This window comes from Spermophilus citellus, assembly GCF_964194105.1.
Source record: "Spermophilus citellus genome assembly, chromosome: 6".
In the NCBI taxonomy this organism is placed as follows: domain Eukaryota; kingdom Metazoa; phylum Chordata; class Mammalia; order Rodentia; family Sciuridae; genus Spermophilus; species Spermophilus citellus.
The window spans coordinates 151,948,991-153,102,423 of NC_138187.1; the positions used below are offsets into that span (position 1 = coordinate 151,948,991).

The following is a 1,153,433-nucleotide window of genomic DNA, read 5'->3' on the forward strand; positions in this document are numbered from 1 at the left end:
TGAAAGAATTAGGTTTCTTTTCTCGGGGCTACACATTCTCCATTGCATCAGTCCTTCTTTATAAGATATGACATTACACACAGGTATGTGACCATCCACAGTCCTGGGCGTACAAAGAGGAGTAAGACAGGATAATCAGGTAGGGCAACGAGTACAATGTCCTGAGTGCTCTATGGAGCCACATGCCAATCACTGTGAGAAGTGCTGAGCAAGATGCTATGTAAAGCATCAGGGAACATTCTTGGGGTGCCTGACATCTAAACTGGGTGCTTGAAAGGATGAATAGGGTTTACCGAATGCACAAACAGGAAGGCAAAATGTTCCAGGCAGAGGAACTAGCACTGATTCACTCATTCCTTCATCCCTTCCACTAATATTTACTCAGTACCTGTTTTGTGGCAAAATGTGTCCTTAGGAAATAGAGTAAAAAAAGAAACATCATCTCTGCCCTCATGTAGCTGTCCTCAGATAGCTTCCAGTTTTGTTTGACATACAGGTAAGAAAAAAGGCAACCAGGACAAGGCCAGGCAAGAAAGACATGGGGGGAAATGGGAGCCAAAATCCACACTGCATCCTGGAGTGGGACTGAGTATGGTGAGCTGAGGCAACAGGGTAACCAGAGTTCTCTGGGAAAGTAGAGAGAAAGGGGGCCGGGGTTAGAACATGGAGAGTCTTGGGTTTTATTTCTTATGCAGTGGGGGGGAAAGCATTGAAGACTAAACAAGTGATCAAGGAGATCCTAATCATGCTCAAGAAAAAGCACTCTGGGAGCCCTGTAGAGAACTGGCAGAAGCAAGAGGTGGAGCTGGGAGGGCTGACAGGTTGCAGTAGTTTGTAGTTTTTCCTTCACATGCACCTCAGTAGGTCAATTTCCTCTTTAAGCATGACGCCAGAATGGAATGAAATATTGTAGGTATGGATTGATCAGCAGACTCCTGAAAGATAAGTGATTAATGTGTATATTGTGATTGCTGCCTACCTGGTTGATTTTTGGTAACATTACTCTACTACTTCATATGAAATCTGTCAACATAAATTCCTGGGTCACTTTCTCCTTTACCATGCAAAACACGGGTTCCCTCACCTGATAGTTAGATAGTTCTTAGTACCAAATGCAGGAATTCCCATTCATTCTTGCTAAATGTCATTTCATTAGCTCTATTCATTCATCTAATCCAGCAGAATTGTTTGGGATCTTGTGTGTTCTATCAATGTATTTGTATCTTACTTAGCTATTGCTTTGTATCATCTGAAAATTGGATGAGAACATCATTGGAATGAGGTTCTTACATGAATCTTTGACAACATCTTTGAACAATCCAAGAGGAGAGAGGGTAAAATATGCTTTCTATCAATTCTCTGAAACTTTTTCATAGGCCAATATTTTGCTGTTGTGTTTGAGGATACCAGAACCAATCTTTTCTCAAATACCATATTGAAATCTGGGTTAAACGTGGCATTGTCTACAGACATTTTCTAAATAAAAACATTTGCTTTATCTAGAAAAACTTGTTCTTAGTGAACCCATGTTGAATCCTAGCCATCATCACCTTCTTCTTTAGGGATTTATTCATTGTCCTTTAAACCAACAATTTCAATGGTAATTTCTTAGTTCTGGTCTTACTTGATCATCCCTCCTTCTCCTCGAACTCTGTTTTTACTGAGTCTCATAACACCACGATCTCCATTGTCCTCCATCTCACTGGATATTCCTTTTTGGTCTCCAGATGCTAGTTCCTCTTCCTCTTCTATTTCAACTTAAATGTGCTTGAGCTCAGTCCTTGGAGTTCTTCTTTTTTATAGTTACTTTAGGCCATTGGGTAATTTCAACATTCAATGTACCTATTTAGTCCATTTTCTTTTACTACAAAATAATACATGGGACTAGGTAGTTTACAAATAACAGAGATTTATTTGGCTCACAGTCTGAAGACTGAGAAATTCAAGAGCTTGGCATTAATATCTGGCAAGGGCCTTTGTGCGGAGTCATTCCATGGTGGAAGACAGAAGGGAAAGACAGTGAGAGCAAGGGGGTCTGAACTTACTTTAACAAGTCCACTCTTAAAATAACTTCACTAACTCACTAATGTGGGCAAAGCCCTTGTGAACAAAGCATTTCTTATTAGACTTCACCCTCTACAACAGGGATTGAGGTATTGTTTCCAATAAATAAACTTTAGGAACACATTCAAAATGTAGCAGTATCTTTCCAATCTTGGTCTCTTCCCCAAACTGCAGACTCACAAATTTGATTACCTATCAAATATCTTTTCTCGAATGTCAAATAGGCATCTAAAATACACAAAAATACATCTAAATACACGAAAAAAACAAGCTCCTCAATTTCTCCCATCACCTAACCTGGTAGTTGTGCTCCAGTATCTTCCTGTTTTAGTTAATGGCATTCCATCTTTCTAGCAGATCAGGACAAAATTCTTGAAAATTAACCTTGACTCCTCTCATTTCTCACATCCTTATTCAATCCACTAGCAAAATCCCAAGGTTTTTATCCAGAAATTGACTATGTCATAAACAGTGTCTTCATACCTCCATTGCTACCAACCTGGCTCAAGCCATCATTCCCACACAATAGCTGCCTGCTAGGTCTCCCTTTTCCACTGTAGCCTCCCTTTAGTTTTATAACATAGAGGGAATCTGTTAAAATGGATATCTGAGCATGCCATGCCTCTGGCCAATGACTGCCATCTCCCTCTAGGTAATATTCCTGGGCCTTCCAAGAACCTCCACAGCCCTGCTCAATCTGGCCTCCTGCTGTGTGTCTAACCTCATCTCTTCCCCAGACACACTAGCCTCCATTCTGTGCAGGAAACACATCCAGTACATTTCCTTCTTGGGCTCTTTACAGGTCATTCTCAAGAGCCACATTATCTTTGGATTTTGATAAAAGACTTTACCCAACTCTCCTCTTTAAAATCTAAATCCTTTTTATCTAACATTGTGTTTCCTCCTGCTCTACTTTTATTTTTTTTCTGTATAACTTCCAGTGATCAAAATATTAAATATTTAATTATTTTTGGAAATCATATGTATCCCCCTATGTATCACACTAAAAAAGGCATGGATTTCTGGTGTTTTGCTCAGGGTTCTATTCCCAGGGCCCAACAATGAGCTCAACACACAATTGGAATGTAGTAATACATGTCAAATAGTATAATCAGAAATCTTTCCTGACATTGAGAAAACTTCACTTATTTTGAGACTTGTAACACATCCATTTATTTCTGGTTTCTGGATTTTTCTTTGATTGCCATGATGTTTCATAGAAGCCTTCATGAAACCAACCATATAATAACAGTAGCAGGGACCAGTTATTGAACATTTACTAACTGTCAGACTCCATGCTCAGAATAGACCGAATCTTATTTAAACCCTTAGACAATCCTATGTTGCAGGTGTCATTGTTGGAGAGACACAGTTTGCTTAGGTGATTTCCCAAGGCCACACAACCAGGAAGTGGCTGAGTAAAGATCCAAACCCAGGTAGCCAAGCTCCAAGGGCTATGCACTTAACTATTCTGCATCTACACTGACACCTTCTTTAAAGTTCTTTTAGAACTCTGGAATGTAATTCATTTGGATCAGGATATTTCAGCAAATTTGAGGAGTAGGTTTTCTTAGGCACTCTCCTTATTCTTTGCAGTCTTCTATGGCTTCTACTCAATGCTTTTATTTTTTCTTCTTCTTTTTTTGGTCTTAAAAATCATTCACTTCGACAAAGAAATTGGAAACAAAATAGAAATGAGTAGGAATGCTTTCCTGACACTCATAACATCTCACCCTCCGTTCCATAGGGACAGTAAATCTCATTTATTCTGCTCAAAGAAAGCTTTGGAAAATTCTGAGCTAACATTTTTCAGATAATGCTGGTTCAGCATTCCTAATGTTGCTCTCACTGCTCCATATTGACGTTTCTAGGTTGTTTTTGGTCAAGCCACTCTTGTCACCTTTTGTTCATGCTACTTCTGAGCTCATTTGAGAGTTTCCTGGGAAGCCACAATGACCTATTAATCTATTGATGCATGTTCTTTTTAAAAAATTTTTATTTATTTATTTATTTTTAGTCATACATGACAGTAGAATGCATTTTGATATATAATACATACATGGAATGTACATACATCAATCATATTGTCTATTCTATTCTGCTGCCCTTCCTATCCCCCCACTCCTCCCCTCCTCTCCCATCCTTTCTCTCTATCCAATCTAATGTGACACACTTTTTTTTCTTTTTCTCATTACAACATCATATATGTATTCTGTATAACAATGAGGTTCTCCTTCCATCTTCTGTGCAACTCCCCTTCTCCCTCTTTTTCCCTCCCACCTCTCTTCCCTATTTAGTGGTAGTCTTCTTCTCATGCTCTTCCTTCTTCCTCCCTATCCCATTTTGAGTCATCCCCCTTATATCAGAGAAGGCATTTGGCATTTGTTTTTTAGGGATTGGCTAACTTCACTTAGCATAATCTGCTCTAATGCCATCCATTTGCCTGCAAATGCCATGATTTTACTATTTTTTAGTGCTGAATAATGGGCTGGGGATGTGGCTCAAGTGGTAGCGCGCTCACCTGGCATGCGTGCGGCCGGGGTTCGATCCTCAGCACCACATACCAACAAAGATGTTGTGTCTGCTGAAAACTAAAATAAATAAATAAATAAATATTTTAAAAATTCTCTATTGATGCATGTTCTTTAGAAGAACTTTTTAGATATTTCCATTCTTCTTCAGAGCTCACCTCCCACTCTTCTACTTTAGGATAAGGTGAGATCACATCACTGAACCTCATTCTATAAGGCTCTCAGCTGGCATTCCCATTTGGTTGACTTCACACCATCATGGTGCTCATTCATGATGTGGAGCTTGGAGGTTCTTTCCAATAGGAGCTATGCTTTTCAGTCCCACTTAGGACAGGCCTGTTGAGTTTTGGCCAAGGACATGTGGGTACAGGTGATATAGATCACTTCCAGGACTAACAACAGAAGCCTTCCTGCCTCTCCACACCTTCTCATCTCCATGTGCTGGCTGCATGCCTGCACTTCCGATGATCTGAGAAGCTGTGTGTTGAACATGGCAGTGCCTCTGCCAGCCCTGGAGGTCTGTGGGACACCTTCCCAGGTTACATTTTATGAGAGTTAGGAGCTGACATCTTCTCTCTTGAGCATAGGTGTCTCCCTCAGCCATCAGGAGCTGAGTCAGGAAGTGGGCACTCTCCTAACGGTCCCACCGTCTCCACATCCTGAGCCATTCTCTCCCACAGTGAGGTCCACCTCACGGTTCCCCTCATCATACTTCCTACCTTTGGGGTGACAAAATTTTTTTTAAAAAAAAGAAAGAAAAGAAAGGCAGAGGCAGCTGTCTAAGCTACTGGGCTGGAAAAGGGGCCAGCTGGATCTATTAAGATGGAGAGGGGAGAGGGGTAAACTGACCGAGGGAGGGACCAGTGTCTGAGCTTCAGAGAGGGGTTCAGAAACAAGCTCCTGACCATGTGAGAAGCTTTTCATTTGACTTTCAGAGTCAGGCCAAGAAGCAGGTGCTCGTCCATCCTATACCTGGGGCGGCAAGAAGACCTGGTTGTTTGGCCACCAAGGGGCAGGGCTTGTGCTGTGGGCCACCTTTGTGTTGCAGACACACCCAGCATTCCCAGGAGAGATGATGAGTAAAAGCCCCAGCACTGAAAAGAAGAAAGAGAGAGAAAGAGTCTGGTGGAGGGAGAAGGGAAACCAGGCAGGCTGAAGCCACAAATGGCATCCGAGAAGGCCTCGTTCAGGTGTCTTGCCCCTTCCCAGCATCAGGAAACTCACAGCAGGTCTTTGTAGGGCAGGTGATATGGCTGGGACCTGCAACCCTAGACCAACTGTTATCAGTGGCTTGGCGTGGTTTTTCTTTTCTTTTCTTTTTCCAAAATGAAATCAGTTTGCCCATTTTGGAAGTGATGTTAAACATTTAAAAAACTGATATTAACAACAATAAATACTTACAGAGCATTAGCCAACTGTCAACCATTGTTCTAAGTGCTTTAACATAAAAAACTCAGTCTCCAAATGAACTCTGTGAGGAGGCCCTTATTCTAATCCCATTTTACAGATGAGGGGACTGAGGTCCATGGAGGCTACATTTCTTGTCTGAGATCACACAGATAGTGCATGACAATGCATGGGATTGATCTAAACCTAACTGGCTCCAAGTCCACCTTCTTAAGGACTATAGTGTGTACAAGGTTTCTACCATATCACCTGGCACCCAAGCAAATATCCAGGAGTAGATCAAGCAGTATGTTAGAAAGGTTTTCTTTGCCATAATGAAATACCTCAGGCAGGTATTTTTCTTATGAAGAAAAGAGGTTTATTTAGCTCACAGTTTTGGAGGTCCAAAGGCATGGCACACCCTCAGCCTTGTAACTCCTCTAGGCTGCACTACATCATAGAGGATAGCAATGACAAGAGGGTGTATTGGAGCAAGAAATTATGACTTGATACAGGAAGCCAGAGAGAGTTGAGTGGGTCCAGGCTCAGAATTCCCATGACCTAAGAACCTCGCACTAGGTCCTACCTCTTAAAGTTTTACCACCTCCCATACTGCCACCCTCAGGACCAAGCCTCCAGCACACGGACCCTTGGGGGAAAACCACATGCAAACCATAGGAAGCAAGAAATCACGATCCCTGGGACTGACTTGAGAGATTTCCTCTTCCTCTACAGAATCCGTCCGTTCCTGTAGCTTCAGCTGGCCTAGGACACCAATGATCTGCAAGATCGTTTCCTGCAGAGCCAGAAGCTTCTCTGAAAGAAAGGAACTCCTGGTGGGAAGGAAAGAGGTATTTTTCTCACACTTGACCTGGAGTGGTGCCCATACAGGTAGTGGCTTGTTGAAAGAAAGTGAGGGAGAAAATGGACAGGAGGATATGGTCATCCAGGTACAATTGGGATAGAATATAGGAGGCCAGCCAAGTTTTTTTTCCTGAGAATTTCTCAAGCCCTCTATAAGAGAATGCACATTTCCTTTCCTCCACCCATCAAAGCATGTTACACATTTGGCTTTCCATGCTTCAGAGCCAAGGGATCCAGGATCAGTTTTCAAGAAAGATGTTTAGAGTAAATGAGGAGGATAATCCATCCCTGGGGCCCCTGTCCCAAGGATGTGTAGAGAAGGGGCTGAGCAGTACATTGCCCAAGCAGCTGTTGTACAGCAAATGATGGACACAATGGCACACAGACCCGGACATGGAGCAGGCACACACACAGCCTTTTACCAACACCAGAGATGGGCCAGGCTCTACACTAGGATTCAAACCAGGACTTGCGATTGAGAAGGCATAAGTTGGGGTGGACACCCAAGCAGATGTGCAAAGTAAACACCCTGTGGTCAGTAGTGCCCTGGGGAAGAGCTGAGTGTTCTCCAATGTTGTGCCCTCCTGCCACAGTATTCAGGGTGTCTTTGCCACCCGGTGGACTGCATGACACCCACGTCAGCAGCTGCTCTGTGCTCCCCCGTCTCTGGGAGGCTGTTGGGAACCTAAGCATTCCAAAGATGCTCCAAGCATGCTCACAGGGCACCTGGCATGTAGTGAGCTCTGTGCTGATTGTCAGAACTGAAACTAAGGCTTCCTGGTAGGAGGGCAGATACATAAGTAAATGTCATGCCTTAAAAGGAAGAATGGAATAGTGGTGCGGACACAAAGCGGGGTGGATGCTACAGGGATGTGCAAGTTGGGGCTGAGCCAAGAGGAAAGAGCTGCTGCGTGTTTACCAAGGCACCCCTGAGCTCCGCGCTGTCTTCCGTGGGAGTTCACGGATCTGAACACATTACCTCTGCCCTTCCCAGCTCCCAGCCCAAGAAAGGGCATCAGAAGATGCTGACGTCAGAAATGGCAAACCAGGACTTCCGCTGAGCTTCCTGGTGCCCCTCCTAGCGTCACCACCACAGCCTCCTCCTACTGTCCCGGTGACAGGCTTGACTTTGGAGGACTTGGAGTAGCATCCCAGCTCTGCCCACCTACGACAACAAGGCTGGTTGTTTTCCCTGTGACTGCCTTCCTGGTTACCTGAGTGACTCATGGGAGGCAGTAGGTGGTGTGGGGCAGAGGCCCAGGGCCAGCCTGGGGCTCTGGTCAATGGCTGGCCCAGATGCCCAGAGTTTGCTGCTCCTACATGGTCATGGCTTTTTTGTTTTACTGAGCTCAGCAATGTGGTCTGATGAAGGCCAGAGAGGCCCTCCAGGAGGAAGAAAGGAAAAGCAGGGAGAAATGCTTTGCCAGATATAGATCAAGAGTGTGTTCTCCCAGGAGAAGGCAAGGCACCTTGTCTCCAGTGCTATTTTTCCTGGACAACCAGGGTGAGGCCAGATAAGCAAGGCAGGCTGAACGCTGGCCATGTCAGGAGCTTGCAGCACCCCACCCTCAGGGACTGACTGGGGTGGCTGCGAGGGGAATTCCTGGTGAAGTTTTCCTTGTCTTATGCAAGCTCAGAAAGAAGTGTGGCAAGTGTGGGTGGAGCCGAGACATGGGAAGGAGACTTTTACTCACCTTGTGCCCCTCCCCTTCCCCATCCAACCTGCTGTCTTCCCTGAACATGTCTCCCTCACTGAGCGAAGGTCCCGAATTTGTCATGATGAGGACTTGTTGCAATCCCAGAGTTGGTGATGATATCCACCTCAAGGGCCAGGGAGGAGGCTGGGCATCCCACCTCTCTTGCCTTCCCTGGCTGATGTTAGAGTGTCGCTTGGCCATGGCAGATGGTGTGGGGCCACAGCCCCACTGCTGCTCTGCCTCTGCATGAGAATTGGGTTGGGGGTCCTGCGTCTGCTCTGAGAGGATCTCTGTCCCCAGCCCTCTCTCTGCCTTTGGGCCTTGTGTCCTTTCTTGGTCCTGGGAGAGAACCCAGGCCATGTTGCCCACAGACTCCCTCGCCCTGGCATCCCACACACTCCAGGGGAAGTGTTGGGGACTGACAGAAGCACCAACAAGGTTGACTATGGACCTCAGTGGGCCTGTCCCACCCGTTGACCACTTTCACCCCACCCAGAAAATCCCAGCAACTGATTTTGCTTAAGAAATCTCTAATAACCTTTTCCATAATCAGTAATCCATCCTCAGGGCTCAGCTGAGCTCCCACCTGTGTAATGAAGCCTTCCCTGTCCACCCCAACTCGGTCTCCTCTTCTCCCTCCCCATCATGCACTCACAGCTGTTAATTAACTTTTCTCATTACACACTGTGTGTCCCCCTCCATCCCCCCTTGTACTCTCACAAGGCCCTGCACCAGAGGCCAAGAGGGGCAGAATGTAATGTGATGCCCTCTATCCTCAGTGCAATCAAGATGTAGATATACACAGAAACTGCCTTTGCCTTCTTCCCCGAGAGATTTAAAAGAAAATGCTCAGGGCAGGAGGAGAAAAGACTGCACCGACCTGAGTTGGGAGGTAGAAGGACCCCCAGGTAGCATCTGAAAAATGACTTCCTGAAACAGGTTTGAATGGTGCATGTTGGTGGGAAAGACTCTCTGTCAGAATAGACAAAGACCTGGAGACTGGACATGGTGGATGGACGTGCAGGGAGCTACAAGAACTGGCCCCACCAAAGTCGGTCCCAACCAGGCCAGATCCTTCAAGGTGGCACCCGGGGCACCTGGGCTTCCCTCCTCCAGGCTCTATTGGCTTTGGCAGCTTTCTGCCTGGGCCTCCATGGGCAGTGATTTGGGGAGGCTGCAGGAAGAAGGAGCAGCAATGTAAGGGCTCATTGTTAAAACCAAAAGCCAGCCACCCCAGCCCAGATTTTCCGTGCACAGATAGCCCATCAACTTTCACCACCGTCAACACCAAGACGCCCTCTGTGACCTCCATTTCCTGAGGGACTCTGGAAATACTGCCTGCCTGAGAGGTGACCACACATGCCACCTGGCGACCCCATTTTCTTCTGCACACTCATAAAAAGGTTGAGGGAAGACTCAACTGTTGGAAGTGGGGGTGGGGGTGTTAGGGCTGAAGAAAGAAGAGGGGCATGCCCATCGAGAGCAGCACTGTGCCAAGCAAGGAAGCTATTGTGTGTTCTCCTGCTGGACTGGTGAAGATTCCTCACCCAGCATCCCAGAGGGAGGACCCAGGGGGAGGACCCAGAGGGAGGTGGAAGTGGGCCGTGGGCCGCCACTCCATTTTCCTGATGGATAAACTCAATTTGGGGATTGCAAAGCAGGGCCTGCGGACACTGATCACACAGAGGGGAATTTTGTCTGCTTCCTTCAGAAGCACCTTGGGGTCCCTAAGGTATTCTGATCCTGTGGCTCCAGGTTAAAACCTGTGAGTCTGTTTCTTCTTTCTTCTCCCCCTTTCTTCTTTCGAGAAGCATGCAGAGTCTCTAGAAGCCTTGGAATAAGACACATTTGGATCCACAAATAGTTATGGATCCCTACTTTGTGCAAGGCATCAAGCTTCCTGGCCTTGTCCAGGCCTCACATCTTATACCAGTCTACCGAAAGCCTCCTGCTGATGGCCTCCTAGGCTGGAAAGGTCTCATTTGTTTCTGCCCTGCTCAAGGGAGTCCCTCATCTGAAGGTCAATGCTGCCATCTGCTGGTCACTCTTAGACATGTCCTGCATTCTCCCAGTCCCTGGTGGAAATAGAGGCCCCATGTAGGGAAGCCTGGGGTGACCCTCTCTCTCTTGATGGGCCTCTGAAATGTCCTGTTCTGAGAAGGAGTGTCCCCTGATCATGTGCTTCTTTTAGTCCCTCTCATTTGAATTGGGTTTTCCTGGCCCGTCAACAATCAAATGGCAAATCTTCCTCACTTACCACCTTACTTCAAATTTGGTTCAATTTAGTATGTGAAACACCTGATAGGAGTGAAAAAGCAGAGGGCGAGGATGCAAGGCCACGCTCCTGCACAAAGCAGGGAGAGGGATTCGTGATTATAGATGATTTACACCTCAGGTGAGGTCTGAGCTGAGTCCTTATGGATGAGTCTGAGTCAGCCAGGGGAATCATGGGAAAGAAGATTCCAGACAAAAGGCCTAGGAAGATGAGCTATTCTGGCTGTTTGAGTATAATTGCTTTTTTAAAATAAAATTTTTAGTTTTAAATAGACACAATATCTTTTTATTTATTTATTTTTACGTGGTGCTGAGAATCGAACCCAGTGCCTCACACGTGCATGGCAAGCGCTCTCCCGCTGAGCTACAGCCCCAGCTTTAAATTTAACCCACGTTTTTGCTGCCCTCTCCACACCACCAAGTGGTGGAATCCGAACATTCCTCCCTGGTTTCTAGGTGGGCTTGAAGATAAAGAGAAAGGGGAAATTATTATCAGCTGATAATAATTAGGCTTTAAATTTTAAGGACCTTCTAGGTCCATTGCAAAAGGGTTTCAGGGAAGGAGCAGCATGGCCCCAGGAAGCAAGAGAAAGCTTCTCCTGCTGGTAGAGAGTTCTCCAGACCAGCATCAGGAGACAGTTCTGAGCCACCTCCCATGATGGTCCCTGAACCATCCCAGAGAAGGATCTGGACCCCAGAGGTGGTTTCATAGTGCCTGGACCCTCTGGACATCCAGCCAGGTTCCAAGGATGGCAGAGGGACTTATTAGTCTCCACCTGGGAAGAGCCCAGATGACCCCCTGCTAACCCATGTGGACAAATGCCCAATGACAAGATCTCTTGGCCCTATGAAGGATTCAAATGCAAGGCCAAGTCATGATGAGAAAATAAAAGAACTCGCTGTTCTTGCGCACAAGGCTTTATGGCAGATTCTTATAGGTCATAGATATCAAGAAGGTCAAGGCAAGGCCTCTGTTCTTGAAAAAGTTACAAGGAGGCCAGTAAGGTCCTGAGGGATTTGGGGTGAATCACTTGCCTTCTGGGCTTCAGTTTAATCTCTGGGGTCAGAACAAGGAAGGTGAGCTAAAGAATCTCTAAGAGTCTATGGGAATAAAACAACGAGCTGCAAGAGATCAGGGAGAGAGCCCGGGCCTATTGGAGTGACTAGAAAAGCCTTCATGGCTGAGATTTTGAAACGTGGAAAGAGGGAAGGGATGAGGAAGACAGAGGATTTTAGGTGGTGAGAAGAGTGTGTAAAAGGGGCTCATGTGGGCATGTGCAAGGTGTGCCTGGACCACACAGCAGATCTGCCCTTGCAGGGTCCAGGCCTTCTCCCAGGACCAAGGCAGGGGTGGTGGGAGCCAGAGCTTCACTCCCTGGAGAATGGGGAAAGGCAGAGCTCACAGTGAAGGAAATAGGAAAGGTCGTCCCTGGGAATCCGTACTGTATTTCCAGAAAATTTTATCTTGAGCCAAATGCTCCCCAAAGTCCCTCCTGACTGTCTCCAGAGGCACTGGCATTTCCACCACCGAGTGACAGAGACACACAATGTGTGAGCAGTGTATTGTCACAGTGTGTGTATATGCCAGGAGAAAGGCACAGGAAGGGACCCAGAGCTACCTGCTGATTGTGGCCTGCAAAGCCTTACTACTGGACACAGATGATTACTAAGACCATTTCTGGCCAGGCCAGCGGAAGCCCAGAAGGCAGCCAGCCTTCTGCAACCCACCCTCACAGAGCTTTTCCCCAGAGGCCCTGGGCCTGGTCAGGAGCAAGTGTCCCAGAAGTGAAGCACTCTGGCCAATGGTGCGTCGTATGGGAACCAGGCCTCACACTCACACCCTTGGAACAAATAATCTTCCTCTGACGACTTAAGAGGCACCAGATTTAGAGGTGGTTCAATCATTAGTTTAGAACGTGGGCTCTAGAGTGAGACGACCTGGGTTCCAAACTTTGCTCCAACATTTATTAGCTTTGTGACAAAGAGGAATTACTTAACTTCTCTGAGCTTCAGTTTCCCCTTGCATAAAACTGTGATGAAACAACTACCTCCCTGTGTTGTAATGTGGGCCTTGCACCTGGTAAGCACTTATTAATGGAAGCAATGGTTGCCTTCCAAGACCTCAGGACATTATTCTCTGGTGTGAAATCAGAGAGAGGAATATGAAATCTTATTGGGAAAGTTTGCATTGATTCCAGTTAATTCTTTCTTGTTATTTGACTGTTTGGCATGAGAACTGAATGGAGAAGGTGTACCAATCTCAAGGCTGGTTAATGAAACTATCTGGTTGGTGGGTGGGAAGCCAATAGCCCATTGTGTTCTGTAGCCGTGGTGGTTCTGGGATCCTGGTCAACCACCCCCACCCACCCCCTGCAAGAGCATCCACCCAGAAGGTTGTGGTCACCTGGAGCCAAACATCAGATGGAGGTTAAGTTTGATAATATTCTGCCTCTGTTCATAATTCCCAGCATTCTTCAGCTATATACCTTCTAAAGATGAAAGTTCATCCTTCAATGACCCCCAGAGTCCCCAGGACAGAGCCACAGTCCTTGTGTGTCCCACTGTTCCTGCCTCAGCAGGAACATTGACCCTGGTCAATGCTGCATCCTGTTGTACCCCAGCCCCCCAGAAGGACTCGCAGCTCCCACCTCCCCTCAGCAGCCGCCCACCTCTCCTGACTGACTCCTGTTCGTCCCTCAGGCCTGCATTTAGCGATTTTCTGAATCTTCCCCTCCAATAGCATGGCTGAGTTAAGAGGGTCTCCTGCGAGCTCCCACCTGCTCTGTTTACCCTGTCGTGGCCTGTAGCGCATCCCAAACCACCTGCCTGTCTCTTTGTCTGCTCTACCAGACCTTGAACTGCTTGTGAGCTGAAGATGTGAGTATATTGCTATGGCTTCCACGGCATCGAGCACAGCACCCTGGAGTAAGGAGGGTATTTAACAAGGTTTCTTGGAGGAAATGACTCAACATGAGACCGAAAGGTGTCTTCCTCACCTCTCCCAGCTCTTTCAGACCATCTTCCTCTTCTTTAGCACTGCCCAGTTTTGAATATCAAATGATCAGCCTCAGTTTCTGCCATTTCTCAGGGCAGTCTCCCAGAAATACCACCTCACTTCCCCTCATTCTTCCTGCGGATCACAGAACCTGGCTTGCATCATGCAAGCATTTCCCAGAGGTCCCCAGCCCATGGCGCAATTGGGAAGCCATGGAACCTTCCAGAGGTGGGATCCAGTCGGGTGAAGTTAGGTCACTGTGGCCTTGTGGCATTGCTATTGAAGGGGATATTTACCACAGTGACACAGTATTGACTAACACCATTCTGGCCAAGCCCACCTTGTCACCAGGCTTGGCACTGAAGCCCCACGTAGCTGGCTTCTCATCTCCCTGAGTGCTGAGCTTCTCTCTTCCAAGGAGCTCATCCTCCACTCTCTCAAGATCTTAAATGAACAAAGTCTAGAGCCTGCCTTCCTTAATAGCTGTGTCTCTTCCATAATCTCAATTTGAGGCATGGTCCTCTCTGACAAGCACCTCCCAACTCCCTGCCTGCTGCCTCTGAGATCCCACCACCACCACTCCTTCAACATGGTGGGGTCCCTGACCCTCTCTACCTTTGAACTTGTTCTGCTCCCTTTGTGTTCTCTCTCCCCACGAGACTGGGCGGACATTTCCTGGATTATCACTTGAATCACTTCTTTTTTGTATACCTCATTTTCACCAACGTTCTATAGCTTCCTGGCATTTGTTTGACAAAACTCTAAGCCACAGTGAATCTGGCCTGAGCCTCCTCCAAGCTTGCACCCCACAGCTAACCATGGCAGGAGGGAAGCACAGGCTCTTTCTGGCTGGTCTAACTTTAACTCAGGACTATTCACTCCCAGTGGACCTTTCATGCTGATTGGTAGTTATGGGTTCCTTCACTCTCCCACATGGACATTTCATAACACTTCCTCCCACACCCTCCATCTCAGTTGATGACCTTAGTCAGCCCTAGAAGGAGAACTTCTTTCTGCTCACCCTGCCCTTCTACCCACACACCTGCATCTAAGTTCTCACACCTTCCTCCCATCAGTGTGGATGGACAGCCTGCTGTTCTGAACCTGGATCTTATGCTTTCTTACTTCCTCAAAGATACCCTCTCATTTCTCTTTCCCCCTTCATAGTAAAACTCCTTGGAGGATCTGTTTACACCCATTGACTATTCCTCTCCTCTCTTAATTAAGTCTGCTCTAATCAGGCTTTAATCCCAGGTGGCTGAATCAAGTGGTCTATTCTCAGTCTTCATTAACATAAACTCTCAGCAGTATTGGACATAATGGACCACTTCCTTCTCTTTGAACTGTTTCCTTCCCTTGATCTCCAGAAAATCACACCCTTTTGAGTTCCTTTTGAATCCTTTGTTCACTTTTTCTCACCTCTCTGGGCATTTCTCACCTCCCCCTCTGAATTGATCCAAGGCTCAGCCCTTGACCCACTTCTCTTTGCTGAATATCTTCCTTTGGTGACTCATAATCCTGCAGCTTTAGAGCACTCCATCTACTGATCACTTACATTTTACTTTCCGCTACACCTCCTTCTTGAAATCCAGACGCCTGTATCCACTCTAATGCCTGCATCCTGTTCAGTGTTTCCGAGTGGAAACATTGTTCACACCAAACAAATCTGCCCCTATTAGCTCCTGATGGCTGGAATTTGTGTTTTGTTTCTAATAAAACTCTAAAACAGCCATTGGTACACAGTAGGTGCTGAGCAAACATTTGTTAAATTCAGGACTTGATGCCTCCCTCTATTCCAGACCCTCTGAATGAATGGTCCCCATTTCACTCCAGATGAAGCTGATCCTTACATAATCTTCAAAGTCATGCATAATCACGCCCCTTCTCTGACTCCTTTCCTGGTGTCCTTCCTAAGCTATGCTGGCTTCTTTGTTGTCCCTCAAGTATTCCAGGCAGGATCTGAACTCAGGGCCTTTGCATTTCTTCCTATTCTCCCAGGAAGAGCTCTCCCTCAGTCCTGGAAAGTGATATGGCTCATTCCTTTCACTTTCAGGTGTTTGCTGAAACTCACCTTGGAGCCCTTCCTGATCACCCTCTGCCTGCTCCCCACCCTGTCCTCTCCACAGTCCCACCCCTGTTTCATTCTTCTCCATAGCAGTGCACAGACTTCATCAACGTCTAAAGGACCCTTCAGTCTGTCTTTTGAGAACTCTATGTAAGCACAGTATTTTTTTATCTTTCTTTATCTTCTCCTTCCTTTCTTTTTAAAAATTTCCCTGCTATATCCCCAGACTCTAGAGCAGTGTTTTGCTCACAGCAGGTGCTTGCTACACATTTGATGAACAAAGTCCTGACTTACACAAAGATCACTGTGGTTGCTGTGTGAAGATCACATTATAGGGGAGCAAAATGCAAACAGGGAGACAAACAGGATGTGCTGATCCATGAGACAGGAGTGCTAAGAAAAATCAGGGTAAAAAGGATAACTCCTAGGGTTTTGAACCAGCTCCATGGTTGATGGTGACATCTATTGAGATGGCGATGGCTGGCGGAAGAAGAGGTTTAGAGAACTCTGTTTTGGGTGGTTAAGTTTTAAGCATGAGCAAAGATTGGCAATTGAATATAGAAATCTAGAATTCAGAGATGTATAGTTAATGGGTTTTAGAATACAGATGGAATTTAAGCTTATGACCATGAATGAATGAAATCATCTACAGAGAGTGTAGAGAGAACAGAGAGTAGAGGGTGAGAAGAAAGATAAAGCAAATGAGAAAAGAGGAGGAAGAAGAGAAGGAAAGGAGAGGAAAACAGAGCTTAGAGTAAAATTCTGAAGAATGCTGATATTTAGGGAGAAGAAGGCTGGGAGAGAGAAATGGGGAGAGCATGGTGTCATATAAAGAAGCCAAGAAAGGGAAGGGTTCTGAGAAGGAGCCTGGAGCCACCCTTGCTAACTAGGCTGAGAGTTTGAGCCAGGGCCAGCAAAAGGTATCTTCTGCCGTTTTTCAGATGGAGATCATTTCCAGTTTCAGTTAAGGGGACTGTGAATGCCCAAGGGTGGCCAGCTTAAAGAGTAGATGGGATGAGAAAGTGAAGAGGGCATGGGTTGAGAAGGGTTTCCAGAAGTTGGGCAAGGAGGGGAAGAAGCAGGAAGAAAGGAAAGGTCCCTGTTACATTCGGCAGCACATCCCACCAGCAGCCTCTCCAGCTAGGCTGAGATATGAGAACTGTCGGTGCCACTCCTGGGTGCAGAGGTCATGGAGCTGCGCTGCTGCATTCCCCTCCAAGGCAGCGCTAGCTGTGCTGTGCAGGGATGTGGTCAGCAGACACCCTCTGACTCTCGGCTCCTTCAAAATTTGCCTCAGCTGCAGAGAGGCCAGGATCATGCCCTTCCCTGGCTCCTGCATCTAGTGACGGGGCCTCTTAAGTCCATGCTAGATACTCTAACAGGAAGGCATGTTCCAAAGTTACCTTCCAGGTGGGTCTCATCTTCCTCTGCTCCATCCTCCTGACCCCCTTTCCTTTAGAGATGTTGGTCTCCAAGAAATGTCTCATACCCCAAACTCTGTTTCAGGTGCTGCTTCCTATAAATTGATCCAGAAGTCCAGCCGCCCAAACACAGCATGGGTGAGATATGATGCCATGATTTCTGTGTCAGGTTCTTATGACACTAGCAAGGCCAATGCATAATGCTAGTCCAAGAGAGAGGACTAGAAAAGGAAAGGTGTTTCCTGCTTGTAATGGTTAGACAGGTGCACCAAGAACACTGCATTCAGTTTGGGAGCCATGTTTGAGGAGACCTACAAATGTCATCAAATATTGACTTCAGTTGAGGGCTCAGAGATAGCAATGGGACTCCAGTTGTTTTCCGCTTTTCTCACCTGCAGGTCTCCATGTTTTCTATGCCTCTAGATCAAAATCCTGTGACAACAAGTTCTTGCACAGTGCCATGAGGTGACAGAATGCACATCTGCATAACGCATGCAGCAGTTCTGTGAGCTAGGTACCATCACCCCACTGCGCAGATGGGCTGTGAGAAGTTAAGGCATTTCTTCAAGGTCTTACAACCAGCCAGTGACAGAGCAGGGATTAGAATGCCAGCCTTCCTGACTCCACAGCTTGCTCCTGAGTACTTTTCCAAAGCTTGGGGGTTCCTTCACCTTTTAAGAAGAAGAGTAGGTGGGTGGGGCGAGCCACCTAAGAAGCCGGTGCATGCCTGGGTACATGCAGCTGCAGAGGCTTGGGAAACCCCCACATCCACTGAAGGTACCAAGACAGTGTCATTGGGACCAAATGAAGCTACAGTTGGGTCTTAACTAAGGAGCAACCTTTAAGGTGGAAGATCGCTTAATAGGAGAATAGGCTGCCTGGGTCTAGGGAAAGAGAATTCCCTGAACAAGAACTCAGGTCTGTCTCCCAAATCGCCCTGTGATGGTAAGTAAGAATAAGCATGCACCCTGGAGTCACACAGGTGCTGAGCCCCTGTACAGGTGCATCCTTGAGATGGAGACAGGCCAGGGGGCAGGCATTATGACAGCATCCCCAGCTCCCTCCCTTTCTCTGATTTAGTGCTTTTGGGCCTCTGATTCAGTTTCACTTGCACCTTGCTGAGCATGAAGGCAGCCCACAAGTTTGCAGGAGAGTTCTGGACTCCTCAGTGAGCCCGTTTCTCCTGATAAAGAAGGACTGCAGGTCCCTGTGCACAGGGTCTCTGCCATCGCTTATTGTCCCTCCTCTCCTGAAGGAAAGAGAGAGAGAGAGAGAGAGAGAGAGAGAGAGAGAGAGAGAGAGAGAAGCCTAAAAGAGACAACTCTAGGTTCTTCAGAGCAGTCCTACCTGCAGCCATCAACCTCCACCCCTCCTCCACTGGCCAGAGCACCTGGGGTAGGAAGATGGAGTTTCTGTCTCTGTGTGGATGCGCTTGCACCCCATGGGGCCCAGCCATTTCCAGACTCTTGACACTTTTTATTCTATATGCAAGATTTTGTTTATATATGCACAAGAAAGTAATTTGTTTCTTTGTCATTTTCAAATGTGATGGCATAAAACCATGCAGAATGCTTTTATATTTTTATACCTTACTTATAATACTGTTTGTGTCTTTATACCCACCCTACTCCCACTCCCTGTTAAATCTGCCAGAGGTTTTCATGGTCTTTCCAAAGCATAGACGTGCTCACTGGACCAGGCCCTGGTTCAACCCTGGCCAGGAGAATCCATGCATTCAGAGGAATTCTGCATTCCAGCAGCCCCACAGGGAATTTCTTTCAAGAAACCTGGCTTCACATCCCTGGCCAGAGCACTATGAAGAGAGGCCCTTTCCAGCTCTGTTCAGTGCAGCAGTTGAAGAGGAAAGGGGAGGTATATTTTTTTGGAACCTCAACAGCCTTCCTCCTCTCCTGTGAATCACCTCTGTGTTCAGGCAGCCGAGACAGCTGCACGGAAAGGCGTGTGTGTGTGTGTGTGTGTGTGTGTGTGAGAGAGAGAGAGAGAGAGAGAGAGAGAGAGAGAGAGAGAGAGAGAGAGAGAGAGAGAGATGGGGGCTTTGGAAAGAAAAGGCCCCTTGTACCCTGGCCAGCACCTGGCGATGGTGTGACCTGGGAGAACAAGGGAGCCAGGAGCTCCACAGCAGCTCCACAGATGCCAGAATTACAGCGGCAATGTTCGTGTGAGCCACAGGGGGAGCCCGAGAGCCGGGAGTCAGCAGCGCCTTCAGCAAGGTGAGCCAGGACTAGGGAAGGAATCCTGATGGGGCGAGGCTCCTGCTCTCCTCTTCTTTGCTTGGCAAACTCAAACTCATCCTTCAAGGCCAATTCAAGAGCTATATCTCTGGAGAAGACTTTCCATAAGCCCAGCCAAAGCCTTTTTCTCATGCTTCTGGCTGACTGACAGCATTGCCTGCCCAGGGCAGAACTGTCTACAGATGGCTCCAAATTCTCCAGCACACTGTGAAGCCCTGTGAAGCAAGACATGGCCTGGATCCTCTCTGTCCCAGCAGTTCAGGGTCTGGCTTCTCCTTGGTGTACCTAGGATTCATGCTTCAGAGTCATTCAGGGAGTTGTTAAAATGCAGATTCTAGGCTCACCTGGACCTAAAGAGTCTGCGAGTGTGGCTCTGAAATCTTCATCTTTAACAGGTCCAGGTTACACTTTATGCACATTACGGTTGATATAAAACACAGTGCTTTTCAAATGTTTTTGAACAAGAATCAAAGCGATCCAGAATATGAAATATAGTTTTCATTATAACCCCCCACATATAGTATATATATAAAACTAGAACAAAAATACAGAAAACAATAAATTGCTAGGATATGTGTGAGATACTTTGATATACTCTTTTATACTATAAAAAACAATGTTGGTTGTCATCACTAAAAGTTATTCCCTGACCTGTTTGTAGGTTGTTTCTTACTGTTTGAAATCATTGATATAACAAAGCTCAACAAATGTTCAATGAATGAATAAATGAATGATGGAAAAAATAAATAGATACTTGTATTTCTGTAAAACAGAGAGATTCTATCAAACAATTTCTGAGATCTCCTCATTTAAAGTTCTGAGGTCTGATGCTCTTTAAATTTTTTAATTTCTAACAATTTCATCATGCCCCAGAGCTGTGGTAATCCTCAGTGAAAGAGATTGCCGATGAGAACCCTCAGTTTAAGGGTTCTGATGCAAGAGATCAGAGGGCTCTGTTTTGATTTTCTCATTAATTAAAGTTATGTAGCATCTTCCCTTCTAACCTCCTCAGAACTTCCATCCCTGAGCCTGGAAAGATCAGCAAATACAGAAGCTAAAGTAAATTATCGGAGACTATGAAAAGTCTTTTCTTTTGGTGTTCTTTCTTCATTTTCAACAAAGTACTAAGCACAAGGAGAAATGTGGAGGAGCAAAGCCCAAAGTCTATGTGGCCTGGAAAGATATGCTTTCCCTGGGCCAAGGACATGTGCTGCTATGCTCACAGAGAAAGCCTTCAGCCTTGGTGCCCTGAGGATTCTATTAACTTCAGAGGTGCCCACCCACTCTTTGCAGTTCCTCCTCCCATAGCAGGGGCCAGTGGCTGTAGTGGTCATCTGAGCAGGCCATTACAGTATGGTATGTGTCTTGAGAAGCTTATAGAAGGCTGGTCTTGGAGCTCACCCAAGGGGTTCCATTGGGACCTGCTTAGAGCTCATTCATTATGTGTGGTCTTGGACTAGCTTTAGGAGAAAGTTTCAGGGGAGACCAGAGGTGGTGTTCTCTCCTGCTTTGACTAGAGGTAGAGATGAGCCTCCAACCTGAACTATATTATTATAGTTAGTTCATATATTAGTTCATATTGATTGCACATTCCTTGGACTCCACAAAATACTTCATGAAATCCCCCAAACTCTGAAGTAGATGCTATTACTAACCATAATTTACAGATAAAGAAACTAAGGCATAAAGGCATTAAGGATCTCACTTGCTGTCACATAGCAAGTAGCAGAAATTGACTTATTCCGGTAGCCTGATATGCACATTCAGTCACATTGCTGTGTAGCCATCAACAGGGGCAGGTGGTGTGAACTTGGGAAGCAGAAGGGCTTCCACCTGGCACTGTGCTGCAGGAGGAGTCATGGCATATCCTATCATCCTGTCTAGAGTGTAAATCTACCATCCCTGCCATTTATCGCCATATGTGCTGAGCGTAGCACACTATGAAGGGCCAGGAAGCAATGCTCCGGGAGCATTGCTAGGCTTCCCCAGAAGTGCTGTTTGGCCAATCTCTAAATGAGAATGTTTGGGGCAAGGAAGTCAGAACCAGAGCCTGGTGCATGACACTCTATTGGAAGCAGATTAGGCTTGGTGATGCACACCTATAATCCCGGTGGCTTGGGAGGCTGAGGCAGGAGGATTGTGAGTTCAAAGCCAGCCTCAACAACTTAGCAAGGCCCTACGCAACTCAGTGAGACCCTGTCTCTAAATAAAATATGAAAAAGGGCTGGGGATGTGTCTCGGCGGTTCAGCACCCCTGGGTTCATTCCCCAGTACCAAATAAATAAATAACCTATTGGAAGCGGAGTAGCTAAGGGCCAGTATTATGGAGAAGCAGGGATGAGGCAAAGGCATCAGAAGATCCTACTAGCTCTAGGACAAAAATTAGGGTTATGTTTCATTTAAAAATCACTATAGCACTAACACTCAGCTAAACACTTTAAATACATGGTTTCAGGTTATTTTCACAACAACCCTGCCATTATTCCCATTTTTCAGTTGTGGTGGTGTGTATGGGGGGATGGGGGGTGGTCCTAGTCTCAGAGAAGTTAATTGACCAAGGCCAAGATCAAGCAGAACTGGGATTTAAAGCTGAGAGTGTCTTACTAAAAATTGTGAGTCCTGTTTTACCTACAATTTGGTTTGCTGCATGTATATTCTTACTCAACAATGTTTAATGCCTGAGAGAAGAACAATATCTAGAGTCTTTACCATGCATGAGCCGTTTAAGTGGCTCTAGGAATCTTCTTTAAGGAGGATGAAGGGCCAAGGCAGAACTAGATGGTATGGTTCCTCACCAGTTGTCCCCAGTATTTGAAAGCACTTAACCAGGGCCCTGTGCTGACACCTGACCACAGAATCTGACGAAGAACTGCAGGGAATGGGGCCTGGGTTCAGAGCCTTAGCCGCCGAACTGGGGAAACTTCACGAGTTCCCTTGGAATCCCAGCAAAACCCAACGTCCAGATGTACCATATTCACAAACTCAGCAGGGAGCGGAAGGCATCCTTCAGGATCCAGGGCCAGTGTGCCCCATTCTCGCCATGCCACACAGCTCCAGTTATCCACCTGTGTGGTTGACAGCATGCACTGTGCCTAGCAAGAGGCTGATATTCCTTGTCTTCTCTAGCACCTTGCGCTCCCCACTCAGTCTCTCCCTTCTCCCCACTTCCCAGACAGACAGGTAGTCAGAACCTTATTTTCACCACTGCCAACTAAGACAGCTCAAGGGAAATGCCAGATTTTAAAAATCAGACTTACAGGCTGGGATATAGCTCAGTTGGCAGACTGTTTGCCTCGCACGCACAAGACCCTGGGTTCAATCTCCAGCACCACAAAAAAAAAAAAAAAAAAACCTTGCAAATAATAAACAAATTAAAATAATACCTTCCTTGTTCCCATACTTAGGGACTAGACAGAATTATATAGATTCTAGAAGTTTTCCTTAGAAGATATGGCTTGGGGAAAGGCCCTTTAACTCTCGATGCCTGGTGGTCTTTACAATGACTGTTACAATGATTATATAAGACTGTGAATGTTCTTATGCTGTCAAAAGGGAAAGGGACTCAGGACAAGAAAGTGATTCCAGAATTCTGGCCTAAGGCCTAATCAGCCTGCAATGTGCAACTCATTAGCATAATGAAGAATCATATGCGGGAAAGGTGCATGACACTTCCAAACAGGATTTGAAAGATGGCTGGGGAGCATCTCAGGAAGGTGACCCAAGGTGTTCCCAGTATCTCTTCATATAAGTAGGTTCCAGGTCACTCCTGCTCCCTTATACCCCAAGGTGACCTACGCCATCCCAGTGAGACAGCGACTCCAGCATACTTTGAACACCAAGCAGATGCCATCTGGGCAATTTAACATGGAGGTCCCACAGCATATGGTAATTAGTCAGTTGTTACAGTTTCCAGAAAGAAAGTATGATGCCAATTAGGTTGTCAAGCCTGATGAGAATGGACAGGATTTGTGGGAACCATCTCTTGGGCAGCTTAGGGACAAGAATATCCTTCAGGATAATGACAGCATAGACCATACACGCATGGTCACACAGCCTTGGGTGGAGAGACTAAGGGTTTCCAGGAGAGAATGAAGGTGGAGTGAGGCACAGGCCAAGCATGAAGGCTCTGCAGGGACCATGTGTGGGGATCTTGTGCAGTCATGGCTAAGGGTGAGGACCCTTATATCTCGGATTCAAATTGTGGATTCACTACATAGTAACAATGTGTCTGTGACCTTGGTTAAGGTACTTGAGATGCCTGGCCCAGTATTCTCAACTTACAAATGAGGCTAACACTCATGATGGCTGTTCCACTGGGATGTGGTGAGGATTCGTAGAGAGTGCCACAGTGTATTGGCACAGTGTTGGCACTGGTGATTGTTGCTCAATGGATGCCCTGCTGAGGCTGGAGTGGGGGGGCATGCACACTCATCCCAGCTCCTAGGTTCCCATCCACAGGCTCCTCTACCCATTTGTGGGGAAATAGGTGCTTTCATGCTAAAGATATCTAAAACCCAACTCTTATGAGGTGGTCACATGGACCACTTTGAACAACAGCACTGGGGTGGGTTTGTGTCCCCCTGCCCATGTTACTTTGGGAGATGTTTTAAATATTCCCTACTCTCCTCAACTCACATCTTCCCCTGATGCCAACTTTTTTGAGTGCTGACCCTTTGAGAGATGGATGACTGCTAGGATCTTTTTGCCCAAATGGTGTGTATCCACACCTGCTGCATTCTGCACTTTACTTCAGGGGCTCCATGAACAGTAGAATTTGAACCCTGTTCCAGCTGTTCAGAGACTGTGAGACATGTCTCAGCTACCTGCCTCTTCCCTTGGAAGTCACTCCTGTAAATCACCAAGGGGCAGAGGAACCTGCTTTTCTAATCACACTGAGACGATTGCTGTTCAGAACAACATTTTGGGTGTCAGTATTCCTATGAGAGTCACAGCCCTAACAGGGCCATGGGATGGAGCAGGAGCCCTAGGAATAACATCAATAATTCTTCACATGCATTATCTTATTTAGTTCTTCAAAGACCTTCAGGATGGTGATACTATACATCTTGCAGATGAGGAATTGAGGCACGCAGAGATTAAGTAACTTGCCCAAGGTCAGACAGCCCCAGAACCTCACTATCAACCAATAAATTTTTGGCCACCTAGTGACATCTCGGTTACAATACTCCTATCTCCTATTAGGGTGAGCATTCAGAATGAACACTCTTCAAATTGAACCTATGTAAAATCAGTGCTTAAAAGATGGAGAGAGAGAGAGATGGGGCTGGGGATGTGGCTCAAGTGGTAGCATGCCCGTCTGGCATGCATCGCGGCCTGGGTTCGATCCTCAGCACCACATACAAACAAAGATGTTGTATCCGCCGATAACTAAAAAATAAATATTAAAAAAAAAATTCTAAAAAAAAAAAAAAAAAAAAAAAAAAAGATGGAGAGAGGTCCCAGGCAGGCCTGGACCTGTATGAATTAGGACAGAAACTATTTCCTTGAACCCCAGCTAAGCAGTCATGGGCATCTTTGAGACAATGATTGGACCACTGTAAAGAATTGTGGGACCCTACTCCTTGCTCAACCCACAGCTCTGCAGAAGGTGGGTAGCGGAACCTGGGAAGTGATATTATAAACTCCCAGTGTGTTCTGGCTCCCGGGGCGGGGGTGGGGGGACGACATGCACCCCAGAGGCTGACCTGTGACAAGTGGCCCATAGACACACCAGGAGAGGAGTGAAGGATGGACAGCTTGCCCTGTGGGAAGAAGGTGTGAGAGAGAACTGGAGGCGCAGGGCCACCTGCAGGAGGACTGAGCAACCTTCCAGGGAGGGCGGAGGGAGGAATGCTGGCTCAGGCAGGGAGGAAAGGCGGGAGCAGAGGGAGCCTGAGGATCAGTTCAGGCAGTGAGAGGGCAGCCCCACTGTATTTCCCAGGCTGCTCTCTGGGATGCGGGCAGGAAGGCTGAGTGTATTACACTGGCCCCACCTCCCGAGGCTCTCTCTGCAGCTGCTGGACTGGACACAAAAGCGTGAGAGACAGAGACACCATCTCTGCTAATTTGTACCAAACTCTGGCTCCTGTTGCTGAGAGATCACATGTGACAAAAGCCAGGGCAGGGGGCCCCCACGTCGCTGTCTGCATTTTGCAGGTAAGCAACTGTTTGTGTCCCAGCCAGAAGTGAAGAGCAAGGCTTAAGGGCAGTGGGCAGAGGAGAATGTGGGAGGTGGCTGCCTGGGATGGACTTAGCGCAGTCGGAAGGGGCGAAGGGAGAGGGGCCGCGGCCAGGAGCTAGAACAAGCCTGGGGCAGGCTTCTGCACAGTGTCCACGTATGAGGTCGGGGAGCTGGAGGCTGTACCAGAGTCACTGCTGGCTGGAGGGTGTGGGCGAAATTCCAGGAAAGGGCTGTGTTCTGACAGCCTCAGGGGCCAGCACATCTGGAGAGCAGAGGGGCCAGCTACACCACAGCATCACTGTTCCTCTTCCTGACCAGGTATATTTATGCAGACTTTGCCAGAAAAATCCCACTCTGGGCCCCTGCCCTCCTCCTAGTTTTCTGGATGGTGGAGAGAGAGAGCCTTGGGCAACTACAGAAGGGAGAAAGCCGGATGTATGTCTTTGCTGGGGCCATGGCTTCAGTCAGGGGAGAGATCCCTGATCGGAAAAAGGCCATCTCCTGTCAGCCTCCTGAGAAGGAGTTAGTTGCTTGAAGGCTGTGTGCTGTCCTGAGGAGGCTCCTCTGTGGAGCAGAGGCAGGGAGTCAGTCACAGGCTGTGGAGAACAGGGTATGTGTGTGCTGGGTATGAGGTGGGGAAGGGGTGACGCAAGAGTCTGTGGAACAGTGCCACGGGAACGTGCACAGTGTGTCGCAGAGAGAGGAAGAGACTCCAGAAATCTATTTGCATACAAGTCCCTTTGCTGTCCCTGCTGGGGACCACAGCTCCTGATCAAGCATGCTAGTCTGTAAGTCATATAAAGTTGGCTGGTCTTGTGTCCCCTCTTTGAATGACACACATGCACGTACGTACCTCTCCTCTCTAAGATTTGCTATGATACAAATATGTCAAACTTGGTTTCCTGTCAAAAGGGTGCCAGTTACACCCTGACAGGTTATGGGGATAGAGCCTCAAGGTAAGAGGAGTGACCCAGGGCACAGGGGACAAAAGGACGTGAGACCCCGAATCCAGTCATGACTGCAGTGTGTCCTCCTTTTTTTCTACTCTGGCTTCTGTACCCAGAGTAGAAAGTGAGGATTCCCCCTGTCTGCTCCCCACTCCACAAGCAGCAACTGTGTGGTGAGCAAACAGGAAGGGGGGAAGACACTTTGATGAGACGGGGACACCTAATAGGACGCGCCAATGAGAGAGCAGGGGAAGGTGGTGGAGGCAGAGAAAGAGCTTGCAGAAGGTAAATACTCGGTGACTAACACTCCTGACCACCCCAGGCAGCAGTCTCTGCAGCATGTGTCCTGGCTCTGACAGTCGGCCCTGGGCCCTCTCTCCCGCGAAGGGCAATCTGGGTCAATGAGAGCAGGGAGGAACCCAGCAGTGAGGCCTTGCAGCCAGCATCCCTTGGCCCAGAAACACAAGGGGCTTTGATGCCTGCAGAGTGCAGTGCTCTTCCCCCCAGGATGCTGTGGCCACTCTTGGCAGGGCCCAACCCCAGGGCAGGCTCAGTCTGGAGGCCACAGCTGGGAGGTGGTATTGCTCCACAGGTCTTAACATAACGGTCTTGGAATTAGAAAGAAATTAGAGGGCTGCTGTCTGTGAGCTGTGTGGCCTTGAGCAGGCAAGCCTCAGTGTCCTTTCCTATAAAATGGAAAGAATAATATAATAATGATAGCCTCCATCTTAAAGGTTTCTGGAAGTCCTAAATGAAGGCATGTTTGCAAAGTGCTCAACATAGTTCCTGGCTCCTAATGTGTTCCCAGAAAAATGGGAACTGCTAATATTAACGCTTCTGGGATTCTCAGAAGGTTCCCTCCAGACCAGTGCAAACTCAGCCCTCTGTCAGCAACTGACCTCTCTGGGAGGCCCTCAGAAGCTGGCCTCTGAGGCCAGCAATTCCTGTTAAATGTGTCACTCACAAAAGCAATGCTTATTAACCAACCCTTGGCAGGCTTTCCCTGTGTCTTCAAGCTAAAATAAAATCAATTTGAAAATAAAACCCAGATGGCTCCTGTGTCTCGTACCTCGCTGTCAAAACCTTTATGCTGGGCTGCTCAAGTTGGGGAACATGCACTCCTGTGCTATGTGGGGGTATGCCAGGAGTACATGATGTGTGGGGTACATGGGGCACACTTGGAGGGAAGGTTAAGCATTTCAACTGAAGGTAACTTAGATACTGTTTTTCTATTGATGTTTATTACATGGCACTGAGCATAAATTCTCATGGATGATTAAGACAAAGCATTATTTCTGATAGTTCACGCTCTCTGTGGGTGTTTACGTTCACACTCCCTGGCTGTCAGGGGCTCTTCACTGCAGACCTGAGAAGCCTTGCTCAAGCAGTGAGGGGCAGCTGGTATCTTTTGGGGAACCCACCTGGTTTCCTCTTGACTTGACCCCATTCTCCTAGGGGCTATTCCTTGACTTCAGAGGAGATGACCTACACGGCTCAGTGCCTGGGAGGTGGCCCTAGCTGGCACCTTCACCAGACAGCACCTTTGCACTCCTATCAGGGACAGCTTGGTGTTCAGGTTCCACACAGGGGAACAATGTCAGAGTGTCTGAGGATACCCAGAGCTCGCGTCCTGCCTTCTCATCTAGCCTTCATCATGCCTGCAGAGGACCTGTGTGACCTGTGAGGTGTGAGCACCCTGGACAGAGCAGGACACAGCTGGCACCCAGCAAAAGTCCCCCTGCCCCTGGCCATTCTTGACAGCATGGCTGTCTGGGGCTTCTAGAAAGTGGGATTTCCAAAGGGAACAAGGATGACTGAGGCATTTTCAGCAGGGCCCAGCTCCTCCTGCCCTTGGGGAGGCTCAGCAACACGCCTGGCAGGTTACCAGTTGGAAACAGAGCGATAGTGAGAACCTCACTCCCTCTGGTTATGAAAGTCTAAGTACACTCTTTGTGATTTCCTCTTCACACCTCCCTTTTTGCAGGTATCCTGAGCCAAGCAAAGGTTCTTCCCTGGAAGAGCAGACAACAGAAGCTCCTGCTGCACAACATGGCAGAAGGGGACTCCCAGGACAGGTGGGGCAAGGGGTCCCTTGGCAGCCTGACTCATGACAACCAGATGTTGAACATGAACTTAAAGAGTGAAGATGAGGATGGTGGGGAGGCAGGAGATACAGGGGACCCTGGTGAGCAGGCTCCTCCAAGGGGCAGCTCCCCAGTAAATCACCATTATCCTGACTTGCAGTGGCAGAGTCCCTCGTTCAAAGAGGAAGACACCTTCTCTGAGCCTATTAGTGCTGGAGACATGGGGGAGAAACCTATAGAGATGCCTGGAAAGATCCGCTGGGAAAGAGAGGAGTCAAAGATCACCCTGACTCAGGAGTCCCCCGAAGCAGGAGCAGCTTTGGGTGCCCTTCCTAGGGGCCTCTCACACAAGTTGGTCAGTCGTTTGCAATCTCCTAGAGACTCACTACCTGTGGGGGATGATGGAAGCTCCAAGGCAAACCAGGACACATCCTTGGATGTCCCATCCAGGTTTCTGGACAATGAAGAATATTTCTGTGCACAGAAGGATATAGACACATCTCCAGACAACTCTCCGGAGTGCTTTCCTGGAACAGATAGCATTTGGGATCTCCCTATGCAAGAGACAAAGGCACAGGACCAGGGATCTGCCAATCCAGCCTGTCTGGCAGCTGCAGTGTTGGCAAAATCGCGGAGCAGCAGAAAAGACCAGAACCCAGCTGCTGAGCCAGACCCCAGGCAGGCAGAGGGGCATCCCTACAAATGTCTGCGGGGCGGAGAGGCCTTCCAGAAGCCCCGCGAGCTGCCTGGAGCTGCAGGACGCGGTAGTGCCAAGCCCTATGCGTGTGAGCTGTGCGGAAAGGCCTACTCCCATAGGGGCACGCTCCAGCAACACCGGCGCCTGCACACGGGCGAGCGACCTTACCGGTGCCCCTTCTGCGACAAGGCCTACACCTGGTCCTCGGACCACCGCAAGCACATCCGCACCCACACCGGTGAGAAACCCTACCCATGCCAAGACTGCGGGAAGGCCTTCGTGCGCTCCTCAGACCTGCGCAAGCACCAGCGCAACATGCACAGCAACAACAAGCCCTTCCCGTGCTCCGAGTGCGGCCTGACCTTCAACAAGCCGCTGTCATTGCTGCGCCACCAGCGCACGCACCTGGGCGCCAAGCCTTTCCGCTGCTCCGCCTGTGACCGGGAGTTCGCAGTGGCCAGCCGCATGGTGGAGCATCAGCGCGTGCACTCTGGCGAGCGGCCATTCCCTTGCCCCACCTGTGGCAAGTGCTTCACCAAATCCTCCAACCTGTACGAGCACCAGACACTGCATACAGGGCAGAGGCCCTTCAAGTGCGCTGACTGCGGAGTGGCCTTCGCACAGCCCTCGCGCCTTGTGCGCCACCAGCGCATCCACACCGGTGAGAGGCCCTTCCCCTGCACACAGTGTGGCCAGGCCTTTGCCCGCTCCTCCACCCTGAAGAGGCACCAGCAGATTCACTCTGGAGAGAAGGGATTCCTGTGTGCCGAGTGCGGCAGGGCATTCCGCATTGCGTCAGAGCTGGCTCAGCACATCCGAATGCACAACGGGGAGAGGCCCTACCAGTGTGAGGACTGTGGTCAGGCCTTCACCCGTTCCAACCACCTCCAGCGACACCGAGCCAAGCATGACACCTGCAAAAAGGAGCCCATCCCTTCCTCCTCTGATGAGTGAGGGCTCAGTGGGCTAGTTCCCGGGGGGTGGTGGTGGTGGGGGGGGAGGCAGACACCAGGAACCTCACTGCTTGGAACCCCTCCTCCCCCAGAGCCCCACATGGTGTGACCAGCCAGCCTCACTGGTCAGCTATCTCCCAGGGATTGCTGGTCCCAGGGTGGTCTGTCTCCATATTTTATTTGTTGTCATAGAAAGGAACCACAAGGATGGCTCTGTGCGAATTCACGCCTGTCTTCCGTGGCTCAGAGCCAGATGCAATATGAAAAGGGTGAAATAGAAGAGTAGGAGATGGTCAATAGCTGAGTTCCTTGGGTCAGGGGACCTCAATCAATCAGAAACTATTTATAGAATTATTTGCTGGGTACTGTGAAGACTCCAGGAATACAGAGAGGAAAAAGATTATCCTGTCCTGCCCTCAAAGCCACACGCAAATACTGAGAAGGCATGTATGGTTTTTACACAAATAAAGGAATCCCAGAAGTGTTCCCTGTGATGGGCTCTTCTAAAGAACAGAGCCTAACTGGGGTAACTGAATCCCAAATAGACACGTGGTGTCTTTTCAGTTCACTGATGAAATGACTTTACTTTTGGGAAATGTCTCCATGAGTTTTGACTTTGAAGTGGAAAAGGCCTTTACCTTATAAAGGGGTTGGGGGTGGGATATGTCCTATGTTTAAGGATCAGTTATCCTGGAAGTTCAGAGCAGCCTGCGTCCCACCCACAAAATTCATATGTGCATCCTCTCTGTCTACCTCTTTTTCTGCTCCCACCCTGCAAGTTTAATCATATGTAATATTTGCAGAGGAATTGGCTTTTTCTTCCCATTTACAGGGAAGCACAGAAATTCTTCCAAATAGGCTGAACTGGCTCATGAAAACTTTTGGGTTCATTTAAATTTGCCTAGATCATTAGGTCTGATTTGAAGCAAATAAAGCATCCTTTGCCCAAGTGCCTGTTGGCTTGTCTGTTTTGGTTTCAAAGCCTTAAAATCAGGTATGAAAGTCTTCATGACTCACCTTTGTCTTCTAATAGGATTATTCAAACTTTGCATTACTGATAGCCATGTATTGATATGCATCCTGATTTTAGTGAAGTCAATGGTTCTTTTTTTAAAAATGCTCTTTGATGTCTATAAAGAAGAGATTTTGAAGTTTTTTTTTAATTTTTAAATTGTCAATAGACCTTTATTTTTATTTATTTATATGTGGTGCTGAGAATTGAACCCAATGCCTCATACATGCTAGGCAAGCACTCTGCCACTGAGCCACAATCCCAGCCCCAAGTCAATAGTTCTTAACTCAATAGTTCTTAATCAGCTGGGAGGAATCTTATGATTTCACAGAGAGCCTTTGGTGCACACAGGCAAAAGGCACATCTCATATTACCAAAGTTAAGTAAGATATTCCACAAGTAAGTCTAGTAATGCTTTCCTTTTATGACTATCTTTAGTATATTCCAAAAATTGCCACTAAAATATACTAAATCTGAATTTCTCTTGAATTCTACCTGATTTTGACCAGGGTGTGACTGCCAAATCATATTCTCCGAATATGTAGAAAGCCGTGTGTATGCGGGGTGGGGGGAGTAATATACATAGCTGTGCCTGATTGAGAAAAGTGACCTTAGTAAGACATCTTCAGTCAGCTTCGGTCAAAAACCCTGGAGGGTTTGTGTGTTCCTCCCTTAGATATATCTGCATGTCCATAAGACAGAGTTAGTCTTAATTTATCCCTGTTATTTATCAGTGAACTTGGGCTTTTGCTTCTGGGATTGCATTGTTGAAATAGGAATGATGATAATAGGCAATGAAGGTTGGAGCCATCCTAACAGATGACAGGAACTGTGGCTGACTGCAAGAGCATACAATTGGTTGAGAAGTCACAAGAATGAACTTGTGAATGAACAGAGCAAAGACTAGTAGTATATTTATTTCTGGGCAATCAGCAAAATTTTTAAAGACTGAAACATTATTCTTTTTCTCTATATTCTTTTTTGAGGATGGTTGTCAGTATGATTTACACTAACTTAAAAATTTAGATTGGTTCTATAGTTTTTTAGAGGAGTTGTCCCCAGAACTAATTCATAAAGTGGCTGCATGGGAATCATCTCACTGTTTGTTAACCATGCAGCTTGCTGAATCTTTACCTTGAACACAGATACAGGTCTGCGGTGCAATATCTGGTATGGCTTCTCAGATGGGCACACCTTTGGGAAAAGAGTGAATGTACTTCTTGTTAATAGGCAGAAAAACTGGCATAGCTTGTGCTAGGTATCTTTGGTGCTCTATACTATGTTTCTGGAATATAACGGGTAGAATGTACTGACTAGGTCAAAGAGAAGTTCATTAATTTTTCAAGCTTATCACATTTAAGCAAGTCACATTTTAAGGAAATTTGTCCCAATCACTCTTTTCTGACATAACCTGCTAAGATTATGCTGAGTAGGTTCTGGGGAAAAGCAATCTCATTCTGTAGTCACAGGTCACAGGGTGCACAAATGCAAAGTAAGAACAAAGCATGGATGGGGACAAAAGAGAAGCCAACCAGTGACGAGGTAGCCTGGCACAATTTTGCTCAATGGAGCATGACCATCCAAAGTAGGGGCAATTTAGCCATTTCTTTGGAGAAGAATCAATGCTTGAGTACAGGAGGATATTCTAGCCTAGATTGTCGCCCTAAATTATGCTGAGCTACTTTTTTGGCCTTCTATAAACCCATACTACATTACAACAAACCATTTTATTTTCCTATTGTATAATTAAAAATCAGAGAAGGGCCTTCTTTGTGACAGCATTTAAAGCATCTCTTGGGACTAATGCTGTTTCCACAATTTAGTTTGCCAATATTGATTTGAACATATATGTTCATTTATTAGGTTCCCACTTAATAAAAACTCACCTGATGGATTCACAAGAGTCTATGATAATCCTGACCCACATCCTTTAGATTATAATGAGAAGAGTCAATACTTACAGACTGCTCAGTATGTGCCAGAATTATTCTAAGTGTTTTACACATATTCAGAATTTAATTTTAAAAGAAAATTATGGTGATTATTATCCCCATTTTTTTTAAAAGATGAGGAAATCAAGGGACAAAGAAGTTAAACTGTCCAAGATATCATAGCTAGAAAGTGACTGGCATAGTAATGATTTAGCATTTAGGCATGCTTGCCCCAGAGACTGTGTTCTTCACCACAGGGCCAGCTGCCTGTTTGGTATGGAAGGATATTCTGTAATTGTTGATGATTTGCAGTTTTAAAGCACAAAGCATTAATTAAAAGGAAAGTTGAAACCCAGCACAGCAGAAATCATGGTGTCCTGGGAAGAAGACCTGTAAATTACTTAAGAAGCAGTTTGGGAGAGCATGGGTTTGGCAGCTTTTAAGCATTAATTCCTGGGTAAGATTGTCAAAAAGCTGGTCAGAAGGAAGGGATTAGAACCAAAGGAGGGATGGTCCCTTAAAGACCCACCAGTGTTTCACATCTCTGTCTAAAAACATACTGTCCCTGGGCTGCACACAAAGCAATCTATCAGCAAGGAATCTTGGCACTCAACATTTATACACATCTTGTAATCTCAATGCGTATATACAGAAAAGCTGTATTACCCTGGTATGAACACCATAGATCAACCAGGAAATCCAACAAGACCTTAAAAAAAATATTGTTCAGAAGAAAATCTTTGTCAAGTATCTTTTTAATTGATAGAATGCTAAAATAGATGCCATTGCTCAATTCAGAAGTAGATGAAGAACTACAAATATTGCCCCAAATGGAAGGACTCGCCATTTCATCAGACCAGAAGAGGGTACCTGTTTCAGTTGACAGGGAAGCTCCTTTTAACCCTCCCTCCCTCCTGCCTGAAACCATGCCAGTACAATTTCCCCACTGCTGCTGGATAATATTTTTATATCTCTTTCTCCTTTTTGTTTTTTGTCCTTACTCCCCCACTCCCAAATTGGTTCAGAGTTTCACTGACCCAGGAGTAGAACTCAGTAGGTCAGGAACTTAGTAGATTGATTCCGTGACAGAATGGAGCTTCTGTAAAACACAAGTTATAACTAAGATTTAAAAAAAAACCAGACTTCTCACATCAAGCAAAGTTGTAGAGGAGGCTGAAAATGAGGGGAAAACATTCTTATTGTGGTAATTCAGATGAAGTCAAGTAGAGATTGGGGTGAGATGTGAAGATGCCAGGGATTTCAGACATGAGTCAACAGGGCTTGGTGAAACGATAGTAATAGCTATGCTTAGTGAATTCTTTTGAGGAGGAATATGGGGGGAAACTGGGCATTGAACTTAGGGCCTTGTGCATGCTAGGCAAGTGCCTTACCTCTGAGCTACATCCCCAGACATAGTGAATCCTCTTTTAGGGATCAAAAACTGCATTTATTGTCTCTATTATTCCTTGCAAGGATCTGGTATGGGAAACCCTTGAAAACCATTCCCACCTGGGGTCTGCATCAATTTTCCTTTTTAGGAAAGCAGAGAAGATTAATAGGTCATGGCTATTGTGTGTTATTACCAAGCAAGGATCACTAAGATTCACATGTCCTTCTAAAAGACAGGCTGCCTGTCTGCAACAGGGGAACATACAGAAGTCCCCTGCCTTTTGATTTATAAGTCACAATTGCTGACATTTTTATTACTCACAATTGTGGTTGTTTGAAAAATATGTGCACAAAAATTTTGACACTCATCCCTTCAAGAAGCAGAGTCTAGTTTCTTTTCCTTTTAGTGTGGGCTGGACTTAATGACCTGATCTAATGATGAGAAGTCTAGATTATAAAAGGTATCAGGGCTTCCCACTTGCACTTCCCCCACCCCCACCCATCATTTGCTCTGGGGAAGCTCACACCTTGGCATGAGCAACCTTAGAGAAGGGCTCTATGGCTAGCAACTGAGCTTTTCTACTAACCAACAGCCACAAATGAATCTGGTAGCATCATAGGGATACTAGCTCACGGAAGGTCCCATCACTTCATCACAGTAGAAAGACCTCTCTTCAGAGTGTGTTTGTATTTTTTTTTTAAAGAACACAAGTTGGCAAATATTTTATATAAATGTTTAAGTCTTTATGGGACTTATTCAATCTATCACATATTGTTTGTTTATTTACAATACTTTATAAATGTGAATGTCATTCTTGGCTCATTGGTCATACAAAAACAGACTTGCATTTGGCCAAAAGACCAAGGTTTAACAACCCCAGCTTTAGAATATGATCCATGTCAACTATTTAGGATCCTGGCTCTGCTACCACTTGGTCCTGGGACCTAGGAGAAATCATTCCGCCACTCTGTGTTCAGTTTCTATTGGAAGCCAATTCTCCAGGGGTCTTCTCCCATTTTTGTACATCTCTGCTCCAGTTTATCTTTTCAAGGCTATTAGTAAAGATTACGGCCTTGGAAGAGAGACAGCACACAGCTTCTGTCCCCAGAAGTCCATCACAACTGTCATTGCCAAGGTCACTGAGGACCTTCTTGCCATTCAATCCATGGATACCTTTAAGTCTGCATATATATATTTTTGTTTCCTCTGCATCATTTGATAGTGCAACTATCATTGCTTTCTTGAAATGGTTTCATCCTACAATTTCTCTGATAACAAATATTCCAGATTGTTTCTCCTACCTGTGTAGTAGGACTTTCTCACCTACTCTCATCTTCCTCAAAGATTTTAAAATTCTCCTCTTTGCTTTTTTTGTTTTTAATTGTTGTTTGCCTGTTTTGCTTTGTGCTCATTTTCATTCTCTTCTACACCATGGTTAATGCACTCAGTGGCTTTGGTTCTCTTGGACATGAGCATATTAAACTACTCTTTGGAGATCCGACTGGCATCTTAAAATCAGCTCATCTAATACTGAACTTATCATCTTTAACCATTAAATGTATTTTGCCTGGTTTCCTATTTTATCAAATAGACCACCCATTTCCAAGGCCAAACACCTTTCCTCATTTCTCACAACATATCACCAACCCATTTATCTCAATATTTCATAAATCCTCTGGCTTCCTTCTATTCTAAAGACTAGGACTTTGTTGAATCCTTATCAGCATCTATTTCCTCTTCATTCTTCCTAATTGAACTCAATTCCAGTGCTCACCTCTTCTCCATCTCTGCTTCTAGAGTCCATGTGCCTCAGAGAATTTTATCTCAAGCCTAGCTCCAAGAATTAGACTGACTGGTTAAGAATTAACCAATTCCCCTGGGCATTGGCCAGGGAGGGAACTGGCATGGACTCTCTTTTGGACAATAAGAGCCATGAAAAGGCAAATGGAGAATTCTAACCCATAGGACATGTCTCACTCTTCCAGGAATGCTTCAATAATTGACCCCATTTCCTCTGGACACTTCATGTGTCAGTCATAGAGTCCAAACCAGCTATAGAAATTTGGCTGTCAAATCCTCCCATGCATTCATTCCTAGAAAGCTACAGAAAGATGTGCTCTCCCTAAATGAGATGGACAACCCAGAAAGTGAATGGTGGGACACCATAGCAAACAGGGGCCTGATGCAAGAGAGCAGTGGGGAAGTTCAGAGGATCCTCACCAAGGCCAATTCCAGGAAAATGGTGCAGGATCAGCAGACCTTAATTTCACTTTCTGCAATAGCATCATTTGCTTCTTGGCAAACTCCATAAGCTCTTTCTTGGGCAATGTTTCCTGCTGAAAGATGTCACCAACTTGTTCTCACATTTACAGTATGCCACAAAAAAGGAAACATAATGTCTTGAACAAGGGTCTTTTTTAAAAATAAGCCTTTATCTCCTCACATCAAAGTTTTCTAATTTATCACCCTTCCACTATTCAGGGAAGTCTGGTCAAGCATTCTCTTCACCTTAGATGTCAGGGTCCCAGGCATGGCAGATGAGGCCACCCCATCCTGAACAGGACCCTCTATCATGTCACCTCCATTGTAGCCTAGCCCAGGATCTGGGAGCCAGGCCCCACAGACCCACTGCCTCCTGTTGGTGTCTTTTTAATCTGACCAGATGGACAAAGGCCAATCCACATCCTTGATCTTTACATGGCTTGTCTTGAGAATGGACACCTTGCTTTGTGGTTTGTGAGACCTCTTATAATAAACAGAACTCACATATGGTTTGTTGTTTTCATCTGAACTGTGGTGGTTCTGATGTACCTGGGATTCTTCACTTTACCCTTTCCCAGAGCCATCTTGGAGTGCTGTCTCTTGTGTACATTATGCAACTGTGTACATTTGTGCATAGGAAACTTTTATTCAAATCGGGGCCAGAGGTTGTATCTACTTCTGCCTGCTTTTCCAGGTATTGAATAGTAAGTAATAGTCTCAGTAGAAAACCTTAGCTTACTTACCAGCCACCTCACAGACTGCAAGTACCTAGAGTGAATCAATTTGTGCAGATGCAGGTTGGCAACCCCAAAGAATTTCTTGCTGCAGATGGGGGCAGCAATGTTTCTGCTTATGCTTTCAGAGTCCTGTAAGGACCAGGAAAACAAAAATGTCCCATAGTTTTTATGTGGATAATAACAAGGTTCTCCAGAGATTGGCTCCAGGTCTTTGTTATCAAAAGTGCCAATAGGGATAATATTTTCATCATCCTCCATGGCTTCTCTCAGAGGAAGTTCTGTGTGCTCAGAAGAATACCATGCTAAGCCTTCATCTTCACACTGCAAGGCATGGTTGGTTGCAAAGAGGGAGAGGCTCTGCAGGGGCTTCACTCTGTGAGTGGCAGTAGGTTTCACATCCCCCTGCTCTTCACGCTGTTGGATTCCACTGGGAGCTCTTGCTGCTGCCTGGGAGCCCTGCTAAGTGGCAGCCAGCCCTGGAGGGGGTGACTCTCCATGGACCACCAGATGGAGGCTGGACTTCCAACATATATTTCTTGAGCCCAGGCTGAATTCATCTGAGATGCCTTCTCTGTGTCCTGGGTATCATGACATGCTGTCTCTATGTCTATCCTTGGGTTACCAGGTTTGGGTGTTTTTGTCTTTTTGGTGAGGTTCTCTTCGTTTGATCTTGTGTATTTCCTAAGCAGTTTGCTAGAACTTCATTTGAGCTCTGAGAAAAATTCTAAAAGAAAGGGGAAAATACATAACTTTTATTCATAGAATTTGCTAACATTTATTCCAGAAATTACACAATTATTTCTGTTTCCCCAAGCAATTAGTTTCTAATTGTAAGGAGAATTAGCACAAAATTGCCAGATTTTCAGTCAAGATGGTGCTGCATACGAGTTTATACTTTGATCACTACTCCCCAAACACGTGGCAATGCAATTATAGATAAAATATAACAGGAGGAAAAAATGTAAAATACAGCTGTGCTCAAAGTCAAGATAAAAACCCTCATAGAGTATAACCGAAAAGAAACACAATGCAGAAATTGGAGCTAAAGAAGTAAGTTTGTTGTGTTCTGGGTCTGAGAATTGGTAGAAGAGGCTGAGAGTGTAACTCCCAAAGTATAGGTGAAATAAAAATGAAGGTGGGTTAGAAAAGGATGGGCTTGCAGTCTGTGAGGTGGCTGGTAAGTAAGCTAAGGTTTTCTACTGAGACTATTACTTACTATTCAATACCTGGAAAAGCAGGCAGAAGTAGATACAACCTCTGGACCAGGAGGTGGTCGACAGAAGAGTAAATTAGTAGCCTAGAAGACAAATTAACAAACAAGGATGGAGAGGGAGTGGGTCACAGTAAAAAGTTGGTAAAAACACTAATCAAAAAGAGAAAGCATTAGCAAGACCGATAAAGGGAGAGGGCAAAAAAAAAAAAAAACATTAGATAGAAAAATCAGGCAAAATTATATTTATGGCAGAGAGCTTTAGAACTAGAATAGAACAAATACTATTTCAATAAATCGAACCATTTGAATGCCAATACATTTTAAAAACTTAGATGGAAAAATTTCAGGAAGAATGTAAATCATCAAAATAGCCTCAAGAAAATGAAAGCAAATCAATAACCACAAAAAACTTTAATCTGTTTAAAATCATATTCCCTTTATCTCAACTTAACAAAAAAACTTTATGTTTATGTGATTTTGTAAGTAAATGATCAAATATTCAAACAAAAGATAAACCTTTTCTAATAAAAACCATCCTAGAAAATAAGAGAAGGCAACATTTATATTAAAGACTGGATTGGGACAGAAGAAAGAAAGAAAATTGGCTGGCTCTCACTTATAAATGCAAATACAAAATAAATATTACCAAATAAATATTAACAAATCAAATCTAGCAGAGAAAAAGAAACACACACAAAATCAAAAAGCAAACAAGGAAACAAAACAAAATACATATGACTAAGAAACACAGATCCCAGGAAGAGGTCCCAGAAAGATACATCAATATGGAGAACCACAACAAAATAATGGCCCAACTATTTAAAGTAAGTCTGTGCTTGTGATTGTCATCTAAGTTGAGATGGAGCAGTCCTGGGGACTGAGTCCTCACCTGTGGGATTCGATATTATCCCCAGGCAGTGTTAGAATTGAATTGAAGGTGAGTTAGAGGACACCCTGCTGGTATCTGTTACAGAGTTGCCCCTGTTATCAGAGTCCTAAGCCAGAGGTCCAATTCTGGAGGTCCCAACAAATCAGGGTGAGCAATCAGTTCCAAAAACCAAAAAAATAAAAAATAAAATAAAAGAATGGTGAAAAGCAGGTAACACTTTAATTACCATGACCATATTGGAATGGCAAGTAAGAACAAGCATCTCAGCCTTGTCTTTGGGCTACTGACAGGAGCTTTAGGTTTACCTGGAGAATTAGGCAGGGGCAAGAGGTGTGCATAATGATCAGTCTTGGTTCAACTGTGGTCCAGTAGGTCTCACCTCGGTTCTGGTTCTGACAGGTGGCTCTGGAGAAGTCCCTAGCTCTTGAGGAAATCTCTAGTTGTTTCCCAGGATGTTCACCTATCAGACCTGTGATCCTGGGCAGGGGCAATTTGGTCTCTATGAGATGATTACTCCTGCTTGGGGTAGGGTTGGGGGGAGTCTCAACATGGGGTGATCTGTGGGGTGGCTCCACTGTTCCCAGAAGGTGTAGGACAATGACTGAAGGCTTGTAGGCACACCCCCCGGAGTCTGGAATAGGACATTGTTAAGGCTGGCAGTTGAATGTGCCGCAGTCTTGGCTGGGCACAGAATCACGAGCCACTCAAGCAGGAACAAAACTTTATTTTGAAAAAGCCGCCAACACTCTCAGCGCCAGCAAGCAAAAAACCGGTCCTCCCACGCGGGCGTCTAACCGGAACCGCCGTCTCCCGGAACCCGGGGTCCCCCGGACCTCCCCCGGAATTTCCTCCTACTATCCTTCCCCAACCAATGGGAACTCTCCATGAGTCCCCGTAACATGAGTCCAGTAGTAGGCCAAGGTGAACAGCAGGAGCCCAATTTGCATATGAATGTAAATCTTAGCATAATAATACCTCAGTGGCTAGCTGGCTTTACAACCAAAGGTGCCATACATCATATATTTTGCTTGTGGCTCCTAGCATCTGCCCCCTTCTGTTTAATTAAGTAACAAGCAATGTGGCTAGGGACCGTGCCTGGTAGGTTGTCCAATTTAACATATGGTTCTTACCCGTCATGGGAGAACTGACCTTTAGGCGTCAGCTTCCTGTCTTAGGTTGAATCCACTGTAATCAGAGCAACCCATCGCTGACTACCGGTCCAGCATTCAGCCATGCTTGTGGATAGGCCTATGCACCAGTGGGGGGGTGAGGTTCTTGCCTCACCTCTGTTGGCCCCCAAATTTTGCCTTGGTGCCAGTGGGGGGGTAAGGTTCTTTGCCTCACCTCTGTTGGCCCCCAAATTTTAGACCATCACTAGTAGAAGGGAGGAGGATACAGAAATGCCACGACACCAAGCCAATTGATGGCTCCTTGGAAAAATTGCGTCACTGGTGACACCATCAGCAAAGATATGCCAGTATTACCACAATAAACATGGGGTGAGCTGGCAAGGAAATTGCATCACTGGTGACACCATCAGCAAAGATATGCCAGCAGTACCACAATTTGGTGCACCAGATGATATTTCACAATGTATGTAACTGATATATAGTCCAGGCAAGTTCTGCAAGCAGTTCAAATTGGAGGAGTCTATCAATATGTCCATTTCCTCCCAAAGTAAATCAAGTCCTTGATAGCATTACTTGTTGAGTTATATTCATTGATGCATCAGTTTATACAGTTTACTGTGATTGCTATCATAGAAGCTGTAGTTTGGTTTTATCTCAGTCTTCACTGGAATTGGGATGGAGATGGAAATTCTGGCAATGATGCTAAAGAGACATTATCCTGAACAGAATTATTAAATATAATAAAAAGGAAAGGTGAAAGTAAACAAACAGATCTGTTAAACTCCTTTAAAAACAATCCTTAACAGCTGTTTACCAAATTTAAATTAGCAAACAAACAGATCTGTTAACCATCTTTAAAAACAATCATTAACAGCTGTTTACCTAATTTAAATTAAACTATATAAATCACGTGAATAAAGAAAAAATTCGGATCCATTTTTTCATGAGCGCTCCTCATATAAGAAATATGGACATACACACATACAGACATACAACACAAAACAGAAGTGTGCACACAACATACAACACATAAGACAATAGTAAATAAAGGCCTTGTAACTATACCTAGGTGAAATCTCCATTGCAATGTTTAAAAACTCCACAGTCAAAAAATAAAACACAGTCAAAAAATAAAACTGATCAGAAAACATTAACCTAGGTTTGTATGAGCTCAAAAATAAAATAGAACTTTATGATGTGGAAAAATGCAATAATAAAATAGATATTGAAAAAAACACCTTGGTTAATCACTGTCGCAGATGTAAGAATAGCCAAGCTGGAGCTTTGGATGTCAGCTGTTATGGATTTGAGTCAAATCATCTTCTTTTTCTGTAGAAATTGTTTTAGTTAATCTCTCTGGAATCCAAATCGGTTGCTGTTCATCCTGTGGGAAAACACAGACAGCGCCCCGATTCCAGACTATCACTGGATCCGGGCCTTTCCATTGTCCTGTTAGAATATCTTTCCAAAGTACCTTAGGCTTATGTACATTTTTGGGGTACAAATGTCTTTCCACAGCACTAAGTCCCGATGAATCTAAATTTAAAAAGTTTAGAGTAAAAAGGGTTATTTTAAGTTTATCTTTGGGGGATATATACCCCTTTCCAATTCCCTCCTTTTGTTTTAATAAGTACATTTTAATAGTTTGATGAGCTCTTTCAACTATGCCTTGTCCTTGTGGATTGTATGGAATTCCTGTTATGTGAGTAATACCAAATGATGAGCAAAATTGTTTAAAAGAGGTGGAAGTATAACCAGGACCGTTGTCCGTTTTTAACTGTTTTGGAACGCCCACAGTGGCAAAATTTTGTAAGCAATGAGCTATAACATCTTTAGTTTTTTCTCCGGCATGAAGGGAGCCCATCAAAAATCCGGAAGAGGTATCAACTGTAACATGTAAATATTTTAATTTTCCAAATTCTGGCAAGTGTGTGACGTCCATCTGCCAAATATGGTTAGGTATCAGTCCTCTAGGATTGACTCCAAGATTAACTTGTGGTAAAAATGTCACACAATTTTGACATTGTTTTATTATATGTCTGGCTTGTTCTTTAGTTATTTTAAAACGCTTTTGTAAAGTATTAGCATTGACATGGAACCTTTTATGAAAATTTATAGCTTCTTCTATTGTGGAGAAAATATGTATGTCATGTGTAGATTTATCTGCTAGTTCATTGCCCATACTAAGGGCTCCAGGCAATCCTGTATGTGCCCTGATATGACCTATGAAGAATGGATCTTTTCGGTCCCAGATTAGACTTTGTATAGTGGAAAACAAAGAGAAAACAGTAGAAGAAGGTGAGATCCTACCAGCATCTTCAAGGGATACTATAGCATTAACTACATACTGACTATTAGAAAATAAATTAAATACAGAATCTTTAAACATCATAAAAGCTTGTAATACTGCATTAAGCTCTACCTTTTGAGCTGATTGTTTGGGTACTAAAAATGTAAAAGTTTGATCAGGAGTAACTACTGCTGCTGTACCATTGTTTGACCCATCAGTGAATATATTTGGAGCATTTATGATAGGGGTTTTTCTTGTCATTTTTGGAAAAACTACAGGATGCTTAGACCAAAAAGACAACAAAGGATTAGATGGTAAGTGATTATCAAATGAAACACTAGTTTTACACATGATTATTGCCCAAGTATTTAACTCATTAGCTAACTCATCAATTTGATCCATAGTATATGGAGTGATAATTTTATTGGGAGAAATCCCAAACACTCCCTTAGCTGCTTTTATTCCTTTGAGTATTAATTGTCCTACAGCCTCAGGATATCTAGTAAGAATAGTGTTAGGAGAATAAGATAAATGTATCCACAATAATGGACCTTCCTGCCAAAATACTCCTGTAGGAATATTTTTTGTTGGTAGTACAATAAATAATAAAGGCAAACTTATATCAATTCTATCCAAATGCATATTTTCCATATACGTTTCAATGATTTTTAATGTTTTTCTTGCTTCAGGCGTTAACATGCGGGGTGAATTTGGATCTGATGGACCTTTTAGAATATCAAATAAAGGTCCTAACTCTCCTGTTGGTATGCCTAGATAAGGCCTTATCCAATTTATGTCTCCCAATAATTTTTGAAAGTCATTAAGTGATTTGAGTTGATCTACTCGTATTTGAATTTTTGGTGGACGGACCATGGTTGAGGATAATAGAACTCCTAAATAATTAATTGGAAGATTTAATTGTACTTTATCTATTGCTATCTCTAGATTATAATTTTTCAATAAGTTTGTAAGTGTGGCATAACATTCTAGCAATGTGTTTTTATCTTTATGTGCCAATAACACATCATCCATATAGTGAAATATTTGTAGTTCAGGATTTTGGTTTCTAAGTGGCTGGATTGCTTTATTAACATAAATTTGACACATAGTTGGGCTGTTAGCCATCCCTTGAGGGAGTACTTTCCATTCATATCTCTGATCAGGACCTTCATGATTCAGTGCAGGGATAGTAAATGCAAAATGTGGACTATCCTCGGGATGAATTGGAATTGAAAAGAAACAATCTTTAATATCTATAGCTAAAACATGCCAGGTTTTTGGTAAAGCAGACAATTGAGGAATCCCTGATTGAGCAGGTCCCATAATAACCATCTCATTATTAATGGCTCTTAAATCTTGTAATAATCTCCATTTACCAGATTTCTTTTTAATGACAAAAATGGGAGTATTATGGGGGGATACGGAAGGTTGTATATGTCCTTCCGCTAATTGTTGTCTGACCAAGTCATGGGCTACTTGTATCTTTTCTTTAGTCAGGGGCCACTGAGGAACCCACACTGGTCTTTCTGATTTCCAAGTAATTTTGATTGTCTCAGTGGCCCTTTCTGAAAACCCAATTCATGTCTATTTATTTCTTGATCTATTTGAATAGGTGCTGTCATACCTTGTTCTTGTTCTCTTAATCTTTTTTCTTTCCTAAAGCCTTGTTTAGCCCTAGTAGTGGGCACGTTAGGATTGATGTTATTTGTTAATGTCAATCCTAATTGATCTAGGACATCTCGTCCCCATAAATTTACAGGAAGATGATCCAATACATAGGGCTGTATAGTTCCTTCACATCCTTCAGGATCCCTCCAATCTAATACCATAGCACTTCTATGGGGATTTGTTGCCACTCCTAGGCCTCGAAGCGTTTGAGTGGCTTGTTGTAATGGCCAATGTTCTGGCCATTCTTGACGAGATATTATGCTGAGGTCAGCACCTGTGTCCAGCAGCCCATTAAAGTCATGTCCTTGAATATTTAATTTTAGCATTGGGCGAGAATATAAATTTAAAGACAGCATAGCCCAATCTACACCTGTGGAGCCTAATCCCTTGGAACCTCTTTCTACATTACAACTGGAAAATTTATCATGCAGGCTGGGTATTATTAATAACTGTGCTATTCTATCTCCTGGTGAAATTACTGATATACCTCTTGGAGAACTAGCTATAATTTTTATTTCACCCTCATAATCGGGATCAATTACCCCAGGACTTATCATAAGTCCTTTTAGTGTAGAAGAACTGCGTCCCAATAATAAGCCTACTGTTCCCTGGGGAAGAGGTCCTTTTACTCCTGTGGGAATGATTTGAATTCCCATCTCTGGGGTTAGTACTGCTCTGGCAGAGGCGCAGATGTCCAGCCCTGCGCTCCCTCTAGTTTGTCTGATGAGGGATTTAATGGATAATGCGTCCTGGGCACTACCTTGATGGTGCTGTTGGGTTCCTCCATTGCCCCATATATTTGTGGTTTTGGGCCCCGGGGCATTGGGCCCTCTAGTCCGTTTTTTGGCAATGGAGCCTGATACCTTTCTCCACGATATCGTGGGTAAACACTTGGTCCTTGTCCGTTTTTTGATAACGGAATACCCTCTATGGTGGTTTGAGAACGGCATTCATTAGCCCAATGTTTCCCTCTATGGCATCGTGGGCAAATACCCGGTATTCTATTCCTTTGATATCCAGCTTTGTTAAACCCTCCTCTTACGGGGCAACTCCTTTTAAAATGTCCTGTTTGATTACAATTATAGCATGTTTTTGGCCTGGCATCTAAAGCCTGTTGTACTGCTGCTAAGACTTGCCCTTGTTCATTAATGTCTCTACATAATTTAATATATGTGTTTAAATCTTCATGTTTCCATGGTCTAATGACCTCTCTGCAGCAACGATTTGCTTGGTCATAAGCCAGTTGTTTTATAAATGGCATTACCTGTTCTGTATTACCAAATATCCTAGAGGCTGACTGAATAAGTCTATCTACAAATTCAGTGTAAGGTTCATTAGTTCCTTGTATTACCTTAGATAATTGACCTTGTAAGTCTCCATGCCCCTGTAAAGTTTTCCATGCCCTAACTGCATCTACAGCAATTTGTGCGTATACGCCAGGGTCATATTCAATTTGTTGTCTTTGACCCTCATATGGTCCCTTTCCCAATAGCATGTCCATATTTCTTTGAGGATAACCAGCTTCTGCATTTCGCCTAGCTGTCTCCATGCAAAATTCCTCATTGGCAACCTTCCATAACAAATATTGTCCTCCGTTTAGCACAGATCGACACATGTTAGCCCAATCTGCTGGTGTCATGTCCAAGTTGGTAACAGATTCGACCATGCTTATTGTGAAGGGAGCTTGCGGCCCATAGGTCGTTACAGCCTCCTTTAATTGCTTTATTGTTTTGAAATCTAAAGCACGGTGAATTCGTTGCCCTCCTGCCTGCTCAAGTATAGGGCATGCTAATCTTTGGGGTCCTGCCTCAGAATTCCGTCCATCAACTACGGGAGTTGAGGGCCGCTCAGCGGTAGATGGAGCTGTTGGTTGAGTTACGCCCTCTGGTGATAGAACGGAGTTAGTAGCAACCTCCTGTTGTAATTCTCCACCTGATGGCTGCTTTTCCTCTAAGCTTGCTTTCTTTAAATTCTCCTCTGTCTGACTAGCTTGAGAGACCTTCTCTTTTGCTTGACCTAGCGTTTTTTCTACCATAGTCTGGACCTCTAACAATTTACTTAGCAGTTTTTCGGTTTGTTTTTTACTGGATTCTAATCTACTATAAAGGTAACGTAACCCAATAAGATAGGATAAAACAAAGCCGAAGCAGAATGAAACAAAAACGGAACAGACAATGGTTGTATCAATTTTCTCTTTCTCAGGGCCGAATAACTTCAAACCTTGAGCCAACCATTTTTCCCAGTTCGCCTGAGAAAATTCTAGGGCTAGGGAGCTTGAAATAAAAACAAAATAAATCAAAACAAGAACACATTGTTTTTCTAAATGTTCACCCATTCTGTCGCCTTCCCTCAGGGGCGAGCAGTTTTACTCACCTCTAAGTTTCAGGCGTTCCCCGTCCGGGCCGCCAAATGCCGCAGTCTTGGCTGGGCACAGAATCACGAGCCACTCAAGCAGGAACAAAACTTTATTTTGAAAAAGCCGCCAACACTCTCAGCGCCAGCAAGCAAAAAACCGGTCCTCCCACGCGGGCGTCTAACCGGAACCGCCGTCTCCCGGAACCCGGGGTCCCCCGGACCTCCCCCGGAATTTCCTCCTACTATCCTTCCCCAACCAATGGGAACTCTCCATGAGTCCCCGTAACATGAGTCCAGTAGTAGGCCAAGGTGAACAGCAGGAGCCCAATTTGCATATGAATGTAAATCTTAGCATAATAATACCTCAGTGGCTAGCTGGCTTTACAACCAAAGGTGCCATACATCATATATTTTGCTTGTGGCTCCTAGCAGAATGTTCCTGCAAATCTTGAAAACACCTTAGTGCCTCTTTTCTTGGTGCCTGCAGCCTTGAAGATGGCTGGTTGGCACTTGGATCAACACTGCTTAAATTATTAACATGCATCTGTGCAGAGCTAAGCAGAAGTCTGACCCAGACTTTAAGGAAATAGAGGGGACAGATAAAAACTGAAGGCAGAGATGCTAGGTTTTCTCCCACTTTTTGTTACCCCTTGGGTGTCTCTGAAGAGCCAGTGCTTTTTAGAAAGGTAGCTTCTCTAAGTCCCTATTGTATTCTCTTACTGGTGGGGAGGAATCCCATACCTTCTGGGCTCACAGAAGACTTCTGTGTTGATTGCTCTGAGTGAGAGTACGGCAGAAAGAAGGTTTTTTTTTGTTTGTTTTGTTTTGTTTTGTTTTGTTTTGTTTTTTTGCTCAGATGATAACTTTCCAACATTGATATCTGAAGAATGTCTAAGAAAATTGATAGCCACACCATAGGAACTAAACACAAGATTAACCTATAATGATTAATAAATTTCCATATACCAGCAATAGCCAACTTTAAAATGTAATAAAAATAGGTAAATAGTCACATTAGCAGTAAAATTTTTGATTTCTAGGAATAAAACCCAATAAAAGATGAGCAGGACTCTTACAGAGAAAATTACAAAAGACTATTGAAGAACATAAAATAGAACCTAGTTAAATACAAAATAAATTAGATTCCTCCTAGATGGTAAAACAGTACCATAAAGATTAAATTATCTGTAACTTAATCTGTAAAGTTGATACATTTTCAATAAAATCCCTAATATGAATCTCTTAAGGACCTTGATAAAACTGATTTTAAAATTCATATGGAAGGGCTAAAGACACATGAATGGCCAAAATAATTTTGAGAGAGGAAAAAAAAAAATGAAAAAGTAACCAGGAAGAGTGCCCTGACCAGTTAGTAAAACATAATGTAGCAAGTCATTTTGGGATAATTGGGTCAGTTTTGAATTGACATAAGGATAGATGAATAGATTTACAAAACAGACTGGAGAACCTGCAAAGAGATGGAGCTCATAGAGGCTCCTGATACACGACAGAATGGAGTGGTGAATCGTGGGGAAAGAAAAGTTGTTCAGCAGCGGTGCTGGGACAACCAGGAGTACTTAGGGACAAGCAAAGTTAGGCTCCCTGCTCACACCACAGAGGCTGAAATATCCAACTCTGAACAACAGGATATTAAAACTACAAGACATTACATAGACATCTTCACAGCATGGAAGAAGATTTTTGTTGTTGTTTAAGACACCAGAAGGAATCATGAATGAAAATAGATTGAAACTAGACAACATAAAACTTTCAAAGATCTTTAAGACAAAAGGTAGCGTAAGGAACTACAAAAGATGAGTGGGAGCCTGGGAGAATCTACAAAATTTAACTGCCAAGGAAGTAGTATCCATAATTTATAAATAACTCAGACCAATTGATAAGGAAAACTTATCTCAAAACAAAATTGAGCAAAGATCATGAACAAAGTAACCAGAAAAAAGAAGTTTGAGTTACCAATAGATAAGGGCAAAGATGCTCACCCTTGGGAGAATCAAGGAAATGCAAACTAAACTGCAATTCCATCTCACATCCACTAGATCAGCACACATGCAAAAAACCTGAGAGCCCCCTGATGTGATTCACGGAGAAGGGCAAACATCACTTGCACAAATGCATTATCCAGTCTAACCATGTGCAAAACATCAGGCAAACACAAATTTAGGAACGGGAATCAAAACAACCATTCTGTACTCTTCAAATATGTCAATGTCATGAGAAAGGAAGAAAATATAAGAGACATGGGAATTAAATACAATGTGGATTCTGGTTCAGAAAAAAAAATGCCTGAAGGGACTTGATTGAGAAAATTAGTTAATTCAGTAGTTCTAGGTGAATGCTATGTTTCCTGAATTTGATGATTTTTCCACAGTTACATAAGAGAATGTTTTTGTTCTTGGGAGTTACACTTGGGAATATGTAGGACTGGAAGGTGATGATGTCTGCAACTTATTCCTGAATGGTTTGAGGAAGAGTGACATAAATAAAAAATAAATTTCTATTAAGAGAAGGAAGAGAGGAAGGAAAGAATAGAGGGAGACAGAAAAAGAGAAAGAAGGAAAATGCAGCAAAGTGATAATAAAATCACTGAATCCAGGTGGAGGACACATAATGGGTCATTATACCATTCCAGCAACTTTCCAGCAGGTTTGAATTTTTTCCCAGAGCAAAATGTAAAATGCAATTATTTATATTAAGTGTTGGTGAGGGTGTGGAAAAATGAAATTTTCATGCTTTTCTAAGAAGAAATGCAAATTATTATTGGTATAGTTCTGTGAGAATAATACAATGAGGGTGTAATATTATATTTCAATGACAATAGTGTGGCATGAGGATGATGATAATATGATAGCAATGCAAGCAAAGATGACAATGTCCATATCTTACATCTTAGCAATTCAAATTGGATATGGGAAGAAAATAATAGAACTTTGTGTTGTTCATCCTTTAAGAAAAATTTGAATTTTATAACAGATATTATAAATAATTATAGAAATATTGGGGATAGGGAGGTTTTTTTAAAATTAATAGTACAGTATGATCAGCAAAGCAGGAGATGATTCCCTGTCAGAGATTCAAATATGCACAAAAAGATATTTAAGAATGTTAATTGCAGCATGATTTATAATAGCAAAAAATTAGGAAACAACCTACTTCTTCATCAGTAAGAGAATAGATAAAGAAGTTTATTTTATTCATATGATGGGATACTAAACAGCAGTTGAATGGAAAAGAGTTGAAGGTATCTAACTGGAGTGGGTTAGGAAATGTTGAGTGAAAACAGTCACAGAACAGGTAGTCCATTCACATGCGTTGTCTTGGTCTGTTCAGGCTGCTAGAACAAGGCACCATAGTCTGGGTGGCTTATAAACAACAGAAATTTATTGCTTATGCTTCTGGAAGCTGAGAGTCCAAAATCAGGGTGCCAGCATAGTTGGCTCATGGTGAGGTCCCTCTTCTAGGTTGCACATTGCAGAAAGCCAGTCAACAAGCTAGCTCCATGGCTTCTAATCCCAATCAGAAGGACTCCATATTCATGACCTAATTGCCTCCCACAGGCCCAACCTCCAACTATCATCATACGGGAATTAGAATTTCTACATATGAATTTTGGAGTAGACACACAAACATTTGGTGCACTGCATCAATTTCAACTTGGAGGCAGATGTGCATCGAGGAACTATAGTGTGAAAAGACACAGAGAGGAGATGGCCATCAACAAGCCAAGGAGAGGGGCCTGGAACAGATTCTGCTTGCTTTCCTCAGAAGGCACCAAACCTGCAGACATCTGGACGTCAGCCTTTTATCCTCTGGAAGAAACTGTGAGACAATAAATTTCCATTTTTCAAGTCCCCTAACTGTGGTACTTCTTATGGAAGCCCTAGAAAATCGACATTTATAAACCAACATTATAGCTGACCAAAACAGAACTTTCCGAGGACACGTAGAAAGAGAGGTCTTAGGTGACTTTATGGTTATTTTTTTAAACGTTATGTTTTCAGCAGAGGGGGGGAAATCTTTCTGCCCTTACATATAAAACAAGAAACTGAAAGACTAGAAGTTAAGGAGAGAAGCTGATCTACTAGTTAATAAAATATCCTTTCATATTTTAACAGTAAAGTTAAATTTTTAAAATCTGATGTCAAGATATTTTTGTTTAATAAGCTTGGTGGGTCATTCTTATTGAGCAAGGAAGAACAATTCCCATGTCCTCAGAACTGTATTTTATGGCTTCCTAATTAAGGATGGGAAAGACAATTCCCAAGTTTCCTTTAGAGAAGAGTGGTGCAATAAACATAATTAACTCTAAAAGGCTTAGTAATAAATCACCAAGTCTCATGGGCATGATAAATACAACTAGGGAATTATTTTAATATTGACTTAGTGAAATAAACACAAATTCAACTTCAGAGCAACATGAATTTCAAATATAGTGCAGATATATTGAATTTTATGGGAAGTCAAATTTTAATGGATTTCAATTTTCCTAGAAAAGATCTGTTTGGCATGCTAATTCTAAGGCCATTTGTCATTGGAAAGAGAGGGCTGTGATAATATATAACTTCAGCTGACTTAATATCAGCAAGGATAATAATATCCTCCTAAAAATTCTTTGTGAGACCTTGCTAGAGAGAAAATGAAGCAAAATAAAGCACAGAACATAAATACGACCCCAGAGAGAACTTCTCCAGGACCACATGTAGAATTTTGTAATCATATACATTGGTTTTTCAGTTAGCAATATGCTGACTCCTCTGATGTGGTGGGTGAGCTTTTGTCTCATGTGTTCAGAATGGTGCCTGGGATCCACATCAGAGAGATGATCAATTGATGAATGAGATGGTTTGATGTGAGTCCATCTTAATTGGATCTCATAAACCCAGAGCTACCCCACTGACAGTAAGAAGTACACCTATCAGTTACAACCCTCGACTGTGATACTCAGTCTGATATGATATGTAAACAACTGGGTGGAATCAATAAAAGTTCCAATGTCAAGTATTTAGGTCTAAATATCTCCAAGTCAATATTTTGATCAAGGGCCACTTATTTCTCCTCTAGTTCACTGATTCTTTAGAACAGAAGAAAAGAATCTGGAAAGTCATTTTTTTCCAATCACCAACTTAAATGCATGAAACTTATATAGATGGTTTATCTAATAACTCCATGGAGTGAAAGAAATCTCATGCATTCTTTAGGTATTCTACCATCTCACTGCTCTAGTTACTAGAAATGCTTTCCTAAGAGTGAGTGCCAAACTGCCATACGGTCAAATCTACTTAGGAGTCTCAATTTGCCTTTCAGAGATGAAAGAAAGAAGTCCATTAGAAATGACAGCTCTTCATTACCTAAAGAAAGAAATTGTATCTCCACTAAGTCTAATTATCAAATAAACATTTTTTATACTTCAATGAATGCTGGGGACAGTGTTAATTTGTAATGATGGAAATGGATATAAGTAGGGGTTTGGGAAATAGTTTAATTATAGAGCAATTTCCATGAAATATTTTTAGACTCTTATTGTATGCTTGTAATAATCTCTCTACAAACTGTGGCTGAGCTAATTTTCACATGGTGAGTCCAAAGAATGTCCCTATACGAAACCAAGAAAGTACCCAGAGAAGAAGAGAAAACCAAATTGGGGCCAAAGGAACTGCTGTGGTTTGGACTTGGAATGTTTCCAAAGGCCCATGTTTTAAAGGCTTTGTCCCCAGCCCGTACTCCTGTTGGGGGGACCCTGGTCCCCTCTCTTTGCTTCCTGGATACCGTAAGGTGAGCGATTTCTTCCACCATGCATTCCCACCATGATTCTCTACCTCATCACAGGCCCCAAAGCAATGATGCCAATCAATCATGGATTGTAATCTCTGAACCTGTGAACCCAATAAAACTTTTTCTCTTATTAAGTTCATTTATCCCAGCAACACAAAGCTGACTAAAACAGGAACCTTCAGAGGACATGTAGAAAGAGAGGTCTTAGATGACTTCATAGATTGTTCATACTGTGTGTAATCTATTTCTTAATGCTTTTACTTCTGACCTTTGAATTACAGGCAAGGAAGACCACACTAAAACATCAGTAAGACCAAAATGTAGTGATTCAATTATGTAATCAGGATTTATACATTATCCAGAAACTCTGTTCTTCCCCAAATTGGTTCAATTGAAGTCTCCTGGGGAAAATGTATATATATCAGTTTCCATTAATTGGTAATTTCTCTAAAATATGATGGTCTCTATCTTCAAACTTTTCCCTTCCAAATCTTGAAAGGCAAATACCTTAAAGATAACTGGAATAGTATTTGAGAGTGATTTAGTAAATATAAACCATCTTTCACTGTTGCAATTTCCAGTAATAGTAATCCTATTTGCACATAATATCAATCTACCTTGCATATCCAGATTATAGGTATGAACATTTTACATTCATTTTTTAAACTAAAGATATAAACAGAACACTTCTAAAATGTCTGTTTTTCATGGCATGAGTATATGGTATTTTTTATTGTTAGAGGTCTCATTCCAGGAGGCATACAATAAGCCCATGTTTATTCTTATACATTCCCTTGTCTTTTCCAAGCTGACTTAGTTTATCTATTTGTATTTTTTGCTCATTCCTGAAGTCCCTCACATATGCACAACTACAAAACATATATTAAAAACCTTTTTTTCCCCTCCTATTTGCAGTTATCCTAGTTTTACATTTCAATCCTGGACAGTATAAGCCAAACACAACTGAGTTGAGATTGATATCAGAAAAATATCTTCAGTATCACCAATTTCTTTTGTAGTACAAGACTGCCAAAGTTTCAATTATGTGGAACCAATGATAATACTGCTTGATGTGATGGAGATACTCCTGATGGATGATTATTATAGAAACAAAAGAATTATTCAAAAGAAAAAGACAGAGAAAGAGCCATAAAGGTCTCCTTAAAAGTCTTTAACTTAAATTATCACATGCTAAAAAGTTTTAGTTTTGAAAACCAATTCCTATTAAACTATATTATTCCCTAAAACCTAAAGAGACCTAAATACAGTTCATCAGTGTGAGTTTGGGGAAGTATTTAAATCAATCTCTCTCTCTCTCTCTCTCTCTCTCTCTCTCTCTCTCTCTATATATATATATATATATATATATATATATATATATATATATATCTTGAAAGAGATTTGGATTGTACAGGAGTGGGTGTTTATCACGATTCACCATTGAAAGGTACATTTTTTCTTATATACATGACAATAGTGGAATGGATTACAATTATAATTATCCATTCACAGCACAATTTTTCATAACTCTGTATATAAAGTGTTCACACCAAATTATGCCATTATACATGAACTCTCTTATTATTGTTATTGTTATTATTATTATTGCATTACAATTCTTAATACACCTTTATACCACAATTTATCATATCTCTGTTTGTATATAAGTTATGTTGACACAAAATTCACATCTTCATACATGTATTTTGTATAGTGATGAGGGTCTTCTTCCACCATCCATGCTATTCCTCTTCTCCCTCCCTTTCCCTCCCACCCCTATTCCCTATCTAGAGGTAATCTTCCTTCTCTGCTTTCCCTCCCTACCCCATTTTGAGTCACCCCCCTTCTATCAAAGAAGACATTCAGCATTTGTTTTTTGGGGATTGGCTAACTTCACTTGGCATAATCTGCTCTAATGCCATCAATTTCCCTGCAAATGCCACGATCTTATTCTTTTTTAGTGCTGATTAATATTCCATTGTGTATAAATGCCACGTTTTTTTTATCCATTCATCCACTGAAGGACATCTAGGTTGGCTCCACAGTTTAGCTATTATGAATTGTGCTGCTATAAAAAACATTGATGTGGCTGTGTCCCTGTAATATGATGTTTTTAGGTCCTTTGGGTATAGTCCAAGAAGAGGAATAGCTGGGTCAAATGGTGGTTCCATTCCCAGCTTTCCAAGGAATCTCCATACTGCTTTCCAAATTGGCTGCACCAATTTGCAGTTCCACCAGCAGAGTATGAGCGTACCTTTTTTCCTGCATCCTCACCAGCACTTCTTGTTGTTTGTCTTCATAATAGCTGCCATTCTTACTGGAATGAGATGGTATCTTAGAGTAGTTTTAATTTACATTTCTCTGATTGCTGGAGATGATGAGCATTTTTTCATGTATTTGTTGATTGATTGTATATCCTCTTCTGAGAAGTGTCTCATGTGTTCAGAATGGTCCTTGCCCCATTTATTGATTGGATTATTTGTTTTTTTGGTGCTTATCTTATTGAGCTCTTTATAAACCCTAGAGATTAGAGCTCTATCTGATGTGTGAGGGGTAAAAAATTTGTTCCCAGGATGTAGGCTCCCTAACTGAAGGCATTCCCTCTAAGACAGGGATGCCCTCTCTCACCACTTCTATTCAACATAGTTCTTGAAACACTGGCCAGAGCAATTAGACAGATGAAAGAAATTAAAGGAATAACTATAGGAAAAGAAAACTTAAACTAGGACTATTTGCTGATGATATGATTCTGTACCTAGAAGATCCAAAAAACTCTACCAAGAATGGTACATTTAAGATATATGTATGATATATATTTTAATAGATAAATATTTTTATTTATTAGAACCTCAAAAGATAAATATTGAATTCTGGTTAATGATGTATCTGCTGAAGTGTTTATGTATAAAGTGTGCTTATGCCTGCACATGCTCCACAGTGGGATTTCAGCAATCCAGAACATGTTCTCATAGCAATGAGAAAAGCATCAGAGGCCAAGATGCACCATGCAGACTTAATGTCTCTGTTTGTGTTATGACCATTAAGAATCCACTGGCCAGCACACTACCAAAAGCAATATAGACATTCACAGCAATCCCTATATTCTCCACTGAACCAGAAAGAACAGTCGTTATTTATTTGGAAGAATAATAGAACTAGAATATTCAGAGTGATTATGAACAAGAAAAGTGATGCAGGAGGCATCACAATACCAGATCTCAAATTATACTGTAGAGCTATAATAGCAAAAACAGCATGGTGTTGGCTTCCAACAGACATGAAGACTAATGGAATAAAATAGAAGACACAGAGATAAACTCAAATAGCCATCTGATACTTGACAAATGTGCCAAAATATACATTAAAAAAGAGCTTTTTTAAATAAACAGTGCTGGGAAAATGTATATTCATATGGAGAAGAATGAAATTAGATTCCTACTTTCACCCTCCACAAGAGTCAACTCAGAATGGATTAAAGACTTAGAAATTAGACCAGAAATCTTGCAACTGCTAGAAGAAAACATGTGTTTAACCCTCCACCATATAAGTGCAGGCACTGACTTCCTAAACAAGATCCCTAAAGCTCAATAAATAAAACCAAGAATTAATAAGTGGGATGCCATCAAATTAAAAATATTCTACACAGTAAAGAAAATGAACTTATGGAGTGGGGAAAAAAATCTTTGCCATCTATTTCTCTGACAGAGGATTAATATCTAAAATACATAAAGAACTAAATGCCAAAAAAACCCCAAAACAAAAATGTTCAACATCTCTAGCAATCAGAGAAATGCAAATCAAAACTATACTAAGATTTCAACTCACTCCAGTCAGAATGGCAATTATCAAGAACACAAATAATAATAAAAGCTGGTGAGGATGTGGGGGAAGAGGTATACTCATACATTGCTGGTGGGACTGCAAATAAATACAACCTTTATGGAAAGCGGTGTGGAGATTTCTCAAAACACTAGGAATGGAATCACCATATGACACAGCTATCCCATTCCTTGGTATTTATCCAAAAGAACTAAAAATCAGCATACTATAGCCATACAGCCACTTCAGTGTTTATAGCAGCACAATTCATAATAGCCAAGTTATGGAATCAACCCAAATGTCCCAAAAGAGAAGAATGGATCAAGAAAATGTGTTATATATACACAATGGAGTTTTACTCAGCCATAATACGAAATGGAATAATGGCATTTGCCAGTAAATGGATGAAAATGGAGAAAAAAATGTTAAGTAAATAAGCCAGAATCAGAAAAATCAGTGTTTTTCTTATATGTGTAAGCTAGAGCAAAATAATGGAAAGAAGGCAGTGTGTGTGGTTGGGGAGTATCAGATGTCATAAAGATCTACAGGAATCAGTGGAGTAGAAGGAGAACCAGAGGAAAGGAGGGAAAACAGAAAAGGGGAAGATAAATGGGTAATTTTAACAAAATCTTTTATATATACATATAAATATACCAGAGGGAATTTTTGCTTTATGTATATGTAGACAATACCAATAAAAATAAATAAATAAAGGAAGAAAAGGAAGATTAGTAAAGGAGGAAGAATGGGGGGGAAGGAGGAGGGAAGGAAAAGGGGGGAAGGGATTGAAATCAAATTCCTTTCATGTATTATTTTGTCAAAATGAACCAAAATACTAGTATAATTATAATAATCTAACTGAAAAAAAAAAGAATCCACTAGCCAGGAAATACAGTGCCAAGACCAAAGTCAATTAGTTAGAGATGGAGACTTCCCTTATGCTACTGGACGACACTGCAAAGTTACTTTGCAAAATGAAGAAAGGAAGGGGAACAAATTGGAACAATAATCCAGTCTACTATCCTGGCCTGTGTGACTATCAGAATGCCACATAATATCTCTGAGTTTCTTCTTCTTCATTTATAAAACGAGAAGAATTTCAAGTAACCTTGGTAAATTGCTATAAAAATCAAATTTGATGTGTACACAAAAGATTTCCAAGTTTTATAAAGTCCTGCACGTTTCCTAGTTTTAAAAGAATTATTCCCCATCCCTTTCCATCAACCACCTTGAGTTCATATCAAGGTCTTCTCCATCTTTCCCAGTAAGAGTGATCATTTAGACTCACTCTCCAAACTTTATTCTCATTCACTCATCTAACCAATTTCAATTCAAATAAGCAGAAAGTCATTAGCTTGAGACTGTCTCCATACTTAGAGTTCCTAAATGAGAAACGGCAGACTAACTTAGTACACATACCAAAAACTAAATTAGAATATATTTTTGTAAACAAATAGCAATCACAAAGAGCCAAGTTTTAGTCAATCCCAGGCAGCCAACGGATGAGATCAGGCCCAAATAAGGCAAATGCCTCATTGTACCCAAGCAAGTAATTTCTCCACTTTGCTTCCATGTTCAGCCTATAAAAGATTCCTGCTCACACTACCGGACAGAACAATCTGACCCTCCTCTGAATCTCTGTGCTGCCTTATAATGAGTTGTTCTTTGCTCAAATAAACTCTGCTAAACTTAATTTGTCTAAAAAGTTTCCTTTTAACATATGTGATTTATTATTACAAAAAATATTCATTACTATTTAAATGGTTGTTTTCAGGAAAACAGAAGCACAGAAGTCAATTATGTTTAGTCAACAATAACAACATAACTTGAGATACCTTTCAAGAATAATAACACTGATAAGGATTTCCATATAGTTTTGCTATAATTCTTAACTTTTAAAGCAATATTTCCACTAGAGATGAAGAAATAAATGGAGACTAATAAAAGAGGGCTATGTTAGCATTTTACATATTAAGGAAGATATCAAACTAATATTATTTTCAACTTGTAAAGTGGCATTTACCAACTTTAAGGTTTTGTCTATAGTTTTTCAAAAGGAAGAATGATCTATCCTCAACTGTCCCTTGTCCTTTTCCATCAACCCACAGGCAGGCATGGTCCAAGGAGGGCACTCCTGATAGAACCTGTGTATCTGGGGCAGGATGGTTGATGTGGATTACTGACATGGCCAATTCTTAAGGTTCTTACCTGACCTGGTTGTGCTCCAGGCATTTTCAGTTGGTAGTGAGTAAATTGTTCACTGGGAAACTGAGTTGGTGGAGTCAATATGGAGACATGGGGATAGAATAAAACAGATTGAATAAAGCCTTCCAGAAGTTAGAATGTGTGTTTACCCTTAAATTTTACTTCTCTTTTTCCTCATCTCATCTGAGGGGCAGGGCTCATTATTTTGATTTACTCAGGTGATAGAAGCCACCTAAACAACTTAGAAGTCTACTAGTGCTAGAGAATAATAGGCTACAGCTTGGACATAATGCTAGCACAGTGCAGGGCAGGGGGAGAGTCTGCTGAGGGGAGGGTATAAAGTTCCCATAAGACAAAACAAAACAGGTGATTTCCTCTGGGTGGGAGGGAAAGCAAAATTAGGGACAGGAGTCAGAAGACTGACACTGGTTCACATTAGAGATAACAGTGTTGGACAAGGGAGATGGCAGTAGGGATAAAGACACATGGATGGATTTGAAAGATATTTAAGACATAGAATAAAAAAAATTGGGTGATGGGTTGGTGAGGAAGGAGGAAGAATTGAGGATGAGTGATATCTGGCATCAGCAATGAGGTGAATAGTGGCCGTGAAAGTTATCCCTGCTGGGTCTCTTCTCCATATCCCTATCACTTTTATAGCAATTATCTTTCTGCCTTTTCTGATTCTCTTTTGTGTAGAGATTTAATTGTCATGCCAGATTATCTTTGAAAACATTAGCAATAGCTTCAGGTTTTCTTTTGCTTAGGTTGCATGACAAAAGATTCATTTGGTCATTTGTTGATTGGCTGAAGGGATTAGCCTCAAAATTAGAAAGTCCAAAGTCTCAGAGATGCTGAAGCCCAAGCTGTAGGTGTTCTTAAAAATCTGAGAATCAAGGGGCTTGAGTGAAGGCTTGTACTTTGAGAATTGTTACATTGGCCGAGCACAATTTCACCAAGACTTTTTCCCACTTTATGGGCTTTGGAAAGGTGGGTGGATGCTGTATTTTGTCAAATGCTTTTTCTGCATCTATTGAGATAATCATGTGATTCTTGTCTTTAAGTATATCAATGTGGCAAATTATGTTTATTGATTTCTGTACGTTAAACCAAACTTGCATCCCTGGAATAAAACCCACTTGATCATAGGGCACTATATTTGTAATATATTTTTGTATGTGACTTTCCAATATTTTATTAAGAATTTTTGCATATGTTCATCAGGGATATTGGTCTGAAGTCTTCTTTCCTTGATGTGTCTTTGTCATACTATGTGATACTAGTTTCATAGAATGAGTTTGGAAGGGTTCCCTCCTTTCCTATTTCATGAAATAATTTGAGTAAGATTGGTGCTAGCTCTTCTTCAAAGGTCTGGTAAAACTCAGCTGAGAATCCATCTGGTCCTGGGCTTTTCTTTGTTGATAGGCTTTTGATGGCATCTTTGATTTCATTGCTTGCAATTGATCTGTTTAAATTTTGTATGTTCTCCTGATTCAAACTGGGTAGGTCATATGTCTCTAGAAATTTGTTGATGTCTTCAAGATTTTCTACTTTATTGGAGTATAGATTTTCAAAACAGGTTCAGATTAATATTTCAGTAGTGTCCATGATGATATTTCCTTTTTCATCATGGATTTTAGTAATTTGAGTTTTTTCTCTCTTTTTCTTCATTTGCTTGGCTAAGAGTTTCTCAATTTTATTTATTTTTTCAAAGAATCAACCTTTTGGTTCCTTAATTTTTTTAATTTTTTTGATCCAATTTCATGGATTTTGGTTCTGATTTTAATTATTTCTTGTCTTCTACTGCTTTGGGTTTTGATTTGTTCTTCTTTTTTCTAGGGATTTGAGATGTAATATAATTTATTTGGTGAGTTTATATTCATTTAACGAAGGATCTCGATGTAATAAACTTTCCTCTTAGAATCACCTTTATAGTATCCCAGAGATTTTGATTTGTTGTGTCCCTATTTTCATTTACCTCTAAGTATTTTTTTTTAATTCAGCCCTGATTTTCTCAGCTATTCATTGGTCATTCCATAGCATATTATTTAGTCTTCAGATGTTAGAGTAACTTCTATTTTTTATTTTATCAATGATTTCCAACTTCATTTCATTATGATCTATTAGAATGCAAGGTATTATTTCTATTTCTTTTTGTATTTGCTAAGAGTTGCTTTGTGGAATAAGATAAAGTCTATTTTAGAAGATAATCTGTGGAATGCTGAGAAGAAAGTGCCTTCAGTCATTGATGGATGAAATATCCTATATATGCCATTAAGTCTAAATTATTAATTGTATTTTTCAATTCTACACCATCTTTCTTCCAGTTTTATTTGGACAATCTATCCAGTGATGAGAGAGGCATGTTAAAATCAATCAGTATTATTGTATTGTGGTCTATTGATTCTTTAAATCGAGAGGGGTTTGTCTGATGTGTGCAGATGCTCTATTATTTGGAGCATAAATATTTGTGATTGTTATTTCTTGTTGATGTGTAATTACCTTAGGCAATATGAAATGACCTTCTTTGTCCCTTCTGATTAACTTTGGCTTGAAGTCCATTTTATGATATGGGGATAGAAACCCCTGCTTATTTATGAGATCCATGTGAATATTGTGTTTTATCCTCATCCTTTTACCTTTGGTCTGTGGGTGTCCTTGCCTATGAAGTGAGTCTCTTGGAGGCACCATATTGTTGGTCTTGTTTTTTTAACCTGACATTCTTTTGATTGATGTGTTTAGGCCATTTATACTCAATGTTATTGTTGAAAAATGATTTTTATTCCCTGTCATTTTTATTTATGTCTCATTTTTCAATTGAATTAGTTTCTCATTTGATTGACTCTTTCTCTAGTGTAGTTCCTCCTTTTGCTTGTTTTCAACTTTATTTTTAATGTCTTCTTCATGAAATATTTTATTGAGAATGTTTTATAGTAGAGGCCTTCCAGTTTTGAATTCTTCTAATTGTTGTTTATTATTTAGGGAAATTTTATATTTCATCATCAATTCTAAAGTTTAATTTTGCTGGATACAGTATTCTTAGTTGGCATTCATTTTCTTTCAGGGCTTGTATATATTATTCCAAAACCTCCTAGCTTTTAGGGTTTCTAGAGAAATCAGATGAGATCCAGATTTGTTGCCCTTTAAATGTGACCTGTCGTTCTTCTCTGGCATATATATATATATATATATATATATATATATATATGATAAAAGAATACAAAACAAAACTGAAATATACTAATCAAACTTCCCAGCCCTCAAAGACTGAGCCATGAAAAATAACTGCCTCCAAAAAATGCTAAAAATTTAAGCTGGGAAGGCTCAGAGCTATAGCACTTGCCTAGTATGCATGAGGCACTGGATTCAATCCTCAGCACTACATAAAAATAAAATAAAGATATTGTGTTCACCTATAACTAAAAAATAATATAAATGCTAAAAATGAAAAAACAGTGACAAATATGTATATATGTGTGTCCATGAACCATTCAGCTCACAATTAAAGAGAGAAAAATATATTCTCAATAAAAAGTCAAAGAATTGTTTCTCTTGGCTTTCCTTCTTAGCAGTGTTAGGTGGGGTGGGATGGAGTGTGATGTCTGCTCCACCTTCAGGGTGGGGTTGCTGGAGTGTGAGAGGAAACCCTATAGGCAGAGCTCCTGGTGGTGGGTTTTGGGGTCAGGTAGGCTCCAGGTTCTTTGTTGAATGGTGACGGGCTGAAGATTTTATTTTAATTAATTAATTTATTTATTAATTAATTTATTTATTTTTAAAAGAGAGAGAGGATTTTAATATTTATTTTTTAGTTTTCGGCGGACACAACATCTTTGTTGGTATGTGGTGCTGAGGATCAAACCAGGGCCGCACGCATGCCAGGCGAGCGCGCTACCGCTTGAGCCACATCCCCAGCCCATGAAGATTTTAAATCAGTGCGCTTCTAGGGCACAGTAGTTGCCAGTCCACACTGGGAGAATGGTCTCCAGGAATCTCTCCTGGGTTCCACTTACACAGTGGGGGAGCCATTCTTTTGTCCCTTCTGTTGCCCACAGACCCCCACATTCCTAGTGTCTCAAGTTCAGTCTCCAAACTCTGTCACTCCCACCCTGACCCTTTTGAATTCCCAGCTGGGTGCATCCCTCCCAGATGATCCTGCAAGCCACAGGCCTCCTGGGGGAGGTGGGTTTCCACCACCCATAGTCCTCTGTGTAAGCCCCTCTCTGTGTCTTATTTTCTCTTGGTCACTCAGGCACACTCTGTGTCATGTGGTATGGGTTTTCCAGGCCTGTATTTCAGGCCCAGCTCAGGTTTGCCAGGAATTGGCTCCCAGGGCTGCTGGCCCCTGTGGCATGCTGCGAAATGGCTCCTTACTCTGTCCTCCACAGGCCGCTAGGAAACAGGTTGCTTCTTTCCTGCACAAGGATGTGGGGCAGTTTATCTTTCAGGTTAGTCTGGCAGAGTCTTTAATCTCTAATCTCTGTACCCAGACATGTCACAGGCCTTCTGAAATGCAGAGTCTTTTAATTCCCTTATCCTTCCACTTTGGTTGTGGGGGAGGGGACTTCTATGGCTGGTGCTGGTCATGGTGGCAGCACCAGCAGTGGCATGAGGGATTTCCTTCCTATTTTGTTATATTCAACCTCCTGAGTCCCTGATCTGCCTTGACTGCCCAGTGTCAATTCCCTGTAAAGTGCCCCATCTTTTCACCCACCTCACTGGGAAGCTGCCTCTCTGCTTTCTTGGTTTCATACCATGGAGCGGTCAGGAAAGTGACCTCGTCTATTACACCATCTTGACTTCAAGTTTCTGTGGGTGGGAAGTGAATATGTGTATGAGTTAGCAAGTGGCAAACTGAAGAGGTAAAGGAAGTTTCAGAAGAGTATAGTGATATCCCTGATAATGGCCAAGGGCTTCAAAGGAAAGTGGTATGTTCTAGAACTGTGTTCAGTGATTTTTTTTCTGTAAGGGACCAGATGCTGATTATTTGTGGACTGTGTGTTATTGTTCATAGTTATTAATATCTGCCATGTTAATGTAAAATTAGCCATAGACAAAATGTAAAGCAATAGATATCACTGTATTTCAATAAACTTTACTTATAAACACACATTTACAAATCATAGTGGCCCAGATTTGGCCCATGGACCATAGTTTGCTGATCCCTTTTCTAGATCATAATTTTTAGATTCAACTAGATTCAAACTAACACACTGAGACTCAAGTTCTCCCTGGAATAAAGGATTGGTCTTGAATTATAAATTACCTCACAAAAGCACAGAGGTGGACTTAAATCCCGCTGCCCCATCCATACCTCTGTACCTAGAATAATGCAAACATCTAGTGAGTACTAAGTTAGTGTTAGTTACTGGGTCAGCCATGAATGCAATATTGAACAGTCACTGAATCTGCTAAGATCTCTCCACTGAGTTCATAGCAAATGAAATAATTCACAGGGAATCAAATAGTGAAAATCAGAATATCTTTTGATGGTCTTTTATTCCTTTTCATGTTCTAATTTTTTAATATTTTTTTTTGTGCATCAGAAACTGTTAGATGTGTTTGTATAGGTTCTCAGGGTTCTCTAATAACTCTGCATGAAAGGTACTTTTATTCTTACCTCAGGGATGAAGTTACTGAGTTCTATGGGTTAAGAGTATCCCTCCAAAAATGATATTTTAAGCTCATAAAACTTTATACCTCAGAATGTGATCTTATTAGGAAATAGGTTCATTGAAGATGTAATTATTTAAGGTCAGATGAGGTCCTTCTGTAGTAGGGTGTACTCCATTCCAACAAGCCTGGTGTTCTTATAAGAAGAGTGGCATTTGAAAACACCTAGACTTAGGAAGAATGGCATGTCTAGTGAGGACTGGAGTGATATATCTATAAGCCAAGGATCACCTGGGACTACCAGAAGTTAGGAGAAAGGCAGGGAAAGAGGTCCTTCCTAGAGCCTAGAGCCTAGAGTTGTGAAACCATAAATTTTTGTTATTTTAGCCACTAGGTTTTTGATACTTTATTACAGTAGGCCCTAGGAAACTAACATATTGAGACTCAAGGAATTAGTCACTTGTCTAAGATCACCCAGATAATTTGAGATAGAGCCAGTATTCAAATCCAGGACTGCCTGGGTCCTGGCTTTGAGCTTTTCTTGATAGTGCTTGGGTGAGTCAATCTTTGATTCTACTTCAGTGTGATGAAATGATGTAAAACCAAACATTGACTCATGGAAGAAAACGTGATTCCACCTCTTCTGTTCTCACTTTGTAATATTTGGAACAACATTGCTTTCTTTCATTTGCAGAACTCTTTACTGATACTGTCTTTAAAGACGTTTCTCATCCTTTCTAATACCGTCTTCAACAGTCACAAGCTATAAGTTCTGCTTTTCAGCCCTTCATGAAGAGGCTTCAACCTAGTCTTTTTTCCCTTTTTTTTTTTAAAAAAAGAAAACAACATTTATCTATATTATAGCACACTCCTCTTTTAAAAATCCTCCAATGCACACCTTAATGAAAATCAAATACAACCAATAAATGTTTCTAGGTGATGTTTCCTAGAATCGGGGGGAAAGAACATGAGAAAAAAGTAGTGTTTTGCCCCTTTTAAAATTTATTATTTCCATTTCCCATTCCAATTCAGTGGGGCGAGCAATATTAACCTCATTTGTGGAAGAAAAAATTCAGGCAGAGAAGATTGAGTAATTTGATTGAGGTCCAAGTTTGTATATGGACCTCAAACATTCCCCACCTCAGTTCTGTCCGTCTCCAAAGTCTATAATTTTTTTTGTTTACCTCATTTATATGAATTATCCTCCCATTGCCTTCTTTAAGGCATTATTTTCTAATTAACACTAACTTTTCCTATTTCCTTCTCAAGTAGACACTTGAAATTATTCTTTTCCATATTCATACACATCACTAAATCTTCATGTATTTTGCCAAAAATGTAAGAAGTAAAATTGTGAAGTATAAAGAAATATTCTCAGACATCCTTTTATCTTTGATCATTTGACAAACCTTAACAAGGCCTGTGTGATACCTTGGAGCCTGACAATCAAACCCATCCTGTCTATGTACAGACATTCTTAGAGACAGAGATGCCTTTTCTCCTGTAGGAGGCCTATCATTTCTTTTCATGTGGACCCTTGATTGCACCCCTGTCAGTCTCTTTGGGTACCTTTCTCTGTCTCAGATCTATATCTTTCATCACTCCTGCTTTCTCTGCTGCATACTAATATTCCTTCTTTTCAAACCCTCCTTTATCCACTACCCATCAACTCACTACCTTCAACCTTATTTCCATCTTTTTCCTCTTAGCCCGACAGAGAACAGTGTAATTGTCGCCACCACTTCTTCAACACATCTGCTGTAGTCAAATTTTGCTCCTACCTTCCCAATGATCACCCAAAAGGGGTTTAATTACCAAAACCAATATGTGCTTTGAAGTTAACCATCCTGCTTCATTTCTATGGTGCTTTTGACAGTTTTCATCATCTTCTTCTGCCTAAAACTGACCCCTTGGCTTTTGGAAGATTGTATCCATTTCTGCTTCTTTTCACTTCCATTTTCTTTCTTCTTCTTCTTTCTAATGTGGCTCTGCTCATCTTTCACCCCAAGCTACGCAGAGAAGACTTCCATTCTGTGTGCTTCAACCAGTACCTCCACATGTGGCCTGTGCACCAGAGCTCTGTGGCTGGTCCTACCCTCTCATGACCTCCTCTTCAGTATTCTCGAAGGACTTACTCTCTCTTAAGTTGGATAATTTTTGAAACTTTTGAAAATTGACATTCTGTTTGTGGATATTTCTGGGACAGTTTAATAATTCAATACTTCCATGCAATGTATAATGATCAACATTTCTGTATCCTCAAATGTGTGTCATTTCTATGTGCTTGAAAAACTCTAGACTCTTCTAGTTAACCTTGAATATACATCATAAATTGATATAGATAATAACTGTTCTAGGCTATAAATCCCCTTCTGTGCTGTGCAACACCAGAACTATTTTCTCCCATCTCACTGTATTTTGGTACCTATGGTCTAACTCCCTCTGTCTCCCTTCTCCCCTACCTTTTCTAGTCTCTTGTGACACTGTTTTGCTCTTTTCTTCTATGACACTGACTTTTTCAGCTTCCACAAAAGAGTGAGAACATGCTGTATTTGCCTTTCTATTCCTGAGTTCTCTCTTTTAACCTAATGTCTGGCATGTTCTTCCATGTCCTAACAGGATTTCATTATTTTTATGGCTGGATAATATTTCATTCTATATGTACACCACATTTTCTTAGTCCATTCATTCATTGATAGTTGAATTCATATCTTGGCTATTTGTAAATAGTGCTACAATAAACATGAGAATTCAGGTATCTCTTTGACAAAATGCTTTCATTTTCTTTGCATATATACCTAGTAGTAGCCTTTCTGGATCATCCGGTATCTCTATTTTTAGGGTGTTTTTTGAGAAATCTCCATATGTTTTCCAAAGTGGTTGCACTAATTTACATTCCCACCAACAGAGCATGAGAGTTCCCCTTTCTTCACTCCATCACTAACATTTGTTATTGATTGATTGATTGATTGATTGTCTTTTTGATAGCCATTATAACCGGGGTGAGATAATATCTCAGTGTGGTTTTAATTCTTAAGATGAATACTGAAGTGAAAAAAAATAAAACTTTGCTGTCAGTCTCACAAAGCAGACAGGGTATTCCAAGCAGGGAGTTTCAACATCATATACAGAGATATAGAAGTATGAAAGACCAATAGAGGTTGATAGGGCTGTCATCAGTTCAGAGTTGCCACAGGGTGAAGTATCATTGTTGGTGGGGGGAGAACGCAAAGAGAGATAGGAGGGGAGGCTGGGCAGAAAGACAGGGGTCAAATGAAATGAAGGGTCTCTCATGTCATTCAGATGGTTTCATAATTTCCCTTGCTTATGTTGACCAATTTTGGGATTCAAAGCAGAAGAGAGAGCCATAACTAGCTCTGAATTCTAGAGAACTTATTAATTTAAGATGGTGAAAGAAGGATGAGACCACAGAAAAGGGGCCATTGAAGAAGGTGTGGCAATATTACAGGTCAGAGATAATGGTGGAGGGCAATGGAAATGATTGGGAGAGTAGGGATAATGGACTTTCCTAAAGTGGAATCAAGTGAATTGGTGACTAAACAAATAAATGGCTGAGCAGGTGACACCAGGATGATGAGGTTCCTGGTTTGTGTGACTGGATAAGAGAAAAACTATTCATCATGATGGATTATAGAAATGCAGATTTGTTACAAAACACTCATACACTTATTCATTATTCTTCGGATATTTTAACATTTACTTTTATTAACACATATTAATTGTACATGTTGATGGGATCCACTGTGATATTACTAAATATGCGTCAGCATGCATGATCATATCCTACCACCCTTCTTCTACCTTCCTCTCCCTTTCCCCCAGAAGTTTTCCCAGGTCCTAGTAATCACTATTAGACTTTCAGATTTACTTTTTAAAAAATTTCTACATATGAGAGAGAATGCATGATTCTTTTCTTTTATGTCTGACTTATTTCACTTAACATGATGCTTTCTAGTTTTACCCATTTTGCTATAAATGACAGCATTTCATTCTTCTTTATGGCTGAATATTACGTATAGTATGTGTGTGTGTGTGTGTGTGTGTGTATATATATATATATATAAAATTATGTACTTTGAATATAACTTTGAATATGTATAAAATCATATAATTATATATAATATTTTATATGTCACATATATCAAATATATATATATATATATATATATATATATATATATATATATGATTTTTTCCTTTATCCATCTCTTGATGGGGAGCTACATAGATTTCAAATCTTAGCTATTGTGAATAGCACCACAAGAAAAGTGGGTATGCAGTTTTCATTTCTGTATGATGATTTCATATTCTTTTTTGATATATACCCAGAAGTGGTATAACTGAAACATATGGTAGTTCTATTTTTAGGTTTTTGAGGAACCTCTATACAGTTTTCCATAATGACTATAATAATTTACACTCTACCAAAAGTGTTTAAGAACTGCTTTCTCCACATCCTCACAAGCATTTGATTTTTGTTTTGTTTTGTTTTGGATAATGGTCATTCTGATGTGGGTGAGACAGTATCTCATTGTAGTTTTGACTTGCATTTCCCTGATGTGAAGGATATTGAGTATCTTTGCATATATTTATTGGCCGTTTGTATTTCTTCTTTTGAAAAGTATCTATTCAGATCATTAACTAATTTTTAATTGGTTTACTTAGGGTTTTTTGTTAATTTTTTTAATTCTTTATATATTCTGGATATTAACCCTCTGGTTAAATGAAGAGTTGGCAAATTTTTATTTTCCATTCTGTATGTCATCTTTTCACTTTATTGGTTGTCTTGTTCATTTGCTGTGCAGATGCTTTTGAGTTTGATGTAATCTCATTTGCCAATTTTTGCTTTTGCTTTCTGTTTTGGGGGTCCTACCCAGAAAATCATTGCCTGTGTCTATGTCTTAAAGTGTTTCTCCTATGTTTTCCTCTAATAGTTTCAGAGTTTCAGGTCTTACATTAAGGTCTTTGTCTCATTTTGAGTCAATTTTGCATAGGATGAGAGAAAGGGGTCAAGTTTCAGTCTTTTGCATGTGGATATCCAGTTTTCCCAGCAGCATTTGCTGAAGAGGCAGACCTTTCCCATATGTATGTTTTGGGCCCTGAGTTAAGAATCAGTTGACTATAGATGACGAGGTCTGTTTTTGAGATCTCTGTTCCGTTCCATTGGTCTATGTGTCCGCTTTTATACCAATATATTAATTTTAACTTCAGGGTTCCAGAAATTTCAGAACTCTTGAATCAGTTCTATAATATTGCCTTCATAAAGTTTCTGAAGTGCTTAAACAAAGGGAACAAAGTAATATAAAAGGGCTTTATTATTAATTGGACTAGGTTTGATGTTTTGTCTTTCTAGAAACATCCCTTCTGCTAACTCCCACTACTTCTTCTTGGGAACTGTTTGCCTCCCTGACTCTGCCATAGGTAGGCAAATTATATAAATTAGGTCATTCAGGGCCCCTTTGGGAATTTTCAAATAGAAATTAAGAAAAGGGACTGGCTCCTTTTCTTAATTCAAAACTGAAAGATGCTGATGCCCTTGACTCCAAACCTTGTGGATTGTGCTTGTCCAAGAGAAATAGGATGAGGAAGGCAGAGGCAAAAAAGGTCTGGAAAGAAAGTTAATCCAGTTCTAGTCAACCCCAAGAGTAGCTAGCTACCTTCCTGCCCTTTTCATAGTTTTATTATATAAGTCAGTAAGTTCCCCTCCTTCCCCATATCACTAAGGTATTTTTCCCCTCAGTTGTCTCACTAGTGCCTGATAATTCTGATTAAATCTATCTCTAATGCAGTGCCTTGGTTAGCATCTAACCTAAAGGTCACTGCCTACATGTTCTTCCCTGAACTTCTAGATTTGGGGTGCTTGGTGTAGGCATTGGAGAACAAGCCATGGAGTCTTCATTGTTTGAGGAAGACAGCACAGTGCAAGATGGCAGGGCATGTTTTGAAGAGGGAAGTTCTAAATCAACTTACACCTTAGGTGAGAAGAGGGAGTGAGGGAGAGAGAGAACAAAATGACCAGCTAGCTGTGAGGAGGCAGATCCTTAGCTGTTAAGAAACAGTAGCTAGGAGAAAAAAGAATGTGAGAAGTAGAAGAAATAGCCATCAGGCATTAGGAACCCAAAGGAAGCAGCCATTCCTTTTCCCGTGGGAAAGGGAGAAAGGTGAACATAATGGAAAATAGAGAATGGAACAAAAATTCCCTTTCTCCTATTCACATGTAGTTAGTAAGCTCTACTGAGAGAATGAACTTTTAATTTTATCTCACTAATTTTAAATTTAAAATAACATTAGTGTTAAATATTTCTCCATTAAACAGAGCTCCATTGTCTTGGTAGGATTGTATTTCACTTTAACCATTGCATGGTCTCAGCTATTATTGTACAATAGTGTATGTGTCAGGCATTTGCATCATTTCTAGCATTACACATCAACATATCACTGAGTGAGTTGGTGTCAACTTGTTAATTCGGTTAAACGACTGCTTTTTAAAAATACTGTAATACGGGGGATTCCAACATGGCGGCGGGCACCGAGAGATCAAGTCTCTGACCTCTTCAGTTGTGCGGGCATAGGGAGTCGTAAACAACCTAAATCTGTTTGCTCAGGATCACTAGGCAATGTTGAACTGACGTGGATCTGGGACAAACAGTCTGGGCCTCTCAGAACACATACTGAGCCCGAATCAGCTGAATTCAAGCTCCCGTTCGCCTGCTTCCCGCAGACAAACAGCTGTGACTCAGCACTAATCCATCCGGCTGAAACAACTGGTCAGCCCTTCTGTTGCTACAGAGGTAAATGCCAACCGAGCCTTCATAGGTAGTGGCCACAGGTTTGAAACGGGGCTTGGGAGAGACAGTAAGGACCCACCCGTTGCATTGGTCACCCGACAAAGGGAAACGAACTGTCGCCATTTGCAAGAGATACCACCATTGCAGAGAACTGACGTCACCAGACTGCGGCGGAAGAGATAACTTCATTGAAACCTGCGGCTACAGGTGTGTAATTCCCTAACCTTCCCTCTCCACACATCGGGGAAACCTTAAGGGCCCCTCCCAGCTCTCCCGTAAGGGCCCCCCCCCAGCTCTCCCGTGAGCGCGATAGCCAGACCGAGGGAATCAGACGTGGCGCGGGACCCGCGGCGCGGAACTCCTGGCTACCGCTCCCACCAGTGCTGACAACTGAGGTCTCTTGCACCAGCTACCGGGGGCGTGGCTACCGGAGGGCAACTAAAATTCGCTGAGGATTCTCAGCCCCCAAGCTCTACAAACTTAGGGTCTGAGGGAATGGCAAACTGGGAGAGTGTGCCCAGTCATTCATGAAAACAGGGTTCCTGGGAGCAGCAGACCTGGCGTGTAGCCAGTATTGTGGTGAGCGGCACCCATGAGAGGGGCCTGGCTAGAGGAAAAGTGGGGAAGTGACTAGACACAAGAGGAGGCCCTAGGCACTCAGGATTGGAGACTCGCCCAGTCTGGGAGGAGGAGCTGCTGCACAGTGATTGGTTCCCGCGTATTGACAGGAGAAACTTGGCCTGGTGGGCACAGTGCCACCTACTGGAAGAGAAGTTAATGAAACTCTAAGACTGCATTTATTAGGTTTTTTTTTCTCTTTTTTTTGATTTGGGTTTTTTCTTTCATTTTCATTTTTCTTTCTTGTTGTTTTTTAAATTTTTTTTTTACAATTTTTTTTAAATTTTTTTCTTCTAATTTTAATTTTAATTTTTTAAATAATTTTTAAAATTTTTTTTTCTTTTTTTACTTCCTTTTTTTTCTTCTTTTGTCTTTTCATTTCTTTTCAATTTTCTTATTCCCCCTTCCTTGAATTCTACCTGCTTACTCTCATTCTCTTTAGTGACTTATTCCCTTCCCTTCTAATACCTTTCCTCCCAAGCATCAAATAAATTTATAGGAGTAAACAGTAACTCAGCAGTCAAACAGAACAAGAAGTAACATGAGCAACTTGAAAAAGCAAGGAAGAAAAGGAGTACAAACAATGCAGGACAGCCTAAATATTCAGGAGGACCTAGAGTCATCAGAAAAATGGTCATATAAAGAACTCAAGGAACACCTTAGACAGATGGAATGGAACCTTAAAGAGGATACGAGACAGCAAATTCAAGCAGCGAAAGAACACATTGAGAATGAATTACACAAACATATAAAAGAAGAAGTTAAGCATCTTTATCAGGAGATAGAGATTATAAAAAATAATCAAACAATAATTCTAGAAATGAAGGAAACGATAAACCAAATTAAAAACTCAATTGAGAGTATCACTAACAGAGTGGAGCAAGTAGAAGCCAGAACGTCAGATAATGAAGACAAAATATATCATCTTGAAAAGAGTCTAGCCAACTCTGAAAGGCTGGTAAAAAATCACGAGAAAAACATCCAAGAGTTATGGGATAACATAAAAAAACCAAACTTACGAGTCATCGGGATAGAAGAAGGTACAGAGATTCAAACCAAGGGAATGAGAAGCCTGCTGAATGAAATAATTACAGAAAACTTTCCAGAAATAAAAAAGGAAACAGATATACAAATTGTAGATGCATACAGGACACTGAGCACACAAAATCACAGTAGACCAATGCCAAGAAACATTGTTATGAAGATATCCAATATACAGAACAAAGAGAAAATATTAAAAGCTACAAGAGAAAGGAGACAGATTATATTCAGGGGTAAACCAATAAGGTTAACAACGGATTTTTCATTGCAGACGCTGAAAGCAAGAAGGTCATGGAACAATGTATTTCAAACTCTGAAAGACAATAGATGCCAACCAAGAATTCTGTATCCAGCAAAATTAAGCTTCAGGTATGACAACGAAATAAAAATCTTTCATGATAAACAAAAGTTAAAAGAATTTGCAGCCAGAAAACCAGCATTGCAAAGCATTTTGAGCAAAACACTACACGAGGAAGAAATGAAAAACAATAACCAAAACCATCAGTGGGAAGTGCCTCGGTAAAGACAGAGGGTGAGGGGAAAGATAATCATGGAGAAACAAACTAAATTTTTTTTAAAAAAGGATAAATAATCAAACATGGCTAGAAGTACAAACCATATATCAATAGTAACTCTGAATGTTAATGGCTTAAACTCTCCAATAAAGCGACATAGGCTGGTATCATGGATTAAAATCAAATCCAACAATATGCTGCCTCCAGGAGACACATCTGATTGGAAAAGACAAACACAGGCTGAAGGTGAAAGGATGGGAAAAAATATACCACGCACACGGTCCTCGTAAGCAAGCAGGGGTGGCCATCCTCATATCAAATAAAATTGACTTCAAGACTAAGTTAATCAAAAGGGATAAGGAAGGACATTATATACTGTTAAAAGGAACCATTCACCAACAAGACATAACAATTATCAATATTTATGCACCAAATAATGGTGCTGCGACATTCATAAAACAAATTCTCCTCAAGTTCAAGAATCAAATAGACCACGACACAATAATTATGGGTGACTTCAACACACCTCTCTCACCATTGGACAGATCCTCCAAACAAAAGATGAATAAAGAAACTATAGAACTCAATACCACAATCAATAACCTAGACTTAACTGACATATATAGAATATGTCAACCATCATCAAATGGATATACTTTTTTATCAGCAGCACATGGATCCTTCTCAAAGATAGACCATATATTATGCCATAGGGCAACCCTCAGTAAATATAAAGGGGTGGAGATAATACCATGCATTTTATCTGATCATAATGGAATGAAACTGGAAATCAATGATAAAAGAAGGAAGGAAAAATCCTACATCACATGGAAAATGAACAATATGTTACTGAATGATCAATGGGTTACAGAAGACATAAAGGAGGAAATAAAAAAGTTCTTAGAGATAAATGAAAATACAGACACAACATATCGGAATCTATGGGACACAATGAAAGCAGTTTTAAGAGGAAAATTCATTGCCTGGTGGTCATTCCTCAAAAAAAGAAAAAACCAACAAATAAATGAGCTCACACTTCATCTCAAAGCCCTAGAAAAGGAAGAGCAAACCAACAGCAAATGTAGCAGAAGGCAAGAAATAATTAAAATCAGAGCGGAAATCAATGAAATGGAAACAAAAGAAACTATTGAAAAAATTAACAAAACTAAAAGGTGATTCTTCGAAAAAATAAATAAGATTGACAGCCCTTTAGCCATGCTAATGAAGAGAAGAAGAGAGAGAACTCAAATTACTAACATACGGGATGAAAAAGGCAATATCACAACAGATGCTACAGAAATACAGAAGACAATTAGAAATTATTTTGAAAACCTATATTCCAATAAAATAGAAGATAGTGAAGACATCGATAAATTTCTTAAGTCATATGATTTGCCCAGACAGAGTCAGGAGGATACACACAATTTGAACAGACCAATATCAATGGATGAAATTGAAGAAGCAATCAAAAGACCACCAACCAAGAAAAGCCCAGGACCGGATGGGTATACAGCGGAGTTTTACAAAACCTTTAAAGAAGAATTAATACCAATACTTTTCAAGTTATTTCAGGAAATAGAAAAAGAGGGAGCTCTTCCAAATTCATTCTATGAGGCCAACATCACCCTGATTCCGAAACCAGACAAAGACACCTCAAAGAAAGAAAACTACAGACCAATATCTCTAATGAACCTAGATGCAAAAATCCTCAATAAAATTCTGGCGTATCGAATACAAAAACACATCAAAAAAATTGTGCACCATGATCAGGTAGGATTCATCCCTGGGATGCAAGGATGGTTCAATATACGGAAATCAATAAATGTTATTCACCACATCAATAGACTTAAAGATAAGAACCATATGATCATCTCGATAGACGCAGAGAAAGCATTCGACAAAATACAGCATCCCTTTATGTTCAAAACATTAGAAAAACTAGGGATAACAGGAACTTACCTTGACATTGTAAAAGCTATCTATGCTAAGCCTCAGGCTAGCATCATTCTGAATGGACAAAAGTTAAAGGCATTCCCTCTAAAATCTGGAACAAGACAGGGATGCCCTCTATCACCACTTCTATTCAATATAGTTCTCGAAACACTGGCCAGAGCAATTAGACAGACAAAAGAAATTAAAGGCATAAAAATAGGAAAAGAAGAACTTAAATTATCACTATTTGCAGATGACATGATTCTATACCTAGAAGACCCAAAAGGGTCTACAAAGAAACTACTAGAACTAATAAATGAATTCAGTAAAGTGGCAGGATATAAAATCAACACGCATAAATCAAAGGCATTTCTGTATATCAGCGACAAAATTTCTGAAACGGAAATGAGGAAAAACACTCCATTCACAATATCCTCAAAAAAAATAAAATACTTGGGAATCAACCTAACAAAAGAGGTGAAAGATTTATACAATGAAAACTACAGAACCCTAAAGAGAGAAGTAGAAGAAGATCTTAGAAGACGGAAAAATATACCCTGTTCATGGATAGGCAGAACTAACATCATCAAAATGGCGATATTACCAAAAGTTCTCTATAGGTTTAATGCAATGCCAATCAAAATGCCAACGGCATTTCTTGTAGAAATAGAGAAAGCAATCATGAAATTCATATGGAAAAATAAAAGACCCAGAATAGCAAAAGCAATTCTAAACAGGAAGTGTGAATCAGACGGTATAGCGATACCAGATTTCAAACTATATTACAGAGCAATAGTGACAAAAACAGCATGGTACTGGTACCAAAACAGGCGGGTGGACCAATGGTATAGAATAGAGGACACAGAGACTAGTCCACAAAGTTACAACTATCTTATATTTGATAAAGGGTCTAAAAGCATGCAATGGAGGAAGGATAGCATCTTCAACAAATGGTGTTGGGAAAACTGGAAATCCATATGCAACAAAATGAAACTGAATCCCTTTCTCTCGCCATGCACAAAAGTTAACTCAAAATGGATCAAGGAGCTTGATATCAAATCAGAGACTCTGCGTCTGATAGAAGAAAAAGTTGGCTCCGATCTACAGATTGTGGGGTCGGGCTCCAAATTCCTTAATAGGACACCCATAGCACAAGAGTTAATAACAAGAATCAACAAATGGGACTTACTTAAACTAAAAAGTTTTTTTCTCAGCAAGAGAAACAATAAGAGAGATAAATAGGGAGCCTACATCCTGGGAACAAATTTTTACTCCTCACACTTCAGATAGAGCCCTAATATCCAGAGTATACAAAGAACTCAAAAAATTAGACAATAAGATAACAAATAACCCAATCAACAAATGGGCCAAGGACCTGAACAGACACTTCTCAGAGGAGGATATACAATCAATCAACAAGTGCATGAAAAAATGCTCATCATCTCTAGCAGTTAGAGAAATGCAAATCAAAACCACCCTAAGATACCATCTCACTCCAGTAAGATTGGCAGCCACTATGAAGTCAAACAACAACAAGTGCTGGCGAGGATGTGGAGAAAAGGGTACACTTGTACATTGCTGGTGGGACTGCAAATTGGTGCGGCCAATTTGGAAAGCAGTTTGGAGATTGCTGGGAAAGCTGGGAATGGAACCACCATTTGACCCTGCTATTGCCCTTCTTGGACTATTCCCTGAAGACCTTAAAAGAGCATGCTACAGGGATACTGCCACATCGATGTTCATAGCAGCACAATTCACAATAGCTAGACTGTGGAACCAACCCAGATGCCCTTCAATAGATGAATGGATAAAAAAAATGTGGCATTTATACACCTTGGAGTATTACGCAGCACTAAAAAATGACAAAATCATGGAATTTGCAGGGAAATGGATGGCACTAGAGCAGATTATGCTTAGTGAAGCTAGCCAATCCCTAAAAAACAAATACCAAATGTCTTCTTTGATATAATGAGAGCAACTATGAACAGAGTAGGGAGGAAGAGCAGGAAGAAAAGATTAAACAGAGACATGAGATGGGAGGGAAAGAGAGAGAAAAGGGAAATTGCATGGAAATGAAGGGAGACCCTCATTGCTATACAAAATTACATATAAGAGGTTGTGAGGGGAATGGGAAAAAAAACAAGGAGAGAAATGAATTATAGTAGATGGGGTAGAGAGAGAAGATGTGAGGGAAGGGGAGGGGGGATAGTAGGGGATAGGAAAGGTAGCAGAATACAACAGTTACTAATAAGGCATTATGTAAAATTGTGGATGTGTAACCGACGTGATTCTGCAATCTGCATTTGGGGTAAAATTGGGAGTTCATAACCCACTTCAATCTAATGTATGAAATATGATATGTCAAGAGCTTTGTAATGTTGTGAACAACCAATAAAAAAAAGGAAAAAAAAGAAAAAAATACTGTAATACATTTATTTGAATATATTATGCAGAAAGCATTAGTTTATGTGGTATCCATGTAAACTGTAATTGGTAGTTAAATTGAAATACATATTATTATAATGTAATCAAATTATTTTTAGGCCAACACAAAAGCAACACAGATAAGTTTTTAAATTTAAAATAAAGATATGACATTGACGCAGAATCAAATGAAAATGTAGAATGGTAAAGGAAAAAGAGACCAGAAGAAGACATGTTGCAAATTTTACAATGAATGGCAATTTAATGAACAACAATAACAAAATATTATCTGTTATGTAAAAACAATTTAAGAAAATGGATATTTTTCAGCAAATCCACTGTAATTTTGGCCAATAATAAAAAAGAAGAAGCAATTAAATTAACTGTCTGAAATCAGAATTAAATGACCCCCCCTAATTTTTATAATAATTTTTAACAGGACCTGAGATTGTAACATTAGCCAGTTATGAAATAATGTGGGTTCTTCACATGTACACACACTCTCTCTTTGGAGAGATGGAATAAGAAATTATTCATTATGCAAATGTTTTTAGAAAAATCTGAGGAAAAGACAAAAAAAATTTTTACAAAAAGCAAAACATCTCAACTTAAACCACCAAACACTTTTCCCATAGAATATTGAACCCAACAGCATCAAAGATCAATTGTTTCAAAATTTGAAAAATCGCTAAATAAAAGCAATTACTTGCTTTTTTTTTCTTGCTATGCTACATATTTTAAAATATTTGTGCTTCGTTTTCAGAAGCAGACTGTCAGAAAAGTGTTTAGAAAACAGTTAAATTTTTTTCAGTATGTATGTGCAAATGCACATGAATCACTGCTGGTTTATAACACTGTTGAAAAAATAGGAAACAATAAATTTGGTGATCTTATATTCCTTGCCAGTACATGTTGGTTGAGTAATAAAAGAGTTCTACAAAGATTTATGATACTATTAATGCCAATACTTTTAAACAAAAGGAATGCTTGCCAAATACTCATCAGGGAAAAAATGACAGGGCATCATTTACAATTTCTGCTTGATATCATACTTCTCATATGAACAACTAAATTTGAAGCTCTAAAGAAAGGAAAAACTTGCATAAGACCCAGCTACTCAGGTATTTCTGTAGAAATTGAACATTTTCATAATAAAAATCAATAACAAATTTCACACTTTCCCAAATTCAAATCAAATGTGTAAGATTTTATGTGATTGGCAGTATTATATAAATCAGTTGCAGTGTTATATAAATTAGTTGCAAATGCTACAAGAAAAATTTGAAAACAGTTTGTTAATATTTATAAATTTTGACATGCTACTTATATAATTCCCTTTGAATTGGATGCTAATATGAGTTTAGTTAGTGAGTTTACTAAAGTTGACAAAGAGTTTTGAACATGAAATTCATTTACTTCAAAGTCAAAGAAATTCTTCCAAAAGCATTAAACAGTTTTGGTTTACATGCATGAAAATTTGAAAGGGATGTGATATTTTGATAATTGTTTCAGTTATTTTTAAGTATGCCTGGGACAATTTCAGTATAGAAATCTATTTTTTCAACTGGAAATTTTATGAAATCTAAGTAATAATCAAGTATTTCTCATGAAAACTGATTATCTGCATTGTGATCTGTTATAAATATATAATACATCCAGGCTTCAAAGATAGTATGACAAAAAGAATGGAAAAGGTTGCAATAATTTTTGTATTGATCACATAGTAATTGTAATATGCTGGCTAAATAAAATATTGTTAAAAATCAATTTATACCTGTTTATTTTTACTTTTAAAATGTGACTACTAGAAAATTTAAAATTATTTTTGTGGATTGATGAAATTTCAGTTCTACCACACTGGTTTGGAATGTAAGGCACAGGAAGAGTCTCACTCCTGGACACCCTGCTGTTTAAGGATGGAGACTACATCTTGCTTTCCCCTCAGTAATTACTTAGCACGGTAGTTTTTATCTAGTAGGTAATCAAAATGTTTGCTAAATTAATTTTATTTGGAATGAGGCATTAGTTTCTGTCATAAGAAATGACTCTCATCTTTCAGGTTGTAGAATATTACCACCAATTCAAAATTTGTTCAACCATGGGGATATAATATACTTCACATTTCTCTATCATCCCTTAGGTGCCAATTTTTTGAGCATCTTTATTTCCTTGAGTTTGCCATGGTGCCGAACACTTGAGGGCACTGAATAATTGAGTTCTTTCTATACTGATTACTTCTGTCAGCACCAAGATAGAAATGCAAAGCTAAAATATCAAGAAGAATCCTGCAGGGAAAGCAAGGAGGAACCGCAGGCAGAGAGGAGATAGCTTTAAAGCAGAAGTGGGTGAAAATCTAGTCCATGAAGCAGGAAATGGAATTGAGAGCCCAGCCATAAACATGAGGTACTCAAAGGAGAGCGACTTCCAAGATAGCAAAGCCAATACAAATGCAAAGGTTTAAATCATGAGCAAGAGGTCAGGATTTGGAAGCTAAGATGTAGAATGTTGGAGATCAAATTAATGTATTTGTGATCTACATATTTTTGAAGATCTAGGCCGGTGTATAAATCAGGGTTTCAGCAGGTGTGAGACCCAGGAAGAGCTGATTTTTTTTTTCAGCCTAAGCCCAGTTGTAGGAGTTCTTACAATCTTTTTATTCTATCAGGCATTCAATTGATCGGATGAGACCCATTTCTGATGCAATCTGTTTTACTCAATCTACCATTCAAATGTGAATCTCAACTAGAAATAACCTCAGAGATATAGGATAATGTTTGGACAAAGTGTCTGGGTACCCCATTGTCCAGCTGAATTGACACATAAAATTAACCCTTACAACCTTGCTCCAGAAGCAGCCACCCATGCTATTAGCTCAATTACCAGAGATGGATTAATGCTATAAGCTTTATGAATCTTTACTTGGCCTACCATTTTCTCTCTCTAGTATACCATATGCCACTCCCCCAGGAAACGTTTTTGGTCTGTGCAAATGGAAGAACTGCTTCACAGACCAAAAATCTGACAGAGTTACAGATTTACTGCCTAGAGCCTTTTCTCCATTAAAACCTCATCTACCTTCTAAACCTGTGGCAGCTGCCCCTTCACAACAGAACCCCATGAACTTCCAGGAGGTTTGCTGGGCCCTTAACTTTCCCCCAGGGATATAAAAGTATCTTCATGATAATGAGCGTGACCACAGATAAGGGACTTAGGATCCCTTAGTTGTCCCTTAGTTTTTCATCAGTCAAATGAGAATAGTAACATTACTTGCTTGCCAGGGTTGTGAGAATTTGTCTAGAGCTTGGATAAGCCTGGCACGTCATAAGCACTCAGGCCGAGTTTGCTGTTCTCCTCCTGTAGGGATAAGGAGTATTGGCCCTTGGCCTGTTGACTTTCTCAAGGGAAGGAAGGTGGACAGTCAATGCACTATGGGAATTCCCCATGGGAACCAATGCCAAATAGAATGAAACTGGGCCGTGGTAGCTTTACTTCAAGTACAGCATCAGAATGCAGCTTCTTCCAATGAGTCGTGAAGCGGTATGTGTGAATGTTCTCCTGGTGGCTTTCTTTATTGTCTTTATAAAGAAAGACACTGATGTTTGGCGAACTCAGATGTGAGTGAGCCCAAAGTGGATTCCTCCCCAAAGAAGGAAACTAGGTATCTGTCTCGCGATCAGTAGAGGATGCTGCATGCTTCTAAGGAGGTGAGGTTGGTATGTTATGGTTGTAAAATCTGCTGAGTGGCCGGGGACAGCATTTTGGTGTTGAGAGGGATCTCCTAAACAGGTTTTAGACATAACTCTGCCCCAAAGTTGCCTTAGAAAAAACACTCTAGTGTTTCTATGCCTCTATTTTATAATTTGAAAATTAGACATTAAATAGCTGAATTCCAAAGCCCCTTCAAGGTCCAGTATCAATCTGAGAATTGGGTAATTTGTGAATCATCAAGATTTAGAAAAAAAAACATAACGAGATAGGTTTCTCCCTCATGTGGTACCCACCCTCACAATTCCTGAACAATATTATTAAATAGAAAATAATGTAACAGACAGATAGACCATAGGGCTATTTTAAGGGCCTGTTAGCCTAACTCCATGAGACTTTTTGGTAAGTGACCTTATTGTAGTTCTGAAAGCTCCCACTTCAAGCTGTGTTAGTCTCAGAGAGAGGGGGTGGCTGGAGGAGAAAAATGAATAGTGTGTCCAGGTCTCGGAACATTGTACCCATCTCTGAGATCACATTGTGCCTTGTCTGGCTGGAGATTGATGAGATGCACTTGGACTGGGTTGAGGACATTCTCAGCACCCACCCTGATTAGCTCAGGGGATAACTGCTCGAGGGGGTTCGTCAAACTTCTCACGTGACCCTCCCTCACCAAGACTTGGCAGAATCTGTACTTCCCCCCCATGAGATCTTCTTTTCCTATTTGTATCCCTTTAATTTCTTTCTGTTGCCTAATTACTCTGGCTAGAGTTTCCAGGACTATGTTGAATAAAATGGTAAAACAGGCCAATCTCTGTTCTGTTCCAGTTTTTAAAGGGAATGCTTTCATTTTTTATCTATTTAGAGTGATGTTGGCCATGGGTTGAACATATATGACTTGTACAATGTTGAGATATATTCCCAGTATCCCTAGTTTTCCCAGTATTATGAACATAAATGGATGCTATAAAACAGCTTTTTCTGCATTTATTGAGATAATAATGTGATTCTTGTCTTTAAGTCTTCTGATGTGGTCAATTACATTTATTGATTTCCATATGTTGAGCTAACCTTGCATCCCTGGAATGAAACCCACTTGGTTATGGGACACTATCTTTTTAATTTTTTTTGTGTGTGTTGTATATAATTGGTAAGTATTTTATTAAGAATTTTTTCATGTAAGTTCATCAGGGATAGTTGTCTGGAGTTTTCTTTCCTTGATGTGTCTTTGTCTGATTTTGGTATCAGGGTGATACTAACTTCACAGAATGAGTTTGGAAGAGCTCCCTCCTTTTCTAATTCATGGAATAGTTTGAGTATTGTTGGTGCTAGTTCTTCTTTGAAGGTCTAGTAGAAATGGGTTAGAATCCTCATGGGCTTTTGTTGTTGTTGGTAGGTTTTTGAAAGTATCTTCAATTTCATTGCTTGAAATTGATCTGTTTAAATTTTCTATGTCCTCCTGGTTCAATTTGGGTAAGTCATATGTCTTTAGAAATTTGTTGATGTTGTCAAGATTTTCTACTTTATTGGAGTTTAAGTTTTCAATATAGTTTCTGATTATTATCTGCACTTCAGTAGTGTACATAGTAATATTTACTTTTTCATCACAAATTTTAGAAATTTGAGTTTATTCCCTCTTTCTTTTGGTTAGCTTGGCTAAGGGTTTATTAATTTTATTTATTTTTTCAAAGAACCAAATTTTTGTTTCATTGATTTTTTTGAATTTGTTTCAATTTCATTGATTTTGGCTCTGATTTTAATTATTTCCTGTCTTCTACTTTTTTTTCTTCTTTGTCTAGGGCTGTGAGATGTAATGTTAGGTCATTTATTTGGTGACTTTCTGTTCTTTTAATGAATAAACTCAGGGCTATGAGCTTTCCTCTTAGAACCGCCTTCATAGTGTCCTACTAGAGATTTTGATATGTTATGTCACTATTTTCACTTACCTCTAAATATTTTTTCACCCCTGATTTCTTCTGCTATCCATTGATCATTCAGTAGCATATTATTTAGTCTAGGTGTTACAGGGGCTTTTATTTTTTTTATTTTATCATTGATTTCTAATTTTATTCCATTATGATCTGATAGAATGAAAGATATTACCTGTATTTTTTTGTATTTTCTAAGGGTTGATTTGTGGTCTAAAATACAGTCTATTTTGTAAAATGACCTGTGTGCTGCTAAGAAGAAAGTGTATTCAGTCATGGATGTAGCATGTAATAATTGAGAAGGAGGATGAGATAGAGTAGTAATAAAGAGTTAAAGGAAGAGTGAAAGAACAATAGAATTTGACTGTTAGCTAAAGAAAAGAGAGGAAGAGAATCAAGGGAAATAAGAGAAAAACTATATATATATAAACACTAAAGTATATTAATCAAAAACCCCAGTCCTCAAAAGACAGAGCCAAGAAAATAAGCACCTCTGGAAATCCAGAAATGAGCAAAGTGAGATGAATATGTATATGTTAAAATGTCTATGGATCATTCAGCACACAAAAATTAAATTAAAAAAAAAAAGGAGGGCTGGGGATGTGGCTCAAGCGGTAGCACGCTCGCCTGGCATGCGTGTGGCCCGGGTTCGATCCTCCAGCACCACATACACATACAAACAAAGATGTTGTGTCCTCCAATAACTAATAAATAAATAAAAAATAAATAAAAAAAGGAAAAAGGTACTAGATGGGAGATTAAGGAACTGTTTCCATTCTAATGGTCAAAAATCTGTCAATAGTATTATATGTTGGTTGTCAGTTCCCAACTGTCTTTCTGTTTTTTTTCTTGAGGTTTGTATTGTCTGCAAGAATAGTAGTTGGGTTGGGCATGGTGGCACATGCTTATAATCCCAGGGGCTCTGGAGGTGAAAGCAAGAAGATCAAGAGTTCAAAGCTAGCCTCAGCAACTAAGGGGGGCCCTAAGCAACTCAGTGAGACTCTGTCTCTAAATAAAGTACAAAAATTGCTGAGGGTGTGGTTCAGTGTTTAAGCACCCCAGTACAGAGAGAGAGGGGGGGGGGAGGGACTAGAATTTGTGAAGTCAGAATTAGACAGGCAGTCAGTATAGATAGGTAAATCGGGTCAGGTCCCATCAAAGAGGCCAGTTTTGGATGAGTTCAGCAAGTTGGAGACTGTCCCTTGAGAGATTGAAATGTTAATTCCTTCATAACCTTTCCTCCACCCTCATCAAGAACCTGCCCCTGCTCCAACCTGCTACTAAGGTAACCAGTCCCAGGAATTGCCCCTCCCTACAGAGAACTATAAAGTTATTAATTGCTGTGTCCTGGGCAGCACCATCCTGCCCTTCCCCCTTCAGCCCATTGGTTTCTCACCTTTTGGCCATCCCACCAGAGCATTCCTGGGCCTAGTCACTCAAGAAGGAGAAAGATGAGGGGAAGAGAGCAGGAGAACAAAGGAAGCCTAGAACATATAAAAAGGGCAGAATTCCTTGCTTCTTAGGATACCAGGACACCAGCTATGCCCCCTTCTCCCTCCTGGAAGAAGTCTGTTACCCCTTTTTGAATAAACTGTGTTTTATATGCTTGCCTTGGTGTCCTTCTCTAATGTTATACTTCAACATGTGGGGAAGCAGGATAACCTGCGGTATCACTTGGAGGCTGACAATCTGTCAATTCCTTCTTTTTGTGGAGCTAGTCAGGCTGCCATTCTCAGTTTTCCTTCTTGGCAGTACAAAGTGTGGCAGGTTAAAGGGTATTGTCTATTCCATTCACAGTGAGGGTTTGCTACAAAGTTGTGTGAACGGGGTTCCTACAGGTGAAACTCCTAGAGGCAGGATTTGGGTCTAGCTAGTACCCTGGTGCTTTGTTGATGACATTTGGTCTGAAGCTTTTCAATCAGCACAGCTCCAGAGCTCAGGTGCTTCTGATCCGTGCTGGGAACCTGTGCCGCTATAATCTCCCCTGGGTTCCACTGGAGCAGTGGCGGAATCAGCCCTCCTGCCTCCTCTGTTTCCCATATTGCAGGCCCCTGGGCTCAGTCCCAAAGTGCGTGCGCGCACCCCAGTTGGTCCCAGGAACTGCAGGACTCACCCTTTGAAAGGCATCTAAGAGCTCTCAGGTCTGAGTGTCCCAAATTCCCCTGGCTACAACACTCTCCAAGCCTGAATTCCACCTGGTTTTCTACTCACACTCTGGGTTCCGGGGCGGGCCTCTGCCAAGTCAGATATGCAGACCCAGCTGGAATTGCGCAGGTCTGGGGGCCTGGGTTTGGACCGTCACCCGCCGGCCACCGTAGCGCAGCAGGAAAAGATGGCAGCTGCCTCGGCTTTCTGCGGGCTTCGGGAGAAAGCGGCGTCTTTCCCTCAAGAAAATAAAATGTAGCTCACCCACTGGGTCAGTTTAGGAACCTTGATCACTGATATCTCCATTTCAAGACATACTAAGGTGCTACCTGAAATGCGGGTTTTCTTGTCCCCCTCTCCAATCGACCTGGGGGTGGATTGGCATCCATGGCTGCCGGTGGATTTTTCCTTTCTTCTTTTTTTTTCTTTCTTCTTTAATTTTTTTTTCTATCCAACTTTCTGAGTCCCTAGGCTATTCTGACATTCTAATATTAAACTCCAGTAGGATTTCTTTCTTCACCCACCTCAAAAAGGATTTCTTTCCAGGCCTCGCGCGGGAGCCGGCTCGGAAAGTAGCCTCTGCTCCACCATCCTTTTTTTTTTTTTTTTTTTTAAAGAGAGTGAGAGAATTTTTTTTAATATTTATTTATTTATTTATTTATTTATTTATTTATTTATTTAGTATTTGGCGGACACAACATCCTTATTTGTATATCGTGCTGAGGATTGAACCTCAGTGCCAGGCGAGCGACCTACCGCTTGAGCCACATCCCCAGCCCTGCTCCACCATCTTTGACCCTCCATATGGAGGTGGTTAAAACTCTTGAATCTTGGGTGGATTTGTTTTTCATGACTTAGAAAGACTTTTACTATTATTTATTCAAGTATGTTTTTCTGCCCTAGGCTATCTCTTTTCTCTTTCCTCTTTTTTTTTTCTTCCACTTCTTCAACTATATGTATAGATTGCTTTATATTGTCCCATGTGTCTCTGAGGTTCTGTTTATTTTCTTGTTTTTTTCTTCTCTGTAATTCAGTTTGGATAGTTTCTTGTTTCAATAACTGATTCTTGTATTCACAGCAATTCCAATCTATTATTAAGCCTTTCAAGTACATTTTTTTCATTCAGATGTTATACTTTCAACTCTAATTTCCATTTGATTGTTTTCAATTTATATTTCCTAGTTCTTGTTAGACCAGGACGCAAGAAAAGACCACTGACTCCAATTAAAATCAAATTAAAGCAAGCTTATTATTTTGACCGACCGGCTGCCTCTCCCTCCCAAAACCACGGAACAAGACAGCAACCCCAGCTTTCCTGCAGCCCAGCTTTATAGCCCAGAAAGTTACACAAATCGGGGTTACAGATAACAGAACTCTGACAAACATCACACTAATAGTAGTTTACATTTTTTGCTGGCCCCAACATCAGAATTTATGAGGACCATTAGAGCCTCAGAGAGGGTCATTGTCTGGCCAGGGAAGGCCAATATTTATGAGGTGTCACTAAAGTTTCAGAGAGGGCTGCTATCTGGTCAGAGAGCCAGGCATGGGTGAGTTCAAGGCACGGCAGGCATTCCAAGCAGGTTCAGAATTTGCAGTAATTTATAGTAAAGCCAAAATTATCTTTTCATGGCTTTGTGGCGAGATGGCTCCCAATTTTAAGAAAAGATCAGGTTGGGTCTATCAGTTCTCTGCTGAGATTTCCCCACCTGTGCACTCACTGTGTATATAGTTTTCTTGAAATCTTTGAGTGTATTTATAATATTTTCTTTAAAAATCCTTTTCTGCTAACTGGAACATCTGTGTAAGCTTGGATCTATTTTTGGTGTGTGTGTGTTTGTGTGTGTGAGAGAGATTAATACTTTCATTTTTGCTCTTCTTTTTTTTAAAAATGTGAATGGTGTTTATATCTAGTGATACATTTAAGTTGTACACTAGATGTACAAAATTTTATTTTGAAGAAAGACTGATTATGCTGTCTCTTTCTAGAGGCGTTAAATTCTGTACCAGTAAGAAGAATTACTAGTGTGTTGCCTTGTGGAGACTTGGTTTGGGGCTATGTAAGAGCACATCTAGAGCAGTTCCCACTGTAGGCAACAGTCTTCAGTCCTAAAGTGTGGCCTCTCTGGTGTTCAGTTGAATATTTTAGGTGTTCAGCAAAATATTTTCTTTTTATCTAGTGTTAATTCCAACATCTCCTGCTGTCATGCAAGCTCTTGCATTCCCATTCAGCTTGGAGTCCCCTAGGAGGCAGCTATTCTGTGCCATGCCCTGATGTGGCCTTGTCCCATGTATGTGCAACTCAGTTTTCATGCCCTGAAACAAGGAGATCTCTGCAAGTATGTTGGTGTCTCCTGTCTGCACAGCTTCTCCTGCATCAGTACCACAAATTCCAACCAACCCATCATCCTCAGCCTTTGGTCTTTGTTTTCTGCATCCTTCTTGACCACTCTCTTTTGTGCGCGTGACCCCCTTTTCTGTGCTGCCCCAGGAAGAGTTTAGGATGAATACTGAGCTCACTTCATGTGTTTTCTGCTTCTCAGGAATTACTACTTTGCTACCTCCTAACTAATATCTTTAAATGGTTGTTTCATATATGTATATTTTTAGAGTCACTCAAGGGAGCTTAACTCCAAAGCTCATCATATGTGATGACCAGATTCATGATATTATGAGGTACTCCAGATTTAACTAATTTCTGACTTTTTTTTGTCTATTAAAAGAGTTTGGATTTGATATTAGGCCCTGATCTGATACAACACCAGATAGAAACTCAGAAAAATATTACTTTTTTTCCCTCTCTGATTATTACTATTAACCTTTTGTTTACATAGAAATACCTAAAGTGGTGTGGTTTGTTATCTAATTGTGATGTTCCTTGTAGTTATTCTCAATGATGTCACCAAAGATTTTTCTTTGTTATTGTTTTGCTTTGCCTTATTCCTGGAAATTATATGGGATGTTATTGAAATAAGTGAACCATAGCACAAGACTTAAAAAACTTTTGAATAGTGTTTGAGAAAAAAATTGACTTGCAGTATTATTTTAAAAAATTTTGTCTCTAAACTTTTCACCTACTAGCACCTGGATTCCTTTATATCAATTTCCAATGCTCACTATATATAATTTTCAAAAAAGAAAGCTTTCTTTTTTGGAGTCAAATTAAATGTCCCAGGAGCCCTCATAGGTTGAAAATTCTGAGAGCCAGATGCTCAAGTCACATTTCAAGGGACTATTAAAACAATGGCAAGTGAAATTCTGCACCTTCCTAATATAAAAGGATCTGTAAGAAAGATGAGATTTAAATTGCTGAGAGGCAACACAGGAGTCATGGGTTGAAACCATTAAAACTACAGTTTTAACCCAATAGCAAAGTGGGTAAGAAACTTGAAAGGCATTCCACAGAAAAGGATACTAAATATCCACTGAACTCACAAAAAGGGGCTCAAAGTCATTTGTAATTCAAAATGAAAATAAAAGCCACAACAAAATACCACTATCCATCTACTAAAAAAACTATAATGAAAAAGACACACACTAGTGAGTGTTAGTGAGGACATGGAGCACTTGAAATTCTTTACCCTGTTTAGGGGAGTTGTAAACAGGTTTAGCCACTTTGGAAAACCAACAGCATTCACTAAAATTAGACTAGGCATTCTGTAGGCCTAGCGGTCCTGCTCCTATGCGTAGTTAACAGAAATGTGTACACACATATATAGAAAGAACATGAAAATGTTTCTATGACATTGTTCAATATAGCCCCCAAATGAAAACAACTTAAATATACATCAAATTAGATGAATAAACAAACAAATGAATAAATGTCACAAATATGGTATTAATCCCAAAGAAGCCATACCACAAGAGAACACATACTGTATGAGTCCACTTACGTACATTTTAATGCAAAAGCTAGTGTATGAATATTATATATCAATATAGCAGTGACCTTTGGAGAATGAGATAAAGATTAGGAAGAGGTTTCAGGGAGACTTCTTGCCCAAGAATAATAAAGAGTTTATAATATTCTATTTTTATCTAGAAGGTAGTTAGATGGGTGTCTGCACTTTGTGAGAATCCAAAGCTATGCATTTAAAATGGATAGTTTAATAACACATTAAGGAACATTTTTAAATTGGAGTTTCATTTACAACAAATGATAAGGTACATAAAATGAATAGAATGCTTACAATTACAATTATTGTGCAAAATTTAGAGAAACCAATGCAAGTAGGAGAGTATTAGAAAAATGTAAAAGTGAGGTAGTGCAGGTCACGGTGGGTGACTAGTGAGAGATGGAATGCCACGGGAAGAGTGGCTGTGAAGGGAACTGGGGACCATAGGTGGAAGGTGTTGAATACTAGGCAGGGTTCATTTTAATCTTAAAAGTCCTTGAGGGCAAATAAGAGTTTTGCATGGGGTAATAACATTCCCTTCCGCAATCCTTTCTGCTTCTAATTGGTTGAGCTATATATGATATTTTATCCTCCATAATAATCCAAAGGGGGTTGGGTTGTCATTATTTCACAAACGAGGAAATTGATACTAGAAAAGCAAAGTCACTTATCCAAGGATAAACAGCAGTGGGCTTCTAGCAACAGTGGGACAGTTTTTCTTCCTTCTGAAAGTGACCTCAAAAACAAAGCATTGAAGAATTTAGCAGATGACTTATTCATTGGGGATTGGAGACAATAGGTAGAGAATGCAGAGAGAAGCTCTGCAGCATTCTGGGGCATCCAGCATCCAGGGCAAGTGACTGGCATGGTTTCCATGGCAATAGATCCCGACCCCCACCACAAGACATCCTTCTCTTCTGGGCCAGAGAAACTAATTTGATGATCTTGCCCAAGTTGTGGAGTCAGAGCCACTCAATCCCGTGTCAGCTCAGGGCACTGCCTCTAGAAAAATACCTTTTTTTTAAATTTTAGCCAGTCATAATTAATGACTCTTTCTTCTTGTCTCAGAAATATTCTCCTGCTCAGTGATGCACTGAGTGAATAAGTATTTTTTGAAATTTTCCGTCTCCATCATAGCCCTGGGATTTGGCTGTGTGAAAGAGTTGAGAAAGTGGAAAATTTCTTTTACCCATTCTGAGATCTGTGCTGACTGAGATCTGCATTACCAATTATCTCTCTATATATATGAATCTAAAATGTGCCATTTCCTCATTAATGTCCAATTGTTCTTTTGATGTTGGATGGAAGTTCTGGTTCAGCTCTCAGATGCATCCCTTCCTAGTTCTTTGATGTGAAATGGTTTAAGCCTCTTGCGGGCTCAGTTTTCTTATCTACATTATGGGGACTGAGGTGAGTATTGCACTATAGGGAGAAATAGGTATGAAGTGCTTAAAACACACACACACACACACACACAAATAAATAAATTCAAATGAACCTTATATTCAGACTGGTTTTCTGGTCTTTCTACTACTTGACAGAGAATTTCTTAGTAACTGTAAATACTGATTATCCAACAGAGTCAGGAAACATGGTGCTTCAATTAATTGAATATTACCAGTAATGGAGACACACACATACACAAACACACAACCAATAGAGGAGATAAAAAATATTTAGGGAAGCTGGGTATAGTGTTGCACACCTGTAATCCCAGCAGTTTGGGAGACTGAGACAGGAGGATTGTGAGTTCAAGGCCAGTCTCAGCAACTTAGCAAGGCCCTAAGCAATTTAGCCTGCCACTGACTCAAAATATAAAAAAAAATAAATAAAAAGGGCTGGAGTTGTGGCTCAGTGGTTAAGTGCCCCTGGGTTAAATATCTGATACCAAATAAATAAATTAGGAAATAAAATTCACAAGTATATTTGCAAAGCACTGAAAACCCAGGGTTTGAATTTAGTTGGCTACCTCTAGAGTCCCCATTTTAATTCTCCAAAGATTGGACATATTATAAAAAGGTTCTGCGTGCACTCACAGCTGAGTTATTCTTTTTCATCTACAAGCTTATTACACCTGAAAACATGGATGCTTGTGTAACCATGAGAAAATAACTTGGTTAATTTTTTTTTAATCTGTAAGATGGAAGTAATCATTATAACTCCATTATGGAGTTATATGAGTTTAAATGAGACAGTCACTATCCAAGAGCTTAGCATGGAATATGTGCATTCGATGTGCATGTAGTGTCCCACCTGAATCCTCTTTGCAGGCCAGGCTGTGTTCATCCCCTGGCTGCTGTTTGTGAGGGCTGATAACAATTCACCGCTGCCCCTCCACCAGAAACTAGCCCATATGTAGCCAAACAAAGGCATCTTTACTGGGGAGGTAACATCCCCAATCCTAAGGGAGGATCTCAGCCAATGGCAGTAGACTTAGTTGTACAAAAGACTGGCCTCCCGCCTCAAGGCGGGCTTGATTTGCGGCATAGCTAGGTTCCTTGCAGAGTCAAGCTGAAGCTAGTGTTCAGCAGCCACTGTACTCTTCTTTAAGGTTTTTAATCCTATGCTGCTTCCTTTACTGCTCTTGTCCCAGGAGCACTTTCCTAGTTACTTACAAGAATCTTCATCTCAATCCTGGCAGCTTGGGAACCCAACGTAAGACAACTGGCTTCGAAGGTGTCTCAGGAACCAGTCCTAAGGACAGGATTCTAGAGTCTGTTCAATGGCTGGCTGGGTGGCAAGAAGGACCCCTCCAGTGGAGGTAAGTGGAGAACTGATGATACCTGGCATGCTACACACTATTTGTTAAGATTTCTCTCAGTAATGAGCTGGAGTGGAATTAGGGTAACAGGGGAGGCATTTGCTTGTGCCAAACATCAGGCATTTGGGAAATGAAGGAAAATAATGTAAGTTCCCTGGAATCAGATGAGTTGTTGCATGAGTGAAAATTATAGGCTCAGTTCAATTAGTCAGAAATTTAAAGCAAAATATGAGAATCAGAAGGCTTCAACTCTGGCATTTGGGATGGAGCGGTGGGTTGGAGGACAGAAACGGCTGAAGATCAATTGCAATCAAACAAACCTCTGAGAGGGCACAGCTGTCTCCCTAAGCAAGTCTCGTGAGCCAAAGTCAGGCTTAATTGAGAAAGTGTGACCCGAACAGTCGAGAGATCTCACTAGAGGGATGTACTGTGATTTTTTTTTTTTTTTTTTTTTTGCCAAATCTCTGGTCTGTTTCCCCTTGTTAGAGTCCTTCATCCCTCACCTTGCTTGAAAGTTTTTAAAGAGACATCAAGTAAGCCCTTCAAAGACACTGAAGGGTCCTTTTCAGGATATGTTTCCACTTCTCCTCCTGACTGCCTAACTCCTAAGGAACATCAGATCTCGGATTAGCACAACCAGGAAGTGCTGGGCATGCCAAGGGAGAAATGGTTGCTGTATGCTGAAGCCCCAGGACCTAGGGAAAATTTACTAGCAGAAGCTGGGAGTGTTTCTGAGACACTTGAGTGTTTGAGCAAGGGGAACAGAACATAAGCTTGTTGAGGAAAAGCTTGTGGATGTGGAGCACAGCACCACCACCACAAATTAATGCCTGGTAAGGGCCTCATAGATAAATTCAAGCTGTTGTGGGAAAGTGTTTAGAAGACAGGAAAAAGCAATGATCTTGTAGCAAATGACGGAGGATTTGCGGTACCAGAATGCTCAGGGAAGTAGGTATGCTGAATGGGATCTCTTGAGGGCCCAGAGGTCAGTCCATTTAGCAAGGTGATAAGAAGTAAGCTGGTGAAGGCAGCTTCAGCAAGATCAAGAATCTCAGTGGTAACTGTCGTTGTAAGCCAAGACATGATAGGATGTGTGGTTACAGAATTGGGCTCTACACTAGCAGTGGGCATGATGGAAGCATGTCAGTAGCAAGGTGGATATCATTACCAGAGTGGACAACAAGATCTATCAAAGGAGATGGCTAGAATGTGCATTCCTGGTTAGAGTAGAGGCACATGGATCCAGATAGGCGACAAATGGAATCTTGGCCCAGATCCACCTCACAGTAGGTCTAGTGGATCCACAGTCCACATGCTGTCATTTCATTGCTTCCCAACTTTGTAATTGGGGGAGAGATACTTATGCTTGGCAGTGGGCTGGAGGACAGAAACAGCTGAAGATCAATTGCAATCAAGCAAACCTCTGAGAGGGCACAGCTGTCTGCCTAAGCAAGTCTCATGAGCCAAAGTCAGGCTTAATTGAGAAAGTGTGTGACCTGAACAGTCTAGAAATCTCACTGCCAGTTATATCTTGAGATTCAGAGATAAAACCAACCATCTGAGAAGAAGGGGAATAGTTCATTCTTGTAGGTTCCTGAGGCCTGTCCACATATTATTGACGAATAACAGCATCCCATAACTAGTGGCTTAAGATGACAACCATTTACTGTTGTTCACACAGTGGGCCAACTAGGGTTCAGAAGACCTATGCTGTGCTGCTTCTCACTGCAGGTCTGTGTGTCTGCAAGTAGTGGGCGAAGCTTTGTATTAGGAGAGACTGAACCTCCCTACCCCAGATATCTTTCTCAGGGCAAATGATAGAAGTGCAAGGAAATTCAAAATCAATGTCATGTCCAAAGTCAAGCCTCATTCAAGATGAGACCATGTCAAGGATGTGAAAATAGCAGTAAATTGGGGGCAATGATGCCACAGACTCATGTAAGAAAGAAGCTGGGGAGGAAAGATCTATAAGTAGGGAAGTTTGAGACAAACCATAGGAAAAAAGCAAGGGCTGCAGGAGACCATCAGGGGTGTCTGTTGTCCTCTATGGAAGAGCATCAGGAGCCTTGGAAAAGAAGTGAAGATAAGAACTTTATACAGCTTCTAGCTTATTCCAAGTCTGTGAGCCTGTAGTGAAGACCATGCAAACACTGTTTGCCGGTGGGGATTGCAAGGAGCCCAGTAGCTGGGAGGGAGGGTAAGCCCTCTACATTCAGTCTTGGGGAAGGACTCATGGTTCCTTTTTTTTTTTTTTTGGTTCTGGTGATTGAAACCCAGCGGCACTTAACCACTGAGCCATATCCCCAGCCCCATGGCTTTTTTTTTTTTTTTTTTTTTTTTGCCAGTGGGAACTTAAAATGTTGCAACCACTATAGAAAATATATTGGCAGGTTTTTTGAGAGGTCAAGCCAAGAGGAAAGGGTAAGAACTCTACACAGCAGTGGAGCTGCCAGCCAGCCCCATTTCTTCTTCTGGTAGTAAATCCCTAGGAGGGTTTTGGAGGAATTTAAGTATCAGCATGAGGGCAATGGACAGAGGTATATTCTCAAAGATTTAGTATAATTCAGAATAGATTCCCCCCCACCACCTCTGTGCAGAGATTTTGATCCTTCTCATTATTCCTCTAAACCTGGACCCAGGAACAGCTGGTCAGAGAGCAAGCCTTTGGAGGGGGCAAGATATCACACTTCTCAGCCAGGTAGATGGATCTTCTGATTTCCTCAACATCTCTCTATGAAGTATAAATCTGCTTTTATCCCCAACTGTGAGTAATACCTATTGTTTTTAGATATCTATTTAAAACAATCTAAAAACAAGATCTGGCATAAGTTGTCTAATGTGTGAATTTGTTAATTGTCCTAATTATTAGAAAGCCCCACTTAATATAGAAATTCAGCCATTAACTAGCTATTTATATTTTCATCCTATTCCATAGCCACAAGTGTGAGCACCAAACACGTTTTAAGGGATTGACTCTGTATATAATTTGTTTATTTAGAAATCCCCATGTTCATGAATTCACGAGACATACATCTTATTTGCAAGTATTGTAGTGGCAATGAGGATTGCTATTTGGTTTCATATTTAATTATCCAATGTCACTGGCCATAATTCATGTGCTTTTCAGGAATCAGATTGGTGAATTAAATTCCCATTAAATTAATGGGAATGTAATGGAGTTCACTATACCTACATCCTTGAGATTTCAGGGTGCTAATCTCTGTGTTCTGGGATTAAAAAAAACTTTTTAAATATTGATATGGGCAGAAATGGGGAAGGTGGTATGCAGTTTCAAGGAATTCCACTTACTCTTCCACTGCAGGACTTCTTACATGAGGTCAAGGAAGAAATGTGAGGGTCCTGCCACCACCACGTCCTGTAAAACACAAATAAAAGGAAACCATCAACAAAAATCAAATATACTTTAGCAAGTCAGTCTAAAACTATTAAAAAGAATGAAAGCCTGTCTAAAACAGCCAATTGGTTTGTTGAAAATTACAAAGAAAGACATGGTGTTCACCTCTATCTTTATTTTCCTCTGCCATTAAGTTGCCTTTATTATCTTTTATTCTTTTATCATTGAAATTCTTATATACATTACCATCAAGACAGTGCTAAAGATTATTAAACAGCCAATACTTTGCTAAGTGCTCTACAAGTATTAAAGTACAAATATTATCAATGCAAATAGAGAAAATTATCATATGCCAAAAGGCAATATCCAAATGTAAGAACTTCAACTATTTTCTACCTATGTCATATTAATTCAGTTCCAATAAAATTTGCCATATTTGGGGTTACTTAGAACAATTATTTAAAATTTTATTTGTAAGGAGACATAACTTATGAAAAATGGAAAAACTTGAACTCAGATATGAAAACAGTTATGATAATTAGAAGAGTATAATTTTGATATGAGAACAGTGTAAATATCTCAAAAAACAGAATATATTTACATATGAGAATTTGTGACATATGAGATATCACTGGGAAAAGAAGAATTCTGCTCTGTGATGGTGCTAGGGTGGATTGAAAACATGTATGCAGCTGCTGTAACAAATTGTTCTGTACCACTGGAGAGCAGAGCCTCTTGTTTGGCATCTCCAGTGCCTAAATCAGAGGAGGTATTCATTAAATGATTATTGGACTTATTTTACTGAGGACTTATGTATAAGAAATTTAATAATAGTAAAAATAAATTAAAGGTTATCAACTTCCTAGAGACCTATGTGCTTAAACAATAAGTCACTCAAATAATCAACAAGTTTGGTTGTGAAAGGATTTTGAAGACTTAGCTATATTAATAACTAAAAGGCAAATAGATAATTGAAAAAGCATTAATTAGAGAAATCATACAAAGCAATAAGAAAATCACAATAAGCAAAGTTGATTATATGAATGATACAAAGCAGGAAAGATAATTCATCAAAGTAAAATTATTATAAAGAAATATATACAGAAACATACAAAGCCATTTTCTCCCATGTTAGCAAAAATTTTACTCAATAAAAAATGTACAGTTCTGATGCTTGGCTAAACGTGTGCAAATGCCTAGCTACATTAGGAATTGGTAGGTGTAGTTATTGTGGAAGTTGATTTTTGTAAAATCTACCAAAATTGCAGAAACATAAAGTTGTTCTTTTTATATTTTTAGGATGGATATCTTTAAAATGTAATCTACTATTTAAAATTTAGACATTAAAGTGTTCACAACAGTTATTTAGAATAATAAACAATTGGAAACACGTCTAACAATAGAGAGGGTTAAATAAAACATTGCATATCTGTTCTATGAAATACTGTAACCATTAAGTGTAAGAGTTATGAAGAAAATCAAGTCCACAGAAATACAATTGTTTTATAATTTCAGTTGATGACATAAGACCCAGCACTGTGTCCTAAACTGAACAAGCTCTGCAGAGGACTAGCCAGCCACATACAAAAATAACTGCATCTCTGAGTACCAAATAACAAATAGCAACTTTTGATTGCTTTGTATTTGGTGTAAATGAGAAATAAACTTTAGTTGTCCTGAGTCATTGAGTGTGCATTGCTATAGCAGAGCCTATTATATTTTAATCAATACTACCACTCCTTTTTGCATAGTATTCTGTCATGTTTCAAGAATACAGTATTTCTTCTGTTTCAAAATGTTATGACAATTTTTTGTTATTCCTTTTTCCAATATGTTTATTATGTTAGTCTCTCCTTCAATGTCTTATGATTTTTTTTTAAAGAGAGAGTGAGAGAGGAGAGAGAGGGGGAGAGAGAGAGAGAATTTTTTTTAATATTTATTTTTTAGTTCTCAGAGGACACAACATCTTTGTTGGTATGTGGTGCTGAGGATCCAACCCGGGCCGCACGCATGCAAGGCGAGCGCGCTACCGCTTGAGCCACATCCCTAGCCCCAATGTCTTATGATTTTGACCATTCAATTTTAAAATAAGGAACTAAAAATTTGAAATAAGCATGGATGGAGCATATAAACTGTTAGATTTTATCAGAATATGTACAGAAGCTAGCTGTTTATTTGGAGACATATATCAGTGTATGAAAATTCCTTCTTTGGGACTATTCAATAGCAAAATAGAATTATCCTCCTATAGAACATTGTCTGGGAGGGGAGTTGGCACAAATATCTGTTCTGGGAGCAAGGTATAGAAATGATCTCATGGTCTAAACTGCAAACTTCCATTGAATTCTGTTCTTACTGCCTGGTGTTCCCACATCTGGAATCTTATTCAGTTTCACTAGGGAATCAACTTCTGATCTTTGCAGAGATTGGTCATCTGGCTGTATAGTTTTGGGAAGGGTTCTAGGAGGATCTAACTTCCTAATCTGTACCAGTGATTGAACTTGGGGGCACTTGACCACTGAACCACAACCCCACCCCTATTTTGTTTTTTTATTTAGAGTCAGAGTCTCCTGTTTTTTGCTGAGGCTGGCTTTGAACATGCAATCCTCCTGCCTAAGCCTCCCAAACTGTTGGGATTACAGGAATGTGCCACCACACCCAGCAGGATCTAACTTCTTACATAGATTTCAGCCAAGTCCCTTATTTTCAATCTATGACTTTTATCTTTGGCAGTACCTGGGTCTCTAAATGCTAAGCCTTTCCAGGAATACCTTAGGCAAGTTACCTTTTCCTTTGCAGTCACATGGGCTGGTGTTTACTGTATTGAGCTAGGTCAGTCTCTATTCTTCCCTATGGTATTTGGACTTGGTATAAATAAGATTTTTCAAAACTGTCAAATTTTATTATCTAGGGCTTTCTTCTGTGTTCTTTTAGATTTGTTTTCATTTCTTCATTGGGATATTATTGCATTTAGGGATGGAAAAGAGATTTTTAAAAAGTAAATGGTAAATCACCTTATTTAACTGGAAATATATTGCTTGTGTATTAGAAAAATTCCAAAGCACCACAGGGAAATGTCAGTGCTTCCTCATAAGGTATGACAGAAATCTATGCAAGCCCCCCACAAAGGGCCAATGTCCATGATGAATTTGACCCTCTACCTACTCCTTTCCTTCCAAGGTCGGCCATGTAGGTGCTTGTACAGTTCTTAGAATATTAAAAGGACTCACTAATTCAATTTCACAAATCCTTACTGATGGGAAAAATCACATAATTAAAAGTCTTCCAAGAATTGTTTTCTGTGAATTGGCACACATGGTATAAGCAGAAATTAGTATTTTAGCTTTCTACTGTTTTATTCTTGGGTTATTTTTCTGAAAACATGAAAAATGGACTTTTTCGAGAAAGGGGTGTGTTTAAAACTATCATTTGTGTTGACCCACTGTAACATACATTCAGACGTATCTCCTGAATGCTACTACTGCTTCTAAGTCCGGAAGCTGCAGTGGGGCCTCCCCATCCCACTGCCAACGATATCACCATGAAAATAAGGTCTGCCCTCAGCACTGTATTTTTGGGGAACAAGCCTAAAGAAACAATCCAAACTTCAAAATGTTTAAGTGTTAAGATATTCATGACAACTCTCATAACAGCAAAAAATGGAGATCTCATTCACGTGCTCACTCTCTCCCCAGACCTTCCTCCACATACCCCAGCTGGGTATTCTTAATTACACACGGGCTTTAGACAAGAGCAGAAAGTTCATCTTTAGTAACCAGAGGAAGGCAGAGTATACAGATACAGATGGCTGGAGGTGGGTAAATGAGGTAGTGGGAGTTTGTGGAAATTCTCTTCTGATTGTTCCAATTTTGCCAGGAAAGTAAGAACCAAGGTCGTCTGCTGAGACCGAGAATGGGGGCAGAAAGTGTTGGACGTGTGAGAAGAAAGAGGAAGGTGTGAAATAATCATTTAGTGGTGTGGGAGGGTACATATATGGGGAATACTTGTGGTTGCTGGGCAGCATTGCGGGCTCCCTGGAGGTGAGGGAAATGATTTCAAGTACATCAAATCATCGTGGTCTTATGTATGTTCTCAGCCAAGGCCAGCTGCACTGAGTTCATAGGCCAGAGCAGCAAAGAGAAAATCAGATTTGGAGGTTAGCCAAGCAAACATAATGAAATAAGGGGGACGGGGGACGTGGGCGATGAGGGCATAGGCACAGAAGGTATTAATGATCAACTGTGGAGTGTGAGCTGGGAAAGGAAGGAAGAAGAGAGGGCGTGAAGGGGGTGGGGACTGAGAAAAGGGAGCCTGGGTCCTGGTAGGGTCAGGAGATTTTTTAAATCTGGGAGCTTCTGGAAGAAGAAAGCTAATTTTACAAGAGAGGGATGTGGGAGATACCAAGGATAGGGTACCATGAGGGAGTTGTGCTAATTTGTTATGACGAGGTCCAGGGTGGTCACCATGGGAACGAGAGCTTGAGGGAGGGCAGAGGACAAGATCATCAATGTGGGGGCTTTCATGAAATGAGTGAATAACCCTGACACATGAAGTTTCATCTGCTAGTATATTAAAATCACCAAAAATCAAGACAGAAGTAATGTTGGAGAATGTGACAGTGAGCCAAATGTCAGTAAGTTATAGCTACCATGGGGGTGGGTGGGTGACATCGTCTGACATATGATTCAAAGCAGGGGTATTTTGGAAGGAGGAAGAGTGATGAGCAGCAAGGAGGACCTCATCCGTCTTCAAGCCCAGAAGCCTGAGGGCTGTAGGAGGAAAAGCAGCCCTTACTTTGCTGGTGGCAGCGTCCTTGGGGAAAAGCCGAGTTTTCATTAGAGAGTGAGAGGAATGTTCAGCAAAGAGCCTGGAGACATACAGGAATTTACTGCTGAGGGACCATGAATTCAAGAGAGCACAAGAAAAGTTTTAGGGTCTGGGGTAGGCTAGGATATGGGGAGATTGGACAGAGCCACATAGGAATGAGAAATGAGGGGTGGCCTGGCAGACTGGTGACTGACAGCAGCAGGGATATAGGTCATAAGGTTGGCTTGGGTGGAGTCAAGGCAGATACTGATGGGAGGGGATGTTGAGACTGGTGTCCAGGGCTTCCTCTGGACCTCTTCTTCAAAGACTTGAAGCTTAGACTTCTGTGGTGCTTATGCTTGGTGCCTCTGTGTAACTGGAGTTGCTTCCATATGCATCGTGTCATTTACCTAGCAACCCTGCTAGGGTTTGATTTATTCCCCATTTTACAGATAAGAAAATGGGCCGTGCCTCAGAAGTTGAATAGCTCATTCGGGGCTACACAGCTAGTCAGGCTAGAGTCACAATTCCAAAGCTATGTCTGTGTGACACCCAATTACTTCTCTTCTATGAAATCATACTACCTCTCCTTGGAGATAAATAAGATTGAGGTAAGATTGCAAATATGTTTGTAGGATGGGGGCAAAGTTGAGGAAATTACATTTCAAGCCCCATTTTTTATTTTTTGTTGATCCCAATGTCCATTTTCTGAGGTCCTCTCATCCCCCCTACTTTGAGATAAGATTGCCTCAATGTCGTATCAAACCTATGACAGTCATAAGGCCTTCCCCAGATTCCTGCGGATCCCCTGGGCTTGCATTTTCATGGCTTCTCTGGGTCTCAATCGTGGCCATCACTGAATTGGTTCATTTGAGATCCTCTCCCATCTTATGGGTGCCCTAATGTCTGTACCTTGTTGCCCCATAAAAAAAATTGCTTATTCCTTAAATTCTATAAAACAAGATGCTCACGAAGCCCTTGCATTTGTGATAGGCTTTGCAGAGGCTTTGGATGGGAGCTAAAGAGGGGTGTTTATTCTAGCAACACAAGCAGCATCCCATTGAACATAACCCACTCCTTCCCCAAAAGCCTTTTAGTTTTTCTCACTGTAGGTTTTCACTGGCTTCTTCTCCTAGCAGTGTCAGCCTACCGTGACCAATTTGCTGACTCCTCCCTTTTTCTCGCCTGTCTCACCTCTTCACTCCTTTCCTTTGTCATACTTGGGAATGCTAAATGTTTTCATCCTAATATATCAAACAACTACCACTAGCCCTTAGTTTCCTATAGTTGGCTAAGCCTTCCTTTGCCAATCCAAATTAATTAAGGGTTTTGATTAAAAGGGCCTGTCATGTAATAAGATCCTGCTGCCTGGATTCAATTTTGTATTGCCCTGTATATAGTCAGAAGCAAGGCTTCTTGCTGAGATAGGTGCTGTTAGGGGAAGGGCAGGAGTGAGAAGCAACCTAGATGCCCTTCAATAGATGAATGGATAAAGAAAATGTGGTATATATACACCATGGAATATTACTCAGTATTAAAAGAGAATAAAATTATGGAATTTGCAGGTAAGTGGGTAGAGTTGAAGAATATGCTAAGCAAAGCAAGCAAAGTTCTCTATGATAAGTGGATGCTGATCCATATGGGGGAGAGCCTGGGAAAAATGAAGGAACTTTGGGCAAATGGGAGGGAGAGAAGAGGAGGGGGCATGGGGGGCAGGAAAGATGGTGGAATGTGATGGACATTATTATTGTAGGTACATGTATGATGGCATATATGATGCGATGCTACATGGTGTACAGAGAAATAAAAGTTGTGCTGCAGTTGTGTACAATGAATCAAAATACATTCTACTATCCTATGAACCTAATTAAATTATTTATTTATTTGTTTTTTAAAAAAGAAGAGTCTTGGGAAGGTGGGGAAAATGCCAAGTAGCCTCTTCAGAGAAAGCAGACAGCAGTACCATGGAAGAGGAGTGCCAGGAAACCCAGAGGAGGCAAGAAGCAGATTGGTTAGATTTTTCTCTATCAATCAGTAAGCAAGCAGGAAAAAGTGGGAAAAAAAATGCCTGACATTTCATGGTCAGAAGTCTGCAGAGAGGTTGCAGGTTGCAGGATGAAGATGAAGACACAAAGTGGTAAAATGTGGAAAGGATTGTTGCTGGTGAGATGGGTTGTGTGGGTCTCAGTGTGGCAGTAGCCAGGAGGAAGGCAGAAGGGAAAACTCTGGCATCTCAAGATTGAAAAGGGCTGAGAAAGGATAGGCAAGGCAGGGAGGAGATGGTGGTCGGGGGTTCAGAAAGGAATCAACAGTGCTTGCCTCTCTTAGCTCTCTGGGACTTGATAGTTAAAGGGCACCCAACACCATGCTGGCACTGCGTCCTGACTCTCCCTATTTTCTCCTTAAAGATACTGAACTGTTAAAGGTGCAGTGGCTCCAGCAGCCCAGCCAGCCCACCTGCTTCACAGAAGTCTAAGATGAGGAAGGCTAATTAGGAAGTCGGCCTCCCAGACTCCCCACCCGAGCAGGTTTAGCATGGCTCCCTGCAGCACATGCCTTCAAGTGGTCATCTAGCTTAGGAAAATGCACAGTCACATAATAGCTGCTATTTCTCTCTCCTCCACTTCTCTCCCTAACATCCCACTCTCTTTTTAGGGAACAATGTTCTCTCTTGCCTGCTGCTACACATATGGGGGGTGGGGGAGTGGGCATTTGATTCCCTAGACTTGAAGTCAAATCCATCTCTTCTCCTGAAATTCTCTCATTTGCATTTGCTTGGTTTCATCATTTTGTAGTCTTATTGCTTACCGGTTGCCTTCCTTGCTTTCCTCCCATCCTACAGTCTTCTCACATCTTTGTTTCATTTTTTGCATTTCCATTTACTGCTCTTCCAATCAAATGTCATCTCTGTTAACACTACATGGGAAGAAGAGCAGAGAGGGCCTATCTTCTGGGTGCTCGATAAAAGTGGGCTCTGTGTAAGATATGTTCCACATGCCATAGGTGATCCTCTGTCATCAGTGCATCCTAAAACAGCATCTTTTCTGCCAGCTTTTTCTCTGTATCTCCTGTCCGTAAGTAGAATATCTGGTAGTTTGATATCACGTACTATTGTGCCTATGGCACAGTTAAGGCCACTTTAAAGTTGTAACAAATGTCTTTAGTCTCGGGCCATATGGAGACTCAGTGGGTGGTACCATTAGCTGCAACGCTCCAGGCAGCTCTGCAATTGCCTTCCCCAGAGGAGAGAATCCCAAATAGAGGAATGTTTTGATAATATTCTGGAACAGATTTTAAGCTGCTCTTGCATCAAGTAAGAGTCTTCCTGTTCTCAATGCAATTTTATTTCCCCCCAAATGATTTCAGACATGTTAAGTCATGGACAGAAGCAACTCCTGATGCTTACCTGCATGATCCCTGACAACCCCACTCTTATCCCACAATGGCAACTTGATTATAGTCCTCCCCAGAACCTAGGACAGATTATTCTCAGTCCAGTGTGTAGGGGATTTGTTGGGAAAACAATGAGTTTCCCCTTAATATTTTTAACAGTCACGTATTTCTAATGAATGTATCAGTAAACAACTAAGGACATAGGACACTCCTAATTAGGCAATAAGCAGAAGCAATTCTCCACTTTGGGAGCATATTACTTAGTCTTCAAAGTGATGCCATCAGCTCACTAGGCAACCTGCTCTCTATCAGACCAGCATAGACCAATGACTGAGTGGCTTGGAGGCAGGGGTCTTATCCTATCCTACTGTACCAGCACACGTTTGGCAAGGTGTTGACTCTCATGGCAGAACTGAGCTGAATCTAAAACAGGAAGGAGCCCACCAGGTCTTCTAAAAATTAGTTTTGAAGAACATTAGGATATTCTGAGATGGAGGTTAAGAGCTTATCAAGGCAAGAGAGAAGGTGCGTTATTTTCCAAAGTTTTGTTGCTGTTTTTAATTGCAAAACATACTGACTCCTTACTGTGAATAGCCAAAGGATTCATCACGAGCACTGTTTTCTTATAAGCTCTGTGGATCGGTGTGGGAAAGACTGATCCAGTCCAGACCTCTCAGTTTACACACGAGGAAACTGAGGCTGAAAGAAGACATGACATGTTTAGGGACATTGGCCTTATTAGCAACTAGTCTGGGATTTGAGCCTGCCCATCTTGCTGTGCTTTTCCACAGGATGTTGCCACACAGGCCTCTGCAGCCAGGCAGGAGGGAAAGAACCAAGTGAACAAGCCAATAGCATGAATCTGATGTCAAGTGCTTATTTCCAGCTTGACATTTCAAAATTGATGTCCTGTGACTGCCAAGAAGAGTAACCCCAAACTGCCCAGGTCCTCAGAGAACATATTTTCCCTCATGAACCATGCAGTCTCCAAATTTCTGTTCCATGTGAGGAGTTGTATACCCTGCTTTATATTTTATTCATGTGTCCAAGCCATCACTTCACCTTTAAAAAAAAAAAAAGCAAATGATCCCTACAGTAAGAACCTTTACAGACAGATGCAAAAACCCTCTGCTGAAACTGAAAAAAAAAATAAAATAAAATGCCAAGAAAAATAGTTAAACGTGCATGGAACACTAGCTAGAGAGGTGTGCATGTGATGGAGTGGGGGTGTCTTCTGAATCATTTCCCTAAATTTAGCAATGCAGTTTTAAAAAAATAAGCCTTTAAGAGCAGCTTCCCAGAAATCCTGTTATTTCTCTGCATATGTCTTACGTAAGTCTTTACCACAGGTCTATGGAATAGTCAAATAGGAAGGGGACAGCCCTATCCCCAGAAGAACTATCAAGAGAAATTCAGAGGTTGGTGAGAATAAGAAATTGAGAAAACCTGACCTTCACCTTTGACATCTAGGCAGCTGCGAGGTCCTGTCTACTGGAGGCTGTCTGTCAAGTGCTTCACATGGAGATGTTGTGGGATGTTCCTCATATTTATTCATCTCTCCCTGTGGAATAGAGCTGTCACTGTTAATCATTTTTAAAAACCTTATAGTTATTCTTGCTGAACTCCTAAAGGAGTTCTCTCTGCCACCCACCCTCATTTCTTTGGCATCTCTGTCTCTACTCCCATTTATTTTTCTCTAGCTTCACCCCATGAGTGGTTCCAGAAAGAATCAGGCCTCCAGAGTGTTTAGAAATCCATTTCTTCACATTCCTCTTCCAGTTTAAATCTAGCAATTGCTTATGTGGCTTCTCTGAACTTCTACTTGGAATCCTAATGGCCAATGGCAAGCATTTGTCTACTGCACAGGTATTGAGATTGAAAGAGGGTCACATTTAAGTTGGGATACGTGCCCTGATGTCTCTAACTCCATAGCTGCTTCTATGAGTGCCCATGTGTAGGGTCAGCTTTGAGCACTCCAGTGAAGGAAAATGACAGTTGTCACAATGGCGAACTTCTTTAGTAAGCCCCTGCCAATGTCTTCCACCTGCCTACATCCTCATTCTGGAGTTTTCATAGGAAACTCTGTCCTACTTCCCCATAACAAAGCCTCTTTCCTATTCTTCCATCCTGTTTAGTCTCCTTTTGTTTCCCACTGAGCTTCTGCAGATTGTCATGAATCCTTGCAAGCTTGAGCCCTGAGAAGTTGATGACCAATTTCAGAATCTATTAGTAACTGATTATGAATTTATTACTCACCCAGTATATTTAACATTTTGATAGGAGAAATCTCATTAATTCACAATTACTGAAATACCTACCATGTTCCAGGCCTTCTCCTACACACCAGCCCATAGGCGATCCTTGCTTATGTTAATGGCAGAGACTCACAATAAGCAAGGAAGCAAGACCATTTATGAGAGTACTGTGAAGAAAAGGTGATTTGATAGAATAATTTGGTGAGTTAGGGAAGGCTTTATTGAGGAAATGACATTTGAATTGTCATCTGAACAAAGAGAAGGAGTAAAATTCGGGAAAAGGGGGTTCCAGGCAGAGAGAAGAGCAAGTATAGAGTTTCTGAGGCGAGAACAACTCAGGGTTAGAAAGAAGGTAGGTAGGGCTGTGGTGGAGGGAATGGTGGAGGGGGCGAGCCAGAAGAGGTGAGATACAGTCCAAATAATGCTGTGTAACCCACACTAAAAGCTTAGATTTTGTGAAATTGCATTGGGAAGACATTGGAGGGTTTTAGACAGGGATCAAATCAAATTGAAGCCCTAAAAGACCAGGTTCTCACTTAACAGAATGACCCTGAACTGTAGAGAACCTTCAAGTCAACAGAAGATGCTGAGATGTACCAAGGAGGGGCTTTTGGAACATCTTGGACCACAGTTCTGACTACCAAAAACACTGGCTAAGGCACTTCACCTCATTGCCTTTAGATTTTTTATGTGACAAATGCTTAAATTAGACCCCTTGTGCTCCCAAGCCTTTCCCCATAACACATACAGAAAATGGTATTCATGTAGCCCACGTAGAATCCTGAGGCTTCTCAAGGCTGTCTCAGGGTTGAGGCACACTCACAACACTCAGGAGGCAAATTAGTTGACATGTAAGACTCCTCTTGGTTACATAATTTGGAGGTTGAGGAGCAGTATGAGGAATTGTCATTCAATCTGTACCCAATGGGAAGGTAAATAGATATATTCTAACTGAAGCAAGAGCAACATGAGCCTGGGTGGTGATGAGCAGTGTAGAGTGTGGCTTACTTCACATTTCCCAGCATCAAACATCCTCAGTAACCAACCATGTCATCCTGTGCCCTCTGCTATGAGCCAACCATACAGATTTCCCTGACACACCAGATCTCGGGTCCTTTTCCCCTGCCACTCAGGTGATCAATTCCTTCCTGAATGGTGGAGGGGGCGAGCCAGAAGACTCACAACAAGCAAGGAAGCAAGTGGTCTACCCAGCTCAGAGCTGCTTGTGCTCCAGAATATTCTGCTTTTGTGATTGGTAAATTTAGATTTCAAGCCAAGCGGCAAGGCAGTCCACCATAGTGACTTAATGAGATTCTTACCATTCCCTTTCCCATTTCCCATGGCCCAAAAGGAATTTCTTACAAAAAGCTAGAGCTGTAATCTGTAACAAATAAAACACAGCTGGGAAGCATCTGTGCCAGAGGATAAAAAGTCACTCTACTATAATAAAAAGTAAGTACATGAAGATAGCAAGACTTGCCCTCTTCCCCAGGATGTGTCCTTGGACTCTGTAATGCAGAACATCTCTACCTGCATTTCTGTGTCCTTTGAGACTTGGCCTAGTATGTACAGACCCCCTAAACTCTCCCTTACTCATGTTTGTTCTACTTCCAGACTTAAAACACCCCTCTGAACCTGATTTAATTCTTCCATGCTCACCTTTGTTCTGTGCCCCATCACAAACTCTGTCCTTTGACCTCCCTAATTCCATCAGCCAATCCCTTCTTCTTAACCCTCATTTCCAAGCTTATTGTATACAGAATGTTCATTATAGTCCTCTGTGACCTTGACCTTCTGCTGTATCATTCCTCAAGTACAGGGACACTAGAACTCTCCAGCATTACCAAAGAGTTACACAACTCAGACAACTGGGACCTGGTTATGAAAGGGTTAACCCTGTGGTCTTCTCTGGTTAACACTGGACCCTACTTAACTGATTTATGGCTCTTCCACAACTAACTATGCTTTTGGTTATGTTGGGGGTCTTTGTAATGTTGGATGGCAATGATTTATGTTAGGGATGGACATCATTCTTCACTTCAAGAACTTGATGCAGCTCCTCCTGAATGTAGAACTCATGGAAGTGTAGAGAGCTACCTTACAAAAGGCCCCTGAGATTGTAATTGTAGCCCTCAGGTTTGTCCACACTCAGTCTCCCACAATTAGTCAATTACCTTTAAACCCTCCTCCCTGGCTCTAGCAACAGTGCCTGAGTCAGGTAAGTTGTGATTCTCTGTATTCATCTTGCTCTCCAGTTTTGGGGGTGGCAGTTTTCCCTGTGAGTTCAATTCTCTAGTGCATATAAAAAGAGCTGGGTTTTCAGGGTTCCCTCCACCCCAACACAATTTGTTTCCTGTTGTAAGGACAAGATTTATAACCACCAAGCTCCTGATATGACAAACTTGCAACTACAGGCTGCTTATTCATCTTTGAAGATCTTTATAATGACTTGTTGTCTAGATAGCAAGTGCTCAATAAATGTTTGCTGAGTCAAAGTCTGAAAGAATAAAAGAAGGAAGCACTAAATTAAGGGTCATTCCCTTAAAGATATAGAGCTTGTTTCTAGCTGTCATGTGAGTAAAGGAGACTTACTCTTTGCTCTTCAGCTGAGATTGTGGTAATCTTTTTTGGAAGAATTAAGAGTGTTTCCCAAACTTCGGATCCAATATCAGACTATAGCATCCCAGCTTATTTGTCCTGTCACCACTAGATACCAGACATTGAATTCTTATAAACTCTCCTACCCTACAAAATTCCCAAGAGATTTTTGAAGTCCCAACTTAGGGAGGACTCAGTCTTAATATGTATCCCTGTCTTCGTTTAGCTGATGTTTATTGAGAAAGTTACTAAAATATGCTGTGTGCTGAGGAAATCCTTCCACTGCTTCCCCTTAATAGGCTGAGGTGGGACTGACTGACATAATTGGAAGATATGTAATTGTAGCTTAAAGAGGCTAAGTGCCTGCTTCACATAGCAGGTAGCAGAACTGAGGATTTTTGTTGTACTCTCTCAGTGCATCCAGTCATCCTCTAGGAAAACACTGAGCACCTACATGCGACAGGCACAGAATTAGGAGCCTTGAAAGATACAAAGATAAACTCCATATTCTTGCCCTCAAAAGAGTTATAGTGCCCTCATTGGGGGAATATGTATAAAAGGATTTTTTAAAAAAATGACAGATGTCTATGTTGCACTTCTAAAGCAAATAGCTTGTTATTTCCCTTCAGTGTTGGACAAATCTTAAGACTTAGCTCTTGGGTTCTTTAGAGTTTCAAAACAACTAAATACTAAGAAGGCCTTCAAAGGATACTAAGAAAAATAAGTCCCCTACAATAAATATACTCCTCAACCTTCTAGTTAAAAACAGAAAGGCCAAACCTAGGAGGGGATATCTTAGAGCTATCACACAGTGTCACCTCCCTCTACCAGTCATGTCACCAGGACTTGCCAGCCTATGACTAACTTTGGAAAAGTAGCCCCTGAAGCTGCTATTTCTGCTTCTTTCCTGGAATTCCTGCAGACTCAGGATGGAGTAGATCAAGTAAGAGACTTAAACACCTGTTTGTTTCTCAAACCAGGTCTCAGTATCATATGATGTATTAGTTTCTGAACTATGTACATTAGTATTATATACTCCAGTCTTTTACCTGATTTTAGCTTTCAAAGTTTTCATGATGGTCCAAATCTGAGTCACAATGATTTAGGTTTGGTAATGGTTTACAATGATGAAAATAAAAGAATAGGCAGGTGAATGAGGGGAAAAAATTTTAAAAGAGCAAGTGAGAGTAAAGGAAACTTAAAGGTCATTTAGAGTCACCTGTTCCCTGGTGAAGGGGCCGGAGACACACTCATGAACTATCAGGGTCCTAAAATCTCACTTTGCGCTGAAGTAGCTCCTGAATTTTAGAGCAATTAATCGCTCCTACCAGATGAGTACCTGACACCCCAGGAACAATTTTTACCTTTTATTATTATGTAACCCATCCTGGTACTGCTTCAAAAAACTGTGGACAAATATAACACCTGTCAACTATTTCAGAAAGAATATTTCTATCCAAAACCAGAACCTCATAGTTTCCTGATATGACTTCATTTATAAGTTCCAATATTTTTATCTATCTACTCCTTCCATCCAAACAGAATTCCCTGTATTCCTACCTGTAAAGTTCTCTCTGCTTTTTCCCAATCTTTACCATTTCTTCTTCCTCTCCTTTCTGAAGATAGGAGCAGACAGACCTTCTGTGATACAACCATGCTTTTTAAAAATTTTTATTATTTGTTTTAATTATACATGACAGTAGACTGCATTTATGCACTTTGATATATCATACAAAGGTAGGATATAATTTCTCATTTTTTTCTGAGTGCACATGTTGTAGAATCACATTAGTCATGCACTCACATATATACATAAAGTAATGTCTGTTTTGTTCTACTATCCTTATCCCCACATCCCCTCCCCTCCCTTCCTTTCCTCTCCCTTCACCTCCCTCTACCTAATCTAATGTAACTGTATTCTTTAGTGCCCTGCCCCCCTTGTTGTGAATTAGTATCCATACATTAGAGAAAACATTTGCCCTTTGTTTTTTTGGGATTGGCTTATTTCTCTTAGCATGATATTCTCCAACTACAACCATTTACTGGCAAATGCCATAATTTCATTCTTCTTTAAAGCTGAGTAATGTCCATTGAATATATATACCACAGTTTCTTTATCCATTCATCTATTGAAGGACATCTACATTGATTCCATAGTGAGGCTATTGTGAATTGAGCTGCTATAAACATTGATGTGGCTGCATTACTGTAGTATGCTGATTTTAAGTCCTTTGGGTATGAACTGAGTAGGATCTGACTTCCTTAACAAGACCCCTAAAGTGCAAGAAGCAAAATCAAGGATCAATAAATGGGATGGATTCAAATTAAAAAGCTTCTCTCAGCAAAGGAAACAATCAATGTGAAGAGAGAGCCTGCACATTGGGAGAAAAATCTTTACCACATGCACCACCAAAAAAAGCATTAATCTTTAGGATATATAAAGAACTCAAACAAATAACTCAATAAATGGGCTAAGGAACTGAATAGGCACTTCACAGAAGAAATGCAAATCAAAACTACACTAAGGTTTCATCTCACTCCAGTCAGAATAGCAATCATCAAGAACATAGGTAACAGTAAATGTTGGAGAGAGTGTGGTGAAAAAGGTACACTCATACATTGCTGGTGGGACTGCAAATTGGTAAAACCACTATGGAAAGCAGTATGCAGATTCCTCAGAAAACTTGTAATGGAAGCACCATTTGACCCAGCAACCATGCTTTTTATAACTGTACTTGTTACTTAACCCATTTAGAATTGCATTTTTTTTCTGAAAATTGGAAATAATAAGTAGTAGTTGCTTCAGTGAGTTTCTGCAAGGTTATCTGAGGTGAGACAGGTAAAAAACCTGAAACTTGGTATCCAGCATAAATGAACATGGTTGCTACTTATTGTATCTACCCATTTTTTAAAATTCACTCAAATTTCCTCTTCTCCCTGTTGCCTTTCATTTTACCCACATCAGAAAGCCATTTCTGGATTTTTTCTATTAAAGTATTCCCCTATATAAAGTTCAGAGGTTTGCTCATGTATCAAAATATTTTAATCCCTAATTGGAAATGTCTATGATGAAGATGTAGATGCCGTAATGTTTACTCTGGTGAGGAGAACTTCTTTCAACTTTGTCTAGTATAATATCTATCTATACACAGAAGCTTTTGATAAAAAAACTGTTACCTCAGGACCAAACAGGTATCTCATTACCTTCCATTCCAGGCTCCATGGAGATTTGACACCAGCAATAATGATGTTATTACTTGACAAAGGCATCCTCAGAAAGGGCTGGAAAGACAGGGTCTGTTTCTCTCAAGCCCCTTATGTCACACCCTGCATCCTGGGACCCAGTTTCCACCTGGCTTCTGAGGCAGCACCTTTCTGGGAGCAAGGAAGACTTGGAGACATTCCTGCCAGGCTAGATTCTCCAAGGGCCCCTGAGGGTGCCTTTTAAAATATGTATAATCCTGGTCACTTAGAAATACATCTCATTAAATGAGATATTTTTCAAGAATGGTAAATAATTTATAACGATAAAAATAACCCAGGCTTAACATAAAAGCACAAAAAATAAACTCTGCACCTTCTCTTCCTGTCTTGGGTGAGGGAGGGAAGGGAGAAGGAGAGAGAGAATATGTTCCAGCTAGAGCTGTATATAAGAACAGAAACTTGACTAACATCAGTGCCCTGAGATGCAGGAATCTTGACAATGGGAGGAATTGGATTTTAAAAAACTCTAGTCCTGAGCACCTCAAGTCATCCCCAGCATGGTGCTTTGCTCCTAGGTGATGATACACCATGGAGTACAACTATCCAGCCCTGGTTCCTCCTCCTCCCTAATATCTTTTAATCAGAGCTCTGAAAACAATTTAGGAGATCTCAAAAGGCCCTTTCTTCAGGTGTTTTTGAAATATGCTCCAATATGACTTCACGGTCCATAACTCTTCTCCTTGCCCACCAGCCCCACCCTTGCTGCTCCAAAAGGGCATCAGCCTCGCTCCTGCCTGTGCCCTCACAATGGCTGTTCTCTCCAGGAGTTTCTTGTTCCAGGTGTGCTCATTTCCTCTTCAAACCTTTGCTGCCCAACTTTTCAGAGTTGGCCAATGTCTTGCTTTTTCTCCTCATAGCATGGATCACCTTCAAAAGTACCATATAGCTTGTTTGTTCTTTATCTTCTCCAAGGAGGGCAATAATTTTTATTTATTTTATTTGTGGATATATTCCCAGCTCCCATAGCAATGGTCATCACTGAAGATTGAAGAGTTTACCAAATTCTCAATCACATCTGACAACAGAGAAGAACAGTGTTCCCTAAAAGTATTTGACAAATGGCAGGTCTTCCCCTCCTTCCAGCCATGACTTAGGATGCCACTATTCAGCAAGGGATGATTTGGGGCTGACAGAGGGTGGCCTCAGGTGAATTATGGATAGCTACCCAAACTGTGCCTATCCTAACTTTGTTCAGCTCAAATTATAGCAATCGCAGCAGCCACATCAGCCACGTTGGTACTTTTAGAAACTGGCAGTGGAAAAGAAATCACAATAAGACTTCAGCTTGGACTGACTTTTCCCCTCTGCTTTTCTCTGCCTCTGCCTGGAGCACAGCCATATATTGGGCTGGGAATAAAAGAAGTGAGGGCATCTTTTGCACGCACTGTGTAAAACCCCTTTATTTCTCAATCTGTGTTCTGAGCTCATAATATACCAAGTTAGTAATTGTGGGTAATACACAGTTCTAAGCAGTTGCTACATAGTTGTAAATACATCTTTAATTTGTAACCAATTACTATGAGACATCCTGTCCAAAGCTCAGATGTGCTTCCTCTGATTGCCTGGCTGCTTCCCCCAATTGGCTAAACACTTCAGAAAACTCTCAGCACCATGCAGGAAAAGTAGAAAGCATGCTCTGATGGTTGAGAAGCAGACAGGAAGCTCAAGTCACCTTTGAAAGAGCACCAACAGGGCACTGGAAGGCAGCACAGTGTCAAAAGACTGGTGCTCCTACCCCAGCACCTCCACTTGTCAGTGGTGTGAACTTAAAAGAGAACTTTCATAGAGCCAGCCTTCACTTACATATGTACACACACAGTACATATGCACATTTAAATAGATGTTAATGCATACATATGACAGCCAAGTGCATTGTCAGGTATTTGTTTTGCAAATATCTCTTCCTGCGTCATGATTGTTTACTCTGTTAATAGTTCTTAATTTTAAAGACGTCCAGTTAGCATATCTTTTTTATGATTATTAACTTTTATGTCCTAATAACTTTTGCCTATCCTAAAGCTTCTAAAGATGTCTTCCTATGTTTTCTTCTAGAAATTTTGTTTTATATTTCAGTCTGGGGTCTAAAATTAATTTTATGTGTAGTGCAATGTGGAAGGGATTATTTTCAGTTTGTTCCATATCACTGTCCAACTGATGCCTTTTATTTTAAAGGCCTTCCCCCACAGACTTGTAATGGCATCATTTCCCAAAATTGTATGATGAGGTTTTTATGGATTAATTTCATTGTGTTATAATTTGTTGCTCTATTTAGCTATTCTTTCACCAACACCACATAGTACATATATTACTAGAGCTCTAAAATAGATCTTTGAGCTTTGCTCTTCATGATTTTTGTCACTATTCTAGGTCCTGTAATTTGTATGAAAATTATAAAATTAGCTTACCAATTTCTACAAGATAATTCAATTGGATAGATCACCTGGGGGCAAATTTTACTTCTTACCCAGTACTGACTTCTTCTAAACCATGAATATGGTACATCCCTTATTTGGTGGTATTTAATATCTTTCAGCAATGTTTTATAGTTTTCAGTATTTTAAGTGCTATATTTATTTAGCCTCCAGAATAAGCCTAAGAGATAAGCACTATTATCCCCATTCTTATAAGAAAATAAGGGTTACAGAGGATAAATGATTGGCCCAGGGTCATGTAGCTAAAAGCAGGAGGGTCACTGTACAAATACAATATAACTATACAAAAACATGTGCTCTGTAGACATAAAGTAGTGTCCAAATATCAGCTAAGATGACTACATTTTCCTGGGCAGATGGACACCCCCCCGCCCAGTGCTGCCATGTAAATATTCAGAGCCTTGAACCTCTGGTGAATTTTAACTTCACAGTCTGGGTTTGGCTGATTAGTCTTCTAGACTTTGTATTCCTTCTTAATATAATTTGAAATCCTGAGAAAAATGCTTTTTGTTGAAGGATCATATTTTTCTCATTTCTTTAGTCCCTCACAGCCTGGTCTGATGTATGATCTGCAGTGTTAGCAGTAGATAGTTGCTGAAATGATGATAATGATGATCCAACCATGATAGCGAATTTCACCGGCATCCGTCATGGCTTTTTAAAACAGCGCGCGCGTGTGTGTGTGTGTGTGTGTGTGTGTGTGTGTGTGTGTGTGTGTGTGTGTGAGAGAGAGAGAGAGAGAGAGAGAGAGAGAGAGAGAGAGAGAGAGAAACTTAGGGAATTTAAATTCAAACTAAATTGTCTACTCAATTTTTAGAGAGGAATAAGAACAAAGGAAAAGGTCAAATGAGTAAGCCCCCTGTCCTTGAAAATGACTCCTCTTTGACATATTTTTTAGTTACTGCTACCCTGTTTCTGTTTTGTCATCCTATTTAATCAGAAAGTATTCAATTTACTGGACACTAGGTCATAGATCAGTACAGAAATTGTTCCAGGTCTTTGAACTAAACTATATTTTCTATGTTAAAATATCCAAAACATGCAATTATGGAAGACAGTTTGCTTCAGAAAATGAACCACAAAACTCAGTGCTAGTGGCTCATGGGAAGGGTTCTTTGTGTAGTTTTTTCAAGAGAGTAGAGAGGTCAGGGTTTGAAATTAAAATGAAAAATTTTCACCTAATCTCCATTACTACAGGACTGAAAGGGCAAAGTGCAAATCATGAGATCTCCTACTATCTGCATCAAATCTTTGTCATCTGTCAATGAAAAAAATACATAACAGCTGTCACAATGCTTTTTATAAGGGAAATTTCCTTAGTACCAAATCATCTCTACAATGTTTGGGCATGTGTGTATTCCTGACTCTGCATATTACCAATATAATTCCCAATATCATGAGCTGTAATTACTGCATACTTTCTCAGCAGCAAGCTTGGATACTGATATTTGCCAAATCAAAGAAAATAACATCTACTGATGGGGATGGCAGAGAAATCAAAGCAACGTAGAAAAAACTTTGCATAATTAAAAAGATAGCAAGTTCAAAAATGTAAATGCAGAAAGTCCCTTTAATTTAGTAACTTTGTTCATGAGAAAATTGTTTTGAGTATCAAATACCAGCTTTTAATATATCTATTTGTATACAGGCCATAGTCTGAAGATGAATCAATCCTAATAGTCCCCTTTGTGAATTTTTCTCACCAGCACTCTAAAGTTAATAGACTATTGACCTAGAGAAGCACAGAAGAGGATGATTGCAGTAAAAATAATAGTATTGATAATCCACCTTGAATTTCTACAAGGGCTTTCTTATATTAAATGCAGAGTGTTCTTCATATTTTCACAGTAATGCTCACATAAAATTTAGGCAACTTACAAGCTGAGACAATTAGTGTTTTTACAGATGATATTAAGTTTAAATAAATTAACTGACTTAACACTGTATGTAGTCCTATGGACGAAATAGGACAGACAATCCCAGTTCCCTCTTCAGACTTCCACTAGTGTACTAACATAATTTTCCCCACTAATCTACATTTTTCCTCTTTTCTCCCTTGATATGAATAAAAAGTTAGGTACCTGTCCTTTCATTGTCTTTTTGGTGAACAAGCAATAGAAATCAAGTGTGCTTCTGGCTTTTAAGATAGTTTAAAGTATTAAAGTAAAAAATACAGTTTTGGGGTCCATCTAATTATTAAAATTTCAAGAATGCAATATGATCATTCAATTATACTCTTGTTTTATTGGCTCTTTATTTTTTGATGTGACTCTGAGATATTTAGAAATTCCAGGTTTAAACATATTCCCTAGGTATATACATTTTTAAAATGGTTGCCCCAAGTGGAAGATACCAGTAGGCAAATTATGAGTCAAAGGAGAAAATGTCTAACATCACACGAGAGACTCAGGATGAGTGTCTACCTAAGGATGATCTGCTGTAGAGTTTAGAGGATTCAGGAAGAAAGTCAACAGCCTTAAGAATTAAGAAGACATGAAGAAAGCCTATGAATTAAGAGATAAAAGTCAAAGGGAGTCTACGATGAGAATAACATCTTAATATTTAAAACAGGGTAAGCACAAATTTGTAAGGAAATTGAAACACAAATATTACAAATTAAAATATACCTGCATATATAGATTAAAGAGCAGAACTGAGAGAGCTGGAAAATCGGCCAAATATCAAAGGTCTTTTATCTTCTTCCTATTTTCTTCCTGGGGTTATAATTTCTCATTTGTTAGAATTTTTCATAATATCCTATGTGGCTCTTCATTGTTCTGACTTCTTCATTTTTTATTTCCTTGACTCTTACCTTGATTCCTTTTTACCTGTTGTCTTACCAAGTTTTCAATTCAGCTGTACCTAAACCCATTTGGAGTTTTAATTACAGCTGTATTTTCTGATGGCAACCCTAAGAGCTATTTATAACAGAACTTGAGAGAGAATTAATCAGCAAACAACACTGGGAAGATTTTCAGAATTCAGATTAAAACAAAAATGCTGACTGAGAAGATATTGTATATGGATTGTGTATATTATATAGTGGGGATGAGGGGTAATGGGTATTCTGGATGAAAGGCCAGAGTAAATGGTTAAAATGCGATTGTTCAAGACATGAGAGAAAAGCATTTCTACCGTTTAGGTGGGGCAGGGAGCCTGGGTTTGCATGCAAACTTTAGGAAAAATGAATAATTTCCAGAGGAAATACATACCTGGATATAGTTTTAATTTAAAAAATCTTGTATACATCAAAAGACAGTTCAAGAGCAAAAGAAAAAAATCAGGCTGGGGTTCCATTCTTAACAGTGGTAGTCTAGGATCTTTTCTGTCTTGGTGAGATCAGAACAAGAAAGTTTAGAACACATATTTGAAAGTACTGTAGAACATCCAAGCCAGTAAGAATTTGTGGGAGAAAAGTAAAAGGGGACAAGCACAGCATTTAATGTATTTTTACTCTTCAGGGGGGCTGTCAATAGCAAAAGCACCCCTCTGCCCTATCTAGAATTTGCCTATTCCTCCCAAGCTCCCTCTCCCTACCTCACTATGAATCAGCCTCCTTAGGAGGGGAAGGGAGTGGGGTATGGTGGGGTTAAAAATGATGGTGGGATGTGATGGACATCATTACCCAAAGTACCTGTATGAACACATGAATTGGTGTGAATATACATTGTATACAACCAGAGATATGAAAAATCATGCTCTATATGTGTAATAAGAATTGTAATGCATTCTGCTGTCATATATAAATTAAAACATTAATGAAAAAGAAAAATAGCAAAAGCAGTGGCTGAAAGAATGAAAGGTGGTGGTCAAACATAGGAATTAAGAGCTCAACCAGGAGGAAGTGGCTAGGCTCATAGAGTTCTGAAGGAGCATGCCCCAGGAGTAAGCACAGATTAGGATTAGGGGATTCAGAAACTAGCATTATTTCCCATGAAAGCTGATGGCATAAGTGATCAGGGATTGTTAGTGCTCCTACCCTAGAAGGCCATGAGAAGTAAATAAACCACTTCTGAAGGAGATAATATCCAGAGCCTCAATTGCCTATGCAATTTTTCATTAACAATGTCCAGCATTTAGTCAAATATAACCAGACATGTGAAAACCAAGAGAAAATCAGAAAGGAGAATGAATCCATGAGAAACTCAAGGTCTGGAAAAAAATACAATTTATATATAATATATATATATATATATGAGAGAGAGAGAGAGATAAACACACACATGTATGTATGTGTGGAAATCTCTTTCTCCTACTCTTGGTTTTTTGATTCCTTCAACAGAGTAATCACAGCTATTATTACTTTCATGTAATCATTTTATACATGTTATGTAATATTTCTGAATATATTAAACATCACCAAATCATATACTTTAAGAAAGTGAATCTTGGTATGTGAATTATATCCATAAAGCTGTGATAAAATATGCAAGGGTACTAGAAATTACTAATGACTTTCAAAAAAAAAAAAAGAATCACAAGAAAAACTTAATAGCTTTTTCTCAAAACAATTTTTGGATGATAGAAAAAATTCTAAAACTCTGATAATAGATAGTAAGTTTTCTTAAAGTTAGAACATTACATATAAAATTTTTAAAAATACAGCCAAAACAGTAATATCAGGGAAAATTCATAGTAGTAGATCATTTATTATGAAACAGTGATGAATTTTTAAGAATCATCCAATAAAATCAATAATTAAGAAAATAAGAGGGTTGGGGATGTGGCTTAAGCGGTAGCGCGCTCACCTGGCAGGCGTGCAGCCTGGGTTCGATCCTCAGCACCACATACAAACAAAGATGTTGTGTCTGCCGAAAACTAAAAAATAAATATTAAAAAAATTCATTCTCTCTCTCTCTCTCTCTCTCTCTCTCTCTCTCTCTAAACAAAAGGAAATATGAAATAGAAAAATAAAAAGCAGTAGACCCAGCTCTGGAGGCTGAGGCAGGAGGCTCAAGAGTTCAAAGCCAGCCTTAGTAATGGCGAGGTGCTAAGCAACTCAGTGAGACCCTGTCTCTAAATAAAGTAAAAAACAGGGCTGGGGATGTGGCTCAATGGTTAAATGCCCCTGAGTTTCATTCCCAGTGTCAAAATTTAAAAAAAAAATTTAAAGTCAGTAGACCTGATAAATATATCTGATTATCTGATCTTTGAGGGATCAATAAAAGAAATATTTTAGAAAGCAGTGACTTTTAATTTCAGGTTAGTCTCTTTTGCTTATCCCAGGATTTACATCCCATTTTTCATGGTGAAGAACTGAAATACTGTAAGTCCTTTTATGAATGAGGCATGATGTAAATCACACTTTAAAAGACTGTTTCATTAAATATTCATTTTCATTATTTTATAATTATCTGATTTTTCTATAATTATGACAGAAGAGAAGCATTGGAAAGATCTTTCACTCTACCCGTTTCTTCTTGCAAAGCACAGACAGGTTAGGCAACATTCAGGTCACAGGGTAGTTGGTGTCAGATGCAGGGTGATCCTGAGGTAGCCCCAAGGCTGTGGTGTCCAGTTTTAAGTGGTTCCTAACCCTTGCAGGGCTGGACAGCAGCATAGATATCTTTGAAAACCTAAAATTGAAGTGCCTTTTTCTGGGGGTCGGGGGGAAGCTACCCACATTGTTTGTGTACAACCTCAGTGAGTTCAGGGACCTCCCTAAATGCACAGCCATGATGGCAGTAACACAGTTTGATGTTATAACTAAGCCTCTGAAGCAATGATTCCTATATATTTTAGTTGGAGTACCCTTCTATATTCTTAAAATTTACAGAGGACCCCAAAGAGCTTTTGTTTATGTAGGTGTGTAATCTTTCAATATTTATCATATTCAAAATTCAAATCGAAATTTAAAAGTCTTAGTTCATTAAAAATGGCAATAAGCCTGTTACATGTTAATATAAATAGCATGCTTTTCATAAAAAAACTACTATTCCAAGACAAAAAATTAAAAAGTGACATTGATTTTTTTAAAAATTGGAGATATCTTTAATATCTCGTTTGATAGAAGGCAGCTTGATTCTCATCTTCTTCAGTCTTTTTGCATTATCTCAGATTTTGTAACCTCTAGAAAACTCCAGTGTATACTCATGAGGGAATAAGAATAGAAGGGCAAATTTAAAATAATCCTGACTTTGTAGAACCCCTGGAAGGGTTTTAGGAAGAAGCCCTCTAGGTGGTCCCTGGACCACCCTTTGAGAACTGCTGAACTTCCATAGAACACTGACTTCAAATGGTTAATAGATGTTAAACAAAAACAGAAAAGACAGAAGGAAGAGCAGCATGTCCAAAGACATTGGGAAAACGGGCTTGTCTACCACAAGACCCCTAAGACTTCCTTTTCAGAACTGACCAACAGGGAGAGAGGAGCAGGAAGATGGAGGAGCTGCTGCAGTTACACGAGATGGCCATTTGAGGGCAATGCTGCTCCACTCAGGCAGCCTGAGCATCTGCATCAGGCATAACTGTAGCTGTGGAAGCCCACACTCCCTGGAAAGTTGGAGGACTCTCACAGTGCTTTCTTTTGTTTTTATTTTTTAAAGTAGTGAAAACAGGTTATCACAGAGGAAAATAGAAATGCTTCTTGGTCTAACAAGAATTTTCTGCTTCACCCCAAGTTGGGGACTTTCAAGTTATCAACAGTGAGGATTTGAGAGTACCTTCCAAGTTCATGACTCTGGCTGGGAATATGAGGGGTTTGTAATGTGGAGATAGGAGTCCCTGACCTCAAAGCACTCCCTTAGGATGCAAGTAAGGGTGAAAGAAACAAAGATGTTCTCAGTCAGTACCCCATCCAGGTCTGGCTAATGCGCATTCAATTTTACTGGACTCCAAAGTTAACTGGACTAGCTGGGTGTTATCTACATTGAGGAGGAATGGGGACACATTGCAGAAGCCATCCACAGGGGCCAACAGTTTCAAGAAGTGATGGGTCTCTTCCCATGCCAACATGCTCCTCAAGAAGCCATTGGAATGGAGGAAGAGTCTGATGGCAGTGTAGGGGTGACCGACATCCTGGTCCACAATGAAGTACTTCCTGTGGGGTCTGACACAATCCCTTAGTTCTGCCACTCTCCTTCAAGCTGCACCTCCTTGCAAGTGGCTCTGAATGGAATAGTGACATTTAGAGGGAACAGACGGGCCTCGTCAAAGGTCTAGAGGAGGTCAGTGTGAAGATATTTTGGCTACCAAAAGTTTATTTTGCAGGGCTGGTGTCTAGAATCTGGGGAGTGCTGAGGGGAGAGTACAGGTGGGTAAAAATGGCCAGAGACAGATCATAAGGAGCTCTAGGCAGGTCAGGGACTTGGAGCTTTTTCCTAGGGATGGTAGGGAGCCTTTGAGGTATTTTAAGCAGGTACTCTTGTTTGCTTTGTACAGTGCTGTGATACTGAGATGTATTTGACAGAGTGATCAATGACTACTAAAAGATATAAAAATAACAATTCATGCTTGCCACATGCTAGTTATTAATATGAACTCATTTATTCTTTTTATCCTTCCTATGAGGTAGAAAAGATCATCATCCCTTCTCTATAGATGAAGAGACTGAGGCCTGGAGCGGTTAAAGAACTTACCCACCTATCACATAGCCCCTAAGTGACAGGGCCAGGATTCAAACACAGCTAGTCTGGTTCTAGCAGCTATTTTGTCAACTCCTTATACTCTTTCACCAATAAAGAGGGGGACAAAGTCTCTAATTCACTATAGCTACTTGAATACACATCAGCTAGTCCAATGGGAACCCAGAGGGGAGAATGTTAAGTTCTCCTGGTATTGGGAGGGGCAGAGGTGATATGATAGGAAAATTCAGGGGACTAGAACTTAAGCTGACAGTCGAGTTTGTGTTGAATAAGAAAATGGGGATGGAGGGAGAGAAAGAGTGGGAGGATGTTTCAAATAGAGGGAAGGTCTGTCCAGAGGAGGCCAGTTCAGAGTCTGAAGAAATGGAGGCTGCAAATAAAGCTAGACAGGTAGCTAGTATCCAGGTAATGAGAGGACCATGTACTCTATGCAGAGGGATTTATGCTTGTTCTGTAGAACTTAGACTGTTAATCAGCTCACCATTTCATACATGCCCAGATCATTTAGGAGATTGTCCTTTACATCTCAAATATTAGCCAAACTTCCCAGAATTTGACATGTGTGACCTTGATTAAAAGTCAGCATCCAATTCAAAGTTTAAAATACTGAGTTAAGACAAATCAGGGCAGAACCTTTGAGCAAATAATATATGCCTTGTTTGTAGCTAATCAGTTACATGGTCACCCATCTATACTGTCACTTAGCTCACATATGTTTTCACTGGGACAGCAAGAAGACAAATACTTGACTGAAATTAGAGACCTCACATGCACAGGTTTCTCTTGATCTCCTAATCTGATACCATACTAGAGAAGGAAGAGGAGCTTTTCTGGCATGACTTTCTCATGAACTATGAACCCATGTTGATTTCTCTTGGTCATCTCTTTCTAGACTAATAAATTTTAAAGTGAATTCTAGAATTTAACCTAACAGGCCATTTATTCTGTGACACCAAACACTTTTCTCCTTTCTGGAAACCAGACCAACATTTGAAGGGCTAGCCAATCGTCAGCCATCTGGGGTTCTCTTAGAGATTGCTCACCATTCCCTGGGAGGTGATCCACCTGGCTCAGGGCAGGCAGAACTCTTGGATTTGGATTCTGCCCACCTCTCTGTGTCTCCTCATTCCTGCTGTCCTCCAGGGATGGTCTCTGCTATAATTCACACTGAGTGACTGTCCATGCTGTTTCTTCTGCCCTGAAGATGGTTTCTTCCTTCCATCTGGGGAAATCTTATTTTTAAGTTTAATTTGTTACAAATGTTCCAGAAAGTCAAATCACCATAAAGCTTTTTATGAAAAATAGCAGATCCTTGACCTTCCCCATTTCCCACCTTGGATGCTCTTTGGGCATTGACCTCCACTTTGCTAAATAACACATTTCTACTAACAGCCTCATGGTTTCCTAGTCTTAGGAATTATCTATTAAATTCTCACCATAAAAGATGAAGATCTAGTGCTTTAGCACCTCCCTCACCCACCTCCACAACTTCCCGCTCCCTAACCTCCCAGTAGACTTATCTCATCGTTTTTAGTTAGATCTGCAGTCGGTGTTTACATAATTATGACTATATTCACAGCATGCCCATGTAGTAAAATATGATTACATTTTCTTTCTTGTACAACTTTAAATTTTCCCTGGAGTTAATAATTGTTCTTCATTTGTGTAGTTTTCTGTTCACCTACCATTAATTTCTACCTATATGTATTTTTCCTATATATGAATTTCCTCTTGATATAGTTATGTACATCAGACATGGCATCAAGCTCATCTTCTTGGAAACTTTCTGGATGCCCTATTTCCTCTGATCTGTGTTACTTGCACAGCTGGCCTGCTGAGCAGCTGTCTTCTTGAGTTCTCTTCCTCATCATTCTAGAATTCTCATTTCTTCTCACCTGCGTTGAATTCTTTGTTTCCTGAATCCCATGTCTTCTTTAATTGCTCCCTTTCTTTGATGGACTATCTCTTGCAGATGCATATATGGGAGATAATTTTTTTTTTTTTGGAAAATTTGCAAGCCTGAAAATGTACTTGCTTATTCTACTTGGCGTGTGATTGACAGTTTGGTCATGAGTCAAAAACTAGATTGGAAATTTTCCCTCAGTTTTGAAAGGATTATCCTATGTCATCTAACTCTAGTGTTTTTGCCAGTTGATTAGTGGTAAGTGAAGAAAAGACAACAAAGCAAGTCTGAAGCCATTTTGGCTCTTGATCCTTTTGTATGTGACTTCCTGAAAACATTTAGGGGCTTCTCTCTGTCCCTGCTGTTATGACATTGTAGAGTGATGTGCCTTGATAGAAGTCTGTGCTCTTTCATGGTGCTAGCCACTTCTTGTATCTTTAAAATCTAGGATTTAGTGTCCTTCAGTCCTAGGAAATTTTTCTGTTTTAACCATTCTTGTTTTGGGGAATTCTTTAGCATTCCTGGGCTGTTTCTCTGATAGAAAGATGGAAAATAGAAGAACAGTATGCTATTTTTTAGTTATTTCCTCCAATTATCTTCCATATATATATATATGTAAATATATATATATATATATATATATATATATATATATATATATATATTTATTTATTTCTATTTAAGAGAGATCTTTAATGCCTCCCTCCTTTGTAGATCACTCTGCTTTTGATTCACCAATAAAATTCTTATGAGGATATCGACGCATTATATACACATGCATGTTTTTTGGTGGTGGGACTTGGATATGTACATCTTTTCTCAAACATCTGGAGGTTCTGGGTTGTCCTCCCCACTTGAAGAATAGAGTGCTGAAAAGCCCTATGCTAGATGGGGTCTGTTGACCATAAGTAGCTTCTTTGTTAGGTGACCCAGCTGGGTTGTTGCACTGTGACACCCATTAAGACTTCTCTCTTGAATTAGACAGTTTTCTCATTTCCATTCTTGTCCAAGAGGGGATAAGCCAGGCACTAATGTTCTGGTTAAAGTATAAGACTCTTAAAATTGGGTATCTGCACGTCTTCACTGAGTCCCTGTTACCAGGACTGCACCTCTGCCCTCACTGACTTGGTGTCCCAATCCAACCTCTCTCCAGTCCTTCCTCTCCAGTCCTCTGCCACCTGTATGGTTGGGCAGAGAGGTCATGGGAAGAAAGTATCTGGGGGTCTTCTTTCTTCTTAAATCGACTCTTAGCCATTTCCTCTGCTTTCACTTAGTCTTGCCTTCCTCATTAGAGGTATTTTCCAACTTCCTAAGTTCTGCTATGCAGTTACTTCTTCCAGCAAAGATGTCGGCCTCCTCAGCTCTGTTGAGACTGAATCAAATGCCCATCTGCTTTTCTACTTCAAAATAATATGTTTGGTATTGTTTCATTTCTGGTCTCATTGTCCTTAAAGATTTATTTCTTTTTAAAAAGATCCCTGTGTTGTTGCTTTTGGAAAGGTTTGAGGAGATAGTGGAAATAATGTTAAGTCCCCAAGTTTTAACAGGAAGCAGACAACTACTTTTCAAACTCTAGTGTGGTAGGATCTCCTCTGAGGACCTTCCCTGACTGCCCCCACCCACAGGATCAGCAGCTTCCTCCTTTATAGCACTTCTGTATCCAAACCTTGTGCAAACTTCTTGCATACATAACATGATTACATAAGAAGTTTGGATCATCTTACTGGATTATAAACTGCTTGAGTTGAAGGAGTCCTGTTATCTATTTTTACATCCTCAAGATCTAGCTCACAGCCAGGCACCTAAATGCCCCATGCATGAACTGAGCAGGAACTAGGTGCTATTTTCTATGAGTAAACTCGGTTCCAAAGAGTTCAGTGGCCCAATTGTCCTGCCAACAGGAAGGACAATACCCCTAACTAAGGGCATTTTTCTAGGTCCTGTGTCATCATTCTTAGGGTTATGAGCAGAGGAATTGCCAATTTTGACTTTTCCTAAGGAATACCCTTCAAGCCTGGACCATGCAGGGGGACTGGTTACTTCCTTCCAGAATGGGGTGGCAGGATCCGAAATTATGTGTGCCTTAGGACAGATGATAAATTGGATTATTTTGGTCTGAGTCACCAGGATAAGTATGGCATCATGGCTCTGGAGGGAAGGGTGATTATATTCACCAACTTCCATTATGGGAATGGGGTGAGATCAAGAATGAGTGCTTCATCCTCTCCATCCTCCAATCAATATTCCTTGGTCCTAAACACACTTACTTAGCTCATTCTAATGAAAACCATATTTCCACTGGGAAAAACCACCCAAAGCTGGGCTGGGCTGAAGAGCATTCAGCAGTTTGATAGGCCTGTTAGGGACACAGACAGGAGTGAGTCTTGGTTTCAGGTCTGCTTGCTGGGAATCTAGCTCACAGGGACAGTGCGATACCCAAGAAGTCAGTCAATATCACTGCCCCTTCCCCCCAAAAAACAGGTAATCAAGAAACGACTTGCATGGTGATCATGAAGCCATCCAGTTGCTGCTTTAACAACTGGATCTAGGTCTTTCAGTTGGAGAATAGAGCTTGTGGAAAGTCAGCCTAGGTTAGCAGCCTGAACTCTGAAAAGAAGGTCCACAAAGTTAGGACAGTCTTTGGAAGCCAGGAAAGCTGGGGAGCATGATTCCAGGCAGCATAAGCAGAAGGTGGCAGCTGTGAGGCAGAGTCAGAGATAAGAGATACCCAAAGCACACCTGCAAACTGACTGTGTGCATCTGAGCTGGTGAGTGAGGGAAGGTGGAAAGACGACAATCGGGCTTAAAGAAGTGTCTCTCAATAAAATCCTGTCCTAGCACTGCTTTTCCTTGCTTAGCTATTCAGTCTTCAGAAGGGTTCTTGAGATCTCAGTCTCCTGTTTGCAGCTGATGACCCCTGCAGTGTAACACTTTACTTCAGAAGACTGGCTCACCACTATGATGACAATGTTTAGTCAGGACCTGCCCAGTGCGGAAGAAAGGAGATCAAGAAGTGAGGGGAAAAGGATTCCATTCTCTTAGGGCAGATGGAGTCTGTCAGGAATCTGTTGGCCCATTTAGATCATTGACAAGACATTGAATGCAGACACAGAATCCGGGTGGCCTTGTGAGCCTGGGTGGCTGACCATTCTGACACGTGCTGATATTGATATGTACACGGTGAAAGGAACTAGACTCTCGCAGCCACTGCAGCTCTGGGATGGACAGGCCAAATCTGCCTCCCCTTCTCTTCCTTTGCTTATTTTTCTTCTCCTTTTAATAGGTTTAAACAATAAATGAAATTTAAACATGGATCTGGATACTGTTGAATTGCAAATGCATGTGAATCTTGGAGAAAAGGTCAAACAAGGCCAGAAATTTTCCAAGTGGCCTCTGAGACAATCTGAGCTTTTGGCTTCCTTCAGGTGGCTCTTCTGCGAGATTGTAAGAACAGAGGTGCAGAAGACAGCAAGGCCTCACTCTGCCCCTTAGTAGCTGAAGTCCTGGGAAGGTGAATTCACTTGTAAAATAGGAAGAATAGTAACCTGGTAGGCTGTCCTCAGGAACTTGTGAATAGCAACTTCCCCCAGAGCTTGGCACCCAGGTGCCCAGCACATGCCATGAAGATAACATTGATTTTTTTATGACCAGCTCTCCTATGGTGGAATTCTACCTTGTGGTCAGGCAGTGTGGCCACTCTGAGGAGATTTTTTGACCATGTACGAAGAAATAAGTATCCCAAAGAGAGCTATGAAAGCATTTCATGAACGCTAACATTATCCATCATTTTTTTTTTTTTCTGAGAAGCAGTTCTGTAGCATACCCAGAGCCCAGACTGAGACGAACATGGGTTCTAATGCCAGCTCGGCTTCTAAACCACTTCACTTTGGACAAAGTTCACGTCTTTGACATGCTGGGAAGTCTCTGTTACAATGTTACCATCAATGTTTTCCTTGAAGGTTGTTCCTAGGATTAAAGGAGGCAAAATATATGAAAATATCTTGCTTCCTGTCATGTGCGTGGAAGGCATTTGTGATGAATGTTAGCTTCTTTCTTCCCATGACTCTTCTTTTATGGCCCACTCATGAATCTCTAATGCATAATTCAGAATCCAGATGCCAGGGCAGACAAAAAAACATTGAGAGATGACAGAATCAAGATTAAATAGCATCTTAATAGCTTGGAACACTAAGGCTAAAAAAAAAAGAGAGATAAGATCTAATAAGAATATTTGTGGAAAGTGGCATTTTGTTGCAGTATCCACTTAGTGTAGAAGTGTGTGATTTTGTGAGTGTGGGTATGCATAAATGAGCATAGCTCTCACCTCAACTTCAAGCTCCAACACCAGTTACCAGAATTAGTGGGTCCACTGTGGTCAGCACAAGTCAGACCATCCCTAGAGCATTATATCACATCTAGGAGCCACAGTTTTTCAAAAGGAATGCTGATACTCCTGAGCCCCTTCAGGGTTGTGGCCAGTGTGGTGACAATCCTGAGGAATGACTAAAGGAATTTCAATCCCTGTTAGTATGATAATGTTGTGTTTTCCATTCGTTTTCTAGTTCTTTTTTGTGGATTATTTTATGAAAGAAGGAAAAGATGGGCATTGAGCCATGTGAGGAAGCAGCATGAAGTTGGAAGTTTCAAGAAGAGCTTGATCCCCCAAAAACTTTTATTCACTGAAGGGTTTACTCACACAACCAAGATACATCGCTTAAATTGAATACAAATTTGTGTTAGACCTGATGCTTTGCAGTCAGTGGTGTGTTGATAAATGTTAACAGCCAGCTTTCTGAGCTGGGGGTAGAAGAGTCATTCATCACTTGTAGCACCTTCTAATCTCTGTGGTATAAATATTCTCACCATGGCTGATTACAAGATACCAATATAAATGTGAAATGTGGTCATTGGGCTTTCCCAAGCTAGAGCAAGCTGGGTTCAGCACAGCCATACCTATAGGCACCAGGGAAGCAGAGCTCAAAGACCCAAGCCTTGAGTTTAAGAAACTTATGGTTTAAATTGAGAAGCCACTGAGGTCCAGCTGTGAACTTGGAGTGTATTTGGCTTTCAGCAAACCCAAACCTGAATGGGATGACTCTTAGCTAATAGGTATTGGTTAATAATAAAAACAGGAGGAAAGGCATTCCAGACAAAGGGGTAGCAGCTAAAAGCATAACCAAGGGGAGACGATAAACTCGAAGTCTTACAAGTTGTCTGCTTTGATTGGAGCAGAGAGGATGAGGCTGATTCAGGAGGGCTGATGCTGGAGATAGGTGTGAGCCTAACACAGTAACAAATCTGAGCCTTATTTCAAAGACAATGAGGGATGGATGAAAGCTTTTTAATGGGGGAGTGATGTTGTAATATTTGCATTTTACAAAGTTCAATCTGAGGAAAGCATAGTAAAATGGATTGCTTTAGGTCAAGACTGGAAAAAGAGCCACCAATGATGTCAGAAACCTTAGAGTAGATGAGGCAAGATGACAGAGAAATTAGGTAATGGTGAATAACTGGATCCACAAAGTAAAGGGGAATGCTGAGTTAGGGAGGATGCACAGGTTGATGTCATCAATATTCATCTTTTTAGGAAATAGTTCTTATGAAAACCAAGAGCTTATTTCTAAAATGAATCCCTAGAGATTGATGTTAGTAGTGGGGAGCGGGGCCTCTGAATCTGTATTTTTAAAGAAGCCCTGTGGAGCCAGGCAAGTGGAGGTGCACACCTGTCATCCCAGCAACTCTAGGGGATTGCAAGCTTACAATCAACCTGGACAACTTAGCAAGACACTGTCTCAAATAAATAAATAAATAAATAAATAACTGGGGATGTAGCTCAGTGGTAGAGCATCCCCAGGATCAATCCCTGGTACCACAAAAGTATAAATAAATGAACCCTGTGCAGTCTCTGGCACATCTCCTGGACCGTGCTCTCATTCATCCCCTGGGCCAACATTTACTATGGGTCAGGCATCATTCTAGTGCTGGAGAGGCTGTGACAAATGAGAAAAATCTCTGACCCCCTTTGAAGAGGCTTGGCTGGAAGAGACAGAAAATATACCAAATATAAGCAATGATGTTTATAGGCTGTGTGATGTGGCCTATGAATAAAGCACAGGCAAAAGGGATGGAGATTGACAGAAGATGGGTTAGGCTTGAAACTTTAGGTGAGGTGTTGGAGAACCTCTGAAAAGGTGATAATTAAGCTGTAACATAAAATAAGTGAAACTTTGAGAAACATTAAGTTACAAAATATAGACTTTAAAAATGGCAGGGATGAAAGGGGAATGAGTTGGTTGGGCATGGAGATATTCAATGAAGCATCTGATGGGCAGAGCCCAGGGGTTTGCATTTTCACAAACTTCCTAGAAGATTCTAATGTATACCAAAGATTAAAAATTGGCACTTTCTAAGGCCTAAAATCCCTAAATGTCACCCCAATTAAAAGACCAGAGGACAAAATGAGCTCTGCATACAGACAGTGGTTGAAGCCATGAGAATGGAACCCAGGGGAAGAATGCTTTTCTGAGACTAGAAAAGGAAAGGACCCAGAGCAGGGAAGGAAAGGCAGGGAAATAACCATTGGGCAGTATTGCCAGCACAGAAGACGGTTTCCAGGAGGGAGATTCAAATGGGTTTAAGAGCTGCCCAGAAGTCCAAAGAGATTAATGTGATAAATTTACAATTGAAGATAATTTTATTTTTATGAGAATGTTTTTTGGGGAATGGGGGGGCTGAGGTTGGTACATAACAGACAGGCATCACTAGAAGGAGAAAAATAGAAACAGTTGAGGTAAAACCATTCATTCAAAAAGGTGAAGGGAAGAAGAGTCCTGGAGTGGTGAGAATATTTATAATGGAGAGACTTGGACATGTGTATGTGATAAAGAAAAATAATCATCTCCTTCCTCCCCTTCCTCTTTTCTGTATTGACTAAGACACTGACAAAAGAGAGGGTCTGAGGTCTTTTCTCTGAGACCAGAAGGAATGGTGGACGCTCATACAGAGGAGGATTGAAGTAGATAGGTACACAATGGATTTCCAACCCAAGGTTCTTTATTTCACTGAGAAGTAGAATTTAAAGTTGCTTACAGAGAGTAGGGTGAACAGATGGTTTACAGCTGGGGAAAGTGGCACAAATGTAAGAAACTTGTCCTTGGAAATAGGTTAGTGAGATGACCAAAAAACAGCCAGATGTTGAGGACTTGACTTGTTGGGACCTTGCCTTTGAGAGCTACCAGCCTACCAAAGCTGTGTGAATATCCAGCAGAACTCGGCATTTGGGAACAGGGGCCAAGCAGGTGGGGGATTGAACAGATCTGATGTTGGGGCTTTGCCCCATGAATTTAGAGAGAGCTGCAATATCAAGAGAGACTCCCAGTGGTCCTGGAAAGGAAGCCAATTGTCAAAGGCTGGCCATTGGTCTAAGTCTCCTTCTGAGAGTGAGCTGGTCTAGAGGTCTGCTTACTTCAGAATTACCCATGGTTACACAAGCTTGTAACCAGTGCTTGTAACTCCAGCAGCACATCTCTGATGGGCAGAGCCCAGGGGTTTGCATTTTCACAAACTTCCTAGAAGATTCTAATGTATACCAAAGATTAAAAGTTGGCACTTTCTAAGGCCTAAAATCCCTAAATGGCACCCCAATACATCTCTTGCCTCATCAAAACTTTCCCAAATGGAGCCGTAATTGGCCACAATGTGCTTCTGTCTGGAAGCTCCAGAGGAAAGTCTTCTCAAGTGGAATGTCATTGTCGATCTTTAGCCCAATCTCCCCCAGCAGTGTCTATGAGGCTACCCACAGCACGTTGCCCTCAATATTTGGTCAGTTCCAAGGGGCAAGTTCCCTCCCCTGGCACTTCCCTGCAGGATCCTCTGGTCCCCTGCCTTGCCCCTAGCATTCCCAGCACAGCTGCAGGAATGTAAGTCTCTCTGGCAAGTGGCAAGCTTCCTGGAAGGAAGGACCCTCTCCCTGGGTCCTTCCTAGCCACACACCTCCATAGGCTCTGCCACTATTCACCTGGACCTCTGGTGGATCTCAATCCCCCACAGCTCCAGGAGCCTCTTCATGGACCGAAAGTGGGGATTTAAAAGCCAGAATTAATTAAGTAAATGTCAGGCAGGCATGAGTCACCTGCAGTCCAGGGTATTTTAGTCTATTACAAATGGGAGCCCTCACAGCCAGGAGGAGCCTTCGGCTCTGTCACCACCCCCACAGGCAGCACTGGCTTCTGAGAAGCCCTAGGGGACATCTTTCCATCCACATCCACCAGGCAGGATTCAGCCAGGACTCTAAAGGTGTGGGTAGGGGCTATGAAACCCATGTCCTCCCGGGGAATCCTTGCCACCGGCTGTTCAGGTAATTAGGCACGAAATAAGCAGGCCAAACTAAAGATTGGTATAGACTGAAACTGGATGCATTCTCATTGACTAGAAGGAGCAGAGCTGAGGAGAACCTTAGAAGCTTGAGGGTACCAGCAACTTGCCCATCCAGAATGTCTTTTACAATATTTTCCTCACACTTGAAGGACCAGATCCTCATCCTGTTATTCTTTAAGCTGGGGAGCATGAGGCGAGTGGCTGCTATGTTGTTATGGGATGCCCTGGCTTACAAGAAGGGCGGGGTACTTTTTCCCACCAGAAATCTGCCCTTTACCTCCTCATCCATCCTCCTTCACACATCTACTCCAAGCTTATCCTACAGGCATAAAAACCAAGTGGAATCTTCCAGAATGATTTTTCCACCTATTAATGCTTCACCATTTATTCATTCAGGAAAATTATTGAGTGTAATATAATTATAGTATTCTCATGCTGTTGGTAATAGTAATATACTCCATACTATTGGTAAATGAATCTGCCATGAATCCTGCTATTAATAGTTTTAACTTATGAAGGGAGTCGGCACATGCTCATCCTAAACTATATGCCAGGTAGAGAGAGATGAAAACATGAGGTACAGGGGGAAAATGTTATGACTGAATAGATAATTGATCAGAAGAAGGAGTGACTATATTCTGTTAGATTGTTCAAAGGATAGAAACCTTCAGTTGTAGGAGGAATAACTTTTGCATGGTAACTATAGTTAAATAATATTTTGTACACTTGACATTTGCTAAGAAAGTAGATCTGAAGTATTCTTATCACAAGAACAGGCAACTGTGAGACATGGACATGTTAATTAACTTGACTGGTAGTCGCTTCACAAATATCAAAACATGTTGCACACCCTAAATATGCACAGTTTTTACTTGCCAATATCTCAATAAAGCTGGAAAAATTACCAAGGAAGAGGTGATGGTGGAAGCATTTGGGCTTGCAAGCATAGCAATCTAGTCAGCAAGGCTTGACTACTTTTCCCAGCTCAGAATTAGTAGAAGAGTAGGACCAGGGATGGAGCTCGGTTCCCCTGAGTCCCACTCCAGGGATGTGAGCCATTAAACAGAATGTTTTCTTGCAAATACAATTTAACCTAAAAAAATTTATGAACTATTTGTGGCAATCAGTACCAAGCAGGGTCTGATGAGGCATTTTTCCTCAAAGAACTAACAAGAGCAAACCAGAGCAGGCAAGCCTTCTTGGTGTTTGCTCAGGAATAATTGTGCCACCTTCTCCCCAGCCACATGAGTCAGGATTGTGAAGCCATTTGAGATTCTTTGTTCCTTTTCACTCCCTATAATTAATTGACTACCAATTCCTATTGGTTCTGCCTCATTAAAAATTCAATAGGTATGAATTTTTTGGATATCTCTATTAGGTTCTAGGAAATGAGATCAAGAACAGAGACCAAGCAGTTTGAAGGAGCCCATGATTAATGATGTCAGCTGACGTCAACCAAAACTATGGTGTGCTGAAACACATGAATAGTAGGTTATGGTAGGGGTGCAGGGGAACAAAGGGGGACACAAACTCAGCCTGGAAGGGATTCAGGGTGGGACCTGCAAAAGGTTTTCCAGTTCATCCTTCCTTACCATCCTGAATATCATGTGCCCCATCAGGCTTTCCGCATTTGACAACTGGCCTATTGTGAATGCCCCTTAAAGTTCTCTTGGTCTCTAAACCCAGCCCCCCCCCCCCTCTCTCTCTCTCTCCTCTCTCTCTCCTCTCTGTCTCTGTCTCTCTGTCTCATATATATATATATATATATATATATATATATATATTTCTCCATGCTGCTGCTGAATCTTTTAAAAATGCAAATCTATCTATACACCCACTCCACCCTACTTAAAGCTCATTAGTAATTTATGATAACATCTGAACATAGACCTAGTACACAAATATAGCCACAATATAAGCCTTGCTTCCTTTTCAATGCTTTGATACTAACTCTTCCTTCAACACACACAAATTCCTACTTTTGTATGTTTTTACTGATTAATTTTTTAATCAGTACATTATTCCTATTGTATTTCTAAGTACATGCCATTTTCTTCATCTACCTTCTCCCTATTTATTTCCCTGGAATCGCTACTTTTCTATCAAGGCTTCTTACAAGTTCACCTCCTAGATACTGCCTCATGGTTTCCAGGCATAATTGCTGTCTTCATCCTTGATCTTTTCTTTGTGGCTTCAAACATCTCTATACCCTCATCTCTCTCTCTTTGAACTACAATGGCCCATGAGACACATGTTCACGATACAGAAGAGCTATGTCTTACATTTTTTTTATATCTGTGCTTCCAGAGCAGTATCTGGTGCAAAATAGGGACATGATAAGTGTTTGTCACATAAATGTAAGTAAGTAACCTAAGAATTGTGTCCTTAGAAGCTATAGCTCTAAAAAATCATCTACAATTTGAGAAGAAAAGTCTGTTGAAAGCAAATAGGCCACTAAAATATATTAAGTTGATTTTATGTTGACATTACCCCTTAATTTTTAGGCAAAGGTATGTCTTTTATTCATGATAAGTAACACATAACTTGGAATACCCATTTGTTAAAACACGACACTGAGAATCCTACTATTCCAAGGGCATCCTCAGAGATGAGGTATGCCATGTCTTCTCTGTTCCAATTCTGGAAATTTATTTTTTCCATATATTTACTGGCACATTATACTCATACATAATATTCATATATGCATACACTAAAAGTTGGTCAATATCCTTCCCCAGTATTTCCTCTCCAATTGATACTTTTGTTTATAACTTTATGATTTGTATAATTTAACTTCTTGTAGCTTTGGTTTCCCTATTGATATAATAGGAATAATGTTAGTCTTTAGTGAGTTGAATAGTGATTCCCAAGGTAGTGTCTATGTGGAACCTCAGAGCATGACTTTATAAGGGTTTTTTTCAGGAATATTAAAGATCTCAGATTATAATGGATTAGTGCAGCTCCCAAATCCAATGATTATAGTAGTCCTATGAAAGAGAAAATGAGACAGAAATAGAAAGGTGGGAATTGTAGGGGTGCTTGCTTAGGTCCAGGCCACCAGAAGCTAAGAATAAGGCTTGGAATAGGATTTTCCCTCAGTCTCCAGGAGAACTAACTCTGCCAATACCTCAATTTCAGATTTCTGGCCACCAAGGCTATAAGAATAAATTGCTGTAGTAAGTTGACTAATTCATGGTAGTTTGTTATAGAAGCCAAAGGAAATGAATATACAGCATTATCTGGCCCACTGGGGTCTTAGGAAGGACAAGTGAGCCAGGGTGTGTAGACAGTCTGGGCCACAGAGCCAGAGGATGGAAGGCCTGAGCTCCAGGCCCAGCATAGTCTGGCTTCCTTCTCCCTGGATCTGCAGGGAGCCTGTCCTTGGTGCTAGGTGACCCTTCTGCAGACTCCTCTGGGCTCACATGAGAAGGTGGCTCCACTCAGCCTTGGGTTCTGCCTTGTGAAATACCATCCCTTTTTTCAAAGTGTTTTAAGAGCCTGGAGCCGTGGGCATGAAGTCAGAGGTCTGTAGGCTCTAATCCATCTGGCTACTTCTTGAGTGTATTCTTACGTAGTCAATTTCTGGCTTTTGGGGTCAAGGTTAAATTTTATTCAGTGTATATACCACTTTTACCCTGGCTGCTCAGCTGTGCCTCTCTGGGCACTTTGGCCTGAATTCAGAGGGGATCTGGCTTCCTCCACCTGCCAGCGGGTAGCATCTTCATTATTATATGTAGTGTCCTATTTCCAGGGAGCAGACAGGCCCTCTATAAATCACTGTGGTTATTACATTGCCTTCCAGCCCTGGCAGAAGTCTGCCTCAGTGCCAGTCAGTCCTCCTGTGTGCTGATAGTGTCTTTATAACTGATGTTTTCCCATAGCATGAATTGGCTGGGGACAAAGGAGAGCCTGCAGGGGCAGATAATAGAAGTGGGAGGAGGAAAGTGCATCAGTCTAGGAGAGAAATGACGGCAGCTTGAACTATGATAACAGTGAAGGCAGAATAGACAGTCAGGTCTGGAATATTCTTTGAGGGTAGTGTAGATGAGGTTTATTAGAGGATTGGTTATGGGCTATGAAGGCAGAGGGGCAACAATGGTGACTTCAAGGATGTTTTTGCATAAGCACATGAGTGAATGGTGGGCCCATTTATTGAGAATGGAAACAATGGATAGAGAAGATTGACCTCCAGTGGAAGAGTGCAAAGGTTAGGTCTTGACCATGTTAAATGTGACGTGCCTATTACTTTTCCAAGTGTAAAGGAACAATGGGCATTAGATGTATGGGTCTGGGTGTGTGGGAGAAGCTGGATTTATAGGAGAGAAACGTTTGGAAGTTCTTGATATACAGGGGACTGGATGACATCACCCAAGGAATAAGTGTGGGTAGAGAAGAGATTCAAAGATAAAGGCTTATCTATATTTAGATATGGAAGAACAGGAGGATCCAGCAAGAGAGTGTTATTGTATACCTGACTTACTGTTTTCCTATGACCTTCAAGGCCCCTGTAAGCATTTGATTGGTTAACAGAACTAGCTCTGGAATAGATACCCCAACTTAGAGACCCAGCTCCATCATTTATCAATGGGCGATTATTAACCTATCTTCAGTCTCCCCCTTTTTTTCTTTTGGATAAAGTAGGGCTAATAACACTTCTATAGGATTTTGTGAAAATTAAAGGTGAATATGCATATAACTCACTCAACACCTGGTACATAGGAAGCACTCATTAAACTTTCGCTATCACTAACAATGCTGTGCAAAGTGCTTTATACGTTATGTACTAAGGGATTACAGTTATCACTACCATTTATTTTACAGATTCTTGGCACCAATATTTTTTGGTTCTATGATAATTAAAATAACTTACTGATTCCTAGGACATCTCATATAAGAAAATCTGAAGATGGCCATTCATATAACTAACAAAGATTATTAAATTCATTCCTGGATACTTCTGCTTCCCCAATAAAATTATTTTAGATGTTTAAAGAAGGTAGGAGAACGCTGGGGTAGGCAGTTGGGGTTTGCCACAACCAGTCTCCAAAGTCAAGTTTGATACTAAGTCATGAGACTTCTGAGACAGAAGATTATAGAAGAAGGCTTACCAGGGTAACTTAGCAGCCAGATGTGGAAACATCTGGAGACTATCCTCTCCTCCCCAAGATTTCATGGAAACCTGAGGATTCTTGAGGCATATTGCTTCACTTCCTAGTACTCAAATCATCTTCCGCTGACTTGAGTGAATGATCTGCTGATGATTATCTCAATAATTGGACTGCCTGCAGCTGGGCCAGGGGTCTGGAAAGCTCACAAAGAACAGGCATCCTGGCTACAAGTCAGATACCTCACCCTCCTGGCATGGCACTCGAACTCCATTAGAAGCTGGTACCTGTCTCATGTCTTCTGGCTGGAGGATCAACTCCAACTTCCCACCAGAATGACAACTGGACATGAAAACATGCCTTTTGGAATCTCAGATCCTCCAACACTCTTTTGTTTTAATAGAGTACAGAATTCTCTAGACTTATTCAAGTTCAATCTAGTGAGTCTATTAAGACAGCATAAGGAGGGAAGGCAGGCAATTCTGAAGGAAGCAAGAGCCTCTTTAAGGGCAAGAACTCAATGTCCCCAAATTGGGATCATCCCAAATTAACTCAAATTTTAATTTTACATCATCCATTTGGATATGAAACAACTATTCTAATGCTCCATTGTCAAGTTCTTTAATAATTCAGCAGTGTTCTCAACTCTGGCTGAAGACTAGAATCACATGGAAAATTTTTGAAAAGTATTGTTACACAGACCACACCTTCAAAGATTCTGATTTAATTGCTTTGCTGCAGAGCTCAGACATTGGTATGCTTTTACAGCTCCTCTGGTGCTTCTAATTTGCATCTGGGGTTGCAAACTACTAAGTTTGGAGAATACCTGGTCTTTGCCTCATTGTTGTAACTACTAAGATGACTGGCTTGATCTGGCAAATCTTGGGTTTGATTGATTTCTCAGCAGTTGACCCACAAGTGGTGGAACCAATTGGCCATTCATATATGACCTAGGGATCTCTCACCCCATTTTCAGCAGAGAAGGAAAAAAAAACCCTTCTTCGAAAGAGGAAGTTTTGTTTGATCCAGGGAAACCAGCTTCACATACAAAGATGTGTGAATTCCAAATCCACTGCTGAATTTGGATATTTCAGTTTTTAGATGCAAGTCAGAGAAAATGAAGTGTTCCCAGGATGAGTCAGAGTACTTGGGTCTGCTAAAAGATGCTTAAGACAGGACCTTGGAGAGAGGCACACTTCCTCAGCAGGGAAAGTTGAAGCAGCTCCCTTTGGCAATAGCCACGTCTTCTAGTGTTTATATTTGGCACTTTGACATCTTGGCCCCTGGTGATCCTGGAGGGACTGCCCCTCCCAGGGTTAGCCAACTCTTATAAAAGGATTTGCCCATCAGAATACTTTGCATATACAAATCAACCAATCCAAAGCCTACATCCTATCATGTCCTCTATGGAGTTCTCACACCTATGGCCACTATCCCCCTGCCCTAATCACCCAGGGCCAGATACCAGACACAATGGGCATCTCTGGGGTAAACTACAGTCATTCAAACTAGCACATCCTAAGCCTGCTTGCCCTGCCCCACCTCTTCCTGTAATAATTACAAAAAGGCTTTCATGCACATTCCCCTTCTGCCTCTGGACTGACCTTGGTCCTCCCTATTTGGCCCCTCATTATTTCTTGGGATCTGCTACTGTAACAGGTTCTATTTTCAGTGATAATTATCTCTTGATCTGCCATCCATGCCATATCTGAATAATAATATACCCTATATCTTAAAACACCTGAGTCTGGAGAAAGACAAAACCAGGAGTTTAAGCCAAAGGCGAGCTGGAAGGAACTGAAATACTTGTCTCCAAACTGGGGGAAGGTGTTGAGATTGTCTTGGAGTGACATGAGTTTCAAACCCTTGAGAAGGTTCCAGTGCTCAGGAGTTTGATCTGTGGATGTTTATGTAGCAGAACACACTCTGTATTTTAGAAGCTCTGGTTGCTTTCCTCTAGGGGGTGATGGGTGAGTCAGTGGTGAAAGGAATCAACAATAAATGTACTCCAACATACTGAAGGAGTGAGCCCAGGGCAGGACTGCAGTGAAGGCACACACCAAACACAAGGAAAACACACCTTGGGACAAAATTGTGGCAATGGAGGCAAATAGCTCTTGATGGAATTTGGTTCCCTGTCAGGTGAAACCTTGCAGGTGTAAAAGTGGTGGGGATATGTGTCCCCAAATGGCTCATAACAAGCTGGCAGAGTGTATGTGGAAGGAGAGAGAGGTTACACTAACAGGAGTCTTCCAATTCTCTTGAGGGTTAAGGGCAGTTACGGGCTTATCAAGTACAGATCGGACATAACACCTTTGCATCTGAATCATGTAGCAATGCTGCCTTCTCCTCTGCTCTCTGTTTGGACTGCTAGCTCTGTCTAGTAGTGCCTGCAGTTGTAGGATTCTCCACACACAATTTGAAAAATAAAGGCCTTTGCCTGATTTTGGTGCATAGCTTTGATTCAAATGAAGTGCTAATAGATTGACTACCTTTAGAGAGTATTTCTGTTGTGCCTCCTAACTTAACAAATCTGGTGCTAAGTATAAAAATGTGGGCCACCATTACCTGAGGACCTGAGTCCATACCAGGTCAATATGCCTTCTCAATACCTCATTTTCTTCGTCTATTAAGTGGGGAATATATTGAATTATTACAGATATTGGTTATTAAATGAGTTTATATATTATATAAAGATTGAGAGCAAGGCTCAGTACTTAGTGCTCAATAAATACTAGTTGTCTTTAATGACTAAGAGAACAAAAGGTGCCAAGGTGCTATGAAGACTCATTTGATTCTTGATCTCCAGTGAAGGGTAGAAGTGATCAGGATTCCTTGTCTTGGTTCCAAGGATACTTAGGATCTACCTACAGAACAGGTCTCAGAAGCTGTAGATTAAGTTGAGGTCTACCAGTTCAGAAGCATAGTTACCCCATTTGAATCAAATGTATGATATATGATATGTCAAGATCATTGTAATGTTTTGAGAACCAATAAAAAAAAGAAGCAACTATGTTAGGAGCTCTTTCTGTGTGTACAGGAACAAAACTAATAAAATACAATTGAGAATGTTTGCCAAAAAAAAAAAAAGATCAGAGCTTCTCCCTCCTGCTGGTTCTTAACTAGAGCCACTATGCTCCAGAGCTGGCTAGGTTCTGGGAGCTCAGAAATCTCCTAGGCTGGGGCCCTAGGAGCTGATGGAGAAAGACAAAGACTTCACAATCAGGCAGAGCTGGACTCAAAATTCATTTTGAGATATGGAAACCTGGGACTCTGTCTGGAAAGCTCCTTTCCTCCCTTCATTGCTTGGCTATTTTCTTTGTGCTTCGAAACAGAATTCAAGATCCCTCCCTAGGAGAATCCTTCCTTAACTGGTCCAGGTCAAATATGGGGTCTTTTCTCTAGTCTTACCTCTGCCAAAATTTTTACTGCCTCTCAGATCAAATGACACAGTTGAAATAAAACAGTATATTACAAAGTACTGTACAGTAATTTTTCAGTTGACATATCTGTCCCAATGACTTAATCTGATTTGATCATGAGCTCCTCAAAGTCAGGGACTTTGTCTCATTCATCTTCGTATACCCAGTGACTGTCAGAGTGCTGACACACAAAAGCTTCTCAGTAAATGTTAGGGTAAGTGAATGAGTGGAGGAAACTCCTCTGAGCATCAATTTGAAAGTAGGATAAAGAATGCCTGCTTCACAGTGTCATCCTTTGGAAGCGGTAGGTGAGATACCACAGGTAACTGTGCAGGTTCTTTGTAGCTCAGATACTGGGCACAATTCATGAGCCACTTATCAAGCAGAAATGAACTTTATTTTTAGAACACACGCTGAACCACGTGAGCTCTTCAGGAATTCCCTTGGAGCCCAAATGCCACCACCTGCTTCCCACTAGCCTCTCAACCCCCCACTCCTCCTGCTCTTGAGGCCGATTGGCTGGGTCACATGGGTGGAGCCAAAAGAGTCCCCCAATGAGAAGCTCCGTGGTCTGAAAGGGTGGGGAAATAGCCCAATGAGCATCACCACAGAGGAGCCAATCAGCTGGAAGTTTGGTGGGGCCCCTTTGGCTGTGGCTCTCAACACCATCCAGTGAGTAAGCCTTCAACCCTCCTTCCCTAAGGTCCCTTCCTGAAGGTGACTTCTCCATCAGCTCTCTGCTGTGTCTTCCATGGTATTATGGTTTTGATGTAAGGTGTCCTTCAAAAGCTCATGTGTGAGATAATGAAAGATGGTTTAGAGAAGAACTGATTGGGTTATGAGAGTCTTAACCCAATCAGTGACTCAATCTCCTGATGGGATTAACTGAGTGGTGGCTGAAGGTGGGTAGGGTATGGCTGGAGGAGGCGGGTCCCTGGGGGGTGTTCTTTTGTATCTGGTGAGTGGAGTCTCTCTCTGCTTTCTGATCATCATGTGAACAGCTTTCCTCTGCCACACTCCCCCACCCCATCTTCTACCTCACCTCTAGCCCCAGGGAATGCAGCCAACTGTCTATGGACTGAGATCCCTAAAACTATCAGTCCCCAAATTCCTCTACAATTGTTCTAGTCAGGTCTTTTGGTCGAAGTGCCAAGAAAGCTGAGTAAAACACAGGGCATCTTGGGAAATCTGCAGGTTAGTGACCAGAAGACTGGCTGGGCACCGTTTCCATAATTTCCCAAGTCTACAAAGTCTTGTATACCTTTGCTTCAGGGCAACTTCCTTATACCAAGTAGCCACCCTTTCCCCAAATTATTATCTATCACTTCACCTCTTGTGGATTCTTGGCAAGGATTCTCTCTAATAATTTTTCCAAAACAATGAGTGTCCCCTCCTCATCAAATTTAGCAAAATATTTTGGCAAAAGCCACAGAGATTAGGAAAAAAAACTTATCATGTATAGTAATATAGGAAGACCATGCACAGCACTTTTTTTTTTTTTTTTTTTTACTCCAAAGACACTTTCTGGACAGAACAAAAAGTTCTTTGCTTCCACAACAGAGTATTCTGTTCCTCTGTAGCTTTTTAATTTGTCAGTAATATGGATTTTATTTCTTCTTTCCCTCACCCTCCTTCCAAATGATTTCTATCATGTATTCGACCAAGTCATTTTTAATCTAGCAAGACAGAGGTGGCTGTAGCCCCTGGCTGTGGGTGGTGTCACTCGGTCAGAAATCAGCTCCCCACTCCAGGAACGACAGTAGGTCTATGTGGTGGATGTTGGTCTGGGATGAAGTGGACATAGCTGTACTCCTGGGGATTTCCAGACAGTTGTGCACATTGCAGATCATTTTGGAATGGAATGTACCCTCCATCATGGACTGCTGCACAGTACTGTTCTTGCCACACCATGCCTTTGAGGGATCCCAGGCCTTAGCCCTGCAGGCTAAGAGCATTTGCTTTTATATGTTCCACCTGCAATTTCCAGCATGCACTGTGCTGGCATGCAACAGGTGCTGTTAGAGATTTAAGCTACACCACAAAAAGGAAGCTGTGTTGTTCCACGAAGTGGTGTGAGATGCTGAGTGTACACTGAGCTTTTGGGTTTGCCACTGGGCTCTAGGGGCAGCCTGGAGTAATCAATTGTAATGGCGAGGCAGTCTGTGCACCTGCCAAGCACCTTGAGTTGGGGCTGCTGCCTGGTGATAGTGTTGTCAGGAGTCAGATCGAAACACCTCCCAAGATCCTGTGATGTAGCGCAGAGCACAACTCTGGAGTCTTGGTGGCACTGCCCAGTGCCTGCAGAGCGATGCACATGCTAATCCCTTCTAACTTCCTTGATTGTATGAGGACACCTAGCAACAGAGATGTTCTGCCACTATTGGAGGTCAAATAGCACCTCCCTGCATTGGCCACGTGGTTGAGACATGCTTATCAGCAATCCCCAGTCACCAACATCAAATACATTTAGGGATGCCAAAAGGACTACATTTTGGACACATGTGTTCTGATTCTAACTTAGCCACTTGATTATTTGTGTCAGGAAAGCAAAGGAGCCAATTTAAAAAAAAAACAATAAAACACATTACATAAGACAACACTAGTCAGAAATATTTGAAAACAAGTTCATTTCTTCTGGAAAGCATATACACACCACAGAGTAAAAGCATTGAAATAATCCCTATAGGACAGTGTTGGCTAGATATAGTCAAATTACCAGCTCATGGGAGTAAAGGTCTTTACCTCACTTATGTGCCCTTCCTCCCCAGTTTGCTGCATAGGTTACAATTAGAATTCTTTCTTTCAAAAAATCTTTTTGCTTAACATATATTAAGTGTACATATTAATTGGATTCATTGTGATATTTCCATTCATGCATAGTGTGCACTGATCAAATCTAACCTTACTTTTTTACTACCACGCCCACACCCTTCCAACCTTTTATTAGTATCCCACTTTCAAGTCAACTTTTTTTTTTAATCTTCCACATAGGAGAGAGAACATTCAACGCCTCTCTTTCTGTACCTGGCTTATTTCCTTAAGATAACGTCCTCCATTTCCACCCATTTTACTGCAGACTACAGGATTTCATTCTTTTTTAGGGCTGAATAATACTCCATGGTGTATATATATTCCCTATTTTCTTACCATTCATCTGTTAATGGGAAGCTGGATGATTCCATATTGTGAGTAGTGCCACAATAAACATGGCTATGCAGTTACCACTTTTGTATACTGACTTAATTTCCTTTAGATATATGTCCAGAATGGGATATCTGGATTATATGGTAGTTCTAGTTTTAGTTTACTAATTTTCATAACAGCTATACAGATTTACATTTCCATCAACAGTATTAGTTCCTTTTTCTCCATATGTTCAACAGTAGTTGTTACTGTCTTATAATAGCCACTATAACTGTGGTGAGATAATATTTTATTGTAGTTTTGACTTGCATATCCCCAATGGCTAGTAATATTAAGCATTTTTTCATTAATTTATTGGCCACTTATATTTCTTTTGAGAATTGTCTATTCAGACAATTTCCCCCGTTTTTGATTGGTTTATTGTTTTTTAAGTTTTTTTGGAGTTCATTATATATTCTGGAAATGAACCCTCTGACAGATGAATAGTTGACAAATATTTTCTGTAGGTTGTCTCTTCACTCTGATTTTCTTTACTAGCAGAAGCTTTTTAGTTTGATGCAAACTCAATTATAAATAGTTGCTTTGTTTCCTGTACCTCTGAGGTCTTATACCATGGGTACAGAAAACTGTTGCCTGTACCAAAGTTTTGAATGTTTCCCCTGTGTTTTCTGCTGGTAGCATCAGAGTTTCAGGTCTTACACTTATGTCTTTGATCTAGATGCAGTTCATTATTATGCAGCAGGAGAGATGGGGATATCAACTTCAATCTTTTGTGTTTGGAGTTTCAATTTTCCTAGCACCGTTTGCTGAGACTGTCCTTTCTATAATATGGCACTTTCATTGAGAAGTAGATGTCAGTAGATGTGTGGATTTACTTCTCAGATCTCTGTCCTGTTCCATTGGTCTATGTGTCTGGTTTTATGCCAATACGATGTTGTTTTAATTACTATGGCTCTGCAGTATGCTCTTTTTGTTCAAGTTTGCTTTAACTATTTAGAGTCTTTTATGCTTCCAAATGAATTTTAGAATTTTAAATAGTTCTGTGAAGAATGTCATTGGTATTTCAGTGGGAATTACATTGAATCTGTAGATCACATTCAGCGGTATGGATATTTCAATAATATTTATGAATATGGAAGATTGTTCCATCTTTTTCTGTTTCTTCACTTTCTTTTCCCAGTGTTTCAGTATTTTCATTGTAGAGTCTTTCACTTCTTTATTTTATTCCTAAGAACATTTTGATTGTGCATGTGGCTATTGTGAATGGGATTATTTCATGATTCATTTCTTAGTAGTCATTATTGGTGTATATAAAAACTCTGACTCTTGTACATTGATTTGTATCCTGCTAGTTTACTGAGTTTGTTCAAAAGTTCTAATAATCTTAAGATTTTACTCGATATAGGATCATATCTGCAAAGAGGACTAGTTTGACTTTCTTCCGATTTGCTTGCTTTTTCTTTCTTTTGCCTAATTGCTCTCGCTAAAACTTCTCGTACTATATTGAAGAAGAGCAGTGAAAACATACCCTCTTTTTCCTTGATCTTGGAAGAAATGCTTTCATTTTTTTCCTCAACCTATATTCTGTTGGCTGTGAGTTTGTCATATACAGCCTTTATTATGTGAAGATTCAGTCCTTCTACACCTAAGTCTTTCAGTGCTTTTATCATGAAGGGTATTCAATTTTATCAAATGCTTTTTTCTTTGTATATTGATATGATTTTTATCCTTCATTCTGTCAATGTGATGTATTATCTTCATTGATTTCTGTATGTTGAATCATTCTTGCATCCCTGGAATGAAACCAACTTGATCTTGGCATGTGCTCTTGTTGATATATTAATGAATTTGATTTGCTTGTATTTTGTTGAGGATTTATTCATATATTGATCAGGGGTATTAGTCTATAGTCTTAATTTTTGTGATTGTTGTCCTTGTCAAATTTTAGTAACAGGGTAATGCTGGCCTCATAGAGTGAGTTTGGAAGGTCTCCCTCCCTTTCAATTCTATGGAACAGATCAAGAAGAATTGGTGATCATTCTTTAATAGTTTGGAAAATTTCTTTTTTTTTTTAATTTTTATTGATTATTTAAAGCATTACATAGCTCATGATATATCATCTTTCATACATTAGACTCAAATTGTGTTTTGAACTCCCATTTTCACCCCAAATATAGATTGCAGAATCACATCTGTTACATATTCACATTTTTACATAATGCCATATTAGTGTCTGTTGTATTCTGCTACCTTTCCTAACCCCTACTATCCCCCCTCCCCTCCCCTCCCATCTTCCCTCTCTATCTCCCCTGCTGTTGTTCAATTCTCTCCCTTTTTTTCCCTCCCCCTTGCCCCTCATAGCCTCTTATAATTTTATGTATCCTTGAAGGTCTCCTACCATTTCCATATGCTTTCCCTTCTCTCTCCGTTTCTCTCCCCCCATTCGTCTTTGTTTACTGTAGTCTTTTCCACATGCTCTTCCTTCCTGTTCTGTTCTTAGTTGTTCTCTTTATATCAAAGCAGACATTTGGCATTTGTTTTTTAGGGCTTGGCTAGCTTCACTTAGCATAATCTGCTCTAATGCCATCCATTTCCCTGCAAATTCTATGATTTTGTCATTTCTTAGTGCTGCATAATATTCCATTGTGTATAGATGCCACATTTTTTTTATCCATTCATCTATTGAAGGGCATCTAGGTTGGTTCCACAGTCTAGCTATTGTGAATTGTGCCGCTATAATCATTGATGCAGCCGTATCCCTATAGTGCGCTCTTTTAAGGTCCTCAGGGAATAGTCCGAGAAGTGCAATAGCTGGGTCAAATGGTGGTTCCATTCCCAGCTTTCCCAGGAATCTCCATACTGCTTTCCTAATTGGCCTCACCATTTTGCAGCCCCACCAGCAGTGTACAAGTGTACCTTTTTCCCCACATCCCCGATGAAGTCATCCAGTCATGGGCTTTTATTTGTTGAGAGACATTTTATTGCTGATCCAACCTCATTTTTGTTTTTGGTCTGTTCAGTTTGTCTAAATAGTTAAATTTTTGTAGGGCAAATGATTCCATAAATTTGAGTATTTCTACTAGGTTTTCCAATATGTTAGCATATACTTTTTTATTAGAATGCTTAATGATTCCTTGTATTTCTGTAGTTATCAGTTGTAATGTTTCCTTTTTTCATCTCTGATTTTATACATTGTAGTTGGGCTCATCCTGATAAACTCATACATGCATGGAATTTGATTTTAGTTCCTGATACCCTCCTTTCCTCATCCTCCCTCATCTCCCCATTCTCCTTCCTCTACTAGACTTCCTTTTGCTCATCTATTTATTTGTTTGATTGGTTCTTTCTACTTATGCATAAAGATGAAATTCCATGTGTTATATCCATATATGCACATGACATGATTTTTTAAGTATTCATTCTGCATTGCCTCCCCTTACCTATCCCGCCACTCTCTCTCTGTCTCCTTCTACATTACTGGCCTTCCATTTATGTTACCTATCCTATCCTCTTCCTTCCCTGTATTTATTATAGCTTCTGCATATGAGAGGAAACATTCAACCGTTGAGTTGCTGCATTTGGATAATTTCACTTAACATGATTTTCTCCATTCCATTCATGTACTGGCAAATGCCATAATTTTGTTCTTTTGTATGATTAAGTAGAACTCCTGTGTATGTGTGTGTGTGTGTGTGTGTGTGTGTGTGTGTGAGAGAGAGAGAGAGAGAGAGAGAGAGAGAGAGAGAGAATTTCTTAATCCATTCATCTATTGATGGGCACCAGAGTTGATTCCATAATTTAGCTATTGTGAATTATACCACCATAAACATTGAGGTGGCTATGTCTCTGTAGTATGCTGATTTTAGATATTTTAGGAAAATACTCAGTAGTAGGATAGCTGGATCATGTGGTGGTTCCATCCCTAGTTTTTGAGGAATCTCCATACTGCTTTCCATAGTGGTTGCATTACTCTGCAGCCCCACCAACAATGTACAAGTTTACATTTTCCCCACAACCTTGTCAGCATTTATTATTAAAAAAGAGATAAAGCATGTAAACTCTAATGTCAGATTGCCTGGTCTGTTACTTCTGTGTGGGGTTAGGTGAATAATTAACTCTGAGTCTCAGTTTCCTCAACTCACAGGAATGGCTACTGCCTTGGGATCATTTGCAAACCTTACCCAAAGTATAATTTTCAAAAAGTTAAATACATAATCCTCCTGCAAGTTTCTGGTAAGGATTGCATCAAAGATTTGACTGCAAATAACAAAGTTGTATAAGGGAGGATGCAAACACCGGGGAGGTAGAAAGAAATGATGGAATGAAATCACAACATTAGGCATAAAACTGATTGATGTCCTACAGGTATAAGAGCTGTGACCTTTAGTTTCACCTTTTCTTTTAGATTAAAAAAATTAGCAAAAAATCATATGTAACATTTTGATTTTCTAAAACTTTGACACTATCTTTACAGAGCCTGGGACCTAATAATTGGTAAATGTCAAAACAAAGTTATCTCCTCTAGAGAGAATCATATGACCCTTATGCAGATTTAACTGATTTTGTTCTTTAAGTCTTTGGAAGGTTGTGATCTACTATTTTTTGCCTGATTTTTAGATAATTTTACTTAAAGATTCAATGTAAGAATTCTCATATAGCCCTTAGGATAGTGCCTATTTTGAATATTAGATGTATTTCATCATTACTTGAAAAATAGAGAACATTAAGTAATGGTATTAAAATCCTACATGGTGGTTACAAAAAATTAAACAATCTATATCAGTTCTTAGCACTGTGCCTACCTAGCACATAGTAAGTACTCAGTAAATTCAGCCATTGTTTTTGGTTGCTGGGATGTCAGAAACTATGCAACTGTATAACCATATTGGGAATCCATGACAGAAACTTTTCACATGATTATAAATTCTATGAAGTTTGCCATTATTATCATTTAAAGAATGTGCTACATTATCAAGTGTGGACTTAATTTTGTTGTAAGTTATGTGAGAAACACTTAAATCCTTCAGGAGAAAGTCTGTTTCCAGAATAATCAGTCTGTCAATCAATCAGGGATCCCTTAAGTTACACCAATCTGGCTTCTGTGTTCTTATTTCTGGGAACAAATTTTCACAAGGAACAAATGTATTATCCACTTTTGCATAAATAGCATTGAGCAAGGGTGTCTGTTTCCAAGTTTACCATTCACTGATGGGCTGGATTGCTTGCCTCAAAATACCTCACAAATGAGATTGTGAGCTTTACTCTCACCATCACTCTAGCCGATCTTTTCAGTCCTTCTGCAGTGAATACCCAGGACTTAGGAAGTGTGCTGGGGAGAGAGGAAGTGCCTAGATTGAAGAATAAGAACAGGTACCTTTTCCCCTAACTATCTCTATTGGTTTCATTTGAAGTGCCCTTACTTATTGAAAAGTAGCCAATATTTAGAGCTAGTCTCCAATAATGAAGTCTAGAGACAAGTTCATTCTTTTTCATTCACATTCAGCTATAATTGAGCACCTACTCAATGGACCTCATTTACTATCTTGTTGAATTTACCCTCAGAGCAGAGAACATACTTTATATTGACTATGTCACACTCAGCACAGCTATAGGATAGAACTACCCATTGTGTCTGCAAATGTTGCATTTTAGAGACATCTGGAAAACTTCAGAAACGAAAGAAGAAATAGACCATAGAAGCTACTTTTGAACAGTTTTACATAAGCTGGTTACAGCCCTCAGGGACTATAAAGCTTGGAATCTCATACCTACTTAGAGAGCCCAGAAGGTAATTAAGTACCATTGCATCTACTTTATTTTCCCAAGGAAAAGTGGAGAAACCAATTTACTCAACTTGGATAATCTTCCTCACTCTTCCACCATAGGATTCTAAGGAGTTGAAGAAAAATAAGAAATCCATACTTAATTATATCCAAATTATGTGACATTAACAGGAATAAAAGTCAGTCTTTGAAGTAAGTTGCTTCAATTCATTGCTATTATTTACAAATATATTTGAATCCTGTTGATTTCTATCATTCTCTTAGATATCCTGCATTTTAGATTAATAAAAGTAATTTAACTATAAAATTCAGGATTGGAAGTGATTGTCTTGTTTTGAAGGCAAAGTTCATATCTATGTTAACCTCACATATATAAGGAAGAAAGACGTTTCCTCTGTCCACTTAGGTTCTGGGCCCAGAGCCAATGAATTGAACTGAAAAAAGGACAGATTAATGGGAGGAAAAGCATTCAAATTTTATTCAATGTTAATATTGCTATGTGATGGTAGGGGTGCATCAGAATGGAAAACCCCAAATAAACTATTATAGGAAGGGATATGTATACCATTTTAGCAAAAAATGATAAATATGGAAATATGCAAAGACAAAGGAAAAAGAAGTTTGAGCTAAATATGTAAAATGTTGGAAAGAGACTAGGAAATATAGGGAGGGCACTACTGGCACATATGGATGATTTTAGTGAGATTTATTTGTACAGCTTTGTCTCTGCCTTGGCTTATCTCCTATGATGAGAAAGTTTTCCCATTCTTGGCATACGCAGAGCACCTTTCTTACAGGAAATGTATGCCCTGCTTGTAAGTAAAGATGGGGGAAGACTAAGCATACTTCTCGCATCTGCTATTTCTCAATTGCCTTCAGATAAAAGTAATCAATATGGCAAGTGGTTTATTTTGGGGTGGAATTTTCTGATTTTTACAAATGGTTTCAAGTTCCAATATCTTTCTAGTTATCCTCTTCTGTCTGCAACTTGTCTTTAATACATCCAAATCACTGTATCCAGAAATGACCACAAATCTCCATGTGTATTTTAACCAATACAGAGCATCTTTCTTTAAATACCATACCTCCTGTCAATCCTACCAGAGGTGAGTCAGTTTTTTAGACTGCCCCAGCTCAGAGAACTGACTCATTTGGGTATTTGTGTACAATTCCCAAAGTCTCTGTCACATGTGCTGATGCTAAACTTCTCCTCCTCCATTCTTGCTTTATGTAGGTGCTTTTTCTTTCTTTCCTCCCCTCCCCTCCCCTCCCCTCCCCTCTCCTCTCCTTCCCCCCCCCTCTCTCTCTCTCTCTCTCTCTTTTCTTTCTTTCCTTCCTTCCTTCCTTCCTTCCTTCCTTCCTTCCTTCCTTCCTTCCTTCCTTCCTTCCTTCCTTCCTTTCTTTCTTGTTTTTGAACAAATAGCCCATGAATATTTTATCAACTTGTTTTGCTCAAACGAGAGAAAACAACAAAGCAGTAAAGATGAGCCAAGTTAGTTTAAACTTCATCTGAAAAGAAGTAGGGGACTATTAATTGTTATAAGGAGAGGAGTGACATCAGACATCACCTTACAAAGTGAAGAATGTCCTGGAAAGAGAATATTCAAGGCAGGAAGACCAGTAAGTCTGTTGTGGTGTTCTGGACCAGGGTAGTAGCAGGTGGGTATGGAGAGAAAAAAATGGATAAAAGAGATAGAAGTGATAAGACCTGTCAAATGGTTAGTACTGGGGGCAATAAGAGAGATGGTAAGAATGATACCTGAGATTTTGACTTAAACACCCAGGTGGACACTGGCACATTTATTGAGAAAGAGAATATAGGTACAGGAGCAGATGTTCTCTTAGTTTTGGTTTGTGTTTACATGGGCACAGGATGGGTAATATCTCTTTTGCACATGACTTTGGGTTAACAATGGAGATGTCAAGGATGCAGTTAAATATGTAAGTGTCAATTTGAAGGGAAGATGCAAGTGAGGATTAAAGATTTGGAAGTTATTAGTATATTGGTGAATGAGCAAAAGGGACAGGATGAGAGGTTCAGGTGTAGAAAGAGAAGACATAAAAAACTGCATCACTTAAATCTTGTAAGAGAAAGAGGACTCCACAAAGAAAAAAGTAATATCCAGAGTCCCAAATGGAAAAATGGCAAGGAAGTTTCAAGGAGGAAATTGGCAACTGTATCAACGCTGCAGTGAGGTCATCCAATGTATTACAATTCTTTTATCCAAACTTCAGCAAGAATGTCACTGTATAAAGTAGATCTGACTGGTAAATGGATGGAGTTGTATAAGTGAAATAAGCCAGTCCCAGAAGACCAAATGCTGAATGTCTTCTCTGATATAAGGAGGCTGATTTATAATGGGGATGAGTTGGGGAGCATGGGAAGAATAAATGAACTGCAGATAGGACAAAGGAGAGGGGAGGGTAAGGGAGTGGGTATGGGGGTAGGAAAGATGGTGGAATGAGATGGACATCATTACCATAAGTACATGTAATGAAGACATGAATGGTGTGACTCTACTTTACGTACAACCAGAGACATGAAAAATTGTGCTCTATATGTGTATTATGAATTGAATCACATTCTTTCATATATAACAAATTAGAATAAATCAAATAAATTAAAAAGTAGACATGAGTTAGTGGGTTGTGATATAGGAGAGATGGCCAAATTTAGGCTGCAAACCATGTTTCTAACTTGGGCATCTGAAGAAAGAGTGCAGTCACTCACTGGGCCAATGAACCCAGAAAAGGAGTCATTTTTTGGAGGGAAAATTAATTCCATTTTGGACGAGTTGAGTTTTTGCAGCCATGGGGCATACAGATGGAGCATAGAATCATAGGGAGTAGAGGCAGATTAGAGTCATCAGGTTATAAGAAAGAACTGAGGGATAGCTCACCCAAGGAGAGTGAAAAGAAGATCTAAGAATGAACTCTGGGAATCTGCAACATTAAAGGATGGCAGAGAAAGAACAGCTGCTGAGGAGATGAGCAGCGATTGGATATGTTGGCGGAAAACGGGGGGGGGGGGGGGGGAATTCAAAGTGGCATAAAGGAGTGTCTCTGAGATGAGGGAGGGAACGGTCAATAACAGTAATAGTTAACATAGAGAGTGCTCTCCATGTGCCAGGCTCAGCATGTGCCAAGGGCTGTACACACACAGCTCATTTCACCCTCCCAACAATCCCTTAGAAGATAACTTGCTCAACGCTACTGTAAGGAAGAGTTGGGAGATAGACCCAGGCGCTCTACTACTGAGTTCATGACCACTGCTGATAAACTGCATTGCCACACACTATAAGGGGTTGAGTAAGTCAGACTCCAGAAGTGCTCATTAGTAACAAGACAGTTACTGGTGACCTTGGTAAGAGTGGCATATGTGGAAAGGCACATTTGAGTAGAGGAGTGAATGGGAGACAGGTGCATGTATGTGTGCGTGCATGGGTTTTAAAAAGTTTAATTGTATAGGGAGTGGAGAGGATAATAGCTGGATGGGAGAAGGTATAAAGGGAGAGTGTGCCGTGTTTGCATATGTGGTTTTTATGTTAAGATGGAAGAAAATTGACTTTGTTCCAATTTGAATGGCAAGAAACCAGTAGAGGGAGGTGGTTTGAGATACAGGGAAAGAAAAATATAACCAGTAGGTGGAAATTTCTGTATTATAGGATCCAGAGATCCTTGCTCCTCCATTGTAATAGGAGGAAAGAAGGAAGCAATGACAAAAGTGCAGGTTTACTTGTGGATCTGGGAACCAGAATTCGAGGAAGTCCCCATATGATGGAGAAGAGAAGTTTATATATTGTGAGGGGGAAGTTGAGGGTCAGAGGTTGAGAAGAGGTAGAACAGGGCAGCAGATGCTGGGATACTTTGTTCCTCTTAGTATTCTGTTGTCCCAAGTCTCTGGATCTTATAAGATTTCCATTTTCTCTGGATTTCCAGGGTTCTCATGATCATGCATGGTAATATGCAGCCACACCCTTTTCTTTGAATCTTCTTTGTTGGGGAACAGATGAATATGGGGAGCATCTCTTCAGCATCTCAACCTCCAGCCCTCTTTTTGTTAATATTGATGAACTGAGTCTTCTCTTTCTCTTGTCTGATCAGTTTTGCTAACGGCTTATCAATTTTATTTATCTTCTCAGATTTTTGTTTTTCATTAGTATTTTCTTTTTTATTGAAATCCACTTGACCCTCATTTTCTGTCATATCTTGGGTTTAGTTTGCTTTTCTTTTTGGCTTCTTGAGCTAGAATCTTGGCATCCCTATCTTGTTCCCAGTTTTTAGAGGGAATGCTTTCAATTTTTCTCCACTTAGAATGATATTGCCTGGGGCTTAGCATAGATAGCTTTTACAATGTTGAGATATGTTCCTATTATCCCTAGTTTTTCTAGTGTTTTGAACATGAAATGGTGCTGTATTTTGTCAAATGCTTTTTCGACATCTATTGAGGTGTTCATATGATTCTTATCTTTTAAGTCTAGTGATGTGATGAATTACATTTATTGATTTCCGTATGTTGAACCAAACTTACATCCCTGGGATGAACTCCACTTCATCGTGGTGCACTATCTTTTTAATATGTTTTTGTATTTGATTGCCAGAATTTGAGAATTTTTGCATCTATGTTCATTAGAGATATTGGTTTGAAGTTTTCTTTCTTTGATCTGTCTTTGTCTGGTTTTGGAATCAGGGTGATATTGGCCTCATCGAATGAGTTTGGAAGTGTTCTCTCTTTTTCTAATTAATGGAATAATTTGAGGAGTATTGGTATTAGTTCTTCTTTGAAGGTCTTGTTAGAACTCAGCTGTGTATCCATCTGGTTTTGGGCTTTTCTTGGTTGGTAGGCTTCTAATGGTGTCTTCTATTTCATTGCTTTAAATTGATCTGTTTAACTTGTGTATATCATCCTGATTAAGTTTGGGCAAATTATATGAGACCTCTATTTATAATACAGGCATTTGCTTTCCCCCATGTATTGCTGTAGCAGCATCTTACATGTTCCGGTAAGTTGTGTTGTTCTTTTCATTCACTTTGAAGTACTTCCTAACTTCTCTTTTGATGTATTCTTTATTTCATATGTTATTTAGAAATGTTATTTTGTTACAAAATATCTGGGGTTATAGGAATATTTTTTTTCCTTTTTTCTTTTTGGTACCAGAGATTAAACTCGGGGGCACTCAAAATTACGCCACATCCCTGGAGTAATTTTTGTATTTTATTTAGAGACAGGGTCTTACTGAGTTGCTTAGCATCCTCGCTTTGGCTGAGACTGGTTTTGAACTTGTGATCCTCCTGTCTCAACCTCTGAGCCACTAGGATTACAGGTATGAATCACAATTTCTGTTCTTTATACTTAATTTCAATTCAGTCAAACAACATTCTTTGTGTAATTTGATGCTTTTAAATGCATGACACTTGTTTTGTGTCCCATAGTGTGGTCTCTCTTGGCAAATACTCCTGTGCACTTATAAAGAATGTTTATTCTGATGTTGCAAGGAGGGTTTTATAAATGCTAATTAGTTCAAGTTGGTTGATAGTCCTTCTTGTCCTTCCCATATTTAAGACTACTAAAAGCTTTCTTGTAAGTATGGGCTTGCTTTTCTCTTTATAGTTTGATATGTTTTTGCTTGATGTGCTTGAAGTTCTCTTATGAGATTCATACACACTCAATTCTTGTGCTAAATTGAGTCCTTTATTATTTTAAACTGACCTACTTTTTCACTATAATGTTCTTTGTTGTGATATTAATGCAGTTCTCCCAAACTTCTTTTGATTAAAATGAGCATGGTGTATCTTTTTCTACCCTGTAATTCTTAAGCTGTTTGTCTCTTTATATTTGATATGAGATACTCCTTGTGGTTAGCATGTAGTTGGCCCATATTTTAATCCATTCTCATTATCTCTGCCTTTTAGCTGGGTATTTTGACCCCTTATGTTTAATATGATTGTTGATATGGTTAGGTTTAAGTGTGTTGTCATATTGATTGTTTTTATTTGCTCCCTGTGATCTTTCCCCCCATTTGCCTCTTTTTTCTGCCTTCTTCTGGAAAACTTGAATAGATTTTGATTCTATTTTATCTTTGTTGAATTTAGCTAGAACTCTTTACCTGATTGATTTAATGTTTGCTTTGAGGTACATAGCATACTTTTTAGTTTCTTAGAGTACACCTTCAGATGATATTTTACCAATTCCTATATAATTGAAGAAATAGAAGAAATTTACAACAGGGTATCTCTTCCTTCCTAGACCTTTGTTGTTTTGTCATGTATTTTAATTTTATATATATAGAAAACTATAATAAACTGAACACCATATTGCTATCACTTATATTTAAACAATTATCTTTTAAAGCAGTTTACATAATAAGAGAAAAATGACATAATAACCTATATAGTTACCATTTTCATTTTTTTTAAAAAGAGAGGGGGAGAATTTTTTAAATATTTTTTAGTTATTGACAGACACAACATCTTTGTTTTTTTTTTTTAAGAGAGTGAGAGAGGAGAGAGAGAGAGAGAGAGAGAGAGAGAGAGAGAATTTTTTTTTAATATTTATTTTTTAGCTCTCGGCGGACACAACATCTTTGTTGGTATGTGGTGCTGAGGATCCAACCCAGGCCGCACGCATGCCAGGTGAGCGCGCTACCGTTTGAGCCACATCCTCAGCCCACCATTTTCATTTTTTAATAGATCATACTTTTATTTGGTGTCACTTCTGCCTGAGGGCTTCCTTTAATATTTATTATAGTGTAACCTACTGTAAAAAAAAATTTAAAAAGTCTATCCTTTTAGTGTAAAGTATTTTTAAAAGATATTTTCACTGGGTATAAAACTCCAGGTTGATAGTTTTTATTTTGAATACTTTGAAGAGTGAATCTACTGTCTTCTCATTTGCATTGTTTCCAATGGGATCTATGTTTTGTTTCTTCATTATTCTGAAAATAATATGTATTTTATTCCTCTGACTGCCTTTAAGATTTGCTCTTTATCACTGGTTTTGAACAGCTTTATTTTTATACGCTTTGGTATTGTTTTCTGAATGTTTCTTGTGATTGCAGTTTATTTCAGTTGTTATTTTAAAAATTGGGGAGCATTTCATTTACTAGTTCTTCAAATATTTTTTCTAATACTCCTCTCCATCAACCAAAATAGGGGTATTTTTTTCTAATCCCCCCCCTCCACACTTTGGGTAGTTGCACTTTGGGTACTCAAGTTAAATATACATTAGTTAGCTTGAAGTTATCCCACAATTCATTGCTGCTTTTTTTTCATTTATTTTTAAATTATGTTTTCTGTTTTTTTTTGTTTTTTGTTTTTGTTTTTTTTTTTTTTTTTTGGTACCAGGTATTGAACTCAGAGGCACTAGACCACTGAGCAACCTTCCCAGACCTATTTTGTATTTTATTTAGAGACAGGGTCTCACTGATTTGCTTAGCACCTCACCGTTGCTGAGGCTGGCTTTGAACTCACGATCCTCCTGCCTCAGCCTCCCGAGCCGCCAGGATTACAGGTGTATACCACCACACTGGCTCTGTGTTTCATTTTGAATAGTTCATATTGTTAAGTCTTCATAATTTGCTGATTTTTTTCTTTTGCTGTGCCCAGTCTTTTATTATTTCTAACCAAGAATAATAATTTTTATTATTACATAAGAATTGTTATTATTTTTAACATTGTGGTTTTCACCTCTAGAAGTTTGCCTTTGGTCTTTTTCATACCTTCCGTCTCATGTTACCTTCTAAATTGTGTAGGAGAGTTGACTGTCTTTGTTTGCTAATTCTAGCATCTGTGTCACTTCCGGTTGTTTTCAACTCTGACTTACCTCCTCATTATGCCTTGTATTTTCTTTCTTTTTTTATGCCAAGTAATTTCTCTTCCTTCCTTTTTTTCTTCCTTCCTTTCTTGATGCCAAACATTGTAAATTTTACCTTGCTGAGTGTTGGATATTTTTGTACTCCTATAAATACTCTTGGGCTTAGTTCTGGAGTGTAGGCAAGTTACTTTGAAACAGTTTAATATTTCCTGTTTACTTTTTTAAGATTTGTTAAGCAGGACTGAAGCAGTTATCAGTGTGGGGCTAATCATTTCCCTCCACTGAAGCAAAACCCTGTTCAATTTACCCATTGACCCTCGAATCTTGAGGTTAGAATAGGCGCTATTCTTAGCCCTGTGTGAGTGATGGACCCTGTTACTTCTAATACTTTCAAAAGGGTTTTTCTCTCTCCCACATCTTAAGTCTTATACATATGCATTGATCAATGGCCAAATACTTGGGCATTTCTGCAGGTAACCAAAGCTTGTTCGTGTTCTCTTTCTCTCGTGTTTGCATATACTTGGTCAGTGTTTCGGTCTCACTCACACACTAACCTTCACACTCTTTTCTTTTGGGCACTCTGTCTTGAGAATTCTACCAATTGAATCCCCCTGGACCATCAGCTTTCTGGGTCCAGCTCAGGTAGTCCACTGGGTTTCACTTCTTGCCAGAGCCTGGAAAATTTCTCAGTCAGTCAGATGAAATAATTACCCTGCTCACCTCATCCGTTTCTCGTTTCTCAGAGATCATGGTCCTTTGTTCTTTTATATTTAGCTCTTATACATCACTGTTTCATATATTTTGTCCATTTTGAGCTATTCTAAGTGGGAGCATAAACAGGGTCCCTGTTACTCCATCTTAGCCAGGAGTTGGAGGTCCCAGAGGGCCTCCCTCAGTAAGTATGGAACTCAGCTGAAAGGAGAGTTCTCAAGCCAAGCTTGACAGCCACTGCTCTAAGCTAAGGGACAACCTCAGGAAAATTGCACCTTTACTTTTCATAGGCAAACAGGCAGTACAGTATAAAGACATCTTTTTGTTTCTAGATGATTCAGGTAAAAGCTATTTCCTTTCTACTGCTGTGGCCCTTTGTCTAACCTACAGCCTGGTCAATCATATCTTAAGCGTCAATGTTAGGATTCCAGGAAGTGCCTCCTACAATTGTCCGTTTGCCCCCTCCCTCCCTCCTCACATACAGTTACTGGCAAAGCTCACAATAACTCTTGAGGAAGATGGGTATTGGTTATATTGAAGGCTGCTCTATTTCTCAGACTGAATGATTGAGGCTGCAGGGTTGGTGAATAGTACAGGCCTAACCCCAACTAGAGGAGTTCCCTGGGGAGTCCCTAGATTCTTAACAGAAGAAGGAACTCAGCTCTGGAGGGAAGACCTGACCTAGCCAAACTGCAGCTTGAGACCTGGAGACTGATGTCCCTTATGATTTTGCCTGGGCGGATGCTGCTGCAGAAGCTATTCTTATCCTCAGGGCTCTAATTTGAGATGAAAGCTCAGCAGTCTGTCTCCCTGGCTCACTACTCCAACTGTCAATTCCCCATCTGGAATTCTGGTTAGAGAAGATTATTTTTTCACCTTCACTGAATTTGTGAGTAGAGGGGGGTCCCCAAAATACTTTTATCTCATGGCTCCAGACTTGGGGGAATCCACTGCAGAAGCTTTGACCCCCCCCCAAACATTCCTAAGGCAAGTATAAAGGGAATATTAGACTCATTTTTATAATGAGGAAACTGAGACCATGGTGAATTACATGCCCAAGAGTCTGTTCAGGGAGCAGAGCTAAGTAGGTGTTTGGGACCTTGAAAGATGAAAACTTTAATCCCTGGCTTCACATCAGACTACCAGTAAAATTAAAAGACCCTTCACTAGGCATTAAAATTTTATATTTCATGTGAAACTGCTGAAGTGATTGCCAAAGTCTGTCCCCCTCTATAAGGGACTCATTGGCTGGTGCTCAGCTCTTTTAGTGAGCAGTGATGTTTAGAACACAGAGCTCAACAACACTTAGAATAATTGCCAGCCAGAGTGGTTGGTTTGTGGTTGTTTTCAAACTACCAGAACTTTGATAATTAAAGTGAACCTAGTTATTGTATATGTAGAAAGAAGTATAGGTAATCAGGAAAAAATGAGGTATCTATAAAGTAAAATGATAAAAAGCATATGTCTATCACAAATATGTCTACAAGTAGAAAAGAATATGTAGAGTCTGAAAAATTTAAATCAAGGCACACAAAAACACAGAGGAGAAAGGAGAATATTTTTGCCTTCTGCATGTCTTCTTCCTGGGGCTTGACTACCTAAATTATCTCTTAATTTTGAGTCTAGAAAGTATAGTGCCACATGGGCACAATGACCTATACCTGTAATCTCAGCAGCTCAGGAGGCTGAGGCAGGAGGATTGCAAATTCAAGGCCAGCCCCAGCAACTCGGTGAGACCCTAAGCAACTCATTGAGAACTTGTCTTAAAATAAAATATACAAAAGGCTCAGTGATTAAGTATCCCTGAATTCAATCCCCAGTACCATAAAAAGAAAGTGTAGGGCCAGAATTATCCAGGTCATTGATACTTGGTGGAGGCTACCAAAGCACATCAAATGGGAAAAGAAAGGACTGAGTTTCTCCCTCGGGGCCCACCATGCCCTTGACTCCTTACCTGTGCTCCTCATCATCTGCCATCCTTCAGCTTCTGTCCTCCTCGTTCTGACAATCATGCCCTGCTCATTCTTCCCTTAAGTCTTTACACAGTTGTTTCTTTGGCTAAATGACCCTTTCCCAGGTCACAACATGGTGGGCACTTTCCTGTGGCACTTGCTTGGCTTGCCAGTGTAAAATGGCTCATAAATCACCACATCACACCATTCTCCTTCTTTTTATCTCACTGTTATCCCTACCTGGTATTTATGTGTTTTCTGTCCACCTCCTTCACGAGGTGCAAACTCCATAGCAACGACATTTATATAGACCCCGTGCCCCTGCCCCCTTCTAAGCACGTTTCATTCAGTGTGCTTAATTGTACTGACCACAATGCTATGAAATTAGCTTACTATTAATACCATAGACGATGAAGGGAAAGAAAGGTGATCATAAAAAAAGCATCATTCAAAACAAGTTTCAGGAAAGCAAGAAGTCTACTAGCCAAAGACACCCATTGGAAGAATCCCACATCTTCCAGGGTCTGATCTGCCTCATGCCTTGCCATGTTCTGTCAGTGGGTGGGGCAGCCCAATGGGCAATGTGGCCTGGGCAGGAATGTTGTGATAGGTTTCAGAGCATTGCAGCTGGGACTGTCACTTAATCACATTCCCTGCAGTAGGAGATCGGAGAAGGGGAATTTTCATGTTGCCACAGGGACATTGTCTTGTTTGCTACTGCACTGTCTTGCAAATAGAAAACAAATATTTGCCAGCAAAACAAATGATTTCTTGGAAATTGTAAGGTACTCAGTAATTTCTAGGTATGAACAAATAAATGAAGTAAAATCATGCCGCAGTCTGGCTGGGCACAAAATCACGAGCCACTCACAGCTTTGTAGATTCAAACAGCAATTCTTTATTCCCGAACTCGCACTGGCCCTCTACAAACACGTTCTGGGGAAATCCACATTCTCCACCAGGCTCTGAATTCCAAAATGCTCTCTGAATCCCAGGAGAACTCAACGGGAACTCAAGGCGCCTGAGGCAGCAGGATACACCCTATTCCCAGCAGGGTACACCTTAAACCTGGAACCCCCCTAAACCTAAGGAGCGGGATACTCCCTAAAACCTGATCCGCCCTAAACCCTATCTGCCCTGGTCCTTGAGCAAGGTCACCTTACTCAAGCATACATGCAATGTCACTGCAAATGACCTGGGTCCAAAGGCAAGCCCATTCATTCCTACTTGGCAATGGCCCTCAGCAAAATCAAACAAAAAAGCTAGCCTCCGAACTCCTTCGAAGTATGCCCGTGATCCTTGCTGCTCTGGTGAAAAGAAGGAGTGAGGAAACTGGGATTAGGATCTCGGGACACAAGTCTATCTGCTGCACCCTTTCCTCCTGGTAATCTTCCACTTAGGCAGTGATTTACGAAGATGGGTATGTTTCCCCAGGGAAAAGAATGAGACTCTGCTGTTGTTCGGGCAGGTGCATTTACAGACACTTCAGACCTGCACATTCCAAGCACTTAATCCACATGAAATAATGATAGTTCAGTCTCCTGAATCTATTCCAAGCTTGCAAGATATATAGCTTTGTGTAATATATTGCCAAAGCTTCAGGCAGGGGCTCTAAGGCTCATGATTTTCTTCCTTTTATTCCTTCATTCCTTCTCTTACTTTTTTTTTTTTTTGCTTAAAACAACAAAAATTTATTCTCTCACAGTTCTGGAGGATAGAAGGCTAAGATCAAGGCATCAGGAGAGCCATGTTCCCCCAAAGGCTCCAGAAAAGATTCCTTCTTTGCCCCTAGCTTCCGGTGGTTGCTACAATTTTGGGCCCAGCTTGATTTGTAGCTACATCACTTTGGTCATTGCTTCTGCTGTCACAAGGCATTTGCACTATGTGTCTCTTGTCTCTAAATCCAAGTTTTCCTCTTTAAAGATCTTTGGGTTTTGATAGTGGTAAGATATGCACTTTGATGTATACACTGCAGTGAGATTGAGTAATTTGCACCCTTACGCAAGTAACCCTCATTCTCTAGCTTTTTCCATCTTGAAAAGTCAAAACTTTTACCTATTAAAAGTAACTCTATTTTCCCCTCCCCCAGCCCCAGGAAGTTACCGTTATACTCTTTGTCACTCTGAATTTGACTACTGTATGTATTGAATTTGAGTAATAATATAGTATTTGTCTTATGGTTGGCTTATTTCACTGAGCCTAATGTCCTAAAGGTCTATCTATGTTATAGCACATTGTCAGAATTTTCTTCCGTTTAACGGCTGAATAATATTCCATTGTATGTTATACTAGTTTGCCTGGGATGCCATCACAAAAGACTACAAACAAGATGGCTTCAACAGGGAAATCTATTTTTTCACAGTTCTGGAGGCTGGGAGCCTAAGATCCAAGTGTGGGCAGGTTTGAACTCTGCTGAGGCCTCTCTCCTGGCTTGGAAATGCTCATTTTTTCACTGTGTCTTGGCATGGTTGTCCCTGTCTGTTATCTGTGTTCTAGTCTCCTCTTCTTGGAAAGACACCAGTCATGTTGAATGAAGGCCCACCCATACCACCTCATTTTACTTTAATTATCTCTTAAAGCTCCTACCTCCAAATAATCACATTCTGAGGTACTGGGTCTTAAGACTTTAATATATGAAGCTTTAGAGGACACAGTTCAGCTTATCACCTGTTACCTAAGTCAGGAAATCAACATCAGTGCAATTCTCTTCTGTGTTTTATAGACCTTGTTCAAATTTTGCCAATGTCCTATGTCATTTTCCTGATATGGGATCCAATCCAAGATCTCACATTGCATTTACTAGCCTTGCCTCTTCAGTCTCCTTTACTCTGGAAGAGTTTCTTGATTTTTTTTTTTAAAACAATCTAAACATTTTGAAGAGTACTATTATTTTATATAGCATTCCTCAGTTTGCTTGATGATTCCTCATGATTGAGTTCAGGCTTTCATGTGTCTTTCTCTGTGCATCCTGTCAGGAGATACATAATCTTAATCTGTCCCATTACTGGTGCTGTTGTTTGACCGTTTGGTAAAGGTTACCACCTGCCAGAGTCCTCCGTTATGTCTTTTATTCTTTTGTAACAAGTTTGAGTTTCTTATGCTCAGACTCTTTTTGTTTTTGTTGTTGTTGTTTGTTTTTCTCCTCATTCTGGGTTTTTCTATTAATTTTAGCTTCCATTGATTACTCTCACCACAATTACTGTGGTATTTGCTAAGCAGTGATCCCCTATGCCCAAAATTCTTTCTACATTTATTAATAGGACACTTATATAGGGAAGAGCTGTCTTCCCCATCATTTCTTTGTTATTCAATTATTTATTTCTGGAATGAACAAATAAATGAAGTAAAATCAAATAAAAAACAAAAGCTAGCCTCCTAACTCCTTTGCAATATACCCATGACCCTTGCTGCTCTGGTGAAAAGCAGGAGTGAGGAAACTGGGATTAGGATCTCGGGATTGTGGATTTTATTCTGAGTGATAAACCAACACTATGATTTGTTTTGTTGCTTAAAGTTGTCTCGTTTAGACCATCAAAACTCATTCAACTGGCTTCAGTGTCTTTCAGATGTGCTCCTATCATATTTTCAACACTTCAAACTCTTTGGCCCAACAAAATGCTTCCACATCTTCCTGTACCTTCCTTTCCTGAGCCTGGAATGTACTCTTTGTTTTTCAGGAAGTCCTGGTTCCTTTTATTGACAAATGGTGTTTTATTGAACTGGTTCATTTTTCTAGAGTATGGGCACCAAGTATGTTCACTGTTGTATGGGCATTATTGCTTCTGGCCTTCTTAGAAGGCAAAGCAATGAAATATATCTATGAATATATACTTACACATACCCTACAACTACACACACACACTCTCTCACTCTTACACTCACACACACTTTTTTTTCCCCTTCTTAATCTTGAATTACACTGATGCCTCCAATTCCAACTCAACCTCCACAAGGGCTCTTCTAGCTTTCCCTTTTATTTATAATTTCTTTCTCTGACAAAAAGCAATTTAGCTCCTATTATCTAAATATATTTGCCAGTTCATAGAGTACACCCAGCATATTTTCAGAATAGCTAACCCCCCCTCTCGTCCCCATAGAAAACAAACCTATTAACCACAATATAAGATTCATGTACTGTTTTTTCTCCTTTGTCTTTGGCCTTAGAATATGTAGTCATACTTTGTTTTCTAAAGTTACATTCATTAATTATCCACCACTACCATGGCCACTGCCATGGCCCCAACACTGTCTAGAACTCAAGAAATAGTAGAACATAAAAAGATGTTTTCCCAGTTTCATAAGGCATTCAGTCTTGGCAATGGACCCTTACCAGCTGTGATTCTGTCTGTTATAAATTTGTCTCATGCCAAACGATATCATCCAGTATATAAGAATATCAAGAAATGTTCTCTCATTTAAATTCAGATGACTTACTAGGTTAGCTGAGCTGAACTGAACCAATTACCATACCTTTCATTCCAGACATGTAGAATATTTGCTATGGCGTAATCATCATGATTATCCTAAGAGAGTTGTTTTACCTTCCCTACCCCATGAGAGTTTTGAATGGAAAAAGGGAAATAATAAGGTAGAGAGTGATAATTGGCCCAGACTGGGCATGAATCAGTCAAGGACCCACAGCAGGACCAAAGATTTCATATTTTCAGAATCTCTGCTACATGGTTAGACCACACAGGTCCTGAAAATTAAATGACTAATCTGTGGGCACCTAGATGGTGATAAAACCACATTGTGTCCCTTTCCCCCTCAACCCATACCAGTGCAATGTTTGTGTATATAGGAACACCTGCAAACCTAGATACATAGGAAGCAAAATAAGATTTTTGGAATAGATGTCACATTTAGACAGATATGCACACACATGCACACATAAAAAACAATCCAATAAACCACCACTGTTGTTCAATACTAACAAGGCCATTTTCTTTTGTCATAATACTGGAGAGGAAGCTAATTTTGGGAATGATGCTTGTTACTATGAGATTCTTTTGGAGAAATGTTAAAGAAAACCAAAAAAAGTAATATGTAGAAAAAGGTAGAAAATTATGGCAGATTCTGTTTTCTTTAGGAAAACAATGCTTTATTTTCTTTTGAATATTTCACAAAATCCTCCAATTAATTCTGTTGGGCTGGGGACAATTTTTAATGACTCCCACACGGAATCTTTCAACTACATGGCCATCCATTGGTCTGAATCATAATTTAGATAATATTCAACATTTCTAAAAATGCTTTTGCAAGCAACCCCAAACTTTAGTGATCAGGAAGTTGTTTCAATAGTCCTGAGGTTTACCTTTGATTTTATACACTCTTCCTTTGTAGCATAATTCAAGTGTGCTAACACCATTTTTGAGGGCATAGTCAGTCTAGAAGTCAAATTAGTCTGTTGGCTTATTTTCATAATATTTGACACAAACTGTAAGTGGAAACATTTTTTGGTGTAGAGGAAGAAAATAATATTAGTATTAAAGTAGCAAATATTACTTCCTTTGTCCCCAACTCTCTGCTATAGGCATAAATGTTTGTTTCATCCATAAGTCTCTTATTTAGATGCATCTGTCATTTCCAGTGGACATTCAGGATATAAAATGTGTCTTAAATATTAGAGTCCCCATGCTTCCCACCATCTGGGCCTTCTAAGCCTTCATCTTTTTTAGAGAGTGACTTCCAAGTTCACTACCTTAGTGGTAGACAAGCACCATTGAATAGAACCTTTGTAATGACTAAAAATATTTTATATCTGCACAATCCAATATGGTAGCCAGTAGACATATGACTGTGGAGCTCTTGGATTATAGTTAGTATGACTGAGAAACTGCTTATTTAAATAGTCACCTGAGGCTAGTGAACACCTGTTCATTAGCACAGGGACCATGATAATCACTTCTATTCCACTGGACCTAACCTATTCTTACTATTCCAACCTAACTGCAAAATATATTAGGCAATGTAATCTTCTAGATGCTCAAGAAGAGGGAAATGGTGAGCATTTAGCAAGCCTAGGCCATGCACTGCTCTCTTGATCACTTACACACATAGGACACACTCATTCATTAAGGAAGTCGCCCCAAAGCACTCGCATAAGCTCCCTTCATTCAGTTTAAATTTCAGAAATGCTTATATGATGCAGACCTTTCCATCATGTCCAAATGTTGCTTTTTTCATGGAAATTTATTGAATAATACAGTTATATGCTACCAAATAGTATGCAATGATGTAACTGCTGGGACCACCACAATATACACCCGCTAAGAAACCTGTCTGTAGCAATTCTGGAATCCTGTTGGAAATGTCATAAAGGTCCCTTGATTACCTTGATCCTGGAAACTCTTATTGTTTGTTCTCTACAGGCCCCGGTTCCTCTAGGAGGCCCCTTTTAGCTATAATTTTCTTCAGCACATATGAAAATGCAGTCTTATAGCCAAGCCTGAATGTGTATCTCTTCCACCCACATCCCGTTGGCCAGAATCTGAGGAGATCAATCTAATTCCAGGGGAGGCTGGGAAATGTAACATTTCTTTGTGTATAAGAAGAAGAAATTGGATTGATAGCATCTAACCTGTCTCTGTCACACTAAGGATGTTTCACACACTTTATCATTGTTATCTCATTCAATTGTCACAACAACCCTAAGCAGAGGCTGGTGTTATATCCATTTTACAGGTAGAGATGGGAAGAACTTTTTTGCTCTTAGTCCATAGCATCAAGGAAGCCTAGCTGATTAACTGCTGTTTAACCAGAGATTTCACTTCAGTTTGGCCCTTATTTTTCACTCATGCATTTTAAAGTAGTTTGGTAGTAATGTACACAGAACTTACATCTTTACCAATAAATAAAACATTTGCTTATCCATTCATCAGTTTCTGGATATTTGGTTTGCTCCCAGTTTTTGACTGTTGTAAATAAAGTCGATATAGAACATTAAAAAAGTTCCCTCCAAACTATCCCTCACCTTCAAAATAGTCATGAAGCTGAGGATAACAATCATGATGGCAGTGGTGACTAGAGGCACAAAATCATGAAACTTTACTGAGTTTCCTAGAACCAGGTTCTGAACTATGTGTTACAAAGCTTTTTCTATTTCATCTGCATAATCACATACCCCCTCAGATGTAAGTGTGTGCCTTATTATGGTTTTATAGTTGAGGAAAGGATCATAGCATTTTAATTTTGGATCCAGGTAGCATAGCCCCATTCCCAGCCCTCTGCCCAGCTAACCCAGCCTCCCTTTTCTCTTTCCTGGTCACTCTAGGCAGACTTCCCAGAATGAAATGACCAACATAATTTGCTTCTGATTCCTCAGAGCCCACACAGTAATTGCCAGAGCCTAGGCAACCCAAACAAAATCTGCTGGATGTCAAACACCCTTTGTTAGTTCACAGAAACGGAGTATAGGCAGTATGACCTCTGCATATGGGTGCTTTCTTGCCTGTGATTTTGTTCCTTTCTGAGATACCCATAAGATCAGAGAAATGAATAGACTATCACTTCCCTCCACTCTATTTTCTTTGTCTGCTCCCATTCTCTTTGTCGTATCCTTTTCTTAAGGTCTGTTTATACAACCACTTGGTGACAGTCAAACCTAGCTATATTTTAAGATAATTTTTTCATATATTTGATGTCACCTATAATGTGTGGGCATAATTCTGTGATAAACTTTATACACTTTCCAAATTCTGGATGATGCCTTATTTTGCTATATGTGTGTCTTAGGAGTTATAGAAGGTAAAACATGGCATGAAGGAAGTAAACCTCTTCCCTCTGCTTTGGATTTTTCTGCATTTCTCTCTCTCTCTCAATGCTGTGATGATCAATTTTTAGACTTTGGGGAGCCTGAGAGGTGCAGAATCTTTTAAGTCAAAGATGAGAGAGTTGTTGTTAGCACAGTCTTGTGCCTCTCCTATGTCCAAGATAGAGTTTCCTAGGATGTTACTTGATTAGAGAATAGAGAAACTAGATTAAAGAATGTTCCAGGAGACGCTCAGATTCTTCTGGGAGGAGACTGCTGTCTTGGGTAGGAGGCGAGTCTGGTGATTCCGAGCCCTCTTCTAACCTTGAGATTTGAGCTACTTTGTGGCTTTCATTGAGCTTCTCAGCTACTCTTCCCTGGGGTAAAGTATGAGTGATAGCTGCTCCAGGTTTTCCCTTTGTCACTGGACTTTCCCCATCTTCTGCTAGGATTCCCTTCCCACTGAGGTGACTCTCACCTGGAATCTATTTATATATCTTAATTAATGTCTCAGTTGGAGTCACCCCTGGATTTTAAGAAACTTTCCCTATATAACTACCTTCATGTTTCTGTAGGAGATGTTATGTTTCAGAGTTGCCTCTGCAAAAGTAATAGGGAACAAGGAAAGACTCATTCAAGGCAGCCTCCTAGGCACTCAGCCCATGGTGGAATAGCCAGTGGGAAGGCCTCAAATGAGCCTGAATAAACTTGCTAGAGAACTCCCTCTCAGTATGCTCAATTCAGTCAATCCAAGCCCACACTGATGTACTGGAAATGGTTGACACTGGCTCACCTAATACAGAAGTTCATAACACTTCTCAAACCTCACACAGGTAACTTCATGCTGGTCCTGGATGTTGAACATGGTAGGAGTATTTACATCACAGATATTGGCCAATGCTATTGTTTCAGTTGGCTTCTTCATTGCTGTGACTAAAAGACCTGTAAAGGAGGAAAAGTGTATTTGAGGGATCACAGTTTCAAAGGTCTCAGTGCATAGACGGGTTCCATTCCTCTGGGTTCAAGGTAAGGCAGGATATCATGGCAGAAGAGTGTGGCAGAGGGAAGCAGCTCACATGATCAGAAAGCAGAGACAAAGTCCACTCACCAGATACAAATATATACCATGCCCCCAATGCCCCACCTCTTCCAGTTACCAGTCAATTAATCCGACCAGGGGATTAATTCACTGATTGGGTGAAGACTCTCACAACCCAATCATTTCTTCTATGAACTTTCTTGCATTGTGGCACATGGGAACTTTTCAGGGACACCTCATATCCAAACCATAGCTGCTGTAAATCAGTGTTTTTCTTCCTCAAAGAGCCAGTTGTTAGATATGAAGCAGCACACAATTTTCCAAGGGTATAGTCATGACACTGTCATTTCAGTGATATTAGAGGAGACTAAGGATGAAGATACAGCCACCCGTATCTTACAGGAAACTGAAAAGAACTCCTTAATTTAGACTTGTTGCATTATAAGTATATAATAATTACAGTATGAATATAGGTAAGTCATAATTACAAAATTCATCTTACTCTTCATATTTCTATGACATTTTGAAAGATCTTTTTAAAAAATATCAGAGATTTTATTTACTTTAATACTGGTTAAAATAATTTATAAAACACTTCTCATTTTTCAGAAATATTGAAATAAAATTTCATTAGGAATACTGGATATTCAGGTACCTCAAATTTATGAAATGATTCTATCAATTTAAAAACAATCTAAGCCTAGCAGTTAGCAGCAATTGGAACCTCATTTTTCACTAAAGAATGGAAACCCTGTTTTCAGAAACTAAAATATAATGGAAATTTTGTAAAAGTTTTTGATATATCAGATAAATGTGGAAGCAATAAGGAGTAGATACAGCAAATTTCTGGAGAATGTTGGCTCATTCTGGTGTGAGTTGATACTGCCCATTCATTCCTGGATGTGCTTAATAAGACAGGAAAAAGGTTGAGTATCAGGCATGGCCTAGTCAGCAGCTGGCTACTGAGGGAAATGGAATCCGCAGAGATTTTGTCGTAAGGTATTCACAAGCTGAACTAGAAGGCAAGAAGCCTCAGACGCCGGCCAATTTTCCCCACCAGACATTTGTTTTGATCTAGAATTATGTGCAAAAGACTGAAAGTAAAAATGGGGAAATCTTTCATAGTTTTATGGTACATAGGAGAAAAAGTCCTGGTAGAAAAAATGGGACTACCACAAACACAGACAATCATCTCATTTGTCAGATTCTGGAATGGAACAGTGCCCAAGTCTAAAGAACTATGTTTATAACCTCTAATGGGAATGCAAGAAGCACCTGTAGCCTCTCAAGCAGGAGAAAGAGATACCCTAGACCATCAAGAATCTGAGGACTGATTCTGGGTTGTAGGAACAAGCCAGAAGAAAAGTGAGTCATACCAAAGCTTCAAATCGGACATTATCCAGCTCCAAATCTGACAAGATTGAAGCTATTAACCCTTTGGTTTATCTGATGAATAGAAAAAAAGGAGAAGTACACTGTGGAAATTCATCATCTGCCTCACCCAACCATAAAAATGTAAACTGAGAAGAAGCTGTCACCTCTAGTATAAAAGATGGAGAAGAGGAGAAAGGAAAAGATCCACAATTCATCCATATGTTGATGTTAAACAGAAAATAACTTTAACAATGATTTATACTGAACAAAACAGAGATAAAAAGGACTAACCGAATGAAACATGAAGCATTTTATTAGAGGATTGGAAACCATTCAAAATATCAGGTAGATAGTTTATAACTAAAAAGCACAAATGAAAACCCACTGAAATTTAAGTCATTGGATAGTTTCAAGAGCAGTCTGTGTGCAGAAGACAAAATTAGTGAACTGCAAACCAAAAGAAAATATTCAAATTGAAACTGAAGCACAAAGAATAAAAACACATGAAACAGAAAAGAGGAACAGATGTGTGCAACACAGTAAAAAAGAGAAAAAATTCTAGCCTTATATGTAGGTCCCAGGAAGAGATGAGCGAGTGATTGAGACAGAACTGATAACTGAAGAATGAGTGGATGAGAAATTTTCAAAAATATTGAAGACTTCAAGTCAGATATCAAAGTGTTTAGCATATACCAAACGAGATAAATACAAAGAAAACTATTCAAAGCATATATAATCAACCTGCTAAAAACCCAAATCTAAGATAACAACCTTAAAAAAAGCCAAGGGAGGGAGAGAAGTGGGAATGGAGATATTATTTGCAATGTAACAAGACAAATGACTGATTATTCAACTGAAACCATTAGAGTCGGAGACAATAAAATGGCATCATTTTATGGCTACCAATGTGTAATTCCAACCTGAAGAAAATATCCTTTAAAACAAAGGTTAAATGAAAAAATTTTAAAATACATTGATATTAATTAATAATAAATCAGTAAAAATGCAGAGATTTCCTATGGTATAAAACCAATAAATTTAGAAGAAACAATGTAATTAGAAAATTATCATTTGACAACCATCATAATTCACTTAGATAAGAGTCATCGATGGATGGTAAAAGTAGATAAAAGCTTAAGAAAATGACATATTCATATAATCTTAAAGTAGTAACAGAAGGAAAAGTAGTAACTTCAACAGTGGAGAAACTTGGCAGAAATCACAAAGTAATCCTAATTAACAACACTAACAGGATGGGTTTAAATCATGTACACCTCAATTTATCCAAGAGAAAACATTACACAAATCCAAACTGAGAAATGGCCATAATAGGTCTATACACTTCAAAAATGTCAATGTAATGAAACTCAAAGTCTGATAAACTATTCTAGATGGAAGTAAATTAAAAATACATGACTGCTGAATGCATTACATGATCCAAGGTTTTCTCTTGCTATAAAGCATGTATTTTTCAATGTGGACATTATCATCCCCAACGGGCCAAGAAATGGTACTCAGGGGAACAGCAAAACTGTCATAAACCATAATGGCCCTCGAAGGGTTCACAGTAAATAGATATATTTGTGCACATGTGTATATTTGTGGTATCTATAGAATTAAAAATTTCTCGGAGATTAGGAAAAATTATTTAGAAAGCTAGTTGGGTATAATATTCCTTTGTGTGTATATCTAGAAACTGTCCCTGAAAAAGAGCTGATGGTGACTTTACTAGAAAAAGACTTTTAAACAGGTATCTTAAAGATGCTGAAAAAAAAATAAAGGAAAATGTAGAGAAAAATCAAGAAGTTGCACATGAACAAACTGGAAATATCAAAAAAACAAAGAAAACCTTAAAAGAGAAAAAAAACTGACACTGAAGAGCTGAAAAATTCACTAGAAACAAAGGCAGATAGAACAAGCAGTAGAAAGGATCAGCAGTGAAGAGAGGACGACCGAAATTACAAGTCTGAGGAGAGAAAGAAAAAAGACTGGAAAAAATGAACACAACCTGAAGGACTTTTATGGGGTATCATGAAGCCAACAAACATACTGATTGTCTCACAAGGAAAAGAAAGGAGAAAAAGAGTTGAAGAAATGACCTCAAAGAAGTTCAAAAACCACCAAGTAGGATGAACTTTAAAAGAAATCTTCACTGAGACGTGATAAACTGTCGAAAGCCAATGGCAGAGAAATCTTGAAATGACTCGTCATGTTTAAAGGATCCTCAATAAGATTATGAGCAGATTTCTCATCAGAAATTTTGGAAGTCAGAAAGCACTACTGATATATTCTGAGAGCTTTAAAAAAATGAGGTTGTAATTTAGTGCTATAGTGCTTGCCTAGCACTCTCAAAGTCCTGGGTTTGCTCCCTGGCACCGTTCTTTAACCCTCAATGCTTCAATGTGTATTTCCTGGAAAAAAAAAAGTCTCATTTTCTTACATATCTATGGCACAGTAATCATAAAATTAATACTGATACAATGAGTGCCTAGCTCACTTACTAATATCTTATGCACTTTCAGACATTTGACAGTGTCTATTGACTTATTTTCCCCCCTTCAAATGAGCTATACTTCCCTGTTCCTTTGTCTGTTTTCTGTTTCTTGTTAAAAAAAAGAATTGGTGTCAAAAACTGGACATTTAAATTTAATAATATGTTAACTCTGGAAATCTGAATCATTCCTTCTCCAGTGTTGGGTATTTGTTTCTTATTTACTATATGATGTCTCTGTGCCAAGCATGTGCAAACTCAAGCTCTTTTCTGAGCCCTTGTCGCCCCTAGAATGCAAGGTGAGTTTCTCATTTTAGAATGCTTTAGTCTTCAATATCTGGTTCCTGATAAGCAAAAAGAAAATGAAGTAGGATGAGAAATGCATTGGCCCATTGCATTTTCCAGTCGTCATTTCAGCTAAAGGGGAGGGTCTTTTAACACTGATGGGAGATGGAACAACATTGGTTGCCATTCTTTGTACCTTTAAGATCAGAAGCAGCAATCAGAACACATCCACTTTCCCACCTTTTCTCCCACAAATTTTGTATATGATGCTTCAATAACATTTTCATAGCTGCCTTCCATAGGGGTGTGGTTGGGGGATAGGTAGCTACTATTATGCTAAATAACAAAATTGACAGAAATTGTAGTGTATAATCCACATGTTCCTTTGGAAGTTAAAAGTCTTCAATAGACTCCAGAGCTATGATCATTTTGATATGTCATTGAGTGTGACTTTAGTATTGTTTGGAACTTTTGCATCTGTGTTTATAAAGAATATTATACTTCACTGCTATTTTTGGTCTGTTTTTTGCTGATATCAGGATGACTTAGAAAGTGGTTCTTTTTAAATTTTCTGGAAGAATGTGTATAGAGTTGCTGTTATTTTTTCTAAATATTTAGTATAATTAACTAGGGAAGCCATCTGGACATACATAGTTTCTTCTTTTTTTAATGGAAAGGTTTCTAAAGACAAATTTCATCTAAGTTGTCAAATTTATTGGCATAAATTTGTTCATAATCTTTCCTTATTAGCCTTTTAATATCTTTAGATTCTGTGGTAATGTCTTTTGTAATGTCTTTTTCTAATTCCCAATAATAGTGACCTGTGTCATTCTCTTTTCCTGTTCAGTCAGGTCAGCCATTTATCACTTGATGTTAAAGAGCCATCTTTTGGTTTTATTGATTTTTCTTGATATTCTTTTTTTCTATTTCATTGATTCCTCTCTGACATTATTTCCTATCTTCTACTTCCTTTGAATTTGATTTGTACTTCTTTCTCTTGGTGCCTGAGGTGGATGTGGATGTCATCAATTTGAGGTCTTTCTTCTCTTCTAAGGTGGCCTTTAATGCTAATAAATTATGACATCCCACACATTGTGATATATAGAGTTTTCATTTTCATTAACTTTGAAATTCACTTCAATTTAATTTATTCTGATTTTTTGACTCATTTGTTGTTTGAAGCATGGTGTTTAGTTTCTAGATATTTGGATGATTTTCCAGAGATCTTTCTATGACTTGTTTTTCATTCTGTTGAAGGAAAGAATGTTCTTTGTATTACTTGAGTACTTAAAATTTATTGAGATTCTTTTTATGGTCCATAAACTAGTGCTTGTTCACTTGAAAATAACATATTTTCTATTGTATGGAGTCTTTTGCCTACTTTTATCACAGTTAAAGTGAGAGGGGTATTGATATTTCCAAGAATAATTGTGAATATCCTTATTTTCTCTTCCAGTTCTATCAGTTTTTGCTTTATATGTTTTGGAATTCTGCTATATGGTGCATAAACTTCTATGATAGTTATTTCTACTTCATTAAATGACCCCTTTATCATTACAAAATAACTTTATTTGCTCTGTAATCTGCTTTGTTTAATATTAGTACAGCCACTTTAGCTTCATTTTAAAACTGTGGGTTTTAAATGTGGGTTGATTTTTTTTTTAATCTTTTGTTATTTGTGTTTTTATATTTTTGAAGTGTGTTCCTGCTAAGCAGCATAAAGTTGAATCTTGCTTTTCTCTTCAGTCTGACAATCTGTTATATTATTAATTGTTGTATTAAGATAATTTTCTTTAATGTAATCACTGATATATTTAGTTTTAAATTCATCATGCTGTTATACTTTTCTATTTGTCCCATTTGTTCTCATTTCCTTTATTTTTTAACTGAAAAATTATAATTCTATTTAATTCTTTTTTGCTGTCTTATTTACTATAATTCTTTGTCATTTTAGTGATTGCTTTAGGATTTACAGCAGATATCCTTAGCATCATGTGTCTATTTTAAGTTTATACTACTTCTCATAAAATATTAAGAGAGTTACAGAGGTATACTTTCGTTTTTCCTCTCCTGATCTTTGTCCTATTATCATAAATTTTGTTTTAAAGACATTAAAACTATAAAATGCATTTTTGCTTTTATTTAAACCTTCATTTTATAAATATTTAAATAATTTAAAAATACTTATTTAAATTTAAAAATATTTATCCATGTAGTTTCTCCTCCCAAACAGCACATATTTATTATCTTTCAGTTCTGGGGGTCATAAATCTGAAATGGATCTCCCTGGGCTAGGTTCAGAGTATTGTTAGGGCAATATTACTTTGTGGAGGCACAGAGAGAACACATTCCCTTGCCTTTTGCAACTTCTGTAAACCACCTGCATTCTTTGGCTCATGGTCCTCCATCCCATCTTCAAAGTCAAGCAGTCTGAGGTTTTCTCGTTCTGCCATCTCTCTGGTTCCTTCTTTGCTTCTTCCACTTTTAAGGACCCTTGGGATGATGTTAGGCCCACTCAGATACTCCACAATAATCTCCCTATTTCTAGGTCAATAGATTAGCAAACTGAATGCCATCATCTTCCTTAATTACATTTTAAAATTATTTTAAAATGCTTTTTAGTGCATTATAGTTACATATAACAGTGGGGTTCATTTTGACATAATCATACATGCATGGAATGTAATATCAGTCCCTGGTGCTTCTCCTTTCCCTCTCCTTTTTCCTCTCCCTGTTCTCCTTCCCCTGTTTTCCTTCTGTTAATTTATCATTTTTTTAATTGTTACTTTGTTTGTATACATAAAGGTGAAATTCCTTTCTTGGTGAGCACCTGTCCTGATTCTGTATCCTTTTTTTAATTAATTAATTTATTTATTTTTTTATTGGTTGTTCACAACATTACAAAGCTCTTGACATATCATATTTCATACATTAGATTGAAGTGGGTTATGAACCCCCAATTTTACCCCAAATGCAGATTGCAGAATTACATCGGTGTATCTTTAGCTATTGAGTACTACAAAATTAAAATAGAACCTATTATTTAATCTTAGATGGAAGCAGAATCCTTATAACCTCATTTTTGAGAGTAGAAATATTTTACATTTGGGTGAAAGGGAGAAGAATAGGGTTCTAGAATTTATATGATCTTCCCTAGAGGAGTTTACCTTACTCAGCATCTAACACTTTTTTTGGCTTCTCTTCTTGATCTGCCTTTGTATAATATTATGCCATCTGGGAACAAAGCTTCCAGATGGGTATTATAAGTACAGAACTAAAATGAGCCCAATATTGATAATTAATGGCATAGCAATATAGCATTTCATTACAAAATAACTTCCAGAAAGAGTTCTGGGAAATTCATTAAGAATCATTTCTTTCTGATAAAACTAGACCACACAGATGAAAGGCTAGATAATTTTACGAATGTTATTGTACTCCCCTGTCTTCATCCTCTGGTCAAAACAGCTCCTTCAACAATGACATTATTTTAAGAGTATAACCAGAGAAATGTATTCATCATCCATCCATTCACTAAATAATATTTATTGAGACCTACTATGTGCCAAGCACTAGCTAGTATTCTTGCTCTCTCATACTGTATAAATGTGTCTCTCTTTAGCACTTTATACTTTATTATTCTTTACTGGATCCTAGAATTGCATTGTGAATATCAGTCTTCTCATCCAATTTTATTCAGTTTTTTCCTTATTTGATGTGTATATCCCTGTAGCACTTAGTATAGTTCCTAGAATGTAGAAAGATCAGCTCTTAATGGTTGCCATTGAGAATGAAATTTAAAATACACGCATGCATTTGTGTTTCTTGATATGTAGATATATACTTTACTCATATGTGCATTCTTTACTAACTGCCTTTAGCTTTCATACAGAAAACAATTTTAAGGACCCAGGACATTTCATTCTACATGTATTCCCTCTCAGAAGTAACCATTGCCACTCGGACAGTTTGATCAAAGCAAGGTGAGAGTCCCCCAAGAAGTCTCTGTTGAATTTAGAAGATAGTTTTATTTCTTATATCTATGCAGGCTTGTAAGAATAATATGCCTGGAAATAATAGTGCTAATCATTTATTTAACCATTACTGTGAATGCAGAGGAGAATCCAGACTTATACAAGTATAACTTGATTCTCCCAGAAGCTTTCAGCTCAAGCTAAATGATAACAAATGAGGGCTTTTAAAGGAAAGTTTTCAGCAGAGGTTACTTTCAGCTTTATTTGGGCCCTATTGACTTTTCCATTTAGTTATTTTATAAATTTTACCAGGATTCAGACTTGGCTTTTGGTCCCTGTCTTTATCTTCCCAATGTGTTCCTCTACACACGTTCTGGGCTACAGCAATGGATCTTTGTTGTCCTGATCCCTCAAGCTCACAAGGAAGGCCAATCAGTCCTAGGATAGAAGGACTTTGGGGAACACCAGGATGGGTTTATGGCTCTTAACAAATTTTAAATCTATGGAGTTATAGGCACATAGCAAAACCTCCCTTAAGATGTGAGCCCTTCTGCTTACTAGTTCTGAGTCTGAGTCTGCAATATTTATATAGAGATCAGTGAGAGGTAACTCTTGTTAAGATATCTAAATATTTTTATACTTTTAAAATGATAGCAAAGATAAAGTCAGATTTATGTTAAAAGGTGTGAAACTCATATTTTGTGGACTCCTTTTTACCTTCCTGTGTCTCTTTGCCTTTTCTTTTTTTTTTTGTCTGTTTACATTGCATATGAACTTTCTATTTGAGTTAGTCTAGATGATATTTATTACATCTAGAAATAGACTAAATGATCTCTGGCCGGATTTCTGCTTAAAGTCATAATGAAGTTAACAAGGACTAGAGAAAATCTGGCATCATAAACAAAAAAATTGGACAAAATATTATAAAAAAATATTTTCAGATATTGTATAATAGGTAGCAGAACACTGTGATCCCAAAATAACCAAATAGAGAGAAGCAAGTAAAGCAAGCCCTATAACCACCCTGGGTTTCTACCAGGATCCAACTTCTGGCTGCCAGGAAAAGCCAATGGCTCAATGTATCCCAAAGATAGTAGTTAGAAAACTAGAGCTCAAGCCTACCAAGGTGGTGGTTGGGCATTGTCGTGTAGAATTTCAGAAGAAAAATCTAATCTGAATGGAAAAAAGACTCCAAAACCTGAAAAAAATTATATTGAATAGTCTTTATTGAATACCTAGAGAACTGTAATCAGGATAATCCTTAGTGCTCACTCAGGTTGTAAAAATGTCAAACACTGAGGAGGCAAACTGTGATCAGCTGGATTAGAGAACCATTAGTGATCTCCCTGGGCATTCAGTGGAGCCATCATTACCTAGCAAGAGGGCGATACTGTTTTAGGGCAAGGGCAGCTCTGGACCTGACTTACTAAAGACAGGTCTCGGAGGGATCAAACTGATCTGCAAATTACTTAATTGCCTGTCCAGCACACTTGAAAGACAGACAACACAATCCAGATACTCAACAACATAATACCTACAAATCCTTTCAACCAATAAAAATTACTAGACATTCCTAGAAACGGGAAAATGTAACTCAATTAGAGCAAAACTCCAATATGAACAGATACAGAAAGGACAAAAGTAATAGAATTAGGAAACAATAATATTAAGATAGGGAATATAACTATTCAAATATTTAAATGAAAATATGAACATAATAAAGGAATTAATGAGAAAAAAATGAGCTTCCAGAAATGAAAAAAAAAATGTCTGACATGTAAGTCTTACTGGATGGTATTAATAGAAGAGTAAAGACATATAGAAGAGAACGTCTGAGATCCGGAAGACATAGCAAAAGAATGTATTCATAAAATGAAGTGCAGAGGGGAAAAAGACTGAAAATTATAAGAACAGAGCCTCAGTGACCTGTGGATTATATGAAGCAGTTTAACAGATGTAAAATTGGAAAAAGGGTAGAGGAGGAGAAAGGGTAGAAAAATATTTGAAGAAACGGTAGATGAATATTTTCTAAATTTGAAAAGAATAAACCCACAGGTTTAAAAAAATCAGTGAATTCCAAGTGGGATAAATACACATACTCACCCATGCACACATATATGTGTAAATATCACACCAAAGAACATATAAACAAAAATACTGAAAACCAATGATAAAAATAAAAGCTTCCAATAGCCAAAAGAAAAAAAAGACACAATACATCCAGAGGGAGACAGATAAGGCTCACACTCTTCTTGGAATAAAAACAATCCAAATGGCAATAAAACAACAATTTAAAAGTTAGAAAAAGACTGTAAAACCTAGAATTTGTACCCAGTGCAAATGTTTTTCAAAATGATGAAGACACTTAAACCTTTTCAGATTAACCAAAGCTGAGAGAATTTGGTAACAGACAATGTAATACAGGAATCACTACAGGTAGAAAGAAAATAAAAGGTAAAAACACAACTGTAACTAGAAGAAGAATCATTGTGTGGATAAATATCAAATACTTTGTTTACTCAATCTCAATATCCTTTAAAATATTATTGACTTGTTAAAAATAATCCTAACATTTTTGGGGGATTTATAACATATAGAAGTAAACTATGTGCTGAAACTAGCACAAGAATGGGAGCAAAAATTAGGTTTTACTGTCATATGGCTCTTTTATGTGAAATAGTTCAGTGTGATTAGAAGAGGGACAGTGGATGGTTCAAGCTGCCATTTGTAAACCTTAGAGCATCCACTAAAAATTAAAACAAAAAGGTATAGTTTATAAGCCGAGAATCAATCGGAAGTGTGAAACCTTCTTACTTAATTGAAAAAAAGACAGAATAGGAGGTAAAAGGTGGCAAAGAATTGATGAAACAAATAAGAATATGGTAGATTTATATCCATCAATGCCAATAATTATATTGAATATATATGGTACAAATACCCAATTAAAATCCAGTCTTTCACATTTGAGGGGGAAAAAACCCATCTATAGGATTTTTACTAGAAACACATTTTAAATATAAAGATGTGGATATGTTAAGGAGGTGATAATATGTAAGTCTTACTGGATGGGATTAATAGAAGAGTAAAGGTTAATTAATAAAGAGTAAAGAGAACGTCTGAGATTCTGAAGACATAGCAAAAGAATCTATTCATAAAATGAAGTGCTGAGGGGAAAAAGACTGAAAATTCTAAGAACAGAGCCACACAATATCTTTCAAAAAATAGTGGAGGAGGGGTACTTTTCAATTTTATGAAGACAGACTTACTCATCTCAAATATAGTATAAGACAAGAACTCCAGACTAGTGTTTCTCATGAACATAAAAAGTAGACATTCTTGAAAAAATATTAACAATTCAGCAATTTATAAAATTAATCCAGCAATACATAAAAGGATTCAGTGCAATCCTAATCATAATCATAGCAGGCTTCCATTGAGGGCACTGGCAAGCTGATTCTAAAATTTTTATAGAAATACAAAAGACTTAGAAAAATCAAAACAATATTGAAAGAAAATATTGGAGGACTAACACTACTTGATTTCAAGATTTATCGCAAAGCTATCAAGACAGTATGATGTTGGAGTAAATATAAACCTATGGAACAAAGGAACATTTTAAAGATTCCAGAATAAACCCTCATGTAATCAATTGATTTTTAACAGAAATCCAATATAATTAAAGAATGGCTAGTCTTTTGTTTTTGCTTTAATGGTGTTGGATCAACTGGATATCTATATGGGGGGAAATGAACCACAACCCTTAGCTCAATGCTGTTAAGAAAAATTAGCATGAGATGTTTATCCTATAAGAAAACATATAAGAAAATTTTCACTAGAGGCCAGCAAGTTTTTATCCAGTCTTCTTAGGTAGGCAGAGTGATGGCCATCTCAAGATGTTTGCAAGCATCCTTTAAAAATGGAAGAGGGGAACAAAAAAGAGAACCCGAGAGATAGCATGAGACAGACTAGACATGATGCTGTGGCTTTGAAGAAAGAAGCAGGGAGCAAAGCCAAGGAGTGTCTGGGAGGGATCTCTAGGAGCTGGAAAAAACAAGGATATGCATTCTCCCCTAAAGCCTCCCAAGGGAAATACTCCTGCTCGAATGGTGACCCTCATCCAGTGAGGTCAGTGTGTAATTTCTGATCTACAGAAGTATAAGATAATAAAATTGCATTGCTTTGAGCCACTGAATTTTTGGTGATTTGCTACAGCAGCCACCGAACCCCTACTGAGGGCAAAATATCAGGTAAATTCTTAAACTACATGCCTGTATTCTGCACTTCAGGACTCCTAACCCCAGGTTAGCATCGTTAATTGATACATGGTAGACATCTCACATAGAAGCGATCCAAATATGATCTGGCCAGTTGTTGATTAACCTGACATGGATGTTGATTAAATCAGGTTAATCAGACTTTTTTTTTTTTTTTTTACTCTCTCATATCTTAGAGGTTCAGAGTTTCAGAGAAAGAAAAGTGGGAAAAAACAGTGGGAATTAGCTGTGGGAGAGTAGCTGAGCCATGCTAATGCTAATGATGGCGTAGGCAGAGGGTACAGAGGTTGCCATGAAGGAATGCACACATCTGAGCAGTTACTAGTCTATCCAGTCAAGTTACCAGAATTCTGTGGTATCATGATCCTCTTCTAGTCTCAGAGATACCTGGGAAATGATCACAATTGTGGTTATGCTTACATTCAGTGTAGCCTTATGGAATTGCTTCTGGCACTTAAGTCTAATCCAAATGAATATAGCTTTTCTTTGCAAGCAATAGAGCTTAAGTAATGCTAGAACCCAGACTGTCAATGGCTCTGAATTGTCAGTGCCTCCCAGGGATTCTTTAGCCTCTTCCTGCTTTATTTTTTATTTCAATTCAATGAATGAATGAAGCAGCTCTAACCAGAGACCACAAAACAGAAGAATTCTAACAAGATATAGGTTCATATATTCCTCACTTCAGAGTCCAAAGGTAGATAGGTCCAACAGTTGGACTCTTTCAGATCATCCAGGAACCTAGGTCCATTCTGTCTTTTGGCTTCCCACCTTTTGGGGTGTTTACTGTCTCCACAGATTCCAGTCTCCTCACCAGCACTCTGCCTCCTTCCCCACTACAGAAAGAGGGAAACGGAACTGGTAGATTGTAAACATTTCCTCTAGGAAGTTGTATGTGTGCTTACATTCCATTTTTGACAATTTAGTGGTCACACCTGGCTGTAGGTTGTCTTAGAAATGCTGGTTTGGTAGTCATGTGACCTTCTAAACAGTCATGAGGTCAAAATCTGTTCTTAAGAGGAAACAAATACTAGAAAATAATGATCAGTTTCTTCCCTAGTTTCTAAGTTTCATCTGATAACACTCCTGCAGTATTCTAGGTTCCTGTTGTGATAGCAATAAAAACGTGAAAATATTAACACAGTTTCTGCCCTCATGTAACCTACATTCCACTGGACAAAGTATAATTTGGTGTTATTATATGATATTACTATAATTGGGAAAGTACATGGTGCCATGGGAGTATATAGAAGAGGTGTTCCACCCATACATACACCATGGGGAAAGATTTACCTCTTCACTTCCTCCTGAAGGTTGAGTAGGGTTTTTGACAAAAGACAATCAGGAATGATTCTTGAGATAAAGAAAAGTGCATGTGTAAATCCTCAGGTAAAAGTATAATTCAATAAAGAAAATGAAGGCCCGTGACTCTTCTATCACTCTAACATATTCTAAGTGAACCACTCATTTTTTAAAAAACATTTTTAATGCAGGTCCTATCTTGGGTAATGGCAAACTGAAATGAGTCAGAAGAACTTGTTTTAAGTCAATAACTTCCATTCTGTGGCTGTCTAGAATTGGGTGAATAAGTTGTTTCTCTGGCTTTTAGTTTTCTTTTCATTCATTTAAAAAGGCTATACTATCTCTCATTTTTTTCCCATATAAAATATCAATAATGAATAATTTCACAGGTATTTGATTCTAACCACAGACATTCAATGTATACTGAACTGCTAGCAGATTATATGCACAAATGCAAAATCTCACAACCCCTATACACATGAATATTATCCTGGAAGATGGTTAGAATACATAGTTTTATATGTAGTGATAAGCTTATCAAACACTAATTGAGAACTGAGTTCTGTTCTAAACATTTGCATCTTAATCTGTTTAGTCTTCATAAGAATAATATAGAGTAGGAACAATTATTGTCTCAATTTTACAAATGGTCAACAAGTAATGGAGGCAGATTTTGAATCCAACCAATTTGGCCCCAGAGTTCTTCCCCTTAGCTTTTATTCAAAACCGTGAGATATATAGCATGCTGATATTGTACAAAAGGGTTGTTTAGTCTCCAACAAGTAAATTGTGCTCTATTTTCTTCATTCTTTCTTATTGAGTTATCACAATGTCTAGAATCCCTCTGAATATTCTTGTATCACTGCACATTTAAATGTCTTATAAATGAGCAACAATAATTAGGAAATATGTTAAATAATGTTTACAACTTGATTATATTTTTAGGGTAATGAAAATATTCTAAAATTGTGATTGTTGTACAACTCTGCAAATATAACAAAAACTGCTAAATTATTAGTGGATGCACTGTGTGATATATTAATTGCATTCCATTGTCATTTAATCAGATAAAACATGAAATATAATTAATGCACAAACAATGTTTTATTGAAAAATATTATGTCTTCAAATTACATGTAATCCAGTCTGTAAGAAATATGGTTCAGGAAGTTGGTTATCATAGTTAATTCAAGCTGCCATAACAAATTGCCATAGACTGGTTAGCTTAAATAATAAATATTTATTTCTCCTAGTTCTAGAGACGAGAAGCTCCAAATCAAGGCAATGGCAGATCCAGTGTCTGGTGAGGGCTTGCTTCCTAGTTTGTAGTGGCTATCTGCTCATTGTGTTCTCAGGTGGTGGGAAGAGAGATGGCTCTCCATGGCCTCCCCATGTGAAGATATTGCTATGGTTTGAAGGTGTGCCCTCCAAAATATTTGTTGAAATGTAATCCCCAATGCAATGGCATTGGGAGGTATGGCCTTTGGGAGGTAATTGTCATGAGGGCTACACCCTAATAGATGAGATTAGCTCTTTTATAAAAGGCCTTGAGGTTGAAGGAAACACATTCTTGCCCTTCTGCCTTCTTCCATCTGAAAACACAGAAACAAGGCACCATCCTGGAAGCAGAAGACTGGACTCACCAGACACCAGTGCCAGTGCTTTGCTATTGGACTATCCAGTCTCCACAACTGTAAGAATTAAATTTCTATTCTTTATAAACCACCTGGCTAAAGTATTTTGTTATAGTAGCACATATTAACACAGGTACTAATCCCATTCATGAGGGCTCTACCTTCAAGATCTAATTACATCCTATGACTTCACCTCCAAATGTTATCACACTGAAGTTAGGAATTAAAAATGTAAATTTGGGGTGAGGTGAGGACCCAAACATTCAGTCTATCACATCAGTCATATCAGCATTTTGAATGGATTAGTTCTGTTTCTTCATTCAGCTTCGATTTGTTGTCACCACTAAAATCAATCCCTAGTTCTCATCAGAAAGATGGAGGACACAGATTCTTTCCCCTCTGTTCCCTGGTTGGGGCCTTTTTCTCAGACTCTTCTTAGTTTTGGAAATCCTTACGCAATCAAGTGAGATGTGAGTCTCTTTCCTTCACCTTCCTCACCCAGTTCTAATATGAGATGCTGAATCAGAGGGAAGAGGATGGGGATGAGACAGCAGTGTTCTAGATCACAACAGAAGTGTGAGGAGTTTGGGAAGGGGGCTCTTTTCCTGAATAGATTAGGAATGTATTACCAAGGTAAGTCTTGATAACTATCTTCAAATATTTGTAGAGCTGTCTTCTGAAAGAGGAATTAGATTTACATAGTTCCATAGGAAAAATGTTAGATGAAAATTATGTGAAATGATATTTCTGATGACTAGCAATATACCTTTGGGTATAAAAGCAAAATATAAAATAGGAGATACACAGAGATTGACTGAGACACAGAGAAAATAAAGCAGACTGAAATGGGGCTCATCCCAGGTTTCCACCATTTTAGCCAAAGCTAGTTTAGAATATTACTTTCAAAAACTGCTTCTTTGCCCTAAAATTTAAACACTGGTTTAACATGGAATGGACAAACCAGAGTTGAGGTGTGCTGACATGAAATGCTGAGTCTAATTCTTCAAAGTACAAATTTTTGAATTTTTGTATGCCTAATCTCAAATATCTTTAAAATTAGCATTCTTTGCCCTGGTGGCATCAGCATGAGGTATCAGAACCCTGCATGCAAGAGCAAAGTGGCTGAGCATAGCTTGATGTATCTAGGAACTGCTCAAAAAGGCGGACAAGATATTGTGGCTTTCTGTTCCTTTGAAGCTGATGTCAGCTACTCACAGGAAAGAAATGCCAAACCCTATAAATATGGCTACTTCCACTTAGTCCATTTTCCTTTTTGTAAAATATTTCCTAGAATAGATGATATTTCCTAAAAGAATAACATGAACATATTTTTGCAAAAAGAAGGGACCATCTAAACTCCAAATGCTATAAATAGAAGTGTACTTGGACTAGGAGGGGAGTGTGTACTTGAGGTTTTATTTTACAGCGGACTGCAACTGGCATGTGGTGTGGCCTCTGGAAACATGTACTTTTTATTTTGGTACTGGGGATTGAACACAGGGGTGTTTAAACACTGACTCACATCCCCAGCCCTCTTTTTATATTTTAGTTAGAGACAGGGTCTCACTGGTTGCTTAGGGCCTTGCTAAGTTGCTGAGGCTGGCTTTGAACTCGCTGCCTCAGGCTCCCACTGGGGTTAAGGTGTGCACCACTGTGCCTGGCTGGCAACATGTATTTCTTATCAATAAAAGAAAGGTCTGTGATTAAAATCCCTGTTTCTTAATCATAGGTCCTTAGACTTCTTAGAATCACCCAGAAAACTTAGGAAACTGCCTATAGTGCTTATAAAATTTGCAGTTCCACCCAAAATCTGTTGAATCAAATTTTTGGAAGGAAAGCTTAGGAATCTACATTTTCAATAAGCAGCACAGGTTAAGTTTGAGAACAACTGGGTTAGGTAGCTCCTAAAATCCCTTTATCCTGAACATTTTGTCCTTTGCTGGTTTCTCACCCACTGTGCAAAATGTGGAGCATTTTTCAGGTAAAGGTTTGACCCTGAATCTTACCTTTATGAAGAAGTTTAAGAGACCACTGCTTGCTTAGCACTGGGCTAAGGGGATTCCTAGAATACATGACTTCCAGTTTTAAAGCCAGGACAGTCTAGGTAGACTGAAGGGAGTTGGTCACTCCCCTAGGACCCAGCTGTAGTGGATTATTCTGTTGCAGAGACCTATCTACCTTTCAGTGATGCCAGAGACGCCTCTGTGCCAATTGTACTCTGTTCACAGAAGGCCAAAGAGTCTTTGTGTTTCAGCATAAGGGTGAGCTGAGATCACTGCTGCTTGCTTTGCCATTTGCAGGTGTCAGTGTGCCTTGGAGTCTTCAGTCTCCGGGGAGGTGTCAGGCTTTCCATCAGCTGTTCCTACCATCTGTGCCATGTGCAAACCAGCACCCACAAGTGAGCTCTGCCGCATCTATGCAAATCCCCCTGGGGGTCCAAACCCCACCTACTTCTAGTGAGGCATTTAACAAAGGCTGACCTAATTCAAGCAAAAATAGGTCTTGATTGGTGTGTGACTAACCTGCTTATTTTTCTAATTCAAAAAGAGCCTTTCTTCCAGGGTCAGCAAGTAGACTGTGATGCTTGGTAATGGTGAAGTCCCATTTACTATTCTTCTTGTTCTCCTCCCTCCTCCTCCTCTCACACCTCCTTTTACTCTCCATTTCTCAAAATCCTATGTTGGTGACCAATTTATGGTACCTGAAAACCTCTATTAGCCCCTCCATTTGGCTGAGCAGCTGCCATTTAGAACTCTGGTTCTTGTCCAAAGTTAAAGACACCACCTTTCAGAAAAATGAATGTCTGGTCTAATTTCTTTAGGTCATTGGCTCATTCATGAGAAATATTACAAAGAAGCCAAATACGCAAGTGACAGAGTTGTCTATGCCATAAAGGGGATGGGAAGATCTGAGCAGTCCCAACCTTAGACCCACTGAACGCAACTCAGTCTGCAAAGGCCACGCCATGAGCTGCCTCTTTGGGAACCAAGTGGTCATTCAGGACCTGGGACCCCTTGTTAGCTCACCTGATTTACCCTTTGTATCTTCCAAGGGAGCATTACCAATGCCCCCACAGAACACTCATGCCCATATGAGATGGTTTATTTTGAATTCATTCTAAGTAGCAGAAAAAATATTTAAAATTTCACTGAAACTGTTCACATTTACTACAATCTGTCTATGAAGACTCTTCTATTTTTACTACATATCCCATAATTAATAAGTATAAAAATGATTGGGAAAGGATAGCTCCCAAATACCTCAAAAATAATAAAAGTGGTCCAATAGGTCAAGGGCAGAAATAAAGCAGGGAAATTAAGAGTCCCAGACAAAAGTACCGCAAAGTGGGACTTAGGAAGTAGTGGTTAACTACATTTATCCCTGCAGCTAGTGCACTTCTCCTGACACAGATGTTTGAGATATATTTCATATAATGCTTAAAATGTGTTCCTGGAATTGTTTGGGAATCAATTTATTTTAAACACAATCCTATTTTTAAATGCATGAAGGGACCACTATTGTGCTTTAATGAAGCAAATGACTCTTTAATGATGTAAGTCAAGTTTCTGTAATTTATCTATCTATCAGAGGGTTTTCTTATTAGAATATGAGACTGTGGTCTGATTTCTTTAGCTTACTCTATGAGAAATATTCCAAAACTGAATATGTGAGTGACAGGGTTCTATATGTCATGAAAGGAAATGTGAAGTTACCATACAATGGGTCCCTTGATTCTCTCAGCAGCAGAGAATGGGCAGGAAGGATAAAAGCTTGTATGCTTAACAACTTCATAGGTTCTGGTCAAGACTCTGCCTACCAGTGGCTACAAACAGATGGAGCTTCCATTGCTCAAATAATTCTAATCCCAGAACTTATAAATATCATTTTACATGTCAAAAGAGACTGTGAATGTGGTTAAAGATTTAGAAGTGAATAAATTGTCCTAAATGATGAGTGGATTATAGATGCAGTCACAACATCCTATATATAGGGATGAAGGGAGAATCTGATGCTGGATGATGCACTTTGAAGATAGAGGAAGTGGCCACAAGTCAAGGGATGCAGGCAGCTACTAAAAGCTGGAAAAGGCAAGAAAACAAATTCTCCCTCAGAGACTCCACAACTATGAACTGCTAATACCTTGACTTTGGCCTAGCAAAGTTGATTTTTGACCTCTGACCTCCAGATCTATAAGGCAATAAGTTGGTGGTATTTTAAGCCACTATGTATTTTGTTACAGCAGCAATTGGAAACTAATACAATGTCTCAGGGAACTCCCTTGTTGGAAATCACTGACTCATTTGTTGGTGTGTCACTCCAAGCAATCATCAAATCCTATCCATTTCTTCCCTAAATGGCTTTCTTGATTCTGTCCACTTCTTTGTATCCCCATTGTCACATCACCAGTCACCTCTTTCCTGCTCACCAGGTTTCTCCCTTTTCAAATTTCTTTTATTTCAGCCAAATGCTTTTGTTTTATTTGAAAATAAGACTGTCATCCCTTTGCTTCAAACCATCTCCGTGGCTGCTTCTTGCCCCCAGGATAACACCTGAGGGTTAACAGAGCAGGGTCAAAGGGCTCCTTCTCTTGGCTCTCAGAGGCCCATGGGAACAGCCTATGGGGTTCTGCAACACTGAACTCAGAGGCTGACTTGGCTGAGGAGGAGGTGAGGCTGAGGATGATAATGAGCACTGTGCTCCAGGCTGAGGCTGAGTCTGTGCCCTGCACAAGACCTGGCACCACAGAGGGCCTGGTGTGACTTCAAGATTGATGCAGTATACCAGCTGAGATGTTCCATGGCACTTCTCCAAGTGAACCTACACCAAAAACCACTTCAGTGTATGTCCGTGAGCTGACCCTGGAAGAGACGGGTCTCCAGAGGGTTACTCACACTAATATGGTTGGCTGTGTGCCATCTTTTGCAGAATTGAGTGGCAGGAAGCTTGCATCTGTGTCTTGAAGAAGAGTGTCATTTTCCTTGCTATTACAGCTTTATTCTTTACCCTCTGGGTAAGCAAAGCAGATTTAGTTTACACATAAGATGTGTGTATCTGGTCTTCTCATGATTTAATCCTTGTCATTGCCATTTGCCAATACAGTGATGGTGTGGAGGCTGAACTCTGAACGTGGTTATAAACCTTCCCTTAACTCTCCAATCTCATCCTTCAACATGCATTCTCAAAGCTCTATGTTTGAACTAGAGCAAGCATCTTCCTCCAACACCCTTCTTGGTGCCCTCTTTCCCATTCTGGGTTATCCCAGGGAGCTTCCCCTGTACCCTGAAAGTTCTTCATCTTTAATAAGGATTACACTATGGTACTGTTTTTTTTTTTCTTTAGCTTCTATTAAGACATGGACAACAAGAGGATACTGCTTTATCTGGCTTATTCATTATTGAGACTCTAGTGCTTGGCATCATAGTAAGTGATTAATAAATGCTATTTAATGAATGAGTGGAAGTGGGTGGATGTACTCATCATAATAGCAGACCTGTTTCTGAATGCCTACTATATGGGCATCATGCTAGGTATTCTGTGTGTGTGACCTTTAACCCTGAATACCACCATGCAAAGTTGGTCTTGCTATCCTAATTAAACAGTTAAGAAAATAAGGAATTAGAGGCTAAGAAACATGGCTGGGGTCGCTATGAAATGGATAGCTATTGTTTGTACCCACGTCTACTTAATGCGGCATATTGACTAGCTGCATTTTTATGAGGTGCCTAAACCTAGCCATCTGCACTGTACTCCCATCCATGACAAGACACCTGATCTATGGGCAGAGGAGAGTGGTGTTTCCAATATGCCCCAAAGTCAGCCAGGATTCTGTCCTCTATTTTCAAGTCTGAATAGTTCCATCTGACAGTCATAGCTCTGAGTTTTCTTTGATGCAAGTAACTATTTTTTGCTTGGTGTTTCCCACATATCTCCCTGCACTGTTACAGGGGTTATAAACAGGATCTCCGGGGGGGCCGGGAGATAGACATACTCTGAGGTTTTAGTTTCACCATTTTCAAGGGAGAAAGGTCCCTAACTTCTATGAGATTCAAAGTCTTCTACATGTCAGCAAAAGGTCCTTCTCAGGTTTGTTTATTTTTGGTGTCATGCTAGGGTTGCTGAGGTCGCCTCAAGAAGAGACCTCCTTGATCTCTGGAAAATTTAATTTTTCTAAACTCAGTTCCTTCACATGGGAAATAAATTGGGCCAGAATTGATCACTAGGCTTCTTCCTGTTTGAACATCTGGGTTCTGTGGTTCCTATGTGTCATAGAATCATTTAGTTATTACTTCTTGTTATGCATACGAGTGGTTTTGCATGAAGAAGCAGAGGAATCAGTGTCCTGAGGCAAGGTCATGGGAACCCTCTTCCTGGGTGGGCTCAGAGTGGTTGGCTTCAGCCTCACATCATTTTGTTTTGTGCTATCCTGAATATTCCTCTGGCAGTCTCCTGTCCAGGGTTGCCCAATTTATTTATGTCCAGAGCTGATGCCTTATGAACTAATCATTCTTTACAGACCACCTAAGAATGGTCTTTAAAGAGGGTTCTTTATTCTTTTTTTAAAATGGAGTAAAAATCAGGCCATTGACCCTGAGTTTATGGTTCATTCACATGTGCCATAAATGTGCGAGTTACTTGATATTTCAAATTGCCTTGAATATTGCTGTTTATGTGTACAGTATTTTTAATGTTGCCATTAACTTTATTGCTACTTTTATAGTTATTATCTCCCACTAATGTTTCTCCCATTTAGTTATTAAATGAATATGGAAATTAGAAGTAAAGAATAAGCAAATTAGGGCTTGTTTCTGAGACAAGAATGGAGGCATTAGTGTAATAGTTATATAATTATGATTTGCTTGCTTTTTAAAGCTATTTTCTTCCATTTTTCTTAAAAACCCATCTGAGGATCAAACCGTCTTGTGTTTCATCAATAGAAGGGGACCTTCTTCTGGTTAGGATGCGGCTGAAAGGTTTCAGCACCTCAGATATGGTGGGTTTGGGGAGGCACTTTGACAATCATTATGACAGTGGTGACACCTGACATGTATTGAATGCCTAATGTGGGACAGACACTGTTTTTCCTCTTCAAATGCAACAGCTTGTTCATTGCACACAACACTTTGGGGTGGTTTCTATTGTTCCCATTTTAAAAATTCAGGAAGTGGATTAAGTGGTGCCTGGGTTTGTACTCAGTGGGTCTGACCCAGGGCCTGCACTCACAGCCTGTCCTCTTATGTTTTAGGTATTCTTCAGTCTCGTGCATCTTTGCCTAGTTCCAATATTTTTTGTGTTTAAAATGTTTAAGAAATTGACATCTTGGTCTTCAGTTGGGGAAAATTTCCCAGCTCATTAGCAAAAGAATGCGGCATACAAGTAAAGGCAAGTTTATACTATCCCAGAGGCAATATATAAGGTTTAGGGACATACTGTGTAAAGGTAACTGACAAATATTCAGATTATATTACAGAATCTTGATAGTAAGTCACAATAATGTATATGCGTTTCCTAGTGTCATTAGCCTATGGAAGGATGTGGGGCCTGAGTTTTAGTTTAGAAGGAAATCAGAAAAAAAGAAAAATCACCAATTCAGACCTCTTTGCCCAAGAAACCAACTTGTTTTATAAAAGTATGAAGCTCTAAGCTCTCTATCTTCTAATACAGGGGGTGATAAAAAGCCATGGGAAAGAGATAAATGACTTGGAGATCCAATCTGGCATCCAAGGACCTTGATCTCCCTGAAAGATGGCTATACATTTTTTTTATTGGTTGTTCAAAACATTACATAGTTCTTGATATATTTCACAGTTTGATTCAAGTGGGTTATGAACTCCCATTATTACCCCGTATACAGATTGCAGAGTCACATCAGTTACACTTCCACTGATTTACTTATTGACATACTCATGTCTGTTGTATTCTGCTGCCTTTCCTATCATGGTTTTGGCCATGAGAAAAATCTTACCTAAAAAATTGTATATATTAGAACTTGAAAAGCTATCTTTGACCAAATTACAGGAACTTCTCCTAGAATGCCGGTTTCTATGTAACAAAAAAATTACTCAGGTTAAAACAATAAACTCCACAGTAGAAGAAAATGTTTCCTCCAGAAAAATGAAGCAAACAGGTATTCTCAGCATGGAGAATCCAGTGGGGCCTATGTCCCAGGGCTTGTGCCTTTCCCATCATTCAGAAAGCTAGTGCAGTCAGGAGTGATAGAAGCCAAGGAAAGAATGACAGTGTCTCCTGAGAGTCATCATCTTCCTGAACTTGGCAGCTAAGCTGGTGTCTTGTAATCCCCTCCCGCCCTCCCAGAGGAAGCTGGCTATAGTGTTTCTTTCTAGTCACAAAGCCCCGTGGTTCCATAAAATCCTCTACTTTGTTAAATTCCTCACCTGGGGAGAATATTGCCCTGATCAGAAAATGTTCAACATTTTGGGCAAACCAGTTTATGTGGAGTACTGCTCCCCCTCCCCAAACTTTTCAGGACCAGGACATCCTTGGAATGCTGAGAACATCTGTAATTCCTCATAACTACCTGAACCTAGCAGACCTCATCCTACAGGAACTGAGAGCCTGTGACCCACTTACCCCGAGTCCTGGCCAGGCTTCATTCCCATGTTCTCTTCTTTCAGTAGAAGCAAAGACACAAGTGAAGTGAATCAGGCTGATTGATTCTTTACAACAAGATTTTATTTATTTGACCCCCCCCCCCCCAAAACATTAAAGTTGTTCATCTTTCTTTTATTTTTTAATGGTTTTCCTTTTGGATCCAAACGAGCATTTATATTTCAGGATCTCCACCTGATCAACATGCAGTGCTGAACTCTGGCTTTAGGCGAGATGCACCGATACTCGGGGTGGGCCAGCATTAGCTGCCATTCAGTCACCGTTACTGCAGGAGTGTCAGGCTGGCACACCTCAGTGGATGCTGCCCGCAAGGAGTGTCTTAGGGGGCTTAACTCGCGTGTGTCTTATAATGAAGGTGGCAGCGTTTTTTACAGCCTGAATAAAAGCACCCAATTTCCCTCTTGATCCCATCTTACATGTTCATCCTTTAAGAGCAAATCAAGGAGGGAATGGCCTGGCCTTGGGTCCCAAAGGACAGAGGGTGGGGACTGGACACCCTGTAGTCCACCCACTTGCAGTGTTATCCTTTGAGGGTAGTACTGGTGCACCTTGCAATTTGAAATCTCTTCCTAATCAGACTCATCCCCTGTCCTATTGACCAACTCTTCTCCCCTCCCGTGGTGCTTGTATCTGAAGAAGTTTAATGTAATCTCTCCATTATTGGTGCTACTATACTGAAGAGTTGCTGAAGTCCTAGATTGTCTTTGGGCTGCTTTAAAGCAAGGGACTCTTTTCTCTCCATCTTTCAGTTCAGGAAAAGATTTTCAGGAATCTATTAATCCTCTGAAGTTTCAAGTTTGCTAGTGTACATGAATTTAACAGAAAGGACTCTCTGAATCCAGTATTGTGCTGATGAGTTTACCCACAATCTAAGTGAAAGGGAGGATCCCTTTCAAGGCCATACATCTCTAAGCCTATTCTCTTCTGGGACTTGCTAGTATCTTCCGCCTCATCTTGTCTTTGTTCTATAGATTGTCTTCCTACTCTCTACCCAGTTGTCCCAGCCATGAAATGCCAACCAGTCTTGGCGCATTAAATATTTCTCCCTCGTTTGTTATTCTGAGTGTGTTCCAAATCTTGGACTCACTTTGAGTGGACTTGGACTGCTCTCCAATGTCACTAAGGGGGAAGTTCCTCTGTAATTGCAGCACTTAGGGTGGCTTTGTATAAATTTTGGCTTGTTCACAAAACACCAGGATAGAAAAACACTGACTAAAGTTCAGCCTGCAGGCTAAGTATATATTCCCAATGGTAGCCATTAAAATTCAATACCTGTGTTTTTACTAAATCCACTGGATCTGCTTAATGTTATACAACTCTGTATCAAATGTAACTAAGACCAGAACTACTTTAATTGGCAGTTTACATTGTTTAGCCCTCATTTCATGTTACCTTTATTTTTAAAAATTGATTAATGGCACTTTGAAATTTTGGAGTATGTTTTGTTTTGCTCACCCCTTACAATAGGGGTGAGCAAAGTCTATTTCTAACAGACTTGCTTAAAGTGGCGGTTCTTGTGCAGTATAGGCCATTGCCATGAGAGAACAAAATAATGGAAAGAAAAGAATTGTCATCAAATAAGGTCGAATTCAGACATGATCAATTTAGTCTCCTTTTCAATTTTGGGGCCATCCTCTGAGCAAACCAAAGAGGAAACACGGCACTAACTGGCACAAGTTCAAGGATCTGTTTCCAGAATACACAGGAAGCCATTCTTATCTCTGAAACTTGCAGAACAAAAAAAAGAAAGATTCATTCAGATTTCCAGTGCCAGGTTGGAGATGTCTGGATGAGGTCACTCAATGTTGGTTTTGCCTCAGTGTCCACAAAGAGAAGACCATACAGGGAAGCTTGCAGAAGGAAAAACCTGAACTTTTTTCTTAGAAGCGTGTGGGGGGCCAGGTAAGAATAGATTCAGGTTAAAAACAAGATGCTTATAGTGACACCAAGAATTTCTGAGGTCCTTGGGGAAATAATGATAAAGGGTTTTTTGACTTGGAGACTAAGTGCTTTACATTGTATATTATTAACACTTGACACACCCACGAACTAGCCAAGTGTTACTATTTCAATTTTCCTAACAAGGGAAAGAGAACACATATAATACTCTAGCTGAAGGCACAAATTAGTATAGAAGGCTGTAGTATAATTTATTATTTTGACTATAATTTTCATTTATCAGATTACTAGAGTTTAAAAAATTATCAAGACAAACTTTTTGTTTGGTTAAAGATGTCTGAAAAAAACTCCACTTTATTTCCTTGGCTTTTACTGATTTTTGGATAGGGGAAGATTTTCACTTATATTTTAAGTCCCTAGAAAGAGAAATCAGAGGTCAGCTTACTCTGAGACAAAAGGAGAAGGAAGACAAGAAGGAGACCAGAGGAAAAGACAGAGCTCGTACTATAACCTCAGATTAGGCTCAACTGTGATAGCATTAATTTGGCAGAGATTCATAACACTGCAGAGTACAAATTTCTTTCAGGTCTATTATTAAAAAACTCAGGCAACCAAAAAACCCCAAACAGAGAAAAATGAACATAAATCTCCACACCTCTCTACCTCATCTGCTTAACTCTTTCATACTTCCAGAAATAAGAATTCAAACCTCAAGAATGTATTTACATAGTAGCATGGCTTATTGTAAAGTCTCTTTTTGCATTTAGCAAGTCAAGATACTAACCTTCCTACTTATAGCATGGTAGGAAGGGATGAATAGAAGAATACAAAAATAGAAGGACATTGGGGTACCTCAGCAGCCATCCCATTACACTTTGCTGGGAGCCCCATTAGTACTTCTCAACCAACTGGCTTGAATTTTATCCAGACTATATTTTTCAAGGCCCTTTGGAAAGGTCAGGACAATCTGTAAGTCTCTCTTCTTTTTGGCTTGGTATGACTTTTTAGGGATGCATAAACCCTAGAAAGTCAAAATACAAAAGAGGATTCAAGTAAAGGAAAAGATGGCCACCATAAACTCAAGGTAGTTCTTTCTGTTCCTAGTCCTTTGTCCTCCCCTGAAGTACATCCATGTACTCTGGGTGAGTTGCAGAATATGGTGATTGACCACCCTAGTAGTCTGTGGCCAGCAGAGAAGTCATTGATGGCTGCTCTACTTGGGGTAGTACTGGGTAAGATGTATGGGGTGATTCAGGGAAAACAACAATAAAAGCTCCTGGTACAGGCAGTGATTATTAATATAGCATCTCCTTTGATCACCTCATGGCAAAAGTAAGGTCATAACCCCTCAGTTAATTTTGTTTACATTTTGTTCATTTATCCATCTCATCATGGATATATGTAAAGATAAGATATCCAAACCTGGTTCCTCAAGGGCTGTCGTCTGGAGTTAACCTGTCATGCTCTGGCCACTAGTGAAGGGCCCACCTCTTTTTCCTTTCCCACATTGTAAAGTTCTCTAGAATCCAGCCTGTCCTATAGCTAGATGAGGCATCTGCTGGGAATAATCCTCACCAGGATTCTTGGTATGTGCCAGCCTTGGGCCTTTGAAGGATCAAAACAAGACTGGTAAGATACCAATCAACAACAAAGCAGTGAAAGTTCTTTAACTTTCAAGTCTCCCATTAGGCAGAGATTTTTGTGAGACTATCTGCTTCCCTTCTGTTATGTTTACCCTTTACACACAGCCTCACAGTATTTCAATATTATAACAGCTCAGAAATGAATCTCTCAAATCACCCCTAGCTCCATCCACTAAAGGACTACTCTGTCCAAAACCAAAATATCCATAGCAGGCTTTAGAAATAGGATGTAATGAAATGTTAAGAACTTCCTACTTTTTTTTTTTTTTTTTTTTGTAAATGCGGTCCTGCTATGCCAAGAGCCTTCTCTGCAGTGAGCTTTCATCAAGTATGAGAACATTTCATGCACACCTTACAGCCTACCTCTGATGGCCCCATGAAGATCACCTAGTAAGTCTCTAATGGTAGAGGCAGTCAGGCCAGCAAACAGCTTGGCTGGATTCAGCACAGACCCAATCCTAAGATGGCTAAGAGGCAGCAAAACCAAGGTGGGGATGGGAAGTTACAGGAGATGTGGGCTCAGGGGGGGGGGGTCAGGGATGTGTGTAGGGAAGGGGAAAAGTCTTCTCTTTCTGGCCACAGAGTCAAAGGAGGGCAAAATTTAGAAGGCTCGGGGGTCAGCTTCAGGAAAATGTTTTTCAGTGCCCTCAGTACAGTATGGGGATGGTGAGAAGAGATGCCAGGAATAGAAATAGCTTCTTCAGCTGGAAGAGTGGAACAGCACCACCAACACCTCCTGTCTGTGGGTAGTTGTCTTCATGCACCTTTGGAGCCTGGAGGATGCTCAGGGCACCATCCCTCCACAGGCCAGGTGATTCTTTGCCAACCCTGGCTCACAGGGTGCCTGGTTACAAGCATGTTCCTCCTGCAGAGGGAGATGGTGGTGTGCATTCCCCACCTGACTTCAGAGCCTTGAGTGAAGAGAGGGATAAATACACACCTGGTTATAGCATCTCCCTACCTTGGTTTATTCTCCTCTTCCTCTCCTTGTTTTGAGGAGATGGTGAAGACTAACATTAGCAAGAGTAGTTGGACATCTGGCTAAAGAATCTTCGGAAGGAACCTCCAGTGCCCAGATTCATCATGCGGCATATCACAAGATGCAACTGTGGTGCTTAATACAAGAGAAGCATGGGCTTTCGAGTCTAAGGGGGATTCCTCTCAAGGGAAAGAAAATCTGAGATGTAGGAAGGGAAGTCCTCAATGGCTACAAGGGGGAAGGGTGGCATTCCTGTTTATATTGAGGCAGGAGGAAACCAAAGATGATGATTATGAGATCATGACTTACCAGAAAATCCTCTTTCATTTTCTGGTCTTAATAGAAGGGTAAGTGCAGGCTAAGGGGGAAAAAGCTGGTTTCTTGTTTAGGGGAAGTTCAATATTTCATTAGTATTAAAAAACAAAAACAAGTGGTCAGGTGACCACACCTGTAGCACTTCATAACTTAACAGTGCTTTATTCAGGAACTCGGTGTGCAGAATTATTGTTTGCAAATTCCATTACTGACAATTACTCTGTCAGCCCACATTTCTAGGACTGTCAAAATGGCATAAACTATCACCACTTGCTAGCTAGAATGGCCACCCCGTTGTAGGCTTTCCTTAAGGAAAGCTGCCGTCTGGGGTGAGGAAAGCAGTTTTGTGCACACAAGGCAGCCCACAGCAGCACATTGGCATGGAGTGAGGCTGAGCAGAGAGAACCTTTGAAACTATACAAAGCCCAGCATGAGAGTCTCATGTCACGAGCACACCCATTAGGATCACATTCCCAGCTGTCCCCAAGCATACACGTGCTGAGTGGGAGAGGAAAACTGGCAAAGCTGGAAGAGGGTCTATAAGTGGGAAGCCTTGGTATCTGTCTCATTGGCCCCCTGTCCTGGGACTACTTTGGTTTGGGGCTGACCATGAGTCAGGAAGCTCCATCACCTAGAAGAGCAGGCAGGCCTAGCACAAGTGATTCTCCAGCCACTGGTTGAATTTGGCTTGTTAGTACAACTGTGGCTGTGCCTTATTTCTATTCAACCCAGCACTGGGAAGAAAAGAAACAACTTCACAAGAAAGGAGAAGCTCCTTCTAAGAAAAAGGACTTTTCATACCTAAGAGTCCTAGGGACTCTGTCTGGAGGGGGATGAAGTAAGTGTTTATCCACTGAGCTCCCACTACAGGGGTCCTCAAGTCTCCCTAAGGAGGGCCCTGCCTGACACCCCCTCCAGAATAGTCATTCACCTGCTGTGATGGCACTTTGGAGAGGCTTAAGGGCCTGGTGCATCTCCACCAGATGGACAGGACGTGTTCCGTGGACTGCAGCAATCAAGCGTATGCTGAAGGAACACTGACAGGCCAAGCGAAGCTTCTCTCTCACTGCATCTGTGTATGGAAGGTTGGGAATGACATCGTGGCTAAAGGCTGTCTTCTGCCCAGCTTTCACTCTGGGGAAGGGTAAAGCCCAGCCCTGGTCCAGGGAACATTCAGGACTTGGGGGGACCCCATCATCAGAGCCTACTTTGCTAGAAGGAACAGCCAAGGTTGAAGCTGAGGTATATTTACTAATCATCATAAACATCCTGATAAACTGACACTTCTCATTTTAGTCTATCAGCCTTTCCCATCCTTATAGAAGTCCCTAGTGGGTGAGGGTGGTTCTTGGGGAAGTGGGAGGAAAGACTGTCTGGCACATAGGTTCAATACTGGCCTCCAACCAGGATGTGCTGGTATGGCTGTAGCACTGTTCCCAATATGAAGTTACTCCTATGCTGGTTGGAAAACAAACTGAGTCCCTAGGTCCCTACCTCCACCCTAGGGTTTCCCCCAACCAGCATCTAAAGAGCCACTGCGGGGGCCAGCATGGGCTCCCACACTGTGGCTGAACTTGACCTAGGTTGGTGCCTGGCCATAGGTGTTGTTTAACAACATCACCCTTACCGGAGCTGCAGACACGGTTGTGGTCCCTGAGGGACCTCTTCACCTTTTCTCACTACCACAGCACCTATACATGGATCTAGGACTGTACCCACCAGCACCTCCAGTCCTTTCTCTGGCCCTCACCTCCATGATACGGGCTGCTGGGCTATGGCTTTTCTCACCCAGACCAGCCCATGCGGCTGCCACAGCACCCTGAGCTATTCCGCCCTCCCTTCCTGCTTCCTTCCTTGGGCAGCCAGTGCTCCTGACTCGGCTTGTGCTTCTCAGGGGGAAGCAAGCCACAGGCTAGTGTGTGAGGTGCTGCTGCAGTTTCCCTGCTGGCAGTCGTGGGGAGGAGATTGGTCTCCTTCGGTCTCCACTGATCCCCAGTTACAGTCTGCACAAGGCAATGAGTGTAGACACAGGCCAGCCAGATCCCTTCTGGGCTTATAGAAAGGTAGGAAGGGGCCAGGGAAGGCAAGCCACCCTCATGTCCCTTCTTCCATGGGCCTAACCCTCCATATTCCTGTACTTTCTTTCCCCAGCAAAGAGGCAGAACTATGGCAGTGCCCATCTTGCAAAGGGAAATAAAGCGGTTTGGTGGGTTTGACTGCTTTTCCATTTGTCCTTTACTTCCTCTTCTGCTAATGTACGCATCTTCCTTCTCCCTTTTCCTCCCCCCCGGGGCCGCACAGGCTTCCCAATTCAGTCTTGGTTTTCTCCCTGTGAGAGAAGAGCATGCATCGGAGGGGGGAACAGCCTCTAGCATTTGTCATCTTCTTCTGTGTCACTCAGGAGGTCGCCGACAGCCCCACACATCACGCCGGGCCCAGGCCCCCCACGCCTCCGTCGCCGATAGTGCCCATTGGGCATCTGCCAGCTGTGCCGTAGGGGAGGGGCTGAGCCGATGGTGTTGGAACGGCCCAGGCTAGTAGCCACAGCTGCTTCAAAGGTGAGTGTCTCCTCCTCGCCGCAGTCTGAGGCATGGGAGTCTTCGTGCAGGGCCAGGTAGGGCTCGGAGATGTAGCGCTGTGGGGAAGAATGCTGGCCCTGCTGGGGGTGTGGGGAGTTGGAAGACTCGGCCAGGCAAACATTGCTGCTCTCCCGGGCTTGGGAGGTCAGAGGAGATCCGCCCTCACTTCCATCGGCAGGGGGAGAGATGCTTCCAGCGTGTCGCAGCAGGGAGCTGTAGGAAAGCAGGGGCCGAGGCTTTGGTGGGACAGGTGGAAGCTGCCGCCGACTTCGTCTTGGGGTGCTGGTGTCAGAGATGGAGGGGATGGAGCTCTCACTCAGGGATCCGGTGCCCTACACAGCAAGAGAAACATGGCATGTTAGACTGATCACCACTTGGGGCCCTGCTAAGGTCCCTAACCCCTTCTCCAGAGAGCCCTTGGAGTCTAATGTTTGAGGAGGGAGTCCCCTGTACCATGCACATCCCTCAGGGATATACCACCTAGACATCTCAACTTTCAACATGCAAACAATTCTCTGGGGATAAGTTCCAGGGGCAGCCCTGAGAAAAAGACACAACTCGGTGAAAGATGAAGGAACACTGGGAGTTGCTCTGCCTGGTAAACTTTTTGGAAAGTGGGTTCTAAGGGTATCAACTTCCTTCCCTTGCTGTCCTCAAATCCTGTAGCCACACATCATTGGTTCAGTCCTTCATGACATCCTTGCGTATTCCCAAGAGTACTAGAGCTGGCATATTGAGTGGATGCCAGCACAGTACTGCTCAAAGCGTACGTGACCTAAGAACCATCTGATAGTTTCAAATACTGATTTGGGTCTCACTAGAATCTTCTGGGTCCTGGGAATGTGTGACGATAGCAAACTCCACAGGTGATTCTGTTCTACAGTGAAATTTGAAAAACATTCTAAAAGGCAAACTGCCCATTCCTCTCAAAATCTGCCTTAGTTCCTTCTAGCCGACTGCATCTGGGATCAAAGAGCATTGAGGAGAACTATGGCTGGGAGTGAGGGTTGATACTGGGTCAGAAAGTTTTCATACAGCTGCTATTTATTAGATATAGATCAGGTTTCAGTGAAAAGCCAGAGGAGATATGGTTCCCCGCTTAGGATGGCTGGACAGTAGGTAAATAATTCTTAATTGCTCTGACTTAAGGACTACCCTTTGTTCCCAAACACCTGGATTTGGAGGACAGGACCTCTGGCCACTACCATCTTTCTTAGGGGAGAAATCTGGTTTTCTGTGAATTCACATCTCTGAGCATAGAAGCAGAAAGCAGCTAGCCTCTATGCTGCTGTTTTCTGGGGAACTCGGGTCGCTGAGGGCATGTGATGACCGTGTTCTGCTCCTTCTGTCAGAACCCTTCTTTCTCTGTCCTGCCAAAGGCTCAACTTGCCTTCTGAGCTCACCTGTCTGTTGGGGGTCTGTGACCTGCCCTCACTGGGGGATCTGGACTGACGGCGCTCTGGGGACTCCCAGTCGGCTTGGGTCCCTCGCTCCTCAGAATTGCAGCGGGAGACATCAGGAGAGAGAAGATGCTTTCGTTCTTTCGATCGTCCCCGCTCCCTGCCCCCTGAGCGGTGGGTGTCAGACTTGTGACCTGTAGAAGGTGACAAAATTATATCTGTTTACTCTGGCCCCTAAAGTTGGATTCTCATTTGGTGTTACAACTCAGCCATGAACTGCATGTTTATGTCCCCAAGGGACAGTGTTAGAGTGGAGCCCTCATGATGGGATAAGGGCCCACTCTCCATCCTATGAGAAGGCCCTAACTAGACACCAGATCTTCATCTTCAAAAGATGATCTCAAAGGTAGTAAGAGATATGCTAGAAAATGACCCTTTTGTGAGGAGTCCTTGTCACTAGGAGGACATGTATGTCAAGAATGCAATCTGTTCTCTTCAATTTATGCTAAAGATAGAATCTTTGCCAAAAATATGGCTCAAGAATTCTTTGTCCTATACATGAATGTGTAGCTTTTGTGGGGGAAGATAGAATCTTCTCCATTCCCTTCTGTTCCGTGCTATGAATGAAATAATGACACCAGGGTGAGAACCCTGGGGTTGAAGTTAAAGGATCTCGGGTCTAGTCTCCACGATATTGGGCAAGTCACTATTTTTCAATTGGTTCTTTCCTCTACTAAAATAGGTTGAATTAGACTATTTATTTTTTCCTGTCCATGTTTTCCCATTTTGAGAGGGGGGGAAAAAAACTTTAAGCCCAAATCCATGAAACAATTCCAGGTGGTGCTATTTGGGTGAAGTGGAGTTGGCAGTTTTAACAAACGTGGGTCCTAATACATCCTAAGGAAGCTCTATGGTTTTGCAAAAGATTGCTTGAAAAACCTCAATTCTACTGATTTGTACAGCCCTACTCTGGAAGGAACTACATCGGCATTTATGATGAATACAGAAGGCTTTGGCCTGCTTCAAGATGTTAAGTCAGTCATGGGAGCACCCTTCCCTCTGAATTCTGTTCCAGTCATCTGTGGTCCTTGCCAGACTGAGCCCACAGCCCAGCCAGCTGCGTGACGAGAGGGGCCATGCTGAAGACCCCCTCACCTGAGTCGGAGTTCAGGCGGTGGGCTGACAACCGCAGGGAGGAGTGATAACTCCTGCGACGAGACTTGTAGGTGTTCTCACTGCTTCGTTCCATGGAAAATTCCTCTAACCATGAGGAATTTGAACGCTTATCCCGAATAGTAGAAAATGAACGTCTCATGGAGCTGGGGTCTGTCACCACCTGGAAATTTGAATCCCCAGAGGAACACAGAATGGGATTAATTATTAAAGGGGGCTAAATGTCCAGCAGTGGAATGCAGACTGTCGAGAACTGCAAGTTATGCACTCTGGAAATCCAGCCTCCCTTCACTCCCAATCCCACATACTCAGACTTTAGCTAGAGAGGCTGCTCAAGAAAGTGCCCTGATTATGTTAACATAGTCACTGAAACTGGCCCAGGATCTTCTCTTCGTGCTCAAGAAAGTGAGCACCTGGGTACACCAGGCAAAACCGGGCAGGCCCTGAGCCCTTGGAAATACATGAGGGCCATTGTCAAAAAGGCCAAGCCTGGAAGAAGTACAGTTTTGCCCGTGTAGAGAAGGCCCTGCCCTGTAGCACAGGAGCTCAGAAAAGCTTGAAATTTAACAACCAAGAAAGCTCCACTCTCCCTCTTAACCAGCCCACCTTCAACCACAGATGTCAAAACAGATCCACCAAAACTTCTTGTCTCTGTCAAAACCTGATGTACGACAGACAGACAGAAAAAAGAAGCCAGGAAAACAGACAAAGAAATGAGGCGTGGCCTGCATTGGCTAAGACAGTCCTGACATACAGCTGTGTGTAAGTAATGCATGTGTGCTTGGGGGAAAATCCTGGAAGATCTTTCTTGCTTGGCTGCTTAAGTCTTGAGAATGCTTAGTCCCGTGGGGGAAGTTATGCCATTTTGTTGGCTAGGCTATTGTGTTTAGGGGCTCACTGAAAACAGTGGAGGAGCAGGCTCTCACAGAAGGGATGGGAACAAGTTCAGGCTCACCTGAAAACATCAGGTGTGTCATCACCACCTAATACAGCCTGGGATGCCACTGCATAAGATACCTGGTGGTTGCTTTTTACCTGGGGATCCACGGTCAGACGTGGCATAGAGGATGCCCTCCCCGATCCCGCACGCTCCTGGGTGTCCGAAGGAAGGCAGATGCCATGGTTAGAGGACTGCACGCTTTTTATTTCACTAACCTCTGGCTCCTGGAAATAAACACACAGCCAAGCTTGTGGGACTTGGTTCCATCTCATTGCTTCTCACCTCCAGGAGATGATTCTGCCTCCAGAAGGGAGACTGGAATCTTGAAGGTCTCAGTTGTGTATGTGTGTACATATACCAGATGTCCCAAAATTCTAACTGGGATTGAAAGGTAAAGACCAATTGCTAAGCAGATATTATGGCATTATGAAACATGAAGTTTACTTTGAGAGGTGTTACTGTTCGATTTGTTTCAATCTGAAGAGAATTTTTGTTAAATTGTAAGGGAAATTACTCTGATATCAAATGTATATTTCATTAGACAAGAGTTTTCTTTCGATTGAAACCATCCCAAATGTGACAGGTGCCCCCCCCCCCCCCCGTCAGGGATGCTCTTAACGAGCGTCATCTAATAGAAATATAATGCAAGCTACTTATGTAATCATTGGAATTTTACATTTTATTTGGACTCTTCAAGGGCTAAGTACCTCATGTATTGGATTGTGCCCCTCTGGAGTGTTAGATGGTTAGCTCTATGTCCCTGTCAAAATCCTTTGTTAATTTTCTGATCAAAGGTCATCAGTGTGGCAGTTGTGCTTGCTCTAGAAAGACAGCTATGCAGCGACACTTGAGAACAGAGATGCATACATGGGCCACCCAGAAGAGATCTAAGAACATCTAGGGCATATGGAGATTATATTTTTTTAAAAAAGCTTTTTTATATTTAGAAAACAACATCCTAAGAGTATCAGGGTATTGTCCAAAGGAAGAGGCACCTGGGAACTCTCCTCAGTGATTTCTGGTGTGCATGAGAGGAGGGCCTTACCAGGAACGTGATATGTGCACTTGAGAAAACTAGTGTTTGCGATACATGCTCTATATGGCACATGGTTCCGACTCCAAACAGACGTGGTAACAACACTTCAGGGTACAGGTGTCAGAGGTGGTGTGAGACACACACTCCATATGCACACGCACAAATTATGGCCACGCCTCAGGATGTGCAGAAGTACACAGTGGTGAGTGTGTAGCACAGCTGACACCTGAATTAAATTACAGACACCAGCACTGACAACGAGATGAACGCACATCCAGAAAGTCCTGGCACTACAGCTCAGCCCTGGAGAAACCCACAGAAATGAGGTAATAAAGTCTCATGAAAATTTTTCTTACCAGACGTATCACCAGGCAAGCAATCTGAGACCATTTTAAGATTCAAATTACCTGGACCCATTAGTCCCTAGGCTTTGATGTTAAGTTTCTCAGAGGGGAAGACAGAATTATTCCAAGAAATTCTACCCACCTCACAGACACCCTTAGGTAAATTACTCATGCACCAGAGACTTCTGGCCTAGAGGTGTCCCCCACACAAGCCTCAGCAATCCCAGAGGACAGAATCACCCATTTGTTTGAGCTACTGAAGGGTTTGCTCCCTCTGAGGGATATCTGTTCAGGATGGCTCTGAGATATACAGTAGAGCAGAGGAGTCAGGAGAAAAAAAGAACCACAGATGAATCATAGTGATATGGAACTCACTCAGTACTAGCTGTCTATACAGATTTTTGCAAAGGCTGGGTTTTGTCATTTCCTCTCCAGTCCAATTAAGCTTGGGAGGGAACTTGAGCTCACTGCTCCTGAACTAGGAATAATGGTAAAGTTGATTAGCTTTAGGAATCACCTTGTGGCTTTGTGTTAGCAAAGCCAAAACAGTCTGCCTTTCTTCAAACTTTAACTTGGCCCAGTAGACCTCTCAGAAATTTCACCATCAACGCTAATGAAAAACTCATTTTGGGTCCAGGAAAATGACTTTAAGAGCCTGTATTTGACCTTGTAGAATTGTGGAACCACCTGCTTGAACCCACACAGAGATGGTAGAGTCTTCTGTGCCTCCTCCTGGCCGAAAGCTAGCCACTGAGAGCTGGCAGGGGCATTTCTGTGTTCTTACATGCAGTTCTTGGTACACTATGCCACATGGCAGGGGCCACTCTATCAAAGGCAAGATTTTACATGACTTTTGCCACCTACATTTGATGATCAAGGACATAAACTAAGAGGGCAACATGAGTTCCTGTAGTAGTGAAGGGACCTCTGAGACTGTAAAACCTGAAGACAGAATATTCTTAGAAAACATGAAAAACTAGGCTGTTGAAATAGGAAACTCCCAAAAGGGAAGTTTTCATGATGGATCATGGCTATGAAATAAAATTTGAAAATAAGAGTGGGAGGGATCAGGAAACCAAGAAAGTATTTTTGAGATCATGTAACTCGTTCATTCACCAGAGATTGCTGTTCCTGGAATTGTCCATCCTCGGTTGGGTCCATACAAGCCAACTGGAATATTTCCTGGGGGGAGAGTGGACTCATTGAAGGGTATCCACTCCGGCCACTCCTGAAAAGCAATACCAAATTTGAAGGTAATGAGAAACAGTTGTTCCATAGCTGCCAGTAAAAATTCCCATCTCCTTCCCATCAAGGTCTACACCCTTTGCCCTTAGCAGGCCTATAAGTCCGGTAACTTCAAAAAACAAACAAAAAACCCTGTACGTATTGAAAAGCAGAGAAACTGGTGTTTTCAACCTGCATTTGGAACCATTCATCATTCTGTTGGTGACTAGCATATCTGTGACAAATGACATCATTTGTCACACTCAGCCATATGGAAGTCCAATGCTAGATTGTAAACCTGTTTCTGTTGAGTTTCTGCATTGGGCAGAAAAATGCTCTAGTTTAAACAGTGAAAGGCTTGTTTAAATATTAGGCAGCCATGGTCTTTTAATTTTTTTTCCCCCACTCTCAGTAATATGGTCTTCTTACACCAACATCCCCGGCCAAACTAAGCTCAAAACCCTGAACACTTACCGAAGGGCTACTCTGCCATGCACTGTGTATTGGTTCATGAACTTAGTGGAGGGGAGTTGAACCTCGGGACTGATAGCTAACTAGGAGAAGGTTTAAATAGTGGTGGGGTTAAGAGGACAAGGACTAATCTGTGCCAAGTGTTTAGAGGTCTCCAAATGAAGGATAGAAAAGCTTTCACAGTGTGTTGTCATTAAACTACTGGTACTTCCAGATTCTTAGACAATCGGGTCCACTGGGCTAGCTTGAAGGAAAAAAAGCAGCTACCCCTGAGGAATTCAACTCCTATTACCATCCACTGCCACCGTGGTAACAGCTGCCATTGATCAAGAAGGCAAGGTGGTGCATGCTTCTAATCCCAGAGGTTCGGGAGGCTGAGGCAGGAGAATTGCGAGTTCAAAGCCAGCTTCAGCAAAAGCAAGGTGCTAAGCAACTGAGTAAGACCCTGTCTCTAACTTTAAAAAATATAAAATAGGGCTGAGGATGTGGCTCAGTGATTGAGTACACCTGAGTTCAATTCCAGTACACCCCCCGCCAAAAAAAAAAAACAAACACAGCTTCTGGATTACAGGGGGGAGAAGCAGAGGCCAGTGGCTAAGCAGTAGCTCTATCAGAGGTGATAGACCTGGGGAGTGTCAGCCTTCTGCTCCAAATAGAGCAGTTAAGTCTACTGCTGACGACTGTATCCAATGGAAAATTGGAGTAACTGTAGGTGCAGGCTTACCAGATTAACATCCTGGGGAAGATTTGAATTGCAGAGAGACTCCCAGTCCGTACCCTTGCTGCCAGTGAGGGCTTTAGTTGAGTTTCTATCACTGGGAACAAAATGAGTGCTGCTAGTGTATAAGAAACAGGTCCCCCTTTGTCCTATAGAGAATGAGTAGAATATCCAATACGTGCCCCCACAAAAGTTCATGCATTGGAAATTTCATCTTTAAAATTCTGTTAATGATATCAGGAGATGGGGCACTCATAGTGATATCAGTGGCTTTATAAGAAGGGAGACACAAGCTAACAAGCTTGGTCTGTCTCACTATATGATGTCCTTTACCCTGATGTAACACAGCAAGAAGGCCTTCACTAGATGCAGATTCCATAGCTTCTGTGAGTCACAAGTATATATTCTTTGTAAACTATCTAATCTCAGGTATTTTGTTATGGCAACAGAATGATAGGACCTTTGGAATCACTGAACAACTTCACAGTGTTGAATGATTTAACCCCGAGTGATCTCCTACTTTAAAACCCTCTCGGGCTGCCTCTTGTTGTCAGGATGAAGTCCAGATTCCATCACATGATCCCTGCCTCATGAACCTCTCCATGCTCCCAGAATTCCACACACTAGCCATTTTTATTTGGTTAACACAGGCTACAAGACGCTTCTCTCGAGGGCTCCTGACCTTATAAGCTCTTTCCATGTAATTTTGAATTTTCTTACCCAAAGTTACTTTCTTAGGAAATCATCTTCCCCATAACTGGTCAGTTGTCCTTTTTTTTGGTGGGGGGGGGGGGTTACCAGGAATTGAAATCAAGGGCACTTGACCACTGAGCCACATCCCCATACTGTATTTTATTTAGAGACAGTCTCACCAAGTTGCTTAGTGCCTCAATTTTGCTGAGGCTGGCTTTGAACTTGTGATCCTCAGGCTCCCAAGACACTGGGATTATATACGCCTGGCCAGATGTCCTCCTTATATGCATTGTATTGTTCATTTTTAATCACAGCTGTAATCAGATTGACAACTTTTCTCCAATAGTTGTTTACATTTGGTTTAAAAAAAGTCATTGAAGTCCTAAGTCATTTGAGGGAAGGGCTCTGTCATGCTCTGAACAATGCATGGTTCAAGAAACAGATGCTCCTGAGGAACCAGCCTGCTATTCCACCAGTGTCCTCATTTCAGGAAATGCATCAATATCTACCAAAGATCTTTACTCCATGTGCAAATGAGTCACCAAATCCTTCCCATTCTAAATATTTTGTCTGCCTATCTCTTATTTATATTCTGTTGGTCCAAGCTACCGTCATTGACAATTTATACAATTTCAGTGACTTGTGTTCTTGTCTCGAATTGTTCCCCCCAATCCATCAAGTCTACACTGAATTCCTAAATGAATTTTAAAAGCACAAATCTGATCATGTCACTATGAAGCCCACAACTCCATTATCCTAAGACCAAATATGATTTCTTTATCTTGCTTATAATGCCCTCTTATATCCTGACCCCAGGAAGTTCTCCAATCCCACAAGCTGCCACCTCTCCTGGGTTCTTGCTCCAACCATCCTGCAGTTTTTAGAATCCTAAATTTACTACACTCTCTCGCCTCTCAAAGAGCTTGCCTTGAAGTTACACTTGAAGGTTGCTTCTTTGTGGAAACATCCTCAAACTAGGTAAGTGGTTTCTTTTACAAGGCATCACAATAACCTACCCTTCCCCGTTTTAATCTATATCATTCTTGTAATTTCTTTTACCAGATGTTTCTCCATGGAGACTAAGATTGTGCTTACTGCTATACCTCCAGGTGTCCCGGCCAAGTTCATACCCAACAAAAAATGGTAAATAAACAACATGGAGGAGAAGCTGGAGTTATCCCATTTAAACATCAAATCACAGATAAAACAGATCTGGGTGGAAGGGCAAGGAGTGTCTTCCATTTCTAGGCCAAAGATCCATGGAAAACAGTGTAAACCCTACATTGGGGAGGCCCCATTGCTCCAGTCATATCTCCTTCTCTCCCTCCTGCACACAGCAAAAATAAACATCTACTTGTTTTCTGGGGACAGGAGAATATGCATCTTGCCATCATATCAAATAATTTATAAAAATAACCAAGGTCCCTGATCACGACTCTGGGCTTTTTCTTCTAAAACAGACCTACACCACCAAAGGATGAAAGAAACTAATGGTGTAAGCAATGCCAAAGGGTGTTCCAACAGAGGTCTCATTCCCAAGCCCTGGATATCATCTTATGTTGTACAATTTAGTGAATCCCAACCTCAAACTTGATTACATTGCCCAGAGGGACTCATGCCCTTGGGTGCCCACCCCATGCTTACTGTTGATAATGGCATGAGATATGTATACTCTAGTAGATCATTTATGATCAACAACCAGGAGCTAAGGCCTGTCAGAAGAACTGGCATATTCCTTAGTTTTGTCTCAACTTTTTTCTGAACACCTTTGTTTATTAAAGATAACATGTTACAGTGGAAAGACTCTACTCAGAAATAACAAATTTTAGAGCAGCAGACTACTACAGGTAGGCAAGCTGGGTTGCCCAGATCAACCCACACCCGCCGGAGCCCAGCCTCCAGCACAGTACCGCCTCTTCCAACCAGCAGACTACTGCAGGAGGCCAGGCCCAGCCCAAATCCACCCACACCGACTTGCATAGGTCCAGAGTAGGTCCGAGTTCGCTCTGCCCCCAACACCTGGGGGGCTTAACCCATCTTGGGACACTGCAGTCACTACCATAGCCTTCCCCACACAGTAACCTGTGGGGAGCCATTCTGACACGTGATTGGGTGACTCCCGTTAAGGGCCTGAGGCACTCTGGCTGTGTCGGAGTTATCCCGACCCTTTCCTGATGAGAGAGCCCATCCGTGTGGGGGTGTGCATAACCACTGACCCTGGAGACCCAATCACTGACCCTGACCTTGGAGTGCAGCCCCCCCTCAACCTTCATTGGATGGAATTCTCCCCTGAATCTCTTGTTTCCCCCAAATAAAAGGCTGATCCCCGGCGTGTTCGCTCTCTCTCTCTCCTGCTAGCCCAGAGTAATCCTCGCTGCCCTGCTGAGCGGCTTGAGGAGGGAAACAGAGAGAGGCGAGCCGTCTTGGACCTAGCATTAAAATAAGGTACTGTCTGTGTGTTTTATTTTGATCTCTTCTAACTAACTGAATGCCAGAACCTCATTAATGAAACCACTGCGCAGGCCGCGTGGTAGAGTAACCCGTAACTTTTTTAACAACAGACAGGATCTAGAAGCAGCTTCATCTCAAAGTTGGCATCCCAAAGAGAGAGAGGCCCACCTTTTCAGCCCCATCTCTATAAGACATTGCTTCCATGTTGGGGCACCTTATCTAAGCTATTGCCACCACCACCTTTAGATGCAGTAGCACACACTGAGGGACACCAGCAGGGTCTGGAAGCCCACCGTCAAGGTGAGATGGGCTTCCAGACAATCTGCACAGACACTACAATATAGGGTAGAAACTGAAATATCTCAGACAACATGAAAAAACAAGGGAGGAAAGTTCCCCAAACAAACCAGGATACTGTAATAACAGAACCCATGGAAAGAAAAGTTGATGAAATGTTGCAGTTCAGAAGGTTCATAATTAAAGAATGACCTAAATGAGCAAATATAGGCAAAAAGTGATCACTCCAACAATGAGATAAGAGCAAATACAGGTAGCAAAAGATTACTTCAAGAGATTCTGGGGGGAAAAAAACAGAAACCCTTGAAATGAAGGATACAATAAATCAAATAAAAAACTCAATAGAAAGCATAACCAACAGACTAGATCACTTGGAAGAAAGAACGTCAGATAATGAAGACAAAGTATACAATCTGGAAAATAAAGTTGATCACACAGTGAAAAAACCATGAACGGGACAGCATCAAAAGACCAAATCTAAGAGTTATTGGGATAGAGGAAGACAGAGTTTTAATCCAAAGGAATGCACAATTTCTTCAGTAAGATTATCAGAAAATTTCCCAAGCATGAAGAACTAATTGGAAAAACCAGATACAAGAGGCTTACAGGACATCAAATGCACAAAGTTACAACAGATCTACAAGGCACATTATAATGAAAAGGCAGCCTAGCATATAGAATAAGGATAGAATCTTAAGCTGAAAGAGGACTCAGATCCCATATAGGGGGAGATTAATTCGCATCTCAGCAGATTTTTCAACCCAGACCCTCAAAGCCAGGAGATCATGGAACAACATACACCAAGCTCTGAAAGAAAATAGATGCCAACCAAGAATCTTATATCCAGCAAAACTAAGCTTTAGATTTGATGATGAAATAAAAACCTTCCATGATAAAAGTTAAAAGAATTTATAACTAGAAAGTCTGCACTACAGAACATCCTCAGCAAAATATTCCACAAAGGAAATGGAAAAGCAAAGATGAAAATCAGCAGAGGGAGGGATTACACTAAAGTAAAATCTAATCAGGAGAAACCAAGTCATGTTAAATCCCCAAAATAAACAAAAATGGCTGGGAATACAAATCATATCTCAATAATAACCCTGAATGTTAATGGCCTAAATTCAGACTAGCAGATTGGATTTAAAAAAAAAAAAAAGACCCAACAATATGCTGCCTCCAAGAGACTTATTTCATAGGAAAAGACATCCACCGACTGAAGGTGAAGGGTTGGGAAAAATCATACCACTCACATAGACTGCAGAAGCAAGCAAGGTTTTCCATCCTCATATCAAATAAAGTAGACTTCAAACTAAAGTCAATCAAAAAGGATAAAGGACATACTGCTCAAGGGAACCATACACCAACAAGACTTAACAATTGTAAATATATATGCCCCAAACAATGGAGTACCTACATTAAAAACAAACTCTTAAGTTCAAGAGTCAAATAGACCACAACAAAATAATTTTGGGTGACTTTAACACACCTCTTTCATCACTAGACAGATCTTCTAAACAAAAGCTGAACAAAGAAACTAGAACTCAATAACACAATCAATAACTTAGACTTAATTGACATATATAGAATATTTCATCCTTCAATGAGAGAGTATACTTTCTTAGCGGCACATGGATCCTTCTCTAAAATAGACCATATATTATGCCACAAAGCAACTCTTAGAATTCCAGGTAGTATCTCTATTTTTTTATATTTTCTATCAGATCATAATGGAATGAAATTATAAATCAATTATAAAAAAGAAATAAAAGCTACTTCAACACCTGAAGATTAAATAATATACTTACTGAATGGGTGGCAGAAGACATCAAGGAGGAGATTTTAAAAAAATTTTTTTAGAGGTGAATGAGGATACAGATACAACATATTGAAATCTCTGGGACACTATGAAGGCAGTTCTAAGAGGAAATTTCATTGCATGGAGTTCATTCCTTAAAAGAAGAAAGTCAACAAATGTCTTAACATTACATCTCAAAGGGGGATAGTAGAGAATAGGATAGACAGCAGAATACATCAGTCACTAGAATGGCATTATGTAAATCAATGGAAGTGTAACTGATGTGATACAGCAATCGGTATACGGGGTAAAAATGGGAGTTCATAACCCACTTGAATCAAATTGTGAAATATGATATATTAAGAACTTTGCAATGTTTTGAACGACCAACAATAAAAAAAAATAAAAAGAGGAATAAATCAACACCAACAGCAGAGCCGAAATCAATGAAGTTGAAACAATTGAAAAAGCTGACAGCACAAAAAGTTGGTTCTTTGAAAAAGTAAATAAAATTGACAGACTTTTAGCCATGCTAATGAAGAGAAGGAAAGAGAATACTCAAATTACTAATATATGTGATGAAAAAAGGAAATATCATGACACTACAGAAATACAAATGATAATTGGAAATTATTTTGAAAACTTGTACTCCAATAAAATAGAAAATATCGAAGGCATCGACAAATTTCTAGAGTCATAATTTGCCCAGATTGAATCAGGATGATATACACAATTTAAACAGATCAATTTTAAGTGACAAATAGAAGATGCCATCAGAAGTCTACCAAGAAAAGTCCAGGTGGAGAAGAATGAAGTCAGATAATGAAGACAAAGTATACAATTTGGAAAATAAAGTTGATCACACAATGAAGAAACCATAGACAGACCATCCAAAAATTATGGGACAGCATCAAAAGACCAAATCTAAGAGTTATTGGGATAGAGGAAGGCACAGAGTTTTAATCCAAAGGAATGCACAATTTCTTCAGTGAGATAATATCAAAGTTCTATAAGACCTTTAATGAAGAATTAATACCAATACTCTTCAATTTTTTTTAAAGAGAATTTTTTTAATATTTATTTTTTAGTTTTCGGTGGACACAACATCTTTATTTTTATGTGGTGCTGAGGATCAAACCCAGTGCCCCACACATGCCAGGCGAGCGCACTACCGCTTGAGCCACATCCCCAGCCTCCCAATACTCTTCAATTTATTTCAGGAAATAGAAAAAGAGGGAGCACTTCTAAACTCATTCTATGAGGCCAATATCACCCCAATTCCAAAACCAGGCAAAGATCAAAAAAAGGAAAACTTCAGACCAATATCTCTATTGAACATAGATGCAAAAATTCTCAATAAAATTCTGGTAAGTCAAATACAAAAACATCAAAAAAGATCATGCACCACGATCAAGTGGGATTCATCACATCAACAGACTTAAAGAATTATATGATCATCTCAATAGATGCAGAAAAAGCATTTGACAATACAGCATCCCTTCCTGTTCAAAACACTAGAAAAATTAGGGATAATAGGAACATATCTCAACATCATAAAGGCTATCTATGCTAAGCCCAAGGCCAATATCATTCTAAATAGTGAAAAATTGAAGGCATTCCCTCTAAAAACTGGAACAAGACAGGGATGCCCTCTTTCACCACTTCTATTTAACATAGTTCTTGAAACACTGGCCAGAGCAATCAGACAAAAGAAATTAAAGGAATACACATAGGAAAAGAAGAATTCAAATTGGGACTATTTGCTGATGAAATGATTCTACACCTAGAATACCCTAAAAGTTCCACCAGAAAACTTCTAGAACTAGTCAATGAATTCAGCAAAGTAGCTGGATATAAATTCAACACCCATAAATCAAATGCATTTCTGTATATCAGTGACAAATCTTCAGAAATGGAAATGAGGAAAACTGCCCCATTTACAATAGCCTCAAGAAAAAGAAAAAAAATACTTGGGAATCAACGAAAGAGATAAAAGATCTATATAATGAAAATTATGGAACCCTAAAGAAAGAAATCAAAGACGACCTTAGAAGATGGAAAGATTTACCTTGCTCTTGGATAAGTAGGATTATCAAAATGACCATACTACCAAAAGCACTATACAGATTTAATGCAATTCTGATCAAAATTGCAATAACATTCTTCATAGAAATAGAAAAAGCAGTCATGAAATTCATCTGGAAAAATAAGAGACCCAGAATAGCTAAAGCAATCCTTAGCAGGAAGAGTGAAGCAGGTGGCAGCATTATACCAGACCTTAAACTATACTACAGAGCAAAATAGTAACAACGACATGGTATTGGCACCAAAGCAGACTGGTAGACCAATGGTACAGAACAGAGGACAAAGAGACTAACCTGCAAAATTACAATTATCTTATTAGACAAAGGTGCCAAAAACATGCATTGGAGAAAAGATATCCTCTTCAACAAATGGTGCTGGGAAAACTGGAGATCCATATGCAACAAAATGAATTAAACCCCTATCTCTTACCATGTACAAAACAACTCAAAATGGATCAAGGACCTAGGAATAAAACCAGAGACCCTGTGTCTAATAGAAGAAAAACTAGGCCTTAATCTCCATTGTGTGGGATTAGGCCCCAACTTCCTTAATAAGACTCCTTTGGCACAATAATTAAAATCAAGAATCAATAAGTGGGATGGACTCAAACTAAAAAGTTTCTTCTCAGCAAAAGAAACAATCTGTAAGGTGAATAGAGAGCCTACATCTTGGGAGCAAATCTTTACCCCTCACACATCAGATAGAACACTAATCTCTAGGGTATATAAAGAATTCAAAAAGCTAAGCACCAAAAAACAAACAAAAAAATTAACCCAATCAATAAATGGGCCAAGGATCTGAACAGACACTTCTCAGAAGATGATATACAATCAATCAACAAATATATGAAAAAATGTTCATCATCACTAGCAATTAGAGAAATGCAAATCAAACCTACTCTAGGATTTCGTCTCACTCCAGTCAGAATGGCAGATGTTATGAAGATAAACAATAAGTGTTGGTGAGGATGTGGGTGAAAAGGTACACTCATACACTGCTGGTGGGAGTGCAAATTGGTGCAGCCAATATGGAAAGTAGTATAGAGATTTCTTGGAAAATTGGGAACGGAATCACCATTTGACCCAGCTATTCCTCTCCTTGGTGTATACGCAAAGGGTTTAAAAACTACATACTACAGGGACACAACCACATAATATTTATAGCAGCACAGTTCACAATAGATAAACTATGGAACCAACCTAGATGCCCTTCAATAGATGAATGGATAAAAAAATGTGAGATTATATATATATAAAGAATGATCAAATATTACTCAGCAATAAGAGAGAATAAAATCATGGCATTTGCAGGTAAATGGATGGAGTTAGAGAAGATATGGTAAGTGAAGTTAGCCAATCCCCAAAAAACAAATGGCAAATGTTTTCTCCGATATAAGGAAGCTGATTCATTGTGGTGTGGGGAGGGGGATCGTGGGAGGAATAGATGAACTTTAGATAGGGCAGAGGATGGGAAGGTAAGGGAGGTGACATGTGGTTAGAAATGATGGTGGAATGTGATGGACATCATTATCCAAAGTACATGTATGAAAACACAAATTGGTATGAATATACTTTGGAAAAAACAATCAGATATGAAAAAATGGTGCTCTATATGTGTAATAAGAATTGCAATACATTCTGCTGTCATATATAAATTTTTAAAAAGAGCTTGGAAATAAACATTTTCTCCAGAGCCTCCAAATAAGATTCAATCTGGCTGGCTTCATTTCTGCCTGTGACACCCTCAGCAGAGAACCCAGTCATGGCAGGCTTGACTTCCGATTTACAGAACAGTGGGTTAATAAATGGGTGTTATAAGAAAAGAAATACCAAATTTCAGTTTGCTTTCTACTAATGATCCCATTTGGGCAACTTATTTAATCTCCTTTAGTTTCCATTTCTTTATTTGTAAAAATGATAATCTTGTTATCTATTTCCAGGATATAGTAGACTGCTTTAGTGAGAATCAAGTGAGGTTGGGCAGAACCACCTTCAGGGGAAGAATTCAGTAGCTATTCTTTCTTTCCCCCTTCTATACTCTGCAATCCTGGCCCCTCTGAAGGGATCTATATCTTCTAGCAGAATGCTAAATCCAGTGGGAAGCAATAATCAAGAATAGAAGACGATTATTCTTCACAAGGGAACTAAGATGCCAGTACATTAGAACACAAGTGAGAACTTCCTTCCGTTGTCCCTTCACAGTGACCAACCATTGTCTCTGAAGCTGGTGGTGTCACTATATAGGCCTAGTTTATGTTTTTCTTACCCCTGTACTATAACAATCTTGAGAGACTCAGCCTCAGGAAATGAACCATTCAGCTCAGTATGATTACTTGGGTACTTTGAGGCAATAGGTTCTCAGGCCTACATAGTGGCATGGGTGGCCTATTTCAAGCAGGTGTGGACCCTTTGATTCTACTCACAGGCCTGAAACGGGGTCCTGCTGGAGATAAGGCAGGGCTTTGGCATTAGCAATGATCTCCTGAGGCAGAGATGATGGCTCCATGCGTTGGAACATGGGTGCATTTTTCTGTGTAAAAAAAAAAAAAAAAAAAAAAGAAAAAAGTTCCCATGACACTGTGGGATCTACTGTGGGGGGCAGGAATATAAATGTCAGAGCATGATTTACACCTTGCTTGACTATTTTAATGGTAGACTCACTGGATTTCTAATTGCATGGCACTAGAAAGTTTTCACACCTTTCATCCCTTACTGTACTCACAGAGCACTGTGCCCCAGGGATACACATCTCCTTGGGAGCCCAAGTGACTCAAGGCCCACCCACCCAATCATTGACTTTCACCTGTTCCTCCAGCTGCTGCCTCTGCTTCTTCACCTTACTCTGTTTATAGTAGTCCATGATCATCATTGCTGCATAGATTTTTCCCACAGTCAGGTCAGAAGCTAAAAACACAAACATGGCATGACGATGAACGAGGAGGAGAGAGTAGGGATGCCTCACAAGCTTTATTACCCACTCTCTGAAGTAGGTTTATACCCTCACTCACTCATCCAATGCTTATTGAGTCTCTGAGGATACAAAGTGAATAGGTCCCCACATCTGTCCTCCAGGAGTTTACAAATCCACCCAATGAGGGTGACAGTGACGATACTGATGGCAAGCAATATATTTGTAAGCATCAACTCCTAGCATTCTAGATGTCTACATCTAAGTACCACCACCCTTTTCCCAACTGATGGGGGTTTGCTGAACAGCATGACATGGAAAGAATGACACCCAGGAAGTTTCATGCACAACCACAATGGCCTATCTTAAACTGCTTGTGATTCATAATGATTAAAGGGACTTTAGTGGGTAATTTAATTTCCTAAAGATAAAAGAGCAACCTTCCCTTATCTCCTTGATCATTCCAGGTTTCCCAAAAGATGTGGCCTTGGCATGCTGGGCCACAGTGGCAAGAATACTCAAGAGGAGACCCCACACCTTTGGGCATGGGTACAAGCAGATCCAGCATCTTCTGGGACAGGTGAGGCCAGATGGCCAGGGTCTCCTTTTGCAGCTCTGAGTCTAGCTGTTGCCTGTCTGCACCACCTAAAATAAGATAAATCATTAATAAATCAGAACAGACACAAATACCAAAGACAAAGGGAAGGGGCTAAATCAGAATGGCACTTCATATTCCAAGAGGAAATCTTGGCACTTAGTGACAGACAAGTCATTCTGCTGAGGAAGCAGAACACAGTTTGACTCCTATTTTCAGTGACTCAGGCCTATCCTGTCACAGACCTCTGAGAAACTGAGACCAAAACTGACTTCCTCATTGATTCTAAAAGGATCTCAGGTACTCAATACATCATAGGGAAAAATGGAATGAGCCTCAAGTAAGCCTGCCTTGCCTTACTGTGCACATATCAGTCCTCCGGCAACCCTAGCTCTATGATCCAAGTAACCCGATTTTACAGAGGATTTGGATCAGGCAAGACAAGGCAGCTAAAGGTCTAGAAGTACTAAACCTTTTCTTTCCTAGACCACTGAATTATCAATCAAGATGAGCAAAGTGCTTTCATGTCCTCTATGATGACATCTACGACAGAAGACTTAAGAATTTAGAGAAAAGATGCCATATAGAGGGAAAATGACAAAATTTATATGCTTAACCTGCAAATATTTCTAGAATGCCCAGCTAGACACTAAAGCACATACACTGTTTAATACTCAAAAGGAGCCTTAAAGATGACCAAATCATTTATTTTACCAAAGGAAATGACAAGTGTTATGGTTGTTGAGTCTCACAGGTGAAACCAGGACCCTGCTACTTAAATTCCAGGTCACTGTATTGTTGTGTCCTTGGCTGGCAATTCATATAGCTCCATCCTGCACAACCCCTCCCTCCCTCCCTCCCTAGGCTGACCTTTGGCAATTTTAATGTCCAGAGCTGTCCGGATCAGAGCCATAAGTGTGGAGGTGAAATGGACTGTCATGTCCTCAGCCACTGGCATATTCATCAGGACCAATCTCTGTGTGAAAGAAGAAAAAAAAAACAGCAGGCAAAAAAAAAAAAATATCAAGAGATACCTTGTGAGAAGGAAAGAAAAGTGCAGAAGTCAAATGCACAGACAAAAAGGAAGGGCAAGGATTCCCCATACCCCTGTCCCAGTCCTACTCTCCCTGCTTCTCACCCAAGGCTCATTTGCTGCTTTTTCCAGGGAATGATGCCAAATTCCAAGGGATGGGGGTTCCCTGATCATTCCATGGAACTCCTTCATGGGGAGTCCTAAGAATGTCTTCCAATGGGATGGGAAGTGATTTCTAGAAGAGGCTCTGGGGAAGGAGTCAGCTCTGGGAGGTGGCTCCATTCCCTGTCTCCAGGCTGCTCTGTATTTCCACTTGTCCCACAAATGCCCCCAAACTTGATGGAAAGATAGCGACAGGTTTTGGTTTGCTTATCTGACTTGGAAAATGCATCCTGGTGCCCCCTTTTTGAGTCTTTAAAGGATGAAATTTGCCAGCCCATGACTGAACATGCATAAGTCCAACTTATCCAAAGGATGAGGTGGAGCAGGATGGACAGGGGTAAGTGCAATCAGGCTCTGGGGGAGGAAGATGGGGAGAGCAGGGGAAAAAAAGAATAAGAGATGGGGGCACAGGCAGGAGCAGAGTGGGCAGGCCCTGTTCCCCTCGCCCAGAGGAAGGAATCAAACTGAAATGGCCAAATCCACTTTCCAGAGAGTATCGTGCTTTTAGAATTATGTAACTTTCCTTCCAATTCTCTCTTCTCTCACCAAGCTTTGTCCCAGAAATTCAAAGAATTGGCCACATCCCACCACCTGGTACTTTGGGATGTGGTCATCATGAACAAAATTAAGATAATCAGTCCTTAAGCTATAGAGGAGCTATATGCTGGGTGGATGGAGGTCCCTCATGGCCATATTCCCATGAGATGCTCTCTGGAGCGACGCAATTTGGAGGTAGCAGGAGGGCCTCTGGCAGAACCACCAGCCTGGCAGTGGGGAAGTATCTCTTGGAAAGGCAGGCTCTAGGGGAAGGCTCTCTAATACACTGTGGAACACCTTGCCTAGAGCAATTCCACAGACCTGTCTTAATGCATAAGGACAGTTTCTAGTTTGGATTCAAGTTCTACCACCCCGGCTTCTGTTGACTTTCAGAGAAGCAGCAGTATTACTATGACATGTTCCTAATGATTGAAAGAGCTCCAGAGTTCTGGATTCATCTAAACACCAAAGGGGAATTATCAGTAATGATGACTAATAGGTGAAGAAAAATTCAGGCCCCAAAGCTACTGGCGACTTAAGGCAGGCCAGGGCCCCACCCACAAGGCTATCCTGCTAATGAGGCAGAGCTGACAAGAAGGCAACTTATGCCCTTCATTGCCCCTTCCCTTGAGCATTTCCATGGGCATGGGGTAGTCAGGTGAAGGCGAAGAAAGCTGCGGCCCTCCATGGACCCTGGGTTGAAGACACATTCCTTTGCAGGAATCACACCTAGGAGGAGCCTTCCATCGGTTCCTTCTTACGTCATTGGGGAAGAAACTCGTTGCCAGTTCTCCTAAAGATTTCTTCTGGAACCATGTTTAGAGGAATTTCTGCATTGTTTCCCTAATTGATCTGAATGAAGCAGCTTTGTTTCTTAATAAGCTCCGATGGCTGCACATTGTAGTTTTCTTTCCCAAATACGCTGTTTCCCTGGACACCACTTTGCCTCCTCTAAAAGGAAATACACCACCTACAGTACCTCTCTAGTAACCCACTCATGAGAAGCCAAACACTTTTAGAAACACAGAGTGACACAAAGAGCCCTGTGGGGAACAGCACTGCAAACCTCTATCATATCCTTTCCTAACTTTGTCCTCCTGACAACCTTCCTGACTCTCTGGTCTCCTTTTTTCCTTACTTCCCTCCTCCACCTCCCCAGCCCAGCTTCCTCCCATGTTCTGGCCTCCCCACAACTGGACCCCATCTCCTGTTGGTCTCTAGCCCAGAACAAAGGAAGGGGTGGTCTACCTTATATGCCACTTTGGAGGGACATCTCTTGCCGAGGCCTAGCGGTGGTGACATGAGAGTCAGCATTTCATACATCTCAGTGTAATGGATGCGGCCACTGCTCATGGGGCGGGGGGGGGGGGCGGGGGTGTAAGGACAGGACAGGAGGGGGTAGGGTGGGAGGGGTGGCAGGGAGAGGTGAGGAAGTGGGGCGGGGGGGGCAGGGATGCAGACAGGTAGGAGAGGGAGGAGAACAGGCATTCCCAGAGAGCCAGAACAAAACGATACAGAAAACAGGAGAAGAAAAACAAAATGGACAAAACAGGAAAAGAATAGGAAACCTGTTAATCAAGGCAAATCATACATGTGACTCCATCCTGGTGTGGATTTATATCACGCCCCACACAGACCCGGGAACACCAGTGGCAACCTCTTCTCCTGCTGACACTGTCAGAAGGCACTGACGGGGACTCGTTCATTCCTCCTCCGGTAGCCTTACCCTGACTTCCCTGCTGGTCCTGTTTGCCCCCAGTAGTACAAACTTTTCAATTCCCAGGGCTGTGCGTGAGCGGTATAAACCGGATAGACGGTGCTCCAGCCGTGGGTGGGAATTCTGGTCCCAGGCTGTGACAGGGACATTGGCCTGGAAGTCAGGCCTCTCTCCTCCCCTGAACCCACAGGCGGAACGTCGTGTATCCCCCCTCTGTGGTGTGTGTGCAGCAGGAGGCGGTGGCTCGCGCTGAGTGGTGGGCTGAGGCTGCTTGTCAGAGTCGGCCTGTTGCTTCCACCTGGCTCTGTAGACAAGAGGGCTCTTTATTCCCCAGCATGCACCAGGTTGACGGCATGCTGGGGATAGAAGAAACAAAACCAGGAGGAGGAAGAGCATCTGCATGCCATGCTGCCCCTCCCAGCTCTCCCACATGCGGCCGCAGGTTTCACCAGGGCGGAGTTTAAAGAGTCTCAGGCAGAGGCAGCTGTCCAGCCTCCCGAGCACTGAACCACTGTGTCACCAGCCCAAGCTAGCTCTGTCCATCGCCCAGGTAGGCTTCCTTCCTGAGCCCTCTTCCACCTGCCTGGGCAGGGCTCTGCCTGAGGGAGTCCACCAGGAGAGGGCTCCTTGTCTAGCAGTCTTGGCTTTGGACGGCTCTACACTGTAGAGCCACTGGGATGTAGAAAGTTCCCAGGGTATGGCAGTTTGAAAGGGAGGTCCTATGTGCCCCTGGACAATATCTTTGGTCTAAGCAACAGAAGTGACATGGCAATGGTGACAGTGCCCTCAGTGGCCCTTCATCTTCTATAGAGGCCATCCAGAATTCTCAGAGCTATTAAACTCTCCAATATATCCCAAAATCTACGCCTCCTTCACCTCTGCTTACCTGCTGCCCTAATTCTTTATTATTTCTCATCTCATTTTTGTCCTCTAGCTTCTCCCTACCTCAGTACTGGGGATTGAACCCAAAGGCACTCAACCACTGAGCTATATCTCCACCCCTTTTTTGAGACAGGGTCTTGCTTTGTTGTGTGGGCTGGCCTTGAACATTTGACTTTCCCGTCTCATCCTTCCGAGTTGCACACTCGGGAGGATTCCAGGCATGCACCACCTACAGCTTTTATGGTCACTTCTGGCCAAAGCACCCAGGACCTGGGAGGGTAGGCAGAGATAGGGACGGCCAAAGTCATACTGTGATTCATTATACATGAGACAATGACATGATTTAGCTAAAAATGAGGCCTCTCTGTCTCCAGGGACATAACTCAATAGATTTTAAAAAGATTTCTGCATTTGCTGAGGGAGAGGAAGGGAGAAGTCCCTGTGGTTAAATGCAAAATAAGGTAGAACAGATTGTACGTGTTATGATGCGTATGTGTGTGCATGTGAATAAAAGTGAGATATCAAATTGGCCTTCATATTAAGTCTTGAACTCATTTATGCCTTCCCTACCAACTGTGCCCTTCTTCTTACGTAACAGCTGCTGGTTCTGGGAGGGTTTGGACCTCTTTAAACTCAAAGAAAAGCAACATGAAGGTTCTCTCATGTGGCGCAGTGGTGGTGGAGCAGAGGACGGAGAGGAGGGGTTAGATGTTGCATCCCACCACAGGTCATGGCTGGGGACTGGGAGCAAACCTTGCAAGCCACCCTGTAGGGGCAGTTCTCTCCCAGGCCCAGAGGTGGCGAGATCACCCGCACTAATTTGTACATATCCTTATACGGGATCCTGCCGCTGTAAAGGAAGCACAGGTGGGTTAATAGGATACTCAGAGAAGGGTGGAAAAGAAATGACAGCCTTGCCCTAAAGGGGAGACTGGAAGAAATGAGTGCAGCCTCTTTTCTTGGGCCAGGCAAAGCCAGACCAGAGAACAGTAGCACCAAAGAACCATCACCTTGCCAAATGGTAGAACCCCAATTGTCTCAGGAAATCAGAGTTCATCCATTGCCAAAAGAGCCCCAGAGCGCCCTGATACACCTAAATGGCCCATACTTGGCCAGGTGCAGTCACAGCCCTGCCTCTAGCTAGGCTTCTAAGAACAAAGACAGCCTGTGAGCCTCTGCCTGAATTCCAGAGCCGATGCTGGGCTGCTGCAAACCAGACTGCAGAATGGTTTGCTTTTCAGAAAACAGACACTGATTATAGTCAGTTACTCAGACCCGCCTATCGGGGGCAATGGGAAGTCAGTGTCTTTCTGCAGACTGTAAGAGACAAATTTCCCATTAGGCTAATTAGCAAAAAGCACAGTTGGCACGAGAGAATTTGCAAAGGGCCTGGATTCTCTTTGAAACACATTTTTCCTGAGTTCAGCCCGGGCAAACTCTCCTCTACTTGTGAGAGCCTTCTGGGATCCACATTCTGAAAGCTCCCTGGGAGGAGCCCTGGATACTCTTCCCCCAGCTCCATTCCTGCCACCCAGAATCCAGATTGGGTCCAACCAGAATTCCAGGAACAAGGTGACTTGTCATACCAAAGCCTTCTTTTGTGAACTTCGGGCTTCCTGTGGAAGGGACAGAATTAACAACTAATTTTCAATGGTGAAAGCATCTTTCCTATCATGGGCAAGAACAAGGCATGGCCAGGGATCTGCAGACCTGGACCCAACCTGAAACTGACAAGGGTCTCACAGGAGATTATAAATATGGTCTCTCCACCTCTGAACATCCAGTCCATACTGGCAGGCGTGTTGAGATGGGTGCCATGTCCTGGCTTCATTATGTCTGAGTTCTTCTTGATTTGGGCATCTAACCTTCCTATTCTTCCAGAGAGCAGTTCGTCAGTACCTCCACATTGCTCACCTCTTGAGGGGATGTAATTTGACCATGTAGTCTTTTATTTGACTCCTTAATGAAATTGGGAAGTAGGTGGGTTACCAGTAGCAACAGGCCAATGTCTTTTGCCACCTGTATGCATCTTCCTTTTGAAGACGTTGGTTCACTGTACTTTTGTTACTCCCCTCCATGTCATACAGAAAGCTAAGGAAACTAACCCAAATGAGGTACACTGTAACTTTGTAAAACAGAAGAGGTTCTATGTATATTTGCTTAGCTCATGAGTCTGAGCCTTACGACAAGTCCTCATGGCACTGTCTCTTCCCAGCAGCTGGAATGAGCAAGGAGGAGCATGTTTAATGCACATGGCATTTGGATCCTGTGAAAGCAAAGGAAGATGGGGTTTCTGGGAGCCTGGGACACCAAAGTGAGGCTAGATGAGCAATGAACTCCTTTATGAGCCAATGGTTTCTCTTTACTCTGGTAAGTGACCAAGTGCAGACCTGGACCCGAGTTCAGCCCGGACAAACTCTCCACACTCTATAGAAGCCGACTTTCCTTACTTCCAACTTGCGTTTCCATATCATCAGGTACAATAACAGTGTGCACGATGTAATATCATCCTTGAAACTATCCTTCAAGGTAGGTAGGTAACATCACTGCTCGGCAGCAGAGGCAGCTCAGAGTAGTTTGGTGATGGGTCTAAAGCTGCAGAAGTGAAAGACGCAGACCTGGCTACACTTTACCCCCCACCCCTGCCACTGCCCTATGTTTTCTAAGAGTTGTATCCTGGAATGTGAGCCCCGAAAGGAAAAGCTGTCACTCAGTCATTGTAACAGTAGTGAATTCAGATAATTCTGAGCCCTAAGTCATTAATAATTAAAGGAGAGGAGAAATTCCAATTCACCCATTCAACCTCCAAAACAGTAACCCAAGTTCAATAGCCTCCCAGGGGGATGAATCTTAGATTATGAAGGGAGTTCCAGGTGGAAGCAACGTGGTCCATTCCTGTGAAGGACAATGTCTCCTGTAGTATTTTCAGAGGGGGACCAGAATGGATAGAATGGTAAGTTATGACCCAGAAGCTAATATAACCTGGGTCAGAAAAGTTCATAGAAATGTCATCCTCAACCATGAGTGCCAAAAGGCTAACTTTGTACTCTGAAGCAGGGGTTGGCAAACTCATTTGACAATAAACTTTTGATAATGAAATATTTTGATAATAAATGTCTTCAAATTTGAGAATCATATCATCTTTGTCAAACACTGTACTCTCCCTTTTAGTGTGAAAGCTGCCATAGGTAATACGTATGTGTATGGTGCAGCCGTGCTCTAATAAAACTTTATTGGCAAAAACAAACAGTGGACCAAACTTAGCCCAGGAGCAGTAGTTTGCTAACCGCTGTTCTAAAGCCCAAAGGAAGTAACATCACTTCAGAACTTCCAAACAGTAAGAAAGATTTTTAAAAAATAGATTATCCCTGCCAATTCCTGCCATTTAATTCGGTTCCACATAATTAAAATCCCATAAGTGCTCAAGAGAACAGTTGAAAGAACTTGTTTGGTTTTCAATGTACAATTTCAGAGTTTATCCAACTGTATCTCTTGAGCAGGGTGAGGGAGGTAAACATTACTGACCATGGTGACCAAATAAATGTCTCTCTGAGCTAGAAAATCCTTATCAAACCCTTTGGTCACTCAAAAGAGTCCACTAGCATTGGCAAGAAGAGAAGGAAGATTACTGGACGCTCCTCTGGGAGTGGACCCAAACAATCCACATGAGAACTTTGAGGAGATTGGCAAAGTCAAGCCTGTTACAGAAGGAAAGAGGGTCAAGAAGCACAGGGTAAGCCTCTGAGGACTATTCCAATGCCAAGGCCTCTTCATGGGCCACCACAAAGAGGAGTCTCCTCTCCTTCTATAATAGGTAAACATTTGGGTGGCTCCAATGCCAACCTCTTCCCTGAGAACTCCATAGTCCCTGGATCTCTGGGTGGCCCAGAGGCCTACGCACCATGCCGCTCTGTCATATTCTGCCCAGACGCGAACAAACTCATCCAAGTGGTGAGGCCCCAGGATGGAGGAGTCCCGAGTCAGGTACTCAAAGTTGTCCATGATGACAGCCACAAACAGGTTGAGCATCTGAAGGGCACAGGGGAGAAGAGAAGTTAGGAACAACCTAAAGCAGAGCTCAGGAAGCAAAAAAAGAAGCTTCAAGGCACATAAAAGATTTCAAAAGTGTGTAAGACTGAAACTCCTAGCAAAGTGCATCAATCTTGCTGAATGCAACATATTTTCATTATTCATACTGCACATTCATCATGTGAGCATTATGTTTTCATTTTTCTATGCCATTTCATATTTGCAAAATACTCCATAGCCACTTTTATTATCTCTTCAATTTATTTAATTGGTCTTGTGGCAGCAGAACGGAGGTAGCAACCTCAGCATTCTCAAAGCCTAGAGAAAGTCAAGGCCCGATACCAATTTTCCCTCTCCAACCTCTCTCCCCACCTCTTGCTCTACATAAAGGACCCAGAGAGAGAACTGGTGAGAGGTTTCAGAGCTGAGAGGGTGGCCGACTGCATGAGGACAAGAAGCTCTTCGTGGATCTGAAGCAGCTTCCAGGACCCTGTTCTCCCCGATGTCTGCTCAGCCCACCCTTCAGAGACACATTTCCAGGCCAAGAACACTGCTTGAAGCACCCAAGGCCTTCACTAGATAGTATCACTTGAATATTCTTACAGAATTACATAGTATTTAGAAAAGACAGTGATGTATTGGAAACATAAAAATGTTACAAACTGCAAGAGCCATGAAAGCAGTACATGCAGATGATAGTGGAGACAGAAAGGAGTACGAAGGTAACTTTTCCTAGCTGAGAAGATTCTTGAACCGAGTCCTGCGATATCAAGCCCTACTTATCAGACAGACACAGGTCTATAAGGTAATATTTTAGGTACAGGCAGCATAATGGAAAAGAACACAGACATAGGCAGGGACAGGGACCCTCCAGGAATCGGTAAGGAGGGCAGAGTAGTGGGACCAAGGGATGAGTCACCAGCCCTTGGTATCTCATCAACCTCATTAGAAAGTCTAGACCAAGAGTGGTGACCTGGACAATAGCGCATGTCGCAGGCCTTGCTCTTCAGCTCCACTGTCCTAGTACCCAGCAGCTGACAGTATGGATACAAATGAGCATGGCCGTTTCCCAAGAAGGCTTTGTTTATGGACACTGAAATTTGAATTTCATATAATTTCAACATGTTATGAAACAGTATTCATCTTTTTTTTCCTCCCCCAATTCTAAAGAATATAAAAACATTGTTAGCTTACAGGCCATATAAAGGCAGGTAGCAAATCAGATTTGGCCCATGGGCTATCATTTGCAGAACTGTGGTCTAGACTATTATGCAGGCAACAGGAGCCACGAAAGGGGTATAAACAGAGGCAAGACCAAGGGACATGCACATTCAGAAAGAACCCTTGGTAACTGTGCAGGGGTGGGCAGGAGACCAGCAGGAGGGTCTTGTGGTGCTTCCGAATCAAGCCAGAGGCCAGTAGAATAGCAAAACCAGGATTAGAGAGTTAATGAAGTTGGACTCCTTAGTACTTGATGACCAGCACAGTTAATTTTGTTTCTTGGGTGCCCAGCCCCTATTGACAATATTTCTGGCATAGGTTCTTGCCTATTCCTAGTTAGTATGGTTCAATGGGCACCATGCTATGACCCAGTCACTGAATCCTATTCCTTGGGCGGCAGTGATTGGTGACCCAATCAAAGCCAATAAAAGAGTAAAAGACTAGCATGTAAGGATATGAGGTCTATAGCTGCTGATGCAGCCATCAAGGGACCAAAAGATGGAGTGTTTGAGAAACAAGTAGAGGAAGAACCCTATAAACAGAGAAAGCTTATCCTGGCAATGTCATATGAGCCCCATATCAGGCCTTGCTTCAGCCTGCCCAGGACACCTCACTGACATGAGCCTGTAAAATCCCATCTTGCTTCAGCTGGGTCAGTTGTGCTTTCTGTTATTCGCAGTTCTCTGATAGAGACTAACCAGCCAGTGGGATGAAAAACAGGACACGCTCAGGTGGATTCCCAGGTTTAATGGCTGCTGTATACACAGAGGTGCCATATACACAGACAGGGTAAGGAAAGTCTAGGAAGGACATTGTTGGAGAGTCCCCTCTGCAACATGAAGAGAGTGCATTCCAAACTAATAGCCAGTCTCTTCTATCACTCCTTCCTGCTACCTCAAACAGAAGTGGATGGCTGGTGGTCTGCTTGTCTTTTCTTGCCATAAGGGTAAATACACTCCCTAGGGATGTCGCAGGCATGAGTAGGTCCTAACAGCTCTGTAGAGCCACCATAACAAGCCCGTCCACCTTCCTTCAGACTTTACTCACATGAGAGGGAAATCAATGTCCCTCCTGGTTAAGCTGCTGCCATTTGGGGATTCCTGTCTCATGGAGGTAAACTTTATCCAAACATGGGCCTTTGTTTCTGTCACAGAGATTGGAGCCATTGCTTGGATTATAAAGAGTTCTCTATATATGCACAGATTTCTTTTGTGCTCCTTACAGAGTACCTATTGTTACTGTTGACAAAAATATTTGCATCGTTGTTACCTCACCTTTGTACAGTCTTCAAGAGAGTGCCCGGTACATTCACACCTATTGTTTGTTTTAATGCTCACTCTCATCCTGGTGAGGCAGGTTTACCACCAGCCCTTCAAGGAAACAAGTGCTTTGATCCACATTTGTGTTCTGAGCCCCCAGTACAATGGCTGGCTGTGCATCAGGCAATCTCTGAAGAATGGTCTCAGCTGAGAAGTTGTGTGACTTGCCCAAGGTCACAAACTCAGTCTCACATAGAGCTGAGATTTGAGAGCAGGTCATCTTGTACTGAATATAGCTTCATTAAAAATAATATTCATGTGAATTATGCAGCACCCTCTATCTTGAAACTCTAAAAGTACCTTTATAGCCTCTAATTAATTTTCCAGTTATCTTTGGTTTCTTTTAAATATTTATTATTAAACACTTAAACCATGTAGGATAAAACTGGAATGTCCACATGCCCTTCTTTCTGCTCCATTTCACCCCTACCGATGCACTCATACCCTGTAACCTGACTTTCCTCTTTTGATTATTGGTAACTGAGGAAATGAACCTTGATGACAATTCTATCCCAGTGCCTAGCACAATGCCAGCCTTTTAACAGTTACTTGATAAAAATGTGCCAAGGGTGTGAAAAAATAAACTTAAAACTCCAATTAATATCAACATTCTGTTTTCTTTCAGTTATTTTCCTCATACATTATGCTTCTAGATTTATAAACAGGATGCTGTCTTGTTATTTTTCCATGGCAAGATGTTTCACTCCCAAGAAGGAAGTGTATTAAAACACATGTATGAGTTCACTGTGCATAAAATTTGCATTACCCAGCCATTTTTTTCTCCCATTTTAAAGATACTATGAAAAGGAAGGCATCTTGGCCAAGGCTAATATATAAATGAAGCCAAGGCCACAGAGGGGCTCCCCCAGGCTGCAGCTGGCTCACTCCCTGTACCATGAACCTGTGACCCCCCCCTTCCGCCTGCCTGCAAGCCCCTCTCACTCACTGGAGAGAGCTGGACCTCGGGAAGGCACTGCCCCCTGTGATCACTACAAAGAGTGGAAATGCCTGGACATGAGACGGTTAACTTGCCTTTTGATGCAAGCCCATGGACCCGACCACTTTTCATCAGTAACACTGTTTTAGTTTGGGATTTTTTTTGTACTGCCAGTGGCTTTAGCAGTGAGGCTGAGCTGAGGCAGGTCAGAGTGGCCAGAAACAGCACGATGACCCTTTAATTGATCTGGTAGCACCTTATACATTGACTCTGTTTACCACTGCTTGTCTGATGTACAAGGCAGAAATTTCTGGATGCTAGGGACTCATGTTTTCTTCAAAAGAAAGAGAGACAGCGGCATTAGGACTCTCACCACTTTCTAAGTGGGTATGCTCCACATATCGCACTTAGTATTTACTATCACACAAAGAACCCCATCCTTTCACACTTCCAAGCTGGCCAGTTGTCATCAAATCTGATGACATGTCAGGAGAGAACCACATCTGTCATCTTGAACATTATCACTCTCATTAATCCTGTCACCTTCTTTGTCCAAAGTGGTTTTTCTCAAATAGTTCAAAACTCCAAGAGAGGGGCAAGGTGCTCCTGGCTGTAGTCATAAGACACCTGAGGTACAAAAGAGAACAGATTTGCCCTGGGTCACTGCGGAGTCCACAGCGTACAGTCACTGAATGCCTGAAGCCTCCTCCCTGCTCACAACAGTTCTTCCCTACAAGGTGGCAAAGACTCATCAACCAACAAAAGTCACCCATCCAGAGCCCGAGGAGTATCCTGACCTCCAAGAGTCCTCTGGAGGAGGACCCATCCTTTCACATGGGCTGGAGTCTGAGGGCGAGGGAAGGAAGAGAAGAGGAAGGCGTGCATCAGACAGACTGGGGCAGGTGGCACGGCTACGCCTCAAGCAAGAACAGGACCACGACGTTGCTCACCAAGAAGGAGCAGAAGAAGATGAAGGAGACAAAGTACACGTAGGCCAGGTCGGTGCCGCAGCGCTCGTTCTCATTCTGCCCTGACGGGGCGGTGGTGTCGGGCTCGCAGCCTTTCTCCCCAAGGCACGACAGCATAATCTCCTGCCAAGCCTCGCCTGTGGCGCTCCTGAGCCAGAGACGGTGTAGTTAGGAGGAGCACATCAGCTTGCCCTGGCCCTTCTCAGGCCTCTTTCCCATTTGTCCCATCCTTTCCCCTGCAATAGGCCCTGTGGGCTCCTTTCTTAGCCCTTCTAGTGCTTTTCACGCAGACATAAAAATGCCAGTGCCCGCTCCTGGGTTGTGCATCCCACCCACTGCTTCTGTCTGCTGAGGAGTCTCTACTGACAGTGGGGCTCTAAACTAACCTAGCCACCTAAGGTATCAGCTCTAAAATGGAGTCGGCCTGCCACAAACTGTCCTTGTCTCCCCCTCCCCAACCCCTGGAGGATATGTTCAAGTTGAAATGCGCAAACAAGCTACTGAGTCAGAGTCCCTGATGAAACCTCCTTTTGTCATGGGATAGTTTGGCAAAGGCATTGTCCCCTGCCCCCTTCCACATATCCCAACGGGAGCAGAAGGAGCAGGACAAAGGGAAGTGGGCCATGGGTTGACAGCTCCCAACTTTCCCTCTGTCAAGAGGCTTCAGAGAGAACAGTTACGTATCCAGGTACCTGAAGAGTAGCATGAGGGACCCAAAGAAACTCCGGAAGTTGTTGTGCCGATTGATGTGACTCTCCTCGTCTAATTTTATATTTCCAAATACCTTGGGGAGAAAAACAACAGAAAGCAATGAGCATCGCTGAACTGCCTGTCCAGCATGGGCCATCAGATGTACCTGGGGGAGCGTGAAGCTACCTGTATGACTTCCTGATGGCATATCCCGGAAGCAGATGGCTCAGACCCAAAGAGCTGGGGACACTATACTTTTAGCCTGGTAGGAGGACTCATGGTCTTCCCCACCACAGTAGTACACTGAAGGCGGCTAACACTGGAAGTGCCAGGCCGAGCAGAGAGCACAAAGTCTTGTAATTGAAAGATCACTGTGCCTGCATGAAGTTCCTCCCACACCTGATTTAGTCTTTTTATTCCCTTGTTACCTGTCACCACAGTACTCGAGCCATCTGTCAAAGACTTTATCCCACAACAGGAGAACAGGGAAGGTCACCCTTTCTTTCTCTCTCTGGTTCATGATGGGAATATCTATATTTGCCAAAAATAACATTTATGGTTTGGGCAGATGCTGCTCTGGAATTTGCAAGCAGTTTATATCAGAGAGGGACATATCTGTCTGCCATACATATAAATTAGACCCTCTGGATAGAAATATATTTCAGTAATCTAAGTCCGTAAGAATGGACATGCACATATTCACATGCATAAACACAGCATCCTACAGAAACCCACATTCTATCCCAAAGTGACCATTTATGCCAAAGCTGAAACAAAGTTGAGACAATAGCATGGAGAAAGTCAGGACAACTGGACACTTAGAAAAGAAAAATGGAAACGATAGCCAGTTCTAGTAGTAGAGGGAAGTTTACTAATCTGCTGCTGGACTGTGGTCACTGTGAAAATTCATGAGAAAAGAGGTACCCACCCCCCAAAGATATTTATCCATAGGCACCCCAGAGCAAGGTCGAACCCAAGCCTTCTCTGAGAAGGCTGGTGTGCGTACACACACACACACACACACACACACACACACACACAGTCTTCCTCCACTACATTTCAGATTACAGGATTTATTCTCACGAGTCAGTGTTGGTACAACCGAGGGCTTCCTGGGTCACTTTTTCCAGCCATCTGAGACAATTTTTAGCCCACATTTAGCCTGCTTTAGTATATCCAGTGTCTGCTAAATGGAACACATTTTTCCCCTAACAGTTTTTAGAATGTGCAATTGAGGAACAATCTCTGCCCCCAGCTATTTTGCTCAAGTAACTCCCACTGACACCTGCTTTGGGAATTTGTTCTCAAAGCTGTTTTTCAAAACCCAAATACTACTTGTCTCAGGGAGAGTGGAGGTGGCAAATGAGGCAGCAGAGGGGAGAATGGAAAGAGGGAAGGAAGGTGGAGGGCCTTCAGAGAGAAATAATTGCATTTAAAAAAAATCCCACCCATGTGATCAAATCTAATTAGTTCTGGACACTCCAGGAGGAAACTGTCTTATGTTCTTGTCTCCTTCAAATCTCCTTTTCTTTTCATTCTCCTGGCTCAGAATCAATGGGTTATCCTTGATCCTTCAAATATACACAACTTACAGGGCTTTGTGTCCTCCTATGATGGTTCCCACAGAATCATCATTAATTGCTTTATCAAATATCCATCCCATCAAGAATTGTAGAAAGGCACACTGCAATTTTGCACATGCTTTATGTGCAACAGTCAAAGAAACCACAGCTCTTTTGAATTTTTTCTAAGATATTTTTCAAGTCAAAAATGTATGATTACAAAGGTAGTCTTTAAAATTTCTTTTCACTTAGACTTTGCTTAGTCTAAACCAAATCTCCTACGTCAAAAGGACCTGGAAGAGAAAGAAGGGTTGCTTCAGCAAATCTCATGAGTATAGCCTTAAGTCCATTGACACTTAGAGTCAGAGAACTTGACAGAAAAAGACGTGGGGGAGGATCTAAGCAACTTCTCCCCTATATTGGTGAAGGAGTCCAAGCCCAGAGAGATTCAGTGACTTGATCAAGTTTGCCCACTGGTCAGTGGCAGAGCCAAGGCTGAAAACTTCACCTCACTTCTAACAGCCTATCACCATGGGATCCTTCTCACATGCAGCTCATCACTCCTTCCTAACATCTTCAGATTCTTCCAACAAAGGTCTCTTCTCCCAAGAAGCCTTGGAAACTTTGGAATAACAGTTCTTCTCATGGATACATCTAGTTGCCATTTATGTCTATCTAAAAGTTTCTCTCCCACCCTTTTGTCTATTTGTGTAGACCTCTGTTTTGTGGTAACTATGTCTGATACAGTCTCTCTAGTACCAAATGCAGAGGTGCCTGGTGCTGGGTCTCTGTCATGGACCAGCAATGGTAACAGCCTATCAAAGGTAAGTCTATGGTAGAAATGATACTCAAGTCTCTGGAGAACAAAAAGAGTTATTTTTTGGAGAGGTCTAAGGAGGTTGACATTGAAGTTTAATGTAAAGACCACAATTTCATAATAGCTCCTACCTCCCACTAAAAGATTAAATATTTGTGTTTACCTGTCTGGTGGGATGTGATATGGTACAGAGCTAAGAATATGGGATGTGGAGCAGACAGAGCCGAGTTCAAGTCTCAGTTCTTCCACTTACTATCTGAGAACTTGAACAATCTATAAGCTACTTAACCACCCAAACTGTCAATGGAGGTGACACTCACCTATGTTTTCACATCACTCAGAACACATTAGTCAGCTCTTGTGCTCTCATTGCCCTCTCTCTAGATAATCACGTATGCATGTGTCCATACATTTACCACTGTGTATGGCACACTGAGGAACTCAAGGAAAGGGAAATAGCATGGTCATCAGGATCAGGATCATCCATAACAGGTCAGAATTGGAGATAGTGTTAGTTTGGTCACTGTGGCTTAAACATAAAAAGGGGTAATAGCTATTTTGAACATGGACAGATAGAACTTGATTGAATCACATTTCATTTGGCTGTTCAAGAATATTTAAATCCTAGGATCCAATTTTGGGGAGTTAGGAGGAACCTAATAGAAATTATCAAGTCAGTCTTAAACTTGAGCAGGAATTTATTTCTACACTGCTGACATCTTCACTACATCTTTACTGAAATGTCCTCAGCAAAGAGAACTCACTAGGTTCTCAACCAAGTCTCATTCTTATGCTTGACATTTCTGGAAAACAAAATTCTCCAGTAAAAGTGTTAAAAGAAGAAAGAAGTAAAGTCAGAGGAGCATAAAGAAGAGATGCTCTGGAAAGGGTTACTGATGCAGCCAACTTGGGAGACAGGACAGCAGCTCCAGGTGGCAAACACTGCTGAAAAGGCAGCTGGCAGTCCAAAGGCAGCCAGATACCTGGCTGTAGGAGACTGCCAGCTGAAGTCCTCTGCTGGGGTTTGATCGGGATCTCTACAAGCCAGAGAGCTAGCCCATCTGAGACAAGCAAAAAGGCCAGGTATCCTGTCAGGTCCAGAGGATGTACTGCTGGCTATTTACGTTGTAGTTTACATACCACAGATGACTATTGCCTTCGAACGAGCTTTGGCCTCTTCCGGCTCAGCAGCCTCTAGTTACTTGCATAAATACCCAGAATGGGAATGTGATCTGCTTCTCAAGTTCTGAAACTGGGGAGGAAGTGGTGAACCATGGAAACTATTCAGCAGGTTGTATGGCCTTCTGACATAGGAATCAGTCAGAATGTGGCCCTTGAGTCTCCCCAAGATGGATAGCTTCCAGGAACTCTCACGTTATTCACAATGATGAGTCTTAAGGCATAAATTTCAGCCAGTTAAGACTTAGCTCAGATGCATTTGGCGTCACCACATATAAGAGGAACCAACATCCAACTTTCTTCTGGGTCAAGTCTAAATACCAGAAATCCTGAGAAATGGATGATAAGATGTACCCCTTCCTCTTTAGTCTCTTTGGGAATCCCTCTAGCTGAGGGCAATGGCACTATCTTTGCTTTACTTCTATTGTACCCAGATATCTAACTGCTTATCAGCCAGCACCATGATTTGATAACCTCAGATGTTCCTGAACAGACCATCCAGATAACAAGATGTGGTTCAAAGCATCCTCAATCCTGAACACTCAGGTTGCTGTGTCAGAGACAATCTAGGCAACAGTGGTCCCCCACCAGGCCCTGATGCACCAGCTCACCTGCATCCCGATGATGGCATAAATGAAGAAAAGCATGGCAATCAAAAGGCAGACATAGGGCAGGGCCTGGAAGGAAAGAAGATCATTAATCAAAGGCAGCTTCCATACTCAACAGTCTGCAGTTACTGGCCCTGAGGCTAATTTAAACAGAGGACTGGGACTCTATTCCTTGAAACTGTTGGTTTGGTGCAACACTTTTTTAGATGTCCCTGTCCTCCAACTGAAATATAAGGCTTACAGTTGACCTTCTTTAAAGAATATTCACTCATCCAGAAACTTCAAATTCAGATTCAGTTTTTAGTGAGGATCTTAAGAAATGTGTGTCCAAGGAGAGTTCAGAAGACTTCCTGGGCTCAGAATTCATCTCAATTGGCATGCAGATTAATAATCTGAGCAACTGTGATGCAGACGACATAGCAAGCATCTAGCTTTGGTTTCCAAATCTCTGTATTTCTCCTTCCCAAGCTTGGTGTGGAGCCTAATGAATAATCTGGAAGCACATTAAAATGACTAGGGTCTCATTTGTTGGTCTGTTCCTAAAAGGTTCTTTCATCTTCTGAGGAAACATCATTATCAGTGCTTAAACCTCCTGATGTTTCATTTTGCTTCAAGCAAAATTCCCAAAAGCCTTAGCCATGACAATACCCTGCCATGAATCCACACAGCGCAAGAAGATTCCATATTGTGTGTGCTTATTGACACTCTGGGATGACAGTATTTCCATAGGCGGGTGGAGGGCAGATGAAGGGGATACAAGGCAAAGAACCGTTCTTTGTAGCTGGGGGAGGGTCCACTCACAGGCAGTTTGAATTTGGGACCAGGAGGGGCCACTACTTCTAGGGTGATCTCCACACTGACATGAAGTGCTTCTTCTTTACCATCTATTATCCTTCCTGGCAGATACAGCTACTGTGAGTCTCCACCCTGTCTTGAGTGTTACACCAGGAGTCCCCGGAGAGCTGCTGAAGGCTTTCAGGCTGCTAGAGCAGAGCAGAGCTTATCAACAGAGCTAATGAAATGAGGAGCGCCATGAGACTATTTACAACTTGAATAGAGGAGAAAATTAAAATGCAGCTGAAAGCTGGTGGGAGAATCCCCTTCTCCAGTGAAGTCTGGACTCCCAAGACTAAGGAAACCCAGAGGTATGGTGCCCAGGGACACTGGGAAAACTCCGTCGCTGGGGCTTAGAGTAAGGAGGCTGGGTTTCTGGCCACCTGGAGCACTGCTGCCTTCTATCTTTACTTCCTGTCCTTGTTCTACCTTCTCCACTCAAAGTCTCTAGTCCTAGTTCATCTCTCCCTATTCCCAGCTTTAGGGAGAAGACCAATGATTCCATCTGTTCTCCTTTTTTGTCAAGCCAAAAATTCCAACACAGAATAAGGGAAAAGTAGGAAGAACTTCTGAGGAGGGGAGAGCTGGACGATGCTTTGGGCTGGGTGGGGAGGTCCAGGTGACTGCTTGTTTTATGCTGCTCTCGACTTTGTATCTGCAAAAGCAGGCTTTGTTAATCTGACTTTTAAGAAATTGGCTTCTGTGTCCCAGAGCTGTTCAGAAAAGGAAAATGCCTATCTATAACACTGTCACCTGGAGGCAGGTTCACCTGATCTCTGTAGTATTCACTGGAATAGGCCACCATTTGGCCATCAATTTTTGACATCCCTTTCTTTAACCTTAATAGTGCAGCTTCCCACAGACATGGCGATTGTGATAAAAATGACAGGATGACACATACTTCTTAAGATCCTCACTAACAACTGAAGCTTGTTGGACAATCCTCTGAAAATAAAAAACCAGCTTTAAAAGCATCACCCAAGACTCAGATGGTGGATTCTTGCAAAGGTTTTAGGTTTCTCCTCCATCATTTCACATTGGAAAAATAGTTTTCACTGAGATGAGGACTCTGTGGGAGTTATCATTCCTAACAATTACTCTGGACATGATAAAAACATCAAGGTTGTCAATAGGAGCCTCAACATCCTTACAATTGTTCTCGCATCTCAGACTTCAAGGTCTATGATGAAAAAGTAAATCAGTAATTATGATATGGGGTGAACTCCCTTTCTAAATGATGACAAACCACAAATTTACTGGCCTGTCCTCTTTAGTCTTTTAATTAAGCTATATAATTAAAATAAGAGACAATTTGGCAAATTCATGATTTCTCATTTTTGAATCAATTTCATCAATTTTAAACACATCAATTAAAAACTTTGTTTTTTTCAGCACAAGGAAAAGCCATTTGAATGATACATAAGCCTCCAAAACCTTAAAAGCCACTCATTTACGGTATTTGCTAGAGCTCAAAGATAAATATGTTTGAAAAACTTCTTTTACTGGAAGTTCCCACCACTGAAGTGGGTCTCGGGTGTTGATTTTTAATTTGCATTCATTACAGATACACTGCTGTATGGCCCCACAGGACTGTATAAAAGAAACTCCCTGTATTAACTTGCTCAGACATTCATATTTGTAGGTCACAGAGGTAACCATTAGCACACTACACATTCAGTGGCTCAGGAAATAGACACCGATGAAGATGTAGGGGAACTGAGCATGAATCATCTTGCTAGGAGACACACTCAATGAGTCCTCTGAAAAACTGTTATGTGAAATAAAATCACTGACAAGTCCCTGGAAATACAGAAGACATCTGACTACAGGTGCCTGGCTCTGTGCTTGAGTGGGATTGCTCAGGGCAATTTGGAATACCAAATACCAAAATACTTAAATACCTCTTTAAGAGGAGAAGACAAAGTGACTTTTTAAAATACAAGTCTACCCAGTAAACATGAGCTGATCACTACCTGTCCAGACAACCTGGGCTCTGAATGAAGAACTACAGTATTTATTAATGCTTCCAATCACACACATTTTACTAACTTCACCTTCCCAGAGGTAAAGGGACAAAGGGAATGATGTTGGTTCCCAGTGCCATGTGGATCAATCGTCAGAAGGCACCTGGGTACCTCTTACCTTAAAGGACTGCACAAAGGTCCAAAGTAAAATGCGTATTGTGTAGCCCTGTCGCAGAAGCTTTATGAGGCGGGCAGCACGGAAAAGCTTCAGAAAGCTCATATTGAAGCCACTGGTGTTCACCAGCTGGTGGACCAAAAGGAAACATGCAATTAGGGACATTATGGTCATTTAGAAAAATCTAAGCACTAGTATTTGTGTATTTATTCCTCATTCAGACCACAAAATAGAACACAGTCTTTGTTAACCCCAGCTGCAGCTGATAGGCCAATCAGTGAGTCCATCTCTCTAAGCCTTCCCAGGCCTGCCCTTTGCTCCCACGTAGAAGGACAAGGGAATCATCCCTGCCTACTTGGGTCAAAACTGGCCTCCCTAGCCTCTACCAAGTGGTCTGAAGTCTGCACTTAGGTGCTAAAAGTGCAGATCTAGTAATTCCTGCAGTATTCAAAGAGAGTTACAAGGAGCTTTCCAAGTCTTCTTTAGAAGAGAAAATTTGGGGAATCTATTCAAGTCTAAGGCTTTAGAGGGCACAGTGTGCTTTTTTTGAGACTCTAGCAGAACTCTTCATACCAGCTTTCTTCTGACATCCCCTGTTCCACTTACCCCACTAGGTTTCTGCTGTTTGATTCAAGCAAGCAAAGATTTCCATGAGATCCAGCACCACTCCAAAGTTTTCATTTCCTAGCTAGTGCTCAGGAGGGAAGGAGTGAACTCCCAACAATTAGAGGGGGACACAGTTTATTTGGTGGGTTACAAATGGACTGAATGTGAAGAGATTTTTTTTAATGCTATTCCAGGGCCAAGCTTAAAGGGTCTCCTGAGCCATTTACCTTGCTGTCAGTCAGGATAATTTCTGTGATGCTGCCAATCACGGTGATGAAGTCAAAGATATTCCAGGTGTCTCGGAAATAGTTCTGCCAAATGAAATCAGTTGTAGGAACATTAGAAAAAGGAAAAGAGATAAAAAAGTGAGGGAGGGAAAAAGTCATCTTTCATTATATAACTTTGTCACTTAGAATTAAAACTTGTCAATTCATGCACAAGTTCATTCTAACTTTGGCTTCAGTTTCCTATTTCTAACCAGAAATTCTATTTCTTTTTTTTTCTTTCTTTTTTTAAACTAATTTGAGAATTTCTCCTTTGGAAAGCAGTTCCATCACTATTTGAAGACCTTATTTGAAATTGTCACTAAAAGCAAGAATTTTTTAGCAAATATTTATTTTTAAATAACCGAGGTATGATTCACAAATTAAAAGCACCATATTTAATGTGCACAATTTGGTGAGTTTGGAAATAAATATATAACTGAGACCATTTAAAACCATTACACAACCACCACTTTCAAATTGTCAATATTATATCAAATGACCCTATAAGAAATACAGTTCTGACTTTCATAAAAAAAAAAAAGCCACCTCCTACATTTTAAGTGACTACAGGTCACAGACATGCCAAAAAACAATCTTCTAATTCCATTTAGCCCTTTTGAATTAACAACTCATTGACAGTAAGATGAATAGACTTCATCTTCCCCTCTTCTTCTGCTGTTACACTTTTTGAGGATATCCAAGTTTAAAAAAAAGAAAAGCAGCAATAAAATAAGTGGTCTGAAGGAGGCAGAAAGGATCCGGAAGATCAACCAAGCAGACAACCCTCCCCTTAATCAGACAGAGGACTGTACATCGATCCTCTTAGCTCAAGTGAACAAGGCCTTGGATTACGTTCCTTACAATAGGAAACTTAGGTCTCTGAAAAGGTCATGCTTGACCCTGGGCAGCACCTCCCTTAAGAGATTCTCAGGGAACTGCAGAAATGTCCCCCATCCCAGTCTCATGACTGCCATCAGTGAGTCCCTACTATATGTTCCAGGCCCTTGGAATTCTTTCGACTCATTTATTCTTCTCATGGATCTTGTAAGTAGGTGGTGATAAATGCCCCATATCCAAAAAGTACCGAGTAGAAGGATTGGCAAGGGAAATGAAGAAAGAGGCAATAGAGAGAAAAGGAGTGTGCAGAGAGAGCAGTTACATTTAACGAGCACCCATGTATCTAAGGCAATAAGGTAGCTCCTGCTATCCTTGCTTGTGTGTGTGAGAAACCAGTCTGATTCAGTTCGAAAGGCATATGCACCTCCAGGGCATATGGAGAAACTGATGCACACAGCTTCATTGGGAAGCTTATTTTCCATTAGGCTACTAAGTTCATGATGGTGGAGCCAAGTCGGGTCTCTGAATTTCTCATTTTTTAGGGTTCTCCTATTCCCCAACCTGGGTAAACCTAATTCTTGTTTCACAGAGGACCAGAAGACTTGGGTTCCAGTTGAGGATGTTTTACAATACAGAAGAGCATACTGTAGCATAAAATAGGAGAGTGTAGTACAGTACTCCCCCCCCATCTGTGGTTTCATTTTCCACTATTTCAGTTACTTGTAGTCCAAAAATATTCAGTGGGAAATTCAAGAAATAAACAATTCATAAGTTTTACATTGCACCACATTCCAAGTTGCATGATGAAATATTATACCATCCCACTCCACCCCACCAAGATCATGAATCATTTCCTTTGTCCAGTGTACCCATACTATATATGCTATCCATTAGTCATATAGTTGCTGTCTAGTTATCAGATCACCTACAGTGCTTGTATTCAATAACCCTTATTTCATTTAGTAATGGCCCCAGAGCACAAAAGTAGTGATATTGGCAATCCAGACATACCAAAGAGAAATTGTAAAATGTTTCCTTTAAGTGAAAAGGTGAAAGTTCTCAATAGGAGGGGGAAAAAACACAGTACAGTTATGTGCTATGCTCATAATGACATTTCTGTTTATGATAGATATAATAATAATGCCTATCTAACATAGCTGTTTTGAAGATAAAATGAATATGTATTAATTTTATTCAGTTATAAGGTATGTCACTTCTTTCCCTTTTTCTTGTTCCCTTCCTTTTTTACTTCCACTCTGCTTTCCAATTCTACAACATTTTATCATGTAATCTTTAAAAAATGTAGGCAACTTTTTGAATTTTGATTTCCTAATTAAAACCATAATAATATGGCTGTAATGATGAGATCTGCCATGTCCATTTCAGACTCACTGAGAAGATCTGACAACATAATATATATTGGGGTATTCTGAAAACCCAGGGTACTCTATCAATATAAAAGGTTAATCAGGACTAGTGGTGCCTTCACAGCATGAATGAATGCCTCTACACCGTGAATGAGAACACAGGGGTGAGGGTGGGAAGGAGGCGGGTCTCAGGGCCAAATCCTCAAATTAAGCCTGTGAGTATGTATTCAGCATTCACCATAATTAGACACATAATTGGGGACTAAATCACAGACACTGTCAATACTACATGCAAGTCGTGAAGATGCATAGAGAAACTCTCCCTGTTGCGGTTACACTGCTCCATAAGGGCATCTTCGCTGGTAATAGTCCCTTTTTGACTTTTCATTTCCCAGATTCTCAAAACACTCAATAAGGGAGTCAAGTACACCACAGTGCAGCCCCCCAAGGGGCTTCCTTCAACTTTCCTCCCTGAACAACCCAATTAATAGTTTTTCAATGAACCAGAAAGAGACCAAAAGCAGCCCCCACATTCAGCACCGACAACGAGCAAACCCAGCCCAGAGTCCCTATTAAAGCTGCTGCCACACACACACTTATTCAGATCCCCAGTGAAGTTTTCTTTCTTGCAGGGAAAACCATATACACACGGAACTTGAACTTGAATTGGTAGCCCACACCCTAAATAAGGTGAGGCAGCTGTCAAGTGGGTTATCTGCATCCCACTGAACTAGTGCATGCTGAAGGGCGGGGTGGAACATGGGGAGGTGGGGGGGTATTTTGTTTAAAGGACAAGGAAGCAAAGGCCAGGTTTTCTTAACACTTAAGAGCAGATGCAAGAATTTGACAAACAATTATAATTAGTAGTTGAGGAGAAGTAAAAGGACAGCTCATGCCAGAAAAATTCACTGCCATCTCCCCCAAACTCAATTCCAGAACCCTCCCCCCACCCACCCTTTAAAGGTCCTTGGCCTTTGTAAGCCTTAGTAATAAGCATTTATCTTCTTTGGCAGAAATTACTCTTTATGCTACTGAGAGGGGGACTAATAGGTAAATCTGTTATTTGCTATGTAAGGGGTTATGAGGGGCAGGTATTTTTCCATTTGAGTCATAAAATTCTTATACCTTCTGCCAGTAAATAAGCACTCAAGGTTTATTAGTCTAATCTTCACCATGCATCATAATACATAAGTTGCAGTTCTAGTAAAACCCAAATGGCCCCCCTTTGTCTGCTGACAGAATATGACAGGGTCAGATGGTTAGGTAGATATGGACCTGGGGAGATGCCTGCCTGACCCTGTCCCCCACACCGCCCCCGCCATCACCTCGTCTCTTAGGCAGTTTAACTGAGGAGTCAAAACGAGCCCACAATTCGGTGGGCAGGTGTGTGAACAATTTCTGGAATGGCAGTAACCACCCCTCTTCCAACAAACTCTGGGAATGTCCCCAAATGGAAGAGAAGACAAGCCTAATGCTGGGATTGATTGATTGACATACCAAGAAGCCAAAAGCGATGATCTTTAGGACACATTCCAGGGAAAACACCATGGTGAAGGCGATATTCAAGTACTTGAGGGCCAGTTCATAGGTACAGGGAGCAGAGTAGTACTGCCGAGGAGAGAAGACAGAGTCAAAGCCTTAACGTGGGGGGTCACGCATGTCACTGAGGCCAGCCCTCTCTCAACCTGCCTTTGGGGAAAACTGTGCATGGTTCAGGGAATGAGACAGACATCGAGTGCTGGAAAGAATTACATATCCCGTGCAGCAAACGGAGCAAAACAATACCGTGTCCTCCCGGACTCTTCATGGCAAAACCAGAGGTCTGCCTAGAGATGAAGGTGGCAGGCAGAATCACTCCCCATGGTTGGGTGCTTTACCAGTTAGGGTTAAGTAGGAGCAATCTCTCGCCTTTAAACCCCTCGGGGTCTGAAGGGCATTTTCCACCCTGATTGGCAGCCGAGTCCCACCACAAGGTCTTAGAAGCCCTGGGACCCCTAGGGTATGTGGCACTGCATTTGCCAATGGAGCCCTGGAGTCCAAGAGGCTGGGATGTCAAATGAGGCGAGATTAAAACGAGACCCCATGGTGGAAGCATGGTTCAAGGGGCACGGGCTGCTATGCTAGGTGCTTTCCTGGGGCCTCTGTGCATGCACGGATCTTTGGGGAGGAGAAGTCACTGGCTTCACCTTCCTCTCACCTTCATCATCAGCACCACAGTGTTCAAGGCGATCATGGCCATGATGGTGTACTCAAAGGAAGGAGACACCACGAAATGCCACACACGATACTGGAAGGTGTGCCTGTTCTGTGGCATGTAGCGGGTGAGAGGCTTGGCGCTGATGGCGAAGTCGATGCATGCCCGCTGCAGAAAGATCAGTTATTAGTCTACGCTCAGAGCCCCTAAGTCTTGCCCAGTGGTGGCCTGTCAGCCAGTTAGCAGAGGACAACCCAGGGATAAAATGGCAGGATGACAGGAAAGCAAAAACAGCAACAGGGATCATCTGGACAAAACTACAGGCAAGAGGTCATCTGAAATGTGTTTGTAAAACTGGAGGCATTCTGTCACATGGGGCGGGACTTAGTGGTTGTCACTAAAGTCCTTTTATACAGTGTGTAGATGAGATATGTAGGCAGAAAGCATTCTCTGATGCCCTTAGAAGTGAAGTTCTACAGGTTGAGAATCTCCTGTCTAAAATGCAGGCACACCCGTAATCCCAGCGACTTGGGAGGCTGAGGCAGGAGGATTGCACGTTAAAGGCCAGCCTCAGCCACTGTCACAAAATAAAAAAAAAAAAAAAGGATTGGAGATGTGATTAAGCACCCCTAGATTCAATTCCTGCTACCCAAAATCAAATAAAATGAGACCAGAAGTGTCTGGGATTTCAGATTTTTTCTGATTTTGGAATATTTGCATATACCTATGACCAAACCTTTAGATGCCACAGACACATAGTCTGAAGTTAATTTTATATAATATTGTTCATAATTTTCAACATTTTGTGGTGCGAAATTTCCCACCTATACAATCACTTTGCTGCAAGAAGTTTTGAATTCTGCAGTTTTGGGGACGTTTGGATTAGAAATACTCAACCTATATCTGCCTATGCATCACATTTTATATTCCCTGACAGATTCTAGTTCAGTTCTATTGTGAAGCAACACCACCACCAACTATGAAACCCCACAATGTGCCCAAATTATGCTTACTTCTGGAAAAGTAGTCATGAGACATGTTCCTACCCTTAGAGCAAATACATACTAGTCAGATAAGCAAATATCTTAATATCGTAATTATGGCAAACATCTTTTCCTTCTAGACTGTTTATTTAATGATCTTCTCTATAACCCCATAATAAAGTTAGAAAAGTTCGATCTTTCCTTCCAATCTCGATGGCCCAGAGAATTCTGTCTGAAGACCCTGCCATGCTGGGCTGGCAGACAACCTGTGGTTACCTCGTTCTTCTCCAGGCTGCACTCCTCCATCATCTTGTCTCCCTGTTCCTGGAAGGTGATGATGATGAGAGCCACGAAGATATTGACAAAGAAGAAAGGGAAGACCACAAAGTAGACCACATAAAAGATGGACATCTCCATGCGGTTGCTGCGGCTTGGGCCTCGGTCTTCCTCCGTCACGTCTACGGAATGCTGCAGAACCCTGTGGGGACAGAAAGAGGGCACACTAATGTTTGGATGACAGTCTGGGCTTCATCAGGAGATGCTCTGCCTTTTGTATTTTTTACTGGAACTATTTGGCTTTGTAGTTCCTCCATTAACTTTTTTTTTTGGGGGGGGATCATTAAGCAAGTTGAAGACTCATGGGCACCCTACCCCATTACTTTTTCTAGTCCTTTTCCATTTATTTCCAATGTCTGGAAATGTTGATGAACAGAATGACATCATTTTAAGGTTTAGGTTGTCATATTCAATATCAGAAGGCTCCTGGATTGCCATTCGACTTTTTCCTGACAACCAGAGTATTCTGTCACCACGAAGTAGCACAAGTCTCTGAGAAACTAGCCTTGAGCTAAGGGCAGCATAAGAACCAGCCCTGTTGTCGTCGTCGTCTTCAGAAGATCACAGGAAGAGTCTGTGGGTTCTGCTAATTCATCCTATTCCTCCTCCTCAGGCTCCCAAGTTCAAAGCCAACTTGGTAGATAAACTGTCTAAAATAGGCCCCAGGAAGTCTCCTGACAGTGGAGAGCTGATGAAAACTCATTGGTTCTACAGAAGTCAAATGTCTCCACTTAATTCCTTAATAATTGGCTAAAACAAGAGTTTCAAATATTTCCCTGGCTTTGCCGTCCCAACCTCTCTGCCTGAAGGATTTTCCTTCTTCCTCTCTTATCTCACTCACTCATAACCACTTCCTTTCCCTGGTACAATAACAAAGGATTAGACTTGTTCATCTTGAGTCAGCTTCTCAACTGAACCAACTGCAGCTCCTCACTCACTGAGGCCATCCTTCCCCTGTGGAGACCGTGAATAGGGTCAGCAGGGCCCAGATGATGTTGTCGTAGTGGAATTCATGGCGCTTCCATTCCCGGCCCTTCACCTCCATCTTGTTTTTTTCATGGTCTACGTAATTGCCTCTAAAACCAGAGTAGAAATAAAATAGGTTGTTTTCACTGTAACTCATGAAAGAATTAGAAGATTCTACAGACTTCAAGAATGTGAGGGAACAATCTTCACAACAGAAATGCAAAGAAGGAATTTTATTAAAGGCGGGTGTTACCATGGGATAAAAACAGAATCCCAACAAATTTGGGATTAAATTCTAACCCTTTACTAGTAACGCTGAGCAACTTAAATTTTGAATCTGTTTCTACATCCATAATATGCAAATAAAACCCATATCAACAGGTCATTAAAAGGATTTAAAATGAAAAATAATGCAAAATGTCTTTTACCATGTTTCACACAAGAGGTACTCAGAATAGTTAACCAACTTCCTATTTCCTATTTTATCTTTCAACTGAGAGAAAGGAGACAGAGTCCACTGTGGAGGATGGTGAAGGTCTCATCAGGACATGCTATAGCAAAAAGTAAGTGGTATGTGCTGTTGGAACTCACATGCACTCCTTCTCTGTGTCCTTGGAACTGTCTGTGCAATAAAAGAATTTTCCCTTGAAGAGCTGAACTGCGATGACAGCAAAGATGAACATGAAGAGCTTGTAGACGATAAGAATGTTGAAGACATTCTTCAAGGAGGTCACCACACAGTCGAACACTGCCTGTGGACAGCAAAGGGCCCTGGTATGTGACTAGCTTGATAGCCCATGTATCTGCCCGGAGCTGAGGTGGCCACATCACCACCACCCAGCAGCAGTGAGAGAACACCCCAAGAGATGTGAATTAAGAGGTGACACTCATGGATTAAGAGCTGGCATCCATGTTGGTCATGGTAGCATGGAACTGCCACCTGGGACAGGAACACATGCTCTGAGTCTGAAAACAAACCCAAAGCAGCAAACCCAAACCTGATGACAGAAAGCATCAGGAGGTGGTTGGTTTGGGGATTCCAGTCGGATTCTCAGTGTAAAGAAGTTTAATGTTGGATTTTTGAAATAATTCAGCCCATTTTAACTATTAAATTGCTGTCCCTGACCGTATGCACATGAGGTAACATCTACAGATTTATTTATATACTGACTACATCTTATTTTCACCCTTTCTAAATGGAGAATGCTGTAATACCACATTCTCATCTTTGATCTCTTCAATGGTACTTTGCCATAAGTTCAGATATTTGCTCTGAGCATGTTCAACACTTCATGTAAACATCTTCTGCCTTGAAGCTGGTTGTATTGGGGATGAAGATCAACAGACATGATGCAGCACGGACCAAAACTGGGGAGGCTGGGTGGATAGAACCAGGGACATGCACTTCAGTTAAAACGTAACAGGTTTTCCCTTCTGGGTCCTAAGATGTGAGGAATTTCCTGGGAGTTCAACACATTTAGGCTGTTTTCTAGGTCTTCAGGTTTAGCTCACTGGAGAGAGTCTAGCCCCAGTCACCCATTTGTGTGGTTTCTTCTTCGCAGCACTGGGTAAAGCACTGCTGGTTTAATTAGCTCAGCACTGCAGGGAATGTGAGTGGCACGCAACCTTGTGGAAGCATCAGAGCCACCCACGTCTCCCTTAGGTTATCACTGCAAAGCCAGGAAACAGCACTCTCTCGTTTAATGGAATTAACCAAGACTGGGTCACCTTCTCCAGCTTGTTAACTAATCTCTTCTAACCATGTGCATGCTCCTCAGGACTCACAGGAGCCTGGGTGCCGCTAACACGGTTGGGGCCCCAGGCAGCCTGGGCAAGGAGCACAGAGGAATGGGTACTTATGGGCACAAGCCCAAGCCAATTGCTGTGCTGGTGGGAAAGGACAACTAACAGGGTGTGTGGAAGGTCCTGCTCCAGAAGGGAAGGCAGGGGAGGCGGGGAGCAGGGAGGAAAGCAGCCACAAAGCCACTTCCTTTGGAGAAATAAGTGTTTCTGGCTGGGAGTCCACACACTGTTCAAGGCTCTGGGCCCAGGCAGTTCTGGGCCTTTCCAAAGGAACTTTCGTCCTTCCTTCCATCCGTCTGTCTAACCATCCTTTGCTTTTGATAAACCTAGCTTGTTTTGCCTCTACTTTGTAGAGCAGAGGGAATAAAGCAGCAGAGCTCCGAGATCAACAGGGTTTTGGGGGAAATATAGGGAGCTTCAGAGGTTATAAGAACCCAGAAGGAATCAGGAATTGGGACAGGGAGAAAGTGAAGCTTTGTCCTCTGAGAGAACAGGCCCAGGCAGGCCAGAAGAATTGTTGGGTTTTCTTGCAGGACCACTCACGTCAGCTCATTCATCTACACCACTAAACGTGTGTTACAAAGTGTTTCCATTTTCTGACTGGAAGACTGTTCAGGACTAAGTTGTTTGCTGTGGACCACAGAGCTCCTAAGTCTCTGAGCTGAGCCTGGCACTCATGTAGATTCTTTTTTCACATTGAGAGTCCTCGGACTGTGCTATTGAAAAGTCACCTGGGGAGTGGGGTTTAGGAGGCCTAGTTCCAAGCTCCTCTTCTAGACAGCCTGGCTTTACTATCCTAGGGTGGTCCAAGAATCTGTATTTTCATCCAGGTGATCTGACACAGGGAAGCATTCTGGTGTAGCATGTGAAGATGGGGCTTGCCCTGGTATTGAGGCTGGTTCCACTGGCTGTGTGGCCTGGGTGGCAGCAGCAGGACTCCAAGGCTACCAGCTGGGAGCCAAGAATTCACAGGGATTCAGGACAGGAGAACTTTTCTGTGGTGCCTTAGCTTCCATCAACAACAATGCACATGGCGGCACCAGGGAGTGCTACAGGTTCAACAGGCCAGCAAACCTGAATGGTCAAGCACACCCTGAGAGGCAGGAAGGCTTACGAAGGTGGGTATGGGGCAAGGCAAGGAAGAATCTGGTATGATGCCTATTAAAGTCTAGGTCTGGGTAGAAGGGGCAACTCATTTACCCCATTTCTTTCTGCATTTGCCAAAAATACAGAATGTGTCATTGGACACATTATGGACTTATCTGTGCCTCAAAAATGTGAAAGATTAGGGATAGAAGATCCTTTCCACCTCTAAAATTATGAATAAAGGAAATATCCCAGATGAGGGAGCCTCTCCCAGCATGCCTCGCACAACAGGAGCAAAGGACTCCCACAGCTTGCGTTATGGTGTTCTAGGTCCACTTTAATGACACAGGAAGCTCCAGGACAAAGGCACACTGGCTTCTTCTTGGATGACATGCCACACCAGAGAGTATAAGATGCTATCCAGGTCTGGGCTCTAGAGGTGAAGCCCCCCTTATCGATTTCTTTGGAGGTTATTTTCCTTTGCAACTAAAACTTTAGCTCAGGCAAATAAACCCACAAGAAAGTAATATACCTGGAATGAATTCTCCAAAAGCTGTCTGGCCATGGCCAGAGAGAGAAGATAGGAGATGGAAACTGTACAGAAACGAACTGAACTGAAAACATTACCTTGAGCTTGGGCAGACGCTTGATAGTTTTCAGTGGCCTCAGAACTCGGAGCACCCGCAGAGACTTGATGGTCTTGATGTCCCGCCCCTTGTTGGTTCTGTAGGAGAGAGGCCCGCAGGGAATCATACAGCCAGAGGAGGAAAAAAAACGACAGTCACACCACTGAATTAATAAAAACAGGGCAAAGGGGAGAGATGTAGTCAAGAAGCCAGCAGTTGGGTCAATTGTTGGCTTCTTCAGAGAAACTCCACACAAAAAAATGTTTCATGAATATTCTCAAATCACTCCTCTTTGTGCACACCTGCCCACACATGCACATCCATGTACAGATGGTCCCCCACCTACAATGGGTCAACTTAATGATTTTTCGACTTTATCATGTTGTAAGAGTGATATGCATTCAGTAGAAACTGTACTTCAAATTTTGACATTTTTCCTTGGCTAATGTTATACAGTACAGTACTTTCTTGCACTGCTGGGCAGACACAGCTCCCCATCAAGCCACAAAGATCAGGAGGGTAAAGGCCTGATACTCTATAGATGAACAAACTATGTTGCTGAACTATGATGTTCAGTAGATTAGATATATTAAATACACTTTCAACTTTCAATATTTTAAGTTTTTGATGGGTTTACCAGGACACAACTCCATCATAAGTCAAGGAGCTTCCGGGGATATATACAGGAACACACACCCACATTCCTACACATCTGAAGCACATCCTCCCCTTAAAGCCAGCCTAATGCTGCTCATTATCATGGTGGCCATTGAAGATAGAAGGTGCATCAACTAGGGAGCATGACCAGTGGCCCATGTGGCCTCCCTGCTTGACTAGTCCAGTGCCTCTCCATAGCAGGTTCAAGAGGGGACTTGACTCAGTCTAGGTTTACCACCTCTGCAGGGAACTGACACCCTTGCTGGGAAGGCTTCCTGCTCCAGAGAAGGTATATCATGCAGGCTTCTTGCCCAGACCTTGTCTCACACTTCAATTATCTCTGCATGGCTGGCTTTTCCCACAGTCCGTTCCATTTCAGACACTCTGTATCTAGCACAGGCTGCACAGAGCCACCCTGCTGGAGCAGGCCCTGCCCACTTCTATTGATGCCCTACAGCTAATGACCCTCCCTGTTCAGCCTCTTAGAAATGTTTGCTAATAGAGAAAATACTTTTCTTTTTATTTCTAGGAATGAGATGAATAAGTCAACTTGCATTCCTCTTTCCTTCCTGCTCATCCCCTGAGATCTTTGTATTCAATTAAAATAACTGCAATTTGTAAAACCTGCAGATGGTGGAAAACAAGACTCTAAACAGTGAGGTTGGGCTCTGATGCTCTCCTCATGTTGGTTCAGATTATAACAATTATTGGAGGAAAGGGAACCCAGAATATCAGGTGAAAACTACAAAAGTTCCTACCTGCATTTCCCTCTGCCATACCCACCCTCAGATAATAGCCTCTCCATACTTCATAGAAGGCAAGAAGACATTTAACCTAAACCAAGCATGCCAATTTTGACCAGAATATTAACTTTAACATTCTCTTAATGGTCTTAAGAGACCACAACCTACAAGTCATTTTTATTCGAACTTAAATATAAGCAATCCAAAAGTATCACATTGATATCACTTAGCATCCAGGGTCACTGGTTTATTTTATAAATTCTTTTGCTCTATTAGGACCACCTCTCTACATATTTAAAAGAGATGATATAAGAGTCAAATACTACCCAAACCAATAAGAATAGCCCTTTCCCAATAAGGTGTGGCAAATTTTTTTTTGTTTGTTTTGGTCTTTTGGATATCAACAGAAACTCCCCACTCGGGTAAACTCCCCACTCCTTTTTCAGTGGGTCAGCTCCTCCCCTCCCACCCATAGTTTCTTCCTCCTCCAACCACTCCCCATTTTTAATTCAAAGAAAATCAAACATATTTACCCCAAAGCGTTCCTATGGAGGATCCAATCAGAAAGCAGTTTTAAAGGGTGAGGGGGAGAAAGAAGACAGTTAAAAAAACTCCGTGGAGAAGAGAAACCCTTACCGTGACAGACACTGGAGAAGCAGGCACACAAGACCCACCCACAGCCTTGGCACTTGCTGAGTCCATAGGGTTAGCAAAGGGAAGAGACCACAGGGACAAAGGCTATTCACAGGCACTAGTGAACATGCCTCCAACTCCCCAGATCCCAGGTTTGTGCTTTATCCCATGGAATCTAGTTTAATTGAACTTTCCTAAATGTGGACTCTGGTTTTCATTTCCTTAGTAGTCTTCAAGCTTCCCATCTCAAGTGAATTTATAAGCAAGCAGGCTAGAGAAGAGCGAGCACTCTGGGCTAGAAACCCTCTCTCCATTTCAAGTCAGTATGTAGCTACACCTAGAAAGGCCTTCATCTGAAGAGGGACATGCAACCACCGTTTTAGTGCTACTCTGGCCCCTCTCCAAAGCTCAGATGACTGACATCACTTCCCCCTAAATAAGAGGGGGACAACATGTTTATCAAGGTTACACAAAAAAAATCTACCTTTTGACAAGTGCTATATTGTCCCTTGTGAGTTATTTAATGTGCAACTTTTAGAAAAAAAATCCTCTGCAACCTAGTGGTAAAGCAATAATAACCAAAAATCAAAACTGGTATCTTTGAAATAAGAACTTCGTCTTAGCTTTTTGGTACTAGGCTTTAGTGCAAATCTTTTTAAACTTACTAACGATGTCAGGGCATAGGTTTTACTCTTATTCTACAGGTGAGATTCAGAGGTTTAGTTGCAGAGCAGAGACTTGAACCCAAGTGTGTGTCATGCTTGTAGCTCCTGCTCCCACCAATGAGCTCTGTAACAGCAGGTTTTGGTTCTAGGCTCTGTCAAATGATTCACTGAATTTGAGATTTAGCAAAGATCCCTGAATTCCACTTACTTGCAAGGGAAGCTGAAGCCCCTGGAAGAAGAACCCTGAATAAGATCACTTGGTAAGTTCAGAGTCACAGGTGAGCATGCATCTCTGGACTTCCCATCTTGCTTGGCTACCATGAATGGGTGCCCAGAATCCAGGCTTTAGTCTTAGCTGCTTGTCGCTATTCATGTTGCTTTTTCTTCCTTAATTTTCTCATGTCCCACACAAAATGTCACGCTAGGCCTGCTGTGGGCCAGAAACATTTGAAGGCATTTCAAGTCAGAGTCTGTAGCTGTGCCTAGAAGGACTTCATCTTTCACTAGTGGCCTGTGTCTGACTGATGCTCCTGCTCAAATCTGTGGGAGTCTGAAGGAGACAGAGAGCCCCCCAACAGTTTGGTAGACACACTCAGCTCTAGACGTTAAAGGGCACCAAGAATCCCAGTTTCCCAAACAAGAGGCATACAGAGTGGTTAGAAACCTCTTTTGTTCCAAACCATGATATTTTATTAGGATTTGGGGGGGGGGCAATATATGTCACAAACAGACTTCTAATGTCCATTTTATCTCAGTGATTCCATATTCAACAATACATTAATTTTCACTATAAATGTCAAATGAATAGAGATCTAGAAATTAAACTTAAGGCCTTATAAACTTAAATATTTATGTAATAACCTCCAAATGTTCAGAAGACAGAAATATCTTTTCTTGAGTTGTAATGGCATCTCCTCAAGCGAGGTTGGGCATCAGTAGGTGAGTGAAACACACCTTTATTCTTTCATATAACAAGCATCTATGGAGTCCTTCACCTATGTCAGGCACTGTTCCAGGTGCTGGAACAAATGAGGTGGTTAATCTTAGAATTTACCTAATCTAGAAGACAAGAGACCTCAAGTGAATACACATACAACTAAGTGTACTTGTAAGCTGCCATGGGTGACACAGAATTGTTTGATTGAAACTTAACCAAATGACAACATAAGTCACTCTTCTTTCCTCTGGCTACAAGTCTTGAGTCTCTCACATTCTCAGGATATAGGAGCAGGGTGGGGCACCCATACCCAGGCAGCTAGTCTAGATCCCATACACCTCCTGCTCAGCCCAGGCCCATACCTCAGAGACCTTTATATTCAGCAGCATTTGAATTGCTCCACACCAGAACCATCTAAGGTAGGAAGGCCCAATATTTCTTACACCTTCCATACCACCTGGATAAAGGACAAAATTTGCTCTTTACACTTAGCCTCCCCTAACCCTGCCAAATCCTAGTAAAATATTATGATATGGAACAAAAAGGGTTTCTAACCACTACATTGCCTCCCGTTTTGGAAAAGGGGATTCCTTGGTACATTGAGAGCTGAGTGTGTCTACCAAACTACTGGTGGTGGTGGTGGGGGGGGGTTGTCCCATTCAGACTCCCAGAGACTTAATCAGGAGCAGCAAACATGGGCAAGAGAGAAATAAAGATTATCATTGCTCTGCACAGCTTTCAAATGTCTCTTACTACAGAACAGCCACTGAAAAGCAATGATTTTGTAGTGTGTGTGAAGCCCTAGGTTCAATCCCCAGCAAAAAACAAATTAAAAAAAAACAGCTATGATTTTGAATGCTATAGAAAACATACTTGCATCCTGTCTTTTGTTAAGATAGGGTTAGCACCAACTTGAGAATTGCCATTGGAATAGTACCATTGGCTAGATAACAAAGCCAGAGTCATGAAAAGCCTCAACATTTTTTCATTAATTAAAATATAATTTACACATGGACTAGACTAAAGCACCTCTCCGAAATCCATTATGGAAGCCAACAAGTTGCAATGGAAGTGTTTCACCCAGCTAAGAGGACAAACTCTTTGAGCACTTTAATTGAAGCATACTCTTTAAGAAATAATTCATGTGTTATGAGTCACCTAAATAATAATTTACTATAATTTTTTTCGTATTGCCTAGTAATTAATGGAATTTTAACAGGTTTAATAATTGACTCTAATGATAAGATTTGAGGATAATTCCACACACTAGGATGTACTGATACCACCTAAATTGGGACTCAATGGGGACACACATTTTAACACTTATTTCCTACTCATCTAGTAAGTTCCTGGCTGCTCTCCAGAAGAGGGGAGGAAAAACACAAAAAACAACATTTCTCTTATGTCTCATCAGAAAAGACAAGAAATTTCCAGCTCAGTTGTCAAGTTGCCCTCCAGATCTGTCATGTGTAATCATTTGTCATTCACTGTCATCTTGCTCTCTGGTTCCCAGGTCCTTTTCTCCAAGGACACACACACTTAAGTTGATTTCTGCTAAGAACTCACTCTTCTTCCATGGGGCAGAGTGGGACATCAGGATCTGAAGAGCCCTTCACTCTAAGTGTCAAGGCTTCCTCCATGAGTCCAGGAAGCAAGAACACAGGGATCTGCAGGAATCTCTAATCCTGGGAAGGGCTGAGATTGCAGGAGTGTGAGACAGGAGGAAGGGTCATGCTGGGAGGGGCCTCAAGTGTCTTGCTAAAGAATTGGGACTACAACTTGGTAGGCAATAATAACTATCATTTATTATACAACTTTAGTGTTCGAAACAGTACCAAACACTTAATATATTTTATCTTATTTAATTCTCATAGGACAAAAAGATAGCAATTTTAAATTTATATTTAAAATAAAGTAGTTCAGAGCATTAAGTCAGCTAATAATTAATAGTGCTGGGATTCAGACCTAAGCTTCCTGACTCAAACCTAAGCTCTGTGTAATGTAATGACACCTTTCAAATGGGAACTATTGGAGGGTTTAATCAAAGAAGGGCACAGGAAAAGGAACCAGCCATTTCTGAGCTCAAACACTAAAGCTATCTTACTCCCCTTAACGAGACTAGATTCTGTTCACAGGAAGAAATAGTGACAGATGAAACATCAAGATGGACAAGCTCATGGATGCTCTTCTCCATCTGGCCTGCAGGTCTAGACAGGATGGGGCAGCTGAGGAGAGCGCCATACTAAGCCACTGCTCTGAGTTTCCAAGGATTAGTGGTTGAAACTCACCAGAACATCATGGCAGAAGAGAGCTTAGTACAATGGAGAAAACACTAAATTCTAAATTGGCACACCGAGGTTGCTTAAGAAGCAGCTTTGCTATTCGCTAGTCCAAAGAGGCAAACTAGTCAAGCTCCCAGAAATTCACTTCTTACCTGCAAAGGAAGACTGTCATGTGATAAAGTGCTCATGGAAATGGGAAGGAATTTTCCTTTCTGCACTGGCAATGCCTGTCTCACTAGACCTTGCGTAAGGCCAGCTCACTACTTGGGTGAAGAATCTAAATTCAGCACTTTGACCTTATTACTGCTTAGTTGCTACCACTGGAAATTATTTCTCTTTCTGGCCCATGCCTCAAATTCTTGGGGCCACCCAAGAACCTTAATTTCAATGTTACCCTCTCAGCTTTGTTCTGTACCTAGAGAACTAGCTCCATGCCCAGTGCCTTGTGCATAATCCCGTCCTTCCTGCACGTGGACTTCAAGCAGCTTCTCATACACACTCATGAGCCTTTGCAAACTTTCTCCTCTGCAGTACACATCGCAATACTCCAACTGGAATGTATTTTTGTCCAAGTGCTGAGAAGCAGCAGGAGGCAGTGAAGCATCTGTCTCCTAGGAGTTTTGTTATTTAGTCTGGTGAACAGTGACCTGATTTGTATTTCTTCTAAGTCTTTGTATTCTAAACATACCCAAAGACCCCCCATCTGCTGATCTTTCAAGGAATGTTTTGTCAGTTGAAGTCCAGCTAATATATTCTCCCAGATGGAGACTAATATTCAGTGCTATGCTGTGCCCCTATGAGTGTGGATTAAGCAGATGGCTGGCTGGTCACATGATATGGGCTGATATTTCTCGAGTCCCCTTGCAAAGTCTTCTGTCCTAAATTACTCTAAAACCTACTTTTAAATCTGGGGGGCACTGTGATGGGTTTCCACTAATCCTGCAGGCCTGGGCTCTTCCCATTAGCAGTGAAGCCTCACCTTTTGTAACTAGGTCTAGTTAGATCAGTTGCTGGGTACCATGTGAATAAAGCTGTGGTCCCTGATTGGACCATTTCATTTTGTCTGGTTCTGGAGCCACAGATTGCAATGTTGTTTATAATCAACCATCTCCCAGATCGTGCTCTGGGCATTTGTGCCTAGAATATAAAGGTCTGAAGGTGAAATTCTAAAGAGGTCTCCTCAGCAGCACCAACATTGCATGCAATAGATAACACATTTTCCAGTGTTCACAAGAAGCATACTTGCTGAGGATTGGTGCCAACCGCAGGTAGACTAGGAACTGATGTCCTCTCAGGCAGTCCCTCAGTGTGGCTTCTATTTTGTCTCACCCAAACCATTTAAGGCATTTAGGATGTAATGTAACATTGGGCACCCCAAGAATCCATGGCATTGATCACCTTTAGAGTCCCTGCCTGGGCACAAAGCTAGATGAAGTTACTCTTGAGGCGACTCTTAACACTGGAGTCTCAAGGAACAATATTCTATATGCTCACTGTTGGAAATTTTCAATTCCTTTTCAGCCGGTGTCCTAAATCCACAGTTAATGGGCTACCTGATGCCTAAATTCAATTTTAAACCTTCATTCTCTTCCATAATGGGGGAACTGAATGGCCCGTCTAGCTCTGTGGTAAATGGGTCCTCTTTGCATGAGCTAGCACTTTGTCCACCTTTCTCCCCCTACAAAATGAATGTGTAGTCAGTTTCCTTTGGGAGACTCCCCTTTCAGTTCTATGAGCAGGGGCTGTCAAGAAGGAAGTTCCCCGGAAAAAGCTTGAAGTTTCTAGGGGCGGGAGGGGGCTGCCTTATACATAGACAGGAGAATAGGAGCATGACTGCCAGTGAAAAATTTGCTCTCTTGTCCCTATATACTCACTATGCATGAGCTCTACTCTCATCTTGATTCTGAATATCATTCACTCCTCTTGGGCGTGCACATTCTCACCATCAAAATCACAAACCCCCACAAAAACCAGAACAGAAGAGCATGTCACGTGGCTGCATCGGGACCTTCCAAATCTGGAATCCTTTGTGCCTGTGTTTCACTAAATGAATTTGGAAGCAGCTCTGCCGCCATGGCTAGTTCTGAATGCATTCGAGAGACCTTCTGCATCTTAGCGATGAGGGCAGAATGTCAAGTGTCAGGAAAGTGACACACTTGAATGAAAAGAATGTAATAAAAGCTAATGTGGGAACTCCAGTTCCTTCTGGCATCAAGAGGCAGATTGACTCATGTTTTTGTTTTTGGCCAAGGACTGAATAATGAAAGGCCAAGTGCGGCTGTGAGCCAGATCCCCTGGTGTGCCAAGGAGTCCTGACCTCACCTCTTGCCCTGCCACAACAGCAAACAGCCATGGGAAGCTTTGGCATCAGCAGCCAGAGAGCCCACGTGACTGACTGATGCACGTGCAGAGTGAGTCCCAAGGTGGGGGAGGAAGGAGGAGCAGAGTCGCCAGTCCTGTTTCTGTTAAAACATCTGTGCCAACAAGCAATCACGGCTGTGAGCTTACTACTGAGAATGGAACCCAGGACAACTCACCTGCCCATGTGAGTTGAACAAGCCAACTGATATCCCATGGAACAGTGGAAATGGAAGGTGAAGGTCCCGAGTGAAGGTCCCCCAAACAAGGCATTCCAGGTCTCTCTAGCACTTCCCCTCTAAGACGCTGTCCTTATCTACCTGCCTGCACAACTTCCTTCATAAACCTGGAAGACATGAGTCTTGTGGACACAACACCTTCACCATGCAGGGTCCTGTAAGGCTCAAGAAGACAACCTGCATGGTAGTCACGTGACCTATCCCACAGGCAGCTGCCTTGGGGTGGGGCAAGGTGCCCTGAATGCAAGAATGCACCTGATATGCAAGTACCCAGAAATGCCAAGGCCGTAACCATCTCCACCTTCCCACCCAGGAGGCCAGGAGGCAGAAGCGATGGCAACAGGGTCTCAGGAAATTAAGGGAAGCAGTATCTGGTTCTTTAGTATGGAAAAAAAAAAAAATCACCACACAGAAGAATCCCCCCTTTTCAGAAGAAGAAAAATAAAAGACAAAGGTTTCATAGACCCAGCCACTCACCAGACTTTTCTTGAAACCTCAAAGAGGAAAAGGCATAGCTGGGGACATTTATAGTTGGCAAACACTACGTGTCTCCATATGGCCCAGAAAGTGGGGTGTTGTGAGGGCAGTGGAATTAGGGAGAGCTCTTCCCAACCCCTGCCAAAACCTGCCCACCTCCCTACAGAGACTCTGGGCTTAGGAGGAGACCCGAGTGTTCTTATAAATGCTTTATAATGTAAAAGTGGACTGAGAAGAACAGAAGAGATGCAAAGTGGGTATCTTTCTGTTGATTTTCCTATCCACTGGTATGTGCATGCTGATAACAAATCCCCTCCCTCTTCTCATCAAAAGTCAGTCAAGTTTCCAAATGGAATTTGGCAGGTTTACATTATAAAGAATTCATTTAGTATGTATGTGGCTACAGAGAACAGTGACCTCTCTCCAGCAACTACATACATAACACATAAGCTTTAGGAAGCACGTGACGGCAGGTGCAGATCTCTGCGACAGGACTTGGTGGACAGTGCAGCTTTCTTTGAGAATTCAGCTGGAGGCTATTCCCTCCCCTTGGTGAGGGACAATGCTCTTGTGAGTCAGACTGGGTTCTGAGAAGGGTCTGGCTGGCATTGGTGGAAGGGATGCCAAATCACCTCTGGTTTCTGAGGAGCCACATAATGGTGCTACCATGGCAACCTCCATCAGTTGTTCAAACTGACTGAGCAATATCCTTTGCAGAAGCCTCATCAAGGCAAGGTTCAATTTCAAGGAGGATACAAAGAAACCAGGACAGGAATAAGGTTATCTGAATGGTGGACATTCTGTGGGGCAAATCTATGGGCAATGAGGATCAAAGTTATACAACCACAAGGAGAGAGACTGACAACCCACGGTTGGCTTCCTGCTGGCCCGACCCCCTGACGCTGGGGGACACAGGCTCTCTTCCCCAGACCATGCCTTCAAGATGCTGACAAGTGGGACTCCTGCTAACCCTACCAATGTGATAGTAGAGCTGAATTCTCTGGTGCCCTTAATGAGAAGGGGAAGGAGCAGAGTTAGGAAGCATGGGCATATGGGTGAGAGAAAGCATTACCTGGACTTCAGCAAATGTGATAAAAACCAGAGGAGGTGAGAGCAGGGGGCCTGCTTCATGGGCAAAGAAAAGGGAGAGGGACTAGCATGGCAAGCTTGGAAGGATGATGACAGAGTGTATGGAGAAGGGTGGGCAAGACCAGCGGCATTTTGGGGAGAAATGAAGAGAAAGTTCGAGAAGTGACATCACTAAAAGCAAGTGATGGATCATCACTGTCAATCCATCACATAAGCAGGGACCCCAACCCAGGGGCTTTCTGCAGTTCTCTGCACTGTACCTGGTCTGAGGACCAAGAGAGAGCCTTCAGGTCCAGGGCTGTTAAGGCTTCCCCTGCCACCAGCACTAAAGCCACCACTGCCACGTTTCAAAGAGCACAGAGAAAGAACAAGACAGATGACAAGCCCACAGCACATTGTTGTCACTCTGAGCCCGAGGAAAGACAGCTGGACTGTGCAGAGGGAAAGCACACAGGGACTTCTAAATTGCACCTCTAACCTACCGCCCCCGGGGCACCGACACACCTGCCTGGTTACCAGGCTCACGGACACCGGTGGGGGTGGATGGGTAAGAAACAGTCACACAGTTCTTGGACTGGCCCAAGTCCGTCTTCAACTATCTACATGCATTATGCACCATCACATACATCGCTCCTATATTCAGGCTTCATGACAGGAAGTGAGAGTTAGAAGGATAAAGCAGAGAATTAATGTTTATTGATCACTCACACTGCCAGGCCCTGTGCTAAACACTTTACACATCTTGTCTCCATTTTTGAGATAACTGAGGTTGGGAGGATTAATATTTTTGGTGTGGTTCAAGGACACACAGCTGGAAGGGAGAGGGGCTGATCTTTAGGCTCTGCCCGACTCCACAGCCCACACCTTTCCTGCCACCCTAGTGAACACTATTCTTCCTCAAGTTCCTTCGAGTTCTTTCCTGTAGCTGCTCTCTTTTCACCCTTTATCCAAAGACAAACTATTCTACTGAGTCAAAATGAGAGAATTACATGGGGGAATAATGCATGCAAATGAACTGATAGAATTAGAAGGTAACTTGACCTTTTGAGAACTCAAGGGTAATATTTTATTTATCTCTAATCAAAAATAAGGTGGGCTACCTTAGGACAAAGGTAGACTAACACATCTTCCCAAGAGAGACAAGGAAGACCTGGGCGTTTTGACACTGCTGGGAGAACCTGTGATACTTATGTGAAATTTCCTTGGGAACAGTTCATGCGTGTCTAATTAAAGTTTCCTTTTGGGAGGGGAAAGGCAATTCCACCCAAGTCCAATGGGGTTACTACACTAGAGCACAAGGGGATAAGGCACACTAGACTTATCCTGACCGCCAGCCAATCTCAGAGTCATACTCAACCACACTCTCTTTTGGAGGGTCTCAGTGGCTGCTGCAGCAGTCTTTTCTGGTTCTGGATGAGCTTCGACTCTTAGCACAGCTGGGGAGCTCTCCCCTCTCCTGCAGACAGAGTGCACCTAATTGGGAAGCATTGCTTCTGAGCTTTACCCCACCTTTCTCCTGCCAGGATGGATAAGGAATGGAAGCTGGTGGTGTTTGCAGGGAAGAGGGATGACTGACCTCCTAACAGCTTAGACCTGCAAAGAGGAAACCTACAGAGACACCTTGTTCCTTCCCTCATGCTGCTGAGCTTCCTTTTGTTTCATCAGAAATAACGTGGATCTCACCTTGCTTAGAAGGGATGGCTCCTACTTAAAGGGGCTGGAAGGATGGCTCAGGGAATTCTACTGTGTCACCTGGAAGAGACAGAAGCTGCTCTCCATAAGACAAGGTATGGACAGAGCTCAGAGGCTGTCATCAGTCCTGCTGGGGCCTTCCCAACACCTGGTTTCCAAAATGCCCCAACAGTATCCCTATTTCTTAGCTAGAATAGGGATAGTAGAGGGCTAGGAGAGCCCCCTCCATTGGCTGAGTTCCGCAAGAAATATGAGAATATGATTGAAAACCTGCTATAGTAGTATCAATGTGTGTGTGGGAGAAAGTCCCCCAAATGAAATGAACATGGTTTAGTCACCTGAATGGCTTAAGACCATCTTCTTAAGTGTGTAGACAGGAGGGTTTGGAAAGTCGTGATGTCTGGAGATGAAACATATCCGTATGATCTTTATGTCCCTGCACTAGTTCTTGGTTACCCCTACTTAAGGGCAAAAACCTCCCTGTGCACAGGACTCTGGAAACACGAACTGCTCTCCCTCTGCATCCTTCTTTCGAGCTGTTCCTTTGATAGACTTAAGAATGAAAAGACACATCTGCTGTCCTTGGGTCTGCTTCTAGGTGCATGGAGGCATTGCCAACACCTGGAGCTCCTCCTGTGCTGGGGCCTCCGACTTCTGCCTCCTGATGCTTTCTGGCAGGACAGGGGAAGCAGGTGCATTTAGGTCACATGAGCTGAAGCCGTGAAGCCCTTAGGAGGTTGGTGGAGGACAAGTGGTAAGCAGATTCCTGGGGCAGAACTCTTTGGACCCACTGTTTCATTTCTCAGGCTGGCCACGGAGAAGGCCTTGAATCAACCAGAGTCTCCAGGAAGAGGGGGAAGAAAAGGGAACAAAATAGGAATCGAGCCACTTACGCCAGAGCAAAGGCCACCAATGCACCAACCACCACCACAAAGTCCAAGATGTTCCAGAGGTCTCGGAAATAGGACCCATCCTGCAGGATCAAGCCCTGGTCTATCATCTGCAGGACAAGGGTATAAACAACCACAGGTGAGCTCAGCAAGGGCGGATGACCGTCGTGAGCTTTGGCTCATCACAGCAGTGCCTCTACTACCACCATCTCCTCAACCAACCCTACCCTGAGACCTGAGGAGCAAGAGTGGGTGTCCAACAGGCTCGCTCCAGGTAATGGTGATCGCTGAGGCTCCTTTCTCTTAGCCACATGGGGTGGAACTAGATTCCTGTTCTTGCCACATATGCACAGGTGGGTAAAACCCAGATGAGAGACTGGGAACAAGATAGGCATGTGGGGGTGGGGGATATCATGGTGATTGAAGGGAGTACACCTAGGATTGGACGGAGTCCAGGAAGTCTCACCTCTACCTGACCCTATGCCTTGGCACCTGCCCAGGCTCAATCTAGGAAGTACATTGGGCAGAGGGGAGAGTTCACCCAAGTTCACCTGTCTACACAGTCTTCCCACTACTCGGGCCACATGTACAGGTTTGTACAGCCCAAAGACAGCTACATAGGTATGTCTCACTGACACAGATGTCCTCAGGATTCAGAGGTGAGTGGAGGAATCAGCAAAGACTCTCCTAAGGCTCTGTCATGAGCTACTATAGGGCACCATTGGGGAAAGACCCTAAACTCAAGGAGCAGACAGGCGACCCATCCAAACCCTGGAGCCCAGGTTTTCTCAGGGGGATTTTTACCTTTATAACCATTTCAAAGGTGAACACACCCGTGAACACATAGTCGAAATACCTCAGGACCTGTAAGACACAGGGAGAGGTAAGAGGAGCACACAGGCCACCAGGGTACATACACGCTTCCGTCCTGCACAACCACCCTGGCTCCCACCACTCCCCCTAAGAACAAAGGTGTGTGGAATTACAACCACTAGTTGAATTGAGGTGGAGGAAGGGACGAGAGGGCCCTGAAGCCTGCTGTAGCCATGTGGCCCAGTGGCCAGTCCTTGACCATTTCCTCTCCTTGGCCAGAACTTAATATTTTGGGTCTGAATTTCTCCCACAAAACTTGCTCCGGTTCTGGTTTCGGATCTGGAATCACTGACAGTCCCTCCCCTCCTTGCCATCCTCAGATCTCCTGACATACACTCGTGGGATTCCAGGGATGTCTCAACACCCTGTGATAAAGCTGTAGCTCCCGCTTTGTGCGTGCATCAGTCTAGGCTCTGTCAGATCCTCCTGAGCCCGCAGGTAGCTGCAGAGCCCCTCTCAAGCCCTGGCTGGTTGTGGGTGAAGACCCACAGCTGCAGCATAAAGGCATACAGTATGGTTGGGGGATTGTGAGGGGCTTCTCTGGAATGGTCATACTTCTGAGAAATAGGAGTGGGAAATTTCTCCATGTTTTCTCATTCCCCAGCAACCTTCCTGCCAATCTTGGCTCCCCTCCAATTGCAGATGGAGGAGAGGGGTAGGAATGGGGCAGGTCCCAGAGAACCACAGAGATCAGCAAATGGCCCCCGTAACCTACTTTGTTGCGCTCCGAGTTGGTCAGGACAGGGTCCTCCGCGGCCAGGGCAATGCTGCTGGCTGCGATCACCAGGAGGATGCACATCTCAAAGTAGCGCAGGTTCACAATGTAATGGCAGGCCCTCCGGATCCTGTGGGGCAGATGAGACCTGCTGAGCTGGCCTCACTGAGTTGGGCACTTGTCTCTCCCCTCCCTATCCCTCTTACTCCTTCCACCCAACCCTGACCTCTTCCACACAGCCAGGCCCTCTGCAGAAGAAGCCGCCAGGGAGAGCAACTTAATTTCTCAGGCACCACCCTTCATTTTCAGCCCCAATGGAGGAAGGTAATCAGATTGCTTAGAGGCTGAACACACAAGACGAGACACATCATCCGCAAGCAAACAGCCACAGGAGCAAATGGCATCAGGCTACACAACACAATCTCAGGTAGCCAGGTAGCCAGGGAGTGCCCTCCACTGCATCTCAGGGTCTTCTCCCCCGTGTAGCTGGGACCTGCCCAGAAAACTATAAGGAACCAAGATACAAAAACAGGCCTGGATTCCAATTAAAATTCCTGATAAGAACAGCAATTGGTTTTCACAGGCTATTGGGATGGAAGTATATTCTATATTCTACTTTCCAGCCTTACGATGTCTGACGGCTTAACCTGGGTTCCTCCCATCCCAGAGTCCCACCTGAACCCTGCCACTTGTGTGCCCATTAAAGGTTTCTGTGTCCTCCTAGTCTCAGAAGATGACCTGCATGTCACTTCCAGGGCAGAAGGCAGTTGCTTCTTCCAAATCCTATCCTTCCTGAACCTGAACTTCTAAACTTTTCCCTGACAACCTCATCTCATTCACCAAGCTCTGCTTTGAGAGCATGCCCACTGAAACTCCTATGGATGATGTGGTCATTCTAGGATCTATGGTCTCAGCTCTGCTCTCTTTTGGGATGTTTGGTGACACCTCCTCAAGTAAAAATCCTTCTTCCCTCCACACCACTTACTGACCAAAGAATGGGTGAAGGGGTTCTTTTCTCATGACATCTCTCCCGTCTTCAGTTACTCTGTAGACTGTGGGCACAGAGTTCAGAGGCTGTTGACTTAACGGCTGACCTCACCTATTGGATCCTGGATGCTTCTATGTCTGGTCACCTTCTACTAGGAAGGCTCGCATCCCTCCTCCTAACACTCTGGCTCAAACCCAGGTTATCTGCCCTCATGCCAAAGGGGTAGCGCTGGAAAGTGTCTCACGGGTTGGTGGTGCTGAAGATGAACATGGAGCTGTGGGGCACCATGGCTTTGCCAGTCTCACGCTTCTCCTTCTTCTTCTTCTCTACCTCCTCTTCCTCCTCTTTGATATCTTCCTCCTTCAAGGGACTGGCTTCTCCATCAGTCTTGTTGCTAACTGCAAGAGGAACATGTTGGAATTTTCAGAAACGTGGCACAGTGCCCTTCAATTACAGTTGGGGACAGCACAGTTGGGAAAGGGGTGCCGGGATGCCCCCAGCCAGGCTCTCTGCAAACACTGGGGGTATTTTCTATAATAAAGTTAAGCCCTTCCCCTTGTCCAAGTTCTATGTGACATAATCTTCTATGCCACACAAAGGATAATGGTCACGTCTCTTCCTTTACAGTTGAATTTCTATGGCCCAGCAAACAGCATGGTTGAAAAATTTACAAAATTTAGATATTTAAACTCCGGATTCTTATTGAACTCACTGAATTTTTATATCAATAAACCCTGAGTGGCATAAATTATTATTCCCATTGTACAGACAGTTCCAGGATATAAGCACCTTGCCTAAGGTCATACAGCCAGGATGGGTTTGGGATTCAAAATCCTATATGCTTTCAATGACATCACGCTGCAGGGGAAGATCTCAAACTATTATTCTGTTTGCAGCTGCCGTTTTTGGCTGTGCCTTTTCTAGCCGTGGTGAATGTAGAGATGAGAATGCAGTAGTCATACAAATATGGGTCTGTGACTACAAGCCAAGCTGGGAGGACCATGGAGCCAGCGGATGAGTGGATCTCTTGGGCCGCCGTTCTGTTTCCATACTCGAGTCCCCATATAGGTGAAGATGGCTGGAGGCTGAGGCTAACAGAATAGGGAGGGGGACCCAGCCAGCCCCTCCCACTACTCTGTTCAGTGAGTGACTCTATCCTGGAACCCTGGGTGGGCAGCAAACCTCTGTGGTCCTGGCACCTCGCTGGGGCCTTCCAAAAGGTGACTCATGTGGTGTATCCAAAAGCCTTCCTATCACACACATACCTGTGCCCAAGGCCACAGACTAGCCCTGGAATGGGAACAGAGGGACAGTCAAGCTCTCTTGGGCTATTTCTCATGAAGGAGGATCCAAAACATTTATTAAAGTATAAAATCAAAAAAACACCAAAAGAGACCGAGTCTGGAGTCCTCAGACACGCCCGAGTTAGCCCCAGGAAGCACTGGACACGCGAGATTTCACTTTTCAAAGCAGAACTGGCATTTTGATTGTGGAAAATATGAAGGAAGAGAGAGCAAGCCATGGAAGAAAGGCAAACAGGAACAGGAGAAGATGTGTGGAAGAAAAGTGTGGAAAAGTGGAAGGAAAACAACTCAGGAGGGTATAGCTGGTGGGACTGAGGCTGGGAGGGGTGGGGTGGAGTCAAAGGTGAAATGATCTTTTTTTGCTGTGTTTCCCTTTAAAGTTTCACAGATGAATATCTGTTGCCTGAAGGAACTTCTTCAGAGAAAGTGGGACTAAAAGCTCATAGGAGAAAAAGATTGATAAAGAGTAATGGAATCATAAAATGTTAGCAGGGAAAGACCTCAGATTCTCTAGTTCAAGGCTCACTTTACAGATGCCAAACTGAGGTCTGGAGAGATGAAGAGGTTTTGGGAGGCCACTTTTAGTGAGCAGAACCAGGGCCAGAAAGAGCCCTCTTGCCACAGTGCACCCTAGCAGGGGTTCCCTCCTCATTGCCCTAGTGACAGAGCACCATAGAGGTCACAGAATATTCAAAAGTTAAATCAAATAGCTGGACATGGAACTGGGTACCCAGTCACATAGGATCCCTCTGAGGAATCTAGGATAGTCACAAGACCAAAGCTTAAGGAAATTTTATGGGCAAAAATAAGATTGAGGAAAAACCTTTTCATTTTGGAAAAGAAAGCCACCACCATGTTCTACCCGAAGAACTTTTGGTGGGGACTTTCTATGAAGCTTTGCTGCAAGGACCCCAGAGCCAGCTGTGCCCGGCCCTGGGTGGGGTGGGGTGGACAGTGGGTGGAAAGGGGCCAGGGACTGTGCTCACTGTGAACCACTGTCGAATCCACCAAGGGGCCCACTTCGGGGATGGCGACCGTGACGCTGGTGCTCTCAGTGGTGGCCTTGTCAGTGTTGGCCGTAATGCAGGAGAGGTCAGGCTCGCTCTGGCTGATGCCCCGGCCCACATCCAGCTGCACGTCGCCCAGCAGGGCTTGCTCACTGCTGCCTTCCGGCTCCTGCTCGGTCAGCGTGGCATCCTTCCCCACCTCCAGCTCAGGTTGGGGCAGGACTAGGGGTGTTTCTGCCTCATCGAGGGCTCCTGCTAGCCCAGAGCCCCTGGACACCATCAGACTGTTGGTTCTGGAGAGGGAGGGAGAGGTGGCCAGAGCTGGAGGGGCCTGCTGAGCGTACACAGCAGCATGCCTTCCAGCCCCACTCGGCCAGGTGGAGGGGCAAGCCCTGCAGGCCACATCCACTGCCTTATTCCCGTCCCTCCACCTGTGCCCACTCCCAGCAGTGATGCCCGAGAAGACCGGACATGGTCTTCAGGGGGGTGGAGCCCATTGCCTGGGATATTCATTCACACCTTCTAAAGGACATTTCAGCCTCGTCTACCATTTTCTTAAAGGGGAAACGGGCTGAGAAAGCCTCCTGTTGAAGAATTCCTTCCCCTGTCCTGTGCTACTTGCCTCTAGGCACTCTGGGGACTCATTTACCTCCTCAAGTCCTGGCCCCTGTCCTCTTCGTGGATAGTCGGTTCCTTGCCCCCGTGGCTTCCCCGGGGCTCACGGTCCTGCTCCCCCTCGGCAGGCACCCCTTCATCCAGATTCCTCTCCTGGCTGGCAGACCTGCTTCGGGAGGTCGAGGTCGATTCTTTGCCTTCTGTTCTGACCCGGCGGTGCCGGCTACGACGCTGGCTCTGTCTGTGCCTGGCTCGGTCCTCGAAGGTCACCACAGTTTCCCCTCCCCCAGTCTCCTGCTGGGTGGGGTCACAATTCCCATGACAAGGCCTGGCCAGCCATGGTGGTTCCCGCTTGCCTAGGGACAAAGGGCTTCTCTGGTTGTCCAGGACACTGGTCAGGTCCCCTCCGTCTCCCTTGAGGGATCCCCCACGGCTGATGCGCTCCTCCTCGCACTTCTCCAGGCCCAGGCCCAGGGCCAGGCCCTCGATAGGCCTGGGCCTCCGGTAGAGGCTGGGGTGAGCATTGAGCGGGTTGAGGGGGCTCAGTGGGTTGAGGGGGTTGAGAGGGTTCATTGGTGGGGCCTCCTCTTTGTTGAGGGCCTCCTGGCTGGACATCTGCATGTGTCTCCTCAGCTGGCTGGTGCGCTGCTCCCACACGGACATATGGTGCCTGCGCCTCCGCTCCCTCCTGGCAAAGGGGAAACGGGGAGTGCCATCAGAACCCAACAGCCACAGGCCAAGGAGGGCGGCCACGGGGGCCATGAGCAAATGGGCACAAGGTGGGGGAGCAAATGGGAGCGCCTCAGACCTGAGACAGGAAGCACAGAGATGCAAGGAGCAGAGTGGCCATGAATAGGTAGGTCAATGGACCCATGCCTCCCAGGCCAGTCCACGGTGCTCTTCCCTCCAATCCCTGTTCTGCAGTAGCCAAGGGGTAGGGGAGGGATTAGCTCTAGTACCGACTCCCCAGAGTCTATGAGGGCGGTTGTACAAAGGCCCTCGCTCCCTGGTTCTCCTTGGATTCAGGACATCAGCTGGAGCCCACTCCGTACCCACCAATGGCCCTGGATTCTAGGTCAGAGATTTCCTCCCCTTCATCTCCTTTGCTTTTTCCTTAGACTGCAGCCTGGAATAGCGAGGGTGGAGAAGTACCATGCTCACACACCAACAGAGGTTAAGAACAGTGGCAAGTAGATCTATGTAGCAAAAATCTTGACATCGTCCCCCCAAAGTGAGAGGCCTGTGGGTCTCTTCCATAAGAGCTGATAAAACCCACAGGAGACGGTCTGCACAGAGACTACCACCAGCTCCTGCTCAAAAATCACTCCTGAGTCCTGAGCTCTGCAGCTCACAGGCCTAGAGGAGCAACCACGTGGCAGTGGGAATGCAGATGTGAGGCATGCAGAAGAGCGCACAGGAGAGGGCTCCCAGGGCAGAAGGACAGACACTCCATACATGTCACGGGCACATGCCCACCACTGTCAAGGGGACTCATGTACCCACACACATCCTCACCGAGGCCCACACAAATGTACACAACTGCTATGGGGGGAACACCCAGTGCTAATTACCAACACATGCCCGCTCACAGGCCACACACAAGAGCAACAACGCACAGGGCCGCGTACTTGACACACGCTGACAGAAGCACACGTTGAAAGGTGCAGAAGGGCACGTCCACAGGTCATGGGCATGAAACACACACACACGCCGAGGCACACGCTGACATGCACACCCACTGCCACTTTGTCCACAGCAAGGACAAAAACACATTGTCCCCACACCCACACAGAACCACTCACAAACACGCAAACCGGTACACACATACAGGTGGCTGCTGCGTGGCTCCCACATCGACATGTGGTGTCTTCTCCTTCTGTCTCTTCTGGGAAAGAAAAATGAACAGGTTCAGTTCACCCCAACCTCTAGGAAGCTCAAGCCCCAAGCCACCAGCAGATTTCTGGAGGGAGGTCAGAGTCCTCGGCCGTCTGCAGATTCGCCACAGGTGCTGTGGACTCCCCATCTTCACCGCTCCAACCGAGTGGCAACTTTTGAGTCCTTGCTATTAGCAAATACATGGATCTCATGTTTGAAGCACACATGCAGGGACAAAGAGGTCATAACAGTTCATACAGATGCTCAAATGTCATGCCCAGTGGCACTCACACCTCCACCTGCCCATCCTTCAGAGAATTATTTGGGCAACTTTGATGAGCAGTCCTCCCTTCTCCCTGATCATTTCCAGATAACAAAGCACATTCACATAGGCGACTCCCCTACCTGCCACTCCTATGGCAGATCCCGACTCCATCTCACAAAACATGCAGGGAATAAATGCTCTGCCATGCATACCCATGAGGCTTCAGAGCAGCCTATGGCCAAAGGCAGGGCTACCATGTGCCACCACCCACATCCTCCAAGATGTAAGTAGTGCCTCTGCATCTGCATAGCATGATGCCCTGGCCAGAGGTTCAGTCTGCTCAATGGGTAAAGCACAGTATCGACCTTCTTAGTTTTATTCAGAAAAATCTCTCTTCCCCACATGCACTGTCCTTATAAATACAGGTTAATGGAAGGTCAGGGTGACAGAGGTGCCATCTGTGGATAGGCTGTGTGGTGAAATGAGACTGTCAGCACAGGGTCCATGCTCAGGAGGAAGACAACACACCTAGGATATCCTTAGAGCAAGTCTGCTCCAGCCCCTGGACTGCTGAACTTGGCCCAGCCCAGTGGGCCCTGCTGGACCTGGGAGGTGGGAAAATGCTGCTCCTTCCCTGAGAGAATCACCCCCAAGGCAGAACATGCAATCTAACACTGCCGCCTGCCACATCACTCGTGTCCAGAGAGGAGCCTGATCCAAGGGCAGGCCTGAGGGAGAAGAGAGGCAGCTGGTGTGAGTCTCCCTCTGGGTATCTAGAGGAGGCCCAGTGCATGTATGCACACAAGCACCCACTGATGCCAACACTGTGGTGGAGATTGTGGAGATGCCTGTAAGCACCTCCATTGAACACATCCCTTGGCATCTGCAGCCCGCATTGCCACTAGGCACAGGTTGGGTGGGGTGCCGAGAAGCACGGGCAGCAGAGAGAAATAGAACATGCACTCCAGACAGGCAGCAGGCACAGCCCGCCGGGAAAAGCACAACATCCCATCTATTTGCAAATTTTCAAATATTCAAAAACCAGCCCTCCAGAAGAATGTAAAGGTGTGAGTATATGGAAGGATTCTGTCTCTCGCACACACACACACCAAAAAAAAAAAAAAAAAAAAGAAGAAAAAGAAATGGACATACAAACATACACACACAGGCCAGGCCAAAGAGAAGCCAAATTCTCATTGTCACACACAGACACACACTTCACACTCTCCTTCGTCTTTCTACCCACATAGACAAAGATCCAAATTCACATTCATGCTGAAAACCACACAAAGAATTATCCGCATCTTCAAATCACACAAATGTGACCTTGTGGGCATCTGACCATAGCCTTGTGGAACAGGAAAGGCAAAGGGCACCCTTCCCGTTTCAAAGATAGGGAAATAGAATTTCTGAAGTCGCAGTAAGTGACAGAACTGGGACCAGCACTCCGACACCTTTATTTGTCACGATGCCCTTCCCATTTTTCCTTTCCAGTCATTTGCACTTAGTTACACTGCAGACCAGAAAGCAGGGGTCTGGCCTGCATACCGCAGTAGGACACACCCCCTGTGGTTACCATGGCCAACAGCACACACTCGCAGCACATGTGTGGGAACTAGAGCCCAGGTCTTGGCTCACCTTGGAAATTTGTAGCACCTTCTATCTCACTGTGCCCTGAGGCACATGGCTCCATTCCCAGAGCCCGGTGCCTACCCACATTTCATTCATTCTTTCTTTCCATAAATAGTGAGTTTCTACTCTGGGCCAACCACTGTCCCAAATTGCATTTCTCCAAACCCACTTCTCCCCCAGGCATCCTCATGTCAGTAAATAGAGCCACCCACTCATGAGCAGCAACCAGTCCTCTCCATCCCCATTTTTATACCTGTGCATGTGTTTTAGCCCAAATTCATGAGTTCGGGGAAGGTAGGTAGAAATCACTCAAGATCCAGAGAATACTCTGAAGAGGAAGCAATTATTTGGCATTGCCTCATCCATATTTGATGATTTTTTTTTTCTCCCACTCACATAAGAGGGGCCAGGAGCCAGGCCTTTGCAATTTTGAACAATGCAAACAAGATGATGGTTATGTGGGACTCCCTTCCCCACACAGAACTTGGGAGTATCCCTACAAGGGGAGGCGAAGGCCAGTCAGGAGAACCTCACACAAACATTGGGTCATCCAGAACTCCTCCCTTACCAGCTTCAAGTAAGGAGTGACAAGGTCTGGTGTCAGGATAGAGTTCCACCTCCCACAGGGCTCAGACCCTCCCCATCGATGCCCTCTGGACCACTCACACAGGCCTCATGCAGGTCCAAAGCAATGACAGGCTCTGAGCCCCTCCTCCCAGACCTCTCCCTCTCACAAGGGAGAGGCCAGGCCCCTGCAGGGCCCAGGCTAAAGGCCCTAGTTCTACCTTCAGCCCTGGATCCAGGCTGAATCCTCCACTTTGTCACCTCCCCTTCTCTCCCCAATCTAGTCCACCTGGATTCTGTTCCCACCTGGCTACTCGTAAGGTCACTAACAGTTCTTGTTGAATCCAAGGGTCCCTTTTCTGTCCCCATCCTAAGCGGTCCTTTAATAGCAGGTAGCGCGGCTCCTACTCCTCCTTCCCGCAGGGTTTCTCCTACAGGTTCCAGGACACAGCTTCCCTGTTCTCCCGACTCCTGGCTGCACCCCCTCAGCCTCATTTGTTGAATTTTCTGGCAGACCTGAAGTGCAGGCAGGCGCATGCTCAGCCACTGTCCTCAGCTCCTCTCTTCCCTATTCCCACTCTCCCTGGGTCATCTCACCCACACTGATGGCTTAAATACCATCTAAATGCAAATGACTTCCTCCAAATCTTTATTTTAATCCCGACTTCTCTTCTAAGCTCTAGACTCGTGTAACCAATAGCCTATCCAAACACTTAGATTCCTTAGAAGTGTCTCAAATTTAATGTGGCCAAAATGAACTTTAGATTTCCACCATCTCCAGGGGATCAGTAAATACCACCACCTTCTACCCAGCTGTTTAAGCTTCAAAACCTTAAAACCTGGGAGCCACTTTTGTTTCTTCATCTCGTCACCCTCACCCCTTCTGCATCTAATCTACCAGCTCGTCCCATTGGTTCTCACTCCAAAACACAGACCGAATGGGATTACTTCTGACTGACTCCATCGCCACTACCCCCCTCTAAGTCACCATCACTTACTTTAAGAACCAACCCTGTTTCTCTGCCTCCACTCTTGGCCCCACCATCCATTCTCCACAGAGCAGAGTGACCTTCTGAAGTGTCAATCCTATTTCCTCATCCTCCCACAGCAAGCCCTCCAGTGGCTGCAATTAGAATAAGAGCTAAATTCCTTCACCTGGGGGTTAGGTACCTTTGAGCTGGCTCCTGCCCACTTCCCTGGCATTGCCACCTCCTTCACTACACCTCAGCCATGCTGGTCCTTGCTGGGAAATACATTCTTTAAAATGTCACCCAACTGCCTTCTCTAGGTTTAGGTCTCTGATTACACACTGCCTCCCATAGAGTCCCTCTAAGGAATCTCCCCAAAACTCTTGCCTTATGACCTGTTCTGCTCGCTTTGCCACACTTACTGCTGTCTGAAATGTGCAGGTTTATTATCATTCTCCATGAGAACAGAAACTTCTGTCCTGTGTTCTGCTGCGTTCTCAGGAATATTCCTGGCATGGGGGAGGCACGTTCCTACAATCCATCATTTTATGAGTTGATGGACTGGCTTTGGTACAGTAGATGCCCAGGGTCAGGAGAGGGGGCGGTGGACTCACTCGATGGAAGGCATGTTAGGCGCGGACATCGGGCTCACTTCCTTGGCCTTCTGCAGTGCATGCTTCTGGTTGAAGGCCTCCTCTTCTTCCTGTTCATCCTAGACATAAAGCAGAGATGGCTTTGCTTTGGATCCCCATGAAGGAGAGTAGCTTCCTCTAGGTGTCCCCAGAGGGCATTCTGAAGAACGGGAGAAGTGGGCAAGCCAAGGAAGAGGGTGAACAAGGCAGCCTGAGGTGAAGCAGCATTAGAGACCTGATGACTAGAGACCAGGCCCCTTAGGAACCAGGAGGCTCACAGGCCCCACAGGGCCAGAAATGCTCCTTTTCCCCTGACACCCAGCCCCCCATAAGCTGCTCAGGAGACCTATAAACATCCACTCCTCCCTGAGCCCTTAGCAGAGCTGGCCCAGGCTACAGAGGTCAGCGGCAAGAGGCGACACTTCTCAGATGTCCTGCAGTGTTTAGATATGACAGAGCAGAGTTCTTTCCCGCAGAGCCCCCCTAAAACAAGCATCGAGGCCTGGCACCCCATCACGGCAACTTCCCTGCATAGCTAATTGGCTCCACCCTGGGTTCTTAGGCAGAGATTTCATTTCCTCACCTGTATTCCTGCTCATAAATGATGACATCAAGGAAAATTATTTCAGGTAGAGTGACTAGAAGCATCAAGAACACACACATCTCCCTAGCATCCTATGGTTTCCACACACATTCTTTCACCTGATCCTTGGGGTAATGCTGTGAGGCCCACAGGGGAGATGTACCATTCCCATCTTTATATAGGAGGAAAAGGATGCTCTAGAAATCAGGAGTCTAGCCAAAGCTAGAACAGCCAGTAAGTGCCAGGTGTGGGGTTCAAACCCAGCCTTCAGATACTATTGGTGGTATCCTTCCTACCACACCAGGCAGATAAGACCCTCAAGCAATGGAAGGAGAGCAAGCAACACTTCAGAGAATACAAGGGGAAAGCTGAACAAAGTTACCAGCATGCTCTGTGCCTCTTCCCCAAACAAATTTGCATTGTGTGGGGAGAAGAGTTTTCACTTATCTCCTTAGACCTCCCCACTGCAATTTGGAGAGAAGAGGAGGAGCAAAGAAAGAAAGAGCTCTTGAGAAATGTAGTGTCTTGCTTCATTGACACTGTCTCAGAATAACCATGGCCATTGGAATACCCCAGCAGCAAGAACTGCCTTACCCCACTCCTCGCACACCCAAACCTAAACCTTAAAGGTTAGGTTGCATGATGGAGGTCACACTCACAGGTCACTGTAGAAGAGGTGCAGTTTAAAATCCAGAGCTCTAGAATTTCCCCCGACTGTTCATGTCATAATCCTGGAAAGGACCCCTTTGAGGACTCAGAATGAGTTGTTGTTTCCTATAGCCCATGAGACCCCCAGGCTGGTCTGGACTTAGCAAACTCAGTGAAAGGGAACCAGGCTTCCTGTATGAATATGTCACTTTCCAACTGTCCAGAAGCTTCCAGAAGAGGTCTCCCTGGTAGGTTCAGTCATGCAATGCAGACTTCCTGAGAGTTCCTAGGGCCAGGGGACCCCCCAATGGTACTAGAAAACCATCCGATTCCCAGAGGCTTACCTTGGTCAGCTCCTGAGCGTTGGCCAGATTATCCACAGCAATGGCCAAGAATACGTTCAGTAGTGTGTCTGGGGTTACGGGTTAAGGATAAGTGAGAAAAGCAAAAGCCTTGGCAAGTCTGTGAGGCCACCTCTCCGTCTATCCCTCCTGGACACTGGCAGAAGATGCTAGGGTCTGTGGGGTGGTGGTGGGGGGAAATGCTGTGCCATGCTGTTGGAAGGAGAAAGAGGACATGTCTTTCCTCCTTCTGTATATCTTCTGTTCACAAAGGACCAAGAATGTCTGAAGCAAACCACCTAGGAGGCCCTGCAGGGCGAGGAGGCCTCCAGATGACGGTGTCCGACTCACAGCAATAAATGGCAAGAGAATCACAGAACAAGACGGGCAGACAGCTGAGGGCAGGAGCTCATTTCTCCTTCCTGGGAGGCTTGAACTGAACCCTGCCTGGACCAATGGGCATTATTCTGTCCCTACAGATGAAAGGAAATGAGATCCCACATCCCTGTCACCGAGCAACCCTCAATAATGGTACCCTAAAACTTGCTTCTCTCATTCTGGTTCAGGTCCTAGGAGGCTTCCATGATTCATTTAACAAAATGTCACAGCACAGACACTATTCGTCATGAAATCCACTTCTATTCCACGCCCTAGCCCCTGAATCCCCAATTTTCTGTCTTCAAGACCCAAGTGTTGCAGAACATAAAATGGATTCTAGCATAAAAGGCCAACTCTGGCTATCCTCAGAATAACAGGAAAAATTAAGGTGCCACTGTGACAACCTGGCCTTCCATCTTTGTGACTCATTTTGTGGCTTTCTTTTTAAGAATTTCCTCATGTTTATCGTCTTCTCTGATCTCTAGAAGTTTTCAGGGCAAAAAACTTAAAGTATTTCTTTTTCACAAGACTGTAGAAAATGCAAAACTACAGCCATGGCTCTCCCTTTTGGCAATACTAATCCCAGTTCAAGGCAAGTTCCATTCCCCCAGGTTATCTAATCATCACATGGTAGTTTGCAGTTTTTAAGGTGCAGTCAAATAATTATCTTATTCCATATTCACTATGAACAGAGGCGATATTGTTATTTTCCCTTGAAATGTGAAAAACAAAAACTCTAAATGACTTTTCCAAGGCCACACACCTGCAAGCAGGATTGCTGGGATTCAAACTTAAATCTTCCTGGTCTAGATCTTTTAACCAGATATAAGCTTTGGAGCTAGAGGATTTTGTTTCTAATCTTACTTCACAATTTAGCTGTTGCTTGACCCCATCAGGTCGTGTCTCTTCTCCTTATAAAGTGAGGATTAGATGAAATGTGCCCGTATGGCACAGAGTGTAAGGCCTCACATACAGACAGCATAAATTCAATAAATATTAGCTATGCTGAATAGCAAGCACATCCCTGAAAACTTAGAGTTCAGAGGAAGATTATAAACTAAAGAAATGTATAAAAAGAAAGCTGTCCAGGGAGTCACACAAAAATAACAGTTATGTTATTTTATAATGTTATTAATACTCAGTATTAGCATTAATTAGCATGAGTAATATTAATCATAATACTAATATTTTTAAAATTTTACTATGTGGCAGACTTTTTATATTATCACTTAATTCATTAGTATTAAATCCATCCATTATTTCAACCTACAATGATCTTTGTCCTTTTGTATTGTGTTCATTCAGAGTCTCTCCAACCATTCAACATGATGGACATGTTTGTGACTATTTGAGTAGACTGTGTATTTAGATAATTCTGTCTCGGGTTTGTATTCTTTACAGAACTAGCACACGAGTTCTCAAAGACCAGAATCCATATTTCCTCTAGTACACCAAGCAATGTTTGTGACCTTTCTTCTTGCCCACCCAAGCTCTACCATGTCTACCACCACACCCTCCTCAGGTGCTGGTCCAGGAAGGTGTCAGTACAGAGAAGAGCATCTCAAAAGGATACAGTTTCCAAACAAGGTGAGCACAATGAAGTAGATGGCTGACCACATGCCTGAGCTGACCCCACCCTGGGAGCGGATCCCATTGTACATCACCTCATTCCAGTCCTCCCCCGTCAGGATCTACACAGAGCAAAGGACAGGCCCATCAGGACTTTGGGCCAGTGCAAAGGGCAAATCCTAAGACTGGATCTTTTCCATCTTCCTCCTTGCTTGGTCTGCCTACTGGGGGTGAGGTCAATCCTATGAATAATCCTAATCATTCTTTTGTTTTACAAGAGAATTTTGGACATTGAAAAACGGAAGGAAATCAAAACGAATGGTTCTATTCCTCAGACTACAGAGTGATTCCCAGCTCCAGCTCAGGCAGGCCCCGTGGGACTCACACAGATCAGGTGGACTGATCAATACCTGATTGTTTCTAGAGCTGACAACACTTAGTTCCAGAGACAGTAGCATCATTGAAGAGAGCCTCGTGGGCTCCAGTTTAGCCTCAGATTTTTAAGTAGTGTTTCTCTTTATCTGAAAGAATCTAACACGCTATCAATGTTGATAGCATTTTTTTTTAAGGGAACATGGAAAAAAAAAACTCTTTAAATGATCACGTGGATTAGAAGATGCTCCAGATTTCAGGCAACCACAAATGTGATTTGACTGAATGTGTCCAACTCTGTGTCATGCAAACTCGGATATAGGGAGAAGACACTGAGGTGAGCATAATAGAATTCTTTTGTTATGGGTTAAAAACCAAGCCACAGAAATCCAAGGGATTGTGGTATTGTTTAAAAAGAAGAGTACCCTCTTCCCTGGGAGGGGCCTGGAGAGGAAAAACAGGAGTCTCCCAACCCTCGAAGACATTGTTGTCCCTCATGTGGAGCCTAAGTGACACAGCATTTCTAGATTATCAACCTCATACCTGGAACACAGTCATGATGGCTGCAGGAAAGGTATCAAAATTTGCAGAAGGAGTACCATCATTAAAGTTAAACCTGAAAAGGAGATTTGGAGAGGAAAATGCAATGGGAATCTCGTGTACCACATTCTCCCAAGATCACAGCTTCACCACTTTTCTCCTTTCTCCACATCTCCCCTTTCCCCTACTTTACCCTATCCCATGTGCCTTATGAAGATGGTAGCAGTGACTTGTATTGATGAACTATGCACTTTGAAAAGGTGTGGTTAATAAGACAGGGTTTGGGCTGATTGTCAATTACAAGACTCCCTGTTGTACACTTCAGGGACAGCTCCAAAATCATAGGTCCCCAGAACAAGCACCCCTACAGTGTGAAGGGCTAAAAGCAGAGACATTTGTCCCATATGTGCACTGTGCTGTTTTCAGTCCGTGAACCAGAGCAAATGAGACGGTAGCGGGTTGATGGAATCAATGACCCTGGACTTCAGATGAAAGGCACTTGGCACTTACCTGCCTCCAAACAGTTGCATTCCTAGCAGCGCAAAGACAACGATGAAGAGGAAGAGGAGGAAGAGCAAGCTGATGATAGACTTCATGGAGCTCATCAAGGAGACCACCAGATTGCGGAGGGAAGCCCAGTACCTAGAAAACCCAGACAGGGTCACAGCTGTGGACACTGGATATCGAGTCATCCCCAAGTCCAGGTCAGTATCTGACTGAGGGTCTATAAAATAGACCGTACTTGGAGAGTTCAAGGAAGAGAAGATGGCAGCAGCGCATCGCCCCCCTGGGGGAATGCGGCACCAGAGCTGGCACCATAGGTATCTGTCTAGTCTATCTTTGGAGAAGGAGGAGGAACTGGAAAATGGAGTAGGGGGAACGGGGAAGGGAAATCTGTGGTCCGGAAAAAAAAAAAAAAGAAGGCTGGAAAGAAACTTAGTAAGGCAGAAAAAGGCCCTACTCGCAAGGGTGCTTGAGTCCAAATTCTCATTACTTACTTGGTTATTTTAAATATTCTTAGAAGCCGGAGCGCTCGCAAGACACTGATTCCGAAAGATGTACCAGGTCTGAAGATAGCCCAGACCACTTCAAAGATGCTGCCCACTGTGACCTAAGAGGCAAACCCAGCAGTGAGGGGAGAAGAGAAGCACTCTGGTATTGAGCACACAATCAACAGCTCCCTCTGGGCTATGGAGAATTTAAGACTCTGCTCCCCACCTGGCCTACCTCCAAACGGGCTACTAATTTTTGAAAGTACCAGAGAAAAATACGACTCTGCCACTCACCTCTCAATGCCCTAAGTTGCCCAGGTTGGCCTCCAATTTGAGATTCTCTGTCTCCCGAGTAGCTGGGATTACCAGTATGGCCCAATGTGTCCATCTTGGGAACCAGTTTGAATTAGTACAGATTATGTGCTGATTTAGAAATCTCAGAGGATCCATGTTCTCTCATCATTCTAGAGTTTAGTGTTAACAAGAATATTCTGGTCCCATTATGTTAAATATCTTTTAGTCACTGAGGACCCACATACCCCAATGTGACAATGATTATTGACATAGGGTTGGATTGTTATAGAAAGAAGCAATTACAAATTAACACTTCAATTTATTGTTTTAGTTCCATATTGATTGTCTACTATATTAGTCATTGTGCTGAGAAAAATAATAAATTAATCCTTACAGCAATGCTGAAAAGTACGTACACGAGAAAACCAAGGTTAAAATGGTCTCTTGCTAACTGTTATGCCTGCGAATTGCCTGTACTCAGAACCATATGTTCCAAGTGAAAATGTAGATTGAGAAGAGCTTGAAATCCTTAGCACCTAACTAAGCTTTGGCAGAAAAAGAAGTAGGTTTGGCAGAAAGAGGAGGGGTTCAGGAACCCCAAGTTCTGTGACCTCATTCTTCTGCTCACAGGGTGTGCAGACCTGTGGAACTCTGCGTAAAAAGGGAGAGTGCCAACTCCCCTCACCCAGGAGGGCATACAGGACTCCCCTGATCCCTGCAGGAGCAAAACACAGTGTGAACGTTTTAGAGATTGCTGGTGGGACGCACACCTAGAAGTTAGGTAGAAAGTAAACAGCTGATTAAAATGTTCTATGGGGGGACTTGCGAATAAAAGCACGTGTGTGTGTGTGTGTGTGTTTACATGAGGGTCTATCTGGATAATTATGCTAATTTTAAAAATAGAAAAAAAAAACCCAAATATATAACCTTTGCTTTCTCACAGAACTACCTCTAGAATTATGTCCTTTGTCCTTCTCTCCCAGACTTCCCCAAGATAATAAGTGGTTCAAGATTCTGGCTATGGGTAGCTTTGTAAAATTTCATTGAGCTTTATGCTTGGTATTATGTGTTACACATCAACACAAACACGAAAAACCAAAGAGCTTTAAAAACCCAAACAAACCCTGGCACGGCCAGGATCTGTTCACTTCTAAACTCTCTCTAGCTCCTCTTATCCATTCTCCTTTTGCAAATTCTGACTTCAATGGGTCATGCTGAGCAGTGGAGCAAGTTGCTTATCTAAAACCACAGCATGGCAACACAAAGCAGAAAGACAGGCAGGCTTCCGAGGACTTACCCCAAAATCAAAGCAGTTGAATGAAGAGTGGAAATAAAGGCGAGGCCCCATGCCGTACATTTTCAGGGACATCTCCAAGAGAAACAGTCCCAGAAACAAAAATTCTGCATAGTCTGAAAGTGTTAAAAGGAGGAGCATTTGGTCATAGATGGTGTGGGGTTTTGCACACTCCAACTAACACCACCACGCCCGCCAGAGGAGCCCATGACAACACTCTAGGGACTTTCATTGGCTGTGTAAGGATAACTGGACACTCTCTGAGCCTGGATGGGTTCCAGGCTTTGTTCTTTTTCAAGAAGTAGGTTTCTCATTGGTCTTTGAGTGGAGGATGATCTCAGAAGAGAAGTAAAGAACTTTATCATGGCTTAGATGGAAGAATTGGACTTGCCCTCCCACCACCCACCTGTAAGTAACTCCTGGACTCAGTTGTACCCAGTGGCAGTCTTACCCAGAGCTGACCTTTTGGTCCATGTGAAGTATCTATTGCCCTAAGAACTTTCTCCCTGGGACTTTCGTAATAGGAAGTACTTTCACCATTGAGTCTCCTCAAGATATTCCACAAAGGTCTCCTTATACATACCCCAGGTTAACCCATCCTGTTAACTAATCAGGATTTGTTTACCTAATTCCATAAGAACTGAATTCTGGGAGCAGCTCTATGACAGCCCAGCCCCTCGCAGATGACTCTGGTCTCCCTCACAGTATAAAGGCACAGAACCCTGGGCCGACAGGAGGCTGTCAGGCTGTCCATGCTTTGCTCTCTGACACTCATTCCTGTCCCAATCACCTGCCCTCAGGAGGGGCCAAGCAGTCACCCTTCACTTACAGAGGAGGTGAGTGAGCCACTGCGGCTGGTTGTGATGGACAATGGCCACACAGGCAGTGTTGAGTGCCACCAAGCTCAGGACGATCCAGTAAAACACCTGGGATTTAACCATGTGGCGAATGGAGATGCGCAGAAGCCTTTCCTTGTGCCGGAAATAGGAGGCCCCGTCTACTTTTGTGCTCTTGATACTGGCTCGAGCGAGAGGCGTACCTAAGCGGGGGAAACGAGGAGGAAGAATGAGGCTGCGAAACCTCCTGGGATCACCCTCCACAGCCAGGAGGCAGCCAAAGGGCAAGGTGGGCAGCTCGAGTCCCAGGGCAAGGTGACCGCCACATTGCAGGCCTGGGAAATCCCTATGTTACAGGCTAAGTAATTTCCATGGGCACAACCCCTGTTTTTCCTCTCCAAGACTCAGGCCTAGAAAATCAAAAGACTCCCAGGCAGGACAGCAGGCAAACACCCAGTGTCTTGAATCCTAATGGGATCATGTCTGTTTGTAAAAGATTGGGCTTCTCTCTGCTCTTTCCTTTTAAATATGCTTCGGACACCGGAATCCTTCTGCTGCATTTGTGATATTGCTGCTACTTGTGACAGAAAGCTTTGTAAGTCTCTTCTGCTTTTAAGGATGGAGTGAGATCCTGACCTTTTCTGGGAGGAAAAACCTGCCATTGGCCAGAATCTGTAAGAGAACCTGGGATTGAACTTCAGAAATACCAAAGGGTTGTTAAGAGGAATTAGTTTAAATTTCATATGATGGAAGGAAGGAAGTGCTACTATGGTTAAGGAAATGACTAAGTTCTCACGTCTGGGTCACTAGAAGCAATAGGTAGATTCTCAACATCCTGAACACGGGATGAGTATCCCTTATCTAAAATGCTTGGGACCAGAAGCATCTCAGGGTTCAGATTTTCTCAGACAGTGGAATATTTCCTACACATCATGCGATATCTTGGGGATGGGACCCACATCTAAACACAGGATTCGTTTATGTTTCGTATACGCCTTACCTACATAGCCTGGAGATAATTTTATACAATATTCTTAACAATTTTTACAAGAGACAAAATTCCATGGTGTAGAATTTTCTACTTGTGGCACCATATCATTACTCAAGAAGGTTCACATTTCTGAATTTTAGATCAGGGATGCTCAGCCTGTATCCCAAAGCGGGTTCTCAGGAGCACACCCAGGAGAGAGAGAATACCTTGGCAAATGAGACACAAGGGCCACACTTGGAGAACCCTAAACCCCACATTTCACATAAACAGCATTCCCTGCTCCTTTTCCTTTTCTTTTTCCTCCATTTAAATCACTGCCATCTAGATCCGATTCCCACACTTTCCCTTAATTACATCCCTAAGTTCTGGATCCTGTGGGTTCTTTTGCTCCTTGTGGTTCTTCTCAAAAGACAGGATCTTCATTTTCATGGGAGATCCAGAGAAGTAAAAGAAGATCTGACTGGATCACTCACCCACAGAAGAGATATCAACGCAGTGCTCATCGCTGGAGTCTCGGGTCATGGCCTCCGTCCGGCTCCTTTTGATGGTTGCCCTTCGAAGCACTACGCCAGGGAAGGGGAAGGCCAGTGAGAGGCCACAAGTACACCCAGATCATCCTGGACAAAACTTTGAGGGCTGTAGGCAAGAGGCCTTATGCAAGGACCCTGTGACATAGGCGTCTGCCTTTAGTATTGGAGCCAGGGTGACAGAAATCGAGACTGTCTACAGAACCATGAGGGCTAAGCTCGCTCGCGCCTGCTGAAACTCAAGAGCTCCGGAATCCTCGCTAGAGCTAGTGTAAATGCACTAGGTGAACAGACACTCGGAATCTACGTGTTCTGGCTCTTCATAAATAACGCCACTTCCCGGTAATGAAAGTGGTCCCAAGATGATCCCCACAAATCTTAAAACAAGATCCCTTTCTATACCACTGGTTGGATGATGGTCTTTGCACTGCACAACACCAATCACATGCCCTGGAACAAAGCAACTCTTGGGTTTCATTTTCATCACTTTAAAAGGCATTTAAATCTGTGACTCAATTCCCTTCATTTTAAAGCATGAGGGGTTTTATTACAGAGAGACTCGCACCTCAAATCCCAGCGCACCCCTCTTTTCTTTCTTTCTCTTCTTTTGATCGAGAGAGAGAGATTGCCACCTCAGAAGAGGGGCAAATGCAAACGGAGCAGGGTGTTGGAACACTTCCTTACCTTCCAGGGCTGACGTCCCAGCATTTTTATTTTCTTCAGCGAGCATGACTTCCTCTAGATGGAAAAAAGAAATGGTTTAGTAAATTATCTGTTAATGACAAATTATGGTGCAAAATGGAGATGCCTTGGGGACAGTGCTGGCTCAAGGCAACAGGGTTCAGAGTCTGTCACATGTGCCAGCACAAAAGAGCCTGAGTGCCACCCAGGAGCACAGGGTGCACAGAACAGGAAGGGGTCTCAGTGAGGGGCAGCCTGGGGTTTGAAAAATTCAGCCCTGTTCCTGATACCCTCTCAGGGGCACACCATGAGTGGTGAGAAGAGGTGGTCTTTTTCACTACATCCTCGAAGTTGATAGGTCTAAAAAAGTTCCTTTTTTTCCCCTTCTATACTTGTTTCTTTCTCTTCAAATCTCTTAAACCCTTTTCTAGTAATGGGATCATCCTTATTTCTCTTGTCAATGTCCCTTAGGCTGTGACACCTACCTACTCACCCAGAGGTGAGACCACGTTCTAGCTGTGCCCTGTCCTCGTCTCTTAGGACGGGATGAAGAAAGAGGCCTAAAGGTCCCAGAGAGGTGAGCGAGACTTGTGGGCTGCTTTCTCGTGGCCCACCATCTCTGTCTTGCCTTGGATGCGCAGAGCTTGAGCCAAAGAAGATTGGGCCCATTGTGAATTTACCCCAGGATATAATAATAAATATTTGGTTTTCATCTCCAGCTCCTGGCACAAAGCGCTCTCTTCTATGCTAATGAGGTGACTCACGGCAGGCAAAGGGAACCTGGATAGCTGGTGGACAGAAAAACCAACCATATGATTAGAGAATTGGAACTTTAGTGTCTTCCCATCTCCACATCTGGGGAGGGAAAGGCGCTGGAGATCAAGTTCAATCAATAGTGGCCAGTGATGTAAGCATGAAGCATTTAATACACTAAGCATGCCCATGTAATGAGGTCTCCATAAAACCCCCAGACCAATGGTTTAGGAAGTTTCTTGGTTGGGTGAAAACATCCATCTGCAGGGAGGGTGGTGAGCACCCTCCTCAAAACACAGCTTGCCTCACAGATCGCAATTCCCGAGTTGAGCCCTTTATAAGTCATTTTAGCAAGTTGTTGAACTTGTCAGGAGTGGAGGCAAGGATCATGGGACTTTCAAATATACAGTCAGGGAGAAATGTAGGTCACCTGTGTCCCCTCTTTCCAGCATATGGAGTGGAGACAGTCTAGAGGGACTGTCTAACCTGTGGGGTCCATGCTAGCTTTGGGCGATGTTGAAGATCAAAGTTCAACCAAACTCTTGAGACACCCATTTGGTGTTGGAAAAATGAAGAATCAGCTGGTATTGTTTGCTGGTGAGCAGTCCTGTATTCCAGAGACGGGACATTATCTGAGGAATACTCGTTTCCTCAGATTGCAATAAACCTCACTAGCATCCCTACAGGAAGTACCAATAAAATAGCCCTTCTGCCCCAAATCTGGTGGACTCCCGAGAGCCCTCCTGGCAGTGAGATGCACAAGTTTTGATCTCACCCCTCCTCAACACCTAGGACAGAGAGCTGGAAGCCTTGCCAATCATACCCCAAATCCCAGCTGCTGGGAATTTTAAGCAGACCCTATTAAACAATAGTTTAATTTAAGTACTTGTAACAAGTAACTTGTAAAAGGACAAGTAGGAGAGGGTACAGCCATTACCATAACTCCACCTGAATATAAAACAGAATATATAATATATTTCCCGGGGAAGCGAACATTTTGAGACTTGGACCTTACTATGCAGGATGGCCATTATGCAAGTCATAAATGTTTAGCTTTCTTTTTTAAGTGCAGCCTCTGGCGAAACACTAAGCTAACAGGCTAAGTGTTATGGTGGGGTGCACCTCCACGCACACATATGTAGCCTTTTAATGCCATTTATAGCACATGCTATTTGGAGGGCACCGCTTTAAAATTAGGTCCTTGTTAAAACACCTCATAGCCACATTAATTACCTTAGCCAGAGAGTCAGTTTTGCTCTGCGGCAGTATCTTGCTTTAAGATGGGAAGATCTGAGAACCTCCAGGCAGTGGGGAGGTGTGGGGAGTGCTGAGGATCTCTGGGAAGCCCTTGAGGGCTCTGGATGTGCTGAAACCACCCCTCCCCCACCAATGCCTCTTGCCAAGTTCTCTTTCGAATTGGAGTTGTCTTTCCAGGGAAATGTAACCCATATGTCTCTGATTCACTCACGCTCCATTTGTAAAGGGAAGGGCCAGGAAGCACAACTTGACGTCACAGTGCCGTCTTTTTTCTTAGAAGGAGGAGAGTGCTGGGTTTGCTAATTGGAAGAAAGGGAAGCCCTGGAATTTTGCAGGTATCTGAGAAGCGCAGCCACAAAAGAATGGCGCACCCTGCCACCTGACCCTGCGTGGGAAGGTTCTTTTCTGGGTCTGCTGCCAGCTCACTCAGCAGTCTGTCAGATGGCTCCTCCACCAAGGACGCCAAGGACAGTGGGGAATGTCAAGCTGCCTGCCTGGCCTCGAGGCAAATCTGCAAGCCCTCCCGTGGGTGAGGCCGAGTTACCATTCTGGCAAGAGGTAGGTGAGGTTCATATTCACCTCACCCCCAAACAGCCTTGGTGGGGACAGGGCGAAACGGAAGTAGAGTCCACACGCACAGCTCATGCTTCTAGAAACAAGGAAATGTGCATGTCCTGAACCAGAATGTTTATCTGAATTTCAATCATACATGCACTCTCTCAGCCCTTATAATCAAAAGTTGACTCCAGAACATAAAGAGAGCTTTTGCGCCTTAGTGTGTGACAGTGGCATCCCACAGCTCCCATGGAAGACTAGAGTGAAGGCAACCCAGGATCACAATTTCCCCACATAACCTCATCTGTGGTATAATTTCTACTAGGAATAGAGAAAGAAGCTGACTGTCATCGTGTGTAATTTTTTTTTTATTTAAAAGTATCACTTTCTGAAAGAAAATGAAGATCTATAACTGATAGAATCCAACCTTCAAAGTAATAATGAAAGCAAATGCATTCTTTTCATGGACAGATAGAGGATGATCGATGAGTTGAGCCACAAGCAGACTGGAATCTGGTGGCTCTGGGTATTGATGAAATCATGACAGGTTTGGGCCGATCCTCAGAGCTGGGACTTGGCCATTCCTAGAGCTAAGCCATGGGATGAGAAGTGGTCACAGCTCAGGCCTTAGGAAAACACCTCTTTCTACTCTCCCCTTACCTGGATGGCTGCAACGTGCTCATTAAAATCTTAAGTCAGCATGGCAGTGCTGTGCTCAGTCAAGTCCAAAGCTCTTACCATGGCTCCTAAGGTCCTATGTGACTGCTGCCCACCCCTGACTGTCCCCACTGCGCTTCCTAACACCCTCCCCTTGTTCACTTGTGCCACTCCAGGTACACTGCTGGCTCTGTCCCACAATAGGGAGTTGGCCCTGATATACTCCTCTGGATCTTCCTGGGGCCCATTTCTTCATCTTCTTTAAGTCTTGACACAAACGGGCCTATCCTAACCCCTCTATAGGATCACAGCACATCCTAGGCCTCTAGCCCTACCTTCTCCCACTGCTCCTACAAAAGGAGGGCTCAGGCCCTGACCCACCAACTCCATTTGTCCCCGACTCTTTTTTCTTTCTGCAGTTGACTTGGAAACCAGGAACAATAGGTCTGATAGATAAGCATCTTGATAACAAGGAACTGAACCTACCCCAAGCAATGGTGAGTGCATAGAACAGAGCACCCCATGAGGAGATTGCTTCCTCTCAGGGGAGCAATCACCCCATAATGGAACCATGGCTGACCTTCTAAGTAAGAGCAATCATCCACCATGGTAACCGAATAGCCCCCTCGGGCAATGATGGCTTTCCTGGAGTTCACAGGAAATCCACCAGACCATGGCCTGACCAAGGTGACCTCTTCCACCAGCTACTCAAAATCCCGTCATTCAAGCCCCCAACCCTTGCCTTGTTCTCATTTTCTATAAAAACTCAAAGTTCCCATTAGACCCTTGAAGACAGATCTTAGATGATTGAACTTCTATTATCTGTTCTCAATGTGACCACACTGATTAAAGCTTTTTCAACCCACTTCAGAACCACTCATCTCTTTGACTGACATATTGGGATGGGTGGCCAAGCCTGAACCCGATTTGTTGGGACTCTTGGAACCAAGGCCTTTGCCCTGAAACTCTGGTAACAGTATCCTCTTCTCAAGTTTATCTTTTTTTGTTTTTTATTACTTTCTTTCCCCAACTAGAGGAGAATGAACTCCACCAGATATGAATTTTGGGGTCCATTTGGCTCATCATTGCCAAGTTCCTGAGAAAGGGCCTGGCACAAAGTAGGTGCTCAATATATGTTTGCTAAAGGTATCGATTGTTAGTTAACAAGAAGAAGAGTATAAAAAAAAAATCACCGACCCAAATGCAGCTCTAGGACTGAGTTATGTTAGGTTTTACTCAGTTCACCTTGTTAACTGCCTATCTCATGAACAATATTTAGTACAAGAACAGGGACAATCAGACCCCAGAGGAAGAAAATGGTACCAGCAGGGAACCCAAATTGCTCACCAGGCACCCAGAGCATCTCTCTGCTCTAGCTAGGCTGCCCCATGAATGAAGCTATTGGAAGCATCAGGAGGGGCAGGTGCCAATGGCTGTGCCACCTGCCCCAGCCCCTCCAGCCCTCACCTGCTTTGTCTATCCAGGCCCGGTAGCCATTCAGCTCCCGCTCTATCTGCTGCTGACGCCGAAGTTTCATGAACGCTCTTCGGTTCTCCACTCTCTCCCTCTCTTTGGCAAATTCCCTGTGGACAAAAAGGGCCAAATTCACTGGGTTTGGACACCACCATGGCAAACAGAAAGGGTGATCAAGTATTTCTGTACACCTCACATCCGCATCCCCTTTTCCCAAGCTGCAATGTGATCTTCTTCAAGGTTTAAACAGGAGTCAGCCTCATTCAGCCTCCCTCACACAAGAGACCTGCCCAGATTGGTGGCATACCAATCAGGACCACACCCCCTGCTTGTTCTATTTTAAATTTTTTTTTAGTTGTCCCAAGGACCTTTATTTCTTTATATGTGGCGCTAAGGATCGAACCCAGTACCTCACACATGCTAGGCAAACGCTCTACCACTGAGCCACAACCCCAGCCCTACTTACTTTATTTTGAAAGGGTCTTTCTTAGTTATGTGACAAACTAGGTTTAAAAATACAACATTCCATCTCTTCAGGTAGAATGAAAGCCCTTCACCCTCTCAAGGACATAGCTGTTCTTGGTGTTTTTGATAACACTGACTGATATATATGATGATGATTCAGTCTGGTAGAAAGTTTCTCCTACCCATTAACTCCTTTTACCCTCACAAGCATCCTCTGAAGCAGGCACTATTAAAACTATCATTAAAAGATGTAGAAGTCAAGACTTAGGTGAAATAGCCTGTTGGAATTTGAACCTTAACCATAATGCTGTGCTACTTTTGGTGTCCAGTATGTTGTGGTGCTCAATAAGGGATGCCACTGAAGACCAATGACACTGTTGGGGGCTTAAGGGTTAAAGAGGGATGGTGTCATTTAAATAAGAAAGGTACAGGATGGGTACCCAGCAGAAAGACAGTGGGGAGGTCCAGTGGGGCAAAGGGAGCTGAGACAGAGGAAAGCCATGGTGAAGGTCAGGAAGAAGACCGAGTCTGCTAACAGGCAGAGGGAACAGAGCCACCCCCGAGAATGAAAGGACCAAATCCCCGTGAGAACAAGAATTCTCTGGGAAGAGGATCGAATTCAGTAGGTGAGGAAATGGGATGAACAAACAGTCCTTCATGTTTGGATTCCTACAGAAACTCCCCAGCGAACCCCCTACAAGCTGGACTGCCTGCTTGCCTCTGTAGGGCTTTCCACCATGGCCAGGTGTTCTACTGCCCTGGAAGTTGTCCCACTTATTCAAGGGATCCCCAGAAATAAAGAGGCACAACCTGAAGATGAGGGAGTCCAGCTGCACAAATTCCATGGCTATTTCTTGAGGTTTAGAAGTAATATGATCCAGAGATATTTTGAAAAGATGACTCTAATAACTGAGATGTGTGAAGTGGAAAGGGAGACAGGTGGTCGAGGGACCACGTAGGTGCTGTGGCAATAGTCCAGGCAGGGAAGGATGAGGTCCTGAATTAGGGTAGGGTGGATTCAAGTGCCCTTTTGAAGCTAGAACCTATAGAACAGTGGCACTAACTGGACAGGAGGATTGGAAAGACACTGTGGGTCCTACAAGATCCTCCCTCCTCTCCGAGGAAGAAGAAATGAACCAGAGGCTGAGGCGAGCACCCCAGTCACAATGCTGGGGAAGAGGAGAGGTCAGCCTATCAGATACTGGGGGACTTGTAGATGTTTGTGTCTCACCTGGCCCTCCTGCCAAGGTAGGGCTGGCTTCCTCGAGAAAGGGAAGTGTTTATAATGGTGAGTCAAGCTGAGGGTGTGGGGACAGGACACATTCTTCTGTGTCTGGCTGCAGATTCAGGGGGTTCTACATAAGGTGCCAATGTGGGGAGGGAAGGAGAGTGTCAAAATGAAGAGTAACTGGGGCCAGGTATGTCAGGGTAACAGTCAAGCCCTGGGATGCCTCCTGTTCTCCCCTTATCTGGATTTCAGGCATTTGTAACAAGGGTTGGGGAGGTTCACGGTGTCACCATATAAAGTTCTGACATTTGCCTTACTGCTTCTTTCCAATCCTCCTGTCCAGTTAGTGCCACTGTTCTATAGGTTCTAGTTTCAAAAGGGCACTTGAATCCACCCTACCCTAATTCAGGACCTCATCCTTCCCTGCCTGGACTATTGCCACAGCACCTACGTGGTCCCTCGACCACCTGTCTCCCTTTCCACTTCATACATCTCACAGCTATTAGAGTCATCTTTTTAAAATATCTTTGGATCATATTACTTCCAAAACTCAAGAAATAGCCATGGTGAGTAACATTTGTGCAGCAATTTCTAAGTTTTCCACGCCCCTTCATGTGTGTTGCTCATTTAATCTTTACAGCTATTCTGAAAAGAAGGTAGAAAAGGTATTTTTACCCTCAACTTTAAAATTAAGCAATTTGATCAAGCTTAGGTAAGAAACGGAGCTAGGATCAGAACCCAGACCTGTCTGCTCCAAGAGTCCAAGTTCTTTCTATCCCACATATCTGCAGAGCCTGCAGCATTTCCATATAATATATAATACAGCATATTTCTATATGCTACTTTATCTTTTCATATGCACATGTCTTGGTTTTTTTCAACTAAGTTCTTGGGAAATCCAGGAAGGCTTAACAGGAAGGAGCTAATATTTTGAGTAAGGAGAATCTCAGAAACCTAGGACCAGAGGAACACAATCACCCCTGAGCATGTAGGGTAAGCATTGTGATGAGCATCTTCATTGTCCAGCTCAGAAAGTCAATCTCAAAGAGTCAAGTGGCCCTTTGGGAGGGTAAGTGTCTAAGGCCACAGAGCCACAAAGAGGAACCAGGACTCTCAGACCTTCTAAGTTCCACCTTCTTTCTACCCTGTCACCCTTTCCTCTCCAGTCTTCTCCATCCTCTGAACAAGGCACAAACACTAAATGTGGCCTTCAAAGACTTCCACAGTCCGAGCCCAATCTCTCTTTAACCTGACCCACCATTTCTCTCCTGCCTGCTGTCCACCAGGGCCATGCTCTGACCAGAGCACATTTCCCTAACTGAGGCATGGGCTGTCAAGCCATTCTCTGCCTGAAATCCCTTTTACCTGCCCGAGTCTGTCAAAACTCAAGGCCAGGTTGAAATGCTGCCTCTTCTATTTAGCTCCTCCTACCCCTGACCCATCTTTTTTCCTCCATTCCATTTCTCCTCCTCTCTTTAGAGCTCACCTTATAGTCACATCTTAACTATGGCCACTTGCACATGGGACTCTCTCTTCCCTGATATGGGAATGCTTTTGAGAAAACATCCTATCTCTTACTCAACTTTATTTTCTTGGACTAGAATAGGCCTGCACATTGCATCTATTCAATAATTTTTTTATTATTATTTAAAGTATCCAGGCCGATGAGGTAAGCACTGACAGCTCTGCTCTGGTTCTTCAGGAGTGCTCCGTCTCTACACTGACCCAGGATGCCAACAAGGTAGCCGTGTAACTGGATATGGACACCCCATCTTGTTAAGCTCTACAACCATCTCTGCAGGATTGATGAAACATGCAGTGTATCACCTCAATCTGAGCCCCAGAATGCCAGTGTTACCCAAGTTCTGCTGGGCTAGGCCAATGAATGCTAGTCTAACCCTCCCTGGGTATTTGGAAGTTTCCTGGCCCCAGCACTCACCAGCTGGGTTCCCTGATCCTCTCCGGCCATTTAGGCCCCTGGTCCCTCCAACCTGGCCTCCTAGCTGGTACTCACACATCCAGAGCTCCACAGACACAACTGGGCTTTTGTTAGAAGACTGAGAGGAACAAAAAGAATGTACTCCACTGGGGTCCCCTCCTAGTCAGCCCTGCACCTCTGCAGAGGAAGAAGGACTTCATCATGTTTATTAATTGGCTTTATCAATTTTGTTCTTTCATTGGGAGCCTGGAGTAGAAAGTCTAGCACCTGTGTCTTTCTCCTACTCTTGTCAACCCCTCCCTGGTTGTCACACTTGTTTACTCCCCCAGCTCATCTCCTGGACTAGTCTGCAGACTCTGAGGCCAAGCAGAGCCTGCATGACGTCGCATCCCACCTGGTACCTATGGAGTTTAACCCCCCACCTGCTATCACAGGTGATTCCATAGCACATAAAATAGATAAGGAAACCTCATGTTCTTATGAGACATTTAAAAAATTTTTAATTTGTAAGTCATATTTATAAGTTATTTCATATATATATTCAAAAACCCTGGAGATTCAGAAAGGTTGCTTGCCCGAGATCATCAGGTAAGGAGGAAGCAGAGCCAGAACTTAAGCTAATGCCAACTCCAGGTCGGCGCAGTTTCCACAAAGCCTCAGCTGGCTTCCCTGCATTCCAGGGGCCAACCTTTAAAATCTAAAAGAGTATTTCAGCCCAAGGCTGAGGGAAATGAGAACATAAAAACAGAGTTTTTTTGTTGTTGTTGTTGTTGTTGTTGTTAAAAGGGTGGATTTCATTGAGACAGCAGAAAAGGGGAAAAAAAAAGAACTATTGCTCTGTATTGGGTTAATTAGACTTAGAATAAAATTAATAGCATTAGTCAAGTTATTGATATATGGCTTGATTTGTGTGTCCATATCATAGTCACCATTTATTCATATACATATTGTATTCTGGAGAAAACAAGGCAAGCAGGATTCTGCTCCATTTTAGCCTAAAATAAGAATATCCTAACCTTAGATTTAACATGTCCAGCAGAGTCCCGAGTATATAGATGACCAGGCCTGGGAAAGGAAAGGGAAGCATCCCTTCTTTCTTCTTTGCCAGCATCCTGGAGATTATTCAGATAATGATGCTTTTGCAAAGATAGTGTATGACCTTGACCTTACTTAGTAACCAGAGGATCAGTGCCAAAAATCCATACTAAATTTGGAATCTCATAGTGGCCTTCTGAATATCTCAATGTGTCTGATTCCCTTGTATCAAGCTATAGGAAGTAGAAGCCTGTTCACGTAGCCCAAGGCCTCCTGGCACTAGTCTAGGCCTCAGGGTAAGGGGGCATACAACCAGCTTCTTGTCATTTGCTCTGTCCAGTGCTTCTACACCTATAGAAGTTACAGAATTCAATGTGGGATGTGTTTAGACTTCAGGATTCCAAACATTCAGAACAAAAAAACAACCCCACGTGATGTAGTAGAAATATCACCAGACCCATTCTCAGAGCTAGGTATTCAGGTAACCTCTGCTAATACATTGGCCAGCAACTCAGGTTTCTCATCAGTTAGACCTAACATTAGAGAGAGATAGAAACCCTCTGCTCCTAACCAGAGGTAAGACACATCTGCTCTAGGAATCCTTACTGGATTTCCACGAGGGTGTAAAATGACGAAAATCCGAATTGTGTCTCATTGTAGATGCTGCTCCTTACCTAACTCTGTTATTCGTAATTACAGGCCATTCTCCCACTCAAGCCTTGGGAGGAAAGCTTGGAGCTCCCCTCAAGAGGTAGCCTGAAAGAAAGGTGAGTGGGTGGGTAAGCCTGGACGGGTCCCTCTTCCTGTCACCACAAACACATACCAAGTTTAGCTTTCTACATTTCAGTTACAGGATCTAAGAAGGCTCGTCTCCATGTACTGCATGGTTGAGCAGTTTTCTTCTTTCTTCCCAATTACTGAATTTACATTTGTGACTGTTTTTGTTTTCCAGCAGTTTACATGAGAGCCATAAATTGTAAAAATCAACTTTCCATACACAGCCAATTCTACAGTGTTCACAATAAGATGGAGTGGAAGAATTACATAGATAATCTCAGACAAGGTAGAATGCACCAAACATTTATCATGCATGCCTAGAGAGATGAAGGCAGAGAAGGTAGAGTTTTTTCAAATCATATTTAGATGGATATTAAAATTGATGTCTAAATTATCAATTTATGGACCAATTAAGGAGCCCCTGCCACTGGTAATTCTTCAAGTGGCTGATCTGTACTATTAATAAATTAAATTGATCCTAGACCATAGGGTAAGGATAAGAGGTATTCACATTTCTAGAATTTGTCATGACATTGCGAACTCTTGGGGATTAGAAGAGGGGTTTGCTCCAGCCTGAAATTCCTCAGCATCACAGAGCATGTGGACAGGCATTTGTAGGTTTACCTAGTGAGGAAGATGTTCTGGAAGGTCTGTTGTGGCAAGAAACCCTCTGGTGGAGGACTGCTTGGCTTCTACAGCCGCTAGCTCCAAAGTGCTCCTCCTGATTCACTGCACACAGGGAGCTTTGTTTACTGATGCGGAGGCCCTTGGTGCTGTCATGGCAACCAAAAGGATGACAAAGCCCGCCAGGATGGGCTGGCCTGTGTGACTCAAAGATCTGTTTACCCACACTCCTGTACACACTTGCACGCTTCATCACACACACATTGGCAGACACACACGATCACACCGGCCCCCTAAAAGCATATGTAGACAGACTATGCCAGGCACGCAAATAACCACCTGGTCATTTCCTATTAATCTTCAAAGTTCATATTTTCAGAGGGCTGTGCTACCTACAAGGGAACCTTGCCAATGTGCTTATAAGATCTTTTGGAGGAATTTGGGTTAGACATCAAGAAAACCCTCTTCAAACCCAAGAGTTCTGAAGCTAACGCAGAAATGAGGGAAGTCATAAGGGCAACTGTGTTGGGCGTGGTTTAATAGCATTTCCATTGGGAAGAGGGCTGGAGGCAAGGGGCAAGACGTTTTCAGTGTTTGTGCGTTTTCAGCATTCAGTGCTCTTGTGAGCTCAGGGAACCTTTTCTCCCATTTTTCGGAGGGGCAAACACAGCCCCAGAAAAGGTAGACACCTAACTAAAGGTCACACAGCTCAGGACGACGGCAGGTATTTATCCCTCGACTTATTCCAGAAAGGATCTGAAGAGACTTAAAGGCCCAAACAGAACCTAGCCTTCTCCATCCCATTCAGTGGCAACTGACAGCAGGTGATGTGTCCAGGTGAGTGAAGGATGCAAGCACCAGGCACTACGTCATCCCTGGCACTCTTCTCCACAGCCGGGCACCTGGGCAGGGCTCCTCACATGAGCAGAAACTCTTCCCTAAGTGGTTAAGGCAAACAAATGGCCTCACACAGACTTCTGTGTCCCACCCCTACCCTTCCACCCTGTATCCATAGCAATGAAAGAAAGGCCACGAGTCTTACTGATCAGGCAGGGAGGACATGACAGATGGCACGGCCCGTCCAAGCCCAGCCTCTTGTGTGCAGCACACTAAGGCACAGAGTGAGGTCACGAGTTTACCAGTCCAAGGCCTGTGGCAGCTGACTGCAGCTTCACTGAGATTTCCCAGCTCCAGAGCCAGTGCCATGCCACATCTTCATGACATTTTAGTTACAAGCACTCAAAGAGGCAGAGTCTTTTTAGAAACTCGGGGAGTGAATGGTCTTTTTCCCTTCTCTTCTAATATTGAGATCTCACTTGAGGAGATGAAGGGGGGAAAGGCTTGGCAAAGAAGCAGTCAAGGGATAGCGAGGGAGCTGGAACATGCGTCCCGATTTTCCTTTTGGCCATGAAACTGGTATAACCCGTAGTGCTGAAGCATAATGATTAACAGTTCTAAAACTGGACAGACCCAGGTTTGGATCCTAGCTCTTATCATGGTGTGATCAGGAGAAGTCCTTAACCTCAGTCTCTATAAAAAATCTGAATAAATACCATTCCTATCTCAGATGGTTATTGGGAACATTGAATAATAGATGGCGAGAGCCACAAATATCGTCTAGCACATCATAGGTGCTCCAAGTGGCTGTGGTAGTACCGACATTTCTGAGACTGTATCATGATATAGATGGTCTGTTGTCAAGACCACCTTCTTTGTTTGTTTATTCTACTTCTAAAACATAATTTATGAGTGCTAACAACATGGTAGGCATTGGAGATACAGCAGCAGATATAAAAGCAAACTCCTTGCCGCCACCCAGCTTTCATTCCTGTGCAAGAGAAAGAAAATAGTCAAGAAAATAAGTACAGTAAGCAGTGGGTTGAATACTAGCAGATGCTCAAGAAGTACAGTAAGTATGGAAGGCAGGGCTGGAATTTTGGGTTAAGTGACCAGGGAAGTCCTCAGAGAAGATTCAGAATGATGGAAGACACAAAGGGAAGTCATGAAAGTAATCTGGGGAGGGGCACTTCAGGGAGAGGTGACAGCCAGGGCAGCACCGTGGGCAGGAACATTCTGGAAAAGATTTTGAAACACAAATAGGAGCCAATATAGCTGGAGTGGACTGAATAACTAGAAGATGAACGAGATGAGTCAGTGTGGGTAAGAGGCCAGGTGGAGGACTAGATCACACAGGACCATCGATGTCCTCTATTTCACCACTCGGAATGACTGGGAAACCACTCGTGGAGTTGTAGCACAGGAGTCACGGGACTTGGAATTTTCAAACAACGTCTCTGGCTGCCCTGCTGAGAAGGAACTAAAGGGGACAGAAGCAGGAAGAACTTGCAGGTTATGTCCAGATGGTGGTGGCCTTGGACAGGGCGGTAGGAGTGGGCTACTGAGAAACAGAGTGCTTTGGATGTGGAATGGAAGAGATGAGTCAAAAATGACTCCAGGGTTTTGGCTACCACAACTGGAAGGATGGAATTAAGTTAACGGAGATGAAGAGACACTGGGCAGAGCAGGTTTTCAGTGCAGGAAGATCAGGATTTCCGCTGCATGTGTAAGTCAGCTGTGGATCCCAACACATTCATATTAAAGATCAGTATGCCCAACAGCATTCTGTTATCCACAAGTCCCCATTAGCCACACGAGACGTGCCAACTTCTCCAAAGATTATCTGCTGAGAATGAAACAGAGCCAGCCTAGATTCTACCACCCTTCCTGCTTCCCCTCCTAAGCATGTGCTAGAAAGACGTTAATGATTTTTCAGCAAAACATAATCAAGAAATTGTTGTTGCTAGCGTGGTAAATAAAATTCAAAACAAAACAAAACTCACAAGTATTCCTGAATGCTTCTTTGCTCATTCCAAGCATCTCACAGTTCCTCTTTGGAAGCAGGATGATCAAGGAATAGCCTGTGCTGTTATGAGATACAAGTGGCAAGTCCTCACATGGCTGTCCTTAAAACTTTTTAAGGAGGGAACTAGGGGACCACACTCTTATCCCCATTTTGCAGATCAGAAAAATAAAGGCCTGTGGAACACTGAACGACAAGTCAGGGAACATAAAGACCAAGCTCCAAAGCACAATTCAGATCTCCCTGCTGTTTAATTATGCACCAGCCTGTGCCACCTCAGTTTGGCACACAGATACTATCAAGGCATGAACTCAAAGCACGCATGTCACTTCCTCTTTCTATATACACACATAATAGTGTATGTTTCAGTCACAATATTTCAGCGGGTTCAAAGCCCTGTGGTGCGGGAAGAATGAGCCATGGGGAAGAGCAAGCATTTCCAATTCTTCTTTCTCCCCCACCCACACCCCCCACGGCACTCTAATTACAGTATGAAAGAGGCATCTTGACAGAGAACAAATGGCTGTGTTCTTTGAAGAGACACATTTCACACTCCTTTTAGGAGCCACTGCAAGCGGTTCCCTCCCCAAAAGCTTTGGAGGTGCCAGAGGAATGGGTGGGTGCGGCTGTGTTCAAGGGAGTGACTGAGAGTTTATTACCAGGTTGGCCAATATGCGTTTACCACTGTGTGGGTGTGGATATGGAGCCCTTTACAAAAAGCTTTGATAGCTTCCCAGAATCCTTTGCTCAACATCCCCACATAATTTAAACATTAAAGGTTCCTCTCAGGGAGATAACATGTCCTGGTTCATCATCAAAGATTCTTCCTTGTGAAAACAAGTCTTTCCTGTGCTTTTGGGGTGAACAAGTGGAACATAAGACCCAAAGCTGATGGAAAGGGAATGGAGGAGACAGAGGGGAGGTCCGAGAAAGAAGGAGGAAGTTTGAAAACCTGACATGGGCTAAGGCATGGGATGCGAGCTCAACACAGGGTGGCTGACCTGATCTTTTGACCCTCATCATTTTGAAACAATTGGATTAAAATGGGATGTATGTAGTGCAGTGTTCATTCATATATCCATTCATTCACATCTTCTGGGTGTATTAGAAAGTCCTTCAAACTTAGTTCCATTCCTCAGACAGGAAATCAAGGCTTAGGACAATACCTACACTTGCCCAAATCACCAAGTCTTTAAAAAAAAGATGCTGCACCTCAATCATGTCCAGTCCTTGTGTTTATCCACTTATTCATTGGTGACCCCATGATGCTCTTGTTCATTAATAGACCTGTAATAACTGGTCTAACATAGTAAACATCTGTGGAGCAGCCAGTCTGAGTGAAGAAACTATATGGTACCCAATACGTGACCAGACACAGAACAGTTTCAGAGATTAGAAGAGGAGGAGGATAGGCCCAGCGGAGTAGGACACATGCCCTGTGCCTTGGCCACCCCACAAACAAGACTAGCCCCATTACAGGCTCATCTTGAAGATGTATGGGTCCAGGGTGCCCAGAATCGGCAGGATATAGGGTGCAGTGGCTAATTTTGATTCCAACTACTTCTTCCAAGAGAGGCTGCTTCTCTTCGGCTTCCATAAAAACCTGTGGTTCGCTCCTTCTCAATTTCCTTTTCTCCTCTAATACAGGAGTGCTCCGGGGCAGGCCTAGAGTGTTCTCTCCAGCCATGTTCTCCCTCTAGGTGATCTCACCCAAGTCCAAGGGGTCCACATCATCTCCATGCTAGACGACCAAATGTGCATCTCTTGCTACTAATTCACCACCAGCTCCAAACCCATCTACACCACTGCCTACTTGGATGTCAGCAACTTGAATGCCAAGCAGGCATCTCCAGCTTAACAAGGCCTGAATTTTTATTTCTCCCCCAAATTGTTCCTTATCTAGTTTTTCCTACATCAGGAGATAACATCACCCAAGCCAGAGTGATTTCCATTTCTTGCCTTATTCTCATTCCAATATCAACCAAATCATAATGCCAGGCACTTCCACCAACTTCTTTCCAACTCCACTGCTATTAACCTAGACCAAGCTTCTGTGGTCTCTTGCCTGGATGCTTCCAACCTTCAAAGTTTCCAATAAACTCCCTCGCCAAATTCCCGTTTCTATCCCTGTCCCAATCCTTCTATTTCTCTCATAATATAAAAGAGGGGGTAATTTTTAAAATACAAAAAAAGCCATGATACCCCACTGTTTAAAACTCTCTCCTCTGACTTCCTATTATTAAAATCCAAACTCTTTACTAGGGTCTACAAGACCCTCTTTGGATCTGATCCCCATCTCTCCCACTTCTTTCCTGGTCACAAAGCCAAAATTAATAATCACGCTACCTGTTATACTCTACTCCACCAACCTGTTTCATTACTATTTGTTACCCCAACTACCTTGTTTACAAGGTACAGAGTTTATAGCTTTAATGGGTCACCCATAAGTAAGTGGATAAACACAACTAGAAACACTCGAGACACAGCAGCTTCTAGTACTGGGAACTACTAGGTTTTCTATCTTTCCACAAGAATGTGAGCTATATGACCAAAGGGTTTCTTCTGCCATGTTCATCATGGTGTCCCCCAGTGTCCATAATAGTGCCTGCATATACTTTTAAATGAATGCAAAAAGGTAACACTTATACTTTTTGGTCTCTAGAAGTTACCAGTGTGAGTTATGGTTACTCTAAATCATTTCTACTGGTAAGGTGATCAATCTCACTGCCTCCAGGAAACAATTCTCAACCAAACCAATCTGGAAACAAGTTGTCTTGTTTTTGACATTTATATAAACTTTCAAAGCCATTCCAAAGATATAAAGCATCACTGTAGTAGAAAATTCTTTATTCAGCCTAAATATCTTCTGCAACAATTGAGACTTTATCCCTCTGTAGTCTCACTACAATTGTTTATCATCCCTTATTTAGAAGTCTTTCTTAAATTGAGGGCATTTAATAAATCACCAACTTCTGTCTTACAGTTAACCTCAGTTCTTCACTGAAATACAATTAATTATTACCTCATTGAAAATGTCACTGCTTATTAGAGGCAAATGCTACAGAAGCATAGATGAGAAACAAGCAAGGATATTCTCCTCCTAAACAGCAGATATGTGGTAGTTAGTAGTATTAGAACTGTCATAGATGTTAGTGCTTAGGACATAACTAGTTGTATATTTATTATGAAGTCCTCACTGAAAATCAAGGACTTCATAACAATAAACACAACTAGAGTTATGAAATGTCAGGAGAGAATTAAGCCTGAGATCTAGTAAAAACGAATTGTACTTGGATTTGATGCACCTATCTTTGCATCAGATTATGGGTAAGCTACTCAACCTCTCTGCAATTTGATTTCCTAAAAAATGGTTCTAATAAAAATATCTACCTTGCAGAGCTGGTGTGTCAATGCGCTCGCATGATCAAAGGCACTGATCATGTCTCCTAGCATGAGAGATTTTCAATAAATGTGAGTGGACTCTGAAGCTCCAAAGAAGCTGGTTCTTTGGCAAAGCACTGCGAGTGAACTGCTCGTCATTTATCACATTGGGATATTAACTTGAATTAAGCGTATAGGTCAAGGATAATATAAATCAACACTGTAGAAGAAAAAATAGCATGAAGTTCACAGAGGAGAAAAGCCCATCTTTTGACAAAGATGAATACTGGTGACTGACTCTTTCTCACTTATAACTGCTCACCATCTTCAGAGAAACTCTTTCACCTAGGTCTTTTGGGTGAGGATTTCCTCCACAGAAGACTCTCCAGAGTTTGGAGCCACTGGGGACCTGCATGTAAATGAATACACCAGGAAGAAAGCTGCCATTGTAAACCATAATCCCCACACCAGTGGAGACTTCCAAGTTCTTCCAAGACTCTTAACAAAATCCACTCTTATGTTTTTATGACCAGCAGGAGATCTGTTCCTCACAGGGCAGTGGTACTCCAAACTCTGGTCTGTGGACCCATGTTCATCTGCAAACTATTTCCAGTCTGTGTGCTATAAAATAAATTCAGAAAAGGAAAGCACCCAGTAACTTCTATAGCGATTCAACAGACATTTTATGGCTATTGAGTATAAGAATAAAAATTAGGGGTCTTTGTTTTATCTTTGTATTTTTTTTTGGGGGGGGCAACTCATTTCGGAACGGATGTATCTCCACAAGACAATCAACACACACTAGACGAGAGACTTTCTTTAAAAAGTGATTCTTCATCAGAGAGTCGAGAAGCACTATCGGGAGCAAAAACTATTTCTGTGCAGCTAGAAGATGTGACACTGGGACCATCATAGTGATCAACACTATTTTATGTTGAGGTATACCAGAAACTCTGCTAAGTGTTTTGCAAGTGGTCTCTTTTAATTTTCACAAAGCATAAAATACATACTCTCTCATTATTTTAAAAAGGCCAAAGGGTATTTGAAAACCTGTTCAGGTTCATCAAACAAGGCAGTGGCAGAGCCAAGTTCTTCTGAAAATGGGTCTAGGGGTCAGTTAGGAGCGGGAGGCCTGTACCTCTGTTGCCTTAGGATTATATGAGTAACATTTTGCCACAGCTTTCCTATGTATTTTCTCTTCTTTCTGTGTGTTCCCCTCCTCTGTGTTTAATTCTTTTCTGTCTTCTCTTCTGTTTCTTGTACCCCAAGATATACTAGGTTTAAAGGATAAAACCCGAGATAAGGATAACCTCTGAGCTGCTTGCAGGATGTCTCATCTTCATTCCTCAACTTTTCAGAGCAGGATGAAGCCATTAAAAAAAGGCATTAAACTCACATTCTCATCATATCCAGGAAACAGGAAATTTACACTGCCCTTGTATTATCAACAGTCGCTACTAGAAATGGATCTCCATTAATAGCACTAATCTGTAATAGCATAAATAGTAGCTATATTCTTTTTCAAGTAAATGTGTTCTATAATAAACACTGATCCTGATTTCTTTTTGCTTTTTTTTCCAATACTGGAAATTGAACCCAGGGGCACCTTAAGCACTAATTTACATCCATACTTTTTTTTTTTTTTTTTTTTTGAGACAGGGCCTCACTAACTTGCCCAGGCTGGTCTTGAACTTATAATCCGCCTGCCTCAACCTTCCAAGCAGCTAGGATTACAGGCCTGTGCATCCAGCAACACTGATCATTATTTTAGATACCTTGCATCTAAAGCAAGATATCTAAAGCATCATAAATTATAAATTTAAAATGTTACTTTGTGACAGGATGAATCAGACATAACTTTCCCATGTTCATATTCGAATACCCAACCAATGAAACTCCACCTCATGTACAACCACAAGAATGGGATCCTAATTACAATAAGTTACACTCCCCAGATGTATGTCAAAATACACTCTACTGTCACGTATATCAAAAAAGAATTTAAATAATTTGTTCTTATCTGAAAACATACCTGTAAACATTGGTGAATATATGTGGCTACATCTGAAGTGATGTAAATGTTACATGTAATGGGCATATACATACATATATACAGAACCCTACTTATAGGGAAACTGACACCTAAAGAAATATGCTATGCCAACATTTTTTTCCCAGAGGTTTACCTATTCTTTTATTTATGTCTGATATTTACCTACTCCTTGTTTTGGTTTCATTATTTTTCTGTAGTAATGCCTCCTTCTTGAAAGGCTAGTAAGTATACACTTACTTCTGATGGAGTCACTAGATAGAATTTAGCTACATGATTTTATTCACTTGTGAAGTACTTACTATATATTTTCACCCAATGCTGCTTAGAAAATGGTTGTATTTTTAGAGAGAATCTAAAAAGTCAAAGAACTGTCTTCTTCTCTGGCAGAGCAATTTCGCTGGTGTTCCAAAAATCCCTTTCACACAAAATATCCAGGTGCTGATAAATTATAACAAGCATACTAATCAATGCATTCCCAAGCTTACAGAAAAGAGTAAGCTATCTCCAAGGTATCAAAACCCAGATATACCTTGCATGAATATTTTCTCCTCATCTGTGTCTTATTTGTATTTGTTAAGGGGTATCTTTTGATGAACTAAAATTTTTTGTTTCGACAAAGTCCAATTTATCAGTTGTTTTGGTTTTATTATTTGTGCATTTTGTATTCTGTCCAAGAAATATTTTTCTAGTCTTCAAATATATTATTAAATTAAATTTGATCTAGAAAGAGTATGGTCTCAAGTTCCCTTCCCCCCCCCCATATGAATAAACAGTAGATTTGGCAAAATTTATTAAAAAGACTTCTCTTTCCCTATTGGGTGTGCACTTGTCAAAAATCACCCACCCACATATCTGGGGGGCTCTCTATTCTACTCCATAGATCTATTACTCCATCCTTACATTGATACCATGTCATCTTCATTACAGTAGCATTTTGATAAATCTTAAAGTGAAGTTGTGCAAATCCTACAGCTTTGTTCTTTTTGACTTTTTCTTCTTTAAAGACTTTGCATTTTCATATCAATTTTTGAAACATTTCATCTATTTCTTCAGATTAGCTTGTGAGAATTTTGATAAAGATTATACTGAATCTACCTATCAATTTAGGGGTACTGGATATCTTAAAAATGTGATGTTTTCAATTCATTAGGATGGCATGTCTCTCCATCCTTTAGGACTTTTTAAAATTTCAGAAATATTCTAGAGTCTTTTATGCAGAGGTCTTGATATCTTTGTCAGATTTAATTCTAGGGAACTTGATTATTACTTTTTGAATTTTTAAAATTCACTTTTAGCTCATTTAAATTGAAATTGAATTTAATCACTGCAAGTATATATAAAATTTTTTAAAAGTTTGTTTTATATATCCTGTTGCCTTGCTAAATTCACTTACCAGCTCTAGTAATTTTTGAAGTCTATTGTTGTGTTTACAAAATATACAATCACGTCGACTAAAAAAAAATCTTATTTCTTCCTTCCCAACTTATGTACCTTTTATTACTTTTCCTTGCCTTATTAAAATGGCTCAGATTTACATACCAGTGTTGAAAAGAAGAGGCAAAACCAACGTTCTTGCCATTTCCAGCTTATAGGTGGAAAGGAATATTTCAAAATATTTCAACATTAAGTATGATGCTAGCTGTGGTATTTTTAATAGATGTCCTTTTGTCAGACTGAGAAAGTTCCCTTCTATTATTGATTTATTGTGAGATTTTACTATACGGGAGCAGTGAATTGTGTTCAATTCTTTTGAAGCATGTGTTGAGATGTTATAAGCTTTTTTCCTTATGTTTTGCTGATATGGCATATTATGTTGAGTGGTTTTCAAACGCTACACCATAACTTTTTTTGCATTCATGCATTAAACATTACTTGCTATTGATGTACTGTCCTATATTCTGCCACATTTGATTGTAATATTTTGTTATGAAAGTTTGAGTCTATGTTCATCATGGGTATTATTTTGTAGTTTTTTTAAGACACACTTGTCAGGTTTAACTACTGAGATTATGCTGACATCAACCGAGTTGGGGTGTTCCACACGCCCCCACATCTCAAGACTTTATGACAGGTCAGTGTTACTTCTTCCTTAATGTTCGGCCTAATCGGTGGGTAAAACAATGGAGTTTGGAGTTTTCTTTGTAGAAAAAGTTTTAGATTAGGAATTTAATGAATCTGAGTTTATTTATATTTTCAATTTCTTATGTCAGTTTTGGTAACTTGCCATTTTAGGTTTTCATTTTAGGTTTCCTTGAAAACCTAAATTCAATGGCTTATATAAAATGGCATATTATAAAATATGCCATTTTATATAAGCCATTGAATTTAATGGCACAAAATTATTTGTGATATACTCTTATATTTTCTGTTGATATGCAGTGATTAATTCAAATCAGGTGGAAGGGAGTAAAGAAAAACACAAGTCATCCAAATTTCAAAGTTAAATTACAGAGCTGTGAAGACAGCACTGAAGAAAATGTCAGTGAATAAGGATACATATGTGTACACACACAAACACACACACACACACACAACATTTTGGCAAAGGAGCTAAGGCAATATAATGTAGCAAGGATGATATGTAAATATTTTATACACACACATTTTAAAATATAGCAAAGAAATCAAGCAAAAGGGATGCTATATATGATGAAGATCTTAAATAAGTTACAACTTCATAATAAAAAGTAATAAATGAAGAGGAAATATTTGAAAAGTCAATGCCCGAATTTTCCAGAACTGATGAAATATTCAGATAAATATAGTACGTTCAATACATGTAAAAACACAAAATCCATAATTAGAACCATTTTGAATAAAACTACATAACACCAAAGACAAATTCTTTAAAGGAGCCCAAGAGGCAAAATATATACACATACTATATATAGTTCCATATAATTGCTCTACATGTGTATTTGTACAAACATAGAAATATGCATGTGTATATACACATGTACAAATCCACATATATGCATGTGTGTGGGTGTGTGGGTGTGTGAGAGAGAGAGAGAAACACTATGTAGAAAACCCAAAATAGACCTTTTGGAATTAATAACTAGTTATAGAGAGGCTGTAGAACACAAGCGTACTTTACAAAAGTCCTTTGCTTTTCTATATAAAGAAAGATTATCTATATATTAGCAAATAAAATTTGAAATTATAAACAATACCACTTACATCAGCATCTCAGAAAAACACTTGAGTAAAAAAATCCAACACAATATATATGAAATCTGAGGAAAACTCATGATGAAAACTATATGATGAATTAAATTAAAAATCTAAGTAAATAGATTTATTAAAACCAAATTAATGGAGAAATTTCCTATCCATGTTTGTGGATAGGAAGACTCAATATTGTCAATATGACAGTTCTTTCCAGCTTGATCCACAGGTCCACACAATCCCAATAGGAATCCCCTGGAAGTAATTTTGTGGACATTGACAAACTGATTCTAAAATTTACATGGTAAAGCAAAAGACCCCAAATAGACAACATAATGTTGAAGAAGAACAAAGGACTAACTTCAAGACTTATGTAAATCTGTATTGATCAAACCAATGTAGTGTTGGCCAACAACAAATAGATCAGAAACAGACCCACATGCAGGCAGCAGATCTCTGACAAAGGAAGCGAAGGCAATACAATGGAGCAAGGAAGATGTTTTTAACAAAACTGTGTTGGAACTGGACCTCTACATTCAAGAAAATTAATCTAGACAAGCACCTCACACCTCCACAAAAATTAACACAAAATGGATCATAGATGCTATGGCTTGAAAGTTTGTATCCTTTCCAAAATCCTTGTTAAAACTTAATCCCCAAAGCAACTGTATCAAGAAGTGGGGCCACTGGGTCAGTAGAAGGTGATTAGAACATTCGGGCTCCACCCTCATGAATAGGCTTAGAAATAGGACAAAAGGGTTAGAGGGAACTTGCTAGGCTGCTTTTGTCCTTCTATCTCTTCTGCTGCAGGAGAACACAGCATTTACCACTCTTGGGCTTTCTGCCCTAATGCTGTATGAGGATAGACGCAAGATACCAGCTTAGAGGAAGAGATCTCTCACTGGATAACAAATCTGTTGGCACCTTGACCTTGAACTTCCCATCCTCCTTAACAGAAATTAAGCTATACTCAGTCTGTGGTATAGCAGCACAAATGTGATAAGACACAGACTTCAATGTAAAAGGCAAAACTAAAACCTCTAGATGATAACATGAGAGTAAGTCCAGGTGGCCTTGGGTATAGTGGTAACTTTTTAGATAAATATCAAAAGCATGATCCACACACAAAAAAAAATTGACAAATTGGATTTCATTAAAAGTAAAAGCCCATACTCTGCAAAAGGCAATTATCAAGGAGAATGAGAAGACAAGCCAGACAGGGAATCACTTCTGATAAAGGACCGTTACCTAAAATATACAAACCACTCTTAAAAAATAAAACACCAAAAAATAAAACACCAAAATAAGTAGTAATAATAGATACTTCATCAAAGAATACACAGATGGCAAACAGGCATATGAAAAGAAGCTCCACCTCACATGTCATGAGGAAATATAAATTAAAGCAGTGAGATATCCCTGCACACCTATGAGAATGGCCAAAATCTAGAACATTGACCACAAATACTGGTCAGGATGTGGAGTGACAGGAACTCTCACTCATTGCTGGGGGGACTCTGAAATGGTACAGCCACTCTGAAATGCAGCTTGGCAGTTATGAACTTATGTCCACACAAAAACCTGCACATGGATGTTTGCTGCATCTTTATTCATAATTGCTAAACCTTGGATGCAACTAAGATGTCCTTCAGTAGATGAATGGATTTAAAAACTGTGGTACATCCAGACCGTGGCACTAAAAAGAAATGAGCCATTATTCAGCACTAAAAAGAAATGAGCTATTAAGCCATGAAAAGACATGGAGTAGCATTAAATGCATATTACTAAGCGAAAGATGCCAACCTGAAAAGGCAGTTTGAATATAGTGCGCCTCTCTGAAGCTCATGTCGAAATTGGACTGCCCCTGTGGCAGTACTGAGAGGGGCATTTAAAAGGTGATTAGGTCATTAAGAGGAATGAGTGCCTTTCTTGCAGGACTGGGTTAATTCCTGTGGTAGTGAATGAGTTCACCTCTTTAAGAAGTAGATTAGTTGTTGCAAGAATGGATTGTTTTAAAGCACTCCTGCCCAACTTGGTACATATGCCCACTTGTTCTTCTGCTTTCTGCTATTAGGACACATCATAAGGTCTCTGCCAAGGGCAAAGATTTGGGGCAAAGATTTAAGGCCTCCAGTTCTTCCCTTTAAATTACCTACTCCCAGGTGTTCTGTTATAGAAACAACAACAACAACAAAAACCCTGAAAGATAGTTGCTTGCTATATAGTTCCAACTACCTGATATTCTAGAAAAGAAAAACCATGTGGCCAATAAAATATCATTGCCAGTGTTTAAAGGAATAATAAGCAAAGCATAGAGGACTTTAAAGTGGTGAAAATACTCTATGATCCTAGCATACTGTATTCAATAGTATATTAAAAGGATCCCTCACCATGATCCAGTGGGACTTTATTCCTGGGCAACAAGGATGGTTTGATATTCACAAATTAGTAAACATGATATACCACATTAACAGAATTATGGATGCGGAATGTAGCTTTTGACAAAATTCAATATTATTTTATAATTAAAAACTCCCAAAAACTTAGGTATAACAAACACCATATATGCTAAGCCCCATAGATACCATCAAACTCAATGGCAAAAGGCCAAAAACTTTTCCTTGAAGATCAAGACCAAGACAAAGACCCATCTCAACCACTTCCATTCAATGTAGTGCTGGCAAAAGCTCTCACCACAGCAAGCAGGCAACACAAAGAAACAAGAAGTATCCAAACTGGATAGAATGCAACTGTCTTCATTTGCAAATGACACGTTCTTATACACAGAAAACTCAAGTTCAACTACAATGACAACAAACCTATTAGAAATCACAAAGAAAGTTGCAACATACAAAATCAACTTATAAAAATCAGTAGCATTTCTACACACTATCAACAAACTACCTGAAAAAGAGACCAAGTAAACAAATCCATTTACAATAGCATCCCCAAATACTTAGGAATAAATTTAACCAAAGAAGTGAAAGATCTATACATTGAGCACTATAAAACACTGATTGAAATTGAAGGAAAGACAAACAGAAAGACATCCTGTGTTCATGGATTATAAGAGTTAATGCTGCTAAAATGTCCATACTGCCCAAAACAATCTAAAGATTAGATATAATCCCTATAAAAATTCTCATGACATTTCTTACAAAAAACAATCCTAAACACAAAAGAACCCCAATAGTCAAAGAAATCGGTAACAAAAGAGCAAAGCACATTACTTGATTTCAAAGTTACAAACTCATAATTATCAAACAACATGATAGTGGGGCATAATGCACATGCCTGTAATCCCAGATACTCAGGAGGCTGAGGTAAGAGGATCACTTGAGACCAGGTGTTGTAAGTCAACCAGGGCAACATAGTGAGACCCCATCTCAAAAAAATAACAACAACAACAACAAAAAAGAAAAAACCCAGCACAATACTAGCAAAAAACAGCAATGGATGAGAATATGGAGCCCAGAAATTAATCTACACACTTATGGTCAATTGATCCTTAACAAAAGTGCCAACAAAACAATGAGATAAGGTCAATGTCTTCATTAAATAGTGCTGAGAAAACTGGATATTCATATGCAGAAGAATGAAATTGAACCCTCGTTTCACTACATGCCAAAAACCAACCAAGATGAATTAAAGACATAAATCTAAGATTGAAACTGTAAAATTACTAGAAGAAAATAGGAGATGCATTGGTCTAGACAAACGCATATTTTTGCTATGACCCCAAAACACTAGCAAAAAAAAAAAAAGCAAAAATACAAAAATGACATTGTGTCAAACTAAAAAGCTTTGGGATAAGGAAACAATCACCAGCATGAAGAGATGACCAAGAAGAGGAGGAGAAAATGTTTGCAAACCATGTCTGATAAAGGGTTAACATCCAAAAGACATAAGAACTCAAACAGCTCAATAGCAAGAAAACAAATAACCTGACAAAATACTGGACAAAATCCAAACGGACATTTTTCAAAGGAAGATGTAAAAATGACCCAGTTATGGAAGAAGAAGAAGAAGTCCTCAATGTTACTAATCATCAGGGAAATGCAAATTAAAAATCATTATGCAATCACATCACACCTGTTGGAATAGCTATTACCCAAAAGACAAGTGTAGGTGAGGATTGGGGAAAAAGGCAACCCTTACATCCTTGCATGCCATTGATGGGAGTATCAATCAGTATAGCCATCATGGAAGTAATATTGAGTTTCCTCAAAAATTAAAAATAGAACTACCAGGTGGTTTAGCAATACAATTACTGAGTCTATACCCAAAGGAAATGAAATGAGTTTATCAAAGAGACTGCTTCACTCCCATATTCACTGGGGCGTTATTCACAATAGCTAAGATGTGGTATTACCCAAGTGTCCATCAAGGAAGAGCAGATAAGAAAATGTAGTATATAGACCAAAGAATACTATTAAGCCTTAAAAAAAAAGGAAATTGTGTCATTTGTGACAACGTGGATAAACCTTGAAGACAATATGCTACATAAATATAACCTAAGCCCAGAAAGAAAGAATACACAATCTCTCTTTCATGTGGAATCTAACGGAGTTGAACTCCTGGAAACAGAGAGTAGAATAGCGACACAAGCTGGAGTGTGGGTGTTGGGGGGTGTGGTGGGGGTGATAAGGAGATGTTGGTAAAGGGAACAAAGTTTCAGTTAAGTGTGATGTCCTAAAGATCTATTGCACAGCACAGTACAAGTAGATATTAAACACTCTCTTACTGCAAATGAGGTGATAGATATCTTAATTAACTTGATTTAATCATGTTGCAATGTATGCACACTTTGCATACTGTAAATATATACATTTTGGTCAATTGTATCTTAAAGAAGCTGGAGCGGGGAGCAATTGGGCATTATCTTGTAGAGAGAATTAAGCCTGTATATGCCCCATGACCCCAAGAAACCCACTTCCAGAATCTTCAAGGCAGCATCAGTTGCATTAGTCAAAAACTAAAAGGGGAGAATGAATCAATATCTTGTGATATTTGGAATTCCACAGAGCAATAAAAGTGAGTGAACCAACATGTATAAAAATAAACACGTTATGAATCATATAACATTCAAACAATGATAAATTGTGTGGAGAACCATGCATAGGTGGTAAAACTAAACGAAAAGCAAAGGCATAACAAACAAGGCCCTGGTTGGGGGGGGGGGGGGAAGGAGGACAGAAGTGGTTGGAAAGTGGCCACTGGCTCCACTGGTATGGTGACACTGTCCCTTCAGCTTCACTGTCAATCTTTGGAAATTCATTTCATTTTTGCTCATAGTGCATATATGGTACAAATCATATATAAATTTGGTTTCTCTCTGGTATACATGAAATCTTTCAGACAAAAGGTTGTTTTGTGAGTCAATGAACCATGGTCATGAAATCACAGTGCTTCATGGCTGAGAGAGCTGTGTCGAATAAGAGAAAAAGCCACAGACCAGGAGAAGAGCTGGTTTCAAGTCTTACCCTGGGCCATCTCCTAACTAGGTAATTCTATGTAAGTCATCAGGAAGTCTCAGTTTCTTTCTTTACAAAATGGGGAAAACAATTTCTCTTGAAGATATAAGAGATAAAACAATAGAACTTTTTAAAGTACTCTGGAATCTCTAATAAACCATATATTATCACAGATTAACATAAGGGTCCCAAAACAGGACATAGTTTTTCTCCCTGTTAATGAAATCATGCCTGTCAGCTGTACCCTCTTATAGTTGCACCAACGACCCTTCTTTCTTCTTCCTTGAAGTAGTCAGAACCTAGTCTCATTTCCCCTCTCCACCTGCAGATACACACCTCACGAGACTTAGCAGTCTCATACTAAGTAGACCCATAACCACCTTCTCAAAGGGCCAAGTTTGAGCCAAAGGAGCCTGGTGATGAGCATCCCCAGGTCATTTAAATCCATAAATACAAACTGGACTTTTTAAGGGATATATGAATCTTGTCCAGAGTGACCCAGAGCACCAACAATCATAGACTGGGAAAATCCCAGAAGATTGAGAAGGTTGGTGAGGATGTGCTACCTATTCTTACCCTGTCCAGGCTCTTGCTGCCCCACCCACTCTAGGGTCTCAGCTCCACCTGGCCCCTGGAGGTTAGACAGTGCCCTACTCCCATCAACATAAGCCCTTCTGTGCCACCTCTTGAAATCTGAGATAGAGGGGGATGTTCATCAAACTCCCCTTATCTCAAGTTCCCAAAGTATCAAACACATTTCTCTTGCTGGAGTGACAATAAAAGGCATACAGATATTTCCAATAGGTATACCAATAAAAATTAGCATCACAAGTCACCAAGGACCTCCAGCTGTCTTTGAGGCAAGCTAGAGAGAAATCCAGAAGTCTGACGAAGCGTCTTATTTGGAATCTCTTTGCCCTTCACTCAGAGCTCGATTCTCAAATCTCTCCAAGCAGGGCCACTCTCCATATGAGAGTCCTGAGGGCATCCCACCTTGGCCTGGCCACTGAGCACACCTCCTCCCTGCATAAGAAGGCTTTGCAATTCCCATTACCAGACTCCACGTTAGTCACATTTGACTGCTCCCAGGAAATGAAACTTGAGAGAGTTAGGATGCGGGAAGGGGGTGTGGGCGTGAAGAACATGAAGGAGAAGCTCATGTTATATAAGATACAAAACAACTGGGGTACAAATGAGTAAGCTTTGAGAAAGCAGGGATAAAGGAACCATGGAATGTAGGTGAATTGTTCCAAAAAGTTCCCCAATGTTTGGGAGGGTCCCTTAAAAGTAGTCTATTCAGGTTTTTCTACAATTTTCAAGGTATCTGGCTTACAGGAGAAACTTTGTATTTGTTGAATAAGACCAGGACTGAGAACATAGCAATGTGAGTATTATAAGACAGCCAGGTACAGTGGCACATGCCTGTAACTCCAGCTTCTCAGGAGACGGAGGCAGAAGGATTGCAAGTCTGAGGTCAGACAGGGAAGCTTAGCAAGATCCTCTCTCGAAATAAAAAAATGCAGAGAGCAAGGGGTGTAGCTCAATGGCAAGGTGCTTGCTTCACATATGCAAGGCCCTGGTTGTAATGAAAAATAAAAATAAGTAGTAGTATTATAAAAGACCTGGGACCCTTCTAGAATAAAGAAGAGGTAGGTACCACAGGGGAGTTCAAGTAGAGTGAGTGACCTCCAGGGACAGTGGACCTGTTGCTGGCAGGGGACAGACCACACTAGGTAGTTATTCACAGCTCCCCTTTAGACCTGTACACAACATTCACACCACAGCATTAGCTTGAGGGATACAATGTGTGGCTGAAAAACAGCTTTTTGTGAGAACAGGAAATAACAGATATAAAGTCACATGAAACTTAAAAGCAAAGACACATTTTGTTTTTAAGTAGTTCCTTGGAGGAGAGTCTTCCTGTGTTCAGATTCTCGTTCAGCACCTACTCTGCACGACACACGGTGCTGCTCTCACCGAGTACTCATATTCCTCTTTACGGTTTACAAAACATTTCCACGGGCAGTATTTCAAGAGTAACTCAGTCATTTCAGACATTAAGTTCCCAAACCCATTTTTACTCCTTTAATTCAAAAGGCTGTCAAACTGCAAACTAGAATTAACTTATTTATTTTCTGTAGTGTGATACTAAAAAGGTTTTTAAAAACCCAGATTTTTTTAAGAAAAAAAAAAAAACCTTTTAAGAACATCCATCTTGAATGGAAATGTGGTATTAGCTTTAAGAACAAAGGAAGAAATTCAGCAACCCTAACAAAGACCATAGGAGGAAAATCTGCTAAGGAACAGTCTTGTAAGCCCAAGAATAAAAGCACGGAACACAATCTTTTAAGAGACTAAAAGATTATGAGCTGAAGTGATTGGAACAAAAATCAGAAATCCTAGCTAGGTGCAGTGGCCCAAGCCTATAGTCCTAGCTACTCTGGAGGCTCAAATAGGAGGATCACTTGAGCCCTGCAGTTCAAGGGCAGCCAGGCCAATAGGATGAGACCCTAAGGAAAAAAAAAAAATTCCGAAGCCCTCAGTATGAAATCTGCAACTGTTTTTTTGTGTGGCTGTGGAAAGTGGTTTTGTCTAATCACTCAGACACAGTTTTATCCAGTGCCACTAGATAAAGTGTCACTTGCTAGATTGGAAAATACAAGGTGTAGAAGATGCCACTGCTGTACCTAAGTAAATCTAGTCTTCCAGGGAGACAGACAAGTAACCCAGTTTAAAAGGAAAAAAAAGAAGCATAAGCTATAAATGGGACATAGATGAATTAGAGAACAGAGAGACAGTATCCAGGGAAGAGGGCATTGCATCTTGAAAAGTAAGTAGAGAATGGAGACACCAGCCCCTGAGAATATACAGACCTGGGATTTGCTGGAAGTGACAATGAAAGCTCAGGGGTACATTTGGAGAGGCTGAAACCCACAGTAGCAAGGTGGGTACATCTTATTCTCCTCGGTCCTTTGGCTTACTTATCTTTGACTGGTGGAACTAAGAGTGTGCATCCCTCCAGAGCAACCTGGAGGATCACTCTTGTCTCGAAGTCCTTAAAACTATTACATGTTACATCCTCTTTCAAAGGAGGCTAAGAAAAACCTGAGGAGGTTGACTCAACTATGGTCACATGGAGTCCAAGGGTCAGAGCCTGCCCCAAAGGAAAGGACCCGAGGTACCTGCCATGGGGTATCGGGACAGTCATTGATACTGCTCACATGTGTTTGGCTGTCTTCTTTGTGGATGAGCCCACATGACCAGTTCTGTGAAATATGTTTAAGCTCAAATACTTCATTGCCAGGGAAAGAATTCCCAGCGCTCCCGGCATCCCCACCATGGTGAAAGAGTGTGGCGGGAGCGCAGGAGGCAAGGAGGAGTGTAAGAGGCGAGAAGGTCAGAGGGCAGCTGCCCATCAGCCCAGGTTCCAGAGCAAGTGGGGAAGACCTGCACAGAGCCCAGCCTACCAGATGGCAGCCATGCAACCTGGGAGGTAGGTATGACCTCCTCTGCATAGATTGGAAAAACCAAGAATCAATGAAGCTAATTAATTTAGAGCTAGTAGGTGGCAGATGAGGACTCAAATTCTTATCTGGCTCCGTTCAAATACAGCCCCATCATCCCGAGGACTTGATGTGATTTACTTTCTTCTGTGGGTTGCAGGAAATCCTCAAAGGTTTTTACATAAGGGAGTAACGTGATTAGATCTATTTTAAGAAATTAGCTATGTTTGTGCCAAAGACTACAGATGAGGAGAGGACGCCATTTGGTAGGCTACGGGAAGAACCTGGGTGTGACACAATCAGGGGCGCCAAAAATAGACAGGAGGATGGGAAAATCGGCAGACATTCCACAGCATGAAAAGGCATTTTGCAGACCACATAAGGAAGAGCCAGGAAATCCAAAGACCCCCCACTCCAAGATGGCCAGGGTGGGGGGCGAGTCAGTAAAAGGAGGAGGAGTGGGCTTGGTATAGGAAATGGATTTAGTTAGTGATAAGCAAGCCTGAAGGAATTCCTTCAGATCTTCACACAGTGGGATACACGGCTGTGCGGAGGCACAGGGAGGCCAAGCTTGGAGACGTGGATCCAAGGATCTTAAGGACACAGAAGGCTCCAGGCTGTGTGGTCAATGAGACCTCGCATGAAGAGCAGGACAATAACGCTCAGAATGACTCCCTGAAGGGAGCCGATGTTCTCCCAGAACCTAAAGAAAGAGAACATACCCTGTCCTCTCAGTGGCTGTCCCCTCGATGCCAGGCATGGCTGTGCCACTCATATGAAATGTGGGTAGAATTGTCCCATGGCCCACTAAGCCTGTGAACCACCAGTGCACCCCTCTCTTCCGATAATGTGACTGTGGAAGGGGTGGCATCACAGGAGAGGCGTCTGTCAGCCTGAGTCTGAGTGGTCTCTGTGGTGACTGACCCTGCAGTTTTAGTGACCACTAAAATGTCTGTGCCCCTTCCAAACTTCTACACTGAAATTCTAACCCTCAAGACAAATGGTTTTAGAGGTTGGGGACTCAGGTGATTCAGTCATGAGGGTGGGGTGCTCGTGAATGGAATTAGTGCCCACATGAAAACACCCCAAAGAGCTCACTCACCCCCTCTGTTATGTCAGGAAGACAGTCATCCATGAACCAGACACCAATTCTGTCATGGGTTGATTTCAGACTCCCAGTCCCCAGGGCTGTGAGAAACTGTCACTCAGAAGGTAGCTGGTCTGTGGCATTCTGCTACACAGGCCTGACGGGACCTGGACAGCAGCGTGGCCTGAGGTGCTCCGACTAACACCGAGAGGGGGTGGTCAGCCATGCAGGAAGTGGACCAGGAGACAGCTGAGGGAAGGGGGAAGGTCTCACAGAAGGCACCACGGACTAAGCAGCATGGACTCCCTGGGGACAACCGAGGACAGCATGGGGTGTGGCGAGTGTGCCGTGTCTGGTCCTCTGTCTGGCGAGGCGTGAGGCCCACTCTCGGGAGGTTTTCCCTGCTGGCTCTTGAGCTCTGGAGGCCGGGAGCGGGCGTGGGAAGCAGGCTGCTGGGCTGGGCTGCGCGCGAGTTAGGGAAGGCGCTGGAGGAACGCGCAGTTCCTGCCTCCTGGCCGCTGGTTAGCAGCCTACCCGTTCCTCCTTGTGGCCGTTTTCACTCACCCAGGCCCATGTGGTTGTCACATCCTTGGCTTGTACTCTCACTCGTCACACTTCCCTGATGGTCGCTGGATCACACATCACAGCACATCAGACCTGGCTCCTTGGTCACAAGGACATAGGGAGCACATTCAAAGCCCTTTCTCTGCCAGGGATGCCTCCAGCGCCATCTCCCAAGGCACATTTTTTTTAATGGGGGGTAGGTACTGGGGATCTAACCCAGGGGCATTTTACCACTGAGCTACATCCCCAGCCCTTCTCCATTTTTAATTTTGAGACAGGGTCTTACTAAGTTACCATGGCTGGCCTTGAACTTGTGAGCCTTGCGTCGTTTCCCTCCTGGGCAGGAGTTTGTCTCTTCTGCACATGTCTATGGCAAGAACAGGTGGCCTGCCTGCTCCAAGCTTCCCAGGCCACTGCCCAGCCACTGGCAGGGAAGGATGTGGAACAGCCCTCCCAGAACCCCAGCCCCTGCTGGACTGTCCTGATGGGCAATGTGCCTTGTGTCTGGTCAGGGCCTCAGTCTCTCTGGGCCCACATCAAGCCAGCCCTAAGGGCACTGGAGTAAAAGTCTGCAGAGAATACCTCCCGTTTCCCAGCTCAGCACGCTCACTTCTTTCACATGTTTACACAGGGCTCCCTGCCACTACATTGCTATCCTCCCTACAGAGGGCCAGGCACAGCATATTCACCAGCCCTGGGCCTGGACAGTGGCCCCCCGAGTTCACTCCCTGCAACAGGCATGGCTGCTCTGTATACTCCCAGAGGGCAGCAGAGTGAAGGCCCCAGCTTACAGGCTTTGAATTAAGAGGAGCCCAAGTTAAAATGCTGGCCCTGCACTTCCAAACTGGAAATGCTCGGGCAAGCTCCTAAGCTCGTGGTAGCCCTTTGCCCCATCTGCAGTTTGTGGGGAACACAGCCTATCTTACTGAGTTGTTATGACCATCACATAGAAAATATACAAAAACGTTCCCACTAGAATATTGTGGCTAGTCAACGTATCTTCTCATCTTTCCCCTTATTTTTCCAGATTACTTCATCTTTTGCAACTCGACTCCCTAAAGTCTGTCCTGCCTTGGCACCTCTCCTGGAGCTCTGTCATTCTTGGGTACCAATAAGTGAGTTGTGCAAAGTTGTTAAGGAGTGTAAGGGAGAAAATGTGTAATTTTTACCATATATATCATCTGTAGTTATTTAGAGGCTTTTGCAAAGCATTACTCTAAAAGTAGAAAATTGATGTTTTACAGGGGGCTAGTTTCAGAGGTCCTTAATGATGAAAGTTATGTTAATGATTATATGCCAAGCACTGTACTAAACTCTTTGTATTCATTCTCAAACGAAATCCTCTCAAATCTGAGGATCATCCCCATTTCATAGATTGAGAAATTGGAGCTCAAAAATGGTGGACGTTTTGCCCACAGTCACACAGCTAATTAAAGGAAGAATCCGATTCAAGCTTGAGCCCTCTGGTCCAAAACCACCCTGCTAGACTACCTCTGCCTCTTTCTGCAAGGGGACTTTCCAAAGCCTTCTGATCATGGTTGCCTCTTTATGTCTGTATTTCCCCTCATCTTTTGAATTCTTAATACCTATTCAGTATGTGCATCTTACATACATGTCAGTGATGCATCAACACAATAGAAAAAGCCTTTACAGTTAACACTTCAAAAACTGTGCCGCTGTCATTGCTATTACATGCAGCCCTTTGCTGCAGCTCCTGGAGAGTGATGCATTTATAGGTGAGCGGTAACGTTGTTTCAGGTTTTTTATTTACCCCCAAATAAATTAGTAAATAAAAATATTATTTCTTTTCAAATAACGTGCATCTTGATTCCCAGTTTCAGATCCATGGTCTAGGTAAAATAACCGCTTTCACCATCCTCTCTTGGAGGCAGTCACAACTAATCTCTGTGCCAGGCATATGGCCCAGCTCAAAGAGGCACCCCATGGTCCTCAGCTCAGAGCTCCAGGAAGACCAGAGCCAGGAAGGCAGCAGCCCATCTAGACAGGCTGTGTCTTTGTTCACAGAACACATCTGCAAGCTCATTTGCTTAAAACGCCATGTCCCAGAGGTTCATCCAGCCTTCTTGGTCCAACACCCACAATAGCTGTCTGCAGGTTAAAAGCTCAGTCCCTCTGTCATGAGGCTGTCATGATCAAGCCAGACCCAACTCAACTACCCTTGTTCCCACTCTCCAACACAATGTCCTTTCTGTCCCATGAATGAATTGGGGGCTGCCTCAAGGCTCATCCTGCCCAAAGTATTTCTCTTTTTGGTCCTCCTGCCCAAAATATTTCTCTCCCAAATCCACTTCACACCATCCCTTGGTTCAGCTAAATCCTAGCCACTTTTCAAAAACCAGTTCAAATTCCACCTGTTCCACAAAGCTGCTCTCATGAGAGAGGCTGCGGTGATATCTGCTGTCACAGAACACCTACTACAGGGACAGCCAATGGAAAGAACGTTCAGGTTAGCTTCCTGGGGAGGATGGAAGCCCCCAGAGAATCAGGTCTCATCCTTCTTTGGAATGCTTCTATATTTGGTGATCAGGTCATATACTAGCCCAGTAGGCTTTAAAAGATAATTGCTGTTTCTATTCTTTCCTAAGTGACCTCTGTTATAAATACGTAGGATGTATGCATTAGAATTTCTGGATTCCCTGGATGTGACAAAAATCATACCTCAGATTGCATTGTGTTATTTAAAATTACATGTTGAAAGAAAAAAGACTTTCTAATCAAGCATAACAGTAGTGTGGTGCTCCGTATATAATTGCCCTTTGATTCTACTGATTATGGAGCCAACTGAGACATACAGGAGTCAGATAAATCAAGATAAAAATACCAGCTTTCTTCCTGATAAAGCCTGTGGGGGAACATGGCTATTATAGCATATTTCATATACTTTCCTCTGAGGTTGGTGGAAGCCTCAGATTCAGAAGCCACAGATATAGAGGGCCAAAGGAGCCCAGTTCTAAGTTTACCCACGATGAGTGAGGAGGAGTGAACACAGGGTGGGAACAGGGGAACATGAAGTCAGGGAAGAGGAAACTCCCCCAATAAATGGCTCTAAGGTAGAGGACACATGGTACAAATATGAGCTAACCAGTTAGCATCCGGAAGGGGTTGGAAATTTAGTAGATTTTCCTGTAAATTTAGTCTTTGCTGATACAAAGAACTAAGGAGATAATTTGCTTATTTCAGAGAGAGTTGCTGTCCTCCTTAGGGGGATATCAGTTCACCCTCTACCATCTGTTGAGGTTGACATGGATTATTGCCCAAGTTTTTTGCTGGGGTCAAGTGAGAGCCCATAATAATAATGAGGACCCAAGACTTCAACTGGGGTGATGCTCACTAGTTCATTCAACCAACATGTTAACTACCCTGTACCAGATGCTAGGCTGGGGGGAGACAGTATACAAGACACAGGCAAGTGGGTGTAATACTAAGCAGGCACAAGGTGGCAGCAGGATTCTCAAACTCAACCAATTCTAAGATATGGGCAAACTGAGGACTGGATTAAAATATAGTAAAACACTGAATATGTGCGGGGAGGATAGAGACTACCACATCCATGGCCCCTCTAAAGGGAAAAAGTGAACACTGACTTGCAAGAGAATCAAGGAATATCTTCATTAAAACATACTTTTTATTTTTTGAGTAAACAATTCTAATCTGCTTTGGGTATGTTTCCAACTCAAGTATGGTAGACAAAAACATGACCTACAAGTCCTTCTCGGTCTTCACATATTGTGCTTCTCAATGCTTCCTCTTTTGTTTCAGCTACACACAGCTCTGGGGCCCTTCTCCAAGAGGAGCCTTAGAGTTGTACCAAGCTCCATAGCAGGGGCTTTAGACCCTAAACTGCTGTGGAAAGGTTGGCACAGCACTCCTGGCCATGAGGACTCGAGTGACCCTCACTGAACAGAGCCAAGCTGGGCTGTAAGAAAGGGTGGTGGAAGGAAGGAGAGGAGGTGAAGCAGAGCATGGAGATAGCCTGGCTTCCAGAGAGTTCTCCAGCACAACAAGCTTCACACACAATTCAGGGGTCTCTTGTCAGAAGCCTTTAGCTGCACATTGTCCAGAGTCCAGGAGCCTGCAAAAGGCATTCCAACCCATGGTAGCAATCTCTAGGTCTCTGCCATCATTGGCCAGGAGCAAGCAGTTTGGACAGACCAGGTCCCTAGACAATGGCAAGAAGTGCTAACAGCCACTTCGGATGTGTCCTTTGCTTCAAGTTCACCGTTTTATTATTTTTATTATTTTCATTCTTTCCCTTCCAGGCTCTCCTGCCTTCCCATGCAAAACTGGTTCAGAGATGCCACTTTTGGAGCTCATTATGTTGTCATGGCAACTAGAATGTTCAAAGTTTATTTCTCTTCTTCTCCCTTTCACGAACCCTCCTTCCCTATCCCCATTTCTTAACACACATGTGTTTTGCACAAGAAACAAGACGTGGAAGACAATGAGACTGATCCCTCCATCAGGTCCATTTCTAGCACTCTCTACATTGCAGCACAGTACGACCCTGCCCGGGTACATGAAATTACCCCCACTGTCACTTCTCCAGTGAATCTCTCTGAACAGCCATCCCCACGAGGCTTGGGCCTTGTGAAGCAGCCTTCACCTATGCCTCTGCCTCTCCTGCAGAGAAAAGCAGGTGCATTTCCTCCCTGCTTATGTAAACCACAAACATGCCATATTATTTATCATTCTTTAGCCCTTAAAAGCAATGTTTTAAAAAACTACTGCCACAGCCGCTGGAGGTGAGGGGAAGTAAAACACCTCAGAGATTCTTCACACGGGGCTCCTCTTCAGATCAGAGGAGCTATGCTTGCCAAAAAGGAGAGGAAATCCCCAAAGAAAATTAGCAAGATGGTTTGCTTAATTATAACATTAACCTTTGCTATCAAAACCCAAGCGAAACAGAGAGGGAAAAGGAAACAAAGCAGGGAAGGAGGAGCCTGAACTTTTGCACTGAACACAGGCATCTGGGGAAGGCTGCGGTTCGCTCCCCACCTGGCTCACTCATCTCCTGGACGAAGTCTCAGCCTCTGGCACACAGAGCTGGCACCTGGAGGCAAAGTCCTTGTTTGGTCCACACAGCTGCTCAAGAGGTTGGCACTTTGAGGACCTTTCTCTGGCTCCCTGATGGAGTCCAGGTGACCCAAGGGAGATGGTCAGAAGAAGCACACTCCCTGTGGCTACGGCACAGGCCCTTCTTTCTCCCCACAGGCCTGTGACCTTGCTGCACTGCCCACTGGGGCAAGGTAGGACTCCTGGGCCAGAAAATGCAGGAATTCTGGATCAGAGAGATGTGAGACTGACAGATGGGGCCCTGACCTAGGTTAGGGCATACCCTCTGGAAAGTAAAAACCAGTGCAGCCATCCCTCTGTATCTGTGAGGAACTGGTCCCTGGAACACCCTCAAACACTCAAATCTGCAGATTCTGGGATGCTCATATAAAATGCCATAGAATTGTTGGGAAGAACAACAAAAAAATCTGTATAGATTCAATATACATGTAATTTTTGCCCCAAATACTATTTGTTTTTTCAGGGCAAGGGGCGTACCAGGGATTGAACTCAGGGGCACTTAACCACTGAGCCAATCTCCAGCCCTTTTTTGTATTTTATTTAGAGACAGGGTCTCACTGAGTAGCTTAGCACCTTGCTAAGTTGCTGAGGCTGGCTTTGAACTCAGTATCCTCCTGCCTCAGCCTCCAGAGCTGCTGGGATTACAGGTGTGTGCCACTGTGCCCAGCTACCCCAAACACTTTGATCTGCGGTTTGAATCTGTGGATACCGAGGGCCAACTCTGTTTTTAATTTACGAACCTACTGAGTTTAAGATTAGAATCTGACATCAAACCTGATCGATGAGTATTTTAAGACTCTGCATACTTATCATTTATTGCTGGTAACATACGGAGATCCCCAAATACTAAAGTCGTAAAAGCTTCAGACTAGAGTATTCCTTAAATTAGCCCTACTCAGGATTATCTGTGTAGATGGGAGGTAAGCAGTGGTAACAGGGTGCTACACTATGCTGTGAGGAGGAGGAGGGTGAGAAGAGCAGGAAGGTCAAGCAGGACACGTGGGTGGGGGAAATGAAATGGAGTGAGGGTCATCAGGGGAAGCGAGAGAGAAATGGGCAGTGACTCTAAACTGGCAAGTTTGGGGAGAAGGTGGCATCCCATTAAATGAAACCTTCAAGACTCCAGCTGACCTCGTGGGACATGACAGGAGACTCCTGCCCAGGACTGAGGCACAGCATCCCATCCCAGAGCACCCATCCTCCGGCCCTGTGAGGCGTGTTCTCATTCTGGACAGTGGACCACCTGCTGCCCCAGCCCACTCTATTTGCAATTCTGTTCCCGCCCTGCCTCGTAACTCACCTGGACACTAACCCCAGATGGACTATTTCTGGGACACAGTAATGCTCAACAAAAGTTAAATGAATAAACTATTCCTTGAATGGACAGGAAGCATTACATGTTCCAACCCCCACCACATTCCCTCAGACCACCTCTGAGTTCTGAAGCTGCTGAGGACAAATCCCATACCTTCTAAGTGACAGCATTCACTTTGAAAGCATCTCTCTGATTCTGTTTGAAGGATTTTTCTAGTCCCCTAAGAACCTCGTCTGCCCACAAACAGGGCAGGCCAAATGTGACATAACTCAAGGGGAAACATGTATATATACATACATAATATACGAACACGTACACACACACATTCCAATTTCCCAGTCCCTTGATGGCCCAATTCCAAGGAACATCCTACATGACTCCTCAGAGGGTTCCCAGCAGAGTAAGCCCCAGCTGTCCACACTGGTAACCCTCTACAACACCGCATACTGTAGGTTATTCCCCTTCTGTGCCTCCATTTCCCTCATTCCCTTTTGCAATCAGGGATCACCACTATTTTAGCCAGTTTTTCTGCCGCTATGGCCAAAAGACCTGAAAGAATAATTAGAAGAGGAAAAGTCTATTTGGGGGCTCATGGTTTCAGAGATCTCGGTCCACAGACAGCTGAATCCATTCCCCTAGGTCTGAGGTGCGGCAGAGAACCGGGACAGAAGAGCTCAGGACACTGCACCAGGAATAAGAGAGCTTTGCTCACCAAGGACAAAATTCAGACCCCAAAGGAGGGGCCTACCTCCTCTAGCCACACCCTACCAGCCTACAACACCACTCAGTTAATCCCTATGGAGGATGAATGCACCGATTAGGTTAAGGGTCTCATTTCACCTCTAAACCTTTTTGCACCGTTTCACATGACTTTCGGGGGGGGGGGGGGGAACACCTAACATCTAAACCATAACCACCCAAATAAACTTCCTACACTCAATCCTTTTCTAAGTCTTATTTTTCATTGGTCACAGTTATGATATCGGGATCTATTATCATATATTTGCATATGCGCGATAACAACTTCACCAATTTCATTTCCCAGCACCTCCCCTCTGAGGGTCTTCTTTAGAGGAATCCAAGCCAAAACACTCTGTGAACTAGCTAGTGTAATAAATAAACTTCCTTCCCAACAGAAATATAGGGGTTGGGGGAAGGGGGATATTAATCCAGGGGGAGAAAAGGTGTGTAATCTCAAATACAAATGCCATCTACTTTTCAAACTTTTCCAGGAGAAAGTATTAATTAAGTTTGAAAAGCTATATGGACAAATTTCTAAAAAGAAAAAGTGTTTGATTTGCTCATCTCTAAAACTGACTAGCATCACAACCCAGAGAGATATTTGCTACTGCTGCTGAGAATGGTACCGAACAAAGGGACCAGAAATGAATAGCTGACCTGCTCTCTCTGGGGGCTACACAACGTAACCTGAGATAACTTGAGGTTCCCTCTAGCCATTTTTTTTCCTATTCATAGGTGTATGCAGAAGGAATATAGGGACTGAGGATATCAATAATATCCGATTTCCAGATCTTTATCTTTGGAAAGAACATGAAATTCCTTTAATCTGCTAGAGCAACTTTCACCACCGGATAATACAGAAGCCTCCTCATAAACACTACCAAGTGGAGAACAGAGGTGCCCCATACAGGTCAATTAATGCATTCAAGATACTACTGCCCAGTTATTATTTTTTTATCCCAGTTGATTAGAAAGTCACATTTTCAGATGGATACTGTCCATCTGAAACACAGCATCACTTCTCTTAGGAGGACAGTGAAGGAGCAGGTGTGTCAGCTGAGGCTGGGGTCCCCATGGGATCCACAGCAGGCAGACAGACCAGCACAGAATGTAGGGCTCGGGCAGCAATTCTCTCAAGTCTGATTTTTTCGTCTTCCCAAGACTCAAAGCTGCAATCCAAAGCTTGTTCATTTTCTTCATAACATTTACCATTTGTGCTATTTGTTTCCTCGCCTTCTATCTTGGCTGTTAGAAAGTAAAGTTCACGAGGCTGAAGCACCTCATCTAGTTCACTGTCAAGCCCAACATGCCCGACACGTGAGCACTTCACACACATGCACACAGAATGATATTATTTTAATATGAACGCTCAAATTAGCGTTTCTTTCCCTCACCTCCCTCTACTTAAGTAGCTTGTGCCTTTTTCAGTTCTTTCTCACTAAGGTGTTAAGGACTGTTAAGTCATTCCCTCCCTCATATCAGATCCGATCATTGGGTACCTTGGTCTAAATGGGAGTAGAGAGTGAAATCACGGAGGAGAAGCTTCCCAGCAGGCAGTGGTGGAGTGGAGAAGTAAAATCACATCCCATTTTAACACCACTCTGGTCAACTGACAAAGAGTTGGAAGCCTCTTCCAGTCCAGTCACTTTAGGCCGCTGGACTTGGAGCTGCTCAGGGGTTGTTATCCAGCAGAGTATAATATAGGTAAGTCCTGTGGCCCCCTTCCCAGGCTTTGGGGTCCCTCCTCCTCTTCCCCCATATGCTCTCAAATACTGTTCATTTTCCAGGTTCTTTGTGAAACATGGCATCTCAGGTCTTTCCCGCATATCAGAGCTTGCTTCAACAGGGAAGAGTAATTTCAATATTTTTGCTAAATGAGGAATATTTTGGGACACAATGATAATTAAGTGTTGAGAATGTAGTGATGCACTTGACATCAGGGGGAAAATAAAGAACTTTTAATTCGACTGCAACTCTTAACAGCATCTGAACTTAACAGCTAGCAATGCCAAGCACCCAGTATATAACCCAGTTGTAAAGACTGTGATTATCAACTGGGGAAATTGAGAGGTATTATTTCAGCCACCTCACTGCGCACGTGTCTGCAAGTGCATGGAAAACAGGTCTAATTATAGGAACTTGCCCAAGGCCAGAAGCTCAGAATGAAGTGGGGCTCTAATGCTAGTACAGCTTTTCCTCACGGTGAGGCTGATTACTATGAGGTTCTACAGACCAGAAAGAGATTAAGTCCAGGAAAAATCATCTTTTTTTCCCCCCTAATCTTGAGTGGCCTAAGATTTTTGGTATTAAAGCAGCAGTGAAGTAAGCACATGGGTAAATGATGACAGCAAAAAAGCCATTAAAAAGTCCTCAAACAGCAATGATTCCATCACACGGGGGTCCTGTCCATCAGATGGGTAATGACAGACATTCCATTTCTCCATGTAACGGGGAAGGTCTATGGCACTGTACTTAGAGTTATCCCTTGACACCAGCAAACTACAGGGTTCTATTATAGTATTTTGCCCAGCTCCTCAACTAACACTAAATTTGGGGTTCCAGGGAATAGTATCCATTGAAAACAATGCCTAAAACCTTAGGAAAATTCTGAAGAATACAGACATCCCACAAACAAGACATTGGCCTTTGACTGGTTCACTGGAAGGAATTTACTGGGCCTGCCCATGAGCTTGTTAATTGTGCTTGCCAAGTGCTAGGCAAGGAAAATGGGCTCACCATGGTGCTTTCTTCATATGCTGTTAAAGGTGCAAAGACCTCCATGGGTAGCTATGAAACAAAGCAACAAGGGCCCCAACAAGGAGTTGGCAGCAATGAGAGCTCAGATGAGGAAACTTGACCCTGAGGGACGAGTCAGAGACCCCAGTCAATAAGGTGTGTGAAGCAGTTGTTGGGGTCGATTTTTTTTTTTCCCGGGCACAGACACGATTACCTGGGAGATCCAGGAAGAACAGCTGCATGGCAGGGCTAAGAGGGCTTAGAATCGAGGCTGGAAAAGCAGGCCAGGGCTCAGCCTTGAGAGGTCAGGCAAGACAAACAACATTAGTTTTGGTCTCTTTTTTCAACGAATTGATGGTGAGAGAAGCTAACATTTGAGGCTTTGTGATTAGTCTATTTTAAGGGTCTTTAAAAACAGCTAAAATTAAAAGAACTCTGTATTCCTCCTGTCTTCCTACCCAGCATTGTTACTGTTTGTTCTTTTTTGGAGAATTTATTGGCATATAATATTTTTAAAATGATTTAGTAATCATTGGTCTACATTATTGACATTGTCTTATAACTTCCACACAAATTTGTACCACTTACTAGGGTTCATTATTATTATTATTATAATATTTTAAGCCAGCAGGTATATATGGGAAAACCAGAAGTCTCATATTGGTGACAAAAAGGTAAAAGGATGCGTCCTCTCTGGATGACAAATAAGGTTCTCATAAAACTAAACACAGGTTTTCCATATGGCCCAGCAATTGTGCTCTTGGACATTTACTCCAGAGAAAGGAAAATCTACATTCACACAAAACCCTGTCGTCAAATGTCCATAGCGGTCTTACTTTTAGTAGCCCCATGCTGAAAACCACCCACTGTCCTCCAAGGAGCGCATGGTCAGACTGTGCTAATCCAGAGTGGAGAATGCTCCTCACTAACTAAAGGGATGAACACCCGACATAAGGAACAACCTGGACAGATTAAGGAAATTCCATGGTGTGGGAAAATAGTCGATTTCCAGAAGTTACACTCCATGTGATTCCATTTACATAACAATTTTTAACAAGATTAGAAAGATGGAGAATACTGATTGCCAGGGGTTGGGGTGACAGTGGTGGAGAGCCTGTGTGACTATGAAGGCAAGAGTCTTATGGTGAACTGTCCCACATCTTGGTTGTGGTGGTGTTATGCAAACCTACACATAATAAAATCGTGTAGACCCCCCCACACACACACACACACGTGAATGAAGGGGAAACGGGGGAAATCAGACTAAGTTCTGGGGACTGTGCCCACCTCAGTTCCCATTTGGGTTTTGTACTACACTCAGCAAGATGTCACCATCAGGCAGAACCTGGGAGAAGGGCACAAGATCTCTAACTTTCCCCCCCCACACCTTTTTTTGGTTCTATAATCATTATTTCAATAACAAAAAAGAACGGAAAGCCAGATGGGCTCTCCACATCACCAGCCTCCACAGATACTTTATAATCCATGTCGTCTTGGATCTCAATGACTCACTCAGCCTTTGGGGTCTTCTCATTCCTTTTGAAACTCTGTTTCTTTGTCCCCTTTGCCCCGATGCTTTTGTGAGATCCATCTGGATGTTCTTAGAGTTTCTAGGAGCCCATCTTCTCTGCCTGCCCTCCGTGGATGACCTTGCCTGTTGGTACCATTTCCTGTTGTGTTCCGACAGTGTGTCCCGTCTGTTCTCTGTCCTGACACACAGATATTCATTGACCCCATCTACTTTTTCAGCCTCCTGAGCCTCAAAACCGTCCGACTGAAATGGAACACAAACCCAACAAGGGCTTTTCTCCCCTTCCAATCTTATTCCCCTCGACAAATGGAGCTGGAGTTCTCCAACTCATCACAAGGGAATCTTGGGATCATGTTCCCCAGGACCTTCCCTCCCGATGTCCTCTGCCTGCATGGACACCTGTCCTGCTCTTGTTCCCTCTCCATTTCAGCCAGCAGAACCCGGAGCCTTGTTTTCAGTCTACAACTGGTGCTTTATTACAGTTACTAGCCATTAATCACCTTTTTATCTTCCTACCTCCCCTAATCCTCTAGGTAATCATTTTAAAATGCAAAATGAATCCAAGTTTTTGTCTTTTGGCCTTATGAATGAAATTGTAGCAGTGTATTTTTATTATTACAAATTCAAATTTGTCAGTTATTTCTTTCATGGATTATTGATTTGTATTCTTAGAAAAACCCTCTGCCTTGAAGATTTTTAAGTTGTTCATAATCAACACTTGTGATTTAATTTTTTTGAATGAATTTGCTAGCTCCATCTGCAATTTATTTTTGTATAACATGGTGACCTAATTCAATTTTTCTTTCCAAGTGACTGCTCAGTCATCAATACCATCCATTGAATGATTCCTTTTCACTAATTTGAAATATCATGTATCTATTATGTAAATCTATATATTTGGTAGCCTTTGGATCCCTCTATTTCTGTATAATACCATACTGTTTCAATTACTGTAGCTTTAGAATACATTTTACCACATGCAGCAAAAATTCATTAACAGTACATTAATGATTGAAGTAGGGTAAAGAAGAATGAAATTATGGCATTTGCCAGTAAATGTATGGAGCTGGAGAACATAATGCTAACCAAAATAAACTAATCCCAAAGAACAGAAGGTTAAATGTTTTCTCTGATATGTGGATCCTAATTCACAAGGGAGTAGGGCACTAGGGAAGAATAGAGGTCCTCTGGATTAGACAGAGGGGAGTGGCTATGGGGGTAGGAAGGATATGAATGAATCAGACATTATACCCTAGGTGCATATATGATTACATGACCAATATAATTCTACATCATGTACAACCAGAAAAATGAGAGTCATGAATAACTAATTAGAACAATTTTTTAAAACAAGATTGAAGTAGGGGAAAGCCATATCTATAATTTGAAACATTCTTTTCCAAGGATAGGATTTGTCATTTCATTCACCTAAATTGGAGTATGTCCCTTAGAGTCTTCCATATTAGGATCCTACTTTCATGATGGCAGGAATTTGTTTTCATTTCTGCTGTATTCCTAGCGTCTAGAACACTGCCTAGCATATAGGAGAAGGTCAATACCCGTTTGTTGAAAAGTTGATCAAATGAAAACATAATGAGTCTATTACTTAGGCAGAGGGAACCCATTCTAAGTAAGAAAGATCACAAAGACAAGACCGTTTTGCTGTGAATAGCAAACTGGCTCAGAACAGGGACAGCATTTAGAGAGGCAATTGCTTCAGTCCAGGATGCAGTTCATGAAAACTTTTCAAGTGGACTCAGTAGGTATTGACGAGCAATTAGACTCAGAAGTGAGGAGAAAGCATCAGGGTCAAGTAAGGCTTCAATTTTGGATAATGAAGGTGATAAAAGATAATAGAAGGAAAATACAGAAAAGCAGTATGCATGTTTAGTGGTAGGATGAAGGGAATGAGATGACTCCTTTGGGGTATCCCAAGTCTGAGTCACTTAGGGAATGGCTAAGACAAGATGTAGAGTTTGAAGTTTAGTAGCAGATAGGTAAATTCAGGATTGTCTCTTAGTAAGGCCATCTTCTTAAATATTACTTCATGTTATATTATTCTTCAAGTAAAAATCACCTCCTCTGAGAAACATAAGTAAAAATGGGATTTTAAGATGGAAACCATTCTTGAAATAGGTTTAAATACAGTCACTGTGCAAGGTAAATTCAGGGAGCAAGACAGTCTTCTATTGGGTTCTTTGGGTGCTTCACAGAGGAACCAAGACCAGAGCACACACATTAGAGTTATCACAGGAACATAAATCATGTACATGTATGAAAATGATTCTATGCATCTACCCATACATGTGCACATAAAGATATCAGTGTTGAAACTTGACTAGATAATGACCAAGGAGATACCAGGATGGTTTCAGCAACTTAAGAATTTGGTCAAGCATAAATTCCACGTATGAAAAACCCTCCAACAGACAATGGAGGCAGTTTTACACCTGGTTATTTTCTTCATCATCAAAAGGCACCAAATGATGTCCCAACTTAACTGTCCAATTTTCTCAATAAAAGGTCAATCCTTATAAAAATCATAACTTATTTGGATTACTAATCTCCATTACTCCATTCACTGATTTCTCTATTCCTTTTCCTTCTGTATCTTAACCCTACCGCACACATTTGACCTTTCTGGGTATGACTTTTGCCTTCTCCCAGATATGAATTCACCTCTTTCCACACTGTGCATCTTCACCTCCCATTTTGGCCAAGCCCACCTCAGTATCATCTCTGCTCCCCTATGTAGGTAAGGGCAAGGAAGCACATACAGAAATTTCAAGATTCTGGCATTGATTATTCTTCCCGATATGGTAAGTCACAGAAGAAATATGATATATAGATTATGCATGCAACACAAGCATATAAACTTCTTGACACCAGGGATTTTTTAAAAATTTCCAGCCTCTATAACAGTGTTTGGTAACTAATAAGTGCTCAATAAATATTTGTTGAATTAATGGCATGAGTGTCAATCATAACTGTTTTAAATAGAAGCCAAGCAGCAAAGACCCCATGGGAAAGGCTCAGGCCACAGGAGCCAACAGTACTTAGTGTACCAAATGGTACTGGACTAAAAGAAGCTACACTTTCAGGTTGACGATTTAGGATAGGTCTTGTTTGTTTTTAGCTGTAATCTGTTGTGAAACAATGATAATATACCTTAGGATCATTTTGAGAAACAAACACGTGTAAAGTGCTTCCCAAATGAAATATTCCAAAGGAATAATAACTGCTTTGACTTTGTTTAGGCTCCCAAACACTTTGGTTGCCCACAATTCCCAACAGGATGACAACTTTCTTCTTTAAAAGTGATTGTTCCTGAAACGTTTTCCACATAGGACATAAAAGGGTTAATATGCTATACCAATAGATATTTTAAATTCATATGAAGGCAAATATTCCACTAGGACAGTGGGCACAGGGCATGAGCAACTGACTAGAAGGAAAAAAAATTGCTAAACATCATGTGTAAAAATGTTCAACCTGTGACAATTACTCAAATTGAATGCCTGTAGGCTGCAAGCAGGGACCTCGCTCCACAGAGGATCACCAATACCAGTGATTATGCTCCTGGCTTAAAATACCAGCCTCTTCCTCTACAGTACCATTCTCTAAGAGGCTCCAGGGGTGGGGCATCCCCCAGGAGGGTTTTGGTGTTACTGGTTCCCCTTTAACCCAGCAATCATTTATTAATAGAAAAAAAAAAAGCACTAGGATTTTAGGTCAGATCCAGCCCTCTGGAAAAACATCCAGCATGAGAAACAAAACCAACAGCTCAAAGACATTCATAATTCCAATAGGAGGAAGTCAGTCAACGCTGGGGAGGCAGGAGAGCTCTGCTCCTCACCACGCAGCCTTAGGCAAGGCTCAGACTCTTTCAGACCTCCATGTCTCATTTGTAAAATGGGATTAACAACAGTACCTGACTCACGAGATTGTTATAAAAATTAACTGAAGTAACATATGGGAAGTGTTTAGCATTGCATCGGGCAAATGACAAGCTTTCAATAAAGGTTAACTCTTGTCATTAGTGTTACAATTAAATTCTGAAAAGTAATTCCATAATGTTACTATGAGTAATTGATTCTGTCACAGATACTTGTTGCTACAGACGCATGTGGGAAAGATTTTTTTTGTTGTTATTTTTTACACACCTAATTCTAACCGCAAAATGGGAATGGGTATGGACCTGGAAAGATGTCATGGAGGAGGTCAAAGCCAAAAGGCTGAGAGAGATGAGTGTTAACAAAGCAAACTAAGGCAGCTGGAGGCTTACTCCACACCACAGTAGCAGAGGGTACAAAGAAAAAGGCATTTTCAAAGAACTGCAAATGGCACAGTGTTGAGGTTGGTGGCCCTATGAGGGACACGAGGGCACAGTCCATCTCCAATGCCCCCTATAGGTTGCCATGGATGATATCCGAGATCTTGCTAATGGACTCAATGGAAGTACTTGCTGGGTAAGAAGAACGATTCGTCCCTAGTTGTTAACATTTATCAAGAATTTGTTATCTCCTAAATACTAACCACTTAGCATGCATGGTCTGATCTCATTTCCTTCGTCGTCCTATAAGGGTTATTTACAATTGGGTAAATGAAGGTATAGAGAAGTGAAGCGATTTGGTTAACACCATGCAGCCAGAACGCAATGGAAGTAGAATTCAAACCCAGCAATGCTGTCTCAGAGTCTCTATTTTACTACTACATTATGTCTATGGCACAGAGAAAAAGCATCCTGGAGCCGGGGACCCGGATCTAACTCAGTTCTGACACTGAGCAGCCCTGTATTCAGCTGAGCAGTCATTTACCCTCTATTCGAGTTTCCTCATTTGTAACATTCAGGCCAGGAGCAAATGACAAAAGGCTTACAAAGAGGCCCATCCTCCTTGAATAAATTTTAATCCACTCTAAGACACAATTCTGACAACTGATACATAAAGCAGGTCTTGAGGAAATGCAGATCTTTTAACAAACTCCCAGCGTCATGCAATTCACCCAGAAAAATGCAAAGGAGGAACGGTGAATGCTCCATTGTGCTAATTATAAAAGGGTGGAGCATGAGATCTGTCAGTAGGATCATCTAGGTTGCCTTAAGGACCTCTGAATTATTATTTTTTTTTTTTTTAGCAAATTTTACTGTACTGGATGCCACACAATTTCTTCCATAAAGGACATTTAAACTACATGGAAGATGTGTTTTATAAGGATTTAGGTGTTCAGGCCTGGTAGACCTCATTCCAAACCCTGATCCTACTATTGAAGAGCTTTGTTTGCTTAGATAAATTACCAAACCTCCCTATCACAGCTACCCTGTTTATTTAAAAAAAATCTAAATAGTAATAATAAAAAGTAATATCTCATAGGATCATCGTGAGGATTAGATTAGCTTGCATGTGGCATGAAATTGGCACAATATTTGGTGCATAGCATAGACTCAGCAAATTACAGCTTAAAAAAATTCAACCGGAAAGAAACCTACTATACTGCTGTGCAGCAGCCCAAAGGCAGAAAGCGTGTTATGTTTTCTCAAACTCAAAAGGTGTACAACCTACCTCTTCCCCTCAAACCCATTTTTCATTCTGTCGTTTCCCCCGCCACCAGGAAGCTCAGATGCGGTCCTGGAGGATTCTCTTATTTTTATACCAGGGCACACTCAGACATAGCTCACAGTCACAAAGTCTTGTGGAACCCATGCCCCCAGCACCTGCTAGATCCATCCCACCGTCTCCACCCCCAGCCTGATGAACTCGACTCTCTGCTTCTCTCCTGAACTATTCCTCCCAACACACCACCTACTTCCAGTCTTGCTTCTCTGTAGAGTTGCTTCTCCAGATTTGCCCCAGGTTTATCATCTTCAAATCAGACCAAGACATCTTCCCGGCTCACAACTCAGAACCACCTCCCACAAGCTCCCAGGATCACCTTTAATGCTCATAGGCTTTCCATGCCTCTGCCTCACCTCTGCTTCCCCAACAGGCTTCACCCAAGCTGCTCGCAATTCCAGGGCCTTTATCCTTCTCAGCTCTTGCTGGAATGTTCTCCTCATTGTCTAGCCAACCATTAGTTTAAATGTCCATCCTGTTGCCATCTCTCTACCTAGACGATAAGTTCCTTGAGGGTAGCATCTCTCCATCCTCATCTGATCCCATATCCCCAGCCCTGGAAGTGGGTGACATGCAGCCCAGTACTCAGTAACCTCTGAGAGAACAAATGAATGTCCCCTAGTAGACACCGGCATCAGAACTGCAGAACCACCGTGGAGTACACTCACTTAGTCACCTTTCATGTCAAGCTGTCTCAGGAGGAATCAGACATATGTCAAACTAACAGCCACCAACACCCCTCAGATATCTCATCTGGACCATTGATCTGGGCATGAATAATTTCTTTATTAAGACCAGCAGCCATTCCTGTCTCATATCAAGTCTGGGCAACATTCAGAGGCCACCTTCCAATATGCAATGGCAAGTAACTCAGCAGAGCAGAGATGTGACACTGAGTCTATAGTCAGTTCCTTGTGTCCAAGACCTAGGTCTTATTCACCTTTGTATTTGCAACAATACCCTCATACTAAGTACCCAAACCATGTGACCCACATAAGTGAATCTTAGATAAATAGCCATTGAGGGTACTAGAATTCTGAACTATTTAAATTTAGACCTCATTCTAAGTATTTTGGATCATTTCTTTCATTAGCCTACAATCTCCTTGTTTTATTCATCTTTGTAAGCTAAACAGCTACACAGGCATTTTTTACAGAGTAAACACTTAATATATGTTTGCTGAATCACACTGTATTATCAAGCCCAGCCAGCAAATGAGACAGCTGTCATTTTTCTTGTCATAGAAGACATTCCATTCATTGAAGAGATGCAACCAAAAGAATCCCTCCCAATACTGACAGTTCACCCCTCCTCATCAGTCCTTAGGCAAGACCATCTTGACAGTGGGTCTTAGCATCTTCAACCCTGTATGGACAAGGTCACGCTGTATATATGAAGACTAGCTCATGCATCAGTGCAGACAGAGAGATTAAAACTTGTCCAAAAATCTATATGGTCAGGATACCTGAGCTGAGCTACCCCCTTGGCAGCCTTTTGCTAGTTGTGCCACCTTGGGTGTTGGTACCCCTGATAGAGGCTACCTGGAATACTGACCTAACTAGCGTTTGACAAACTAACCTCTGGCCCTCCCTCTGCAACTAGTTGGAGAATCGTTTCTCTAAACCTTCCCTTTTGCATCTCCAAATGAAGATACCGTCTACCTACCGCAGAGTTGTCATGAGAAACAAGTATGATCTTAGAAGCAAAGATGCTCTGAAACATGCTTTGCATACATGAGATTTCACATTGCTTCACATGTGTATACGTGAGCAGTTCAGGCCTGACAGCCACTGCCCTCATTTGGAGGCAGCTCAACTGCTCCCTTAAGTCTGCTTCCCTCTCCAGGAGCCCTGGGAGCAGTGGGTGGAGACACTGGAATAGCTCAGGGTCATTTTCTGTTTGTGTGAGCTTTCTGCCCTGTAGCCCCTGACAGCACTTCAGGATGTGCTTATGCAGCCCTGGTTTGTTTCCATGGAGACGGGAAGCTCTGCTTCTCTTCAAGCCTAAGCTAATGGTTTTCATCAAATCCTATTTCCTCTGAGACAAGTAAAAACGCTACAATGCTTCCATCCATACTTCCTTTTTAAATACGAAGCCAACATGCACACCTCACAGTCTTTCTCCCACAATGCCTGGTCCCCTGAGACAGGTGCCTTGGGCATTTCCCTAGTGGGCTATGAGCACCTGGCCCCTCCCACCAGTACACTCTTCCTCACTTGCCCAACATAGGCACCAGGTGCGTCCCCCTTCCACTGCTGTGTCTTTCTGCTCTTGGAATAGCCTTGGCCCATAACATTCAAACTGCTTGCAGGTCACAGGAAATCCATTTCCTGAGGCTGAAACTTTCAGAGCTATTTCCCAAGGGGCCTCAAAGTACAAATCCCAACCAAAGACCAGTTATAAGGAGAAAGCCTCCATGCTCTCCAGGGCGTAAGAGAAAGCCTGTGGCCCTTCCTACACATAGGACCAGCTGCTGCTGAGCCCTCCACAGACAGCAGTGAACCCTATCCCCATGCTGAGAGACGTGTGGAGCATCAGAGCGGGAAAAAGAAACCAGGACAGAAATATTTCAGTCCCAGTCTGTAAAGCCCCTATGGTTAACGCTCCTTTAAATGTCAGAATTTATTCACACCAGCTGTTCCCAGCTGCAGTTGCTACTTCCTAGGTTTCTCCAGAAGTGCCAAGAGGCATCTGCCGTGCCAGTTCCACGGCACCTCTCAACCTAAGGCGGCTATCTCCCAGCCCCACAGCTGGCTCCGGTCAAACATCTACGGTTGCTGTGCAGATGACAGCCACTTGGACCTAACAGGTGGAGGACATATACGTCACTATTATCACAGGGCACAGGCAGCTCATGGGAGCCAAGAGCTACTCCCTGCCAGACCCTGGACCAAGCTTTTGCAAGAGCAAGATATAGGTAGCCAATCTCACCGAGAGGGAAGCAGGGTCAGAGTGACTTGTCCAAGGGCACAATGCACACAAGTGGCTGCTTACTGGCACAGGCACCATAGCCACGAGTGTCCTGCTTCAGGCCATGATTTTTCCAGTGTTCACTCTTTCCATTCTCATATCTTCTCCAAATGGAGAAGTTCGCAGGGTCAGACGCAGGCATTGTCTGGTGAAACTGTTCTCTGTTCCGTTTCTAGCTCTAGAAGAGAACCTTAAGCCCATACTGGAGTCTTGTCTGGAGTGTCGGTGACTTCGGCTAGCACCGCATCTATTTTTGTCTTTTCTCAAATAGTTAAGAATATGTCTTGAGTTTTCTAAACTGTGGACATATTTGGGAAATGAGCAAGGGTGAAGAACATTGGAATAAGGTCACACACACAAGAGAATATCCCTCAGAAGACATATGAGAAGAAAGACATCTATGGTGAGACCTCTCCCAGAGGCAGCCACTCAGTGTAGACACAGGCTGTGTGGAGAGTTACCAAAGCAGAGCTTGGGCATAGCAAAAGACGTTAATAAGAGCTTACTGAACAAACACATCCATAAGAGATCCTTTTACGACTCAAGACTCCCCACTCACCATATCTGCTGTTGAGTATTCCTTCCCAATGTCTCCCGTGTCTCCTCCATAACTATTTCACAAATCACCACCACTGGCTCCTAGCACCACTTAGTTGAACTAGTATCGTTATTTCTTTCTTGATCCTCCTGAATCTGACCTCTCCTGGGGCCAATCCTTCCCCAACTGATGCTAGATGAATGTCCTCATACACTCCTTTCATTGTATACTTTGTGAATGCAATATTTACTTTAAAATTTTAATTTGTTTTTCCTCAATGTAGAATTATAAAAAGTCACATAATTGTGAAAGATTTATAATGAAAAACTAGCAGCCCCACTGTCTCACCTCTCCCAACCTCTGAATCTCATTCCCAACTCTCGCCTATTTCTTCTGGTATTCATTTCCAAATTTCTAAATATTATATTTAAAACACTGCTCTCTTTGTCTTTCAATTTTAGATACTTCTTAAAAAGACAATCTCATAGCAGAACCTAAGATTTCAGTCTGTAACACCCTCTTTCCCTCTCCCTACTCTGCCTCCTCCATCCAAGTCAAGGCAATTATAGCACCATGAGGGCTAGCTTAGACTTCAGCCTGGACAATGGGAACTGATTGATGGCTGTGCTGTGCAGAGAGCTTGCTATGCTTACATTTCTTTATTGTAACCCTTCTGTATTCTATGAAATTAAATGCTTATGGGGTTGTGTGTATAAATACATCCACATAGAGAGTGTGTGTGTGTGTATTTATAAAATATGTACATGGCATATGTATGTGTCATTCAAAAACTTATGGTCTTGTCAGAACTATACATATACATGTATATACCTGCACACACATGCATATACATAGGCACATATATGTATATGTCACAAATGAATTGTAGAGCTCTAAAATTGCTATATTTAAGAGAAAGTGAAATATTCCCTGATACATTATATTCAAGTCTTATGATTGTCAAAGCCATATGTATATGAATGTTTCTATACATGCATATACGTGCACAATGCAATTATGTACACATGTGCACATATATGTCCATACATGTAGTTTTGACAAAACTATAAACTCTTGAATATAACACATCAGGGAATTTTTTTAAATTAAAGAGCATTTTTTGAGCTGGATCCTCCTGTTCAAATCTGATCTTAATGCCCTCTAGAACTGACAGCTCTCACCGGAGACTTCCCTTCACCATCATCATCCTGGGAATCAATCCCCTTCCATGTCTCCTCTATTGAATCCCTCATTTCTATGAGCATCATGTTTCTCTTAATTACTTATTTTTATTAATTCACATTACCCAGTAACTTCTTCAGAAAGAGTATCTAAAAATGTTGCTAATCAATCCTTGTGAATAATTGGTACTTTGGCTGGGTATAGAATTCATCTTAAAAGTTTTTCCTCCTTCCTGAAAGCTTTAGAAATATAGAACTTTCTAACTTTTAGAGTCATCATTGAGGGGCTCAATGTCAGCCTGAGTCTTAACTGTTGGTAGGTAAATTTTACCCTCTTCCCAATTGCTGGTGCTTTCAAAATAGTGTTTACTCCCATGTTCTGAATTTCATGATGATTCATCTTGGTGTGTTACCTTTAATTAGTTGTGCTGAGCACCCAGAGGACCCTTTTATGGTTAATTAATGAATCCACCTACTATCACCCTGCCATAAAAAATACTATTATCACAATATATCCAATGCGTACTTTCAATCTGAATATATTCTTGCAAACTGTTTTCTGTGCATGTATTTATGTAAATAGTATTATAATCAGCTGGTCTCATTTTCACTAAACTACTCTTAAATACCCTATGTTCCGTGTGTACTTGGTATGTGCTGCTCCTAACTGCTACATTGTATGCATCCAACATTTTACCCTTCTAGTTTGCCTGTTGTCTACACTTCCCAGGTAGCCGCCTACAACTCCCAAGGAACAATGCCGGAAAGAGCATCATTTGCACATGGCTTAGCAGATCTTTTAATCTGGCAACATCAGTCTTAGTTCTGGGAACATTTCTCAGATTTTTCTCTGTTAATTCTTCCCATTTCACTGTTCTCTTTATGGAACTCATTAAAATTTTGGATCAACCCTGCTGAGGGCCATTACGAAGTAGGAATGACGCATTGATATTTCCTTGCCAGCGTACCCCATGTTAATTTCGCTGTTGACCTTGCATGTGTGTTTGAGAAAGGTGACCCTGCTCAACGACCAGGGTGGATCCAGGATTAGGGTGTGTCCTGCAGTTTGAGGAAGTATCCCGCTCCTTGGGCTTAGGGCGTTCCCAGTTTAAGACCTTGGATTTTAGGGAAGTTCGATGTTGAGGATTATTGCTGCTGGAATTAGGGCGTTCCTGCTGCCTGAGCTCCCATTGAGTTCTCGTGAGATTCAGAGAGCATTTTGGGAAAAAAGCCTTGTGGAGGAGGTGAATTGGGTAGCAGAACTGGGACTGCCCCAGAACGTGTGTGGAGGCCGGTGTGAGTTCGGGAATAAAGAATTGCTGTTTGAATCTACAAAGCTGTGTGGTGGCTCGTGATTCTGTGCCCAGCCAAGACTGTGGCACAACCCTTTTTCTTTGTTTTCTATGTGATGGCCTCAACTTCATATTTCAGCCCTTTACTATCTTTTTATTAGATTTTTACATTAATTGCAAATTACTTACACTCTAAATTAATTTCCAAGAGTGCTTGTTAACCTCAAATTCTTTTAATAATTATTTTGTAGATGAAATTATTTTTATTCTCTCTGCTAATATCAAACACAGCTTTTGAAGTTGTCTTCTACTCCTTGCTTTGTTTATATTCCCTCCAGTTCCTTTTTTTTCCTATTTATTATTTCATTTTGGAGCTCTTACACTGGGCCTTTTCCTCAATGCTGATGCTCCCTAGATGTGTGCTCAGATCAAAGAGTAAGGCAAGGAAAGCTCACCAGAAACTAAATGGCTGGGGCTTCCATAGTGACAAGTGTAGTAGGTCGAATGATGACCCCAAAAAACAATGCTCACATCCAAATTCCTGGAACTCCTGGATGCTGCCTCTGGTCCAGACAAAGGGTCTTTGCAGATATAGTTAAGGATATTCAGATGAAAAGATCATCTGGATTATCCAGGAATCCTAAATCCAATGACAAGCATTGGTGTAAGAGTGAGGCAGAGGAAGATCACGCAGACCTGGGGGAGCAAGAGGCGGTGTGACCACAAAGGCGGAGGCTGGAGTGATGTGGCAATGAATGCCCGAAACTTGAAGTGGAAGAACATAAATTCTCCCCTCAAGTCCCTGGAAGAAGGATGGTCCTGCCAGATTCTGAACTTCTACCCTCCAGAACTGAGAGAATAAAATCTCAGTTTTAAGCTACCTAGTTTGTAGTGATTTGTTGTAGTAGCCATAGGAAACTAAGAGCTCACTGAAGGTGGTAGTGCGGGAACCTATTTCTTTGGTCTGCCTCAAATATCAGGATAGATGATCTCTTTAAAACACTTTACATACAGAATTTAGAAGAATCCTCTAAATTGCTACCAGATGGCTGCATTTCTGGGAGAGCCGAAGTGGGCTGGAGTACATTCAGTTTGTGGAATTTCATTTAACTGTTTTCATTATATGTCAACCCCACCCTTGGATGCACACCCTGTTACCACCCAAGCATCTGATTAGATGTCCTGCCTTGCATAGCAGTGGGTATTGTGTGGGGCAGATGTCTGGAGACAGATCTAAAGTAGAGGGAGGAGCAAGGATTTTCAGCCAATCCTCTTGTTTCTAGCACCACACCATGCACGCCCCAGTTATTAGGGTTACCTGGAAGAAGATACCTGAAAAGCTCCAATTCTTGAGGCTTTCTTGGGCCCTCAACAATTAATTTTATTTCTTTATGGGCATTCCCCACTGTACACATTAAACATCAGCTTTCCAACTATCTCAGTTACCATTCACCCCTTAGCTTCAAAAATCATCACACATCTCTCATCTGTTGTGATTCCTCTTACTCACTTTGCCCTTAGGTGGATTTCCTGTGTTAGTAGAATTTCAAGGAATGACCAGCTTGGTTCAGTCTGCCATGCTCACATTGAAGTACCACCTTATAAATTGTCATTGGAAGAACTTAATGCCACTCTCACAAATTGAGTCCAGTTTTGCTGAGTAACATAAGACCCTCTAAACCATTCCTCCCACGTATTCCATGTTCACTCCCACATATTCCATGTTATCCTAAGAGGCATTTTATATGCTTCTTGAAACCAACCTCAATGATTTCCAATGGTATAGATTTGTCCTTTCCCCCCACTAAGTAATTATACCCAATATTAGTAAAATTCTCCCATTTCAGTTGCAAGCATTTGTGTTGCTATCCCAGCAAAACATGCTTCTCAAGCAGAGCAGGTGTGGGGGAGGACCATACCTTGTACTTTATGTGCTCCTTGTAATACAGACTACGGTATTAGACATCGAGTACTTGCAAACTGATAAGTGAATTCAAGTCACAATTGTGGGATTTGATGTCCAATACACTGCAGCGTAAGAATCATTTGAGGATTAAACCTGCATCTTTTCGATTTTGTATTCCTGACAACCAGCACACTATTTGACATAGAATTGCCAAGTAAAAAGACAAATGGATAAATGAACTCTCACCAATCACCATGTTCAGTATTGTACCTGATGCAAAGATTTTAACTTCTAAGAATAATAAAGGTGATTAGAACGATGGTTCAGTAGTGCATCTCCAGCATCTAGAACAGCAGTTGGCACAAAGGGACTGCTCAGTAAGTGTCTTCTAAATGAAGGTTAAATGAATGAATCTGTCATGAGTCAGGAGGCATTAGTTTCCAGTTAGAAAAAAAAAAAACAGAAAAACATCTGGCTTACCCAGAAAGTACTCCCAGGACTAGGTTGAGGACAAAGAAGGATCCGATGATGATGAGAGGGATGAAGTACAGCCAATTCCAGGTGGCTCCTAAGGCATCATTGGTCTGAAAGAAAGAAAAAAAATGGTTCCTTAAAACTTCAAGCCATCTGTCAGAGGCAAGGCCAATATTCCTGTGGCTTCATACACAGGACTGTGTGTCAGACAGTGCAGCAGGTACATACTGCCTCCCTGTACTCCCAACCTGGCTTTACTGTCAGTCCATCTGATCTCCGCCATACACATAGTGAGGACACAGCATCAACCTTCCCATAATATCCAGCTAGGAATATTCCAACACCCTTCCTTCACATGAGAAAATGGAATGCAGAGAAGCCAAATACCTTTCCAAGGTCATGCAAAAACTAACTGGTATGATGGTGCTGGGTGACATGAGCTCTAAGCCTTTGCTCTCTCCATGAAACAAATTCTCCAAAAGACAAAGGCAGGCTGTGCCCATCACTATTCTGTGAATACTGGTGAAGTGTTTGATGGGGCTGCTTAGAAAAAATCAGGGCCATCCACATCTTGCTAAGCCCTTGACCTGGGCTCCGACTCTCCTTCCACCATAGCGCAGAGCTGGTCCAGGTCTGGCCCCAGCAAGGCTCTGGACAGAACAAGGAACACACTAGAATCGAATGGAGATCATTCTCTTTCTCTTGTATTAACGCACAGGGAAGTGAAAAAAATGTATCAAAATCTATATTTTGGATACTTGTACCATAAGTTGGAATAAAAGCCCCAGAATGACTAAGAATTAAGAGTTCTACCAAACATCTGTCCAAAAGCAGCAACCACTGCAGATGTCTCATATGTGGACAGTATGTTTTATTAGTCCCATGTTCTAGTTCAAGGGTCTATGTTGAAAAGTCTTCAACATATGTGCCTTTGGCTTTGTCCCAATTCTCACACACCAAGTCTTTTCAAGTAGTCTTCCTGAAATGTATTTCACATGTGCAGAGTTTTGAAATCGCCACCCAACTCCCAACTCCTCTTACACAAAATTTAATACCCATTTGAAACAACGCGCATTTAATTCTCAATTCACCGGGGGGATCAAAGTCATCAAGGTTAAAACTCACATCCTACTTTAGTAAAATTAAGACTAGAACTCAAAATTTCTCCGGCACCCAGAACTGCTCAGAGAGATGATTACAACTGAAATAGACTCAAAATTAAACATTAAAACACTTTCTGAAATGGATGGAACAAAGACCTGTCAGTTTCAGTGGCTAAGATCTCTCTTTGGTTTAGGCAGCTCTGATCAGCTCAATACAAGCAGGAAGACATGAGCCAGACCTCAGGAAAACAGTTCCTGATTACCAGAAGAGGCAGAACTAGATGTCAAGAGTCACAAGAGTTTTAATGGACATGGAAACCTAGTTTTTCTGAGATAGCTGAAACATTGGCCTTCCTGTGAGCATCAAAACGAATTGAATGATCCTTGCATAGCTAGCTCTGTGTTCATGTTCATAAACCAGATACTCTATAAAGACCACTTAGTTCCAATGCTTCACCAGGGGGCTCCAGATTAACAGGTTTCATTCACTCTCTGGTTTTGCCAGCCTCCTATTTAGTTATTAGGTAGCAAAGACTGAGTCTATGCCTAGCACCTAGATCGGGGCTCAGCTACCCATAAATCTTACTCAGTATCTGCAGTGACAAAAACTGACAATGAAAAAATTGTGACAAGCAGTTATCTTTGGTCTCAGAGGTAACAGAGCCATGGTCTGAGGTTAGCTCAGAGCAACCTCACTCGGTTGGAGAGAAGTATGTCCAAGATGGTGTCGTTCTCATTGCTAAAATCTAACCGGTAGCAACGTGCGCTATGGAAAATGGGCTTCAGCAATGAGAGAAACCTGGAAAACACAGCCAATTACATATGCCTCCCAGCCAATGAGAGAACCTGCAGAAAAAGGAACATGATTTACTGTGGTTATTATGACATTTCATAAACTTCCTTGATTGTAGAACCTTTTTCTCAAAAAAAGCCTATTAATACATTGAGAAGCACCATGTATGAAATGTAGGGATGAATGACTCCCCTCACCGGCCCACATTCTGGAATGTGCTTCTCAATTCTTCTAGAAAATGCCGATGACCAACAGGGTCTTTTTAAGTCAGTGTTTTACGAGAATGTTTTGGGTTTGCTTTAATCCATGTCAAAGCAGACACCTTAACTATTTACTCCGGTTTCTGTCTGGCTGCTGACAAAGGGTTTGGCACACTCAGATGCTCAATTGGTCAATAAATGACCCCATTTCTAATAAGTTGATTCTCTTGTCAAAAATAACCCAATGCAAATTCATTCTGGATACACCTATTCAACTGTGGAATTCTCCTAAATTGCTACAAATGTCCTGTACCAAAGCCCTGGAGCCTCCTAGATGGGGGGTGGGGGGGAACGGGGTGGGGGGGGAGGGGAAGAAGAAGAAAGAGTCCGGAAGACACCAGCCCCAGCAGCGCCATGCCTTGGAGGTTATGAAAGATGACTGACAGCTTAAAGATTCCTCCGGAGAAAGCAGCTCGACAGCTTCTCTAGATTATTCACAAACCTTTTAATAGACTTGCCGCACCCTCTCCACACCCAGCTCCCTCTCACTCCTTCCCCACCAGGTGACTTCCCCTCCCCTCACGTGCTTCTCCTCGGTTAGTGACACATCCCAGGGGACAACCCTCAGTAGGAAGTGGGCAAGTGAAGAAATTGTGCTTCTCTCCTCCAAAATGGAGGTTCATCTGATGCTAATTAGGGCTTCCATCTCCTGACTCATCATTATTAAAACCTTAAAACTGTCCAGTGTAAGAGAGACATCGACTCAATCGTCTTGGGATTAAAAAAGAAGCAATCAACAACTCTGAAGGCAACAAGCGTCCTGATACCATGAGAAGTGGCGTGGGGGGGACACTGCGGGCACCATGGCAGAGTGGTGGCTGTTGTCTCTGGTGGTATGCACGCACGTCTGTCTCATAGGAAGAGGAAGGGAGCAGTACCTGAATAAGGCACTATCTCCCCTTCATTCTCTGCTGCTTCTGTGACAGAGTTAGAAAGCTCACAAGCCTCTTTGGTATAGGATCCTCGCATTTTATTTTCCCCTGCAATTCTTCCTACGAGAACATGGGACAGCCTAGCTGAGGACTCCCCGATGCCGTTTCCAAACCACTTTCTCTTGGATTCTGACCCCAGAGAATCTCACAGGGGAACCTCCACCACTCAGACCTCTATTATAGAATTGCTAAGCGTAAATAAGGCCCTTCCTATGAAGAATGTTGGCACAGAGACTGCCAGCTGCCTCCTTCCACACCATTCATGGAGCGACTATTGCAATGGTTAACTTTAGATTGAGGGATGGTGAAGCATCCCTCAAGATGGTGTGTCCATCAAGATGTCCCAGAGAAGAATGGCCTGTGGGTCGGGGTACTCAGTGGGGAAGACCTACTCCTAATGTGGACAGGATCCCTCTAATTGGCTGGGGCCTCAGGTGGAAAATGAAAAGGTAGAAAAGGGACTTGTGTACTTGTCTGCTCATGTGCACACTCACGATCTCTTCCAGAACCCCCTGGAGGAGGACATCCTTCCTCCTGCCTTTGGGTATCAGAAGTCCTGGTCTGAACTAAACTTGAACTCTGCACTCAGTCGCCCCCCAAGGATGCTTGGGCCTTTGGCCTTGGACTAGGGTCTACACCATCAGCTTCCTTAGTTCTAAGGCTCCAGACTGGATTGAGCCAGCTACTGGCTCGTCTTGTTCTTCAATGTTATGGTTTAGATATAAGATGTCCCCCCAAAGCTCACGTGGGAGACAATAAGAGAAAGTTTAGAGGTGAAATGATTAGGTGAAGGCTCCCATAACCCAATCAATGTAATAATCCACTGATAGGGATTAACTGGGTAGGCAGATAGGGTGTGGCTGGAGGAGGTGGGTTACTGGGTACACGCCTTTGAGGTTTATATTTCCTCTGTGGTGAGGAGAGCCCTCTGCTTACCGAGTGTCACGTTCTGAGCTATTTCCCTCCTCCACTCCTTTCCACCATGATGTTCTGCCTATTTTGAGCCCAGAGTCAGTCAACTATGCACTGAGACCTCTGAAACCGTGGCCCCTAAATAAACCTTTCCTCCTAAGCTGTTTTTGTTGGGTTTTGGGTCACAATGGCAAAAAAAAGCCGACTAAAACACCCGATATACAGATGACTCTTGTGAAATTTCTCAGCCTTGGTGATTATATGCACCAATTCTTGTGACAAATCCCTTCTGACATGTCCTATAGGTTCTGCTTCTCTGGAGCACCCCGACTAACCTGCCTACTTGTCAGATATAACAGAGAAGTACTTTGGGTCAGGGTCCTCTGGTTTAAGGAGTTGATGCCCCTCCCATCCACAATACCTTCCCCCAGACTGGCAGGCCGGCTGCACTCCCTCCTTCTCACCTGCCGCTTCCCTGAGTGACACACACATGCACATGTTCACAGGAGGGTGATGACAGACAGAAAGCGGTTCGGGGGTGGGAGCCCACCTGCACAGAAGTGCTCGGCGGGTACCAGCCCTGACATCGTGGGAACGCGTTTCTTTGGGAACCTGCCTGATTGAGGGTGTGAGCTCACCCACTCCCTGCGTAAACAGGCACACACGGCAATTATCACATTAATCTTTGGGGGTGGGGTGGGAGGAGCAAGACTGGAGAGAAAGATGGGGATGGGGAGAGCAAGGAAAGGGGGCCCCATAGGAATCCTGGCCTGAGTTTGTACAGGCAGGACCCGATCCCCAGATCCCCACCTTTGGAAATAGGTCTCTAACTGGGTTCCACAGAGATCCAAGGGAAAAGTGGTCAAGAGCCCCTCAGATGTATTTCCCCTTCACCCAGCAGCTCCGATTAGGGAAGATGAACTCTCTGACCAAACAGGGAGCCACGTATGTCAGGCTAGGAAGGACAACACTGATCCCCAGGTCCGTTTAGAGACCAAGGGTTTCTGGGGCACATCTGCTTCCCAGGCTGAGGCAGTGCCAGCTGGAGGACCCATGCGAGCCTACAGCAGAGTTTCTTCAACTGCAATACAACTTCCACTGGGGACCAGATAATTCTTTGTCGCATGGCTGCCCTAGGCTGGGCATTAGTAGCTGCATCTCTGGCCCCTACCCAGTAGATGTCAGCAAGATTCCTCCTCCACCAGCTGTGACTACCAAAAATGAATCTAGAATTTCCAAAAGTCAGACTGGGGTGGGGTGGGGAATGCACAATAGCTTCTGGCTGAGAACTGCTGGCCTCGGGCTCCATTTCAAGGAGAGGATCTTTGACTTCAATAATTATGAATAGAGCACAGGTGGGGAGATGGTAGGAGTAGCCACCCTCTGCTACCAAAAAGGTCAGGCCATTCATCTCAGCAAAAGCATCTGTCCAAAGTCCCTGCTAACCAGACCCAGGCAGAGGAACATTCAGAGAACAGCGAGTTCCTGGCCAATCACAAGTGACTTGGATTCCATAGCTCAGAGCTGAGATTTCATGGTTAATCCCACAAATCCATGGACTACCTACTATGGGACAGTTTTGTTTGGGTTTTATTTCTATTTTTTCTTAGCACTAGGGATTGAACCCAGGGGAGTTTTGCCATTGAACTACATCTCCTGTCCTCCTTATTTTTGATTTTGGGACAGTGTCTTGCTAATTTGCTGAGGTTCAACCTCAAACTTATGATCCTCTTGCCTCAGCTTCCTGGGTTGCTAGGATTATAGGTGTGTGCCACCATGCTCAGCTTATGGGACAGATTCTCTTGGAGGTGTTTAGGGTAATTGATGAGCAAAACAGCCTCGGTTCTGGCTGAAACTCATAATGGGGGAGACACACATGAAACAGCTGAGCACACAAATATATGTGTAATGTTAAACTGTGGTCAGTGCTAGGAGGGGACCACAGGGCTCAGAGGCAGGGATCTGCTGTGTTCTAGGAGGGCAGGAAAGGATCTGCTGAAGCTTTCAAAGGAAAGAATCACAGGATTCAGAGGCCAGAAAGGTAGTGAAAAGTTTATGATGGAGGTGGAAGAAGGTGGGGGGAGGTTGAGACTAAAGTGCCAGGAAGAAGAATGAGGAGGAAGAGGCGACCACCCTCTTTGGATGAGTGGCCATTGCCCTGAAATAGCTCAACAAAGTTTCACGCAGACATAACTCTAGAACACCTAAGTGACAAGAGAACTCTTGGATAGATTTTCTGAAAGTTTAAATAACTGGGCCTCACTTGCCCCCCCCCAGGCACTGTCTGCCCCTCCCCAAATATAACCTCATCCCAACTTCTATAATCATCAGTTAGATCAGCCTCACTGGGAAGCCTCCCTTCATATGCTGAACCACCCACAGGAACTTGGACATTAGAACAGTCCCCTCCCTCCTCTCTGTCCAGCTTTTACCAGCCTGAATGTGGCAGATTCTGTGGTGGCCCCACCCAGGTCCCCTTTACCTACAAGGCACCCATCCTCCAGCTGCTATGCTGGTTGATTGCTAATGGCTCACACCTGCTCCCTTCTCAGATGTCTGCCCCGGGCTGGCTGACAGATCAGTGCCACCTGAGATTTTATGCCTGCCTATGGTGACAGGGGAGGGACCTGTAACCGATAACTACCTACTGCAAGGTTACCAATGACCCAGCCCCTTTCACTCTGGACAAGAAAACATCTCAGCCTGTGCTGTAGTTCACACTATGGAGCCACCTCTGAGATCAAGCTGACGTAAGAACTTCTGAAAACACATCTTTGCCTAGATTTTGTCCCGTTCTCGCCCGCTTCCCTCACACCCTTACATGCCCCCCCGCCCCCAGCAGCAGTCACTCATTAAGTCACTACCACAAGAATCTCCCATTGCAGAATTTCTAAGAATCTGACTTCAGGCAGTCTATTCCATCTTCACCAGGGCTTTGGCCAACCTTACCAGGCTGAGGGCAACCTGCCCGAGTCACATCGGTTGAATGGCATTTCTAAGGGCAGAGCCACTGAGCTCCTCTGAACACACCCACATTTTGGGAAGATCATGCAATGTGCAAAGCATCCTACCAATTATTGGATATTGTGGATCCCGATTGATAAACCTACGGACCATCCAACTTCACTTCCTGCACACCAAGAACTGCAGCCATACTCTTAGAGTATTAGGAGAACACATCCTCCAAACCATGATTTGACGGAACAGGAAAACTGAGGTCCAGAAAAGCAAAGACTTCCCTGAGCATATGAGCAAATTATTGGCAGGCCTGGGGCCACAATCTAGAACCACAGTGGGTCAACTGCTTGAGAGCCCTGGACTCTCCATACCTCCTTTAGTCCCAGGACTCTAAAAAGCAATCCCACCCATTCTATTACCACCTTCTAGGAAAGCATAAAAGACAATTAAGAAACCCAACACCAGGATCTTGCCACTGGAAAACAAGAGCTCTCTTTGCAGCCCCCATTAAGAAGGATAAGGAGCAGGTGGAAACATGAGGACAGAGCTCTAAGTGAAGCATAAGCACCTGCTGCCCCCATCCAGGAGCTGAGCCTGTCACTCCCAGGAGGCAAGGCATTTCATTATGTCTCGGATCCCTGAGCACATTTAATAAACATGCCAAGTCTCCCTATAAGCAAACTCCAAGGCAGCATCTGGCCTAGCCAGGGGCCCTTTTAAGTAATTAAGGGTCTGCACAGTCTGATTGTTCTAAGTCCCCGGACTTGTAGCCACCTTCTCCCCCAAGAAGCTGGGCTGTGATTCTGACTGGGAATAAGTAAGTACCTTAGTCAAGGTCCAAGGACCTTGAGAAGTAACTTACTATTTGGTCATTCCTCTATCCTTCCCTTTGGGGTCTCACTTTCTCCAGTGGGAAAAATCTAAGTAAGCCAGTTTGGCAAAACAGCAGAGAAAAAGAGCACTCCCTGTCCCATCTACAGCCACAATAGAGTAGATCAGGGTCAGAAGCTCCTGGCCTGGGAGCCCGACTCCACTTCATGGGCAAGCAACCCCTATTGATGGGGCTTAGGCCATTGGTAACCTTTAACCAATAACTACCTGTTGCAAGGGTATCATTGATGCTGGGCAGACAGGTACAGATGTTTCGGTGGAAATCCATCCACATTTTTGGGAAGACAACTTGAGGATCAAGTTCAAACCAAGGGAGGGTAAAGGATGCCATAGAGTCCTACGAAGGCCACCATGCCCATGTTCATGCAGGTGAGAGTCACAAAACCCACATGGCTCAGGGCCCTGCCACACATCTTTTTGGTTACATCCTAATAATTCTAATGTTGATATCATGTGATTTTTATCCTGTCTCTTCCCTTTCAAAACTCCGGCCTAGAAGCCTAAAAGGAAGGGGCTTTGGGCACATCCTTTAAAGCAGGTCTTGTAACTGCTGAAGCTAGATCTGGGTTACATTGGGGTTCGATAGTTCATTCTCTTTACTTTTGTGTTTGCTTGAAATATTCCATTTAAAAAAAGTTACAAATCTTTTTTTTTTCCCCAAAATAAAGTTAGTTTTTTCAAATAGTTCTGGGCTATGTGTGAATTTTAAGAGAAATCCCATTTTAGTCAAAACAGTGAAAAACGTTAACATTGATAAGGTGGAGGGTTAGACATGCGTGGTTTTAAATTCTGTTTTTCTACTGTGCAACTTTTATAGAGTAGATGTTCGGGCTTGGATACGAAATGTCCCCTGGAAAGGTCATGTGGCAACGCAGGAATTTTCAGAGATGAAGTAATCAGATTATGAGAGCTGTAACCAGTCATGGATTAATCCATTTGACAGATGGATAATTTGAAAGAACCACTGAGCTCTGTGGTAACTGCAGGCAGCTAGGGTATTGCTGGAGGAAGTGGTCACTGGGGCTGTGGCCTTGGGGTCTATATGTGAATCCCTCGTGCCTTGTTCACTCTCTCTCCGCTTACAAGCGGAGCTGCTTTTGCCAGCCACACTCTTCCACCATGATGTTTTGCCTCACCTCGAGGCCACAGCAATGGAGTCTGCCGACTATGGGCTGAACCTCTTGAAACAAAAACCATGAGCCAAAATAAACTTTCCTCCTCTAGGTTGCTCTTGTCAGGTGTTTTAATTATAGTAACAAAAAGTTGACTAGTCCATAACTATTGTTTTATGGTTTTATTAAGAACAAAGAATGGGAAAAAAATTTTAAAGAATGTACTTGCAACTACAGCCCAACGGCTGGAGAATTATTTATTTCTGGGGCCCCCGAGGGGCAGGACAGAGGCAGCAGGCCCTGGTCTGAGTCGTCAGGCTATGATGCTACATTGCCCTGGGAAAAGGCAAGTGTGCTGTGTCTCAGCTCAGTGTGTTGCTCCGACACCACCCACCACCAGGGCATGTAGGACAGTGAACACAGGCAAATAGAGGGCACTAGAAGAAATACACACCATGATCAACATAAAGCACATCATCCCTTCACCCCTTCCACAGGGCCTGCTGATGAGACAGACTGCACTTCTGAAAGAGGCCTGAGCCCCAAAAGGAACCCATAGCAGTAACGGGGAGGTAAGTCTCAGAGGGGCAAAGGACACAAGAGACACAATATAGCCTGTACTGTGAATACTCTATGCAAGGTCCTTCCCGTTTCAGAAAGAACATGCTGGATGATACCAGAATAAGAGGTTTTCAATAGGACCTTTGCCGTCTCTCCACCCTGTCCTGTGGTCAGCAGGGATCAGCCCTTCTGGTTATCAACTTAGTGCTTTTCCAGCGGTCTCCACATTCTGATAAACAATTTTCCACTTGGTCTGATAACCTTAATCATCTTACAGATAACAGAGGTGAATGGAATCTGCCTCCCACATAAGCTCTCCATTTTATGGATGAAGAATGGAGGCTAAGAGTGACGTGACTGCCCCAAAGTACTCTATTTGGTTACAGAGCAGAACTTGAATGAAGAACTTCGGACTTCCAGTGCACTCTGCAAAATGCTTTTCTACCTACTCTGTTTAGTACTTAATTATATATGGCCCTTTTCCTGTCATTTTTTTGTATGTAATCAGTCTTGCTTCCCAACCTCCTTTGGAAATTACCTGAAGACCCTGTTTGAGTCACTTCCTCTGAAGGTTAAGACAACGAAGGTCAGACCTGTGAATACTGCCACTTGAAGATAGGGGCAAAGCTGGGCAGGACAATGCACCCTTGTAATTCCCACTACTCAGGAGACTGAGGCAGAAGAATCCCAAGTTCAAGGCCAACCCTGGGCATCTTAGCAAGACCCTGTCTCAAAGTAAAGGGCGGGAGTGTAGCTCAGTGGTTAAGTTCTAAAGTTCAATCTCCAACACAAGAATTAAATATATAGGGTTTGTCAGACAAGACTTCCTGGGGCTGTGTTCTACCTGCCCTTGAAGGAGGAAGATCTGTGTTGGCCAATTGACAGAGGAGGCTAGCCCAAGGAGGGGGAAACATGGGAATGATAAAGCCACAGAGGGCTACTATTAGCAGTAGCAAGGGAGGCAGATGAGGATCTAGTCAGAGGATCCTGAATGAGGACAGTGTTCATATTTGCCACTCCAAGAGTTCCTCCTCCTCTCTCCCCTTCCTGTGGCCTCACTCCACCACACTGGGGAGGGGGTCCTCTCACACCACAGCTTTGCTCAGCCTCTCAAAGGCTTCCCTGAAGCCCATCCCTCTTCTCTGCTCCATAACCCCCCACCCCAGGAATCAGGACACACTCATATAGCAGCACATACACTCATTCAATTCTTTGGTGTAGTCTACATAAGAAAAAAAATAACCCTCAAGGGCTTCAGTATCCATAGAGAGCCACATCTGAGTATAAACACCAATAATAGAAAAACAGAACATTAAGCGCTGCTCTTAGGCATTTATTTGCCCTTATTTCCAGACCTTCTTTATAAGAGTTCTGCCTCTTTTACATATTGGCCCTCCCTTCCCATTAGGGCCGAGTGCGTCTCAGATACAGAGCTGGGTCTTTTATTTCTGTGTTCACTCTACCACGACTTGGGCTATTACTCTACAAATAGGAGATTCTCGATAATGTTGTTGACTAATAGGAGATTATAAATTGGCTGGTGTTCTTCGGCTTCAAAGCCTATATGGGTTTCCTTCTCTGGAAATAAATACATCACCTGCAAAATGGCATCTCTGTTGACATATAGCAAGTGCACTTAACTAAACTCAAATATTCAACACAGCCTAGGAGAGGAGGCTCTCAAGAAAAAAAGCCTCGTTTTTCTCAGCTTTCATTTTTCCCTCCTCAAAGGATTCTGAGCAGAAGGTGAATTAATTTATCACTGAACATCCTGCTTTCATTAACGATCATGCATTGAACACGACGCAAGGCTGGTTAGCCTGGATGGTTTCCTGAAGAAGCCGCAGGACAATCAGTTTATTTTGTGACCACAGGAAGCACTCCTGCTCAATCAGAATGGCTTAAAAATCAGGATCCATAGCTTGGAAGTCTGTCTCCTCAGAACCCAACACAGCCTCTGTAGAGCACATGCTCAGTAAATTCCATCCACGTTGATGTGGTCATAATGAAATGCCCAGTCTTATGAGCCTGTTCATCATCGGAGGCATAAGAGGACGCGGGTGAGGTTGTACAACATGGTCCTAACTGAATCCGTTTCTCACAGCACACTGGGCTAGGGGTGTGCAAAAGATGATCACTTTCTTGCCCATTGCTCATGAGTCCTCAGGCTGGTCACCTCTACTTGCAGGCAGCCTTGTCCACCTTCCCAAGAGCCATCTAACTGTTTCTTAGGGGACTCCTGTGCCAGGTGACCATCTGTCAGAGACACTGAAGGGGAATTCCTCCCTCGAGTGGCCAGCTCAAGACGTCAGACAACAGATCAGACAACAGCTGCAGTTCCTGCTCACGCAGACCGCTCTCCTCGCCTGCTTCTTCCGCCTCTCCCCTGGACTCCAGCCCTCAGGTTCCAGTTCTTCCACCTCCCAACCTCCTCTCCTCTTGATTCATCCTATCCTACTCCTGGCTGCCCTCCCCTTTCCCCAAGACACACACAGCTCATTCCCCCTGAGCATTCCTAGTAGCTTGGGGAAACGAAGTTGAATGAGAACATGGATAAAATAAACTTCACTAGGCCCCCACTGGGAATTCTGGAAACGACTCCTTTTCACCTTCGCCAGTCTTCGCACAACTTTCCTGGCATTCCTGTGAGGACCCAGTCAGGCCTCTTTCTGGAGGTCCTAAGCCCACCTGATTGAAATATGTTTACCTGAAGATTTTCCTGTGACCGACCATGAGTTTACATGTAACCAGAGAGAAAAGTCATCCTGGCTTCCACCGGTTAAGCTTCTACTGTATGCCGGGCCCTGAGCCAAGTGCCTACCGTGCACAGACTCACACACATCTTCACAACCACACGCAGAAGAGGGGCCCCTGCAATCTTACATGTTTAAACCAAGAACACAACCCAAGCTCAGCAGGGCCGAGGTGCTGGCCCAACGTCCCAGTTAGTGTACTGAAGGACCACAGTCCCCATGAGGCTTGGTCTTTTCTCCCCTCGCTGGGTCGTTCGCCCGGGGCAGCAGGTGGAAGGAGAAGTAGCAGTGTCAGTTCACTTGGACCAACTTTGAGGAAAGCATCAGATGCAGGTATTTACAGCAGCAAGGCCAGCAGGGGAGAGTGTTCCACCACTTTCCTATAATAATCCAATCCAGATGTCAAATGGTTCTGACCACCATCTGATGTCCACATCTAACTGTGGTTTCTTCTCTGCCCTGGCTATCTGAGAAGGTTGGAAGACCGTCACAGTCAGTTCCCTAGTTAGTTGTGCAATTCTGTTGCCAGGGAGACCTAGTAAAGTGCGACAAGAGCTTCCTAGTCACCGTTGCCTTCGGTCTTCAGAGCAGTGGACAGTTGTCACTTCCAATCAACACATCTTGCCCTGTCTCTGCCCTGCTATGGCTGCTCTTGCCCAGACCCCATGAGGTGACCCCAGCCTAACCGGCCTCACTAAGTACAAAGTCATGTGACTACACCAGCTTGCTGCAATTCCCTCCGTCTGGTGCTTTTCTATCTCTGCACTCTGGCTCCTCTGAATGCCTTTTCCACCTGAAGAGCCTTGTCTTGAACCTGATTGAACACTACCTTCCCTTGGAAGCCTTCCAGGGATTGCCGCCCCAGCACCTTACACTTAATCCCACTGAACTTCACTTCTGATCTGTGGTCACTGCAGACTGGCACATGGGCCTCTTCTGCAAGACTGGACACCCCTCCAGGACAAGAGCAGGTTTGATTTGTCCCAGAAACCAACTTGGCACTCAGTAGGTGCTCAGTTCATTTGCTGAATGAATAAACAAGTACCCAATGCATGGCACCGATTGATTCTGACGCAAGCAGAAGGGAGGGAAAGGAAGGTGGCTAGATTTCTCAGTTAATTCAATACCTAGAGGGTATTTTTCCATCACTAAGAGGGCAGAGTTAATAGATGATTAAGGGGGTTTATCAGGGATTATCATTTAATAAGCCCTTCCCAGGTGTATCTTGCCACAAAGAACAACTCCTAATCCTCTCGGGAAAAGAAAGGCTCCATCAGCCTCATCTCTGATGAGCTCAGGAAAGGATTAGAATGAGACCAGGGGACTCTGCCTTCTCACAGCCACAGTTACAGCTATGTGGGGGAGGCGGAAGACAACAGGGATTGCAATTCCTGCAGGGCCCTGGACAAAGATCAGGAAAACTCTGATTTGGGAATAACACAGTCCTCAAGGATGGGGTGGTGTTACTTGGAAGAGAGGAGAGGGCCACCCCTTGGAGAAGCAGCAGAAAGCACAGCATGTTAGCAAACAGGCACAGGATGGTTGAGTAACTTGCCTAAAGTTGCACAGAGAAGACAGGCAGTCTGACCTCCGCACTCTTAACCAACACACTCTGTACTTGGCACAGTATCTGAAACAAAGTAAATGTTCTACAAGCATTAAATTTTAATATTATTGTTTAAACAGGATAAGCTCCGTCTCCTGTAGTCAACCTTTGGCAAAGGAAAAAAAAAATGAATGAATGAATCACCATTAATTATATCCATCTCACCTAAACACTTGCTGTGAGCAAGGACACTGTTGCCCATTTCTATTCTCTTACATGCAGGTTATTATAATATTTACCATAGTATAGATTTATTTACTGTCTTCTATACAAATGTGAACTCTTGGAAGACAGGGTTTTATGTTTCTCCAGGCAGCAAGTACCTAACGGTACTAACACTGAATAGTTACTCCATAAACATCTCTCAAATGAATGGATCAATTTTTATCATTTAGAATCAAAATATAAAAAAATGTCACCACTAATTCAAATTCAGCAAATACGGCCTCCTTCTCTGGGACTGTTATGGTGTGGGTATGAGGCGTCTCCAGAAAGCTCACAGGCAACGCCGGAGGGTTCAGAAGTGAAATGATCAGATTACGAGGCCTGTAACCTAAGCAGTGGATTAAGACAGTGGATGAAGACATTGATCACTGAGTGGTAACTGTAGGCAGGTGGGGAGTGGCTGGAGGAGGTGGGTGAAGGGGGGTGTACCCTCGGGAGTCACATTTTGTCCCTGCTCCTCACTCACTCTGCTTCCCCGCTGCCAAGAGCTGAGCAGCTGTCCTCTGCCACACCCTTCTGCCTCACCTTGGGCCCACAGCAATGGAGTCTGCTGACCACAGACCGAATCTCTGAAACTGTGAGCCCCAAGTAAGTTTTTCTTCCTCTAAGCTGTTCTTGTCAGGTATTTTGATCAAGGGATAAAAATCTAATACAGAGACCTTTTTAGAAACAAATTTTTGGGTCTCGACACAGCCTTCAGATCCAAACCCTAGGTGAAGCCCAGCAATCTGCCTTTTAACAAGCCTGCTACAGGGTGCATATATCCCTCAGAACTCGTGTGTTGGAAACTTAGCCCCGATGCCACAGAGCTGGGACGTGGGCCTTTTGGGAGGTGTTTAGGTCATGAGACCAAAGCCCTCGTGAATGGATTAATGTCATCATAAAAGGGCTTGATGGGAGAAGTCCACCCCTTCCTGCTCTTCCACAATCTGCTCTGTGAGGACACAGCACTCTTTCCTTTTGAAAGATGCAACATTCTAGGTGACATTTTGGGAGCAGAGACTGGACACTCCCCAGATGCCAGCATCCTGTTCTTGGGTTTCCTAAGAAACAAATCTCTGCTCTTTATAAATTACCTACTGTGTGGAACTCTGTTAGAGCAGAACAAACGCACCAAGATGAAGCCATGTGAGGGACCCCTGCTAAGATTTGAAGTCACCGGTCTAGAGAAGAAAAAGTCTGTGAGTAGCCTCAGTTGCTATGCAGTTGTAACCATGAGAGAAAGAGAGAGAATGATCCGAGAAAGGAGGAAAAAAAAGCCTGAGGTTGAGTGGGGAAGAAGGAAGATGACAGAAGGTGTGGGGAGAGCTGGAGAGGGAGAAGAGGAGTGGGTGAGGAGGAGATTGATTCATCTTGCAATTGCCTGGGAATGCGATGGATTCACATCTCAGCTGGGTGCTGCCATAGCAACAGGTACCATTACCCCCCCACCCCCCAGGGATGACCAGGCACCAGACACCTACGCTGAGGCCTGAGCCCTGCAGAAGATTTTAAGTTTCAGCAACAAAACAGGGAGAAGGAAGCTTAAGAGTGAGCATCTCTCCAGCTGGGCCCTAGGCCCTGGCTGGACCCCTAGGAAGGCCACTGCTTCTTGTGAGAGCAACGGGGAGCTGTTCAGCCGGACAGGTGACGAAGACACACCTGGCTGAGGGTCCATGCAGAGGCACCGAGTTGCCCTCAGCGCCTCCTCGCATCCTAACGCAGTCTGGCTAGAGTGGTGTGGCCACTTTGACTTACTGTGGAAAAGAATGGCTTGCTTAAGAGGAAAGGGGGAGAATCCATATGGGTCAGAGGCAGGCAGCTTCAGAGACCAGGGCAGGGATACTCCAGAGCCTGCTGAGGGGACCAATGGGGGAAGGAGTGTGGGAACAGAACTCAAAGATTTAAGACCAAGGCCTTGGCAGGAGAACAGAGGTTCCCACCTCCGTGGCACCCTTTGCTGGGAATGGCAGGGGCTTCAGGGCACCCACAGGTAAACATACAACTCACAAGCTTCTCTAATAAAGAGGGGACAGGGCTGCAGAGTGCAGAGGACACCGAGATAAGCAAAACACAGTGCTCCATACGGTCAACGGAAAAACTTCGTCAAAGCGAGTTCAGAGGCAATTAGACATTAAGAGTAAGATATAATTGCTGTTGCTATGTTTGTTTCCAAAAAGAACCGTGTTATGATTAGACTAACAGGCTAGTGTTAGAATTCTGAGCAAACGGCACGGAAGACTTTGTCTCACTTTCTCTGCTCATGAGAGAAGAAAGTAAATGAGAAAAAGCTGAATTAAATCACCTGTGGTTACGCTTAGAGTACATGCCTTCAGAACATCTTTGTATAACCTTGAATCCTTATGGGTGGGGGAGAAGCAGGAAGAATGTGCTGAGAGATTTCAGATCCAATTCATTTTAATCCTCATGTTGACCCATTGAGGTCATCATTATCCCCATCTCACAGATGGGGAAACAGCTCGTTGAAGTCAAGAAGCATGTAAGTATTAAAATGCAAAGTTAGGATTCAAACTGTGTCTGCTAGACTTCAAAGACCATGCTCCAAGACACGATTCTGTCCACAGTGATGGACACGAGAGGGAACTGGTAGGCCATAAACTATCCAACCACGGTGAGGCCCTCTGCAGTTAAAAGCAGATGTCTTTTGCTGGACAGCTCTCTGGGAGATGCCACAGTCTAACAGGAAAACCCCGGCCTCACCTCTTATTAGTTCTGAGACATTGGACAAGTCATTTAATCTCTCAGTGCTTCAGTTTCTCAATTTGTATAATGGGAACCACAATCACTATCATGGAAAGGAACTGCCAAGATTAGGTGGCAGGTATGGTATGATAGTTAACCCCCCAGTCACCCATGTAATAGTGCAATTTTAGGCAAACTATTTTACTTTTCTATCCCTTAATGGCTTCCTTTCTGAAGTGTATGGATTTGAAACAAGGCACCAAGAACACACTCAGCCTCAGGCATGGCATGTGGAGAGCACTCGGCGTCAGCGCAGGTGAGGATAAATGCGAATACCTGCGTGCAGGGGCACCGCGCTGGCCCTTGGGGCAGACACACATCTCCAGTTGTGCTCACTGGGAGTGGCCCCGACCTCTATTTGAGGCACCTCTGAAGGGTCATCCAGCTAGGGGGCAGGGTGAGCCTCTCCTGTTCTTCAGCTTTGGCTTTCTCCCCTCCTCCAGAGCATCTCCCCAAAACACTCTCTGATGAGCATTCTGCGCACCTTCTCTGAGGCCAAGCGGACTTCCAGGGAACCAATCTAAGATAGTACCTACTTCTTAGAGGGTGCTCAATAAAGGGTAATTGAAAACAGTAATAATAATAGTCTTCACACTGAAAAGACTGTGATGCTGTGTGAGAGACGCCTGGAAGCCTTATAAAATTGTTGGCTGGACTGTACATTCTTCCAGGAAAGGCCCTGTCCTGAATGTCTTTATGTTTCCTTCAGGCACCCAGCAGAGAGGATGCTCTGAAAACATATTCGACTCGTACAGGCTCTATATCTATTCATTCCAGAATCAAATCAATCTGCATGGGTCCAGGGGGTACAAATTTCATTTCCACAACGTTGACACACATGGCTCATAACAGGAGCACACAGAAGCCCGGCCACAAGGAAATTCATAAAGTCCCCGACAGCATAACTGTGTAAAAGTGAACCACGCAAATCGCACCAGGAAATAGGTTGTACAGGGGCTACCATTACTCATTATGTTACAATTAATTATTCAATATTAAACAAAGGTTATGGCTGTAGACACAGGTGTTGCTGATCTTCCCCCCCCCCCACCAGCATATCTGAGGGTGGCATAAGCTCCTTTGAGGGATGGTCAATCCCTGGCAGGATGCCCCTTCTACACCCCCTGCCCCACCTCTAAGTTGATACAGAAAGCCAGTTCCCTTATTGTCAAACCTGTATTTTAGGGTTCCACTATACCCTCTATAACCGACTCCTCTGAAAATATAGGTGCCCCCCCAAAAGAGGAAGTGAACAAACATTGCTTTCAGTGCAAAGAAGCAGTTGAGCTCCTCACTCTCACCATCCCTCTGGGCCACCATGGTGCAGGCTACAGGCACAGAGGGGTTGAGAAAAGACATCTCTTGAAGGATGCATACTGGCAACACTGCATAGGCGCCTTCAGTCCAAGGGAATCTGGTTCGGTCTAACGTCCTTAGGGTTACACTGGGATGAACTCTTCCCTCAGGCACTCCAAAGACATCACTTACACTGGCCTCCCGAGTATCATGCACCGACTCTAGATTCCCCTGGAAAATCTGTATCCTGGTGCGGTCTTGAGATCCACTGGAAACCTCAAGTGCATCTGATCTCCCTGGGAATTCAAGGGGCCCTAGGAAATCCACAGGGAACAGGCTATCTCCAGGGCTTAAAGATCTATCAGTCAGACATAGTAGCTAAAGGGAGGCCCTCCAGCACTCTCTCAGCTTGTAATGGGAGGTAATGAGATGGGCATCGAACAGGGGACCTTCTGGCCTAGACCATAGAAGCAGAGGACCCAACTCCTCCCTCTTTACTCTGCACAGCTGTTCCAGGGTTCATGTCACACTGAGGAACATCGTCTGGCTGAGGGGCTAGGCAGGAGGTCCACCACTACTGCCCAACTATAGTATGATAATGGCCCCTCTATCTAGGAATGCAACTCCAGGGACTCCAGGCACCCATCGACTTAAGGGGCTGTCCCAGCAGGATGCTCCATCATCAGGGGACTCCCCTGAACTCAGGCAGCTTAAGATTTTATCAGGTAGACTAGAAACCACACAGCACAGCTAACAATACGAAGCAACAAAACAGGATGTTTTGAAAAGGGACAGAGCCTGAGGTCTTGTGGCAATTCTACACGACTTTCCCAAAAGCAGTACTCCAGAGACCTAGAGCATCAGGGCCTTTTGCAGAGGAAGTCCCTTCCCAGCCGGAAGGTTCCAACACCAGCCCAGACCCAGCAGCACACACCTCAGCAGTGGACACATATAATCACCTCATTAACAGAGGATCACGCACCTGGCTGGCAGCACGGCTGCCCTGGGCACAGAGCCCGAGAAAGCTCTTCTATTACGCAGCATGAGTCTGGGTCTGTTTGTTCTTGGAGAGTAGGCCTCCAAAAAGCCCTGCCCCACTGAGGGCGACATCAACCCGGGCTCCTGCCAATCAGGCCTTCTGGCCACCTTCAGGCAGTTCCAGATGGTGCTGGCCCACCTGGTCTGAGAGGGATTAAGTCAGAGTCGGAAGAAACACCATGTGGGCAGTGACGGGGGGTTCAGAGCCAGCACATGCCAAAAGCCGGCTTGCAGTAGGCAGTGGATAGATGCATTTTTTGAAAATAATAGCCAAGGAAGAGACAGATGAATGAGTGAATATTAGGTCCTAAGAGGGAGGAGGCTAAGGCAAGTATGGGGAAGCGATGGGCACCCTGCCTGGTCCTGTGTGGTGACAAAGCCCCGGGAGGAGGTGAAGAGACCTCTCACCTGGCAAGCCGTGGGCTCCTCCCTGGCTCGAACAATGGCCAGGCGGTAGCAGAAAAAAGCATCCCAACTCCTGCTTAGGTTCTTATTTGTAGACTTTTAAGTTACAAAAGTGATGTGAATGAGGAATACAAAGTAGTCTAACAATACAAAGATGTATTTCAAAAAACATTTAGTTTCCCACATCTTTCCTCCTTCCCACCCTGCCATGAGGCAGCTTGTGGCCACTGCATTCCTCTGGCCCTTCCCCAGGCACAAATTGACAAATCCATGGCCAATGTCAGGCTGCTTATTGTGGAAAATGGGATCACATGACATGCATTACTCCATAACTTGCTTTTCTTAATTAAAAAAAGACACTATCAATGTTCCTTCAGGAAAACACACAAGTAAAATTCTTTAAAATACATAGACACACAGAGAGCTCTGTAGCATTCCACTGATCTACTTCCTGATCTTGGCCAAGCTAATGTTAAGGGAGGAGGGTGGCGAAAATCAGTCCTATTTATAGCTTAAACTAGAATTTTTCTGAATCTTGACATTGTTTTTCCTTTTCTTTGAACTACTTACTTGCATAACTTTTGTCCATTTTACCATGTAGTAATCTTTTTCTTATACATTTGTAAGGTTCTCTGCACAGTATGTACTCCAGAACTTTGTTTTACAGGTCATTTGTCTCAGTCTACCGACTGTCTTTTGATAATACTGATGATGTCCTATACCATAGAAAAAAATTGTAATTTCTATATAATTGTTTATTAAAGTAGCCAAGTTAAACATCAGAGCTCCCACTGGGAATGAAACAACTCACACTCACCTCCCTCTTGATATTCTTGGGTGTGCCCTACTTCCTGAATATTGGTATTTTGATCTTATAGAGTGAACTTATGATTAAAGGAAGACAAGTCCTACTATAGAAACTCCACAAGCGTATTTCACAGAAAAGTAGTGAAACAATACTCCTCAGCCATTAGGGAACCAACGATGGCAAACAGATCTTTGATACCACTCGTCGCCTGTAGAAGGCAAAGCAATGACTGTCAACTGTCCCACCATGACCTTCCAGCCTTTGGTCCCAGTCATCTTTCAGTGGGCGTCCCCAAGCCAGCCCCTCCCACATCCCTGAATCCTTCGGCATCAACCCAAGCAATGCCCACCCAGGAAGCCTGACCCTTGCCTCCCTGGGCAGGGGGCTCTGTGTAAGCACAGCTTCTCCTGCTTCCCAAGACTTGCTATTGCCATCTCCTATGGTGATTATTTACCTGACATTCTCATTTATATTCCAAACACCTATTAGTGTGCCTGACACACAGCATTTGCTCCTTAAGCAGTTGTTGAAGGAAAGAACGCAAAGGGGAATAAAAGAAGAAAATTGAGAAAGCAGCACTAAAATCCAAAGTTGAATGTTAGCAGTTAACTGCCAACTCAAGATCAATCAGGAGTGAATGTTAAACATTGCTGAAATTACAGGGTAAGTTAATGAAGGAGGAAAAAAAAAGAAAAAAGAAAAGGATCCCATTTACAAAAAGCTGATTGACATGCAAAATTTCAAGAACATGCCTGGTTCATAAAGAGGCCCACCTACACTTCTGGGTTGCTGGGCTGCCATTCTCCAACCACCATATTTCACTCTGGGACAAATGGTTTCTAGTCTAGGATGAAGTCTCAATATTCATTTTTCAGACTCTGGATGAGTTTTGTAATGATCACTATCATTTAGCCCTGACTGCAGCCAATTTTCTCTGACAACACCACCACACCTAAAAGAATTTTCTATGATAAAAAAAAAAAAAACGATTCCTGTGACAGTATTCACACTTTAAGTTCACATCCTCCAGATATGACATATTTTTGAACTGACAATAAGACTACAAAGAAGAGCACAAGCAATAAGATTCTGGAAGAAAGGTTTTTTTTTTTTTCAATAGAATTATTATCTGGTTGTACCAAGGACTTGTTTAGATACAGTCAGTTTCCACTCTGTAAATGTTATGGACATTTACTCTCCCACTTGAGCTCATATAATCCCCAAGTAGGCGTTTTTTCCCCCTAGTCCCCAAGGTTATGTTGAAGAATTTAAGAAGATAAAAGTTCCTGACACCCCACCATGCTCATTCCTAGCTCAGAAGCTAAATGCAGGCATGTGTGGTGGGATAGTTGAGGTTTTCACTTAGTTTGCAAAGGCTTCTGACATGCCAGTCACTTGAGAGATGTTCAGCCCATCCCAACACCTCTTGCCTTCAATAACTTCTTGATTTCTTTAAAAAAATATAACTTAACCAACATTATTAAAAACTCTATCATGATGTTACAATACTAAAATGAATATTAACTAAATGCCAACAGCATGGGGTGGGAGAAGGTTAGACAGAAAAACCAGAGGTGGGTGAAGAAGGCATGACACTAAAAGTCAGGTTTCACAATTCCAAGAGTTTAGTAACCTTTAGCCCCACCCACTGGAAAAGCACATTAAGAGCACAGCTGAAACCTTACTCTCCCTAGTTTGTAATAAGTAAGGGAACCGGGGAGAAGCTTGTACTCAGAGATGTCCACCATCTTGGAAGGTCTTTCTCAAAACCCTAGAATGTGTAGACAACATTCCTACCCTGAACTATGAGCTGCAATGAGAAGTCCCCTCCAGCACCCTCTGCAGCCACACTCATCTGAGAGCATTCTTCCACTCAGAGCCCTGCAGTGATTTTACTTTCTCTGCCAACTGGAGGCCATGAGCACAACAGCCCAAGTCTGGTCCACTGAGCTTTATACCCCTTACACACCTTAACCTGACCTGTCAAATTCCTTGATAACATGTCACATCTTTTAAGGTACAGGTGCCATTTCAATACAAGGCCTGATTCAATAGCTTTCTTCTGTGAAAAGCTCTCCAACTCGAATCAGTTACCAGTGACCCCCCCCCCATAGTACCTATGACATGGTAATGCTAGCCACGTATTGAGTGACAGGGATGAATGTTTGCTGAAGTGAACCGGAATGAGTTTAAGTTTTTCCACTGTTCTTTTACCATGGTAGGTTGTTCATCATTCTTTTTTATAGAACTTGTTTCTAATTATAAATGTAGTATGTGAACATTTGAAAAGTACAGAAAATCATAAACAGGAAAATAAAAATTACCCATAATCATCACTGAGAGACAACCTCACTCATTACCCTCTTAATTGCACACTTTACATCAATGCAATTAAACTTATGTATGGAAGGCCTACACTCTGGGCATGTTTTCCTGAATTTAGATCAAGTCACAGCATTTGGTTGACCAGAAATCTCTGCTAATGAGCACTCCTACTTATCAACAGTGCAATGCAAAGCACATGTTCTTGGAGATAACTAGAGGCCCCACAAGTTTCTGAAAAGCTTTCTCTGAATCATAACTTCATCAAACTTTATTGTTTAGAATGACCTCAGAGAGCATCTCTCTGTATACCACCTGTTCTCCCTTCTGTATACACATTGGCATGACTAGTCATTCTCGATTATCTTCACAGATGAGTGTGTATATGGTTTTAGAATCCTTCTCCAGACAACCATGCCCATAACTGAAAACCACATGTAAAGTGAATGCTAGTTGTTACCTATCACTTTGCAGATGGCAAAGATCCTGAGAGAAACTTCAAGGCCCCAAAGTATGTGAGAGGCAGAGCAGGAAGAAGTCTAACCTGAATCCATGTTCTTGGTTTTGTATCACACAGCCAAGATGGATGAGAAGTGTTTTATGTTGTTTGAATTTAAAATATATTTTATTAGTTTTTAAAATTCATAATAATCCACAAAAATCTATACAATGATATCTATTAAGCACTTTGATTAAACAGAAATTTATTTATGGACCCAAAGAAATACCCTTGCTTCAGATAAAATTCTTAACCATTTAACCATTCAATAAACATGTGAGAAACTACTCTGCCTACTCTCTAACCTCTAGCAGACAAAAATTAGATAACGTGTGGGCCTAAGGAACTTATTAGGTGTGTACATAAAAGATTTCAAAGTACAACAAATACCAATTAGTACAGATGCCAAGTGTTACATGAGCTTTTGAAAAAGGAGGTATCATTGTGGACCACATTAGCTAGGGACAGATTCTTGGGGATGGAGATTTCAGCTAAGGGGTTGCATAATAAGTGGGAACTGGCTAGGAGAACGTTGTGCAATGATTTCACCATGACCGATAATGGCTTGGTAATCACTGTGCCCCAGTTTCTATGCCTGATTTGGGAAGGCTTCTCCACCCCAATTAGCTTAATAAAGGAAATTGGAAAATTTTTCACTGCAAGACATCCCAATTGTGAGGGGGGCTGGTTGCTATTGGAAGGTACCTAGAAAAAACTCCTGATCATGAGTAGACTGTGGAGATCCAAAAGATAAATGGACTTACAGAGAAGAGGAGCCGAGAGCAACAAGAGGATGAAGTGTGGGGGGAGTTTTTCCCACTCTTATGGACCGAACTGTGTCCATGCCAAGATTCATGTCTTTAGCTCAGTGTGTGCCTATTTGGAGACAGGGACTTTAAATAAAGAGGTGAACAAGTGAAAACAAGGCCAAGTGTGTCCTAATTTAATCTTGCCAGTGTTCTTAAAAGAGGAATTTTAGACACATAGAACATGAGGGGCACACATCCACAGAGGTAAGACCACGTGGGGACAGCAAAAAGGAAGCCATCGGCAAGCCAAAGAGCAGCTGCAAGAGGCCTGTGATACCCAACTGTAGGACTTCCACCTTCCAGAACTGTGAAGATGAATGTCTACTGTTAGGCACCCCATCTGTGTATTTTGTTGTGGCAGCCCAAGCACCCAAACATGCACACGAACATACCCACCAACCAGCACCACTCTCACCTTCCTTTTCAGGGAAGGCTCGATCGTGAAAATGTCCCAACTCACTGACTGTCCCTTTCCCAAGCCAAGAGCTGCCTTTTGCACAGTTCCAAGAGACTACGGAAGACTTTCAGGGAGTGGGAATGGAGACCCTAGCCTCGTATATACAAATGCAAGCTACAGCAAAGCCCAGAGTGGCAAGAGGCATGAGGTGGCTCTGATGGACCTGTGGTGTCCCCTCCAGACCTGATTCACCAGAAGCAGGCAGTAGGGATCCTGCCCCTCCAAGTTCACTATTTATGACCAGGGACATTCTGGGACTGAGAAATTCCCCAGGATGAATATCTCAGTTTGGCAGGGACTTATATGCCTCTTGAGCAAGGGAAGATACTCCTAGCTGGTGTTCTGGTTTGGATCTTAAATGTCTCAAAAGCTCATGTGTTGAGGGTGTGGACCTCAAGGCAGCAGTGGCAGAGGTGAAGCCATTGAAAAGTGGTTGGATCATGAGGCCTTTGATCTCATCAGTGGACTAACCATGGATGGATTCATAACTTAATGGGCTATTGAGAGGTGGTGCCTATTCGGAGGAAGTAGGTCCTTGGAGACATGCACTTGAAGGCTCCATTTTGTCCCTGGCCCATTTGCTCACCACAAGGTGAGCAGCTTTGCTCCACAACACACTCCCCGCCATGTTCTGCTTCACCACAGGCCAGAATCAATGAAGCCAAATAACCACGGATTGAAACTGAGCCAAAACAAGCCTCTGCCCTTTGAGCCACTTTTCTCAGGTATTTTTTGACCAACACAGCTGGTTTGGCACTACCCTCCCACAACTGACAAAGCTGGCTCCGGGAGTAGACGACCCCCATCTATGCATGGAGAAAGCCTGGACTTGGCACAGGCAAGGGCCCTGGCAAAGGTCAGGGCCTGACCCTCAAAAGGGGAGGCATTCCTTCTACACACACCTTCTACAGGAATCTCCCATCGTTAGAGGGGTTACACAAAATGCAGCCTAAAGCAACCAGAGAAAACCATCATTTCTGCAGTCAGCAGCCAAGAGCCCAAGACATGCCCAGCCACCTCCAGGCTGGGTCACAAAGCAGATCATTTGGCCCCTGAGCGTTGGGGCTTCCTCACTGTAAGATGGGGATAATACCAACTTGATAGGGTTGTAGTGAAAAAATTCAAGTTTGATAATATGTGGTTATGCTTTAAAAGCCATTAAGGAGCTCCATCAAGTGGTCTTAGCAATTGAGTTCACTCACCATCTCTACTTACCCAAGTTCTGTCCTCACTTATTGGCTGGTTGACATGCAGTGTGGACATGTATTTTACACTCATCATCAGACTTGGGTAAAAGAGATACATGTTCAAGTTTTTCTACATCCCTTTGCAAGTATCAAAAGCCTCTATTAACTATACCGATTGCTCGTAGAACAAAGTTCTCAGTTCTAGCTTGACATTCAAGACCTCATATAACACCAGTACACACATACTGATCACTACTTTTGCATATGAATGTTCTACTCTGTTTAATATGGCCTCCTCACAAAGCCAGAAAATGTGTGCTGAATAAGTAAATGGATGTTTGACCAGGACCTAACAGATACTCCATGCATAATTCTACCCCCCTTTTTTTTTTTCCTTGCTTTTTCCTCCTGTATGGTCTGTTTTGGGGCCACTGATGATGCCTGTGTATTACAAGTGGTACAATTTAGAGTGGTGTCTGTACAAGTTGCCATATAAGGAAGCTCTTTTACTTATTTAAGCCCCTTCACTCCTCAAAGGCCAGCTAATCTCCCAACTCCTGTGTGAAAAGATTTTTCCTGACACCAAGAGTCTCTTCTTTGAATGCCTCATGACACATATTGACCACATCAAGCCTCTGCTTTCTACCATTTTCTGTCTTGCATTATAATTTGAACCTTCATGTAAGTTCACTAGATTCACAAGAACTCTCCAAGTCTCCAACCTCACTGTGCCCTTATACCCCTGCTATTAATGTAGCACAATTCATTCGAGACTCCTTGGAAGGAAGCACCCACTGGCAAGTTGGGAGCAGCAGTGTTCTCAGGGTTGCGTAAGCATGTGTTGGCTGGTCTGTGTTATCTCTAGCCCATTTGTCGCCTCTGCCTCCGAGTCTCACGTAAGATGAATGAACCCTAAGAAAAATAATGAGTTCGGCTGCACGTGCCTTGCCATGCCTCAATGTGTGGGTGAGGGGTGTTGGCATGGAGAAGTGGCGTCATCAGGTGGGTTCATCTGCATATCTGTAACAGCAATCAGCATGTCCTCCCCTTCACAGCAAGGATGATGGTACAGCTGACTCAAGAGGCTGCACCTCCAGTTATGAGGTTGGCTTGTGCTGACCTACCCCCTTCTCTCCCCACCTGCACAGTTAACATGCATGCACTATATGGCTAGCTTAGGTTAGTGGCCCTGAAATGGCTTCCAAAATAGGAAAAACTAGCAAGGCCATATACTAACAGAACTCATGACATCACCATCTATGTGCTATAATAACCCAGATGCATGTACTTACATACATACATATATGCCTATATGCATAGGTATATATACACAGACATATGCTTCCCCATTACCACAAACGTCTCCTCAATATCCTAGCTGCCTACTAAATATTCTCCATCCATATCCATTAACCATCTCAAACTCTACATGTCTGACAATTCCTCACATTCCCCTCACAAACCTGATTCTCCTCAGCTTAGTTACAATACCATCTTACCACAGGCTCAGGCCCCAAACCATCGTCACCCCCACCCATGTCTCATACCTATTCTTACTCCTTTAATAAATCAGCTTTTCCTTCTAAATCCATCCAGAATTTTACTCCTTACCACCTATGCTGCTATCACCCTGGTCTTAGTCACCAGGGTGATAGCCCTCTTTGCCCTCTTTCAGTCTGTTCAACATAGCAGTCACAGTGACCCTGTTAAAATGCAGCCTGTATCATATCATTGTCTTATTTGAATTCTCCGAAGTTTTCCCAAACTACCCCCAAGTCAAAGTCAAAGTCTTATGATCTACAAGACTACCTGTTCCATCTCCCCTCGTTAAGCTCCATCCACACCACCCTCCTCAGTCTCCCTCGTCGTCTCCTAGACACTGTCTGCAGGGTCTCCACACTTGCTCTTTGTCATAACACTTGCTCCCCAGACAACTGTGGGGCTTAATCCCTAGCTTCAAGTTTTAATTCAAAGGTAAACTTTTCTGAGGCTTTTGCCGACTCCCCTATAAAAAAAATTACACCATCAGGCCCTATCACTAAAACTGAACACGCCCTCAAGGTATACCGCCATCTAGCACTAAATGTATTAATTATTTTGACTTTTGCATTGTTTATAACATAGGTTTGACGACGGCAGGGATTTTGATTGTCCTGCTCCTGCTGTATCCCCAGTATTCAGACCAGTTCTTTGTGCAAAACAGATGCTAATAAAATGTTATATGAATGATAAATGGAATAAGTAATAAAATGATAAGTGAACTAAGTGGCTTTCATTTATCTATGAATAAAAAATAATAATCTTTGAAGTAAGTACTATCAGGTCAGATTGGTCAAATATTCTGAAGAATATCTTAAAGAGTAAACTTACGGGAGTTTCTACCAGCAGCAAGTATGTATTTGGTGTTCATTCAGCAATTTTTTTTTTTTACCTACCATGTGCTAGGTGCTGAATTAGGTCTCAGAAATACAGAGATCAAGGCAAATATTGTCCTTGGCCTTTGAAATATATAGGCTAGCAGAATCAGATTGGAACTTCTTCCCCAAGTATGAAACATCTCTGGATCTCAACTGTGTTGTCAGTAAAATTTGGACCAGGATACTTCACCTACCCAAGGACAGATGACTTCACCAACCAGATGACTTCTCCCTCCTACCATTCTGAACTCTATCTGCCAGGTCCACTGCCATTTCTTTGGTACATTTCCCATCTCTTCCCAAGAGCTCTTATTGGTGCTCCTAGGCCCCTGTCTCACATTCACATAAATTCAGTCACACAGCCAATTCATAGTTCATTCATCTATAAAATTCAAGGAGAATTAAATGTCATGCAGGGACTCATTGTCTATAGCCTTGTACCTCTTGAGCAAGGCGGGGAAGCCATATCAAGCTTGGACCCTTCAATGCGCATGTGTGCATGCGGAACTGCCAAGCAGATCCCAAAAGGCTTTCTTCCTACACTGAAACTCCCTTGGCTCCCGGGCTCACCCAGCTAAATGTGGACAAAGCAGCAGTCACCCAAGTGATATGAAAAGCCCTAATGGCACATCCAACGGAGTCATTGTACTAGTACCACATCAGTCTGTCACTGTCACAACGTTGTACCCCTTAAAATACCCAGAGTCATTTGGGCTCTTTTGTAATGGAGAGAGGTGTGGGAGGCAATCTTTCCTTGGGAGAACACTGAGAAGGAGGGGCTGTCGGGATTCTGGAAAAGAACATGCCAAGCAGCTAAGCTGGTAGCACCTCTTGCTGCTATAATTTTGAGTGATGGGAAAGGGGGAGAAGGAAAGCAGAAGTCCTTGACAGAGGGATTGGCATGGAACAGACAAGCATGAAGACTGACGGAATCACTCAGAGAAGGAGACAAGGCAAAGGCCCCCAAGGGAGCGTCACCAGTCCACTTACTGCTGGACAGACTCAGACCCCTGATGACCTCCCGTCTCCTACTCTCAAAGGTCTGGGTGCTCCCCCAAGCAGCATTTCCTAGCAAAACACTCAGAACATGCTAGGAGCAACATTCCCTGATGAATAGAACAGACACTGAAGACTCCAGTTAGAAGAAAAAAGAAAAACTGCTCATAAGAAATACATCATAGGGCTGGGGGTGTAGCTCAGTGGCAGAGTGCCTGCTTAGCATGCTCAAGACCCTGGGTTCAATTCCCAGAAAAAAAAACAAAACACGTGTGCGTGAGCACACACGTGCACACACACACACACACACTCTCACATACTGAACAGTAGGCATGAGCCTACTAAACTCCCCAAATTTGGAAGGAATATAAAGAACAAAAATACATGATGAAAATTTGTAATCTAGAAAAACAAAAAGTGCAAATAATTGGTTCTTAGAGAAGACTAATAATAAATAAACTTCAAGCAATAAGACAAAGCAGAGATCATCAACAGGAATTTTAAAAATATCTATTGGAAATCACTAGAGATCCTATGGATATTTTAAAATATGAACAACTTTAACGCAACTAAATTTGAAAATTAAGATGCAATGGATATTCCTTTAAAACATGACTTGCAGTAATTGACAAAAGAAACTGAATAGCCCTATACCATATGAATCTAACTTTAAAGAGATAAAAGCAAAAGAAAATTTCAATCTGATTAAATTATTTTTCCTGTATAAATCCCATTAGTATTATTTTCTCCTTCATTTTCTTTTAATAGAGTAAATTACAAGGGATTAATTCCCATTCTGTTAAACAAATGACAATATAAAGCCACAAACAAAACTGAAAACAAAAACAAAAACGCCAAGCCCAGATGGCCCCAAATGGGTAAATTAAGAAAAAGTCTTCGATGTCACAAAAATCTAAGAATAAAGAGGGAATGCACTTACTTTATAAAAGAAACCTAATCTTAATATCTAAGCTTGACAAGATCATTCTAAGAAAGGAAAAGTACAGGCCAATTTCCTTTATGAGCACAGACAACATGATCCTAAACAATCAAACCCAGTGATACAGGAAAAGTATACCACAACACAATCGGTGTTAGTTCAAGTTTACAAGTTTAACACTGGAAAAAAGTGTTGAACAATTCAATATCTTAAAATACAGGAGAAAGAAAACCATGTTAATGTATAGATGTAGAATAAAGTTCATCTCCATTTATTAAAATACAAGCACATTAGGAACAGATGAAAATTTCCCTAGTCTTAAAAGGTGTGCATGAAAAACTTACAGAAAACAACATTTAATGAGAAAATGGTGAAAGTTTTTCCACTGATATTTTGAATAAGACAAGAATTTCCATTATTTAATTTATACCTGAGGTTCTAGCCAGTGTTAAGATGACTTGGAAGGAAAAATTAAATTCCTCAATATTCACAGATGACATGATTACGTATACAGAAAATTCAAAAGGATCTTCAGCTAGACTCACAATTAAGTGAATCTATCAAGATAGCCAAGCACAACTTCAATTGCAAGATTTGTATGTTTATAAACTAGTAATAAAGAATTGCAAAATGTAACTAAAAATGCTACAATAGCATCAGAAAGTTTTAATAGATCAAATTACTACAAAGAATACTATAAAACATTAATGATAAAAATTTATAAAGTGATATAATAGACAAATATATTATGTTCACTAATGGGAAATGTTTATAAAGAGATTATCTCTAATAATCTTATAGACTTAATGCAGGCCCATTAAAAACCCTAGCAGGAGTTTACTGAAAATTGACCAGTTAATTCTAAGATTATACACACACACACACATACACACACAGCAAAAAATATATAGTCAAGACAAATCTGAAAAGGATGAACAAATTTAGAGAAATTGCTTCCCTACATATCAAATTTAGTATAGAGCTACAGTTAAAGTGTGAAATTTCTTGTAAAGAGACAAAGATACAATGGAATGGAATAGACAATCCAGAAACAGGCTCACAATTATAATCAGTCAATTTATGATAAAGGTAACTGAGTAATGGAGAAAAGATAGTTTTAATAGTGCTATATTGATAATGACCATATATGAAAATAAATTTTAATTCCAATTTATAGCATACATGAAAAATCAATTCCAGATGCACTAGAAGCTAATGTGAAAAATAAAACTTGTGGAAAATAAGAGAATATCTTCATAACCATTGGGTAGGCAGTGTTCTCAGTCCACCAGACCTTTATGTGTGTACTTGAGAAGCGAGTGAGGACTTACTGGTGTTGTGCCTGGTATTATAGACTAAGGGAGCTCCGCAGGCAGGGGCTGTTATAAATATGATCTTTCTGTACACGAGTACATACTCCATGGAAGCGAACACACTGCCTGCTACTCAAGGTGACCCAGAGGGCCGGGTGGCATCAAATTGGGAGAGACAGTACCCAGGGATATTGTCTGGGGACCAGACAGGATTCCTCCAAGAAGGACACGTTCGAGTAAACTCGGTACACTCCAGAGATTGCCCCTGAACATGGGTTGCTCACAAATCTGATTAATTGGCTTTGATAGCAGATTTTTTTTGCGGGGGGCGGGGGGCAGCACTGGTACCAAGGATCAAACTCAGGGGCACTCAACCACTAAGCCACATCCTCAGCCCTATTTTGTATTTTAGAGCCAGGGTCTCCCCGAGTTGCTTAGCACCATACTGTTGTTTAGGCTGGCTTTGAACTCTCGATTCTCCTGCCTCAGCCTCAGCTGGGATTACAGGTATGTGCTACCTCACCAGCTCCGACAGTTGATTTTTTAGTCAGGTCAGATTCACCAGGCCTGAACATTCCAACAGCAAAACCACAGTGCTCAGATTAACCCATCACCCTTACACAGGTGAGCCATTTGGAAAGTCGCATATGTAATCAGAAGGCTTCTCTGAGCAATAGAAAGCAAGTTGCATAATTAGAATGGTCAGTGACATTAGGCAGCAATATCAGGGGTCAGCTGGTTCCCCTCTCAGAGGGCCCTGAAAGTTCAACCCTTGGGCAGAGGGCCCTCTTCCCTATACATGTTAGAATGGGTTCCACCTGCTTGCTTCCGAGGCTCCTCATTCTCTTGCTTCCACAGGTAGCCAGCACCCCCATGAGAGCCAAGCTTTCAGTATGTTAAGCCCCTAACAGAGTTGTGCTTTGTTCTGAGACAGAGACTCTGCAAGGTGACTTTGAGGTCTCTGTTCTTAACTTGGGGTACTGACTCTCAGAGGAAGATCTTCTCTTACTTTTGCATTTTTGAGAATATATTGCATTATACCTCCTGCACTCACCAAGGAAAAAGTTTATTCTCAGCTAAAATTTCTCCAAGGGTGATGACAGCTACACATCAGGGCCACTGGATGCAAGAATTCCTCACTTAACAATTGTAACACATGCCAGCTGTCCAAGGAGAAATCTGCTCACCATAGGTGCTTTCAATCTGCGGCTTTTAACTAGAATAATGATGACGAGTCATCATTACCTTGCTGGCTCTTCCCAGAGATAGTGCAGGGATAGGGCCAGGGGCTGAGAACCGATTTCTTCATGAGAAAGCACCCTGCCCTCCCTGGAATCTTTGAGTTATCCAATGGGATGGAGGTGCTGGAGGTGGATCTAAATCATGCTTGAACTCACCCCTGTGTACCTGAGGTCTGCTCATCCTTGAGGACAGAGGGCAGCTGTCTTGCCTGACAGCAGAGGTCCACCTGCACAGACACCTCGCCATCTGCCAGCCCATACCTCACGTTCTTTTGCAAATTGAAAAGGTCTTCTATTCTCTGCTTGGCGGTAAATCCTTAGAACAAATTGTTTGCAAAAGAAAACACTGACTTAACATCAAGCAAAGGTGTAAGCAACTGAAATCACATCCTTTTCTTGGAGCAGGGCCTAGAGTGATGGCTGGTACCTAGCCAATAAGCAATAAGTATCAGTTGATGAAATAAAGGGGGGAAGAAAATTTGCAAGAAGAGGCCCCGAGAGGCAGAAGTGTGTTGATGGTGGCGATGAGGAATTTTTTAAAAGGCTGTAGGGGCAGGAAAGGCTGGCACCAGAAAACACCTTACCACCTCAACTTCTGATGCTCACGATTATAGAGGTGGATTAGCACCTGAAGTATTCTCTGTAGGAGCAGGAAGCAGCTCTTTCAGAACTAGGTAGAGGTTAAGTGCTAATTCCTGGCCTTGACAAAATTAACTTCTCAAGTCCCAGTGCTCTCATCTTACACACACACACACACACACACACACACACCTGATATTACACTGCAAAGTCATAAGAGTTGGAAACATTTAAAGTCCTTGACACAGTGCCTAGCATATAATAAAAGTTCAATGAAAATAGCTACTTTGTGGTGTTTTGATTTTCATCCAAGCAAAGCTACAGGCTGCTGGGCATGGGGCTGCACTAGCATGGACGAGCTCAGATGCCCCAGAAGGAGAACAAGCTCACCACCACATGATTGGGGGTTTCTTGAGCCCCAGAACACCAGTGTTAACACAGTGACCCGAGTATGTGTCTTCATAGGTATAACCTTAAGCTCAAGTTCACAGGCCCAATTTCAACTTTTTCAAAGACTTTAAGCACTAGGGACAATATTTGGACCTGAAATTTTTGAAGCGTGTCAAACTTCAAAACTGAAAGAATACGTTCTCTGGGTCTGGCTGCCTTTGTACGGACCAGGCAAGGAACAAAAAAGCACTCAAGAAAATACAGCACGTGCCTGTCTCAACAACTCCTCATACACACTCTACAGATCCCTAGTTGCCCAAGACGTATCTGTGAGGACACTGCTCAACACTGGTGTGCTTAGGTCACTCATCTGTTATTGGGATAGTGATAGGTACCAGCTAGATAATTACCCCTCATGCCTAAGTGCAGGAAACTGAGTGCAAAGGCTGTCCTTCAGGAAGTACCTCCAGGCTCTGTCATACTCAAGGCAAAAGGCCTGTGTCCCTGGCACACAATGGGCAGCAAACTCAGGTTTTGCAGTGTGAACACGCCCCCCAGGTCACGAAGATACTTTCACACACTCAACTGATAGAGCCTTCTCCCCTTCCCCCACCATCCATCCAATGAGTACATGCATCCTTGTCCTTGGCAGTGCTGGTAATGAGCACGTGGGAGGCAGGTGGAGGTGCAGGTGAGAGTGCTCCAAGCTGGGGCAATTCCCAGCTCCATCCAATCAGGGGCTCTTGCCTGGGAGCTTGACCCTCTACAATCCTGCTTTTGCCCACTTGAGTTTGAAGCAGCTGTGTGAGCGTAATTAAGCAAGTTCAGCCTCATCCAAGCAAAGCTACAGGCTGCTGGTGTGTCCACTGTGAACTGAGGCCCATTGCAGAAGGTAGTAGTGTTCTCTCACAGAACTGTCATGAGAATGAGCAGTAGCACATAGAGGGGCAAAACACCACGATAAATAACACGAATACGCGATTCCAACACGCACTGGCTTATCAGCAACGCGCTTAGAACTTGCACCCAAGCACCCAGGCAGAGGCTTCCCAAACTCCCCGTGCAGTTTGGGGCTCCCACAACCATGCTCAAGCCAGCGTGGCCACTCTGTTCCTTCTCTTTCCTTCTGCCACACTCAGGGTCATTCTTTTTTTTTTTAATTAGTTGCTCATGACAATACAAGGATCTTGACATATCATACATTTGAATCAAATGGGGTATAATTTCTCATTCTTCCTAACCCTTACCCATCACACCTGGCTGGTTTTCTATTAATCTCCTCCCTTAGAATTAATCTTTTCTAAACAACTTGCTTTCATTCTCACACTGACCACAAAAAAACAAACAACCCTCTCTCAAAGCAACTTCCTCCTGAAGGAAGTCAGGGATAAAGAGGGGGCCAGACAGAAAGCCAGCTAACCCTGCCATTCTCCTTCCCAGGCCCCTGGGGTTGTGTTTATTTTCTTGTTGGGCTTATTTTAGGCCTTAGCCCAGGGGGCACTGCCAGCATTTCACTTGGCTTTTGCAGGGCCGGGATGCACCTTTTGTGCTCCCAGATGTTAACTAAGAATTGGTGTCACAGTAAAGGAACGGCAGGAGGTGGCTCTGCAGGGGAAGCATTCATTCAGGCGCTCAGGAAAAGTCTCCTTCTGCCCAGTTATGAAGACCCCCGGTTGTGGGCATCTTCTGTGACACTAAGCTGTTGCCTGGTCCAGGCTGTGGCAGAAGGCCTGACACAGGCAGGGACACCACTGCCCCCACTCAGCAGGCACAGAAGCCTCCACCCATCCTTCACACCAAAATGTGCCCAGAAGGAAGGTGAAACAAGCCTGCACAAATAAAGAGGCAGAAGTGGCAGACATGGCCCCAGGAGGAGCAGAAAAAGCCCTGGTCACAAAGCCCCCAGTCTAAAACTAGAATAAGAAGAGGGAGGCAAAGGGATCCTGCCTCTCTAGACCCCAAGTCCCCTACAGACCTACCTGACTACCTCCACAATCCCATTCCCGCCTGGTCCTGATGTTGATCCTGCACTTTCCATTCTCACTGGGCTATTGTTCCCACACAGGCCGCTGTCCCCTCTCATGGGGCTACCACATGTCCCAGACACTGCCAACTTCCTTCTGCCCATGTACCTCTGCCACAAACACTTCTCCGGAAAGCGTTGGTCCTGGGTCTCCTCTGTTGAGACACTTGCTGTCGGTGGTCCCCTTATCTTCCAGAAAAAGCCCAACCCGCCAAGCCTGGCGATGGAGCACCAGCTTGGTTTGACGGTCTCTCCCCACTTCTTAAATCCTCCCTCCCACGGGCCTCAACTGCTCCCTGAATATCATCCTCACCTGGATGTCCTAGATGCTATCAAAGGCTCCTTGCTGTCTTCCCACCTGTGCTGGCTGTCTGCCTGCCCTCCTTTGTGCCCTGAGAGGTGAGGCCCTATGACGTGCATCACCTGGCTTCCAGGTCTTTCCTTTCTAAAGAGAGTTGGGGCACATCCTCCCCCACTGCCTCCAGCTTTGTGCAGGGCTAGATTCCTATGACCGGTCTTGCAGCTTCTTCCTTGCTCCTTGCTCCCTGACTGGGTTCTGATAACCTCCTCTCCTTGCCTTGCTCCCGAGGCTCAGGACTGGAAATGACAGCTACTGTAGCTAGTACCTGGGGCCTAAACATTGCTTGTTGGGCCACATGCCTGTCCACGTCTCTGAAATACTGCTGTTATTAAATCCTTTTTGAAAGCCCAGCTGAAGGTGCCTTCTGTTTCCTGCCAGGATCCTGCCTGAAACACTATCTCTCAAGCGTCCTCTAATCCCCGTGTCTTGCCAGCAACTCTCTTTTCCTTGGTCGTTAAGAGTGATTGCTCAACTCCACCTCTCCCCAGCACCCTTCCCTCATTCCAACATGCTTATGGAGCGTTATGGTTTCCAAAGTATTTGACATAATGAACTCATCTTTTCATCACAACAACCCTGAAAGATAGACAAGGTATTATTACCATTAATAATCTCATTGGCATTTTGCAGGGAGCTGAAGCTTCTAGAGAATAAGAGCCATGGCCAGGAACATGCAGCTATTAGGTTGTCATAACTCAGCAGTTTGGGCCACAGGGCACACTGGGATCCCAGGGATACAGGCCAGGAAGGAGAAAGAAACATCTAGCAAGTGAGGGTCTGGGAGGTATCTCCGTGGATATAGGAGCCCAGAAAATACAACCAGGTGCACGGGATAACAAAACTTAAAACCTGCCTCGAGAAGCACGTAGCCTGTGTTTGAAAGAAAAATGCAAATACGCACAGCTGTTAATAACACACAACAAAACAGAATCAAGCAGGAAAGCACCCTAGAGGCACGAAGTTTCTATTATACCTTTTAGAAATCCTGCCTTGTTCTACCTCCACCCCGAGCTGATTCAAAGCCCCAGGCACAGAGGTGTTCAGGACTGATTCATTCATTGGTTCAGCCTGTACAATGGGTCAGGCATGTTGCCATACCTGGGAGACACCGCAGTGAACAGGACAGACGTGGCCTGGCTCTCGTGGACCTGAGCCTAGGAGTAGGATTGGCATTTAATAACGGCTACACAAATCCTGGAATATTATGCTGGTGGTAAGTGCTCCAAAGAAAAATTGAGATGGTCAGATGTGTGATTCCTGAGGAATGCTGACTTTGTTTAGGGTCAGTGCTTGGGGTACATCTTCCAGAGGATGTGTCCTTTAAACTGAGACCTAAAAGAGGACTAAGGGTACCGGGGGAAGATATTCTCCTGAGTGCAGAGCTGAATGTCCAAAGGTCCTGAAGCTGATGGAATTGGTGAGAGGTGGTAGGAATAGGGTGGGGTTTGATGCCAACAGGCTAGAGTAAACACTGCAGGCGCCAGAGAGCTGGAAAAGCTGGCAGAGGCCACAAGCCTCATGGATCATGTTAAGGATTTCAGCCTATATTTCATACATAGCAGGAACCCAATAAAGGGTTTTAGAGAAGGGAAGAAACACAGGAGATGTGCATTGTTTAAAAATCACTGAGGCTGCAAATTAGAGGGGATTGAAGAGGAATAAGGGGGAAATCTAGGAAGACAGTTGCTGTAGGATCCCAGGGGACAGGAGGCACTGACCAGAACAGGTAAGTCCCATGCAGGTGGAGACTGGGGACAACCTAGGCTATATTTCAGAGGTGGCATCTATAAGGCTTGGATTTGATGAGAGACAAAAACCAAGAGTGTGGGAGGAAAGAAGGCTGGCACCAAAGCCTTTGGCTGGAGGTGTTTGCTGTGGTATTGGGAAAGACAGCAGGAGGGGGCCAGGACTTGAGCTAAAGCCTTGCTGGTCTGAGGTGCTCAGGAATGGTGTTGTGTTGTCCATTTTCTGTGACAATAATTGAATGCCACAGACCAGGTAGTTTATAAAGAACAGAGGTTTATTTAGCTCAGCACTCGGGAAGCTGGGAAGCCCAGAGCTTGGTGCCAGAACCTCCTCAGCCTCTGGTGAGAACTTCCTACTAGTGCGTGGCTTGGCAGGCAGCATCACAGGGCAGGACAGGGCCAGCACGCCAGAGAGAGCGCACTTTATAACAAAGCGGCTCCTTGGATAACCCACGAAGGCATTAATCCACCCATTAGGGCAGAGCTGTCCTGACAGCCAAGCACCTCAACAGTCCTGCCTCCAAATATCACAACCTATGGCTCCGGGGTTGAGGCTGCCAACACACTTGTTCCGAGGGACAGACTCTCCAGCCATAGCAGGTGCTAACAGTGGGTAATTAGAGATATGAATCTGGAGCTCAGTAGAGTGTTCTGGGCTAGAAATATCAATTTGAGTCATCAGTATAGAGTCAAGGGACGTTCAACAAAATCCCCTAGGGAGAGAGTCTATGAGAAAAAAATGAGGGCCCCAGAGGAGAGGAGGCAATGAGAAAGGCAGAGAGAAAGGGGAACGTGTGAGCTTCATGAGGCGGGGGGGGGGGGGGGGGGGAACTGCTGCACACCTCTGGATGAGGAGCAGAACTCATCCATCCCAGTACTGAAGATCCGAGACTGAGTTCCCTCCCTCCCTTCTTCCTTCCTTCCCTCCTTCCTTTCTTTTTCCTTGAAGTACCAGGGATTTAACCCACAGCCTCACACACACACACACACACACACACACACACACACACATACATTTTGAGTTTTAAATTTTCAAATTATATCCAGTGTATCACAAAGATGTCACTAAAATGTCCACCTGGATAAATATCCACCAGGGAAAGCCAAGACCTCTGCCTGTTGAAAAGCACCCCTCACTGCTGAAGATCACACCTCGCCCCACCCTGGACGGGCTCTGCAGTTCCCCTGCCCCACAGTGGAGCCCAGCAGGACTGGGTGGTGACTCTGAGGGCTGCTGGGAGGGGACAGAAATAGCTGCATAGATAATAAAATCTGCACATGCTCCCGGACAGCTAAGAACACTGGGTGTTGATTAAATTTTCATACCACCACCATAGATCTTTTTTCCCCTTTCTCTTTTTTTTTTTCCACTGTGTTTCTTATTCCTGCTTCAAAAACAAAGAAAACGCAATGCATTTTTGTGCATGCACTTTGGCTTGAGGCTTTAGCACTGCTCACAGGGACAGCACCTGGGAAACTTCGGCCCTTTGTCCTTCCTTCTGTGTACACTGCTCCCCCCCCCCACCTCCCAAGCTCAGAACTCTTCCTGTTTGCACCTCAATTGCCTTCATAGTTAAACCCAGGAACACCTAACCTACTTACAAACTCTCAAACCCACTTTCTTTTCCCTCCCTCACTCCATCTCTGGACTGCTCTCCTGCTTCCTTCCTCAGAGAGGAGCTGTCACCTAGAGAGCATGGCTGGCTGGGAGAAGACAAATAATCACCCATCTCTTTCCTCACGTTAGAATGACAAGGGGGCCCTTCATGTCTCTGCCTCATCAGGAGAGTCACTGTCCTCTCCCTGTTCTGCAAATCGGACTTAGAAAGCAGTACGATGCACTCTGACCTCTGTTGAGAAACTCTGAGAGCTGAGCTCAGTATCTCTGGGCCTGGGACCTGCCACAGAGACGAGAGCCGCTCTGTGTAGCCTCCTCTTCTCCTTTTCCTCCCTCCAACTGGGACGTGGGACCAATCCCATTAGAGGTTAAAGTAGGGCAAGGTATGTAGTAAGCACAGTTCTCCCTCAGTCCCACAGGAATTATGACAGGTGACCTGATTTCATCTCAAGTGACTTGGCAGCAACTCACCCTTGTCTATAGAAAGCAGCATTTGAAGCCTAATTGCATGTGGTGTGAGGCCTGGCCCTGTGCAGAGCACCCTGGCCCTGATGTATGGACCACCAGGGGCAGGTCCCACAGCACCCTCTCTTCCCGCTTCCCATTTCCCAGTCTCATCCCAAGCAAGTTGGCCAACCCAGGAGCCCATGCCCACAGCTGCCCCTTTTCCTGAAAAACATCCTCTCAAGCCTGTCTGGAAGAAGGGTGGGGAATTCTGTTCAGTTGAATTCAACATCTAGAGAGGTGCCTGAGGGTCCTGCTTACCCCCCAAAAGGAAGGCTAATGGGACCACACTCTGGCAGTGGGTGGGATCCTCTGTGGCATGACCAGGTGGCATTACTGACTTGGTACCAGCATGGAGAGTGGCCTCCAGGCAGCATGCAGGATAAATAAAGAGCCTTCCTTTCCCATCAGGGTGAGTCTAGCTAACACAAGAAGCCCAGCCCCTCCTTCAAACCAATGTTTCCAGAATGAGAATAAGCTGGTCAGCTCTATCACTCAGTGGAGAGGACAAAGCAGGAAAGGCAGTCGGTCTGGGGGCATCCCCAAGCTTTACCGTGGCTCTGCCTCACTGTCTTCTACCATCGCCCCTCTGCCTGAGCTGCCTTCAGAGTCTGTGGGTGCAAACCTGCTGCCAACCTGACCTCCCCATCCGACAGCATCCAACATCGAGCCAGACACGTGGCCAGAGACAGAGACAGACGGGCAAAGGCAGGAACGGGAGGCGACAAGACGCGGACTCCGCGATGAACTGAGATCACTCCTGGGCAATCAAGAAACCCTCAGAACAGAGGATCAAAGGTGAGAAAGGCTTAATAGCACCTGACCAGTCTTCACGTGTTCCAAACCCTCCAGGGTGTTCATCAAAAGACAGACCTCCTTTAACATTCTCTCTTATGGGAGAAGAAAGGTGTCCCGAGCACGGCCTCCAGCTAGGCGCGGGCTGGGGCTCTTCTCTCTGGGAAACACTAATCACAGCACACACATGGAAAAGTCAGTGGGTGCACACAGCGACTCCCCACAAAACACCACGCGTAGAAGGTAACACACAGCATATTAAATGACTCCTCTATCCCTCTTAAAGCCCCTTCGGCAAGACTTATTTTGAGATCATTAAAGCACAGTAAGGAAGAGCACAGACTGGAAACAAACTGCCTTGGTTTTCTGGACTGTGAAGTGGGATATAATCATCCTACGCCAAGAGCTGCTGGGAAATGGAGTGGGTTTATGTCCGCGGAGGGCGCACAACAGTGCCCGGAACGTCATATACGCTATTAAGCATCTGCTGCCGTTCCTCAACTTTCACACACTAAATATCCCCCAAGATACAAGTAAGAAGTCTCCCAATTCTCAAGGCAGTAGGTGTTCCTTCTGGTTTTTAAGGTTCACTCACCTCCAATTTGTTCACTGATTCAAACTCTACCTAGAGGCAGTTAGGCTGGCGGGGTCACCAGCCTGAGCCAGGATGAAGGCCTCATGAGGATCCCCTGGGGAGTTCTGATCCCCTCACCAATCCCCCACCCAGAGACCCCCATAGACAATTTCCTGCATAAAATGGATCTTGTGGCTCTTTAACAGATGGCTACTGATTTTGTTAATATGGCCTCAATAAGTCCCTTTGTGGTGTCACCTAACCCCAAACCTGGGATGGTCAGTAATATTTAGAACATGCTGGATAATGGCTCAACTCTGCAGGCTTTTCTTGCATCAGAATGCTGTTCAAGAGCGCAGATTAGGTCCCTAATGGCATCTGTCCAACTCACAAATGTACCCCACTTGTCACCAGAGTAGACGGTGCAAAGGTCAGGTAACAGATATAGTGCATTGACCACCCCCATCCCATCCCATGAACTCATGTTCTGTCATTTGTTCATTCAGCAGATCCTAATCTCATGCCTGGTACTGATCTGAGAGGCAACTGTCCGCAGCAGTGCATGAGACAAAAGTCCTGCCCTCATGAGGCCTACACTCCAGTGAGATGGGTTAGTCCACAGGCAAAATAAATGGATGAAATATATACTGTCATAGATGGTGGTTCAGTTTTCTGAAGAGAAATAAAGCAGAAAGGGAGTTAGAAAGTGCTGGGAAGAAGGAGGCTCAGTGTTCAACAGAGTGTGGTCAGGAAGGACTCACTGAGGGAAGTCCTGAGCAGGGAAGTGAGGCCACACTGACGCTGGGGAAGAACACCCCAGCCAGGCGCACAGCAGCAGGCTTGGAGGCCGAACACGCCTCATCAACCCTCAGCAGCCACAAGGCCACTGTGGCTGGGACAGATGAAAGAAGTGGGCAGAAGGAGCCTTGCGTCTGCAAAGGGAACACTCCAGCACGTAGCACAGTGGCTAGCACATAGTAGGTCCTCAATAAATGGGTGATGAATCAAAAGGAGTCCAGTTACAGAAATAAAAACATTAGCTTGAAGAAAATTATTATTTTTACAGGAAAGAAAGAGCAGACCAAAAGAGCCCAAATAGAGCAGACTCAGACTGTTGCAGCCACACCCGAGTCTCTCTGTTCTGCACCCACAGCCTGCTCACTATTCCTATGGAAAAGTGGTCCCTGTCACATTCACAAAGCTCGCCCTAGAGGATGTTAGTATCCTGATAACTTTCTAAGAGGGCAGCAATGCTAAAATTTCAGCTTAATTCCAGAAGAAATGCTCCCAAGAGAAAAGCCCCAAGTTCCCAGGACCTCAGCCATAGGCCTGCTGCAGTGCCAATACAGGACAGTGTGATCCTACAGAGCTGGTCACTGTTCCTCTTCTCTATCTGCCTACTCTCCCATGACTCTAAATGCCATTAATAAATGGGTGGTTCTCGGATGTCTATTTGCTGCGTTGACTCAACCCCAGATTCCTGTATCCATCCACTCATTTATCACAACATCTCTCCAGAGAGCCAAGAGACACCCATAGCATCTCCAACTTCACACACCCCCAAACAAACTCTTGACTCTGCCCAGCCACCCCACCCCTTCTCTTACTCCCCTATCTCACTAAATGGCACCACTGTTACCACATTAACCTGTTATGTGCCATCATCCTATATATAAATCACCTATAACAACCTGTACAATGTTAAGGGACACCTACAAAATTGCTCAATTTGTTTTTATAACTGTCCTAGATATGGGACTGTGGGACATAACGGGTTAATGTAGCTGAGGAATCACCCATTCCTCCCTAATCGCCTGTCTCACTTCCAACCATCAACAAGTCCTGCCTGCTCCTCCCTCCATATACCCTGCTCTCTCCACTGTGCAGCACCACCACAGGACAACCATCCCAGATGCCACCACCATTGTCGGCCGCCTGCATCCACTCTTGCCTCACTGTGGCCGGTCAGAGTGATTGATCAACATGTGTCAGTTCTTACAACCTATCTGCTCAAAGGTTTCTAAGTCTTCCTGTCACACTCAAGACAAAATCCAAACTCCTAAGATCTGGTCCCAACTCACTCTCTCTCCCCACCTCACTTTCTCCTCCTCCTCCTCCTCCTCCTCCTCCTCCTCCTCCTCCTCCTCCTCCTCCTCCTCCTCCTCCTTCTCCTCCTCCCTCTTAGAGTGCACCATATTCCTTGGCCTTCCTGCTCTTCCTGAACCTGCCAAGCAAGTTCTTTGGGTCATTGCACTTGCTGGCCCTCCATCCCACACACCCTCACTCCACATTCCCCAGGGCCTGCTCCCCACTCCCTGCAGATTTCAGCTCAGCTGTTACCTCCCTCCTGGAGCCTAATTAACATATTAGCTGCCTTCCTGCGGCATTCTCTGTCCCTTATTTTGCTGTATTTGTCTTCATACGACTTCTTACTCTCTGACATTATTTGTTTTTTAAATTGTTCAGTATCTATTCTTTTAAAGTGTTCGGTTTCTATTCTGGCACTAGAACAGGAGTGTCAGAAGAGCAGGGATTTTGCTTGTTCATCACATCTCAGCTCCTAGCACAGTGCCTAGCCATAATATAATATATGCTCAACAAATATTTGCTGAATAAAAAATAAATGTAGTTGGAAAATGCCAGCAAATGCGCCCCATTTAATATAGGCTCTGTGTTCTCACCAAGCATAAGAAAGCTCCTTGCTGATGGCTTGGTCCTGTCACTCATTAATTCATTACTCCATCCATCCAGTAAGTCACTAGATTTTTTTACTGAGCTTATACTGTGTGCTAGACACCATGCAAGCTTCTGAAAACTGTCATGAATAATAGACACCTCGGTCCCTAGGAAGTTTACAGCATAGTCAGCAGAAACTTAAAGAAGACACACAGACACATACAAAAAGTAGCAAATGCCATGAAGCAAAAGATAAGTGTATGATCAGGAATGATAGCAAGGGCACCCAGAAGGAGGATCAGGAGAAGGCTCTCTAAGGAAGTAGCCATTAAGTTGAGACTTGCAGGGTTAGTTGGAGTTAATGAGGTAAATATTAGGGAGGGAACAGTGTGATCACAGGCCAGAGGTGGGAGAGAGCCTAGGTTTAGAGGTCATGGTGGTAGAGGCACAGACAGTGGGGGGTTGGGGCATGGAAGAGCAGGCAAGGGACAGAGTGCCACATTAAATGACAAGGCTACAGGGGCCACATTAAATGACCACCAGGAATGTGAAAAGGAGAAACTCGGGCCTATAGGGCCAATCCCATATTTGAAGCTGGGGGCACAGCAAAAGCCGAAGAAGGGCAAGTGAGGCCAAAGAACACAGGAGCCGTGGATAACCTGAGGTCCTGAGACCATTCCCCTGATGGAAGAAACTCTGGAGGCGTTACAGGACACTCCAAGTTTATCATCGGCTGCCTTCTCCTCCCCAGAGACCTCCTCAGGCGTTGTCCACCCACCCACTTTATTGAGGCCACTTTCCCAACATGGTGGGCGAATGTCACGGTCCCAGCCTTGCTTGTGCTCAGTCCTTCCCTTCCCCCCCCCCCCGAAGTTCTATCTGTCTCTATGAGATCTCTCCAGGAAGCCTCTCGACCTTTCCCATCGAACACTTGCCACTTGGTCCATAATGCTCCAAGGAATCCTAACACTTTATCCAAGTGCCCACTGAACACAGCTGTCTTCTCTCCCTGACAGCAGGAATAAAATCTCTTCTACCTTTCAATGCCTGGCACTGGCCCAGGAATGAGTAGGCAGGCACTCGGGCGTCTGATAGATTAGGTGGAAGGGAACTGCCCAAACCATCTCCCATTCCTCCCATTCTGCGCTAATAGATGACAGCAGGGGTACTGAGAAGAGATAGCACTTTTCTAGTTGGCAAAACTGGGTTCCAATTAGGCTTCCCACCTAATAGCTACAGGACTGTGGGCAGTCAACTTAACCTCTGCCTCAGTTGCAAAATGAGGACTGATCAAAGTCATCTTCGAGGCTACCCGAAGTGGAGGTCACACATGGAAAGTGCCCAGCCCAGAGCCCCACCCAGCAGGTATAAGTGGCAACTACTGCACTTACCCACCTTTCCTGCCTCTCCTCTCTTTTCAGCATTACCTAATGTTCAAAGAGATCCCAACACGCCATATTTTGTCTCAAGAAGAGGTAACATGATGAGAAATGATACATTAATGGGAGGAGAGTGTTCATTCTGCGGCTGGTAGGGAAGTGGCAATTGAGGGGACAGGAAAGGAGATGACTTTCTCACTTCAAGCCAACCTCCGCTCACTGCTGAACCGGCCCTGACTGCAAAAGCCACAGAGGGTCCTAGTCCCACAGAGGCCATAAGATCCTCTAAGAGCTGGGTGGGTCTCATAAAGGGGATTGGCTGCTACAGCAGTATGCAAGGTCTTCCAAATTAGAATAGGAATTTAATGAAGCTAGGAGAGGAATGAGAGGTGGGGAGCCGATTAAGGCCCCAGGATATGTCCTTCCTTTGAGGGGCAGGGAGGAGGCAGAGCAGAGCTGGAATCCGCCCCACTCAAATCTGCCCCATCCTCCCTGCCCCGTGGCCCCCCTCCTCACAGCCCTACCTACCACTCCTCCCAGGCGTCCTCCTGCCTCCCCCTTTGGGCTACCCAGGCCCTACCGCAAAGCCAGCCCCATGCAAGCTTCCCTCAAGATATATGTGCTGCTGACTCATTCTCCCAGCCTGAAACAAAGCTGGAAACTTCTGATTCCCCAGTCATTATCTTTTCTCGCTCTTTCTACCTCATCTTGCTTCACGTTATGAATTATGTACAGTACTTCTGGTACTCAGGAAAGACCCTTTATCAAATCTCTACAAAAGAGAATCCATGAGTGATTCGGATCAACCAAGAGTTAATCTTGAAATAACAAAGAGCTACCCAGGCCTGCAGGGAATTTAGCTTAAATACATACACATACATGCACATGCAGCCACGGCGGAGTAACCCCTCTGTGGAGACGAGACCCCCCTGAATCCTCATTTGGAAACACTGATGAAAGGATTTCCTATCGACAGCTTCCTTCTGACTCTGCCTTCTGTGAGGCCAGGACATGTAGGACGGATTTATGACCATGATAAGCACGAGAAGAAGGGGGAAGGCACTTTTCCAGGGGGCAGCTCACTACAGACGCCATGTGATTCAACATAGGCCATGCCTTAGGGTTTTTTTAAATTTATTAATTTTTTAAATTTATATATGATAGTGGAATGCATTATAATTCATATTACACATATAGAGCACAAGTTTTTCATCTCTCTGGTTGTATATAAAGTATATTCACACCAATTCGTGTCTTCATTCATGTACTTGGATAATAATGTCCATCACATTCCACCATCATTCTAACCCCATGCCCCCTCCCTTTCCTGCCACCTCTCTGCACTATCTAGAGTTTATCTATTCCTCCCATATTCCCCCTCTCTACCCCACCATGAATCAGCCTCTTTATATCAGAGAAAACATTCGACATTTGGTTTTTTGGGATTGGCTAACTTCACTTAGTATTATCTTCTCCAACTCCATCCATTTCCATGCAAATGCCATGATTTTATTCTCTTTTATTACTGAGTAATATTCCATTGTGTATATATGCCACATTTTTTTATCCATTCATCTACTGAAGGGCATCACAGTTTATCTATTGTGAATTGTGCTGCTATAAATATTGATGTGGCTATGTCCCTGTAGTATCTTTTTTTAAAGTATTTTGGGTTTAGACCAAGGAGTGGGATAGCTGGGTCAAATGGTGGTTCCATTCCCAATTTTCCAAGGAATCTCCATACTACTTTCCATATTGGCTGCACCAATTTGCAGTCCAACCAGCAGAGTATGAGTGTACCTTTGTCCCCACATCCTCACCAACACTTATTGTTGTTTGTATTCACAATAGCTGCCATTCTGACTGGAGTGAGATGAAATCTTAGAATACCTTTGATTTGCATTTCTCTAATTGCTAGCGATGAACATTTTTTCATCTATTTGTTGTTTGATTGTGTATGATCTTCTGAGAAGTGTCTGATCAGGTCCTTGGCCCTTTTAAAAAACAAACAACCCAATCAATAAATGGGCTTAGGTTTGTTTTTAACTTATAAACTGCAAATAATGGGAGACTGGTTCCCAAATGCCAGAGATAAGAGAGTCTTCAAGTCTGTCCTACTAAGATGTCCCCTGCCTACCAGCCATAGTGCACCTATATCTGACACTACTGAAGGGAGGACAAAAAGCCACAAGCCACATCACGCTCCCTTTGGCCCCTTTCTCTGAATCTCCTCAGCCCAATCTTCTATCTTTCTCCCTCCTCACCTGCCCACTTCACTTGCTAAAGGTACCAGCTCAAATAACCTACTTTGCTGCTTACTTAGCTCCAAATGGAGGTCATAAGACAGATACAATAGATAACTAGGTACAAAAGAGAGGACTTCCCCACCTGTGACACAAGGCCATTATACTCCACAGCAACCTCTCCCAGTCATGGCAGGTATACAGTCACACCTGTGGAGAGGCGCTGGGATGGCAGGCAGGGTTGTGTCCCCAGGTGGACTGAGGCCCCAGAGGTTAGACCATAACTGCTGGCCCAGAGAGGCCATGGAATTTGTAGTGCAGGGTCATGGGCGACCTCCTTGGAGACCATCATCTTGGTGATTTGGCTGGCCATGAGTGTTCCTTCCCAATTTGGTCTGGCAACACATTCTTTGAGGGGCTGTCACATCATTCCAATGCTATATGCCAAGGAAAAGGAACATGTCACCAAGAGGAGAGAGTAGGAGACCTTCGTAAGGCAAGCTATTGACAGATGTGGCAGCCTGGCTCATTCGGCCACCTTGCCTGTGTCTGGGGGACGTGTGCTGCTGAGCATTTGAACTTGTGCCTGAAGGAGATGTGACTACCTGGGTGTCCAAGTGCCTACTACCCTTTGGGCCCTGCCTTTGCTTCCAAATTGTTAAGGCAGCTGGTGGCTGATTCAATGAGGCAGGAGGTGGCATCCAGGAAGGGTGCCCTCAAAGGTGGCATTCAGACAAGGATGGAGTCTCTGGGAAAGGACTCAAGCTCCCATACCCCCTTTCTTCTCTGTTTCACTAGAAACCTGCCACTTCTACACACACTGCTTTGTCAGGGTTTGCTTTGTTTTACATCATCAAGGAAAGAGTTGAAGTAGGTCATGATATTATGATGTTTTCTGCACAAAGGAAAGACAAAGATTCTAATAATATTATGAATACATATTCTACATTTCTTCCAAGGGACCCCATTGACCATATCTGTCAAAATATGTTTAAAGATGAGATGTAAAAAAAACTGCATTGTAAATCTCAATAATAGAGGTTCTCCTAACACGAGTGCTCATAACCTTGAAGTATTTTAGTAATGCCTTAAATTTATAAAGTATTATCGTGGTACACAAAGTGCTCTCACACATGCATTCCTATTTCATTCTTACAGCCACGGTGTGAACTAAGTGCTGAATTTTGGTGCTCCAAATTAACGGAAGAAGGGAATGAGCTTTATGAGGTCACATGACTTGACTAAAACCATTTCAGGAGCAACAGAAATAGATAAGAAACAAAATCTAGACTGAGACTCAGGTTTTCTGAGTATAATTCAACGTCTAATACTACTGGATTCCTTATCACTATCATTCCACCAGTCTAACTGCTATTCTAATACACTCATTGAGTGACAAGTCATGTCAGTGACTACTAATTTCTCTTAAAATTAATGTGAAAACCTCCATGTCACTAAGATGGAAAATAAAAGCATCAAGCTGCTAATAGCAATATTCTGCATCCACAAGTAAATTATTTATGTCAATATAATTATACTAATAGATGCATTAATCTGTCATAAAGATAAAATCTATATTAGCATATATTAATTTTTAGCTTTCAAAGATCACAGAATTTTCACAAGACAAATATAAAGGAATTTCAGCTTGCAATGGAATTGTTCACTTTTTTATCTTTCTAAGATATAACCTGAACATTTTCACTTTTTTAAATCCAATTTCAAGCAAACAATTATAAGTTTAGAAAAAAACATGTTGTTGTTATTTTCCCTGGGGCCAGACTAGTACAGACTTCCTCATAGCCTCAGCCCCTGCCCCTTCAAGAGTGCTGCTGCAGGTAAATGCAGGCCTGACTCAACACCTCCAAGGGGAGAAAGTCTGGAAGCACTTGCAAAGTCAGCATTTTCCCAGTTACTCAAAAGTCACACAGTGGGCTGGGGATAGCTCAGGTGGTAGAGTGCTTGACTCACATGCCCAAGGTCCTGGGTTCAATCCCCAGCACTGCAAAAAAAAAAAGTCACTCAACTAAGCAAGAACATGTAAGAACACTTGTACTTGGAAGCCATTTTTTGATCCAAATATGAGTTATTTTTCCATACATATGTAACGTAAACAGCCACATGTCTAAGCAAGAACACAGGCATCTCTTAAGAAAAGAGATGCTAAGAAATGGAAATCCCAAAGGCAGAATTTGCCTTATGTGCCCCTGAAGCAACCAGACACCCTCCCTGAATAAGCAAAAAAAAAAAAAAAAAAAATCTGCTCACTTGGCAAAACTGAATTTATAAGTGCACAGCTCATATAAGCAGAAAGTCATAAAAAGAGTACTCACGTGGTGAGAGATGAGTGTATTTTTCAAAGCACCCTCATGGTTTGTCTCATATAAATGCTACAAGACTCCTTCAAGATAGGAGCAGCAGGCAGTATTACCCCCATATTACTGATGAAGAGACTGGCGCACATTTATTTATTCATCATTCAATACCTAAAAAGAGGGGTTGAGTGTTTTGCCTAAAGTCACAGGGCACTGGGCCACAGCTGTCCAGCAGCTGTCCAGCAGCCATCCCCCTGTCTTCAGGGCAAGTACCCAATCCCCAGCTGATGTGAATGCTGACGAAAAACAGAACTTGTGAAAGGTCCAAGTCAATGATGGGGACAGATTCAGAAAAAAAAAATTGTGTGGGTGGGCAGAGAAGAAGGGAGAGAAACAGAGGCAGAAATAGAGATGGAGGAAAAGCAAATCTTTAATTTAGGGTCTGCCTGGTTACATCTTCATGGAGGGCAGGACATGCTTTTTATTCCTTCTGTTCCAAACACCTTTTCATCCCTCTGGTTGCCCAGGTAGGGTCTCTTTAAGAGCATTTCGGAGCCAGGTTCCAAGCCAAGGAGGCCAACAGTGTCACAGAAACAAATGATCTTTCCCATACTTTTTCAACCCTTTGATCTGACACAGGAGGAGGGAGCTGAGTGGGTGGGTGTGAAGCAGGAAGAGCAGGAACTACAGTGGCAGTGGTGACTGCCCTCTGTCCAGCACAAGCATGTCCCTCCTGACAGCAGCTTGTCCATCTGCAGACCAACTCTTGCTGCCCAGACAGCCTAGAAGCCACCTCATCTTCAGTGGGTTCATAGAGCTACTCTGAAACCACTCTGGTTGGTGCTGGCAAGCAAAACTTTGCTTAGATAGGAGAAAGGGGGATGGAACCTAAAAGACAACTAGCAAGCGAATGGGCCTGGGGAAAGTGTCAGATGCATGCCACTGACACTGAGGGCTGGGACAGAGCTCAGAGGAAAGACCTGCTCCCCTCTGAACTTCTCAGGCATAGCCAAGGAAAGCTCTATGGAAGAGGGGGCATCAGAGTTTTGTAGGGAAAGCTGAACTTAGATAATGTCAAGACTGTAGATTCAAGGTTGGCAAGGATACAAAAGGATCTAAAGAGGCTAGACTGAGGAGGGAAGGGACCAGTCAGTCTGCAAGGACCAGGACAGCTGTATGGTAGACAGCGGAAGAAGATGCTTTGCAAGCCTATTTGAGATGGGGGATTTTCTTTTTAATATTTACTCTTAAGTTTTAGATGGACACAATATCTTTATTTTTACATTTCTGTGGTGCTGAGGATCGAACCCAGTGCCTTGTGCATGCTAGGTGGGTGCTCTGCCACTGAGCCACACCCCAGCCCCAAGATGGGGGATTTTTAAAAATTTTTAAATCTTATACCATGGTGCTATATGCCTGACAGTAGAAGGCTTTATGCATTTTATCTCACTCAATTCTCAAGACAACTCTATGAGGTAGGGACCACAACAATCCTTACTTTGAGATAGTAAAACAAAAGCAGAGTTAAGTGAGTTGCTGAATCCCACAGGTGTTAAATGTGAGACAGGATCCCTAACCGCTATGTGATACCACCTGCGACATCAGAAATCATTTAACAAGATCATCATCCGAACATCAATGCACACAACTGGTACAAGGGGACCCCTCTTGGAACAAATTTATCATATGTGTTTAGTATAAATGTATACATAATGCAAAACATTTTTTAATATCACTCAAAAACAGAAGTTTGTTTCTAGGAAGATAAGAATTTGAAGTCCAAGTTTCAGATGACTGCTGCAATCTTGAATCAGCTTTGGCATCCAGTTTATTTCTGTATTTTATTTTAGTTTCACAGTACTGAGAAATCTTGAATCATACAGAAAAGTAATACTGTGCTCATTTATATCATGTTATGTAGGCAAACAAGTTCAGGCCTGAATTTATTTAAAAGACTAACACAGAAGAACTTCAAGCTTTCTAATCAATAACACATTTGCACCAAGTTCAACTGAATGCAGAGTGGCAGAGGGAGATGGACTCCAAGGTCTGCACCAAAATGAATTAAGCTGCTGGACCACAGGTAATCTTCAAGTGTGAAAATTGGGTCTATCACACATTGATTATGTGTGGCATTTTAAATTAGCTTTTTCTTAATTTGTGATTTCCTCAATTATATAATATCTGTCTTCATAGTTGAAGGTTTTAGAACTTAGAAAGAATGAATACCTACCATATAGAATGTATTGGGAGTTTCGCCCCCCAAAAAATGCTATTATTGGTGTATAAAACTTGCTGCCCCACCGGGTGGCTCGAGGCAGGAGCCAGAGGGGGAGCCATCTCAGACCTGGTCAAAGAAAAAGGATCGCTGTAAGAATGATGAGAGGAATCTAAATATATCCAGCATACCTGGAGGCAGATCCAGGTGTCTTCAGAGTGGCAAAGCTGTGGGCACATGGAGCGTTCAGATCTCTTTTGAGTACACAGCATCGGGGAAGATTCCAACATGGTGGCAGGCGCAGAGAGATCAAGTCCCTGACCTCTTCAGCTGTGCAGGCATAGGGAGTCATAAACAACCTAAATCTGTTTGCTCAGGACCACTAGGCAATGCTGAGCTGACGTGGATCTGGGGCGAACAGTCTGGGCCTCTCAGAACACTCACTGAGCCCGGATCGGCTGAATTCAAGCTCCCGTTCACCTGCTTCCCGCAGACAAACAGCTGTGACTCAGCACTAATCCATCCGGCTGAAACAACTGGTCAGCCCTTCTGATCCTACGGAGGTAAATGCCTACCGAGCCTTCATAGGTAGTGGCCACAGGTTTGAAACGGGGCTTGGGAGAGACAGTAAGGACACATCCGTTGCATTGGTCGCCCGGCAAAGGGAAACGAACTGTCGCCATTTGCAAGAGACACCACCATGGCAGAGAACTGACGTCATCAGACTGCAGCAGAGGAGATAACTTCATTGAAACCTGCGGCTACAGGTGTGTAATTCCCTAGCCTTCCCTCTCCACACATCAGGGAAACCTTAAGGGCCCCTCCCATGAGCGCGATAGCCAGCCCGAGGGAATCAGAGGTGGCGCTAGACCCGCGGCGCGGAACTACCGCTCCCACCAGGGCTGACAGCTGAGGTCTCTTGCACCAGCTACCGGGGGCATGGCTACTGGAGGGCAAGTAAAATTCGCTGAGGATTCTCAGCCCCAAGCTCTACAAACTTAGGGTCTGAGGGAATGGCAAACTGGAAGAGTGTGCCCAGTCGTTCATGAAAACAGGGCTCCCGGGAGCAGCAGACCTGGCGTGTAGCCAGTATTGTGGTGAGCAGCACCCGTGAGAGGGGCCTGGCTAGAGGAAAAGTGGGAAGTGACTAGACACAAGAGGAGGCCCTAGACACTCAGGATTGGAGACTCGCCCAGTCTGGGAGGAGCTGCTGCACAGTGATTTGTTCCCGCGTATTGACAGGAGAAACTTGGCCTGGTGGGCACAGCGCCACCTACTGGAAGAGAAGTTAATCAAACTCTAAGACTGCATTTATTAGTTTTTTTTTTCTTTTCTCTTTATTTTTGATTGATTGATTTGGGTTTTTCTTTCATTTTCATTTTTATTTCTTGTTGTTTTTTTAAATATTTTTTACAATTTTATAAATTTTTTTTCTTCTAATTTTAATTTTAATTTTTTTATTATTTTTTTTAAAATGTTTTTCTTTTTTTATTTCCTATTTTTTTTCTTCTTTTGTCTTTTCATTTCTTTTCAATTATCTTATCCCCCCCTTGCTTGAATTCTACCTGCTTACTCTCATTCTCTTTAGTGACTTATTCCCTTCCCTTCTAATACCTTTCCTCCCAAGCATCAAATAAATTTATAGGAGTAAACAGTAACTCAGCAGTCAAACAGAACAAGAAGTAACATAAGCAGCTTCAAAAAGCAAGGAAGAAAAGGAGTACAAACAATGCAGGACAGCCTAAATATTCAGGAGGACCTAGAGTCATCAGAAAAATGGTCATATAAAGAACTCAAGGAACACCTTAGACAGATGGAATGGAACCTTAAAGAGGATACAAGACAGCAAATTCAAGCAGCGAAAGAACACATTGAGAATGAATTACATAAACAGATAAAAGAAGTTAAGCATCTTTATCAGGAGATAGAGATTATAAAAAATAATCAAACAATAATTCTAGAAATGAAGGAAACGATAAACCAAATTAAAAACTCAATTGAGAGTATCACCAACAGAGTGGAGCAAGTAGAAGCCAGAACGTCAGATAATGAAGACAAAATATATCATCTTGAAAACAGTCTAGCCAACTCAGAAAGGCTGGTAAAAAATCACGAGAAAAACATCCAAGAGTTATGGGATAACATAAAAAAACCAAACTTACGAGTCATCGGGATAGAAGAAGGTACAGAGATTCAAACCAAAATGAGTAACCTGCTGAATGAAATAATTACAGAAAACTTTCCAGAAATAAAAAAGGAAACAGATATACAAATTGAAGATGCATACAGGACACCGAGCACACAAAATCACAGTAGACCAACGCCAACATTGTTATGAAGATATCCAATATACAGAACAAAGAGAAAATATTAAAAGCTACAAGAGAAAGGAGACAGATTACATTCAGGGGTAAACCAATAAGGTTAACAACGGATTTTTCATCAGAGACACTGAAAGCAAGAAGGTCATGGAACAATGTATTTCAAACACTGAAAGACAATGGATGCCAACCAAGAATTCTGTATCCAGCAAAATTAAGCTTCAGGTATGACAACGAAATAAAAATCGTTCATGATAAACAAAAGTTAAAAGAATTTGCAGCCAGAAAACCTGCATTGCAAAGCATTTTGAGCAAAACACTACACGAGGAAGAAATGAAAAACAATAACCAAAACCGTCAGTGGGAAGTGCCTCAATAAAGACAGAGGGCAAGGGGAAAGATAATCACGGAGAAACAAACTAAATTTTTTTTTTAAAAAAAGGATAAACAATCAAACATGGATGGAAGTTCAAACCATATATCAATAGTAACTCTGAATGTTAATGGCCTAAACTCTCCAATAAAGCGACATAGGCTGGTATCATGGATTAAAAAAACAAATCCAACAATATGCTGCCTCCAGGAGACACATCTGATTGGAAAAGACATACACAGGCTGAAGGTGAAAGGATGGGAAAAAATATACCACGCACACAGTTCTCGTAAGCAAGCAGGGGTGGCCATCCTCATATCGAATAAAATCGACTTCAAGACTAAGTTAATCAAAAGGGATAAAGAAGGTCATTATATACTGTTAAAAGGAACCATTCACCAACAAGACATAACAATTATCAATATTTATGCACCAAATAATGGTGCTGTGACATTCATAAAACAAATTCTCCTCAAGTTCAAGAATCAAATAGACCACAACACAATAATTATGGGTGACTTCAACACACCTCTCTCACCATTGGACAGATCCTCCAAACAAAAGTTGAATAAAGAAACTATAGAACTCAATATCACAATCAATAACCTAGACTTAACTGACTTATATAGAATATATCAACCATCATCAAATGGATATACTTTTTTCTCAGCAGCACATGGATCCTTCTCAAAAATAGACCATATATTATGCCATAGGGCAACCCTCAGTAAATATAAAGGGGTAGAGATAATACCATGCATTTTATCTGATCATAATGGAATGAAACTGGAAATCAATGATAAAAGAAGGAAGGAAAAATCCTACATCACATGGAAAATGAACAATATGTTACTGAATGATCAATGGGTTACAGAAGACATAAAGGAGGAAATCAAAAAATTCTTAGAGATAAATGAAAATACAGACACAACATATCGGAATCTATGGGACACAATGAAAGCAGTTTTAAGAGGAAAATTCATCGCCTGGTGGTCATTCCTCAAAAAAAGAAAAAACTAACAAATAAATGAGCTCACACTTCATCTCAAAGCCCTAGAAAAGGAAGAGCAAAACAACAGCAAATGTAGCAGAAGGCAAGAAATAATTAAAATCAGAGCGGAAATCAATGAAATTGAAACAAAAGAAACTATTGAAAAAATTAACAAAACTAAAAGTTGGTTCTTCGAAAAACTAAATAAGATCGACAGACCTTTAGCCATGCTAACGAAGAGAAGAAGAGAGAGAACTCAAATTACTAATATACGGGATGAAAAAGGCAATATCACAACAGATGCTACAGAAATACAGAAGACAATTAGAAATTATTTTGAAAACCTATATTCCAATAAAATAGAAGATAGTGAAGACATCGATAAATTTCTTAAGTCATATGATTTGCCCAGACTGAGTCAGGAGGATACACACAATTTAAACAGACCAATATCAATGGATGAAATTGAAGAAGCCATCAAAAGACTACCAACCAAGAAAAGCCCAGGACCGGATGGGTATACAGTGGAGTTTTACAAAACCTTTAAAGAAGAATTAATACCAATACTTTTCAAGTTATTTCAGGAAATAGAAAAAGAGGGAGCTCTACCAAATTCATTCTATGAGGCCAACATCACCCTGATTCCGAAACCAGACAAAGACACCTCAAAGAAAGAAAACTACAGACCAATATCTCTAATGAACCTAGATGCAAAAATCCTCAATAAAATTCTGGCGAATCGAATACAAAAACACATCAAAAAAATTGTGCACCATGATCAAGTAGGATTCATCCATGGGATGCAAGGATGGTTCGATATACGGAAATCAATAAATGTTATTCACCACATCAATAGACTTAAAGATAAGAACCATATGATCATCTCGATAGATGCAGAGAAAGCATTCGACAAAGTACAGCATCCCTTTATGTTCAAAACATTAGAAAAACTAGGGATAACAGGAACTTACCTTGACATTGTAAAAGCTATCTATGCTAAGCCTCAGGCTAGCATCATTCTGAATGGACAAAAGTTAAAGGCATTCCCTCTAAAATCTGGAACAAGACAGGGATGCCCTCTATCACCACTTCTATTCAATATAGTTCTCAAAACACTGGCCAGAGCAATTAGACAGACGAAAGAAATTAAAGGCATAAAAATAGGAAAAGAAGAACTTAAATTATCACTATTTGCAGATGACATGATTCTATACCTAGAAGACCCAAAAGGGTCTACAAAGAAACTACTAGAACTAATAAATGAATTCAGCAAAGTGGCAGGATATAAAATCAACACGCATAAATCAAAGGCATTTCTGTATATCAGCGACAAAACTTCTGAAGCGGAAATGAGGAAAAACACTCCATTCACAATATCCTCAAAAAAAATAAAATACTTGGGAATCAACCTAACAAAAGAGGTGAAAGATTTACACAATGAAAACTACAGAACCCTAAAGAGAGAAGTAAAAGAAGACCTTAGAAGATGGAAAAATATACCCTGTTCATGGATAGGCAGAACAAACATTATCAAAATGGCAATATTACCAAAAGTTCTCTATAGGTTTAATGCAATGCCAATCAAAATCCCAACGGCATTTCTTGTAGAAATAGATAAAGCAATCATGAAATTCATATGGAAAAATAAAAGACCCAGAATAGCAAAAGCAATTCTAAGCAGGAAGTGTGAATCAGGCGGTATAGCGATACCAGATTTCAAACTATATTACAGAGCAATAGTGACAAAAACAGCATGGTACTGGTACCAAAACAGGCGGGTGGACCAATGGTATAGAATAGAGGACACAGAGACTAATCCACAAAGTTACAACTATCTTATATTTGATAAAGGGGCTAAAAGCATGCAATGGAGGAAGGATAGCATCTTCAACAAATGGTGTTGGGAAAACTGGAAATCCATATGCAACAAAATGAAACTGAATCCCTTTCTCTCACCATGCACAAAAGTTAACTCAAAATGGATCAAGGAGCTTGATATCAAATCAGAGACTCTGCGTCTGATAGAAGAAAAAGTTGGCTCCGATCTACAGATTGTGGGGTCGGGCTCCAAATTCCTTAATAGGACACCCATAGCACAAGAGTTAATAACTAGAATCAACAAATGGGACTTACTCAAACTAAAAAGTTTTTTCTCAGCAAGAGAAACAATAAGAGAGGTAAATAGGGAGCCTACATCCTGGGAACAAATTTTTACTCCTCACACTTCAGATAGAGCCCTAATATCCAGAGTATACAAAGAACTCAAAAAATTAGACAATAAGATAACAAATAACCCAATCAACAAATGGACCAAGGACCTGAACAGACACTTCTCAGAGGAGGATATACAATCAATCAACAAGTACATGAAAAAATGCTCACCATCGCTAGCAGTCAGAGAAATGCAAATCAAAACCACCCTAAGATACCATCTCACTCCAGTAAGATTGGCAGCCACTATGAAGTCAAACAACAACAAGCACTGGCGAGGATGTGGAGAAAAGGGTACACTTGTACATTGCTGGTGGGACTGCAAATTGGTGCGTCCAATTTGGAAAGCAGTTTGGAGATTCCTAGGAAAGCTGGGAATGGAACCACCATTTGACCCTGCTATTGCCCTTCTTGGACTATTTCCTGAAGACCTTAAAAGAGCATGCTACAGGGATACTGCCACATCGATGTTCATAGCAGCACAATTCACAATAGCTAGACTGTGGAACCAACCCAGATGCCCTTCAATAGATGAATGGATAAAAAAAATGTGGCATCTATACACAATGGAGTACTATGCAGCAATAAAAAATGACAAAATCATAGAATTTGCAGGGAAATGGATGGCACTAGAGCAGATTATGCTTGGTGAAGCTAGCCAATCCCTAAAAAACAAATACCAAATGTCTTCTTTGATATAATGAGAGCAACTATGAACAGAGCAGGGAGGAAGAGCAGGAAGAAAAGATTAACATTAAACAGAGACATGAGGTAGGAGGGAAAGGGAGAGAAAAGGGAAATTGCATGGAAATGAAGGGAGACCCTCATTGCTATACAAAGTTACATGTAAGAGGTTGTGAGGGGAATGGGAAAATAAACAAGGAGAGAAATGAATTACAGTAGATGGGGTAGAGAGAGAAGATGGGAGGGAAGGGGAGGGGGGATACTAGGGGATAGGAAAGGTAGCAGAATACAACAATTACTAATAGGGCATTATGTAAAATTGTGGATGTGTAACCGACGTGATTCTGCAATCTGCATTTGGGGTAAAATTGGGGATTCATAACCCACTTCAATCTAATGTATGAAATATGATATGTCAAGAGCTTTGTAATGTTGTGAACAACCAATAAAAAAAATTTAAAAAAGGAAAAAATGCTATTATTACATTTTTGATAGGTTTTGTCATCAATGACATTTTGAATTCGAGAAAATGTGGTAGTAAAAAAAAAAGTATTTTCGAAACAATTGTTATAGATGCCACCAAAGACCATGCCCAGATCCCAGTTGGTAAGTCTCCAGTCCAAAGAAAAGGTGCATAGCCTCGGGGTGGCCAATGGGGAGTTACAGAGGAGACAGCAGGGCAGGGAAGCAGGAAGTTGTGAAGTGGTCCTCTCTGACTATGGAGGCACTAGACTGGCCAGCCCCTGGGATGAGAAGACTGCACACCACAGCAGGAGGAAAGGCCTGGCCTCGGGCAACAAGGTTCAACTGAAGGGAATGAGCATAAGAAGGCATCCCCGATCCTCTGGGGCTGGTCTCATTTTTTTCATTTTGAGTATTGTGATTTCCCAGAATGTCAGCCATATTTCCCATGCAGATGACCAACCAAAACCACACTCACCAGTCTTTTTCCTAAAATCCTTTCCTTGTGATTAACTCTGCTCCTCTGCCTCTCCACAGGTACTGGAAACTATTTCTTCTTGTGGACAGATAATGGGAGCCCAGGGTAGGGGAAGAGAGGTGGTAGAGAGGGGGGTCTTTAATAGAGCTCTCCAGAAGTCAAGGAGAGAGGCCCCAGGTACGGAGCACCAGTCCAAGGTTCCCTCTCTTTGGGAGGGACCAAGGTGAGGTGGGTCAACAGGAGCGTCTGGTGGAATTAGCTCAAGGAAGATGAAGACAGTTTATCTCTGCACACCATTTTCAGTGGACATGAAACGAAGAAGGGTCAAGGAGACTGTAGTTAAAAGTTAGTACTCTGACCCTTCTCCCCCACCAGTTTTTTTAATCAGTTTCTGAGCCTCATCCCTTAAAAGAAGGAAAAAATGTAACAGAGCATCTCAGTGCCTGCAAAGAAAATGATGCTCTCAAGTGTCCGTCAGGAGCTCTGACATCTCTGCCTGTGCCACAGGCTGCCACACACCATCACACACTCCCCTGGGGTTCCCTGGCCCTCAATTTCAACAGGCTTTCTAAAAACTCACTTTAAATTACCCATTCCCTCCCTGGTCCTCCCAGAGACCCTGCTTATCTATCTCCCAGCTATTCACTGCATTCCGTTTGCCCCGTGGTAGCAAAAATCCGTGTGTACCCATGCACATGACTTGTCACCCCCTTCCAGATTCAAGTCAATAAATTAACTACTTCCTGAGAGCCCACTGTGTGTCAATCACCTCATGTTAGACAAATAATGAATAAAGCATGAACTCGTGGAAATCCATCTCGTGGGAGGCACAGGCTGCAGGCAGAGCGTGCCTTTCTTCAGTACTCCGCCACTTCGTGCCGCCTCACCCTCCCCATGCCTAGCAATTACAGTCATGTGGAACAGTGGTTCTCAAACTTCAGAATCATGAGGGAGCTTGTTAAAAATACCGGTTCCTGCGTCCCACCTCTGGAGATGCTGGTGTGTTAGATCCGGGGCAGGGCTCCGGAATCTGCAATTGTACTGATCGCCCCCAGATGACCCTAACATGGACAGCACCCGGAGAGCCGCTGAAAGACACTGCTCAATAAATCTTCTTCAGGGAATGAAAATTTGAGGGAAAACTGAGACCTCCTGGCTTTCTCGGTGTGCCAGAGATTGGCACTGTGCCATCCCTCCCTGGCTGAGCTTCTGTGAGCGTTTGGACTCCAGAGTCATCCAGTGAAAAGCACCTGAAAGGGCCTTTGAGTCACCAGCCACCACCTCCAGTTCATTTCTGTCCCACAGGCCTAGGGACAGAACGCCTAAGGCCTGGTATTGAGAGATCATAGCCCACAGCTGTGTGACGCATCAGGCATCGGACGCCTTTGGCTGCGGATTAGAAATTAAACTGGGTATTAGAGTGGGTTAGAAGAAAGGAAAGGAACCCTGAGCCAGCCTAATGGCTCTGTACACACAAAGGACTGGGAGACGGGCCTGGGGCCTGGTGTGAAGTTCAGGCACCAGAGCAGGAGGCAAATTCAGCGTATTTGGAATAAATCCCAAACCTGAAGGAATCTCTGGTTTCACAAATTATTAAGAAATCCAGAGTAGGGACCATTTGAAAGTGGAGCCGGCGATGGATGGGAATGTAAAGAGTGTAACAAAGAAAGAAAACTCCAGATTCCTCCCACAGAGGGAACCAGGGAGCAGAGTCCTGCAGACCACAGGTTCCTGGCCTGGCCGGCAGGGTGTAAAGGCACTGCAGGGTTTCCTGAGAGGACAAGTAATTAACACAGGGAACAGGCTGCCACAGGCAGCAGCAGCTGCTGCAAATGTAAACGTGCTTTTAAAAAGAGTTAGACAGACACTCTGAGAAGAAAACAAGATTGGAGAGGACAATGTTAGTGAAGGAGGCGGGTGGATCTGAGGGGGCTTCCGGTTTTAAATATTCTCCAACTCCTCACTTAGAATTGAGCTGAAGCAGTACCAGGCGCTCTAGGAGTGAGGTCAGAGGGCTCAGGAGCTGTGCTGGGGGCTCTGGTCACAGGCTGCTCTGCACATGTGCAACACATAAAGGCATGCATGCACACACACATGCACACACATGCATCCTCCTACTGGGGGCAGTGAGGGCGCCCCACTAGGAATCAGAACATTTGATTTCCAAACCCACTTGCTACTTCCATGCAAGGGGACAGGTTTCTTAACTTACTCTAAGACTGAATTGGTCCAGCAAATTCAAAAGTCACATTTCAAAAAGACCTTATACCCCATCCATCTACTCTCTTTTTAGTCGTTCCCCTACCTCTTTCCTCCTTACCTAGCCCCAATTCCATTGCTATGCCACAGGCACACTTCCGAACCTCTCTCATTTGTTGTGCTCATGGCAAAACTATTCTGGAAAAAAACCACTCTCCACCTTCTTCACACCTGAGACAAGTGGCTGAATGATGGCAGGGAAACAGCCCGTGCTCCTGAACCTCACTTGAACTGGATCACCACTGACTCCAAGCAGGTCCTCCATGCTGCCCAGAAACCGTTTCCTTATTCCATTCACTTTCCTAGAAAACTATTTCCTACTTTCTCCTCAAACTTCCCCAACATTTTCCTCCTCCCACCTTCAGTTGATGACCTTACTTCCGATTTCATTGAGAAAACAGAAGCAACTGGAAAAGAATTTCTACAAGTTTCCAACACCACACCTACCCACATACCAGCCTCTGCAGCCACTGTGCTGCTCCCCTCCTAGTACTGTGGCTGAACAAGGGGAGCTTCATCTAAGCCAAACCTCTACCTACGATGGAGAAGCCACACCCCACACCTCTACTCAAGATGGCGCCAGGAATTTCCCTCCCCCTCCTTTATCAGCAATGACTTTTATCTTAAATGGATCATTCCCATCAGCATGTAAATGGGATTTCTTTCATCTGCACCATTTCCTCTGCTTCCCTTTCAAACAAAGCTCAACACAAGGTCTGTGAAACCCTCTCTTATGCCTTATGCCATTATACCCTTACACCCTTATGCCCTCCCACTCCACTTGAACTGCTCCTGAAATTCAGTGGTTAATTCTTAGCCTTCATCATACTTATCACATCAGCAGCATTTGACTCAAGAGAGCAAAGAGTTTTTGCAAGAGAAAATATGAATGTGAATTAAAAGAGAATATGTGGATATAATTTACATAAATCTACAGGAAATTATTAGCAAGGTACTATAGTAAAAACTTGCTAAAATTGAATATTGATATGAAAGGGAAAATACTTTTTCAGGAAACTGACTTGATCATCCTCTTTTGTTCTCTTGGAAGCACATTCTTCCCTTGGCTCCAGGACACCACATTTCCTGTTTTTCACCTTTCCTCCCTACTGCTTCTTCTCAGTCTTTTCTCAGTCTTTTTCTTTCTTTCTTTCTTTTTTTTTTTTTTTTTTTTTTTTTTTTTTTTTTTTGCTGATAACTCATCATCTCCCTAACATTTTGACATTGGAACTCAATCTTGGAATCACGTCTCTTCTCTGTAGTCACTTCTTTGGTGTTCTCACCCTGTGTCATGACTTTAAACACCATCCACACACTAAAAATTCCCAAATTTACATCTCCAGTTTAGACTTAGCCCCTGAACTCATTCACTCCTCCTCCTACTACCATGTCTAATAAGCGTGGTAAATTTAACATGTCCAAACTCAAATCTTAATCTTCCTCCCAATCCAGTTTTCCTACAATTTCCTCCCACTGAGTGAATGGTAACTCTACTTTTCTGCTTATTCTCATGCTGAAAGTCCAATCCACCAGAAAATCCCATGAGCTCAACCTTAAAAGTAAATGCACCTTTCACCTCCTTCACTATTATTACCTCCCTGGCCCCTGCCTCCATCGTTGCTGTCTAAAATCATTGCAATGACCTTCTGACCTGAATGGTGGCTGCCAGCCTGGTTCCTTTTAAAGTCTATTCTCAGCAAAACAGCTGGAGAGATCTTCTTGAGATCATAACTTGAGGACATAACTCAGGGCATGCTCTTCTCTCCTCAGTGAAAATTAGAGCCTTTACAATGGCCTACAAGGTTCACATGACCTGGTCCCTGCTCCATTTCCTCCTATCCTCACCTCCCCCTGCATCCTCCCATACCAGCCTCAGCTATTCTGCAACATACCTGGTATGGAGCCTTTCAGCATCTTCACACTTGCTGCCCCAGCAACCAGGGAGACTCTTGCCCCAGAGAACCTCTGGGTTCCCTCCCTCACCTGCTTTCAGACTTTGTTCAAATGCCAGCCCCTCACTGTGGCCCTCCCTGACACATAAAGTTGCAGCCAACTTCTCCCTTTCCCCACTTTATTTTTCTCCACAGCACCTATCACTGTCTGATTATATCCCACATTTTAGTTAGTTATTCTTCTTGTGATTTCTTACTAGAATGGAAGCTCCGTGAGGGCAGGGGCCTTCCTATGTTTTATTCTCTGCTGCATCCACAGCATCTAGAACAGTACCTGGTATATAATAGGCACTTGATAAATATTTTCTAAATAAATAAGTTAATGAGTTAATGAATGAATCTGTAATTACCTGTGAAAGAAAACAAAGAGAAAAGCACCTAAGGAGCTATCATAGCTCCTTAGTAAGTATACACACCTCACCTCCCAGCCTTTCTGAGAAGGGAGGCAAACTAACTTTCAGGATCCACGTATCATCCCCTAAGATTATATAGAGTCTCAGACTCCTGAAAGGATACAGGAACAGGGAAATCTAGTTGGAAGGAAAATTACCCTATTCCAGAGCATGGCCAATCCTAGATTTACAAATTTTATCAACTATACCCCGATCCTAGGTCAGCTGCTGTGTGCCTCATAGTTCTACCGTCTTAAGATGCTCATAGGCTCCTGCCACTGACTTGCCTGATGAGTTTTGAGTATGTTCAACTGTCAACAGCACATGCAGAGGGGGTGATGGGAGATGACCAAAGCACAGATGAGTGGACATATTCCCTGAACAGACCTCAGAACCAAAAGCGTCCTCTGTAGATACCACAAACTCAGGAAGACATCGAGGAGAGAATGGCAGCTTTCCATCCCCCCTGGGATGTGCTGTTCTTTCAACATGCTGAGGCCAAGCACACATAAGCAGAATCTCAGTGAGACCAACAGCGAAGAGATGTTAACTCTTTAACTCCGCATGGAGAGAGCACAGGCATTGTTACAGACCCAAGGAGTGAGGAGACTCCCAGAAAGCACCCAGACTACAAGTTGCCTCTTCCTATCCCAAGACCAAAGTCTCTAAAGACCCTTCCCACTTCAGCAGCAGGCCATGTCCCAGGTAATCACAACAGATGTGTGGCAAAGCTGCAAGGCTAGAGACTTTGCACAGCTCCAGTACGACATCTTACAATGGAAGAATTATGAGGCACCAGCTGACCTAGGATTGGGGTATAGTTGGTAAACTTTGTAGATACTTGAATATGGGATCTGTCATGCTCTGGAATAGGCTGATTTCCCCACTGCATCCCCATCTAGACTTCCCTGCTCCTGTGTTCTTATAGGAATCTGAGACCCTGTATTGCAGAGGGCACTTAGAATGTGGTACCTATATGTTCACCTGCATCTGCAAGTGTATCAATCACAAATGAGAAGACAGACAGCTCCAGCTACAGAAATACAAATGAAAACTACTGGCCTCTAAGAGCAGAGACTTGGGAAACTGACAGGGACTGGGAATCTCTGCAATCTGTATATTATCTTGATTTAAAAAAAAAATAACTAAATAAACCAGCCACATAAAACTAGAATGACAAAGAGAAAGAAGACTCAGGTCAGAATCAGGGGAAAGTCAACTCCTATGGCCACAACCAGCCCTGGAAAAGAGGTTAGAACTTAATCCCCAAACCACAGTAGCATCTGCTGAGTGGATAGCACTGGCCAGAGAGAGAGAGAGAACATACTGTTCTGGAAAGGGATTACCTATCAGGGTTAGAAGAAATAAAATCAATGAAATTGGTAAGTACAGGGGAGAGTTTGGAAGTTGAGGAGACCTTTGGGAGAGACAGTCAAAACAGGTAGAAGCAGCCAGCAGAACTGCAATCTGCTTTGCATTCTTTCCACCACAGGACGGAAGGGAGCCAGGAATACAATTGGAGTCTGACCAAGCAGAGTTGAAATTTTGGTAGAGTCTAAATTAAGCATGGGCAACTCCATATTGCCCTCATAATGCGAACCGTCCCCACTTACAATAAAGATTATAATGAGAAAAATTGCATGCAAATGAAATTAATAGTAATCAAAGGCAGAAATTAATAGTAACCAATGCCAAAGCCACATAAGGTCAGAGGGAGGCATTTAGGAAAAGTCTGCAGCAGAAAAGGGATGCAAACATAAGAAACCATTTACATTATATATATAAGGCTAAACTCAGCCCTCATGCTCGAGCAAGTTTCTTGGTACTGTATAAACTGGAAGGTTCTCCCACTGGCTTGGGTGTAAATGGCACCAATAAATCTTGCATATTTGTTGCCACCTCTGAATTGAAGGGACAGTGGGCTGGGAATAAGAGTTCCCTTTCTCTCAAGGTTCTGCATGAAAAAATATGGCAGCTGGGTGAATTGGACCTTCCTAGAAGGAGGAGTAAGAAAGAGGGAAATCAATGTAGTTATATTTGCTTCTTTTTGGTGATGGTAGGGATAATGGTTCAGTGAGTCATTTTTCTGTAGAGAAAATACATATATGTATACCTGTATATATGATACAAAATTGACTACTTGTTCATAATTAACTATTCGGTGTGCAACCAGAATGTGTTTATGGATATGTGTAAATTTTGTCATTAAAAAGTATAAATTAAAAGGAAAAAAAAACTACAAAAACTCAGGTATTAATGATATGGGCTACTAGAATCAGCAAATTTTTAACCAAGGTCTAGTATTTCTAATTCCTCCTTTCCTCCCTTCTTCCCTCCCTCCCTACTTTCCTTTCTTTCTTTCTTTTATGGTACTAGGAAATTAACCCAAGGGCATTCAATCACTAAGCTACATCCCCAAGACCTTTTTTTTTTTTTTTTTTTTTTTGAGATAGGGTCTCTCTAAATTGCCTAGGCTGGCCTTGAACTTGCAATCCTCCTGCCTCAGCCTCCTGAGTAACTGAGACTACCGGTGAGCACCTGGCTCATCTTGCACTTTCAATGGGCATAAGCTGGTTGAAAGAAACAGCAGGCAGATTTGTCTAGAATATTTAAATTGGTATTTTCCTTTCTGTTTCCAGCCCCCTTCCCTTTCCAAAATGAATGGCTGAATTCGGTACATAAAAAGGCTTATATGATGTGATTCCACCATGTGTGAAGAGAATACCTCCCTGAGCATGTGCCTCTGCTGGTAGGAGACCCTAAGTCTACAAGGTATGTTCAGAGCCCTGCTTTTTTGCTAACTCCCTCTCTTCCTGAGGAATCAAACTTTATCTTCATTCCATTGGCTGAAACTTGAGTGCCTTTTTCATTTAACTTCTCCTGGATCAAAGTGTAGTTATCCACCTAAATATGACTATCATTTCTATGTGGAATTCTCAGCTCCATGCCCTGCCCCTAGCTCTAATGCTTTTGAAAGTGATGTGCTTTCTGAGTGCACCTGAGTTCATTATGCCCCATGATACTTTTTGCAAACCAAATCCTATAGCTCACCTAGTTCCCCATCCCTCTATCCAGCTCAGGACATCAGGAGGCCTTCAGTAAACTGAAGCTCAATGGCTGGCATGATGGGCACCAGACAGGGTGTGAATCTGGCTCTAGGAGCTGATGCATTGAAAGGTTTCAGAGGATCTGCAGTGTGACCTCTTGTCCCCCCTCCCCCAATTCCTTGGTGGAGCAAAACTAGAGGAGAACAAGATCATTGACCTTCTGTGTGACCTCCATTGCTGTGGTTATCAGATAATTGGAAAGAGATGGGAATCTGAAGAAAGCACCATGAGAATTGGGATCATGGTACTATTTATTCTACCTCTTTTCCTAGTGCTTAGCACAGTGTTTGGCCTACAGTAGATGCTCAGCTAATACATGCAGAATGAATAAATGCAAGAATAATGAGAGCTTCTTCACTCTGCTTTTGCATATCTCAGTACCATCTGAGCCCTGGCTAGAGAGGACCAACGGATCACGCCTAGATCCTCAAATGCAACACTTTTCTTTTCAGACTTTCAATGCGTTTATCACATCACTTAGGTGAGTCTACACATATCATTGAAGTCCATTACTCCCAAAGCCCCACAAGTGACACCAGCCGCTGCTGGACCAGTTCTACAATTTCTTGAGGTGCCTGACTAATCTGAGTGACATGGCCTCAAGATGATCTTCACATTTCAAATGAGGAGTGACTATACTCATCAACCATGCCCCTTCCCTCCTTCTTGCTGCCTCCCACAGATGAAAAGAATCCCAGAGTGTCCCCCAGGGGTTTCTGGGGGACACTAGCTAACTCCTGGACTTCACCACCCCTTGGGATCAAGAGAAGAACTGAAGGAAACAGAAGGCACCTTAAGGTAAAGACAGGCTCTGGCAGTGAGGAATAATCACTCAAAAGGCATCTGCCTTGAGAGTGGGACTTACTGAATGGATAGAAGGGTACAGTTGATAAACAACTACCCAAATTGTTTGCCCACAGAGGCTCCATGTGCATCAAACCACACAGTCTCCCAGCCTCTCATTTTTAAATTTGGACTCTGCACCAAGCCTTGGATAACTTATTTCAGACTCTGGAAGACAGAAGAGACTTGATGGTCACTTTGTCTAACTTCTATCTCCCTGCAGGAATCCTCAACATCCCTGACAGGCAACTAGACAGCCCTGTCTTATATACCAACTCAGAATCTTCTAAACATGTCTGATCATGTGAATCACCAAGGGCACTGTAAAAAGCACTGGTTACCAACTCTGCAAAATCAGACTCTCCAGAGAAAGGGCCTGGGAATCTGAATTTTAAATTAACCATGTTTCCTATGAGCATGTAATGCAGTAGTTCTTGACACTGGCTATATATTAGAATCAGTCAGGAAGCTTTAAAAAAAAGTCAATGACAGGCCTTTACCCCTAGATATCCCCACTTAATCAGCCTGGAGCAGAGCCCAGGTGGTATAATTTTTTAAAGCTCCCAGCTGACTCTAATGGGTAGCTGGGGCTGAGAACCACTGGAACAGCTTCCCAACCTGAAGGTGAGTTCTTTGAGGACAGTAACCACGAACCCTACATCTATTAGAACCCCTCACTGTACCCCACCACCACCCTGAACCAACAAACTCTGGTACCATTAAGGTGATCTGATTTAACTAGTTGGTTCACTCATTCAGTACAGAATGCAATCTCCTAATTATGTTCAGAACTTACGTACTTCCTCTTAGCAAGAGGTGAGACCAAGGAGTGAAAAGAACTACTAAGACTTCTCACAGTTGAGTATACTCACCCCTGAGGGATCCCCAGACTAACAACCCCGGAAGCCTCCCTGCAGGCCTCTGCCTCCCTGCAGGTTTCCACCCTCCTCCTCCCCCACCTCCAGCTCTACTCACATTGTACAGCACAGTGGTCCACCCTTCCATGGTGATGCACTGGAAGACAGTCAGCACAGCAAAAAGGATGTTATCGAACTGGGTGATCCCATCGTTGGGGCCGATCCAGTCCTTGCATTCATAACCAGCTGGGCAGCCCTGCACACCACATGGGTGTGGGGGGTCAAATCCTTCCAGAATACCTGTGCAGGCACATTTGGAGAGTTGGGGGTAAACCACATGGTGCTTAGCATGAGCTGGAAACAACCCCAGGAAGCCACAAGTAAACAAGTCTACTGCCAGTTGACGGAGGCTTGCCCTTCTTGTCTCAGGCACCCTCTCCTCTATGCCTCCCAGCTCACATGCCATGTGTTCAACCTGAGGTTTCCCAGTCTCTTCTGAAAATGGAGTCTCTCCTCCACATGACCAGCCACTTTCTGCTGGCCCCAACCTCCACTTTCACTTGTAGGACCACAGGAATTTACAGGACTGAATCCCACAGAAGACCCCGAGGGAAAGGCAGAATCTTGATGACTGCCTAATTGCAGATTCCAGGATAAACTCTGACTTCTTCATGGATTTCTTGGGGACAGTTCTAAACTACCGTCCCTTTAGTGGATGATGTTCTAGCGTATATTTCTAGCTTTTGATAAAAGGTAAAAAGTTAAAATGCTTGGAAGATTTTTTTTCATAAAAACATGGTGCCTATTGGAGATTCTTCAGCCTGTCTACCCTTCCCTTTCCTCCTAGGGTCCTCAACTCAACTTGAAAAGAACAAGTAAGACCCAAGAAGGGTTTGTGGTTTGTGCACCCCACCAATCTCCCAAGCACACTTGCCAAGCCAAGCTCAGAGCTCTCTCAGTTCTTCCATACTAGGTCTGGGTCAGAACACAGAACAAGGAAAACCTAAGATGGAGCATGGAAGAAAACTGTCTCCTTAGATCCAGAGAGACCCAGTCTGACTACTGTCTCTGAGTCTCATTGTCTCATTGTCCTGTAGGCAAAAGATGCACTGGATAAAGGATATTTATTTGGACTGATGGCTTGGGACATGCATTGAACATATCCCTCTACTACAGAAGGAAGCTGAGACCACCTATTTGAATTCATTCACCTATAAACCTAAAAGATTATTTTCTTTGTGAGACCAGTGTCAAATGGGGATCTTTAAGCTGATTGTGCCTCAAAAGACTGCTGACTAAGACGTTTCTGATTCTAATTCCAGAATTGGCATAGGATGCACATTTTTCAACCAGGCTCCAAAGGCCTTAAAATAATGTGACCAGAGGGAAGAGGAAGGGAAAAAAAAAAAAAAACAGAAAATAATGGACTTACCTGAATTGTTCATGAAGCATGCTCGATGTAACTTCCCACTGTAGAACTCCAAGCCAATGATAGCAAACATCAGAATGGCAAAGAAGAGCAAAAGGCCAATCTGCAGAAGAGGCACCATGGCCTTCATGATGGACTTCAACACAATCTGCAGACCTAGAGGGAGAACAGAGAAGGACACGTTGCCCCCTGAGCACCACCTGCCAGGGCAGCTCTATTCATCCTAGGAGGAGGGCAAGTCCCCAAGAGAAGACAGCCATTGGTCCCGAGAGGACAGAGACAATTCACAATAAGATACCTAGGACAGTCAGGCCACAGACGGTCATGACCACGTTCCTCTTCCGCCTTCCTCCCTCCTCACCTCTCCCTCATCAGTTACCTGCCTGCCCATCGCCCGTCCTCCTGTTCCGTCCACGTTGTTTTTGGATTCCTCTTGTTGACTGAACTTATTAGAAGGTGTTCCTTTCCTAATTAGGCCTCGCCCTGCTCCCTCTTCCCTACCACCCTAACCCAGACCAGCTCTCCTACCCACTGTGAGAGGGGCACCCTCAGTACAACTATCTGCTTTTAACCCCCACGTTACACTTCTAGGCTTCTAGCCTAAGAAAATGGCCAGGTATTTGAAAACACGTTTAAATAACAATGTGTTGTAGCACTCTTCTTCATAGTGGGGAGAAAAATGAGGATTAATTATCTTTATTTTTCATATTCTTCAGCCACGTTAAAAAATGGCTAAATAAATCACAGTACACATAAGAGAATGTACAATGCTTATTTGGGCATTCAAAACTACATATGTATGCATAATGATTCCAATTATATTAAAATGTACAGGGAAAATGAATGATAAAGTTTGCTAACATGAGAAATGTTCATTTTCTTTTTTTTTTTTTTTTTTCAGGCTCTCCAACCTCTGTATTTGAGTCTTGGTAGGACCTTGGACACATCTTTTATCCACAATTTCCTTATCTTTTTATAAAATGAAAGGACCAGTCCTCTCGGTGTCCCCACTATCCACATCAATTGCATTATGATATATAAATTCTACAGAAAAAAATTATTTTGATGAAAATACTTAGAATATTGTACAAACCCAAAGGAATGTTCCTACACTGGTGTGTGCTTAAATATTTTACAGGGATTTCTTCTTGATATTTCTTTTTTTTTTATTATTTTATTGTTGGTTGTTCAAAACATTACATAGTTCTTAATATACCATATTTCACAGATTGATTCGAGTGTGTTAGTTCATTTTCTTTTTTGTGGTTTTTCTCTACTTTCCAAATGTTCTGCAAAAATATTACATCGTCTTTTAAATCTGAAAAAGGAGTTAAAATCCAAAGTGAAATGTTAGGCCCTGTTGCTGCATCTTGATTACCACTGGGGCCTCCTCCCAGGAGGAATTGTTTCTTTGTTTATCCCAAATTGTCTCCAACCCAGGATCCGGTGGAAAACACATCAATAAAGTTACTAGCAGAGCAGAAAGAAGAAAGCAAGTGCTCACTAGGTATCCCTGACACCAGCTTCAAGGGCCTCAGGACACGCACAGCCCGGAGGGTCCTCAGGTCCACGTGGGTGTTGAAGTGGGTCCCCGCAGTGGCCAGGATGCTGCAGATGGAGACACAGAAGAGTCAAGGTTAACACAGCCTGGCTGTCCCCTCCGGTTCCTCAGGGGGAGCTGGGCTGCAGCAGGCCCAGCCTGGAAAGCACACAAAGCTGATACCAGCTGTATGTGGGTGCACCTGAGCCTGGGTGAATCACCAGTGGTGTCAAGTTGAGTTAAATTTAGCCATCTGGGTTTCACTTTGCAAAGAAGGAAAACTTACCAACGAGAATCATTGAAGCCCCAACTCAGGAGCAGCAGAGAAGTCCCCAGCATCTTGATGCCTGACTCTTCTTCCTATCCCCCACCTCCAGCTGACTTAGACAGACACATTTTTTAATTTCATAGTTTTCTTAGATTCCTCTACTTCTTCTCTCCTTCAGGAAATTCCTCTGGATTAACACCACTAAAGGAGAAGTCATTGCACTGTATCTTGACACTTAGAATTTTTAACTAACAAATCAATCACACCAATGCTTTGTAATAACTTGGGTAGTCTCCACACGTTACCAACATTCTAATAATTAGACTCCAAACTACTCTTTGACCTGAACTAGGTTTCTTTGCTTCCATTTATCCACCTTCCACAGTCACATTCAGAAGCATACATAAAAAATAACCCATAAGAATCCTACTAAATTGTCTACACCAACCGCCTTGTCCAGAAGAGACCGTTTATTGCACAGACTCCCATGACACTGCAGATACTTTGGAGAGACAAGGACACACATGTATTCATGAATGATGCAGCAGAAGACTAAGAGCCAGAAGAATGGAGTTCAGGTCATGACTCAACGTGAGAACTAGGACTTGACACAGTCACCCACCACCAGGACCCTCTTCTTTTCATTTAAAAAGAAGAAATTACCATGGCCTGGCTGTAGAAATAAAATTAGATGTATTGAATATTAATAGTGATCTATAAATCATAATGTGCACCATTAACATTGTTTTTAATGCAAAGACTACTAATACTAATTGAATAAAACATCAGTTTAAAATTTGCTAGTTTTAGTCTTTAGTGAGATCATACTTTTTATCCCTCATGGCCTCTCCAGGACTGAGTCAGCTATCCAGAACCTCCAGGAAATGAGTCTTTCTGAATTTTCTATTGTAGCTGAAAGGGGTCAAGAATGGCTTATTTTATTTTATTGTTTTGGAGGAACCTATGAAATATTTCAAGTTTCAGAGAAAATACTTGAAGTGCCTTCAATACTTGACATGTCTTCAATGCCTGAAAGAGAACTGTATAAAAGATTTATGCTCTAGGAAGCAGATGCAGGATCAACAGGTACCAATAACAGACCCAGGACAAGGTAATCCTAACAGTGACTGTGAAGGAGTGCTGGCCACCAACCGTCCGGGATTCTTGATGTGGGATAGATATCCTTTCTAAAATTAGCTGTGTTCAGGGACAGGCTGCAGGGCTCTTTAGGAAGGAAAAGTATCTTCATTGTGTTGAAGGTCATTTTAATGGCCAGTAGAGATCTCTTTCAACTTTAAGATTCTCTATGTTCATCCTACCTCAAAACAAGAATCAGAAAGACATCCTACTTTCATAAGGCATTCAGCAACTGAACAAGATTTCCAAGTCTTCCCCATCTTTCCTGACCCAAACTCCCATACCATCATGTGAAACGGAAGGACTTGGGGGAACAGAGATGCAGACACTGCTTTGAACTCACTCTCTCTCTCTCTCTCTCTCTCTCTCTCTCTCTCTCTCTCTCTCTCTCTCTCTCATGACCAAAGGAAGAAATTAGGAAGGGAGTGAGAAAAATAGATCAAGGAGAAACATGGGAAGTTGAACTTGAAAATAGGACATAAAGAGAAAGGGGAAAAAGACGAAGAAAAACATGAGAGACGGGGCAGAGATAGGGACCTGCAGGAGAACAGGATCATTGTTCCCCACCTAATAAAGGCACCGAGTCTCCTGCTGCCCAGGTGCAAGACTGCTTTCACCGTGTCTTACAAATGCAGTGTGCGGACGCTACCCTGTTCAGAAACTGAGTTATGTTTCCTAGGATACCAGGTACACATGAGATGTTCTTTCATATTATACAAAGAGGCTTTGGAAATGAGAATTTCCTCCCCAAACCTGGAGAGTTTCAGAGCCTGGAGATAGAGGCAGTCAGGCAAAATTAAAAGGCCAAGAAAGCTCCAATGTATAAAGAAAGGAAAATGGTATTTAAAAAGAATAAAGAGATGAGAGGAGATTAAGCAGCAAAATCGTGGGGATGCAGACAGGGAAGGAAATAAGGAGGGAAAAAAAAACAGGGAAGAAGCAAATATCAAAGAAACATAAAAGTCACACTGGAAAGAGAACAAATAGAAAGCTAACTTGAAGCAACCAAAAATAGGCCCAGGTTGCAGGTCCAGCCATAAGATATGTCATACTCTTGTCACCAAGTGAACCTTTGACTGAACCCACCTGCTCCCCAAATTACCCCAGGGCCATGCAGCCTGTGACCTCCTTCTTTCTTTCCCCTTAGAATTTTCTTTTCTCCAGCACAGAAGGATTTCCAACTGGATCTTTAATAGATGCCTTTCAACCACTGGCTGATGTCTAACCTCCATTATTCATAAAGTTCTGAAGACAGAAATTATAACCTGGCTCCTCTGTCTACCTGTTAGAAGCAGGGGCAATGGGATTTTTGGAGGAAAAATATAATGAAGGAAAAGGACCCTGCTCTGTACTCCTATACCATTCTGTGTGCACCTCCATCATGGCCCTTACCAAATCCCAGAGAAATTCTGCCTTCTCACGTGTCTCTTCCACTAGATCTGAAACACCTCAAATAGAGATACTGTCTGTGTTAGTCAGTTTTCCATCACTGTGACAAAGTACTTGAGATAATCAACTTACAAGGAGAAAAGATTGATTTTGACTCATGGTTTCTGAAGTTTCACTCCATAGTCACTTGGCTTCATTGCTTTGGGGTCTGTGGCAAAGCAGTAAATCATGGCAGAAGTGTTTGGCAGAGAAAATTGCTCACCCCATGGCAGCCAGGGAGCAAAAAGAGAGAGAAAGGAGCAACCATGGTCCTAATATCCACTTTAAGGACATGCCCCAAATGACTTAACATCCTTCCATCAGACCGCACCTCCTCAAAGTTTCATCAATCCCCAATAGCACCACTGGCTGGCACCCAAGCCTTCAATGCATGGCCTTTCTTGCCCCTTATGGGGACACTTAATAACCAAACAATAACACTGTTGTACTCTGTTCGTACCAAATCTAGCCCAGTGTCTGGCAAATCAGAGGTGCTCAATAAAAATTTGATAGGTTGAACTTGAACTGCACTGATGAAATTAATAAATCTGTTGAAGCAGAGATCAAAAGGAGAGAAATATCACAGGAATTCTAGAGCTTACTAATGAGAAGAGCAGGGTAGCAAAGCTGGGATGCTACTCAAACCCACATGTATTTGAGCACATAGGAGTATACTGTCCTCCAGCATAGGGAGTCTAATGAGGATCTTCTAATATACTTCTAGGACTGCTGCTCCTTAGCACATCCCACAGGACAGGATCCGCCTGGTCCTCAGTAGGAGGGCTAGAGACAGAAGGAAGCATGGACAAAAATTCCAAAGTTAGAGACTGACCTCCCAGTAAAACCTAAGTATTGGGGTATATACAGCCCAGACAACTATACCAGGCCCATGCAGGAGATGAGGCGGAAAGGGAGAGCAGGGAATGGCCCTTGACCCTCAACCTAGTGAAACACATAAATGATATGATTGTGCCGTCCCATTGAGCATCCTAATAGAGGTAGAGTAGAAAACACTGCAGTGGCCCGTACAGAGCTCACTACCTGCCAGCATTTTCAAATGTTATCGAATTAAATCCTCCAAAATATCCTAATATGACTATTGTTTCATAGAAGATGAAACCAAGGCTCAGAAATAAATTAAATGGCTCATAAGAAGAAGGTCAGGAGTGGAGGTCGAATGTCCTCTGGTGTCAAAGCCGATACTTTCCCTTCTCTGTCATTATGTGGGGCACTTTTCCCCAGAACTGGTCAGTCTCTTGGTTCAGTAGGTTGCTGTAAATATCAAAGTCACTGTGTCTGGGCCTCAATGAACAGGTGAAACTTGATTCCCTTCATTCTAAGGCCACCAACCACCAAGTGCCACAGACTTGCCATTCTCAGGACCTCGCATGTCTTCCAATTACTCCAAAAACTGCCTAAATGGCAAGTGAGAGACACCACAAAGTCGAGGGAGGCCACTGAGGATAACTCCAACCCTGAGTTAATAAAAGCCTCAGCCCTCCACCGTCCCAAGAGGCATATGCCTATGCTCTTCAGAAGCAGACACCATTTCTACTTGTTTTGCCACCAGAGGCACAGAGCCCCATGGGAAGTTCAATATAGAAGGGGAACTTAATTCACAACTATCCCCCTAGCAGAGGACAGTCGGAGAGCAACCTCAACCCCACCACCGACACAGACAGCACATAGGGCACACAGTGAAGATCAATAACGCTCTCCTGTTGGCTCTCATGGCTCAGCCTCCCTCTAATGTGTTTCCTTTGGGTTTCCAGGAGGTAGGAAGAGAATGAGGAGAGGCTGATGCAGTCCCTGATGAGTGGCATGAGCCCTTCGAGGCAGGGGCCACTGCAGCAGCCCAGCAGAACAGGAGATGGAAGTGATGTCCTGGGCGACTTGAACCAAATCATCCCTCTCCAGTCAGTACCCCCAGAGTTCTTCAACCCTGTGTTCCTTTTGACCTTGGGGTACTCCCCTAGATTCTTTGTCAATCCAGGTCTTACAGTCTGTCTTTACAGGCATGTTCCACTGGTTCACTTCCATACCTGAAAACCCAGAAGCAGTGGGTTTGGATTTAGGATTCTCTGATAAAATACAGGCTGCCCAGTTAAACTTGAATTTCAGATAAGCAACAAATAATTTTAGTGCAATTATTGTGTAATGTATTGTTTAGTTAAAATATGAAATTCAAATATAATGGGCATCTCGTGGATTTGTTTGCTAATTCTAGCAAGTATACTTACATGATATCTGGAATGCCCCCAAAGGCCTGCATGTTAAAGATTGGTCCCCACCCTATGGCACCATAGGGAGATAGCAGAGCCTCTAAGAGATGGGGCCTAGTGGGAGGTGTTAGGTCATTGGGAAGGTGCTTTTGAAGGTGACAGTGGGACCCTCCTCTCTTCTTTTTCTTTTTTACTTCTCATCTACCATGTGATCAGCAGCTTGCCCTACCACATGCTCCCACCATGACATACTTAATGTCTCACCCCAGACCCAAAAGCAGTGGGATCAACTGTGTTTGGCCTTCAGGTGAACTTGATCATGGACTGAAACTGCCAAAAGTATGAGCCAAAATATACCTTTCCTTTTTTTAAAAGTTGACTCTCTCAGGTACTCTGTTATAGGAATGGAAGACTTATTAATATAGGTAGTGAAAGAAATGACCAAGGAAAGAGGTCCCCTCTTAGTTTTTGCCCCAGCCTAGACAAATCTGCAAGTTCTCTTCTGAGAACAGACACAAACCAGGGGTCTTTCAGCATTAGACCCAGGAGTCCCTACTGAGTTCAGAAATTACCTGTTTGTCTCAACCTAAATATATAAATACCAAGGAAGAACTGTGTTTGCTTCACTAGCATCCATGAAAAAAGGTTGATTAACTAGCAAAGATGTGAGAGGTTTAACTAGCCCACATTATGAGGAGACCAAGGGGAAGTAGGAAGGAACCTAATTCAACTTGAATTCCCAGCAAAGTTGAGTCAGAATGCCATTCCCTGGGGTAGCCACATATTGAGTGACTATGTCCACTCAGGAGCATTTCACCAGTGGCTGGCTCCTTCCTTTCTCCTACCACTTTACTTTCAGGAGGCACCAACACTTCATGTCCGTCTTCTGAAGCATCTCTAGGATTTGCTTCTTGCCCCCCCAGCCTCCCTCTTGCCTGACCCACCTCTTCCTTGCTTTCTCTACCCTGTCTAAATGTTTGATTCAGACCTCGCCACCCACGTGACATTCTACCTCCTCCTTGCAAAAGGTTTCCAATCCAAAGACAGCACTCTTCCCTGATAGCAGAGCTACCTCGAGGCCATGCAATCCTGCAGAGGTTGGTCCCTCTCCAGAACCCCCGTGGGTAAACCTTGATGAGTCAAAGGAAATCACCCACTGTCCTGGGTAATGACTGTTTAGGAATGGGCAAGAGATGGAACTAAGGCCACTTAGTTACAAGGAAAAATATGCTTCAATAGACCTGTGTTCTAGAACAAAAGTAAAAAAACTAACTGCAATGATTTTGAAAACTTTTTGGTCAGAGCCTACATTTGGTCAGAGCCTACACTGCAAGTAGGATGTACTTACCCACTTCATCAAAGAATACTTTTTCTCTCTGTGATGTTCTCAAATTTTCTCTTGGATCCTTTATTACGTTTTATGCTGGTTGCAACCAACTGAGTTGACCTCCTGATCCTCTAATGGGGCTAACCCACAGTATGGAACACCCTGGTATAGGGACCCGCCAATACATTCATGCTAAGAAGACTGTTCTAAAGAGGTCGGATGGACCAACAAGAGTACCTGCTGGAACAGCACCCCTCAGCTTCTTGGTGTTTACCCAGAATGATGAAACGGTTTGCCTTGAAAGGCTTTGCTGTACTGTTCCAAGAACTGTGGACACAGCATACTAGGAGGAGACCTGTTCCCTTTTCTGGTAAGAGCAGTGCTAAAGAAAGACCTCACTCGTACACACACTTAAAAATTATCACACAGCAGTTACCTGTTACCTCTGGTTTGTTTCGGGGACGGGGAATTTTTAATACATTGATACGTATCATTCAACAGTTTTGGGGTCTGAGTTAATTTACGGCAAAACTGGAACCCAGGCTTTCTTCTTTCATCTGTTTTTCTGTCTGCTCTACTGACAATAAATGATAGCCAAGAAGCCCTAATATTTCTTGGGAGGTCGGAAAGGCAGGAAGGGTCAACATGCCTTTTCCAGTAAGGAAAATCTGTGCCATTTCCCAGGGGTGAGGCCGGGGGGGAGACAAATTTCTCTGTCTTAAACCAAAGTAAGGCAACCACTTGTGGAATTTAAAACGGTATTCCCAATTCAGTTTCAATCTTAGGGTGTAATCCCAAAATATACCTTTTGATGAGGAGAAAAGTTGTGGCCTAAAAACCATCCCTTTCCTTCCCTACCAAACGAAATGTTAACAATCAAACCATGTCATAATCAAGGAGAAGAAACTGTGCCAACATTTGGGGACAGATAATTCTTTGTTGCGGGGAGTGGTCCTATAGATGGTCAGAGATTTAGCGGAATCCTCGGCCTCTAAAGACTAGATCCCAAAAGCCACCCCACCACTTCCTACCCAGCTATGACAAGTGGCTCCCAGCATCATCAAGTGTCCTCTGGGGGGAAAAAGTCACCAAACGTCAAGAACCACTCCTGCAGGAGCAGAAGTGGCTCCTTCAAGCTGAACAACACTCAACAGCTGACTAAAGATTAGGCATGTGTTTTATAATTAGTCCCTGTCTACACAGACAGCTCCTCCCAGGCCGAAACTAGAAATGAGTCCAGCCACAATGCTTCCATCTGACAACATAAGAAAATGCCCCACTGCCCTTCAAACACCTTAGAGAGGCATCAAGCTGGATCCAGCAGGTCTCCAAAGGAGGCTCTTAACCAAAGAAGAGCCTCCCAATGCCTCCAGGTGGAGGAGGCAGAAACGCACAACGCACGAAGAAGGGCTTTGCCTGCTTCGCCTCATCATAACAGAAACGGGCTCACATCCCTACCCACGTCGTGAGCTTTCTTCCTCTACTGTGAAAATCCATGATTATTCACTCAAACCCAGCAAGGAGAAATGCCAAGAGACAAGAAGAAATCTTGTCAGTGTCATTCAAGACCAGGTGATACTGACAAAGAGGAAAAGAACAGTTTCCATAGCCCTGTCCCATCCATGTAACACGGTCCTCATTTCTTAGCTTTGAGAATTAAGGCTCAGAGAAAAACAGGTTATCTCAAGGTCACTGGGACGGTAAATGGTCAAAGTGAGATTCAGACCCAGAATTTTAGCTTCCAAATTTGGAGTGCTTTTGGTAGCTACAAAAGGTAATGGCTAATAACTAGAAATATATCCCAAAGGCACATGTATGTGACAAATGCTCTCTCTAGGACGACCACAGAGCTGCTTCTCTGCAGAGCCTCAAGGTGTCCTATGATTAGGGTTTCATATCAGTGTTACCCAAACTGTGCTTCAGAGAGTTGGCAAAAAAGGAGAATTGCCGGAGAGGGAAATCCCACATTATAAGAACTCGCTGACATAAATACATGTTCTTTGAGTTGTTTTTCTAGTAGTGGTGAGGGATTTCTGTTGATCCTCCACCTACACACTTTCCCTCATCAAGTCCCCCTCAGGACCAGGAACGAGCCGTAGTGAGATGGCGAGCCAGGTACCGCGCAGAACCAGCTAATTCACTAGCCTTGCCAGGAGAAGGCAGTAACGAACTCCAGCATGCTAAGCCACCCCCCACTGGCCCTGCAGAGTGGCCACCTACTGTACTTCCCCTCCACCAACAGCACCCCAACCCCGCAGGGCTTCCCCCAAACTGCAGCGTTCTCATGTGGCATTGCTGAACAGACTCAGGAGCAGGCAGCTCCTTTCCTGGCATATTTGGACCTAGGGCAATAGTTTGGTCACTCTCTTCTGAAGCAGCTAAAGCCGTAACACAAAAGGCTCAGGCGCTGCTCTACAGCAGAGAGCTGGCTGCAGCAAGAAAGGAGCAAGCTGATCCACAGAGGCCAGAGCCAGGAAACGGGAAGGAATCCTGCAGGAGCTGGAGCCAGCGGTTCCTCAGGCCCAGCTTTTTCCTGATCTTTCCACAGTGCAGTCCTTCTGGGAGACAGCCCCTCCCCGCAAAGCCTTGCCTCACCCAAACTAGTCCCAGTAAGGGTTCTGTCACTCACGACTCACCTATTCTGCTCAGGTAAGGCCCCCTAGAAAAGAAACCAAGAGGATGAAATGAGCTTAGACAGACCTGCAAAGCCAAGAGAGCTCTACAGGTAAAGAAGAATCATGCCCCTGGCGCAGAGCTGGCATGCCCATGAGAGAAAGTCAGGCTTTTTACTTGACGTCACCCCAGCAAGTGGCTTAGACACCGAAACAACCCTCCCTGCTGCCTCTTTAACTTCCAAAAGGCTCAAAAATTATATTCGTTCATGATCCTCGAAAGAGCCAGATCTTCTTCCCAAAACACCAAAAGCCATGAATGTAGGCTAACACCGGCTGGAAGGTTGGCTACAGGAATCCTTCAAAGGGCAAAAGACCCGGGAATAAAGCTCTTCCTTCTCGTGGGGCTGTGGGATGGGCTTCTTGTGTTTTCTGGAAAATATCTGGCTTAAAGAACCTATTTGAGTTTATAAAACCTTTTCAAGTCAATGACTCTTTCAGACAAATCCTAGACCCCTAAATTTTAAATATATATGTTTACCTGTGTCCACTGTTCTTCTTTCCTAGTTTGGCTCACAGTGCCTGAGAGTGATTTGTGTGACAGGCACATGCTATCTTTCTTCTAGCATGACAGATATTTAAAAAAAAAAAAATACCTAGATAATTTCCCATTCTTGCCTAAAAGACAAAAGCAAGTTTGATGAAGAGGTGACCACAAAGTCGTTAAAAAATACCAACCCTCTGTAGAGCCCCCAAACGAACTAGAGCTATTTGTCAGAGAATACAAAATGCTTTTTACTTTTTAGAGTCATTAAACCAAATTCCTTCAGTACTTCTGAGTCATACCACATCCCATACCACCTATTTGGAATATAATAAAAATCCAAGCAATATTAATAATTAAAAAGAACCGTGCCTATATACAAAGGAACGGCTTGTTGCCCAGATCTGTTTGACAGTGATATGTAAGCATCAACCAAGTAAGTGGTTTTAATTGTACTTTCACTGTGAACAAATGAAATGCTGAGATTTTGGGAGACTCCAGATGTTATTTCCACATAAGGGAAATGAGGTGGTGAGGCTATTTTCTCGGAGAGAACTTTAAAAGAGCACCTCTTTCCATTTACAAGGAATAGTACAACGTGTTTATTAACGATGGCGTCTAGGCGAGGAGATTACAGCCTCTCGTGGAAGCACCCACACCAAGTGTCCAGGTTTTACTTGAAGGCAATGCTCTTTCTCTTGGGCTCTGAAGTTATTTTTAACCTTGCCAGCTATGCAAATTAGCTCCTGGCCTCTGAGCTTGAAAGAAACCAGGCTGAGACCAAGTTAATATTTTATGAAAAAAAATGGAAATACTGTAAAAGGCCGAGTGTGGCACTGAGCTCTGCATACTCTGTAACCGACCCTGTACAGATATGGCCACAGCCAATTTCTGAGTCAATTTAGCATGGAAAAGGCAAGGTGCAGACGATTCACAAAAAAAGAAACACAGACCGTTTCATGGTTGTATTTTAAAGGTTCCATAGGATTATAATCAAAGAAACCCAATCTATCAAATGGCTACCTCAAGAAGGACAGAAATTGGTGAACCGCTGCATGCTGACTACATAGGGATGTTACAGCTGTCCGCTCTCTAGAGCCCAAGAGCTTTAGTGAATCGCTTCAATACACACTCCAAAACGAAGCAAATTTTTAATTCAATGTTATATACACAGTGTTGTTTATAGGCAAATTTTATATATAAATTTCTAAAATGTAAATAAGCATTATCTACAATAGTCTAAAAACATCTAGAAATCACCTATAACTAAATAATGAAATAATCCAACTTAAAAATGGCCCAAAGAAGTGAAGAGTCACCTCCCAAAGAGAAATGTGGAAGACAAAATAATACATTGAAAAAAATAATACTACAATTCTTGGGGGAAGCATAAGTTAAAGCCATAATACTTATTATTGTATACTCATTATAAGGCTAAAATAACCACTACACAAAATATTCAAAAATCTGGACAATACCAAATGCAAGTGACCATGCAGAGCAAGTAGAACTGTTGTGTCCTGCTGCTAGATAACATAGCCAATTTTGAAAAAGTTTAGCAGCTTCTTATAGTTATACCTACAGTTACCATTTTACCTAGGAACGAATGGTTACTGATCACAGTTATAGTCATATTTGCCCCAAACTGAAAACAACCCAAATATCCCTCTACTGTAGAATAAACAGATATGGCTTCAAAAAATTGAATACTAGGTAGCAATAAAAAGGAATTCATACAACAACATGGATGAATCTCAAAGCACCATGCTAAGTGCAAGAAGCCAGAATCCAAAGGCGCTCCACGATCTGATTCCACTTATATGACATTCTGGAAAAGACAAAACTCAAAGGACAAACAGATGAGTAGCTGCTGGAGGGTGGGGCTTGGGAGAGCAAATCGACTAGGAAAGGGCACGGGGGAGCTTCTGGGGTGAGAATATATTCTGTTTTGATCTTGATAGTAGTTAGTCAACCATTTACATTCGTCCAAACACACAATTGTACATCTAAAAGGACAAATTTTACTATATGCAAATTAAATCTCAGTATAAATCTGACTTCAAAAAAAATCAGAGTCCTTAGGTTTTTTTTTTAAATTGTGGTAAAATATACATAACACAAATTTTACCACGTAACTACTTTCTAGAGTATGGTTAGTAGCTGTAAGTACCCATGTGTATAGCAGCATCACATGGTGGTACTTTCACATGGTGGTACAACCAAAACCACTACTCTTCCATCAGAGCTTTTGCATCTTCCCCGATTAAAACTCCATACCCACTAAGTACTAACTCTCTACTCCCTCCAGTCCCTAGCATCTGTCTTTTATTTTCTGTCTCTGAATCTGACTGCTCTTAGTTCCTAACAAAAGTGGAATCATATAATATTTGTTGTTTTGTGTCTACTTTATTTCACTAGTATAGTGTCTGCAAGGGTCATCCATATGGCATAAGGACTTATTTCCTTTTTAAGGCTGAATAATATTCTGTTGTGTGTATATGTTGCATTTGTTTTCCTTCAATGGACACTTGCATTACTTTCACCTTTTGGGTATTGTGAATGATGCTGCTATAAACATGGTTGTGCAAATTTGTTCAAAACCCTGCTTTTAATTCTTTTGAGTATATGCTGAATCTATGGTTATTATGTGTTTATTTTTTTTAAGGAGCTACCATGCTGGTTTCCCACAGAGAATACATGGTGTTAAAACAACAGAACAATAAGGTATAGTTCACTCCATGGAATATTACGTATTAATATTAACATGCTATTTCTACAGAACTCTTAATAATATCAAGAAAAGGCATCATAGTCTGGAGGAAAAAAAGCATAATTGTAAGGGGTAAATATGTTATCAATATACATTCCATAGTTTGAAATGTATAAACAAACAAATAATAAAAGCAAAATGGTAAAGGTGACTATCTTTAAGTGGTGCAATTGCAGGTTATCACTACAGTAGCCTTCCCTTATCCAGTTTTATTTTCCAATGTTTCGTCTACCCACAGTCTGAAACTAATAAATGAAAAATTCCAGAAATAAGCAATTTATATGTTTCAAATTGCACACCACTCTGAGTAGCATGATGAAATCTTGAGCTTTCCCACTGTGTTCCAACCAAGATATGAACTGTATCCACCCTGTATACACTACCCGTCTAGAAGTCACCTTGTAGCTCTCTCAGTCCTCAGATCAACTATTGTGGAGTTGCAATGCTTATGTTCAAGTAATCCTGATTTTGTTTAATAACAGTTACAAAGCACAGGAGTAGTGATTCTGGAAAGTCAATTATACCAAAGAGAAGTCAGAAAGTGCTCCTTCAAGTGAAAAGACAAAAGTATGACAAGATATTTTGAGAGAGACCACATTTACATAACTTTATTATTAGAGTTTATCATCATAACTGTTCTATTTTATGTTAGTTATTGCTGTTCATCTCTTACTTATAAGTCAACCTCAGAAGTATGTACATGTATTAAAACACACCACACACACACAAAATATATGTAGGGCTCAGTTCTGTCTGTGGTTTCAGGCATCTATTAAAGATCTTGGAACATATTGTGGAGAAGTAGAGATGACTATATTTTTTTACACTTATCTGTACTTTACAGATTTTTTTCAATGAGGAAATATTCCTTCCAAAGTCAGAAAAACTATTGTTGTTGTTTTTCCAAGGCAAGGTTGCCTGCAGTACCCCACTAACTTTCTGAAGCTGTTGACACAGAGAACAACTCTGGTGTTCTTCCCAACAGACATCTGTGTGGCCCATGCAGGGGACCATCACACTGCCTAGGGATTTTACCACCATACCGAGAGCTGCAGCATGTGTTCTGATGGCTGAACTTCAAATATGACACAAATTCAACAGGTGCACAAAAAAGAGTCTCCAATAATCATTGGGTCCTTACAAAACAATCAAACCCTTCCAATATCAGTGAGGGCCGAGAAGAAGCACGAAGCCAAGCGGGAAGGAGTCTCTGCCACAGTCCTGCCACCGGGGAGCAGGGCTCTGAACACAGAGAAGATACAGCATGCTAACCCTCTGTGCCTGCTCCGCGTGGGGGACAGCAGGACATGAAATGGCTGAAGCTGTCAGAAGAAATTGAGGCAGTCCTAGATGGCCAAGGGGGAACAATACGGTTAGTGTCGCTGGTATCATCTTCCAGAGGGAAAACTAAAGGTAGACAGAAAAATCAAGAAGTGCTCTGGAGTAAACGCAGGGGCCTCTTGAGCAGCCCTTTGTCCTTATCCCACCACACAGGCCCCTTGCTCCTCTAGGTGCCCTTCTGAGCAGCCCAGTGACCAGGTATTTTGATCAGAAATGCCCTGCTAGAGACCAACCAGCTGAGCCACCAGAAGCCAGCATCTGGGGTCCAGGGAGAAGAGAGGTGGGAATGCTGAACCCACCCACTCCCGGAGAGGACCCCCAACTCTCCCCGGCCCCACCAGAGCCCCTCTCCAGGAGCCCAGAGGGGCATGCCTCACTGTCTGGTCTTCACCTCGTGATGTTCACGCCTACTGGTCTCACCTTCTCCAACGTATTAAAAGAAAGAAATGGGAGGGGGTACTAAAAATTCTGTGTGAACTCTGAGAAAGGCTGTGAACTAGCAAATTGTCCCTGGTTCTCCTTCCAAACTTGCATTTTACACCTCTTCGTAGCAGCAGCAGCAGCAGCAGCTGTTCCAAGAACATTTTGGTCTTCACTCTGCTGGTTGGGAACCTGAGGCCCTGAGAACTGGACGCTGAAGTATTTCATCACCTCAATATGACCACAGTCGCCCCCCCTGCCCCGCCACCACGAGTGCCCTCATGCCAGCCCCAACATGTAACCCGAGGACACCCAGCCTCCAAGCAAAAACACTCCAGGAAGCAGATCCTCATTCAGGGTGGCCCTTCTTTGGGGAAGTGGGCCCTGCAGGGATAATGGCAAGAAGGGCCATGAGGTGCCAGTGGGGATGAGTTATCCCGGGGGCAATGAACCAGCCTGCTCCACCGACGGGGGTCCTCCAAGTCCCTTTCCTCACTTAAGAGCTTCTGCAATAGTGAACACAGCCTGAAACTTCACTTCTTTATTTATCGCTGCTGTAGGGACAAAAGAAGCAAGGGTACCTCTCAGGGACACTATGGAATGAAAATGTAGGAGAATACACTGTCCTGGGGTCAGAACCCCGCCTCAAGGTACACTGAACCCCTTCCACCCAGGAGGACAAGGGGTGTCAATGCCACACTGCAGGCATCTGGGACGAAGACACCCTGGACTCCTCTGTGTGTAACCACATACACCAGAAAGCCTGTGCTGCATCCTTACACCACAGGGCCTATCACTTTATCCATATCCTTGGGGTGAAGGAGGACCCTGGGTCACAACTGGCAACCCAGAGCTGGTTTCAGTAGCTGGAGAACCAAAGCTCACAAGCCACTCCCAAACCATTTGCTAGTCTAGGCCATGTCTCCATCAGTCTCAGAACAGCAGTGTCTAGTGTCTTCAGACAGAGCTCCAGAACTAAAGACGGGAGGAGCTTTTCTGAACTTCTTTCCTCCTCACAAAGCTTAAGAAGGGTACACGCTGCCCAGGCTGGCAGGAGCCACAGCTGGAGTGGAAAAGATTCCTCCCTTTCATTTCTCTGCTCATGCATTCCCGCAGGCACAGATGCTGATGTTATATTAATGAAAATATTTCCTATTTCCCAGCTCCGTAGAGTTTACAGTCTAGTGGACCATGTCTTCCAAAAGCCCAGATTAGGAACGGAAGAGGGTAGGTCCTGGCACCAGGGTAGCCTGCTGAGGCTGAGCAGGGTAGAAGGAAAAGGATAAAAAAAACAACAACAATTGATGAATAGGGTCCCTTCCCCCCAGGATTAATGTGGCCTGCTTCTTTGAGATTTCTGCTGACTGGGGGTGGCTGGGAAGGTGTGCTGTGGCTGAGGGAACTCCCTTTTCTCTTGAGTCTGTGAGTCCCCGTCTTGCTTCCCAACATGATTCAGTAGGGAGGACACTGAAGGGCACCCATTTCAGCCTCTAGCAACCAATATTCAGCCACTCCTCTGAGAATACTGTAAATTTAAAAAATAACTAAAAAGGTAAGACCAATTCTGTTAAGTCAAAGGTGAAACCCAGGTCAGAGACAATCTAAAGAAAAGTACCTAGCCATTTTTATTAATAACAATGGCTTAAACACATTAGAACTTTGAAGTCTGAGAAGCACTTTTCTGTAAACATCCTCCCATATAAGCGAGCATTCATTAGGCTTAGAAATGTTCTGCAGTGGGATTGTTGTGCCCCATTAAAGAGGAAGAATCCAAAGCTCAAGAAGGTTGAATGATTTGTAGTTAGTCTTACAGATAAAAGCCACAGACTTGAAATCAGTCTCCAGCTCCCGAGTTCAATGCTCATTTAGACCCAACACTGCTAGAACATTCAGACTGGCAGCTTGTGAGAAATGGGATAAAAACAGAGGCCTTGGAAACCACAGCAAATGTCTTGATTTCCAGAATGAAGATTCTAGAACGATAACCAGTGAGCTCACTGTCAATCTCGGAAGAGTTCAGCAGTACATTGCTGCAGAGTTTGGGAGCAATGAGCAAGCAAGATGATTAAGTAATTCACAGGACAAGCTTAGCTCACTCAGGGCCCAGCACAACGCAGAGTTAGTGATGTGGGGACTGTCACTATCACTACTATCATTGCTTCTCATGATCAGGAATTAGGCATGGGGGTTGCTCACAATAAACTGATCTAAGCTAATCTTGTTTCTTTTAAAAACATGATTATTGGATGAATCCATCAGAAAATAGTAAAGATTTGGCTTCTCGGGATTTCAGCAAGCCCTTCGACAAAATTGCTTACACTATATATCATCACAACAATAGTGAGTTTCTGTCATTTGAAAAATGTTCCCCAAATTTTCTTAATAAAACAGTGAATTCAAATACTGACTTTGCTACTTGGAGCCTGTATGACCTTGTAAAACTTACCCAACCCCTCTATGGTTCCACTTCCCCATCAATCAAATAATGATAATGATAGCTACCGTCTCAGAAGATCAGTGATTGATAGCTAAGCAACAAACTGTCGTTATTAATATTATTATGCTATGATTTCAACCTGCAGGGAGGCCTTTAGAGTTGTGCCACTGTGATCTGTCATTATTTCTGTCAATTTCAACATATTTATCAAAAACTTAAATGATAACAGCAAAAAAGTACAAAGGTAGAGGACAGAGTCAGCCATTCATATGTAGAAGATGTGGTAATAATAGATAATGACGCGCTTCCTATCAGCCAATGGTGTGATCAGGGGACTACAAATAATCCAACTGTTCACAAACTTGTAGTGGCATCAATCCTAAAGTACTTTACATTACTTAGACCAGTTAGAGCACTGTGCTCCATCTGGGTGTCATATTTTAAGAGTAATATTGAGAAACTTGGGGGTTGGAGGCATGGCAAGGTATTTGAAATGTCAGGTGAGAAGAAACTGAGAAAAGTATGAATGTTTTGGTTGCTAACAAGTAAATGTCACTTGGATGAAAGGCTATTCTGCATAATGTGAACCTGGAGATCAAATCACAAGGGGCTAGATTTTGCCAAAGGGAGGGAGAGAAACCTCGGACCCAATCCAACAATGGAATGGTGTGATGAGCCCGGGGCTCTGTGTCCCGCTATCAGGGATGTTGATGAACTGGATAATCGTGCAGGCATTCTTCAATCCTCAGTCTACCATCCCAAACCCTTTCCCCTGGCACAGAGCTCTCTTCCACACACCCCTTCCCCCACCAAGATCCATGCAGAGCACCTAATCCCGTGAACACCTCCCAGGGCCTGCAAGATGCATATCAATGCTGAAAGTTCAGCTGGTTGAGCCGGTTTGCAGTCTGAAGATTTCAACACTGCAGCAAGTGATTCTCTGGAATCCTAAAAGAACTGCTAAGAGCATCAGGAGCCCCAGCTCCAAGCAGCCTGCATTGGGGACCTCAGTCACACAGGCCAAATGCTGCATCACTACCTCCCCCAACCACCCACCATCACCATAGCAACCACCAGGCCTGCCTGCCTCAGCAAGGCTCTTGATTCAAGCAGGGGGAGGCCCAGATTTTCCTGCAATTTCTCAAACTAGTGGGCCTTAAGGGGATGCAGTTAGGAAGATCCAAAAGGGAGAGTTGATCCTGTCCTTCCCCGACAGGATGCTCTGAGGCCACCTGAAGACAGGGCCGTTCTCTTCATCCAGGACCTGACCTTGGCATCCTCTTACTCTAACCAAAACAACAGGAGAAGGAGCCACTGGGGAATCTCATTATTTTTAGAAGCACAATCACTTAGCAACCTAAATGTCCCATTCTTCCCCACCCCTCCAAAAGAAAAATAAATACAATATTGAGGAGTCTAGGGTTTTGGCTCTGACACAGCACGAAGATGTAATAATAATAATACTTTCTATTTTTGTAGAAATAAAGCTTGCCTTCCAAGGAGCTCTGAGAGTCTTGCTAAAATGAAGGCACGGATTCCTCACGATGGGTCCCTTCTCTGCCTAAGTGGGAACTGCCCAAGGATGATCATTTCCATGCCAATTGACAAAACCCCAGAACAAAAAGGGACGTTAGGAATGGACTCTTAAGACACAGAGCAGGGCTGGGGATGTGGCTCAAGCGGTAGCGCGCTCGCCTGGCATGCGTGCGGCCCGGGTTCGATCCTCAGCACCACATACCAACAAAGATGTTGTGTCTGCCAAGAACTAAAAAATAAAGATTAAAAATTCTCTCTCTCTCTCTCTCTCTCTCTCTCTCTCTCTCTCTCTCTCTCTTTAAAAAAAAAAAGACACAGAGCAATACGATTCCATTCCCTGTATGTTGCTGCCTGTTACAAAAAAAAAGCATTTATTTCCAGCAAGGGAATAGGAAAAGGTCAAGATTTCTCAGACAAATGCCAGCAATGAGCTTTTCCCTCACATTTGACCCTGGTAACTGTTCCCCTCTTCTGTCTACTCTTTCTCCTTTCATTTCCTTGCTAATGGTCTCCACCACCTCCTCCCTCTCAGCAGCTCCCTGACAGCCTCCATCCCAGGTCACCATCTTTTCCACATCCCATTGAACGCAGGGATTCCCTGGGGCCTGTCCTTGGCCTCTTCTCTCTCCCTTAGCCCACTCTCCTGGGGCAATCTGACTGATGTCTGGGTTTTAACTACCACCATACAATGATGAATCCCAGAGGCCGCACAGCCCCTGCCCTGAGCCCCCGCCTTCCCAGCAGATCACTTACCCAGGGATCTGAAAGGCCCGGCCAACTCACAAAGCCAGAATCATCCTCATGCCTTCCCCACCATGGCCTGCTCCTCGTCATGCAGAGTACCAGGCCCCTGTCCTGAGCCTCAGGTTTGATTCTTCCCTTGCCCTCAACACCCAGTTTAAAGATCCCTAAGTATCTCCTACACCTGTCTCCTATTCCTTGGTCCCAAGCTTCATTTATATATATATATATATATATATATATATAGACAGCAAAAATGTAAGAGATAGGCCTGGGGTTGTGGCTCAGCAGTAGAGCACTCATCTAGCACGTGCGAGGCACTGGGTATGATCCTCAGCACCAAATAAATAAAATAAAGGTATTGTGTCCAACTACAACTAAAAAAAATATTAAAATAAATGTAAGAGGCAGTCTCCTAACTGGTCCTTCCAGCTCCAGCCTCACCCCTTTCTTCCCTAGACCCCCTTCTGCCAACAGAGCCTCATGCACCAGAGTAAGAATCCCAGCCTGTGGGAGTTGGGAGGTCCAGCAGCCAAGGATTCTATTACTCTCCCTCTTTAAACCTAAAGATACCCCTGTTGCCTTTATGATAAAATCTAAACATGTTATCATGACACCTAAGACCCTCATGTTCCTGCCAGCTGGTTTAGCTAGATCTGGTACCAGGTGCACCAAGCTCTAACTGTGTTCCCTCTCTGCGGTTTTCTTTACCAGCCCCCAAACCCCCTGAACTCCTTCTGCAGAAGCCTGCCATAGCCCTGGTTCCTGAAAGCATGGCAGGAACCCAAGGGTAACTCCTCTCTTCCATATTCTCCCTTTGGACAGATTCACTCTCCAGAAGTTCCCAGAAAGCTCTGAAAGCTTGAGGTGATATCATTATAAGGGTAAGAGATAAGGAATGTCCAAGAGGTGAGCTGAGGTGTCTGCAGCTCCCCACCTGACTCACAGCATGACCTTGGCCTTCCTATTCGATTTATTGCTCTTTCCAAACAGGACTAGTCTCCAGAGTCAGAAGCCAATGACCCTCAGCCCTCTCTCTCTTCAGCCCTTCCTGCCCCTTATCTCTCCAGCCGACCCCCATGATTCTTTCCACCCCATTCTGATCCATCTACCTCCCTTTGCACCTCAATGCCCTCAACGCTCTGCTTGACAATCCCATTGAGAAACAGCTCCCCTGAGAACTTGGTGGGGCTGCAGTATTAGGAAAAGCCGTCCAGGAGCCGAGTGCTTATCCAGAACACACTCCTTCCAGCTCTATGACTTGGGGCTGCTTTCCTTTCTCGGGCCTCAATTTCTTTATTTATAAAATGAAGTTAGACTTTTCAGCTCTCAGAGGCTGAGATTAATGAAAAATGATTCTTCTTCACATCTGGTTTTTCCTTTCTGTTCCTCTAAGACATGCCTGTCCTTCCCAGGCGGTTTTACCCTGTGTGCTTAGAAAATGTTGCTGTGCCTTGTGAACTGGGACTTGCTTTATTCTCTGTGCCACAGAGTAAACAATAAAAACGTCATCTCTTTATTATCTGGGCTGATGGAGGAAGTGGCTTAGCCAACCAAACATGATGGATACGACCAAAGTAATTTATTGCATATTTGGCTTTGAGATGCAGTTAGAGAGATACTCAGAGACACAGAACTATTTCTGCTCATCTGGAAATCATCCCAAACCCTCCCAGCCTGGCCTGAGTCCCAGGCTGGGGTTTGGCCACAGTATAGAAGGAGGCCCTCGGTTTTGCAGTAGACCACATGCGGATAAGACGGTGTTAATTGTGTCATTACTTATAATATTCAATCCAATGACCTGGTATTAAACAACCAAATGCAAAGCACTGTGTGGCCAAAGCAAACCATGAACCATACCAAGAAAGATTTCTTAGTGTCCCCAGAAACTCAGAATCTAGGAGGGGACAGGATCTGTACATAATTGTCCATATGATATGAGCAACAATAAAGGTACTAAGTGTTCTGAGAACAAAGGGGCTCTAACCAGGTAGCTCTGGAAAGACTCAGATCAAGAAGGAAGGCAGAGCCCACAATGGTGTGTGTGGGCAGGGCTTCATCTTAACTAAGACTCCTATGTGAGCCCTGCCTAGAACTGTCCTTGAAACACAGTGAATTAGCAAGTAGATAGTGAGCTCCACTCCAAGCCTGGAACTGTGCGAGATGCTGTGGGTTACAAAAAGAAAAACAACAGAAAAAAAATTTAGAACCGTTTTGACTCCCATGCATGAAATAATTAGCAAACAAGACAGTGTTATATTCTGATGTAATAAAGGGCTCATGTGTGGAACCGACAAGAGGAATGAGAACAGGCTATAATAAAGTGCTAATCTGTGGCACAGGCGATGAATAAGAAGCCCTCCACAAACACTGTTGTTTACTGGCTCTGCATCTCAGCTGCTGGGGATGACAACATCCCAGTTAGCTGTGGGCGAGGACACTTCCTCCCATCTTCAGGTAGCACGTTGTGACATTTTCTAAGCACCCTGCATGAGGAATGAGAGGCCTGGTGCTGGAATGACCCGCTGGGTAGTCACAGGCAGATTCCTCCCCCTCTCTGGGCCTCTGGAGAGAAGCTGGACTCAAGAATCTCCAAAGCCCCTTCCAGTTCCAATGAATGGTGGCTCTGGATGAAAGAGGACTGGCTGATGTCACAGTGCAAGGCTTGAAGAGGAAGAGACGGGAAGGATGCACAGGAAATGAGCAAGAAGGGAGAAGGGAAGGGCTCTCAGAGGAGGCAGATCATGAGCAGGGGTGTGACAGAGTACAGAGGGGAGCAGAGTCCAGGGCAGGGGTGGGGACCGCCATCGTAAGGGCAGCGCCACCACTGCCGAAGGCCACTCAGAAGGCGGCAGATGGAGGCCAAGCAAAGGAAGCCATCAGATGGGAAGGTGTCCCACTGGAGAAGGGACTTCAGGGACATTCTCACGACTGTCAATGGACTGAAACTGGGAAGCCAAGGCCAGAAGCCAACTGAGAGGTCAAGCTACAAGGTGATGAGGCTGCATGTGGGTGGCCAGGACGCTGAAAGGAAGATCAGATCACTTGTTTTCAAAAAAGGCAGGTCTCAGCAAAGTGCCAGGTATTCAGAACTCAGGAGAGCTGTGAGTCCCCACCTTGCCCCTGCTGACCCTGGGCCAACACCCCAAATCCCAGGGTGGGAAACGGCCTAGTGCTTATGCCCTGAGCATCTTGTGTTCCCAGAGATGGACAGTGGTCATGAAGAGGCAGAGCAGGAGTTGGGGATGTGCACCATCTCCAAGGACCCTCAGCAAAAATGAGAGAACAGGTGTAACAGCAGGCCACGCGCAGTGGCTAGTACCAGAGGTGGGCAGAATGAGGGTCTGCAGTTATCTAGGGAAAACCCCCTTCTCCCCTTGCCAAGGTCCCTCGTGTAACTTTAGAAACTTTAAAAGCCATCAAACAGAAGACCACACAGCAGATCTGGGATGGGGTGACAATGCAGGAGAGAAAAGAGAAAGCGCAAGCCCTGTGGGGGTTAAGTGGGGAGGCCAAGGGCCCAGGAAAGCGAGGGACGGTAGGCGGGGTCTGACAGCATCTTCCATACACACACACACACACACACACACACACACACACACACTCTCCATGGAGGACACCCCCTCTCACCCTTCCTCTCCCATCCCCCTCCCTCCCCCATCCCTCCCCCTCCCAGCAGTAGAACCAAGGTTGAGGGAAGGAGGAAGCTGGTAAGAGCCCGGGGAACCTAAGTCCAGGCCACAGCTATCTGCCAGGCTCCCTCCCCTCCAGGACTGCCCACAGTGGCCAGTCTCCCAGACACCCCAGACCACTTGACAACTGGGCGAGTGGCTCCCTCCAGCCAAGCCTTCCTCTGCTGATGTGTTTTCCCTTTACAAAACACTCATGGCCAGCTGCTGAACCCACAGGTGCTCTACCAGTGAGCTACATGCCTGGACCTATTTATTTATTCATTTATTTAGGGACAGGGTCTCACTAAGTTGCCAAGGCTGACCTTGAATTCGTGATCCTCCTGCCCCAACCTCTACAGTGGCTGGGATTCCAGGTGTGCAATTATAGTCATACACCACGATGCCCAGCTCAATGTCCTCGAGGACCCCAGGTGACGTTGACGCACACAAAGCTGTGAGAACCTCTGTGCCCGCTTAGGACTTTAAGCCATCTTAAAATGCAAAACCACCACAATGACCAAAGCAAAGGACCAAACCCTAGGAGTGGTGGCCCTTTAAATTGCTACCTGTCATTTGCTGCCCCGGGTATCTGACAGATCTGAAGCAGGGTTTGTCGATCTCTTCAATTACCAAACTGTCTAGGGTCAGCCAGCTTCTCCATCACGTCCCCACAGCTCGCTCAGCGACACACAGAACAACAACAAACTTCTCTTATGTTCACAGGAGGGAAGCAGAGAGAGAAGAGAGCTCACTGGCCCTCCAAATCTAAACTCCAGTTTGAACCAGCCCACCACTGCCACCATTGGTACCAAGTCGGTGGCACTCTGTAGAGTAAAATAGTCACAAATGTACTGGAACTGGTATTCGTATTTGTGTTGCTGTCCTTAGAAGCTGTATGCCTTCTTTTTTCATAGCAGATTTGCTGAGTTATAATGAGCACAAAATCAACCTCCAGGCTCGTACAATTCCAGTGGTTTCTAGCCTATTCAGAGTTGTGCAGCCATCCCCACTATCGAATTTTACCACTTCCAAAAGAAACTTCCAAAACCATGTTAAAACCATGGACCCTTCAGACACAGCTAAGGCTCCACCCCAGCACTAGTTTCCATCCCCTCCTTCCTAGGGATCTGTGCCTGGAGTCCATTAGGTCAGCCCCATGCATGTTTATGTACTTTCCCAGTAGAGCTCCCCAGCCCACTTCCCCAGCCTCTCAGAACCTCTCTCTTCTCCCTCTCTATGGATCTTCCTATTTTGAACTTTTCCATATAAATAGGATCATGAAATACATGGCCCGTTGTAAAGGACTTTTTTCCCTTAACATAATGTTTTCAAGGTTCACCCATGTCATGGCAATATGCTAGCACTGCAAGCCTTTTCATTGTTGACTAGTATTTCACTTGGTTGACCAAGTCTATTTATTCCTTTATCAGCTAATAGATACTCAGGTGGTCATTGCTGCTTGGTTATTCTGAATAATGCTGTTTATGGGCATTTGGACAAGTTTTTGTATGGACATATATTTTCATTTCTCTTAAGCATATGTCTAGGAGTGAAATAGCTGGGTCATATGATAGCTTTATTTTTAACTTTTAAGAAACTAACACAAACTATTTTTTTTTAAAAGACCACATTATTTTTTATATTTCCAGCAACAATGTTTGAGGATCTCAACTTCACCACATTCCCATCTCCCACTTGTTATTGTGCAACTTTTTCTTTTTCACCATCCTAATAAGTGTGTGATAATATCTCACTGTGGCTTTTATTTGCACTTCCCTAATGGTAAGAATGCTGTCTTAGTTTTGGCCGTGGGAACAAATAGCACATCCTACATGGCTTACATGAGAGAAATCAATTCTGGAAGACAAGAGGTTCAAGATAAAGGTGCTGGCCAATTAGATTCCCAGTGAGCTTCCTCTTCTTAGTTTGCAGAGGACCTTTCGCTACGTCCTGACACAGCGAAAGTTTTGGGTGAGGAAGCAAACACTGTCCTGTCTCTTCTTGAGGGCATTAACCCCATCATAAGGACTCTACCCTCCTGACCTCATACCTCTGAAAGGCCTCATTTCCAAATAGTATCATATTAGGGACTAGAGTTTCCATGTATGAATTTTGGTCAGTGTCACAAACATTCAGTCCTTAACAGATGTTGAGCATCTTTTTATGTGCTTATCAGACATTTGCACACTCATTCTTTAAAGCTTTTACTAAGGAGCCTGGAACCCTAGTGGATATTGCTCCTTAAAGCACGGTACACACACACACACACACACACACACACACACACACCAGCAACATCAGGATCACCAGGGCTCTTACTGGAAATGCAAATTCTCACCCCTTCATCTCCTGCATCAGAACTTCTGGGAGTGTGGCCCAGCTACCTGTGCTCCAATAAACGCCCCAGGTGACCCTGAGTCAGGTTTAAGCCAGGGAATTAGTGCTGTAGAACAGTGTTTCTTATAAAGTGTTCCCTGGTGCTTCACTGAGAGCAATTTCATAAAGAAATTCCTTGGTAATATAAGTTTGGGAAACATTGGGCTAACCAAATCAACAAAAACCTTTACTCAAGACTTCTGAGATTTTTTTTTCTTTTTTAACCATTTCGCAACCTTTTTTCCCCCAGATCTTTGAAATGCTTATGAGCAACCAACGTAACTTGTGTGCAGCAATTCCCCTACTTCTATAAGCTTCGAACTGTAGCATTTATAGAACTAGGATTCCTCAGAAGTTACTTTGGGAAACATTATTTTAAAAGTATTCTGTTCACCCAGCTATCCCACTTCTCGGTTCAGACCCAAAGGACTTAAAACCAGCATACTATAGTAATGCAGCCACATCAATGTTTATAGCAGCTCAATTCACAATAACTAAACTATGGAACCAACACTAGTGTCCTTCAATAGATGAATCAATAAAGAAAATGTGGTATATATAATCAATGGAATATTAGTCAGCTTTAAAGAAGAATGAAATCGTGGCATTTGTCAGTAAATGGATGGAGTTGGAGAATATCATGCTAAGCAAAATAAGCCAATCCCCAAAACCCAAAGGCTGAATGTTTTCTCTAATATGCAGATGCTAATTCACAATGGGGGGGGTGGGGGGTGGGGGTGCAGGGGACACTATAGAAGAATAGAGTTAGATTAGGTAGAGGGAAGTGATGGGAGGGAGGGGAGGGAATGTGGGGGTAGGAAGGACAGTAGAACAAAACAGACATTATTACTTTATGTATATATGTGACTGTACAACCAATATGGTCCTACAACAGCACACTCAGAAAAATGAGAAGTTATATCCCATCTATGTATGATATATCAAAGGGCATAAATGCATTCTACTGTCGTGTATAACTAATTAAAACAAATAAAAATTTTAAAAAGTTAAAACAAAAAGTATTCTGTCCATCAAAAGATCAAATCAAGAAATTAAAAGGACAGATGTGCTACTGTCAAATCAAGTCTGCTGTCAATATCCTTTAAACCAGTTCTTTAAAAGGTCCTTTGCCTTAGATATCTCTTGTCGCAGGGTGAAACTTGGTGGCTTAAGACAACTAGCATGTGTCGCTTTGTGGCTTTCCTGGGTGGCCTTCACTCAGGACCTCTCATGAGGGTGCAGGGGGGCTGTGGACACTGCTGCAGCTCTCTGGGGACCTGCCTATTCCGGTTTCCTCACTCATGCAGCATTGGCAGAAGTCTCCCTCCCTCACATGTCCTTCCACATGGCTTCCTGCATGTCCTCATAACCTATGGCTAGCTCCCCCACAGCAAGTGACCCCAGAGAGTGAGGGAGAAGAAGCAATGACTTTGATGACCTCGCCTCCAATGTCACACCCTCACTCTGCCACCTTCTCTTGGTCACACTGACCAATCTCAGTATGGGGAGGACAAGGCCTGTGGAGGGCAGGGAGACCAGGAGGCAAGATCACTCTGCAAGTAAGGTGCACAGTTGCAACTGGAGCCCAGGCCATCTGGCTGCAGGGTCCAGGCCACTGTGCCCGGCCGCCTCCCCATGGTGTGGACTACAGAAGCTCTCCTGAAATTCTTTGAAGTCAAGCGCAAAAAGGCCAGGCTTCACGGGTCTGAAGTCAGCGCGTGTCCCCCCACTGGTAGGCAGCGTGTCCACGCTCACAGCTGTGCTGAGCACTGCGGCTTGCCCAGAAACAGCTTTTCAGAACATAGGGCTGGAACTGTTCATTAGCTAATTAGGCTGTTCTTAACCAATCTGGGAGATGAGCATCAATTTCCTTCTGTTGGTGCTTTCGACAATCCTGCTACTCCTAAGCTGGAAACCATGCCCGCCCCCTCCTTTCTTCATTGTCCACCTGCTGGATTATACAGAAGACTCAGAGCTCCTTGAGCCTAGGATCCTCTCACCCTGGTCCTTAGGACTTCCCTCCCTCTCTTTTTCAGGTATATCTTTAAATGCCATTATTATGGCAATAGAATGCTGGGGGTTTTGAAATAGAACATATACTTTCACCTAGAAATCTGTTAAATTTAAAAATTCCTAGAACTTTAAGAACATAATTGAAATATTTTGCCTGTGTGGTAGAGGGGGGAAAATATCTCCTTCTACCAATTTCTCAGCTGGAGTTCTGTAACAGAAGACAGATTGTCAAGGGGAAAAGCGAACAATTTTATTGATTTAAGATGTTTTCTGTGACACAGGAGCCTTCATGAAAGCCCCAAGAAATGATTAAACCTGAGTGCCTTTCTACCAGGTTTGATGAAGAATGGGAAGTAACGGGGGAATGTGATTGGGTGGAAGGGAGGAGGGACACATAGTAATCTCAACGCCTGCTCAGTATTCTTCCAGCTCTGGAGATAAGGATGCTCCTTTCCTCCAGGGATAGGGAGGGTAGGTCTCACCGGAAGGTATTATGACCTGTTTCGGATGCAGATCAAAAGTCCTTCATACACACACTCTCTCCGACTCCCTCCAATTAAAATATTCAATATGCCAAGATGCCATATTTTGGGAGAGCATATTTTGAGCCCAGATCACCTGTCTTCCTAGTCCACCCCGATTTCCCATCTGTCATTCAATCATTCAGCACATTCAATATTCATCAAGCATTAGTGAATGGCTACTAAGAGCTAGGCACACAGAAATAAAATACTTCATATATAAAACTATCTAATATCCCATTTTGCCACAGACAAAAAAAAAATATAAGTAGCAAGCATGGGGAATCAGCCTTACCCAGGAGTCTGGAGATGGTAGTTTGGAAAATTCTTGATGACGAGCCACCTAATTAAAGGCCTCTGGTGTTTACCGTGTGTATGTGTGTAATTACGACCCACTCGCAAAGTAAGGAGGAGACATTAGTGTGAAATTTGAGAAGATCCTCCATCTCCCTCATTATATGCATTCTGAAGGCTCTAACTGCTCATTGTCACCAGCACACAACAGGAAATCACTCCCAACAGTAGGTGTTCATTAAGCATCTGTCTGTCAACGGCGATGAAAAGGACCAAATGGGCAACATTTTTACTTGTTGCAAGACTGGCAACCTAAAATCAGACACCCTGGTTTTCTCACTTCACCTTTGTCCTATTTTAACTTAAGATCTTATGTAAAAGAATACAACTTCACTGAACACCACTTTTGCAAAAAGCTACTGAGAGTAAAGTCTCGACTAGGTCTGTCTTCTGTGGAGAAGAGCAAGTTTTAATCTATCCACGCAGTGATGTAATGGCTTGGTAACCAATATTCAGAGGTGGTTGCTCTAGGAAGGGATTTCTGGTAACCAGGAGTTTTCTCAGGTTGCATTTACTCATTCAAGGAAGGCTTTCATGGGATTCAGAAATTGTAGGACCCATGGAATTGAGGGCTCATGTACGTATCACTAATGTCCAAAGCACATCAAAAAAGAAGGGAAAGACTGGGAGTGACAAGTGCCTCCTCTCATGAGGACCACACTGGACAAGGATGAGATCGACATGGTACCTCCATCCTTGAAATAACCTGCCTGTCTTCCTGGATTCTCAGCCTTTCTTGTCAGTCATCCTTTCATTCATGGGTTTGTTCAGACATTTGTCTGTTAAACTGAAGGCTAAGTGCTAGGCACACAGGAGTCTGGGTCGATGTAACCACTCAAGTCCTGGTGAGCAACCTATGTTGTAGAAGACACTATGTCCACCACAGGAATGAGGTTCAGAAGGGCCTAGCCAACGGGGATGGGAAAGTGGAAGGAAATGAGGAGGAAGTACATTCCCAGCCACTCTGCAGGATGGCATTAGCCAGAAGGGTGGTGTGGATGGCGTAACAGCAGGCAAAAGATCACAAAATGCAGAACTGTGACTAATCCAGGAGATCCAGAGGGTAGACTACGTGTGGCCAGGGCAGGTGGGAGTTTGCACTGTATCGTGTGGAAACACTGAGCCTCTGATAGGCTTTAAACAAGAATCAGGTAGTCACATGGTTTTTTGTAAAGTGGTATTTATCACCCTGCAAGAGTTTTTTTTTTTTTTTTAATTCAACAGAAGCCTTTCAAATGAATATTACATGCACACAAACTGAATGGATTTTCACTTTATAGATTGTTGGGACTTTGTTCTTCAGTTTGCTTTGTTATCAGAGGACACCCTCTACTTTTCAAAAATGACTGGTGACTCCTTGCCCATCTTCAAAACCCAGCTTAATAAATATCACTTCCCCTCTAAAGTTTTCCCAAAACACAGTCACCTTCTCCTTCCTCTGTGCTCCCAGGATATAGTCTATAGAATATGACTATGGTGATGTATTTTTTATTACATCTTACAAATCTCTTTCTTCCATTAGATTATGGGTCCTAGGAAGGCAGAGATAGCATTCTAATTTGCATATGGATGCACATTTACATACATCACAGGAAAATTACTGCATTTAATCAGCAGTACTTTAGTGAACATCTGCTCTGTGCCGGGCATGATACTGGACACTAGTATACCTACAAACAAATGAAGGACATTTTTCTCATGCAGTATATATAAATGTGCAGGTGATGTCTATGTGCATTAATCCCTCAGTATCCACAGGGGGTTGATTCTAAGACCCCTCCACAAATGCTAAATTCTGTGAATCAATAGTCAAGTCTCTTATATAAATGGTATGGTATTTGCAGATAACCTATGCAATCCTCCCATATCCTTCCAATCATCTCTACATTGCTTATGATACCTACTATAGTCTAAATACTATGTAAATAGTTAATATACCTCATTATCTAGGGAAAAATGACAAGAAAATAGTCTCTGCATGTTCAGCACAGATGCAATTTTTTTCATATACTTTCCATCCAAGGTTGGTTGAATCAGTGAATGTAGATCCCTGAGAGGTATAGAGGACCAAGGTACATGGAAATTAAATTTTAAGTTCCTTCAGAGCCGAAGTTAACATCTTTTTCAACACTCTGAACATGAGGCATCAAAAAGAACTGAGTTTTAAAAACCTTGTAAATGAATCTATTTGCACTCATATCAAATGACAAAGCAGAACATGTCAAAGTGGTTTTAAGCACCAAAAATTCAGTATATAACAATCTAAAATGTTGACTGGTAGGGCAGGAATCAAGTGGTCAATATCCCAAAACACAAGGACAGAGCCTCCTGTCCAACTACTTGTACAAGATCTGCTATAGACCAAGCAGAATGTAACTATTTGGTGACTTTTCATTCATTCAAGATATATTTATTAGTCCATAAAAATCAGACAGCTCTTTGTAGGTTCTGAGAAAAACAACAGCTGCCCTCTTTTGCAGATTTACTAAGTCTCAGGCACAAAGTAAATACTTTACATATGTAAGATCCATAGTCTTCAGACTAACCCTGGGAAGTAGGTGGGCATTTATCTGGGTAAATTACTTAACTTCTCTATGTCTCAGTTTCTTCAACTATAAAATGTTGATAATAATAAAATTCACATCATAGTGTTGTTGAGAAGTTAGATGATCAGATGAATTCACAGTAAAAAGTACTTGGAACAGTGCTGAACAGATACCGTACTTTCAAATATTAGCTAAATATCACCACTATCACCATCACCATCATCACCACCTCCATCATCATCATCATCCCATTTTCACCATAAGAAAACTGAGGCTGAATGAGATTACTAGAAGTCATCCCAACCTCTTCCTCAGAGAGGCAGGCTGAGCATACACTGTGAACTACTCCTCCTTCCCCAAAATTCCTAGAAAGCATTTCACTTTCTGGAAAACGAGAAGCAAATCCTCCATAGACTAGACATCAGGATGAATCCCCTCAGGACAGAAAGTCGATGCAATCTTATTTTAAAAAATAATCAAGAACCCCCATCCCCCAGAGGAGAGTGGGACTGCTCTGAATGTGGGCGTGATACCACAAGGGCTCCTGTCTGCAGAGAGTGGACACGTGGGTCTGGAGGGTCCAAGAGTGACCCCCCGTGTGACCGCTTGGGTGTGGTAAGAGGCAGATCAAGCAAGCACTTGAACTCCCTCCTCCTCACTCTCCTCTTTACCTCCTCAGACCAGGCAACAGTAAAGAAGTCTGTGCACAAATCCAGGAACGGGCCTGGGTGGTGAGTGAGAGAGATGGTTTGTGCCCGAGAGAGACCCGCCCAGACAGTGGGCCGTTCCAGTGAGCCACCCTTCAGTAGGTCTCCGCGCGGCCACAGGCTTTTTCCCTCTGAGCAGATACAGGAGAAAGAAGATGACAAGGCAATCAAGGGCCACCAAAGGCCTACTCACTGCCACAAAGAGAAAACAAACTTGTCAATCAAGGGGATTGGACTCCCTGAGAATGAATACACACAATTAATAGCTGAGAGAAAAGTGTGAGGATGTCGAAAGCATTTTTAAAAATCACCTAGAGTTAGTGTGAGTGAGACTTATAATAACTGGAAAAATTTTTTTAATGATTAAATAGATTGAAGTGGCAAAATAGTTGAATTAGAGAACTGAGCCAGAAATCAACACAAAGCAAGAAAAAAAAAAGAGAGAGAGAGAGAAGTATAAAAACTAGAAACAAAGGATTCACAGAGCTCCAACATGATCAAAAAAGAATGCTAGAAGTAAGAATTGGCAAAATAAAGGGAAAACATTTGAAGGGAGGAGGAGATAATTCACAAGCACACTCCAACACTGAATAAAGCTATGAGTCTGATCGATAGGGACTCATCCCCACAGTAAAATGCCATTAAAAAAAAAAAGGTAAAAGCTGTCATATAAGGCAATATTAGTGACACTTTAGAACATCATAAATAAGGGAAAATGCTAATGTTTTCAGAAAGAGAGGAAACAAGTTTTCCTTAAAGAAATAACCATGTGGATATTACAAGTCATCAGCCACAGTGGACAAAAGATGAGAATAGGGTGGGCAGAACATGGGGAAGAAATCATGTATATTGTGTTGGGGTGCATTAGCTCTGTTGGGGAGTAGGTATATATTTTATATATATGCACAAACATGAAGTTTTAAATACACAAGTTTTATCAAAAGTATCCAATACTTTTATAAGTCCACAAAGTAACAGAACACAGAAGTTTTGTGAAGAGACTGGACGTGAATAAACAAGAATAAACAAGACTATCTGACATGGACCGTCAGACATTGCCATCCCTTGTCATCAGATTTTATACCATTTGAGCCTATAAGGATCTGCTCTGTAAATCAACTCAAGTGCCTAAAATGGTACTGAACTCTTTTTTTATAAAGACCTCCAAATTTTCATTGGGTTTTGTTCAAAACCAGTTGGAATTCTTCTCCTGAGTATTAACCCTTACATTTTTAATAGTCATTTATTCTGATGGTTTTTAAGTCTTCTTGACTGATTTTATCAGAATTAAAGAGTCACATTGTCTCTCTTGATGCTCTCACCTGGACTTTTTTTTTTTTGAAAGAGAAAACTGTTATGGTCACTCCCTCTCCTTGGCATTTGTGGAACCTATCTTTTACCTCCTGCTCTATTTCTAACTTTCCAGAGTCATTTTACTTAGCTGCATGGTTAAAATCGATGTCTCTTGCACACGGAGTTTAGTCTATCTACATCTGTTCTGATTGCTATTGTTAGGACCAACTTCTCTCTTGTATCCTCCACCTGCCTTGCTTTCTAATTGTTTCTTTTCTCTTCCTTCTTGCTTTTTATGGACTGGCTGGATTTTCTTTGCCTCCATTTCTTCACTGTTCCTATTTGCCAAAGGCTTCTAGATTTCAATTTAAAGAACACCACACCTAATCTGGGTGTATGAATTGGGTCCATCACAACTCATTCCACAGGTTTTTGTTCCATGGGGGAAAAAACTGTTTATACAATAAGAACATGTTCCAACCAAATTACAAAAATATGATCACTCCCCAGATAAGTCAGTTTATTATTTTTTTAGAGAGAGAGAGAGAGAGAATTTTTTTAATATTTATTTTTTAGTTTTTTCGGTGGGCACATCTTTATTTTATTTTTATGTGGTGCTGAGGATCAAACCCAGCACCCGGCGCATGCCAGGCAAGTGCGCTACCACTTGAGCCACATCCCCAGCCCAAGTCAGTTTATTATTAATGTTAAACTTTTTAACTGAATTTTCAATAGCATTCATAATTTCTATGTTTAATCCCTTACAGAATGAAATTCCCAAACCTTTGAGTTTATGAGTTAAATGAAAATATTGAGCTATTATTGAAATCAATTTAACTGTTAGTCTTTATTTCTTTTAAAAGTGTTTTTCACTATAACACTACAATCTGTCTTAATAGAGAGATTTTTAGCAAGGAACAAGATAAGACAGCCTCTATTACTGTCATTATTCAACATCTTCCTACAAGTTCTGGCCAGTGCAATAAAATAAGAAAAAGAAATATGTAGTAAGTTAATTAGAAATAGAGTGCAAGTTATTTTTATTTGATGTAATTTTTATGTACACAATTTAGCAGAATGTATAAACAAATGATTCTAATTAATAGAAGGGTTTTTCATGATTTCAGGGTAAAACATCAACAAATAAAAAATAACAACATTTCTATGCACTAGCAACATTTAATTGGAAATGCAAAAAAAATAATAATTCATTCACAAGAGCAGCAAGATAATAAAATGCACAGGAAAAAGTATTAAGAAAGGACAGGAAAGTCCTGAAGGGAGAAATCTCCAAAACTGGTACAGACCTAAAATACATTCCAAATAATAGAGAGAGACTAATAGGTCTTGACATTGTGAAAATGTCAATTCTTCCCAAATTAGCCAGTAAGTCAACTGTATTACAGACAAAACTTAGGATTTTAGCAATTCTAAATTCATATGAAACTATGATGTCCAAAATCGATCAATTTTTCATAACCATGTGAATGGAAGACTAGAGGTATCAGTTATCAAAAAGCATTATAAACATATAGTGGTTAATAGGATTTAACAGATAGCCTAGAGACAGAGCACATATCTATGGGAATTTGTATACAAACAAAAATGAGATATGAATCATCGGGGGAAAGATGTCCTATTCACTAAATAGAGTTAGGATGCTATAGAAAAGCATAAGTATGTACTTCGCACCATGTAAGCAAATAAATTCTATATGGGTTAAGGACCTAAATATGATAAGCATAACTTTAAAATTATATTAGGAAATATAGAGAAATATCTTAGGCACTTCCTGAATAAAATGATCAATAACCATACTGCCACCTTCACCAGGGTGCTGGATTTCACTCACACACTGTCTGTTTCTACTATTTTATAGAGAGAGGTAGCGGGAGGGGTGCCTGACTGCCTAGGAGACAGTGAACTGATTCAGACATAATGTAACAGATTCACTTCTCCTTAGTTGTCTTCCAAGGGTCAGGACACATTCAGGAGTCTTAACTTTCCCCTACAAAATGAATACTAGAGAGAAGCTTTGTAGATAGGGCATGTCACTCTTCTATAAGCAAGACATGAGTCCCCGGGTCTCATACACACAGTAGTAAGAACATCTTTAAAGACAAGGAAGCCCTGCCTACAGAGTAGAAGGTAATAAGGCGTCTCCATCTCCAGTGAAGGAGCTATACAAGGAAATAGAATTAATGCAGTAGCACACAGCATCTTCACTAAGATCTGAAGAAAAAAAAAAAAAAAACATGTCCCCTGCCTGGGAAGGTTTGAAATACTGTAATGCAAAAGAAGGCAAGACATCTCCTTTCCTCAAAAAAATCCAACCAGCCATCCATCCTAGAGACGGTGGGTAGCTGGCTTACAGAGGATAAACTCCAATTCATTCATTGATTGATCTGCCAAAAACACAATCACTGGTCCACAAGAACTGCAGTGCACACCACAGAGAATCTAGCTTTCCTGAAGAGGCTTCAACTCTTCCTGTGAGAGAACACCAGAGAAAGACCATGTGCAACCTGCTTACCACTGAGGGTGGTCTGCACGGCCCCTCTACTGAGCCAAGGAGAAGCCCCTGACCTTTGATATGACATGCTGCACACACACACACACACACACACACACACACACACTCCACATCCTGTCGCCCAGCATATGGGCCATGAATCATTGACAAAGCTTCTGAATCAATTATTCATCCAAACCAAAGACCAAACACTTTGCTAATTATCTGGGGGATGGTCATTGGGGGGTGTGTGTGGGGGGAACTAGAGAAAAGACAGATTGGAGAAAAAGAAATTCCATGCCCTGAAAACAATTCAGAGTACTAATATCTCATTTATTGTAAATAAAACAACAAATACAGAGAGAGAAAAAATAACCTCCTCTGAGTTATTGGAAAAGGAATACAAGCGGCCTCAGAAGCAGGAGGGAAAAGCACAGTGGCCTCCCCCAGTCCTGGTCCCAGGACCCACGCCATCCTTTCTCCTCAGCTTCAGCACTCCCACGGGGGCAGTGAGCTCAGCACCCACACACTCACTGCCCTGCCCAAGGTTTGGCCATGGCCTAGATTTTTATTCTGCTCCACGGGCTCAGGAATAGGAAATGCACCCTGAAGTTGCAGGCACAGGCTCCTCCCGCTAGCTCCAGGGGCAAGCATGCGCAGACCCCTGTCTTTCACCCTGCACACACCTGGTACTGACGGCACATCTGCTATGGTGTGACAATACGGAAGCCACCTGAGAGAATAGGGAACGGAGACTGCCACCCTGTCCTCAACCTCCATGGAGAAACAAGACGCCCACAAGAAGAGAACAGGAGGGACACGATTGCCACTTGTGGAGGGAAAGTCAGAGCAGGGAGGACAGGAGGGACCCAGCTCCCTGAGGAGCAGGGACTTGAGCTGACTCCCACAGGATAGAGCATCCCGGCAGGAACTGCCTGGGGACAAGCAGGAAGGACAGAAGAAACAGGCCGGGTGGGAGCAAGGCTAAGAAACAGACAGGCAATTTGAGATGAGAAGGACCCCCCAGAGCCTGGCCTTGCTGCAGGGAAGGAGAACTGAGGGACAGCAATGAGACAAGCAGGTCCGGAGGAGGTTCAGCTAATGGAAGTCTGGGGTGCCACATGTTTCTCCCGCCGTATCAAAGACCAGAGCAGGGAGAAACCCGAGACTGGAAGAAGTCAAGTTATAATGCTCTCACGGGAAATGGATCTACGGATGGTGACCCACCATGGAGAGAGATGGTAGAAATAAGCAGAGAGAAAAACTAACCTCCTAATGACCAATTATAGCTGAGCACTGATGCAGACATCAGATGTAACAGAAGAGTCTAGATGACTAAAAGAACCAAATTCATATACATTCTCAAGCTTATAGGTTCCAGCTAGATGCAGTCACACACACCTGTAATCCCAGTGTCTTGGGAAGCGGAGGTAGAAGGATTGCAAGTTCAAGGCCAGCCTCGCAACCTAGCAAGACCCTGTATTAAAATTTAAAAGGGCAGGGGGTGTATAGCTCAGAGGTTGAGCACCCGTGGGTTCAATCCCCAGTGACAACAACAACAACAACAAAGAGCTTATAAATTCCTTAGAAATAATTTAATGGATTCAGCGTACAATGAGAGTCAGGGTTTCTATGTGATCAAAATCTGTGGACCCTGAGGCTGGGGCTGGGGCTCAGTGGTAGAGCACTTGAGGCCCTGGGTTTGATCCTCAGTACCACATAAAAATAAATAAAACAAAATAAAAATATTATGTCCATCTATAACTAATATATATATATATATATATATACACACCACACATATATATATATTTCTTTTTTTTTTAAGATCATGAACCCTTTCCTTGAGGAAAAGTGCTCCACAGCAGTTCGACACTTCCTAAACTCCATTCACCCAGATCTTCCAAATTGCACACGAATAAGCTGCTGCTGAGGGTGTTAAGCAGTTGCAGAGACCCCCTCATAGGAATTGGCGGGGCCTGGAGCTGACACACTCCAAGGTCTTTTCCTGGTAACCATAGAATGCCTCTGCTCATGGGAAGGGTAATGTTAGCAAAGGTGTCACTTGGTAGGAAAGAAAAGTTGTAGCATGAAAAGTTGTTCTTTCTAGAATGTTTCATTGTGCTTACTAAAATCAACAGCGAAACTCGTCCTATTTCTAATCCCTTGACTTTTTGCTTTTACTATACAATAAATTCAGAGGAGGAGGTGCCTTTCAAAAATCATACATGGTTTTCTTTCCCCTTCCTCTCACATAAATGCATAGAAGACAATTTTAGCATGACCTATGGGAAAATGGGTCTGCCTCCTAAATAGCAGGTCAGAATTCTGAGTAAAATAAGGATCAAGCCACTGTCTTTTTTTTGTGGAAAATTCATTTTCAAACCTTCGTTTAGAATCGGTTAGGTTTTGCCTGCAGACCAATGACCTAGAGAAGTTTATTCCCAGTCAATCCTCAAGGTTTGATCTTGCCAGCAAAGAAAAGACCAAATTGGTCAGGGTCAGGGGTTAGGGATGCTAATGAAGTGAGAAGAAAAGGGAGATTCCCTGAAAGCTGCTTACAGAAAGACAGAGGGATCAGGCCCTGCAGCAGTTTATAGAAACAAGTTACAGTTGCTCCAAAGGAAGGAAAAGGCTTTTAAATCCTTTCAACAAAATCACTGATAAAGAAACAAAGTGGCTAGGGGAAGGCAACTGCCATGCTGGGTACATTCAAGAGTTCTCCACAGGACAACATATAGTCGGAGGACACAGATGAAATAGAGATGCAGAGACACTTGGCCACAATCGTGGGCAGGAACAGATCCACAGGTAGGCTGCAGATAGATACACCAGGGTAGATCTCAAGCCTTAAGCCTGTGCCTATCTGCTTCAAGAGTTGCAAAATTTCTTATTATTCCTATTTCTTATTCTTTCTCTTCTCTTCCATCTCACCCCTCCAGCACAGCAGCTCCCAGAAGCACCTTCTCTGCAACACCAGGGTCTGAATTCCGATAACCGCATAAGGTGCCTCCACGACTCCTAGAAGCCGAAGGGATGGGAAGAAGGTGGACAAAAGGAAAGGTGTCAGCACAATGTGGGTGCCAGACACCTCCCCCCCAGGCCCTTCCATCTGATCCCCTCAACACCTCTCGAAGCTAGTCCTTTTAAAAAAAGGCTCAGGGAGACCACTAGGCCTGCAGCCTGAGCACCAATAAGGACCAGCACCAAGAACTGAGCAAGTTTAGTCTGGATGGGTTTTCTACTGCCACAGACTAGTTCTCACTGGAATTGCTTTATTATCCAACTGTTGTCTACACACAGTATTCAAAATCTAAAATACATAATCAATTTTAATGCTGCACATGTACGCACGCTTATACACTTGCAAAGGCATGGGAATGGGAAATAAAATGAAAAAAAAGATAAAAAGTAGAGTTTCCATCGGTGAATACAATCATTCAATTGCACTTTGAAACCTGCTTGGATAGACTGACAACTGTGGACACAGATTTAATACAGAGCGATTCCAGAATCAGAGGCTCATGGTATAGACTGAATGCATGCATCCCCAAGTCCACATGTTGGCACCTAATCCCCAATGTGATGGGGTTTGGAGACGGTCTTTGGGAAGGAGTTAGGTCATGAGGATTCTGCCCTTAAATGGGATTAGTGCCCCTTATAAAAGAAACCCCAGAGAGCTCCCTCGCCCATCTGCCATGTGAGGAGACAGCCAGCCATCTACGAACCAGGAAAGGGCCCTTGTCAGACGCTCAATCTGCCTTCATGGACTTCCCAGCCTTCAGAACTGTGAGACACAAACTTCCATTGTTTGCAAGCCACCAATCTGTATTTTTGTTACTGAATCCCAAATAGACTAAGACCTTCTCATGTCCATTCTGTCCATTCATGTCCAGTTCTCATGTCCATTCCTGCCCTCCCTGTCTCCTGAGCAGGCATCACTACATTCTAGAATACATTTAATATATTCTAGAAGCTAGTATCAGCCAATACAAATAACAACAGAAACAGGAAGGACAGGGACAGGAATCCCTTCTACACCATGAATTTCTGTGGGTCTTAAAGTAACATAGAAAATGTATCTGCTCATCTGTGTCTCCTTCTCCTCATCAATAAACTAGGAAATCATGATAGATATCTGTTTATTGAAAACCTACTATGTACAAAACACTGTTCCAAGGACTTTACCTGTCATCTCAGCTGATCCTTATAAAATACCCACAAACCCCTGCATCCTTAATTCCTCGTGAAAAAACTGAGGTCTAGAGGTTGAATAACTTGCTCAGGGTGATAGAGCCAGATTCAGACTCCAAATGAAGAACAATGCAAATCCATTCTTGGTTCTTCCCTTCTGCAAACTGTCCTGTGTTGTCACACTGACTGACTCTGAAGTGCTAAATGGACAACACGTCTAAAATGTTTTCAAGATCAAAATGACATTTTAAAAATTCAATAATCTGTTGTCCTTTTAATCCTCTTTAATGAAAGACATTTTTCTCAGTAACTAAAACCAAGAACAGAGTTTCATATTCCCTGGTGAATTTTGACATAACAATGGAAACATCCTTCCTTTCACCTTTCTTAGTTAATATGCATTAGGAAGAAAAAAAAAGAAAAAAAATCCAGAGCAGGCATCAGTAGGCTATGTAAATTAGGAAGGCAATATAGCATTATGGTTAAAATAGGGACTCTAGAGTACAACTACTCCTTTTGAATCTTGTCACCACCCCAGCAGCATAATATGGGGAAAATTACCAAACCACCTTGTGTATTAGTTCATTTTCTGTCACTATAATACAATACCTGAGACTGGGTACTTTATAAAGAAAAGAGGTTTAGTTAACTCATAGCCCTGAAGAGTCAAGAGCATGGCACCAACATCTGCTTGGCTCTGTTGAAGGTCCCCTTGGCTAGGTCACAGCATGGCAGAGAAGCAGAAAGGAAAATTATCACATGCAAAAGAGACATATGTCATGGTCTCAGTTTATAACAACCTATCCTTGAGAGAACTAAGGAAAAATACATTAACCCCTTCTGAGAGCAGGACCCCTAATGCCTAGGCTTCATCACCTCTCAACACTGCCACCCTGGGGACCAAGATTCCAACCTATGAACCCACAAGGACACACTAAAACCACACACAAAATACAGCACCTTAGTTTCCTCATCTAGTGGACATAATAAGATTGTTGTGATCATTAAATTAAAAAAAAACACATTGAAACATGTGATGCAGTGATGAGCACTGACTATCAGCTGTCAATCAAGCGGAGAGTCCAGAGTCACCAGATAATCCCAGTTCTCATGTCCACCCTGCGCTCCCTGCCTCCTGAGCAGGTATCACTACAAGGGCCAATTGCTCATTTAGAGAGCCCTTTCTAACAGTCCTACATAGGAAATACCTAGGAGCTTGAATCATTCAGGCAATTGTTTTCTGAAATTCCTTTCCTCGGGGCCACAAACTTGGGACCACACTGGCCTGTTCCCTTTCAAAAGGACAGCTCTTCTACATCCAATTACAGAATCCTATCCAGAATGCAAGTCGTAAACTACAGGAAGAAGCAACATAATTGACACCCCTGAGGACCATTCCAGGAGTGCAGCCCCAATAATTCCTTCTCCAAAGACCCATGACAATCATTTATTTGCTTCTGACTCTAATTTATTTGTTGTAACTGCACATAGTTCATAACTAAACTTCTACCTTCTCAACCTAGGCATGAGCTAAGGATAGAAAAGACATTAGAAAACGGAAAAGTTGATTTTCCCTTCTGAAACCAGCTCCTGATCTCCTTTTCTGTTGGGCCTCAGAGTTTGGAGTTTGACAGATATTAACCAGTAGTGATGTCCAGGCCAATTGGACATTTTATAAATAGCCTCAGCTGGCTAATTACCTCTGAGCTTTGGTATCTTGAAGAAAAAAAAATAAAGCACAAAAATAAAATGATATAAAAATAAAATTGTTTTTCATTCTTATACTTCAAAGCCTGTTCAAAAAGGTGGCAAGAGTGTTTGATGGCTACTTCCACTAACATCTAGGGTCAAGTACCAATGATCACTGCATGAGAGCAAAAGGAAACCAAATTCCCCCCATAGTTCACCTCTCCCACTGAGCTCCACTGCTATCCTCTGACTGCTCACAGGTCTCCTACGCAGGAAGCACTCAATAAAGGGTAGAGAGACAAACAGATAGAAAGCCGAATGGACAGAATGGAACAAACTTATCCCCACTATCTTTTCTCCTGAGCAAAGAATGTTGAGGTCAAATTAAAATTACCTATGTACATTTATTATCTCTGCATCAGACTGAAAGCTTCTTAAGAGAGGTATTTTATTATTTTATTTATTTTTATCCTTAGTAGTTAGGAAAATGTTTTACATATACATAGTAAATATTTCTTGAATCAACAAATGCTATTTATAATTTTTAAAAATCACTTATTGTACATTTCCTATATGTCTGACAATTAACATACATTTTCTTTTTTTAAGCCTTACGTTGACGAGGTCACTACTTGTCTATGCTTTCTTATTCTAATGTTTTGATTTCTTGGTGTGTAGGTGATGCAGACAATTTTCATTCATACCCCACTGGCAAGGAGTAGCTGCATGGCTCAACCTAGCTGCAGAGGGGCTGGGAGATTGAATCCCTAATTGGGTGGCTTCTTCCCAGCAAGAGCCTTACTACATAATACTAAATTTTTAAAATTCCTCCCTAACTGGACTAATGGTAAGCTTCATGTGGGCAGAGACTGTGTAGTTCTGTTTATTACTGGAATTTTCTACATTCAGTGTAGAGCCAAACATTCAGTAGGTACTTAATAAATAATGCAAGATGGTTTTTTGGAATGATGAATGAAGGAAGGAAGGGAGGGAAGGAAAAGAAGTCCCCTTAAGAGAAATCTGTTAAAAGAGCACTAACCCATATCCTCCTGACCAAAGGTCAAGGATGATGAGACCTACATCTTCTTTCCCAGTTCAGTTTCCTCTGGGAAGCCTCTCCCTCTGCTATGAATCTTTAAATCTCCATCGGTGAGTTTCAGAGAACAAAGATACATCCTTAAAGATCTAATGTTGCTCTCCTCTCTCAAGCAGTGATCCCATCAAGGTATTCTTTGAGGAGAGTAAGACAAGGTGCACATGCATGTGCAAGATGGAGATAAGATGGGCAAGCAACCAATAAAACAGAACTACCCAAGAAGTCGTTCTGATCAATGGTGAAAGACGATGAAACCCGGGCTGACCTTGGAAGACCTAACCTTGTGCAGAGATCTGGGTGGGTATGATTGGTCCAGCACCCTTCTTAATGTCAAAAATTCAAGACCCACTCCACCCTCCAGAGGAGTTGGATTAACAGACCCCATAGAATTTGTTCAATAAATATTATCCATCCTCTTCCTCTTTTTAATGCAGTTGGGGTCAGGAAGGTTTACAGAAGCTGGGTCACTTGCTGATGGCCAGAGAGCTAGCAAACAGCACAGTGAAGGTATCCATTCAGGTTTGCTTGTTTACAAATTGTTTAACCATAATGTTCTGCTGACTCAATGAAGAAAGAAAAAGCCACTTTTAACACATCTTTAGAACATAATGAGCTGTATTATGAGGTCTACAGTGCTTTTAAATGTATTTATATTTATAAAGCACAACAGCAACCACACACTTCAGAAACATTAGGCTGTGGTACGTATCTGTGGAAAGCATCATTTGGGAACAGTCAGTACTGGATGTGGCTACAGATCTGATCACCCACTGCAATCATCCCAAAGGTCTCCCAAGTCCCAGAGCCCACAGGCTGAAAACCACTGAAATGACCAGTGATTCTTGAGACAGATTCCTGCTTAACTTTCTATAATCAATGGCTCTAAAATTTGATTCCTGACAACTCTGGTGATTCACTTCAGTTTGGGTTCAAACCAGTCACAACTCGGGGGAGCTGAAGTCAAGGAAGTCCCTCCTCCTTTATTTGTAGTACTGCCTGGCTAAACTTTGATCTGATCAGATTCCCAGTAGGGAGCACCTACCTGAAAAACCTGGATTTGCTTACTGAAGAAGGGGGAGTGGATGACCAAGTCATTAGACAAAGCTCTAAGAAGGAGTCCATTGTGCACTCATCAGAAGAGAGGATGTGGAATTTCAGAGTCCACAGAAAAGATTGAGGTGAGAACAGAGTGCCTCCCATCTCTGTTACCACAGTCCAGGTAGGAAAGATACACCTGGATGACCTGTTTCTAGAATAACATGATACTGAGGGAACTGGGAGGCTATATCTCCCTTTACCAAATGGAGAATGAGGAACAGTTAAGTGCAGATCTCTTTAAGCTCCTCACAAGAAGGAGCCCCTAAGTCACAAAATATTATAATTTGGGTGGTTATTAACTAGAGTTCAATTAGGATCCAGATTCAGCATTATGGTGTGTCATGGGCTTAAGGAGCAAGGAAAAGAAAAACATCCCATAAACAAGCATGTGGGTTGGCTTGATCTTTTGACTATTGTTCTATTTGGAAAATAAAAATCATAATAATCATATAGCAATGTTCTTGGCAAAGCATTTTTTAAATAATTTCTCTGCTGAACATCGAAAATAAAAGCCCACACACTCATCAATTCTTATCCATTATTTGAATCCGTAGGAGATGCTCAGAGTGTGATCTCAGAGGGCAGAGACTATGTCTCCACTCTAGGAAGGTTAACACATCTTTAGAACATAATGAGCTAGATTATGAGGTCTACAGACTGGGTTTTGGTGCAGCTCCAATAGGTTAAATGAAATTATAGGTGAGGGCCAATGTTGGGAGGAGGAGGCAGAAGAGAAGACAGGGACTCTTTGAGGACATTCATTCCAAATCCCTAATTCCTGAGCAGACCTGGAGTCATTCATGGAAGTTGATCTCTCTTCCCAGAAAACAGTGCACCCCCCTACCAATCTGTCCACTGTCCTCTTTGGAATATTCCAGGGCTGCCCACTGAAAATCCCTAGAGATGCCAATGAGGCCTTTCAGGATGTGGTCCTCACCGCTTTTCCCATCCTCCCCCAGGCTACCAAAACCACGGGCCACACTTCCACGGCCCCTCCCATCGCCAGCCCTGCACACACACCTGCCCTGTTCTCTGCCGAAAACTCCCCTCATCCTGCCGCTCCCCTCTTCTTTCATTTTCCTAGCTAAATGCAACCTGTTGTGGATCTCAACGTCATTACCAGGTTCTTGACCCTCCTCCTCTCAGATTATGTTAGGATCCAAATTAAAACAGCATTAAACTGTCCACCTTTATATCTGCCTTTTGTACTAGACAGCAAACTTTAGGACCCCAGAAACCCTCTCTCCTCTGCTGTATCCCTAGCAATCATCACAACCTTTCAACACAGGATACGCTCAATTATATTGGCTGCTTCTATTCTTCCTTCCAGCTTCTGACTCCTCCCAAGTCTTCCCTCACCTCAAATTCAAAATTTCATGCCTAGGCATTAGGCAGGATTAGACCTAAGTGCATCCAGTCCTAGAGATGCATTATTATTGTTTCGCTTTTGCCCAGAGTTTTGATTCAGACTCAGTGGACACCCCGACCCAGTTCTGTTCAGCTCCCCCATGGCCACCAACTGGTGCTGAGCTGAGGAATGGCCCCCAGGGCCGGCTGGACCCCAATGATGGAAGGGACAGAGGTGAAATGTGTGGGCTTCCCATGGTGACGTGAATTATCATCCATGAACTTCAGATGTGACCTGAAGTGTGAAGCAGCCACACCTGTCACTCTGCCTCCCAGTCACTGTCCCAGAGTTAAAGGCCATGGAGAAAAGCCACGGCCTGGAGCCCTTTGCTCTGCCATTCTGTCACCAAGACCCAGGCTCCTGTCAGAAGAGTGGCAGCCGAGGAGGAAGGAAATGAAAGGCACGGATGGGGGAGGGACTCGGAACTCAGCCCCACTCTGAGCCCGTCTCTCGGACTGGACGTCCCTTCGGAAGCAAGAGGGTTTGTCCTCAGCCTTCCTCTGCGACACCTGCTCCTGAGAGAGAAGGGGCAGCCTCTCTCACCTGTGAGCATTTTGGGGGGAAGTGGGGAGTGCACTAGGGGGCCAGAAGGTGAAACAAAGAGAGGGAGGCCCTAAAGGTGGGATTCTAGAAGACATTGCGCTGTGTTGCAGATGAAGTTTAAAATGAGAGGCTGGAGTAGTGGCTCAGGGTGCAGCACTTGCCCAGCATGTGTGAGGCACTGGGCTCAAATAAATCAAATGGATCCATTGACAACTAACTTATTTTTAAAAAATAAAGTTTAAAATAAAGCCTTCCAAACCCATGTTTCCTGTGTGATGTCTTTGTTCTTCTTGTTTATAACCACTGCAGACTTTATTCAAGTTGATTAAATTAGATACACTCCTAAAAGGAAAAATGATATATCCTATCGATGGGCTTGAAGTAAATCTTGATCTTGACACAAAATAACAAGAAATGGAAAATTTCTAATTAGCCATAGCTTTACAATCTACAATAGGCTTCAGTGAAATTTTGTCTCCGTGGTTGCATGTCTCAGAGGGATAAGTGGCTATACCAAGTGAGGTCCACGGAATCATATAATTTGGATATTTCAATTTTTACACCTTTCCTACCACACTCAAGGTGCTTTATGTACATTTTAACATTTATCTTCACAATATCACTGTTCTGGGGAAAGGATTATTGTTCACTGACTTGGTATTATGTGGCTCTTCTGTTTTTTGGGGTGTCTGGCTGTACAGTAGATATGCCACGGGCTTTAGAATTGTTGGTGATAGAATTAAAAGGCCAATCCCACCCTTTGTAGCTATTTGGCCTTGATTGAGCGACTTCGCCCCTTTGAGTTTTGTTTTCCTTATCTGCAAAATGGAGGTGATATCAACCTTGCCTTATGTTCTGTATTTAAAATAATACAGTCCTGTGCTGCATGAAGAGGGCTCCATCAACAATGGGCCCCCGGATATCAGATGGCCTGGTGAGGTCACAGCCATCTGCGATGCCTGCCTGATGATACACTGCCTAACAACGTGTGTCTCAGAAGTTACCCCACCATTCAGCTACGCGTAGCTGTGTAAGCAACTGCATACGCGAAGCCCTCTACATTTAAAATAAGATGTGTGAGCTCAGGGTAAATCAGGAGTTGTCACCATCAGCACCGTCGCTATTCGTTTGCTTTTCATGAGACCTGATGAGGCAGCTAAGGCAGGTGTTACCTTCATTCCACAAATGAAGCTGCATAAAGGAAACTGAAGCAGAGCAGGTTTAGCATCTCCTGGGGCACAGAAGGCAGGCAGGCACGTGAGGGCCAGCACCACCACCCAGGACTCTGAATCAGTCAGCTCACCAGATTAAGCTCTGTCTCCATGTAAGTTGCACATATAAGTTACAGCCAAATAATCAAGGACCTCACTTCTTAACACCTCACTCTTGATGGCTGGAATCATAACCCAAAGGCAGCAGACTCCCTTCACCAAGGGGAATAGACCATGATCACACCAGGTCCTGGATGTGGGGTTACAGAAACAGACAGCTTGTCCATCCCATCTCTTAAGACCCTGGAAGCAACTGGGTCTTAGTTTTCTCTTCTCTGAGAAAAAAATAAATGAGGGAAAATTGGGCACACTTATCATTCTCTCAAATCTAAACTTCAACGATTGAGCTTCATAACCTCAGACTTGACCTGTCTTCCTGTTCTCTTTTGGAAGCACACCCTGTCTTGTCTGTCTTCTCATCGTCTGCACTGTCCCACCTTGCCCCTTCCCTCTGAAAACCACTCTGCCCTAGACATACCTGCTATTTCTCGACTTCAGTGACACATTAAATAATGCCATTGTGTTTTCACGGTTCACAACAGATCATCTGTCCTGGATTGTGGACCATATTTACAAACTAGACACAAGTGCACACATCTCTACCCAAACCAAGAGATGCATTTCATCCAGAGATTGGAAACTTAAAGTACTCTTTTTAATTCACAATTCTATCTTGGAAATAGATAGCATGAGCATTGGTGCTACACCCATGTCTATTTTGTAGACATGCCTCAGAATTTTCACCCTCCCTCCTCTCTCTCCATATACACCTGTGTGCAGGAATAAGAACGTATACATTTCACTACCTCAAAATGGGAGCTCGAGGCCAGGAGGGAAATTTCCATAATTTCTCTCCTTAAGTCACCCTGAGTGGAGGGGAAAAAAATAAGGGAAAAAATGTCCCAAACTAAATGTCCCAAAACCTGGGGATTTTGAAGCTCCCTTCCTTGCTGACACCAAAACCAATTCAGGTCCCACTCTATTCTCTCCAAAGGGATGACAAGAAGCTTTTCAGGAATGAGAGACCATCCAAGACACCAGTGTCTTACACTTAGAACATAGTAGGTGCTCAATAACTACCCAGTCAGGTGACCCCTGATGCATCTCAATATGGAAAAAAGACAAAGTTTGTATACGGGGGGGGGGGGGGGGGGGGCGGGGGGGGGAACTGGGCTCTACCCAAGGAGACATCCCAACTCAAACACCCAGTCAGCTACTAACTGGCACTCACCTTTACAGCCACTGGGTCTGTCCTCAGCACAGAGCTCAGGAAAGACCTTTAAGTTTCACATTTTGCCTCTTGCCTACCTCATCCCCTGAACTGGACTTATACATCATAAGACCAAAGGATAAAAGAAAACAAAACCCTGCATCCTAACCTCATCTTTTCCGTCTTTACGCCTCTGGAGGGAAACACATTGGAACAGCAACACTGTTCTGACAAAAGGCGAGATGCCACAGCAGCAAACTGCACTCCTGGCCCCCAACCGCCTGGAGTCAGAAAGGAACAAGAAGCCAGGGAGGAGGTGGAGGTCCATCGGAGGAGCAGCCACCAACCCTGCTGGGAGGAAAATCTGAGCAGCGAAGCCCAAGGACTTCCAGAACTCTCCCTCAGCTTCAAGGCTCGTTCCCAGTTGTCTTCTGCCTGGCCTCCAAGTCCCTCCTGTCTCCTCACTCGGCCTCAGTTTCCCATTTCCAAAACGACAAGGCCCCCTGGATACCCCCAACTACTCTGCCCTGGCTCCCCTCCTCCCCGCTCTACCCACCTAGAGCAGAAAGGGCGAGCAAATGGTTGGCCTGTAGACTCCTGCCAGGCTCCCCGATGGAGATGCCATATAAACCCCCAGAGCTCTCGCACTGTCACCACAGGGAGGTAAATTGGGCTGCCCCCCCCCCCCGGACTGCGTTCCCAACACCTCCCCCACATTCTCAGCACTAGAGAGACAATGCTCCCGGAGAAAAACTGTGCTTTCCTAGATCTTTAGCTGCTAGGGAAACTCATATGTTAGGGCAGCCTTCTTACAGAAAACCCTCTAAAAATACCTATCGATATATATTTAGCTCCAGATATTGTCCTCCTACCAACAGGCTTCGGGCTAAACCACTCTGCATATGCCACTGGCGAGAAGCTGGGGATGCAGGATGGCAGCTCCCAGCCCTTCTGCAGCACTGCTTTGGCTCCTCTTTCCCTTCTCCCCTGTTTCCTGTGTGTGTGTGTGTGTGTGTGTGTGTGTGTGTGTGTCTGCTTGCTTTTGCACATTCTTTCAAACCAGAGCAAAAAATGCAGAGACGGCTTCCTTCTCTTTTCCATGCCTTTCCTCAAGTGATTCCAGGGTAAAAAAGAAAAGAAAAAAGACATGCAGCATCCAGAGTCAGAACTCGAATCCACCCACTGTGCAAAGCTTTCAGGGTTTTCCTGCTACCTCTGGTTCTGATAAACACTCCCTCCCTCCCGTGCAGGGCCTAACCTGGCTACACCCTGCCCTCTCCTGCAGCATCTCTCACTATTCCATGCCCAAATTCCCAGAGTTGTCCTGCTGTCTGTCTGTGTCCCTCCATACCTCTCTACCTCCAAGCTTCTGTACACAGCATTCTTTCTCCAAGCAAAACCCTTCTCCTTCCTTGTCCAGCTAAGTCCCACGTGGAATGAGTCACATTCCATTTAAATGTTACTTCCTTCAAGAAGCTCTCCCCAGCACCCCAGAGCAAGGTCAGACGCCCTTCTTCTTGGTGTTTGTGATATGTGGCCCAACTGTCCCTGGTGGGGGGTCACTTACACTTACCCGCCCACACCTAGCAGTGTGCCTGGCACATTGTAGGTACTCAACAATGTCTCCCAAGGGACTGCGTAGGCCTGGGGTGATGACCTTGACGGTGGGCAGACATGCCTGCCCACTTCCCAGGGTTTGCATTGTGTCCCCCACAGTTGACGAGTAACCAAAGAGCTCATCTCTGCCTGCAAAGCTGGCAAAACTGAGGCAGAGCGTGCTCTGAGCTCATCTGCTTGTTTTTGATGGGAAAGTAGACTGTATCACCACCTAAGAGTAACTCTGAACTCAAGAGTAGCTCTGTAACATCACCAGTACTTTGACATACAATGGGAAATAAAGATTCCCTAGATGCAAAGGCCAGCACACCTTTTACCTTTGCACCAAGGTGGATGTGATAACAGAGCAACTACTGAGTGTCTTACTGGCAGGTAGTATATACAGCTGAAGACACACAAGGGAAATAAGGAGTCTACATTTCTCCAGCAGCCCAGGGACAGCTGGTGCCATCTCAGAGCTCAGGGGGCAGTGTGGCTCAGGGAGGTTGTCCAACACTGAAGGCACAGGTCTGGGTTCAAATTCTGGCTTTCTCATATACAATTGATCCCCTTATCTGCAGGGGATCCATTCCAATATTCCCAGGGGATGCCTAAAACTGCAGATAGTACTGAAATCTACATATACTGGATTTTTCTACATACAAATACCTGTAATAAACTTTAATTTATAAAGATGTTAAGACATAGTCAAAGATTAACAATAATAACAAAATAATTAAATAGAACAATTAATAAAACTCACTACAGTAAAACTGCCAGCATCACTACTCTTGCAACTTGGGGTCATTGTTAAATAAAATAAGGGTAAAGTGAACACAAGCACTACAATTCCCACCATGAAAGTGGATCTGTTAACAGAGCAACTACTAAGTATCTTCCTGGCAGGTAGTATATATAGCATGGATACTCTGGAAAAAGGAATGATTAATGCCCTAGGCAGGATGGAGCAAAACGGAACAAGATCTTATAGTGCCACTCAGAATGGCATTTTAAAACTTAAGTATTGTTTGTTTCTAGAATTTTGTATGTAATGTTTTCAGACCACAGTTGCCCACAGGTAACTGAAACTAAAAAGCAAAACTGTGAATAAAGGGAGACTATTATATCAACCATTTAGATATGAGCAAGCCACTTAAATTGTGCCTTAGCTTACTCATCTCTAAAATGGGCCTGGGTAATAATTGAACCTAACAATTTTTTACCTTATGGAACCACATTTTTGGATTAGAAAGAATATTTATAAAATGCAGTCTTTGGCACACAGTTCAATACATGGAACTTTTATTATATGACAAATGCCAAGTGATTGCCACTAACTGTAGTTTTCTCCTCCATTTGCCCCTCCCCTTCCACAGCCACCTCTGAAAGGTTGGATCTTCACAATTCTATCTTGACCCCACCCCCCTCACCCAGGAAGCAATCGGAGAACACAGTAAGCAGGCCCCAGAGGACTGAAAGCCCAACACCTCTTAACTGGCCTAAGGAGTGAACCCCAGCTTCCATTTCCCTAAGAGATCAGAATGTGAGCGGGCTGGGCAAGTGGAGCTGTGGACGTGGAACCCAGTAAGACCAAAGGGAAGGTGTGGTCACCTTTTGTCTCCCCCAGCCCTGGGCAGCTCTCAGCACTCTCCTCTGTATCTTACAGATGACAGGAGAATCTGGGAAAGAGCAAGTGTTCAATCTAGTTAGCATTTATTGAATACCAGCTGTATGCCAGACACTGGACACACAGAGATGAACAGGGGTCCTGAGACACAGGCCTGTTCTTGCCCACGGACTAGGAGTGCCCTTAAGTTTTATATTCCCCATCATTATATCCATCCATTTCTGGTTCTATAACTTCTCATTAAGACTAATATACAATGGTGACTTCAAGTCTAGATGGCCTGACAAGTGTTTAAATAGCATCTCCTGAGTTGTTACCAATGCAAAGAGATGTCCAAGTTCTGTAAGACCAAAGTTTGTTAAATGTTAAATTAGATGAAGTAATAAACTCCATGTCTTTCAGCAGAAATGAGAGCACATTAACTTTGGTGATACTCAGTCCTAGTTCCCCCCCCCCCAACATTCAACAATCATAGTTTGGCTGAATAAATGATTGGGCAAATGAATAAACAAGCTAATTAGTGACAAAAGCAGCCAGACCTTCTCACCTATATTTTATATACCCACTGACATTCTACCAAGGGCTAAGTAAGATCCTTCTGTGCCACAGAGAGAAATCGTAAGAGGAACACATGGGCTCTTGTCCTCTTCAAACCATGCATGCAGCCCAGCTGAGGTCTGGGAACACTGGCCTGAGGAAGCCGCTAGCTGTCCCCCAACACACATGGCTTCAAGGGGACCAAAGGAATGTGAAATCAAAGTGCCCTGGGGTTTTGAGGTGCTGGATGGTGTGGGAATGAATAACACTGAAGAAGGAACTTGGATCCAGGAGATGTGGCTCAAGTCCTGGATCTAGTGCCTACTAACAAGTCACAGCCCTCCCTGAACCTCAGTTTCTTCATTTGTAAAAAGCTTAAAAAGACCCTTTTTGTGGTTTGAATGCCCCTTCCGACATTAACTTAATTGTAACAGTATCAGGAGGTGGGACTTCAAAGAGGTGACTGGGTCATGAAGGCACCACCATAATAAATAGACTATGGCTGTTATTGCTATAATGGGATAGTTATGGCAGGAGCAGGCTCCTGATGAATGCATGAGACCAGCTGATTTTGTTCTCTTTTTTGTGTGTGCATCCTGTTATGTGATGCCCTCTGCCATGTTATGACACAGCAAGAAAGCCTTCACCAGATGCCAATTTCTTGGACTTCGCAGCCTCTAGAATTATAAGAAACCTCTGTTCTTTATAAATTGCCCAGTTCAGGTATTCTGCCATAGCAGCAGAAAATAGATGCACCTGTGTCTCAGCAGGTGGTTTCAGGACCTCTTGGGGACCAAAACCTGCACACACTCACATATCCTTTTCATGAGATTATGAAGATTAGATGAAGTAATAAACGTAAATGTACTTTCTGAACCATAAACACCCTCAACATGTAGGCCCTAAGAATAATAAAGCGTAGATGGTCAAGATGGCAGTCAGAAGGTAGTGGCCCGGGCCCCCTAGCCAAGGTCCAGGATGAGAGGTCTTTTGCTGAGCCAGCTGTCTGACACTGCAGTACCATCTCCCTTCCCACCCTCCCTCCCCCGCCTCTATCAACACTGAGAGCTGAGATGTTGTGCAGCCTCAGCTCTGAGGCATGGTGTCACGCTGCAGCATCTGTCACTCAAGAGTGCACCGAGTCAAATGTGAGGTGACACCTGGAGATGAGGTGGGAAGTGAGAGCTGTCAGCTGGGACTACTGCAGGTGCAGGTGTCAGGAAGGCAAAAAGGTATTGGAGAGGGGGCTGCCTGGGGCAGGGGTAAAAACCACCAGCCCTGGATCAAAGGGCATGATTCAAACCCCTGGCTCTGCCACCAAGAAGCTGGTGATCTGGGGCAAATGGCTTAACCTCTGGGAACACAAGATGACTCACTCCTGAAGTCTGCTCTGCCTGCCTCTCCAGGTTGGCAATACAACATGTTTCTTTAAAAGGAAGCCCCCCCCCCGTGATGGGGGTGCCCCATAATGTAATATACCACTAAGAAAGAAAGGAAGAAACATGTCACCAATTAAACTCCACCATGCCACCACTGCAAGACACAGGCTGGCTTCAGAGATGGTGTGCATCCTAGGGGCGATGCAACATGGTAGATGGACACCCTGTGTGAACGTAGGACTAAACATGATCATCCACTCCAGAGGATTAGAGCCTGAGGCCCTCAGCAGGAATGCAAGAGTGCTACCCCTTTGCCCTGAGTCCCTTCACATGTGAATGAATTAAGGGGAAAGAGACCTGTAGATGCTGGGCAGAAAGCTAAACAGTAGGTCTGGAGGGGGCCAGGAACAAAGCCTGTTGGTTCAGGTGGAAAGGAGGGGCCAGCAAAGCCACCACACAGCCAGCGGAGTCTGAAGAGCCACTAGGAGAGGGAGATGAGAAGGCTGGGCAGAGAGCCAGAGGGGACAGCTGACCTGCACCAGCTCTCGGGCACCACCTAAATACACAGGCAAGGAACCAGGCCCTTCTCCACAAAAAAGCCCTGCGGTCCCCATGAATCCACTCCTTCAAAAGTGTGACAACCCTGACAACAGTCCACTTTGGTCTTCTCTTGTCCAGTCAAATGGCCTGGTTCCTCACCTCCCTTCACCCATCACCCTTCCCAGACCCCACACCAGAATAGCCAGGTCCCCCTGTGAAGTACAGTTGACCTGTGGCATCTATAGCAGGTGGTTTCAGGACTTCTTGGGGACCAAAACCTGCACACACTCACATACCTTATATAAAACGGCATAATATTTACACATAACTTAGGCACACCCTCCCTCCCGCACACTTTAAATCATCTTTAAATTACTTATAATCCCTAAGACCATTAAATGCTATGTAACAAGTTGCTATAATGTGCTGCTTAGAGAATAATGACAAGGAAAAAAGTCTATGCATGTTCAGCGCAGACTCAAGTTTTTTTTCCAAATATTTTCTGTCCCGGCTTGCTTGAAGCCACTACTTAGAATCCGCAGACACAGAAACTGAGTGCACTTTACCCTGTCAAAACGTCTGGTAAAATGTGACATACAAAAGACATATGTTAGAGCATCTTTAATCATTATTTATCACAGCAAAAAAAAAAAAAACAGAAGGCAATCTAAGTGTCAAATAATCACAAAAACAAGAAGCTGTGTATGTCTATTTAACGAACTGCTCATCAGTCATTACAGATTTTTACCAAAGTATGGAAGAAGATGCGAGATGCTTGTACTCTATTGAGAAAGGCAGCAAAATCACAAGCATCGAAAAGAAAGAAAACACCCCTAAATAATTAGGAGTTTTTCTTAATCCTTGTTTTGATCTTTCTGTATTGTCTTTAATGGACACACAATGGTTTAGAATAAAAATAAATCTACTGGACAAAAAATTTCAAATGGTCTCTGACCCACATAGAACACAGCACAAGCCGTCTTCACATACACACATGCACCACAGCACTTTTCTCCCAGACAGAATCATAACATTTTTAGATGGCTCAGATTCTCAGGTAGCCCTTGCTTATATGTTATTTATTGTAGAGATGTGTAAGACACTGTCCAGGTGTGCCGCATTTTTATGACAGTGTACTTCTGCAACACTGTGCATAAAATGTATCTTCATTTACTAAAGCATATTAAAATGTGGTTTTCTTTTTTCTTTTTAGAAAAATAACCTCTATAAGATCCTTTGGTGCAGCAACGGATGATTTTAAACATGAATGTCACCACTCTTCATCCATTCCCTTCATTAAAGTTGTCCTGCTCGTCAGCTATATTTTGATCCATTATATCTTCAACTATTTCACTTTCACTTAATCACAACTGGTCTAAAGGTTAAAAATATCAGTCTTGTTTCTCATCCACCAGACAGTGAACAGATGCAGCGGCTCCCAAGCCTTTCCTCTTCCTAGATTCTACCTCCCCCTACCCTGACTATTCCCCCGGGGGAAGCTCCTCTTTTCTCCCCTCTCCTTTTGGTCAGTTCATAGTGGTGGCTCCATAGTTCTTCCAACTCAGCTTTCTGTGCCCTCTCTTCTTTGCTTCTCCAGGTTGTATTGCTGTCTGTTAGGCAGCTGCATAAGGGAATTTCCATGCCGCACCCCTTGCTGCCACACCTACACAGGACTGCTCCTCTCCCATGGGCCCAAGAGCCACCTGACACAAAGCCCCACAGCCATGGAAGCCCCATGCAGCCTGCCCAGCGCCACCACTGCCACGGTCCACTGCATCTGCTGCCAATGGCCCTGGGTCAGCCCCACGTCCTCACAGTCAATTCATATCCTAAGAGAGATGTATCAACTATTAACTGAACCTACTGCCTTCACATATGCTCTGTGACACTGGGTTGGTCCCAATATTTTATTACTATATTAATTTCCAAGGAATGACTTGTCAGACATTTTAATGTAATTCAATTTTATTCTATTGATAAATCTGCAGATCATTAAAAAATTTCATTGTCAGTACTTGAGTCTTAATTATCAGTTCAGAAAATATGGTTGGGGTCTTCTCCAAGCCCCAGGAAACTGCACTTGCCTGCATCTTTGGCCTCTTCCTGGGAGTTGCCTCTCAGGCCAGGGCAAGCTGCATGCTCCGGTAAAAGGCACCCTCCCCAGGGAAATGGGTATTCAGCCAGCCAGCCAACCAAGAATGGGAACCCAGGGCTGCCTGGGAGTCCCATGGTCTCTGCCTCATGCCACAGGCATTTCCACAGTGCCACAAATATTGCCCCTACCCCACACAAGGCTGGTCATCTAACAACCAGCCCCATGGGGAATCTTAACCTTAAACTCTTTCTTCTCCCCAGCTCCACAGTCTGCTCTCTTGCCACCTCTGGGCTCCCTGCACCAGCCATTTCATGACACCACAGGCTCCACACACTCAAAAAGAAGTAGAGTGAAGGAGAGGACTCACCCACTGAGGACCACGATGAAGTCCATGACATTCCAGCCATTGCGGAGGTACGAGCCCTTGTGGAAGATGAACCCCAGGGCCACAATTTTGATCCCAGCTTCAAAGCAGAAGATCCCGATGAAATACGGTTCTGTCTTCTCCTGTGGGGACGAGGAGCAAAGGTATTAGTAAGCAAGGACTGCACTTTATCAGATACCCACAAAGGCTCACCCAGGGCACCTCCCACCCAGCTGTGCTGGGCCAGCTCCATGCAGATAGAGAGTGAGGTGCTGAAGAACACAAAGAGACTAGGGCTGCAGATGTTCTGTGCCTCATGGAGTACACAGAGCAAGGGGCCTGATGTAGAAATGGACAGGTGTGGGGCCACACCCAGGGACTAGACTTCTGCCCGCTGAAGGTCCCTGACAGCAGCCCTGGCTTTGCACTGAATGAGCTGGCTCTCCACCACTGGTCTGCATACCAGCTGAGAACTTCAGGGCTCTCATGCCCACATAGTCAGGCTGCAGCCACTCACCCACACATGTGGGTCTGAAGTAGTCTGTCTGCTCTCTTGAGGGGCAATATGTTAGGCAAGTAAATCAGTTCTTAAGGGAGAATATGGACTTTGGCACTTAGCAAGCTCATAACCACCAACACACACACACCTTGAGCTTGCTTTTCCTCTCCCCCTCCCTCCCCTTCTCCTCTCACTTCAAAAGTCCCTTAGGAAAGAGGAACGAAGCACGTGGCCCTCACACCTGCCCTTTTTTCTCGCCTGGATGCCAGGCGGTGTACACACACCCGTCTGCAGTGCCCTCTCTTCCTGTAAGTCCCAGTGGGGTTTGTTGCTAACTTGTCCCTTGGCAAAGAACAAACTCCTCACAGAACTGTCAGGGGGTGGGGCGGGGGGAGCAGGGAGGGCAATGGAAACAAGGAAAGGGAGCCAAGGAAGAGGAAGGGAGGGAGAGAAAGGGCTAGAAAGACAGAGCACATACCAGTCTTCGGGACATGGGCGTCTTGTCATCCTCTGGAAGATGCTGCTCCAGGGCCAGGACGATGCAGTTGGCGATGATGGTGGCCAGGATCATGTACTCAAACGGCGTGGGGAAGGAGGTGTTAAGGAACAAATTCACCTGAGAGAGGGGACCCCCCCTCCAAGATGATGGTGCACAGAAACAAACAAGCTTTACCAACCCCCGTGGGCCCTCACAGTTTGCATAATTTGTGTTAGCAAGCAGGACAGTGCATGGTCCTCAGCATGTGAAACCTGTCATTGGCACTGGTCTAGAACACAAAGCATCTTCTCCAAGGGAAGAAAGTAGCCAAGAATAATAGAGTCAGGCACAGGGCAGATACCCAGCCACTGAGTGCATTCCAAGACAAAGCCAGGAACCAACCTGGGCGGCAATGGTCAGGGAAGAGGAGAAATATGGTTAACGCTGTAACAAGCCCCCGGATTATGTAATCTTGCTGCAGCAGACACCCAGTTGTGACCATTGCCCTGTGGTCACTACATCTAGAGCTTTCTCTACAACCTCTGCTTGACCAAGAGAAAGAAAAGTCCCCTGGAAAAGAAACCATTCTCCTCATATGAGCCCTCTTCTACTTTAATATCAAACTCAGAAAAATACTTCATGGGACCAGGAGAAGATTGCTTCATACACACCCCCACCCCACCCCCGGTTACTTCCTCCTCAACTTTGACCTCTACAGGGAACAGAAAGACGTGGCATGAGTCTGAACTGAATTTGGCAAAGTCCAGCTCTCTAGGAACCAATATTCAAATCAAGTAAATAAATGCGGGTGGTTTTTTTTTTCTGTTATATTTTTCTGAAGTCAGGTGAGGGGCTCTCTCTGCCTGTTTGAAAAACAGGACAACGACTCAAGTCTGGCATCCTGACTCCTGCAGGAAGATTCTGCTGCAAGCTCAGGGAGGTGAGGTGACTGTTAGGAAAGAGGGACTCGCTGGCTCCCAGAGCCCAGTCATTCTGCATGTTGGGATTTCATTCTGCAACTATTGTTATGACAAACTCACATAAGCCAGGGTCACTGGTCTTGTAGAGCAACCTGTGCTCTGGAAAATTCCAGAATCCAGGCAGAAGAGAAGAGAAGCAGATCTGGCCAAGGGAGAGAAGGGCAGACTCCATTCTCCTGTTTCCCTGCAGACCCAGGCTGGCTTGTAGGGTGTACACAGGGCCTAGATCACCCCCTTCTAGTAAAAAAGGGCAAACCATGAATATGTCCCCAAGAGCCTCCCACCTCATCCCTTCTGTGATATTTGTGTCAATAACAATGTTACATGAGCCCTCAGGACATCTCTGGGAGAGGGTTGGACACCAGGCACTCTGCAGGCAGAGGCCAAGTGTATATCTAGATGCCAGTGGCCAAACCAGTTGCTCTGGACCTGGTATGCTAGCACAGGAGGCTGCAGGGAGAGGTGTCTGGCTGCATGGGAACCTCAAGTCCTTTTCCTTCCTATTTGGCAGTGCCATGTCCTCCCTCTGTCACTATGCATCCTGAGTCACAGGCACTCTCCAGCAGCTGACTGTCCTTCCTTCCCACACATCTTCAGCACTCACTGAACCTCGACCCCAGGGACAGCTCTGCGCACCTCTGCTTCCTTGTGGTCCAGCCACCAGATCTGAAAACTGGACCCACTGTGCTTGCTTCAGCCCTCCCAGTCGGAAGGGAGCCTCATGGTGTGGAAGTCCCTCAGCACCCTGGGCACTCCTCCTCCATGCAGCACTCTGGACACCAAGACCAGCCCTGAGAGCTAAGCATGCTGCAGGCACACAGCCAGCTTGCACGTGCGCCCTCCCAGGACAAGACTCCACACACACACACACACACACACACACACACTGTCAAGGCCACCAGAGTCCACTGATCACAGAGGAGGGCTCCTCCCCATCATGTTCGGCTCTCAAATGTAGAGTGTCAAGGGACCACGGCAGAGCCTGGTGTCTCACAAGACCCCTGAACAGGCTAGGCTCTCCGGAGCCTGGTAGAAAGACCCAGAATCCACAGACTTATCTGGCAAAATGAAGATGAGAACATGGCAGAAACCACAACTGAGGAACCTCTGCCCAGTCCTGGAAACAGCGTAGGAGGTGGGTCCAGAAGGGAACCGCTAACATGCCTGCAAGTCCCCGGTGAATGGTAACAGAATGAGCACATTTAGGGCACCATTCCTACCGTGTAGGCTATGAAATATGAGTGCTATGGGAGGTCGCAACAAAATAAATGAAGGAACGCCTGGGTTAAGCAGAGGTAAGCAGGATTTCTTTTAATACCACTGTGTGCAGTGCACACACACACACACACACACACACACACACACACACACGACTGGGAACAGGACACAGCATATCCCAGACTTGTTTTACCACACACCCCTTTTTCAGAGCATCTCTCAGGAGTGGTGTTCACAGCAACATACTTGGACAGCCCTGATACACAGGGCAAATCTCACTGCCAGTCCCCAAAATTAGGTGGAGAAGAAGGGATGGTGGCTCTGACTGGTGCATCTAGTGCCTCTTCCATATCATCCTCTGCCGTTGCTCTCAACAAAACTGTTCATAAAAGTATGGGGCTCACCTGGCCCTTCCCCGTGGCTAGAATGCACCATGCAAGTTCAGAAACCTGCTCAGTACATCTAAGAAGCCAGGGCCTGACCTGGGAGGCAGACCTGGGAATGAGCATTTCCTCATTGAGCTACAGATGCCACTAGCTCTCGTGGCGCTGCTTGGGTCTGTGATGCTTTGTTGAGTCTTCTTCCCCTAAAAGCCTGAAAGTGGTAACCACAGCCTAGAAGCACATGAATTCCCAGGTGCTGAGACTGCGGGCAAGACAGGTCCTGGCAGCTGTGCACCTCTGAGGACACTCTGCCCAATAATGCCTGCTTGATGGCTGCAGCTCCCCTGCCAGCCTCGCTCTCTGCTCCTCACTCTCCCCTCCACAGTCTGTAGCTCCCCACAAGGAACTTTAAGTTCATCTAGTCCAAATGAAGATGTGAGAGGCTTATCTGGAAAGTGCGGCCTTCACCCCGAAGGACACTCAGCACAGGAGGAGGGCCCTTAGACCCAGTGGCTGATGAGTTAATTCCCTGCCACTGTCCAGGTATCCGATGGTTGAAAAGTCACAAGGTCTCCAAGACTAGTACTGCCCAAGGCCCCAGAGACTAGAATCAAAAGGTGGGAGTTGGGTAATTCACAGGCTCTGGAAGGACCCTAGTCCCCCTTCCTGTCCCAGACAAATTCTCTGCCTACCGTCTGATATATCCGAACCCATTAGAAGCAGAAATGCTTTGGCTTAAAATTTTACAATTGCACATGTCCTGGAGAGGGATGTCCCTTTGAGGTTTTGCAGATCTAGACCCTCAGATGAATTCATTCTAGGATGTACAGAATGTGAGGTGAGCCAGGCACAGTGACACCTGCCTGTAATCCCAGCAGCTTGGGAGGCTGAGGCAAACAACTTAGCAAGGCCCTAAGCAACTCAGCAAGACTCTGTCTCTAAATAAAATATAAAAAAGGGCTGGGGACATGGCTCGGTGGTTAAGCACCCATGGGTTCGATCACCAGTACCAAAAAAAAAAAAAAAAAAAAATGTGAGGTGAGATTTTGATGTGGAAACAAGATGAGACCACAGAGATCCCACGTGTCTGTGGGCTAGGTGAAGAAAGGGGAGGTACCAGAAAACTTTGGGGAGAAGATAGGTAGGCAGAAGAAGAAAATAGCAACATGTCTGGGCCCCAGCCACTCACCATTGCATCTTTTTAAAAATTGTCTTAACCTCTTTTCCACTTCCCTTTCTGAGGAAACCATCAAGAAAAGACATCATACATCTTGGCACTTTTTCCGTCTCCTGTATAGCCTTTCTCCCCCCTTCTGCTCAGGCTATGTCCAAGCTGAAATGTCCCTGTGAAATTTCTCCTTGTACCTCATTTCTCTTCACATGGCATTTTTTATTATTTATTTTATTTATCTCCCCACAAAAGTACAACGTAAAAGCAGGCGTTTGCCAGGTGTCATGGTACACATCTATAATCTCAGTGACCCAGGAGTCTGAGGCAGGAGGATTGCAAGTTCAAGGCCAACCTCAGCCACTTAGCAAGCCCTATCTCAAAATAAAAAAAAATGGCTGGGGCTACAGCTCAGTGGCAGAATGACCCTGGGCTCAATCCCTAGTGCTAGGGGAAAAAAGAAAACAGGTGTTCATCATCTCTTTAGTGGCAGTGCTCAGCAGAGAGCCTGGTACATAGTAGGAGCTTAATAAATGTTAAATGCAGAAAGGAATGATGAGGTGTCCCCTGGAGGAGTAGCTCCATGAAGGATCCATTGTAAACACAAGTGTGGTCACCAACTCTGGCTCAGACCAGGGCTCCTGCTCACTCCCATCTCTGCAGGCTGCCTCCCTTTCTTCCTGCCAGTCTTCATCACAATCACCAACAACTTTATCTCCATACACATGAGACACGAGGCATCAGAAAATTACATCTATGAGAGATTAGGATCATGATTAAAAGCTTTGGCCCAGGAGTCAGACCATCTGAATTCGAAATCTGACTAGCTCAGTAGCCTTGAATTGATTATTTAACTCTGAGCCTCGGCACTTTTATCTGAAAATGGGAATGCTACTCTACATCTGATATAGCATATGGTGGTTGAAGAAAATAACTCATGAAACATGCTTAGCATAAATTTTTCTGTTATTAGAATTAGCATCAAATACAATGGCATTGATTAGTTTTCCTTTTTGGAAATAGTCCCATACCTCTTCAATATACTTATTTCCTTTTTCAAAAGCAAGTATCAAAGTTCTTCCTGGGTTAAAAGTGTTGTCATTTATAAACTTAAAATTTTTATTTTACCCAAATGTGAATACAGTGATCACTCTCTGTTGGTATATAAACATATACGTGAAAACAACAGGAATCTGCTCCAATAATGGGTAATATGCGATAACTACCAGAGGCTCTGCTGAGTCTCCAAAGGCAAGAGCCTGGACTGCAAGTAATGGCCCCCAGGTTGAGCTAATGCACCTTGCAGGTAAGACTTGCAAAGGTCAAAGGATGCTCCAAGTTGCCATGGCCTCAAAAACAGCACCCACTATGGCAATCGCAGGCAGAATGAAAGTCTGGGGAGGACTCTGATTCTCTGTCCAGGAATTCAGTGACCTGCATTAATAGTCTGTGCCTAATACAAAGCATATTTTGAAGAAGAATTTCCAACCCTGGGTGTCCAGAGCACTTGTGCTTTGAGATCCTGAACAAATGAGCTGATATCAGGAGCAGTGAGGCCTGGGGGCTGAGGGCAGATCTCCTTCACTCCTCTGTCACTGTCGTCCAGCATGGCACTTGACACAGAGTGGACATCCAATAACTGTTATTTAGTAGATCAACAAATTAATAATCATTTGATAAATGAATAGCACAAGAAAGCCAGAGCCCAAAATCATCCTATAAAAGGAATCCTACATTCTCTCTCCACTGTATACCCATTTGAACTTTTTGTACTGTGTACTGTGGGCATATATTATCTATTAGAAGAAAAGGAAAAGAAAAGAAACCAGCATGCACAGAAGATCCCTTTAATGTTCAGAGAGAGAGACAGAAAGGGGGGAAGGGAGTTCTTGAAGGAAGGATAATGAGTTTTCTTTGGGTAGTGGGGCTACTTTCTCTTTCTTCTTTCCTCCTTGATCCATTGTCTGAATGTTATAATGAGCCTATATTGATTTATAATCATAAAACCAATTAAAGCAATATGTGTTATGAAAAACACCAAACCAATAGAAAAAAAAAAACCCAACCTGAGGGTGCAGAGGAAGGTGTTGGTCAAGGAAGTCAGTACAAGATTTCTGAGTTCAAATGCCAGAGAACCAAGGGGTGGACCAGAAATGACCATGAAAGCACTTGGAATCCTGCAAAGAGGCCTCCCCTCCTGTCTCCGGTATCTAAGAGCCTCCCTTCATAAACTTTCTTGGCAACCTTCCAAACACCCCTTCTCTCCTCTCTCCCTCTGAGCTGGTTAATGAGGACTGGTGTGACTGCAGTTCTCCCTTCCCTTGCCTGTCTAGCAGCTTCAAGACAATCATTAGGGAAATGATAAAAATAGGTTCACTTATTGATTTATCTCCTTTACCCAATGCTCCTTCCTTCAACCAGTTGACTTGTTTCCTTAGCAACACAGCTAATTTGAGCAGCCCTGCTCGGCCAGCACACCTGTCATTTGTTCAATTCCTTCTTGGGCACAGAAAGCTGGGGCAAGGGAAAGGGCTGACCAATGGCTCCATGGTGCTGGTCTTCTTGCCCCCAGCGCCCTGGCGGCTGCCTGCACCTCAGCCTTTCTATTTCCCCCACCCAGCAGAGCTGCTCCAATCTCTACCTCTCAGGTTTTGAAATGCAGGTTAGGCCTGGGAAGGACTCAGGCCACCAGCAGCAAATGGGGAGTGCCCCAGGGGACACCTGCACCTCCATTACCACCAGGATGCTGCCTCAGACCCCTGTGCTCTCAGAAGTCACCTTCCAGAGCTCCTGACATCACAAACTAAGAAGCTGAAGGTGCTGAGAGCTGAGGGGCACGAGGAGCAGGCAGGCAGGCAGAATTCGGTGTTCTCTGCCGGCTCCAGGCCTTAGGGAGGACATGTGGGAAGCAGCCTGAGGCCATTCTGGACCTAAGAAACTCTTGGGGTTGTCTAGAAAAGCCCGCAATCTCTAGGGAGGCACATCTCGGCCTTCTTTAGCCGTGCCCACCCATGTCCCCAAGATCCAGAACAATCTCACCAAGGAGGCCCATCCCCTTTCCTCCCTTGAGCCTCCTGTTTGGGGATGTTTAATTCTAAGAGATGTAATAGTGTCAGAGGATGGTCTAGGTGCCTCTATGCTCCTCTTTCCACCCCTCCCTTGCCCACACATGATATCATTCTAACACGTGGTGTTGACTCAAAGAACAGTATATGGGGGAAAAACCTCTCTCTCTCCTGCCATTCTTTCAAAAGCTCTACCCCAAAGAGATATTTGAAATAGGAAGGATAGCGAAATATAGCTATTTAAGGTTTCCATGCTATTTTTATTAAATAAGAAAAATCGGGATCTTCCTCAAGACCTAGAATGCAATGGAAAAAAAATGTTAACTTGGCAATGAGAAAACACAGCCAGGCTCTCACTGCAAAAGCTGTCCCAACACAGCACTCATGAGTCAGACGAAGGCCACCACCACCCGAGCTCATGGAACAAACAAAAAACACAAAAGGATCAATGCCTAAAATGATGCTTGAATATGAAAACCCTCTGAAAGCTGTAAGGTACTCCACAAATGCACAGTCGCCTTCATTATCCTACTAAATCAATCTGGAAGCATCTGCTGTGGCTCAAAGCTTTGGGGGAAAGCATCTGTCAGTGGTCACAGCCCGGGGAGGGGAGACAGGGCTGGCTGCAGCCATGGGCAGACATTGAAGCAACCCACCCCAATAAAGAATTTAAAAGAAAATTATGGTAATGGGCCTCAGGAAGACAGAAAAGAAATTTGGCCCAGAACCTCCTGGGAATATGGAAAGCAGATCCAAACACCAGTGCCCAGAGCAGGATTTATGAAGATGATGGCTCTGATGCAATCTTTCTCAGTAATTAGAAGGGGCATTAATCACACCCAAGGCCAAAGCTAAGAACAGGAAGGCTGGAACCACCACAGAAGTCGGCTCTGGCTCTAGGAGACCCTGATGGAAATGCAGTGAGGTCATGCTGGTGAGATCACACCCCCTCCCTGGGCCTGCTAGGAAGATCCATCTGCCCTGGAGGGACGAGCAATACCAAAGAGATAGGGCCTGGGCTGGGGCCACAGCTTCAGCAGAACGTCTGCCCCTCCCACGGTCGTCCTCACCTCCCTACAGGCAGACGTTCTCCCAGGAAGGTCTACTCCCCAACCCGTTGACACAAGTGCACGCAACTCTTAGAGCTCCAAGGAGCTTCCTGGTGCCTCTCAGCAAACCACTGGGTTGAGAGGGCCCCAGCTAGGTGGCAAGCCCTGACAAAAGGAGTCCCTGTCCATAGGAGAACGAGCCCCTCCATGTGCGCCACCTGGACTTCTGAGCACTCACTCCTGGGGCAAGATGGGGTGGCCCAAAGGAGGCCAATCATACCCTGGAGTTTCTGAGGGGTTACAGGTGAACTCCTCAATTTCCCCAAAAGAAATGCTAATTTTATGGATTTCTCAACATATTTGGAGTAAGGCATGCCCTCCACTCCATTTGCATCTCCTTTCTCAGCCCTCACTTTTGGGTTTCCAGTCTCTACCCTGGGCTGATCAACAGGGGTAGACTGTACAGCACCTTCAAAGGCAGGAGGGCTGAAGCTCTGCACTTCTTGTGTGTAATTATCACTGCATAACTTTGGCAGCAAATGGAAAAACCACACTGTATTCCCCCCACCCACCCACCCACTCACCCCTGGCAAGAGAAATGCACTGTTAACAAGCAGAAAAATGAGCAGGGAGGATCTGCATACTCCATGTTGTCCCATGTTGTTATCTCATTGCTTTCCTTAGCGCAATTTTTCTCACCAACCAATCTCATCTTTAAAAAAAAAAAAAAAGAAGAAGAAAGAAAGAAAGAAAGATCAGATTGAAAAACCAAATCTCTTTTCTTTTTCTAAAACAAAACAAAACAAAAATGCATCATGTGACTTTAAGGCTTAACGTCAGTTTTTTAACTCTGGTTTCCATGGTGGTGGGATGCAACCTGTCATCACCATGACAACAGCTGCCTCTGTTCAAATCCACCATCTGACACGCAGTCCTGAACACACACACACACACACACACACACACACACACACACACACACCACACCTCCCTCTCTCTTTCTATTTCTCTGTCTCGTGCTCCTCATCTGCTGTGTCTGTCTGTCTGTGTCTGGCTGTCTGGCTCTCTCTCTCTCTCTGGCTGTCAAAAAGATAGAAATGCCATTGCAGTTACTCCTAAAGATTTAAAACCTTGTGAATGAAAGACAAAGAAAGCCATGTTTGCAACGTAACAGAAAGAACCCCTAAAGGACTTCCTGTTTGCCTCAACAGGTCCACTGCTCTCTTATGGAGGTCGATGGACCTGGTCACTCAAAAAGAGAGAACCTGAGCTTTGCCCTTTTTATTATTAGCTGTGAAGCCATGTCACACCTCTCATTGTTTTTAGACCAAAGACCTTACTTACTCCAGTGACCCTGCTTACTTCCTAAAGGAAGGTCACGTGGTTGCCATTTTTGTGAACCATTATGAGGGTCAACTCCACCCCCATCCTCACCAATTCCTAAAGGAGGGCAGGTGCCAGATCTGAGAAACAAGACGGCTCTGCTGCCTCCCTCTCTTGGCTGCTCATGCCCCTCTCAGGTACAGACAGCTGGAGGACTCTTAACAAATTCACTTGTTCCATGTCTAAATGGATCCTGGACTCAAAAGGCTGTCATTCGACACAGTTTTGGTGATCCAGAGACAAATGATTGAATGCTATGGAATAGCAAAGAATGAAAAGGGGAACATTAAAAGCCACTGAAAGAAAACAAAACAGCAGTGGGGAAATTACCTGTTTCAGAAACTAGAATTTGTGTTTTGATGACACTCTGACAAATTTGAGCCCATCAAGAGTTCTGGCAGCAATGGCACTTTTAGGGAAAGACTGAGCCACAACCAGCAGCTGCATCCCAGAGCACACCCCACTTCCTACCAACACTCCTGTCATGGGATGTCAGAGGATCCTCAGGACATATAAACAAAATGCAAAGCCTTCTGTGAAAGAGTCCATTGATCACCTCTGGGAGAATTTTTGCTTTCCTTTGAAAACTCTGCAACTGTACCCCAGTGTTCAAAGACACCTACTGAGCCTGCAAACCACATGAGAAAATGTTGGAGGAAGTAAGGAGACTCAGCTTGGAACAGGAAGACATGAAAGACATCATAGCTGCTTTTGAATATCCACCAGGGTAGCTTGTAATAGGGGCTTTAATTTTCTTTAAGTTAAAGAGAGTGAGACCCCCTCAAAGGCAGATCTGGGGCAATACAGAGAAGAACTTCTGGTGCTTCACAAGTGAATGGATTACTGCAAGTAGTAAATGAAATGTGGTGCTAATAAATATGGAACATCAGAGAGAAAAGCCCTCGTGTGTAACATTTGCCAATTTTTAGGGTGTAAATACTCTCTTTGCGGCCAATTTCGAGTTATTGAGTTACGTCACTGAACGTGGAACTTGGAGGAGGAAGACACACAGGACATGCCAGTTCCAGCATACCACTTACTATAAGTTCCACGTCTCTGGGAGATTGTCAAGAGGAAGAGATTCCATATGGGATGTTTGTCGTGCCAGGTCAACCCTCACACTCCTAAGGGTATGGGTAGGAAGCAAGGCCAAAGAGTCTTCAGTCATCTACTGGAGGCCCTCCTGGGTGAGCATGACTCATCCTGTCCTTAGTCTCAAATCGCCCCCTTATCTAGACCTGTATTCAGGAAGTCTGGAGCATGACACTCATCACAGAAAGCTGTTACCTATGCAGCTGGTGTGCCCAAAGCAGTCACAGGTGAATGGTTTGCCAATATAGTGCACCATAAGAATTAATCACCCTGTTCTCTCAGGCTAGATTACAGCATACCCAAGATGCCTGCTATTTCACCACAGCCTTCAAGAGACATATGGCCACATCCAACCCATGTGATCTAAGAACACTCCAAAGGAGTAGAAACAAGTCAGGTAAAAGGCTCACCTTTCACTCTAGATCAGTGGATCTCAGCCTCAGCTAAACTGTAGACTTACTGGAAAGCTTTGAAAAGTTAAGGACCCAGTATCCTACCTTCAGAGATTCTGAAGCATCCCAATCTAACATTTCTAGAAGTTCCCAAGATGATTCTAATGTGCAGCTAGGGAAAGGAACCCTGCTTTTGATGAAAGCTCACTGGTGTAATAACAATTGCAGAAGCTGAAATCCCAGAGGCATAGGGAAAAGCTTCTTAGAGTTCTACTAAGATCCCAGCACACTCATTTTACAGATGTAGATACTGAGACCAAAGGAGAAATGAAACTTTTCCAGAACCCCTCCTGACTCTCAGCTCCATACCCTGAAAATATGGGGAAACTATCCTAAAAACAATCAAATGAAACTCCCTAGGGCTTGGGGTATGGTTTCAGTGATAGAGCACTTGCCTAGCATGTACAAGGCCCTGGGTTTGATCCCCAGTACCACAAATAAACAAAAAACTCACTGGCTTCCCACCTTGAAATGAACATTCTAAAAATGTAGGTTATTTTTTAAATATACCTTTATTTGTTTGTTTGTTTATTTATTTATTTATTTATTTATTTTCTGTGGTGCTGAGGATCGAACCCAGTGCCTCACGCATGCTAGGCCAGTGCTCTGCCACTGAGCCACAACCCCAGGCCCTGAAGGCTATTTTTATATGAGCTTTCTTCCTCCTTCCCATGTTCTTAAAGAGCACATCTCCTGAGGTAAGGTCTGGATGGTTTGCCTTTCCCAGGGCCACTGAAGAGCCAAGAAAACATTCTGAGATGGGCACTTGCCTGGGCATCCATCCATCTTGCCATCTGCTGAGACTTGCTCTTGGTTTTTTACACTGGGCACCAGTCCACTGGCTACTGAGTCCTCCACTGTGGTATCCTGTGGTTTCTCCAATGACATTTTTTGGGGAAAGAAGAACATTAACCATTGTCCTGAATCACTGTCTCCTAGCCTCGCTGGACTTGTGCCAGGTCACTTCACCCCATGAACAGCCTCTCTGGTCCATTTCCACTTTTTTTACTATTATTATTTAAATTCTTTCTTGTTAATTATGATCCTTGTATCTAGTCTCCTGTGCTCCAAGATAAACACCCAAAACACACGCTTGCTAACTAACAGGACAACAAAGAAGACTCAGAAGAAGAGGAAGAGGCTGGAGGAATGAGGACTGGGCAGAGAAAGGGTATGGAGGAAAGAGAAGAGAAACAGAGATAAAAGGAGCCCCACACTTAGGAGCCCTGTGTTCTATTCTCTGCCATTTACTGTGCGACTTGTGGCAAGTGTCTTAGCATCTCTGGCCCTCAGGTTTCTTACACGTAAGTAAGGGTCTGATTAGAGTTTCTCTTAGGTCCCAGTAACTCTATGTTCCATTATCCGTTGGTGCTAACAGGGAACATGATGGGAAGGGAAGTGAGGGAAGAAGGAAGTCGGTCCATGATGACAATTGGAAGAAGTCACTTTGGGTGACGACATCCAATAATAACATTTGAAATGGAAATCCTGGCACACAGGGAACATCTTGAAAGTGTCTAAAGCCCATAGAAATATTTCTAGATTTTCAAGAAGAGGTGATCCATGACCAGCTGGATTATCTAGAAGCTTCCCTAGCAGGCAAACAGTGAAAAGCCAGGGCCCTCATCATGGTAGCCTGGGGATGAACAAAGGCTGCTTTTTAAAATAAACCTTCTGCAATACTCTTTGAGGACTCGAGTCTTTTCCACAGCCTCCTTACCACCCCCTACCCCCATTTCCTTAAAAAGCTGCAAAACCAGAAGCATTCAATAAGTCGGGAAAGCTGCCGCCTCCACACTGCAACTCACTCGATGGGCACCCTGGAGCAGGGAGGGCGAGGGGAGGCTGCTTTGAGGGCTGGAAAAAGGATAAAATGGACTAGACATGCTAATATTGAAAGAAAACTGGCATTTTCAAATCAAAGGCCCTATGCAGAGCTGCAAAGATAGTATGGTGGCACTGGAACTTTAGAGGAAGGAGCAAGACAAAATAGCAAAGATCCCAGATTTCTACCCCAAGTTCACATTTTGATGACACAGGGTACGATATCTCAGATCCATTTCAGGATGCCACTCATAATGGACAAGAAATCCTTGCTTTTCTCCCGCCTACTGATCCTTCCCTTCTCCATAGGATTAGCCTCATGCCCAATGCCTGCCACACATACATGCAGGAGTACACAGAGTCCCCTAAAAAGATAGTTAGGAAGAATACCCACCGTCTTCTGGTCTAGCCAAGTCAGTTTGGTGCAAATGAAAAAGAATCGCTAGCAGAGTTGGTCAGCCACACCTACCCATGACCTTGAGCTAATCGTCTATAAACCTAGAACAATTTTCATTTCACACAAGGTTGGATTAAATCATGCGTGCCTCTAAAGCACTCTGTAGAGCGCTCATCACCCAACGGGCATTCGTTAAAGGTGAGTTTCCTCCATCTATTCCCAGGTCTGAACACCTGGGAATAAAAGCTCACCAGCCCTAGATGATGGTCTCTGTAGAATGTTGGTGAAAAGGATAAAAATAGATGAAGCTAAAAGAAAAAGGGAGATGACAGGCCTTAGGAGTGTGCAGGGCTTTATGAACCCAGCCTCTTTCAAGCAGAAGCATGGAAAGCTGCCGGACAGTTCTAACAGCCTAGCATCTGTCTATTCCGTGGCTTTGCTATCTTGAGTCTGTCTACTGATATTTGAGACAAAAGTGAGCCCGGTCTTTCCGAGGCTGTAAGTTCAGGAAGGGCATCTGCTACTTTCTAATCATCACCAAGGAAAGGGGTCACCCAGGGAAGAAGTACCCTCATTCACAGAACTCCAGGATAGGTGAGGGACAGATAGCAATCTCAAAAATAAATAAATACATACGTATGCAACTCTTTGAGAAAGGAGCATTATCTGGCCAAAATGCTTAGATCCTCTGAATTTACGTGGGCCCACATTCCTCAAACCTGCCCCCTCCTCACGTTACCACATCTACCCCTGACTCCACCTCCAGACAAGCCCACGTCCTCCACTGCTCCTCCCATCAACAGACCAGAAGAACACATGCACACTTCGCATCCATATGGCTCAGCTATTTCACAAACACAAATGGCCATGCAAATACAATCCCAAGTTAGCAGAGAGGAAAGATCATGCCTTTAACTTTTTTAGGCCCACTCCTTAATTTCTTCTGAGGCTCTGTCTGGTTTCCAGAAGCCAAGTGGTACATCCTAATTCTGCATTCTCGTGCACACCAGCAACCAGTTCCCCCAGGTAAAACACCCTCCATATGGTGGGCAGAGAGATGCCCTTCATGAAGCTCACTAGGCAAAAGCCTGAGGGCTTGAGCCCTGGAGCTTCTCTCCCAACACACGTCACTCTAGCCCTTTCAGAAGCTTCCTCCACAGTTCCTAGGTCCTGACTCTGATGCTCTTCTCTGATAGAACAGGACAGAGACCTTAAGTATGCAAAGAACCTGGATGACAGGGAGTAGCCAGAAGACCAGAAAATCTGCCCAGGGACCAAGCGGGGTCTGTCAAAGGGTCTTTATATGTCATCAATCAGACCATCTCAAATGTTTGGCTGCCCTTTTTTTTGGTACTGGGGATTGAACTCAGGGCACTTGACCGCTGAGCCACATCCCCAGCCCTATTTTTTAAATTTTATTTAGAAACAGGGTCTGAGTTGCTTAGTACCTCACTTTTGCTGAGGCTGGCTTTGAACTTGCCATCCTTCTGCCTCAGCCTCTCAAGCCACGGGGATTACAGGCCTGTGCCACAGTGCCTGGCGTTGGTTGCCATTTTTTGCACAAATAAAATCATGTGAGTTTGTTTAAGGATGTTAATTATTTTGAATCTCTGATCTGCTTTTATGCTTTTATCAAAAGCTGGTTGGAAAATTTTGTTCCATTATCACTTGTTAAGATTTTTTTTTCTGGATTATAAATCCAAATGTGTCATTATGGATACTATTGACATAAAATCAGCATTAGAAACATGAGTGTTTGTTTGTTTGTTTGTTTGTGTGTTTATATATGAGAAAGACTGGGAGGGTTGAACCCAGAGGCTCACTCATGCTAGGCAAGTGCTTCGTTACTGAAACACAGCCCCAAACCATTTTTTTGTTGTTGTTTTTTTGGGGGATTTTTTTATTATTTTATTTTATTTTGAGACAGGTGTCTCTAAGTTGCCCAGGCTGGCCTCAAACTTGCCATTCTCCAGCCTCAACCTCTTAAGTAGCAGGGATTACAAGTGTGTGCCACCACCCCCTGTGAAAGACATTTTAGATCTTATTTTTAAAAAATGTGAACCCATTAACTTTGAGAAGGGGAAAAAAGGCTCATGTAAAGACTATCTAGATGCAGTGGTTAAGAATACTGGCTCTGATCCGGCCTCCAGCTCTCACTCACTGCAGAATCTCAGGCAAATGAGTTAACCTCTCCATATCTTAATCCCCTCAACTGTGAAATGCAGAAAACAGGAATGCATATCTGCATAGGATTGTCATGGGGAATAAATGTAATGATCCATGGATAGCACTTAGTGCAGTAATCTGGCAACTAGTAAATCCATCAACATTAACACTGGTGCTAATACCTGACAGGTTTGCAAAGGGCTTTCGTAGACATTGGCCACTGATAACCTCACAACAGTCTTACAAAGCAAGATCAGCAGAGCAAGGAAAGTGAGCTCCATCTCTCCCTGAAGACTGAAGCTCAAGCAAGTATTAGAAGTAAAATCACATGGACTGCCCCTGGCAACATTCAGGCAAAAAAGCTACCAAGAGTCCATAGGAAGTGAGACAGTACTGTTAAGAGAAAACTTTGCTGCAGAGGTTTAACATTGAATCAACCTAAATTAACCAGCTATTAATAACTAACAATTATTGATGACTTACTATGCACCAAACACTATTCTATGCGCTTCACATAAGCCCTACAAATTCATCCTATAGGTAAAATTACTATTCCCATTTTATGTTTAAGGAATCTCAGGCACAAGCAAGGTTAAGCAGGTTGCTGAGGTGTACAGTTAGGATGTGACAGAGGTGGTCCTGAGATTTGAATCCAGAGGCCACATTTTGACACACTGAAATTTCCAAGTAGAGACTGGAAAATCCTGAGCTCCAAGGCAAAGCTTTCACCAACTGGGCATTGGACGAGATAATGTCTCATATCCCTTTAATTTCTGAGATTCTTTCATTGTCTGGGAAAGAAATAAAATATTGCCTGAGTCTCTAAAAATGATACATAAAGTGGACTTTGGAGAAAGCAAGCTGCTACATCCCAGCTTAAAAGAGATGTGAAATAGTCCTGAAAGCATGTATTGATTCCAGTAAAGCATGTGACAAGGACATCCCCCACAATATTTTTTACAGACAAAATAAGAGATGTGTCAGTTGGCTAAAAAGCATAGTTCAGATCTGAGAATAGCTGAACTATCGATGGGCACTGGCTAATGCGCTGGTGATACCCGTCCACGTATTAGGCATTCCAATAAGAGCTTCATAAAGCATGTGCCTATCAAAGCTGTAGGTGACACAGAGCTCAGGGTGAGGAGTTCACATTACACACCAATTCCAGAGACAATGTGTGGTAGAAACTGCTTCATGGTGGTAACTTGACTCTTCTGACTTAATCTTCTTTAGCCTTGGTTTCTTTACATTTAAAGTACAGATAAATAACATGTGTCTCATTGGCTTGTTGGTTTGTTTAAAGGCAGAGAGTCTGATATTTGGTGGATGCTCAATTATTAGTTCCTTGTCCCCACCTGAAAAGAATCTCTACAGGATGGATGGATAGTAGGATCAAACGCAAGGAGACAAAATGTACTTGAAATAAACCAAGTCCCGAATCTAGACTCAAAAATTAAACTGAGTGAGATTAGAGTGGGGGGAAACAACACTGTTAATAATGCATATTAAAAGAATTCAAGGTTTTCTGCTGACTGCAACCTCAAGTCAAGTCCAAAATAGACATTATTCCTTTTAAAAAGAAAACTAAGAAAAAAGTACTTTAATTGAAACGAATGTGTTAGACACCAGTTTTGACAAATCACTGTTCTATGTTCTTGTAATTTAAAAAACTCATGGATGGGGATTTTTAAACAAGACTGAGGCTATACAGTAAGTGTTATAATAAACTAATAAACAAGGTGCCCTATGAGAGCCCAGGGGATGGAGTGGATGTCATTCTGTGTTATTTAGATGTGGGATCCCCCAAAAGCTCATGTGTGAGACAATGCCAGAAGGTTTGAAAGAGAAATGATTGGGTTCTAGCCTTAACCTGATCAGTGAAGTGATCCCTGATGGGATTAACCAAGTGGTAACTGGAGGCAGGTGAGGTGTGACTGGGGGTTCCTTGGGGCGAGGGCTACCTGGGGTATATATTTTGTATCTGGAGAGTGGAGTCTCTCTCTGCTTCTTGATCACCAAAATAAGCCACTTCCCTCTGCAACACTCTTCTGCTATGATGTCCTGCCTCACCTTGAACCCTGAGGAATGAAGTTGGCTGTCCATGGACTTAGACCTCTGAAACCATCAGCCATCAAATAAACATTTCCTCCCCTACAATTGCTCTGTCTAGGTCCTTTAGACACAGCAGTGAAAAGGCTGACTAAAATATTCTGCTAAGAGAAGTCAAGGAAGGCTTCACAGAGGAAATGAACTGAGCACATCCCCAATCAGTCACCCCAGACAGAAGGGACCACAGGTGCAAAGGCCACAGGTGGGAATTTTCCAGCATAGTAGGTGGGAATTTTCCAGCATCCATCAGATGTCAACGGGATTTGTGACATAGAAAACAAGTAAATAAACACTGTATTAAAGGGCTCTACCAATCCCAGTACTCCAAAAGGAGTCTTCTGGATGCCATCTAGACAGTCACTCAGGTCATTCCCAACTCTAAAGTTCCACAGAGTTTAAAACTGACCCTTAAGAACTTAAGAGACTATCATCCTGCAACTGACAGGTTTTAGATTCCAGCATCCCCCGATATTGATCAAGAAGAGAAATGACAGTAAAAGAACCTGGAAACAAGTCCAAGGCACAGAAGTTGGAGAATTCAGAATCAAGTTAGGGAAGGTCTCATCTGACAAGGGCTGCTGAGATGCCTACTGTAACTCTCCTGGAAATGTTGGTGGTTCCTTTCCAATGTTAGTCCACAGAAGCATGAAGCAAGCACCCCTAGTTAGATGCAATGCCAGTTTACCAGTTGGGAACCTGCCCAGCAAATCTAAAGCCTGCTGAGCTATCAATTCGTTTTTAAAATAATGACTCTTCTCTAACCACCACCTCATGATATGAAAATTGCACTAGGATTCATCTTCAATTCCACTGTATTTCTAGAGTTGAAAAAACTAATTTCTAGAATAATGCAACAAATCCTGTGTTATCTGGGGTAGCTGGAAAAGAAAACTTGATTAATTTAACAAAAATAATGTGATGAAGAGCTACTTTTTATATCAATATGGATTATAATTTGTGAAAGCTCAGAATACAGCACAAGAAGGTCGCACACAATTGAAACGATGCTGAACCTCATGTAATGAATGCTTTATTGGCAATGCTAAGGAAGCACTACAACCTTGTGTGTGCCTAAGGGCCATCTCACAAATCTCAACTGTCATTATACTAATATGTCTGCATGCCAATTAATAAAAGAGTTCTTTATAACAAAATACCAGATAATAAATAGTTCATGTTTTTTTAAACAGCCGGGAAACCCACACTGCATAATGTGGAACTTGGAAGAATCCTGAGCAAAACTGTGAAGTAGGTAAAGCTGGTCTCTCACAAACTTCCTAATTCCCATGCAATGACCCTTCATTCCTCTCCCACCCACTCAGAGCTCTCATACCACTACCAGGCCACATCTAGTCCCATAGACCTTGGTCAGGGCACTGCAAGGCACATAACAGATACTTTATGGATGCTCGTTAAATCAAGAATAACTAATTTAATTATAAATCATTCAACAAAGGTTTATTGAATCCTCACCATGTGCCAGCACTGTGCTAGGTACTGCAATTAAAGGTGCATGACCATTCTCAGAAGAGCTTCCTCTGCCATAATGCTAGACAGAACAAGATGAACCAACTTGAACTTGGTAATACAGATTAGCTTAATATGTCCCTGCTCCGCAGGACCATCTGCATTTTGATAGAAAGGTCTCAAGCCTCACTGTCTACACCCAGAGAACAAGCTTATGTTGGCAGCAGGGCTTTAGCCTAGTATATGAGAGATTTAGAATGGGGAATGGGACTTTGTAAGACTGGTTCTCTAAGGTCACTGCCAGGCAGACAGCAAAACCAACTACAGCAATGGTGCTCAAAGTATGATTCTGAGATCAATAACATCAGTATCACTTGGGAAGCTGTGACTCATGAGCATTCTCAGTTGCCACTGAATCAGGAACTCCAAGAATGGGGTCAGCACTCTGTACCTGTGTGTGTGTGTTACTGAGGACTAAATCCAGGGCCACTCTACCACCAAGTTACATCCCTAGCCCTTTTTTATTTTTTATTTTGAGACAGTCTTACTAAGCTGCTGAGGCTGGCCTGGAACCTGTGATCCTCCTGCCTCAACCTCCTGAGTAGCTGGGATGACAGGTGTACGCCACTACCATCGTCCAGAGATCTATGCTCTGGCAAGCCCTCCAGGTGAGACTAGGACACACTCAAGTTTGAGAGACAGCAGGGTAGATGAGTCAGGCAGAGTGCATATGTCAATTCAACACAAAAGAACTGAAGAGTCAGCCTTCTTGCAGATGGAAATCGCCTGCTGCAAGGAATGGTGGCTGACAGAATGGTAGTAAAATAGTTGCCGATAGCACACAGCTGGAAATTGCCAGGATGTTAGTGAGTGACTGTTGAAAATCCATTTCATGCTTTTGACTCTGACCAACCCCATGAGACAATAGTGTGGAAATTGAGAAAGAGGCACAGAAAGTTTACAAACTTTCAAGTGACAGCTAAGTTGAAAACTGGGAAAGATTTATGAGGATGTGTTTTATTCATTTTCCTCCCGTCTTCACTTGTCCGGGAGGCCACCCATAACGCCTGTAGCTTGGCAGTGGGAACACCAGTCTGATCACCAGCACGGCTCCATTTATCACACTGACCAGAGCATCTCCTCTTTCCCCTCTAACCTGTTATCTTCCATCCAGCCATATCCTTTTGACCCCTCCTCTAAATGGGAAAAGAAAATAAAGAAAACCGCCTTTTAATTACACATCTGAAAGGGGCCTTCCAAGTTCTTCAGAGACGTAGCTCCCTAATGCAGCAAATACATACACACACACACACATGCACACACACACACACACATCCTCAAAATTATGCAAACTTGCATCCAAGATTCATACATTGGTATGAATCAGACCACACTTGGCATGGGTGCCATGAGGGGCCTCTCTCTGAAGCCCCTTGTGACATGGCTAGACCACAGAAGCCTGTGGCTAGAGCCTTGCTGGACGCTATAATCCTAAGTCCTGCCTGCCTGCTTCTGGAATGAGCCACAGCTTTAAAAATGGTCAACTTCAAACTCCCTCCCTCCTTTTAATACACAAGAGAACTTAGAGTGTAACTGTTTAGTCCTATGAATTTAGAGCTCAAAATACAAGATGAGAGCCAGGGATAGAGCTCAGTGGTAGAGTGCTTGCCTAGCCTGCACCAGCCCTGGGGAGCATCACCAAAACAAATAAATAAATAAATCTATAAGAAGTTCCTAAGTATTACTCACTGCTCTACCAGTGGGATCTCATGGATAAGTGACACTTTTAAAAAGCCACTCATTGCTCTTCTCCTTCGTCTGGCTCATCTTTACCTCTTAAGCACACACCCTGGAGTCGTACCTTGCTTTCCAGAGATATGGACACAGGGCTTATCAGGGTTTGTATCCAAAGATTTTTCCAAAGAGACAGGAAATAAAAAAATTAAGGAAACATATTCCGGGTACCTGGTGAGCAGACACACCACAGACATCTCCTGAAACAGGCTTATCATTCAAGAGACCACTAGGCTGGAGGAGCTTAAAAACTCTGTGCTGTACTTTCTGTACTATTAATGCTGATGCTAGAAACATGTCTGGAGCTCCCACACAAGCCCTCTTTGCAGGTTTAGAGGATGGGAAGAGAAATGATCCTAGTTTCAGATATTTCTATCCCTCTTTAAAAGGGATAGCTTTAGAAGCTACATGGTTGGGGGTGGGGAGCGTTACATAGTAATTCCAATGTCTGAACCCCACAACGCCCCCACATGAATTCCTACATGAATTCATTCCAGAACTTGAAAAGAAACGTTTACAGAAGCCTGTTTCTTAGCTCAGTAGTCCAACACACACCAGCATGAAAAAACTCAAGGGATTCTGAATGACAAGTACTTGGGGACATAAATACCTTCTAGTTAACTGTGGTCTCTAAGTAGAGGAGAGGAGTAGGTGCATGTTTATGGGGTACCCAAATGCAACAGGGCTGTGTAGGAGGCAGTCATTATAAAAATGATGAGAGAGAACATGTTAAAAGATTCCCCCCTTCTCCGGCTACCTTTCTCCTGTCTCGGTCACATGGAAGAAAATAGAAGAACTTTGAAAAAAGTTGATTTCTGAAGCTGGCCCTTTGCAAGAGACCTTAATCATTTTTTAAGAACAAGACAAATAGCCTTCCTTTTCTGAAAATCCTAGGAAAAACCCACACATAATGAATTATTCACAAAGGCTAAACCTAAAAATGAGAGAGGGAGAAATATAGAAAGATGAAAAGATGGGCAGAGGATGGGACAGAAAGGGAAAGTAAAGACCTGGCCTTTGCTTCTTTGAATAAAAGGATATTAATTACAGTTACGTTTAGGTTCCCTCTTTTATGTCTTTGTGGTCACTGATAAGTAAAATAAGATCAGCAGCGTGGCCTCTGAAGACCTGGATGGCATAGTGGGACTCTGGTGTCTGGTGAGCTTCAACTTCCTTGGTAGCCCCACCAAGGGCAGAGGGAGGCTACTGATCTGCTGATCAAACTCACAGAGTCAAAGGGTTTGCAAGAGCTCTGTGGCTTAGCAAATCTTGACTCTGTTTTAACTAAGATTGTGAAGGTTGAAAGAAAGCAGATGTTCTTATAAAGAGCAGGGGAAAACAGCAGAGTTTGGGGAGGGGACACCTACATTCTGTTGAGCCATGGCTAAAAAGAGAGAAGTAATTTTGGATGGAACTAATAATTCCAGAGTCTGGTACTTCCAGGCAGGGGGAAAGAAGGCCTGCTCTCATTATTTTCCTCCTCCTCCTTCAATTCAGTGTGCACTGCACCTCTTGCAGGGAAGGCAACTGCAGGGAACTGGGGAAATGATGACATGCAAACCAACAGAGAAAACTATCACATCCAAGATATTTTTGTCTCCATCCTCAAGTCATTTCATTTCTGTCAAACTCCTTCACTCCAACTCACTTTCCAGGCTACATCCCAATTACAAATGGTCCCCACAACCAGTTTTGGCCTGGCTTCCAGAGGAAACAATACCCACACCTCATATTAAGGACAAAGCCAACAGGCAATTCAGAGATTGTCCTGGAAGCCTCAGGAAACAAAGCCCTTTATCCTGCAGCCCTGATGCCAGCTACAAGTCACTATTTCACTGTCTGCATCTGTGCACAGGTACCTGGAGGAGGTGGAGCCTTTTTGCATCATCTAGTCATAGGATATTATTAGAGACTTTATCCTTATGGGTTCCTCCCCTCCACCCTGACCAAGGCACCCTGACTCATGGTCTACTAGAGTTGCAGCAAACCTGAAATTCTTACCAGGAAAACAGTTTAGTATCTTGCAAAGTGCTGTATACTTACAGACAACCAAAGAAGGATAAACGTATATGCCAAAATGGGGAGATTTAGGAACTAAAACTTTCCATAACCCTCATCCAAATCCTTCAAAGTAAATTTACAATTTATCAAGCAATTTACAATGGAAAATTCACCATAATAAAACATATAAGCTCTGACCCACAGAGCTTTGGGCATACACTGAAATTTTCCACACGAAATCATGAATGAATATTGACAGGTTCATTATAATAAATTTTATCATCTCAGTGGCTACAAGCACACTTGATCTTCCTACTTTAAACCATGTTCAATTCCACATAAAACGTGTGCTTGCCTACTGAGACAACCAAGTAGGTAGAGGGAAAAAAAAATATTCTACTGCCCATCTATGGCACAGTCTCCAACTTCATCCCTTCACCCTGACCTGGGAAAGTGCAAAAAATTGTGGGGCATCTCACCAACCTGTGTGTCCATGCACAGGGCAACTGACCCCAAGCACAGACCATTAAGATCTGGTAAGCATGCAGCCCAGTGACCATGGAATGGCCTTCAGAACAGCCAACTGCCTGAGAGAATACTCTTGTTAGATCCATTAGATAACCCAGAAAGTAACGGAGGAATCCTTTAACATGTAATATCACATTTTAAATCAGATTAGCATTTTCAAAAAGGCTATGGTATCCACTGCAGAAAAAAGAGTGTCAGAAGAAAATAAAATTATCTCCCTATGCAGATGTAGCTTCCAAGAAAAATGAAGCACATTCAGAGTGGGCTGTTGACTTGCCACCATTTTTCATGCCAAATCTAGGTTATCTTAGGCATTTCTTCAAATAAGAAGTAGACTTCCTTTATTAACAGCCAGAAACAACCCTCCCCCAATTAGAGGGTTTTATGAACATAAATTATATAGTTCCTTTTACTTAATCATCCTTTCAGACCAATAAGATTAAAACACGCATGGCACACACAAGAGCACATTATTCTCCTGGTTCCACAGTGACTTTCTGTGGCTAAAAAAAGTTCAAGTCTCACAAGCTGGAGTAGTGCAATCAAACTCCTCAAACATGCTACATGCAAAATATGTCAGTACTAAAGCAGGTCTTGACATGTTCTTGTACAACTTTCTTGTTTTTAATAATTCTGCCCCTACAAAGAGCAGAGAAGCACTTCCCGAACTGGTCACCACCACAGGAGACACATTAGTCAATTAAATACATAGTGATCATCTAGGGATCTTGTTTAAACAGATTCTAATTCGGTAAGTCTGGTGTGGGGCCCAGGACTCTGAATTTTTAAGAGGTGCCCAAGTAATGCAGGTGTAACACCTTGTTCTCTTTGAGAAACAAAAATCTAAACAACTGCACCTTGAACTAAGACCCCCCCCCCTTTGGGTGTTGCTGAAATTTCTAAAGGACAATCCAATGTTTATTAGGTAATAGGGTAATGTTCTAAGCACTTGATATACATTAACTCATTTAATTCCCCCAGTAACTCATTATTATCATTTCCACTATAAAGATAAGGAAACTGAGTCACAGAGGAATGAAATAACTTTTCAAGGTCACAGTTTGTGACAGAACTAGGATTTAAACCCAGGCAGTCTAACTCCAAATTTCATGGGTAACCACTACTTACTGACTCCCAGTAAGAAAAAGAAAGACATTTCAGTAACTGGACCGAAAAAAAGCGGAAGGTGAGACTAGGAACTTAGCTGTGGTTTTGAAGAAAAGTGGCCCATGGAGGCACAATGTTTCCACGTGCTCACCACCAGAGGGAATATATTAGTCAATTACCTTGTACAGCCAGAATAAAAAAAAACAGTGTATTTTTAAATTTTCCAACTGGGCTCCAATAAGCGCGTTAGCACATGTTCTCAGAACACTGTTAGAACAGCCTAGAGGCTGTAGAATTCACTGTAAAGTTTCCAACGTGGAGACAGAAAAAGACCATTGGGACAGGGCTTCTGGCCAAGGTGCTGAGCTTGATGCTGAAATCGACTCCCTGGAGCGTCTGTCCTTCGACTCTCTTTGGTCCATTTTGGCCAAAGACAAAGAAGGGAGGAGTAAGATTCACAGCCACACCTTGCGCTCACAGCGCCTGGTGGAAAGGCGATGTCTTTGCAGCGGAAGAGAAAACGGGAAAGGAGGCAACCGCATGGTGCAGGAAACATACATCGTTTCCAGCCCTCGAGCCTGGGCCCAGCCGGAAGTAGCCGAGGTGCTGAACTCGGCTGAGTGGGGAGCCCAGAGACGCCAGGGGAGTTTCGTTGACGCTGTCCGAGGTGCCAACGATGGCTGCTGGCACACTTTGCCACCCGCGGGGCAGCTGGGCGGCTTTGTCTAGCGCAAGAAAACCGAAGGGCGCCTGTCTGAATGAACACGCCCTAAGAGAGGGGCACAGCAAAGCGGAGCCGGGTGGGTGGGAAAATTGGGGAGAATTGTGGAAAGCGGACGGGGGGGAGTGGGGAGGGTGCCCCCCGACTGGGAAAGCGGTAGAGACCTGCCCGGAGGAGTTATTTGCAGCCGCAGCACGCAACACAATGAGATCTGTCCGCTTTGTGCAGCTCCCAGGCTGGCGTGACTGCAGGGGCCGGACCCCTCCCCCGCCCCGAACCCCCACCTAGATACGTTCAATTCAGTCACTGCACGGCCCGGGATCTCTCTGTGGGGGTGGGAATGCGGAGAGGAGGAGAGAGGGAGAAGCCGGCCAGGGGTGGTTGTGGGAGGACGTGAACAGCAGCAGGAAGAATATCTGCTTAGAGATGCTCCTTCGCTTCCAATGAAGGGGTGCTGCCTAGAAGCACCACGCGCCAGCCAATCGCGAAGCTGCTGAAGCAGGGAACTAGGGGAGGAAAAAGGGAAGGCCAGAAACTGAGGTGGGGGTGGCAGGAAGATGCTCAGGCCCCAGGGGGAAGTGAACCGCCTGCCTGGCTAATACTAGAGACCCCCGCAGCTCCAGCTGTCTCACTGCTGCACACCTGGAGGGTGAGGGTGGGAAGGAGGGTTACGGGGAGAAGAGGAGGAGCCTCCTTTGCAGGTGCATCCCTCCCAAGAAATGTCCCTCCAAGGAGCATCCAAGTCCCTTTCTTCAAGTCCACCCCCATATTTAACACCACTTCACTTGCTTGCCTCCTACCAATCCCCTTCACTGTCCCACCACCTCCAAATCCTAAAGGCCTTGCCAGGGACCTAAATTCTTAGTGAAGAACAAGGCAGCCAGATGCCTAATCAGCAGCCTGCATTTGGTGCATTTGATTAAACCTGCAAAGAACTCCTTCAGTGCTATTCAGACACTACCACCACCAGAGATGTCCCCACTTGCTCTTTATGAAGAGCAGTCCCTTTGAAGGGAGAACCCAGATTGCTTGCACACCTCTGGTCATCACTGATGAATTCAAGCCCAGCAGATCTGTCTGATCCTGGGTACTGGGAGAGCAATGAGCTGAGTCAAATGCTAAGAAATAGGACTACCCAACCCAGGATGAAAGAGAAGGAGCGGATGGGCCCTGATGAGCTGCTCTTCCTTGGCCAAGAAGAGAACTCCAACTTTGAGCAGTTTGGGCAGTGGTGGCAGAGATATCCTCTCCTGACAGATACTCACTTGCTCCACTTTAAGTGGAACTTAAACTTTAGTCCCCAGAGTTAGCTGGGTCCCTAGCCAAATGCCTGTTTTATTTATTCATTTGTCTATTTGTATACATGGTGTTGGCCCAGTGCTCATGAAGCGTCTGAACTGATAAATTCGCCCATGGATCGTCCACTTCTCTACTGGAAGACAGTGCAGGTGTCTCTCCAGCTGGTAGGATCTGGGGCAGAAGGGCTGGCTTTGAGGGTGGAAAGGGGACAACTGGTATTAGGGTCAACCCCATCTATGTAGAGTGCAGCTTGTGAAAGGTCTGGGGGGCCGTGAATGAGACAAAGCCCAGCCCAAAAAAGGACAGGCACCGCAACACCACGCACTCAGAGACGCTAGAGATTTCCACACAGGAAAAATCAAAAACCAAAAGTCTTACCTTGTAAAACACTAGTGCCCAAACAGGTATCCATGGCACCAAGCTTGCCCCTTAGATGGAACTGAGTAAAGAGTGCACTTCGGCAAAGGGGCAAATTGGCACCAGGAAGGGGTGGGGGATAAATTCCATGCTAGTCGTCCCCCCTCACCCGAAGAAAAGCAGAGGGGAAGAGGGGAGTTATGGTGGGTAAGAAAGGATATGGCCAATCGATGAGCTTCTTGGCGTACTTCCTGACAATGTTATCTTCTCCGAAGATGAACAGGGATCTGTTGACGGTGAAACAGTTCTGCCGGACGGGAATGGGGTTGTACAAAGCCATAGTCCGCGCCCTCTGCGCTTTCGACTGCTTGTAGGCAGCCGCCGTTCCCGAGGCCGGCACGGGGGTTCCTTGTCGGTTCCTGCTCTGGTCCGAGTCTCCATCGCCCGACCCCGGCCTGCCGACCACCGCCTCCCCGAAGCGAGCCATCCTGAAGTTTAAACAGAAGACACACAAAGGTGATCGCCGAACACCCGCACACAGCAATAAGCAGAAAGACACACGGAGACTCAGAGCCGCATCCAGACAGGCACCGGGACCACCGCCTCTGGGGAGCCCGCGAGCTCTTCGGAGAGGCGGCGGCGGCAGCAGCACCGCCGCTCTGAACTGTTGAATCTAAATACAACCTCTGCGAAGCTCCATTCCTCAAGAAGAAAAAAAAGGCGGGGTAGGGCTTGGGGGTGCTCAGTTTCTGGAGGCAATTTTTTTTTTCTTCAAAATGCCAGCGTGTGGTGGTGTTCAGGGACCAGAGAGGAGAGGGGTGGAGTAGGCTGCTCTTCAAACATAGCTCCTCTTCTGGCAGACGCACCACCTAGTTCAGGAAGAGAGGCAGGCACCGGCCCTCTAGGTAACAGTTTGGTGATTTATTGGTTGGGGGAGGGGTAGAGAGGGAGGGAAAATGAAAACAAAAGAACTTTGAAAAGCAGAAAAGACGAAGACGGGTTACGGTGACATGCTTTATAACGCCATCCCCTGCAAGTCCATCTAAGAAATTCCACAGCCAAGACTTGGGTCTTTAAATCTGCCAGCACAGACGCATCCAAAGGTTGGAGAGAGAGGGAGGGAGGGGGAAGAGCGGTATAGAGGTTCCTGCGTAAACCGCAACGCCCAAAATATCAAAATAGGAAGTCGATCCAGCCCAAGAGGGACAAATGACTTTACAGCTCCTGCGTTTGGGGTAGAAGTTGAGCAGCATCCAGAGAGCGGCGAAACCCGATTGCCAGCATCCGCCCGGAGCGCTCGCTGCCGCCGCCACCGCCGCCGCCTCCCCGGATCAGCATGCAACAGCGATCCGCGGCTGCGCCGGGGAGAGGGCGGGAGCGCCAGCGGGCGGGCGGGCGAGCTTTCGGGCGAGGGAGGAACAGGTTGCAGTCAGCCTAGCGGTGGCCCGGCACCGGACTTGTCTAAGGACCGAACTTCCTCAGTAACGACCAGGTCTTCCTTTTGCACCCAGCCCGCCCAGCTGCACTGAGCAGAGAAGACGCAGGAGAGGCGGGAGCGAGCAGGGCGAGAGGGAACAGAGCGCGGAGGCGCGGCGAGGCGGCCCGGGGCGCGGGGGAGGGGCGGCTTGCAGCCGGGAGGCTGAAGGGTCCTGGGCGGCGAGGCTGGTTTGCCTAATTGCTTCTCTGGCCGGAGGGTAGTGGGCCACCTTTGCAAAGGTCCAAGGTAGAATCGCCTTTCCCCCCAAGTAATGCTGAGGATGCGGGCGCTGGCGGCTTGGCGGAGTCTCCGCAGGAGAGCGGGGGCTGGCGTGGGGTGCACAACACCGAAGCCTCGCGTTCCCGCAGAGAGGGGTCTGCAGTGCTGTGTCCCATTCAGTGCCGCGCAGTGCCGGGCCCGCCGCCGCCCTAGCGAGGAGTCCGGGCCTTTGCCCCCTGCGCACAGCTCACCAGGGCCGCGTCGCCACTAGCTCTGCACCTCCCAGGCTCCGCGAACACCACCAGGGATTTCCAGGGAGAAGAAGGCACCCTCTTTCCAGCCTCCCTTCTTATCTCCCTGGGGCCTCTGCGGGCTCCACTCCCGGGGGAGTCGCTGCCCTCCCTCTACTAATGTGCAGCCACCTGGGTTCCATTCTAGCAGAGCCCTGTGCCTCACCTCCTGGAAGAGTGGTCCAAATATCCCAGGTCCTGAATGGTGAGGGCTGAGCTAAACCTTCCCGTCTCACAATCCTAACAGGGATCTCCTCGCCCCAGTCTTTTATTCCCAAATAAGCCCCACTGACTTTCGCAAGCCTACTCCATTAATGAAGCAAAACACGGAATTAGTATTGGAACTGGAGAGAGAGGAGGTGGACTAGAAGCCCCATAAAAAGAACCCCTGTGCTTAGCGACCAAGCCCTTCCCCACAGGTGACTGAGTGTTTTGAACTGAGGGCAGAGAGCTGTCCCTTACCATGTCCGCACTACCTTCTTCTGCTTTTCCCTGCCTGTCCTTCAACACATAGTCCTGTCCAAATCCCACCTGAGCAATGGGAGGAATGGGGGCAAGGAGTGGCAGAGGAAGGGAACAAAGGCTGACCAAAGCCCAGAAGTTGAAGATCATGGGTGAGTGTGGCTTTGTGTGTGTGAGGTTAATTAGTGAGAAGGGAGGTGACATCTGAATGGAAGGCACGTGTGTTCCTACGTGTGTTCCTGTGTGTGTAGGCAAGGCCATGTGAGCACTGACACATGTCTATTGTGTGAGAGTACATGGGAGTGTGTGTATGTGTGAGGAAAACTCTTTCAGTGCTGAAAACCAAAGAAATGGTCTCAAGGTGTCCACCCCCAGCAGGCACTGCTGCCTTGGGGTGCAGCTTGTTTACCTTTTGATTCAGATAAGTCCACTTTGGGCCAAATTTACTATTCAAGGTGAGCCAGCTCTAATTGTCATTCTGATTTCACTGTCCTGCCTTTCTCTGTCCTTATCACCTGAAGTAGAGGTCCTCTTCTTTCTAACTACCTAGTCAAAATGAAAGGGGAGGGACAGTGACCATCAGACAGTCACTTAGAACCATCACAAGTGGCTGTCTCAGTACCCTGTAAACTTCATAGGACTAGAAAGGGCTTTTAGAAATTATCAAGTGCATGCCCTTGCTTTTCAGGTGGGCCAGAATCCATAGCACAAGATCCACTCAAAACATTCATTTGACAAATACTTTTACACACCTTCCCTGAGCCAGGCACTGTTTTAGGCACTGAGGACACAATAATGAACAAAATGGACGATGACATAAATAATGTATCTTCTTCTTAGGGTAAATTTGATCTGCTCATGCAGCCTCAAGGTCTAGAATGCTTCCTGGACCTCACTCTCACGCTGAGACTTTACCCCTTCCTTTCCTGTCCTGCTTTGGCAGGCTGGAGGGTGGTATGCCTTTTGTGAACTCCCAGGATGAGCAGGGTTCACTAGTTTTTTTACCTCCTAGTATTAGTTCTTGGAAGATCAGACACCCCTGACTCATCTCCTCAATGTCACCCACTCGAAAGTTCCAGTGTTAATCCCCTTTCCACTCTTGTCATGTCCTGTGTTCTCTGTAGCTGCTGCCACTCCTCAGAGACTTAGAATACTCCAGACAGGATACCCTAGGTGGAGACTGAGGACCCACTGGAGCTGAGACTGTCTTCCTGCCTTCCCAGGGAGCAGGCTTCACAAATGCATGGGCTGGGGGTGATGTGAGAGCACACTGAGAGAAGCAGAACCTATGTCTGGAACTTAAAAGGGAGATTCATTTAAGGAGGATGCAGCCCAAGGGGACGGGGAGGCAAACATGGTGGTGTCAATGGCTTTGGCAAGGGACCTGTCCTAAAGACAGCAATGTTGCTGGGAAGGCACATTCCCTTCTTCACCCTGTACCTAGCTGTCCAAGCTCTTGAGAGCCTTGAGATCTACATGTGTCTACACTGGCTTCATGCTCTCCAATCCACATTCTCCCAGTTGCCAGACAGCTACAGTTTCAATGGTTAAGTAATAACTTGTTCAGTCGTTATCAGATTACATAAACAGACAGCTGGCCCTCCCTGTAAACCTCTGAGGTCAGCCTGGCAATGTGTGTATTATGACCCTGATTTGACACACAAAGCAGAGTTTCAGAAACGTAAAGCCTTTTGTCCAGGTCTGATAAGAGGCAGAGTGTGGACTTTTACTCAGTTCCAAACTGTTCATCATCAGGAGAAGAAACTCTGCAATGATGTGGAGACTATGGAAGTCTTAAGAACCCACTATGCCTACTACCCTCAAATTGAATTTCATCAGTGACCAAATGCTTCTAGCATCATGCTGGTAACACTTCTACTACACTCAAGAGAGATCAGCTCATTGCCATAATGCTCCTCCTAAGGGAATTTGGTGGACGTTTTTCTTCCAGTACTCCTGGTTCCACTGTCCCCTTAAAAACCCATAAATGGAAGTGTGGAGAATCAGCTTCTAGTCAGAACACTGACTGGAAATCAGTTTGAAGACCATCGGGAAAATCCTTTTGCAGCCTCAGAGGACTGTAGCTGTCCTTTCCTGTTGACAGAGCACCATCTACTGGTCACTAGCGAGACATCGCCGTGAGCATAGCTTCTTGGCCGCCCAGCACCCCATGCCCATGCCTCAGAGCCCAGGCATTCCTAACAGTTGACCTCTTGTCATCAGCCCTCTACCTTTCTGTGGGACTTTGTTGAGCTCTAAGCCCTAAATTTCGCCATCGTGTAACAAACCCATCTCACAGTACCTAGAAATTACAGCCCCAAACACTGGGCACAGGTCACCACACACACACACACACACAGACACACACATACAAGGTGCACACATACAGACAGAAGGTAAGACATGGCAGCCAAATGCTCTACATATTTTTCTGCAAGCAGTGACCTCCAAATTAGGAATCCAACAAGAGCAAATGAAGCAAGTGAGAAGCTTTGCTAGATTATTGATTTCATGCAGATTGTTAAACTTCAAAGCCTATGTCCTGTAGCCCTGCTGTAATTCCAGTGAAACATTTAAGATGCAGGCAAGAGTGGTGAAGACTAGTGGGTGGTGTCTCCAGGCTCTTCTGCAAAAGGAAGGAAACAATATGGTCATAGTGTCCCCAGACTAGGCAGGCCATGGGAGCTCATCCTAAGAAGACATGTGAGTGACAGGTTGAAGAATCAGTCCGTCTATTCCCCTCATTCATAAAGCTCATCTCAGATCTGCTAGGCCTTAGGCCATCTTCATAGGAGATTTTGGCCCATCACTGAGGAATCTGTAAATCTGGGCCTCAGCCAAAAGGCATGTGCCCTCCCACCAGCCCTGCTCTCTCATCTGCCCCTACTCTGCCAGCTACACCCAGCTAACTTATGCTTTAACTATCAGAGCCCCTTTTGTTCTATTTTTCCCCTGTTGAGCTTTTCCAAGAAATAGACTCTTATGCAAAGCAGTGCTCTAAGGAACATAATGCAGAGAGGACTTGGGAGTGGGTTCTTAAGAAAAAAGTTGGCAAGAAACCATGTGCAAATGCAAGCAGAGCAGAAGAGCAGGATGGCAGTGCAGACATCTTGGGAGTCTGCTGGCTTTCACAACACCACACAGCTATTACTTGAGTGAAAACGTAACTCCACCTCCTTATGTAATGTCCAGCCTAGAACCAGCATCTCTCAAACCTATGCCTGCAAAAACCCACACCTCCAACACTGTCAGCTAACGAAACGTCCACAAATTTAGCTTAAGGTACTTTTGAAATCATTCACTGATGACAATTCAACATCTCCTGGGTACTAGTCATGCTAATGGAACTTCATGGCATCTTTGCTACAGAACTGTGAGGCCCCTTCTATTATCTGAGGCTGCAGGGGTGGTGGGGGCTGGATTTGTCAAAATGTATAGAGCTGGGAAATAGCAAAGCCAAATCTCCTGGTAATAAGGCCAGGATTCTTTACAGTGTGTAGCCACTATTAACATACTTCATGTCAGAATAATGTTTTATTTTGTTTTGTTTTTTAAGAGTCAGGTCATAGGGATGATCTTGTGACTTTGCAGAGGCAAGGCCTGATCTTCTCCCAGAGGCTTAAATCTCTATGAATGTGTACCATCCTGCCCCATAGGGCTATCATGAAAAATTGTAGTTAATACTGTAAAACTCTTAGTACATACCTGCATACCTAGTATACAGTAAGTGCTGCATTAAGAGTTTGCTACATACATTTCAGTTATGGTAGCCATGACCAGAGAAGCACACAGCCAACACTGCATATCTGGTGGCTTTGCTTCTGAAAGCACAGAAGTGCAGCCTGGGATGACTTTGGTGTGTGTGTGTCAGGAGGGTAAATGGAAGATAGGAGATGTAAGTGCCTGAGACATGGTCAGAAAGAGGAATGGAGAAAAGAAGGGGAAAAAAGAAAACTACCAGACACAAGTGGCGGGGGAGCCCAAAGGCTGTGGTACCTGAAAGAATCACACATTTGTTTACTTACTCATGAATTCATAAACCCATTTAACAAATTCTCATTAAGCCTTTTTCATGTGCCCGGCATTGTTCTCCAGGATTCTGAGGCTCAAAGATAAATTAGACACAGTCACGGGCTCTAAGAGCATGGAGTTTGAGAGAGGAAGAGGCAAAACATACTGGTGAAGGACTCTAACATAGGCAGCTGTGTAATGCACCTGGGAAGAACCAAGAAGGGAGACATCCCCTCCCCTGGCTGGAGGCAACCAGAAAACAGAAGAATCCATGAGTTCCTTGAAAGGGGTGGCACTGGGGGCATGTGGCAGTAGCCTGGAGCATGGGTACTTGGGGTGTGGACCACATGCAAGAAGCATGGGATTAAGTAATCAGCATTTCCATTTTCTTTCACTGTATTTAGGATCACAGAGACTGCAGCATTACCACTTCAATCCTTCCTTTTCCATAAGATGAAGTCACTTTTCAGCTGGAAGAAAAACTAACTATGCTTAACCTAATAGCCCCCAGGCAGCAAAGGCTCCCTTTTCCATCACTGCCCACCTTACCTCCTACCCTCGGGGTCCAACCTGCTGCCCCTCCAAGGTGAAGTGCAGCAGGAGACTTTGCAGAGCGCCAGTTCTGACCGATGAGGGTGAGCAGAGGGTGAGAACAACTGACGGAAGCACGCCCATCCATCCACCCCCGTGGCCTCTTGACTCAGAAAACACAAGGCAGCCCACACACTGCAAACCTCGCTCAGCCTGGGTGGGCTCAGGCTGATTCATTCATTCAGCAAACATACAATGAGCACCTTCCACATGTCGGGCAGCGTGTCAGGTACCAGAGCAAAAGAGGCAGTGCTTGGAGGAGAAGGACCCGGGGGATGCTGCACGTGTTTGTCTTCTCTTGATCCATTCTCTACCCGTCTCCCTTGAAGATAATGCCCCAAGAGCAGAGAACACAGCTCACGCAGAAACAGCTGATACGAACCCTGAGGACCCAAAGAAAAGAACCAGATTCCACCACACCCACCCGTCTTGCCTCTCCAGGGCCCTTTGGGTGGAAATCATCAGCAGATTAAGCCACCACCTGTCCATCACCACACCCTCTCTCTCCCACTCTCTCCTACACTGAGCAGCTGGTTACACCCACCTGGTATAAAATAATCAGAGTGAATAAGGCATTCCCATATGATATGGACTCGAGGCCAGTTTTGAAATGTACACCTGGCCAGGCCATTTGCTAACTCTGCTCCTTCCACTCCCCAGAAAATGCACTAAAACCCTCACTGATGGCCCCAATGGTCCTTATCCAACGCTCCTCTTCCCTGACCACTCTGCAGTATTTGGCACTATCGACCTCCATGCCTCCTCAGAGATTTCCCTTCCCCCACAATATCCCAGTTACCATGCCTCCCATTTGCTCACTATTTCCTTCTCTTATTCTTCGTAGTGCTCTCACCCTATTGTGGGACTATCCCAGCGTCTTCAATCCCTTTATCTCTCTCCCTTTGAGGTCACATCCTTATCCATAGTTTCAACTGTACTTCCACATCTGAGCCCCTAGCCCTCACCCCTAACCCTTCCTCCGAAAAATTCCAGTTTCTATTCATGTGACATCATTCTTAATTCATTCAGTGGCTTTTCTGCTGCCTATAAAATGGCCAAACTCCTTAACCTCTCGGCTCAAGACAATCTGCATCCAGCCCACCTTCCCAACACCATCTCCATGGACCATGCACAGGATTAACTCAGTTATAACAAACAAGTCAGGCCCATGCCCACCTCAAAGCCCTTGCTCACAGCACCTGCTTCAGACAATCCAGGGACCTCCTTCTTTTTTTCTGCTTCTCCAGCTCCTGAGCATCCTTCAGGGCACAAGACAGTTCAATGCCACCTCTAACATGAAGCCTTCCATATACTCTACCACCCCTCCCTCCTACTGACTCATAGAACTTCTCCGGTACCGTTCATGCTGTGCTTCATTGTTATCTGCTGTGAATATAACTTCACCATTACATTTCAGTTATATATGCCTCTTCTCCTCAACTGTGGTGTAAGCTTCTCGGGAGTGAAGGACATATCTTCCCCTTCCTCCTACTACCAAGAGTGCCTGCATTATATTTTCCTCATAGCAGGCCTTTACCAAGTAAGTAGTCAAGTTAATAAATGAATCTCCTGCAACAATTTTCAGTGAGCAGGATTGATGCCTGATTATTCAACGTTGATCGGGTATTGGCCCCTGTCTGAGGAGCTGCCCTTCCCCTGATTCTCTGCTCTGTTGTAGATGTTTCCAGCTGTTCCTTCCAGGTAGAATGGTCCTCTCTTACAGGAGATCAGGTACCTTCAGTGCAGGGGAACATTTTCAGCACCATAACAGCTTCACCTCATCTTTTCCATCACCAAGTCATGGGGTTCACTCTCCTAGGAGTATCTCCTGCTCTTAAAAATTTGGTTGAAAATAAGATATGAGGAATTAGTTATTAAAGGAAGACATTCAGATCCCCACTTAAGGAATATTTCAGATTCCTCTCCACAGAAAAGGAAAACAACTAGAAGAATTAAAATTCTGCTTCAAAAAAAAAAATCAAAAACGGTCTTAATGGGTTTTACCTTTTCTCCCTACAAGAAAAGTGACAATGTCATCATATGCCTCTTTCCCTTATGAAGAATTACATGAGAAAAAGACATCACACACCTGTAATCCCAGCAGCTACAGGGGCTGAGGCAGGAGGATCACAAGTTCAAAGTCAGCTTCAGCAACAGCAAGCTGCTAAGCGACTCAGTGAGACCCTGTCTCTAAATAAAATACAAATTAGGACTGGGAATGTGGCTCAGTGAGCAAGTGCCCCTGAGTTTAATACCTTGTTACTCCCCTCCCCACCCCCAAAAAAGACATCTCACACACAAACACGTACATACACACACACCATTTGCCTGTATGTGGAGGCACCCACTAGATTCAGTTCAACCTCCAGTCTGCCCGTCAAGTTTACAGACCTGCAAGTGATCTTCCTATGCTATTGGGAACTTTGCAGACAGGCTTCATACAGTACATCAAATAAGAAGAATTAGAAGTTCTCCTGAAGATTTCTACATATTCCCCATGTGCCATTTTAAAATGGGAAAGGTGAAAACCTAATGCTCAATCAAAAGAGAACTTCTGAAATATTCCTCTCTGAGACCCTTACCAAGCCAGTCCCTTAGACACACAGATTCACTCACAACACAGTCTTTTCCCTTGGAGACTAGTTTTATTTTCACACAACCACTCTATCATTTGGTCACATTCTTCAAAATAATTCTGCCAGATGCACTCAAGTATTAATATAACAATCCAAAGCTTCCTACTATGCTATTTTCTTTTGCTTAAATAATCTCTCTTCTCTAATAAGTCAAAACTTCATTTTGTGAAGTTCCAGAGCTAAAAAAGCAAAGAGAAACATGGACATGCAACAAAAAATAAAGAGTAGTTACAAAGTATAGGCAATGAGGTTTATAATTTTAATTATAACAAATATTAAATATTATTATTTCATTGTTTCTCACAAGCATCCTATGTGATAGGCACTATCAGAATTCCATTCTGCAGAAAGAGAAGCATGACTGAAAGAGACTAAATAATTACCTTTAGGATCAGAGAGGTGGTTGGTGACAGCAGAAAATCAACCTTAGACCTACCAGACTGTAAAACCCATTATCTTAACCCCAAATTGTCCTTCAGTAATATCATCAGTAGAAATTTGATCCAGTCATTTTATTTCAAGGTACAAGAATATGTCCAGATTCTGTAGATGGTGCTGACAGGCCTCAGAATCAACTGGGTTATGAGACAAGACCAAGAGACTCGCACCTCAGTCCTAGATGGGTTTATAATCACGTGTGCAGAAATGGCAACGTAATGCCTGCCCCTGAATCTCAGGGAGTGCAGATAGTCCAAATATGACAAGAGATTCTGCCACACATTGTACTCCAACACACACTGGCATTACTGGCCTGACCTGCTGCTGCAATCTTTCTTTGCAAAGTCCCCGAACAACATGAGTCAGGCCAAGGGGCCATGAGTCCTCATCCAAACACTGCTTCAACTCCTCAAAACTCCTCCAGATCCAAAGGGTATGCTATTGCCCACACTGTACTCCTGGTGAGCATGTTACATACCACTTACTTGGTCTCCAGTGAATGGCCAAATCTATCCTAAATGCTCCCCCCTGGAGCTCCCCGGCAGGTCAGCCTCAATTACCCATCTGGAAAAGCCATGGGCCAAACTCTGGAGGGAAGAACAAGGAGAAGGGAGCAGGGATAGTTGTTTAGTGTTTGTCAAACCCAAGGGGAGCCAATGTCCTGTCATTGAGGAACATCTATCCTGTTCATTAGGTATGACTTCAATTTTTTTTTTCATGAATACTTCTGTTGCCAATGCGTGGCATGAAAGGGTTCAGCAAATTTAAAATCCTCCTGCCTCTCAACTTGTTGTTTTCCTGCCTGCACTCCAGCAGGTAAAACACCCACAGACTCACAGTACTCTGGGCTGTAGAATTCACAGGAGTCTATAATGTTCAGGTTATTTTTAAACTTTCAGGCCACTCTCCCTCCCTATGAACAGCAGGCCTGCCATTTAGAATGGTGTTTAACCCACACCCCACCTGCTTTGAAACTTTTGCTTTTTGTGTTAAAAGAAAAGAAGCAATCCTCTAAGCATGTGCACATATGCATGCACATACACACACATCTAAAAGCTGAAGACTGTCACCAGGTCAACAGGGGTGAAAGACCCAGCTAACCTAATGATGTCAAGATTGTGACATGGTGTATATGAAAATCCTTTGTCAACTCAGAGAGTCACACCACTGTGGGTGGTGATGTTGTTATATTTGCAGGGACAGACACCAAGCATTTTAGGTGAAGTCGAAAGACAACTTCTTACTCCCCAAAGGGAATTACAGGAGTTCAGTCAAAGCATTCAGGGTGCTTCATTTACCCAGGGAACTGGGCAGGAGCTGACTAAGAAAAGTTCTGTAATGATTTTCTTCAAATCAATTATCTTCTTTCTTAAGTGAGAAAATTAGGGGAAAGGGTAAGGAAATTCTAAAAACAAAAAGAAGAGATTAATTAGACATTTGTGGAAGACAGAAGTACTATGTGTTTACCTTGTTTTATCTGAAAAGGAATCCTATGAGGTATGGTTCATATCAACCATTTCTCAGATGAGACAACTAAGAACAAAAGAAGCTGTCTCTGAACTAGGATCACACAGAGCTGGATGTGAAGCCTGGACCTGCCCCATCTCACTATGCCCTTGCCGTGGTTGGAATGTCTGGATCCCCTTCAAAATTCATACTGAAATTCAATCCCCAATGCACCAGTATTAAGAAGTGGGGCCTTCATAATGTCATTTAGGCTAACAAGGGCTGCTCTTGCAGCTGGGGTTAGTGTCTTATAAAAAGGCTATAAAAGTCTTATAAAAAGAGGGAACTAACTAGGTTCCATTTGCCTTCTGCCACATGAGGACACAGCTTCCACCCGCTGCAAAGAAGGCAGTATTCGAGGCACTGTCCTGGAAGCAGAGAGCCTGTCTTGGTCTTGAACTTCCTGACCTCCATAACTGTCAAATCAATTTATATTGTTTATAAATTCCCTAGCCTGAGGTATTTTTGTTATAGCAACAGGAATGCACTGAGGCAACCTCACAGGAAGAGACAATCTGTAGGAGCAAGTGTAACCTGAGCCCTAAGGCTGGATGAAACTGATTCAAGGGGCCCGGAGAAAAAGAGTTTGGGGTCACTTGAAAGTCACTGTGGGCCAAGCAGTGGACACAGAGCCTCCTCCAAGCTATGGCCAAAGGGGAAAAGGTGAGAAGCCCCTCTGCCTGGAAACGATAGGCTCTGCATGAGCTCCAGATCTCCTTACAGTCACGCAGTCACCCAGGCTGTGGGAAACAGTGGGAACCGGATGTCCCCGATGGCCTCCCCCTGGTGGGACACCTCTCAGGGCAAACCCTAGTGCCTTTATGGTCCTAGTATTGTCATGGTGCTCCAAGACCCATCATAAAACAAGTGAAGCAACCTTTTACTCAGCAATTCTTTTAGCTGAAACTCCTGCCACATGAGAGAGTCGCTCTCTGGTGGAGGCCCCAAGTGATAAAATGATCCACCAGGTGAACTCAACACTTTCACAAATTAAAAAAAAAAAAAAAAAAAAAAAAAAGCCCTGAAATGTGTTTAAGTCGAAGCCTGCTTCCTGAAGGCACAGGCCCCTACAGGTTCCTATGTCTCCATGACTCGGCAAGAACAGTTTCCCTCACCTTCCTTCTTCTTGGACCATTTCCAAAGGTTGGTACCTCTCCCCCCATACTAATTGCACCTTTGTCTTCTTCTTCCCCCTCCTAAATGTGCATGTCCCCCTGATCCCAAGTCCTTCCTTCTTCACTATTCACACACTCTGGGTGATCTCATCCATCCAATGCAACTAAAGCTAACATCACAGTGTCTTGAGAAGAGTCCCAAAGGTACAGCTTTGGCCCTGTTCTTTTTGAGGTCTGGTACCATTTACAATTGCTCAAATGAGCTCCTCTACCTGGAAGGCCTGACCTCATCGTGAATCAACTGGTTTACAAACGAACTCATCCTCTTTCTGTCCCACCCAGCCCCTTCCCAGCCGCTAATTCTGTTTGCAGCATCACAATCTTCCCCTGACTGGGGTATAAAACTTTGAGTGCATCTTTAACTCCACTTCCCCACACCAGCCATGCTCCAAGTCCCTGGCATACCGCTTTCACAGTCTCTGCAGCACCAATTCTCAAGTCAGAACTTTATCCTTCTGCTCAGTAAATGAGAGAGGGCTCCTCACCCATCTTCCTCTTCCAGGATGTACCATAACAATTCATTGTTGGCTCTATTCTGGCCAGATCCTCACCCTAAGGGCGATCAAAATGAAGGACTTGTTCAATGTTGTATCTCCATGGGAAAACTCATTAATTTTTTTGTTGTTGAATGAGTGAGTTTTCTAGTCCTGGTCAAATATAACTATAGAGTCGTTATAATCAGATTTGAAAGCAAAGTTAAGTGTCTTCCATTCCACATCCTTGTTACCACCCCATTACAATATCTCCCACTACTGCTCCATGGAAGCAGGACAGTTGATCGTTCCTAAACATAGCTTGAAATTTTCCTCCTGTATGTCATCTCTCATTTTCTTTCTCCCTTCCTTCCCTGTTTCCACAGCCACCAGTCAAAGGAGTAAAAAAAAAAAAAAAAAAAAAACCACCACCACAACAAAAACCATTTAGGCTTAAAAGCCCAGTTTCACATGATACCGTTACTATGAAGCATTTTGTGATCATATGACAAAAGTGATCTCTCACTCCTCTGAGTACCTTTGGCACTTGATGTCACCCTGCCCTGGAGACTGTGTTATATACCTCTTCTTCCCCACTGTACTGCAAGGGCTTGACTTATCATCCTTGCCATCTCCATAGTAATAAATGCACTGTCTCATGTATCATGCACATTTACATGTGTATTGAAGGTGTGGAGAAGTGCATGAATAAATTAATGGTAACTACAGACAAAGCCAAGTGCACAGAAGCAGGGTACGGACTCCTCAGAATCTGCACCATAGTGGGGTAATGTGGGAGAAGCTAGAACTAATAAGCCTGATCTGGAGAAAATCAGTTCAGCTCAAGGAAGATCATCCTCAACTCTCACCTCACAGGCACAAGCACAACCTGCAAACCAATCAGGGTCAGATGAATGACCCAGTCCATGGAGGCAGATACAGTGGTCATTGTGAACTTGCAAAGCTCACAGTGTCTTGAGATCAAGAAGTTTTGTTTGTTAGAAGAAATAAGATGGGGATGTTTCCAACTCATTTCAGTGTATTTATGTTTCCATAGACATGACGTTGGCTGAAATGGCTTGTGTTAAATGGGTCATTTGAATTTAGAGCCACACATATCAACCATACATATGGGACGTGGCCATACACATCAGCCTCTTCTTCAATTCTCACCATCTTATAGATGAGAAAAGACATGCGCGGCAGGGTGTCTTCACCTCAGCACTACCAACATTTTTGAGTCACACAGTTCTTTGTCATGTGGGTTGTCCTGTGCATTGCAAAAAGTCCAGCAGCATTCCTGGCCTCTAACCACTAGATGCCAGATGCACCCTCCTCCTCAGATGTGAAAATCAAAAATGTTTCCAAACACTTCCAAATGTCCCTTGGGAGGCAAAATCACCCCCTGGTTAAGACCATTGGTGTACAGCAATTAAGTGAATTTCTCACGATCACACGACTGACATCATAACCAGAGGTACAGGGACCCCCAGTGCAACACACTTGCCACCTCGTGCACGCCTTTTGTGTTTTCCCTCGTGTCTGGGAAGCCCCAGCCTTTGGGAGTTGGAGTGCACTTAGAGCTGCACCTCTCATTTTCCTATGGCCTTATAGCCACACAGGGGGTTTCACACCTCCAGATAAAAGAGACACATTTTCAGCAGAGACTGAAGAGAGAACCCAGGCCAAAAAAGGTGACCACCACCCAGCAGCATTGGCTTAAAGCTAAAGGCAACTGGGTCTCACCTGTCAGATTTCTCCTGCCACTGAATAGTCAGAAATGTGGTCATAAAGTACCAACAAGAATAGGATCTCTCCCTTAGAGAGGCAGTAAGAACCCCCATATTCGTGTTTCAAACTCAGCAAACCCCACCCCTCTGCTAGTCCTCCTGTTTCCTTCTCCCTATCATTTTTGAAGCTAGAGTCCTTCCACCTTTCCTGTCACCAACCTTTGTGGCTCCCACTTTTGCTTCTAGAATTTGCCTGCACTAAAATTGGAGACCCCTCTCCCTGATTTTTGATTCTGATCTTTTATTTCCTAAAAAGACTCAGTCACCTCAGGCAAGCTATCTGCTGGAGCTGCTGTAAGGAACTGCCAATGATCACCTTCTAAGTGAACTGTCATTAGCTAAAGCACTCATGTACCACGGAGGGGGCGACAAGTAATTGCCCATTAATGCACTGCTGCTCCAGCTCACGTCCTTCCTCATAGTCAGTCCAGGACGCTTACTAAGCTCTTGGTTAGGAACATCCCAAGACTAAGAGGTCTGTATGGATAACATATGGGGACCACTTACGCTAAGGCAAACTTCTTGTAAATTTCTGGAAAAACTAGTAAAGTATGAGAATATATCTCCAAATATATGTTAAAAGGGATATTGCATAACATGCAAAATATAAAAGAAAATTCTTAGGTGGGAAGGGAAAACAAATAAGTAAGTGTGTGGATTGAAAGTGCAGCTGCCCCAAGGGCAGTGATCAGTCCTGGTAAGAGAGGATTTAATAGGAGGGTCTTAATGATTACTTAAGAGCAAGTGTATATGTGAGGGCACACTTAAAAAGAAGTTGGAACCAAGACTCTGCACTAAGCTGGGACACCTGAAAAAATGCCTTCAGTGAAATAACACATTGCATACAATCAACTCTACAGAGAAGATATGTAATTAGGAAACTTATGCCTCAGAGTGGGTGAGAAAAGCAAAATCCTGAAAAATCAAAACCCAAGATAGATTACCTATAATAAATAAAGGACTTGTAATGGATAATTTGAATTGTCAACTTGATTGGATTAAGAGACAACAAGGATTAAGAGCTGATGGGTGTTTCAATGAGGGTAAGTCTAGGAATGATTGGTTTGTGGGATAGCCAACTGAAATGGAGACCCTTCTTAAGCATGGGTAGCACCATCCAATAGGGTGATGGCTTGGATGGAATAAATGTTGGAAGAACAAGGAAGCAGCAGCAGACGCAAGCTCGATTCTTCTTGAAAGGGTTATTTATTACTGCTGCGATCATCTCGGGATATAGGACTCTTGCTTCTTCACTCTTCCAAAGCAGACTCTGACAGTGATTCTCCAGAAGCCTTCTGTCTCATACTAGGTAGGGTAGCACCATTGATCCCTCTTGTTCTGGGGCTTTAGCCTTTTGGACTGTGCAGCTAGTGCTTCCAGCCTGCAGACAGTCATTGTGGACTATCCAGCTTCTGGTTGTGTAAACCAACCTAATAAGTCCCCTTTTTAAAATTATGCTTCCTGTTGATTTTGTTCCTCTAGAGAACCCTAATACAGGACTTATGAGCTGAATTTACACTACATGTTTAGTAGTGTTCAGGAACTCTTAAACGAAAAATAAGTAAATAAATAACACTCCTGGATTAAGTCAGAGAATCAAAGAAACGCACTCAATGAGGCTATTCTCACAACCCAGAGTAAACTGTATTTCTATAGGAAAAAGCAACTGCTACTAGACATGACCTTGTAGTGAGAACTTTAAAATCACCTAGGGAAATAATCTAGCATCAGGAAATGTTAACTGACAATCAACATGAAGATTAGAGCCTGAGAATTTGAAATTATAGAAAGTGTATGTAAAGAAAGAAAACAATAGAATACATGAAAAAATGATAAATTTGAGAAAGTAGCAAATAAAAGTATCATAGTGAAACACATATTCATTTAAGTTAAAGGCAATCAATAGGCTAACTTTAAAATTAGACACAGCTAAGGAGAGTATCAGTAAATAGGAAAATACAGATGAGAAAACTCCCCCAATAAACAGCCCAGAGAGATAAAGAGAGGAATATGATTAAATCTCAGAGACATGGAAAAATGGTGAAAAATCCAGAATATACCTAAAGAGAGTTCTAAATAGAGAGATGGAGAGAATTTTAAGAGTTACAGGATAATGTTTCTAGTATTAATGAAAATACAAATCCTCAGAATCAAGTATTTCAATGAGTTGTAAGTCAGATGATCTCTGAGTATTAAATAGTTCTTCCTATGCTAGTGAAATATCAAAAGATCCAAAAGTGCAAAAGAAAAATCTTAAAAGCATCCGGACAGAACAGATAGATTACCAATGAAAACAGCAACAAGATAATCAGTAATAATAATAATGAAAGCCAAGAATTAATGGAATATTATTTTCAAGTGTTGAGAATACTCAGCTAAATTATTACTCAAAATTGAGGTTAAAATAAATACTGCTTCAAAATAAAATAAAGAAGAGTTTTCTAATCAAGTTCAGTGAAATAAATATTATGAGGCATTCTGCAACAAGTAAATTTAAATGAAAGAAAAAAATGGCATGCAAGACAATGACATGATAAGCAAAAGATATTGATGAGTAGGAGGACAGTTTATATATATATATGTATATATATATATATATATACACACACACACACACACACACACACACACACACATACACACACACACGGAGAAGTTGCAACTAAATTACTTGACAACAATGCCATAATTGTCAAATGTAAGGTGTTATTCAGAAGGAAAACAGCCTTGACATGAGATATCAGAATAGAATACTCACTAAAATTATTTCTATTAAATATTGGACTTGAAGTACTAGTCAATGTAATAAGTGAAGAAAAAAGAATAAAATGGCATATGGATTATAAGGGAATAAACATGATTGTCATTATTCACAGTTGATGCTGTCTATATACAAAATATAAGAGAGCTTACCAAAAAAAGCCATTTGAGCCATTTGAAGTCATGAGAATGGTCTGTAAGTATACTGAATATAAAACAGTGTACAAGAGTACAAGTTTTGCTGTACCTATAACAAAGGATCTGAAAATACATTTATTAAAAGATACCATGCAGTAGAACAAAACCATAAAGCACCTACAACCAAATCAAATAAAAGATATTAAAAAAAGTTTTTAAACTATCTTGAGGGTCTTTAAGGAAGATCTAAGCATAGGAAGAACTATTTCATACTCAGAGATTAAAAACTAAATAACTTGAAATGGCAATCCACTCCCAAATTAACATATAAGTTCATTTAATTCTTATAAAAATCATATTTTTAAATGAAATGTGACAAATTGATACTAAAAGTCATATGGATGAATCAAAGGCAATTGCTAAAAGCATTTGGCAAGGGTGTAGAAAGAATTTACTCTAATATCAAAACTACAAAGTTTGAAGAACCAAATTAGTAAGACATAGTGAGGGGAATATTCTATTTGTATATTCCTGGTGGGATAAAATAAGATATCCAGAGGTAGTGGGAAAGAATTGCCTCACCACTTCATGGTGTTGAGCCCAAAGACTAATCGGCCTGGGGGGGGCGGGGGGAGGACGACATAAAATTGGAGCATACCTCACACTGTACACAAAAAAATCAATTCCAGATAGGATCAAAGAGACAAATGTGATAAGCAAAACTGTAAAAACTTTTAGTTAAAAAATGTAAATGACTTCGTTTTTATCTCAGTATGAAAAGAATTTTTATGAGACAAGATGAACAAAAATCATAAAAGCAAAAGCAGATAAATTTTACTACACTAAAATTAACAACTCTGCATGACAAAAAGCACCATAAACAAAGTGAAAAAGACAAGTTGTGTGGAAGAAGATATTTACAACCCGCAAATCATATGTAGAATATATATAAGAACTCTCATAAATTATAAAAAAGATATGTCACCTGATAAAAATCTGAACAAAGAATATGAACCTATAATTCACAGGAGAGGGAATCTAAATGTCCAACAAACATATATTAAATGACATCCATCCAATTGGCAAATTTTAATAATTGATCATCTCAAGTTTTGAAGATACACAGAAATGGTAACTCTGCATATGTTGGTGTACAAATGGCCATCACATCAAAGCCATTTGGTAATAAACATGGAAATGAACATCTGCAAATCAGCAACGCTGCCTTTAGGTATCTATCTTAGAGAAATTCTCACACATGTACCCAAAGAGATGTGGACTAGAATGATCATTTTAACATTACTTATAATAACCCCCCCCCAAAAAAAGAAAGAAAAAGAGCAAGAAAAAAACTTGTAAATTCCTAGTAAATTAAGAACTTTAATATAGTCATACGATGGAGTTCTATACAGAAAGTGAAATAATGAACTAAGCGTGTGTGTGTGTAATATTTGGTAAATATTTAAAATGAATATTCACATTGCTGCAAAAATATTCATTCTATGTATCAGTCACATTAAACTTTAAAACACAAAAACACTCATACACATTCATTAATATATAGGTAGCAAAATTACAAAAATACCAATTTCAGAGAAGTGGTCATTTCTGGAATGAGGAACAAGGAATAAAGGTTTTTTTAAAAAGTGCATCTGTAACATTGTACTTCCTTAAAAGTAGGAAAGAGATGAAGCAAACATGGCAAATGTTATCATTCATTTAATCTTGAGAGTGGGTAAAAGGATATCCCTTAATTGTTTCCTACTCAAAACATTTGAAATATAACATAACTGTTACTTTTCCTAATTAAAAGACCCATTGTTGGGCAAAGATGTAGAGGACCTCATCCACCTTTGTCAGGACTGTAATTAGTACAAGCAGACTTAAGGAAGACCACACAGTACTTCTCAAGAGCCATAAATGTGCAGAGCCTTGCTTTAAAAATTCCAGTTCTAGGAACTAGAATTTGTCTTTATCCGATCACCAGACTCACACACAAATATGCATTTATAAAACTAGCAACTGGATTGGTAATTGGAATATCAAAAACTACAATCTGTATTGTACTAAGTGAACAAAAATGAGGCACTGGCTAATACATTATAACAGTCATGTAATGAAACTTTTGCAAGTATTTTAAAGCATATAGTAAAATAATATTTAATGATACAGGACACTGTTCATAATATATTATTAATCAGTAAAGCAAGTTACAAAGCAAGATGTGCCCACTATAATCCTCATTTAGAAATAATCAACTGTGTGGGTATATTTATGAGTATACACATACATACATAGGTAAGGGAAAACTAGAAGAATATTTACCTAATGTTAATGATTAATAACTGTACATGATGAGATTGTGGAAGATTCTGATTTCCTTCTGTGTACTTTTCCATATTTTCTAAAACAAACATAAAATATTTTTTGTAATTTAGAAAGGATCAAATCTATGATGGGCGCGAGGTTCACATGAGTGGCTCCCATCAGCCACTCTCATAGACTGATGCTTCATTTCACAGGAACTAGTATTACTCTTTAGTTGGGTGAGTGAAGAAGACAGCACAAGGGAGAGATGCCCTAGAGTTTGATTGCCAAGTGGGAAGGCACTGCCTGGGGTGTGGAATCTACCATCCACAAAATGGATTGGACAATCCTGTCTAAGCACCTCACAGGGCACCATCACAGTAATACATAGAGGGACCCAGCTTTGAGCCTCTAAAAGTAAGGGTTCAACTCTAGCCTCCAGAATAACTCCGGAGGAATATTTTGAAATGATCTATTACCTCCCTTACTGGCACAAACTCCAGAATCCCTAGAATCCTGAAAGGAAGTCAGTCAGGTGAGAGCCAAGGTTGAACACACTTCAATCAATCCCCACGGATCTTGACCTTGCCACAGGATTTATTCACTGTGGGAGCAGTTAGCGGGCAGAAAAGCGTGCATCAGGCACTTTCTTTTTTTTTTTATTGTTGGTCGTTCAAAACATTACATAGTTATTAATATATCATATTTCACAGTTTGATTCAAGTGGGTTATGAACTCCCATTTTTACCCCGTATACAGATTGCTGTATCACATCAGTTACACTTCCATTGATTTACATATTGCCATTCTAGTGACTGATGTATTCTGCTGTCTATCCTATTCTCTATTATCCCCCTTCCCCTCGCCTCCCCTCCCCTCCCCTTTTCTCTCTCTACCCCCTCTACTGTAAATCATTTCTTCCACTTGTATTATTCTTCTCTTACCCCTCCTTTCCTCTTATATGTAATTTTGTATAACCCTGAGGATCACCTTCCATTTCCATGCGATTTCCCTTCTCACTCCCTTTCCCTCCCACCTCTCATCCCTGTTTAATGGTAATCTTCTTCTCAAGCTCTTCGTCCCTACCCTGTCCTTGGTTACTCCCCTTATATCAAAGAAGTCATTTGGCATTTGTTTTTTAAGGATTGGCTGGCTTCACTTAGCATATCTGCTCTAATGCCATCCATTTCCCTCCAAATTCTATGATTTTGTCATTTTTTAATGCAGAGTAATACTCCATTGTGTATAAATGCCACATTTTTTTATCCATTCATCTATTGAAGGGCATCTAGGTTGGTTCCACAATCTTGCTATTGTGAATTGTGCTGCTATGAACATCGATGAAGCAGTGTCCCTGTAGCATGCTCTTATTAGGTCTTTTTTTTTTATTTTATTGTTGGTTGTTCAAAACATTACATAGTTCTTAATATACCATATTTCACAGATTGATTCAAGTGGGTTATGAACTCCCATTTTTACCCCGTATACAGATTGCTGTGTCACATCAGTTACATTTCCATTGATTTACAAATTGCCTTTCTAGTGACTGATGTATTCTGCTGTCTATCCCATTCTCCACTGTCCCCCCTCCCCTCCTCTCCCCTCCCCTCCCCTTCTCTCTCTCCATCCCCTCTACTATAAATCGTTTCTTCCACTTATATAATTTTTCTCCTACTCCTCCTTTCCTCTTATATGTAATTGTGTATAACCCTGAGGCTCACCTTCCAATTCCATGCAATTTCCCTTAACTCTCACTTTCCCTCCCGCCTATCATCCCTGTTTAATATTATTCTTCTTCTCCAGCTCTTCGTCTCTACCCTGTCCTTGGTTACTCCCCTTATATCAAAGAAGACATTTGACATTTGTTTTTTAAGGATTGGCTAGCTTCACTTAGCATAATCTGCTCTAATGCCATCCATTTCCCTCCAAATTCTATGATTTTGTCATTTCTTATTGCAGAGTAATACTCCATTGTGTATAAATGCCACATTTTTTAATCCATTCATCTATTGAAGGGCATCTAGGTTGGTTCCACAATCTTGCTATTGTGAATTGTGCTGCTATGAACATCGATGTAGCAGTGTCCCTGTAGCATGCTCTTTTTAGGTCTTTAGGGAATAGACTGAGAAGGGGAATAGCTGGGTCAAATGGTGGTTCCATTCCCAGCTTTCCAAGAAATCTCCATACTGCTTTCCAAATTGGCTGCACCAATTTGCAGTCCCACCAACAATGAACAAGTGTACCCTTTTCCCCGCATCCTCTCCAGCACTTGTTGTTGTTGGACTTCATAATGGCTGCCAATCTTACTGGAGTGAGATGGTATCTTAGGGTGGTTTTGATTTGCATTTCTCTAACTGCTAGAGATGGAGAGAATTTTTTCATGTACTTATTGATTGATTGTATGTCCTCCTCTGAGAAGTGTCTGTTCAGGTCCTTGGCCCATTTGTTGATTGGGTTATTTGTTATATTATTGTCTAATTTTTTGAGTTCTTTGTATAAGCTGGATATTAGGGCTCTATCTGAAGTGTGTGGAGTAAAGATTTGTTCCCAGGATGTAGGCTCCCTGTTTATCTCTCTTATTGTTTCTTTTGCTGAGAAAAAACTTTTTAGTTTGAGTAAGTCCCATTTGTTGATTCTAGTTGTTAACTCTTGGGTATCCTATTGAGGAATTTGGAGCCCGACCCCACAGTATGTAGATCATAGCCAACTTTTTCTTCTATCAGACGCCGTGTCTCTGATTTAATATCAAGCTCCTTGATCCATTTTGAGTTAACTTTTGTGCATGGCGAGAGAAAGGGATTCAGTTTCATTTTGATGCAAATGGATTTCCAGTTTTCCCAGCACCATTTGTTGAAGATGCTATCCTTTCTCCATTGCATGTTTTTAGCTCCTCTATCAAATATAAGATAGTTGTAGTTTTGTGGATTGGTTACTGTGTCCTCTATTCTGTACCATTGGTCCACCCACCTGTTTTGGTACCAGTACCATGCTGTTTTTGTTACTATTGCTCTGTAGTATAGTTTGAAGTCTGGTATCGCTATACCGCCTGCATCAGGCACTTTCCACACTGAAATCATTCAATTCTCACAACTCCATTCAGTAGGTGTGATCAATCTCCATACTGCAGATGCAAAGCTGAGACCAAGGCCACACATCTAGGGACTGGTCAAGCTAGAACTGAAACCCAGCGCTTTAGGAATCCAAGACGTAGACTTGTCCTATTAAACTAATTAGTTTTCAATAATCAAAGCAGTATTTCCTTACATGCTTACCCATGAATCACTTTCCTCACATGAAATAACTACTTGAAGTGAATTAAACAGATAAAAGGGAAGTTTAACTAAGTGGGGGACCCAGGCTAGTTCTTCCAAGGATGCACCATGGAACGGTTTGAGCAATTTCCTGAGATTACAGAGCCCCAAAAGCTGAAGTCTTACTATTATGTTCAAGAGGTGAGGAAGGTCTACTTCTTCCTGAACCACACATTAAGCTCCAGAGGTGAGCCATCACTGAGAAACCTGGCCCTCCACCCGGCACCCATCTCAATCTAGCCTTGCCTTATGAATGCCCTTGTCTCAAACTACACAGGCTCTGCTCCTTGGGCCATGATCCCTCCCTCACCTGACCTGTGGAGGAGCCTCCTTGCTGCTCATCCTGCCTCCCTTCAATCTGTTCTCGCAACTGCAACCAAAGTCATCTTGTTAAAAAGTACATCAAATCGTGTCCTGGCCTGCCTGAGTCAACACTCCTAATGACCCTGATTCTCAGAATGAGATGTAAACTTCTGTCCTCACCAGCTCCTCATCACCTGCCTGTCTTAGCCTGGGATCTCCAGAAAGCAGAGCCTCAGATGTCTTCACTGAGAAATGCCATCACACCGGAGCAGGAGTGAGGAAAACAGGAGGTAAGGCAGGCAGTAAAGAGAGAGCCAATAAGAGGGCATGTTACTAAGCCACCTGTTATGGTTCGGATGTGAGCTGTCCCCCAAAAGCTCATGTGTGAGCCAATGCAAGAAGGTGTAGAGGTGAAACGATTGGATTGGGAGAGTTGTGACCCAATCAGTGGAGTGACGCCCTGATATGAATTAACTTGTCAGTAACTATAGGCAGGTGGGGTGTGGCTGGAGGAGGCGGGTCACTGGGGACGTGACTGGGGACTTATATTTTGTCCCTAGTGAGTGGTAGTCTCTCTCTGTTTTCTGTAACCATGTCCTAAGCAGCTTTCCTTCACCATGCCCTTCTACCACGATGCCCTGTCTCAGGCCTCGATCAATGGAGCCAGCCATCTATGGACTGAGACCTCCGAGACTATGAGCCAAAATAAGCATTTTCTTCTCCAGGTTGTTTTTGTCGGGTCTTTTGGTCACAGTGATGAAAACGCTGACTAAAATACCAGCCCCGCTCCAGGATAACTGTGTCTGTCTCAGGATGGTCCGGTGGGACCCAGAGCTCCTCTGTTGGATCTCTCCTGGACCAGAAATTCATTGTGCAGAGAATAAATCTCCTCTTCAACCTCCAGTTGCCCGAGAGCCTGGAGGAGTTCGTGGGTCAGTGTCAACAGGGCAGTTCCGGGGTAAGAAACAATTGTTTCTTGAATGTGTGTTGAATACTTAGAGGGTGGATGGGTAAGTAAGTTATTTAAACAGAAAACCAGAGGAATCGGTGAAAAGGCCAACACGCGGTAATGCAATGTACCAAAAGCAAGGGCCCCTCGAAAATGAAGTCAAGACCCCACATTTTCTGTATTCTTGGGCTTGAAGACTCCCAGCTAGGGGCTACTGAATCCACAGACCTCAAAACCTGGCAAGACACCCCTCAGCTTCTCTGTGTTTCTTAGAAGTGGCTTTTGGCAGCCCAATCCTGGCTCCCTCTTCCCTCTTTTCTCTTCCTCATTGAAGGTGGTAGAAATCAACCCATCGTGTTTCTTAAGAATTTTGTTCTCCACGCAAGGGACTTACAAAGCTCCACCCTGAAAGAGGGAGCACATGCTTAGTTGATTCCAAAATGGCCAGGACAACAGGAAAATGCTACTCCCTTCTTTTTTTCTCTGCTTTTGCCTTTTGGCAGGCACAGGAAGTTGTGGGAATCGCCAGGAGGTGAGGGCGGGGGACAGAGGGGGATTGCAGTACCAGGAACTCCAGAAGCAGCAGCCTGAGACCCCCTGGGTCTTCTTGGGTCTCCATGGCCTACCTCCAACCAGCTGGAGACCCCAAGCCAGCTTCCGTGGCAATGGAAGGACAAATCAGGGCAAGAGAAAATCCTGACGCACTGCTGAAAAGGGCAGCTTGAAGAACGCAGCAGGTTTTCTGGGAAGTTGCTGGAAAGGCAGGGAACGGGAACTAGAGGAGTGAGTGCAGGAGGGGGCTCTGCCTGCTGTGGGAGCTGCTCACAGGTGCAGATGGAAGGCCCACACCATGCCCAGAACCCACACAGGCTGACATCCCCACCACTGTCAACCCCCCGTCTCCCTACATGTCCTGGCCTCCCACAACCCTGGGAAGAGATGATCCTGCCCACAGTGGGAACATAGCAGGGTCTCAGAGCACCACCAGTTAGTTCTCCTTTTGCCATTCAGAAACCATGTTGAGCTGAGACGTTTCCCCTGTTCTTGGCCTCAGACATTTGCTCAACTTCATAGATGCATTCAACTCCTGAAGGGTCAGCAGGTGAGGACGCAGGCTGAGCCAGAACCAAGCAGTGGGCTTTGTGGGAACTTGCCGGTTATGCACATCCCCAGGGGGTAGGGAGCAGCTCTGGCCCCCAGCCCTACACATGTGCCCAGCAACGTGAAATCCACTAGGCCTCCCTGTAGAAGTTGCCTGTACTAGCCAGCCACAGTAATGCCTCCGACTGTCATCGATATCCCCTAGTCCCCAACACTGGAGTCACTCAACTTACAAGGAACAACATGCCTTGGCTAACAGCCTCTCCCCTTCCCAGACTGCCCAGGTAGGGCTGGCCCTATCTCTACAGCAGCTCCTCAAAGCCATCTACCCACCAAAGTCATCCTCCTTCCTTATTGCAAAGTTTGTGTCCCGCTCCCAGTTCAAGTTAAAATCAGGTGTGGCCTTGCAGGGGCAGGGAGGTGGGGGATTAGGTCATGAGGGTGGAGCACTCATGAACAGGATCAGAGCCCTTATAAAAGGGGCTCTAGAGGGATCCCTTGTCCCTTCCACCACGTGAAGACACCATGAAAGGAAAGCCATCTTTTTTGTAATTATTTATTTTTATTTCTTTAGGTGTAGATGGACACAACACAATGCCTTTATTTTTATGTGGTGCTGAGGATCGAACCCGGGTCCCGCCTGTGCTAGGCGAACGCTCTATCACTGAGCCACAATCTCAACCCCGGGAAAGCCATCTTTGAGGAAGCTGGCTCTCACCAGACAAGCAATCTGCTACTGTCTTGATCTTGGACTTCCCATCCTCCAGACTGTGAGAAATACATGTTTGTGGCTCTAAGCTGCCCAGCTAAAGGCACTTCACTCTAGCAGCAAAGGGACTAAGACACTTGCCTTTTAGTAGAGAAGCTAAAGTAAGACCCCTGGCCTCTTCCCAGCAACCTCCGAAATCTCAGCCAGGAAGTCTTGAAGATTACAATTATGACTTTTCCCTTTCCAACCCTCTGGGGAAAGACAGGTGGAGGAGGAAGAGAAAAGAAAGTCTTCTCCACCTCCAGCTGTCACATCCCACGATCCCACAGCTAATGCTGCAGGTAAATATTAGCTCCCATTGGAGTTGAAGAATACCAAAGAGAGGGTGAGACAGAGAGATGCAGAGAGGGTGAACATGAATCTCTGCTGCTTAGCACCTTCCTAGCAGCGTGGGAAGCTGGTTGAATAAGCAAAACATGAGCTCTCAACTCCAGGCACATAAATAAGCTCAAATAGACTCACTGCTCCAGCAGCCTGTGGGAGAGCCCCAAAGAAGAAGGGCTGGCTCCCTTGGTCCCTGCCCTCTCCACGCCTTCCAGCCACTCCGTTCCCGGAGGCAAGGACTCCTTTCTCTGGAAGAGGAGGAGGTAGGGAAAGATGAGAAGACTCTAAGCAAAGGAGGAGATTGAGTATGTTCCAAGAGAATACCTCAGATCACAGAGCAAGGACACCCCTCCCTAACCCTCACACTGCCACCACAGCAAGACTCGACTCCTCATCCAGAAATCACAGATACCACCCTCTGCACCCAGTGTGTGATCTCTAGCCTAGTGGACTCTCTCCTCTTGACCCCGGAGGCCTCCACAGCCTCCTGCTCCCCGCCCATTTCTCCTGCACCAATTTCCACGCTTCCTATGCTTCTTCCTCACTCAGTTGCACCAGTAGCAATGACATGTTCCCTGCCCAGAAGCCCTTGATCATGAATCCTACAGGACTCCAAATGGACCCATCTTCAACTTCTGTCCCATGCCCTTCCCATCCTCCTTTCCAATTCCTGGGCTCAACATCCCTGACACCAAACTCCCCTCCTCCTCCAGCCACATGTCCTTCCTACATTACTCAGTGGTGACCAGTCTGGCCTCAGTCCCCCAGGCTTGTGCTGCTGTTCCTCCCTCTCGTGTTGACCCAATCAACACGTCCTGCTGAGACTTCCCGCATTCTGTCAGTCCCCTCTGTGACACAGCCTGCCACCACTGCTCACTGAGTCCTCCTCACAGAGCGAGGACCACCCCAGTGTGGGTGCTGCCATCGAGGGTGACGCTTAGGGCATGGATCCCAGGCACAAGGCCAGAATGAGCAAAGTCAGGCTGACCCAATAGCAAGTCCAAATGATGGTCAAGGACCGAAGCCCAAGGTCCAAACTAGAGATGAGCTGGTGCGCACCAGATGAGAAGGCTTAGCCAAGGTGAAAAACAAGTATGTGAGATGGAGGTGGAGCTGGAATACAAGGGGGACTGGGCCATAGACTCAGTGACGGTAACAAGTGGCTCAGGACAGTGACTTGGTTGACACAAGGGAGTCTGATCGGGTTTTACTGTAGTAATAGCTGGGTGAACTGGCAAAGCCAGTAAGCAGACAGGACTTCTGAGCCTGTCCCCTGCTGCCCTAAACAAACTTTTTAAAATCTTGCTCCCAAGCTTTCCTCACATTATTCCCACAAGAGAAAGTTCCCCTGTGTCTCAAAGCCTCCCATACTTGCAGTTCCTCATCTTTATTGGTCCAAACCCCTGGAGCTCTCCCTGAACACACTACGTAATAACCACCCCTGATTCCAGCCCTTTGTGCCCACGAGTGCTTCTCTTGGTTTCATATCTCGAGGATGAGCAAAATTTTGAAAGTTAACTAACAGAATGCAGCCAACTTTTTATTTTCCTAAGTAGGGGCTTTCAGAAACAACTGCCACTATTTACACCCCAACATTTCATAGAGGAAAGGGCACTTAGCACTAAAAATGTTGAAAGGATATAATCTCAGCAAATCCCATAAAATAAATTTAGCCTTATGAAATAATCACTTACTTGCCCTATTTTTATCATTTCACAGCCAACGGATGAAAATGTTGTCATCAACAGGCACAAATCCATAAATTAGCATTTGGGAATATCACAGATATAGATTTCTCATTTGACATTTAATCACACGGCGCTCTGCATTTTTGTTTAGTTTTGTTTTCTCTCGTACTGTTTATCCAACTCTTCAGCTTTGCGTGTCTTCTCTGCACGCTAGACGGCAAGATCCCCGGGGTCAAGCTCGGCCTTACGTTCTCTGTATCCTCCACAGTGCACAAAGCCTGGAGTACGTGGAATAAATTCCAAGTGCATGGATGTCAGGTCAGAGCAGGAAAATACTTAAACAAAAAAAGGGGGGAGGGTAAGAGGGAGATGACAAACAACAACAGGGGTGGCGGGAAGAGGGCACAATTGCACTTTCTGCCCCAAGTCCTGGATTGATACTGATAAAAACATCTGCCTATGATACACGTGGTCCAGCCTAGAATAATACCCCAGATGCATTAGTTCAAGTTTCCCAAACCCTCAAAATGTCACCTACTTTTGCAGCAGCTATGTGGAGGTGGAGCATCCTCTTGGGAGTCAAGATGGAGCTATATCTGCTCTGCCTTTAGGGTCTCCTTTCACCTCTTCGTGGCCTCAGCAGGCTCCCTGCTAAATACCTTTATTTTAGATCGGATGGGAAGGTCCCTCCTAATTCACAATGCTGTAACTTTCCACTGCCATTTTATCAGGAATATATGAACAGGGATAATGCCTTCCCTGAACCCTCCAGGACTTGCTCCTATACCTTGTCCTGGACTCTGGACATCCGCGCTCAGCAGTGAATTTCAAGGAGAGGCAACAGTATCAACGAGTTCAGAGGTCTGACCACCAGCTCTTGGGAGGAACCTCAACACCCACAATTCTGGAGCAGAATATAAAAGGGTCACCTGTCACAGCACCAGTGTTCTCCCTGGGAACCTTGAAGGAGATGGACCTCTCCAGTCCCTCCTCAGCATGTTCTCCACCCATCCTTCCTGACTCTTGTATTATTTAAATATGTGCTGGGACCAAAAAGAAAAAGAAATCCCTTAAAGACAGGAGCTGTTTCTCAAAATCTCTGCGTTCTTTACAGAATCGAGATCTGACCTTTGCACCTCCAACTCTAGGTACTCAGTAAATATTTGAGAAAAAGAAAAAAAAAAAATGTGAGTCGGGAAGTTGCCACTGCATTCCAGGCAGTTCTCAGAAACCGAAACCACAAAAACATTAACTCTTAATTTTACTGTAGAATAAGGAATTAAAGTGATTTCCTCTGCCTCGCCTCTTGTGCGCTAACTCATACGTACTGGCATAGCAAAGCAAACTGTAGCATGTAAAAAAGAATTTCGTGGAAAAAGGATGGTTTGAACGAAAATACAATTTCTGGGGACAAGGTCATTTTTATCCAAATGCTTGAAATGCACTGGTTTCAGGGAAATACTGCCACAAAGTGTCCACATACAAGTCCATCAATATTTGGAGACACTAAAACTGTCCTCCTGATGGCCACTACAGGGACAGCAACAAGGCACGTCTGGGAAAGAATCCAAGCTGGTAAATGTCTGTGTTGGCTCTTCTAGAATCTGGAGGAGCAGGAATCGGGGGGAGGCGCAGGGCACAGGAAGCCATCCTGAGAAGCTCCACAGGACACAGGTCCAGGGGAAAGAGTGGGGAGTGGGAAAAGAGGAAGTGTCCTGCTAGGTCTTGTACGGGGTACTGACCTACCCATAGACACTGCAAAAAAACAGGTCAGGGTGGGGTGGCCACACCAGGAAATGCTTCCTTGGGAGAAACGTTCCAAAGAAGACTGATAGGAAACTGGCAAGCACCTGCCAGACCTGGCTGAGGTGGGCTGGGAGCTGCATCCCAGCTTCCTGGATGCTTTCCAATCCCTCTCCACCACCTGCCTCCCCAAGGCATCCCCACAGGGCCCCAAGGAACAGAGTTTGCAAACCACTAGCAAGGTGTAAGCGAGCCAACCCTCGGGTCCAAAGGCTGGAGCCACAGTTCATTCCTTAACCTCGGACTCCCCTCAGCCTCTGCTCCTGGTCTGCAGTATCCTCTGAAGTGCCTGCTGAAGGCCTGCAGGTGACCGCGCCTCGGAGGAACAGCGCCACACAAAAGCATGCAGTCCCATTCCTTCCGAGAGGCAGCATCTATCTTGCCTACCCCAACCAGGGGGTAAGTTCCTGAAGGGCAGTGACCAGTGACATTCTCAGATTGCTTTGGCACACCTCTTGGTCCTTGGGTTCTGCCAGTTCCTCCTGTCCCTGCTTAAAACACTGTTTTCTCACTTGCCACAGGATAACGTCCACAGTCCTCATCCATAACCCTTTCTTCTTCTTCAATACATTCTTCCTGAAGACGCTCACCCAATCCAAGCCTCAGCTTTTAGGCCCATGGCTCTCAATTAGAGTATCCTGAGCCATAACCTCTCTTTGTCCTGGCTCTTGGTTTTTTTTTTTTTTTTTTTTAGAGAAGAGAGAGAGAGAGAGAGAGAGAGAGAGAGAGAGAGAGAGAGAGAGAGAGAATTTTTTTTTAATATTTATTTTTTTTTTTAGTTCTCGGCGGACACAACATCTTTGTTGGTATGTGGTGCTGAGGATCGAACCCGGGCCGCACGCATGCCAGGCGAGTGCGCTACCGCTTGAGCCACATCCCCAGCCCTGGCTCTTGGTTTTTGTTTTCGTTTTTAAAAAAACCCTTTACCCAAAGAGAGATGTCAAAAATATTGAACTGATATGGCAAGGGTACTAATCAGATCTTGGGGGGGTCCAAGGGACAGGATTAGTTAGGATGTGCAAGGTGGTGGAGGGGAACTTGAACAAGGGGCTGCTCAGGACAGAGGCTGCTTATCCGTGACACAGCAGTATTTCAGTGTTTTCCTAACCATCCTGGATTCATGTGTGATACCAACTCAACCTCGATCCCTGGCTGTCCCACACACCCCTCAAATTTACAAATCCACACTACACCCCACCTTCCTGCACCTGCCCCATCCTCTATGCCCCCACGGTAATGAATGGCCGTGTTATCATCTGCTCTGTTGCCTAAGCTGGGACTCAGAGTATCCTTGTTGCCGTCTCCTTCTCTTCTATCCCATCCTATCACTCACAGTCCTGTCCTTCCAATTCCTACACATCTCTCAAATACACTCACTCTCCCCATCCCAGTCCTTAAATCAGCCTCCTGCTTTTCTCACTTAGGACTATTGTAATGGGCTCCCTGACTCTGGGGCTGCCTCCTCTAAACCATTCTCTATAACTCAGTCAACATCATCTTCTTTAAAGCCAAATTCAATCATGCAACTGTTCCACAATCATGCAGTAGCTCAGCCTTTCCCCGAGGTTAAGCACTCACTTCTTCACTTGGCCTATAGAGCATCGCCTAGGTTTTTAGTTCCTGCTCATCTAACCTCTCTTCGTCCACCGTACATTTCATTACTGCCCTCTAGACTCACCCATAATCTCTGCTTCTAATTCTCTCCTTTGCCTGAAAACTGTCTGGCTTCTGGAGGTTTGCCCATGCCGTCTAATCTGCCTAGAACTCTTCTTGAATCCCTTACACACACACACACACACACACACACACACACACACACACTGCTCACCAATGTGTCTGTCTCCAATGTGTCTGTCAAGTCTTCCCCAACTACCAACTGCTGGCTGGGTGGGGCCTGCTGCTGCCCTCACCATCCCTATACTCCCCTGCCTATCGTTGCAACGATAGCACTGCATTTGCCTTCTTTTAATAGAGAGGTTTGTCTTTTGTTTGTTTGTTTATTTTTTGATGCCAAAGTAGATGCTTGAGGGCTGGGGATGTGGCTCAAGCGGTAGCGCGCTCGCCTGGCATGCGTGCGGCCCAGGTTCGATCCTCAGCACCACATACAAACAAAGATGTTGTGTCCGCCGAGAACTAAAAAATAAATATTAAAAATTCTCTCTCTCTCTCTCTCCTCTCTCACTCTCTCTAAAAAAACAAAAAAAACAACAACAACAAAAAAAAAGTAGATGCTTGATTCATGTTTCCTGAGATGAAACCAAGGAGCCTGCATCCTAGTACTTTCATGTGAAGTGGCTTGTGGGAAAGAACTGGCCATGCAACCGAAAGGGACTCCAGGAGTCTGCTCACCCAGGCTCCTGCCTGGGCCTCCCACCCCGCTAAATGAAAACAGGAAGGCATCACACCACTTTGTACAACACTCTGACTCTCAGTGCCAAGGAGAAAGGTGAGAGGAGATTACAATAGATACTGTAGCCAGGACCCAGAGCAAGTTGGCACCTCCCTCGTAATCCTGACATGTCAGAGGCAGCTTAACCAACGTGCAAGGACAGATCATGGTGCACTGCCAGCCTGCCAGGGCAGTACCAAACTGGAAGAAAAAAATCAAGAACACTGAAGTAGGACGAAGCTGATCATATTCTTTAAAAGTGTCCATGGGATCACGCATATTTGTCCTCATGGGACGGAAATAGTGGCAGCTTCCACGAGTTGTTATGTGGCAGGCCTCTTAGGAGGGGAACTGAATGTCTCTCGGGATTTTCTAACTGGGGCACAAACCAATATCTCTGGTGTGCAAATGTGAGCTTCCAAAGGGCCGCAAGGTCAACAGTCTTCCCAGATCCAGAACACCGGCGTGAGCAAGAAATCGGTTCAAACACCACTGGGGTGTTTTGCAGAATTGGCACCTTCCAGATGTGGCCCTGCCAACAGCCACACCAAACCTGGCACTGCCACCTGCCCCACCCTGTCTCCTTTTGTCCCCGAAGTTCCTGGAAGGTCTTACTCTTCAGAGCTCCCCCAGCTCTGACCCAGCTGTCAAGCTGCTCTAAGGCTCAGTTCCAGTCAACTGTGATAACAAGGACTGCTCTCAGAATCCCAGGCAGCTCAGACAAGCAGAAAAGATGAGGGACTTGAACCACCTTTTGCAAGGTCCTAGCCTCCTTATGCCATGTCAGGGTAGGACAGAGTAGGGGTAATGCTGTAGGTGGATTTTTTTTTTTTTTTTTGGTACCAGGGATTGAAATGAGAGGTGCTTAACTGCTGAGGCACATCCCCATCCCTTTTTATTTTTTATTTAGAGCCGGAGTCTGACTGAGTTGCATAGTGCCTCACTAAGTTACTGAGGCTGGCTTTGAACACACAATCCTCCTGCCTCGGCGTCCGGAGCTGCTGGGATTACAGGTGTGTGCCACCATGTCTGGCATTATAGTTGGATCTTGAATGTTCTGAAAGGCCAGGAATTAAAGGCTTGGTCCTCCAATTTGGCACTATTGGGAGGTGGTGGAACTTCTAAGAGGTGGGACCTAGTGGAAGGAAGGTTGGTCTTTGGGGTGTGCCTTCAAAGGGGATATGGAGCCCCAGCACTTCCTGGCTCTTTTTCTTTTTTTGCTTCCTGGCCATGAAGCGAGAAGTTCTGTTTTACACATGCTACTGTCATAATATGCTGCCTCACCAGAATCACAAAGCAATAGAGACAACTTTCTTGGACTGGAACCTCCAACTGTGATCCAAAATATATTTTCTTTGTAAGTTGATTGTCTCAGGTATTTTGTTACAGTAATGGAAAGCTAACTAACCACAGATAAGATACCTCTTTAAGCCACTCTTAGATGACTTAGAATTCAACCCAGGCAATGGTCCTGACACAGAGTTTCCTCACTTTCTCAATGGTCTCTGCTGTCCCAGGTGGAAATGCAAACTTGGTCCTGCTGCTTCTCAGAGACTGAAGAAGGGTAACATGAGTAATTTACACTCTACCTCAAGCTCAGACCTCAAACAGACTAGAGTGAACTTAAAGGAAGCATGTATCTTTGAACAAACTGAATTTCAGGCTCTCATTTGAGATCCCAGGAGAAATATGCTATAGTGGAAAAATAACTAGACTAAATAACTAGATACAACAATACAAATAATAACTAGATTTTGGAGTCTTAACCTCCTGGTCAAATCCTGCCTCTATCAATTCCTAGTGTATGGACCTTAGGCAAGTCACTTAATTTCTCTAAATCTCAGCTACTTCATTCATTTACTGAGCTGTTAGCATGAGGAAATGTATGTGCAAGTCCAACATGAGACTTAGAAGACAGTAGGTGCTCAATAAGCATTAGTTTCCCTCTTCCCCATTGTAACCTCTAGAATTTAAGTTAAATGCATTGTGGGGTTTGAGAAATAAACAAATGTGACAGGCAGAAGTTGCCACCAAAGCGATCTACATACAAATGCCCAGAATCTGTAAAGTAAAAGAATTAAGGTTGCAGATGGAATTAAGGCCATTCCTCATACGACCTTGAAAAGGAGAGATCGCCTTGGATTCTCACAGTCTCATCTATCTCATCACATGATCTAAGTCACATGAGCCTTTCAAATTAAAAAAAAAAAAACAGGCAAAAGAAATAGCCCTTCATTTCAGCCAGCAATAAAATGGAGAGTGCACACTAAGACTGCAGAGAAATGAATCCTACCAGCCACCAGAACGGGCAAGGATCCCATTCTCTCTCAGAGCCAGACTCTGGGCAGGAGCCATCGGCTGACACCTCGACCGTAGTCCAGTGAGACCCAACTACACTTCCGCCATACAAAGCTGGATGACAATAAACTTCTGAGGTTTCTGAGCCACTAAATTTGCGGTTGCTTGTAACAGCAGAAATAGTAAAACAAGTACTTGCTCAAATATAGATTCGTTTTATGATATAGTTCTATTTTTATAAGGAAAAAAATCCAAAAATGGAATAATAAGCAGTTTTTTTTCCCCTCGGTTAACTACTCCCAAGAGAAACCTGGATATCCTGAGATTTTTAGGCTCTCAGTCACTAATTCAGACAACTTTCTTCCTGGTGGCAGCTGGTGAATGGAGGTGTGACATTTGAGAACTTATCAAACAACCCTAAAATGCAGAATAACATCACACATGTGAAAAGCAATGAGCCAGATTACCCTGGGATTTAGAAAGGACCCAACAGGTGCAATTCCAAAGAACAACCCTTCTAAGAAATGTGCAATTTGGAAACGGGAAACAAACCAGGTGCCATTTACATTAACATGGGTATCTAGAAATAAAACAGTGATCTAGTAGGTGCCACAACCCCACAGCTTCCAGAAGAGCCTTCCAAGTGACACCTATGACATGGTACATGATGTTTCCCATCATGTTAGAATCTGCTGCGCACCCAGACTACAGGGTGCAAGTAATCCAAAGGCACATGCTACAACGGGGGTTGAGCTGAGAGCATTTGGATCAAGATAAACCCTTGCTGTCAGTCTTGAGTACTTCTGGATCTAGACAGCCCAAGCCAAAATGCTGCAAACATTAATTCAGCCTGGCATTTGATAATCTGTTTAAATGTCTCTGAATCTTCCTATAGTGCATTAGCCACCCCAACACCAGACGCAAGAAGAAGCTGATAAGTAGTTCATACTGATGGAAGCCCACAGCCCCTCTAATGAAATAGCAGTCTGCTGTATTAAGGATATAACCTCTAATATCTTTATTCATCAGGCCACTGAATTCTGACACTTTCAGAATGCAACACTTGGTACCAAGCAAGCCCAGGCCCTTTGGATGAGCTTCACTTCTGCTCTGTAATGGGCAGAGGCAAAATCTATGCTGTGGTACAAAGTCAGAGTGGTACCTCTGTGCTGACCTTATACCTACTGGAATACTCTGGATCAAAGGCTCCTGCCACGTCCTCTCCCATCCTGGAAGTTTCCCCAATGAACATCATAGTTGAGCAATATAAGATGTCCCCAAGCATCCAACCAAGGTCAGCCCTGCTGGCGAGCACAAAAGGAACCAGCCTGGAAAATTGATGCTATTTCACCTTGAGTGCAAGTCTTCAGGTGAGTTCCGAGATAACTTGGTGACAGTCATTTTCAGAAAGAATGTGCGTTCATTCTCACATTCCTCTTCTTCCCATGAATCTGGCAGTGCTCAGTGTAGCGGGCTGTGAGAGCAATTATCTCCTGGAGGGTGGGTTGCTGAGAATTCTACTGAACCAATGGAAATTCTGGAGTCACATGCAAAGATGCAAAGATATGTTCCCACTGGGATGCTTCCCTTTTGGGGACCCGAATGATCCTTCCTGTAGGAACTACTAATTCAGCAAGTGAGGTAAAGCTGGAACCAGATTTGTCAAATGCTCCAACTTCTAACTCTCTACCTTGAAATATTCCACCTGTGTGTGAGGCTGATCACTCCAGTTCCACCAGGGCAGGAACACTGTTCTGCATCCCCTGTTGGACCTTATACTCCTGATGTAACGCCAAGCACAGAGCAGATGGGCAGCAAAGACGTGGGTGGGCTGAGGGAAGCTCCCCACCAGTAGGCCAGCTAAATGAGGGGCTGGCTCCAGGCCAGAGAATCACCACCTTCCTTCATCCTCGCCTCCTGCCTCATTCTCACCTCCCAGCCTCATCCTCACTTCCCAGGAGCAAGGGAAATAGATTCAATACTCCAGGTCTTCTGATCTGTTCATCATTTTCTCTCATTTGATTGAATTCATTTAAAAATACAAAAGAGGCATTTTTGAATGATGTTAATTTGGAAATATAGGAAGGAACAAATATTGAGTTGGAAAATTACATATTGTATTTTAATCTGTTTTTTTCTTTTCATTTGCAAAAGAAGAAACCACACATTTCCTTTAAAACACTAAGTTCCCAAGTACATGGAAAAGAAGAACTGGTTAGTGCTTAGGAACAAAGTAGGAATGAGCCAATTTTCCTGCTTTTTAATGAATTCAAGGTCAGGAGACATGAAAACAAATATATATATAGGAGAGGTGATCAAGAGAGCAATCTCAGGACACACCCCCCTCCTCTCCCTCTATTTTATTGTGTTTTAAGAATACACCTGGATCTGGTACAGGAAAACAAGAATGCCACTGGTGAACCAGAGATGTGAGCACTTTCTAAAATATTAAAAGCCAGTGGTTAAAAATTGACGAGAGAGAGAGAGAGAGAGAGAGAGAGAGAGAGAGAGAGAGAGAGAGAGAGAGAGGAACCACAGCTTGAAAAAGTGGAACTGAATTGCCCCAAGGTATGAGCAACTCCGGAAGGCTCCGGTGCTCTCATGGTGGCAGCCAGCTGATGCACAGGGCACCCAGAGCTTTTGAGCTGGCTGGCTGCCCCCACCTCCCCACTCGGGCTGGGCCACACCAGCAGAGGAGCCAGGGCTGGAGCAGGGAGTGCACCTGCTGGGCTCAGATGGGAGGCCCAGAGGCCCAGACAGACATCCGGGAAGCCGAGCTATTCCTCTTCCCACTCTGGCTCACATCTGCTTCTCCCCAGAATTCTCCATCTCATTCTACCCTGTGGATACAGCCCAACACCTAGCTGCCATCTCTTCTCTGCCTTTCTCTGTATCGCCCAATTAATCATCAAGTTCTGTAATTCTGCCTTTCAATTCCCCTCTTCTCTTCCCATTGGCCATTCTCTCTCTTTCTCCATTCTCTTCCACGTGACCAAGAGCACAGTCTCCTTACCTTGGGGGGCACCACAAAGCCATTGGGGGTGTTCAGTGGATTGGCGGCAAAGGCACCCAGCTCAAATAATGGCCAGGCTTTCGCTTGACTGTCCTGGGGTGCGCTGACTGGGAGTGGGTCCCTGGGGTGCACTGACTAGGAGTGGGTCGCTTGGAACAGAGGAGGAGCTATCAAGGGACCAAAGGAAAAGAGGGAGAATGATTTAGCCCTGGAAGTGGGACCGAGAGCAAGGCATTAGGAGGAAGAACTGAGATCCTAAAAAGGAATTCAAAGAAGTTTGTCCAGACCATGTACAATATAAAATGTCTTCCTCATCCAGCCCCAGAGAATCTCCAGTGAAAGCTCTATTTCTCATCCATGTGCTAGGAAGCCAGATTATTTTTAGGATTCATTAAAGCACCAAGTCCTGCTTTGAGGTGGGTGCAGGATAAGAGCTGGCATATCTAGATCGCATGCACCATCCAAGACTCGGTGCTACAAGAGGAAGAGGAAGGATTCTGGAATTGGAGGATCTGGAATTGAATCCTGGCTTCACCTCTTCCCACTGGAGTGACCACCGTCTGACGCAAAGCATCACTGTTCTCTTATCTGTAAAATGGAGGTCAGAATCCCTGCCCCCCAGCCCCGGCTGTGGCATGACATCACACCTCAGAACCACGTATCTTTGTGAATCTTCGGTGGGATGCCAATCCGGTGGCCCTGCCTGCCACAGGCTGCCTGCCTTTTCACGTCTGCATATTTCTTGTGCTTCTCCTCAGGAGCGCACTTGGCTTTGAAGCACTAGGGAAGCAATCCGGAAACAACCCAGCACAAGGTGGAACCCAGCACAAGGTGGATCTGCCACCGTCTACTTGTGGCAGACAGAGGGGTGACCTGGGCTTTGGTTGAGAAACTCAAGGCAGGACAGTTCTGTCCAGTCCCTTACCTCCACCTGGGATACAATAGTTCCCACAGGGCTTTTGTACATTTTATAGATTAGATCTACGAGGTAGAGATTCTTCCCACATTTTGCAAAGGAAGAAACTGTACAGACACAGTTGGCAGAGCCAGGGCCAGAACTCGGGTTCAGTCTGCCATTCCCTGCTGAGCTGCAATGACCCTCTGCACATGGCCGGCTCACCTCCATCGGTACCCCACCCCCTCTTGGCTCATGAGCTTTCTGCTTTGCCCTTCCTGTGCTAAGGGAAAAGAGGAATGTCACAATGAGCCAGAGGGATGAGGGTGACCAGGGGGTTTCTGTTCTGTGGAAACAGAACCCTGTGGAGGGAGCAGCCTGAAGATGGGACAGCTGGGCCCAGGGCACGGAGACACTTTTTCACTTGGGGTGGAACATCACCAGTTGAGCCCCGGACCCACCATGTCACCACCTTCTGGATATGGACGGAAGGGAGGGGACAGAGGGTACAAAAGGGCTGAGCATGGGGAACCTCTGGGCTTATGTGAACTCTAAGGACCAGGACACAAGCATATCCCCAAGCTCCTTCTGGTCTTACAGAACCAGGAAATCCTGATATCCAAAGAGGCCCTGTGGGCTCCCTGCCTCTGGGTGGCAGGCCATGCTGGCCCACTCCAGCAGAGGAAGTAGGGAGGCAGGTTGGGAGGAGAAGGTTCAAGAACAATGTGAGCAGCACAGACAAAGCCCTTTGGTTCCACACCTGTAGCTTCTCACCTAAGCCCAATCCTCCCCCACCCATGCCAGTGTCACGGGAAGCAGAGCTGCTGCCTCCTGTGGCTCATGACATGGCAAGCCAGAGTCCCAGGTCCACATGGGCTCCAAAATGCAGTGGTCAACCACACACGCCGAGAACGAGTAGACACGACAGTGTTTCTGTCTGAGCTGCCAGATGAGACAAGTTCAGGCTTCCCCAACTCTCAGCCCCCCTCCTTTCCTCCATCACCCCCTCCCAGGCTGCTTCCCATGTTCCCCAAACAGAGCTCTCCTACTGCCAGCCACTTCCTCTGGCCCCCTTCCTACTGTGCTGCGCGGATTCAGAACACACCCGAGTTCGCCTCCAGCTCAAACACACTTGCAGCTGCCCACAAGCCCCAGCTCCCCTGCAGGCCCAGCCAGGCAGGAAGACAGAAGGCAGAGGCGGCGCTTGATCGATTCCTGCAAGGTCCACTGTCAGGGAGCTCCTCCACATGCAGCGTGTCGCCTCTGAAGTCTGAGCACCAGAACACAGGTGTCCACGTGTCTGCACCCAGCATATGCTACGACAGAGCATAGCTGGCCTTTCCAATGTCACTGTGCTCTTAAAGCTCATCTGCATCCACCAGCACCTTCTTGGTATCGACAAGCAAATGTTAAAAGCACTGATTCATTAACTAAGCCAATTAAAAATAGTAATGGTAAAAGGAGACCTCACCACCCATTAGGGGACACACAGTCCCTGAGGGACAGAAATCCTGCTTTTCCAGACTCTGGGAAGAGCTGGGCATTTTCCTAGCAGTGGCCATGGACAGAGCATCTTCTCTTTAGAGTATGGAGTCACCGCGGTCATGCAAGTTATTTCAACTTTTTCGGTCATTGACACCACCCGCCTTCGCTCGCCTCTGCCTACCCTGCAGGTGCAAATAAGACCAATCACTCCTCCAAACTCGGGGAGTGTCAGCTCCCTATTGTTCTGTGGCTAATTGACAGCTTCTTTGACACACATACAACTTCCAGTCTACCTCCCCAGGTCCACCCCTGCCCTGAAGCATTGTGCTACTCAGTATATCTGTGTATTTTAAAAACTGAAGTGAATTACAATTAATTTCCTTTGAAGAATTTCAAGAAACCCCTGGGGGAATCAGTAAGCAGGGTTGGGAATTACTGAGGTAAGATTTCTCTCCTAGGGATGGGGAACTTTTCAGTCTTGCCTCTTCATCTCCTTCTATGGAAGCAGATGACAATTGCCTCCTCCCCCACCGCTCCCCGCACACTCACACATCCTAAAGAAATAGGTAGCCCAATGCTGGAGACCATTTTCCTAAGAAAACATCTACCTGATCACAGGTACTGCCTGAGAGTGTGGTCGCCAAACCATGCTGAGATAATTGACGTGAAAGTACTTTTGAAAGGTATAAAGCATTCTATAAATGTAAGTCCTTATTATTTCCTATTATTACTATTATTGCATAAAGGAATGTACTTGATGTACCACACTCTATTTACTGTACAATCTAGAGCATTCTGGCCATCTTACTGAAATTGCTCCCTAGGTTTCTGTCCCCCAGCACTTAGTAGGCTTTCAATGTATATGTTTGAGATTGGATTAATTTGAACAGATTTCCAGAGAGGTGTTTCTGAAATGGAAAAAGATGTTGCTTCCTGTAGGACTGGATTTGGCCATCATTATTTTTAGGTTTTTACACCCGTGGCCAGATGAGATATTATTCTCTCCGCAGATGGTACTACACTGTCACTTTGGGCAAGATCTGATTTGGGCTGGGAGAATGCCTCAGATAATAAGCCTCTTGCCAGGATAAATATGTACACACTAAAAATGCTGCCAATAAAACATGGGAATTAAAGGTGACAGGTACTGAGAGTTCGTCACTGCCAGTCGCCATGCTGGGTGCTGCAGACCTTGCTCCCGCTTGGGATGACAGACTCGGTTGTACTTAGCAGTTTTCTCCACCTGCAGCTTGGACCAGTTTGGGGGGCCAAAAGAGAAAGCAGCCCTAAGTGGCAGAGATCAAGTTATGCCTACTTGAGCTTTCAGACGCTGGTGTAAAGGCAATTCTTAAAAACAAGCAAATAAAAAAAAACATTCTTTAGATTGAGGGAATATGAATCTGGTCTTCTGAGACTCATAGGAAAATATTTCAGATCTGAGATTTGTGTGATGTCATATACATGTTGTTATTCCACATCTCTGAAAGGATTCCAAAGCAGTGGGCTTTTCCCTGTTCATCCTTAATTCCCACTTTCAAACCCCTACCCCCAGCATGGGCTCCTTCTCTGACATATGTAACATGGAACCTTGAAGATTCATAAATCCATAAGAACTAGGAGGTGTTTGGTGGGTACACTTTTATTTGCATCATAAAATGTTATGGATTTCATTCAGTTTCTATTTTTTTTTTTCACCCAACATCTGAACGTCTATCCACTGAGTGGTAACTATGTACAGGCTCCTCTACTGCATAGCCCATAGCTGTGTCCACCACACTCTCCTTATCTGTCCCTTTTGCTGTGGGCATCCAGATTGTCTCTAGCTCCCTGTTGTCACAGCAGTACTACCGTGAAATCTTGGTTCATGTCTTTTCAGACCTATACAAAGACTTCTCTTAAGAATTCTCTGGCATTGTACAAAGAATGCCAGAGTGGGACTTTTGGGTCACATTTCATTTCACTGGAATCCTCTGGAATAGTTGTGCCAGTTATGGTCCCACCAGGAGTCCATGGAAGTTTCCATCTCTCACCTCAGTGTCAACGGTGGTACTGTCCACCTTTCTGAATTTTGATGTGTATAAAGAATTTTTCGTTTGCATAGTTTCCATTTGCACTTCTCTAGGGATTTCTGGCTTAAAATATCATCTGATTGACAATCTTTCACTCAAACTCTCCCACTCCCACCAAAATATGCTAAAGAAAAAGAAACAAAAAAAAAAAAGTCATCTAAGAAATGAGAATGGTAACGGAACAGAACAAACCCACTGGCTTAGAAGAATCTCCATAAATGCGCCATCCCTCATTTGCAATCCCTGCTCCACATCATAGGGACCCAGTGGCTGCACTACCCAATAAAACAGGAAGTCAGTCTTCTCTGGCATGAGCATAACTTCTAAAGCAGACAGAATATGCTAGCTTTCAGTGCCTCAGATTCTAGAGCCATCATGAGTCCAAAACTCCTAAGAAAAGGGACAGGAAGTGGGAGCTGTGGGTAGAACTGGCTGAGCATATTGTGTTCTGAGATGTAGACAGTCAGCCCTCCATTTCCTCAGCTTCCACATCTGCAGATTCAATCAACCTCAAATAGAAAATATCTAGAAAAATTGGCATCTGTACTGAGCATGTCCAGTACATTCTTGTCATCATTCCTTAAGCAACATGATACACAACTATTTACATAACATTAACATGGTACCAGGTATTCTAAGTAATCTAGAGATGATTTAAATTATACAGGAAGAAGGCACAGGTTACATGGAAATACTGCACTGTTCCACAAAAGGGACTGGAGCATCCACAAATACTGAGGGACAAGTGCATGATAAAATGTGGAGGGTGGGGTTGGAGACAGGACTCACCCTGGCAATAACACCCTTGGAGGGGGCAGCTATTGCTCCCCCCACAGGCCTTCTTTAACTCCTTGGTGTGTACTGGTATCAGAACAACACAGATGGTGGAGTCCTCTGTGGGAAAAGAGACTGGAGGAAGCTTAGGTCAAAAGTTGGATTTAAGCCTCAGGAACCCAGAGACGGGACGAAGCCTGGATCTATCAATGTGGGAGCCATCTGCACATGTATTTGTACAAACTCAAAAACTGGATGAGATTCTGCAGGGGGTGAACACAGAGGAGCAGCCAGAACCCAACACTGAGGCACACATACCTTCAAGGTATAGCACAGGAGGAAGAACTAGCAACAGGACTAAAGAGGAACAGTCAAAGACACAAGAGGAACTTGAGAACACCATCCATCACAAAAGCCAGGAAAGATACGTGTTTCAGAATGAGATTAGTCGACTTTATCAGGGTCCTTGAGAAGTCAAATAAAATAGAAAAGGCCTGGACCAGGAGCACAGAGGTCACTAATGACATTGCCAAGAGCAGTTTTGGGAAACAGAAACGTGTGAGGGTGGTTGAGAAGGAGAGATGAGAAAGTGCAGCTGATAGTGACAACTCTCTAAAGGAGAGCAGAGAAAGGGATGGAGGATAGAAGGACGAGGTCAAGGGAAGGCAGGTTTGGTGGGTTTTTTATGTGAGATTCCACAGCATGTTTTCACACTGGTGGAAATGATCCAACAGAGATGGAGAAGCTTTCATGCAGGAGGAAGGAGGAATGAGATCAAGGGCATTTGTGGAAATTTTTTAAAGAAAATATAAATTGACAGATGTTAGACTGCACACGTGAGCCATGTAGTGAGAAGGGACACCAATGGTGATATGAGGTCATTGGTGGTACACAGTCTTCAGGATGACCAGTCAGAGGTGACCAGGAGGTCACTGAAGTCACAAGAAATGAGCAATTAGTGATAGTTCCTAGTTGTTCCTGTTTTTATGAGTAACAGATTTGGGGTTCTTTTATTGTGTTTTTTAATTGACAAATAATAACTATTTACATTTGTAGGATGTAAACTGATGTCTTTACACATATTTACATTGTGGGATGATTGAATAAAGTTAATTGGCACATTTATCACTTCACATATTCATTGTTTTTTGTAGCGACACTTAGAATCTACTCTTTTAGCCACTCTGGAATATCCAGTGTACTATTACTAATCATAACTACCACGCTGTACAACAGATCTCTAAAACATGCTCTCCTGTCTAACTAAAACCTTATACCCTTTGAGAAACATCTCCCACTTCCTCATCTCCCCTCCCAGCCTCTGGTAACCACCATTCTATGGTTCTGTGAGTTCAACTGCTTTAGATTCCACATATAAGTGAGACCATGTGATATTTGTCTTTCTCTGCCTGGTTCATTTCAGTTAGCACAAAGTCCTCAAGATTCATCCATGTTGTCCACAAGAGACAGAATTTCCTTCTGTTCTTAGGGCTGAATAGCATTCCATTGGGTGCACAGGTACCTTATTATCCATCCACCCATTGAGTGACACTGAGCTTGATTCCATATCTTGGCCCTTATGACAATGCTGTAGTGAATGTGGCAGTGCAGATGTCTCTTCAAAATACTGATTTTATTTTCACTGGATACATACCCAGAAGTAGGATTGCTGGATCATATGGTAATTCTATTTTTAGCTCTTGAGGCACTTCCATATGGTTCCCATTATGGCAATATTAATTTACATTCCTGCCAACCGTGTACAAGAGTTAGCTCCCTCTCCTCTGCATCTTCGCCAACACTTATCTCTTTGACTTTTTGAGAATAACTATTCTACCCCATGTGCACTGATGACTCACCATATTTTTAACTTTCATTTCCCTAATTATTAGCAATGTTGACCATTTTTTTTTCCATGTATCCATTGGTCGTTTGTCTTCTTCTGAGAAATGTCTATTTGGGTTCTTTGCCCACTTTTCTACAGTTATTTGCATTCCTGCTATTGAGTTATTTGAATTCTGTATGATGTATTTTTATATTAAGCCCTTGTCAGACATAAGGTTTGCAAATACCTTCTCCCAATCCATGGGTTATCACTTCACTTAGGCAACAGATGTTTTGAAATTGCATAATATTGTGCTATAATATCCTGCTATTGCACAATGTTTTGTTACCAATCACTGAACTCTTTTTGAACTTCAGATAACTTTACTCCATAAATAGCAGTAAGCTGGAATAAGCCTACCCTAGATATTCCAATTAAAAGGACTCCTTTAGCTGTATTATGTGAGAATCCAAAAAGATAACCAGATGCATAAAAACATATATGGAGAGCCTATGATGTATCAGAAACTGTCCTGGGCATAAATAAATGGCTTTGGTTCCAGCAATAAGTTCATTTCGCCCTGACAGAACAGTCAGGAAAATTCTCTGAGAGGAGAGGAGATGTGAGCTCAGACCTGAAGGACAAAAAGGAATCCGCTGCATAGAACAGAAGGTGAAGTTCTAGACAGAAGACACAGACTGTACACAGTGCCAGAACAGGAAGAGAGAGAAATCCAGAGGGCTCGGGGGACAGAGAGGACAGATAACCTGTGGGAGATGGGGCGAGACGGAAGTGGTACCAGGTCAGGCAGCGCTTTACAGGCCCTGGGAGTTTGGAGCACCATGGAATGCCAATGTTAAGTGTCCAGGAGAAATATACAAAATAAAAATGCCTTGCCTAAATGCCAGCATCAGCCTTCAGAAAAAGTATCTCAGTCATAATTTCAATAAAATCCGGACCTCAAAAAATACACCCTTAGCAAGAAATATGGAATCCAATGAGACACCATTTTTCATCTAAGTGTTATTCTTTTCTTTTCAGGAGGGGAGGTGAATGATGGGTGTTAGCAAGAGTACAGGGGAAAGGGTACCCTGCTGTTCGTAGAAGTAAAAATTGGTGAAAATTTTCAGTAGAGGAAACAATTACATAATTCTTACGCAGTAAATTTCACTTCCAGTAATTTTATCCTAAGGAAATTCTCAAAACTGCAGTCAAAACTGCATATCACCTCTCCATAATTCATTCTCCACGCAGCAGCTAAAAAGGTATTTTTAAAGCCTAGATTGGTTCATTCTAGTGGTGTGCTGGTAAATGTTTAACAACTGGCTCTCTGGGAAAAGAAAGCCCTGATTCGTAGCATCTACTAGAAATTTCTGTGGTACAAGTACTCTCATCCTACCTGATTTCAAGTTACCAATGTCAAGGAATACAGAGTCCGAAAGAGATGGGAACAATAAGTTCTCAAAAGCGTGCGTGGCACACCACAGAGTTCATTCATTTCCCTCTTCTACACAAGAATCCTCCAGTGTGTGTCCATTACACCTTCCAATAACATCCACACTCCTTATGCTGCCCCCAAAGCTCCCCATGAGCATGTCATCCCTGCTCCTCCTTTTCCTGTCCCCACTCCCCATCACTCCCTGCTTCTGAATCCTGATTAAACTCCCCAAGATCAAGTCCACTGCAGAGTCTGGCCCTTTCCAAGCTCTTCTCCTTGTCATTCAAACATTGGCTCAAATGTCAGAAGACATAAATGCTCAGAAAGGTCCTCCCTGACCACTCTCCCTGAAGTTGCCACCCCTTAGTTCATTGCACTGCCTTTGACTGATAGCCCTTGTCACTGTCTGAACTTAACCCTGCTTATTTATCACATCTCCCCACTAAAACTCAAACTCCATGAGCTCAAACACCTGTTTAATCTTGGTTACCCCTGTCACTCCCAGGATTTAGCAAAATATTTAGCACATACTAAGTACTCAATAGTTATTGAATCCTGATAAATAGATTAATTTATAATAACAAAAAAATTTTAAATCACATAAATGTTCAATGATAGAACTGGTGAAACAAACATTATGGGTCATTAACTCTCTACTAGGAACTATGATTAGCACTTTATGTTTATGTCTCTTAATCTGCCCAACAGCCCTACGAGGTGAGCACTAATATTATTCCTGTTTTACAGATAAGGAAATATCTCAAGAGGGTAAGCAATTCGCCAAAGCTACACAAAGCCAAGTAGGTAAGTGAAGTCCAAGTCTGCTTCACCGGTGCAGGTCATCTCAGAATCCAGGGATAGGGTCGGAGGCTTCACAAAGACCAGCAAGCATGATGTGTTGGTCTAAGGGTTCCTGCTGAGCCAGTGTAGACGGGGTATTTCCTTATTTCTCATTTGGCTGCTGCCGCCTATTGGCAGTCCCCTTGCTTTTTGACAAGGAGGAATACCTTAAAGGAAGGAGGCTGGGGATGCGGCTCAGTGGTACGCACTTGCCTAGCAGGCACCAGACCCTGCATTCAATCCCCGGCACTGCCAAAAGGAGGAGGGGAAGAAGACAATGACGAAGACTGCAGGAAGTGAGGTTTTTGTGTGCGAATTCCTAGCTTAACCACACAATAGCATCAAAATCCCTCCCTGAGCATCAATCACTAGCCATTACAAACCAGGTCTTCAAAAACTACCTAATGATATTATTATAATGCTCACTATACAATGAAAAGTGAAAGCAGAATAGAAAGATATATGTATCCTATAAGAGCTCAAGAAAAAGAAATTTAAAAAATTAAAAAAGAAATTTAAAGTAAAATTTATATAAATATATAGTTCTCAGGAAAATATCAGAGATGAGCACACCAAAATGCTAGCTATGGTCAGATTGGAGTGGATTAGGAATACTGTTTATATTCTTCTTTATACTCATCTATATTTTCCAATTATTTCCCAATGAGACTGTTTTTTGTAATGAGAGGGGGAAAAACACATTATCACATGTTTTAAATGACTGAAGATTTTGACGGCAATGGAATGTGAAACTGAGAGAACAGCAAACAGCCCAGATTAAAGGAGGATGGAGTCTGCAAATAGGGTTTCTTCAGGGGTCCAGGCAAAGACAAGACACTCAGGAGAAGCCCTAGGAAAAAGAAGTGAGGAACGTGGCTCCAAATGAGGAAGGCACAGGACAGGGAGAGGAGGGTGGAGAAAGAGATGCCCAGGGGCTTGGGTCCACACCTGAAGGGAGGTAGGTTCTAGGTCAAGGTGATGGCATCTGACAGATCCAAGAGCCTCAGAGCCAAGTTAGGAAGAAACCTGGGGATCTGTGTTGGGAAGTTGGGAATCCCCAAGACTCAGGGCCGGAAGAAACCTTGGAGCTCATCAGGAGAAGCACAGCTCACCAGCAGAGGCCAGCAGCTTGATGAGCATTTGAATGTATGTGGTCCCAGGAATGTGCTCTGAGTGTCAAATACACACTGACCTCAAATACTTCATATAAAAAAGTATGATAGTTTTTATTGGTTCTATGTTGAAATAATACTGTGATGACATATATTATTACCTGTTTCTTTTTACTTTCTCAAATATCACTATTAAAAATCTTAAAATTGGGGCTGGGGATGTGGCTCAAGCAGTAGCGAGCTCTCCTGGCATGCATGCGGCCCGGGTTCGATCCTCAGCACCACATACCAACAAAGATGTTGTGTCCGCCGAGAACTAAAAAATAAATATTAAAAAATTCTCTCTCTCTCTCTCCTCTCTCACTCTCTCTTTAAAAAAAAAATCTTAAAATTACACAGATGGGCAACATTTTGTGACTTAAATAATACTTGTGCAGAACATCACTAACCAAGACCAACCCTTTCATTTTATGGATGACAAATCTGAGCTAGAGAGGCTTAGAGGCTAGAATTAGTGAAAGCTACACAGTGGTTAGCAAAAGAGGTGAGACTAACACCAAAAATTCCTACCACCCAATCCCATCCCCTTATGTCCTCACCCAGCATACACATGGACATATTTAGTTTCCTTGTGGAAAATCAAAGCTATTGTCTGCTGAGAGCCATTAGCCAAGTAGGTATGACAATTTCCTTGCCAGCATACCCCATGTTGCTTAGAGGAAGGACTCGTGGAAATGGACTTGCCTTGGACATTTGCTGTAACATTGCATGTATGTTTGAGAAAGGTGACCCTGCTCAAGGACCAGGGTGGATCCGGGTTTAGGGAGGATCCTACTGGATTAGGGCGGATCAGGTTTTAGGGAGTATCCCGCTCCTTGGGTTTAGGGCAGTTCCAGGTTTAAGGTGTACCCTGCCAGGAATAGGGCGTATCCTGCTGATTAGAGCCTGGTGGAGTACGTGAATTTGGTGGTGGAACTTGGATTTCCCCAGAACGTGTTTGTAGAGGGCTGGTGTGAGTTCGGGAATAAAGAATTGCTGTTTGAATCTACAAAGCTGTGAGTGGCTCGTGAGTTTGTGCCCAGCCAGACTGCAGCATTTGGTGGTCCGTACGCGGAACGTCTGAAACTTGGAGGTAAGTGAAATTGCTCACCCCTGAGGGAAGGCGAGAGAATGGGTGACCATTTCAAAAAACAATGTGTTCTTGTTTTGATTTATTTTGTTTTTGTTTCAAGCTGCCTATCCTTAGAAATTTCTCAGGCAAACTGGGAAAAATGGTTGGCTCAAGGTTTGAAGTTTGTCGGCCCCGAGGAAGAGAAAATTGATACAGCGAATTTTTATTCCGTTTTTGTTTCATTCAGTTGCGGTTTTGTTCTGTGTTATCTTATTGGGTTGCGTTATCTTTATAGAAGATTAGAAATTAGTAAAAAACAGCCAAAAAGGTGTTAAGTAAATTGTTAGAGGTTCAGACCATGGAGAAAGACATTTTAGATCAAGCAAAAGAGAAGGTCTCTCGAGCTAGTCAGACAGAGGAAGAAAATTTAAAGGAAAAGGGGTTATTAGGAAAAAGGCCACAACAGGAGGCTGTTACTAACTCCGTTTTATCACCAGAGGGTGTAATTCAACCAACAGCTCCACCGATGGAGACAGCTGAGTGGCCTTCAAACCCCGTAGTTGATAAATGGGATCCTGAGACAGGACCTCAAAGATTAGCATGCCCTGTACTTGAACAGGTAGGAGGGCAGCGAATTCACCGTGCTTTAGATTTTAAAACAGTGAAGCAGTTAAAGGAGGCTGTAACAACCTATGGTCCCCAAGCACCCTTCACAGTAAGCATGGTCGAGTCCATTACTAACTTGGACATGACGCCAGCAGATTGGGCTAGCATGTGTAAATCTGTGCTAAATGGAAGACAATATTTGTTATGGAAGGTTGCCAATGAGGAATTTTGCACGGAGACAGCTAGGCGAAATGCAGCAGCCGGTTACCCTCAAAGAAATCTAGATATGTTGTTAGGAAAAGGACCTTATGAGGGTCAACGGCAACAAATTGAATATGATCCTGCTATATATGCACAAATTGCTGCAGACGCAGTTAGGGCATGGAAGACTTTACAAGGACATGGAGATTCACAAGGTCAGCTATTTAAGGTAATACAGAGAACTAATGAACCTTACGCTGATTTGTAGATAGGCTTATTCAAACAGCCGCCAAAATTTTGGGGGATACAGAACAAGCAATGCCATTAATAAAACAACTGGCTTATGACCAAGCAAATCGTTGCTGCAGAGAGGTTACTAGACCATGGAGACATGAAGATTTAAACACATACATTAAATTATGTAGAGATATTAATGAACAAGGGCAAGTCTTGGCAGCTGCAGTACAACAGGCTTTAGATGCCAGGCCAAAAATATGCTATAATTGTGAACAAACAGGACATTTTAAAAGGAGTTGCCCCATAGGAGGAGGGTTTAACAAAACTAGATATCAAAGGAGTAGAATACCAGGTATTTGCCCACGATGCCATAGAGGGAGACATTGGGCTAATGAATGCCGTTCTCAAACCACCATAGAGGGTACTCCCTTATCAAAAAACAGACAAGGACCAGGTATTTACCCACGATATCGTGGAGAAAGGCATCAGGCTCCATTGCCAAAAAACGGACTTGGGGGTCCAATGCTCCAGGGCCCACAACCACAAATATACGGGGCAGTGGAGGAACCCAGCAACACCATCAGGGTAGTGCCCAGGACACATTGTCCATTAAATCCCTCATCAGACAAACCCGAGGGAGCGCAGGGTTGGACATCTGCGCCTCTGCCAGAGCAGTACTAACTCCAGAGATGGGAGTTCAAATCATTCCCACAGGGGTAAAAGGACCTCTTCCCCAAGGAACAGTAGGCTTATTATTGGGACGTAGTTCATCTACATTAAAAGGACTTATGATAAGTCCTGGGGTAATTGATCCCGATTATGTAGGTGAAATAAAAATTATAGCTAGTTCTCCAAGAGGTATATCAGTAATTTCACCAGGAGATAGAATAGCACAGTTGTTAATAATACCCAGCCTACATAATAAATTCTCTACTCGTAGTGTAGAAAGAGGTTCCAGGGGATTAGGCTCCACAGGTGTAGATTGGCCTATGCTGTCTCTAAATTTAGATTCTCGCCCAATGCTAAAACTAAATATTCAAGGACATGAGTTTAATGGGCTACTGGACACAGGTGCTGACCTTAGCATCATATCTTGTCAAGAATGGCCAAAACATTGGCCATTACAACAAGCCACTCAAATGCTTCGAGGCCTAGGAGTGGTGACTAATCCCCATAGAAGTGCAATGGTATTAGATTGGAAGGATCCTGAAGGATGTGAAGGAACTATACAGCCATATGTATTGGATCATCTTCCTATAAATTTATGGGGACGAGATGCCCTAGATCAACTAGGTTTGACGTTAACAAATAACATCAATCCTAATGCGCCCACTACTAGGGCTAGACAAGGTTTTAGGAAAGAAAAAAGATTAGGAGAACAAGAACAAGGTATAGCAGCACCAATTCAAATAGATCAAGGAACAGACAGACATGGGTTGGATTTTCAGAAAGGGCCACTGAGACAATCAAAATTACTTGGAAATCAGAAAGACCAGTGTGGGTTCCTCAGTGGCCCCTAACTAAAGAAAAGATACAAGTAGCCCATGATCTGGTCAAACAACAATTAGCGGAAGGACATATACAACCTTCTGTATCTCCCCATAATACTCCCATTTTTGTCATCAAAAAGAAATCTGGTAAATGGAGATTATTGCAAGATTTAAGAGCCATTAATAATGAGATGGTTATTATGGGACCTGCTCAATCAGGGATTCCTCAATTGTCTGCTTTACCAAAAACCTGGCATGTTTTAGCTATAGATATTAAAGATTGTTTTTTTTTTCTATTCCAATTCATCCCGAAGATAGTCCACGTTTTGCATTTACTATCCCTGCACTAAATCATGAAGGTCCTGATCAGAGATATGAATGGAAAGTACTCCCTCAAGGGATGGCTAACAGTCCAACTATGTGTCAAATCTATGTTAACAAAGCAATCCAGCCACTTAGATATCAAAATCCTGAACTACAAATATTTCACTATATGGATGATGTATTATTAGCACATAAAGATAAAAACACATTGCTGGAATGTTATGCCACACTTACAAACTTATTAAAAAATTATAATCTAGAGATAGGAATAGATAAAGTACAATTAAATTTTCCAATTAATTATTTAGGAGTTCTATTATCCTCAACCATGGTCCATCCACCAAAAATTCAAATACGAGTAGATCAACTCAAATCATTTAACGACTTTCAAAAGTTATTGGGAGACATAAATTGGATAAGGCCTTATCTAGGCATACCAACAGGAGAGTTGGGACCTTTATTTGATATTCTAAAAGGTCCATCAGATCCAAATCCACCCCGCATGTTAACTCCTAAAGCTAGAAAGGCATTAAATATTATTGAAACATATATGGAAAATATGCATTTGGATAGAATTGATATAAGTTTGCCCTTATTATTTATTGTACTACGAACAAAAAATATTCCTACAGGAGTATTTTGGCAAGAAGGTCCATTATTGTGGATACATTTATCTTATTCTCCTAACACTATTCTTACTAGGTATCCTGAGGCTGTAGGACAATTAATACTCAAAGGAATAAGAGCAGCAAAGGGAGTGTTTGGAATTTCTCCCAATAAAATTATTACTCCATATACTATGGATCAAATTGATGAGTTAGCTAATGAGTTAAATACTTGGGCAATAATCATGTGTAAATCTAATGTTTCATTTGATAATCATTTACCATCGAATCCTTTGTTGTCTTTTTGGTCTAAGCATCCTGTAGTTTTTCCTAAAATGACAAGAAAAACCCCTATCATGAATGCTCCAAATATATTCACTGATGGGTCTAATAATGGTACAGCAGCCGTAGTCACCCCTGATCAAACTTTTACATTTTTAGTACACAATCAGCTCAAAAGGTAGAGCTTAATGCAGTTTTACAAGTTTTTGTGATGTTTAAAGATTCTGCATTTAATTTATTTTCTGATAGTCAATATATAGTTAATGCTATTGTATCCCTTGAAGATGCTGGTAGGATTTCCCCTTCCTCTACTGTTTTCTCTTTGTTTTCCACTATACAAAGTCTAATCTTGGACAGAAAAGATCCATTCTTTATAGGACACATTAGGGCACATACAGGATTGCCTGGAGCCCTTAGTTTGGGCAATGATTTAGCAGATAAAACTACACATGACATACATATTTTCTCTACACTAGAAGAAGCTACAAATTTTCATAAAAGGTTTCATGTTAATGCTAATACTTTACAAAAGCATTTTAAAATAACTAAGGAACAAGCCAGACATACAATAAAACAATGTCAAAATTGTGTGACCTTTTTACCACAAGTTAATCTTGGAGTCAATCCTAGAGGACTGATACCTAACCATATTTGGCAGATGGACGTCACACACTTGCCAGAATTTGGAAAATTAAAATATTTACATGTTACAGTTGATACTTCTTCCGGATTTTTGATGGGCTCCCTTCAAGCCGGAGAAAAAACTAAAGATGTTATAGCTCATTGCTTACAAAATTTTGCCACTGTGGGCGTTCCTAAACAGTTAAAAACAGATAATGGTCCTGGTTATACCTCTACCTCTATTAAACAATTTTGCTCATCATTTGGTATTACTCATATAACAGGAATTCCATACAATCCACAGGGACAAGGCATAGTTGAAAGAGCTCATCAAACTATTAAAACGTACTTATTAAAGCAAAAAGAGGGAATTGGAAAAGGGTATATATCCCCCAAAGATAAACTTAAAATAACCCTTTTTACTCTAAACTTTCTAAATTTGGATTCATCAGGACTTAGTGCTGCGGAAAGACATATGTATCAAAAAAATGTACATAAGCCTAAGGTACTTTGGAAAGATATTCTAACAGGACAATGGAAAGGTCCTGACCCAGTGATTGTCTGGAGTCAGGGTTCTGTTTGTGTTTTTCCACAGGGAGAACAGCAGCCGATTTGGATTCCAGAGAGATTAACTAAAACAATTTCTACAGAAAAAGAAGATGATTTGACTCAAATCCATAACAGCTGATATCCAGAGCTCCAGCTTGGCTATTCTTACATCTGCAACAGTGATTAACCAGGGTGCTTTTTTCAATATCTATTTTATTATTGCATTTTCCCACATCATAAAGTTCTATTTTATTTTTTGAGCTCATACAAACCTAGGTTAATGTTTTTCTGATCAGTTTTATTTTTTGACTGTGGAGTTTTTAAACATTGCAATGGAGATTTCACCTAAGTAAAGCTACAAGGCCTTTACTATTGTCTTATGTGTTGTATGTTATGTGTGCACTCTTGTGTTTTGTGTTGTATGTCTGTGTGTGCGTATGTCCATATATCATATATGAGGAGCGCTCATGAAAAAATGGATCCGAATTATTATTATTTTTTTTATTCACATGATTTAAATGGTTTAATTTAAATTAGGTAAACAGCTGTTAAGGATTGTTTTTAAAGGAGGTTAACAGATTTGTTTTTTTTCACATTTCCTTTTCATTATATTTAATAATTCTGTTCGGGATAATGTCTCTTTAGCATCATTACCAGAATTCCCATCTCCATCCCAGTGCCGGTGAAGACAAAGATAAAACCAAACTACAGCTTCTATGATAGCTATCACAGTAAACTGTATAAACTGATGCATCAATGAATATAACTCAACAAGTAATGCTCAATCAAGGACTCGATTTACTTTGGGAAGAAATGGACATATTGATAGACTCCTCCGCTTTGAACTGCCTGCAGAACTTGCCTGGACTATATATCACTTGTATGCATTGTGAACTATCGTTTGGTGCAGCGAATTGTGGTAGTGCTGGCATATCTTTGCTGATGGTGTCACCAGTGATGCAATTTTTCCAAAGGAGCCGTCAACTGGCTTGATGTCGTGGCATTTCTGTATCCTCCTCCCTTCTACTAGTGATGGTCTAAAATTTGGGGGCCAACAGAGGTGAGGCAAAGAACCTCACCCCCCCACTGGCACCAAGAAATTTGGGGGCCAACAGAGGTGAGGCAAGAACCTCACCCCCCCACTGGTGCATAGGCCTATCCACAAGTATGGCTGTATGCTGGACCAGTAGTCAGTGACGGGTATGATCCAATTGCAGTGGTATCAACCTAAGACAGGAGGCTGACGCCTAGAGGTCAGTTTTTCCCATGACAGGTAAGAACCATATGTTGAATTGGACAACCTACCAGGCACGGTCCTTAAGCCACATTGCTTGTTGTTTAATTAATCAGAAGGGGGGAGATGCTGAGAGTCATTGCCAAGTAGGTATGACAATTTCCTTGCCAGCATACCCCATGTTGCTTAGAGGAAGGACTCGTGGAAATGGACTTGCCTTGGACATTTGCTGTAACATTGCATGTATGTTTGAGAAAGGTGACCCTGCTCAAGGACCAGGGTGGATCCGTGTTTAGGGAGGATCCTACTGGATTAGGGCGGATCAGGTTTTAGGGAGTATCCCGCTCCTTGGGTTTAGGGCGGTTCCAGGTTTAAGGTGTACCCTACCAGGAATAGGGCGTATCCTGCTGATTAGAGCCTGGTGGAGTACGTGAATTTGGCGGAATTTGGATTTCCCCAGAACGTGTTTGTAGAGGGCTGGTGTGAGTTCGGGAATAAAGAATTGCTGTTTGAATCTACAAAGCTGTGAGTGGCTCGTGAGTTTGTGCCCAGCCAGACTGCGGCAATTGTCATCTAATATCTGTAAACTTGGAACAACTCATTTTTCCCGATGTCATTTCAGTTACTTTGAAAACTGTCTTCATTAAAAAATTTTAAATGTGTTCTTCCAGATATTGTTTCAACCCAAGCAAATGTAGGATGGTGTCAGATGCACTATAGACTATCAGGTAGAGCCGTGTCATGACCATCACCACAGAATGAGATCTGGAAGCTATCCATTAGTAAAAATTAAACTAGATCCTATTAATTCATTTAGAGACATATCCTTTGTTTACCCTATATCTAGTTAAGTTTGGAAAAGCTTACCTGTTTTGGTTTTACTTTCATTGCCAAACATAAAGAATTTACTTTGAAGCAAAGCTTAAATTTTCCTTCTATTTTATTTGGATCATTTGTTTTTATTTTATTTTATTTTATGTTTTTTTGTTGTTGTTGTTTTTGTTTTGTTGCATTGCTAGGGATTGAACCCAGGGATTTACACATGCTAGGCTAGCACTCTACCACTGAGCCACATCCCCAACCACTAGTTTAAAAAAAAAAAAAAGAAAGAAAGAAAGAAAGAATGGCCCTGGACTTAACAGGATTCTTATAGCTGAAAGAATGGGAGTTGCGTATCCAGTAGCCATTCTCCCTTTCTGTAAGAGATGGTGGAATGCTTCACTGATAAATCTACATTTCCCAGCACCCCTTTCAGTAAGGGAAAGTCATGTGACACAGACCAGGCCAAAAAGATATAATGGAAATAACTAGATGGAGCTATGAAGTTGGCTCCAATACTGTGCTTCCTTCTGCACTTTTCCTTCTTCCTCTACTTGTCCACAGTGCTCACAAGGCTGAATGTAGTAGACCTATCACTTGTCACTGAAGGCACAAGCCACCTGAAGATGGCTGGGTAAGAGACCCTGATGACCACAGAACTCCCTCACCAGCCCCTGGCTGCCTCCTCGAGACTTCCTGTAATGAGAAAAATAAAACCGCAATTTGTTCTTCAGCTACTCAAAAGTCAAATGCAATTTCTAACACAGGAGCCCACAAATGCATTCTCATATCTGTCCATCATATGGTATAAACTCATTTGATGAGAAAACTCTATTTTAAATTGTAGGGACTTTCTCAAGTCTCAGACTTATTCAGGGCAAAAACCTCATCCTGAAGAATCCTGCAGATTCCCTAATCAAGTTCTGCAGCTGCAGAGACCTGCTTGAAATGCCAGATCCTGGAAATGGCCAAGGTGCTCTGTGGCTGGGAACAGAGGGGGGAAAAAATGGAAAAGATTCTGTGCCTAGTAACATCAAGCCCCGGGTCACTGGCAAGGCTGCTGTCTCCTGGAGCAAGTCATTAAAGGACGTAGTAACTACCCCAATTTTCTTCAGCTGTCTGAAACCCCCTGGTGGGGTCATTCATTGGTTTAGTACACACCAATGCCTCTCAAAAGAATTCCTCTCTGGGAACCCCTCCAAAATGCCCAGAGCCATGGATAATGATAGAATTGCTCACCTCTGAATTTCAGAGTGAGTGTTGCCACCAAAAACAGGTCAAAAGCAGTTGGGTAGAAAAAGTGGCATTCACTCTGCCCCACAAAATCCCACACACAACTGTGACTCCTTATTCCAGGAAAATAAGGATCTTCTAGCACAATTTACTTTGAAGCAAAGCTTAAATTCACCTTTTGTTTTATTTGGATCATCCGTTTTTATTTTATTTTATTTTATTTTATTTTATTATTTTTTTATTTTATTTTATTTTATTTATTTTATTTTATTTTATTTATTTATTATTTTATTTTATTTTATTTTATTTTATTTTATTTATTATTTTATTTTATTTTATTTATTTTATTTTATTTTATTTTATTTTATTTTATTTTATTTTATTTTATTTTATTTTTGGTTGTTGTTGTTTTGTTTTGTTGCATTGCTAGGGATTGAACCCAGGGACTTACACATGTTAGGCTAGCACTCTACCACTGAGCCATATCCCCAACCACTAGTTTAAAAAAAAAAAAAAGAAAGAATGGGAATCCCTAGTTTAAAAAAAGAAATAATGGCCCTGGACTTGATCCCCAGTACTTCAAATTATAATAATATTTAAAAATAAAATTGAAAACTTGCAAGAGGCATAACTCTTTGGAATATTATTTTTCTACTTCATGTCTGTGAAATAAAGCCATAGAATGAATTATAAGAAAAATTGCTCACAGGCCATGCACACGTGTGTGTGCACACTCCCAGGAGTGGTGTCTACAGATTCCCTGGGATCCTGAAAGGAGTCCCTAGCCCTGGGCAGGTTGCCATGGCAAAGGTCTAAGTAGCCATTGCTGAACCCACAGGATGTAAGTCTGCACGGCCTTGCTCCTCCCTAGCACAGTTTCAGTCCTGAGCCCTCTGAGGACTTGACCTATTCACAGTTACTCAGAACAGCAAGGTCAGTCTTCAGCAAAGTTGTAAGGTAGATGACAATGTGGGTTCAGCCTCAGTTGTGGGTGAGATTTGGGGTGAGGGACTCTCTGAGTCTTGTCTGTTCCCCTGGCCAGGGCATTACAAGCTCAAATTAGATGGGGTAGTGCTTTGTCAATGATCTGATATTTAGAAAAGTGGTGTCACTGTTTGTAAGACCCCTATTGTCCAATAGATGATGAAACAAGGCTCAGAACAACTAAGTGATTTACTAAGATGAGACAGCCAAGATTACTGGATTCAAATCCAGACAAGGCTCCCCAGCCCGCTGCACCAGGACTCAGCCCAAGGGATATGGATTATGACCTGCTGAGCCCTGTACGGAACACGTACAGAGATCCAGAATGACCCCAAAGAGTAGCAGGTCCTCAGAAAAGAAATTGTGGAGGTCATCAGGAGATAGTCTCAGGTGGTCTGCTGTGTCCCAGGAGAGATGACAGAGGACATCCTCTTGACCGGCTGGGCACAGCTGGACAGGTCCCTGCAAGCACCAAGTGCCTGCCCTTATAGCCATGGAGCCAGATCCACAGTTCTCAAATGATCACCTGAAGAGTTTGTTTAAAAAAATATTGTGTGTGTGTGTGTATAAATTCATATACATACATATGTTGTGTGTGCATGTATGTGTATATATGTAAATGTGTGTGTGTGTGTGAGAGAGAGAGAGAGAGAGAGAGAGAGAGAGAGAGAGAGAACTCCACCTAAGATTTACTGACTCTGAATTTTTCAGGGTTGGGGTCTAGACACCCACACTTTGTAAAGCAAGCTGGGATTGCAGGGAGGCAAAGTCACCGGTGCTCACTGTAACTGCCATCCTCCTCCCCAATTCAGGACAACTCTGTAAGAACATGGGAGCTTCCAGGCCCCAGGCACCCCCACAAGGTCACCTGAACCTTTGTTGAGACGGTAGCACAGAGCGTGAGACCTGTCCTGCTGCCCAGTCCTCTCCTTCCCCTTCCGTCCCCTTCCATCCCCTTCCTCAGAGTCAGTCCCAAGAGCACCCCTAATAAGCCTGCATGTTCCCCTAGTTCAGTTGGCAGCCAGAAGCGTCACCTCCCTGTTGAAGGTGGGGTCATACCTAGGAACACAGAGGGAGCAGGCCAGGTGCCCTGGGGCGCAAGGCAAGAGGAGAGGCCAGGAGAGCTGGCCCTCGCCAGGGCCCAGCAGAGAAGCCAGGCCCTCCACATGAGCCAAGAAGACAGGCTCTTTAATCATGTGACCCCCCAAGTGCCTCCACAGCCTCCTTGGAAAGATATGGAGGAGGAGGAAGGAGAGGAGGAGGAGGAGGAGTTAGACAAGGGGAGTTGGGGAAGAGGTTTGAGTCCCATCCAGGTGGCCTAGAAGACTCTAGAGTGGTTCAAAGAGCTTCATCAGATCGGACTTCACCTCAATATCAAACGATGGTTAGCTCCACATAACAAAGGGCTGAGGAAACAGGCCAGAGAGGTGGAGTGATTTACCTACAGCAACCGGCTTGTAGGTAGAGCAGGGTTAAAAACAGCTTGTACATTTACCCACTAGGCAACTCGGCAAAGAGAAATGAGGACCACCTCTAGTCTACATTACAAACAAAGCCCAGGTGAAGGCAAGAGGCATAAAAGGTCCCACAGCTTCTTGGTGGCAATACAGGATCCTGGCACTGGTGGTTTAAGGTTACCCTCCCAGGAGTGGGTTGTTATGAAAAGGGACCCCAGGCCTAGAGCAATATTTTTGTGGAGGCCACCACCCTGGGCCACCTCCTCTTGAGAGAGCCTATGTTTAGAAAGCAGGACATCTCCCTGAGATGCCACCCCCAACACAGCTTGGCAATTGGCCCTCACCTGCAGCAGAACCAGTGCCACAAACCCACTGCACAGCACACACCGACCAGTACCACCTGGACACCGACACTCCATCCCTGTCCCCACTCCCAGCCCACTGCTGTCCACCCCAGGCACCCAGGGTTCCCTGGAGGGACTTCTGAATTCAGCAAGCGCACCCCCACCCCACCCAGGAAGGCGCAGGGCTCCTCCTCATGTGCCGGATGCCACAAGCTGAGCCACCAGTATCCCCAAAGCATGGCTCTGGCTCTGGATGAAACCGAAGCTGTCAGCATGCTAATTAGTGGCCCTGAGAGGTGAGGCATACTGGCTGGCAATTAACGACTCTATCTCTCTGTTTCCTGCTGGCCTATTATTAATTCATTCGGCCTCTCCAGCGGGGCCAGAGAGATAACAGACTGCAAAAGTTCACATTTCAATTGGAGGCTGAGATGCAGAGGAGGGGACTTGGGGAGAAGTATCAGTCCTTGGGGGAGCAAGGTCACAGTGTGGGAGAGTCCCCTCCACAGACCTGCTTCTAGGACTTGATCCCACAAGAACAGAAATGTGCGTCATAATGGTACATCGCAGAAGTTTCCTTCAGTGACTACAAAGAGGGGGCTGTGTGAATAAACTGGGGTCCCACCACGCTCGGGAATACTATGCAGCCTTAAAGAGACATAAATTACACACGTCTTTCTAAAAACCACCAAGGAAAGGTGCTGACCATAGGTTGTTAATTATTTAAAGTGAAAGAATAAAAGCAAAAGGCAGACTTCCATGTGTGATATATTCTCATATCAGAAAAGAGAAAGGGCGGGGAGCAGGCAGGGAAGGAGGCACTCTCCCCGTTCCTGCACAAACAGAAGGGGTGAGAAGCCCAGTGGACGGCACCCTGAGAGGGCTGAGACCAGGGGAAGAGGAAGAAATGGGACTTGACCCCAGCACCCCAGGCAGGAATGCCAGGCCAAGCTGCCCTCACACCAATGAGCACTGTCCCCAGAACAATGGAGTGGCCACCAAGGCTAAGGACAGGAACTTCTCCCTGTTGCCTTTATAAACCTGGGAGGGGATGGAGGCCCTGTTAGCTAAGTCACTAGGTAAGAAGGTGGCATCTTAATTAAGGTAAAGAGCAAGGGCACCTCAACTGGGGATGGGATGACAGCACTGCTGCCGAGGGTCCCCAGGAGTCCCAGGCAAGACAGGAGGAAGGAAGGGAGGCACCCCTTCCCCACTTTGGGTTTTGCAGAGAAAGGAGAAAGAGAAAGATACTGAAAGGGGCCAAAGTGAAGGAGGAGGAAGTGGGGGCACTGCGGAGCATCCTGAGAAGCGGTGCCCTGGGCTGAGGGGTGGCGCTGCCCCTGCATGGCTAGTACTTCTTCCTCTGGGCCTTGGCTTTCTCACCTGAACATGAGCTGAAGAATAGTGGGAGAGGATATCATTAAAGGTCCTGTCCAGCACGGTGCCTGGAGTACTGTAGGCATCCACCCTAAGTCTATGTGTATGTTTTCAGCAATTTCAAGTTTTTTCAGTCAAAAAAGCCAGAGCAAATGCCTTCAATCATGTTCCCCTGCTCAGCACTGAGCATGTGTCTTCATCCATCCTGTCGCAAGCAAAAGCAAAATGTCCTCCTCTTTTCTCTTGATGCGTGCAGCTGTGCACCCATGTGAGCTACTTCAGGATGGAAAGCTGGACTGGGGCGGTGAGCAAAGGGCCAAGCTTTGGACTAAGATGGAAATCCCTGGGCTGGGCGCTCCTCCTGCTGCCAGGACTTCTCCTCCTCTAGCTGTCCTTACCTGTCATTTGATGAGTGACCTCTAGGGTGCGCCCGCCCCTCCCAGCAATACTACAGAATTCTGTGAAAAGCTTCGAGTCTGTGGCTGCAATACACATAAATGACCACTGGAGGGCACCATAAAAGAACAGAAAAAAAATGAGGAAAAAAAGAGGAAATTTGCCTCTAGCGGCACTAGAGGGCGCCGCTTTTCCTTTTTTTTTCCCCCAAAGTGATGGCTGGGGGTAGAAACTTGACCCATACAGAAGGTAGAAAGATATCCTTCCTAAAATACCCAGGCAAGGCCAGTGCTGGCAGAGCAGAGGCAGCTTGGGGAAAGAGCCACAGGCTCACCTGCCCCATCAAAGTTTTCTTTTCTGAAAAAGAAGCACAGATGTGGACAGGACAGCTGGGCAGGCTTCAGTCACCACCTCTTCTCCCCTCCCTCCTGCTTCCAAGCCTGGACCTTGAAGGGAAAAACTGCCACAACAAAGCCCATGAAATCCTGGCTCCTGGCACTGTGCTCTGGAAAACACTTCTATCCCCCAGGGCATCTGGTGGCTTCAGAGAAGGTGGGTACTCATGCATCCTGAGAAGCAAGAGTCACCAGGCTCCAAGCAGGGGCTGATCAGCCTGTAGAGGAGCCCTGGGTGCTCAGCCCTGGGGGAAGAGAGTAAGGCCTCCGCTGCAGGAGACTACACTGCTCCCAAGCAACATTGAATTTATTCCCACTGCCTGCTCTCGAGGGGAAGATTGGAAGGGGGAAATGTTGGCAAAGGAAAATCACTAGAGACCAGGCCTAGAAACGGGCCCTTGTTTCAATCCCTTAAGGACAGGTAAAGAAAATTCAAGGGTGTGTGCTGAAGTTCCTCCAGAGGGCCCATCTGAAAGCAAATCTCTAGGAGGCACTGGAATTGTGTCAGATCCCAGGGGAGCCCACTTCTGTGGATTCGCTGTGCCTTCCTCTTCTGCTCAGAATTCCAAGACAGCAGGGCATATGCTGCAGGTCCCTTCTTGGCTCTTGGTTCTCAAATGTGTTGCTGACTAGTGATACCACTGTGTATTGAAGGCTCCTGGTTTCTGTGTTCCATTGGCATATGTCCTGGCTTTGCAAGCCGGTTATGCTGCAACCCTATGAGCCTGAAAGGCTCCATATTTGAGCAAGGGGGTTGGGCTTTGCAGAGGTTAGAAACTCAGGTGTCTTCGAAGCAACCTCTCATCCAAATGACAGAATTAGCCCAAAGTAGGGCAGGAGGGGTGGCAGGGATTTAGTGACCTGGAGACTCTTCCCCCGAGACATGCAAAATTTAAATTGAATTGAATACTGGGTCATTCAGTAAAACATTTCTATTCAAGTAAATAAATTCTTCCAGGTACCCTTACGGCAAAAGCCTGTCCGCAGATTGTAGTCTTCAAAAACTAAACCAAATAATGCCTAATTTTGCCAGCAGGTGGCAGCACATGAAAGGATTTCTCCACTTGTTTAGATCTGCATTGAGGTTGGCTGCCTTTCAAGAGGCCAGAGAAAAACTGACCTAGTGGCCTTTAAAATTCAGCTAGAAAGTCTCAAGACTGAGTTATTTGTTTCCTTAGAGAACCTGTGGCCATGTTGAATATACTACGAAGGCTGACGAGGGTGTTGGCTGGAGGTTTGGCCAGCTAGTCTGGCTGCCCTGAGTCAGGAGAGCAGCAGAGCACGAGACAGAAGTGGGGTTTCAGAACTGGATCCCCCGAGCCTTGGTTACCTCAGGACACCACCTTGCAACACAGGAATGATTCCTTAAAGCACCTGCAGTTGCCCAGCCTCTTGAGACCCCAGCTCTTTCTCCTGCCCCTGAGGTGATTGCTCTCTGTGATAATGACAGCGGGTATGTGTCAATGGCCTCCTGTGCCAGTTGCTGTTTGTTTCCACCTTCAACCTGGGATAGGCTGCTATGACCCATGTGGCAGAACCCAACCCAACTGCGGCCTCTGCACCTGGGATCCAGCCATCCTCCAACGCCCACTGGAGACAATTATGAAAATGATGGGCTCCCAAAGTCAGGAGCCACACGTCAGGGGACAACCACCAAACACTGTTTAAGTACTTTACATGCTGTTCATCCTTCATCACGATTCCAAAAGGTCACTGTCCACATCCATCATCTTGCAAAGGATGAAAATGAGGCTCAAAGATATTGAATGTTTTGCTCAAAGTCAAATAAGACATGGCTTCATGGTGATCATGAAGCCTGGAGGAGGACAGTGCCCACGCGACCTGCCACTTAACCAACCCAGGCTCTACAGCCCACGAGATCCACACCCAGGGTTGACCTTGGCCTACCCTAGAGCCGCCAGTGTTCCGGGCTTCCTGGACTAGACCTGACAACGTGGCTGGGGGCTGTGAGAAGCCAGATGAGCCTCTGGGTCCTAATTATAAGGATGCCCACTGTTTCCGGAGCATTGACTCATTCACAAACACTGACTGAGGGCCCAGGGTCAGGCTTGTTTCTCAGCACTGGGCCTCACGGTTGACCAAGCGGTGAACTCACTCCTCGCATGTCAGGAGAGGCAGTCACTGCACCAGGTGACGGGACACAGGTGCCAGGAATCTCTCTTGGACTGGGTGAAGGGAACCTTTCTAGGAGGTACCCAAGGCCTAAATGACAAGAATGAACGCACCCTGTTAAGATCCAGAGAAAGAACATTCCAGACAGAGCACAGAGCCAGGGCAGAAAGAAGGCCAGAGGGTGGGAGTGTAGGGAACAGAGAGAGAGAGAGAGAGAGAGAGAGAGAGAGAGAGAGAGAGGAGAGAGAGGGACGGGGCCAGGAGCCTGGCACAGAGGATGGGGAGGCATTCATAAACCAGGAAAAGGGGTTCGGATCATACTCTGAGTGCAAAGGAAAACCAAGTATTCTTTTTAAAGACCTTGTCTGCTGTGTGAACAGACACAGTCCCTGGTTCCAAGGAAACAAGATGCAAGGGGAGAGACCAGCTAGGAGGCCACTGCCACAGTCTGAGTGCTGGCAGCTTAGAGATGACCGGTGCAGTGAGGACGGAGAAGCACTGGCTCTTGGGATCTGTCTGGGAGATGGTGCTGACACCCTTGCCAACTGACCAGAAGTGAGGGCTAAGGGAAAAAGAGAAATAAAAGATAATGAGAGTATTTGGCGGGGACAATTGGACAGATGGTAGTGCCATCTCTTTGAGACACAGAGAAATTCGGGGGTTGAGTTGCATCAGGAGAGGAGGAAGAGTCCCCTTCTAGCCATGCCAAGTCCCGGATGCCAGACAGTGAGAGATACCAGGCAAGCATTTGGCCACAAGAGCAGGGGTCCTTGGGAAATCTATATTTAGGAGTCACCTGCAAAGATGTGGACATGGCTGACATCAGCCAGGGAGAAGGTATGCAGAGAAGCAGCCCAGAACCACCCTGGGACTCACCAGCCAGTCTATCCATCTAATAAATGTGGTTAAAAGTTACATCAAGCTTGCAGAATGGGCATGAAACCTGCCCTCTAAACATGCAGAGGTGACAACCTGCCCACAGTCACACAGTTTGCAAAGAGCAGTGAAAGAATTCAGTATGAACTGAGCTCCTAGCATGTGCTGGGTGCTTCATGGTCACTACCAGGGACTCCAAAGTGGACAGTATGCCTCCCTAGAAGAAGCACAGGCTTTAGAGTCAGAGGACGTGGTGTGGGTCCTCTGTGATACCCAGCAGGAAACTCAACCTCATTAAGCCCGACTTGCCCAGTGTGTAAAATAACATTTTATGGGTTTTTCTTTTTCATTTTGCAAACATCTATAAAGTGTCTATTATGTGCCGGGCACTGTGCTAAGTGATAGAGACACCACGGAGAGCAGGCAGACCTCTGCTTACAGTCTAGCGGGGCACACAGATACATAAACAGGCAATTACAATACAGTGTGATAAGTACTATGATTATGGAAATATGCTTCCCTCTGTATAGACTAAGTCATACCAACCTACGCAGACTTTAAAGTTACACATAATTTCCTTTCTTCCAAACCTATATGTAATAATAGTCCCTTATGAAATGTTTCTGTTCTTTCTAATAGTACCTATTATTTTCATTAGTATGAATGATACATACGAAGCACCTAGCATACAGCCAGGGCTCCATCAATAGCAGCAGGCATTGGATCCAGCATCATAGCTAATTTGGGGGCTCACTTTTCTATACTTCAGGAATAATAACCGCAAGTCCATAGTGTCATCCTGAGGGCCAGGTGAGATAGTAAATGTGAAAACACTTTGTAAGCTGGAGGGGATTAAAGTACTTTGTTAGTAAAACACAGTTGCATACTCACTTGCTAAAGTCAAAAACCTTGGCAGACGAGAAACACTTGTATTAATCAAGAGGTCCTCATAGCCCACATGCCGGGCCCAAGCAAACCTTCCAAAAGATTCTTTGGGAACAAGAATATCTGCTTCTGCTGAAGCAATCATCTTCAGAGAACACCTAAAGAACTTCCATGGGAAAACACAGACTCTACCCTGAGGTCTCTTGCCCTCCCAAGTCCTCCCCTTCCCACACTCGCTCACTGAGCTATTGGCAAAGGAATGTAGGAAACCCCAGGGTGGTTTCCAGTTGGCTTTGTGCATCAGCAAAGTCGACTCAGTGCCAATGAGAGTGAGGAGAAACCAGGAAGCAGGAGACGAGGGTGAGCAGCCCTGAGGATGCAGAGCAGACAGCAACCTGCGCAACCACACGGCTGATCCCTGGAACTCACTCGGCTACCTCCCTCCCCAGAAGTGCCCGGCTGGAATGGCTATGGATCCCCCTGTGGATTTCATCATTCCTTCAGGAAATAGTGTGAGCCACATATTCCAGGCATCGCTCTACACCCTGGAGATGAGACAAAGTTCCTGTTTTCCAGAAATGGATGCTCCAGGGCAAAAGATGCCTGCCTGTGTGTGTGACAGGGAAACACCATGGGACAATCAATATTCTGGTGCTGGACATGTGAAGTTTGAGATGCCTACAGACAAGTGGTATCTAATTCAGGGGAGGAGCCTTGGTTGGAGATACAAAATTGGGAGTTATCCATATTGAAGGTAATTAAAGCTCTGGGACTGGGTGAGCTCACTAGGAGGTAGGTGCGGAGAGAAGAGAAAAGGCCCAGGCCCCCTGATGGTCAGGGACTGGGGAAAGGCAGAGGGGACTGGCAAGAGATTGAAGGGCATCGGCAGGGTGGTAAGAGAACCAAGAGTGCATCATGACAGCCGGGTGGAAAAGGACTTAAGACAAAGAGGGGGTGAGCACATGCTGCTGCTGCCACCAGGTCGGAGGAGATGGACGTGGAAAGTTGTCTGTTGGATTTGGCGCAGGTGAGACCAATGTCACCTCGGCAAGTGCCATTTATTTGCCTGGGACAAAGCCCGGATTTGAAGAGTTCCAGTAAAAATAAGAAAGTGGAGAGAATGTCCGGAGCAAGTGTGAGGCATTAGAGGACTTTTCTGAGGGTGGAACCTAAGTCTCAGAAGGTGGGGTATTAGGGTTTGGAGAATTGGGGGAGGCGAGGCTCAGATGAAGGCACTTACAGGGTCCTAAAGGAGGGAATCTGGGTGGTCGGGCGAAAGCCATGTCGGTGTCAATCATGGAGGTCTCCGGGTCAACTCCAGGGATGAGGGTGCAGCGCAGGGGAGCAGGGGTGGGTGAGGCAACACCACCGTCCATCTCTCTCCATGGTCTCATTAACCCACTCCAACTGGGCTTCTGACCCCGTCACCCTACTGAAATTGCTCCCATTAAGGTCATCTCTCTGTTGCCCAAACCAACGATCACTTCAAAACCCTCATCTGATTTGAATTCTCAGTAGCATCCCGCACAACCATGACTTCCTTCCGAACACAGTCTTCTTTTCACTTCTTTGTCCCTAGAAGCTCCGGGTCCTCCACTGACCCCTCCTTCTCATCTCCTTTGTGGGCTCCTCATTCACTGCTACATTCCTTCAGGTTGACACGACCCAAGGCCATGGGTATGTCTTCCCTGTTTTACCTCCTCAAGGACCTGATCGTGTGAAAGCAGTTTCCAACCTTGCCACTGTCCCCACCACCTCCCCAGGGAGGCAGCTGGCCCTGGAACTTGCAATCCTCCAATTAGCAAAAGTTGACCTTAGTGAGACATGACAGTTATTCACACTTTGCTAGTCGTGGTGAGGCTGGTTTTTCATTGAGTGTTGTAGGATTCGTGGGCCAGGCCATACAACAGCCATTGGGCAGTTGCTCAGTCTTGTTAGGAACATAAAACAGAGAAGCAGAAAAGGACGGTCCTTCTGAATATGAAGAAATACTGCCAGAGCTACATGGTACCCAAGAGGCCTCCTACTTCTACTTATTTTCCAAGCCACACTGAAGTGACTTACTCAAGGTCATACCAGCAATTAGGTCACCTTGAGAATCAGTCCCAAGTCTCTCATACCTCAATGGGTTGCTGAGATGACAAGGGCTGTGGGAATTAGAATGAAAGCCACTGTGCCCTCATTGTTACAATTGTGACCTCCAGAACCAGACTGCCAGGCCTCAAATCACTAACCAATGTCAAGTCTCAGTAGCAATGCAGGTATTACTGGACTGTGAGAAAGTCACTTAACTTCTCTGTGCCTCACTGGGTAAATGTGATAATAATTGCAGCAACTTCACTGTTATGGTGAGAATTGACATGCAAGGTACTTAGAATGTTGCCCAGCACTGAAGGAGAGCTGTGTGTGAGGTTCTCAAGTCTAATGATGCCAGAGATTTGCCGGATCCTGGCTGCCCTCAACTCCTCTCTGAATCCCAGGAGCCTGACACGCATTAGGGCTTATGGACTGAATGAATGAACTAACAACAGGAACATCCCCAAGAAACAGCAGCTCATCTACCCCCATCCACACCATCCTCAACCCCCATCCACACCATCCCCAACCCCCAGGGAAAACAAGCAGGTGGATTCCACCAGGAGGACCTCTGTTAAAAAGCACCTGCGACTCATCTCTTTGCATTTAATGACATCTAACAACTAATTCAACAATCCAAGGCAAGAGGAGAGAACGACACACAGACCACAGGACACACAAACATGCACAATAAATTGTCAGCCAAGGGGAGGGAGAACAAGTCCTTACTGGGAGTATAAAACCAGAGCAATTGAGAATTAAATACCATCTTCCTTTAAATTACAACTCCTCGAAAATAAAAACCTAAATTCTCAGGGGGTATGAATTAAACTCAACCTAAGGCTTGGAAACCCTTTTCCTCTACACAAAAAGAGCCGAGATAAAACCATGGGTGGCCACAAATCTCGGTCAATCTCTTCCATCCACAGGAGACTTGCCCCCCAAATGCAATCATTCCCCGGAGCATGGTACCAGAAAGCGCAGGGTGAGCTGCAGTTCCTGAAGGAAAGATGGGACGGTCTTACAGGGAGGCCCAGAATAGGAACCAGACTGCAGTTCCTCCTCCCTGGGATCTGAGTAAAATGAGCTGGGGTGGGGGGTGGGGCTTGCTGGCCCCCAAGTGACAGCGGAGACCTGAGTAAAGTTCTTGAGGCCTACAGCTGGCAGGAGATGACCTCAGGGACCTCATTCCGAGGGCTCCAGCCTGAGCGGCCATCCCCGGCCCCCGCCCTCCACCCGACCCCCCAGTACTCACTCCCACTCCTTGCGCCGGGCCTGCGGGGTGCTCTGCATCTTGTGCGCCTCATGGGCCTTGATGATGTCGCGCTGCTCGATGAGGCCTCCGCGCCGCCGCTTCATGACCTCGGGGCTCACCGGCAGGAAGGGGCTGGAGCCGCCCTCCCAGCCCGGGCCCTCGCCCTCCTGCACCGGGAAGAAGTTGTCGAAGCCTGCGACGGTGGCACGTGGGGAGGCGGGCAGCATGCCCACCTCGCCCGAGGCGTCGGCCTCCAGCAGGGCGCACTGCTGGGGCCTCCATGCCTCCTCCTCAGGCAGGGCCAGGATGTGGCGCCGGCGGCCCGCCGCCCCGGGCTCAGGGCTCCCGCCCGCAGCGGGGCACAGGGCGGGCTCGGGCAGCCTTCGGCCTGGGCTCAGTCCACGCATCTCGGGCACCATCACAGAACATTGCTCTGCCAGGGGAAGGGCGGGCAGAGACAAGGGGTGGGGAGGAGAAGGTGGGGGAGGGTCGTGGGCACAGGGAAATAGAGAAGAGAAAGAAGTTAATGGCATTGTCCTCTGAGGAAACCCCTGCTGGCTTGCTTAGTGCTATATGGCAAGCCTGGCACACAGTAGGAGCTCCATAAATGACACTGAAACCAGGAGCAGCCACTGTGGACCAGTGCGGAGAGCAGCTGCTGGGTATCAGAGCTTAAGCAAAGCAGGCTTGGTTCTTACCCTGGACTTCACTGTCTAGTGCAGAAGGCTGACATTAAGAAACACAGTCACACAGTTACAGATGCTCCCCCGCTTACGGCGAGATTCACCTCTGTTGGGGTTATCTCCCAACAAACCCATCATAAGCTGGACATCTCAAAGTCAAAAGTACAATTACCATGCTTAACATACCAAACATCAGTACAGCACAAGGTAGATTATCAGTTGTCACCCCTGGTGGTCATGAGGTTGCCTGGGAGCTGTGGCTCAGCTCTGCTGCTGCCCAGAATCACAGAGGATGGCACTGAACAGCCAGGAAAAGATCAAAACTCAAAACTCAAAAAAAAAAAAAAAAAGACCAAAACTCAGAATGCGTACAGCTTTCACACCATCACAAAGTCAAAAAAAAAAATCCATCTACATGTGCAATGGTGGCAAGTATTTCAGAGTGCTCCCATAAGGAGAGGATTCCTCCAAAGGCCATCGTCTTGGGTGGACAGCCATTTGGCTACCGTCTCCCAATCTGAATAACAGAATCTTTCGATCCTGTTTCCCAGTATCCCAGCTCCTCTGCGTACTCCTACCCACCCTCTACTGGCCTGACCACCTCTACTGGTCTCCACCAGGGCCAGCAGCAAGTGGGCTCTTCTTGAGAACTGAGTACTACATATAGGTTCTTTCCTCTTTTCCTAATGCATGGATCCTCTTCAGGGTCCAGAGAGCATGAGTGGACTCAGATGTCCCTGCTGGCTCCCCCACAGCCTTCTTCTTCTTTCCATGCTGGGGAAGATATGGCCAGATTCACCTCTGGAAAGAGGTTCTCATCTAATTGGCATTGACTGACAGCTTACCATGTGCCGGGCACAGCACAGACCAAGATGAACGGGTTTTAGTCCCCGCTGTCTGCCTGGGATGACCAGGATGCACACTGATGTAGACCTGACAGCGAGCAGGGCTCATCAAAGGGGCACCTTGTCCATCGGGCCATGGTCAGGAGGGCTTTGTGGAGGAAAGGGAGTTTAACCAAGCTTTCTAGGAGAGGAATAGGAGAAGATAGTAGGCAAAAGGAAGAGCACATGCAAAGAGGAAGACTTAAGGAATCCAGGGGGTCCAGAAAGTTCCCATTTCAAGCCTGAGGTCTTGGGGACAGTCCTTCTGGTTTGAAAGGACACCAGATTATCAATTTTTCAAGATATCTGCTTACTGTCTTCCTTCCAGGCAGGACCCAATCCTGAATTTCCAGCTCCCCACCCCTCACACTCCCAGCCACACCCCTAGTGACCCCAAGTGGCACACATGCATCTCCTTGGGTCTAAGTGCCAAGTGCTCTAGGTGTTCAGAGGAGCCCTGGCATCCGATTCCTCCAATGCTCAGCGAGTCCCCACAATGGCTGGAGACTGTGCTGGGCTCCTGGGAATGCATCTTTCTAGAATGTTGCCCTCCACAGCTGCCCCCTGCCTTCCCTGGTCTCCGCTGAAAGTCACAATGGGAATCACAAAAACAAAGAAGATCAAATGGTCAGGAATCTTAATGACCTGAACATGGCATTTTATAGATGAGGAAGCTGAGGTTCAGAGAGGTAGAGAGCCTTGCCCAGGGTCAAGGTGCCAATAGAGGTCAGAACTAGGAGAGAACTCAGGCTTCGGGACTGAGCTCATCATTTTTTTCCCAGTACATTTATCACCCACTGTCTCGACCCCATGAAGCAGAACCCACAGATGTCTCTCCCAGTCCCCCTCCCCCAACCCCTACACTAAGGTAGCTATAGAAAAGAAAGGCTAATGATAATGCATATGTGCTAAAGCCTCATGTGACCACTAAATAGACCCTGACTTCCCTGGAGAGGGGTCCCAATGGCATCTTCTTCATTTGTCTTCTCCTTTTCCAGCATCTGGACTGGTCACCCCCACCCTGGCAGCAGCATACCCCAAGTCCTCATGGTACTGAGCTCCTGAGCAGGCTGGTCAGCACTAGACTCCGGGCTGCCAAGGTTGGGTCCAGGGAACAGGGAATGGGAAGGTAAAAAGCTCCAGACTGAGCTTGATAGGAAGGAGACGTAAAGGAGAAAATATGTTCTAAATCCTGCCAAGAGTTGGGTGGGTCCCTAGAAAGAGTGATTCATGTTCCTCACGTTGTCATGCTGTCTCAACTGCACTTGATGGGTTTTAAATTTATCCTTCATTCCTCCGATGTTTAAATGTCTCTCCCCCACCACACACATGCATGCACCCCTCCCCTGGCTGCTCCCACTCCTCCCCAAGTGGCAGCTCCAGCAACTCCAAGTATTCTTGGACTCTGTAGTCTTCAGCCTCTTCCCCCTCCTGCCCTTTGTAGCAAAGGCTCCTGGTGAGAGCCACCAGCTCTCACCAGGCCACCAGGATCTGGCTCCTGATCTCTGTATCCTGGCCCACCCTCCCACTCTTTCTCCTTACTGGATTTCCCCTGCACAGACACTTTGCCAATTTGAATCACATCTTTGCCAAAATTACAGCAGCAATAATATGCACGGCGGAGCTCTGGCTTCAACGGAATCAATTTTACGAATATCAAAACATGAAATTATCTCATCTTTCCTTTAAGAATTTCTGTTAAACAACCCTTCTATTATTGATATAAATGTTCATCAGGGGAATCTGTCACCCCCGCCGCTTGCCAAGCCGGCCAGTGCCCAGGTCTGCCTGTCATCAAGCCGTGAGAATATCCTCCATCTCTAGCAATTCAGACCAGATGGTCTGCGTCTTCCAGGGCGGGCACTGGAATTGCCCCGATACTTAGCCCTCCTCCTCCCAACCTCCAAATTCTGCCACTTCTTATGTTTCTTGAGATCAAAGATTTGTCTTGTGTCTCTGTCTATGTCTAGCACCCAGTGCTGAGCCCAACACATAAAAGGTGCTTAGGTGGCCATTAGTGGTATTTGCCAAACATTCTGGTTATGCCCCGACCCTGGACACATAGTAGGAATATACTTCCTGGCCTCCCGTGAATGAGTCGTGAGTAGAAGTGATATGTTTCACTTTAAGGCTGAGCATTTAAATGCTGATCCAGGTCTCTCTAGAGCAGGGATGGACAAACTCTGCCTATAAAGGCCCAGACAGTAACATTTTGAGGCTTTCCAGGCCACACAGTCCCTGTTGCAATGACTCTCCCTGTTGCAGTCCAGGCATATGTAAATGAGTGGGCGTGGCTGTGTTCTGATAGATCCTTACTCCTAAAGGTTTGTGTGTTTGGTTTTTCAACTGCATCTCTTGGGCCTTGTCATTCAGTCTGGGTCCATGAAGGCCGGTTCTACAGAGCCCTAGGCATGTACAGGGAATAGAGACCCAGAAAACAGACTCTGGGATGGACAGAGCATGTGAGTAGCTTCCTGAGAGCCTATGTGCTGCCCTGTGGCCCGCACCCCACTCCCAATAGGAGAACAGGCCCTGCTCTCTGAGATACCAGCTTGACAAGGGGCAGAGGGGGCTCCCAGGGCACCTCTCCCTCCTTACCCTTGCTCTCCACCCTCCTGTCTTTTTACTCCTTGTTTCCATGCTTGGTTAATGGGCAGGGGGTGTGGTTGTAAATTATGGGGATCCTGAGGAGGAAGGGGCCTTCGTGTAACCCAGAAGTCCTAGAAAAACCTCTTCCCTCGCTAGTGAAGGCACAACAAGTGGCAGAGTAAGGGGCTTCCGCCTCCATCCACAGCCAAACATCCTGCACTGTCAAAGACCCCTGAGCCAGTGAGGGTAGTCCTGCCTACCCTGAACTCATCTTCCCCAACCCCTTCCAGAATCCAAGCCAAGATCCTCTTCCAGAAGGAGTATTATGTCCTCTGTACCATCTTTCCCTTTATATCCTATCAAGAGTTTTAATTTTTATTCATCTATTTGAATGCTTTAGAAGTAATGGCCTATGTACCATAAGTAATGGCTTATCTGTGCCTCTCAGGCCCTGCAAGTTAGACCACCATGTTGATGCCATTCATCCAGCTCTCCCTGGGCTCGTGCCCATGGCAACCCCACCCCTCTAATTTCCACCACTCACTTTCCAATTCTTCTAGAACATGTGCTTCTTCCCCAATGCACATTCCAGGAATCAAGGCAGTCTGTGCTTTGGGGAATTTAATGTCTCAATACCCTGCAAATGTTGAGTTCTGCAAAGAGAGAGTCATCTCCATTGCATATCCATGGGAACCATGGGCAGGGAAACAGTGGGCAGAAAGGGACTGATGGGCACTATAAGGTGACAACTCACAAGGGTCCCCAAGCTGGCCCTGAGCTGTCCTTGCTTGCTCCCCCTGACAGAGGAGGTCTCAATTCCCAACTGTTAGAAATTAAGAATCACAGAGGAAAGCAATTTTAAGATCTGAAATGACACAACTGAGATACGATGCTGAGTTCCTTTCTAAAAGTGATTCTCGTGAGAAGAGAACTGATATACTCAGTGGGTTTCCTGCCCAGCAAAAAGGATGGCAGGAAATGATCCTACTCATTGTCCTCATCTACCTGCCAAACGAGCTTACTACCTGACCACAAAAGGAAGAGTGAAATCTGGACATTATTTTCACTTGCCATGCTTCTCTGAGGCCATGGTCCTCAATCCATAGACTATGCCACAATCTATATCACTGGTTTAAAATACAGGTTCTGGACCTCTCTCCAGAGATTCTTGGATTGGTTGACTCAGGAATCCACTTCCCCCACCCCATACTGGCAACTGAACCCAGGGGCAGTCTATAGCTGAGCCACATCCCTTGCCCTTTTTATTTTTTATTATGATATAGTCTGGCAAATTTCTGAGGTTGGCCTTGAAACTTGCAATCCTCCAGCCTCAGTCTCCCCAGGCATATACCTGTATTCCCATACCTGCACCCAGCAGAAATTTGCATTTTCAATAGTCACTCCTTCCTAGGAATCATATCTTGAAACACAGTCCTATAAACACCATGTCATCATGAGAGGTTGAGCTAAGTTGCTAAAAAGTGTTGTCCTGGATGAATTAGGATGTTAAAGCCCCTGAAACAGCACCCCTCTCAACCACTCTCAGTCTATACCATGAAATGCACTTATTAAAACAAACCTTAGGGGGGGTCCTTGACCCACCCCCACTCTCTGCAACACTCCATTCTACCCTGGACTGGTGTCAGCTTTAGCCCACCTGACATTCCTCTCCGTATGTCTATGTTGTTATGGTGACTGTTCAAGGATGGGCTAATGTCCAACAGCAATTTGACAGGCTGGTGCATTTTGAATATAAATCAACACCCAAAGAAAACACTCTGCTTCAAATCTAGAGTGTTTGCTGAGTCCACTTGTGTCCCCTGTGGAGGGGCGAAAGGAGTCCAAAATCTAGCCTCGGAAGCTCTGGGTTCAGGTTACAGACCTGCCCCTTGCTGGTCAAGCAACCTTTGGTGCTCACTTCTCCAGGACCGTGTTCTCGCCTGCACAGTGAGGATAATAATGCACTATAGAAGCCTGCGGTGAAAATCAGTTTCCAGGGAAGAACTTGGAGATTCTGAGTGGAAATTGGGAGCAGGGGGAAGAGGAGGCTTAGGAGCCTGCATTCTGGAGTATGGACCTGATTCCCTGAATAGGAAAATCCCCCCTCCCCAGCTCAGTCCCTGAAAGGCACACCACATAGCCTTTCATTTCCTCTTCCATAGGATGGTTACTGAGAGTACAAACTTTAGGGCTGGGGATGTAGCTCAGTGGAAGAACACTTGTCTATCATCTGCAAGGCCCTGGGTTCAATCCCCAGAACTGGAAAAAAAAAAAGTACATATTATAAATAACTTTACATGGTACCCCATGAATATGTGCACTTTTATGTATCAGTTAAAAATTATTTCTTAAAAACAATAGTAAATACTTCATAAGATTATTGGAAGAACTGAATATAGAAGCACATAAAACAGTACCTGGCACAGAAAAAAAATGCTCAATAAATATTAGCTATTATTTTTATTATGTAAAATGACTTATGTTTTTATTAGAGGGAATAATATTAGCAAATAACCTCAAAGTATTTGTGGCTTAATACAATAAAGGTTTAATTCTCTTTAATGTCACTGTCTACTGATACACGTTGGCCTGGAAGATGGGAAAGAGAAGCCCTGCTCCACCCAGTCATTCAGGAATCCAGTTCCTGTCATTCTGTTGCTCTGCTGTCCCTAAGGAAGGGTTCAGCACATTTTTTCTTAAAGGACTAGATAGTAAATATTTTAGCCTATGCAGGCTAGGAGACCTGAGTTGTAACTGCACTCACCTCTTCCCAGTGTGAAAGCACCATAAACCATACTTAACCAATTGAGTGTTGGCTACATTTAATAAAACTTTGTATACAAAACAGGCAGCTGAGCCTGGGGCCTCAAAGTCTTCCACTGAATTTCTTTCTTTCCAGTTGAGAGACAAAGAAAAAGCACATGGAGGATCTTTCAAAAGATTAGAAGCAAGGCCTAGAAGTGGGGTACATCACTTCTCCCATAATTCCATCAGAACTCAGTCACCTCACTCTGCTTAACTTCAGGGGAGCAGAAATATAGTTTGCCTGGGAGCCAAGAGATGTGAAAACCAGTATGGAAAAGCACTTGCAAACTCAAAGAAACTATTTCTAACTGTACTGTGATACAATCACAAAAGCAAACACAAATTTGTCAAATATACTGGCCAACCTGACAAAGAAGGGGGAGATTACAGGTTGAGTATCTCTAATCTGAAATGCTTAGGTGCAAAAATGTTTCAGATTCAGATTTTTTTTCAGATTTTGGAACACAGTATTTGCATACACGATGAGGTGTCTTAGGGATGGGACCCAAGTCTAATCATTTATGTTTATATATATACATATACCTTATATACATGATCTTTAGATAATTTTATACAATATTTTTAATAATTTTGTGCATGAAATATAGTTTAACAGTACATAACTTTCCATTTTTGACATCTTCACCCAAAAAGTTTTGAATTTTGGAGCATTTTGAGATTCAGATTTTCAGATTAGAGATACTCAACCTGTAATTGATTGCTTAAACTTGCCTCATTCTAATTTGTAATAGACAAACACACATTTTTTAACATAAAAGAATGGAGAAATTCTAAATGGTGTCATAATCAACAAACACACCAAAGAATTCTGATGATTTGAAAAACGAGACCTCAAAAGCTTTCAGTATGGGTGGGACCTCACCAGTTATAAAGCAGAAATGTCACAGATCCATCTCCGGCTGCCTTCTCTGTTGGGTGACTAGCCCTCTCCACTTGCCCTTGGGCTATATGGAGGCTGAAACCACATCTGCTTTACTCACCCTTCTACCAAGCACCCAGAACTTTAGGCATTTAGTAAAGATTTATAAAAGGAAAATGTGAAAGGAGGAGAGAAGAGAGAACAAAAGTGAGCCACCAGGAAGATGCTGTGTGGTGCCCCCTACTGTCACTCTGCCGTGGTGGTAAGTGAGTCTCTTCAAGAGAGTCGGCATCTGCAGAAATCCTTGCAACTACCTTTGAGTGGATAGAAGTCGTTTTAGGGGTTTTACTTGCAACTTTCCAATTTGCTTGAATATTTATCTTTGGCTTTAAAAGACACTTCTCAGAAGCTCCACAGGACCTTCCTGAAGGGAAAGGAGACTGATAAGAAGGGAAGAACAGATCCTCTCAACATAGATTTACTGAGGACCCGACCATGTGTTGTGGCCCGAGAAAAGCCCTGAAAGCTCCTTGTGGTATCATGGTCCAGGAAAAAAAAAAAAATCCCATGGGGTTAGGCCAAGCACAGTGAATTTAAAAGAAAAGAAGAAAAGAAAAACCTTTCTTAACACAATTACCTTTTAATATAGACCAAGAATTACTTCTGCAAGAGTATCTTGAGAGCCCTTGAGCATTTGTGACTTTCCAGCATTGGTTACCTCTGGTACATCTTGCACTGCCCCCAAAGGGACCCTCATAAAGAGACAAAGATAAAAAGAAATGAGGACTTTTCCAAGGAACTCAAGGGACACAGAAAACAAAGAGCAAAATACTACTCTTCAGATGGTCTCTGGAAGAAGGCAGTAGAAGTTAGGAAGGGATACAGCCAGAAAGAAAACCTAACACTACCACTCCCAGGACTTGCAGAAGCCAAGCGAGGGGCTACAGGGGCCTGGTCCAGGACAGAGAGGGGCTAGGACAAAGACCACAGCATTCCTGAGAGGTATTTCTCTTGTCCCACTACAACCTCAGACTCAGAAAACAAAATCCACAGTGCTGCCAACACCTCCTATAGCCTCCTTTCTATCATAATATTTCTCCAGTGTCAGTCCCAGGAGCACTAGGGATCCCAGCTAGTCCCTGATCATGTCCGTCCTGCCCAGGCTGACCGTGATTATTTGAAGCCATTACCTTAGAGGGAATTTTCATTTAAAGAGCAGTGAGTTACTACTACAGTAAAATTATGGACAGCTCTGTTCATCTAGGCAGATCTAATCTCCCTGAAGAGGTTCAAAACAGCCACATGGGCTTCCAAAGGCACTACCCAAGAGCTGCCTCTCACACTGCAGCTCCAAGTAGGTGCTTTGGTTTGGATCCTAAACGTCCAAATCCCATGTGTCAAAGGCCTGGTCCCCAGCCTCTGGTGTTATGAGAGGTGGTGGAACCTTTAAGAGGTGGAGCCTAATGGGAGAAAGTTAAGTCATTGGAGGTGGTCACTTGAAGGGGATATTGGATCCCTGGTCCCTTCCTCTTATTCTTTCACTTCTTAGTCACCGTGAGGTGAGCAGCTTCTTCTGCATGTCCTCCTGCCATGATGTACTGCCTCAGGACAAGCCCAAATGCAATGGGGCCAAATGATTATTAAAACCGTAAAGCAAAACAAACCTTTTCTCTTTTTACGTTAGTTATCTCAGTTACTTTGGTATAGTAATACACACTGATTAACAGAGTGGGGAACACAGTTTGGACTAGGAAAGCCCAACTGGGTCACTACCTAGAGAAACAAATCAAAATCATGAGCAAGGCATTTGAGGAGTCCATATGTGGCCTTCTGGGAGGACAATACTACAACCCTCTAGTGCCTTGCATGTGAGCCAGCTGTGTTCCCCCAAGATAGTGACCACCTATTCTAGATTCTGAGCCATGCCCCACCTGTCAGCCAGGGTGAGCCCCTCCTGCTCAAGTTTCAATGTGTGGTCTTTGTCTCGCCACCTTCTCCTGTGTAATCAAACAAGTGGTACGTCACAAAGAAGCCTGCCAACAAGAGGAATACTGGGTATTCAGGTGCTGGTGGAAATGGAAGAGGGACATCCCCACCTTCTGAACACGCCTGATCTCTGAAACCCTTCAGAATCTTCTCTTTATTCCACCCTCATCCTGTGCTCTCTGACTGTTCATTTTTATACTTTTTCTTCCTGGTCAGTTGTTGTATATTTTTTTCACATAATTACTAGTAACAATATTATAATTAGCCTGTTTTTTTTGAGCCAAAGTATTCATGGAGAACAAAATTTGCATTTCCAAGGATAATATGACCTGAAGGATTTTTTTTTATTCAGTAAATACACATGGTGTGTGATGTTGGCAGTTCCAGGTATGCCACTCAGACTGGTGTGCCCTGAACTTGTGCAGTATGACACAGGGTACTGGTAAGATTAGACCAACAATTACCATCAAATCTAAAGTGCCTGCACACCTCCAATAAGCTAAAAGAGAAGACTGCAGTCAGCATTACAATCACCTCTCCAGGACCATTCTATGTCCCCAAGCGTGCATGGCTCTGGAGCTGGGGGGTGGGCTCTGGCTCCACAGTGGGACATCCTTAGACTATGCCAGTCGAGGTGATCCCATCCATTGATCAGTGATTGGTTAAGAAAAGGCACGTGATCCCAGGAAGCAGGAGGTAGTGTCTCCTGGGGTCTTAAACTCTTTCAGCTTTTAAGGGAAGGCTAGTAAAAGAAGTGACCCCTCTCTACCTCTGGACAATGTCCTGCACAGATGGGAACCAGCTCCCTGCCATCCTGGGACTGAAGCGGCAGCACTGGGTGGGGACAGGGTAGGTGGTGGGTTTGGCACAACAGTTCTGAGCTCCCCGGGCAGTGCCAGGCAGTGTCATCACAGACTAAGCTCTGGGATGCCCAGAGAGGCCCGGAAACGGGGAGTAGTCATCCCTTGACATCTTGTCAACACCTGGTGGGAATCAGTGACAGCTCTCCTCTGGGACGGAACAGAAGAAATGGACACCATGAGCCTGGGGTCTGTCCTTCTCGCTCCTTCCCTGGTCCCTCTTGCCACCTTCTACCCTCAACTCCCAGGGTCTTTCCCCTGCCCTCTGAGTTTTTTCAAGCTCCTTATTATCTTCACCATTGCCATCTACAAAATTCCCCTGTATTTATGGCATGTTTTAATCCAAAAATTTGGACAAAGAAAAGTGACCTGAAAAAAACATGCTTTTCTAATTTGCGAATTTAAATATGCGTGTGTGTGTGTGTATGAAATGTCTCATCTAGTTACAAAGATTAATGTGCATTTAGTTACATTAACAGATTGCCTTGGCTGAAATATATAATTATAGGAAACCATGAAGCACCAAAGAGGCCACCCCGTCAATCAGCACACACCCCAAGGATTCATCCTCCTTCTCTTCCACCTCTTTTTTGCAACCCAAACTCAAGTCCCCAGGGCCAGGCTCTTCGTTAGAGGTGAAAGGAAAATCACTTTGATAAACTGGCGTCCTCTAAGGTGCCAGTGTTCCAGGGCTGTTCGACAGCCAGACAGTGTGATTCTAAGACACGAGGCAAGAAGAGGGGCCTCTGCTAGTTGGGCGTAAGGAAGACTTGCCACATAACTGCAGGGCTGCTGCCTCCTCCTACCACACATCGTTCAAGCATTTTTGTCTGATTTTTTTTTCCGGTATAAGAATCCGAGTTGTTTTCGCAAGGACTAGAAGAATTACAGACGATATGGAAGCTCTGTGGCAAGAAGCCCTCCTTTATGATATATTTTATAAATATAAACTACCTCTTTCTGAGCCAAGCACCATCCTGCAGGCTTGCACAGCCTTCGTAGCTAATCTTCTCAACAGTCTCTAAGTGTGTTCTAAGTGAATGGAGCCACCCACTCATGTGTCCAATTGTCCACGTGTTTGATACATTTATAAAGACCACGTGATAGGTGCCAGGCACAGTGCTAGGCACCAGGGCTGAGAGCAAACCACTCACCAGATTCTGACACAACACTGTCATTAGTGTTCAAATGAGAAAAAGAATAAGGTGCTCTGGGAGTCTCTGGAGGATGGTGGGGAGTTGGGGAGGTCACCTGGAGGAAGGGACATGTAAGCTGAGACCTGCACCTTATGTACTAGGCAGCCAGGCAGAGGTGCCAGGGGCTGGGCTGGCATGAGATGAAGCAGTGCAGTCAGGTGTGTCTCCTGGAGAAGGTGACACCCGAGCACACCTGAAGGCAGTCAATGAGCGAGCGATTGAGACATCTGGTAAGACAGAGAGGATGTGCAAAGGCCCCCACTGTAGGGGGTGGGGCAGATCATGGAGGCCCTCTGCCTGTTGCTGTGAGTGAGGAGGGAAGCCCTGGGATGATTTTAAGCAGTTATGACACCTTTCTGCTTGGCCGCTATTTAGGACAGACTAGAGGGGAGCAGGGAAGAGGCAGGGACACCACTTGGCAGCTACCAGCAAACTGTGCCTGCTTCCTCTCTGGAATTCTGGGCAGAGACAACCTTGCAAATGGCCCTCATCCATGGGAGCTCAAAGAACAGCAAGATATATGGAGACCAGGCAGAAATGGGCAGGGCAGAGGCCTGTGGTGGCTGCTCCTCAGCCCTGAAGTTGCTGTGTCCACTAAAGGAGAACTTCTGAAGATGCCCAGTCTTCAGCCTACACCCCTGCCCCCAAAGAGAGCTATGGAGACCTTGCCAGCTGACCCAAAGGGGCTCCAGGGCTCGGGCAAGGAGGAGACAGACTTCATGTTCCTGGAGACCCAGGATGGCAAGGCGTGCAGATGCTTCAACAGCTGATGCCATGGTGGGGAGGTGACAGTGCCCACAAGGAGGAGACCACCTGCACTGCAGCCTCAGACAGTCCATAGCCTGCCCCGAGGGTCTACAGGCCAGATGCCCCACCCCAATCCAGGCCACATAAGCTCCAGGGAAGAAGGAGTCAGAGGCAGAGTATTAGCAGATGCATATATAATCAAGAGAATGATAAATCACGAGTTAACTAGAAAAATCTCTGGCTAGAACTGAGGAAAAAATATGAATTAGAAAAGATCAAGTTATTTTCCCCGAATGTAGTGTGGGACTCAGAAATCAAACAAGGCTCTGGAGATAATGAAAGCTAAATTTTCATAACCCAAGTTTTGTGACTGCAAATTCAAATCTGCTTCACAATAATGTATCATTGGAAAGAAGGCTGATTATAGCATAGAACCATAATAGATCAGATTCCAAATTATTTATCCACATCATCGGAGCTGAAATCCACAATCGAAGGTTTTAATGATCAAGGTCATATTTAGGCCCTGACCTATGATTTGTGCATCCTTAATGTGGGTCACCTTGGCTTCATCGTAGGCAATGATGCCTATGTCATGATTTGATGTGCTCAATGGATTTTTACATTTTTTGATAGTAAATGACAATGATACCAAGGACAATCACCTAGCATATCGCCATGTGGCAAACATCTAGTAAATCACATTTTAGGAAACATTGTCTAGACTGGCAAAGCAGGATCAACATGATGCTCATCAGTCACCTAAGGTATTGCTATAGTGTCCTCCAAAAGGTCATGTGTTGAAACCTTAATTCCTGAATGTTGCAGGGTTGGGAGGTGGAGCCTGACAGGAGGTGTTTAGGTCATGGAGGCAGAGCCCCCTTTCTGATGGGATTATTTCCTGTGGGACTGGTTAGTTACCATGGGAGTGGGTTATAATGAAGGAAGTCCCTCATGCTTTGTTTCTTTCCCACACCTGCTTACCCTTCTACTTTCTACCATGAGTGGATACAGTCTGAGGCCTTCACCAGAAGTCAAGGAGATGCTAGCACCATGTTCTTGGACTTCTCAACCTCCAGTACTATGAGCCCAAATAAACCTCTTTATAAATCACCCAGTCTCTGGCATCCTGACATAGCAACAGAAAACAGACTAAGACAGCTCTAAATGCTGAATGTGAGGGCAGAGGACATTAAAGGTCACCTGAGCCTATGTCCAGCCTTTGCTTGAGTCAGTTCTACAACACCCCCTGACCCCTAGCTCAGTTTTGTTTGAACACCTCCATTGACAGAGATCTCACTGTCCCCCCTGACCCCAAACAACTACTCCAAATTTGGATAGCTCTACTAGGATGCTCTTTCTTATTCTGGACTGAAATTGATGTGTATCAACCCAGAAATCAATAGACTGGGAGGAAAAGAAACTCATTCACCTCTGGCCACTGCTGATAATCCAGAAGAAAAGAGGATATAATCGGCAACAAAAACAATAGAGAATTACATGGCGGCGGGCGCAGAGAGATCAAGTCCCTGACCTCTTCAGCTGCGCAGGCATAGGGAGTCGTAAACAACCTAAATCTCTTTGCTCAGGATCACTAGGCAATGCTGAGCTGACATGGATCTGGGGCGAACAGTCTGGGCCTCTCAGAACACACACTGAGCCCGGATCGGCTGAATTCAAGCTCCCGTTCGCCTGCTTCCCGCAGACAAACAGCTGTGACTCAGCACTAATCCATCCGGCTGAAACAACTGGTCAGCCCTTCTCATCCTACAGAGGTAAATGCCAACCGAGCCTTCATAGGTAGTGGCCACAGGTTTGAAACGGGGCTTGGGAGAGACAGTAAGGACCCACCCGTTGCATTGGTCGCCCGGCAAAGGGAAACGAACTGTTGCCATTTGCAAGAGATACCACCATGGCAGAGAACTGACGTCATCAGACTGCGGCGGAGGAGATAACCTCATTGAAACCTGCGGCTACAGGTGTGTGATCCCCTAGCCTTCCCTCTCCACACATCGGGGAAACCTTAAGTCCCCTCCCAGCTCTCCCGTAAGGGCCCCTCCCAGCTCTCCCGTGAGCACGATAGCCAGACCCAGGGAATCAGAGGTGGAGCGGGACCCGCGGCGCGGAACTACCGCTCCCACCAGTGCTGACAGCTGAGGTCTCTTGCACCAGCTACCGGGGGCGTGCCTACCGGAGGGCAAGTAAAATTCGCTGAGGATTCTCAGCCCCAAGCTCTACAAACTTAGGGTCTCAGGGAATGGCAAACTGGAAGAGTGTGCCCAGTCGTTCATGAAAACAGGGCTCCCGGGAGCAGCAGACCTGGCGTGTAGCCAGTATTGTGGTGAGCGGCACCCGTGAGAGGGGCCTGGCTAGAGGAAAAGTGGGAAGTGACTAGACACAAGAGGAGGCCCTAGGCACTCAGGATTGGAGACTCGCCCATTCTGGGAGGAGCTGCTGCACAGTGATTGGTTCCCGCGTATTGACAGGAGAAACTTGGCCTGGTGGGCACAGCGCCACCTACTGGAAGAGAAGTTAATCAAACTCTAAGACTGCATTTATTAGGTTTTTTTTTTTTCCTCTTTTTTTTTTTGATTTGGGTTTTTCTTTCATTTTCATTTTTCTTTCTTGTTGTTTTTTTAAATTTTTTTACAATTTTTTTTAAATTTTTTTCTTCTAATTTTAATTTTAATTTTTTTTATTTTATTTTTATTTTTTTTATTTTTTTATTTCCTATTTTTTCTTCTTTCGTCTTTTCATTTCTTTTCAATTATCTTATCCCCCCTTCCTTTAATTCTATCTGCTTACTCTCATTCTCTTTAGTGACTTCTTCCCTTCCCTTCTAATACCTTTCCTCCCAAGCATCTAATAAATTTATAGGAGTAAACAGTAACTCAGCAGTCAAACAGAACAAGAAGTAACATGAGCAGCTTTAAAAAGCAAGGAAGAAAAGGAGTACAAACAATGCAGGACAGCCTAAATATTCAGGAGGACCTAGAGTCATCAGAAAAATGGTCATATAAAGAACTCAAGGAACACCTTAGACAGAAGGAATGGAACCTTAAAGAGGATACAAGACAGCAAATTCAAGCAGCGAAAGAACACATTGAGAATGAATTACATAAACAGGTAAAAGAAGAAGTTAAGAATCTTTATCAGGAGATAGAGATTATAAAAAATAATCAAACAATAATTCTAGAAATGAAGGAAACAATAAACCAAATTAAAAACTCAATTGAGAGTATCACTAACAGAGTGGAGCAAGTAGAAGCCAGAACGTCAGATAATGAAGACAAAATATATCATCTTGAAAACAGTCTAGCCAACTCAGAAAGGCTGGTAAAAAATCACGAGAAAAACATCCAAGAGTTATGGGATAACATAAAAAAACCAAACTTACGAGTCATCGGGATAGAAGAAGGTACAGAGATTCAAACCAAGGGAATGAGTAACCTGCTGAATGAAATAATTACAGAAAACTTTCCAGAAATAAAAAAGGAAACAGATATACAAATTGAAGATGCATACAGGACACTGAGCACACAAAATCACAGTAGACCAACGCCAAGACACATTGTTATAAAGATATCCAATATACAGAACAAAGAGAAAATATTAAAAGCTACAAGAGAAAGGAGACAGATTACATTCAGGGGTAAACCAATAAGGTTAACAATGGATTTTTCATCACAGACACTGAAAGCAAGAAGGTCATGGAACAATGTATTTCAAACACTGAAAGACAATGGATGCCAACCAAGAATTCTGTATCCAGCAAAATTAAGCTTCAGGTATGACAACGAAATAAAAATCGTTCATGATAAACAAAAGTTAAAAGAATTTGCAGCCAGAAAACCAGCATTGCAAAGCATTTTGAGCAACACACTACATGAGGAAGAAATGAAAAACAATAACCAAAACCATCAGTAGGAAGTGCCTCGGTAAACACAGAGGGTGAGGGGAAAGATAATCATGGAGAAACAAACTAAATTTTTTAAAAATAGGATAAATAATCAAACATGGATGGAAGTACAAACCATATATCAATAGTAACTCTGAATGTTAATGGCTTAAACTCTCCAATAAGGCGACATAGGCTGGTATCATGGATTAAAAAAACAAATCCAACAATATGCTGCCTCCAGGAGACACATCTGATTGGAAAAGACATACACAGGCTGAAGGTGAAAGGATGGGAAAAAATATACCATGCACACGGTCCTCGTAAGCAAGCAGGGGTGGCCATCCTCATATCGAATAAAATCGACTTCAAGACTAAGTTAATCAAAAGGGATAAAGAAGGACATTATATACTGTTAAAAGGAACCATTCACCAACAAGACATAACAATTATCAATATTTATGCACCAAATAATGGTGCTGCGACATACATAAAACAAATTCTCCTCAAGTTTAAGAATCAAATAGACCACAACACAATAATTATGGGTGACTTCAACACACCTCTCTCACCATTGGACAGATCCTCCAAACAAAAGTTGAATAAAGAAACTATAGAACTCAATATCACAATCAATAACCTAGACTTAACTGACATATATAGAATATATCAACCATCATCAAATGGATATACTTTTTTCTCAGCAGCACATGGATCCTTCTCAAAAATAGACCATATATTATGCCATAGGGCAACCCTCAGTAAATATAAAGGGGTGGAGATAATACCTTGCATTTTATCTGATCATAATGGAATGAAACTGGAAATCAATGATAAAAGAAGGAAGGAAAAATCCTACATCACATGGAAAATGAACAATATGTTACTGAATGATCAATGGGTTACAGAAGACATAAAGGAGGAAATAAAAAAATTCTTAGAGATAAATGAAAATACAGACACAACATATCGGAATCTATGGGACACAATGAAAGCAGTTTTAAGAGGAAAATTCATCGCCTGGTGGTCATTCCTCAAAAAAAGAAAAAACCAACAAATAAATGAGCTCACACTTCATCTCAAAGCCCTAGAAAAGGAAGAGCAAAACAACAGCAAATGTAGCAGAAGGCAAGAAATAATTAAAATCAGAGCGGAAATCAATGAAATTGAAACAAAAGAAACAATTGAAAAAATTAACAAAACTAAAAGTTGGTTCGTCGAAAAAGTAAATAAGATCGACAGACCTTTAGCCATGCTAACGAAGAGAAGAAGAGAGAGAACTCAAATTACTAACATACGGGATGAAAAAGGCAATATCACAACAGATGCTACAGAAATACAGAAGACAATTAGAAATTATTTTGAAAACCTATATTCCAATAAAATAGAAGATAGTGAAGACATCGATAAATTTCTTAAGTCATATGATTTGCCCAGACTGAGTCAGGAGGATACACACAATTTGAACAGACCAATATCAATGGATGAAATTGAAGAAGCCATCAAAAGACTACCAACCAAGAAAAGCCCAGGACCAGATGGGTATACAGCGGAGTTTTACAAAACCTTTAAAGAAGAATTAAAACCAATACTTTTCAAGTTATTTCAGGAAATAGAAAAAGAGGGAGCTCTTCCAAATTCATTCTATGAGGCCAACATCACCCTGATTCCGAAACCAAAGACACCTCAAAGAAAGAAAACTACAGACCAATATCTCTAATGAACCTAGATGCAAAAATCCTCAATAAAATTCTGGCGAATTGAATACAAAAACACATCAAAAAAATTGTGCACCATGATCAAGTAGGATTCATCCCTGGGATGCAAGGATGGTTCAATATACGGAAATCAATAAATGTTATTCACCACATCAATAGACTTAAATATAAGAACCATATGATCATCTCGATAGATGCAGAGAAAGCATTCGACAAAGTACAGCATCCCTTTATGTTCAAAACATTAGAAAAACTAGGGATAACAGGAACTTACCTTGACATTGTAAAAGCTATCTATGCTAAGCCTCAGGCTAGCATCATTCTGAATGGACAAAAGTTAAAGGCATTCCCTCTAAAATCTGGAACAAGACAGGGATGCCCTCTATCACCACTTCTATTCAATATAGTTCTCGAAACACTGGCCAGAGCAATTAGACAGACAAAAGAAATTAAAGGCATAAAAATAGGAAAAGAAGAACTTAAATTATCACTATTTGCAGATGACATGATTCTATACCTAGAAGACCCAAAAGGGTCTACAAAGAAACTACTAGAACTAATAAATGAATTCAGCAAAGTGGCAGGATATAAAATCAACACGCATAAATCAAAGGCATTTCTGTACATCAGCGACAAAACTTCTGAAACGGAAATGAGGAAAAACACTCCATTCACAATATCCTCAAAAAAAATAAAATACTTGGGAATCAACCTAACAAAAGAGGTGAAAGATTTACACAATGAAAACTACAGAACCCTAAAGAGAGAAGTAGAAGAAGATCTTAGAAGATGGAAAAATATACCCTGTTCATGGATAGGCAGAACTAACATCATCAAAATGGCGATATTACCAAAAGTTCTCTATAAGTTCAATGCAATGCCAATCAAAATCCCAACGGCATTTCTTGTAGAAATAGATAAAGCAATCATAAAATTCATATGGAAAAATAAAAGACCCAGAATAGCAAAAGCAATTCTAAACAGGAAGTGTGAATCAGGCGGTATAGCGATACCAGATTTCAAACTATATTACAGAGCAATAGTGACAAAAACAGCATGGTACTGGTACCAAAACAGGCAGGTGGACCAATGGTACAGAATAGAAGACACAGAGACTAATCCACAAAGTTACAACTATCTTATATTTGATAAAGGGGCTAAAAGCATGCAATGGAGGAAGGATAGCATCTTCAACAAATGGTGCTGGGTAAATTGGAAATCCATATGCAACAAAATGAAATTGAATTACTTTCTCTCGCCATCCACAAAAGTTAACTCAAAATGGATCAAGGAGCTAGATATCAAATCAGAGACGCTGCATCTGATAGAAGAAAAAGTTGGCTCCGATCTACATATAGTGGGGTCGGGCTCCAAATTCCTTAATAGGACGCTCATAGCCCAAGAGTTAATAACAAGAATAAACAAACGGGACTTACTTAAACTAAAAAGTTTTTTCTCAGCAAGAGAAACAATAAGAGAGGTAAATAGGGAGCCTACATCCTGGGAACAAATTTTTACTCCTCACACTTCAGATAGAGCCCTAATATCCAGAGTATACAAAGAACTCAAAAAATTAGACAATAAGATAACAAATAACCCAATCAACAAATGAGCCAAGGACCTGAACAGACACTTCTCAGAGGAGGATATACAATCAATCAACAAGTACATGAAAAAATGCTCACCATCTCTAGCAGTCAGAGAAATGCAAATTAAAACCACCCTAAGATACCATCTCACTCCAGTAAGATTGGCAGCCACTATGAAGTCAAACAACAAGTGCTGGTGAGGATGTGGAGAAAAGGGTATACTTGTACATTGCTGGTGGGACTGCAAATTGGTGCGGCCAATTTGGAAAGCAGTTTGGAGATTCCTGGGAAAGATGGGAATGGAACCATCATTTGATCCTGCTATTGCCCTTCTCGGACTATTCCCTGAAGACCCTAAAAGAGCATGCTACAGGGATACTACCACATCGATGTTCATAGCAGCACAATTCACAATAGCTAGACTGTGAAACCAACCCAGATGCCCTTCAATAGATGAATGGATAAAAAAAATGTGGCATCTATACACAATGGAGTACTATGCGAGCAATAAAAAATGACAAAATCATAGAATTTGCAGGGAAATGGATGGCACTAGAGCAGATTATGCTTAGTGAAGCTAGCCAATCCCTAAAAAACAAATACCAAATGTCTTCTTTGATGTAATGAGAGCAACTATGAACAGAGCAGGGAGGAAGAGCAGGAAGAAAAGATTAACATTAAACAGAGACATGAGATGGGAGGGAAAGGGAGAGAAAAGGGAAATTGCATGGAAATGAAGGGAGACCCTCATTGCTATACAAAGTTACATATAAGAGGTTGTGAGGGGAATGGGAAAATAAACAAGGAGAGAAATGAATTACAGTAGATGGGGTAGAGAGAGAAGATGGGAGGGGAGGGGAGAGGGGATAGTAGAGGATAGGAAAGGTAGCAGAATACAACAATTACTAATAGGGCATTATGTAAAATTGTGGATGTGTAACCGACGTGATTCTGCAATCTGCATTTGGGGTAAAATTGGGGGTTCATAACCCACTTCAATCTAATGTATGAAATATGATATGTCAAGAGCTTTGTAATGTTGTGAACAACCAATAAAAAAAATAAAATTAAAAAAAAACAATAGAGAAGCCAAAAATCAATATATTTCCTGCCAGAAATATATTGATATATTGTCAGTGTCTTCTCAATTGACTCACTGGGACCACAAGATTTTTCTGTTGCTTCTTTTTCTTCTTCCAACTCTTTTCCTTTTAAAAAAAGATCTCTTTGGGCTTTCTTTGCAGTGAAAGGCTAATTGTAACTTTCCTGCAATCCATGACTTTTTGAATCAGGTTATTTCGGGAAGAGTCAACTCCCACAATGTCAGAGGAAGGGCATAAAGGTCACAATACTGGGAGGGATCCTCAAAGGCTTTGAAGGACCCAGCGTGGGACTCCCTGAAGGTCCCAGGTTCTTAGCAGGGAGAGCAGGCGAGCTCTGATATGTATGCCTTCCTGATGCAGATGAATTTCTGCAGTGACCTTCTGCACAGTGGGGCTGCCTGGAGTGGGGGGGGGGGTCTCTTTCCAGTTGGCTTGAGCTGAAAGGCTGGTTCTCAGGGATGGAGCCACTGATGTCAAAGAGCTTCTTGTTTTGCTTGATGAAATGAAAAGCCTGTGGACACTACTTAGACCTCCTTCCTGAACTTCTCCTGCCCTTGGAGAGCTGTCACAGTGAGAGGTGGCCAGGCTGGGTGGGGGAGACAGCCGTGATGGCCTTCCACCAAACCCCAGATCTCCTCCAGCAAGGCCCACGTGCAATAGCTTTCTCCCACACGGCCCACGTGACTGCCCCATCTCCCCTCCAGAGCACAAGCCTGCTCAGCCTCACCCGCTCTGGTGCTTCTCCTTCCTCTAGCCCTGGCTCGGCCATTTACTACTTAATGTCCTTGGGCAAGTCAGCCAGCTTGTCTGGGCCTCGGTTTTCTTATTTTACAATGAGAGGGTAATTACACTTTCCTCCAATGGATTTATTATGAGGATTAAATAAGGTAAAGTGCGAGAAAGTTCTAAGCCACAAAGTGGATGGAAGATATTTCTATTACTATCATCTAAGACTTTACTATCTCTTTTTCCTAACTTTTCAGGAAACAGGATGGAAAAGAGCTGGTCCTCAGGCTTGGAGAGTGACTAGGGAGGGGAGCTAAGCTGCAGCTCCCCTCACCCAGAGCATGGGGCACAGTGGGGGTTGGGGGTTCATAGACACTCATAGACCTAGGCAGCAGTTTCTTTTCACAGCTGACCTCAGAATAGACAGAAGTTGGAGGCTTCCTGTAAGGCACCCCCCAAGAAGCTAGGGATTGAAGCAGCAGTGAAAACTGAGACCCAGAACAGAGACAGGAGGAAAAGGTAGCTTTCCCGGGGTACACACCAACATGGAAAGGTGACACTAGCACCCTAGTGACAGGCTGGCTAGTTGATTTGTTCTTGTTTCAGGAGCATCTGTCTGTACATAAAAAGAACCAAACAAAGAAAAGAGGTGGCCACCTGCTCTAGTGTGGTTGCTAGGAGAGCATCTGGGATCTCCAGGGTTACTCTCTGTCCCTGCCAATAGGGCAAGGGCTTGATGAGAACGAGGAGGATGCCCATGAGAACCACCTGCAGGACAAGAGGGGAAGGGCTGACCCATGCCCAGACTTGTATCGAGGTCCCAGAGCTGGGGAACCCAGCAGGAGGATGGGTGGACGAGCAGAGAGAACAGGGAGGGATTCCAGGCCCCAGAGCTGGGTTCTAAGCATCACCCGTGAAGCCTATCCAAATGCTTTTGCTCAGTAACCTCCTTCCCCATAGCCTTCCTCGTGGCCTCAAGGGGAAGGTAGAAGACTAGGCTTTTCAGGAAAGCAAGACAGAGTCTTATCTACTCTGGATTGTGGTGAGACCTAGTAAGAGGAAATCAACAATGTGAGGCCTGCTGAGGATGGGGAAAGCACTGGGGTGGGCCTTGGCCTTCCAGAGAGCTCCTGCAGGCCCCTGTACTTTCCCACTGTCCAGACATGGTTGGTCAGCTCCAGAATTCCCTCACCTGGAGGTAGAAAGATCAGCCATTTGGGGATCTCTGAACTACCTAAAAGACAGATACTGCAGCTTGCAAGTTGGTCCCAAGCTGCTCGATTTGCTGGGATCCTATGGAGGTGTCCACACCAGACACCCTCTGCAGGCTGCAGTGCTTTGTTCTAGCCCTGAAATAAAAGGACTCCAGTCTTCCTTCAAACCTCAGAAGAAAAATTAGTCAATAGAAAGAATTTCCTTAATGTTAAGATTTCTCTCCTGGGATTTTTTTTCTTGAACTCTTGAGATCTGATACCTTCTGTCTATGTAAGAATGTTGTGGGTGATTTTATCTGTTTTAGCATAAACTGAATATTCTGGGTTAAGTGGATCTTATGTTTCTATATTATTCCACGAAGAGCACCATGGCTTGGCAGATGCCCCACCACCTGCACAAGCATGAGAATAGAAATTCTACCCCATGATTAAAAGCAAAAGAAGAAGGTGGAGAAATTGCCTTAACCAAGGCTCTAGTTATTCATCATCACCACCATCATCATCAAAATCGTCAAAGATGTAAAAGCCACAACTTTAAAAAATACAAACCATCTGCCAGGCCCAGGGGATGCACTTACTTCCTGCTTCACTGTGAGGAATGGAGTGATCAGAGGAGAACAACACAGCCTCCCAGGAACATATCTGCACCCCGATACAGAGGCTGTCACCCAGCAGCCACTCCAGATGAAACAAGCCTGCTCTACGGAAGTCAACCCTTCCTTCTCGACACCCAGCCCCACCCCTTTCTCCCACTCAAGGACAATCATCCCACGATTACCTTTCTCATCTGTATTTTGGATTATTCCCATCCATATGCAAACATAGGAAATACACTTTTTTTCACCCGCTAAAATGTCGTCCGTACTCTCTCAGCCCTCTTCCTCCCGTGCTTTCTTATACCAACATGCATCAAAATGTTCTCCCCATTGCTTTTGTGAAGGTTACCAGTGTCCTCCAGATTGTCAAACCCAATGATCAATTCTTCTTGTCATGCTCGGCCATCTTCCCAGATAATCCCCACCTCCTGGTACTCACCTCCTGTGTAGTCCTCTCCCACACTATACCAAGAGCATTCAGGGGCGATGGACTGACACTCCCAAGCTTAGGTAATAAAAGACTGTGACTTCCATCTTGGGTTCTCTCTCTCTCTCTCTCTCTCTCTCTCTCTCTCTCTCTCTCATCACTTGTTCTGGGAAAAGTTGGCTGTCACATCACAAAGCTACTCAGTCTACATGGCAAGGAACTGCCAAAGATTGCAACAGTGACCTTAGAATAGGACTCTCCAGCCTAGAGATGTCCATACCCCCAAGTCACAGCTTAACTGCCATCTTGCAAGAGCTCTCGAGTCAGCATTCCCACCAAAGCAGCTTCCAGATTCCCAAACCTCAGAAATTTTGTAAAATAATGAATGTTCGTTGTTTTAAATCTATTCTATTTTGGAGTGATTTGTTACACAGCAATCAATAACTAAATACACTGACTTGCAGCAGTTAATGCATAAGGTCCTAGGTTCAATCTTCAGCACCAAGAAAGTAAACTAAAATGAAAATTAGATACGACTTCAATATGGCTAGTTGACCCAGCTGATCCCTCCTCCCCACCCCCACCTTGACACACTTTCTCCATTTGTTTTCCACAGAACCACACTCCATTGGTTCCCCTTCTGCTTCATGGATCCTTTCTCAACTCCCTTTGCTGGTTCTTCTACTTCTGCCTAACTTCTTTAAGTGAGAGGCCCTATGAATTGGATTTTGGTTCTTTTTTCTGTCTACACTTACTCCCTTACACACACACACACAGAGAGAGAGAGAGAGAAAGAGAGGGGTCTGAAATTGCTGACCAATTTCCCGGGTGACCTCATCCAGACTTGTGACTTTAATTATCATCTATATGCTTTCAACTCCAAAATTCACAACTCAGTCCAAGTCATTTTCCAAAATTTCTGATTCATATAACTAATTGCATGACTTCTCTACTTGGGTATTGAACATTCAGCTCAAACTCAACATGTTCAACCAGGAATTCCTAACTTCTCCCACCCAAACCTGTTTCACATTCTCCTCCCTAATGGTGACATCTCTATCCTTTTAGTTGTGCAAGCAATCATCCTCTCTTATCTTTCTCTGATACCCCACATTCGATCATCAGAGAATCCCACTAAATGTACCTACAGGAGACATGAAAGATACAGTCCCATCTCAAAACCTTGAAGACAGCATAAAGAACAACTAACAGTAATAATAAATAACATTCTATTACCTCTTCCAACATCTAGACACTTTTGAATCCTTTGCATATATTGCATCTTGTTTAATCCTCAAGACAAAACAGTAAGGAAGGTGCTGTTGCTCACCCTATTTTACAGATGAGAAAATTTGAGGTACAGAAAGGTCTAGTCAGTTTCCTAAGGTACCATAACTGGCCAATAGTAGAGCCAGGACCTGAATCCAGGCAGACTTCCGTCACTGCCCGTGGGTAGGCGATAAGCACACTTAGGTGTAAAAATGCAAGGAACATGTTCGCAAGAGCTGCAGCTGCACAAGCCTTCAGCAGTTCACAAAGAAGCTCCACTCACACTCATGAGAACCATCTGGATTGGTGAACAGACTGGTATTACAACTCCCAGCACAGATACCCACATTAACTCCTTATCACCTCACACACTCCACTCTTACTTCCCTGAAGAACCAGCCTTACATTCTCCACCGCCTCAGTTATCTATTATTCATGGCTAAACAAGACATTTCAAAATCACCAGCATCACACGAGGTGCTCATGCTAAGCGTTATCAGCTTGCTCCCATCTCCACCTCTCTCACCACCATCGTTGTTTTACATCTTCTTGTTACTTAACGGCAGCCTCCTCTCTTTCTCTAAGAGCCACAGTCTCACATGGGCTTCCAATGACTGAATTGCTCTGTCCTATTTCTTTTTCTGTTCTGTTCTTTTCTCTTTTTTTAATTTTTCTTTCTGGAGTTGTAGATGGACACGTATCTTTATTTTTATTTATTTACTTTTATGTGGTGCTGAGGATCCAACCCAGGGTCTCACATGTATGAGGCAAGTGCTCTACCGCTGAGCCACAACCCCAACCCCTCTGTCCTATTTTTTTAACACTTTATTTCACTTATTTATTTTTATGTGGTGCTGAGGATCCAACCCAGGGTCTCACATGTACGAGGCAAGCGCTCTACCTCTGAGCCACAACCCCAGCCCCTCTGTCCTATTTTTAATGAACTCTTTCTGGAGGGTTCCTTGATCATTGATAACACAGATTTTTACCTGCCCCTCTGCTTCTTTTTTTCTTTTTTAACATCAACAATTTGGTCTTTAGGATTATATAAATTTCTATTTAATAGAAATTGGCCAGTTATCTATTGTGTTTCTGCACACAGCGGTGACATCTCTGGGCATATGAAGAACTAGTGATACCCTGCTCTAGAAGAGTCTAAAACTATTTTTAGGGCAATAAACTATCCCTCTTGGGCAAAGTTATGATCTAACTAAGGAGTCAAAGCAACTTTACACCTTCTAGGATTTCTGAGAAGGAAGTGCAGATATCTGTGGGCTGGAGAAACCAAGAAGACTCCATGGAGAAGGTGAGCTTGGGGCTGTTCTTGAAAAATGGACAGGATTTGGGTGGAGGAAATCATATATGCACAGGCATGCGCTTTGAAATTAATAAGTCTTAGTCAAGTGTCAGGAAGGGCGTTCCAGCTGGAGAAACACTGGGGATAAGACCAAGGGATCCTGCAGGATTTGGATATGTTTTCAGTGTATGCCCAAAGGTTTGTGTGTCAGAAGCCTGATCCCCAGCATGGCAGGGCTGGGAGGAGGTGGGACCTTAAAGAGCTGGAGATTAGTGCAAGGTAACTATGTCTTAACTATGTAACTGCCCTTAAAAGGAATTAATGTAATTCTCATGGGATCCTGATGGGTTCTTGCTAGAGGACTATTGTAAAAGAGGAAGACTGGCCACTCCCCACTCTCTGGCTTCCTGCCTTGCCATGTGACCTCTCCCTCTCACTGTCAAAGAGTACTTATTAAAGTCCAAACCACAGGGCTACTCAATCAGGAATTTTCAGTCTCTAAAATTTTGAATTAAATAAGCCTATTTTATATATATCAATCACCTAGCCTCAGGAATTTTGTTATAGTAATAGAAAACTGACTAATACAGATCCTGAGATGCTATATGCCTGAATGAGATACAGGGATTAAATACTGGAGGAACCAAAACTGCTTGTCCCTTAAACCTTCTGTGATGATCTGCCAAAGAACTCCCTGAAGAAGGATATTCTGCACTTTTCCTCCCAGGCCCAATGAGAGGCTGAGAGAGGTTCTCCTGCCTTTTTCCAGGCCCCAGACCAAAGAAGTCTGGACCTCCAATACACACACACACACACACACACACACACACAGAGAGAGAGAGAGAGAGAGAGAGAGAGAGAGAGAGAGAGAAAGAGAGGGGTCTGAAATTGCTGACCAATTTCCCGGGCAGTGGCACTTTCTGCCAGACAAATTCAATAGCCCAGAACAAACCTGGTCTGAGTGAAAAGCTCAGCCAGTGCCTGAAGCTTCTCCCTAGGTCAACAGTGGACTCTGCCCCACTCCCTGTTATATTTGCCTCCACCCTTCAGCACCCCTACACTTGACAATGGGCTTCTGGCAAGGTTTGGTCATGGGGTCCCTGGTGGGATAGCAAAAGGAAGGCAGAAGGAAGGAGCCAGAGTACTTCTCCAACTCCCTGTGACTGGCTGGCATTTATGGTAGTGCCAGTGTCTCCTTTGTCATTGCAGCTTTCCCCGGACAGCTCCTCTTTCTGAGGTCCCTGTCACCACCAGGCTGGATTTCCCCATAGTTAAAGTAGCTTCTGGGTTGTGGAACTTGGGTCCCATCCATGTAGAGGCAGTGGTGGCTTCCTGCTTGGGCAGCCTTCCACCCTGCATTTGTACCTATGCCACCAAATCCTTGCATTAATACCCCATTTAAAACACCTAACGTTGAAGGCCAGGTGCAGTGGCGCACGCCTGTCATCCCAGCCTCTCAGGAGGCTGAGTCAGGAGGATCACAAGTTCAAAGCCAGCATTCAGCAGTGGCAAGGCGCTTAGCAACTCGATGAGACTCTGTCTCTAAATAAAATACAAAATAGGGCTGGGGATGTGGCTCAGTGGTCAAGTGCCCCTGAGTTCAATCCCTATTCCCCCCCACCCAAAAAAAAAAGATACTTAAAGCTGTTACACTGACTGGACCCAACTACTACAGGAAGACACAAAAGTTATGGAGCAAGGAGTGGCAGGAGCGGCACTCAATTTTTGAAAGATTACTCTGGCTGCTGCAAAACTATTGATGGGAAAGGAAGATGTGTAGAATGTCAAGCCACCGAGGAGGTATGGGGGTTTTTTACTCCCAACATTCCTAGCAATAGGTGGTTGTATCCAGGGCTTGCTTCAGGCTGTGATGAATAAGAAATGAAAAGGATAGAGTTGATCTCTATTTTGGAGAAAGAAGTTAAGCACCTTGGTGATAGAATGGATGTGGGAAGATACAGAAAAGAGAACAACCAATGAAGATTCCTCTGTATTTTTTGGCTTAAGCATCGGGGTGGGAAGCACAGAGACGGGGAGATCAGGGCAGGTGCAATTGGAGGGTAAGCGTGTCAATCGTCTCCTCCTTCCAGGAGGAAGCACTTCTCCCTCCCTTGTAATCACAGCACACGGGAGACATGCTATAATCATGCAGTCGGTGTCCACTGGACTTATTTCCCCTGCTGGAGTGCGCCCGCGTTGCAGCTCACTATCGTGTTCATCTCTGTGACCTCCACAACACCTGGAGCTCTCGGATGAGCCGTAGGGCACAGAGCCGGCAGCCTAATGGAAGAGGACCCTGTCTAGGCAACACACTTCAAGTTAAGCTGCTTGCCACACGCGTGGCTTTTGGCAACCTGGTTGAGCCCTTGATCACAGTCCTCGATGCCTTTCCCTGGCTAGTGGATTAAACCCACTTTCCTGCCTGGGACAGCTGTCCCTGACCTCTCTGCTCAGACTGCTTCTCTGTCCAGCCCACGGCTCCTTCCACTATGCAGGAAGGACACACAAGGCTGCACAAACATCTACTGAACAGAATCAAACAGACCTCATCACACAGCCCATCTGCTCTTGTAAGTTCTCCTAACTCTTCCACTTTACTAAGCTCTCATTAAAAACAAAACAACAACAATTGGTTTCCTCTCTTCTGGTGCTCACTGAATTCAGCTGAAGCCACTCCTGCAATGGTCAGGTCGATGGCAGAGGCAGGCCCGGCCCCATCACTGATCCTGCTCCCTTGGGAAGGTGGCTTATGCCCCTCTGTGCATGGATGGCCACCGTGGGGAAGAGCAGGGACCACTCACGTGGGACAAAAGGCCCTGGTGACCTCAAGAAGGAGAGTCCAGAGAAATAGAAAGCAAAGCACCCCTCTCAGCAGTGCCTCCTAACACACCATGGGCCACGTCTACAACCACCGCCCACGGTCAGGGCCACTGAGCCGCCTCCTTCACTGCCTTCCACTGCCTCTTAAGGGTCTTGAATTAATCGAAAGCTCTGTGTCTTCGCGTTAAGCACTGCTTAGCTCCGGGACACATCCCTGGTCTCATTTCCTTCTCTCCCTGGGCTCCTTCTCCGTGACAAATATTTACCAAGTGCCCACTCTGGGTGAGACGCTGCGCCAGACACGGTGGATGAAAATGAGAGGCTTCTCCTCCCAGGATTGAGAGTGCAAATGAGGACAGAGGACTGACACTAAGACACACCCGTACCACACACTACACAGAAACAGGCCACCACCTGAGTCTTCCCTGGGACACACACATAAAACTTCCTGCTGTTCTGCCCCTGCGCTCACTCTCCCTGCAGAAAGCCGACTCTTTTCCCCTCCTTCCTTGAGCTCCTGGTACATCCATCCTCGTTATATGAAAACTCCACGTTTGTGAAGTTACCTACTCATTAAAAGGTATTTGGAAATCATGCTCATCCATGGCCTAGTTCATGCCCCAAGTTTTGAGTTTGCTGTTTAAAATGGCCCCTGCCCACGGTGCTGTCTTGTGTTCTAAGAGCAAAAAGGCAGCCATGTGCCTCACAGAGAAAACACACCTGTTGGGGAAGCTTTGTTCAGGCGAGTGTGTGCTGCTGTTGGCTACGAGTTCAGTGCTAATGAATCAACACTATATGTTCCATAAGATGTCGTTAAAAGAAACACATAAAACAAGATCAAGAGACCCTGATCACTCTGTGAAAATGTTGTGATCAGAGACTCACAAGAACCTAACCCTGTATTTCTGCTTCCCTTGGAGCAACGGCTCAGCATTGGAGGACTCGGTGTTTGCAGAGACCTTACAGAGTGTCCCTACTGCAGATAATGAGCATCGGCTGCGACTGGAGATCTGCGTTACAGACGGATGGGGACCATCTAGCATGAGGGAGGAGACGGCTCCGTTCTCCCTGCTTTGCTGGGACCACCACTGGAGTGTGAGGCTTAGCTTGGGAGCTCCACTCTCTGGGGAGACACTAAAGACTCTCAGCCAGGGTGACGAGAGGTCTAGAGCCCTTGTCCTTTAGGAAACCACTGACAGAACTCTGGGGGCCCATCTCGAGAAGGAAACACTCAGCCACCATCAAATATCTGGGGTGTCCATGTGGAGGGTGGGATGACCAGGCTTGCCTGGCTTAAAGAGTCAGCAAGGGGAAGGTCGGGACCCAGCAGTACAAGATGCAATGGGCAGATTGTAGTTCAGCTCAGGAAATGCTTTCCATTAGTCAGAAGGGCATGAGGTCAGGAGGGAAGCTGTGTATGGAAGAGGTTCCTGTCCTTGCAGGTCACAGTGACCAGAAGGGGGCACCAAGGAAAGGTGAGCACTAACTAAATATTTAAGAGTCTGTTCTGTGAACACAAGTTCCCCAAGTGGGAACCAAGACTCTGCCAGGGCAAGATCCCTGTTCCACCACCAAAATGACATCTCCAGTCTCCGTGAACCCTGAAAGGGGTGACACCATCTGCCATGAGCATCATGCCATGGGGGCTCCTGCTGCCACACAGAGAACAGCGCTGAGGAGCAGCTCTCCCGTGGGGCAGAAGCTTCCCGACTCTCTGGCTCAGATGGCTGGGGGAAGGTGGGGAGAGGCAGATTGTCAGTTACCCCCAAATCAACTCAGAGCAATTACAGTGAGAACATTTCCTTTTAAGCCTCAAGCTGAGCTGAACACATAAGTGCGGAAATCAGGCCCTTTTCTGATCATTTTAAAACTGTAAACCTCAGTGGGAAAGTGATTTGACTGTCAAGAGAAAATACAGGAATGGAAAGCAAAATCCCTGTCACTGTAAAGTACTCAGAGGAGCAGCCCATGCGTTCTTCGGGGTGGCCACGGGTGTCATGAGGAGACATCTTCCCACAAAAGCATCCTCCAACCTCACTTTGTTCACAGCACGGAGGCGTCTGAGGGTAGATTCTGGAAGGGCGTCCCAAGGCCATGTATGGCTCCCCATAGGTAGATGTCCCCTGTGCCCTCCCAGAGGGCCAGGTCACACAATCCTCCTGGGCAGCCCATCCGAAAAGCTGGTATCTGCATCCTGGGGCTTTGCACCCAACATCCCAGCAAGGAAGACCGAAGCCAATCAATCAAAGTTACATGATGAACTGAGCTCCTGGCCTTCCCTGGGACAAAACCAAGAGCCCGCCCGAGAGCAGTCCCCACCCTGAGGGTGACGACTCATGGGAGAGGAAGGGGAACATACGTGGAAACTTAACTGGAAGGTTGAATTAACCGAGAAATTGAATCTGGATGACGGCCTCAGGGGTTGGGAAGGCCTTGGAGCTGCCCACGTGGGGGTGCTGTGCAGGAGCTACCAGACTGGATTCTGCATGTGATGAGCTGGCTATAGGAACCTGCACCCTCCATTACAGTAGCTACTCACCATGTGTGGCTCTTTAAATTTAATAAAATAAATTAGTCACAATTCAAGCATGCCATCAATAGTTCCCATGGCTAGGTGCAACAGTCTTGGTAAGAGAATCTCCATCCTTGCAGAAGGTGTTATTGCACAGCTCTGATCCCTACTGCCTTTCTTACCCCATTGCGCATCCTTCAAATGCCCTAGAGTGAACTTCACACCCACCACCATGTCTTAGACAGTCCTTAGGGATCAGCCCCTGCCTGCATCTCAGGATTCATTTCTGCCACTTTGACCTCACATAGGACATGTACCAGTCACAATGATTGAGCTTCTTTCTGTCCTTCCCCAAGCTGTCCCCTCCAGCTGAAGCAAGAATTAAAGACAGGCAGTCAGTGTAGATAGGTGCTTGGGTCGGACTGAGAAAATGGAGGCTGGTTTGAGTGTGGGAAGTTGGAGACCGCCCCTGGGAGATTGGAATGTCCATCCCCACAGAGCATTTTGATTACCAAGATTACCTGCCCTTCCCCCAGAAGCTGTTAATGAAGCTCCCCCAGAACAGAGAGGGAGCCCCAGGGCTGCTGCTCCCTTCCTGCCCTGATCACACCAGCTTGGCCCTTCCAGCCCACCTGCTTCTCACCTTTTGGCCATCCACTCACGCAGGAAGGAGAGAGGTAAGGGGGAAGAGAGCAGCAGAACAAATAAAGTCTAAAGTGTATAAAAGGGGCAGGACGCCATCACTTCTTGGGATACCAGACACCAGCTATGGCCCCCTTTTCCCTCCAAGGAGAAGTCTGGGTTACTATTTTTAAATAAAACCTGCTTTATACACTTGCCTCAGCAATTCTCTAATGTTCCAACTTCAACATCAGAAGAAGCAGAACTCATCTTGGATAGCGGCCGCATCCCAGCAACTTGCTGAACTGCTTCCCCTGGTCCCTTTTGCCCATCCAACTTCTTCTCACAAAGCATCGTTTCCCTGGGGCCCCTCTTGACCCCTTAGGCGAGAGCCCTGAGGTCTCCTGCTCTGCATCCTCAGAGAAGTCTGTTCCTGGCTCATCACAGCCCCCCCTTCCAGTTGTTCACCGATGTATCCCAAGTGCCTAGAGCACGGCCTGGCTCACAGCCAGCTTCTGTGATGATCTGTTGAATGAACCAATGAAGAGATGAATGAATAACACTCCCTTTTAATTCCTTACATCATTGGTTGTCAACCACCATCATTTTCAGATGACATGAGAGCAGGAAACTTGCTTATCTAATCCACTCTGTTATCTCTCCACTCTTCAGGATAGTAGAAGAGGAATGGAGGTAAAGGGGAGGGAGGAAGAGAAGAAGGGAAGGAAGGAGAGAGGTTACACACAAAGGGAGAGGAGGGGAGGGAGGGATAAAAGGAGGAAAAATGAGTAAATGAAAACAAGAGTGAGGAAGAGAAAGGGATCATGACATAGAGCTCATGAAAGCCAAGCCTCTGCCCTGGGACACAGGAAAAACAGTAGTGTGTTTGAGTAACAGAACAGCTAGGGCGCTAACGGCACCGAGCTGTGGAGCTTTTTCTACATCATGCTAGAACCATCATCTCTCATCACCAACTCAAAGACAGGCTTATAAAGCTCCCTGGGGTAGCCTCCTCCCTGTCACCCCCACGCTCCAACCCAGTGCCAGGAGAAATAGTCAGAAGTGCAAATTAAGCTTTTTATTACAATTAGCAGCCTAACCCAGGCATCACCTGTCTGGATGGAATGTGATATTTCATCTGAGATGTTCATAATCCTAACCCGATGGGGGAGACTGTGAATCAATTCACTGCCTGCTTTTCAACAGCTTCATATGAAATGATTCTTATTCTCTAAACTTGCTAGTTGTCCCCCAGGAATGCAAAGCAATTTACAAACTTTTCATTCTCATGACACGCTGGGAGTGAAGGAGGTAAGAGTCTAGAATTTATAGATGGGGGAGGAGGAAATATATGACATAATTAAGCAGCTTTCTTGGTCTAAACAGGAGAGACTTACTCTGTCCCCAGAGCCCACTCTTTTGGAGCTCAGGGAGGTCATTACAGTGATGTCCCTAAAAGCCATCTCAGCAGTGAAGTCATCGATAGAGAGGATAAAGGTAAGTGAGGTATGAGGCGGTAGTGAGAGCAAGGGACATAATTGTTGGTAAAGAGAAAAGAGGTGGTGATGCAGGAAATTATGCAAGGCTGCAGACGGCCACAGAGGGCCCGAAGGGGCTTGCTCAGGAGCACTGGGTAGAGGACATCCCGTCTAAGCCCTGAGGGGAAAGGTAAGGGTGCAGGAAGAGAGCAGGTATTTGAAAGGAGCATTTAAGAATAAGAAACAAAGCCAGAAATCACAATTTTATAGTGACCAGAGAAGCAGTGTGATTTGTCCAAGCCACACAGTGATGGAGGGGAAACCAGGACCCCTAGGGGACCCTATGGGAAAAGGAGATAGTGTTTGCTTGGTAGAATCCAAATTGTTTTCCTCCCAGCAAAATAAGGTCAGGAAAGATGGAGAGATCAAGAAAGGTGAAAGAGAATTAAATTTTCCATTTAATAATGACATTAGATAATTGGATTTTATATTGGACATTGGGTTTGCCAAGCCATGTTGGTGCTCCGCTGAAGACAGATGCTCCATGCATTTTTACTGTAGGTGAATTAGCAGGTATCCCTCATTTTATGGAGCAGAGTTTGTATTGTATCCTGTCATCTGAACACAATAAATATTAATATCTTAAGCACTTCCCTGCCGCAGTCTTGGCTGGGCACAGAATCACGAGCCAATCAAGCAGGAACAAAACTTTATTTTGAAAAAGCCGCTAACACTCTCAGCGCCAGCAAGTCAAAAACCGGTCCTCCCACGAGGGTGTCCGACCGGAACCCCGCGCCGACCGGAACCCCCCCCGTCTCCTCCCACCTCCTCCGGAATTCCCTCCTACTATCCTTCCCCAACCAATGGGAACTCTCCAGCAGTCCCGTAAAGTCCCGTAACTTGAGTCCGGTAGCAGGCCAAGGTGAACAGCGGGAGTCCAGTTTGCATATGAATGTAAATTTTAACATAATCATCTCAGTGGCTAGCTGGCGTCACTTTACAACCAAAGGTGCCATACATCGTATATATGCTTGTGGCTCCTAGCATCTGCCCCCTTCTGTTTAATTAAGCAACAAGCAATGTGGCTAGGGACCGTGCCTGGTAGGTTGTCCAATTTAACATATGGTTCTTACCCGTCATGGGAGAACTGACCTTTAGGCGTCAGCTTCCTGTCTTAGGTTGAATCCACTGTAATCAGAGCAACCCGTCGCTGACTACCGGTCCAGCATTCAGCCATGCTTGTGGATAGGCCTATGCACCAGTGGGGGGGTGAGGTTCTTGCCTCACCTCTGTTGGCCCCCAAATTTAGCCTTGGTGCCAGTGGGGGGGTGAGGTTCTTTGCCTCACCTCTGTTGGCCCCCAAATTTAGACCATCACTAGTAGAAGGGAGGAGGATACAGAAATGCCACGACACCAAGCCAATTGACGGCTCCTTTGGAAAAATTGCGTCACTGGTGACACCATCAGCAAAGATATGCCAGTATTACCACAATAAACATGGGGTGAGCTGGCAAGGAAATTGCATCACTGGTGACACCATCAGCAAAAATATGCCAGCAGTACCACAATTCGGTGCACCAGATGATATTTCACAATGTATGCAACTGATATATAGTCCAGGCAAGTTCTGCAAGCAGTTCAAATTGGAGGAGTCTATCAATATGTCCATATCCTCCCAAAGTAAATCAAGTCCTTGATAGCATTACTTGTTGAGTTATATTCATTGATGCATCAGTTTATACAGTTTACTGTGATAGCTATCATAGAAGCTGTAGTTTGGTTTTATCTCAGTCTTCACTGGAATTGGGATGGAGATGGAAATTCTGGCAATGATGGTAAAGAGACATTATCCTGAACAGAATTATTAAATATAATAAAAAGAAAAGGTGAAAGTAAACAAACAGATCTGTTAAACTCCTTTAAAAACAATCCTTAACAGCCGTTTACCAAATTTAAATTAGTAAACAAACAGATCTGTTAACCATCTTTAACAACAATCATAAACAGCTGTTCACCTAATTTAAATTAAACCATATAAATCACGTGAATAAAGAAAAAATTCGGATCCATTTTTTCATGAGCGCTCCTCATATAAGAAATATGGACATACACACATACAGACATACAACACAAAACAGAAATGTGCACACAACATACAACACATAAGACAATAGTAAATAAAGGCCTTGTAACTATACTTAGGTGAAATCTCCATTGCAATGTTTAAAAACTCCACAGTCAAAAAAAAAAAAAAAATAAATAAATAAATAAATAAATAAATAAATAAATAAAAAATAAAACACAGTCAAAAAATAAAACTGATCAGAAAAACATTAACCTAGGTTTGTATGAGCTCAAAAATAAAATAGAACTTTATGATGTGGAAAAATGCAATAATAAAATAGATACTGAAAAAAAAAACCTTGGTTAATCACTGTCGCAGATGTAAGAATAGCCAAGCTGGAGCTCTGGATGTCAGCTGTTATGGATTTGAGTCAAATCATCTTCTTTTTCTGTAGAAATTGTTTTAGTTAATCTCTCTGGAATCCAAATCGGTTGCTGTTCATCCTGTGGGAAAACACAGACAGCGCCCCGATTCCAGACTATCACTGGATCCGGGCCTTTCCATTGTCCTGTTAGAATATCTTTCCAAAGTACCTTAGGCTTATGTACATTTTTGGGGTACAAATGTCTTTCCGCAGCACTAAGTCCCGATGAATCTAAATTTAAAAAGTTTAGAGTAAAAAGGGTTATTTTAAGTTTATCTTTGGGGGATATATACCCCTTTCCAATTCCCTCCTTTTGTTTTAATAAGTACATTTTAATAGTTTGATGAGCTCTTTCAACTATGCCTTGTCCTTGTGGATTGTATGGAATTCCTGTTATGTGAGTAATACCAAATGATGAGCAAAATTGTTTAAAAGAGGAGGAAGTATAACCAGGACCGTTGTCCGTTTTTAACTGTTTTGGAACGCCCACAGTGGCAAAATTTTGTAAGCAATGAGCTATAACATCTTTAGTTTTTTCTCCGGCATGAAGGGAGCCCATCAAAAATCCGGAAGAGGTATCAACTGTAACATGTAAATATTTTAATTTTCCAAATTCTGGCAAGTGTGTGACGTCCATCTGCCAAATATGGTTAGGTATTAGTCCTCTAGGATTGACTCCAAGATTAACTTGTGGTAAAAATGTCACACAATTTTGACATTGTTTTATTATATGTCTGGCCTGTTCTTTAGTTATTTTAAAACGCTTTTGTAAAGTATTAGCATTGACATGGAACCTTTTATGAAAATTTATAGCTTCTTCTATTGTGGAGAAAATATGTATGTCATGTGTAGATTTATCTGCTAGTTCATTGCCCATACTAAGGGCTCCAGGCAATCCTGTATGTGCCCTGATATGACCTATGAAGAATGGATCTTTTCGGTCCCAGATTAGACTTTGTATAGCGGAAAACAAAGAGAAAACAGTAGAGGAAGGGGAAATCCTACCAGCATCTTCAAGGGAATTAATAGCATTAACTACATACTGACTATCAGAAAATAAATTAAATACAGAATCTTTAAACATCATAAAAGCTTGTAATACTGCATTAAGCTCTACCTTTTGAGCTGATTGTTTGGGTACTAAAAATGTAAAAGTTTGATCAGGAGTAACTACTGCTGCTGTACCATTGTTTGACCCATCAGTGAATATATTTGGAGCATTTATGATAGGGGTTTTTCTTGTCATTTTTGGAAAAACTACAGGATGCTTAGACCAAAAAGACAACAAAGGATTAGATGGTAAGTGATTATCAAATGAAACACTAGTTTTACACAGGATTATTGCCCAAGTATTTAACTCATTAGCTAACTCATCAATTTGATCCATAGTATATGGAGTAATAATTTTATTGGGAGAAATCCCAAACACTCCCTTAGCTGCTTTTATTCCTTTGAGTATTAATTGTCCTACAGCCTCAGGATATCTAGTAAGAATAGTGTTAGGGGAATAAGATAAATGTATCCACAATAATGGACCTTCTTGCCAAAATACTCCTGTAGGAATATTTTTTGTTGGTAGTACAATAAATAATAAAGGCAAACTTATATCAATTCTATCCAAATGCATATTTTCCATATATGTTTCAATGATTTTTAATACTTTTCTTGCTTCAGGCGTTAACATGCGGGGTGAATTTGGATCTGATGGACCTTTTAGAATATCAAATAAAGGTCCTAACTCTCCTGTTGGTATGCCTAGATAAGGCCTTATCCAATTTATGTCTCCCAATAACTTTTGAAAGTCATTAAGTGATTTGAGTTGATCTACTCGTATTTGAATTTTTGGTGGACGGACCATGGTTGAGGATATTAGAACTCCTAAATAATTAATTGGAAGATTTAATTGTACTTTATCTATTGCTATCTCTAGATTATAATTTTTCAATAAATTTGTAAGTGTGGCATAACATTCTAGTAATGTGTTTTTATCTTTATGTGCCAGTAACACATCATCCATATAGTGAAATATTTGTAGTTCAGGATTTTGGTTTCTAAGTGGCTGGATTGCTTTATTAACATAAATTTGACACATAGTTGGGCTGTTAGCCATCCCTTGAGGGAGTACTTTCCATTCATATCTCTGATCAGGACCTTCATGATTCAGTGCAGGGATAGTAAATGCAAAATGTGGACTATCCTCGGGATGAATTGGAATTGAAAAGAAACAATCTTTAATATCTATAACTAAAACATGCCAGGTTTTTGGTAAAGCAGACAATTGAGGAATCCCTGATTGAGCAGGTCCCATAATAACCATCTCATTATTAATGGCTCTTAAATCTTGTAATAATCTCCATTTACCAGATTTCTTTTTAATGACAAAAATGGGAGTATTATAGGGGGATACGGAAGGTTGTATATGTCCTTCCGCTAACTGTTGTCTGACCAAGTCATGGGCTACTTGTATCTTTTCTTTAGTCAAGGGCCACTGAGGAACCCACACTGGTCTTTCTGATTTCCAAGTAATTTTGATTGTCTCAGTGGCCCTTTCTGAAAACCCAATTCATGTCTATTTATTTCTTGATCTATTTGAATAGGTGCTGTCATACCTTGTTCTTGATCTCTTAATCTTTTTTCTTTCCTAAAGCCTTGTTTAGCCCTAGTAGTGGGCGCGTTAGGATTGATGTTATTTGTTAATGTCAATCCTAATTGATCTAGGACATCTCGTCCCCATAAATTTACAGGAAGATGATCCAATACATAGGGCTGTATAGTTCCTTCACATCCTTCAGGATCCCTCCAATCTAATACCATAGCACTTCTATGGGGATTTGTTGCCACTCCTAGGCCTCGAAGCGTTTGAGTGGCTTGTTGTAATGGCCAATGTTTTGGCCATTCTTGACGAGATATGATGCTGAGGTCAGCTCCTGTGTCCAGCAGCCCATTAAAGTCATGTCCTTGAATTTTTAATTTTAGCATTGGGCGAGAATCTAAATTTAAAGACAGCATAGCCCAATCTACACCTGTGGAGCCTAATCCCTTGGAACCTCTTTCTACATTACAACTGGAAAATTTATCATGCAGGCTGGGTATTATTAATAACTGTGCTATTTTATCTCCTGGTGAAATTACTGATATACCTCTTGGAGAACTAGCTATAATTTTTATTTCACCTTCATAATCGGGATCAATTACCCCAGGACTTATCATAAGTCCTTTTAGTGTAGAAGAACTGTGTCCCAATAATAAGCCTACTGTTCCCTGGGGAAGAGGTCCTTTTACTCCTGTGGGAATGATTTGAATTCCCATCTCTGGGGTTAGTACTGCTCTGGCAGAGGCGCAGATGTCCAGCCCTGCGCTCCCTCTAGTTTGTCTGATGAGGGATTTAATGGATAATGCGTCCTGGGCACTACCTTGATGGGGCTGTTGGGTTCCTCCATTGCCCCATATATTTGTGGTTTGGGGCCCCGGGGCATTGGGCCCTCTAGTCCGTTTTTTGGCAATGGAGCTTGATACCTTTCTCCACGATATCGTGGGTAAACACTTGGTCCTTGTCCGTTTTTTGATAACGGAATACCCTCTATGGTGGTTTGAGAACGGCATTCATTAGCCCAATGTCTCCCTCTACGGCATCGTGGGCAAATACCTGGTATTCTATTCCTTTGATATCCAGCTTTGTTAAACCCTCCTCTTATGGGGCAACTCCTTTTAAAATGTCCTGTTTGATTACAATTATAGCATGTTCTTGGCCTGGCATCTAAAGCCTGTTGTACTGCTGCTAAGACTTGCCCCTGTTCATTAATGTCTCTACATAATTTAATATATGTGTTTAAATCCTCATGTCTCCATGGTCTAATGACCTCTCTGCAGCAACGATTTGCTTGGTCATAAGCCAGTTGTTTTATAAATGGCATTACCTGTTCTGTATTTCCAAATATCCTAGAGGCTGACTGAATAAGTCTATCTACAAATTCAGCATAAGGTTCATTAGTTCCTTGTATTACCTTAGATAATTGACCTTGTAAGTCTCCATGCCCCTGTAAAGTTTTCCATGCCCTAACTGCATCTACAGCAATTTGTGCGTACACACCAGGGTCATATTCAATTTGTTGTCTTTGACCCTCATAAGGTCCCTTCCCCAAAAGCATGTCCATATTTCTTTGAGGGTACCCAGCTTCTGCATTTCGCCTAGCTGTCTCCATGCAAAATTCCTCATTGGCAACCTTCCATAACAAATATTGTCCTCCGTTTAGCACAGATCGACACATGTTAGCCCAATCTGCTGGTGTCATGTCCAAGTTGGTAACAGATTCAACCATGCTTATTGTGAAGGGAGCTTGCGGCCCATAGGTCGTTACAGCCTCCTTTAATTGCTTTATTGTTTTGAAATCTAAAGCACGGTGAATTCGTTGCCCTCCTGCCTGCTCAAGTACAGGGCATGCTAATCTTTGGGGTCCTGCCTCAGAATTCCGTCCATCAACTACGGTAGTTGAGGGCCGCTCAGCGGTAGATGGAGCTGTTGGCTGAGTTACACCCTCTGGTGATAGAACGGAGTTGGTAGCAACCTCCTGTTGTAATTCTCCACCTGATGGCTGCTTGTCCTCTAAGCTTGCTTTCTTTAAATTCTCCTCTGTCTGACTAGCTTGAGAGACCTTCTCTTTTGCTTGACCTAGCGTTTTTTCTACCATAGTCTGGACCTCTAACAATTTACTTAACAGTTTTTCGGTTTGTTTTTTATTGGATTCTAATCTACTATAACCTAACCCAATAAGGTAGGATAAAACAAAGCCGAAGCAGAATGAAACAAAGACGGAGCAGACAATGGTTGTATCAATTTTCTCTTTCTCAGGGCTGAATAACTTCAAACCTTGAGCCAACCATTTTTTCCAGTTCGCCTGAGAAAATTCTAGGGCTAGGGAGCTCGAAATGAAAACAAAATAAATCAAAACAAGAACACATTGTTTTCTGAGAAGGTCATCCATCCTGTCGCCTTCCCTCAGGGGCGAGCAATTTACTCACCTCTAAGCTTCAGGCGTTCCCCGCACGGGCCGCCAAATGCCGCAGTCTTGGCTGGGCACAGAATCACGAGCCAATCAAGCAGGAACAAAACTTTATTTTGAAAAAGCCGCTAACACTCTCAGCGCCAGCAAGTCAAAAACCGGTCCTCCCACGAGGGTGTCCGACCGGAACCCCGCGCCGACCGGAACCCCCCCCGTCTCCTCCCACCTCCTCCGGAATTCCCTCCTACTATCCTTCCCCAACCAATGGGAACTCTCCAGCAGTCCCGTAAAGTCCCGTAACTTGAGTCCGGTAGCAGGCCAAGGTGAACAGCGGGAGTCCAGTTTGCATATGAATGTAAATTTTAACATAATCATCTCAGTGGCTAGCTGGCGTCACTTTACAACCAAAGGTGCCATACATCGTATATATGCTTGTGGCTCCTAGCACTTCCCAATGCAATTCAGGTAGGCATGCTCCACCCAGTCACTCAGGGACCAGACTCCATTCATCTAAAGTAGCATTGACCAGTGTGGTAGCCACTGGCCACATGGGACGATTCAAATTAATTAATTTAAATCAGTTTCTCTGTCACATCAGCTACATTTCCTGAGATCTGTAAACTCATGGCTACCATATTGGAAAGCAGAAAGATAGAACTGTTCATTGTCACAGAAAGTTCTAGTGGGTAGTGCTGCTTGCCACTGGATCTCTTGCAGACAACCTGTGGGCAGAAAAGAAGAAAGGACCTGGATGATGAAGCAGGAGGTTTTATGGGCCAGACCTGAAGGTGCCATACATCATCTCTGTCCGTATTCCACTTCCAGAGCTTGTTCACACAGCCACACCTAACTAGAAGGAAAACAGGGAAAAGCAGTCTTGCTGTATTCCCAGAAAAGGAAATGGTTTTAGTGAGCATGTACAGTTCCTACCACAAATACATTATTTCAAATTCCCAAAATAAAAAACTAATTTCCCAACTAAGTTCTGTAATAAAATCAGATTATATTATCTTCCTGTAAACTGTTCTAAATTTTAAACAATAAAAAGTTAGGATGGTGGTCAGGCTCCCACTCAGAGTTATAACTCTCTAAAAGCATTTCGTTACATCATTCCTTCTTAATTCTAAACACTCCCAACGACTCTGTTTACTCTCTCTCTCTCTCCTTTCTGCCCATCACTTATACCTGTGGGGAAAAACTTGAACCCGCACTCACAGGGGAACCTGAGATCTCTTCTAAGTTTTCTGCATACCCTCCGTGTCTGAAGCATGGATCTGAACTTGAATGGGTTCAATTCACTCAACAACCTGCAGTGGGTTCCATGGTGTCCCACAAACTACAAACCCAAGGGGCAAAGTTGAAAGCAAGTATAACAGGCTGGAACCAGATAAATGCCTCAAAAGATGGACTAAAGTGGACATTCCGAAGGTTGAGAAAGCACATCAGATGAGGAAAACAGGGAAAGACTCCATCAACTGCAAGGCCATAGACTATGGACTGTGAACACCAAGTCTGATTTCAAAAGGCTGGAAGGTGGGAAGGAGGGTCCAAGAAGAGGAGGCACCTGCCCTGGCATGGCCCTTGAGATGAGATGGCTGGCTGTAATCCAGAGCCAGTCTCCAGAGAGGAGTTACTCGCCCCAGCTTCTGTTCCATCATCTGAGCCTCCCTCCCATTCCCATGTCTCCCACTTTGCAACAAAGGAACCACTGTACCCTGCAACAGACTGCTGGCATGTGCCCAGATCAACTGGACATAGCCACCTGCACAACAGGCTGAGATGAAGAGAGGGTGGAGCCATGTCCTTCCAGGAACATTGATGATGAAAACCCATTAGAAGCACAAGGTTGAGAGAGAACTATCTGCAAAGAATGTGTACAGAACAGAGTGGAAGGTGGTTGGTCCTCCAAACCAACTCCAGCCACACTTTCCCCTACACAGTCCCTAAATATACTAACCCTTAACACCATTTCCAACTCTAAAACTTCAAAGCCCATTGATTTTGTCATCAACAAGATTCCTGGGCATCTTGAGTTTGTTTGCTTGTTTGTTTGTTTAATCAAGTTCTGCTCCTTCTACCTTAAATTCTTCCACTCCAGTGCCATTATCTCAACCCAAGCCACCATCGTGTCCCAATGGAACTGCTCAAAGAGTCTCTCAGCTGATCTCTCTGCTTCCACTCTTGCCTCCTCCATGAGTACTTGTCTTCCGGCAGTCATAATAACCTGTCTAAAAACCCACCTGTGACTTCCAACTGCCCTGAAAATAATATCTTACTTGCCAGTCTACCAGCCAAACCAAACCTATTCTACCTTCCTCCTCCAAACCAACTCCAGCCTATTCCTCAACCTGAGTCACTCTCCCTTGGTCTCCACATGGCTGGCTCAGTTCAAATGTCACCATTCTGATTGAGCTCTAATTGCCCTGTGCCAAACATGCCCCCTCCTCAGCTGCTGTTAAACAACTCACTGGGGGTCTCCCCAGACTTCAACTCTTCCCTGGCTCCAAGCTGTCCTTCCAGAGACCTCATGGACCTCCCCACCATCAGCTCGCACTCATTTGCACATTTTTGTGGTGGCATTCACCTCTCTGTACTGTAGTTACACATTCTCAACTAGCTTCTGGGTGTTCCCACCAAATGTCAGATTTGGGAGAACAGAATACATGATCTTTCGAAAACCAATTATTATTCCTTTCTCCCTCTTTTCTGCTAATCCTAGAACCATCTTTTCAGTTTCCTAAGTTATAATCTCACAGTCATCTTTATTCTTTATAAATAATTATTAATCAACTTTTCTATAGCATTGTAAGGACTTTCACATGCCCTCTTATTAATCATTGAAGTTGTCATTGTTTGTAAACAGCTTTATTAAAGCAGAATCAAAGACAATATGAAACCATTATCAAGATCAAGATAATGAGCAAATTCATTTTCCCAAAGGGTTTTCTGCAGTCCTCTTTGTAATTGTAATCTTTCTTCACCTCTCCCACACTACCTTAATGTGAATTTCCTTAAAATTTTACATAAGTGGAATCACGTGTTATACTCACTTTTTTTTTGCTTCTTTCTCACAGCTTATATATTTTGAGATCCATCCCAAGTTGCAGCTAATATTAGTTCATTCCTTTTTATTGCTAAGTAGTATTCCATTGTGTCAATATATCAAGTTATTCATCCATTCATTGAGTATTTAGGTTGTTTCTACTCTGGGGCTATTACAAACAAAGTTTCTATGAACATTCATGTACAAGTCTTTACATGGACACATGCTTTCAATACCATTGGGTTAACTAACTTGAAGTGGAATAGCTCTTCAAGGTACATGTTTAAAAAGCTGCTGAACTGTTTTCTAATGTGATTGCACCATTTTTTGTTCCTATTATCTGCATTTGAGAGTTCCAGTTCTTTCACATTTTCACCAACACTTTACATCATGTCTTTTTAATTTCAGTCATTCTAGTAGACATGTAGTAGTATCATGTGGAGGTTTCAATTTGCATTTCTGTAATGGTTAATGATACTGAGTGTTTTTTACATGTTTATTTGCTACTGGTTTGAATTCCATTTGTCCAATTTTGTTCAGCATTTTCATAACTACATACATAACTACATGAAGGATGTTGGCCTGTAGTTTTCTTCTCTCATTTGTCTGGTTTTGATATCAGTGTAATGTTGATCTCATAAAATGAGTTGAGATGTATTTCTTCCTCTTCTATTTTCTAGATAACTTTGTAGAATTGAATTTATTTCTTATTTAAATTTTAAGTAGAACTGACCATTATGTTATCTGAACCTGGAGTTTTCATTGTGGAAGGCTTTTAACCAAAAGTTGCATTTCTGATGCAGCTATTCAGATTATCTGTTTCCTCTGGAGTGAGCTTTGGTAGTTTGTGTCTTTTAAGGAATTTGTCAACTTTATCTAAGTTGTTGAATTTATGGACACAATATTGTCCATAACATCATCCTTATCATCTTTTTAACATCCACTGAATCTATGGTAATGTCACCTCTCTCATTACTGATACTAGTACTTTGTTATCTTCTCTCATTTTTTCTGGTCAGTCTAATTAGAGATTTATCCATTTTACTGACTTTCTCAAAGAACCAGCTCTTGGTTTCATTGATTTTTCTCTGCTTTTCTGTTTTCTTTGTGATTGATTTTTGCTCCGTATTATTTTCTTATACTTACTTTGATTTTACTTGGCTCTTCTCTTTCTTGTTTCTGAAGATGAAAACTGAAGTCTCCACTTTGAGGCCTTTCTTCTTTTCTAATATAGACATGCAGTGCTACAAAAATTGGCTTATGTATAAATATTTGCAGTATGTTTCTTATAGACAGGATGTAGCTGGGTCTTGCTTTTATAACACAATCTAATAATATCTTCCAATTGAAAAAATTGATTCACATGGTTGTGCTTAAATCTAGTATCTTGTTTTTATTTTTGAATTTATCACATGTCCTTTGTCTCTGATTTCTTCTTTTTCTTCTTTTGGATAATCTGAATAGTGCATATGATTCTATTTTATATCTATCACTGGGTTGCTAGATGTAACTCTTTGTTATTCTAAAGGTTGTATTTGGACTTACAGTGTTCATATTTATCTATGGAAACCCTTTAAATGCTAGCATACCACTTCACATTCAGTGTTAGAACCTTACAACAGAACATTCCAAACTTTGCTCCATTTCTGTCAAGACTTGGACTCTCATATATATTGTAAACCCTCTTCCAAATAATTACTACTTTTATGCAAACAGTACATTTTCTTTTAAAAATAGGCTGAATGTTCTCTCTGATAAGTGGATGCTAATCCATAATGGGGAGGGTGGCATGGGAAAAATGGAGGAACTGCGATTGGGCAAAGGGGAAGGAAGAGAGAGAGGAAGAGGGAGAGGGAGAGGGAGAGGGGAGGGGGCAGGAAAGATGGTGGAACGAGACGGACATCATTACCCTGGGTACATGTATGACTGCACATATGGTGCAACGCTACATCATGTACAACCAGAGAAATGAAAAGTTGTGCTGCAATTGTGTACAAAGAATCAAAATGCATTCTACTGTCATATATATCTAATTAGAATAAATAAATTAATTTTAAAAATATTTAAAAGAAAAAAATGTTGCTTATTTATCCACGCAGTTACCATTTCAGGTGTCCTTCATTCCTTTCTGTAGACCCAGAATTCCATCTGGTATCCTATTTCTTCTGCCTGAAGGGCTTTCTCTAACATTCACTGTAGAATGGTTCTGCTGGTGATAAATTCTTTCAGTTTTTCTATGTCTGACAAAGTCTGTATTTTTCCTTTATTTTCAAAAGATATTTTCTCTGGACATAAAATTCTGGGTTGACAGTTTTCTTCTTTCAGTGCTTTAAAGTGTTGTTCCACTGCCTTCTCATTTGAATTCTTTCTCAAATAAATCTTGTGTCATTCTTGTCTTCATTCCTCTAAACATAATGTTTCTTTTTGTCTGACTGCTTTTAAGATTTTCTCCTCATCAGTGAGTTATAGTCTGAATATTTGCCAATACCTACTTCCTAATCTGATGGTATGAGACAGGGAGATGCTTAGATCATGACAGTTTGGGAATAGTCTCTCCTTATTTAAAAAAAAAAAAAAAACAGTGAGCTAGCTTCTAGTCCTTTCCACCTTGTGAGTACACAATGAGGTGATGTTGTCTATTAGCCAGGAAGTAGGGTCTCACCAGACATCACGTCTGCCTTGATCCTGATAGTTTTCAACCTCCAAAACTGTGAGAAATAAGTTTCCATTGCTTCTAAACTACTCAGCAGCCCATACAGACTAACACTCATTTTGACAATTTGATAATGATGTGTCTTTGTAAAGTTTTCTTCAGGTTTCTTGTGCATGGGGTTTGTGAACTTCTTGAATTTTGGGATTTATAGTTTTCATTAAATTTGGAAATTTTCAGCCATTATTTCTTCAAATATATATTTTCAGCCATTATTTCTTCAAATACATATTTCTCTCCTTTATAGATTCCAATTATATGGCTACTTTATTTCACAGCTTACTAATGCTCTATTCTTTATTAAATTTCTTTTTCCTGCCTCATTTTGAATATTTTCTAATGTGACTTTGAGTTCACCAACTTTTTCCTTCCACAAGTCTAACCTATCATTCATCTCACCAAGTGTATTTTTTATCTCATACATTGTAGTTTTCATTTTTATGAGTTGGATTTCTATATCTTCCATGTCTCTTCTTAACTTTTTTAACATATGTAATACAGGTCTAATAACAATTTTAATACTCTTGTCTGCTAATGCTAACATTGGTATTAGTTCTTGCTGATTTATCTCTTCATGGTGGACTTTGTGTTCTTGTTTACTTGATTGTTTGATAATATTTGATCGAATGGTAAATATTGTGAATTTTATCCTATTGGATGCTTGAAAACTTTTCTCCTAAAATATTTTTGAGTTTATTCTGGGATGCAATTACTTGGAGACACTATAATCCTTTTGTGTCTTGTTTTAACATTTATCAGGCAGAAACCGAGCAGTGTTTAACCTGGAGATAACAATTCCCCACTACTGAAGAGTTCTTTTTCTATACCTAATGCCTTTGAATATTGAGGTTTCCCATCTATCTATTGAGAATGGCACTCTTGATGACTCTGTGCAAATGCTGGACAATATTAACTCTGATCCTTTGGGGCAGTTATTTCACCAGCCAGGGGGGTAGTTTCCTTACACATGCACTCGTAAGTACAGAGCTGGATACTCTAAAGGGATTCTCCACAAATCTCTCTCTGCAACTATCTCCTATTACTCTGTCCTGCAAACTCTGTTTTGGCCTCCCTGGACCCTCAGCCTTGTCTCTTTTATTCAAGGAGTCTACTGGAATCTAGCTTGGTTTCCATTCCCTGTGATGTAGCCTAAAAATTATCTCAAGACAGTAATTTGGGGCAATCATATGGTTTCCTTCATGAATTTCTCATTTCTGAAATATTACTAGACATTTTTTTTTCCTGATGTCAAATATCTTTCCAACTGTTGCTTCATAAACTGCCTGATTCGGGGTTGTTTCAAACAGAAATTTCAGTATTGAAACTGGCCAAAAGTCAAGTCTGTCATTATTGTTATACCCATATTACTGATTAATAAATTGAAGAGAGGGTCACTCCAAGTGGTCTCAAACCTTACAACAAATCTAAGACGAAGCTCTGTCAGTGATCCCCCTTTTCTACACATTATCTACCACAACCATAGTTGAAATCTTAATTTTCATCTGAACTATCAAAATAATCATGTCCTAACTAAGTGATGTAGGACAAAACCATGTGCCCTTTAGGTGTATATTGCTAGCAGCTCCGTGCACGTTATTGGGGTTCAATAACACAGTGAGAATGTCTACTATGGTATTGGCAGTATGGAACACTGGAGTCCGGCTGCCTGAGGGCAAACACTGGCTCCACAATCAACTAACTACATGACCTTGGGCAAGTCACCCAAGCTCCTTGTGCATTCATATTTTTATAACAGCACAGAAATAATAGTAATGTCAATCTTAGAAGACTGCTGTGAAAATTGAATGATTTAACATATGAAATGCATAGAATAGTGCCTGGCACACAGGAAGCATTGTGGGTTAGAGAATATGATGGACTTGAATTGATCTAGTTTCCTTGCTTCCAGTTTATCCCCTAGACAATATTTCTTTTAGAAAAACTTTCTAAAATCCTAACTTTATCCTATTATATATCTCTACTGTAAAAATTCTGATGGCTCGCCACGTAATCTCCAAAGCGTTCTACTCTGTAACCTCAGACCTCGCCTCTAAATCCATTCCCCCACCATCTGAATGCCTTGCTCTGGTAATACTGGTTCATTTGCCAGACCCCAAATATGTCTTTCTTCTGGGCTTTGCTCAGACAATCTCCTCCACTTAGAATTTAATTCTATGGCCCTTCCCTTCACCTGAGTCCACCCCCAAACTTGTTTCCATCCTTAAAGTCTAACTACACTTCACTCCCTTGGAAAGCCTATCCTGATCACTCTAAAAATATTCAGTCTCTACCTCTGTCCCCTCTATGTTGTCCCTTGGCAACAACTGTTCTTATTTACTTCCTTTTATGTATGTTCCTTCTACTTGTTATTGTGCACCTGTGCACCTAGAAGGCACTTGATAAATGTCTACTCAATGAACAAATAAATTGGCTCCGAGGACTAATAGGGAAATCTAAGGCAAAGTACCAAACAGTAAATTATTTCCTTAGTTCTTCTTGGAGGAATCAAAGCTTCTCCCCATGCAAATGGTAGGCAGAATCGAACCCCACACAGCCACATTATCCCTAGCAGCCTCAGGGGAACAGAAGCAAAGGCCAAGAAATTCCAGTTCCCAGTTTCCAGGCTCTTGAACCTGTCTAATTAGCTCAGGCTCACTGAGTCAAATGTGCCAAAGAGACACGGAACAGCCCACCAAATATAGACACAGCCACCATCCTCCTCCGGAAATAGACTCTGGGAGACAGCAGAAGCTTAGGATGCAAAAGAAGAGTGACATGATGTCAAAGGACTGGAACCAGTTCCCATCCCTGCCAGTTCCTGCAGCAAGCAAGAGACAAATGAGACAGTGGCGACCCCTCCCTACTCTCTCCTGTCCCAAGGGGGTAACAGGGACCTGGGAAGGCTGACATAGCCACCTCCCAGCATGAGGTCCTCTATGCCTTGTCTCCTAAACACTGGGAGGGGGAAAGGAGAATTAAGACATAAAAGCCTTTTCCTGTACCACTTTGCTGGCTCAGGAAACATCAGGCAGGCCAATGCTATGGCAGAATAAAAAGTGGTTCATCCAGCCCTGCTTTCCTTATGATTGTCTGTGCCCCTAAAAGGCAAATTGCTTACCTTCCTGGGTGGTTAATCCTGGTCAGGTTTTATTTGAAGGCAAAAAACAACAACAACAAAAGACACATCCAAATAGATGGTGTGAGTTGTACAAGGTTTGTCCTAAAATATCTCCCATCCCTACTTCCACCCTCCCTCCTGGCCACGTTAAGTCTCTCCCATGCAGTCTTCACATAGCTCAGGCCCTTTCCTGGCTCCATTAACTAAACAAATATGTGTAGAGTGCCTTAGAGATGCAAAACCCTTGCACTAGAAATCAAACAGTGAGAAAATGCACACAGTTTCGACCCAATTGGAGACTATAGTCTATGGAGAAAAGCAGATATTAGAGAGATCATTTATATTTACATGTAATAAATAATGGAAGATGCAATCATTCATTATATATTGTTATAAATAATTGGGTAAACTTAATAAATGATGTGCATAGGTAAATGTGCAATTATGCAACCTGGTCAATTTTAAGTAGGATAAGTACAAGGTCCTGTTAGAGGATGCAACCAGACAACTCAGCCTCAGCTGGGGAAGCAGGAAAGGTTCCCAGAGGAGACGGGAAGGAGGAATAGAAGATAACCACCATAGAGAAGGAGAGGGGAGGAGGCTCCATTGCTTGGTGTCACCTACTAGCTGGCTAAGGCAAACCACTTAACTTCCCTAGGCCTCAGTTTCCCAACAAATAGGGATCATCACAGTACCTACTTCACACAGCCATTGTGACGATTAAGTGAATTAACGCGTGCACAGAAAATGCTTACTTTAAAAGTTCCTGGCAAAGTAAGAGCCATTGTTTGCTACTCCTGTTGTGGTTGTTCCTGATCCTCCAAAAACCAACTCAAGTTTCTCCTCTTGGTAGACTCCGTCAGACTTCCCCAGGGGTCCCCATTCAAACCTCTGTTATTACACTGTTAATAGCACCTGCCATGTTCCATTTGAACGTACTACATATGTATGTTTCCTTCACCATCAGGTGAGGTTCTAGGAAGCCTTAATTATATTCCTATTGTCTTCATCATCTCCCATAGTTGCTGGTACAAAGTGCTGAGGAAAACAATGGTAAGGAACTAATGAATGAACACCTTTTCAGTATTACACAGGCTATCATAATTTAAGTCCCAGACAAGAACACTGAGGAGCTACAAACCCAGCCTACGTGAATACGACCTTTAGGAAACATCTTTGTCAGAGTTGATGTTAAGGTTTATACCCCCAATTTGCACTGACAGATCTCTGAGAAACAACAACATGAAAATCAATAGACTGTGGGGCCCGTGAGGGCAGAGTCTGAGTCTTTATTTCTTGTCTCATGGACTCTTAGTCCACCCTGCCCTAACACAATACCAGAGACTGGGTGGCTTATAAACCACAGGAGCTCATCACTTACACTTTTGGAGTCTATGAAGTCCACGATTAAAGCTAAATCCCAAGATTCCAGGTCTGGTGAGAACGTGCTTTGGGGCACCTCTCACTGTGTCCTCGCGAGGTACAAAGGACAAGACAGCTCCCTGAGGTTTCTTTTTTCTTTCTTCCTTTTTTATATTTTTAGTTGTAGGTGGACACAATACCAATACCTTTATTTTATCTTTTTTTTCCCAATACCTTTATTTTATTTATTTATTTTTATGTGGTGCTGAGGATCCAACACAGGGCCTGGTACATGCTAGGCGGGTGCTCTACCACTGAGCCACAACCCCAGCTCTTCTGGGGTTTCTTTTCTAAGGGTACCAATCCCACTGATGAGGATGCCACCTTATGACCTAATCACCTTCTAATGCCATTCACCTTCGGCGTTAGGTTGCAACATGTAAATTTAGGGAAGACATAGTTTAGGGCCCATCCCCAGTACTTGGCATGGTAAGTAGAATGTGCACATGCCATAAATATTCACTGGATGAATGAACAGATGCCCACTGTCTGGTTTCCCATGGATGCTATTTACCCACCTTATCACTCTGCACCTTGAGGCTTCTCCCTCTAAGTATCTGGAAACCTTCTCCAGAGCAACTGTTTTTTTTTTCCCCCCTTATGAAAATGTGACACCTGTGACTAAACATGCTTCTGTTTTTATTCTGGCTGTGAAAAAGCTCAGAGCCAAATCTGAAGTCCACTTCAAAACTGTGAGGGCATTTACGGCTCGCAACGTACCTGCTTTTGTTTAATCTTAACTATGTTATATTATTTTTCTTCCGTTCTAGTCATCCTTCTGGATCTTTTATATTTATTATTCGATATAGTAAAAAGGGCAAAAAATATCCACACCGTCCTGATGTGTAAAAATCAATTTAATATACATTACTTAAAGCTAAATTTAGGTTTATAATTGAGCCCTAAAGTCCCTCTAGGGATTTAGGATAAGTTGGGAGAGTAGGTTAAATTTGCTAAAGTTATTAAGACTCTTAAAACCCTTTCCTTTAAGTTACCTGTTTTTAGGGACAAAAATCGAATCAACTTGAGGCTGTTTCTCCCCCTCTTCTCTTACCAATCCAATGACATTTGAGTTTCAGGAGACACTTAGTCCATTTGGGGGCACTAGAGAAGGAGCCTGTGGGTTTTCATGGGGCTCCAGTGCAGAGTGTCTGGCCTGGCCTGGCCCTGAGCAGCTGGGACTCCTTATTCTTTGGAGCCTCATGCTTCAAGCTGACACCAGTGCTAAGAAATGCCTCCAAATGTAAGGTCCCCACCTTTGAGGCCTAGGTATCAATAACAGGACAAATTCGTGGAGAGAAAGTTCTGTGATTTGGCCTTTTGGGCTTCATAAGTTCCGAAAGCTTTAGTTCATGTGCAGAGAATTACCTTCCCTCCCGGGAGAACTCTGATTGACAGCCAGAGCAAGGCTTTTGACACCACAGGCATCAGTTTTCTCCTCAGGCCCAGTAAGACCGGGAAACAGAGCCTGAAGAATGTGGCCATTAACAAGACTTGGTAGCAAGCCAGGTAATTTCTCCAGTTTCCAACCCCCACACTGTATTTTGTGCAAGGCTTGAATTCATGGAAATTTCCGAGCTAGAAATACCTTGGAGCCGACTAGCTTTGAAATGTTGACATGCAACTCTTCGCTGGTGTGCTTGCAGTCCTGCATGATTAAGTGAGGAGCGTCCTAACCTGAACTAGTGGAGTCTCTTAGACAAAAGAATCCCACTCTCTTCCCCAGCGTGTTCTTCTACCTTTCTGAATTATGCTGCTTCTAGCATGGATCAAGCCCTCCCCTTGATCCATCATCACTAATTCAAATTCCAGCAGCAGTTGTAAAAGCACCTACTATGTGCTGAGTGCTTTGCATATGTCATCTTCACTCCTTTAAGAGCCTATGGGGAGGGTGTTGTTGGCAGCATTCTAGGGATGGGGAACTGAGCCACCTGACTCCCAAACCCATGCTCACATCCTGGCTGCCTCCAAGAGAGTTCATTTCTCTCCTTTCTTGGAAAGTTGGAAACAAATTCAGTGTAAATAAAGACCGGAAATATTTTATTTATTTATTTATTATTTATTTATTTGTTTATTTATTTATTTATTTATTTATTTTAAAGTGGGATGGGGAAAAGGGGCTTTCTTTGCACAGTTTTTTCAAAATCAGTCCCACGGCCCTTGTATCTACCCTGACCATGAGGAAAATGTACCCATCCCTCCTCACTGGTCCCATCCTTCATCCCCATCTGCTTTCCTGTGTCCTCACAAGACAGAAGAAAAATCTCAGATGTAAGTTGTGAAATGCAGCTCTTCCTGAACTCCAGGAGGATGTCAGAATTGATTCTGTCACACAACTGAAAACCTTCCCTCTCTTAAAACTCAGATTCTCATTCCAAGCTGATCTGGATTTCCAGCCACTTTTATCATTTCTAATTTGGATGTCTTTAATAACTTTTTAGGAACCTTTTCAACAATAAGCTTCATGCCTCGGGGTCTCTGTGGAAATAGTTTTCTTGTGGCCACGTACTTTCACAAGGTAATCAATCTATCAACAGCACTGGTCAGGGTAGCTCTGTGAGAAATGAAGTATCGTTCTCAAGCAAAAGCAGAGTAAGTTTCAAATAGGTCGGCATGCTTCTAGAACAGAATAATAGTCATTGCATCTGAAAATGATGAAAAGAGAAAAGCTAATTTAACATAGCTTAACCATCCCTTATGAAACTATCTCTTTTTTGGGGGGGGGTCAGGTATTGGAGATTGAACTCAGGGGCACTTTACCACTGAGCCACACCCCCAACCCTATTTCATATTTTATTTCGAGACAGGGTCTCACTGAGTTGCTTAGTACCTTGCTTTTGCTGAGGATGGCTTTGAACTCACAATCTTCCTGCCTCAGACTCCCAAGCAGCTGGGATTACAGGCATGAGCCAACACACCCGACCCTTATGAAACCATCTTTTAAGTAGTCAACTAGTTACTCTGTTATTTTCATGTCTATTTAAAGTCTAAACATAATTGTTAATTCAAATCAAGTTCACCTGCAGAGCTTCCAACTTAGATTTATTTTTTACTATTTTTTCCACAACTGCACATTCTATATGTCTTTGAGGTAACAAACTCCATAGAGCTTCCTAAATGGTTTTTAAGGTTGTAATACACAATGATATAAACGCCCCAGTGGTCCTGGAACAAACTGAGAAAAAGAGATTCCTGGAGTCTAAAATGGGGGGATGGGGATTGAAAGGAGAGATAAGATGATGCCAATTCAATTTTAAAAAAAATTTTTAAGCAGAACTTTGGATCAGGCACCAGGCCAAAGATCTTTGACAAAATCTAAATTTTACTTAGAATCTGTCTTGATCCTGATGAGCAATAGGGCCCCTGAGTGGCAGCTCTCTTGGGATGTCAGGCAGGAGATGCAGATCCAGCCTAGGGAAGCGAGAATATCCACAGTCTACGCTTGGCCCTGCAGCCCCCAAAGCAACTAGCAGGACGTTGGGCAGGGGATGCTTCCTTCAGTACAGACACGGAATCGCATAATGGGAAGAAGAGTTTTAAGGGATGCAAACCTCCAAACTATCGCCCCTTCACTTCTAAGACTGAAATACAGGCTCCTCAGATAGCTGTTGTGAGGATTATAGATCACACAGCTGAAGTGCTAGGCACATCAGGCCCTCAAAGGATGGTAGCTTCTGCGATTATCAGTAGTTATCTATCGGCTCTTCAGGGACCCCACACAAAGGCATGTTTTCATTTGTGAGTGTGCAGTCTCAGGTTTTGAGAAGACATGAAGCAAATGGTCCGGGGTCACACAGCAGAGATGTGGCCAGCAACAGGGCTTGTGCTGCTGATGCTCAATTTGCCGTCAGCAGCGTACCCCACCAGGGTACCAGAATGTTCCCCCTCTTCCAGCAGCTCCTGTGATTCCTCAGCTCAAATGCCACCCTTGCAAGCTTGGACTTATCTTGGCAGACTGCTGTGGCTCACTCTCAAGCCACACAAAAAAAAGGGATAAAAGAGGAAAGTGTCTAGAATACATTGGGAGTCCTCAAATGCCACAGGTCCAATCAGTCAATCAGATGGATTTACTGAGTTGGAACTGGAGACAATCAGATCTCAATCAACCCACAAATACAATGGATCTCATCAGCTTCTGGTATACAGTGCAGAGCCTTGAGCCAGAAGATGATAACTGCAGCCACAGGACACCAGCGCCTCTTGTGATAAGGGTGGGGGTCACACAGGGACCATGTGTGAGAGGTGCTTTCCTCTAATGTTAACATGGAAGGTGTAAGATGGGGACCATCAAATAAGAACCAGGTCCCCAAGGTGCTCTCCTCTCTGGCGACCCCAATCTGAGGTTCCATCAACAGCTTTCCTCTATCTTCCACCAGCCTGTGCAAGGGGTGTCAAGAATAATGACAGTACACTCAAGTTCACGGTCACCGGTAGGCCTTTGGTATCCTGCAAGATCACCCAGTTATAGCGGAAAGTCCCAAAAGCCATCTCACCTGTGCTCAGCAGGCATTTACACAGGATTTCTGGCCCAATCTTCCTGTCCCACCTAGCCCCTCACCCACTTCTCTGCTGAGGATGACTGGTAGCCGTAACTATCAGCATCTGCCTGGAAAGACTGTCAGCTGTGCCCAGGGGCCATTTCCTGCTAAATACCAAGGTGCCCCAACAGGCCCATAGCCCCAGCCACAGGGAGGAAGCCGTCTCCTACCCACCAAGGTAAATACAACTCCTCAAGCTTCTAGCTGGGTGTCCTCCTTCTAATGTCCAGGCTGCACACCCCTGGCTTCAGGAAGGAGAACAGGGTCTGAGGCAGCCACTGCACTATCCTCTACAACCCACGTTTCCCTTTGTTGATCAACAACAAATCATGCCAACAGGCTGTAGTGCCCAGCCCCAGGTCCTCAGACTTACCAGCAACTTCTGATCTGCTGGTAGCTCCCCTGGCTAGAATGGCCGTTCCAACAGGGGACTCTGCTCTCCTCCACACTCACCAGCACTGACTAGTAACCAGCTCTACCTTCCCAAAGCACATGCTCAGTGCTGCTACCAACCTTGTCCCGGGTGAATGAGACCTCCCAGGCCCTGGTGGGAGTGGGGAGGCTTGGCTAATAAACGTTTGCAAAGGCTTCTGCAGAGGAAAGACGGGGGGAACCACTCATTATCCCAGCAGCCCTGTTGGCAGGAAGGAATTCATGGACAGGGGAGCAGGAAAAACCTCTCTTGGCTGCTCATGGCACCTGACTTTTCCCACAGAGGCATCGGATTCAGACCCAAGTAGGTCCTAATGGAGCTACTGAGCTTTCTCGCACCCCAGAGCTCTGGGAGAGGAAAGCCGCTCCTGCTATGTGCCAGGCCCTCGGCTGGGTAGTACAGACACAGCAACTTTAGTAGTCATTCATTTGTGGATCAGGCAGGCTGTGTGAGTTCAGTAATCATGTCACCGTTTATAGATGTGGAGACTGAGTCATGTTAGTAATTTGTCCATACCAATCATCATTAACATTACCCTAATTCCTTGCAGCAAGCAAGGCCAGCAGAGGGACTTAAAGATCAAGTCTAATCCCCTTCCCGCTACAGTCTCTGATACAGACAGAGTGTCAGTGACAGGCAGACGCTGGCACCAAGCCAGGCGCCGTGAGTGGGGGTGGAAGGGTGGGTGAGGAAGACACACGAGCAGGTGATATGAACAGACAGCTCCTTCCTGGGGAGCATGAAAAGGGGGGCATTAAAAGGTCCCTTTCATGACTTCTACCCAGGGCCAGCCTCCAGCAATGACTCTACCTTCTCTTCTAATGATCCTGGAGCGCTCCCAGGGACAGTATGGGAAAAATCATCCTGCAACCACGGCTCCTGGCCTGGGAAGCCTTTGAGACCTTCCGGGCTACATGCCAGAGTGGGCTCCCTGCACAAAGCAGCAGGCTGTGTGTGGCAGTACATATTTCTAAATATTCTCTGCAGTTGCCAAACGCCCCCCGCCACCCGTGTTTCCCTAGATGCCCTGGTCTTCCCTCTCACTGGGCCAGCTTCCATGGTGCATTTCCTCAGAGGAAGAAGATACTCAAGAACCCAGAGGAGAGAAGGGTTTAGTTCTTGGTTTTGGGATTTTCAAAAACCCAAGAGGGACTCAGCATCTAGAGCGAGACTAGGGACAGGACATGAAGAAACAGCTCAGCGCTGCTGAACCCTGGGGGAGAGGGGAGAGGCCAGGCGTGAGACAGGAGTGAGCGCCTGGGGATGGCAAGCCCTGGGTCCCGCCCCATCCCTGGAGGGCACTAACCCAGCCACACACAGATTTAGGGGACCTGAGAGCACTGGGGATCCCCGCCCTCTTTCCTAAGTAGAGCTCTAGGAAGGCAACTAGGTCCCAGAGAAGAAATGGTTGTGGGGTGATGGGAAGGGTAGTGGGGGTTTGGGTTTTGCTGTTTTATAATTATCAAAATTGAGATGTAATTCACATAACAAAGGTCAGATTTTTAAAGTGTACAGTTCAATGGTTTCTAGTATATCCATGATGTTGGAAAAGCATCGTCCCTAATTCTAGAATATTTCTATTCCTTGCAACCACGGCTTCTGGCCTGGGAAGCCTCTGAGACCTTCCCGGCTACAAGCCACTCCCCAAAAAAAGAATCCCTGCACCTGCTGTACCTGTGAGTGATTGCTCTGAGATCTCTTCCTCCCCCAGCCTCTTGAAGCCATGAATCTGCCGTCTCTATGGATTTTCCTCTTGCAGAAATCCCATAGAAATGGAATAATACAATGTATGTCCTTGATATCTGGCTTCTTTCACTTATAATGGTTTTGAGGTTCATACCCATGTTATGGCCTGTATCCATGCTCCCTTCTTTTGAATGCATGAATAGCATTCCATTCTATGGATGTGCCATGTTTTGTCATCTCCATTCATTGGCTGATAAGCCTTGTGTTTTCACTTTGGGGCTATTAGGAATCATGCTATTCTGAACAGTATGGGGAAAATCATCTGAACACGTCCAAATGTTTGTGTGGATACGTGTCGTCGGTTCTCTCGGGGATGTATGGAGGAGTTGCATGGCTGGGCCAGTGGTAACTTGACATGGAACTTTTTGAGGAACTTTTAAGGCTGTTTTCCATGGAAGGCTGCACCAGAGACAGGATTTGGACACCCAGGAGGAGAGGGGAGAAGCCATAGACTAATGTGTGATGGGAGTGGCAAATCATTATGCTTCATGCCTGAGCTCCAGAAGAGATAAAGCCAGACCTAAGAGTTCGAGAGAGAGTTCGAGAGAGAGTTCGAGAGAGAGTTCGAGAGAGAGAGAGAGAGAGAGAGAGAAAGAAAGAAAGAAAGAAAGAAAGAAAGAAAGAAAGAAAGAAAGAAAGAAGAAAGAAAGAAAGACTATTCAGCAGCAAACTCCAAAGCTGGGCAGCAGTGTGGACATTTCAGCAACTGTCTGCTTGAGCATGTGCTAGATGCTCCCCCAGTGTACCCCAAATCTAGCTAAAACCCTAAGGACAGCCTCCAGTTCCAGTCAAATTAAGTTTCCTTCTCCAGAAGAATGGAATTCATTATAGAAATTAAGCTGAATTATAGAAAAAGGAATAAAATTGCTTTCCATGCCCACCCAAATCTGTGACCAGAAATAAGTACCCACTATATAACTTCATCATGGGGAAAGAGCAGACAGGAGACCAGGAAGTTCATGAGGAGTGTTTAAAACTCCCCCATCACCAGGCCTCTGGTTACAAATGCAAAATAGAAGAGTAAGCACAGACTTAAGAGAATGGCAGAACTACACTGTTCTTTCTGCCTCCCCCCACTCCAACACACACACACACACACACACACACACACACACACACACACTAAAAACATCCTACATCAAGACCAAGGGCAAACATCACTTCTTTCAAGGAGTTGTTTCCTGACTTCAGGCAGAATTAATCCATCCCTTCTCTGAGTTCCCTTAGTGTGTGGTGTAATTTGCATTACCCTTATTTGTTTATATGTCTCTGTCTTTCGACGAAACTATAAGCCCCTGAGTTACAGGGCACTCTCTTATTTGACTGCATTCCATGAATTTAGCACATAGCAGTGTTCCACAGGTATTTGTTGAGTGAATTAATCAGACCAAACCTCTATTATACAAATAGGGTACTACGGCCAACAAGACAAGGAAATGATCGAGGATTCCAACAGTTAGTGGGCCACGAAGCCATTGCTCAAACCTAGCACACCCAGGTTGCTTTCCAAAGGAATGGCCGGAAGTTGCATCCAGATAAACACTCCAGCATCATCTAAAACTCCTGCTGGCCCACAATTGCTTTCTGAGTTTCTGATAAAATGTAAAAAGTAAGGAAATGTCACAAGTGAGGAACATCTTTGGCATATGCATTAGAATGGTATTTGAGGGAAAGACATATGGGGGAAATGTTATGAGGACATTATGTAGTGTGCTGGTGTACTTCTGAGGGAGGACAGTTTACAGAAGCCTCTTTACATCGATATGCAATAATTCATTATAAATGTATCAGATCTAACACACAGTTCTGTGATGACCAGACTCCCCACTCACCAACATTCACCATGCAAAACAGAATATTCACATTGAACTCATCCCAAAAAAAGTGGTTTTCTAGGTTTTTCCAAGAAATCTCATGGGAGGACAAGGCTTGACGTTCCTTAGTCCATTGGATCACTCGCCCACAATAAGGAAGCTCTTTCTCACATTCATAATAAATCCTCCTAAAACCTCTTAAACTCTCATAAGATTACATAGAAGATAACATTTCACAAAATAAACTTTAAAATGTCCTTTTAAGTGGTGGAATACAAATCATTATAAACCTCATTGCCTCCAACTTCCAGCAAAACAAAACTGAATGTGTGATTTTACACACTTCCAATGTCCTAGCTGAGTCTCCAAAAATAGTTACTGACCAAGGAACAGGAGTAGGAGGTCAAACTAACTCTTAACCAATTAAGAGAAAGGCTACTGCCATCCTGGGCCCCTCAAAGGTGAAGAGTGTGACTCCAACAAAGAGTCATCAACTTCCTTCATAAGACTTCCAAGCTCAAGAAACAAAACCAAGAATCACGTGAGATGACATCAAATTTAAAAGCTTCTGCACAGCAAAGGAAACAAGCATGAGTGTAAAGAGAGAACCTACAGAATGGGAGAAAATCCTTCCCAACTACTCTTCTGGGGGATATATAAAGAACTCAAAAAAAACCCTAAACATCAGAAAAACAAATAACCCAATTAATAAATAGGAAAATGATCAAAACAGACATTTCTCTAAAGAAGAAATATAGATGTCCAACAAATATATGAAAAAAAATGTTCAACTTCCCCAGCAATCAGGGAAATACAAATCAAAACTACATTCTAATGGCAATCATCAAGAATACAAATAACAATAATTATCGGCAAGAACGTGAAGGGAAATAGACACTCATACATTGTTGGTGGGACTACAAATTAGTACAACCAGTTTGGAAAGCAGAATGGAGTTTCCTCAAAAGACTAGGAATATATGCTAGTGGTATATGCTCTGGCTATACCACTCCTTGGTATTTAACCAGAAGAACTGAACTCAACATTCTATAGTGATACATGCATACCACATTTAACAGCAGTACAATTTACAGTGGCTGAGCTGTGAAACTAGCCTACATGTCTGTCAACAGATGAATGGAGAAAGAAAATGTGGTATATATGCATGTTGTAGTTTCACTCAAAAATAAAGAAGAATGAAATTAGGTCATTTGCTGGTGATAAACAGAACTAGAGAGCATCATGCTAAGTTCAATTAACCAGACTCAGAAAGTTCAGGGGCAAATGTTTTCTCTCATATGCGGAAGCTAGAGAGGAAAGAAACAAAGGATAAAAAGGGGATTTCAAGAAGATAGAGGGGGAACCAACTAAGTAGAGGAAGGGAGGAGGGAAGGAGATGGGGAATTACTGGAGAATGAAATCTACCAAAGTATGCTATGTCCATGTACGAATACACCACAGTGAACCCCACTTTTATATATAATGATAATGCACCAATTAAAATAATAGTATTAGAAGGGAGATCAGTAGGGTAGAGCAAGCAGATTGAGGAGGAAGAAGGGTGGGGAAAGGGAGGTACCGGAGAATGAGATTGATCAAATTCTGTGCATGTACAAATATACCACTGATATGTGTAATTATAACATAACAATTTTTTAAAAAAATGTCAAGGAGTGTGAGATTGCTCACACTCAGTAAGCAGGGGAAAGACATATGGGGCCACCACTCAGGTGGCCACCACAGTAAGGAAGACACGGCTCCCTCCATGTGGAGCACTAGCCATGAACAGAGTCTGCTCTGTTTGGAGGGTCAGCACCCCCCCTGAAGGCTAGGTCAGGCACCCTCTACTCTCCTGTCTCCGTCCTCCTGCCCCCCTTACACTAGGCAGATGACCAAACTTCCCACTTTATGACAGAGAGAACCCCCGACCAGCACACCTGTCTCCTCCCTTCCATGGCAAATGTCACAAAACGTCCACACCACCTTTTCCTCCATTCACTGTGAATGGGCAGCAGGAAAATACCCCTCACTGGAGTAGAGTAGGTGTGACCTCTCTATCACCCTCATTCAGGATGCCAGGAGGCAGAGTCCAGGGATGGTATCCATCTAGTGTGGGCACCCAAGACCGACCTCAGGGACAAAGGAGGCACCTGTGGCATTGGATTGTCACAGGCTCTGGGGTTCCTCTGTAGAGCTTTGCAATCCAGGAAAAAACAAATACCCTTTTATTTGCTTTAGGTTGAGCAGAGGGATGATCTTGGCAAGGCTTAATTTCCCCACAGAGCCTATCCAGGGAGCCCTGCCCATGCATTCTCACTGGCTCTAACTGACCTCAAGAGGGCACCTGGCAGCACCCTTCACCTAAAAACAGGGGATGGGAACAGAGTCTGTCCTCGCAGAACAGGATAGAAGCCCTGGACACTTAAAAAAGAAAATCCTCCACCGCGCTTCAGTGAGGACTTCTGACCATGGCGACAGGGAAATCATACCCAGTCCTGTCATGGTCTGAACCCAGCAAAGGAGAGGTGGGCATCAGCTCGTTAGAGGGAAGAGGCTGACAGCCAGGCCTTCCAGAGGCTTCCCCAGATCCGTGTTCTGCTCAGCAACCTCAAGAACAGGAGTCAGGACTCCTTCCCAGCATGGGGGGGAGGACACAGCAAGTGAGAGGAGGAGGGGACCGGCCTCAATGGGGGCCGTCACACGGGCTGCTAAAGGAGACACGAGGAAGCCTGAGAGAGGGCAGCCCCAGTTACTGGTAAAATAATCAGAAATAAACCATCACTTATCCAAGTACAACCTCTCCATACCCTCTGGCTGAGCCTCTCTGCCGCCCTGGTTATATTTAGAACCCATTTGAACAACCGGGTTATTTTGTCCACTGGAGCCAAACAAAGCTCTAAGAGCTCCCACCAGGGCTTAGGAGGGGGAGGAAACAGGGACAAGGGTTTGAGAAGCTAACCTCTCCCCAGCACAATCCCAGGACCAGGGAACTCCCGGGATGCAGCAGGAACAGGAGCACAGCAACAAAGCCCGGTACAGCCTCTACTGCCTCCGCCGTCCCCAAGCAGGCTCTGGCTCTGAAGCCTGTGGCAGAGGAGTTTCAACAAGGCTGAGGCCTGAGTGGCCCAAGTGCCCTCCAGAGCAGACCTGGACCTTTCCTCCCAGCAAGACAACAGCAAGCATGTCTTCCAGGGACATCAGGGCCCTGCGTTGGGTCCAGCTACAGAAGGACCAAGTCAAACCAAGATTCTATCATGCAACTTTGTGCCAGGCACAAAATCAAATGTTAAACTCAGGAGAAAAATATGGTTTAGAAACAGAGCGAATGAATGACATAGGCCACCTTTTAGGATCTCACGGTCAACTTGGAGACACACACAACTGGAAGGCATCTGCCAGGGAATTAAGGGGCTGGACAGAGTCCAACCTCTGTTGTCCTCCATTGAGGTCTCATGCTTCACGTCCAAAAAGTTCAGGGGAAGATAACTCTGTTCCAGGTACCTCCAAGTCAGTGGAGAATATTCTTTATAAATCTCTCCTGTAGCACAAGTCGGTCAGTGAGCCAAGACCATTGGAGGATTTTCAACATATCTTTTAAAGATCTTTACAGAATTTTAAAAATTATTAATAAAATGAAAACTTGATCCATAGGAGGCCCTAGGCGAAGCCCTATGTACACAATGTCTCGTGAAACCCTCACCGCCACCCTACACAGTTGGCCCCGTTGTTATTTACCTCTATCAGACTAGGAAACTGATGTTCCAGAGGATAAATGGCATGTCAAAGTGGTCCAGCTGTGCACAGCAGGGTCAATCACATGGCTAGACTTCCCTGGGGACTTTTCAGTGACATTTGCTGCTTCCTCTGTGGTCTTCTCACAGTGGCCCACCTCTGCTCCATGGAGCAGGCACCAGCAACTCTGCCTGGGTTCTGGCCCTCCTCAAGCTCATTACACAACTGAACAGAGATCCTGCAGGTATCGCTTAGGTCCTGAGCCTCGTCCATTAGGACCACGCATGAGGCTTGTCGTTGGCCATTTCAATTTACTATTTTGGTTTCTTCGTTGGCAAAATCCTCCTTTTCCAACTTGTCTCTTTTCCTCTTTGCATGATGAAACTTTGGCTCCCTGTGTCCCACATCCCACCCTCTCTTCCCCAGAATCTCCTAGGGTGCTAGGCCCCACTGCTCTGTCCCCTTCTCCCTCTATGCAAACCTGACACTGGGGGTGGGATCAGGCAAATCTTCCCCCCTGCCCTGCAGCTGAGTGTCCTTCTGAAAGAACAGAGCTGTGTGCACTGGAGTAAGATGCAGATGACCCAAGCACAGGAAGGACTCTCGCTTGAGACCTTTCTGACCCCAGGAAGCCAGGATGGAAGGTATTTGTTTTGAGGAGGTAAACTCCCCAGGACCCCCAAAGACCCACATAAGTTTGTTCACTCATTTGTTTAGATCTTCATTCAAAAGTCATCTCATTAAGACCTTCCCTGAGGACCCTAAAACTCCTCCCTGCCACTCCCTGTCCCAGCTGGATTTTCCCTGTAGCACTTAACAACATCTAACATACTGTATTTATTTTGTTTATGACAACATCCACGTATGGGTTCTCTCTCTCTCTCTCTCTCTCTCTCTCTCTCTCTCTCTCTCTCTCTCTCTCTCTCCCCTACACCATGACCCCAGAATTTACCCTGCCTATGGCACATACTCCATTTATATTTATTTTATTTGTTTGTTCATCAAATGAGTGTTAACTGTGGGCCTACATGACAAGCAGGATTCAATAAACTAGTTTTAAGAATAAGAGCAGAGGTGCCCTTATTCAGGTTCCAGTTGAATATGGATATAGATATTAAGTTTTAAAATACATAAATAAAATTCTGCTACAATTTATACATCCCAGAGGAGAGACCAAGTCAGTTAGCACAGTTTGCACTCAGGGATTCGGGAAAGTGGCAATTTACTAAGTAGGGATGGAAATCCTTTCATCTTGAACAACCCAGTGGGACAATACAGGTACATACCAATCAAGACTCACACTAGCAGTCAGAGGATCTCCTGAAGCTCCTTGTCTGTGTGTATGATTAGCCTGGCCTTGATTCAACTAACAGTTAAAAATTCTTATTACTGAGGTTTCAAGATGGGGGAATAGAGGAAGTCACTTTCCTGTCTGCTCCATGGCATGAAACCCAGAAAGCAGAGAGGCAGCTTCTCCACAAGGGAGGTGCTGGGAAACTTCAGGAACACCACAAGTCCACAGGGCAGAAAGTCTACTGCCTCAGACCCATACTGTTAGATGAGTAGACACAAAAACGACATGTAAAAGCAAGGAAACAAATTGTCCAAACAAGCCAAGATACTCCAATGACAGAATCCATCGACACCACAGTGGAATAAATGTCAGAGAAGGAGTTTAGAATGTACATAGTTAAACTAATCTGCAAAGTAAAGGACAGTCCAAAGAGTGAAATCAGACTGAAAATACAGGAGGGCTGGGGTTGTAGCTCAGTGGTAGAACTCTCCCCTAGCACATGCAAGGCCCTGGGTGTGATCCTCAGCACCACATAAAAGTAAACAGAATAAAGATATTGTGTCCAACTACAATTAAAAAATAAAAAATATAGGAAGTGAAAGATCACTTAATAAAGATTTAAAAAAAAGATTTTAAAAAAACAAACAAGGAGAAATCATCAAAATAAAGGAATCAATAAACCAATTTAAAAATTCCATTGAAAGCATCAATAGCAGACTAGATCACTTGGAAGAGTTTCAGGCAAGGAAGACAAAAATATATAATCTTGAAAACAAGGTGACCATGGAGAAAAGATATCAAGAGACCATGAACAGAACTTCCAAAAAATATGGGATAACCTGAAAAGAACAAATTAAAGATTTTATCAGAAGAGATGAAGGCTCAGAGATATAAACCAAAGGAATGCACAATCATTTCAATGAAATAATATCAGAAAATTTCACAACTCTGAAGAATGAAATGTAAAATCGAATATAGGAGGTTTACAGGACCCCAAATATACAAAATTACAACAGAGCTAACCAAGGCACATTATTATGAAAATGCCTAACATACACAATAAGAATAGTATTTAAAGACTGCCAGAGAAAAACAACAGGTAACATTTAGAGGAAAACATATCCAGATCTCAGCTGATCTCTCAACACAGACCCTCAAAGCTAGGAGATTTTGTAATAATATATACCAAGGTTTGAAAGAAAATGGATACCAGTCAAGAATATCATAGCCAGCAAAATTAAGCTTCAGAACTAATGATGAAATAAAAACTTTCCATTATAAACAAAAGTTAAAAGAATTCAAAACTTAAAAGTCTGAACTACAGAACATTCTCAACAAAATATTCCATGAACATGAAATTTTTTAAAAAGTGAAAACCAGCAAAGGGAGGAACTATACTAAAATAACAGTGAACCAATGGAGAAATTAATTCAAATTAAAAAACAGAAATAAATGAAAATTACAGGGAATAAAAATCATTTCTCAATAATTACATTCCATGTAAATGACCTAAACTCATCAATCAAAAGACAGACTGGTAGATTGGATTAAAAAACAAGAACCAACAATATGCTGACTCCAAGAGACTCACCTCATAGGCAAAAACATCCACAGACTAAAGGTAAAAGGAATGGGGAAAACATGTCATTCACATAGATCTCATAAACCAGTAGTGGTTTCTATGCTCATATCAGATAAAGTGAACCTTAAGCCATAGTTAATCAGAAGGGACAAAGAAGGATATCTCATACTCCTTAAAGGAATTATACATTAACAAAACATAACAATCAGAAATATTTATGCTCCAAATAATGGAGCATCTATGTACATCAAACAAACCCTTTTCAATTCCAAGAATCAAATAGACCACAACACAATAACATTGGGTGACTTTATCACACCTTTCCCACCATTGGATAGATTCTCTAAACAAAAACAAAATAAAGAAGCTATAGAATTAAAAATACAATTAATAATTTAGACTTAACAGACATATGTAGAATATTTCATCTACCTGAATATGCTTTCTTCTCAGCAACACATAGATCTCTCTAAAATAGACTGTATCTTAGGCCACAAAGCAACTCTTAGCAAATACAAAAAAAAAATAGAGATAATATCTTGTATCCTGTCAGATAATAATGGAATAAAATTAGAAATCAATGGTAAGATAAAAAATAAAAGCTGCTCTAACACCTGGACACTAAGTAATATGCTATTGAATGACAAATGGACAGCAGAAGAACTCAGGGAATGAAATTTAAAAAAAATACTTAGAGGTAAATAGTAATAGTGATACAACATATCAAAATCTCTGGGATGCTCTGAAGGCAATGCTAAAAGGAAAGGTCACAGCATTGAGCTCATTCATTAAAAGAATAGAATATCAACAAATAAATAAGCTAATATTACATCTCAAAGCCCTATTTAAAAAAAAGAACAAATCAACAGCAAAAGCAGTAGAAGACAGGAAATAATTAAAATCAGAGCTGAAATCAATGAAACTGAAACCAAAAGAAACAATTTCAAAAATTGATAAAAAAAGTTGATTCTTTTAAAAAAATCAATAAAATTGATAAACACTTAGCCAAGCTAACAAAGAGAGAAAAAAACTAAAATTACTAAAATTCATGATTAAAAAGGAAATATCACAATGGACACTACTGAAACACAGACGATAATGAGAACATATTTTGAAAATTTATGCTCTAATAAAACAGAAAATCTTGAAGACATTGACAAATTCCTAGAAAAATTTTAGACATTGACAAATTCCTAGAAAAATTTTAATCAGGAGGACATAGAAATCTTAAGCAAATCAGTTTCAAGCAATGAAATTGAAGATGCCATCAAAAAGCTACCAAGAAAGAAAAGGCCAGAACCAAATGGATTCTCAGCTGAGTTCTACCAGACCTTCAAAGAGGAACTAACACCAGTCTTCCTCAAATTATTCCATGAAATAGAAAAGGAGGGAACTCTTTTGAACCAGGGTGAAGCTAGTATCACCCTGATTCCAAAACTAGACAAAGACACATCAAGGAAAGAAAATTTGACCAATATCCATGATGAATAAAAAATGCAAAAAATTCTTTTTTTTCAGTAATTACAGTTACTTTTAATAAAAATAAAGCTAACTGTTCACCATTTACAATATTCAAAATTTTACAATGGATACCACAGCAAAAATTCTTAATAAAATACTGACCAATTGCATACAAAAACATATTTAAAAGACAGTATACCATGATCAAGTGGGGTTCATCCCAGGGTTGTTTCAACATACAGAAATAAATAAATGTAATTCATCACATCAATAGACTTTAAGGCAAGAATCACATACTTATCTCCATAGATGCAGAAAAAGCATTTGACAAAATACAGCATCTATTCATGTTCAAAACACTAGAAAAACTAGGGATAGTAGGAACCTACCTCAATGTTGTAAAAGCCATCTATGCTAAACTCAAGGCCAACATCATTCTAAATGGAAGAAAATTGAAAGCACTCCCTCTCAAAAATGGAACAAGACAGGGATGCCCTCTTTGACCACTTCTATTCAATCTAGTTCTGGCAACTCTAGCCATAGCAATTAGAAGAAAGAAATTAAATGAATGCAAATAGGAAAAGAAGAACTCAAACTATCCCTATTTGCTACAACATAATCTATACTTAGAAGTCCTTAAAAAAAACTCCACCAAAAAAACTCATAAATGAATTCAGCAAAGTAGCAGGATATAAAATTAACACCCATGAATCAACCACTTTTCTATACATCAGTGAAAAGTCAACTGAAAGAGAAAATTAGGAAAACTATCCCATTCACAATAGCCTCACAAAATAAAATATTTGGGAATCAATATAAAAAAAAGAGGTGAAAGACCCCTATGATGAAAAATACAAATGAATGAAATTGAAGAAGACCTTACAAGATGGAAAGATCTCCCATGTTCTTGGATAGGCAGAGTCAATATTGTTAAAATGGCCTTACTACCAAAAGTGCTATACAGATTTAATGCAATTTCTATTAAGTTTCCAATGATGTTCTTCACAGAAATAGAAAAAGCAGTCATGAAATTCATTTGGAAAATAAGAGGTCCAGAATAGCCAAAGCAATCCTTAGCAAGAAAAGTATATCAAGGGACACCACAATACCAGATCTTAAATTATACTACAGCAATATAGTAACAAAAACAGCATGGTGTTGGCACCAAAATAGACACATAGACCAATGGTACAGAATAGAAGACAGAGACAAAACCACATCAATACAGTTATCTCATGCTACACAAAGGCATCATAAACATACATTGCAGAAAAGATGACCTCTTCAACAAATGGTGCTGGGAAAACTGGAAATTCACATGTAGCACAATGAAATTAAACCCCTATCTCTCACCCTGCACAAAACTCAGCTCAAAGTGGATCAGGAACCTAGGCATTTGACTAGAGACCCTGTGCCTAATAGAAAGTAGGCCCAACTCTCCATCATGTTAACTTAAGAACCAACTTCCTCAACAAGACTCTGAAAGCACAACAAGTAAAATCAAGAATCAATAAATGGGATGGTATCAAACTAAAAAGCTTCTTCACAGCAAAGGAAACATGCAAAAGTGCAAAGAGAGAGCCTACATATTGGGAGAAAATCTTTGCCACCTGCACCTCAGATAGAGCATTAATCTCCAAGATATATAAAGAACTCAAAAAACTTAACACCAAACAAACACATAACCCAAATCAATAAATGGGCAAAGGAACTGAACAGACACTTCACAGAAAAAGAAATACAATCAGCCAACAAATATATGAAAAAATATTTGACATCACAAGCAATTAGAGAAATGCAAATTAAAACTGCATTGAGATTCCATCTCACTCCAGTCAGAATGGCAATTATCAAGAATACAAGTAACAATAAATGTTGGTGAAGGTGTGGGGAAAAGGGTACACTCATACATTGCTGGTGGGACTGCAAATTGGTACAACCACCCTGGAAAGCAATATAGAGATTCCTCAGAAAACTTGGAATGGAACCACCATTTAACCCAGTTATCCCACTTCTCAGCACATACCCAAAAGACTTAAAGTCAACATACTACTATAGTGACATGGCCACATCAATGTTCATAGCAGCTCAATTCACAATAGATAAACTATGGAACCAACCTAGATGCCCTTCAACAGATGAATGGATAAAGAAAATATGGTACATATACACAACGGAATGTTACTCAGCCATAAAGAAGAATGAAATTATGGTATTTGCCAGTAAGTAGATGGAACTGGAGGCTATCATGCTACATGAAATAAGCCAATCTCAAAAAAAAAAAAAAAAAAAAAAAACAAAGGCCAAATGTTCTGACTCAACAATAAGCAGGGAGGAGAGAGACATGGAGGTTCACCAGATTGGACTGGGGGAAATGGAGGGAAGGGAGTGGGAATGGGAAAGACAGTAGAAAGAATCAGACATAACTTTCACATGTTCATATATGAATACACGACCAGTGTAATTTCACATCATGCACAGCCACAAGAATGGGAAGTTACACTCCACACATGTATGATGTCAGAATACATTCTACTGTCATGTATAAGCAAAAGGAACAAATTAACAAAAAGAATATCCTGGACTTCCAAGAACTTCCACTACGTCCTTCCTTGGTATATACACACATTTGTGGACGTTCACTCTATGGGGAGGAAGCAACTATGGTTCCAGCCCTTAAATCTAGGTAGGTGGTCTGTGACTGCTTGCCCAATAGAATATATTGGAAATAATGGTCTATGTGCACTATGAAGACTTTTCATGACCTACTGTCCTAATGCCCCATCCAAAGGGCCTGGGCTTGGTTCCCTCCCTACCCCACCCCTTGTCTCACTCCACATTCATGTCAAACTTCTGTGGTTCTCCATTGTTCTCTCCCTCAAGAGTGTGTCCATACATTGTTCCCACTATCTGGAACATTGTCCTTTTTCTGTCAAACCCTACGTTATCTTTCAGATTTAAGAGCAGACACGACTTCCTCCAGAATCTCTCAAGACTGAGCTTGTACTCCCAGATCCTCTGCACTCAGGGTGCACACCCTTTGGCCCTCTCATAGCCACAGGGACCGTGACCGCCTGTTACTGTCCGTTTCTCCTACTAGACCAGAGCTACCTGTCCACAAGCTTGTCCTGTGCCTTGTGGTATCCCCAGCCCTGACCCATATAATGAAGGATCCCAGGGAGATGATATCCTGTGGAGCCTTCTAGCTTAATGCTGGAAGGCATTGATTCCTCAGAAGCCAAATTAGCTGGCCATCCTTTTGATTTCTAAAGTGTAGAGCTGGCAATTAATTGAGTTCCACAGAGCAAAGGGTGGCACAGCCAACAACCAGCAGGGGTCCAGAAGCCAGGGCAGTGTGATAAAGCCTGGAGAGTCCACTCTAAGAAGGGCATTGAAGGGCAATCCAAGTCCCTGTCCTGCCTTCACTGTGGCAGGGCTCACTGGGGACAACCCATCTGTTCCCCTCTTTCATCCACACTGAGCCCTACTCCACATCCCGATAAGAAAGGAGGTCCTAGGCAAAAGGTTCATCAAGCAGGGTCCTGTGTTGAGACAGCGCAGAGGGAGAGTGGCACGGTCCCCCAGAGCATACAGCTGAGGGGCCTCACCCTCCAATTAAAACCACCACCTGGCCCCACATGCCCAGCATGACTGTGGAGGCAGATCTGAGTGTGGCGTGGTCACAAGCCAAAGCTGGCATCTGGAAATCGCACCGCCACTGCTCCGACCTATTTCTTTCTTCAGCACCGGGAGAAGAGAGATGCCAACAAGTGGCAGAGGAGGCGGTGAAGAGAGAGACCAACGCATTAATTATTCAAATTTATTCTTATTTAACTCCAGAAATAATAAAGAGGAATTCAATATTTCTGGAAAGACTGTCTAGGTAGGAGACTTTAACATTTCTCTGACAGATCTAGGAAAGATAATATTCTTCTCTTCTTTACTTGATCTTGTATCTTGTAATTATTTAGGTCCATAATTTTTTTTTAAAGAGAGAGTGAGAGAGAAGAGAGAGAGAGAGAATTTTTAATATTTATTTTTAGTTCTCGGCGGACACAACATCTTTGTTGGTATGTGGTGCTGAGGATCGAACCCGGGCCGCACGCATGCGAGGCGAGCGCGCTACCGCTTGAGCCACATCCCCAGCCCAGGTCCATAATTTTTTAAATCTAGCAATAAATAAAGTCAACCAAGGATGCCACCCTCTCCCACCCACACTCACCCTCTCTCACGTCGATACCATCATTTCCCGGTGCTCTGTGCCCTTTCTCTCTTATTAGGAGGGGTTTTATTAAAAACATGAAGTTTTTAAAAGGCCCAGGACTTCTTGCCACCCCAAACTTCTCACCCCTCTTTCCTGCTGGAAATCCTCCCCTGGGAATGACAGGATTAAGATGCTTTGAAAAACTAGAATATCAGAGCTACCAACCTCAGTATGGGCAAGTCACCTGCAGTTGAGGGCAGGATCCTCTGATATCATTTTACCAGTGCTCATGGGGGCTCCAACCAGATGCCAAGCACATCTGCTCCGGGTGCCAATGCCTAGACAGACATTGCCCGGCCCCACCCACCACCCCCTCCGTCCCCTTCTCAGTCATTTCCGTGGTAGGCTGAAAATGGCCACCAAATCTGTTCACATTTTCATCTCTGGAGGCTATAAATATTTCTTCTGCAGCAAAAGAAACATGGTAAGTATGATGAAGTGAAGGAGCTGGAGATGGGGTGATCACCCTGTGTCATCTCAGTGCAGTCATGAGTGTCCCTGTGAGAGCGGCAGAGGGAGATTTGATACAGAAGAGGACGAGACACCATGACCATGGAGGCAGATCTGAGTATGATGTGGTCACAAGCCAAAGAAGTCTGGCAGCCGCCAGGAGCTGAAAGAGGCACCCTCTCCCCAGGAGGGGGATCAGCCTTTCTGACATCCTGATTTCAGCCCAGCAATTCCGATTTCAGACAGGTGACCTCCAGAACTGAGAGATCAGTTTCTGTTGTTTCTGGATACCAACTTCATGATGACTTGTTACAGCTGCTATAGGAAACTAATACAATCTCCAAACACTTTCCCTCCATAGTAAAAGCCCAAAGTTCTACTGCCACAAAGAATTAGTAGCCATCTTCTAAGGCAGATGGAAAGTCCAGGGTAGGACTATTCTTTCTCCACCATATTCCATGATACACATACAGACTCTGAGCACTTCTTGTGGGCCGTGGGGCTTCAGCCCATGAAGGTGTGCAGCCCCTCCATTCCCCACCGTGTGAACCACATGCCCGCCTAGATGCCACCACTGCTCAGGGGCAAGGAGCCCAGAGCCACCAGGCCTACACTTAAATGTCACCTTCTAAGAGTCTTTTCCTAATGCTGTGTCATAAACAGTCCCCTTCCTGTTCTTATCTACCAGCCTTTTATTTTTTTCTTCATAGGACTTACACCATTTATAATTATTTTACGTATTTTCTTGTTAACTTGGTTGGATGTCGTGGGGGTATTTTTTTTTTTTTTTTGCCTGTTTGTGTTTTGTTTTTCTGGCTGCCTCCTGCCCCAAGTTCAGGGACTGTATCTGTCTGGTTCACTCCTGCACTTTCTTCCCCAGCACAGTGCCTAGGAAATGCTAGGCACTCCACAAATATGTGCTCAATTAATCAATTTATCCCTTAAATTTATAGGATGTGGATGAAAGAAAATTTATAGGATGTGGATGAAAGAAAATGACTACATAAGCCAAAGAAGGTGGGCGTCTCCCCTCATTTCCAAGTCCCGGCCATGGCTCAGGCTGGCTGTTGAAACAGAACATCAGTCTGCACCGAAAAGCCCTGTGGGAAAACAGGAAGTGATACTCCAGGTATGTACCTTCTACTGTCAGGTATAACGAAAAGGAACAAATAAAAAATTTTAAAATAAATAAAATAAGTTTAAAAAAAAAGAAGTGCCCAGTGGAGAGGGTTGTCCTAGAGTTACTCTGACCCGCAGGAGTCGGGCTTGGTGCATGACCCATGGGAGGTGAACCAGGCTGCAGAGGCACCGCTCAGTCTCAACGGTGTCTCAGTCCCAGGCAAACTGAGGTCTGCAAGATCCTTTGAGTCTGGCTCAGAGACCAGGAGCCGGCGGACACACCCAAGTCCCCTCGGCCTGGTTGTGAAGGCCGCAGGAGGAAAGAGCAGCAGAAAAGGCTAGGAGAAACAGGAGGGAGCCGAGAGCCCTGGCGGAATGGGGCTCCCCTCGGCAACTCCTCTCTGTCACAGGACTCCTCGTTCTCGGGGAGCAGCTGCTAGGAACCGCCCCCTCTCTGGTGAGGGAGGGTTCCCAGCAGCCATCACTTACCTCCTCTGCTGGGCTCCGGGGCTGCATTTCCAGCCTGACTAATGACAGATCAAGGGAAGAAGGATATTTCTCATACATGAGTGTCCCAAAATTAAAATGGAGCGTGGGGCCTTGGGGAAGGCTGCTTGGATAATTAAAGCATTAATTCAGACTCGGGGTTGCCTGAGAGCAACAGGCCCTGGAGAGCACCACTAAATCTCCCAAGAAACACGAGTGGCTCCAAGACAGACTCCCGGCCAGGGTGTGGGGCCCTAAGGACCGGCCTTTCCCAAGATCCCCCACCCGCCACACTCAGGGGAGCACCCAGCACAGCGAGGTCAGGGAGTTGGGCTCCTCCCTCTAAATGTTCCTTATAAATTAGGGCTGGCTAAGGTCTGACAGGCCAGTCACACAGCAAGAAACAGGGACAGAGAAGGACAGTGACGCCTTTGAGGTCTCACAGGTGTTGGTCAGAGTGGAGACCAGAATTCAAATCTTCCAGCTCTGTTCCCTCATGCATTTCCTGGAGCCTCATCCTGAACACCCTGTACCCCGCACACGTTGCTCACGCACAAGTCTGCACACACGCGTCCTGGGTCCTTCCACGCAGGCGTGTCTCCTCACTGTTAGGGTCTGAATCTGGGATGGTTGGACTCCCGGGTGGTAACGGGCGATACTGGAGGAAGGGGTCCCAGGGAGCATGACCTTGGGGACTCTATCTTGTCCCCTTCCTCTCTCCTTCTGTTGCTGGCTGCCATAAGCTGAGCCACTTTCCTCTACCACACCTTTCTGCCATGATGTTCCCACAAGCTGACTAACCCAGGGCCCCTCGCTGCCTCTACACTTCCTCTGGAGAAGCATTGTTCACCAGCTCTGCTACCTTCACCATCTCCAACTGCACCCTCTCTTGGGGTCTTAATTCCAAGACTCTTTTCTCTTTCATTCCTCCAGCACTTGGAGGGTTCATGAAATATAGTTTGGCTCTGAATCCCACCCCCGCTCCTTCCACAGCACAGGGCTGCTGCATCTCATCTTCCCAAGAAGACCATCCACATGAGACTCCTCTCAGAAGTCCACTCCCCAACCCCAGAACACAGGGAGAGTCCTTTACTGCCTGTTCCTTGCAGTCAAGGATTCAAGTTCAGGATTAGTTAACTTGTGTAGGCCCACAGTGGATCCGAATCTCTGTTCCCACCCAAGCAAAGGGCATCAACTCCACTAAAGACCAATTTCACTCCATACAGTGGCATTTCCCTTGGTCCTATAATGACAGCCCGTCCAAGCCGTCCCTCCCTCGTGTGTCCTCAGAAACACCCCAAAGACACTGCTGTCAAGGCACCTATGACCACATGTCAACTGTTATGCTATCCCTGCCCAATAGGAACAGTATAGCTGGTGACAAGAAATTCTGTGCTGGGGTCTAGTCCTGTCCACACCACTACCTGACTGTGGGTCCTACCACATCCCACCATCCTTCACCACCAGGTCTTGGCCTCTTAAATGAGGACAGTGGATTTCACTGCCACCCCCTAATGGCTCTACAGCCTGTACTGTTTTAAGTCCTAAGCAAATGTTGATGTCTCCACGCACAGATGCCAAGCAGGGCAGCTGAAGGCAAAAGGTGGCCTTAGTGTCTGCGGCATGTAAGAGGAGAAATAAGGGAATTCGCTCTTTTCCTGGATATCTGGCTTGGATCTCCAAGAGGACAGTGTGCAAGTCAACAGAGAGGCACCAGAGCTGCAGAGGCCACCAACACCCACCCAGCACAACACACACTCTCCACCACACACAGCTTCCCAGGCACGACAATGGGGAATCAGATCTGGGAGTCGTTAAGACAATGACGTTGACATTGTTAAGAACTGCCATTAAGCAAACCACATTGACCCTTGAAGTCAGCCCTCAGACCACAGCTGTCTTCTACTGTGGAATGAGAGGTGAACTAGATACTGGGGGGGGGGGGGGCGGGGGCGGGGTGAAGCCCCAGCCTCAGGTGGACCTCAGGCTCCGAAGTTCAAGGGCAGATAGGACGTGGCTTGAGGCCCTCTTTTCCGTGGTGCTCACATCTGAAACAACAAAGGACCTTTCATCTCCACCGAAAGAACATCTTGTCCAACCAGATCCCGTCTAAGCTCCAACAATAGCTCAGTTTGGGGGATTCAAGTGGCATCAAGGGGCACGCACACACCCCTCCTCAAGGCAGATGACTTCAAGGAACAGGAGTGAGTTTGTGGTTGCAATTATAAGCACCAACTGCCAACTGCTCAGTGTGGGAACCACAGTCTCAGGGTGGGTGGCATTTAGAGAAAGAGACCCGGCCCCTCTCCCTCCCACAAGCCAATGCCCAAACTTAAGAATCAATGACCAGAGGATGGCAAGCCAAACAAGTGGCCAGCAGAAGGCGGACCAGTCTCAGCAGCAGCCAGTGTCACCCACAGGGGACCAGAGCAGACCAGGAAACATCAACGTCATCCCTTGCTGGCCCAGCTGGCCCTAGGGGCACTCCCTGGAGGTTTTCGGTGTGTTCCTGGCTGTCAGGTGAGAGCCACCTTTGGACTGGCCCAGGAAAACTATCTGCAGACTCAGTAATTAACACCCTTGTAAAGTGCATTCAGCTGTGACTAGTCATGTTTGATAAGAAGGGAAAATATTTACCATCTTAAAGCACTTCTACTGGAAACATGACAGAGCACAATACTCGGAAAAGCCCTCGGGGGTGTGGAGGCTGTCCCTGCCCCAACCAGCAGGCCGGGGTCTGCCTGCTATCACAGCTCTGTCTCCCTGGAGAGCTGATAGTCAGTGAGTTTAGACTACACAGCCCACCAATGACTTGAACAGGCAATATGAATCAAGGCCCGAATCACAGGTGGGGGAGGAGAGGTGCAAAGGCCCCTAGGCGTCCTCTTGTCAGACCCCCCTGAACCTATGGGTCTTGGGTTGGAGGTGGGGGCAGGAGCTCTGAGGTCTCTGGGTAGGAGCTTCTTGAGCAGGAATTCTTCCCACCTTGCCATGCAAAAGCAAGCTGCACATGGATTCATGGGCAAAAACGTCAATTAACCATCTGAGGATGAAAGGAAAGGAAAGGCAGAGAAGGGAGGAATATTCAGATATATTTTTATTTTTCTATTTCTTATTTTGTACTACCGGCTTGGGAAGATATCTGGGACTTTCTGGCTCCTTGGACAGCCATGCTTTACAGAAAATTAGAACAGTCCTAGGAGAAATCAGGTTGGGGCTAAAATAAAGTGGGACCAGACTGTGGGGTCCTTCATCTCTGTGATCCTGGTGAATGTGTCAGCAATCTTTTATCATGTGTCTGGCTCGGATCTCGGCAAGTCTGTAGCGGACTCTGTGCCTCAGATGCAAGGCAACCTCCCCTCAGGACACACTGTCCAGAGTTTCCTTCCACAGGCTCTTTTCCATGATGATCCAAGTAATGGCCCGAGGCAGGAAGAGTCAGATGCCACTTCCAGTATCTAAGAGGTACCCAGTGGCAGCCTGGCACCTCCCTGTTCCTGACCCTGGCTCTTGGAATTCTCACCACTACAGACATTTGCATGAAGGGAATGAGATCCCAAGAGCCTTTGGTAAAGACACCTCAGATAGGGAGGGGACCTGAAGGAATGGAACCCTGCCCAGAGAGTTGCAAGGAGGGCTTTAGGAAAGGCTAAAGAAACTGCACTAATCAGGGAGAGCAGGGACCTACAGAAGTCACCCACAAGTGAAGGGACAGTGGTGGGGCCTAAAATAAATCCAAACTGATTTCCTTGGTGGCCCCCTCCCTTCTACAGGGGAGCAACAAATCAGACAGAGATCCCTGACTTTTTTTAAATTATTTTTTTAGTTGTAGTTAAACACAATACCTTTATTTTATTTATTTATTTATATGTGGTGCCGAGGACCGAACCCAGGGCCTTGCACATGCTAGGTGAGTGCTCTGCGGCTGAGCTACAATCCCAGCCGGAGATCCCTGACTTTCCATAGCCTGCATTCTTTGGGGGATGAAGACAATAGAGAGGTTTTTTTTTTTTTAAGTACAGCACAACAAATAGCATGTTTTAGGTGGTAATAAGGGCTAAAGACCTAAAATAAAACAGAGGGATACATTCGTGTAAAATTTTAGAAAGAATGAGCAAGGAAGATCTTTCAGAGAAAATGACTCAAGATCTGAAAGGAGTGGAGGGTTGAATTATGAGGAGGTTCATTCCAGACAGAAGAGCTAGCTAGCATAGGTACCTGAGGGCGGGGTGACATTCAGGACCCTAGTGACCCTTCATGCACCCTTTCACTCTGTTGTTCCACAGCCCCCTTCAGCCATGCAGGGGTCCCCATTAAACACCCTAACAGAGCCAAACTATCTTGAGCAAGACCACAACTTGACCCTTTCATGTCCAATTGCCTACCTAAAATATCAGGTGGTCTTTCCCTCAGAAACACCTGATCCTGTGTTGAAGAGGGGTGTGAGAATCTAGCCTTGGATGTGGTTGTGGGAGGAAAGCTCACCCTTGGTGCCTACAGCCCTAGTCCAATAGCATGCAGTGGCCCAGGAAGCCCTCTCCTCCCTCTATCAGAGGGCCCTTGGCTGGGAGGTAGATCTAGGTTCAGCCCTGCCCTGGCCACCCAAGAAACAAGGAAAATTGAGCAAGTCATCTGTAAAAGGAGGGTGCTGGCTAGCTCATCTCTAGCTCTCTTCCAGCCCTCACAGAGCCCCACTCTCTGCCAATAAGCCTGTCACTGCCAGCATGCTCATTTCTGTCTCCTCCTTACCAATAAGCTGACATTCTGACAGCGGCCCTGTAGTCACAAAGCCACATGCTCCATGGAGACTCCCATGCCAGCAGACCAGGGGGAGTTATCTCAGGCCCAAGCTTCCTCGGTGGCTGGCGCACACACCCACCCTCCACTGACTCAGCATGTGGTTGCATGGAACAAAGAGGAGAAGCAAGCCAGTCCCTGTGTGTCTGCCCTTCATCAGCCAGGGTTTCCTACTGCAGAGGCTGACAATGACTGACAGAGAGTCCACCCCAGCATCTAAGATGCTCTTACAAAAGACTTTACAAGGAAATAAGCCACCGGCACTCCAAGGCAATCACCGCCACTCAGCACAGCAGGTGAGCTCACCCAGCCTTGCGGTATCTCTCTGGCTCCAATTTCTGGGGGACTGATGGCACTGGTGGCTGAAGGACGTTCCTCCATACTGCAGCAGAGGCTGAGGCTCCCTGCACTGGCCCTCAGGTGAGATGAGCCACAGGCAGCTGGCTGCGACCTCGGGAGGCCCACCAGCCCCACCACTTGTCTGCAACTCCAGGGTCTGCTTTGGCTCACCTTTTTCAGACAGGCATGAAATTCAGTTGATGAGAACTTGGCCACCTATGGATGGTGGGTAGTGGTGGAGCAAGAAAGGGATATGGCATACAGATAAGAATGACCTCAGATCTGGTTAAAGTCTTCAGCTCTCCTGGTCAGTGTAAACCAGTGTAAACCACCAGGGCCCTGACAACAGGTACTTAGAGAAAAGACTTAAAGTTCCCAGGCAGACAGACAGACCGGTGTCCTCACCTCAATCAGCCAATGAAAGGCACCCTCCAATGTTCTTCATGTGGCTCTTTTTCTACTCAATGACTCCTCTAGGATTGATGTCAAATGGAAGTGGAGTGGCACATAATATAAGTCCTCTGGCCTTTGTCAAGTGCATTCCTAGGACAAATAGAATTTTCAACTACTCAGACCCCTGATTTTCCCCAAGGCCAGTACTAGATCATTTTGTCTGCAAAAGTAGTAGGAAGGCTGGGTTCTGTTCTTCCTTCTCTGTCCTGTAACTGCTCTGATAAAGTCTCTGCCTCCTCCTTGGAGACCACCCAAGAGCCTCAGGCAGAAAAGGGTCTGTGCTTCCACTGACTCCAGGGGACAGCAGCAAAAGCACCAAGTCCTCCCCCCGAGGGTCTGTCTTGGGCCTCAACTCTTCAGCCTAACACAGGATGCTCCTTAAATAAAGTAGCCGCACGCAGTGTGCGGATCGTCCATCTCAGGGCCTTGACACAGCCTAGCATTGGGCATAGTTGGCTCCTTCCTGTCATTCCAGTCTCAGGTTAAATATCACCTCCTCAGACTACTCCCTTAGCCACCAAGTTCGGAAGAGACCCCCAAATCTCCCTCTTTCACATGTTCTTGTCTGGTAGTCTTCTCTTCTCTGTGGGATGCCCCCTTATTTTGTTGTCTGGTTACTTGCTTATTGGGTACCTCCTCCCACCTTCCTGAGTTCAAGGTCTTTGTCTTCTTTATTTCTATATCCTCAGCACCCAGACCCATGTCTGCCATGGGGTGAGCATTCAATAAAAGGTTATTGTATGAATGAATAAACGAATGAATGAATCTCCAGGAAAGATGGCCACATAATAAGTCCAGTGCAGTTGCAGAGAGGGGTAGAGTGAAGAGCAGTGAATAGTTTGGAGAACAGCAGAAGAAGAGTAAAGGAAGGACAAGAACTAGAGGTACCCACTCTGCTGTGGAGCACTTATTCCTTCTATCTAAATGCTTTGGCACCCCATCCCCGTGTCCCCCTAGCCCCACTCCTCACCACCCTCCCCTATCTCTAGTAATCACCATATTAATACAAATTGGCTATTTTTTAGCTTGTGTATATGAGAGAGAACAATGCAGTGTTTGTCTTTCTGTGCCTGTCTTATTTCAGTAAATATAATGTCCTCCAGTTCCATCCATTTTGCTGTAAATGACAGGATTTCATTCTTCTTTATGGTTGAATAATAACCCATTGTGGATACATACCACATTTTCTTCACCCATTCATCTGTCAGCAGGCCCCTAGATTGATCCATATCTTGGTTATTGTGAACAGTGCCCCATAAACGTGGGAATGCAGGTATCTTTTTGATATGCTGATTTCATTTCCTTCAGATAGAGATACCCAAAAGTGGGATAGCTGAATGAACCAGAAGAGCTCAAAGCCTCCAAATACCCAGAAATGATAAGGAGATGGAAATGCTAATTACCCCAATCTGATCAGTACCTGTTGTATTCATATAGTGAGATTTCATACTGGGTCCCCATAAATATGTACAATTATTACATGCTAATAAAAAACAAAATGGAAAGGAGGGAGTGAGGCAGGAGATTAACACTGATTAAAACTGTGCTCTGTGTGCAGGGCCGAGGGTGTCGTTTCCCCTTTCCCTACGCAGGACTGATCCCTGGTATGCTAGGGAGCTGTGCGCCTCTTGCAGCCTGGCTGGGCCTGGAGCCCTGAAAAAGGTCCCCTGGGGGACAAGGAAATCTGAGCCTCCTCTAGGACACAAGCCAGCCCCTGATGCGGCAGAAGCAAGAGTGAGGTGCCATGAATCCTTGTCTAGATAGGGGAAGAGGAAGGTGAGGGAGTTTCATCATTTTCTCTGAGATGAAACAATTTGGGCTGTCAACCTGTCAACGCAACCCCTGGGAATGACAAACTTTCCCAAATGCTGCCTCAGTAAGTCCCCAGAGCAGGAGAAGCCAGCACCAGACCTCGGCGTCTCTCGGTGGGGCTGCAGGGTGTGCTGCAAGTAGTCTGAGGCTCAGCCCTGCCCAAAACCAGACAGAGCAGCAAGTCTGTGCTTTGAGGTGGGAAGGCTGGAATTGGGAGTATTCCCAAAAGGATGGGCAGAAAAGCCCTCTGGGAGGTGTGGCAGGAGGGTGGGCCACCATGAGGAAATGGGAGGGTCCTAGGAACCTGCACTGGAAGGTGAGAAGCCCGGTCCCAGGCTGCCCTCCCCTGTGTGATCTAGGCCTTCATCCGCTCACGTGTTGACTACTTTCTCTTCAGATGGACACAGATGAATACTCTCTCCTTCAACATCCTAAGTTTATTGTCAGGATCAAGCAAAGTCGCATATATAAAAGATTTTTTTAGATAAATGTAAAATAATAATAAAGGGCCTCAAACAAGCTCACCCCTCTGAGAGTGAAACCAGGTAATAAATCACAGGCCAAGTCTAGAGCAAATGTCAGAGCCCAAGGGACTTTTCCTTCAGGGATGCTTGTTGCAATCCTAAAATTTAACATCCTAATGATGTATATTATCTTACCTAAAGCTCATTATAAACTGAATGCATTTTCAATAAAATTACTAATAAATTGGGGGGGATAGATAAATTTAAATTAAAGTTTAGACAATAATACCCAGGAAAATTTTGATTAAAAATTGTACAAAGTTGAGCAGCCCCACCATATACTAAGGCATATTATAAAACACCATTAATTAAAACATACATTCTATCGTGTGAATAGACAATGAACCAACAGAATGGAATAAAAAATGCTGGAACAGACATATAAGAAATATAAGAAATACTGAATTCTTATATTTCTATAAGAAATACTGAATTTCAGATCAATGAGGAAAAGATGAATAGTTCAATGAACAGTATTGGGAGAGGTGAGTAGACGTGAAGGAAAAAAATTAAGTAGGTTCCTTTCCTCAAGTTTTATACCAAAATAAATTATCAATGAACAAAAGATCTAAGTATAAGAAATAAAACTGTAAAAGTGCCAGAAGTAAAAAAGAAAAGGTTTAAATTTTGTGGTTGTGATGATATTGAAATACCAAAATAGTAATAAAAAGACAGATACATTCAACGGCATAAAAATATAAAAATCGTTATAACAACAAACAGCTCAAAAGGCAAACTACAAATTGGGAAAACATTTCCTGCATTTATACTACAAAGGACTAATTTTCTTAATATTCAAAGAATTTCTACAAATTAAGAAGAAAATGTGCAAAAGGTATAAATAGTCAATTCACAGAAAAGAAATTATAAATGGTTCTTAAATGTTTGAAAAGATGTTCAGTCTCACAATAAAAAATGCATATAAAATAGGAGATACCATCTTTCATCTCTTTGATAGTCAAAGGACCAAAGAAGTTTGATAACACAGAACACTGGCAAAGGATGCAAAGAATCTGGTACCATGCTGGTTGATGGATAAATTATCCAACTTCCATGAAAGGTAATATGCGGCTATCTCACAAAACCTGTAAACCGTTTGGATCTACAATTATACTTCCTTCACATATATTTGCATGTGTGCAAGTTTTTTGTTACATCTGTATGTTTATTCACTGAGGCATAAATAGCAAATTTTTTTTGAATTATATGTCCATCAGGAGGGGATCAACTAAACATATGGAATGCATTCAGCCTTTAAAACACAGAGGGAGATTTCAGTGTCCTGATCTAGAAGGAACTTCAAGATCAATTCTTAAATGGAAAAATATTGGGGTGAAGGACAGTAAGTTATATATGTCATTATTTGTTTTTGAAAAATTTATACATTATAACTTTATTTTTATATATGGAAATAGAACGTTCATTACACAAGAAAATGTAACCATTGTACCATTTTCAGTGATATCAATGGAATAACTAGGTGGCTGGGGGAAATTTTTTAAATAAATAGAACTTTTAAAGTAAGAGACAATGAAAACTACAATATGTTATTGAAAGATATTAAAGACACAAACAAATGGAATGTCATCCCATGTTCATAGACTAAAATACTTGATATTGATACTATCCAAAGAGACTTACAGATTCAATGCAAAAAAAAAATCCCAATGGCATTTTTTACAAAAAAGCCAATCTTAACATTCATACAGAAGCCTAAGGGATCCAGAATAATCAAAATATCTTGAAAAAGAACAAAATTTACTAGGTCTCCATGTGCCCCCTCCCCCCAAAAAATTTGTCCCTTACTTTACACCATATACAAAAATCAAAATGATCAAAGACCTAAACAGAGCTAAAACTATAAAACACTTAGAAGAAAATATAGAGAGAAATCTTCATGGCAGTGAATTTGGCAATGGTTTCTTGGATATGATGCCAAAAGAATGGGCAACAACAGAAAACATAGATGAACTGGACTTCACCAAAAGACACTACTGACAAAGTGAAAATATCAACCTTCAGAATGCTAAAATATTTGCAAATCATGGATCTGATAAGAGATCAGTATCCAGAACATACGAAGAACCTATACCATTCAACAACAAAAAAAAAAATTTAAAAGTGGGCAGAGAATTTGAATACACATTTCCCCAAAGATATACACCAATGACTAATAAGTACACGAAAAGATGCTCAATATAACTAATCACTAGGGAAATATAAAGCTAAACCACAATGAAATAATATTTCATACCCATTAGGATGGCTATTGTTTGAAAAAGGAAAAGAAAAAGACAATTTTGGGTGAAGAGTGTGGAAAAACTAGAACCCTTGTATATTTTCAGTGGGAATGTAAAATGTGGAAAACAGGATGACACTTCCTCAGAATAATTAAACAGAATGATCAAGTTACCCAGCAATGGAGAACAAAAAACAATAGAATCCCAAAAACATTGGAAAGCAGGGACACCAACAGATGTTGGTACACCCCTAAATATGGCAACATGACTCACAAAATTACAGTAAATTTTTAAAACCCGCTTTGAAAAAAGAATGAAATATTTCATATTGTATGATTCTACTTATCTTAGTCCTTAGAGAAGTCGAATTCATAAAGACAGACAGTCAAATGGTTGTTGCCATTCAAATGAGGAATGGGGAATGGGTTAATAGTCAATGGATCTGGAGTTACACCTGGGAAAGGGAAAAAAACTTCCAGATACAGAAGGTGATTATGGCTGCATAGCAACATGAAAGTACTTAATGCCACTAAATCACACATTTAAAAATGGCCCACATGGTAAATTTTTTGTTATGTGTATTTTGCCACTATAAAAATAAGAAAGAAAGAAAAGAAAAAAACCTTGAATAATACATGAAAAAGTGTATGATTCTACAGTCAACCCTCCTGGATCCGAATCCTTGACCTTCTACTTAATCACTGTCACCTTAGATGAGATGCTAAACATTTCCAAGCCTCAGTTTCCTCATGTAGAGAATAGCAACAATAGCACAGCAGTAGGGTGTTTTGGGGTGCACTGGGCCTCCAAGGAGTGCATGCTAAGTTGCAGTCTCTTATCTATTATTGTCTTAACAAACAGACAACTGGCACCTACCAGCCCCAGGCCCTGCGCCAAGCACTGGGAACACAGAGGTGAAGGGGATGGATTCCTGCCTTGAAGACCATTGCCACATAGTAAATGGGACCTCTGTTTCCATCTTCACTCAAGCCCGTGTTTTAGGAGTAAGTGTTGACAGAAGTAGCCTCAAGAAGAAAAACAGCAGATACAATTCAGTAGAAGATCTCAAGTGCTTTCTAATGATTAGGACTGTCTGAAAATAGAGTGGGCCATCTTGAGAAGGAGCCAGCCTACCAGACATGCTGCAGAAGCAATTCAGAGGGCTCCACTATGTGGTCACAAATGGCCCCATATGGCTCAGAGAGTCCATGATGCTGTGGAGTCAGGGCCCAGGACTGGACATGAGCAGCTTGGCTGGGGAAAGACCCCAGGGGGCCACCTTGCAGACGCCTCTGCTTTATGACATCATCCATATTCCCCCAGCAGGAACCATATGTCAGGTTAGGATTCTAATTCAAAATGACAGACACGATTTTTGCATAGATGAGTGGAGAGACATGATCCTCCTTGGATGATAGACAAGAAAGGCCCAAAGTCTTCTGCCTTTTTCTATACAGCACAAGTTCTAGGCTCCAGGCCCTGGGATAAAACATTGCAGCAGGATGTGGGACAGAAGAAAACACCCCAAGGCCAGCTGTGAATCCAAAGAGAATCTTGTAATTTCAAGGGGCAGATCAGACTTCAACTGTAGTACCCTGTCAGGGCTGAGGACAAGTACAGGCAGGGAGCTGTTTGTTCCCAGCATAGTCTGCAACCAGTCAGCTTCCCTAGCAGTCTCCAGGAGAAAGGACATCCATCCCCACTCCCGTTGCCTGGAGACCCTGACTGTCTCTCCCAGAGTGCAGAGGGTAGGAAATAGCCACATGCTCAGGAAGGGGACTCCCTGGTAAAGTGATGTTCCAGCAAAGACCTAAAGGTGGTGAGTGAGAGTCAAGCCACACAGCTATCTAGGGAAGAACTCACCAGAGAAAGGGAAGAGCAAGCAAAGGGGCCAGAGGCAAGGTGTGCCCAGCATACCTGAGGCACAGCCAGGGGCCCGTGAACTGGAACAGAGGAATGGTAAAAGTTGTCAGAGAGGTGAGAGATCGTGGCAGGTACCAGACCCCATAGGTGTTTCAAGGACTCTGACTTCTACTCAGTGAGACTGGAAGTCACTGGAGGATGAATAGGGGAGTGAGATAGCTAACTTAGCATTTATAAAGGGCCCCTTGGGACACTGGGTTGAGAACACACTCCAAGTAGGGCAGTGTGACACTTGCTTCAGTTAGAAGTAGGCCGTTGCCACGGTGCAGGGGAGGTGTAGCTCAGACCAGGTTGCAAGCAGTGGAGTGATAAGAAATGGGTATATTTTGAAGACAAACTCAATAGCATTGATGCAAGGGGTGAGAGACAGAGAGATGTCAAGGAGGATGCCTAAGCTATCTAAGGAAGAAGTTATGTGAAATAGGGGATACTGAAGAAGGAGCAGGTTTAGTGGGGAAGAGCAAGAATTCATGTTTGGACATGGAAAGTTTGGCATGCCTCTCCGATGCCCATGTGGAAACATCTCAGGGACAACTGGATAGACGTATTTAGTGTTCAAGGAGAAGAGCAACTGAGAGCTGTGTGTTTAGAAGTCATCTGTCTATGGGTGGTGTGTTCATCATTTTTCATCGCTGTGACAAAACCTGAGAAAAATCAACTCAAAGGGGAAAGGTTTATTTTGGCACAGTCTCAGTCCATGATCGGATAGCGCCATTGCTATGGGCCCATGATGAGTCAGAGCATCATGGCAGAGAGGGCACTGTAAAGTAGGGCTTCTCATCTCATGGTGACCAGAGAGCATCGAGAGAGAGGAAGGGGCTGAAGACAAACTATGCCCTTCAAAGGTATGCTCCAGGGACCTACTTCCTCCCTCTAGGCCACAGATCCTATGGTTCCCACCACCTCCCAAGAGCCCATTAAGTTCATGGGCCTAATCCACTGATGGGGCAGAGCCCTTCTGACCCAATCACTACCCAGTGGCCCCACCCCTGGACACTGCTGCACTGGGGACCAAGCCTTCAACACATGAGCTTTGGAGGACATTGCAGAGCCAAACCATAATAGGTGGCATTTAAAATCAGGACCCTAGATGAGTGGTTGTAGATAAAGAAGTCAGAGGACTGTGTCCCAGGATATCCAACACCCACAGGCTGGTTGATGAAGAAAAAATATCAAAAAAACCACTAAGAAGTTACCAAGGGGGTAGGAAAAACACCAGGAGAAGGTGTTATGTTCTAAAAGTTAGGTGAAGAGAACATTTCAAGGAGGGGAGGAGTAACCATCTGTGTCAAGGATCTCAAGATGAGAACTGAAAGTTGACCACTGGATTGATCAACAAGCAGGCCACTGATGATCTTAAGAAGCACAATTTTGGTGGAGTCAGACAGAGGGGAGAAACATTAATGGGTGTTCAGGAAGAGTGGAATCATCAAATAGTGCAAGGCAAGTTACTCTTTGGAAAGAATTCCATAAATAAGGAAGGAATAATAGCATTAGAATGTAAGCATTTTATAAACACATAATAAAACAAACTATCTAGGCAGGGGCCAGCAAACCAGGGCCCTTGGACTACATCTGGCCTGCTTGCCTTTGTTAAAAAAGTTTTTATTGGAACCCATCCATGCTGGCCATTTATATACTGGTTGTAGCTGCTTCCTGACTACAGTAACAGCACTCAGTAGTTGAGACAGAGACCACATGGCCCACAGACTACAATATTTACTGTCTGATCCTTTTCCGAAAATGTCACCAACCATGATCTAGGTAATGATCGTCAGTGGTTGCTAATGCCCCAAGGTGAGAGACAACCAGACATTATGGGCCTGTAATGGAAGCACTTACCACCCCAAGGAAGCCATCTTGCAAAAAAATAAACATTCAAACCTGAATCAAATGGACTTAAGTACCAGTTTATAAGAAATTCAGGGAACAGAAATCTTCAACAACTCAGTGGAGATATAAGCAGCAAAATTCAGAATATGGGAAAATCTACAGGAAAAAAATGTACAAGTTTGTTTAACAAACTATAAGGCCCAAAACAAAGTGGGCAAGGGAATCTACAGATTAAGGTTTAAGAAACTTTCAACCAAACATAATATATGAAAACCTTACTTAAATTCTGATTCAAACAAGCCAACTATAGAAAAAAAAATTCATGCAACTGGAGAAATTTGAACACCAACTAGATATTTAAAGATAGGAAAGAGTTATTATTAATTTGGGGTTGTAAAATAATGCTATCATGGGTTTTTAATCCATTATCTTCAAGAGATTGGTGCTCAAAAATTTACAGATGGGATTATATGATGGCTGGAATTTGCTTGAAAATAATCCAGTGGGGAGGTACTATGGGAGGTTTATGTAAAAAACATTGGCCATGAGTTGATAATTATTGAAGTTAGGTACTTGGGGTTCATTATACTATCCTCTCTACGTTAGTATATGTTTGAAGTTTTCCCCCAATAAAAAGTTAATTCAAAAAAGTTAAGCAAAAGTGGCAAGGCAGTGAAAGAACATTGAGCACCAAAGGATGTGAGGGTTCTAGGTGGCATTGATTCCAAGAGGCAGTGATGGGCTTGGGGAGACACTAAGTATTCCCAGTATTCCCTGCAGGCAGTGAGACCCTGGAAGATGGGCAGAGAGGAGAAAGCAGGGCACTTCAGGAGAGGAAATGAAGACAGTGAGGGCTGAGGTCCTTCAGGGGTCCCCTTCCACAGACTTCCAGGGCATCCAGGCAGGAAGAGGGTGAAATGATGCCATCCACCTCACTCACCCTCCACTGTCTCACTCTGAACCACTTCCTATGAGCCTTCTCCATAGCATCAGGGCCCACAGCTGAGGAAGGAACCCCCCTCCTGAAAGGTACAGGACGAATTCTCAGGGTGGGCCTTTGTGCACCCTGAGGATGGAAACTTCCCTGCCTGGGTGACTCCTCTCCCACCAGGCTCACCATGAGGGCAAGCTCTGGCCAGTCCTCTTGTGGCCAATTCATTCTCAATCCCACTCAGGCTCCACACAGGGGGGCTTTCAGTTCTGGGGTCCCCTGATTTCATGCAAGGATTTGGGGTATGCATTTTAACAGTTGGAGTCCAGCACTTTCATCAGATGTTAGACCTTTATTTTATTTATTTTTATGTGGTGCTGAGGATCCAACCCGGGGCCTCACACATGCTAGGCAAGTGCTGTACCACTGAGCCACAACTCAGCCCTCATCAGACTTTAAAAGGGTTCTCTGACTGCAAAAGTGAAGAAACATAACACTGGAAGTTAATTTTTTGACATGCTGGATTTAGGGGCTATTAGAGCTCCTTCAAATGTCAATATGTGCTCCCTACCCCACAAAAAAAAAGAAGGGATTGTTTCTGGATCAATGAAAACAAAAATTAAAATTCTTTAATGACAAGCTAACAGCAGTGCAAATCTCAATCATCCTCTGCCTTTAGAAGTCAAATAAAACAGCAAATAGGAGCTAGCTCCCGTGGAACAGCTGATGTTATACATATTTTACAAGCTCCACAGTTTACAAAGCAAATTGTTTCATTGGTACTTCATATTTTGACTTTGAGAATGGGGCCGTGAAGACTTAGAAGATAAAAACAATAAAATCAGGTGCAATTTGAGGGTTTTGTGTGTGTGTGTGTGTGTGTGTGTGTGTGTGTGTGTGCGCGCGCGCGCGCACTCAGTTCTCTTTCAGATTTGAATGGCCTCTACAAACCAGCATCCCCCAAGCCCCAACACTTTACACCCCCACCACAGCCACGCCTAAAAGGATGTGGGATCCAAGGCAATTTGTACCATCTGCCTCCCACAAATATTTCATATGCTCATTTAATCAACTTTTCCTGGGCCTGAGGCTCTGAGATGCTGGAGGACAGCAGATTGAGAGGGTGGGCTGCAGGCACTATGATGACTCAGCCAGAGTTCCACCTGCCACTCTGCCCTCCCAGAGGAGCCCAGCACCATCTCCCGTTCTCAAACCCGCTTTGACTTTCTCTACCTAATATCTGCTGATTGTTTATATCGATTCAATATTTACCCAGGTCCTAAGAGGTAAGTACTATCCCTACATAGATGGAGGAAGCTCACATTCAGAGAAAAGAAGTCACCTGCAATAACTGATCAGCACTCTCTCCTTGGAGGCCTTCAGTTATAGAGGCATCCCGGGTCTGGAGGGTGGTGGGTGGGTGGAGGATGATAGGAATAGGGTGTTGGGCAGTGTGCAGGGAGGAACAGGGCTGGGTCGAGGCACAGTTCTCCCCCACAGGAGCACACATTCTCAGAATGAGAGCAGCTTCTATTCCTCCTGAGTCAAAGACTGCAAGCAGTGAGTCCCCACAAGTCCCAGCCTCCCCCTCTCTCTTTCACTCCCAGAGACCCACATTCATTCATCCGACAGTGGCTGAGCTACCGACATGTGCTGGGCACAGTACTGAGAGTGGGAACACAGCCATGAAGAATAAAAACATAATCCTATCCTCAGAGAACTTTCTGTCTGGGAGATGGAGACATTAAACTAAGAAATACATAAGCCTGGGGAGAGTGCTGTAACAGTGAAGGATACTATAAAAGAGGGATCTAAATTAGGTAGGTTGATGGTAGCTGTCTGTAAGGTCAAAGATCTCATTGAAATTCTTGAATTGACATTCAAGTTGAGAACTGAACCAATGCTTAGGCCTTAACCAACGGGAGCCAGAGGATGGGAGAGGCTCAGAGGAGGACAGTTTGTGCAAAGGCCCAGCCATGATAAGGAGCCTGACAGATTCTAAAGGAATCCAGAGTAGCTGGAAGGCAGTAGGAGAGAGATGTGGGCTGAAGCTGGAGTATGTGGAGAGCTGGTGCATGCAGGGCAATAGGCCTTGGCTAAGATCTTGATCAAGCTGGGAAGTGGCATGATCATGTCTACATTTCAAAATCATGCAGGCTACCACGTGGACATGGGGCTGTGAAGGGGACCAAAGAGGAAACAGAACAGTCAGGAGGCTGTTGTGGTCACTCAAGTCAGAGATGATGGCAGTTTGGTCCAGCCAGTGGGAGCAAAGGTAAAGAGAAATACTGAGGTGTAAGATTGACAGGCTTTCATGAAGGATTGGCTACGTGGGGACTTGAGTCAGATAAGGGGCCATTCATCAAAACAAAGACAACTGGAAGACAAGCAGATCTGGCAGTCAGACCAAGAGTTCAGTTTGGATGTGTAAACTTTGAGATGCCTCTGAGAACATCAAGTGGACACATTAAGAATAACACTAGAAATAGAGGTCTGAAGCTTGGAAGTCTGAGCTAGAAGTGGAAACGTGGGATTGTTTTGAGCTGTGTGATGACCTAAGAATGTGCCCAGCAGACTTCCAACTATGGGGCGTGTGGTCAATTCAGAGCTGCTAGGTTCTGAAATCCATTACCAGGTTTGCACAGGGAGAGCAGGGCAGGGATACCCTGGATGGAGATATACTTGCTGCTGGGACCCCTGCTGCAGCCACATGGCTGGCCATCCCAGCTGATGGTCCACAGATGTGAGTGACACCAAGCTAAACAATCCAATTTTAATCAAATCAGCTAAGAACACAAGAACTACCCAGCCAAAGCATAAAATTATGAGAAATGGTAAATTTCCAAGTTTTAGGATGACTAGCAGTAAAAGCAGTAAAAACTAACAAGTTCAGAAGTTTGAAGTATAAGGTGGTATTCAAAGCCATGGGAATGAGATCTTATTGTAGATCTTATCCTTGTTATTGTCTTTGGCCACAGCTTGCTCTGAAATTTAATCTAGCACCTAGTATGTTGCAGACAACATACTGAGGAGCCCTGGGTATACAGTGATAACTGAAACAATCTTAAGAAAAACCTGGGGGAAGGAATATAGAATCCTGCTTAATTCTTCTACTTCAGCCTCATGACCTCTCCTCTCCTCGACTCCCCTGTCAAAGTCACAGAGGTGAAAACAGTGACTCAGCCCCAGGGAAGATGGTGCCCCACAGAAAGAAGGGGAACTGGGATTTGCTGGAGGCTCCAGGGTAGCTTCTCTACTTGTTTCAATATTCAGTAAACTTACCCATCACCTGGTAAAAGCAAAGAATTGATGAGACATGGATGAAAGACAGGATTCCTGCTATCAGGATCTCACAGACTATGGGGGAGACTAACAATTACATTATCACCTAAAATTGTGGTGCTAGAGGTAAGCACAGATGCTAACGGGGTGCAAAGGAAAAGGATGGATGACTCCCAGAGGGGAATGCTAGAATCTTCCTGGGAGAAGGGCATTGCTTTAGCCAAGCCCTCATGGAGAAGGGCTAAGCAGGTCAGACTGATCTAGCGTGGATGAAGAGCAGGGCAAATGGCAGGAAGAGGAGTCACAGTCAATTCACACTCTGGTTTGGGCAACAAAATGGGTGATGGTACCATTTGCAGGAAGAAGCTATATGACAGAAGGACAAGACCTGGTAAATGATGATGCTGGGTTCCGTTTTAGATGAGTTTGAGATACTATGAAGGGCTGAAATAGAAACATCCACTATTCAGCTGGGGAGAAATTCTGAATCATAAAAGAGAATCCTGGGTTGGAAAACAAATGAGGAACTCATCAGCATGTGGGTATCGGCTGAAGCAAAGGGAAGGGAAGAAGACCCTCTGGAAGAGTGGGTACCATAAGTGAAAAGAGCCAGGGGTGGGATTGTGCAGCATCTACACTTAAGGATCAGTCACTCAGTCCGCATCTGGAGGAGGAACTCAGCCATCACTAGCCAAAAGAGAAAGTGCCAGGAGATACCGTCAGGTCCCCTGGTATCCCCGGCCCAGCTGTTCCAGCTCTCTTCTCAGCTGTCTGTTATAAGTGGCCAGGAAAGGAGTTAGCACTAAGACGTAAGTGGTCAGTAACAGATGTCGCCAGTAATATCTTCATTTTAACAGGCGTCTAAAATCCCAATAATTCTGGCTTTGAGGCAAAGACTGGAGTCAAATCCATGTTCCAACACCTACTACCATCCTGGATTCTGGAGGCCTTTGATCTCATCAATAAAACAGGAATAACAATTCATCTACCTTAAAGAGGTGTAAGATACACCAAGTAACTCGCACATGGTGGGTGCCCAACACTTAAGCCCTCCATCTCTATCTAACACATAGGAGCTCTATCTCCTCCATATTGCCCACCCCCTAACAGTATTGCCCAACCTTCTAACAGTCATTTTCAAACTGTGGTGTGCCTCAGACTCTCACCTGGAGGCGATCCCCTCCCAAAGTTCTGATTCAAAATCTCTGGGATGGGGCAGAGAAGTTCTTGGTGGTACTGTACTGTTGGCCCAGAAACGAGCGTATTCTTCCTGAAGGGTCCTTACCATGAGAATGAATACCCCATGTACCCCCGAAACTAACCTGTGGCCCTGGAGAAGGGCTATGGGATCTTGGCTCTAAGGGTCTAGGCTCTAAGGGTCTGGAAGCAAGATAAAGCAGTGGGAAACAAGGGACAGGGGCAAGCACACAGCCTTCTGGTTCAGCTGTCACTCAAGACATCTCAAGGGCTAGAAGTTGAATGATTCACACCTCCACATTTGAAAAGCTGTGACTCATGGAACTGGAGACAATAGGTGGGCTGCATTGACTCAACCCACGGGGAAGTGGTAGGGAAGGGGAGCAGGTCTGCATAGTCACATTCAACTGGTCTCCTCCATACCCCATGAGCCTGGCACTGGCTGGACAGAAGAGAGATGTGGCAAAGTGGGAGGAAGCTGAAGTCTATGGAGAGGGTGCCCTGGACAGAAAGGGAAGTATAGCTTCTTCTCAGATGTAGGTGGAAGGGAGGCCTGTGGGATCTTTTCCCAATTTCAGATAAGTTAACCTTGCTCTCACACTTACTCTCACTATGCTCTGAGTTCAGAAGACCCTGGATATCAAGAAGAGCAATCTTGAACTTCCTCAGAAGTTCTATCTCCTCAGTACTGCCCACCCCCCCCCACCATCTCTCTGTGTCCTGGTGATGCCCAGGGAACATGGTGAGTGGAAATCTCCAGGAAGGCCCCTTACCAGCAAGAGTAGAAGCAAAGGATCTTCTTTAGACAAAGGCCTGTCATAGGCATCATCTTATTTTATGTCTTTAAAAAAATCTCCCCTGAACTCCCAACTTACATTTGTAATTTACTATGTAAATTACTACTACGCTAGGTGGTGAAATTGCAAATACTAATTAATTACAATACTCACACTCAAAGATTTTTGCCTCATAAGATATAAAATGTACTGGTTTTATTTTATAGTTTATAAAATACTTTCATATACCAATTTAACTTATTCCTTATAAAATCACAGAAAAATGATGGTTTGAGGGAAAATGGGGGGTCCTGAATTGGAATCAATTTCCATGCATGTATGGGTTTGTTGGGATGAACCCTACTACTCTGTATAACTAGAAAGCATGAAAAAGAAGAAGAAGGAGAAGGAGAAGGAGGAGGAGGAGGAGGGGAGGAGGAGGAGGAGGAGGAGGAAGAAGGGGAGGAGGAAGTTGATGATATGAATCCTATTTTGTTCTTTATCATTCTGATCTCAGTTTAAATATTACCTCCTCAAAGTTTTCTTTGACATCCCAACCTAAAGAGTTGCCCAGTTGTTGCCACGTCGCCCAATATTAATTCTCTGGTGACTTTCATCATGTGCTGATTTTTTTCACATGTGTTGTCTACTTACTGTGTCTTTCTCTACAATAAAATATCAATTTCACAGAAGTAGAATATTTGACCATCTTGTTTACGACTGTATTCCCAATACACAAATCAGCCTCCAGCCCAGAACAGGCACTGGAGATATAGTGAAGGAAGGAAGGAAGGCAGGCAGGAGAGGGAGGAAGGAAAGAAGCTGGGGGTGGGGGCGGTGCTCAGTGATGTTTCCCCTAAGTGTCAGAACTGAGGCACACACTCGGGGCTTTGTACCCCAGGCTGAGAGAAAAGCAACTGCCCACTGCCCCTGACACAGATCCACACCCAGAGCCCTGAGCAACTAGGACCAAATCCATGAGCCAAATGCTCACCCCATCCATCTACACCTTAGTTATCTCCTCTCCTTTCCTTTCTCCTCTTTGGGGGCCACCCTGAGCCAGCACCCGAGTTCTAAGGTTGACAAGCTGATCCTCCTCCCCTGGGAACAGAGGCAAATGCACCTGGGTCTCCAGCGCTGAACAGCTCACTAAGGCAGTCTGAGATCAACAAAAAGAGGAGCTGGAAGTTGTGTGTTCACCCATCACAATGAAACCCATCACCAAGGAAAGGGTGGAACCTCTGCTTTATTGAAGATCATTACATTCAAAAAAACATCAATCAAGATTAAATAAGTCAAGAGTTACTCAATTGTCTTTTAAGAAGTAGAAATGTAAAATGTTCCTCATCATTTTTTTTAAATTAAGAACAAAGAATAAAATCCCTATTCGGTAAATATAGCAAACAAAGAAAAATTCTACTGTATGACTAGTCAAGGGTATGAGGGAGAGACAAAGAATAAAGAATAGAGGCAGAGGAGAATCACAGAAGGGTCTCTGGGGCCAATACTCTTTACCTACCACATTCTGACCCAATCACCTCCCTGCCACCCTTCCCCCCAGGTCTCGTTAAGTTATGGTGCCACATAGTAAAAAGGGATGGTGAATAGTTGGAAGCAATGTCTAGAGTTATCTACATGAGGTTTTATCTTGATTTTCATAAAGGTGAGAGGATCTGAGCAACGTATCAGCTGGGGGTGGTTCAGTTTTCCTGCTAGTCTACATAATTACTTTTGAGGAAGCCGAAGGGTGAGAAAACCCTTTCCAAGCAAACTTGGTCAGTCACTGATTCAACTTGCAGCCACCTAACTGTGTGGGGTCAGCATTTGGCTCACAGATTTGTTCCTAATTGCTCAGGACTCTGAGCTGGGTTCAGAGTCAGGGGACTGGGCAGTTGCTTTTCCATCCTGCCTTGTTCTTGACTCCAATGGTGACGTGTATACTGCCTGTCCCTCAGACAATCATACCCCCAACCAGTATTCATGAGCACACTGGACTCGGATTCAGGAGCAAGATCATTCTGGGGGTAGTCCAAGTGGCCAGGTAGGGGATGAAATCACACACTTCATAGACACCAAGCAAGGATGCTGCTGACAGAAAAGACAGGGTAGCTTGAGCCAAGAACCCAGCCCAGAGCCCTGAGCAGCTAGGACTAAATCTGTGAGCCCAACAGGATGCCTTGTGTGGCACCGTCAGCTAGACCTAGAATTGAAACCCAGCTCTGCCACCTCATAGCTGGGTGAACTTGCAAGTTACTTAACTTTTCTGAACTTTCACTTCCTCATCTCTAAAATGGAGATACCTATTTAACAGGATTGGGTAAGGATTCATTACAATAATATCTGGAAACTGCTTGATGTAGTAGCTGGAAAATAATAAGCTCTCAATAAATAGTAGCTAAACTTTTTGAAGCCCTGCAGGGATTTGGCTGTCTGGCAGATCCACGGCTCCCAGGGGACTGGAGGTGTGACTGACATGTACCTAAGATGCCTCTACTTCACTCCCTTGCACAGCAAGGAAATAAAAATCAGGCATTTTCCTGCAAAAGGGTGATTCTGGAACATGAATTTCTCAGCCTAAAACCCAGGCAGCATGTAGGATTTTTCTCTCCCTTCCGTTCTCTCAAGCCCAACACATATACCCAGTCTCAGAGGAACGGAGAAGCTATGACAGCACTGATCCAATAGCTCAACTGTGTGACAGTGCGGGTCACTGTATATCATGCTGCCATCAACACAACACTCACAATTCCTGGCAGAAGGATGGCCTCCTGGGAGCCCCAGCCTCATAAATATCACAGTGAAGCAGACAGAGGGACAGAAACAGCTCCATGTAAATCACTCTCAATTTGTGATCCCTGCAATGTCAGAGCATGAAGTTCCATCCCAGGAAGGGGCGTTGCAGAGGGACTGGCAAAGTTGGAGAGGGAGTTCAACAAAAGAAAGAAATTTGTATATTGAATATGGATTTTCAGAAGGAACTGAAATAAAGTCCTTTTAAAATCTGAAGGAAGATGCAAGATCAAAATGACATGAAAGCAAGCATATAGCCTTGTGAATTGTCCCTTTTTCCAACCAGTTACTCTTAGGACACTCATTTATCTCTACCTGTATGGACAGTCTCCATTGTCCATGTGTATTACTAATGTATATTGATTGACTCTTACAAGTGACCTGGCTTGGACAATGAATGATGTGATTACCCCACATTACCAAGTGATATAGCATCTCAGTTGACCAGAACAGTAGAACTGAATCAAATAGCAAGAAAAGGTCATTTTCTTCTAGATTACAGAGATAGCTGCACAATCCTACAAGACCCACACATGTGCAGGAGAGGAAGCCCTATGTTTTCCATAGGTGAGTCCTCTTGTAACTGCCATCCCCAGTAGAGGAAGCCCCTTTTTGGCTGATTCTGATGTCAGAGGAAACAAAGCAAAGCTCTTCATTAAGCATCAAAAATACCCTTTTCTTTTGTGAAAACACTTCCCTGAGTTCAGCTCTCACAGCCTCTCCTCTGGACTTATCTGTCCTGGCTCCCAGCCTTTCCTCTGAGGATGATGACGTCTCCATGACACAGTGTGGTTCTCAGCCCCCCCACCCCCAGAATAAGTAAAAATCAGGGTTCCTTCACCCAGGCCTCCAAAGGGAAGAGCTGAATCATTACAAGACCCCAGATCCAGGTCACCCACCTACCCACTCAGCCTGAACCACTGGCTCTGAAGGGTCACAGTCACAAACCCGGCAGCAGAGATGATCTCTCTCTCACACACACACACACACACACACACACACACACACACCTCGGCAAGTGGCCAAACTACCATCTAGGTCCCCAGTGTGAGGAGGGAGCCTAAATATCAAGGAGAGGGGACCCAGAGAGGGGGAGGGGAGCACCTGCCATCAGTCTTTCCTGGGCACCTGCACAAGCAAAAAGGCACAGAGACCTGGGTGTTGATTCCCTAAAAGAGATGAGCAACCGCCCTCGTGCAGGGAAACCCAAACCTAGTTAAAAAGCAAGTCACTTTAAGTAGCCTGGCTTCCTCTTGGTACTCTCCCCACCCCGCCCTCGCCAAGTCCCAATTCCCAGCTCCCTCCTAGGAAAGGACCCACCTGCCCCACTCTGACTAGTGGCTCCAGAGACAGCCAGGCCACCCTACACCAGTCCCCAGTAGCCCCACAGCTGCACGCAGCTCCCTTCACAGAAACTTCGCTGGAAGCTCAGCCCCTGCTCGAGTGTCCTCTCCTCAAACGGTCCCCCACAAAACTTCCCAGTACCAAGGACTGGCAGAGCCGCCGGCAAGGGGGAGGCAATGGAAAGGGCTGTTGGAGGCCCGCAAGCTCTCAGAAAACCCCAGGCCTGCACTTGCTCGGGGCTGGTCTCCGCTCCCCTCCTCGGGCAGCGAGCGGGCCTCCCTAGCTGCGGGATGAGAAACGCCAAACCACCCGCGAGTTGTCACCCCTGGGAGCCCCGGCAAGGGGCACACCACTCTGCTCCAAAAATCCAAACCGCGGTTTCCCCGCCCGGGCAATTGCCACAGAAGTTGCAAAGGGGCAAAGGAAGACCGTGGTGGAGGGAGTTCCGAGAAGGTCTGGCTAACTAGGAATCTCCGAGGTCCACGCACCCCCAACAGGTAGCGGCACCCGGGCCAGAGCCGCTGCGCCGCTGGGAGCGCAGCGCAGCCCCGCTGGCAACCCGCGCCAGGGCGCAGCCAGACACAGCTTCGGCAGCCAGAAGCGGGGCTTACCTTGAATTAACGCAGAGTCCCGCGCTCAGCTGAAGGAGGAGGGGGTGCTAGTATTCCCGAGACATCGCTGAATTATTTTAAAAGAGCAAAGGGGTGGGGGCAGGGGAACCGAGAGAGGGGGAGGAGAGATGGTGAAATTGAAGGAGGAATAAGGAGAAATCGACAGAAAGAAGGGGGAAGGAGGGCAGGCGGAGGTGAGGGAGAGAAACGGAAAACCAAATAAATAAATGAGAAGGGAGACAGTTTAGAAAAAAAAAAAAAAATCTGTCTCCTGCCCACACCGTGGAAAAGAAATTTCTGGCAATCGGAAAGAGATCTCGTACACATGCCCCCCAGAGGGGACAGCCTGGGGACTAACAAAGGAGAAGGGAAGACGGGAGCTGTATCCAAACAGAAGAGATCGCTGTCCGGGCACCGCAGCTCTCCGGTGAGGGAGCGGGCGGAGGGTGGCGAGACAGAACGCCCGCGTGAGCGCGCACCGGGCTGGGGCGGGGGGCCGCCAGAGGCTTGACTTACCCGCGGGGATCTGTGCAGTAAACAGCCTGGGGTCGAGTAATTTAGGTGAGGGTTTCTGTGGAAAAGTTCAGTGACCTCAAACTTCTGCCGGCGATTTCCACTGGAGTACGCCATCCCCGTTGTGGGCGGGGGCGGTCCCCTCTCCTGGTCTGGCTTATGGTCCGCACCAGCGTCCTGACCTCTTGCCTCGACAAGAAGGAGGAACTATGATCTACAGAGCACCGCCACATCTAAGGAGAAACAAAAGCGACTTGGGGGGCGGGTGGCTAGGGGGATCGAGTTAAGGGAGACAGAGAAGTGTAGGTAACCAGCCCTGAGCTGGATGCTGCTCAAAGAAATGGGCCCTCATCCAGGGAGGAGGCTCTCTGCTGCCTCTGGACCACCCAGAGCCTCCCTGAGGGTCTCCAGGGGCCCACTGAGGGCTCTAAGGGAGACCTGTTCCCTGGAGGCAGTTAAGGAGCTCAATAAACAAACAGCCTTAAAAACTGAGTCTAACTGGCATCTTGAGGGCCTCCTAGACCTGAATCCCCCCATAGAGCTTCCTCTCCCCAATTCCTCTGGCTCTCAGCATGTCTTTCCCTCAAGAATGACGAAAGTGCCTCTCAAAGCCCTTCAGCCAAGTCTCCCTCCCATCAGTCTCTGCTGGTCCCAGCAGGGTCCTCAGAGGGGCATTGCAAGGTGGCATTATAAGCAATTGTCCCTCTCTCCCTTTCTCTTTACAGAGAGGAGCCCAGGAGAAGGGGTAGGGGGAAGGAAAGAGGAGGCTGTAGGATCTGAAGGGACAAGAAGAGAACCAGAAGGGAAGCAACAGGGAAGGAGGAGGGAGGGGCGAAGGAGCCTTCTCCCTTCCCTCACATTTTAAGCTTGACCTTGGACCAGATGATGAGAGTTCTCTGAGGCTTGGATGGAGGGTTGCCAGAGTTGAAAGAGGAGAGTTGGCTTATTTAGCCATGAGCTTCCCGGGTTCATCTCTACTTTGCATCCTATACACCTGTCCACTTTCAGCCCGCCACACATGGCAGACTTAGGAAACATGCGTGGAAGGGAACTTGCAGTAAGCTGACCTAGTAGCTCTGAAATTAAATAAATAAACAAAAAGCTCCAGTAGAGCATTCAGGGGAAAAGCAGGACTACAAAACCATTTCTCAGAGGCTGGCAGATTTTGGAAACAGTCTTGCAGATCAGCTTTCCCTTATTAGGTGTGTCTGTCTGTCTGTCTGTGTGTCTGTTCAAGCATAAGAATGCCATAGGAGCACCTCCTGTGAAGACCTTGATCCCCTGCACAAGGGGAGGTCGGAATTGTGGGCCCTGGGGGTCAGCAACCCTCTCAAGGGAGAAGCAGCACAGAGCCAGGGAGGAGAACTCTTCCCACTTTAGGAAATTAACCCTGGAATCTGTTGGAATCTGACTTCATGTTCCACCAGCACCTTGACATACTCACAAACAGACTCAAGGGAGTTGCCAGCCACCAAAACCCTCCTCTCAATGGCAATAAACAAAAGCATTCACCCTGCAATGTTTGGGCTTTCTTTTCTATTCTTTAATAATAAAAAAAAAGTTTAAAGAACTAGGATACCAGAAGGCTGATGGTTTTCCTGGCTTGGAATCTCCTTAAGAGAAGAGCATCCAGGCTCACCACCACCCCCCACCACCAAAACAAACAACAATCATGCCCACAAACAAGATTCTCTCTGACAGCTCCTTCATACTGTTGGGAGAATGCCATGCCCAGCAACTAGATGGTTCCATAACAGATTCCCTTAACGTCTTCATGCAGGTGACACAATCCCAGAGAGCCAAGCACAACCCCTGGGACACACCTGCCATTTTATTTCTTGCCTCTCTGGCTACAAATAATTGAACAATTTGAACAATATAGTATCCTTTCAGACATAATGAAAACATTGGTTTGGTTCTTGTCCCATTTGAATGAGTTGTGGCTGTTGTTCTAGGCAGAGGAGGTGGAAAGTAGCCTGGGAGGATTGCTCTCAGCACACAGGCCCTTCTCCCTTCACCCAAGCAAATGCACCCTCCTGCCCCCAGGTTTCTACTACCCCCAGCAGGGCAAAGGGCCCCATGCCCAAAACACTCCCTCTCCTCCCAGTCCTCAGCCAGACAGCACAGAAGCACCTTGCAGGCCAGACCCAGACCTGTGCCCCATACTGAGCCCCCTGATGGGACTTGGACTTCATGCTGGGGCCCAGGCTTCAAAGAAAAGACCCTGGTTTAATAATGCAGGCTGCTTGAATGCCATTTAGTAGCCATGGCAACCAGTTCCCTGACATCTAGTTGTAGGCAGGGTGTGGTTTGAAGGAGAGAGGAAGAGAAAGAGAAAAAGGTAGAGGCGATGGGAAAAGCAAGAAACCCAGCCTGGGTTCCATGCAAACTTTCCCTGCTTGCACCTCCCCACCAAGCCCGACAAGGCATGGTCTAAGAATCTCAGCTCTCCCTGCCCTTCCCCAGTTCTCTTCCCCCTGTCTCTGACTCAGCTCCCTCCCCTCCTTCTTCTTCTTCTCTTTCTCTCTCTCTCTCTCTCTCTCTCTCTCTCCCTCCCTCCCTCCCTCCCTCCCTCTCTTCTAGTAGAAACAGGGAGATCCTCTTTCTGACTCAGCATTCCAACTCAACACCTTTGGGACTCTGGCAAAATCCTTAGCTTTTCCTTGTCTTGGGTTTCCTTATCTATAAAATATAGAGGGATCTATGGGTGTTTGCTGTGGTTTCTTCCAGCTGTAAGAATGCATGATTCCATGGTCCTCTCTCTGTCTCTCTACCTTTCAGACTTTAATCTGTGTCCAGCTATCTCTATCTTTCTACCTCTCTGCCTCTTCATTTGCTTCCCTCTTCTCTCTCCCTCCCTCTTTCCCTCCCTCTCTTTCTCATGAATACCATTTGCCATCAGATTTCACCTGTGAAGCCGCTATGTTTTTAATAAATATTCCAATACCCTTGTCAGTAAGCAATCCGCCATCCCCCTTCTTCACCCAGCTAATCTCCCCTCATGCTGCAGTTGCAAAGCAGATATCAGCTCCAATAAGAAGCCTCCCTATCTCCCAAGAGAGAGTTGTTGCCCCTCTCATAAGCTCCCGTAGTCCTGGATTAACCTCTGTCTTTTCTTGCCGCACTGTGTTGTAATTGCCTGTTCACTTGCTCTGCCTCCCTTGGGGTGGGCAAAAACCGTGCCTTTTTCATGGCTGTATCCCCAGTATCTGCCATTCAGGAGGCACTTAAGAAGCACTTGTTGAATGACAGGATAAATAAATAACCTAGAGCCACAGGTTACTGAGTCACTGCTTCTTAAAGACTCAAGACCCATCCACAACGGACACAGGGTAGGAAGGCGCAGGGGAAGCCAACCCAGGCTCTCCCATGTACGGAGGAGGAGAGACCTCCTCCCCAAATTGTTCTGATGAGGTGGTAAACCAAGAGCCAGGTCCTCTGAGACATCTCGGTGTGGACAACCCAGCACGGAGATAGCTCCTGAAGGGAATGAAGATAGCTCCAGTAGCAACAAGGAGTGTGAAGGATGCCAAGTGGGTGGTCCCCCCCAGCCCATCTCTGAGGCTGCTCTGACAAGATCTGGGTAAACTCCAAAAGTGACTCTCCACATGCAGCAATGGGGGTTCCTTCCAAGGTGTCCGCGCTTCAGGCAACCGCCTGGCATCAACTGTCTCCCAGCCTTCTCGCCTGGCTCCCTTCTTCCTGGGAGCAGGGCCATGAGGGAAGCAGACGGAGGCTGGGATGGTGTTGCCAGAGGCACATGGGCCATGTGGGCAGTGCTTCAGGCTGGGAGACGCCAGTGTGGATTTCTGTCCTCATATTCTCAAAGGTGGTCCTCTTTTAAAACAGGCAAACAAGACCTCTGCATTTAAGAAACTTACTGTAAATGTGAATGAAAGGCAAGAACTCAGAAGACAAGGATTTCTTCCTGATGCTTCCTAATGAATACTCTCTCATTCATACATCACACAAAGGGATAAACACACACACACACACACACACACACACACACACACACAAGCCCTGTGCGGTGTGTGGAGTACTCCTGTTAAATTGAGAAAGTCTCAAGCACAAGCCCAGGTTGCATGGTGTGCATCCCCCTCCTCGTAACCCAGAAGCCCAGGCATGTCTGGCTTGGAGCCTCAGCCCCCATGCAGCTTTTTCCCCAAATAATCTTTAATCCAGACGGAGCTGCCTACCCTCAAAGATCTGCCAAGTGATACACAATCTTCTTGATATCATGCACAGACTGAGTGACACATTTCATTAGCAGACTTCATGAGTTGTCCTCACCGCCCCCTCCGCACAAGCAACCTTCACATATCCCTTCTGCAGGAGGCAGGCTCCTCCCAAGCTTCAGAAAACAGAAAGCTAGAAGACCCAAAAAAAACCCCATGAACCCCAAAAAGACACTGCTTTTTTTTCCCAAACTTGAATTTATATCCATGCTGGGATGTTTAAAAGAAGTCCAATATGGAGTCACACTGAGTTTTACCACCACAGGGGAATAATTCCTCCCAGCTGGTGAAAAATTCAACTCGTGTTTACTTTTAGTGAAATACAAACCTGGTATGAGAAGAAAACAAGTTAAAAACCTTCCTCTATGCTCAACCCATGCCATCATGCCACCTTCCACTAAATTGAAAGCGCATGTCCTCTCCCACATACTCTAACCATCTTTGAGCGCAACACCCAAACATTAGGACAAACCTACGCTCTTTCACCACCCCTCAGAACAGAACCGGAAAGCATGTGGCAGCCAACACCCATGCTAATTCCATTTGATACACACACACACCCCAACTGCCAAGGCATCACACAAACACACCCCACAGATACCATAACTGAAACATGGGCACGTGCACACATACTCACACAGCATACTGCCCTCTCAGGGCATGTTTGAGAGGGATTGTGTATGTGTGTGTGGTGCATTTAGCCTGGAGACTGGTGATGCTTTGGATTTTGAGGTTTCCATGGTAACCTTCCATAGAGGGAACCGGGGTAATTAAACTCTTGGGGTTCACCATTCAACAGATGCCGCTCGCTCGTGCCTGCGTGCTCACCCACTTGCTCTGTCTGCCTTTCATCACCTTCAGTTCTTGCTTCTGGTTTCATTCCGTTGTAATAGAGTCAAATCCTTCCTAGGGATCTGGATGGACCTTGGAAAGAGGGAAACTATAAAATGGAAAACTGACTTCAATGGCAGGTGACCCTGGAAGGGTCTCAAGCCAATTCGGATCTAAGATCATATATGCCCATCTCTCTCCCCAATTCAAGAAAGACAACCACTCAGGAATAAAAGAAAAACATTTACCAACCCATAAAACGCTCCGAGACAACAAAATCCCGAGCTGGCAGGAATGGGGGCAGGGCTCCAGTTCTGACCTTCTGCTCCCCTTCACATTCCTTCCCAGTCTTCTAAATGGCTGTTGTTTTAGTCAGTTTGGGATGCTATCATAGACTACATTGGCTTACAAACAACAGGAGTTTATTTCTCCTCAATTTGGAAGCCAAAAGTCTGAGCCAGTATGGCTGGGTTCCAGTGAGGGCCTTCTTCTGGGTTAAAAAAGAAGACCTGGGAGACCTTCAAACAGCAGACGTAGGTGTATTCCTCAGACAAAGGACAGCAACAAGAGGCCATCTTATCAGAATGGGTTTCAAAGGCCAAAGACACGCACATTCTCCATCCCTTATGTTATGGGCTGAATTGTGACCTCTCCTCTCCACCGCCACCAAAAAAAAAAAATCACATATTGAAGTTCTGACCCTTAATACCTCAGAATGTGATTGTATTTGGAGACAGGGTCTTTAAAGAAGTAAGAAAGATTTGAGGTTATTGGAGTGGGCCCTAATCTGACGGGTTTCCTTAAAAGAAGAGGAAATTTGGACACAGACACCCAGAGAGGGAAGACAATATGAAGATAGAGAAAAGATAATCATCTACAAGCCAAGGCTCAGAGGAAGTCAGCTGATGCCACCTTGGTCTTGGACTTCCAAAATTGTGAGAAAATAAATGTCTGTTGTGTAAGCCACCAAATCTGGGATACTGTGTTATGGCAGCTGGAGACCAAACTGTAGCAGGTGCTGCCAAGTGGGACAGTAAGGAACGGCTTCTGAGCAGTGGTCCAGAGGCGGACTTACTGCCAGCTCAGCCAACTGAAAAACACACAAGCTTAGGCACGTGACTTGACGTCTCTGGGCCTCTGTTCCCTGTCTATAAAATGTAGGCAATGACGATAACCGCCCCACAGGGCAATGGCAAGGACTAAAATAGATAATGCCCTCAAGAGTTTCGAACAAGCTGGGCGTGGTGGCGCAGGCCTGTAATCCCAGCAGTTTGGGAGGCAGAGGTAGTAGGATCACAAGTTCAAAGCCAGCCTCAGCAACAGTGAGGTGCTAAGCAACTCAGTGAGACCCTGTCTCTAAATAAAATTCAAAATAGGGCTGGGGGTGTGGCTCAGTGGTCTGGAATTCAATCCTGGGTACCCCAGCCCCACCCCCCAAAAAATAACTTAGAACAGTGCCTAGAACATAGAAAATACTTAATGAATATTATTACAAAGACAAGACAAGCCATTTTTTATGAAGTTGGTTTTTTTTTAAGTTGGAATTCAGTCAAATATCTGCCTGCAGACAGGAAATGGGTAAGATAATTTCTCATGCATCCTCCTAGCTCTGGAATTACGCAGAAGTCTAAGTACCATCTTGCTACTTTTCAGAGAGGGCTGCAAATTATAATCCTTAAAACCCACATATATTGGTTAGAAAATGTGAAAATGAGCCAGGAGTATTCATAGGTTTTCAAAGCTATCACCGTCTGTGACCTGCTCCCCACAGGTGCCTTGTGCCTCCCCCAGAGCCTACTGGAAGCCTTTCAGCTTTCAATTTCCCATCCCTGGTACCGCATTGTCCCCAGCAGATCTTTGAAAGCAACCACCCGCCCCCCAGCCTCTTCACTCCAAGGACAACAGATCTGAATCACTCCTCATTCTGTCACTGAGAGGTGTTTAGAATAAGGCTGAGGGTGAATGCAGGAGGTAATCTAATGAAATCTGAATAGAAAAATTAGGAATCTGCTTCCATTGGTTTGGAAGGGATGGTGGCTAGAGGGTGCTGGAAAGAGCACCCCAAGGCAGTGCTCCCGGGAGACTTTGTCTGAGTCTCTGCGCTCCGATGACAATGCATCAAAAGTCCTTCACACTGGGCACAGTGGCACATGCCTGTAATCCCAGTGGCTTGGGAGGCTGAGATAGGACGATGGAGTTCAAAGCCAGCCTTAGCAATGGCAAGGACTAAGCAACTCAGTGAGACCCTGTCTCTAAATAAAATACAAAATAGGCCTGGGGATGTGGCTCAGTGGTTGAGTGCCCCTTGAGTTCAATCCCCAGTACCCAAAAGACAAAAAAAAAAAGAGTCCTTCACCTCCCATTACCTGAAGCCATAAGCAGCCAATTAGTTGGACCTTTGAGTCAGCTGCTGCTGGCTGAGCTGTGCAGTACTTCCATTTCTCTGCAAACCTCTTCCTCCTCCATTACCCCCAGGAACCATGGTGGACACCCAGACCTGTAGTTCCTGGGACTTTAGTCATTTGCAGACTTCCATAGGGCTATATTTGTCCAAGGAATTACCCAAGGCTAAGGAAGCAATATTTAGTTCCACATCACCAGGGAATGCAGAAAACAGTGACCTGTCCACTCAGAGACCCCAGCAGTGCCCACTGCCAAGGCCCAGAATCATCAAACAGCCAGCAGCAGAGTCATCCAAAAAAATTAAAATATTCTTATCCTGAATCCAGAGGATGCTCTGTCCTAGAGCTGGGCCCCAAGCAGACACAATTAATCAGACAAAGCACCACTCCCCCAGCCTGTGACAACCCTATCCTTCCTGCTAGACTCACTGACAGTGCTGCTGGATGGAAAGATGGCAATGTAGAACCTGTGTCTTTCCAAGTCCCTGGAGGTGGGGGACAGGACAGAGAGGGGAAACAATAAAGGCTTGGGATCACGGTACCAAAGAAATGTCCTTCTTCATTAGTGCTGATGACAAGTGTCTCCTTGCCCCTCTCACCACGCTGAGAGAGCAGAGTCACTATCACGTTTTCAAAAAGCACATTTGGGAAAAAAAGAAAAGAAAACACAAATATTTCAGTGAACCTACCTCCTTGTCCACTAGAAGCTGGTGGTTCTTGAAGTCCCTGCTAGTTTTTCCTCCCCCACCCCCAAAATATTACTAGCCTAATCTTCATAACAGAAAACGTAGGTTAGGTTTCTCACTAAAATGCTGCATTTCGCCCAGACAGGCCCACAGCACTTGTTAAGCACTGACTTTGACTCTGGCCTCACTTGGCTGGCTTTGGCTGGCTGTGTCCAGCGGCCATCCTGACCCAGGCATCTGTTATTTATTTAATAAAAGGTGAAAGGAGAGCACACTCTTATCACTCCTGAAACTCTCCTGATCTTACCTCCCTGGCTTCTAAATCCTTCTTTTCTCATGACTTTTTATATATAAAATTGAGTCTGTTTCTACAAAGTGAGCAAGCTTCTAGCCTGGCCAAATGAATTTGATTCTGCAAGTACCATTTCATGAGGCTATTTAATCCAAATATTCCAGACCTCTGTCTCTCCCCACCCTTGAGACCCAGGGGCCTTCACACCGGGGCCAACAGCAGGCCTGCACACCATCCCCGCACTGCCGTGCCCGGGTATCTCTGATGCCCAGGGTGAGAAACTGTATCAATCTCTCACCTCTTGATTATAGTCCAACATGACTAACATGAACTTGTCCCCTTTAACCACTTGTAAGTAGACAGTTCAGTGGTGTGATCTGCATTTCCATTGTCAGAGCATCACCACTCTCCATTTTCAAAGAGATTTTCTCATCCCCAACTGCAGCTCTGCACCCACCCCACGGGGCCCCCAGCCCTAGTGGGCCTCTGTGCTACTTTCTGTCTCTAGGGGACCTCATGTAAGCGGATTCACAGAGTATCCGTCATCCCATAGGCATGCTTTGCATCTAATTTATTTCACTTAACATGGTTTCATCCATGTTATAACATGTTTCAGAATAGCCCTCCTTTCAAGAGTAAATAATATTCCATTGTATGTGTGTACCACATTTGGCTTATTTCATCTCTCAAGGGACATTTGGGTTGTTTCCACCTTTGGGCTATTGTGAATAATGCTGTTATGAGCATTGGTGTGCAAGTAACCAACTCCTTACTTTCAATTCTGGGTCACATGGTCATTCTATGCTTAACTTTTTGAGAAACTGCCAAACTGTTACCACGTTATTCTGCAAAGGACCTCATCTGCATAAAAAGGGATTATAATTGATAAACCTGTTTCCAAGTATTTGCAATAGCCAGTTAGGCTTGGGGATTGAATGCCTTAATGTCCCCAGTCCTTCATCCCTCTCTACCCACACTCTGCTGTGTAACTTGGTAGCTCCTCCCACAAGCAGGCAGAGAACTCTTTCAGGGGCCTGGGAAATTGGGCTCAGCCTCATGACTTGCATTGACCAATGGGACACCCCAGACAGGACCCAGGCAGAAGCTGGGCTTACACAATAGGCCTGTCCCTCTTGCCCTTCTGCCACCACTGCAAAAAGAACATGCCCTGGCAGATGCACAGTCCCCGGAGGAGCAGGAGGGCATGGGAAACAGCTACCCAACCACTGCAGCCTGAAGCACAGCTGCCCCAGCTCACCTGCTGCTCCTTGGGAATAAATGAGTGTTGTTTTAAGCCTCTGCATTTTGGGGTGGTTTCTGACAAAGCTTTGATGGTTGATGGTGCATGAACAGGTCCACTTTTGTGGACCGTTTGTCCTAAATGTAGGTGATATTTCTGGAGATTGGTAAACAGGATAAAAATCTCATCGACTTGAGGAATTTTTTTTTTTTAATTTTTTGGTAATTGGAATCCACCCTAAAATGAGTTAAATGCCAGGAAATCCTTTGTCTCACAGCTGTCTGGCCTCTTTCACCTATTCTCAGCCTGATGTTAGAACCTGACTTTGTTATCAAATCTAGCCTGAGACAGTATCTTAACATGACATTGAGTGGGATGTGCCCAACAGAGCCAAGGACCCAGCAGCTCTGTGGAAAGATGTGGTTTGCTGGAGCTTTTGCCATGGAGAAATAAGTAAATAATGGACTTGTGAATATGAGGATTTTTAATGTGTATCTGAGGGTGGTTGGGCAGTTTGGAAAACTTAGTTCTGTCAGTGCCTCCCAAATCAAGCAGTCTCAGAGATAAGTCACATAAACCAAAATTTCCAGGGACTGTAAAACTGGGCTGCCAGTTTATTAATTTGCACTGGGACTTTATCCTTTCTGGGCCTGAAGTAATAATGGGCTCACATTCTCCAGCGAGCTTACCTCCTTGCTATCATTGTATCTGCAAGACCAAATTAGTCCTCACAAGCCTGCTCTGTGAGCACAGAATCATAACAAAGGAAGGAGCTCAGCGTTGGCACATTTTATCCAGACCACGGAAAATTCCAATAAATATTCCTGTGTAAAAATAGAGCTCACAATTTAGCCATCCCACAATGTATAACATTTTAGGAAATCATGTTGTGTACTATAAATATAAACTATTTTTATTTGATGATTTAAACAAATTTTTAAATAGAGCTCAATTCTAAGGATCAAATATTGGCATGGTTTTTTTTTAACCCATCTTAAGGGACAGCTTCTCTTATCAAATAAGTCCATCTTGATAAAAGGTTTTTTTTTAATAGTTTGAGAAATAGTGTGTAAAGCATTATACAGAAGGACCATGTTGTTTTTTTACTTTTATCATTGTTGTTGTTGCCATTATCATGTATTTATAATAGTGTGGGTAGAGCCTTCTAGAAACACACAAAACTGTTGGTGAAGACTCGGATTCCAATCAACTTTGCTATCAAATTACTGTCTGGCCTTGAAAACCTTGGCTTTCTCCTGTGTAATTGGAGTGAGTGGAAATAAGTGCAGAGCAAAGGCAAAACATTATAACCTGGTGAGTCCCTAGACAATAAGGGCTTGGATTATAGAGAAGAAAGAAATCAAGGAGGATTATTCACATAGATCAGGAGAAAAATACCCATGGAGTAAAACAAAGCCAACAACACTCCTGACAAAACAATTTAAAGTATGCATCACGTTGGGTCAGAAAGCGAATTGATGGACACAGGATGTCCAAAAACCACTTATGTCTAGGAGAACAACAACAATAATACAAATACAGTGGCTGATCTGCAGGCTCCCTGAGAGAAAGCTCCTTGGGCTTACAGAGCCTTCTGGAAGAAGAAGTCAGCCTGTTATTTCATGTACAGGACAAGAATAAAATACTCTTATTCTGTGCCATGTCCTGACTCCATTGATGTTAAATCTTAATTTCCATTAAAGTGTCAGGATCATATTCTAGGATTTAACTCGGTTAAGTCTGCAAACTGTTGAAATAGCCATGTTTACTTTCTTGATAATTCTCTTCTTGGCTTTAAGTCCCTCTACTCAGGTTAAAATCCTCACATACACAAGTCCATTATTTACTTATTTCTCTTAAAGCTTCACTCCTAATATCCTATACTGCAAACTCAGAGCCCCCAACTGATACCCTTTCCCTGACTTTCCTAGTGTGTCCCCAGCCTAGTTTTAAAACCACCTGTTATGAAATTTACAAGCATAAGTTTACAGACATGATTTTCTGCTGCAAACCCAGAGCTCTGACCTGTCAAAATGGGTTTCTCATTTTAAGCTCTACCCAACCCTACTTTGACAGCATATCCTGTGCTGGGCACTGCTAGGTTGATAAATTGCTCAAGAAATGGGATCCAGCTAAAAACTATTATAGGTTGGTAGAGAAGATAGGACATATACATGTAAAATCATTAAAGGATAACATGGTAATGTAGTCCACAGACACTCAGTTCTTGGAGAACTTTTTAAATAATGAGACTAGCAACAATTATAAAAGGCTAATTTATGAGAGAAGTGGAATTTGAAAGAGACCAAATTTTAGAGTTACCCAAAAGGCAGTAACCATGCACTGGATCGTAGGATTCCAGGAACAAAGCTCCACCTTTGCTCCTTTTCCCCTGGGCTTTCCTAGACACAAGATTCCCCCTGAGGGGGATAAGGAGGTCATCTTACCATCATACTGAAGGACGTCCTCTTACATGTAAGACTGAAAGAGATGCTGCTCATCTCTACCCTGCACCTGCTCTGCCAACTGGGGCCCTTGCTGAGCACAGCCTGCAGACTCGTGGGTAGGAGGTGTCGCACTTGACAATGCCTGGTGCACATCTAGCGTCACAGCTAGCAGTGGAGGCTTGCAACCTAAGCAGCAAGCAGTGCTCCTTCAGAGACGTGCTTTTAAACAGAAAGCCCCAACTCAGGCCTCAATTTGGGAAAGGCAGACTTTGCTATAGAAGAGGTTCAGAAATCTCTACTGAAGGACTCTCCAGATAAAAGTAACCCCATTGGGGCCTGTCCCAGAAGCTGAGTTTCCTCTTGAACTTGACACTTGCAAAGCTTTACCCATCCCCCCATAACCCCCCCAAACTGGGATTGAACCCAGAGGTGTTTTACCACTGAACTATATCCCCAGAGCTCTATTTTTTTTTTTTTTTAATTTTGAAACGAAGTGTGGCTAAGTTGCTCAGGCTGGCCTTAAACTTGCTGTCCTCCTACCTCAGCCTCCCAAGTGGCTAGAATTACAGGTGTGGGCCATGGAGCCTGGCCTTTATAGCCTTGTAAAGTGCTAAAAGAAGTTCTGCTGCTGCCAATGGAAGCACAAATTCTTATGAAACAAAATAATTGCTCTAAACCCTTGAGCAATAAACACAACAAAGAAATTACCTGATGGGCTGGGGATGTGGCTCAAGTGGTAGCGCGCTCGCCTGGCATGCGTGGGGCGCTGGGTTCGATCCTCAGCACCACATAAAAATAAAATAAAGATGTTGTGTTCACCATAAACTAAAAAATAAATATTAAAAAATTCTCTCTCTCTCTCTCTCTCTCTCTCTCTCTCTCTCTCTCTCTCTCTCTCAAAAAAAAAAAAAATACCTGAGAACCCTGAAGATTAAACAAAGGCAAGTATATTTTGAAGAGGAATAAAATTTGGAGCAAGTGGCCAATATGGAGTAAATTCTCTGTTTATTATGGCTTCTCCCTGAGAGACCATAATTGGAGCAATATTGGTATGGCTCGCTTAAATACTGGTAGAAAATCCACTGTCTTTCTGACCAGAGGTATAATTGAAAGGAAAGAAGACAGGACAATCAGAGTTGCCCAAAAATAAGGGAGAACCCTGGAAAGGAAGAATAGAAGAACCTCAAAGTGCATGTCTAAACCCAGCCCAAGTCTCTGGCTGACTTATGAACCTTGAATGTGTGGAACAAATAGCAATTCATCGCTATGGCTTAAAGAACTGATCAAAGATCTGAGCCACCACCCACCATTGGCATGGCAGTTGGCATTCTGAGCTTAAATCAAGTTAATTGCCTGCTAAAACAAAACGTCAACACTCCTTGGAGAAACATAACAGAATACAGAGTCTTCACAACATAACATTCACAACATCCAGGATACCGTCCAAAATTATTCAACAAAAGAAAGCTCAGGAAGATGCAAGCCATTCTCAAAGTAAAAAATAATCAGCATATGCCAACCTTGAGATGACCCAGACGCTAGAATTCTCGGACAAGTACTTTCAAGCAACTACTACATATAGTTATCACTAAGCACAGTGAGGTAAAGGAAAACATGCCTGCAATAAATTAAAAGGTGGAGGATGCCTGCAATGAAATCGACATGATTATTTATGTGGGAGAGTCCTCAGGAGACTATAAAACACCTACTAGAACTAATAAAGGAGTTCAGCAAGATTGTAGGATATAAGATCAATATGCAAAAATTGATCGTACTTTTTTGTACAAGCAGCAATTAGAAAATGACATTTCAAAATGTTAAATGTATATTTATTAATAAATCTCTGACTAAATTACAATTGGAAAGAAGAGTATGTAGGAATGTATAAGTGGTACATTGAAACTCTATGTTCTGACAGTTTCCATGAAGGATAACCATTAAAACAGAGAGAGCCGGGAAAGAATATGTGAAAAGTAAAATAAGCTCACTGATGGCCTTATCTGAATTAATTAGGAGTAAAAGACAGAACTTCAAAACAGCTTCAGTAAAAGGAAAAAAGGGAGAAAATAAGATATTATTAGTTAATTTCAATGTTGAACAAATGGACAAAGCAATGAACCTACCAACAAAAATCCCAAATCCAGGTTCTTACCAAATGGGGAAACACCAAATGCTTGTCTACAGAATTCAAGAATGAGACAGCATAACCTCGATCTCTTCCTCTGTTTCACATTGTGCAAGACCTAAGACCATTGCATTAGACAACAGAAAGGATCTAGAGGAGTCCATATTGAAATTAGAGAGAAAAACCTCTATTTGCATATAATATAATTGCAAAAATTGAGAATAAATGAAAGAACTGTTGTAGGAATTTTTCTAACTACAAATAATAAGAAGAAAACTTAGTAAAGCCACAGGTACTAAAAGTATCACATATAAAGAAACCCAATTAGAAATTTAAAGGAAGAGAAAATTCCATTTTACTGCAGCAAAAATAAAATGTCTGGGCATAAGCCTAAAAGAAATACCCAAAACTCATATAATGAAAACTATAAAGTGATCTCAAAAAAAAAAAAAAACTTGTATGAATGAAATGAGATACTATGTTTCTCAATAGGAAGATTCTGCATCCTAAAGATGTAAGTTTTTATAAGATATTTTTTAAATGTAAACAATTTAATAAAACTACCATCAGTTTTTAAAATTTTTATATATATATTTGGTGCCAGGGGTGCTTAACTGCCGAGCCACATCCCACATCCCCATTTTTTATTTCTTATTTTGATATAGGGTCTCACTAAGTTTCTCAGGGGCTCACTGAGTTCTTGAGACTGGCTTTGAACTTGCAATCCTCCTGCCTCAGCTGCCAGAGCCACTGGGAAGATTTTTGTTTTTTAATCTTGAGTTGATTGTAAAATTCATTTGTAAAAATAAAAAAGCAAGTATGACCAGGAAATATGTAAAACATAAGAGCTATGTGACAGGTAAGAGGACTAGTCTTGTCAGAATCCAAACTCACTATAAGTTTCAATAATTTAAATCTATTGGTATTGTCACATTAACAAAAAATAAAATCTGTAAATAATCCCATTGTATATGAACAATTCATATAGGACAGAGAGAGTATCTCAAACCAGTAGAGAAAGATATGGACTTGTTAGCAAGTGTTAGAACCATATAACCATTTGGGGAAATATCAGATCAAAACTATACTCCAGAATAAATTTCAAATGTATCTCAGATTTAAATATTAAAAGATTAAAACCATACAGATATTTAAAGAAAGCATGGATGAATTCCTCTTTACTTGGAGTGGAAAGAATCTCCCTAACCATGACTTAAAATAACAGGAGCAATTTTGAAAAGTTGATCATTTTTATTACATTAAAAAAAATTTAAACTTTTGCATGACAAAAAAAAAATGCCACAAGAAAAAAAGACAAATTACAAAATAGAAAAAAAACTCTTGGAGATTTATTTGTAACAAAAGCTTAATAGCTTTAATAGAGAGAGGACTTCTAAAAATAGAAAAGAAAGAGACCAATAGCACTTTTAAAATGTAATGCATTATAAACATGTGAACTGAGAATTCATAGGGAAAAATGAAATTGGCTCTTAACCCCATGAAAAGATGTTCGCCCTCACTCATTACAAGAGAAAAGCAAATTAAAGAACCCTGAGATACCATCCCTCAGCAATCAAGTTGGGAAAAATCTAAAGTTAAACATCATATTCTGTTGGCAAAGCTTTTTTTTTTTTTTTTAAGAGAGAGTGAGAGAGGAGAGAGAGAGAGAGAGAGACCTAGAAGCCAACTTGAATAGTTTCCTTCCAGCAAAAGATGGGAAAGTCTGAGCTCCAACAAAGGTAACTCCAACCCATGGAGACACGGTAAATTATCTATGAATTTATTATGATACTTTAAAAAAACTTCATTGATCAGTCTTGGAAATGGACTCATTTTAAAAAAAAAAACTTGAAATAAAGAAAAAGATTCAAGTGTTTATTCTTCTTTTCTAATTCAAAATGATGAAGGAGATTTGAGGAGAGGAAATTTCTCTTTCAGTGGTGTTTCATTTAATAAAGACAGAAATGATGAAGGAGGATATTCCCACTTTAATTTATCTTCTAATGAATTAAATATAAGGAGTGATCATCAAAGGCTCATCCCATCCCAAGAAGACAGCCAGACACTGCACTCCCCCTGATGAGAGGGCACACTTCTACCTAGGAAGTGTAGTAGCCTGGCCTCCCCCAGATAAAACCTGAATCTGATCAAACCTCTAGATCCGCCTTCCAACTTACAGAGGAGACAGAGGAGCTTGTTAAACACTCCCTGGATGCTCCACTAGGCAAATCACCCAGTTTCTTCAAAAACGAAACAACTGCTAAGGGCAAAAAGAGATAGGATGGGAAACTCCAGACTAACAGAGATTTAGGAAACATATTAATCAATTGCATTGTGTGGATCCTATTTGCATCCTGATTCAAAGTGCAAACAAATAAAAAGAAACGGGGTGAGGGGACGATCAACATTTTTAGTATAATCAGGAAAATGTGGACACTGATTGAATGATATTAATGATGACTATTCAGATTTTATGTTCAACAGTAGCATCGTGGTGACATTTAAAAGGGGGAGTCTTTGTCTTTTAGAAATAGACACTGTATTGTTCCTGGGACTTTCAGTAAGAACGAGTGTAGAAATATACACATTAATGTTTATAAATTTTATTTGAGATTTGCTTTTTAAAAAATCTAGGAAAGGAAAGGAGAACAATATTGAAGGAAAACAATTAGCCACAAGTCGATAATCATTGCATCCAAGTAACCTACACAGGGATTCATTAGGCTTTCTGCTGTGAGTGGTTTAAATTCTTCATAATTGCATCAAATGACACACATAGAACAGCACTATTCCTCATGGATGCGTGCCTACTCAAGGTCATAGATTGAGCGGTTTAATATAACTGTTGATGTTGGAGAAGGCAATGGGAAAGGGGACCAGGAAAATGAAGAAAAATAAAATAATAATACAAGAAAATAACTTTACAAAGAGTGATTTTATTACATTCCAAGGACAGAAGAGGATGATTAATGCTACTCTCTAAACCCAAAGCCCCCTCCCTAGATGGATGAAATAAAGCACACGAATAAAATAAAAGATAATGACTATTCATTCAAAAAGTGACTGAGGGAATTATATGTAATATACTTGTTGGGGTTGTAATTGTACTCGATTTATCTGAGATTCTTTGGAGTACTGTGATCATCTATCAGAGAATGAGGTAGGAAGTTTTGCCCCCATCAAGACTTCTTCATGCTTAAAACCCTGAGCTCTTAGCTTCTGCCCATGGATTCACCAACCCCTGCAAATGCACTAAATCTTTCGGAATCCATCTCCTCCAGCAGTAGCTCACACTCTTCTAACAAAACTGCTCCACGAGCAAGAATTTCCAGCAGAAAATGAAACCCACAATACAAAAATAGTCTCGAATCTGAGACAGTTCTCTGAACTTTACAAAGATACAGAAAACCAGAAAGGAAACCCCAGTTGGTCCCAAAGGAAGGGAATCCTACCTTTTCCTGGAATGCACGATTGAAGCTCAGGGAATCATAATTAAGGTCAGGCACCAGGGGAGAAAGGCTAAGCAAATGAATGGGGAGGAAGGGAAGACGTAAAGCTAAAAGTAACCCGGCTCATGGGAAGAGGGAGACTGCAGCGCAAGGGAAGAGGCTCCAGGCCTCGGGGCTCAGGCCCTGGTGCCACACATCCCATTCTTTTGTGAAAACCTTTTTTGAACTGGAGTGCCAGCTTACAGGTAATTTTCTATTAAATCTCACTGCTACGTGCTCGGTGATCAGAAGTAGGAGTGGCTTTGGTGCCTTCGTTTTACCTATGTGGTTCTTTCATGACATTCTGAGAAGTCAGGCCCCTGAATCAGAGCAAGTGCATCTCACCTCTGCGGCCCCATTATCAGCCGTCCCGTAGGAGCAGAAAATGCAGATGGAGTGATGTGTAGGTCTGGCCCCCTGTCAGGTTACATGCAGAGCTTGGAGAAGCATGGCTAATACTTCTCAGTCATGTCTTAAGGACAGGGGCTTATTCTTCTGGTGCTAATAGATGGGCTTTGCCTGCTTGGAGCTGGGAGAGTTAGAAAGGGTGAGTTCGTACTGGGGTTCATAATGATTTCCTGTAAAGAGCTGTTGGAGTGCATGACACACACCTCCAGTTAAACAGATCAATGTGTTGGAAAACTCAATTGACTGGGGTCTAATTGCAGCCTTGTCTGAGCAACACGCAACATCCTCATGCTTTTTTCCATTCGCTCCTGTCTTGGAAATTAGTCAAGTTCTCATCATAATTAGCTCCTATGTGCCTTGAGCTTCCTCTCGAGAGGTCTCTACATTCATCTTCTCTTCAACTTTATCTTGGTGCCTTTCCCCCATCTGTGACAAGTAAACCTGTGTGATCAGGAACCACAGAACAAAAGGCATATCTTATTGTCTAAAACAGAACTTAGCCCATGAGCCCTCATTTATTTTTCTAGCAGAAATCATAATCTTTCCAGTTCAAGGTTACTCAGCCTCTCTTAAGCTGAAATATGTTAATGTGAGATGTACACTTTCCCCCACCCTTTCTCCTTTCCTCCAGGCTAAGCATGTTCTGAACTCCTGTGTTTCAGAAAAGCAGAAGTTGTCCTTAATTCTGAATTTTTAAAAAAAATCTGATTCATCTGTCCTGGTCAACTTCACTGACGGATATGTCCTCGTCTCTGGTCCTCAGCACTCATCACCTTGGTGTAACTTCTCACCCAGGACACACACATCCTGCATCCTCCTTGAGGAATCTAACCCCAGGGTCCATGGGGCCTCCCAGCTTATTCCCAGGTATTGTTACAAACATTGTGGGTGTCGTGGTATATTAGTCAGCTTTGAATTGCTGGGACAAAAATACCTGAGAAAAATAGCTTGGAGGAAAGATGTATTTGGGCTCATGGTTTCAAAAGTTTCAGTCCATGGTCAGCTAACTTCATTGCTATGAGTCTTTAGTGAGGCAGAACATCACGGTGGGCAGAGGGTGGTAGAGCAAAGCTGCTCACCTCAAAGTGGCCAGGAAGCAGAGAGAGCAAGAGAGAAGAAGGGGCAAGGGATAAGATAGTCCCCAAGGGCACACTCCCAAGACCCACTCCCTTCAACTATGTCCCAACTCCCCATAGTCCATTTAGCCATGATGGATTAATCCTTTGATGAGGTTGGGGACCCTCATGTTCCAATCACCTCCTAAAACTCCCACCTCCGAACACTGCTGCAATGGGAACCAATCCTTTAATACATGAGCCATTGGGGAACATTCCAGAACTGCTATTGTAGGACAAGAGGGGTATATATACATTACACACAGCTTATCTTAATTAACGTAGATACAGCAGTCAACCAATAAGGAATCTCCACACTTAATGGCTCGCTGGCGTTACTTCACAAACCACTCCCCTCTGGCAAAATGCCAGGCGCCATCCTGACTTGTTTACAGACCCTAACACAGAACTGCACCATAACACAGGAGAACTCTTTGGATGTCTTCCACCTCCACCCTAGAAAGCACAGAACTTTGTAAAACACCACAAGGTTGTCCTCAGAACTGCCAACTAGACTTTCCATCACTACTCTACACACCAGGTGCCATGTTGGAGGCATGGCTACTTGGCCTGTGGCCACTGCCCAGGAAGGGAGGCAGGAGTGTCTGCAGCTCCTAGAGCTCCTCTCAACCCATTAACAATTTAAATTGTTCAATCATACCTCTAATTCTGGGGTACAGGGATGCTGAGCCCCTTCACATAAACTCAGCAGCACCCAAGTTCTAGCAATATCCACTTTGGTTCTCCTCCTCCCCCCAGATGGTCACATTTTTATCTCCTTTTGAAAATAAATTATGTCATCCTGCTTTCTAAAATATCAGTTCTCAAGGCTTTGGCTCTTGATATTTAAAGCCAAGATTTTTAGAATTAAGAAAAATCAATGTTTAAGATTATTGTTTCTACTAGGCAAGGAAGAAGATTCAATCAGAAATCCAATGGGGGGTCAGGCACAGTGGCACATGCCTACAATCCCAATGGCTTGGGAGGCTGAGGCAGGAGGATCGTAAGTTCAAAGCCAGCCTCAGCAACTTAGTGAGGTTCTGTCTCAAAATATAATATAAAAAGGGCTGGGGATGTGGCTTGGTGGTTGAGCATCCTTGGTTCAATCCCTGATACAAAAAAGAAGAAGAAGGAGAAGGGGAAGGGGAAGGGGAAGGGGAAGGGGAAAGGAAGGGGAAGGGGAAGGGGAAGGGGAAGGAGAAGAAGAAGAAAAGAAATAAATCCAAATCCAATGGACTTCTTTGTTCTTGTTCCATCCATTGGCCCCCCTCTATACAGTGTAATAAAAAACTGAATTTTGACCATGAATGAGAACTAAAAAAAAAAGAGGGATTGTGGCAACAGGAACACAAGTTTTAAACATCTGAACGATTGTAGCCAACACCAGACATCTACTGCCTCCTTCCCTTCTCATCTTGTCTTGCTTGATCTTTCTCCCTCTGGAGTTCCCTGTCCCCCAAGCCAAGACCCTCACATCTTCAGAGCATTGCTCACAGCACATCTCCTCCAGGGCTTCCTCCCGACACACCTGTCTCCCCACAGTGCTCGAAGCCCTCACCCCAGGCCACCTGCCACAGCTGTGGCATCTGTATTGGGTGTTGTGAGGAGGGGGCTTCTCTACAAAACCATCATAAGGCCTCAGGCTGCAAGGTGACCTGTTGTCATGAGGACTCCTGTCCCCCTTAGAGGAATAGAAAGCAAGGCTTTGGGATTGACCAGCTCTGGGGACTCAACAATTTTTAAGACTTAAGAAACAAGGGAGGAGAGAGCGAGTGTGTCCCACATGCAACCTGGTGAGGAGTCAGAAAGGAAGAAAAGCCTGAGAGATGGAGGTCGACCCTCCTGTTCCTCAAGACCCTGCCACCCTCCCTCTTCAACCTCTCCTGCGCTCGTAATTTTTCTATGTTTTTTATTTTCTATCTTGTTATTTAAAATATGTTTTTGAAAAAGAATACTGCTTTGTAGCAAATAGAATCATATTTATCTGCCCCTGGTTTTATAGTTCTTTTCACATACTTATGACAGAGCCATCATTAACTCCAACAATGATAATTTATTGTTCTTTTGAGAAATTGAAATTGAGTACACACCAAAGCCAGAGGGAGAGTGTGTGTTCCTCTGCACCTCCTCACAAGTGCACTAAGAGCGAGGGCTCAGTAAGTGTTATGAACCTGATAACTGTCACAAGAGATATTTGGTGTTGGCACAATGAAGCGCTTCCAAAGTTGGCTAGGAATTGCAGGGGGAAAAAAAGAAAAAGAATTATTCCTTATACATCTTTAAAAAGGAGGGCATCTTCTCACAAAAGGAGAATCCTCCTCCTCTATGGCTCCCCTTTTCCTCAAGCCTACCTTGCCAAGGCGTGGACTACGGCTGCAGAAAAAGGGGCCTCGAAGCTCCGTGCTCGTTGGCCATTTCCAATAAGCCTGTCACAGCCGTGCACCTCAGGAAGCGCTCAGTCGCTCCTTGGGGCTGCGCAAAGGAGGCCCGGAATCAGCCACAGAGAGCCCAGTGGCAGCCCCACTGACCCTTTCCAGGTGACCCCAGCCGTGGTTAGAAAAGACAGTTGGAGGGCTGGGGATGTGGCTCAAGCGGTAGCGCGCTCGCCTGGCATGCGTCCGGCCCGGGTTCGATCCTCAGCACCACATACCAACAAAGATGTTGTGTCCGCCGAGAACTAAAAAATAAATATTAAAAAAAAAAAATTAAAAAAAAAAAAAAAAAAAAAAAAAAAAAAAGAAAAGACAGTTGGAGGTTGGTACAGAAAGAGTAGAGGGGGGGGGGCTGGGGATGTGGCTCAAGCGGTAGCGCGCTCGCCTGGCATGCGTGCTGCCCGGGTTCGATCCTCAGCACCACATACCAACAAAGATGTTGTGTCCGCCGAGAACTAAAAAATAAATATTAAAAAAATTCTCTCTCTCTCTCTCTCTCTCTCTCCTCTCTCACTCTCTCTTTAAAAAAAAAAAAGAAAGAAAGAAAGAGTAGAGGGCCCTGGGTCAGCTGTCAGAAGTTCATATCCCAAGCAAGGTGTTCTAGGAATGGTTTCAAGAGTAGACTGCATTAAAAAATGACAAAATCATAGAATTTGGAGGGAAATGGATGGCATTAGAGCAGATTATGCTAAGTGAAGCTAGCCAATCCCTAAAAAACAAATGCCAAATGTCTTCTTTGATATAAGGGGAGTAACTAAGGACAGAGTAGGGACGAAGAGCATGAGAAGAAGATTAACATTAAACAGGGATGAGAGGTGCAAGGGAAAGGGAGTGAGAAGGGAAATTGCATGGAAATGGAAGGTGATCCTCAGGGTTATACAAAATTACATATAAGAGGAAGTGAGGGGTAAGGGAAGAATAATACAAGTGGAAGAAAAGATTTACAGTAGAGGGGGTAGAGAGAGTAGAGGGGAGGGGAGGGGAGGGGAGGGGGATAGTAGTGGATAGGAAAGGCAGCAGAATACAACAGACACTAGAATGGCAATGTGTAAATCAATGGAAGTGTAAATGATGTGATTCAGCAATCTGTATATGGGGTAAAAATGGGAGTTCATAACCCACTTGAATCAAACTGTGAAATATGATATATCAAGAATTATGTAATGTTTTGAACGACCAACAATAAAAAAAGAAAAAAAAAAGAGTAGAATGATGTGATCAGACTGACCACTATCAGGAATCTTGTTTCCTCACTATTTGGGGAATAGTGTGTGCGTGCGTGCGTGCGTGCGTGCGTGCGTGTGTGTGTGTAAACCTGTTCCTGGAATTTCATGGAAATTCTGTGAGATCTGAGCTTCCTCAAAGAGGGTTTGCAATTCCTTCTAACAGGCTCCTGGAGAGACAAACAACCCAGTACAAAAATAAACCATAGTTGGGGGATTATAATTTAGGGGTTAGGAAGATGATGTAAATTCCAGCCCCGGGGGCTGGGGTTCCACTGTACTCAAAGCCAAGACCCAGAGCAGCACTGACTTCTCTGTCATCCTTTTGCTGCATAGGTTTTATATCTTTAGGTAGAACCTGGACTTTGAGAGTCCTGGTGACTTACGTGCAGATCTCCAATCTGATCCACCCTACTTTGTCCAAGATGGCTTTGCCTGAGACAGTTTCGTGTAGATTTTACGTGAAACTCAAGCTCTGAACAACCAGGGATCTGCAGATGCCCCCAAGCCCACACCAGATTTAGCAGGAAGTGAGCTCTCCCAAGTGGTGTTTCTTGTCTTTTCTATCCTCCAGCGGTTTCCTCTACCTGTCTGCCAGTGAATTCATGCATTTATTCTTTCCAATCTCATCAACATTTTGAGATATTCTCTACTAGGAGATATCCAGTCTACCATATCACTAGAAACAAATGGTAACTTTGGTCTTTTTAATTGAGATAATCTCTCGCAAGCAAAAATAAATAAAACTTAAAACATATTCACAAAAATAAATAAAACTTAAAACACATCCACATTAATAAATTAATAAAAGATGATACTCTTACCATGGAAATTTAATTCATAAAAATACACACATACATGTACACATGTCTGTTCACACCCACACATACACGTGCGCACACTTGTACTATGGGAGATTGTGTCTCCCACGACAGTATCTCTCATCTGCTTCTCTCAATGTGACCATACACTTCTGTTTTGCTTCTTTGGGACACTTGCTATTGACACCCAGCTGCCATATTGTGAGAAAACCCAAACGTGGAGAGCTCAGTTAAAACTGACAGGCAGCATCAGCCACCAGACAAATGGGTACATAGACCTCTAGAGGATTCTCACTTCCAATTATCAAGCCATTCCCTACCTTTGGGTCTCCCCAACTAAGGCATCCCATGTCACTGGGCAGAGATAAGCCGTGTATGTCTGTAAAATAAAAAATGAAAATCAGTATACAGAGTTCAACTTCCCCACTTAAGAGTTTCATGTCAGAATAAATCATTTTAACACACACCCATGTTTTCACATCGAAAACAATGGTGTTGGTGGGAATGCAGATAACAATAACAATGGCACTACCTACTTCTCAGTGACATTAAATTCAGTAGGAAAAGAACTACTGATGTTATTGATTCCAATTTTTGACATGCTATTTAAATGTTTTTATTGAAATTGAACCAAAATCTGTCCTGTGGCATCCCAAGGCTTCTTTGCAATATAAAATGTCTAAGTGTTCTCTGATTACCCGTGTCATAGGTCACATAACCCCTCGGGTATGGGCTTCTGTCAAGGTCTTTGGAGCCTCTCCAGGTCTCTGGATCACTAACACGGGAGCTGAAGGATTCTGTCCCCTCTCAGAAAACTCTGCCTCAGGGAGGGAAGCTGGGAGGGAACAATAGCCAAGGACAGGCTATTGTTCCACCCACATCCCTACTTATACCCACCTCCCCAAACCAGTTTAGGCCCTCGCCAGCTCCTCTTGTCAGAAGCCATTTAAAATAGGGCTTGAAAAGCACAAAAGAAAAACGGGTGGTAAAAAATCGACACCCCCAGCTTGAACAGCAGTGAGATTTCATTTTAGCCTATAGAAAGCATATGAATCAGAATAAAAGAAGAATCATTTGCACATTAGATTTAAACAGCTTCTTTTCTCTAAAAAACAGGGCATTGCACTGGGAAATTGTAATCAATTAACATATTACAGGCTCAACTACTCAGGGCTTTGCCAATGTCATTTCACTCACTGGGGCTCAGCTCTGCCTCTCTTGAAACGCAACCACTTCTTGTCTGTTGTCCACTTATGGTGCCCTGTGGCAAAATGTACCCTGGAAGATGTTAAGTGGGAGCAGAATATAAATGATAGAGCCAAAGAAAACTTTAGAGGCGGTTCAGTCCGTCCCTTACTTGAAGCACAAGAAATCTGTGACCCAAGAAATGACTTCCTCAAGGTCACAGCTAATAAGGAGTAGCACTAGACATATTTTTTTCAGCCCTCACATCTAGAAACAAAAAGAAAAACGATGCAAGGCTTCTGTGCACTCCCAAGAGACATAACTTGGAACAACTAGAGAGTTCTTCCCAGATTTCTTAGCTTTGACATAAAATTGTGGATTTTTCAGAGGGAAGAGTCACCACAATGTTTGGGAGGGACTGAAGACAGGATCAGAGAGCCTGTCATCTAGGTTGGCTCCATCCGTAATGACATAAAAGGGGAAGGCAGTGGGTTAGTATTTTAATGTTATGTACCAAGCAGGAAAAATAATTTGAGTGGCAAAAGGCATGACAATTGAGCAGCAGGAATGAGCAAGTGAAATCAAGAAAGGAAAAATTAAGGCTGAGCATTATGAGAACCTTGCCCAGCACTCTCCCACAGGGAACCCTGGACATTTTAGTGTACGTAATAATCTTTGGGCAGTAAAACAAGGCTGCCATGTTTCTCCTCCTCCTCCTCCTTCCCCTCCCTCCCTCCTTCCCTTCCTTCCTTCCTCTTCTTCTCCTTTTGGTATTAATACACACACACACACACACACACACACACACACACACACACACATGAACACAAGTGCATATACACACAAAAATAACGTTCAAACTTTCCCACAGTCATGAAAAATCCCTCTCTGAAAGTTTGTTTTATTCTAATTAATACCAAAGCAATTAACTTATGGTATGCTCCCATTACCTGCCAAGTTTTGTTATTTTTAAAATACAAGAGCATGGTTTTGGATTCTATTATGTCGTCCACACGCAGCCTCTGAAAGGTGGTTTCCTTGGTTTCCCCACATATGAACTGCCATCCAGGGAGTAAGAAAAAGAACAAAAAATCCTGTTCTGTGATGACTTGCATTGGCTTGATAGGACTCTCCTTTAAGGAGTTCTGAGCTGCCTGCCCTTTCCCCAAGGCGTTCCTAGGAGATGTGGTGTGGAAAGTTACTATCACACTGCAAAGCGCACAGAAGCCTGCATTGGACGCTGGGTCTGGCTGCCCTCCGCTAGGCTTCCCTTCTTTTTAGACTTCTAGGAATTGGACATAGTGTGTGCTTCTTGGAAAATAGTCGATTTTCTCTGCTGAGAAAAGTAACAGTCAAATCACAAGCTAAGAGGAATATGTTGTTGACTTTGGGCAGACCCATGTCATTGGGAGCAGAATCACTAAAATATGCTATAAGAAAAAGCCAAAGACCTCAAAGATGAACCCCAATATTGGACCAGGAGAGACCTCAAAGTGTCCAACCTCTACCCTTGCTGTAAGAATTTTCAAATTATAGAAGCGCATCAGTACACCTAAGTGGTGTGTTTTTTTTTAATTTTGTATATACTCCATCTCTTTGCAGAGCTGTAGATCAAACCCAGATCCTCCGGCATACTAGGCAAGTGCTCTACCACTGAGCCACATTCTCAGCCTAAAAGATTTTTTCAAAGAAAAGTTTGGGGTTCAATGACTAAAGTTCCTAATGAAGAGTGCACAACTTTCCTAAATAAAAACTAGCCGATATCTTTTCCTTTAAGCAAAAAGATCTACCTGACATGTTGGCATTTGTCATTGATACTTCAATAAGCACTTTCATTATACAAGAGCATTAGGTTAGGTGCTATGAGGGACACACGGCAGCACGAACCAATCCTCACCTCAAGAATTTTACACACACACACACACACACACACATTTAGGTGTAGATGGACACAACACGATGCCTTTATTTTTATGTGGTGCTGAGAATCGAACCCATGTCCTGCCCATGCTAGGCGAGCAATCTACCACTGAGCCATAATCCCAGCCCCTCAAGAATTTTTTACAATCTATCCAGCTGCACTGGCACACATCTCTAATCCCACCAATTCTGGAGGCTGAAGCAGGAAGATCACAAGTTCAAGGCCAGCCTAGGCAATTTAGAGAGATCCTGTCCCAAAATAAAAAGGACTTTACTCAGTAGTTAAGCACACCTGGGTTCAATCCCTAGCTCTTTAAAAAAAAAAAAAAGAAGGAAAAGAATTGTACAATTTATTGGAGATACAAGAAAAAATACATGTGAGAAGAGAAACACCTAAGGCAATGAATGAGGAATGCAAGAATGTTCCAGAGAGGGATGATTTCAGGAGCAAACTACAATATTCACATGTGCTAGTGATGAGGCCATTCATTCCAGAGACCAAGAAAGCACACACAAACCCAAAGGAGAAAGAGAAATGTACCAGAAAATATCAAACACAGCTTCTGAGTTGGTATAAGCTCTGTCTCCTGTTAGGGGCAACAGACCTCCACTCACCTCATACGCATCCCGGGCCTAATTATGTCCAGGAGTCTATGCAGAGCAGATGCTGCCCAAGATCAACCTCCTTCCATGGGAAGAACAGGCAGGAAGAGAGGCACCAAGGGTCATCCTTCCCCTTGTAGGGCTGCATTAGGCTGGTAGCATTGGATTTCAAATCTTTACCAAGATCAACAGGGTGTTTTCTCTCTTGCAGTTCTTTCTTTTCCTCCCCCTGCCTTGTCTCTAAGAGCAGCTCAATATAACTTCAAAGTCAGTTTTTCGATGTCTTTGCTCTTTGCTCTTCATCCAAGCTCTCCTAGGTTCCTACTAGTTCCATCTCTCACCCTCAGAGGACATTGAGATGGGATGGCATTTGTTGTAAAGTACAGAATCACAGACTCGAGCAATTTCAGATACTGGAATCCTTCCACATTTCCTCCAGAGGTATAAAATCTAAGTCACAATGGGATATACACTACTGCAACAAACAAGCTATTTATTCCATCTTGTAGCAGTTCTGATAGCTGAAATGTCCTCCCTTTGGCTGAATTTTCCTGATATTTCATCAAATTGTTCCTAATTGGAACTCTTGGCTCCACCCATATCCAGTTCAGTGTTTCAAGACAGTGCTCGGGTGCTTTTGAGTTCTCTCTTCACAAGAGCAACATGAGATTTGCTTCAACCACTCCAAATAATACCTGGTTTCAAATATTTCATGTTATCTCTTAATACTTTAAGATATCAACTTGCCTATATCTCTCTTAAACCCCGCCCCCATCTTTAAAGATGAATAAAGCACTCTAGACATAAACTGGCCAAAGTGAAGCAGAACAGAAGCTTCATTTTAGATACTTAGATATGGTACTTTTATTAATACAATCTAAGGCTTCATTCAGCTCTATGTTGTGACCACATGACATGGCATGTGCTTACTGGAGACTAAAAATCTTTTGCTGCAAGTGCTTCCCACCTGCTGATGAAATAATTGATTTTCATTTATTATGCCTCCCTCACACAGCTGGCGTTATCCCAGAAACTATGTAAGAAAAGACATCTCTCATACTCTCTCCATCCTTTTACTTGAGCCCCAATTATAGATTCAAATGACTGTTTCAACAATCTAGAAAAAGAAACACTGTTCCCTACCAAGAAATCTCCATGGAAAGATGTCTAGGATGTCAATTCGAATTTCAGTAATATGAGAAGTAAGGTTGCAGCAGCCCCAAAGGACCCTGATTACCATCCTGTGTCTTCCTTCCTTATGTCCCTAGGCCAAGCATAAAGCCTCAGAAAGCAGTCCTGAGGGGCACGTGAACCTCTCTGATGAGTGAAAAAGAAAACAAGCATTTAGCAGCCATTTATTTTAGTCCTGAATGATCACTAGACTGTAAGACATTGAATGATCGTGTCCTGTAAAGCATCACAAGACAATGACTAGATTGGGTGACTGGGTGACTGGATGGATGGATGGATGGATGGATGGATGAGCAAATTCTGAAGCTCTGTATTTCTGTCAGTGTCCAGAATTATGTCTGAGGGAGAAGAGATGTTCCATTTCTAGTTTAACCCATTAACTCAGTACTTATGGTCCTAAAATTTTATTATAGGTTTTTGTGGTAGGGATCAATTTTACCGCTTCTTAGAAAAATAAAATATAAGCATAAAACTGATTTTAAAATATTATTACTGTGAAAAATAAATTTTAAAATAGGTTCTTGTGGAAGTGGAATAAAAAAGGAAGGAAATTGAAATCATAGGATAAAAGCTAACATTAAATTACTACAGAAAAATCCCTATACTCTCTCTAACTGTTGCATCAAATATGTATGTTTTAGCCTGGACTTAAAGACTTTTATTATCAGGGGTCCTCCCTCTATCCAATTATAACCCCAAAGTCCAACTTCTACCATTTTCAGGTTATCCTGAACACATATGATGTTGCTCAAGTGATTCTTGTAGACCAAAGGCTCTCACACCTCTTCTTCACCCGGTTACACTCAGCATATCTTTCAAGACATCATGCAAAAAACCTCCTCTGAAAAGTCTTCTCTGGATAACACCATCCCACACTGACTATCATTTTTCTTTCCCTAAAGCATATGGACAATCTGGAAAAGTATGTTCGTCATCTTTTCTACCAAAAAAGGTATGAGAATTCACTTTGAAGCTGTAAGATATTACCAAAACAATGAATTGTTATGATTAATTTTAAACTCGTGTTTGTTTTGCTTTCCAAAAGGGATCATAAGTTTCCTAAGGCCAAGAGCAGTAGTCTTTACTTATTTGATATTTCTTTAAAATGCCAGATACAAAATTAAATAAAATAGGTGTTGAATAAATAACACATTTCAGGGTGTGATTCCACCTTCCTTTCGGAGCTGTCCCGGGCTGTGGTGCTGAAGATAATGATAAGCTCTGGCACGGCCATCTAAGCAAATGACTTATGACAGATTCTGCTAACCCTTTACCCTGGGAGAGCTCATTGGTGGTAGCATAGGAACATTAAATAATTGCTGTCCTGTTGTCCTCTTATACGTATTCCTCCCTACTTCAAACACCTAAATCACCATTTCATCACGTTGACTTTCTGCTCAAGAGCCTGTATGGAAGGAAGGACTCCTTATCGTCTGCAGTAATTCTCATGCTGAGGGACATTAACAGAATAGAAAGTGAGACCTTTGTCATTGAGACATTAAAACACAATTTAGAAGAATGTCTACAGATCATTTGGAAAATAGCACTGAGTGATGTAGGGTATTTCTGATAAATGTGGACTGTGGACTGAATTTTATCCTCTACTCCCCCCAAAAAATTTATGTATCAAAATCTTAATCTTCATATTTAAAGGCATGGCCTTTGGGAGCTAATCTGATTCAGATGAAGTCAGGAGGGTAGGGCCCTTAAGAAGGGATTAGTGCCTTTATAAAAAGAAATACCAAAGAGCATTCCCTCTTTATCTCTTTCTCTCTTCCCACCCCATGTGAGAATGCAATAAAAAAGTGACCATCTTCAACCCACTGGGAGAGCCCTTGCCAGAATCCAACCATGCCAGCCTTCTGATCCCATTCTAGCTCCAGAGCCTACCCTTCTGCTGTTTAAGCACCTAGTGTATGGTTCTTTGTCACAGAACCTCAAGTAGACTGAGACAACATGTGTCACCATGATTAACTGCATATGATGACAAACACAGACTCACTTGATTCCATAAATGCAAATGCACCCATTGATAAATACTGTCCTATAATTCTGCTTCCACTTGTGAACAAGCAATGACTATAGGCATTTTCCTCCCAATTTAAGCACATCAAAATCTAGACAAAATACATTAAATGACTATTTTCAGAGATTAGACTATGATCTCTGATTGTTAAGCACATCAAAATCTAGACAAAATACATTAAATGACTATTTTCAGAAATTGGACTATGATCTCTGATTGTTAAGTTAGTTCTCTCCAAATTGATGTGAAAATCCAATGGGATTCCAATGAAAATGCTTCTAGAAAGTCCTTCTAGAACTTAACAAGTCAATCCTAAAGTTTATGTGGAATATGAAAAAACTTAAAAGTATTCAAAACAATTTTGAAAAATAAAAATAAAATTGGAAAACTTACACTCCCTGATTTCAAGACTTATTAAAAAGCTATGGTCATCAAGACAGTGTAGTATGGATGTAAAGACCAATGGGACTGAATTGAAGGTTGGGAAATACATCTACATGTGTTTGGTCAATTGTCACTTTCTTCAAAAGTGTCAAGGTACTCTAATGGGAAAAAAATAATTGTTTCAACAGATACTGCTGACTGCTGTATATTCATATAGAAAAGAATGAATCTCGATCCTTCCCAAACAGCATACCAAAAAGCTAACTTGATATATATCACAGTTACATTTTAAAGCTAAAATTATAAAACTTCTAAAAGAAAAGTAACTTCAAAATAGGTGAAAATATCTTAAGATATGAAAAGCATGAACCATAGAAGGAAAAATTATTAAATTGGCCTCATCAAAAATACAATCTGGGGGCTGGGGTTGTAGCTCAGTTGGTAGAGCATTTGCCTTGCATGTATGAGGCATTGAGTTTGATCCTCAGCACCACATAAAAACAAATACAACAAAGGTATTGTGTCTGTCTACAACTAAAAAAAATGCTCTTTAAAAGATAACATTATACATCTGGGCATAATGGTACACAGCTCTAGTCCCAGGTATTCAGGAGGCTGAGGCAGTAGGATCTCAGGTTCAAGGTCAGCCCAGACAACTTAGCAAGATTCTATTTCTTATTGGAAATTTTTTTAAAAAAAAAGACTTCATTATAAAATGAAAAGGTAAGACACCTAAGAAAACATTCTTGATACATACTTATGATAAAAGACTGTTTCTAGGATATTTAAAGAATGTCACCAGCCCAATAAGACAATCAACTTTAAAAACAGCAATATATTTGAGCAGATACTTCACAAAATAAGAGATATATAAATGTTCAAAATGTGAAAAGATGTTTATCATCTTGATTATTTTAAAAAATATAAATTAAAACCATAAAAATTAGATACCACTACATACCCACTAGAGTGGCAAAAATTTTAGTCTAATCTATTACATATGAAAATACGGAACAAATAGAATGTTCATATGTGGTTGACATTATACGAAATGTTTGAACCACTTTGGAAATAGTTTACCAATTCAGTTTCTTTAGAAGTTAAACATACTCTCACCATTCTTATGTGTTTATCCAAAAAAATGAAACTATATTTCCACAGAAAGAATCATATAAAAATGGCCTTAAAAGTTTTATTTAAAATAGCTCAAAAATGGGAAAAGATAAGTGTTCAAGTGTGAATGGATAGTAAATTTTGATATATAAACGCAATGGAATATTATGCAGCGAATTTCTAAAACTACATGCTGCTAATAAAAGTTATATGTTAAGTACAAAACAGATAAATCTCAGAAACAGAAGGCTAAGGAAAAGAAGCCACTTTCATACAAATTTACTATTTATTTCATTTATGAAATTCTAAAGTAGCAAACTTTATGCAGTTTTTGGTTTAGGATCATAGGTTTGGTCAATTGTCATAGAGGGCAAAGGATCATGAAGGAGGATTTTGAGGTCGTAAAAATGCTTTATTCTTGATTGTGGTGATGTTTCCTTGGGTGTATACATTTGTCAAAGTTCTAACTGTATACTTAATCTGGACACATTTTATTTCATGTAATTTATAGCTGCATAACGTTGCTTACAAATAAAAACACTTCTGGTCTAAAGAATACACCCAGATCTCTCAGACTTGCATTCAGGACCCTCCATGACTCACCCTAGTCGTTATGTTCTGTGTAGTTACTGTGAACCCCAAATTAGCAAATACCACACCATGGCTCACAAGGGATCAAGGGGCAAGATTCCTGTGAGCCTCTGGCCCCAATATTTTCATCAATCAGTCAATATATTATTTTGTTTTAAAGCCACTTTATTTAATATGCCTTGTCATATATTAAATAACTCTTTGCCTGAAAGAAGCTTGTCTGACATATTTTCTCCATAAAGCACATCACTGCTTTTTTATGCTTGGGAGCATAGACAGCACCCCAGCACTATACTTGGGGGGACTGTTTCAAACACTGAAATAGGACAACAACAAAAAGGAAAAAAATATTTAAGAAAAAAAGAAGCATAGCATTGAATATGCCACAAAAAGGAAATTATTTAGAGTATAAGAGATCAACAAGAATTCACAGCAAACTCACCTGGGAACAGGGTACTTGGGGACCTCAATTTTTTTTTTTTTTTTGCTATTCTGTACATGTCTACAAATAACTATAAAAGTGCCATGAGTATTGATTTGGGGATTACCAGTAAATTTTAGCAGGTAGGATAATTCACAACAATACGAATCACCTACACTTGACACCATCTAGGACAGTACAAGACACTTAGTAGGCCTTCAATTAGTATTTCTCCTGATATTAGAAGGACAAAGAGAAGATGAAACTAACTCATGACTTCACTTACATCTCCATCAAGACCCTTGTTTAAAATTCACTCTAGGGTGCATGTTCAGGCTTAGAGACAAGCTCTGTAGAAGTTAACTTTTTGAGACTTATGCAGATAAATTGTAGGCCATTGCTAGGAAGAAGCTGAGGAGAAAATCTCATATAATCATTTGTTCTTGGCAGCCCCATTAAAGAAAAAGAGTTTCTTGTTCTTTATTAGCAACCTCAAAGTTGCGTACTTCTGATTGAGGAGGGGGATAAAAAAAAAATGATTGCCATGTTTCTAAAGCAAAGAGATATTTCCAATTTTACTTCTTGAACAAAAATAGACTAGAGAGAAAATACATGTCATTTAATTTACCCCATTAGAAATTTCTAAGAATAAGCCAGAAAGGGAGAAATATTTTAAGTTACAATTCCTGGTGTTGGCGGACATGTAGGGAAAGGAGCACACTCATACACTGCTAAAGAAAGTATAAATTGATATAAATTTTCTAGGGGGATGGTTAGTAACATAGCATGAGCCTTTAAAACACCTATACCCTTTAATCCAATAATTCTGTTCCTGGAGTAGAATAATCCAAGCTACAGACTAGGATTTATATGCAATCATGTTCACTGATGGCAGTGTTATATAGAATTGAAGGACCTTCTAGCAAACCAAATGTCTAAGGAAGAATGTTTAAATAAGTTACGGTACATGCAGGGTAGCTCAGAGGTCCTGAGGTTCCTCCCCAGCCATTCTCTACCCTTTATATTCAAGGTCACCTTCCTCTGCTGCAGGATGGATGGAGCGTTTTCCTCTCGAGGAGCTTGTTACTCCCAGCTCCACCGTGGACCAGCATCCCTTCCCTGGTGATTTCCACAGAGTTCCCACGTACACCCACCTCGAGGACACCACGGAGGCTGCCCACACTTCCCTTTATTACGCTTTCCTTTACATTATGCCACAAGGCAAAATGATCTTTTACCAAAACAAACTGGGTTAGAGAAAAAATATAACTAGGAACAGAGAACCTAAAGCTGTCTATTAGATGTGGAGTAAGCTCTCTAAAACTCGAGACTTTCATGGAGATGAGGACAGTTCCTTTCATTTCCTATTTCTCCTGCTCCATCCCCATTTCTACCTTCTTTTCTAACCTCCTCCACTGATTCTCCATACAAGTTTTGCAGAGTTCTCCTTCAATCCTGAAGAATTGACCTCCCTTTGCCCAGTGGTGCATGTGCCCCAAGTAGAATTAGCCTAGAATACAGCCCTGGGTTTATATTGAGAAGAAATGGAGGAAAAGAGGAGAGAGGAGACTTCAGCATTAGGGTCAGTAATGGCTAGGACAGTACCATCTGGAGGGGATGGACACAGGCGAGGGGTTGGCAATCCAAAACCCCCAGAGCAGAGTAAATAGGGACACTCCACATTTGATCTCTCTCTTGTGAGTCCTTGTTTATTAAGAGCTAATAAATGTGCCTCTTTATCCTCCCCATCTTCCAGCAGGTAACTGTTAAGCTAAGTATGGGACCTCCTATACTCCGAAAACTAAACTGCCATTCTCTGAACTAGTAGTTTAAGTCGATAACTCTCAACCTGATTGCATGTGAGAATCACATGAGGTGTTTTTCAAAATATCCAATGCTCACGCCCCCCACCTCCAAAGATTCAAATCGAATTGGACCGGTGCAGATATTGAAGTCAAGCTCTGAAAATTATGCCACAATTATTGAAAACATTCTTGAGTAATACTTTCAAGTCTTATTCTTCTGAAAAAGCCTGTTCTGGAATCAAGAGACTAGACAGACTGTGTTAAAAGACAGCTCAAGGAACCTTCGTTAGCAAGATTTTTAGCAGGTGTTACAACCCCAAAATAAAGAAAACTTTAAAGGCTCTGTGCTCACATGGGTTTTAGAAAAATCTCAACTCTAAAAAGCACTTAATATTTACTTGCCACAGGATTTTTCATCGGCCTTGCCATGTCACTATGCATCTTGACTTTCCAGAAAGAGTCTATGAATAGCACGCAGCATTTCCAAATTTATTTGACCAGAGAATTCCCGTTTTCTTTTTGTTTTCTAAAATGGCTCTAAGAATATCTACTATGTTGAAGAAGTATCACCTACCATATATGGTATTCTTTGTGCTGAGAGGTTTTTAAAAAGCCAATTTTAAAGGAAATTTTAACAAAAAGCAGATAATCATCTACCTGGTGCTAACCATGCTTTTTGGCTTAATCTTTGAGATTCACTTCTTTATATAGCAAGCAAACCACTTGGATGGTGGATAATCAGATACATTTTATATTCTTCCCACTGAATGGAGTCCATATCCCATCCCCTGAAATACGAATAGACTGGGACTCTTCTAACTTGAAGGATTGTGGACCCTGGGTCACAAGGACCAAGCAGCTTTTGCCACTGCTGGAATGTTGCACTTTGAGCTGTAAGCTCCAGGGACCTAAGAAATCTGATGATCTTGGTAGCCCAGACCCAGAGGGAGATGATATGCACGTAGGTACAAAGGTCAGTCTTTTAGCTGTTCTTACCAGAGTATCTGGTAAGTGCGTGAAGAAGCTACCACTTGATTCTAAACCCTCATCCTTCACGTCTCTCAGCTCTTCAACTCTCCCAGCTGAGGCACAGATGTTCTGAAACAGAAACAAGTCATCCCCACTGTGCCCTGTTGAATTGCTGATTCAAAGTTTGCAAGCAGAATACAAGTTTTGGGGTGGTTCATTATGCAGCAGGAGATAAGCAGAGCACTAAGACAGTTGGCGAAAACATAGCAAACCCCAATCACAATGAAGCACACTGAGTGTGGGAAGGTGTGAGGGGACATGAGGAGGGCAAGTTACCTCCACAGGTAAATGAAGAGGGCCTAAATCCATGCCTCTATTATTCCTAATGTTAGGGAGATGTCCCCCATGGTACCTATACAGAGGATACGTCAAGGGCTTGGGAAGGAAGGGCTGGGCATTGAAAGGCCTTGGCTTATTCCTCATTCATGTGGCCTGACACCCTGCCCATCAGAACCCTGTGGCCAGCCACAGTGTCCAGCCAGCCAAAGCCAGGGTCTTGTGTCCCTCCAGCCTGCTTTCATCTCAGGCTGGCAGGGCCAGCTTCCAGGAGCACCTGCCCCAGGATCCTTCCCTCTTTCCCCTGCAGCCAGCTAACCTCGCTCTCAGCTTAAGAAAGGGATGCCGTGCCCTGATTGTTAAAGGGATAAAGGAAGAGCTAGGGGAAGGCCATGGATTTTATGGGAGAATGAGGTAACTCAGGGACGCATAGAAGCTGGTTTTTAATAAAGGCGTTTGTGATCTTATTTGTATATAACTGGTTATTACCATATTTGAATGTCATCTGGACCCAAAGTTGTTATCATGTTCTGAAATATCAGCATATTTATATTCTGATCTGTATTCCCACTTATTACATTTGCACTTCCTGCAAGACGAAGCAGTCTAGTCTCATAGAGACGATGGAGGAGGGGAAGAAAGAGGCTAATGGAAGTCCCATCATCCCGGTTTGCTCAAAACTAAGAGGGCTTTCCAGATAAGGATTTTCAGAAAATCCTTATCTGGATTTTCTGATAAAACCTGGAAAGTCCTGGGGAAATTAGGACAGTGGTCATCCTCGAACCAATATCTCCAGTGACCGCATAGAGTACAGCCCTCCAGAGTGGGATGAAGGGGAACAAGAGTCTCTCCTGCTCAGACACCCTTAGGGGCCTATAGGAGCACACAGCCCCAGAACAGGCTGTGACAATGGTGTCCCCAGGACAGAGCTTCTGTCTCCCAGACCAGGGTGCTCAGGACTGTTTTGGAAAACACAGGTTCAACATGACTAAGTAGATGCTTCTCCTCTGTTCTTCTCAGAGCCCAATAAGCTCCCTATTTTTCACTCCTCTCCCCAGGATCCCCATGGGGAGCAGGTGGAGCAAAAAATGTCACCAGGAAGAGGTCCAATCCTCATCTTCATCATCACCATACCCAGCAGCAGCAGCATGACCCTGTCTTTACCCAGCACTTCCGGTGGACCAGGCGCCATGCTAAGGGCCTTCTGGGCCACTTACCGCCCTCTCAACACCACTCGAGGGGAATTCAGAGGATCTCAGTGACCCACCTAAAGACACACAGGTAGTAACGCCCCAGGCGGCGCAGAGCCCAGGTCTGTTCAGTCAGTGATCGTGGGCAACAATCCTGGTGGCAGAGGCTCCTTTCTTGTCCCCACTCCCTTCTCTCATGACATAATATATTTGTTTCTAGGGTCTTCCAGCCAAGGAAAGAAGTTGTCTCAAGCCAAGACTTTAGGGACAAAGAGAGCCATTTCATAAAAAAAGTTAAACAACATATACCTGTCAGAAGTTTCACCAGAGGGCAACTAATAGCCAGCATTTAATGAGCAATTCCTGCGGCCTGGCACAGGTGAAATGCTCCACACATCTTCTCTCATGAGCATTAGAGAAAAACAGTCTCTCAGACTGAGCCTCACCCTTGGAGCCGGTATTTCATCAGACCCCACGGTTCGGGTGCATGTCGCTCTCTGTGTCTCGGTTCACTCACTGCGAAGAAAGCTAGATAGTACTAGTTTCTACTTCATGGAATTATTGCAGGGATTCAGTGAATTAATATGTGCAAAGCACTTAGTGCCTAACAAGTAGCAAGAACCCAGAAAGCATTTGTTTCTGTGATTGGAGTTCCAAACCAAAGCAGATCATCTCAGGAACCAAGGAACTGGGGCTCAGGATGGGTGTGAGAGGAGTTGCTGTACTGTGAACAGCAGTAGAACCTCTGGCTTCAGCAGGATTCTATCCACCTGCCTTTACCTCTCAGCTCCCAGAAAGATTCCCAAAAATGGCTGTTGGATGCTGAATTCCTGCCCGTTGTTTCCTTCCCCTCCCCACCCCACCCCCACACCAAATCCTAGTTAATAGTACCAAGCATGGAAACTGGGCAGCCCATTGGCAGGAGCCTCCTGCTTCCCACTCCCTATTGTGCCTCGCCCTCTCCTGCCTTGCTTTCTTGGGTGGCCCAGCCCCCTTATCCAGACTGGTACAATGACCACCCTCACCAACCCCTCCAGGACTTTCTGAGTCACCCTCCCTGCAGAGGGCTGAGCTGCTTCCTAAGAAATACACCAAAGCTGGTGGGTGCATCGCAACTTCTGACTCAGCATTAGAGATGGTGTTTGGGGGCCTCTTGTGAGACCAGGTTGCCAAAATAGTCTATGGATATGGATGTCTCATTTCACAGATGAGGAAACTAAGGCTTAGCGGATCCGATGGCCCAGTGTTACTTGGGTGGCAAGCAGTGATACCAAGATTTGTGCCCAGATCTGTCCGATGGCCATCTGGAATTCTTCCCATATTATCGTTCCCCTCTTATGCACCTTTGTTTAACTTCCCACACGGCAGGTTGTCCCATTATTTTGAAGAATTCACTCTCCTGAATGGGTTGAAAGCAGCAGCCATCTCTAGTAACCTGCAGCCATCCACTAACCTGCATGGTGGGCATGCACCCACCCCACAATGTCCTCTTCCCCTCCCCTCCTCTGAAATGCCCATACGGCGCGGGGGGGGGGGGGGACACACACGCACACTTCAGTTTGTTCAGGTCTTTTTTGTCATTATTATATGTATTTTTTAATCCTACCAAGTGGACTGGGGGTGGGGAAGTCAAATAGTTACTATATTTATACAGTGAATGGATTTAGGTGATAATAAAGGCAGATGTTGCTATAGCAACTAACATTCTAGGATCCCATACACATCTTTTTGCCTTTGTGCAAAGTGCACTGAATTGTAGCTAACATCTTCCAGAACAGTCCAAGCAGAGCAGGGCACAGCAACCATTGTGGTCAGATCAGGGCCTGCTCACTGTCGGGACGCTTCTCAAGCATCAGTTGCGCTGCCGGCCCCAGGTAGATCTAGATGCCGGCCCAGTCTCAAGGATGGACAGCCAGCCAGAGGCCACACATCTCCCTCCTGAGTAAACTCTCACCCTTTTTAGCCTTTTCTTTATCCCTTTTTCCTGCTGGTTCTAAATTATGCTAACTGGTTGATGGCACCCTGGATCATTTTCTGAACACCACCTGGCAGTACAGGGTAGGTGTCCACTAGGCCAATATCCTGGCTGGGGGAGAGGGAGGCATGCTGTGTGCTATCCAGAGGGAGTAGATCAGGCCCTTCCCCTGGGACCACATTCCCTGGCAGGAATCTCCCACACCTCCTTCCATTCCAGGAACCCAGAACACTCTCTCCTTCACCTACCTAATAAACTGGCCTTCCATGCATCATAAAAAGGGGCAGTTGGCATTTATTTAAAGGGAGGTCATTCTAGCCCCGCCCCTGACCACCTAGGAGCTGGGTGGCCTGTGAATCTGAGTCCCCTCCCCTGTCAGAGACGCTGCACCTCTGGAGAAAGGGCTAGCCTGGTGGGATTCACTCACAAGTTAAGTATGTGGAATCTAAAAAAGTCCAACTCACAAAAACAGAGAGTAGAATAGAGGCTACCAGTGGCTGGAGGTTGGGGGAGATGGGGAGATATTGACCTAAGGGTAAAACTTTCAGTAAGATGAACAAGGTCCAGGGAGCTAACATACAGTGTGGGTGGTGACTGGTATGTCAATTAATTTGATTATAATAATAATTATGTAATTTGTAACAAATCATTACATTGTAACCTCAAATATATATGATCTTCTTAAAATATTTTTAAATTTTAAAACTTGTAATAAACATTTTAAAAATAAAAATTACATTCCTTCCCCACCAAAAAAAAAAAATGAATTCCTTCCAAATTGTAGAAATCAAGGCATCAGCAGCCAGGTGAGAGATGCTTTCATGGCAGTAGGTTCCCATAATGACCATCTACACACGGGGCCATCTCCCAGCAATATGGCTGCACCGGCTCACTTTGAAACAGCTGGGTATCATGAGCTCAGAGCTTGGTAGAGCAGGCAAGCAGGAAGTGACTGTAGACACAAGTTGTGATGGATATTATGGTGCTCTAAAGAGGGATGCCAAAACTAGAGGGAGACATAAGCAAATGGCCCAATCCTCAATTTCTCTGAGCCTCCACTTCCACATCTACGAATTGGAGACCATGTCTTTCTCATGGAACAGACACTGTGATAGACAGCTTTCTGTTCCTATAACAAATGCCTGAGATAAACAGCTTTTACAAAGGAAAGGTTTATTTTGGTTCATAGTTTTGAAGATTTCAATCCATAATCATTGGCCCTATTGCTTCATGCCTGTGACAAGGTAGCATATCATGGCAGCAGTGCATGGTGGAGCAAAGCTGGAGGACTTTCCAGGTTCCAATTGTAGCAGGGTGGTCTCTATGATTGTTTCCACTCCATGCTTGGCCTGTCACCTATTCCTAAAGACTCCTAGATAATCACTATCCCGATATTCAGACCAGGCTTCTTAAGACCTACATCCATATGGCAAGGCAACAGCTGTGAATCCCTCAGATCCCTCAGACTGAACACCGTCACACACCACATAACATTGCAGTGGACAGTGGATGCGGATGATATGGGATATGGGTCCCATAAGACATATCCATGTGACCTTGAAGCTGTCTTAGTTTATATAAACAAACTCATGATGTCTACCCAAGACAAAGCTGCCTAATGATGCATTCCTCAGAACATGTCCCATGGTTAAATGACCTGTGACTATATATCACTGACTGAGTTTATCGTCTCTCCCTGTAAACCTCTGCCCCTGTTTTCTTTGAATTGGAAAGGCTATCTTCTACTTCTTGCCTCTTCTTACATAAAATCTACTCACCACTCAGATCTATGGACTTCACCCCCAAAATATTTCTGAATACCTTCTCTACAATCCTTAAATAATTGCCTTAGTCCTAACCGTCAATGTCTCTGGCCTCTAAAAGGCCTCCCTCTCCCAATCTGGTTCCCCAAAATAAATAAAAATTATTAAAGTAAAATTTTATTTAGTAAGAGTTATATACACCCTCCAAATCCCTTCTAAACTGTAGAAATCGATGGCCTATCCTGTGAACTTGACTTGCCTCCCCAGCCCTCTGTTGGCTAATCAATTCCCTACAAAAAATCCTACTGTTTCTATCCCTTTGGTAGAACCCTGACTGGTGCACTGGACTTCAGAGATCCGATATACTAGACTTCAAAGACTGGGCTCAAGTTCTTCCAGAAGAAAACATACTCAGGAGCTCTTCAAATGTTGTCACTGTACAGTAGGTTGACAGCATCCGTGAGAAGGGAGTGAGCGGGAGAACCTCAGTACAAATGGGTCAACATCTTGTCCCAGATGGCACAGTAGGACTGATCATCCTCTTGACATGTTCCAGAAAGTCCTTTTTAACATGCAGAGAAGAACACACTGCTCTCTGTCAACTACAGAAACATCCAAACACCTCTACAGTGCTCTCCAGGATGCAGCCCTATCCCCCCTCCAGCTCACTGCCCTCCACCTCCTCATGCTCCTCACCCCAGGCTCACAGACCTGCATCCAGTCCCCTATAAATCCATGGTGACCCTCAGCTCTGTGCCCTTGCTTAGCTATGTGTCACCTCTACTTAGAACATCCTCGCTCCCCTTATGTCCTTCCTCTCCCCCCCCCCCGATTTCCCCATTCATTCTCTTACTGGCATCATCTTCTCCTGAAAGGCCCCTCTGATCTCCTACGCTGGATTCCTTGAGTGCCACATGCACAGACGTCTGGTGGCACTCACCACGTTGTCCTCTGTGTATGTGTTCATCTCACCCTCCAGACTCTGTCACAGACTAACCCTAACTTGTTTTGCAGGGAGTTCTCGCTCCTCGAACTCTGGCCCTAGCAAGAGTTCCAGATTACGTCTGATTGAAGCAGGAATGAATGAAATGTTTGGAGGAGATGCTTTCTCTTAAAAATTTAACTGAGCTCCATGTCTTTAGGGCATTCTTTTTTATCCAACTGGACCAAACAAAGTTAGTTATGTTAAAATGGATATCCACCTCCAGATTAAGCTGGGATGGTCAATTTTCCGTGTCAACTTAACTAGGATATGGTTTCCAGTTACCCAAAGGAACACTAATGTATGGCGGTATTTCAAAGATGTGGTTAACATCTGTAATCACGGGACTCTAAATGAAGGAGATTCTCTTCATTAAGCTAGGTGGGCTTGACTCAGTCAGTGAAAGGCAGAGAACTGGATCAGAACTGAGGTTTCCCTGAAAAGAAGAAATTGTGCCTGTGGACAGCAGCATCAGTTCCATCCTGCCCTTCTTGACAGCCTGTCCTATGAACTGACTTGCCTAGCCAGTCCTCTGTGGGCTAGCCAATTTGGGAATGGGGGGATCCTACTGGTTCTATTTCTTTGGTAGAACCTCACTAAGACACTAAAGATTTCAAATACCCCTTAGAAGCTTGGGCTGAGCTGACCCTTATTTCAAACTAAAGTTCTTACAGAGAGGAATACACTTAGGAACTCTTCAGATACTGTCACTGTACAGTAGCTTTACAGCATCCTTGAGAAGTGGGTGGGTGGTGAATATCATACTGCCCTTGCTCTAGGAGAACCTCAGCACAGGTTGCCAAGATGGCACAGTAGAGCTATCATCAGGTGCCCCATGGCCCAGGCCAGCTCTCCCCAACAGGCCAAGTCTGAAGCCTCAGTAATTTGTATTGATGGGAAGAAAAAACTGCTGTAGGTAATTGAACTTGAACAATTAACAATAAACAAACACGAGCCTGCAAGCCAGAGCTCTGGCTAACCCAATGTACTCTGCTCATTTAATTTGACATGAGTCGTTTAGTTTAATTAGGACAATGCTTCATGGCATATTAGCAGGAGTCCTGTGGTATCTGTTGTGGAAATAATGAAGGCTTAGCAATGAGACCTGCTTTAGCTCTCTGCTATTAAAACTTCACTGAGAAGGGAGGTGAGGCTGCCAGACTCCTTGTGGAAATGATTGGGTTTGGAAATTAGCACTGTTAGAAAGAGCAAGGTGAGACAGAGCCTGGCAAGGGCCCCAGACTTGAGCAAATCCAGGAACACTCAGCTCACGAGCCTGAGGACCATGCTGACTGCGGAACCTCATGACTACCCAGCTTTGCAGGTCTCAACAAGGCCTAGATCAGGCCCTCCTGCCAAAGGCCAAATGGCAAGAGGACACAGCCCAGGCAGATTTGGAAGGAGAACACCCCAACCCAGGTCCTACGTGGTCACACTGAAACTCCACTAATATAAACCTTCTCTAGGAGACCATTTGTCTCTTGTAAAATGAAGGCATTAACCCAAACTGTTCCTCTGCCCCAAGTTTCTGAGATGTCAAAGGGGAAAGAACTCATTCCTCAAAGACACCTCTTTTATACTGTACTATCTTGGTCTCCCCCTCTCCCTCTCTCTTCCTCCCTGTCTACTCCCCATCTCAGAATCCTGTCTCTCAGGATTCAGTGAGTCACCACCTTGTGTCTTGAATCTGCATCCCCTTGATGCTACAGCTCTATCCCCATGGTCCATGCTCAAGATCCATGCCTCCCTCTTGCTCTAGGATGAAAACTGAGTCTTTGTTCCTTTCTTCTGACTTCATAAGTGTGCTGGGTCAAGTCACCCCATCGTGAAATGGTTGTAGGCATGCTCAGAAGTTGGATAGTTAGATGGGCTTCCCTCCTGACCCACACCATTTTAGCTTGAATGCCAGCCCTCTAGCCTTTTTTCCCCTGGGATAGCTCCCCCTGTCCTCACCCCTCCATGCAGACTCAGTAGCTCTTTCCTGTGGTCCCAGAAACCATTGCTCATTCTCTAAATGTGATTACCTTTGGTCAAGTCCATCTCCCCCCTACACCAAGCCCTTGAGAATGGCCTTTTACTGATGCATGACCCTGAGTTCATGCCATGCCTATAGAGGCACTGAGTTCATTTAGTTCACATAACTCATGAATCAACCGAGAGGACCTATTCCTCCTCCCCGACCCCTGTACATGCACTGTCCAAGGCTCCAAATGTCATTGCCAAGAGTTGACTTTCTTTATTTTGTTTTACCAGATAGGGGCCTGAAGATTTGTGGGCTCTTTTTAAGCCTTATCATTATAATAGCTAATGTCCCCACCATTATTTCTCCCTGCTATCATACTGCAGACTTCTGGGACTGTTTCCACTGACTGAGAAACCTAGGACCATGGGGATGGAGCCGTGGTATCATGGGGATGAAGATTTAAGACACAAGGTGGTGACTCACTGAATTCTAAGTGATAAAATTCTGAGATGGGGAGTAGATAGGGAGGAAGAGAAAAGGGAGAGGGGGAGACCAAGATAGGAGTGATGGTTCAGTATAAAAGAAATGTCTTTGGGGAATGAGCTCTTTCCCCTCTGACATCTCAGAAACTTGGGGCAGAGGAGTGGTTTGGGTTAATGCCTTCATTTTACAAAAGGGAAATTGAGGCTCAGAGAAATGAGTGCCTTGCCCAAGGTTTTATATTGGGTTCTGTGGCAGAACCAGCCTGCACCATGTCCCTGTGTCTCCCAGTTCACTGCCTTCTCTGTAAACCTTGGGGAAAGAGATAATCCTAGAAGAGAGGATTGCCCAGACTAAGGCCTAGGTTGGTCTCACCTCCCCACTTCTCCCAGTTTGAGGTGGTAGGTTTCTCCCTCTTCCTTGAAGGACTTTCTGCACTAATCACACCCCCCATCTGTCACTCCTTCCTAGTCTCCTTCACTGGCATCTCTTTATCTTCTCAATCTTTAAATGTTAGAAGGCCCCAGAACTTGATCACAGACCTCGTCTCTCTATTGCCACACTCCATAGAGACCTCATTTATGTCTTGCCTGGAGTACCACCTGCCCCTGGAAACCATCAGATTTTTGTTTCTATTTCTGACCTCTTATTTCCAACCACTAACTCAACAGCTCCCCTTCAAGGTTTATGTGGGGTCTTTAACTGAATATAATTAACACTTAACACCCGATTTCTACTCTCACCTCCCAAAACACTGTATCCCACTCAGTCTTCCCATCTCAGGTCAAAACCCTGGAGTCATTCTTGAGTTCTTTTTTTTCTCTCTCTCATCCAATATCCATCAGTCAGCAAAGCTGTGCTATTCCTACCTTAAAAATATAACCATAATTTGACCTCTTACCATCTCCATCCTTCCATTGGTCCAAGCCGCCAGCATCTCCCTCCAAGACTCTTGCAGTACCCTCCTAACTGATCTCCCCACCTCTACCTTTCCCTTAAAGTCAGAATGGCCCTTTAAAATTGTTAACCAGATCAGCCAGTGTTCAAAACCTCCGGGTGGTTTCTTGTTTCACCCTGAATAAAAGTCCAATGTCCCTTGTTTTAGTCAGCTTTTGGTCACTGTGAACAAAAAACAAGACAAGAACAAAGTAGAGAATGAAAAGTTTATTTTGGGTTCATAGTTTCAGAAGTCTTGGTCCCTAGATGGCCAACTCCATTGCTCTGGGCCAGATGAGGCAGAACAATATGGCAGGAGGGCATGGAGGAGGAAAGAAGCTCAGGACATGCAACCAGGAAACAAAGATAGTGCTCTCCTCACTAGGAACAAAATACAAACCCCAAAGCATGCCTCCAGTGTCCTACCTCCAACAGGCACACCTCACTTGCCTACAGTTACCACCCTATTAATCCATACCAGTGGATTAATCCACTGATTAGATTCCACCTCTCACAATCAATCATTTCACCTCTGAAAATTCTTGCATTGTCTCATACATGAGCTTTTGGAGGACATCTCATATCTAAACCATAACATCCCTCCTGTCACCTAGAAGAATCTTGGTGAAACCTGGCCTTAACCCCTACTGCCTGAAGCTCACTCAGCTTCAGCCACGCTGGTCTCAATGCTGTTCATTTAATGTGCCAAGAACTAATCTCCTGCCCTCTAAGGTCTTCCCTCTAGCTGGGCTATTTTCCCTCCAAAAATCTGCTTGACTTTCCCCATCACTTCCAATGGCATGTCCTCAAAGAGCACCTCTTTGGCAAAGATATTTTTATATTGTATCTGAGAGTCCTAGAAGAAGCAGATGGAGTACTCGTTTACAATCTTTGGAAGATCTTTTCATGAAGGTGCTATTCACAGAGGGAAACCAAGAAGAGATTTTTGAGGTCCCCAAAGACTAGGAACACCCAGAAGCCAACACCACCCTTAGTCCCAAAGGAACAGGGGAGGAAGTAGTGTTCCTGGCCCCCTCGGAGAGCTAGAGTCATGGAAGTAGGAGCGTTTGTTGGAGTCGTGGCTGTAGGAGAGCAGCCATTGCAGAACAGTGGCCAAACAGAGAGTGGAAAGAAAAAAACCTCAGGTCTCCTTTTGGTCAAATCCAACTGTAGAATGGGAAACCAGAGGGCCAGGGAGCCCTGCTATTGCAAATCCGTTCCCCCTTCTGTGTGCTATAATGACCAATGACAATCCAAAGGATGAAGACACAGACAGCTCTGGCTCCAGAGTGATAAAAATGTAGTGCAGAGTCCCTCACTGTCCCACAAAGAACATGTAGCATGTGGGAAAAACAAACTCCTGAGATTTGGAGGTTGTTCCTGCAATGTCACTGAGCTTACCCCAACAGATACACGCTCCTCTACTACCTTCTCGCCACTATGTTCTCATCACTATATTCACTAACTGTCTGGCTCCATCCTCGAAATATAAGTCATGGGGGAGGGGCTATTGTTCACTACTAAGTCTCAGCACCTAGAATAACAGCACGGGGCAGGTGCATACATTCTTAATTATGTCCTAAGTACATTCTCACAATTGAGAGTGAACGAATAAGCAATGTGCCTAAGCTCTACTTAAATGGTAGAGTAAGTCATGAATGCCTTTTGACTCCAGATCCCAAGCATGTGGCCAGTCTACCATACTGCTTCCCACTGTGGAGTGAGCTTGGGAGGAACTTCCAGACAGGCACAGACCAGAGACTGGGGCGATCCCTTGCATCTGACATGCTGCCAAGTGTTAGTTCTGCAACCTAAAGTGACAAGCAATAAACTACACAGGGTAACAAGGAAAATTAAAAACTTTGACTATGTAAAAATAATGCTAATTACAGTCATTTGCATGAACTGCTTACCACTTGTGCCTAATTATCAGGCAGCACAACAATTGCGTTGAGCTTTAGCTAATGTCAGCCTAACTTTGTTGTAAGTTTTATTTGATTATAACCATAAAAGCTACAAACAAGAATTTAGTCTAACAATGAGTTGTTGCTCACAGAGACTGGTTCTCTGCCCAGAATTTAAAATTAGAACTCAACCACCTGGTCCCTAGCAGTTTCTGCCTCTATTATTGATGGTCTTCTAGGTATAAGGGTTTCATTTAGACTAGAAGCTCCTTGAGGCAGGGATTACCAGTTTTTACTAGTATTATTACACCTCCACAAGAGTAGAATGGGACCCCTTTACCAGTGTTGGCTTATCCATTGGTGCTCACTCTCTAGAAAGATGGTCCTGTCTGTTCTTGCTGCCTGAAGGCTGAGGATGCAGAAAACCCATCAATGTTGTGAAAGCATTGGCTGGAAGACGCCATGTCTAGTTGTTCTGTGGACGATGCCAAGATCCTTCCTGGAGCCCTGGAGCAGACCTTCAGGAGAGGTGGAATGACGGACGGCCTTCTTGGTGGTCTAGAGGCTGAGCAGAATTCTTAGAATGTTATAACAGAGAGGCATGTCTATCCTCCCCAACAATCTAATCTTTCCTTCCAGAGATACAAAAGTTCTAGCTGGGCACAGGACAACCAGATAAAGGCCACATTCCCAGGCTCTTTGGCAGCTAGGTGTGGCCAAAGGGAAGTTAGTAGAAGTGATGTATGGAAATTCAAGACTGTGAATTTAAAAGCAAAGGAGGAACTCTCCCTCTTTTCCCTCTTTCCTTCATCTGGGTGCAGGCAGGAGCTGGAGCTTCGACAACCCTCCTTGGACACAGGGTGGGGTGGAGGTCTTGAGCTACCAGAGCAGTTAGATCAAAGGAGCCTGAATGGTCAGAATCGTGGAGCTACTATTACAGGGCACTGCTACCATGGGAGGAGAGAGGGGCAAAAAAAGGAAGTAGGAAGTCTATATTTGCAGTATATGTATGTTTATCTGAGCCAAGGGAAAGTTCTAGAAGGACACTCACAAACAATTATCATTGTTTACCTTGAAAGATGTAATAGGAGACAGGGAAAACAACTTTTCTTATGTACATCTATATTATCTTACTTAATGTAGCAAATATTTCTTATACTTTTTCTACTTAAAAACAATAAAAAATGTGAAAATAAATACTCTATAGCTGTTAAAATTAAGAAATTAGAACTATATTATATCAACATGGGTAAACTCAAACAGTAATTTTGAGTAAAAGAAGGAAATTAAGAATTAGCACATGCATTATGGAAATAATTGTGTTGTTTCAAAACAAAAAATATATATACTGTAATGATACATATGGGCATGGCAATAGTATATACAGGGATAATAAACCTAAACTCACAATAATACTTATTCTAGAGAGAGGGACAATGAAATCCAAAGGAACATATATGTTCTTCCAGTGAATCCTTAATGCATTTGTGTGTGTGTTTTCACTCAGAGAAAGTATAGCAATGTTAAGACTTGACAAAATTAGGTGATAAACACACAGATGTTCCTTATAAAATTCTTGATATCTGTGTGTTTCAAATACTCCATAATAAAAATGACCTTATTTTTTTTAATTTAGGAAAACGTACTCACTGAAATGAATTAAATCATAAGAAAAAGGAAGTATGCACATTATTCATAGCTCCATAAATGTAAGACTCTTATTGCCTTGTCATAGTAGAATTGTATGCTCAAATAACTCATGTATCCTCAAGGGCTGGGTCTATGACTGTTAATACGTAAATCTCGAGTGCCTGTCCTAATGCCAACATCTCCTATGTATCAGACATTTTACTAGACCACAGAGATACAAAAAGGCCAGTCAGATCTAGACTCTCACACCTAACAGAAGACACAGAGAATAACTAACTATAATTCACTGGGTTTGCTCTATGGTAGACACCATCATCTGCTGATAGAGATGGTGGCCCAGGTGTAGCAGGGCAGGGTTACATGTGGGGGGTCGATTTCTGCTCACCTCCCAGCTCTCCTCCTTACACACACCTAGGTCCTTGAGTAAGTCACACGATTCCTCATCCATAAACTTTTCTCAGTACCATGAGTCTTTGATGAAACAGACGGATCAAAAACATCTAGTGCCCCACCAGGAGAGTCAGCACTGAGTAACAACTAGAACCCACGGGGAAAGTGAGGATCAGGGGAGATGAATGATTCATCCAAGATCAAACTCTCATGGATGAAAAACTCAGGATTCCTTGCCCAGACTGTACTCCCCAAGGTGCCTGGAACTAGCAAGGATCTTGAGTAATCTGGATGTTCAATACATGCCTGTTGATTTGAGACTGAATTTTCAATTCAGTTATAGAATTCTATCATTATAAAGTTCCATTTTAAAAACATAACCACTTAACACTCTCTTCTCCAGCTCTCAGAATAGTTAGGAAGGCCGAGGCGAAGATCAGTGGCCTTCTCCAAGATCCCACAGTGGGGCAGCCCAGACCCTGGGTCTCCCACTCCCTTCACACTGCAGCTCCCAGGTTCAGCAGCCCTCTGTCCTCTGCTGTCCCCTCTCACCAGTGTGACATGAAAACCCACCCTCCCTGAGCTCTGAAGACACTCTTCCCTGGTCTTCCTCCTACAGCATCACCAGCTACCCAGATTCTCCTTCCTCTGCCAGTCCTTCTCAATCTGTGTGGAATTCTGTGTGGCTCTGGGGACCTTAGCCATTTCCTTGTGTTTCTGGAAAGTTAATTCAGTCCAGAGTGGGAACCTGGAGTGAAGATCAATAGAGTGAACGGCTGCTGAGATTATCAGAATAGGAAAGGCCCCAGCAATAGTGATGTGCACTTACTGTTTGTCCTAATGGGACTCTTTGCTTATATCATTTCACTGAATCATCTGAATAATAGACTTGATCATTATTCTTTCTTCACACATAAGTAAACTACAGCTAGTAAGAGGAGACAGAGCCAGGCACGGTATGCCTGGCATCCCAGCGGCTCAGGAGGCTGGGACAGGAGGATCGTGAGTTCAAAGCCAGCAAAAAGTGAGCAAAAAGTGAGGCACTAAGCAGTTCAGTGAGACCTGTCTCTAAATAAAATACAAACTAGGGCTGGAGATGTGGCTCAATGGTTAAATGCTCCTGAATTCAATCCCTGGCTCCCCTACCCCTCAAAAACAAGAGTTAGGAGACTTGTCCAAGGTCCCATAGAGAGTAAATGGTAGAAGCAGGACTTGAACCCTTGAGACCAAAGCTAAGTGGCTGTGCTATGCTGTCTCCTTGGAGCAGAATGTGTGGCATATCACAGCTGGACATAAGCCTATAAGATGGGGGAAATGAATCTGCACATGTATTGACTTTCTGGCATGAACAGTCAAGTTCAAAGTTTTGAGGCCCCAAAAAACTTAACACCAAAAAAAATGAATAACCCAAATAACCCAATGGGAAATGAACTGAACAGACACTTCACAGAAGAAGAAATACAATCAGTCAACAAATATGTGAAAAAATGTCCAACATCACTAGCAGTTAGAGAAATGCAAATTAAAACTACACTGAGATTTCATCTCACTACAATCAGAATGGCAATTATCAGGAATACAAGTAACAAGGGCTAGGTTGTGGCTCAGCAGTAGAGTGCTCGCTTAGCACGTGCAAGGCCCTGGGTTTGATCCTCAGCACCACATAAAAATAAATAAATAAAATAAAGGTATTGTGTCCAACTACAACTAAAAAGTATTTTTAAAAAAAGAATACAAGTAACAAAAAATGTTGTCAAGGATACAGTGGAAAAGATTCACTTGTACATTGCTGGTGGGACTACAAATTGGTGCAACCACTCTGGAAAGCAGTAGGAGATTCCTCAGAAAATCTGGATATACCCAAAAGACTTAAAAATCAACATACTATAGTGACACTGCCACATCAATGTTGATAGCAGCTCAATACACAATAGCTTAGCTATGGAACCAACCCAGGTGACCTTCAACAGATGAGTGGATAAAGAAAATGTGGTATTTATACACAATGAGCTATTAGCCATAAAGAAGAATGAAATTGTGGCATTTGCCAGTAAATGGATGACTCTGGAGACTATCATGCTAAGTAAAATAAGACAGTCCAAAAAACCAAGGCCAAATGTTCTCTCTGATATGGAGATGCTAACACACAATAAGGGAAGAGGGGGAGGAATAATAGTACTTTGGATTAGACAAAGAGGAATGAAGGAAGGGACAGGGGATGGGAATAGGAAAGACAGTGGAATAGATTGAACATTACCTTCCTATGCTCATATATGAATACCTGGTCAGTGTAACTCCACATTATATACAACCACAAAAATGGGAAGTTATATTCCATGTATGTATGATACATCAAAATGCATTCTACTGTCATGTATAACTAAAAAGAACAAACTTAAAAATCAAATTTAAAAAGTTTTGGAGGCCCACACCTTGGGCAGTTTGGTCTGGAAACTACATCCACGCTCCCAACCCCATCCTCCTGGCTTTTGCCTGAAAATTGACCAGCTGCTTCTATGTTGCTCCATTTGGTATCAAGCTTTGGATTTCCTTCCATGGATTTTCTCTATAGTCTCAAATGCCCCCTTGAAAGTCCCATAGATGGCTTAGTGAGCAAACAAGTCAAAACGCCACCCATCTGGGTTCTACTCCCTTCCTGCAAGCAACAAAAACCCTCTGGTATGCCCCAGTCTTACGCTGCTAAGACCCTCCCCAGAGCCAGCTGCCTGCAGCCCACGGCCTTCTCTCTCTTCCTCAGTCCTGACCTTTAACAGGAAGGACAGGTAAGAACACCCCATGAGCCCTGCAGTCCTGTTTCCTCCTCAAAATGTCAGATCTGTAGAGATGCCATCAAGGTTTGTTTTTTGGGGGGTTTTTTTGTGTTTTTTTTTCTTACCCAACGGGATTATTTTTCCTGCATGAATCAGCAGAAATGGGAAGTCATGGGAGACTCGAAGGAGCAAGCTAAGCCCTGTCACATCCCCAATTAAAAGGGATAACGGAAAGGACCAGTGGCAAAGCACCAGTCAGATGTCAGGGATGAGCAGTCCAGAGGACAGAGGCCTATCTCCCCCTTAGTTCTCTCATCAGATGCATCCGACTTCATATCTCAAGGGAAGGGGTCACCAACCCCCTCTGGCCTGCCTCCCGGCAGCCCACCAGGATCCCTCCAGTTATCCAGGCAGTGCCTGAGGAACATCTGTTTAACCAGGTGGATAACATTGTTCCCAGATGCACTGATTTGACATTTAGGGACCCGTGGGCTTCTGCCTTATCACAAAGACCTGTCCCCTATTCCATCCTGCGGCTCCGGTCCTCCCATACCTCATAGCCCACAGATCCATGCCTTCCCACATAGGAGCTTCTTGTTTCCTATCCAACGTCCCTGATTTACATGTTTGTGAAATTTAAAAAAAAAATGTAGCTAGCACTTATTAAACAATTTACACACCTTCTCTCGTTTGATCCTTACACCTATGCTGTGATATCATTAACATATTCCATTTTGGAAAACCGAGGCTAAGAGAGGTCACACTGACCTCCTGGAGGCCCCGCCCTCATCAGTGGTAAAGTTGAGATTTGAACCCAGGGCCACGTAACGCCAAAGCCCATTCCCTGACCATTCCATCAGCACCCCGTCCTCAAGGAAAGAACACAGGCGTCTCCAACTAATTAAAAACTGAGCCCTTGCGTTCTATTCCCTTAGGACTAGGTAAGACGTTCACAGATGTCTTCTTCATAAAGCCCCAAATCAGAAAGGCATCCAAGCAACACACCCTCCAAGGTAGCTCCCACAACATCTGGCACTCCTCAGACTCTCAGTGCCAATGACAAACAGGGTAGACTACGCGCATTATCCCATTTGTCCCCAACCCCCTTCCCCACCCTCTCTGTCTTGCTTTAAAGGTCAGCCTCCATGGGCTCCTTCCCCCTGGGTATTCTTTTTTTTTTTAAGAGAGAGAGAATTTTTTAATATTTTTTTTTAGTTCTCGGTGGACACAACATCTTTGTTGGTATGTGGTGCTGAGGATCGAACCCGGGCCGCACGCATGCCAGGCGAGCGCGCTACCGCTTGAGCCACATCCCCAGCCCCCCTGGGTATTCTTACTCCCCATTTTCTGTGTAGCCCACGAAAGACAAGCAGGAGGTCAGAGGGCAGCAGGAGCGAGCGGCTTGGTGTGTATTCCCTCTGCTCCTTCCTTGTCTTGGCACAGTGTGAGCAGTGGCTGCCTTTCTCTATGGCTACCGTCTCTGAGGGACGACCCCTATCCCAAGCCCCAGCTCTCTAGGGTCTCTAGGGTCCCTGCCCTGGGCCCTGAAGGCCTAGAGGGTAGCAATGGCTTCCGGTGCTGTCTCGTGCCTGGTGCATCCCTGTTGTGTGTAGGTGTCCTGAACCCTGTCCACACAAAAATAGTCCCTTTCTCCAGGAACCTGACGGGTGGAAAGCCATTGGAGAGGGAGGAGAAGGAGGTGAAGGTGGCCCCGGCCACCGGAGCACAGCTAAGAAGGAAGCTAAAAAAAACAGGTTTGTCTCCCGCGTGCTTTCGCACATGCACTGTTGGCTATTAGCTTTCTCACCCTCCCGCAAATCTCTATTTCTAAGTTTTCTTAGGCAGATCTGGAAAAACTTTCTAGAGGCAGTAGATGGCTTCTAAAAGGAAGAAACAAAGCAGTAAAAGGGAAGGGCACAGGGTCGTGTCTATCTGTCCCATGGAGGTTAGGAGAGAGTGCCTTGGTGGCAGCCCTACGGGAGATACCCCTTTCTCCCTCCTGGACAACCGAGAGTGTCCACAGTCATGCGGCTCCTGGCCCACCCGTACCTCAGCCCAGAGACACCCGTACTCAGCCCAGAGATGGAGTAGTGATTATGCAAAGACTTCCGTGTCTGTGTGGGCCACAGACTTGTCTGCTCTTAGATCCATTCCCTGCTCTTTCCTGTGACACAGAAGACTCATGTCCTAGGATCCTTTGCCCTTGGTCAGGTTCAACAATCAGGTCACCAGTAGAAAATTGGAGGGTAAGGAGAAAAGAGAAGCCAAGGTATTTTTCTCCATCTCTCTCTGCTTTGGATGGCATCTGCCAGCATGGCTCTGTCTCCCCATGATTCTAGCTCCATCCTGGCATCCCCTCCCTCCATAGTACCAGCTGGGCATGTGCTCGTATGGCAAGCCCTGCCTTCCACCTCCTCCCTGGGTGCCCCCAGCCTCAGGAGTGTTTGGCTCTTCAGCTCTTCCATTGCCTATGTAATTAAATACCCCCTGACGAAAGACCAGAGGTCTCTTTCTGTTTTCCAGGCGGGACGCTGATCAATACAGTGACCTGTATAAAATCACACAGCTGGTAATAACAGAGCAGTGCAAACCAATCCTGCTGACCCGAAGCCCCTGCTCCCCACCTCCATGCCATCCCACCACTTTAACCGTTTCCAGGACTCCAGGTCTTGGTACAGGACCCTCTACCTCAGGGTCAGAGTTTTCATGTTTGGATTCAAAGGCCATCATGCTGATTACCGGATTCACCTGGAGCAGGAGCAATCAGGACCCAAGATACAGCAGACTCCGGGCCTGGAAGGCAGGTCTCTTTTTGCTTTTGTTTGCTAGCTTATTTATTTTTGTGTAAGAAAATCTCAATTGAGTTTTAAGAACTCCTTCACCTCATATACAAATGCACCTCAAAACCTTCAGGATTTGAAAGAAAACTTACCCAAGATTTGCCAAGTGAGGCAAAGGTGCTGTCCTGTTCGGAGCACCCTTTGGAAGGCCAAGGCCCGCTCCACTCCACTGACTCTGGAGCTATTACATAACAGCCCCAAAGGCTCCACCATAATTGGGAGGACCTCTTTTTCCCTGATTCTCTTCTTGCTGGGTGGAAATGATGAGAAACAGCACGTTGCCAGCCTCTCTTGGGCAGTTCAACGTAGACCCGGACCGGATGTACATAGCACAATGGAATAATGAGATTTCACCTAACAGAGAGGAGGTTATATAACTGGACTCAGCCCATTAGCAACAGCAAAACAACCAGGGAGGGTCAGAAAGACAGACAGCTCCGTTCTGAGCTTCAGTCCAGGTTCTGGTGAGGATGGGGGTGGAGATCACCAGCAGAGCCCACTAGAGATTCAATCCAAGTTATTCAACTGGACTGTCCCCAGCAGCAACGAAGGCTGGAGGACCCTGGGGAGGGGTTCTCTGCCTCCACCTCTCGGTGCTCTCCTGCTGTCTTCACACCACACCCATCTTGCATTTCTGCTTCCTCTTGACCTCCCAGCACAGTTTTCTGAGTACTGCTGGCTCCCAGATGCTTCTACCTGACTCGGAATGGAGTGTGGGCAATGGTGTGGCACCGCCATGACAACATTCCCAGACCCTACTGCACGCACAGAGAGAGGGAGTGCGCAGACAGGAACACTCTCCTTGTCTTGACAGTGACACCCAAACAAGGATTAGCTTTATTCCCCACCGACAATGGAATGAGTTTTGCTGCAAAAGGACACTGTCCCTTCCAGCCGTTATGATAACTCTGCTAGAGCAGGTGGCCCACAAAGGATGACCCTGCACGTGTCCATGTACTCGCTCTCCATGGAGAAGAGTGAACATTAGACATTGCAGAAGAGGCAAACCCACAGCTCTGCAGCAAAACCTCCTGAGGACTTTTTAAAAGCTCATTCCCGGGTCCTGTCCCTAGGAATTAGGATCCCATGGTCTGGGATGCAGCTTGAAGGTCATATGCAGGCTGACCTGACAGCCTAACTCTGGGATAGGCTCAAGGTGACCACTGCTGCACCCCCAGAAAGCCCACCAGGGTTCCTCCTCTCTGTCATTCCTGGCCCTCACTGGGCCCCTCAGTTCCATTCACACCCAATATAAAATGGTACCCAGAATTAAGAAAGGGTTCTCTATGATGAGGAGCGGTCACTTAAGATTCCAAGCATCACATGTTTTTACTTCAAACACATTTAATGTACCTGCAGGCCAGGCATTGCCAGTAGGAGTCCCTGTCCTCGGGGTAGCACTCCTGCCAACTCTCTGAGGAGCAAGGTTATCATCATCCCATTTATAAAGGGGAAACGAAGGCCCTGAAGGGCTCAGTGACCAGCACAGCCACGCAGTCACGCAGTGGAGCCTGAATCTCAACCCAGACAGTCTACTCAGGGTCACACACATGCTCCCTTCTGTTGGTTCATGCCACACGAGCCATTCCCTCTGCCTGGCTCCCTCCCTCCCTCCTGGACCAGCGACAAGTGTCAGAGACAGACAAGTGGCTCTTCACAGGCAGATTCCTGCCTTGCTGTTCAGGCTGCTTCTGTCTTCCGTGGCTCTGAGCCATTGCCACCTTCCCTTCTGCGGCATCCTGTGACAGTGTTCCTTGTCAGGAGCAAAGGAAGGGGTCCTGAGACTGGGAGGGATGGAGCCAGCCTGAGACAGAGCTTGCAGGTTTCTCGGCTCTGTGGGTCACCCCCCTGCCAGGCTGTGGCATCCTCAGGCAGGGCAGCCCCACCTCAGTCCCCTCCACGCTGCCTCTCTGGCTGGTGACCACCGTGTTTACTGCAACTCCACTCCTGTGCAGGGTGGGGCAAAGGAGTGTTGGCACACTTAAGTGAATCTGAAGTCACATTTGTCCCCGGCTCAGGATGTTACCCAGATGAAGTCCAGACACCCACCCCCTGGCCCACCCAGGTTTCCAGTGTCTCCCTGGCCCAGGTCAGTAGTCCTCAGTGTTTTGGGCAAACAGCCTCCTGCAACCCAGGTCCCCACCACAGCCTCCTAAATGGCCTCCCTGCCTCCTCCTGGTGTCCCCACAGTCCAGTTTCAACACACACCAGGATTACTGACAGCCCCTCCTTTGCTTGCAGCCCTGAGGCTCCAGGATTCCTGCCCCTGTTTGGGGTGGCCTGACTTAATCAGGTGACCTCTTTTCAGAGTCTAGAGGACATAAGCAAAAGAAGTCAGAGAGACTCTAAGCAACAGAGATGCCTTCTGAAACCATCATGTCAAGGAGAGGTCACGTGGCAGAGAGGCGAGCAGCCCCTGGGAGCTGGACAGGACCCACACTAATGTGCTCCCTGACAGGTGGGCAGCAGGAGTTGGAAGGAAAGTGGGATCTAGTCCTACAACTGCAAGGCGATCCATTCTGCTGACAGCCAGTGAGCCAGGGAAAGGACCTGAGCCTCAGGAGATATTGCAACCCTGATGACACTGGACTGAGCCTGGCGAGCCCCTGAGCAAGGACCCAGTGATAGCATTCCTCAGGAACAGTGAGATGATAAGTTTATGTTGGTTTAAGTCACTGGGTTTTTGGTCATTTATTTCACAGCAATAAAAAATAAATAAAAACTAATACATCTTCCAATTGTTCCCTACACACTCAAGTGAAAGAGTTTGGCCTTAACTTTGCCCTCATTCACTCCAAGCTAGTTAGAAGGATCAGGTATACACTCACCTCAGGGCCTTTGCACCCACTGTTTCTTCTGCCCACAGGCTCCTCCCCCAAAGGATTACATGGCTCTCTACCTTACCTCTCAGAAAGCCCACCTCTGCATGCCCCAACATGCTGACCCTCTTTATGGCTCTTCTTTCCTTTATTCTTCTTCTTCAAAACAGTCTACCCCTCTCAGTATTACAGTACAATGACATTTACTTTGTTATTGTCCGTCCCTCCCCATCAGAATGTGAACTCTATGTGTGCAGGATTTCTCGTCTCTCCTGTTCACTGCTGTGTCCCAAGTGCCAAGCACAGGGCCCACCACAGAGTAAACACGCAGTACTTATTTGTTGAATGAATGAAGGGGCTCTCTCTGGCCTCCCTCAATCCCACATCTTCTCAGTTGTGTGAACATTCTGTATTGTTCAAGCCCTGACCAAGTCAGTGTCGCAGCGCTTGTATAGCAGTTAATGACACGCTGACATTTTTATGTGACCTGATCGTATTCTCCCAGGTTGAAATCCTCCCTTGTCTCCCTCACTTCCTTTTCTCAGCCTCATCTCTTGCACTGGACAATAGGTTTCTTGAGAGCCTGGCTCACTCCTCCATTTATTTATTTATTTTTAATTTCTAGAACACGTAAGCTAAGCCCTAATATCACCAAGGATACTTGACACAGTGCATGATCTTATAATCTACATGTGGTCAGCAGTCTATTAGGGAGCACAGGGATAGAATGAACGCACTATTGCACTGAGTTCATTAAAATCAAGGAATAATCCAGGCTTAGCAGCCCGTACCTGTAATCCCAGTAACTCAGGAGGCTGAAGCAGGAGGATTGAATGTCTAAGGTCCATCTCAGCAACTTAGGGAGACCCTCAACAACTTAGACAGAGCCTGTCTTCTCAAAATAAAAAAAGGACTGGGGATGTAGCTCTGTGGTAAAGCATCCCCGGGCTCAATCCCTACTACTAAAACAAAACTAAGGTACAGAGCTGAGCAAGGCTGTGCATAAAATATAGATGATACCCAACTCATGATGATTCGACATGATTTTTTCAAGTTTGTAATAGTGCCAAAGCAACGTGCATTCCGTAGAACCTCTACTTCAAAGTTTAACATTTTGATCTTTTTCCAGGTTAGCAATGTGTGGTAAGATATTCTCTCAAGATGCTGGCAAGGACAGCGAGCCACAGCCAGAGTCAGTCACACGGTCACCAGGGTAACAGCGTATTCTCAGGTGCTCCGTGCTACCGTGTTGGGTAGGTTAGGGTGCTCAGTGCATTTCCCACTGCGGTGGGTGGGCTCATCGGGATGTGACCTCATCTTAAGCAGAGGAGCATCTGTACTTGTTGATTGGTCTGCTGGTCATGTGTAACTGGTGGAGGCCATCGTGTGTGGTGGGGGAGGGCTGGGACTGGAAGGGAGATCGGAGGCATCCACAGAAAGCACGTGTCTGTGTTCACATAACCCGCGCCCATAACTGTGTTATACGAAATTCCTAGAAGCTGCCATAGCCAAGATGATAAAATGATAAAGTGTCTCTGTCCTGACTTGTTTGGAGACCCCAACCCATGTCACCAGAATGGCATGGGGGTTTCAGGGCACTGCCACAAAGAAAAGTGCTGCTGGAGTCTCCTCGGTTCCTGTGGGCCTCTCTTCCTATGGGGGGAAGGTGGAAGAGGAAGGTTAATAGGACAAGTTACAGTTTAGGGGAGAAGTTAATGGGACAATGACAACCCCATTACTGTAGCTGCCCTGGGCCTCAACCTAGCTCCTCTGTCTCCTCCACACTCTCCATCTGGGTTCCTCACCTCCAGCCAGCTCCTTTGCTGGCCCCGTGCTGATGGCACATCTCAGACTCTCGGCCCTGAAGGTGCCAGCCCCCCCGCCTTGCCCTGCGCCTGTCCAACTGCCAGCACAGGTGAGGAAGGGAAAGGAGTGCCAAAGACGTCCCCACATCATTGTCATCCTCCCGCTGCCTCCATGGCATATTAGCAGCCTCACCTTCTCTCTTCCTGCTTGCTGTTCCCTGGACAGAAGGAACCCAAAGTGCCCAGCATGATTCCAGTTCACAGAATTCTTGCTGAAACCCCTGGTGGAAATGTTCCCTCTTTGGGGAAGGGGACCACTAACTTTTCCAGGGCTCCGAGTTGCAGGCACAGAACGCACAAACTGGACAGAGCCATTCATGTCCTCCATCGTGGCCCCGGGCCATGAATTCTTCAGTTTGGAACACAGTACTGTATAAAGGCCTTTCATTCAAGTACACATTGCACCCCAGAGATGCCACCTCGTCTTTGAAAGCATCACCTCTGAGCTGGAGCTTCAGCAGGTCTCTGAGAGTCTATAACTACTCCCACTCTATGTCCAACTGTACCCAAATTATTTGTGCATTCTCCTTTTCCCAGAGTACAATTGCCAGAGCAAATGGTTTCAGGTCCCTTTGGGGGAAGAACTGATAGAATCATCACCACATACAATTGCAGACCTCTGCAGACCCCCTCAAGGGTTCTTTTTCCCCGGGGACCTGGCCTTTCTTTCAAGCAATGGATCCAGAAATTAATTCAGGTCAAGAAATCAGGCAGGGCATCATGAACTTTTATTTGGTGACTGCCCTTGGAGATCCGACCATCTATCCTTGATTTATTCTGCTGGTACAAGTTGAATATTACCCTTGTTTTTTCTTCCCAAATATTTTGTCCCTAAGAAAAACTGAGTTCCACTAACCATCTCCACACTCCCTATGGTCAGGCCCCCTTGGCCACTATTCTGCACTTGCTTTCCACTACAATAATTGCATCCATGATAATGACTTCTGTCATTGTTACAATTACTGCATCCAAAAATAGCTTCTGAAGGTCACCTACTGCCACCTGTCCTCTGCTGTGTGGGCTTCCTATCCCTTCTGGTAACAGTGAGCTTAGTTCTCTAATGGTTCCTCCTACCATCATCTCTATCCCACAGAGAGCCGTCACCAGACTTGGTGGTGTTGGTGCCTGCCCCAATGATGTATTCCTTAAATGGTGTATCCTCATCCAGTGGGTTTTCTGGCCTCTGACCCCAAGACTTCTAATTCCTTTCACTACCATTCATTTTGGTGATTGTAGCGTTTGGACCTCATTTAGGTGGGCAGTTGCTTTTTCCATGCTTCTGGGACCCTTCCTAGTAGCAAGTTCACACCATCAGATTAAATTGTGTCTCTTGTGAGCATGTTCACATCAATTCACCTCCCTTATTCAATCTTATGTTCTGGCATTGGTGATCAAGCACTCTCAGAATAACCCAGGGAGCTGGTATGAAATACAGATGTCTAGACACCAACCCTCCAGCAGGTTGGCACACTGAAGTTCAAGTACCACCTCCCTACTTACAATCTGGGCTCCAGTGGAGCTTGCCTATGTAACTTGTTTCTGTAAAATCTTTAGCATTTTCCTTTCTCCAAACTTCTCCCTCTTCTCTCTAGGAGATCCATCCCTTTCCCCTATCCCCTGTCCCAGACTATGTAAACTCCTCTAACTCAAGTTCCTCTGGAACCTCATGTGACCGATAAGGAGAAAAACATGCCAGTCCCAATTATGTGAGTCCAACCCCATCCTGACTACACCCCATGTTGCTTGGTAGCTGCAATGATACCCAGTTCCCTGGTTCACCCGTGTTGACCAGTTGGTTGATGGGTTCCTGTCGTGGGCCATTCTGACACGTGATTGGGTGACTCCCATTAAGGGCCTGAGGCGCTCTGGCTGTGTCGGAGCTTTCCCGACCCTTTCCTGATGAGAGAGCCCATCCGTGTGGGGGTGTGCCTGACCACTGACCCCGGAGACCCAATCACTGACCCTGACCTTGGAGTGCAGCCCCCCCTCAACCTTCATTGGATGGAATTCTCCCCTGAATCTCTTGTTCCCCAAATAAAAGGCTACTCCCAGGCGTGTTCGCTCTCTCTCTCTCCTGCTAGCCCAGAGTAATCCTCGCTGCCCTGCTGGGCGGCTGGAGGCGGGAACCAGGGAGGTGAGCCGTCTCGGACCTAGCAATATAAATAAGGTAACTGGTTTGTGTGTTTTATTTCGATCTCTTCTAACTAACTTTATGCCTAGAACCTCATTAATGAAACCACTGTGCAGGCCGCGTGGTAGAGGTTCCATTCATGTGTGTTATCTGTTGAGTTAAGGAATTGAAGCAAATACCCCATAAAATATGATACTGATTCAACAGTCCAAAGGGATTCCCCAAATGGGTGATATAGTAGTCTCCTGTGGCTACTGCAAGAAGTTATCAAAAACTGCATGGCCTTAAAAAAAAACTGTTATTTCCTCACAATTCTGGAGGCCAGAAGCAGAAATCAGTTTCCTTGAGCCGAAATTAAGGTGTCAGCAGGGCCACACTTGCTCCAGAGGCTTGAGAGGAGAATCAATTCCTGGCTTCTTCCAGCTTTTCTGTCATCCCTGGACTTGCAGCCACATCCCTGGACTTGCAGCCACATCCCTCCAACCCTCAAGGCCAGCGTCTTCAAATGTCTCCCTGCTGTCTTCACACCAGCTTCTCCTCTGGGTGTGTGAAATCTCCCTCTTCCTCCTCTTATAATGGTACTTGTGACAGCATTTGGGGACCATCAGGATAACCAAGGATAATCCCACCATTTTAAGATTCTTAATTCAATCACACCTCCAAAGACCCTTTTTCCAGATAACACAGAACTTACAGGTTCCACGGTGGGGGACATGATGTCTTTGGCGGTCATTATTCAGCCTGCCCTAGACAACTTCTTCATTCATGAAACTTCCCACCAATATAGGCTCTGCATATCATCCGGCCAAAGCCCTCCTAGGTGGCTCTTACAGAGTCATCTCTGGAAGCAGTGGCTGCATATGCATATCACTTAGGGAGTTGGGGAAAAATACCTTGCTCGGACTCCCACCCACAACGACTGATCATATTGCCTGAGATGGGCCTGGGCCTGAGTATTTTTTGGTAACCTCCCCAGGGGATTCTCAAATGTGCAGCCAGCCTGAAGAACAACAGCATAAAGCACCTTGGGAAACCAGGAGGCAGCCCCAAGTCTCCCCCAGAGCAGCCTGAAGCTTGGCCTCTGTCTTGGCCTCTCTAGTCCACCTACCCAGGACTCCCAGGGGCCTTCTTCTGACATCTGGAAGAGGATGCAGAGTCCACGCTGACAGGACCTGGCAGAAGGGCTCCAGTAGGGCTTCTTCTTTTCCAATTTGGCTATCTAGAGCTCCACACCTGCCCATTCCTCCCCTACTGTTAGCCCAGGAGCTCCTGGGTCCTTGTCTTGATGACAGGGTTCGAGTCCAACAGAGAGGAACTTGACTGAGTCGTGCAAGGCAGGCACCTAGGTGGTCTTCTGACTGAAAGTTCCCAAGTTCCCTGAGGACAAAAGATTGTTGGCTTAGATGGGGTCTTGGGCTACTCAGGGGAGGGGTCAAGGGCCCACCCAATGTTCCATGTTCTGCCAGGGGGTGGGGATTTTATTATTATTATTATCATCGTCGTCATCATCATCATCAACTCTGGACGTCTGAAGTCATTGTTCTGCGAGGAGCTGCTTTTTGCTGGTCTTTGTTCTGATTTCAAGCAGATGGGGCTCCTAATTGGTGCCTACCATCTTAGGGTCCCAAAGAGCCTATGAGTGTTAGGTCAGGCAAATAAAGCCCACCACAGAGGTTAGTGAAGTGAAAATTATAAGGTTACAAGAAATAGGTATTGGGTCTAATGACCTTCAGCTCCTGGGGCTACTTCATGCCTTCATAACTGGGTTGTAATCTTGAGTCTCCTGGCTCAGATCTAATTATCTCACTTCCAGTGAGAAGAGGGTGAAAAGGAGAAGAGTCAAACGGGACACCCCGGGGCAGAGGAATTATTGAAGAGCACACTACTTTGTTAAACCCACTGGTTCTTTCCAGGAAATAAGGAGAATTTCTCAGATCTCTTATTTCACACATACACACAGAGAAAAAGAGAGAGAAAAATATATAGCTCTCCATCGCCTGGAATTGTTCCACTCTAGACACACACACACACACACACACACACACACACACGTGAAAACTCACACACCTGGCTGTCTGTCAGGAATGGGCGCCATAGCCCACCTCCAGGAGAACCCATGCATGGATATGAAGTGGTGGCAAAGGAGGGCACAGCTGATAGTTCCACACCATACCCTGTGTCCAAAGGGCACATTCCTCAGCCTCAACAGCAGGGAAATGCCAGTGTCGTGTGTAATCCAATGGCCTAAATAGGACTGGGGCCATGTCACCGTTTTCTGGGAACAGAACCAATTTGGCATTGCAATGCTCAAAAGTGACCTCTGGGACTTGGCAGCAACTGGCTGCCATTTGGAGCCAGAAGACCCTTACTGAAAAGTAGAGAAGTCCCTCTGGGATCCACCACCTGCTTTAAGGCTATTTACCCAGTCTCAGACCTTGCAGGGACATTGGAGAAAAGCCAAGGCACTGTGGAGTAGGGAGATTGACTGTCTGTAGAGCACATCCCACCCTTGCCTTCACCCACATGCTCAGACCCAAGGTGGTGAGCAGGCTGTGTGCCCTGCTCTGAGTTCCTCCACGATGAACAGAAGAGCCGTTTTCCATCTGTGCCTGACCCCGAGTGACTCCATATTGTAAAGCAGTAGTTTGCCAAGAGTTACTCCATTGTTAGCATGAGTGCCAAGGTAGAATGACTTCACACCTTGTTTGTACAAGCAAATAACCACCATCTGCCCAGCACAAACAAGAGGCACCAACGGATAAATAAATTAATTGTGCTAACTAATAATGACGTGTGAATTTGTCAAATTAAGTCAGAAGCACATGAATGGATTTTCATATCAACCCCTATCAGGAAAATGAGGCCTGTGAGTTTATCAAACAAAGAAGACAACCAAATGAAGCAACGTCCTTACCCAAGACCCATAAAAAAGAGGAGAACCCCAAAACTGGTTACAGCAGCACATGCCAACCCCAAACCCTCATCAGACTATTGGATGGATATGGCCTATGCACACTCGATGAATTGCCATGGGAAAAGTGATGTGGCTTGTGAATTTATTGCTATTTAAGAAATTCTAACATTGCAGAAAGACCAAACATGCCTGGTCTCTTGTCAATCACATAACTCACTCCCAACACCTCACCTGTACCCACCTGCACTGCACAGAAGGCAGACAGGCTTACAGGCGGCTGGATGAGCCCAGAATTGGGAAATGCGTCTGATCCCAAAACATCTGTGTAGCCCAGAACAAGCAATGTCACCCCCTTGTGACTAAGATTCTTCATCTGGAAGGTAAGGAGGTTGACTCAACATCCCAAAGTCCCTTCCTGAGCTTCGGTTTGCTCAACTAGCTTTCTTGGATATTTAGTTTTTCAGATCTCCAATACTTCATTAAGTTATCTGTTCTGCTATCAGTGGACAGTTGCTTAACAGTCACAAAACCCCAGTGGCATACACACAATTAAACAATGATAGCTCCCATGTCTGTGTGGAGTGGCCCAAGCAGGCTGCGCTCCGCGGGGCAACGTAGCTGAGCAGCTCTGCTCCACCTGCCTCCCTCCTCCCCCTCTCATCCACCTGCTGGCTCACCTGGGCAGGCTTTTTTCCAGGTAGACAGCAAAAGGACATGTAGAAACAGGGAAGGCCCCTAGGGGTGCAGGCTGGATGCTGCGGGCCCAGAGTCACTGTGTCTTCTTTTGTTGGTCAAAGCAAGTGACATGACTAATTCCAGGTCTGAGAAATAAGGCGATCGAATCCACAGAGTCCCATGGCATACGGGCACAGATACATGGAGAAACTGGGAGCAAATCAAGGATGTGAAAACCCTCTGTAGAGAGATACCATCCAAGCAGGACAATGGTCTATACTCCCAGACCTGAGGGGATGTGGTGGAATTAGTCATTCCCATGAACCTGCAAGCTCTCCTTCCCGGGATGGAACAGCCTGGAAGAGAACCCTGGGCTACACAGTCCACCATCTTGCTCTACCCCAAATGTCATGGCTGTGGGCCTCCCCAGTGCTGGGTCCAGGTTACGTCATGGGGTGGTGGAGCAAGAAGCAGAACCTGCAAAGGCTGGGCCCTCGGCAGCCAACAGTCCCTGGATTTGGTTGGAATTGAGGAAAAAGCTCCTGAAATCGGGGTGGGGGAGTCAGAAAGCAGGGGGCAGACATAGTTTCCAGAGAGCTCAAAGCTGAGCCTCTGTAGCTCAGTGGGAAGGACCAAGGCTCAACCTCAGCATCAGGAAGTCTGACGACAGGTCCTGGTTCTGCCCCCACAGAGCCAGGATCCCAGGGAACTCACTCAGCCTCTCCAGGAACTGTATCCTTATCTAGGAAACAGAGAGTAGTCTGTTCCTCAGGGGCTGAAATTAGGCCATTTTCCCAGTGCCACTAAATGTTCTTGGGCCTTGTTTGACACCCAATACCCGCAGCCTTGGGCATCATTACATGGGTGAGGGGGTAACACTCTCCATTTTCCATCCCCCTCCCCAGCACTGCAGGTTGGTGGTGTGACAACTCCAGCCCTTCCCCAGCCACTGCCCATGTGACTTCCAGGCCTGGTGCACCCCACAGTTTGGAAGCCTCTCCACTCGATGGTCTTGCTGCCCTTGAGGGCCTTTTTCCATTCCCAGCTCCGGCTGCCCTCCCTCCTGGGCAGTACCCCTGGTCCCTGCACCCTGGACCAGGTTAGGTTTGCCATCAGTAGCTCCTGGTGGATTCTTCTGGTCTGTCCCAGCAGGTTGGCCACACACGCCCACGCAAAGGTCAGCTCTTGGATGGTTTTATGGCTGAGCAGCCGGAGAAAAGCCTCAGAAGCTGATTTCTCTTTCTCTAGCTACTAGATCATTCTTTGATCCACTGACTCCCAGGGGAGAGCCCACGGCCTAAAACGGACTGTCCCTGGTGCCTCAGAAAATAACACCTTTGAAAAAAAAATCTCATCTGGACTCCTCTCCCCGAGAAGACGAACCACCGAATCTCTTCCCTTGACCTTGCTGAGTGGTAGATGCTCGCGCTGGAGACTCTGGGAAAGACAGGCTGTTGGGGGGGGGGGGCGGATAAGGACCCCCAGACTTCATTTCCCAGCCGTACACTCAGCCCCAGTAGCTCACTGGCTTCCTGTGGCTCTCCTGAACCCGACAGGCAGTGGCCAGGGCCGAAGGTGAGAGGAATGCTTCCAGAAAGAGTATGTAGGCAAGGGCTGAGCAGAAAGAGGAGACCACTGTCCTGCCAGAAGGGCCAACTGTCCAGCATGGACACCTGTTTTCAGATAGCCTCTGGCCAAGGACTCACAGACTCAGGTGAGCCTCCTACAACCACACTCTCAGGAGTAGATCCTGACCTTCCTCTACCTCCAGATCAACAGACTACAGATTTCTGTCCTCCAGTTGACAAGCACGTACTGAACCCCTGCCATGTGACAAGTTGGGGTGGGGGTAGGGATAATTCAGCAGAGAGTAAAACAGAGAGGCTCCTTGCCACCTAGAACTGACATCTCATGGAGAAGACAGATCGCAAACAGCTAAATAACTGATGATTTAAATTATATCAAACTGAAACATTCTGTCCAGAAAATAAGTAAATTTCGGTGACAGAGCCTGACAGAGTGGGGCCCCCTCATGATGGGTCATTGTAAAGGCCCTTTAGAGGAGTTGATATTTAAGTAGAATAATAGTAGATAAAGAGCTGGAGGAACTGGAAGCAGAGGGGCTGCCTGTGCAAGTGCCCTGAGGTAGGAAGCACCTGGTATATTCTAGGCAGCATGAGGACAGCCATGTAACTAGTGCTAAGTGAAAGAAGAGGCAGAAACAGCCAGGGAGCAGACAGGGCCGCAGTGGTGAGTCCCAGAAGAGGCTGAATTTCTTTCCATCTACTGGAGGGTTTTAAGCAGGGGACTGAGATCGTTAGTGTTTTGAAAAGAGCTCTTTAGTAATGTGGAGAAAATTCGAGAGAACTTGAACCAGAACAGAAAAGTTTTAGGGTAACCAGAAGAGAAGGCTTTCTCATATACAGGACCCGCTAGAAAGAGACTTACTGCTTCTCTTGAAAGGACTTGAAAATAAAATGGAACCATCTCCCTGAAATGGCTTATAATTTCCTTTCCCTGAAACATTGATCCACTTCTTGTTCCCATATGAACTGACTCTCAGTAGAATTTTTCAATTATTCAAAGCAAATTAAAAATGCCTTTTTAACTTGAATTAGTAAATTTTTAAAGCTTTGAAAACATTGTAGGTTTTATCATTCACAGAGGCCAGTGGATTTTTTTTTTAAGTCATTGCCTGTGGTCCTTGCACTGTGGACTGTACAAAGTTCTTGTCACAAAGGCAGCCCCTGTCCCCAAAGACTGTGCACCTGATCTGGGGAGATATGACAAAACGTAGAGAAAGTGAAATCGCAGTCTGATGTTGAAGTTTCTGTTCAAGACAAAAAAAAAACAGAAGAAATATTAAGTTGTACCTGAGATCCTGAGATCTTGCTAAGTAGATTTTAAAGAAAATGCCCAAACTCCTGGCAGTCAGGAGAAATCATGCCCAGATAAAGTTGCACACATGGACAGCTTTGATCCAGGTCACCCCTGCGGGTGAATGGCCTAGACAGAGGACCAGTGGCATAGCATCTAGGGATGCTGGACACACCCCCGTGCAAACCTGACTGCTGTAAACAAATTAGCAACATAAGCAGGGGCAGACCTGGGTTTTGGGACCCCTTCAGCTTAAACAGCTTTTGTGCCCCTGTAAAGAAGAGAACACAAAGCACCGCAGGAAAGATGGTGGAATGAGACGGACGTCATTACCCTAGTCACCTGTGTGTGACTGCACGTGCGGTACAAAGCTCATCATGTACAACTAGAGAAATGAAATTTGTGCTGCAATTGTGCACAATGAATCAAAATGCATTCTGCTGTCACATATATCTAATTAGAATAAATAAATAATTTTTTAAAAAGAACGCAAAACATCAAGATAAATTAGGCCTGAAACAGAACATTTTTAAGAATGAGAAATAATAAATAATTACTTTTCTTGGAAAGTCAGGTACTGAAATATTCGTTTACATAGAAAGCACCCTTAGCACATTCTATGACCCCCAGTAGCTCCCAGGGCCTGGAGTCTAAGCCTCATAAATCCAGGTAAGTCTGTCGCTGAGTACAAGCCAAAAGGCAACTGGTTTGCATTTAAGTTCCAGAGAACAAAGTAGCCAGCAAATCCATGGGGCAGACCCTGGGGAAGCCCCTCACACCCCACTGACTGTGGAACACCAGGAGAGCTTCTTCGAGGACCAGCACAGAACACCTCCAATTCATTTATGCGGTGGTGAGTGACTTCTGATGTGGACGTGGCCCTCACATGAACCCCTGCTGAGCTCCCCAGGGGGTCTGGGGGCTCAGCTAAATGGGCAGGAAGTGTGCCTTTGTGTCCTGGAGAGCTCGCCGGCCCAGGGGGTCTGACATATGAATTCACTCCAGCACCTCCTGAAACCAGCAGACCAGCACCGGTTCAAGCATGGCAGGGTCCAGGTTCTCACAGCAGGCACCCAGCTCTGCCCTCTCAGTCTCCTGCGTGTCCTGTGAACTCTGCTCCACATTTGTAGGAGGACTTTGACTGACCCCCAGACCATGGCTGAAACCATCCAGTTTCCACACCTGGGCGCTGTGGTGGGGCAGTGTTGGTGAGGACATAGGAGGATGCCCCCAGCATGGGAAACCTACCACCCTGAGTCACCATGAAATCCAAGTGCCACTGGCTCTCTGCCCAGGAAAGAACCTCAGAGACCACTCAGCACTTTACTCCAAAGGACTCTTGGAGAAAAGCCACGAAACCGAGGAGAGGATTCCTTCCACGTCACTCATATTCCTTCTTCTTCCAAAGGCCATTAATTTTCTGGTCCCAAATCTCTACTCATCATGATAGACAAGAAGTCCAGTATCAGTCATCTCCAGCCACTGGAATCACCTTCTTTGTCCTTTCCCATCACTAGGGAAGGGGTTTGGCCTTTAGTCCCCCATCTACTACACTGCTCCTTGTATAGGGAGGCCCTCCCTCCATGACCCTCACCCACCCCTGAGACTCTGCCACCCAGGAAGACACAGAAACATCCCCTTTGGGCATTTCCACTCACCATCACCTACTTGACCACAGAGATCCACCCAGGGGTCCAAGTCCACAGCATTGGCCTCCAAAACACGACAGCCAGCCACCATGCCCACCACCACCTCTGGTTCTGCATTCAAGGTGCAGACAGGCCTCGCCTCTCCCAGGACCCTGTCAGCCCCTCCCAACCAGGAAGAACACTCTCGTCCCAGACAGACACACACACATACACACACACACACACACACACACACACACACACTCATGAGCTGGCTCTCTCCCTCCCTCCCTGCCTCCCTCTTCTCCAGCTCTAGTACCCTAAACACAATGGGCTTGCAGGAGAGTGTTCCTACCTGTGCCTGACACTGCGTCCTGAAGTTCAAAAGCTGCTAACAAACCCTCAGAGCAAGGAGGCCAGAATTTCACGCAGGAAGGTTTGGCTACTTTCTTAAGATGATAGAGGAAAAAGCTCACCTCATTCTGTGGAGGCCCTCCTGAAAGTCAGAACAAAGCAAGAATTAACAGAGGATCTCAAACCTCAAAGGATTATCCCACCATGCAAATAAAATAAACCAAGGCAGCTGGAGAAGGTCAGAATCCTTATGACCCCTGAGAGCCAGTGGCTTGGTGACTTTGAGGACTCCGTCCTCCCCCCAACCCACACCTTGTCTCTTAGCGAATCAAACCACAATTGCTCACCCGAGATCATTCAGCCCCCAAATGCAAACCCGAAACCACCTTCAGCACCAACAGAATTTGGCATTTGACAGAAGAAGCCCCTTCCTCCTCAGTGGACACCTGAAACCTCCCAGGGATTCACAAGAAGGGAAGGAAAAGCAGCAGGACTAACCAGGCAGCTGTTACCCAGAGGCACAACGCTCACCCTGAAAGTGACTCTGCCCCTTGGGGAGGGGTTTTCCTCTGCTCAGTCAGAGCCTTTCCATTCTGGGCCTGCTAAATAATTGGAGAAGACTGAGAGGGACAAGCTCAGGCATCACCGAGCTCACCTGGGAGATGTCAGGCTGAGAGTGTGCAAGACACTCAGGAATCTGCCAAGCAGAACCCCTTTTCTAGAAGCTGTCAGAAGTGCCGCCGGGGACTGGAAGACGTTTACTTAATATGAAACGTTGCTCCTGGAGGAGGGGAAGGAACTGTGTCAAGGGACCCATTCAGCCAAACATTGGCAGGAGCCGTGGCGTCTGAAAAACCACCGCCTGGAATCCATAATACAAACGCAGGAAGTCTGAAGTCATCTGGTTAGCAGGTGCAAATTGAAAAGGAAATCCATATTTTGTTTTTGAGAAAAGTCAATCACGAGGAAGTTCTCATATGTTAAAAGAGTATTAGTCAAGAGAGTCTATGAAATGCTGCAGTAACAAATAACTCGTAATAATGAAGCCAGATTTAAAGTTAGGTAGTCAGTGTAGTTAGGTAAATCGGGTCTAATATCAAGTGAAATCTAAAATGGAGGCCATGCTGAGAATGACTCAGGGAAAACACAGGACAACTCATGGAATGTTAATGAAGTCCCGAAAAGGCCCTAGGCCAAAGTCCACCTCAAAGAAGTGTTAATGAACAGCCCCCAGCAAACTTAAAGATAGCCCATCACAGAGAAGTGTCCCACCCCTCGGGCCTTCCAACCTACATTCCATCCCCAAAACTATAAGAAGGAGAAACAATCGCACTTCCACGGATTCCACCTCTTGGGTCCCCTTCTTCCTCCGGGAGAAGTCTTTTCTGCTGTCCTTTAATAAACTTCTAATTTCTACTCTGACCTTGCCTCGGCGTGCTTCTTTGGTGTTATTCTTCAACATCGGGGAAGCAAGGACTGTCACCGGTCAACAGCGGTATCAATAAGATCAATCTTAAACCCGACAGCTTAATGTAACAAAGACTCTTTCTCATTCCCACAAAGACTGGTGCCTGTCAGGAGAATCTCCTCCATCAGGAAGGTCTGTCCTGTGGAACAGGTCAAAGAAGAGAGAAGGAAAAGGTGCCCGGCATCTCTCTTTATGTGACGATGGCTCCCACCACTTCTGCTCATGGTCCTTTGCAGATCCAGGTGCATGGCTCCTCTACTTGTGATGGGGCTGAGTCCCAAGAAACCCACCATCAGTTGAATATATTGTAAGTCAGAAATGCATCGGAAACACTGAACCTACCACACATCATAGCTTCACGACACAGGACACTCTCTGTTGTTTATCCTCACCATCACGAGACTGACAGAACTGTGTCACAAAGGAAAAAAAAAAAAAAAAAACAGAGCTGTGGCAGAATAGAAACCTGCACCCCACCTCACCAGGATGGGACAATGACACCTCATTTGAAGAAGTCCTCTTGCAATAGAGCTAGGAAGAGGAAGACAGGGAGACTCAGGGCATAAGGCAAAAGTACAAATGCTCTGAGGGGCAGGCACAAAAGTCCTCGAGGACTTTGGAAGGACACCTGGAGTGTTTGAGCTGCAGAGTAGCCAGGTCAGAGCTCAGAGGGCAATAGTGCCCCCACCCATCACAACCTCAGCAGAGGGGATTCCTACACAAAGGCATATTTTCTGTTTAAATGAGATTCTTGCTTCAATGTCATATAAATACAGAGTTGTAGTCTGGCCTGGTTCCTTATTTATAGTGTGGGGAAAAGTTGGTGACTCCTCCTTGGTGCTGGACAGGAGATAATTCGTGATTATCCCCTGACCCAGCTCCCACATGACTTTCCCACCAAGGTTAAGGGTCAGCCAAACCCTCAGCAAGGCTTCCAAAGAAAATATAAAGAAAAAAGACACCAACCTACTTGGAAAAAAAAAAAAAAAGACAACTGTAAAGTCACAAAGGTCTCCTTCCTGCTCAAACTTCTTTGCACCCTCAAAGTCTACTAACACCTCTAGTTAAATGGGTTAAAGAAAGAAACTGGGGGTAGCGAGTATTTTTTCATGAGAGAGCTAATGTGAAAAGGTGTTCCAAGCCAGGCGTGGTGAGCCTGCCTCTAATCCCACATACTGGGGAGACTGAGGCAAGAGGATCACAAGTTCAAGTACATCCTGGGCAACTTAGCAAGACCCTGTCTCAAAAAAGTAAAAAGTGCTGGGGATATAACTCAGTGGTAGAGCTTCCTTGGGTTCAATCCCCAGTAAGAGCAAAAAAGAAAAACAAATGTTCCATTGGTCCAGCAGGCACTGAAGTCTGAGTATAAGCCAAGGGGAACTAGACAGGCTGAAGAAGACTTGGAACTTGTGAATCCCACCCCTGATCAAGTCTATCTTCAGGGCTGCTTCTCTGTCCAAGGGCCCCCAGAATCCCTGGGTCTGGCATCCAGACTACTAATTCTGCAGGACTTGGTCAACTGTCCCTGCTCCAGCCTCCCCAGACCTCTCCCAGCTTATCCCCCACATCATTGGCAACCTCAGAGCTCTTCAGAGCTTCTTCTCCTTCTCCTGCCTTCCTCAGCTCAGCCTCCCCTCTCAGGGACTTGGGGCCTGAGCCCAGATACTGTGGTCCCCTAGCACCGTCTACCATAATACCACCAGGACCCTTTGTTTTCCTTCTTCCTCTCAGGCTGCGAGCCCCTCGGAAGCAGGGTCCACTTCTGCGTGGTCCCTTGCTATTTCCCCAAAGCCCAGCTCGGCATCTGACACATGGCAAGGGCTCAGCCACTATTTCCTGAATCAATGAGCAATCTAACCACACAACCAGGACTTAGATTCCTCAAAGCCAGGAGTCTCTGCCCAAGTTATTCTCAGCTACATCCCCAGTACCTAGGACAGGTACTGGTTAAGTGATCAGATGAACTTCTGAGCTAGGAAGGGCAACCTAGAGGCTTCCTCGTCTAATGCCCTCAGCCACAATAAGGAAACTAAGACCTAGAGAAACCTGCCCGTGGTTTCACAGCTCACATATCCAGGCTGAACTGCCAGAGCCACCAAGTTGTCATCTGTATATCTGCCTGTCCCTTTACTTGGAAGAAAATATTCAGGTGCTGGTCCTTTCCAGAAATATCTGCTCAAAGTCTATAGGTATACAGGAATGTATTTATTTGTGTTTTTTTTTCTCTGCTCAGTTCTAAAAAAAAAAAAAACTGGAGGCAGTTTGCCCACTGCAATGATGTATTTTCCAAACTCAAGAACAAAACATGAAGTCAAAAAAACCTGTTCAGAAGGAGGGAAGATAGCACCTCATGCAGAACCAGCTTCCTCGACCAGAGCAGAAAATCTCCAATGGGGGGGGAGTGGGGGGGTCTCTGTAATCCAATTACCAAAATTAGTGACTGAGAGGAATGGAGCAGATGTGTAAGACTTCGATGTTGCTGAAGGTTTGGCACAATGTCTCAAAGAACTGAATTTGCAAAATTCTTGCGTAAGGACAATGTCACGTGTAATAAAAATCCGTCTGCAAGACTACAGATGGGGGCCATGCCAACAGCCAAACCCACGAAGTGATGTCATGGTCACTGGCAGGAATCAGATTATCCTCCTCCTTGTTTGAAAGGGGCAGCAGATGGCTCTGGAGGGAGTTGCAGCCACGAGGACAACAATAAACACCTTACATTTTCACACAGAAGCTCACTTTCTAAAGTCCCTTCAGCCACACATTCCAATCTGATTGCCACCGCCTAAAGTAGAGATTCAAAAGTTACGTGATCTCTCAAGTTCACCGAGCACATCAGCTGCTGGGCACCCTGAGATCCATGTCTTCCTGGCCACTTGTAGAAACACCAGAGATTCACTTGAAGAGGGGCTCAGCATGGGAAGACATTTAACTCTTTGTGGACACAAGGGCATCCTACTTTTTAACACCCACATGACCTTACTGTTACCCTGCTAGATAAATTAGTCCCCTGAGTGAGCATTAAGTGATCGATTCTTCCAGAGGTCTGAGTGGACACTCGGCAAGGAGGAAAGAGAATCCAGAGGCTTGGCTGACTCAAGCGATGCTTCTCCAAGGAGTCCCACAGTTTTCATGAATGGACCCTTCCTCCATAGTTCCTAGGAAACATTTGCAGTCATGTCCAAACTGAACTCACGATGCTCTCCTCCAAAACCTGCCTCTTATCCATGTTCTTCACCATGACAAACGCCCCTACCCAACTTCATAAACCAGAAACCTCCAGTCCTCCTTCACACCTTCCTCTCCCTCACCCCCAAGTCCAATCTACTGCCAAGTCCATCCCACTGCTCTACCTCAGTCCAAGTGATTATGCCCAAGGTGATTCCGACAGCTTCCTTGCTGGGGTCCTCATTTTCCCCCTGATCCCTCCAATCTACCCCTCCACACTGCCGCCAGAGTGAGCACTTGAAAATGCAAATTTGGACATGTTACCTCCCTCCATAAATGCTTCTGTGGCTCTCACTGTACCATCTCTTCAGCCCAGCCAACAGCCCCCCACATGCTCTGGCCCCTGCCCACCTTCTCAGCTTCTGCAGTGCTACCTTCACCCCTTGATCTCACGCTCCAGCACACACCTTCTGTTCCATGTTGAGATGCCTCGCTTCCTACCTCGGGGTCTTCATGTGCCCCGTTCTCTCCCATCTCTGTTCCCACCCTCATGCACCAACCAGATTCCTAGTCATCCTGTAAAACACAGTCCAAACCCCAAGTTCCGAGGAAACCAGCCTTCCCCAGCCCCCTTCCAGAGGGGTCAGGTTGTCCTTACAGACACAGCAACATGTGCTTAGCTTTTACAGCCTGTATCACAGCTTAAATCAAATAATGCTCCATGACAATGGCCACATCCCTCATTTGCGACTTTATTCCTAGAACAGGAACATTATCTGGTGCAGGATCAGAACTCAATAAATGTTTAATGGGAAAAAAAGAATGAATGAGACATGGACACAACAGATGGGGATATTGAGTCTCAGAGGGATAAAAGACCTGGAGAAAGGACATGAAGTCTAGCCAGGATCAGGCAGACCATGGGCAGCATCCAACCTCTAGAGATAAATCTGGCAAATACACCCTCCTGGAATCAGGAAATACTGCTATTAACAGACTTCAAAATTGAGGGACAGAATCTCCAAATATACACAGCTGAAGCCCTCATGGTGAGAAGGGCTGGCAAGGGAGGACCCAGAATTCCACCTCTTCTCAATTATCTGCCCAGTGAGGACTGGGTAGACCCTGCAAGAACCAGAAGCTAGAGTACAGCAGCAACTCTGAGCCCATGATGTTGGGGAGGGGTGAGCAGAGCCAGGGTGATCCCACTCTGACGGTAGGGTTGGTGGACTCCATGCAGCATAGTGAATCAGGAAACATTCATCAGGGCTTCCCATGCTCCCAGCCAATGGACTGATGAAAAACACAGCCTTTGATCTTAAAAACCTCCAAGTCTACTAATCAGATCCATAAATAGTTTCTTGCAATTTAGCATCAAGGGCTAGATTAAATGTGTCCAAGATGCTGTGAGAGCCCAGAGGAAGGACAGCTGACTCCCAGGACAAGATGGGAAAGTTGCTGCTCAGGGACAGTGGCACTGAGGGCTGCTTCTTACTGGGCAAAAATATCTATATCTTATTCTCAGGCCCAAAGCTTAGAGAAGCATCCATTGTCCTGCAGTGACGCATGAAAACAAACACCCAGAACAGTGATGACTGTCCCCAAGGACACCTTCAAGTGGCCAAACCAAGACTAGAAGATCATGGTGCCATCTCTTCACATCCAGAGAAATAAAGAAGTGGAAAATGCCATGGGGGGAAAAACTGAGAACAGAAGTCAATATAACAGGAGTCAGAGAACTCGAGAGCCAGAGGGGGTGAGAAACACGCTGGTACCGAGGGTGCTAGCCCTCAGAAAGTGGAGAGACAGGTCTACAAGCCCAGGATTGACAAGGATTTCCAGGAGACCAGGAAGGGGCCAGGAAGGATGGTTCCCTGGAGCCCTCAGGAGGGAGCATGGCTCTGCTGAGACTTTGATTTCAGGCTCTGGCTTCCAGAACTCAGGACAATACATTTCTGTTGCTCCAAGCCACTCTGTCATAGTTGGCCATGGCAGCCACGGAAAAAATGTACGTGTCTCGAGGACTGAACCGAGAACGGGCATGGTGTCAGAAGTGGACCTGAACGTGGGGCAGGACCTAGAGGGCACAAGCCAGGACAGGCCAGTTACCAGGCTTTAGCCAATCCCTGTTGACAAATGTACCAACCTTTGTAGAAAAGGAAGAAATTCACACATATGTGAAGTTTGACTTTCAAATGTTAGCTCAAATGGCATTGTAGTTGGTGGTTTTGTTCTATTTATTTATTTTTGAATCAGTATAAGCCAGACAAAGCCAGGCCACGCTTCCCACGTTACATATGAAGAAATGTGATTTGTGTCTCCCAACTCTTAAGCGAAAGTCCTGACTAAAACCACGCTGCGCCCGCACTATCTGAAGAGCAGGGCCAGCTCACCCTGCTCGGGTACACAGCCTGCTGCTGGGGACAGCCTCCTGGCCCAGCCAGACCATGCTGGCTGCCATGGGTATCTGGTGCCTCCTGCCCAGGAAGAAGCAACACTGGTCAAGGTGGAGGATCTTCAGAGATAAAGGGATTTGCAGGAGCTGGAGAGGGACGGATGTAGGGATGGAGGCTATTGTGAGCGAGATCCCTTGGAAGCCCAAAAGGGCCTCACCCGTAGCACCTGTGGTTGCTCGGCAGCCGCTCTCTAGCTGGATTGGAGCAGCGTGGCTAGATGGAGTGAACATGGAGACATTCCAGGCTGCCCTACCAGGGACTGTCGGAGAAAGTTGGGTGACAAAAGAGCACCAACACAGCCTGGCAGGCCCAGACACACACCAGAGGTGCGACGTGGCTCTCCCCAGAGCACCTTTCCAGGTCCGTTGTCACCTTCCTATATGTGCGCTAAGGGTTTTTGGAAATAAGCACAGGCCCATTCAGTTCTGTGTGCACAGAGACTGGTATGGCTCCAGAGGTCACACCCCACTGCAAGTGCTCCTTTGCAAAAATGAGGAGGACCACACCAGGCCAGAGCCCCATTCAGAGGCCTGGCACCATCCCTGCCCACCACCAACTCTGACTATACCTCACAAGCTCCTTGGGAGAATAGGAGAGAAATGAAGACGGTGCTTTTAATATTTGGATCCTTCGAAAAGATTCCAGAGAATCTTTGCTTTATATTTTTCATGAAGACCAGAGATGAAACTCACAGCACTGCCTGGGGTTTTCTAGCAAATCCATACAGATGTCTCTGATGTCCACAGAACTCAGTGAGGTTGGAACAAGGCGGAGGTGGGCAGAACCAGCCAGGCAGGGGAGGTCTGGGACCCCCACATACCTCTGGCTGGTAGAGGTGTTCTCATGCCAGGGTGCTTGGTGGGACCCCCAAATGCACACGAGTGGACGTGTACACACACACACACACACACACACACACACACACACACAAGCCTGCACACCCAAACACACTGCCCTCGCAATTGCTATTACCGATAAAAACAGGGCAGGCCCCAGAAGACAAGGACTCTTGTGTTGAAACATGCAGAGACACACCTCTCTGCTAAGCCCCAATCCCCTGGCATCTGTGCCCTGCTATTTGCATAAGTAAATGGCAGCTCATTAAGAACACATTAGCAGCTCTGTAACCATGTAAGGAAAGCAACCCGGTGAACTCTAAGCCACTGGAGATTTCTCTGATTCAGTTTTACAGGCTCGGAAGCATGAAGCAGGCACTGTCCTCTGCTGTCTGTCTAGCTACAGGGGAAAGAATAGACCCTAATGGAAACAGTGAAGAGACTTAATAAATATTTACTGAAGAATGAATGATGATAGACCAGGTTCGCAAAGGGCAAGTCTTGCTATAAATAGGAGAATGTTTGGAATGCACTGGTTTGAAGAGGTATTTCTCCCAGTGTCTGGCCTCCCCTGGAAGCCTGAGGACCGCGGTTACGGATCAAGGTTGTGCTTCAGATCACCTGTAGGCTGATCGTCTGTTGTAGTCAGCTCTTTTGCTGCTGTGACTAAAAGACCCGACCAGAACAATTTTAGAGGAGGAAAAGTTTATTTGAGGGCTCATAGTTTCAGAGGTCTCAGTCCGTGGACAGCTGGCTCTATTCCTTGGGGCTCAAGATGAGGCAGAACATTGTTGCAGAAGAGTGTGGCAGAGGGAATCATCTCACATGATGACCAGGAAGCAAGGAGAGAGAGACTCCACTCTCCATTTACAAAATCTCTACCCCATAGCCACACCCCCCATGAGCCACTTCCTCCAGCCACATCCCACCTGCCTCCAGATACCACTCAATGAAGCCCCTCAGGGATTAATTCACTGATCAGGTTGAGGCTATGACCCATCATTTCTCCCCTGAGCCTTCTTGCATGGTCTCACACATGAGCTTTTAGGGGACACCTCACATCCAAACCATAACAGCATCATACAATGGCTCTGATCCAGGAGGTCTCAGACAGGCCCCAAGGATCTGAAGTTTCAAAATGCTTGCCGGAGATTCTGATTTGCTGCCCTTTTTGAGAAGCCTGGCTCTCAAGCTCCCTAGCCACAGCTACTGCTCCATAGATTGCGACATGGGCATCTCCTGGGAGCCTGTTCACGATGCCCCATCTCAGGGACTACACAGATCTGCTCAATCAGAACTGAATTTTGACAAGAGTCCCTGGTGGGCTTCGGCACATAAACTTTTGAGAAGAACCAATCTAGATCCTGTTAGGCGGGACTCTTGTGAGCCGCATGGCCAAACAGTCCCTTGTCTGAGCCCTATGACAGGGTGGCCTATCTCCACGGTGTGGTCCTCAGGTCCCCTCATCTATAGGGTGCAGAGGTCGTATTCAGCATCCTCACAGGTCCCTGTCAGTCAAAGATTCCCAGGTTTCAGAATCCTGAGCACCGTCAAGCCCACAGCACCACGGGATGCGTGGCCACCACGAGACCTGAGCACTCCTCCACGCTGAACCCCAGAGCTGAGGCTGTCTTAGAAGCACAGACTGGAAGCGCAGGATGACAGCAGAGATCTGAGGGCCTTTCTCGGCTTCAGTTCACGTCCTGCAACATGGAAGGAAATGAGCCAGACATCACAGAGCTGCGGATCCCTGGCTTCCCAGGCCTGGCAAGACCTCTTCAGCCCTCCCAGACGCCCAGAGAGGAGGGCAGGCAGACTCGAGGCCATCCCCTGCCTGCCTCCAGTGTCCAGAGCTGCCGTGGTTTCCTGATCCTGCGCAGGCTGCCCGCGGGTTCCCAGGCTCCTGCCTTCTGGTGAGATGAAATACGGCGGAGCTGAGTCCACCAGGAAAGCAGCCGCCCCTCTTCACACCTGCCTAGCTCAGGCCTCCGCCCTGCAGCCATTAGATAATCACCAGTTTTCTGAAGTGCTGCCTTCCTGACCCCCAGGCAGGGCCAAAGCATGCTCAGAAAGGTCAGAACAGTGCCAGGGAGCAATGTGTGAGGGCGCTGAGACACAAGGCAGAGAGGCTCCTGAAACCACCCAATGCCAATTGTGGGGTATTTTTAGTCCCCATCCCTACAGAAAGATGGCTCATGAAATCCTCCTCTTAGCATCCCTTCCTCCCCTGTCCCAGGAGGAACAGGGTTGCCTTGGTAACCCATCAGAGTGGAGCCACTGCTCTGGGGAACACCTGTAACCCACCCACAGGTATTAGGCAGAGGCACCCGGGGGGTATTCTCACCTGCAGGCACTGGCCTCCTTTGCCTGTGCAGAGCCCCCAGGGAAGGGGACACAAAGGCTCCAGAGTCCAGGAAGCCTGTGCAAATGTCACAGTGGGCTCCAGAGGAGACCTGGAGACTTTGGGTTTTCAAAGATGTGTCTAAGCCACCGTGAAAACAACACGCAGTGCCGCTGCAGCTTGGGTCTTTAAATTTTCATGAAATCTCTGCGAGCCGAAGATCAGATCCTCAGCCCTCGAGGGTTAATTATTCATGCGATGTGATGCTGCAGAGAAGCGGGGTCAGCCTCCTCCTGACTACTTTTTCCTCGAAAAGGGTTTGGGCAAGAGGTGGGCAAAGTCCCGCTCTGAGGCCAGGACCTGCAGGCAGCGCCTCTCTCCTTCTTTCATCCCTTCTTGAGTTTCACCAGGCACCTGGCAAGGTTGCCCCCCTGCCAAGGGTAATGAACTTGGAGTGCGGCACGTGGGCTGGTGGTGAGCTTGTGTCCCTGAGGGGTAAGGGGGGAGGTGCTCTGCAGCCACCTGGTTCCCTGAACTGGAAGAATGGCCAGCCGTGAGTGTCACACACGGAACAGCAGCTGTGTCCAGCATGAATGTAGCTGCTTGACCCACAAGAGGAGAAAGCATGACTGTCCCCATTTTATGAGCTCCATCCTGCTTCTGAGGCTGCAGGAGGGCCTGAGAAGAGGAAGTGCATTAACAGAACAAAACACAAATTCCTCTTTGCATTGTTTCTCTTTTATTCTGCCACAGTGAAAATAGCTCTACTGGATTTTTCCCCCCGGTTATATAAATAACACCTGTTTATTGTAAAAAAAAAAAAAAAATTAAACAGCACAGAAATGTATTAGGAAAAAAAGAATCAGCAGAAATCTGGCCCCCAGAAATAACCACTGCCCATTTTTAATGACCAGTTTTCACACATCTGTCGCTTCAAAAACTCCTGCCCATGTGATCTGCATACATGGAACTGTGTTGTGCCTGCCACAGTCGTCACCCTTCCTCTGGGCACAGGGTTTTATCTTGCAGTCTCCTCCCAGCCCTCCCTCCCCAGGTGCCCCGAGTTAATAGCCCAGTAAGTTTCCTTCCACGTTTCTCCAGGTTCATACCCGACCTGAAGGCAGCTTCTCCTACTCCTGGGCCTTCCTCTTGACCCACCAGAGGAGAAACCATGACTGTCCCCATTTTATGAGCTCCATCCTGTGGAGCCAGCTTCCACACCCCTGGGGCTGGTGGCCCAACACTACTTCAACACCCCAGGAAAAATGACCCAGTAACAGCTCTAAGCCACTCTGTTAGAAATTGTCCCGCGGAGGCTTTGCCAAGGCCTAGGGGTCCCTCATGGTCTGCCTCTTTTTCTGAATCATCTCCTACCAGACTCCCTTTTGTGCCTTCTGCTCTGGCCTCACCAGCCTTCCCTGCCCCAGGACTTTTACACCTACCCTTCGCTCTGCCTATTCTGCTCTCTCCACACCTCCACAAGGCTCATTCCCTCACCTTCGGATCTTAATTGACACGTTCTCGGTGAGGCCTCAGGGACCAGCCCTTCTGGAAACGTGCAGCCTTTCCCCAGCACCCCTTTTCTGTCCTCCTCCTGTTCCTCTGCCTTACTTCTCACTGACTGCCTAATACCCACTACAGGGTCAATGATGACAGGTTATTGCCTCTGCCCTGGGCACTGCCACGTCTCTTGCACCCAGAACAGTGCTGGTCACAGGTGGGAGGTGCTCAGTGTGTGTGAAGTGGGGGGATCTTGGCACCTTCCAGCTGAGCAGGGGGCCAAGGCAGTGAGCAAGCGTTTGTCCAGTTAGCGAAAGCTCCTTCTAGAGTGGCACCTTCAGGCCCGAAGGTGGGCGGGAGGAGGCTTGCTGTCCACAGCAGCCACGTGCCTCTCTATGGGCAGGGCATGCTCTCTGCGACTTGGACTCCAGGAGCAACAGGTCACTCCTTGCCGGCTCAGTTAATCGTTCATCCTTTCCAACACAGTCTCCGCCAAACCTGGGGACTCCTGCCTCTGAGTCCTCGGAAGGGTCTTGAATGGGCACCCAGGCCGTCACCCTCCATGAAGACCCCTCTCCCACACCCATCCTCGGGGACAGGTCCACCAAACTTTCAGCTACTGTGCAGTAGACTCCTGGGGTGGGCGACCACTGCAGCTCATCACGCACCCTCCTGACCCCTGACTGTGGGGCAGTGGACCAGAAACCTCAGCCTCCCTCCAGGGCACTGGGGCGGAGCATGCAGCCGAGGGCCTGGGCCTCACCTGGCTCCTTAGTCTGTGTTTGGGCTGCTTCCTTATTCTCCTGCTGATGGGGAGTCAGTGACAGGGCCTGCGTTTTGCAGGTTTATTTCCCGGTATCATAGATGTGAGGCAACAAATGTGTGAAAATTCAGCTTGTGTGAATTGTCCTCTAAGTCTGCAATTGAACCTGTGGGAAGAGGCAGGACAGGTGGTGTGGCCGGGATAGAGTGGATCAAGGTCCCCAGCCCTGCACTGAGCACTGCTGACACCCAACAGGAGAGTCTGTCTATGAACACACAGACACACAGACAGACGCAAACACAGGGACACACATACACCATACACCAGGACACACACGGACATACATGCAGCCCATAGATACACGGAGAGACACACACAGATGCAGATGCACCACACACACACACACACACACACACACATCACTCACAACCCAGATGGCAGGAGCCTGAGTGCCAAGCTCTCTCTGGCAAAAGGCTGTCCGCCTCCCCCCATCCCCACCCCCGTGCCCAGGATCAGAAGCACAGGGGACTAGGAGTCTCTACATGCTGCCTCGGTCCTGCTGTCCGACACTCCCCAGGAGCTGATGCCTATTCCAGCTGCCACCAAGGCCAGTCCAGCCGGCTTCCCCCAGAGCTGTCCCCTCCACCACCTTCCTGGAGAAGAAAAGGTCTGCCTGCTCCCAAGCCTTCTACCCTCATCTTCCAGAGAAAGGCAGCCCAGATTTGTCAAAGGCAAACTCGGAAGGGAAGGAGGCTAGGCCACCCTCCGTGCTGAATCCCTGCCACCCGACAGGCAGATAGCTCCCTCAGTCACAAGGGTGGGTGGCCAGGGTGGACCTCAGCTCCAGAATCCATTCAACATTTGGGATTGAATAGCAAAATAACATTGAGAAATGTGAAGGTGGGGGCATGAGTGAAATCTTGAATCCTACTAGTTGTAGAATTTTTTCAATGTAATTATGCCTCATACAACTACATAGAATAACATGAACTCAAGGCTCTGTACCCAAACAGCTCATTTAACACTCTCAAGCAGTCTGCAAGACAACATTGGGATCCTGCTTTATACTAGGGATGAGCTGATAGTCAGAGGCCAGAAGCTAACAGCTGGCAAGTGTTGCTCCTTGGGACCATTTACATTGCATTGATCCTATGTGGATAGATGGATGGGTGGACGGAATGTCAGGTGAATGGATGGATGGATGGAGGGATGGATGGATGGGGGAGGGATGGGTGGATGGAGGAGGGATGGGTGGGTGGATGAACAAATGAACAGATGGGTGGATGGATGGAGGGTGGGTGGTGGGTGGATGGATGGATGAGTAGAGAGATGGACAGACAGACAGATGAATGGACAAAGAGCTAAAAAAAAAAAAGCAACTGAACACATGGCCTCCCAGTTAGCTAAACTAATGAAATAGTGGGGCTATTTAAAGGAATACATTAGGCTGATTGGCAATTAGCATTTCAGCAGCTAAGAAAGAGGAAGCAGGAGGAGGAGGAACCGCTATAATTAGACATGCTCTCTGGAGCCAGACTGCTTAGGTTCAAACCTCATATACACCATGGAGTAGCTGGGTACCCTGGGTCTAGTTATTTAACTTCTCTGTTCCCCTTTTTCCTCATCTAGAAAATGAAGGGATTTTTAACGTATCAATTTGTTTTGAGAATTAAGTGAGTTATGTAAAGTCCTATATAAAAGACTTAGTACTCACCTAGCACCTCATAAGTACCCCATGAATTGTGAAATTGCTATCCAGATTTTGTAGGAGGAAACTGAATCCCAGGAAGGGGAAGGATTCTTATTCTGTACTTTTTTCAATAATGTCACTTTTGAGATTGATTGTTGGTTACCCTTTTATTCGGCCATGGTGCTACCAGAACATTTGTGTTAACTCCAGTCAAATGACTTTTGATTATAGTAAAATTTTTCAACTATTGGTTTTTCTATTTGTTTGTTTGTGTTTTCTGGTACAGGGGATGAAACCTGGGGCCTCATACATGCTTGACAAGAGCCCTAACAAGACCAAGTCATATCCCCAACCCATTTTTTCTTTTCTAAAACAGGTTCTTGCTAAATTGCCCAGCCTGGCCTTAAACTTGTGATCCTCCTGCCTCAGCCTCCCATGCATCTGTGATTATAGGTATGCACTAACGCTTTTTACCTAACTTTTAAAAAGTGGGAAACAAAAGCAGAGGCTGGGCCTTATCAGAGACCAATATGCGCTTATTCTATTCAGGATTTCAGAAGCACTCCATGATGACTGGAAAAGGGTAGGTCTGCATTATTTCATTTTCAAACAACTAGAAATATGTGTTGTAGGGCTGTGGCTGTAGCTCAGTGGTAGGGCGCTTGCCTTGCACATGTGAGGCACTGGGTTCGATCCTCAGCACCACATTAAAAAAAATGAATAAAGATATTAAAAAATACATACTAAAAAAATAAAGAAAAAAGAAATATACGTTGGGTGAATGAATGTATCATTATAGAATTCAAGGATCCTTACTCAAAGACCGTGAGAATCCCTCTCAGACCTCGAGAGTTTATTTCATCTAAAGAACTTTCTAAAACAAATCTGAAATCCCACATCCGAATCCCTTGGAGCCGGAAGCATTTCAGAACCAAGAATGTTCACAATTTAGAGCAAAACTCCCATGCACATTCTGTGTGATCCCCTGGGGTCTGTGCTGCCCTAATAATGAAACATCCCGAGGGCTCTGCAGAGACCGTCCACATCCACCCAAGTGGACACACATACACAGGGCAGCATCCATCAGGCCACAGGCTGCTACCAGATTGGGTTCTTGCAAACCAGTAGAAAACTTCAGACTTCCAGAGCTTTCTAGGCTTCAGAATGGCTGTGGACCTGCTGTGAATAATGAGCTGAGCCCCCCTTGGCAGGTTTGGCTTTGCCTCCCTGATGTGTCTCAGCATCCACCACCTGGACACTGACGGAAGCCTGTCTACGTGGACTGCCTCATTTGGTTCAGAGAACAGCTCTAACTCGTTGAAATCAGGCCCCAAGAGGACAAGTCAGAAGCCTGAGGTCATTATTGAGGGTGGAGCTGGGATGTTCCCGGTGTCTGGGATTGGCCAATAAAGGCTTCTGGGCCTTCCCTTCCTCCCCTGCTTTTTTATTTTTCAGTTCCCATTTTTAATAATAATTTTCAACAGGATTTTTCTCAGTGTTCTTCATTGAAACTAGTAGGTCAGGAGGTGTCACAAGATGTCTTGAAATCATGAACCTTCATCCCAAGCTTCCAAAACAAGGACTTCAAAGTCTCTTGTGAGGAGTTTCGGATGGGGCAGGGTCACCTTCCCGTAGCAATAGCAGCAGATGCTACGTAGGACGCACTGAGATCATTTCTAAGGGAGTCAACAGAATCCTGCTTAAAGCTTGGGCGAAGGACAGGAAGAGGTGGCTCCAGGACGTCGGTGGCTTGGAAAGGTTGACTTTGGAGACTCTGAGCTCAATTCTGTAAAGGGCCTCTTTTGACTTTCTCAGTCCCTCAGTCCCTCTGGTTTAGGGGACACCAGGCCTGTGAGAGGAGCAGTGCAGAAGCACAGAGCTGGCCGTGAAACCGAGGCAGAAGGCAAAGAGCACACAACAGACCAGAGCACTGGACTGCCGTGTTGGACGGAGGATTCAGAGCCGTCAGCGAGGCCAGAGCTGAGCTCACAGGAAATCCAGGGGCTGCAAAAATACTCTGCTACCCACACACTCCAAAGGCCCAAGTGAAGTGTGTAGGCCTTACCCCAGGGTCCTGGAAACCCCTGGGGACAGTGGGACAGAGGTGGCCCAAGGACACTTGGAACCTTGTCTATCTTGGTCATGGCCATCTCCTCCTGGTTCCAGGTACCTGGAGCAGTACCTGGCACATTTGTTGAAGGAAGGGAGGGATGAAAGGATGTGAGGAGATTTACAGTGGAGAACACACTCAGTTGGAGAGGATGGGGAGGGCCAGAGACAGGAGCCCCAGCAGCAATTTACAGCAATGGTCCAGGTGGGGACCGACGAGGGAAATCAGTGGTGATGGGCACGGAGAGGACACAGGCAATGGACAAGGAAGGTGGGCTCAGTAGGACCCGTTGAGCAATGGGATACAATGTCCAGAGGACAATAGGTGTCAGACACCTGGCCAGCACCCCAGGAAAGGAGAAAGGGGAAGGCCTCTTCTCAAAGGGAAGAGCCCTGGGAGAAAGCTCTAGGCTTGGAGAGGCACAAGGCTCAGACGCACCCCGAGAACAGGGAGAAGAGCTTGCCTCCTCTGTTCGCATACTCTGGTGGGCAGTGTGGGGAGGAACTGCGGGGAGAGGGGTAAACAGTGCAGAAAGTGAGTGCAGAGCTCCTGCAGCCCACCAGGCTGCCCAGTGCATTGAGGATGCACCTGGGAGAAAGGCAGAGTCACAAAGCAGGAAGGGAAGTGGGGACATGGGGCAGGGGTGTGCAGCACTGAGCTGGGGACTGGCAGCAGCAAGGTGTCAGGGAACACAGGAGCTCTAGGGAGGGGCCATCCCCCCAGTGAGCTCCTGGGGAGGCCCAGCTGCAGCAGAGCTGGGCCTGGCAGGACTGATGATGGATTCATGCGGCATGGGGACAGGCCAGAGGGCTCCCTTTGCCATGTATAGGCATGACTTTAGGTTTGGTGTGGCAATGTCATTACCTTGGCACTCCCTCCACCCTGCTCCAGAAAGTGGGGGAGGAGCCAGGGGAACCTCCCGGAAGGAGCGCCTGGTGGCTGTGACCCAGCCCCCATCCTGCTGGCTGGGCAGGGGTGCCAGGTGGCTCAAGGGACATATTTCAGCTGATTCTTCTGACAACGAGTACTCAGAGGAAACATGGCCCATGGCATTTGGAAAAGCTGAAACATGACCCAGCAATGCTGGCTCCTCTGGAAAGATCCATGCAAGGGTCAGAGGTCAGACCTCTCCAGGCTCCCAGAGTAGAGCCAGGCTTAGAGGTGGGTGACTTACCCAGGAGCACAAAAAGAACCCAGAGCCCGGGGTGGACCCAAGGAAAGCCTAGATTCAAACCCAAGTCTGAAACTAAAGACCCCTCGCAGTTTCCCCAGAAATTTGCATGGATTAAAGCATCACCTCCTATTAGGTGCCTCCCCTGGAGACTCAGCAGCTAGCCCTGGACAAGACCAAACCAGACAATGAATGTGACCTGCCTTCTAAGTCACAAAGGGCTGTGCCCCTAGTCCAGTCACCATCCATCCCTAGATCTGAGCTGGCTTCTCAACCGCTGCATTGTGTTCAGATATGCCATGTGGGTCTGGGACAGGAGGGATGGAGAAGGACCCAGAAGAAGAGGAGGAGGCAGATAAAAGAGAGGGAGAACCCTTTCTCCAAGACACTTATCTTGGCAGTTGTCACAAGTGTGATTTTTTTTATTTTTTTATTTTTTCTTTCGTTTGTGTTGTTTTGTTATTTGTTGGGTTTTGTTTTTTGGTTAATCTCTGTCTCCCCCACCAGCTCCACAGGGCAAGGACTGTGGCTGGTGTCGTGGAGCATACAGCAAGGGCCACAGGCCCTGCCTGGCAGCAGGAAGCCCTGCATCAACATCTGTTGGAAAACTGAGTGAATGAAGCATCCGAGGGGCATCAAAGTCATGACTACAGGCACAGTCCCAGGCCGGGTCTGCCTGCCTCCTCCCCAACCTGCTCCCTGAGAGGAGGCTGGGGGCCATCAGACTGCCTGGGTTAGAACCCGGGTCCTGCCACTGACTAGCTAGACAACCTGTGCCAGTGTCCTCCACTGTCGAATGAGGCCTGTAGGGTTGATGTGAGAATTTAAGGAGTTAACATTTGTAAAATGCCTGGCGCAGAGAAGGGCTCAGTGTGTGTTCTGATGAAGACGCCCCCACCCCAGTCACTCCATCTGTGTGCAGAGACCCTTCTCTTCGAATGCAGTTGTCCAGTTCACTGCACCCCAGAGAGGACTTCCTGGGGGAAGAGCCATTGCCCTGGCAGAGCTTGGAGACCCTGCTCTTTGCCGACACGATCCCAACCTCCTCAGCCCCAGGAGCCCGGAGCCTAGGCTGACAGAAGGCGGCCGGGCTGCTGGCTGGAGGTCTGGGAGGCCGAGGCTGGCTGCACCGCTCCGCGGCCCCTCAGCACGCGCGGGCAGCTGCACCACCCAGTGGCGGCCCGCGGAACCGGCGGTCGAGGCCGACTGCAGAGCCAGAGGCAAGGGAGGGAGCCTGGGCGGACTAAAGGGAGAACAGGCAAAGGAAGGAGCCCTCAACAGAAGCACTGGGGCTAGACTCTAGGTCACAGCAAGTCATTCATTCAGTACGGAAAGCAGTGACCTGGGAGATGCAGAGAGGCCTGTGTCCCTGTGTTTAGGACACCCCAGGGTGTCCTCTCCAAGGAAAGGACGGTTTGAGGCTGGGGCTCCCTCTCAGAGCCCCGCCTGTACACCCCCAATCAGACAAGACAGCTCTCTGCACTGTCGCCCTGCAGCGCGCCTCCTGGCTGAGTTTTTAGGGAACAGCATCCAGGGCGAAGAGTCCAGAATCCAATTTCAGCTCTGCCTGCTCCTGTGCCCTTCGGTCTGTGCCTCCACGCAAGTCTGTGGGAAGAAAATGATAGAATTAAAAACCTACGGCAGCTTCCTCTGGGGGACTGTGGGGATGAGCCTCCGATGGGATGATGCTGATGAAAGCATTTCGAAGGTCAAAAAAATCATTATTCAAAATTCCTGATCCACAATGACTTTAATGGCCAGGCTGTCCTTGTTTGTTCTTCAGTGTTTCCCAAAGGTCAGGTATTGAAGATGGTTGCTCACCTGCAGGCGGTGGAATCATCTAGAAGTGAGGCCTTATGGAAGGAAATTAGGTCACCAGGGCATGTCCTTGAAAGAGATACTGGGACCCCAGTCTCAGCCTCTCTACCTCTCTTTCCTTCTCTCTCGTTCCCTCTCGGCGGCCAGGAGCTGAGCAGCTTTGTTCCACCACACACTCCCCACCATGCTGTTTTGCCTCTTCACACACCCAAAGCAGTGGGGCCATGGACTGAAACCTAGAGCCAAAATAAATCTTTCCTCTATAAGTTTATTATCTCAGGTGTTCTGTCACAGTGACAGAAAACTGACTAGCACATAAATGAATACAGGCAAATATCAATACACCTAAAGAGTAGGACCCTCAAGTTCTGACTATTAAAATCTCCTCATCAAGAGGTTTTTATTTGGAGGGGAAAGGAGCATGCAGCTGAGATCCAAAAATACAAAGCTCCATATGGGAAATTTAAATGATCTTAGGGATTTTACTATATAGAATTTAGAAGACAGCTTGCTCTTTAGGAAACCAGTGGAATAGACATTACGATTTCCCCCAAAACATTTGGAGGTTGCCATAGAAGCCTAGAGACCCTACTGATCCACTTCAAAGGCAGAATCGTGGAAGTTTTCAGTGACCTGTGACATCCCTGTCAGCCACTGGCATCTATCTATTCAGCACTTGCATGAACACTGGCACTCAACCACCTGTACGGCAGTGATCCTTGTGAAAGAATGAATCTCTCCACCAGCCCCATTCTGAGCCCCACGACAGGAAGCCTGGCTGAGGATCACCAAATCTAACCCCACCTCAGAGACCAAGACCTAGTGCCGCAATCTGGCTGGGCACAATTCAGGAGCCACTTGTCAAAAGAAACGAACTTTATTTTTAGAACACACACCAAACCACACAGCTCCTCAGGAAGAACCCTCAGAGCCCAACTGCCACCACGGCTTCCCACAAGCCTCTCAACCTCCCCCACTCCTCCTGCTCTTGAGGCCAATTGGCTGGGTCACGTGGGCGGAGCCAAAAAAGACCCCCAATGAGCAGCTCCTGTGGTCTGAAAGGGTGGGGAAACAGCCCAATGAGCATCACCTCAGAGGAGCCAATCAGCTAGATATTGCTGGGGCCGCTGTGAGCCAATCATCAGCCGGCAGCTGGAAGTTTGCTGGCAGCTGGAAGTTTGCTGGGGCCCCTTCAGCTGTGGCTCTCAACAACCTAGAACCTCAAGATAGGACAAAAACTTTCATCATAGTGAAGAACAGAAGTGAGAGACAGCCCTGGCCCCAACCCCAAAATAGAGCAGCAGGCGGCCAGCACGTGTGCTCTGCCTGAAAGCCAAGGTCGGCAGCAGGGGCCGAGCAGGGTTGGGGGGTGGCAGGGGGACAAGCAGCCACTTGGGATTTCAGTTGCTACAAGTCCCCTCAATATTCAGGGCCCCTATGCAGGTCCTAATGGCCTCCTCCTCCCTTTCCCTTTTCCTACTCTCTCTAGCCAGGTCACATTCGCTGTCAGGCCCCAGGCATCTCTGCTTCACAGTGGTTTTGTCCAATCTATTCTGCTTCTCGGGATTTTCTTCCCCTCCAATCACATTTTGCCACCAAATCTTCCTCCTCTGTGAGGGTTTTCCAAGGAGTGCTGGAGCCTCTGGGTGAGCCTGGACAGACATCTCCTCTGAGACCCCATGGAGCGAGGGAGGGCTGCCATCAACAGCAGAGTGTGAGCTCCAGGAAGAAGATGCAGGATGGGTGGATGCCAAACATGACAGGGGCCAGAGGCGTGGCTGGGAGGCAGGATGGCAACCAGGCAAGCAAAATGGAGTGAGGGAGGGGAGCTCAAACCCCAGGACCAGACCCCAGAGAAGCTGTGCTGGGGTGGAGGGTGGTAGCTCAGAGAAAGTTTCCAGGAGAATGGCACCCTCCCCAGGATCAGGGAAGGAAGCATGGCCAGCTGCCCTGGGCCCCACCTCACTCCTATCCCTGCTCCCAGGATGACCTGTCAATCAGCTGCTTCCCCCATGCTACCTGTGTCAAAGCCTGGAATGTCCTTCCCCAGTCCCCTGCCCTGCTCACCAGGCCGACTCTGGGTTATTCTTTGGCTCACAGCTGTGTCTGGAAGTGACCCTGAGCCCTACCCCCAAGTCAGCTGACTTTCCTCCTTCCTTAACAGACCCTGCGCCTGCCTCCACCCTGACCCTTGTGCTGGTGACCTGCAATCACCGCTTCTCTTCTCGTTTCCCATCACCCTACAGTCTTCTGAAGCACAGTGTTTCATTTAACCGACATGGATGCAGCAGTGTTTATGGAGAACCTACTGTCTTCTAGCTCCCAGGTGCTGAGAGCTCTGTGGAGCCAATGCAGCCTGCTGCCCAAGGAATGCTTGGCTAGAGGGAAGGACGTGACCAGTTGACAGAAACTGTCGGCACAGCAAAGGCCATCTCTTCCTAAGTCTTTATCTCCAGCCCCTAGCAAGGCCACACATGTGGAAGACTCTAAATAAGCAATAATGGAGTGAATAGAGGACATAATGATTTTGAAGTGTAGCAGGGTATCCAGAGGGCAGTTGGGAGGAGAGGGCTGGCACTCAAGAGAGACGCCCATGAAAGGGAGATTTCTGGACTCTGGCCACTTGGCTATAAGTTAACGTGATTTGCATTGAACCCAGAACAGTATGTGGGGTCCCGTTGCCTACGGGGAACAGGAAGAGAATCAGAACGCTCCCTGGTGTGGCCTCCCACTTCCAGACCTGCTTAAGTGAACAGAGGACAGATCCTTGGTGCTGAGAGGCTGCTCCTGCTTGGAACACATCTGCTTAAGGGCCTAGGACATGGCGTCTGCCTGCACCCCAAGGGAAGCATCAGTTGAGCAGCAAGCGCTCGCATTATGAAATGTTCCTATTCAAGGCAGCACTAGAGCCCAAGGGGAGTGGGGACGCCACCTCCACGAAGTGTCCCAGAGGGCAAATCATATCTGCAGGCACCAGACCCACCAACGCGTTTGATTTTTTTGTTTTTTGCTTTTTTCCCTAATTCAACAGAAGGCTTTAGCTCCATCCAAATGCCTGCATGCACTGAGAAGATCAAACATAGATCCCAAAGTGACTTTGAAAATGGAAGGAGCCTGTTCTCAGCAGAATTCCCACTGGCCCCCAAAAGAATTCTCTACACTCGAGAGCTCCCCTCTGGCTCTCAGAGGAAGGCAGCAGGTGGGATTGCTTGTCTCTCCCACACCCGGCCTCAGATGCTCTGGGAGTTCTGGCGAATTACTGCTACAAGAGTTTCTTGGTGTCTGGAAACACAAGTCACGGAGGCTCCCCAGTCAAAGTGTATGGCTTGATTTTAGGGCTTCTGGGCTCCCTCTTCTGAGCCCTCTCCCACCTTGTCCCAACCCTGCAGTTCCTGGGGCCTCCAGCTCATCCTCGGGCAGACCACCCATCATTTAGAATGGAGCCTGAGGGCTCCCTGAGGGCAGACACCCAGCCATTTGCTCTCTGTTGCCTCCCCAGCATCTAGACGTGACCTGGTGCACAGTAGGCCCCTGTAAGTAGGATGTGGACTCAATAAACTTTGGCCCCTCCTGTGTAAGACGTAAGGACATCCAGGATGTGCTTCCCAACACCCTTCCCAGAAAGCCCCCAACTCTCCCCACCAAGAGGCCCCTCTGTGATGGCCAAGGCCAGACACCCCCGGGGAGGTGCTGGGCTCAGAGAACACACATCTAGCTACAGAGTCTATCCCAGACCCTTCCTCTAATCCTGCAGTGAATGCTGCAGGTTCCCCCTTCTGAACTCACCCCCCCACCTCCAGACACTCCCGTTCCCTCTGGGAGATTCCCAGAAGCGCTGGGACGGTCCAATGGCGTGGCTTCTCTAGCTCCCTGGAACACTGAATCCCCCAAAGGACTGGTCAACAAAAGATAACAGTGGAAGGCTCTGTCCTCGCTTACCAGGTATCCGTGCACACTCCGGGAGGGTGGACACAGTGGTCATGAGGCAGGCCAAGATCCAGGGTACCTCAACTGCATCCTGCCTCTGCCGCTTACTTTCTGGAGACACTGGGGACAGTCCTTCATCTCTGTCAACCTCAGTTTCCTCGCCTAAAGAATGGGATGGTATTAATATTTCCTCTCATGGAAATGTCATGAGGTTTAGATGAGAAAGCACTTAGCAAAGTGTGCTCAGAAGGGGCCCCACCAGAGGTGTCTGCTCTGATTTATACACACACACACACACACACTCACTCAGTCACTGTCACACTAGTTTCCTTTCCTCAGTTTAGGGTAGCATATTCCACCTCACTCCTTCTGTCACCAGGAGGCTCCTGGTGGAAACACCCGTGCCAAATCCCACCACTTCTCCCTCTACCCACAAAAGTGATCCTGTCACATACCTTCCCGCATGCTCTGTTACTTGATCAGAACAACCTGACCATCATAAGCAGGCCCTAAGCTCAGGGGCTCAGCACACAAAGGCTGGTTCTTCTCTCATAGTCCCATAGGAACTGTATTAGTCAAGGTTCTCCAGAAGAACAGAATCAACAAAAAGTATAATTATAAAAGGGGACTTATTAGGTTGGCTTACGCAACCAGAAGCTGGATAGTCCTCAGTGGCCGTCTGCAGGCTGCAGAGCTGGAAGAACCAGTAGCTGCACAGTCCAAGAGGCTGAAGCCCCAGAACAAGAGGGATCAGTGGTGCTACCCTAGTAGGACACTGAAGGCATCTAGAGAGTCACTGTCAAAGTCTGCTTTGGAAGAGTGAAGAAGCAAGAGTCTGATACCCTCAGACATTCAACAAACAAGAAGATGTTCAAGAAGAATCGAGCTTGCATCTGCTGCGATTCCTTGTTCTTCAAACTTTTATTTCATCCAAGCCACCATCCTATTGAACAGTGCTGCCCATGCTTAAGGAGGATCTCCACTTCAGTTGGCTATCCCACATGTCAATCATTCCTAGACACACCTCACTGACACACCCATAAACCTCGACATCTCTTAACCCAATCTAGTTGACAATTCATATTAACCATTACAGGAATGGAGGGTGGAGGCGTCTGTGCCATGCAGTCATTAGGGACCCAGGCTGCAGCCTGCTTACTGCACCATCTGCAGGGTCTTGGGGTCCCATACTAGGTCCTTGGGACCCAGTCAGCAACTGGTGCACCATTAGCCTACCTTCCAATGGCTGGTAGCTCAGTCCCATGGCCCCATCTGCTGTGACGGAAATTCAGATGATATTCTTTCCATGTGATTGAAAGGGAAATAAAACCCATTTGATGAACACAGCTGCCCAGAGGTTTCCCTGGGAGGGAAACTGAATTCATGTTCTTCTGGTCATTCTCTCAGAAAATCAGCACAAAGCAATACTTTATGTGTTTTCCTCTAACCCCATAGTGGATAATGTCCCTCAGCTTGGCTCCTCCCACAGCTCGGCCTCTGAGGGAGCTTCCTGTGGCAAGATGGCAGCAGTAACACAGTGGGGGCTGAGAGTAGGAAACAGCACCCATGAAGGGCAGCTTGCTAGGAGAACCTGCTCTCCCCATTCTCAGCCCTCAACCATCCCACAGGGTCCACCCCTCCAGGCCAGCAGACAAAGTAGGAGTCAGGCTGCCCGGGAGAACAGGTGCTCTTCTGGCTGCCTTGGACCATCTGGTTTGGTTTTCAGCTGTGCCTTGGCTGTGACCGTGGGAAGGAGAAGCAAGGTCAGGATGGTCTCAACAGAATTAAGTCAAGAAAAATCTGGAAAGCCAAATCACTCCCCACCCAAGGAGTGCCAGCTTGCTCTTTCTCACTCCTGGGACCCACCCCCACTCCCCCACCCCCACCCACTCCCCAGCATTTCATCCTCAGCTGATCCAGATGGTCTGTGGGTGCTGGGAGCCAAACAGTATAGGAAATTGGTCGTTTTGTAAGCTCCTACAGACTCTGTCCCTAATTGCAAACCCATTTGGGACATATTCTGAAACAAGAGGCGTTTCACTAACCACGAATTCCTAAACACACACACACACAGAGAGAGAGAGAGAAGAGGGGAGGGGAGGGGAGGGGAGGGGAGAGGAGAGGAGAGGGAATCAGCACTTCTGCCCTCTCCCCTCTCCGCCCCTCACCTGTCTCCTCCTCCCCTCAACTTGCTGGAGAACAAAAGGCCACACCCACCAGTCACCTGCCGGTAGCCCCCAGCCATTGTTCTCCTAGCAACAGGAATTGCCCCAGCTGCAGTGGTGCTCAGCTCCCTCCACCCAGCTGGGGTGCTCCTGTTGCTAGGAGAACATGAACTCGGGTTTAAATCTGCAACCTTCTTTGCGGTCATCACTTTTTCTCAGCTGCAGACACACCAAGGACGATGGCAATGGCGAGATGCACAACACTGGGCCCAGGGGGACATTCCCAGCCTCAGAGGAGACTACCGCATTGTGCTTTTTCTCCTTCTTTTTTTCTCATTTTGTCCCTTCTCTTGAATTCCAGATTGAGCCACCAAGCACATAAACAAAGGAGAATTCTGGAGAACTGGCTGTTGGACAGTGCACACCCAACTATTGCCAGACACCTTCCTACACACCACAGACAAGTCTGTGAAGGAAACAAAGACCCTAACTGGGCAGCCTTGGGGGAGAGGGCATCTGGGGGAAGGAGGGTGAGAAGGCCATCAACAGATTAATATGCAGATCAATCAGCCTTCTCCAGACAACAAGACCAGTAGGAAGGGACAGACTGGATGTGATGTATAGATACAAGTGTGTGTGTGTGTGTGTGTGTGTTACATATCAGCATAAAGAGACTTATTTCAAGGAACTGCTCACACAAGAGTGGGCACCAGCAAGTCTGATATCCATGGAGCAGGCTGGCAGACTGCAGACTCATGCAGGAGTCTGGGGGCAGAAGTTCTTCAGTTTTGCTTCTTCTAAAGCCTTTCAATTGATTAGATGAGGCCCACTAAGCCATGGAGGGCCATCTTGTTGAGAGCCACAGCCGATGGGGCCCCAGCAAACTTTTAGACTGCCAGCTGATGATTGGCTCACAGCGGCCCCAGCAACATCTAGCTGATTGGCTCCTCTGCGGTCATGCTCATTGGCTGTTTCCCTGCCCTTTCAGACCACGGAGCTGCTCATTGGGGGACTTTTTTGGCTCCGCCCATGCGACCCAGCCAATCGGCCTCAAGAGCAGGATTGTGGGAGGTGAAGAGGCTGGTGGTTGGGGGAGAGGCTTGTGGGAAGGCGGTGGTGGCAGTTGGGCTCTGAGGGTTTTTCCTGAGGAGCTGTTTTGTTTGGCGTGTGTGGTTCTAAAAATAAAGTTAGTTTCTTTTGACAAGTGGCTCCTGATTGTGCCCAGCCAGACTGTGGCACCGTCTCCCTTAAAGTCAACTGATAGTAGAGGTTTACCACATCCACACAAATACCTCACAGCGACTAGGTTGGCGTCTGGTTGAGTAACTGGGGTCTTATAGCCTAGCCAAGTTGACACATAAAACTCACCACAGCAAACACGTCTCCAATGTGTTGAACAGTGATAAGAAAATACAAAGGAGGAAAAGAAAGCAGGCAGAGGGGGCATGATGGCTTGAATGCTCCCAACCAAAACTCATGCTGGCATTCAGCCCTTTGTGGCACAGAGCTGAAACTCAAGTCTGACTCTGGTATTGGGGGTGGATCATTGGGAGCTGATTCAGGTTGAATGAGGATATGAGGGTGGGGCCTCATCCTGTGGGACCGTGGCTTTACAAGAAGAGGAGACCTAAGCTTGGACATTCAGGGTAGCCATGCAGTGCCCTATGCCACCTGGGGACCCTGCAGAGGGTCTCTGCAGGGATAAGGACCTCCCCAGATGCGATGGCCCAATCCTGGATATTCCGGCCTTCAGAATTCTGAACCCAATAAACAAAACTTCATCATTATAAATTATTCAGTTCAGTTAGAGAAGCAGGAAATGGACCAAGTCAGGCAGGGAGCCCCAGGAGAACAGGGGACCTACCCACCTGAAATACGGCATGCTGATCAGTAAGGACCACCTAGGCACCTTGCTCAAAAGGCCTGACAGAAGACGTACTGAATTCCAGATCTGCTGGATCCTGCTCAGCTGTACCACCACCCAGGACAGAAGCAACCCACTGGTACAACTCTAATTAGTATTTTTGTCAGGCAAAGCCAACTGCAGGTCCAGCCCTGGAGCCTCACCATCCCCAATACTCCCCGCGCTCCTGCCTCAGGGCCTTTGCCCATTCTGCATCCCCAGCCCATAAGGGTCTCTTCCTGGCATCTGCTGCCTCTCTCCCCTCATCCCACCCAGAAACACAACCTTGGCCGCTCATAAAACAGCACCCGCCTACCCCTCCCTGATTCCCTAGCATATCTTCCACGTCTTCACAGCACTTGGGTTAAATTTGTTTCTTTGATGATTATGTATCTCCTCTCACCTAAACACAGGGACCAAGGACTCTGGGTTTTTGATTTTTTAATCTTTTTATTAGTGTATTATACCTATGCATCATAGTTAGATGCACTCTGACATATTCATAAACACGTATAATTTGCTCCATTGCAATCCCATGGTTTGTTGATTTATAATCATGGCAGAATAATACAAAATGTCCCATCTTAAAAGTACGATTCAGTAGCCTTGGCTATGTTCACAGTGTTATGTGAACATCCCCACTCTAGCTCCAGAACATTCTCACCACCGCAAAAGGAAACCAAACCCACCAAGCAGTAACGCGGTTCCCCCCTCTCCTGGCCCATGCAACCGTGGATCTACTTTCTGTCTTTACGGATTTGCCTATTCTGGGTATTTTATATAAACAGGACTTGTACAACATGTGGCCTCTTACGTCTGCCTTCTCCCACTCAGCGTGATGTTAAGTTCGTCCGTGCCGCGGTGTGTGTCAGTACAAGTTTCGCTTGTGGCTGAAGAATAGTCACGGTGTAGACACCTCCCTTTTTGTCTGTTCAACCACTGCTGAATATTTGGGTTGTTTGCACCCTTTTCTGCCAGAAATGACACCACAGTGACCATTTCTGCACCGCCGTTGTTTGAAGGGGACAGTTTTGATCACTGTGTCCCAGACCTGCACAGGGAAGAGCTCAACAATTAATAGCTGTGGACAGTTTAATCTTCAAGCAAATAAATAAGAGGCAAAGTTTGGCATCTAATTTCCTCCAAGCCCCTTCTTTCACCCTCTCTGCCACAACAAGGATGGGGACCCTTGTGTGCATCCTCCCCAGACCCTGAGTACCCAGACCCTGAGTGCCCTTGAGCCAAACCCAGGTGGCACTCCATCCAATGCCTGCAGATGGGCAGGGGGCCAGCAGGGCTCCTCCCCAGCTCTCTGCTCCCAAAGGAAGCACATCCAGGCCATGGAGACAAATGGGCCCTTCTGACTCCCCTACTGTGATTCCACAATCCTGGCACAACTGAATAAGATGTCCATGATGTGGAAGAATCTATAACCACTGGAGGAGGAGGAAGATGGATCATAGATCCAAAGCCTCAGGTTGGATGGGCAGATGGTGCTGCAGGTCAGGAAAATGCGTGGCATCGGGATAGGTCCCTAGCATGAAAAGGTGCCAACTTGTATGACTGTGGTGCACATTGGAATAGAGACCAGGCTCTATCTTTCCTCTCCATGTGTGTCTCTGAGCTCCCTGTTTATAAGGACACAGTTAGGTGGTTAGTTTTAACCATGAGCAGGTGACCAGAGGGAAGGACATTGAAGGGCAGTAACTTGGAGCACTCCAGAAAAATGCACTGAGAGAGACCATAGATCAGAGGAAATTTTATCAAAGCAGGGGAGTAGATGGAAAATGGGAACTAGAAGCCAAATCTCCCCCAGCCATGGTTAAGTATAACCCCTTAGGGAACTACAGCTTTAAGGTGATGTCACACCACCCCTGTGGCCAGGTTGTCATGACCCTCCCCTTGAATCAGGTCATCACTGAAACCTTTTCTCACCCACTCCTTGTGACCAGGTCATCATGACCCTCACAAAGAAAATTTGGTAAGAGCTGATAAAGGGATAATAAGCTGCTTAAGGGATGTGAGACACTAGAACAAGAACCAAGGGACCCAAATCCTCAAAAACCCCGACTCTGGAAGAGCCACACCATCCTCTCCAGAGGCACCTGTGCAGCTCCTATATGCTATGTGATCCTCACTTCTCTTCCTAATAAATTCCTGTCTGTTATTCTTGGAGACTCACTTGATATTCTCCAGCAGGATCTTAAGAACTGGTACTTGGTGACTGCATGGCTCCAGTGGACCTCCTCTGCCATAGACACTAGTCACACTGGCTTAGGGCCCACTCCAGTGACCTTGTTTTAAATGATTACCTCTGTGAGATCCTACTTCCAAATAAGATCACATTCTGAGATACAGGGGTCAGGACTTCCACCAATCTTTGTGGACACACAATTCAACCCAGAATGGCAAGAGATTAACAAGCTTTTTTCTGCAAAGGGCCAGGTTTTTCTGTAAATATTTGAGGCTCATGGACCTTACTTTGTCACAACTACCCAACTCTGCTATTGTAGCACAAAACCAACCATGGCCAACACATAAATAAATGAGCATAATTTTGTTCCCATAATTCTTATTTACAAAAAAAATAAGTTGATAACCAGCTCATTTGATTTGGCAGCCCATAGTCTACAAAATTTCTAAGTTAGGATATCATTTTTTAAGCAAGACTCAAGTTTATATAGCCTTTCTGAGAGAAGGGACTTGGCTAGGGAAAGAGAAATCAGGAGCAGGGCTAGAGGGGGAATCAAAGTCCTTGAGCCCACGGACATGGAGTCAAGAGGAGGGAAGCAGACAGAGTCCCTACATGGAAACCACGCAACATGCATTGCTTGCCCACAGGCTCTGGGCACCAGTCTTGCAGATGAGGAAACTGAGGAACAGGAAGGCCAAGGACTTGCCAAGAGAGTTGGAGCAGGATTCAAACCCTACACTTCTCTCAGGGTGGGGATCCAGTAACTCCAGAGGACTAGAAAGCAGCAGGTCAGGGATCTGGGAGCTGGGTACCTAAGGGTGAGGTCTCCAGGTGTTAGGAGAGGCAGGACCAGAGAGCCTGAGATCCTGAAGAGTGGTGCTGGAGTGAGAAACGGGTCAGTCACTCACCACCCTGCGTCTCCATGAACTCCCCCACCTAAGGAAGCTATGTCCACACCTCTGCCGAGAAAGCAAAGAGATGCTGGCACCTCACTCAAGCCAACTCAGGTTTTATCCATTATGTTAAACACAACGTAATCAGTAAATATTCAGGGAATCTTGTTCAGCAGGATCATAAAGGACTAAAAACAGAAGCAAGGCCGGGTACTAATGGCCACAAGCTAGCTGTGCCCCGCCCCCTGCCCTTGTTGGCCTGTCATCTTCACACTTCATTGAAAATCCATTAAAACAACTGCTGGGCCATTAACCTTGACTTTCAAATGGAAGCTTCCCTTGGGCACAGTTTTGTGACTAGGGTCCCTTCATTAACACTTAGTGTAATTGCTTGTGAGTGGTTAATGGTGATTACACACCACTCCTTAAGTCCTGGGTGGGGCCAGGTGGGGGCCCTGATGGAAGATGGGACCTTTCCTTTGCATCTTTTTTATTACTAATATGTGGATTTATCCCCCTCCGGACAGATAATATATTAAAACTTGAATTTTTAAAACACAGAGAGGGCCCATCACTCCTTCCAACTACAAAAGAATTCACCATAGGATTGTTTCAATTTGTGAGTTCCCAAAGCAATCAAAATTATTTGATTTACACAGTTTCCATCTGCTAGCATCTTTTCCAACTTATGACTCCAGCATAAATGTTACACAGTATTTGAAAAAGAAACACACTGGCTAATTAGTACCCTAGTGACTGCTAAGCACAGCTAAAGGCTTACATTTATAAACAAGGTGGCCAGCAGGCATCTTTTAAGGACACCTTGAAGCTCAGGTCCAAAGCCTGAGACAAGACTATGACCTGAGGGGACACCAATGAGAGATGAGGGGACCTGAGATCAGACTGCAATTCGGAGCCACTTACTGAGTGCAGAGGGGAAACTCCTGCTTCCAAAATAGAGGTTCCTTCCCTCTGTACCCCAGCTGCAGGCAGGGAAAGGAACTACCCAGCTCCACTTCAGAGACCTGCCTGTTACAAAGCCTGGAGGTTATTCAAGACCTTTCCCATAAATGAGTGGCTTTCTCTTTCAGCCTCCAGTGCTCTGCATTTAAAAGGCAACGAAGTCTCTGTGCTCAGCTCAATAGCATTTTGTTCCTACCTATTCAGGAATAGAGAGCGAAGGATTCCTCGCCCATGGTGAAGTCATCTGTAGAACTGGATTTTGCAAATAACTTACTCTTAGTGACTGTTTTAAGAGAAAATTCAAGTTTACCCCTACATTCACATCCCACTCAGCCCCTTGCCGTTACTCAGACAGAAGGAGGGGCGCACAGCTGACATGCTGAGAATTGCCCAGTAACACCACCATGCAGACGTGTGTCCCACTCATTGTCCAAGCAGGGAAAAACAAGCCACCCAGCATGGTGGTTCCCAGGATTTAGTACATCACCTAACAGAGATGTCCAAAAAAGTGTGGAGCCCTGAAGAGGATTGCAAACAAGCTACTTCCAAAATAAGAACACCTGATTAATCAATATCATCTGGGGCTGGCGGCGGTGGGGCGGGGGGCGGTTCAGTGGTAGAGTATCCTCCCAGCATGAGCAAGGCCCTGGTTCAATCCTCAGTTTTGCAAAAAATAAACAAATAATCATCTTCCAAGGCCATTGCTTCATAAAAAAATGAATATATTAACACTAACAAAGTCAGAAGGGCAATCTCTAAGCATTCCCTTTAAAAAGACAGTAGATAATCAATCTTACATTAATTCTTTTTGTTTTGGTACTGAGGATAGAACCTGGAGTCTCATGCATGCTATGCAGCACTCTACCACTTAACTACATACCCACCCCATTTTAATCTATTCTATTCTATTATTTTAAGACAGGGTCTCACTAAGTTGCTAGGCTGGTCTCAAACTTGCAAACCTCCTGCCTCAGCCTCAAAAATAGCTGAGAATACTTTACATATTAAAAGCCTACTTCATATTTATCTTATCTTGCTACATATGGGTGAAAATTTTCCGCATAGACCTACATACATCAGTGCAAAAACACAGTCAGAGTTTAGAAACCACTATATGTTGTCTTTGATGTCTAATGTAGCAGGTACTAGACCCACTTGCAATGCAGCTAGACCAAACTGAGACATCCGTAAAATTCACAGTAGAGTTCCAAAACAAGAATGCATAATTACTCATTAATAATTTTATATTGGTGATATGTTGAAATTATAATATTTTTGATATGTTGGATTAAATAAAAGATATCATTAAAATGGGTTGAACATGTATTTTCCTTGTTTATGTGGCTCCTAGGGATCTATGTACATCTTTACAGAGGTAAATTACAGCTTCTGATAATATATATGTTTTATATATTTGGCATTGCAATACCAAATAGGACTCAAATGTATATTTTCATGCAGGGAAAAGGGTCTCAGGGTTTCAGGCTGTATGCTGATGTTCATTTATGGACACTAGAGGGCAGTGGTGTATATAAAATGTGAGCACTCACACAGCCATTGACAGAAGACCCCTCCCCTAGGCAGAGCCACCGCAGGGTAAACACTAAGTAATTATTAAAGCCCATTTTCCCCCCCTCCCTCTTATGTGCCATATGCCTGGGGAAGAGAAAGACCCCAGAGGACTGGATAGAGCCAGAGCTAAGCCCTTAAACTGTGTGGCTCAGAGCAGCAAGGCAGGAAGGCCATGCTGTGAAAGAACTCAGATGTCCAAGGGCAGGTGTTCAAAGAGCCAGGCTGCAGAACAAGGTTTGCCTTCCTGGCTCTGCTACTAAGGAAATGCATTGCCCCAAGCAAGTCACTGGGCCTGAGCTCCCTCCTCTCCTGAGTGAGGAGGAGGATCAAGGTGAGCTTTAACACGTCCCCCTCTGTCGGCATTCTGTACTTTCCAGACTAAACCCCAGGGGCCTGGTGATGGAGCTGCCAAATGAGTTCTAATCATAGGCCTTCCAGGCACAATGGTACTATAAGCTCAGGCTGCAAGGGTCCTCCCCTCTCCAAACATTTAACAATAACAGCTAAAACACAAAAACCAAAAATTTTACCATCAAAGCCTTGCACAAAAAGATCAAGGGTCAGGGGAACACAGAACCAACACTATAGGCAGAAATGAGGCTGGGTCCTGGGCTCCAGGTCAGAGGGCAGGCAGAGGCGGCAGAAACTTTCTCCTAGGTGAGAGGGGACTATCACATGAGAAGGGTCTCCGAGCCAGAGACTGTTGGGCTCCCACACTTAAGGACCAGACATTGAAAAAAATGAGGGCTGAGGCTTGTACATATCTTGCCCCAATTGAGGAAGAATGTGGCCCACTGAAAGAATCTGCCACATCCTCAAAGAGCATGGATGCCTGCGCTGACCATAGACAATCTGGTTCAGAACTGGGGTCTCTGCAGACCAAGAAGCTGCTCCTGTAAAACCACAAGCCCGGGAGGAGATGAGCACAGGGAGAATAAAATTAGTAGTAACTTTCCCAAAAGCAAGACAAAGAAGGTAGCCAAAATTGAGAATGCAATGATAGGAACTGAATTCACTTCTTATGGAGTGAACATATAGTCGGGTGATTAGATAGATAAGTATGTTAAGCACCTGCAATGTCCTAGACACTGTTTTAGTTGCTAAGGAAACAATAATAAACAAATCAAAGTTATTGCCCTCATGACACCTACTTGCTAGTGGAAGAACCCTTTTTGTACAATTTATCCCAGTGACTCAGGAGACTGAGGCAGGAGGATTCAAAGCCAGCCTCAACAACTCAGTGAGACCCTGTCTCAAAAATAAAGTTTTTTAAAAAATTATAATATGCCAACTAGTGAACAAGTATTATAAAGAAATGTTTAGGATTCTCAAAGATATGAAGGAATGACTTACAATCATTTATAAAAACAAATTATGAAACATCAATAGAAAAATAAAACTAAATTATGAAAAAAAAGCTGAAATGAAAAAATATAGACGTTTAGATGCACAAACTCAATTAAACTCTATAAATTCATTATAGAATACAGAAACATTAATTAGAAGGCAGAAAAAAAATTAGAAGTCAGTACTGAAGAAATCACCCAAAATGCAAAACAAAGAGAAAAAAACGTATTTTTTTAATATGAAAGGGCAACTATAGAATATAAGATTGACTGACAGGAGCCAACATACAGCTAATAAGAGAAAGACTAAGAGTCAAGAGATGTTCAAGGAGGTAATATCTGAATTTTTCTAATGTTGCAATTAGAATTCACTAAGAACTCTAGCTATGGATACATAAGAATTTGTATTTTCACTATGTTGTATCTAAGTGTCCATACATTATAGTGAAACTGTCAGATGTGTAAAGTTTCAAAAAAAAATTTTACCAGAGATAATAAAACAAATAACCTAGAAATTTGATAGTAGCAACATCATCAGATACCAGAAAATATAGAATCTTATAAAGTCCTGAGAAAAAGTTACAATCAATGTAGAATTCTATACCCTGCAAAATTATCATTCATTCAAGAGTGAGAGGGAAATACACATGTGCGTGCGTACCTACACCCACACGTACACTTTTTCTCACATAAAATAATTAAAAGAAATTACAGACCTTGGGTTCCAGGTAAAAGAATTACTAAGGAATGATGTTACTGTGGAAATTACCAAAGTTTTGAACTGAACAACAAAAGCACTATATATTTTAACAATAATAATGGCTAAGATGTGTTGAGTCCAGCTAGGAGTCAGGCCTCGTTTTAGACATTTTCCAACCAGGACATCTGTCAGCCCTCCAACTCCAGTTATGAACTAGATTATGTTAACCCTTTTTTTTAAGGATGAGAAAACCTTTTGGTAGAACAAAGTAACCAGGCTCTTAGAGACTAAATGTTTGTTTCACTCAAAATTCATACGCTGAAGCCCTAATCCCCAGTGCAATGGTATTAGGAGGTTAAACCTCTGGGAGGTCATGGGCTTCTGATAAGGCCATGAGCATGGAACCCATGGTGGGATTAGTGCCCTTATAAGAAGAAGAAAAGGACCCCAGAGCTTCCCCTCTCTGCCATTCAAGGACACGGCTGGAAAGCAGCAGGCTGCAATCCAGGAGGAGCACCCTCACCAGAACCCAACCATGCTGGCACCCCGATCTCCACGTCCAGCCTCCAGACTGAGGAAAACAAATGTCAGTTGCCTAATCACCCAGTCTCTGCTATTCTGACCTAGCAGCCTGAACTAGAACTTGTACATAAGAGCCTAGGTCTGTACCAAGCCAATAGAGCAAGAAGAACAAGAGCAGGTGGAATTCTTACTGGCCCTGGGGAATAAAAATGGGGACCTGGGCCGGGTACAGCTTTCTGACAGGGAGGAAGTGGACAACCTTCTAACTCAGAAGTAGTTCATGCTAGTGATAGCCTTGCCCTGATCACCTTTCCTTAAGCCTAGGCTGTGTTTCCCTCATCTGAAATACTACAGTATCAAGAACCCCTGCCCAGCTTTAAGCCAGAACTAAATTCACATTGTAAACAGAAACATCTACAGAATCCCATACTTGCACTGGAGATTGGCAGTCCTGCAACCTCCTGGGGGATTTCCAAATATACTCTCCCCCTCCAATTCCTATTCAATTGATCTTTGCTGCTACCTGAGCAACAGGATTATTTAAAGCTTCCTATTATTAATCACAGTGGAGAACTAGTGGCCCAGGACTGCATAAGACAAAGGGAAAATGTTCTTGCTGCACCAGCAGGCTGCACCTGGGGACAGGGGCCTGGAGGCCCCTCCAGATAGCCAGGGCAGTGCTTTGGCAAACCTCAGAGGCCACTGTTCTGATGGCTTAGGGAACTGGTTCCCCTTTTCTTAGAGGAAAAGTAAAGCTCTTCTCTGAAATCAGAAAAGAGGAAGTGTAGGGTACTTGTCAGCAAAGCTGACAGTTCTGCAGGAGTGGGGGAGGGGTGCTTTCTCATCACTTGACATCAACAAAATTAAAGACCAGCAGCCATGAGTAAGGATGGTGTTAGATTCCACTTCTGGTTTGCACAGCCTCACATGGAAACAACCTCGACAGAATGGATCTGCTGTAAAACCCTATTCTCTCATATCTAGAAAGCATTTCTCTCCCTCTTTCCTGTGTCTGTTCCCCCGTTCATCCCCAATGTCCCCTAAATCCTGGTCACCTCTTCCCCACCCCCAGCCTCATCGTTACTGCCCCAGCCCAGCACCCCCAGGGCTGTGCTCCTGAGCTGCTGGCCTCCCACACAACCCCACACACAGCCACCCCTGCCCAGTCCCTGCGGTTCAGTGTCCTGGCTGCTCATTTTCTTGGCCACTATCTAGAATAACACCTGACAGCCCTGCCCTGGTGGCTCCTCTCCTGGGACCTCCCCAGGGAAGATGGAATCGTCTCCCTGGGCACCGTGTGTTGACTGAATCATCCTCCTGTGTTCGTGACTCCCAGGGTTTGTTACATAAACCAGCCTCCTCAGCAGAAGCTTCTAGACTCCTTTAGCCTTATCTCACCCCTTCCCTCCCCATCGCCGAGGCTCACGAGCTTGGGCTCTCTGCCCCACATAGTGAGGTCACCTGTGCCCCGCCTCCTCTGACAACTTGCTTCAAACTCTTACCACCCCCCAACACTCCTTCTTGGCACGCTCCTTTGTCCCCTCCTGCCTCCCACCCAAAGTCCTCTCCAACTACCCCCACCCACACTCACCACCTAGGTGCTCAGAGCCCTCCAAGAGATGAACAATCAGCCTTGCCTGGCTTCTTCTCTTCCCCCTTCATTCCATCCTCAGCCCCTAGTAAGAAGCAGAAACCTAGCAAACCTTCAGGTGACCATGCCCAGTTTGTCACTGGACTCACCCACTGTGCCCAGCAGGTACCTAGAGAAGGCTGATGTCTGGGCTGTCCAGGAGAGAGAGCTGATCAAGGGGGACTGCCTTTCCACTGCAGTCCAGTGGCCTGGGCCCTGTCTGCTCAAATCTCCCCCTAAAAACACACAGGACACTGGGCAGCAAAGACCTGGGGACCTCCCCTCTGCCAGCTGAGTTCTTTCCTTCGTTGACCATGTACCTGCTAACTCCTGGCACCAAGCACAGTGGGACAAAGCTGGGGAAGACAGGGCAGACTTCCTGGGAAGTGGGGTGGACAGAGAGGTAAACAGCCATGGCCACAGGGAAAGATGGACACTAGCACGGAAGGGGAAGAGGTGAGAGGGAAGGTGTGGAGGCGAAGGGTGGCCCCAGCCAGGCACTCACAGCTCAGCCTCCTTCTGCAGCTTGCACAAGTCCCAGCTCCACTGCCCCCTCAACCTCGGGGACAAGGACTGTGCCTTTGATAGAACTGGACGTCAACAGCCAGCCCTGGGCTGCACAGAACATACCTCCAACAGGGACTGTGGGGGCGATTTCTTCCCTGCTCCGGAGCATGAGGGGCCCCAGCCAATGCCACCGGAAGAGGAGGAAAGCCAGGCTGCCTGCTCCCACCCTCCACACTGGAGGGGGCCATGTATGCTCTGATGGCAGTGTGACCCTCCCAGGGCAACTGGTGGGAGCGGAATACAGGAATATGCCCAGACTCCAGGGCTTCCTGACAAACTGGCATAGAAGTCCTCCAGGGAGCTGCCTTTCTCACCATGGATTCCAGCCCCACCTGCTTGGCCTGCAGAAGGAGGCCTGGAGGCTCCCTCCCAGGATCCTCAGTGGGCGCACAGTACAGGTTTGGTAAGTGGCAGGTGGTGCTGAGGTGGCTGGGTGGTTGTGGTCTGCAGGCGTGTGGGTGTTGTGGTGGTTCCTGGTGTGTGTGCTTGTGTGGTGCTGTGGTTGTGGGTGTGTGATCACATGGGTGGCGGTGCTGCTGTGGCCGGGAAGTGGTGTGGCTGTGGCAAGTATTCTGGTTTCTTCGTGACAGACCAGGTTGGAGGCCAGCGGCTGGGGTGCGGTGGCTTCTGGACACCTGAGGCCAGCCAGCTCCCCACACAGCGGCGCCAGGATGTGCCCAGGCAGGCAGAAAGGGACGGGAAGCGAAAGGAGGCTGTCTCCGTGAGCACTTGGGGAGCGAAGCACCCCGCTCCCCAGCCCCACAGCCCTCCCGCTTTGGCCGTGGGTGACTCCCCAGCACAGCTGCGTGGGCCACTTACCCACAGCTGAAGCCAAGTCCAAGTGCTTTAAAACCCTGAAGGTGCTCCTCCACCCAGCACGGCTTCCGTTCCCGGAACACGTTCCTGAGCAGAAACCCATTATCTGCACCACCAAAAATAGCCCCTGTCCCAATCCCACTGCCTTGAGGTGCGTCATGCAAGCCCAGGCCCGCGGTGCCGATAGCAGGGGGCGGGCGGGGCGGGGACACGTGGGGAGACGTCGTGTACCTCCGGCCCCCGCGAAGGCCTAAGTGCATCCAGCTGGCCGCCTACCTCCCGGACCCTGGCAGGGTGGGCCGGCCCAACCCTCCTGGAGGCGGGGCCTGGGCATCTCCTTGCTGGACTCCACCCACCCCTCTTACAAGAGCCAGGTGAGTGGACAAGAGCAGCGAAGTGGGCAGAGACCCTCCGCCCTCCGTCTCCAGCTGGAGCTTTACAGCTGCCTCAGGGAACCTAAGTCTTATGCAATACACCTCCCACCTCCGGACCCTGCTCCCAATCATAAAGTTGTTGCTTTAAATTTATTAAATGCACAAAAGGAAAAGACAGCCAAATACCCCCTTCCCATTCTGTTCCCTGAGCCACCCAGGGAGACTCTATAAAAACACCAGCAAATACAGGAACGCACGCAGGAAGGCGGCACGGTGATGAGAGTACCAGTTCTGGAGCAAATTGCCAAGTTCAAGACCAGGGACCAGCTAGTACGTGACCTTGGACGACCTCCCTGTGCCCCAGTTACCCCATCTGCAGAATGGGATAGAATCACAGTGCACTTTTTCTGGGAATGTAGCAAGTTTCCACAACACCCATTGTTGCAATGTGTGTTCTTTTCTTTCCATTTCACAGAAATAGCACCCTGTTTTGCACACAGTTCCGTACCTCACCTTTTTCATTTGAAAATCTGTCTTGAAGCTTATTTCCATATCAGTAAATAAAAAGTTTCTAGAGTCTCAGTGCACTGGGATTTATTTAGCCAGGTTTTTTTTTTTTTTTTGGGGGGGGGGGGTGGGCAGTGGTTTACAATCATTTACTGTTTCAAACAACGTTGTAATGAATAACTTTGTACATACTTCATTTTGCCCAAAAGTGATTAGGATAAATTCCTAGAAGTAGAATATAGGCATATGCATTGGTAATTTTCACCATCCACAGAGGGTGTACAGATTGAAGGTCCCATAACAACATATATGAGTTTCTGTTCCCATCACCAACAGAGTATATAAAATTTTCTAGCTTTTGTCAGTTTGGTAAGTAATACATGGTAAATGCCATCTCTCTGTAGTTTTACTTTACAAGTTCTCATGGTATGAATAAAGTGAAACATTTGTGTTCCTTCTTCTGTAAATTCTCTGTTCATAACTTTGCCCACTGTTTTTTTTATCATAGAGTAGGTAATTTTTATTATTGGTTAGTAGATTATTATTGGTCTTTATGTATTACAAATATTAACATATTTTTCCTGGCTTGACATTATACTTTTAAATTTGTTTTTGTTAGTTTTTCCATAGATAATGTGTAATGTAACACATCATTTTTTTATATTATGGCTTCTGAATTTAGTGTGATACTTTGAAAGTTCCCTATTCCAACATGCTCATCGGATCATTTTTTAATCTCTCATAGTTTCTTCTAGCATTTTTAAAAATTTAAATCACTAAGTCCCCCTGGTATGTATCCTGTTATAAGAAGTGAGGTGTGGATTCCAACTTAATTTTTTTCCAGATGGCCACCAGTTGTCTCAACACTATTTATTGAATAATGCATCTTTTCCCCCAATGATTTGAAATGCCATTATTATCATAAGCTAAATTCCCAATAAGTTTTGGTCTATTTCTGGACTTCCTATTTTGTTCCAACTCCAAGATGTCCTGTACTATTTTAATTATTGTAGCTTTTAAATATGCAGCATGTCTTGTAGGGCTCGGGTTTTTTTGTTGTTGTCTTTTCGTTTATTTTTCCATATGTGCTGCTAGTTTTCTGGGGATTTTTCTTGATTTAGAGGTTAACTAAAGCAAATTGATGGTACAGTTCCAGTCCAGTCTGAGGGCCTGAGCTCTAGAAGAATCAGTAGTAAAAGGCAGGAGAAGACCTATGTTTCAGTTGGAAGACAGAGAGGGGAAGTCTTTCTTACCTAGCCTTTTGTTCTGTCCAAGTCTTCAATGGATTGGATGAGCTCCATTCATCTTGGGCAAGACAATCTGCTTTCTGCAATCTATCAAATCAAATGTTAATTTCATCCAGAAACATATTCACAGACATACCCAAAATAACATTCAACTGAATATCTTGGCACCCATGGTCCAGTGAAGTTGATACCTAAGATTAACCTCCACACTATGCATTTTCCTCTGGGCACTGCTTTAGCTGTGTCTCAAAAATTCTGATAAGTAATGTTTTCATTGTTGTTATTTGATAGATAATCATTTATCTTAAAATGCTTTGTGGCTTGTAGTAAGAATATTTTTTTCTACTAAATTTTGATCAAGCAATAAGCACAAGACTTACCTTTTCATATAAGATTTCTGGGTTTCTCATGAGATCAGTATGAGATGAACCAGCAGGACTTTCACAAGGCCCAGAAGTCGCTTTGAAAAAATTCTCTCAGAACTTGAAAAGCTCATTAAAATGCCAATGGAAACAACACTCCCTGCCTATATGGGGTCTTTTAACAACCAAGATCAAGAATTCTCCTGCTGAATCTTGAATCTAATAAGAAACTGCCACCACCTCTCTGCCATCCAAATGCCCATAAATAATATTACTGACAAGAATTATAATAACTGCATAGTACCATCGAATGTTTCCAGTGTTTTATATATGCCATCTTAAGTTCTGCATCAGTTTTAAGACAAAAACATCATAATGTACATTTTAAAGATGAGAAAGCTAAGCCCCAAGGGGCTTACATAACTAGCTTAAGATCGCACTTCCTCTTAAGTGGAAGAGCTAGGATTTCGCGTGGGCCATGTCTGACTTAAAACCTGTGCATTTTCAGGATGCTACTTTGCCTGTCTTGTCTTCCCTTTGCCCCAACTTGCAGCAGTAAGAGGGTTTCTGCCACTTTGGCAGAACTTATTTTCCAGGCAAAGTAAGTACATCTGCTATGGTCCACACTCAGGGAGGTACAGGTCCAGGCCGGAATTCTGGAACTAAGACACAGCAGGCCACCAGCCATGTAAGGCCTTTGCCTGTAGAAGCCATATGGATAAAGAGGACTCTGAGCCAAACGCTAATGAAGAGAAAGGGGAGGGAAGCAGGGGTGGGGACTGACAGGGCGGCGGGGGGGCAGAGCTGCTTCAGCAAGGGGACATCGTGGATTGTGATGGTCCATCAGTCCGACCACAGAGCCTACATGTGCCCGGACACACGCATCACCCGCGCCAAGCCCATTAAGTTCACGTCTGGCACCTGTCCTCCAGTGAAACAAGCAAACAACTTCCTATATTTGAGGTTTCAGTCAGGGGTGTTGGCCAAGTTTCAGTGGGAACCAGAGAAGATGACCACATGGGGTTGGAGGCCCCGATAGCAGCAGCCAGAGCAGATCTCAGAGCACCTGCCAACAGGGAGATTATCAGAGTCCTGCTGCAAAGAGATAAGGAACGTTCTGATCCAGCCGGAGAAGGGCAGGCTTTATATAGCAGCCTGAGTGGGCTGCAAGGGAATGTCCTGGCTGAAGGCCTCTCTCTAGCCTAGCAGAGCAGAGAGTAGGTGGGGAGGAAAGATGGGGCTTTATAAATAACCCTGTGTGTGCTGATCTGCTCAGAGGCCTTGTCTCAGCAAAGCCAGAGTTCTAGGCCAAGAGGGGACATTTATAGATATTTTTTTCTTTATATGTGTCTGTGTTTTCTACAATGAACTTGAACTTCTTTTAGAGTCAACAGACTATAAAAATTTAAGAACATTAAAAAAGAGAGAGAGAAAAGCATAAAGGGGATTCCTTTGGGAATTTTAGTGACCATCTCCACCCTCCTCCTAGGTCCCCAAATATGTGTCCGTCCTCTCTTCTCTTCTCTGGTCTCTCCAAAGGAGTCCTTGGGGTGCCTGTACTTGCTAAAGCTGCAGGGTCTGACCCATTTTCTGTTTTCCCATGGCTCCTGCCATCCCCCCAGGCTCCTTCTGCTCCCAACAATTCAAATGTCACAGTTGCTGGCTTTGTTATCTTTAGATAAGGTGTCTGTGCCCCTCACCTCTGCTGGGGTCACTCCTCCCCTAACACAAACAAGCTTAGTGATGAGAAAAAACAATGGAGTCCCTGTGCAGAGGGTTGTTCTGCACGCTGTGTCTCAGGTTCCTTGTCTGTAAAATGGAGATCATAATAGAACCTGCCTCAAAGGGCTGGGGATGTGGCTCAAGCGGTAGCGCGCTCGCCTGGCATGCATGCGACCCGGGTTGGATCCTCAGCACCACATACCAACAAAGATGTTGTATCCGCCGAGAACTAAAAAAAAAAAAAAAAATTAAAAAAAAAAGAACCTGCCTCAAGGAGACAGTTTGAAGACAGTGAATATAAAGAGCCGGGCACACTGGAAATGCCCAAGTGAATATTAACTGATGATTAGTGCACCCAGGTCCTTCTCCACACCCTCTCCCCACCCACCACACCCACAAAGCTTGGCCAAAGTGACTTTCACTGTTTCCAAAAATAACTCCCTGGGAGGTGTGAAGATTTGACACCCCAACTCTGGTGCTGATGCAAATCGGAGTTCCAAAAATGCTTTGAGAGGTGACAGGCTCCTTGGAACAGTTAGCCTCCACAGCGCCTCCTTATAAGGCAGCGGTCCTCATTTGAGGGTGAGTCACGGTAGGTCGGGCTGCTAGATACACAGATAAGTGGATAAACATGCTGTTACCTCGTAGTAACAGACTCCTGTGGGCTAAGTTCCACTCAGGACTAGGGGGCAATTTTTAGGAGACGTAAGTAAGTAAAGTAGCAATCGATCTTCCTTTTTTGAGCAAGTTCTATGTGCAAAAAGGCACTGTACTAAGATTCAAAAATGGAAAATTAAAAAAAGATGAATGTTTCTGCTCTGAAAGAGACTACAGTCTAGTTGAGGAAGTAAAATGCAGATACAGGAATAGAAAGCTCACACAGCAAAGCAAGAGCTGATCAGTGGCAGGTGAGAGAGTCCCCACAGGATTCTAGAGGAAACTAGTATCATCAAGAGCGATACCAGGGGCTGGCGATGTGGCTCAAGTGTGCGCGCTCGCCTGGCATGCGTGCAGCCCGGGTTCGATCCTCAGCACCACATACAAACAAAGATGTTGTGTCCGCTGAAATCTAAAGAATAAATACTAAAAAAAAAAAAAAAAAAACCAAACAAAACTCTCTCTCTCTCTCTCTCTCTCTCTAAAAAAAAAAAGAAAAAAAAAAAAAAAGAGCGATACCAGGCCTTGTGGTGTCCTGATGCAGTCAGGGGAACGGAGCATCAGTACCAATAAGACTGGATGCTAGGTTCACACCAGGAAGATGGGTCCATTCATTCATTCCTTATTCAACATGTAACCTGCTGAATGTTTGCTATATGCCAAGCATTCTGCTGGGATGATTGATCAGGAAACTGAGAAGCCAGAGATCTTGGCAATCAGGACCCCAGGCCCAACACCTGCCCATCATCCTCAGCTCCTCCCCATCCCTCAAGCCCCTTATCCAACAGTCACCCACCTCATCCTGATTGTCTGTTCTTAATGCATTTGGACTCCGTCCACTTCTTTCCATCTCCTCTACTGTTCCTTAGTCAAGGCCTCACACACTCTTCCTTGGGTTTCTGCAGCAACCACCTAATTGTTTTCCTTGCCTCTGGACTCACTTTCCTCCAGTTTAATTCCAAAGCACAAGCGTGTAGTAAGCAATTTGAATTTCACCTAAAGAGAGGTCTGACCTTTCCAGATCCTGGAAGGTAATCTCTACACCTTGCAAATTTCCTGAGTGATACGAGTGCTTCGTTACTTATGGTGAGCCCCTCACTTATAATGAGATGACCAGAGGTAGCTGTTGCCCAGAGGGTTGGAGTTGGCAGCCAAGTGGTATCAGCCTGACCCCTGGAAAGGGGAGAGACCCAAAAATTCAGTTTAACCATGGATAAAATTCAATTGACCATACCTCCCTTCTGAAGCCTCAGTTAAAACCCTGGAACATCCTTAGAGCATTTTGTCTCACATAGGTGCTAGGAGGGCTGAAGTTTTCTTTATGAAGACTTAGATTCTGCCCTGTGCATTTCTTCTTTTGACTGGTTCCAATTTTAACTATAATAAAACTAATCCTGGGGCTGGGATTGTGGCAAAGTGCTTGCCTTGTACGTATGAGGTACTGGGTTTGACCCTCAGCACCACATAAAAATAAATAAATAAAGATATTGTATCCATATACAACTTAAAAACAATTTTTTTTAAATAAAACTAATCCAGGGCTGGAGATATAGCTCAGTTGGTAGAGTGCTTGCCTCACATGCACAAGGCCCTGGGTTCAATCCTCAGCACCATAAAAAAATAAATAAAATTAATTCTAAGTATAGAACTTTCCTGATTTCTGTGAGTTGTTCTAGTGAATCACTGAACCTGAAAGCACTTGTGGGAACCACCAAATTTGCAGCCAGTTTTTCTGAAGAGAAGTTGACCCTAGGGACTTCTAAACACAGGGCTGGTGTCTAAAGGGAAGGCCTTTTGCGGCGGGCACTTAACCTCAAGTTTGATTAACTTGCTGTATAATGTCAGGGAGGTTTTCTAAAATGGGATTATGATCATATTACACAGCTGCCTAGCACACTTTAGGGACATCTCACTCCCTAGAATAAAGTCCAAATGCCTACGCACCAAGACTTCTGATGATCTAGATTGATGATCTAGACAGATGGACTCTCCAATCTCAATTCCTCCCAGCTGCGTCAAGCCACTTGTCACCCTCTGAGTCCGCCATGGTCTCTCACCTTTCCAGACTACAAAAAACATGGCCACTCATCCTTTCATAGTCTTACCCTCCCTTCTGTTGGCTAACTTCAACTAGTCCTTGTAACCTCAGCTTAGATGTCACCTCCTCCGGTTCGCCTCTCCATGCACCCTCACCAACCTAGAGCTAGAAGCTCACCCCTTCAACACACTTTGCTCATGAATTGAAATGGCCTGGTTACTCTCTGTCTTCCCCCATGGACTATGAACTTTCTAATTAGGAGGACTGTATATTCTCCCTTGCCATATCCTCCAGTGCTTAGCAGAGTAACTTACAACCCCAAAGAGAAAAGTAATAATGGTTCAAGGGGGCAAACATGGCAGACAACAACCACATTAGTAGTGTTGAAAGAATGAATGGCCATCTCTATTTGAAACATCTTCTGGTTCTTTTTTTGAACACCATGTCAGGGCTCCAACATCCTCCTTCTCTTTTGTCTCTCTGTCTATCACTAAGAACTTATATTCTTCCAAACCTGCTACTTCTTGTTTTCCTCACTTCAGGGGCTTTTTGTCCACTGGGGATAGAAGGCTCTATTCTGTCTCAAAGCCCTGTTCCCATTAGCGAGGAGATTTTTTGACAAGAAAGGTATCTGAGGCTCATTTTCCATAAAATCTGTCACTGCCTGAGTGGTACCCTGTTGCTTGAGTCCTCACTCGTCTCCATGGCAATGTTCTAAAACTAGTCTGCTTGAGTAAGTTCAAGACCCATCAAATTATTTGTCCTAACAGAGTAGGCATATCCCACCAGCACACATATATACACATTCAATGCATCAAAGCAACATTTGAAAAATGTTGAAAAAACAGCCACGTATGGTTTGTGTTCTCCTGTGAACTGGAGAAACCACCCATCAATTAACTTTGTTTACTCTCTCTTTTCTTTTTTCCTTCTTTCATTCAAGCATTCAGGCTTAGTGGGAGACACAGAAACATGATACTTACCTCTTCCTTGGGGGTTGGGGGTGGGAATCAAGGATGTCGGTCACTGAGGAGGGTCAGCTGACCAGCAAAGAGAAAGTGTTTTCCTGACAAAAAAACAAAGCTTGGAGATGTGAAGGAACATAGGTGATAACAAGACATGGGTGTCAGATGATAAGGCTAAAGAATGGGGTGGAGGAGGGTATTGGGGGAGGCCAGAGGGAAGTGGGGCTGGAGAGAGGGATAGTAACAATACCTGAGCATAAAATAGTGAGCTATTTTCACTTTTCTTCAAGGCAGTGAAGAAGATTTTAAGAGGAAGGGCAGCATTGCTTTGGGTTGATATGAGGTGTCCCCCAAAAGCCCCTGTGTTAATACAGGCATATTTAGAGGTGAAATGAATGGACTGTGAGAGCTGTAACCCAATCAGTCTGTCCTAGTTTGAATGGACTGACTGGGTGGTAACTGTAGGCAGGTAGGATGAGGCTAGAGGAGGTGGTCACTGGGGGCGTGCTCTGGAAGGATTCCTCTTCCCTGTGGCTCCCCGTCCTCCTTCCTCTCTTCCCTGCCCCTCCCACTCTCTCAGCTTCTTGGCCTCCATGAGCTGAGCAGTGTGTTCCTCCACCACGTCCCTCACCATGATGTTCTGCCTCACCTTGAGCCCAGAGTGATGGAAACAGCCCACCAAAGACTGAACCTCTGAAACTAAGCCAAAATAAACTTTTCCTCCTCTAAGTTGTTCTTTTGGTCACAGCAATGAAAATCTGACTAACACAGGCATTATCAGGTTGACATTTGAGAAAGTTCTCTTTCACTGATGCACTGTTCCATTAAAACGAGAAGCCCCACAACCATGAGCAAGTGGATGAAGGCCTGACCAGAGGTCAAGAGCATACAAAGAGACTCCAGTCCAGCTTCAGAGCCAGGCAGGATATGACCCCCTGGAGAAGTGAGGGATCACGTGACACTCCCCCCTTAGAAATTGTATTTTCCTTCAACATAAGAACACCATTCAACCAATCTTACCCAAAAGAATGACTCTCATGTAGTCAATCATGATAAGCAACTTGGAGAGATCTTCCCTGCACCACATCACAAAGGCTACAGCTAAAAACTCATTCCAAAGCATCCAGTTTACATTCATAGATCAAGGGAACTTCCTCCCACACGGGCTTCATTTCTCTCCCCCTCTTGGTACTGGGAATGGAACCCAAGAGCATTCTAGCACTGCACCATGTATTCAGCCCTCATTATTCCTTAAGACAAGGTCTAAATTACCTAGCCTGGCCTCCAACTTGCAACCCTCCTGCCTCAGATTCAAGAGTAGCTGCTGTTACACAGGTGTGTGCCACTGTGAGTGACCCTCACAGGGTTCTGATCTCTTAGCAAGGAGTATCTGGATCACCATAAGCAGTCAAAAGTCCTAGAGTCACAAAGTTTGAGACCTGGCTCAGCCATTGACTTTCTGTATAAACATGAGCAGTTTTTTGTTGGTTGGTTGGTTGGTATGGGGTGTAACCCAGGATTGAACTCAGGAGCACTGGGCCAATGAGCTACATCCCCAGCCCTTCAGAAACACGGTTTCTGAAGGGCTGGGGATGTGGCTCAAGCGGTAGCGTGCTCGCCTAGCATGCGTGCGGCCCGGGTTCGATCCTCAGCACCACGTACAAACTAAGATGTTGTGTCTGCCGAGAACTAAAAAATAAATATTAAAAAAAATTCTCTCTCTCCTCTCTCACTCTCTCTTTAAAAAAAAAAAAAAAAGAAAAAGAAACATGGTTTCACTGAGTCACTTAGCACCTTGCTTTTGCTGAGGCAGACTTTGAACTCCCGATCCTCCTATCTCAGCCTCCTGAGCCACTTGGTGAGCAGTTATGTAACCTTTGGAAGACCCAAGTCCACCCTGCATTGAACAGGGGTTCAGAACAGCTGCCTCCGGGGTTGTCATGAGCCCCGATTTAAACAGGATGGTCATGATAAACATTCCTTCCCTGTCCCACCCATGCCTCCCTAAATTATTTGAGATTTCAGTCTCCACCAGTCATTCTCATGGCCTCTGCCGTTTATCTCAGTGTCTTTCGGCACCCAATTCACTTAAGCCTCAATGTCTCCCCGTTCATCCGTTCTCAGCTGCTCAGACAACTGGAGGTGGTGAAGAGCCACTGTCTGGGGCGCCCAGGCTGAGCCTGCAAACCCGGCGGGGCGGATGGTGCCCGCGAGCCACCCGCAGGGGGCAGCATCAGGCAGCGCAAGGCAACTCGGGGGCTTCCTTGCAAAAACGCCGGGGTCGGTCCAGAGGACCACAAAAAAGGCGCTTGTGTTCAGATTCCCCTGACAAAGGACCCTTTTACTCCGTGTGCATCTAATACGGCCTTCCAGGGGATCGGGTCGTTGGTGCACGAGGGAGCGAGGAGTGGCTCTCTGAAAGCATCCCCAGCCCCAGCAAGTCCAGCCGGGCTTCTCCCAACCCCCGACTCCAGAACTGCGGTTAACCTTTCAATGCTTTGCTCATCTTGAGAAGCCAACGTCACCTCCCTCTTTACCCGTGGTCTGGCCCTTGTTGCAGATGGGCCCCACAACCACCAAGTAATGGGAGAGAGCCCTTGACAAGGACAAGAGGGGCATTTTAACACCTCCCATGGGCCCTTTTTAGAGTTTCCCACACACTTCCTCCCTTAAGGGAATCCTGGTGGAGACAAAAGAAAGAAAAAGGCACAGCCCCTGACTCTAACCTGGAGATGGAGACACGGATTTACATTATCAGGAGTTGTTTTGGTTGTTGTTTTTTTTTATTTTGTTTTTCCTTTAATACCAGGGATTGAACCCAGGGGAGCCTAACCACTAAGCCACATCCCCAGACCTTTTTTCATTTTGACATAAGGTGTCTCTAAGTTGCTTAGGGCCTGGCTAAGTTGCTGAGGTTGGCTTTGAACTTGTGGTCCTCCTGCCACAGCCTCCCCAGCCACTGGGATTCCAGGCAAGTGCCACCATGCCTGGCTCAAGCTCTGTTTTTAATAAAGAATGGTGGCTGTCTGTTCCCAACGCCCCAGGTGGCGTGGTCAAACACAGGATGATTTTCTATGATCAGTGAAATTGTTTATGTGGAACACAAAAGGGACAGAATGTTTAAATTCATCAAAACTTCCCTGGAATTCCAGAATATGGGATCACCATCAGGATAGAGAATGAGAGCTGTGGGAATTTGAGAAAATTTAATGAAGGTGACATTGAACAGCCTACACAGTGGACATGGTCACTCCTGAGAGAGCTTTGGGCCTCTGTGTCCATGAGATTCACTCTCCTTTTGACTTTGGTTGGGGAGAGGAACTGCCATGTCACCATGATGTCACCACCTTCCAGGAATCACTGAGTCAACTCAAGTGGCTGAGGCCCCAGGCAAGATCCACTCACTTCCTCCAACCAGAAGGGGAGGGAGGGAGTGCTGGGGGCAGAGCTGGGGGCCTGTTTTTCAGGCCCTCCCTACCAGAACTCAGTCATGCCTGACCCAGAGTGGGTGTCAGCTTGGCAAGGAGAGGCGCATCAGCGTGGGACCAGCTGTGCTCACCCCACCCACTCTCTTGCCACAGAAGGGAGGCCGCAGGAGGAATCGCACCTTGCCACTTACTGCTGAGCCGAAAGGTCCCCAGGGAGGTAGCCCTCTTAGCCTGAAGGCTTTATGCCTCCTTGTGAACACCAGAAGCTGTTCCTAAGGAACAAATGTTGGGAAAGAAGAATTACAAAGGGATTAAGTCAGAGAGAGTGGGGGCTGGGGAATTACCTGCAGAAAGCAGACGCTGGGGTGGCCAAACACCTGCGTCCACTTCACAACCAGAGGTGGCCACAGATCTGGTGTCACCTAGAGTGAAAGGGTAAACTGCTCTGCCCAGGCCCGCACTTCCCACCAAAGGCAGCTCACTCATCCACAGCCAGAAGCGCAGGTACAGGGCTGGGAGTGTCCTCCTGTGGCCCTTGGGGGTGACTTCCTCTTGACTCTCACCCCAGAATAGTCATAGGTGCCCCTCCCTCGCCATGTCAGACCCTTCCCTTCTCTGTTAAGAGGATTCAAAGTAGAATCTGCTCATCAGCATCTGTTTCATCTTTTCATTAAATTCCACGTTCCCTGCTCTGTAAGCTGGTCTGATGAAGGAGGAAATTAACCAGCAGGCTGGAATGTGATTTTATAGCATGGCGAAGGTCCTCTCTTCCTCCTTCCCCACTAACACATGAGTGCACACAATCTGCCATGTTTTAACCTTTTATTATATTGATTTACTTAACATCAGCCTAGCCCTCGGCAAATATCTCCATCTTACAGGCGAGAACACTGAGATTCAGAAGGTGCAGGAAGTTGTCCAGGGCACACAGCTGGTGAGTGACAGAGCTAGTCTCAGAAGCCAGCTCCAAGGAGCTGGGTCTTTCCACTCGGATACTCTGACTCAAAGTAAGAGCCTCCTCTGCCTCTGAGTCAGAAATGATAAAATTAGAATTTCACTCAGCCAGTCACAAAATCTTAAGTTTAGGAGAAATTCTGAAGGGTGTCCAGGTCCATGACCCAGGCAGATGTCGGAATTTCTTGCATAGTGCCCTGGTTTCTGCTTAGATGCACCAGATCATGGAAGTCTCCTGGCTCAGCACATGCCAGCTGAGACTAATTGGACAGTTCTTTGAGGCTAGGAGATGAAATCTCTCTCCGCCTAACATTTGCTTTGGGTCTGCTCTTGGGAACATACAGACCTAAGCAGTGTGTCATCTGAATTCTTCTCCTCCAGACTATATGCTTTTGACTTCCTTTTCTGTGTTAATACAGGCATATTTAGAGGTGAAATGATTGGACTGTGAGAGCTATAACCCAATCAGTGGAGGTTTGTCACCACACTCCTTGATATGAGGTCTAATTTGTTCAATTTCCAAGTGAGACCAAAGTGGGGTGTGATGGACCCCAGCAGGAGCACAGACCTCCAGAAATGAGCTGACCAGCCCGGAGAAGAATGGAGGAGATCACACTGTCTGTGAGCCATTCATTCATTCACAAATTGTAATATGATGGGGACTCATTTTGACCTTGTCATGAATGAAAAAAAAAATGCTTTTCCCGTGTGCCACATCCTCTCCTCCCCCTTGTCCAGCTGGGTGTAGGATACACCTGACCTGAATTCAGCATGCAGGCAAAGGCCCAAGAAATGCTCCTGGGTGGCCCCCTGCTGCCCAGCCCCCTCCTGCTATTCCCTAGCACCACTGACCCCCTACAGCTCAGCCTCAGCCCCCCCTCGGGCCCCCATTGTGGTTGTTCCTTCTGCCAAGGGGCCACCCAGCCCAGTCATGCATCTCCAGGGGTCACTTGGGCGGTTCTGAACATACCCCCATGCAGCCCTCAGGGAAGCGAGGGTCATTGTCATAGGCCCCTTCTCTGTTGAAACAGAATTCGCCAGCATTTCTATCAAGCTGGGGCTGCCCTGAACAGACACAAGGGATTCTCTTCCCAGAGACCCAATTGTGAAGAGCAGCATAAGCCCCTCGACTTTGTACTTCCTGTCCACCTGTGCGGGCCACCCCTCCCTGAGTACTGGGGTGGACAGTGGGCACATGGCACCCCACCTTGCCTCCTTATCCTTTCCTGCCTTCTTTAGTGCTGAACCTGCTGCTCTTTACCCTGCAGCTTAACAGGCGGCCTTGTGTTCAGATGCTAAGCTTCACTCTAGGAGAGAAAAGGAATCTTCTTGGGCCTTCGCCCTCTCGACAACCAGTCACTCAGGAATATGGATCATTCGCTTGCTGTGGGGAAAAAGAAAAATCTAGTCTGGAAAATGCGAAGCTGAGCAAGACTTCCTTGTTCTAGAGGTCTGAGACTATCCTGAAGCCACAAACCCATTGATTTCCATGAATAAGAGCATCTTGATCCCTGAGAGTGAAAACCCATTGTTTTAATAACTCTGAAAGTCTCCTCAGTTCTTCCTCATGGCACAGGACAAACATCCGAAAGGACTGCTGCTTTACCCCCCACCCGTGCACCCTTCTCTCCTCGCCACCACATTCTCACAGCTTAGCTCTGTTCTGCCAGATCTCAACTTGGCTTTTGGCAAACAGGCCCCTATGTTGTCTTTGGGGGTTCTTTTCACGGGCCAGTCATCCCCATTGTGGCACAAAAGAAGTCACACCCCAAAGGTGTGCAGGCATTGGCTCCCATCGCAGTTCTCAGCCCAGTCCTTGGCATATTTAAAACCAATTCAACTGTGGTTATTCTCACCCCAGCCACTTTATTTGTTTGTTTGTTTATTTATTTATTTTTGGTACAGGGATTTGAACCCAAGGGCACTTAACCAGTGAGCCAGTGAGTCACATCCCCCGTCCTTTTGTGTGTGTGTGTGTGTGTTTTATTTAGAGACAGGGTCTTGCTGAGTTGCTGAGGCTGCCTTTGAACTCACAATCCTCCTGCTTCAGCCTCCTGAGTCCCTGGGATCACAGACATGTACCACCACGCCCGGCTCCAGCCACTTTATTCTTAATGTTCTTTTTTTTTTTTTTTTTTAGTTCTCGGCGGACACAATATCTTTGTTTGTATGTGGTGCTGAGGATCGAACCCCGGGTCGCACGCATGCCAGGCGAGCGCACTACCGCTTGAGCCACATCCCCAGCCCCCTTAATACTGGTGCAAAAGTGGGGGTTGTGGGTTGTGTTTAAACTGTATAGCCCTCTACATTATAAGCACAGACGCAACAAGGTCTACACCAGTGACTGTACCCCCCCGGGACTCTCCTGAAGCATCAGGCCCTACACCACCACTGTCCTGGACACTGACCCCAGCCTGCGCCTCCACACCTCCCCTTCACCCTGCCAGCAGTGTCTTCCTCCACCAGGGCTATTTCCCAGAATCCCTTCCCAATGTCAGGTTTCCCTATCTTAGGAACTTTTTTTTTTTCATTCATTTAACCTGTCTAATTGATTTAGCAAACATTCATAATGAGTTTCACTGTTAAGTGCTGTTCTAGGCTGGAGTAGTGAACAAGCTGGGCAAAGCCAGGCTTCCAGGGTGACTTTCTGGTGGAAAAACGCAAGACACCCAAGAACACACCTAAATAACAAGAGCACCAAGGACTGTGATTTGTTCCTTGAAGGAAACAAAGAGGATCACATAAGAGGGGACAGGGGCCAGTCTACAAAGGGAGACCAATCAGGACTCCACCGAGGGGCCTGGGATTTAAACCAACTCCTGCCAGACAAGAGAAGCAACAGAGAAAAAGGATTCAAGACCCAGAGAAAGGCCAGAGCAGGAGCCGGAGCCAGGAGCAAACTGGGACCTTCAGGCACCAGGGGCCGCGCAGTGGCTGAGAAGAGAGGCAAGGAGCCCAGGAGTAGAGGCCAGGGCCAGGATAGGTCTGGCTCTCTGCCCAGGTGGGAGCTGCAGGAAAAGAGGGAGCATTTCAAAGCTCACTCGGGTTCCTGTGAGGGAGATGGAAGTGGGGACAGGGCCGGGGTGGGGAGTAAGCCAGCAGGCTACTGCCCTTGTCTGGAGAAATGATGGTAGGTGCTGGTGATGGAGAGAAGGCCAGGGAAGCGGGTAGATAGGATCTGAAGGGAGGTTATCCTGGAGGAGGACTAGCAGTCGTTGCACTGTCAGACTTTAGGGAAGTCCAGGAAGGGAAGAGCGTCTCATAGTGGGAGCCAGAGAGGAACTATGGGGACAAGAGGGGGCCACGTGCACACAGAGGCCTGGAACTGTGTGAGGTGTGGTCCTGCGGTGCCTCTCTATATTGTGTGAGTCCCTCTGTCTGCACAGGCACATGCCTAGGATTCAAGGGAGAGCTGGAACCTTCCAGAAAGATCCACCAGGGATGGGAGTAGAAAGAGGCAGAGGCCTCGCCAAGTACTAACAACCTGAAAATTAAAAGAAGCTGTGTTTCTAGCCATGACTGCAACCCACCCCTCCAGCGGGGCGCTTCCCCGTCATAACAAAGGAATGAGAAACATGAGCTTCATGTCCGAGTCGCTCCCACCATGTTTTATCATAAGCAGAAGGGTCTGAGCTATAGACGGGCTTTTCTAGCCTAGCTTCATGACCTGCCTTCGTTTGAAACAGGAGTTCTGCAAGGGTAGGGGTCTCCAGTTCCTAACAAGAACTATAAATAACTGGGACACAAGGCATGTGGAGCTGCCCTACCCAGCCAGGAGGAGGGCCACCCTTTTGCACACCACACTGTCACCCATCAGCTTCTTCTTATAAATCAGTATCTCTCCTGCTTACTCAGGCTCAGCTTGTGGCCACTATGACACTCCAGGATGTGTGTTCTCCTGTAGTTCAGCTCAGAAGGGCTTAAGCTGTTTGTTTTTGTCCTCGCTCAGAGTAGACTGGCCCAGAGAAGCCACCTCAAGAAGCACTTTTAAAGAAAGCCAGACCTACTTAGGAGTGAAGGCTAAAGAAATATTGTCTTGGGGCTGAGGCTGTGGCTCAGTGGCAGAGCACTTGTCTCGCATGCATGAGGCACTGGGTTCAATCCTCAGCACCACATAAAAATAAAAATGACGATATTGTGTCCATCTACAACTAAAAAATAAAAAAGAAAGAAATATTGTCTTGTAAGTCCAGGGTAAAACAATTCCATCTTTTAAAAGTCTATGAATGTAACCTGAGATCTCCCCGCCCCTCCAGCCCCAGAGCAAGAATAATAGAACCTGCATTTGGCTAGTTCTGAGCCTCCCCTGCTCTAGTCCCCCTCTTGTCAAACCCCACCCAGTATTTCCGGAGGTCCCTAGAAGGATTCTCGAGATCAGGGCTCAGACTGATGGGAGCTCCCAAGATTGTTGGTGCAGGACACTCAGTTTGCTTGTCTGTAAACTAAAAATGTAAACTGAAAAGTGGGTGTCTTACCAAGCTATGGGATAAAATGACCTCGTATGTATAAAGGACCTAAGCAGAGGGCCAGGCACTGAGTGGGTGTTCAATAAATGCTGCTGCCTCGGCCACCATTGTCAATATCCATCGCTGCTCCCCAGCAGATCTCCCGTCCCTGACCCTCAGAGCGCCTGCTGCAGAAGCCAGTCAGTCACTGCTCCAAGGATCGCCTGGTCTTCATGCATCTGGGCTCCCAGCCAGCCTACCCCACAGGACATGCCCAGGCATGTGGCCCTCACCCTCACACTGGGCTGTTGCCACAGGCAGACATGCAGGGACACAGGCAGAAGCACACCTCTGGCAGACTTGCCCCTCGTGTCCCTGGGTGACCCCCTGACCCCCAAGACAGGAGACCAAGGGCTGAAGAAACTGGCTCCTGACGGGGACGGCTCCTGCAGGTGTTTTGTATGTTTTTCTTGTTTCTTTGGTTAGGTGCTGGGGACTGCACACAGGCCCTCGCACAGGCTAGGCGAGTGCTCTACCACTGAGCTGCATCCCCAGGCCTTATTTGCAGTTTTATTTTGAGACAGGGTCTTGATAAATTGACCCAGCTGGCCTCAAATTCGCCATTCTCTTGCCTCAGCCTCCCAAGTGGACGGAATTACAGTCATGCACCACCACACCCAGTTTAGAAATGACAATTAAAAGCAGGAGCCTTCCCAGGAGTCTCTAAAATTACACTCATGAAAGTCAAAGGCAGAACACCTGGGATAAAATCAGACAGACCGAAGAAAAGATGTGGGGTAGAAGAGCAAACAGCAATCCCCCCAATTTCCTACACTATGAAAGTCCCTCCTCAACATGAAGCCAGAAAAATACTTGTGGTGGCATTTCCAAACCTGAGACCTCTAAGCCGACTCTGTCATTTGCAGAGTGACTTTGACAAGTCTCTCTCATCATCCAGCAAACCACAGTCTCCTCATCAAGAGCAGCAGCGCACATCCCATGTCCCTCTGAGAGAGGCCTTGGTCATGTCTTCACCCCAGCTGTGCTCATGAACTCATCGCTGAATCCCTGAGAGCCCACCGTGTGCCAGAGCCATCGGGCCTGGGGAACAAAGGCCAGAGTTTGTTGGAGTCTCACCTCTCGGTTCCACTGGAGTCGTGGGCACCACACAGTGCAGGCCCGGGGCACAGGGAATGCTGGGAGCCAAGGCAAAGCCTCCACCCAGGAACTACAGGGAGCTCAGGTGGAGAAGGTGGGGAAACAAAGATAGGGAGGGCATTACAAGAGGCTCTCCTGATGGAGAAGGGGGAGGTGAAGCCCGAGCACTGGGTGAGAAGGAGGGGACCACCAGAGGCCCCTGTGCTTTAGGGAAAATGTCACACTGGCTTTCCCACAGGGCCAGTCAGGCAGCAGGGGTATGCTGTGGAGCACTGCAGAAGTCTGGAGAGGCACAGGGGCCAGCACAGGGTGGTGGCAGCAGGAATAGAGAGGAAGAGGGGAGAGGAAGTGAAGGGAAGCTGGCACCAGAGAGAGTGTGCCATTGCCTAAGACCCCACTGCCACATCAGGCAGGCGAACTTCAAGACCCTGGTTCCGCCTAGCAGGCGCAAGGCCCGGGCCCATCCCCAGCGCCACAGAATAGAAATAAGGACCACTGTTCCCCACTTGCCACTCTGCTGTGCAGCTTCTAGTCCTTGCTCCCTTGAAGAACAGCCTATGCGTCCCCAGCCACTGGAACCATCTGGAGAGCTTTCAAAATGCCAAGGCCCAAGCCCTTCTCCAGACCCAGTAAATCACAACCTCTGGGGGTGGAGCCCAGGTGGCTGCAGTTTTATTTTTATTTTTTAAGCTCCCAGGTGATTCTAAGACATGGTCAACATCGAGACCCACTAGGCAGGCTGTTTTTGTTGTTTTTGTACTAGGGATTCAACGCACGGTTCTTTTGCCACTGAGATACATTCCTGGTCCTTTTTCTTTTGAGACAGGGTCTAGCTAAGTTACTGAGGCTGGTCTCAAACTTGGGATCCTCCCACCTCAGCCTCTCGAGTGGCTAGGATCCCAGGCATGCACCACTGTGCCCGGCTGGACAGGCATTGTAAAACTCCTGGTCTCTCAGGAGGATGGTGTTTTGGTGCCTCCGTGGACCAGGGCACCCTCTCCCGGCCTTTCTCCTGCTGTTCCTGTGTCCCAGAACTGTTCCCTGTCCCCCATCTTTCTGGGACAGTTGCCTACTTACCCCCTGTCTTGGTTGAGGCATTGCCTCTGTGGGGACAAGTTCCCCAAGTCTGGACATGGGCCCCTCCTCTGCTGTCTTGCCTGCTTACCCACCGGACCCTGCCCTGACTCTTGACTCCTTGGGGCAGGGATTGGAGCCTAGCTATTGTATTAATCAGATAAAAAAAAAAATCTTATTTCCATTACAGTTTGCTTCTTCCTAGAGCTCTATCTTTTCACTAGGACTTGGAATTAATCCAAATCTATAATTTGAATTTAAAAGGGTTTTTCCCTGTGCAAGTGGAGTGTTCGAGACGGGGCCATGGATGGGTGAGTAGAGGGAGGAGGAATCATCACCAGGCAGGACGGGGGCTTCGTACCCAGCCAGCCTTTGTCATGGCCTCTAGAACTGTCTCCCCACCAAACTGTCTCCCCACTCCCTGCAGCCGGCCTCTGTATCGGGCCCCTGTGGCCCCTGGCACCAGGCAAGGCCGCAGAAGGATGGGCGAGGTCTTCCCTGGGGAAGAGCCAGTAGGCCCTGATGGGTCCTGGTGAAGGAAATTCTTTAAATGTGACATCCCTGGGGCTGGGTTGTGGCTCAGTGGTTGAGCACTTGCCTGGCATGCGTGAGGCACTGGGTTCCATCCTCAGCACCACATAAAAAAAAAATAATAAAGATATTGTGTCCATCTATCACTAAAATATATATTAAAAAAAAATGTGACTTCCCTGAAGGTCCAAGGGACCCACATTGAGGACTGTAATTAAGTCCCCAGCAGGCAGGGTCCACACAGGTGCCTCTGATCCTCAGCACCAGTGGCCAGTCCAGCCCTGCAGCTCCCCAGAGCCCCAAGCTCTGGTGCTGTGCAAGGCTAAGAGGTAAGACGAGGGTCCAGACAGTGAGCTCAGCACCCGGGAGCAGCAGAAAGGCCAAACACACACACACACACACACACACACACACACACACACACACACACACGGGGATTGGGGTTGAGGATCAATCAGTGAGCCCCACTTGCCCTGCTGCCCAGCCAACAGCTGACCCTCAACAGGCTCCCAATCCAAATCCCCTCCCCCCTTCTCCTTTCCGCTCCCTCCCCTCCCCGAAAGCACCACCTCTCTGTGACTTCCTCATTTCTATAAATAACCCGCCATCCTCCCAGTCAACAGTCAGTCCTTTTTTTATTTCTCCCAATTCTCACCCACTTGTCCCCCACCCTGCCCACACAGCGTCCCTATACAAAGTGACCTTGGGTAGACAGGCCCCTTCACCCTCCTCTCCACCCCCACTCTGTGCAGTGGCCTTCCACCTTGGCCCCACACCACCCTCTTCAGGATAGTCCTGACCCTGTGACTCCACTCATCAAAGTTTTCTTGGGACCCCACGGTTATTGAAGAAAATACAACCTCCCTCGGTGACATTCAGACTCCACAAAGTGGCCCCCACTTTCCTCCGTGGCTTGATCTCCAAACACTGGTCCATATTCTGTGCTCTGCTCAGATCCCCAAACAGCCCTGTGCTTTTGTGTCTGCTGTGTTCTCCATTTGGAAGAAATGTCATCGTTCAAATGTCAGAATCCTGCTCATTCTTTATGGTCTTCCCTGGCAGCCACTGCTGACCCCAACAGCATCCCCAACACCAGTGCCTCTCCTTCCTTGCATTCCCATAATGCCTAGCTAGCAGTATGGCTCAGTAGAGAGTCCCCAGCCTCTGTTGTACCCTGGTCACAGTTTAAACAGTGGCACTGTCCTTTACTAGCTGTGTGATGGCAAGTTAAGTGCCTCAGCCTTTCTGGGCCATAAGCTCATGCCTTTCAGGGTTGCTGAGAGTACTAATTATGACAGCCTGTAGCACAGTGCCCAGCACATTTTAAGTGCTCAATAAATAGCAGTTTATTAAAGTCACCTCTGAGCTGGGCACTGTGGCACATACCTATAATCCCAGCTGAGGCTGAGGCAGAAGGATCATGAGTTCAAGACCAGCTTCAGCAAGGACGAGGTGCTAAGCAACTCAGTGAGACCCTGTCTCTAAAGAAAATACAAAAAAGGGCTGGGGGATGTGGCTCAGTGGTTGAGTGTCCCTGAGTTCAATCCCTGGTACCAAAAAAGAAAAAAAATAAATAAAGTCACCTCTGTCCCTTCTTCAAGTGGCTCAGCTGAGCCAGCTGTCAGTGCATCTGTAGACACACTTGAATGGACATCTCCTGTCAAGCCCTGCTGCCTCCAGTGACCTTGGGGACTTTCTGAACCACAGCCTGAGGACCTTCAAGGTGAATGTGCCTCTGTGGCTGGAAACACTCCCTGGCCTCCTTGTTGATCCCATCCCCGACCGAGGCACACCCCTCTGAAGCTGACTTGCACATCCATTTGGGGGCAGGATGCATTGCCGGGCCCCCCCCCCACACACACACCCAAGCTGCAAAGTGCTTCCCAGAGCTGTCAACCCTAGCTCTTCAAGTGACTTTAATGGTGGAAGAAAAAAACACCCTGGCACTTGGTTGATGCTGAATGGACCTGATGCACTGGTGCAATCACACCGGCTCTGCTGCAGCCCGAGGTGCCCTCCCAGACCCTCAGGCATGGATTTAGTGAGGATGTCCTTCTTCAAGGACAGTAACGGTGATGAGGCCGCTTCCACATGGGACCAGAAGACAGATGCTGACAAAGCCTTATGCCAAGGACAGGGGATATTCGGGGACAGCAAGAGGCTCACTGTACCTCAGAGCAGGGGACAGCCCTGAGTGCTGGGACCCTGCCTGGAAAAGCCCAGGAGGGAGGCGAGCTCAGCTCGGGGTAGTGTCCTCTGATCCTTGTAGGAAGGGATGCTTCCGACCCAAGGTCACTTTGTATAGTCTCCCAGGAGAAAAGAGCCCATCCGTGGGGCCCTTTGTGACCTCAGCGAATGCAGAATGGGATCCCGAGCCTGATGGCACCAGAGAGACGCAAAGCAGCACAACCTTGTGGTTGTTATGTCTGTGTCCTGCCACTCGGGCTGGGCCTTGCTGCGGTAAAATCCCAAAGGTGAAATGCCTCACGGCCCCTCTCGGAGCCCTGTGAATGCACATCTTTACACCCCAAGTGAAGCCCATCAAAGGGCTCGTGTGTCCCTGGGACCTGCTCTCCTCAGTCCCAGGGACCAACTCCATATTCCTAATGGTCTGCAGTTAAAGGCTGGGCAGGGTAGCAGGGCCCAGGTTGCTGGGATGCCACCTGCAGCCAGGCCGCCCTCCTTCACCTACGCCTGGACAGGACAGGAAGGACCCGGCCCACACGCTCTCACTTCCCCTTTCCTGGAACAGAGGGGGACCGACGTGCCCGACGTGTAGCCCGCTCTGCCGCTCCTCTGGCTCCTCCAGCCCGCTCTTCTGAGGACTTGTTCCCTCTCACACTCACTTTCTCCTCCCCACAGAGCTCTCTCTTCTGGCTTTCTCCCTCCTGCTCTGTCGTCCCCTTCCTCCCAGCTCTCCCAGGCAAGCCTCTGGCTTTCTGCCCACCCCGTCTGTCCAGGCTCCCTCTGTCCTTCCTCCTGCATCCGAGTCTGAAGGGCCGTCCTCCTTTTCCGGCTCTGCTCCTCTCACACTCCTCCTTCCTCAATTCAGAAGAACGCTAGCTGAGACACCCCTGTCCTCCCCCTTTGCCGCCCAGCCTCTCCCTCCAGGCACACAAAAAGGGACAGAGGCACCAGATGGCCCGATGCTAACAGAGGGGCTCAGGGAGGCTGCCGCCCACAGCGGCCCCCGCCGGGCCTTGGAGCCATCCAAGCTGCTGCCGGCCCAGCCGCCCAGCTGGCAGAGGAGCAGGGCACAGGGCCAGCCTCCGCAGCACGAGGCCAGCTCCCCTGCCCAGCCAGCCCCGGGCCAACCCAGGGAGGGGAAGGGCTGCCAGCTGAAGAGCAGAGGGTGTCACCAAGCGTCTGGGCCTTGCACACCAGGGGCAAATGCCCAATGGCTGTGGGGACCCGAGCTTTCCAGGAGGGTGGAGAGGAGTGACCGGCACTCTGCTTTTTCGGTGGAACAGGCTGTGACAAGGAGAGGCCTCAGCAAGGGGTGCAGGAGCCACAGAGGAGCGGGTATCCCACAGCTCGCCCCACACAAAGATGACTGAATGACACCATGTAAGATGCAAATGGCTCCCCTTTGTGCCAGTGCACAGCAGAACCAGGTGCTGCGCTGAGTCACTTACTGCAATATTCCTAACCCTTCAACAGTCCTGCAGGGTAAGCATTTTGATCCCCATTTTACAGACAAAGAAACCGAGGTTCAGAGAGGTTAAATGATTTGCCCCGAGCATCATAGCTGGCAAGCCAGCGAGCACAGGTTTCTCATCCAGTAAGATTCCATAAATCCTGCTAAGGTAACGGGCTCCTACAGAACCCACTAAGGCCTGCAGGAAAGTTGCTCAGGGCAGGGAAGACACCTCCGGCCCTGGTGGCCCATCACCTGCCGGGGGGGGGGGGGGGGGCCTTTTTAAGCTTCACTCTTCCAGGCCCCTCCTCTGGAGGTTCTGAGGTATATGCGCCTTTCTGGAATCACTTGTGTAGGAGCAGGAACCTGAGACATCCCTCAGAGCCTCTGGTTCCTAGAATAAAAAAAAAAAAAAAATGGAGGTGAGGTTTTCTTCACCAGCGTGCTGTGAACACATCGGGGCTTGGCCTATGGCCAGACACACCCAGGTGTCCCCTCACTTCCCCCTGGGCCTGAGGTTCCAGAGTCCACACTTGAGAGAGCGAAAGGGAACATTGCTCTTGTTCCACTGACCTTTGACTCATGCCTTAATAAAATCCCAGGCGTTCCCCGTCCCCCCATTACCACCTCCCACAGAGCCCCAGCACAGACCCACAGCAAGCCAGCGTGCGGCCAGAGGAACACAGGAACAAGGAACAGAGAGTGGGGGTTTCCAGGAGCCGGACTCTGCGCTCCAGACTTTCATAGAAAGGACTCGAAACCGGCCCGCTTCACCACCAAAGGTCAACAGCCAGACTTGCCGAGGGTTTCTGGAAACCTCTTCCTCTTCAAGCTGTTCCCAGCCTCCCTCCTCTCAACACCCAAGCACAGACGCCCAAAGGCACCAAGACCAGCCCCTAGGACAGTGACGGGCTTGACCCAGGGGGTGACCCTCCCACCCTGGTCGGCCACCTTCAGCCCTCAGGCCACCCTCTCCCACCAGCCTAGGCATCACCCAGCACCCCAAAACCCTCTTCCCTGCTTTAAAAGGCAACACATGGCCTCCAACTCCACACCCCCCGGCTGACACTGAGTTGGCGTGAGTCACCTTGAGGGTGGCCCCACTCCCAGAAGTTGGGGGGACTCTCTTTTTCATCCATCTAGTAGAGAAGAGCTACAATGCTGAGCCACCCCAGCCCCCCAACCTACCTTCCTTCTCACAGGTGACCTGGGCTGGGCACTGCACTTTCTTCATCTCCCCCTCCTGAGAAATTGGGAGGCAGGTGCCATTTACCTTCACTGTGCAGATGAGGGACTGAAATGTGAGGTCATTCACAGCTGCCAGGTGGCGAGCTCCGGACTCGATCCCAGGACTTTTCTCTACTCCACCGTGGCTGCCTCTAAGATCGTCTTGAATCTATTTCCCTCCTTCTGTGTGGTCCCCATCAGAGGTGCACCATCCAAGCCCCCACTGCCACTCACCTGGGCACTCATGTGCCTCCTGATTGGTCTCCTGGTTCCCCTTCTTGGTCCCATCACCCATTTTCACAACAGCCAGCGCTGACCTTTTCATGAGTGACCACGTCACACGCATGGAAAAGAAGACCCAACTCCTTACTGTGTGTGGAATATCAGACTTAACGAGATCTTCCCTGTCCCTCTCCCTCCTCATCTGGCACTTTGAATCCTCTCAGCCACCACACTATGGCCACGCTGGCCTCCTTTTTCCTTCCTCTTTCCTACCCGGGATCTTTGCACTTGATGTCTCTTCTCTTATCACTTTGTATAATGCCCTGTTTTATTTCCTTACATTACTTCTATCTGAAAGCATACTCCTTATTGACTTCTTGGGTGACCCTTTTTTTGTTCCTTTTGCTTGCCTTTGCTGGGTAGCGTAAGCTTCACAAGATATTTTGGTCATGTTCCCCCTGTCGTCCTCTTGCCTAGAACAACATCTGCCCACAGCAGGAGTCAGTAATGACCCACTGGGTGAAAAAAAGACACTAAGGAGACTTCAGAGAAGATGAGTGAAAGCATCAGAGGAGGGGAGCTGGGCGACCTCCCCTGCAGTGTAGAAATGGCCCTGCTAAGCTTCGTGGGCAGCAGCCGGAGAGTGAGACTCGGGCCTGGAACCACGGAAGACAGCCCAGGCTCTGCCAAGGAGAAGGGACGCTCTGGAAATGGGAAGGGTCAAGGAAGAGGATGGAGATGTTGGGTTTGTGGTGGTGGTTGTTATTGTTTTAGGACGACTCACGGGGAATTCTGCAGTGGCTCAACGTGAACAAACACCAAAACTTCTAGAAAATAGTGGAACCAGAAAAATGGAGGGAACTAAATGTTGTGAGCTAAACTTAAAGAGGTTCCCGAAGCTTGATCTCCTGCACGTGGGTTCCTGTGTCCCTCGGGGAGGCCTCTTCCAGAAGAAAACAAGAGAGGAGGGGAAGGAGGAGCGGGGAGACCGTAGCTCCCCGGACTGTAAATAGCCCCTGACACAAGACCTCCACCTTCTGAGAGGGGAGGCTCACATGCGGATGTTCCCAGAATGCACCCTGAGCTCAGAGACAGGAGTGTAGACAGGGTGAGAGGGCAGAGAGTGGAAGGCAACCCAGCCCCCTGGAAAACACAACCGGGTCCCTCCCTGCAGCCCCAGGCCCTCCCTGTTTGGAAACCTCGGCCTGGCTGGCTTCTCCTGCTACAGCCTGTGTCCCTGAGGATATTCGATACCTCGGGATAAATGGGGCCCGTCTCTCTGAAGCATCAATTTAACTTGATTATTTGGCGGGAAGCATTGTTTTTATTAAACAGGAATTTTATTTTGCAAGAGATGCAAAATGTACATAAATTTTTAACACAAAATGTGAGTCTTTCATGAAATTCACACCTATAGGAGTTGCTATAAACAGCCCAAAGGATATTTACTCTCCCTGTTGTTCAGAGCGATCACTAGGAAGAGGAGTGTCGTGGTTGGGTGTGTGGGCTCAGAGACGGTTGGACCAGTTACTCAACCACTCTGTGCATCGGTTTCCCCATCTGTGAATGTGGGCTGATAGTAATAGTACCTCAGTTCACGTGCGTAAAGTGCTTAGAACAGTGCCTGGCCCTAGGGAAGTGTCAGCTATTTTTTGCTCTGGGAAAGTTGAGAAGTTCCATGACAGATTGCAGGGCCTGTCATTCCCCACACCATGTCACCATGTGCTGCCCTCTCTCCACAAAAGCATTGGTACCACTGGGAGATGGGGACAGCAATCTGGCTCCTAGGCATGACTGATGAGCTTCAGGCACCACCCTCACCCTGCCTGCTCCAGAGAAGAGGATGAAGGGACTTGGGACTCCACCCTCAGCCCTCTGCAGAAGGCAGATCCTTTACCTGGAATACACATCCTGGCTACTCTCCATCACCACCTCCCCTTTCCTACAACCCCCACCCATTCTCAGAACCGGGGCTGGGACTAAGGTGAAGCAAAGTAGATGCCCAGATTCCAAGGGTCAGGAGGCACTCCTCACTCCCAGTGTGGTGTAAGAGCCCAGCACTTGGTTCAGCTGTTACCACCTCCAGGAAGCCCTCCCTGAACTCCATCCACCCAAGTGATGCTGGCTATCCCTTACTGCTCTCACTGCCAATCAAACACCACTATAACTGTTGACCCATCTGGCTGCCCCGCTGTACTTGAGCTCCCTCCTCTGCAGAGCCTCACCCCTGCTGAGCACAGAGAAGGCACCAAAAAATGTTGAATAAATCATTCTCAAGGGGAACCACAAAGCTTGGAAAAAATAATATGCTGAGGATGTAGCTCAGTGGTAGAGCACTTGTCTAGCATGTGAGGGGCCCTGGGTTCAGCCTCCAGGACTGGGAGGTGGGGGGAGGCACTAATTACGCAGGTGGCCCCTTAAGAGGCCCAAGGGTTTCAGAAGGGAGAAGAAGAGCAGGCAAGCACAGTGGCACACACCTGTAACTGCAGCTTCTCAGGAGGCTGAGGCAGGAGGATCCCAAGTTCAAGACAAACCTGGCAACTTAGATCCTGTCTCAAAATAAAATAAAAAAGGGGCTGGAGGCGAGGAGATAGTTCAGTGCAAGTGTTCTAGCACTTCAATATCCAGTACTACAAAAATATAAAAATAAAAGGAAGATGAGAAGGGTGGAGGGGGCACTTGGAGTGTCTCATGGAGGAAATGTCCAGGACCTTAGGGACGTATACTCAAGAAAGTGGGAAAACACTGCCTTCTCCTTCCGGGAAAGCGTGGTATTCTGGAACGTGCCCAATCATTCTTTCATTCATGCCACAACCCTGTGCTGAGCCCAGCTGGGGCCCGGTGCTCTGCTGGAGCAGAGACCAGTCAGTGCACAGGCCTTCCTCCAGGAGTCCTGGGAGGCCCCACACCCCAGCTCCGTTCCTCTTCTCTCCATGCTAATGATGGCCATCTGGGCATGGGCCAGACATGCCTGATCCTGGGAGGAGTTGCAGTGACCTCAGCCTTCAGGCTGCCTGGTGGCAATGCTACTGTGGGACTTGTGCTTCAGGACAGAGGGAATGAGGAGAGCCATGCGAAGAGGGTGTCGAGTTGTGGGACCTGACCATTGCTGATCCTCTTGTCCTGGGACCCCTATCCCTTGCCCCTTTCCTTGTGGCAGTTCCAAAGAAAATCTCCATACTACACAACCTGCCCCTAACTAGGAAAGGCAGCAGGCAGCAATGGAGGATGCAGAGCCTTTGCCTGGATCTGAGTCCTGGATGTGACACCTCACTGCTGAGTAGTTGTGGTTGGGAAACCCATTAGAGACCCTTCTTATCTGAGCTGCCTCAGTCCCAGCACTGCTGACTAAATGACATCACACCAGCAAAGGTCCCAGCACAGACCACAGTGGGCTTCGACAAAAGCTATCTCCATTCCTTTGAATATATCACATATACATATGGCTTCACAAAATTTCTTTTTGTAATTGGGATGTGGCTGTATCTCCCCCAGGTAAAAATAACAAATACTGTTGTCAAGCATCAGATAATTCCATTTCTGGTCAGCAGAGGCCCAAGCTCTGTTCTGGGAATAGGCAGCAATTTGTAGGGGCAATATTTCCACCGGGGTATCTAGAAATGCTAACAAAAACCAGGGAGCCCTGGGCTGGGTGAGAAGACATAGATAGGAGTTGGGAGGCGAGTGGAGGTGAGTGACGGCAAGGGCAGCCCAGAAAGAATGAACAGCTTGAGCAAAAATGGGTGGGGGGCTTGTGGCACACTTGGGAACTGAAGGCAGGTGGTATGCGGGGGGACAGGAGAGGGTGTGAAGATGTGAAGGGAGCTGAAGATGTGAAGGGACAATCAAGATCCACCTGGAAAGGGAGTTTCCTTGAAAATAATGGGCTTGCATTTATCTTGAAGGTACAGAGAGGCACTTCCAGTTTCAGGTTGGATGAGAGCGGGTGAGAAGGCTCCAGGCAGGGAGACCAGTCTAGAGGCCACTGGATGACAGGCTGATAAATGATCACCGCCTGGTTCAGGCCAATGACCCAGCAATGGAAAAGAGGACACGGAGTCAAGAGAAGTTTGGATACTAAGAAAAACAAGTGCAGAAAGTGGGAAGGAGAGAAAGGGAGGCCCCCAGGAACACCTCCATGTCCCAGGCCGCAGGACCAGTGGCTGAGATAGGGAAGCCAGGAGGGAAGAATAGATAGTGAACTTGGTTTTAGATAAAATGAGAGTGAAATACTAGAACTTGCAAGCAAGACTGAGCTCAGCCCAAATCTGAAGGGTACTCAGCACGAAGTCTTCAGCCTCTCAAGTTCCGTTTTGTCGCGTGGAGTGAAGCTGATACCTACTTCACAGAATTCTTGAGAGAAGGTAGACTGAATAAGATGGCTACCAAGAAGCACCAAGCCCCCTAGCTGGCACATGGTGGGAACCCCATGAATATTTGTTGAACCTGACGGTGACCGTGATGGATGACCAGGAATGGTGGTTGGCTTCTTCTTTCCTCCGCTGTCTCCTGTCTCTTGAAGGTAAAGAGGATGTGGTCAGGATTGCTAGGCAGCCAGCTGCTGCCCAAGGAGCCCTTCACGTCCACCTCCTCAGCCCCCACCTGAGGGGTACACCTCACCCCCTCTCCCTCCTACACAGCTGCCCCACCTCAACCAGAGTCCAAAGACTAGGAGGTGCTCCCCAGCGCCCTGACTCAGGCAATCCAAGCCCTGGTTTCCACAAGCAGGACCCTGAGGCAAGTCTTGCTCTGGGAAGATAAACCGGTTTTTATTACCTCCACCTTCGGCAAAGCCTCAATCTCTGACTGCTCTGAGAACCTCATTCCCAGGAAGAAGAAGGACCTCGAGTTGTGAGAGTACATGGGACACCTCCCTGGCCAGACTGTGAGCTTCCCGAGACCAGGAACTGGGTCACACAGGTCCTCCTTTCCCTCCTGGTCCCTGCACCTCCTATCTGAGTTCATGGTCAAGGAAGATTGGTTGGATTTATTAAAATCCTTTGTCTTTGGTTTCTCTTTAAGCCAGGGTCTCCAACCAGGAAAGCAGAGGTGGACACACTCCTCAGAACTCAATAGGAAAACGTCATGCTGGGTCAAGGGTAACAGGATCCAGGGCCAACAGACCCTACAGCCTTCTCCTCCTCCCTCTCCTCTCCCTCCAACTCTGCCTGTCCCAGCCTATGACACAGTGACCAAATACTTCAGGAGTGGATTCCTGAGTCTTGCCTAAGACAACACAGTAGATTCACAAGCAGATAAGATTGGATTCACCAACCCCCAAATTACATCTCCTTCAGCAAGAAATGAAGGCAGCTCCAAGAGCTTTCTCCTCCCCAAGGTCTCACAGCTGAACCATGGAGCTCTGCAAAGGAGCAAAAGGTACCAGGGCCTGTTCCCTAACACAGGTTCTTGCCACCAAAAACAAGCCAATTAACACTAACCTGCCTTCCTGCCCTCTTCACCTCTTGGGCTTCAGTGACCAGTACAAGGCAGACACCTATGGGCTGCTTCTTATCCCAACCAGCTAAAGGAGACCGCAGGGACTGTTGGCCCAAGATCCTGTTAATCTTGACCCAGCATATTTTCAGCCCCATGCCCTACATAACAGTTAAGGAGTGTCAGCAAAAGGGTTGCTCCCAGAGCAGACTCCCCTCCTCCAATTTCCCAGGGCCAGCGGGGTCCCTCACATATTACCAGGCTGGACTACCTTTGCTTTTGGACCAGCCTCTGACCCTCAGGGGAGCAGCCAGTCATCTCCACTTGGAGCACAATTGATTTAGACTTCAGAGATTTGGGAGACCTGGAGAGATTTTCCTAAATGAGATCCACCCCTTCCAGCACAGACTTCCAGTTGCTTAGCAACCAGAAGAAGCGATCTGGAAGTCTGGAGCTTATTCGGCAGACCCCTGTGTAGTGATGAGCTTGGTGGCCCACCTAGGGGGGAAGGCGCTGCAGCTGATAATTACCAGGGGTGACAGCCATAATCCCAGGCCTGCTATTACTGTGTTTACGAAGGAGCAATTGCTACAGAAGCTCACGCCACTGGCCTTTCCCAGGCCCTCACCCTTCCCACCCAGTGCTGACTAAGGAGTAGAAATAGCCTCCAGCCGTTCCCAGGAGTAGGAGCTACAGCCTCATAGAGCCCCAGGGCGCCCTGATACCGGTTCTGCCACTTAAGCTGCTCCCCAATGCTATGCGTGGTCCCCAAAGAGGAAGAAGATGAGTGAGGCTCAGGGTACACACCCCTGGCCTGAGTGGGAGCAGGGGCATCCAGTAGTAGAACCAGAGGATGCCTGGGACGGCCAGAGAGCTGGTCTTGTTAAAAGAATGCTTGGCTTTCTTCCTCTTCCTGCCTGAAGCCAGGGGTCTGCTCTCTGGCCTCCTTTCTGAGCTGCCTCCCTAAGGCCAGGCTAACTCAGGAATTGAGAATGTCAAGCAATCTCCCTTCTGGTCTCCACTCTCCAGCTGTGTCAACTGTGGTGGGGAAGAGAAAAGGGGAATTCAAATCTCCAGTGTCATGAAGCCAAGGAGGAAGAACAGAGGTCTTGAGCCAGTCCTCCTGCTCCTCTTTCTTGGGAACTCCCTTGTGATGAGCGCTGACCTGAGCTTCATGGGTGAAAAAAACCACAAAACAAAAACAGACTTGGAGCACATTTGTCTCTCTGTGAGCGGTGTGTCAATCTTTTGGAGAGCCTTCTCACTCTGCTTTCCATCTCCCTCCTCCAGGCCCTGGTACTGAATCCTGGATCTAACAACAGGATGTCCCACCTCTTTTCTCTGGTTCCTTTCTCTCCATGAGGCAAGGGCCAGAATACCACGGTGCCCACCTGGGAATCCAGACCCTACGGACCAACTAATCAAAGCCATGGATTCACAGACTGTTAAATCTGAGCATGCCATTAGATATGATCTAATGTCCCCATTTCATAGACAAGGAAATTGAGGCCCAGAGAGGAAGGTGCTTGACCCATGATTGCATTGCTGGTTAATAACAGAACTGAAATCAGGGCCCAGCCTTCCTAACTTATACTCAATTGTTCTTTCCAACATACCAACCTGCCTCTTTTTTTTTTTTTTTAATCCTCACATTGTTAGATGCCTGCCATTTAGATCTTTCTAGTTTTTTCTCTTTTTTTCCAACAAGGTTTTAACCCAGGAGCACTTTACGACTGGGCCACATCCCTGACCCTTTTTTATATTTTATTTAGAGACAGGGTCTCGCTGAATTGCTTAGGGCCTCGCTAGGTTGCTAAGGCTGGCTTTGAACTTGGATCCTCCTGCCTCAGCCTCCCGAGATGCTGGGATTATAGGCATATAATCCACCATGCCCGGCACTTTTCAAAATTTTTACTAAGATCTTATCCTATACACATAGCATTGTTTTCAAATTGATGAAATTGAGAACTTTATTGTAGAGTTGGGGAAATAGGCCAGAAAGAGTTGCCTCAAATTTCAATAAGGATGTGTCAAAAGTGAGAGAAGAGTTATTTTTCCTCACCTCTCTCCAGGGTTCCTTCTGCTGTGCTCCATACCTCCTTAAATTTCTTCTCCTCCTCTTTCTCCCTCTTTAATCTGGTGCTGGAGATTGAACCCAGGGCCTCCCATATGCTAGGAAAATGCTCTACCACCCAGCTACAACCCCAACCCTTTTTTTATTATTTTTTTTATTTTTTTAAAGAGAGAGAGAATTTTTTAATATTTATTTTTTAGTTCTCGGCGGACACAACATCTTTGTTGGTATGTGGTGCTGAGGATCGAACCCGGGCCGCACGCATGCCAGGCGAGCGTGCTACCGCTTGAGCCACATCCCCAGCCCCCCCTTTTTATTATTATTTTTTTTTTTTTGAGACAGGATCTTGCCAAGTTGCCCAGGCTGGCCTTGAACTTGTGACCCTCCTGCCTCAGCCTCCTGAGTAGCTGGGATTACAGGCATGGGCCACCATGACTGACCTGCCACTGCCTTTTAATGCTGAGCTGCTTTCTTTAGCAATCACTGGTTCTCTGAGTGCTGCCTCTGAGGGAAACCATTTTCCCCTGTTCTTTCCTTTCTTCTCTTTCTCTTTTCACTGCCCCTTTCTCCCAGTTTCTCCACATCCTTGGTGGAAAAGCCTTTCTACCTCTGTGGTTTCCCTTCCCTGTGAGGAGAAATGTCAGTGAAAAGTGCCCACTCAGCACCCTGGGTGCTAGGTGGCTCCGTTGTCATTGCTTGGGGTGGGGTGTGCCACCAGTGCCTTGTTCTCCAGGAAGCCTGGCCCTGACCTCTGCCTTGGCCTCTCTGCTCTGGACAAGGATTTCTTTACTCAAACTGTAGCGGATCTTGTGGCTCAGAGAGCCTCAGAATCCCTCAGAGAGCTTGCTAAGCCCAGGGCTGCATCCTGAGAGCTGGATCCCGTGGGCCTGGGCTCCATTTATGAAATCTGCATTTCAAGTTCCAAGAGAGGCTGATGCTGCTGGTCCAGGAACCACACTTTGAGAACCACGGTGATAAAAGACAACTCATCCAACCCAATGACCACGTGGGAATGGAGTGCAGACAGGACCAGAAGTTGGAAAGGAGGGTTAGGGCTGGGAACCTGTTTGACCAGCCACCCACGCTGGCTTCTGCGTGTGCAAACAGAGTAGACCCGTGTAACCATTCCTATGTTCATCCTCAGATAAGTGTAGCAATTTGGGAATTAGGAGCTGCCAGATGAAATCCCCTGGCAGTTTAGCTGGCAGTTCTCACTGCCTGCGTCCTCCCCGGTTTTCACTCTTCCTCTTCCCTCCCCTGGCAGCAACTTCCCTGCAGAGAAAGTTCCCATATCTTTGGCTCACTCTGCTAGTACCTCCACAGCCAGCAGCTGACTAGGAAGCAGGAAAGGAGGTCACTGGGAGCGCAGTGTGTGTGAGCAGTAGGTCTCCAAGTGCAGCTGATCGCCAGGCACAGGGGCCTGAAGGCAGGTGCAGCATGCTCAGGGAGCAGGACTCGCTGGCCAGGTGCAAGAGGGCCAGGGCGCTTGGGCCTCTGGTCCCCACTGTCAGAAAGGAAGGCATGGGGTGAGGTCAGGGAGGCAGAGGGGCAGTAGACACAACAGTGTGGCCTCAGCAAGGCCATCATTTGCTGAAGGTTGCCCTTTTCCTTCCTGAGGTCCTTCAGCAGGGGCCAGCCAGGACCAGATGTCTACAGATTTCCAGGAGGGCAGGAATCTAGACTCTTGGGTGGTGGAAGAGGATGGCTCTGAGAGATGGGGCCACTTCTGTGGAGGGGTATCGGCCAGCCAATCACCCGGCCCGATCTCCCCTTGTCTAATCCCTCTGCAGATCCATGAGCATGGCTGTTCTCAGCTATCTGCTGTGACTGCCAGGGAGAGTGGGAAGCAGAGGGCTTCTGCTCCAAGATGTAATGATTAAACACAAAGAAAGCTGGCCCATCCCTCCTGAGTCACTTCCCAAAGAGCATCCCAGTAGCCAAGGGGCAAAATGCACCCAGAACCTACCTTCCCCGCAGGCTGAGGAGGCATATGGTGCATAAGCTAAGGGGGAGCCCGGCGGAGCCCGGCCCCCAGATCCCTCTCCCATCCTTATGGTAAGGCCAGAAACCGTTCTCTTAAGTTTTCATTGCTTTGGGCCTTCAGCTATTTTCAGCACAGGAGCGTGAAGAACTCTGGGATTGTTCTCTGCAGTAAGAGAATGCCATCTGGGAGAGGCTACAGAGTTGACAGGAAGGAAGTGGGGACAAAAAGAGAACCTGAGAACTCATCACCATCCCAGTCCCCTCCACGAAGATGCCTCCTACCAGTGTTCTGGAAAAGCATCTCAGACACGCCGACATCGGCCCCTGTGAGCAACGTGTTTGGCCTCTCCCGGCCTCCACATCCTCCACACCCTCACTCCTTCCCGCTTCCACCTGCCAGGCATGTTGCAAGAGTCCATTGACCAATGTTTACAGAATGCTCCAAAGAAGAATGATCCAGTTGCCAAATCCCTGAGTCATCTGGCCTAGTCACCCTTTGCTCCTCTGCTCTGGTTTTCCCACCAGAGTGGAGATCACGCTCAGCAACATTTGTTCACAGGCCTTGCCAGCCAGGAGGCCAAGCAGACTTCCCAGACCTGCCTTTTACAAAAACAGGCAGGAAGAAAAGAAATCTTTAGTGAGAGCCTGATGATACACGCAGGTACTGAGTCCGACACGCTCACCCACCACGTACCACGTTATCCAGCATCACAGAATCCTGTGCAGTGGTGTTTCCATACTCCCTTTTCAGGTGAGGAAACAGAAGCATTGAGGTTACAGAGTTTTACCCAAAGACAGGACTATGAAGTGGCAGAGCCAGGAGGGGAACCTAGTCATCATCACCTGGGTTCCCCCCAAAGCAGAGCCTGGGACAAAGGCTTTTGTGCAAGTAGTACATTTGAGGATGTGATCCCAGGAGGCAGAAGCAGAGGAGGAGAGCCAATCCAGGGATTCCTATGAAGCTGTCTATCACCAAGTGTCAGCTGGTCAACCAGTGCCACAGGAAAACTCTGAAGTGGATCTCAGGTTGATCAACCAGGGGAAAAAGGAGAAAATCATTTATCCATTGGTTCTGGTTTCCCAAGACTTACCTACCCACAGTTGACTCCTCTGTACTTGAGAGTTGCCCAGGCACAAGGCTGGGAGTCCTGCAGAGAACTGGTCACAGGAGCAAGATGCCAGCAGCGAAGACTAGAAGCACTGCATTAGGGCTGTGTGCTGGACACAGTCCCACCACACCATGCTAGGTATGCCGAGAAGCTCACATGAGGTCACTGGGGCAGCCAGGGGAAAACAAAATGTGAATCACAGCCCATGACTTCCATGCATTCATTCAACAAATATTTATTGGAGACTTTGTTAGACATTGGAGTTGGACAATAAACGAAAGACAAGATCCTTGCTCTCATAAAGCTTAAATTCTACTGGGGGTGGGATGACATAGACAGATTAGCAACTGAACAAATAAACAAGTACTGATTCCATATTGGGCACTATGTTGAGAACTTGGGAACCCCAGAAGAAATTGTTTCCTTGTTGGGAAGACAAAGGCACAAAATACCACAACTGAATATGGTGACTGGGGCACTTGCACACTCCTCTGGGAGAACAGAGAAGGTACATTTTACTCCAGATTAGAGAGCTAGGAAAGGATCTATAGAACAGATGAGGCCCAAATTGCTTGGAAGGCCTCAAAGGATGAGCCAGGCATCTCTGGATTGGGGGAAGGGAAGGATGTGCTCTGCATGGGCAGAGACACAAAAGCACAAGAGCACGGCACGTTCTGGAAAAGTACAACTGAAGTGCCATATCTGCTGGATGTTGTCAAAAAGCGAGGTGGGAAAGGCAGGCAGGGAGCAGACACAAAGGCTTGAACACCTGCTACGGGAGGATTTGGATGTGATCCTGAAAGTGAAGGTAAGCCTCTTTGCCTTTTAGTCCTCTAAGCCCAGCTAGCTCCTGAACATCTCAGCCAAGGATGAAGATAAAACCAAACAATCGAACAAGAGACTGGCAGCTAGGGATGGGGAGTGCAGGGGGGTTCACAGGGAAGGCCCAGTGGCTTTGGAGAATCCGAGAATGGCTAGACCTGAGTTGCCCGGGTTACGTGTCCAAGCTCTCAAAGCTTGATGAGGCCCGCTGGGCACAAGGACTCTCTCTGGTCACTGTGCCTAGTACACAAGGCATAAGATCAGATCCTCTGAATTGATCGGCACCTTGGCTCTTCAGTCCCCAACTCAGCCTCTCCTCTTTATAGCCAGGTCCTGTACCGGCAGAACTCCAAGAGCTGCCTCCCAGGTGTCCAGGGCCTTGAGGACCCTGAATCAAACAAGCTGCCTCTGGCCCTCCTTTGGCGTCCATATAGTATCTGCCTGGGCTTTCCAGCTGAACCCCACCAGCAAGAGCTAATACCAGAAAAGCAACTGGCATCTGGCTGACTCTCTCGCAGAGGCCTGTCACATCCATCATCCGGGCAGGAGGAGAGCTTCCCGCAGCTCACAGCCGCGTCCCGCCATTCCCCTGCAGAGCCCTTGTCAAACTGAGCCCCTGGCTTCTGTTCATTCTTCAAAGTAAAGAACCCTGAGAGGATCTGAATGCAAACAAGAGCAAAACTCCCAGAAGCAGTCTTTTCTTCTCAAATTCAGGGCAGAATGAATCCCACTCCACACCCACCTGCCTCCAGAGGTTCACAGATGACTCAAGCGACACAGGTCCACAGGCCCCATCCTTCAAAGGTGGCTGAACACCTCTAGCCTGCAATTAGAACCGGGAGCAACTCCAGAGCCCTTCAGCTCACCAGGGAAGTAGGGTCTAGGCCTAACCTTGTATCTGACTTCTCTCCCTGGATCCATCCCCACCTCATCAAAATGCCCTAAGGTCCCTTCCCTTCAGACTCCTGGTCTGACCCGGGAGGCTCTCTTCTATGCCTACTCTTCTGCTCCGTATAGCTGACAGTGATCCACAGGCGCTCTGCAACTAAACCTGGGGCTGTGGATATTGGGTGAGGTAGAGAGAGTGTGTCTAGCATGTACAACACCCTGGGTTCAATCCCTAGCACTTAAAAAAAATTTTTTTTAATTAAAAACTGGGCATAGTGGTATACAGGAATCCCAGCAACCTGGGATTCTGAGGAAATTGAAAGTTCAAGGCCAGTCTCAGCAACTTAGTGAGATCCTGTTCTCTAAATAAAAAAATAAAAAGGGCTAGGAATGTGGTTCAGTGGTAGAGAGCACCTAGACCAGTGCCATGCAGGCTAACAAGGGGATGTGAGAGCCCCCCTCCAAAGAAAACCTTCAAAGCATGCCCAAGCCCTTCTCCAGGTGCTAGAAATGATCCCCTGAAGGACATTCTAGGCCTAAGATTCTGAGTGTCTATGACTGTGGAAGAAGGAGGTTATTCCAGGACACACAGAGAACAGAAAACAAAAAACTTTTTTTTAATCCCCAAGGTTGCTACAGACTCCAATGAAACACTCCTGAAGAGAAGAGCCAATCTGAATCCTCAGGAGCCTTTCCACTCCTAGTATCATTATTATATCACCACCCTGCAGTGGTCGCCTCCACCTTCACTCACCTCTCTCTCTGGCTCACAAGTCCTGAGAGTCCCTACAGACACCTGGACTGTTCCTGGGAAGGCTGCTGATGGGGAGGCTGAGGTGGTGAGCACTGGCCAGGGCAGGAGTTCTTGGGGCTTATCAGACTCCTCTTACCAAAGGTGGCCAAAAGAGAGAAGGGCCCTGGAACTGATTCCAGGCCCAGATCTTATCATCTTTCACAGCAGCATGGCAAGCCCCCACCTACTCATCCCCAGACTCCTGCTAGAAGCCAGCACAACAGATCTGTCTTCATAAGTCCAGGCCTCTAACTAACTCAGCTCATCTTTTCAAAGCACCAAGAGAGATTAACCCTCCCGTCTCTTCTTGGATCTCAGTGACAGATTTTTTCCGGATTCACCTCATTACCTCTCCCACAGGCGCCCATTCATTTCCACCTCATTGTCCTCATGGTTCTCATTCCTGTCCCCATCCCAGCATATCCTGGCAGGGTGAGCTCTACCTTCACTCAGTGTTCCCCTTGCAGACACAGGCCACTCTGCCCTTCTCTAAGAATACCATTCCTCCCCGGCCCCTCCCACACAGATCAAAGCCACACATTCCTGGAATCCAGCATATCAGGAAGAAACCAATCACTGAGAAATGGTGTGAGAGGATGCTGACCCTCTGGGCTTTGACTGAATATGGGACAGGACCACTTGTTGTGGCCTGGAATCCTTCCCGAATCACTTTATTCCAAGTAGAGTTTAAGATCTTAAACCCCACTATTCACATCTCTGAATCTCCCAGATTCGGCAGAACAATGGTACAAAGTACACACTCAATACATATTTGATGAATGGAATCCCTAGTAAAGCTGCAGTTATTCATTGCATGCTACCTAGTATCATTATTATATCTCAAAACTGCAGATCTGCCCCCCCACACACACACACACTGGAGATTGAACCCAGGGATGCTTTACCACTGAGCTACATCCCCAGACCTTTTTTTTTTTTTTTGAGACAGAGACTTGTTAAGTTGCTAAGGGTCTCACTAAATTGCTGACGCTAGCCTAGAACTTGCGCTCCTCCTGCCTCAGCCTCTCCAAACTTCTGGGATTATAGGTTCGTGCCACCACAGCAATCAAAACTGCAGAATCTGAAAGTTAGAAGGGACTCTGGATGTCATAAATTCATGACCCACCTAGCACAGGACCACAAACTGCAGAACGCCTGACAGGTGGGCTTCTAGCCTAGGCCCCTTAGTCATCTCCATGACCACGAATGTCTAAGGAAGCCCAACCCTCTCAGAGTTGACATTTCTGTTTATGAGAAAATCCTCTCTTCCTTTTACCAGAAATCTGCCCTCCCCACCTCTGCATCCCACACACAATAACCACAGAACCATGCACAGGGCTTGTATTTTCCGGTAGAGTCCAAGTGCCCAGAGATACTCAACTCAACAACCTGACTTGTGTCCAGGAGAAACTAACTTGCAGGTTGCTAAGGATATCACTAAATTGCTGAGGCTAGCTTAGAACTTGAGATCCTCCTGCTGATTGAAGGTGGTAGCAAAATCCCTTTAAAGCAAAATTGTTCACTGGGAAGACCACAGAAGGAAGGGAAGCCAAGTCCTGATAACTCTATGTGCACTTTTTTGTCCCAAATTCATATAGTCCCGTGTCCATTTCTTCACACCTTCTTCAACCAACACCTCAGCAATTAAAAAATAAATAAAATAAAAGGATCTAGTGCTGTTGGTCCCCCTTCTTGATTCTCATTCCCACCCTCCCCACCAGCTCTTGAAATGTTGGTCACACTCTCTCAGAACAAAGGTGAGCTTTTACAACCTTCCTCAGGCCTCTGCACTGAGCATTCAGGATTCTGTTAACTAATTCAGAAGGTGGGAAGACAAATAACTGGTTAACTTTGGACTACGTTTCAGACAAAAATCTTTTAAAGTAGATTTTTTTTTTCCTTTTCATTCTGGGGCTTTCAAGAAATAAGATGACAACAAAGTCAGAAAAGTAGCTGGTAGGGGCTGGGGTTGTGGCTCAGCGGTAGAAGCTCGCCTGGAGTGTATGAGGCCCTGGATTCGATCCTCAGCACCACATAAAAATAAATAAATGAAACAAAGGTATTGTGTCCAACTACAACTAAAAAATAAATATCTTAAAAAAGAAAAAGAAAAGTAGCTGGTAACTTCCAACCCATTTGGGTATGCAAAGTTCCACTATGTAAGTCTAGAATGACCAAAGCACTTCCTTGCTGGTGTTTCTGAGGTCTGCATTTGGCCCTGGGCCTAGGCCTTACAGGTAGAGGTGGGTAGCTCAGTGATAGAGTACTTGCCCAGCATGCTCCAGGCCCTGAGTAGAATCTCCAGCACCAAATAAAATAAAGTTAGGGGCTGAAAGGAACCAAAGTAGGAGTGATGATAATGGCTGAAACGAAGTAGTGTAGGTGGGAGCTCTGCATAAACTACAAAGCCCTACCTAAATGTGAAGTAGTACCAATATAAGAGCAGAGATACATAAAAGGTCCTCAGGAAATGTTAGACACATTTTTCTCACCTGAAGCATAGTTCTAACCCTGGGGCACCTTTTTTTTTTTTTCTTTTTTAAGAAAAAACAAGATAAAAGTGATTTTGTTGAACAGAAAAGAAAAAGGAAATGCATACATTAACGATGTAAGTGCTTACCATTTGCAACATACATTCAACTCTGCCCACCAAAACCTCTGCCTGCTCCAAGCTCAGGCAGGGAGTCCATGCCAGGGTTCTGGGAGATGGCAGCAGAACCTCGGTTCTGGGGATGGCCTTGGGCTTGACTTTCCAGAACTAAAAAGGAAAGAAGTTGAAACAATGAAAAACCCTCCCACCGGATTCCACCTTCTTCTGTTGGCCACTTCCTTCCTTCCCTCCTTTTTCCTTCCCTTCCTGCAGGAGCTACTCTGCCCCACCTTCCTTCCTGGAGAGGAGGACCTGCCCTTTCCTACTCCAGAGCTGGTGCCAAAGGATGAACAATGTGGCTGCTGGGGGTGGCGGTGTCCAGAGGTGGGGCGAGGCATGTGGTGTGTAAAACAAAACAAGGCGTCACAGAGATGGGATAAGAGAGAATGCTTAATACTCAAGTCGCATTTCAAGGGTCTCTGGCCAGTTCCCAGTAGCTTCCTTTACTTGAATTTACAAACGGAGACGGTCAATGGGCACAACAGCAGCAGAACCCCCGTATCCCCAATCATGGTGCCCAATAATGTGATTTCAGAGTGACACGGGGGAAAAGGTGGTGATAGCGAGATACAAAGGGGACTCAATCTAGGTGGATATTTGCAATCCCTCTAGCTGTCCCACAACCCGGGAAAGAGACAATGCCAGGCGAGTTTCTGGAAGAGTCTTTAAAGGGCTGAGGACAGAAAGAAGGTTCTGAGAGAAGGGGAGAGGACAATAGAAAAGGTAGCGTGGAGCTGAAAAATGCCCAAGAGCAGGGAGCGGTCGCCCTTACAACAAACAGACTGAGCTGCCAAAGGAGACGAGTGGGGGAGGGGTCAGATGGAGTCGCTTTTAAAGGCAGAGCCTTGGAAGGAAGGCCAAAGTTGAGGTGGCGAGCACAAAGGAGGCACTCCAGGAAGCAGTTGAGAGGGGTGGGACCAAGTGCGAGATGAAGACCGGAGCCGGGAAGAATCAAAGGGTTCGCCGAGGGAAGGGGGCCTAGGAAGCGCGCCCGGGAGGGCCCCGCTTTGTCTGGCGAGGGCGGCGGCGGGGGCAGCACGTGCAGCCGGGAGCGCCCCGGGCCGCCAGTTCCCCGCCGCGGAGCGCCCGGGAAGAGGCTCGGCGCGGGGGCGGCCGCGGCCCCTCCGATTAGCCGGGACCTCTTGCCGGCGGGGCCCGCGCTGCAGAAGCTGCGCATTGTTACGTCCCCGGCCGCAGCAGATTGCCGCTGTCCTACAATACCCTCGCACCCTGGCACCGCGCCACTGGCACGGCCCGGGGGTTGGAAATAACTGCGCCGTTCCCATGGCGACGAGGCAGCGACTCCCGCCCCCGCCCCGCCCGCTGCGCTCCCCCAGCCCCGAGCGCCCCGGTAACCCTGGCAACGGCGGCTGCGGCGCGCGGGAGGCGACTCCGACCGCGGCCCCGGCCCCGCCCCTGCCGCCCGCCCGCGGCGCGCCCTGCTCGGCCCGGCCGCGGCCTGCGCTGGGGCGGGACGGCCCCGGGGCCCGCGGGCCTGGAGCTTCCCCTCCCCCCGCGCCCGGCCCGGAAAGGCGGGAGCCAGGAGGAAGCCCCGCGGAGACCCGGCTGCGGCCCGGGCGCAGTGCGCAGCCTCTCCCGGCCCCGGCTGACCTCCGGGCCCCTTTGAATCCTCCCCGGATCACCCGCCCTTCCTCTAGGGATGGGAGGAGACCTTGGCCGAGGGTCCCCAGCCTGCGTGGCCGGATGAAAGAGGGACCAGGGAAATAAAACCTTCTGCTTGAGGGCCGGGGGCCAGGCGGCGCTGGGCCAGAGGGAAGAAGTGCGGGAGGAATCGCTCTCGGGATCCGGGGTCGTGCATTCCAGGGACCCTTAGTCCTCCGGCCCCGTGCAATGACCCCGTGAACACAGCTCCCTGTGTCTCTCTGCTGCGATGACCCCCACCCTGGGAGAAAGGTTTCCACCATGCCTGGCCCTCGCGCGTTTCCTTGTGTAGGTTTGGTTTGGTAGAGGAAAGAGTATTGCAGATTCCCGAAAAGAGGGTCTCCAGCTCCCAGGGTGTCGATCAGAATTGACTTCTTTGGCGTCAGGGAGCGGGAAGCATGAAGCCGACCAGAGAGAATTCGATTTATACCCTCCTTCTCAAGGGGCAGTCTACACCTGACATTTGGAATATGAGCTCCTGCACGGCTAAAGCTCTGACACATGGAAGATTGTAAACGAAGTTAAAGTTTAGTGAATGGGTACAGTTAAAATGAGAACGTGCCTCATTCAGTTGTCCTGGATGGGCAGGACATCCTAAAAGAATAAGCTTAGTGTGCGGTGTGCCTTAAATTCAGCCTCAAACAAGCATAATAAAATATTAGGACTGTATATTTACACAGTTATTCTAAGAATGTTACCTCGTTCCTTATATATTTTTGACTTAAAACTGTATAAAGTTCTAAGCAGGAAGAAAGGATTCATATGAGGGCAAATTAAAAGTGAAGCTTCTCAACAGCTGGCATAGAGCCATAGTGGAGGGATTTAAAGAGCTTCGATTTTACCATTCCTAGAGCCCTGTGTTGGTATGATGGAAGAGTTTGGAAATAAACAGAACCCTTAGGAGTAAGTCTGGGCTGGGCCAGTTAGGCCTTAGTTTCCTATTCTGTGAAATGATGATAAGGTGAGATTGTGTATGAAAGAAATGTTCTTCATAAGCTATATGACATGTCATACAAATACTTTAGTTACTGGGACGTCTATAAATTGGTGGACAAGTTACGATTCATACACTGTAGCTACAAACTGGAGAGGGAAGAGGGTTCCAGATCTGCAAGTTAGGGCAAGTGGGGCCAGGGCAGAAGTGTTCTATGTGCTAATGAATGTCCTTTAATAGTGCTTGCTATGTATTGAACTGTGCTCCCCTGCAAATTCACATGTTGAAGCTCTAACACCTCCCGTGACTATATCTGGAGATATAGTCTTTAGAATATGACTATTAAGTGAGGTCACAAAGGTGGGGCCCTAATCTGATAGAACTGTGGCCTTATAAGAGAGAGAGTGAGAGAGATCTGCTAAGAGAGTAGTGAGAAGTGAGAAAGAGAGCTCTGATTAGAACTCCACCATTCTGGTACCCTGATCTCAGACTTCCAATCTCTAGAACTGTGAGAAAATAAAAGTTCTGTTGCTTAAACCACATAGTTTATTTCATTATGGCAGTTCCAGCAAACTAAGACAAATATGTCTTCCCTTGGAGCTAAGCGCCCCTCCTACCACCTCCACCACCTGGCGTTTTGTTCAGCACTTCCACAGTTGTCTCATTTTTAATTCGTAACCGTGTGAGTTGGAATTGGCACGATTTATTTTAAAATGAAAAAGCTAGGACTCCAAAAGATGAAATGATTTGCTGAAAGTCATACAGACTGTGAATAACTGAACCAGGACTTGAGTCTCCCCAGACAACAGCTTATCCTTAGCCAGTACCAGATTTTGGGCTAGGTTATGGGAATAGGAAGATGAAATGTGATTTCGAGGTGGAGAGGGCACAGTCTGGTCAGGAGAAGGAACTGTGGAGGAATGACTGCAGAAGGTTGGCTCAGCAGGGAGAGCAGTCCAGGCAGAGGAAAGGTGGGGAAACATGGCTTTAGGGGCAGCCACAGGCATTGCTGAAATTAGGGTTCAGTGGATAAAAGGAAGGGGCAGAGATGCCCTGACACCATTGGAGATATGACTAGGCCTCCCCCTGCCAAGGACTCTTGATGGCCTCCCCCAGGCCCTGGCCCAAAGGGGAAAACTCAGAGATCAAGGCTGAGTCCTTAGGGACCCGATGTGCCTAAGGAAAACAACAGTCACCACTTCACTTAGGTTCATGTTGACACTTCTTTAGTAAATTACCTTTGTTTGACCTGGGGTCTCCTAAGGGTTAGTTTATTACAGCCCTAACCATTTGTAAGTAAGTGATAATGTGCTCTAATTAGAAGATGTGAGTCACGTACTTAGGGCTTTTCCTAGCAAGTTCCTACCCCTAGTCAGTGTTTTCACAGAGACGCTGGTCTCCAGAGGCACAGAGTCTTCCTTAAAACAAATACATGTTCATCCCTTTCAATGGGAATGCTGATAAGGACCTTAATTAATGAAGGGACTAACACCTGTCCTCCTTTGAGAGCATGAATACAAACTCCTATCAGTCACAGTCAGATACAAGGATGCACCTCTGCTGCTTTCTTTGTGGGTACAATTTGCATACCTGTGTTTATCACATCTTTAACCCATTCCGACTTTCAGGGATTTGTTAAGTCACTCACTCCAACACCCCCTCTGGAGAAGGGGAAGAATCAGGTCCAACAGGGCTACTTGCTCTGAAAGTCCCTCTCCCAGAAACCAGGTTCCAGAGACACCCCCATCCACCCACCCCCACGGCCCAAGGGTACTCATTCTGAGCACCAGGCCAACAGCCAATTTAAGGGCTGGCTTGGGGATTTCAGCTTCCCTCTGCCCGGGACTGAATGAAGACTATCACCTCTACCTCACTGGAGACCTCATTAGGACTTGAACTCTGGTCTTTGTTCCTTCCCAGCGGGTTCTGCACAGGGGGAGGAGGAGGGAGAGGAGGGGATCGGGTAAACCCACCACCCCCAGAGCAGCAGGAGTCCAGCAGCTTCTGAGGACACGGAAGTGAGTAAACAAGCAATTATCAAGAGAGCCGAGCCAGCGGGTAACCAGAGAAGGGGCTTAAATCATTTGATCCATTCCCTGCCCGAGAGGACGTCTGCCTTCCCTCAAGCCCTCCTCCCATCCAGCTTCTCAGGGGCTGGTTTCACCTCCCCCTGCCCACTTTCCAGGTGAAATTCCATCCCCGGTGGGGCCAGGTCCCAGAGTGAGAGGCAGGCAGTGATATTCTGGCCAGACTCTTCTTGGCTTTGCCTATATTGGGAGAAGGGAGAAGGAATGAGATGGTGCTCCAAAACCCTAAGCCCTCAAATCCTGCTGTGGGGAGCTTAGCAAGATCGAGGTGACTCAGAATTTGCTTCTTAGAAACTGGAGCGGGAACCCAGCTGGGCTGCAGGAAGTGTGGGGTCGGGTGGAAGAAACCTCCCATTCCTGCCTCCTCTGGCTTGGAGCTGCCTCCTGCTACCGCTCCTAGGCTAGTCCCCGGGTTTTTCACTTTCTCTGGTTCTGCTGACATCAATGCAGATTCCGGCACAGAAAGGCCTCTATGTAGATAAGATTAAGGTCCTGGGCTTATCTTCAAAGAGTTTGCAGTTCAGTGGGGAAGGGAGAGGTAAGTAATTTCAGGGAGTTAAGCAACATGGACATACATAACCATGCGAGAGGCAGCATAAGGTAGTTGGCTCCGGAGTCCCCTGCTGCTATTGGCCCCAGGAATTCTTCACTTGGTTTATTGACTAACCTTCTGACTGCTCATCTTGTCCTCGCGCCCAGTCTTTCCTCTTCTCTCACCCTTAGTCCTGTACTTCAGCCAGTGATAAATCTAAATTCAAATCTGATTGGATCCCACCATTTCTTAAAAGCTTTCCTTGGCTCTCCCACATTTTTTTCTAGTCCTGGAGATAGAACACAGGGCCTTCAGCTACAGCTACACTGAGCTGCGCCCCCAACCATCCCATATCTTTAAAGATAAAGCCAAACACCTCAGCACAGCATGCCTAGCCTTTTGTAGTCTGACCCCTCTTCATTCTAGGGTCATGCCCCATTCCATAAAGTGGACGTTGTTTGAGATATCTAGTTACTACTCACTCTTTGGCCTCAGGGTCTTTGCACAAGCAAAGATCTGGAACGATTTCCCCCAGATTCCAAACTTGACTAACTCCAAATGGAACTCAGTCTAGAAATAGTCTCCTTATCTTAGGACCCTAGTAACCTCTCTAGGTTAAATACCCCTTGTCAATATTCCTATATCACCATGGTATTAACCCTGGTTAGATTGGTTTCCCATGCCTCTACTTTCTATACATCAAGTTTTTTACTTACCCTTGTACCCAGTGCTTAGAACACAGTAGACAAAGGATGGTTGAATGAAACCTTGACTAGGCAGGCAGAATATGGGAAATCATTAGACATCCAACCGGGGGCCTCATGCATGCTAGGCAAGTGCTATGCCACTGAGCTACACCCCCAGCCCCATTAGAGGCTTTTGAGTCAGAAACTGATAACAAAACCAAAACTGTACTGTCAGATGAGTGACCTATTACTTTATAAGGTAGGACTGGGGCAGAGGAGAGGAGAGGCAAAGGGGAGAAGAGACTCAAGCATGATTCAAGAACAAAGACAATAACAGTGAAAGCGGGAGAGCAGAATGGAAATGAGCTAGGCAATGCTGCAAGTTTAACAAGAATTTGGGATGTGTTGGCAAGAGGGCTGTGGGGGAGGGGAGAGGTGAAGCCAAGATGTGCAGCCCCGGTGCTACGGAGTGAAAGCCGGAGGACCAGACCACCGTCAGGAGAAGGCCCTGGGTGCAGATGGGAAAATGGAAAGGCCTGCTAGGGAACATGGAGAGAGATGATCTGTTTGTTTTCAGAAATAGCTTCAGCTAATTAGAACCGAAAAGCAAACAGACTGGAGGAATTTGGAGCTCTGGGCTGAGTTTTGTGTCTGGATGGTCTAGGCATGCAAAGACCAGCAAGTTAGGGCCTCACCTTATCCTTTTAGAAAAGTGTGACAAAGGCCCACTGATGATGTTGGTTTATAAATCACTGTCATAGTTGAACATGAAATCATCCCAAGCCGAGTGGCGTATTAATTCTTCTGCATTTTCTCCCATGTTCCATGGGACGTTGCTGGGGGTAATGCTGTTTCTCCATCTGGTCTGGGCTGTGTTTTATCAAATACTCTGCAGTTCCCAGTCCAGTACCTTTTGCTGCTTCTCACATTCTTCCTGTTTTCTGACTCTGAGTTTATTTTAGTCTTCTGTTTCTCTTTAAGTCCTCACAGACATCTGTCTCTCTTGTCTTCCCCCTCAGTCCACCCGCTCTCTCCTACTCCTACTTCCATCTCCTTATCCTCTCTCCATTTGCCTTAAGAGACCTAAAACTGCTTGGCTGCTCTCCTTCTACTCTCTGTATCCGGAGTCTCTTTGTTGGACGTGTCTCAACCTGTTTTCAGCCTCAGATTAATCCTCCATAACACTGAAAAAGACAGATGAGGTCAGACTTGGTGGGAAGGGAAAGAAGAGAAATTTTTTTTCATCCAGGAAACCATGCTCATTCATAACTGGCTTTCCAAATGAGCACAGACTACAAGTGCGTGTGCACACACACATGCACACGTGTTGGTTTTTTTTTTTTTTTCTGCTTACAAGAACACCAGATCCTGCTATCCTCATAGCACATGCCTGCAATCCTATATGTTTCAAACTCCTAATATGTAAAAGGGATGAAGCATCAGAAATCTCCATCTTAAGATGAGTGAGTGGCAGCACTAGGGTTTCAGGGAGTGATCCTTTTATTCTCCAGGATCCGCTAGCAGTTTGTTACCTTGCCAACTGGTATGTTGGAGTTTAAGCTGCGAGGGTCTTTGTGGGCTGGGAGTGAGGAAGAGATTGCAGGCTGCTGAAACTAACAAGGTCCCTGGAGTAATTTATTAGTGTCTCTGGTCTCCTTTTATTTGACAGAAGAAGGAAAAGAAAGTGTATATTTCTCCTGATAAGAGTCACATACTTAGGAGTTGAGATATATATATTCAAACCCCATTCGCCCTCATTATAGCTGTTCCTGCACCCATTGATTCTGTCTTAAGATGTGTGCAGTCCTTTCAACTGACCCAAGAGCCTTTCTAGCTGTCATCTTGATTCTCTTCACACCAGATTTCTTGGGGAAGGGGGTATAGTTAGAGACTCCACATCCTTCTTTCCTTGCTCGTGACATTTTGTTCTCCGTTTCCTTGACTTTTCAGCTAAGTCCCTTGGCATGACCTGGCTGGACTCCTGCCTTCCCACACACTGTTCCTACTCCAGCCCCAACCTGGTCTCCCTATCACTAGGTCTCAGCTTCCTGCCCTCTCTCTCTCTCTCTCCTGGAGGGATATTTATTCTCACAGCTGAACTCATCAGTGGAACATATGGCAAGGCCCAGAAGCCGACAGAAAAGGAATGTCAAGAGAGACTTAGGCCTCCAGTGACCTAAAGCTGAGACATTCACACTCAGACATCCTGAGATAGGTGGAAATATCTTCTCTCTAAACTTTAACGTATATACCAATCATCCAGAGATCTTGTCTGGAGTAGGGCCTGAGATTCTGTATTTCTGATAAGCTCCCAGATAGTGATGTACCATACTTTGAGAGGCAGGGGACTCGACTCCATTTCATCTACCATCAGATTTTCTGGGGGTTTCTGTCTTGTTTTTGCATCTCCTCTGGAATATAATCGCCTTGAAGGCCAGGATTCTGTCCTCTGGATCTTTGTATTTTCCATTAATGAGTTCCTTCTGAGTGTGCCTGTAAATAATTAATGGCACCCAGGGCGGAGTTGTTTACAGTTTATTTTTATGCTTTGATTTACCTACACTTTATCTTCTAATCACAATTGTGAGGCAAGTAAATACTTGGGGAAAAAAAAGAAAAAAGAAATAAACCAAGTAAGATGAGTGACTTTCCAGGTGATGAGCCACATATTCAGATTTGAGTTCACAGCTCCTTGCTCAGCGGGGTCTCAAGGAAGCAGGTGGGGGGTGACTCTGAAGGCCTCCTCTAGGTGATCCACCTCTCAGGCTCTGGACCTCTTGTACTCTTGCTGTGAGAAGTAGGAGACTCCCCTGACTCCTCTCATGAGGGCATTCAGGAGCCCTAAGGAGCCCTAAGCTCCGTGCTAGGGGGCCAGAGCCTGACACTGAGGTGACTGGAAGGTTGGGAAGCAGACAGCTGGGCCGGCCCCAGAATCGCCCCCACACCACATCTTTACAGCTGCTCTCAGCGGTGCTGACGAGGAGCGCCTTTTAAAAGACATTTTGAAGACAGAGTAGGGTGCGGGGAGAAAGCCACAGAAATTATAGAGCAATAACCACCCCAGCAGAGCGTCCCGTGTACCTCAACTTCAGCTTCTGAAACGGAATCTTTGCTTTTAGTGATTTCTCCCATGACCATAAAAATGAAAGCCACTCTAGTCTCTAAAGTAGGTCACACAGGGAGGGGGAGAGAGAGCGAGAGGGAGAGAGTGCGAGCTGATAAATGCAGATGCCAAGGCACTTTCACCCCTTTCCAAACCAAAAATAAAACTTGGAAATTGCCTGAAGAAAATGAGAGATACAGCTTAAGAAAAGCTGGGGAGAAAACAGTGGGTGGGGTGTCCTCCCTTCCGTGCACTTGGCCCAGGGCTGACCTGGAGCACTTGCTGCAGTGGCAGGTCCTTCTGATGACCTCCCCCACCCGCTCAGACCTCAGCTCACCTCCTGTTGTTCATCTCTGTTGTGCAATGTCAAAGAGCTGCTCCCTTCTCCCACTTCTAGTAACTCACTGGAGTAAGTCTCTATTAATCACAGGCTAGAGCAGGAAGGCAAAGAGGCACTTTTGGATTTCTCCATTTGAGTGGTTCTGTGATTCATTATCTGTTCTAGAAAGGGGGACATGCAGTTCTGTGAAGAAAGGAGGAGCAGAAATACTGTGTAGCCCACATTCAGGCTCCCCTGGCTTTGCCTCTCCCTTCCTGCATCTGGCCACCAGCCAAGCCAGCTTCCAGCTGCTGCTCATGTTTCTAGTATGTATCCTCCCCTGCCCGCCCCATTATCATGGAATTGGGGGTCTGACGAGGCACAGGGAGAGGATGACTTGAAGCTACCACAGTTGTGGCTTGATCTCTGAGGTTCAGAGTGTCTGGGGACTCTGCAAGTCAATGATCAGGAAAATCTTGATCTCCGCTCCCTTTCAGGGGCTGTCCTATGCCCAACTATAGCTCTTTCCCTCACCATCAGACTCTCCCCCAGGCAAGCAATGAACAGTAGTATTCTCAGAAGGTGGAAAGGAAACTTAGGCCCAACCCAGAGAACACCTGCAATCCCAGCCAGTCAGGAGGCTGAGGCAGGAGGACTGCAAGTTCAAAGCTGGCATGGATACTTTAGTGAGAAAGAAAAATAAATAAATGCCAGTTATATAGCTCAGGAGTAAAGCACTTGCCCCGCATGTGCTGGGTCCTAGGATTAATCCCCAGTACTGCCCCCAAACAAATAGAAAGCTCCAGACAGAAATGGAGAGACAAAACAGCCAGAGTACAGATGGAACACCTATCCTACAAAGGCTAGGGGATACTAGAAATAGCAAGGACTCGTGGATCAACTCGGAGAAACACTCTGATGGGTTTAGGAAGAGAATTGAGCGGGGAGAGCTGCTCAGGAAACTCTGTACCTCAGACTTCTGTGCTCTAAGCAGAAGGAGCAAGACTGGCAGAGGGAACAGGATTTTTGTTGTTTTTGTTTTTGTTTACCAGCTGCTGCCCTGCCTCAAGGCTTAAGAGGTAGAATGGGTTGAAGAATAAGCAGTAGGAACACATGGCTTTCAGCATACCCGAGTTCTAGAAAAACAGAAAGAAGCCTTGCCTTGGCATCTGGTGGAATGACAGGCTGGGGAAACCTGGCAGAGGCCCAGTTCATAGGGAAAAAGCAGAGGGCTTGGGCCGGGGCTGACTTGGTGCTAAGTGGGTGGGAAAGAGGCAACTGATTCTCACCTCCATCCTGTCCCTTAGGGATACGGCTTATCACAGGCCTAGGGGCTTCTTATGACCAGGTCCCAGAACACTTCATTATATAAAACTAAGTAGATTTGCCAACAAGCATCATAGGCATACTCTGTCAGTCCCCCAACACAGTCACCTGCTGGAGATGCTCAGTGGCAGTGGTAGCAATCAGCTCTTCTTCCTGCAGTTTCCAAAAGCTGGTAGCTAATTATCTTTCTCACCTGCCCATAAGTGAGCAGTATCCAGCAGTGGAGGCTGCTGTGGAACTGCAGGGTAGGGGAGAGGGAAAGGCCAGTTCAAGAATGCAGTCCCTGGAGGCTTCTGCCTCCCTGCCTGCAGGATTCCAAAGGCCTGAGACAAAACCCAGGCTGAAGTCCAGCAAAGTCGCTTTGGGCTATATTCCTCTGGGAGAGAGAAATTTCTACAGAGATTTTATTTTTAAAAACTTCATCCCCACTGGGGGAGGGTGGTGGTGGTGGCTGGTGTTCAGAAGATCTGTTTGGATCAGGAAGGAGGCATTCAATAGCCGTATTTTACATTTTCTTTTCTTTCATACTCATTCTCCATGGTACCCTCAAGAATTGTTACTGAAAAACTCTTAAGGGCATGAGTTTAGATTGCAGCAATTCCTAACATCAACTCTGCTCCTACCATTTTTTTTCCTCCTAAGACTTTGCACTGGGTAGAATTTTAAATGTGAACAATGGTTCAAAGGATGAGAGACAAACTGCTCATTACTCAAAAGAGTGCCAGAAATCCTGGGAAGCCGACCTCACTCCCCACCAGAGCACTGCACCTCATAGTAAGGGTTTCTTTCAGAGTCACGGGAAGGTTGGATCAGCATTTCTTTTCATTGCCATCTTCTTTCAGGAACTGCTGGGATAAAAGGGAGCCTAGGCGAATAAAAAATTCACAAACAGGACAAGAATAAAATATTTAGGGCAAGAGATCAGAAATCCTTGGTTATTCCGTGAACTGAAGTAACTCTGCTAAAAAAAAAAAAAAAAGTGTAGGAAATAAAGGTCCATCAAACTCCATGTCACAGTGAGTATCAGCCTTTAGACTTGGTCTTACAGGCTCTAAGCCAGGTTGCCATGCCCAGGGAGTTGAAGAGACTTAGATTAGCCCAATGCTACCAGGGAGCTGTTTTGTCATCATTTAACTTCATTCTCAGTATCAACTGCAGAAGTTGTTCAATGACCCCCTGCCTCCCACCTCCTCCCCAAATCAAATCATTGATGGACAGGGGGAATGGCAGGGTTATTAGGTGCCACAGAGAAGACCCAGTCGCTTTGGATGGGCAGTTCAAACTTTCAATACTTAAAAAGTTCTTTTTCCCAAATACAATTGATGATTTCTGAAATAGAAGACAGGTTTAAAGCCACATGGTTGAGAAATGCTATATTATATATCACCTTTATTTCCTACTAATGTGATCTTGAATACTTGTCAAAAAGCACATTAAACATCTGGCTTTTATGTGGTAGGCCAAAAAAATTATTTTCCCTCAGGCTGAAGAAGTAGTTCAGGGATAGAGAGCTTGCCTAATATTTGTAAGGTCTTGTGTTTGATGTCCAGAACCACAAAATAATTTTTTCCAGACCAGAGCTATGGTTAATTTGATCAAGAGACCAGGTATTCCCAGAGTGATCCAAAAATGGATGTTAAAACTATGGCTTTTTTTGTCGGATGAACCCAACTACCACATATAACTATAAAGCTCTAATAAAATAATAAAGGAGCAAAGAAAAAGCAAAACAAACAACAACAACAACAAAAAACCCACTAAAAAAAAAAAAAAAACAAAAAAATCTGTGGCTTTTTTCTAGTCACACTGCATCTAATTTAGTTTTGTGATACCCTATCTTGACATCAGGAAGGCACTTTTCCAGGGCCTATCAGTAAGCATGGCTTATGAAACATTCTATGCCCAAGAAATTCAGGCTAAAAAAATAGCTGTGAGCTATTTTTTTCTTTACTCATCCACATTTGTATGTCAACAAGAACTTTGCTCCTTGGGAGTTTTCATTCCTGCTTACTCCTCCCTGAAAATAGAGTTGTTTGATACAATCCAGGAGTCACAGGGTTGGTCTGAGACATACATAGCAACAAAATTATGCTAGAACAAAGGTTCATGACTGCCAAGTGCCCAGAGCAAAATAGAATTAAAGAACCTAGCACTGGATAGAATTTAAAAATAGATCTTCCCTTCCCCTCCTTTCCTACACAGAATTCACTTTTACATTAACAATTGAGTGCTTACTACTATGAGGTCCTTTTCTCAGACCATTAACTCATTAATTTTCACCTATGAGGTAGGTACAATCATTTCAGTTTCACATTTGAAAAAACTGAGGCACAGAGATGGAGCAACTTGTCCAGGGTTTTGGAGTTGAAATACAAAAATCTAGGCAGCCAGGCTCCAGAGCTCACGCTCTAACCATTATACTATACTGCCTCTGCAATAAAAAAAATTTTTTTTTCAAATTTCCTGCACAGATTTATTCCCCTATCAAATATGCCAATTTGCATTCTCTAAATTAAGCAGACACATGGTCCCATGGTTCATCTTAATGTGATACCAAGGATCAACAGGAACTTTAGACTCATCCAAAACATACAGCTCTCTTTAACACACCAAATGTTACCCCCTTTCAAATATAAAAATACAGAGATAGCTGTTCAAGCATAATAATTACTTTCTAGCAACAGGAAATATCTGACAACTTCAGTTTAAGCAGTAAGCACTCAATTGATCTTGGGTGGCTATTACAGAACTTAAGTAGCTAATCTCTGAAAGAAAAACAAGTCAATTTAACAAGACCCTAATTAGACAATTTTATTCTGTGCATACTGATGGAGCATAAAGTAAAAGTTCCCCTATGCTTAAGGAACCACTAATAAGATTTGCCAAAACATCAAAGGGATAGCCTACTCAGCTATGATAGACATTCTTACAATTGGGACTTTAGCTAAGGTCAAAGCATCATCCATACATGCTCTCTTTGCTTAAAGGTCAAAACCTTTAGTCTCTTTCCTCTTTTTCTCCCATTTCTTAACACTATTTACTCAGAAAATCAGTACCATCTTTTAAAATTCTGGGAACCATGTTTTAAAACATCACTCGCTAAATGGTTAGCTTCTGAGATTACTGAATACCTTTCAGATATTGAACATTTTGCTTTAGACACAAAGTTCCCTTAAAAGTAGTAATCTTAGTAAAATGACTTGGCTGTCATTACTTCAGTGTTGATCATGACCCAAATGCTGATGTCATTGTCTAGGTGACAAAAGCAAATCAAGTTTTGCTAAATGAGAATTTACCTAGTCTTCCTTGGCCTCCTTCCTTTTCCGGTTTGACACATGCAATTTCAATTTCACTTTCACTAATTCATTTACTTTCTATAGCTATACCAGTAAAAGGGAAGAAAAAAAAGAATTTCCATCCTGGCATCTAGTGGAATGCTGAGATGGATCTGGCCATTTGGACAAGTCAGCCTCATCAGCCTTTTGTGAGGTTCTAATGGGCTTTTAAAGAAAGCTACTAACTTTCCCCCCTTTCAACACAAATCTAAAAGATGATCCATGGCATTAGCAACAGGAAACTAGAAGAATTTTTATGGAATGTGGTTAGGAAGGGCTTCAAAAGTTAGCACTTACTTAATATTAGACCCTGTCAGATTGGGCTGTAGAAAATCAAATTGACCTAAATCAACTTGAGAAAAGGCAGCTGTAGTGGCAGGTTTCAAGCCACTGGCTGTCACTGATGCTGGTATCTAATAGCAGTCCTAGGATGTTGAGGGGTAAAACCTTAAGGTTGTCCCTTTTGATACTTAGTGAAGCAAGTAAACAATGTCCTCAGTCTGTGAATGACTGATAGTGAGGAACCACACCTTAAATTTTCTAGCCCAGGCCTTAGCTTACCACAAAACCCAGGTGATTAGAAAAGGAGGCAGTGAAGTTGCTTCAAAATATTTAATACGTGTTAGACACGTAAAGTTACATTTTTTTATACAAAAATCAATACAACGAAGGAGAAAATACTGTACAAAAACCTTATCAGCTCCCCCAACCTTTATACAACAAAGACTGGAGTCACCATATCTACAAAACCATAAGGTCTTTCCACTTAGGGCTTTTGTCTGTAAACTTTGTTTCATTAAACACTTTTTAAAAGCACTGGGTAGTAGTTCTGAGCTAGAGCTTTTAAAAATATATCTCTTCTTTATAAACTCCATATTTCCAAGCTTGAACTCTTTCGTGAAGTTCGTCAAGCTTTCTCCCCCTGTGGGGAAGCAAAGGTCCCTTAAAAGTCCCCTTTCCCAGAGCGATCACAGGGTATAAACGTTTCTTCTGTGCTGGAGAATGGTGGGGAGGAAGAGAAGTACTACAGGTCTCCGCTCCAGACCAAGTCCGTCTAGTCTGAGGAAATCCTGAGAGGAAACGCCACTCCTGGCCCCTGTGTGGTCCTAGCTTTCGTGAGAGGGGTGTGTGTAAAGTCCCTCCCTCCCCGGAGAACGAGTGGGGAACTCCCCGGCCGCGAGCCTCGCAGCCGCTTCCTTCTCTGTGCTGCCGGCAGAGGAAAGTCCCTGTCTGCCCCCAAAGTCATAAGCCCCGGGGAAGGGGTGGTGCATTCCAGAAGGACAAAACAAGTCTTAATTCAACAAGACAAACTTACAGACACACGGACATACACAGACACAAAAATTAACGATCGTCCTCTTCCAATAAGCCTCCAACTCCAGGTCTCAGGATGAGACTTGGAGTGTCGGCATAGCCCGGCTGCCCAGCCGGGGACAGTGCGCGCTGCGCGGCAGCAGCAGTCTCCCCGACGCGCTCAGCGCCTGCGGTCCTTGGGGCGTCCTCGCGGCCTGGCGCTCGCTTTGGGGTCGCCGCGGTTCAACCTCACCCCGCGCGGGGCCGGGGCTCAGAAGGCCACGATGGCTGTGCTCCAAGGGTTAATGTCTCTCAGCACCGGCTTATCGCAGCAGATCTGCCCGGGCTCGGCGGCTTCCGCACCGCTCTCCTCCGCCTCTTCTTTCTCCCGGCCGCCCCCGGGGCTTTTCCGTAAGAGTCCCGAGAAGCTGGAACCGAAGATGCTAATGAGGTTCGCCACGTTCCCGGTCTCCATCTCCTCCTCGCCGTCCTGCTCGCCCGCGCTCGGCAGCTCCTCCAAGTTCCGGCGCGGCTTCTTCAGCGGGGTCGAGTCCAGCGCCGGGCAGCCCGCGTGGCCGCCGCCTGCCCCCGCCGCGCCGCGCTTCCTGGGGCACACCACCGGCGGCGCGGGGGGTTCTTCCTCAACCGGCCGCGGCGCGCAGCAGCAGTCGGCGCCGGGGGACGCGCCCGGCTGGTCCTCCTCTCCTGCGGGGCAGCCGCAGGGGCGTCGCGCAGCGCGCAGCCTCTCCGGGAGAAAGTCCGAGACTCCCCCGGCCGCTGCCACGCGGCCCCAGGTAGCCTCCGTTGCGTCCGCCTCTCGGCCCGGAGGAGCGTCCCCAGCTCCGGCCACCGCTCCCGCTGGTTCCGCGTCTCCCGCCCGCGGCGCGTCTGGGACAGCTGGGCGCTCCGGCTGGGTCTCCCGCCAGGCGGCAAGGGCGGTGGGCGGAGGCGGCTCCCCCCAGCCGGCAGGGGGCCCGGCTGCCGGCTCCCCGGGCTGCTGCGGCGGCGGCGGCACTGGGGTCTCGGTGGAACCGGCCAGGTAGAAGCCGGGACACGGGTCACTCAGGTAGACCTGGCGGGCGCTGCGCAGCACCAGCGAGACCAGGAGGTTCTTGTGCAGCTTGATGCCGCCGCGCTGGACCCGCGAGTTGTAGATCTTGCCCAGGGAGATGCTGACGATGCGGTGAGCCTCCAGCTTGAACTCCATCCTGCCTCCCCTGCACTGGGCGGGCACCGAGGGGTTGGGGGTGAGCCCCGGCTCAGGTTCAGAAGCTGGGAGAGGGTCGGGAAGCGTAAACAAGCCCGCCCCGGGGGTACAGCCTCGATAATTCAGGGCTCCAAAGAGAAACCACTCCGGGGACGCGCGCTGCCCTCTTACCCTCTCCTCACCTAACCACCACCTAGTTTCGGGTCCGGTCGCTAAACTGAGACTGCCGGGCCGCCCCGCGGTTTATATAGACTCCGCGAACGCCAATCACGAAGCGCCGCCAACCGTTCTGGGCTGGCCTGCGCGCCCTTGTGCGCCGCGCGCTGCCAATCGGAGGCGGAGGAGGAGCGTCAGGGCCGGTTCGAACGTTAGTCCCGCGGAGCAGGCTCTTAAAGGGGGCGACGGCTGGCGGCCACCGGGCAGTGCCGGTGGGGCCTGGAATCGACGGCGGTGCTGGGGCTTGGGGGCTCGCAGTGGTGTCTGTAGTTAAAGAATCTGGGTTGTGTGCTGGCTAGCCAGAACCAAAGCGAATGGAACCTTTGAACTTTCATCTGAGTATGGTGGTGGACTCTGCTCCACCATAAAGTCCTGATCCTTCCCAGGTCAACGGTGCCCTCCCCGCCTTGCCACCGTTTCCAGCTATACACACCGTAAACCTAGGCCACTCTGACAAAAATGGAGATGATGTCAATACACGGCAGGAGATGCAAAACGGTGTTACCACAGGGCATTTGGCAGATATTTGTGGGAGAGCCCCTTGCCCACTGGAGTCACACACTCTTAGGAGCTAATGATTCTAACCTCAAAGAAAAGGGGGATTCTAGAAGTTCTCAACTTTCTGGCCTCTTATCAAGGAATTCTGTCGAGGTCCAAAGTTATTGGTTCTCCACTAAAGTCAGCATCTGTCACTTGTTCCCTAGAATGTCGAACAAACCCAGTTGCCAGTTAAATGGAAGATGTTACACGTTTCTCCACAGCGATTTTTCTTCGACGCAAGAACTGACTAATCTGCCCTTGGGAAAATCTAGCAAGTTCTAAAAATACAAATAGAGAAGCTCTGGGTTCCCATAATGATGTCATATTTTTATTTGTGTGGAGGAAGGGTGTTCTAGAATTTTTTGGCCAGTCAACAAAAATCTGTCTACTGATTTATTTTTTATTTTTACTTTTTAGGCCCTGGGGATTAGACCCAGGGGTACTTTATCAACAGAGCTGCCTTCCCAGTCCTCTTTATTTTGAAACAGGGTCTCACAAAGTTGCTGAGGGCTCAGAGTTGTTGAGACTGGCCTTGAACTTGGGATCCTCTTGCCTCAGCCACTGGGTCACTGGAATTGCAGGAGACTCCATCTACTGATTCTTACAAGTCCATGGCATAAGGTTAAAATCACCACAGAGTTATAGCAGGGTCCTGAACTGGGAAGGTGAAGAGTCAGTCCTAGTTAGACCCACCTAAGCTCCATCACAGACCTGCCTTATGAGTCTGTGTAAATAACCTGAGGACCTTATATGTCTACCTTAATATGGAGAAGACAAATGATAACTCTCAGCTACAATCTGAATAAAAATAACTTTGTTGGAATACTAACAATTGGCCTGGTCCTGCATCAGGATTTGACCAAGCTATGAGTTTCTTTAGGAGAAATACTAATGAAAGGTGGACTTTAACACGGCCAGTTCACAATCAGGATGCTTCCAGAGGACTTGATGCCTCCATAATGTCACTTTTTTTTTTTTTTTTTTTTTTTTGAGATAGGGTCTGGCTAAGTTGGCGAGGATGGCCTCTTAACTTTCAATCTTCTTGGCTCAGCTTCCCAAGTGGCTGGCATTGTAGGTTTGTGCCACCAAGTAATCTTATTTTTGCCCACAATTTATTGCTGGTAACTGAGACACAGACCATGAGACCTAGAGTTCCTCTGCTCTAGGAATTTTCAGTCCACATAAAGAAGGAGATAAATAATCACAAGAATTATTACAAAACCTGGCAGCATATGTTGAGCAATAACATAATGTGCTAGTCAGCTGTTCATCTTTGTGCCCAAAATACCTAACAAGAGCGAATTAGAAGAGGAAAAGTTTATTTGGGTCTCACAGTTTAGAGGTCTTAGTCCATGGTTGGCCGACTCTGTTGCTCTAGGCCTGAGGTGAGGCAGAACGTCATGGCAAAAGGGCCTGGTGGAGGAAAGCTGTGAGCTCATGGCAGCCAGGAGGTGGAGAGGACCCAAGGACAAGATGTAGTCGGAGGGCACACCCCCAGTGACCTACTTCCTCCAGCCACACCCCACCCACATACAGTTACCACCCAATAGACCATTCATTAAGCTATCAAATAGATGAATCTGCTAATGAGGTTACACCTCTGATCATTCCTGCATTAATTAAAACAAGAGCTTTTCAGGGGACATTCAAGATCCAAACCATAACACATGAGAATTCTTTTTTTTTGGTTTTTTCTTTCTTTAGGTTTGATTCCCTATAAAACAATGCTTAAGAACAGCAGCTTCCTGGGTTGGAATCTCAGCTCTGCCTTTTTCTTGCTGTGTGCTGTTTTGGAGATTTGTTCCAGTCTTGTTTGAACACAGAAATAATAGTACCTACCTCTTAAGAGTTTTTGTGAAGAACAAACAAGGTAACACATTCAAAACTCTTAGAACAGCACCTGGCATGTAGTAAGTGATCAATATATATTACTTATTATAACATATTATCCTATGCATGAACTTGAGATGGGAGAGGAGACCAGAAAAGGAAGAAACACAGATGAGGGAAAGTTTTATCAAAGAAAGTATATTTGAGGAGGGTGTTGGAAACCCCTGAGGGAGGTTCCACAAGTTTTAAGCAGTGGACAAGGATCTGGTGCAGGGAACATCTACCTCATTTTGCAGGGAATATCTCATTTTGCAGGTGCGGTGGGCATGCACCAAAAAGTAAGCAGGGAACTTAGCCTGGGACTGCCGATGTGGATTGTTGATAACTCAGGGAGGAGATAGGGCTACAGGGACCTACTGAAGGTTGTTGAGCGAAAGAACACAGAATGGATTCTAGAACAATTGGTACTCAGAATGCTGAAATTTGAAAGCTCTTCTGAGCATTTAGGCAAAGTGTCATGAGGCCTGAACTAGTTGGAGGAAGTAAGAATGAAAAAACCAAGAGACAAAAAGAACTTTAGTGATGAACAGGGACTCCCCCCCCCCCCAACACACACACATACACACACTCACTCTGGGAAGCAGGTTATTGACACACTCTTGCCTTGGTGGCCCCTTTCTCACCACATGAACTGAGCTGTCCCACCACCCATCACTGCCCTCGTCACTTTCTCCTGTTCTTCCCAGGGGCCCTTCTAGACCACACACTCATCAAAGGCAACCAGGAGACAGTGAAAATATGGCATGTTTGGGTACTAACCATCAAAGCGGGTACAGTGCCAGGGATCGTGGAGGGTTCCTGCAGAAGGGACTGGAAGGCAGGAACAGGAGCATTCAAGGGGCTGGGGAAAGAAGTTCTGCCAACAGGCATGGAAGCACTTCAATGTTTTAACAACAGGAGTGATAATGCACTGGGATTGGTGGATCCTTAGTGACGAGGGTGTCTACCAAGCACCAGGCTGGTCACTTCACATGTATTATTCAGCATCCTATGAAGTTCTGAAAGGAGGAGGTCTCAATACCTTCATTTACAGGTAAGCGAACTAGGACCCCGAGAGGTTAAGTGAGTCTCCCAAAGTCTCCCAAAGTCATGGAGAGGGTAGGATTCAATTCTAAACTTATTTAAAGCTTAAGTTTGGGGCTCTTGGTTAGATTGCCTGGCTCCACCTATTACTGTGAGATCTGTGGAAAGTTATTTCACCTCTAGGTAAAATGAGAAAACTGTGTCCTAGTTTTGTGACATGGGTAGCTTACTTAACCCCCCTGTGCCTCAGTCTACTGTGTAAGATAGAAATGATAAATATACTAAATTGCTTATACAGTCCCTATCACCATCTAAGCACCTCACTAAGTCTTTGTTGTTGTTTTTGTTGTTGTTATGAATGTGGTTATTATTACTCCACGGCCTAGCACAGTACTTACTGGACATGTGGTAAGTACATGTCAGTACTTGTTGAATTTGGAATGCTTTTCCTAATATACCACATAGTGGGTGCCTAATAAATGTCTGCTGATTTGAAATTATTAATAACCACAATTATAATCAGGGTTTCCCCTAATTCTGAGCCAATAAAATGGAATTTTTAGAATTCATCTCTGGAGACCCTGGGCTCTTATGATCAGAAAACTTTACCTCCACTACCAAAGCGGGAAGATAGAAAGAAGATTCTTCAAAACTTTAGCAACAGATAAGCAAGCTAGAATTTGCTGTAACCAATCTTTGAGATTTTTTTTCAGTTAAAAAAATTGGTAGGGCTGGAGTTGTGGCTCAACGGTAGAGTGCTTGCCTCGCATGTGCGAGACCTTGGGTTTGATCCTCAGCACCACATAAAAATAAATAAGTGAAATAAAGGTATTGTGGCCAACTACAACTAAAAAAAAAAAAAAAAAAAATTGGTAGCAGGATCAGAAGTAGCAGGGACTTGCCCCAGTTTCCTCCACCTGGCACAGAAAGGTTAGTACTGGGAGTGTCAGCCCCACTGTCCCCACAAATATCTGAAGCACTTAAACACTATCTGGGCTTGGGCCTCAGGATTCCTTTCAGCACAGGGCCAGTCTGTCTGTCCACTGTCATTGACTTTATTTCTTGCCCACCCTGTTTATACAAGTAATTGAAAGCCAAGTATCATTATCAGTTGATAAAGCAATTTATATTGCCTTCAATTGAGTCTAATCTATATAAGAGCAATGCAAACCCACTACAGATAGAGACATAATAGCTATGTGAGATGTTGCAGTTAGTGTGAAGAGGGTGCATGAGAAAAGCTATAGGCACTGTCTCTATTTTTTAATGTGGTGACATTTGGAGTTTTAATTTTATTTATTTGCCAAGGTTCCTTGTGCAATCAAATAACCATTTATATGACATCCATATTCCTTAAGGGAAAAGCTCTATAAGAATACATTATTAGGAGTTGGAGGTGTAGTTGAGTGGTAGAGCCAGGCATGTGTGAGGCACTGGGTTCGATCAGAAGCACCACATAAAAAAATAAATAAATAAAATAAAGGTATTGTGTCCATCTACAACTAAAAATATTTTTTAAAAAATACATTATTAGATGGGCACGGTGGCACATGCCTGTATTCCTAGTGACTCAGGGGATTGAGGCAAGAGGATCCCAAGTTCAAAGCCAGCCTGAGCAACCTAATGAGACCTCTCTCAAAACTAAAAATATAAAAGGACTGGGGATGTAGCACAGTGGTAGAGCATTCCTGGATTCAATTCCCAGTATCACCAAATAAAGAAAATATACATAATACACACACATATATATCTACATATATACACATACACATACTTTATGTAAGTAATAATCTTCTTTCTCTTCTAAAAGACAAGTCCAGTTTTAATTCATCCCTTTTCTCTCTCACTATTCTGAAACATTTTACATCTTTTCTGGTTGTTTGACTTCTCTAGAATTTCTTTATATTCAAATAGTGTTTGACTTGGGATGGGCACCACAACTCTTTTCCCTCTTCCATATTTCCTTTACTTACATCCCCAGCCTCATTCTTGCCCTAAATTTTATATCTTTGCTTGGAAAACCTCAAATTGTTTTTTTTAATGATCATCTTTTTTTTTTTTCACCCTGACTTCTTAAAAACTCACAGAGAAAACAGATTCCTCAATTAAATGAGCAATCAAACTCATTACAATGAGCCCAGTATCTTCTAAAGCTGTAGAATGAAAAAACGCCCCTACATAAAACCCCAGGCCCACCTGGGCACTGTGGCATATGCCTGTAGTCCCAGCTACTCTGGAGGCTGAGGGTTGAGGATCTCAAGTTCAAGGCCAGCCTGACAACTTAGCTAGACCCCTTTCTCAAAATAAAAATGGGGGCTGTAGCTCAGTGGAAGAGTGCTTGCCTAGCATATGTATAGGCCCTGGGTTCAATTCCAGTACTTCAAAATAAAAATAAATTAAAAAACAAACAAACAAACAAACACTAGACCTGCTTGTTCAATAAGGTGGCCACTAGCCCCTTGTGTCTATCTAGCACATGAAGAATATGGCTAGTACAAATGAGGAACTCAGCTTTTAATTTTACTTAACTTTGGGCTGGGGATGTGGCTCAAGCGGTAGCGTGCTCGCCTGGCATGCGTGTGGCCCGGGTTCGATCCTCAGCACCACATACCAACAAAGATGTTGTGTCCGCCGAGAACTAAAAAAATAATAAATATTAAAAAAAAAATTCTCTCTCTCACTCTCTCTCCTCTCTCACTCTCTCTTTAAAAAAAAAATTAATTTTACTTAACTTCAATTTAAACTAAAAATTGGAACAGGATAAATGTGCTTCCTGAAGCCCAACTTTATGGTCATATCTTTGAAGTCCCAGTTGATCTGTGCTTAAAAGTATAAAATACATACCAGGTTTCAAAGACTTAGTATTAAAAAGAGAATGTAATGTATTTCCTTAATCATTTTATGTATTAAAATGATGTAATTTGAGATATACTGAATGAAATTAACTTAGCAGTTTCTTTTTATATATGTGACTCAAATTATATTTCTATTGGGCAACACTGCTCTAGGGACAATAAAGGGATAGGGAGGTGTAGACATATAAATATGCATGAGCATATTGTGGGCAATTAACAAATGTCCTTGATTGAAGAAGAGAGGAAGGACAGGAAAGATATAGTAAACAGAAAGTAAAATGCAAAATAAAAATAATAATTTATACTTAATTGTAAGAAAAATGTAAAAAAACTAATTGGACAGAAGAAAGTTCTTTCTAGAACTGAGTCACCACAAAGCTAAAAATAAAACAAAACAAAACACCATTCTACTTATCTGGATCCAATGACACAGAAATCATCATAATATTATATCTTAATTCAAAATACAAACATACAAACCATTTCAGAGAGAATACTCCCTTGGATGACATCTTTCTCCTGGATTGTTAGGGTTCAGTTACTCTTGTCAATTCTGATGTCCAACTGGAAGTTACAGGACTGTTTGTTTTCAGTGTGCCATGTTCTTTTTTTTTTTTTAAAGAATTTTTTTTAAGAGATTGAGAGAGAGAGAGAGAGAGAATTTCAGTATTTATTTTTCAGTTTTTGGCAGACACAGCATCTTTGTTGGTATGTGGTGCTGAGGATCAAACCCGGGCCACACGCATGCCAGGCGAGAGCGCTACCGCTTGAGCCATATCCCCAGCCCCTCAATGTGCCATATTCTTGCACACAAAAGTATCTTCAATGGCTTCCCATGACCTTTATGGCAAAAATCCAAATCTCTGGCCTCTTCTCCAGAGTACCACACAATACACTGTGGAAGACAGACTGCTGGGAGCTTGAACAGAGCAGGTGCTCGGTGGGCATCCTGGCCACTCTCACTAGCTGGCTAGGGGCAAACCAGGAGGTGGTCTTTATTTGTAAATTTGGGGAGTTGGACTAAATCAGTAATCCTCAAATTATGGAATTGGCTGGGGAGCCGTTAAATATACAGACACCCAGGCCTGACCAGATCAACTAGAGTCTCTGGGGTGAGACTCAGGCATCAGAATTTTTAATAGCTCCACAGGTGATTACACCATGCAGCCGTAGTTGAGAACCGGTGGCCCAACTAAGGTGGGAATTATTTTAGGTCTAAAATTCCATTATTCTTTGACTCTAAGCAAACTTTTCCACCTTGTCTATGACTACTATGGGGAACATAAATGCTTCACCTGTTTCCCAGCTAGGCAGGTCTCATCAAAAGTATACCTATTAGGAAAAAGGAAAAGAAAGGTGTGTGGGGGGTCACCTTATGAAATAGAGGAAAGGGACCAGGGAGATGGGGAGGAAGTGCTAGGGATGGATAATGGTCACATTATATTGCCATGCCATGTGCATGTACTAATGGTATGTAATTCATTACATACATATAACTAATATTATGTACAACTATAATGCACCAATACAAAATGTGGAGAAACAAAAAGTCTATCTCCTAGGGCTAAGGTTGTAGCTAGGGCTAAGGTATGTAGCTCTGCGTGCATGAGGCCCTGGGTTCCCCACTACGAGAAAACAAAAACAAAACAAAGTATACATGCATCTCATCTCCTGTTTCCTCAACAAAACACCTTCTCACTTCCTGCCCCAGCTCTGCACATCACTTCTTCCGGAAGCCTCTGTGCCCATTGGTGTTTGAGTCTGCTCACCTGCACACATGCACACTCTCTTAATCCAACAGTCAATTGTTATTTAAAGCTACAAGGTCACTCACCATCCCACCTCATCTTTCACGTTTCTTTTTTGTATTCTATTTCCTCACATATAACTTCACTTTTGTGTGGATGTATTTCTTACTTCCCAGGAACATTATAAAGTGCTGGGAAAGGCAATTTGGCATTTTCTCCCATCCCGCCTCTCTTATTCTCAGCTATGTGGGTATCAACAAATAACTACTTGATAAATTAATTAATGGGTTCCCCAAATTTGAAACTAATCTATTCAAACACAGCCAACTAGAGAATTAAAAAACAGTACATTACATAAATTATTCTAGTAGTGTACTAACCAAACTATCACCACAAATACATTTTATTTTACCCTACCTCATAATTAGTCATGACTCTAAGCTGTATCATTTCCCTATAAAAGTTACTTTCCATATAAAATAAGTTGATTTTAGACAGTTTGCTTTTTCTACCAAGCTGTTTACAAACGTATGACTTTATTACTGAAAACGTCATGGCTTACCTACCCTGTTCTGAAAACCCCACTGAGTATAAACACCTCATCCAGGGGCAAACCACACACCTCTAACCAATAAGAAAATCTGGTGCCTCTTTCTCTCTCATTCTAGCTGCCATAGCTGATAAAACATGTCCTAATTCACCGATCAAGTCCACTCTAGATCAGTGCAGTGGCTCTCAATTCTAACATGAATGCTCATCAGCTCAAAACTCCCAAGTCATGCAGGGCACCGTGGCACAAGCCTGTGATCCCAGCAGCTCAGGAGGCTGAGGCAGGAAGATGGCCAGTTCAAAGCCAGCCTCAGCGACGGGGAGGCGCTAAGCAACTCAGTAAGACCCTGTCTCTAAATAACAAAATAGGGCTGGGGATGTGACTCAGTGGTTGAGTGTCCCTGAGTTCAATCCCCGGTACTCCCCCCCCCAAAAAAAAAAATCAATCACTAACCCATCTCGTGTTCATTTTGACTAAGCAGATTCTGAATGAGTATTTATACAGAACTTCCCTCAGTGTGAAAGGGAGTTTCAGATCTGCTGTCTAGCCAGAGCGAGGGTGTGGATTAGGAAACCTATGTTTATGAGGCAGCCTGAGCTCCATTGAGGAAAGAACGATTATAAAGTAGACAGGACTCTCACGTCCTTCCCTTCACCAGGGTCGCTTATAAGCTCTCTGAATTCAACTTCTCTGTTAATAAGAGAATCCCTTTTAGTGTTCCCTGAAAATACCAAAATAATAATAATATATATGTATATATATATTTACAACAACGACAAAAATAAAAACAGTGTCCTTTAAAAGCAAGTGGGACTAGACATTCATTCATAGGAGAATTGGTCAAGAAAGGACTGACTGGTTATGACTGGTTATGATGGGCCGTGTTGCCCTTTTAAGAAAAAGAATGTGTTGGTTCCCAGTCCCCTCCCCCTCCCCTTCACAAGCTGACCTCATGCTTAGAAAGTTTCAGAGTCACAAGGAGGCCCTGGGTCAAAGACCCTGTAGCTTCTTCTCAGTCTGGGTCATCTTCCGTTTGCTTTGAGTTGGTCCAGGCCATGACAAGCAGATGTGTCACCACGAAGGTTCTGGGGGATGTGCCTGGGCAGGTCTGTTCTCCAGGGTGTCCCTGGGGTGGTGTGGCAGGGCCTGGGGTCTGCTCACAGGTTGGAACCCAGTGGTTTAAGTACACACTATGGCCAGAATGGATGCCAGAGGCCCTGGTGTCTCCTTTCAGACATGACAGGGTATTTTGTGGGGTGGTTTCTGTTTCTGTTTTGCTTCGTTTTTTGAGTCTTATGAGTGATTTTTAAACTATTTTGATTGGTTCCTGGACCTGCGCTATGTTTGTTTATGTGTTTCTAATTGGGTAGAAGAATTAGGTTTATTATTTGAAAAATGAGCGAGCGCATGCGTCTCTGTGTGAGGAGGCAAAGAAGCCCTTTCCCCCACCCTGTCACAGATGGGGGAGTGAAACAGCGAAGGCTCGCCCAGGGTCTGCTCTTCTTTCCCCGCTTTTTCCGTGGGATCTAACTGGACTGGAAGGGTTTGACAAACAATTAACAACCCTCCCTACTCAGCTGCTGTTTCCCAAAATAGCATCTCCTCTGCTGCCAGGGTGGATGGGGGTGTTCAGGGGAGGAGGACACAGAGGTGCTCTCTTTATGAAGCCTGAATGTCTGTGAGATCTTGAAGGCAGAGAGGAAACCCAGGGGATTAAATTAGCAGGCAGCCCAGGCTCCACCTGGAAGGGAAATAGATAATAGGCTTTAAAGACAGGAAACAGCTTGTGCTCCAAAATAATAATTTTCAAAAGCAGCACATGATGGATGTTTGGAGGGTTGTCTCCCCCCATGACACCCCCAGTTTATTTGGAAGCGAAATCACTCTTCAAGACATGGCTCAGCGGATGACCCAGGTCGTCTGGTATTCCTGAAATTCTGCTCTGCCTCACCCCATATTTGGAAGGACTGTCACAGCCAGCCCTTTCCTGAACCTAATTCCCAGTCACAGCCATTGCTCAGCGCCAGGTCTCCTAGAGGTCGGATTAGAGCCAGTGTTCTCCTCCTTCTCCTCCTCCTGCCTTCTCTGCCTCAACCTTTCTCATTCCCCTTGCTCCGTGTCCTGCTCTCTGTGACTGCCACTTTTACCTCTTCCTCTTCATTTTCTCCCATAGCTGCCTCTCACAGTCCCACATGTCAATGTGTTCTGCCATCCCAGGCTCTCTGGGGTCCTGAAATGTCTCCTGTCACCAGTGGGGCAGTGCCTGGGAAGGGAAAGCGCATGTGGAGCTGAACAAAGGGATCCGACAGCAGCTTGTCTTCCAGAACGTCAGGAGCCTGGAGATAAGCAGGAAGGTAGAGAAATGCAGGGACCAAAATGTGCCCCCAAGGGATTGAAAGATTATACATCTCAAATTGGATTCTAGATTTTGCTGTTTTTAAAATTCCTTGAAAATATACCCAAGGGGAATTAAAGCAATCAGCAAAAGAAAAAAAATGTTCCACAAATTAGCTCACAATCAGCCTTAGCTGTCCAAACCATGGACTTGATTCCTTGGCACCAGGGACATGCTCCCACTCTAGCAGTGACATTCTAGTTCCCGGTCTGATCATATGACAGCAGCCCTCTGGACTGGGACTTCCCTGAGGGCAAAGGGCAGGTCTTGTTCAATTGGTATGTCCTCAGTTCCTTGCACAACACTTGGTCCAAAGGAGGCTATCAAATGTTGGAAGGGCTTTTAAAGTGTTAAGGTGAGTGGATGGATGGACGGATGGATGGATGGATGGATGGATGGATGGATGGATGGATGGACAGATGAATGGATGGATGGATGGATGGATGGATGGATGGATGGATGGATGGACGGATGGATGGATGGACAGATGGATGGATGGACGGATGGATGGATGGATGGATGGATGGATGGATGGATGGACAGATGGATGGATGGATGGATGGATGGATGGACAGATGGACGGATGGATGGATGGACGGATGGATGGATGGACAGATGGACGGATGGACGGATGGATGGACGGATGGACGGACGGACGGATGGACGGATGGACGGACGGACGGACGGACGGACGGATGGACGGATGGATGGACAGATGGATGGATGGATGGATGGATGGATGAATGGATAAATGGATGGATGGATGGTGGATGGATCGATGAATGGATGGATGGGTGGATGGGTAGGAGGTGGGTGAATGGGTGGATGAATAGATGGCAGAGGAGGACATTTGTAATATTCTAAATCATCTCTTTTTCTCTCAATTGTCTAGAAAAGGGAATATATAATTGCCAAACTTTCTTCTGACGGGGCAGAAGAAATAATAGAGAAATGATATGATTAACTTTGGTGTTCCAGCAAGACTTGCTCCTCATATATCCTCTTCAGCATCTAGTGCTATAGATAATATACACCGAGTTACAGGAGAAAAAAAACCAGTAATTCTCCTTTGAGGAAAAGATTTCCTGGGAGGAGAAAGAAGGGGCAGTATGCAGTGGTGCCAATCTACAGCATTTTATGACAGTGTTTCTCCAGCCTTGTTCTGAGGAACATCTAATAGAAGAGAAAACCTCAGGAAGAGAAGGGCTATTTGGGAGGAGTTGGAAGAACTCTTACTGCCAGGAGAGTGTGATGTGGCATTCCCAAAGTCCCCTCCTATGCAGAAGTCTGTGCCGACTCAGCTGTTTGGTGTTGAGATCCAGAGAGGCTTATATTCTTTTTATTTGGCAAAGACTCTGTACGGCCAAGGATATTCTTCAGGGAGGAAGAACAGTAGCAGAATAGACCACTTGCAGCCTGGACATTGCTGCTTCTGTTGCAACCTCAATGAGGGGGTAGGGGCCGGGAGGCGGGGGGCAGCTCCGTGAAGGACTTGGGTGACTCTAAGCAGACACATGATTGTGCATGTATATGATCAACATTTATTCGAAGGACAAGATAGCTCAGGCTGGGATTTGTCATTCAGCTGACTTCCCCCTGCCCCCGTCTCCGCCCTGCCCCTGGGATTAAACCCAGGGCCTCACACCTGTTAGGCCAGTGCTCTATGTGAACTATACCCCCAGCCTTCATCTAGATTTAAGGATATTCTTTTTTTTTTTTTTGCTGCAAGATTTCTGAAGTCTTTATTATTCTTTTTTTTTTTTTTTTACATTTTTTTTATTGGTTGTTCACAACATTACAAAGCTCTTGACATATTATATTTCATACATTAGATTGAAACAGTCACTAATATGGCATTATGTAAAATTGTGGATGTGTAACTGACGTGATTCTGCAATCTGCATTTGGGGTAAAATTGGGAGTTCATAACCCATGTCAATCTAATGTATGATTTAAGGATATTCTTCAACTCTCCTCCAGTCCTCCTGCCCTGCAAAAAAAAAAAAAAAAAAAAAAAAAAAAAAAAAGAGTATAGGAGAGCTGAGATTTACATAGGCCTGCAGCCTTACCATGCTCCGAACACAGAAAATGCCTAGAAGGTATCAGACAGGGCAGTTAATTGGTTGGCTCCTGAATGTGCTAATCCCAAGCAAAGCTGTGTTAGTACCTCATTAACACATTGATTCTACTGACTGTTCTCTGCAGTCCCGGATCACTTAATATCCTGGAGGTGGTTTTACAAAATCAAGTCACATTGACTAGAATTGCAAACTGAGATTCTTGGCTCAGAGGTCCTTGTTCAGGAAGATTTTAGGTTAAGAAAAGACAGGTTGTAAATATGTGTCTGAAATATTTAGGTTGGTTCTTTCTTCTCTGCTCAGAAAACTTGCGACTGGTCTGGACATCATGGTTCCTCACCTCTCCCATAAGCACAGGGGTAGAAGTGAGCAGTCAGCAATCCACCCCGCCAGGTGTGCTGGAAATGCCCCCCGGGAACAGGAGATGTGAGCCCCCATCTCCACACATTTATCACCACTCTCCCAGAGGAAAAGGGGAGACCTGCAGCTAAGATGCCACACTCCAAAGCCATCTGCCAGTCCTTGGAGTCAAAGCTCATGGCTGTGTGGATTTTGCATGCACCTTATTTTTTGCATGTATTTCTGTAATGTTCTGCAGGCATATCTTCCTTCCTCACTAGATTATAAAATGATTCCAGGTAGGAACCTCTTTTTCAACATCTGTCTCTCCAGTGGAATTCATGCTACCATATGACGTTTGTTGCTTTGAAGATTTGAGTTATAGTAGTGGGTAGTAGAAAGAAGATTCTAGAAAGGGGTTCTGCTGCCAGTCAGGTATGACCCTGTGCAAGCCAGGGCACTTTAGGGTCCTCAGGTTCTTACTCTGTGAAATGAGGATGTTCATCCAGTTCCTCCCAGTTCAATGTACTAGAAAAAAAGGCCAATGGAGAAGACCTTGAATAGTCCAACTTTATTTGCCAAATTAGATTGAAAGTATGCATTGGGAACATTTAATTGGTTCTTTCTTCCTGCGGTTTGTCTGGGCATCATCATGGTTCCTTGCCTCCTCTGAAGTAGTAGACGGATATTTAAAGGAAAAAGGAGCTGCTTCCTAAGTGTTTCTGGTGCTTATTATAATCTCTGAAGTTCAGAGTCTCAACCAACAAAATACAAGGGGACAAAAGGTCCATCACAACATTCTAGTTAATTAACTTTAAAAATGAGTTATTTGACTTCACTCATCCAATGAAGACTCAGTGATTGCTTTTCATGTGCTGGGCCCTATACCAGTCCCTGGAAATACCAGGAGGAGCACGGTTCCACCCACTGGGGCCTACGTGAAGCTCACCTTCTAAAGGAGACAGAAAGGTAAGAATACAACACAAATGCATTGCAATCAGTTCTTCAGTGGGACTATGTGCAGGACCAGTGTGAGATGAAAGTGGAAAAGGAAGTTAGACACCATGGTGTACACTTATAATCCAGCTGCTTGGAGCCTGAGGCAGGAGGATAGCAAGTTTGAGGCCAGCCTGGCAACTTAGTGAGACCCTGCCTCAAAATAAGAAGGGCTGAGGATGTTGCTCGGTGTTAGAGTGCTTGCCTTGCGTGTGAGGCCCTGGGTTCAAACCCCCAGCAAAAAACACACATATACACACACAGGCAGGGAAAACTCTGGTGATACTGGCCGTGGGGTGAGGGGAATTGGGGCCACAGCTCATAGTGTTAAAGAAAGAGGCTTGAGTTATTTTTCTTCTAGCTACAGAAGAAGAAACTACAGAAAGGTAGGGTGAGGTCCCATCGCCTCCAAATCTTGATGAATCTCCTCTGTCCCCCTAAATGTGCTTAGGGCACCACATTTGCTCAGTTGTTGACTGAAGTTTCTTTTTTTTTAATATTTATTTTTTAGTTATTGGCGGACACAACAGCTTTGTTTGTATGTGGTGCTGAGGATTGAACCTGGGCTGCACGCATGCCAGGCGAGCACGCTACCGCTTGAGCCACATCCCCAGCCCCAGACTGACTGAAGTTTCTTTAGCACCTAGGACATCGGCTGACAGAACAGTGCTCCAAACCAGGCATGGTATCACATGCCTAAAATCCTAGTGATGCAGGTGGCTGGGGCAGGAGGATCCCAAGTTCAGGCCAGCCTGGGCAACTTACACAGACTGTATCAAAATAAGAAGGACTTGGGGGCTGGGGATGTGGCTCAATCGGTAGCGCGCTCGTCTGGCATGCGTGCGGCCCGGGTTCGATCCTCAGCACCACATACCAACAAAGATGTGTCCGCCGAGAACTAAAAAAAAAATAAATATTAAAAATTCTCTCTCTCTCTCTCTCTCTCTCTCCCTCCTCTCTCACTCTCTCTTTAAAAAAAAAAACCTTAAAAAAAATAAATAAGAAGGACTTGGGATGTGGCTCAGTAGTAAAGTGCCCCTGGGTCCAATCCCAGTACCATAAATAAATAAATAAGCTTTCCAAGATATTTGTTGAATGGATGAATAAAAATCCTACATTGGTATACAGCTTCTGTTCCTTATCCTTGAACTGCCTTTTTTCCTTTTTCTTTCTTTTTCTTCCTTTCTTCTTGGTTCTAGAGATTGACCCCAGGGGTGCTTAACTACTGAGCCACACCCCCAGCCCTTTTTATTTTGAGACAGGGTTTTACTTCGTTGCTTGGGTTCCACTTAACTGCTGAGTCTGGCCTTAAACTTGCCGTCCTCTTTCCTCAGCCTCCTGAACAACTGGGGTTACAAGTGTGTGCTACATGCCCATCTTTAAACTGTCTTTTTGACCAGTTTCAAATGCTACAGTGCCGTCAGAAGCTGAGGAAGGGCATCTCAACAAAGGACTATTCAGTGATGCTCATTCACAGCGTCTCTTGCAGGAGGGGGCAAGTGAAGTCAGACTGAGAAATAGATTGGGCACTTGGGAGTTTCCCATAATCTCTGCAGAGCATTGAAGAGTGATGGGGAAGTGAGGAGAGACAGACAGATATCAGACAACTTGCTCTTAAGAACTGTGACTGTGGAGATGGGGAAAGTTCTCTGGTAGAGAGAGAAATTCATGAACTTGGGAGGTCATGAAAGTTGAGAGAGATTTGTTAAAGGACAAGAGCCCAAGGAGTCTTTGGGCACAGGAAGGCCCCAGGGAGGGGAAAGGGGAATCGATTCATGCTGAATTCCCAGGGTATTTAATCCCCCCAACTACTCTTGGGGAGGCAGGGGACTTATATGTGAGGAAACTGGAGTTTGAAGATACTTTTAAAACTTGCTCATGATACGGTGCAACAGGATGAACCTTGAGAACGCGATGCTAAGTGGATAAAAAGACAAATGCCATGTGATTCCACATGGGGTGCCTAGAAAAGTCAAGCCCAAAGAGATAGGAGGTAGAATGGTGTACTATTGTTTAAGCATTCACCACCTATCAACTGGGTGTTTCCGGTTTGGAGCTATTATAAATAAAGCTACTGTGAACATTCATGTACATATTCTTATATAGACATAAGTTTTCATTTCTTTTTTTTTTTTTTTTTAATCTTTTATTTTTTAGTTTTCGGCGGGCACAACATCTTTGTTTGTACGTGGTGCTGAGGATCGAACCCCGGGCTGCACGCATGCCAGGCGAGCGCGCTACCGCTTGAGCCACATCCCCAGCCCCAAGTTTTCATTTCTTTAGAATAAATGCCCAGGTGTGAAATTGTTAATTAAATATATATTGAATTGTTGTTGTTTTTTTTTAATGACCAAATTGTGGAGTGGCTGCACCATTTTATATTCCCATCAACAATGTATAGGCAGGTGTGGTGAACACACCTGTAATCCCAGCAACCTGGGAGGCTGAGGGAGGAGGATGGCAAGTTCTAGGCCAGCCTTAGTAACTTAGTGAGGCCCCAAGAAACTTAGCAAGATCCTGTCTCAAAATTTAAAAAATAAATAGATAAAAATTAAAAGTAAAAGGCTCACTGTTTTGAGTGCACCTAGGTTCAATTGCCAGTATCACACCTCCCACACACAAAAAAATGCAAAACAAACAATAAATGAAAGATTGAATTTCTCTATGTCCTTGCCCATATTTGGTATGGTTACTTTTATTTTAAATTTTTTACCTTTAGCTATTTTTATAAATGTGTAACTATCCCTCATTGTGGTCTTAGTTTTCATTTCCCTAATGACTAGTAATATTGCAAATATCTATGTCAAGTTATGAAGTTTATGGTCGGTGTTTTAGTCTTAGTTTTAGTCTTAGTCTTTAGTTTTAGCTCTTCACTGCTGCAATCAAAAGACCCGACAGGAACAACACAGAGGAGGGAAGGTTTATTTGGCCCTCCCAGTTACAGAAGTCTCTGTCGGTAGTTTCCATTGCTCTGGGCTTCAGTGAGGCAGAACGTCAGGGCAGAAGGGAGCGGTGGAGGGAAGCAGCTCAGGACATGGAAACAGGAAGCAGGAAGCAGAGAGAGCTCCACTCACCAGGAACAAAATATAGACCCCAAAGGCACACCCCCCCCCCCCCCGCAACCTACCTCTTCCAGCCACATTAATTGATTAATCAACTAATTAGTTGATTAACCCACTGATTAGGTTACAGATCTCAGCATCTAATCATTTCACTTCCGAAAGTTCTTGCATTGTCTCATGCCTGAGCTTTTGGGGGACACCTCACATCTAAACCACAACAGTTGGTTTTGGGGCTTCTCTTGGCAAGTCATTTTACTCCCTGCAAGCCTCAATATTCTCATGTGTTTAATAAGAAAACTGAGCTGTATGGGATAAATAATGGGCTCTGCAGCTCTATAGCTTTATGTACCCATGGATCTACCCAGAGAGAATTTGTTTGCAAGATGAGAAGTTTTCAGTTTTGCCTTTGTACCTCAGTTATCCTCATCTGCTGAGAATTGACAAGCCATGAATCTTATCCAGGAGCTCCACTGACATTTCCATGAAATGTGCGGTAACTTCATTTGGCCCTCCAGGCTGTATTTAGCATTCAGGTCACATCATTCAAGCCTAAGCAAAAGTCTTTCACAAATTATACGGGACTTTATTAGTTTTCTGATTCATTGAAAAGACATTTGAATTCCTTTGTTCCCAAGGTTCACTATCGAGCATAATTTTGAGTGGACACCTCAAAATTTTGGTTGAGCATCAACTGAATGCCTACTGTGCACAGATAAGATGGTGTTCTGTGAAGAGCATAGTTGTATACAGGGAGAAAATTGGACTTAATTCATTCTTGGGCCACTTATTAACTGTGTGTGCTAGATCATTTGTCATTACTATAATGAAATAGTTGAGGCAAGCTGCTTTTGAAGAAAAGAGGTATATTTAGTTCTGGAGGTTCAAGGGCATGGTGCTGATGCCCATAGCATGGCTCGATGCTGAGGGCCATTACCAAGTAGGAATGACGCATCGATTTCCTTGCCAGCGTACCCCATGTTAAATTTGCTGTGACCTTGCATGTGTGCTTGAGAAAGATGACCCTACTCAAGGACGAGGGTGGATCCAGGATTAGGGTGTATCCTGCAGTTTGAGGAAGTATAGTATCCCAGTCCTTGGGTTTAGGGCGTTCCCAGTTTAAGACCTTGGGTTTTAGGGAAGTTCGATGTTGAGGATTATTGCTGCTGGAAATAGGGCGTTCCTGCTACCTGAGCTCCCGTTGAGCTCTCGTGAGATTCAGAGAGCATTTTGGGAAAAAAGCCTCGTGTAGTAGGTGAATTGGGTGGCAGCAGAACTGGGATTGCCCCAGAACGTGTGTGGAGGCCGGTGTGAGTTCGGGAATAAAGAATTGCTGTTTGAATCTACAAAGCTGTGTGGTGGCTCGTGATTCTGTGCCCAGCCAAGACTGCGGCATTTGGTGGCCCGTACGGGGAGCATCTGAAACTTGGAGGTAAGTGTAATTGCTCGCCCCTGAGAATGGGTGACCATTTCAAAAAACAATGTGTTCTTGTTGTGATTTATTTTGTTTTTATTTCAAGTTGCCTGTCCCTAGAAATTTCTCAGGCAAACTGGGAAAAATGGATGGCTCAAGGTTTGAAGTTTGTCAGCCCGGAGAAAGAGAAAATTGATACAGCGAATTTTTATTCAGTTTTTGTTTCATTCAGTTGCGGTTTTGTTCTGTGTTATCTTATTGGGTTGCGTTATCTTTATAGAAGATTAGAAATTAGTAAAAAAGAAACCGAAAAGGTGTTAAGTAAATTGTTAGAGATTCAGACCATGGAGAAAGACATTTTAGATCAAGCAAAAGAGAAGGTCTCTCGAGCTAGTCAGACAGAGGAAGAAAATTTAAAGGAAAAGGGGTTATTAGGAAAAAGGCCACAACAAGAGGCTGTTACTAACTCCGTTTTATTACCAGAGGGCGTAATTCAACCAACAGCCCCACCGATGGAAATAGCTGAGTGGCCCTCAAACCCCGTAGTTGATAAGTGGGAACCTGAGACAGGACCTCAAAGATTAGCATGCCCTGTACTTGAACAGGTAGGAGGGCAGCGAATTCACCGTGCTTTAGATTTTAAAACAGTGAAGCAGTTAAAGGAGGCTGTAACAACCTACGGTCCCCAAGCTCCCTTCACGGTAAGCATGGTCGAATCCATTACTAACTTGGACATGACGCCAGCAGATTGGGCTAGCATGTGTAAATCTGTGCTAAATGGAGGACAATATTTGTTATGGAAAGTTGCCAATGAGGAATTTTGCACGGAGACAGCTAGGTGAAATTCAGCAGCCGGTTACCCTCAAAGAGATCTAGATATGCTTTTAGGAAAAGGACCTTATGAGGGTCAATGGCAACAAATTGAATATGATCCTGCTATATATGCACAAATTGCTGCAGACGCAGTTAGGGCATGGAAGACTTTACAAGGACATGGAGATTCACAAGATCAGCTATCTAAGGTAATACAGAGACCTAATGAACCTTACGCTGATTTGTAGATAGGCTTATTCAAACAGCCGCCAAAATTTTTGGGGATACAAATCAAGCAATGCCATTAATAAAACAACTTGCTTATGACCAAGCGAATCGTTGCTGCAGAGAGGTTATTAGACCATGGAGACATGAAGATTTAAACACATATATTAAATTATGTAGAGATATTAATGAACAAGGGCAAGTCTTGGCAGCTGCAGTACAACAGGCTTTAGATGCCAGGCCAGAAACATGCTATAATTGCGAACAAACAGGACATTTTAAAAGGAGTTGCCCTGTAAGAGGAGGTTTTAACAAAACTAGAAATCAAAGGAATAGAATACCGGGTATTTGCCCACGATGCCATAGAGGGAGACATTGGGCTAATGAATGCCGTTCTCAAACCACCATAGAAGGTACTCTGTTATCAAAAAACGGACAAGGATCAGGTATTTACCCACGATATCATGGAGAAAGGCATCAGGCTTCATTGCCAAAAAACAGACTGAGGGGCCCAATGCTCCGGGGCCCACAACCACAAATATACAGGGCAGTGGAGGAACCCAGCAACACCATCAGGGTAGTGCCCAGGACACATTGTCCATTAAATCCCTCATCAGACAAACCCGAGGGAGCGCAGGGTTGGACATCTGCGCCTCTGCCAGAGCAGTACTAACTCCAGAGATGGGAGTTCAAATCATTCCTACAGGAGTAAAAGGACCTCTTCCCCAAGGAACAGTAGGCTTATTATTGGGACGTAGTTCATCTACATTAAAAGGACTTATGATACGTCCTGGGGTAATTGATCCCGATTATGTAGGTGAAATAAAAATTATAGCTAGTTCTCCAGGAGGTATATCAGTAATTTCACCTGGAGATAGAATAGCACAGTTGTTAATGATACCCAGCCTACATAATAAGTTCTCTAGTCATAATGTAGAAAGAGGTTCTAAGGGATTAGGCTCCACAGGTGTAGATTGGGCTATGTTGTCTTTAAATTTAGATTCTCGCCCAATGCTAAAACTAAATATTCAAGGTCACGAGTTTAATGGGCTACTGGACACAGGTGCTGACCTTAGCATCATATCTCGTCGAGAATGGCCAAAACATTGGCCATTACAACAAGCCACTCAAACGCTTCGAGGCCTAGGAGTGGCGACTAATCCCCATAGAAGTTCTATGGTATTATATTGGAAGGATCCTGAAGGATGTGAAGGAACTATACAGCCATATGTTTTGGATCACCTTCCTATTAATTTATGGGGACGAGATGTCCTGGATCAACTAGGTTTGATGTTAACAAATAACATCAATTCTAATGCGCCCACTACTAGGGCTAGACAAGGTGTTAAGAAAGAAAAAAGATTAGGAAAACAAGAACAAGGTTTAGCAGCACCAATTCAATTAGATCAAGGAACAGACAGACATGGGTTGGATTTTCAGAAAGGGCCACTGAGACAATCAAAATTACTTGGAAATCAGAAAGACCAGTGTGGGTTCCTCAGTGGCCCTTGACTAAAGAAAAGATACAAGTAGCCCATGATCTGGTCAAACAACAATTAGCGGAAGGACATTTACAACCTTCCGTATCTCCCCATAATACTCCCATTTTTGTCATCAAAAAGAAATCTGGTAAATGGAGATTATTGCAAGATTTAAGAGCCATTAATAATGAGATGGTTATTATGGGACCTGCTCAATCGGGGATTCCTCAATTGTCTGCTTTACCAAAAACGTGGCATGTTTTAGCCATAGATATTAATGATTGTTTTTTTTCGATTCCAATTCATCCCGAGGATAGTCCACGTTTTGCATTTACTATCCCTGCACTAAATCATGAAGGTCCTGATGAGAGATATGAGTGGAAAGTACTCCCTCAAGGAATGGCTAACAGTCCAACTATGTGTCAAATCTATGTTAATAAAGCAATCCAGCCACTTAGAAATCAAAATCCTGAACTAAAAATATTTCACTATATGGATGATGTATTATTAGCACATAAAGATAAAAACATATTGCTGGAATGTTATGCCACACTTACAAACTTATTAAAAAATTATAATCTAGAGATAGGAATAGATAAAGTACAATTAAATTTTCCAATTAATTATTTAGGAGTTCTATTATCCTCAACCATGGTCCGTCCACCGAAAATTCAAATACGAGTAGATCAACTCAAATCACTCAACGATTTTCAAAAGTTATTGGGAGACATAAATTGGATAAGGCCTTATCTAGGCATACCAACAGGAGAGTTGGGACCTTTATTTGATATTCTAAAGGGTCCATCAGATCCAAATTCACCCCGAATGTTAACTCCTAAAGCTAGAAAGGCATTAAAAATTATTGAAACATATATGGAAAATATACATCTAGATAGAATTGATATAAGTTTGCCTTTATTATTTATTGTACTACCAACAAAAATATTCCTACAGAAGTATTTTGGCAAGAAGGTCCATTATTATGGATACATTTATCTTATTCTCCTAACACTATTCTTACTAGGTATCCTGAGGCTGTAGGACAATTAATACTCAAAGGAATAAGAGCAGCAAAGGGAGTGTTTGGAATTTCTCCCAATAAAATTATTACTCCATATACTATGGATCAAATTGATGAGTTAGCTAATGAGTTAAATACTTGGGCAATAATCATGTGTAAATCTAATGTTTCATTTGATAATCATTTGCCATCGAATCCTTTGTTGTCTTTTTGGTCTAAGCATCCTGTAGTTTTTCCTAAAATGACAAGGAAAACACCTATCATGAATGCTCCAAATATATTCACTGATGGGTCTAATAATGGTACAGCAGCCGTAGTTACCCCTGATGAAACTTTTACATTTTTAGTACCCAAACAATCAGCTCAAAAGGTACAGCTTAATGCAGTTTTACAAGCTTTTGTGATGTTCAAAGATTCTGTATTTAATTTATTTTCTGATAGTCAATATATAGTTAGTGCTATTAATTCCCTTGAAGATGCTGGTAGGATTTCCCCTTCCTCTACTGTTTTTTCTTTGTTTTCCACTATACAAAGTCTAATATGGGACAGAAAAGATCCATTCTTTATAGGACATATTAGGGCACATACAGGATTGCCTGGAGCCCTTAGTTTGGGCAATGATTTAGCAGATAAAACTACACATGACGTACATATTTTCTCTACATTAGAAGAAGCTACAAATTTTCATAAAAGGTTTCATGTTAATGCTAATACTTTACAAAAGCGTTTTAAAATAACTAAGGAACAAGCCAGGCATATAATAAAACAATGTCAAAATTGTGTGACCTTTTTACCACAAGTTAATCTTGGAGTCAATCCTAGAGGACTGATACCTAACCATATTTGGCAGATGGACGTCACACACTTGCCAGAATTTGGAAAATTAAAATATTTACATGTTACAGTTGATACTTCTTCTGGATTTTTGATGGGCTCCCTTCATGCCGGAGAAAAAACTAAAGATGTTATAGCTCATTGCTTACAAAATTTTGCCACTGTGGGTGTTCCTAAACAGTTAAAAACTGATAACGGTCCTGGTTATACATCTGCCTCTTTTAAACAATTTTGCTCATCATTTGGTATTACTCATATAACAGGAATCCCATACAATCCACAGGGACAAGGCATAGTTGAAAGAGCTCATCAAACTATTAAAACATACCTATTAAAGCAAAAAGAGGGAATTGGTAAGGGGTATATATCCCCCAAAGATAAACTTAAAATAACCCTTTGTACTCTAAACTTTTTAAATTTGGATTCATCAGGACTTAGTGCTGCGGAAAGACATATGTACCCGAAAAATGTACATAAGCCTAAGGTACTTTGGAAAGATATTCTAACAGGACAATGGAAAGGTCCTGACCCAGTGATTGTCTGGAATCGGGGTTCCCTTTGTGTTTTTCCACAGGGAGAACAGCAGCCGATTTGGATTCCAGAGAGATTAACTAAAGCAATTTCTACAGAAAAAGAAGATGATTTGACTCAAATCCATAACAGCTGATATCCAGAGCTCCAGCTTGGCTATTCTTACATCTGCGACAGTGATTAACCACGGTGCTTTTTTCAATATCTATTTTATTATTGCATTTTTCCCACATCGTAAAGTTCTATTTTATTTTTTGAGCTCATACAAACCTAGGTTAATGTTTTTCTGATCAGTTTTATTTTTTGACTGTGTTTTATTTTTTGACTGTGGAGTTCTTAAACATTGCAATGGAGATTTCACCTAGGTATAGCTACAAGGCCTTTATTTACTATTGTCTTATGTGTTGTATGTTGTGTGCACATTTCTGTTTTGTGTTGTATGTCTGTATGTGTGTATGTCCATATTTCATTTATGAGAAGCGCTCATGAAAAAATGGATCCGAATTTTTTTTTTATTCACGTGATTTAAATGGTTTAATTTAAATTAGGTAAACAGCTGTTAATGATTGTTTTTAAAGGTGGTTAACAGATCTGTTTGTTTACTAATTTAAATTAGGTAAACAGCTGTTAAGGATTGTTTTTAAAGGAGGTTAACAGATCTGTTTGTGTACTTTCACCTTTCCTTTTCATTGTATTTAATAATTCTGTTCAGGATAATGTCTCTTTAGCATCATTGCCAGAATTCCCATCTCCATCCCAGTGCCGGTGAAGACTAAGATAAAACCAAACTACAGCTTCTATGATAGCCATCACAGTAAACTGTATAAACTGATGCATCAATGAATATAACTCAACAAGTAATGCTCAATCAAGGACTCGATTTACTTTGGGAGGAAATGGACATATTGATAGACTCCTCCGATTTGAACTGCCTGCAGAACTTGCCTGGATTATATATCAGTTGCATGCATTGTGAAATATCTTCTGGTGCAGCGAATTGTGGTACTGCTGGCATAACTTTGCTGATGGTGTCACCAGTGATGCAATTTCCTTGCCAGCACACCCCATGTTAATTGTGGTAATGCTGGCATATCTTTGTTGATGGTGTCACCAGTGACGCAATTTTTCCAAAGGAGCCGTCAATTGGCTTGGTGTCGTGGCATTTCTGTATCTTCCTCCCTTCTACTAGTGATGGTCTAAAATTTGGGGGCCAACAGAGGTGAGGCTAAGAACTTCACCCCCCCACTGGCACCAAGGCTAAATTTGGGGGCCAACAGAGGTGAGGCAAGAACCTCACCCCCCCACTGGTGCATAGGCCTATCCACAAGCATGGCTGAATGCTGGACCGGTAGTCAGTGACGGGTTGATCTGATTGCAGTGGATTCAACCTAAGACAGTAGGCTGACGCCTAAAGGTCAGTTTTCCCATGATGGGTAAGAACCATATGTTGAATTGGACAACCTACCAGGCACGGTCCTTAAGCCACATTGCTTGTTGTTTAATTAATCAGAAGGGGGGAGATGCTGAGGGCCATTACCAAGTAGGAATGACGCATTGATTTCCTTGCCAGCGTACCCCATGTTAAATTTGCTGTGACCTTGCGTGTGTGTTTGAGAAAGATGACCCTACTCAAGGACGAGTGTGGATCCAGGATTAGGCAAAGTTGTCATGAGCAATAGTGATGATGTATGTGAAGTGCTTAGTTCACAGTGAGCACTCAATAACTGGTGGCTGTGCAAAGTGCTTCCCCACACACTCTGAGTTCCCCATGAACTTTGGGAGACAGGCACCTACTCGTCCTGTTTTGATAAAACTGAGGTTCAGAGAAGTGGAATAACTTAAGATCACCCTGATACTAAGTGAAGGAGATGGAATTCAAGCTGCGCCCTTAAGACGTTCCCAGCCTAGCCAGAGATAAGCTGTGCAGAAACAGATGAATAACCACACAGAGTAGCCAAAGTCAGTTAGGCACAGAGCCAAAAAGCATTTAGGAGTTCAGCGAAGGAGTTATTCTTGAAAATCAGGCAGTTGCCGGTGGGGAGGCGCAAAAGGAAACAGAGGATTAGAGCTCACTGTTTTGCAGAACAACTTTGAGTTCCTCGCTGTCACCACTGCAGCTGCCTGTTGGTCCTGGAAGCCCAGCCCAGCTGCTGCAGGGAGGGGCACAGCGCTCAGCTCTTCACACACCCCCTCTTTGATTGGTGGCATATTTGCCTGCAGGCTCTCTCATTTCACTCTAAAGCTCTATCAATCTCTGTTTTTTTTGTTTTTTTTTTTTTTTAGCATGACCACTAAAGCTCACTGCCAGAACTGTTATTTCTTCAGCTCACACAAAACCCAAGGTTTATTTTATTGAAATATATTCTAGATTGCCTTCTCTAAATTGATTTTCTCAGATGTGAGCCTCTGTCTGGGCCATTTTTGCCCTTGTTCACTTTCAGAACGCCTCTGGGCTCTGTGCCTCTACAGCCTGCTCTTGGTATGTGTCACGGGGTTCATTCAGTTGATATGCACACGTGTTGAATATCCTCCATGCACGAGACTCTGCAGTCTCAGACCTCGTGGAACATGCGTTTGACAAATGGTTGATTAACTCATAAAGGCCATAAGAACTTAATTTGAATATCAATAGCTATCGCCTATCATTAATAAAAAATCAGAGTAAACACGCTTTGCCGCTTTAATGAAAATCGAGCGTATGTCATGCCACGCAGAGAAACTGCTACTTCCTTGTGGCAGGAGGCAGTCTGAAGACGTCATCATTGGCTCTATAAACAGGTCATCTTGTAGACCGATTTCAAGTCTATGAAGCAGGGCTAGTTTACAGACCTTTGAAATGTGATCTGGATTTCAGTGGCGAAGGCCAGAGTTGAATTAAAGCAGCTCGCCTTTGCTCTTCGCGGATGCTCAGGGATCAGTGACTGATTCCGTTTTTTGAAAGTAGGGTGGAAGGCAGCCAGCCGTGCAGCCCCTGGGGGTTAGGTCTGGTTTGGAACTTCCTGCCCAGTGTCATGCACAGATTGTGTATTTGTAGCTGTTCTGTGCAAAACATGCAGAGTACATGCTTTTGGGTTATTTTTTGCTTTAGTCCACGAGGGGTTTCTATTTCAGCAGCTCACAGGACTCCAAATGTTGCCCTTTTTAATATTCCAGGCTTTCACACATCCCTGGGATTGTCACCTTTTAGAGCATGTGTCTTCTCACAGTGTTCCCAGAATTCTCCATTTCCCCAAGGAAAAATATAGAACTTTCACTGAGCTCAGGTATCCTTAGGATCTGCTCTGGCACCCCAGGAAGAAAAAAAAACCCAGCAGAGTCAGCTTCAGCCTTGGGGTGCCTGTCTCATTTCTCCCTTGCTCTCACTTCCTTCTTCCCTGTGGTGGCCTCCCAGGACGTCCTTGGAGCCCCTCCCCTTGACTGAGTTTTGGAGGTGAGGCTGTTCCCTCAGGAGTTCCTTCTCCTCAGTTCCTCTCCCTGGACCTGCTCTGCTTCTTGCCTCAGGCCCAGGTTGGCTGCTGAGGGCCACTGCCAAGTAGGAATGACGCATGAAAATTTCCTTGCCAGCCTACCCCATGTTAAATGGACTTGCCTTGGAAATTCGCTGTGACATTGCATGTGTGTTTGAGAAAGGTGACCCTGCTCAAGGACGAGGGTGGATCCAGGTTTAGGGTGTATCCTGCAGGTTTTAGGAAGTATCCTGGTTTAGGATAATTTGGGTTTAAGGCGTTCCCGGTTTAAGACTTGGGTTTAGGGAAGTTCCAGGTTTAAGGTGTACCCTGCGGGGGGGGGGGGGGGGGGGGGGGAGGGGGAGGGGGGAATAGGGCGTATCCTGCTGCCTCAGGCACGCCCGATCCTTGAGTTCCCGTTGAGTTCTCGTGAGATTCAGAAAGTATTGGAAAAGAAAGCCTCGTGGAGTAGGTGAATTGGGCGGCAGCAGAACTGGGATTTCCCCAGAACGTGTGTGTAGAGGCGGGTGTGAGTTCGGGAATAAAGAATTGCTGTTTGAATCGACAAAGCTGTGAGTGGCTCGTGATTCTGTGCCCAGCCAAGACTGCGGCAGTTGGCCTCCCCTTGCCAGGGACTCCAGGCCTTCCAGCTGCCACTCAGCTCAACCTTCTGCCTCCAACCTTCTGCCTCCAAACATCCCCCCACACCCAACCCCAGACAGGAGACAAAGGCAGAAGCCCTTGTTAGGTTCTGGTAAAGGAGTGAAAAAAAAAAAAAAAACCAGAAATAGGAAAAGTATACAGAACCAATTCTTCCTGGAAGAAGCCACTTCATAGACCTCCTAGCTTAAGTAGATTGATAAGAATTAGTAAAATTTGTATTCAAAGAACTTTCATTAACCAAAGACTCCAATGACGAAAAGAAAACCCAAACTGTACTATATAGCTCTGTTGGCCTTGGGAATAACAAACATAAGTACCAGATATTTGGACCCCCCCAAGATGGCTGAGAATTCATATCTTAGCACCTCTTCTTACAGCTCTCAAGAATAGTGGTGCCTCATACAAGAATCTGTGAATTATATACTTGTCTTTAATATGTGGGGGGTGGGGTGGGAGGTCCCTAGAATGTTTGGGGTGCTTAATCACACACAGACACTACAATGACATATAAAGTTTATTAAACAAAAATGTTAATGCTGGGCTGGGGATGTGGCTCAGTGGTAGAGCACTTGCCTAGCATGTGTGAGGCCCTGGGTTCGATTGTAAGCACCACATAAAAATAAATGAATAACATAAAGGTCCATCAACATCTCAAAAAAAAATGTTAATACTGCTGAAAACTTTGGAGAATTCAGCTTAGTCTGTGAACGGTTCATCCTGGGCACCCGGAATGACACGTGATCCCGGTGGGCTATTTCCCTTCCATGACTTCACTGGTAAGATGACACTGTTCTTCTGCACTGGTACATGAAGACTTACTAATTAAAATACAGTACTGGTTCATTCAAGAAGTATTCAGTGAGTTTCTACGACATACAAGGCATCACGCAGACTGTGTAATATTACATAAACATTTTTAAAATAGATTGCCATAAATAAACACTGTGATAGGATTATGTAAGGCCTTTATATAATTTTAACTCTTTATATAGACTATATGGGGCTCTAATTCTGCCATTTTGGATGAATTGACCTGTTTGTTTGTTTTTCCTCTATTTCCCCTCTCTTCCAAAATAATTCATTCATTTTAGCGTACAGCATACAGCCAATTTCCATCTATTTTCTAACGGTTTGGTTAGAGCTACCATGTTGGGTTATGCCCTCCATAACCCACTGAGGGGGCAACCCTGGTCAATATTCACTCTATGTGCTACTGGCCAAGCTATGTGACCTGGCCTGGGACCCTGTTCACCAGCAAATGTCCTTCATGGATTAGCTGTGCCCCTGCTCATGCCCTGGGTTGGTTCACAAGCTAGAAACAAAATAAATGGTCAGAATTTAATATTGTAATCAAACAAGATTCACAAAGAAGCTCCATTGAGTGGCACCTATGGCTTTAACTTTCTGTATGGTAAGGCCCTCGGGTAAGTGGCTGCATTTGGTACTCTTTTTATTCAGCCACACCAGCTGTGGGGAAGCAAGAGGGACCTTACTGAAGAAAGAGGCCACAGTGAAAGCCTCAGTTTAGGCTTCGCCCTCAGTCTTTCCACCAGTCTTCCGTCTGGGGCACCTCAGGATCCCAGGGTCTGAGCTGAAAGACATCAGCATCTGCCCCTCGGTGGAACTTGACCTTCTTGTTGAGAATCAAAGATGGCATCAGAAGTCCTGGGCTCCAGAGGCAGAGCTAAGAGGGCAAAGAGGGGCTCCCATCTACAACTGCTCTCACAGTGTAACTTCAGCAATCTTCCCCATTGAAACGTCAACAGTTCTCTTGAAGCTGAGCCCGAATGTGATTTCCTTGAGCAATTAGAGACGGCAGGAGTGACACTATGTGAGTGCTATGCATTTCTGCTTTGATTTCTTGGGAAACTGGCTCTGAGGAAGCTGGATGCCTTATAAGCAGTCTGACTGTCCTGAGGCCACCATGATGTAAGGAAGCCCAAAGGAACCTACAGAGAGAGACTGAATATGGAGAGAGACGCCTGGCCAGGACCTCAGCTGCCCTAGTCCTGTACTACTTTCCTTCCGGCCACCTCTTTGCCTGCAAATCCACTGACAGGCCACAAGCCAGCATTGTCTACCCAAGCCCTGCTCAGATTCCTGACCTGCAGAAACTGTGAAAGATAATAAAATGATTATTGAAATCACTGTGTTTGGGGATTTGTTACATGGTCAGAAGGCCTTGGGACAAGCAGAGGCTAGAAGGGTGTTAGAGAAAGAGAGCCCAGAGTGAAAGGGAGATGCAGAGAGATAAGGGTAAATGATTGAATGTCCTAAGAAAGAAAGGAGGTGAAGGCATTTCAGAAAGGGCAGTGGAGAATCATCGTCTAAGAATGGTAATGTGGTCATTTGGAAAATACCTGGCTAGAGATGGGTGACCTTTGCCCCCTCCAGCTTTGCTGCCCATTGCGTGTGACTTTGGGAAAAATCCCTTCTCCTCCCTGGATTACATTCTGTGAATGAATAAACTGTGTGTGAAAAAATAGCAATCCCCAGAAAAGAGGAACTAAAAAGCAAAACTGAATCCCCCTGCCCCAATTCCGGGGTCACCAAGCACTCTTCCAGCTGTGAGTCGGTGTTTCTTAGGTAGACTGTCCCGCTGGCACAAATCCTACTTGACCCACTGGGCAGTTGTTTTCCTGACAGCACCTTAATACATTGGCACTCCACTTTCTGTATCCATCTGATCACCTAAGGGGACGCTTGACCTGAACACAGGAGGACAAAGACCCCAGACAGTGGAGATCAAAATAAGGTGTGACCACTCTGTCAGACTCTGCCAGAAAATGGCCAGCTGGCCTCCCCAGTGGATGACTGTTTCTCACGACCACAAGTGCAAACACTCTCGCCTGACCAAAAATAGAAGAGGAAAAACCAAGAAGTTCCTCAGAAGTAAGGAGAGAGTCGGAACGTGGAAGTTGTGGGAACAAGACAGAAGCAGAGGCCGGGGGAGTGTGGCCAGGAGAACCTGGCCTGGCTTCAAGCTACTCTTCAAACCACTTTTCCTCCCTGCCTGGTAACATCGGCCACTCAGTACATGGTGTTTTGGTCTTGTGTGCTTAAAAAGAAAACAGTGAATATATCGTAGTTTTTAAAAAAGAAAGAACAGATGTAAACAAGTTCTTCATCTAATGTTCTTGATCAAAAATATTCAGTAAAGACAATTTAAAGACAAAACAGAGTGTGATGATAACACAGTTCTTCGTTTTCTCATATTTAGATTATGATACCAAATATTTTATATATTCTGATTACTGAGCATCTACAACCAGCAAATATGAACTAATGAAGTGACAAGTCTAAAGTTATTAAGAAGTAGTATAATTTGAACCATTGATAGTAAGATGAAGTTTTAAAATTTTAGTTTTTTGGGTTTTTTTTTTTTTTTCAGTGCTGAGGATCAAATCTGGGGCCTAGATAGGCAAGTACTTTGCTGCTGAGTTACATCCCAGCCCTAAATTTTAGACATTTAACAAAATCACCTCTTTATAGGTCTGGGAATGTGCTGAATGATAGGCCACTTGCCTGGCATGTGTGAAGCCCTGGATTGGCTCTCTAGTACTGAAAAAAAAAAGTCACCTCTTTACAACTTTTTGTATTATAAAATCCCCTGGGGAGATACAGAAATGCTGCAATTGCATACATTCTTTTTGCCCTCCACCCCTTCATCCATTTGGGTCTATTATTGTTTTAGACCTAGGGCACAGCCTGGGGTGGACAAAGAGGCTTTCAGATATTCTGTCTTTGTTGAAAGCACCATGAAGCTGGAGAGTCAGACAGCTACACAGTTATGTCACCTGTATCACTTTAAGTGCCCAACCAAAAATATGCTACATCCTAACTAATCGGATTGTAAGAAACCATTCTTCCAGAAATAAACTCATACATATTCTCTTTTCAGTGCAAGTGTAAGGCTAAAAGATGGTATGAAAATTGCCCATGGCAACACTAAAAACAAAACAAACACAACTGTCCTCATATACAACTCAACAGGCCCTGGGAAAGAGCAATGTACAGTGGGAGGTTAATCCACGGAATTAGGTGGGGACAGTAGAGGCTGCCACACTGAGTGTTTTTATCTCTGGCTCTGACGCTTGAAGTTACAGTCCGAGCCAATGGAGAGCAGAGATGAAGCCTAAGGTGCATGTTCAAAGCCACTTGTCAAAGTTGGGGCCATGATAATAAGTATCAGGTCTGACACATGCAGTCGAACAGGGTCAGAGAAGTAGGACAGACAAGTATGTGACTGGCAACTCCTGAGCAAGTGGCTACACACAGCAGGACAGGAGGTAAATAAGGTGAGGACTTTGGGGGTTGGGAAGAGTAAGGAGAATCAATGATTAATTCTCACAAGGGGACTTCCTTTTATTCCCAGCACATAAGTATGAAGGTGAGTCAAGCCAAGTTATAATAAACCAGTATAGAAGAGATATAAATAAGAATTGAACCTTCTGGAGATAAGTTTGTAGGCTCAATAGTGCGTGCCTAGCACGTGCAAGGCCCTGAGTTTGATCCTCAGCATGAAAAAAAAAAAAAAAAAAGGATAAAAGAAATAATTGAACCTTCTTCTGAGGCATACACACACTATCATTTTACATTTAAACATTGCAGTTAGGTCTAGATCTCCATAGTTCCACTGGAGGTGACAATATGTTTGATAAGTATTGGTTTTAATTTCCAAAAGACAGGAAAGGTGAAGCCACCTCCACAGATCCAACCAGGCCATATTTTTAAGATTCCAAACTACCAGGCAGGGAAGCCATGAAGAACAGGGGACTTTTGCTTTCTCTCAGGCTAGGATATGTGTAAAATGATCAGGCCATTCAGGCTCTTGTAAAAACTTCTGGCCACTCATGAGGTTGTATTACCTATGGTAAGGTCACAATCAAGGTGCCCGTGATACTCAATGTTCTCGCACAGTGAAAATTCTCAAGAAAGAAGAGGGACAAGAATGGAAATTGTGTGATATATTGAGGTGCCCATCACATGGTGTTTAAGTGGAGACTGGATTGGAGTCTAAGGCATCGTAAAAGATCATTTCCTGTCCTGGATGAAAAGGTTCCTTCCAGCTCTGAGATTCTCCAATGTTGGAGAATCATCACTGAGAAATGGGGTGTAGGAAAGTGCCATGTCATGAGAGAAGCTGTACTTAAAGCCACATGTGATAAAGGAGTCCATCAAAAGAGACTGAATGCTGACAGTCCTTGTGGAGCCAAAGAGCAAAGAAAATGTAGTGGTTCCCATCTTTCTGCCATAATTACTCAATCCTATAATGCCAAGGCATGTTGTAGCTGTGGTCGTGATCCTCAATCACTGGACTTGAGAGCAGGAGAAACAGAAGAGACTGTGTGGTTCCTAGGAGGGAGAACTGCATTCACGGATGCATGTGGAAAGGTAAATGACTCCATTTTGCTCTGAAAGGAAAAGAAGTTTTTGTTCAGATACGCATATATTTCCTCACACTCAAAAATAAAGTATACAATGTTCAGCAAAACCTGAGAAGCAGGCATAGACAGTTTATATAGCCTGCATAGTTAAGATTCTCTTAGTACTTCATAAATTTCAACTCAAATTCATAAAGTCCACAAGATAAAAGACAGGGACTCAGTCTGCATCATTCAATTACATAGATTATTTAGTCTGCATCATAACAATTACATAGAGGTATGTAATTGTTAACAAAAAATGTTTTTTTCTTCAGCAACTATTATTTATTGAGATTAGTGTTGTACTTTATTTATAAAGGAAATAGTAATGACCCACTAATTCTGAGTTGATTTTCTAGTAAAGGGGTTTGTTATACCAGATCTACTAATATACTTTTGTACAGCAACACCTAGATTGGGTTCAAGTTTGTGGCTATGAAGCAAAGCCAAGCTCTTGACCCACCTGGGTTCTAAGTCATGATCGAGGTTTGATCAAGATTGGCTGTGATCCACTGGAGCAACTAGTAAAACCAGAGGCAGCAAATGACCTTACGAGACATGATAATCACTCTCATAGAAGAAGATGAAAAAGAAAGGCCATTTTGTGATGTATTGAGGTGCCCTTCGTGTGAGTTTTGGTGGAGGCTGGATGACAGCAGGGATCCTGTCTGTCTTTTTTCATTGTCTCTCCCAGCTGCCAGTACAGTTCCTTGAACACAGCAGGAATTTCATGCATACTCAAGGAATGAGCGTATTTTTTCCACAATGTCAAGTTCCTACATATTGCCTTTTCCTCCTTCCCCTTTTCCTTATCCCACATCCCATTTTCCAAAGGTATCCACTCTTACACATTTCATATTTTGAAAAATGAATTTAGAAGGAAAAGGATTTTCATATGATTGGGAAAGAGAAATCACTGTCAAAGTCAAAACTACAAATGACTGTAGTTTTGAAACAAAGTGCAATGTTCCCACAGAAGTCCATGGTAATTATTAATAAGGATATGGCCTGGCAAAAGACAGATCAAGATCACCAGATCATTGACTTAGGAAAACAGACCACTCCCCTTGCAAGCGTTATTTATAGTGAGCATTCCCTTTGTAGTGGGAGAGTTGTCCCAGGTCCTCTACAGTCCCCAAAACTAGGGTGGACCCATTTCTCCACGGAGCTCAGAGTGGCAGATACAGAAAACAAAATCCTCAGGAGCTAAAGGCAAGAGGCTATCTCCAGCTCCCTAGAATCCTTCCCTACACCTCTCACCTCGGGGCCTTCTTCTCCTGGCCAGAAATCCAACTCCAGTGAGGACAATGGTGAGGGCAATGGCCCCAAAGACAGCTTTCATAACCAGAAGGATGGATTCCGATTCTGGAAGCAAGCAGATGAAGAAAATCCACAAGTGTCCTTTCCCTCCTGATAACTTCAGGGACTTTTGTCCCTGTAATCATCAGGAAATCCAACACTGTTTTTCTTCTTCTTCTTTTTTTATGGTACTGGGGATTGTACAGTACAGTACAGGAGCACTCTACCACGGAGCTATATCCCCAGCCCTTTCTATTTTTCATTTTGAGACGGGGGTCCCACTAAGTTGCCGAGGCTGGCTTTGAACCTGTGATCCTCCTGCCTCAGCCTCTCAAGTTTCTGGGACTACAGGCGTGCACCACTATGCCCTGCCCAACACTACTTTTCTTACTGTCATTTCTCATCAATATGATGGCTAATAGACTATTTGTGTGTGTTTTCTGGTGTTTCATTTAAAAAAAAAAGTTTTAATTTGTAATGTAGTAAATAGCAATAGGTATGGTCCACATAAATAAAACTCTGGGGTCTGCAATGATTTGTAAGAGTAAAAAAGAGCTTTGGGACCAAACAGTGTGAGAACCACTGACTTGAAAGACCCATTCTAAAGCACACTGAGTTGGGCAGTGATCCACCCTCCCCTCCTTGACAGCTGGCATGGCTTCCTGCTCATCTTCTTTCACATTCTCACTCTCCAGATAGCCACCACCTAATCCTTACCCTGATGGCCCTGAAGAACCACGTGGAGGCCACAATGCTCCACGTGGCAGGAATAAATGTCCCTGCTCTGTGGATCCAGTTCAACTGACACCCACGTCTGATAGGTTCCATCCCCGCTGGGAAGAATGTCTCCATAATCCACTTCTTGGACAAGTTCTTCCCCATTTTTCTTCCATATCATGGAAATTTCTGGAGGGTAAAATCCATGAGCTCTGCAGAAGAGAGTTGTAATCCCCGGAAAAAATTCTTTGCGACTTATTCTGACCAGTGGGGGCTCTAGGAGGAAAAACTACAGTTTAATAGAAATGTCTTGGATACTGAGCAAACAACATTAAAATTTGGCAACTGGGTTTTCCAAATAATTTTCTTCATTGCAGGAAACATCTAAAACCAAGAATGACCCAGAACCCAGGTTCATCAATAACAAAGTTATTTATTGTATACTTCTACTGGGGTGGTGTGCTAGGAAATGAAAAAGGTGGAGTTAAGCCATAGTCTGTCTACACAGCTTTGAGTATTTGGAAAATTGTTGGGATTATTTACAGTTAACCTTTGGAATACCTTTATGTATCAAGAAAAACTGAGCCATAATATGGGTGATTATTTCTGATAAATAATTCTGTGACAGATTGGAGATTAGAACTCAGTATTCCTTGATCTCAATTCCATATTTGATGGCAATGAATGACACAGCATCTCAGCTCAACTCTGGCTCCAAAATGCCTGTGTGCTCAGGTTGACACCTTGATGACTTATTATCAGATATAAACATATATATTAGATTATGTCATAGTTGTGTCCCCAAAAGGCTACAGAAATTCATATCTTAGAAGGGCTTCGGCAGTGACAACAAGGAATTGTCCATTGTGACTTTGCTTTCTTGTAACTACTTTTTAATTTCCCAGATGGTTCTGTCCTTAACATTTCTGGCTGAAATGAGGTCATAGACCCATATAGAGACCACCCATACCAACTGGAGGACCCATTTGCTGCTCAACTCCAAAACTCACCTCCTCATTCACAACTTATTATCTGCCATTACTGATACAGGGAAGAGCCTTCACCTCAATAATGCCTTCCTTGTCTTTCCTGAGGCGTGACATTTAGATGTAGAAAAAGGCTTTCAAACATTAGAAATAAAATATAAATGCCATCAGGAGGGAATTCTTATTGACAGTGGCTGTAAGAAATTAATCTGAAATCTTTTCCTAGGCACTGACCATATGGGTTGAGACCCCATTAGGTCATTGATAGTAGACTGAGAGGAGGCTTGGAGTGGGAAGCAGTTCCTTGAGGTTGAACTTTCTACACCACCCAGCGCCTCCCTTGTGTCTCCAAGGAGCTCCTCATATCAGACAGAATCAACAGGGTTAGGATGAACCATCCCAATTCATAGCAACCGCACTCAGGCTTCCCCACCTTTCCTGCAGTGTAGCAGGCCTGGCAAGTGAAGGTTCTCTGTGTTTGTAGACAAAGGCTAAGAAGGTCACAGATCAAGGTCAGGAAGTGTCCCACATTGCCCCTCTTCCTACTGCCTAGGCTCAGCAGAAAATATCTTAGTGATGAAGCATACTGTATAACCCCAAGGTGGCCACAGATGTCAACCACATCCTAAGCTGTCAGACAGTCTTCAGTCAGACAACAATAACAACACTGAGTATGTGAACAGAGCTCCACAGCTTACAAAGTGTTTCATATACATTATTCCACACCCGTTTCTGTGAGATAGACAAAATTATGCTATTTATTTTACTCAAAATTATTGCTGGCATCGATTAGCCTCATCCCTTTTCTGACATTATGAACAACAACATATTTTGGAAGATGATTGCACCCTCCTCCAGCAAGTACCAAACTAAATTTCCTCCCTAGCATCGTCTAAACTGCAGGTACTGTTAAGTTTCTCTTTGCTGGTTGTGACCCGGCCCCTGCCCAGTGCACCAGGGGCCTTGAAGTGCTCCTTTGATTTGTCTGTTTATTTATTTAAGTAGCTAATGCTGAGAGAGAGTGGCCCATTAGAACTTCTGAAATGGTGAAGCCTTGGGGATATGAGCTGTGCACTGTCCGCCCCACCTCCGTGGAGAAGGCCATTTATCGGTTCTAACTCAGGTCCCCACAAGGCCCTGATTCCTGCCTTCGGATAGCTTCCCTCTTTGAGCCACTTTGAATAAGTTTGTCACTCAGCTTATGAAGGGGAGAGTCAAAGTCAAACTCCCCTCGTCCACCTCCAAGACCTGTGCTTTTAGACAGAAGCACTGATTCCTAACTGTGGCCTAGACACCTCCTCCTTGGGACTCCAGGAAAGTCCCTCCACTGGAGATTACTCCTGTGGGAGTGAGTGCATCGAGTCTAGGAGTTTCCTGCAGCACCGGGCTGACGCGATTTACCTTGAATAAGCTCATACATGAAAAATTCTGTATTAACTAGAAGCCAACCGATGGAATTACAGCATTTGTCTGCCAGCGAAGCAAAGACCTTCAGTTTGTCTTCTTCATAAACCCAGATATTTTTACTCAAAATGGGATTGTCGGAGCCCTTAGCTCTTGAACAATTTGTAAAAATCATCCCACCTCTGAAAGTATCTTCCAACTTATCCGTGACAGGAGATGGAAAGATTTGCCTCACTGGATCCCCCAAGTCAAGGCGTCCTTGGAGGTACTCCAGTCTGTCATGACAAATGGAGCTGCTAAATTTTATCAAGCTGCTGCTAAAAAAATAACCAGGGAAAGTTATCCGAGGGAGTTCCAAATCTCAACAGTGCAGCTCTGGTGACGGATCTCAGCACAGGGTGAATGTCACCTACACAGGAAGAAGTTATATATAAAACCAATTTTGCTGGGAATTCTCTCTTGTTACCTGTTCTTAGCAGGGTATCTTTGCCATACTCTAGGAATCTCTTTAGCCAGGCAATGCATTCTTCTTCCAGCCAATTCTTTTGATATTGTAACTCATGCTGATTGGCTTCCCATGCCCGTTTGGTGATGTGGGCCACATTATCTACTGCCATCCAGGACAGGGTGTCTTTATTGAAGACGATGAAATCTTGTCCGTCATATGCATATTGGAGAAATCCCGTGGTGCTTCCATCCTCCAGCAATTCACAGCCAATCATTCTCTGGTAAGTGTGAAGCCCTGGACACAGAAGCATGAAAGGGCAGGCACAGGGCAGAGGGGGCTCTCAGGTGACATGATCGGGGCATGGCTGGAAACATCCTCTGCTGTAGTTTATGGGACCCCACAGGCCTGCAAGACACTGCTGGGTCTTCAGGAGGTTGCTGTTACATAAGCCCACCCATCAACAGATATTTGGGGAATACCTACTGCATGCCCAAGCAGTGTGATAACTCTTGCCCTGCAGAGTTAGCCTGTCTCGGGAGCGATTAATTGATAAACTTTGTGGCTATTATGAGTGCAGTGGAGGAGAAAGAGATGCAGGAGCCAGAAATATCCCCTGGAAAGTTAATGTAGTCAGTCATGCATAAGCAAGCACATGGCTGAGCCTGGCCACCAGGAAATGAGACCCAGTAGGCAAATTTAGAAGGGAGACACACATCAGAAGGCGAGATGGCAATGAGATGGGGATTGGGGGGATGAGATGGCAATGAGATGGATGACAAAAGGTTGCTGGGGAAGAGAAGGACAATTTGGAAGGTGCATAGGACAGATGGTAGGCATTGAACTCCATCAAGCAGATTTGCCAAAAGCCATGGAGAATGCAAGTCAGCGAATGCTCACATTGGCCACCGTCAGCCCAGGGACTCTGCTAGAAAGGGACCGTGAGGGACTCGTTCATCCCCTCGCAGTCACACCTGAGTGATTGTAGTGCCTCTGCAGGTGCCTCAGCTCCACCTTGAACATCTGCTGCCAGCCCCTGAGCAGCTGAGTGTACCTCTCCCAATGATCAGGTGCCAGGTTCTCTGCCATCCACGGGGCCCGCGGCTCCTTCTGCCGAGTGACACTGTCATATGTGGTGATAGGGTGGGAGTCCACATACCCAACTGAGATAAATTCAGGAACCCCGTGGCCAGGATCCGAAACGCCCAGGCGAAAGTATCTCAGAGAGTGTGTTCCTGGGCAGGAGGCAAGAAGGGAGACAGTGAGAGTCCCAGACGGCGCGAAGCCACAGTATACGTTTCAATGACTCCCCACCGGGCTCCGCACTCAGTGGCACTGTGACTTATGGGCCCCAGATGCTATTTCCTCTTACAGAATTCTAGAACTCTGGGAATTAGAACCTGGAAAGCCCTTTAGGGCTCTAGCCATGACTTGGGAACTTTTCATGTCTGAATCTTAAGGTGAAGTTTTTTTTTTAATCTTTATTTTATTTATTTTTATGTGGTGCTGAGGATCGAACCCAGGGCCTCACACATGCTAGGTGAGCGCTCTACCACTGAGCCACCACCCCAGGCCCTAGGGTGAAGTTTTTTAAGTAACCAAACTTGTAAGCAAAGTATAACATGCTGCTCTAGCATTGGGGGGAAAGGCCCCAAACCACTCATTGGGGTTCCCAGGGCTGCGCTTGAGGGAGCTCCGAGAAGGTCAGAAAACCATGATACCCCAATTCCCTCGTTTTACCAACCAAGCCCCAGGTGGATAGACAAGGACCTCCCACTCCACACACACGCATGCACACACGCACACACACACTCACACACACACACACACACACACACTCTCACACACACTCACACACACACACTCTCACACACACACTCACACACACTCACACACACACACACTCACACACACACACACACACACATCAGGTCAGGCAGAGTGAAAACCTCCATAAGGACTTAGGCCTTCTGAGGGAAAAAAAATTTTTTTTTAAACAATGTGCTTTTCCTGGTTTTATACCAAACCACCCCCATTATCCACTTTCTTATTTTTTTTTTCTAGTTTTTCTTCTGGATAAATGTCACTGTAAGGATTGCAATTATGAGTAAGGGCTAAAAGTCAACTGAAATGAAGCAAGGGTTTGGCCTCTGTCCCTCCCACTGACCTCAGCTCAGGGTCTAGTGGAGTCAGACAAGGTGGTTCAAAGTGGCACAGTACCTGCTGGCCTGCAACCTCAGGGGAGACTTTCCAGAGAAGTCACAGTCTTAAGGGATATCTTGGGACAGGTAGGAGGTGAGCAGGCGAAGGGACAGGGAGGGGACAGGAGGGAGAACAGTGGGAAGTCTGAGAGCTGTGCTCTGGGAATCAGCCTCCGACAGCTGCGCACAGCATCACAGAGGGGACTGGGCATCACAGAGGGGACTGGGACAATGACACCTGGGAGGTACGCAGAGCCCAGGCTGAGAAGGCCAAGGCCCTCCGTGCTGTGCCATGCCAAAGAGCCGGCAGACAGAGGCACGTGGCTCTGCTTGCTGTTGTCAGGAAACACCCACCTCAGCCTTTCCTCTTGCTACCTCCTGCCATTCTGCCCCACCTAAGTCCTTCCCAGAGCCAGGCACGCTGGCACACACCTGTAATCCCAGTGACTAGGGAGGCTGAGGCAGGAGGTACAAGAGTTCAAAGCCACCCTCAGCAACTTAGTGAGGCCCTAAGCAACTCAGCAAGACCCTGTCTCAAAATAAAAAATAAAAAGGGCTGGGCGGGGCTGAGGCTGTAGCTTTAAAGCGCTTGCCTCGCAGGTGTGAGGTACTGGGTTCAATCCTCAGCACCACATAAAAATAAATAAAGACACTGTGTGTTCATCTATAGCTAAATAAATATATATCTTTTAAAGGGCTGGGGATATGGCTCAGTGGTTAAGTACCCCTGGGTTTATCCCTCATACCAAAAAAAAAAAAAAAAAAAAAAAGTGAAATAAAATGAATAAATCCTTCCCAGGCATCAAAACCCATCTCCAAAGACACTCTTGGAACCAGCTCTGACAATTACATGGCTAAGTGGAAAGGATGAATGGAGGGCCACATGCCCAGAGATCCATATATGTAAGAAGAATAAATCCAGCAAACTGTTAAATGCGTCCTATACTCTGACATTTAGGGATAGCTCTCCATATGACCCTGATGGACAAATCCAAATTTTAAAATCTCAGACTTTGTGAAGTTCTAGACCTGAATGTAGCGACACAGACAGAAAGATGACCTGTGTCCTTTAGCCCCTGGCCCTCGACCTGGGACCCACCTCCTTCTCTTCCCACTTCTGGGCCTGCCAAGGGCCTGTGCACATGTTTAAATACCCCTGAACTCCCACTCAGGCTCCGTCCACAATGCAGCCTTCTGGCCACCCCTCAGGTCCAGCAGGGCCTCAAAAGCAGCACACTCCACCCTTCAGGCCATGGACAAGTGAGGAGGCCACACAGCCCTGAGTGACCAGACAGGAACTCTAGGTTATGGGTGCACGGAGTGTGGCTGGAGGGAGGGGCACAGATGGGGGGTAGCAGCTCCCCGCAGCCTGTGTCCGATAGCTGCACTAGACACCACTTCCCCAGAGTCTTTCCAGATTGCTCAACCCCAACTTGCCATCTGCTTTGGGAACTCACTCAGATCTTCTGATGGGGTCTTCCTCATGCACAGAACCTGCTGCAAGGTCAGCCTCCTAGTCCCCAGGCTGAGGACACCTAACAATGCTCATTCCTTCTTCTTCATTTATAAGCACATAGTTAAGAAAAAAAAAATTCAGACTTTTAAAAAAATCAGCTCCCAAAATGGTTGGGTTCGTTTCTATGTGAGCAATTTGGTTTTTACTTTAGTTTTCTCTCAACTGCCTGCTATAGTCTGGATCTGACATGTTCCCAAAAGGCCCCTGCATTAAAGGGTTGGTCCCCAGTATGTCTTTAAGAGTTGGGGTCTAGTGGGAGGTCTTAGGTCATTGGGGGCACGTCCTTGAAAGAGATGTTGGGACACTTGACACAATAAACCTTTTATCTTTATAAATTGATTATCTCAGGATTTTGTCATAGTGAAGGAAAGCTGACCAACACTCTGTTTATGAAAGAATTTATAATGTGCATATCATGTCTGAGCACCAACAAACCACAGGCAAGAGCACCTTTACCTAGAGTGGGGATGCTCCTTCCCGGGGTCCTTCTGCCTGATTGTGCCAGTTCTATAAAGGTAGTGTCTCTCTCTCTCTCTCTCTCTTTCTCTCTCTCTCTCCTCTCTCTCTCTCTCTCTCTCTCTCTTTCTCTCTCTCTCTCCTCTCTCTCTCTCTCTCTCTCTCTCTCTCTCTCTCTCTCTCTCTGCTATTCGAGCTGGAATAGGCAGTTGGTAGCTATTTGGTGGACCAAATTGCTTGATCTCCCTCCCCAAAGGCCTCAATCCTACAGGTCAGCAGCAGTTCTGAGCAAGATGGAAGCTGGTCTTCCTCGAGGCTTGGGCAGTATAAGAGCCCAGTGACCCTTTATACTGTTTGACCTCTTACTTGCCCCTTTCTCCCCCTGTGGTGGATGGAGCTGGGGTTGGGAGGGAAGACAGCAGAAACCTCTAGGCTCTCACATAAAAATGTTGGCTCTTAAAGAACCAGAGCCAAAGATTGAAGCAGAAGCAGGAGTTCTATCACAGAACCAACAGTTACCATAGTCGGCTTCAATGCTGCTTACCTTTGCTTATCTTATGCCTACTTCTCTATCCTAAGGCACTTAAGAACTGGGATTTAGCTCTTTTTTTTTTTTTAAGAGAGAGAGAAGAGAATTTTTTTATTTTTAATATTTATTTTTTAGTTCTCGGCAGACACAACATCTTTGTTGGTATGTGGTGCTGAGGATCGAACCCGGGCCGCACGCATGCCAGGCGAGCGCGCTACCGCTTGAGCCACATCCCCAGCCCTTAGCTCTTTTCCTTTGCATTTCCTGCAAGGTCTAGCACAGGGAGCTTGGAACAAAGTAGGAAGCTGGTAAATACTTGGAGGATCAAACTGTCGGTGAAGCACTTTATTTTTCTGCCTTGGAATAATGAAGTATGCAAAAATGAATATGGATCTATTTATCCTGGAATTACAGTTTCAAAATACTTTTCATTCAAGGGAAGCCTGGCACACAGGGAACAGAGTCAAAATCCAGTTTACATCTGATCTAGAATCTGCCAAGGGTGGATATGCTGGGGCCTGCTACTGCTTTTGAAGCAGCTCTGTTTCTCCATATCTGGAAAGGGTCTGTGGTTATTCTGGAGGTGCGGCTGTTCCAAGTTGGAGGCCAAAGGGAGAACAAGTCATGAGCATTAGCTCTACACTTTCTTAACATCCATTTATACATTCAGTGAGTGCCTGGCAACTCTTCTAGCTCTGAGCAACACAAGAGCTAGAAAATGTCAGCTAGAGTCTGGTGGGTGGAAGAGAAGAAAGACAGAAAGTATAACTGAAAGAAAGATAGACAGATTCAAATATAAATAAATATATATACAAATATAAATATATATATATAATATAGATATATAATATATAATATTATCTATCTATCTATATATATATGTGTATATATATATATATATATATATATATATATATAGAGAGAGAGAGAGAGAGAGAGAGAGAGAGAGAGAGAGAAAGAGAGACAGAATGAGAGAGAGGGAGAGAGAGAGAGAAAGAGAGAGAGAGACAGGAAGTTCTCCTCAAAAGGTGACTTCTGCGCATGTGCCCTCAGGGAATGAGGAAGGCTACAGGCAGGAGGGACCATCAAAGGACCTGAGGAAAGAGCAGAGCAGCCTGGCCTGTTCTGGGAACAAGAAGAAAGCTATGGTTAAAGACACCGAAGGGGAAAGAAAGAGGAAGGAATCATTTCCACAGTTATTCATAAGAAAAACCTTCGTGGAAAGCAGATTACAGGGAAAGAATGGAGAAAGGAGAAGGAAGAAGGAAGAAAAAAATTTCTAAAAGCTGTGTTACCAAGCTCAGTTGGGCTGTTGTAGAACTTCTCCTGGACTCTGGAACTCCCATAATGATATCTGGGTCTACATTCCTGGTAGATACCAATAAGCAAAAAGAAGTACTAACAACTTGGGGCATTATTTTCATGATAGGAAGATTTATTCTAGGTCTCCTAACTTCTTCTCCCAATACAATGCTTACAATTTAAATAATTTTACTATGTTAGCTTTCTGTTACTATAACAAAATACCTGAGATAACTTATAAAGAGAAAAAGGTTTAATTGGTCACAGTTTGGGAGGTTTCAGTCCACAGCATATTATGCTGTTGTTTTGGGCCTGGGAGGAGGCATTATATCATGGAAGGAGTTCCTAAAGAAAACCTGCTTACATCAAAGCCAAGGAACAAAAAGTGAGGAAAGGGCTGGGGTCCCACAATCCCTTTTTTGGGGAATTCCTCAATGACATGAAGACCTCCCACTAGATCCAAGCTCTTAAAAGTTCCACTGTCTTCTACTAGCACTGGAAACCAAGTCTTTAACAAATGGGTGTGTGTGTGTGTGTGTGGGGGGGACATTCAGGATCCAAACTATAGCACTTAGTTTCTTCTTTTTTTATGTGTATTTACTTATTTTTTTAGTTGTAGTTGAACACAATACCTTTACTTATTTATTTTTTTTTAAAGAGAGAGAGAGAGAGAAATTTTTTAATATTTATTTTTTAGTTCTCGGCAGACACAACATCTTTGTTGGTATGTGGTGCTGAGGATCGAACCCGGGCTGCACGCATGCCAGGCGAGCGCGCTACCACTTGAGCCACATCCCCAGCCCTACTTATTTATTTTTATGTGGTGCTGAGGATTGAACCCAGGGCCTTACATGTGCTAGGCGAGTGATCTACCACTGAACCACAGCCCCAGCCCACACTTAGTTTCTTATAAAAATATAAATTCATAAATGTTTGCATTATATAGAATTAAACAAGGCAGATAGAAGTAAGTTCACTACACCAACCTTCTTTTAGCCCCAATCTCAGTTCAATTCCTGGTTTGGGAGCAGTCGTTCTCCACCAGCCAGCCTTGACTTCAAAGGCTGCTTAGCCCCTAGAGGCTGGATTCCATCTGCCAGGCTGCCTGTCCATCTCTCTCACACGCAACCTGTGTAACGCCGCTCTAGGACATCATGGTCATGGGCCCTGTTACCATCTGGTGGCGCCACAGGTACAAGTCACACTTGCTCTTAGTTTGACTTCCAAAATGTTTGCCGTGATGTGATGTCAGTTGACAGATGTGAAGTCATCAACCCAGAGCAGAAAAGATAGGGGAAAAAGTCCATGGTACCCCCTCTCCCTGTATGTTAGACCTTGTGATAATTGACATCCTACTAGGACACGTTGCCCGGATGTTCAAATTTCTAACATCATTATTAAGGTTGAATCATTTGAACAGACTAATATGACTCCACAGAAATGGCAATTTCATACAATTAGGTCTAATCTTCTGATTTTCTCTTCTTGATCGGATACTTAGGAAATTGGGTTTATCGCTCCCTTTTCATGAGCATATGATTAGCATCACCCTCCATATGGGCTAAAATCTCTGATTTAGTTTGGTCTTCTGTCCAGCCAGCCAAGCCGCTTCTCAAAGGGCATTTGCTGCCCTGTCCCGTTAGCCTCTGATAGACATTGCTAGAGAGCCCGACCAACACAACCAAACAGCTCCCACAGCAGGTGCGACTCCAATTTATACTCCTAAATTATGTCCCTTGAATTTGTAAATTAGCCAATTGGGCCATTTTTACAAAAATCTGTGCAAAAATCACTGGATTATAAGATAACTGATTATGTGTTGTCAGGTATTTGTCCCCAGGGGCAATTTACATTTATTGACTATCTACCAGGTGAGGCGTGTGAAAACAAATCAGATACCAGCTCTTTCCTCCAGGAATTCGTGGTGTTGTTGGGGAACTACACGTGTAACATAAATAAATGCAATGCAGTAAAACACACAGCACAGAGAGGTACCTTGGAGTGCTCCCACGGCTCAGAGGGCAGAGACCCTGCTCTCCTATGACCACAGGGAAATGCTCCCAGGAGGAGGTGGCAGATCAGGTGGCCTTCAATGAGTCACCAAGGGCAGCCGCATCTTAATCATAACCATCAGAACTCTATTTATTTATTGAGCAAGTACCATGTGTCAGTTAGCATTCCAGGCCCTCGATGAGCATGGGTTGTATTGACTCTTTACAATAACCTTTTGAGGTTAAGACTCCATTCCACAGATGGAAAATATGTGCAGAGAGATTCAGTAAATTGCCCGAGATCATCCTCAGAGTCCATAAATGAAGGAACAGGAAATCACCATCTGATCTCTCTACCTTAGACCACCTAACCCTCATCAGACGAGGGGTGTTTCCCCAACCCAGCCTCCTTCAGGCTTCTGTCCCTGAAACATCAACTGCTCTCTCCCGCCTCCTGGTGTCAAGGAGGACTTACTGTCTCTGATCTCCCAGTCCCTTGGGCCCAGGCTCCAGGCTTTCCTGTAGGTGGCGGAGAGTCCTGACTCAATTTATTTGTTATCCCTCCCAAGTAGACCGATGCCTTAATAAGGTCAAAATGATTTTGATTCCTGGGAACTATGCTGGAATTTCAGGCATCACGGGAATGAGGGGGAGAAGTGGAAGGCGATATTTTTAGTTAAGAGGATCTCTGGACACTTCTCGAGTAAGGCAGCCATGTGGATAGCTCTCCATGCAGCAGGAACTGCCTGTCCCCTCTCCTAACAACTTGTCTAATGACAGGAATTTAATGGGATGCTATAAGTGCTAAATGTGACAGCTTGGCTTCTTAGTTACTCTTTGGAGGCTACTGTTGTTGGTTTGGTCTTTATTTTTTTAGAACTGGGGAGCAAACCCAGGGCCTCCGGTGCTCTATCACTACTGAATTACACCCCCAGCTCTTCTGTGTTTTTATTTTGAGACAGAGTCTCACTTAGTTGCCCAGGCTGGCCTTGAACTCACGATCCTCCTGCTCCAGCCTCCCAGGAACCGCGGTTACAGGAGTGCTCCCCCACGCCTGGCCTGTGGCTACTCTTTTGAAGGTTACCAGCACATCATTTTATTATTTTCTGAATTTCTGGGAAGCCCAGGTCTAGCTGTTAAGGACACAGCAATGAACAAATCAAAGTCCCAGCCCCTCTGAGCTAATTTCTACAAAGAATATTGGAAATATACAAATATAGAATATAAGGTCAGGTGGTGATAAAAAAAACTCGAAAGAAAATAAAGCAGACAAGAGAGTGTGGGGAAGGTTGATAGCTTAGATAGAAGACCGGGAGAGGCCTCTCTGAGCAGGTAATATCTGAGCAGATATGTGCATAGTGTGAAGGAGGGAGCCATGCGAGAAGAACCTTCCAGACAGCACAGTAAGCCCAAGTCCTTGAGTAAGGTGAGTGCCTTGCACATTGGAGGGACACTGTGGGGCCCCGTAGAGCTTTGGAGAATAAATGAATGAGCTCTGGTGGTTTTTTCTGTACCCTCTGGATATGATGATGACCATACATCTCCTGTTTCCCAAAAGCATCCCAATTTTATGAACCTTATGCTTTTTAAGTGATCCATTGAAGTTGTAACAAAATGTGATTTGTTGTGTTTGCTCTTGAAAAGTTTTCCCTAATAAATATAAATTCAGGTGTCAGAAAGAATGCACGTTGTAATCTGTCTCACTTTAGGCTTCATAAGAGAGACGTGTTTAAAGAGTTGTATGTTTGACCTTTCATCTGGGTTCCCTCCTCCAGTTCTTGGCAATCCCCTGGAATAAGAGGATTGAGGTCAAGTGAGAATAAATAGACATTTCAACTAGTGAAAAGGAAAAATCTGTGAATTAGTCAAATTTCTCAGATTTAGATAGATTCCATTTCAACCAAGAAGAGGGCCTTAGGGGAGGGAAGTATTGTCTTGGAGACATTTCTATTGCATGTACCTTGGCAACAGCTCCATGGAAACAGACTGAAGTCTAATAAAGTCTATAGCAAATGCCCATATTTTCTCATGTTAACTCTTTGAACTCAAGGTCATTTCTAAGCAGATAATATGCAAGCCTGTCTTCTGACACTAGCTCAGTTGGCAGCTTAGGGGGCTTCTCCATTATCAGTCCTCGTATCTGAAGGACTCCATTCATGAAATGCATGGACATAGTAGATTAATACATCCATGAATTTTTGAGTAATATCAAGAGGCCGACGTTGGTTATGTCAAGATGAAACACAACAAACCACATGGCTACACAAGAGAAATCTTGTACATGTCCCCAGCCTGATTATGTCCACCCACATCGCCACCAGTTCACAGTTTCACACAGGCTGAAAAGAAGAACAAGATGAATTTTAAAAGCATGAAATACCCTTTTTGGTGGGAGGGGAGTACTGGGGATTGAGCTTAGGGGCACTCAGCCACTGAGCCACATCCCCAGCCCTATTTTGTATTTTATTTAGAAACGGTCGCACTGAGTAGCTTAGTGCCTTGCTTTTGCTGAGGCTGGCTTTGAACTTGAGATCCTCCTGCCTCAGCCTCCCGAACCACTCGTATTACAGGAGTACACCACCATGCCTGGTTGAAATAGCTTTTTAAAATACCAATTCTGCAAACATAGCAAACCACTGGTTTGAATTTGCAGTCATTATTGTTGCCCAATCTCTCTACGGTTCATAGTCAGATAACTTCAATTTCTTAGGGACTTTTTTTTTTTTTAACATAACCTCACTCTGGAAGCATTTATTAAGTGTCTGCTGGACATTAGGTAGGGCCAGGGGAATAAGAGAAAAGTGAGGTTCTCTCTCGCTGCTTTAAGGACAGCCCTCACAAGGGAGAGTTTAGAAATAGAAAAATCATAGAACTGGGAACAGGAGCTAGAAAAACATAAAGCAAGAAATGGTCACCCGAAGGCTATGGAGTTGCTAAGAGTAACACTGAAGTGATAATGGAGTTATTTTGACCCTTCCTGGAGTTGTGACCCCACACACTGTGGTATCTCCTCCTTGTGTTTCCTGTCTATCACGGTATAGTAGCATTTATCCAGGGCCAGCAGTAGACACAAATGTCAGGTGGACCAAGTCCCCTCTCGTAACCCCATGTCTCTCCCTGTTAATAATACTTAAGGCTCAGGAATGTTCAGCCAGGGCCCTGGCAGGAAATGGCCTTCACCCCAGACAGATCCCACCCGGGGTCCTTAATGAAGGGACACCTTGCATAGGTAGGGACAAGGCTAGGGAACAAACAAGGATTGGGGCACCCAGAGGTTAGCAGCAATGGGGAGCCATTATCACCTCTGGAGTTGAAGAAATCAGAACAGCAAACAGAGTTGCCTCAGCCCAGTGGGAGTGAGAACCCTTGAGAAGGGCTATTCAGGCCAACTGCGCTGGGGAGGGACCCGGCTGCAGCCAGAGGAAGGTGTGAGAAAGACGCATCTCGCCCTCTCTTTCCTCCCACTCTCTGGTCTCTCCTCTCTGCATCTTGCACTGGGTGACCCTCCCCACCCCGAAATCTGTAAGAGAGCCCGGTGACCATGCAGTCTGTAGCAATTGGCCTTGGGGACACAGCAGGACAGGGAAGGAAGGAATCTAAGGAGTCAAAAGGAGACTAAGCAGCACAAAGGGACCTCCCCCACCCTTCATAACTCATTTATTTCAATTCCCTTTCCACCAAGTACCCGAGGGCCACATATTCACATCCAGGGGCACCATAGTGTTTTGGGAAAGCTCTGGACTGAAAGAAGACCTGCCTACAATTCAGACTGCTCACTACGGAAGTTTAGTCCATCCTTCCAGGCCTGCAGAAAAAAACAAGACCTTCCCCCCACCCCCCACCCCTTTGACTAAGTTGCCCAGGTCGTCCTTGAACTTGTGAGTCCTTCTGCCTCAGCCTCCCAAGTAGCTGGGAGGCAGGCGCCACGGCACCAGGCCCTTATCTTTAAATGGGGGATATTTTCTTAGAGTATCAAAAGGACACACGAGAACATTGGAGTGGATAATAAGTTTAAGGAACATTGTTCTATGTTATTGGAGAGTTCCTTGAGGAGCGGACGTAGGTAATGTATCAACTTCTTAATTTCTAGAAATATTACCCTTTAACTCCCCTCTCCCTTCCTCTTGCCATCTTCTGCCTCTTACCCTTATCCCCAATGTTTCCCATTTTTTACTTAAATGACAAGATAACCGTTATATTTTCACAGAAGCAGAGACTGTCTATCTTATTCGCTGTCATAGCCTACTGCGTGCCTAGCACACAGTAGGCCATCAATCAGTATTTGTAGAAGTCATACACAGATGACTTGAAAGAGCTCCTTCCTGACGTGTTCATCAGTCACTAGCTGGGGTAGGGCCACGTCTGAGTTCTGGCTCCCCTTCCGCCTCCCTCCCCCGGAAGTACCCCCCTCAGCCTGGAGAGTGGTTGCTTAGGGCAGAGGAAGGCTGGTGCTTCCTGTCCCCCAAGGGCCTCTCCTGTACTGGGGGCAACAGAAGGCTTCTGCTTCCCGGTGACATGAGCCCCCTAAACAATGAAAACCTCTTCCTACTATCGATTAGTGGATTAAAGTTTCTTAGGTCCAGTAAACAAGCCCAGAGCCCGGTTTTTATCTGTCTTGGATCTCTAGTTACAGGCAGGGCTTGTGGTGAGGACGAAAAACAATACCTGTGGACAATGGGTCCTGTCCACTGTCCAGTGCCCCTGGAACTCGACTGCAACCCCGTGAGATTTGCTAAGTTAGAGAAGAGGAGAAGCAAAGTTAAGGGCAAGGATGTGAGCAGAAAAGAAAGGACGCAGCTCCCAGGAAAGGGAGGAGGAAGCTACCAGGAAGGTCTTTCCAGAATGGCTGCCAACCCCTCAGAAGGTGGTGACCTCAAAACCCTAAAACGTTTGCCAGACAACTGTTCGGCTCATCCACTGCCCTTTCAAGTCCTGAGTGAAATGCACCCACGTTTCTGCCCCTGGTTTCATTTTTCACCACAAGTTTTAGGAAGCAAAGCTGTTGTTCCTCTCCCCTCTCAGAGGACTTGGGTACTCACGGGCATGACTGAGCTTCACCATGAATACAGTGATTAGAGGTACCAGGAGCACCATCAGCCCCCAGCAAAGTCCTCTGCTTTCCGATTGATTCGGGTCCCTGTTGATCTATTTGAGAACCTAAACTGCAGCCTGTGTTGAGTAATTTAGCAACAGGGGCAGGACACAGGGTCCTCTTCCAATAACAACAGGGGAAAACATTGAGCATCATCAGCTGCTAGGTAGAATAGAGGCAGGCAAGTCAATGCATTGACTTTTAACCCTTTGTGTGTTTGAGACGCTGCTCCTGTGGCGTGCCGGTCTTCACCTTCTTCCCAACTTTTAAGTATTTATTAAGCCCAGATTTGCCCAAGGCCTAGGAAACAAAGGTTAATAATACATGGTTACTCAGGGAGCTCAAGTTGCTGCCTTTGCCACTTCCCTGGAGTTTAAATTGTACCAATGAGAAAGTCACAAGTTCCCAGAGTTTGGGACTCCTTCTCTAACTGCCTGCAATGCTATAGTCCATATGTCTGAGAAACATGTGCCACTCAAAGTGTCCTGTAGTTTTTAGCTTAAGGCTATGTTCCCTGATGCTGTTGAACTGGGCACAGTAGGCCCCAGAAATCCTTTTGGAAAAGGGCAAGAAAAAGGCCTTAGAGATGACTCCTAAGGGTGGCCACTCAGCTTGCTCCATCAGCCACCCCCAAGATCAAGCTGTGACTACACTGTCATCAGGAGCACATGACAAGTCGGAAAACAACAGCTGGAGCTTGTCCAAGAAGCTGGGGGACAGGCCCAGACTGGAAAGAGGAAGTAGAGGTGAATGGGAGAGAAGAATGGAGGCAAGGCCATGAGGCAGGCCAGACTCGAGCTAGGGCTCGGGGACCCGGGTTTGCATCCCAGCTCTTGGATTTGGGGCAGTATCCCAAATTGCTTGGTGTCTTCAACTTTTTTTTTTTTTTTTTTAATTTTTTAGTTTTCGGCAGACACAACATCTTTGTTTGTATGTGGTGCTGAGGATCGAACCCGGGCCGCACGCATGCCAGGAGAGCGCAATACCGCTTGAGCCACATCCCCAGCCCCAGGTGTCTTCAACTTGAAAAGCAAATCCCAGCATGTATTTCACAGGAAGGTTCTGTTTGCAATGTACTTGAGAAGTGGTGGAACCGCACACAGCAGATCCCTTCTGCAGGCTGAGTGATGCACGGCCCCAAAGATGTTCCCACCCTAGTCCCAGAACCTGTGAATGTGCTCCCTTACATGGCAAAAGGGACTTTGCAGCTGTGATTAAATTAAGGATCTTGGGATGGGGAGATTATCCTGGATTATCTGGGGGCCCTGGTGTAACCACAAGGGAGGGAGGCAAGAGGGTCAGTCAGTGGATATGTGAGGTTGGAAGCAGAGGTTGGAGGGATGCCAATACTGAAATGGGGGCGTGAACCAAGCAATGTAGCCGGCCTGGAGAACTGGACATCACAAGGAAAAGATTCTCCCCAGGAGCCTCAGTGGGAATGCAGCCGCCAACATTTCAATTTTAGCCCGTAAGATGCAGTTGCAGAACTCTGGCCTCCAGAACTGTAAAAGAGTAAATGTGGGGCTGGGGGTGTGGCTCAGGAGTAGAGCTCCTGAGTGTGAGGCACTGGGTTTGATCCTCAGCACCACATAAAAAAATTAAATAAAATAATGTTATTTTTTTTTAAAGAGTAAATGTGTTGTTTTAGGTCACTACTTTGTGTGATTTTTTTTTTTTTAATAGCAGTAAGAGGAAACTAGAGTCTTCCTTTTTCCAAAAGACAAAAAGAAACCATAATAATGAAATTAACATTTGGCATCCTCTAACTACCCCCTTGCACTTCCCCTCCATCAGTATTTCTGTCTTCCTTTGAGCCTCCCTCACACATATGGGCACCCATGTGCCCCTTTGAGAGACCTCCAGATGTCTCTCCATAGGGCTGGAGTTCTATGTAAGCCTATTTTCCCTTTCAATTTCTGTTAATATCTTGTCCCCACAAATGCATATTGTACTATTTAAAAGAAGATATGGGCCCTGGGGACGTAACTCAGTGGTACAGCACTTGTATAGTATGCAGGCAGCCTAGGGTTCAGTCCCCAGTATTGCAAAAAGAAAAAAAAAAAAAAGAAAGAAAGAAAGAAAAAGGTATGGTGATTATGTCTTTCATTTAGTCATTTTATTCTAATTTCTAATTAATAAATTAAATCTGGAAAATACACCAAAAAAAATCAGAATAGAGTCAGTCGCTCAGATAAATCCCATTGTTGGTATGTTTCAGTGTGTGTCTTTTCAGTTCTTTTGCTGTGAATATATAGGTATGTATATATGCACAAATTTTGGAGTTCATTATTCCCAAAGAGGGGTTTAAAATAATAATATTATTTTGTAAATTCTTTTTCAAATTGATATTTTCTATTATGAATATGTGCTTTTATGGTATAGCTTTACTCTTCCTTAAATTTTTTAAATAAGTAGATTTAATTAGGACCAAGATCTTAAAGGACAAGACTGCCTCACTAAGCTGGGAGCCTGGCGGGGGGCGGGGAGGGGGCAGTTAACGTCCTTGGCATCCTCTGGGAAAAATAAGCCCTACCTCTGTCCTTGAATTCTAGGCTGCATTTTTCAAAGCAGCCTGTCTTACCTTATTAACTACAAATCCCTTTATGTCTTTGGCTTTTTTTAAAAAATATTCTTTGGTTGTCAGTAGATCTTTTTTAAATTTTTTATTTACCTATTTATTTACATGTGGTCCTGAAGATTGAACCCAGGGCCTCACACTTGCCAGGCAAGTGCTCTACCACTGAGCCACAACCCCAGCTGTCTTTAGCTTTTTAATACCTGATTGTTATATATATTTTAAAGCCTCCTGAGGCATCACTCTCACTTGCAAATGGAAAAACTCTTCCAAAAACAGAAGACAAAGCTATTGAGTTAGTAAGTGGATCATATTTGTTAAATAATGTCATTTTCAATATAATGTAACTTATCACATTCAATAAGTAGTTTCCTCTTGGTTATATATTATTAAAAATAACTAGAAATCTGTGTGTGAAGTTTGATTCATGCCATTCTCTGGGTGTAGGTAAAATCCCTTTGCCAGTTTTTGGCCAAGGCCCGGATAGCCTTGTAGAAACAGGTAATGGAATGCTGTATCAAAGGACGTGGGCTCAGGTGTTAGACAAGCTTTTATTCAAACGAGGCTCTGCCATTTTCCACCTATGTAACTGCAGGCAAGCTATTAACCTTGCATTTGGATTTCTCCTGTAGAAAATGGGGGAAGTAACAGTATCTCCCTGACAAGGTTGTCTTGAAGATTCAAGGAAATCAGTTGTGGTGGAACCAAGAGAAGACTTGTCACCTGTTGGTCTTTAGAGCTGATTACTACACATACATAATTGTGGTCAGTTCTCTGGAGCCATACTAAATAAACCTATAATCTAAGAAAAAACCAGTGGTTCTGTCTGCAACCTCAATCCAAGCCCCCAGCCCTGCTATGAAACCAAATTACAATCTAGAACCTACTACACCTAGAAATTCTGGAGCCACTTTTGAAGATAATGCAAATGCATCACTTAGTGCTTAGAATGCCCACTGCTAGAAATTAAATGCCAGCATCAGTATTACTATCTGTGTTATTCAAGTATTGAGTTGTGGTTTTCCTTTCTTCTGTATGGACAAATGCATAAAGGATTGTCAAGGTCAAGACTATAACTCCCCTTCCTGCAAATGTTCAAATTCACTGTCACGTCGAGGAAGACACTGAATTCCAAAAGCACATTTTTACTTTTTAATACTCACCAATATCAAATCAATTCAGTCATTATTCCTAATGAAGGAAAAGTGAGGAACGAGAGATGGATGAGAAATGAAAGACGACGACCAGGCAGAGATACACATGAGAGTTTATTTGTCAGAGCTGGCAAATAAAGGCCATCTCTCTATAATGGAGAGAGGCAAAACAGGCTTGGGTTCTGGGACTTCTATGGGGCAGGCTCAGGAATCAGAGCTGGGCGGTTCCTAATGTGCATGGTTAGGGGTTGAGTTGGTATGAGGGAGTGGTGAGCCCTTCTCAGAAAGGCCCTTGGGTGGGAGAGCAAAACTTTTTCCTAAAAATGGTGGCTGTCACTTAAGATGGCCTTCCAGATGCTAAGCAAGGATCTTATAATCTTCCCCTTTTTTTGTTTTTTATTGGGGCCCTTAGGAAACAGGGATGTAGGTCAGTCTTCTGTAACTGCTTCCTGCTGGGAAGGGGCAGCATTTGAGTTCCTCATTATGGGTGTGGGATGTCATTGGAAAGATGACATCGAGGTTGAGTGGTGGTGGAATGCTGTCCCCTGTGGCCCAATTTTTATGAGGGATTTGTATTCCTGTAACAAAAGCTGGTTTACAGTTTGGTTAGAGATTTTTTTTGGATCTGGTCTTGAACCAATCTAATGATGCAGGAGGCATGTTCCTGGAAAGCTGGGGTGCTGATCTCTAGCCCGGATTGGGAGAGACAGCCGCTGATCAGCTCTTTTTTGTGTACACAGTATAACTTGCTTTAATTTGATATAAAATTGGATTCGGTGGTCTTTGCGTCAGGGTTCAACAGGGTCAGGAAAGGAAGTGCCCACTGGAGAAGGGGGTTACTTAGCTGCCATCCTTCAGTAGAGGAGAGCTGTTGTTTTTGATGTTCAAGGTACTGTTGGGGTTGTTTTACTTTGTCCTTTACTATACCAGATTGATTGACATAAAAATAGCATTCCTCCTGTAGGGAGGGACAAAGTCCACCTTTTTCAGCTGTTAGAAGATCAAGGCCCCTTTAATTCTGCAGAACCACAGCAGCTAAAGAATCAAGTTGGGACTGTATGGTTAGTGTGGTTTGAGCAAGTTGCTGTAAGTCTCCTAGAAATCGGAATGGCAATTGCTGGTAATAGTACCCCTGGGAGGTGAGTGCAGAATAAGGGAGGAGGGCAAAAATGAAAAGGGAAGGATGGTACTCAGGGTTCTGCAGTGTCCTCGTGGTCCTCAGAGACCAAAGGGAGATTGGGGGTTCTGGCCTTGGAGAAACGCAGCTTGAGAGGGCCTGTGGGTGTCACTATATAAAAGGGTGGAGGGCTGGGGATATGGCTCAAGTGGTGATGCGCTCGCCTGGCTTGTGTGGGGCACTGTGTCCACCAAAAACTGAAAACTAAATATTAAAAAATTATCTCTCTTTAGAGAAAAAGGGTGGAGAAAATTGTTTTAAATGGGAGTTATAAACTCAATATGGGATGCCCTCAAGGCAGGATGCTTAGGGAGTGGCAAGAATGACCAATTAATGTATGCATAAAGGGTCCAGGAAAGATGAGGAGCAAGGATAGTGGAGAATCAGAGGGTGGTAAGCTGAGCAGGGAGATGGGCCGTCCATTTGGAGGCTCAAAAGGGGGGATGTTGAGTGGCTTCTTTGGGGAAGGTTTGTAATCTAAGAGCCCAAGGAAGGAGTTTAGTCCATTCTAAATGTAATTCAAGGGATAGTTTAGGGAGAATGTTCTTCAAGGTCCAGTTGGTATGTTCCTCCTTGCCAGAGGACTGGGGATGGTAGGGGATGTGAAAATGCCAGGAGATGTAGAGAGCCTTAGCTACAGACCGTGAAACATGGGAAGTGAATTCAGGACCATTATCGGACTAGAGTGAGAGGGGAGGCTGAATCGGGGAAGAATGTGTTCAGCGAGGATGTTGGCCACCGTGGGGGCACGTTTATTGGTAGTAGGAAAAGCCTCGACCCTTTCCGGGAAGGTGTCGACGAGTACCAAGAGAAATTAGTATCGCTTAACCAGGGGGCATATGGGTGAAATCCAGCTGCCAATCAGAGCAAGGGAGATGTCCTCTTGCCTGGTGTAAAGGGAAGGCAGGTGGGTGGAGAGTGGAGGTAGGATTGGTTTTTTGGCAGATTTCACAGGAGGCAGAGAGGGTAGAGAGAAATTGTAGGTCCTCTGGAGAGAGTTTAAGGTGGGAAGTGAGAAATTGTTTTAAAAATGAGGTGTTAGGGTGAAAGAGATTGTGATGAAGGTAAGCATCTGTTGAGTGTCAGGTGGGGAAGAGTCCATTGGGGGACTAGCAAGGCAGAGGACCGCAGGTGGAGGAGGCTGTGGGTGGGCGGTGGCCCTCGCTTCAGAGTCTGCCTTGTTGTTGCCAAGTGTCTCAAAGGCAGTGTCTGTCGGGTGGGATTTACAGTGTGAGATTCTAACGGCAGTGGGAAGCTTTGAGGCCTGAAGGAGATCGGAGATAAAGGGGGCATTAGTAATTGAGGTTCCCTTGGTGGTAAGGAATCCGCACTCCCTCCAATAGCAGAGTGGGAGAGAAGAATGTGGAAAGCATATTTAGAGTCTAAGGAATCCCTTACACCAGAGGTCTTGAATGATAGGCTGTAAGCCTAGGAGTTTCTGTCAGGAGAGCGGGTATTGTGATTGGGCCAGAAAATGGAGGGGGTCTTTGAGACAGATGTGAATGGGCTTGTGGTGTGAAGGATGGAAGGACTTGAACATTCCAGACAGTAGGGTCCACCTTGGAAGTGGGTAATGGAAAGGCACTGGCAGACAGAATAGGGGATGGTCCTAAGGTAAGGATGGTCCTAAGGAGGATCAGGGGAGCAGCAGGCGAGTCTGGATGGAAGCGTATATCAGGGGAGAAGGAGAGCATAGCCCCCAACTTTGTGAGGATGTCCCTTCCCAGAAGGGGAACAGGGCTCTGTGGAATGACCAAAACGAAGGGGTAAAAATTAGAGAGCCAAAAGCACAAACAAGGTTAGGTGTCTGTAAGGTTGGTAAAGTTCACCCTCTACCCCGACAATAGAGGTCACAGAACAAGTACTATGCCCTCAGAACTCCTTGAGGACTGAGTATGTGGCCCCGGTGTCTAGGAGGAAGGAGACAGGCCTGCCTGAAATCCGCAGAGTTAACCTGGGTCCCCGTGGAGTGATGGTAGTGGTCGGGTGGTGGGGACCTGGGCCTCCTCAGTCCTCTGCAGCCAGTCTCAATAGCTGGGAAGGGGAACCAGAAGGGCCAGATGTCCGGGGGACCACTATGAGCTTGGGGACAGTTGATGGCCCAGTGTCCCTCCTGATGGCATTTAGGACAAGGGCATGGAGGTTTGCAAGGCTTGGAACATGTAGGAGCCCAGTGACCCATCTGACCACATTTAAAACAGGGTCCAGGCAGTTCTGAGGGACCCTTCCACAGGCCAGTGGAACCAGGGACAGATGCTGAGGTTGATCGAGTGAGCATCTGATATTTCTGCTTCCCCTCTCATGTCTCCTGTTATACACCTTTTTTAAAATTTATTTTTAATGGTTGTTCACAACATTACAAAGCTCTTGACATATCATATTTCATACATTAGATTCAAGTGGGTTAGGAACTCCCAATTTTACCCCAAATGCAGATTGCAGAATCACGTCGGTTACACATCCACAATTTTACATAATGCCCTATTAGTAATTGTTGTATTCTGCTATCTTTCCTATCCCCTACTATCCCCCCTCTCCTTCCCTCACATCTTCTCTCTCTACCCCATCTACTGTAATTCATTTTCCTGTTATACACCTTAAAGGCCACTCCCAGAACCTCAGCTTGGGGAGTTAGGGGCCACCTCTCAGGGCACCTAGTTTGGCCTTAATATCGGGGAAACTCTGGGAGAAAAAGTATGTCATTAGTAGTTGTCTCCCATTTGGAGTTTCAGGGTCCAGATTAGTACATTGTAATGAAGCCTTGGTCACGCAGTCTAAAAATGTTGAAGGGTTTTCATTCTTACCTTGGAAGACTTCCTGGAGCCTTTCATAATTGATAGCCTTATGGGCTGCCTTTCTAAGTCCTGCCATGAGGCAAGTCATGAATTGGTTTCTACAGGTTACTCCTCTAGGCGAATTATAATCCCAATTGGGGTCCCAATCAGGGACTGCTTCAGTGCCAGTCAGGTGGGCAGGGGATGTACCTCATCAGCATTATTTCTAGCTTGCTCCCAAACTCACCTTCGCTCCTTGGCAGGAGGGTGTTAGACAAGACCGTGTGGACATCGTGGAAGGTCAAATCATATGATTGAGTCAGATATTGAAGCTCTTTGATATATGTGATGGGACTTGAAGTGTAGGACCCAAGCCGCTTTTCTATCTGTGAAAGATCTGACAAAGAGAAAGGCACATGACCCTGGATTACATCATCTACCCAGCCACCTCATGTAGAGGACACAGAGATGCAGGTTGGACAGCAACAGCCTGTGAGAGTGTGGCAGGAGGAGAGAAGGGCTGAGGGGCCGAGGGGACAGCTGCTGAGGAGGTTTCATTAGAAAGAGAATTATGGTATGGTGGAGGCTCATCCGCTGGGTCGAAGGAGAAGGAGTCCTAGGTAGGATTGTCTGTCCCTTTGGAAGCAGGCATAGGGGAGGTGAGAGCTAAGAGGACTTGTGCAGGAGAACAAGAGTTGTAGAGAGGAGAAGTTGTAGAGAGGAGAAGGCCTGAACGTATGATATCTCTTTCCATTTTCTGGAACACTATAGTTGAAAAGACCCCTGAAAATATTGGGATCTAGAGTGCCGTTAAGTGGCCGTTTAGAGTTGTTATCCAAAGAAAATTGAGGTCAGATATGATTGCACAAGCAGATATGTTTTGGGGGTGGGGTTAGGTCCGGGGTGAGATAGACCCTGTGTTAGCCAGGAGGCAGCCTAGGGGACTATGGGAGGGATGGATGAGGAGCCGCCCATGGTGAGATGTACAAGTTGAGTTTAGAGGTGGGGCATCCCCCAGTCTCTAATATCTCCTAGTTGAAAGGATGGTTATGCTCAGGGGCTCATCACCACCTCTGGGTAAGTATTGGGGCAGAAGCCCATAGAGGTACTTGGACACTTGGCCAGAACTAGTAGTAGAGGCAGAAACCTATAGAAGGGGCAGAAACCCATAGAGATTAACTCAAGGCCGTGGTCTCACCAGGAACAACTCCCAATCAACTCAGTGTTTTTTTCTCAAAACCCAGGACCCAAATAAAAGACCATCTATTCACCCAGTTGATAGGGATCAGCCGTAGTTGTGAAAGCTGTGGCTGGGGGTGCCTCCAACCATGCGGTGACCCTGGGAGTGCTGAACATTTCTCAGGACCTGTAGGTCGTTTAGGTCAACTGGAGACAGGGGTCTTACCTGGAATATCCAGTGGTGGGTGCAGAGAGGGTGTTCAGCAGAATGGAGGGCCTGGTCCCACGACAGAATTCAGTTTGGAGCCCAGGGATGCTCAGTGACCCTTGAAGAGGGGAGAGGGCACTCAGGGGAACCTGTTTCTAAATTTCAGCACCAAAATGAAGGGAAAGCGAGGAAGGAGAGACAGGTAAGTGAGAAAGATGGAGACCAGGCAAAGATACACAGAGCTGGCAAATAAAGGCCATCTCTTTATAGTGGAGAAAGGCAAAACAGGCTTGGATTCTGGGACTTCTATGGGGCAGGCTCAGGAATCAGAGCCCGGCGGGTCCTAATGTGCATGGTTAGGGTTTGGGTTGGTATGAGGGAGTGGTAAGCCTTTCTCAGAAAGGCCCTTGGATGGGAAAGCAAAACTTTTTCCTAAAAATGGTGGGTGTCACTTAAGATGGCCATCCAGATACTAAGCAAAGACCTTATACCTAACTTGCCTTATTCCAAAAAAGATTTAAAACTTCTGTTATTTTTTGACATGTGACCACTTGATTGACTCACTTCTCCTTTATGAATGCTTCTTTTCTTCTTCTTCTTTTTTTACTTTTGTATTCCTGATTATTCAAGAAAATATTTCATTGTAAAAAGTTGCCAAATTTTTTAGTAGAAATGTAAAATAGTGCAGCCACTATGTAAAAGAGTTATTCAAAAAATTAAAAAAGGAATTACCATATAATTCAGCAATTCCACTGATGTATTGCATGTACTCAAAATAGTTAAAAGCTTTTTTTTGAAGAAATTTATGCAACTGTGTTCATAGCCCCATTTTTCGTTACAGCCCAAAGATGAAAGCAACCCAAGTGTCCACTGAAGGATGCATGGACAAGCAAAGTCCTGTGTGTCTGCAATGGAATATCATTCTGCCTTAAAAGAGAAATTCTGCAAGAAGCTACAATATGAATGAACCTGGAGGACACTATGCTAAGTGAAATAAGCAAATCATACAAATAGTCCCACTCTGTGGCCTGGCCACCTGGACCCTATTGTCCACATCATTAGCTCCTTATTTCATCACAAGATACCTTGCTGGACCCCAGGAAGTTCCTTCTATCATTTATTCTCCTAACTTGGTGTCAGAGAGGAACAGATATCTCTAAGGATGGGTCTGAGGAGTTCCCAGAGAGAAGGGGAAACTGAACTTGGGACCAGTGGGGGTCTTGCCATACGTGATGAAAAAGAATTTCAGCAAGTGCCAGTCAAAGACATAGACAGAGGTTTGTTTAGGAAAGTAGATGTATATTTGAGGGAGAAAAGGGACAATCTCAAGAGACAGATGCCTTCTGGGTAAAGCAAGGAATAATATTCAAGGGAGAATTCTAGTAGGCTATCTCTAGAGGGAGAGCTAGCAACCCGTTGGTGTGTGGTGTTAATATTTATAGAGGAATGGTGCTAGAGATGGACTAGAGATGGAGGCTGGGTGGAGCTACACAATTTCATGCTGGCTTTCCCTGCCCTTGCACACTGCCCTCATTTTACAAGGGCAGGGGTCAAGAGTGCAATTGTTCATGTTTGCTTTTTGCATTTCAATGGTTCATGGGTGTTTCCTGCATTACAGTGATTTACTGTCACTCCCTTTGAGCCTCAGTATCTCTCTCTCTATTCTCAAATTTCTATCTCATTCGGAGACTCAGGTACCAGAGGTACTGCTAGATGCCCTCTCAGGACTCAACGGAAAAGTCAGAGTTGGCGCTTCAGTCTCCTTCAGCAACCTGAACAGAATTTCAATGTCACGGTTGGATGAGTTCCGGCAAGTGTGCACCGTGTTAGACCAGGAGGCAAGAAAAGACCACTGACTCCAATTAAAATCACATTAAAGCAAGCTTATTATTTCGACCTGCCGGGCTGTCTCTCCCTCCCAAAAAGGCGGGAACAAGACAGCCCCGAGGCTTCTTTGTGGCCCAGTTTTATAGCCCAAAACGTTACACAAAGCGGGGTTACAGATAACAACACTCTGAGGAGAATAACACAAGTTTACATTTTTGCTGGCCCTGGCATCAGAATTTATGGAGATCTTAGAGACTCAGAGAGGGTCGTTATCTGGCCAGGGAAGGCCAGAATTTATGAGGCGTCACTAAGGTTTAGGAAAGGGTTGTTATATGGTCAGGGAAAACCGGACATGGGTGAGTTCTGGGCACCGGCAGGCATTCCAAGTAGGTTCAGAATTTGCAGTAATTTATAGTAAAGCCGAAATTATCTTTTCATGGTTTTATGGCGAGATGCCCAATTTTAAGAAAAGATCAGGTTGGGTCTATCACACCGGTGTGACCCACACCCTGTCAAGATGCAGAGCATTTCTATCTCCCCAGAAGTTCTGCCTTCCCAGTCAATACTCTCCTCCTCAAGGCAACCACTACTTGGATATTTCACTCCATCAGAAATCTGAGTGGTGAGGGTAGGGGTGTGGGGCGATGGCTTTTTGCTGAGTATTCACTTCAAGCCATTGTTTATGCTGGGACCTGGGACCTATTCAATGGGGAAACAAAAACCACAAATAACTTCCTTTGTTTCTCCTTGCATTTTAGCTAAAGCTTCCCTTCCCTGGGACAGGGCAGGGCGAGGTCCAGTCTAAGAGAGGGTGAAGGAAAATGACACATTTAATAAAGGCACACTCCCAGACCCCCACATAGTTCATATCTCAGTCTTCTACTACCTCCCGATTGTTGGTTCTTTTCCCAAGTCTCCAATTATGAGAATTTCTCAAGCCTCTGTCCTCTACTCTCTGTTTCTGCTTATAAAACTGACCTCTTACTTGTGGTCCAATCAATAAGTTCATGGATCAGATTATAAGAGGCTGTGCTAGGCCTTGAGGTGCAGATAGTACTGACATTGTATCTCGTCCCTCTGGGAGTTAAGTTTGGTGGGAAGACCAACATGTTAGCAATTAAGTTAGAGCCACCCAAATCAAATCTCCCCCCTGTGATTCCTTTCTTGGTGACTAGAACCCAGCTACCCCATTGCAACCACAGAACCCTGCAAGCCTTCCTTCTTCCTTCACTAACCTCGGTGCACACTGGACCAATCAATCAATTCCACAGATCTTGCCTCTATCAAATTTCTCTAATGCACCCCTCCTCTCCATCTTGGTTGCTGTGAACCTGGCTCAGGACACTTTCATCCTTTCTCTGGACCATGACCTTCCAGCTGCCACAGTCTGACCCAGCCAATTCCCTCAGCCCACATGATCTACAGGAGAGTGCCCCCAGTTCCTCACATCACAAACAAAGGATCCCAGAACTCTGACCCTGCCTCCCTCCCAGCCTTAGTTCTGGCTGCCCGTTCCATTTACTCCAGCAATGCCCTCTGCCACGGCTCTCCTGCATCATGAACCTCTTCGGCTGGCTTCTTCTAGTCATTGTTTAGGAACCCCTCAGCCATTATACATGCCAAACAAACGTGTACCTTGTCTCTTGCATCCCAGTATCTGTGGTTTTGTTTCTATGGCAACAGTGCCCTTCTCTCATTGTGTTTAACTATGGTCTCTCCCGGTGATCTGAGAGTCCCTTAAAGTCAGGGACCTAGCCTTACTCATTTCTGTGTCCTCAGTGCCTGGAACAGTGTAGGAGCACAACACATGACCTCCTATGGGGAAGGTGTTGTGACTATGGGTGTCCATTTCACTGTCCAGGAAAGCGAGAGATTAAGCAGATTTCCCAAGATATAACAGGAAACTGCAGAACTGGGATTTAAATTCAAACCACCAGGTTCCAAGTGGACTCTTAATCTCTGTACTCATCTGCCCCTCAATGTACATGTGTTTATTGAATGAATGATCACCCCTTTTCACCCCTCCCTATATCCATAGCCAAATTAAGCGATTCTTTTCCAAGAGCTTCCTTTGCCTACATCTACCCTCCCCTGCTCCTCCAAGGTCTTAAAGAAACCTAAACTCTTTGACTTTCATCTCTTTTCTTTTCTTTGCTCCCCAACTCTTCATTCCTTCATCATGTCTAGGTGCTTTGTTTTGTTTTTCTTTGGAAACATATTTCAGATTCACTCCTTTTCCTCCATTCTCATCTACTATCATCCTGGTCTGACCCTTATCATTTCAGGCCAAATGACCACAGCAGCTTCTGGACTGGTGTCCTTGACTTCACTACCTTCCTCCTCTAGGACCTTGACATTTACATGCATTTTAAATTGAACCTTTATTATAATCAATGAGCTATCTATTATTGTTACATTTTAAAGATGAGGAATTGAGCAATAGAGTGCAGGTTCCAATGGTGTTTGTGTGATTATTCTGTAAGCTCCAAAGAGATTGCTGACCTTGGGCAAGACACTTAATCTTCCAGTCTCAAATTCCTCATTCATAAAATGCAGATAATAAATAACAATAATTACCTCATTGTGAGAGTAACAGGATAACACTTAGAACCCTGCCAAATGCATCACATGTGCTTGGTGATTTTCAGCAATTCAAGTTCCCATCCCCCCACCCACAAACTCACATCTAATTTATGAATTGACTTATCATTCTGGACAAAATGCTTCCTAGAACGCCTTGACTCATAGCTGAGAGGCAGCTACTATACCCTTCTTTGTCTCTCAAAGGTGCTCTCTCCTGGGAAATACCACAGGCTGTATGAAAAAGTTACTCAAGCTGTAATGCACTGCAAAGAACACATACCTCATCTGGTGGAAAATGCACAGACTCTGTGGTCCTGTATGACCACAGATCTTGAAACCTCTCTGAACTTACTTTCTCACCTGCAAAATGAAAATAATAATACCTTCCCCACAGAGTATTGAGATAATGCATATAAAACCTTTCAGCACACTGCTCGACCTACATAAGAGTTGTGCAGCCTTATCATGGTCAGACAGTGTGTATTAGAGTGCTTTATTAGAAGACGAGGATGACATGGACTTATAAATCACCTATGATCTAAATCAAGTACTAGAAATAGAGGAAAGGCAAAAGGATTATGCAAATCAGGCACAGCAAAGGCTTTCCAGAAAACCTGAACGCCTCAGTCTGAAGGATCAGGCAGAGCCTACTCGCTGAAGCTGGAGCAGAGAGGCGGGAAAAGACCGCCCCACTACCCTCGAGCCCCGCCCCCAGAACCGCGTGACGCTTGCCCCGGGCCCGCCGACTGGGGGCCGGGCCTGCGTTGGTCACGTGAGCGCGGGTGCGGAAGTGGAGCTGGGGCCGCGTTCGTGATTGGCTGCGGCTAAAGGTCTAGGGGCGGGGTCAGGCCTACAGACCAGCCGGGAGGAGCCGGGGGAGGAGGCTGCAGCGGGGGCTGGCGCCGGAGTCCGGGATTCGACCCGCCGTGCCGATCCAGGGCTGGACCAGCGACGGTCCGGGCACCCCAGGCACTGCACGCGCGCCCGCTGCTCAGGGTACCCCAGGCCGAGGCGCCGACAACTCCTGGAGGCCCGTGGGTGGGCGGAGGGAGGCCAGAAGGGCGCGGGCGCCCTGTGCGTGGAGTGGCGGAGGGGGCCGGGACGCCATGTCCATGGAGGACCCCTTCTTTGTGGTGAAAGGGTGAGTGTTGGCGAGGGCTCCACTGGAGGAGGCGGTGGCGGTGGAGCTGCTAGCCACCCATGCCTCCCCGGTCTTCTTGCTGTAGGGAGGGGGGAGATAAGTTGAGGCTGGAGAGGGGACAGGGAAGGGTAGCCTTGAAAGCCATGACCAAGCGTCCGGAGACATCCCCTTCCCGTCCTACCTGGATTGTGGAACCCGGGTCCCCAACCAAGCACTCAGGGGGTCCCCTCTGGGGCTGTGCGCTGCGGTGTAATTTATTTGGGGATCGAGAGATTGTGGAGCTCTGCAGGTGTGGAAAGAGGACTGGGGACTGTCGTCGAGCCCCGATCCAGCTTCGAAGGAGGGAAAACAGCATCTGGGCAGGAAAAGGGAAATGGCCCTCCCGAGCTTTGTAGTTCGCGTGGACGGAGGTGAGCTCCATTGTCCATTGAGTTTGGAACGCTCGCCCGCAGACCGGCGAGACCACAACGTGCCCAGAGGCGTCTGAGCACGTTTGCAGGGAGCCCGGCGGGGGCGGGTGTTGGTCGGGGAGGCTGGGGAGCACTGTACCGGAAGACGGTTCAGTTCAGTGGGGGAGTTTTCACTGAGTAATGTGAGGGGAGGAAAGCAGTCCTGCAGACTCGGTGCTGATGCTGGAAGGAAAACAAAATGACACCAGCCAAACTAAACTTTCCTCAGCTTTCTATGAGCAACCGGGATTTTCCCACAGTGCTAAAGGAAATGAGTGTTTCATTTTAACTCCTTGATTTTGTCCAGACCATTTGACAGGTTTCCCCCACCTCTTATTCTGCTTTATGGGATTGAACAACCTTATTTTCCCGGGGAGCTGTCCTGACTCCCATCTTTGATTGCAGGGTTTTTTGGAGATAGAAACTTAAGTTGCACTTGGTTGTAACAACTTTGTAGCCATTAAACAAATTCAAGAAAGATCGGTTCTCATTTCTTATTTCTAATAACTCTTCAGCTTTGTGTTTTGAATGTTAAACAAACCTAAAAAACCTGACAGCTGCAAAGTTGTTACAATCCAAGAAGAGGATTACTAATAACCATAAAGTGTCCCTCATTTTCAACTAGTTGCTACTAGCTTCCTATATCTGTACTGGTAAAATCTGACCAATTAAGTTGTATGCTCTCAAATATGTTTTGTATTTAAGGGTTCCCCCAAAATTTCAGTGGTACTATAGATGAACTACTTTATTATTCATGATACAGTAAAATATATTCCAAGTATTTCTTAACATTTCACTAAAAACATATTTTCCCCCCCTTCACCTTACTTTAATTTAGATGGGAAAATGGCAAGATGTAGATTTACTAGTAATATATAGTTCCCTCCCTGGGAAGTGTTATTTATTAGAACTAGTTTGGGGGTTAAGTTTTAAAATTTAAAGATGAGTGTTGAAAATTCTTAATGCTTACGATGCAAAGGTTATCTTTGGCGGTAGAGATTGAGATTGAAGACAATCAGAATTTTTGTTTTTTGACTTTGCAATTTGTGAAAACCCTAATTGCACTGTCATCTTGACAGTTTCCTAATAGTATCCGATATAGTCGATCAGTGCTTATTAGACATCACTGCTTTAGTGGAACACAGGCTTGGTTTTTTGGTTGACATTTATATCATCTTAAAATGCCTGAAGGAAAAGAGATTCTCACTGTTTTCTGTTGTGGGAAGGTAAAGTCAGTCACAAGGTTGTCTCCAGATGTTTGTGTGATGGCATATTTGGGGAGCCCTGTGCTGCTTCTGTTTAGGAAATGTACTGAAATGCTTTACACAATGTGGAGATATCTAAATTATGGTCCTTGGACTAGGAGCTCCTAGTCTAATCTGAGAAACAGATCACCCCAAAATTAGGTAAAAATGACAGGTGGTAAATGATTAAGGAAGTAGTGAATACTACAGATGATAAACATCCCAAGAATTCAGAGAAAGGCAGCTCCTTAGGAATGGTTATGATGGGAGGCACTTTTGGAATTGTAGTAGGTCTTGAGTTAGGTTTTGAAGGTGGGCAGAATTTAGGTAACTCAGGCTTGTTTTTCTTACCTGGACACTCATGAAAGGGTTTATTATTGGTCTTCCTGCTTCAAGTCTCTTTCCTCTGCCTTTGGATTTTTTTTTTTTTTAATTTTTTGTACCAAGGATGAACCCAGGGGTGCTCAACCACTGAACCACATCCCCAGCCTGTTTTTGTTTTGTTTTTAGTTGCTGAGACTGGCTTTGAATTTGTGATCCTCCTGCTTCAGCCTCCTGAGCCAGTGGGATTACAGGCTTGTGCCACTGTGCTGAGCCCCTTGGATCTATTTGATCAGTCTTGTCTAGTAGAAATATAATGCAAGCTATGTGTCGTTTTACATTTTCTAGTAGCTACATTAAAGAGTAAAAAGAAGGGGCTGGGACCATAGCTCAGTGGCAGAGCGCTTGCCTAACACTTGTGAGGCACTGGGTTCGATCCTCAGTACCACATAAAAATAAACAAATAAAATAAAGGCATGTTGTTCAACTACACTACAAAAAAAAAAAAAAAAAAAAAAAGAAGCAGTGTGTTTGTAATCCCAGCCCCTCAGGAGCCTGACACACAAGGATTGTTTAATTCCTACCCAATATGGGCAGGAATTTTTAAGGGAAAAAAAAAGTGAAAAGAAACAGGTGAAATTAATGTTAATGTCTTCTTTAATATTTTCAAAATATTATTTCAACATATGATTAGTATAAGATTATTAATGAAATATTTTACTTTTTATACTCTCTTTGAAATCTGTCATGTTACTGTACATTTACATCTCATTTCAGTTTGGATGTTAAATTTTCATCAGAAATACTTGATCTGGCTGGCATGGTGGCATATGCCTGTAATTCCAACAGTGCAGGAGGCTGAGGCCGGAGGATCACAAGTTCAAAGTCAGCCTCAGGAACTTTAGCAAGGTCCTAAGTAACTTAGAGGAAACTCTGTCTCTAAATAAAAAGTAAAAAAGGGCTGGGGATGTGGTTCAGAGTGGTTAAGTGCCCCTGAGTTCAATCCTTGGTACCAAACAAACAAACCCCCAAAAACTTGATCTGTATTTAGCGTTCATTAGTTACAGTTGAAAAGGTAAATTCATATTCCCTAATTGTTCCAAACATACACCGTAGTTTTCTACCAACTGAATTGCATGTCAGTTTTTAAATTTAAATAGATTAGAATTAAATTTTAGTTCCTCAGTCTCGCCAGCTACTTTTTAATCAGTCATTATTTTATGGCTTCAGTGTTGGACAGCACAAAGTAGCCTTCTCAGCCCAAGCAGCCACACCCTACTTAATGTCATTTAGTGGCAGCCTGTTGCCTACAGAAGAATGTGCAGTGACTTTCCTGAAGCCACCTCTTCTCCAGCCTCCACTCCTTCTGCCTGCTCTCAGCCTTGGTGTTTCAGCAGTGCCTGGCTCCGTTCAGTGACTGTGCCTGCCATGCTGGGTGCTCTTACTCCACACGCACCCACTGCCTGATTCACCCACTCAGCTTTCAGGATTCAGCGTATCTCCACTGCCTCCAGGAAGGGCTTCCCTTGGCACCCGCCACACATTGCACCTCTCTTTGGCTGTCTTTCATTATTAGACTGTGAGCTCTGAGCATTGGTACTGTTTGCTTTTCCTGTATTTCCAGCCTGGCACCTTGACTGTATAGTGTTGAGTGTGTACTCTTTCTCTGTGGTGGTGGTGAAGGAGTATTGCTTCATGGGTGGGGACACCACCAGCAGAGGCCATGAGGGGCGGCCCAGTGCAGTATGCATTTTTTTGGGGAAAAGTAAGAATAATATCTAAGGTTTAAAGGCTGCATCTCTGGGCCAGGCATTGTGTGTGAAAGAAGCACTTTGTGTGGGTTTTCACTTTGATAGGATACTCGCACCGTTTTAGAGAGGAGGAGCTGGCTGAGAAAGCGTACTGGGGTTAGCTTGTTGGCCCTGGGTCACACAGCTAAGTGGACCTAGGAGTCACATATGAGTAGCCCAATTCCACTCAAACTGCTAATAACTTCACAGTACAGTTAGAATAGGGCCAAGCTATGTTGTCCTGAGGAGAACCTCATCTTGAGGCCAGTAGAGATTTTTGGAGCAGGGAAATGACATGAAATTAGGATTTTAAGAATATAAAATTGGGAAAATGGAAAAGGAGATAGCTGTTGTAATTTAAATGTGCAGCGTTTAGCACCTGAGTATTTAAAGCTCCTTTTGAGAGGTTTTGACATTTTCAATGCCTTGTTCAGAGCAAAATCTCAAAATAGGGATGTGTGTGTGTGTGTGTGTGTGTGTGTGTGTGTGTATGTGTATGGTGTCTGGAAATCACACATGCCAGGCATGTACTCTACTATTGAGCTCCGTTCTTAAGTTAGTATTGCTTTATCATCCTTATGATATGGGTACCACTACTATTATCATTTTATAATGGGGAAAGTTACACTTAGTAAAAAAAAATAAATAACTTCTTCAAGTTTATAAGCATTTAAGTAGAAAGGCCAGGATATGTGTGTGTGTGTGTGTGTGTGTGTGTGTGTGTGTTACTAATAGTTTAGAAATTGGGATTATACATTATATATCACTTCATGATCTTTTCATTTGTATTTCTTTATATCCTTAGACAATCTTGGAGGGGACTTTTAACTACTGTGTTATATTTTGACATAAATATAATTTATCTCTTAGTATGGACATTTTTGCTTCTAATTTTTCATTATTAACAATTAATATGGTGGTGATCCATTTGTTATAGGTCTTTATTGCTGCTTCTGATTATTTTCATAATCTATTTTCCTAGAGTATAATTGCTCATTCAGAGGGTATACAAAACAAAACTTTAGATGCATATCACCAAATTGCCATCTGAAATACACCCTCCCTTCCCCCTCATACTGTTAAAGGGGACTATTTCCCTTAATTCTTTGCCAGTACAAGGGTTCTCATTTTTTTAAAATATTTATTTACGTGGACACAATACCCTTATTTTTATGTGGTGCTGAGGATTGAACCCAGTGCCTCACACATGCTAGGCAAGCGCTCTACCTCTGAGTCACAACCCCAGCCCCAGATTCTCGTTTTTAGTAAATCTGTTCTTAAAATTTTCTTTTTAAAGAAACTGATGAGTTTCATATTTGAATTTTGTTTTCATCTTTATGTTCACTAAGAGTCCTTATGTTCAGTAAGAACTATTCAGTGTTTGATGAGTTTTTGGTCTTGTAACTTTTTAACATTTAGCCTTTGAGAATTTGCAATTTCTAATAACAAGCCACTAAGAAAAACCACATAATTGAGCTTGTTCAGTTACAAGAGTGAAGCCACGAGTTGCTTCACAATGGGGATACATTCTGAGAAATGGCTCACTGTCGTGCAGACATCATAGATGTACTTCAGTAAACCAAGGTGTCTGTGACATCACCAGGCCATGATTGCAGGACCACTGTCACATGTGCCATTTGTTCTTAATCCACAGTATCGTATGGGTACATGACTGTGTGTTATGCCCAGTGAGTCTGTCCTTTTGGTAAAAGGCACCGATGTGGGTTGGGGTGGTGACTCAGTGGTAGAGCTTGCCTTGCAAGTGTGAGGCACTGGGTTTGATCCTCAGCACCGCATATAAATAAATAAATAAAATATAGGTGTTGTGTCCATCTACAACTAGAAATATTAAAAAAGAAAGAAAAATCACGGTTGTGTGGCTCCTTGACATTTTGCTGCTTTGGGGGTTTTGTGTTCCTGACAAGAACAGTATTGTTTCTGGGTTCTTAGCTGTGGACTGGTGTTGAAATAATGATGTAAATAAGCAGTTAAGCAAGATGGTGTATGTTGTATTGTCTCTCTTTTCAGAATATCTTGCTTTCCTAATGCTGAATTATAAGCCACATGAGGGCAAGCATCCTGCATTTCATTCACTGTTAAGAAAACTTGTATTGACAGAATTGGTCCAGTAGAATCAGATGTTTTATTGTCGAAACAACTTTTCAGGCACTACTATAATAAGTAGTCCAGTTCGGAGAACGCTGTGCCAGGATACGTGAAAGATATATTGTGTACAAGATTCTGGAATAGTTGAAAAAAGGAAAGGCCCACAGTGGGAATGTTGGGGAAAGATACCTTAATAAAGGAATTAGGCCTCAAACTGGGCCTTTAAGGGAGTTTCTGCTTTTCATTTGCTTTCCTAGGCTGGGGACGCATTCGAGCAGGCCAGAGCCACAGTGAGCAAGGAGGGGATGGGAGGAAGACCTGGCAGCTGACTCAGAGTCCCAGGCGTTCACAGCTCTGCCCTGCTGGAGGCAGGTGTTTGGCTTACAGGCTCCTTTCAAGGACTCAGACCCAGATCCTCTGATTCCACAAAGAAAATAGATTTGTCTGGAGGCTTTGCAAAATGGGATTAAATAGGCCTTAATAGTGGAATGTGTCTCACACTCAGGGTCAGAAGAACTTGAGGCAAGCAGCCAAGCTGTCTGAGCCTCAGCTCTCTTATTTGTTCAGTGAGTCCAGACTAGATTATCTTGAAAGTTCCTTCCAGATCTAAAAATCTAGTGATTGAACTCAAGTGGAGGTTGTGCAAGGTGAGAAGTGAAAGGAGGAGGCAAAGCAGCTCTGGTCTAGATGAGTTTTGGGATTTGGGAAATGGTACTGGTAGAAAGGGAAGCAGATTTCCCTCTTGTTTTTAATTTTGGCTTTGTTTGCTTGTTTAAATACCTGATTTTTTTTGTAGGCAGGCTGTGATTAGTTTGATTTAAGACAAATAGAATGTTCCTAATGGAATGGAAATACAGGAATTAATCCTGGGTGAGGGGTTAGGGTTAGAAATGTGGTCAGATAGTCATCAGCCTAAAGGAAGTGCTTTGAACCTGTGAGTGCTGATGAGCATCAGGGCCAAGCCTCAGTACACTGCGATTGGAGTTTAATTCCAGCATTGTCATAAATTGCCTGCTGTTGTGGAGAGTATGGGACGCCCAGCAAGGTTTCTAGGTTTGAGGCTTCTAGTTCTTAAAAAGGAATTCATATTTACAGAATTGAGAAATTTTATATTCTTTAAAATGAGATGTCTTTATAGATACTTTTTAACTCTTTGTTTTTCATTATCATAGATAATACTAAATACTTAAAAATAAGCCAACTACTTTACATATAGGATACCATCCTCATTTTCTACCAAATTGACCAGAAACTTTAATGAAGAGTAAATATAGTAGATTTACATCTTACTTAATTCTCTCCCATTTTATCTTATATGGAGTTTATCATTAGTACTGAAAGTCTGAAGGCTGACATGAGAGGAACAGTTGATAGGACTGCCTAGCCCATGAACTAGATGTGGACCTCCTTGTTGGGTGCACTGATTTACTCTGTCCAGGTCCACTAGCTCTTCTTTAATGTTCAGCCTTTCAGCTTCATAAGTACCCTATAGACCTAAATATTATAAGATGCTTTTCTTTATTTTTATGAGTGCTTTGATTTTTCCGGTGTTTGAAATGTCAGAGGGAAGAGGATGTATGCAAATTCTGTTGTAAAGCCATAGACAACAGACACCCTGATCAGCTAGAACACATTTTTGTGCTGTTTGTTCCAGAAGAATTGGTGGAGAAGTTGTGGGAGGATCAAAGCAGTTCTCTTAGTTTGGAAGCAATGAGATTATAATGATTGTGCATGAGAAACCATGAGATTCTAAAATGAGTCTCTTTGGTTTTTAATGCAGTAGTGTTAGAATATAACATTTATTTTTATTTTTTTTTAAGAGAGAGAGAGAGAGAGAGAGAGAGAGAGAGAGAATTTTTTTTATATTTATTTTTTAGTTCTCGGCGGACACAACATCTTTGTTTGTATGTGGTGCTGAGGATCGAACCCGGGCTGCACGCATGCCAGGCGAGCGCGCTACCGCTTGAGCCACATCCCCAGCCCCAGAATATAACATTTAAATGGTGGGTACTGGCCCATGGGGAGGATAGTTCTTAAATCTTGCAACGATATCTAACCTAAAAGCATTTAGATATAGCACTTACTAGCCTCATCTCACACTCCAAATAAGAAAAATGCTAATCAGTTATGTAACATTTCTTAATCCAGGAAAATAGATATATTTAAAGCTAATAATATTTGGAAATCTTCTCATGAAATCTTTGATTTAAAAATGTCTCAGACTAAAATAGTTAACCTCTACCATACAAGCCGTCAAGAGAGACCCTCCTCCCCCTCTTCCCACCCCAAGAGAAGAAAGCCTGTACAAGGACTTTTTCATCTGAATATAAATTACTATCACCCACATGGAAGCGTGTGGGGATATTAGTGACCCTTTAGTTTATTGGCAGGATTGCATCTTTGTGTGACTTTTAAGTGTAATCTTTTCAGAGAAAAATTAAATGTGTCCCTCTCAAACAACTTGGAATTGTAGCTGCTTGAATAATGGCTATTTTATTCTGAGCATCAGCTGAGAACATAATACTGAGCTTGTGTGATTCAACTTTGGTATTTGCGTCTGAAGAGCCTCCTTCTGTGGGAATGGTGGTTGCCGAGGGTGGCCTTTGGTGCTCCATGCTAACTTCAGACACCCGGGAACTTCTTCATGCCACGCGTTGTTTGTGACTTTTCCTTTCCCTTCATCTTGATTACAGAGAGGTACAGAAAGCAGTCAACACTGCCCAGGGATTGTTTCAGAGATGGACAGAGCTTCTGCAAGACCCCTCTGCAGCAACCAGGGAAGAGATCGACTGGACTACCAACGAGCTGAGAAACAACCTCCGGAGCATAGAGTGGGATCTGGAGGACCTTGACGAGACCATCAATATCCTTTTCTGTGGTGTCTGTGTTGTTGGCAGTGAACCGACAAACGGGCAGGTTTTTATCTAGATGTTTCAAGTACCTCGATGAGACGTTTCCTGTTATAATCCTTGGTGTGGCTCTTATTTGTAGTATGACACATTTAAAATAATTGCCCGGTCAGCCAAGTAAGCAGCCCTATTCTACAGCACATGACAAATTCCGCAATATAAAGACAGCATAGTGCAGTGGTTGTGACTTTGGACCCTGGAGTGAGATGCGGGTGTTCAGGCTGTGGCTCTTCCAGTGTAAAAGTGGAAACAGCTTTTTCTTTCCACTTTCACAGTCAGTAAAATATTTCTGTCATCACACAGATGGGAGTTTTTCCCAGCACCCTGAGCCAGAACACACCAGCAGGGTTACTGCACTTCACTTCAGCTCCAACACTATTTACCTGCAGACTGCATCAGATCCCACAGATCAAGAGTTCTGCCCCCAAGACTATCCCTGCCTCAGGTGCCACCCACAAGCCCCAGGTTCTGACCTGTGCTTCCGATCCCCACTTCCACAGAGGTTCAGTTAATTTTCCAGAGCGGATCACAGAACTCAGGAAAACACTTTATGCTCACCCATTTATTATAAAGGATATTTAAAAATACATAGATGAATAGTGAGGTGGGAGAAATTTGTAGGGTGAAGTGTGTAGAGGCACTGCCCTCTAGGAATCTCCACATGTTTAGCTACCTGGAAGTTCCCAAATCCTGGCCGTGTGGAGTTTATGGAAGCTTCATTACATTATGATTGATTACATCATTGATCATTGGTGATCAACTCAATCTTTAGCTCTTTTCCACTTCCCAGAGGTGGTGGGGGACAGATGGCGCTGAAAGTTCCTACCCTCTGATCAGTTTGTTCCCTGGTGACCAGCCCTCTTCCCAAGGTTATCTAGGAGCTCCCAGTTATCAGTCACCTCATTAACATACACAATGACCTTTATTACTCCAGAGATCCCAAGAGTTTTAGGAGCTGTATACCAGGAGCAGAGACCAGGTATACACTTATGATATTACAGTATCACAAGCAGTTACTAACAAACAGTGGCTTGGGCACATTGGGCATGTTGTAAAACTTCTCAGTGCTTCAGTTTTCTCTTCAGTAGAAAGGACAACAAGAGTACCGAGCTCATAGGATTGTCAAGAAGGTTACCCATGAAAAGAGCTTAGAATGGGGCCTGGCACATAGTAAGCATCTAGATAGTATTGGTGGTTGGTCTGGAGGTGTAGGTCAGTGGTAAGAGTTCTTGCTTAGCATGCAGGAACCTGGGTTCAGTCCCCAATATTGTAAAAAAAAAGTATTAGTAGTTCCTGTTACAGAGAGGTATATACAGACTAGTGTTATTAAAAGAAAATTTTCTTCTAGACTTCTTCCTATTTAAGAAGTGATGTTAAAATGCCACTATCCATTGGAGAGTTATCTTGTACCATGAAATTGTGTTTAGTAAAAGCAGAACTAGTTATACTAATTTAATGCTGTTGATGTTTATTAAGTCCACTGATCTGGTTGACAACCTAGAGAACTGGAGAAGCTGAATTATGTGGCTTTTTTCAATTGGAAATCCCGTTTATAAAAACTTTAGATAGAAGATCTGCTAGTTGCATTTCTGAGTTTTAAGCAAGATTAAAAACATCAAGGAAACCAGCTTTTGTAAAAAATCACTCACTAGTTAGCACAGGTTCATGTGTAGTTAAAATGTTCAGTGCATGATTTCTTTAATAATGACCCTGGATACCATTTAAATTATTAAAAGTCAAATATGGGGCTGGGATTATGGCTCAGCAGTAGAGTGCTCGCCTAGCATGAGCAAGGCCCTGGGTTCGATCCTCAGCACCACATAAAAATAAATAAAAGTTATTGTGTACAACTACAAAAAAAAAGGGTCAAGTATGTTCCCTAAAATAAAATGGGAGGGGACAGAATCAAAACCATAGATACAGGGAGATACTTCTTTCCTTGAGACAGAAGGAAAGGAAAAAAGATTGAGGGAGATAAATTGTGAGATAAAGAGGACAAGTTTTGAAAGATTTTCGTCATTCATTCAGCAAACTTTTATTTTGGCAGGTGCTGAGGATTGAATCCGAGGCCCTAGGCAAGCGCTGTACCACTGAGCTCCATCCCCAGCTCAGGAAACATTTCTTGAGTATACTATGGACCAGGCATTTTATTGGTTACTGAGATTGGATTAATAAGTAAGCCAGTGTACCAGCCCTCATGGAACTTAAGAGTGCCAGTGAAACAGATATTAATCAAATAACAGCACAAATACATAACGGCAGGCTATGAGAAAGAAGTACTGAGCTATCCCAGTGTCTGACCTTACGCAGTTGTGCCAGGCTGGAGGGCAAGGAGTCAAGGGCAGCTTCCCTGAAGGCTTGATCCTGCTAGATTAAGAGGGAGGTTTAGAATCTTGGCATAAGGGGAAGTGGTTTGGAATGGCAAATTGAGAAAGGCTTGTAAAAGCTGTCATGGGAAAAGAAATCAGAAGTCAACAAAGGAGGGGTTAAAGTGTTGGTAAGCAACAAGAAGATTCTGCCCGATGCCCACCAGCAGCCATGCTGGGCACTGTGGGGAGTGGGCATCTCTGGGCCTGGACCTGGGACCCTGGGGTGATACTCCAGGGTCCCAAGGGCAGAGAAGAAGGCTCTGGGGGTCACACAAGACCACGGCATGGAGGACACAGTGGGAAGAGGTGGACAGAGACAGGCTGGCTGGGAGCAAGGCCCAGCTGTGGTCAAGAATGCCATGGATTTTCAGTGAGCCCAATTAGCAGGGGTTGATCTGGCAGGTCATCCTGGAGCAGAAGGGCATTTGTATAGCTGTAAGCAGAGAAAGTTTGAAAATGCTTAGCATCAAGGTGACTGTTTACAGAAGGCTTGGGCTGGGTTTTTCTGCTTGTATGTGAGGGATTCTGCGGTTTAACAAAATGTTTGTTAGGTTTTCGATGGTGAAATGGCTTTACCTTAACTTTTTGACCCACGCATAGTTGAAGCAAATCCTAGAAAATTCAACCTTGATGCTACCGAGTTGAGTATAAGAAAAGCCTTCATTACAAGTACTCGGCAAGTTGTCAGGGTAAGGAGTATGTTCTTACTGTTGCTGTCTTTGTAAGAAACACCTAAACTGTAGAAATGTTTCCATTAATTGTAAACTAACGTTGACTCTGGACCACTTTTTGGTATGACTTAAATGCCAGTTCCCACATATAGCTTCTTTGAATAAAGAAGAAAATTCTGTTTTTAATATTGTCATGGTTATTAGAGCAAAAATGAAACAATAAGCTGCTGGCTTTGAAAAGATTAGTAGTGTGATCCTACAGTCTGCACCTTTAATTTTTCCTTTTCTATTTCTTTGTACATTCTTTCTGGACAAAAGGAAGGATTACTTTTGCACAAGCCGTTTGGTTTCTTGCCTGAACAGTATTGGCTTGCATTGCTCAAGAGTGGTTCTTCCTGGGTTTGAGTGGCAGCCTCTCCCACTGTCTGAATTACTTCTGGAACTCTTGGAACCCATGTTATTGACATTACCTTACACACTGCTTGACAGTCTTCCCAGAGCTATCCAGGGCAAGCAAGTGTCTCAACATGTAAAAAGAACCAGTCAAGTGGTCAAATCTTTATCCCCAAATTATTAAGAATAATACCCATTATTAAAGAATCAATAAGAGAATGTGGTTTAAGTCTTGCATCATTAAGATAGGTTTTGTATCTTGAAACTATATGGCTAAGCCATTTGATTAGCATAACTAGATGTAAGAGAACCAGCTGTCTTTAACATATGTACTAGAAAGCAGCTTCCTTGAATAAAAAGACTTGGGATCAGACCAGTGCTAACATATGGCAAGAACCTGGTACACATTTGCCAAGGACTCTCTGCCACGTGATTTCCTCTTCATGTTATCAAATGGGAGGTTATCACTGAACTTTGGATATTGTTTTTTGTTTGATTCAGTAGTTGTCTTTCTATATACTTAAACCTAAATTGCTTGTAAACAAGTCCATATTTTAAAGGGGCAGAAGTGTGTCTGGACTGCAGGTGCCTCCTTTAGAGAATGAAGGTTTGGATTAGACACTCCTAATTTCTAGCCAGTTTGAAATAATATTCTGATAAGGAAGCCCTGTTGTTAAGTGATATATCTTTTTATACAGTTCCTCAGTTTTTAAAAATAAATTCAGCATTCTTTTCTTTCTTTTTATCTTTCTTCTTTTCTGTTTTCCATGGACCACATCTGTAATATTAAATGGTGCCTCGCAATGAAGTGTATGATCTTTACTTGGATATTATATTTTTATTTCTGAGAGATATTACTGTGAATTTTGAAAATTGGAATTCATTGGTTCATATTTTGAAAGTTAAGGTAGTTGGTATAATTGGAAGTAGAATCCAAAGTTCATTTTCTAATATTTGAAGTTTTTTAAAAGTATAATCTTAGTCTTATAAATCACATCAGTACTTCAAAATGTTGCTGTCCTTCTGGAGTTGAGATCTAAATCACCCTCAACTAGGTGATCTAACTGACTGCTTTAGGTTTTTAATGGTTCTTGTTTTAATTTATTAAATTTAAAATTTAATTTTAATTTTGGAGAAGCTGTTAGTTTGGACTCCCCCCCCCCCCCCCAGGGATTGAACCCAGGAGCATTTTGCCTCTGAGCTATATCCCAGCCCTTAAAAAAAAAAAAACAGAAAATTTATCCTGCGGAAGGCTCTCACTGAATTGTCCAAGTTGGCCTTGAGTTTGCACTCCTCTTGTCTCAGCCTCCCGAGCAGCTGAGATTACAGCTGCCTGCCACAGTGCCTGGCTGAAGTGTCAGTATTTGCCAGTGGTGGGGTAACAGTACCTAACTGAGCTTCTGCTGATTTGATTTTAAAGTCAATATTTGATTTTGAAAATCTGTAGGAAAAGGAAGCAGCAACAATGCTAATGGGAGTAAAAACAAAAACAAGAAACACACTCAGCTAAACAGTGTTTGTTTAAAAAGTCTTGTTGCGAATGTTTTTCCACACGTCATTTAAGATTGTGAAGTTTTTTTTTTTTAATATTTATTCTTAAGTTTTAGGTGGACACAATATCTTTATTTTACATTTATGTGGTGCTGAGGATTGAACCCAGTGCCTCGTGCATGCTAGGCAAGCACTCTACTGTGAGCCACAACCCCAGCCTATTGTGAAGTCTTTATTAAATTTTGGTGGCAGCTTTTACTGAAGAAAATAAAGTACTTGGGCTGGGGCTGTAGTTTAGTGATAGAGTACTGGGTTCACTCCCCAGCGCCACACAAAAAATAGAAATAAAAAAGAAGAAAGCAAAATATTCTAGTTTTATGTAAATAGGCTTTATATATTTGATGTAATCATTTTTTATTTGTGGAGTCATCTATATATATGAGATTTCACATATGAAATTTTTGTGTTTTGAAAATATATTCCAGAATTGACTCCAGTTTAGTAGTGAATTTTGCAGTATATGGCAGAACAATAATGAATAAGTGGTCAGGGAATCTAAGGTCTAGGTTAAGTTGTGACGTTAATAAATTTTAAACAGAGTAAATCAGTCAGTCTCTTTGGATCTCAGTTTTAATAATGAAATGAGCCTCACTAATTTCTCCAACTTTAACTTTCAAAGGGATTCAGATTTCCCTGCTCTTTCCACCTCCCTCCCCAAAATCTATTCCAACCCAAGAAATGTCTAGTTTACAGTTGTAAGTCAAGAAGAAGTGACACCGGTTAATCAGAAAGCGTAAGATGTCTGTGTGCACATGATGTTGGGACGGGAGGCCCAGGAGCGGGGAGCACTGGGACTCTAGCGGCCTCTGGTTCCGCTTGGAAGACAGCGTGGAGGGAAGCAGGAACGTGATCAGGACATTGGTTGTTCTTTTGGCAAATGAACCATATTTTATTGGGACTAACTGCTTTTGACTGCTGGTTCTAAACTTCATGTGTTAGGAAGAAGATGAGTAATTATGTTTTAGGCATGATAGGTTGTTACCAAATGTTGGAAACTGTTTAGTAACATAGCTGAGAATTCCACATCCCAGTGTGAAGGTGATTTGTAATGTGGTATCTGGCGACTCTAACCTACATAAAGTGCTGTCCTTAAAACTTAGCCCTTTACCGGCAGCCGTGGCCACACAAACACACACACACACACACACACACACAAACACAATCACGGTTTTTTATTAAGCAGAAAACTTTAGAATTGCACCTTTAAAATATGTATTTCATTAAAGTAATGCATGTTCATTAAAGAATTAGAACAATTTTGCAAGAGGATAAAATAGAAAAAGAAACTGAAATGTGAAATGATAACTAACAGCATGTCAGTCACTTTCCTCAGTGCCGGCTGGCAGTGTTTCTCGTAGTTGTGACCTTATTATTCAGTGTTAAGCATTTTCATTTCTAGTAGCCACATGAAAAAGGAAAAGAAACAAGTAAATTAAGTATATTTTACTTAACCTATTATCAAGAAGGTTATCATTTGAACATGTAATCAATCTTAAGAAACATTAATGAGAGATTGAAGTCTTTTAAACTTTTTATACCAAGACTGCTTAATCTGGCGTGTATCTTACACTTAAGCACATGTCAATTCAGATGTGAGATTTTCATTGGAAGAACTTCATCTGTAGAGAGCATCTATAAAATTTACAGTGAGAGTCACAAACCCAGTTTTTTCCAAACATGAATAGAAGTTTTCCAGTAACTGAATTTAAGTTCTAGTTAATTAAAATAAATTCATTTTAATTTCTCAGTTTTACTGACTCCATTTCAGGGCTCAGTGGCTGCAGATTTAGATAACCCCTTTTCATGGTTGTTTCCTTTTACATGATAGTATTTACTTGAGTGTTTACTAGATTTTTGACCACTGTTATTAATCATTCTTCATATCTTTATTAATTCCCACAGTGATTGTATAAAATGATATTATTCCATAAATGGAAAAGAAAGAGAGAAATTGAGAAATTTGCCCAATTTAGCATAGCTATTATCTTTATTTAAAAATTAATTTGTTATAATAGAATGCATTTTGACATATAGAATACAAATGGAGCATGATTTCAATTTCCTTGGCTATACATGGTTCAGTCACTCCACTAGTGTAATCATCCATGTATACAGGGTAATAATGTGTGTCTTTCTACTGTTCTTCCCATCCCTACAATCCCACCCCTCCCCTGACTCCCTTCTACACAAACCAAAGTTCCTTTATTCTTCCTTATCCCCCCACCCCACTATGGACCAGCATCCACTTATCAGAGAACACATTTGGCTCTTGGTTTTAGGCTTATTTCACTTAGCATGATATTCTCTGCATTACCAGTTTTTGAACCTAAGATTTAGGCATGAAAGACCCTGCTGCTAACCTCTTCTCTAATCTGGTTCTGTTATGATTTATTTAACTATTGACCCACCAGTAGATACTTTAATTGTTAATCTTTAGCGGTTGCAAACCATACTTCAGTAACTATCTATCTACTTAAACTATATTTGTTTAAGTAGTAAGGAATTCAATGAGAAGACACATTTTAAATGTGGTTAGTATTTGGTTAGTATTTTCTTGGTATCTACAGTAAGACTTCATAGGAGGGGGAATGAACCTCGGGCCTTGTGCATGCTGAGCAAGCACTGAGCTATGCTCCCAATTCAGAAGACTTTATTTATTTATTTTGAGGTACTGGGGATTGAATCCAGAGGTACTTTACCACTGAGCCACATTCCTAGCCCTTTTTATTTCTATTTTGAGACAGGGTCTCACTGAGTTCCTAAGGCTGGCTTTAAATTTGTGATCCTCCTGCCTCAGCCTCCTGAGCGGCTGGGATTACCGGCCACTATGCCTAGCTCCATTTTTCCTTTTTTGGGGTATTGGGGCACTCGGGGCACTCTACCACTGAGCCACATTCCAAGCCCTAGTTTGTATTGTATTCAGAGACAGGGTCTCACAGAGTTACTTAGTGCCTTGCTTTTGCTGAGGCTGGCTTTGGACTCGTGATCCTCCTGCGTCAGCCTCCTGAGCTACTGGGATTACAGGCATGTGCCCCTGCCCCCAGCTTCCATATTTCACCAACACTAAGTATTACTAGGCTTTTTCTTCTTTCCTCGTGGAATTAGGGAACGTATCTCTGGTTGCCCTTAGATTAGAAGTGGTTAGAGTCTTTTCTCATGTTTGGTCATTTGTGTGCTGTCTCGTTCCAGGACTCTTCATAAGCATACTGTCTAGTATATGATACTATATAGTATAAGTTGCTGTTCCCTTATTTGAATATGCTGCTTAGTTCTAGCTCTATATTATAAATAACATAGCATCACACGTTTTTGCACATCTCTTTTGGTATATATTTGATGTTATTTCCTTAAAGTACATTTCTGTTAGTGGAATTTGTGAGTCAAGGCAGTGACTGTTTTGGGGCTCGTCAAACAAAGTGAAAATTTTATTTTTAAAGAGTTGGTCCCGTTTACCGTCATTGTTTGGGAGCAGTATTTTAATTAAAATATAAAAAAGACATTTTAATTGAAATATAACAGGAAGGGCTGGGGATGTGGCTCAAGCGGTAGCGCGCTCGCCTGGCATGCGTGCGGCCCGGGTTCGATCCTCAGCACCACATACCAACAAAGATGTTGTGTCCGCTGAGAACTAAAAATAAATGTTAAAAATTCTCTTCTCTCTCTCTCTCTCCTCTCTCACTCTCTCTTAAAAAAAAAATATTTAAAAAAAAAATTCTCTCTCTCTCTCCCCCTCTCTCTTTAAAAAAAAAAAAAAAAAAAAAAAGAAATATAACAGGAAAAGTTCAGGTACCTACGTGTACAGCTTGGTGAATTTGTTGAGCAGTACCCAGAGCGTCTCAGGGCTGCCAGCACCCCGGCAGCTGCCTGGTGCTCCAGTACCATCGCCACCTCCCCTTGCCTCCTGACCTCTGACAGCAAGAGTACATTCCATATGCAGCGTTCAGAGGCTCAGATACTACTTTTTACACATACATTTTTTTTAGAAAGTTATGGTACAATGCATTGGGCACATTTTAAAAAGCTTGTATTATCTCCCTAGTGAACTTCTCAGGTATTTTTTTTAATAGTTACTAATGTATAGTAAATGAATGGAATTTTTTGTTTGGATACCAGAATGTTATCTTAAACTGTTCATTTAATTGATAAATTGAGAGGGTATCCAGGAGATACTAGTTTGTCTGATCATCTCACTTTGAGGCATCTAGCTTTTGTGTAGACCACAGGGGCCAGTTTAGACCTCACCCTGAAGAGTCTGACTTGGTAGGTCTGGGTGGGGCCTTAGAGAACTGCATTTTTAACAGCACCTGAGGTGTCTGACTCAGGGAAGTCACCATGCGGCTCCACGGAAACAGAACAGGGCCTCATTGTGTCATTCACTGCTGTATGCCTGGCGTGTGTCAGAGGCATGCATATTTGAGAATGAATGAGTATGAGCTTTGAAAGTTGAAAGAAGGCAATTTTACCGTAGTAGGAATCATAAAAGCCATGGTACCATCTCGTCTACCATTCACTTACCGTGGGTCATGGAAGAAGTTTCCATCAAAATCAAATACCTTACTGGGCGCAGTGGCTCACGCTTGTAATCCCAGTGGCTCAGGAGGCTGAGATAGGAGGATCACGAGTTCAAAGCCAGCCTCAGCAAAAGTGAGGTGCTAAGCAACTCAGTGAGACCCTTTCTCTAAATAAAATACAAAATAAGGCTGGGGATGTGACTCAGTGGCCGAGTGCCTCTGAATTCAATCCCCAGTACCAAAAAAAAAAAAAAAAAAAAAAAATCAATACCTTAACATGTGCATCTATAAAAATAATCTACTTGCCAACAGAAAGTATAATGTATCATGACAGCCTTTTTTAAAGAAAAAAGAAAATTGTAATCATCCTATTTTAAATCATTTTATTGTATCAGGTAATGGTTAAGTGTGAAAAGCAAAATGGTTTATATTTAATAAAGTATTTTGCTCCAGATTTAATAATACATTTATTTTTCTTTCCATACAAAATTACTTTTGATGCCACTGTGGAAACTCATTCTTGTTAGAAATAGTCTGTACTTCCTTTTAACTCAGAAATAAGTGAGCTGGGTAAGCGAGCATGCCTGCAATCCCAGCTGCAGAGGCATTGAGGCAGGAGGTCTGCAAGTTCGAGGTCAGCCTCAGCAACCTAGCATGACTATGCCTCAACCTAAAAGGGGGTGGGGAGGCAGCTCAGTGGTGAATGCCCCTGCATTCAGTCCCCGGGACCAAAAAAAGAAAGAAAAGAAATGTGAATATGAAAATGTTCTGTGTTTGAAAACAATAAATATTCTTCATGATTTTTTATGTTTTTTTTAAAAAGGATGCTAGTCCTTGAGCACAGGTATTTGTGTGCCTGAGGGACACCATTCACTGGCAGTGCAGCTTTTCAGAATTGCACATGTCTTTCTAGATCTGGGTCTCCTCAACCTGAAAGTGGTGATAATACCTGCTTCACAGGGTTGTTGAGAAAATTCAGTGAGAGCTGTTTCTGGCCTGTTGTAGGAACCCAGTAAAAGTTAGTTCCCTTCCTCTTTGCTCCTATTTAAGTTTAGTTTTCAGGTTACCTCTTTTTAAGGGAATGTCTCTTTATTTCCTTTATTGTTGAGGCTGAAAATAAAAGGTTTTTGTTAAAAAAAAAAACATAATAATGAACTATATGTATTTTGCTAAAGATATTTTTCATTCACTTTTTGTTCTTCTCTTTGTCTCATTAGGACATGAAGGATCAGATGTCAACTTCATCTGTGCAGGCGTTAGCTGAAAGGAAAAATAGGCAGGTGAGAAGACATCAAAATCTAAGTGTCAAAGAAAATACTTGATTAGACATAGGAGTTTTAAATGAGGACAGTCTCTATATCACATAACAAAGAGCAAGACCCTGGAGTGACACGGGGAGATTTCGGGGAAGTCTAGTGTATCAGTCTGTATTCTGTTACTATAACAAATGTCTGAGATGATCAGCTCATAAAGAGAAAAGGTCTGTTCTATCTCACAGTTTTGGAATTTGAGTCTATAATCATTGAGCCCCTTGGTTTTGGGCCTGTGGTGGGGCAGCCATGGTGGCATCATGCCATGTCTGTTCACCTCATGGTTGGGACATGAAAGAGGAAGGGGGTGGGGTTCCACTATCCTCTTCAAGGGCATTTCCTCAATGACCAGAAGACCTGCCACTAGGTTCCACCTCTTAAAGGTTCTGCCACTTCCCAGCAGTGCCAGGGGCCTGGGGACCATGAGTTTAACACATGGTCTAACCATGGCATCCAGTCAGCTGCTCCAACATGGCTGTTGGCTTCCCACCTCCAGCCCCGCTCCGCTCCTCTCCGCTCTTCTGCTTATCCGCCTTCAGCACTCACCACAGAGCTCTTTGTTCAGGGGTTATTCTGCACCTGTTGAACATACCCTACACCAGGCTTCCTCTAAGACCCCAGTTACTTGTTCTCTTTCTTTCTACTGGACCCCAAGCTCCTTGAGATGAAAATTGTTGTTGAGTTTTTTATCTCTAGCTGCTACTACCTGCCTACCCATAGAACTCACTAGACACTTAATGATTGAAATTTAATGGAAAGACGTTTGAAGAACTTTAAATGTGTGTTAAGTTAAATATCTCTTTAAGTGGTGATAAGAAATTACTCATGGTGTATGAAAGAAACTCATTTCCAATTGTTAAAATATGATCCTTTTAAAAATATACAGTCATCACCTAGAACTTGAATTCAGGTTTGATCTACATTCCTTCAGTGGTTAGAATGTTCCTTAACCTGTTGGTAAGCTGGTAGATGATTTTTATTGACAAATTGTTTTTATAAATTCTGTGAATATCTATTTTGCTTTAGGAGTAAGAAAGATTTCATGGAAAATCACAAGGTTGTTCAGAGTGATATTATTTGCTTTGAATGACTATTCAGAGTCCAGAAAGTTACCAGTAATCCATTTAGAAGCCTGTAGCTTGGGATTACCTCACTGTTATTACTAATTAGGAATTGGTAGTTTATAACATAAATCTTTATACCTAGTAGGTGTTTGCTGAGACACTTAATTTTGAAAACAAGTATCACCTGACCTCCTGTTTGAAGTCTTGTTTGTTTGGGGGGTTTTGATTTGTTTTTATCTACCTCCCTTTTTTCCTTCTTTCTTCTTCTTCTTCTTCTAATAGTACAGGCAGGAAAAGTCATTAGCTAGCTCATTCCACCTGGCTCTAACTCTAGAAAGAAGCTAATAAATGACCACAGCTGGCTAGTTTGGGAATTCCTTTGTCATTTGCACATGAGCATATAGGAAAGTAAATGACGATACCTGAAGTAGTCGTGACAGTGAGGTAGGTAACGCCTGTCCTTAACGTGTTTATTCTCTGGGTAGTTTAGGTGAAGTAATGTGAATGAAGTGAGAATTCATACATTCCTTTCCAAGCACGACTTGGAATCTTGTTTTAGTCTGAGTGATAGGTCACAGGGCCTCCTATTTTCGAGGAACAGTGGGGCCAGGGTTCTTCACGCATCATGTGGGCAGTCGGTCTTTGTGCCAGGTACCAGGTGCTGTGCCACTCGCAGCCTCACCAGCATTGCCTCCACCTCTCCGTAAGCTCATCGCTCAGTGCTGCGGCCTCCTCCATCTTCTTTCCCATTGAATGAGACTCCCGGGGATCAGACTGATGAACTCTAAGCTATTTCACGATAAAACCTACATGACTCTGAACAACATGATGTATGTCTCACCAAGGGTAGACCACGGACCCTGGAGGACAACATAGCCCTGGCTGTGGTACACAGCCTGACGGAGCCCCAGGTCCCTGCCTAAAGCTCAGTGGTGCACTCTGCCCTTTTTCTGACACTGAAAAAATTGTCATGAGACCCCAATGTCCTCCACAGAGGTCCTTAGAGTTTGGGATTAGAATTAGCCGGATATTTTAAATCTTGACATCCCTAAGAACAGGTCAGGGTAGAGCCACCACCAAAGGCCATAGGTCTGCTTTACTCCAGAGACAGTCACATCCAGCCTCTTGACTGGACTGATACCCTGAGCCTCAAAGATCTCAACAAGAACTTCCATAGTAAGTATCTCAGGCGCTCCTCTGATAACAGCCTCAGAGGTTGGTGTTCTGCATCCTGAACTTGCCCGCTCCTGGCCCCTGTATCCTGACTGTTAGTAGACTTTACTTCTGAAAGTCAGGAGGAGGTCAGTATCCAATGGAGAGAGGCGTGGGTGGGGCTTTCAGAGAGAGAATCAAGTAACTGGTTAGGCTTTTCGTAGTGCCAGAGGTAAAAAGTACCTAGTGCAAAGCTTTGGCCACTCCACAAGGAGGAATGGTTTGCAGTCACCAGCATCTTCTGGGTCTTAGAGCATCCTGGTGTGAGCAGTCGGAAGGGGTCTCACATTCCCTCCTGACCTCTCACGGAAGCGAGATATTCTCGAACTTAACCATTTCTGGCTATAAACTCCTTTGAGTTCATCCTGGGGAAAGCTACCCCTGGCCTCCAGAAACCCTGGAGGAGAACACCGGGTCAAGGACTCCTTGTGGTCCTGCTGCCTGGGGGAGCAACCCCACATCCTCTGGGAAGTCTAGCTTTCAGTTCCAGTGAAGTGTCGGGTTTTATTCAGAGACTGAGTTCAGCAGATGTGGATGGTTCTGTGCCTTCTGTGTATGAGGGGCTATTGTTTACCTTCTCGTCATCCTGGGGAAATCCCCATCCCCCAAGGCCCCCAAGCTTCCTGGATCCTCCTTCAATAACAGACTCCAGATTTGTAAACCAGTTTGACTGGAAACTCTGGGTCCTTGGAAGAGCTGTAAGGGACTGAGTGCTGTTAAATTGTGAGGCAATTTACAATGTACAGATTTGTTTGTTGGGTTAGTGTAGACACTTATTTGCATTTTAATGGGACAGACCTAGGGAGGGCTTGAAGACAGAAGGCCCTTCAGGGCAGTCCCTAAGTTGTACTACACAGGCACCCATAGAAGTGTGGCCCAGGTAGTGAGAAATGTGAGAACTCTTTGTCACCCCGATGCCTCACTGTTCAGAGATGGTACCTGTTTGTTGTTCCTCACTCTGATCATCCCCGTTCATGCAGGCACTGCTAGGAGACAGTGGCAGCCAGACCTGGAGCACAGGAACGACAGATCAGTACGGGCGCCTGGATCGAGAGCTGCACTTAGCCAATTCCCATTTCATCGAGGAGCAGCAGGCGCAGCAGCAGGTACCCTGAGAACAGCCGGCCAGGAGGGGAGGTGGCAGGTGGGATACCTCCCCTGGCTTCTCCGCCAGCCATGGGGGCCACACTGCTTACTGATAGGCAGGTTTGAGCAGAGCTTGCCCCGCGGTTGACTGTGCCACTATGTAATGATCACATACACGAGGGGTTTTAAAGCCTTTAGAGCACAGTATTCAGAGAACCACGCTTGAGTAGGTCTCATAGAAAGCAGACAGACATGAAAACTGAAAGGCAGGGGTGCAGCGTGGTGGCTAGAGCACTTGCCTAGAGCACGCAAGGCCCTGAGTTCGACTTCCAGCACTTCAACAAACAAAACCCTGAAAGACAAGGCCAAGGATTTTTAAAAACAAAATAAAACCTTTTCCCCAACCTCTTATTTATACACTCATTTTTTTTGTTCATGTCAATGAAGACCCTTTCAGAAAGATTGAGTTTTTGTTTTTTCACTGAAAATTATTAATGTGTTCTATTACATGGAAAAATAATTGCTTTGATGGAAGTTGAGGAGGAGAAAGTGACTGTATGTATGCTGTGCTTCTAATTTGTGATTATTTAAAGAAAGCTATCTAGGGATTGGACGATCAGGTCTATTAAAACTATTGGCTCTTAAATTCTGTGTTTTTTGTGTATGTGTAGGTTATGTGTTCTTTTGTTTCCATTAGTATGTCTCCTTAACTAGTAGTTTACTCAAGTTGCTGTTAACCAAGCAACCATTTTTTAGCCAGACATAAACTGGTTTTGTTTTGTGGTGCTGGGGATTGAACCCAAGGCTTCGTGCATGCGAGGCAAGCATTCTACCAACTGAGCTGTATCTTCCCTCCAAGCAGCCATTTTTTAATAGAAAGAGAGGGTATAAAGCACAATTAAAAGTCAACATTAATTTGTCATTCAGTAGTTGTCCTTGAGATAACATTTCCATATGGCTTCCTCTAGATTGTGTTTGAGGAGGAAGAAAAACACTGTAGTTTTCCCACATCCCGAGATTTGACAGTCTCTCTTGCATTTAAGCTGGCAGTATGTTGTGGTTGGAGACCTTGATCCTGGCCGTGGACTTCCTCTTCCCAAACATACCCGTGACTCAGTGGTCATCTGCATGTGTGTTTTCAGCCATTGTCTGTTCCTTTATTGGACTTCAGCCAACCAGAGTAAATCTCTCTTGGTGGTTTCAAGCCCTGCTGACTGTTCACAAGTTGGATCAGCAGGAGATATCAGTAGCTTGACAATCCAGCCTTTTGAGCAGCGTGTTCTCAGAGGCAACGGTCTGGTCCTTTGATTTCTGGGCTTTGCTTCTGAATGTGAATTGTCCCAAGCTGGCAGAGAAACTAGCAGCTGCTAGAGTGCTGGGCTTGGAACCAGGTAAGATGGATTTTAATTGCTTATTTCCCGTTTCTCTGGCACCAGTTGATTGTGGAACAGCAGGATGAGCAGTTGGAGCTGGTCTCTGGCAGCATCGGGGTGCTGAAGAACATGTCCCAGCGCATTGGAGGGGAGCTGGAGGAACAGGCAGTGTGAGTATCCAGGCACCCCGTCATTGTAGTGAGACCGAAGAAAAAGCCATCTCATAGGACAGACCTCCCAAAGGCCTGGCAGTTATGTGACTGTAAAACCAAAAGCTGTTTTATTTATAGCTGCATTTTTATTCTGTTGTAGACTAGCCTCCCCTAAAGAAGCAACTCTTTAGATAAAATCTACAGCAGGGTTTGGGCATCGTTATTATTTTTAAACACCTCCAAAAACAGATAACAAATTTCTCTGAGAAAATGTTTGAAGCATGATTATGAATGCAAATGTGAACAGGGATGTAACCTCTAGAGATTTTTGTTCCAAAGGGGATGGACAGTGTGAAGGGAGGCCTGTGCAGGTGGCATTAGGAGCTCTGCCACTCCGTCTTCTCGTGGCTGCTGCTGCATTGACAGGACTTTGCTTTAACTTAAATCATAATTTAATAGAAAAACTAAGAAATTTAACTCTATATTTAGCAAGGAAATTTTCCTCTCAGAAACAAAACAAAAAATCAAGGAAACATAACTTTTTTTTTAATTTTATTTTTTTCTAGTTGTAGATGGACAGCATGCTTTCATTTATTTAGTTTTTTTATATACGGTGCTAAGGATCAAACCCAGTGCCTCGCACATGAGAGACAAGCACTCTGCCACTGAGCTATAGTCCCAGACCAAGGAAACATAACTTTTTAAATGGCCAATCTCTTTTACATTATAAAGTATGATAGCAAAAAAAAAAAAAAAATTTTTTTTTTTTTTTTTAATTGGGGATTGACTTCAAGCAAACTTTACTTCTGTGCTACATCCTAGCCCTTTTAAGTTTTATTTTGTGACAGGGTCTTGCTTATAGCCAAGACTGGCCTAGGAATTTATAATCCTCCTATCTCAGCCTTCCAAGTCACTCAGATTAAAGGTGTGTGCCACCATGATCAGCGAAAACAACCTTCTTAAATGCCACCATGCAGTACTTTTACCATTTTACAAATTTTCTTCTGGGAAACAAGACAGTCCATCAGGATATTTCAAAACTCTCCTATCGCAGTCTTAGATTACACAAGCATCCATTATAGATTCTTACTGGACACCTGTTCTACGCCAGGCCCTCTGGGAGGCCCTGGGTACATAGCACAAACAGAAGAGACACTGTGTCTGCCATTCAGAGAGCTGGCCACTTTCTGAGTGAAATGGACATTGTTTAAATGAAGTCAGTATGGTAAGCGTTGACAGTGAAGTAGGAAGTTCCCCGTGACTGGTCTAGCACTGCTGCCTAGAGTGCTCTGACTTAGCCGAAATTCTCTGAGAAAGAAGGGTTTAATTGAAACCTGCAGACTGGGTAGAAGATAGCCGGGTGAGGTGGGACTCGTGCTTGTGCCAGAAGGCAGTGAGGGGGTGTGCACCAGGAGGAAGAAAGAACACCTGCCTGTAAAGATCTGGAGGCAGAAGAGTGAATGGAGTGAGAGGTTCCGTGTCTGTAGCATGGGCATCAGAGGGAGTGGCCGAAGTCCAGATAGGGAGGCAGACAGGAGCAGGAAAGGCCTTGTCTGGGTGGTAAGAAGGCAGGACTTCTCGGGTTGGGCTTGCTGGGAGACCAGAGAGGTGGCTTTGGGAGTGAGGTGGGATCAGGTATTGGAGAGGCTTAGCTGCTGTGTGATTTAGGTGATGTCCCAGGGTGGATCCAGGCAGGGAGACCAGCTAGGCAGTTGGAATAGCAGGAATCTAGACTTTGCTTCCTGTCAAACACAGATTAGACTCTAAATTCCTTTGTTGAGATGGGAAGGAATTAATGACCTGAGGTAGTCTGTTGGTGAAGCAAACAGACAATAGAGAAAACCTGAGACTCCCAGTTAAAGATGTGAATTGAGCACACCCCTCTCTCTATTCCCACTAAATCCACTAGAACAATAGCAAAGGAATTCTTTTAAGGCTTAAAACTTATTGGGGTCATAAAATATGAAATAAAACAGTCATAATAGTTTAGATCCTAGAAAGCAGGCAGAGGCTGGTTATAGACTTGGCAGGCCAGAGAAGGGTGAACCCTCAGCCAGAGGTGACCACAACTGAGCTCCGAGTCCCACCACACAGCCCCCAGCCATGGATAGCATTTATTCAGCAGTCCTAATGTAAATGCTGAATATTGATCTAATCAAACTGTGACTGTACAATCAGAGGGAAGTGGGGAGGATGCAGAGGTGAGATCAGATAGGAGGAGAGCTAAGTTCTATGGTAATGCTGAGCCAACAGGTAAAGTTTGAAGATAAAAATAAAAGTCAAGGTCCTGGGGTACAAGGATGTTACTTCCAAAAATGGAGAATGTACCAAGAGAAGACTATGAGGGGGTGGAAGCACCTGCCCTGGGGAACAGAAAACAACCATGGTGTTTGTAAAAAGGCTTTAGGACCAGTTATCTCTTTAAACTAGGTATGTATCTAACTCTGGTAAAAATAAGTAAATTAAAAGGAAAAAACCTGAATCTTGGCTGATGGTGCCAGTAAAATAGCATGAGTCACACCCACATGTGCTTGTTGAGCAGGTGAAGTGTGAGCAGTCAGATGGAGGTGTGCTCTCGGAGTCAAGTGCACAGTGGATTTTGAGGTGAAAAAAGTATAAAATAATTTATTAGTAATTTTTTCATTAATGATATGTTGAAATGGTAATATTTTACACATATTGGAATAGACAGAGAAGATTATTAGTTAATTTCAGCAGTTTTTAAAAAAATTTATATTTTAGTTTTAGGTGGACACAATATTTTTATTTCACTTTATGTGGTGCTGATAATCAAACCCAGTGCCTTGTGCATGCTAGGCGAGCGCTCTATCTCTGAACCACAACCCCAGCCCCTTAATTTCAGCAGTTTTTATTTTTTAAACATGGCTCCTGGAAATTGTAAAATGTCATGTGTGCCACAGTGCCCTTCGGCTGGTGGGCGTTGAGTTAGAGCAGGACTGGACGCTTGGCCCGTGGGTGTCCTTGGCTAAAGGTTAACGGCGTGCCTGCTTTGTCTCAGTGAGAGAAGTCGTACCCAGCACACAAAGGTAGCTCTTGTTTTTCAGCATTGGGCCCTGCCCACAGAGGCCTGCCAGCTGCAGGGCTGCAGTGCTGCCAGGCTCTCAGAGGAGCTAAAAATGTTGTAGTTTGAGAATTCAGGTAAGGAACACAAATTTCTTTAGTTGTTGATGTGGAGTTTATTTAGTAATTGACTTAATGAGGAGTTGACGGTCTCAGTCCTGCAGGACTGTCATGTGTCCTTTCTGGGCACACACCAAGACCAACAGTTTCTAGCTGCCAGTGACACTGTCAGAGTTAAGAAGGCCTTTGTAGTCAGGCCCCTGGTACTAATTGGTGTGTTAATTCTAGCCTCAGAATAATCATGGGCTAATCAACAGCTAAGAGGTCTGGAACGTGTGGTGATCGATGGAGGAAGCACTGCTGTAGTAAGAGGACCGGATTTTGGTGTTTGCTTTCCCTGCTGCACATTGGCCAGCAAATAGGGAAAGTGTCTCCTGGAGCTGGTTTTCCTGGAGGAAACTGTGGCTCCCTGAGTAGGGGAGGGGTGATGCCCCTCAGGGATGTTGGTGCCAACGCTTTCTGATTATGATCAAGCAAAGAGGGATTTAAGGGAGAATATATCTCATTAAAGTACATTCCTTAACCCTTGTTGACACACAGCGCTTTTGTATTTATTTTATATGGTTTTCACAAGTACCCCATGAGGTAGGATCACCCCATTTTACAAGTGAGAAAACAGTCCCCCCAAAGTTGTCGGGTACCTTGACCAAGGTGGAAGGACAGAGCCTGGCTGTCTGACTTCTCAGAGTTGCATTTTGCCCTGTGGCCCTGCCAGTAAGTTTGTAGTATTGTGCAGTCAGGTCCACGCTACCGTACCTGCTGTTCTGAAATCTAGAAAGCTCTAAAAATCAAGCTTCTCTTTTTTAATATGCAGCATGCTCATCTTACAGAAAACCTCGTCTGAACTGACTACACCTGTGAATTTTCATAGTTTTCTCCACAGAGTATAAATGTGTTGGCTGGGGCTGTAGCTCAGTGGCAGAGTGCTTGCCTGGCATGTGTAGGACACTGGATTTGATCCTCACACCACGTAAAATAAATAATTAAAGTAAAGGCACGCTGTCCATCTACAACTACAAAAAAAATGAAAAAAAATGTGTTGATTATGGGGGTGGGGGGCATGCCTCAGACCAGGCTGGGGATGTTGACTAATAGTACATACATAACTTATCTTTTTATAAACTCCCAGAATTCCAAAATCAAAAGAAGCATGTCTTGTCCCAAGGATTTTTGAATAATAGACTGGGTACTGAATCCCAGTGTGGCCTGTTTTAAGTTGGCTGAAATGGAACCTAGATCCTGATGTAATTCCATGGTCAGTGCCTTGCGTATCACCAACCTTTTGTGCGTATCACCAACCTTCTGCTTCTCTTTCTAGCATGTTGGATGATTTCTCTCACGAGTTGGAGAGCACTCAGTCTCGGCTAGACAATGTGATGAAGAAACTTGCAAAAGTGTCTCACATGACCAGTGGTATGTATGTTTAAATCTCATGAATCCATATTTAATTCCGAAGTGCTCTGGGGTCCCCTCACAGGTATGTCCACGCAGACCCCTTTCCTGTGGAACATTTGTTTGAGGTGCCTTAGGATCAGAGAATAAAAGACAGGAATACAGAGGCCTCATCTTCTGCCTGTACCCCTAATTTGGGAAAAGGGCCTTGTGACCCTCCCTGCAACGTTTGGTGGTTTTTCTTTTAGTGGGGCAACTTTCTTTGTAATTATGAAATCCTTTTTTTTTTTTTTTTTCCTATTTCCTTGCCAAAATAGGGAACTTACTTAAAGCAATAAATAAGCCAGTTATTTTCTAGGAACTTTCTTTCACTGATAGAAAAATGTCTACTATGTCAGAGTAAGATGGCCTTGTAGATTTAATTTAAATTGTTGTATTTAAATTCACAATGAAATGTCCTAGCAAATTTATACCAGAGGATGAGGACGAAGGAGTACCAGTTTTCAAATCGGTTACTGGGTAGGAAGATATATTCCAATGATGCTTTATATTTTTTGACTACTAGAAACCACCTCCTCTATTATCTGGGAAGTAATATATTTAACAAACAAACAATAAAAATCTCCAACATCATCTTTATCTGGTAGAGGTGGCTTGGTGGTTGGAGAGACTCCCTGAGGTAATTTTAGTGTTTGTGGACCACAGAACCCATTAGAAGCTCCTGTTTCTTTTTCTTTCTTTTTTTTTCTTTGTGGTGCTGGGGATCCAACCTAGGGCCTTGTGCATGCGAGGCAAGCTCTCTACCACCTGAGCTGTATCCCCAGCCCCAAGCTCCTGTTTCTTGACACCTCATTCTTCTGTTAATTTCTTGCTATGAGGTGCATGTGACACATAAGCCCTAAGTACACATGCGCATTTACTTTGCAGCAGTTTAAGGCATAGCCAGGTTACATAACGGCTCTCTGGGTTCAGTTTTTATCTTTGAAAATAGGCTGAGGGCAGGGGATGCAGCTGAGCGGCAGAGCACTTGACTAGCATGTGCAAGGCCCCGGGTTTGATTCTCAGCAGCCTGCCCCCCACCCCAAAAAGGGTTCATTCCTACCTCTTAAGTACTTGTGAGGATTAAGTGAAATTTAATAATATAGAAGTGTTTAACATTGTCTACTACATATTAGTACTTATGAAAAGTTTAAAAATTACCTAAGGCACCAGATGGTCCTAGGAAGCAGAGGACCTGTCAAATCCAAAACAAAGGGAAATCTAGTTATTTCCTTCTTTCTCTCCAGGGGCAAGTATTTTTCTGCTTAGAGCAGGCTCTTCCTTGTCTGCAGCTGTGTATAAACGGCAGCAGTATCAGCTTCGTGCATCGGTCACATGCCTAGAGAAAGGCTGGCAGCGTCTTCTTTTTTATTCCCTCTGTTCTCTCCTCTCCCACTCTCCACTTAAAACAAAAAAAAGTTTTAATGAAGTATTATACAAGCAGATTAAACAGCGGCCCCTCACCAGTGTATGTGTTAGTTGTGAAGTCAAGTAGCTACTTCAGCGCCAGCCCTGTTGGGAAGGGCAAGTGAACAAAGATGCACTGTCTTTGTCCCTAGCCTTCCTGGTCTGAATAGCGCCCTGTGGTCAGCTCTTCTGTGGGTACGAACAGCACTGGTCTTGCTTGTGCTTGATTCTGTCTTCTTCCAAAGGGGAAGTTTGGGAAGCAGAGTGAGAACTTTGATTATATTTGCACAAGAAAAAGAGCCCGGAAACAGCAGTTGTCCTGAAAGCTCTTCACTTTGGATGGGTCGCCTCTGTTTCCTTTCACCTTTGCTCACTACCAAGAGAAACACCCCAGGGCCGCCTCCCGCGGGTGGGTCTGCTCCAATTTGTGGAGCAGGCAGTTTGTACTTGCCTCTATTCCCCTCTTAACTTTTGATGACGCTCGCTGCTTTTAAATCAGATCTACTCACCAGAGTGTGATGAGGCAGCCCTGCACACACCTCCACAGTGCTCAAGGCCGAGCTCTCACCCCTGCTCGCGAAGAAGTCAGCCCAGCCAGAGTCTACACTCACTTATTTGAATGACTCAAGAGAAACACTAACTTTTATCGTTTTTCTGCCAGAGAAGTATATTCTTAAGTGACACTGAGAATCCCCCCCCCCCCACACACACACACTCACCTTACTTCCCAACATTCTGTCGTTCATCTTTTCTGTTTAACAGAGGAAAGTGTTTGGAGAGCAAGAGGGGAAGTCAGAACTACCACCTTTGGAGTTCCCTTTGTTCCCCTCTTAATTTTTTTTTTTGATTTTTAATTTGTTCCTTTTAGTTACACGTGACAGTAGGATGTATTCTGACTTATTACACACACATGGAGCATGACTTCCCATTCCTGTGGTTGTACGTGTTGTGGAGTTTCATGGTCGTGTATTCACATATGAACACAGGAAAGTGATGTCCCGTTCACTCTGCTGTCTTTCCCTGTCCGTCTCCCCTCCCTTCTCTTCATTCCCCTTTGTCTACCAGGCCCTGTGCTTGCAAGGCGGATTGAGGGCTGGGGGTAGAGTTCAGGGGTACAGTGTGGGTGTGGGCATAGCATGAACAACAAAAAAAAAAAAAAAGAAGAAGAAGAAGAAAGAAGAAAACATAGGTTAAACTTTTCACTTGAGGTCATAAAAGCCCCTGTGGTTTCTGCCCCTTCCTTCTGTGCTTGAAGCCTTGCAAGAAGCGCTGGGAGGAGTCCGCCAGGGCAGCAGCTCCCTGGAGTTACCTAGTTCATGCCTCAGAGAAGCAGCTTAACCACTTCAAAGGAAAATGGCTTTAAAAGAGCAGGCCTGGCTGTGCTAGCTCTTGTGCTGTGTGTTTTCACTTGAGGAAAACCCCTATTTAATGCGGTTGTAGAAAAGAAAGTGACTGGGGAGGGTAGGAATCTGGCCAGAGGCTAATGCGAATCCAGAAACTGGGAATCTGAGTTGGTTCTGGGAATCATGCACCAAGGATGGCCTGGTGCTGCCCACCCACCCTGCGCACAGGAGGTGTGTGGAGATTGGGGCAGGGGAAGCAGTTACCTTCTGTGTTTTTGCCCAGTGAGAGTATGAACTAACCATTTAACGGGAGTGGTTTTAAATTGTTGAAAATATTTGTTTCTCTTTTTTAATCAATAAGCTTTATATTTTAAAGCAGTTCTATGTTCACAGCAAAATGAAAAGGAAAATACAAAGATTTCCCCTATAACCCCTCCTCCCTCCACCAAGCTTCTCTTGACTTCTGATACCACAGTGCTACATTAGTTAAAATCCACGAACCTCTGTTGAGATGTCATTATCACCCCCAGAATCCATAGTTTACATTAGGGTGATTTTTGGTGTTCATTCTGCAGATTTTGACAGAAATATGACTTGTATCCACTATCGTATACAGAAGTTTCAGTACCCTAAAATTTCTTCTTTCTTTTAACTTTTGATTGATACATAATATTTGTACATATTTACAAGGTACAGTGTGATGTTTCGATTGTCATATGCCTGGGGTAGTGAGTCCCCTCAGTGCTTAGCATGTCCATCACCTTGAAGTGGGGTTATTTCTTTATGGTGGGTACATTCACAATCCTCTCTCCCTACTCTCTTGAGCTGTGTGATGCACTGTTGTTAGTTCTATTCACCCTCCGTGCTGTAGAACCCCAGAACTTAGTTCTCCTGCCAAACAGTACAACCTTGTCCCTGTTGCCCAACCTCTCCCATCGCCCACTCTTTCTCTGGTGACCACTGTTCTACCCTCTACTGTGATGAGATCTTTTTTAGATTTCACATATGAGTGAGGTGATGTAGTGCTTACTTCTCTGAACCTAACTTATTCAGTCAGCATAGTGTCCTTCAGGTCCAAAGAGGCAGGATCTCATGCTGAAGAGTGTTGGATCTCGCAGATGTCCCACATCTTCTTTATCTCTGTTTGTTGATGGACGTTTAGGTTGATTCTCTGTCTGGCTGTTGTGGATAGCGCTGCAGTGCCCTGGGCTTGCGGCTGTGTTTTCAACATGGTGATTTCATCTCCTTTGGGCATAGACCCAGAGGGGAGGCTGCGGGGTTGCAAGGTAGCTCTATTTTTAATTTTTTTGAGGAACCTCCTTCCCATTTGCACATTTGCTGTGCTGATTCACATTCCCTGCAGTAGGTGAGTGCTCCCCTTTTCTCCTTGCCACCATTTGTCATTGTTGTCTTTTTTATAATAGCCATTGTCATTGGTGAGGTGGAAGCTCGTGTGGTTTTGATTTTTGATTCCTGTTCATCCTTCCCTCCTCCTTAACCCCTGGCAATCACTGATCCTTTTAGTGTCTTCATGGTTTTGCCTTTTCCAGTGTGCATACAGTTGGAGTCAGATATGCAGAGCGTTTTCAGATCGGCTTCTCACTCTTAGTAATAGCGTTTAAGTTTTCTCTATGCCTTTTCATGGCTTGATAGTTCATTTCTCTTTTAGCACTGAATAGTTTTCTGTTGTCTGGATGTACCATAGTTTACAGGTCATTCCTGCCTTAATAGGTTCCCAGACCCCCAGGGGTCCTCTAACCGTGGATGGTACTAACCCCCATATACACTGTTTACCCTTGTATGTAACACCTGTGATGAAGTTCAGTTTTCAAATCAAGCACTGGAGAGATTAACAGCAATAATCAATAATAAAGTAGAATCATTACAAAATATACTATAATAATAGTTGTATGACTGTGGTCTCTCAAAATTTTCTGTATGGCGGGATGAAAAAGGCAATATTACAACAGACGCTTCAGAAATACAGAAGACAATTAGAAATTATTTTGAAAACCTATATTCCAATAAAATAGAAGATAGTGAAGACATCGATAAATTCCTTAAGTCATATGATTTGCCCAGACTGAGTCAGGAGGATACTCACAACTTAAACAGACCAATATCAATAGATGAAATAGAAGAAGCAATCAAAAGACTTCCAACCAAGAAAAGCCCAGGACCGGATGGGTATGCAGCGGAGTTTTACAAAACCTTTAAAGAAGAATTAATACCAATACTTTTCAAGTTATTTCAGAAAATAGAAAAAGAGGGAGCTCTGCCAAATCCAATCTATGAGGCCAACATCACCCTGATTCCGAAACCAGACAAAGACACCTCAAAGAAAGAAAACTACAGACCAATATCTCTGATGAACCTAGATGCAAAAATCCTCAATAAAATTCTGGCGAATCGGATACAAAGGCACATCAAAAAAATTGTGCACCATGATCAAGTAGGATTCATCCCTGGGATGCAAGGACGTTTCAATATACGGAAATCAATAAATGTTATTCACCACATCAATAGACTTAAAGATAAGAACCATATGATCATCTCGATAGACGCAGAAAAAGCATTTGACAAAGTACAGCATCCCTTTATGTTCAAAACATTAGAAAAACTAGGGATAACAGGAACTTACCTTGACATTGTAAAAGCTATCTATGCTAAGCCTCAGGCTAGCATCATTCTGAATGGAGAAAAATTGAAGGCATTCCCTCTAAAATCTGGAACAAGACAGGGATGCCCCCTATCACCACTTCTATTCAATATAGTTCTCGAAACACTGGCCAGAGCAATTAGACGAAAGAAATTAAAGGCATAAAAATAGGAAAAGAAGAACTTAAATTATCACTATTTGCGGATGACATGATTCTATACCTAGAAGACCCAAAAGGGTCTACAAAGAAACTACTAGAACTAATAAATGAATTCAGCAAAGTGGCAGGATATAAAATCAACACACATAAATCAAAGGCATTTCTGTATATCAGCGACAAAACTTCTGAAACGGAAATGAGGAAAAACACTCCATTCACAATATCCTCAAAAAAAATAAAATACTTGGGAATTAACCTAACAAAAGAGGTGAAAGATTTATATAATGAAAACTACAGAACCCTAAAGAGAGAAGTTGATGAAGATCTTAGAAGATGGAAAAATATACCTTGTTCATGGATAGGCAGAACTAACATCATCAAAATGGCGATATTACCAAAAGTTCTCTATAGGTTTAATGCAATACCAATCAAAATCCCAATGGCATTTCTTGTAGAAATTGACAAAGCAATCGTGAAATTCATATGGAAAAATAAAAGACCCAGAATAGCAAAAGCAATTCTAAGCAGGAAGTGTGAATCAGGTGGTATAGCGATACCAGATTTCAAACTATATTACAGAGCGATAGTAATAAAAACAGCATGGAACTGGTACCAGAACAGGCGGGTGGACCAGTGGTACAGAATAGAGGACACAGAGACTAATCCACAAAGCTACAACTATCTTATATTTGATAAAGGAGCTAAAAACATGCAATGGAGAAAGGATAGCATCTTCAACAAATGGTGTTGGGAAAACTGGAAATCCATATGCAACAAAATGAAACTGAATCCCCTCCTCTCGCCATGCACAAAAGTCAACTCAAAGTGGATCAAGGAGCTTGATATCAAATCAGAGACTCTCCGTCTGATAGAAGAAAAAGTTGGCTCCGATCTACAGATTGTGGAGTCGGGCTCAAAATTCCTTAATAGGACACCCATAGCGCAAGAGTTAATAACAAGAATCAACAAATGGGACTTTCTTAAACTGAATCTCAGCAAGAAAAACAATAAGAGAGGTAAATAGGGAGCCTACATCCTGGGAACAAATTTTTACTCCTCACACTTCAGATAGAGCCCTAATATCCAGAGTATACAAAGAACTAAAAAAACTAGACAATAAGAAAACAACCCAATCAACAAATGGGCCAAGGACATGAACAAACACTTCACAGAGGAGGACATACAGTCAATCAACAAGTACATGAAAAAATGCTCACCATCTCTAGCAATCAGAGAAATGCAAATCAAAACCACCCTAAGATACCATCTCACTCCAGTAAGATTGGCAGCCATGATGAAGTCAAACAACAGTGAGTGCTGGCGAGGATGTGGGGAAAAGGGTACTCTTGTACACTGCTGGTGGGACTGCAAACGGGTGCGGCCAATTTGGAAAGCAGTATGGAGATTCCTGGGAAAGCTGGGAATGGAACCACCATTTGACCCAGCTATTGCCCTTCTCGGACTATTTCCTGAAGACCTTAAAAGAGTACACTACAAGGATACTGCCACATCAATGTTCATAGCAGCACAATTCACAATTGCTAGACTGTGGAATCAACCCAGATGCCCTTCAATAGATGAATGGATAAAAAAAATGTGGCATTTATACACCATGGAGTATTATGCAGCACTAAAAATGACAAAATCACAGAATTTGCAGGGAAATGGATGGCACTAGAGCAGATTATGCTTAGTGAAGCTAGCCAATCCCTAAAAAACAAATACCAAATGTCTTCTTTGATATAATGAGAGCAACTAAGAACAGAACAGGGAGGAAGAGCAGGAAGAAAAGATTAACATTAAACAGAGACAGGAGATGGGAGGGAAAGGGAGAAAAAAAAGGGAAATCACATGGAAATGGAGGGAGACCCTCATTGTTATACAAAATTACATATAAGAGGTTATGAGGGGAATGGGATAACAAACATGGAGGGAAATGAATTACAGTAGATGGGGTAGAGAGAGAAGATGTGAGGGGAGGGGAGGAGGGATAGTAGAGGATAGGAAAGGTAGCAGAATACAACAGTCACTAATATGGCAGTATGTAAAAATGTGATGTGTAACCGATGTGATTCTGCAATCTGTATTTGGGGTAAAAATGGGAGTTCATAACCCACTTGAATGTAATGTATGAAATATGATATGTCAAGAGCTTTGTAATGTTGTGAACAACCAATAAAAAAAAATTTCTGTATGGTTTTCACCATTTTTACAGTGATGTGAGATGATACGGGCCTATATGATCGATGAAGTGAGGTGGGTGACACAGGCAATGTGACATAACATGAGGCTGCTACAAGGAGGGTTATCTGAACACAAGTACTGAGATACTACAGTTCTGATAACCAAAATGGCTATTACGTGACTAAAGGAGGGTAGCATATACAGTGTGGATATGATGGACAAAGGAGTAATGCATTTCCCTGGGCAAGATATACAGCAGGATGGCATGAGGTTTCATCATGAAATCAGAACAGTGGGATTTAAAACTGTTTGTTTTTGTTTTTGTTTTTGATACTAGAGATTGAACTCTTTGCTTTATCACTGAGTTGTGTCCTTAGTCCTTTTTATTTTTTATTTTGAGTTGGGGTCTCACTAAATTGCTGTGGCTACCCTCTAACTTGGAATCCTTTTGCCTCAGCCTCCCGTGTCCTTGGGATATTACAGGAGTGTGCCACTATACCTGTAATTTAAAACGTATGAATTGTTCATGTCTTTAATTTTCCATTTAAGGTTGTCAGGCCACAGTTGACTTGAGGTAACTGAATTTGTGGAAAGCAAAACTATGGATAATGGGGCACTAATTTGACTTAGGCATCACCTGCTGTAGGACGTCTTGTTTACTTCCAAGTCTGGCAATTATGAATAAAGCTGCTATAAGCATCCGTGTGCAGATTTTTGTAGGGACTTGTAGTTCATTGAGTAAATAACAGGGAGCATCACTGCTTCATGGTTATGGCAGGAGTATGTTTGGTTTTGTGGGAAGTCAGTGAACTGTCTTCCAGAGTGGCGGCCCGAGTTTGCGTTTCCACCAGGCACTCCTATTGCTCTGCAGCCTCGCCAGCATTTGGTATTCTCATGTTTTGGTTTTGGCCATTCTGACATGGGGTTGCGATTTCTCATTGTTGTCTAGATTTGCCATGTTGCCTTATAACAGCTGATGTTGAATGAAAAGACACCCAGTTATCTTCTTTGGTGAAGTACCTGTTGAGGTCTATTGCTTTTTTTTTTTTTTTTTTTTTTTAAACCAGACTGTTTCCTTATTGTTGAATTTTAGAAGTTCTTTGTGCATTTTTTAATTTTTATTTTTTAGTTGTAGTTGGACACAGTACCTTTATTTTATTTATTTATTTTTATGTGGTGCTAAGGATTGAACCCAGGACCTCACATGTGCTAGGTGAGTGTTCTACTGCTGAGCCACAACCCCAGCCCTCTTTGTGCATTTTGGATAACAATCCTTTACCAGATGTGTCTTATGCAAATTTTTTTATCCCAAGTCTGTGGCTTGTCTCGTTCTCTTGACAGTGTCTTTCACAGAGCAGAAGTTTTTAAGTTTAGTGAAGTCCCGATATCAATTCTTTCTTTCATGGATAGCGTCTTTGCTGTTTTATCTTAAGTCATTTCCACACTTGGAGTTATCCAGGTGACACAGGAAAATTATAGTTAGGCTCTGAGGAAGCCTAGGTTAGAATTGGAGTTGGTCAATTCCCATCTCCCTGGCCTGCCCGGGTTCTTCTGGCCTGCTCCCTCCCTGCTCTCGGCCACTGAGAGGGACTTGGGTCCGTGTTCTGTGCCTGCAGTTCTAACCTGTTGGCAGTGTAGAAGGTTTCAGAAAAGGCATTCCACTTGAACTTGCAGATGAGCCATATAAATTACTTTATCACAGTCACTGGTAAGTAATCTTACGTCTTCCTTGACTGGTATGGTGTGAAATTAATTCTACTCTCTCACTGGAGAGCAGCTTTTTCAGCTGTTCATTTCCTGAAGTGACCAGCAGTAGCTTTCATCTCCCTTCCACCCTCTCATTGAGAAAAGAGCATGATCATTGTTGAATTAAATGACTTGACTTTGGTGAGAGATTAAAGCAGACAGGCTTTGATCTGTAATGCCAACTCCAGCACCTTTTCCAGGGACGTACTAACCCCCAGAAAAAAGCTAAGAGCCACGGATTTTAATTAAAGACTTGGACTCAGAGCACGTACTTATTACCAGGCCCATGTTCAGGGGACTGGCAAAGCTGTGGACGAGCCTTAAGCGCAGCCCAAGGCCAGAGCACTATTAGCATCCCAGGCACCCAGGCAGGGTCCAGGTCCTCTGCCCCGTTGCCTTGATCCCTGCACCCGTGTCTGGGGCACAGAGCCCCAGGAGGGCTAATCTTCCTGCCCTGCCTTTCAGATCGGCGCCAGTGGTGTGCCATCGCTGTCCTCTTCGCCATCCTGCTGGTCGTGCTGGTCCTCTTCTTGGTGCTGTGACAGTGGCGCCCGTGGCCCGGGTTCCTCCTGCTCGGGAGCCGGGGCAGGGGCAGTGCCCTGGGCACACACTCCTCCCGACTCCACCGCCAGACGCCCCTCCCTTCCGCGCTGGCAGGACTGGCGAGAAGAGGAAGAGGGACTGCACTCCTGTCGGACGACACCCCTGCTGCCCGTCCTGTGTGGGGGCCACTAGCCACTGCTTTGCCTTGCTGGACCCCACTCCCTAAGGAGGGACTGAGTCGCCCGGAAGGGTCGGCAGAGCCCGTTTCGCCCGTCTCTGGCAGCTCCTTCCTTCTGCTGTCCATCAGAAGATCCCTGTCGAGGAGGCGGCCTGGGCGGGCCGTTTCCCATCGCTAGAGCGTTTCTCACTCCCCGAGAGCTGGTTGTTGACGAGGACAAAAGGCTCAGAAGCAGTTTGTGACTGCAAATGCCATGTTTCATTTTTCAGGGATCAGAGCTGAGATAAAATTGCTTTTCCAGGTGCTTTTTTTGTGTGGTGGGAAAACTAATGGAAACAGTGAGACACCCTGGGGCTTGGGGTCGCTAAGAGCCTTTGGCTTTAATGGACAAGAGCAATTAAAAGGCGCAGCAGGACCTGCTGTGGCGCAGCCCAGGGAAGGGGTGACGGTGTCTCCAGAGGGGGGGGCCAGACCTGCTCTTCGCACGCTGCTGTCCCGGGGCTTCTTCCCAGAGGTGCAACTTACATTTTTAGGGGAACCTTTGAATACATCATTGCTGAACAGTGCAGAAATGCACTCAAACGGATTAGGATGCTGGCTTGTCCTCACTGACACTTATTTTATTCTGGTGGCACTCTCCATTGGGGGATGGGGTTGGAGTGGTTAGTACATTTATTACATTTACGCAGAAACCATCTTGACCCAAAAAGGCTATTTCTGGGCCAGATTTCCCTTACCCTGTGAGTAATGGCAAGACGGGTAAGTGAACCTGACTCTTTTCTTCCTGAAGATGTCAGCTTGACTGGATCATCCATTCTAATAACTGAGCCAATCCAAATGTAATGATAGATGCTTTAATTGAGCTTAAGTAGCTGAAGCTGCTGAGACACTACACTTCAAGCTTCTGATGGCTTTAAAGGCCTCGAATGCGCACATGTATATAGGATATTTTTTATAGCTTCCCCGATGCATAAGCTGATGTTAGAGTAGCAGCTGGACCCAGAGCCGCAGCTGGGCCCCGGGGGCTGCTGGCCTCTGGGCACCGCTGCCTTTGCACTTGGAAAGAGCAGTAGCACCCGGGCAGAGTTGAAGCCTGGCCTCCTCCTTTCCTTGTCTTTTCGTGCTTTCCTCGACACCCTAATTTTTTTCTTACTTTTCTTGTTTTGTGTGTATTTCTTGTGGATTGGTTTTTGGGGGGGAGGTTCCCCTTTTTTGTGATTTTTTGCAACAAGTGCGCTTGCCCAGCTAACTTTTGAATTGCACTTTTTAATAAATATTTGTAACAATTTTTAAAGAAGGATATTCTATCTTGTTTAGGAGCATGGTAGGTAAGGAAATCTGCCTGTTAATGAAAGCTAAAAGCAAATTTATAAAACTGAAAGGGTGGTTGGCATCCATGTTTACACTCAACTCAAATTTTGATATATAAATAAGTTATTTCTTTTTAAATTAGGAAAAAAAGAGACTGTTACAAAGGGCTTCAAAGGTAGGATATCAGGTTATTTATGTTTTAAAAGTTTTAAGACTTATTCAGATAGTCTTCTATAAACTTAGACCAGGGATGGTCCTTAGGTTTGCATTAAGAAGTCTTGTGTTAAAAATAAGTGGGACCTTGTTTAAGCGCCGTTCTGCTCACTCCTCATTATGAGAAGTAGCACCTCAGAGAATGACAAGGTCCCCTGTTCAAAAGCCTTTCTATTCTCCTGCTGTCACCAGACCCTGGTCAGTACAGTAAGGCCTGTGTAGAACACGCCTGGTCATTTAATGAGTAAGACACTCCCGTTAGTTTAGGGCCAAGCGTGGTGGCCCCGGGCAGCATGTTGTTCCATTCTTTTGCATTGGCATTTTGACCTCGCTGTTGGAAGGTGATTGCCGAACGGTGGCTGAGACGTGATGGGGTGAAGCTGAGTAGGGAACGTTGAGAGGGAGAATCAACTTAAATACAGGTTCCCCCTGCAGGGCACTCCCACTCCCACCTTAGACCGACCTAGAGCCAGCCTGACCCTGCTGTGCCGGCTGAGAGTCCCCGCAGAACAGCCTTCCTTGGAAGGGCCTCCACACAGACTCCTACACTGGCCGTGAAGTGCAGAGGCCAGGGGCCTACATTTATTTTCAAGGACAAATATTTCTTCCCCAGAGATGGAGATAACCTAAGTGTTCCCTTCACTCTGTCCCAGGGTCGGGGGGGGGGGGGGGGGGGAGCCATAGAGACACCCTCGCTGCTTGTGAGTGCCTCCTGCTGGCAGCCTGGGCTCTTTCCCTTCAGCCTCCACACGAGGCAGAATGCGGTGGATCAGAGAGAAGAAGCTCAGAGAGCTCAAAAACATCTATGTTTGTGAGAGGAACATTTATGTGACCGGTCTGGAGGCCAGGTGGGAATGGACCACCAAGAGTTGGCCCGAGGGGGAGTCCAGCTGGAAAACCAAAACACCTTCAGTTTCTAGTCCTCTAATTTGTGTTCCTGTCTTTGTGAGGACTGTGAAAAATCACAATGCTACGTTTGCTTTGGACTGTGTGGCAAATGGAATTGCAGTGGTGTGTGTGTGTGTGTTACATGAGGATCTTGCACAACTTCAGAATTCACACCAGAGCTGAAGGGGGAAACTTGGTAACTTGCCCATTATTCTCTGCTCTTAGCCAGAGTTAAACAGACTGATGGGTCTGGTAGCCAACAACTTGGCAACTTCCATGCCTTCTCACCTCGTGAGATTAAGGGCTGTGAAAAGAAATTGAGTCTAACTCCAACAGAAATCTGTCTCTGTTAAGTATTTTACCTTCTGTAAGTAAAGGTGGTGGAGCCAAGATTTTTCTTTTGGTAATTTCCCTGGCTATAAAGTGAGACCAGAGGGACATCTATTGCCTGTTACTTTTTTGAAGAATTTAGAGCATATGAAGATCAAGAAATCAAATGACGACCGTGAGTTGCATTTCAGCTGTGTGGATGGTGCACTGTTCAGCTCCACCTGGTACCACAAGGTGAATTTGTAAGCAAAACAAGTGGCTGTCTGGAAACCACACGCTAAAACATGGAATGTGCAGCCTGTAGTTCTCTTTTTCTCACCGGCATTTCTTTCCCTCCCAAGTTTTCAAGAATATTTTTTTCCCGAAGGAATGTTCTTTGCCTAGAGAGAAGGTGAACCAAACGCTTCTCAGATGTATCTCCCCCTCCATTGCCGTGGAGGGGGCACTAAAAATGGGACCCGATGAGAGGCCTTGCTAGGCACCTTGCTCCTCCTGGGCCTTCCTTCCCAGTCAGGCAAGTTGAATCCCCGGATAGCCTGGTAAGAGGAGGTGGTCTTCCTTTTAATGTCCAGTTGCCCTAACTCCCAGCCTTCAGAAAATATGCTTAAATGGTCTTTTTCTGGTGTGGCCACATTGGTCAGCTGTTTGTAAACATGGGTGCCACTGTCACCTGTTTTCTTGGTAATGCTCACTGGGAACTGCCTCTGGTGTTGGATCCAAAAAGCAAGAGTGTTATAGGGAGTAGAGCTGCCCCTCAGCCCCAGGCAGCCCTGAGTGAGCCTTGTGCCTGGTGCTTGGTGACTCAGGCAGAGAAATGCCAACAGAGCAGACCTGCCTTGTACTCTCTAGAGGGTCAACTCAGAGGGGCCTGGGATCACTGAGTGTGATCTTATTGCAGATGAACAATAACAGCTCACCCCAGTGTGCATGGGGGTGCACTGCATTCTGGACTTGGCCACCGGGCGCCCGCACAGCTTGTGGAACAAGTTACGGCACTTGAGGCTGACTTTGGTGACAGAGGTCATTGGATACTGACTTGTGCACATCACTTCGCTGTAGACTATGTGATTTTTTTTTCCTTTTGAATACAGAAGCTCTGAAAGTTCCAGTGGCACCGAGGCCAGGTTGTAGTGACCTAGACATATTTGGGAGCTCTTTGTATACTGCAGTCTCTTCACTAATTCAGCTGTTGGGGAAGTGGTTGAAGAGGAAAAAACTTGTTTTCCCTCTGCCATAAACTAACGTGGTGCTCTTTTCCTCTGGATGTGACCTTTGTCCAGAGATGCCCTCCCTGTGGCTGTGTAGATGTTCACTGTGCTGAGACCGCGTTGTCCTGAACGCCTGCCTGTTGCTTGGGCTTCACGTGAACATCTCCTGGCCCTAGTTTGCTGACTGTAGCCAGACCTTCCTGAGAACAGTGCATGGTATTAGGTTTTCTTTTAAGGTCATGAGCTGTCAAACTCCGAGCCACTTGGTTATTCAGGGGATGTTAAAATAAGGCCAGTCAGCTTCCTCGTTTTCTCTCAGGCCCTGCTCCTTGGCCTTGGTGGCAGCTGCAGCCCTGGGGTGGGATCAAGCTCAGGGCTGATCCCGCCGAGACGCCGTTTGTGAGTGGGAGGTGTGTCCCCGAGCTAAGGTCCAGCTTGGGAGAGGCCAATGTCTCTATCCCCAGCAAACAGTGCGTGTCCTGTCCTCTGGGATGAGGAGAGGACAGCCGGGACCCCAGAGAAGCTTTTGGAACTGCTTTTAAGCTCCTGCGATGACTTTGTAACTGGCCAAGAGTGGGCCCAGCTCTCCACGGACAGACTTGAGAGAGTACCCAGGGTGAGGGGGCCGAGAAGCCACTGAGGGAAGGACCAAGGGACCCCAGCTCTAAATGATGATGGGTTCCAAGTTTGTAAGTGGAAATGGCCTTTTCCTTGGCTTATTTGTTATTAGAAATAAGTATGATTTAGAGATAGGCAAAGCTCAGCAGAAATCAATCATTATATATTATCCACGCATAAATAACCTTGCAGCATTTTAATTTTAAGTAACTGGAAGGTGCACACTAAGGGAATGGGGTCAGGTTAGAACTGCAGACACCTGAGCAGCTTCCCTTGAGATGGTGAGAAGGGGCCAGAGCCAGAGGCTGGAAGTTTACTCAGCCTTGACCACAGCTAGATTTGTTTCCTTTATATGTGGCCCTCCGAGGTGGTATGGGACCAGGGTGGCTACAGCATCACCCAGGAACTTGTTAGAATGCACATTCCCAGACCCCTCTCTGACCTTCTGAATCGGCAAGTCTGGAGGTCAGTACTGTCTTAACAAGCTGTCCAGAGGGTTCCAGTGCATGCTTGAGTTTGAGAACCACTGCCACAGGATCTCGGACTTCAGGCTACAGGAAAGCATCCCTGCAAAATAAAACATCATCTACAGCTTTGATTGTAATCCTAAAATTTATGACACTGCAAACTTGAAAAAATATACTTGGGTAAAACAAAAACTCAACTAGCCACCCTTAAGAGTGATATTTTTACACCCCGAAGTCTATCGGTAATATTTCTTACTTCTCTTGAGATCATGTTACAACTGTATGAAAAATATTGTTCAGTATTAAAGAGAAATGGAGAGACCTTAAACTTTGTCTCGGGTGTTCTGTCGTTGTTTCTCATTTTTGTTCTTGTTTTTTTTTTTCATATCCAAGCACAGGCCCCTGTTCTCCTGCCCCCATTGATGAACACCCACTTGTGCTGCGGGGTCAGGCAGTGGGCAGCTGCAGGAAGATGGGAAGTAGGAACTCTGCTTCCTCTGGCCAAGCTTGGGACTCCAGCCACACCACACATTCAAGATGTGCCAGAATGGGGTTTCTGTAGGACAAAGTGTGGGCAGCACAGAGACTAGAACTAAAGAGACTCGGGTCCCCTTTCCTTCCCCCTTACTGGAGTGCTGGCTCGTCAGTCTTTTTTAGGAGCTAGTTTCTCAGATTTTCTATCTAAAGAGCTAGTACTTCTGGGTGGCACTTGGTGACCTGGCAGGTCTTTTCAGCAAGGCTATAGTTTCCCCTTAATTCTCACAACCTATGAGGTACACACTGTGGGGACCTGTTTTACACCTGAAAAGTAAGGTGTGAAGTAACTACGAAACAACAGTAAGCACAAGAGAGACTTGGAACCCAGGTCTGACCTTTTCCTCCTTGAGACTGATTTCAGTGGTGGGGGGCGGTTCTCAGCCATCCTTCTAACTTGAGCAGTGGTTGCACAGAGCCAAGGGGGAGGAGGCATCAAAGCCGCTGTGCACATTAGTGGAGGATTAAGGCGTAGAACTCAGCAGTGCCGGGATATAGCATGGATACCAGTTGCCTTGGACTTGACCATGTCTCAATTTTTTTAAGCCCATTGTAGAGTCAAGAAATCTGCTGACCTGGTCCAGGATCTTGGGCAGGTCATCCTAACTGATAACACGTTTTGAAGCTTTTATTTATTTGGCTAGAATTAAGCAAAATAAGTGAGCCAAACTCTATTGTATAAACCCAGAAAAGCCTAGAGACGTCTTGGGTGCCCAGGATGAGAACCAAAACTGGCATCTGAAGGCTGCCAGAAGCTCGGCTCCTGCCAGCATTCCTTGTTCCTAGTTAACTCTGGAGCGGGTGGAGGCTGGTGAGCTTGGGGGCCACAGGGCATGGAGCTGGCTCTCCAGGGAAGCCTTTCTGTCCCCAATAGAATGGGGCCTCCTGCCTTGGTGCCTCCATTGTGGCCTGGGGCATGCTGGCTTGCCTTTTTCTCACAGCTGTAGCTGGGGATGCGGGCACCCCAGAGCAAAACAGTCTGCTCCCCAGGCCTGGCACCTGGCCAGAGCCCTCAGGGCAGTTCCACATTGTGAGTAGGGGCCTGAGCCCAGGTTGCAGAAGGCTGAGACAAAGGCAGGCTCAGCGGGTGGCCAGGCATCCACAGGACAGCCGGCAGTACCCTCCAGGACTGGCAGGCAGCTGTTAAGCCCTGGCTTTACAGGCTGAGTATCCGAGCCAGTCCCAGCAGCCCCTTCCTCAGGGCCTGCACTCCGACCTGGCCAAACCCACAGCCTGAGAGAGCTGAGCAGAGCTGCCTGCCAAGGAAGGCGGTGCCATTTCTAAGCAGGTGCTCTGGCTCTGTGGGAAAGAAGCTTCACGGAGGATGGAGGGGAAAGGAAGGGAAGGGGATTCAATGACAGCCGGGCCTTTTGAATAGCTCTAGAATTCGCCTGGGGATTGGGGGAGCAGTGAAAATGAGTTGGGCCGATGGACCAGGGAAGTCCAGTTGTTGGCAGGTAAGTTTGACCTAAAGAGAGTCACTATACAGAGCCCTGGGCACAAGATCTTATGGAAATTAATGAGAGGGGGCCAGAGTCGGCATGCTTAGGTGCTCCCCGAGACAGGAAGCATAATCTCTTTGAAGGCTGCCAGGTGGTGGTGGGTAGACAAGGGGAAGGACACCCCAGCAAAGACCCCCCAATAAGCATTTAAGGGAACAGTAAGTGAATGGGATGAAGCCCTGCCCCTAAATGCCCACTTGGTAATCCCCAACCTGGAGCCCGCTCAGAGGACTAGGAAGTCCACAGGCATGACAACTGCACCACTCCTGAGTCCCGCACCTCTTCTCGGTGATGGGAATCTAGGCTGTCTTTCCCTGGGGACCAGGCCTAGGAGGTTTCCTCAGCTCCCCAGAGCTCAACCAGAGTGGGCGGAACCTGCCCTTGCCTTAGGCCAGCTGCTCTGTTCTGCAGCCTCTGTCCACCTTTTTTTTTTTTCTTTTGGTCAAGTGCTAGTCTCCTCCAGCATTGCTCTTTTGGCCCATCCACATGTGGGTTTGTCAGGCTGAGGAGGTGGAGGGAGGCAATGTTCTGTGATCCTCCGGTTGAGGTGCAATCCACTGGGTTTGAATCTTGCCTCCGCAATTATTTGCTGTGGATCTTGGATCTTGGGTAGTGATTTAACCTTTGTGTCTCAGATTCCTTCTTCAGACTAACTCCAAGGTAAGTATTGTATTGCCCTCACCCCCAGAGTTGCCCTAGGGATTCAGGGCTGTGTCCCAGCAGCCTGAAGCAGGCTGGCAGGCAGGGGGTGGGGTGGACAGTGACTGCACAGTCCCCAGATTCCCAGGTTTACTTTGGTTTCCAAAATTCAAGCCATGCCTGTGGCTCCCTCTCTCCCCTGAGATATGGGGACACTGCATGCACTAAAGCTCATTCTTGGGTCCCCGGGCTCCTGCCACACAAACATAGGGCCTGAGGTCGCCCCATTAACCTTCCCATCCCAGGCCAGCTGCGTCCTCCCAGCCTGGCTCTGCGCCTGTCCCCAGCGCTTTTCAGCATACCCAGGCACCGTGCTGGGGTCGTCTGTCCCTTTCTTGCCCCCAACTGTGCCTTCCTCCAGGGCAAAGGGGGGTCCTCCTCATCCGGGCCTGGGCATCCGCAGTGCTGCTGGCGATCAAGGGCGTACAAAACCCATGAGGACCCGCCCTCTCTGACTTCAGCGGCTCAAGCCAGCCTGTGCCCAGACGCCACCTCAAGGAAGTGGCCTTGTCAGAAAGGCCGTGGCATTCTCTGCCACCCGCGAGTAGAGGCGGAGAAGTTGCTGAGCGTGGTGTGGACAAAGGCTGGAGGCAGCGGTGCGTCCTGTGTCCTTCGTTCTGCCCAGGCTCACGGCGACACTCTGCTGTGCCAATGCGACTCACAGTTGCCTCCGGAGGGAGGATGGGATTGCTGCCGCCTGTACAGTCCCCTCCTGGTCGCAAGGCCTCAGCAGAACTCCCTCCTCCCTCTGGCTGCACCCGGCGCCAGGAGACACAGGCGGCTTCTCCTGGTGGCTTTTGAACTGCTTCCTTCCCCTCACTCACACGCGAAGACTGACAGGCCTGAGGCTAACGCTGGTGCCTCTCTGTTCTGTGTGTTCCCAATATCAGGTGCATCCTGTGAGCCTCTGGGGACATGGGTCACCCTATGTGGGGAAACCCAACCTTCACACAGGCTCTGGATTTTCTGTCCTGAGGCCTCGTCCTTGCAGTTAAGTTCCCACTCCCTGACAAGACCCGCACCTCCCCCCAAACCGCCTTCGCAGGCCCTCCCTCAGGGCCACGGGGTGCCAGGACCTCTGCTGCCCAGCCCAGGCTGTGTGGCCATGTTGTGCTTGACTGGGTGTCTTTGGCAGGGCCCCATTCTCTCCTGGCACCAGGCCTGGCTCCTGGTAATAAACCAGGAAGGTTCTGAGGGTCCTGTTTGTGAGGAGGCCTTGGGCCTCCGTGTCAGCAGCTCCCCATGCAGAGCAAATGGCAGCAGCAGGCAGGAGGTTGGAAGAACCGGAGTCCCTCCCAGCACACAATCAGGCCCGGCATTATTTCACCCTGAGGGGTCACTGAAGCAAAGTTGGTGCCTCCCACCCACTGTCCTGGGTGCCTTTCCCCTTCCTTCTAGGCTATTCTGGCCTGGGGAGGGGGCACAGCAGTAGGAAGAATGGGTCCCAAATCACAGGGGTAGGGGAGGAGAGCCTGGCCATTGCCCCTGAACTTGGTTCTCCATCCCTGTGAAATGAAGGCAGTAAGTAAGACCTACCCGGCAGAATTATCTTAAGAGACTAAGCCAGGCATGGTGGCACACACTTGTAATCCCAGCCACCCCGGAGGCTGAGGCAGAAGGATCGCAGGTTCAAGGCCAGACTCAACAACGTAGGACCTCGTCTCAAAATAAAAAAATAAATGTTAGAGTCTGTAAACAAGTCAGGATGGCGCCTGGCATTTTGCAGAGGGAGTGGTTTGTGAAGTAACGCCAGCGAGCCATTAAGTGCGGAGATTCCTTATTGGTTGACTGCTGTATCTAGTTTATGTTAATTAAGATAAGCTGTGTGGAATGTATATATACCCCTCCTGTCTTACAATAAACGGCTCCCACTCTTGCTGCATCAATCTACACAAGTTGCTCGTCACCCCCCCCCCCCCCCCCGTTAGTTTGCTGCACCCGGACTGCGGCAAATAAAAAGGACTGGAGATTTAGCCCAGTAGTAAAGCACGGTGGATTCAATCTCCAATACTGTAAAAACAATAATAGTAATAAAGACTAGATAAACATGGCAAGGCCTGGCCCGCCCCTGGTGGGTGGCTGCTGCAGGAGCTCCTTCCCAGAGACTTTCCCTGTCTCCTCCCAATGCCACCCCACCCCAGCTCCTTAGGCAGGAAGGCAGGTGGTCCTTGCCATCTAGAAAACCCGGGTGCTTTTGGACCCTGAAACCCTCCCCTGCCCTTTGCCATGCTCGGATGGAACCCAGGGCCTGGCATATGCTAGGCAAGCACCCTACCACCAGCTACACCCCAGCCCTGAAGTCCTTTTCAAGGTGAAATTTCTCCTGCTTCATGACCCTGAGGGGTGCCGGAGCTGCCAGGGTTTCCTCGGCTGTAGTTTCCGACTGTGGGGCTGTTTTGGGTGGGGAGGGGGCCCAGTTTGTCTCGAGGTGCCCCAGCCCCTAAAGCTTGTTGCTCTTCCTCCCTCACCCCTGCCCTGAGCCTCTGGGCTCAGGTGGAATCTCAGCCCCAGCCTCCAGGCCACTGTGACAGGGACTTTAACTGGTTCTGCGGCTGAGGCCCTGGGTCACCTGTCATCGCCCCTCAGGCTTGCTTCCCCACACCAGGGCCCTTCCTCACTCACAGCCTTCTTTAGCCTCCTGTGCCCCTGAAAGCTGCCTGGGACACTCACTTCAGCCTGCCGATGGTGTGTGGTTTTGTGTTATTATTATTATTTACCACAGTTAACACCAGGCAGGCAAGTTCCAAAATGGCTCTAGGCTGCCTAGCCCACTCCCCAGCGGCACCTAGCCATGCCCCTGGGCTGTCTCTCCCCATCTTCAGCCTTACCCAGGGCCCCTCTTTCAGCCCTAGGCCTCTCCCTGGAGGCTTCTGCATCTACATTGTCTGTGACTTTAACCCTGGGGGCCTCCCCGGCCTTCGCCTCGGGCATGCTCACTGGCCACCCCGTGCCCTCCTGCCTCTGCCCAGTCCCAGGCCTCCAAGGGCTAGTGAAAGCCGAGTGAGCCCAGAGAAGTTTCAGCTTGCATTTTAATAATTTAAACTGATGCATGGCGACACACGGGCAGAACCCCAACCCTTCTGGCCGTATCCAAGCCCAGCGTAGGTAGCACCCAGGTGGAATGGCCACCCCTGTTCTCTGCAGCCTCCCTGCTGCCTGCCTGCCCACCCATGGCTGCCACCAGGGAGGTCTGGATAGGGAGCTTGCAGCTGGGAGCAGGGGGGCACCAGCTGCAGGGCTGTCTGCACGCTGGAAAGGAGAACAAAGCCGCGGCCTTCCCGGCCTGGCTGCAGCAACTGGAGCAGAGGCGGGGGGCGGGGCGGACCCACGGTCCAGCTTCTGCCCACCTCAGCTGAACTTCCCTGAACTTGGCCTTGATTTCACTTTCCCCCTACATATCCCCTTACATATCATTAAAAAAAAAAATTCCTAGAAATTCTTAATGTTCTGGGTACCAGATAACATCTTCCAAATACTCTCACACCCTGACGGGGGGTGGAGTACTTCTCAGGCCACAGGTTTGGAGGTTTGGCTTGGGGTATCTGCTGGCTGGCTGGCTATTACTCCAGGATGCTGTGTCCCTTTCTGGATGAGGAGCAGAGGTGGCGAGTGGGAGCCAGGAGAGACACGGCTGATATGGCCTCCATCTTTGGTTCTGCAGTGTTGGGGACTAGGGGCACCTTTGAAGGGGAATGGGACCAGTTCTCAAGGGCCAATAAAGGACCCATGGAATCTTTCCAATATGCCCCAACATGGGGCAAGTCAATGTTGCCATCACCTCGAGCATAAAAGGACATCAGGATTTTCTTTCCCCAGTTCTGTGTAAATTAATAATCTTAAACAGATTTCTGGCCCTAGGGGAGTCAATCACAGAAGCCCTGCCATAGCCCGAGGGGCTACATGTCACCATCATCTGTGGTTTAAAACGGTCCACAGAGTATCTCTGCAGTGCATTCCAGCCATTCAATCCCTGGGCAGTTCAGAGCTTCCAGCTGCACTTCTGGGTCACCGTGGGACAGGCCTCTGCCGCAGGACACGTAGTGACAAACTCTCTGAGTGGGCCAGAAGCTCCTGGACGTGAGCCAGGCCTAGCCCAGCAACCTTGGCCCCATTCACCTCAAGGATCTCGTCCCCCACCCCGAGCAGCCCTGAGTACAGCTTGGCAGTGTCCAGGTCAGCCATCTCCTGCACGTAGAGCCCTGCAAAACAAGGCAGAATGCAGCAAGTAAGACCCGCGTCAGAGCTGGCAGCGCTGCAGGTGCTGTCCAAGCACAGGGGGAGAGGGCTGGTGTGGGGCACAGCCACTCGCACGCACAAGCGCGTGCACACACACGCACACACACACATGCACACACACCTGGTTCTATCTTGCAACAACTGGCTTTATACTGAGATAGAGTGTGTCTCTTCCACGGCATAAGCCCATTTCTCTGTCTCCTCTTTAAAAGTGAAAACACTTGAAGATGGTGTTGTTCATCCACACCCCAGTGTGACTGAATTAATCTTATCTTTTTCCAAGATGTAACATAAAGAAGAAAATAATTTTTTTAAATGCCTACTGGGTTCCTGGAACTCAGTGGGACTCATAAATAGATCCAGTTGCCACCCTGAGTGGCACAGGACCAGCACAATGGCCAGGGTGTTAGTGGAAATAGCTGAGGCCCAGTTGTTTGCCACATGGTACCTCCGGGACTGACCCGGCCTCTGTCCTACTCACATACAGTTCCTCACTTGGGATTTGGAGGCATCTGGGCAAAAGCCCAGGAAAAATACTTCAGAAGCCTTGATGGCTTACTCTTCTGTTTCACACACCCCCTCCCTTCCCCTCCATGTGACGAGGCCCCGCCTGGCCAGCATGATTATTGCCTGTGTCTAGAAGGCGCCCAGCAAGCACAGGGGACTGTGCTTCTCTGCCTATTCTCTGCCGCTGATTCTCAGAGAGCCCACATTGCTGAGGCAGGCCCTGCAAGACTTGGGCTGGCTTCCCCTGTCCTCTGCTGGCCAAGCAGCACAAAAGCATCCAGCTGAGGGCTGGACACCCTCTCAAATTCGCCATCAGCTGCTCCATCTGAGATTAAATGAGGCACAGCTTTTTCAGGGAAAGCTGGATCCCACTACCCATTTTCTGTACTGAGTGACCACAGGGGTCTAAGGGCCTAGCCAGGGGATGACCTTCAGGGACAACGTTTGTCGAGCTGACCACACTGGAATTCGCTGGGCAGCCTAGCACAGCCTCCACCCCTCCCACTGCCAGCCCTGCCCAGCTGGCTGCACATGGGAGACGTGAACAGCTGCCCACACACGGCCGTCTTCACTTCCTCTTCTAGAACCAGGTGCACAGCAAGAACCCAAAGGGGCATCTGGCTGGTTCTTCAGGGTCTGGTTTGAAACCATCTATGGCCCCTTGGATTAGTGGCCTGGAGGAGCCGGGTCCAGCTCGGCCTCAGTCTGGCTTTTCAGAGCCAGCCTCTGAGCCTGGGGTCTGCAGGAGCCCCTGCCCCTGCTCCTGCTCCGCACACAGGGCTCTGCACACATTCCCCGGCCTGGGGTCTGGCGCTCCCTTTGGTTGCTTCTTGGACAGGCTGAACCTTCCCAGCAAGGCTCCATCACCCCTCCTCAAAGCACGTCTGCCCTCCTGGCTGCACAGGGCTTTCCGCCAGGCCTTTCCCTCTCTTTACTTCCTCTCTATGGCATCTGGGCAGCTTGCTTGCTCTTCTCCACACCTGTGGCATGGGAAGGGATAGGAGGGAACCCCAGTGACTCTGGGGAAGCGTCTGATGCGCAGTGGGAGAAGCAGGTGGGGAGTAAGGATAGACCTCAAAAGAATGCTGACCGTACTCTGGCATTTGGGGGAGACGGGTAGGTGTCCCAACTCAGTCATAACCAACGTGACAGAGGCCGCTCTGGTAGGCTTTTGTTGTTCTCTGGAGGTGGCTTTTGTTGAGGATGCGGGTCTCTGTTACAGCAGTTATAAGCAGAGGCAAAGCCAGCTGTCCTGGTGTAGAATGGGAGGTGACAGCCAGCAAGTTAACACCGGCATCCTGACATTTTTAGCAAGGAGCCAGACCAGCCCCAGCTCACAGCCCTCTGAGGGAAGTAACTGCTGCCGGAGAAGGCCAGGAGCACCAGACCTGCCACGTTCCCTGTGCTCAGGGACCCCTGTATGACACCAGGGGCCAACTGCAGCAGCAGGAGCAGGGCACACCTGGGAGGACCAGTGTGGTAAGGGGAGCAGGCCAGGAGGGGCCCAAGGAGCCCTTGGTGGTTACAGACCCTGCCCATCACCGCTCAAGGACAGGAAGTGGGGGAAGGGCTCTCTCCACCTACAAAGGGGCCAAAGAGACTTTGGAGGGGGTAGGGGGGCATGCCCTTTTGTGAGTTCTCTGTTTCATGTTTGGTGCTGGGGATTGAGCCCAGGGGTGCCCTATCACTGAGCCACATTCCAGTCCTTTTTATTAATTTTATTTTTATTTTGAGACAGGATCTCCCTCAGTTGCCCTGTCTGGACTTGAACTTAAAATCACCCTGCCATAGCCCCCTGAGTGGCTGGGATTGCAGAGAGCCACCGTGCCCCGCTGTGTTTACCGTGGGTACATTGACAGCTGAATGCAGAGCATGCTGGTCCCTGTCTGGGGTTCTGTTCCCCAAATATACCTTCTCTTTCTGCAGAGGGAAGAGAAGAAGAGTGCTGGACACGTTCCTCCCAGCCTTACTGAATGCCCCTCAGACTCTTCCAGATTGGTTCTGTTATCCTCATCCCACATGTTAGAGACCTGAGCTCAGAGGGGAAAGTTGCTGGCTCCAGGTCACCTCACAGCAGGGGCCCTGAAGTACACCCACGCCAGGGCTCTCTGGGTTCATCTAAGGAGAGGGGGCACAGGGAAGGTGGAGCAGCCGACGGCTTGGGGAGGGCCGGATGAGGCTCAGTCTGTGCTCACAAATGCCATCGCCCGGTGAGGACTGGCATTCCCCCCCCCCGCCCCCAGGTCTAGAGTAGGGAGGACCTGTCCTCATGCTCATGTCCAATCCATCAGTGAGCTTAGTCAAAACTACCTATAAGACTCCCAGAATCCACCCCTTGTAACCCTCTCGGTCTGGTGCCACCCCAGTCCGGGCCACCACCATCTCTGAAACTGGTTTCCAGGACGGCCTTTGTCCCGCCAGACTCTATTCTCAACACAGTGGCTTTAGGCCCTACTCAAGGGTAAATCTGAGAATTTTGCCCTTCTGCTTGAAGCCCTCCAGTGGCTCCCGTCTCACACAGTGGGAGAGCCAAAGTCACTTAGGGCAGCACTGCCGCCACCTTTCTGAGCTGGGCCCCAGCCTGACCCCCTGGCAGCTCCTCCAGCAGCCCACACTCCCCCTCCTCAGGACTTGGCACTTGCTGTTCTCTCTGCCTCGAATGCTTCTCCCCTGACACCAATGTGCTCCTCCTGTCTCTGCTCTGGTGTCATCTTTAAAAAGCGTGTCTACGCTAGCTTACATTTTTCACTAAGGTACATGAGGCCTGTAAGGTCACATACATACACATCCCACATCCGTGATTCTCAAGGCAGACCTTTTGTGAACACAGCCCAACTCCCTCACTGGAATGTGAGCTCAGAGGTCGGGTTCTGTCTGCTCCACGTACTGCTGGAACCCGCCCTGGCAGGTGTTCAATATGTAGCTGCTGAAATAATGAAGGATGGGACAGGTGCCGGGGCTCGGGCCGTCTGCAGACTTGGGAGCAGGCAGATTTTTTTCCAGGCTAAACAACTTTGAGATAAAGCAAGCACTAACCCTCCCTGGCAGGACCCCGTGACACAGGCCCTGAGAATGTCTTTCTGGGTCATTGCTCCCTCCCTCCCCTCCTTCCCCTTCCTCCGTGTACCTGTCCTCCTTCCCTCCTCACCTTGCCTGGGGAAGAGCTTTGAGCTTTCCCTTGCCTGGGCAGCATTCTGGGCCACAGACCTTGGGCAAAGGCCCACACGAATTGAGTTGCTCTGAAAGACTCATGGATGGCTGGTACTGAGCAATGCCAGGGGAAGGTGAGGGCCAGGTCTCCTGACGGCCAGTGTGGAATCAAGACCCACAGGCCCCAGCCAGGAGTCTGGAGCCAGGGTCCACCTGACCATGACCCACAGAAGCCAGCCCCAAGGGAGGAACCTGGAGAGTGGCCCGGGCAGGCGGGCGGGCAGGCGGGCAGGCTCCACAGGCCCAGACAGACCCGGAGGGAGAGGGGAGCCGCTGAAACACATCAACCACATCAAAGGGATAGCTGGGACCTGGCAGGCGCGGACGATTTCCCTCCACTCTCCTATGAAAAGGTGTCCTTCGAGATTCTGATTTCAAGATGTCATTAGGTAGCAGCAGGGACAGCAAGTCAAACCTGGCAGGCCCACCCCTGGGCACTTCACCCCTCAGGGCTGCACAGCTGCCGGCAGGGTCTGCAGGTGCGGACTCCTGCGAACTCCAGTCCTGCAGATTTTGAATCTGCAAAGCTCCACTGCTCAGCCAAAGGCCAGAAGCAACCCAACCGGAGCCAAGAGGCAAGACTGGGTTTGCTGAGGAAGGGGAGAGGCATACCTGAGTCCCGGCGCCCATTCCCAGAGGCCACACAGAAGCCAAAAGTGCCCTCTGAGGAGCGCTGCAGCTGCAGCTGGCTCGTGCCATCTGGGAACACCTCTACCACGCGGCCCACGGTGCGAGGCAGGCTGGGGGCACCCACGTCTTCCACACTGAGGGCCCGCCGGGGAGGGGCCTTGGCCAGCCTGCGAGGGGACCAGAGACACAGTGAGGACAAGGGCCCAGCCCTTCCCTGGCTTTAAGTTGACCAAGGCGTCTCAGACTTCAGAGTCCAGGACTGAAGGCTGGGGCCCCACTGACCACAAGGGCAGAAAGAGCAGCCTGGGGTGGAGACCACACCTGCCCCGGGCTCTCAGTGCCTCTGCAGAACCAGAAAGCTCCCCCACCCAGCGGTGGTGTCTGGACTTTTAGGTAGAGACTTCTGAGAAGCCGAGAAGCTGACGAAAGTTGTGATTTCATATGACATTTCTAGGAGTTAACAGAGGGGGCACTGGGTGAGAGCACCGAGCCCACAGGGCCTTGGCAAAGAGGTATGTGTGAGTCAAGGGCCTCTCGGGGGGCCCCTGTCTCTGGAGGTTTAGTCAGATCTTTGCTAGGCTAAGAAAACTCTAGAACATCTGATTCCAAGATGTTGTCAGACAGCAGAAGGAGAGAGGAATCCAACCTGGCAGCTCACCCCTTCTGGAATCCCACACTTTCTCAGCACCCCCTGCACAGGATGGAGGCAGAGGTGCTATTGCTCCACCTGGCCTCTCCAGACAGGGTTTGTTAACGGGGGAGCACAGGCAGCCTCTTAAAGGGACCGTGATGCTGAGGCAGGAAGGATTTGAGCTTATAGCTCCACTGGCCGTCTCTGAGTTTACTCTCTAGACCATCTGTGTCCACGCTTACCTGCCTCGTGCACTGGAATCTCCTGGCCCCTCTACCAGGTACAGGCTGGACCGATCCCCCTTGCCGCTCAGCAGAGAATGGAGGTTCTGAAAGGAGGAAGCTTTCCGATGTTGGTGGGAGGGTGACACCTGGTGGAGAAGGCCCAATATTGCAGGTGAGAAAACCACCTGGGCAGGGGTTGACAGAGGATTGAGGTCCTCTTAAGAAAGTGATGTGCAAACTTTGCTCTCTACTTCCAAGTGCTCAGTAGGACCCACCAGAACTCACTCCTGCAGATGGGCCTACACTGAAGCATCAAGGTTGGTTATAACAACTGAAATAACAATTCAGTTTTATACCATTAGTTATCTCATTAAGACAATCTAATTTTCTCACTGATTAGCAACAAAGTGAAAGTTTAAAAATACAATTAAATCATATTTTAAGAGTTAAAGCCAAATATTTTGTGATTCTTTAGTATCCCTTTTATGATCACTTTTGTTCAAAAATTTGCTCTTTATGTACATTAAAACATGGTGCATAAAAAGTCCAACAAGGCAATGATTCCTCAAGAACCCACAAAATGTTGGGAGTGGGGATGAGACAGATTGGAAGCTCTGGGTGTGCAGTGAGTGCCGAGTGCCAAGCAAGGGTGATGTGTAAGAGGGCTTCATCTTAGGGGTCTGGGGTCGCTGGGGGAGCTGGGAAGCAAGAGCTATCCATGTAGAGAAAGGAATGAAAGCCCCAGGAAGAAGAAAAATAGCATGAGTGAAGACATGGACAGACATGAGAAAGCTTGGCAGGTTCTAGAACACAGGTGTGGTCTGGGAGGGGAGGCCACAGAGTTTGTAGGAGATGGACCAGAACAGAGGCCAGCCCTGAAGGGCCTCAAACACCCTGCTAAGGAATGGCAGCATGATGTTAATTAGAAGGAGATCAGATCTGCACTCTAGAAAATGACCCAGTGAGGCCCAGCACAGTGGTGCCTACCTGCAATCCCAGCGACTCAGGAGGCTGAGGCAGGAGGATGGTAAGTTCAAGGCCAGCCTCATCAATTTGAGGCCTTCAGCGATTTAGCAAGATCTTGTCTCAAAATAAAAATAAAAAGGGATGGGGATGTGGCCCAGTGATAAAACACCCCTGAGTTACATTCTCAGTACCCCCCAAAACAAAAAAAATACAACAAAAAGAAAGTGACACCATGAGGAGACCCTTCTGAAGGTGGGGGTGGGGCTGGGCTGATGGAGCCAGGCAGAGAAGCAGCCTTTTAAGTGGCTGTCACACATGATTCATTACATTTGGAATCTCTGTTGCCATGGTCTGAATGTGTGTGCCCCCTCCATTCGCTTGGAAGGAGGCCTTAAGGAGGTGCCTGGGTTGTGAAGGCAGAACCTGGTGGGCCCCCAGACAGCCTTTGGGCTTTAGAGGGGAGTTTACAGTCACCTGAGAAAGCAGTTCTCCTCGTCACCCACTGGGCCTCAGCCTTGACCTCAGACTCCCAGCCTCCAGAACAGCCTGGTCCATGGGATCTGTTGGAGCAGGCTGAATGGACTAAGTGATCTAAAGATGGCAGACCTATTATCCAGATGCCGACGAGGCAGGCCCAAGGCCTCCTAGGAGGACGAGCAGACACTTCCTAGGGAACAGGGAGGAGGAGGGGAAGGTTTCCAGACACTAGCTCCAAGGGCCCTGAGAGGAGCCACAGCCCATCGGAGGGGTGGAAGCAGCTGGTGTGTTTGGGTATGAGGGCAGGCGGCTGTCCACTCTGAGGCAAGAGAATCACAAGTTCAAGACCAGCCTCAGCAACTTGGGCAGACTCTGTCTCAAAAAAACAAGAGGCTGGGAGGTAGCTTAGTGGGAGCACTTGCCCAGGGTGTGCAGTGCCCTGGGTTCCATCCCCAGCACCACACAGAGAAGCAGCCACCACCCGACCATCGAACACGAGTGTGCCGGCCCAACATGCTAACTGGCGGTGTCTTCCCTGGAGACATGTCATAAATACTTCTGGGTGAGACAGACTCCTCTTTTCTCTCCTTTTCTCTTTTCTAGAATGTATCTTTCTCCTGCACTGTCCTCCTGCACTTCAGCCTGCTCTGTCCCGGCCAGGCTGCTTTCTGTTTGTGGGTTCGGCTTAAACCCCTCTATTTCACTAATGGTGTCATCGTTTCCCTTGAGGACTTTACAGAGATGGAAGCTCTGGTGGCCGCTAATCTGGTCCCACAAATGAGTTTCTGAAGCACAAGGGCCCTGCGGTGGCCCTCTCCCCTGCTCGCCCTCTCTGCCTCTGATTGTCTGCCTTCCAGTCATTTGGCCAGCAGATATCTTCTGAGTGCCAACCGCGTACCTGGTACTGTCCTTAGTGAAAGAAAGCGGATGGAATTTCCATTCAGCTGGCATCCTCTTCCCCTGCAGCCTGAGAAATGAAAGGCTCCCATGCCCTGACCAAGCCACCTACCCAGAGTCTGTCCAGGCGAGGTGGAGGTAAGAGGAGAAACAACACTGGACACTGCTAGGACAGGGCGGGGCTTCCAGAGCCTGGTCTGGAGCTGGTGAGCGGCGCTGGGCTTGCTAAGACTGTGGCACGGGGGAAGGCTGCCGTTAGCCACCCGAGTCTATCCCCTCAACACGGTGTTTCCTCAATGCACTCAGCGAGGGGAGAGAGGGGAGAAAGCGGAACAGCCACGAAGGTGGCAGCACCCAGCAGAGGCCCTGCTCCGCCAGAGGACTGACCGTAATGGCTTCCTGGGAGATGGGCCTGAAGTACTAATGGGTGAGCTGCGTCAGCAGGTGGAGAAGGGGAGCCTCAGTTTAGGTGAAGACTCAATCCCTCTGTGTGTGATCTTACCACAGAAGTGCAAGGAGGTCTAGCATAACACGCCCCAGTGTAAATGGGGTTGAGCGTGGTAAGAGACGAAAGCAGACAGATCACAGAAACCCTCCGGTGACACAGAGCTGTCTCCACTTTATCTTGGGCATAAGTGGTGGAGGACAGATGTTCAGAGGGGGCGGTGCACATCTGAAAGACCATTTTTGGAAGCCATATGGAGAAGGGCCACAGCAAGGAGGCCAGTCAAGAGGCGTGAGGGAATCCAGGAGTGATTTGGGCCTGGATTAAGAGAGTCATTGTGGCCACAGAGAAGGTTCCAGAATAACCAGCCCACATACTTCCAAAGACTTGTCAGAGTTAGCAAAGTTGAGGGAGAAGGAGAAGTCTAGGATGAGCCTAGGCCTGGGCAGAAGAACAGAACTTTGGGGTGATGCCTACCTGCCCTGTGCCCAGGGGAAACCAAGTCTCACGGATAGGCTGTGGGAAGCCAGTGGCTCCCTCTTCTCCACGGTGGGCTCCCTGGGAGGCACCCTGGGCACATCTTTCTCCTTTCACCCTTCATTCCACCACCGGCCTCACAACCCCGGCCGGGGCCATGGACTCACCAGATGCAGGGACTGTAGCGACGGGGCTCTCTTCACTTTGGAGGTGCTGGTGTGGGAAGCTGGGCTAGGCACAGCGGGCTGCAGCTGCTCCACACTGTAGCTACGGGACTTGCTCAACTTGGGCCGGGAAGTCTGGCCGAGGACCGAGAGGAGCTTCTTCAGCCCCAGGGTGGAGGCCAGGCCGCTGCTCCTTTTCTTGTTGGCTCCAGAAGCAGCAGCTGGGGGCACCCTGGGCCCTGCACTGGCCTCTGGTGATGCTCTGAAACACAAGAGTGGACCTGAGGCGGGCTGCAGAGACCTGGGGCGGAGGCAAGGCAGGCCGCAGCACCAACGCCTCATGAGGGGGACTGGCAATGAGTTGAGAAAGTAGACTGTGCCGGGTGCTCTGCCCCGGGGAAGGCGCCTAGGCGAGCCCCCGCCATAAAAGGCAGCTAGGGTTCAGCCCCTCATCCATTCCTTATTTCTGAGGACTTCCTTTGTGCCGGCCTCTTCCAGACCCTGGCTATGTGCTGTATAAGACAAACAAGGCCCTTCTCTCAGAGCTTATCAACAGCGGACCACTAAGCCAAGGGGAAAACCATGAGTGACTGCTGAGTGCAGCAGAGTGGCCAGGTGTCTGGTTGAAACAGTGGCCAGGGAAGGTCTTTTTGAGAAGATGGCCTTTACCCTGCAATCTGAATGCCAAGCAGGAACCAGGCTGCCATGCTGGAGGTGCCTGGGCCAAGACGGGAAGAGGCGTGGGCTCAGGAACCACAGAGTCCAGGACACAGGGTGTGGGTGCAGGGAATGGGAGGAGGGCAGAGAGGCCAGGTGAGGTCAGGCAGGCAGGCCCAGGAGGATGACCTGGAGCACGGCCGGCCATGGTGAGGGGGTCTGAATTCTGTTCCAAGTGGGAGAAATAGCCATTTAAGGTTTTTAAATAGTAAAATAATGCCATTTAATAAAGGTTTTAAAAAGATGCTCCTGACTATCATGTGTGAAGAAGGAACCAGAAGGAACAAGAGAGAAGGTGGAGCAGGCCAGGGCTCCTGTAAGTTCACAAAAAGGAGATCCCACAGCTGAGACCAGGAGAAACGACCGGGGGATGTGGGAGGGGGAAGACTTGCTGCGGGTAGAGCAGATTTAGGGCTTGAGCCCGGTGGGGCAGGCAGCGTGGTAGTAGGCACTGGATGTTGAGTTCTTGGGATTGGCCAGACAGGCTGAGTTCTGGAGTGCACAGAAGGCTGGAGACGGAGGTGCCCCAGGCCATGACTCAGACCCACAGCTGAAGAAGAGTAGAGAAACAGTTTTCCTCAGCATCTGGTTTCCAAGCCCCGGGTCAGGAGCAAGTCCTTCCAGACAGCACCCAGAGGGCTGGGACTCCGTCAGCTGGGTCTGTAACCAGCTCAGTGGCTGGGGCTGGAGGCCATTCAGGGGATGTTCAGCAAATGAACAACAAGGTACATCAGACTAAAAAGAACTAAAAGGGAGTGTCAGGGCCGCCAAGCTAGGGCATGGTCTAGGGACTCCAAGGATCTGGGGGCAATGAGGTCAGTCATGCTACCATCCTGGGAGTCTCCTCCCCACCCAGCACCCTCTCCTGCCATCAGGGCTCCTACTCCTTCCACTTACCCAGGTGGCATGTGCCCTCCAGAACTGGACTCTGTCCTCTGCAGACCTTCTTCCAGGTCCTGGCTGGACTCCAGCTCCTCTGAGGCCAGGGAGAGGGTAATGCCCATGGAGTTGACGACGGTGTCTGCCAAGCTGAGAGCGCCCTGGAATCCTCCTGCAAAGGCCATAGCATCCCTCCTGTATCAGGCTGACCAATTCCCCAGGCCCAGCCTCAGAGGCTGGAGAGCAGGAGGGCGGAAGAGGAGTGGGAGCCTCAGCACAGCAGTGGAGGCAGCGGAGGGAGCAGCAGATGGAGGGGGCGGCTCTCGGAGGATGGGCCAGGGGAGTCATGGACAGGTCCTGAGGCCTGCTATAAGCTCATCACCCAGGCCAGCCGCTGGTACACAGTAGATGATTAATAAGTGTTTAAGTGACGGTGTTGCTTGTGATAAGTCACGCCCCTTCTATATCATGGGACATAGTTGGAAATGGGGACATTTTATATTCCTGGGATAGAAAACAATCTGTCATCTACGATTTCTCACAGCTTTGACAACTGCCGCCATTTGGGGAGCATCTGTATGCAATGGGCAGTGAGTTAAATCCCCCTGATGAGCCCCCTGGGGGTTCCTGGGAGGTTCCATTATTGTCCTTTACAGAGGAGCCTGGAGCATGGGGGAGTAGGTGACTTGCCCAGGTCTTGCAGCGAAGGCCTCCCCTGGCTCTCTGCTCCAGGCCTCGAAGGATGCCCAGAAAGGGCTCAAGATAGAAGCCCCATGGGAAGTGGTCAGGAGCAAACCAGCCGCTAGCCTCGAGCCCCCTGAGGGAAGAGACGGCAACACCCAGGATCTGCCCCGGATGGGGGACCCCTCCCGAAGACAAAGAGGTGCTACCTACCCACTTCAGCAGCCTGCCCGCTGAAACCACCAGCCAGCCCAGCAGGGCCAGGGTCCTGGGGGACTCAGGCCAGAGGGCAGCCCTACCACACCCTACAGGAGCTCTGCCTGCTGGTCACGGTGCCCCCTGGGAAGCAGGTCTGCCTGGCCACAGAAAGTCACAAGGGCAGGTGTCTTGTTGAAGCAGCTCATTTACATGTTCCCACAGCCCCTAGCACAGTGCTCAACACCGCTGAGTGACAGAGCCAGTGGGTGCGTGACGTGGAATTCCTGGGCACTGCCCTCGGATTCCTGGGCACTGACTGCCCAAAGCCAATAGCAGATCCTGGAGCTGCTGCCCCTTCCTGCTTTATGGAGCCAGATTCCCATGAAGCCCAGCTGCCCGCAGCCACGGAGCTTGCTGCTGGGAACCATGGCCTCCCCATGGTCCTGCCTCCACTCTGGGCTAAGCTGAAGCCTGCCTCAACCCACAGGCCACCAGCTCCCCTGACACCTGCCGTCACTCTGAGGAGCTGCTGGGAGTGTGTGGCTGTGTTATCTGACCACTGAGAAGAAAAGCAAGTGAAGACTGAATGCCTAGAGTGTCCCCGACCTGGCCTGAGGCCAAGTCTGAGCAAGGGCAGCCTTACCGTCTCCGCTGCTCTCCAGGGGCAGATCCGGCTCCTGGCCACAGGGACCCCTGTCTGCCCTGCCGTGGTGGATAGCTGCTCCCCAGGGCTCCTGCAGCCCCAGGGGGGAACAGTTGTTGCAGTTGTTGGTAGACAGGGCCAACAGTGGGTGCCTGACTTGGGGACTGCTGGGCCGAGCCAGCGCTGCCTTCCTGTGAGGCCCAGGGGAGGTGGTTTTCCTTGAAGTGGGAGGTGTTGGCACCCAGCCTTCAGGGCAGAGAGAAGCAGCTGGCTGCCGGGCTGGGCGGTGAGCAGAGGGCTCTGCATGGCTCTGTTGCAGGGAGGAAGTGCAGACAATTTCGGGAGACTCGTGGCCTTCTATAACTTTGTCTGGTCTGCCTGGCCCCGAGGGCCCAAGCTTTGTGGAGGACGTTGTGACATAGGCTGTCCTGCAAGGAGCCCAGGAGTCCACAGGGTCCCAGTGACTTTTCAGTTCTTGTTCAGGTTGTTTCTCGGACCCAAGGGAAGACCTCTCAGGTTCCAGGGCAGGAGGCTTAGGGACAGCATCTTCTCTCAGAAACAGAGTCCCATCAGGTGTATGTCCCCTGCCTTCCTTCACCTCATCTCCCTCCTCCACATCGTGAACCCCATCCTGGGCCTCAGGGGCCCAGGACGACTCCACCTCAGCTTTCTTGGACCACCTGTGGCCTCCTTGAGGCCTGGAGCCCTGCTGTCGGCGGCTGCTGCCTCGGGGCCACCCGCCTGTCCTTCTGGGCTGAGAGCTCCCAGGTTCCTCACTGTCTGTCCGGCAGCTGTCTGAGGTGTCCGTGCTGTCCAGGGCAGAGTCCCCCTCCTCAGGGCACACGGTGGTGTCTCCAATGTGTGTTTCCCGGACCCATTCTGAGTGGAGCCCTGGCTCAGCAGGGAAGAGCTGGAATGGGGAGCTGGGGCCACAGGAGGTTTGGGGCTCCAGCATCACCCCCTCCTCTCCACAGGCAGCCTGGAGTCCCTGGGTGACCCCAGGGCTGGGAGGCACCTTCCCCTCAGCAGGGTGTCCGTCCTGAAGACAGTGGCCACAGGCTCTGCACTTCCCCTCGCTGCCCCATGGCGCTGGGGGTGCCAGGAGGCCCCTGCGGTCTAGGCCACCCAGGGGCCTGGGGAACGTGCCCTCGCCCATGTCCCGGTTAATGTAGTGGGTGACATGGGGCTTGGAGCGCAGTGGCCCCTGGCCCGAGGCCGGTAGCACTGTGCTCAGCACCTGGCGCTGGCACTGCTGCAGCCGCTCCAGGTAGCGGGACTCAGCCTCACGGGCAGTCTCGTCCTGAAAGCGAACGTGCGAAGGGGATATGCCCTGCTTAGGCCACTGCCCGCTGCTGGACTCCCCGCTGGAGGAGTCACTCACGTTCCCATTCTGGAGACTGTCTCTGCAGGCCAAGGTCATCCTGGGGTCCAGGGCTGGGCCTCTCTGGCCATCTCTAAAGAAGAGACAGGAGAGAGGTCACAGGTAGAAGGGTGGGTGTGGGGAAGATGGTCCCTCCCTGGGACACCCTGGCCCGACCCTCACCACACAACCGGGGGAACAGTCTCCATGATGCTCTGGGGTTGCTGTAACCCACAAAGTTACCCCAAATCAGCTTCCTGGGGCGTCAAGGCCAAGCACTGTATCACAGGCCCATTCTGATTCTGATGCCCGGCACCAAACAGAAGCCCCATGTTCCCTCTGTGGCCTGGTTGGGCCTGAGCTGAGAGAAAATGTCATTAAACTCAGGACCGTATGGAAGGAAGACACCAAAGTCCTTCTGTGTGAGGAGTGTGTGTGTGTGTGTGTGTGTGTGTGTGTGTGTGTGTGTTCGGGAGAGGAAGTGGTCATCGTGCGTTTCTGGTAGTGGTGAGCTGTGGAAATATGGACAACCAGTCCTCTATATTCACAGGCTCACGTCTGTGGATCAACCAGCTGCATATCAAAAGCATTTGGAAAGAACACCTGCGTCTCTACCGCACACGTAGAGATCTTTTTTCTTGTCACAACCCCCTGGACACTGTAACCCAACGACTTTTCACATTGTATTAAGTGTTATAAGCAACCAACAGATGGTTGGAAGGAGTTATATGGTGTGTGTGTGTGTGTGTGTGTGTGTGTGTGTGTGGTGCTGGGGATCAAACCAGGACTTCCTGCATACCAGCTAAGTGCCCCACCACTGAGCAACATCCCAGCCCTAGATTATATCCAAATGCTATACCATTTTACATCAGGGGCTTGAGCATCCAGGTTTTGGTATCTGCGGGAGGTCCTGGAACCAATCCCCCATGGACACCCCAAGGGTACATTCACAGCACATGTGGTGAAGCCCTTATGGGGAAAGGGTATTTTAAGTGCTGGGGAGAGTCGTCACAGCCATCAGCTTTGGCTTAGGAGGCACTGTGGCTGGGGTCGGCCCTCCCTGTCTCACCCCAGGCCCCAGGAGCCAGGTAGCCGGAGTTTCAGGCCACTGTGCAAGCGGGCCCAGGCCCTGGCTTTCCTCCTATCAGAGGCACCTGTGAGGGCCACACTCTCCCTCCCCTTCCCAGCCTCCCGCCAATCCACTGCTGAGTGTGTGGGAGCCACCCTGCGTCTCTCATGTACCACTTCTCACACCTGAGTGGCCCCTTCTGGCCTCTCCACCTGCCTCCTGTCTGTGGCCCTCAGAGGCCAGCTTTCTTCACACACCACAGTAGGACACAGGCTCCAGCTGATGGTCTTTGAGGTGAAAATATGGTCCTCCTCTTCCTCCCCGCCTTCTTCTCCAGTTCAATGGCCCCCTCCCACTGGCAGGGCCTCCGGGCTCCTGCCCCTTCACCCCCACAATCCTCCTGCCATCGACCCTGGAGTCGTCCTTCTTAGCTCGCGTTTGGCTCCTACCTTTCTACATTTCTCTCTGCATACAAACCATGTGTGATGGTTAATTCAGTGTGTCAGTCTGGCTGGGCCACAGTGCCCAGACACCTGGCCAAACACTATCCTCCATGTTTCTGAGAAGACTAACATTTAAATCAAAGGACTTTGAATAAAGCAGTGACCCTCCATAGTGTGGGTGGGCCTCATCCAACCAGCAAAAGGCCTTAAGAAAACAAAGACCAACTTCCCCTGAGCAAGAGGATTCTGCCGGCTGCCTCTGGACACAGACGCAGCATTGCCCTGGTCTCCAGCCTGCTGGCATCCCCTGCAGGTTTTGCAGGCTCCCACACAGGGAGGCCAATTCCTTAAAATAACCCTCTCGGTATGGTTTGTCTTGTTGGTTATGTTTCTCTGGAGAACCCTGATTAGAGACACCCCATACTGGTGTCTCCCTCCCCCGAACACCGGCACCACTCATCTTCCCCCACAGACTGAGAAGATGCTGAGGCTGAGAGTGACCGCTGAGAAACAGCAACCTCAGCCTCTAGAGAGAAGAGTCACCCTACCCCCAGGACACAGGTGGACACCCTCCCCAGCCAGTCCACCTAACACAGGCAAGGCCCACTGGGGATCCTGGGCATGGCTTGGGAAACCACCCCTGTACAGACCCCAGGGCCAAGGCCCTGCTCTGCTGAAGGAATGTGGGCTATAAACTCTGGCAAAAACAAAATAAGACCCCAGCTTTCAAGGCAGCACAGTCCTAACCCAACAAGGGAGCCCCCCATCAGGGTCCTTAACTTCTACACACAAGATGGCGAACTGAACTATCCTAGGATTCACTCTACAGGGAGAAACATTTTTGTTTTAAAAGGGGGAGTGAGGCGAGTTGAGTCATGTAGGGTGTTTTTCAAACCCACAGTCCCCCACCCCAACGCAGTGGTAGCAATAGTGTGAAAACGTAGGGAGAGGCCTTTAAGTGCAGACAGCATAAGGCACGCAGCAAGCAAATCCCACGGCAGCTGCCATCCCAAGTCGAGGCTGGCAGAGACCCCAGCAGCCATCCCTCCAGAACAGGCTTCTGGTCTGAGCTCTGCGCCTCTGCTGTAGCCCTGGAGTTGTGTGGCCTCCGTGGGGAGACCCTCTGGGGCAATTGCTATAATGATGCTGTCCTAGCCACACGAGCAATGTGTTGTGTCAAGCTCTACAGAGTCTTATGTAGCCAACATTTACAGGACAGCACAGTGTCACTAAACAGTGTGCCTTCTGCCGACATGTGCTGCCTTTTGGGATTAAGAACACCAATCTAGGTGCCTCTTCCAAGAATGGCAAGAGTTTTTGCTTCCAGGGGCTGCTTAATTTCTATGTCAATATACTTCTAAAAAATGTAGCTGCTTCCCCGTCTTCACCTTCCAGAAAAGCCCCTGTGCTCAGGCTCGCCCTGTGCCTCCAGCCAGACCCAGGATAAAAGCCTCCTGGAGACTGCTCTGGGCACCCCTCCTCTTCCAGCAATTCTCGCCAAGCTGCTCGGGGAAACAGCGATGCGCTGGGGCCGGGGCCAGGGCCTGCTACCTCTAGCTGAGGCCTGGGGTCTGTGCAGCATCCAGTGTTGAGTCTGCTGGCCCTCCAGGGCCCTCTGACAGAGCATAACCTTTAGCAGCAGCCGTGGCAAGCCATCTGGCTCGGAGTTTGCAGCTATACCCTGGGAGGATTCCCCAGTGCTGCCAAGTCACAATCATTCTTTTCTGGACGCAGCAGCTGCTAAAGTGGGTCACCTTGCATTTCTATAGCATTTCCAGGGCGGGGGAAAAGGGAGCTTACTTTAGGTTATGACTGGGGTCATCGTGGGGGGCTGGAGTCATCTGAGAAGAGGGAGTGCCCAGGAGGATATGTGCGCAGGAAGTCTGCTTTACAGATAGTCTATTCTGTGGCTTTCCCATCCAGTCTAATACCTGGGGAAAGCAGGACAGGAGAGGTCCTTGGAAGTCACAGGCTTCTCCCTACACATATGTGAAGAACAGGATGCCTCAAGGAAGCCATGCTAATTACCCCCTGGCCAGAGGAAAAGGCATAAAATGTGGAAACAAAAGGGTAATATGTTGGGCACATCTTATCAGGATTTAGGGCCTCCTGAGCCCTTCTCCTAGGAGCCACAGTGACACAATGACACTAAACACAGAGGATCTGCTCCCAGTGATCAATGGTCCTTGAAGGTCCTTATTCTTGTTTTTCTTTTTTGGTGGTGGTACTGGGGATTGAACCCAGAAGCATTCTACCACAGCTACATCTCCAACCTTTTTATTTTATTTTTGAAACAGTATCTTGCTAAGTTGCTGAGGCCTTGAACTTGGGATCCTCCTGCCTCAGCCTCCCAAGTTGCTGGAATTACAGGCGTATGCCACAGCACCCAGCTGGTCCTTAGCCTCTACTAAGCAGGTTCAGCACCCTGTCAAAGAATTCATCGTCCAGAGCTGGGATGGTAGCTCAGTGGTAGAACGCTTGCCTGGCATCTGTGAGGCACTGGGTTCAATCCTCAGCACTGCATATAAATAAATGAATAAAACAAAGGTTCATCAATATCTTAAAAAATATATTTAAAAGAAAGAATACATGGCCCAGTTTCACTAGAGTCCTCACTTGCTCTGATGTCACATATAATGGAGACAGACCCAGCGTGCCCACCATGCCATTGAAGTCACATGCCTGGTGGTTCAGTGGTCCTGCTTAGCCTGGCAAGATCTGGCATGGCCCACAGGAGGTTCAGGAGCCCTGCCAGGGCTGGTACTGGGTGCTGGAGAACTCCTTGAGGTATGAGCAGTTCTATAAGATGCTCCATACACAAAACAGGCACAGTGATGGAGGTGGGGCGTGTTGCTCAGGGGACAGACACTTATGTCTGAAAGTTCCAGAACCTGCTCTTCTTCCATCTGTTCATCCCACACGAGGTCCTGTTCATGGCTCCAGCCTCATGAAATGAGGGAAAATACTCAAGTTTCTCCTCTAAGTATCCTGTATGCAACTGCCTGGTGGACATAGTCAGCAGAGGCTCTAGGACCTGTCCTCCCAAGCCTGACCCTGCACCTGGGCATCAACCTGGCTGGATCTCACCAAATGCCTGGATGCAAGTCAGACTCTGGGCCATGTCCTGAATGCCTTCCACCCCCAGGTAATCAAATGATTGGCAGTCAGAGCTAACAGTCTTCTGGCACTCACTGCATGCCAGGCTCTGTTGTAAGCACATTTTGTATTTTAGCTCATATACCCCTCATGATGACCCTCATAAAGACAGGCACTATCATAACCCCTTCTTAAGGAAACCAAGGAACAGAGACTTCCCCAAAGGCACACAGCTAATAAGGCAGAGCCAGAATTCAAACCTGGCTAGTCTGGTTCTGATGTTACCTCTTCTCTGCTGCCTTATTTAGCTGGCTCACTCTGGTTTTGGGGGATTTCTGTGAGGCCTGCACACTCTCCTCCCCTGTACCTCCTACCAGGATCATGGCAACAGCCTCCTGTCGGCCCTCGTCCACCAGATCCAACACATCCCTGCAGCCAGCATGCATTACTGAGATGCAAATATGACCATGCTCTCCACCTGCTCAAAGTCCTTCAGTGGCTCCTGGATATTACAGGAGAATCCAAGTTGTTTATTAGGCCTGGCGGCCTCACTAATAGACTCTGTGAGCTCTCTGGCCTCCCCACCAGGCATCGCGAGGGTCCCTGCTCCAGCCTAGCTGAACTCCTGAGCATGGTGCTTCCGCTTGTGGCTCCTGCCCTTAGGATGTTCACCCCTGCCTCCCTCATCTGCCCAGTGAACATCTGGACCTCTTTCAGGTCCTGAGAAGCCACCTCTTCTCAGAACCTCACCTGTCCTTTCTAGGTGGGGTTACAGGTTTCCAGCTGGGCACGCACATTTTTCCTCCCTACACCAGAGTCCACAGAGCAGAGCCTCTGTTTGGCAGTCTTTCTCCCTGGAGACCTTAACCTCCACGCCCCCAGGGAGCACAGGTCATGGTCATTCATCTTTGTGTCTCAATTCATGACACTCTAAGACCCCAGTAAAGGGGTGTTGACTGGCCAAATGATCCCTACAAGTGCCTGATGTAGAAAACACACACACAGAAGGGAGGAGGCTTCCCCGCCACGGTCCTCCCAGGCCAGCCTGGCTCCAGCCCCACTCACCGGCTGCCCTGAGCAATGGTGGGCACGATGTCATGGTTGGCACGGAGGGGCTGGGTCCTGGCCTTCATGCGGGCACGATGCAGCAGATGTTTGGCTTCCTCATGCCTGGCGCTCAGCATGGGCTCCGGCTTGGGACCAAAGGTCCTGCAGGGTGACACATAGGCCAGGGCAGGCGGAGGAGGGATTAGAAGAAAATAACACAGATTAGGAGGGGTTTAACAGTGTCAAGCACCAGCTCAGCCAGAAAAAGCCCTGCATGTGCGCCTCTTCCTCCAGCTCCCGCCCAGGGGGAACCCAGCCTAGGGCCTGGGGCCTAGGGAATGGCCCTGAGCAGCTCCAGACGAGGGATGGGGAGTTGGCCCAGCCTTGCACATCTGCTCAGGGGCTGGAGGCAAAGACCCAGGAGGATCTAGAAAAGGGTAGGGGAGTCTCCAGATTATTCTATTGTTCCTTCCCTGGGCAGACAGCAGGAGCTGTCTGGGGGAGGAGGGAGGAAAGGACCTGGGGTTGGGGGCTGGGCCTGTGCCCAGACAGATGGTCCTGACATGCACCACCTCCTGTCTCCTCTTGGCCTCGGTGCACACATGCACACCCACTCAAGCACACACAGCTCCGCCAGCTCCCACCGCAGACTCGGGACTCAGGCATCGCCCATCCCAGTTCTGGTCCTTTGGGGTAGTGACATTTTCACAAATCCTGCTATTTCCTTGCCTTCAACCTAATTCAAACCTGCACCACATCAGCCCAGGGCTCACAGGCTCCGAGCTGAGAGGGGTTCGGCTGGACTCAGACCAAGTCGGCAAATGGCTTCGTTTCCATAATAATAAGGGTCCTCTGGCAGCACAACCTACCAGATGTGCTGCTGCCCGGGCCAGTCCAGAGCTGCAGAAATGACAGCTGCCCTTTTCCAAAGCTGTCTCCCAGGCGGTGACATACCACCTGTGCTGGGTGACAGCAGTAACCGCAGCCCATAGCCTCCTCCTGATAAGACTGTTTTCTCTGCAAAGCCCATTCCCCCAGGCAGGCTAGCCAAGGGCAGGTGTTCTCCCTGCTTGACAGATGAGGGTGTCCAGCACAGAGAGGACGCTGGCACATTGCTCAAGGTCGAGCATCAACTGAGAGCAAGCAGAGCAGAACAGAGGACAGCAGCCCCACTGCCTCCCGCGTCCTTTCTGCATCCTGTCCTCTCCCCTCCTTGAGTCCCGGAGAGGTGGAGGATGTTTGTGGCTGAAGTCAGACACACTCTTTGATGTTAATTTCAGTGTTCTGTCACATATGCCCGGCTGTCCTCACAGGGAGGGGTTCACAGAGCAAGAACTCAGGCAGCCGGAGGCTCAGACAGGCCTGCGGCCCACACACCCGCCCCATATGCCATGTGGGTAAAGGGTCCTCGTCCTGACTGAGGGATGGAACCAGGCAGTTTCCTGATGACAGACGTGTGGGAACAAAGGCACGACTCTGGCCTCCAGGGAGAGGTGCTGCTCAGGCCATTCTTGGCAAGCTCAGGCAGACCACGAATTTCTTTTTCTTCTCTTCTCCTTTTTTTTTTTGCATCTAACCCTGCTTTGGGGCCGCAGGGGGAGAGAGTGGTGGCACAAAGGCACTGTCAGTGCTTGAGAACCCCAGCGGGGCCCAGGCACAGCTTCGAAGGAGGAGGGCGGCACAGAAGCGATGTGAAAGTAAATCTCCAGGCCCGCTGCCCCAGGAGGCTTCCTTTGGCAGGAGAGGCCTCCCCTGCGCAGCTTCCAGAACAGGCGGCTGCTCCTCCAACGCGGCTGAGAGCAGCTGTGCTCCCTGGGGCTCCTGCTCCGCGGCAGAGATAATGAGGCTACCAGCCCGGAGGAGAGGTGCCCCTGCAGCCGCGGGCCTCTGGCTGCCCGCCCGCACACTGGGAACCTTCCGGTGACAGCTGTGGTTCCCCGGCTGTCGGAGGGCATTTGTCACAAGGTCTGGTGGGCAGGCAGGAGGGCCCCTCGGCAGCTGGCCAGATGCTGCCGGGATCAGCCTTGCCCCCAGGTTTTTAAGCCATTTTCCAGTTTTGCTGTTTCCGTGCTGCTCCTCCATTTGAAGCTGGGTTCGCCCACCCTGCCCCCCTCAGCTGCTCGGCTGCAGTGTCTGGCAGACAAAGCTGGCTTCTCCACTGATTAGAAAAGCAGGCTTTCTAGGCGCCCGGAGCCATCATGCAGTAACACACTGAGCAGGGACCAGAGCGGCAGCCACCTTCACACTGAAGCCAAGGTCAGCAGAGCAGGCAACTCCCAGCCACCGTGCACCCTGGTGAGAGAAGGTGGTCTTCATCTGAGAAGCAGGGAGCAAGTGGGTGTGGTGTTTGGGGTGCTGAGCCTGTCCCTAACTGCCCACCTCCCACCGTCACATCAAAGGAACACCAACCCTGCAGGAAACCACGTTCAGTCCTCCATTTTCTGACCCTGGCCGCTGCCCAGGGCACACAGCTGCCAAGCCAAACCCTTCTATTATGGACTATAGGACACAATCAATCCCAGCTCTCACAGTTCCCCTGGCAATATCCTGAAGAGTGGGGCAGTCACAGTGTGTCCAGGCAAAGTCAATTCCCACCCAAGAATAGGCAGCTTTTGTTGCTGTCTTATAAGAGCCGAGACTTCTGAGCTCATTAGCTCTGCATAGGGCATGGGAACAAGGTGGCTGAGAGTTGTTCTTCCCCGGGCCTCAGTTTTCCCTCTGTAACCAAGGGGATTAGAGATGGGAGGGGGCGCTCACTGCAAGCCTGTGAGTCTGGATCTTTGACCTTGTTGCCTATTGTTTGTGGTGGGAGGATCCTCTTCTGGGGTGCTCACGCCACAGAGTTTGGGCCCTCATGGAGCAGCAAGTTTACAAAGAGCTAATTGCTGGGGGAAAACTGGAGTTCCTCTAGTGTCCAGAGCCCTCCCTCTGCCCTCCTGTGTCTCCAGGACAAGGGCAGCATGTCTCCCCAGCTCTGGTTTCTAGTCTAGGCCAGGTTCCTGGAGGGGCAGGCTTAGCCCTGCCTTTACCTCCACTTGCAGCCAGGCAGGCAGGAGAACCACCACTCCTCTCCCAGCCAAAGAGGTCAAGGGGACAGAGCAGCCTTTTTCTATAGCCACCATAATCCTGGATTAAAATAAGAAGTTCCAGTGAGTCTGGGTTTAACCCTTCCATCTCAGGCATGTGAATCTGGAAATAATAGGAACTAGAAAGAGCACAAACTTCCCAGATTCCAGGGTGCAGCCAGTTCATGTATGCACAGAGATTAACATTTTTCTTATATACAATATAACTTTTGTATATTTTAAAGCTTTTGATGACCAAGGACAGAGCTTTCCTACTGTCATTTTGTGCAAGATGATCAGGTGTGCAGCAAATGGATTCGGGATGGCATGCTCCATAAGACCAGGGTCCTTGTCTTGAACTCACAATGTCATACTTAGTGGCACAGGTGACTTCCTCCCACGTATGCAGGACCCTGACAGAACAGAGCCCAGAGTAGTGATTGAGAGTGTGGCCCAGGGGTAACTGCCTGAGTGCCAAGCTCTGGACGATTACCCCCTACCTGTGCCACCCTGGCAGGCAACTTCAGGGTGAAGCCCCACTTTGCTCACTTGCTAAATAAGGGCTCAGCTATGAAGACCATCACTTTTATCCCTAGCACCATTGTTTATAGATTGCTCTCACCCCTCCCTAAGCAATGGAATCTCTGAACATGAACTAAAGTCACCTGCCACCAAGATCACCTGCAGAGGAAAGGCATGTGTGGAAGAAACAGACATCTTGCAGCTGGAGAGAGCATTGTGGTTTTGCTCTGGATCTTCGAAAGCCTTTGACAGAGCAGCTTGGAAAGGTGATGTCTGTGCAACAGGGAACAGGGGAATTCAGAAGCTGCAGAAGGACCCCGGTGCCCAGAGGGGAAAGCTCTTCTCTCAACACAGAAGCGAGAGTGGATCCTCAAGATAGGCTGCTGGACAGAGCCACTTCATTTAGCATCTTTTTGAGACCTTGGTGGAGGCCTGCACTATTTCCTTAAGACTGTCACTTCTGGGGAGAGCAGAGCGGCCCTGCTCACTGTCCTGAAAGAGGCCAACAAATTCCAGGGCGCCCCTGCAGTCACACTGCCTGGGCTCAGGGTATGGGACATACAAGGCCCAAAATGGCATCAGGTATCTGAGACACCCCCCTGCTGGGCTCTGGAAGGCCGGGGGGGGGGCTTCTTTTTCTTGGATTTCAGCCTTGCTCCCCACCAGATGAGCGGCCTTAGGTAACTGAACTTCTTCTGGTAAAGATCGGCTTTGATGTATGTGTGTGGTGAGCACGTGGCAGGCCAGCATCTGAGCATTCCAGGTGGCGCTGGCCTTGTATGGGGCTCCAGGGTCAGCTTCCCTGACCGCAGAGGCTCCAGAGTACCAGACACCAAGGGAGCAGGTTTTGTAGTAAAAACTGTTGAGCTGTTAAACCTAATTATTTTTCTTTTTTGTTTTAGTCTTGGTGGGACTGGATGGTAATGGATTCTCCTTTGTGCCAACCTGTCTGAGACCATGGGGCAGCACAGGAATGGCTGGGGGCTATGTAAGCAGGACAGGGAGGGCTCAGCCACTCTTTTAGTGACACCCTTGCCCTGGGGGGTCCTTAGTTATACCAGGAATCCTGGGGTAGGGCAGGAGTGTCTCTTCTCCCATGCTCACCCCAGGACTCATTATGACTCCCTGATACTAGGGCCTGGAAGATCTGGAACCTGACTAGTGCCTCAGAATGATCTCCAAACCCCCTCACCAGGCTCCCTGACACAGCACCAGACCCCAGGACACTGTGTCAGCCCACACTCCAGGAGCTAAGATCACCCTGCTACTGGGGGGTGGGGGGGCGACATGAGCAAGATCCTTAAATGTCTCTACATTCCGATTAAAATAAAAATCCCAAGGGTTCTCCATAAGTGGCCTACACCCTACATCCTAATAGGGTCATCCACCACACATTCCACCTCAGACGCTCCCAGGCATTTCTGCAGGCCTCACCCGTCTGGAATGTCCTCTCCTGTTTCCATCCAGACCCTCGCAAGCCCACACAGGTCCAGCCCTCAGTGAGCCCTCACTCACTCCTTCCTGCCTGCCTCTGCCAGTTTTCTGAGCCCCTGTTCTGTAAGCAGCACAATTCCTGCCCCCAGGAGCTCCAGGAGGAGAGTAAGAGCTATGGCTGCAGCGATGCAGGCAGTGGGCAGTGAGAGCAAAACACGGGCAGTTCCACCTGGGATCACACTGACATGCACACACAGTGCTCCACTCAAACAAGAGTCTCTGTGATATTGTGATATACGAAATATACATTGGGTCATTGCCTCTGGTTCCCAGTACACAGCTCCTACAACCCTTGGAATCTCCAGAGTAATCAACTTGACTTTTGCAGGCAGAGGGCTTCCAAACAGAGACCTAGGCAGGATTAGAAGGTTGGGACTTGCAGCTCCACCTCCATGTCCCCAGGAGGGAAAGGGTGAGGGAGAGAAGGCTGAGCCAATCATAGTCAGCCAGTGATGTGATCAAGCCTGCCTACACGCTGAAGCCTCCATCAAACCCCAAAAGGACAAGGTTTGGAAAACTTCCAGACAGCTGACCGCACAGAGGTTCCTGGCAGGTGGTGCACCCAGAGGGGGTGAAAGTAAGGCGCCTCTTCCCACATATACACCTGGTCCTGCGCCTCTCTTCCAAAGATACTCATCTCTTCCCGTGGGGAGGGGAGGTGGGCACCTAGGAATTCTTCCCCTCCAGTGCTCTAGCAGGAAAACAGCCTGACCCAGAGCTGCCTCCTCCCCACCTCCCCCTGGGCAGATCAATCATTAGAGCCCCTGCAGACTCTCTCTCTCTCTCTCTCTCTCTCTCTCTCCCTCTCTCTCTCTCTCACACACACACACACACACACACACACACACACACACACACGGTCCAGACTTGAACCAGGGCAGCCTGGGCATGCAGCATGCCTCTCAGTGGAGACTGCCTGCTGGGGAGGGCCCCCCCGGCCTGGGGCCACCCAGGCACTTGCATCAGCCAGACGCTCTGTGGCCTGGGGTCTGAAGCCAGCCCTGCACAGACTGCTGCTCCTCTGGTTTCACCAATTCCATTCCTGCTGATTCATGTGGGATCCTCAGGCACTCTGTAATCCCAGTATGTCTCTCAGAGCCTCCGGGAAGGGACAGATGGAGATGGCTGTGGCCATTTTATAGAGAAGAACATTTTGGATCTAAGCCCTTGGATGCAAGTGACAGCACAGCCATCGGCTGCCAGGTGTGGATGATGGCAGAGGCTCCCCAAGCACAGCACCCATTCCTTGTTCTCCCACCTCTCTCCAGTGAGCCCTTTACACTCTCTGAGGCCCCATGTCTCCCTGCATCCTCTCCCTCCCATCAAGACTCCAAGCCTGAACACCTCAGTGACACTCAAGAGACAACAAGCTTATTCCACGGAGACTCCTTTACCTCAGTGCCCACACCTGAGGAGATTCCAGGCTGGGGGACACACAAGATCCCCAGACCCCTAGCCCAAGGATGGCTTGTGGAGGGATGGGAAGGACAGTTTGTGGCCCTGAAACCTAGTGGTCTCTGTCAGTGACCCAGGAGCAGCACATAAGGTCTGTCATTGGGATAAAGTGGGAGTGCAGGAACTTAGCACAGCACCTGTGCATAAGGCTGGAGAAGAGCAGCTGTGGGCCTGGCCTTTGGACTGGCCACTGGGATGGTCCAGTCCTCTGGGGCTGAGCCTTCTCTTGCCTCTTAGTAGAACAGGACAACACTGAAGTTGGGGATGGAGGTCTCCTCTGCATCTGACCCTTTGCATTGAAGATCCTGGATCTTTGGATGGCTCATCTCAGCAGCTGATTCCCTAGGACTACCTCCCAGCAAACAGGGCCAGCCCACACCCCAAGTGCTAATTTGGGCTCTGTAGTCACCCTCATTTCATGAGCTTCTTGTCTCATTACCTTATAGAGCAGTAGGAAGTATGGACATAATGAAGTCCATGGTGGGTTGCCTGGTCATAAGGGCTCTCTGAGTGGAGCAAGAAGCTGCATGAATGCGGAGCTTGAGGAGGTGTGAGGCAGGGCTGCTTATTCCTCAACCCTGAGAAGAGCTGAGGCTCTCACTCCCCCCTGAAAAGGCCCTGCCTTTTGCATGTCCTTGAATGTCCAGGACAATCAGCCATTCTCAGAGCACTTCTCTGCAAGGGGTCCTAAACCACTTAGTATGGACACTAAGTCCAGGACCCACAGAGCTGAGGGAGGCATGCCTTACCTCAAAGATCTCTTGTGAAGTCTGGCTCTCTAGAAGTGACATCAGCAAACCACTTAAGGGGGATATGGAGCCCTGTGGTGTCTTGGGGACACTTTCATGTCCACCCAGAAGGCTCAAGCATGGAGCCAGATAAGGAGCCTCTCAGAGGGTCTGCCATGACATGACAGGACTTCTCCCTCCCTGAATCTGGCCATGTTTCCTGGCCCTTCAGCCTGGGTATCTGCCTAGGGGGAACGTGACTCTCATGCCAACTCTGTGTCCCTCTCTGCTGGGCATTTTTAAAAAAAAATATTTATTTTTTAGTTTTAAGTGGACACAACATCTTTATTTTACACTTATGTGGTGCTGAGGATCGAACCCAGTGCCTCACCCACACTAGGCGAGTGCTGTGCCTCTGAGCTACAACCCCAACCCCTCTGCTAGGTATTTTAAGGGGATATTTTGTTAGTGTTGGAATGGGTCCTAAAGTTCACTAAGTCACCTCTCCTCCCTGATCCCTGACACACTTGCACCACCCATCACACACACACACACACACACACAAATCATGTAATACACATGTGCACAACCCTACGCAAACTCTAAAATGCAGCCCATGGCTGCAGATGGCCTGGAAGGTTAGACCATAGTCAGGAGCCCCCGACCTGAGGGTTCTAAACCAACACCACCTCCTCACAGGCCTGAGGGAAAGTCCCTCCCTGCAGGGTCAAGGTCCTCCTTTAAAAGGAGAGGACTTTAGTAGCCATGATCCAACGTGCAAGTCAGGAGCACTGGCTTCTCTTTTCAACAGTCACCTCTGAGTGAAACTCCAGTGGCTGCACCTTTGCACCTTCCCCAGGGACTTTCTCCATCAAGGGTGGCGGGTGGGGGTGGGAGGAGCAGGGGTGCCACCTCCGCAGGACCCAGGTGCACCTGCCCAGGTCACCTCCTCTGAGGGCTCCACAAGGAAGGTGGGGCGGGGACAGAAGGAGGGCGGGGGAGTAGAGCATCCCCGAGGACCACAGTCCTTCCTGCAGTCACACTCCTCATTGCTGGCAGGGTCAGGGAAGGAGGAGACAAGAGGCTGACAACAATGGCCTCAGAGGTGGGAGAAGACTGAGGGGCCAGACATCTCTCTCCACCAGACCCTTCAGCAAGCAGAAGCCAAATCACCTGACCGGGCAGCCCCTGCTTTGTTACAACAGAGTGCAGGACCAGGGGCTGCTCTGGTCCCCCAAATTCATATGTTGAATCCTAATCCCACTGTGGTGTGATTAGGAAGGGAGGCCTTTGGGAGGTGATTAGTGCCCTTGTAAAGGGGCCCCAGAGAGCATTCTGGCCTCCTTCTGCCATGTGAAAACATAGTGAGAAAGTGACATCTATGAGCCAGGAGACCTGCCTTCACCAGACACAGAATCTGTTGGCTCTTTGATCTTGGACTTCCGCCTCCAGAACTGTGAGATACACATTTCCGTTGTTGTAAGCCACACAGCTGATGGCATTTTGTTACAGTGGCCCAAATGGACTAAGACATTTGGACTAAGACAGATGGACCAAGAGAGGCCCTGCCCACATTTTCTGAAGGGCTGGTCAAACTAACAGAACTCGTGCAGGGAGCGGCCGCTCATGGGGCAGCAACAATGCTGACCTCTGCCCCCAGCAGAAACCACAAGACCCTGGAGAGGCTGACATCACTGTGCAGCTGGGGAAAAGGGAGCTGTTCCCAGCCCCAGGGCCTCTCTTAGCCTCATGTGCCAAGAGTCCAGCAAAGATGGAGGCTGAGGCCAACCTCTGCACAGGCACAGCAGCAGCTCAGGCCTTCGGTGGCCCCTGCCACACTTTGTGCACACTCTTCTCACCCTGCCTGGCTCAGGACACTGCCTGTGAAGGACGGGTGTCCCCAATTCCCCCATCACACTCCAGCACATCCAGATCCACGGAACACTGGTGGAGAGGCTAGGAAAAAAAGTCTGTAGACATCATAGTGAGGTTGGAGGTGAAGACTGACCCCAGCACATGCCCTTGATTAGGAAAAGAACAGGTGAAGTGAAAGCTTCGCATTCATGTACTTTCCCTACGACTGCCACATTATCACATTTTTTAGTCTCACCATAACCCTGTGAAGTAACCCAACAACTACAATTCTCCCATTTCACTGATAAAGAAACAGGCCTGGGCAGGGGAAATGGCCCCAGGACACACAGCAGGTGAAGCTCTTTGCACACCTCTGTGCCTGGTGGTTTTGCCTAAGTAGCACATAGGCAGCAGCCTGGGTAACTGGGAGCAACTGACACTTTTTTGGGGGTCTCAGGGTTGATGATCCAGGGGCCCACTGTCCACCAGCATGGGGTTTGCTGGGGTTTGCTGTCTGGCTTTGCACAGTCTCTTAGTGTCCTGGTGCAGAGGAAATGGAGGGACAACAGTGAAGAAGGAAGGAGAGAAAATGCAGGCTCTGAACTCTTACCTGTTCTGGTCTGAGTCCTGCAGAGAGATGCCCGAGTCCCGGTCCACATCCCCCGAGGATCGATCTAGGGCCCAGAATATAAGCAGAGTTAAGAGAACAGAAGCAGAAATGGGGCTCTCAGCTGCCTCTGACACCAAGGAGAGAGATTTCTCCAGTAATTTACCCCCAGATAAACCCAACAGCTTGCCTGTGTCTCAGTCAAAGAAATGCAGGCACAGTCTGTCTTGATGACTGTAGGTAGGCATGGTGTGGGCTGAGAGGACCACATGTGCCCTCAGGTGGGGGTGACACATGAGCTTATGAAGAAGGCTGTCTGCTGGGTCAGAACCCTAGCACCTCCCTGAAGCTCCACTGCAGGAGCTGGGCCCCGTGGGTAGGACGCTCAGCCTCTTTGCTGGGAAGGTCTTCTACCACGTGAGAACACAGTGAGAATCTGACGTCTATGGTTCTTTGATCTTGGACTCCCAGCCTCCAGAACTGTGAGATACACATTTCTGCTTGCCCCAGAGGGTGATGTGGTCCACCAGGGGGTAAGGCATGTCACTGGAGCAAGTTCAAAAGGCCACCATGGGAAGGGGTAAAGACACAGGGAAGAAGTTATAGTAGCTTCTACCCCTAAGCCCAGAGGGTGGCTTCTCATTGATCTGGAGGGTCAGGGGGCATTTTACCAGGCAGGGCTGCCTGTGAGCTGGTAAAGAACCTATGTCAAGGGCTGTGGCTCACTGGCAGAGCACTTGCTTAGCATATGTGAAGCAGTGGATTTGATCCTCAGTACCATATAAAAAATAAATAAAATAAAGGCATCCTGTCCGTCTACAACCACCAAAAATTTTTTAAAAAGAAAAAAAAAAAGAACCTATGTCAAAGCCAAGTGGACATTGATGATTTTGGTGACAGACAACTGTGCTCTCATTCATTCTCTGCTCCCAACCAAGCACCCCTTCCTTTTTCCTCGCACTGGACTCCCTTCGGCCACCCCACCCAGACCTGCAGAATGAGCCTCACCTGGTGCAGCTGTATCCCAGGACGGAGTCCAGGCTGGAGTCTCCACCTTGGGAGGGCTCTGTCCTGAGACCTTCAGCATCTCCTGCAGCAGCAGGCGATTCCTTTCGACTCGGTCAGACAGGGACAAGACACTGCCCCCAGTGCCCAGAGCCTCCAGGTCTCCAGGTCTCCAGAGCCCTGGCAGCAGGGCTGCCCTGGGGACAAAGTTCTCCTCAGAGGTCAGAGGAGTGCTGTCCAAGTCTCCCACTTCGACCAGACCATCTTGAAGGGCACATGGCCTTCCTTTCTTCAGGCTGGGCATGTGGGTGACTTTCCAAGGACCAGGCCCCCCCAGGCGGCCAGGAGTAATTCCATGGGAGAGGCTCTCTTGCAAAGAGCCAGGCTCTGGTGGCAGACCCTTCTCACCATCAGGCAACATCCATGCTGCTTCTGGAGACCACGGGCTCTGCCCATTCCAGCACTCCAGCCCAAGGGCAGGTGACCAGGGAGGCCTGGAGCCCCCATTTCTGGAAGGTTCCCCCTCATTGACACTGCTGTCCAGGGGCTCATTGGATGGGTTCTGAGCATGGGAGGCCACCATGCCCTCTGGTAGGGAACAGCCCTCTGGTGGGGCCTGAATCCCTCCAGCTTTGACTCGTCGGCATTTGGGTTTTTGGGGGGATGACTGCTCGTGGGAGGTGGGGCAGGAGCTGGCACCTTGTTTACTTGCTGTCATCTTCTCCTTCAAAGCCCTCACCTTGGACTCCAGCACAGAGGAGCCTTGGACCCGCACCCTCCATGTGCTGGGAGGCTTGGGGGCCATCAGGCTGGGTGTTCTGTCTTCCCAAGGGTTAGGCCAGGGTCTCAGGAGAGGTCCATTGTCTGGTTGTGGCTCAGGACCATTTCTCTCCACATCTGAGGTCACCTGCATGGCGTTGGCTGTTCTGCTTCCTGTCTTGGACCCTCTGGAGGAGAAAATAGATAGAAAGCCTGAGATTCAGCAACAGGCTGACTCCAACACCCCCTCCCCCCAGTGTCTTGTCTAGAGTCCTATTCACACCAAGTAAGCTGGAGTCAGAGCAGGGTGGCCTCTGGACATTGTGAGAGCACTTTGAAAAGTGTAAATCATGGGAGGGTTAGGGAACTTTTACTTTCAAGTCTGAGTAGTATTCTAGTATTTCTATCCCCATTCTACAAGTGGACATAATGAAGCTTCAAACAGCAATTAACCCTATGCCGAATGTGGACCAGAGGGAAACCCAGGACGAGTCCCCAATCCCTGGCCTTCCTGCTTCACTGAAAGGTAGCCTCAGTGCAGAACATCAGTGCCTGCTAATGGCCAACATGCTCTTCCTTGTGGACGAGGGAGCTCAGGGAGATGACAGGCTGGAGTTGACCCTCCAGCGGGAAGAGCTGCCTTCCAAACCACCCACCTGCAAGCCTCAGACCACAGCATGGGATTGATGAGGCTGTGTTCAAAGGGAGACCTTGATCAACCTTGAACTCCTATGGGGGCATCTGCCCTATGCTAGGCAGAATTCTTTCGAGTGCTTTCCACAGCACTCTCTCAAATAATTTGGACAGAATGCTGCCAGAATGATGTCATGACCCTCACTTGAACGGGGGGGGGGGGGGGGAACTGAGGCACAGATCACATCACACATGTGCTAAGAGGGGCCTGCCCAGTTTGGAATGCAAAAGTTTCTCATTCCAAGCCCAGGACTCTTCAAAAACACTTAGTGATCACACGACCTCCTCCAGTTATTCTGCAGATGACACCTTCAGTCTACAAAGGTTAAGTGAGTTGCCAGCATTACACTGCTCCTCAGTGGCATGGCTGATGTTAACTGCTTCACAGGGAAAGAAAACATGCACCAGGATTTTATTCAAAGTGTCACCTGTGTGCACACATGCCACAAAGTCTTACTAGTTGCTCTGCTCTCTAGGAAAATGCTACTCCACATACATCTAGATGTGTTCCACTTGAAGTAAACTTCATTTATGAAAATCCCTATGTGCTAAACTACAAATTAGGAGGAAATCATTCCCTTCACACATGGACTAAAAATTCACCACAAAATACTCTGAAGTAGCAATTCCCTCTATAGTTGCTTATTACAATTCAGCATATATACAACGTCTCAGGAATGTGTGCTTTGTACAGCAAAAGACACATATAATGCAAACTCTCGTATTATTTTTAAGCCAGTGAAGTTTGGGGACGGTCTTTAGGACAGAAACCATTTGCTGTACCGGTTAATCTAGAATGCTTCTCTTTCCGGACCAGCCACCTCTTCCTCTCTTCTATGAGTCAATCCAGAAAACGGGATTACAGTCTAATACAAGCAGTTTCGGTTAAATTAAAAGAGCTTTTCGAAGAGCCTTCCAGAGGATCCTTGTCGGGAGACTAGGCTTAAAGAAGGGGCCCTCGCCTTGAGGCACCTGGGCAGCCTTCCGGGAAGACGGTTCTGCTGCAGCCGTCTGATTCTATGACCCAAGCCTTGCATTTGCTCTAACTCAGAGAAGCTTAAATGGAGATGGACGTGAAGGGCCTCGGTTCGCGCTCGGTGGCGGCGGTGGCCGGGTCCCCACTCGGGGCCCCCCGCCCCTCCCGCGCCTCACCTCCTCCATACTCACTGAGGGCTGCCGCTGGCAGGTCTGGCCGCCGCCGCCTCCATCCCCTCCATCCCTCGGAGAGGCGAGGCCCTCCTCAGCCCTCTCTCCCTCCCAGGCCCGCTACAGAACTCGGGGAGGGACTTCCAGCCCCGAATCCGAGCGGCGGGCGGGAGCGCGGCCCGCAGGCCTCGCCCCTCGGGGCGCGCACGACCCGGGGCCCCGGAGGACGAGGCCGGGCCTCTCCCCGGCTCCGCGGGAGCCCCGGGCCCGGTGGATCGGGCCGGAGCAGCCGCCCCGCGGGCCGCGGCCCGGGTCCAGGACGGGTCGGGCGGCGGCGGGCGCGGGCGGGGAAGGAAGCGCACCGGCCGCTAGTTCGTGGCTTCGCCTTGGAGGGGAAGGAGGCCAGGCCGGCGCCCGCCGGGCCGGGAAGAGAAGAGGGAGCAGGAGGGCAGAGAGGAGGGGCAGCGGAAGGGGCTGGAGGAGCCGGGACCTCGGCCTCCCCACCCCCAGCCGTCCCGGCCCCGGGCTCCGGCCAGGCCCCAGGAGCGCTGCTCCGCGCCGCGGGCCACAGCGCGGGCCTCCCGCACGTCAAGGGGGCGGAGGACACCGAGAGTGGCGCCCCGAGTTTGGGGACCACGGGGCCGGGCGCTCGGAGGGCCGCAGGGCCAGGGCACCCGACCGGACCCCTGCTCGGAGGGAACGGCGGTCCCGAGCCGGAGGCGCGCTCGGGGCGCTGGGTCTCCCAGCGCGAGGCTGGGGACGCGGCTCGACGCGGGCCGGAGCGGAGGAGCGACACGCTCCTGCACTCCGCAGCCGCCTGTAACTCTACACCAGGCTCTGCGCCGGGTGGACGCCGAGGAATGCCTTTTGTGTAGACAACTTTTGGGCTGACTTCTCGGTGGGGCCATCTCCGTGGTCTTAGGGCGCCCTTTCCTCCGAGGTCATTGTCTCCGGCCTTGTAGAGGAGCTAGAGTAACCCGCTGGGGACGTGGGTTCGCTGGTCCGATCTGCCAAGGCGAGAACTGGTACCTGCGTTGCCCGCTGCTTTGGGCAGGGATCGGTTCTCAGGATCCTGGGGACTCGTGAACAGACTTGTCACTTTCTCCATACCTGGGAGAAAGGAGCAGCAAAGGACTTAGCCTACAGCTGTGATCCAAACTTGCGATGGACTTCTTTCTCTCTCCTGGAAGGAGGTGACCGAGTCTAAACTATTACCGGACCTATTTTTCCACAGAAGACAGAAACAGTAAGAGAGGATCCAGGAGATTCCAGAAATCTCTACAAAAAAAGGAAGTGTTCCTTCATCCATCTTTCCTTTCTTAAAAAGCTTCACTCTCAGGAATGGAGTACTTGAACCTGTGAACTGAGTCACCTCTCAATGGCAGGTATAACAACAGGAAAGGCCATGGCAGTGTCAAGTGCATGAGCAGAGCATGGAAGGGGAGGTTCCCAGAGGGGCTGGCCTCGGGTAAGGAGGATTTCCCTGCAGAAGGTGGGGAGGGGCAGCTGGGCAGGCAGAGGCACCCAGGGCTGACAGACACCATTGGGGAACTGCCAGTAGTTTACAGTTACTTGGCCTGGGGCCAATTTAGGAACCTGAGAGATTATCCAGGGTAAACCCTCTATGTAAAGGAACAGAGCCAGGGTCACATAGCTCTGTTATGGGTAGTCTTCAGGGTCTGTGACCACTTCCTCCATGTTTCTAGAGCTAGTGGTTCCTCAAACTGGGCATTTACTGCTCTGTTTATTAGTATTGATCCCATCACAATATAGTTATGGTACCATCTGTGGATGGTGTACCTTGCACCAAATGTATGGCTAAGCATTTTAATCCCATTGCAATCTTAAGTACTGTGGTCTCCCTTTCTTCAGATAAGGAAACTGAGTCTAGTTGAGTGTCCAAGGACATAGGACCAGTAAGTGGCAGGTCTTCTAGAGTTCAAAACCCTCAGACAACACACTGTACAGCACTGTCACCAGTATCCACAAGTTCAACATGGAAAGACAGAGTTAAAAAAAAAAAATCAAAGAATTTGTGAAAAAAAACATGAAGGGTTGTGATTCTAAAAACATGATGCCTAGTGCTCTGGCCCGTCCTTTCTGGATTCTTTGATTTTTCCTTATTCTTGTAGTCCAGTGGTCAAATCCTGCACACCACAAGAGACCCCTTCTTTTCTTCTACAGGCAATGTCAAACCTAACAACACTGCTGTTAGTATTACTGGGAACCTCCTATAAGCGAAGGCACTTCATAGAGGTTCTTCTAAATCTTTACAACAACCCTGTAAAATAAGAGTAATGGGTCTCCATTTTAGGGATAAGGAAACCTGGGACACAGAGAGATTGAGGGACTTACCCAAATCCACACAGCTAACAGAGATAGAATCTGGACCCAGTTTTGCCTGCTTCCAAGATTTTCAGAGAGGCTTCTCTGAACTCAGACTCCAAAAGGTAATTTCTCCATAACCCCTGCTCCCATCCTCCCCTAGAAGTTAATGATCTGTAAGGAATTTCTGAAAATTCCAGTGAAGGTTTAATGTTTAAAGGAAACCTGCCCCCCCCCACCTTTGGGGATGCAAATAATCACCTTTGGTTTACTCATTAAATTTGTTATTTTGCAAGGAGAGGGATGGGGTATCACATCTATTCAGAGGCTATAAAAGTCACCCCTCCTAAAGATACCAATAAGCTTTGTAGGATGCTATCAGATTATCATGGCATCCACATTCAGAGGGCATTTCTGATTCATCTGTATTCTGCTTGGTTCAGCAGACATTTGTCGAACTCCTCCTGTGTCAGGGACTGGGGAACAACATGTAGCACCACAGATCCTGCCCTGGAATTCTGGTCAAACTGAGCAAGGCAGGGGCAGGGGCAGAGTAAGTGTAAGTGCTCCCACCCGGGTTAGCAAAGGGTAGCACAGCTAACTCTCAGGAACAGCTAGATTGAGGTGGGAAGGGTATGCTGGGTGGGATGGAGGTCAGGGAGAACTGGGTCTCAATGAGCAGATAGAGGAGAAGAGAGGGGTGGGAGAAGGCATTTCAAGCAGAGATTAGCATGTGCACCAACATGGAGGTATGCAGGCCTGATAAAAATGAAACCAGAAAATGCCCAGAAAGAACAGGATGAGACTGCGGGGCAGGGCTGGTGTGGGCCTGGTTGAGGCCTCAGGACTCTTCAGGTTGAGAAGCTTGGTCTCCAGAGTCCTGTGAAGTGGGAGTCCTGGAGGGTGGTCTAGTCCACCCCCTCGCCTTAAGCTTGGTGCACTCTGGGCTGGGGCTACTTATTTCCTTGTAGATCAGACTGTTTTGTTACTATCTTTTGGAGAGAAATCTAGAAGAAAAAACACATGGCAAATAGTGACCCTGTGCCCTCTTCCTTCATCTGAATGATCAGGGAAGGCCACCATCCCGAGAAGCCTCAGATAAAGCACAGCCTCCCCTCCTCCCTGCCTCCCCCAACATGCCTTGAACACTCAGCCTGAGCTAGGAGGAGCAGTGTGGCGGGTGAATTCAGGGCCCACATAGGATGAAGGGAGAGATGAGAGAGATGGCCTTCGAGGTCATGCAGTAAGGGCCCAGATGGGGTAGGAATGGGGTGGCAGGGACATCTCTGCCATGCCTCTACTGTACAGCATAAAGGAGTTTGTCCAACGGAAAACCTGAGTTCCACCATCACTCACCTTAGCCATGGGCACGTGTTGCCATGAGAACAAGAAGTCTGGGCAGCCATTATTCACGGCTCCAGGGCCTTCATCAGCCCCCATTAATTCTTTCAACAGAGGGACAAGAGAAGTCAGGGCGGGTCAACCATGCACCTGCTTTGTCCCTGCTTGAAACCCTCCCTGGGCTCCCTCAGAATTCCAGGCTGGAGACTGCCCAGTTCCTGTGTAAACTCTCTGGGGTGCTGCTTAAGGCTGATCCCAAGGTCTCACTCATGGAGATTCCAGTTCCATAGGGTAGAGGAAAGCCCAGGAATCTGTTTTCCAATAAGCGTGCCAGGTGATTTGGAGGCCGATAGTTTGGGGAGGAATAGGTCCTTGGGTCCTCAGCCTCATCTCTCACTGTCACCAACAGTGCTCTTGTATTCCCGCCATATTGAGTTGCCTCTGGTTCCCGACAGGCTCTGGTGGTGCTTGTATCTTTTCCTTTGTCCAGGCTTTCCTTCACCCTGGAAGACCCTGCTTCATTCCCCACAATACACATCCTGCTATGACTGAATTATGCTCCCCTAATTCATAGATTGAGACCTAAGCTCAATCTTGGGTTCTTGGGAGTAAAGTGGGTCATGAGGATGGGGCCCCCATGATGGAATTAGTGGCTTTATTAAGAAGAGACACCAGGGAGCTTGCTCCCCACCTCCACCACTATGTGACGGCACAGCAAAAAGGTGGACACTTGCCGGCCAGGAAGTGAACCCTCCTCAGAACCTGAGCAGGCTGGCACTCGATCTCTGAATTCCCACCTCCTGAGCTGTGAGAAACACATTTCTGTTGTTCAAATCCTCAAGTCTGTAATTTCTTATTGCAGCCCAAGCTGCCTAGCACACATCCCCATCCCAACTTGTCTATCTCCTGACCTTCCACACCCAAAGCTCCAATGTCCCCTCCTCAGGGAAGCCTACCCCCAACACACCCTTCAGTCTTAATACAGCACTCATTACATGGAGTTGTCCACACCTGGTGCTGTGTCCTCCATGATCCAGAGAGCTTCTTGGGTGAAGTATTGTGTCTGATCCTTATTGTGTCCCTGGTCCCTAATGTGTACTTGCCACACAAGTATTGAATAAATGACAGATGGCTTATTGAAGGAAAAAAAAATTCCCACTGGGTAAGGATGCTTAGCTAAGACAATCGAGGCTACTTTCAATGGATTTGGTTTATCCATTCAGTGTGGCCACTCCTATCTCAGGCCGTGTGGCAAAAATGACCACAGGCAGAGCCAGGACCAACCAGTACCTGGGCTTCCTGAACAACCCCCAGGTACACACTGATCACAGAGAATGATGGGAGTTTTGCACTTTGATTCTGAGTGAGCCTGAAAATTTGGGGGTACAAGAGCTCTCCGATGAGATGAGGGATGGGAGAGGAGATGACAATGAGAGAGAAGCACAAACAACAGGCTGGGAGAGAAGACCAAGATGAGTGCAGTCAGATGACATGACAACCGGACAGCCCCAGCCAGCAGCGCTATGTTTTCTTGCTGTGCCTCCCCATGCACTCCAACACACACACACACACACACACACACACACACACACACACACACCCCTCATCGAAACCACACCAGCTTGGATCCTCAGACCCAGAAGTATGGTTCTTACCTGGTCAGGGTCAGCCTGCTCCACTTCTCCAGGCTGGCAGGAAGGAGCTCACTGTGAGGGGACAGGGACCTTCCCCAGGAACTTTAACTCCAGACCTTATTGCCTTTGACACCTGCTCACCTTGTAGGAAGTTGACTCTGCCAGGCATTGTTCCCTGGCCAGAACCCAGGCTGCAGCTTTTCATTTAATATCCTCATCTCAGGCAAAGGTCAGGACTGGGAAAGTATCGTAACACTCTCCCTCCTAGTTCACCATGTTCAGTGCAAGGTCATCATCAATACGAAGAGAAGACGTCTGAGTTGGACCTGTCAGTCACTATATCTTGGCCAAGTCAGTTTTCTCATCCATGACAGGGAGGAAGATCTTGTGGGATCACTGAGGTCTGATGGCATTTTTGTGACACCTTTTGCTCTTGAGAAAAGACAGAAAATGATCCATACCGTACTAATGATTGGCTTGATACCCATGAAAGACTATGAAAAACTATATTAGTCAGATACTCATACCTACAGTTAAGTAAAAACAACAAATGCTTCAAGGGAAGCTGGAAGAGTATTTGGCAAAATTCAATACTTGTACGGAGAAGTAGAAGCCTTTCTTAACATGGTAAAAATGTCCTTCTCAAATCCAAAATGTAACAGCCAACATGTTACAAGATGGTACAACTCCAGGATAGGCCCATCTTAGTGAGAATGTTTCCCATCACCATATCCATCTATAGTGGTCTCTGAAATGTATCATTATTTAAAAGGAGTGGTCAGATCATACACTGTGGTTGATCTGATGGTTTACATGGAAGACTGAAGCAAACTGGACACAAGAAAAATGTTAAAATCTAGTTTCCCTAATACCAGCACTGATAAAGTAGAAGACAGAATTGAAAGAAAAAAATACTCAGAAATATAATCCCCTATTTAGAAATAACCTTTATGCTAAGACATTTACAAAAATGTTAACAGTGACATTGCTCATAACATGAAAACCCTGAAGACAACTCAAATGACCATCAATAGTAGAGAGGATAGTTTTAGCATATATGAAAAATGAAATACAATGCATCCACGGAAATGAAGAAACAGTAGCTATGCTGAAAACATGACTGATTCTCACCAACATCTTGCTGAACAAACAAAGCAAGTAAAAAAAGAAATATAGAACTAAGTGATATATTTTTAGGGACATATACATATGAAGGAAAACTAACAAAAAGCAAGAGAATTATTAATATAGATTCACGGTAGTATCCTTAGTGTGGGATGAGAAAGCAGATGGCAACTGGGGAGAAGGACTTAGAGAGGTTTAAGTGCAGAGGTGAGGGCAAGGGTCAGAGCTCAGTGGTAGAGCACCCTGGGTTCCATCCCCAGCACCACAATCAACAACAAATGCAAATGAAATGCTTTATTAAGTGCGTGGGGATACATTTTCTTCTTCTCATTCACATTGTCATACGTATATTTATTATATGTAATATTTCATATGTATAGAGAACACATTTCATAATTTAAAATACGTGGAAGTCATATTTTGAAAAAAACTTTACCATGGATATGACCAAAAAATCGACAAATAGAAAAATATTTATTCAGTGCTGCTGGACACTTACTAGATATGAAGAACATGGCGTTTTTTTCCCAAGTTAATTAAACTATGTGATGTAACTTCAGTCAAAATTCCATATATCAGTAAGAATATTTGAGGAAAAAAAACTGTGAAAAAAGAAATACAGGAGGGAGTGGGGATATAGAGCTTAGTTGGTAGAGTGCTTGCCTTGCATGCACAAGGCCCTGGGTTCAATCCTTAGCACCACCAAAAAAAAAAAAAAAAAAAAAAAAAAAAAAAAAAAAAAATGAAATTACATTATAAGATTACAATAATTAAAATAGGAAATGATGTAAAAATAACCAGATTGATATAACGTAACGGATAGCATAAAAACAGACTCTAAACTTTGAGATACCTCTCTGATAAAAGGTATCTTTTAAAAAACATGAAGCTAATCTGATACTTTGGTGAGATTTTGAACATTTCCCTAGTTCAGGTACAAGGAAAAGATGTTCTATTTCTATTTAATATTGTAACAGAGGTCTTCACCAGCATAATAAAGCTAGAAAGTATAAATGATGAAAGAAATAAAAGTGTGATTATTTGCAGATTACATAATTAATCCAAAAGAATCTCCAAACTCTTAAAATTAAGAAGTAAACTATCAATTTTTCTGAATGCAAAGTCACAAAAAATCAATTATAATTCTATACACACTTGGCAACAAATAAATAGAAAATGAAATTTATAAAGCAATGCAATTGTCAGAAAACATCAAATACCTAGGAGTAACCTAACTAAAGGTTTTTAGCAAGACCTTTACAAAACTACATAACATTACTGAAAGAAATTAAAGGAGATAAACAAGGAGACAAATAAATGGAGGGATATCTCACATTCATGGATTAAAAGTACCATAAACTGCACGATTTAAACCACAGAAATTTATTGCCTCACAGTTCTGAAGGCTTGAAATCCAAAATCAAGATGTCAGCAGGACCACGGTCCCTCTAAAGATGCCGGGGAGGGTTCATTCCAGGCCTTTCCCCTGGCTTCTGGTAGGTGGTTATGGCAGCGTAATTCCAATCTTCACGTGTCATTTTCATGGTGTGCTGCTTGCCTGTATCCGAATTTCCCCTTTTGATAAGGACACAGTCATGTTGCATTAGGGTCCCACCCTACTCCCTTTATCTTAACCCGCTACATCTACACAGATCCTGTTTCTAAACATCATCACATTCTAAGATACTGAGGGCTAGGTTTGTGACATATGAATTCTGGAAGGAAACAATTCAATCCATAAGAGTGTTAAATGTATTCCTGTGTTAGTCAGTTTTTTGTTGTGGTGACAAAAATACTTGACACAAACAACTTGGAGGAGGAAATGTTTATTTTGGTTCACAGTTTCAGAGCCTGAGGCAAAGCAGAACATCATGGCAGAGGGCATGGTGGGGGACAGCTGCTCAACCAGGAAGGGTGGGGGAGACATAGTCCCCAAGGGTGGTTCCCAGTCACCTGCTTCCTCCACTCACGCCCCACCTGCTTATAGTTTCCACCACATCCCAGGAGTCCCTTCAAAGTATTAATCCATCAAATAAATCGATCAACTGATAAGGTCCAGCTCTCCTGTTCCAAGCATTTTCTGAAAGCCCACCTCTAGACATTGCTGCACTGGGGACCACGCCTTCAACACATGAAGGGGGTGTGGGCAGAGACACAAGTCTTCTTGAAGAAGTGAAATCGTTTTTACAGGCAAAGGGCAGAAGGGAGAATTCTCTGGAGAAATCGGCCTCTTGCATGCATGGAGGCCGGGAGAGATCTCTTTTTTCTTTGGTACTGGGGATTGAATCCAGAGACACTTTACCACTGAGCTGTATATCCCCAGTCCTATTTATTTATTTATTTATTTATTTATTTATTTATTTATATTTTGAGACAGGATCTAAGTTGCTTAGGGCCTAAGTTGCTGAGGCTGAGTGATCCTCCTGCCTCACCCCCTGAGTGGCTGGGATTACAGGTGTGCACCACTGCACCAGGCTGGAGACATATCTTTCTGCAGGCTCATTTTGAGGGCAGACAAAGATGAGGTTGGACTGCATAAGGGCCAGATCCCATCCTACACAATATAGGATTCATTGTAGCTAACATTTTAAATTACATAAAAGAGCAAAATTGAGCCTTTAGGTCAAAAGTATGTATTTTTGGCTTCTCACATCTCCTGGTACACCTATCAGTTGTGGCCCAGAAACTGCCCACAGCTGTAGAGGCTGGCTCATCTTGCTAACCTCCCCCTCCTAAGCTTCCCTCAGGAAGAGGAACCCCCAGAATCCTGGAGGAACTGCTGTTGAATACAGTAGACAAGGGAGCCACGTGGCACAGAGTGAACTGAGGTGGACACAGCAGTGCACGGCCAGGTCGGAGGTCTGTCTTCAAGGAGGGCCTTGCTGGGGGGAGAGGAGCGCCATGAGCACACGGGCTCCACTGGCCACAGCCGCAGGGGCCGTCTCAGCAGACAGCCACTATGCCCCACACCATGCTACTTCTGGTGGCTATGCCCCAAAGGCACAAAGCCCAGCCATCTTGTCCCAGCACTTGACCCTTCCAAGGGGCAACACTCGCTGCCGAGTTCTGCACTGGGTTGGCTGAGGTTTCGTCTGATCTCAGTGCAGTTCAGTTTCTCCCTATGCCCCACCCTGCTTCCTCCCCACCACTTCACAGGTGTTGTCCTCTAATAAACACTGCACACTGCACAGCCCAAGCTCCTCTCAGTGCCTTCTGGGGAATCCAACCTGTGGAGCTAGGCCTCTTGCTTCTAATCCATCCTCCCACTAAAATCCAGAGTTTGTTTTTGAAAACACAACCATGTCATCTCCAGGCTCAACATGACATTTTTTTTTCTACATCTATGTACCAGATATATTCCTCCTTTTTCTCATTGTGTAATAGCAGACCTGCCTTCTTCTAGTGATCAGGGCCAATTACTCTGCCAAAATGAAGTCACTCTCTGCCTGTGGTCCCTGGTCACGGGCAACCTAAAGATCCTACCTCATAATGCAAAAGGCCCAGGAATTTCCACTCTGCAGCTCAAAGATAAAGGGACAGAAAGAGAATTAGTGGCCATGACAGTGAGTTGGGCTACTTGGTCCACTTCATGCTACTTAGATCCAGGTGTCCGTCCTTGGGGGTATAGTGATGGAGTCCTTGATTCAATGCATACACTGACTGTTGCAGAATGTCACTCATGCTCATGGAGTATTGTTCATGTCATCAGTATACCATTCCGGTGCCTTTCAGATGGTGCATTATGTGCAAATCACTAAATCCCATTTTCATGGCTCATTGTCACCCCACCTATGGCTGTCAAGTTGGTTCTCTGGTCTGAGGTGGTGTTATATGGAACCCCACAACAGTGGATCCAACATTCTCTAAGCCTTTGGAAGGTCCTTCAGGGTGAAGCTCTGATTAGGAAGAGCAAATGTTTGCCTGTTCTTGTGAGAATTAAGAACAAACTGCTGGGCCTTCCAGGAGGGCAAGATCTCATTTTGCTGATGAGACTTGGCTGGTTGGTTTTCTTGAGAAATTGTGTCACGTTGAGGACTTTGGTAGCAGCAGTAGACAAATTAGAGTCTTACTAAATGACACTGTCTACTGTTGCCTGTGAATAGTTACTCTGCCACCACAGCCACTTTGTTCATCTAACCATTGTGTCAACATTGGAGTGGCCAATGACAGAGGCTGGCTGAATCAGTGGGTTGAGGCACCACTTGGCTATTCAGTTTTTTGTCAGTGATAGCTGCATAACTTTTGGCAGGATAAGAATCTTTTCCTGCTCCTGTAAGTCTGTCCACATACCTCTACCCCAGACTCCCTTCCCTGATCTACTTTTTCTGACCAGAAAGATGGGCCATTTGCCACTAATATGGAGACTTTAGGTCATTTATTTTTCCCTGAGTGGAGGGGAGGTGCTCTAGTCAAAGCTCTGACCACTGGGAGGATTGTTTTTGTTTTTTTACTACCATCTGATTTCAGCTTGCAGCTTGCATCACTCCTAAGGATTTTTTTCCTTATCTTTCAGCAGGTCTTATAGGATCCCCCATAATGCCATCGGTGTGTCCTGAGGGAGGAGCTTTGGTGCAATAATTTGGCAGGTGACAGGGAGGTTTAGATGTCTGCTTATGCCCTCTGATCCTGCTCGTGCTCAATCCTGGAGGTATCACTTCCATCTTATGGTGGATTGTGGCTGGATCTGCTGATGGGAAACAGCATTTGTTGGGAAGTTCTAGTCACTAGGTCCTTGGTGACCTGTGATCAGACATTCTTTACCAGGTTAGGAGTTGTCTTTCAAAGGTATACAATTCTTCACTGCATGGCACAGTCTTGCTCTGAAGCCTGAGGGACTTGCAGTATGAGAGGCTTTCACTAGGGCTTGCCACAAACTCTATACTTTCCCACCATTTATACTTCCACAGGGTCTGTAGATCATAAGCTGCAGGATTGCTTACATGAAAGCCTGGGCCAACTGCAGAGATCTTTCTTGTTCTGGATTCAAAGATGGGTCCCAGAACAAGAAAGAGCAAGGATGGTGTGGAATGTTAAGAACTTGAGGCTTATCTATGCTGTGCCACCTTCTTCATAGCAGGAGGTACAATTTAATAATTGCTTTGGGGATGATGTCTGATTACTAGACCCATGAAAACATTGACAGGTTTAATTTTCAACCCTCTGGCTCATGCATATCTTACTTGTCTCCAGCATGCTAGCCACCTCTTGCTCAACCCACCCAATTAACAGTGTCATTGATGTAATCAATGTGATATTCTGAGGATGTTCATCTGGTCCAGATCTCTTTGGACTTACCATGGCTCTTTGGAGCAAAACTATTAATGTATATTGTTATTTTCATGGAAATGTGAACCATTTCTGATTGTTTTGATTAGAAAAGAACACCACATCTGGTGCTGCATCTAATCACTCCCCCTAATTCATTTAGCTTCTTCAGGGACCAGATTTGTATAAGATGTGTGATCATTTCTATTCCTCTACCTCTTCCCGCACAATATGGCCCACCTCCCTTCCTGCACTGTTGCCACTTCCCTGACTGGAATTTCAACTTTGCTCAGCCCAGGCCATCACATTTTCCGTGCCTCCAGGGGCCATGTTAGTAGCAAGTTTGCACCAAATCCTGGGATCCTAGCTAGGGAGTTAAATTCTGTGTCTCAGGGGAACACTTCCATATAAAATACTGTCCTCTATCAAACCTGCTCTGCTCTAGTATTTGTTTCTTCATAAAGAAACTGCAATGGTTCATTAATCCCCATGAAACTTCAATGCTATCTATTTGGAAAATGTAAGACTACAGGCATTCAGTGTTGAGTATGTTATCAAACTGTAGAAAGAGTGTTCAGTATCAAGTGATTCATATTCATAGCCTATCTTGACTTTGGCTTGGAATCTCCATATTAATTCCATTATTGTTCAGCCTATGTAGAAATATAGGAAAAACAGAGCTTCCGGTATTAAAATAAAATAAAAAGTACCCCCCGCCCCTGCACTGGGGACTGAAACCAGGGGTGTTTTTTCATGAGCTACATCCCCAGCCCTCTAATTCTTTTGAGACAGGGTCTTGCAAACTTGCCCAGGCTGGCCTTGAACTTGTGATCCTTCTGCTTTGTGTGCTACTGCACCAGGCTCCTGAAAAGGCTTTAATGCTTTACAAATAAATTACTTTTCTCTTTTCATTTTTGGAATATTCATCTTATGGTCAGGTAATTTTATAATTTTTTTCTAGACAGATCTTGGAAGTACTAATTAGTTGAGGAATTCAGCAGAAAATGCTATGCTCCCACATAGGGCACAGAAATGTTGTGACAAGTGTCCAGCTTTCCAAGATGTAATTAAACATATTATTTCACCTAATACTTGAGATTCTTTGTTTTGTGAGTTATTAAAAAAAAAAACCCACCAAATTTGTTGGATTAATCTCATTGCTTTAGAGTCATATCTCATGTAAAAGGCCCTTTAAAATTATTTTTTAATTTAGTAAAATAGTTTTAAAAAAATTTCACCATGGTAGTCTGTTTTCCCTAAACTTATATGCTAGTAAGTCCCAAGGGGAACCAAGTTCAAGAATTTAAAACTCTCAGGCCAGGCATCATGGCACATGCCTGTAATCCCAAAGGTTTGGGAGGCTGAGGCAGGAGGATCGTGAGTTCAAAGCCAGCCTCAGCAAAAGTGAGGCACTAAGCAACTCAGTGAGACCCTGTCTCTAATAAAATACAAAATGGGGCTGGGGATGTGGCTCGGTGGTCCAGTGCTCCTGAGTTCAATCCCTGGTACCAAAAAAAAAAAAGAAAAAAAAAAGACTCCCAGAGAGAAAAACACAGTAAGACAAACCATTCACTAGTGACAAAGGAGTCAGCAAACTATTGGAAAACAGAGAGCTTGTAATAATGAAAAAAGGACAAAGTTTTGTAACCAATCACTTATTTTCTTTTAAAAACACATAACCACATTAACTTTTGCTTTATACAACCATCTAGAAACTATAAAACAGTACCACATTGTGCATTTAACCTACTTATCAAGAAGGGAAATCCACGTCTTAAGAATTCTACCCATATAAGAAGGAAAAAGGAGACAGCTAAGAGCACAGTCACAGATACATCATGGTCCAAGCAAGCATCAGTTCTTTGACGTCACCTTTTCCATTTACTAGAGTGGAGAGTAAGAAAGAAAGCAAGGGAGAAAAAAGAGAGAAAGAAAGAAGCACCCACAGAGGACTAATCACAATCCATAGTTACTTTGACAAGGGTAATTCAGGGTTTCATAGTATCATTTACCACACAGCGTGGAGGAGGTTGGGTATGTGAAGGAAACAGAGGGAGAGGGTCTGAAAAGCAAAATACATTTTCCCACCCCATTCCTCTCCTAAATACTCTTCATTGATACAAGCTTCTGTGCTAATGCAGAAAATGGCAAGAAATTAATCTTTACAATCTGATAAAGCTTAGTTTTGTAGTAAATGAACTGAGTGGCTCACAATTTTACCGCACAGTTTGGAGCAATAAGTGTCATGAATAATTACTCTTCAGTGATTTCCCACAATTTCTCCCTGTTCCCACCATGCTGGTGTTGCTACAGACAATCAGGGAAATGCAGGCAGGGATCTGAGGTAACAATCAAGGGACAGTGAGGTGGAATCCTTGCTCTCTCTCAGAAGTCTACATCTATCTAGTAGTACTGCAGTCTGTCCTCTGATTTGCCATGGTATAGAGAAAAGGGAATAGAAGGCAAGTAACAACTGTTTTGAAGGTACACAAGGTGAAACTGTGTAGCTAGCAGACATACTGAATCCAAGGCAGACAATAGGTTATTTGATTGTCCTTCGGTTGATGGCACCGTACAAAAAAACTGTAGGTAGCATTGATTTAATAATAAATAGGCCAAAGTTTTGCTACAAGGAAACACACTTCAAAGGAAAATTAGCATAACGATTTCCCCCCCTTCAGGGAAAACTCTTGTCCCTCATGCTTCCTCTTTCACCCTAAGTAAGAAAGATTGTTCTGAAAGATTGTTTCTGAGGGGCAACTCAGTGCCAGAGTTTTGACAGTTGGTAAAAGAAAGGTTTCAGGAGCCATACCAATCAGCAGGTTCTTTCCCATTCCCAGGCAAGATCCTATGTTGCTTAACTTAAGCTTTTCCAAACCTAATGAGATGCTTTTACTTTTTCATATTTGTTGACTGATGTGTGGTTAATGCTGGTTAGAAATTGTTGATCCGTAACACTGAACAGCAGACACTTCTTATGCTATAATACAATTAACTCTAACCCATATCACCATTGCCCTAACAAAAAGACTTGAAATACAATACAGAAAGTCGGGAGCTTTTAATATTTAGTATCAAGACTGACATTTGAAATGCAGAAGTGTATGTATAAGTAATTGAGAAAACTTTAAAATAACGAGCAAAAAAAAATTTATATCAATGAGGAAAAAAAAAAAACTAAGCTGATGTAATTTATTTTTCTTTACCTTTTTCAAAAGTCCTAACAAAACTTCTATTTCACCTGGTCACTTTAGATATTATCTGTAATGTACTGGTTTCTTATTAGATTTGAGAAAAGTATGGTGATTTTTGTAGTTGAGAGAGCCACGTATTCAACATGATTTTGCTTTAACCCAAGAAGCTATTTTAATTTAAAAAATTCAATATGTTTTTATAGTAAGAAGTACTTATTTTTTGAAAATTAGGCACCTTTTATGCAAACTGTTAAAATAACAATAACCTGAAACGTGTTTATCAAATATAGTGGTAATCATTTCCAAGAATCCCAAGTTTCTGAATAAAATAACACTATGGATAGGGTTATTTTCTGAATTCTTTTCTTCAGAATAAGAAAATGTTCTAGTTACCTGCTTAGAAAATTTCACGTGGGGATAAAGAACAATTTCGTGAATAATGCAAAGTAATGGAAAATAATGATAGGAGAGTAAAGGCAGCTCTTTCTGGGCAGCGTAACAACTATTGGTGAGGGATGGAGATTAACACCTGCATACTAAGCTCATGTACCTCCCACGCCACCCTGCTTCTGCTGCCAAGGGCCAATATCCTCTTGTATTTTGCTATTTCCAAAATTAATTTACTCCTCTTCAACTAAAGGTCTGTTAATCTGCTGATTATTTGACTCAGTACCAGGTGACTTTCTTCTATTCTTATCTTGCCTTAGTTTATCACTTCAGAAATGGATGAATTGTTTTCTCTAGTTGTGAATGTACTTCAGTCAAACCATGGTGCAAAGATACAATGTATCAACAAATTGCCATAATAAGAGCTCAGTTAAATAGTAGAAATCTCACGTCTAGTATATTTAGGAATTGTGGATCCCCATTCTCCTTCCTTAAGGGTTTATACTGGTCTCTACTGGCATTCTCCTCCTACACCCTTACTTCTGAATCTGAATTTAAGCAGTTCACTTAAGGAGTCTAACAACAAAGTACTGGAAAAGAAGGTTGCAGGTAGGGTTTCAACTTCTTTCCAAATTAAAAATGACCATCATGATTAATGATGACTTAATCTTTGACCATTTATTCTCTCTATATGATATGAAATTGCCAATTATTTGTTATAATGGTATGGGCAGTCTTAAATATAGGCACTCATTTGTGCATAACAAATAAACCACTTTTCTGTTTTTCCATTTCTCTATGTACATCAATGCTTTCCATATTATCATAAAATAAAAAATGAATTTTAATTTTTTATTAAACACTTTCCTTTTCATTCTTCTGGGATAGGATTTTAACTGATATTAAAAATTGAGTGGCTCTCAAAAATAAAACTAGAATTTTAAACCTAAAATCAGATCGAGTTTCTTTCACCTTTGGTTAGACTGTAAAATGACTCTGTGACAGTTATTTTTAAGAAAGCCATGGAGAGTTTCAGTGTACAGGAGTTTCCAGTAAAATTTTAGGTAGGACAGAGCATTCACACTGCTTAGGCATATACAACTGAGGAGAGAAAAATGAATATAGACTTTTTTGAAGGAAAAAATTTTAAATATATACTTTGTCTTCCAAAGTCTCTTGATGAGGGAAATTCCTTTTTTCTATTTAAAGCTTTAAAAGGAATGTGGAGCTGTGTGTTTAAATACATATTTGAGCATCTGTCATGATAAGCTGAAAGTTACATATGCCTATTTTTGAGTAGACTATGCCAGTAGGACAAATGCAGCAGAGAATACATTTTATCATTGTATTTTATATTAAGAAGTAATGTGGATGAGAGCCTAGAATCATAAGAGTTGGAGAAAGACCGAAATGGCCATAGGATAGATACACTGAAGTAGAAACACTGGGGGATTGAAATACCAGAAGCTAAGTGTAAGATTGTGTGTGTGACATCATCTAAATTTACTAATATAGAATGAAGCTGACAATTCAAATGGCTCTGGATACACATTAATATCACCAATTTTATTTGTATAAGAGATGACTGGTCACTGGACTTTCTCTATATCCTCAGGATAATTACTGCTATTGGTTGACAGACCAGTGATATCTCCCTCATAGTTTTAAGGTACAAAACCCAGAATAATCAGGGGAAAAAAATCCTAAATAGAAAAATGCAGTCTTTAATCCAACAAGGATCACTAAATTGGTACCACTGATTATTATCAAGGATTCAATTTATTTAACTTTTTTTTTTTTAAATAAGCACTTTCTTTTCAGTTTTGGGACAAGGGGCATACTTGGCAAAACAAACAAACAAAAAAAAAAGCAGTAGAGGCCACAAAATTGTATGATTTTTTTTTCCAGAAAAAAAAATCTTGATTCAGAAAGGGAACAAAGGGAAATTTTGGAGAGTTGTCAGAATAAAGATGGAAGAAACTCCTTTTAAAAGAAACTGTCACTTAATTAGAATAATTTTGGTAATAACAGTGACTTTAATGTAATCTACTGGAATTATGACAAGGGTTGAGTAAAGATTTATGATGCACACTAGAAGAGTTGGTGACAAAAGGGGTGAACTAAAGGGCAGTAGCCATTTGTTTTTAAGACAAAGCAAGTGACAACAGCTGCCTTCCTACTTATTTGTTCCTTTGACTTAAATGAAGCTGAAAATGACAGAAGTTTGTTCAAGTTCAAGTCTACAGATGGTGACTCTGGAATCTTCACCTGTGTCTTGGAGGGGTAATTAAAACACACTTTACTTTTTCCTGGTATTTATGTTAATTTTGTTAGATAAAGAAATGCTATTTTTAACTATTTTTGCCAGGCTGGAGACTGAGCCCAGGGTCCTGTGCATGCTAGGCAGACATTCTACCACTGAGCTACACTCCTCACCAGGCCTGAGATGATAGATTTAATGCTAATTATATTCAAGAAAGTAAAATGCCTTATAGTTTCAGGTCTTATTTGGGAAGAAAGGGAATAATTGAGACAAAAAAGTGAAAATGGGCACTGCATATAGACTATCATAGACTGAAATTTCTAAGAAATATGTTTTATGTCTGACTAGTTTTAGGCCCTCAAAAATTTTAAAGCAGGTTTCTATCATGGGAGGGCATGAAATTCCTGCATTAACACTGCTGGGAGAAATGGCTGCCAAGATCTTCTGTATAAATGTAATATGAAGGAGGGAGGATAATTTGTTTCACATGCTCAAAAATATCCCATTAATGGACTTTTAATTTGATCAGACTCTGGCTTAAATGGGTAAGACCAGAGGAAAAATTGTCTAAAAAGGGAGTAAAATAGCCCTGCTTTCCAGAGTTAGTAAAGATTACACTACAATCACCCTACATGCTGAAGCATAATAAAGTGTAACTTCAGTTATTATGGTTGGAATATGAGTAAATATTCCTAAACGAAAATGTATCAGATTCTCTTATGTGAATTTCAATCAGTGGGGTAAAAGTGTGTGAAATACGTGCCTTGTTACGAGAGATATTCTACAGCAGCAGCAACTTAAAATTTTAGTAATAAAACTTTGGCTTAAATTGAAAAGAAAAAAAAAAAAGTCAAACTGGTGCAAGTTGTCTCCCTAAAGAGGTATGTGGGACTGACCCTCATAAATGTCATCCACATTAGTTTCCCCCATCTTCTTTCACTGTTATCACTTTCATTGCACAGGAGTTATAGCATTCTTTTATGGTTAATTTCATAAATAATGAGAAAACTATATGTAACAAATACATCATATTTCCCACCCACCCAGCAACCCTTCCCAAATAAGAAAAGTTACATCAAATTAAAAAGTAGCTTCATGAATGAAGGTACTGCTCCAAGTTGCACTTTCCCTGCAAGTGCAGCCAGTGCCTTTGCGCTGGGTATGAAGGAAAGGAAAAAGATTCTCCACATAAACTGACAAAAAATTTAAAAACCAATGTCCGGTTTCAACCAGTCAAAACCGGGCCAAGCAGAAGCCAAGCTATCTCAGTACCATCCCATCAGAAGGTCCTTGCAGTGCCTGTTCTTCCTGATAGGTATCTGTGTCCTTGTGATTGTAAACAATCCATAAGGTACAATGTTTTTGTTCCTTAAAACGTCCTCTGATTGGCAAAATGAAGTAAATATTTGTTTTAAAAATAGAAAATTAAAATTAAACCAGAAGAAAAGAAAAGAAACACAGTGAGCTTGTTTGGAGTCCATAGGATCCGATCTGGAAGAGCTCGGAAAATGTGTTACGTGTTTTCTCCTGTTTTCAGCTGGAAAAAGGTACTAGAGGTTGCGTTGGTCGAGGAAAGAATTGTAGAGTAGGAAAACCAAGGATGTTAATCTAGACTTCAGAGAATTCAAGTGTTAGCTTCATCATCTGTGTCTTCTATCAATACCTTAGTGTCACGAGCCTTGGATCTGGTGGTAAAAAAGGGAAAGAAAAGCATTTAGTTCATTACTACATTATAAACACACTCACAATGTTAGGTACATTTCTAATCTCACCACCATTAATATATATCCTAAACAGGTACCATCTATTGCACAAGATGGACTATTCCTGAAGTTATATGCTCAATTTCTGGCATTATTAGAAAAACACTAAGAGGAATGTAATAAGAACAATAGCAGGACATGTTTAACAGAGAAGAAATTTGAATAGGACCATCTGAGTTTGAGCACTGACTTTGATTTATGACATTAAATTCTTTTGAGTGCCCCTTTCCATATCTCTAAAGAAGGAATAAAAATAACTATTTCACTTAATATCCCTTTTACCTTATGTTCAGTATGCATATCAGGTGAGAAAATAGATGTAAAAATCAATAAGGCATAAACAAATAAATCAAAGACCTAAGGAAAGGCATGATAGCTGTTTGTCTTCAAATAGTTGGCAAAGCCTGATGCAGAAGAGGGAGGAGACTCATGTGAGAGAGCCCAATGAGAATCAAACTGATGAAGTCATAGTTTAATCATAAGGACATACATTTCAACCCAATATAATCTATCCACTGCTATAATTATCCAACAATAAAACCAGGTCCCTCAGATTATTATACAGTTCATTAACACTGTTGATTTTCAATCAGCATAAAATGATCATCTATTCATTTTATACAGAAGGGATTCCTAAACTGGCTGAAATATGGGATTAGGTAACATTAAAGTATTCTGGAACTTCTTAAGAGTCCATGAAGTCAAGTAGCAATTGGGGAAATAACAGTTAATATTCCTACTTGACAGAAGGGGAAATTTACATTCAAAAGGTTAAGGATGTGCTAAAGGTTGCATGAGTCATAAACTAAGATCTTATTTTAGATTTCCTTCTCTCTCTCCATCACACATAATCTATTCCAATCTAAATGTCTTTCCTTGGTTGCAACCTAAATTCTCAACGTTTTCCCACTAAACACCTGAAATTGAATATTATTTATTGCCAAAGGGTCTCTGTGTTTTTCAAACAGAAATAGTGTATGTTCAGATTGCCCTCTGCTGGTAACTAATAAGGATTAGACTTTCAAAATCAGGAGCTCAACAAGACTCTAGACTATATACAGCATTTTCTTCCAGCCTGCTGTGCTACTTACCTTTCTTCTATGAAAAAAATGTGATTTTCCCCCATGTACAAGATCAAGCTTTTACTTTTTGATCTTTGATGATATTTTATCTAGTCAACTAAAATTTTCTCATTATAGTTCTGTCACATGGTTTTCCTTTCTGCCCCTTGTTTCTACCTTGATAGTCTTCACGGAGTCTCTAGCCTATTCAAACACTCCTTATCCGTCTCCAAACTGCTGCTCATGCTTAAATCTCCTCCTTCATTTCACTCTACTGTGCTATCCACTATCTCTAAACTTCAAATGCAGTCACCATATATCCTACATTTATTATTTCGGGAACATACAAAGTCAATGACTGATAAAAATATTGTAGGTATTTAATAAGATAAAATAGTCATTGCTTATATTTATTGGGGACTTTCTGTGAAGGAACTGGAGTAAGTTCCATGTGATAATGAACTTAATCCTCTTAATCACTGTATGAGCACAGGCTGTATTAATCCCAATTTATAGAAGAGAAATAATATTAAGGAATTTAATCAAGGCTACAAAGATGACACGATTCCTACAGTTTATAACTGTATACATTTTATACAAAACTACTGAAGAGTCAAGTAAATCCTTCCCCAACAATTTTGTCCCCAGTGTACCTTGTAATGTCCATTAGTGCACTAATAACATTTACTCTTTTTTAAGAAATATTTTTTAATTGCAGATGTACACAACACCTTTATTTTGTTTATTGTTATATGGTACGGGATTGAATCCAGTGCCTCATGCATACTCAGTAAGTGCTCTACCCCTGAACCACAACCCGGCCCTATATGCGCTAAGACATTCTGTAAGTTGGATCATATGAAACTGCTATTACTATTTTTTGTAGGTGAACAATGGTTAAATGCCTGTAATTTCATTCAGGCATTTAACCATTGTTAATTTGATAGCTTCTTAGTCTAATGTTACTTAATGCTAAAAAACAGAAATGCCTTACACTAGTAGCAGCTATACATACTGAGAAGCGAGGCGAGGCCGGCGCAAGGAGATGCTCTGGTTGTACTTCCATGACCGATTCTTCTGGCGGTTTCGTACCCCATCATCCTGATCCATCATCTGTTCTAGGAGTGTCTGATCATCTGCGTTCAGGGGGGCCACAGAGATGTCTCGCACAGCACGAAATTCACCACAGTTATTTAGATGTTCATTTTCCAAGCGGAAAAAGTTCCACACAAACCGCCTTAGCAAAATGGGGTAGAGCAAACACACTAATTATAAAAGTTGAATATACTACTACTATCTGGAAAGCTCCCAGAATATCAAGTTTTTACTGATGAAAACAAAACAAGGAATTAAGAGCTAGAATATTTAAATGAAATGGAGAAAGGAAGCATAGAGGTGGGAAAATAAGAGTGGACTATGCAAAAGGAAAGCAGTTTTAGACTACTCATTCTTTCACTTCATCCAACAAATATTTACTGAATGCCAACTGAAAGGGAGGAAAAGGCATTGAATGAGATAGATAAAACCTTTGTTCTTATTTTATGGTGAAGACAGATATAAAAATCAACCGATGAAAAGCTGGGGAAAGTAAAGCAGGAAAAGGGCACAAAGTGTGACATATGGCTGGTGAAGGAGAGTTGTATGCATCTAGCAAAAAATCTGAATATAAGTAAGCAAGTCATGGAGAAAAATATCCTCATTGTGGGCCTGCTCTTAAGAGTACACTGGGATCCCTGCTGCTTTCCTTCTCTTTCTCTGCCTTCCGTCTGCCTGGAGGTGAACAGCTTTGCGCTATCACATGCACCTGCCCATGTTCTGCCTCACATTCTGGCCTGGAAACCATGGAGTCAGGTGACAGAAATCTCTGAACCATGAGCCAAAATAAATCTTTCCTGCTTTAAGTTGGCTTTTGTCACAAGTGTAATAGCTTTAACTCTGGGAGACTGTCTAGATTCAAATCATGGTTCTGCCACTTACTAGCTATAATGATCTCGGTTGAGTTTCTTAGCCTATGTTTCAGGGTCATCGGTAAAATGGGAAAATGGAAGCTACTTCATAACATTGTTGTGAGGATTCAATAACTTATTAATTATAAAGAGCTTAGAACAGTACCAGAGACATAACTGGTACTACATATAGCGTTTGCTCTATCATCATCATCATTAGTACAGTTATTAATAAAAATGGTACAGTTTGAATACTGGGAACAAATACTTGAATAGCAGATGATAAAAATGGAGAGAGAGGGAGTGGAGACAGGAAGTGTAGACATTTCTTAAAGAATTTTGTCATTAAGAAGAGCAGATAGATGGGCAAAGTTAGAGGGGGTAAGAAGATTCTAAAGTGTTTTGTTTTTGTTTTAAATGGGTGACAGAAAATTAAGCAAATGAGTTCTTTACATTTTTTTTTTAATTTTCTTTTTTATTGTTGCATTTGAATTATACAGAATTATGGGTTTCACTGTGGATATTCATACATGCAAATAACATACTTTGAACATATCCACCAAGCAAATGATTTCTTAAAAAAGACTACCAAGAATTTAAAAAAAACTTAAAAAAATTAAGATATATATTTTTTAAAATTTACAAAGTAGCATATGAAAAAAAGAAGTGGGTGGAAGAGATGGTGGCATGATGTAGGATTCAGGCCCTAGACCTAGATATTTGGGAGAGTCAAGAAGGGAAGGAAGGGGAAAAATGGTCTGGAGAGAACACTGACAGCTACAAGAACACTGATTCCAGAGTTATTCTTTAACTTACAGGCTTTTAGTTTTATGTTTCCAGCTTTGATTACATTTTTATCAGGCAGTGTATGCCCACCCTGACTCAGAAATGTCATACACCTATCTGAGAATATCTTAGTATCATTTCATTTGTGAAAGATTCTCACTGGGTGAAGAGTTCTCATTTTCTTTTCTGCACACTGAAGATTTCATTTTAGTGATTTCTGACTTTCACTGTTGCTCTTGAGAAGTCAGCTGTTAGTCTACTGCCACTCCTTTAAAGGTAATCTTTCTGGCTGCTTTTTTTAAAATAAGCATTTTTATTTTATATAATATACATATATAAAAGTTAGTCAATCAGAAGTATGCAAGCTTAATTATCATCAAATGAAAATCTTATGTAATTAATATCTAGAAATATGAAATTTATTAATTACCATATAACTCACTGAAAGCTACCTTTAGAGCACCCTACTATGCTAACTTGATTTTGTACACAGTATACAGTAGAATTCAATATTCATTTTTTTCCATATGGATATCCAGTTGACTCATTTTTTTGAGGGGGTGGACTGGGGTTTGAACTCAGGGTGTTTTACCACTGAGCAATATCCCCAAGCCCTTTTTAAACTTTTTTATATTTTAAGACAGGGTCTTGTTATGTTGCTTAGGGCCTCACTAAGTTGCCAAGATTAGCCTTGAACTTGTGGTCCTCCTGCCTCAGCCTCCTGACTCCCTAGGATTACAGGTGTTAGTTGACTCATTTTTTTAAAAAGGTCTTTCTCCTGTGTTATGTAGCTATCTTTGACATAAATCAGGCAGTGTCAATATATACATGGGTATAATGTCAATATATACAGTGTCAATATATACATGGGTCTAAATTCCCTGTTCTGTTTCAGTGGACTTTCCTTTCATCAACATAGTACACTATTTTATTCACTATAGTTACATGATCAGTTTGTATCTGAGAGTATAAATTTTTAATCTTGTTCTTTTCAGGATAGTTTTGGCTATTCTTGATTCTTTATGATTCCTTATAAATTATCAATTTTTACACACATAAATTTTTCATTAGATTTATGTCTAGGTAATTGATATATTCTAATGTTATTCAAATGTATTCCTTGTATTGAGGGGTATGGAAAAATCTAATAATTTATTTGTAAATTCTTTTGAACTTTCTGTATATGTAATCATGTCAGTGAGTAGTTTTATTTTTTTCTTTCTAATCTTTATATTAACTTTTTTCCTCACTATACCAGCCATACTTAGAGCAAAATGTTAAATAGAAATGGTGATGGTAAATACCTGCCTCATTCCTAAGCTCAAGGGATATTTCATAGTGTTTTATGTGGAAAATATTTTTTTCATGAACAGGTGTTGAATAGATTAAAATTTCTTTCTTTCTTTCTTTCTTTTTTCTTTTTTGAAACAGAGCCTTATTGTATTGCCCAGGCTCACCTTGAACTCCTAAGTGCAAGTCCTACCTCAGCCTCCCAAGTATCTGGGACGATAGTCGCACAGTCCCGGCCAGGTACTGATTTTTAACAATGGCCTTTTCTGTATATAGAGAGATTCTCTGCACCCCCCACCCCTTTATTCAGTTAAAGTAGTAAACTATATTAATTTTTGAATGTTAAGTATTATATTTCTAGATGAACCTAATATGCTGGATTCATTACCTAATATTTTATTAGAACTTTTGAGATTATATTACGAAAACAATACAGTGGTTGAGACAGATTAGTATATTTTCTTAGAATATTTTTATAGGTTTAAGTAATAAAGTCTTGCTTTTTCACAAAAACAAACTGGAAAGTGTTACCTTTTTTTGTCCTTTTTCTCTGAAGCATCTTCTTAGTAAAGAGTAATATTTCACCTTCAAATATTTGGAAGAATTCCCTGGGCCTGGAGTTTTTATTGTGGGAGGTACTTTAGTAAGAATTTTATTTCTTTAATATATTCAAGTTTACCAGCTTGTCTGTTTCTTCTTTATTGGTTTTGGTGAATTATGCTTTTTGAGGAATTTGGCCATTTTTGTTTAAATTTTTAAATTTAAGACATAAAGTTGCTTCTAATATCATCTTACTCTTTAAAAAGAAGTCTTTAGGATTTTTTAAATAATTTGTGCCTTTTTTCCTTTAACCCATCAATTTCTATTCTTCATATTTTCTTCTGGGTTTGACCTGCTGTTTTAGTATTTTTTTTTTTAAATTTCTTACACTATATATTTTTCCAGTATACACACCCTCTAAGCCTGGCTTTAACTTCAGTTGACATTTTCCTTTTGTTATATTTTTAATTTCATTCTATTCAAGATATTCTGACATTTGCATTGCAATTTCAACTTTAATCCTCAGGTTATAAATTTCTAAATATTTGGGAATTTTATCTTTCTGTGATTTGAATCATCTGAAATCTGTTGTGACTTCTTTTATTGCACAATATGTGCTTAATTTTGGTAAGTGTCCTATATGCATTTAGAAAAATGTTTGTGTAGTAGTTTATGGATGCAATGTTCTATATATGTAAATCATGTTAATTACTTATTAATCTATATTAAAGGAAATACATTAAAATCTTCCATTAAAATTCATCTACCTATACTTTTTAGCAATGTCAACTTCTGCTTTATATATTTTCAACTTTTATTTTAATTATTTTCAAGATATGTTATCAGGTATATATAAATTTAAGTTGGCAATCACTCTGAATCCCAAAGCCATCAGATCTAGTAAATTTTTAGTAGTGCAAAAGTAGCTTTAGTGTTCTGTTTATCTTGGGGTTCCTATTTTCACTTAGATTTTGTGCTATTTTGGCAGATCACTGATACTTCTGGAAGACTTATTAAACCTTTTTTTTTTAAATTGTTTTTGGTTGTAGATGGACACAATACCTTTATTTTATTTATTTATTTTATGTGATGCTGAGGATCAAACCTAGTGCCTTACACATGCTAGGCAAGCGCTCTACCACTAAACCACAACCACAGCCCCCATATTGAATCTTTTATCCAGCATTTTTGCCACTTTCAAGTGAGAAAGTTTGTCTGAATAACTGAGACTACCAAATTGCAAAATATAGTCCCAAAATATTTAAATTTCTTTTTAACACCCAATTTTAATTTATCACTCTTAAATGAATTAAAGAAAACTTTAAATCATCATCAATAATTATTTTAACTATAAGAATTAATCTCTGCTAGGTGTGGTGGTGCATGCCTGTAATCCCAGAGGCTCAGGAGGCTGAGGCAGGAGGATCGCGAGTTCAAAGCCAGCCTCAGCAAAAAGTGAGGTCCTAAGCAACTCTGTGAGATCCTGTCTCTAAATAAAATACAAAACAAGGCTGGGGATGTGACTCAGTGGTCAAGTGCCTTGAGTTCTATCCCCAGTACCAAAAAAGAAAAAAAAATAAATAAAAAAAAGAAAAAAGAATTAACCTCTAAGTCTTTTAGATAGGATTTTCCAACTCTGGGGCTGATAAGTTTGAGAAAAGTTGGAAATTTAAACTTTTCAAGAATAAGTTATATTAAATTCTAATTTGTAAGTACTGGGCATCTTTTTGGTAGAAAGAATCTTTGATAAACTTTTCAATGGTTTGCTTACCGGAAAACCTCGAGAGGAGCAAAGACAGTAGCAATGATGTCCCCAGCATGAGGCAACAAAGTTGTAGAGGTAATTGAGATTTGGATAGTCCAAGCAAAGCGTAGTATCACATCCTCTATGATGGCACAGTAGTAGTAGGCCTAAGGAATAATAAGCAAATTGAGTATGTTTTCCATTATCTTTCTCACAAAGAAGCATACCTACCAAAAGACTCATGCATGTTCTACCAATAGGCATAGGTTCAAGAGGAAAAAGTTATATTCTATTTAATTTTGCATAAGTATATATTATATTTTAGGAAAAACTCATCAATTAGTTTTCTTCTTAAATGATGTGATATTCAAAACAAAATATTAATGAGTTTCAATAATCATTTAACAAATATATTTCATTCCCATATTATATACCAACTCTCTTCTAGGCTCCAGAAAGACAAGCTAGATGAGAAACTTGATCAATTGAGGTTACTTCTAGCAGCTACATGATAATGTCTTAACAGATAATATTAAGGATCATTAGCAGATTTACTAACTGTGCTTTTTGCATTTGTGTTTTCAAATTGCCTTACCTTGTATCTGAAGAAAGTTTTGCCTTGTTTTTTGCTGTTAGTAAATGAAATTAAACTAGGATAAATTTTTTATTTGTTCTAATTAGTTTGGATGAGTTTTTAAAATGATCTATTTTTTTACATGGAGAACATAGTACTCTACTAATACTTCCAGGTACTCAGCATGATTTAGGATTCTAGTTCTAGCTATACAAATGTCTTAAATATACAAAATGCCAACATATATTTCAGGGATTTGCTCATTATTAATAAAAATTACCTCTTTAATACATTTATTTAAAGGTTGTGATATTTTGGGAACTAGAATTGCTATTTATTAAGATGTAATATTAATTTAATTTTAACAAAGTAATACTAGTCATTGTTAGGCTATTAACCAAAAATAAACAAAACAATTAACCTTGCTACCTTCCTTTTCCATTTCCTAGAGATGTTTTCAAAATTTGTAGTTACTCTACTAATTACCCTGTATATTTCTAAGTAATGTGTATATATGGTTTCATCTTGATTAATCAATTTTATACAATATCCATTTAATGCTGGTTATTTAGATTTTATGAGGATTTTAACACATTCTCATATCTCTGTATCTTTCCCCATCTTCTCTCTATAGTGATAATGCAATTTTTGGACAAATCCACATTCACTACATTCCTTCTAGACTTAAGCAAATAACTTCAATTTCATGAACCTTTAAGAGTCAACTGATATGCTATCTATAGCTGAGTGCATTGTGAGCTTATGTTACCAAAAATGTGAAAGAGTTTTGGGAGAAAACACAAAACTTGGGATAAAGAGACACAAAACTTAAGTTTGAATATGGAGATAACAAAAATGGTTCCTGGACCTGGGTGCTCAGTATGCACTGCTAATTTCTAGAAACTAATTAATTTTTAATGAAGGTTCATTGAACTTCACAAATAGTTTCTTCACTTTTCAAGCTGGATGGATTTTTACCTCAATATTTTCCTTTTTAAAACTGAGAGGGATATGGTGATTTAACAGAACGTTTTTCTTATAAATTTACAAACTAAAATACAGAAAAACATATTCTTTTATTTCCTAGCACCATGAAAATATATAATAACAAAGAAACTAAAAAGATTCTATTCACTTTTTAAAAAAATATTTATTTTTTAGTTTTAGGTGAACACAAAATCTTTATTTTATTTTTATGTGGTGCTGAGGATTGAACCCAGTGCCTCATGCCTGCTAGGCGAGCACTCTACCACTGAGCCACAACGTCAGCCCTATTCATTAATTTTATTACATAGAAACCAATGTCATAATTATTTGAAAAAAATTAACATTTATTTAAAGATATAAATAGTTCATCTAAGCAATCATTATAGTGAAAAACAAATATAGCTCTAAGGCAAGAATAATATAAGCAGTAATAAAATGCAACATTTTGTGTGCATAAAGGGCCAGTTTTATCTGAACTCATGCCTATTCTCTGATTACTGATTTTTTTTCAAATGAGATTTATAAAAATACGTCTGAGGTCTTGAGCATATGTAAATTTTTACATTGGGATTATTGCTATAGTTTTAGGTTTAAAAAAAAAAAAGACCAACATCAATGAATGCCCATGCCCATCCCCTTCATTTGCTTATCTGAAGTTAACTTATATATACATCATTTATCTTTACTTTCCTATCATTTATCTTTTAATCTTCAGGCTTGAAACAGCCCTCCCTACTTACCAACTGACACATTCACATACTTTTAAAAATATAATTTTGAGTGATTGAAGACATTTTGGTATAGTATAAAATATTTGTGGCCCAATCTATACTTTCTTACCATAGAGGAATTTCAGAACTGGAAATACCTAAAGAAATAATTTAATCTAACACTCTTACCTTTTAGAATCTTTTGTAGTCTGGATGCCCAATGAGACACAATTGGTTAGTCAGAGAGCTGGGACCAGAATTCATATGTCAGGATTCCCAATTCATTGTTTAATCTCTTTCAAGGTTACTAGAACATCTGAGTAAAGATACTTTTGGTCTTTTGACTTTTGAATTCAGCCTCTCTTGTCCTTATTTGTATGTAGGTTTAAATAAATGAAAGGAGAGTTAGGCCCTCCCTTTCCTTTGAGTGTAGAGTTAGGCCCTCCCTTTCCTTTGAGTGTCCATAACACTGCTCCTTCAGGGATGTAAACATTCATTCATTGCATAAACACTAAGTGTACCACAGACCAGGAACTATGCTTGGCAGTGAGAAATAGAGATACCTAAATAGATAATTATAATACAATGTGATAATTGCTATAATAGAAGTTTATATAGGTCAAAAAGGACTAGTATAAATGGCTAAATATGCTAGGAAAAATAAAGGCTTTTTAGAGACAGTAACACTTAAACTGACTTAAAAAGGAGGAACAGGAATTTATAAAGCAAATAAAGAGGAGAAAGGGTACTTCAGACAGAGGGAATTCTATCTTCAAAAACAAATTACAAACTGTAGTAAATAATTTATTCTTCTAGTCTTTATCTTACTGTACTGCAATCTATTTATTTATCTGCTTAGATATAGCTTATGGCCTCCTGGAGAACCAAAATTTTATTTTATTTTTATTTCTTATAGTGCCTATCATATAGTAAGCATTTGATACAATTTTGCTGACTGAAAAATTTAGGTAATTATTCTTCTACTGTATTAGTTTAGAATAATTAGGGACTGGGTCTATAATTTTGATAGGACTTAATTAATGATTATTTATTTTTTTAATTTTAAAATGAATACAAACACTTTGTACATACTTTTTGAGGGTATACAATCTCTTCTCGGAGGAAAGTGTTTTCTCCCGCATTCCTGTCAAAGAGACCCCAGTCCATCTTTAGATCCCAGATGAGGGTATAACAGGAACTAATGATATAAAAGACAATCCACAGGTAAAAGAATACCATGGTATCTGAGTGATCTCGTTCTGAAGAAGGAAAGGGGAAAAGGAGAAAAAGAGAATTACTAAAGTTAAACAAAATTCTTAACTAAATAAAACTATAATTAAACAGCTGATAATTTTTATAGTGCCCCATAAAGAAGTAAAACTTTAAATAAATCTCCTTAGTAGTATCACTGTTTAACAAAGGTTAAATAATACCATTTGTTCCCCTGTGGTCCAAAGTAATCATAAAATAATCAATGGGGCTGGGGATGTGGCTCAAGCGGTAGCGCGCTCGCCTGGCATGCGCGGGGCGCTGGGTTCAATCCTCAGTACCACATAAAAATAAAAGATGTTGTGTCCACAGAAAACTAAAAAATAAATATTAAAAAATTCTCTCTCTCTCTCTCTAAAAAATAATAATCAATGAACATACAGAATTTGTACAATGTGAATTTGGAGTTTAGGAGGCTCTAGACTGAATACAAATCCAAATAACTGCAAAAGAGGTTTTAAAAATGTCATTTTAATTTTTACCATCAGGTGGCAGCTTAGGGTAAAAGATGAAAAAAAATTAGAAACAAAGAATGTGCTGCATTTGCTTTAAGCAAGTGTTGGGTTGTTTTTGCTTTAGAACATTTCCTTTGTACACTTACAGCTTGTCAACACTTAATGTGGAAACAATCAAATAATCCTAGAATAAATGTCAGAAAGCAAATTTTAAGGATATATGAAAGTCAAATCACAAAGCAAAACATGATATTTTTATTTTATGGGTATTATTGATACAAAGGCCTAATTTGGCTTTATCCCAGAAACATGATAAAATAACTTTGGCTTTATGCTGAGAACACTATCAAACACACTAAATCAGAATAAAAATATTTTTCAAATGTAGTTATACAATTTAATTTTTTTTTGGCTTTAAGTGTTTCACATATTCTCTAAAATATTTCTTTGGTAAGTTCTAGAGTCATCATGATGCTCTAAGTGTTCTATAGATGCAGGATACAGGTATAAAAATACTAATTTGGTTCTGAATTACCAGAAAAAAAAAGATTAACATCTAAATTTTTAAAAAAGTTTCAATTTTGATCAGTTTCTCAAAGGTAGAGAAAACAAACTCTATATCATGCATTATCCATAATCTTTCCTATTTACCTAGATAAGCATTTATTAATCATTTTAAGGCTATTAATATTATGTACAGTATGATTTCAAAGGTAATTATTGTAAATTTGTAATCTAGTATGTGAAATAGACACTTGTTATTGATGATAAATTTGAGCTCAAAATGAATCACACACAAAGTTCTGTGAGAACATCAAGAAGAACAGGAATATTTCCAACACTAGGAAATGAGAGGAAGTAGCCTTTGAGTTATTTCTAGTAGAACAATACACAGTATTATAAAAGTCAGACGAGGTAAGATAATTCAAGAATGAAGGAAGATAAAGAGAAGGCATGGGACAGGAAAGCACAAATGTTTAAAAGGCTACAAGTAATCAACATCAAGTGAAGGTGACATACCGAGGATGTGAGAGAACTGGTATGATTTGAAATGAAAAGGAATTTTGGGTCTGACTGTGGAAGGCCTTCTTGGGTCTTAGGAAAGGGGGAAAGATCTATATTTTGTAAAAATAACTGGTTGGTAGGTTACTTACATCTGTATTACTTAGTTGTTTTTAAAAAATAGATACCTCAGAACTCTAATGTTATGTCAAAGTCAGTTTGTATCAGCTCATAAGAATGGATTTGCTGAATAAAAAGAAATTTTGGATGTTGGTTGTTAAATACAAAATTAAAAATCAAGTCACAGTGATTTATTATCAGCTATATTAAAAATAAAAGTAATAAATATAGTTCATCACTTCCTAATAGTACTAAATTTCACTATTATCTATTTTTTGAGGTTATATATATTTATTCTATTTGTATGATGGAAATACAGTGCTGTGTTCCTGTATACCTTTTCCTAACTCTATATTCAATGTTATTATTTTAGTGACCTAAAACTGGCTACAGTGGAAATATTTATACCATGGAAATCAGCAAACACTACAAATCAGTGCTCCCTATCACCACTCCCAACTAAGAGCTGGTTTGTTAAAGATATACTAGTATACATCATTGTTGAGCTTCTTCTCTTAGAAAGTTAGTGGTAGGGAAAAGCATCTGCTATTCAAAAAGTGGTTCACAAGTGATTCTTATGAACACCCCAGCTTGGATAAACATATTTTCAGGTTTAATTATTTCCATAAAAACTTTTCTTTATCAAAAGCATACTGGGAGTTGGGTGCAGTGATGCATGGCTGTAATACCAGCAATTCAGCAGGGTGGCGCAAGAGGGTCACAGGTTCAAGGCCAGTCTCAATGAGATCTGTCTCAAAAAACAAAACCAGCATGTTGCTGCACACATGTAATCCTTGTAGCTCTGGAGGATGAGGTAGGAGGATTCCAAATTCAAAGCCAGTCTCAGCAACTCAGTGAGGCCCTAAGCAACTTAGCCAGACCCTGTCTCAAAGTTAAAAAAAAAAAAAAAAAGAGGGTGGGGGGTGGAGGCCGAGTTCAATCCCTGGAACCAAAAAATAAAATAAAAATAAAAACAACTAAAATATAGTTCAATGGTAGAGTGCCCCTGTGTTCGGTTCCTACTACCACATGCACACGCACACTCGCGCACACACACACAAATGTTGAATTGAATATCTATACCACATTGTATGTAAGAATTATTAATTTAAAATGTCAAATTATTTATAACTAAATAGAGTTGGATGTATTCTGACACGTTTATTTCATTCTATACAGAAATACGGTCTTGCTGAGTAGAATCATTCAATCACTCCTATCATGATTGCTTTAAAAAAGAATGCTATAATTCATATACAAAGGTTTGCAAAGAATAAAGTAAATTTAGCAACTTAATAAAATTCATTCTTCTCATGTTTCCACAAGATGAACACAAAGAGATGAAGACAAGCAACTTAACTATAAATTATACCAGCAACTTTTAAGCTGAATTCTTAGCATGTGCCACTTACTCTACAAATATTACTTTACTAACTTTTCCAACACAATGATAACATTTTGTTTGCTAGTACAAGTGAGGACATGAGAATAGAGTAATAGATACATTAGGTAGTAATAGATACATTGTAGAAAATTACAAAATGACTATTTCTCAAATGAGCATATGTACTATCAAAAGTCCTACTAGTGAAAACTGATTCTTTCCTTCTTTACTAATTACTGAAGAAATAACTGAGTTTAATTTATTAAATAAAATGAGATTGTAGAAAAAGTGAAATAAAAACAATAGATAATGAAACTAAAAGCAATATACTAATTTTTCAGTATTCCTAGATTTTTAATCCTATCCTTACAGTATAATTCTTAAAATGGCACAATGGGTCAGGTATTTCTCTTATTCAAGCCCATATTATTTCTGTGAAACTTTAATGAAACACACATGAGGAATGACTTTTAAATAAACATATATTCTTACAGAATATTTCACAGGAAGCAATATTTATCTTATGGACTTCCTCAACGATTAGCATATACTTGGTCTACATTTTAGTCTCATTTTAATTATTGCCCTCATTTGATCTTCCCCATTTCCCAAATGAAGACTGCCTCTCCCTGAAATCATCTGCCTTCATTGGTATTCAGAGGATATACTGAAAAGATATTATCACTTTAGGCAAGCAATTACATCTTATTCTCTCTTGGCTAACCCCAGTAGTCCACTTTAGTGATGTTCAGAATCACAGAAAATCAAGTCATTGCTATTCTACCCTAAGCTTATATCTATTACACACCTGCCACATTAGAAACATAATTCATACTGAACATATTTAGGGTAATAACATCTGCTGAATCAAAAACAAACAAAAATAAATTTCTTAGAGCTGTGTACCCACAGTCATTGTAGGAATGATAAAAGTGAAATAATGAGTCAGGAAAAGTGGTAATAGAGAAACCAGAATAATTACATACAGAAATCATTCTAAATCATGTTTCAGGAAAGAAATTTTGAAAAATGAAAAAAAGCAACACCCTGTCAAGAGAGAAAGTAAATAGTTTTCTTTTCACCTTATATCTTTCTGCTGTGGTAAGCTTATTAGTATTTAATCTGAAATTAAACACAAAAATGAGAGAGTAGACATAACTTTCAAAACCCCAGCCTATGATTGAGCTTTAATATCTGGCAAATCCTCAATCTATTCTTATAACCTAAACAAACAAAAAACTTGCTGAATTATAATTAGTGATGTTTTCTGAAAAATGAATTAATACACAATAGTTCCCAACTTATGATGGTTTGACTTCCAGTTTCTGACATTATAAGAGCGTGAAAGCCATATGCATTCAGAAGAAATCATTCTTTGGATTTTGATCTTTTCTTAGGCTACTGATGACAGGCAGCAGCAGTGAACACAGATATGGTAAACCATGAGACTGTGATTGTAAACAATTAACACTATATTATATTGTGTTTCTAAGCAATGATGTTTAGAAGGTTAGGTGTATTAAATGCATTTTTCACTTTGCAACAGTTTCAGTCTACAATGCGCTTATTGGGCTCCAAACATACAATAAGTTGTAGGCTAAGAACTCAGTAAATATTCTCCTGATCTTTACTGTGTTTTATTTAAAAGGGGAGATCACATGTAATTACTCCCTTGGTGATTACCATTTTTAGCCTGAGGGCATTATTATTCCCATTTTACAGTTTAAGAGTGTCAGTAAGTGGGAAGATAACTGAATTTGAAATCAGAGAAGACCTGGGTTTGAATCCAGACCCCAACTTTGTGATTATAGAAAATTTATACTCTTAAAACGATTGACACAAAAATGGAACTGATTAGGACTAAGTATAAAAGGGAGAACCAGAAATAGGAATCCTCATGCAAGAAGTGTTTTATACTAGATGGTGTTGTTTCTCCATGTTCATCTTGACTTGAATATGAAAAAACAGTTTCACAAGACTATGAACATTAAAAACATTTCTAAGAGTACTGGGGGAATGGCTCAGAGGTCAAGTGCTTGTTTAGCATGCAAAAGGCTAGGTTTGATCTCTAGCATTGAAATAAAACCACTTCATCCTGCCCCTCCAAGAAACCCACAAAATCAAAACCCATACACAACCCCCCCAAACTATATACATATTATTATTTCACATTGTATGGAAAATTATGTCTATAGGAAAAGATAAAAGTGGTCATCCTAGATGAAGGATAAGATTAAAGGGTCTCTATTTCTAAATTATTTGAAGTTTATAGTCATATATGTCTATCCATGTTTTAATTATATAATTAAAACTAAAAGAAACAGCTAAAGTTCAAGAAATAAAACCAAGAATTAATAAGTAGGATAGCAAAAATTAAAGTTTCTTCACAGCAAAGGAAACAAGAGCATGAATAGAGAGCCTAGAGTGAGAGAAAACCTTTGCCAGTACTTTTCCAACAGGGATTAATATCCAGAATAAAGACTTCAAAAAACTTCACACACACACACACACATACACACACACACACATTCTCTCTCTCTCTCTCCCCCCCCCCCAAATAACCCAATCAAAAGACCTGTTTAGATATTTCTCAAAAGAAGAAATACAGATCAAAAAAATATAAAAAAATGCTTGACATCTTTAGCAATCCATGAGATCCAAATCAAAACTACACTGAGATTTTATCTCACTTCAATCAGAATGGTAACCATCAAGAATTTGACCATTTCTGATGAGGATGTGAAGGAAAAAGATAAACTTCTACATTGTTGGTGGGACTGCAAGTTGGTACAACCACTGTATTCCTGAAAACACTAGGAAATGGAACCACCATATGACCCAGCTATCCTACTCCTTGGTATTTATACTAAAGAACTAAAATCAGCATACCATAGTGACCAATGTTTATAGCAGTATAATTCACAATGGCCAAGTTATGCCTAAACAGCTTTTTTCTTTCCCTCTCACCTCCTCACCCATTCCTCTTCCTTTCTTCCTTCATGCCAGGCAACTGTTCTAACACTGACCCACATCTCTAGCTCCTATAATAGCCACATTATGGACCAACCTCGGAGTCAATCAACAGATGAATGGATAAAGAAAATGTGGTATATATACATACAATGGGCCTCACACGAGCTAGGCAAATACTCTACTGCTGAGCCACAACCCCAGCCCTGATATATTGTTTTTTATAGTAAAAAATGGCATGTAGGTACTCCTTTATTAATCCAACAAAGGTTTACTGAGTGTCTACTATAATCTGCTTTGTTTATCTATTTATTTTTGGTACTGGGGATTGAATCCAGAAGCTCTTTACCATTGAGCTATTATCACCAATTGTAAGGAAGAATTAAATTATGTCATTTGCTGGTAAATGGATGGAACTAGACAACATCATTGTAAGTGAAATAAGCCAGACTCAGAAAGTTAAAGGTCAAGTCCAATGAACTTCTTCTATTTTCTCCTCCCCTCCCTTTCTTAATGGATGTTAGCATCTGCATATCAGAGAGAACATTCAGCCTTTGGATTTTTTGGGATTGGCTTATTTCACTTAGCATGACAGTCTCTAGTTCCACCCATTTACCAGCAAATGCCATAATTTCATTCTTTATGGCTGAGTAATATTTCATTGTGTACATATACTCATTTTCTTTATTGACAAAGGGGAATGAAGGGAGGGGAGGAGGGAAGGGGATAGTAAAGACAGGAGAATGAATTGGACATAACTTTCCTATGTCCATAAATGAATAAGACCAGGTAACTCCACATCATGTTCAACCATAGGAATGGGATCCTAATTAGAATAAATTATATTTCATGTATGTACATATGTCAAATACATTCTACTGTCATACAGAATGATAGTATATTTTAGATATACTGTCATGTATATCTAAAAAGAACAAATAAAAAATTTTAAAAAAAGAATGTTAAAGGTGGAATATTTCCTCTCATATGTAGAAGGGAGGGAGAGGAAGGAAGGAGGAGAAAGAGAGAGAGAGGGAGGGAGGGAGGAAAGGAGGACACTGGGAACTACTGGGGTATAAAATCTACCAAATTATGCTATGTCTATGTATGAACATACTCCAATGAGTCTTGCATACATATATGAACATATACATATTTATAATCCATTAATGAATATATAACATGTATAGTACACTAACTAAAATAATAATAATAAAAGGGAGATTAGTGGATGAGGGAGAGGGAGGAGGGGAGAGAAAGTGAAGGTACTGTGGAATAAGGTTGATCAAATTATGCTATATATATGAATATAGCATAATGAATCTCAGTACTATGTATAATTATAATACACCAATAAAAAGAAAAAAGAAAAAGGAAGACAGTGGACTAAAAGGAAACAGTTGTTATTAGGGTAGTTACATTAGTGATTTAAACAAGTCTTTAATATTGCTATATTGGTTTTTTCCCCTTCACCTTTACACCCATTGTATTATGACACTGTTAACAATAGCCAAAATGTGAAATCAGCCAAGGTGCTCAACCACATATGAACAGACTAAAGACTGTGTTATTGTGGTGAATAAATTGATATTACTTGTTGCTATACTGTTTTTTAAAAAAAATATTTATTTTTTTAGTTATAGCTGAACACAACACCTTTATTTATTTATTTATTTATTTATTTATTTATTTATTTATTTTTATGTAGTGCTGAGGATCAAACCCAGGGCTTCACACGTGCTAGGCAAGTACTCTACTGCTGAGCCACAACCTCAGCCTTGATATATTGTTTTTTATAGTAAAAAATGGCATGTAGGTACTCCTTTATTAATCCAACAAAGGTTTACTGAGTGTCTACTATAAGCTGCTTTGTTTATCTATTTTTTTTTTAAAGAGAGAGAGAGAATTTTTAATATTTATTTTTTAGTTTTTGGCGGACACAACATCTTTGTATGTGGTGCTGAGGATTGAACCCGGGCTGCACGCATGCCAGGCGAGCGCGCTACCACTTGAGCCACATCCCCAGCCCTTCTTTGTCTATTTATTTTTGGTACTGGAGATTGAATCCAGGACCCCTTTACCATTGAGCTATTATCACCAATTGTTTTTTATTTTTTATTTTGAGACAGGGTCTTGCTTAATTGCTGAAACTGGCCTTAAATTTGTGATTCTCTTGCCTCAGCCTCTAAGTTGCTGGGATTACAGGTGGTGTATGACTCCTGTTTCCTGTGATTTATTACCTAGATATAACACTTAAGATTAAATTTAAAGGAAAAATCTGCAACCTGGTATGTTTTGCAAACATTGGCTGAATGTCTACGGGGAAAGCAAGTATATTCTGGTGAATTAGGATGTACAGAAGAACCGTTAAGGGTTAAGCCTAAAAGAGGAGAGACAAAAACACAATGTTTAAATACAATTTTAGAACTATGCTTAGAGGATTTAGTTAGCCAGGCTTTTAGGAGGGAATATAGCTAGGAAAGGCTTCCTAAAAGATTTGTTACTTGAGCTGAACCCTGAAAGGACTTGAGTTAAACAGGTTTATGGAGCAGAGACCTATTTCCAGCAGAGTAGAAACCATTCATTCATTCAACAAATGGGCACCTGCTATATGTCAGGCACATAGTAGTGAATATTTTTCACAAAAGGGCAGACATATTCTCTGACTCACTGAGGCTCACTATTTATCATGGGTAGATAATCATCATATACACACACAAAAATCTAATATTTCAGAGAGCAGAAAGTACCATGATGAAAACAGAAGAAAGTGATATGATTGAGATGGGCAGAAGTGTTAAGGCACAGGCAGTGTTCAGGCAGAGAAGATCTTTTTTTTTTTTGATACCAGGGATTAAACTCAGGGGTACTCAACCACTGAGCTATATTCCTAGCCCCATTTTGTATTTTATTTAGGGACACTGTCTCACTGGTTTGCTTAGCACCTTGCTTACAGGAGTGCACCACCATGCCCAGCAGAGAAGATTTTAAGTAGAGTCTTGAGGAAGAAAAAGGAGTCAGTTATATGAAAAACTGAAGCAAGAGTCATATATGTAATAATATATTTTTTTTAGTGGCCATATTTGAAAAAGTAAAAAGAAACAGGTAAACTTAATTTTAATAATATATTTTATTTAATTCAACATATTTAAAATGTTTTAATTTTAGTAAACATTTGATATACATTCAATGCAAAATTATTGAGATCTTTTACATTATCTTTTTTATACTAAGCCCTTGATGTTGAGTTTGTACTTTATACTTACAGCATGTTTCAATTTAGACCAGGTACATTTTAGGGCAGGGGAGCTAGAACTGAGTGGTAGAGCATTTGCCTAGCATATATGGGGTTCTGTGTTTGACCCCATGCACTAGAAAAAAAGAAAAGAAAACTGATAGACTAAGCACATTTCAAGTGTTAATAGTTACATGTACTAGTAGTTATATCACCAAGCAGTACAGTTTAAGATATTGTAGGGGAGGGGCTGGGGTTGTAGCTTAGCAGTAGAGTGCTCGCCTTGCACACATGAAGCATTGGGTTCCATCCTCAACATCACATAAAACTAAATAAATAAAATAAAGGTATTGTGTCCATCTACAACTAAAAAAATATTTTTTAAAAAAGATATTGTAGGGGAGATGAATTGGGGGGTAAAGACTGAAAGGGCCCTGTTAGGCAAATGCGCTATCACTGAACTACATCCTAAGTACCCAAGAATGTTTTAATTATTATACTAATAAAGTTGTCAGTTCAGTGAGAGAAATGATGAGGACTAGAATTGAGCATGAGTATAAGGCACAAATATGGAAGGCAAAATCTGAAAAACATTTAGGAACTAAATGAAGGTGAGATACAGGATGCTTCCTACTTTTTAACCTGGGTAACTGAGTGGGATGGTACCATGAACTGAGAGACAGAACATGTCACCTAAAGCAAGCTTAGGAAAAAAAAATGAATTTTGTTATGAATATTTTGACTTTGAGGTATCTAAGGGACAACAAGGTGCAAGATGTCCAAAGATCAAATAGAAATAAAAATAAGAAGCTTAAAATACAATTTTGGGAGTCATACAGACAGAGATTGTAACCATTTTGGAATCATCATAATAATTGATACTCTTTCAAGTTAACATTTCTGAGATAAATAAAAATTCAATAGTATAAGTTAGCAAAGGACAAAATGTAAATTTAGAAAGAATCATTCCTATGATATTCATTTTTGCACAGTACCTTATATTTCAACAAACATTTGGAGAAGGCAACAAAGATACTGAACAGTCTACATATAATGTGTTCCTGAAAACGTGTATAAAATTAATGTGAAAAATACAATAAACAGACTTATATGTTACACAGAGATTGTTTCTCCAGAATTAAAAGGAAGTAACATAAGCTGAGCATGATGGCACATGCCTGTAATTCTGGTGACTCGGGAGGCTAGCAATGTTGATGTCAGTTTCAGAAATTTAACAAGACTCTGTCTCAAATTTTTAAAAAAGGAGGGAGTGCTGGGGATGTATCTCAGTGGTACAGTGCTTGCCTAGCATGAGCAAGATCCTGGGTTTAATCCCCAGTACTGTAAACCAACCAACAAACAAAAGTAATAACAAAATTTAATAATATTGGATAATACTAGGCTGGGGTTGTGGCGCTGTGGTTGTGGCTCAGGGGTAGAGCGCTTGCCTAGCACGCATGTTCAATTCTTAGCACAATATACAAATAAATAAAAAATAACAACTAAAAAAAATTAATACCACCATCCCTTGCCCTCTAGTACCATCTTTAATGAGATATTTCTAAAACTTTATATGCATTATTTGTTTTTCCCTTTACAACAAACTACTGTTGAACTTGAAATCCAATAAGTACCATATTGATAAAAAAATTTCTGATTTTTTAACCTCTTATAATTTACATCTTTGTTTTAATCGTGTTTATGATATTCTGTATACTAAGAATTCCCATGCATTTCAAGAAAAATGGACAAAATACAATAAATATTCAATTACATAAATTCATTAGTATTTGTGAAGAAGTGATGTTGCCAAAACTCACTAGTTGGCAGTTAGTCCTATGAAGCGAAAAAAAAAAAAAAAAAGAAAAAAAAATCTTAATCATAAGAGGGGTGTGTGTGTGTGTGTGTGTGTGTGTGTGTGTGTGTGTCTGTCTGTCTGTCTTTCTTTCTTTCATCCTCTTTCTAATCTCATAATACCCAAATGTCCAGGTTTCAACTGAAAATCATTAGTCACACCATTAACCAAGAAAGATCTCAAACTGGATGAAAAAAAAAAAAAAAATTAAAAGCTGTCAAAACTGAGATGCCAGTGATGTTGGGATTATTGGATAATGATTTTAAAGTAGTCATGATAAAGAAGAGCCAAATGGAAATACTAGAACTGAAAATGCAATAAACAATCAAATAAATAAAAAACCCAGAAGCTCAGCAAAACAGAGGGGCTAAAGGAATAAATCAGCAAGTGGAAAGACAGAACAACAGTAATTATATAACTTGAATAACAGAGAGAAAACAAACTCCAAAACAAACAATGTGCCCCTGCAACTTGGGGATCAGTGAGAGCATAAAAAATGATCTAACATTTGTTTTATTAAGATCCTAGAAAGAGAGGAAAGAAAGGATGTGAAAAAGTATTTGAAGAAATAGTGACTGAAAATTCCACAAAATTGGGAAGAGATATAAACCTATATTTCAAGATGAGCAAACCCCAAATAGAATAAATCCAAAGAAATCCATGCCCGAACACATAACTGAACAATTGAACTTCTGAAAAGTAAAGACAAAACAATAACAACAACAAACAAACAAAAAAACCTCAAAGTAGCTTAGCACCCCCACCCCCATTGAGGAATAACCATTTGAATGACAGAAACCTTCTAGAGGCCAGAAGGAGGCAGCACAATATTTATCAAGTACTCAAACAAAAGTCCTGTTAACCGAGAATTTTATACCCAGTAAAAATATCCTTTAAAAACGAAGGAAGCTAGGCGCGGTGGTGCACACCTGTAATCCCCAAGTCTCAGGAGGCTGAGACAGGAGGATTGAAGGTTCAAAGCTAACCTCAGCAACAGTGAGGTGCTGAGCAACTCAGTGAGACCCTGTCTCTGAATAAATACAGAATAGGGCTGGGGATGTGGCTTAGTGGTGGAATACACCTGAGTTCAATCCCCAGGACCAGCCCCCCTCCGCCCCCTGGCAAAAAGGAGAATTCCAGACATCTTCAAGATAAAGGAAAGCTAAGAGAATATCACAGCAGCAGGCATACTTAAACAAAATAAAACAAAACAACAACAACAATAACAAAAAACTGTGGAAATTCTCCAAACAGAAAGGAAATACCAAGAGAACCTTAGGACATTAAGAAGGAAGAAGACAGTAAGCAAAAATATGGGTAAACACAATGGGCTTTTCTTCTCCTAAATTCTACATTACACTTAACCATTGCAGCAAAAAATATAAACACTGTTTGATAGGGTTTTAATATGTGTAGAGAAGGCATTTAAAACCATTATAAATGGGCAGGGCCAAAAAGATCAAAGGGAGGTAAGATTTCTACCACCATTCAAACTGGTAAAATGATGGTTAACAGAACATTCAGTCATGTGTATTTAATGGAATACTTAGAACAACCTCTAGAAAAGCAACATGAAGAGGTATGCTAAAAAGTAAATCAAAATAGAATTATAAAACAGTATAAATAAAATCATAAATAGAAAAAAAGAATATACTTCAACATCTAACATTCGATAATTACATTAAATGGCAATGATCTAAATACACCAATGTAAAGAGAGATAGGCTGAATGGATTAAAAAACATGATCCAACTATATTTTGTCTATAAAAGGTTGGATGTAAAAGAATGAAAAATACATATTATACAAACATTAATAAAAGGAAAGCAGAAGTGGCTGAATATATAAAACTATCAGATAATATAGTATACTTCAGAGCAAAGAAAATTACTAGACACAAAAAGGGACATTATGATACAAGAGTCAATCAACCAAGATGCAACAATCTCAGTTGTGTTTGTACCAAACAATAGAGCAACAAACTATATGAAGGAAAATCTGATAAAGAGAATTCAAAAAAGAAGCTGACAAATCCACAATTGTAAGTTTTGAAATTTCAACATTCCTCCTCAATAATCAATAGAACAAATATAGAAATAAACAAGGAAAACTCAACACCATCTACCAACAAGATCTAATCAATATTTGATACTAACTCACCCAATAAACAGAACATATTTTTCAAGTGCCCACAAAATATATACCATCATAGACCAAATCCAAAGCCATAAAACAAACCTTGACAAATCTAAAATAGTTCAAATCATACAGAGTCTCTTCCGTGATTATACAAGTTAACCTGAACTAGAAATCAATGAGAGAAAGAGAAGAGGATTTGAACCAGAAATTAGCAACAGACAGATGGTAGGAAAATCTCCAAACAGTTGAAAAGTAATCAGTATACTTTGAATTAATTCACATGCCAAGGAGGAAGTCCTAAGGGATATTTTAAAAATAAAGAATTGAAGGGCTGGGGATGTGGCTCAAGCGGTAGCGCGCTCGCCTGGCATGCGTGCGGCCCGGGTTCGATCCTCAGCACCACATACCAACAAAGATGTTGTGTCCGCCGAGAACTAAGAAATAAATATTAAAAATTCTCTCTCTCTCTCCTCTCTCTCCTCTCTCACTCTCTCTTTAAAAAAAAAAAGAATTGAATAAAAAGGGAAGTATGTAATCAGAATTTGTGGGGAACAGCTATAGCAATGCTGAGAAGAATTATTGCATTAAATAGATATATTAGAAGAGAGGGAAGTCTCAAGTCAAGAATCTAAGCTAAGCCCCTATCTGAAGAATCTAGGAGAATCTGCTTCCTGGTTGCCATGTCCTGAACTGCTCTCTTCCTCCATGTCCTTCTGCCATGATGTTCTGCCTCACCTTGGGCACAGAGCTACAGAGCTGCCCTATGGTCGGAGACTTCTGAAACCACCTGATTTCACCCAGTACAAAACAAAATAAAACACAAGAAGTCTGAAGAGTGGGATTTTTCCAGGAAGGCAAAACAGTATATGGATAAGAGTCCCATTTGCTCCCCGCCCCCCGAACTTACCTCTGGATCTTGTGCCCTATCCCGAAGCCAGGTCATCTCACAACTGTAAGACCATGGGTTCCCATGGACCAAAATCACTGGGCAATGATGATAATCACTGTTGAAGATACACCCCAGAACAAGGAATGGAGCTCTGAACCATGCTGCTACATGGATGAACCTCAGAGACACTTGGAACTGAAGCCTGTCACATATTGATTAATTCCATTTATAGAAGATATCCAAAATAGTTAAATTCATAGAGACAGAAAATGCATTGGTGGTTTTGAGGAGGGGGAAGGGGAAACAACTCCTTATTAAGTACTGGGCTCCTCTGGGAATAATTAAAAATTTTGGACTAGATAGGTGGATGCACAACAGTATGACTATACTAAATGCCACTGAACTGTATATCTTAAGGGGTGAACTTAATGTTATCTGACATTGCCTTTAAAAAAAAGCAATTTACAGATTAACTTTGTATGTGACTTCAGGATGTGGTTTGCTCTATAAACCAGTTCCAATGCTTTTGAAGATGGAGAAGTGAAAAGAAAAATAATGGTGGTGCTTGAATTTCCCTCAATTGAAATGGTACTTGGTGCAGAACATTCCTGATGTGAAAGCCACCAAGGATTTCCTCTATTTATTCAATGCCTATTACTTGGGTTTGGGGACTTCTTTTTTCCTTTGGTGCTACAATAAAGTCCCATTCCATTAAAAAAGAAAAAAAAAGGTATCTAGGAAAAAAGAACAAACAAACCAAAAATAAACAAACATCCTACAATAAGCAGAAGAAAGGAAACAATAAAGAGCATAAATTAGTAAAACTGAAAAAACAATTGAGGGGAAAAAAAATCAATGAAATAAAGATCTGGTTCCTTGGAATGATAAAAATGACAACTTCTAGCAAGTCTGACAAGGAAAAAAAAGACACAAATGATCAATATCATAAATGAAACTGGAAATATCATTAAAGTCTCTGCAGAAGTCAAAAGGATAGCAAGAAAATACTTAGAGCAACTCCATATGCATAAATTTGGTGACTCAGATGGAATGGCATAATTCTTCCGAAAAACACATATAACAAATTAACAAATACTAAGTAGATTACCTGAAATAGCCTATTAAGAAAATCAAATATGTAATTTAAAAGACTCCCAACAACCAGTCTCCAGGCATGGATGATTTACCTTGAGTTTAACACTGTATCACTGGGAAAGGATCAGAAAATTCTATAAACTTAGAAAGCAGTATTGGGAGAACAAAAACAATCACAAGGTCTAGGTGTAAATTCCAGCTTTGACACCTACTTGCTATTTGATTTTGAAGCTATATTGTCTGCATCTAGATTGATATCCCAGGTTCTTCTACTTCTTAGCTGTATGAGTTAAGCAAATAACTTACCCACTCTGTTTTCAATTTCCTTGTCTGTAAAATGAAAATCAAGTGCTGACCTATACTCTCTTTTACCTAAGTTTTACAAAGTCTCTTTTTTTACCTAACTCTAGTCAGACTTCTCTACCCTCTAGATCTCTACCCTGGCATCTTAGTGTCTGCATCAGCCAGTTGCATAAGAATCTTGCTAAATCAGTTGAGAATCCTACCACACTGTTTTTCCACCCTAGGTATCTGATCACCATATACTGCCATCAGCAGAATCCTGTCAAGTCAGTTTAGCCAGAAATCTCCCCAACCCTAATGTTTTCTTTTAGTGTTTCCCACCCAATGACCCTCACTCTGCTTCTTGGCTAGAAATCTCCACTTTTTAATGATACAGTTCTATGTGGAGACCATTTTTCTTCAAATGCAATAGTTCCTGAATAAAATGCCATTTTAAAGTTCTGTCCAATTCTGGTTTTAAGACCTCAGCTTTCTGTGAGCATTAAATGAATTAATACATGTTAATTGCCTTAAAATATTCCATAAACATTAGATTTCAATAACATCACTATTCTTTATCTACCATTTGTACATGCTTTGCATTACTTTTTAACAGGCTACCAAATAATATTTCTGTTACTATAAATAAACTATTCTATTGCCGTACGCCTATTAGATGATTTCAGTTTTTCACTATATAATGCCAGAGATACACTCATTTTTGCCAACTTTTTTACTTGCTTCTGGAGAAGTTATGGAATGGGCGTTACTAGGTCAGAAAGAATGAATGATTTTAAGACTCTTACCAGAATCTCCAAATTGCTTACCACTTTTTACTCTATCAATAGATTGAGGGTTCATCTCTCCATACCCTTGTCAAAAATGAGCATCATAACTTCTTTGATTCAGTATTATTTTAACTTTCATTTCTTTGACTATTAGTGAAGTTTAATATTTTAAAAAAATTTTTTAGTTATACATGGACACAAGATCTTTATTTTGTTTATTTATTTTTATGTGGTGATGAGGATCAAACCTGGTGGCTCACATGTGCAAGGCAAGCGCTCTGCCACTGAACCACAACCCTAGCCCTATTTTTTATATTTATTAGATATATATATTCTGCAAAATGTTTATGCCCTTTGCCCACTGAAATCAGTTAAATTGTTTTCCATATAATAGTGGATTAGATTATTGCTAAAAAATAGCATCTGGACCACAGAAATATTCCACAAATGGGGGAAGATAGCAGATAAAGCAAGTACAGGTTTTAAATGTACTTGTGAAGCAGGACTTGTTTTTGTCAGTGACACTTGAGAAGCTTCCCTGGAAAAATGCTGTTGCTTTAGTTGGGGTTCCAGTATGAACACAGAACAGACCTGAAACTAACCTGCAGTGATGCGCCAAGTTCAGTTGAAAAAGAAGCTGGAAGCAGTGCTATCAAAATAAGCCCAATCTTGTTCAGTCAATTCCTAGCAGTCCTGAAGATGCCCAAACAGGAATAAATTATAGCTGTTTTAAGCTACTGAGTTTTGGGGTTGGTTTATTAGGTAAAAGTAGCAGATGAGCATACTTACCATATTAAACTTTAAAACTCTGATGGAAAGAGATTCATATATACTCGATTACTAAGTTCCCTAGAGTAACACATAATAGTTCTTAGCAGAAATTCAAGGCCTTATAGTACATTCACCTATTCCTTTGTTTCCTTTCTCTTTCTCCCTTTTATTTATTTATTTATTTTGCTGAGAACACCTAGACACAATAACATCATTTGATGTTTATTCTAATTGCCAATAGCATTCTCATATAAAACTATGTATGATATAAAACAGTACATAATAAAAATTAAAATTCTGTTTCCAAGCAATGGTCTTCAAATGTCTTTCCAACTTTTAAACAACAAAATAGTATAATTTTTTGTGTATGGGTGTTTCAAAAGAACATAATTATATATGGAAATGCTAACTCTATCAGTTGTAAGAGCATTTAAGAAAATAAAGGTGACTAGAGAAAACACAACAAAATGGTAGCAGGGTGTAAGCACATGTGTCATTTTTTTTAAGTCCTTTTTTAAAATGACAGAGCAGACACAAAGGGAATTTAATTTACTCAAAGCTATAATTTTTATTATACACACATATTTAAGCAGATTTTAAACATTTTTTAAAACATTTATTTTTCAATCATTTATAGAGAAACAATTTTAACTGATTTTAATCGGCAAAGGACATATATTTTATATATTTATTATTATTAATTTTTTTGTATGATTAAATCCAGCTTGAGCTACATTTCCAGCCCTCTTTTAATTTTGAGACAGGTTCTCACTAAGTTGCTTAGGGCCTCACCAAATTGCTGAGGCTGACCTTGAATTTGTGATCCTCCTGACTCAGTCCCAAGTCCTGGGATTACAGGCTTGTAATTAATATTTTAAAAGTTATTAGTAGATATAATTATAACCATTTTAAAATTAGTACAATGCCAAGTAGATAAAACTTACTCAAAAAACATTTTTGAATTAAAATCAAAATAATCAGAAAAAAACAATATCTTTTTTAGCTTTATGATGTCAGTAGGTCTCAAGCAATACTGTCAAGATGAATACTAAAACAATCTATTTCTTTTCTGTATTATTAGTCAGACTAGGACAATTACAGCAGAATATATCAAGTTCAGAAGCATTAAAAGTTTTGAGCTCCTTTCAATAATGAGGGAGAAATGGGAACATTTGTCCAAATGAGTTAAAAAAGTTTTTAAAAGCTAATGAAACAAAAATTTCCCTAGAGAATTAAAAAAAAATTACCATTTCTATTAAGACTAAAATTTGAAAATCTGGCATAGTAGCCTATTTCCAAAGGTAAAAAGAGGGTAACAAACTGACCATACCCCAGAGAAGTACTTCTGGACTACGTGGATTCAATCAAACCAGTGAAATGGCTATTGCACTGAAGGCACTTGACTCCTGTAGAGGAATCCTTATTCAGTAGCACAAGACCCCTAGAGAATGTTAAACAAGAAGGGATCTAGAAGGGATTTGGACGCGAAAACAATCAACCTCTCAGATATAAATGAACCCGGAATGTGCACAGAACCTCTCTTTATTTTTAAGTATTTAAAAAAGTTTAATAGCAATGCCAACAACAAAAACAAACAAACAAGAAGTCTATAGGAAAATATGTAGTATTTTTTAAAAGAAGGTCCCTTCACATAGTTAAAAAAATAGCAAAGAATTTAAAAATTAAGAATTTATAACTATTTGAGAATGTCAGGAACTAAATAAAAAACAGAAAATCCAAGAAGTGCTCTCCTTTAAAAACTGGTTAGAAGTAACAACATAATGGCCTTTTCTGTTATTGTACCTCCCACAGGCTTTTTCCTTGCCAAAGCCAAGAAACCTCAAGGACATTTTAAAAAAATATTTAAAACAATTTCCTGTTTCCTCTAATCCCAATTCAACACTTGTGAGTTGGCTTCAAATTTAGCCATGTAGTGAAATGTGAATTCTTAAATACAGAGACTGGCTGCTACCTAAATTCCTTTGCTTTTGAAACTCAGTGAAATATTTCAAATGTGCTTTCTTCTTAATATAACAAATGAGGACTGACTACAATATTATCATATTCAGTCCCTCTAAAGTGGGTTGCCTAAACCTTTTCCTTCACTTTCTAAAAAATGATTCTAAGTGCAGAGCTAACTCTTATAACTCCATTAAAAAAAAAAAAAAAAAAACAAGTCATGTAGTATAACGTAAAATACAACCTTTGAAGCAATCTTGAAAATTCCCCTAATATAATGCTGTTACTATGGTAACTCTTGCAGGCTAGTTCTTTGACTAGATTGTTGAGTGTGAACAAGGTTACCTCACTATCTTTTATTCTATTCTTATGAAATTTTATCCTTTTTAATAGCACACACATTTAAAAGAAAAGTTATCTACCCAGTTAGCCATACTGAACCTATTCTTTTGATTCAATGCTTATTTCTAAAGTCTATGTTTTCTGATGACTTTTCTCCTTGAATACTATTCAAGAAAACAACAGAAATCAAATCTTAGTTGTGATCATCAATCAACGCCATATTTTCTGTTAGTCATCCCTCTGAGTTTTCTTTGTGACATTTTCCCATTCTAGGCTTTTTGTGTAGAAAATTTCAGTTATAAATATTAAATATGTAGCAATTCAAATTATTTTTTAAAATTTTGTTGTTGTTGATTGACCTTTATTTTATTCATTTATTTATATGCGGTGCTGAGAATTGAACCCAGTGCCTCACACATGCAAGGCAAGCGCATTCTGTCGTGAGCTACAAACAACCCAAGCCCTGAAAATATTTTTAAAAACATTAGGGATAGGATTAAGGTACATAACCAATGATTCCTTTTATAAAAAAGCTTTAAAAAATTGATGGGTATGTGAATTGTGTTCAATGAGTAAACAGCTATATTACTTAGGCAAAATGCCAAAGACATTCCTAACTGATACTTCCTCTGTGCAACCTCCCAACCCAGGGCAATCATGAGTTTCTCTTAAAAAGACTACAAAGGAAGACACACATAAACCAGCTCTAGTCAGCAAAAGGAGCTATATTTCATTTTAGCCTAAATTCCACTGATGTAGTACATTATAGTCTATAAGGTAATTTCATGAGTACTCCCTTACTGAGTCCCATGACCAATGAGTAAAGTATACAGGATAGGTACCATTACCTCCATTTTAAAGATGTGGCTTTGTGTGAAGCACCTCCCCTCCTCCCCCACTAAAAAAGCCCTAGCTGATGAATAGAAGTAGGAAACTATCACTTCTACAATGCACAAATCACATGGCTAGGTAGCTCCATGGCCAAGGATTGTCTAGCATACAGGAGGCTCTGAATTCAATCCCAAGTACTACCTATACACACACAAAAGACAAAATAAAAATCATGGCTTTGGGCAAAGCACATGATGAGATAATTAGAGTCCTCTTAATATAAACAATAGGATGTAGTTCTCACAGATGTTACCTTACACACATAGGTCTTCTCTAAACTTCCTGATTCTATGGCATACAGGGCTGGGTCAGAGACTTGTGTTATTGGCTCTTCTGGTATCTTGTTTCTCTCCCTGCATTCTATGTACAGTTTTTTTTTTTAATATTTATTTTTTAGAAGTAGTTGGACACAATACCTTTATTTATTTATTTATTTTTATGTGATTAAAAAAACCAAAATTTACCATTTTAACAATTTCCACGTGTACAATTTGGTAGTGGTTAAGTATAGTCACATTGTACAACCAATTAATGCCTTTTCAGTTGTCTATTTTCCATTTTCCCCTGGTAAATTATAATTCTTTTTTTTTTTTTTTTTGTAGTGCTGGGGATTGAACCCAGGCCTTGTGTATGCAAGGCAAGCACTCTACCAACTGAGCTATATCTCCAGCGCTAAATTATAATTCTTTTTTTTTTTATATTTATTCCTAAGTTTTTTAGGTGGACACAATATGTTTATTTTACATTTATGTGGTGCTGAGGATCGAACCCAGTGCCTCGTGCATGCTAGGTGAGCGCTCTACCACTGAGCCACAATCCCAGCCCAAAATTATAATTCTTAAGGGAAGAACTATGCTATGTTTTTAGTGCATAGTACACCCTATTACACAGAATAGTCTTATATACTTCTGTGTGTGTGTGGGGGGGTGGTACTCGGGATTGAACCCAGGGGTGCTCTATTTCTGAGCTTGACATTCCAAATCATTTTTATTTAGTTAGTTTTTATTTTGAGACACAGTCTCACTAAATTTCCCAGGCTGGCCTCAAATTTGCAATCCTCCTGCCTCAGCCTCCTGTGTGGCTGGAATTACAGGCACGTGCCACCGTGCCCAGCTTAATAAATACTTTCTGAATACAAGTTTCTGCTGCATGTTTGTCTGTGTCTGTCTATCTATCCATTCACCTAATTCAGAATCAGAACTAAGGAATGAGGTATTTCCACAAAAATGATGCAAATATGTTAACCAGAAGGAAAGACTTTTTTTGACTAGTTTCCCAATTAGGGTATGAAGAGAATTAGATTGTGTCACCCCAAATATGCCACCTTGTCTAAAGACTAAACTAGAGCAACTGAAAAACAGCAGATGCAAGAGAATCTCTTTGCCCTCTTCTGTCTAAAAGCAAGGCAACAGAAGTTTTCATTCAAACAGAAGCAAGGCAACAGAAGTTTTCATTCAAAGTTGTCTCTCTCTCTTAATTATTACAGATGACTGACTCTTAAGGAGGAGACACCACTTGAGTCTGCACAACAAACATTTTAAAAAAATCTTTTTCTTCCGTTAGTTTTCCCATAAATTTAACCTCCTACCATTTATATTCCCTAGAAACCCAATCACCTCACCCATGTCTACTTACTTTTCCACAACTTATTGCTCTCTGTAAAAATGATATATAAGCCCCTTGGTCTAACCACTTCTTTGGATCTTCATTTCTTTCCTATGAAGACTTCTTTATATATAATAAACCTTTTCTCCTATTAATGTATCTTCTGTCAATTTAATTTGCAGGACATCTGTCATTAATCTAAGTTTGGATCTGGAGTGTCCTCCAAAGTTTCATGTGTTAAAGGTTTGGTCACCAGTCTGTGGCATTAGTGGAAGGTGGTGGAAAGTTTAGGAGGTGGGGCCTAGTTGGAGAAAGTAGGTCATTGAGGCCATGCCCCTGAAAAGAAAAGAAAAACTTTTCTCTCCCCTTCAGGTAAATTGCAGATATTTTCATAAATTTGGATGAGTATAATCTGTAGCTTCAAGATTTTTCTCAAATATACATTTAAATAATGTGATAAAATCAAAGTAGTTTAGCAAACAGGTATTAATATTAACATGTTGCCAGGTATGGTGGCACACACCAGTTATCCCAGAGACTTGGAAAGCTGAGGCAGGAGGATTGCAAATTTGATGCCAGCTTCAGCAACTCAGCAAGACACTGTCTTAAAATAAAAAAGGCTGGGAATATAGTGCAGTAGTAGAGTGTCTCTGTCTTCAATGCCCAGTACCCCCACCCCTCCCCGCCAAATTAATATTTTAACTTTCCTATTATTTAAATATGTGGGGCTAAATAAGGATGGACTATTGTTGAGAAACTAAAAATGTTAATAACTAATGACTGGTTAACAGATCAGTTTTTATTCAGTTTATGATCAATTCTTTGCTTTAATTTATTTCTAATTCTGTTTTCAATAAGGAAAACTTGCTTAGTATAATAATTCATAGACTATGTAATTTTGTTGGCATATAACTGAATTTGTTCAAACACCTAAGTGACATCTGCAACATTCTCCTCTTCACAGCAATGTTAATAAGATTTTTCAGACTTTATCTAACTGAAAAAGGGAAAAGTAACATAAATTTATTTCATCAACAAATATTTATGTGCACCAGACACAGAGGCACATGCCTGTAATCCCAGCAATTAAAGAGGCTGAGGCAGGAGGATCACAAATGCAGGTCAACCTCAGCAACTTAGCAAGATCCAGTTTCAAAATAAAAAATAAAAGGGCCGTGGATATCCCTCAGTGGTAAAGCACCCCTTGTCAATCCCCAGTATAAAAGAAAAACAACAACAACAACAACAACAAAACAACAACAACAACAACAACAAAAAAAAAAAACAAAGGAAGGAAGAGGAAAGAAAAGAAGGAAGTTTGGTTGACTTATGTACAATTTTTATTTTATTAAAACTTGTAATATATTTGTAAAGGTGCTTTCATCAACCATAGATAATAATCAGGATAAAAATAATTACAACCCAGAAAAGAAAAAAATTAATCTTTAATCAGCACCTTGTAAAGAAGTAAAGAATTTAATTTCAATTTATATACATACATAGATGACAAAAGTCATTAAAATATAAAAATGTATTACATTTGTTACATATAGTTTGGAACTGGAGTGTCCTCCAAAGTTTCATGTGTTAAAGGTTTGGTTACCAGCCTGTGGCACTAGTGGAAGTGGTGGAAAGTTTAGGAGGTGGGGCCTAGTTGGAGAAAGTAGGTAATTGAGGCCATGCCCCTGAAGGATATATTGGGATCTCTCTCTCTCTCTCCCCCTCCCCTCTCCCCTTCTCTCCCCACTTCCTTCCCCCCATTTCTGGTTACCATGAGCTGACCAGCTTTGCTCTACTGAACATTCCCTGCAATGATGTTTTGCCTGGTCACAGGTCCAAAACTGATGGGAACAAGCAACCATGGACAGAAACCTCTAGAATTCTAAACCTAAATAAATCCTCCTTTAAGTTGATTTTTTTTCCCCAGGTATTTTGTCATGGTGATGGAAAGATGACTAACACAACATTAAAATAAAAATATATTACATTAAAATAAATGGGAAAGAGATAAACTTTCTATCGTAGACTGCTTCATTTTTTAATAAATCATGCTAAATATCAGACTTTTTAATTTAGGCAACCTGGATATATTTAGTAGAAATATTTAGCAGTTTTATTTTAAAATGTTTTAAATGTACTAGTAATGACATATTTTGTATTTTTTAAAACTTCAGATGAAAAATTTCAGCTGTAAATTTAAAAATGTTCAAGAGATAATATAGTATATAAAATTAATTGTAGGGACTCATGAATGGCCAAAAATGTCTAAAGACCAGAAAACTATTAAAATTATTATTTTTCTAGCTTTGACTTTTTTAGATTCGGAGTGCCCCCCAATCTTACCTCCATACTAGGGATTTAACCTAGGGGCTCTCTACCACCGGGCCACAACCCCAGACCCCTTTTAAAATTTTGAGATAGGGTCTCACTAAATTGTCCAGGCTGTCCTCAAACTTGGAATCCTCAGCCTGAGCATCTTAAGTAGCTGGGATTATAGAAGAATGCCACTGTGCCTGGCAGGACTTAAGAGTGCTTACAGACTTAAGGAATTCAGGTTTTTGGCTTCTTAATAAATGGTATTAGTATAGTCATAGCTACATTATGTTCTAAAATATTCAACCAAAAATACAATGTTTATTTTCACCTAGGAATGGGAGAATGGTTCTTAATAATTTAGTAAAAGGAATCATAAAATACCATGTATCAAATCAGCTGGCTAATTTATAAATTTATTATATCAACCTTCAAAATGATAATGTATTCCAACACTGAAAGATGGCATTTCTCAGCAAGAGTTAAAATTATGGGAGCTATGGGGATGTGTTTCCTTCACTGAGGTCCTTAAATTATATCAGTTAACACGAGTACCCATTAGTAGTAAAATTATTGGCCACATTTATCACTACTACTCTAACCACAGAATCTATTGCAAAAAAATACAAGTATGTTATAATGTGTTCTGCTGGACCAAATCTCAAAGCTTACTAAAATAATGCCCTGATCTTTCATGACTATCAGACACTTTTGGTAAGTATTTTGTAGCATTGGCTAAGGCTCTTAAAATACAGTCTCTCAATTAAAAAACAAAAATCACTGAAAAAATTTTACCCAAGTATTTAAAAATAAGTACAATAATTTTAATTAGTTACATTTCCTTTACCAACTACAGATGAGAAGCACAGTATCTAAGGTGTGGGCTAATATTGATTTAAATAGATAAAGAAGGAATGCATTTTAGTAAAAGGAAGTGAGATCGTTGATTGACATTTCTTGGAAAAAGGTTAAAAATTCAAAAGGAGTGACTGCATGTAGCTCAGAACTTAAAAGCTTTTTTCTCTTCCAAACAGAAGAGCAGGAGCAAGTAATAACGGGTTGTCATGGAGACAAAAAACTAGAGGGATCTAAGAACTCAATTTGCAGTTAAATGGGCTGGAAACAATCCTTACTACTTGGTGAAGGAAAGCGATTAAAAGTATACTTGATTGCCAGAGGGACTCTTTTTTACCTAGCCATTTCCCCACCTCATTAATGAGCAAGGAAGTCTAAAAAACCAAATGAAAACCCAAGGTATCCTTAGACTGAACCCATTAAACATAATTCAGGATTTCAAACATTATCACAATCCTTCCTATTCTAAGTGACTATATTACTTTTCAATGGTAATCATCAGTAAATATTAGAATGAGATTAAAATTACGTTTAAGAACAAACTGATATAAATGAAGGAACCATAATTGCAGTGAGAAAAAAGAACATGACCAATGGAAAAGTAACCAGAGTGAGAAATAGATTCAAGAAGTGAAAATTCAGACCCTGAAAAGTCTCTTTAAGTCAATTAGAGTATACCTTTGTGAGTGCTGTAAAGGGCTGCAAACGTCACCATGAAGAAAGTTGTGGAGTATTTGCCAGCATTAACTAAATGAGGAAAGGCCCTTCTTGTGTCACGGTATCGACGCAGGCACTGGATGAAGCGAAGCCAAGCAGGAATGCACTGAACAATGGCTCGCACACCATATGAATATTTATGGCAGATTTCTGGTTCTGTGAAGATTCCAAAAAAGAAAAAAATTACAACTAAAAAAAAGCATGTTTACAACACTTAGTCATACAGGGTAACCATTAGCAAGTTCACAAAGGCAAAAGGCTTAGGGTTCAGAATTACTTCCTTCCTTGCAACTATTATATTCTCAAGCCTTTTAGTGGTAGTTAAACCAAGGAAAAGAGGTAAAAATCTATAGAGGGGACTAGAAGGAAAATCTGCTCTCAGATTTATGGATATGTGTTCTAGAATCACTTTCTTTGGAGTTTGCCAGACCTTTAAGAAAATTAGAAAATGAGTACACTATAAAGAGGGGGAAACTAATTTGCTCTATAATTTGAAACATCTGGAAAACTAAAAAATGTCACAGGTGACTTTAGATAATTCAATGAACTGTAAACCATCACAGCATAATACATCCAACAGTACATGGTCTTGTGCTAAAAACAAAACAAAACAAAATAAAAATCCCAACCAAGAATAAACGTTCTATTTTTAAATGAAAAGAAAAAGTTAATAAATTGTTTCTTGAATTCTGGCTAAATATTGTTGTGTGTTCAACATACAATAGGGTTGTGATCCACTGGAAATCACTGAAAATGTGTCTGGCACAGACTTTATCAAACTTTTATTAGTCAGATGTTACATAATCTATCTAGATGCTTGTCATGAACATAAAATTGAATTCCTGGCACAAAATAGGAGTGGGACAAAGAGCCAGAGAAAATCAAGGTCCCAAATAAGAATTAAAAGTCATTATCATGAATTACTTGAAGCACTTATTCTGATTCGATATAATCAGAATTTTTGATCGCTGGTATAACATTCTAAAGCATACTGTGATGACACTTCGTTGGCATTACAGTATTTGTGATATATTAGAGCTTTAAAAAATGGTTTTAGAATTCTTTAAGTATAACTTGTAAATCTCTTGGCAAACAGATGACTAAAATCATAGCACAATTTAAAAGCCAAATTATTTCAGATAAGGAATTGTTAACAGAGTGCCAAGTACATTTAGTCAAGTTTGTAATATTATTGGATGAGTTTTCACCATGACCTTAACTTTCTCAGTTATCATTCCCGATATGTCTTGGTTTACACTGGCAATTTTGTAGTGGGAATGCAAATTCATATCCTACCTTCTGAATCATTTGGCAACAGGCCCTTATTTTTATTCCATTCAAGCTCAAAACTGTAGAAGCAGATCATATATTCCAGGTCCATTAGAATCACTGACAGGCTGTTCAGTTGATCAGCCAGCCAGAAATCAGCAAAGCCTACCTTATGAAAGGGGGCAGTAAATACTCGAAACTGAGAGAAAGAAAGAAAAAAAAAATCAGAAAACACAGAAAGAAGAAAAGTCATATTAGATTTCTCTAATTCATGTCTGACTACTCAGCATTATTACTTTAGTTGATAAAATGAAAATCAGTGGACCAATCACAGACAAAGACAAGGACCAGGAAACTGGCTTGGTAGGGAAGGGAATGAATTCAATGGACAACTAAGAAGGAAATGGGCATGGAGGCAGGATTGTTACAGTTAAAAAACAAAGTGAAGAGGTAGGAAGAGTTGAAGCTGAAAGTGAAGAGTGGCAGATGTTGTATAAGTACTGAGAGGAAGTTTCATGTTAGGCTCTAATGGAAAATTTGCTGGACAGGTGAATATTTTGATCATTTCCAGAATGTTTTACTATCTTAGATAAATGAATACAAAGCTCTGTGCCTGCAAAGGACAGGTAGGAAGGAACACTATTTGAGGCACACTTTATTCTCTAACCAAAGTGAATTTCATTTCACTAATGTCATGGTAATAGTTGTGTTCATTTTGAAATCAGCCCTCTTCACACTGTTCTAAAAACAGTGATAAATGTATTGAACAAATTAAACATTAAGATAATAAGTTACAGGGCTTATGTGTGCTTTAACCCTCATAACAATTCTATAAGTTAGATACTATTCACGTTCTCATTTTCCAGAAGACCTACACAAACTTAGCCTGCCCTGTTCTGTGGAAGCCTGTTTACCATAGCAAAGGGGGGGATTAATGCAATCATCAGAAACAGGTTCAATCTGCACAGACTGCCTTGATAAGCCTGTGTGAAGTAAAGATGAGATGAAGGTAGCTTTATTCACCCTTGGACCTCTGCTATCTTACTACAACAGAAGAAATTGAACTCCTGAAACAAGGAATTCTGACAAGCAGCAGTTTTGAAAAAATGAGTAATTCTCTTGCTCCCTAGAAATCTAGCTATATATATTCTTTTAGTAAACAAAATCAACCTGGGAGTCTATGGCATTTCCCTTTCAGACTTTCCCCCCTAAATATTTCTCTTTATTATTTTAGGAGGATAAATGGCTATATTATGAATCAATCCTGGGTGTCAACTTTCTATGACAGATATTGCCTTGGATCCTTGGAGAATTGGAAGCTAGACCAGGTATTTGTGGGATACAAAGTGGGTTTTGAGATGTTATTTTTCTGGAGCTGATATATCTTGGTTCCATGACTCAGTCTCTTGATTACTCTGACACTTTTTCAGTGAATCTAATAAACCAGAGAGAAAAGTTATATTATTTGTGACCATAAGCTCCAGATACAGAAAATTCTTTTGGATGGGTGTTGTAGGGTAGTGTGGGATGGTAGTTATCTACGCAAGTAGAGATTCTGGTGCCAGTTTTTATAATATTTGAAGAAACTCTAGGGTACAGGATAGACTTAAAAGACCAAAGAGACAAATACAGGAGGATAATTAAGGATATTAATGCCAAAAAAAAAAAAATCAGGAAGTTTACGCAATCTCTTTTTAAAAAATAAAAATATATTTTTAGTTGCTAACAGACCTATATTTTATTTATTTATATGTGGTGCTGAGAATCGAACCCAGTGTCTCACACATGCTAGGCAAGCGCTCTACCACTGAGCTACAACTTCAGCCCAAGTTTACTCAATCTCTAGTTATAGACTTTAGTGAAATTCATAGCCTAGGGAAAATTCTTCTGACATAAAGACATTCTCTCACAATCTGTCAACCCCATCCTCAAAACATGGCTGATATAGAAAGTCTCCATAGGAGAAGCAGCAAAAGATAATGCATTAAACAAGAAGCCAAGGGATGGAGAGATAGCCTAGAAAAAAAGACTGGTATGAAAATAAAAATGAGAGGAAGGGAAATTTTACAGAAGATGAAAAGAGGAAGAAATGAGGGAGTAGTAAATGTTGGTTTAAGACAACTAATGAAGGAAAGAATGCAGTTATAGTCATTAATGCATTTAACAAAGACTTATTAAGTATCTATGTCAGGCATTGTGGAGGTAGAGATAAATAAAACATAGTCTCCATCTTCAAAAACACACAGTCTAGGTGAGCAAATAAATACCCAGACATAAAATTATAACACCATATAGTAAGTGCTGTAATAGAGATAGACATATACTACCCTGGACATACAGAGAAGGGAACAAGTACATCTGTTAGAGGTAAGGTGACATAGAGAAAACAAATAGATAATACTTACTCTGACATTTACACATAGTCAAATTCATTTCAGATTTATCTGAACTCTCCTTCTGAGTGAGAATCTAGTAACTTGCCTTTCCTTTTTCTTGTTCTGGCTAAGGCCTTTCAATTTCTCCACTTCTACTTTGTGATTATGATAAAAAGGATAAAGATTTCTAGAGTAGTAGTAGTATGAAATCGAGAGTTCTGAATATCTGATGTTTTACTATATACATATAAAATACCAATAATAAATTAGTCTAGGATGAGTATTCTTTATGTGAAATGCTTGAGGGCCAAAAGTATTTCAGATTTTGGAATAGTTGTATAGATATAATAAGATTATCTTGGGGATGGGACTCAGGTCTAAAGATGAGACTGAGATTCATTTATGTTTCATATATACCTTATACACATAGCCTGAAGGTAATTTTATATGACAGTTTTAGTGTGGCTGCATTCTGACTATGAAATGTAGAATTTTTTTCTAGTAGCTTAATGTTGGTGCTTGAAAAGTTTTGAATTCTGAAGCATTTCAGCTTTTCAAATTTGAAATGTTCTGCCTATGCAAAGAATATGTTAACATGATCTTCTAAGTTAATATGAATAAACAGATAAGACAAAGTTTTAATTTCTACTTTTTAGAGGTTTGTCAATAAATACAATACCTTTCCAAATTTGATTTTTATATTCCACTACTTTGATCCACTAGATCAAATAAAGTATTTTAGATAAAGTGACTAACAGGTCTAACTGCTAAATGTTAGTGTTCAATAGAACAGTTTATGGAGCCAGATGGCCGGGTTTCATATCCCATCTCCATTACTTACTATGTGATTTTAGGCAAGATGTTCAATTTTTCTGATATATAAAAAATGGGGATTAATAGCAGCTCCAATCTTAAGGCTTATTAAAAAATTTAAATAAATTATTACATATAAAATGCTTTATTAACTAACAATACATCTCTATATACTTTTTTCAGTGCTGGGAAGGAACCCAGGACATTGGGTATGCCAGGCTAGTGCCCCACCATTGAAGTACATCCTGAGCCTTCTATTTTAATAGAGATGTAAAAATTTTACTATAGAACTAAAGAAAATACTGTTAAAAACTGATTTCTAAATTATATAATAGAGAACTCTTAAGTTAATTAGCCTATTTTAAGTTCATGTTTTTGTTAGAAAATATGAGGCATTTTTTAAGTTTTCTAATTGGATTTTTGATTGGGGCAAATACAGATTTAGAGAAAAGAATATATGATTTAATGGATGTAAATAATCTGCAAAAAAACCAACCTGCACTAAATTTGACATACAATATCAATATCAAAATAAGTCAGTATCTCAAAAAATTTTTTCATCTTTTTTTTTGGGAGGTGGGGAAAGAATAGCATATATCAATTTCATAGACTCCATTATAAATATGAATATAACCCAGCTGCAGTGGTACACGCCTGTAATCCCAGTGACTACGTGGCTAGGGCAAAAGGGATCACAAGTTTAAGAACAGCCTCAGAAACTTAGTGAGACGCTGTTTCAAAATAAAATAAAATAAAAATAGGTTGGTGATGAAGCTCAGTGGTAGAGTGCTCCAGGTTCAATCACCAGTACTGGGGGAAAAATACACACACACACACACACACACACACACACACACACACAGCACCCAGTGCCTACCATTATGGTCAAGTGACAAATGGGTTTTTCCCACTAAAAATTAAAAGAGGGGGTAAAAAAGAGGAACTAATGAAATATAGTTTATTTTAGGATGAGGCTTTACAACATAACTAAAGTGAAAACATTCTTGTTAATTTACTAAAAATAAACCTGGATTTCTCAGTGAGATCTGAATTAAAATAAGTCAACAGGTCAATTGATATTAAATGACTTATACGTAATAACATTAATAACAATAATAATAACAAACCACAATGTTGCTTTCTGTATCTCACCGTTTTTTGAAGGAGCATTTTATTATTCTATTATTTCTTCTTATATCATCATTGCCAACCTGTTTCATAAACAAGTCCTCATTTATCAACAAACATACAGCAGATACATAAACAAATGTCTACTCAATGGGAAACCCTTCTCTAATAAGAGTAACTGGTCATGCATAAATCACAGCTTGCTATTTAAACAAAGAAGAACGCAGGAGGGAATGTTCACTTCACACACACAATGTACACAACTATATTATCATCTGTTGTTACAATGATGTAATTATAGAAACACCTGAGTTTTCTGAGTCTATTGAAATCTCATTTTAAAATAATTTTACAGAGATTTCACATTGAGGCAAGAAACAATAGTGTTTATGATCTAAAAGATATTTCTCTGGAACTAGAATAATACTACATCTTTTGTGGAAATAACAGCTGAAAAATTCCAACTCTAATAATAAAATGACAGATCATCTGAAAGAAGAAAGGTAATCTAATATTAAACTGGCAATGACTTATTTTTTTGTACTATAAACCTCAAGAGATAAATAAAGGCTCAAATTTGTCTTCTATTTGCAAAAACAAACAAAACCCCTGACAAAATGTATTAAAGAGAATGATTTTCTCATGACTGATCAAAATGCTTTTGTACATTTAATTTCCACAAGCAGAAGTCAAAGGTGGGTCTAGTGGTACTATTACACTTAAGGTTTATGCCCCACTCTCCAATGAAATGGGAGAAAATCCCAATTTGTAATAAAAATCTTGATGAAAGGTGAATAAATTCCTATAAGAAACACAAATAGAATTCAGTCAGCTTTGGAAAATAAAAGCCAAGGATCTGAGGTCCATTGCTTTGCTATAAACACTTACTTGTCTGTAACAGGGATTGGGCCCAGGGGTGCTTACCTGCCAGGCCACATCCCCAACCATTTTTTTGTTTTTTATTTTGAGACAGGGTCTCACTTGCTAAATTGCTGAGGCTGGCTTTGAACTTTCGATCCTCCTGCCTCAGCCTCCTTGATCAGTGGGATTACAGGTGTGTACTTAACATGCTTGGCTTTTTTTTTTTTTTTAAATCATAGACTGTTAAGGAGAAAACAAACAGCAACAACAACAACAACAACAACAAAAACACCACCAACTCCTCCTCTGCTAACCCAGAGGGACATAAAAAAGGCAAACAAAACAAAATCCAAAAAACCCCTATATTTTTTCAGGGAGTTATACTTGTGTGGTTAAAGAGAGAAGACAATTATGGCAATTCTAAAGTTTATATGGGGACTTGTCATTTTAATCACTAATTCTCACTCTTGCTGATTACAGTTTACAATCTAAGAAGTAATTATATGGGCTGGGGTTGTGGCTCAGTGGCAGAGTGCTTGCCTAGCACGCATGAGGCACTGGGTTCAATCCTCAGCAACACATAAAAAGAGATAAATAAAATAAAGGTATTGTGTTCATTTTAAAAAAATTTAAAAAGAAGTAATTATATGACAGCATTCTTAATTGATTTTTAAACAGAGCTGGCCTAACTTAGGAGTAAGCAGAACAACTCTCCCAGAGCTACCTTTGTGCTACCACAAAACATACAGCTATCATTTTTGTGGAAAACTTTATATCCTATTATTGAGAATAAATGATTTTGGAGACCATTAAGAAACAGGTAAAGTGGAAGAAATGATATTTATTACAAACAACAATCAAAGTTTGTTTCTCAAACTGAATGTGGTGATCTGATAAGAAATCTACCAGTTTTAGAAAACCAATCTTTCCTAAAATAAAGTACTGACTACTTACATCAATAACAAGAAAGTCACAATAGTTTTAACAATTTTTTTTAAAAGAAAGAAACTGACAAAGTCCTACATGTTATCACAGCTGGTTAAATAATCTGTATAATGAATTCATAAATCACTATAATTTGCAAAATCATTTCAATATCTGACCACTTTCCACTTCATTATAGGAGGAGGGGAAAAATGCATGAGCCCTTTTTCCAAGGGCCACCTTACTACACACCTTTGAGGAGTCTCTGCTACATACATTCTTTGCTTCTCAAGCTGAGGTGCCACTCACACAGACACAATGTGAATAGTGCCTCTGGAGTTGTACAACCACACAGCCTTAGTTTTATCTTAGAAGAAGCCAATAACCAATATACTATTCTAAAAATACTACCAAGTTTCTGGACTTACCAGCAGTTTAAGCAGCCAAAATCGGGACTTATAATAGAAAGTTTTAGTGGGGTTGATAAGAAAGAAAACCATAAATCCATAAAGGGCAAGTGGATACACATATGTGGGGATGACACTAATTGGAGAAAAGAAGCATGCCAGAAGGCTCAGGCACCACAATATCCCCAGGAATCCAGCAATCTGGTAAAGGAAAAGGAAGACAAAAAGAGAGAAAATTATTTCTATTTTTACCATTACTCAGAAATATCTCTAATAAACAAAAGTAAGAAAAATAATTAGTAATTAAGCCAATAATTCCTTTTAAGTAGAAGATGGATTTCAGTACTCTAATAAACTAGCTATATATATAAAGCAAACTACATTCACGGGTCTAATGTCTTGCTTTGATTACCTCAAAGAGATGCTGATGAGACAAATTGTTTCTTGGATTAAGTTCAAAGATGAGCACATGATTTACTCCAGCCTGTCTCCAACCATACGTGTTGATGCCCAGTAGAAAAAGGAATTCGATCAGAAGAAAGCCACCCCGATAGATTCTTACCAAGGGCCATATACTTTGATTTGTTTCAAGTTTAAAAATAGCTGAAAGAATATTAATATATTAGTTAGTTATAAAACCCAAAAAGTCTCCTTTAATTATTTTCTTCATTTTCAAAGACTCCGCTAGGAATTTTTCATAAATAAAACCCATACCTATGTTATTTCAAGAGCCTGATAAAGTTGCCTCCAGATTCTTTCCCTTCCTTATTTTACTCTGCAGAATATTATTACAATTTTTTTTATTCCACTAGTTTCTTATATTAGAGTGAGGTATGGTGAAATAACTGAGAATCATAAGATCAGCTTTGTCAGTTGGGTATTTTGGGTATGCTACAAACTCTTTTATTTTATTGTTTTAATGGTGAACTACAGTTGCACATAATGATGGGACTTCTTGATACCCATTCATACACATACACATACAATATAATTGGGCCAATATCACTCCCCGGCATTTCTCCCCTCTTTCCCCACCTCTTACTCCCTGCTTCCTTTCCTCTACTGGTCTCCCTTTGATTTTCATGAGATCCCTCCCTGCTTTTCTTTTCATTTTTCCTCTTTGGATTTGTTTTCTCCACCATCAAACTAGATAGAGTAATATCTACCTCACAGAGTTGCTGTATAAAATAAATCTTTGCCCCCTGCACCTCAGATACAGCATTAATCTCCAGGATATATAAACAAACTTAAAAAAAAGTTAACACCAAAAAACCCACAAATAACCTAATTAATAAATGGTCAAAGGAACTGAACAGGCATTTCACAGAAGAAGTAATACGATCAGTCAACAAATATATGAGAAAAAATTCAACATCTCTAGCAATTAGAGAAGTGAAAATTAAAACTACATTGAGATTTCATCTTACCCAAGTTACAATGGCAATTATCAAGAATACAAGGAACAATAAATGTTGGTGAGTATATGGGAAAGATACACTCATACATTGCTGATGGGACTGTAAATTGGTGCAACCACTATGGAAAGCAGTATGGAGATTCCTTAGAAAACCTGGTATGGAACCAGCCAATGACCCAGTTACCCCACTCTTCGGCATATACCCAAAGGACTTAAAATCAGCATACTATAGTGATGCGGCAACATCAATGTTTATAGCAGCTCAATTCACAATAGCTAAGCTATAGAACCAGCCTAGGTGCCCTTCAACAGATGAATGAATAAAGAAAATGTGGTATGTATGCACAATAGGATATTACTCAGCCATAAAGAAAAATGAAATTATGGCATTTGTTGGTAAATGGATGAAACTGAAGACTATCATGCTAAATGAAATAAGCCAATCCCCACCAAAACAAAGGCTGAATATTCTCTCTGATATGTAGATGTTAACAAACAATAAGAGGGCAGGAAAGGGAAGAATTGAAGTTCATTGGTTTAGACAAAGGGGAATAAAGGGAAGGGATAAAGATGGGAACAGGAAAGACAGTAGAATTAATCCGACATAACTATCCTATGTTCATATATGAATACACAACCAGTGTAATTCCACATCATGTACAACCTCAAGAATGGGAAGTTATACTCCATGTATGTATAATATGTCAAAATACACTCTACTGTCACATATATCTAAAAAAGAAGAACAACAACAACAAAAAGATATGGAAAATACAAGTTTTGGTGAGAATATACAGAAATAGAAACTTCATAAACTGCTAGTGGAAACGGAAATGGTGTTGCTTCTACAGTTAAGAGTCTGGTGGGTCCTCAGAATGTTAAAAATGTACTCAAATCTAGTTAGATCCATGTTTGCAGCAGTATCATTCACAAAAGCCAAAAGGTAGAACCAACCCAAATATCTGTATATAAACAAATTGTGGTATGGAATCTTATTCAGCCATAAAAGGAATGAAGTACTGACACATGCTAATGGATCCTGAAAACATATTTAGTGAAATAAGCCATAGAAAAATACCACATATTATATGATTCTAGTTATATAAAATATCCAGAATAGTTAAATTTATAGAGACAGAAAGAAGAATGGTAGTTGTTAGCAGCTGTGAGGAGAGAAATTCAGGAGTGAGGTTTCTTTTTAGGGTGATGAAAATGTTTAGTTAGATTGCAAAAGAATGTCAATGTACTCAATGCCACTAAACTGTTCATTTTAAAATGATTAATTTCATATTACATGAATTTCATCCCAATAAATAAAAATAATTGCAGAGGGAAAAGTAATAGATACAGCTGAAGATGACATTACTAACTCCAATGCTAGGCACATGCTCTGAACTAGTAGTAGTGATAGATTATGATTCAAAATTTTCTAACTGTATCTAGTTCGCATCTGTGGTCATGGATAAAAGAAAGCTAAATAGCTTACTCAAGTATTTATAGCCCTAATAGCTGGATTGTTCTGCTCCACATATGAAGGAAATTTCCATGAACAGGAAAATATAATACATATTTATAAAACCTAAATGCAGTCTGGCACAGGGTGCACACCTATAATCCCAGCAGCTCGGGACACTGAGGCAGGAGGATTGAGAGTTCAAAGTCAGCCTCAGCAAAAGCAAGGCACTAAGTAACTCAGTGAAACTCTGTCTCTTAACAAAATGCAAAATAGGGCTGGGGATGTGGCTTAGTGGTCGTGCACTCCTGGGTTCAATCCTTGGTAACCTCCCCACCCTAAAAAAACCCTATTAAGTTCTACTTAATAGTGTAAAAACTGGAAAATCTCTAAAGCTTTTAGTAACTATGATCGTGAATAAAATAATATCCTTGAATTCCAAAACTGGTAAGAAAGTTAGTAAAACAAAACAAACAGCAACAAAATACCAAGGATTATTTGTAAAATAATAAATTTAAAAGATAAAGCCTTCTGAATGAAAATATAAAACTACATCTTGTAAATGAACTGATTTAGTTTCAAAAAACACATCATAATCTTAATGATTCATAATCAAGTTATTAATCAAAGACCAGAAACTTCAAATTGCTCAAAATATAAAATCTAAGAATATAGATTAACTTCTTTCTGAAGCAACATTTTGTAAAGGTACTGGAGATTAAACCACAAAAATTCTTGCTAGGATAATAATAGATAATCTGGGAAATTCCAATATATTAAAAAACAGAATGAATTAGCATCATTCTTTTAAGGATAAGGATATAATCTCTGTGATCCATTGTTCCACAAAATAAAACATATATATTGCTCCATTTCAAACTCTCCATGGCTTTATGAATTTTTAATTAAAAAACCCTAACATTCATAAAGCATTTATTCTGGGCTAAGCAATGTTCTCAGTGTAGTACATGAATAATTTCATTAATTCTCATAGCAACACTCTAAATTGGTTTTCCTTAGCAGATACATGAAGAAACTGAGGCTTAGTTAAATTAGGTTCCTTGCCTAGGGCCACAAGGATTTAATATTGGCAATGTGGCTCCAAAGCCTGCACTTTTAATAATAGGGTTATACTGTATAGAAAGTAATATGTGCTTACAAAAAAACAAAATAAAACAGGCTTATCCTAAAACTTTAAAAAAAACTAGTCTTCTCTTTACTGTACCAAGTTGCCAAATCAGTTTTCTTTAAAAGAACATTAAAAAATTTTTGAACAATTTTAAAATTAATTTTTTTTGTATTTGAGAAAAAGCTCCTCAAATCATTAGAAAGGAGATAAGAAGCCTCTTCTTGCTCTAGGTCCTATTCCCCTTTCCTGGAGGTTAACAATTTTGTTTATTATCTTCCAAGAAATTCTTAATGTACAGAGAAATACTCACTGAATAACTTTAAAAACAAAACAACTCTGGGCTGGGGATGTGGCTCAAACGGTAGCGCGCTCGCTTGGCATGCGTGCGGCCCGGGTTCGATCCTCAGCACCACATACAAACAAAGATGTTGTATCCGCCGAAAACTAAAAAATAAATATTAAAAATTCTCATTCTCTCTCTCTCTCTCTCTCTCTCTCTCTCTCTCTCTCTCCCTCTCTCTCTCTCTCTCTCTCAAAAAAAAAAAAAACTCACCAGATACAATAGGAAGCATGCTACACATGTTCTAAAACTTGCTTTATTCATTTATATTCTGGAATGACCGTATCAGTACATAAATTCCTCTCTAATGTAAAGTTCCAGTGTTACATGCATGTAGAAAAATGGATAAATCATAAGTACACAGTATAATGAAAAATGGGAAAGTATATTAGGAACCAGAAGAAAAAACAGTACAGTACACTGTAGCATTCCAAGGCCCACTGTATATCCTCTTTCATGGTGCTATCCATTCCAAGGGTAAACATAATCCTTTCTAACATTGAACTAGAAATTGCACCCAGGGGCCTTACACATCCTAGGCAAGTACTCTACCACTGAACTATATGCCCAATCCTTCTTTTTTTTGGTGGTGCTGGGGATTGAACCCAGAGCCCTTCTTAGTTTATTTTTCAGACAGTATCTTGCTAAGCTGCCCAAATTGGTCTCAAACTTGTGCTCCTCCTGGGCTCAGCCTCCCAAGTCAAGATGGAATTACTAGTGTGTACCACCATGCCCAGATGTGTCTGGCTTCTTTTGCTCAATATCTGAGATTCATCCATGTTCTTATATGTAGTTAAATTTAATTATTCTCACCACTATATATTCCACTGGGCACAGATGTACTATAATTTATCCATTCTATGGCTGATGAAATTAGGCCTGTTTCCAGTTTGGGGATAATTATAAACAGTAGTGTTATTAATGTTCTCATACGTGTCCTTTGGTGAAAATACGTAGGCATTTCTATTATTAGAGCTGGATCATAGGTTACTATATGTTCGGTTTTGGTAAAGAGTGCCAAAGGGTTCTCCAAAGTGCTATGTCCATTTTCACTTCTACCACTATCTCCTTTATTTTAATATCTCCATTGTATTTCATTGTACAGGGACAATATAATTCCTTTAAACAGTTCATGACTGAAAGATATGTAAGTGGTTTCTAGGATTTTGTTATTATAAATAAAATGGCAGTGAATACCCTCCTTGGATATATTTTTTTGCAACCAAGTACAAGTATTTCTGTAGGTTAAATTTCTAGAAATAAAATTACTTAACTGTATTTAAACTTTTTACATTGACTACCAAATTACCCTCTAAAGAGATCACAACAATTAACATTATTACCACTAGTATACAAGTGCCTACTTCACACCCTTGTATCTACCATAAATGGTCATACTAATAAGTGAAATATGGTATATTGTTATTACATGAAATTAAGGTTACTAGGAATCTGTGAGAGAGAGAAGTTTTTAAAAATTTATATAGGAAACTTATAATTTCCAAGAAACTAAATTCTGGAATATGTGATTTTTCAGACAAATTATCAAACACCAGGTCATCTCCCCTTGAGAAACCATAGCAATTATGCACATAATTTTTTTGATGTGAGTGCTGAAAAAAAAACTCATGCTTTTACATGCATTATTACTGCTGTGTTTCTTTGAGACTCTCCACACTTATCTTCTGAGCACCAGCTGTGAGACAAATAAGGATTGACAGCTGGTTTTCACAATATTTATCCCGCCCCCACAGCAAGACACACAAAGATCAAACAGAGATAGGTTCTGAGGTGAGAAAATACAATGCACAACACTAAATGCATAAATCACATACATTTAAAAAAAACAAAAAATTGTATCACAAAAATATTCTATACTTACTATACAAAACTAAACCTTAGATTGTCCTGAATTAAAAAGATAAACCTTTCTTTTAAAAAATGAAAAGAAAGAAGTTTGTTTTTTCTTATGTCATACTTAACTATGATGATAATAATACCACCATAGCATCTTGGAAATAAACAATTCTACTCACAAATGATTAAAGGTGTTTTCCAACAGAAATAACAACCTCCACCACAAATACCACATATACCTTTTATTGATGTACTGCTCTGCAACTAAAAGCATATTTTACTAACACTTCTTATCTGATCCCTATGAACTGTTACCAAAGCTAGATTTTCACCCTTTTCAACTAACATTCCCTGCTGCACCCTAGGTGCATTTATCATTTTTCTCTTTGATAACCATTTGCTCCTCCTGTGTACCTCCCTTACCAGGATCAACTAACTATGATCATTTCTTTCCTCCTCTTGGAATGCCTTTAATCCATTAATGTCTAGCATAAATTCCCTTTCTTCCATAAAACCTTCCCTAATGTTCTCATTTCAAAGTAATCAGGGCTAGCTTGGTGGCACATGCCTGTAATCCCAGCTGCTGGGGAGGCTGAGGCAGGAGGATTGTGAGTTCAAAGCCAGCTTTAGCAAAAGTGAGGTGCAACTCAGTGAGACCCTGTCTCTAAATAAAATACAAAATAGAACTGGGGATGTGGCTCAGTGGTCAAGTGCCCCTGAGTTGAATCCCTGGTACCCACTCCCCTCCAAAATTAAAAAAATAAAAATAATCAGTTGTTGGGCTGGGCTTGTGGCTCAGTGGTAGAACACTTGTCTTGAATGTGTGAGGCACTGGTTTTGATCCTCAACACCAAATAATACACACAAAAAAGTTAATAAAAAAAGTAATCAGTTGTTCTTTTGAATTGCTAAAATATTTAACATCTTCAATCTCATAGTGTATTTTTATTGTTTTAATACATACCTTAATCTCTTTAGCACAACAAAGTTCATAAGGAAAGTGACTTTCTTTTCTATTTCACAGGTATCAAGTATAATCATGAGACACATAAAATTTACTTGTTGAATAAATGAATAAAGTCTAAACCAACCCTGTAAATTTAATATATTAAGTTCATTTAACAGATGAGAAAACTGTTTTTAAAAAGTTAAGGAATGTCCTTAAAGCCAAAACAACTAACAAACAGTGGAGCTGGGACCAAAACTCAGGCAGACCTTTCGTTGTTTCCACAACAGCTAGCTAGACAATCTAGACTTAGATTTTTATACAATTTCTTGTATTGTAAATATGTAGATTGTGTTCACCCTAAAGAAACAGAACAAGCTTAAAATGTTATTATAAATTACATCAATATATTAAATCATAAGCTTAGGTGTATAATACTTATTAAAGTTAATTTTTAGTAACTGGTCAGAAGAACTCAAATACAGGTAAAAACACACTATTAATAGGTAAAGTTCATATGTTCTCCAAAAGCATTAGAACTTTTGGGTTATAATTTCATAATGTAAAACAGACAGTCTTAAGAAGAATGTTTATGAGGCATAATGCACTCTGCAAATTATTTCTCAAATATCTGATATATGCTTGGAACTTTAAATACAAAAATTATATATATATATATATATATCCTGCAAATCAAGAATAGGAATAGTGTGATAGTATATGAACCGTCTTTGTTCAGGTATTATTATGATTACTAAAAATCCAAAATGGAGTATCATGGATATTTATATAGTAATGTCTATTTTTAAATCATATTTCTTTGCAAACTTTACTGAACAGAATTTACTTTTATTAATAATCCAGTTATCATAAACCTAATTCTATGACTCCTGAGGTACATCATGATTACTTGCTCTTAAATTTGTAAGAAAAAAAATACTTATCCCTGACAAGTTTCTTTCAGTAACATTGGTAGATATACACTTGATTCTTTACAGAGGAACAGAATTTGACACAGAATTAATTCAAAATTTAAACTACTTGCCTGCAAACACAAGGGTAATATTCAGCACAATGAATATTCCACAAAATAGGCCAACTCTAAAAGTAGTCCATGCTGGTGCAGGCTGTGAGCAGAAAAACAGAAGTGTAAATTTAAAAAAAATCAAATTCATTACTTATATGCTGTAAGTCAATAGTAATAAGCCTCAAAATTTTATCACGAAATAGTACATTATGATCTGAATTTTTATAATGTGAATCAGAGAATCATTCACCCCTCATTATCCTATAAATAACTACAGAAATGCCAGTTGAATTCTTTCACAGAAACCCGAGTCATGAAATAAACAAGATTATAATCTTAGGCATCAAATTACATATACACTGCAGTTTTCTAATGAGATTTAAAACGTCATTTTATTTTTCCAATGTACATACCTCTAAAATTTCCCAAGTCATTATTACTCAGAGCTTACATATCTGGTACTATGAATAATTAGAGACCTTGGTAAAACTAAACATTTATTTCATGAATTTTCTGCTAGTATTTAATTATTATATTAGGATAATTTTAAGTAAAAATTTCAAGACATATTAGAGATTTTTGACAAACTGGTATATCAGAATACTCAGAGTGTGCAGGTTCAAGTAATATTCTTCTTTATTATAATTTAATTTAATATTTATAATTGCCTTGAAAACTACTATTTTCTAAAAATAAAGAACAGAAAGTATCTGAGATTTTAAACATAAAAGATGAGAAACACAGATAATCTTATGGACTTTTCAGAGGTGATATTATACTTCCTATATTTTAAATATTTTCTAAAAACTTTAACCCCTCTCCCCCCCAAAAAAACATTGAAACTTTATCTTTTTCAGTAACAGATATCTGAATTAATAGTTTCATAATGAAAGCATCCAAAAGGAAGATGGTCATAAATCTTAAAAAAAAAAAGCTATCTTTAGTTTCAAAAATGATTCAACATATACATACAAAGGAATGTATTTAATGTATTTGGATTATAAGAAATGATAAATAAAATAAACCTATATAATGCCTATCACTCATCTTTTAAAATTTTTTTAAAAATATTTCTTAGTTGTAGGTGGACACAATAACTTTATTTCATTTTTATGTGGTGCTGAGGATCGAACCCAGTGCCCCACACATGCTAGGCAAGTGCTCTACCTCTGAGCCCCAGCCCCCAAATATATATATATATATATATATATATATATATATATATATATATTTTAGTTGCCAATAGACCTTTATTTATTTTTATGTGGTGCTAAGGATTGAACCTAGTACCTCACACATGCTGAGCAAGCGCCCTACCACTGTGCTACAACCTCAGCCCATCTTTTTTAAAATATTTTTTTAGTTGTAGATGGACACATTTATTTTATTTGTTTATTTTTATGTGGTGCCAGGAATCAAACCCAGTGCCTCCTGCATGCTAGGCAAGCACTCTACCAATGAGCCTCAACCTTGGCACCCTATCATTCATCTTTAGAAGGAAAATATTTCCATCAACTTTGAAGACCCTTATCCCCCCTTATTAAAAAAACCTTCCCTACTCATGGGAGAGAACTACGTCCATGTTTTCTTCAGCTTCACCTCCTCTAAATACATTCCTATTTTCTTCTTCTTCTTCTTTTTTAAAATAGTTTTAATTGTATATGAACACAATATCTTTATTTTATTTATTTATTTTTATGTGGAGTGGAGAATCAAACCAGTGCTACACACGTGCTAGACAAGCACTCTACCACTGAACTACAACTCCAGCCCAATATGTTCATTTTTAAAAAGTTAATTTTCTCATTTTTAACAGCTTTATATTTATCCAAATATAAATGACACGCAACAAACTGCATATATTTAAAGCATACCATTTGTGTTTTTTCCTCTCTAGATGCTTTTAAGATTTTTCTCTTTATCTTTAGCCATTTGTGATATAGCTATTTTTTAGTTAATTGAATTAATTGATATACAATAAACTGCATAGACTGTATTTAAAATATGCAATTTGATAAGCTTATATATATATATAAATATATAAACACCTATGAAACCATTACCATAATCAAGACAATGAACATAATAATGACTCCAAAGTTTCTTCAGGCCCTTTTGTAATCCTTTCCTCTCAGCCCAACTCATCTGCATTTAACCACTAATCTACTTTCTATTATTATTGGTTTGTCTGTTCCAGTCTCAGTAAATGAAATCATGCAATCATCACTTTTTAAAAATTATTATTTATTTATTCTAATTTGTTATATATGATGGCAGAATTCAACCCATTTCATAGTAAGTACTTTTTTTTTTAAGTCTTCTTTCTTTCAGCATAATTATTTTGAAACTCACCTTGTTATATGTATCAATAGGTTATTCCTTTCTATTGCTGAGAAGTATTCTGTTGCATGGATATATCACAAATTGTTTATCCATTCACCTACTGATGGATGTTACGGTTGTTCAGTTTCCGGCTATTATGAATAAAGTTGCTATGAACATTCATGTAAAAGTCTTTAATGTACATATGCTTAGATTTACCTTGAGTAAACACCTAAGAGTATAATGGCTAGATCATATGGTAGGTGTCTATTTAACTACCGCTTGAACCACATCCCCAGCCCATCTATTTAACTTTTTAAGAAAATGCTAAACAGTTTTCCAATGTGGTAGTAACATTTTACATTCTACCAGGGATATGAGATGAGAGAGTTCCTGTTCCTCTAACATTTAATATGACTGTTTAATTTTAGTCATTCTAATAGGTATTTTCTCACTGTCGTTTTAATTTGTGCTTTTCTATTGCCTAATGATATTAAGCATCTTGTGACATACTAATTTTCCACCTGTATATTTTTTATGAAGTATCTGTTCAGGTCTTGCCCAGTGGAAGTTGTTTTCATTATTGAGTACTGGAGTTCTTTATATATATTTTGTATATAAGACCTTTATCAGATATGTTTTGTAAATATTTTATCCTAGTCCACCGATTTCCTTTTCATCCTCTTAACAGTGAATTCTCTTATATATTTATTTATTTATATGTGGTGCTGAGGATTGAACCCAGGGCCTCACGAGTGCGGGACAAGAGCTCTACTATTAAGCTAAAACCCCAGCCCTTAACAGTGTCTTTTAAAAAGTGTAAGTTTGAGCAACCAAAAATCACTAGGATTTTCTCTTACATGTCCTTCTAGAATTTATAGTTTTAAGTTTCTTTTAGGGCTATGGTACATATAGAAACACATAATGTAAAATATGGATAAAAGTTCGATTTTTTTTTTGCATATAAAATCCAATTGTTCTAGCACCATTTGTTCAAAACACTGTTCTTTCTCTAATGACCTGCTTCTTTGTATTGGAAATTAGTTGCTCATATATGACTATGTTACTCTATTTTTGGACTCTATTTTGTTCCATTGAAGTATTTGCCTACCTTGATACCAAAAAAAAAAAAAAATAGAGTGTGATATTAGTATCAGAGATTGAACCCAGGCAGGGGTACTTCACTACTGAGCCATATCCCCAGCCCATTTTTATTTTTTATTTTGAAACAGGATCTCACTAAGTTACTTAGGGTCTCGCTAAGTTGCTGAGGCTGGCCAAACTCCTGCCTCAGCCTCCTGAGCTACTGGGATTACAAGTGTGTGCCACTATGCTTGGCTCACACTCTTGATTACTGCAGTTATAATAATAAGCTCTGATACAAGGTAGGTAGTGTGATCTTCTAACTTATTTGTTTCAAAGTTGTGTTGGCTGTTCTAGGTCCCCTGAATATCCATATGTACTTTAAAACTAGCTTGCCAATTTTTATATGCATACACAAAAAATGCCGCCTGCTAAACTTTTTAAGCTGAATTGTTGGTATCCATAAATCAATTTAGGAAATAACATCTTAAAAATACTGGGTATACCCATTAAATCTACATGAACATGATATGTTTCTCATTTAGGTTGACAATGTTTTATAGTTTTCAATATAAATATCTTTTACATCTTTTGTTAGAAATCCTCCAAAATATTTCCTATTTTGATGATATTATAAATAGAATTATTTAAAAAGTTTTGGTTTTGTAATTTTTTTTTTTTTTTGGTATTGGGGATTGAACTCAAGGGCAATTGACCACTGAGCCATATCCCCAGCCCTATTTTGTATTTTATTTATAGACAGGGTCTCACTGAGCTGCTTAGTGCCTCGCCATTGCTGAGGCTGGCTTTGAATTAGTGATCCTCTTGCCTCAGCCTCCCAAGCCACTGGGATTACAGGTGTGCTCTACCACACCCAGTGATTTGTAATTATTCTTCCTAATTCACAGATGTACAACTGATTTTTTTTTTTTGTAAATTGATACTGTATTCTGTAATCCTGCTGAACTCTCTTATTGATTCTAATAGCTATTTTATAGATTCACTGGATTTTTTACATGGGGAAAATTTACACTGGATTTTTTTACTGGCAAAACAAACAAACAACAAAAACCCAATTCACCAGTTTCACTTCTTCCTATCTATATAGAAACACATAATGTAAAATATGTGTTTCTATGTAAAAATCTGAATGCCTTTTATTTCTTTTTCTTGCCATATCACACTGGCTAAGTCAGTACAATGTTGGATTAAAAGTAGTAAGAGTAAATATGTATTTTTATTTCTAGTCTTAGGGAGTAAGTTCTTGGTGTTATACCACTAAGTTTGATAGTTAGGTTTTTTCATAGATATCTTTTATTAGGTTTTGGAAGTTCTTTCTGTTATTAGTTCAATTCCACTCTGGTCACAGAAGATACCTTGTATCAGTTAAATTCTTTTAAATTTATTGAGACTTGTTTCTGATACAGTCATGTTTCATTATCTAAACCTTCCATACCATCAAAAAATCTCATCTTAATGGTTTAGTGAGACCAAGAAGTTCACGTTAATAAGAGTAAACAAGAGAAGGAGTACAGAATAACAGAAAAGCCGGAAGGAATTTAAATTTGTCATGAAGCAAAAGCTGACATCTAGTTGTTTAAAAACTTGAACAACAATAGTAACAACTATTTATAAGTTTTGGCTCAAAAAAATGTAAGGTAATAATGCCAGTTAACAACCAGATTGTGCTGATTATTAAACAAGCAGAAGCAAATACTAACCTGAGCAGCTCCCAAAGGGGGGACACGTAAACGCTTCATAGCCTTTTGTCTGTCACCATCTTCAAGTTCATTGGTCACTACAGCCTAAAGAAACAAATTATTAAATTTCAACACAAGTTATTCTATTTTTTTTTGAGAGAGAGAGAGAGAGAATTTTAATATTTATTTTTTAGTTGTTGGCGGACACAACATCTTTGTTTGTATGTGGTGCTGAGGATCGAATCCGGGTTGCACGCATGCCAGGTGAGCGCGCTACCGCTTGAGCTACATCCTCAGCCCCCACAAGTTATTCTATACTTTAGTAATGCATAGATAATTCTGTACCATTCTTATAAACTATATTTTGATAACCTCTTGATTAATGTACACTGACATACAGCAAAATAAGACAAATCACAAGTAAGACTATACATATCCAAAGCTAACAACTATTTACAAAAGAATAGAAATGCAGACCTCTTTCTTTCAAGTAAGACATGAATATTATTGAAAACATGTTTAAAAAGGTAGGATTATTATACCTCAGTTTCAGAGATGAGCTGGTTGATTTTTTTGCATGTATAAAATGGAGCCACTTCTACATGAGCCACTCGCCAATCTGCTCCACGAGAAGTTTCCAGGATCTTGTCATGCTTTTTAAGGATTTTTCTAAACCCTGTAAAATTCAAATTCTACCAAAAAAAAAAAATCAGACATACAACTGTAATTCTTCACCATCAAAAAAGATGAAAAATAAAAATCACTAAGCACTGACAGAGGTGACTGGATAAAGACTGAGTACCCAGGGAGATAGCAATGTTTTCATAAAAGTACTCACTACTAAAAGGATAAGATTCTTCTGTCTTATTTCACTCACTCGTTTCAAAGTAGTATGTTATTAGTAACACAAAGAGATACTGAACTACCAACAATTTCCCTTCCAAGTAAATTAATTAAAGACCTAAACTGAAAACATTTTTAAAAATAGTTTTCTTTAGTTGTAGATGGACACAATGACTTTATTTTTAGTTATTTATTTTTATGTGGTGCTGAAGATTGAACCCAGAGCCTCACACATGCTAGGTGAGTGCTCCACTGAGCCACAACCCCAGCCCAACATTTTTACTTTCATATTTTTTATATACAACTATTGTCAAATTAGCTTAATTATGTTACTTTACTTCTTTGGTCAAAAATATTTTCAGAAAATGCTTTTTATTTATTGTGCTCAGAACACATTTATTTAGTACTTTGCTTTTTGAAGGACTGGTATAGAAATGCATTTTTTCTTCTATCAGGTAACCCATGTAAGCACGTGCAAGGAAAATGGATGGTCATTTAGTCTGCTCAACTTTCCTTTTCCTTTCATTAATCTCAGATTGGGGATAGGAATGAAAAAGTCAGTAGGAAGGAAGAAGTGAACTCAGTTGATAGTGTAGAAATTGAGGAAAAGTGGGTTCGTACCCTATAAAAATAGTATAAACACTAAACTTTTCCACATTTTCAAATTCTGTTGTTGTTTGCCCATTGTTTGAAAAGCTAGAAATCATGGATTTCTAAGGCTAGATCTATAAACTAAACATCTCTCAAATCTGATGATTACACACTTCATTAATAAAAAAGAATGAGCACACACTCCAAAATAAGCTCTGCTTTTGTATTTTTAAGATTTTTTTCCCTCTCAGGCTGGGAGTGTAGCTCAGTGGTAAAGTTCTTGCCTAGTACTTGTGAGGCCCTGAGTTCAATCCCTAGCACTGGAAAACAAATTTTTTTTTCTTACCATATTTTACTGTTTGATATTAAACTCTCCTTGGGGTACACATATTATAACTTGGACACCGCCTTTAATTTCCCCTTTTCCCTGATTCTCAAAATAAATGTACTCTTATAGTATAGAAACCCCCAACGAATAGAGACTAGAGCAGAACTTTCATGATTAACAATTACTTTTGTTTTCCCAAGAAGCTTCTTTATAATTTCCCAAACAAAAGTTGCTGGAAAAAATTGATAAAACAAAATTTAACAGGGTATTTTCCTGTAACACAAAAGCATGTTAAGGAACTATGAAATATTGTTTTTATAACATATGGGAAAGCACTTTGTTTCTTTTAAAGGTTAAGTTATGAACTATAAATTTAAAAATTAAAATTAAGTTATAAAGCTATGGATAAAGTTTCAAAACAAAGGAGTTTATCATTATACATATTTTATTTCTTTTCTACTGTTATTTTCCAATTGAGTTCTTCTTTAAATGATAAAATATTAAATCATCAAAGAAGGTAGAATTATGAAGGGGCAAGTTAGAAATAAGTATATGCATTAACAACAGATTACTATAAATATGGGACTTTAATTATTTTTTATTTTAAAATTCTAATTCTTATCTCAGGCAATACTTTTGTTTTTTTACTTTACTTTACTTTACTTTTACTTTACTTTTACTTTTACTTTTACTTTACTTTTTACTTGTTATACCATCCTATGATGGTCTTAACCACTCAATACAATAATCACAAAACTAAAATGAAAAACAAATAGTACACCAGATCTCTCTAATTAGATGCATATGCTTATTTAGAAGTTTATAATTGAAAACAGATTTTTTTAAAAAAATATTTAATTTTTTAGTTGTAGATAGACACAATGTCTTTATTTTATTTTTATGTGGTGCTGAGAACTGAACCCAGGGCCTTGCACGTGCTAGGTGAGCACACAACTCTAGCCTTGAAAACAGATTTTTTTTTTGTTCAATAATCTTTTATAATTTAACTATGTGAACAAACTTATAAAAATTATAAATGAATAAATGCTCTGTATTTCCATAATTTAGCATACTTGGAAGTTCAATTTCTTTCAGACAGGTTTTTAAAATATTAAGTGATATAACAGCCGAGATGTTCAGTCTCAACACATCTGCTATGACTTAATTCCTCTCTTTAGATTTTTTCTTTTAATTTGGTTATACTAAAGTCTGTGAGCAATAAAATTGAAAGGATTCTGTTAGTGGCAATCTGAAAAAGTCAAGATCTTTTGTTTTATTAGTGCTAATTGCAGGAATGTTAACTTTCCAAATTTTTTTTTGTGGAAATTTTGCTATTGGTTAGCAGGAACATAAATGCTCTTACATAGCCCAAAATGGTTAGATAGATACTACCAGAACTGCTTTAAAGAATAGAGTGTAAACTGTTAGTCCCTGAGTCAAGGGATAACCCCTCATGTAGAATGCTTTTTAGAAAATTAATGTTCAAAAATACAAGTCTTTCCTACCATTTTTTTGCTCCATGGTTTTTAGTCAATAAGAACATCTAAAATCCCAATAAGAACATCAAGAATAAATGTATGCTAATGACTTTCCTTTTTGGATTGACTCATTCGTATAGTTCAAGATAGTTCTATTAAAATTTCTCATTTACTTAAAAATACAATTCTCCAAGATGAGAATCTAAGTACCTGATAGTTCTGCAGCAGGATAAGACTGAGGTAGAACTCGCTGAAGGCCAGTTTAAGGTCTTTAATATTCCTATGTTGGACACGCTCTTCATGGGACAGGTGGAAGACTGGCTTTCTGCGTTGTCGCAGTGTAGTAACACCAGTACTTTCTTTCTGGGCATCCAGTGATGACTGAAGCTCATTCTGAAGTGTAGCAAATCTACGCTGAGCCTCTGCGAGTTTCTCTATTAGAAATAAAAGAGAATTGTCAAATCAGTTAAGGTAAATATTTGATAGTAAGAGTTCTCACTGGCTTATGAAGTTTTATTAACTATTATAATTTGCTTTCCTAGAATTTCTAGGGGAAAAATGTTACATGTAATATTTAGAACTGGATAGAAAAAATATTTTAATGTAATATATTTTTCATTCTACCCCATAATTCACTTCAAACAAAAATGCTAGTACCCTTTTTTTATACAGGCGAAGAATAAAATGTAAAGAGTTACTAAGAGTCAGAATGCGGAATGGTACCTACATTCTGAAATTTGAAAAACAGTTTGACTGATCTTAAAAAGTAAAACAGAATTACGATATGATTTAGCAATTCCACTTCTAGGTATATTACCTAAGAAAACTGAAAACATACACTGAAACAAACAAATACACAAACTTGCATTCACAATAGCCCAAAGTGGAAACAATCCAAATGTCCATTAAATGATGAAAGGATAAACAAAATGAAGTGTGTGCACGCATACACAAACAGACACACACACTCTCTCACAGGAATATCAGCCAAAATGGTATTAATTCATGTTATGTTGGATAAACCTTGAAGATATGCTGTGAAAGAAGCCAGACACAAAATATCACATATTGTATTATTCCATTTATATGAAATGTCCAGAACACAGAAATTCATAGACATAGAATATAGATTAGTGATTGCCAGTGGCTTGGGGACAAGGATATTGGGAAATGACTGCTACCAGGTATGTAGCATCTTTTGGGGATGATGAAAATATTTTGGAATTAGATCATGGGGATGGTTGTATATCCTTGTGAATAAAAATAAAACCACTGATTTATACATTTTAAAAGAATATCTTAATTTAAAAAAAATTAATATGAAATGTTTCTGGTTGTACAGTTTAATGGAGAAACAGGATTAGAATTTGGGGCTTTAGGTTTTTAATCTTGTATTTCCTACCATGTATTATTACTTCTCTAAAACAGGTATTCTAGGAAAAGACCAAAACTAAAAAATTATGTGTTTAAAAAAATTAGGTATATCTGGATGTATGTGCTTATACAGTTGTCCCTCAGTATCCCTCAGTATTTACTTCCAAGGACATAGCGGAAATGATTGTGGGGAAATGACTGTGGTACCCCAAATCTGTAGATGCTCAAGTATCATTTAAAATGGTATAGTATTTGCATATAACATACAATTTATTTCCCAAATACTTTCTTTGTTTGCAGTGCTGAGCATTGAACCAAGGGCCTCATACATGCGAGGCAAGCTCTTTACCACTGAGCTATATCCTCAGTCCTCTCCCATAATATAAAGTGTCTCTAGATTACTTGTAAAAGCTAATACAATGTAAATTATTCATTATACTGTATTTTATTTAGGAAATAAGAAAAATGTCTGTACATATTCAGTACAGATGCCATTTTCTCCAAATATCTACCTATTTATAGCTACATATCTAAAATATTTAATTTAAAAAATATATATTTCTTTTTGCAGTGCTGGAGATTGAACCCAGAGCTGCACTTATGCTAGGCAAGCATTCTACCACTAAGCTACACTCCCAGCCCTCCTAAATATTTTGGACTTATAATTGGTTAAATTCATAGATGCAAACCTACTGGCGTGGAAGGTCAGCTGTATTTAAAAATAATACTCTGGGGGGAAAAAAACCAGAAAAACAAACAATTACAGCAATTAAGAATAAAACTCTGTAACTTTACTTCTAAGGACATACCGGAAATAGGTAAATTTGGTTTCAAATCTTTGACTCATTAACTAGTCAATTTTAGTCTAGAGGGTTTTTTTTGTTTTTTTTTTTTCAATTTTTCTACTCCTTTCATAGGTGAAAGAGAGAATGCTAACTCCCTCATAAAATGGTTGCAAAAATGAAAAATGACAAGGAACTTGGCACTCAGTAAATAATGATGTTAATAATTATGTAATAAAAAGCATTATTTATGACTCCTTTCTCAAGTTCTTCCGTTCCTTTTTTTTTTTTTTTTTTTTTACTGTTATATGATCTTGTCTTACCCTAATCTTTAGTACTGTTGTCTTGTCTGGCATTGCTTCTTTATTATTCATTGCTCTCTTTCTTTCAGTATCTTTCCTTTTTTGGGGGGCAGTACTGGGGATTGACCAGGCCTCACATGTGCTAATAATAATAAGCAAGCCTTATTCACTATCATGGTATTCCACGTAGTCTTGCTTTTAAAGAAACTATTTACATAGCAAAGGCAACAAAGCCATGAATTCATACCCATGGAATAAACTAGTCACAGAAGAATTTATTTCTCATGTTAATGTCTGTATGTGACAACCCAAAGCCAAAGTCATACTGAACAGAGAAAAACTGAAAACGTTTCCTCTATAATCATGAATAAGACAAGGATGTTAACTCTCAACTCTCCTAATCAATACGGTTTTGAAACACAAACCAGACCAATCAGACAACACAGAAGCAAATTAAATGGATGTGAACAGGAAAAGAAGTCAAATTCTCTGTTTGCTGGTGACATGATTTTATACCTCAAGGACCCAAAAAAGTCCATCAGAAGACTTCTAGATTTGACAAATTCAGCAAAGTAGGAAGACACCAAATTGACATACAAAAATCAATAGCTTTCTTATACTCCAACCATGAATCTGTCAAAAACTAAATCAAAACTACTCCATTCATAGTAGCCTCAAAAAAAAATTAGGAATAAATCTAAGAAAGTGAAAGATCTCTATGAAAAGTATTATAAAACAGCAAAGAAATAAATTCAAGATGACCTTAGAAGATGGAAAGACCTACCATGTTCATGGATAGGTAGAATTAATACTGTCACAAAGGCCATATTATCAAAAGCAATCTATAGATTCAATGCAATCCCTATCAAAATGCCAATGACATTATTCACAATGTCAGAGGGGAAAATCCTCCTAAAACTTATAGAGAAGAACAAAAGATCTAGAATAGCCAAAGTAATCCTGAGTAGCAAGAGTGAGACTGATCTCCAATTATACTACAGAGCTAATAAATATAGCATGCAATGGCATAAAAACAGATGCAAAGATGAATGGAAGAGACTAGAAGACAGAAAAATCCACAGTTATCTAATCCTCGACAGAGATGCCAAAAGCATACACTGGAGAAAAAATAGCCCTGTGCTGGGAAGACTGTATGTAGAAGAATGAAACTAGATCCCTACCTCTCATACTGTACAAAAATTGACTCAAAGTGGAGTAAAGACCTAGGAATTGGATCAGAAACAGTGTAACTTCTAGAAGAAAACATAACTCCAATATACTGGCACAGGTACTGACCTCCTTAATAACTCCTAAAGTTCAAAAAATAAATCGACAATCAATAAGTGGGATGGCATTAAAATAAAAATTTAAAAAATACTGTGAGAATCAAATAATAATAAAAAAGGAATCAAGAGCATGAAGAAAGAATATATAGAACAGAACAAATTCTTTGCCACCTACTCTTCCTACAGGTGATTAGTAACAAGAATATATAAAAAAAACTCAAAAAGCTTAATCCCCCCCCCAAAAAAACTAATAACCAACTCAGTAAATGGGCAAAAGATCTAAAAAGACAATTCTCAAAAGAAGAAATACAAAACGTTCAACATCCTTAGCAACTGGGGAGATGCAAATTTAAAAACCTTGAGATTTCATCAATGGCAATCATCAAGAATCTAAATAATGAAAATTGTTGGCAAAAATGTGGGAAAAAGTATGGTAGTTTATACATTGCTGGTGGAATTGCAAATTAGTATAATTAGTTTGGAAAGCAATATGGAGATTTCTCAAAAGAACAGTAATGGGACCACCATATGACCTAGCTATACCACTCCTCAGTATTTATCCAAAAGAATTAAAATCAGCATACTATAGTGATACATGCACAACAATGTTTATAGCAGCACAATCCTCAATAGTCAAGTTATAGGCACCCATCAGCAGACAATTAGATAAGGAAAATGTGTTATATATACACAATGAAGTTCTACTTAGTCATAAAGAATGATATTAGGGGCTGGGTTGTGGCTCAGTGGTAGAATGTTTGTCTGTCATGTGTGAGGTACTGGGTTTGATCCTCAGCACCACACAAAAAGCTATTGTGTACATCTACAACTAAAAAAAAAAAAAAAAAATTTTTTTTTTTTTTTGCTAGATCCCCAGCCCTTAAAAAAAAAAATTTTTTTTTTAAATAAGAGATTAATGCTTTAATGGAGGTGGCTGTGGTAAATATTTTCTCCCAATCTGTAGGATTTCTCCTCACTTTATTGTTTCCTTTGCTGAAAAAAAAAGAAAAAGAAAAGAAAAGGCCTTTTAACTTGAATCCATCTCATTTACTAATTCTTGATTTTACTTCTTGAGCTTTAAGAGTCTTGTTAAGGAAGTCAGATCCTAGGCCAACATGGTGAAGATTTGGGCCTATTTTTTCTTCTATTAGGTGCAGGGTCTCTGTTCTAGTGCCTAAGTCTTTGATCCACTTTGAGTTGACTTTTGTGTAGGATGAGAGATAGAAGTTTAATTTCATTTTGTGACATACGGATTTCCAATTTTGCCAGCACAATTTATTGAACAGACTATCTTTCCTCCAGTGAATGTTTTTGGCACCTTTGTCTAGTGTGGCACCTTTTTTTCTAGTATGACAGAACCACATTTATGTGGGTTTGTCTCTGTGTCCTCTATTTTGTACCACTGTACCACAAGTCTATTTTGGTGCCAATACCATGCTGTTTTTATTACTATACCTCTGTAGTATAGTTATGCTGTCTCCTGCTTCACTTTTTTTTGCTAAAGATTGCTTTAGGTATTCTGGGTCTCTTATTTTTTCCAAATAAATTTCATGATTGCTTTTTCTAATTCTATGAAGAGTGTCACTGGGATTTTAATAGGAATTGCATTAAATCTGTATAACGCTTTTGGTAGTATGGCCATTTTGACAATATTAATTCTGGCAATCCAGGAACATGGGAGATCTTTCCATCTTCTGAGGTTTTCTTCAATTTCTTTTTTTAGTGTTCTATAGTTTTCATTGTAGAGGTTTCACCTCTTTTGTTAGATTGATTCCCAGGTGTTTTTTGTTGTTGTTTGTTTTTTTTAAAGGCTATTGTGAATGGAGTAGTTTTCCTAATTTCTCTTCCAGGGGATTCTTTGCTGATGTATATGAATGCGTTTGATTTATGATTATTGATTTTTATCCTGCTATGTTGCTGAATTCATTTATTAGTTCTAGAAGTTTTCTGGTGGAATTTTTTGGATCTTCCAGATATAGAATCATGTCATCAGCAAATAGTGATAGTTTGAGTTCTTCTTTACCTATTTGTATCCCTTTAATTTCTTTCTTCTGTCTAATTGCTCTGGCTAGAGTTTCAAGGATGATGTTGAATAGAAGTGGTGACAGAAGACATACTTGTCTTGTTCCAGTTTTTAGTGGGAATGCTTTCAATTTTTCTCTATTTAGAATGATGCTGGCTTTGGGTTTAGCAATATATAGCTTTTACAATGTTGAGGTATGTTTCTACTATCCCTAGTTTTTCTAGTGTTTTGAACATGAAGATGTGGTGTATTTTGTCAAATGCTTTTTCTGCATCTATTGAGATGATCATATGATTCTTGTTTTTAAGTCCATTTATTGATTTCCATATATTGAACCAAGCCTGCATCCCTGGGATGAATCCCACTTGATCATGGTACACTTATCTTTTTAATGTGTTTTTGTATGCGATTTACCAGAATTTTATTGAGAATTTTTGCATCTATGTTCATCAGGGATTTGGGTCCAAAGTTTTCTTTCCTTGATGGTCTTTGTCTGGTTTTGGTATCAGGGTGATATTAGCCTCATAGACTGAGTTTGGAAGGGTTCCCTCCTTTTCTATTTCACGGAATACTTTAAGGAGTCTTGGTGTTAATTCTTCTTTGAAAGCCAATCCCACAAAACCAAAGGCGGAATGGTTTCTCTAATATGTGAATGCTAATTCACAATAAGGTTGGGGGCACTAGGGAAGAATAGCATTACCTTAGATTAGATAGAGGGAAGTGATGGGAGGGGAAGAAAGGGGATGTGGGGATAGGAAAGATAGTAGAATAAAACATTATCTTATTATTACTGTATGTATATATATGTGACTGCATGACCCATATGATTCTGCAACATGTACACTCAGAAAAATTAGAAATTATATCCCATCTATGTATATCAAAGTGTATAAAATGCATTCTACTGTTATGTATAACTAATTAAAACAAAAAAATTTAAAAAGAATGAAATCATGTCATTTGCTGGTAAATGGATATAATTTGAGAATATCATGCTTTATGAAATAAGCTAGACTCAGAAAGTCAAAGGTTGGGTATTTTCTCTCATATACGGAACCTAGAGAGAAAGAATAAAAAGGGGGCTCTCATGAAAACAGAAGGGAGATCAGCAAAGGCAGAGACCAAGGGGGAAAGGGAGGAAGGAAAAGAAAGAGTAAGAAGTAGGGAATGAAGTTGGCCAAATAGTTCTATGTGCATGTAAGAATATATCACAATTCATCCCAATTTTATATAACTCTAATGTACCAATTAAACAAATAAATAAACAGAAGGAAGACCGATAGAGTAGAGGAAGATGATTAGGAGAAGGGATGAGGGAAAGGAAAAAGAATGTACTGTGGGGTGAAATGGAGCAAACCATGTTACATGTGTTTATGAATATATCAAAATGAACCCAACTATTATGTTTAACCACAATGCACTAAAAAAAGTTAACCAACCTTACCTGTTCTTTGCTTTTAGAAAACAGTTATTTCAGAATTACAAGCTATTTTCTGAAGAGCAAAGCTATTATATTTTTAAGCAAGTAAAAAATAATTCTTTATAAAATAAAGTTAGTGTCTAAGAATACTTTTATTACTTGTCTACCAGTCTTGCAATGTTATTATCTTGCTGATTCAATTTATGGACTTCAGTGTTGAAACCTATAAGAATGTTCACCTATCACAGATGATTCAAGATAGTTAATCTTGTTATATTACAAGCAATGTTTATACTGCTTTCATCTGAAATTCTTACCACTTGATACTGTACAACTCAAAACCAAATATACCAAGAAGACTTCTTAGTCACAGATTAGTAATGTTTCTACCACAAAGGCTCCCCTCCTTTTAAAATTCCCTGCTCCTCTGGTGGTATTCAAATACTAAAATACTTTATCTATTAAGATAAATAAGTGCCCAATCCTTATTAACCAACAACATAATAAAAAAACAATAACTTATATCAGGTTTCCTGAATATTGACTGAATATAGCCTTTGATTTGTAACAAGCGGAATCCCAGAGGGCTAGGATCATTTTGCTCATTTTATAAGCAAGCACATGGAGGCCTAGGGAGTTTAAATAGTAAACTTCTTCTAAAGAAAAAAAAACAACATAAGATTCAAAAATTCAAATTGTAGATAATGACAGGTACTTTCATTCAGTTTTGTTTGGCTTTTTGAGTGTGATTAGAAATAGAAACAATAAAATGTAATTTAGAGGATATTTAGAGGAACATGTCACTTAAAAACTGATCATTTTTAGATATAAATAATTTGGTAGATGTAAGTGGATGGAGGTAAGTTAATATTATCCCTATATTATTTATTATCCCTATATTATTTATAGTTTTTCATGTGCCCTAGAGTCTGAAGATTACAGTCTACAAGACAATCTCCCTTAGAGACGGCAGCTAAATAAGAAGCAAAATGATACTGTTTACATCAAGTGCCAAACTCTATTTCTGTCAATCATGTCTTCATATTACCCATTACTTCCTGACCTGGCAAAAAGTCAGTCTGTAGACTATCAATTTATACCTACTCTGATGACATCAAGAGATATGCCCCAATAGCCCTGCCAATACACACAAAAAATGTAATATATCACAGCATCCAAATTTTTAATAGCTAGCCTAAAATTATTTTTAAGAAGTGGCCTAGTCTAAGACACCATTTTTCATATTGAGTGTTACAACCCGTTATAGGGTCATAAAACCAAATTAGTGAATCATAACCACATTTAAAAAAATAAAACAGAAAAGTATGAAAAACAATATATTGCAAGTAGTAAGGGTAAGTATCTTTTCATGAAAAATATTTAAATTATTTAAATATATTGCATACTCACAAATATAAATGCACATAAACATACATAAAACACATTTGAATATACGTACTGAATCATAATATGGATGTATTTTATTGTACCTCAAAATGTAAAAATTATATAGTGCTAAAAATAAACATTCTTTGTAAACCAAGAGGCATTATCTATAATTTGCGATATAAATCATCCATTTAGAAGTAGGATCAAAGATCCTTCCCAAAAAACAGCACAGTAAAAGAAAAATGCTAATCCAGGAGTGCTCAACCAGTGAGCCACATCCCCTTCCCTTTTTGTATTTGGAGACAGGGTCTCACTGAGTTGTTTGGGGCCCAGCTAAATTATGGAGGCTGGCTTTGAACTTGTGATCTTCCTGCCTTGGCCTCCCCAGGCTCTGGGATTACAGGCCCTTGTGTCACCAAGCCTCCAACAGCTTTTTCTTAATTTAAACACTCTTTCCAATGCAAATACCTATTGTTTTAGTCATTTCTTCTTCTGCCTATCATTCCTGCCCTCATTCTCTAAGGCTGGTTCCTCCTTATCCTTTTACCTCCTAATTGTGGAAATTATTTGTCCTTGGAACATTGCAATTCCTTCTGCATATTTTTCCTTGTAGAAAACCTATCTATTTGCAAATAATATTTCTATTTTGTCTTCTATTTTGCTTCCCTAGGTATTTGGAATGTAGCAAAAAAGACATGCATACACACCACAGCTTTTCATGGCTCTCTTTGCACTAGTTGTTCCCTTCTTCTAGGAAGAAGCCTAGCCGTAAATGAAAAATAATTATGAGGATACAGAGTGAAAAAATTTGCTTGTTTACTTTTGTTTAAAGGGAGTGACTTGCTAAGAAGACCAAATCAGTAAAAAGAGGAGTTTAAATAGATTTATACTGAATCATTCTCAGAGGAAATCATTACTAGAGCAAAGTCTTAGAGTTGTAATTCAGTCAGTAGATAAAAAGATCAGCTATAAAATAAAGAGGGACAGCTATTCTACAAAGATTAGAGAAAATTACATAAGGATGAGAATGTTTACAGGTATTTGGGGAAAAGGTGGAATACATATTCATGATATTATCCATCAATAGAAGTTGATGTCCTTCACTTATATTTGCAATGTGGGGGGTATAATGAACATGATGAAGAAGATAGTGGGGTTAAAGAATTAAGGAGACCATTTATGTACAATGTGTCAAAATGCATTCTATAGTCATGTACAACTAATTAGAACAATTTTTTTTTAAAAAATTTAAAAACAACAACAATAACTAAGGAGAGAACCTGAGGTATAGCTCAGTGGTAGAGTGCTTGCCTGCCATGTTCAAGGCCCTGGAATCACCCTTAGCACCACCAAAAATAATGATGATAATAATAACAATGGTGACATTTCAGGAGAAAGGGTTAAGGTTTATAAAAACACATTGAAAAGAATACTAAGGAGGATTCACAGGCAGTTTTGAGGACATAGTTAAGGGTGCAATAATGAATTTATAGTGGTTCCAATTTGTTCTCCTGTTTTCCTAAGCAGTTCTAGAAGTAGGCATGAAAAAGGCAAAGATTATAATGGTCTAGTTTTGCTAGGCATATGCAATATAAAGCAATGAGGGTAAAAGGATTAAAAACACAAGGGACAAAATGGCTAAAATGATTGATGAGAAGGAATTAATTCTGGGAGGGGCATAATTGACTAGAAAAAATTGAAGGAGTTAAAGAAGTTGAGTTCTGTGAGACTGAAAAACAGATGCTAAAAGAACAGGAGGATTTAATATTTTAAAGCAGAGCAATTCTGGGCAATGGGTGTGGCCATGGGAGTATATAGCTAAAGTAGAGTGGAACTAAATATGGATTGGAAGTCAAGAGTCTGAAGTTTTCAACCAGCAACCAAAAAAATCAACAAATGTAATTGTAGGAACAGCTCAGAGTAGAAAGCTCTATAAAATAATGAATGCTTAGAAGATCCATTTTTGTACGAATATGCAGAAATACTGATTTAGAACAACAATGGTAGCTAAAAGAATGCTGGACTTAGCTTCTTGTGTTTTGGCAGGTTCTTGTTACTGCCATTTCATAACCTCTCTCCATGTCCCCTCTCCCACTATGTCATAAAAGAATAATCAGCCTGCTTTGAAAGGGCTGCCAAGAAAGGACACCTGAGTAAGATGCTTCCAGAAGTTGTAGACAAGCTAGGAAAAAAAAATCATCCTCTGAAAAAGAAACTAGTAAAGGCATAAAATTATTCATCCTTTGACTAATCCATACTAGTATTTGGTTTATGATTATATGTGTTAAGATTATGGTATTTCCAAAGTTTTTGCCAAGAGATGAGGGTATATTCTCAATAATCATGGCTGATATAAAATTTAAATCTCTTCTAATTTAATAATATTTAAATAGTATTGATATAATTTGCATATTAAATACCAAAAAAGCAACTTTATAGCTTGATATCATAAAATATAGAGCAAAATTTATTTATCCATTGCTATGATTTGAATATAGCAAAGCAGGCTGAAGATTAATGTCCCCTCCAAAACTCATGTTGAAGATTAATCCCTACTGTGTGGGGGGAGAACTTAATCCAACTATGGTATTTAGAGGTGGGTCCTTCATTAAGTGGTTAGGAATAGACGAAGTCTTCAGTAGAGCCCTTGTGATTGAATAGTAGTGGCTTTAAAAGAAGGAGAAAGACTAGAAGATACATACATGTGCATGTTCCCCATTTCTTGCCATGGATTATTCTGCATTGCTGTGAAACAATGCCAGCAAAGCCATCAACAGTCGTGGCTCCTTAACCTTGAATCTCTAGAATCATTAGCTAAAATAAACTCTTTTCTTGAAAAATTAGTCATGGTATCACATTCTTAGCAATAGAAAACAGACTAAGAATTCGTTACTGCTTAAAGCATGGAGATATTATACCCAATAGGTATTCTAGTTATTAGGGTATAAACTCAGCAATATAGGGATTACATGTAAGTTTTTTCCCCAGAGTCTGGATGAAATGGCCCTATGAATCTAACTCACTTTTTTTTTCTGATTCTGTACTAATGAAACCATCTGATCATCACCTAGGTTTCACAGGAATTATGATGTTTAAGGCAATACTCTCTAGAGTTTTAAAAATTTTTCATCATAAAGATATTGTTTTACTAATCCATATTATGTACCTTGCAATATATATACAAGTGAAAATTTAAAGGGTAAGACATAAGTACGTAGAAGTTCTAATATTTTCTTCCAACATTCCAATGGCATCTTGTAGACAGCACTCTGGAGACCAGTGCTCTAGAGAGATAGGGATGAGTGTTCTAGGCAATGGAAAAGGCAAAAAGTTGACATAAGTGATAATCTAGAACTCTGCTAACTCAGCTCTGTGTAATATGATAAAATCATTCAGCACTGTGTAAAACGATAAGATGATTTTCAAAGGTCCTGAAATCTATACAACTACAAGAGAATTGAGGCAATGGACAAATAAAACTTTAACACTGAGGAACCAGATGTGTCCTGTTCCAGCTAAACAAAATATTCCTTTATTGCAATATAACAAAGAAAGCAAGTCTCAACCAAACAATATAGATATGGAAGTTTAAAAAGTGCTTATAGAATCTCTCCCCTCCCTAGCAACAGAAATTATCTTTTGTAACTACTCACCTGAATAAAATGTGTTGATTTTGGCAAGTTCTTTTTCACAGGTTTGGAAAAATTTTTCTTCAAACTTGGCAAAATACCTCTTTACTGTGTCCTCATCTGTAACTGAAAGGCAAGAAAAACTATTGAATATAATGTCAGAAGGCCAACTTGGAAAACTAGAAAAATAAAAATTTACATTCTAACTTTCTTAGTCTTTAAAATGGCAACTATATATGTATTATCAGAGAAAATGAATTGTAAATTATATTAAGAAGAGAATAATCAAAGGTCTTTTCAGAGGAATACAACCCTTAAGTTGGATGAGACTAAATCTCTACTACAATAAAATTTTTAATGTTGAAGAAAAGTATTCTAAGATGTCAGAAGAGGAAGAAACGTCTATAGAAAGAGATAATCTGAGCTGAGTAGGATTCATTCAGCAAGAAAGTAAATTAATTATTTCAGGGAAGAAAAAATATAATAGCAAAGCATGAAGATATAAATGCATGGTATGTTTCTGGAAAAAATTGATTTTGTTCTATGTTAAATTGCTACCTAGTCTTTGTACCTCAGCTTCATGAAACACAGAAAAAAAGTGTAGACTACTCAGTGTAAATTAGATGCTCCAAAGTATCAGGGGCTTGATAAGTAACATAAAGGAGTTGAGCAAGTAGATGTGGCAAGTGTAGTGATAAATGGTAACTGACACCTTCAGGATAAGGAGTGGTATGGAGTCTGGCAAACTAGAAAGTACACGTCTGTCTAATTGCTGCCATGTGGTGATATGGGGCCCACTTTGTCAGATCTTCCAATTTTTTAGGAGACACCATTAGTTCAGATATTTTTAAAACACTGTGTGGGTCAATCAATATGTTTCTGCAGGACTGATCCACTTTGTGTTGTCTTACTGAATACTGTTATGGTCTAGATCTTGAATGCCATCCCCTCACCCCCTGCCAAATAATTCATGTGTTGAAGGCTTGGTCCCTAGCTGATGGCGTTATTGGGAAGTGATGGAAGCTTTAGGAGGTGGTGCCTACTTGGAGGAAGTAGACTATTGAGAGGGTGGTCCTTAAAGGGTATATTGGGTCCCCAGCCACTTTTTTTTCTCTCTCTGCTTCCTGGCCACTATGAGGTATACAACTTTGCTCTACCATGCACTCCTCACTATGATGTTTTGCCTTGCCACTGACCCACAAACAATGGAACTAAGTGACCATGGACTGAAACCTCAAAAACTGTAAGCCCAAATAAATCTTTCTTCCTTTAAATTGATTTTCTCGGGTATTATGGCATATTAATGGAAACCTGACTAAAACAAATATCAATCTACTAAATCCCAAAGTACAAAATACATGTAGCTTCAGGATTCCTAAGAACAAAAGGGTATATTTCTTCCCCCAGTGAGATTCAAATAGACTCTCCAGATGGTAATCATAATATAGAACTACCTTATTTCTGGATCTCTTGGAGTACTCTAAGCTTGAAATATGTAGAAAACAGGTTCCTTTCTCTTCCCCTCATCCCCCAAATCTTAATGTAATCCCAGAACTCTTAAATAATGACCTGAGAACAAGGGAAATGGTATTTCCCTAAATAACATGCAATATACACATACATACAAATTCATAGTACTACAGATATTTTAAAGAAAAACAAAAGCTTTAAATAAAATTCTAAAAAACATATCAAATATATTTGTTAAAAAATTAACATTGTGTAAAATTTTTATATATACATGTCAACTTTTCTAGACATGGAGAAGATATGCTTTAGATCTGAGCACATAAAGCAGGATATTCTACTGATTTTATAGGGAAAAGAGGGGGGCTGGCCACTTTTATGTTTTTCATGAAACTTAACAATTTGGATATAATAATGAAGTCAATTAGCTGCTGAAAGCCACTGAGAATTACTTTCTTAAAGCATAAAACAGGCCCCAGCTTTCTAAAACAGCTGACCTTGAGTTAAGGAAGCTCCAAGGTAACAGATGTGACACATATTATAACAGCATCTAGCTATAGCCGATTTAAAACAAGAAGAGTTACGATTATTTTACTTAATTACCTCCTTTTTCATTTTAATTTTGTTTCCTATTGTTAAGACAATTCAAAATCAAAAACATGGGCTTGTTCAAAATAATATATTTTGCTTTCCTATTAACAGGCAACTTTCATTAATATAAAGTGACTAAATTAAGTTGTTCAGCAAAATGACTTAAATATAGTTTCTGTTCTTGAAATAATTTTAATATAAGTCATTTATATAGAGGTTGCATATTCAGCAACATATACTATATAAAATGCTACTAAGAACTTAGAAATCAAACATGTAAAACAAAACATGTATTAAAGTGGGACCATTCTACCCATGAATCAGTTTCCTACGATTTCATTTCCTCACTTCAGAGATTTTTTTTTTAATCTAAAATGCCAACAGTCTGTTATATAGTTTCCTAGTTCATATACAACTTAATAGCCACAAATTAGAAGATGGTATTATAATGTTAAAATAACCCTAAGAAATAATAGCTGTGAGAAAAGAGGAAGAAAATCACAAATAAAAACAGCAAGAATTGTATAACTAATTACAACAAATTTAAAAGACAAAAAACAGTAAGGATAGCTGTGCAAAATAAATTAAATGAATAATAGTGTTCTTTATCCTCTCAGATTTCAAAAGACCTAGTCAACTACTAAAACTGAAAGTATACTATTGGTAAAGGAATTAGCAAAATACAACACAAAAAAATAAAGTCCAGAAATAGATCTGCATACATATGGAAATTTAGATTAAGATAAAGGGGCTTCAAGTCAGTGAGAAAGGAATGGATTTTAAACAGAGAGGTTATTTTTAACACTACACAAAATACAAAAACCATGAAAGGAATGACTCATACTTTCACAAAATAAGAAGTCTTCATTCCACAACATACTATAAGCAAAATTAAAAGAGACAGGGAAAACATACATCTGCAACATTTAAAATAAAGGATTCATATACAAAATATATTTTAAAAATTCTTACAAATCAGTATTAAAAAGACATTCAAGTTCATAAGAAAAATGGGCAAATTACAGCAATTCATAGAAAAAGAAATAAAAGGCCAACAATGAAAGGATGCTCAACATTCAAATGTCATACAGATACAACTTTTAAAAAATGAAATACAATTTTTCAACCCCAGACTAGAAACACTTCTAAACAGTGTTATCATTTTGGCAAAGATGAGGGTAAATGAACATTCTCACTCCCTGTCAACAGATATATGAATTTGTAAAGTCCTTTATGAAGGCAATTTGGCAATAGCTATCAAAATTTTCAGTATGTTCAATCCCAGATGTAGGAAACATATTCTAAAGGAATTTTTGCACAAACAAATGCAAGGATGTTCATAGGCCATTGTTTTTTTTTCAAGTGATAAAACAAACTGATGTCCAGTAAAAGGGGGGTTGGTTAAACAAATCGTGATAATATTACATAACACAATAGTCATTACACCATAGTAATCATTTAAATAAGTGACATACATACATCCTGACATGTATGAAATAATCTCCACAACACACTGTGGTGGAAAAAAATTTAAGTAACAGAATATATATATAGCATGATTCCATTTATAAAAAAATATGGTTATAAATATTCATCTATACATTCATAGAAAGAAGATTGGAAAGAGGCATAACAAAATGCTAATTGAGGTTACTTCCCTTGACAGAGAATATAAAAGGGATTCTCAAGTTTTGCTATCTACAATTATTATATTGCTTATAATTAAGAGGTATTCATGAATACAGATAAATCACTTGTATAAATAAATGGTATTATATGTTAGAAGAAAAAAAACACATGTCACATCCAACCTCTACATTATACATAGTAAAAGCTAACCAGCATAGCTAATTAAAATGACTGTATCAGAATCTAGAGGTATTTAGAATGATTATACCTTCCATTCCAGTTATGGGAATTTGGTAGAAGGCTGACTTATAGAATATAAACTTATGTTATACAATGCTTTCTAAAACATACCTACTGAACAATGTAGGAAAACATTAACTCTGAATTGGAGAATCAAAGAATTTCAGAGTTCAAAAACTAGTATAATGTCCTTATTTTGTAGGTGAAAAAAACTGAGGTGTAGATAGCCTACTATGAGAGAGGATTCCTCCCTCCAACAATAACAATATACATTTTACAGAAAATCCCTCTATTTTCTTATAATAAAATAAAAAAACTATCTACATATCAACTAAATGAAAGTGACCACTGAGTGTTATATGGGTTTTATGGCTTGAATATGTGCCTCCTCCAAATTCATATGTTGAAATCCTGACGCTCACTGTGACTGTATTTAAAGACAGGGCCTTAAAAAAACCAAAAAAACATGGTATGGATATCTTGCTATTAAGCAAAGAAACAAAATTTTAAATAATTTACTGCTTAAAAAAAAAAGACAGGGCCTTTAAGAAGTAATTAAGATTAAATAAGACCTTAAGGTTGGGCTGGGGATGTGGCTCAAGCAGTAGCGCGCTCGCCTGGCATGCATGCGGCCTGGGTTCGATCCTCAGCATCACATACAAACAAAGATGTTGTGTCTGCCGAAAACTAAAAAATAAATATTAAAAAATTCTCTCTCTCTCTCTCTCTCTCTCTCTCTCTCAAAAAAAAAAAAAAAAAAAGAGTACCTGACTTGTAGCATGTACTCAATTAAAATTAAAAAAAATTTTTTTTAAAAAAAGACCTTAAGGTTAATGTGGCCCTAATCCAATAAGTCCGGTGTCCTTATAGGAAAAGGAAGAGACACTTGAGTCCTCCTCCCTTCCTCATTACCTACAGAAGAAAGGCTATGTAAGGACACAAGTCTGCAAAAGTCAGGAAGAGAGGCCTTACCAGAAGCCAACCCCACCAAGCATGGACTTCAAATCTCCAAACATTGAAAAAGTAAAATTTCTCTTGTTTAAAACATCCCACCTGGGGCTGAGGTTGCAGCTCAGAGGTAGAGTGCTCACCTAGCTCCCGTGAGGCACTGGGTTCAAACCTCAGCACCACATATAAATAAAATAAAGGTATTGTATCCACTTACAACTAAAAAAAAAAATTGAAAAAATAAATCCAACCTGTGGTATATTTTTATGGCAGCCTGAGCAGACTAATACAATAAGCTAAATATGTCAACCATTAGTCACTAAAGTCACAAAAGACTAATTCTAGTTCAAAGAGAATTAGTGTTTAAGTACAAATGTTAGCAAGATACAGTAACAACAAGAGCAGCATCAACAGAAAAAGGGAAGACAAAAGGGTGAAAAAAAAAATCCAGAATTGGTGAAGAATGATTCAGAGAACACTGTTAGAGAGATCCCTTTCCTGAGTTAAGTAGACATAAATTCAATCAATTATACTAAAGGGGGAGGGGAGAGCAGGAGGGAATACCAGAGTGAGAAACAGACATTGATTTCTTTGTCATTTGTATTGTGGTCTTATCTTCACCTCACATTTTTGGATGACAATTTTTTTCTCATCCATCCCCCTAAATGACTATGTTAATAGAAATTACTTAAGAGCACCAATCAGGGCAAAATACTGCTACTGCATAGTAATCACCACCAAGTGCTTTTTACAGCAACTTTCAGGAATATTTTAACTTTTTATAACATAAATGTCACCTAACGTGGGCTGGGGTTGTGGCTCAAGCGGTAGCGCACTCGCCTGGCATGCGTGCGGCCCAGGTTCGATCCTCAGCACCACATACAAACAAAGATGTTGTGTCCGCCAAGAACTAAAAAATAAATATTAAAAATTCTCTCTCTCTCTCTCTCTCTCTCTCTCTCTCTTTAAAAAAAAATTAAAAAAATAAATGTCACCTAACCTTGTCATGCAATCTCTAAGTTAGATAAAAATGAAGTCTATCAAAAACCCAATTAAGATTTAATGCAACTGCTCTTTCTGCAGCATAGCTTGTTGATGATGGAAAAACCAAATTCTGTATTATTTGCAACAAAAGTTAAACTTGCACTGCTATACACTAACTCAGAAATTTTGATATTTTCATTAACTTGACTGATTAAAAATTTATGTAAATTAAAATAAATAAAATCAAATCTCCATTAAAGCTGATTCATAGTGGAATAGGGAGCGGGAGCATGGAAGGAATAGACGAACTCTAGATAGGGCAGAAAGGTTGGAAGGGAAGGAAGGGGGCATGGGGCTATTAAAAATGGTGGAATATGATGATCATTAATATCCAAAGTACAGGTATGACATGAATTGGTGTGAATATACTATGGATACAACCAGAGATATGAAAAATTGTGCTCTATATGTATAATAAGAATTGTAATGAATTCCTCTGTCATATATTAAAAAAAACTCCATTAACTCCATCACATATGTGATGTTACATTCAAATTTTTTTTGGCTATTCTCAATTTCCTTAATTTCCAGATCTATGAGATATTGAGGGTAGAATTATGTCTATTTTATTTTTATAGATCCTATACTCAACATAATGTCTTGCACACAGTATGTGCTCCAAGATGGGCATGGTGTTGCATACCTATAATCCCAGCGACTCAGGAAGCTGAGGCAAAAGAATCCCAAATTTGAAGTCTGCCTAGGCAACAGAGCAAGACCCTGTCTCAAAATAAAATTAAAAAGGGCCCAGAGGCAGAAAGCTCCTGGGTTCAATCTCCAGTATTACCAAAAAGCAATCATCAAACACAGTATGTGCTCTATACACTTGTTTTTTAAACTGCAAATTTGATATAATATTAATATTTTGTGAAAAGTATGATTTATTAAAGTGAAAAATCCAGCAATTCAATAGTCATATACAAAAAAAAACATATACAGAAATTTAGTCAAAACGTATCAAAGACCTAATGAAACAGCAAAAATTATGAAACTCTTAGAAGAAAACACAAGCATAAATCTTTCTGACCTTTGACAAGGCAATGGTTTCTTAGATATGACACCAAAAGCACAATCAATAAAAGAAAAAATAATCAATAAACTGGACTTCTCAAAATAAAAAAAGCTTGCCTGTTTTAAAAGGCAATATCAAGGGGCTCGGGATGTGACTCAAGTGGTAGCATGCTCGCCTGGCGTGCGTGAGGCACTGGATCCGATCCTCAGCACCACATAAAAATAAAATAAAGATATTGTGTCCACCTAAAACTAAAAAAATAAACATTTTTTTTAAAAAGGCAATATCAAAAGAAAAAAGAGTGTCAGAATGGAAGAAAATATTGTCAAACCACATAGCTGCGAAGGCTCTAGTAGTTAGATTATATAAAGAATTCTTAAAACTCAACAATAAAAAGAAAACCCAGTTTTCAAAACAGGTGAAGGATCTGAGTAGACATTTCTCCTAAGAAGATACACAAAAGCCAATAAACACATGAAAATATTTCAACATCATTAGTCACTAGTGATATGCCAATCAATGCTGCAATGAGATGCTTACTTCATATCCAGTAGCATAGCTATGATAAAGGCAGGCAAACAATAACAAATGTTGGTAAGGAAATGAAGACATTGGGACCCTAAAATATGCTAATAAGAATGTAAAATGGTACAACAACTTTGCAAAACAGTTTGGCAGTTCCCCGCAACAGTTAAATATAGAGTTACCACAGAATTCAGTAATTACACTTCCAGGTATATATACCAAAAGAAGTAAAACCATAAGTTTACAGAAAAACTCATATCAATGTTCATGGCAGCATTATTTAAATAGCTCCAAAATGGAAACAACCCAAATATCTATCAAAATGTGGCATATTTATATAATGAAATATTTTTCAGCCATATAAGCAAGGATATACGTAAAATGCTACACTGCAGATAAGCCTTGTAGAGAAAAAATGGGAAAGCCCTACATTACAAAGGCTGCATATTATATAGCTTCACTAATATCAAATGTCCAGAACAAGAAAACCCAGAGACAGAGAAAGAGACAGAAAGGAGATTAGTGGTTGGCAAGGGCTAGGGAAGAGGGAGATGAAAAGTGATGGAAACTATCAGTGGTGATGGTTGTACAACTTTGTGAATTTGTTAGAAACCACTGAACTGCATAGGGTGAATTTTATGGTATGTGAATTATTTATCAATCTCTCTCTATTTCTCTCTCTCCCTCTCTAAGTGTATACACACACACACACACACACACACACACACTCACACACATTTTTTGAATAAAATTCAAACATCTTAACATGGCCTTTGTACATGAAAGTCCCTTGTCAACCACCCTAACTTTACTCTATCATCACCTGTGGTCAGACAGTAACATCATTAGCTTTTTTCAATTGTCCATCATGTACCCAGAAACATGCTGTTTCCTCTGCTGGAAACCATTTTGTCTTTGCTTTTTCTTACCATTTAGGTTAAGGTCCCAGATTAAACATCATCTACTAAAGAAAGGTCTTTTCTGATTATCTCTTACCCTGTCAGAAAGACAGTATCCATGTGGAATAGATAAAAGAGAAGGATTCTGTCCTTAAATAAATTTGGGAAATGTGTGATAAACAGTTACACTGATTTCTTTAAATTAGTAGTTCCTAATGATAGGCAAGTCTGCCTCCCAGGGGACATCTAACAACGTCTGGAGACATTTTTGGTTGTCAAAACTGGACATCTGGGAGGATGTCATTAGTCTAATGGAATAGAAGCCAGGGACAATGCCAAACATCCTATAATGCCAGGGACAGCAATTCCTTCTTTGCCTCCTGCCCCTCCAAAGAATTAACCTGTCCAAAATGTTAACAGTATCAATGCTGAGAAAATCTGCTGTCAGGCAAAAGAAGCTTTAATATGCTGGTATACACTGTTACTCTATGAACTGGGACATAGCATACTGTATTTCCAAAAGTTATGTATAAGAAAACCATCCTCCTTGGATATGAAGAGGGTAATGGCAGGAGAAAGATATGGAAGGGGATAGAGAGCATCAATCAAAATCTCCAGGAACAGTAATCTGTGGAATACTTGAGAGACATTAACTTCAATATCACCATGACTACCTCTTTGCATTTCAATTACATTCCATATACAATAGTTTCTATGACTTTAAAGTTTCTCCTATTTATGAGAGAGATGATAAATAAAAATTAAACATGTAACTATGCTCCATCAAATATAGAAAGTACTTAGTATTACTGGTTTCATGTTTTAAGAAAAGGGGGTGTTTTTAAAATTTTTTTAAGTGTGAATTATAACTGGGAATAGCTAACTTGAAATTTTATTTTTTTCCAGATACTATGACATCAACAGATGGGGGGATAAATTACATAAAGCATATGGCAAAGATGATTTCAAAGATAAAAATGTTACTCTGAAATCACTGATGTAGTAAAACTAGGGATAATTTGGGAATCATTCACTTAACAAATATTGAGTCCTTCCTATGCACCAAAGCAATCAATGTAGCAGGAATAGAGATAAAATGATAAGCAAAATGAACGCAAATTCTGCCTTCAGAGATTACAGTCTACCTAGGGAAAAAAGACTTTAATTAAAGGATAAATTACACAAAGCATATGGCAAAGAGATTTCAAAAATTAAAAATGTACCTCTGAAATCACTGATGTAGTAAAAACAGGGATAAATTGGAAATCATTCATTTAACAAATACTGAGTCCTGCCTACACACCAAGCAATGTGGCAGGCCAAATACACAAAAACTCTGCCCTCAGAGATCACAGCTTACCTAGGGGAAAAGACTAATTAAAAAAAAAAAAAGACACAAAAATACAAAATGAATTTTGAAGAAAATGAACATTAGAAAAAAACAGTACTGGAACCTTATGAAGAATAGAGCAAGGAGAGGTGTTGGAGTCTCAGAAGAAGTGTCACTTGAGATGAAATCTGAAGGATAAACAGGCATTTGCTAGAGCAAAAATGGTCCAAATAGCAGGAACGACATGTAACAATATGTTATAGAAAGAAAGAATCATGGTACATTTGAAGAACTGAAGAGAAGTCCTATGGAACCAGTCCCAGGAGCAAAGGGGGACAGTAATGGCTGTTAAGGCTAGAGAGGCAAGGGGCCTGATTAGTTAAGGGCCAGGAAAACAAAGGGTTAGCCTTCATCCTGAGATACATGAAACATCTTTCAAGGACATTAAACAGAGGGATAATTATGATCAGATACGCTTTCCAGAAGAGGGGATGTCAGGAGACCAACCAGACTTAGCACAGCAGATATCAAGTGAGAGATCATGACAGCCTGAACTAGGGTAAAGGCACTGGAGACATCAGTGAAAAAATTCAAGAGATATTCTGAAGGTAAAATCCACCTATTTTAATGATCAACTGGATATAGTTTTGTTGCCAATTACCTATGTGAGCTTGAGTAAGTGATTTTTTGGCACTGTGTTTTCTGTTTTAAAAAGGAGAGCATGTAAATAAGCAATCCTAAATTCTCTTTTAATGCCAAATAATTAAAACTGCTAATTTCTACAAAATGATTCTGAATCCAGCCAGGATTAAGTGATCTCTAACAATATTTTCTGATTTCAGTCTATTTTGGAGTTTAATGATATGAGGTTTATTTCACATATACCCTCATAAATATTCTTGAAGGAACTACACACACACAATCTTCTAATCCATATTAGTGACACGTAATTGAGATGAAATGAATCTCACTGACACTGGCTCTTATTAATTACCCCCAATGAATAGTTACCTAATGTCTTGCTAGCCAAAGAATACCAACACTAGAAATACTGATAAATAATTCAAAGAAGGGCAATAAATCAATAGTAAAGACAGTGGTACATATGAGTGATTTTTCAACATTTTTGCTCTTGTAACCTCTAAAAGAATTATGAATCTTGCATGTACAATGTGATTTCTGTTGCACTGTAACTTCAAAAAAAAAGGTCATTATTTAAAACATATAATGGAATTTAAATGCCCCAGCAATTTGGTAACTACCATCATTATCAAATACATTTAAAATATTATATATCTCCACACACATATATATGTGTATGTGTGTGGATATATATATATAAATGTATATGAATATTTGATACTAGGGAAAGAACACAGGGGTGCTCTACCAATGAGCCACATCACCAGTTATTTTTATTTTTTGAGATAGGAACTTGCTAAGTTGCTAAGGTTGGCCTTGAACTTGTGACCCTCTTGCCTGAGCTTCCCAAGTAGTTGGGGTTGGTATTCTTTAAACCTCCTCTTTAACAAATGGAAAATAAATATTCCATTTTCTTCTTTAATTTTTATTCCCAGTCAACATAGATTACAGAATTTACCCTGATATGTTTTTATGTTTGAAAGCTGTTTATGAAATATAGCATCATACATTAAATATGTATATAAATTAAAATTTAAACATAAAACTTTCCTAGCCATAAAGTTAAATATTAAAAATTCTTCTGCATTGGAATATTATTACAATTTATTAGAATACACTGCATCAAAACAACATAAATACTTAGAAATATTAAACATAAAAATTAGATATTATTGGAAACTTTAAATCTCATATTTAAATAGAGCATTTTCCCCCAATTGGCTCACATTTCAATTGACAAATGTTACATTATTAGAATGATAAATGTTATATCATTTGCTAGAATACTAAATACTATAGACAATTATTCATTTCTATCCCTATTTTTCAACTTATCCATGTAAATGCAGAGAAACTTCATATACATAAATAAGTAGATCAAAATGGAAGTTTATTGTAGCAATGAAATGTCACCTTTCCACATATTTTTAAAAAATCACACAATAATTTTAATTCTTAAAATTAGTTTTAAGGATTTTTAAGCTTCATGATTAAGTCTTCCTTCAATTTCACTGAATACAAAAACACGGACTTGGAAAAATCCAATACCTACAATGAATACTGGAGTACAGTCAATCATCATGATGAGGCAGAGCAGGAAGGGTATTGAATCCTCTACCAAGGTTTCTCACCTAATGCAAACTGCTTCCAAAAATATGTTTCCACCACCGACCAGGTTCAGAAGCTGCTGACTACCCTCCCAAGCTTTGCCATAGTCCCCGCATACACAATATGCCTGAACTAGACTGATAAATGACCTTCCTTGGATGGCAACAGCTAGCACCTTTACTATCTTTTATAAGCCCCAAAGAAAAACCTAACATGCATGCACAGACTGTCAGTCAAGTGCAGCCTCTGATGCTGAGAGCAAAGAACTGACAAGATGTGCAGAAATCCTGAGATCATGTATAATAGCTACCTGCGCGGCTGTGCAAACTCACCCTTTGTCTATATGAACTTTGCTCAAGTTGGGTCCAGGAGCCCTACCCCACACAGTGTCTTCCTTGTGCTCATGTATAAGCCCCAATGAAGTCTCACTTAGATGTATTGCTAGCACCTTCATGATTTCTGCCTTGAAATAAGGAAAAGAACCCTGGGATGAGCTGGTAATACTAAAAGCTAAGAGCTGGTAACATCAAAAAGAGCTGCCTTTTACCTTTTTGTGACTTCTATCCTGAACTGAGCCAAAGAATCCCACATTTACTGGTAACAACAATGGGATTCATTCTGAGAATGACATTAGTCAGTTCCTTCACTGTGCAAATATCATAGAGTGTACCTCTACAAACCTAGAGAGTAGAGCCTACTATATACTTTGGTGATATGGTAAATATTGTCATATATGGAATCTATCATTGACTTAAATAATGTTAAGCAGTGCATGACTAGATTGGAAAGTATTCTCTTGCTTGGAGGCCAGAGTGGCAAAGTATATACCAAAACTCAAAGTGAGTAAAAGATGAGTTTTTCTTTCATAGAGTAAGGGAAAAGCAATAGGAAAGGGAACATCTTGACTGCAGGCAATTCATTATTCAGGCCGAAAAATTCCAGGAATTAGTATATATGGAAGATCTGGAAATAGATTCTATTAAAAGACAATAATAAGAACTTCTTCCAGCACTGTTCTATATTTAACCAACATGACAAAACTTGTATATAGATGATATTTTTAAGAGAATTATCTATTCTTTATTAAAAGATTTCCATCCACTAATTCTGTTAGCTAATTAATAGATCCACCTTTTTAGAGGATCCAAGATGGCGGGCTACAGGGTGGCTGCATGCTGTGTTGCTTCAGGGCCTGGGAGTCAAGTAGTGGGAATATGTTTCTCTGCGAGTGATTAGAGGACCCCTGACAGCTGCTCCAGTGCAGGAAACATGGCCGCCAAGCCATGCAGGTCTCCAGGTCTTAGTGCTAGCACAGGACTCCTGGCCACTTGTCCTTGCAGGTCCTCCGGGTGCCCAAGTAGGACCACCAGCATTAGCACCCGCACAGGACTCCTGATCGCCGACCTGTGCAGGAATCACAGCTGTGCTCCCAAGCAGGATACCCAGCTGCTGCCCACATGCAGGAAGTCTGGCCACTCCCGTGTGGACCCCCATCTACCAATGTAGGGCTCCTATGGTCCCCTTCATCTTGGGGCACTGCAACTATTGCCAGTCCCTATACAGGCGGTGGCACCTTCATGATTTCTGCCTCGAATTAAGGAAAAGAACCCTGGGATGAGTTGATAATACTAAAAGCTAAGAGCTGGTAACATCAGCCGCCTCCATCTTGGGACACCTTTGTGGCCATCTTTAGTTGGGGCAAGTCCCAGCTTGGAACACCGGCTGGGGCTTAGAAGCAATATCAAGGTACCAAAAGTCCCCAACTCCCCACTCTCCTGGCAGCCGCTAACCCGGCACAGTGCCTGTGGCTACAAGGTTGGTCCACAGCTCACAAAACCTTGTCCTGAGCTGCCCAATATAAAACAGCTTTCTGTGATAGCTCCCAGAGTGCAGCTCACAAGGCCTCTGCAGAGAAAGGTTCCTGATTGGGAAGTAGAAAGGAATGGGGATGAATGAGATACAGTTTAGAGACTAAAATAGAGAGCAGGAATTGTGAGGTCTGCAGGCGATATAAGGAGATAAGACCAGGTGTCCACATCACATGAGTGGGCTCCAAAAGAGAACCTTGAACCAACCCTCCTACCCTAATAACCTCCACCACCCTGAGGGTGGAGATATCAGTAAACAAAAGACAATCCCACCTATTGGATGAGAAGGAAGCTGGAAAGATACTGATCTCCAACAAAAACAATCCTTGTATCTTCCTTTGAGATTTTCTCTCTCTTCCTTCTCCCACCATCATCACATCCCCAATATTTGCGAAACCAAGTACTTTTCATGAATTAGGCTACTGAGGACTGAAATGTCTGAATAGTATATTACAATGGTGTTGTATATTCTTTTATCTCCTATTTATACATTTTTATTTTTCTTAATTTTTATGTTTGTTTTCTCTCTCTACTGTCTTCCCACTTACTTGTCTCCCCAAAATCACTCTCTTCTCTTCCTACTAACCAACTTCTTTAGATTCCTCTTTCACATTTTCTAAAATCTAACATCTCTATATCCTCATCTCCTACCCCCTCAACATCTCATCCTACAATTCACTCCCAGTTCTTTGTCCACCATCAGAAACTGCAGACCCTTTTGCAAACCTTTTGTAGATAATTATTGGACTTACCTTTTCTGTTTATTGTGATAAACTCATAAACGTCTTTATAGCAGCTGTTTGGTTTAAGGTTGTATATTGTTTGTATTGGGATCTATTCACATTGTTCTCACCATTAAAAGAAAGGTATTAGAAACCTTCAGGGATACTATAAGCCTATAGGGTAAAAATTGTAACACCTTGGATCTGCAGGGCTAGAAGGGAAGACACATGAACAACATGAAAAAACAAGGGAAGAAAATGCCCCCAACAAACCAAGATATTATATTATTAGAATCCATGGCCAGCACAACAGACGAAATGACAGAGAAGGAGTTCAGGATGTACATAATTAAAATGTTCTGTGAATTAAAGGATGATATAAGAATAAAAATACAGGCTGTAAAAGATCATTTTAATAAAGAGCTACATAAGCAAATACAGGAAGAAGAGATTACTTCAATAAGGAGATAGAGGTTCTGAAAAACTATCAAACAGAAATCCTTAAAATAAAAGAAACAATAAACCAAATTAAAAGCTCAATAGAAAGCATCATTAGCAGATTAATCACTTGGAAGATAGACAATGAAAACAAAATATATAATCTTGAAAAGAATGTTGACCACACACTGAAGATGGTCAGAAACCATGAGCAGAACATTCAAGAATTATGGGATAACATAAAAAGTCCAAATTTAAGAATTATTGGGATAGAGGAAGGCACAGAATTCCAAACCAAAGGAATGAACAATCCTTTCAATGAAATGATTATCAGAAAATTTTCCAAACACAAATAATGAATTAGAAAACCAAATACAAGAGAGGCTTACAGGACACCAAATGTACAAAATCAAAACAGATCAATACCGAGGCACATTATAATGAAAATGCCTAGCATTCAAAATAAGGAGAGAATTGTAAAAGCCACAAGAGAAAGGAATCAGAAGAGGGAAACAACCAATTATGATATCTGCAGATTTTTCAACCCAGACCCTGAAAGCTAGAAGATCCTGGAACAACATATACCAACCTCTGAAAGAAAATGGACACCAAGAACCTTATATCCAGCAAAATTAAGCTTTAGATTTGATGATGAAATAAAACCTTACATGATTTAAAAAAATTAAAAGAATTTACACATAGGAAGCCTATAGAACATCCTCAGCAAAATATTCCATGAGGAGGAAACAAAAAACAACAATGAAAATCAGCAAAGGGAGGTATTACACTAAAGGAAATACTAGTCAAAGGAGAAACCAAGTCAAGTTAAATATCAAAAATAAACAAATATGACCAGGAATATAAATCATGCTTGAATGTTAATAGCCTAACCTCACCAATCAAAAGACATAGACTGGCATAGTGGATTTTTTTTTTTTTTAAAGATCCAATAATACGCTGCCTTCAAGAAACTCTTCTCATAGGAAAAGACATCCACAGACTGAAAGTGAAAGTTTGGGAAAAAAACATACCACTCACATGGACTGCAGAAACAAGTAGGAGTTTCCATCAAATAAGTAGATGGAAATAAATAAGTTAATCCAAAGGGATAAAGAAGGATATTTCATAATGCTTAAAGGAACCATTCATCAACAAGACATAACAATAATAAAATTTATATGCACCAAACAATGGAGTGTCTACATTTATCAAACAAACTCTTCTCAAGTTAAAGAGTCAAATAGACCACAACACAATAATTCTGGGTGACTTTAACACACTCTTTCACCACTGGATAGATCATTCAAACAAAGGCTGAACAAGGAAACTACAGAACTCAATAATACAATCAATAACTTAGACTTAACTGACATAAAAAGAATATTTCAGCCTTCAATTAATAAATACATTTTCTTCTCAGCAGCACATGGATCCTTCTCTAAAACAGACCATATATTAAGCCACAAAGCAACTCAGCAAATATAAAGAAGTAGAGATACTACCCTGCATTTTATCAGATCATAATGGAATGAAATTAGAAATCAATGATAAAAAAATGAAAGCTACTCAACTCTTGGAGGCTAAATAATATGCTCTTGAATAAACAATGGGTTGCAAAGAGATTAAAATCAAAGAAGAGATTAAAAAATTCTTAGAAGTGAATGAGAACACCGATACAATATATCAAATTCTCTGAGACACTCTGAAGGCAGTGCTAAGAGGGAAAGTTCACTGCATGGAGTTCATTCCTTAAAAGAAAAAGTCAACAAATAAATGACTTCACATTACATCTCAAAGCCATAGAAAAAGAAGAACAAATCAACACCAAAAGCAGTAGAAGACAGAAAATAATTAAAATTAGGGTTCAAATCAATGAAATTGAAACAAAAGAAACAATTGAAAAAAACTGACAAAACTAAAAGTTGGTTCTTTGAAAAAATAAATAAAATTGACAAACCCTTAGCCATGCTAATGAAGAGAAGGAGAGAGAAAACTCAAATTACCAACATCCATGATGTAAAAGGAAGTATCACAATGGACACTACAGAAATACAGAAGATAATTAGAAATTATTTTAAAAACTTGAGCTCCAATAAAATAGAAAACATCCAAGGCATTAACAAAATTCTAGGGTCATATGATTTGCCCAAATTGAATCAGGATGATGTACACAAGATAAACAGATCAATTTCAAGCAATGAAATAGAAGATGCCATCAGAAGCCTACCAACCAAGAAAAGACCAGGACAGGATAGATACACAGCTGAGTTCTACAAGACTTTTAAAGAATTAATACGAATACTCTTCAATTTATTTCAGGAAATAGAAAAAGAGGGAGCACATCCAAACTCATTCTATGAGGCCAATATCACCCTGATTCCAAAACCAGGATACAAAATCAATACCCATAAATCAAAGGCATTTCTGTATATCAGTGACAAATCCTCTGAAAGGGAAAAGAAGAAAACTACCGCATATATAATAGCCTCAAAAAAATTGGAATGAACCTAATAAGAGGTGAAACAAAATAAAAGACTTCTACAATGAAAACTATAGAACACTAAAGAAAGAAATTAAAGAAATCTTGGAAGATGAAAAGATCTGCCTTGTTCTTGGTTAGGCAGAATTAATATTGTCAAAATGACCATACTACCAAAAGCATTATACAGATTTAATGCAATTCAGATCAAAATCCAAATGACATTCCTCATAGAAATAGAAAAAGCAGTCATGAAATTCATCTGGGAAAAATAAGAGACCCAGAATAGCTAAAGCAATCCTTAGCAAGAAGAGTAAAGCAAGTAGCATCCCTATACCAGACCTTAAACTATATTACAGAGCAATAGTAACAAAAACAGCATGGTATTGGCACCCAAATAGACTGGTAGACCAATGGTACAGAATAGAGGACACAGAGACTAACCCACATAATTACAGTTATCTTGTACTAGACAAAGAATCCAAAAACATGCATTGGAGAAAAGATAGCCTGGCAAATAGTGCTGGGAAAACTGGAAATCCATATGCAACAAAATGAAATTAAACCTCATCTCTCACCATGCACAAAACTCAACTCAAAGTGATCAAGAACCTAGGAATTAAACCAGAGACCTGAGTCTAATACAAGAAAAAGTAGGCCCAAACCTCCATCATATAGGATTAGGCCCCTACTTCCTTAATAAGACTCCTAATAGTGCAAGAATTAAGAGCAAGAATTGATAAATGGTATGGCTTCAAACTAAAAAGCTTCTTCCAAGCAAAAGAAACAATCAGTGAGGTGAATAGAGAGCATACAGCTTGGGAGCAAATTTTTAGCACTTTGCACATCAGATAGAGCACTAATCTCTAGGATATCTAAAGAACTGAAAAAGCTAAACACCAAAACAACAACAACAAAACAATCATTAAATGGGCCAAGGAACTGAACAGACACTTGATATACAATCAATCAACAAATATAAAAAAAAATGTTCAACATCTCTAACAATTAGAGAAATGCAAATCAAAACTACTCTAAGATTTCATATCACTCCAGTTAGAATCGGCAGCTATTAAAAATACAAACAACAGTAAGTGTTGGCGAGGATGTGGGGAGAAAGGCATATTCATGATGGTAGGACAGCAAATGGTGTAGCCAATATGGAAAGCAATATAGAGATTCCTTGGAAAACTGTGAATGAAACCACCTTTTGACCCAGCTATACCACTCCTTGGTGAATACCCAAAGGACTTAAAAACAGTATATTCCAGGGACACAGCCACACCAATGTTTATTGCAGCACAATTCACAATAGCTAAATTGTGGAACCGACCTAGATGCCCTTCAGTACATGAATGGATAAAGAAAATGTGGTATATATACACAATGGACTAATATACACCATTAAAAGAGAATAAAATCATGGCATTTGCAGGTAAACGGATGGAGTAGGAAAATATTATCCTAACTTTAGTAGTCAATCCCCAAAAACCAAATGTTGAATGTTTTCCCTGATATGAAGATGCTGATCCATAATGGGGATGGGGGTGGGGAGGAGCATGAGAAGAATAGAGGAACTTTAGCTAGGGCAAAGGTGAGAGAGAGGAAGGAAGGGGGCAGGAGGGTAGAAAAGACAGTGGAATGAGATGGACATCATTACCTCAACTACATGTATGAAGAACTGAGTGGTGTGACTCTACTTTGTGTACAACCAGAGACATGAAAAATTGTGTTCTATATGTATACTTGAAAGCAGAGAGTAAGCCCCTACTGGACAACAAACCTGCTGCCACTGCCTTGATTTTGATCTGCCCAGACTCTAGAAATAAACTTACTTCTATTATGTATAAATTCCCCAATATAAAGTATTTTATTACAGAAGCAGGAATGAACTAAGACATATAACTAGAGAGAATACATTGCTGATGAATACATTTCAATATTTCATTCAGATATGAAATGTTAAGAAACAGAAATTTATTTTAAAACGAGAAAGAGCACACAATTGAGACTGAAAAATCAAGACATGGTTTTCAGCCTTTGTTAAACTCTTTGTTTTAAAAACATTCCTCAATATTTCCAAAATTTATTGACTTCACAGCAATATTCCAACTTAAAAAATTAAATTCTTGGCTTGAATTCCCTCAAAGCCAAAGTTGTGTATGCTTCCCCCATCCTCAACATTCTGGAACATTTTAATATTCTTCAAATTAGACTAAAGAGGCAGCCACTTATTTGGTAAAAGAATACTTCCACTGACTGAAAGAAAACTGATTTGCATCACAAAATCAATATATGCTAAGAAAGATGAGAGAACAAAGAAAAAGTACATAAAACAATAAAATTAAGACATAAAAAACTGACTACAAAAATGCAATTTTAAAATAAGCCTACTGGTTTTATATCAAAGACTTGGACAGGTAGTAAAGTCTCTATTTTCTTGAGAGTAAGAGAACATATATAATTCAATTTTAAAATCTTAACAATTTCTGATCTAAAAATCACTGTTTTGGCTCTTAATCACATAAATATAAACTGAACATATAACACCTACAGCATACTTTATAGTTGGATTATTCTTAAAACATGCAAGTAAAACATGCCATCTTAGATAAGAAGGGAGAAAATAATTCTCAGTATTTCACTGACACATTCATTGATTCATATAACTGATTAAACTAATCTCTCTGAGACTCTTTTTAAAGAAATTATGTCAATACCTTTGTAAAATTATATGGGATACAAAGAAGCATAAATACAATTTTGTCCTTTTTAAGTCTAATAACAAAAAGTTATGCTAAACATGCTTTTCCACTGTAGAAAGGAGGAAGTAAAGGGAGTATAATTATTCAGCTTAAAATACTATAATTGACTCTATATCTCAACCTATATAGCTATGCTAAGCTATTTTCAGTTCCTGGATTCAATGATCCTTTCCTTACCTCTTGAGCTTAACGTATGCCATTTTTCTCCTAACCACCTTCTCCCATTCCCAATATTCATATTCATTTATCTTCCCAGTTCTCAGATACCTTCTTAAGTAATCCTTCTTAAAGACATTACTAGCCAAAACAAACCTGAGCCTTATTAACATACTAAATAAGTATTTACCAGTCTGTATCTTTTGACACAGAACTATCAGGTAAATTTCAGGCACAGAAAACATGAAAGAGTATTGGGAAACTATACCTTAAGGAGCTGGAAAAGGGGGAGAGCTATAATAATTCTTGTGTATTAGAATGAAATCAGAATTCATGGTAAATGGGTACATGCTGATTGGCAGATACAGAAATACAGGTAAGTATATGCAAGGTTAAAACACACACACACACACACACACACACACACACACACACACACTTCCTAGCTCAATCCACTTTCCAGTTTTGGAACAATGATACTCTAGTAATGCAAAACCCTAACACTCAGACCTTGGTTTCTAAATACCATTCTCCAGTAAGAGAACTTAGGAATCTAAGGAGATGAAGCTGATTTCCAGAGCTGAGAAGGGGAAAATACAAGATATAAGACATTAAAAAATAAGATATATTCACAAAAGGATGGTGATATACCAAAATGACATAAAATGAATTCAACCAATATGAAGAAACTCCCAGTGGCCAAAGCAATAAAACAAATGATGTAATGGATTATAACCCATAAAATATGCATATCCATATTGATATAAAATAATTGAATAATAGGTCTGGGAGGAAGGATAGTTCTTCATTACAGAGGAATTCTAATTAATAAATGTAGAAGGAATGAGAGAAATACAAAATCACCATCAGGCAAACACCACAGTGTTTGTCAAAAGCAAGATGCATTCATGGATGCTACAATCAGTGTGCAAAATTTTTGAGGAGCAAGAGGATATTTATCAGACCAAAAGGAAAAATAGTAACTTTACAGGGGATAAATTGGGCATATACCACTTTGAACAGATAATCAAGGTTAACACTAATAATAAACAGACAATAGACAGATCTACAACACGTGGTCCCTGAAATGATGCACTGTGAAGGACACAACATCACTTCTCTGAAACTCTTGATACAAGTCATAACCTGAATCTAATAAGTAGAAAATAACAGACAAAAGTATACTGAGATATTATATAAATAAGTCATCAAAGTACCAAAGACATGACAAAGGAGCTGTCTCAGATTGAAGGAGTCTAAAGAGAAAAGTCAACTGAATAGGAAGCGGGATCCTGAATTGGGTCCTGGTACAGAAAAGGACATGAGAAAAAAATCTGGTAAAATTCTAATAAGGTCTATAATTTAGTTAACAATGCTGTATGAACATGTTTCTTTCCAGGTTTTGAAATCTGTTCTGTAGTTATTAACATTAGGGAAAACTGGGTGAAGAGTATATGTAAACTTTTATACAATATTGTATCTTAGTCTAAGTTTAAAATTATTTCATATAAAAAAAAAAGTTAATTTGAAATTTCTAGGCCTTGAAAGCCTAGAAAATTTAAAAGTAAAAACAATTCAAACCTCATTAAGAGACTGACTTAAGTATAATATCATCCCCTTAACTACTTCATAAGATTATCTAATAAGGTGTCTTAAATATCAATGTTATATATTCAATAGTAAGTGGTGGGGGGGGTATAGGGATTGAATTCAGTGGTGCTCTACCATTAAGCTATATCTTCACCCCTTTTTACTTTTTGGAAAAAAAAAGTCTAAGTTGCCAAGGCTGGCCCCCAAGTCGTGATCCCCCTGCCTCAGACACTGGAGTCACTGGGCTGCTAGGTATATGCCACCACACCCAGCTTCAACAGCAAGTTTTTAAAAACTGTCTACTATGTGCCAGGAACTGTGTTACTGATGAAGGACACAGTGATGAGGAAGGTGAATTTAGTTCCTGCACTTCAAGAGAAAACAGATTGAATAAATAAGTAGAAGAACAAAGTAGTAATGAAAAGGGAAGCACAGGATGGGAGAAGGGCATACCAATAGGCATTAACCCATAATAAAGAGGTCAAGCAAGTCTTCCTGAGGAAGTGACATTTCAGTTGAGATATATATAAAGAAGGAACTGAGGGACGAGGAACACAAAGAGTTTTTGTAAAAGTAAGAACTGAGAACATGGCCCATGTTGTGGTTTGGATATGCGGTGTCCCCCAAATGCTCCTGTGTTAATAATAAAGTTCAGAGGTGAAAAGATTGGATGGTGAGAGCTGTAATCTAATCAGTCCATTCTCATTTGGGTGATAACTAGAGGAAGGTGGGATGTGGCTGGAGGAGAGGGTAACTGAGGGTATGTCTCTGTCTTTCTGCTTCTTGGTCATCATTAGTGAAGCAGCTTTCCTCCACCACTCCACTCCACTAGGATGTTCTGCTTCATTCCGGGGCCAGAGCAATGGACATGGCCAACCATGGACTAAACCTCTGAATCCATAAGCCAAAATAAACTCTTCCTCCTCCTAAGTTGTTCTTGTCTGGTATTCTGGTCATAGCAATGAAAAGCTAACTGACACAGCTGACTTGAGAGAAATCCAATATTGTTGAACAATATCAGAAAGTAATACAACATGAAGCTGAAGAGAGGCAGGGGCCAGAGGAGGGTATTATGTAAGACTCAGTAAGGAGAGTAAAATGGCCTGATGTACTTTTTAACAAGGTTATTTTCAGCTAAGGGTAAAGAGATTGAGACTCTAATTTCTGGAAACAAGGGAGACACCATAACCTAAACATCTAAAAATGCTCCATGAAATTTAAAAATCATTTAAATTTTAGTTCCCCAGTTCATATGCTGAAGCCTTAATACCCAATATGATACGATTTGGGGCTTTCTAGGAGGTAATTAGGTTCAGATGAGAACAAGGGGCAGAAGTTTTTGATGATGGCATTAAAAAGAGGAAGAGGGGCAAGATCTCACATAAACAAACCAAGGAAATGCCATGTGAAGAAACAACCAGAAAGAGTAACCTCACTAGAACCTGACCATTCTGGCACCCTGATCTTGAAATTCTAGCCTCTGAAACCATGAACAATAAATATCTGTTATTCAAGCCATTCGGTCTATGGTAATTCGTTTTTTGATGGGGAGAGGGGATTGAACTCAGGGACACTCGACCGTGGAGCCACATCCCCAGCCCTATTTTGTATTTTTATTTAGAGACAGGATCTCACTGAGTTGCTTGGTACCTCACTGTTGCTGAGGCTGGCTTTGAACTCACTATCCTCCTATCTCAGCACCCCCAGCCGCTGGGATCACAGGCATGCACCACCACGCCCAGCCCAGTCTATTCATTTTAGCAGCTTGAGTTAAGCCAACATTTCTTTAAATATGTAACTATAAGAAAGCAAGGGACAATTTCAAAGGCCAAAAATATGAGAGAAAACAAAATACAGAAAAGTTACTGAGCACTGAAGCAAAAGATTACATCTAGGATGACTGTAGGCTGATATGCTGACTAATAAAATAATAAAATCATTCAAGTTAGCAATAGTTATATGTAACCATAGTAATAAACTCAAAACCAAAGCAATTATTTGGAAAAAATACTGAATTAAAAAACGTATATAGATGTCCTTTGTTATAGACAATTTTAGATATATTCTCCGAAAGTAATTCCATGATTTGTATTGCTAGGAGTACCTAAGTTGACTGAGATTTGTTTGTGTTTTGTTTTTTTTCGCCCAATTGATCTGGCTATTCTTTCAATTCCATGTGCTATCATAATATCCCTAAATAAATCCTCATTTTACTTAGTCATTCAACTTCAGTTGCTTGAAACGAAAGAACCCATTGATACTTATTTCTATAACCAAAGTAAATCAGACATCCATGCAGGTGAGTTAATTCTACTTACATTTACAATCTCTGTCGATAAGTGAAACCACACTATTGTTTAGGGAAGTCAAAACTAAACGTTTAAGCAACTTAACTTGAAAACAAGCAAAGGAATAAACTCCTTAGTATAAATGCACCTCTTCAGGTGATTTAGCTATTATAATAATATTCAATTAATCTAAACATCTTTTAGCTTTCACTTTTGTCTTACGCCAAGGGCAAAGGACTTTATATATTCCTTGGCTTGTGGATTCCTCCCAGGGATTTGTGTTAGCATATACTTGTTGTTCAGTAAGTCCTAAGAGAGATCATAGTTGTTTTAATCAAGATTACCCTTAATTTAAGGGTAGAAGGCATTTAATCCTATTTTTGCTTTGTCAATCTCACAGTTATGATCTGTTCTTTGCAAAACAAAAGGACTCTCTAGGTTTAACCCTGAAATATGTATTTTAGTATCTCACTCATTCTTTCATAGGAAACAAACTTTTTTAAAATACTTAAAAAAGCATCAATAAAAAATAAACAATTGATGTGATTTCTAGGAAGCAACAGAGTGGAAATTCTCCTTTTAAAAAGAACAATATCTGTGCAGAAAGAGTTCCTAAAACACAAACAAAATCAAAGATAGCCCTAACACTGGTATTCATTTTTTTAAATGTTTATTTATTTATTTATTTATTTTAGGTGTAGATGGACACAACACAATGCCTTTATTTTTTATGTGATGCTGAGGATCGAACCCAGGTCCCGCCTGTGCTAGGCGAGCTCTCTACTGCTGAGCCACAATCCCAGCCCCAACACTGTTATTCTTTATCAAAGGTTCCCCAGAAGAATATGAGGAATTTCTTCTGCAAATAGATGTAAAATGTTATAGACTCCAGAGATGGTCTATATTTTTCTTAAAATATTTAAAGTGATTCATTTATCTTAAAGAAAGTTAAGACCCACTGCTTCAAATGCTAAAATCTCTAAAGAGAAGCAGATACACAACTCTAGTCTATCTTCCCTGTTCCAGAATGCCTGGAACAAATTAGTCCAAGCAGACTGCAGTTGACTAAACTTACTGAATGTTAGCCAGTGAAAAAGTGTTGCTTTTCTGAGCTTATTGAAATCTGTAGCCATCGACTTTTTTATTCACATACAGGGAAAGAAAGTTCTTTTATTTGGGTAAGATTCAAAGAATCAGTATGAATAGACAGCTTAGAGCCTTAAAGATATTGAGAAAGAGCTCATGTAACTAAATGGATGGACTCCAACTTGTCTAAAGAGGTTGGAATAGCAGCAGTGGGATAAGAAGCCTTTGGTTCTGGTAGCAAAGTTTATGCATTCTGCAGACTCATGAGTTCTACATTCAACATTTTCTATTTACCTTTGTTAAAGGGTGGTGTGGTCAAACCCTGTAAAGTGAAATAGCTATGATTATGATTTCATTGTACAAAAACCTCTTCAGAAAAATCCTTCTCACAGTCAAATTATATAAATGAAATCACAGTCATGTTACCAATGTAAACTCAGCTGGCATTCCCCGAAAGATTATAACAGAATTAAATGCCATTATGGGGCTTTAGGATCTCATACAAAAGCATCAATTCTAACAGTTAATTTTTGATGTACAAAGTCCAAAAACATATGAATCTTCTTTGAATGAAGTAGATCCTCCTAGAAAACTACATACAACTTACAGTACACAGTCTCTGGAGTTAAAGAAAGCACTCTAAATAAAACTCCATAGTAAAAACCTTAGTTTTAGATCACATCTCTACTCACTAACTTTAAACAAACAAAAAACTTTTTAAGTTTTTGTGGTAAGAATAATAAACCTTTGCTATCAGTACGTGTAACACTTATGACTTAGTTTAAGTCACTATCTTCTCCCTTTTTTTTTTTTTTGGTTACTGGGGGGATTGAACCCAGGGATACCCCACTAAGCCTCAGTACCTCGCTGTTGTTGAGGCTGGCTTTGAACTCCTATCCTCCTATCTCAGCCTCCCCAGGCACTGGGATTATAGGCATGCACCACCACACCCAGCCCAGTCTATGGTAATCATTCTAGCAGCCTGAGTTAAGCCAAAATACCTTTAAATATGTAACTATAAGAAAGCAAGGGAAATTTTCCAAGGCCAAAAATATGCTGACTAATAAAATATCCCAGGGCTGGGGTTGTAGTTCAGCGGTAGAGCGCTTGCCTTGCAAGCATGAGGTACTGGGTTTAATCCTTAGCACCACATAAAAAAAAAAAATAAAAAAAATAAAGATATTGTGTCCATCTACAACTAAAAAAATAAAATAATAAAATAAATAAAATATCCCAGGCCTTTTTATTTTTCATTTGAGACAAGGTCTTGCCTAATTGCCAAGGCTGGCCTTGAACTTGTGATCCCTCTGCTTCAGTCTCCTGGGATTACAGGTGTGCCACCATAACTGGCCATTTTGGCACATTTTTCCTATAAATACATATTTATGTACATGTGTTGTATGGAATTGGGATAACAATTTGTAGTGTGTGGCTTATAGCCTTTTATATAATACTGAATACTTCCCCGTGTCATTTTATCTTTTAAAAAGCAAAATTTTAATGGCTTCTTAATGTTCTTTCACATGAAAATTCTAGAGTTTATTTCATTTTCATTTCAGTTGGAATTTACATTTTTTTTCTATTTAATTTTTGTTTGTTTTGCTACTTTAGACAGTGCTAGAATAAACTGTTACCCATGCATTTTTTGCTCATAAGCTGATTAGGATAATTATAGTAAAAATGTATGTGAATATTTACGATTTTATTTTATCTTATTTTATTTGGTACTGGGGATTGAATCCAGAGGCACTTTACCATTGAGTTACGTCCCGAGTTCTTTTTATCTTTTGAGACAGGGTCCTAACAAATTGCTGAGCCTGGTTTCAAACTTGTGATCCTCCTGCCTCTCCTCAGTTGCTGGGCTACAGGCACCTGACAATAATATTTATAATTTTAAAAGGGGACCTTGAGAAAATGCTAGCACTTAAAAGTCACAAAAATATTTCTAAGAGGCATAACATATTGCTCAAAGTGATAATTTATTTACAGTTCCTGAAGAATTTATCTTTAAATTTCCCGCTCTATTCTTATACTGGTTTAATATTCTTAAATAAAATTACATACTGGACTTAGAGTAATCAAATAGCAGAACCAAAACAGTGGTTGAGTCACAGTGCTACTTAATAAATGGATGAGCTCAAATAAGTCACTTGAAATTCCCTGAACTTCAGTCTGAGAAGCACTTGCCTAACATGTGTGAGATGAAAAATTTGTATGAACTAGTGACACTGAAACAGATATAACATCCTGATATATTTCATTACTCACATGTTTGTGGTAAAGCTGCTAAAAACAAATGAATTACACTGCCAGTCATATAAAGGAACAGCACAAATCATTATGTACAGTACACAATATTTGATAATGATAATCAATTATTATGTTATTGCTTTAGGTTTTTATATGTACAATGCTGTACTTTTAATCATCATTTTAAAGTGTACTCCTTCTGATTAAAACAATACTTATATTAGTCAACTTTTTATCACTGTGACAAAATACCTGAGAAAAGCAACTCAAAGGGGGAAAGATTTATTTTGGCTCACAGTTTCAGAGGTTTTAAGTCCGTGGTCAGCTGTCTTGTCTGCTATTAGCCTGTGATAAGGCATACCATAATGGCAGAGAGGGACTGACAGAGCAGAGCTTCTCACTTCACCACAGCCAGGAAGCAGAGACAGAGAGAAGAAAAGGCTGAGGACAAGAAATGTCTTTCCAAGTCACACCTCCAATGACCTACTTCTTCCAACTAGCCCCAACCTCCTATAGTTTCTACCACCTTCCAATAACACCATCAACTACAAACCCATCAATGAGGTCAGAGCCCTCATGATCCAATCACTTCCCCAGAGTCCACCTCTGAGCACTGGTGTATTGGGGATTCAGTCTTCAATATGTGCACCTCTGGGAAACATTCCAGATCCAAACCATAATGCTGTAAAATAATATAGTGTGTTGCAGCAGTAATAGCCTCATACTTCTTGTGTTCACCTCATTTTTGATTGCTCAAGAGGCCACATCAAATGACTGATCTTTACCATCTAGGTTTGTGTTAAGTACTACAAGATGTTTGCACAAGAAAAAAGTAGCCTAAAGGACACACTTCTCAGAAGTATCTCTGCAGTTAAAAGACATGATTAACTATTATAAGTGCTGGTATAACAATATCATTTAGAAAATATACTTAAAATATCCTGGAAATAATAATTCTAAACAATGACTAATTAAAAACTCAAAGAATCAAGCTCAATCTTGTCCTACTGAATTAGCAGATGTTGCCTGCTTTTGTTTGGAATGCATGTTATTTCGTGGAATTAATTATTTAGCTAATATTTTCTTTCTTGTAAAATCTGGTGTTAATTGGAAATCAACTTTTGTTAAGTCTAAACAAGTTAAATGTCTAGAGAAAACCATAATGTAATATTCAAATCTGTTTTAAATCATTTAAAAAGACACAATCAGTTTTCAAACAGATTTGGACTATTAAATTTAGAACAGACACAGTCTGTCTAGCAATATGCATCTCTGGACTGAAGTGTAAGTCTGCACTAGAACTTATTCAATGGATCTAGAGTAAAACCATATTAAAGACTAATTATCCCTCTGAGTAATGAAGGGAACTAATTTGCATTCCTGTGAGGAATGGCTCATTCTGTTTCCAAATAAGGGCACTTGATGGGTCACAAAATGACATCCCTACTGCTATAAAGACATTGGATCCTATGCTACATTTCACAAGTCTGACCACTCAGAGTTCTTCGCGGTACCCCCCATTTTGATTTCCAAAATAATTCATGGCAGGTTCTTCCAACTAAAAACTTCCTCCTATTAAAGACTGAAGTCTAATATGACAAAGACTCCAAAATCTTTATCTCTAGTCCACCACTTTATTGGGCTCCAGACTGATATACCATGCTGAACATCTGCACTGCACCCATAAACTCATCCATGGTGCCCATATGCACCTTAAACTCACCATGTCCAAAACCGAATTAAGCAATTTGGAAGTATAATGATTAGAAGAAAAGGTTCTAGAATGAAGACTACGTGGGTTTAAATCCAGCCCTGTCCCTTTTTTATTAAATGCCTGACCCTGAAGAAGAAACTCCAGTCTTTGTTTTACTCCTCTGTAAAATGAAAATAATAATCATAATTATCATGAGAGGACTGGTATGAAAATTAAATGAAATAATGTACGTAAGCATTTAGAATACTTGGCATATAGGAAGCAATGAAAATATCATCTTCTACTCCTCATCAATCAATCTTCTGGTTTCCTTAATTCACTTGTCTATACTGACTATGGATAATGCCTAAGGAAGAAACCAGAAAGTTATCCTTGACTCCTTCCTCTTACTAATACAAAATAAAAGTCTGTCTTCTCTAGTTCTTTTAAGAGTTCTTAAATCTGACCATTGCTCTCCACTTCTACTCCATCGACTCCAATTTAGGCCCTCTTCACTTCTTGTTAGATTATTTACAGAGACTCTCAACTGTCTTCTTGTTTCATGTTTAGCCCTTCTATTAATTACTGTCAAATCCTCCTTAAAATGGTTTATTCCCACTATTAGTTAAAACATTTAGCTTGTGCATACCTCTATACAGTGCTTTTTATCTCTTCTATATCTATCAAATCTGTCACTGAGAGCAAGAGCCAGAGATTTGCTAGGCAGTTAGGGCAGAAACCACAAATGCAACAATACCATATTTCTTATCCCACCATGCCCAGTTTCATATACAAAGTATCTGATGAGTCAGACAGCAAGCACATGATCACCACTGTGATCAGAGGCTGATCAAACATCCTATTGGACAAGGAATGTAGGAACACCACATGTCTCACTCTGGATATAGAAACTCCCCTCCTTAAAGTCATTAATCAATAGCTTTAAAGGTCATCTCCAGGAACTCCTAAAAACCTCTACACAATAGCAGCCCTCTCTGTTCCCTCCTCTGTCGAAGCTCCACTTTTTTCTGTTTCAAAAATATTCTCTTACTTTGTTCTCACCCTCTATTATCCATGGATCTCATTCTTCAGATCAGGAGAAAAAGAACCTATACTTTGCAGCTTCTAATCACAATACTGATTGTATTTGCTTTTACTCAATCACAAGGGAAAAAACAAGGAAATTATTCAATTTATAAGTCACCTTATAATTTCAAAGTCAAAAGAAAATTCTTATAAAAAATCACACCTATTATACCAATTTTTTGCACATAATGTTTAACTATGATGTACTTTTGAATAGTCAATTTTAAAATTTTACTTAAAATTCTAAAAATATTTAGTGACAAAGCAATAAGGAAAAAATATGCAAGCTTTTTAGAAATCTTACTAAGATTTAAGCATATTACTTAAGATACAAAATAATCTTGAGAAAATACATTAAACAGAGTAAATTGTTTTAGTTATCAAGTTTTTACTTGATATACTAAAAACAAAATGCTTTAGTTAAGAAATCCCAAAAATATTATTTAAGGGGCTGGGGCTATAGTTCAATGGTAGAGTGCCTGCCTTGCACATGCAAGGCACTGGGTTTGATCCTCAGCACCACATAAAAATAAATAAAGATATTGTATCCATTTACAACTAAAAAAATTTTTTTAAAATATGATTTAAAATTTTAGTAGAATTATGTAATAGTTTTGACCTCTGGTGTCCTCTCAACAAGTCTCAGAGAACACAAAGGGGTACTGGACAACATTTTGAGAACTCCTGACTTAGCTATATTACCAAAATTTATTAAGAATTATATGCCAAAAATTTTGTTAAATATTTTATATATATCATCTCATTTAATTCTTAAAGCATTTTGAAGTAGTTTATACTGTACTAGGGCTCTCTAAGATGAGAGTGCTAAGGCCCAGAGAGTATAAAACTTGTCCAACAGCATGCAGCAATTAAGTGGTAGAGCCAGGATTTCAATCCTGTTTTTCTTATACTGATGCCCATACTTGTGACTTATTTATAATATTTCCTCTAATCAAGGATGCCAAAAATTCAGATTCACTTACAACAAGAGTGTCCAAATTGACAGATAATATATCTAGGTAAGTTCAAAGAGACCTTGGTAAATTTATTCATATTCAATAAAAAGAGTTAATACATGTAGTCTTTTCCAAGAGAATGCAAAACCATGCTCTTCATTAAGTCAGATGATGTGGTGATAGCGTTTACCTATCACTAAATCATTACACATCCTTTCTTCCTCAAATTTTCACTTTCTCTTCCTATTCCTATTCTCAGTGACTTTCATCAGGAAGACCAGACAGATTTAAAAAAAAAAAAAAAATCACACTAACTTACTGGTTCTCAAACTTTCCAGTTTTAAAAGTAATTTTTAAAAATGCACATTCCAGGACAACTCCTAATCAGGTCTCCTCTCAACCTTCAACAACTCTCTCTTCTTCCCACTTGAATAAATCCTACTCTTTTACACTCACTCTTCTTAGTCTGTGGATTTCATTCTTTGGATTCATGAAACAAGAACCCAGAAAGAAGAAATTGTAGGTGAGCCGCTGGGGTCTGATGTGAAACTCGAGTGCATAAACCATCATTAAGAGCTGCAACATGTACCTGAGAGTGGTGGAGAAGAATCCAGCTTTACCAGCTGTGACCCTCAAGCTGACAGGGGCAGGAATCCCCTGCCTTGATTAGCTGCTAACACTAAAACAGGTTTTCTCAGCTGCAAAAGCCTGCAGCTTACATAGACCCCACCCACCAGCAGAAAATTGAGTTTAGTTCAAACTCCAGTTTCAGCATCACTATTTGAAGGCTTACATAGTTATGTATCCAGTTCAGCATAATATCTTACATATCCTCTAACCAAGAATCTCATTGTATGGCTCGGAAGAAATTGGAGCCACTGAAGCATTGTGCAGTGGTCTTACATACTGTTCTTCACTCAGAAACTTAATAATGATGATAAAAATAAAATGGTATAGCCTGTTTAAGACTCAGAGAAGCATCAAGTCAGTGACAATTGCTGCTGGGTTAGATGGTCTAGCATGAAAACAAATAAATTAATTTTTAAAATGCACATTTCCAAACTATATCCACTGAAATCCTCATTCAATAAGTCTTGAATATGGTTAAGTCTTGAATGTGGTTAAGACTTTAACAAGTATGTTTTAAGGTTTTTAACAAGAATCCTCAAATAGCCAATCCTCTGAGAAACAAAGTGTTGAAGTAAAGCCTTATCTCAGTTTTTCTAATTTATGCTTGAATACACAAAGCTGTTTTTTCAGAATTCTTACCCAGGATCAAGAATAGTCAGGGTCTGCAATGTTCAATCCTTGTTTCACCCTGGAAGTTCATTCTATGTCTGTTAAGATGTGATCTTTATGACAATGAGTTTGTGAAAATGAAAAACTACAGTCTTCTTAGAATGAAAGATGTATTCTCCACATCACCACATTTAAACCATGGCTATGTTACCTGTGTTGCATACATCTTACAATGTTTTGTATTTTGAAAAACTAATATTAAATTGATGATAACTGGGAAATGCAGATCTTACCTCTCAACACAATAATTATTTCATTGACTAAACTAGTGGCATCTTAGGATTTTTTTATTTATTAGTTCTAGCTAAGTGCTGTTTATTTTTCTAGTCATTGTTGTGCTTCAAGTGGTAGTAGCATGTAGAAAATAAACAATATTTAAGTTCCTTAAAATGAATTATGGTTTACTTATCAATTTCTTACTCCAGGTTTTGCCAATCTTGGCTCCTCACATTCACATATCTTTACTTACTCTTCTAGGCAGGGGATATTATAACTTTTGCAAGACCTAGGCACTTGTGCCTTTGTAAGCCATAAGCCACTTCCTCCATTTAAAAATATGCTAAAATTATATTTTACAACCACATTAGTACAAAGATGAATACAATTCAGGCTGGATTCATTATTACATATCCATCCCATTCACATTCATTTTTTACTGATTTTAAAATAAGTTAAAGTTGAAACATTTTGTGGGCCCAAGGTACTGTTTTCTATGTCTAATGGATGATGGCTCTGCTTCTAGGTCCTGTGGCCCTGTTCAAACAAACAAACAAACAAACAAACAAACAAAAAAGAAGTCAGCTCCTCTAGCTATTCTTTGATCTCTTAAATGTAACCTCAAGAAAGAATGCCACTCTCATACTTTTATAAGAACACTTGATTCTCTTTTCTTACAACATTTATTTCAGAGAACCCACTCTTCTCTCCATCTTTATAGAAAAAAGGGCAAAAATAAGAATTTTAAGAACAGAAAGAATTGAGGAGCAGAAATGGTGACACATGCTATACAGATAGAGCTTTTCAACACGTCATCACAAAATAGCCAAATGTCTCATGAGGCAAGCTAATTGCCTCTCCTAGTAAATGAAGAATAATTTTATAATAATTTGTTAGTTAAATTAAATAAAAAAGGAATATAATGAATAAAAATTGATAGTTTTGGATGACTAGTGTAGAGAGAAGATTCTAGAAGATGAAGATACGTAAAGGGAAGAGAAAAGGAGTAGGTTATTTTACTATCACTATCTTTCTCAATGGGATTACATTATGTCCCCTAGTTTCTAAATGAGAGTAAGTTCTCAAAAACGTGCACTCTCAGAAGGATACAAGTAGTTCCTGCTACAAGGAAGAGACTTAAAGTAGTTTATGCATGGAATTTTATTAGAGAAGACAGCTACTATATTTAGATTCACTGAAAGAATTTCATTTGATATTTGGATATATTTTGTGGCAAAATAGCATTAGTATAATCATCAATGCATCAACTCTAAAGTTACCTATGTAATTAATATACAAATGAATTTAAATCCCCCAAATAGGTGCATATGCTAAATTTCAGGATTTCTTAAGTTTTAAAATTTTAACATGCAGTATAGCTAATTTTGGAATGAGAGAATATAACATCAAAGTTTTAATAATGTATGAAGTTATAAATTTCTACAGGGTTAGGCTGTCTAAAAAAAATTCCTATAAAGTAGAAAGCCAAAACTGCGAGAGGGAAGTGGTCTTTAACATTTGTATACTCTTAAGAAGACGTACAGCTGGGGATATAGCTCCTTGGATAGCTTGCCTAGCACACAGGATGCTCTGAGTCCAATTCCCAGGACCAGGGAAAAAAAAAAAGGAAGGAAATAGTCTTTAAATATTGTCAATGACAAAGCTATGTGGTTTATCAGTTAGCCCAAAGCTCTGAAAATTTCCTTATAGAGGAGATCTGCTGTGCTGGAATGTAAAATTAAAGAGGATGTTCACCATCCATCTACATACTTATTTTATTCTTTTAATTACAAAAACTAATGATAAAATGAAATGCATTCACATTAAAGGTCCTGGGGGACATTTAATTCTACTAATCTATGTAAACACACCACCTGTCTAAAACACACTACTCTATAAATAATCACAGCTTTCCCCATCTCCAAAATGGAAACATTTCAGGAGGAAAGCAAAGCAAGAAAAACAACTGTATCAAGTTGAAAAACAGTCTGAATGCTATTTTAGGATCGGTATTCTGATGGTCAAGCATTTAGTTTTATTACATAAGTAAAAAGTTAACTTATCAGATAATAACAAAACTAATGAAATTATATTTGTGTTCAATTAGGTTACATTATATTTCAGATCATTTTATACTATAGGCCAATATGAAATGTCTATAGTTATTTCTAATATAATTTCTCATTTTATTTAGACCTTTCTTAAAATGAAGGTTCTAAATAAAATCAAAACATATAACTAAGTGTAAACCAATTAAAAAGGAAATTAAGTTAATTTAAAACGACAATTTAAATTTTAAACACTTCTAACTCTTCTCCTTGAACTTTTTTGTTCATAACAAACACAAACACTGTGTCTTTGAAAGACATTTTACATACATTAAAACATGACTTCCAAACTGTGACCCACATAACCAGAGGCCAAACAACAGATCAGTTCCTGTTCAAATGGCAGGCACAATTTCTTCCCTTACCTTCCTCAAAGACCTAGTTTGATACTAGCCCAAGTGATATTCCAACCAATTAAGAACAACTACCTAAGCCTGCCCTAGTGTGTTAAATGCAACACTTGTTGACTAATGTCAACAAATGATATCAAAAAGAGTAAAAAAATGGAATGATAAATTTATCTAAAACACCCAAATCTGACAATCTAGATTTCTCTAGTGTCTGAGCAGAATGGAGGAATTTTTTTTCTAAATTCAAATGATATATAAACATACCATGCTCTGATTTCATCCTCTGATCAATTCTCTTTTTGAAACATTCTTATATAGGTGGTATAGGTGATTAAGATGCTCTATAAGGGCAATAATGTTAAACAGTATATATAGAATTTTATTTACTAACTGGTACAACAAAGGGCAATTGTTGAGAGCCACAGCCAAAGGGGCCCCAGCAAACTTCCAGCTGCCAGCAACCAGCTGCCAGCTGATGATTGGCTCACAGCGGCCCCAGCAACATCTAGCTGATTGGCTCCTCTGCCGTGATGTTCATTGGGCTGTTTCCCTGCCCTTCAGACTGCCGGCTGATGATTGGCTCACAGCAGCCCCAGCAACATCTAGCTGATTGGCTCCTCTGCGGTGATGTTCATTGGGCTGTTTCCCTGCCCTTCAGACTGCCAGCTGATGATTGGCTCACAGCGGCCCCAGCAACATCTAGCTGATTGGCTCCTCCACGGAGCTGCTCATTGGGGGACTTCTTTGGCTCCGCCCACGCAACCCAGCCAATCGGCCTCAAGAACAGGAGGATTGTGGGAGATGGTGAGGTTTGTGTGGGGGTGAGAGGCTTGTGGGAAGCCGGTGGTGGCAGTTGAGCTCTGAGGGGTTTTTCCTGAGGAGCTGTTTTGTTTGGTGTTTTTAGTTCTAAAAATAAAGTTAGTTTCTTTTGACAAGTGGCTCCTGAATTGTGCCCAGCCAGACTGCGGCAGGCAATAACATTTAAAGTCCCTGGTTTAAAACTTAAGCATACCTTTGAAGAGACTATTAAAACCACAGATAGCTAGGACACTATCCCAAAGTGTCCTAATTCTGGTCTAGGATGCCATCCAAGAATTTACCTACCTTTCTCTCCTTCCTTCTTTCCTTCCTTCCTTACATTTATTATGCTACCAGAATCATACTTAGGGGCCTCACACATGCTAGGTAAAACTCTGCCACTGAACTACATCCCCAGTCCCTGCTCCTCAAGAAATTACATTTCTAACAAGTACTCAGGAGATACTGATGTTACTGGTCCAATGACCATACTTTGAAAATCAATGATCAAGCAATGTTAAATTATTTTCATGTCATATAAAAATTGTACCTCAGATTGCTCTATCTCACCAATTTAAAAAATTACTTTATGCCAACAAGTTTTCAAATTTTCTTATTAGATGACAATTATCATGGATATATAATTATCATTGTCTATTTCTTTAAGTGTTTTATGCTATTCCTCTACCAAAAGAAAAGTCTCCTAAAAAGCTAAGAGACCATGTTTTAAGATGTTGGAACTTGAAACTTCCCCAGAAATTATATTCTATGTCAATATATTGTTGTGTTTGCCAATCCTCATTAATCAAGTTTATTCTCCCAAACATTTTGGTTTAGTTTAAATAAACTACATTTATTTTTGTCTTACTAGTTCTTGAATGATGTTATGGTTTGGATAAGAGGTATCCCTCAATAAGCTCATGTGACCTATGACAATGCAGGAATGTAAGAGGTGAAATAAGATTGTGAGCAGATTATGCTAAGCGAAGCTAGCCAATCCCTAAAAAACAAATGCCAAATGTCTTCTTTGATATAATGAGAGCAACTAAGAACAGAGCAGGGAGGAAGAGCAGGAGGAAAAGACTAACATTAAACACAGAGACATGAGGTGGGAGGGAAAGGGAGAGAAAAGGGAAACTGCATGGAAATGGAAGGAGACCCTCATTGTTATACAAAATTACATATAAGAGGTTGTGAGGGGAATGGGGAAAAAAAACAAGGAGAGAAATGAATTGAAGTAGATGGGGTAGAGAGAGAAGATGGGAGGGAGGGGAGGGGAGGAGGGATAATAGAGGATAGGAAAGGTAGCAGAATACAACAGTCACTAATATTGCATCATGTAAAAATGTGGATGTATAACCGATGTGATTCTGCAATCTGTATTTGGGGTAAAATTGGAGTTCATAACCCACTTGAATCTAATGTATGAAATATGATGTGTCAAGAGCTTTGTAATGTTTTGAACAACCAAATCAGTGGATCAATCCATTTGATGTATTAATAATTTAATGGAATACTGGTGGAAACTGTAGGCAGGTATGGTATAGCTAGAATAAGTAGGTCAATGGGGGGTGTATCCTTAAGAATTACATCTTGTTCCCTTGGCTTCTTGCACTTTACACATTCATCCCCCCCCCCCCCCCCGCACACACACACACTGCTTTGTAGCTGCCATGAGTGAAGCACCTTTCTTCTAGTACACCCTTCAGTCTGTTCTGCTTCACCTTCAGCTTAGAGCAATGGACTCAGCCAACCATGGACTGAAACCATGAACCAAAATAAGTTGCTATTGTGAGGTATTTTAGTCACAGCAATGAAAAGCTGCCCAACACAAAAGATAATCTAATAAACTGTATTTTGAAATTCTCTATCTCCTAGCATTCACATTCCTCTTGTTTATTTTAGAATTACTTACCTTTTTATAAACCACTTTCTTGATCCCTACAAAATAAATATTAGTAAGATACTAAAATATATCAATATTTCTTAAATATCACATTCAAACTATGGAAGAGATTTTCTCAGGTTCAGAAAAAGACAACATGAAACCATCTGTATCAATGTGAGCTTTCCATAACTCAGTTGCAACATTGTTGCTACTCTACAGTATAGAAATAGAATGCCTAACCAGGAAGATATATTACCTCATGTGAAACAAAGAACTGGTATGTAGAAGAAAACTAATATAGTCTGGCTGCCCTAGCCTTTACATAAGAATGAGCTGAGCCTGTGCCCCACAAATAAACATACTGCTACCTGCTGAATGCCCTGGTGTCTAGCATCTCTGTGTGAGAATTCTGCAACAAAACTAGACCAAGTTCTAATTTGCCCCTCCAACCTATCTTTTCAGATTCTTTTAAACAATCTCTATGTCCTTGCTAGTTTAACTGCTAAACCTTCCAATAGATTTCATCCTACTTAACCATAAAGTTCCATGTACTCCTTTTATCAATTAATATCACCTTTAAAACAAGTTTGAGCCAAGTAGTAACTCAATTTTCCTTTACTTTATTCATTTCAGTATTCTTTTATCTATAAATATATAGTGAGTTTGAACTATGTTATTTTGTACCTTTCAAAAAACTGCTTTTTTCAGTCACTCATTGTATATTTTATTTAAAAAAAAAAACTATGAAGCCCTTTGATTTCTTTCTTTCATTCCTTCATTTAAAGAAAACTATATTAATATAAGAAGGCATGAAAGAAGTGCGTATGGAAGATAGTGATTTTGAAATAAGCAAGTTTACTAAACAGAACAGAAAAGAGAGCTTACTGATATGACTGTATTTCCTCCTTTGCCTGGGCACACAAATGAATTATGTTCTTTAAGGTTTTTTTTTCTAATTAGATATGGCAATGTGACAAAGTTCTGGAAATGATATATTCCACTTCTAGGCATAATACACACAATATCCTTTGCAATATATATAATATATAGTACATATGTGTATATACATATACAAAAACAATATCCTTTTTTTTTTTTAATACTTCTGTGGTGACCCTGGAGGTCACAGACTGAAAATGGTAGAAATACATGAAGGATCCTGATCAGGACTTCGTGTAAATGAGAATTAAACTTTCACTGAAATTTTAATGAACTATTACAAAATTAGGACTACTTACACTACAACCAATCTTTGTATATTCCCAGAAATTTAAGTTAACTACACAATGTCCTAAATATAACCTGGGAGGATTAAGACTTTTTCATGCATCAGTCAATATGTCTTTCCTATGTTCATGTTACAGTAGGTTATGTGAGAAGATAATTAATTATTTGGGAGGTGTGAGTAAAACCCCAGTTCACAAAACAAAGTGGTTACATTTATTTTTGACACAAATTTAAACTTTTCCCTGCAGTTCATATATGGATATGTGGACAACTTAGATAGCACAGAGTATAATAATTAAATCACACAATTAAAGAATGAAAGAAATCTATGAAGTGATTTCTGGTAGGCAACTTATTACACAATACACCAAGAGCAAAGTCACTGAGCTGAAAAAGACCATACAGAAGCCTCTTCTCTCATTTGATTCTCTGGATGAAAATATTGCATTAAACCTTACAGAGAAAAGCACTTGATATGAAAAATATTAAATTTGCATAAATTAGTCCATTCTTTCCATTGTTACATATAATTTTCCTTCAGTTTCCCATCTCTATAATATGTAAGGTATGATTATTTTATAATAATTAAATAAAAATAATAATAAAAGTTATGTTTGAATTTTATTATAATAAATTTTTAAACAAAGGGTAGTACTCTTCTTTTTTTTTTTTTTCAATATTTATTTTTCAGTTTTCGGCAGACACAACATCTTTGTTTGTATGTGGTGCTGAGGATGGAACCCGGGCCGCACACGTCAGGCGAGCGCGCTACCGCTTGAGCCACATCCCCAGCCCCAGTACTCTTCTTTCTTGATTGTACTCTTTCATATCAACATGCCAATTTTTTTAGGTATTTGATAGATTTAGCTAAAGAAATATGATACTCATAAAATACTTTTTCCATAATTTCTTTAGCCTCATTATGCAAAAACAAAGTAAGCCAGATTAAAACTATAAAAAATTTCTAGACATGTTTGAAAAACATTTAACTCTTCTATTATACATTAAAATAAAACTTAAGAATTAAAAAAGAAAATGTTTGTAAGCTGTATTCACCACATTTTGGGAAAGAGTGCTTTAAAATATATATTAGTCTATGTGGCAGGATGTAACTCAAAACCACTTACCTAGACTAAATTCATGAGTAACCGTTAAGAATAAAAATAAAGAAAAACAATGAACATTACACAAACCTTGAAATTATTTGTTGAACTTAAATAAGGAACCATAAAGACTCTTGAATAGTGCCATAATTAACATAATGCAATAGTGTCTATAAAATAATATTTGTTGAGCATCTATGATATAAACAGAGGGTACTTCCTTCAAATATCTGATAACTACAGTACAAAGTTGGTCACTGTCATGAGGGGAAAAAAAGGCATTAGGAAAATATTATTTTAGCCTATAAGTATTACAAAAGGTTTTGGTGGAGACATTTTAAATTTAGAATTTTTATTGGTAGATATAGAAAGACAGTTATGTTTATACTAGAAATCAGAGACAGCACAAGCAAAACTCAATGAACTAAAAAAAATCCTGAGTTTTCAAGGAACAGTCAGTAATTTAGTTTAACTTCATAGAGAACTAGGAGCTCTGGCTAAAACGTTAATTTGGGGTATACTCATGTGAAAGCCATGCAAACAAGTAGGAGTTCTAAACAACAGACAATAAAAGATTTTTTGAGAAACAGAATAATAAGATTTGTTTTTAAAAACATAATTTGGCAGTTAGAAAAATCCAATTAGGATACTATTACATTGTCCCAAACAGGGATTCTCAAATCTTTGGTCTCAGAACCCTTTAACACTTAAAACTTACTGAGAACTCCAAAGGACTTTTGTTTATATGGATTATATCTACAGATACACATTATGTTAGAAATTAAAACATACATTTAAAATATTTACCTACTAATCCATTTTAAAATAACAAACCCATTACAAGTTGACACAAATAACACGTTTAATGTTTTGTGAAAAATAATTATACTTTCCCCAAAAAAGGAAATTTAGTTATAAGACTTTAATTATATTTTTACAAATGTCTTTAATGTATGGCTTAATATAAAATGACAGAAAACTCAATACCTGTTTCTATATTTATTCTTCTATAGTATGTTGTGATTGAAAATTATAATTGGAAAAAGTGGAAAAAGAGAAGAGTATCTTGGTATTCTTTTCAGTTACTATGAATATGATCTATTGACACTATATACAAACAAATATTAGCTTCTTAAAGGTTAGTTGTACTATGTATCTTTTCCCATATTGTTAACATTATAATCCATTTGTGTAACCTACACTTTGAATAGATTTTTGCATCACTCATTATTTTGTAAAATATTAGTCATCTAGAAAATATTAATTTGCTGAATTACCCAATACTTCCAAAAATTGACATAATTCCATTATATAATATTTTAAAAATATTTTTATTAACTGAATATTTGTGTGCACACAAAAATTCATATGTAGAAATCCTAACCTCCAATGTGTTTGGGTTATTGGGATGAGGCTTCTGGGAGGTAATTTAGGTCACGAAGTTAGAGCTCTCATAATCAACAGGAGTGCCCCTCTAATAGACACCAGAGAGCTTTTCGTTCCTCTTTATGCCATGAGGAAGTCAGGTATCACCAACCCAGAAGAAGGCCCTCAGCAGAAACCAACCACGCTAGAACCGTGATCTCAAACTTCAGAACTCCAAAATAATAATAAATAAATTTCCATTGTTCATAAGCCACCTAGTCTGTGGCCATTTGCTGTGAACTAAGACAATGATATTAGTAAATACTACCACTTGTCTCAAGAGAAAAAGTGTTAGGAAGCTATTAAACTTACAATGGCAGATAAAAGTTTCTGAAAATTTTAGCTTTTTTTTAAAAGCTCAAATATTATTTGCAATAATACTGTAGGTTTTTCTTGAAGTGACAGGCTTACATTGCTCATTTTTGAGAAAATGTGTGCCAAATATCGAAACATAAACAGCCATAGTCTGCCTGTCATTTGTTACTGTGATTTTTAAAAAATACATATCATTGAGAAATTTGTTAATGGTACATTTTAAGTAAGATGTAAAGGTATCAACAAGATATTTGTAAGGTGAATGAATCATTCAAGGCCACATTTTTGAGAAAAATAAAAATATCTTTCAAGATATTTTCTTATGATCAATAATAAGTCAGCTGGGTGCAGGGGGGCACACCTGTAATCACAGCTGCTTGGGAGGCTGAGGCAAGAGGATCACGAATTCAAAGCCAGCCTCAGCAACAGCGAGATGCTACTAAGTAACTCAATGAGACCCTGACTCTGAATAAAATACAAAACAGGGCTGGGGATGTGGCTCAGTGGTTGTGTGACCCTGAGTTCAGTCCCTGGTACCAAAAGAAAAAAAAATTGTAAGTCATCTCTCCTTGAAGTGTGGAATAGGGAGGCTAAATGGATTGTGCTGATGTTAGCAATCAAGACTTAAAGGAACAGATTCTAGAACATGGTAACATGAATGCAGGCTTCCATCTACTCTACTCCTAACTCCTATGTGACTTTCTTGAAACAAAAGATTGCTGTGACTCATGAGAATTAAGTGTAAATGAGGCTTTAAGCTGTCTGGAGGTCTTTGCAGAGGTATTTGGTGTGCTTTCTTCTCCTCTGTGGCCTGGTCAAGCAACTGTAGAAAAGTACTGAACCTAAAGAAAAGGAAAAAAACTAGGGTTCTATGGGAAGCCCTCAGCATTCAAAAAACTGGAATCCTGAGATATAGACACCAGACTTCTATTAATGGTCCACATCTCTGTAACCTCCCCCAAATAAAGAAAGAAATGGATGGACTGAGTCCCTCTATACAGAGTACAGAGAAAAGGAGCAAACAATGGATTCCTCTGGCTATATCAAAAACACACTGACAACTTGCTTGTCTTTTACCACCACAGATCCATGGGGGTGGGAATTCTTTTGTTTTCAACTACTATAGGATTCCCACCAATTCATATTATCCAAACTTCAGTCCTAAATTCAAAAGGCCAATAAAAGACATGGAGATCTAAAAGGCAGAGGAAATAATGATAACAATATAGAAATAATCAGAAGATCCAGTGAAATAAAATGCTAGAGAACAGTAATGACAAACTGGAATGGAATAGACAACTGAAAGAAATCTGTGTAAGAACAAGAATTATTTTCAATTTCTAAAAATTATGAGTTCCTTGATTAGTGATAAAGTAAATATTTAATATCCAAACCCAAATTTACAGACTTGAAAAGAGTGGAATAAGTATCTCTAAGCACAGGAGAAAACATATGAGGATATATAGTGAACATGAAAGAAAAGTTAAAAAGACTTAGTACCCAGCATCAGGAGATCTAAATGCAATTAATAGGTACCTAAAAGGAGAGGCAACATTTAAACAAATAAAAAATGTAAAGACTTAGATATACAGACCAAAAGGACTCACTTATAACTGGGGGGAGAGGGGGCAGAATTCACATGTAGACACAGGTAGAATTCCTATTCTCTAGGTGCTATATCTGCCCCCAAATTCATATGTTGAAATGAAGGTGATAGTAGTTAAGAGACAGAGCCTTTGGGAGATAATTTAGGTCAAGAGGTGGAAACCTCATAAATATAATTAATGCCTTTAAAAAGGATCTTATTTGGGGCTGGGGTTGTGGCTCAGTGGTAGAGCACTTGCCTAGTGTGTGAGGTCCTGAGGTGAATCTTCAGCATCATATAAAAATAAATTTAAAAAATAAGGATAAAAAAAACAAGATTTGAATTCTTAAAAAAAAAAACACTTGAGACAGATGGGCGGCAAGAGACAGGTGACAGAGACAAGAGATAGGGAGCTATGGAAAGACAAATAGGGAGAAACAATGTATGGATTGGGGGAAAGAAATGAAAAAGAAGAGATGAAATGAAAATGAAAAGAGAAGAAATAGTGATAAACAGTCAAGGAGGCCGAGATACAATGGAATAGATGGAGACACAGGAGAGAAGATTAGACAAAGGTGAGACAAACTTAGGAAGACAAGGAGAGATAAAAGGAGAAGGGAGTGGGTGAGAGAGGAGGAGAAACTATTGGGGAAGAAAGAAAGGCAAGGAAAAATAAGAGAACAGAGGAAGGACACATAAAAGGGAGAAAGATTAAGAGATAGAGAGGCAGTGAGCATACGAATGAGAAGGAAAAAGGAAAGGAGACAGGAAGAAAGGAACTCAGGGAGGGTGGAAGGGGAAAGAAACTTCCTTTCACACCACCTCCACCCAGGGAAACAGGGATTGCATTCATCAATTCATTACTTAAGAGCATGAATCCTATAGTCCACTAGTGCATGAAAAAAGAACTATGAATTATCAAAATCATTATTAATGACACTGAGTTCTGTACACTAGGGGGTTTTCTGACCAGAGGGGAGACTGCTGCGAGCGCGCGCATGCGCCTCTCTCTCTCTCTCTCTCTCTCTCTCTCTCTCTCTCTCTCTCCATATGATTAGCAAGTACAATCTGCAGTCTCTTACTTCAGATATTAATATTCTCAGAATTTTAGAGCTTTGTAGGCTTCCATGGTTCTCTGCTCCAAGCACACAATACCATGTGCCAATAATTTGTTTTTCCTAGAAATATTATAACCACATAAAATTACACAGGAACCAATTTTAAAAGGGGAACATAACAGATTTTATTTTAATGCATTTTGTCTTCAGGACATGCCTGCTACACATTCCCTTTCATTGTCATAAGACTAGAACTAATTTAGATTTTTATTGATTTTTTTAGCTTTTTACTAAAATTTCAAAACTAATAAAGCAGAAAGTAGAATAACATAATAAGCACCAACATGCCCAGCACCCAGTTTCAACAATTAACCTTTTTCCCATATCATTAGCACATTCCATCCAAAAGAAATAAAACTCTAAATATAATCACAACTTTTTTCTTCATTGTTTCATAATTTTTTGTTTATTACAAAAGGAGCTTTAAAGTTATAGGTGTCATATAAACATATTGTTGAGAATCTGTAAAACTGACAAGTAAAAAATAATCACTGCACAAACATATTATCATAATAAAACTACTGGCGTATGTTGATTCATCTTGACTGTTCCCTTAGGATGTTTTCCCTGAAGAATTAATTGTTAAATCAATGTCTCTACAGTTTAGCATTTCATTTTACTCATACTTGAAGAGTAGATTTTATGGAAACACTTTGAGAAAGGGTTGGGGATTGAACCCAGGGCAGTGTGCATGCTAAGCATGAACTACTGAGTAATACCCCCCAGCCCTGGAAATATTTTTTAAAATAAAAATTATCAATATACTTTAAGATCTCAGTAACCACAGCTATTTTCTGGCTATCATTAGTGCTATGCTATTATATAAAGCAAGAATCCCTAAAGTCTGTTCCTAAAGTCCCTAATCCCATGAACTTTTACTTTAAAAAATAATAAAAGATAGAATAGACAGACAAAACTTAGTCCTGGGAATACAGCCCAGGGACAAACGTACTTGGCAATTTAAAATCTAACACATATTACACATTTTCAACAAGGCTACTTCATGGAATACTTGCTTAAATAGATGGAATGAATAATGATCCAAGTTGTGTTTTTTGTTTTTTTTTAAAAAGGTCCTTTGGTATTAACACTTTTTATCTGCTAATTCTGTGACTAATTTATAATCCTCTCAATTTTTCCTCCAATATCTTAATTGTGAGTATCTCCAAGATTGTACCCTTGACTTTCTCTTTTCTACTAACTTCTTCTTAGATCTTAGCACACTTGCCATCATTTATATGCACATAATCCCCAAATCTACATAGCTGGAGCTATCCTGACCAATGCTCTAGTCCCAGAGTTTCCAATTTTCCTGGTCACAATCTCAGATATCCTGACCCATGGCCATTACTCATGCTTATATTATTCTAGAAGCCTCCGAGCTATCCTCTCTGACTCAGTCTCCTTTTTAGTAGGCCTTGTCGAAGTTGTTACTTCATAACTTTAAATGTATTTTTATTTTAAAATGGTAAAAAAAATCAATTATCTTGCTACTAATCACTATGAAATTATCACACAAACATTTACTCATTGTTTCCAGAATTAGAACCTCTATTCTGGGATTGAATTAAGTCTATGTCTAAGCATTTCCTAGGTACCTATATATCCCTGAAAGTTTTATATTTATTTTACAAATTAAAATTGCTCAAAATTTGTTCCAGGAAAACAAAAGTACTGTCATTGTATGGTCAGAAGTATAACATAAAATTAAGTTAGAAAACTCATAGGATTTATATGTATGTTATCTGTAATCATGCTACCATTCTTACTCTTCTACAGATTTTTTAAAAATATTCTTTTAATTGTCGATGGACCTTTATTTTAGTTATTTATATGCGGTGCTAAGAATGAAATCCAGTGCTTAATACATGCTAGGCAAGCACTCTACCACTGAGTTACAATCCCAGGCCCTTCCTATAGATTTTTTAAAGTTTGCATCTATTCAATTCTATTAAATTTAATAGTGTGCTTGTAGTTGTTTTCTGGGGTGGTAGGCTGATCTGTATGTTTATCAATTTCTGGATTGTAAATACTCCTGCTGTTAGAGCTAATTTCAAGCCACCAACACTGAACACAGAATTTGCAAAGAGATGTAGCAGGAAAGATGGTGGAATGAGATGGGCATCATTACCCTAGGTACATGTATGACTACATATATGGTGTGATGCTACATCGTGCACAACCAGAGAAATGAAAAGTTGTGCTGCAATTGTATACAATAAATCAAAATGCATTATGCTGTCATATATACCTAGTTAGAATAAGTAAATTAATTAATTAAAATATTTTCCATAAATACGAAGTCTGGAGAGAAAACTACAGAAAAAGAAAACAGATGTAGACAACTATCTCAAGTTTATGTGAGATAGCTCAGGGACACCACCAAGTATAATTCAACAATCTTAGTCAGAACCTTCCATTACAGTCTCTAAAAATATGTTTGATAATAAAATTTCTCAACACACCCCCAAGATTCTGATACAGTAGCTACAGACTAGGAGTCAGGCACTTGTATATTTTTAACATTCCCAGATAGTTCTGAGGTATACACTGACTAATCACTTTCAGCTGCCACAAATCTGTTAACACTCTAAGGTTAAATTCCCCTAATTATTTTATCATTCATCTCGAATTTCTTTCCTTCTTCCATAAGCACACCCTACCGGGTTTTTAAAAACTGTCTTCTTGAAATTTTATGCCTATGGCATTTTCCTATTTAATTAGGAGAACTAAGAACTAATTTTCAAAAGAAAATTAGGTGAGCAAATCATAATTTGCTTTTGTGAACTAATATGAACTGCTAGAATATAAGCAAATTACTGAATACTCAAAGTTAATCCATTTAAGAGTCCACATTTCCATGTAAGAAGTGGCTGGAGATCAACTGCCATTCATGTTAATACCAAGGAAAACGAATTTACCTAAAGCATCTGTTTCAAAGTAGCAAATGGCTGCTAAAAGAGTAGAATCTAGAGGTAAAGGACCCAATACCAGCGGGGCAAAGAATCTTAAAGAGGTAAGTTGACCTTCTGCAGCTGCTTAGCCTTGCACACTAATTTATCTGGCATTCAGGCATTAGGCCTAGAATCTGGATTTTGCACATGCACAGGACTACTGCTGGAAGCCAAATAAAGCAAAAAAACTTTTTCTTGTGAGGGTGGGGTACCAGAGATCGAACTCAACCACTGAGCCACATCCTCAGCCCTATTTTGTATTTTATTTAGAGACAGGGTCTCACTGATTTGCTTAGTGCTTTCCCATTGCTAAGGCTGACTTGGAAATCGACATTCTCCTGCCTCAGCCTCTCAAGCTGCTGGGATTACTAGGCATGTATCCCCATGCTGGCAAAGCAAGAAAACGTTTTAGCAAAGACAAAAGTTTACTTACACACACACACACACACACACACACACACACACACACACACACCAAGAGAAAACAGAAAAGGGTAAATCAGACCTAAAGAACATAAAAAGGAAATAATAAAACAATTAGGAACAGACAAGCATTAAAAAAAATGATACAAAAATGTGTACAAGAATAAAACTAATAAACTTTTGGGGCTGGGGTTGTGGCTCAGCGACAGAGTGCTCACCTCCCACATGTGAGACCCTGGGTTCGATCCTCAGCACCACATAAAAACAAACAAATAAAATAAAGGTATTGTGTCCAATTACAACTAAAAAATACATATTTTAAAAAAACTGATTAACTTTTATTCACACTGATCAGGAAAAAAGATAATATACAAAATTACCAATCTCAACATGAAACAGGAGATATCACTACAGATGCTAGAGACAATAAACTCAATCAAGAATAAACATTACTCCTACTGAAGAAAGTGAAGCTCTGGAAGGGAGGATAAGGCAAGGAAAGGGAGGATGTCAAGGAAGCTATCATGGCCATGCAGAAGAACCTGAACAGAGCCCTTTTGGATCTTCATGCCCTAGGTTCTGCCAACATGGACCCCCATCTCTGTGACTTCATGGAGAACTACTTCTGGATGAATAAGTGAAACTTATGGAGAAGGTGGATGACCACCTGACCAACTTTTCATAAGCTGCCAGGCCACAGGCTATTTGAAACACAAACAGGAGCCTCCAGAGTTCAGCAGCTTTTGAGGGGCTCCTCTGCATCTCCTGCAATCAGGGCTTCTGCCTGAACCTCTACCTCCAACCACTAGAGGCAGCTTTTTAATTACCCTGGAGCCCTCTTCCAAACACTGGATCAAATGAAAATAAAGCGTGGATGCGTGACGGTTGGAGGCAGGGGTGAAGTAGGGGTGTAATTCATCCTATCAGCAAAAGAAAAAGAAAAAAAAGCCACACACACAATTGTCCAAATAAATGCAAGAAAAGCATTTGAAAATGTCTTACATTCCCTGCTGGTGAAATCTCTGATAAAATAGGAACAGAGGCAACTTCCTCAATGTGATAAAGAGCATCAAAAAACACCTGCAGTAACTCATGCCACCAGTATCTCCACACTCACTTCTGGGACTTTACATAAGTATTACTTCAGAATGATACTCAGAAGGTACATAACAGATCTGAAAAACAGAGTGACAGCAACAGTAATAACTATAAAAATAAATTATAATTATACTGTTTCACTCTGCAAACTGCATCATTATCTTATTTGTAGAGCAAGCTCATTATGAGAGTTAGATGACAGTAAGCCTCCTTCTAAATTTACTTGCTGCTTATTGTCTAACATCTTTTTAAAAACATTCTGGTATTCTGATCTAAAACAGTTTGATTTCATCCTCACTTCCTACAGTAAAAACTTTGAGAGGCCAAGGCTAATTATTAGCCTTGGAGTGAAAGATCTTCTAAATCCATGAGGTGGTTTGTTGATTAATGGATTTAATCAGTTGACATTCATGAAGACATCAACACAAACCAAAGGAAACCTATTAAATTGCACTTCTGGCAGACTCAATAAGCTTACAATATACTTGGGGAGATAATCAAGTAAACATTTAAATAAACATGGTATAACTACTTTTTAAACAATAAATAAATAAGTACCAAAAGTTCAACCTAATCCATAGGAAAAAAAATGCCCTGAAACATCCTAGACCTAAAAAATAATAACAGTAATAATAATAAGCTATTTTTATTTACATGTCTCCCAAACTTTTTTGGCCACAAAACAATGCTTTGCTCATAAATTATTCAATATATCAGAGAACATTCTTTACAAAGTAATGGATCACTTAATCTCTAAAATCTATTGATTATTTACATACATGCATCTAAGTTTATATTTATCATACATACCACTAGACACATCACCAAATGGTAAAATGAGTAGAAAGTATTCATTTTAACACTCAAATACATACAAAATGCAATGAAATTGGGGCTCTAACCTGGAGAAAAAGGACTGGAGTAGAACACAAACACTCTAGAAGAAAGTAATCTTCTAAACAAAATAAAGTATTTCTTTTTATAAATTAGAAATAACAAAACTTTCCAGAGGTCTTGTTTGACATGGGGACTGGGGCTGGGGAGAGAATGGCCCTAATGTGGGCAGGAAAAGGTAATCCTTAACCCTGCCTTAGAATTGAAGAATGTGCCTCTTACAAACCACCCCCTGGGAATTTCAAGCTGGTATCAGCACTATTTTATTACTGGGGGCAAAGGTTTCAGCAAGAATGCTCATATTGGTGACTGGCAATTACCAAAGAAACACAGATTCAGATAGAAACAACTGCACAATGAATGTAGTCAGAGGTTTATGTAGTATATGGATACATCTATGACATTCCACTCTAGGAACTGTCCCATCTCTCTCTCACTAACTACTTCTAAGAACTGGGAACCATGTTGACAGCTCAATTTTTTTGTTAAGATTAGAACAACTTCTCTAACTTTTGGTTGTTGATCACGGATTTTTTCTCATGATTTCAAGAGCTCTAGCAACAGTCTTCTGAGCCATATTTTGATGACAAGATAGCTTAGTAGAAAGAATGCTAAAATGATCTCTAGAAACTTGAAATCCAATCTTCAACATTTATCACTGATCATTTGTTGTTAACATTAGATAAACAGTTTCTGGTTTTGTTTCCTAGCTGAAAAAATAAGGAAATCTCTAAGATCTATAGCTCCTCTAATATCCTACGATTTCCAGAATTCATTATCACATGGTTTGTCCATTTACAAATTTGTTTACCCTAGAAAACTGTTATAGTGTATCTGAATTCTTAAGTTTGGTGCTCCAAATTAGAATCCAGAAAGTCTACTGAATAAAGAAGAATGAAGTCATTACTTTCCTATTTCTATTTACAATAATAAAGACTTTGATCAAGTTTGATTTTCTGAAATAACATTACCTTCAAATAACTATACCTGGTATCTAGACAAATTAAACTCAAGGAAAGCAAAAGAAAGGCAATAATAAAGATCAAAAAGGAAATCAAAAATCAATGAAATCAATAACTAGTTCTTTGATGAGAATAATAAACTTGATGACCTGGATTGATGATGATGGTGGAGAAAGAGAAAGGGGGAGAGAAATGTAACAAAACAAACTGCCAACAGGAGAAATGATTTCTATTTCTAAGGATATAGAAATGACAAAGTACAGATTCTATTGCCATTAAAAAGATAAGGGGACAGGCATGGTGGCACGTACCTATAATCCTAGCAGCTCAGGAGGCTGAGGCAAGAGATCACAAATTCACAGTCAGTCTCAGTAACTTAGCAAGGCCCTAAGCAACTTAGTAAGACCCTATCTCAAAATAAAAAGAAATTTTTAAAGGGTCTGGGGATGTAGCTCAGCGTAAAGTACCCCTGGGTTCAACCCCCCACTACTCCCCCCCCAAAAGGGGGAATATTATGAATAACTCTGTGCCAATAATTTTGACAACTGAGATTAAAATGAACAAATTCCTTTTAAGGATAACAACAGTTCACTCAAGAAAAATGGATAACCTACACTTACCTATTAAAATCTTCCCACAAAGAAAACTCCTGACTCTTCCATTGGTGAATTCTATCAAACAGTTAAGGAAGAAAATACCAACTCAAAACAAACTGTTCAAAAGAAAATTAAAGAGGAAAAAGAGGTTTTCCCAACACACACTCTCTCCCTTCTTCCCTCCATCCTCATTGGGACTAGGAAATCAAACCCAGAACATCATGTGTGCTGCAAGGACTCTGCCACTGAGATATAGGGTCTCACTAAATTGCCCAGCTAGCCTCAAATTTATAATCCTTCTGCCTCAGTCTCCTAAATATTTGGGATTACAAGTATATTGCTACTGTGCCTGGCCCAACTCATTCTATGAAGTCAACACTACCTGATGCCAAAACAAAATGAGACACTATAACAAAAGATACCTAAAAATATCTCCTATAAATATAGCAAAAATGCTAATAAAATGTTAGTAAACCTAATTCAGCAATAATATAAAGGCTATACAATGACCATGTAGGGTTAATCCCAGGTATGAATACTCAATTACCATATGAATATCAAACAATGTTATTCACCATACTAACAAATTAAAAAGAAAAAAATTATGACCATCTCAAAAAATATAGGAAAAAAACTCTTAAAAGGAGTAGAAGAGATGTCACCACTTCCACCATAGATTTTATTGGTGATTTGGCCCAGTGAAACTGGGCAAGTAAAAGAAATAAAAGGTATCTGGATTGAAAAGGTAGAGATAAAAGTGTCTTCAGTAACATACAACATGGGAAAAAAACTACTAGAACCAATAAGTGAATTTTGTAAGTTTTCAGGATTCAGGATCAATATATAAAAATCAATCTTACTTCTATTTTTATATCCTAGCAATGAACCATTAGAAATTGAAATGACAAAACAGCATGATTTATACCATTAAAAATATAAACTACTTAGGGATAAATTAAAAGATGTAGAAAACTACAAAACACTATTGAAAGAAATTAAAGAGAACCAAATGAAGATACATATCTTCTTCACAGTCAAAAGATCAAATGTTAAGATGCCAATGCTCCCCAGATAGATGCTAGAATTTGATACAAACACAATGAAAATCTCTGGAAAATTTTTTGTAGAAATGGACAGTATATTCTAAACTTCATATACAAAGTATCTAAAATAGCCAAAACAATCTTGGGAGGGGGGGAAAGCCAAGCCAGAGGACTAAAACTGCTTGATTTTAAGACCTATTATTAAAGCTACAGTAATCATGAAACAGATACACAATATATAAGGATAACTGATTTTTTGACAAATATGCAAAGACAACGTAATGGATAAAGGATCATCTTTACAACAAATGATTCTGTAACAACTAATATGTATATGCAAAAAAAATGTACTTCATTCCATACCTCACATCATATACAAAAAAAAAAAAGAAAGAAAAGACCAAAATGGACATGGCCTAAGTATAAGATCTAAAACTCTAAACTTTTAAGATGAAAAAACAGAAGAAAATTTTTGTGACCTTGATGAATCAAGTGAAGAATTCTTAGATTAGACCAAAAGCACTGTCTTATAAAAGAGTTTAAAACTTTCACTCTTATAAAGATTCTTCATGAAAAGACAAACCATAGATTGGTAGAAAAATCTTTGGAAAGTCTGCATCTTTTATCTAAAATATAAAAAGAACTCTCAAAACTCAAGAATAAGAAAATAAATTGGGTGTGGTGACACACACACCTATAATTCCAGCAACTCAGGAGGCTAACAGAAGGACTACAAATTCAAGGCCAGACTCAGCAAACTTAATGAAACCCTATCTCAAAATAAAAAGAAAAGAGAGCTGGGGACATAGCTCAATGGTAGAATGCCCCTGGTTTAAACAGAGAGGAAAGAGAGCAGTGAGGCAGGCAGGCAACACAATTTTTAAAATGGACAAAAGATTTGAATAGACATTTCCCCCAAAGAAAATACATAAATGGCAAATAAAAGGAAAATATTCAATATTGTTAGTCATTTGGATAATGTAAATTAAAAACATAATGAGATATCATTACATTCCTATTATAATAGCCAAAATTAAATAGACTCTCTATACCAAGTATTGGTGGAGGCATGGAAAAATGGAACATTCACAAATTGGAGGTGGAAATGTAAAATGGCAGAAGCACTCTGGAATCTGAAAATAATTAGGTTGAATGAAAAAGTCAGAGTAACAAAAATTCATAAAACTTTATAAAATGGAAACTAATCCACACTGAAAGAAAGCAGATCGGTAGTTGAGGAAGAATAAGATGCAATTATGAAAAAATATGAAAAAAGTTTGGAGAGTGATAGATGTTTACTATCTTAACTGGTGATTGTTTCACCAGTGTATACAAATATCACAACTTATCAATTGTACACCTTAAATAAATATATACATTTTTAGTATCAATTATAACCCAATAAAGCTGTTAAAAGTATATTTACCTGGAAAGAAAAACTGCTTTTCTTTACACTACATGCCTGTAAGACTATAGCTATTTAAAAATAAGGGTTTTTAAATTATCTTTTTAAAATGTACACTAGACATTTCATTCTTGGGGAAATTTTTCTTCAAAAACAAATGCTTAATTATACAAATGCTTAATTTGCTGATAAAGGGCAGATCCCAAAAGGGGAAAAAACACAACTATGAGAATCATTAGAAAAAAGGACAGTAGGAGACTACATGGTACCATAACTGAAGTCTGCATTCCTCTGTGAAATCAGTTCAAAATAGCACCAAGCTTAAGTATTTAAGGATTCAAAGAACTCACAAAAGTCTCTAAATTCAATCTGCATTAAACTAATGAACCCTAATGTCAGAGTACACTAGTTTACCAAATAAAGTTCAACTTCTTAAATTATTTAAGGCCCTTGGTAACCTGGCCTCATATACTCACAGCTCACTATTCTCCTATACTAATTCTCTGTTCATTTAAAGTGTTCTAATAAATCTTCCCTGAATGTCTCATATGTTTGTACCCCTTTGGCTTTGTTCTATTTCTTTTCTGTACTTAGAAGGTCCTCCCCTTCAGCTAGAACAATCACTATGAAAATCAGTATAAAGATTCCTCAAAGACTAGGCATGGAATCATATGATTCAGCTATACCTTGTCTTGGTATATATCCTAAAGAATTAAAGTCATCATACTGTAGTGATACATGCATACCCATGTTTATAGCAGCACAACTCACAATTGGCAAACTATGGAACCAGCCTAGTGTCTATTAATGCATGGATGAATAAAGAAAATATGGCACATATAACAATGAAGTTTTCTTCAGCATAAAGAACAATGAAATAAAGTAATTTGAAGAAAAAGGGATGAAACTTGAGAATATTATTTTAAGTGAAATAAGCCAAACTCAGAAGGTCAAGAGCCATATGCTTTCTCTCATATGTGGAAGCTTGAGAGAAAAATGAGAGAGAGGTGGCAAGAGGGATCTCATGAAAATCAAAGGAAGATCAGTAGAGGAGAGAAGGAGGTCCAGGAGGAGAGGGAAAGGGAGAGCAAGGGGAAATAGTGGGAAATTATATTGGCTAAATTATATTGTTATATTGTGATTGTGTCTTTATAGGTAATGATTTTATAATATAATTTTCCATAGAAAGAGAAAGATAACTGTGCTCATTTAAAAAACCTTAAATCCCTTCTCCTCCTTTAATCATTCTCTTACTACTTCATTTATAAAGATTATTTTATACTCATTATGAATAAACTATTTCTGAAGATATCTACCTAATATGATGTTATTTTTGTGTTCTTAAAAATTCCTGTTTTAAACTTATTTACCTCATTTATTTCCTGTGTTGAGTTAACCATATCACATTTCCCTTAAGTGAAAATGAGTCACAGTCTTTTGGAAAGATTACAACACATTTTTTTACTAACATGTAAGAGTTCTATATTTTTCTGTATTTTTAACATAAAACAATAAATTTTACAACATAAATTATTTTATTTTGATCTATTTTAAAGGAATGCACAATATTAGCTACTTCATTTTCTTACTATAATGACCCATTCTGACAAACATGTTTTAGAATTAAACAGTAATTCTGAAACAACAGAAACTCTTAAATATACTTAATAACACTAGATTTCCAATGGTTACAGACATTTCAATCTCAAATAAGATTCATGCGCCTCGGGTGTATATGTAAAATTAATTGCATGTGATAACACACCAATATAAATTCAATTTCCTTTTCTAATCTCACTGATTGCATGTCTTGGTACAAGCACATAGCAGGTCAATTTTTCATCAGGAGCCACAAATTGGCACTCAATCTCCTAGGTGATAAACAATGCTTCACCTCTCAACCCTCAACTAAGAAAATGAAATTTTAATCAATATACATTCCCCACCCTCAACACTCTAATCCTAAAGAGCTGTATTTGTGGTTGCCATGCCTAAAAACATTATTCAATCCTAAGCATCATAACGTCTCAGCTAGAGCAGATGCTTATTCAAATCCAAAGCATATTTATTAAAAATCCAAACTATAAAGAACAATGTATTTTATCTTTAATTATGTACATGCTTATCTGTGTGTGTGTATGAGTGTGCACGTACAGGTATATATGCATGCATTTCTATCCAGTTACAAAGAAAGCTAAAACAAAGAATAACCCAGTAGCAATGACACTTCCAAAGCAGTGCCCCGTACACGGCTTCTAAAGGAAGTAAGACTCCCTAGTAAATCACAGAAGAACTAAGATAGGTCCCAGACTGGAAATGCAGTCTGGAAATTTTTGTCATATCAGAAAGAAAAGCTGTATTTTTGGTATCGGGGATTGAACCCAGGGACACTTAAAACATTGAGCCACATACCCAGCACTTTTCTATTTTTTTTAAATTTTATTTTAAGATAAGGCCTCACTAACTTGCTGAGGCTGGCTTTGAACTTGTGATCCTCCTAACCTCAGCCTCCTAAATTGCTGGGATTAAAGGCATGCACCACTGTACCCACCAGGAAAACTTTTCATAAAAGACTAGTAGGATTGTATCAAAAAGGACCAGAAAACCATCTGAAGAAAAGTGAGAATTTGATCACGAATGGGGATAAAACAGCAGTGGACAAAAAAATACCAAATATGCTTAAACATATAAGTTCATTAGAATACTTTAAAGAATCAACATTATATTGATAACTGTAAATAAAAGAAATAAGCATTGATCTTACCTTTCCTACACAATCTGATCTAAGAGTAACTAAATCACTGACAAAACGGAAATTGCTCTTCACAGCAGAATTCTAACTAATGAACACAGGTACATGAGAATATAATCATTTTATAATCCTAAACAAATTAATGGTTTTAATGGTAGGCAACAATCATCACAGCCAATAGCATGACAGAGAAAACCTGATTTTTTTTTTTTTAGAGAGAGAGAGAGAGAGAGAGAGTTTTTTTTAATATTTATTTTTTAGCTTTCGGCGGACACAACATCTTTGTTTGTATGTGGTGCTGAGGATCGAACCCAGGCCGCACACATGCCAGGCAAATGCGCTACTGCTTGAGCCACATCCCCAGCCCAGAAAATCTGATTTTTATTTATGAAAATACATATGCCCCTCCTGATGGAAGTACACACTGGCACTCATAAAGGGTTTTGGGGGGGAAACAACATATGCACATAATATCTAGTCAGCATTAGACTGACCCTCTAAATTTAAATGCAAATTTATGGTACAGCACAGGACTATAATCAACAAAATCCAGACTCTGGTAGATTTTTTAAAAAGCCAATTTGTTCCATCAAATATTGTTATTATAATAAAAAATTAAAGAAAAATTAAACATGCAAGAAAAAAGAATTGGAGGAAAAACCTATAGATAGGCTCTTACAAAACTTTCTGTGATCAGAGAAATGGGTCTGTACTGCCCAATATGAGACCCTAACCTCATGTGGCTTCCGAGCACTTGTATGTGGGTTGGTTAAATGGGGGCCAGAATATTTCATTTTCATTTTAATAATTTAAATAGCTATATGTGGCTAATAGCTACCATATTTAATGATGCCAATACAGATCAAGAGAAAATTAAGAGACGATGGATCTTATGAATCCCTATTTAAATTGATTAATCTTAAGATATGTATAAAATGATTAGGAAACTAGAAGCCCTATCAGATATTTAGCCACTATAAGCAAATCTTGTTAATTTTTAAAAATGTGGTAATTATATTTTTTTGTAATTAGGGAAGGACAGACTCTTCTTTTAAAAAAATACTAAAAATCTTCACAGATAAAATGATATAATTTCTGGATTTTGCTTCAATACTTCCAGGAGGTGGGTGGATTGATCCTCAGCACTGCAAAATAGTGGTGGTGGTGGTGGTGGTGATGACGATGATAATGATGATGATGGGTAAAACAAGATTTAGTCATTGTATAGATATTGGTTAAAGCTCTCTGTTTTCATGTCTTTGAAATTTTCCATATTTTTTTTTTAAAAAACTGGTGAGAGTTAGCATTTAACCTCTATACTAAGAAGTTTGCTTTTTTGTTTTCCCCAGGAAAGACAATAAAAATAAAGGACTTAAGGGAAAATCTGTAATATTTTATAAGTGACTCTTGTTAGAGGCAAATAAATGGTCCTTTACAATATTTTATGCACTCAAGCCTGTTCAATAGTGACTAGTTTATTTTTCACTTTCTGAGAGTCATACCTGAATTTTCTCCTTGACACCGTTTGTTCCTTTCACAAAAGAGTAGACAGTAATGTTCATTTGGATCTCTAACTCTGGTTCGAAATTTTAAGAAAAAAAAATTTTTTTTAAGTTTAACTTCTATTTCAGGACATGGCAGGCAAAAAAAAAAAAAAAAAAAAGAGAGAGAGAGAGAGAGAGAACACCTGTAACTCCCAAAATAGATATCTATGTCTAATTCCTAGAATCTATGATGTTATACTATTTAGAAAGGAGTATTGGCAATGTAGTTAAGGATTTTAAGATGAGATCATCCTGCATGATCGAGGTGAACCCTAAATCCAATGACAAATGTTCTCAGACACAAAGAAGAGGGCAGAGGACAAAGGCAAAGAGAAAAAGCAAAGACTGAACGTAAGTGGCCACATGCCAAGGAAACCAGCATTCTTTTGGCTAGAAGGTGCCAAAAACATATTCTCCACCGAAATTCCAGAGGGCAGCCCTATACATACTTTATTTTCAGGCTCTGGCCTCTAGGATTCTGAGACAATAAATTTCTGTTGTTCCATGAACCATCAGGTTCATGGAAAACTTTTATGGTAGCCACAGGAAACTAATTCAAGGGATTGTCTACTTTTTTGATTATTGACCATCTCTTTCTTCATATTGCCTCAAGAAGAAGTTGTTCCTCTTTTTTTTTAAGGGGGGGGGGAGAGAGAGGAGAGAGAAATATTTTTTAATATTTATTTTTCAGTTTTCGGTGGACACATCATCTTTATTTTATTTTTATGTGGTGCCCATATCCCTAGCCCCAGTTGTTGCTCTATTAAATGATTTTTCAAGAATGATAATTAACTTGAAGGAAGGAATTTTTCTTTTATTCAATAATATATACCTAGTGCTGGAAAACTATTGCTGGTTATAACTTCTTATGCTTCTTTCTACCTTTTTTCACTGTTTCTTCATCAAACAACTAAAGTAGCCTTACCTAAGGAAAATGAAAGGCCAAAGAGGAACCTGTCTTACTTTAAACTTCACCAACTTTAAGCTTTAACAATTGTTCTAGCTTTCTAATGGCTAGTTTAGGAAATTCTACCTGAAATTATCAGATTCATTCACATGGTTGTTATCTTTTTCTCCACAGTTGAGAGTCTACACCAATAATTCCCAGAGTTTTTTTGTTTCATGATTTAATGTATTATAGTTATCCTTTCTTTATTTCATGACCTTCCCTCAAACTTAATAATAAGAAATAGCACTGTGATAATTAATGATTTTTTAAGTTTTAAATTTTTATAAGTGAAAATTTTAAACACTGAAGATATTTATTAAGTGCTCAACAGTGTCACAAAATAAATTATAAGCCTGTATTCAAAGCACTTCGTTTCTTTCAGCTTTCCATCTGCATGCTACTCTAGGTTGAATTTATTTTTATAATATAATTTACTGTTCCTATTATTATATAATGTCTAAGAATGAGCATTAAATTACATCTGATTCTCTAATTCTAAAGTGAGGTAGATATTTTTTTTTCAATTCAAATAGTAATGCTATTTGTTCTTTAGAAGCATACCTTTCCTGTAAGTGAACTACACTAAAGTTGGCAGTAGCTTTAAATACACAAGTCTGTTTTTTAAGGTAATAATCCTTGTTATCTACAAACTGTCATTTAGACAATACAAATGAATATGCAATCCTTCTCTAACATAAACATGAAACAAGGATCAATAAGGCACACCTTTCAGAAATAACTCCATTACATGACTTCGAATATCAATCAGGTCTTTTCATCCCTTTCACAGGAAGCTAATGAAAGAAAATATGTCATTCTTAAAGAAATGACCATTATCTTGCTGGCTCAGCTCTTCCACTCTTAACCATCTATATTTCTTTGTGGTTCTCAAAACAAAGTTGTGGTGGTTAAAGAGAAAATCAGCATTTCATTTTAGAGGTTTAATTCATTACCAATCCCTGGCATAGTCTTCTCATGCAACATTAAACCACTTTAAGCAGAAGGATTTTTTTAAAGAGTCGATAAATGGCTAATGCACAATACCAGCAAAAGAACACTAACAATGGATTGGGGTTGAAGCTCAGTGGTAAAGTGCTTGCCATGGACATGTGAGACCCTGGGTTCAATCCTCAGCACCACATTGATAAATATATTGTGTCCATCTACAATTGGAAAAAAAAATTTTTAAATAAAAAATAAATAATAATAATAAAACACTAACATAAAACTTTTAGAAAAGCTACCCTTCACAGTTACCGAGTTAAAAATGTAGCAAATTAATACAGCTTTCCCTATTATAAATATCAAATGTTTTTATTTCTGGTGAGAAAAGTCATGTAAATAATGTTTTTGAGAGAGAATGATGCAGCCTAACAAAATGGAAAACTGGGGAGAAAGGACAAGATTATAGCTAACATGAAAAGGTAATGTATTATGTATGTACATATTTAACAGTAATCCTATACATGCAAAAACTATTTCATTAACTTCAGAAATGCTGGGCTGGGGATGTGGCTCAAGCGGTAGCGCGCTCGCCTGGGATGCGTGCGGCCCGGGTTCAATCCTCAGCACCACATACCAACAGAGATGTTGTGTCTGCCGATAACTAAAAAATAAATATTAAAAAATTCTCTCTCTCTCTCTCTCTCTCTCTCTCTCTCTCTCTCTCTCTCTCCTCTCTCTCTATTTAAAAAAAAAAAAAAAAAAAAAAAAACTTCAGAAATGCAATCCAATCTTCCATTCTCCAGAATTTAAAAAAAAAAGTTCATATTTGTTAAAACAACAGAGATCTGGGGACATAGGAAACGAAGAAGATGCCTGAAGTAGAGTGGACTCTGTTCATTCAAGCGTATAAACAGAATGAATAATTTACAAGCATACTTTCATCTTCAATGTCACTAAAAGCTGAATTCTAAGGAGCTCAGGAAAACTGTAAGACATCTGCTAACCAAGGAGAATAAACAGAATGAACCTAAGTCAAAATGTTCCTCAAAATCCTGTACTCAAGACTGAGGAGAAGATGGGGAAACTAAACAAGAAATGGCAGAAAAATAGCAAGAAGCAAAATATAAAAGGAAAACTATCAAACAATAAATCTTTTTTCTTTCTCCTTCCTTCCTTCTATCCTTCCTTCTTTCCCTCCCTCCCTCCTTCCTTCCTTCCTTCCTTCTATCCCTCCCTTCCTCCTTCCTTCCTTCCTTTCTTTCGAAGTGCTGGGATCCAATCCAGGGCCTCATACTGGTTAGGCAGGTGTGGTACTATAAAGCTATATCCTTACCCTCAAACAATAAGTCTTTCTATTTTATTTCAAATAGAATCTAAAATTTATTCAACTGAGTAAATATAATATGAAACAAATCCTCAAACAGCTCACCCAGGCTCTTTCAAATCATCTATCTTTGAAAGAAAAACATGAAAAAGTGGTTTAGTGTCTTGTTAAAATAAAAATTAAAAAAAAAAAAAAACACATGTCCCTCAACAGTTTGCAGAATAAGGTTTCTCAACATGGCCAGGCATCAAAACAACACAATGCTACAAAAACACAAAACCTTTAAAACTAGGATCTCACATCATCTACTCATTTTAAAAAATACTACCTTTTGAAATTACAGGTTCAGCAACAATATGTTTAAGCATCCAGTCAGCGGGTAAAATGCTATACCAAAAAGTGTTAGATCAGGAGAATTTTAAAATGAAAAAAAAAGAAAAAAAACAAAACCACAAAGAAGTCAGGTTAATTTACTCTTTTTAAAATAAACAATACTTTGGCTTCATGTAAGACTGAATGTAAGGATTCATTTTTATTATTACTCATTGTTGTGCTAAGAAGTAAATATATAAATTTCATGCCTCTTTGAGATACTAGATATGAAACAGTTAAAAGATAAAAATCCCTGGTCTTGGGAACTGAGACTGTGGCTCAGCGGTAGAGCGCTTGTCTGGCCATGAGTGAGGCACTGGGTTCAATTCTCAGCACCACATATAAATAAATAAAAAATAAAGGTCTATCAACAACTAAAAAATATTTTTAAAAATATCCCTGGTCTTAAGACACTTATATTCCAGAGAGATACAGAATTAATAAATCAATCTGAAAACATGCATACCTACAGAAGAGATTGGAAAGTGGCAAATGCTATGAAAAAAAATAAATGAAACAAGGTGATGTAATATAATATGATTGAGTGACTGACTACGTTAGACTAGATATTCAGAAGGCTCCTGAAGGACATAGCCATGAACACTCTAATGATTCTCAAGAGTGGGACAGAGCAAAGCTCTAATGCAAGGGTCAGCTGAGCCTGATTTAGATACAAAAAGAAAAGCAATGTGATAGGATCCTAACATACAAGGGAAGAAATGCAGAAAGTGAAATGGTTGGAATAGGACCAGATGAGGAATTTCAGGTCACAGTAAGTTTTTATATTACCTCTTTGAATTACAAGAAGCCAGCCTTCTTGCATGCTTTTTGTAAAACTCTTATTGGAGATACTATTATCACACAAACCAAAGCAAGAATGTTTCTTAAATCTCAGGTTCAGTAAAAGCTGACCTTTCCTGAGGAACTGGTATAAATTTACCTTGTGTGAATTTCTTTTAAGGTATAGTTGTATCCTAACTTTTTTTCCTCCCCAGTCCTGAGGTTGTAATCCAGGGCCTCTCACATTTATTTTATTTTATTTTTAGTTGTTGACAGACCTTTATTTTATTTATTTATTATATGTGGTGCTGAAAATCCAGTGCCTCCCACATGCCAGGCAAATGTTCTACCACTGAATCACAATCCTAGCCCCCTTATGTGAATTTTGAAATCATGTTCTCCTCTATCCTCTGAACTCTAAAACTTCAGTTAAATTTACAATTGGTTTCTGGCAACTATATAAATCATTATAGTATCTACTTTCTTTTTAAATAAAGTATTTACTTATGCACAGTTTTAGATTTACCAAAAAATTCCAAAGTTAGCAGAGAGTTCCCATACGTTCACTACCCAGTTTCCCCTATCATTAACATCTTCCAAGAGTATGATACATTTGTCAAAATTAATGATTCAATAATGGTACCTTATTATTAAAGTCCATCATTTATTTAGATTTCCTTAGTTTTTTAACCTGATATTCTTCTTCTCTTCCAGGAACTGATGGTATCTAATCTATCATTATTTCATCTTCATTTTCATGTTCTCCTTATTTTAAACTCTACCTATTGTTACCTAATGTATTTTTTTTTAATTTTTATTTTTTTTTATTGGTTGTTCACAACTTTACAAAGCTCTTGACATATCATACTACATACATTAGATTGAAGTGGGTTATGAACCCCCAATTTTACCCCAAATGCAGATTGCAGAATCACGTTGGTTACACATCCACAATTTTACATACTGCCCTATTAGTAATTGTTGTATTCTGCTACCTTTCCTATCCCCTACGATCCCCCCTCCCCTCTCCTCCCATCTTCTCTCTCTACCCCATCTACTGTAATTCATTTCTCTCCTTGTTTATTTTCCCATTCCCCTCACAACCTCTTATATGTAATTTTGTATAGCAATGAGGGTCTCCCTTCATTTCCATGCAATTTCCCTTTTCTCTCCCTTTCCCTCCCATCTCATGTCTCTGTTTAATGTTACTCTTTTCTTCCTATTCTTCCTCCCTGCTCTGTTCATAGTTGCTCTCATTATATCAAAGAAGACATTTGGTATTTGTTTTTTAGGGATTGGCTAGCTTCACTAAGCATAATCTGCTCTAGTGCCATCCATTTCCCTGCAAATTCTATGATTTTGTCATTTTTTATTGCTGCATAGTACTCCATTGTGTACAGATGCCACATTTTTTTTATCCATTCATGTACTGAAGGGCATCTGGGTTGGTTCTACAGTCTAGCTATTGTGAATTGTGCTGCTATGAACATTGATGTGGCAGTATCCCTGTAGCATGCTCTTTTAAGGTCTTCAGGGAATAGGCCGAGAAGGGCAATAGCAGGGTCAAATGGTGGTTCCATTCCCAGCTTTCCCAGGAATCTCCAAACTGCTTTCAAATTAGCCGCACCAATTTGCAGTCCCACCAGCAATGTACAAGTGTACCCTTTTCTCCACATCCTCGCCAGCACTTGTTGTTGTTTGACTTCATAGTGGCTGCCCATCTTACTGGAGTGAAATGGTATCTTAGTATGGTTTTGATTTGCATTTCTCTGACTGCTAGAGATGGTAAGCATTTTTTCATGTACTTCTTGATTGATTGTATATCCTCCTCTGAGAAGTGTCTGTTCAGGTCCTTGGCCCATTTGTTGATTGGGTTATTTGTTATCTTATTGTCTATTTTTTTGAGTTCTTTGTATACTCTAGATATTAGGGCTCTATCTGAAGTGTGAGGAGTAAAAATTTGTTCCCAGGATGTAGGCTCCCTATTTACCTCTCTTATTGTTTCTCTTGCTGAGAAAAAACTTTTAAGTTTAATTAAGTCCCATTTGTTGATTCTTATTGTTAACTCTTGTGCTATGGGTGTCCTATTAAGGAATTTGGAGCCCGACCCCATAATCTGTAGATCGGAGCCAACTTTTTCTTCTATCAGACGCAGAGTCTCTGGTTTGATATCAAGCTCCTTGATCCATTTTGAGTTAACTTTTGTGCATGGCGAGAGATAGGGATTCAGTTTCATTTTGTTGCATATGGATTTCCAGTTTTCCCAACACCATTTGTTGAAGATGCTATCCTTCCTCCATTGCATGCTTTTAGCCCCTTTATCAAATATAAGATAGTTGTACCTTTGTGGATTAGTCTCTATGTCCTCTATTCTAAACCATTGGTCCACCTGCCTGTTTTGGTACCAGTACAATGCTGTTTTTGTCACTATTGCTCTGTAATATAGTTTGAAATCTGGTATCACTATACCACCTGATTCACACTTCCTGTTTAGAATTGCTTTTGCTATTCTGGGTCTTTTATTTTTCCATATGAATTTCATGATTGCTTTGTCAATTTCTACAAGATATGCCATTGGGATTTTGATTGGCATTGCATTAAACCTATAGAGAACTTTTGGTAATATCGCCATTTTGATGATGTTAGTTCTGCCTATCCATGAACAGGGTACGTTTTTCCATCTTCTAAGATCTTCATCAACTTCTCTCTTTAGGTTCTGTAGTTTTCATTATATAAATCTTTCACCTCTTTTGTTAGGTTAATTCCCAAGTATTTTATTTTTTTTGAGGATATTGTGAATGGAGTGTTTTTCCTCATTTCCGTTTCAGAAGTTTTGTCGCTGATATACAGAAATGCCTTTGATTTATGCGTGTTGATTTTATATCCTGCCACTTTGCTGAATTCATTTATTAGTTCTAGTAGTTTCTTTGTAGACCCTTTTGGGTCTTCTAGGTATAGAATCATGTCATCTGCAAATAGTGATAATTTAAGTTCTTCTTTTCCAATTTTTATGCCTTTAATTTCTTTCGTCTGTCTAATTGCTCTGGCCAGTGTTTCGAGAACTATATTGAATAGAAGTGGAGATAGAGGGCATCCCTGTTTTGTTCCGGATTTTAGAGGGAATGCCTTCAACTTTTGTCCATTCAGAATGATGCTAGCCTGAGGCTTAGCATAGATAGCTTTTACAATGTCAAGGTAAGTTCCTGTTATCCCTAGTTTTTCTAATGTTTTGAACATAAAGGGATGCTGTACTTTGTCAAATGCTTTCTCTGCATCTATCGAGATGATCATATGGTTCTTATCTTTAAGTCTATTGATGTGGTGAATAACATCTATTGATTTCCGTATGTTGAACCATCCTTGCATCCCAGGGATGAATCCTACTTCATGGTGCACAATTTTTTTGATGTGTTTTTGTATTCGATTCGCCAGAATTTTATTGAGGATTTTTGCATCTAGGTTCATTAGAGATATTGGTCTGTAGTTTTCTTTCTTTGAGGTGTCTTTGTCTGGTTTCGGAATCAGGGTGATGTTGGCCTCATAGAATGAATTTGGAAGAGCTCCCTCTTTTTCTATTTCCTGAAATAACTTGAAAAGTATTGGTATTAATTCTTCTTTAAAGGTTTTGTAAAACTCCGCTGTATACCCATCCGGTCCTGGGCTTTTCTTGGTTGGTAGTCTTTTGATGGCTTCTTCAATTTCCTCCATTGATATTGGTCTATTCAAATTGTGTGTATCCTCCTGACTCAGTCTGGGTAAATCATATGACTTAAGAAATTTATCGATGTCTTCACTATCTTCTATTTTGTTGGAATATAGGTTTTCAAAATAATTTCTAATTGTCTTCTGTATTTCTGTAGCATCTGTTGTGATATTGCCTTTTTCATCCCGTATGTTAGTAATTTGAGTTCTCTCTCTTCTTCTCTTCGCTAGCATGGCTAAAGGTCTGTCGATCTTATTTATTTTTTCGAAGAACCAACTTTTAGTTTTGTTAATTTTTTCAATAGTTTCTTTTGTTTCAATTTCATTGATTTCCGCTCTGATTTTAATTATTTCTAGCCTTCTGCTACATTTGCTCATTTTGCTCTTCCTTTTCCAGGGCTTTGAGATGAAGTGTGAGCTCATTTATTTGTTGGTTTTTTCTTTTTTTGAGGAATGACCACCAGGCGATGAATTTTCCTCTTAAAACTGCTTTCATTGTGTCCCATAGGTTCCGATATGTTGTGTCTGTATTTTCATTTATCTCTAAGAATTTTTTGATTTCCTCCTTTATGTCTTCTGTAACCCATTGATCATTCAGTAACATATTGTTCATTTTCCATGTGATGTAGGATTTTTCCTTCCTTCTTTTATCATTGATTTCCAGTTTCATTCCATTATGATCAGATAAAATGCATGGTATTATCTCCACCCCTTTATATTTACTGAGGGTTGCCCTATGGCATAATATATGGTCTATTTTTGAGAAGGATCCATGTGCTGCTGAGAAAAAAGTATATCCATTTGATGACGGTTGATATATTCTATATATGTCAGTTAAGTCTAGGTTATTGATTGTGATATTGAGTTCTATAGTTTCTTTATTCAATTTTTGTTTGGAGGATCTGTCCAATGGTGAGAGAGGTGTGTTGAAGACACCCATAATTATTGTGTTGTGGTCTATTTGATTCTTGAACTTGAGGAGAATTTGTTTTATGAATGTCGCAGCACCATTGTTTGGTGCATAAATATTGATAATTGTTATGTCTTGTTGGTGAATGGTTCCTTTTAACAGTATATAATGACCTTCTATATCCCTTTTGATTAACTTAGTCTTGAAGTCGATTTTATTCGATATGAGGATGGCCACCCCTGCTTGCTTACGAGAACTGTGTGCGTGGTATATTTTTTCCCATCCTTTCACCTTCAGCCTGTGTATGTCTTTTCCAATCAGATGTGTCTCCTGGAGGCAGCATATTGTTGGATTTGTTTTTTTAATCCATGATACCAGCCTATGTCGCTTTATTGGAGAGTTTAGGCCATTAACATTCAGAGTTACTATTGATATATGGTTTGAACTTCCATCCATGTTTGATTGTTTATCCTTTTTTTAAAAAAAAAATTTAGTTTGTTTCTCCGTGATTATCTTTCCCCTCGCCCTCTGTCTTTATTGAGGCACTTCCCACTGACGGTTTTGGTTACTGTTTTTCATTTCTTCCTTGTGTAGTGTTTTGCTCAAAATGCTTTGCAATGCAGGTTTTCTGGCTGCAAATTCTTTTAACTTTTGTTTATCATGAAAGATCTTTATTTCGTTGTCATACCTGAAGCTTAATTTTGCTGGATACAGAATTCTTGGTTGGCATCCATTGTCTTTCAGTGTTTGAAATACGTTGTTCCATGACCTTCTTGCTTTCAGTGTCTGTGATGAAAAATCCGTTGTTAACCGTATTGGTTTACCCCTAAATGTAATCTGTCTCCTTTCTCTTGTAGCTTTTAATATTTTCTCTTTGTTCTGTATATTGGATATCTTCATAACAATGTGTCTTGGCGTTGGTCTACTGTAATTTTGTGTGCTCGGTGTCCTGTATGCATCTTCAATTTGTATATCTGTTTCCTTTTTTTATTTCTGGAAAGTTTTCTGTAATTATTTCATTCAGCAGGTTTCTCATTCCCTTGGTTTGAATCTCTGTACCTTCTTCTATCCCGATGACTCGTAAGTTTGGTTTTTTTATGTTATCCCATAACTCTTGGATGTTTTTCTCGTGATTTTTTACCAGCCTTTCTGAGTTGGCTAGACTCTTTTCAAGATGGTATATTTTGTCTTCATTATCTGACGTTCTGGTTTCTACTTGCTCCACTCTGTTAGTGATACTCTCAATTGAGTTTTTAATTTGGTTTATCGTTTCCTTCATTTCTAGAATTATTGTTTGATTATTTTTTATAATCTCTATCTCCTGATAAAGATGCTTAACTTCTTCTTTTAGCTGTTTATGTAATTCATTCTCAATGTGTTCTTTCGCTGCTTGAATTAGCTGTCTTGTATCCTCTTTAAGGTTCCATTCCATCTGTCTAAGGTGTTCCTTGAGGTCTTTATATGACCATTTTTCTGATGACTCTAGGTCCTCCTGAATATTTAGGCTGTCCTGCATTGTTTGTATTCCTTTTCTTCCTTGTTTCTTGAAGCTGCTCATGTTGCTTCTTGTTCTGTTTGACTGCTGAGTTACTGTTTATTCCTATAAATTTAATTGATGCTTGGGAGGAAAGGTATTAGAAGGGAAGGGAAGAAGTCACTAAGGAGAATGAGAGTAGGCAGGTAGAATTCAAGGAAGGGGGGATAAGAAAAATGAAAGGACAAAAGAAGAAAGAAATAGGAACTAAAAAAAGAAAAAAATTTTAAAAAATAATAATAATAATTTAAAAAAATTAAAATTAAAATTAGAAGAGAAAGAAGAAGAAGAAAAAAAAACAAGATAGAAAAATGAAGATGAAAGAAAAACCCAAGTCAAAAAAAAACTAATAAATGCCGTCTTAGAGTTTGATTAACTTCTCTTCCACTAGGTGGCGCTGTGCCCACCAGGTCAAGTCTCTCCTGTCAGTACGCGGGAACCAATCACTGTGCAGCAGCTCCTCCCAAACTGGGCGAGTCTCCAATCCCGAGTGCCTACGGCCTCCTCTTGTGTCCAATCACTTCTACTTTTCCTCTAGCCAGGCCCCTCTCACCACAATACTGGCTACAGGCCAGGTCTGCTGCTCCCGGGAGCCCTGTTTTCATGAACGACTGGGCTCACTCCTCCAGAATGCCATTCCCTCAGACCCTAAGTTTGTAGATCTTGGGGCTGAGAATCCTCAGCGAATTTTACTTGCCCTCCGGTAGCCACTCCCCCATAGCTGGTGCAAGAGGCCTCAGCAGTCAGCCCTGGCGGGAGCGGCAGTCTCCCACCGCGGGTCCCGCACCACCTCTGACTCCCTCGGGCTGGCTGTAGCACTCACAGGAGAGCTGGGAGGGGCCCTTAAGGTTTCCCCAATGCGTGGAGAGGGAAAGCCAGGGGTCCACACACCTGTAGCAGCAGGCTTCAATGAAGTTATCTCCACCGCCGCAGTCCTGCGACGCCAGCCCTCCGCCACAGTGGTGTCCCCTGCAAACGGCGACAGTTCGCCTCCCCCTGCCGGGCGACCAACGCAACGGGCGGGTCCCCACTGTCTCTCCCAAGCCCCGCCTGGACCCTGCGGCCACTACCCACGAAGGCCCGGCAGGCATCCACCTCCGTAGGATGGGAAGGGCTGACCAGCCGCCTCAGCCGGATGGATTAATGCCGAGTTGCAGCTGTCTGTCTCAGCTTTTCAGACACGGCGGCGCGGGGCGTGGAGCACGGAGAGGCTTACTCACTTCCCGCCGCCATCTTCCTCTTCTGGCTATTTCGGGATGATGGCGGGGCGCTAGCTCGCTCCCTCCGGTGTGTCTCAGCCTCGGGCTCCCGCGCCTCTCTGCGCCGCGGCCTCCACAGTCAGCGCTGCCCCGGTAGCTCTCTCCGCCCCCGGCGTTCCCGGCTTCTAGCCGCACCGCGGCCTGGTCCGTGTCTTTCTGGCTCACGGCTCCAGCGGCGCCCGGGCCCGGGGAGGCGACAGCCCCTCTCCGGCAAGTATCGCAGTCCCCGGGCCCCGAGTCCCGGAGGCCACAAACTGACACTTCTAATAGACCTACCAATTCCCGGCAGGACCCCTCTTCACAGAATTTTGCTAGAAGTTCCTCAGTATGTAGACTGCCGCTGTTCCAAAGGGTCTTTTTGATCCTTAGAAGTCATGTATCATCTGCAAATTCGTTTCAGTTATCTCAGTTTTCACCAAAGTCACTGATCAACACAGCTTACTTCTCTCCTTTAGTATACTGCTCTTGCTTGAAGCACATGTAAACCAACAATTTGGAGTCTGCATCCTTATTTTCTGAGCAGCAACTATAGGTTTAAACAGAATCCTTAGCTCCTGATTTTCTTTCTTCTTAAAACTTGATGTATATCCGAAGGAAACAGCTGCGCCACCACTCCAGCCTAATGTATTTTATCTAATTATAGAATTAGATAAAATACACTACTTCTGGGAACTATATGGAGTAATAAAGTTAGCAGAAATCAATTTATTTATTTTAAAATTCAGTTATTTTTATTTTTCATTTTCGGGGAATTTTGGATAAAGTTGGTACAAATATTAATATATAGGTTTTCATGTAAACATAAGTTTTCACTCCTTTGTGACGAATGCTGAAGAGAACAAACGCTGGACAGTATGTTAATTTTGGAAAATACTGATGTAGACTCTTCTGGAGTAATTATACAATTTTTTTATTTTCATCAACAATGAATGAATAATCTATTTTTCTTGCTCCTAATGAACATTTAGAAATTTTTTATTATTATATTCTTTCCTCACTTTTGATTAATGCATTATAGTTGTACATATTAATAGGAGTTGTTATTACATATTCATATATGTACACAAGGTAATAATAAAATTTGGCTAATATCATTTCCCAGCATTTCCCACTCAATTTTTGAATAAACTTCTTTCGATCTGGAAACTATAGATAGGTTTGGGGAGAAATGAGTCTACTAAATTTTGAGTCTTCCTCTCCAGTAACATGACATGTCTCCATTTATTTAGGTTTTTGTGATTTTTTTTTTACATCAGTAATTTATAATTACCAATTCTGTGCATATTTTGTAAGATTTACAATTAAATGTTTCATTTTATTTAGAAAAGTTGTAAATGACATTGTATTTTCTTTTTCATACTACAGAATCAATTTATTTCTATGTATTGATAACAAACAGAAACTAAAAAAATAAGTTATAGATAGTCCCCAACTTAACAATGGTTCAACTTACTGTTTTTCAATTTTATATTGGTGTAAAAACTATATGCATTCCGTCAATTTATGTCCTAAAAGATAAAATTAGCTTTTTTTTAACCAATAAGTTAAATAGTCTAGTACCATGCAAAGTAACGTTTATAAAAACTTTTTAAAAATACAGAAACTTGGGGCTGGGGATGTGGCTCAAGCGGTAGCGCGCTCGCCTGGCATGCGTGCGGCCCGGGTTCGATCCTCAGCACCACATACCAACAAAGATGTTGTGTCCGCCGAGAACTAAAAAATAAATATTAAAAAAAATTATCTCTCTCTCTCTCTCTCTCTCTCTCCTCTCTCACTCTCTCTTTAAAAAAAAAATAATACAGAAACTCAAGGAAATGTACAATTAAAAATTTTATTCAAAGATAACATTTGGGAAAAAAGGTAAAATCAACATACAAAAAAAGTCTTATGGGTCTAAAAGGTTTAACCTCTAAAATTCTCTTTTGTTGACACATTGATCAACAGTAATCCTGTCATTATTAAGCCATGCAACCTTCACTTGGTCCCAGAAGGCACAAATCTAAAATGATCTCTTTAAAATCCCTTTCAATTAAAAATATCAGTGACTTTTTTGTTTCAATCCTGTGACCTAAGTTGAGTGTTAAAGAGTTTCATGTTTTCATCACAAATCAACATTGAAAGATATTAATGTTTCCAAATAAAAGAGGCTACCTTTTTCCTCTAGAGCTAGGGATTGAACTGGGGCATGCTAGGCAAGCTTTCTACTTCTGAATTGTGCCCCTAGCCCAAGACACTTAAAGATCGCAAAAGGAAGTTTAAAAGTTCCCTTGAAATTAATTCAGAGTGAAAATTAAAATAGATTTAAATATAATATATAAATTTTATACATCTGAGTTCAAAAGTATCCTTGGGGAGGGAAGAGGGCAGATCATTTCCCCCAACCACAACCACCACCACCAAAAAAGGTGTGAACATTTATCCAAGTAAATTAATTCCATAAAGTAACTCATACACCATTGAGGAAGAAGAAAAAGGTAAAAAATACAAAGGTTTTATTTTCTACTGTTCTTTGTCACTGAAAATTTTTAATATTTCTAATGTCAAATGAATACTGCAATTAAGAGTTCTGTTTTCAGCCAGGCATGCATGATAGAACACACCTGTAATCCTGGCTACTCAGGAGGATAAGGAGAAGGATGGCAAATTCAAAACCAGCCTCAACAACTCAGTGAGATCTAACTCAAAAATAAAAAAGGGCTGGGGATGTAACTTTGTAGTAAAGTCCCCCTGGATTCATTCCCCAGTACCTAAGTACTAAGAGAGAATTCAGTAAAAAAACTAAATATTTTCAAATCTCAAGTGTCTTGAGTTAAATGTTGAAGAAATAAATACATTATAATCCAAAAGTAAGTGAAATGTTATAAAACTAATACCTTGCTGCCAATACCTAGCTGGTTTATAATAGTAAGAGAGAAAATCTTGACATGCTGTGAAGAAGCACATTCTTAATTCAGAATGTTTCAAGATGAAAAACATGTATTTCTGTGTCATTAAACAAATAAGATTTATATTTATAGACCTATAGTCTTATTAAATACTTTAATCATCTATCATATGTCATAAAATATAAGCCTCTAGTAGCATGCCCCCAGAATGACTTCAAAGAATACTAGTGAGCTCTCATAAAAATATTATCCAGGATGCACTGTAAGAATATTCTTTTTTTTTTTTTTTTTTTTTAAAGAGAGAGTGAGAGGGGGGAGAGAGAGAGAGAGTGAGAGAGAGAATTTTTAATATTTATTTTTTAGTTCTGGGCGGACACAACATCTTTGTTGGTATGTGGTGCTGAGGATCGAACCCGGGCCGCACGCATGCCAGGCCAGCGCGCTACCGCTTGAGCCACATCCCCAGCCCTGTAAGAATATTCTTAACAAATATGTTTTCACATCATTCCCCTTAAAAAATCTGATGCATACTTTTAAAAGAATATCCACAAATGGTGCTGGGAAAACTGGAAATCCATTTGCATCAAAATGAAACTGAATCCCTTTCTCTCGCCATGCACAAAAGTTAACTCAAAATGGATCAAGGAGCTCGATATTAAATCAGAGACACGGCGTCTGATAGAAGAAAAAGTCGGCTATGATCTACATACTGTGGGGTCGGGCTCCAAATTCCTCAATAGGACACCCATAGCGCAAGAGTTAACAACTAGAATCAACAAATGGGACTTACTCAAACTAAAAAGTTTTCTCTCAACAAAAGAAACAATAAGAGAGATAAACAGGGAGCCTACATCCTGGGAACAAATCTTTACTCCACACACTTCAGATAGAGCCCTAATATCCAGAGTATACAAAGAACTCAAAAAATTAGATAATAAGATAACAAATAACCCAATCAACAAATGGGCCAAGGACCTGAACAGACACTTCTCAAAGGAGGACATACAATCAATTAACAAGTACATGAAAAAATGCTCACCATCGCTAGCAGTCAGAGAAATGCAAATCAAAACCACCCTAAGATACCATCTCACTCCAGTAAGATTGACAGCCATTAAGAAGTCCAACAACAACAAGTGCTGGCGAGGATGCGGGGAAATGGGTACACTTGTTCATTGTTGGTGGGACTGCAAAATGGTGCAGCCAATTTGGAAAGCAGTATGGAGATTTCTTGGAAAGCTGGGAATGGAACCACCATTTGACCCAGCTATTCCCCTTCTCGGTCTATTCCCTAAAGACCTAACAAGAGCATGCTACAGGGACACTGCTACATCGATGTTCATAGCAGCACAATTCACGATAGCAAGATTGTGGAACCAACCTAGAAGCCCTTCAATAGATGAATGGATTAAAAAAATGTGGCATTTATACACAATGGAGTATTACTCTGCAATAAGAAATGACAAAATCATAGAATTTGGAGGGAAATGGATGGCATTAGAGCAGATTATGCTAAGTGAAGCTAGCCAATCCTTAAAAAACAAATGTCAAATGTCTTCTTTGATATAAGGGGAGTAACCAAGGACAGGGTAGAGACGAAGAGCTGGAGAAGAAGAATAACATTAAACAGGGATGATAGGCGGGAGGGAAAGTGAGAGCTAAGGGAAATTGCATGGAATTGGAAGGTGAGCCTCAGGGTTATACACAATTACATATAAGAGGAAAGGAGGAGTAGGAGAAAAATTATATAAGTGGAAGAAACGATTTATAGTAGAGGGGATGGAGAGAGAGGAGGGGAGGGGAGAGAAGGGGAGGGGAGGGGAGGGGTGAGGGGACAGTGGAGAATGGGATAGACAGCAGAATACATCAGTCACTAGAAAGGCAATTTGTAAATCAATGGAAATGTAACTGATGTGACCAGCAATCTGTATACGGGGTAAAAATGGGAGTTCATAACCCACTTGAATCAATCTGTGAAATATGGTATATTAAGAACTATGTAATGTTTTGAACAACCAACAATAAAAAAAGAATATCCAGCCTCAGAAGGAACACTCTCTCAAGCATAGTTTCTAAATTAGTTCCTAATTATTTCCTGACACAGAACTCATACAACTTTTACATGCATCTCTCCAAACCTATCAAAACTTAACCCTGTAAACAATAAGGTAGTGAGTAGAAGGTGAGGTAATGAAAAAGAAAAGATTTAATAAAGATAATTGGAGAGATAACCACTGCTTTCATGTCAGTTGTTTTATAACTATGCACATGCTTGCTTACACACACACACACACACCCAGTAAACATCCTCCATTGTTTTACTAGTCCCACTCTAAAGGTAGTACATACAAAGGAAAAACTTGCTGCCCTAACCAATTATGAATGAATGATTCACTGAAGGATAGATTGATGGTTGAATGGAGGACAGATATAAAAATACACTGAAGGATGGAAGCAAGACATAGATAAAACTTTGATTAAAGTAATAAATGAGTCACAGTTCTCGGATGACACACAAGCATAATACAAGATTCACCATAGGTAAATACAAATTAGAAAAAAAATGGATCACATTATCAAAAGCAAAAAAGACAATGGGTAAAGATATATTGGTTTCAGACTTTGCCATTTATCACAGCTTTCCTTTAAAAAAGCTTTTATGTCACTAACCCTAAAGGGTAATTCATCTTACCTTCCACTGAAGGTGCCTGGTCCTGAGCTGAATACAGCATTTCCTTGAAAGCCTATCAGAAAGAAAGAAAAGCAACACATGAAATAAGTAGTAGAGTTTATATCAAAAGCATCAGAAGCTAAACACTTCTTTTTTAAAAAAGAAAATTTATGTTTTAATTAGTTATATATGACAGTAGAATGCACTTATATATTTTGATATATCATACATAGATGGGATATAATTTCTCATTTTTCTGATTATACATATTGTAGAATCACATTGGTCATACAGTCACATACATACATAAAGTAATAATGTCTGTTTCATTCCACTATCTTTCTTATCCCCATATCCCATGCCTTCCCCTCCTTTTACTTCCCTCTTCCTAGTCTAAGGTAATGCTATCCTTTTTTTTTTTTCATTACAATTCTTAATACACATATTTACTTCTTTTCCAATATCCAGTATAATGACTACTTATAGCTCCTTAAATTGAGAATTTAATGAAATACATCAATTAACTTTACTAATCCATTAAATATTATCCAATCTTTAACAAGACAGCCAATTTGTAAACTTTAAAATTAAAGGGCATTTGGAAAAGAATGAAAAAAATCACCTGAGAGATCATAAGCCCTTTAGACTAAGAAAAAAGAATGAAATAAACTGAGAGCAAAAGTCCTGGGGACTGCATAAGAAAATATGAAGAACTGGACACAAATACAGTTTTTGAGTGGGGAAGTAACATTTATATAACATAAAATTCAACATCTTAACCATTTTTACATGTACAATTCAGTAGTGTTAAGTATATTCACACTGTTGTGCAACATATCTTTAAAATTCTCATCTTATATACAAATACTTTCCAGTAGAGTTCTATAAGGTCCTCCAGAAGAGTTTAGAACTATAAAGATACTACAGGTTTTATAGTTTTCTTCTTAGTTAACAACCATATTTAAATAATTTGGATAGTTACAGTTTGTTCTCTCAAGAAGTAATTGGGCAAAGGTGTAAGAAGTAGTTCTCCCTATCAATCAAAATGGCTCAAGCAATGAGTAGATAAGGCTCCAAGGCTGAGAGGTTAGTCAAAAGCTTAGTGACTTTATCCAGTACCATTGCTTCAAATACATAAACACTGACAATTCCCCAAAGGACCTATAGCAGGGTTCCTTCACCTTTATTCTTTAGGGGTAGGGAGTGTTGTGCATTCTAGAGTTTTTAGGGGCATCCCTGGTGATTAGAGACACATTAGATATCACCTCCTAGTTCTGAAATTACCAAATATCAAATATCCCCTGGGAAGGAAAATTGCCCCTCCTCAGAACCACTGGTGTACAGTTATTCAAGCACATATGTACCAAAAAGGAAGAAGTAAACCTCCAGGGTAATCTACTTATAATCTACTTTTTTTTTAAGTATTCAAGTCCAATAACATTTTTTCAAGTGAATTTACTATTTGTTTTCAGTTAGTGATCAACCTGTTAGTACCATGACTAACTAAGCCTAACAATGTACAGTAAAAAGATTTCCAATGAAACAATGAAAATTAAAATATTTAAATCAATTCATGTCTGTTCATTCTAACTCATTTTATGAAAGTGTTTGTAGGAAAAGTATACATCTATAACATTTTAATGTTACATATATTTAAATTCAAAAATATTCAATAAGATTCACTCTATAGAATTTAAGGCAATATAGTAATGCAACTGTGGTATAATAGAAAATAAATATTTGGTCTTTGTGTCCAGTTCCTGGCATAGAGCTCCTAAAACCTTTGGAATGTATTGTTTTACTAATGAAATGGATCAATGGTGGGAGGGACCCCAGATATCTTCTGGATAAGGACTGGCCACCAGAAAAAACAAGCGATTAGAACATTACAACTTGCCAGGCACAGTGGCTCATGCCTGTTAATCCCAGGGAGTTCAAAGCCAGCCTCAGCAAAGGCAAGGTGCTAAGAAACTCAGTGAAACCCTATCTCTAAATAAAATACAAAACAGGGCTGGGGATGTGGCTAAGTGGCTGAGTGCCCCTGAGTTCAATACCTGGAACAAAAAAAAAAAAAAAAAAGAATATTACAACTTAAGCCCCACAACCAAACTTCTGAAGAAGGAAGAGGTGCTAGAGATAGAATTCAATCACTAACAGAAATGATTTCAAGTCTGTATAATGAAACCTCCATAAAAGCCTCTGAACATCGAGGTTCACAGAGCTTCCATGTTTGTGAACACATCAAGGTGAGAAGTGTGCATGGAAGCTCTTATGCCATACTCACCATTATACCTTGCACTATGCTTCTCTTCTATTAGATTGTTTCAAAACTGTCCCTTTTATAATCCATCTGTTGCACTCAGTATTTTTCTGTGGGAATTATT

General features: G+C 43.1%; 7 protein-coding genes and 1 long non-coding RNA gene across 11 annotated transcripts in view; 2 read left to right on the forward strand and 6 right to left on the reverse strand.

Annotated features, from left to right (window-relative positions):
* Nucleotides 1-197,069: 197,069 nt before the first annotated feature.
* On the reverse strand, nt 197,070-691,817 carry CACNA1E (calcium voltage-gated channel subunit alpha1 E). Its single transcript, XM_081297504.1, has 49 exons — nt 691,803-691,817; nt 567,771-568,203; nt 497,843-498,109; nt 471,062-471,167; nt 470,088-470,227; nt 414,626-414,729; nt 413,125-413,277; nt 411,811-411,992; nt 342,773-342,876; nt 289,213-289,328; nt 284,527-284,580; nt 283,789-283,878; nt 282,318-282,527; nt 281,492-281,604; nt 279,907-280,019; nt 279,419-279,550; nt 278,912-278,984; nt 278,001-278,118; nt 276,053-276,120; nt 274,460-274,557; nt 270,370-270,426; nt 268,576-269,229; nt 267,906-268,219; nt 265,860-266,013; nt 264,628-264,757; nt 263,844-263,903; nt 263,043-263,149; nt 250,379-250,475; nt 247,454-247,614; nt 246,835-246,972; nt 245,837-246,038; nt 244,581-244,745; nt 243,881-243,991; nt 240,141-240,224; nt 239,311-239,436; nt 236,338-236,403; nt 232,171-232,262; nt 231,461-231,626; nt 226,906-227,033; nt 221,654-221,750; nt 219,544-219,649; nt 218,616-218,723; nt 217,974-218,074; nt 217,594-217,700; nt 206,551-206,662; nt 204,150-204,278; nt 203,097-203,277; nt 201,945-202,135; nt 197,070-200,873 (listed from the first exon to the last, which is right to left on the reverse strand). The coding sequence occupies exons 2-49, from the start codon at nt 568,187-568,189 to the stop codon at nt 200,331-200,333; spliced, it is 7,347 nt and encodes a 2,448-aa protein (XP_081153630.1). The 5' UTR covers nt 568,190-568,203; nt 691,803-691,817; the 3' UTR covers nt 197,070-200,330.
* Nucleotides 691,818-745,944: 54,127 nt separating this feature from the next.
* On the reverse strand, nt 745,945-782,700 carry LOC308650942 (uncharacterized protein). 3 transcript variants are annotated; one of them, XR_014022441.1, is made up of 8 exons: nt 782,318-782,700; nt 778,787-778,867; nt 776,656-776,739; nt 757,138-757,241; nt 750,666-750,831; nt 748,406-748,668; nt 747,275-747,764; nt 745,947-747,241 (listed from the first exon to the last, which is right to left on the reverse strand). XR_014022441.1 is itself a non-coding variant. In XM_081297520.1 (3 exons), the coding sequence occupies exons 1-3, from the start codon at nt 776,810-776,812 to the stop codon at nt 757,153-757,155; spliced, it is 396 nt and encodes a 131-aa protein (XP_081153646.1). In that variant the 5' UTR covers nt 776,813-777,592; the 3' UTR covers nt 756,050-757,152. The 3 variants fall into 3 exon arrangements, 1 of the variants encoding a protein (XP_081153646.1); XR_014022440.1 differs by lacking the exons at nt 778,787-778,867; nt 782,318-782,700 and adding an exon at nt 761,394-761,543 and having other exon boundaries at nt 745,945-747,241; nt 776,656-777,592; XM_081297520.1 differs by lacking the exons at nt 745,947-747,241; nt 747,275-747,764; nt 748,406-748,668; ... (1 more) ...; nt 778,787-778,867; nt 782,318-782,700 and adding an exon at nt 761,394-761,543 and having other exon boundaries at nt 756,050-757,241; nt 776,656-777,592.
* LOC308650944 overlaps nt 765,885-1,153,433 on the forward strand; it is a 902,096-nt gene continuing 514,547 nt past the window's right edge. The window contains exon 1 of the long non-coding RNA XR_014022443.1: nt 765,885-766,242. This is a non-coding gene — a long non-coding RNA (uncharacterized lncRNA). The remainder of the gene's footprint in view (nt 766,243-1,153,433) is intronic.
* On the reverse strand, nt 831,538-833,671 carry IER5 (immediate early response 5). Its single transcript, XM_081297019.1, has one exon. The coding sequence runs from the start codon at nt 833,437-833,439 to the stop codon at nt 832,504-832,506; it is 936 nt and encodes a 311-aa protein (XP_081153145.1). The 5' UTR covers nt 833,440-833,671; the 3' UTR covers nt 831,538-832,503.
* On the reverse strand, nt 864,915-885,007 carry LOC308651832 (major histocompatibility complex class I-related gene protein). 2 transcript variants are annotated; one of them, XM_081299381.1, is made up of 7 exons: nt 884,868-885,007; nt 884,494-884,560; nt 872,808-873,068; nt 871,855-872,130; nt 868,999-869,274; nt 868,243-868,347; nt 864,915-866,970 (listed from the first exon to the last, which is right to left on the reverse strand). In XM_081299381.1, the coding sequence occupies exons 1-7, from the start codon at nt 884,871-884,873 to the stop codon at nt 866,912-866,914; spliced, it is 1,050 nt and encodes a 349-aa protein (XP_081155507.1). In that variant the 5' UTR covers nt 884,874-885,007; the 3' UTR covers nt 864,915-866,911. The 2 variants fall into 2 exon arrangements, with proteins under 2 accessions (XP_081155507.1, XP_081155508.1); XM_081299382.1 differs by lacking the exon at nt 884,494-884,560 and having other exon boundaries at nt 884,868-885,006.
* Nucleotides 899,246-939,145, forward strand: STX6 (syntaxin 6). The gene is made up of 8 exons (XM_081297514.1): nt 899,246-899,538; nt 908,142-908,311; nt 911,321-911,415; nt 919,070-919,132; nt 922,419-922,544; nt 923,961-924,067; nt 928,509-928,603; nt 938,586-939,145. Exons 1-8 carry the CDS (start codon nt 899,504-899,506, stop codon nt 938,660-938,662), a joined length of 768 nt encoding a protein of 255 aa, XP_081153640.1. The 5' UTR covers nt 899,246-899,503; the 3' UTR covers nt 938,663-939,145.
* On the reverse strand, nt 949,623-983,086 carry KIAA1614. Its single transcript, XM_081297505.1, has 10 exons — nt 982,958-983,086; nt 980,342-981,285; nt 979,337-979,400; nt 969,627-969,770; nt 962,594-964,047; nt 961,090-961,243; nt 959,479-959,737; nt 956,068-956,195; nt 955,177-955,361; nt 949,623-950,810 (listed from the first exon to the last, which is right to left on the reverse strand). The coding sequence occupies exons 1-10, from the start codon at nt 983,005-983,007 to the stop codon at nt 950,617-950,619; spliced, it is 3,576 nt and encodes a 1,191-aa protein (XP_081153631.1). The 5' UTR covers nt 983,008-983,086; the 3' UTR covers nt 949,623-950,616.
* XPR1 (xenotropic and polytropic retrovirus receptor 1) overlaps nt 996,223-1,153,433 on the reverse strand; it is a 182,757-nt gene continuing 25,546 nt past the window's right edge. Inside the window, exons 2-15 of the mRNA XM_081297506.1 lie at nt 1,151,071-1,151,122; nt 1,075,328-1,075,429; nt 1,063,309-1,063,532; nt 1,060,401-1,060,550; nt 1,059,880-1,059,963; nt 1,054,772-1,054,853; nt 1,046,997-1,047,187; nt 1,046,606-1,046,785; nt 1,040,104-1,040,275; nt 1,038,769-1,038,963; nt 1,012,964-1,013,130; nt 1,009,628-1,009,767; nt 1,004,310-1,004,531; nt 996,223-1,002,155 (exon numbers count right to left, since the gene is read on the reverse strand). Coding sequence (XP_081153632.1) covers nt 1,002,095-1,002,155; nt 1,004,310-1,004,531; nt 1,009,628-1,009,767; nt 1,012,964-1,013,130; nt 1,038,769-1,038,963; nt 1,040,104-1,040,275; nt 1,046,606-1,046,785; nt 1,046,997-1,047,187; nt 1,054,772-1,054,853; nt 1,059,880-1,059,963; nt 1,060,401-1,060,550; nt 1,063,309-1,063,532; nt 1,075,328-1,075,429; nt 1,151,071-1,151,122 — 2,022 coding nt within the window. The 3' untranslated portion in view covers nt 996,223-1,002,094. The remainder of the gene's footprint in view (nt 1,002,156-1,004,309; nt 1,004,532-1,009,627; nt 1,009,768-1,012,963; nt 1,013,131-1,038,768; nt 1,038,964-1,040,103; nt 1,040,276-1,046,605; nt 1,046,786-1,046,996; nt 1,047,188-1,054,771; nt 1,054,854-1,059,879; nt 1,059,964-1,060,400; nt 1,060,551-1,063,308; nt 1,063,533-1,075,327; nt 1,075,430-1,151,070; nt 1,151,123-1,153,433) is intronic.

Excerpts from the sequence above, each read along its gene's own strand:
- CACNA1E (XM_081297504.1), bottom strand. The coding sequence starts at position 568,189 with ATGGTGCCCGAGATGCGTGGACTGAGCCCAGGCCGAAGGCTGCCCGAG. Across the intron at positions 498,110-567,770 it reads GCCCGGCGCAAGGAGTGGGA|GATGGCTCGCTTCGGGGAGG; the intron begins GTGAGTACTGGG and ends TTTAAACTTCAG. Across the intron at positions 283,879-284,526 it reads TGGGACGTCAGCCCTGGAAG|TGCTTCGAAGGGCAACCATC; the intron begins GTAAGGAAGTGT and ends TCCCTGGCGTAG.
- STX6 (XM_081297514.1), top strand. The coding sequence starts at position 899,504 with ATGTCCATGGAGGACCCCTTCTTTGTGGTGAAAGG. Across the intron at positions 911,416-919,069 it reads GTACTCGGCAAGTTGTCAGG|GACATGAAGGATCAGATGTC; the intron begins GTAAGGAGTATG and ends TTGTCTCATTAG. Across the intron at positions 924,068-928,508 it reads GAGCTGGAGGAACAGGCAGT|CATGTTGGATGATTTCTCTC; the intron begins GTGAGTATCCAG and ends TTCTCTTTCTAG.
- KIAA1614 (XM_081297505.1), bottom strand. The coding sequence starts at position 983,007 with ATGGAGGGGATGGAGGCGGCGGCGGCCAGACCTGCCAGCGGCAGCCCT. Across the intron at positions 979,401-980,341 it reads CTGGGATACAGCTGCACCAG|ATCGATCCTCGGGGGATGTG; the intron begins GTGAGGCTCATT and ends TCTGGGCCCTAG. Across the intron at positions 961,244-962,593 it reads CCTGGAGAGCAGCGGAGACG|GAGGATTCCAGGGCGCTCTC; the intron begins GTAAGGCTGCCC and ends TGGCCTTTGCAG.
- IER5 (XM_081297019.1), bottom strand. The coding sequence starts at position 833,439 with ATGGAGTTCAAGCTGGAGGCTCACCGCATCGTCAGCATCTCCCTGGGC.
- LOC308650942 (XM_081297520.1), bottom strand. The coding sequence starts at position 776,812 with ATGACGCACCTCAAGGCAGTGGGATTGGGACAGGGGCTATTTTTGGTG. Across the intron at positions 761,544-776,655 it reads GGACTTGGCTTCAGCTGTGG|GCGAGGAAACTGAGGTTGAC; the intron begins GTAAGTGGCCCA and ends CCCATTCTTTAG. Across the intron at positions 757,242-761,393 it reads GGAGTGTGCACGGATACCTG|ACTTGCGTGGAGGCACAGAC; the intron begins GTAAGCGAGGAC and ends TTCTTCCCACAG.
- LOC308651832 (XM_081299381.1), bottom strand. Across the intron at positions 873,069-884,493 it reads ACAGGACCCATTGTCCACAG|GAACACACTCTCTGAGATAC; the intron begins GTATTGTTTTTC and ends CCTCCTGCCCAG. Across the intron at positions 866,971-868,242 it reads CAGGAGAAGAAGGCCCCGAG|AGCAAAATGGAGTCATTTAC; the intron begins GTGAGAGGTGTA and ends TTTTCCTTTCAG.